Source organism: Aquarana catesbeiana, linkage group LG12, assembly GCF_042186555.1.
Source record: "Aquarana catesbeiana isolate 2022-GZ linkage group LG12, ASM4218655v1, whole genome shotgun sequence".
Lineage (NCBI taxonomy): Eukaryota > Metazoa > Chordata > Amphibia > Anura > Ranidae > Aquarana > Aquarana catesbeiana.
In genome coordinates, this window is record NC_133335.1 from 120,016,459 (window position 1) to 121,169,891 (window position 1,153,433).

A 1,153,433-nucleotide genomic window follows, 5' to 3' on the forward strand; every position below is an offset into this window, starting at 1 on the left:
ATCATGTTTTCCATCCTCATTGACTCCAGACTCAGAGAAAGACTCTCCTTTAAGGAGCGCTTGTGGAAGCCTCCTGTACATTTGTCCCCGAGCTTTGCAGTCCCACCCGTGCCTCCCTCACCTTCCATGCCTCCTGGTACCGAGTCTGTCAGTGAAGGTGAACCCATGCACTTGGGTTTCACGTGTCTCTCTGCGGATGAGAGAACCTTTAGGTGGAGGGAGAGATTGTGCCTTAATTGTGGCCAGGCAGGTCACTATTTGAAGCCTTGTCCTACCTATCCAGGGAAAGCCCGAACCTTGAGGTCCTGTCACGGGCAGACCTTAGGTGGCGTTGTTTCATCTCCAGTTATCCAGAAGGATATGCCCCTGGTTTCGGGTACCCTTTCTTGGGCTGAGTCATCCATTGAGATACAGGCTCTAATCGACTCCGGGGCTGCAGGCCTGTTTATTGATGCTGCCTTTGTATTGAAGTACTCTATTCCGCTTCAGCTGCGTCTACACTTGCCATTGAGGCTCTTGATGGGAGACCTCTACAGCCTGCCCATGTGGCTCATGAGACGGTTCCATTGTCCATGGCCGTAGGGACTATTTACCATGAAATAATCCAATTCCAAGTTATTTACTCACCTAAGTTTCTGCTGGTTATTGGTTATCCTTGGTTACAGAGGCACAACCCCTCTTTTGATTGGCTCCGTGTTGAGGTTCTCTCCTGGTCACCACAATGCAGTAAGACATGCTTCCAGAGGGTAGCCAAGGTCCTGTGCACCTCTTCACTCTCCTCCCTGCTGGAGGAGTACCGCAATTTTAGAGATGTCTTTGACAAAGGTCAAGCCGGTAGTTTGCCTCCACAATGGCCGTATGATTGTGCAATTGACCTTCAACCTGGTGCCATACCCCCTCGTGCCCGGGTTTACCCTTTGTCGGTCTTGGAGGATAAGACCATGGAAGAGTATGTTGCATACGCACTTTCTCAAGGTTTCACCAGCAAATCCTCGTCTCCTGCTGGTGCTGGTTTCTTCTTTGTGAAGAAGAAGAGTGGTGAACTGAGACCTTGTATTGATTATAGGGGTCTCAATCATTTCACGATTAAGAATGCCTATACAATTCTGTTGATTACGGAGTTATTTGACCGCCTCAAGGGGGCAACGGTTTTCACAAAGCTTTATTTAAGAGGGGCATACAATTTCGTGAGGATTAAGGAGGGCGAGGAGTGGAAAACTGCGTTTAATACCAGAACAGGCCATTATGAGTACCTTGTAATGCCTTTTGGCCTTTGTAACGCCCCGGCAGTTTTCCAGGAATTTATTAACGATGCCCTCCGAGATTTGTTGCAGTTATGTGTTGTGGTTTATCTCGATGATATCCTCATATTTTCCAAGTCCCTGATGAGCCACCACACAGATGTCTGTCGTGTGCTTCAGAGACTAATGCCCCCTACACACGAGCGGAATTTCCGTCAGAAAAAACTTGAATGGATTTTCCGACGGAATTCCGCTCAACCTTGCCTTGCATACACACGGTCACACAAAAGTTCTCGGAACTTTTGACCGTCAGGAATGCGGTGACGTACAACACTACGAGGAGCCGAGAAAATGAAGTTCAATGCTTCTGAGCATGCGTCTAATTGTTTCCGAGCATGCGTCGTTTTTTGCGCGTCGGAATTGCATACAGATGATCACATTTTCGGATAGCAACTTTTTCTGACCGAAAAATAGAGGACCTGCTCTCAATCTTTTGCTGGCTGGAATTCCGCCAGCAAAAGTCCGATGGAGCATACACACGGTCGCATTTTCCGACCAAAAGCTCTCATCTGAGTTTTGCTGGCGGCATTTCCGATCATGTGTACGGGGCATAAGAGAGAACAATCTCTATTGTAAACTGGAGAAGTGCATGTTCCATCGTGAACAGGTTAAATTCCTGGGCTGTGAAATGTCATTTCCACTGCTGGTTTTTCGATGGACGCAGAGGAATTTTCGGCAGTCCTACAGTGGCCCGATACGTGGGTTTACGTCCTCTGCAGCGTTTCCTGGGTTTGGCCAACTATTATCGGAAGTTTATTCGTAACTTCTCGTCTCTGGTCAAGCCCCTGACTGATATGATCAGAAAGGACGGCAACCCACAGAGTTGGTCTCGGAAGTCCATTAAGGCCTTTGAGAGTCTCATGGCTGCCTTAGTTTCTGCTCCTGTGTTGGCACATCCTGATCCTACGCCACCTTTTAACCTTGAGGTTGATGCTTCTGAGACTGGTGTTGGTGCCCTTCTGTCTCAACGTCCTACCTCTGAGAGTGCTATGCATCCTTGTGGCTACTTTTCCAAGAAATTGTCACCTGCAGAGTGCAATTACGAGATTGGTGACAGAGAGCTGTTGGCGATCATTTTAGCCCTAAAAGAATGGAGACATCTCCTCGAAGGTGCCACTGTGCCGGTTCTCATTCTTACTGACCAAAAGAATCTCACATTCTTGTCTGAGGCTAAACGCCTCTTTCCCAGAAGGGTGCGATAGGCTCTTTTCTTGTCAAGTTTCAATTACATTGTCTCATTCTTACCCAATACTAAGAATGTAAGGGCCGGCGCCTTGTTATGACAATTTTCCTCCACTTCTAAGTTGGAGTCGGTTCTGGTTCCTATGATTTCTCCTGATCGTATTCTGGCTATGGCTCGCACCAGTCTCACTTCTCCTCAGTGGTGGCTGGTGCTCAAAATTTTTTGGGGGGCGCAAACAAACTGAAAAATACTGAACCCCCCCATCAATTGCAGCCGCACCGTGCCCATCAAGTGCAGCCTCACTGTGCCCATCAAATGCAGCCACTGTGCCCATCAATTGAAACCATTGTGCCCATAAAATGCAGCCACTGTGCCCATCATATGCAGCCATTGTGCCTATCATATGCAGCCACCTGTGCCCATCAAATGCAGCCACTTGTGCCCATCAAATGCAGCCATTGTGCCCATCATATGCAGCCATTGTGCTCATCATATGAAGCCATTGTGCCCATCATAGGCAGCCACTGTGCTCATCAGATGCAGCCACTGTGCCCATCATATGCAGCCACTTGTGCCCATCATATGCAGCCACTTGTGCCCATCATATGCAGCCATTGTGCCTATCATATGCAGCCACCTGTGCCCATCAAATGCAGCCACTTGTGCCCATCAAATGCAGCCACTTGTGCCCATCAGATGCAGCCACTGTGCCCATCAAATTCAGCCACTTGTGCCCATCATATGCAGCCATTGTGCCCAACAAACGCAGCCACTGTGCCCATCAAATACAGCCACTTGTGCCCATCATATGTAGCCACGTGTGGCCAGCATATGCAGCCACCTGTGCCCATCATATGCAGCCACTGTGCCCATCATATGCAGCCACGTGTGCTCATCAAATGCAGCCACGTGTGCCCATCAAATACAGCCACTTGTGCCCCAGCAAATGCCACCACTTATGCCCAGCAAATGCAGCCACTTGTGCCCCAGCAAATGCACTAACTTGTGCCCATCATATGCAGCCACCTGTGCCCATCATATGCAGCCACCTGTCCCCATCATATGCAGCCACTTGTGCCTATCATATGCAGCCACTTGTGCCTATTGTGCCTATCATATGCAGCCACTTGTGCCCATCATATGAAGGCACTTGTGCCCATCAAATAAAGCCACTTGTGCCAATCATATGTAGCCACTTGCTCATCAAATGCAGTCACTCACGGGGTTTGCGGCTCTGGCAAACCCCCCCTGCGCACGGCTCTAACAGAGCCGAGGGGACTTACCACAGCACTGCAGCAGCTCCACTCAGAGTGGCGGCGACCTCCGCTCCAGCGCGTGTCTCCTTGCTCCTCTTCCTAAATGCCAGGCATCCAATAGGGTGGCCTGGCACTTTGGCCAATCAGGAAGCAGGTCTGATGTCCTGCCTCCTTATTGGCAGGGAGGAAGGTTAGTGTGAAAATAGCAAAAATGTATTTGCTATCATAACACAATTGGGTGGGATCAGGGCGCACTCTCTGCACCCTGAGCCCAACCTATTTTGAAGCCTATTAGAGCCTCTGGCTCTAATCAGGTGCTTCAAAAAGTACCACCCCCTCTCATCCCGCCATAGGAATCCATGCATCCGGCATCCTGAAAGGGGCCGGGCGCATGGACGGGGGCGGCGCCCGTGCACCCCCAGTGCACGGGTCACCACTGCTACTCCTTTGGGTGACAAAATTCTTGCTGCTCAGGTCCATGCTCCTCCTGAGAAACCTTATGACCGCTGCTTTGTCCCAGAGTGTCTCCGTACTGCCGTGCTCCAGACATACCATTCTCCCAAAGCTGCTGGTCACCCTGGGAAGAATCAACTCTTTTGGGCCATTTCCCCACAATTCTGGTGGCCTAGTCTACGTGTTGATGTAACTGCCTTCGTAGCTGCCTGTTCCGTGTGTGTTCAGAGTAAGACTCCACGACACCTTCCAGTGGGCCTCCTACAACCAATACCCAATGGAGAGAGGCCCTGGACCCACCTGTCTATGGATTTCATTGTGGAGTTACCCAACTCCCAGGGAAACACAGTTATCCTTATGGTGGTTGACCGGTTCTTGAAAATGTCCCATTGTATTCCACTTAAGAAGTTGCCCACTTCTAAGGAACTAGCTTCCATTTTTGCTTGGGAGATCTTTCGCTTACATGGGCTACCCAAGGTGATTGTCTCGAACAGAGGTAGTCAGTTTGTGTCCCAGATCTGGTGAGCCTTTTGTGCACAGTTGGTAATTCAGCTTGCTTTCTCCTCTGCTTATCACCCGCAGTCTAATGGGGCCACAGAACGAGCCAATCAGTCCTTGGAGTAATTCCTATGTTGCTATATTTCTGACCATCATAACAAATGGTCAGACCTATTACCATGGGCAGAGTTTGCTCACAACAGAGCCTTGAATTCTGCTTCCCAATTGTCCCCATTTATGGAGAATTATGGTTTCCAACCTTCCATGTTGCCTGACTCGTTTGTTCCGCAGAGTATTCCTGCGTTAGAGGAGCATCTCCATGGACTTCGTTACACTTGGGCACAAGTCCAGGAGGCTTTGCGTCATGCTAATGATAGGTACAGACTCCATGCTGACCGCAGACGCCTGCCTGCGTCTTCCTAACAGGTTGGGGACAGGGTCTGGCTGTCATCTCGCAACCTCCGACTTCGTGTTCCCTCACTGAAGTTCGCACCACTTCAGCCCCGTAAGGATTTGCCCTCTTCCTGACCAGAGCACTTTTTGCAATTCGACACTGCGTTGCTTTAACTGACAATTGCGCGGTCATGCGACGTGGCTCCCAAACAAAATTGACGTCCTTTTTTCCCCACAAATAGATCTTTCTTTTGGTGCTATTTGATCACCTCTGTGGTTTTTATTTTTTGCGCCATAAACAAAAAAAGAGCAACAATTTTGTAAAAAAAGCAATATTTTTTAGTTTTTGCTATAATAAATATCCCCCCAAAATATATAAAAAAACATTTTTTTCCTCAGTTTAGGCCGATACGTATTCTTCTACATATTTTTGATAAAAAAATTGCAATAAAGAGAGGCGCATGCGCGGCAGCTCACAAGATGGCCACAGGCATCTAAAGCTCCGCTCCACCGCGGCCCTTATTTGACCAGCGGAGCACGCAGATCGTCCGACAGCACACACTGCCGGGACTAACGGACGTGGGAGCCTCCCGGGAATACTCTGATGGAGTCGGTTCAAGCGAGAAGAAGCCTCACGAACCAGGTGTCTTCCGCAAACGTCCCAGTCAGTTATGCCAAAATGGCGGCGGCGCCCTGTACCGCTCATACCACAGCAGTGACGGACGAATCCATCGCAGACCAGGATCTAATTCAGCCACACTCCCCAGGTACTACCTTCCCTCCACTGCCCCTGCTCGCATCCCCTGCTTCCACAGAATCCTTGCTGGGTAGAATGAATGCTGATCTCCCATCTACTCCCATGATTGACCCGCACACAGGCCTGCTCCTGTCAGTGAGTGAGGCAAGTGCTGCAGCACCTATCCCGACTGACTTCCATTCTATGATGGAGGCCATCTCGCAATTGTTATCGAAAAGTTTAGCTCTTAAAGCGGCCCAAATTACATCCTCAATCCATGCTGACCTACAGCACTTGGGGATGAGGATAGACATGATTGAAAAGAAAGCCGATCAATCGGTAGCTAGGATTAACCAGAACACAGCTAGGATCCAAGATCTACAGGAACAACTGGAAACAGCATGTGCAAAAATCGATGATCTTGAAAATAGATCGAGACGTTATAACTTTAGAATAAGAGGTCTCCCTGAATCTGAGAAAGATGTTGCTGCGACAGTAAAAACTCTGATCAAAAACCTAATCCCAGATATTGCTGATCATCGTCTGGAGCTGGACAGGGCTCACAGGGCTCTGCAGCCCCTCCGTCCGGATGGTCTCCCTAGGGACATCATTGTGAAGCCCCATTACTACGCTGTAAAGGAAGAGGTGATGAAGAAATCTAGATTCTCGGAGAATCTCAAGTTATTGGGGCACAAAATACAGATCTTTGCAGATCTTTCGCCGTATACGGTTCAGAAGAGATGCTCCCTCTAACCGCTACTTCAACTCATGACGGAAAAAGAAATCTCCTATAGATGGTCGTTTCCCCTCCATCTTAACTTCTCCTTTAGGAATAAGCACTACGGATTTTCCTAATTACCAGAAGGTGAATGCCTAATGCTACAGTTGGGCCTGATTACCCAGGATCCTTCTCCTTCTTCCTCACTGACCAGCAGGGGCACCCCCTCGTCCTCTAAGAGACCCCCTCCAGCGAGTCCACTTCAACCATCCTGGCTGACACAGAACACTAAACGTTCTAAAGACAATCTCCCGACTTGATGATCTTCGCACGAGGATCAGAGCTCTGATCTGGTTCCTTCCCCCATTTTTCGTTCAGCCCCCTGGAAGCTCCCTGGGGTGCTGCATCCCCCTCACCACAGACTCCCCCCTATTAAAACCTGACCCCTCACCGGGATCACCCAGGATACAGAACTAACCCTCACCTTGATGATACGGGGTTGTACATATAATTGTATGTTATATTGGGAGGGGGTTGGGGTTGCAGTTATACCCTTAGGGAGCCACTCTCAGGGGGGGCGGTACGGCTGGGCTGTTTGTTCTTCTTTTCTCATGTTGTTCTATATCCCATGGTTTCTTCTCAGTTTATTAAGGGATTTCATTCCCTCCACTGTAGGGTGGCCTATTGATATCACTAAACAGATGCTGATTGTATACAGAGCCTCCCCCAGCGGGGGCACCCTCGTGCAGTTGACACGACGTTCAGGGTTGGCTTTGCATGGGGGTTCCCTTCCGCTGGCAGGGGGTTCTCTCTAGGCCCAGTTTTAGCACTTTTTGGTCTCTCTCCGGTCGGCGCTGGCCCACCCTTCGGGCCTCCTTGCCCTTACGGCGGGAGGGAGGTCTGGAGGAGGAGATGGTCACTGGCAGGAGAACTCGGTATTACCACTAGTTTCAAGGTATAGTTCTACAGTTGGACGTTTTGCTCTTTTATTATCATTGGCTCCTTTTCAGCCTTCAGTGAAGTTGTACTTAAGGTGGATGGGGCTGTGGTGGACCCAGTGCACCTCCAACAAGCTCTGGGAGTACAGACAGTGCTCATGGTTGCTTAGCCGGTTGCCCTGTACTTAGGGCATCCTGGACCACTTGGATCTAGGGGTGAGGAATGGCTAGTCCATTCCGCCCCGGGGACGGGCGGTGGTCAGGGGACCTCCGAGTTTCACGGTATTTTTTTTTGCTATTGTCTTTTTATGCATTACCTCAGGTTATGGTAACATTTCTTCATTTCTTCCTCCCTACCTTTCTTTTTTTCACCACTTCTCTCCCACTCTGTTCTACTGCTAGTTTTATCCTCTCCAGGTCTTATGTTTGCCCGTGTTCTCCCATTCCAGGCTCCGATATATTGGCTTTCACACCATTTATGATCCTCCGGCTGCTATTCTCACAAGGCTCAGGTAAGACACACACCTTAATACTATTCTCCTCTCCTCTGACACATGGCTAAGACCCAAGCCTCTGGAAATTATCTCTCACAACACTCAGGGACTCAACTCCCCTCTCAAACGAAGGAAACTGTTCCAACATTATCATTCTATACATGCTGATATTCTTTTACTACAGGAAACTCACTTCACTTCATCTTATAAACCTACCTTTCTCCATCAACGCTTTCCTCAATTTTTTATATCCTCAGCAGCCAACAAAACTAAAGGGGTTGCCATATGCCTGGCTAGACATGTTAACCTCTCTCAACCAGAGACGGTGGTGGACCCCCTTGAACGTTACGTTTTGGTTTCTGGGACAATTGATGGGGAACTGTATACCTTTGTCTCCTATTATGCCCTTAACAAAGGCCAGAGATCTTTCTTTGACTCCTTACTTCACAAACTGAGACCATATCTCAAAGGCACAGTTTTTGTTGGGGGGGACTCGAACATTGCCTTCGACTCCTCTCTTGACAAATCGGGTGGGGGGAGACCGAAATCCAGGCACCCTTCCAAGCAGAGTGTTAAGATAGCGCAGCTGCTCTATGACGCGGGTTTAATAGACATCTGGAGAGAGACTAACCCTCATACCAAAGATTATACCCACTTCTCAGCACCACACAACTCCTTTGCCAGGATTGACCACATCTTTACGCGTTCCACTTTGATTCCTCTGATCATAAGTTTCAGGATTGTGGACACTCCCTTATCGGATCATTCGATGGTCACTTTGATCACACAGACACCCAGGGGGCATGACTCACCTCCTTGTTGGCGACTACAGGAATCCCTTTTAAGCGATCCCGTACAATGTACATTGGTAGAAGAGGCCATTAAGGATTACTTCAGTATTAACACGACGAGTGACGTCTCTCCCATGACTCTGTGGGCAGCCCATAAGGTAGTTCTGAGGGGGAAAATTATCCAACTGACAGCTAAACTCAGGGCAGAACACAAGGCAGACATGTTGAAACTAACTGAGTAATTCAGATCTCTGGCTAGAGCTCACAAATGGCACCCTACATCAGACTCCTTAGCTAAATTAGATAAATTGCGAACCCTCCTGAATCTTCACTTGACAACGGCGGCTGAGAGACACCTTAGGTGGACGGGGGCTAAATTCTATACCCAAAAGGATAGAGTCGGCTCCAAACTAGCAGTTAAGCTCAGCCCTAAACCCCGCTCTCTAGCTTTCCCTAAAATTAGACTCCCTTCAGGTGACTTAACGCAGAACCCCAACAAGATCATGGAGGCCTTTCTCCAGTTCTACACAGATTTATATAAACCGAACCCCCCACCCTCTACACTGACGCAGAACTCATTTCTGGACCCCCTTCCACTCCCCTCACTGACTATAGACCATAGAGATCAATTAGAAAGCAGGCTCCTCTTTCGGGACCAGATGGTTTTTCCACTGGTTATTATAAAAAATTTGGACCCTCTCTGGCCCCAACATGTCTGCCTTGTGTTCTGCCCTGAGTTTAGCTGTCAGTTGGATAATTTTCCCCCTCAGAACTACCTTTATGGGCTGCCCACAGAGTCATGGGAGAGAAAATTTTTAACTCCCTTAGGGAGGGTACCCCTCTGAATGCTGACTTGAATTTGGCATATATATCAGTTATACCCAAGCCGGGTAAGGATGCCAGCGAGGTGGGCAATTACCGCCCGATATCGCTGATAAACAACGATATAAAAATTATGACAAAGATCCTGGCTAATAGAGTGGCGAGCTTTATCTCTTCATACATCCATAGAGACCAGGAGGGGCTTTGTCCCGGGAAGACAGGGCCCAGACCAGATTAGAAGAACTATAGATGTAATTTCTCTCCTCAAATCCCAATGGGACGGGAGCCCTCCACAGGAGGGATTCCTCCTCTCGATAGATTTACACAAAGCATTTGATTCTGTAAATTGGAGCTATCTGTCTGATATCCTCTGGAGATGGGGCTTTGGCCAGTACTTTCTCAATATAATTGACCCGCTGTACTCAAACCCATCAGCTCAGGTGTGCCTTTTAGATAGATACTCGGCCCCATGTTCCATAGGCAGGGGCACCAGACAGGGATGTCCACTCTCCCCCCTCCTTTGCGATAGCTATTGAGACTCTGGCCATAGCAATAAGATCCAACCCTGATATTAAGGGGGTGTTATGTGGAGACTTGGAACACAAGTGTGCGTTATACGCAGATGACCTCCTTCTCTATATTACCTCCCCCTTAATTTCAACCCCTGTGATTTATAAAGTCTTGAGAGGTTTCGGTGAAATTTCTGGGCTAAGAGTGAACATGCAGAAATCTTTGGCACTTGATATAACTATCCCCCCTGACAGGCTTACCCAAATCTCTAACAACTTTGACTTCTCCTGGGCTCCTACAGCTATCCCTTATCTAGGGATCAAGCTAACATCCGACATCAACAACCTCTTTAAAGCAAACTATCCCCCGATGCTTATCAAGTGTAGAGGGGAACTGGGGCAGTGGTCTAGATGTGGTCTATCCTGGCTGGGCAGGGTGCATGCTGTCAAAATGACTCTCCTTCCCTGTCTTTTGTACTCATTTCGGTCTCTCCCCATTCCAATTACGAAACAGTTTCTAGGCAAATTTCAATCGGAGGTAGTGCGCTTTGTGTGGGGGAAAGGTGGGTACAGGTGCCCATCAAGAACCCTTTTTCGTTTAAAGTCCCAGGGGGGGCTAGGTCTACCTGACCTCTGGAGTTATTACCGGGCTGCACAATTAGCACAAATTTCACAGATCTTCTCCAGAGGCCCAAAACCAGAATGGCTTTACATGGAAAGGAAAGCAGTCCCTCTTAATACTATACATTTTCTTCTCTGGTGTGACCCTAAGGTCAGACCAGCCATAATGTCCCCCACCCTCTCTCACTCGATTGCACTCTGCTCTAAACTTTACACTCAACACACTCTGATTTCCCCTCTGAAACCACTAGCTCACTTGTTTCATAACACAAGCTTTCCCCCCGGCCTTAATATTCGGGTGTTCAGATGGTGGACTGATAATGGCCTCTATCGCATAGGCCACTTTCTCTCTCAGGCAGGTCCCCTATCCTTGGCCCACTGCAGGGAAAAACTGGACATGCCTGACACAGAAATTTTCAGATTCTCCCAGATTTCCCATTACCTAAGTCCATCTGGACCAATAGGACGGGCCCCCTCTTAATTACCCCTTACGAACACTGGTGCTCCAATTCTACCGATCAGAAAGGAGGTATCTTGATTTATACTGCTCTTCTGAAGAATCTGGAAAAGCCAACTTATGCTCGAGCGTGGGAGGAGGGCACGGATAAAACATGGACCACTTCAGAATGGTTCCGGGCATCTTCTCGATCCTCCAAAGGTATCTATAATATATCGCTGATAGAAGCTAATTTAAAGGTTTTAGTAAAGTGGTATTATGTTCCCGCTAGACTGGCTTTAATGTATCCTGGAACTTCATCCATATGCTTCAGGGGATGCGCTTTGGAGGGCACCATGTTTCACATATGGTGGACTTGTCCCCGTATCAGATCCTTCTGGCAGAAAACCTTTCGCACCATCAGCTCCTTAATAAACAAAACGGTTACTCCTGACCCTAACATAGCTTTACTCAATCACTATATCCCCAAAATAGATAAGCATCAACAGGACCTTGCTTTTTTTATCTTTCTGGGAGCTAAACTCACGCTGGCAAAAGCATGGAAGAAGCCCACGGTCTCTTTTCAATGCTGTAAGAGAAAAGCCTCTTGGATAATGTCCCAGGAACAACTGGTAGCAAAATTAAATGATAAGACTGAGAAATTTTACTTTACATGGAAACCCTGGGCATCATTTTGTAACATACCTTTATTACCTGGAACAGAGGCCAGTTCTGGGATCAACCCCCCCTCTCCTTTCTGATCCTCTCCTTACTCTCCTGCTTTCCTTTCACACGTTTCTATCACTCTTCACTTGGGACCCTCTGGTCCCCACCTTTCTTTCTGGGCAGTTAAACCTGGTATCGCCTGCTCTGAGGTTACGTTTGTCGAGCAGGGTCGGTATGTGTGGGGTCTCAGTCCCCATTATTATTCGATTGATTTCTTTTATTGACCTAGGGTTTTCTTTTGTTTTTTTTTCTTTTTTTTTCCTGCATCAATGGGCTAGGATTGTATAGCTTCCCATCCAGCCTGAGGCTACCCCGGTGGGTGTGTTGGGCATAGGCTCCGCGGGGTCTCTGAGCGTACCCACAGACGGATCCCAATGGGGTGGTGAGCTTGGAGCCTCTCGGGCGGGCGTGCGGACACCCTCAGGGGTTAATTGGCACCCTTATGGTCGCTACATTTTTCTCAGACCCAACTGCTAAACTTTAGGGCTGATTATTAGGTGGTTAACCACTGTGTTTCTCAGGTACTCAATACCATCTACGACTAGGTACTGTCATCTATCCTTAACTAATCATATTTCTGTATTGCTATATGCAATGCTATATTGTAAACAGTTACGTTACTATATTCGTTATTCTGTATACATGCTTATACTCAATAAAATTCTTTAAAGCTAAAAAATTTGCAATAAGCGTTTATTGATTGGTTTGCGCAAAAGTTATAGCATCTACAAAATAGGGGATAGTTTTATGGCATTTTTATTAAAAATTTTTTTTTACTAGTAATGGCGGCAATCAGCGATTTTTATCGTGACTGTGACATTATGGCGGACAGATGGGACATTTTTGGCGCTATTTTGGGACCATTCACATTTATACAGCAATCAATGCGATTAAAAATGCACTGATTACTGTGTAAATGTGACTGGCAGTGAAGGGGTTAACCAGGAGGGGGTACTGCAGGGGTTAAGTGTGTCCTGGGGAGTGATACTAACTGTGGGGGGGGTGGGCTATGTGTGACAGGACACTGATCACCGCTCCCGATTACAGGGACCGGTGATCAGTGTCCTGTCACTAAGCAGAACGGGGAAATGCTTGTTTACATCAGCATTTCCCAGTTCTTCCTCTCGGTGAGACGATCGCGGGTATCCCCGCGGACATCAGGTATCCCCGCAATCCGGACCTCGCAAGATCACGTACAGTTACGTGGTTTCGTGCAGCGGAGTCAACCTGCCGCAGTAAAACTACGGCGGCTGGTCTGCAAGCGGTTAACCTAGTGGCTTACGCATTAGACCTTCCTTCTAATATGTGTATTTCGAATGTATTTCATGTCTCCTTATTAAAATCTTTGGTCTGCAACCGCTTTACCACCTCCGTGCCACGTCCTCACCCTGTACAGGTTGAGAACCATGAGGAGTATTAAGTACGGTCCATTGTTGACTCCCGTAGGTTCCGTGGGCGCATACAGTATCTGGTGCATTGGAAAGGGTATGGTCCGGAGGAGCACTCTTGGGTCTCATCCTCGGACGTACATGCCCCTGTCCTCCTCCGTGATTGTCATAGACATTTTCCCCTCAAGCCTGGTGGTCCTCCGAGGGGGAGGGGTCGTTGAGGAGGGGGTACTGTCAGGGCTGGGCTCGGCCCTTCCTTCTCTGAGCTGGCCACTCAGCTGTCGGCTAATTGCCAGCTCCTATCTCTCTACAGTTACTCAGCTGTTGATGATATCCTGCTTGTCAGTCCTGCCTACTTAAGCCTTCCAGTTCAGTGGATCTCAGCCTTCAACATCACAGAGAAGATCTCCTGCATTCCTGTTTAAAAACTTGCTTTGCTGACATCCCTTCTGGCTCCAGATCATGCTTGCTGTTTCACTACGTTGATCCCTGACTTCTGGCTTGGCTGACTATCCGTTCCGGTTACTGAACTTTGGCTATGTTTTGACTATGTTTGTTCTTATTACTTTTATTATTAAACAAATGTGATTTAACTGTACTTCTGTTTCGGCCTGATTTCATGGTTTCTGACAGGCTTATGACACGGCCTGGAATACCTTCCAGGCTTTCCAGATTAGGTATCCTAGGTGTGATTGCCACAACATTCTATATCTACTTGCTATCTGCCACTCAAAGCTCAAGCTATCCTGCAGCACTATCAAGACATATCTGGCAGATGTCCAGCATTGTTGCCTTGCAGGACCCAAATGGGCCATCCATTTTTGCAGCGCATCCTATCTTGGCCATGTTCAAGGAGATTCAGAAGAGTAGCCCCTCCTACCAAGGGTATCAGACTTCCCATTACAGGGCATATTGTCCGTTGTCCGGAGCATGTCCGTTTTACTCTGCAGGTCTCCTTTGGGGCTGCTACCCAGCTTGGTCCTCAAGGCGGCCATGTACCTGGCTTTCTATGGTTTCCTCAGTCCAGGTGAGTTCACTCCTATGAGGACAAGATCCCGCATACTCTTAATCTACCAGTTAGTAGGGTACATTGATCATTTCCGGTTGCATCTGGATGCTTGCAAGACGCAGCAGACAGGAGCTGGTACTGACGTTTGATTTTTTGGGACCAGCAATACCTGGTGCCAGGTTACAGTTTTAGATCAGCTTATGGTGATCACTGTGAATAGACCCAGAGACCATTCACCTTTAGTCCGATCCCCAGCCCATTAAAAGGGGGGCTCTCAGTCATTTTTGGGTATGATGAATCAGGCCATGAGTATTATTTCTCAGGATAAAGTCTAGCCTCCTTCCCCTGTTTTAGGACTCTGACTCAGTTGTCAGGTTACGAGCAGAAGCACGACCCGACTTTAATCATGTGGGCCCAGTTTTCTGTGTGTCTGGAATGGTATCTCCATGTTTATTCCACAACCATGAGCAGAGCTCTCAGGGTGTTTCAGTTGCCTCTGACTCAGTTGGTTTTGGCCCCCGGAAGTTTTTCATCTGCTCTAGTTTGCACATTTTATTGACCGGTTGGTCAGGGTGCTCAGTGTTACGGAGGGTTTGGTCACAGCCTAATTTTTTTTAATAAGGTGGATCAGGGGGTTGGAAGATTCCTAGGTTCCTGACTCTGGCTGTCAATGCATATTGCCACAGCGTATTGGCCTTATGCGCCAACACTATCAAGCATGTCTATCAGGTGTCCAGCACTTCAGACCCCTGCAAGCTCCTGTCAGTTTGTCCATTTTTGTGCCTCACCCTCTCAAAACTTGCATATACCAAGAATAGACAGACAGGGGGTTTGTGGGAATTTTACAACGCTACCTAATTTGTGTCCATTTTGAAGTGTTCAATCTTCTCTGCAATTATTTTGCAGGGGCTCCTCGGGTCAGCCCTTGCTCCCTTTCCCCCACGTATCCTCTCACTACAAGCAGGTCATTCTCATGTCTGTGTTTTGTCAGAAATTAGACTTAATCCAAATAATTTACGGGACATTTATTTGGGTTCTGGGCAGTTTTGCAGGTTCCAAACAGGGGGTCCCTTCTTATCAATTCATGGGACGCTGGAATTCCTCCTGTTATAGCTGATACATACTGGATCCATATACTGAAGCCATCCAGGCGTTTGCTACTCTAATAGACGGATTGCTACCTACCCTTCATCAAGCTTTCTTATCACTTTCATGTCTTTTTGCCCTCTTTTAGGCGCACGGACCAGCTAGCCCAAGGCACACCTCAGGTCTTGGTAGTTAGGATATCTCATTTCCAAGTGAAGACTCTGACTACAAGTAAGAAGGCTGGCCAGAGGCTAGCTCGTATTTGTAGGAGGACTCTGGGGGTATATATCCCTCCTCCTCTGCCTGATCCTGCGTCTACTCGTCTACCTTTTACCTTTGCCTAGTACTCCCCTCTCCACGACACAGTTCATGAAACATTGCGGCACCCTGCTGTCAAGCCTAGGGTGGTCCCCAAAGGTTATTCCGGCCATTCTTTCAGGGTAGGGGCAGCTTCCGCTGCTTCTCCCCAAGGGGTCCCTGTTCACATAATTAAGAAGTTAGGTAGGTGGAATTCAGAATTCTCCATATATATTCTGGTTCCACATGTGGAGATGTCTCAGGCATTTGGCTGATTCATGCTGCATACGGTGACTTTCAATAAATCTGTTTTGCTAGCTCATTCTACTGCCTTTATTTTTGCCCCCTTTAGGCATACTGACCACGTGACTATGGCACACCCCAGGTCACTTCCTGTTTGTTTTCCCTTCATACCCTTCCTAAATACGGTCTACTAGAGACTCCGAGTACAAATAAGAAACAGAGAATTTCAGTACATATCTATTGTATACAAAACAAGAAATGCAAATGTTTATGGTTGCTTATTGAACATTTTGGAGGGGGAAATTATGAGGTAAATTAAGGAGTGTAATCACGGCTTGGTGAACTGACCCTAGTTTTCATTTTTTTCATTCAGGTTAATCCAAGTACGTTTTTACGTGCAGGAGTACATGTGCACTGAAAAAACTTTTCCATGCTATGTTTCAGGAGGTAAACCAGGCTTTCTTGCTTTCAAATTTGTGTCAGATCTTGAAACGATACAAAAACATCCCGGGTCTTGTTTAGGAAATGAATTATTTTGTGCTTGCAAGTCGCTTAGTTCAGCCAGCACACTTTAATAAATAAACCCCTCTGCCCTTAATATGTGACCCAGATGCTGAGCCCCAAACAGCTAGGACAGTAAACTGACAGGGCTCCAGCACACAGTAGAGGTGCAGTAAGCCCCTTTCTACACGTCACGTCATATATGTTCAGTGACGGCTTTCCCGGTGGGAGGTCTGTTTCTAAGGCAGTGAGTGCTGAGTAATCTCATTATTTACACGAATTCTGTATTTGTGCAGGAAAGGGCTCCGCTTCCTGAACTGCTGTTCTCTTTTAATTCCCACTCAGCTGCTTATGCTGTGTTAAAAAAAACTGGGAGAGAGAGAGGATGGAGAGTGGAATTCTGTGCCTGTTCACAAGCGCGCTGTGCCTGTTCACTTGGGGTAAGTTTGTTGTTATGGCTTTCATTTAGAGGTAGATATGCCTGCACATCTGTTTAATGTAACCTTGTTTTATTGTGTTCCTTGATCTAATTTCCTTGAAACCTGAGATCTAGGGGAAAGGCATCTCCAGGAACATTTAAAAAGCATCATCATTCATGCACAGCTTTGGAGGACTTTCCCTCCTAATTCTAGTTTGCTATTGCAATCAGTTAAGTTTCTTGGCGTTTATGTAGCTTAGCCTTCGCTGTTGGAAGATAAGCAGCACACTAGGGTGTGAAAGCGTTAAAGTGTCTGAAACTGTCACGGCTTTGTGTTCCAAAAGACCTTTCCCCTCAGGAAGACTAACAAAATGACACATTTGTATTGTTCTCTCAAGCTGGTAAACTCTCCAAAAGAATCACAGAGCTGATTTTAATTAGTGCTGTTTAAAACTCTTGTTTTCTTGTTTGCATGAACTTGTATACAGGATCGGAATGGCAGAATCACATTTCCATGCCTATGTCTTTGCAGCTTTAGAGTATTGTTTGGTAATTACCCTGCATTTGGCTAGCTTTTCTTATTGTGCTTCTATTGAAAGGATGCTGATTGAGATGGATCAAATGACACTTACCCACAAGAAGTATATTTTGCCATATGCCTGCTATATACGTAATGGTTCACCTCCAATCGCTCATACATTTGGTCAATAGAAACTATTTATTAAATAAAAGGTATTTATGGAGTGGCAAAAATGTATGCAGTGCTTTACATAAATATTTTATATTCATATCAGTCCCGGAAGATTTGGCTGCTGAATGACCGGGCCATTTTTTTCAATTCGGCACTGAGTTGCTTTAACTGACAGTTGCGCGGTCGTGCAACGCTGTACCCAAACAAAATTGACGTCCTTTTTTTCCCACAAAAAGAGCTTTCTTTGATGGTATTTGGTGGTATTTGATCGCCTCTGCGGTTTTTATTTTTTGCGCTATAGCCAAAAAAAGAGCGACAATTTTGAAAAAAGAAAAACCCACAATATTTTGTACTTTTTGCTATAATAAATATCCCCATTTTTTTTCTAAAAATCAAATTTTTTCTCAGTTTAGGCCGATATGTATTCTTCTACATATTTTTAATAAAAAAAAAAAAAAAAATTGCAATAAGCGTATATTATGTTTTCGCAAAAGTTATAGCGTTTACAAAATAGGGGCTATATTTATAGCATTTTTATTATTATTATTTTTTTTTACTAGTAATGGCGGCGATCTGCGATTTTTATCGGGACTGCGACATTATGGCGGACACATCAGACACTTTTGACACTATTTTGGGGCCATTGGCATTTATACAGCGAGCAGTGCTATAAAAAAAGCACTGTTTACTGTAAAAATGTCACTGACAGGGAAGGGGTTAACACTAGGGGGCGATCAAGGGGTTAACTGTGTTCCCTCAGTGTGTTTCTAACTGTAGGGGGAGGGGACTGACCTAGAGGAAGTGACGGATCATGGTTCCTAGATATTAGGAATACACAATCTGTCACTCCTCACAGAACAGGGATTTGTGTGTTTACACACACACGTCTCTGTTCTGTCTCGCGTGCCCGCGATTGCTCATGGCCTGCGGTCATCGCGCCGTCGGCCACGAGCATCGGCACCCCCGCAGCGCACGCCTGCTAACCTGATCCTGTGAGCTGACGTATAGCTACGACGGTTCCTGGTATCATGCCGACCTGCAGCAGTATAATGACGGCGGCTGGTCCGCAAGTGGTTAAAGGAGAAGTAGGGCCAAAGCTCATTTGGCCCTACTTCTCCTGTGGGTCACAGGAGTGTACTTCGTTCTGCAGTCGTGTGACTCATATTCAGTGGCCAGCAGGCCAAAGTCCACTGTCGGCTGACTTCATTCAGCCGGTCCAGGTTCTGGAGGGATCCCAACTTTAATGTCGGGATCCACCCAGATGCTTGACTGACATCTGACTCAGTTTTTCCATGTGATTCTCTTGCCCCTTCACAGCCCTGTGCTCCAGTGTGTATGGACAGTACCCAGTTCTCTGCTCACTGAACACCAAGAACTGAGTGATCAGTGGTCTTCAGTTCTCGGTCTTAGGCTTGATTCACACCTATGCATTTTTTTCAGATTTGCACTACAGAACTTGTTCCATAGGAAACCATGTTAAATGGACTATAGCGTAGTGTTTATTTTTAAATCCCAAACTTCCCTTTTACAATCTAAGGTCCCTGCCTCACATGCATACAAACACATACTAGGGCTAATTTATGCGGGAGCCAGTTAAAGCAGAGTTGCAGTCGCCTGTGAAAAAAATAAAAACCAGCAGCTACAAAAACTGTAGCTGCTGACTTTTAAAAAATAACCACTCACCTGTCCCATAATTCAGCGGTGTGCTCACCCCAGTCGGTCCCACGCTCGGCGCCGGCATCTTCACTATGGGCACCTGACTGTGACAGCTTGAGGCTTCACAGCCAGGAGCCCACTGCGCATGCATGAGTAGCGATGCTCATCATAACTGGTCGATGCAGAAGACTGCGGGGGGAGGGAGGAGAACTGTTTCCGACCACCTAGAATGGAAGTGGGAGCGAGTAACTGTCAAAATTGTGTCCCTCCCCCGCTCCTCAAAAGTGCCAATTCTTTAAGAGGAGCAGGGGAGTAAGTCCTTAAAGCAGAAATTCCCCTTTTGGGTGGAGGTTCGCTTTAACCTACCAGCATGTCTTTTAGGGAGTTAACCTATACAAGCACAGGGAGAACATGCAAACTCCATGCATGTATTGTCATAGTTTCATAGATTCAGATTAAAGTGGAGTTCCACCCACTTTTACAACTCTTCAGCATCCCTCACTAAACTGTGCACTGCAAACAAATTGGATATTTTAAAAAAAATTTTCTCAGCACCTACTGTATATTTGCTGTATTCATTTTTCACTTCCTCCTCCCTAGCCGTGGCTCATCGCATCATTTCCTGTTTGCAATGCCTTCCGGGAAGGGGTGGCAACTTCCTCTGACACTGCCTTTGCTATGGAAACCTGACCTGAAACCTATTACACTGCTTGTGCTGCACTGAGCATGTGCGAGATCTGCAAGATTGAGTTCCAGGAAGAAATACAGTCTGGCTTCAGATGCCCACACTTAAGATGGCCACGGCCTGCTGTAAGTTTATAAAATAACAAACTACTGCTATAAACGAACAAAACAGACCTTAGTTTACAGACTAACTTTACTAGAATACATTAAGCTTGTGTATTATGTGGGTAATTTTATTTAAAAAGTATAATTTTGGCCGGAACACCACTTTAAACTGCAATATAATAACTATTTGCTTTTGAGTTTAATACTGCTTTAACCCTTTCCTACAGCACCTCTTCCAGCTTGACATTCCTCCTTCTGCTATAAGGTCATGGTCACTTCAGCTTATAGCAAAACTCTGCTGAACAAACCAATAGCTCTGATTAGCGTCTCAAAGCTGATCAAAGCTATTCATCTCAAATGTCCCTCTCTGCCCTCTCTCCTCTCACCCCTCTCCCACCGCTTCCTACTGTCCCTCCACATCCCTGCCTGCATTTAGCTAAAATGCCCCCCCCTTTACTGTCCCCTTCCTTTGCCACCGATACCCTGCAGTACCAATTCTACCCAGCCCCCACCCCCACCCCCCCAGCACCTGCTCCCTCCCCCCACCAACACCGATCCCTTGTGGCTTCTGTGCAATTTCTCTGCCTCTCCCCTCCCGCCAGCTACATGTGCTGAAGGGGAACCACAAGGGATAAATATAGCTAAATAATCCCCCCTGCCGCCGCGACCCCCCCCTTTCAGTGCCCCTCCCCTTGTCGTCCCCAGTGGCCCCTTCATGTTTGGCTTACCCCCACCACCTCCTGCTGGCTGCAGCTGCTGGGGTTGGAGACCAGTTTCAGAATGGAGAGTGTGGGAGGGGGTAGGTAAACATCCCTTCCTTTCCCTAATCAACACAGAGTGATCAGTACCGATTGCTTCTGTGTTCTTTCATCACTGAAGCATAGTGAACTGTGTTTACTATGTTTCAATTTGTGATAGAACAGGAGTCTCAATATAGAGATTTCTATTCATTCATCCACAGTGCAGCTGCGATGCTTTGCTTCACGTCTGTGGCAAAGTTGGCCCAACTTGAAGTATCACTTTCTAATGAAATATAATTTACAGTGTTTTTGCACAAAACAAAACTCCTCAAATTTGCACGATTCCCCCATCAACACAAACAGTGTTGACAGAGGAATCCCTCCTACCGAGCAATTGACAGTGATTATTACTAGTGGCTATAGCAGGCGCTAGCGGAAATCGCAAGAGAATCTGGCAGGCTGGTTGTACCCAACTTGATTGATCGATCAACTTGGTACATTCAGCCTTCCCATTAACGGTTCGAATCTCGGCCAGTTTAGCAGGAACCGTGTATGGCAGCCTGATTTAGAAATCGTAATTTGTTTTATAGTGGTTGGAAGCTTGTCATCTGATCACTAATTCTGGCAATACAAGAAACAACGATTGTTCAATATTTCAATATGAAATCTTGACATCTTTAAGAAATCTGATGTACCGAATAGGCACTTTGATCTTTAAATTATTTTCTTAGAGTGTTTAGTGGTTAACACTTCTGCCTTGTGGTACTAGGGTCATTAACCGGTTCAATACCGGGCAATTTCACCCCCTTCCTTCCCAGGCCAATTTTTAGTTTTCAGCACTGTCGCACTTTAAACGTCAATTGCGCGATCGTGCGACGTTGTACCCAAAAGAAGTTGATGTCCTTTTTTTTACCACAAATAGAGCTTTTTTTTGGTGGTATTTGATCACCTTTGCGGTTTTTATTTTTTGCGCTATAAACAAAAGAAGAGCGACAATTTTGAAAAAAAACACAATATTTTTTACTTTTTGCTATAATAAATATCCCAATTTTTTTTTTTAAAAACACATTTTTTCCTCAGTTTTGGCTGATACGTATTCTTCTACATGTTTTTGGTAAAAAAAATCGCAATAACCGTATATTGATTGGTTTGCGCAAAAGTTATAGCGTCTACAAAATACGGGATAGATTTATGGCATTTTTTAAAAAAAAATATTTTTTTATTTTTTTTAGCGGCGATCGCGATTTTTTTTGGTGACTGCGACATTATGGCGGACACATCGGACACTTTTGACACATTTTTGGGACCAATCACATTTATACAGCGATCAATGCTATAAAATTGCATTGATTACTGTGTAAATGTGACAGGCAGTGAAGGGGTTAACCACTAGGGGGCGGGGAGGGGTTAATATGTTTCCTAGGGAATGATTCTAACTGAAGGGGGAGGGGACGCACTAGGGGAGGAGACCGATCAGTGTTCCTCCATTCTGGGAACACAGATCGCTCTCCTCAGAGCTGACAGGCTATGGATCTGTGTGTTTACACACACAGATCCACATGCCGGCCCGGTTAACGGGCAATCGCGGGTGCCCGGCGGACATCGCACCGGGTCCCGAGGAACGCGGCGGGCGTGCGCGCGCGCTCGCGCCCCCTAGATGGCCGGGAATCCCAGGACGTCATATGACGTCCACCCAGGATGGGAGATCCCATCTGTGGACGTCATATGACTATGGGCGGGTAGGGAAGTGGTTAAAGTGGTGTTCCGACCAAAATTATACTTTTTAAATAAAATTACCCATATAATACACAAGCTTAATGTATTCTAGTAAAGTTAGTCTGTAAACTATGGTCTGTTTTGTTCGTTTATAGCAGTAGTTTGTTATTTTATAAACTTACAGCAGGCCGTGGCCATCTTAAGTGTGGGCATCTGAAGCCAGACTGTATTTCTTCCTGGATCTCAATCTTGCAGATCTTGCACATGCTCAGTGCAGCACAAGCAGTGTAATAGGTTTTAGGTCAGGTTTCCATAGCAACGGCAGTGTCAGAGGAAGTTGCCACCCCTTCCTAGAAGGCATTGCAAACAGGAAATGATGCGATGAGCCACGGCTAGGGAGGAGGAAGTGAAAAATGAATACAGCAAATATACAGTAGGTGCTGAGAAAAAAAATTTAAAAATATCCAATTTGTTTGCAGTGCACAGTTTAGTGAGGGATGCTGAAGAGTTGTAAAAGTGGGTGGAACTCCACTTTAACAATTCTTAGCTGTGATGGCTTTTTGTTTAGGCTTTCTTTCCCTCATTTTCACCTGGTGATCTGGCAAGAATTTATTTTGAGTTGTTCTTTGGTGGTAAGTTATAGTAATAGCAAAAAATATACAGCTAAATTAAAAAAAAAGTTTTTTTTAACAACTTTGGGCCAGTTTTCCTTTGATATCCATTACCATATACCACCAAACAAAAGCCTAATTTGTCCTGAAAAAAACAAAAAAGAATAATCCACCTGGATACACAAAGTAGTTGTGATATGCACAGTTTTACTAAAGCCTAGTATAAACGGGCAGTATATCAGGTGGTATAGGCTGGTTCAACAGAAACTGGCCAACATTCGGCCCATGTGTACTGCAGCTGGTCCGACAGAAGCTTCTGTCGAAGGGGCATGACCGAAAAAGCCAACGACTGAGAGCGCTGACCAGAGTGTTATGGCAGGGGGTAGCCCCTCCTGTCAGAACACAATAGTACAGCGGGGAAATGGCTGTATTAACATTGCATAGTTAGTACAGCGGCTCCTCATGACCTGTCAGTGTTTTTTTTTCAGTGTTTTTTTGTTCAGCCCTGCTTTGTTAAACGTAAAAAAAACTAGTAGGTGTATACCAGGCATTACACATGTCAAAGTTGCAAAATTGTGTTCAGGCATTAACATTTGTTTTACCCTCCATCACAAAGGGATTAAAGGAGGCATCCAGTGATGGTCCTACTGCTGGCTCTTGTCAAAAAATTTTAATGTGCAGCAAGGAACTCCATAAACCTGTAAGCTTGGCTCTGTCAAGTTTGCAAGTTTATTTGAATAGAGAGGAAAGGGACAAAAAGCAGAAGAGTTGACATTAGCAGCACACTTCTAAAGGAAAAACAGTAGTGATTAAGATAGCTTTCCTAGATGCATCTATAGACACTGGATGGCAGCCAGCTATAGACACACTATCTGAAGGGTTAAATAATTGTTTAATATAATGATGAATAATATTTCAGGCTGTAGAGTGCTACTTAAAGTGGAGTTCCACCCAAAAATGGAACTTGCGCTTTAAGTGTAGGTGACCCCCTGACATGCCACATTTGGCATGTCATTTTTTTGGGGGAAGAAGCTGGTATCCTGTTTTTACGGGCACCCAGCTCCTACTTCCTCCCCTGCCTCCGGAAGATAGTTCACCTCTCCCCCTCCCTCCCTGCAATCTTCTGGGACACGTCACAGGTCCCAGAAGATTGCCTGGCCATTCACAGCGCGCAGTGCGCGCCCGGCTGTGATGCCCACAGTTAATATGCCAGTGCCTTGGAAAGGAAGGGGAGAGGAGCGAGGCTTCCTGCACCCGCATCGCTGGACCGTGGGACAGATGAGTGTCTGATTATTAAAAGTCAGCAGCTACACTTTTTGTAGCTGCTGACTTTTAAATGGGTGGAACTCCGCTTTAAATCATTGTGAAACTTAAAAAAAAAAGGAACTAATAAATTCAAGAATAGCATAGCAGCCAGACAGCTAAAGGAAGCTGTCTGCTGGAAAAGTTTAGTGCAAATTATGCTATATCTCATGTATAATTCAATGTATTCTAATAAATGTATTTTATGATTGGATAAGAAAGATGGGATCTTCCCCTTATTATAAAGGAAATATGTCATCCAAACATGTCCCCCTTATTGGTAGAAAATAATTAATAACACCATCTCATCCTGTGTACTTAAAGGGGTTGTAAAGGTTTAATTTTCTTTTTTTTAAATAACAAACATATTATACTTACCTCCACTGTGCAGTTCATTTTGCACAGTGGTTAGCTTGCGGGCGCTCTCCCGTGTGATACAGTTGGTGGCCATAGCCGCCGAGTGTATCACCAGTGTATTCATTGGTTGATTGCTATCAATCAACCAATCAATAGCCCACAAAAGCTGGGGGAAAGCAACGCGGGATCGCGCCCACGGAGATTCGAGTACCAGGTAAGTAAAACGGGGGGTCGGGGGGGCCAGAGAGTGCAAGGTGTTTTTTCACCTAAATGCATAAGATGCATTAAGGTAAAAAAGCAACGAACCTTTACAACCCCTTCAAAGTGGTGTCCCAGTGGCATTTTTTTTTTAAAGTCAGCAGTTACAAACACTGTAGCTGCTGACTTTTAATAAGGATACTTACCTGTCCAGGGAGCCTACGATGTCGGCACTCCAAGACCGATCCGTCCATCGGATCGGGTGCAGACACCGCCATTCCAACTAAGGGAAACCGGCAGTGGAGCCTTCAGGCTTCACCGCCGGTTTCCTACTGCGCATGCGCAAATCTCACAGCGCACTCTAAATGGCCCCGTCGTCTTCTGGGACACACACACAGGTCCCAGAAGGCAGTGGGGGAGAAGAGGACGTGACACACTGGGCCGCGGCAAGGCTGGGATGGAAGTACACAAGGTACTTCATAAAAGGTATGTAGGGGAAAAAAATGTATACAAAATCGAGTGGTGAAGGGGTTGTTTTTCCTTTAAGACATAGTTGTAAAAGTGGGTGGAACTCCACTTTAAGATGAAACACAGGCCAAAATAAACAAGTCTTTGCTCTTCAGTCAGTGTCTGTGTCTGATTGGGCGGGACTTCCGAGGCTCTGTAGCAAAAGCTAAAATGTAAGGGGGGGTACTGGAGGGGGTAATCCCGGAGGAGGTGACGAGGATGACTTTTGCCAGAGCACTGTTTCAAGCTAGGAAAACAATACTTATGAGCTGGAAATCTGTCACGCCACCGACGGTCAAAACATGGATTCAGCACATGGGTAATCATGGAAAAATACATATATCAGCATAGGGGAAATCCTGGAAAATTTGATAGACTATGGGATGCATGGCTTGATACCCCAGAGGTCTCCTTCTTACCCCCTTGACTAATATTTGTATATAGAGTATAAGTGCTTATTATGCTTGCAAATAGTAATTGTTAAGCAGATGTATTAGTGTGTCTTGATGACCGCCTTAAGGGTGAAAGCATGGTCTCAATGAGTTAGAACAGGAGTATTTTTGGATGTGCAAGCTGTAGTTGAAAAGTTTGACGGCAATATTTTAGAGGGCTTTCACACCGAGCCGCCTAGGGCATCAGCGGTAAAGTGGCGCTATTTTATTTTTAGCGCCACTTTACCGTAGTTTTACCGGCGCTATTCAGCCGCTAGCGGGGGCGTTTTTAACCCCCGCTAGCGGCCAAAAAGTGGTTAAATTCGCCTGCAAAATGCCACCGGAGCGGCGTTTTGCCGGCGGTATAGCAGCGCTGCCCCATTGATTTCAATAGGGAGCAGCGGTGGAGAAGCGGTGAGTTCACCGCTCCTTCACTGTTCCAAAGAAGCTGCTGGCAGGTCTTTTTCTGACGCCCTGCCAGTGCACTGCTCCAGTGTGAAAGCCCTCTGGCTTTCACACTGGAGTGAATGGAGCCACTTTTTTCAGGCGCTATGCAGGCACTATTTTTAGCGCTGTAGCACCTGAAAAACGCCGGCAGTGTGAAAGGGGTCTTAGTGCCAGTTTTTCTGAGCATAATATAGTTGCGCTCTCAAGGATACAAGACACACAGTGGAACCTTGGATTACGAGCATAATCCGTTCCAGGAGAATGCTTGTAATCTAAAGCACTCGCATATTAAAGCGAGTTTCCCCATAGAAGTCAAAGAAAACGAAGATAATTCATGTTGCATTGACTTCTATTGCATGTAATACCGCATGTGGCCATAGGTGGGGGGCGCCGGAGAGCCTCGGAAATACTAGGGGACAGCTTGGCTGAACTCAGAAACCCTCAGAAAGGCTCGAAAAGACTCGGGAACTGAGTGTTTCCGAGTATTTCTGAGTATTTCCGAACGTCTCCGAACCGTCACCCACGCCCCCGCACCTCTGGCCAAATGTGGTACTGCACACCACATTGGCTTGAATCCTGCTCGTTTTGTGAGACAACACTCGCAAACTGAGTCAGAATTTTTAAAAAAAAGTTGCTTGTCTTTCAAAACGCTTGTTAACCGCGTTACTCGAAAACCAAGGTTCCACTGTACATGTTTGCTCGCATGTTTGTTTTTATTGATGTAAAAGAGGAAGTGCTTTTTTTTAAGAAATGAAAACTAGCCATACATTGTATCGTTAACTAAAATAATTTTGTTTAAGAAAAGAAACAGCCAAAAGAGAAGTTATCAATATTACAGATGAATAAAATCATTTAGTTATAACAATAAATCTCAGTCTATGGCTGTGTATTCTAAACCAGGGTTGAGAATATTTAAGTTTTTACTGATTTAAAAGTGTCAAAGGAGAAAATAAAAAGCGTAATGCCGCGTACACACGGGCGGACTTTTTGACCAAACTGGTCCGACGGACTTTCCGACGGACTTTAGACGGACTTCCGATGGACTTTTGAACGAATGGACTTGCCTACACACGATCACACTAAATCGGACGGATTCCTACGTGATGACGTCCGACCGGACTAAAATAAGGAAGTTGATAGCCAGTAGTAGGGATGAGCCGAACACCCCCCGGTTCGGTTCGCACCAGAACCTGCGAACGACCGAAAATTTGCACGAACGTTAGAACCCCATTGATGTCTATGGGACTCGAACGTTCGAAATCAAAAGTGCTTATTTTAAAGGCTAATTTGCATGGTATTGTCCTAAAAAGGGTTTGGGGACCCTGGTCCTGCCCCAGGGGACATGTATCAATGCAAAAAAAACTTTTAAAAATGGCTGTTTTTTCGGGAGCAGTGATTTTATTGATGCTTAAAGTAAAAAAAAAAAAAAAAAAAGTTAAATATTCCTTTAAATATCGTACCTGGGGGTGTCTATAGTATGCCTGTAAAGTGGCGCGTGTTTCCCATGCTTAGAACAGTCCCTGCACAAAATGTAATTTTTAAAGGAAAAAAAGTCATTTAAAACTGCTTGCGGCTTTAATGTAATGTCGGGTCCTGGCAATATGGATGAAAATCAGTGAGACAAAGGGCATGGGTACCCCCCAGTCCATTACCAGGCCCTTTGGGTCTTGTATGGATATTAAGGGGAACCCCGCACCCAAATTAAAAAAGGAAACAGCAGTATACAGGCTCTGTACTCTGAACAGCAGTATACAGGCGGTGCAAACAAGACAGGGACTGTAGGTTTGTTGTTAAGTAGAATCTGTTTGTAATTTTGAACGGGTACATTTTTAACATGTTTAGCTCCAGCAAAAAAATCTATTTTAAGCTTTTTGGAAAACATAGGGAAGGGTTATCACCCCTGTGACATTTGTTTTGCTGTCTGTGCTCCTCTTCAGAAGATTGAACCGCACTTTTTGTCCCAATGACAAATGTTTTTTGAAAATTTGGGGTTTTCCGTGAAACAAGGATTGGTGATAAAGCATCAGTGGAAAGGAGAAATGTTTTTCCCATATTAACTCTTACAGGAGAGAATTTCCCTTCCTAGGGGTAGATTTCATCTCACTTCCTGTTGTCTCCTTCCGTTTGCAAGTAGGAGTCGTTTGTAAGTTGGATGTTTGAAAGTAGGGGCCTGCCCTATATACTCAGCAGAAATTTGGGCCTTAGGTGTTGTTGTGGGCACAACACTGTAAGCCCTCACAGGGCCCTGCTGTGAAATATTAGATCAAGAATTGTAATTACATGCCCCTGTTGAACAGGGGCAGAAAAATTGGGCCTTTGGTGGTGGTGGTGGTGCTGGTGCCACAACACTGTAAGTCCTCACTCGCTCTTGGTGGGTGCAGAAAAGGGCCCTGCTGTGAAATATTAGATCAAGAATTGTAATTACATGCCTCTGTTGAACAGGGGCAGAAAAATTGGGCCTTTGGTGGTGGTGGTGCTGATACCACAGCACTGTAAGTACTCATCCCCTGATGAAGTCACGTGCGGTGTGACGTCACGCGTAGGGACGGGACAGGCTCTACATGAGAGATATATGAGCTCGCCGCTCATCGGAGATAGGAACACTGTTTCTGCTGTATATATGAGTACCCTTGTTTTACGCAATAAAGTCGCTGGTTGAAACGTTATCACACTATTGGGACTCCCCGTGTCTTTTATATCCCCCTATACCACTGAGGGAATTACCCCCTGAAACTAGGACCGTGAGGATAGTATTCTACACCTATAGGAGGACCCCCTAAAAGATCCTTGGTCATATGCGTTTGCCCTATTGCCTTAAGGTAAGGGGCCACTTCTTACATGAGTGTGCAAACACGAACATGGGCACTGTGTGATTTATTTCAAGCACTGCAGTACGGCTGTTGCATGCTAGGACGCTATTGCCAATTTTAAAAATAAAAGGACTTTCCCTTATTGTTACACTTGGTGCATGTCAAAATATTAAAGTCACATTATATTAAAAAGATTGCATGTCATAATATCTGACAATCCCTGGATATTTCACCTATATATTACTTATTTCTTTTGTTTTTTCACTATTGCACTATGTCACTTTATGTGTTACCTGCTTGCTATATATCTTGAGTCACTCAGATTGTATTATGCACTTTATTATTATTTGACGATTGTTTACACTATTGCTAACTTGTCTATGCACATGGTGAGAGATATGGATTGATTTTTAATTTTAGTGATACTATTTATGATGAGATATATTTAGTGATTATTTATACCACATTATACTTTTTTAGCACTTAGAATTATCGCTTTATGAGTTGAGATTATTTTACGGCTGTTGCCAACACTTCTTTACTGTTATTGTATGTTTAATTACACACTTTTTTATATATGGCATACCACCCTAAGTTATCTAGCAAGGGTGTCCAGGATTAGCGCAGCACCACCTAGTGTTAAATATATGTACTTTTAAGGTTTGGTCTGCACCTGATTCGGTGCATGCAGCTTTTCCCAGTTTAGTCCAGTATACTTTATACCTGTTAGCGCGGGATTAACCATATATTTCTACTCACTCGCTCTTGGTGGGCGCAGAAACGGGCCCTGCTGTGAAATATTAGATCAAGAATCGTAATTACATGCCCCTGTTTAACAGGAGCTGAAAAATTGGGCCCATGGTGGTGGTGCTGGTGCCACAATACTGTAAGTCCTCACTCGCTCTTGGTGGGCACAGAAACAGGCCCTGTGGGGAAATATTAGATCAAGAATTGTAATTACATGCCCCTGTTGAACAGGGGCTGAAAAATTGGGCCTTAGGCACTGGTGTTGGTGTCACAACACTGCAACCCCTCACAGATACTCTAGTTGGAACGCAGGAACGAGCCCTGCTGCAAAGTATTGCATCCAAAATTGTAATTACATGCCCCTGATAAACAGGGGCTGAAAAATTAGGCCTTAGGCACTGGTGCTGGTGCCACAACACTGCAACCCCTCACAGATACTCTAGTTGGAACGCAGGAACGAGCCCTGCTGCAAAGTATTGCATCAAAAATTGTAATTACACGCCCCTGTTAAACAGGGGCTGAAAAATTAGGCCTTAGGCACTGGTGCTGGTGCCACAACACTGCAACCCCTCACAGATACTCTAGTTGGAACACAGGAACGAGCCCTGCTGCAAAGTATTGCATCAAAAATTGTAATTACACGCCCCTGTTAAACAGGGGCTGAAAAATTGGGCCTTAGGCACTGGTGCTGGTGCCACAACACTGCAACTTCTCACAGAAACTCTAGTTGGAACGCAGGAATGAGCCCTGCTGCAAATATTGCATCAAAAATTGTAATTACAGGCCCCTGTTAAACAGGGGCTGAAAAATTGGGCCTTAGGCACTGGTGGCGGTGCCCAGAACCAAAAATGTTCTCACAAGCTATCAGCGTGATCATTGAGGAGGAAGAGGATAATTACTCAGGATAGTCACTCAGCATTAGCATAGGCAGTCTTTGAAGGGATCTGAGATTTCAAAAAAAATTATTCGGTTACATCAGCATCAGGTGCTTGGTAGCTGGTGGTGATCCAAGACTGATTAATCTTTATGAAGGTCAGTTGATCGACCGAGTCGGTGGACAGACGCACCCTGTGATCGGTTACAAAGCCTCCAGCAGCACTGAATGTGCGTTCCAAAAGAACGCTGGTTGCAGGACAGGCCAGTAGCTCAATTGCATACTGTGCAAGCTCTGGCCAGTGATCCATCCTCAAGACCCAGTAACCCAAAGGATTTTCGGTGGGAAAGGTGTCCAAGTCAGATCTTGCCCCTAGGTATCCCTGCACCATGTAAAACAGACGCTGGCGATGGTTGCTGGAACCGATCATACCTTGGGGCTGCGGACTAAAAAATTGTCTGAATGCATCGGTCAGACGGCCACCTTCTCCACCGCTCCTTCTTTGACTGACCGTAGCCTCAGCAACACGTTGTCCAGAAACAGGAGTTTGTAACTTCCCAGTCTCTGGGAACATGTTGCACAGACCTTTCTGCAAGGCCTCCTGAAGATGTTTCATCCTCCGCTCCCTCTGCGATGGCAAGATAAGGTCCGCAACCTTACCCTTGTAACGTGAATCAAGGAGGGATGCCAGCCAGTATTGGTCCTTCTCCACAAATACGAGGATCCTTACGCAGGATTTGCAGGATCAGGGAGGCCATGCAGCGTAGGTTTGCTGAGGCATTCGGTCCTGAGTCCTCTGGGTCACTAAGGATGACATGGTCCGCAGCCACCTCCTCCCAGCCACGTACAAGTCCATGTGTTTCTTGGGACTGATCCCTTAAAGACTGCCGCTGATGCTGAGTGCCAGGCTCCACCTCCATACTGACACAATCCTCTTCCTCCTCCTCCTCTTCCTGTGTGATCGGCGGGCATGCAGGAACACTGTCTGGATAAAGGGGGCCTTGAGAGGAAGTCCTCCTCTTCCTGCCTCTGTTCTGCCTCAAGTGCCCTGTCCATTATTCCACCCAGAGTGTGCTCCAACAGGTGGACAGGGGGGACAGTGTCACTGATGCATGCACTGTCACTGCTCACCATCCTCGTGGCCTCCTCAAATGGTGACAGGACAGTGCATGCATCCCTGATCATGGCCCACTGGCATGGGGAAAAAAAACAAGCTCCCCTGACCCTGTCCTGGTGCCATAGTCGCACAGGTACTCATTGATGGCCCTCTGCTGCGTGTGCAGCTGCTGCAGCATGGCCAACGTTGAGTTCCACCTGGTGGGCATGTCACAGATTAGGCGGTTCTTGGGCAGGTTAAACTCCTTTTGGAGGTCCGCCAGCTAAGGACTGGCATTATATGACCGGCGGAAATGCACACAGACTTTCCTGGCCTGCCTCAGGACATCCTGTAAGCCCGGGTACATGCCCAAGAACAGCTGCATCACCAAGTTAAGGATGTGAGCCAAACAGGGCACATGGGTCATTTGTCCCTGTCGGAGGGCAGAGAGGAGGTTGGTGCCATTGTCGCAAACCACCATTCCTGCCTTAAGTTGGCGTGGCGTCAACCACCTCTGAACCTGCCCCTGCAGAGCTGACAGAACCTCTGCCCCAGTGTGGCTCCTGTCCCCCAAGCACACCAGCTCAAGCACCGCATGGCATCTTTTGGCCTGCGTACTTGCGTAGCCCCTTGAACGCCTACGGAGCACCGCTGGTTCCGAGGACAAAGCACAGGAAGAGGCCATGGAGGAAGAAGAAGAGGAGGGGGTGGAGGAGAGAGGTGTGTTACAATCATTAGTAGTGGCATTTTGGAGGCGTGGTGGCGGAACAACCTCCAACACTACTGCACCTTGTCCTGCATCCTTCCCAGCTGCCAGCAGAGTCACCCAATGCGCGGTGAAACTTAGGTAACGTCCCTGTCTATGCCTGCTGGACCATGAGTCAGCGGTAATATGCACCTTACCACTGACCGCCCTGTCCAGCGAGGCATGGACATTGCCTTCCACATGCCGGTAGAGAGCCGGAATCGCCTTCCGTGAGAAAAAGTGGCGTTTGGGTACCTGCCACTGAGGAACCGCACATTCCACAAACTCACGGAAGAGGGCAGAGTCTACCAACTGAAAAGGCAGCAGTTGAAGTGCTAGCAATTTTGCCAAGCTAGCATTCAACCGCTGGGCATGTGGATGGCTGGGAGCGAACTTCTTTCGGTGATGCAGCAGCTGGGGCAGGGAAATTTGCCTGGTACAATCTGACGTCGGTGTACCGAAAGCAGATTGCCCACAAGTACTTGGCTGTGACACACCTAATTCTACACCTTCATTCCTCTCAGTGCAGGTCTCAGAGAGGACTGAAGGTATAGTGGGGTTGGAGATCTCAGCTGATGAGGAGCAAGGAGAGGTCAACTTTGTTCTTTGGTGTGGGTCTTTTAAATATGCTTGCCAACGAACTGCATGGCAGGTCAACATATGTCTGGTCAAGCATGTGGTGCCCAAGCGGGAGATGTTTTGGCCACGCGAGATACGCTTGAGACATATGTTGCAAATAGCAGCAGTGCGATCTGATGCACTCGTCTCAAAAAAGGCCCACACCAAAGAACTTTTGGAATAACGCGCAGAGACTGCAGCGCCCTGCACATGCGGAGCTTTGGGGTGTGATGCAGTCAGTGTGCTGCCCTTAAGCTGGCCCCTGGAGGGCATCCTGCCTCATTGGTGATGTGCCTCCTCCTCCTCCTCTCTCCTATCAGGCACCCACGTTGAGTCAGTGACAGTGACCTCCTCATCCACTCCCTCCTCATCACTGGAGCAAACCTGGCAGTATGCTACAGCAGGGGGAGCATAACTGCCAGATTGCTGTCCTTCTTGGGCACCCCCTCTGTCCGTGCTCACGTTACTGCCTTAATCTAGCTCAGTATCATCATCAGAGCCTTCCAAACGCTGGGCATCCCCCTGGAGCATGTACCCAACACTGTGGTCAAACAGTTCGAGGGACTCCTCAGGAGGACATGGTGGGGCTAGGGAAGGAGTCATGACATGACAGTGAGCCGAGGAAAGAGGCCGCTGCTTTGCCAGACAAAGTACCCTAAGCATGGGTAAGAGAGGATGAGGAGGATGAGGACGGCTTGGTCATCCACTCGACCAAGTCTTCTGCATGTTGCGGCTCAACATGGCCAGCTGCCGAAAAAAAGGCCAAGCGTGTCCCACAGCCACGTGCTGATGAGGATCCACCGTCTCCAAGACCAGCACTGTTGCCTCTAAACACAGAGCCTGCTTGCCCTCTTTTATTGGCTTGTGACTGTCTGCCTCTCCTTGTTGGCCTTCTAGACATACTAATGGCCTGTAGCTGCACCAAGCTGGGATATATATATATATATATATATATATATATATATATATATATATATGTACTGATACTGCAGCTAGCAAAATCAACTGCCTGCCTGTAGTATGAGAACACCACCAACCTTCTACAGGTAGCTTTAGCTGAACACTGTGCAGAGCTCGCAAAAAACTAACTTGTAGCTTATTTAGCTGCCTGCGGTAGTGATAGGATCGGGAAAACACCACCAACCTTCTACAGGTACCTTTAGGTGAACACTGTGCAGAGCTCGCCAAAAAATAACTTGTAGCTTATTTAGCTGCCTGCGGTAGTGATAGGATCAGGAAAACACCACCAACCTTCTACAGGTAGCTTTAGGTGAACACTGTGCAGAGCTTGCCAAAAAATAACTTGTAGCTTATTTAGCTGCCTGCGGTAGTGATAGGATCAGGAAAACACCACCAACCTTCTACAGGTAGCATTAGTTGAACACTGTGCAGAGCTCACCAAAAAATAACTTGTAGCTTATTTAGCTGCCTGCGGTAGTGATAGGATCAGGAAAACACCACCAACCTTCTTCAGGTAGCTTTAGGTGAACACTGTGCAGAGCTCGCACTACACTAACTTGTAGCTTATTTAGCTACCTGCGGTAGTGATAGGATCAGGAAAACACCACCAACCTTCTACAGGTAGCTTTAGCTGAACACTGTGCAGAGCTAGCAAAAAAATAACTTGTAGGTTTAGCTGAACACTGTAAGGAGGACGCACTACACTAACTTGTAGCTTTAGCTGAACACTGTGAGGAGGACGCACAACCCTAACTTGTAGCTTTAGCTGAACACTGTGCAGAGGTCACACTAAACTAACTTGTAGCTTTAGCTGAACACTGCGAGGAGGACGCACTACCCTAACTTGTAGCTTTAGCTGAACACTGTGCAGAGGTCTCACTACACTAACTTGTAGTTTTAGCTGAACACTGTGAGGAGGACGCACTACACTAACTTGTAGCTTTAGCTGAACACTGTGCAGAGGTCACACTAAACTAATTTGTAGCTTTAGCTGAACACTGTGAGGAAGACGCAATACACTAACTTGTAGCTTTAGCTGAACACTGTGCAGAGGTCGCACTACACTAACTTGTAGTTTTAGCTGAACACTGTGAGGAGGACACACTACACTAACTTGCAGCTTTAGCTGAACACTGTGCAGAGGTCGCACTACACTAACTTGTAGTTTTAGCTGAACACTATGAGAAGGACGCACTACACTAACTTGTAGCTTTAGCTGAACACTGTGCAGAGGTCGCACTACACTAACTTGTAGTTTTCGCTGAACACTGTGAGGAGGACACACTACACCAACTTGTAGCTTTAGCTGAACACTGTTAAGAGGACGCACTACCCTAACTTGTAGCTTTAGCTGAACACTGTGCAGAGGTCACACTAAACTAACTTGTAGCTTTAGCTGAACACTGTGCAGAGGTCTCACTACACTAACTTGTAGTTTTAGCTGAACACTGTGAGGAGGACACACTACACCAACTTGTAGCTTTAGCTAAACACTGTGCAGAGGTCGCACTACACTAACTTGTAGTTTTAGCTGAACACTGTGAGGAGGACGCACTACACTAACTTGTAGTTTTAGCTGAACACTGTGAGGAGGACGCACTACATTAACTTGTAGCTTTAGCTGAACACTGTGCAGAGGTCGCACTACACTAACTTGTAGTTTTAGCTGAACACTGTGAGGAGGACACACTACACCAACTTGTAGCTTTAGCTGAACACTGTGAGGAGGATGCACTACCCTAACTTGTAGCTTTAGCTGAACACTGTGCAGAGGTCACACTAAACTAACTTGTAGCTTTAGCTGAACACTGTGAGGAGGACGCATTACACTAACTTGTAGCTTTAGCTGAACACTGTGCAGAGGTCGCACTACACTAACTTGTAGTTTTAGCTGAACACTGTGAGGAGGACGCACTACATTAACTTGTAGCTTTAGCTGAACACTGTGCAGAGGTCGCACTACACTAACTTGTAGTTTTCGCTGAACACTGTGAGGAGGACACACTACACCAACTTGTAGCTTTAGCTGAACACTGTGAGGAGGACGCACTACCCTGTCTTGTAGCTTTCGCTGAACACTGTGAGGAGGACACACTACACCAACTTGTAGCTTTAGCTGAACACTGTGAGGAGGATGCACTACCCTAACTTGTAGCTTTAGCTGAACACTGTGCAGAGGTCACACTAAACTAACTTGTAGCTTTCGCTGAACACTGTGAGGAGGACACACTACACCAACTTGTAGCTTTAGCTGAACACTGTGAGGAGGATGCATTACCCTAACTTGTAGCTTTAGCTGAACACTGTGCAGAGGTCGCACTACACTAACTTGTAGTTTTCGCTGAACACTGTGAGGACACACTACACCAACTTGTAGCTTTAGCTGTACACTGTGAGGAGGACGCACTACCCTAACTTGTAGCTTTAGCTGAACACTGTGCAGAGGTCACACTAAACTAACTTGTAGCTTTAGCTGACCACTGTGCAGAGGTCTCACTACACTAACTTGTAGTTTTAGCTGAACACTGTGAGGAGGACACACTACACTAACTTGTATCTTTAGCTGAACACTGTGAGGAGGACGCACTACACTAACTTGTAGTTTTAGCTGAACACTGTGAGGAGGACGCACTACATTAACTTGTAGCTTTAGCTGAACACTGTGCAGAGGTCGCACTACACTAACTTGTAGTTTTCGCTGAACACTGTGAGGAGGACACACTACACCAACTTGTAGCTTTAGCTGAACACTGTGAGGAGGACGCACTACCCTAACTTGTAGCTTTAGCTGAACACTGTGCAGAGGTCACACTAATTTAACTTGTAGCTTTAGCTGAACACTGTGAGGAGGACGCACTACACTAACCTGTAGCTTTAGCTGAACACTGTGCAGAGGTCGCACTACACTAACTTGTAGTTTTCGCTGAACACTGTGAGGAGGACACACTACACCAACTTGTAGCTTTAGCTGAACACTGTGAGGAGAACGCACTACCCTAACTTGTAGCTTTAGCTGAACACTGTGCAGAGGTCACACTAAACTAACTTGTAGCTTTAGCTGAACACTGTGCAGAGGTCTCACTACACTAACTTGTAGTTTTAGCTGAACACTGTGAGGAGGACACACTACACTAACTTGTAGCTTTAGCTGAACACTGTGAGGAGGACGCACTACACTAACTTGTAGTTTTAGCTGAACACTGTGCAGAGGTCACACTACACTAACTTGTAGTTTTTCCTGAACACTGTGAGGAGGACACACTACACCAACTTGTAGCTTTAGCTGAACACTGTGCAGAGGTCGCACTACACTAACTTGTAGTTTTTGCTGAACACTGTGAGGAGGACACACTACACCAACTTGTAGCTTTAGCTGAACACTGTGAGGAGAACGCACTACCCTAACTTGTAGCTTTAGCTGAACACTGTGCAGAGGTCACACTAAACTAACTTGTAGCTTTAGCTGAACACTGTGCAGAGGTCTCACTACACTAACTTGTAGTTTTAGCTGAACACTGTGAGGAGGACACACTACACTAACTTGTAGCTTTAGCTGAACACTGTGCAGAGGTCGCACTACACTAACTTGTAGTTTTAGCTGAACACTGTGAGGAGGACGCACTACACTAACTTGTAGTTTTAGCTGAACACTGTGCAGAGGTCACACTACACTAACTTGTAGTTTTTCCTGAACACTGTGAGGAGGACACACTACACCAACTTGTAGCTTTAGCTGAACACTGTGAGGAGGACGCACTACCCTAACTTGTAGCTTTAGCTAAACACTGTGCAGAGGTCACACTAAACTAACTTGTAGCTTTAGCTGAACACTGTGAGGAGGATGCACTACACTAACTTGTAGCTTTAGCTGAACACTGTGCAGAGGTCTCACTACACTAACTTGTAGTTTTAGCTGAACACTGTGAGGAGGACGCACTACACTAACTTGTAGCTTTAGCTGAACACTGTGCAGAGGTCGCACTACACTAACTTGTAGTTTTAGCTGATCACTGTGAGGAGGACGCACTACACTAACTTGTAGCTTTAGCTGAACACTGTGCAGAGGTCGCACTACACTAACTTGTAGTTTTCGCTGAACACTGTGAGGAGGACACACTACACCAACTTGTAGCTTTAGCTGAACACTGTGAGGAGGACGCACTACCCTATCTTGTAGCTTTAGCTGAACACTGTGCAGAGGTCACACTAAACTAACTTGTAGCTTTCGCTGAACACTGTGAGGAGGACACACTACACCAACTTGTAGCTTTAGCTGAACACTGTGAGGAGGATGCACTACCCTAACTTGTAGCTTTAGCTGAACACTGTGCAGAGGTCACACTAAACTAACTTGTAGCTTTAGCTGAACACTGTGAGGAGGACACACTACACCAACTTGTAGCTTTAGCTGAACACTGTGAGGAGGATGCACTACCCTAACTTGTAGCTTTAGCTGAACACTGTGCAGAGGTCACACTAAACTAACTTGTAGCTTTCGCTGAACACTGTGAGGAGGACACACTACACCAACTTGTAGCTTTAGCTGAACACTGTGAGGAGGATGCACTACCCTAACTTGTAGCTTTAGCTGAACACTGTGCAGAGGTCACACTAAACTAACTTGTAGCTTTCGCTGAACACTGTGAGGAGGACACACTACACCAACTTGTAGCTTTAGCTGAACACTGTGAGGAGGATGCACTACCCCAACTTGTAGCTTTAGCTGAACACTGTGCAGAGGTCGCACTACACTAACTTGTAGTTTTCGCTGAACACTGTGAGGACACACTACACCAACTTGTAGCTTTAGCTGAACACTGTGAGGAGGACACACTACCCTAACTTGTAGCTTTAGCTGAACACTGTGCAGAGGTCACACTAAACTAACTTGTAGCTTTAGCTGAACACTGTGCAGAGGTCTCACTACACTAACTTGTAGTTTTAGCTGAACACTGTGAGGAGGACACACTACACTAACTTGTATCTTTAGCTGAACACTGTGCAGAGGTCGCACTACACTAACTTGTAGTTTTAGCTGAACACTGTGAGGAGGACGCACTACACTAACTTGTAGTTTTAGCTGAACACTGTGAGGAGGACGCACTACATTAACTTGTAGCTTTAGCTGAACACTGTGCAGAGGTCGCACTACACTAACTTGTAGTTTTCGCTGAACACTGTGAGGAGGACACACTACACCAACTTGTAGCTTTAGCTGAACACTGTGAGGAGGACGCACTACCCTAACTTGTAGCTTTAGCTGAACACTGTGCAGAGGTCACACTAATTTAACTTGTAGCTTTAGCTGAACACTGTTAGGAGGACGCACTACACTAACCTGTAGCTTTAGCTGAACACTGTGCAGAGGTCTCACTACACTAACTTGTAGTTTTAGCTGAACACTGTGAGGAGGACGCACTACACTAACTTGTAGCTTTAGCTGAACACTGTGCAGAGGTCGCACTACACTAACTTGTAGTTTTCGCTGAACACTGTGAGGAGGACACACTACACTAACTTGTAGTTTTCGCTGAACACTGTGAGGAGGACACACTACACCAACTTGTAGCTTTAGCTGAACACTGTGAGGAGAACGCACTACCCTAACTTGTAGCTTTAGCTGAACACTGTGCAGAGGTCACACTAAACTAACTTGTAGCTTTAGCTGAACACTGTGCAGAGGTCTCACTACACTAACTTGTAGTTTTAGCTGAACACTGTGAGGAGGACACACTACACTAACTTGTAGCTTTAGCTGAACACTGTGCAGAGGTCGCACTACACTAACTTGTAGTTTTAGCTGAACACTGTGAGGAGGACGCACTACACTAACTTGTAGTTTTAGCTGAACACTGTGCAGAGGTCACACTACACTAACTTGTAGTTTTTGCTGAACACTGTGAGGAGGACACACTACACCAACTTGTAGCTTTAGCTGAACACTGTGAGGAGGACGCACTACCCTAACTTGTAGCTTTAGCTAAACACTGTGCAGAGGTCACACTAAACTAACTTGTAGCTTTAGCTGAACACTGTGAGGAGGACGCACTACACTAACTTGTAGCTTTAGCTGAACACTGTGCAGAGGTTGCACTACACTAACTTGTAGTTTTAGCTGATCACTGTGAGGAGGACGCACTACCCTATCTTGTAGCTTTAGCTGAACACTGTGCAGAGGTCACACTAAACTAACTTGTAGCTTTCGCTGAACACTGTGAGGAGGACACACTACACCAACTTGTAGCTTTAGCTGAACACTGTGAGGAGGATGCACTACCCTAACTTGTAGCTTTAGCTGAACACTGTGCAGAGGTCACACTAAACTAACTTGTAGCTTTAGCTGAACACTGTGCAGAGGTCTCACTACACTAACTTGTAGTTTTAGCTGAACACTGTGAGGAGGACACACTACACTAACTTGTATCTTTAGCTGAACACTGTGCAGAGGTCGCACTACACTAACTTGTAGTTTTAGCTGAACACTGTGAGGAGGACGCACTACACTAACTTGTAGTTTTAGCTGAACACTGTGAGGAGGACGCACTACATTAACTTGTAGCTTTAGCTGAACACTGTGCAGAGGTCGCACTACACTAACTTGTAGTTTTCGCTGAACACTGTGAGGAGGACACACTACACCAACTTGTAGCTTTAGCTGAACACTGTGAGGAGGACGCACTACCCTAACTTGTAGCTTTAGCTGAACACTGTGCAGAGGTCACACTAATTTAACTTGTAGCTTTAGCTGAACACTGTGAGGAGGACGCACTACACTAACCTGTAGCTTTAGCTGAACACTGTGCAGAGGTCTCACTACACTAACTTGTAGTTTTAGTTGAACACTGTGAGGAGGACGCACTACACTAACTTGTAGCTTTAGCTGAACACTGTGCAGAGGTCGCACTACACTAACTTGTAGTTTTCGCTGAACACTGTGAGGAGGACATACTACACTAACTTGTAGTTTTCGCTGAACACTGTGAGGAGGACACACTACACCAACTTGTAGCTTTAGCTGAACACTGTGAGGAGAACGCACTACCCTAACTTGTAGCTTTAGCTGAACACTGTGCAGAGGTCACACTAAACTAACTTGTAGCTTTAGCTGAACACTGTGCAGAGGTCTCACTACACTAACTTGTAGTTTTAGCTGAACACTGTGAGGAGGACACACTACACTAACTTGTAGCTTTAGCTGAACACTGTGCAGAGGTCGCACTACACTAACTTGTAGTTTTAGCTGAACACTGTGAGGAGGACGCACTACACTAACTTGTAGTTTTAGCTGAACACTGTGCAGAGGTCACACTACACTAACTTGTAGTTTTTGCTGAACACTGTGAGGAGGACACACTACACCAACTTGTAGCTTTAGCTGAACACTGTGAGGAGGACGCACTACCCTAACTTGTAGCTTTAGCTAAACACTGTGCAGAGGTCACACTAAACTAACTTGTAGCTTTAGCTGAACACTGTGAGGAGGACGCACTACACTAACTTGTAGCTTTAGCTGAACACTGTGCAGAGGTTGCACTACACTAACTTGTAGTTTTAGCTGATCACTGTGAGGAGGACGCACTACACTAACTTGTAGCTTTAGCTGAACACTGTGCAGAGGTCGCACTACACCAACTTGTAGCTTTAGCTGAACACTGTGAGGAGGACGCACTACCCTATCATGTAGCTTTAGCTGAACACTGTGCAGAGGTCACACTAAACTAACTTGTAGCTTTCGCTGAACACTGTGAAGAGGACACACTACACCAACTTGTAGCTTTAGCTGAACACTGTGAGGGGGATGCACTACCCTAACTTGTAGCTTTAGCTGAACACTGTGCAGAGGTCACACTAAACTAACTTGTAGCTTTAGCTGAACACTGTGAGGAGGACGCACTACACTAACTTGTAGCTTTAGCTGAACACTGTGCAGAGGTCTCACTACACTAACTTGTAGTTTTAGCTGAACACTGTGAGGAGGACGCACTACACTAACTTGTAGCTTTAGCTGAACACTGTGCAGAGGTCGCACTACACTAACTTGTAGTTATAGCTGAACACTGTGAGGAGGACGCACTACACTAACTTGTAGCTTTAGCTGAACACTGTGCAGAGGTCTCACTACACTAACTTGTAGTTTTAGCTGAACACTGTGAGCAGGACGCACTACACTAACTTGTAGCTTTAGCTGAACACTGTGCAGAGGTCGCACTACACTAACTTGTAGTTTTAGCTGAACACTGTGAGGAGGACGCACTACCCTAACTTGTAGCTTTAGCTGAACACTGTGCACTACACTAACTTATAGTTTTAGCTGAACACTGTGCAGAGGTCGCACCACACTAACTTGTAGTTTTAGCTGAACACTGTGAGGAGGACGCACTACCCTAACTTGTAGCTTTAGCTGAACACTGTGCAGAGGTCACACTAAACTAACTTGTAGTTTTAGCTGAACACTGTGAGGAGGACGCACTACCCTAACTTGTAGCTTTAGCTGAACACTGTGCACTACACTAACTTGTAGTTTTAGCTGAACACTGTGCAGAGGTCACACTAAACTAACTTTTAGCTTTAAGTGAACACTGTGAGGAGGACGCACTACACTAACTGTAAATAGTCTAGCTGCCTGACTGTGGTACTAATAGGATCAAAAGAACACCAGCAATTTTCTTCAGGTAGCTGTAAATACTGTAACAAGACAAGCCTGCCTGTCAGTAGGAAGATAACAGGAACGGATCTAGCTAAACTGAATACAGTGTATATATATATATATATATGCAACACCTGGGATGCATATATATACACAATACACTGTAAGTGCAGCTAACTCACTGACTGTCCTGCCTAATCTAGCTAACTCAAATGAAATGACACTGTCTCTCTCTCTCTCTCTAAGCACGCCGAAACACACTACACAGGGCCGCCGTGCAGGCGGCCTTATATAGTGTGGGGCGTGTTCTAAACCCCCTGAGCCATAATTGGCCAAAGCCACCCTGGCTTTGGCCAATTACAGCTCTCTCTACCGACAGCGCTGTGATTGGCCAAGAATGCGGGTCATAGTGCATGCTTGGCCAATCATCAGCCAGCAATGCACTGCGATGCCGCAGTGAATTATGGGCCGTGACGTGCCACACGAATTTGGCGCGAACGGCCCATATCGTTCGCAATTCGACGAACGATCGAACAGCCGATGTTCGACTCGAACATCGGCTGTTCGATCGTTCGTCGAATTGCGAACGATATAGGCCGTTCGCGCCAAATTCGTGTGGCGCGTCACGGCCCATAATTCACTGCGGCATCGCAGTGCATTGCTGGCTGATGATTGGCCAAGCATGCACTATGACCCGCATGCTTGGCCAATCACAGCGCTGTCGAAGCTCATCCCTAGCCAGTAGCCAATAGCTGCCCTAGTGTGGGTTTTCGTCCGTCGGACTAGCATACAGACAAGCGGATTTTTCGACCGGACTCGAGTCCGTCGGAAAGATTTGAAACTTGTTTCAAATCTAAAGTCCGTCAAATTATTGACCGAAAAAGTCCGCTGCAGGTCTGATGGAGCCCACACACGGTCCGATTGTCCACTGGATTCGGTCCGTCGGACCAGTCCAGTCGAAAAGTCCGCCCGTGTGTACGCGTCATAAGAGGAAGTCAGTTTAAAAAAAAGGATAAAATGAAAATTAAATATGAAAATCCCCTTACTCCAATGTGCAGAATACTTTATATACTCAACCCTATCGCATTTAAAAATGTAGCCCATGCTACTGCACTCAATATTTGAGAATGCCAGAAGCTGTTTAAGATAATAGTTTTTATCCTACTTAAGTAGAGTGTCGCCCCCAAATGTCAATGCTCCTGAGTATCATGGAACAGTTAGTGCCACACCTCAAGGTTCTGTGTTCCTTGATAAAGTGACATCCTGAACCCAAACCTTAGTGGGTTTGGGTTACTTACAATTACAAGAGGATGTAGATATTTAGAGGTGACCAGTACCAGATACCTGGACCTCCCTTTCCTATAGGGAGACAGGAAATCTTTTTAGAGAAAGGCAGCGTCTCTTAATCTTAATAAGAAAAAAAAGGGAATTAAGCTATTTTTTTCAGTAGAGATGTCCTGTTATTGCCTTAAAGAGGAACTGCAGTCTTCTCACATAATTTGTAATAAAAACATATTTGCCAAAGCTTCCCTTCAACCACTTTGCATATTATTTTATATATACTGTGATTCTGTACTTGCCAAATATGCTGCAGAAATCTCCCTCCACTGAGTCTGGCTGCATCAATTTTAACTACAGGCAGCTGAAGCTTCTGCTTGTTCAGTTCCTGGATTTACATACACACACACACACACACACACACACACACACACACACAGAGGCACACATCCAGCTTTGCAGCTCTCATTGGCCCTCTTATGACTCACCCCCCCCCTCCCTTCCTGGCAAACTCTCATGAGAGTGAGAGCTGTGCATGATGTCATAAGCCTAGGCTTTTTTCCAGACAAGAAACAGGAAGTGAGCTGTATAAGGTATTTACTGGCAGGAAAAAAAAATGTTTTACTGTCCAAAAGTTAAAACAACAAGGGCAGAAGATTTTATGGATGGAAAAATTAAAAAACTACTGAAGTCCCGCTTTAAGGAGGGACACCCATGTTAAGCAAGTTGCGTGGAAATTAATGGTTTGGTTTAAATAATAGAGCTTGAGGTTTTAAAACAGGTTTGCATAATAGGGGAATGTTATATACATATATTAGAGAAAAAACTTCTTTAATGTGTTTATAGATTTACAGTATGTTTTTATTGCATGTTCGTTTTTGAGAGGTTTCCATCAACTATTAGTAAGTTTATGGAATATGTGTGGCACATATTATTAAGCCCATGCCCAATGCACTGTTTAAATTGGGATAACCATATTTATCGGCGTATAACATGCACCTTTTCCCATTTAAAATCAGTGGAAAATTGTGTGTGCGTGTTATACGCCAAATGGCTGCCTCGGAGGGGGAGGCTGGAATGAGTGCCGCCGAAATAGACAGAGCTGTACTCATCTGTGCTCGCAGTCATGCTCAGTCCCACCTCCTAGCATTGATGTCTCGCCATTGGACCGGTGTTATGTCCATCATAAGAGCCGGGCCAAGGGGCAGGACTGCGAGCCGAGCCGAGTACACAGGAGATCCGGCTCTGTTTATTTTGGCAATAACAAGGCTGCAGATGCGCACTGATCATGCTGCAAAGAGAGGCAAGGCTGCAGATGGGCACTGATCATGCTGTAATGATGGGCAAGGCTGCAGATGGGCACTAATCATGCTGCAATGATGGGCAAGGCTGCAGATGGGCACTGATCAGACTGCAATGATTGGCAAGGCTGCAGATGGGCACTAATCAGACTGCAATGATTGGCAAGGCTGCAGATGGGCCCAGATCAGACTGCAATGCTGGGCAAGGCTGCAGATGGGCACTGATCATGCTGCAATGATGGGCAAGGCTGCAGATGGGCACTGATTAGACTTCAATGATTGGCAAGGCTGCAGATGGGCACTGATCAGACTGCAATAATTGGCAAGGCTGCAGATGGGCACTGATCATGCTGCAATGAATGGTGAGGCTGCAGATGGGCACTGTTCAGGCTGCAATGATGGGCAATGGCGAGGCTGCAGATGGGCACTGATAAGGCTGCATTGATGGGCACTGACCCTTATTTTGCTTCAAAATTCTTTATTTAAAATGTCATTTTTTTCCTGAAACTTCCCTCTTAAAATTAAGGTGCGTGTTATACGCCGATAAATACGGTATATGTGGAAATCGTGACGCACTACTAAATTACATGTATGTAATGGTACCAAATAGTATCTGATCAGATAGTCAGGTAGATTGAAAGGGTTAAGAAAATTGCAGTTATACATTAAAAAAAAAAAAAAGAATAACTTATGTTTTAATAAGATGAAGCTAATTTGCTGCAGCCAGTCTCAAACCTCAAGGGAGACAGTGAGAAAATTTTGAGATATATACTGTATATAAAAAAGTTGTGAATAGCTGAGGTCTGCTAAAAGTTTGCAAGGGTCCCTGCAAAGGAAAAAAAAAGAAACTTTAAATAGAATTTCTTATTTAAAGGAACCTATACTATTGTAAAGTTGATAGAGTTACAATATTGGTGATAAAAAAGGGGGAATTTGTCATATAAATATGGAAGAGTGCATTCTAAATGAATGAATGGAAGGGCCGGTGAATGAGAATGAAGGAATGGGAAGGTGTTTTTTCTTGTATCAAGAAAAAAATAATTATGGTTTGTGGATTCACATTTAATGGTTAAAATACCTAAGACAAGGTTATTTTGTGTATGTCTTAAAATGTGTACAGGGTTAAGAGGAAATGCATTGTGTTTGTATTCCTCCCTAAGAGTAGGAGGGGGAAAAAAATGGTCTAACTATGGTATTCATGGAGAAAAAGTTGGATATTAAGCCTGATATTGGATTTTGGTACAAAAAGGGTGAAATTATAAATACTTTAGGAGTTTGAGAAATTAAGCAACCAGGACCAAAATAAAATGTTGCATATATGGAATCCGTGAAATGCTAAAGTTTGGTGGGAAAGTTTGTTTGAATAACAGTGGCTATTTTTTGCATATATTACTTTTTGAACTCCCAGAATTTCAGCTGTAAAGTGCTAAGAATGTAATGTTGCTGATAGTCAGTCAGATACATTTACAAAGTTAGGAAACTTAACTTCTGATTTAGAATATGTACTTGGGTAAAATGTTCTGTTCTGAGACCCTTGGGTCCAGAGGATAACAGGAACTGAAAGTGTTTGTTTTATTGAATCCTGCTGCAATAGCTAAAAGGTAAGAGGGAGACCAATGGTAGAATTTAACCCCTAAACTAACCAGCTGCCAAATGACCGTTCTTACAAACAGGTGTCATTGGGAAGAAAAACAGTGAATGGATGGGGAAATCAGTCAGTGATTGTAAAGGTATTTTTTTTTAAAATAACAAACATGTTATACTTACCTCTTCTGTGCAGTCGTTTTGCACAGAACAGCCCCGATACTCCTCTTCTTGGATTCCTTGCTGGTGCACCTGGCTTCTCCCACCTGCTACGTGCCCCCATAGCAAGCCGCTTGATAGAGGGGCACTCATGCAGGCTTGTTCCCAAGCCAAACTCTGTGTTCATTGACACACTGTGCAGCTAAGATCCTCCCACACTCCCGCCTCACTGGCCAATGGCTCCAGCTGGTGTCATTGAACCAGTTTGAGAGACAGAAAGCAGCTATGCTGCTTTCATGAACAGCACTTGATCTACATGGGGCTTATGTAAGCATAAAGGGGGGCATTAAGGTAAAAATGCCTTACCACTTGACCTTGACCTCCGGAAGATTTACCCTAGGTTCACACCTATGCTTTTTTTAGTGTGTTTTGCAGTTAACATGGTTTCCTATGGTACACGTTCACATCTATGCGTTTTTCAGCCGGTACATTTTTGGAAAGGGTTGGGGACTTTTTTGTGTCTGTGATGCGATTTTTGATGTGTTTTGCGCTTTTAATTTTTCTGTTTAAACACTGTATATAGCTGGTTGCTAAGAAGGGGGCCAGGAAGCCAGCTGCTGCATCCTTAACAACCGACGAGTCGAATATGAAAGTGGAAAAAGTAGATAAATATACACAGAAATTGATATTCTTCATCCTTCTGGGCGCCAAAATCACAATTGCATCTTGTTGGAAAAAACGCAGGGTTTCTTTTGCAGCGGTGAAGCATAAAATATCCTGGATTATGGCGCAAGAGAAGATTGTTAGCATTATACAGGACAAAACCCGTATTTTCGAATTAACCTGGGAACCTTGGGCTAATTTTTGCCATATCTCCTTATGCCCTGGTGTTAGTTTACCAGGGCAACAGGCTCCCTGAGTGACTCCACGGATACTCCTCCTCCCTTGTGATTTTCCCCTCATCTCCCTCCCCCCCCTTATCCTGGTTCTCCTTCCCCCTTTCCTACACTCCCTCAGTTTCACGGTTTTAAAGTAGCTGTAAGAAGTTGGACCTTGTCTCTTACCTATTAATACTTACCGGGAGAGTTTAAATAATACCTTAAGAAACCCCGGGCTTCATGAGGCTAGGGCATTTCCGTAATATGTAGCTCTCCTTCAGTTTGAAGATACGTAGCTAAGGTGGTTTGACCACTTGACAATAGAGACCAATGAAGTAGGGAATACATTGTTCCTACAATGGAACAAAATTATTTGACGCCTCTGGTGGGGGAGGCTGGGACTGAGATTGAGGGTTCAGGAGGGTGGGGCGGTCCCTCGCCCACAGTGAGTTCCCATTTGGGGTGGGTGACGGATAGCCTTGCCTGCTCCCTGAGCCCTTGAGTATATAAGATAGAGCCTTCTATTACATACCAGTGTTCCTCTCCTCCCGGCTCCGCTATAACCCTGCCTCCTCTTGTCTTATGACCCTGCGGTAGTTTCTTCTTATTTCGTTCGAGCAAATGTGACCTGATATCCCAAGCTGCTTCGCTAGACTTGTCTTAAGGGTTTTCATTAACGTGGCTTTATTCTAGTTCTCTCAGTTATAAGCCCTGCATTAGGAGGCTAAGCCTCAGATTTACTTGTACTTCTAATTTCCCTTCTACCTTTATTCCATGTAATGTTTGATGCAAATTTTGTGTCTGATATATTTTTATTGTTAATAATAAAAAATTTATTGAAAGAACAACCGACGAGTCATCAGTTGAATGTAAAAAAAAAAAATAGATCGCAAAAAAAAAAGGCATGGGGCCCCCCCCGAGGTCTAAGGATGAGCTCAGGCGTGTTCGCACAGCCCATTTGCAGAGCCTGCCAGGAAGTCGGCACTGCGCTGTGCTAATCACAGGCAGTGAGACATTTCCCGATCTATGCAGCCGCGCATCGGAACAATGTCTCACTGCCTGTGATTAGCGCAGTGCAGTGCCAACTTCCTGGCGGGTTCTGCACGTGGGCTGTGCAAGCACGCCGGAGCTCATCCTTACCCAGGTCCATACCAGGCCCTTCGGGTCTAGTATGGATGCGGATGGAAGCCCTCCATGCCAGAATTAAAAAACCATACCCTTATCCAAGCATGCGGCCCGGCAGGTCAGGAAAAGGATGGGATGAGCGAACGCCCCCCCTCCTAAACCATACCAGGCAACATGCCCTCAACATGGGGGGATGGGTGCTTTGAGGGGGAGGCTCTGCCCCCCCAAAGTACCTTGCTTCCATGTTGGTGGGGACAAGGGCCTCTTCCCGACAACCCTGGGCTGTGGTTGTCGGGGTCTGTGGGCGGGGGGCTTGTTGGAATCTGGAAGCCCTCTTTAATAAGGGGGCTCCCAGATCCCGACCCCCCTATGTGAATGCAGTGTGTTTAAAGAGAAAAAAAAACAAACATATAATGCAAAATGTATGAAAACTTCATGCAAAAACGCATAAAAAAACAAGGGTTTAAAAACACAAAACGCACTGCAAAACATGCCTAAAAAACATATCAAGAGCAGCCGCATAGATGTGAACCTAGGCTTACCCACCTTTATGACCAGGCAATTTTCTGCGATATGGCACTGCATTATTTTATCTGACAATTGCGCGGTCGTGTGACGCTGTATCCAAATAAAATTTATGTCCTTTTTTTCTCACAAATAGTGCTTTCTGCTGGTGGTATTTTATCACCTCTGCAGTTTTAATTTTTTGCGCTATAAACAATTAAAAAAAATATATATTTTTTTTAACTTTCTGCTATAAAACATATCTTATAGCGAACTGCAATATTGTGGCGGACAAATCGGACAATTACTGACACTTTTGGCACTTTTTGGGGACCAGTGACACTAATACAGTGATCAGTGCTAAAAAATATGCACTGTCACTGTACTAATGACACTGACTGGGAAAGTGTTAACATCAGGGGTGATCAAAGGGTTAATTCTGTGCCTAGCCTTTGATTCAGTGTAGTGGGGAGGAAGGCATGGATTACTAGTGGAAGGCATGGATCAGTGTTCCTGCTTCCATGACTTCTGTACTCACAGAATGGCAATCTGCCTTGTTTATATAGACAAGACTGCCATTCTGCCTGTGTACCAAAGCATCAGTGGGTGCCGGCAGACATAGTCCGCTGTACCCGCCGATCAGCTCCCACTGTGTGGAATTGGAGAGGGGGCGGGCCGCCGGGAGCGCGTGCGCCGAAAAGTGTCAGATCACGTACTAGGTACATGATCTGGCCAAATATATAAACATACAGTGGGCAGTCTGCAAGTGGCCTTTAAAGTTAAAAACCTTCTGCCTTTAGAACCACGTTAAACCCCAAACCAAAAATTTTATAAATTGCAGCACACAGGGTGTCGAAAACTCAGCTTTTAAGGGCATTTGGCTTTTCCTGAAGCCAAACATGGCAGCATACATATGATATAGCTCCGTCCCTATATCCACCCACAGGATCTGTTTAGCTCTATAAAAGTCTGACTGAGAGCTACCTCCCCCATTCTCCTTTTTGTCCTCAAAAGAGCAACACCTACAGACCGTTACACTCAGAATAAGCATTTTCCTGCCGACTACGTCAGAGTCCGTCTGGGTTCAAGCCTCTCCCAGCACGCAGTCCCACATCTTTGGCTGCTCAACGCACCAACAAGGTGGGAAACCCCTTCTGGTGGTCTTTTGGGGTCGCGGTGTTCTCTAATCAGAGATGACAATCTCTCTCACTCTCTCTCGCACCTTTCAGTTCTTCCACCAGCATGAGCCTAACACCACATAACCAAGACCACCGCAATACCAGGTAAGGGCCAACTTTGGGTAAATAAGAAGATGCAGGAAAAAGAGTGCATTCTGCCCTGATGAGTCTTCCTGTCTATTGCAGTTCCAGCCACTCACACACCCACTCTAGGAGGTCCAGAGGCCTTCTGGATCATCAGGATTTTTCCAGGGCAGAAAGTGACTCCTTCAGGAGGAATGGGAAAAGGGGGAGAGAAAATCCTGCTCAACCAATAGGTTGCAGAAGTTGTATCCACTAATGGAGGAGGATGCAACTCCTTTATCTAACCCACCATGCGGCAGTCACCAGACTGTCCAAGAATGTGACACTTCTGATGAAGGACTCTTCCTCCTTTCACGATATCCTTGACTGATGCATTGACATGGACTTCAAGTTTTACCTCGCGGGAGGTGGTTCTTGTAAACCCGCCGTTGCTTTAACATCCGTAGCAAGAGCTTCTTGGAGTATGCAGTCAAAAACTAGCGGCCAAAAGAAGAAAATCATCAAAGTTCTTGATGAGATAAAACTCTCAGCGGACTTCTCAGGTGAGGCAGCTATAGACATCATTCGATGGTCCTCCAGAGCCATGCTCAGATCAGTCATAGCCAAAAGAGCGCTGTGGCTAAAACCCCGGGCGGCTGACCCTACCTCTAAGCAGAAGTGCTGTAAACTACCTTTTGATGGGAAGGCGCTGTTTGGCCAAAAAAACTGGAGACTGCCAGACACCAGACACCAGAGGGGACAACCATCCAGAGGAGCACCAAACAGGTACTGGGATTTCGGAGGCTTTAACCCATCCAAGGAATTCAGAAGGTGTTGGAGAGGTACATAGTCAATCTTCGTAAGATTGCAGAGCTCCCTGCGGCTCCCTCGGATACCCAGAAGCCCTTTTAACACCAGGCCTGCCCAGGAGGCAGTTGTAGCCAGGTGGCTCAAAGTGACCCAGTTCCGGCAAGACCACTGCCAAAAAACGGCGGATTCAGTCCATAGTGGCACAAGGCCATTATTGGTTGTTCAAACAGCAGCCTCCAGAACTACCTCAAGAGACTGAATCAATTTATCTGTATAGACTCAAGATGGAGTCTCTCCATACCATAATCCAGGAGACTGGAGTATTTCAGTGGACTTGCGATATGCCTACCAGCATGTCCCGATCCTTCAGTCATACCAGCAGTTCCTCAGATTTGCGTTGAGGGACAAGCATTACCAGAGCCAGCTGGAGCCTACACAGAATATGGTCTATCTAGGGGCCCAATTCAACAATCATACTGCCACAGTTTCTTTGCCACCTAAGAAACTCCCCAAAATCAGGAAGAAGTTCCAACAGGTATTGGCTGCACCAGTGATGTCAGCATCCCAGTGCATGAGTCCTCTCAGGACGATGGCTTCATGTATTCCGATGATCCCCCTGGAATCACTGGAAACTCAGAGTTTTCCAACAAGGCTTCCTGATGCAGTGGAAGAGTTTGTCTAGCCCAGCCAATCAGGATCACCAGCTGGAGGTGCCAGAGTCTCTGGTGGTAGAGGAAACAAACGCTACACTGCATCGTCCATTAGGGCCGCAGAAATGGATCATTGTTACCACAGATGCCAGCGCAGCAGGGTGGGGCGCCACCTGCGAACAACTCAAGATCCAGGGCAGAGGGGAATTTACCACTCAGGGCCTAGTTTCCAATATTCTGGAACTTCATGCAGCATTCATGCCGTTGGCCACCTTGCTGCCTCACATACAGGGTCGCCCAGTCCTGCTCCATCTGGACAACATGGCAGCAGTGTCCTACATGCAGCGACAAGACGGGACAGACAGCCAATCCCTCTTGAGAGAGGTGGAACTAATCATGACATTGGCACAACAATATCTCCCAGATTTGAGGGCCATATATCTTCCAGGCTGTCAGAACTTGGAAGCAGATCGCCTATCCAGACAATTCATGGACCCCAAACAGACCATCCACAAGTGGGGTTGTCCGCAAGATGGATATTTTTGCCTCATAAACCATATGCAAGGTGAGCCGGTTCCTCTCGCTCTACCCTCATCCATTAGTGGAGGGGGCGGATGCCTTAACCCAACCTTGGGTTGGGCAACTGGCCTATGCCTTCCCTCCAATTTTTTTTAATCCTGAAATTCCTGAGGAGATTGTTGATAGAATTTGACAGTCATCACAGTATTTCCTTACTGGCCTCACAGACCATGGGTTTCTCTGGCAATGGATCTCAGCGCGTGCACGATCACTCTGCCGGTGACTCCATCTCCTGCCTGAAGGAGATACCCTAGAGTTAGGATGTTCTCCAGAGGGTATTAGAACTTTACAGAGTTCCAGAAAAGGGTCAACTAATGCCATCTACTCCAGAATATGGAATAGGTTCACAAGCTTTGCAGCTGGACGTCAGTTTGACCCTAGTGACCCAAATGTATCTCAAATCCTGTCTTTCCTGCAATTCGGATTGGATTTGGGGCTCAGTTCGCTAAGGTGCAAATTTCAGCCATCTCGGCTTTTACCCAAAAGAAATGGGCAGCAAACCTGCTGGTGGAGCACTTCGTGAGAGCGGTACTTAGACTGGGACTGGCAGTAGTCCTCAATTTTCTAGCAAACGCTCCTTGTACTCCGACAGAAGACTGTTCATTATGGGATATTACCTTAAAAACGGCTTTCCTATTATCCATAACTTCAGGGGGAAGGGTGTCGGAACTCAAGCACTGGCAGGCAGCAGAACCTTGTTCCATGTTCTTCCCAGACAGGGTTGTGCTGAGACCATTGGATCATTTTGTCCCAAAAGTGGCATCGATATTTCATCTCTCCAGTGAATGGGTGCTTCCGGCCTTCCCAGCGGAATCAGATGCTGATCTGCACGAGTTGGACATTCCAAAAGTCCATCTCCAGGCTACTTCTACATTCCGACGTTCTGACAGACTTTTTCATCATCATGAAAAATTAAAAGGAAAGAGGCCTCGGCCAGAACCATCTCAGCCTGGATAGTAAAAATTATTCACCGGGCATATGGAGCGGCCAATAAGGATCTTCCAGAGGTGGTTAGAGCTCACTCAACCAGAGCGATGTCTTTTTCTTGGGCGACACGGGCAGGATTGTCTATGGAGACAGTCTGCAAAGAGGCTAGCTGATCATCACATCATACGTTCTTAAAACACTACAGGGTGGATCCAGCAGCTCTTACTACAGTAGAGTTTGGGAGGAAAGCTATCCAAGCTTTTATGTCTATTGTCAAAGACTAAGTTTGTAGCATTAAACCCTCCCTCTCAAAAGCTCATTATGTATCATATGTATGCTGCCATCTTTGGCGTCAGGAAAATTTAACATTGTATCAAATACTTACTGTAATTTTCCTTTCCTGACGCCAATACATGGCAGCATATGAATCCTCCCTCTGATCTTTGTGCGTTATATGGAGAATGGGGGAGGTAGCTCTCAGTCAGACTGACTTATAGAGCTAAACAGGTCCTGTGGGTGGATATTAGGGCGACGCTATATCATGTGTATGCTGCCATGTATTGGCGTCAGGAAAGGAAAATTACGGTAAGTATTTGATACAATTTTCCATTTTTTTCTACCTGTGTGTCCATGCACAGCAGCATTTAGTGGCAGAGAAAAAAAAAATCACTTGCGTGTTAAGGAGACGGGCATTTAGGCAGAAAAGACACCCAACGTGCCTAAATGCTAGGTGCGTTTAGTGCTTGTGTGTTCACTTATTTCAATGGCCTGAATAAACTAATGTTCTGGCCAATGGAATGAATTAACAGCAAATGTTTAAAAAATGCAGCTTTTTTTTTGCGTTCTCTCTGGATGAAGGAGCACAAGGGAGTTGCAGCATTGTCAGTCTGGGGGAGTGTTAGATGGATTAGCAGGATTTAGTTATTCTAACAAATTGAAGCCAAACTCTAGCTCACATTGCAGTTACACAAGCAGGTGCAGCAACAGTTTTTTTTCTTTTGGGATAAAGGTTTTACATGAATAAATAAAAGCTGATTATTGTAGGCACCCCTGTCAGTGGCAAATGTTTTGTCTCAACACTCTAGCTGCTACATTTGCTGGAAAGCTTGTTTTGTTGAAAAAACAACAGACTTACTGGCCAGAACACAAGGTGAGAATAAAGGAAAGAGAGCCTAAAAAATAAAAGCAATGCCATCATCACATCTAAGAATTGGCAAGCTGCAATATACACACAGCGAGGGTTAATTTTGGATTTGGTCTAGCATTAAAGTAGAACTGAAGGCAAAACTTTTTTTTTTCACGTTGGGGAGATTTCCTTTCACTTCCTGTTCCATAGCCAAAACAGGAAGTGAGGAGAAATCCCTCCAAAGTAAGGGAATCTCTGTTACCAGGCTCACCAGAACTAGCTTCCCTATTGGAAAATTTCCCCTATATTACTGCTTTGGTGACCAACCTAAAATTAGGGATTTTCTTTTACTTTTACTTTTGGTGATAACGATAAACATGACAAATAGAGAGGGTGAATCTTCCTAACAGGGGCACAGACAGCAATAAAAACTTGACAGGTGTTCTAATCCCTCTCCATTATATCCAAAACTAAAAAAAAATTAAAAAATTTTTAAAAATTCCCTTTAATTATACTTCAAGGAATAAATACTTACTTACATTACTTCTCGCTCCAGCAGGGTCCCTCCAGCACTGCAAACAGTCCCCCACAGCTGGTCTGTAAGCTGTGACCAGTTCAGGTCGCACTACAACCTCCTCTGCCTACCATACAGGGTTGATGTCCCTGTATAGTAAGTGATCCACCCACAGACAGGAGTGTCGAGCCGAAGGGGAGAGTGCTGGAGCAAGAAATCAGGTAAGTGATAGAGCCTCTTCATCTCTCCCCTGGACATGACAAGCAAGTAACCCTTGCAGGGGGCTTCATTGCAAGGGTTGATTTATTTATTTTTTGTTCCCCCAGAGTTGGGCTTTAAGAATGAACTCCTATTTGCTCCCTTTTTGTCAGTTAAATATACACTTCAAATAATTTTGTCATATCTGCTTAATAAGTGAAAAAAAACACCTCTTGATCTCGTCAAAAATCCAGAGCTGTCCTGTGTCCTCTGCACACTTCCTATGTTATCGCAGACCTTAGCCAGCCATACATGGATCGAAATGCGATCCATGTATGGATGTATATGTTGGTGAGGGAAACAAGTGATTTTCTTTCCTTCCACCTGTGGTAGAGTTAAAATGGAAAATTGTATACATACCCAATGGTAATTTTCCTTTCCTGATGCTAAAGCATGACAGCATATACATGTGGGCTAGCTCCACCCCCATGCCCAATTCCAGGACCATGTATATTATAAAAGCAGTCGCCTCCCACCAGCCAGCATTCTTGCCACATATCAATGCAAAGCCCTTAGGGAGGGACCTATATGCTGTCATGCTTTAGCGTCAGGAAAGGAAAATTGTCAGGTAGGTATACAATTTTCCATTTTCCTGACACAAGCATGACAGCATATACGTGTGGGATGTAGCAAGCACCAAAGAAACAAGGGTGGGTAATGCTCAAGTGTTAAAATCAAGGATTAGGTCTATCCAACACTGAACGACCAAAGTGTATTGTAGCAAATGCCGCTGGGTCCACTTTAAAATGGGCCCAACTTGTGTTGAATGTAGACCAGGTCGCAGTTTACATCTTAACTCTGGAGTTCTGTCCAAGGATGCATGATCCGTCTGGTAAGCTGTCTCTGCACTCAATTGATAGATTTGTCCTATCCGTCTAAGCCCTTTAAACTACCTTGACCAGCAAGTGCAATTGTCTTAATGGCGGTGAGCTTCCCCCTCTGATGCCACTAGGCCTAAGAGGCCCACCCTTTGACCTTTGAAGAAAGAGCCACTGTCATGTATTTCTTCAACATGTTGTCTAATTATAATGCTTGTGATAATGTAGACATTCCAGTTTGGACATGCTTGTAGGATGATGTCCTAGCCCAGATGACAAGATGCAGACCTTTGTATAGTGCTGAAGAAGAGACTAGAGCTCGTTTGCCTGATAATAGCAATGAGGTCGTTTATAACTTGACGCTTGAATTTCTGAGATCCTTGTTCTGAACATATTAGGCATATGAAATACTGCTTTAGTGTTACTGGCCTTATTGAGGAAGTCCTATCCAGATGAGTGGAGACATGTCCCTCAGTATTTGGATGTTCCAAGGGGAAAGAACAGTCTGCACAGGTTTTACAGAATTGGTTTGCGACAGTTACTGAGTCCCAGAGTGTGACGACCCAACTGAGCATCATTTCTTCCCATATGTAGGCTTACTTGCATACAATTCAATTCAATCCTTACAGCAGGGAACGGAGGATTCAATCCTTTAAATTCTGCAAGGTTTCCCCATGATCTAGTATACCTGAAGTTTGGAGTAGGTGTCCCGACTTTAACAGGGTTTCAAACACTAAAGGTGAGCCTTCACTTTTGGTCTCCAGCATCTAGATATAACAAGGAGAATTGGAGGTTCCCGGATCAGAGTTTGTACTCCAGCATATCATGGCCTGCAGCCAATGGGCAATTATTGTCCTCCTCACCATTGGACGACTGTGGATCCTGATAAGGAGCCTGGAGACCACTAGGTTTGTTCGATATACATATTGGCTAATCTGCAGACCCAGCTGTATGTCAGTAGTTACACTGCTTCCACCTCTGGGAAGCCACTGAGTTTACTATCAGGTTGATATCCTGATAGCCTTATTTTGTTGGTTTGGAGGCCATCCCTTGACCTCCAACGGCTTTGTACCTTACGGTGTCTGCCAGGAAATTCTAGGAAACCAGAGCCCAAAGGGTTGGCAATCTGAATGGGAGATACCTCTTACAGAAGTTGACTAGTCTTGCATTGCTTCTTGACAGCGAAGATAGGACCTTACAATTTTGATGACTCTTTGGAGCATAGCTGAGGCTTTTTTTTGCCACTTTTAGAGCGACTTTAGCCTGAGGACCACTAACATCTGATGTTGGACATTTTTCTGCTCCATTGGTATGAGTACCCAATAAAGTAAACAGATTGCGATGACTGACTGGTATTTCAGGTAGCTACATAGTTACATAGTAGGTGAGGTTGAAAAAAGACACAAGTCCATCAAGTCCAACCTATGTGTGTGATTATATGTCAGTATTACATTGTATATCCCTGTATGTTGTGGTCATTCAGGTGCTTATCTAATAGTTTCTTGAAACTATCGATGCCCCCCCCGCTGAGACCACAGCCTGTGGAAGGGAATTCCACATCCTTGCTGCTCTTACAGTAAAGAACCCTCTACGTAGTTTAAGGTTAAACCTCTTTTCTTCTAATTTTAATGAGTGGCCACGAGTCTTGTTAAACTCTCTTCTGCGAAAATGTTTTACTCCTATTGTGGGGTCACCGGTACGGTATTTGTATATTGAAATCATATCCCCTCTCAAGCGTCTCTTCTCCAGAGAGAATAAGTTTAGTGCTCGCAACCTTTCCTCATAACTAATATCCTCCAGACCCTTTATTAGCTTTGTTGCCCTTCTTTGTACTCGCTCCAATTCCAGTACATCCTTCCTGAGGACTGGTGCCCAGAACAGGACAGCATACTCTAGGTGCGGCTGGACCAGAGTCTTGTAGAGCGGGAGAATTATTGTTTTATCTCTGGAGTTGATACCCTTTTTAATGCTTGCCAATATTCTGTTTGTTTTGTTAGCAGCAGCTTGGCATTGCATGCCATTGCTGAGCCTATCATCTACTAGGACTCCCAGGTCCTTTTCCATCCTAGATTCCCCCAGAGGTTCTTCCCCCAGTGTATAGATTGCATTCATATTTTTGCCACCCAAATGCATTATTTTACATTTTTCTACATTGAACCTCATTTGCCATGTAGTTGCCCACCCCAATAATTTGTATAGATCTTTTTGCACGTTTTCCACATCCTGCGGAGAAGTTATTGCCCTGCTTAGCTTAGTATCGTCTGCAAATACAGAGATTGAACTGTTTACCCCATCCTCCAGGTCGTTTATGAACTAATTAAACAGGATTGGTCCCAGAACAGAACCCTGGGGGACCCCACTACCCACCCCTGACCATTCCGAATACTCCCCATTTATCACCACCCTCTGAACTCACCCTTGTAGCCAGTTTTCAATCTATGTGCTCACCCTATGGTCCATGCCAACGGACCTTATTTTGTATAGTAAACTTTTATGGGGAACTGTGTCAAATGCTTTTGCAAAATCCAGATACATCACGTCTATGAGCCTTCCTTTATCTAGCTGGCAACTCACCTCCTCATAGAAGGTTAGTAGATTGGTTTGGCAAGAACGATTCTTCATGAATCCATGCTGATTACTGCTAATGATACCGTTCTCATTACTAAAATCTTGTATATAGTCACTTATCATCCCCTCCAAGAGTTTACATACTATTCATGTTAGGCTAACTGGTCTGTAATTCCCAGGGATGTATTTTGGGCCCTTTTTAAATATTGGTGCTACATTGGCTTTTCTCCAATCAGCTGGTACCATTCCAGTCAGTAGACTGTCTGTAAAAATTAAGAACAACGGTCTGGCAATCACTTGACTGAGTTCCCTAAGTACCCTCGGGTGCAAGCCATCTGGTCCCAGCGATTTATTAATGTTAAGTTTCTCAAGTCTAATTTTAATTCTGTCCTCTGTTAACCATGGAGGTGCTTCCTGTGATGTGTCATGAGGATAAACACTGCAGTTTTGGTTACTGAAGCCCCCCGATTCCCTCGTGAAGACTGAGGAGAAGAATAAATTCAATACCTTCGCCATCTCCCCATCCTTTGTAACCAGATGGCCTTCCTCATTCTTTATGGGGCCAATATGGTCTGTCCTACCTTTTTTACTGTTTACATACTTAAAGAATTATTTGGGATTTTTTTTTGCCCTCCTCCGCTATGTGTCTTTCATGTTCTATCTTAGCCATCCTTATTGCACCCTTACATTTCTTGTTGCATTCTTTATAAAGTCTGAATGCTCATGATGATCCCTCAACCTTGTATTTTTTGAAGGCCTTTGAAGGCCTTCTCCTTTGCCTTTATATGCATTTTTTGTTTGCTCTTTTAAATTTATTACCCAATGGGATGCATTGGCTAATGCCCTTATTTAATATGCTCTTAAAGCAAACCCTCCGTGTTCTTTGTTCCTAAGATTTTATCCCAATTTATGCCTTCTAGCAAGGTTCGTAGTTTAGGGAAGTTGGCTGTTTTGAAATTCAGTGTCTTTGTATTCCCTTTATGTTTCCTGTTTGTGTGATTTATACTGAAACGAATTGACCTGTGATTGCTGTTACCTATATTGCCCCGTAATTCCACATCCGTGATCAGGTCTGTATTGTTGGTAATCAATAGATCCAGTAATGCTTTATTTCTAGTTGGTGCGTCTACCATCTGACCCATAAAATTGTCCTGCAAGACATTAAGGAACTGGCGAGCCTTAGATGAATGCGCGGTTCCCTCCGCCCAGTCTATGTCTGGATAATTAAAATCCCCCATTATGATAACACTTCCCATCCTTGCTGCTAATCCAAATTGTCATAGGAGATCTGTCTCCACTTCCTCCCTCAGGTTAGGGGGCCTATAGCATACTCCCAGTATTATTTTTCCCGTTTGCTTCATCCCTTTGGAGCTCTACCCAAAGGGATTCCACCTCCTCCCTAGCTCCCTTAGTGATGTCATCTCTCACATTCACTTGTACATTATTCTTGATATATAGGCAAACCCCTCCCCCTTTTTTACCCTCTCTATCATTGTGATAAAGGGTATACCCTTGAATGTTTGCCAGCCAATCATGAGAGCTGTTGAACCAGGTCTCTGAAATTCCCACAAAATCCAAATCCTTCTCGTACAACAGTATCTCTAGTTCACCCATCTTGTCCGCCAGGCTCCTGGCATTGGTGAACATGCCACATAGTTTATATTGGGTGTTCCGAGATTGCAACTAGAACTTGCTACTATACTTAACTTGGGTTTTTGTGCTTTGGTCAACCTACCACTAATGCCCGTATACTGCCCTCTGGAATATGTTCCACGCTGACTATCTCCACCTCTGGACCCTCCCCCCCATCACGTAGTTTAAAAACCCCTCTAACTTTTTGGCCATCTTCATTCCCAGCTGATCTGTACCCTTCTCATTTAGGTGCAGTCCGTCCCTTCTATAGTACCGGTTATCAACTGAGAAGTCGGCCCAGTCCTCCAGGAACCCAAACCCCTCCTTACTACACCATCTCTTCAGCCACTTGTTTACTTCCTTAATCTCCCTCTGCCTTTCTGGTGTGGCTTGATGTACTGGTAGTATTCCTGAGAATACTACCTTGGAGGTCCTTTTCCTCAATTTAGCTCCTAAGTCCCTAAAATCGTTCTTTAGGACACTCCATCTGCCTCTGACTTTGTCATTGGTGCCAACATGCACCATGACAGCTGGGTCTTTCCCAGCCCCTCCCAGTAATCTGTCCACCAGATCTGTGATTGCCCTCTCTGTCCTTCTAATAATTGAGTCCCATACCACCGGAATCTGTCTTTCCTTTCCCTTTGCTTCTCCCCCACTCTCACTGGAGGAGTTCTTCCCCTGGCAGCTAGGAGAGTCCCTCAGCTCCAGCAGTGCTGGTCCCTGACTGGTTTCACCAATGTCACTCAATGGAGCGTACTTATTGGGATGCTCCAGCCCTGGATCGGCCTCCTTGGCACTTCCCCCTCTACTCTTCCTGACTGTCACCCATCTACTCTTTGCTAGTGCCTGCACCTCTTTGTCTCCACCCGCCTCTGTGCTGGCCCCTGCCGGCACCTGCTGTGTACGTTCTTGGCTCTCCTTTAGTATGGAGGGACTTCTCAGTGCTGACAGTTGCTTCCCCAGATTCAGAACCTGGGCTTCCAGGGAATAAATGCGCTTACATTTTGCACAGCAGTATTCACCCTCGATCGGATGATCAAGGAACGCATACATGCTGCAAGATGTACAAAGAATCACCTCTCCACACCCGCCGGGCATCGTACCTTTTAAATTTTATGAGGATTGGGGATTATATCTTGTCCAAATTACCTAACAACTAGCTTCCTGACTCTAACACTCAAGACAATACACAGGTACTCGCAGACCACTCGCAGACCTAGGCGCACTCGCAGACCACTCACAGACTTACGCGTACTTGCAGACCACTCACAAACCTACGTGCCCTCACAGACCACTCGCAGAGCTACGCGCACTCGCAGACCACTCGCAGACCTACGAGCACTCGCAGACCACTCGCAGACCTACGCGCACTCGCAGACCTACGCGCACTCGCAGACCACTCACCGCGCACTCTCAATACACAAGTATACAGTACACAATACACAAATACTAACAATCCACACACACTACTCAGACAACACTCAGGTACTCACACTACACAGGTAACATGACCCCTGTTATAACCTCCTGTTTTCAACTCTGGTTTTAACTCACCGCTTAGTTCCACTTGGACAGAGTTCCAGCAGACTCAAAAAATGAGCTCATTATGAGTTCTACACAAGGTTATATAGGCCTCAAGCACCTGTGAGCAATTAACCACTCCCCTTAATTAGTAGGCTGATAAAGCAAAAGGACTAACTGGTTTAGCCACCAATGAAGGGGACATGTCTCCTATGTGGGGTCACTGTGCATGGTACAGTAAGCAAGCCTTCCATTACTACAGACACTTGTTAATAAGTGCTCAATAGGGATGAGCCGAACACCCCCCTGTTCGGTTCCCACCAGAACATGCGAACAGGCAAAATATTCGAACACGCGAACACCGTTAAAGTCTATGGGACTCGAACATGAATAATCAAAAGTGCTAATTTTAAAGGCTTATATGCAAGTTATTGTCCTAAAAAGTGTTTGGGGACCTGGGTCCTGCCCCAGGGGACATGTATCAATGCAAAAAAAAGTTTTAAAAAACGTCAGTTTTTTCGGGAGCAGTGATTTTAATAATGCTTAAAGTGAAACAATAAAAGTGTAATATTCCTTTAAATTTCGTACCTGGGGGGTGTCTATAGTATGCCTGTAAAGGGGCGCATGTTTCCCGTGTTTAGAACAGTCTGACAGCAAAATGACATTTCAAAGGAAAAAAAGTCATTTAAAACTACTTGCGGCTATTAATGAATTGTCAGTCCGACAATACACATAAAAGTTCATTGATAAAAACGGCATGGGATTTCCCCACAGAGGAACTCCGAACCAAAATGTAAAAAAAAATGGCGTGGGGTCCCCCTAAATTCCATACAAGGCCCTTCAGGTCTGGTACGTCCATTTGAATTTCCCGCCGTGTCATTGCGTGCGCGCAGCCGGGAGCTCCGTGAGTCGGGTCGTGGGTCCCACGGACTCGATCGCTGTGGGGATACCCGCGATCGTCTCACGGAGAGCAGGAACGGGGAGATGCTGATGTAAACAGCATCTCCCCGTTCTGCCTAGTGACAGTGTCACTCAATCTCTGCTCCCTGTCATCGGAGCAGAGATCAGTGTACTGACACACACAGCCCAACCCCCCTACAGTTAGAAACACCTCCCTAGTACTGATTTAACCCCTCCCCGCCCCCTAGTGGTTAACCCCTTCACTGCCAGTGTCATTTACACAGGAATCAATGCATTTTTATAGCACTGATTGCTGTATAAATGACAGTGGTCCCAAAAATGTGTCAAAAATGTCCGATGTGTCCGCCATAATGTCGCAGTCACAATAAAAATCGCTGATCGCCACCAAAACTAGTAAAATAAAAATTATTAATAAAAATGCCATAATACTATCCCCTATTTTGTAAATGCTATAACTTTTGCGCAAACCAATCAATAAACGCTTATTTTTTTTTTTTACCAAAAATATGTAGAAGAATACGTATCGGCCTAAACTGAGGAAAAAAAATGTTTTTTTTATATATTTTTGGGGGATATTTATTATAGCAAAAAGTAAAAAATAATGCGTTTTTTTCAAAATTGTCGCTCTTATTTTGTTTATAGCGCAAAAAATAAAAATCGCAGAGGTGATCAAATACCACCAAAAGAAAGCTCTATTTGTGGGAAAAAAAGAATGTCAATTTTGTTTGAGAGCCACGTCGCATGACCGCGCAATTGTCCATTAAAGCGACGCAGTGCCGAATCGCAAAAAGTGCTCTGGTCAGGAAGGGGGTAAATTCTTCCGGGGCTGAAGCGGTTAATAGCCGTGACTTGTTTTAAATGACTTTTTTTCCTTTGAAATGTCATTTTGCTGTCAGACAGTTCTAAACACGGGAAAAATGCGCCCCCTTACAGGCACACTATAGACACCCCCCAGGTACGAAATTTAAAGTAATATTACACTTTTATTGTTTCACTTTAAGCATTATTAAAATCACTGCTCCCGAAAAAACTGACGTTTTTAAAACTTTTTTTTGCATTTGTACATGTACCCTGGGGCAGGACCCAGGTCCCCAAACACTTTTTATGACAATACTATGCATATAAGCCTTTAAAATTATCACTTTTGATTTCTCCCATAGACTTTTAAAGGGTGTTCTGCGGCTTTCGAATTTGCCCCGAACATCCTAAATTGTTTGCTGTTCGGTGAACTGGCGAACAGCCGATGTTCGAGTCGAACATGAGTTGGACTCGAACTCGAAGCTCATCCCTAGTGCTCAACCATTGGACCCCATGGATTACTACAGACTACTTCTATACCAATGAGGCCCTGGGATGCAACAGATGGAAAAGAGTTAGGACGTGTTCAAGTGAGATACTCATACGGTCGCTTCCTTTGAGGTAACTCTACCGTATTCCTCTGAGTTATCAGAACTGCTTTCATGTCATTACTGTAATGAGATTAGTTGGCCTTTTCCCGATGATGACTCATCCAAATTTGATTCAAGTTTAATTTGAATTTTGCCCGTACCTGGAGGATGTTGAGCCATCCGGCTGTTGCCCAAACAAGGAATACCTGTAGCCCTTGCTCATGCAAGACAGCCACTACTGAGCGTAATGCCCTGGAACATGCCCAGAGTTTGTGGAAAGGCCGAAGTCTGTCAGATGAGCTCGTAGTGAAACCCTCGAACGTCCAAGTGAGTATACTCGCAGCAGCATGGGTGTATTGGTGTGTGTGTGTATATACAGTACATATACATACATACATACACACACACACACACACACACACCTGCTAGGTCTAAGACAACCTACAATCTTACCTGATGGCTTGAGCAATTGATTGCAAGCACTCCATATAAAGTTCTTGGATCTTCATCCTTTCTGCCTCATGCCCCAGTCTGCTTTTCGACTAGGAGCCATGCATAGCATAATCCTTGACACTTTCTTGGATAGGTGGTTCGTTGTTGAACAAGATGTGGCAACACTTGTTTCAAGCGTTAATTGCTCTAAGGAGTTATGGAGGGAATGAAATGAGTTGAGGAGAGGAATGGAAATTCCAGTGACTTCCTTAATGCACAGGACCCACGGATCCTGAACCCAATGTCCGATCTTTCATATAATTCTGCCGACCGACACCTACTGGGCAATTTGGGTGGAGAAAACTTTGTTGCTCCTAGAAAGGAGTAAATTCAGCTTTATAGAATAAATAATTAATGGGCACGACGCCAAAATTATGTGCAATGTGTGCTCTACCAACCTGATGCTGCTCCTAAATTAGTAAAAATACTAATAAACAATATGACAAAACAATATAGGGCGCATCATATGTGCAATATATTATGATGTAAACCTATAGATTATGCAAGAAAAGTGCTATAGTGCATGAACAATAAATGTGCCACATTTGCAATAAAGTGAATCCAATATATTATGCAATATATTATGATGTGAACCTATAGATTTACAAGAAAAGTGCTATAGTGCATAAACAATAAATGTGCTACGTTTGCAATGAAGTGAATCCAGTGCATCAAATCAAATGTCCTCAAATAATTTGAAGAAAACACACAAAATTCTTCTTAGTAGATCCAATCACCACTTAATAAAGTGCACATGCATTCTTATTCGTGCTTCACCCGAAGTGGTATATCAAAGCGCTCACCAGATAGTAGTGGCCACAAAGTGACCCTCAGGCATGAAAAACCATGTATCTTCAAAAGGTATCTTTCCCAGAACCTGGCAGAAAGACTCCAATCACCAGTCAGGAGAAATTGTGTATGACTTCTATATCTGAGCCTCGGTGCATCAATGCATCAGCCAAATCTGCAAAAAGTGGCTTTTGTTATTCTGAAGAAATCCAGGTGTGCGTGTGACAGAGGCACAGACAAACACATGTGGATTTCTTCAGAATAACAAAAGCCACTTTTTGCAGATTTGGCTGATGCATTGATGCACCAAGGCTCAGATATAGAAGTCATACACAATTTCTGCTGACTAGCGATTAGCATTTTGCAGTCTCTGCCTCACCTTTTTCTGCTGCCTTTGGCAGGTAACTTGGCAGGTAAGCCTGCTACCAAAAGCCCAGGACAATTATTGTAGTGGGATCTTTTTTAGTCTGCTTCTCCAAGAAGTTGATTGCAGAGTGGTTCCCTCAGGGCTAAAGAGGGCCTGTCTTTGTTGAAGGAACAGGTTGCCTCTCCTCTTCTGGAGAAGTGATGCTGGTGTTGAGGGCTGGAAAGATTTGCAATCCATTATGCCTATAATGTGCACTCTTATGCCGCGTATACACGTCCGGACTTTCCGGCAGCAAAGGTCCAACGTAATCATTCCGCCAGATATTATGATCGTGTGTGGGCTTTTTTCTTCAAAAAATCAAAAATTCCGACGGACCTAGAAATAGAACATGCTTCAAATATGTCCAACAGAGTCAATTTCTATCGGGAAAACTGTTCGTCTGTATGCTGGTCAAATGGACCAAATACGACGCAAGGGCAGCTATTGGCTACTGGCTATTGAACTTCCTTTTCTAGTCCTGTCGTATGTCATCACGTTCAAAACGAACGGACTATGGTCCGTTTGTGTGTGTGCAAGTCCGTTCGGTCGGAAGTCCGTCGGAAGTCCGTCGGGAAGACCGTCGGACCTTTTCTGCTGGAAAGTCCGGTCGTGTGTACGCGGCATCATTTTAAAAATGTATTTACCTGCCCTCACCTTAGCGAACATGGCTGGTCTCTAGGAAAGCTGATTGCTACTGGCTCACAGATGATCTGAACGACTGGAGACATAATACCTGGGAGTATTTGCTAAAAAAAAAGATGTCAACAGTAATCCACTACAAGCAGCAAACCACACATCTATGCAGTCTACTGCAAGTAGTACACACCCATTACACCCATTACAGGGTCAGATCGCCATTCACAACTGTGACAGCCGCTATCTGCAGCCAGCCACCGAGACCCAAGGGCCTGCCACCCAGCTAGCCGTAGCCGGTCGCAGCGCCCAAGGAGTCCCAGACGACCAGCAGCAAGTGGACCCCCTCGCAAGTGTGAGTGAGGTCTGAGGCCCTTCAGGCAGAAGAATTACAGATTGATAACAGGCAAAGGACTTAAGGAAATCAGCATTGGACAGCGGGCATCGGCAGCAGGAATTGGGTATCGGTATTGGGCATAGGCCATCGACAGCGGGCATCAGCTCGTGTGTCATTCCCTCCATCACGAAGGCCATGCATCTCCTCCCCTCCTCCTAGATGTCCAATAGGATCGCCTGTCCTTTCAGCCAATTGGGTGACAGGTCTCAAGACCCGCTTCCTGATTGGTCGGGAGGAGGATTAGTGTTACAATAGCGAATGTTCATTTGCTATCAAAACACACCTGGGTGGGCTCCTTTCGCATGCTCTGCGCCCCAAGCCCACCCTATTTTAAAGCCTATTAGAGCCTTGAGCTCTAATCAGGTACTTGGGGGGGGGGGAACACCCTGCATTGGAATCCATGCATCTGGCATCCTGAAAGGAGCCGGACGCATGGATGGGGGGGGCGGCACACGTGCGCCCTTAATGGATGGGCCGCCCCTGACCAGTCTTAGTCTGTAGGGTTCAATATTGAGTTGGCCCACCCTTTGCAGCTATAACAGCTTCAACTCTTCTTGGAAGGCTGTCAACATGGTTAAGGAGTGTGTCTATAGAATAGTTTGACCATTCTTTCAGAAGTGCATTTGTGAGATCAGGCACTGATGTGGACGAAAAGGCCTGGCTTGCAGTCTCCACACAAATTCATCCCAAAGGTGTTCTATCAGGTTGAGGACAGAACTTTGTGCAGGCCAGTCAAGTTCCTCTACCCCAAACTTGTTCATCCATGTCATTATGAACCTTTTTTTGTGCACTAGTGTGCAGTCATGTTGGAGCAGAAAGGGGCCATCTCCAAACTTTTCCCACAAAGTTGGGAGCATAAAATTGTCCAAATTGTCTTGGTATGCTGACACCTTAAGAGTTCCTTTCACTGGAACTAAGGGGCCAATCCCAGCCCCTGAAAAACAACCCGACACCATAATCCCCCCTCCACCAAGTGATTTGGATCAATGCACAAAGCAAGGTCCATAAAGACATGGATGAGGGAATTTGGGGTTGAGGAAATTTTCATAGGGGTGAGTGGGTATGGTTGTAAGGGCATGGGCCATTATCCCTGATAGAGATATGCAAGAAGAGTCCCCCAATATAATGGCATTATAGCGGCCCAAAGTAGAAAAAAATCTATGAAAAAAATATTACAAATGTTATTAATACAATTTAAAAACTGACATACAAGGAAGGACTGGTGTGCAATTTAAAAAGAACCATAGGTACACAACAAAAATGCATATATTAGCATGTTGGTATTGGTATATTACAGCTAGACGAAAGCCGCTACAGAGCGTGGAACCCCTCCTTCAGGGATTTGATAGAAAAGAGCGGGATGATTGTTCTATAAACAAACAGATATGTAATAATAAACATCCTCAAAATAAGTGTGTATGTATGTGTGTATTTCCTGGCCCACCTCACGTCAGCACACAACGGGTTAACACCTCCTCCGGAGCCCCACATGACCACCTGTATCTAGCTCAATAAAAGACCTCCCCCAACTAGGATGTTCTTCTTTTTTGGTTTGCTCCAGGTCACCTGTTGATTGCAGTTGGTAAGTCATTTGTTTGCTGCATCCCCCCCTGCCGAACCTACCCCTCCATGTTCAGCCTCTCGTGGAGTTGGAAGACCCTGAATGCTGAAGGTAAATCTTTCTAAAAACTGGGTGCCTTGTGCCAAGGCTGCAGGCAAAATGATGCTTAAACAGCATTGATATTGTACAGGTATGGTATTATAAGAGCTCTGCTATGTCATCATGGGTGTCTCCTATGCCTGCATACTTTTGCTGATAGGTGTCCCTCATTCCCATCTCAAAAAATTGTGAGGTATGGTTACCAGGGTGATTAGATTGGCATGCAGGAAGTATGCTTTTCTGCTCTGAAACAATTGCAAGCCTATTTGACTAGAGGCATAGCAGCCTTTGGGGCAGTTATGCCAGGATTGCTTGGAAGATATAGGTAAGGGCTAGCTTGAAGGTCTGCTGCTACCTTCATTCAACCTTACAAGCTAAATATGTGAACAGCAAGTTTGGGACGAGAGGTCAATTCTTTCTGGCTTTAGCAGGTTTTCATTGATTGTCAGTGTCTCTTTTCATTTGTTCTCTCGCGCCCTATATTAGCTTGGGTATATCCCATTGTGTGCTGACGTGAGGTGGGCCAGGAAAAGGGAAAATTGTTATCAAATACTTACTGTAATTTTCCTTTCCTGGCCCATCCTCACGTCAGCACAGGACTCCTTCCAAAGGTTTTCTATGGGGTTGAGAGCTGGAGACTGGCTAGGCCACTCCAGGACCTTGAAATGCTTCTTATGAAGCCACTCCTTCGTTGCCCCGGTGGTGTGTTTGGGATCATTGTCATGCTGAAAGACCCAGCCACATTTCATCTTCAATGCCCTTGCTAATGGGGGGAGGTTTGCACTCAAAATCTCACGATACATGGCCCCATTCATTCTTTCATGTACACGGATCAGTCGTCCTGTTCCCTTTGCAGAGAAACAGCCCCAAAGCATGATGTTGCCACCCCTATTCTTCACAGTAGGTATAGTGTTCTTTGGTTGCAACTCAGCATTCTCTCTCCTCCAAACACGACGAGTTGTGTTTCTACCAAACAGTTCTACTTTGACTACTATGACATTCTCCCAATCCTCTTCTGGATCATCCAAATGCTCTGTAGCAAACCTCAGACGGGCCCGGACATGTACTGGCTTAAGCAGGAGGACACGTCTGGCACTGCAGGATCTGAGTCCCTGGCGGCGTAGTGTGTTACTGATGGTAGCCTTTGTTACATTGGTCCCAGCTCTCTGCAGGTCATTCACTAGGTCCCCCCTGTGGTTCTGGGATTTTTGCTCACCGTTCTTGTGATCATTTTGACCCCACGGTGTGAGATCCTGCGTGGTGCTCCAGATCGAGGGAGATTATCAGTGGTCTTGTATGTCTTCCATTTTCTAATTATTGCTCCCACAGTTGATTTCTTCACACCAAGCTGCTTGCCTGATGCAGATTCAGTCTTCCCAGCCTGGTGCAGGTCTACAATTTTGTTTCTGGTGTCCAGCTCTTTGGTCTTCACCATAGTGGAGTTTGGAGTGTGACTGTTTGAGGTTGTGAACAGGTGTCTTTTATACTGTTCAAGTTCAAGTTCAAACAGGTGCCATTAATACAGGTAATGAGTGGAGGACATAGGAGCCTCTTAAAGAAGAAGATACAGGTCTGTGAGAGCCAGAAATCTTGCTTGTTTGTAGGTGACCAAATACTTATTTTCCACCATAATTTGCAAATAAATTCTTTCAAAAATCAGACAATGTGATTGTCTGGATTTGGTTCCACATTTTGTCTCTCATAGTTGAGGTATACCTATGATGACAATTACAGGCCTCTCTCATCTTTTTAAGAGGGAGAACTTGCACAATTGGTGTCTGACTAAAAACTTTTTAATCTAGTGGAACCAATTGCCTTCAGAAGTCACCTAATTAGTAAATAGTAAAATAGTACATTACACCTGTGTGTAATTTAATCTCAGCACAAATACAGTTTTTCTGTGAAGCCCTCGGGTTTGTTGGAGAACATTAGTGTACAAACAGCATCATGAAGGCCAAGGAACACACCAGACAGGTCAGGGATAAAGTTGTGGAGAAGTTTAAAGCAGGGTTAAGTTATAAAAAAATATCACAGGCTTTGAACATGGGACACTGTTCAATCCATCATCTGATGCAAATGGAAAGAGTATGGCATAATTGCAAACCTACCAAGACATGGCTATACACCTAAACTGACAGACCAAGGCAAGGAGAGCATTCATCAAAGAAGCAGCCAAGAGGTCCATGGTAATTCTGAAGGAGATGCAGAGATCCACAGCTCAGGTCGGAGAATCTGTCCACAGGACAACCATTGGTGCGTGCACTCCACAAATCTGGCCTTTATGGAAGAGTGGCAAGAAGAAAGCCTATGAATGTGAGTTAGGGACCTTAGATTGAAGCTCCTTGAGGGTATAGGGACTGATGTAAATGTATAATATATATATATGTAAAGCGCTGCGTAAATTGACGGCGCTATATAAGTACCTGAAATAAATAAATAAATAAATAAAAAGCCATTGTTGAAAGAAAGCCATAAGAAGTCCCGTTTGCAAGAAGCCATGTGGGGGACATAGCAAACACATGGAAGAAGGTACTCTTGTCAGAAGAGACTGAAATGTAACTTTCTCACCTCGTATTTCAGGACAGCACCTGGAGAGAGTGCAGCTCCACCCACTTTCCCAGGAAACACCGCAGTCAGTTTTCGTTATAGACCGGACACTTCCACCATGGCCTCAGATGTAGTGTTTCCTCCGTCCATGGTGGAAGAGCTGCAGGGAACCAAGGGTGTGCTACGCTCTCTCCAGGTGGAGACAGTATGGGGCATACCTGTGTACTGTGTCTTTTTTTTCTTCAGGCCAGCCCAGCATCTCCCCTTATGTGAGGGGGATTCTTTGGTGTCTGCTTCCCTTTATACCCGGCGAGGGTTCAGGCTGCAGGGGGTTCCATTCTCATCAGACCGGCGGCTGTAGGCTAACAGGAGGAGGCGTGCTTCACAGAGGTGAGAGCGGCGTCTCCTCTGTTTGCTTTTAGCCTCCATGCTTTTCTGGGTCCCGGGTGGCGACCGCGTCACTCCGGCCGGGGGCGGAACTTCCGGCGGTGCAATGTGGCTTCCAGTTCCGGCCGATGGAACGCAGGGGGAGGAGGCGGCCTCAAGCTGGTATCATTTCCGGTCCGCGCAGCGGCGTAAGGACCGGGAATATTTAAAATAAAAGCAGTCAGACGCTGCTACAGCTTTGCCAAGATGGAAGAGGAGCAGATGGCGGTGGCAGGAGCAGGAGCCACTAACACCAGCCAGACTCAGGTAAGCAGGGGCAGAGGTCCCTGTACTTTATCTAAGGGCTTGTTTTTTCCCTCACTTGCTTCCCTGGGGGGGATGCAAGGGAGCCTGCGCCACTCTCCTTGCTTATATAAGTACAAGGAAAGTGTGTTGTTTGTATCTGTATATAGTGACTCAGTGGGGAGAGTCGCTGTGGTATAAGCTGTGGCAACAAATATAGGAACTAAAGGGGTAGCTCCTCTCTTTGGCAGCTGGTTATTGTGTTATCTAGGGGTTAAAGCTGCTAATCATTTATCATGTTTATGTATATATGGATATGCTTTAATATAAGGGTTTGTGTTGGTGTATTTCAGGCTAAAGACAAAGAGAAAGTCAAACATTCCTCCCTTCCTCCTAAGAGGAAATGCCCGTCTTGCAAAAATACGCTTAGGGAATCATGGCCTAAAGCGTTATGCAAGACCTGTATAGCAGATCTAGTTAGGGAGGAAGCTTCCCCAGCTACACCTGCTACCCAGCCAGGAGAACTATTAAACTCCTTTCGAAAAGAACTAACGGACACGTTTGAGTCGTTCCGTTCTTTTTTGGATAAACATCCGGGAGCACAGCCAAACAGTAGGGGCAATTCGCCATCCTGTTTTCGTTTACGTATTCCTGCACCCAGAGGGGACAGTGAATCAGAGGACGAAGAGAGAAGTGTTTCCCCAGGTTCTGAGGAAGAGGAGGATGAAGAAAGAGAAGTTTTTCTTCTTCTCGCTATAGATTGTCTTTAGATTAAGTGGATGATCTGTTAAAAACTATACATACTACTCTAAACATCAAAGAGGACGAGGCTCAGCTGTCCTTGCACGATAAAATGTTCCAGGGCATGGGGGAAGTGAAGCATTGAGTATTCCCAGTGCATAAGTTTATATCCAAAACTGTGAAAATGGAATGGAAGGACCCAGAGAGGGCCCCCTTTTTTCTCTAAATCTCTCAAACGAAGATTCCTTTTTGAGGAAGATAGTGAGCAAGTCTGGAATAAAAAGCCAAAGCTGGATGTGGCTTTTTCACAGGTGTCAAGAAACAGACTTGGCCTTCGAGGACATGGGTGTAATGAAAGACCCCATGGACAAGAGAGCAAACTCCCTATTAAAAAAGGCATGGGATTCAACTCTAGCCAATTTAAAGCCAGCTATGGCATCAACTGTGGTGGCTAGGAGCCTGGAACATTGGCTCGAGCAATTAAAAACACACATTGAAGCAGGAACTTCTCGCAAGGACCTCTTAGATACTCTGCCTATACTACAGAAAGCCATAGGGTACATGGCAAATGCCTCTGCCGAATCTATTAAAATGTCGGCAAGATCCGCGGCCCTGGTAAACTCAGCTTGCAGAGCTTTATGGGTTAAGACATGGTCAGGGGATATGGCCTCAAAGGCAAAATTATGGGGGTTGCCTTTTGAGGGGAACTTAGTTTTTGGTCCTGATCTGGAAGCCGTACTTGATAGAACAGCTAATAAGAAAAAGGCCTTCCCTTTAAAAAAGAAGGTAACTTCCGGTTCCGGTGCCGCATGGACTAGCTGACTCACATCAGCCTCACATCAGCTCCCGCAGCCAGACTCATCAAATCGGCCTATAAACCCGCCACACTCACCGGCGTCACCTCCACCTATCTCCCAGCCTCGATATGGACAGGTTCGTGGAGAAAACCGGCCCGCGATTGCACGCGTTTGCGGCGCCCCACACGGCCCAGCCGCAAATTGAGGCCCCGGCTTCGGCCTACACGGCTTCTTCCACGGAGCTGGCGCCTGATATGGAGGTGAGCAGCGGCCCGGCCCCCTCCCTCCTACAAGCTGGCACTGCAACTCAGCTCACAGGTGACCATAACACTGACCTAATTGTTCAGGCTGTGGCAGCTCTGCTTTCCCCAATGATAACGGCCTCTGTGGAGAAAGCTGTCACCGCAGGCATGCAGCAGCTCCAGGCCCAGCTAGGGGAGCATGCCTCCAGACTCAATGAAGCTGAACACCACATAGCCAATATAGAGGAAGAACTGTACCAGGCAAAAGCCACAGAAATTGGACGATTTGGAAAATAGGTCCAGAAGGAGTAATCTGGGCATCCCAGAATTATTACAACCTTCAGCTCTCACGGATCTCTGTGCGAGGCGCATTCCTGAAGCGCTAGGCCTCCCTGGCCTATGCACCGTAGAGCATGCCCACCGCATGGGAGCTTTCAACTCCGACCACAAATCGCTCCAACCTATAATTGCCAAATACCTCAACTACTCGGACAAAGCTCTCATCCTGCAGAAATTCAGGCAATCCAGATCCCTCCAGATTGACGGGCTGATAATCCTGATCTTCGCAGACTATTCCATAGAAGTTTCCAAGAAAAGGAAAGCATTCCAACAAATCTGTTCGAAGCTACACCAGCAACCAATCAAATTTACCTTAGCCTTCCCAGCCACTCTACGGCTCAAAGCCCCTAATGGCGACCAGTTATCTTTCCATGATCCACCTGAGGCGGAGGCCTTCCTAAGATCGTTACGCTCAGGTCCGCACCTCAGCCCCTCTTCCAGAACGCCTCCTACCAACCGTGCTCTAGACCAAAGGAGCCCTCGCAAAGACTCTACAAAGCGATTCAGAGCCTCTGGCCCTGACCAACGCCGATCCGCACCCCATTGAGAGTGCTTTTACATCACCATTTTGGTCTTGATTGCGACTGCTCTTTCACCGGCCAGGCCGGTTCAACCCTAGCCGAGATGACTCTCAAAAGCTTTTCCGTATCTCCCCTAACAGTTATGCTCTTTCCTCCTCAACAGGTACTCCATGTTCCGGTAGACAAAAATGTGTTCTTTGTTCTTTTTCTAATGTTTTCACATGTTTCACATAATACTAAAGTGTTAACATTTGTCTATCGTTTATTTTGATGCCACAAGTTTTCTCTCCTGGCGTCCCTGTGTACCTTGGTCCACTCTCCCCATGCACAACCCAGGCTGTCAGCATATACCACCCCCTCTACTGTGGGTTTAGATGCTGCAATCCAATGGGTCTTGTAATGGGAGCTGACCTACCCAGTGACTCCATGCGGAAAAAAGTGAAGTTTCTCAAATATGTTCCATGGTTTCTTCTTTTCACCCCATTCCTCCTGAACCCTTTCCTATCCCAAATGCTCTCATCCTGTGATACGCGTGCACCAAATGACCTTCAGTTCTCACACTCAGACAGCCTAGGCTCTTTCAAATCCCTGAATACATTTTCACCTTTCCGCCAATATCGCTATTGCACTCAACCAATACAACACCAGCCCATATCCAAATAGGGACCAGGGATTTGATAATCTTGAACATCTATGCACTCAATAACCCCACTAAACAGTTTTTCAGTGAACTTTCGACCTGGCTTCTTCATGACCCACACCTCCCTCACATAATCGGCGGGGACTCCATCATACACCCAATTGATGACAGATCCTCTCCCAAACGCTCACGCACACCACCAGACTCAAACGCTCAGACCCTTTTGGCCTCCACAATGGACTCCTTACATCTTCATGACATCTGGGGCCTCCGGCACCCAGCTGACAGAGAATTCACATTCTACTCTAACCCCCATAATGTTTTCACCAGAATAGACTACCTCTTCTGCTCGGACGACCTTGTCCCACTGATATCTGATGCCGACATTTATGACATTGTTATCTCTGACCACGCACCCATCTCGATAATGCACGACAACCCTGATATACATCTGAGTCCCAAACTATGGCGCTTCCCATCCTACCTCCAAAACAACTCAGACTTCCGACAATACATGGAGCGTGCATGGTCTGAATGCACTTCGACCAATGCATTACACTCTGACAACCCCAATCTATTCTGGGAAGCAGGCAAAGCCTTCCTCAGGGGTCGTATAATCTCTTACGCAGCCTCTTTCAAAAGGAATACCCTCAAAAATTATAAACTGGCCAGCTCCCGACTTCACCAAGCCCAACGATCCCTATACACCAACGACTCCCCTGACAATAGGAAGACATGGCTATTAGCTAAGCAATCTTTTGACGCTTGGGCTGAGTCTCTTGAACTAATCAAAAAAACACACATGGAGGCCACACTTCATAAGTTTGGCAATAAAGCAGGCAAGTTACTTTCGAGACTCTGTAAGGGCCCCTACAGCCCGACCTACATCACTTCCCTTTGAGATGCATCGGGTAACATTAAATCCACTCAAAAAGGCATAAATGACGCCATGCTACACTACTACTCCTCCCTCTACGTGGATGACCCAATAGATGTACCAAGAAAAAGAGGGGGGAGGTTGAAACTTTAAATGAGGTGCGCATGATGCAGCCCAATCACACTCACAGAGGTGCAAACACATGTATGTTTATTAAGGACCAATGATCAACATGGCATAAAAACGCATTGCATACATTAGACATAAAATAATCGTATATAGACAATAAATCTATGTATATACAACCATGGGACATGGGTAGGTACAATTATGCATCTTAATCCCCCAAGCAAGATAAGTCATGTGAAGTAAAAAACATCTGAAAATTGGTCAATGTGTGTTTGATGCATCAAAGGTAGGCCCGACGCTGCGTTTCATGGACTTCAATCCACTCTTCAGGAGCCAGATGCATCTAAATTCTATAAAAAATGTATGAAAAGCAATATAGTTTCATGGGTCTAACAAAATCAGCAGAAAAGGGAGAAATTTGGGCATAATGGGCCATGCCCTTCTCTGGCGTTCGCCGAGGTTTTGCTCCACTGTGTCGTGCCTGCGTGACGCTGAGGGGGAGCTGGCGTTCCATGCTGGGGCTGCATCTCACTCCCTGCTTCATGGCACTCAGAGATGGTGCTGATACAACCTATGCACACCCTGATCCTCTCCTATCTATGTGGCTTCAACCATCACATGCATTCTTCAAGGATATCTTCCGGGTGCTTTTTCCAATCACCTTGGTGATCATCTCGTTTTTTGTTACTTGTATCATCATAGATACATTTTATATATTTCCTACATTATAGAAGTCCCCTCCATTGCGGGGTGTTGGTGTGTGTGGTCCAGTGTTCCTCGTTGAGGTCCCCCTCTCAGCTCCTGGGCCAGGCTCCATGGCTTACCCCTGGCTTTGTTTTGTCACACGGTCCCAGTTTTGGCTATCATGTGAGTAACCTTTTTGGCATGGCCTATTATGCCCAAATTTCCCCCTTTTCTGCTGATTTCCCCACACATTGGCAAACATGGAGTACTTTTGGTATGGTCAGGGACTTCTTTCCCTGCATTTCCGCAGGTAGGGAAGCCCATTGAAATTAATGGGCTGCCCTACATGCAGCACACATCCACACAGATGTGAACCAAGGGCTTATTCACATGTCAGGTTGGAGGGGTGGTAAAACTACATAGTTGAGCTGTTTTACCACCCCCAACCACTTCCCCTTTAGCTGCAGAGGCAGCAGCTGGGGGTGTACACATGCTGTGGCTGCAGCTGGAGGTATACCCAGGGTGAATGGGGCTTCACGGCAACCACCCCAAAACTGTGTGCATTGCACGGTTGCGGTGTGGTGATGCTGCATTTACGGGCTTATATACCACCTGCTAAATGCCTCTGAAAAGTGATCTGAGCATGGATTGCTTCTCAGAGAAGCAGCAGTCCTTGCTGCTATCACAAACAAGTCCTAAAAAGCAAAAAAGTTCTGACAGTACAGGAATGGGGGGTGGGGGGGCAGAATTTTAACATACAAATACAGGTATACAAACACATGTACAAACACATATACACATATATACATGCACACATACAGACACATGCATGCACACATACACCTGTGTATACAGACAAACACATATATGCACACACACACATACATGGGGCAGCACAGTGGTGTATTGGATAGCACTTTCGCCTAGCAGCAAAAGGGTCGCTGTTTCAAATTCCAACCACGACACCACCTGTCTGGAGTTTGCATGTTCTCCCTGTGCTTGCGTGGGTTTCCTCCGGGTATTCCGGTTTCCTCCCACACTCCAAAGACATGTTGGTAGGTTAATTAGATCCTGCCTAAATTGGCCCTAGTATGAATGTGAGTTAGGGACCTTAGATTGTAAGCTCCTTGAGGGTAGGGACTGATGTGAATGTACAATGTATATGTAAAGCGATGCGTAAATTGACGGTGCTATATAAGTACCTGAAATAAAAAAATAAATAAAAAAACAGACACATGGACACACACACTTATACATCCCTTTTAAAAGTTCTAGTACAATACCCTTCCTTCACATAGCCGGGTACTGCACTGCAGGGGGAAGCACAGCACACTCCCCCTCCCTTTACTTTCACTTTGCTAAAACTGATGGAGCTCCCTCACAGTGCCAATGTACAGATCAGGAGATCGGGCTCATCTAACAGCCCTGATCCCGCGCCTGAGGACCCCTGGCGGCACCGGTTGAAAAAGGCTGGCCTACACAGATGAATTCTGTCTGTGATCTGAGAACCCTCGCTCCCCCACTCCCCACACACTTTTATGATACAGGAGAGGTATTCTCAGAATATTCTTTTTCTTCTTGTATTTCTTCTTACTGTCTAATGTTTTTATGTGAAAGCCTGCAGTAAAAAAACAAGTAGCACTAAAGGGTTTCTCGCAGTAACCAGTCATATACTAATGGTAGGTACACATGGTGAGTATTTTTTTTTTTCAACCCCGCTGAAAAACCTCCCCCTCATCAGAGCACACTGATCAGCGCTCATAGCCATTGGCTGCAAACACAGATCAAATGCTGGTTTTCCAGCATGCCCATTTGATAAAAGCTGGTTTCTTTTGAACCGGCCAATACCGGTTGATATTCGGCTTGTGTGTACCAGTTTTAACTTGCCATGAAACACTTAGGCCCCTTTCACACTTGTGCGATGAAACACTTAGGCCCCTTTCACACTTGAGTGACTTGGGACTACAAAGTCGCATGACAAGTCATACTGCATGATTTCCAATGAGTACCATTCATATCTGCAATTTCAAAGTAGTCCCTGCACTACTTTGGTCCGCCTTGAGGTCTATAGACCTCAAGATTACACAGGCATTGCTTCAAGTTGCGGCGAAAATCATGTAACTTTCAGGTCGCACAAATGTGAAAGGGGCCTTAAAGTGATTGGTGATTCGGGAGCATACAGAGAGAAGGTTATGTTGGAGTATCTGTAAATAACTGCAGACCAGAAACAAGAAGCTTTATTATTATACAGAAAAGATGCAGGATTTACAATAGAGCAGCTACAAACTTATAAACACTGTCATCTACTACACAAAATACATGAACAATGTATTCCAACACCCCCACTCAACAACTACTCTTTATATTAGTCCCATTTTGGATCTCTGTTCTAAAAATCTGTTTCTTGTAAGCGGTTTTGTCAAATGCTCTCCTCCATTTTTATTTCTCATGAGTTGGAAGTCTTGCATCTCATCCCATGAATCTGGCTCTGGTTTTAATTCTACTCGAGCAACATAGCACAGACATTTGGCTGGGATGCCTTTTTTGCTTTTGGTGGATTTTCCGATTGAGGCCTCCTGTGGCCCAGTTTCTTCCTTTACAGTATTTGGATTTTCTGCATTAATTTATATTTCTCAAGCACTTTGTTGCTTATCTTCATGTGACACTGCTGTGGAATTTCCCTCAGTTTGTGTTAGTTCATGAACTTTTGAACACACTGAAGTTTCATTAACAATTATACTTCTACTGATGGTTACATTGTTTGTGTCTTGATGTAGAATTCTGGATCCCTTTTGAGATTTACTGTACCTCACAAGTACACCTTAATTTGAGCAAGCATCCCATTTTGCACGTTTTTATTTTGGGATGTGCACATAGACTTTGCTTACAAAATTTTTTAGATTTAATTTTAGTTCAAATTTGGGGCTTTTCCATTCCACAATTCATATAGAGTTTTCCTGGTAGTCGATTTTGGGGAAAGCATGCAGTCATAATTACCTCCCCCCAGTATGTGGTTGGCATATCTGCATCAAACAGCATGGTTTTTCCACTCTCACAAACAGTATGGTTCATTCTATCTGCAACTGCGTTTTGTTTTGGGTTGTATGGTACAGTACTTTGAAATATTATCCCATGCTTTCTGAGAATTGCCTGTTATCAGATGTATACTATTTTCAGTTCCATTGTCTGTGCGCTATACACTCGGAATTTTGTCAAATTTGTTGCTTACTTGACCCAAATACTGTTCAAGGTTCTCTGGTACTTCACTTATGTTGTGTAACAGATATACAGCCATGGCCAAAAGTTTTGAGAATGGCACAAATATTCATTTTCACAAAGTCTGCTGCTTCAGTGTTTTTAGATCTTTTTGTCAGATGTTACTGATATTATGGAATACTGAAGTATAATTACAAGCATTTCATAAGTGTCAAAGGCGTTTGACAATTACATTAAGTTTTTGCAGAGTCAATATTTTCAGTGTTGATCCTTCTTTTTCAAGACCTCTGCAATTCGCCCTGGCATGCTGTCAGAATTTGTTTGTTTTTTTTGTTCACCCACCTCTTGAGGATTGCCTAAAAGTTCTCAACTGGATTAAGGTCTGGGCCATTTCCTGGGAATGGACCCAACATTTTGATGTTTTGTTCCCCAAACCACTTAGTTATCACTTTTGCCTTATGGCAAGGTGCTCCATCATGCTGGGAAAGGCATTGTTTGCCCCCAAATTGTTCTTGGATGGTTGGGATAAGTTGCTCTTGGAGGATGTTTTTGTACCATTCTTTATTCTTGGCTGTGTTCTTGGGTAAAATTGAGCCCACTCTCTTGGTTGAGAAGCAACCCCACACAAAAATGGTCTCAGGATGATTTACTGTTGGCATGACACAGGACGAACAAGGTTTTTTCCAGATGCCCCAAACAATCGGAAAAGGGATTCATCAGTGAAAATGACTTTACTCCAGTCCTCAGCAGTCCAATACCTGTACCTTTTGCAGAATATGAGTCTGTCCCTGATATTTTTCCTGGAGAGAAGTGGCTTCTTTGCTGCCCTTCTTGACACCAGGCCAGCCTCCAAAAGTCTTTGCCTCACTGTGTGTGAAGATACACTCACACCTGCCTGCTGCCATTCCTGAGCAAGCTCTGCACTGGTGGTGCCCCGATCCCACAGCTGAATCAACTGTGGAGGACAGTCCTGGCACTTGCTGGACTTTCTTGGGTGCCTTGAAGCCTTCTTGTCGGACCAAGAAGTCTCAAGTTTACACAAAAGATCTTTCACCCATACCAGAAGACTCAGCCTGTATTTCTCCCATTGGTCAGGTAAGGACTGCTTTGATAAAAGAAACCAAACTGTGGTGGGATGCAGAATACACATGATCCCTAGAGAGTTAAGAATCAAAAAGTTTCCCTCAACAACTTATTCAGATAAGTTCATGATAGAATGGAACAATGTTTTATCCAAGTGTTCCCTAGATCTCATAGGGTTAATTGTTGCACAAGAGGAAAAGCTTTTGATTACAATCAATTGTGAGATCCAATCTCTTCGGGACTCTCTGAAAGTATACAATATGTTGGAAATCTACAAATCATTGGACTCAGAACTTAATGATATTGTTAACAAAACTGAACAAGATATAATGGCGATTAAAAGACAGAAGTTTTTGAGAGACCTACAGGATTATCAGAATGGTGCAGTCTATGTACGAAACAGAACAGAAAAACTACATTCTATCTTGAGGAATAAAAGAAGATCCAAACGAGGAGGACAAAGGCATGTAATTTCAGCTCTCCGGAAGTCTCGGATTCACAGTCAGAATTTTCTGACACTGCAGATGACGGTGCTTCCGCTACATCTAGAAGCTTGACCTCTTCTGTATTTTCTAAGAGTATGGTTCATGATAAAGAACAGTCATCAAACTATTCAGCCCCAAAGGACAACCAAGGGAAGAAAAAGAAAAACCAGAAGAGGGCGTTGCAGCACATCAAAGATCAAATCATCCAAGACAAACGAGAAGCAACAGAAAACCATAGTACAGGTGACACAGAAGATGGACAATGTTCATAATGTAGTCAATCTTTCTCATGTTTCCCTTTCAGATTCTGAATTAACTTTACTTGCAAAAGGTCTTTCTTTTTCCCCTTCAATACACTTTAACATCTTTAATACTTTATATTAGATGTCAATCATTTTGTTAGAAACATAGTATTGAGAAAGCATTTTTCGTCTGCATCAGATCCCCCTGTGGTCTCAGCTGATGACAGCCAGAGTGATACCTTGGATACATCGAATAGTAATGTGTTCAGTTTTCAAGATTTGATGGTAAGGTCCACTCTGGAAAGCCTTCAATCTGAGTCCACGGGTGGTTAATTTGGGTTGAAGGATGATTATGCCATAGGTGACAGATATTTCTATCCAGTGCATACACAAAGCACTGCTATAGAAATGTTTCAATTACTAGTAGAACAATATCTTATTGCCCTCAATGAAAAGGTGGAGAAAACCTCTACTTTTCAACCGGATAATCTAACTAACTAAAGCTGAAAGGCTGGCATTGAAAACTCTTAAAATTCACAAAGGAATAGTGATTAGGCAAGCTGATGAGGGTGGTTCGGTGGTAGTCATGAGTGCGGAAGAATATAAGAAAGAAGCATTGCGTCGATTAATGGAGGTAACAACTTATCACACTCTGACTGCCAAGCCGACCCCTTATTTCAGCAGCATCTATCACAATTTCTTGATACAGGTGTGAAAATGGGAGTTATGTCCCTTAAGATAGCTGAGTACTTGTTGGTCCATGATCCAGTGGTCCCAGTCTTTCATCATTTACCTAAACTACACAAAAATACTTCTACAATTCAGGGACATCTCATTGTTGCTGGGATAGGTTCACTTTTTGAGAGACTGGGCCACTGGATCGACCAATATTTGCAACCACTGGTATTAAGGTTACCGGGTCATATAAAGGATACTACTGCTGTTCTGGCAAGAATATGACTTGGAATTATATTTTTATTTGGATTACTATGGATGTGAAGGCATTATATTCTTGTATTCCCCTTGAATTAGCTCTTGATGCCCTCAGGTTTCATCTCCAACATTATAGCTCCTACAGTGTGAAACTCAAACAGTTTATTGTGATGACAGTGGATTTCTTGTTAAGACAAAACTTTTTTTTTTGATAACATCTTTTATCTTCAAAGTAGTGCCTCCATGGGGGCAACATTTTCCCCCTCCCTAGCTAATTTATTAGTGGGGTGGTGGGAGGAACAGTTTCTTTTCTCTCCCAAAAACCCTTTCATCAGATATATTAAATGGTATGGTTGTTTTATAGATGACCTTCTGTTTATATGGGAGGGTACCCTGGAAGACCTCTCTCTATTTCATTTGTAGCTTAACAAAAATAATCTGAACTTAGAATTTAGATGTGACTTCAACATACATGACATCAACTTTTTGGATATCAATTTGGAGGGTAATTCCACAAGTGGGACTGTATCCACCCATACTTACCGTAAGAAATGTGCCGGAAATTCGGTACTGCTGGCAACTAGTTGTCACCCACCACACACAATTAGATCAGTCCCACTTGGGGTATGTATAAGAGCTAGGAGGAATTGCTCCACTGAGGTAAGCTTTGCTCAAGAGTGCGATCTAGTAGCCTCAAGATTAGTAGCACGTAAATATAATTCTAAAGATGTTAATAGAGCAAGAGCTACAGCTGCAGATAGAGATAGATCTGTGCTATTAAAACATACATTTCGGAAGAAATGTAAATCTAATGCTGGTGGTACCCTCACATTTGTAACTATCTACTCAGGGGAGTTTCATTTAACTGAAGATATAATTTTGAAACATATATTCTGTCCACGGATGGGGATCTCTTTCCATTTGTCTAAAATGGGGGTAGATTTTCCAGCCGTCGGACGAAAACCCTGGGAGGGATATAATCGCCCAGTGTGTTTCTATCAAAAGGTTTGGAGAGGACACCAATGGATCATATGCTTGTGGTGTTAACACGTGTCGCTTTTGTAAAAAGCATACTAAAAAATCTAAGACAGTGCTATCTTGCTCAACAGGGAAGGAGTTTTTTCTGCAGGATTATATTAACTGTGGCTCTCCCAATGTAGTGTATGCAGTGGAGTGTACTTTGTGCAATCTTCAGTATGTGGGTTGCACAATTAGACCTCTTAGGACACAAGTAGGCGAGCACTTCCATGGAGCTTCGTATCAAAGTGATAAAGGACTGTCAAATGTGTCTAAACATTTTAAATATGTACATCTTGGAGACATGTCCTCTTTTACTTTCTATGGTTTGGAGAGAGTGAAAAATCCACCTGTGGGGTGTAATACCCACCATAGGCTTCTGGTGAGTATTCAGATATGATGTAGATTTGTTTTTACAGTAGTAATACTAGTTATTATATACATTAGACCAGTGTTTCTCAACCTTTTTCCAGTCGGGGCACCCTTAAAAAGTATTTTCAGTGTTGAGGCACCCCAGTCCAAGGCTTAGTTCACGTTACTGTGTGTCGCGGAACATGCGCAAAATCGCACTCGTTCCTCACACACAGACAAATGCTCTGCTCTTTAGGGGTGCCATTAATTCTTAATGGTACCTCACACATTGGAAAATGTGCTTTTGGTGCCGTGCAATTTAAAAAAAAAAAAAAGGTTGGGGACTTCCTTCCCTGAATTTTTGTGGTTAGGGAAGCCCATTGAAATGAATGGGCTGCCATACACGCAGCACGCAGCCACACAGATGTGAACCAAGGGCTTGTTCACATGTCAGGTTGGAGGGGTGGTAAAAGCACATGGTTAAGCTGTTTTTACCACCCCCAACTTCTTCCCCTTTAGCTGCAGGGACAGCAGCTGGGGGTGTACACATGCTGTGGCTGCAGCTGGAGGTATACCCAGGGTGAATGGGGCTGCACTGCAAAAACCCTGCAACTGTGTTCATTGCACGGTTGCGGTGTAGTGATGCTGCATTAAAACAGGTGGTGAGGAGGCAACATAATGCCTCTTTATCGTCTGTCAAATGCCTCTAAAAAGCGATCTGTGCATGGGTTACTTTTCAGAGGAGAAGCAGTCCTTGCTGCTATCACAAACAATACCTACAAAAGCAGTTCTGATGGTACAGGAATGGAAGGGGGGGGGGGTGTCCGGATTAAAAGTAAGATATATATATATATATATATATATATATATATATATACACACACACACACACACACACACACACACACACATATACAGACACATACATGTGCACACAGGCATACAGACACATACAGGCACGTGCACACACACATGCAGACACGTGCACGCACATATGCAGACACGTGCACACACACATGCAGACACGTGCACACACACATGCAGACACGTGCACACACATGCAGACACTTGCACACAGACACATGCACACACATACAGACACATGCACACACATACAGACACATGCACACACATACAGACACATGCACACACACACACATGTACAAACACACATACAGACACACACACAGACAGACACATGCGCACACACACAGACACATGCGCACACACACACATACAGACACATGCACACACATGTACAAACACACATACAGACAGACACTCACATGCACACACACATGCACACACACACATACAGGCAGACACTCACATGCACACACACATGTACAAACACACATACAGACACATGCACACATACATACAGACACATGTACACACACACACATACAGACACATGTACACACACACAGACAGACACATGCACATGCACACACACATACAGACACATGCACACACACATACAGACACATGCACACACACACATACAGACACATGCACATGTACACACACACATACAGACACATGTACACACACACAGACAGACACTCACATGCACGCACACACACACACAGACACAGACACATGTATAAAGCCCTTTTAAAACAAATCTAGCTTATAGCACAGTACCTTTCCAGTTTCCTCATTCAGCCAGGTACTGCACTGTAGGGGGAAGCAGAGAGCATAGCACACTCCCCTGCACTTTACTTTCACTTTGCTGAGGTTGACGGAGCTTATCACAGTGGCTATGTACAGTTCGGCAGGGGATCGGGAGATCGGGCTCATCTGACAGCCCTTCTCTCCCCTGATCCCGCGGCACACCTGAGAACCTCTGACAGCACACCAGTGGTTGAGAAAGGCTGCATTAGACCACAGTATGTGATTCTTCCACCTATCTCTATCTCTCTGACATAAGGTATTTGTTCTGGGATCTTGGTCTTGATCTATACATGTTGAATGATTTTATTTGATGTTTTTTTAAATTATTGAACTTGTGTATATTAAATGGTAACATTTTTCTTTCATGTATATTTTTGTGTATCACCATATATATCTTTTTATATATTTGTGTGACAACTTTCCATTCCTTTGCAGCGGTGGTTCTCATTTACTACTAATTATACTAAATAACGAATGAGAGTGGTCACAGTCACTTCGTTTTATACATATATCTGTTGTTCATGTTGGTAACTATGCTGTGAACAAGGCTACTTGTCGAAACATGTCAGCAGTTACCTTGTAACTTGATTTTATCTGAATAAAAAATATGGATGGATTTCAGAGTGCTTCCAATGTATCTTTATTCAAGTGTTGTGACAAGTGGGAGGTCATCTGAACCTGAGCACCTGAAATGGAGTTACCAGTGATCAACTACTACATTGATGGTTCTCAGAGTCAGAGCAGTGCTTTTTGTGTGTTTGCAGCTTCAAAAATGCAGTGGAAATGTTTTCTATGGGAAGAAATTAATTTTCACGGCAAAGAAAGACTTTGCAATTCATCAGATCACTCATCATAACATTCTGGATTATATGCAAATTGCTGTCATAAAACCTGAAGCAGTAGACTTTGTGAAAATTTATATTTGTGCCATTCTCAAAACTTTTGGGCAAAACTTTTAGTGTAGTATACCTGGAGCAATCATATATAAAAGTGAAACAAATACCTCTTCTTTCCTGGAGTCAGTTTTTCCATTTGGGCCGCAAAGATCTGAATAAATTAAGTTAGAGGTTTCTTAGCTCTACTGTTACTCTGCATTGGAAAGGCTCTACTTGTTATGTCATATCTTATAAAACTGGTGCATTACATTGTTTGATCACATGGACTCCTTTTTATTCCACTTGCGTAGTCATTCTCAGTTAATTTCTTTATTATGTCAGGACTTCTCTAACCAAGGCGTCTGTGCATGTGTGATGCAATTTGAATGTTTCTCGTCCTTAGCAGTATTAACCACCTCATTGCAGTTCAGCTAATGTAATTTTAACCTTTGTTAAAGATATCCCCTCTTGTGATGGCACAACTATCATCTTGGAAGGTCACTGCATTGCCTTGTTTTTTGAGCTTTTTCACTGACAAAAGATTTGTTTCAAGAGCAGGGATATAGAGGACATTACTCACAGGTATCTTTTGGTGACACTCTGGGAAATAGGACAGTAAAGAAAACTGTCTCCTATTCCTTGATTCCATTATTTGAGGTAATTTTTTTCTGTTTTACTCTGGACAAGGTGAATAAAGAAATTTCTGTGTTTTTGTCATGTGACTCGTAGTTCCTGAATCAACACACCATGCCTGCAAAGTTAAGGTGCAACTTTTGTATTGAAAAACATATTCATTATCTGAAGCAAAATCTGTTTCTTCCTTCATACTTTTGGCCTTTTGTAGCCTAGTTTTGTTTTTTCATTCTAGCTTTCCAGATTCTGCAATCTGCTTTTAAAGTGGTTGTAAACCTCATTCAAGGAAATTTGACCTAATCGCATATATCTATAGTGTGTAATTCTCTCTCTTTCTCTCTTTCGGATTTGTTTAATCTCTGTGTATCATATCAGACTGTTCATTTCACTGGGTATAGGAGAGGGTTTACATCCACTTTAAATTACCTTAATTCTTTTGTGAGGTATCGAGCACGGACTGCGCATGCATTGTGTTATAGTGAAGCCGGCCGGCAAAATAATAAACATCTATTTAACCCAGATGCAGGGTGGAATGCACAGTACAATGTGAGCACATTTATTCATATTTTATGCAACCCATTGAAGTAATACAAGGTTTTACATGATCAGAGTCTTTCTTCCCTCTGATTTTATGGTACTGGTGGCCATGCTGTGAGAAAGAAAAGCTGATGTCCTAACCCCTGCTTTGCGACACTACTCTTAAATGAGAGGTCATGGCCATCTGGTGAGTTCTCCAGTGTGGTGGTGGATTGAAGCACGAAAAGAGCCATTCATTTTGCACATAAAACACTGAGCACTTTATAGAGTGGAATCCATATATTACATTTGAGAAGGATTTTCCTTGGGATTTAATATATATTTTTTGAATAGAGTTTCTTTGAAGCACTGTCATGTAGCACAATTGGATAATGTTATCATAGTATAGTAAATACACTTTGCAACCTAAATTAATCATGTATTGCAGTTTATGCACTGTTGCACTTTATTTTAGTTGACATGATTCATATGATTGGACAGCGTTATCACAGTATGATGAATGTATTTTGCAATTTATTTTAATTATGTGTTGCAATAATGCACTGTAGCACTTTATTTTAGCTTATGGAATTTATAATAATAATGATAATGATTAGATTGACACATATTGGGGGTCATTTACTATAGTGCTGGCATTAAAGATTTCGACAGGTGAACGTGCAAATGAAAGAGCACTATTAGCGGTGAACATACGTTAGTAAATTCGAAAATCAGCGCTAATAAGCGATTCCGTGTATATGCAAATGCCAATTTCTACTAAGTTATTATATAGCACTGCAACCATGATCCATGTATGTGAAAAAAACATTTTTATGTGAGATGTGCTCTACCTCGTGTGCATCTATTGATGTATATTGCAATTAGTATTCATAGTTTTTTTCCTTCTTTTGCCAATGAATGCAGGAATGATTATTACAGAGTAATGTCTGCTATTCTGTAAAGTTACATGTATTGAACATTTAGGTTACCTATTTGTTGTATGTTTTTTTATTTTTTATTTAGATGACTATAAAGCAGTAATTATTTATGTACATTCTTTAATCATACTACACTATTATGCAGGTCTCCGCATACTTTGCACAATGGCTTGGTAGTCTGCTCAGATGTCTCCACAGCACTTACGGTATGAGTTCAAATCCCAGCCAACCTACCATCCACCAGCTGTATTTATTTTTTCAGTGCACAAGCAAATAAAATAAACAAACAAGAAATGTAAACTGCCCGTTAGCTAGTGTGTGGTGTTTGGAATTCCACACCATAATATTATTGATTACTTACATACCATTGCATGCATTTGAAGAGTTAATATAATAGAATCAGCCAAATTAAAGTGCACTGGCTAATTGGCATTCGCCTATTTTCAGCATATTCTGCTTTGGCTAATAGTCATTCACCTTTTTTTTACCAATGCAATCTTTTAGTATCTCTATGTGGGCTTTGAACCGATGAGTCCTTCAAAGCCTGAGTTTTTTTAGGTAGAAGCGCTGACCACTAGCCTATTGGGCTTAACACAATCATACATAGAAAATACATTTACTAGTGTTTGATGTTTCTTCTCCCCAAGCCTTCTTTCATGTCGCAGCCGTCTTCTCTTGCTGCTGTGTTCTTCGTGCAGCCGGTTACCCGCTAATAAAAAAAAAGCTGCTCTTCTGTGGCGGTCTTCTGTGGTCATCCGATGATGTCACCCGGAGAGCTCGCCCCATGGCTATGTAAGAGACGCCACACAGCGGGTGACAACTAGAGCTGAAATTAATTGTAGCATCGATGCATTGCAATTCGGCCATACACGATGCATCAATGCTACGACTGGAATAATCGATGTTTGGATGATGTCATCCTCGTGCCGCGCTATGCCCCGGCTCTGAGACCGAATAGAGCCGAAAGCAGCTGAAGAGCCACGGGAGTAAGCCGTGGTGGCTTTTCTCATCTCCTGCTGACGTCATCCCCTGCTGCCCTGCTTCGCGTTGTGTATGCACTGTGCTGGCTGCGAGTGTGAGACAGACACGTGGAGCCGAAGCGTCGCGCTGGGCGAGTGTCCCTGACTTCCGATGAGTCTCAGTCCCCAGAGCCTTCCTCCTCGGCTCAGTGTCTTGATACAGGGGAGACCTGAGCCTCCGTCCTCCTACTGGACAGCAGGACTGCGGGAGAGAGACCCAAGCCGAGTCCCAGAAGACTACTGTCCTCCTCAGTCCTCACAGACTGCTGTGGGCAGCAGGAGATAGTGCCAGCATCATTCATCATCAGGTACACTTCTACTAGGGGCCTGATACGGTTCAGATGGAGGGTGCTCGCTCGTCCCCCCTATCCTGACCTCCAGGCTGCATGCTCAGATAAGGGTCTGGTATGGATTTTGGGGGGGCCCACCAATTTTTTTTTTAATTTTGGTGTGGGGTTCCCCTTAAAGTCCATACCAGACCTGAAGGGCCTGGTATGGACGTTGATTTTTGGAATTTCACACCATAATATTATTGAATAAGTACATACCATTGCATGCATTTGAAAAGTTAAAATATGGAATAAACCAAACTGATGTGCATTGCTAATTATGCTGCTGAGTACAATGCACACTTTCAGGAGGTACCGTCAGTGGGATTTGAACTCATGGCTTGAACCTTTGAAGATAGCAGGGCATACCACTATGCCACAGAGCTGAGCACATACCTAAATAGAAAAACATTTACTAATGATTGATTCTATACAATGTTTAGCATTTCAGGCATTAATAGTACAATGCAAGCTTTCATGAGGTGATACCATCTGTGTGATTTTCAGCCATTTGAGCACAATTATATTGATAACGTGAAGGGGCAGTGTCCTCAGCGCTACTATGAGTAGATGAAGAAGATGTCAAAAGACGTTAAAAGTGTGTGATGATCTATATACAAAAAGCAGCAAAATCTAAAAGTGTACACACTACACCATGAAAGAATATAAAACAATAATGATCTTGCGCTAGCTGGTATGATATCGCACAATAATAAAAATATACAATAATAGCAAGAATAAGGTGCATAGAAATAGATAAAAATAAGAATAAAGTGCACTATATATAAAGATGCTCAAAATGTAATGTTCTTTCTGTTGAGTGAATCAAACGTGATTAAAAAAGTGAATCAAAAGTGATTCCAAAAAGTGTAAAAAATATTAGATGACACGTCCCCAGATGAAGTCACATCGTGTGACGTAACGCTAGGGATGAGCTTCGAGTTCGAGTCGAACTCATGTTCGACTCGAACATTGGCTGTTCGCAAGTTCACCGAACAGCGAACAATTTGGGGTGTTCGCGGCAAATTCGAATGCCGCGGAACACCCTTTAAAAGTCTATGGGAGAAATCAAAAGTGCTAATTTTAAAGGCTAATATGCAAGTTATTGTCATAAAAAGTGTTTGGGGACCTGGGTCCTGCCCCAGGGGACATGGATCAATGCAAAAAAAAGTTTTAAAAACGGCCGTTTTTTCAGGAGCAGTGATTTTAATAATGCTTAAAGTCAATCAATAAAAGTGTAATATCCCTTTAAATTTCGTACCTGGGGGGTGTCTATAGTGTGCCTGTAAAGGGGCGCATGTTTCCTGTGTTTAGAACAGTCTGACAGCAAAATGACATTTTGAAGGAAAAAACTCATTTAAAACTACCCGCGGCTATTGCATTGCTGACAATACACATAGAAGTTCATTGATAAAAACGGCATGGGAATTCCCCAAAGGGGAACCCCGAACCAAAATTAAAAAAAAAAAATGACGTGGGGGTCCCCCTAAATTCCATACCAGGCCCTTCAGGTCTGGTATGGATATTAAGGGGAACCCCGGCCAAAATTTAAAAAAAAAAATGACGTGGGGTTCCCCCTAAATTCCATACCAGACCCTTCAGGTCTGGTATGGATTTTAAGGGGAACCCCGCGCCAAAAAAAAAAAAAAAAACGGCGTGGGGTCCCCCCAAAAATCCATACCAGACCCTTATCCGAGCACGCAACCTGGCAGGCCGCAGGAAAAGAGGGGGGGACGAGAGTGCGGCCCCCCCTCCCTCCTGAACCGTACCAGGCCACATGCCCTCAACATTGGGAGGGTGCTTTGGGGTAGCCCCCCAAAACACCTTGTCCCCATGTTGATGAGGACAAGGGCCTCATCCCCACAACCCTGGCCGGTGGTTGTGGGGGTCTGCGGGCGGGGGGCTTATCGGAATCTGGAAGCTCCCTTTAACAAGGTGACCCCCAGATCCCGCCCCCCCCCCTGTGTGAAATGGTAAGGGGGTACATAAGTACCCCTACCATTTCACGAAAAAAGTGTCAAAAATGTTAAAAATGACAAGAGACAGTTTTTGACAATTCCTTTATTTAAATGCTTCTTCTATCTTCCTTCATCTTCTGGTTCTTCTGGTTCTTCTGGCTCTTCTGGCTCTTCTGGTTCTTCCTCCGGCGTTCTCGTCCAGCATCTCCTCCGCGGCGTCTTCTATCTTCTTCTCCTCGGGCCGCTCCGCACCCATGGCATGGGGGGGAGGCTCCCGCTCTTCTCTTCTTCTCTTCTTCTTTTCTTCTCTTCTTCTCTTCTTCATTTTCTTCTCCGGGCCGCTCCGCAATCCATGCTGGCATGGAGGGAGGCTCCCGCTGTGTGACGGCGCTCCTCGTCTGACAGTTCTTAAATAACGGGGGGGCGGGGCCACCCGGTGACCCCGCCCCCCTCTGACGCACGGTGACTTGACGGGACTTCCCTGTGACGTCACGGGGAATGCCACAGGGAAGTCCCGTCAAGTCACCGTGCGTCAGAGGGGGGCGGGGTCACCGGGTGGCCCCGCCCCCCCGTTATTTAAGAACTGTCAGACGAGGAGCGCCGTCACACAGCGGGAGCCTCCCTCCATGCCAGCATGGATTGCGGAGCGGCCCGGAGAAGAAAATGAAGAAGAGAAGAAGAGAAGAAAAGAAGGAAAGAAGAAGAGAAGAGCGGGAGCCTCCCCCCCATGCCATGGGTGCGGAGCGGCCCGAGGAGAAGAAGACAGAAGACGCCGCGGAGGAGATGCTGGACGAGAACGCCGGAGGAAGAACCAGAAGAACCAGAAGAGCCAGAAGAACCAGAAGATGAAGGAAGATAGAAGAAAGAAGAAGCATTTAAATAAAGGAATTGTCAAAAACTGTCTCTTGTCATTTTTAACATTTTTGACACTTTTTTCGTGAAATGGTAGGGGTACTTATGTACCCCCTTACCATTTCACACAGGGGGGGGGCCGGGATCTGGGGGTCACCTTGTTAAAGGGGGCTTCCAGATTCCGATAAGCCCCCCGCCCGCAGACCCCCACAACCACCGGCCAGGGTTGTGGGGATGAGGCCCTTGTCCTCATCAACATGGGGACAAGGTGTTTTGGGGGGCTACCCCAAAGCACCCTCCCAATGTTGAGGGCATGTGGCCTGGTACGGTTCAGGAGGGAGGGGGGGCCGCACTCTCGTCCCCCCCTCTTTTCCTGCGGCCTGCCAGGTTGCGTGCTCGGATAAGGGTCTGGTATGGATCTTTGGGGGGACCCCACGCCGTTTTTTTTTTTTTTTTTGGCGCGGGGTTCCCCTTAAAATCCATACCAGACCTGAAGGGTCTGGTATGGAATTTAGGGGGAACCCCACATCATTTTTTTTTTTTAATTTTGGCCGGGGTTCCCCTTAATATCCATACCAGACCTGAAGGGCCTGGTATGGAATTTAGGAGGACTCCCACGTCATTTTTTTTTTTTAATTTTGGTTCGGGGTCCCCCTTTGGGGAATTCCCATGCCGTTTTTATCAATGAACTTCTATGTGTATTGTCGGCAATGCAATAGCCGCGGGTAGTTTTAAATGAGTTTTTTCCTTCAAAATGTCATTTTGCTGTCAGACTGTTCTAAACACAGGAAACATGCGCCCCTTTACAGGCATACTATAGACACCCCCCAGGTACGAAATTTAAAGGGATATTACACTTTTATTGTTTGACTTTAAGCATTATTAAAATCACTGCTCCTGAAAAAACGGCCGTTTTTAAAACTTTTTTTTGCATTGATCCATGTCCCCTGGGGCAGGACCCAGGTCCCCAAACACTTTTTATGACAATAACTTGCATATAAGCCTTTAAAATTAGCACTTTTGATTATTCATGTTTGTGTCCCATAGACTTTAACGGTGTTCGCATGTTCGAACGAACTTTTTTCCTGTTCGCATGTTCTGGTGCGAACCGAACAGGGGGGTGTTCGGCTCATCCCTACGTAATGCGTAGGGAGTGGCCGCGAGCAGACATAAACCGGAAGTCACGTGAGAAGGCGCTTTACACGCCACTCCATCTGTTACTTTGCCTGTTTTTATGTTTTTTAATGTAAGAGTCCAATCCAGAGTATTTATTAAATAGTATCAAGTTTATCTTAATTTACTACACCATTGGGGGCTTGTGTTTTCTTCTCTCTTTCATTACATCATTCCTACCTATTGGAGCACATTGGGATTACTATATGAATGTCAATATGAACTAAGAAGAAATCGCCAGAGTCATGGATATTGGATGAGAACAAATTGGAGCTCCATTCTCAAACTACATCAAGATTCACACATCTGGTTGTATTTAGAGATGCCCAATTCTTCACACTTTTAAGGTGAGAGTTTTGGGAGACTGGTGTCACTAGGAGAACATCTGTGAAGACATCTATTTTTATGCACCTTATTCTTGCTATTATTGTATATTTTTATTATTGTGCGATATCATACCAGCTAGCGCGAGATCATTATTGTTTCATATATTGATAACGTACATTTACTAGTGTTTGATGGTGGGACTACTTTATATTCTAGGTATAATAGTTCTCAGCACAGTGACTTAGGCCCCTTTCAAACTTGTGTGACCTGAATGTCGCGCGATTTTGATGCGACTTTAAGCAATGCCTGTGTAATCTTGAGGTCTATGGACGCAGGAGTCACAGGGAAAGTCGCACAATTTTTCCGCAATTTCAGGTAATGCCTGTATAAACTTGAGGTCTACTTTGAAGTCAGTGTGACTTGAAGTCGCACAGATGTGAATGGTACTCATTGAAAATCATGGGGTATGACTTGTCAAGCGATTCTGATGTCAAAAGTCACAGGAAACATTGCACAAGTGTGAAAGGGGCCTCAGCCCGAATTTGTGAGTGATTTCAGGGACATCAGTGCACTTTCCTGCATAAATGTCTAGTGAAATCGCATAGGTCCCAACTGTCCCTGATTTGGAACAAAGTCCCTCAGTCCCTCTTTCCTCCTCATTTGTCCCTCATTTGGTTCTAATCTATATAGATGTATATAGAATGCACTTTTTATCTTTCAAAAAGGGTTTCCCAGCGCTAAACCTTTCATCTATTTTCTAAATTGCTTTGTAAATCTCCAAAGCCAATCTAAAGAAATATTATTGGTTAAAAAAGCATTTGGGGGTTTAATAGTTATTTCTTTTTTAAATTAAAGAATTCTCCTTTTAAAGGAGGTGTTTCCTATGCCTACATACTTTTGCTAATAGGCCCTTATACCCATTTTAAAAAGTTGGGAGGTAAGAAATTGCCCCCTGAAGTCGCCCAAAGTAGTGCAGGAACTACTTTTGGGAATATGTGTGGTGTTGCACCAATTCAGACAATTCCATTGCCATCAATAGGCGCCGATTTGGCCTGCAATTTGACATAACAATTCAGGGCTATGTGAACATGGGTGAAGTTGCATACAGTTGCAATAAAAAGTATGTGAACCCTTTTGGAACGATATGGATTTCTGCACAAATTGGTCATAAAATGTGATCTGATCTTCATCTAAGTCACAACAATAGATAACCAGTCTACTTAAAGAGGGAGTCCCGCGAAAAAAAAAATTTAAATGTCAGCAGCTACAAATACTGCAGCCGCTGACTTTTAAAATAAGGACACTTACCTGTCTCAGGGTCCAGCAATGTCGGCACCCGAGGCCGAACCATCGCTCGGCTCTTGGGTGCTGCCGCCTCCATCTTCTGTAAGGAAATCAGGAAATGAAGCCTTGCGGCTTTACTATCCGGTTCCCTACTGCGCATGTGCGAGTCGCGCTGTGCAATCAGAATGGTCCCTGCTGTCTCTGGGACCCGTGTGTGTCCCAGCAGACAGCGCGGGGGGACAGGAAGTGGCGTAGACTTCCGTGGGAGTCTACGCCCGGAAGTGGGTGCAAATACCTGTATTGGGCAGATATCTGCACCCCCTCCCCACTGAAAGATGCCAAATGTGACACCGCAGGGGGGGAAGGGTTCCAAAAAGCAGAGGTTCAATTTTTGTGTGAACCTCCGCTTTAAACTAATAACACACAAAGAATTAAATGTTAACATGTTTTTACTGAACACACCATGTAAAAATTCACAGTGCAGGTGGAAAAAGTATATGAACCCCTAGACTAATGAGATCTCCAAGAGCTAATTGGAGTGAGGTGTCAGCCAACTGGAGTCCAATCAATGAGATGAGATTGGCGGTGTTGGTTACAGCTGCCCTGCCCTATAAAAAACACACACCAGTTCTGGGTTTGCTTTTCACAAGAAGCATTGCCTGCTGTGAATGACGCCTCGCACAAAAGAGCTCACAGAAGACCTACGATTAAGAATTGTTGACTTGCATAAAGCTGAAAAGGGTTATAAAAGTATCTCCAAAAGCCTTGCTTTTCATCAATCCACGGCAAGAGAAATTGTCTATAAATGGAGAAAGTTCAGCACTGCTGCTACTCTCCCTAGGAGTGGGCGTCCTGTAAAGATGACTGCAAGAGCACAGCGCAGACTGCTCAATGAGGTGAAGAAGAAGGCATGTGCAATTCGTTTCGTTCCAAATTAGTTTTTTAACTAATTTCGATAAATTCGTTAATTCGGGAATATCCGGATTAACGAAAACCCGTTTAACGAATTTCTTCCGAATATTCGTAAATTCGATAAAATTGGACATTCGTAAGTTCGGGCGTTCGTAATTTCGTACATTCGCAATTTACGAATGTACAGTCGTACATTCGTAAATTAGTGAATTCGTAAATTTGTACATTCGAAAATTTGGAAATCTGAAATAATAGTTAACTAATAATAACTTAACTATTAGTAATTACTAGTAACTGTTAAATTATAGGTATTGTAATTTCCTTTCAAATTTGGCTGTTAGTGAACGTATTCAACGTAACACATACAAATTTATCCAAAGTTATGAATGATCCGAAAAAACGGAATGGAACGCAATGAATTAATAATAATAAATAACAATAATAATAACAACAACGTTTTATTATTATTTATTCATAATTTGTTCCGTTCCATTTGTTTAGATGCAGCATTTGTTTTGGATAATTCGTAACTTCGGATAAATTCGTATTTGTTACGTTCACTGACAGTCAAATTTGAAAGGAAATTACAATACCTATAATTTAATAGTTAGTTACTATTTCAGATTTTTGAATTTTCGGGTTTTTGGATTTTCAAACTTCGAATTTACAAATTTCCGAATTTTCTAATTTACAAATGTACGATTTAATGAATTTACGAATGTACGAATTTACGAATGAACAAATGTAGAATCCTAGAGTGTCAGCTAAAGTTCTGATGGGGCAGTTTTTATGGTGGCAATATGATGGGGCAGTTTTGATGGGGACAATTTTAATGGGGCAGTTCTGATGGGGCAGTTCTGATGGGGCAGTTTTGATGGCAATATAATGGGGGCAGTTTAGATGGGGGCCGTTTTAGCAATTCAGCTATTCAGCATTCCCACGCATTTTCCCCAGGAAATGCATTTTATAATTTTTATTTAGTGGGACTGCTTTAGCAGTCCCACTATTGTTATTCGATTTTATTAGTGGGAATGCATTAGCAGTCCCACTAGTGTTATTTGTTTTTATTTATTAGTGGGACTGCTTTAGCAGTCCCACTATTGTTATTCGATTTTATTAGTGGGACTGCTTTAGCAGTCCCACTATTGTTATTCGATTTTATTTATTTTTATTAGTGGGACTGCTTTAGCAGTCCCACTATTGTTATTCGATTTTATTTATTTTTATTTATTATTCCATAAGTTTTTTGGCTCTGCGTAACTTCTGCATACTTTCAGCTATTAAAACCATTCAACTATTAAAATATTCAGCTCTTTCAGCTGATGATGGGACTTTTTCAACTTTTTTCCTACTATTTATACTTTTTAAAATATTACGCTTTTTAACACTTTTTTTTAACTTTGAAGTCAATGGGAGCATGCTTGAAATCCTTAAAATTTTCTTCCGCTCCCAAAAGATTCAGCTCCTTCATACTTTCACCTAAAGACGCTAAACAAACTTTAAAATGTTCACAAAATATTCAGCTATCTGGCTATATCTTTTCCGTTTTGATATCTTTTACAGTTTTTGTGAAAAAGCTGTTTAGTGGTCATTTTAGGAAATTTTAGCCATTAAACAGAGTGTACTGTGCTGGTTTTGTTGCCATGGTTACCAAAGCTTCTGTTATACACAGGGGTGAGGTGGCTGGAGCATCTCAGCTCTGATTACAGAGCCTGGGGGAGGGGACAGACACACCATGTACTGATTTATAATAGAGGAATATGATGGGGCAGTTTTGATGGGGCAATTCTGATGGGGCAGTTTTGATGGTGGCAATATGATGGGGCAGTTTTGATAGGGCAATTCTGATGGGGCAGTTTTGATGGTGGCAATATGGTGGGGCAATTCTGATGGGGCAGTTTTGATGGTGGCAATATGATGGGGCAGTTTTGATGGGGACAATTTTAATGGAGCAGTTTTAGAGGTGGCAATATGATGGGGCAGTTTTGAAGGGGGTAGTTTTGATGGGGCAGTTTTGATGGTGGCAATATGATGGAGCAGTTTTCATGGGGCAATTCTGATGGGGCAGTTTTGATGGTGCCAATATGATGGGGCAGTTTTGATGTGGCAATTCTGATGGGGCAGTTTTGATGGGGACAATTTTGATGGGGCAATTCTGATGGGGCAGTTTTGATGGTGGCAATATGATGGGGCAGTTTTGATGGTGGCAATATGATGGGGCAGTTTTGATGGTGGCAATATGATGGGGCAGTTTTGATGGGGCAATTCTGATGGGGCAGTTTTGATGGTGTCAATATGATGGGGCAGTTTTGATGGGGCAGTTTTGATGGTGGCAATATGATTTGGCAGTTTTGATGGGGACAATTTTGATTGGGCAGTTCTGATGGGGCAGTTTTGATGGTGGCAATATGATGAAGCAGTTTTGATGGGGACAATTTTTATGGGGCAATTCTGATGGGGCAACTCTGATGGGGCAGTTTTGATGGCAATATGATGGGGGCAGTTTTGATGGCGGCCGTTTTAGCAATTCAGCTATTCAGCATTGCCACGCATTTTCCCCAGGAAATGCCAAGTTTTTATTTTTATTCACATTTATTATTCCGTACGTTTTTTGGCTCTGCGTAACTTCTGCATACTTTTAGCTATTAAAACCATTTAACTTTTAAAATGTTCATCTCTTTCAGCTGATGATGGGACTTTTTCAACTTTTTTTCTGCTATTTATACTTTTTAAAATATTAAGCTTTTTAAAACTTTTTTTTAACATTGATGTCAATGAGAGCATGCTTGAAATCCTTAAAATTTTCTTCCGCTCCCAAAAGTTTCAGCTCCTTCATACTTTCACCTACAGACGCCAAACAAACTTTAAAATGTTCACAAAATATTCAGCTATCTGGCTATATCTTTTTAGTTTGATATCTTTTACAGTTTTTGTGAAAAAGCTGTTTGTTTAGTGGTCATTTCAGGAAATTTTAGCCATTAAACAGAGTGTACTGTGCTATTCTTGTTGCCATGGTTACCAAAGCTTCTGTTATACACAGTGATGGGTGGTGGGGGAGGCAGCTGGAGCATCTCAGCTCTGATTACAGAGCCCGGGGGAGGGAACAGACACACCATGTACTGATTTATAATAGAGGAATATGATGGGGCAGTTTTGATGGGGCAATACTGATGGGGCAGCTTTGATGGTAGCAAAATGATGGGGCAATTTTGATGGGGCAAATCTGATGGGGCAGTTTTGATGGTGGCAATATGATGGGGTAGTTTCGATGGGGACAATTGTGATGGAGCAGTTTGGATGGTGGCAATATGATGGGGTAGTTTTGATGGGGGCATTTTTGATGGTGGCATTATGATGGGGCAGTTTTGATGGGGCAATTCTGATGGGGCAATTCTGATGGGGCAGTTTTGATGGTGCCAATATGATGGGGCAGTTTTTATGGGGCAATTCTGATGGGACAGTTTTGATGGGGACAATTTTGATGGGGCAATTCTGATGGGGCAGTTTTGATGGCAGTATGATGGAGCAGTTTTGATGGGGGCCGTTTTAGTAACTCAGCTATTCAGCATTCCCACACATTTTTCCCAGGAAATGCATTTTCTAGTTTTTAATGTTTTTATTACATACGTTTTTTGGCTCTGCGTAACTTCTGCATTTTTTCAGCTATTAAAACCATTCAACTTTTAAAATGTTCAGCTCTTTCAGCTAATGATGGGACCTTTTCAACTTTTTTTCTACTATTTCTACTTTTTAAAATATTTAAGCTTTTTAACAATTTTTTTAACATTGAAGTGAATGAAAGCATACTTCAAATTCTTAAAATCTTCTTCCGCTCCCAAAAGTTTCAGCTCCTTCATACTTTCACTTACAGAAGCCAAACAAACTTTAAAATGTTCACAAAATATTCAGCTATCTGGCTATATCTTTTCAGTTTGATATATTTTACAGTTTTTGTGAAAAAGCTGTTTGTTTAGTGATCATTTCAGGAAATTTTATCAATTAGAGGGTCTATTGGGCTGCTTTTGTTGCCATGGTTACCAAAGCTTCTTATACACAGTGATGGGCAGTGGGGAAAGCGGCTGGAGCATCTCAACTCTGATTACAGAGCCCGGTGGACAGCACAGACACACCATGTACTGATTTATAATATGAATATGATGGGGCAGTTTTGATGGGCTAATTCTGATGGGGCAATTTTGATGGGGAAATTCTGATGGGGCAGTTTTGATGGTGGCAATATGATGGGGAAGTTTTGTTGGTGGCAATATGATGAGGCAGTTTTGATGAGGCAGTTTTGATGGGGCAATTCTGATGGGACAGTTTTGATGGTGGCAATATGATGGGGCAGTTTTGATGGGGCAATTCTGATGGGGCAGTTTTGATGGTGGCAATATGATGGGGCAGTTTTTATGGGGGCAGTTTTGATGGGGCAATTCTGATGGGGGCAGTTTTGATAGTGGCAATATGATCGGGAAGTTTTGATGGGGGCAATTATAATGGGGTCAGTTTTGATGGGGGCAATATTATGGGACAGTTTTGATGGTGGCATTATGATGGGGCAGTTTTGATGGTGGCAATATGATGGGGCAGTTTTGATGGGGCGGTTTTGATGGTGGCAGTTTTGATGGGGCAGTTTTGATGGTGGCAATATGATGGGACAGTTTTGATGGGGGCAATATGATGGGGCAGTTTTGATGGGGGCAATATGATGGGGGCCGTTTTTATGGTGGCAATATGATGAACAGTTTTGATGGGGCAATATGATGGGGCAATCTTGCTGGGGGCCGTTTTGATGGTGGCAATATGATAGGGCAGTATTGATGGGGGCAATATGATGTGGCAGTTTTGATGGGGGCAATATGATGGGGCAATACCATGGGGCAGTTTTGATTGGGGCAGTTTGATGGGGGCCGTTTTGATGGGGGCAATATGATGGGGGCCGTTTTGATGGTGGCAATATGATGGACAGTTTTGATGGGGCAATATGATGGGGGCAGTTTTTATGGGGGCAATATGATGGGGAAATCTTGCTGGGGGCCGTTTTGATGGTGACAATATGATGGGGCAGTATTGATGGGGGCAATATGATGGGGCAGTTTTGGTGGGGGCAATATGATGGGGGCCGTTTTTATGGTGGCAATATGATGGACAGTTTTGATGGGGCAATATGATGGGGCAATCTTGCTGGGGGCCGTTTTGATGGTGGCAATATGATGGGGCAGTATTGATGGGGGCAATATGATGGGGCAGTTTTGATGGGGCCATTTTGATGGTGGCAATATGATGGGGCAGTTTTGATGGTGGCAATATGTTGGGGCAAATTTGATAGGGGGCTGTTTTGATGGGGCAATATGATGGGGCAGTTTTGATGGTGGCAATATGATGGGGCAGTTTTGATGGGGGCAATATGATGGGGCATAGATAAATAGATGAAATGGGGTAATGGCGCTCCCTATAATTGGTTTGTGAGCATGAGTGAGTGTAAGGGTAAAAAAAATAATTAAATAGTACTGGAGGGCCAATGTACTGGCTCCACAGCGGAGGTGCCCCACTTACTTGCAGGTTTTTGCGTGTGATCAAGTGTGCTAATACTTGTACAATCTCCTCACCATAAGTGGTTGTTATACTGTTGAAAACCTGCAAGTAAGCCAGTACATTGGCCCTCCAGTACTATTTAATTAGTTTTTTTACCCTTACACTCACTCATGCTCACAAACCAATTATAGGGAGCGCCATTACCCCATTTCATCTATTTATTTACATCTGAAGCACCCTTAGGGGAGCTTCTTTAGGGGGGCAGCATACCTACATATTGTCCTAAGCGCAGTCATTACACCATATATAAATATGATGGGGCAGTTTTGATGGGGCAATATGATGGGGCAGTTTTCATGGGGGCAGTTTTCATGGGGGCAATATGACGGGGCAGTTTTGATAGGGGCAATATGATGGGGCAGTTTTGATGGGGGCAATATGATGGGGGCCGCTTTTATGGTGGCAATATGATGGACAGTTTTGATGGGGCAATATGATGGGGCAATCTTGCTGGGGCCGTTTTGATGGTGGCAATATGATGGGGCAGTATTGATGGGGGCAATATGATGGGGCAGTTTTGATGGGGGCCATTTTGATGGTGGCAATATGTTGGGGCAGTTTTGATGGTGGCAATATGTTGGGGCAAATTTGATAGGGGGCTGTTTTGATTGGGCAATATGATGGGGCAGTTTTGATGGGAGCAGTTTTGATGGTGGCAATATGATGGGGCAGTTTTGATGGGGGCAATATGATGGGGCATAAATAAATAGATGAAATGGGGTAATGGCGCTCCCTATAATTGGTTTGTGAGCATGAGTGAGTATAATGCCCCTTACACACGGTTGGATTTTCCGATGGAAAATGTCCGATCGGAGCGTGTTGTCGGAAATTCCAACCGTGTGTGGGCTCCATCGGACATTTTCCATCGGATTTTCCGACACACAAAGTTTGAGAGCAGGCTATAAAATTTTCCGACAACAAAATCCGATCGCGTCAATTCCAACCATGTGTGGCCTGTTCCGACGCACAAAGTGCCACGCACGCTCAGAAGAAATTCCGACACGGAACAGCTCGGTCTGGTAAAATTAGCGTTCGCAATGGATACAGCACTTTCATCACGCTGCAATGTTAAGAATGGTTTAATACAGCGCACTCTCTTCTTCTTTATAATGTGAGAAGAATGAAGTACTTTTGCTGCTCATATTCACACACACTTCTCACAAAATTCTTTCTTTATTTTTTATTGGGATTACCTTTAATATATTTTTATTTGTCACAGCTGACATAAATATATATTTTTTTTAAACCCATTTTTATTTTAGATTTTATGTTTGTATTTTTTCAAAGGCTGATCTTTGTTTAATTTTAGTTTTAGTTTTACTCCAGAATATTTTTGTGTGTGTTTTGTGTGTCAAGTTACCACAACACCATTGATATCTTTTATTATTTAATCTCAAGGAGATTGTTTGGTGTTGGTGTCCCTTGTTAATTTCACATTGTATATTTGAAATGTACCTGAATCCTCAAAAACAAACTGTCCTTTTTGAAGTAAAACACACATAGGCAAGTATAATTCAAACCAAAATTCCTTTATTAAGGGCTCAGAACCAAACAAAGAGGGAGGCAACGTTGGATAAACAGGAGAAATTAGCGAAGCCTTTGACCCCCAGGGCAGACATCAATTCTTGAACATCAAAATTGGTGGCCTGAGGAGTCCATATGTAAGGGAGGGCAGTCTGGTCCAGAAGTCCCAGAGATCCGGAAAGCAGCAGATGACATCTGTGTCCCCAGGCTGTGGTATCACAAGAGGCTGCATCTTTTGCCAGACCAGACTGGATCCAGGGTCCTCACTTTCTGGTCTTCCTTCCACGCTTCCTTCCACGCTGTGTCTCTGCTGTTGGAGATGTGGCAGAAGGAGGAGTAGGACCTGGAGGAGGAGGAGAAGGAGGAGGAGGAGGAGGACCTGGAGGAGGAAGACCATGTGTGAGGTCACAAAGGTGGGTATCAGATGTTATTTGGGCCCTCAACCCCTTATTGAGAGCCTCCAACATTAAGGACTCACACATGAGTTGTTGGCCCTCCTCCATCCGCTGCATTTTGCAGGCAATGATGGCAGCGAAGTCCTCTTCCACGGTGTGTGGTGCTCCCAGGGCCTCTGTAGCCTTCCAAAAGAGGCCTATGGCAGCCTCCTCTAGGGCACTCCTCCTGCCACTTTCTCTTTCCAGGTGTAGGGGAGGGACCTGCATATCAGCCAGCCTGCTCGGCCCGGCCACCTCCTGGCTGAGACTTCCCTGTGTATGAAAAAGGGACATGGTTTTAGTTTTTGCATCATCACTCATAATCATAAATTCGTACTCCAAACTAACATCTAGTTAACATAATTGATTGGACAACCTGAAATATTTAGAGGAATGCTATACCTGGCTCAATCTGGGCTCCTCCACATGTTGTTGCCTGGAAGGCCCAGGTTGGGCGTCAGAAGCCTCAGCTGGGGGGGGGGAAGGAAGCGTGGAAGGAAGACTGGAGAGTGATGACCTGGGTTCAGTCTGGCCTGCCAGAAAATGCAGCCTGTCATAGTACCACATTCTGGGGACATAGATGTCATCTACTGCTCCGGATCTCTGCGAATCCTGGACTTTCTGGCGCTCCCTTACATATGTGCTCCTCAGGCCACCAATTAGGATCTTCAAATATGTGATGTCTGCCGTGGGGATCACCTGCTTCACAATTTCCAACAATTGATCCAGCGCTGCCTTCCTCTTTGTTTGGTTCCTGTAATGTGGGTGGTTGATCTCCCACAGACAAGGCAGCTCCCTGAACATGTCAATGAATATTGCCATGAAGTCAGTATCTTTAAAGATATCCATTTTCACTGCAAGACACAACACAAGACAAACCCTAATGTCAGGCCAAACTCTCCTAATCTTGTTACAATATAGGCCTCAATCTAGAAGCAGTATAGGCACAAGTATGTCTCTTACCTTTGTTCTTACGATCGGCGCCTCCAATGCTCCTTCCTCCGCTCACAGATCGTACGTAATACGCACACGTGGTACGCTTTATACACACTGCGCATGCGTGTAACTCCGCCCGCTTCTGACATTCTTTCTAGTCTCTTCCCCACCCCTTTTCGTTCTGCGCAGTGGGGGAAGAGCACATGGCGGATACACAGCAGGTGCGTGCTAATTACAGGAACGAGGAGGAGGAGGAGGAGGAGGAAAGCCCGAATCTGGACACGTCCCGATCCAGAAGGAGATTTAAGGCCTCAAATATGTCCTTTGGGGAGATGTTGGAGATGGTGGACATCCTGAAGAAGGCCGACTATGATGGAAAGTATGGACCTTACCCCAACCCCAATGTCAGAAAGGCCAAGATCATGGCCAAAGTAGTCAAGAGTCTGCACCGGAATTTCGGGATACGACGATCGAAAGATCAGCTCAGGAAACGGTGGTCGGACCTCAAATTACGAGAACATGAGCAGTACAGAAAGATCCGGAGAGTGCTGCAAAAAAGTAAGTAGTTGTGCTGTGTTCCTATTCTTTATGATTATTGCGTTCGTGCTGCTCCATGTGCTTTTCTTAAAAGTGTACATTTTAAAATGTCAACTTTCATGTTCATGGGCACATTATTCGTTCGTATCAAACATTTTTCTTTCAGACTATAAAACACCATTGTTTTGGCCATATGCATTTGGCCACATTTTTTACGCCCTACTTGTATGAAACTAATTTGGTGGTGTATATGGCTTTGTTACTAGAATGAAATGCAAACTAGATTCTGTGTAAGGAGAGGACACTCAGCAGCTGTTTTCACATCTGGACACTGGAGCACTAGTGTGGGACACAAGAACCCCATTTTTCTTAGGGGACCCACACAGGTGCTCCAGTGTATACTATAGGGGGGTCTCCATCTGTGAAGCTTGTACAAAACACGTAAAGTATTGCAGCTTGACAAAGGACACTGAAAATGCTACATCTTGGAACTCTGCTAAAATTGACAATTGTACCCCACTTCCAAGCAATGTTTCCTATTTATAGTTCTGCCATCAACTATCTGTGTGCTAAGTACAGCATTTTTGTTTTACATAGGGGATAAAAGACTCGGAGGACACCCCTCATCCGAGGAGACCAGAGCCCCCCCCCTTCTGGAAGAAGGGGAAATACCCCCAACCCAAGAAGAGCAGGAGGAAGAAGACATGGTGGAAATTGTCACCACAACAGGTGAGTGTCTCCGACCACAGGCTCAGGTAAGAGATGGATGCCGGCATATTTTTCATACCTGTTTTGTTTTGCTCTCTTTTTAGGTGATCGTGATGTTGTGGATCCAGATCCTTTCACATCAGAAAGTGCCTAGATCCTGATCGGGGAGATCATGGGGTGTAATTTACAATTGGAAAACCTCAAGAAAAACATCAATGATGTTATCCAAAAAAATAAGAACATCATTGATGTTTTGGGGTGAGTTTAAAACCCCTCAAAATCACTTTCTTCTTTTGTGTTCTACAAATTTTAAAATGTTTTAGCGATTTTTCTAAAAGCTAAATTTGGAGGATGCACACAGTGTGCCAACATGTGCTATCTGCCATCACGGGAGATCAATGGACGCGTTTTGGGGGTGCAACACCTTCCTCAATAATAAAGTAGCTGAGAGGAAAGGGTTTCTCCCCCAAAACACATCCCTTGATCCCCCGTGATGGCAGCTAGCACATGTTGACATTCGTAAATTGGTGTGCATCTTCCAAATGTGGCTTTTCCTGGGGTGACTTCACCCCATCTGAACGCAATATCAAACACAGTTCCTAAATACTCATGTCTGATATTGCCTTCAAGTTCTACCAAATGTGAACTTTGTAAGTTCCAAGATTTGTGTCTTTCTTGTTGGTTTTACACATGCCTGTTTTATCTTAAATGGACATTTCTATTTGTGATAATGCAACCCCAAAAATTGTTATACAACAAACATGTTGGTTTGTTTTAAAAACCTTTTCTAAATGCACATGTGATTGTGCAGGTATTAAAATGATTGTTAATGAAGAATGTGTGGATTATTGTGTCAACGCTAAAACACTTTGATGGTGATGTAATTGGTGTTTTCTGTGAAAATGGGGGTTATTTCCTAAGGGCAAATCCTCTTTGAACTACAAGTGCAGTTTCAGTGCAGTTGCAAGTGCACTTGTAGTGCAAAGTGTCTTTGCCTTTAGTAAATAACACCCAACAGTGCTTTGTATAAGGTTACACAATCACGCCATTTTCAGGACTCCCCACATTTCTGACAGGGTCAGGTAAAACAAACACAAGCAGGAAATGTCACCAGAGATTTGGGTTTTTTTTAATTTTATTTGATAAAGGCTTCACAAATTGTCTGGCATATTGATGGCCCCCTTACCCGCAAAGAACTCAAGGTATCTTAACTGGACATCACGGGCACTCAGGGAGGGCAAGCCAGGACGGCCACTTTCAAGCGCCGTCAGGGTTGGTTCATTGATCATTCCGGCCTCAGGCCCAACTGAGCCAGCATAGTTGGCAGAATGTTTGCGTAAAAAGTTATGGAGAACACAGCATGCCAGGATTAGATGATTAAGTTTATACTCCGCCATATGGATGGGTGTCAGAAATAGGCAGAACTGGCTGGCCATGATTCCAAATGTGTTCTCCACCACTCTTCTGGCTCTGGCCAGCCGGTAATTAAAAACCCTCTGTTCCGGGGTGAGGGTCCTCATCGAGAATGGCCGCATAAGATGGTCCCCCAGCGCAAAGGCTTCATCCGCAACGAAGACGAATGGGAGTCCTTCCACATTGTCTTCTGGAGGTGGCAAGTCCAAGCTGCTATTCTGGAGATGCCTGTAAAACTCCATCTGGGTGATGACTCTACCATCGGACATCCGGCCATTCTTCCCCACGTCCACATACAGGAACTCATAAGTAGCTGACACCACCACCAACATCACAATACTATTGAACCCCTTGTAGTTGTAATAGTACGACCCCGAGTTGGGTGGTGGGACGATGTGGACGTGTTTCCCATCAATTGCCCCTCCGCAGTTAGGAAAGCCCCACCGCTGGGCAAAGTGGGAGGCCACAGTCTGCCATTCCTGTGGCGTGGAAGGAAACTGTTGAGGAAAAAAAAAAAAACATTATTATTTTTGCACATAACCATGGAAAGCAGATTATAGACACAAAACATTCTTGGCCAACATCCAGATCACATTTATTAAGGGGAATTTTACAACACCAAAGTATAAGGTACTCCTATCATATTCCCCCTCCCACCCCCTCTCATGGGCCATTTCTAACATTGTAGTGGGGGGGATCTTGGACAGGTAACCCTCTTAACTTCATTGAGAGATGAATGCCTAAATACAGGGTATTACTTGGAACAGCCCCTCCTTAGTTACACTATTGGCAGCCCACTGGACAGGTAAGAAGTGTCATAATACAAAGTTATAAATACACATTGTACACATTAGAGCACATTTTGACATTCTGCTATTACCTATTAAGATAATAATAGGATAGAAAAAACTTTAAACAGTACCATTTGAAAGTATACAGGCAGGCCCTTGCACTACACGCTTTGGGGAATTCATCAATAAATCTGACCACAAAAGAGATGGGTATAGTGTGTATGGGTTTGGCAAAGTCAGCAGATAGATGATTGAGGATAGATAGAGAATTGGGATCAGCTGACTTAGCAGTTGGGGGGAGGGAGGGTTAATAAAAATGATTTGGGGACACTAAAAAACAAAGCCTCTGGCCCTCTGCCTGAATTTAAAGCACAAATCACATTTCTAAACATTTTAGGGGGTGTTTGGGGTAAAGCACTACTATGGAGCTGACAAAATACATTGTTAAGTGACTACATGAGGTGAATATAGGGGCAGGAGACCATGCTGGGAAGGTTAGTGAAGGCAAATAGGTATGAAGGACAAAAAAAAGATTACATAAAAATCCAGCATGCATGAGGAGAAAGGGGACATTCACAGCATATTACAATCATGGTAATTAGGGAAAGAGGAAAGAAATACAATATATTAGCAAATATTATATACAATAAAATGTGATATTAAAGGATTAAAATCTTATCTTCATATACTCCTTCTGCAGGACCTGGATGATGGCAGAACAGGTCTCTGGGTTAATGATCCCCAGAGCCTGGGGGGAGATGCCTGTCGAGAATTTGAGGTCCTGCAGGCTTCTCCCTGTCGCCAAGTACCCAGGGTAGCGACGAGCCTCTGCTCCGGAGTGATGGCTTGCCTCATGCAGGTATCCTGCCTGCTGATATAGGGGGTCAGCGAAGCCAACAAACGGTGAACCACGGGGTCCGTCATCCTGAGAAAGTTCCTGAAATCATCAGGATTATTCTCACGGATCTCACGGAGCAAAGGCATATGAGAGAACTGGTCACGCTGAAGCAACCAATTCTTGGTCCATGAACTCCTCCCCACCCTGTTCATGGACTGGACTTGTGTCAAGGTCAGGACCCCAACACCAAGCCCCCGCACAGCACGAACTCTACGAGGAGTACGTATACGAAACATGGCTAGAAAACGGTCGGCTGCTCAGAACGCACTGAAGAACAGCAAGGCCTGTGAAGAGCTACTTGCTTGCACACATTGAAGAGCAGATACAAACCCACAAGCACAAACTGAACCACAGAAAACGCTCTGAAAGCCACGAGTCTGAAAAAGCGCAAATCGTCTCTCACCAAACTTTTACTAACACGAGATTAGCAAAAGGAGCCCAAAGGGTGCCGCGCTTGGTTCTGAACTGGCCTTTTCTAGTCTCGTCGTACGTGGTTGACGTCACCGCGTTCTTGGCGATCGGAAATTCCGTCAACTTTGTGCGACCGTGTGTACGCAAAACAAGTTTGAGCCAACATCCGTTGGAAAAAATCCTAGGATTTTGTTGTCGGAATGTCCGATCAATGTCCGATCGTGTGTACGGGGCATAAGGGTAAAAAAACTAATTAAATAGTACTGGAGGGCCAATGTACTGGCTCCACAGCAGAGGTGCCCCACTTACTTGCAGGTTTTTGCGTGTGATCAAGTGTGCTAATACTTGTACAATCTCCTCACCATAAGTGGTTGTTATACTGTTGAAAACCTGCAAGTAAGTGGGGCACCTCCGCTGTGGAGCCCGTACATTGGCCCTCCAGTACTATTTAATTAGTTTTTTTACCCTTACACTCACTCATGCTCACAAACCAATTATAGGGAGCGCCATTAACCCATTTCATCTATTTATTTACATCTGAAGCACCCCTAGGGGAGCTTCTTTAGGGGGGCAGCATACCTACATATTGTCCTAAGCGCAGTCATTACACCATATATAAATATGATGGGGCAGTTTTGATGGGCCTATATGATGGGGGCAGTTTTGATGGGGGCGGTTTTGATCGTGGCAATATGATGGGGCAGTTTTGATTGGGGGTAGTTTTGATGGTGACAATATGATGGGGCAGTTCTGATGGTGGCAATATGATGGGGCAGTTAAATGGGGGCAGTTTTGATGGTGGCAATATGATGAGGCAGTTTTGATGGGGCAGTTTGATGGGGGCCGTTTTTATGGGGCAATATAATGTGGGCCGTTTTGATGGTGGCAATATGATGGACAGTTTTGGTGCCATTTTGATGGGGCAATATGATGGGGGCAGTTTTTATGGGGGCAGTTTTGATGGTGGCAATATGATGGGGAACTAAAATAGCAAAGAACAAGTGCGCAAAACCACAGTTACACAGCTGGATGGACAATGGTAACAAAATTAGAACAGCTGCCAACATAACACACTGCATGAAGCAACATTTATTTTGGACTTGATCACTTATATTTGTCACGTTGTTTCGATTTCTTAATTTTTATTTTTACAGCTATTTGATTAGGTGGGAGGGGGTTAAAGTTTGTTTCATTTTTTAGGATCGCATTTTTATATGCATATTTTTGTCACTCTGTTTTCACTCAATCACCTAATATTGTGGATTATTATGCACATTGTATTTATTTATGAATTGTAATTTTTTTATGCCAACATTTTTTCACCATCAATATTCATTTGATATTTGTGACCAATATTTTACTCATTAAGCTTTAGGAATGCTATACACATGGGATGTTTATTTATTTTATTTTTCATCCAGAATAACCACTAGTACTTAAACACTTTAGACATGTTTCGTTACTCCTCCACATGAGAAGGTAGGAGTGTGCACTGCAGCATATTGTTTATGTGAATACAACAGACACACTGGCTTATATTCACCTTCTCCTATTATGCACGTGTTGCTATATTACTTATAGGCAACATATGCATGTTATAATAAGGTAGGACTCAATTTTTTCTGGCTACTTTGCAATTGGTTCATCACTGTGAATGGTACACCTAGATGAGCGCCACATATTTTCACTATTAATATGATGGGGAAGTTTTGATGGGGCAAATTTGATGGGGGCTGTTTTGATGGGGCCATATGATGGGGAAGTTTTGATGTATAAAATTCTTCACATTTCCCAGCGAAAGGCACAGACAAGCTCCTTTTTAAATTGCTGACATACCCACATTTTTAAGTTTATCAACATAAATTTTATACTGATACGTTCACAAAGGCCGTGTGTCTCTAACGGTGAAGTCGCTGTTACCATAGCATGTACTGTTCTGGATTTATTAAGGCTTGTTTGAAGGGTTCTCTCACACTCATTAGGTGTGGGGATTAATGATCAAAAAGCTTTTCAATTTTAAATATTCCACATCTTTCATACATTAGTTGTGTTGTTAAACTTTTTAAATGAAATTCATGTTTATTTTAAAACCATTCCTACTTTTCCAACTATTCTCACTTCTTCAACTTTTTCTTACGGATTTAAGCTATTCATCCAGTTAGCTTTAGCAATTCAGCTATTCAGCATTCCCACTCATTTTCTCCAGGAAATGAATTTTCTAGTTCTTTATTACTCTTGTATTCATCCACAAACTTGCCCTTAAAGCGGAGTTCCAGGCTTTTTTTTATTAAAAGTCAGCAGCTATAAAAAGTTTAGCTGCTGACTTTTAATAAACAGACACTTACCTGTTCCACGGTCCAGTGATTCGGCCGCACGGAGCCCCGCTCCTCTCCCTCTCCTCGGCGCCTTCATTGGAACTGTGGAACTGGCAGTGACAGCTTGCGGCTTCACGGCTGGGCACGCACTGCGCATGTGCGAGTCGCGCTGCGCTCTCCCAGTGGACAGGCAATCTTCTGGGACCTGTCACGTGTCCCAGAAGATTGCCAAGATGGAGGGGATGCCTAGGGGGAGAGGAGGAGTCCTCTAGGCGGTTTGAGGGCGGAAGGAGGAAGTGGGACAGGAAGTCCCCCTATAAAGTAGTCACCTACTCCCCTCCTAAAAAAATTACATGCCAAATGTGGCATGTAAGGGGAGGAGGAGTGTTTAAAGCAGAAGTTCCACTTTTGGGTGGAACTCCACTTTAACATATTCCAATGTCAGTTCATCATCTGAACGTGCATCAAGTGCTGAGACGAGCGTTTCTTAATGCTCCGACATGAATATCTATTATTTCTTCTCTTATGCCTCCTCAGGCATTCAGCCATTTCCAAGGTGTACCTTATGCAATCCTGCATATCCTGGCCTTTCATCAGCTTGGTTTGGTATAGCTTTCTAATCAAATACAGTTTATTGCTAAGATTAGCTCTTTCATGCACCTTTTGTAATCCTTCCCACATTTCTTTATCAGTTTCACACTTACATTTATGTATGATTTGAGCATCTTCTATGCTAAGAGAGATTGTGCTTTGAGCTTTCTCTATCCACTCCTCTAAAGTGTTCTCTAAAGTGTTCTGGCCTGACTTCATTTATACCAGGGTGGATAAAAATCAATGATTAATCAGATTATTTTTATCAAATGTATTTTAATAAAATTCTTTTGGAGTAAAAATCTTTCTAAAGATCGGTTTCTATTTAAGATACATTAATAATTTAGTATATTCAACATGAAATAAAGCTTTATGTAGCATGAGGCTTTATATTCTGCAATATTTACATTTTTGGTAAACTCATTCAATGAATCCAAGCTCTGCAAGCTGAGATAACATGTACTGCATTGTTGCATTCACACAATTTCAATAAGAGATAAAACAAAGTTCAGGTATACTCCTTTATCCCATTGTTTTGCAAATCTATGTACACTACAAACTGAATTGGTTCTGATATTGCTGTTTTACTAACCTGACCGCTCGATATTCTCAATAGGAAACCTTCATTTTGTTTGCAAATATTAAAGATTCTAACTACCAGCACGAATAAGTCCTTATATTTAAAGAGCACCTGTCATTTCAGATCCATCATGGCAGCGCCTGTTAGCGGGCATCCACTCACCTGCTGCTGCCACGTCCCTCACCTTGTTCTGTCACTGCCGCATCACCAGCCGTTCCATTAAAGTAAATGGAACTGTCGGTGAGTCAACAGCGGGTCAGATGAGTCGCTGCGGGACAGAGATGACAGTTGCTATTTAGAACATTTTGATTTAAATCAAATTTGCCTTTTTACTAGTGATTGAAATCATGGTTTAAATCAAATCCATTCTGATTTATACATTTCCATGCACCTTCTCTTATTCACAGCATTTTGATCTTGAATCTCTAAGACTGGTAGTTCTGGTTTGTCAGATTTGCAAATAAGAGCTTTGTTGCAGCTGTGTTACTGGTCATTTTATTTTACTCTTATGCAGTCGTCTTTCTGTTGCTGTATCTTGCATGTATTTGCTGTAGCTGACTGTGACTGGGTTCTCAGCTTTTCTCATGGCTATAACCTGTTAGAAAATCTGTAAATAGCCCTACAGAACAAGAGACAGTGCACAGTCCACATGGGCTTTGTTGCGTAACTGCAGACAGGAAACGGAAAGCTTTATCATACAGAGAAAAGACAATTAGACTATGCACTTTGCAAAATGCAGTTGCTCCAGATCTTAGTAAATGAAGTAAAGCTTCACTTTGCAAAGAGTACCCCATGACATGCAAGGAAAATAAAAAAAGAGCATTTTTGCTTTCACATGATTGGATGATGGAAGTCAGCAGCGCTTCTGCTCATTTACCAAGCTCTGGAGCAACTGCTCTTGCAAGTGCACACGCTATTTGGCTTTAGTAAATCAACCCCATAGAGTTTTACTATAGACCAGCTACAAACCTTTAAACACTGCCAAAAATATATGAACAATGTATTTGTGCTGAGAAGTTTGTATACCCTTGGAAAATTGGTAATGTACTATTTTAAAGAAAATGTGAGTGAGGAGGCCAAACGCGTTTCTTTTATTTTTTATGAGATTCATATTCAACTGAAGGTCACAACAGAATTGCACAACAGAATTGCCCAATCTTAATACAAAACATAACAAGAAGACAAATGAAATGACCTCTGTTTAAAAGTCTGCATACCCTTAGCTCTTAAAATGTATGTAAACCCAACATGTCACCTTCCTGATATGTGCCTTGTCAAGTCTGTAGTGTGAGGCCGGGTTGCTGAGAGGGCACCCCTTGCGGCTGAGTGCAGCGCATCCCTGGATTTGGGTACAGGGAATGCGATGCACAGAGGTGCACGGGTTGCCAGGGATACTGCAAGCTGGCTGGTTGGCTGTAAGTAGCTAGAGTGCGTAGTTGCAGCCGTGCTGAGAGAAGTCTTGAATGGTAACAGCAGGGTAAACCAGGAACAGGGTCCGCAGCCAGGCCAGGGGTCAGATATCAAAAGACAGCCCGAAAGGGGTACAGGAACAAGCTGGGTCATGCACAGAGGGCAGAAGATCGGAGAGTAGTCAGCCAAGCCGGGGTCAGAGCGAGGAGATAAACAGGAACACAGGTCAAGCCGAGCAGAGGTCAAGCAGGGGTCTTCAGAGTATACAAGGCACAGGAACACAGGAGCTGTTTGATAATCCAGCAAACTGCAAGTGTCAGTGGCAGGTTTAAATAGGCCGGGTGGGTGTACCTACAAGATCAGGGCATGCTCACTAGACTCGCCTGCCACCATGACGGTTACTGGCGGAATTGCCCACAACACGGCCATTTCCCTGACAGTGCCCCCCCCAAGGGGCAGCCTCCGGATGCCCAACCTGGCCCATCTTTCGGGGTAACGAACTCGGAATCTCTGCAAAAGTCTAGGAGCATATATATTGGCTGCAGGTTCCCAAGAACTTTCTTCTGCTGGGTAACCCTTCCACTTTATAAGAAATTGAATGATCCTACCTCTCCGGCGGCAGTCCATGATGACCTCAACTTCATACTCTGTTTCATCACCCACAGAAACTGGAGGCGGAGGATCTTCTTTCCTTCCTGAAAAAGGACTAGAGATAACAGCTTTAAGTAAGGAGACATGAAACACAGGGTGCACTTTAAAAGAACTCGGGAGTGACAGTTAAAAAGCTACTGGATTAATCTTCCGTCTAATCTTGAACGGGCCAATAAATCTTGGTCCCAATTTCCGGGAGGGACAAGGAAGTATAAGATTTGCAGAGGAGAGCCAAACCTCATCTCCAACCTTAAAGCTAGGGCTCTCCCCCCTCTTTTTGTCATATTGTTCCTTGTAGTCCTCTTGGGCCTTTTGCATGGTTAACCGGAGAGTTTGAAAGTTAGTCTGAATGGATTTTATCCTGTCTTGAACTGCTGCAACTGAGGTCTTTGGAATGACATTAGGTAGAAATGAAGGATGGAACCCATAGTTGGCCCAAAACGGTGATTGATCGGTGGTTGAGTGTACTGAGTTATTGTATGTGAACTCCGCACAGGGGAGTAACAAGGACCAGTCATCCTGGGAAGTGGAGCAAAAACAGCGTAAATATTGTTCTAAGGTCTGATTAGTCCTTTCAGTCTGACCGTTGCTCTGGGGGTGATAGGCAGAGGATAGGCAAACTTCAATAGACAAAACTTTGCAGAGCTCTTTCCAAAATCGGGAAGTAAATTGGACCCCTCTATCAGACACAATGCTGTCAGGAAGGCTGTGAAGTCTGACTATCTCTCTTATGAAGGCTTTTGCTGTGTCTGCAGCGGAAGGAGTACCTATCATAGGCACAAAGTGTGACATCTTGGACAGACGGTCTACAACAACTAGAATCGTTGTGAATCTTTCAGAGGGTTGTAGCTCTACTATGAAGTCCATAGATATATTCCTCCATGGTTGTTCTGGTACCGGCAAAGGACGTAGCAGACCCCAAGACTTAATGTTGGACCCCTTGTTTCGCTGGCAGGTAGTGCAGGAGCTTATATCCTTAGATGCAGACAAGCAAAGAAAGTGTTTCCACCGCTCAGGCTGACACTGACCCAGGTGTAAGTAGAAGTTTCAGAGCAGAAGAGCTCCAGGTGCTGGCTGAATGCTAGGCAAAGCAGGCTTGAATGGAGGAGAAGATTTGGATGCCGCACACTGGATGTAGTCAAAAAACTTCACTTTATTGAAAAAATGGGATCATCAAAACAACAAGACTGTCATGCAGAAAGTACAGGTAAGCTGACGCGTTTCGCACTCAGGACTGAGTGCTTACTCATAGCTATGAGTAAGCACTCAGTCCTGAGTGCGAAACGCGTCAGCTTACCTGTACTTTCTGCATGACAGTCTTGTTGTTTTGATGATCCCATTTTTTCAATAAAGTGAAGTTTTTTGACTACATCCAGTGTGCGGCATCCAAATCTTCTCCTCCATTCAAGCCTGTAGTGCAGGAGCTTACATACTTTTTGCAATCAGTTTTCAAGGTAGGCCACCAAAAGGATCGCTGAATAAGATCCATAGTTTTCCGTACTCCGAAGTGGCCAGCAAGTTGATGATCATGTAAAGTTTGTAAGACCTGGATTCTGGCTTGTTGTGGGACAAAGATCTTGTCCTGATACCAGAGATACCCCCCCGGCTTCTTAAAGAGGAAGTCTCTGGTTCCTGGCATTGGAGGGAGGCCTGTTCAAGAGAAGACCTTAGATCAGGTTGAATCAAACGAAAGTTCTGTGGAGACAAGATCGTACTGGATGTTGTTTCTTCTGGGGTATCAGGAAACATTCGGGATAAAGCATCGGCCTTGACGTTCTTGGAGAGAGGGCGGTAGGTGATGTGAAAGTTGAATCGTGAAAAGAACAGAGCCCAGCGAGCTTGACGGGGTCTCAGGCGTTTGGCAGTGCGGAGGTACTCGAGGTTTCTGTGATCAATGAATATCATTATTGGGTGCGTGGCTCCCTCAAGAAGGTATCTCCACTCTTCTAAAGCTGTCTTAATGGCCAGAAACTCACGATCACCTACGTCATAATTCCTCTCAGGCTGGCTCATTTTCTGGGAGGAGAAGGCCACAGGGTGAAGCAGAGACTTGGGTCCCAGGCGCTGTGAAAGTACTGCTCCTGTAGCTACCTCTGAGGCATCGACCTCTAAAATATAGGGCAGGGCAAGATCAGGGTGTCGAAGAATTGGTGCAGAAGTAAACAAAGACTTCAGTTTCTCAAAGGCAGATTGGGCTTCGGAGGACCACAGGAAGTGAACATGTAGGCGGGTTACTTGGGTTATGGGCGAGATGATGGAAGAAAAGTTCCTTATAAACCTTCTATAGAAGTTTGCAAACCCTACAAACCTGTGTACACCATTCTTGTCTGACGGAGTTGGCCAGTCTAGGATTGCCTGTACTTTCTGTGGATCCATAGCTACACCACCGGTAGAGATGATGAGCCCTAGGAATTGTATGGATTTCTTTTCAAAGTCACACTTTTCTGCTTTTGCGTAAAGTCCGTATTTTCTGTGAGTAATACTGTCTTTACGTGAGTCCGATGGAGCTCCAAGGTGGTGGAGAAGATAAGGATGTCATCCAGATAGATGATGACGAAGTAGTCAAGATATTCCGGAAGATGTTGTTTACGAAGTGCTGGAAAGTAGCCGGGGCATTACAGAGCCCAAACGGCATCACCAAATACTTAAAGTGCCCGAACCTCGTTCTGAATGCCGTCTTCCACTCATCGCCCTCACGGATGCGAACGAGGTTGTAGGCACCCCGGAGGTCGAGTTTGGTGAACACTTGGGCTGAACGAAGTCTCTGGAAGAGTTCGGGGACCAGTGGGAGTGGATATCGGTTCTTTATGGTGATTTTATTTAATTCCCTATAGTCCACACATGGTCTTAGTCTTATCTTTTTTTTCGACAAAGAAAATGCCAGCACCGGCAGGAGAAGAAGGACGGATGAAGCCCTTTGCCAAATTTTGGTCTATGTACTGTCGTAGTGTCCCCAATTCCACTTCAGAGAGGGAGAATATACGTCCAAATGGAACTTCGGCCCCTGGAAGCAGATCAATAGGACAATCATATGACCAATGTGGTGGTAGAACATCGGCCTTTTTCTTATCAAATACGTCCAGGAATTCATAGGTACGCCTGGGGTACATCCTGGTTAGTGGAGGATACTGACTGGACTGTCAGACAACTGGTGGTATCTCTGGATTCAGGGATGAGGCAATGTTGTTGGCAATAGGGGGAAGTGAACAGGACTTCCTTCTTGATCCAATCGATCTGGGGGTTATGGGCTTGGAGCCAAGGGATACCCTTGGCTCCAAGACATAGGTGGAGACATAGGTGAACTCAAAACGTCAAAACGTATGAATTCCGGATGGCCATCGGGAGAGGTAATAAGGAGAGGAGAAGTCTCTTGAGTAACAAGGCCGGAGTTAGGTAGGGTGCCATCTGCTAAACGGACTTCCAGACCCCGTTTCTTGTGGAGGAGGGGCAACCTAAGGTTCCTTGCCAGGTTCAAGTCTATGAAGCAACTGCATGCTCCAGAGTCGATTATAGCCTGGAGCTGGATCTCTTCTTCTCCCAACTGCAGTGAAATGGGAAGAACGAGTTGTGAGGGAGAAGTCCCGGAAACCTGGAAATATGCTGGAGAGTAGGTAGGTGGCTTCTTGAACTTCCTGGGACAGTCGCATAGAAAATGTCCATTTCCTCCACAATAGAGGCAAAGATTGCCTAGGATACGACGACGTCTTTCATCAGGAGTTAGTGCGGAACGTAACAGGCCAATCTGCTTGGGAACTGATCCAAAGGTGGGTGTACTGGCGGGTCTGCAGGTTCGTGATCATTCGGACTGTCTCTCCCGCAAACATCGATCCAGTTGGATGGATAATTGGATGAGACCCTCGAGTGTAGTGGGAATCTCGATCCTGGCCAACTCGTCCTTGAGGGATTTGGAGAGTCCTAGGCGGAACAGGTGTAGTAAAGCTGCCTCATTCCAGGCTGTGTCTGCGGACCACCACCGGAAGTCCAGGGTATAGTCCTCTACTGGTCGCCTACCCTGCTGCAGAGAGTGCAGAGCGGCTTCAGCGGTGGCAGTACGCTGGGGATCCTCATAAAGTTGTGCCATAGCTGCCAGGAATGCGTCCACTGTGCAAATGACTGGACTCTTTTGTTCCCATAAGTTATGGGCCCAGGCCTGAGGTTCATCGGACAGATGAGGAACCCGACTTTAACAGTCTCTAAAGCAAAAGTCCGGGGTTGCAGGGCTAGGTACAATAGGCAGGCAGTCTTGAAGGATCTGAACTTTTTCCGGTCTCCGGAGAATCGCTCCGGAATGGGAACTCAGGGTTCTGGAGGCAGGAACATCATCAAGGGAGCCACAGAGGATTGTTCGTGAGCAGATGACAGGTGTTGCAACTTATCTGTTAGTTGCAGATAACCTTCCTGTAATTTCTAAACTGATTGGGTCAGAGTGGTGGCTTGTTGGCATAAAGTCTCTAATGGGGACGCACCTCCACCGGCCTCAGTCATGGTTGGATTTTACTGTCAAGTTTGTAGTGTGAGGCCGGGTTGCTGAGAGGGCGCCCCTTGTGGCTGAGTGCAGCGCGTCCCTGGATTTGGGTACAGGGAATGCGATGCACAGAGGTGCACGGGTTGCCAGGGATACTGCAAGCTGGCTGGTTGGCTGTAAGTAGCTAGAGTGCGTAGTGGCAGCCGTGCGGAGAGAAGTCTTGAACGGTAACAGCAGGGTAAACCAGGAAAAGGGTCCGCAGCCAGGCCAGGGGTCAGATACCAAAAGACAGTCTGAGAGAGGTACAGGAACAAGCTGGGTCATACACAGAAGGCAGAAGATCGGAGAGTAGTCAGCCAAGCCGGGGTCAGAGCGAGGAGATAAACAGGAACACAGATCAAGCCGAGCAGATGTCAAGCAGGGGTCTTTGGAGTATACAAGGCACAGGAACACAGGAGCTGTTTGATAATCCAGCAAACTGCAAGTGTCAATGGCAGGTTTAAATAGGCCGGGGGGGTGTGCCTACAAGATCAGGGCGTGCTCACTAGACTCGCCTGCCACCATGACGGTTACTGGCGGAATTGCCCACAACACGGCCATTTCCCTGACATGCCTGCTGTACCATGTACTTGTATCCTGTTCTCTTTGTATTGCTTCCTTTGTGTAAAATCCCTGCTGTTCCTGTCAGTCCCTCTTCTGGCACTTGTGGCTGCAATCTTTAGTGGTCTACCTGACCTTGGCTTTTTATCAAGAGATCCTCGAAGTTTACACTACTTAATAGGTGATTAAACAGTACTGACTGGTATAGTCAGAACTTTGGATATCTTTTCATATTGTTTTCCATCTTTATAAATTCCCATTACCTTGTTATACAGGTCTTTTGACAGTTCTTTTCTGATCCCTATGGCTCAGTATCTAGCCTGCTTAGTACATCCACATGAGAGCTAACAAACTCATTGACTATTTATTTAGCCCCCGTTCACACTGTCGCTATTTGATATGTCAAATAGCAGCCTATTGCCGGCAAAGGTACTGTCCCAATTGGTGCGATGTCTACTTTACGTAGCTGCTTCGATTTCCAAAAGTAGTTCCTGCACTACTTTTGGTGACTTCTGGGGTGATTTCAATAGACATCTGTGCATGGACCCGCACAGATGTCTTTCAAATCGCTCCCAAACTCACACTGAAATGCGCGTTTTAACTCGCACTATTTCAAACCAGCGTTCAGTGTGAACGAGGATTTCTACACAGACACTAATTGCAATTTAAAAAGCCACAGATGCAGGAAAAAAAAAAAATCGACCTTTAATTGCCATTTTAACCTGTGTATGTCAGCTTGTGTGTCTGTACCAAGGCCAAACATTCGAGGATATGTAAACTTTTGATCAGAGCATTTGTGCAATTTCTGTTATGATTTAAAAAGGAGCCAAAAAGAACTTCATGATAATAAATGGCTTCAAATGATCACTATCTTTAAATAAAAGACATTTTTTTGGCATGATCAGTCCTATTTTCAAAATCCATGCCAAAATTTTACGATTGCTGCCCGGGTATGCAAACTTTTGAGCAAAATTGTATAGTGCAAACTTTTAAAGAAGGAATTCCTGTGAGATTCACTCACAGTACCGGTTCATACCAGAACGTGGTGTGGGAGAAGCACATTCAAAACCCACTGCCTTTGCAATCTGCTGTGTATTCCAGTACAATATTATCGGCACCCCAAATGCAAATTACAGACAGTGCTTTTGTGAGTACCAATATCATGCGATTTGGAGCAGCACATTTTTCAAAAGCAGTGCATGTATTACTTTTTGTGTGATCCAGTACGATTTGTAGCCCATTTTAATGAATGAGCTGCCAAAATGCACTGCAGGGGAATGTACAGGATTTGCACAGGAAAAAGGACCATTTTCCTGTGTGATTCTGGTGTGAACCAGTCCTCAAACAAGTCAATGTTATTGCAAAAGCTGCTGTGAAGCAGTTCAAAGCAACTCAGAAGCATATACAGGAGTTAGTCATCCCTGCACACTGCTACTGTGCCAGAAAGGTAAACTCGAGTAGTGTTTGTGCAGCTCAGTGTACAGCTGCAGAAAATACTTCAAGCAGGCAAGTAGGTTTATTTTATTGCAGAAGAGAGATGTCTCCTCTACGGTAAACACTGTGCCTGTTCGTACTTTTTTTTTTAATTTGACATTTTTTTCACTTTAACAAATGGGGGCTCTACTGCAAAGGTATTTTTTTTTCTTGTGCCTGGAGTTGGTAGGTAGGTTGGTAGGTGTAAATACAACCACACATACTTCATTGTATGAAATATTTAAGATGTTATTGTAATTTCAAAAGTAGTTTTAAATCTATACCATTCTTTATAATAACTGGCAATGCTGTCATTCTCCTATTTCTCTTGTCAAATTTGTTTATTGATTTTAAAAATATAAACATTGGTACAATTAACAAAATATTGATTACATTAAATGGTAGCATTAGTTGAATTTACATATCAGATCTTAGTATTTCTTGTAGTTACAAGAAATTAAAGCCTTAAATAGGCTATATGTTTTAGAAAGACTAAGGTGTTACAATCAATTTTAACAATTATATATTCAAGAGCAACAAAAAATGAAAAAGTTGTTAAACTTTTAACTTTGAGTAATATGTAATAAAGAAATAATATTAATTACTACGAGATTCAGTTATTTATAATAGGACATTAGAGCTTACTATCTATTATTGTATTATAATTGAACATTATAAAAGTGAATGTTTCGCTACCATTTCGTTATGTAAAAATAAATAGGAGAAGACAGGATAGAATAAGGAGAAAAGAAAAGAATTAAAGGAAAGTAAACATAAGAAGAAAAAAAAAGTCTGGATCAGTATAGGTTTCCGGGGATTTCTTAGTAACAATATGTACATAGTATCTTTTTATCAGTTATTAAAAACAAAGTTATATAGAAGTGTGAAAATTAGGAGAAAGAAAGTGGGTCACCCAAGGACTCCAAATTTTCCCAAATTTAGGTATGTTATCGTTGGATATGGCATCTGTTTTCGAGAGGATCATGGCCTGATGTATTCTATTTTTTCAGAATGCATTAATGATGAGGACTTCCACGCTTTGGTGATGGTCTGCTTTGCGGCTGTGGTAATTTGTAGAAGGAGTTTAAATTGTGTATAGGAGATTTGGGTATGCTTTAAATTTAGAAGCGCAATTGTCGGATCTGGGATGATAGTTTTTTTAATAACTTATAGAGCATTAGGAATATTTCTTTCCAATAATTTTTTGCTATATGGCAATCCTAAAAGATATGAAAATGCTTTCCTAGATCACCACAGCCGCAAAAGCAAAGTGGAGAGTATTGTGGAACATATTTCGCGTTCCTAACGAGGACCAGATACCAAGACATAAGTACTTTATAGTTTCGCCTCTAAGGCTACTACATTATGAGAAGATATTTTGGTATTGGCCCAGACTTTATCCCATTTGGATGAGTCCATGTGAAAACCAAGATCATTCTCCCATTTTTGTGTTTTTGTATCAGGCAAAGCATTCAGGTGACTATACAACATTGACACAAGCCCCTTTGAGTGGTGGTCATTTTTACAAATACGTTCAAAATGCGTTATGTCACATAGATCATCTCTACCTTGTATAAATGATATAAAACATTTTTTGATCTGTAGATAACGAAAGAGTTCTGAATCTGGAAATTGATGGGTTTCACATATTTCAGGAAATGTTTTAAGTGAAGTGGTCGTTATCAGGACATAGAGTTGTGTTAAATCAGCAGAAATCTATTTTTTAAAAGTTTTAGGAGATGTATAAGCTGGGTAGAAAAGTGAATTTCTAATAAATGATACATGAGGTATGTGCGGAGATTGTAGTCTTTTGATTACTTTGAATCTATCCCATATAGCAATTGTATGTTTAGTAATCCTATTTTTTATTATTTTATGGTCGAAGAGGTAGACCATATTAGATTTGGTATGGAGATCGGATCACAGTTGATTGATTCATTCGCTACCCAGAGAGGGATCTCGTGTTTCGTGTGATATTTAGGAATATGTGCTATTTGTGCTGCATGGAAATAATCAATAAAATTAGGGAAACCTAATCCTCCTTTAAGTTTAGAAAGATAAAGAGTGTGGGTAGGTAAGCGAGATTTTAAGGAGCTCCGTATGAATGCTTGTGTTTTACATTGTAGGTTCCTAAGGAAGTATGCCAGGATAGGAATGGGTAAAGAAAGAGATATAACATTTTAGGTAATACAGTCATTTTTATTACATTTATTTTACCAATCCAGGATATTGGCAAAGAGGACCATTGTTTAAGAAAATTAGTAATTTTTCGTAGTAGTGGAGGATAGTTAGCAGAGAAGATATCAGATAGATTGGGAGTAAGAGTAATGCCTAGATATGTGAAGTGAGACGTTGACCATGTAAAAGGGAGAGGTGTTTGAGCTTGTTGTAGTGTTTGCTTGTCGTAAACAGACATTGTTTCCCAGATATTCTTTTATTGCTGATTCTAATGCCCCGTACACACGGTCGGACTTTGTTCGGACATTCCAACAACAAAATCCTTGGATTTTTTCCGAAGGATGTTGGCTCAAACTTGTCTTGCATACACACGGTCACACAAAGTTGTCGGAAAATCCGATCGTTCTAAACACGGTGACGTAAAACCCGTATGTCGGGACTATAAACGGGGCAGTGGCCAATAGCTTTCATCTCTTTATTTATTCTGAGCATGCGTGGCACTTTGTCCGTCGGATTTGTGTACACACGATCAGAATTTCCAACAACGGATTATGTTGTCGGAAAATTTTATAGCCTGCTCTCAAACTTTGTGTGTCGGAAAATCCGATGGAAAATGTGTGATGGAGCCTACACACGATCGGAATTTCCGACAACAAGGTCCTATCACACATTTTCCGTCGGAAAATCCGATCATGTGTATGGGGCATTAGTCAGATGAATGTGATGGGTGTGTGAGAATTGAATCGTTTCTGTGCCATGTGGGGTCTTGAGCTTTTGGGATTAAAGAAGTAAAAGTTGAAATTATCGCACAAAGATCTGTCCAAGTATAAGGTTTAATATAAGAGTTGAGCAATTCTGGTGACATACTTATAGATATTAGGATATGGTCAATACGGGAAAAAGATTTATGTGGGTGGGAGTAAAAAGAGAATTGACCTCTTGTCAATTTAATTCACGCCAGGAATCTAGCAGTGAATGTTGTTGAAGAAGTCTTTGAAACATACGAGTTTGAGAGCTGGATACAGTTGGAGTAGGGGATTTATCTAGATAGTGGTATAGAACTTGATTTGAATCACCACATATCAAAAGTGTGCCTATTTTACGCAAATCTATTACTTGTAGCAAGTGAGAGAGGAATGATGTTGGTCTTTTATTAGGTGCATAATAGGAAACAATTGTGAGTGGGATATCACATAGGTGTCCCAAAAGTATGAGATAGCGGCCTTCTGGATCTTTGATCTCTGTTACGAGGGAAAAGGGTGTAGTTCGGTGAAATGCTATTAATACTCCTCTGCGTTTTGATTTAGCTGAAGCAGTATAAACTTGGGGTTAGCATGTCCTAAAATATTTAGGGGTTGAAGTTTCAGTAAAATGCGTCTCTTGGAGGCACACTATATGGGCTTTTGAGGAGGATAAAGATCTGAATACTTTAGTTCGCTTATGAGGAATGTTTAGACCTTGAACATTTAAGGTTAGGACATTTAAAGGAGCCATATATAATTTTTACATAAGATTTATCGATATATTTCTGTTATCAGGTGCAATCAAAGAAACCCAAGGGAAAGATCGGATAAAAGAAAAAAGGAGAAGTAGATTATGAGAGAAGAAAGACGTAATAAGAGTCATATATTTAAATTAAGTTATAATTACTAATATATGTATAAAATAAAACGATGGCGTACTGAGCACGCAAATCTGCTAGCTCAGAGGCACAAAGTCACACTGTAACCCAAGTGGAGGAGAGTCCTAGGACAGAAAAATGGGGACAGCAGTGACCAATTTTCGGGTCCCTCGCAGCCAAATTTTATGAAAAAATAAAAAAATTCAATTTAGACATCCAATTTTGGCTATATTCCTTAAAAAATAAGCAAACATAAGAGTCAGATTAAATAGTATTCCTTTTAACAAATCCCTAATTAATTATATATGAATATTTGAATGTAAAGTTATATACTTTAACTTATAACATATTAAGAACTTGAAATATTTAAAATTAAAGATAAGGTAGGTGAACCGTTAAGTTGAATGAGCTTCAGAGAGAAATGCAAAATGCATTCAGTCCATTGTGTCTGGTGGGTCTAGGTCTGGGGAATTGAATCGACCCCTTTTTGTTGCACTTTGTCTGCTTCTGTCAGTTCCAGGCTTGGATGCACTTTGTGGAGAATTAGATGTTGTACGTCGATGAGGGCTAGTAGAGGGCCCATTGTATAGATGAAGGTTTTGCAAAGTGTTTTGTAATTGTTCAAAGGATCTGCTTGAATATTTGGTGCCTTGAAATGTAAAACGAATAGAAAATGGGAATACCCATTGATAAGGGATATGGTGGTGTTGGAGATTTTGGAGCAAAGGTTTCATCGCGCGCTGTTTAGCAACTGTTATTGGTGATAGGTCAGCAAAAATCTGGTATAAATGGCCTTGAAAAGTAAGAGATTCTTTGTTCCTGGCAGCTGTCATAAGTTGCTCTTTTGTGCGAAAAAAGTGGAATTATGTCACGAGGGGGACCTTCAGCTTTGCGTGGCGCCAAAGCTCTATGGATTCTGTCCATTTCCAATCTTTCATTTGGGATTGATGGTGTTAATTCCTGAAAAAGAGCAGTCATAGTCGATTGAAGGTCAATGATTGACTCAGGCATACCTCGTATGCGGAGGTTTGAACGACATGCCCTATTCTCAAAATTTCCTAAACGCGCGTGCAGAGTTAAATTTTCATCTTTAAAAGACTCCAATTCATTGTCATGTGATAGTACATTAGTTACAATGTCATCCATTCTGTTTTCCAATTCAGCTGTGCGTTGGCCTAAATCACATATTTCTTTTGTCAGTTTCTCTGTAATTTCTTCAGAGGTCTGCTTTAAAGCTTTCTGTAGCATTTTCTCTATTTGTTTTAATATATTTCGGTGTAATGTATCTGCTTGTTGTGGCTGGGAGCTGGCACTGTATTCACTATCTGTGTCATACAGTTCCTGAGGTAAATGCAGCTGTTTGTCAGTGCGTGCCCTAGCTGTGTGAGGAGAATTTGACTGAACCATATTACAGGAGCCTCTGAGCGTTTTTTCCTTGTGGCTTTTCACTTTTGTTTTGCCTCGGGCAGCTCCCAAAACCATTCTATTTGGTTCACAGGGTACTAAGGAGGATATTAGTATGCTTTTTGTTTAGTTACCCTGCCATTCGGGCATCTGTGGTAGCCGCTAAGTCCCGGGAATAACAGAGCCTCAGCGGGACATGTCCATCGCTGTCTGCTCCGCGCATGCACCCCCATTCTCCTATTTCTCATTCTCCAAATTATTCTCCTTCATTACCAGCCTGCTAAATGTGCTTCCAGCAGAGCCTTTAAAGCGTTTGTTACCCTGAAAAAAAAAAAAAATCCTGTTTCTTCATTTAACCCTTTCACTGCCAGGTCCATATGCCGTATGGACCTACAGAAATGGCTGCAGGTGGCCAGGTCCGTACTCCAGACCTCATTTCTCCCTCTGCTATAAGCTCATGGCCACTTCAATGACCATAAACTTATAGCAGAATTGTTCAGCAGATTCTATAACTCTGATTAGCGGATTACAACCCGTTGATCAGAGTTATGAACCTCAAATGTAAATGCTTCCCTGTCCCCAGCCACTCCACCTCCCGCCGCTCCCTTCACCTTAAACTGCTCCCCTCACTTTCCTTTACTATCCCCTTCACCTCCCCAGCAATGATTCCCCCCCACACTTGATCTGACCCCCCCCCCGCAAACCTGATCCCCACAGCTACCATCATAAGCCGGCATCCCTCCTTTTCCACTCCCGGCCGGCTTCAGGTGCTGCATGGGGCTTGGGGGGATCCAGATGTGTTTCTCCCCCCCAACCAGTCAAATCACCCCCTGTACTGCCCCCACATCCTTGATCCATTGCCGCTCAGAGCAGCATCCCTCCTGCCATCCTCAGCTGCTGCCTGCACTGAGCTCCGGCAAGCTGTCAGGCTGGGGATCGTGTTGGGGGGAGTGGTGTGGGTGGGGGTGAAGTTGTGGCTTGGGGGGCTTGGTAAATATGTGTTTACCAGCCCCATCCCTGTAGTGAGGTGGACATAGGCAGCGATTGCTCCTATGTCCACTGACAGCTGATACATAGTAAACCGCGAGTGTTACTATGTATCAGACTGTCATTTTATGAATGAAAGAGGACTCTCTATAAATATTCCTTATTCATTCAAGTAAAGTGCTACAGAGAAAGGGATTGTCTTCAGTCCCTTTCTCTGTCTAAAAAAAGAGATATGGGGGTCTGTTTAGACCTCTGATATCTCACCGAAGACCCCCCCCAAAAAAAAGTAACTAAAAAAACGTAAAAAGTAAAAAAACAAAAACATAGTAAGACCCAGTGGCAGTTGGTGCTAAACTTTTTTTGAGGGGCGGCAAACAAACCCCCCCAGGTCTGCCCGCACTCAGCCTCTCCACGGTGACATCTTCCTCAGCTTCTCCTCCTTGCCAACCGGAATTCGCTATTGTCACAATTGGGTGTTTTCAGGGTGCAATTCTCTGCGCACTGAGCCCAACCTTTTTCAAGCCAATTAGAGCCTCAGGCTCTAATCATGTGGCTTGGAAAAAAAAAGTATGAGTCAAGCACCCTGCAGGGGGGCAGCGCCCCAAATGGACCAGCCGCTCTTGTTAAGACCCATTTCACATGGAGTGGACTCTGTCAAGCAAATCCGCCTGCTCAGCAGGGGATCTAAAATTCAACACAAGCCAGGCACAAACATAGATGACCAAGGAAACCTTTATTGAAAAGTTAATCCCAACCTGAGGTCGCTGCTCCCAAACTCAGAAGACCACAAGAGAAGTAACATCTAAAAACAATAGGGGAGCGCTGTTTCAAAGGATGGTTGATGGTCAATAAAGGAAAATCCATATAGATAAATGATTTATTAGCAGGTAAACAAAAAGTATATAAAGCTGCCGGGGGATGCATACATATCCAAAGCAAAAGTAACGTTGATAATGTTGTTGAAAAATGCCCTGTATAATAAACCTCACAGTGGCTGCAAAACACACTCAGGAGCCAGGAGAGATGGAAAAGAGGACTGTCATACCTCCAATGCTGGGACAAGTGTGCCAGATTACCAGGAATACCTGTAGGTGCTCAGAGACGTAAAGAGTAAAACCAAATGCCAGAAGCGAAGGACTGTCCACCAGCCCAAAACCTCACAGCACAGGACGCCCAGGGAGAAAACGGATGGGACCAGCTGCGTTAGCCAGGGGAAGCAGTGGATGTCTTCCACAGGTTGACTTACGGATCTCCAAGGCTGCGAACACCTGACCAGCTGCATCAATAGCACCATACACAGATGGGCTCCAGCAGACTCAAATGAGTCATGTGATCCAGGGACAAGGGGAAGAGATAATCAGAAGTTTCCGGAGCTTGAACAGCGCAGGGACTACATGTTTCAGGGATTAACCAAAGAAGAAGCAAGATTATAGTAACCATGAGAGGAGGGGCAGCCATCTAATCCACCTCCCCATGGATGAGATAATAAACATAAATACATACAACTTTAAAAATGCAATTCATAATAAAAAAAATGATAAATGCATATAAGCATATAATAAGTTTAAAAAAAAGTGAAACGTATAGTTAATACAAATATACCAATGTACAAACAAGACTAAGAACTGGTAACCAACACATCCTATAGCAACAAGAGTAAACCCATGATGCTCCTAATTAAGACAAAGAAAACCAAGTAGACCAGGCTTAATGTTCAAACTCATGAATCGATAGTATGAGTATCTAGCTCCTCATTCAACCCATGGAGAGACAAAGAGTTACATTTATAGATCCACATAGTTTCTCTTTTGCATAACAACGAGAACCTCTTATTGTCTGTAAGATACCCCTTGGGGATGTGTTCAATAGCTAGTACTGTCAAGGTTTATAAGTCACTTCCATGAAAGTGAGCGAAGTGACGTGGCACATTATGTTTATCAAAGCTTTTAGTAATAAATCTTCGATGCTCTCCAATGTCCCAATATACTGACCGGTTCTTGCAACACATTGTACAACTTCCCTCTTATATTAGGGATTCAGGACATATTCTGCGCGATTATCACTGGGAGAACCAATACATGTGGGCATCGCTCGATGTGTGCTCATTGTACACCTCCATTAAACATCAAGGTTGGATTAATCATTTTTTATGCACTAAGTCAAACACTAACTCTCAACAGGCCAATTTTTTGGTGGACAGTACCAAATTTTGTTTAGAGCCCAATTATTTTGTGTTTCAGGGCAAATTCTACTTGCAAACCAAGGGCACAGCAATGGGCACTAGTTTTGCCCCGTGCTATGCAAATATCACCATGGGCTTTTGGAAGGAGCAGTTCGTCTGGTATAACAACCCTTTTGCAAAGCACATTGTCTTCTATGGACGTTATATTGACAATGTGCTCTCGATATGGGATGGCAGCCCAGATTTTTTGTCCTTTGTCAATCATTGCAATGCCAATGATATGGGCCCAAGTTTTACTCATGTAATTGACCTAGATCGTTTGGTCTTCCTGGACCTTGAACAGTTTCATGATGCAGGTTCCATCCACACCTCCAACCATTCCAAGTCGGTTTCTGGCAACTCTTATCTTCATTTTGATAGTTGATATCATCCAGCTTGGAAAAACAATAAACCCAAAGGCCTGTTTCCTTAGGCTCAAGAGGAATTGCTCTAACCTCAAGATTTTACATTTCAAAGTCAGATTATGATGGAGAAGTTTAGGGAAAAGGGATACTCCCAAGATCTCCTTAAGGAGGCCCTTAATTCTTGGTTAGATCATTGTCTAACAGGCCATTTTATTACAGGGTTCAAGAATAATTATAGATGTATCACTAGGGTTATAAAAGAACATTGGCACATTCTCCAATCTGATCCCACTTTGGGACCTCTTCTCCCAGAGGTACCCCAAGTGGTTTTTAGAAGGGCCCGTACTCTTATAAATATGGTTGCCCCTAGCATCCCAAAACCTTTGCATGATCAACCGACGGACATTAGGAGGTTTCTTTGATGATCAAGTGGGCATTTTATCAATGCAGGAAGAGAGGTTGCCTTACCTGCCAATCTGTTCCTCATGGCCATCCTTCTGTAACAGGTTCGGTAAGGCCTATGCCATACAACAGTTCATCACGTGCACAACCCAATTCGTAGTGTATGTTTTGAAATGCCCGTGTAATTTTCTGTATGTGGGCAGAACCATAAGTACACTGCGTACTAGAGTTGGAGAACATCGAAGATTTATTACTGAAAGCTTTGATAAACTTATGCCCTGTACACATGATCAGACATTGATCGGACATTCCGACAACAAAATCCATGGATTTTTTCAGACGGATGTTGGCTCAAACTTGTTTTGCATACACGCGGTCGCACAAAGTTGTCGGAATTTCCGATCGTCAAGAACGCGGTCACATACACCACGTACGAAGAGACTATAAAAAGGCAGTTCAGAACCAAGTGCGGCACCCTTTGGGCTCCTTTTTCTAATCTCGTGTTAGTAAAAGTTTGGTGAGAGACGATTCACACTTTTTCAGACTCGTGGTTTTCAGATCATTTTCTGCTGTTCAGTTTGTGCTTATGGGTTTGAATCTGGTCTTTAGTGCGTACAGTGAGTTCGTATTTAATTATTCAGTGCATTCTTGTCCGCTCGTTGCTGTTTTTTAGGTCGCTCTTCACAGGCCTTGCTGTTCTTCAGTGCGTAATGTTACTTCGTTCTGAGCAGCCAACCGTTTTCAAGCCATGTTGCGTATACGTACTCCTCGTAGAGTTCGTGCTGTGCGGGAGCTTGGTGTTGGGGTCCTTACCTTGACACAAGTCCAGTCCATGAACAGGGCGGGGAGGAGTTCATGGACCAAGAATTGGTTGCTCCAGCGTGACCAGTTCTGTCATATGCCTTTGCTCCGTGAGATCCGTGAGAATAATCCTGATGATTTCAGGAACTTTATCCAGATGACGGACCCTGTATTTCACCGTTTGTTGGCTTTGCTGACCCCCTATATCAGCAGGCAGGATACCTGCATGAGGCAAGCCATCACTCCAGAGCAGAGGTTAGTCGCCACCCTGCGGTACTTGGCAATGGGGAGAAGCCTGCAGGACCTCAAGTTCTCGACAGGCATCTCCCCCCAGGCTCTGGGGATCATTATCCCAGAGACCTGTTCTGCCATCATCCAGGTCCTGCAGAAGGAGTATATTAAGGTAAGATTTTTATCCTTTTACATCACATTTTATTGTATTTAATGTTTGATAATATATTGTATTTCTTTCCTCATTCCCTAATTACCATGATTGTAATATGCTGTGAATGTCCCCTGTGTCCTCATGCATGCTGTTTTTTTATGTATTTTTTTATGTAATTTTTTTTTGTCCTTCATACATATTTGCCTTCACTTGCCTCCCCAGCATGCTCTCCTGGCCCTATATTCACCTTGTGTAGTCACTTAACAATGTATATTTTGTCAGCATCATAGTAGTTCTTAACCCTAAACACCCCCTAAAATGTGTAAAAACGTGATTTGTGCTTTAAATTCAGGCAGCGTGGCAGAGGCTTTTTTTTGGTGTCCCAAAATCATTTTGAACCCTCCCTCCCCCCAATTGCTAACTCAGCTGATACCAATCCTCTATCTATCCTCAATCCTCTATCTGCTGACTTTGCCAAACCCATACACACTATACCCACCTCTTTTGTGGTCAGATTTATGGATGAATTCCCCAAAGCATGTAGTGCAAGGGCCTGCCTGAATACTTTTAAATGGTACTGTTTGAAGTTTTTGTATCCTATTATTATCTTGATAGGTAATAGCAGAATGTAAAAATGTGCTAAAATGTGTACAGTGTGTATTTATCTCTTTGTATTATGACACTTCTTACCTGTCCAGTGGGCTGCCAATAGTGTAAAGTAAGGAGGGGCTGGCCAAAGTAAGACACATTATTTAGGCATTCATCTCTCAATGAAGTGGAGAGGGTTACCTGTCCAAAACATCTCCCCCCCATAAAATTTTACAAATGGCCCATGAGATGGGGGGGGGGGGAATCTGATAGGTGGACCTTATACCTTTGTCTTTAAATACTCCCTAAAATAAATGTTATACTGATGTTTGCCAAGAATGTTTGTGTCTAATCTGCTTTCCATGTTTATGTGCAAAATGATTAATTTCTTTTTCTTGTTTGACTCCACAGTTTCCTTCCAACCCACAGGAATGGCAGACTGTGGCCTCCCACTTTGCCCAGCGGTGGGGCTTTCCTAACTGCAGAGGGGCAATTGATGGGAAACACTTCCACATCGTCCCACCACCCAACTCTGGGTCATCCTATTACAACTACAAGGGGTTCAATAGTATTGTGATGTTGGCGGTGGTGTCGGCTACTTATGAGTTCCTGTATGTGGATGTGGGGAAGAATGGCCGGATGTCTGATGGTGGAGTCATCGCCCAGACGGACTTCTACAGGCATCTCCAGAATGGCAGCTTGGACTTGCCACCTCCAGAAGACAATGCGGAAGGACTCCCATTAGTCTTCGTTGCGGATGAAGCATTTGCGCTGGAGGACCATCTTATGCGGCCATTCCCTATGAGGACCCTCACCCCGGACCAGAGGGTTTTTAATTACTGGCTGGCCAGAGCCAGAAGAGTGGTGGAGAACACGTTTTGAATCATGGCCAGCCGGTTCCGCCTATTTCTTACACCCATACACATGGCGGAGTATAAACTGAATCATATCATCCTGGCGTACTGTGTTCTCCACAACTTTTTAAGGCAAAATTCTGCCAACTATGCTGTCTCAGTTGGGCCTGAGGCCGGAATTCATGTAAATGAACCAACCCTGATGGCACTTGAAAGTGGCCGTCCTGGCTTGCCCCCCCTGAGTGCCCGCGAGGTCCGTCTTACATACCTTGATTACTGTGCGGGTAGGGGGGCCATCAATATGCCAGACAATGTCTGATACATTTTTAAAATAAAAAAAATCATTTTAACTACTAAAATCTTTGGTGACATTTACTGTTTGTGTTTATTTTAGCTGACCCCGACAGAAATGTGGGGAGTCCTGAAAATGGCGTGATTGTGTAACATTAAAAAGCACTGTTGGGTGTTATTTACTAAAGGAAAATACACTTTGCACTACAAGTGCACTTGAGCTTGCACTGAAACTGCACTTGTAGTGCAAAGTGGATTTGCCCTTAGGAAATAACCTCCATTGTCACTGAAAACACCAATTTTACCACAACAAAATTTTAGGAGCATTGAAACAATAATCCACACATTCTTGAGTATCAATCTTTTTAATACCAGCACAATCACATGTGCATTTCTAAAAGGTTTTTAAAACAAACCAACATGTTTGTTGTATAGCAATTTTTTCGGTCACATTAATAAAAAATGAAATGTCCATTTAAGGTAAAACAGGCATGTTTCAAACAAACAAGAAATACACAAATCTGGAACTTACAAAGTTCAACTTTTGTAGAAATTGAAGGCAATATCAGACATGAGTATTTATAAACTGTGTTTGATATTGCGTTCAGATGGGGTGAAGTGACCCCTGGAAAAGCCAAATTTTGAAGATGCACACAAATTGCCGAATGTCAACATGTGCTAGCTGCCATCATGGGGGATCAAGGGACGTGTTTTGGGGGTGCAACCCCTTCCTCTCAGCTACTTTATTATTGAGGAAGGGGTTGCACCCCAAAACGCCTACATTGATCTCCCGTGATGCCAGATAGCACATGTTTACACACTGTGTGCATCTTCAAAATTTGGCTTTTCTATAAAACGTAAAAAAAGTAAAAAATTTTTAGATTCAAAATACCACAAAAAAGGAAGGGATTTGGAGATGTTTTAAACTCTCCCTAAAACATCATTTTGTTTTTAACATCATTGATGTTTTTCTGGATGTTTTCCAAGTCCCTATTACACCCCATGATCTCCCCGATCAGGATCTGGGCACTTTCACTGGTGAAATGTCCTTCATCCACAACATCACGATCACCTAAAAATATAGAAACAAAAACACACCATGTATTATAAATCTGCCGGCATCCATCTCTTACCTGAGCCTGTGGTTGCAGACACTCACCTGTTGTGGTGACTATTTCCACCACGTCGCCTTCCTCCTCCTCCTGTTGGCTTTGGGGGATTTCACCTTCCTCATGAGGTGGGGGTATGTGGTCTCCTCGGATGAGTGGTGTCCTTCGAGTCTTTTCTCCCCTATGTAAAAAAAAATAGGTATACTTAGCACAGAGATATTTGATGGCAGAAATAGGAATATGAAACATTGCTTGGAAGTGGGGTACAATTGTCTATTTTGGCATAGTTCCAAGATGAAGAAATATTTTTTTCCTTTGTCAAGCTTGAATACTTACCTGTTTTGTACAAGCTTCACAGATGGAGACACCCCTATAGTATACACTGGAGCACCTGTGTGGGCCCCCTAATAAAAAGGGTGTTCTTGTGTCCCACACTAGTGCTCCAGTGTCCAGATGTGTAAACTGCTGCTGAGTGTCCTCTCGTTACACAGAATCTAGTTTGCATTACATTCTAGTTACAAACCCATCTAGACTCCAAAATTATTTTAAAAGAAGTAGGCTAGCAAAAATGTATTCAAATGCATATGGTCAAAACAATGGTGTTTTCTATGCCGAACGAACAATGTTTCACACAAACGAACAATGTGCCCATGAACATGAAAGTTGCCATTTTAAACTGTACAACAGTAAAGAAAAGCACATGGAGCAGCACGAACATAATAAAAATAAAGAATAGAAACACAGGACTACTACTTACTTTTTTGCAGCACTCTTCTAATCCTTCTTTACTGATCGTGCTCCCTTAATTTGAGGTCCGACCACCGCTTCCTGAGCTGATCCTTGGATCGTCGTACCCCAAAATTCCTGTGCAGACTCTTGACTACTTTCGCCATGATCTTGGCCTTTCTGACATTTGGGTTGGGGTAAGGTCCATACTTCCCGTCATCGTCGGCCCTCTTCAGGATGTCCACCATCTCCAACATCTCCCCAAAGGACATATTTGAGGCCTTAAATCATCTCCCCCGGGATCGGGACGTTTCTGGCTCCGGGCTTTCCTCCTCCTCCTCGTTGCTGTAATTAGCACGCACCTGCTGTGTCTCCGCCATGTGCTTTTCCCCCACTGCGCCGAACAAGAAGGGGCGGGGAATGGACTAGAAAGAACGTCAGGGGCGGGCAGAGTTTCACGCATGCGCAGTGTATATAAAGCTTAACACGCGTGCATAGTATGTACGATCTGTGAGCGGAGGAAGGAGTATCGGAGGCGTCAATCGTGATAACGAAGGTAAGATTTAAATTTGGGCCTATACTGCTTCTAGACTGAGGCCTGTATTTAGACAAGTTTAGAAGACTTTAGGCTGACATTAGGGTTTGTCTGGTGTTGTGTCTTGCAGTGAAAATGGATCTAGTCAATGATCTGGACTTTATGCCAATCTTCATAGATATGTTCAGGGAGCTGCCCTGTCTGTGGCAGGTAAACCACCCCGAATATAAGAACCAAACAAAGAGGAAGGCAGCGCTGGATAATTTGCTGCAATTTGTGAAGCCGGTGATCCCCACGGCAGACATCGCCTATTTGAAGATCCTAATTGGTGGCCTGAGGAGCACTGAGGAGCACTTATCTAAGGGAGCACAAGAAGGTCCAGGATTCCCAGAGATCAGCAGCAGCAGATGACGTTTATCTCCCCAGGCTGTGGTACTATGACAGGCTGCATGTTCTGTCAGGTCAGACTGACCCCAGGCCATCACTCTCCAGTCTTCCTTCCATGCTTCCTTCCACCTCAGCTGAGGCTTCTGACATCCAACCTGGGCCTTCCAGGCAGCAACATGTGGAGGAGCTCAGCTTGAGTCAGGTATAGCATTCTTCAAAATATTTCTGGTTGTCCAATCAATGATGTTAAATAGATGTTAGTTTGGAGTACTAATTTATGATTGTGATTAATAAAGCAAAAACTAAAACCATGTCCCTTTTTCATACACAGGAAAGTCTCAGCCAGAAGGTGGCCGGGCCAAGCAGGCTGCCCGATACCCAGGTCCGTCCCCTCCGCCTTCAAAGAAAAAGTGGCAGGAAGAGGAGTAACCTGGAGGAGGCTGCAATTGGCCTATTTTGGAAGGCTACTGAGGCCCTCAGAACACCCCACAGTGTGGAAGAGGATTTTGCAGAGCTAACTGCCTGCAAAATGATGCAGATGGAGGAGGGCCAATGACTCTTATGTGAGTTTGTAATTTTGGAAGCTCTAAATAAGGGGTTGAGGGGACAACTCACATGTGAAACCCACATTTGTCAGCTCACCCATGGTCCTCCTCCTTCTCCTCCTCCAGGTCCTCCTCCTCCAGGTCCTCCTCCTCCAGGTCCTACTCCTCCTCCTCATCCAGGTCCTACTCCTCCTCCTGCCACACCTCCACCACCAGAGCCACAGCGTGGAAGGAAGCATCTAAGAAAGACCAGAGAGTGATGACCTGGGTTTAGTCTGGTCTGGCAAAAGATGCAGCCTCTTGTATGACCACAGCCTGGGGACAATACATGTCATCTGCTGCTGTTCATGATCTGTTGGACTTCTGGACCAGACTGCACTCACTTAGATATGGACTCGTCAGGCCACCAATTTTGCTGTAAAATAATTGATGTGTTCCCTGGGGGTTAAAGGCTTCGCCAATTTCTGATGTTTATCCAGCGTTGCCTTCCTCTTTGTTTGGTTATGAGCCCTTAATAAAGGATTTTTTGTTTCAATTATACTCACCTATGTGTGTTTTCCTTCAAAAAGGACAGTTTGTTTGTGAGGAGGCAGGTACATTTCAAATATACAATGTGAAATTAACAAGAGACACCAACCAATCTCCTTGAGATTAAATAATACAAGATAATAATGGTGTTGTGGTAACTTGACACACAAAACACACCCAAAAATATTCTGGAGTGAAATAAAAAAAAAAAAATATTAAAAACACGATCAGGCTTGAAAAAAAAACAAACAAAAAAAATAAACATATATCTTTTTTGTCAGATGTGACAAATCACAATATATTGATGAAATCACGATAAATAATAAAGAAAAGAAGTTTGTGAGAACTCTGTGTGAATATGAGCAGCAAAACAACTTCATTCTTCTAGCATTATAAAGAAGAAGAGAGTGCGCTGCATTAAACAATTTTAAACATTGCAGCCTGACGAAAGTGTTCACCGTACACAGACGGGCGCAGACGCACACCACTATGATGATCCAAGATCCTTTATTAGGACGATCATGATTAAGTGCACCTGAAGTGTGTGAAACATGTCTACCAGGCATTCTGTTCCTGTAGTGTCTTTTGGGATTTCCTAATAAAGGATCTTGGATCATCATAGTGGTGTGCGGCCATTCCTCTTATTTCTATTGTACACGGAGGCGAGCCGGGTGGGCACCCATTGGATCCATCAGGCTTCTCCTTCTCACCTGGATCAGTGAGTTCTTCTTGGTCAGTCTATGGGTTTACGCTTGTTGCTATATGGTGTGTTGGCTACCAGTTAGAAATATACCAACATACAAACAAAACTATTAACTATATGTTTCACTTTTTTATACTGTATGCATTTATCATTTTTTTCATTTATTATGAATTGCATTTTTAAAGTTATGTTTTTTATGTTTATTATTTCATCCATGTGGAGGGGGGATTAGATGGCTGCCCTGCCCCCTATGGTTACTATTTATAACCTTGCTTCTTGCCGACTCTTGAACACGTGACCTGAGGAAGGGGTTAATCCTCCAAACATGTAGTCCCTGCGCTGTTCAAGCCCCAGCAACTTCTTCTGATTATCTCTTCCCCTTGTCCCTGGATCACATGACTCATTGGAGTCTACTGGAGCCCGTCTGTGTACGGTGCTATTGACACTGCTGGTCAGGTGTTCACAGCCTTGGAGATCCGTATGTCGAGCCATGGAAGGAATCCACTGCTTCCCCTGTCCATCTCCATCAGTACTAGTGCTGCAGCAGCTCTCTCCCCCCCGATCGCTGGAGAATGAAGCTAGCCCTATCCGTTTTCTCCCTGGGCGTCCTGTGCTGTGAGGTTTTGGGCTGGTGGACAGTCCTTCGCTTCTGGCATTTGGTTCTACTCTTTACATCTCTGAGCATCTACAGGTATTCCTGATGATCTGGTGCACATGTCCCAGCATTGGAGATATGAAAGCTATAAATGAAAAAGGAAAACCTCCAGATTTTTAGGTACGTCCGAATTTTACTACTTCTCAAAAAGGCACAATTTAAAATTTACAAGTATTTTTTATTTATTAATTCAATACAGGTTAAGCTTTTATATTTAGTAGGAAGGAATTAAGCAGAAATTTTGTAAAATGTCCTGTGTTTGTATCTGCTAATAATAATTTGTGGATTTATAGCGAAAATATTGCTTTGGTAAACATTTGCGCAAATATCGTGGGACCTTAAAAATCAGTGGCACCTTCTTTTTATTCCACTGGTCCTATGCTTTTAGAAAATATATGGTTTGAGGGGTCTTTAACAAACTCTGAAAGCTGTAAGGGAACAATAAAAACCTTCAGATTTTTAGAGAAATGTGGTTTACATTTTTGCATACGTTCAGTTTTCACCATTTTCAAAAAGGCATAATTTAAAAATTACAAAATATTTTGTTATTTATTAACTCAATACAGGTTAAGCTTTTAGATTTAGTAGGAATTTAGTAAAATGTACTGTGTTTTTACCTGCTAATAAGAATTTTAGTTTATTTTTATTATCAATCTCTTTTTTATTAATTTCTAAGCAATTTTAACAAATACATACAAACACACATTAATAAGGATTTTAGTTTATTTTTATTATCAATCTCTTTTTTATTAATTTCTAAGCAATTTTAACAAATACATACAAACACACATTAACCACTTCAGCCCCGGAAGGATTTATCCCCTTCCTGACCAGAGCACTTTTTACAATTTGGCACTGCATCGCTTTAACTGCTAATTGCGCGGTCATGCAATGCTGTACCCAAACGAAATTTGCGTCCTTTTGTTCCCACAAATAGAGCTTTCTTTTGATGCTATTTGATCACCTTTGCGGTTTTTATTTTTTGCGCTATATGCGGAAAAAGACCGAAAATTTTGAAAGAAAAACATTTTCTACTTTTTGTTATAAAAAAAATACAATAAACTCAACTTTAGTCATACATTTAGTCCAAAATGTATTCAGCCACATGTCTTTGTTAAAAAAAATGTCAATGAGCATATATTTATTGGTTTGCGCAAAAGTTATAGCGTCTACAAACTAGGGTACATTTTCTGGAATTTACACAGCTTTTAGTTTTTGACTGCCTATCTAATTTCTTGAGGTGCTAAAATGGCAGGGCAGTACAACCCCCCCCAAATTACCCCATTTTGGAAAGTAGACACCCCAAGGAAATTGCTGAGAGGCATGTTGAGCCCATTGAATATTAATGTTTTTGTCCCAAGTGATTGAATAATGACAAAAAAAAAATTACAAAAAGTTGTCACTAAATGATATATTGCTCACACAGGCCATGGGAATATGTGGAATTGCACCCCAAAATACATTTAGCTGCTTCTCCTGAGTATGGGGATACCACACGTGTGGGACTTTTTGGGAGCCTAGCCGCGTAAGGGGCGCTGAAAACCAAGCACCACCTTCAGGATTTCTAAGGGCGTAAATTTTTGATTTCACTCCTCACTACCTATCACAGTTTTGAAGGCCATAAAATGCCAAGATGGCACAACCCCCCCCCAAAATGACCCCATTTTGTAAAGTAGACACCCCAAGCTATTTGCTGAGAGGCATGTCGAGTCCATGGAATATTTTATATTTTGCCACAAGTTGCGGGAAAATGACAAACTGCTGGGGACGCTAGTATAAATCTGATCAGATCAGATATTGATCCATTCAGATACTATACCACTAAGGGAGGTGTACGGTGCGTGCGTGGGTGTTATCGCTACTGGCACTAACCTGACGCTGCCTGGGGCTGGTGCTTGCCAGTTCACCAAAGCACTACCAAAAAAACTGTAAGCGATCGCAGGCCTGACTCTGCGAACGCTGCAGTTATGCGTTTAGTGTTTTGTAAGTGACAGTGATCGATCGATACTGCACTTGGGTGGGCTGGGCCGGGCAGAGGGGCAAAACGCAGGTGCTAGCAGGTATCTGGGCTGATCCCGCTAACACTGCGTTTTGGGGAACCCTAAACTGCTGGGGATGCTAGTATAGATCTGATCGGATCAGATATTGATCCGTTCAGATACTATATCACTAAGGGAGGTGTATGGTGCGTGCGTGGGTGTTAGCGGTACTGGCGCTAACCTGACGCTGCCTGGGGCGACGCAGACCCTATCTGACCCTAAAACCTAAGTTATATCACCGCTGGGCGATCAGGGGGCTAAACCTTTATTATGTAATAAACGGTGGGTGCCCTGACACTGTAAAAAATAAACTAACCAGCGTCACCCGTAACACTTATAGGGTGATCACTAGTGAAAGGGTTAACTAGGGGGCAATCAAGGGGTTAAAACCTTTATTAGGTAGTATATGGGGGTCCCTGATGCTATAAAAAGCTGACGGCGAACCTATATATTTACCTCCCTAACTAGCGTCACCAGTGACACTAATACAGCGATCATTAAAACGCTTAGTGACACTGGCGACGGGGGGTGATCAAGGGGTTAAAACTTTATTAGGGGGAGTTAGGGGGGTACCCTAGACCTAAAGGGGGCTAACACTAACTGCCCTACCACACTAATGCCCCTTACACACGGTCGGATTTTCCGATGGAAAATATCCGATCGGAGCGTGTTGTCGGAAATTCCGACCGTGTGTGGGCTCCATCGGACATCTTCCATTGGATTTTCCGACACACAAAGTTGGACAGCAGGAGATAAAATTTTCCGACAACAAAATCCGATCGCGTCAATTCCGACCGTGTGTGGCCTGTTCCGACGCACAAAGTGCCACGCATGCTCAGAAGAAATTCCAAGACGGAACAGCTCGTTCTGGTAAACTTAGCATTTGCAATGGATACAGCACTTTCGTCACGCTGCAATGTTAAAAATGGTTTAATACAGCGCACTCTCTTCTTCTTTATAATGTGACAAGAATTAAGTAGTTTTGCTGCTCATATTCACACACACTTCTCACAAAGTTTTATTTTGGTTTTTTTATTGGGATTCCCTGAATATATTGTTATTAGTTGTCACATCTGACAGTATTATGTTTTTTTTATTTAATTTTTTTGGGGATTTTAAGCCTTTTTTTTGGATTTAATGTTTGTATTTTTTCAAAGGCTGATCTTTGTTCAATGTTATTTTTATTTTTACTCCAGAATATTTTTGTGTGTGTTTTGTGTGTCAAGTTACCCCAACACCATTGATATCTTTTATTATTTAATCTCCAGAAGATTGTTTGTTGTTGGTGTCCCTTGTTCATTTCACATTTTATATTTGAAATGTACCTGAATCCTCACAAACAAACTGTCCATTTTGAAGTAAAACACATAGGAGAGTATAATTCAAAACAAAAATCCTTTATTAAGGGCTCAGAACCAAACAAAGAGGAAGGCAACACTGGATCAACAGGAGAAATTAGCAAAACCTGGGACCCCCACGGCAGACATCAATTCTTGAACATCAAAACTGGTGGCCTGAGGAGTCCATATGTAAGGGAGGGCAGTCTGGTCCAGAATTCGCAGAGATCCGGATAGCAGCAGATGACATCTGTGTCCCCAGGCTGTGGTACCACAAGAGGCTGCATTTTTTGGCCGACCAGACTGGATCCAGGGTCCTCACTTTCTGGTCTTCCTTTCACGCTTCATTCCCGGCTGTGGCTGTGCAGTTGGAGATGTGGCAGGAGGAGGAGTAGGACCTGGAGGAGGACTGGGAGGACCTGGAGGAGAGGGAGGACGAGGAGGAGGACCTGCAGGAGGAGGAGGAGGACCATCGCAAAGGTGTGTCTGAGCTGTCATTTGGCCCCTCATACCTTTGTTAAGAGCCTCCAATATGAGCGCCTCACACAAGACTTGTTGGCCCTCCTCCATCCTCTGCATTTTAAAGGCAATGACGGCAGCAATGTCCTCCTCCATGGTCTGTCGTGCTCCCAGGACCTCTGTAGCCCTCCAAAAGAGTCCTCCGGTAGCCTCCTCTAGGGCACTCCTCCTACTGCCACTTTCTCTTTCCAGGGGGAGTGGAGGGACCTGCAGATCAGCCAGCCGGCTCGGCCCGGCCACCTCCTGGCTGAGACATCCCTGTGTATGAAAAAGGGACATGGTTGTAATGTTTTGCTTCATCAATCACAATCCTAAATTAGTACTCCCAACTAACATCTAGTTAACATCATTGATTGGACAAGCAGAAATATTTAGAGGAATGTTATACCTGGCTCAATCTGGGCTCCTCCACATGTGGCCTGGAAGGCCCAGGTTGGGCGTCAGAAGTCTCAGCCGGGGGGGAAGGAAGCGTGGAAGGAAGACTGGAGAGGGATGACCTGGGTTCAGTCTGGCCTGCCAGAAAATGCAGCCAGTCGTAGTACAACATCCTGGGGACATAGATGTCATCTGCTGCTCCGGATCTCTGTGAATCCAGGACTTTCTTGCGCTCCCTCAGATATGTGCTCCTCAGGCCACCAATTAATATCTTTAAATAGGTGATGTCTGCCGTGGGGATCACCTGCTTCACAATTTCACACAATTGCACCAGTGCTGCCTTCCTCTTTGTTTGGTTCCTGAAATGGGGGTGTTTAATCTCCCACAGACAGGGCAGCTCCCTTAAGATATCTATGAATACTGACATGAAGTCATTGTCTTTCAGTAAGATATCCATGTTCACTGCAAGACACAACACAAGACAAAGCCTAATGTCAGACAAAACTCTCCTAATCTTGTTACAATATAGGCTTCAATGTAGAAGCAGTATAGGCACAAGTTTGTCTCTTACCTTCATTCTTACGATCGGCGCGTCCAATGCTCCTTCCTCCGCTCACAGATCGTACGTAATACGCACGCGTGTTATGCTTTATACACACTGCGCATGCGTGTAACTCCGCCCGCCTCTGACGTTCTTTCTAGTCTATGCCCCGCCCCTTTTTGTTCAGCGCAGTGGGTGAAGAGCACATGGCGGAGTTACAGCAGGTGTGTGCTAATTATAGTAATGAGGAGGAGGAGGAGGAAAGCCCGGATCCGGACATGTCCCGATCCAGAAGGAGACGTTTTAAGGCCACAAATATGTCCTTTGGGGAGATGTTGAAGATGGTCGACATCATGAAGAAGTCAGACTATGACGGAAAGTATGGGCCTTACCCCAACCCCAACATCAGAAAGGCAAAGATCATGGCGAAAGTGGTCAAAAGCCTTCACAAGAATTTCGGGGTACGAAGATCGAAAGATCAGCTCAGGAAGCGGTGGTCGGACCTGAAGTTAAGAGAGCCAGAGCAGTACCGAAAGATCCGGAGAGTGCTGCAAAAAAGTAAGTAGTTGTGCTGTGTTCCTATTCTTTCTGTCTTTATTGCGTTCGTGCTGCTCCATATGCTTTTATTAATTGTAACGTTTAAAAGGGCAACTTTAATGTTCATGGGCCCATTATTCGTTCGTATCAAACATTTTTCTTTCGGCCTCTAAAACACCATTGTTTAGGCCATATGCATTTTCCCACATTTTTTTTGTGCCTACTTGGATGCCAAATATTTGTTTGTGTAGATGGGTTTGTTACTAGAATGAAATGCAAACTAGATTGTGTGTAAGGAGAGGACACTGAGCAGCTGTTTTCACATCTGGACACTGGAGCACTAGTGTGGGACACCAGAACACCATTTTTATTAGGGGGCCACACAGGTGCTCCAGTGTATACTATAGGGGGGGCTCCATCTGTGAAGCTTGTACTAAACAGGTAAAGTATTGCAGCTTGACAAAGGGCAATAAAAAAAATACATCTTGGAACTCGGCTAAAATAGACAATTGTACCCCACTTCCAAGCAATGTTTCCTGTTTCTAGTTCTGCCATCAAATATCTGTGTGCTAATTATACCATTTTTGTTTTACATAGGGGAGAAAAGACTCGGAGGACACCCCTCATCCGAGGAGACCAGAGACCCCCCACCTCTGGAAGAAGGTGAAATACCCCAAAACCAAGCGGAGCAGGAGGAAGAAGAAGATGTGGTGGAGATTGGCATCACAACAGGTGAGTGTCTGCGACCACAGGCTCAGTTAAAAGAGATGGATGGTGGCAGATTTTTGAGACCTGTTTTTTTTTTCTTTCTCTCTTTTTAGGTGATCGTGATGTTGTGGACCCAGAACGTTTCACATCAGAAAGTGCCCAGATCCTGATCGGGGAGATCATGGGGTGTAATGCCGAACTGCAAAACATACAGCAAAAAATCAATGATGTTATTAAAAAAAATAATAACATCATTGATGTTGTGGGGCGAATTTAAAACCCCACAAAATCACTTTTTATATTGTGGTCCAATCTTTAAAATTTTTTTGCAATGTTTTGAAAAGCCAAATTTGGAGGATGCACACAGTGTGCCAACATGTGCTATCTGCCATCACGGGAGATCAATGGACGCGTTTTGGGGGTGCAACCCCTTCCTCAATTATAAAGTCGCGTTGAGGAAGGGCTTGCTCCCCCAAAACACATACCTTGATCCCCCCTGATGGCAGATAGCACATGTTGACATTCGTAAATTGGTGTGCATCTTCCAAATTTGGCTTTTCCAGGGGTGATTTCCCCCCATCTGAACGCTATATCAAACCCAGTTCCTAAATACTGATGTCTGATATAGCCTTCAGGTTTTACCTAATGTGAACTTTGTAAGTTCAAGTTTTTTGTCTTTCTTGTTGGTTTTAACCAGACCTGTTTTATCTGAAATGGACATTTCTATTTTTGATAATGCTACTGCAAAAATTGTTATACAACAAACATGTTGGTTTGTTTTAAAAACCTTTGGTAAATGCACATGTGATTGTGCAGGTATAAAAAAGTTGCTTACTCAAGAATGTGTGGATTATTGTGTCAACACTACAATACAACACTTCTGGGGTGATGTAATTGTTGTTTTCTGAGAAAATGGGGGTTATTTCCTAAGGGCAAATCCTCTTTGCACTACAAGTGCAGGTTCCGTGCAGTTGCAAGTGCACTTGTAGTGAAATGTGTTTTTGCATTTAGGAAATAACAGCCAACAGTGCTTTGTATAATAAGGTTACACAATCACGACATTTTCTGGACTCAACACATTTCTGTCAGGGTCAGCTAAAACAAACACAAGCAGTAAATGTCCACAAAGAATTTCTTTTTTTGTTTTATTATAAAAAGGCTTCACATATTGTCTGGCATATTGATAGCCCCCCTACCTGCAAAGAACTCCAGGTAACGTAACCGGACATCACGGGCACTCAGGGAGGGCAAGCCAGGACGGCCACTTTCAAGCGCCGTCAGTGTGGTTTGATGTAGGATTCCGGCCTCAGGCCCAACTGAGCCAGCATAGTTGGCCGAATGTTTCCTTAAAAAGTTATGGAGAACACAGCACGCCAGTATAATATGGTTCAGTTTATACTCCGCCATATGGATGGGTGTCAGAAATAGTCGGAACCGGCTGGCCAGGATTCCAAATGTGTTCTCCACCACTCTTTGGGCTCTGGCCAGCCGGTAATTAAAAACCCTCTGTTCCGGGGTGAGGGTCCTCATTGGGAATGGCCGCATCAGGTGGTCCCCCAGCGCAAACGCTTCATCAGCAACGAACACGAATGGGAGTCCTTCCACATTGTCCTCAGGAGCTGGCAAGTCCAAGCTGCCATTCTGGAGACGCCTGTAGAACTCCGTCTGGACGATGACTCCACCATCGGACATCCGGCCATTCTTCCCCACGTCCACATACAAGAAGTCATAATTAGCCGACACCACCGCCAACATCACTATACTATTAAACCCAATGTAATTATAATAGTACGACCCCGAGTTGGGTGGTGGGACGATGTGGACGTGTTTCCCATCAATTGCCCCTCCGCAGTTAGGAAAGTCCCACCGCTCGGCAAAGCGGGAGGCCACAGTCTGCCATTCCTGTGGCGTGGAAGGAAACTGTTGAGGAAAAAACAATAAACATTACTATTTTTACTCTGAAACATGGCAAGCAGATTAGACACAAACATTATGGGGCAACCTCCAGATAGCATTTATTAAGGGGAATTTAACAACACCAAAGTATAAGGTACACCTATCATATTCCCCCTCCCCCCTCTCATGGGCCATTTCTAACATTATAGGGGGGTTGGAATCTTGGACAGGTAACCCTCTTCACTTCATTGAGAGATGAATGCCTAAATAATGGGTATTACTTGGAACAGCCCCTCCTTAGTTACACTATTGGTAGACCACTGGACATGTAAGAAGTGTCATAATACAAAGATATAAATATACACTGTACACATTTGAGGACATTTGGACATTCTGCTATTACCTATCAAGATAATAATAAGGATACAAAAACTTTAAACAGTACCATTTGAAAGTATACAGGCAGGCCCTTGCACTACATGCTTTGGGGAATTCATCCATAAATCTGAGCACTAAAGAGGTGGGTATAGTGTGTATGGGTTTGGCAAAGTCAGCAGATAGATGATTGAGGATACATAGAGAATTGGGATCAGCTGACTTAGCAGTTGGGGGAGGGAGGTTTACTAAAAATTATTTGGGGACACCACAAAAAAAAACCTCTGGCACTCTGCCTGAATTTAAAGCTAAAATAACATTTCCAAACATTTTAGGGGGTGTTTGGGGTAAAGCACTACTATGGATCTGATAAAATACATTGTTAAGTGACTACATGAGGTGAATATAGGGCCAGGAGACACCATGCTGGGGAGGTTAGTGAAGGGCAAATATGTATGAAGGACATAAAATAATAATGACATAAAAATCCAGCATGCATGAGGACAAAGGGGACATTCACAGCATATTACAATCATGGTAATTAGGGAATGGGGAAAGAAATACAATAAATTAGCAAACATTCAATACAATAAAATGTGATATTAAAGGATAAAAATCTTACCTTCATATACTCCTTCTGCAGGACCTGGATGATGGCAGAACAGGTCTCTGGGATAATGATCCCCAGAGCCTGGGGGGAGATGCCTGTCGAGAACTTCAAGTCCTGCAGGCTTCTCCCTGTGGCCAAGTACCACAGGGTAGCGACCTGCCTCTGCTCCGGAGTGATGGCTTGCCTCATGCAGGTATCCTGCCTGCTGATATAGGGGGTCAGCAAAGCCAACAAACAGTGAAACACGGGGTCCGTCATCCTGAGAAAGTTCCTGAAATGATCAGGATTATTCTCACGGATCTCACGGAGCAAAAGCATATGAGAGAACTGGTCACGCTGAAGCAACCAATTCTTGGTCCATGAACTCCTCCCCACCCTGTTCATGGACTGGACTTGTGTCAAGGTCAGGACCCCAACACCAAGCTCCCGCACAGCACGAACTCTACGAGGAGTACGCATACGAAACATGGCTAGAAAACGGTCGGCTGCTCAGAACGAAGTAACAGAACGCACTGAAGAACAGCAAGGCCTGTGAAGAGCGACCTGAAAAACAGTAACGAACGAACAAGAATACAATGACTACCTAAAGTCACGCGGAACTTGCTTGCACGCACTGAAGAGCAGATACAAACCCACAAGCACAAACTGAACGGCAGAAAACGATCTGAAAGCCATGAGTCTGAAAAAGCGCGAATCGTCTCTCACCAAACTTTTACTAACACGAGATTAGCAAAAGGAGCCCAAAGGGTGCCTTGCTTGGTTCTGAACCGGCCTTTCTAGTCTCGTCGTACGTGGTGTACGTGACCGCGTGGTTGGCGATCGGAAATTCTGACAACTTTGTGCGACCGTGTGTAGACAAAATAAGTTTGAGCCAACATCCGTCTGAAAAAATCCTAGGATTTTGTTGTCGGAATGTCCGAACAAAGTCCGACCGTGTGTACGCCCTATAACTGTCACAAACCAATGCAGTAATCAGAAAAAAAAACTGCTTGGTGTCACTGTGATGGGGGGGTGATTGGGGGGTGATCAGAGGGTGATCGGGGGGTGATGGGGGGTGTAAAGTATGCCTGGTGTGTTTTACTGTATGTGTGTGTGTTGTGCACTCACATCGATGTCTTCCCTCCTCGGCGCCGGAATACTATACTACTATAGAGCAGCAGGTGAAGATTCTCATTCGTGTGGAGCGATCGCGAGGGGGTGGCCACGAATGAGTGGTCTCCCCCTCAGCCGGTATCGCTCCCCTAACAAAGCCGACCGCCTCGGGCACCAGGGCGCCCGCGGGAGGCAGATCACGTACCAGGTATGTGATTTTACTTGCCCGTGCCATTCTGCCACAGTATATCTGCGTTAGGCGGTCGGCAAGTGGTTAATCGCTTTATGAAATTGGATACTAGAATACATCATCAACAATGGGAAACAATACCCTATACAAATTTCTACTTTCCAACTCTATTCCTGAATCTGTCAAATCATCTTTCTTCACGAACATATAAAATATTTCTACACCAACACATTCTATTCCTTGATCTATCAAACCATCATTCATCACTTATCTATAAAACATGACAACACCCAAAAACTAAAAATTAAAAATAAAAAAGAAGGGGGAAAAGGGATACGGTCATGCTCATAAATATTGTGTAAAAGTTACCAAAGTCTGGAAATCTTCCCATTGTTGCCATATTTTTTGAGTTTGTTTACTTAAGTTCTCCTCAAACATAATCACTTCCTCCATGGATTGAATCTCGCTCATATCACATACCCATTCTACTATTGTAGGGCTCTTTGCTTTTCGCCAGTTTCAAGCTATTTTTGTCCTTGCAGCTGTCATCATATGGCGTAAGATATCTGCCCTAATTGCTTTAATTGATCCTGGAATAATTGATAGTATTGAAATACTGATATATGGTTGTATATCAGATGTTGTTTTCTGATAAATACGAAATATCTTAAGCCAAAATTCCCTCAACATTGGGCAATAATTCCAAATATGTGCCATTGTACCTTTATCATTAACCACTTCAGCCCCGGAAGGTTTTACCACCTTCCTGACCAGAGCATTTTTTACAATTTGGCACTGTGCTCCTTTAACCACTTCAGCCCCGGAAGGATTTACCCCCTTCCTGACCAGAGCACTTTTTACAATTTGGCACTGCGTCGCTTTAACTGCTAATTGCGCGGTCATGCAATGCTGTACCCAAACGAAATTTGCGTCCATTTCTTCCCACAAATAGAGCTTTCTTTTGATGGTATTTGATCACCTCTGCGGTTTTTATTTTTTGCGCTATAAATGGAAAAAGACCAAAAATTTTGAAAGAAAATGATATTTTCTAATTTTTGTTATAAAAAAAAATCCAATAAACTCAATTTTAGTCATACATTTAGGCCAAAATGTATTCGGCCGCATGTCTTTGGTAAAAAAAATGTCAATAAGCGTATATTTATTGGTTTGCGCAAAAGTTATAGCGTCTACGAACTAGGGTACATTTTCTGGAATTTACACAGCTTTTAGTTTATGACTGCCTATCTCAATTCTTGAGGTGCTAAAATGGCAGGGCAGTACAAACCCCCCCCAAATTACCCCATTTTGGAAAGTAGACACCCCAAGGAAATTGCTGAGAGGCATGTTGAGCCCATTGAATATTAATTTTTTTGTCCCAAGTGATTGAATAATGACAAAAAAAAAAAAAAAAAATTACAAAAAGTTGTCACTAAATGATATATTGCTCACACGGGCCATGGGCATATGTGGAATTGCACCCCAAAATACATTCAGCTGCTTCTCCTGAGTACGGGGACCTTTTGGGAGCCTAGCCGCGTATGGGTCCCCGAAAACCAATCACCGCCTTCAGGATTTCTAAGGGTGTAAATTTTTGATTTCACTCCTCACTACCTATCACAGTTTTGAAGGCCATAAAATGCCCAGGTGGCACAAAACCCCCCCAAATGACCCCATTTTGGAAAGTAGACACCCCAAGCTATTTGCTGAGAGGCATGGTGAGTATTTTGCAGCTCTCATTTGTTTTTGAAAATAAAGAAAGACAAGAAAAAAAAAATTTTTTTTTCTTTTTTCAATTTTCAAAACTTTGTGACAAAAAGTGAGGTCTACAAAATACTCACTATACCTCTCAGCAAATAGCTAGGGGTGTCTACTTTCCAAAATGGGGTCATTTGGGGGGAGTTTGTGCCACCTGGAGAGTGAAATCAAAAATTTACGCCCTTAGAAAGCCTGAAGGCAGTGCTTGGTTTTCGGGGTCCCGTACGCGGCTAGGCTCCCGAAAAGTCTCACACATGTGGTATCCCCGTACTCAGGAGAAGCAACAGAATGTATTTTGGGGTGTAATTTCACATATTCCCTTGGCATGTTTGAGCAATATATCATTTAGTGACAACTTTGTGCAAAAAAAAAAAAATTTTGTCACTTTCCCGCAACTTGTGTCAAAATATAAAATATTCCATGGACTCAACATGCCTCTCAGCAAATATCTTGGGGTGTCTACTTTCCAAAATGGGGTCATTTGGGGGGGTTTGTGCCATCTGGGCATTTTATGGCCTTCAAAACTGTGATAGGTAGTGAGGAGTGAAATCAAAAATTTACGCCCTTAGAAATCCTGAAGGCGGTGATTGGTTTTCGGGGCCCCGTACGCGGCTAGGCTCCCAAAAAGTCCCACACATGTGGTATCCCCGTACTCAGGAGAAGCAGCTGAATGTATTTTGGGGTGCAATTCCACATATGCCCATGGCCTGTGTGAGCAATATATCATTTAGTGACAACTTTTTGTAATTTTTTTTTTTTTTTTTGTCATTATTCAATCACTTGGGACAAAAAAATTAATATTCAATGAGCTCAACATGCCTCTCAGCAATTTCCTTGGGGTGTCTACTTTCCAAAATGGGGTAATTTGGGGGGGTTTTGAACTGTCCTGGCATTTTATGCACAACATTTAGAAGCTTATGTCACACATCACCCACTCTTCTAACCACTTGAAGACAAAGCCCTTTCTGACACTTTTTGTTTACATGAAAAAATTATTTTGTTTGCAAGAAAATTACTTTGAACCCCCAAACATTATATATTTTTTTAAAGCAAATGCCCTACAGATTAAAATGGTGGGTGTTTCATTTTTTTTTTCACACAGTATTTGCGCAGCGATTTTTCAAACGCATTTTTTTGGGAAAAAACACACTTTTTAAAATTTTAATGCACTAAAACACACTATATTGCCCAAATGTTTGATGACATAAAAAAGATGATCTTAGACCGAGTACATGGATACCAAACATGACATGCTTTACAATTGCGCATAAACGTGTAGTGGCAACAAAATAAATACATTTTTAAAAGCCTTTAAAAGCCTTTACAGGTTACCACTTTAGATTTACAGAGGAGGTCTACTGCTAAAATTACTGCCCTCAATCTGACCTTTGCGGTGATACCTCACATGTATGGCGCAATTGCTGTTTACATTTGACGCCAGACCGATGCTTGCGTTCGCCTAAGCGCGAGAGCAGGGGGCGACAGGGGTGCTTTTTTTTTTTTCTTTATTATTTTTTTTCTTTTTTATCTTATTTTTAAACTGTTCCTTTCATTTTTTTTTTTTTTTATAATTTTTATTGTTATCTCAGGGAATGTAAATATCCCCTATGATAGCAATAGGTAGTGACAGGTACTCTTTTTTGAAAAAATTGGGGTCTATTAGACCCTAGATCTCTCCTCTGCCCTCAAAGTATCTGACCACACCACTTTCCCAATTTCCCAATGGTGCTGTTTACATCCGGCGAAATCTAAGTCATGAAATGCTCGTAGCTTCCGGTTTCTTAGGCCATAGAGATGTTTGGAGCCACTCTGGTCTCTGATCAGCTCTATGGTCAGCTGGCTGAATCACCAGCTGCATTCTCAGGTTCCCTGTTGAGACAGGAGAGCCAGAGAAAAACACGGAAGATGGTGGGGGGGCGTTCCCTCCCACTGCTTGTAAAAGCAGTCTAGAGGCTAATTAGCCGCTAGGATTGCTTTTACATGAAAGCTGACCGCTGGCTGAAAAGAATGATACCAAGATGATACCTAAACCTGCAGGCATCATTGTGGTATAACCACTCAGTCACGAATGGCGTACCTGAAGACAAAAAAATGGTTAACAATAAAACACAGTAAACGGTAAAGTATAAAAAATTGCATACCTGAAAAGCAAACATGATAAAACATAATAACAATAAAACATTGAAGAATAGAATACATTAAAAAAGAGCAGAACAATAGAGAGAGAATAGAGAGAGAGAGAACTATAAAACGACAACTATTTTTTAAAATTTTATATATATATATATATATATATATATATATATATATATATATATATATATATATATATATTTTTTTACACTTTTTTATGTAACTAACTTTTATAACTGTAACCGGTTCCAGGTTCGGGTCTCTTAAAATGCGATGGCATCTTGGGAGACCCTTTGAAAGTGTGCCTAGTCTGTGCAATGCTGTACCCTACGCTAATACTCAACTAGTGCATGGTAGCGTTCAAAACATTCATCAATGCAAAGATCAGGATTATCAGGACAGGAGGGACAATAATAGCGGGTGTCACGCCTATATCCACGCTTGCTGCAGACACAACATCTTTTTTGGTGGGGTTTGTTGGGTAGGGGTACTCGGGAGGACATAAAGAAAATGCCTCTCATGCAGCGGACTGCATTTGGTTGGGGATGTGAATGGGGGAATTACTGGCGCTGCAGAAGTGGTGGTTCCCAATTAGGATTGGCGAATGCAGCAGGAAGGGCATTATGGGCACGACGGGCCTGTTTGTCTTCTTCTTGGTGGCAGCGGGACACTACTTGTGCTTGCCACCTCACCAGCTTGAACTGCACTTATGGGACTCGCCACGTCACCAAGTGTTACTGCAGTGCTGGTTTGACTATGACCGGGGTGTACTAGGCCGCTGATGCTTGCCAGTTCACCAAAACGCTACCAAAAAAACTGTTAGCGATCGCAGGGATCAGGCCTGACTCTGCGAACACTGCAGTTATGCGTTCAGTGTTTTGTAAGTGTCAGTGATCGATCGATACTGCACTTGGGTGGGCTGGGCTGGGCCGGGCGGAGGGGCAAAACGCAGGTGCTAGCAGGTATCTGGGCTGATCCCGCTAACACTGCATTTTTGGGAACCCTAAACTGCTGGGGACGCTAGTATAGATCTGATCAGATCAGATATTGATCCGCTCAGATACTATACCACTAAGGGAGGTGTACGGTGCGTGCGTGGGTGTTAGCGGTACTGGCGCTAACCTGACACTGCCTGGGACTGGTGCTTGCCAGTTCACCAAAACGCTACCAAAAAAACTGTTAGCGATCGCAGGGATCAGGCCTGACTCTGCGAACGCTGCAGTTATGTGTTTAGTGTTTTGTAAGTGACAGTGATCGATCGATACTGCACTTAGGTGGGCTGGGCTGGGCCGGGCGGAGGGGCAAAATGCAGGTGCTAGCAGGTATCTGGGCTGATTCCGTTAACACTGCGTTTTTGGGAACCCTAAACTGCTGGGGATGCTGGTATAGATCTGATCAGATATTGATCCGATCAGATACTATACCACTAAGGGAGGTGTACGTTGCGTGAGTGGGTGTTAGCGGTACTGGCGCTAACCTGACGCTGCCTGGGGCTGGTGCTTGCCAGTTCACCAAAACGCTACCAAAAAAACTGTTAGCGATCGCAGGGATCAGGCCTGACTCTGCGAACGCTGCAGTTATGCGTTTAGTGTTTTGTAAGTGACAGTGATCGATCGATACTGCACTTGGGTGGGCTGGGCTGGGCGGAGGGGCAAAACGCAGGTGCTAGCAGGTATCTGGGCTGATCCCACTAACACTGCGTTTTCGGGAACCCTAAACTGCTGGGGACGCTAGTATAGATCTGATCGGATCAGATATTGATCCGTTCAGATACTATACCACTAAGGGAGGCGTATGCTGTGTGCGTGAGTGTTAGCGGTACTGACGCTAATCTGACGCTGCCTGGGGCGACGCATATCCCTGCCGGGCGATCAGGGGGCTAAACCTTTATTCGGTAATAAACGGCGGGTGCCCCGACACTATAAAAAATAAACAAACTAACCAGCGTCACCCGTAACAGTTATACGGTGATCAGTGGTGACGGGGTTAACTAGGGGGCAATCAAGGGGTTAAAACCTTTATTAGGTAGTATATGGGGGTCCCTGACGCTATAAAACGCTGACAGCGAACCTAAATGTTTACCTCACTAACCAGCGTCACCAGCGACACTAATACAGCGATCAGAAAAATGATCGCTTAGTGACACTGGCGACAGGGGGTGATCAAGGGGTTAAAACTTTATTAGGGGGGGTTAGTAGGGTACCCTAGACCGAAAGGGGGCTAACACTAACTGCCCTACCACACTAACTGTCACAAACTGACACCATGCAGTAATCAGAAAAAAAAAACTGCTTGGTGTCAGTGTGACGGGGGGGGGGGATTTGACGGGTTATTGGGGGGTGATCAGGGGGTAAAGTGGGGTTTGTTTTGTGTGCCTGGCATTTTCTACTGTGTGTGTGTTGTGCACTCACATTACAGTCCTCTCTCCTCGGCGCCGGAACGGAAAATACTAAGCCAAGGAGAGATGACATCATTTCCTTTGCTGCTGTTTAGCATACAGCAGCAGAGGAATGATTTCATTGGCCAGCGGCAATCGCGAGGGGGGGGCACGAATGGATGGCCTCCCCCTCACCTCCGATCACCACTGGACAAAAGCCGACCGCCTAGGGCACCGGGGGGAGGTCCGATTGGACCCCCCACCCGCGGGAAGCAGATCACGTACAGGTACGTGATTCTGCCTGCCCGTGCCATTCTGCCGACGTATATCGTCGTGAGGCGGTCGGCAAGTGGTTAACTGGTAATTGCGTGTTCATGCAATGCTGTACCAAACAAAATTTGCGTCCTTTTTTTCCCCACAAATAGAGCTTTCTTTTGGTGGTATTTGATCACCTCTGCAGTTTTTATTTTGTGCGATAAATGAAAAAACACTGAAAAATTTTTTGAAAAAAAAAATTCTACTTTTTGTTATTAAAAAAAAAAAATACAATAAACTCAAATTTTAGTCATACATTTAGGCCAAAATGTATTCAGCCACATGTCTTGGGTAAAAAAAAAATAAAATAAAAAATTAAATAAGCATAAATGTATTAGTTTGCGTCTACAAACTAGGGTTTTCTGGAATTTACACAGCTATTAGTTTATGACTGCCTGTCTCATTTCTTGAGGTGCTAAAAGGGCAGTACAAACCCCCCCCCCCCAAATGAAAGTAGACACCCCAAGGAATTTGCAGAGAGGCATGTTGAGCACATTGAATATTTTTTTTTTTTGTCATAAATGATTGAAAAAATGACAAAAAAAAAAGTTGTCACTAAAATGATATATTGCGCAAACATGCCATGGACATATGTGAAATGACACCCCAAAATACATTCTGCTGCTTCTCCCGAGTATGGGAATACTACACGTGTGGGACTTTTTGGGAGACTAGCCGCGTACAGGACCCCGGAAATCAAGTACCATCTTCTGGCTTTCTAAGGGCGTACATTTTTTATTTCACTCTCCTTACACAGTTTCGGAGGCCATGAAATGCCCAGATAGCACAACCCCCCCCCCCCCAAATGACCCCATTTTGGAAAGTAGACACCCCAAGCTATTTTCTGAGAGGCATGTTGAGTATTTTGCAGATTTTGCTTTTTGTCACAAAGTTTGAAAATTGAAAAAAATAATTGTTTGCTTTCTTCATTTTCAAAAACAAATGAGAGCTGCAAAATACTCACCATGCCTCTTAGCAAATACCTTGGGGTGTCTACTTTCTAAAATGGGGTCATGGGGGGGGGGGTTGTGCCATCTGGACATTTCAGGGCCTCCGTAACTGCGATAGGTAGTGAGAAGTGAAATCACCATTTTACACCCTTAGAAATCCTGAAGGCGGTGATCAGCTAGACTCCTAAAGAGTCTCACACATGTGGTATCCCTATACTCAGGAGAAGCAGCAGAATGTATTTTGGGGTGTAATTTTACATATGCCTATGGCATGTTTGAGCAATATATTATTTAGTGACAACTTTGTGAAAAAATAAAATAAAAAAAAGTATTGTCATTTTTCCAAAACTTGTGGCAAAATATAAAATATTCCATGGACTCAACATGCCTCTAAATAAATAGCTTGGGGTGTCTACTTTCCAAAATGGGTTCATTTGGGGGGGTTGACCTGTCCTGGTATGTTATGCATAACATTTAAAGCTTATGCCACACATCACCCACTCTTCTAACCACTTTAAGACAAAGCCCTTTCTGACACTTTGTTTACATGAAAAAATACTTCTCTTTTGCTAGAAAATTACTTTGAACCCCCAAACATTATTTTTTTTAAAGCAAAGGCCCTACAGATTAAAATGCTGGGTGTTGCAATTTTTTTTTTCACACAGTATTTGCGCAGTCATTTTTCAAATGCAATTGTTTTGGGGAAAAAAAAACACTTTTTTGAATTCTAAAACACACTATATTGCCCAAATGTGACATTTGCGGCGATACCTCACATACATGGTACAATTGCTGTTTACATATGACACAAGACCGACGTTTACATTCACCATTACGCGCAAGCACAGGGGGCAGGGGTGCTCATTTAAAATTTTATTTTGCTTTATTTATTTTTTTACGCTGTTCCTTTCATTTTTTTTTTTAATCATCTTTGTTATCACAGGGAATGTAAATATCCCCTATGATAGCAATAGGTGGTGACAGGTACTTTTTTTTTTTTTTTTAATTGGGGTCTATTAGACTCTAGATATCTCCTCTGCCCTCAAAGCATCTGACCACACCAAGATCGGTGTGATAAGATGCTTTCCCAATGGCACTGTTTATATCCAGTGAAACCGAAGTCATGAAATGCTCATAGCTTCTGGTTTCCTAGGCCATAGAGATGATTGCTGTTCTGGTCTTCGATCAGCTCTATGATCAGCTGGCGGAACCACCGGCTCCATTCTCAGGTTCCCTGATGGGACAGGAGAGCCCCAGAAAACCATGGAAGATGGTAGGAGGGAAGACTTTCCCTCCCACTGCTTGTAAAAGCAGTCTAGCGGCTGATTAGCCGCTAGGATTGCTGTTACATGAAAGCTGACCGCTGGCTGAAAAGAACGATACCAAGATGATACCTAAACCTGCAGGCATCATTCTGGTATAACCACTCAAAGTCCAGCAACATACCAGTATGTTGCTGGTCCTTGTTGGGCATATATTGTAATGTTCTTTTTTTTTCATGCAGCCTTTGGGCTGAACAAAAAAAAAGAGATTGATCGGTGGGTATGGCCACCATTAGAATATCGCCCTGCATCCACCCATTTCTAATGATGGGCACACATGCACCGTTTTTTTCTTTTTTTTAACTGTGGTGGTGAAATCACCACCTACAATGCTGGAGTCGCTGATTTATGTATCGCAAGAGCAAACGCTGTTGCTGTTAAGATAAATAAATCAGTGCTGCAGCTGAATGGCTTACCTGAAAATAAAATAATGGTTAACAATAAAACACAGTAAACAGTAAAGTATAAAAGAATTACATACCTGAAAAGCAAACGTGATAAAACATAGTAACAATAAAATATTGCAATAGAGAGAGAATAAAAACGACAAGCATTTTATATTTTGTTTTTTTTTCAACTTTTTTTTTTTTTTTTTACACTTTTATTTGTAACTGTAACGGTTCAAGGTTTGGGTCTCTAAAAATGCGATGGCATCTTTGGAGACCCTGTGAAAGTGTGTCCTAGTCTGTGCAGTGCTGTACCCTACGCTAATACTCCACTAGTGTGTGGTAGCGTTCAAAACATTCACCAATGCAGAGACCAGGTTGGTCAGGACAGGAGGGACAACAATAGCGGGTGTCACGTCTAAATCCACGCTTGCTACAGACACAACATCTTCTTTGGGGTGATCAATTGGTAGGGGTACCAGGCAGGACATAAGGAAAATGCCTCCCATGCAGCCGGCTCACTGCATTTGCATTGGGAAGTTGGGCCACAGCACCGTCTGGAAACAGAATCTCTTCCTGGAATTTAAGGAAGGATCCAGTTCGTCTTGAAGCTTTGTATAGCACATAAACATTCAGCAGAGCCAGTTGGAATAAGTATACAGACACTTTTTTGTACCAACGTCTGGCCTTACAGGCAATTAAATACGGCGCCATCAACTGGTTGTTGAGGTCCACCCCTCCCATATTAAGGTTGCATTCATGGACGCAGAGGGGTTTCTCCACAACACCAGTCGCCATTTGAATTTGGACCGTCATGTCTGCGTAAAGGGAGGACAGAACAAAAACATTCCTATTATCCCTCCACTTCACAGCGAGCAAATTATTACATCTCAAGCAGGCTCTCTCCCCCATCCTAAGACGGGAATCTACAAGCTGCTGGGGTAAGCTCCGACGATTAGATCACACAGTGTGACATGCGCCAATTCCATGATCAAACAAGTGACTAAAAAGTGGCAGGCTTTTGTAATAATTGTCCACATACAAGTGGTACCCCTTTCCGAATAAGGGCGACACCAAGTCCCACACAATTTTACCAGCGCTCCCTATGTAGTCTGGGCAGTTCTCCGGCTCTATGTAACTATCTCTTCCCTTGTAAACCATAAAACTATATGTATAGCCTGTTGCCCTGTCACAGAGCCTATACATCTTGACCCCATATCTGCCATGCTTGCTGGGAACATACTGTTTGAATGACAAGCAGCCATAAAACGTAATCAGGGACTCATCAACGCAGACAACATGATCGGGAATAAACAAAGCTGCAAACTGTTGGTTGAAGTGGTTTACGAGGGGCTGAATTTCGTAGAGCCGATCTTATTCAGGGTCACCCCGAGGACGACAGAGTTAATTGTCACTGAAATACATGAACCGCAAAATCTGCTTGTATAGTGTCCTGGTCAGGCAAGCAGAGAACACGGGCATATGGTGAATTGGGTCAGTGGACCAATATGACCGCAACTCACTTTTTTTTAGATATGGCCATGAGGAGGGATAGACCCAGGAAGGTCTTAAATTCGGAGACCGTAATAGGTCTCCAATCTCTGGCAAGTGTCAACTGGGGATTAGCGGTGATGAATTGACCAACATACAAATTGCTTTGGTTCACAATAGATCTATAGAGATCTTCCGTGAAAACCAGGAAATAAAAATCAAGTGACGTAAAATCAACTGATTCCACCTGAATTCCGGGTTGGTCAGTAAATGGGGAAAGTACGGCTGCTGCAGAAGTGGTGGGCTCCCAATTTGGATTGGCAAATGCGGCAAGAAGGGCACTATGGGCTTGATGGGCCTGTCTTTGTCTTCTTGGTGGCAGCAGGACACTACTTGTGCTAGCCACCTCACCAGCTTGAACTGCACTTATGGGACTCGCCACGTCACCAAGTGTTACTGCAGTGCTGAATGTACGACCAGGATGTACTAGGCCGCTGGTGCTTGCTAGTTCACCAGAAGGATGAGTGGCACTAGTACTGGCTCTCTGCTCCATACGAGAGCCCTGCGGTTCTTGCACCTCAACAACAGCAAAACAACGGGGTCGGGTACGCCTGAACTTGGCAGGGACCACTACTCCGTCATCAGAGCTGTCTGTCAGGGTGCCGCTGCTGTCTACAGGATCGTATTCAGAGCTTGAATCTGACAGATGGGTGACTTCCTCTTCACTCTCATCTGTCATTCTCAGAAACATGTAGGCCTCTTCACTAGAGTACCTTCGATTGGACATTTTGGCCTCTAAATTTACTGGTACAACTAGCGAGACTCACAGGAAAAGAGAGCACCTGACTGTCAGTGACTGCTTCAAACGCTACCAAAACAACTGTTAGCGTTCGCAGGGATCAGGCCTGACTCTGCGAATGCTGCAGTTATATGTTTGTTTTGTAAGTGACAGTGATCGATTGATACTGCACTTGGGTGGGCTGGGCGGAGGGGCAAAACGCAGGTGCTAGCAGGTATCTGGGCTGATCCCGCTAACACTGGATTTTTGGGAGCCCTAAACTACTGGGGATGCTAGTATAGATCAGATCAAAGATATTGATCTGTTCAGACACTATACTACTAAGGGAGGTGTATGGTGGGTGTTAGCGCTACTGGCACTAATCTGATGCTACCTGGGGCGACGCAGACACTAACTGATGCTAAAACCTAACTGATATCACCTGCCAGGTGATAAGGGGGTAAAACCCTTATTTAGGTAATATACGGCAGGTACCCTGATGCTATTAAAAAATAACTAACTAACCAGCGTAACACTAATACGGTGATCACTGGTGACGGGGTGATCAAGGGGTTAAACCTTTATTAGGGGGTACCCTAAAGCTACCTGGGCCTACCACTAACTGCCCTATAGCTGATTAGTGTCACAAATTACACCAGTACAGTGAAAAATCTGACAACTGCACTGGATGACACTGACAGGGAGTGAAGGGGTTAACTGTGGGGGGGGGGAACAATTGTACCTACGTGTACTTGTGTTAGTGTAGTGTTGGTGCAACTTACTGTGAGATGTCTCCTCTCCTCTCTCTGGAACAAAAAGAGTTCCATGAGGGGAGATGACATCACTCCCCCTGCCTGTGTTTACACTTACAGGCAGGGGAAGGATTTCATTCATCAGAACCGATCAGCAGGTTCAGGCCATAAATCATTGGCCTGGACCTGAAGATTGATCAGTTCTGAAACAAATCTGATCAAGAGCGCGGCGAGGGAGCGCCCCCTGGTGGCGAGAGCACGCCACGTACAGGTGCGGGATTTCGCGCAGCAGTACCATTGTGCTGCAGTAAATGTACGCGACACGGTCGGCAAGTGATTAAGACATCTCCAACATGTTTCCGAACTATCTCCATTTATACTATGTAAAGCAACTGGACTCCAGTACCATCTTATCATAATTTTATACTTCCTTTCCTGATGCTTAGCAGCTAATGGTAATTTATGTGTCAAAAGAAATGCCTTCTCCCATTCTGACGGTGATATTGGCCTCTCTATTTCGGTTTCCTATTTTCTCATATATGTTAATTCAGTAAGGGAGCCAAAGGGAAGTAAAAACGTATATACAGTTGATAAATTATGTGTCAGTCTTTGCTCCTGCATTAATAATTGCTCAAAGTTTAATGGTCTATCAAAGAAGGTTGTGATATAGATCCAATATATGTATAAAACTGTTGATATTACATCCATTTATGTTCATATTCAGGCCCCAGCTCAGACAGCTGAGGAAATTTGCCATCCACCAGGGCTAAGCTTGTATTCTCAACACTATTCCACTTAATAAAAGTTATGGCCTCTATTGCTTGTGGGAATTTGGGATTAGAAAACAGAGGGGTTATTGGCCCGATCTGTGCAGAAAGGCATTTTCTTTTTAACATTAAGTCCCATATCTTTAAAGTTGACACAAAAAGCATTAATTCCTTCCTCCCAGGTCGAAGCTGGGTGGGAGTGATTTAAGTTTCAAGCGGGTAATATCTTCCTCTAAAGTTACCCATTGTTTAAATTTTGCATTATGAAACCAGTCCATAATCCTAGTTACAGATGCTGCACGCAGATATATTGTAAAGTCCGAGAGAGCAAGGCATTATTTTTTGTCATAATTAGGATTTCTCTTTTCATTCTTGGCGATTTCTGAGCCCAAATAAAGCTTCCTATAGCTTTACGTAGCTGCACCACTAAATTGACTAGAGGGATCAAAGGTACTGCCTGAAATACATATATTCGTTTTGGTAACATATCCATTTTCACTATGTTGATACTCCCAATTAATGAGTAAAACAATCTATCGTACCTTTGAAGCGATTTTATAACTTTACGGATTAATGGAGAATAATTTAACTCTTGTATTTTAGCCATATCTCTTGGAATATATAGCCCTAGGTATTTAATTGCTATTTCTTGCCATTTAACCACTTCAGCCCCGGAAGGATTTACCCCCTTCCTGACCAGAGCACTTTTTACAATTTGGCACTGCGTCACTTTAACTGCTAATTGCGCGGTCATGCAATGCTGTACCCAAACGAAATTTGTGTCCTTTTCTTCCCACAAATAGAACTTTCTTTTGATGGTATTTGATCACCTCTGCCGTTTTTATTTTTTGCGCTATAAACGGAAAAAGACCGAAAATGTTGAAAAAAATGATATTTTCTACTTTTTGTTATAAAAAAAAATCCAATAAACTCAATTTTAGTCATACATTTAGGCCAAAATGTATTCAGCCACATGTCATTGGTAAAAAAAAATGTCAATAAGTGTATATTTATTGGTTTGCGCAAAAGTTATAGCGCCTACAAACTAGGGTACATTTTCAGGAATTTACACAGCTTTTAATTTATGACTGCCTATGTCATTTCTTGAGCTGCTAAAATGGCAGGGCAGTACAAACCCCCCCAAATGACTCAATTTTGGAAAGTAGACACCCCAAGGAAATTGCTGAGAGGCATGTTGAGCCCATTGAATATTATTTTTTTTTTGTCCCAAGTGATTGAATAATGACAAAAAAAATTTACAAACAGTTGTCACTAAATGATATATTGCTCACACAGGCCATGGGCATATGTGGAATTGCACCCCAAAAATACATTCAGCTGCTTCTCCTGAGTACGGAGATACCACATGTGTGGGACTTTTTGGGAGCTTAGCCGCGTACGGGGCCCCGAAAACCAATCACCGCTTTCAGGATTTCTAAGGGCGTAAATTTTTGATTTCACTCCTCACTACCTATCACAGTTTTGAAGGCCATAAAATGCCCAGATGGCACAAACTCCCCCCAAATGACCCCATTTTGGAAAGTAGACACCCCAAGCTATTTGCTGAGGGGCATGTTGAGTCCATGGAATATTTTATATTTTGACACAAGTTGCGGGAAAGTGACTATTTTTTTTTTTTTTTTTTTGCACAAAGTTGTCACTAAATGATATATTGCTCACACAGGCCATGGGCATATGTGGAATTCAACCCAAAATACATTTAGCTGCTTCTCCTGAGTATGGGGATACCACATGTGGGGCTCCGAAAACCAATCACTGCTCAGTCTTTCTAAGGGCGTAAATTTTTGATTTCACTCTTCACTGCCTATCACAGCTTCAGAGGCTATTTGCTGAGAGGCATGGTGAGTATTTTGCAGCTCTCATTTTTTCATTCAAAATGAAGAATGACAAGAAAAAACATTTTTTTTTTTCTTTTTTCAATTTTCAAGACTTTGTGACAAAAAGTGAGGTCTGCAAAATACTCACTATACCTCTCAGAAAATAGCTTGGGGTGTCTACTTTCCAAAATAGGGTCACTGCTGCTGCAGAAGTGGTGGGCTCCCAATTTGGATTGGCGAATGCAGCAGGAAGGGCACTATGGGCACGACGGGCCTGTGTTTGTCTTCTTCTTGGTGGCAGCGGGACACTACTTGTGCTTGCAACCTCACCAGCTTGAACTGCACTTATGAGACTCGACACGTCACCAAGTGTTACTGCAGTGCTGGTTTGACTACTGTCACGGGACTAATACTCACCGAGGCCGAGATGCCGAGAGCGGCTCGCCCTTACGACCACGCACACCCAGACCCCTGAAATGGGTACAGAGAGCTGGGGGCACGCGGAGGCACGGGCTTCCGGGAGGTAGGAGGTCCGGGGATAGGAAGCGGGTGCTCTGGAATCTGTAGGCGGGACCAGGAATGAGGACTGAGCCTAGGCAGAGGCAAACTGTAATTACAAACAGAGGTTAATGTGAAGCAGGCAGATCTAACAGTAGGAAGTCCGTTAATGCAGGCCAAGATCAGGGGTATCAGGCAATCAGATAGAGACAAGTCCGTAATACAGGCAGAGGTCAGGGTATCAGGCAATCCAGCAGAGTAGTGGTTAACAAGCCAAGGTTTGATACACAGAGACAGGCAGGTAGTGGGTTAATCCGGTAGAGTAGTTAGTTAACAAGCCAGGGTTTGGTACACAGAGACAGGCAGGTAGTGGGTTAATCCGGTAGAGTGGTTATTTAACAAGCCAGGGTTTGGTACACAGAGACAGGCAGGTATCAGGATATCACAGGGACAGGGAGACAGGGAGAGCTGACGACGAACCAGCAACCCGACTGGGCACTGGAGGCGTCAGAAATAGTCTCCCTGCCCGGCGAGCGCGTCAGTGTGACGCGCTACCGGGCACCCGCACGGGCTACGGCGCGCACACGGGGACCGCCGTGCACCCGCGCGCGCCGCACCATCAGGCCGCGAACGGGTGTGCGGCGAAGCGCCAGGCCACCGCGCTTGCGCCCCGGAGCCCGGCGAGCGGAGACGCTCCCTGGCTCCTGACAGTGCCCCCCTCCTAAGGGCGGACACTGAACGCCTAGGCTAGCCATCAATTCTGGATGATCTTGGTGGAAAGTTTGGATTAACCGTGGGGCATGCAGGTTCCTAGCGGGTTCCCAAGAATTATCCTCAGGTGGGTAACCCTTCCACTGAATCAGATACTGTAGCTGCCTGCCCTTCTTCCTACAGCCTAGAATGGACTCCACTTCAAACTCATTTTCGCCATCTATTCTGACTGGAGGAGGCGGAGGCTCTCTTCTTCCCAGAAAAGGGCTAGGCACCACAGGTTTCAACAGTGACACGTGGAACACAGGATGGATCCGATATGTCTTGGGGAGTGCTAGCTCAACAGCCACAGGGTTAATGATCCTCTTGACTTGGAACGGACCGATGAACTTGGGTCCAAGTTTCCGAGATGGCCATGGTAGTCTAAGGTTAATGGTGGACAACCAGACCTCCTCTCCTAAGTCGAACTTTGGATTCGCCTTCCTGCCCCGATCGTACTGTCTTTTGTAATCTTCCTGCGCCTTGTGTAACATATCTTGAATCTTCTGGAAATTGGATTACAACGAGGTTATCCGGTCCTGAACGGCGGGGATGGTCATTTCAGGAATGTCATTAGCAAAGGACGTGGGATGGAACCCACAATTTGCCCAGAAGGGTGTCTGGTTGGTAGAGGCATGAATTGAATTATTGTATGCGAATTCAGCGTAAGGAAGAAGACTCGCCCAATCATCCTGAGAACCTGAACAAAAGCAACGGAGGTATTGCTCTAACGTTTGGTTTGTCCTCTCCGTTTGGCCGTTGCTTTGGGGGTGATAAGCTGAGGAAAGACAAACATTGATGCCCAGGGACTTGCAGAGTTCTCTCCAAAATTTGGACGTAAATTGTATGCCTCTGTCTGACACAATGCTTCTTGGTAACCCATGGAGCCTCACGACCTCTTTTAGGAAGACATCGGCTGTGTCTACGGCAGATGGAGTGCCCCTCATGGGCAAGAAATGGGCCATCTTGGAGAAGCGATCGACAATGACAAGGATGGTAGAAAAATTTTCCGAGGTAGGTAGGTCGACAATAAAATCCATGGACACATCAGCCCATGGCCGTTCTGGGATGGGCAAAGGTTTGAGCAGGCCCCAGGACCTAGTGTTTTGGCCCTTGTTCCGCTGGCACAGGGAACAGGACGCCACGTACTCTTTACAATCCCGTCTCCATCCTGGCCACCAAAAAGACCGAGAAAGTAGTTCAGATGTCTTCTTACTTCCGAAGTGTCCTGCCATCTTATGGTCATGACACATCTTGAGAGCTAAGGGCCGAGTCCATTGTGGGACGAATATTTTTCCCTTGATCCAGAAAAGATCCTCGTATTTCCTCAAAGAGTGCACTACTGGTTCTGTGCACGAGCTGGATGAGGATCTAATGGATGACATTAAATCTGCTTGAGTTAGTCCCAGAAAGTTTTGTGGAGAGAGGATCGTGCTTGGCATTGACGTTTGAGAGTCTGCGGAGAACATCCGAGAGAGAGCATCGGCTTTCCCGTTCTTTGCTCCAGGTCTGTAGGCTATATGGAAGTTGAAACAGGAGAAGAAGAGGGCCCAACGGGCTTGGCGGGGTTTTAGTCGTCTTGCTGTTCGGAGGTACTCTAGATTCTTGTGATCCGTGAAGATCATGACCGGGTGTATAGCACCCTCCAGCAAATACCTCCACTCCTCTAAAGCGAACTTTATAGCCAGCAGCTCCCTATCACCCACGTCGTAGTTGAGTTCCGGTGGACTGAGTTTCCTAGAGGCGAAGGCTACCGGATGCAGGATGGCCTTAGGTCCCTGTCTCTGGGAGAGAATTGCTCCAGTTGCGATCTCCGATGCGTCTACTTCTAATACGAAGGGTTGAGTCGGGTCAGGATGACAAAGGATTGGGGCGGAACTGAACAATCTCTTCAATGTTAGGAAAGCCTCTTGAGCGGCTGAAGACCACTGAAAAGAACTGTGCTGACGGGTTAATTGAGTAATAGGTGCCACGATGGCCGAGAATCCAACAATAAATTTTCGGTAGAAGTTGGCGAACCCAATAAACCTCTGTACCCCTTTCTTGTTAGATGGAGCTGGCCACTCCTGGATTGCCTGAATCTTCTGCGGATCCATTGCGACCCCATTGGTTGAAAGGATGAATCCCAGAAACTGAATGGTTGATTTTTCAAATTCGCACTTTTCAGCTTTCAAGTATAGCTTGTGCTGTTGAAGTATGGTAAGAACCTTCTTGACGTGTCTCTTGTGTATCTCTAGCGTGGGGGAGAAGATAAGAATGTCGTCCAGGTATACCACAAGGAAGTCATCCAGGTATTCTCGGAATATGTCATTCACCAGGTGTTGAAAGGTGGCCGGGGCTTACAGAGACCGAATGGCATCACTAGATACTCAAAATGCCCGAATCTGGACCTAAAAGCCGTCTTCCATTCGTCCCCAGCCCTGATTCTGACAAGATTGTAGGCCCCCCGGAGGTCAAGTTTAGAGAACACCTTAGCTGATCGGAACCTTTGAAATAGCTCAGGAATGAGTGGTAGCGGGTACCGGTTCTTAATTGTGATGTTATTGAGTTGTCGATAGTCCACACAAGGTCTTAGGGTACCGTCTTTTTTCCCAACGAAAAAGATACCCGCTCCGGCGGGTGACGATGAAGGACGGATGAAGCCCTTCTTGAGATTTTCGTCGATATATTGCTTAAGAGCTTCTAGCTCGGTTTCTGAGAGAGGGAATATCCGACCGAAGGGAATCTCGGACCCGGGAAGAAGGTCGATCGGACAGTCGTAGGACCGATGAGGTGGTAGGCGGTTAGCCATCTGTTTACTGAAGACCTCTTGGAATTCGAGATACTCGGAGGGTACGTGTTGAAGGTTGCCTGTTGGAACGGCCATTGTAGCACAAACTTTGGGAGCCGGAGGCAAACAATGCTGAGAGCAATATTGAGAAGAGAAGGATACTGCCTTAGTGCTCCATTTGATCTGCGGATCGTGAGCCTGTAACCAGGGCAAGCCTAGTATGACAGGAAAGATAGGTGAATGGATCAGGTCGAGCCGTAAGAATTCCTGGTGGCCGGAATCAGTAGTTACTGGAATGGGTTGAGTTTCCTGGGTGATGGGACCTGAGCTAGGAAGGGATCCGTCTGCTAGGTGCACCCGTAAGTCTTGGTCTTTGGTTTATATGGGAATGTTCAAACTGTGCGCCAAGGCAGAGTCTATGAAGCAACTGCACGCTCCCGAATCAATGATGGCCTGCAGTCGGGTCTCCCCTTCCGGAAGCTGTAGGGAGATAAACAACATCACATAAGTCTTGGGAATATCATTGTTTGGATAGTTCAACACAACTGGCTGAGGAGACTTACTGGGCCTGATCGGACAGCTGCGCAGGAAATGGCCGGTTCCTCCGCAGTAGAGACATAGGTTGGACTGTCGCCTGCGTTGCTTCTCTTCGGAGGTTAGTGGACCCCGAATCAAGCCGAGCTGCATTGGTTCGACCTCGGGGCCTGGTGTAACAGCAACCGTAGTTGAGGTTGGGGTCTGTGCGGAGTGGGGTCTTGGTAATGCCCAGGTGGGTCGTGGACCTTGGAAACGCTCTGAGCGTCGCTCCCGTAGTCGCCTATCAAGTTTCGTGGCTGCCTGAATGAGTTCTTCCAGGGAAGCAGGGGTTTCCATCCTAGCTAATTCATCCTTAAGTGACTCGGCCAGGCCTTGGCGGTATTGATAGCGTAGGGCCGGCTCGTTCCAATTTGTATCGGCCGCCCATTTGCGGAACTCCACGGTATAGTCCTCAATAGGTCGTCTTCCTTGGGAGAGATGGTGCAGGATGGCCTCAGCTGTAGCCATACGCTGCGGATCATCATAGAGCTGGGACATACTCTCAAAGAAGGCCTCGATGGTGTTCAAAACAGGACTGCTCTGTTCCATCAAGCTGTGGGCCCACGCTTGGGGTTCTTCGGAAAGTAGGGAGATCGCAAATCCCACCTTAACGATTTCTGAAGAGAAGGTTCTCGGTTGGAGAGCGAAGTAAAGGGAGCAGGCATTCTTGAAGGCCCTAAACTTCTTACGGTCCCCCGAGAACCGTTCGGGTGTAGGGACCCTGGGTTCCGGAAGTGCCATGACGACAGTGGGGTTAGCGGAGGCCTGCGGAAGCGGACCTCCACTGCTGAGTGCGGGAGCTGCGGCTGCGGAGGGTAGTGACCCTGTGATCTGCTGAAGACGGTTATCAATTTGGGTATAACCTTCCTGCAATTTCTGTACCGAGTCCGCAAGAGTAGATACCTGTTGGCACAGGATCTCCAGAGGAGAGCGCGCTCTGTCGGCCTCGGACATCTGGCTGGTTCGTACTGTCACGGGACTAATACTCACCGAGGCCGAGATGCCGAGAGCGGCTCGCCCTTACGACCACGCGCACCCAGACCCCTGAAATGGGTACAGAGAGCTGGGGGCACGCGGAGGCACGGGCTTCTGGGAGGTAGGAGGTCCGGGGATAGGAAGCGGGTGCTCTGGAATCTGTAGGCGGGACCAGGAATGAGGACTGAGCCTAGGCAGAGGCAAACTGTAATTACAAACAGAGGTTAATGTGAAGCAGGCAGATCTAACAGTAGGAAGTCCGTTAATGCAGGCCAAGATCAGGGGTATCAGGCAATCAGATAGAGACAAGTCCGTAATACAGGCAGAGGTCAGGGTATCAGGCAATCCAGCAGAGTAGTGGTTAACAAGCCAAGGTTTGATACACAGAGACAGGCAGGTAGTGGGTTAATCCGGTAGAGTAGTTAGTTAACAAGCCAGGGTTTGGTACACAGAGACAGGTAGGTAGTGGGTTAATCCGGTAGAGTAGTTAGTTAACAAGCCAGGGTTTGGTACACAGAGACAGGCAGGTAGTGGGTTAATCCGGTAGAGTGGTTATTTAACAAGCCAGGGTTTGGTACACAGAGACAGGCAGGTATCAGGATATCACAGGGACAGGGAGACAGGGAGAGCTGACGACGAACCAGCAACCCGACTGGGCACTGGAGGCGTCAGAAATAGTCTCCCTGCCCGGCGAGCGCGTCAGTGTGACGCGCTACCGGGCACCCACACGGGCTACGGCGCGCACACGGGGACCGCCGTGCACCCGCGCGCGCCGCACCATCAGGCCGCGAACGGGTGTGCGGCGAAGCGCCAGGCCACCGCGCATGCGCCCCGGAGCCCGGCGAGCGGAGACGCTCCCTGGCTCCTGACAACTACGACCGGGGTGTACTAGGCCGCTGATACTCGCCAGTTCACCAAAACGCTACCAAAAAAACTGTTAACGATCGCAGGGATCAGGCCTGACTCTGCGAACGCTGCAGTTATGCATTTAGTGTTTTGTAAGTGACAGTGATCGATCGATACTGCACTTGGGTGGGCTAGGCTGGGCCGGGCGGAGGGGCAAAATGCAGGTGCTAGCAGGTATCTGGGCTGATCCCGCTAACACTGCGTTTTTATGAACCCTAAACTTCTGGGGACGCTAGTATAGATCTGATCGGATCAGATATTGATCCGTTCAGATACTATACCACTAAGGGAGGTGTACGGTGCGTGCGTGGGTGTTAGCGCTACTGGCACTAACCTGATGCTGCCTGGGGCTGGTGCTTGCCAGTTCACCAAAACGCTACCAAAAAAACTGTTAGCGATCGCAGGGATCAGGCCTGACTCTGTGAACGCTGCAGTTATGCATTTAGTGTTTTGTAAGTGACAGTGATCGATCGATACTGCACTTGGGTTGGCTGGGCTGGGCCGGGCGGAGGGGCAAAACGCAGGTGCTAGCAGGTATCTGGGCTGATCCCGCTAACACTGCGTTTTTGGGAACCCTAAAATGCTGGGGATGCTAGTATAGATCTGATCGGATCAGAGATTGATCCGTTCAGATACTATACCACTAAGGGAGGTGTATGCTGTGTGCGTGGGTGTTAGCGGTACTGGCGCTAACCTGACGCTGCCTGGGGCGAGGCAGACCCTATCTGACCCTAAAACCTAAGTTATATCACCGCCGGACGTCGGGTGCCCTGACACTATAAAAAATAAACGAACTAACCAGCGTCACCCATAACACTTATATGGTGATCACTGGTGAAAGTGTTAACTAGGGGGCAATCAAGGGGTTAAAACATTTATTTGGTAGTATATAGGGGTCCCTGTGGCTATAAAACACTGACGGCGAACCTATATATTTACCTCCCTAACTAGCATCACCAGTGACACTAATACAACGTTCAGAAAAACGATAGCTTAGTGACACTGGCGATGGGGGGTGATCAAGGGGTTAAAACTTTATTGGGGGGTAGGGGAGTACCCTAGACCTAAAGGGGGCTAACACTAACTGCCCTACCATACTAACTGTCACAAACTGACACCAATGCAGTAATCAGAAAAAAAAACAAAAAACTGCTTGGTGTCAGTGTGACGGGGGGTGGGTTATCGGGGGGTGATAGGAGGTGTAATGTATGCCTGGCATGTTCTACTGTGTGTGTGTTTTACACTCACTCGGATGTCTTCTCTCCTCAGCGCCGGAACGGAAAATACCGAGCCGAGGAGCGATGACATCACTTCCTCTGCCTCTGTTTACTATACAGAGGCAGAGGAAGATTCTCATTGGCTGGGAGCGATCGTGGGGGGGGCACGAATGGATGGCCTTCCCCTCACGTCTGATCGCTCCCGGACAGAAACCGACCGCCTCGGGCACCGGAGGGGGTACGATCGGACCCCCCCGCCCATTCTGCCTGCCCGTGCCATTCTGCCGACGTATATCGTCGTGAGGCGGTCGGCAACTGGTTAAAAGAAACATTTTCTTGAAGGAGTTTTTGAATCTTATTTGGTAATGATAAGTTTACCATCTCTGATTTATCATAATTGACTTTGAAAGTACTTACACTTTTGTGTATACGATTTGGTCGGGTTGGTAACGTATATTAATAAATCATCCGCATATACTGACATCTTATATTCCTTTATTTTAACACAAATCCCTTGAATATCCTTATTATTACGAATAGCTGTAGTAAGATGTTCCATTACTATAACATACAGTCAGGTCCATAAATATTGGGACATCAACACAATTCTAATCTTTTTGGCTCTATACACCACCACAATGGATTTGAAATGAAACAAACAAGATGTGCTTTAGACAGTTTGTATAGGCGCCTCCCACTTTTTAAGGGACCAAAAGTAATGGGACAGATTAACAATCATCCATCAAACTTTCACTTGTTAATACATGGTTGCAAATCCTTTGCAGTCAATTACAGCCTGAAGTCTGGAACGCATAGACATCACCAGACGCTGGGTTTCATCCCTGGTGATGCTCTGCCAGGACTCTACTGCAACTGTCTTCAGTTCCTGCTTGTTCTTGGGGCATTTTCCCTTCAGTTTTGTCTTCAGCAAGTGAAATGCATGCTCAATCGGATTCAGGTCAGGTGATTGACTTGGCCATTGCATAACATACCACTTCTTTCCCTTAAAAAACTCTTTGGTTTCTTTCGCCGTACGCTTCGGGTCATTGTCCATCTGCACTGTGAAGCGCCGTCCAATGAGTTCTGAAGCATTTTGCTGAATATGAGCAGATATGTTGCCTGAAACACTTCAGAATTCATCTTGCTGCTTTTGTCAGCAGTCACATCATCAATAAATACAAGAGAACCTGTTCCATTGGCAGCCTTTACATGAGAGTGTTGTTGATCTAGCCAACTGTTTGTGAAGGGTGTTTTCTTCACCAGGGAAAGAATTCTTCGGTCATCCACCACAGTTGTTTTCCCTGGTCTTCCAGGTCTTTTGGTGTTGCTAAGCTCACCGGTGCATTCTTTCTTTTTAAGGATGTTCCAAACAGTTGATTTGGCCACACCTAATGTTTTTGCTATCTCTCTGATGGGTTTGTTTTGTTTTTTCAGCCTAATGATGGCTTGCTTCACTGATAGTGACAGCTCTTTGGATCTCATATTGAGAGTTGACAGCAACAGATTCCAAATGCAAATAGCACACTTTAAATGAACTCTGGACCTTTTATCTGCTCCTTGTAAATGGGATAATGAGGGAATAACACACACCTGGCCATGGAACAGCTGAGCAGCCAATTGTCCCATTACTTTTGGTCCCTTAAAAAGTGGGAGGCACATATACAAACTGTTGTAATTCCTACACTGTTCACCTGATTTGGATGTAAATACCCTCAAATTAAAGCTGAAAGTCTGCAGTTAAAGCACATCTTGTTCGTTTCATTCCAAATCCATTGTGGTGGTGTATAGAGCCAAAAAGATTAGAATTGTGTCGATGTCCCAATATTTATGGACCTGACTGTAACAGAGGAGTCAAGGGACATCCTTGTCGGGTACCGTTTGATATCTTTACATAAATCGAAAGAATTCCATTTGTACGTAGTTTCGCTCTAGGGTTGGAATATAAAGCCATAATCCCCTGCAAAAAGCCGTGGTCCCACCCCCAACTGTTTCAGGGCTTCTTCCAAAAAACGCCATCCTACCCTATCAAATGCTTTTCCGGCATCTATTGATAAAAGACATGATGGGATGGCATGTTCCTGGGCATATTCCATTAATGTACATGTTTTTATTGTATTATCCCTTGCCTCCCGACCCATTGTAAAGCCAACTTGATCTAAATTAATATAAGTTGGCAAAATGGGCGTAAGCCTATTTGCAATAATTTTTTAATATAGACGCAAGTCAATACTGGTAAGAAAGATTGGTCGATAATTACATATCGTGTGGTCCTTTTCAGGTTTAGCGATAAGTGAAATATGCGCTTCTATGCTTTGTGGGGCAAAGGGTTGGGATACAGATATAGAATTAAATGTTCTTCTAAGAAAAGGAATAAGTGCCTCCTGAAATACCTTATAGAATCGAGGGGTATATCCATCCAGACCCGGGCTTTTTCCCGGGACCAGTGTGGATACAGCCAGTTGTATTTCCATTAATGAGAAGTCTCCTTTTTAGTGTATTTTTAACAAAAATATTGATTTGATAAACATTTGCGCAAATACGATTGTGCCCTAAAAATCAGTAGCACCTTATTTGTATTCTACTGGTCATGTGCTTTCAGAAAATATACAGCTTGTGGGGGTCTTTAACAAACTCTGAAAACTGTAAGTGAAAAATAAAAAAAGCAATGGAAAAATTGCAAAAGTGGCCTGTCCACCCGAGTGTAAAAATGGAGCACAGGGCCTGGCAGAAAAAGGGTTAAAGCATGTTATACAGCACAGTGCCTGAAAATACCTGGCTGATCCTGCCCTCCCCTCTGTAAACTGACCACAGTTTATCATGGCTGCTGAGCCCTGACTTCGTGGTCAGTTTACGTGCCTCCGTCATCTGCAGCTATCCTGTCTCTCCTCTCTTCCCCTCCCTGCCTGCCTGCCTGTGTCAAGTACCCACCCCCTGCTGAAATAACATTTAAAATCTTATATAATCCTGTACATTTGCTAATGCTGTGTGCTCCTGTCTGTGATTTTATAAAAGAAATGCAATATATACCAGATTTCAGATCGCCGCTCATGTGACTGTCCGGCTCTCTCCTCCTGTCGTCATGACTGACGTCAGCGGGGGAATCTCGGCCACTCCTGCTGCAGCTGTCAGACGAGGAGAGGAGAGAGCCGGCCGATCACATGAGCGCTGCTCTGAAATCCTGTATATACACTGCATTTTTTTTTTTTTTTTATAAATCACAGAGACAGGAGCACACAGCATTAGCAAACACACAGGATTAAATACAGTTAAATGATTGGGTTAACAACCACTTTAAGTGACCTTGCTGATGCTTATATTGTAGAAATGTTCTAATGTTACCGTTATCGGGAACCACCCCTGAGTAAGGACACACAGCTGATGTTCAGGGTCTCACAGGCTGGGAGTTTGATTTCTTTCCCCTGCCTTTGGAAGAAGCTTCCAGAACATAGGGTAGGAGATTCAAATAACCAGCCTGAATAGTTATCATGCTACAGCTAATTCCTGGACAGGAGTGTCCAGGAGGGGTCTGGAAGGTTGATAAATAGCCTGAGGCACAGGCGAGCTGGGTTCCTTTTCCCCAGGTGGTTTCCTAAACCTGAGGAGCTGCTGCCCTGAGGTTTCTGTGGTTGCAACCATGACCCTGGCATAACCACTGAAACCATAGGACTTACAGGTAAACTCTAAGCTCAAGCCCCTTTGTTAAGAGCACAGTTCTCAGTTCTGCCGTGCCTGACAGAAACAGCACAGGGAACATGAGAGCTGGTTCTTTCTGCCTGTCCCTGTCCCCTGCTCGGCTCAGAGTGGGAGACAAGAGAAGGGTTGCTAACCCTGCAGGCTCTGCTCATGTAGGGTAATCACTGCATGGGTAGCGAGTGGGATGTGAGCTGTCTGCTGACAGTTCACATCCTGTATGACAGGTCACACCCAGTGGGAATCTGCACCAGTTTTCTATATGGAAAACAGCTGTATCCCCTCTAATAATTAGGTGCAGACCTGTGCTAGTTTCTATTTGACTCTGAAACCGGTCTTTCAGCTTAGTTACATATGACAAACGCCACTCTTGATAGTTAATTCTCCTGAACGTGTCTTAAAAATCCACAGGTTTTATCATTAGAAATAAAAACACACTAAATGATAATAAGTCCATTATAAGAGTATTCCCTTTGCATTGTTCAAAATCTCAATAAACATATTAACCTCCCAACATCCCAAAACCTACTGCTCAGATTATACTTATTTTATTATTGGTTTAAAAATTCTATCTGCACGTTTTCAAGCTGATATTTGCAGAGGAAGAGACCTTCTCAATGCATTTTCCAGATGATAAATCTGCTTCTCTAGGAGGTAAAATAGAAAATAATAGATAATTATACATTCCACCAAAAGGCTACTCAGCCCAGTATCCTCCCTTAGGCTGCCCATACATGGAATGAAATTCAGTCAGTTCAGCAGGGACAGGGCCTGGCTGATTGTATCCAAGCTGATCGATTGTTGGATTTTTAACATGCGATTACTGCTGGCGGCTATGGCCACTAGCAGTAATAATTGTGTTCAGGCAACCTGGAAGGCTCCCTGTGCCCCCCCCCCCCCCCCCCCACCTGCAGAACACAATAGTGCTTTTCTTTCCTTCCACCTATGGTGGAATTAAAGAAAATCGAATCATCTATGGGCTGCTTTATGCAGGAGAGGGGGCCCTGCAGGGCAACAATAGATCAAAGTTAATCTCATATTATTATTATTAATCCATTACTAGAGAAATCAGGTTGTTAAATTTCAAAACTGATTCAGACCTTGATAGTAGGCCTTAGTAATGTCACCTAAAGTGGAAGCCTAATACTTAAACTCTCCCCTGTAATCATAAATGTAAGCCAAGTTCAGCCTTATGGCTCAAAATGAAAAAAAACGAATTAGATTTATAACGTTGTTTTGCAGTATCCAGTGCCTGCCCAGATAGCACGGATAACTTGCCAGTGATCCCTGTGGTGGGATGACTATTGCACAACATAACTTAAACAGAACTAGCAGCAGACTTGCAATATGTTTGTAAAGAAAGTTGAGTCATACAATTCAGACTTGCTGCAATTGTACAACAAATTTGGGAAGCCTGGCAAGTCTAGCAATAGCTTAGCAAGTAATTTTCAAACTTGCAGCTCACTTGCTTGCTATATGGATGTCACATGACTTAATCCCTCTCCCTTCTCAGTCTAAGAGCAGCCAGTGGGCATGGTTACTGAAAGGCTAGTGACATCACTTCCAGAAGTGACACTGTTCCTGTGTAGCCAGTGGGCGTATAAAGGATGGGAGGAGCTGATCATAGGTTCCCTGCTCAGTAATCTCTCATGCATAATGCTTGTGTATCTTCATTCATGAGAAAAAAAAAAAAGAACCATTCACACAGGAGGGCTGGGAGTTCCAGTGCACATATACAGTATAGCAGGGAAGGGAGTTGAATGCAGGTAGAGCTGTCGGTGTAGCTGGAAGTGCTCTGAGGTCTCAGCTCACGGTCTACAATGAACACTATACCTTAACTCCACATGATTCCAAATTGTAGCGTGAGTGTAATACCCAAGAAGAAAACTCCACAAGATTCCACCTTGTAGTGTGAGTGTAACGCACAGCAAGCAGAAAACTCCACATGAATCCTCCTTTTACTGTGTGTAACATGTGCAGTAAGCAGAAAACGCCACATGATCCACCACTATTGTCACCTTATAGTGTGTGCGTGTGTATATTCACTACAGTGAGCATTACAGCCTTACAATGACTGCTCTCCTCTCTCAGCTCCAAGCCAAAATGAGGCTTGGAAGAGAGGAGCTGCTGCAGTCTGCAGAAGGCTCGGAGAGTTGGGGGTGGTGCTGGGCAAGACAGGGGCGGATTTACTGAAAGCTAGGCTGGATTTCTCACACTGAGACTGACAATGGTTTCAGGAAGTGCCTGAGAGCTGCCAAATTCAGCTCAGCAGGCAAACCGTTGTTTGTGAAGAACAGAAGGCAGCTGAATGTCTAGCTCAGATTAGACTTTCTAAGCTAGACAATCAGCAAGCCTGAAAATGCATAATATCAAAGTTAAACATATGTAACATAGTAATCATGGGCAAATTTTCAATTGAGTGGAATTCCATTTTAAAGCAGTAGTAAACTTTGTAGAAAATAAAAAAATTCACCCTGCAAGGCAATATCACAATGTGCTAGTATGCATCGTATACTAGCACATTATAAGAGACTTGCCTTAAAACAAAGCCTTCCAGCGGTATGTTATCACCGCTGACAGGGCTTAAATTTTCACCCGGTCTTCCTTCCAGGTTTGTGGGACTCCGACCGTCTGACTGGCTGAGCCGTGACAACAGCTACCAGCTGTTGCTCTGTGGAATATCTTAATTTTACCTACAGGCAAGCTTTATTACAAGCTTACCTGTAGGTAAAAATGCCTGACAAGACTTCGCCACCACTTTAAGTGTCAAAACGTCTGCCTAATAAGTGCTGCACTACTTCCCCCTACAATAAGAGGGACACAGTCCCCTTCAGTGTGGGCCCCTCTTTTTGTAGGGAGATGTGTTGCATAACTTTAGAGGGTGGACATGGTTCAATGGTTACTCTTTAGATTAACGTTGATCTATCATGGCAATCCATTATTGCTGCAAATAAATGCTGGGAGTTACTAACATTCCATTTGAGATACTAACATTGTCTGTTCAGGTGTGCATGGAGTATTTGTGTTTCTTTGTGTTTTATTTGGTTGCTGGGGATGTTATGCACAAAAAGAACCCCAACTACTATTTAAAGGACTTTGATGGTACTATTGAAATACAATATCATGAATGTTGTTCTACAAAGGTTAAAATCATCTCAATGACATAGAAAAACATGTAAATACAGTACATAACAGTTGTAGGAAAAACGTCCCTGTGATAATGTTGTACATTTATCATCACCCTACTGCAGCTGGGTGGTGATTGGCTCGTGGTAACTTTACTTCAATGCAGGTGCGTTTCACCAGTACAAAAAGCCTGCTTCTTCAGGCTTAGGCCTCATGTACACTGTTGCTGGTAAACGGACATTCAGAGGCAGTTGGATGTTTTTTTCAGCTGTCCCTGAACTCATCCAATGTTATCTTATGTGTACATGTACACAGGTTTGTTTAATGTCGTTTTTAAGCAGTTGCGTTTAGAGGCTTTTCTTTGAAGGCAAAAAAAATGAGTTTCCGACGTTTCAGAAGCCAAACGCGTCTAAATGCAGTACCGGCGTTTAGCTGCGTTTTCGTTTAGAAGCGTTTTTAAAAAAGGTGCCCTATTTTTTTTACATTACAAAACTTAAATGATAGCAAATGATGAAAAACCACTAAAAAAATATTTGAAATAAATGAGCCCACTATCCAATCCAATACACCACTAGCATTGCCGTTAGCCAAAGTAGAATTGGAACTTGACCTATATGTTGTAAGATTTGAACCAGATGACCCCACTATTGAGCTTGACCCCCGACTTGATCAAACATAATTGCATGAAATTTAATATCTGGCTTTTTTATTTCCATTTTGCCCTCATGTTAAGTTTTTTAGGTAGCTTCGACAATGATTCACAGGACTGGACACCCACCCTTCTGCTTTGGGAGGGTCTTATGTTATCCTAAATAAACACTGCTAGGCGCGAACACGGCAAAACGCCGCTAAATGTGGCTGAATGGGCGTTTTTAAACGCCGGTTTCAAGCTGTCAAAAAAATCGTTCAGAAGAGGTTGCCTCAGCGTCCCGTGTACATTAGGCCAACTAAGGCTACACTGTAAGCTCTGAAAAATTGTAAATATAAACAATGATCATTTTACAATCAGCTACCACCAACTCCCCCAGTCTATGGAGTAGTCCACATGGGTTTATTCTGAGTCCGCCATAGCCAAATATAGTCAAAGTAAGTGTTCAAATGAGCAGTAATCTCATATCTCTTGAATGCTGGTATGGTAAACGTTGTTCTCTAAGTAAATGGGGTGGATAGCTATCCTCACTGCAAGATGGAAGCAGTGACACGAGGCTCTCTTCCTTCTACCGCTCCTCACTGCTCAACCACCATATTTACTTGGTGAACATTCTTAACCATACCAGCATTCAAGAGACATGACATTACTGTTCATTTGAACACTTACTGTGACTATATTTGGTTATGGCGGACTCAGAATACACCCATGTGGACTACTCCATAAACTGGGGCAGTTGGTGACAGTCGATTGTAAAATGACCATTGTTATTTATATTAACAATTTTTCAGAGCTTGCAGTGTAGCTCTATTTTCCTGAAGAAGCGGGCTTTTTGTACCCGTGAAATGCACCTGCGTTGAAGTGAAGTTACCACGACCCAATCACCACCCAGCTGTAGTAGGGTGATAATAGTACAACATGATCACAGGGAAAATTTTCCTACAACTGTGTTATGTATTTACATGTATTTAGTTATCATTGAGATGATTTTAACCTTTGTACAATAAAATGCTTTATTTTATTTCAATAGTACCGTCAAAGTCCTTTAATTAGTGGTTAGGGTTCTTTTTGTGCATGATATAATTAGGATGTGGTACTGGATAAATACTATGTAGTAGAGGGCTCTCCCTTGTGGCCTCTCCTCCCAAATCCTTTGTTTCAGTGCTGGGCATATTAGTGTGTGAATCGTTTTATTGGTTTTTAAACCAAAAAGTACATACTGTACGTATAAGCTGCGCAGTAAATTTTGGGATGTTAAGAGGTTAACATAGTTAGAGATTTTGCAATACAAGGGTTTAAATGGGCCCTGAATATTCTTCAGTGTTTTCTGGAAAACATTAGTAGCTTGCTTTTCTGTAATTGCTGCTTAACCAGTTGAAGACTGGCATGTTAAACCCTCTTCCTGCACAGGTCTTTTTTCAGTTTTCAGCGCTGTCACACTTTGAATGACAATTACGTATGCTATGCAACACTGTACCCACATTCATTTTATATAATTTTTCAAGACCGAGGTTACTTTTGGTGACATTTAAATACCGCTGGCTTTTTAAAAAATTTCTATAAAAAGAGGAAAAAATAAAATTTCCTTTGTTTTGACAGGTTTTCAAGGAGCATAAATTACACATCTAATTTCCTGACTACTTATCATATTTCTGAAGTCCCAAGACAGGAGAAACACCCACAAAATGATCACATTTTTAAAAGCACCCCCTCCCCCAAGCTGTTGTCAATACTTAGATACTTCTAACCAACAGGCATACTTAGACTTAATTACACCCCAAAACACATTCTGCTACTCCTCCCAAGTATGGGGATATCACATGTGTGAGACTTTCACAGCCTAGCCACATAGAGGAGGCCCAAAATCCAAGGAGTACCTTCAGGCATTCTAGGGGCAGAAATTATACATCTAATTTTCTGAATACTTATGACATTTTTGAGGCCCTGGAGCACCAGGACAGTGGAAACTCCCACAAAAGGACCACATTTTGGAAAGCAAACACCTCAAGGTATCTTTTAAGAGGCATGGTGCCATGATTAGGGGTCTGGCTCCATGACAATTGTTCTAGCAGTGGGAAGCGCACACAGAAACCAGCAGGATAGGTACACAGACAGGTCACCCTTGCGGATGATGCAGACTCACCAGATGTGCAGAGTCCAATTACTAGCCGGTGTTCACCAGAGCTTCTGATGATGGAGATGGATTTTGCTGTGTGTTAGCACCAGGTCGCGGTCCTCAGGATTGCCCCACCAGGAGGTGAGCAAGCCAGGATCCAGTAGTGGATTAGGCAGGTAAGGATCAAAACAGAAGCATAGTCAGTAAACAAGCCAATAGGTCAGTAACAAGTAGTTGTAGGTTGGGATCAGAAGTGTAGTCGAGGAACATGCCAAGGGTCGATAACGAGTGGTAGAAAGACCAACGAAACGGACTAGCACGGTACCAATGAGGAGTATATACATAATATTTTTCAATAATTTTATTTATACAAAAAATATAAAAAATACATAAAAACATTTAGATATTCTCTTGAGGTTCATAAATACATGTTTATCAAATATCTGTCTGTAAAAATGGTTGACGTGTTTCACATAACCGCTTCCTCAGAACCATCTATATATGACATCTACTCTGAGAACCCTAAATAGGAAGACATGGGAAAATTATCATTATAAGTTAGGAACATGCACAAAAATGTCCAAAAAAGGACCACATATATATAGCGGTTAATATTAATAAGTACAGTGGCCCATCTAGGGACATAAAACCATATAACTTACGTGTAAAGAACCCAAGATAGTTCAATCTATGGATGGATAACGATGTGTCCCAGGTTGGGAGGAGTGAGTGAAATCAAGGAAAACGCAGGAATCTAACCAGTATGATCCCTCTAAAGAAATAATATATAGTTGAATCAATATAAGTATAGGTCCAGCAACACATAGTCCTAGGATATCATTGTTAATTTAAAAAAATATATATTTATATATATATATATATGTATATATATATATATATACACTCACAAGAGTTTATATCATGCAACCATTGCCAGAACCAGTCAAAGATCTTGAGAGACAATACTTCGATAAAATTGCAAAGCGACACCTAAATAGTTGATGGAATAAATCCATTACAAAACAATGGAATCCAAAAACAGATAAGGAAGGATTTAAAACACCAATATATGAAAAATCTACCTGTATAGGACCAATCCAAGAGCCCATATACTCCACAGAGAAAATAGGGGAGGATTGATGGTCACTAAAGTACGGGAATTAGCTGCTCTAAGGTCCAAACGCTGCTTGCAGTACAATGTGCTTAGTAAGGTGGATAATAAGCTCCAACTCAGCCAAAAAATACATCACTAAAATAAAAAGAAAACAGTCTATGAAGACCCATCATAGTAAGGATGGAATATAATACTGCTCCAATAAAGACAGGTAGCCAGACATCACCATAAGGATATAAGCAACTAGACTTACCACGTATGCATCACGCTCCCAAAAAAACACACACCACTTACCAAACCAGGAACCTATACTGTTTAAATAGTAGAATTGGCACCAAAACCGACTCACAATCAACAGCCTGTCTAGCAACAGCTGGGGCGGCATAAATGAAGGAATACAATTAACTCTAAGAGTCCAGACAATGACTGGAGGACACCACAGCGCAGGCGCCTGCCAGCCGAAAACTAAACCGAAACCTCACGCATGCGCAGATGCTTCAGGACGGTTCCATATTAATGATACCGGCTGGTGCAGCGTAAACAAAGTGCTGCATAATGATGATGCTAAATCCAAGCCACTTAAAGCCAGACCCACATCCAAGCCTCCAGAGGGAAATATCATACACCCCAAAGGGGAAGAAACGACAGGGAAGGGAGAATCCCCCTGACGCCACCACCTCGACTCCACCACCATAGGTGGGTTAGAGGGAGTCAGTTGACTCCCTCTACCCCCAGTTGTTAGCCATGCCAGGTGGACTTCGACCTCCCATCATACTGAATAAGGTTCCTGCATATCCAACTCATCTCCAGATCCCGTCCATAAACGACAATCCTGGAGAACCAAAATACTTATTATTAATACTACACCTTTATGGCAATATCATATTCTTATTTGGCCAGCACATGTTCCCTTATATCTCCCATCTGTTCCTACAAAAAAGACAAAATTCTTCACAATGCATTATTACAATTTCGATTGATCTGATCATCAGTGGAAGAGCATAATAGAAGACAGACATTGCAACCCAGCGGGTACAGATGACAAACAGAGGATAATTAACCATCATACACTTACGTGACTGAATTTAAACCTCTAGAGATAAGTGGAATAAATAGTAGCGCTCAATTAAATAAAAAATGAAAAAATAAAAATAAAAATGAAAATGAAAAATAAAAATAAAAATGAAAGCAATGATCAATCTAAATGAGCAGTAAAAGTATATATGTGTGAATATTGACAATAATACCCTCATTGAAATTCAGTCACAATATGAATGTGATCTGACAAAAAAAGTTCTTGGCGAACACTGTGAGCAAACACATCCTATCACATAATGTTCAAAACAACACACCCTGTGGCAGATGTGAAAATGATAAATGAAATCTTAACATAAAATTCATATCATGTGAATATATTCTAACAAAAAAAGTTATTGGTGAACACTGTGAGCAAACACATCCTATCACATAATGTTCAAAACAACACACCCTGTGGCAGATGTGAAGATGATAAATGAAGTCTTAACATAATGTTCATATCATGTGAATATATTCTAACAAAAAAAGTTATTGGTGAACACTGTCAGCAAACATATCATATCACATAATAATCAAAACAACACACCCTGTGACAGATGTGAAAATAATGAATAAAGTGTTGACATAAAGTTCATAAATTATGAATATTCCGATGAATGGTCTGAAAAAATCTTTAAATGAAAACTCTTGGTTGTTCTTTGTGATCTTCCACTACACCTCAGTGTTTGTGCTTCCACTCCCACTTAAAGATTTGCACTCACCAGCTACAATAGCTTCCCACTCTCGTGTTTGGCATAACTTGCCCCCAACCCACACTTGGGGGTTAAAATATGATCTCCAGATCCGTGATCTCCAAATAGCGAGCGTAAATGCAACAAATCATTTTCCTCAAGAAGTGATTGCTCCACATGAAAATGAAAAAAATGCTCCAAATAGTGTGATAAAGTACAGCAAATTTATTAAAAATTCAAACCATCGCACACCATTGCACTCACATGTGTGAAAACCAAAGCAGGCCAAAAAAACACTCCAAAGGAAATCGTAACATAAACTCCATGCACTGGTAAAGCGATCTATAGTGGTCATGGCGGACTCGGGATAGTGTGTCAGCTGTGCAGTCTCACCCACTCCTAGTCTCAAGCCTCCACCATTCGATGGAGCGTGTCACATCACAACGTCTTGCGTCACGCTTCAGATGCTTGCCGTATAGCCACGCCCGACATGTGTCTTCGCAACCGACTTATTTATGGGATTGGCAGTACGGCATAATGCTTCTCCCTTTATTTCCTAGACTCCCCAAATGGGCGGAGATAAAGCAACTAGCTCCTGCTCACTTCCTATGTCCCCCATCTCCACAATACACCGCCTTTTACAGCCTATTATTGCAGTGATGTTTTAATAAAGTTCAAAATAGTGATGAGCAAGTACACAACTTGGCAAATAATATTATTATAGTTAATCATATGATCAACACATGTGAGTGAGTTTAATATCTCTAAAAAATACACCCATAAAACATGACCAATGATTTGAAATATAAAAAAATATAAAAATATAAAAATCAGCAAAAAAAATATATACCGTATATACTCGAGTATAAGTCGTTCCGAGTATAAGTCGAGGCCCTAATTTACCACAAAAAAATGGGAAAAACGTATTGACCCGAGTATAAGACGAGGGTGAGAAATGCACAGCTACTGTAAGTGGAAAAGAGGGTCAACAATGCCCATTTGCAGCCTCACTGTGCCCATTTGCATGCCTCAATGTGTCCATTTGCAGTCCCCCGAACTTCAAACTCGGTAGTTAAGTGTTCCTAGATGCCTCCTAGCTGCAGCCAAAATTTGGGGTCTCTGAACCCAAAGTGTCCCGAAATGACATTGCTGCAGATGGACACAGTTGACTGACTTTGGGGCCCCGTATCTCGGGGCCACTTAGTGCTAGGAACCCCAAATTTGGCGTGCAAACCCAGTGGAACTAGCACCATATCCAAAGCTGGGATTTCTAGCACCAAGTGTCCCTGAGATACAGGGCCCCAAAAAATTGGTTCAGAAAATGTCAAGCACTTTTCTGCAGCAGAGAATGACATTTTCTGAACCTATTTTGGGGCCCCGTATCTCGGGGCCACTTGGTGCTAAGAATCCCAGCTTTGGATATGTTATGGTACCAGGTCCACTGGGTTTGCACACCAAATTTGGGGTTCCTAGCACCAAGTGGCTCTGAGATACGGGGCCCCAAAGTCAGTTCAGAAAATATCAAGCACTTTTCTGCAACAGAGAATGACATTTTCCGAACCGATTTTGGGGCCCCATATAAATAATAATAATATTATTTACCAAGTTGTGTACTTGCTCATCACTATTTTGAACTTTATTAAAACATCACTGCAATAATAGGCTGCAAAAGATGGTGTATTGTGGAGATGGGGACACAGGAAGTGAGCAGGAGCTAGTTGCTTTGTCTCCGCCCACTTGGGGAGTCTAGGAAATAAAGGGAGAAGCATTATGCCGTACTGCCAATCCCATGAATAATAAAAAGCAGATGGTGCAGCGCTAAAAATAAAAAACAGCAATATAAAGTCTGTGAATCAATCAATCCGATCGATCATGAGTGATATGACATCATGCTGGCATCTCAGTGACTCCCAGCGATCTCTCCACCAATGTAAAGGATGACCTCTCACCTTAGGGCAGGGACCCTTTAATTATAGAGGGTCAAATGCGCTTTCCCTTACGGGTCACATATGGATGATTCACCATAGATCCAGATCGGTCAGATAGCAGGACAAGGACGAGCACTAGGCAGCATAAGACAATCTCCCAGCATATGGATTATATGGAATAGAAAGGGTACAAAATAGTGCTCCCCGTAGAATATACTTTTGTAGCGCTGGTAGATTTTTAATCTACCGCTGATAGGTAAATTTTGTGGGTTACTTATTAGGTGAAGTTAGATTTGCCTCTGTTCCAGCTTGGCTGAGTTGCGTGTAGTTCCACACAGTGCCGGTGGGTTGTCGTTGTCACCCTGGGCTGGTGTTGGAAAGGCAACGTGTTGAAGCGTATGTGTGCTCCTCTGTCCCGGAGGCAACTCGGTGGAGGTGGTCCTCCGAGCTGCTTTCCGGGAGAGGGTATTTATGGGCCAGACGCCATGTTTAGGGGTTCGTTTTCAGCCACCTGCTGGCCCTCCTGGCCGACAGGTATGCGTTAAGATTACCACCTCGTGGTCCTCCGTACCGGAGGCCCACGTCGCTGCGGCATGTGGGTGGGCTCAGAAGCCTGTCTGGGGCCTACCACAGCAGCAGAGGAATGGTATCCTGAGTGAAGAAGCTGGACAACCGAGGAGATCCCAGGGGAGGACCAGTCATGGAAGGATCATGCAGAGTGCTGGTCTGGAGAGGGGCCTGGTGACTCGGTTGGAGGATGTATCCTGAAGTAATCTTACTGCATAGTACTGCCGGGTTGGCTTAAAGGTTCAAGTACTGTGTCTGACATTCATCGCAAACCAATATATCCTGTGGCAGAGGATCGTATGGGTTTTATTTCAAACAAGTCTGTGGCAGAGACTTTTGTTCGTGCTGCGTACTGGTTGCTAGGCAAGTGAGAGAGGCCTATCCAGGCGGGCAAAGATTGAATTCCAAAAGGGGAGTGCATTCAACTACAAGTGCTCAATTCCAAAGAATGTTCTAAAAGAATACTAAGGAAAGGTATTTGAGCTTCCCTGCAACTTTCCTTCTGCCTCTTTCCTGCTACTTCCTTTATTACTTGTTCATTAAAGCATTGGAAAATATACTCAAGTGTTTGGTGTCTACATCGTCCAGAGGTAAACTCAACGGGACCCTAGACCCGGTGCCGGTGAAACAGAGGTATTGAGAGTGAAGGTAACAGCCCGCTTTAAACCAGCAGCTCCATCGAGAGTTAGTGCTACACTTTATTTAAATAAAATGACAAGTATTGCACTTACAAATAAGGCACTCATCCAGTGCAGGATTAAGTAGCATGTATAAGAAAAAAGATGCGAGATGGCCGCGGGTGACGTCACAACGCTTCCTCCTTTTCTAATCCCATGAATAAGTCGGTTGCGATGAAACATGTCAGGCGTGGCTATACAGCAAGCATCTGAAGCATGACGCAAGACGTTGTGACGAGACACGCTGCATCGAATGGTGGTGGCTTGAGACTAGGAGTGGGTGAGACTGCACAGCTGACACACTATACTGGGTCCGCCGTGACCACTATAGATCGCTTTACCAGTACATGGAGTTTATGTTACGATTTCCTTTGGAGTGTTTTTTTGGCCTGCTTTGGTTTTCACACATGTGAGTGCAATGGTGTGCGATGGTTTGAATTTCTAATAAATTTGCTGTACTTTATCACACTGTTTGGAGCATTTTTTCATTTTTATGTGGAGCAATCACTTCTTTAGGAAAAGGATTTGTTGCATTTACGCTCGCTATTTGGAGATCATGTTTGGAATCTGAAGATCACATTTTAACCCCCAATAAGTGTGGGTTGAGGCGAGTTTTGCCAAACACGAGAGTGGGAGGCTATTGTAGCTGGTGAGCGCAAATCTTTAAGTGGGAGTGGAAGCACAAACACTGAGGTGTGGTGGAAGATCACAAAGAAGAACCAAGAGTTTTCATTCATAGATTTTTTCAGACCATTCATCGGAATATTCATAATTTATGAACTTTGTGTCAACACTTTATTCATTATTTTCACATCTGTCACAGGGTGTGTTGTTTTGATTATTATGTGATATGATGTGTTTGCTGACAGTGTTCACTAATAACTTTGTTTGTTAGAATATATTCACATGATATGAACATTATGTTAAGACTTCATTTATCATCTTCACATCTGCCACAGGGTGTGTTGTTTTGAACATTATGTGATAGGATGTGTTTGCTCACAGTGTTCACCAATAACTTTTTTTGTCAGATCACATTCATATTGTGACTGATTTTCAATGAGGGTATTATTGTCAATATTCACACATATATACTTTTACTGCTCATTTAGATTGATCATTGCTTTCATTAGCACATTTTTATTTTTATCTTTCATTTTTATTTTTATTTTTTCATTTTTTATTTATTTGAGCGCTACTATTTATTCCCCTTATCTCTAGAGGTTTAAATTCAGTCACGTATTTGTTACATATTAAGTGGCACCTATAGTTTATTTAAATTATACTTTTTTCACTTACTCAGAAGCGCAGTGGAGGTATCACAGGGTGTAGGGCGTTAGCTTGTGAACCATCAGGTGTGCAACCATCATACACTATCAGAGAAATGGCCTATAACTTAACGAGTCATTAAGACTGGGTGCTTGAGTGGCATTTAAATTGAAAATCCACTTCGCTTCGCGTTGAAGCAGTTTTTGATCCATGCTGCCACCCCGTGGGTCTTCTCTGACCCTTTCAAGGGCTGTAAAACAGACCATGGATGTATCATTTTCATGGTTCAGCGCGGCATGCCGACCTATGGGCGTATAAAGTAAATTTTTCCTAATGTAGTATATGTGGTCGTATACTCGTCTCCAGAAATTCCTGAACGTTTTCCCGACGTACAACGAACCACATTTACAGAAGGCAATATAAACAATCCCCTTGGTCTGACAGTCTGCATAAAATTTAATATTATATGTTTTTCCATTTTCCATGAAAATCTGCAAGTCTTCAACACTCCCACCCCAGACCATAAAAATATCATTGATGTACCTGTGCCAGCATAAAATGTTGGCCAGATACATCAATAAGGAGCTGTTAGAAAACAGAGTATCCTCCCACCCCCCCAGGTACAGGTTGGCGTACGATGGGGCATAGCATGTCCCCATCACCACCCCCTGCACCTGGAGGTAGTGGGAGCCGTCAAAGGAGAAAACATTTTTAGTCAAGATATGTCGCAGAATCTGCATGATGAAGGCAATATAGGGTCCCGCCAGTGTGTCCCCTTCATTTAGAAAACTCACCACAACTGAAAGACCCAGGGAATGAGGTATACTGCAATAAAGTGCCTCTACATCAATAGAGACCAGGAGACTATTGGCCGCAATCTTTTTGTTGTATAGCATCCTTAACAGAGCCATTGTATCTTGTAGATAAGATGGCAATTTGGTGACATGAGGTCGTAAAAATGCATCCACCAGACGACTTCCTTTTTCACTTTTTGCTCCAATGGCCCGAAATTATCGGGCGCCCAGGTGGTTTTAAAGGGTTGTTGTGGGTTTTAGGTAGGGAGTAGAATGATGGAATTCTTGGATGGATGACTCATAGGGCTTCAAATACATCCTTATCTACAATCCCATCATTATAGGCTTTAGTGATGATTATGTTGTATCATTGTTGCAGGTCTGAATATTCTCCATGGAAATTAGAGAGTACCATTCAACATTAGACAGGATATCAAGGCACATTTTTCGATAGTTTTCAGTGTCCATTACCACAACATTACCGCCCTTGTCGGCCATCTTGATGGTAATATCTTTATTGTTTTGTAATTGGAGAATGCCCTGATGTTGTTGGAATGTAATATTGTTTTTCTTATTGGATTTAAGGTCCAATTTTTTTACATCTATCGTGACCTGTTGTAGGAATGTCCATATGTTGGGGTTCGTTTTGAGTGAAGGAAAGTTCGTAGATTTCTTACGAAACTTAGGAATCTCTTTGGGGGGAGCTACTTGAGAAGACACCTCCAAACTAGTTGGGGGACCCTCCTCCGCAGAACCACCCAAAGAGTCGTTTTCATCTAGTATGTCCATTAGGTCTTTAAGGGCCATGAAATCCCTGACTGTGAACCCCTTCCATTGCTCACATTCCAAAATCTCTTGATTCTTCTTCTTCTTCCTTTCATTATCAAACATATATTTATATGTGAGACGTCAAATCTTTAACTATCAATAGATGCAGTTGGATATAAGCTCAGGCTCAGGCTGAGTACCTCCAACTCAACCCGAGATAGAGCCTTACTGGATAGGTTTATCACCTGCAGTTGGTTCTCTATTTGATTTTGTACACATATTTGTCCAGATTGTGGGAGATTGTTTGTCGGTTGGGGGGGTCCTGGTTCGGGGGAAACAAATGAAAATCCTTACACTTCCCACTTTTAGGGATAGTGCCTATGTTTTGGGGAGTTTGGGGATGTGTAAAGATAGGCACTGATGGGGACATCGCAGTCCTATTCCCTCCAGTCAGTACATCAAATCCTGACACTCCCCTTTGGGGCTTCTCATACAAAGATGGATCCCTTAGGGTGCCCTCTGTGGGCAAGTCAAAATCATAGTTTCCATCATCTATATGCTCTTTACTCTTCTTATCTCTACCACCTTCATTAGAATCCCCCTCCCCCCCCGGTTGTTTGTCTTTTTCTGGCTTGAGAGAGACGTGAAGAATGTGAGATGGTAGATGAATCAGAGTCTGTTCCATCCCTTGCCTCTCCATCACTAACATTTTTGTTTTTGTTTTAAATTCTATATTTGTTCCCACTTTGATTGTTTCTCCCCTTCCTTCCTCCCTGTTGCGGCCATTTGTATGCGTACTTGCCGTTAAAAGCCATTTTGTCATGAATAAATTTGATGTGTTTCTTATAGATTAAATCCTTATTATATTTTTCAAGATGTTCCTTTATTAGTTCATCCTTCTCCAAAAATTTTGGGTGGGCGCATAGGGACACATTTTGTTTTTGAAATTCAATACTCTCAGGGTCAAGATCTTTAATGTCTTTATTATGATGTTCAATTAGGGAAGTCATCATTTTGGCCGTACACTCCTGCAGGTTGGCTTTCCATTGTGCTTTGAACTCAATCGTAGTTTCCCACAGGTTAGGGAATACCTGAATCCTTAGACCTTGTGGGTTTAAACCCTCCTTAATGTATCTCTCCAAAAATTTGACTTGCCAAAATAAATTTGACTTACGTTCCAAGGCCTGCTTCAACTTAGTTATCAATACCTCGATCTCTAATTCAATGCCATGATCATCCCCACACTCCTTGTGAATCTTAGACATTAGTCCTTCCCACTCTGGTCCCGTGTAGTCTGTCATCTCAGCCTGTACCCAAAGATAAATGCTGCAACCGAAACTGGAATACAATGTTTAACCACCTCAATACCGGGCCTATTCTGGCACTTCTCTCCTACATGTAAAAATCATCATTTTGTTTGCTAGAAAATTACTCAGATCCCCCAAACATTATATATTTTTTTTAAGCAGACACCCTAGGGAATAAAATGGCACTCATTGCAACTTTTTATCTCGCACCGTATTTGCGCAATAATTTTTTGAACGCCTTCATGAATTAAAAATTAACAAAACAGTGAAGTTAGCCCAATTTTTTTGTATAATGTGAAAGATGATTTTACGCTGAGTAAATAGATACCTAACATGTCACGCTTTAAAATTGCGCACAATCATGGAATGGCTCCAGACATCATAACGTAAAAATCTCCATAGGCGATGCTTTAACAATTTTTTACAGGTTACCAGTTTAGCGTTACAGAGGAGGTCTAGTGCTAGAATTGTTGCACACACTCTAACGCATGCGGCGATACCTTACACGTGTGGTTTGAGCTGCGTTTACATATGTGGGCGGGACTTATGTGTGCGTTCGCTTCTGAGCGCGAGCTACCGGGGACAAGGGCGTTTTAAAAAATTTTTTTATTTTACTTAATTTTTTTCATTTTTACACTTTTTTTATCACTTTTATTCCTATTGCAAGGAATGTAAACATCCCTTGTAATAGGAATCTATGTGACAGGTCCTCTTTATGGAGAGATGCGGGGTCAATAAGACCCCACATCTCTCCTTCAGGCTGGAAAGCATGAGATCGGGAAAAATTTCTTTACTGATCTCATGCTGACAGCCGCGATCGCGGCTTCGTTTATTTCCGGGTACCCGGGCGTGACGTCATAACCATCTGGTCACCAGTCATCTCTATCGTCCTCATCCGGCGCTGGCCGATTCCGGGCTCCCGATGGCACGGGAGAGCCCGGAGAACCACCGGATGGCAGCGGGAGGGGGGGACGTCCCTCCCGTCGCCTATAAGAACGATCAAGCGGTGGAACTGCCGCTATGATAATTCTTATCGTGCACAGAATCGCCGGCTGAAAAGAATGATATCTGAATGATGTCTGTAGCTACAGTCATCATTCAGATATCACCCCACAAACACAAGGAAGTTTATATACAGTGGCCAGTTTTGAAGTGGTTAAATACAAAAAAATTGTCATTACACAATGTAATAACACTAAATGAATTGTCCTCTTTCAACTCAGAACCAGCAGGCTCTGGTGAACAACCCTTAGCCAAAGAAGTGGGCGTTTACTGCCCAATTAGATATATAAAGGTATAGAAAGGCTATGGGACCTCATCCTATATAGAATTTACAAAACAAAACCAACAAAACGGACTATCACGGTACCAATGAGGAGTATATACATAATATTTTTCAATAATTTTATTTATATAAAAAATATAAAAAATACATAAAAACATTTAGATATTCTCTTGAGGTTCATAAATACATGTTTATCAAATATCTGTCCGTAAAAATTGTTGACGCGTTTCACATAACCGCTTCCTCAGAACCATTTATATATGACATCTACTCTGAGAACCCTAAATAGGAAGACATGGGAAAATTATCATTATAAGTTAGGAACATGCGCAAAAATGTCCAAAAAAGGACCACATATATATAGTGGTTAATATTAATAAGTACAGTGACCCATATAGGCCCATCTAGGGACATAAAACCATATAACTTACGTGTAAAGAACCCAAGATAGTTCAATCTATGGATGGATAACGATGTGTCCCAGGTTGGGAGGAGTGAGTGAAATCAAGGAAAACGCAGGAATCTAACCAGTATGATCCCTCTAAAGAAATAATATATAGTTGAATCAATATAACTATAGGTCCAGCAACACATAGTCCTAGGATATCATTGTTAATAAATAAATATATATATATATATATATATATATATATATATATATATATATATATATATATATATATATACACTCACAAGAGTTTATATCCTGCAACCATAGCCAGAACCAGTCAAAGATCCCCACTCTTGAGAGACAATACTTCCTCAAAATTGCAAAGCGACACCTAAATAGTTGATGGAAAAAATCCATTACAAAACAATGGAATCCAAAAACAGATAAGGAAGGATTTAAAACACCAATATATGAAAAATCTACCTGTATAGGACCAATCCAAGAGCCCATATACTCTACAGAGAAAATGGGGGGGATTGATGGTCACTAAAGTACGGGAATTAGCCGCTCTAAGGTCCAAACGCTGCTTGTAGTACAATGTGCTTAGTAAGGTGGATAATAAGCTCCAACTCAGCCAAAAAATACATCACTAAAATAAAAAGAAAACAGTCTATGAAGACCCATCATAGTAAGGATGGAATATAATACTGCTCCAATAAAGACAGGTAGCCAGACATCACCATAAGGATATACACAACTAGACTTACCACGTATGCATCACGCTCCCAAAAAAAACACACACCACTTACCAAACCAGGAACCTATACTGTTTAAATAGAATTGGCGCCAAAACCGCCTCACAATCAACAGCCTGCCTAGCAACAGCTGGGGCGGCATAAATGAAGGAATAAAACAGTGGTGCAGTGGGTAGCACTTTCGCCTAGCAGTAAGAAGGGTCGCTGGTTCGAATCCCAACCACGACACTACCTGCCTGGAGTTTGCATGTTCTCCCTGTGCCTGCGTGGGTTTCCTCCGGGTACTCCGGTTTCCTCCCACACTCCAAAGACATGCTGGTAGGTTAATTGGATCCTGTCTAAATTGTCCCTAGTATGTATGAATGTGAGTTAGGGACCTTAGATTGTAAGCTCCTTGAGGGTAGGGACTGATGTGAATGTACAATGTATATGTAAAGCGCTGCGTAAATTGACGGCGCTATATAAGTACCTGAAATAAATAAAATAAATAATAAATAAACTCTCAGTCCATACAATGACTAGTGGACACCACAGCGCAGGCACCCGCCAGCCGAAAACGAAACTGAAACCGCGCAGATGCGTCAGGATGGTCTCATATTAATGATATCGGCCGGTCACACTTAAAGCCAGACCCACATCCAAGCCACCAGAGGGAAATATCATACACTCCAAAGGGCAAGAAAGGACAGGGAAGAGAGAATCCTCCTGACACCACCACCTCGACTCCACCACCATAGGTGGGCTAGAGGGAGTCAATTGACTCATTCTACCCCCAGTTGTTAGCCATGCCAGGTGGAATTCGACCTCCCATCATACTGAATAAGGTTCCTGCGTATCCAACTCATCTCCAGATCCCATCCATAAACGACAATCCTGGACAACCAAAATACTTATTATTAATACTACACCTTTATGGCAATATCATATTCTTATTTGGCCAGCACATGTTCCCTTATATCTCCCATCTGTGCCTACAAAAAGACAAAATTCTGTACAATGCATTATTACAATTTCGGTTGATCTGATCATCAGTGGAAGAGCATAATAGAAGACAGACATTGCAACCCAGCGGGTACAGATGACAAACAGAGGATATTTAACCATCATACACTATCAGAGAAATGGCCTATAACTTAACGAGTCATTAAGACCGGGTACTCCAGTGGCATTTAAATTGAAAATCCACTTCGCTTCACGTTGAAGCAGTTTCTGATCCATACTGCCACCCCGTGGGTCTTCTCTGACCCTTTCAAAGGCTGTAAAACAGACCATGGATGTATAATTTTTATGGTTCAGTGCGACATGCCGACCTATGGGCGTATAAAGTAAATTTTTCCTAATGTAGTATATGTGGTCGTATACTCGTCTCCAGAAATTCCTGAACGTTTTCCCAACGTAAAACGAACCACATTTACAGAAGGCAATATAAACAATCCCCTTGGTCTGATAGTCCGCATAAAATTTCATAGTATATGTTTTTCCATTTGGCAAAGTGTGTGATGAGCCCTCAAGCATCCAATCGCAATACTCACAGTTATTACATCTGAACATTCCTATTCCTTCTTCTAATGTATCTCCAGGTTTCTGAAAATGGCTATGAACAAGCCTGTCTTTCAAGGATTGACACTTCCTATATGTGATTTGTGGGAAATCCTTGATGTATTTGTTGATGATACGATCCCCTGTTAAAAGATGCCAATGTCTACCGATTGCCTGTCGTACTATTTCATGATTACTAGAATACATTGTTGTTATTCTTACAGTATCCTTTTGTTGCTCCTTATGTTCTTTATTGGCAAATAGTAATGTCTGTCTATCCTTATCTAGAGCTTTTTTAAAGGCCTTTTTGAGTATCGTTTTATTATAGCCTCTCTTCATCAATCTCAATCTTAACAAGTTCGATTCAGATCTAAAAGACTCCTCTGTCGAACAGTTTCTCTTTAAGCGCAAATATTGCGAGTAAGGAATACTTCTAAACAGCGGCTGGGGGTGAGAGCTGGCTGCATGGAGCAGTGTATTTCCAGCAGTTGCTTTCCTAAACAACAAGGTGTCTATAGTTCCATCTCCCTGTTTAACAATGGTTAAATCCAAAAACGCTAAGGATTTGGGATCACATTCCATTGTAAATTTAAGATTGAAACTATTATATGCCAGTTTGCTCATGAAAATCTGCAAGTCTTCAACATTCCCACCCCAGACCATAAAAATATCATCAATGTACCTGTGCCAGCATAAAATGTTAGCCAGATACATCAATAAGGAGCTGTAAGAAAACAGAGTACGCTCCCACCCCCCCAGGTACAGGTTGGCGTACGATGGGGAACATAAGGAGCAACAAAAAAATACTGTAAGAATAATAACAACGTATTCTAGTAATCATGAACCTTATTTAGTATGATGGGAGGTCGAATTCCACCTGCCATGGCTAACATCTGGGGGTACAGTGAGTCAATTGACTCCCTCTAGCCCACCTATGGTGGTGGAGTCGAGGTGGTGGCGTCAGGGGGATTCTCCCTTCCCTGTCGTTTCTTCCCCTTTGGGGTGTATGATATTCCCTCTGGAGGCTTGGATGTGGGTCTGGCTTTAAGTGGCTTGGATTTAGTATCATCATAATGCAGCGCTTTGTTTACTCTGCGCATGTGACCGGCCGGTATCATTAATATGGAACCATTCTGACACATTTGCGCATGTTTCGTTTCGGTTTCAGCTGGCGGCTGGCGGGCGCCTGCGCTGTGGTGTCCACCAGTCATTGTATTGTATTCCTTCATTTATGCCGCCCCAGCTGTTGCTAGGCAGGCTGTTGATTGTGAGGCGGCTTTGGTGCCAATTCTACTATTTAAACAGTATAGGTTCCTGGTTTGGTAAGTGGTGTGTGTTTTTTTTGGGAGCGTGATGTATACATGCTAAGTCAAGTTGCTTATATCCTTATTGCTACCTGTCTTTACTGGAGCAGTATTATATTCAATCCTTACTATGATGGGACTTCATAGACTTAGTGATGTATTTTTTGGCTGAGTTGGAGCTTATTATCCACCTTACTAAGCACATTGTACTGCAAGCAGCGTCTGTGTGGACCTTAGAGCAGCTAAATCCCGTACTTTAGTGACCATCAATCCCCCCCTATTTTCTCTGTGGAGTATATGGGCTCTTGGATTGGTCCTATACAGGTAGATTTTTCATATATTGGTGTTTTAAATCCTTCCTTATCTGTTTTTGGATTCCATTGTTTTCTAATGGATTTTTTCCATCAACTATTTAGGTGTCGCTTTGCAATTTTAACGAAGTATTGTCTCTCAAGATCTTTGACTGGTTCTGGCTATGGTTGCATGATATAAACTCTTGTGAGTGTATATATATTTATATATACATATATATATATATAAATATATATTTTTTTAAATTAACAATGATATCCTAGGACTATGTGTTGCTGGACCTATTCTTATATTGATTCAACTATATATTATTTCTTTAGAGGGATCATACTGGTTAGATTCCTGCGTTTTCCTTGATTTCACTCACTCCTCCCAACCTGGGACACATCGTTATCCATCCATAGATTGAACTATCTTGGGTTCTTTACACGTAAGTTATATGGTTTTATGTCCCTAGATGGGCCTATATGGGTCACTGTACTTATTAATATTAACCACTAAATATATGTGGTCCTTTTTTGGACATTTTTACGCATGTTCCTAACTTATAATGATAATTTTCCCATGTCTTCCTATTTAGGGTTCTCAGAATAGATGTCATATGTAAATGGTTCTGAGGGAGTTATGTGAAACGCGTCAACCATTTTTACGGACAGATATTTGATAAACATGTATTTATGAACCTCAAGAGAATATATAAATGTTTTTATGTATTTTTAATTTTTTTTGTATAAATACAATTATTGAAAAATATTATGTATATACTACTTATTGATACAGTGATAGTCCGTTTTGTTGGTCTTGTTTTGTAAATTCTATATAGGATGAAGTACCCCCATAGGCTTTCTATACCTTTATATAACGAGTGGTAGCAAAATATGGATGGCAGCAGGCTGAGAGAGCACAATAATCTGGCAAACAGGAAGTGCAGAGACATGGCTTAAATCAGAAAGTTAGGGCCAGGTTTGTGAGGGAATTTCTAGTGGAATTCTCTTGTTAATCTAGTATTGTAAAAAATTACAATATCTGGTTCAATGGGAAGGATATGGGCCAGTAGAACATTCTCTTCAGGCTCCCAAGAATTTCCTACTGGCCCATATCCTTCCCATTGAACCAGAAATTGTAATTTTTTTTCTAAAGACCCTGGAATCAAGAATTTTCTCCACCACAAATTCTTCACCCTGTACCTCGACAAGTGGAGGTGGAAGAATTCTTCCAGAAAAAAAGGTTCCATGAAATGGTTTGAATAGCAATATGTAAAAAACTGGGTGAATTTTCATACTGTAAGGAAGTTTTAAGCGAAAGCCGACTGGGTTGATTTGAACAAAAATCTGGAAAGGTCCACAAACTTTTGTCCCAACTTTGCAGATGGAATATGAACCTTCAAATTTTTGGTTAATAACCAAACTTTGTCACCCACATGAAAAGTAGGAAGTGATCTGTGATGTCTATCAGCAGCCCTCTTGTAATATTCCTGAGCCTCCCTCAATGTCTGCATCAATTATTCCGGAATCTCCTGCAGTGTAGTTAATCTGTTGGTAACAGCAGGAATTGGAGTTGAGATAGGGAGATCAGAAATAAAAACTGGATGATATCCGTCATTTAAGAAAGGGATTTTAGAAGTGGAGCCATGTTTAGAATTGTTATAAGCAAACTATGCCGTAGGAATATATCCTGAAGATAACTAACAAAACATCGAAGGTATACTGCTCTAAAGTTTGATTGGTCCTCTCGGTCTTACCATTAGACTGAGGATGAAAAGCAGAAGACAAATTAATTGCTACTCCTAAAGCTGAGCAAAGTTTTTCCCAAAATTTAAAGTAAACTGTACTCCTCTGTTTGACGCTACATCTTCAGAAATTCCATGTAGTCTAAAGACTCCATTTTAGTGGGACTGGGACATTGCGGAGGACAGATCGGACACTTTTGATGCTTTTTTTGGACCATTGACATTTATACAGCGATCAGTGCTATAAAAATGCACTGATTACTGTATAAATGTCACAGGCAGGGAAGGGGTTAACACTAGGGGGCGATCAAGGGGTTAAATGTGTTCCCTGGGAGGTGTTTCTAACTGTGTGGGGAGGGGACTGACTGGAGGAGACAGATCGCAGTTCCTAACTACTAGGAACAGCAGATTTGTCTCTCCTCCCCTGTCAGAACGGGGATCTGTCTGTTTACATTGACAAATCCCCATTCTGGCTATCGTTCCCGCGATTGCAGGTGGCCAGCGGACATTGCAGTTCCGGCCACACGCATCGGGTCCCCCGCCGTGTAGCGGGCACGTGCCTGCTATCGCTCTTAAAAAGCTTCGCTGAGAAGGAATAGCTCCCACGGCAGAGTCAGAAGCATCCACTTCCACTAAAAAAGGTAGTTCAGGATCGGGATGTACCAATACTGATGCGGAAGTGAAAAGAGTTTTTAACTTTCCAAAAGCAGCCTGTGACTCAGGTGACCACAGGAAGGGCACCCCTTTCCTTGTTAACTGTGTAATTGGACCTATCACCTTAGAGAAGTTCCTTATGGGTTTTCTGTAGAAGTTGGCAAACCCGACAAATCGTTGAATTTCCTTAACTCCTTGCCGACCAGCACACGATGATACACGTAGGTACAATGGTACGGCTGGGCAAATGGGCGTACCTGTACGTCCCCTTTAAGAGGCGGCTTAGTGGGCACGCGCCCGCCTGCCTCGTATTCCGTGAGTGTGCCCACGGACACGATGTCCGCCGGGAGCCTGCGATTGTAACACGGAGCGGCAGAACGAGGAGATGCCCGTGTAAACAAGGCATTTCCCTGTTCTGCCTAGCAACATGACAGGGATCTACTGCTCCCTGTCATTGGGAGCAGTGATCTCCGTCATCTTGTAGTGAGCCCATCCCCCTACAGTTAGAATCACTCCCTAGGACACACTTAACCCCTTGATCGCCCTAGTGTTTAACCTCTTCCCTGCCAGTGTAATTTACACAGTAATCAGTGCATTTTTATAGCACTGATCGCTGTATAAATGTCACTGGTACCAAATTAGTGTCAAAAGTGTCCGACGCAATGTTGTAGTCATGATAAAAATCACAGATCACCGCCATTACTAATAAAAAAAATAAAATAAAAATGCCATAAATCTATCCTCTATTTTGTAGATGCTATAACTTTTGCACAAACCAATCAATATATGCTTATTGCGATTTTTTTATTTTTTTTTATTTTACCAAAAATATGTAGAAGAATACATATTGGCCCAAACTGAGAAAGAATTTTTTAAATATATTTTTTGGGATATTTATTATAGCAAAAAGTAAAAAAATATTGCATTTTTTCGAAATTGTCGTTTTTTTTAGTTTATAGCGCAATAAATAAAAAACGCAGAGGTGATCAAATACCACCAAAAGAAAGCTCTATTTGTGGAAAAAAAAGGACGTAAATTTTGTTTGGGTGCAACATCGCACAATTGTCAGTTAAAGCAACGCAGTGCCGTATCGCAAAAAAAGTGCTCTGGTCAGGAAGGGGTAAATTCTTCCGGGGCTGAAGTGGTTAATGTTTCCAGGGGCAGGCCAATCTACCACTGCTTTAATCTTCTCGGGATCCATGCTCACTCTGTCTGGAGAAATAATATACCCCAAAAACTGAATCTGGGTTTGTTCAGATTCACATTTCTCCAATTTGATGTAAAGTCAATTCTGCCTTAATCCTTCAAAGACAGTGCAAACATGCTTACGATGGTCCTCCAGGTTATCAGAAAAAAAAAATGAGAATATCATCTAGATAACCAATAAAACTGGTCCAACAGATGTCGAAAAACATTGTTGATGAAGTGTTGAAAAGTTGCAGGGGCATTGCAAAAACCAAAAGGCATAACCAAGGACTCAAAGGGGTTTATTTATTAAAGGCAAATCCACTTTGCACTGCAAGTGCACTTGTAAGTGCAGTCGCTGTAGATCTGAGGGGGAACATGCAAGGAAAATAAAAAAACAGCATTTTTTACTTGCACATGATTGGATGATAAAAGCAGCAGAGCTTCCTTTCGTTTCAGATCTTCCCTTCAGATCTACAGGGACTGCACTTCCAAGTGCACTTGTAGTGCAAAGTGGATTTGCCTTTAGCAAATCAACCCCACAATGTCCATATCTGGTTCTAAAAGGTGGTTTTCCATTTGTCTCCTTGACGAATATGGACAAGGTTATATACCCCCCCGTAAGTCAAGTTTTGTAAATATTTTGGCAGAACAAAGTCTTTCCAACATTTCAGAGATCAAAGGGAGTGGATAATGGTTTTTAATAGTGATTTTATTCATGTGCCTGTAGTCAATGCATGGGCACAAGGTGGAGTCTTTTTTTTTCAACAAAGAACAGGGCTGCTCCTACAGGTGATGTTGAGTGTCTAATAAAGCCCTTCTCTAAATTCTCATCAAGCCACTCCCTAAGCACCTTTAATTCAGGTTCTGACAGATTGAAAAGGTGGTCGAAAGGTATTTCTGCCCCTGGGAGCAGATCAATGGGGCAATCATATGGGCAATTTTTCTTACGTCAGACACCATGGAACTTATGGTATTGTGGAGGCAAGTTGTCATATGACCATACCAACTTGCAATTCCTTGACTGGCAGAGAACTTGTTTGACCAAGTTCCCTACAGTATTCTTCGCAATGGGAGGACATAAAATATTTAGTCCGTGCTCCCCAGTTGGAGGGATTGTGAGTGGAGAACCAAGGAATGCCCAAAACTACAGGAAATTTGGGTGATGTGATCAGCTGAAAGATGATGGTCTCACGATAGTCAGCCTCAAACTGGAGTACCAGAGGGACCGTTTTATGGGTATCAGGTCCTGATGATAAGGGTGAACCATCAACTGTCTCCATCTCAATAGGAGCAGATGTATTTCTTGCGTGGATATTATTGCAAACTCTGGGGGTCATTTACTATAGCGCAAATATGCGATCTCACAGTACATGATGATAATAGCATCCAATTAAGACTTCAACTGGGCAGACATGCAAATGGAAAATCATGCTATTGTTGGCGAACATGCCTATCAAATCGGCATATGGGAGAATAGTTTTATTTTTTAATAGGAAACACTTTCTTCTTGTCGGCAGTTCGGTCTAGAACTTTCTCTAGATCTTGTCCGAACAAGAGGTCTCCCTCAAATGGGATACCACAAAGCCTTATTTTTGAGGCCGGGTCCCCCGACCAGGATTTAAACAATAGGGCCCTGTGGGAAGAATTTACTGGGGCTGCTGCCTTTGCCGATAGCTTGACCGATTCTGCAAAAGCGTCTGCCATATAACCTGCTGCTTTATAAGATTTCCTTCCTGGAGATCCCACCTTTCAAATGGGCCTGTAGCTGGTCCAGTCAGACCTCCAAATTATGAGCAACTACTGTTGTAGCCATTGCTGGTTTTAAATTTGTCATGACTACTTCCCATGACCGTTTCAGCAGTACCTGCATCCTTTTGTTCATGGGTTCACTAAGGACCCCCATGTCCTCAAATGTGAGTTCTGTTGATTTTCGTGGCTCCACCCACTCCTTTTTGATAGAGTTGAACAGTGCGCTGTGTACCAGAAATACCCTGCCTTGGTCCTCTTTCAGGGTCTGGTACATCTGGTCATGGAGAGACAAAGAGGCCTGCTCTTCTTTAATATCTAGTGTCTCATAAATCACCCCCAATAAGGCGTCCAACTCCTCGAGCGAGAGCCTATATCTAGGTGATCCTGTCCCCTGGCTCAGAGTATCTTTGGATGATGCTGTTTCACTTAGCTCCTCCAAAGAATCTGAGCCCCCCCCCCCCCCCCGATTTGTCATCCTCCACTGGGGCTGAAGCGAGGGGGGAGCTTTGGCTGGTTGCTTTGGGGTTGCAAGGTTCGACAGCATTGATTTATAGCCTTCATTTCTTTTTTAAACGCCAGAAATCAATTCTTTACATGCCCCCGTTGCCTCCTTGTATGCTAATGTATCCATACAAGGTTTACAGAGCGGTTTGTTCCACCCTTCTTTGAATTTAGTCGTACAAGATGAACACCTCTTCTCCCCCCCCCCCCCCCTGACTTCTCTGGCTCTTTGGGCTGAGCCTGAAGCAAGAGAAGGAGAGAAGAGAAATGGACAAACAAAAAGAGCAATGTAGCTGTCAGTTACCATGAATAATATGTGTGCTGCCACCAACACCCATATGTACCCCCACCAGCTGTGGCCGGATTCACAAGGCTCTCTAGCCCGGATCCGGCAACACCCAAAAAAAAGTAAAAAAATAAAATAAAAAGGGGGAGAGTGACCTGCACTGAGTCTAACTCCACCCCCTCTCCCCCCCTCCTCAGCCCTGTAGGCCAAAGCACCCCTACCTGAGCTGGATCGGCACCACTGTCACTCTGCTCTGCTGGGTCCATGTCCTCCTGAAGCATAGCGCCGTTGTGCCTGTTGGTGGATCCAGGACCGCCAGCGGCTGTGGCTGGCATTTGAATGAGCCGCCATGGATCCGGCATCCACGCTCCTTGCGAGACCCAGAACCGGAAGCAATTCGGTGGAAGTCCCCACCCTCCTCCATGCGTTCCAAAGGCCTGGAACTCAAGGCCTACGCCAGGCCCCTGCGGTACTCACACCGGACCAGTACCTGGACGGTAGAGGAATCCACTCCCCCACCATGAATCCCGCGTGGGTAGCGTCCAGCCCGACCCGGGCTGATCTGCAGGAAAAGTGCCAGTCTCCAGCCTGCTTTCCGCCTGATCAGGGGACGCATGTTCTGCCATACCCCGAGGTACCTGCAGATCTCCCTGCGCTCTGTATAGACAAACAGGCCCACTCCTTCTTCAAGCATAGGGGATATAGGCTGTGTAAAGCCTTATAAGTGCATCAGTTTGCTGCCATCTAGTGGATGCAGGGAGGAAAATCCACTAACATACTGTAGAATAGCTGCAAACACTGAAGTAATGTAACAAATTCGGAGGAAAGATGGAGATACAGGTATAACTGCTGGTATGAGAACCCTTGTGTCCAAAGACTCCTGCTTGTGATCCCATATTTTTAATAGGAACATCTGCAGTGGCCAAAAATGTAGGCCTGCCCATTGTACCGCTGGGATTGCAGAAGTTAGTAACCCCAGCGTTACATTATCTGTCTTATAGCACATGGTAGATTGGCCTGCATTGCGCTCACTTCCTTTTGAATTTTTTCTATCTTCTCCTTGGAAAGGAACACTCTTTGCTGAGCTAAGTCTATTATATATCCCAGGTACGTTATCTGTTGAGTGGGTTGTAGGTTGGATTTTTCTATATTTATCAACCAACCTAGATTTTCTAAGAATGTCTGTGTGTATTTGAGATTTTCTAGTAATCTCTGGGAGATTCTACAAACAGGAGAAGGTCGTTTAAATAGGCAATGATGGATATGCCTTTGACTCGCAATGGTGGCAGAGCTTCCGCCAGAATTTTTAAAAAATTTTGGGTGAACAGGAAAGGCCCAAGAGTAGAGCTCTGAATTGAAGGTGCATGGTTTCCTTTTTTGTTTCAATTGCTAACCTTAGAAATTTTTGACAATTTTGATGTATCAGGATGTGTAGGTACACGTCTTTTAAGTCTACGGAAACCATATAACAGTTTGGAGGTAATAGAGCCTTCACTGAATATATGGAATCCATTCTGAATCTTTTGTAAGTTATGGACACATTTAAGGGTTTGAGGTTGAGGATTGGTCTGACCTTCCCCGAGGGTTTTTTTACTCCGAATATGTGGGAGTAGAAGCCCTGCCCTCTTTCTTCCTTTGGTACCTTGATGATTACTCCTTGTTCTCCGAGATCCTTCATGGCTCTCATTAACCCTCTGGTCTTTTCTTTGTATTTTGGAAGCTTGGTGGTGTAAAGCCTGCTTGGGGGTGATCTTGAGAACTCTAGATGATACCCATCTCTTATCGTTCTCAAAATAAACAGATTGGAGGATATCTCTTCCCATTGTGGGAGGAAGGCCCCCAGTCTTCCTCCAGACATCAAATGAGACAAAATAGACCCTACCGCTCTATCCACCGAGATAAATCCTTCACCTCCAGAGAAGAGAGAGCCCCAGGTGCTGGCTAATGCACGTGTAGGTATAAGTGGGCGCAAGAACTCTGGACATGTTTCACAATTATACTAAGTGCTTACTCATAGCTTTGAGTAAGCACTTAGTATAAGTGTGAAATGCGTCAGCTGCTATTCTGTACCACTCAGCTGTGGTTTGTACTGTGTACTTTGTGGTCCTGATGTACAATAAAAGGCATAAGAAATTTCTATCGGAGTGCGGCTATAGAATCAGCTCTTTTTCAGTTCCTTCCTCAATGTGTGCCTGAATTTGGGTCAACCAGAACTCTACATTTCTGGCCACCACCATAACTGCCATAGCTGGCTTTAAGCTCCCCACTGTGGAGTCCCATGATTTTTTAATAGAGAGTCCTTACTTTTATCCATTGCCTCGGATAAGACCCCCATATCCTCAAATGCCAAATCCGTGTGTCTTGAAATTTGTGAGAAGGCTGCATCTAACTTTGGGGTTTTGTTCCATACTGATGCTGGGTCATCTGTGAAGGCTTTATAAAAAAAACGGTTTTCTTTCTGGTTCCTGCCTTCTTTTTTAATTGCCTCTATTAAAACCTCATGAACAGGAACATTCTTCTTTTCCTGTTCTCCTAAGCCCTGATACATCTGATCATGTAGGGATAGAGGTTTCTTTTCCATTTGTATACCTATTTTTGTATAAATGGCCCCTAAAAGATGGTCAACCTCTTCCAATGAGAGTTTGTTTCGGGATGGCTCCCTGGAATCCCCTTCCAGAGCTTCACCCTCTGTTTCTTGGGAGCCGGACGCTGCACAGTCAGATTCCTCTTCCGCCTCCTCTCTAGGGACTAATAAAGGGCCTGCACTAGTGGAGGGTATTGCTTGCGTTTTTTGTAACGCTGCCTGTACTGGGGGAGGAGCAGTCTGAAGCTGCGGAATCTGAAACCCTTCAAAGAAGGTTTTAAAGGATTCGAAAATACTGGATAACTCTTTAACAGATGCCGCTTGCTCACTCTGCTGAATGTTCTTGTACTAATTTGCTAATACATTCTTTACATAATGCTTTCCCCCAGGAGTCTATAAATGTAGTTTTACATGAAGGGCACCTCCTCTTTGAGCTATGGGGGGGCCTGGTTTTGTCTGTTTTCTGAAAAGACACAAAAAGAAAACCCCACAGTATTAATACTCTAGTAACCCTCCCCTGCAAAACTGCAGGTGCGCAGCATCTTCATATGGGCTTGCCTCACCGGGGGCCCTATGAACCACCCTCTGACACCGGAGGGACCTTTACCTACCCCCCTTTCCATGTATTGCTTAAGGGGGGGGGGGGGTTCAGGCCAGGGGAGTTCCACCCTAGGTTCCCCTTACATTCACATGGCTAGAGCTGGTCTCTGCTGTAGCAGTCTGGTCCCTTCCTTCTGCGTCCGACATAGTGGTGTCACCCCTGGAGCTTCTGCTGTTTCTACAGCATGTGCGGCTCCTCTCCAGCCAGTGCCTGGCTTCTTTTCATAATTTATGGCCAGAACAGGAAGCTGCAAACCCGGAAGTGCACGCCCCTTCCGCCGGACATGACGTCACCCGCCACAGGCTCTGTGCGGTCCCAATACCCGGTGTGGTTTGCACTGCCTGTGCTACCACATGCTGCTGAGGGTATGGGACGGCTGGACATACACCTCCTCTCACCGCGCTCGGTGCTGAAAGGGAGCCCCCCTGACCTCCACCTGCTCTCAGGGATGTGGGGGTGACATTCTTCACCAGGTTAGTCTTTTCCTGGTCTGTCCAAGGAGCCTCTGCTCCCTTTTAGGACATGCTGCCTGAGCCTCCCTGGCTCTCCTGGCTTGGTTCCAGTGGTGTCTCCCCTCTGGAGGAAACAAAAATAACTGAGGAGCCAGCAGGGGAGGAGGAAATCTATAGAAGGCTGGCGTGGTGTTTCCTACAGAGGGGAGGAGCAAAGGTCTCAGGTGGCTGCCCTGAAAGACAATTAGGGGAAAACACCTGATCCTGTCAAAAATCTAGTCACAGCAGTACAATGTCACCACACTAATGCAGCCAGTCACAGTGTCCCTGATCACTGCAACAGCAGTCCCAGTGTCATCATATTAGTGCAGTCAGTCAGTGTCCCTGATCACCATCACACCAGTCAGTGTTGCCAGGCCAGGGGAACCAAAAACAGTGTTCCTGATAGCCACCACACCAGACCATTGCAGTCAGCAACAGTGTTCATAACCTCTGCCACACCAGTCCCAGTGTCAACAGACTAGTGTATACCATCAACAGTGTTCCTAATCACCACCACACCAGTCCCAGTGCCACCAGACCAATGTAAGCCAACAACTATGTTCCTGATCACTGCAACACCAGTGTTAGTGTCATCAGACCAGTGCAGCTAGGAAAGCTGATCCTGATTGCCGCCACACCAACAGCCAGCAACCGTGTTCCGGATCCCAGTGTCACCAGACCAGTGTAAGTCATTAACAGTGTTCCTGATCGCTGCCACAACACAATGTCACTAGATCCGTGCAGCCAACAATAATGTTCCTGGTCGCCGGTCTGAGTGTATAGCTCAAATGTAGTGCTTTTCATCAACTCCAGTCCAGCCAGAACTTTGTCCACTTTTGTTCAAAGTACAAAAAAATTCACAAAGTTACCATTCTAGGGATTTTCAGCATCACTGCGACAGATCATACATTTCTCAGTCTCCTGGCTATTGCAGCTCTGTCCACTAAATTGCATAGGCTTCTGCCCATTTACACAGTCTTAGGGTTCACTCATATTAGGGCCAGTTAAACTGAACTGCTCCCGAGTTCAATCCTCCACCCTTCCCACTCCCCTACTGGTCTGCACTCACATTGAACTATAATTGAACTATAAAGAAGAAAGGATACCTACAAGTTTTCCTGGGCACACCCCCTCCCACAACCATACAAGTGATCCCTGCTTCAGTATACAGTCCTCTACGAAGAGAGCTGTGCCTCGACACTGTTTGTACTCACACTTAAGCAAATTTTACAGTACCACAAGTCTACGCTTAACTGATCCTAGGCACAGTTCAGAGCACACACTACACAAACAGCTCATGGGCCTGAATCACGCCTGGGACCGGTTCAAAGTTCTAGTATGAGTGCACCCTTAGTATCACTTACAGGCCACGGCCTGGCCAGATCTGGTCACCTCTCCTCAAGGTCAGGGTAGCCACTCTCCCATTGTCTCTACACACATGCTGCTCCTGCAGCAGCATTTTGCTTCTGGGGGAAAGGAGCCCTGAATCAGAAAATAGCCTCTGAATGAAAAGGTTGTGCATGCCTGCACGATCAGGCTGCTGTTCTCCAGTAAGATGTGGACACAGGGTTAAAGGCTTTATCCCTCCCAAGGATATTTGAAGGCTCCAGACTCTAGAACCCAATGCAAGAGTTACCCATCCTGGAGAAAACTGCAAAACCAGAACCAGTGCAGCCATTAACATTGTCCCTGATTGCTACCATTTCAGAACAGTGTCATCAAAGCCAATGCAGCAAGCAACAGTGTTCCTGATCACCACCGAACCAGTGCAGCGTTGCCTGTGCCTGCCACCTGTCCTAATCCCTGGCCTGTAAATTGACCACTTTTCTGCTGCTTCTTGGACCACTTCTTTGGCTGTTTGCTGTCCATGTCTCTGCCTTCCACCTGAATTGACCCATCTGCAAGTCCCATTGACTATGCTCTGGTGAGACACTAGCCCCAGTTATTTCCTGCAGACAACTGCACTCCTGGAACCACAAGAACTCTTTGGAAGGAGAAGACAGGAGGAGAGCAGCGCCATCTAAGTGCAGCATTATTAACCACTTCAGCCCCGGAAGGATTTACCCCCTTCCTGACCAGAGCACTTTTTACAATTTGGCACTGCGTTGCTTTAACTGCTAATTGCGCGATCATGCAATGCTGTACCCAAACGAAATTTGCGTCCTTTTCTTCCCACAAATAGAGCTTTCTTTTGATGGTATTTGATCACCTCTGCCGTTTTTATTTTTTGCGCTATACACGGAAAAAGACCGAAAATTTTGAAAAAAAATGATATTTTCTACTTTTTGTTCTAAAAAAAATCCAATAAACTCAATTTTAGTCATACATTTAGGCCAAAATGTATTCGGCCACATGTTTTTGGTAAAAAATATGTCAATAAGTGTATATTTATTGGTTTGCGCAAAAGTTATAGCGCCTACAAACTAGGGTACATTTTCTGGAATTTACACAGCCTTTAATTTATGACTGCCTATGTCGTTTCTTGAGGTGCTAAAATGGCAGGGCAGTACAAAACCCCCACAAATGACCCCATTTTGGAAAGTAGACACCCCAAGGAAATTGCTGAGAGGCATGTTGAGCCCATTGAATAATAATTTTTTTTGTCCCAAGTGATTGAATAATGACAAAAAAAAAATTACAAAAAGTTGTCACTAAATGATATATTGCTCACACAGGCCATGGGCATATGTGGAATTGCACCCCAAAATACATTTAGCTGCTTCTCCTGAGTATGGGGATACCACATGTGTGGGACTTTTTGGGAGCCTACGGGGATCCAAAAACCAATCACTGCCTTCAGGATTTCTAAGGGCGTAAATTTTTGATTTTACTCCTCACTACCTATCACAGTTTTGAAGGCCATAAAATGCCCAGATGGCATAAACCCCCCCAAATGACCCCATTTTGGAAAGTAGACACCCCAAGCTATTTGCTTTGAGGCATGTTGAGTCCATGGAATATTTTATGTTTTGACACAAGTTGCGGGAAAGTGACAATTTTTTTTTTTTTTTTTTTGCACAAAGTTGTCACTAAATAATATATTGCTCACACAGGCCATGGGCATATGTGGAATTGCACCCCAAAGTACATTTAGCTGCTTCTCCTGAGCATGGGGATACCACATGTGTGGGACTTTTTAGGAGCCTAGCCGCGTACGGGGCCCCGAAAACCAATCACCGCCTTCAGGATTTCTAAGGGTGTAAATTTTTGATTTCACTCTTCACTGCCTATCACAGTTTCGGAGGCCATGGAATGCCCAGGTGGCACAAACCTCCCCCATATGACCCCATTTTGGAAAGTAGACACCCCAAGCTATTTGCTGAGAGGCATGGTGAGTATTTTGCAGCTCTCATTTGTTTTTGAAAATGAAGAAAGACAAGAAAAATTTTTTTTTTTTAAATTTTCAAAACTTTGTGACAAAAAGTGAGGTCTGCAAAATACTCACTATACCGCTCAGCAAATAGCTTGGGGTGTCTACTTTCCAAAATGGGGTCACTTGGGGGGGGGGGGGGGTTTGCCACCTGGGCATTCCATGGCCTCCGAAACTGTGATAGGCAGTGAAGAGTGAAATAAAAAATTTACGCCCTTAGAAAGCCTGAAGGCGGTGCTTGGTTTTCGGGGTCCCGTGCGCGGCTAGGCTCCCAAAAAGTCCCACACATGTGGTATCCCCATACTCAGGAGAAGCAACAGAATGTATTTTGGGGTGTAATTTCACATATTCCCATGGCATGTTTGAGCAATATATCATTTAGTGACAACTTTGTGCAAAAAAAAAAAAAAAAGTGTCTCTTTCCCGCAACTTGTGTCACAATATAAAATATTCAATGGACTCGACATGCCTCTCAGCAAATAGCTTGGGGTGTCTACTTTCCAAAATGGGGTCATTTGGGGGGGTTTGAATTGTCCTGGCATTTTATGCACAACATTTAGAAGCTTATGTCACACATCATCCACTCTTTTAACCACTTGAAGACAAAGCCCTTTCTGACACTTTTTGATTACATGAAAAAATTTTTTTTTTTTTCAAAAATACTTTGAACCCCCAAACATTATATATTTTTTTAAAGCAAATGCCCTACAGATTAAAATAGTGGGTGTTTCATTTTTTTTTTCACACAGTATTTGCGCACCAATTTTTCAAATGCATTTTTTTGGGAAAAAACACACTTTTTTAAATTTTAATGCACTAAAACACACTATATTGCCCAAATGTTTGATGAAATAAAAAGGATGATCTTAGGCTGAGTACATGGATACCAAACATGACATGCTTTAAAATTGTGCACAAACGTGCAGTGGCAACAAAATTAATAAATTTTTAAAAGCCTTTAAAAGCCTTTACAGGTTACCACTTTAGATTTACAGAGGAGGTCTACTGCTAAAATTACTGCCCTCGATCTGACGTTCGCGGTGACACCTCACATGCATGATGCAATTGCTGTTTACATTTGACGCCAGACCAACGCTTGCGTTCGCCTTAGCGCGAGAGCAGGGGGGACAGGGGTGCTTTTTTTTTTTCTTTATTTTTTTCTGCTTTTTTATCTTATTTTTAAACTGTTCCTTTCATTTTTTTTTAAATCATTTTTATTGTTATCTATGATAGCAATAGGTAGTGACAGGTACTCTTTTTTGAAAAAAATTGGGGCCTATTAGACCCTAGATTTCTCCTCTGCCCTCAAATCATCTGACCACACCAAGATCTGTGTGATAAAATGCTTCCCCAATTTCCCAATGGCGCTGTTTACATCCGGCGAAATCTAAGTCATAAAATGCTCGTAGCTTCCGGTTTCTTAGGCCATAGAGATGTTTGGAGCCACTCTGGTCTCTGATTAGCTCTATGGTCAGCTGGCTGAATCACCGGCTGCATTCTCAGGTTCCCTGTTGAGACAGGAGAGCCAGAGAAAAACATGGAAGACGGTGGGGGGGGGGGCATTCCCTCCCACTGCTTGTAAAAGCAGTCTAGAGGCTAATTAGCCGCTAGGATTGCTTTTACATGAAAGCCGACCGCTGGCTGAAAAGAATGATACCAAGATGATACCTAAACCTGCAGGCATCATTCTGGTATAACCACTCAAAGTCGTGAATGGCTTACCTGAAGACAAAAAAATGGTTAACAATAAAGCACAGTAAACGGTAAAGTATAAAAAATTGCATACCTGAAAAGCAAACGTGATAAAACATAATAACAATAAATTATTGCAGAATAGAATATAGTAAAAAAGAGCAGAACAATAGAGAGAATAGAGAGAGAGAGAACAATAAAACGACAGCTATTTTTTTTATTCTATATTTTTGTTTGTGTTTTTTTTTTTTTTTTTTTACACTTTTTTTGTAACTGTAACTTTTATAACTGTAACCGGTTCCAGGTTCGGGTCTCTCAAAATGCAATGGCATCTTGGGAGACCCTGTGAAAGTGTGCCTAGTCTGTGCAATGCTGTACCCTACGCTAATACTCAACTAGCGTATGGTAGCGTTCAAAACATTCACCAATGCAAAGACCAGGATTGTCAGGACAGGAGGGACAATAATAGCGGATGTCATGCCTATATCCGCGCTTGCTGCAGACACGACATCTTTTCTGGGGGGGTTCGTTGGGTAGGGGTACTCGGGAGGACATAAAAATGCCTCTCATGCAGCCGACTGCATTTGGTTGGGGATGTGAATGGGGGAAGTACGGGTGCTGCAGAAGTGGTGGGTTCCCAATTAGGATTGGCGAATGCAGCAGGAAGGGCACTATGGGCACGACGGGCCTTTTTGTCTTCTTCTTGGTGGCAGCGGGACACTACTTGTGCTTGCCACCTCACCAGCTTGAACTGCACTTATGGGACTCGCCACGTCACCAAGTGTTACTGCAGTGCTGGTTTGACTACGACCGGGGTGTACTAGGCCACTGGTGCTTGCCAGTTCACCAAAAAGCTACCAAAAAACTGTTAGCGATCGCAGGGATCAGGCCTGACTCTGCGAACGCTGCAGTTATGCGTTTAGTGTTTTGTAAGTGTCAGTGATCGATTGATACTGCACTTGGTTGGCCTGGGCTGGGCCGGGCGGAGGGGCCTCAGGTATCTGGGCTGATCCCGATAACACTGCGTTTTTGGGAACCCTAAACTGCTGGGGACGCCAGTATAGATCTTATCGGATCAGATATTGATCCGATCAGATACTATACCACTAAGGCAGGTGTACGGTGCGTGCGTGGGTGTTAGCGGTACTGGCACTAACCTGACGCTGCTTGGGGCTGGTGCTTGCCAGTTGACCAAAACGCTACCAAAAAAACTGTTAGCGATCGCAGGGATCAGGCCTGACTCTGCGAACGCTGCAGTTATGCGTTTAGTGTTTTGTAAGTGACAGTGATCAATCGATACTGCTCTTGGGTGGGCTGGGCTGGGCCGGGCGGAGGGGCAAAACGCAGGTGCTAGCAGGTATCTGGGCTGATCCCGCTAACACTGCGTTTTTGGGAACCCTAAACTGCTGAGGACGCTAGTATAGATCTGATCGAATCAGATATTGATGCGTTCAGATACTATACCACTAAGGGAGGCGTATGCTGCGTGCGTGGGTGTTAGCGGTACTGGCGCTAATCTGACGCTGCCTGGGGCGACGCATATCACCGCCGGGCGATCAGGGGGCTAAACCTTTATTCGGTAATAAACGGTGGGTGCCCTGACACTATGAAAAATAAACGAACTAACCAGCGTCAACCGTAACGGTTATACGGTGATCAGTGGTGAAAGGGTTAACTAGGGGGCAATCAAGGGGTTAAAACATTTATTAGGTGGTATATGGGGGTCCCTGTTGCTATAAAACGCTGACGGCGAACCTAAATATTTACCTCCCTAACTAGCGCCACCAGCGACACTAATACAGCGATCAGAAAAATGATCGCTTAGTGACACTGGTGACGGGGGGTGATCAAAGGAAGGGGTTAAAACTTTATTAGGGGGGGGTTAGGGGGGTACCCTAGACCTACAGGGGGCTAACACTAACTGCCCTACCACTTCTAACTGTCACAAACTGACACCATGCAGTAATCAGAAAAAAAAAATTGCTTGGTGTCAGTGTGACGGGGGGGGGGGGGGGGGTGATTGGGGGGTGATCGGGGGGGATCGGGGGTGTAAAGTGTGCCTGGCATGTTCTACTGTGATGTGTGTGTGTTGTGCACTCACTCACATGTCTTCTCTCCTCGGCGCCGGAACGGAAACTGCCGAGCCGAGGAGAGATGACATCACATCCTCTGCCTCTGTGTACTACACAGAGGCAGGGGATGATTCTCATTGGCTGGGAGCGATCGCGAGGGGGGGCCACGATCAGATGGCCTCCCCCTCATCACTGAATGCTCCCAGACCAAAGCCAACCGCCGCTGGCACCAGGGGGGGAATCCGATCGGACCCCTCGCCCGCGGGAAGGCAATCACGTACCAGGTACGTGATTTTGCCTGCCCGTGCCATTCTGTTGACGTATATCGTCGTTAGGCGGTCGGCAAGTGGTTAAGACATTTTATTCCATAAAAGACAATTGGTAACTCACAAGATGTATGAGATGTCAGCGCATGTGGGATTAATAATGTGGTTCATCCGCTTGTGGGGAAGACGATCTTCTCACTGGTGAAGAGGCAGCTGATGCCTTGTCCAGGGATGCCTTGTTTACTGTGTACCTCCTGGTCAGTGAACATGGCATTCCTGGGGGCAGCCATATACTAGTAGGTTAGGCTTGCTTGGCTTTAGTTATGGGAAGTGCTGCAGGTGATGCTACACTAAGCTACTGTATATTCCTTGACCACTCCTACACAGACAAGCATTACAGTACACCGTTTTTGATGCAATGCGTTGATTTTTGTGACACAAGATACAATGTCAGGCACATAGTGTAAACATTGCAAAAGGTTCACACAAGTGGTATCCCCACATTCATGAGGAGTAGCAGAATGTGTTTTGGGGTGAAATCCTAAGTATGCTGTGCAGTAGGGATGAGCTTCGAGTTCGAGTCGAACTCATGTTCTACTCGAACATTGGCTGTTCGCAAGTTCGCCGAACAGCGAACAATTTGGGGTGTTCGCGGCAAATTCGAATGCCGCGGAACACCCTTTAAAAGTCTATGGGAGAAATCAAAAGTGCTAATTTTAAAGGCTTATATGCAAGTTATTGTCATAAAAAGTGTTTGGGGACCTGGGTCCTGCCCCAGGGGACATGGATCAATGCAAAAAAAAGTTTTAAAAACGGACGTTTTTTCAGGAGCAGTGATTTTATTAATGCTTAAAGTCAAACAATAAAAGTGTAATATCCCTTTAAATTTCGTACCTGGGGGGTGTCTATAGTATGCCTGTAAAGGGGCGCATGTTTCCCGTGTTTAGAACAGTCTGACAGCAAAATGACATTTTGAAGGAAAAAACTCATTTAAAACTACCGCGGCTATTGCATTGCCGACAATACACATAGAAGTTCATTGATAAAAACGGCATGGGAATTCCCCACAGGGCAACCCCGAACCAAAATTAAAAAAAAAAAATGATGTGGGGGTCCCCCTAAATTCCATACAAGGCCCTTCGGGTCTGGTATGGATATTAAGGGGAACCCCAGCCAAAATTTTAAAAAAAAATTGACGTGGGGTTCCCCCTAAATTCCATACCAGACCCTTCAGGTCTGGTATGGATTTTAAGGGGAACCCCGCGCCAAAAAAAAAAAAAAAAAACGGCGTGGGGTCCCCCTAAAAATCCATACCAGACCCTTATCCGAGCACGCAACCTGGCAGGCCGCAGGAAAAGAGGGGGGGACGAGAGTGCGGCCCCCCCCCCCTCCTGAACCGTACCAGGCCACATGCCCTCAACATTGGGAGGGTGCTTTGGGGTAGCCCCCCAAAGCACCTTGTCCCCATGTTGATGAAGACAAGGGCCTCATCCCCACAACCGTGGCCGGTGGTTGTGGGGGTCTGCGGGCGGGGGGCTTATCGGAATCTGGAAGCCCCCTTTACCAAGGGGACCCCCAGATCCCGGCCCCCCCCCTGTGTGAAATGGTAAGGGGTTACTTACCCCTACCATTTCACTAAAAAACTGTCAAAAATGTTAAAAATGACAAGAGACAGTTTTTGACAATTCCTTTATTTAAATGCTTCTTCTTTCTTCCTTCATCTTCTTCTTCTTCTGGTTCTTCTGGCTCTTCTGGTTCTTCCTCCGGCGTTCTCGTCCAGCATCTCCTCCGCGGCGTCTTCTATCTTCTTCTCCTCGGGCCGCTCCGCACCCATGGCATGAGGGGGGAGGCTCCCGCTCTTCTCTTCATCTTCTTCTTCATCTTCATCTTCTTCTTCATCTTCTTCTTCTTCTTCTTCTTCTCTTCTTCATCTCTTCTTCCTTCTTCATTTCTTCTGCGGGCCGCTCCGCATCCATGCATGGAGGGAGGCTCCCGCTGTGTGACGGCGTCTCTTCGTCTGACGGTTCTTAAATAACGGGGGGCGGGGCCATCCGGTGACCCCGCCCCCCCTCTGACGCACGGTGAATTGACGGGACTTCCCTGTGACGTCACGGGGAATGCCACAGGGAAGTCCCGTCATGTCCCGTGCGTCAGAGGGGGGCGGGGTCACCGGGTGGCCCCGCCCCCCGTTATTTAAGAACCGTCAGACGAAGAGACGCCGTCACACAGCGGGAGCCTCCCTCCATGCATGGATGCGGAGCGGCCCGCAGAAGAAATGAAGAAGGAAGAAGAGATGAAGAAGAGAAGAAGAAGAAGAAGAAGAAGATGAAGAAGAAGATGAAGATGAAGAAGAAGATGAAGAGAAGAGCGGGAGCCTCCCCCCTCATGCCATGGGTGCGGAGCGGCCCGAGGAGAAGAAGATAGAAGACGCCGCGGAGGAGATGCTGGACGAGAACGCCGGAGGAAGAACCAGAAGAGCCAGAAGAACCAGAAGAAGAAGAAGATGAAGGAAGAAAGAAGAAGCATTTAAATAAAGGAATTGTCAAAAACTGTCTCTTGTCATTTTTAACATTTTTGACAGTTTTTTAGTGAAATGGTAGGGGTAAGTAACCCCTTACCATTTCACACAGGGGGGGGGCCGGGATCTGGGGGTCCCCTTGGTAAAGGGGGCTTCCAGATTCCGATAAGCCCCCCGCCCGCAGACCCCCACAACCACCGGCCACGGTTGTGAGGATGAGGCCCTTGTCTTCATCAACATGGGGACAAGGTGCTTTGGGGGGCTACCCCAAAGCACCCTCCCAATGTTGAGGGCATGTGGCCTGGTACGGTTCAGGAGGGGGGGGGGGCCGCACTCTCGTCCCCCCCTCTTTTCCTGCGGCCTGCCAGGTTGCGTGCTCGGATAAGGGTCTGGTATGGATTTTTAGGGGGACCCCACGCCGTTTTTTTTTTTTTTTTTTGGCGCGGGGTTCCCCTTAAAATCCATACCAGACCTGAAGGGTCTGGTATGGAATTTAGGGGGAACCCCACGTCAATTTTTTTTTTAAATTTTGGCTGGGGTTCCCCTTAATATCCATACCAGACCTGAAGGGCCTTGTATGGAATTTAGGGGGACCCCCACATCATTTTTTTTTTTTAATTTTGGTTCGGGGTTGCCCTGTGGGGAATTCCCATGCCGTTTTTATCAATGAACTTCTATGTGTATTGTCGGCAATGCAATAGCCGCGGTAGTTTTAAATGAGTTTTTTCCTTCAAAATGTCATTTTGCTGTCAGACTGTTCTAAACACGGGAAACATGCGCCCCTTTACAGGCATACTATAGACACCCCCCAGGTATGAAATTTAAAGGGATATTACACTTTTATTGTTTGACTTTAAGCATTTTTAAAATCACTGCTCCTGAAAAAACGGCCGTTTTTAAAACTTTTTTTTGCATTGATCCATGTCCCCTGGGGCAGGACCCAGGTCCCCAAACACTTTTATTGACAATAACTTGCATATTAGCCTTTAAAATTAGCACTTTTGATTATTCATGTTCGTGTCCCATAGACTTTAACGGTGTTCGCGTGTTCGAACGAATTTTTTTCCTGTTCGCATGTTCTGGTGCGAACCGAACAGGGGGGTGTTCGGCTCATCCCTACTGTGCAGGTATGATTTATGATCATGCTGAAATCACTGTTTGCTATGTTAATTAATTAAGTATATTCTGTACCTCTCTTGGCAACTTTTGTAACGAAATATGTGTTAGCAGTTTATGTAACAATATGTATGTTGTAAGCAGTTTGTATGTCAAGTCATGGTGGTGCATGCTAAGGGGGTGGAGGACACAGCTAACCAGAGATAAGCAGATGTGAAGCTCTGTGTATAAAAATACAAGATGCACTGCAGCCATTTGGGACACTTCCTGATATACACATATTCTCTATAGTGGTGTGTTCCCTATATCTATCTATCTATCTATCTATCTATCTATCTATCTATCTATCTATCTATCTATCTATCTATCTATCTATCTATCTATCTATCTATCTAAAATGTGCTAATAAAATAAATGATTTGGAGCCAGTTTTACTTTCAGGTATTATCTATCTTATTAAATTGACAAATTTGTCTAAAAAAAGAAAAATTTTCAGCATTTTAAAAAACTGAAATTCATAAAAGACTGGCCATGCTTCTTAAAAAATGCCTTGGGGAGTTTACTTTCCAAATAGTGGTAATTTTGTGGGTATTTCTATTGTCCTGGTGCACCAGGGTCTTCAAACAGGTAATAGGTAATCAGGAAATTAGATGCATAATTTATGCCCCTTGAAAGCCTGAAGGTGTTCCTTGAATTTTAGGCCCCTCTTTTGTGGCTAGGCCATGAAAAAGTCTCACGTGTGATACTTAAGAGGAGGAGTAGCTGTGTGTGTTTTGGGGTATAATTGTAGTTATGCCCCTACTGCGTGTTAGGAATATCTCTTATTAGTTGACAACTTTGTGTAAAAATAAATTTCTTTCTTCAAATCCCAAAAATGTGTGACAATTTTCTTGTTAAAAAAAATACACATAATATCTGTGGCAATAATTGAAATCTTCATAAGACTCATTATGCCACTTAATAACTTGAGGGGTTTACTCTCCAAAATGTGGTCATTTTATGGTTTTCTACTTTCCTGGCACTGCAGGGCCTCCAAATACGTGATAAGAAGTCAGAAAAATAGACCCCCAATTCATGCCCTTTGAAAGCGCTCCTTGGATTTTGGGCTCTATATGTGTCTAGGCTGCTAAAAAGCATCACATGTGGCATCCCCATATTTGGGAGGAATATCAAAATGTATTTTGGGAGTAATTCTAGGTATGCCCATGCCGTTTGAGCAATTTCTTAAATTGACTACTGTAGAATTTCATTTTTTTTCTTAAATTTTTCAAAACCTTGTGGCAAAAAATGCAATCTTTAAAACACTCACCATGCCTCTAATTAACCACTTGCCTACTGGGCACCTTTATACCCTTCCTGCCTAGGCCAATGTTCAACACTGTCACACGTTGACAATTGTGCGGTCATGCAACACTGTACCCATATACAATTTTTATCATTTTTTTCACACAAATAGCTTTTTTTTGGTGGTAATTATTCACCACTGCGCGATCCCGCTAACACTGCATTTTTGGGAACCCTAAACTGCTGAGGACGCTAGTATAGATCTGATCGAATCAGATATTGATGCGTTCAGATACTATACCACTAAGGGAGCCGTATGCTGCGTGCGTGGGTGTTAGCGGTACTGGCGCTAATCTGACACTGCCTGGGGCGATGCATATCACCGCCGGGCGATCAGGGGGCTAAACCTTTATTCGGTAATAAACGGTGGGTGCCCTGACACTATGAAAAATAAACGAACTAACCAGCGTCAACCATAACGGTTATACGGTGATCAGTGGTGAAAGGGTTAACTAGGGGGCAATCAAGGGGTTAAAACATTTATTAGGTGGTATATGAGGGTCCCTGTTGCTATAAAACGCTGACAGCGAACCTAAATATTTACCTCCCTAACTAGCGTCACCAGCGACACTAATACAGCGATCAGAAAAATGATCGCTTAGTGACACTGGTGATGGGGGGTGATAAAGGGGTTAAAACTTTATTAGGGGGGGTTAGGGGGGTACCCTAGACCTACAGGGGGCTAACACTAACTGCCCTACCACTTCTAACTGTCACAAACTGACACCATGCAGTAATCAGAAAAAAAAATTGCTTGGTGTCAGTGTGACGGGGGGGGGGTGATTGGGGGGTGATCGGGGGGGATCGGGGGTGTAAAGTGTGCCTGGCAAGTTCTACTGTGATGTGTGTGTGTTGTGCACTCACTCACATGTCTTCTCTCCTCTGCGCCGGAACGGAAACTGCCTAGCCGAGGAGAGATGACATCACATCCTCTGCCTCTGTGTACTACACAGAGGCAGGGGATAATTCTCATTGGCTGGGAGCGATCGCGAGGGGGGGCCACGATCGGATGGCCTCCCCCTCATCACTGAACGCTCCCAGACCAAAGCCAACCGCTGCTGGCACCGGGGGGGAGTCCGATCGGACCCCTCGCCCGCGGGAAGGCAATCACGTACCAGGTACGTGATTTTGCCTGCCCGTGCCATTCTGTTGACATATATCGTCGTTAGGCGGTCGGCAAGTGGTTAAGACATTTTATTCCATAAAAGACAATTGGTAACTCACAAGATGTATGAGATGTCAGCGCATGTGGGATTAATAATGTGGTTCATCCGCTTGTGGGGAAGACGATCTTCTCACTGGTGAAGAGGCAGCTGATGCCTTGTCCAGGGATGCCTTGTTTACTGTGTACCTCCTGGTCAGTGAACATGGCATTCCTGGGGGCAGCCATATACTAGTAGGTTAGGCTTGCTTGGCTTTAGTTATGGGAAGTGCTGCAGGTGATGCTACACTAAGCTACTGTATATTCCTTGACCACTCCTACACAGACAAGCATTACAGTACACCGTTTTTGATGCAATGCGTTGATTTTTGTGACACAAGATACAATGTCAGGCGCATAGTGTAAACATTGCAAAAGGTTCACACAAGTGGTATCCCCACATTCATGAGGAGTAGCAGAATGTGTTTTGGGGTGAAATCCTAAGTATGCTGTGCAGGTATGATTTATGATCATGCTGAAATCACTGTTTGCTATGTTAATTAATTAAGTATATTCTGTACCTCTCTTGGCAACTTATGTAACGAAATATGTGTTAGCAGTTTATGTAACAATATGTATGTTGTAAGCAGTTTGTATGTCAAGTCATGGTGGTGCATGCTAAGGGGGTGGAGGACACAGCTAACCAGAGATAAGCAGATGTGAAGCTCTGTGTATAAAAATACAAGATGCACTGCGGCCATTTGGGACACTTCCTGATATACACATATTCTCTATAGTGGTGTGTTCCCTATATCTATCTATCTATCTATCTATCTATCTATCTATCTATCTATCTATCTATCTATCTATCTATCTATCTATCTATCTATCTATCTATCTAAAATGTGCTAATAAAATAAATGATTTGGAGCCAGTCTTACTTTCAGGTATTATCTATCTTATTAAATTGACAAATTTGTCTAAAAAAAAAAAAAATTTTCAGCATTTTAAAAACTGAAATTTATAAAAGACTGGCCATGCTTCTTAAAAAATGCCTTGGGGAGTTTACTTTCCAAATTGTGGTAATTTTGTGGGTATTTCTATTGTCCTGGTGCACCAGGGTCTTCAAACAGGTAATAGGTAATCAGGAAATTAGATGCATAATTTATGCCCCTTGAAAGCCTGAAGGTGTTCCTTGAATTTTAGGCCCCTCTTTTGTGGCTAGGCCATGAAAAAGTCTCACGTGTGATACTTAGGAGGAGGAGTAGCTGTGTGTGTTTTGGGGTATAATTGTAGTTATGCCCCTACTGCGTGTTAGGAATATCTCTTATTAGTTGACAACTTTGTGTAAAAATAAATTTCTTTCTTCAAATCCCAAAAATGTGTGACAATTTTCTTGTTAAAAAAAATACACATAATATCTGTGGCAATAATTGAAATCTTCATAAGACTCATTATGCCACTTAATAACTTGAGGGGTTTACTCTCCAAAATGTGGTCATTTTATGGTTTTCTACTTTCCTGGCACTGCAGGGCCTCCAAATACGTGATAAGAAGTCAGAAAAATAGACCCCCAATTCATGCCCTTTGAAAGCGCTCCTTGGATTTTGGGCTCTATATGTGTCTAGGCTGCTAAAAAGCATCACATGTGGCATCCCCATATTTGGGAGGAATATCAAAATGTATTTTGGGAGTAATTCTAGGTATGCCCATGCCGTTTGAGCAATTTCTTAAATTGACTACTGTAGAATTTCATTTTTTTTCTTAAATTTTTCAAAACCTTGTGGCAAAAAATGCAATCTTTAAAACACTCACCATGCCTCTAATTAACCACTTGCCTACTGGGCACCTTTACACCCTTCCTGCCTAGGCCAATGTTCAGCACTGTCACACGTTGACAATTGTGCGGTCATGCAACACTGTACCCATATACAATTTTTATCATTTTTTTCACACAAATAGCTTTTTTTGGTGGTAATTATTCACCACTGGGTTTTTAGATTTTTGCTAAACAAATGAAAAAAGACCAACATTTTTGAAAAAACAAAAAAATACTTTTTTTATAGTTTGTTATAAAATTTAGCAAACGGGTAATTTTTCTCCTTCACTGATGTACGCTGCTGAGGCTGCACTGATGAGGTGGTACTAATTAGGAGGCATTGATAGGTGGCACTTATGGGCACCTTTGGGAGTGCACTAATAATCAGGACACAGAGTCGATGTCCCTTTAACACAAGCCAGTCATCTGCTCTGTCAGCATGAGGAAAGAAACGCAGATAACTGGCTTGTGTTTTTTTTTTTAACTTTAATCTTTATTCAGTTTTTAAAATTTTAACCATACAGTTAGTTAAAAAATCAATTAAGCATTGTCTTAATTACAAAAATACATATCAATAATTATACAAGCGCAGGAGTCCAGTGTACTAAAAGGAAGCAGGGATAAAAGAAAATGGAGAAAAGAAACAAACAAACAACAATACTTCCAATATTACAAAATTAGTATTTACCCCTTAGTGCATCCCTTCTTTACCAACCCTCCCATATAAGTATGCTCGTGCTTAAATTCCTATATTATCAATCTAGTGCGCCCCCCTCCCCCAAAGCACATTGTCCCCATGTTGATGAGGACAAGGGCCTCTTCCCGACAACCCTGGCCATTGGTTGTCGGGGTCTGCGGGCGGGGGGCTTATCGGAATCCGGGAGCCCCCTTTAATAAGAGGGCCCCAAGTTCCCGGCCCCCCACCCTATGGGAATGAGTATGGGGTACATGGTACCCCTACCCATTCACCTAGGGAAAAAGTGTCAATAAAAAAACACACTACACGGGCTTTTAAAGTAATTTATTAAACAGCTCCGGGGGTCTTCTTCCGACTTCGGGGTCTTCTTCCGACTTCGGGGGTCTTCTTCCGACTTCGGGGGTCTCTCCGGTTCTTCTGCCGGGCTCCTCCGCTATCTTCTGCTCTTTTGCCGCTCTTTTGCTAGCGGAGGAGCCCGGTCTGCTGCCTTCTGCCTTCTGCCCTCTTTTCTTCTTCCGATGTTGACACGACGCTCTCTCCGGCTGGAATGCTCTCTGAGTGCTCCGATGTGACTTATATAGGCGTGACCCCGCCCCCTTATGCCATCACAGTCCCTGGGCATGCTGGGACTGTGACGGCATAAGGGGGTGGGGTCACCGCCTATATAAGTCACATCGGAGCGCTCAGAGAGCATTCCAGCCGGAGAGAGCGTCGTGTCAACATCGGAAGAAGAGAAGAGGGCAGAAGGCAGCAGACCAGGCTCCTCCGCTAGCAAAAGAGCGGCAAAAGAGCAGAAGATAGCAGAGGAGCACGGCAGAAGAACCAGAGAGACCCCCGAAGTCGGAAGAAGACCCCCGAAATCGGAGGAAGACCCCGAAGTCAGAAGAAGACCCCCTGAGCTGTCTAATAAATTACTTTAAAAACCTGTGTAGTGTGTTTTTTTATTGACACTTTTTCCCTAGGTGAATGGGTAGGGGTACCATGTACCCCATACTTATTCACATAGGGTGGGGGGCTGGGATCTGGGGGCCCTCTTATTAAAGGGGGCTCCCGGATTCCGATAATCCCCCCGCCCGCAGACCCCGACAACCAACGGCCAGGGTTGTTGGGAAGAGGCCCTTGTCCTCATCAACATGGGGACAAGGTGCTTTGGGGGAGGGGTGGGCCGCAGGGCCCCCCTCCCCCAAAGCACCTATCCCCATGTTGAGGGCATGCGGCCTGGTACTGCTCAGGAGGGGGGGCGCTCGCTCGTCCCCACCCCCTTTCCTGACCAGCCAGGGCTGCATGCTCAGATAGGGGTCTGGTATGGATTTTGGGGGGACCCCCACGCCGTTTTTTCGGCATAGGGGTTTTCCCTTAAAATCCATACCAGATCTAAGGGCCTGGTATGCCCCTGAAGGGGAACCCATGCCGTTTTTTTATTTAAATTTTGGTGTGGAGTTCCCCCTCAAGATTCATACCAAACAGTGCCTGGCATTGGCAGGGATCCAAGTCGGATCCCCGCACCAATGTGAACCCGACATGCAAGGTGTCAATCTCGCCGATAAAAGCGGCGAGATTGACACAATATCAGACAACAATAGAGAAGTTAAAACAAATAAACTGGCGCTCAGAGGCTATAAGGCAAATGACTATAAAAGTTAATGAAATTATAAAGTCTAAAAGCTGGATCAATCACGGTGTAATCAGGACGCTGTTGGAAGTCTTGGACAGGAGCCAGGAAACAGTCTATAAAGCAGGAGAGGATCCCTGGAGGATAAGTCATAGGTAAAACAAAACACCGGAATAAAACTTTTCTTTTCTTGTGTTTTTTCTCCTCTTTGACAACATTGCCAGCGGCTTCCTGGGCTGCCGCTCCGTCCTCCCGCAGAGACAGGCTGTGTACCATCCTGGCCTCCCCGCCAGACTGCGTTGTGTTTGGAGGCATCCCTGGGGAATCACTGACTGTTCCCTTCCCCCTCTTCTATCAGGAATCACATCTGTCTGTTCTATATACCGCTCCTAAATGTAAGTTGATACTTTGTTTTTATATTGGTGAATAAATGATTTTACTTAGTGGCGCTCCTCTCTCTCTTTTTTAACAATAGAGAAGTTGACCAAAGGGTGGTGGCAAAGAGCTGAAAAACCACGTGATTTGGTGAAAATTGGCTGGAAAAGTCCTGCCGCCTGTATTCAATACAAACTTTTGGGCAATGCCCTTTGTACAAAAATCCAAGGGAAAGTCCTATCGTGTGTATGGGGCTTAATACTCACTACTTCTTATTCAGGATGACCCATTTTTTCCAACCACGGCCTCCACATCCTACCAAATTTCTTAAGATTACCTCTCTTTATGTACATTGCTCTTTCTCTGCAGAGGGTTTCATTCATTGTACCAATCCAGTCCCTTATTGTGGGGGGCTGTCTTTGATTGCCATCTTAGTGTGATCATTTTTCTTGCTTGGAACAGGCATCTCTGAATTGCTACTGTGGTACTCTTCTTCTCCCCCCGTTCCCGCCTATACCCAGTGGCGTAGCGTGGGTTGCCAGCACCCGGGGCAAGGCAAATAATTTGCGCCCCCCCTAACCTGCGGACTTTTAGCACTCCCCGTGTCCCTTCAAATACAATAGTACTGACCTACCCGATTCCTATACTGACCACTACACTAACCTACTTGATTTCAACACTGACCAACCTGATTCCTTTACTGACCACTACACTGACCATTATACTACACTAACTGACCAACCATACTACACTAACTACCCACCATACTACACTAACTACCCACCATACTACACTAACTGACCGCCATACTACACTAACTGACCGCCATACTACACTAACTACCCACCATATTACACTAACTACCCACCATACTACACTAACTGACCGCCATACTACACTAACTGACCGCCATACTACACTAACTACCCACCATACTATACTAACTGACCACCATACTACACTAACTGACCACCATACTACACTAACTACCCGCCATACTACACTAACTACCCGCCATACTACACTAACTACCCATCATACTACACTAACTGACCCACCATACTACACTAACTACCCACCATACTACACTAACTACCCACCATACTACACTAACTGACCACCATACTACACTAACTGACCACCATACTACACTAACTGACCACCATACTACACTAACTACCCACCATACTACAATAACTGACCCACCATACTACACTAACTACCCACCATACTACAATAACTGGACCCACCATACTACACTAACTACCCACCATACTACAATAACTGACCCACCATACTACAATAACTGACCCACCATACTACAATAACTGACCCACCATACTACACTAACTACCCACCATACTACACTAACTGACCACCATACTACACTAACTACCCACCATACTACAATAACTGACCCACCATACTACAATAACTGACCCACCATACTCCACTAACTACCCACCATACTACACTAACTGACCACCATACCACACTAACTACCCACCATACTACACTAACTACCCACCACACTACAATAACTGACCCACCATACTACAATAACTGACCCACCATACTACACTAACTACCCACCATACTACATTAACTACCCACCATACTACACTAACGGACCACCATACTACAATAACTGACCCACCATACTACACTAACTGACCACCATACTACACTAACTACCCACCATACTACACTAGCTACCCACCATACTACACTAACTACCCACCATACTACACTAACTGACCCCCATACTACACTAACTGACCCCCATACTACACTAACTACCCACCATACTACACTAACTACCCACTATACTACACTAACTACCCACCATACTACAATAACTGATTTTCTCTCCCCCCCAGGGCCAGTAAAACGAATCTCACGAGGGAGTCTCACTCACCTTCTTGTCTGGCTGGCCTGCATGAGTCCGGAGGAGGAGAAGGAGAAGACAGTGGCGGCTCGGCGGCTCACATTGCTTCTCTCCCCCGCGCTCTAGCTGCCATAATCAGTGTCCGGCGCAGTGCACTGTGATTGGGAGTTATGGGGGTCATGTGCGGAGGCGGCACTTCAGGAGTGATCAAGGATAGGCCAGTTCTACGCCTCACATGACCCCCATACGCCCAATCACAGGGCGCCGGACACTGAACATGGCGGCCGGAGCCCGGGAATACAGGAATTTTAAATTAGGAGGAGGCAGCCAGTGACACATACTGGCGCCCCCCTAAATGTCGCGCCCGGGGCCATGGCACCCCCTGCACCCCCCACGCTACGCCACTGCCTATACCCCAGTATACATACTATGGCTTCCCTCTCCAATGTAATTCCAAATATATCTCTCATGCTATTAATCACCCCCTCCCAGTAGTGGAACAACTTGGGGCATCTCCACAACATATGTATGAGGTCCCAAGTCCCCCGAGATCTGGGGTACCTGTCATCGGATCTATTACCAAACCCGAAGAGCCGCTTAGGTGTGTAGTAAGCTCTATTTAACAGCATCAGATGTGATATCTTCTGTGGGGGAGAGACTGACACCAATGGACCCAACTCCAAAATTCTCTTCCACTGCTCCTGTGTTATTACCCCTAAATCCTCCTCCCAACTCGCTCTCACAGAGTGAAGTTTTCCCCCACTGTTGACTTCTTTACTTATTTGCCCATATATTTCAGAGATTAGACCTTTAGTAGGGCCCACCTGCAGTATACCTTGAAAGAGGGGTGTTTCTATCCATTCTAGGGGGTGAGTCCTAAATTGGGCTTCTAGGGCATGTCTTAATTGTAAATAGATGTAAAACGTGCTCTGCGGTAAGTTAAATTCTCGTTTCAACTCCGGAAATTCTTTAAGAGTTTTACCCATATAAAGTTGTCTTAGCCTTTTAATGCCTTGTTTTTCCCACTCTCTGGCTTTTCCTAACCTAAGAGTTTCCTGCAGGTTACTGTTATTCCAAATGGGGGTTTATATGGTGAATCCATTATATCTCATCTGTTTTTTGACCATTTTCCACATTTTAATTAACATTTTAATTGTTGTATACTTATATTGAAAAGACTCTGCTTCTAGCGCTTCAATTATGGTGTTATGCAAAGCCCCTGTTAATAATATTTTCCAATTAGGGGTACCTCCATATGGGACATCGCATCCCAATAGCTGCTGCAGTTGTGTTGCTAAATAATAGCGCCCCGGGTGGGGCAGTGCAAACCCGCCTTCTCCTACCGGGAGCTGAAGTGTACGGAGTCTGATCCTGGCTTGTCCCCCTTTCCATATAAGCTCCCTAAAAAGGCTCTCGATTTTATTAAACCAGTTCTTGCATATCCACACTGGAGAGTTGTGCAAGATATAAAACAATTGTGGCATCCAGATCGTTTTTATTAAGCTGCATCTTCCTGCCACTGATAAAAGGAACCGCTTCCAAATACCAAGTTTTTGTTTAAATTTGGTCAAAAGTGGGACGAGATTTTTACTTATATATTGGTTAGGGTCTTTCGTCATGGCAATCCCCAGATATTTCAATGTATCCACTACTGCTAACTGAGGCAATCCTGATATTACTGAGTCACTAATGGGGTCTATTGGTAAGAGCTCTGATTTCTCCCAGTTTATCTCCAACCCTGTAAAGGTACCAAATTCCTCCACAATGCTCATTGCCCTTATCAAGGATTGGCTCATATCTCCTAGGAAAAGCAAGATATCATCCGCATACAGCGCGATTCTTTCTTCGCCCAACTTTCTCTGAAAACCTGTTATCTCCGGGCTCATTCTTATGGAGATAGCCAGGGGTTCCATTGCTAGTACAAAAAGCAAGGGAGACAATGGGCACCCCTGTCTTGTCCCCCTTTCTAGTTCAAACCTATCCGAGAGTTCATTATTAATTTTTAGTCTTGCACTTGGCCTATCATAAAGCATTTTAATCCAGCCCGTGAAAGAGGGACCGAAACGAAATTTCCCCAACACCCGCCAGATATACCCCCACTCCACACTATCAAACGCTTTAGTCACATCCAGTGACAGTGCGGCTCTTGATCCCTCGTTCTCCATAGGGGTTTATAAATTTAAGAAAGCCCTTCTTATATTCATACTTGTAGATCTATTAGCTATAAATCCCACCTGTTCTGAGTGAATCAGTTTAGAGATAAATCTGTTTAACCTAGCTGCCAGGACCTTGGCCAAGATTTTAGCGTCGGAGCATAGGAGAGATATTGGCCTATATGCAGCTACATCTAGGGGGTCCTTTCCTTCTTTCTGTAACACTATGATAGTTGCCTCTAACATAGAGGCAGGCAAATGTCCCTCCCTGGACGCCCCCTCCAATGTTTTTAGCAACTTTGGGATTAATATATCACCATAGTATTTATACACCTCAGTTGGAAGCCCATTTGGACCAGGGGATTTTTGGTTTGCCATACTGGCTACTGCCTGTTGGAGTTCTACAAAGGTTATTGGAGTTTCTAGTTCATCCCTTTCCTCTTGTGAAATCTCCAAGTTCCCCAGGAAATCCACCATCACGCCCTCCACACCTTTTTTCTGAGCAGCCTAAATATTTTTATAATAATCCCTAAATATTTGCACTATCTTTGAAGTATTTGATATTATTTCTCCGCCCGTGGACCTAATAGTAAGAATAGTAGATGAAGGGGAGTTGAACTTCCTACACTTTCACCCTCTACAAAAGATGATTGCCGTTGAAAGAGTCGCCTAGTCTCAAACCTCTGCATAATTGTTAACTTATACTCTTGTTTTTTTAACCATGTTGTTTCCCTCCCGGGGGTTGGGTCTATAATATAGTTATTTTCGGCCGCAAGCACCTCCCTTCGAATTTTTTCTTCCCAAACCCTGCCATCTTTGTTATATTTGGCCATTTGTTGTATTAGGACACCTCTAAGAAAAGCTTTTAAGGAATCCCATAGAATCCCTGCCGACACCTTACCTTCATTAAATTCTACAAATTCTCTCAAGTTGGGGCGAACCTCGTCTGTTTTTTTAATTCATTCAAACCAGTATGGGTTTATTTTCCACTCTTTTTGAGGCTTTTTCCCTCCTAAGTTCAATGTGATCACTATTGGTGAGTGGTCCGATATTCCTCTTGGCCAGTATATATATATTTTTTTCCATAATCTGTAGTGCTCTATCATTTCCCAAGGCCATGTCTATCCTTGAGAGCGTGGAATGCGAGGCTGAATAGCAAGGATATTGCAAGGTTACTGGGTTCCACGCTCTCCACAAGTCCAATAACCCCATTTCATCCAGGAATTGACACAAACGGCTCTTCTCTATGGTTTCTGAAAAAGAAGTATAGGAAACCTATCCAACTTTCTATCTAGGATCTCATTAAAGTCTCCTACTATTATAAAAGGCACACCTTCTTTATCTAACAAAAATTCATCTAATCTAAGCATGACATCCATTTTAAATGGTGGAGGAATATAGATATTTGCCACAATAAACATATTATTATGGATTGCACAGTGCAGAAAAATATATCGGCCCATCTCATCTATACTGGACTGCCTGCAGGAAAAGTTCACCCCGTTTTTCACCATGATACTTACCCCCCTACTATAGGAAGAGTACACCAAGTGGTATTGATATTGGTATTTCTTAATCTGCAATTGCTGAACTGTATGTTTAGGTAGGTGGGTTTCCTGCAAGCAGACCAGCTCTACTCCATATTTCTCCAACAAGAAGAATACTGCCGTCTTTTTGATTGATGTCCCCAAACCCCTGACATTCCAGGAGCCTATTTTAAGTGTTTTAGCTTACATCAAAGATCCAAGAGGTATATACAGAGCTGTGGGGAGTATCTATTTAAAACTAAATTCAAATCTAATTCATATTGTAATTTCCCTCTGATAGTCAGTATTTTAGACCGTGACCTCCACATCCCAATCCCTTTTCTAATACCATTAGTGATTTTAAACAACGTCACCAACATGACCAACTTACGTGAATATATACTCAAAAATTATTTCATGTGAGTTTCAAATACCATTATCCTGTAGTTATTGCTTTGTGAATTGACTTGCGTCCACCAAATACACTTTTCTATGATATTCCTTCGTGTTGTGGCTACATTTGATCCACATTTCCTCAGTGTTAATTCTTGCATAAAACCTGTAATACCTCCCCCCACATCCCCCTCCCCTTTACCCGCCTCCTACCCACCCTCCCTCCCCCCCACCACCTAACTAGGTAACCCCCGAGGGGCTTGTCAGTGACCTTTTCCCACACCACCTGTTCCACATTTTTACTCCCATATTCATTCCCATCCATCACACCTCATACAACAGCTATGTGTATCTACCCCCCCCCCCCCCCCAAAAAAAAAAAAAAAATTATAACAAAAGCCCATCGCATAATACATCCTAGACATTTTACACTCCTCCCCCTCCTTCAGAGTATCTAAAGTTTCTCCTTGTTTTCTTCCAGCCACTTCTTCACCCTGGCCAGTGATTCAAAAAACTGAGTTCCCCCCAGTGCGTTTACACGTAATCTTGCTGGGTAGAGAAGGGCATAAGTCAGCTTAAATTTTTGTAACATACGCTTGGACTGTATAAACACTGCTCTACGTCTCTGAAGATCTGGCGAAAAGTCAGAGTAAAATGATATTTTAATACCATTGAAAAAAGTATTTCCTGCCTCCCTTGTTTTCCGCAACAGTGACACTTTGTCCTTATAATTAAGAAACTTTATCAATAATGGGCTAGGGAATCCACCTGCTGGGGGAGCCCTAAAGGGCACTCTATGCGCTCTTACAATCGAGAACGTTATTGAGAATGAATCTTTTCCAAAAAGTTCAACCAGCCATTTTTCAAGGAACTCTATAGAGTTGGGGCCTTCACTCTTTTCAAGGAGGCCCACAAGCCTCACATTATCCCTTCGGCTCCTATTCTCCATCTCCTCCATTTTGGACGCGTGCTTGGATATCTGTTCCTTCATACTTTCCATCTATTTTATTAATGGTGATATATCATCTTCTAGCTGGCTGACTCTTCCTTCCAAGACTGTAGTTCTCTCTGCTGTTTTTTGTAGATCCTGTCTGACCAGAGTCAGATCCTCTTTTTCTCCCTTTATTTGTTCACAGAGATCCTTAAGTGAACCATTACATGCCCTCACTGCCAAAAATACATCCGTTAGAGTTGGCTCTTTCTCTGCGGGTAGTCCAGGCTCAGCTAATATATCTGTATTCGCCTTTTGTTCACTCAACCCCGGATTTTTATTACTGTGTGATTTTGTTGACTGAGCCTGCGGTGCTGTAGCTGTTAACTGACTCTGGCCCTGACCCAGGCTTTTTCTGTCCCCTTGTTGTGATTTGGTCTGCGGCTGTGACCCCTTCTTAGGTGGGGTCTGAGTGGGGTATGTGCAAATTGCTCCTGTTTTGCAGCGCGCTGCAGTTGCTGACAGGTTGCTGGAGCGTAGGTGCTGAATCCTAACCTACTCCCTTCCTTCTCCTTCCCTCCCCAGATAGCAAGAGGCCCTCCCAACCCTAGGCCAGTATAACAGTATACTATATAGTATATAGGACAAAGGTATAGGTATAATTCTGCGATTTTGCTATTTATCCAGCACTAAGGTGCACACACTCGCTATACTGCTTGCTTATCTACACAGTGTACCCAAATTCAAGGTCATTAGTTAGTGTCCTGAAGTTATATACACAGTCTCTAGCATATGCGTCTTTATGCGTCTTAGATTCATCAAACAGTAGTTCCTATCCCCAGAATGTCTATTTATTCTTATACTGGGTCAGTGCTTAGCAGCATAGCTTTGTTCATACACGATTTGCTTAGTTACTGGGTTAGCAATGAGTATCAAACAACATGATTTTGAGGCATTACAGCTCCCCTTTACTCACGTGTCCTTCTTATCTGTTAGAGGGAATCACGATGTCAGAAGATTCTGTAGCAAGGTTCTTGCTGACTATTTGCACACCTGTTCCTTCACAGGAGGGTTCCACTGGTCTGCTCACACCCCAGTAGTTCAGTGTCCACACCATTTACTAGGAGTAACGCGCGCTCTTACTGTTCTTTTGGGGACCTTCCAGTGCCTTTACTAATGCCAGACGAGCGGCCAGTATCTTCCGCACACAAGATGACTCACAGGTGTGTGACGTCACACTCAGCTGTAGTCGGCGCCGCTCAGAGGATTCGGGATGGCTCGGGGCAGCTGAGAGTCTCGGAGCCTCTCGTGTGTCTCCGAGCGGCTCCGAAGTGTCGCTCGAGCGGTCGATTGTCACTCCTCCTCCACTGTTCCACTACTCCGCACTGCCCAGGGAAGTACACAAATCACCATCAGCCGTCAGCCATTAGCTTGCCTTATAGGGGGGGTGGAGGGAGATCACACAGTATCCTCTCACTCCATACTACTGCTCATCTCACCTTGCTTTTTTCAGTAATGAGACGTGGAAGACTGGATGAATCTTGAAACTCTCAGGGAGAGACAGTTCGTAGGCTGCAGGGTTGATCTGCCTTTTGACAGGGAAAGGACCAATAAACCTCAGTCCGAGTTTCTTGGATGGACAAGACAATTTTAGATTAGCAGAGGATTACCAAACATTGTCCCCGACTTGAAGTTCTAGGTCTCCTCTTCTTTACCTGTCAAAGAATTTCTTATTGTCCTGTTGAGCTTTGGAGATATTTCTTTGTAATACCTCATTGTTTGATTGAAGGATGCTTAGTCTTTCCTGGATTGCAGGAACCAAGGAATCCGGCAAGATGTCAGATAGGTAGGTTGGAAAGTATCCAGTTTGCAAAAAACGGGGCTTGTCCCATAGCTGAGTGAACCGCATCGCTGTACGCAAACTCTGCCAGGGGTAAAAGTGATGCCCAGTCATCCTTGACAAAGGATGAGAAGCACAGAAGATATTGCTCCAGAGTCTGATTTGTACGTTCCGTTTGGCCGTTGGTCTGGGGGTGATATGCGGAAGAAAAAAGTCTCAATTTTCAGCATCCTACAAAGCTATTTCTAAAATCTGGATGCAAATTGCACCCCCTGATCAGAGGTGATACTGCTGGGCACCCCATGGAGTCTGACTACTTCCTTGATGAAGGTGCGAGCGGTTTCAATTGCTGACAGTGTTCCTACCCAAGGGATAAAATGAGCCATCTTGGTCAACCTGTCCATGATCACAAAAATGGTGGTAAAGTTTTCAGATGGTGGAAGTTCGCCAATGAAATCCATATTAATCATTTCCCAGGGCCTCTTGGGAATGGGTAGTGGTCTTAACAGACCCCAAGACTTGGTCTAATCGCCTTTGTTTCGGGCACAGACCCCACAGGTGTTCACATAACTCTGGCAGTCAGACCTTAAACCCGGTCACCAAAAGGATAGTAGCACGAGCTCCACCATCTTGGTTACCCTGAAATGTCCTGCTAAGGGATGCTCATGACAGAGACTCAGGATCTTGGGCCAAAGACTCGGGGGTACAAACACCTTTTAGTTGTGTAGGAATAACCCCTCTTGTTCCTGGAAACAGATACCTGATGGTAGAATGTCTCTTGTGGAAGCCTGCTTTAGCTGGGTGATCAGGTCTACTTGTAGGAGTAGAAAAATTTGAGCCGGTAGAATGGTGTCTGCCTGGTGGGGTTCTCCTTCCTCTGGATACATTCATGATAGGGCATCGTGCTTGCCATTCTTGGAGCCTGGTCTAAAAGTAATGTGGAAGGAGAAGCGAGACAAGAATAGCACCCACCTGGCCTGCTGAGGTCTTAACCGCTTGCCTGTTCTAAGGTATTCAAGGTTTTTATGATCCGTGAAAATTAAGATGGGATGGGCTGCTCCTTCCAGCAAATAGCGCCATTCTTCCAGGGCTGTCTTAATGGCCAGTAATTCACGATCACCCACGTCGTAATTCCTTTCTGCAGGGCAAAGTTTCCTGGAAAAGAAGGCAATAGGGTGTAGCAGTGACTTTGTCCCCTGGCGCTGTGACAGGATGGCACCTACCGCATTCTCTGTGGCATCTACCTTGAGAACATATGGTGATGCAGGGTCTGGATGCTGTAGAATGGGAGCTGAGGTAAACAGAGCCTACAGTTGGTTGAAGGCGGCTTGTACTGCTGGTGTCCACTGGAAGCGGGTATGTTGCTTCGTCAGTTGGGTAACAGGAGCAATAATGGCGGAGAAATCCTTAATAAACTTGCGGTAGAAGTTGGCAAATCCGATGAACCTCTGTGTACTCTTCCTGTCTGTGGGTGTGGGCCATTCTAGGATGGATTTGACCTTTTGGGGATCCATGGAAATGCCCAAAGTAGAGATGATGAGCCCCAAGGATTGGATGGTGTCTTTCTCGAATTCACACCTCTCGGCCTTTGCATACAGTCCATGGTCTCTTTGCCGACCAAGAACCTTTTTCACATGATCACGGTGAGCCGAGAGGGAATTGGAGAAAATTAGGATATCATCTAGATATACGATAAGAAATAAATCAAGAAAGTCTCTGAAGACTAGGTTATATACCCCTCGTAAGTCAAGCTTTGTGAACACAGCAGAATTCTTAAAGCGCTGAAAAAGTTCTGGAACCAAAGGCAAAGGGTATCTATTCTTGATGGTAATTTTATTCAATTCCTGGTAGTCTACACGGGGCGCAGGGTGCGATCCTTCTTTTCTACGAAGAAAATCCCAGCGCCTGCAGGGGAGGTGGAAGGTCGGATGAAACCCTTCTCCAGGTTTTCGTCAATGTACTGACGTAGCACCTTAAGTTCCAGTTCAGAGAGGGGAAAAATGCGCCCAAAAGGGATTTCAGAACCAGGCAACAGTTCAATTGGGCAGTCATACAGGCGATGAGGTGGCAGGATATCTGCCTTTTGCTTATCAAAAACATCCAAAAATTCGTGATAAACTGCAGGTATGAGCTGTGACAATGGAGAGTCCGTATGTACCCCCAGAAGAGGTGCAGGTACCCTGGAAATGGGGGAAAGGCAGGACTGCTGACAGTAGGAGGATGAAAAGGTAATCTCCCCTGAAACCCAGTCTATCTGCGGGTTGTGGGCTTGCAACCAGGGAATGCCCAGGATGATGGGGAATAAGGATGATGGAATAATGTCCAATCGTAAGTATTCTTGATGACCTGTATCAGATACAGCCAGTAGTGGGCAAGTCTCATGTGTTATGGGCCCAGGCCTGAGATGGGACCCATCAGCCAGATGGATGGACAGCTGGTTGGTCTTTGTTTGCAAAGGGATTTGGTGATGATGAGCAAAGTCCTTATCCATAAAGCAGTTGCAGGCCCCGGAATCCACTATAGCTGGTACTTGGATGTTTCTTCCGGAGAGCTGAAGCGAAACGGACAGGGTAACATGAGCTGATCCTTTTGACCCGGAGCAGTTGGCAAGGTAGGCAGAGGAGGTGATCTGGGTCCTTGTCGGTCTCACTGGGCAGTTCTGGAGAAAATGTCCTGCTACACGACAGTAAATGCACAGGCGCATTCTGAGTCGTCGCAACTTCTCTGTACTTGAGAGTGGAGAGCGAAAAAGTCCCAGTTGCATGGGTCTGGTGGTGGTGCCAGCCTTCTCTGTTCTCCTCTCCCTGAATCGACGGTCAAGCTGGATTGCCAGACTCATAAGGTCATTAAGGGAATTGGGAACCCTGACTCGGGCGAGCTCATCCTTAAGTCCTTCAGACAAGCCAAGGCGAAATTGATGGCGCAAGGCCGCATCATTCCATCCGGAATCAAAGGCCCATAAGTGGAATTCAGCAACATAGTCCTCAGCAGGCCGATGACCTTGACGTAGCGTATGGAGGGTAGATTCTGCAGTAGCAGTGCACTGGTGGTCATCATAGAATTGGGCCATGGCTTCAAAAAATGAAGAAAGAGAGTCCAGGACAGAACTACTTTGTTCTAGGAGTTGGTGGGCCCAAGACTGTGATTCTCTCCGAAGTAGGGATATGGCAAATCACACTTTAGTGATCTCAAGCGAAAAAGTTCTTGGCTGTAGGGCAAAGTATAGTTCACAGGAATTTTTAAACGCACGGAATTTGTGCCGATCACCTTAAAATTGCTCGGGTGCAGGAACTCGGGGTTCTGGTGGTGGCATATTACTTGCAGATGCGAACACAGTCTTTTCAGTTGTGGGATAGTCAGGTGTGATAGCAGGTGCAGAAGTTGTGGATGCAAAGGTTTTGATGCGACCTTCCAGCTGCGAATGGCTCTTTTGCAGGGTGCTGACTGCTTGAGTGAGGGAGACAAGTTGTTGGCATAATAAGTCCACGGGTGAAGCCTCTCCCTCAGTCTCCGACATCTGGCTGAGTGGTACTGTCACGTACCTGATGGAGACTGAGCTGTAGAGAGGGCTTCTCTTGCACCTCCTGTCTAACACCCCTGGTAGAGATGACAGGGAGTGAAAGACGGAGAGTGGAATGAGGGCCGGTATAGCAGGTGGCTCAGGTTGGACCTTGACGAGAACCTGATGGTTGCGGATCACCGGATAGGCACCAAGAACTGGAACTCCGTGTTGCTGGATCAGCAGGCGGAAGCATGGTCGGAACATAAGCCAGGAGGTCATCAGCAGCCGAGCAGAGCAGGTACTGGAATGTGAGGCAAAAGCAGAGACAGGATACAGGCCGGATTCGGTACACAGTTGGGCAGCGAGGTGCAGAATCATGAAGCAGGAACAAGGTCAAACACAAGCCAGGGAATCAGGAAGGCAGGCAGAAGTCCAAGTGAAGGTTCAGGTACAAGCCGGGTCAAACACAGGAACACTGGAACAGATAAACACAGGTAAACAGGCACTAGCTGAAAAACCACTCAGCAACGTGCGAGTGTCATTGCACTGTTTAAATTGACCGATTGGCGCCAGTGTGCGCACGCATGTGCACGCACGCGCGTCTGGTCGCAGCTGCGTGCATCCATGCAAATGCCAGTACACTGTATTCTTGGTGCACACATTACTGTGCACGCGCCTGTGCGCCAACGCGCGTCTATCAACCAGGCGTCTCTTACATTTTCCATATAATTGTGGCAAAAAAATTACAACTTTTTTGGGGGCGTGGTTGTTGTGTCTTGGTATTTTAATGCCTTGAGAAATGATAGGCAGCCAGAACATCAACGTTGAGAAATTACCTATATATACTATATACTGTACAGTATACCATAGTTTGTAGACTCTAACATTTACACTGACCAAATACAGGCAGTCCCCGGGTTACAAACAAGATCAGGTCTGTAGGTTTGTCCTTAAGTTGAATTTGCATGCATGTCGGAACAGGTACATTTGTTTTGTATGTAACTTCAGGCAAAAAAATTTTTTTTACGTTTTTTGGATAGCATAGGGCAGTGTTTCTCAACTCCAGTCCTCAAGGCTCCCTAACAGGTCATGTTTTCAGGCGTTCCATTATTTTGCACAGGTGATTTCCCTCCGATGAAACAGCTGTGGTAATTACCAAGGCAGTGAAACTGATCAAATCACCTGTGTGAAATAATGGAAAGCCTGAAAACATGGCCTGTTCGGGCACCTTGAGGACTGGAGTTGAGAAACACTGGCATAGGGAAGGGTTAACACCCCTGTAAAGATTGTTTTGCTGTCTGTGCCCCTGGTCAGATTTCAACTCACTTTCTGTCCCTGTGATAATTGGATTTTGAAAATTTTGGGTTGTTGTGGAAACAAGGGTTGGTGATAAATCTTCAGTGGAGACACGTTATTCCCATGATCACACTTACAGGAGTGAATTTCCCTGTCTAGGGGTAGATTTCCTCTCACTTCCTATTGTCTCCTTCCGTTTGTAAGTAGGAGTCATTTGTAGGTCGGATGTTTGTAACCCAGGGACCACCTGTAATACACACGTTTGTTTTGGGGTTTTTTACCAAAGAAATGTAGAATATATATTGGCCACATTTATGAAGAAAGAATTATTTATTTGCAAAGTTTTGTAGCAGAAACTAAGGGAAATTTTTTTTCCTCAAAAACTTCAGTCTTTTTTACATTATATGGTAAATAAAAATATATTTATATATAAAATTAATTTGGGTACAGTGCTGAAATTGTTAGTCAAAGTATCGTAGTGCTGAAAAAAACTGAAATCAGCCTGGACAGCAAGGGGGTTTAACATCAACTGGTTAAAGCCAAAGTTTACCAAAAAAATAGAATAAAAAGGACAAGTGTCACGATGGCCACGTACCTGAGGTGAGACTGGAGTAGTGGGGAGGTCTCCCTTGCACCTCGGGTCCTTGAAGCCTCTGGAGATGGAGACAGAGACTTGGTGGACACAGAGTGGCATGGGTGCCAAGCACCATGCAAGCCTTAGTCCAAGATCCGAGCCAAGGTCAAGTCTAGGTTGACAACATAGTATAAAAGGGTTAATCAGAAGAAGAATGGTCGAGATGCAAGCCGGGGTCGGTTCCAATCTGGCAGCTGAGTATAAAAGGGGCAAAGTAGAATGGTCAAGGTACAAATCCGAGGTCAATGGCAAGCAGCAATCAAGAGTAGTCAAATAGGTTTCCAGGTCACAAGTTCAGACAGATCACACACACTAGCACAGGAACAAGGGGGGGGGGCTGAAGATAATCCAGCAATTTGGCAGTGTCTGGGCTGGGCTTATATACGGAAGTTTGAGGTCACTTCCTGTGCTCCTCCTGGGCATTTTCCCATCAGGTTGAGGTCACTTCCTGTGAGCCTCCTGGGCATTTGTCTGCCTTTTTCCATCAGGTTGAGGTCACTTCCTGTGCTCCTCCTGGGCATTTTCCTGCCTTTTTCCATCAGGTCTTCTGCGCAGGTGCATGCTTGACATAGAGTCTTTTTCCAGCCTTCAGGTAATTTTGTCTTGCGTGAAGGGCATTTCTTTTTAATCCCCTGGTCCGAACTCTTGGCCTGCCATGATAAGGGAAAAAAATAAACCATCCTATTGAGTCAGCCTGAACTCATTCAAGATGCTCACCACAGGTGCACATTGAGAAAAACACAAGTATCATGTGCCCAGACAGGCCCAGCCACCAGGGGGAAATACACTCAAGCCCCACTAAGAACTAGGGAGAAGAGAGAGCTAGAGAGAGACTCCCACAGTAAAAATAGAGCAGAACAACGGACACATCCGTACTCCATTAGCGCCTCTGCACCAGACCGGAACCGGAAACATAGGCACCAGACCTATTCCTCCTTCTGTGCTTTCCGGCAGATGACGCCCTGCGCCTGCTCGTAGGATGCTGCCCCACTTCCGGGTATCTCACTTCCGGCGGATGCAGTTCTTCTGACTGCCCTTTCCAAGATGGCGGCGGCGCAGAGAAAAAACAAGGCCGGACCTAAAAAAGTTTGTCCGCAGCCTTCCGCCACCGCCTGGGAGCGGCGACTCCTGGAGCAGTCACGGCACTCCCCGAGCACTGACTAGGGAGAAGGAGCCCATCCAACAGGCTCCGCATCAGCCTGTGGAGATAGGAGGAACTGGCTCTCTGAGATAGGCAACAAAAATAATGGTGGAGTAGGGAGCCTGGCCTCTCAGGACAGCACCTTGAGAGCTCCAACTCCCCACTAAGTGTTCCCTCCGGAGGAAAAACACAAGCTGGCGACAAGTGGGAAGGAGCCTCCTTCTAAAGTTTGGTGGAGGTGCGTTTCCTGACAAGTGGGTGGAGCCACTCTATCTCTCTCTTAGGTGCTGTCCTGAAAGACGTTAAAGTGGATGTAAACCCGAAATTTTTTTTTTTTTTATATCATACTGTAGTGTATAAGATTATCATTTGCTATCATTTAAGCCCAGTCTTGCCACACAGAGTTAATCCATCTCTGAGCAATCCCCTTTTATTGTTCAGTGAGACAATTCTTGACAAACTGAGAAAAACTTTGTCAAATACTCCCCCTTGCTTTGAGTGACAGGTGATTTACATCTCGTGCAATAGCCTAAGACATGCATTATTTTTAAATTCCCTCCCCCACTCCTTTCTTCAGCAGTTCTGCAAGGATTGGCTGTTCCACACCTCAGCATGGTTTGGCATGCCGAAGTCATGTGGTTACTTTCCTGTCTTTTCACTGGATGTTAGAGATCATAGCAGAAAGTTAGCAGAAGTGTTAGAAATACACAGAGAAAATGCATATTGACAAGGGGAGTGTAGAGGTGGGCGGGGAGTCTACTGACATCACGACTCCACCCACCGAGCTCCAGACAACAGACCCACCCACAGAATATGCAGTTTTTTGGGTCTCATAACAGACAGAGGGGAGACATATGACAGGTAAGGATACATGCAGGAGGCATGTATATCCTTATAGATAACCCCTATGGCAGTAGTTTAGAAAGGATGACATTGGGTTTACATCCACTTTAAGGGAAAACACATGTGAATCTCACAGGAATGCACAGCTCGTTCCTGTGTGATTCATGTGTGGGCATTGTATGAACCGGCCCTGAATGACTTGATTCACCCATCCACACACTCAATGTATGTGGCTGGGGGAATCCTTTCCGCTGAGCTATTGTGTTCTGACAGCAGGGGGACTTCTCCTCTGTCAGAATACTGATCAGTACTGTAAGCTATAGCTGGCAGCACCAAGGCACCGTTCACACCTGAGCGATCCGGATCGCGGACAGAATTGCTGCAATTCTGCCTGCGATTTCAAATCAGGGCAAATTGCAGGACGCTTGTGCGATACTTCTTAATCGCACCCCAACCACACTGTGATTTTCTGCTGTTGTCACTTGACAAATTGTGCTGCAAGAGCTTCTTTTGAGTGACAGTGTCGCACATTGCGATTTGCCACAATTGCAGCACGATCTTGTGACAATCTCAGCAAAATCGTTTCGCGATTGGGGTGCAATTAGGAAGTAATGGCATTGCACAAGCATCCTGCGATTTGGAATCATGGGCAGACTCACAGTGATTCCACCTGCGATCCAGATTGCTCAGGTGTGAGCTGAGCCTAATTGACCGGGAAAAACCATACAGGCTGGTTGTACAGAAGTCGATCTACGACTCAGCTTTTGTACAACCAGCTTGCCCATACATGGATCGAAAATTCAGTCGGTCCCTGCTGAACCAGCCAAATTTCGATCCATGTATGACTGGCTTAAGATAGCGGTCTCCTGTAGTAGCAAATATGCATCTCTCTGTCATTGAGGTCTACTGCTCTCTTGTTTCTCAGTATAGATGTCCACTCTGCTCTGTCATATGTGCATGATATGCGAGTGCTGCAGACATAGGGTTCTAAATGAACACATACCCTGCAGTATCTAAGGCTCCATTCACACCTTGGCGTTCCAATTTGCGGGTGGAATCGCCGCGATTCTCCCCTTGATTTCGAAAATGTTGAAAATCACCCTTGTGATCCCCACTATTTTGAATGGCACCAAATCGTGGCGCAATTTTGCCGCGATTGTCACCCGATGATGCGCAAATAAGAATCGCGGGACAACCAAAACAAATACAAGAACTTATTTTGGGAGTCGGGCATCCCGTGATTCTGTTTGCGCGTTTTTACCATGATTAGTAGAGCGAAAATCGTGGCAAAATCGTGTCACGATTTGGTGCCATTCAAAATAGCGGGGATCTCAAGGGCATCCTGCGATTTGCAGAGTTTCTGAAACGCGGGCAGAATCGTGGAGATTCAGCCTGCAAAACAGAATGCCAAGGTGTGATTGGAGCCTAATAGTGTTATCCTGAAGTACTGATTGACCACAATGAGCAGTGAAAGTTCTCTTCTAAACTGAAAAAAGTCTTTCCCCGACAGACTCCATGGCAGCCTACGTATGGGTTAATCCCGCCTCTCATACCTCATAGGACCCCACTCCCATAAATCTTTGCTTCTAGTCAGAGACTGTGTTCCTTTTTTGTCCTCCTCCTAGGACCAAGGTGTCTTACCTTACGAAGTTCTTGATCCAGTCCTGGTGGTTTTGCACGTGAATAAGGGTCATGGCGGTGTCCTTTTTGGAGTCCAGCTTCCCCAGCTATTAGCAGGGCGGACACGGAAGATTTAAGGCATTGCCTTGAAAGGCTTACTAACTAGCCATTGGCTGGAAAGCAGCAACATGGCAAAATGTCCCAGCTATTAGCAGGAGGCCTTTCTTAAGAATGCCCCGGTCATGTAGTGAGCATTTACAAGCTCCCAGTCCCAGGACGGATCGTGTTTGTGCTGAGGTGGTAACGTATGCATTTAATCTTTTCATGGCAGCTATATTTGTGTGTGTTGTCTGTCTGCTGTTATGCTCCGGTTCCCTGGTCATGGCAGCTGGGATGCATCTGCGTTCCAGTCCCTCACTTCTCGCTCTAACTGCGCAGCTGCAAAGTCTCGATTGAGATCGAGGCTTGGTTTGCGCGTGCGCGGTTGGGGCAACATGGCGGCGGTCGCGCATGCGCGCGAGTGCCATAGAGCGGCGTCGGTCACAGCGCAGGTGCGCTGTTGATGCGCTGACATCATCAATTATCGGCAGATTCAAATAGCTGTCAGAAGCAGCTAATATTTGGGATGCTTGCAGAGCTCAGGCAGCTGCTTCCCAGTGATCGCATTTCTGACATTCAAGGTAGGAGACTTAATGCTGTGTTAGCCATCTGTTATGCCGCGTACACACGGTCGGACTTTTCGTCTACAAAAGTCCGACAGCCTGTCCGACAGACTTCCGGCGGACTTTCGGCGGACTTGCAGCAGACTTTCTAACGAACGGACTTGCCTACACACGACCACACAAAAGTCCGACGGATTCGTACGTGATGACGTACACCGGACTAAAATAAGGAAGTTCATAGCCAGTAGCCAATAGCTGCCCTAGCATGGGTTTTTGTCCGTCGGACTAGCACACAGACGAGCGGATTTCGGGGTCCGTCGTAGTTACGACGTAAAGATTTGAAGCATGTTTCAAATCTAAAGTCCGTCGGATTTGAGGCTGAAAAAGTCTGCTGAAAGTCCGGAGAAGCCCACACACGATCGGATTACCAGCCAGCTTTAGTCCGTCGGCGTCCGTTGGACTTTTGTAGACGAAAAGTCCGACCGTGTGTACGCGGCATTAGACTATGCTGTCCCTATTGAAAAATGGCTTGTTTATTTGCCCATTTGAATTGCTTTCAGTCTTTTGATTCTGTCGCTATGGATGTGTCACGGCCCCCCAGTGGCCAACCCTTGCGCCGCAGGTAGGATGAAAGATTTTGTTTTGTTTTTCATTCTGCCTGTACTGTTTGGGGTAGTAATTAGGAGCAGGGTAATTTTTCTTTTTTTCTCAGCCCTTCTAGGTCTGAACGTTAATTATCAGCACACAAGGATATTGACCAGTCTAGGTCACAACATTATCATTCATCATCAAACATCAAATTCTAGACATACTAGGTCATCCTCCAGACACTGCAAAGAAGGGTCAAGATCTAGATGCCATTCGCACCGCCATTCCAGACGCACAGAAAGGAAGGCTTGCTGGGGATGTAAAGCACAGGTTCCAGAGGGTAAATCCCTATGTGAATTATGTTATTCTAGAGCTATGAAGGAAAGAGGAGCTGGGGACCAGCAAGTGGAAGCTCTGGTCAGGAAAGTGGTTCAAGAATCTCTGAACAAAACAGATTCTGACCGGACATTTAATCCTCCTTCTGTTACAGCTCTAGTCGTTGAAGGAGCTGAACCCGTAAATTCTGGGTCCCTCTCGACGTAGTCTCTCTTTGCGTGGATCCTCGGACAGCAAGGCAGAGATGAATGAACCTGGTGCAGGTTTTGATTTTTCCCTGGTTCTACAGTTGGTCAGAGAGGTTAAAGATGCATTGAGATGGGAAGAACCAGTGGAAGCACCCTCTAAGCAGAAGAAATACTTTAAACATCTTAAGAAAGAACGCCCAAAAAGGAAAAGTTCAAGATGGAAACACTGCTAACAATACGTCAGACAATACAACCAGGAGACTGGCTTGTCTCCATAGACCTGAAAGATGCCTATTTTCATGTCCCGATTGCGAAGGAATTTCAGAAATGTCTTCGATTCGCAGTGGACCAAATACATCTTCAATTTACATGTCTCCCGTTTGGGCTTACAACATCGCCTTGGGTATTTTCAAAGCTCTTACTGGCTGTTGTGGCACTAATCAGGGTCAGAGGTATCGTGACACCACTATCTGGACGATCTACTTTTACTTTCCCACAGACAGGGAGCAACTGTTGATACATCGCGCTCAGGTCATCTCTACTCTGACAGAGTTCGGTTGGCTGTTGAACAAGGAAAAAAGCCATCTAGAGCCGACATAGTCTCTAATATTCCTCAGAGACCAATTCAACACGGTGAAGAGCACCATCTCCTTGCCTCTAGAGAAAATTCCGATGATCCGGGACAGAATTCATCTCGCAATGTCATCATCTCTTCTCAGAGCCTCACAATGCCTCAAGATAATCGGCACCATGGTGTCCACAGCCCCCATGGTGAAATGGGCACAATGGAAGATGCGGGCCTTCCAGAAGGGCTTTCTCCAACAGTGGGATCCGGGGTCTCGAGACCATCTTCTCAGGATAACCCTGGTGGCTGCAGCCTCCCCTGGTGGCTGCAGCCGAAAAATCTCCTCAATTGCCATTCCATAGCACCTGTCTCCTGGATCATGGTGACAATTGATGCCAGCAACAGAGGTTGGGGCGCTCTCTGTCTGACGGAGGTAGCCCAAGGCAAATGGGATTTCCCATCCCGAGGTGTAGTCTCGAATGTTCTGGAGCTCCGAGCTGCCTTCCGTGCTCTACAAGCTTTTCTAGACTTGACATCGGGATCCTCAGTTCTCCTAAGGCTGGACAATACGACAGGAGTATCTTATATCAAGAGACAGGGGGGCACCCGCAGTCTCTCCTTACTGAAGGAAGTAAGCCCGATCATTTCATGGGCCCAGGCGAACTTGATGAATCTGACAGCTGTTTACCTTCCTGGAAATTCAAAATGTCCAGGCAGACTTTCTCTCAAGGTTTGCCCTGGACAACGAATGGTCTTTCCACTCCGAGGTATTCAACTGGATTCTGTCTCTGGGAATCTTGCCAGAAGTAGACCTGTTTGCCTCCCCGTGCAATTTCAAACTGATGAAATACTACATGAGATGTCGTTGTCCCCAGGCCTTCGGAGTGGATGCCCTGACGGACCAGTGGAGATTCCACAGGGCTTATGCCTTTCCCCCAGTTCCGGTCATTCTCCGATTTCTAGGCTCAGGTGGGAAGAAGCCAAAGTAGTGGCAGTTGTTCCGTATTGGCCCAACAGACCATGGTTTCCCCTCCTGATGCAGCTCAGCTACCGGGATCCAGTTCCTCTCCCTTCTAGACCAGATCTCCTGTTGCAGGGAACATCTCTTCACCCATGCCCATCCCATCTCCATCTGATGGCTTGGTTTTTGAGAGGGGAAGACTGGAAGCGCTAGGATGTCCAAGTACAGCTACTTTACTGAATGTTCCTGGTTCCTGTGGACGGTTCCTGTAATGATCCAAAGATACAAGATATTCTGGGCTTTTTACAAACCGGCCTGGATCTGTCCTTATCCGTAAGTTCTTTACGGGTTCAGGTTTCCACAATCTCTGACTTCACAGGTGTATCCTGGGCCAGACACCCTCTTACCAGACAGTTTTTCAGAGAAGCAATAAGGTTCAGACCTCAAAGAAAAGCGAGGTTTTCCAAGTGGGACCTTCTTTTGTCCTGGATTTCTTCTCAGGAAAAGAAATTCAACATATGAATCAATCAGCTATTAAAGATCTTTCTCTCAAAGCTGTCTTCCTAGTAGCCATAACATCGGCTAAGAGGGTCTCTGAGATCAGTTCTCTAGGATTCAAGGAGCCATTCCTTACTTTCTTCCCTGATCGAGTAGTATTGATTCCTATGCTAGGATCAAATCCTAAGGTAACATCTGTATTTCACGAGAATCAAGAGATTGTTCTTCCAACATCTGAGCAACTGAAGAATCTAATATTCATCCTTGTTGGAGAAGTTTTAAAGCCATATTTAGAAGCCACAGCTGCTTTTCGGAAGTCTGATCATCTGGTCATTTATTTCCATGGAAAAAACAAAGGATTGCGTGCTTCTTCCAGAACCATCGCAGCTTGGATTGTCCAAGCCATCCAAGAGGCTTATAAGGCTAATGCCGCGTACACACGAGCGGACTTTACGGCAGACTTTGCCCGACGGGATTTCGTCGGACATTTCGATCGTGTGTGGGCTCCAGCGGACTTTGTTTTCTCAAAAGTTGGACGGACTTAGATTTGAAACATGTTTCAAATCTATCCGACGGTCTCGAGTCCGGTCGAAAAGTCCGCTCGTCTGTATGCTAGTTCGACGGACAAAAAGCCACGCTAGGGCAGCTATTGGCTACTGGCTATGAACTTCCTTATTTTAGTCCGGTCGTACGTCATCACGTACGAATTCGACGGACTTTGGTTGATTGTGTGTAGGCAAGTCCGTTCATTCAGAAAGTCAGTCGTAAAGTCCATCGAAAAGTCCGCCGGGCAAAGTCTGCCGTAAAGTCCACTCGTGTGTATGCGGCATTAGGGTTTGGCTCCTCCGGAGGCAGTGACTGCTCATTCTACCAGGAGTGTTTCTACATCATGGGCAGCTTCCCGTCATGTATCCCTGGAAGTGATCTTTAAAGCGGCCTCATGGTCGTCGATTAACACATTTATGACGCACTATTGCGTAGAACCGGCTTCTTTTTCTTCGGTTAATTTTGGTTTGTATGTCTTATCTGTTGACGGTGCCAATTAAACCTTTTTTTCTTTAACACGCAATTGCCCACCCAGGTGTGTATGGCTAGTTATTTCCCATACGTAGGCTGCCATGGAGTCTGTCATTAAAATGGAAAATTTATAACAAATACTTACCGTAAATTTCCTTTCCTGATGGACTCCATGGCAGCAGGAGTTCCCTCCCATTTGCTGGAGTAGGCTTAGTTACGGAACACAGTCTCTGACTAGAAGCAAAGATTTATGGGAGTGGGGTCCTATGAGGTATGAGAGGCGGGATTAACCCATACGCAGGCTGCCATGGAGTCCACCAGGAAAGGAAAATTAGGGTAAGTATTTAAAATAAATTTTCCGTTTTAACACCTGGTCTGACCTGGTGTTAAATCCACTGGTTTTAAGACTCTTCTGAGCCAACACGGGTTATTAAACATGTACATTCCTATACTAACACTGTAGTTATCACAGAGACAACATGGTAAGGTGAAGAGAGGCGATATTTGGTTCCTACCTTAGTTTAGCCCAGGTTCACACTGAGCTTCGTGAATGAAGCACGGTTTTACTTCCGTATGTCAGTCCCGATTTCGGCCGCGATTTCAGAGACATCTGTGCAGGTTTCTGCACAGATGTCAGTATAAATCGCAGCCCAAAATCGCAAAAAGTAGTACAGAAACTACTTTTTGAAATCGGTGTGGCGCTGCAAATGCAGCGTTGCACCGATTAGGATGGTGCCATTGCCGCCAATTGCTGCCAATTTGGCATGTCAAATCGTACCAATGTGAACCAGGGCTAACATGGTTTATTAAACACCTCTAAGGGCTCTTTCACACATACTGTATATGTCTGAGGGATCGATCCGTTGATCCCGGCAGAGCCGGCGGATGACAGGTCTGTCTCTGCTCACTGTGCAGGGATGGACCTGCCAGAGCCCGCTCTCTTCTATGGGGGATAGGATGAAAAACGGACCGCCTGCCTGTTTTGATCCGATAGACGGATGGAAAATAGGGTTTCCATCTGTCTGCATTTAGCGGATCGGAGCAGATCAGATGTCAGCGGACATGTCACCGCTGACATCCGTCGCTCCATAGAGGTACATGGAGCGTCCGTTCAGGTCCGCCTGTAAGTTTTTCAGTCTGTACGTTTGAAACGGGCCTAAGGCTGCAATCACACCTGAGCGTTTCATTTACCGCAATTTGACACAGGATCAAAAGGTCAAATGTAAAAAGCAGAAAACACCCAAAAAGAAGCTCATGTACTTTTTTGAGCTTCAGACTACAAAACGCTCAGATGTGAACAGGGGCCATTTAAATTAATCGGATTTTGCTTGTTGGGAGCTTTTAGGGCATTTTTTTCTGGCATTTTATGAGCTGAAAACACTCAGATGTGAATGCAGCCTTAGGGATTTACCACCCAGATTCTCTATGATAAGGCTTAACACCATTTTAACACCAGTAATTTAACGTACACCTTTTGTCAGTTTACAGCAACTTGAACAATGAAAAGGAAGTGTTAGTTAGCTCCAGCACTCTCACCACTTTAGTCCCATAGCTTTTTGCTGCTTTCCTTCTTTTGTCTGTAGGTTCATACTAGTAGGATGCAGGACCCAGCACGATTACAGCGCCGGTTCCCGCATCGCTCCTCACCCGCAGGCAGTTTACACTGCCTTCTGCAAACCGCTACAGGTATCATTACATTGTTAATGACACCCCCAGATCGGTTCACAGATCGCAGTGTGAACTGTGAACTTGCACAGGAATCGGATCGCATAGGTGAGGTGAACACCCAGGCAATCAGATTTCAGTGCGGGGAAAAAAATAGGATTTTTTACTTACCGTAAAAATCCATTTCTCAGAGTTCATTGACAGACACAGCTTTCATAATGATAGGGTTATATCGCCTCCACAGGAGTAGAACTAGGCAGAAACAAAAAAAAACAAAAAACACTCGGCTACTCCCATGGTCCGTCCCCAGCCAGTATATAACCCCCTCCCTGCTCTAGGTATTCAGTTTAGTAGCAAGTAGTAATAGAAGTATCAAAAGAACTCCATAGAGGGGTGGGTGCTGTGTCTGTCAATGAACTCAGAGAAATGGATTTTACGGTAAGTAAAAAATCCTATTTTCTCATTCGTTCATTGACAGATACAGCCTTCATAATGATAGGGATGTCCCAAAGCAGTGCCAACATGAGGGGTGGGAAAACGAAAAATCCCAAGGCTAATACAAGAGCCAACCAGGTAACATAAACTTTACTTTACCCAGAACAAGCTGGAACCCAACCTGTACGATATCCCTTCAAGAGGGCATAGACCCTCAAAACAGCGGCCTTCAAAAAAAAACAAAAAAAAAAACAAAAAAAAAACTTGCGGCCAAAAGAGGCATCCGCAGATGCCAAACCATCCACTTCGTAGAACTTGTGAAAATGTACACTGACGACCAGTGATCGCCTTGCCAACTTGCGCAACGACCACCTAATGACAGAAGGCCCAAGAAGCACTAATTGCCCGAGAAGAATGTGCCATAACCCGGAAAGGAGGAAACCAATCCCTGACAGGATAGTCCAGAGACATCATCTGTCCAAACCATCCAGCCCAACAGACTCAGTGGCTGGCAACTACATCCGAATCCCCCAAACTACATCCCTGCCAGATAAGCCAATTCCCTGGGATGTGTCGGCCAGGGGCACAAGAAGCCAACCCAATGTCCTTATTCAAGTGGAAATCCAAGGACAGAACTATGTAAAAGAAGAAAGAAACACCACTTTAACCTGGGTAAGGTGAACGACAAGACAACTCCACCATTCACGACCCCCTGCGAGCAGAAGTGATAGCCACCAAGAGGTCACCTTCCGAGACAGAATAAGCAGTGGAATCTGCCAAATATTTTGAGAGAAAGATAGAGAGGCCTTTGGGGAACTGAAAACACCAAATTCAGATCCCACGGTGGTGGAAGAAACCACCCCGATGGAAACGGACGTCTAACCCCTAGCCCAAAAAGACACGCACCAGAGAGTGCGAGACCAGGAGAGGCAGAAAAAGACTGCCCAGGCTGACACCTGGCCCTCTATGGTTCTCAAGACCTATTCCTTCTCATCATTCCCTAAATGGAGATAGGAAAAACTGAGCCACCTAAAAGAACGAGGACAGACCTGATGAAACTCGGCCCAGAGAAAGGCCCACCCCGTGGGCCCAACCCTAGCCAACTGAGGTATCCGTCTGACAGCATTCCACTCCTGGAATGCGTTCATCGGAAATGGCTGGAACTAGACGTTCTTCCCACCGGAGAAGGATACTGACCACAGCCAGGGTTGTCACAGCCTTTTTGGCCCACCCTGGGGAGAGACATAAGCCACCGCTGTAGCCTGTCTGACTGGATCCGTACTGGGAGCCCCCGAAGTCGAGCCGTCCGTGATCCAGCCCTAGTCTGATCAATTGAAGTTCCGGGATATTACACGGTAGTCCGGATTCCACCAGTGTCCAACGACCCCGGGCCGAGCTCAGCCCCAGGACGTCTTCCCACTCGGACAGACTGGTATTAGTGGTCACCCTGTTCAATACAAGTGGAGAAAGGATCCTCCCCACTGAAGAAGAGGAGAACAAAGCCCCCAGACTAGGAAACCTCTGGTTCCCTTACTCAGCCGAATCCGATTGTTCAGAGACCATGGGTATTTGTCCAATTATGCCAGGAACTCCCCGAAGGGAGCCTACATGGAACTGTGTAAAAGACCTTGCCTCAAAAAAAGGGGAGATACCATCAGACCCAACATCCACATGTGGATCTGCAGAAGAACCCACCTACCGGATAGTAAATGAAACATGCTGGCCAGAGCTGAAGCCCGGTCAGTCTCAGATAGATCAATATTCTGGCCGGACCAAAGCAGACTTCCGATCGTATAGATGCCAATGATGCGTTGGCTGAGAAACGAACCCGGCTCAACTGCTTGGAAGTCAGCTATGCTCACTACTATACCACCAACGCCTGAAATCAGAGAAAGTCTGTATAGAAACTACGTTGTTCCTCGGTGTAATCGAGAATTTTGTGCAGAAGATCGCCCAGGCAGCCCAGGACCGTCAACCCCCACTGACGTAAACCTGCTAGATCCGGGGCCAACACCTTGTGAACACCTGAGGAGTGGTGGCCAGATCAAAGGATCACACCACGCGCCGATAATGCTCCGCACCCACAGCAGACAGAGAAGTGCTGGAGTCGAGCACATAACAGAATGCTTAAGCATTAGTGATGTAGTAGAAGTCAGAAAGACCCCATGATGGAGCGCCACCACTGTGTGGATAGACTCCATCCTGAACTCCTGTACCCACACAAAGCAAGTCAGGGCCTTGATGTACAGAATTAGATGTACCCTGCCCTATATCTTTTAGACTGTGCCCAGGTTCGAATAAAAACCCCTGACACTGTTCCCAGCACGGGAACCGGGAAAATCCCACCCTGCAGCAACGGGGCTTGCATAGCCCCCCGCGGAGGACAGCAAGCCGTCTGGCGACAGATGACTATTGGAAGCAACAGAAACTGTTTGGAGGAACACAGCCGGAAAACTATCTTATTACCGGACAAAACTCAAAACGCGACATGAGGTCATTCAGAGTAACCCCCCAAAATACATGTCTAAGCACCACTGAGGCAACAGACTCAGCAACCAGGGGAACTGCAGCCAAGAGGCATAGCGAACAAACCGCCGTGCCTACCCAATAGGTCTCCAAGCCGCAAAGGCAGGGAGATTCTGCTCCCCCTCTGGTATGCCAGCTGGGCCCCTAGAAGCCAGAGATTCCTCTATTGGAGCCATGGTTGCCTCTAGCAACCTAGAGACAGAGGGGTTCACTACTGGTGTAACAGTCCCCCTCTGCAGAGGGGACTCCCCAAAAGGGGTACCTGACAGCCAGCATTTTTGGAAACGCAAAAGGCACTTTTTACACTCCCAGTCTTCATGGACAAATTTGTCAAAATAAGAGAGAGAAGGGAACGCTTTCACAACACAAGATGGTTTATCCATGAGGGTACCGGCCCTATCCCGCAGCCACCGCTGCATCCTCCATTTTGAAAGGGTCCAGAACAGATGTACGTGCGACAACCAGTGCCCCTTTGAGCCCTTCCGCTGTCATCCCAACTCCCTGACAGGATAGGGAGCGTGGCCACCAGCCCACAGGGTGGCCACCTCCGTGCGGCAGAGTCAGATAGGATAGTTTAACAGCGGAGGTAGGGGAGGGCAGGAGTGCCATATACTAGGCTATCTGCCTAAGCGCCACACCAAAAAGTCAGGGGGGGAGCAGGGTGGTTGTGGTCAAACCCACTGGGACCCCCCCTCCGAGGTCCACATAGAGTGTGTCGACTGAGGTCCTGCACAGAGGGCACCTTCAAGGCCCCTCACAGGGAACACAGACCGGGGCCCCTCACAGGGGGCACAGACCGTGGCCCCTCACAGGGGGCAAAACACGTGGCCCCACACAGGGGGCACAGACCAGAGCAACACACAGGGGGCACAGATCAGAGCCCCACACAGGGGGCACAGACCAGGGCCCCACACAGGGGACACAGACCGGAGCCCCACACAGGGGACACAGACCGGAGCCCCACACAGGGGACACAGACCGGAGCCCCACACAGCGGACACAGACCGTGGCCCCTCATGGGAGACACAACCATGGCCCCTCACAAGGGACACAAACTGCAGCCCCTCACAGGGGGCACAAACCATGGCCCCTTACTTAGGGGGCACAGACTGTAACCCCTCACAGGGGGCACCGACCCCGCAGCGCCACCCCTCAAGAAAGGGGGGTCCGTCACAAGGCCTAGTAGGCTGCGGCCTAAATTTTTGTCCATCCGGCAGGAGCCCGCGGCCAGCGGGGGGGACTGTGGTAGGCGGCCCAAATTTCTGGGGGGACTGCGGTAGGCCGCAAAAGCCGCGGGTTAGATTCTTGGGCGCTCGCTGCCGGCCTGGTGCCTACGGGGGGACCGGGCAGACCCTGAGATGGACGCTCGGCTAGTAGGTCGCAAGCCGTGGCCTAAATTTTCACACTCCGCCGGTAGGCTGCAAAGCCGCGGCCTAAATTTTTACCTGTCGGCCGCGAATGGGGGGACCGACCGATACCAGCTAGTAGGCCGCAAAGCCGGAGCCTAAATTAGCCCCAGGATCCCCGGATCAACTTCCTCCCAGGCCTCACCAGATACCCCCCAATACCAACCCCGAGGGTGGAAAAAAAGGGCCGTCCAGAAGGGGGAACTGAATCACTCTGCCGCTAGGCAGCTACAGGTTTGCAGCCTGCACCCCAGACCACTGAGGGTCCTCTGTGGAAAGAGGGGAGAGGGGGGTGGAGAGGGACCGACCACCCCAGGGAGTACCCATGTCCCACACCACTCTGGAGAAGGAGAGGAGGGGACCCCTACTTACCTCTCCAGCGAACTGCGCGGGTAACGCTCCCGGACAGATACTCATCGCCAGTGAAGTGGGGGGCTGACGGCCATGAGGAATGCTGCAACACAGGCCGAGACCCAGTCGTATGCGACCTCGCGAGATGTTTAACTCACAGGGCCACCCCCTGTCCAGTGGAGCTATGTCGCGGCCGACCTAGTGCGTAGCTGCAGTCTGCACGCGCTCGCTGGCCAGACTGGGGTGACCCCTGGATCTAAGTATCCAGTCCGTTGCCTAGTCCGGCAGTTAATTTTGATCTTACCGGAAAAAGATCCAGGAAAGAGCCAGGAAAAAAAAAAAAAGAAAATAAACAGAGCAGGGAGGGGGTTATATACTGGTTGGGGACGGCTCATGGGAGTGGCCTTTTTTTTTTGTTTTTCTGCCTAGTCCTACTCCTGTGGAGGAGATATAACCCTATCATTATGAAGGCTGTGTCTGTCAATGAACGAATGAGAAAAGTCCCTGCACTTTTTTTCCTGCAAATCTAATACGAGTTCAGCCATACAACTATATGGCACTGCAGGTGCCGATCACATGCGATGTCTGTGATCGCAGTAGTGTGAACCTGGGCTTAGTCCAGGAGCATTTTGTAGTATTTCAGAGATGTCAGTTTGACATCATATAACTCTGCTTTTAAAATTGCCAGTGGTGATCAAATACCACCCAAAGAGAGCTCTACTGGTGTGAAAAAAAGGATGTCAAATTTAATTTGTTTACAGTGTTGCATGCTAGTTAAAGTAGCTCAGTGCTGAATAGAAAACAATGCCCTAATCATGAAGGGGGTAAAACCTTCCGGTGGTCAAGAGGGGAGAACCTCTGGGGAAATCTAGGATGGAGAAGGACCTGGGGTCCTAGTAGATGATAGGCTCAGCAATGGCATGCAATGCAAAGCTGCTGCTAACAAAGCAAACAGAATATTGGCATGCATTAAAAAGGGGGATCAACTCCAGAGATAAAATGATAATTCACCCACTCTACAAGACTCTGGTCCACCCCACCTAGAGTATGCTGTCCAGTTCTGGGCACCAGGCCTCAGGAAGGATGTACTTGAAATGGAGCGAGTAGAATAAGGGGGAGTTTGGGACTGTAAATGAAGCACACGTTGTGTGCCTTCATCCCTGGTTCAGGTATGAGAAAAAGGAAGGTGGGACTTTAAATGAGGCCATTGATTTGTGGGGGTGAGATAATTAAAAAGTATATTTAATTGGCATATTGAGTCTGACAATACATAACAATGATGCACATAGTAAAAAAGGTTTAATATGTATACACACACACGGTATTGACCACATGAATACATTACATATACATAGCAAAGGGACAGCATATAAAATTGACAAGAGATTTAATATGGATAAAATGAATTCTTGCAGATTCATGTATGTACACGTCATCAAAATGTCACTATGCAGTAAAATCAATGGTAAGAAACATAGAATGATCATTTGTAAATAAAGGATTTTTGCGCTGCGCTTGATAATATAAAAATAATACCAAAAATCACAAAAAAAATATAAAATAAATTTAAAAATAGGGTATATGTATATTTCTACTGCGTGCAATGTGCATATAATTATCTACAATATATATATATCCAAACAATTCACAGTGCAATGTGCATATATGTAATAATGATAATAAATATCTTAATACAGTGATAAGCTAAAAAAACATGCAGTATCTCGCATAAAGTGCAACATGCAAGGAAAATATTAAATCAGATTGCATAAAAGTGCCCAGTGCATCTTAAACACAATAGATAAATTCTATGTTAGTGAAATCCTTATAATAGTGTCCCAAAAAAATGTCCAAATAAATGTGCATCCGTATCCAAAAGAAATGAATGTCCAAATCATCCAACGTGCTGAATTCAAAATGCTGTAAAACAACCGTGATGTGCCTTGATGACCCCCCAAAGTGATTGCGCTCACCTCAGAGCATGTGACACAGTGATTAGCTGCGTCTAATCACGCTTTGTAGCCACCCCTTGGGCTCTGCATGGTAAGCCAGATACGATCTCCACTTTGGGTTAATATGGCTCCATAGACATCCAATCATAAAAATGAAGAGAGACTATATAGTGTAATACTATTAAACGATAATTTATTAAACAGAAAACCACTTCCCACAGAGGGGTACTCACATTCTCTTGGTGCTGCTGTGCACCAAACAATAAAACGCTGTATAAGAACGCCAATCTGTGTGCCGCAGGGTATATGTTTCTCCCAGCTCAGCTGTGTGCTGCTCACTCCGTCCTGGCCCCTCCCCTACACGTGTTCGACACAGGGAGTCACGTGTCTTCATCAGGGGGATATGATTGGACGGGTGCTCTATAGCTTAAGTACTCTCCCGGCGGCCATTTTTCCGGAGATCGCAGACTAACTCTTGATGGGCTACACTACTCTACCTCATATGCAAAGTGAAATCAGCTATAGTGAAAGGACGCTGTGTTGCCAGATGCTAGCAATCTGTAGACCCATTTAAGCTGTACCTATACTGATCCAGGACGGAGCTCCGGAGAGAAACAGAATACCCCACCGCACTATATTACCATATATGATGAAACCATACATTTAATATCAGGATGCCAACACACTTATCTATCCTGTCTTATATAATAAATATGAGCCATATTAAAAACAGTAAAAAAACATTATATATATTAAATTCCCCTCCTTAGAATATTACTATAGTAAACACCATCTACTCCATTTTGTTGTGGACGCTACCCCATAAAAATTGCGCTTGGTATTTCACTATCCTCCATCAATCAAGGTGTTGTCCTTGCTATAGGACCTGTATACCTAAGCATATATAAACATAACAGGTCCATAAATATATATCCCTGAGACATAAATCATTATGTAAAATTGTATATTATAACCTATAGATTAGCTCTCTCTACTGAAATGGAAAACTATATCTGTATCATGAGTATATCCCCCAACGGCAAAAAGGGGGAAGGGGGGAGGGGAGGGGGAGGGGGGGAAGAAATGTGAATGTATAATGTTTAGAAGTTGAGATGAAGCATCTCCACTAACTAATATAATATTAAATTGAGACAATATCAGTACTACAAGCAATATTATAAAGGACAGATAAATGGAGTAGTTACATTAAAAATAACTTATATAAGGGTAATGATAAAATGGATCTAGAACCTACAGTGACAAATGTATAACCTAATCCTAACAGATTATTCGAGAAACTAAGAAAATGTATGTATTAAAAATAATTAAAAATAATTAAAAATGATAAAATTATGAAATTAAAAATTACTGAGAAAGCAAGTAAGATCGAACTTTTTATTCAATCCACCAGGCGACAAAGAGCCGAGCTGGTATATCCACCAGGATTCACGCTTACTAATATCCCTAACGTAATTAGAGCCCCTCCAATTACGCTTAGGTGCTTCGATTCCCCAAAATTTCATACCTTGCGTGCTTTGATTATGAACATTTTTAAAATTTATAGAGAGGTGATGTTTATCGTGTCCCTTTCGTATGTTTCTCACGTGTTCCTCCATACGATCTTTCAAAGCCCTAGTGGTGCGGCCCACATAAATAAAATTACAGGGACATTTAATCGCATACACCACCCTTATCGTATCACAAGATATAAAATCTTCTATGATATGCGATTTGTCTCTATGGGGGTTAAAAAACTCCTTGACTTTCTTGGTATTAGATGGAACCCTAACACAACTATAACATCTCCCACAGCCGAAGAAACCCTTCAGGTCCCAAAACATTTTTGGCTTTGGTGGGGGTGGTTCCACTATATAGTGTACTAACCTATCCCGTAACTTGCTTAAGTACACTCCAATATTTCTTTAAAATCCTCTCTACCTCCCTACTTTGTAAACTGTAATCTAAAACTATACAAGTACCATCAAATTCTTCATTACCCACAGCAGCATTTTTATCCTTCAATAAATCATCCCTCTTTAGATTCCTCACCAAACTTTTTTCTTTTTCCAGAAACTCCTTATGATATCCTTTATCTAAAAACATTCTTTCTAGCTTATCTGACTGAATCTCAAAATCGTCTTCAAGAGTGCAGTTTCTCCGCATCCTCATAAATTGGCCCCTGGGAATATTATCAAGCCATGGTTTATGGTGGCAGCTCGTAGTGGGAATGTAGGAGTTACGATCTGTAGCTTTAAAATAGGACTTAGTGACCATACCATCTGCTGTATTGAGTATCTCCAAATCCAGGAAGTGTATCCGGTCCTTATTTATATCCCAAGTCAGAGAAGTATTCCGATCGTTATCATTCATGGATTCCAACAGCACCATTAATGATTCTTTACTTCCCTTCCACATAATTAAAAGATCGTCAATAAATCTCATGTACAACAATATATCTACATACTGCTCAACCCTTACTGACTCTTCCTCCCATTTGGCCATATATAGGTTCGCTACGCTTGGGGTGAACTTAGCGCCCATAGCGACACCCTTTATTTGCAGAAAAAACTTATTATTGTACCAAAAAAAGTTATGGTGTAAACAAAAATCCAAACATTTAAAAATGAATCCACAAAGGCCTTTATCGATCCCTTCCTCTTTATCAAGGGCCCATTCCACTGCTTCCAGGGCGCCCTCATGGTCAATGCTGGTATATAGTGATGACACGTCTCCCGTGACCATAATTACATCACTTTCCTTACTATGTTGATTTATTAGTTGAAGGGTATGCTTAGTGTCTTTAAGATAAGCTCGCGTCTTTCTCACTAGGGGTTGTAAGTGAAGATCTATATATTCCCCCAGTCGAGATGTTATGGACTCGATCCCACTCACAATAGGCCTTCCCGGGGGGTTGGAGCTGTCTTTATGGATTTTCGGTAAATAGTATATCACAGGAATCCTGCTAACCGTGGGAATCAGATATTTGGCTTCTTGTTTATTCAAAAATGTATTATCCACACCGTGTTTAATAAAGAGGTCTAGTTCATTCTTAAAAATCTTAGAAGGATCGGTACTCAATGTCTGGTATGTGCTGTTGTCACTCAGTATTCTATTCATTTCATCCTTGTATTGTTGTAATGAAAGTACCACAATACCCCCTCCTTTATCCGCTGGTCGTATTACTATATCGGTTCTCTTCTCTAATGAGTCCAATCCTTTCTTGAAATCTCTATGTTCATGTGCCCTTTTGATGGGTAATTGTTCAAGCTCCGTAGTGACCAATTTTTTAAAGAGATCCACATATTTATTGTTGGCCACGTGAGGGTTGAAAACGGAATGGAGGATAGTGAAATACAATTTTTATGGGGTAGCATCCACAACAAAATGGAGTAGATGGTGTTTACTATAGTAATATTCTAAGGAGGGGAATTTAATATAGATAATGTTTTTTTACTGTTTTTAATATGGCTCATATTTATTATATAAGACAGGATAGATAAGTGCGTTGTCATCCTGATATTAAATGTATGGTTTCATCATATATGGTAATATAGTGCGGTGGGGTATTCTGTTTCTGTCTGGAGCTCCGTCCTGGATCAGTATAGGTACAGCTTAAATGGGTCTACAGATTGCTAGCATCTGGCAACACAGCGTCCTTTCACTATAGCTGATTTCACTTTGCATATGAGGTAGAGTAGTGTAGTACATCAAGAGTTAGTCTGCGATCTCAGGAAAAATGGCCGCCGGGAGAGTATTTAAGCTATAGAGCACCCGTCCAATCATATCCCCCTGATGAAGACACGTGACTCCCTGTGTCGAACACGTGTAGGGGAGGGGCCAGGACGGAGTGAGCAGCACACAGCTGAGCTGGAAGAAACATATACCCCGCGGCACACAGATTGGCGTTCTTATACAGCGTTTTATTGTTTGGTGCACAGCAGCACCAAGAGAATGTGAGTACCCCTCTGTGGGAAGTGGTTTTCTGTTTAATAAATTATCGTTTAATAGTATTACACTATATAGTCTCTCTTCCTTTTTATGATTGGATGTCTATGGAGCTATATTAACCCAGAGTGGAGATCGTATCTAGCTTACCATGCAGAGCCCAAGGGGTGGCTACAAAGCGTGATTAGACGCAGCTAATCACTGTGTCACACGCTCTGAGGTGAGCGCAATCACTCTGGGGGGTCATCAAGGCACATCACGGTTGTTTTACAGCATTTTGAATTCAGCACGTTGGATGATTTGGACATTCATTTCTTTTGGATACGGATGCACATTTATTTGGACATTTTTTTTGGGACACTATTATAAGGATTTCACTAACATAGAATTTATCTATTGTGTTTAAGACGCACTGGGCACTTTTATGCAATCTGATTTAATATTTTCCTTGCATGTTGCACTTTATGCGAGATACTGCATGTTTTTTTAGCTTATCACTGTATTAAGATATTTATTATCATTATTACATATATGCACATTGCACTGTGAATTGTTTGGATATATATATATTGTAGATAATTATATGCACATTGCACGCAGGAAGTTATCGTGTAGAAATATACATATACCCTATTTTTAAATTTATTTTATATTTTTTTAGTGATTTTTGGTATTATTTTTATATTATATTATCAAGCGCAGCGCAAAAATCCTTTATTTACACTTCTTGCATGGTTATGAATACGTGAACTGCGTATGCTGCTGGATATCTATTTTTTGATTTTCATGCTTTGTGCACACTGAGCATTGGATTATTGTGGCTTGCAAGACTTCTCTTTGTTTGTTCTGACAGAATGATCATTTGGTTGTAGATAATGGAGTCTAAGTATGTTCCTATCAGTAGGCATGAGAATGCATCCTAAAATGCATCCTCTACGAGCAGGGCCCTCCTGTACCTTTTGTATTGTACTGTAATTGTGTTGTCCCCCTTATACATTGTAAAGCTCTGCGTAAACTGTTGGCGCTATATAAATCTTGTAAAATAATAATAATAATAAAAGCCTGACCCGTTTCGTGGATAATACCACTCTTCAGGGGCAGACGCATGCAACTCTATAAAAAAACAACAAAACATGGAGTAGACCAGTATGATCAAACATTATACAGGGGGTCCCCGGGTTACGAACGAGATAGGGACTGTAGGTTTGTTCTTAAGTCGAATTTGTTTGTAAGTCGGAACAGTACCTTTTTTAAGTGCAAATCCAGTCTCAGAGTCAGGAAGTGAGATTAAATCCATCTAATGAGGATACAGACAGCAGTAAAAACTTAAGTGGCTCTATAAATAAATAAATACAACGTAGACAGGTGTTTGGTTTAACATATTATTTATGTTTACCTGTGCATGTAGATGCAGATACATACATGTAAATTCTTAAACATTTTCAAACACTGTACAGTACTGTACAGAACAGTACAACCTTAAACAATTATGGTAGAGGATGATGGGCTTGTTGAAGAGGATGGGACTGTTATTATAGAATCTGATTCAGCTGCTGGACTCTTGAAGTAGGCATCAAGGGATGTTTGCACAGCGCTTTTCTTTATCTCATCATAAATAGCCCTGTAGCATCTCAGGCCGTCAGTAACTGTACGATAAACTTTGGTAAACCTCTCTGTATCAGGATCTTGCTCCTCTAACTTTGCCATTCCTGCTTCAACAAGATGAAAAGCATCAGATAACCGTTTTGTAGAAAACTTTTTCAATGTTGGAGTTTCTAGGTCCTGGTTTTCTTCACTAAATGCTGTCATCTGCTGCTCTAGTTCCATAAGGTCTTCATTGCTTAATTCTTGCCCATGGGAGTCGAGTAACTCGATGATATCATTTTCACTGATGTCCAACTGCAATTGATTACCAATAATAACTACAGCTTGCCTGGTTGCGGAGATTTCTTCATCTGTAAACCCCAGAAATTCTTCTGTGAATTGGGGGCACAAATTTTTCCAAACACCTCTCATATTTGTTTCTTTCACTTCAGCCCAAGCATCAGCAATATTTTTGATGGCATCATAAATGTGATAATTCTTCCAGAACTCTCTTAAGGTCATCTGATCCTTTTGGGTAGCCCTGATAGCTTGTGAGAATGTCCTCCGTAAATAATAGGCCTTAAAGGAGGCTATGACTCCTTGATCCATAGGTTGAAGTAGTGATGTGGTGTTGGGGGGTAGAAATACCACCTTTACATTGGGGTGCAAGTCAGCTAAAGTGTTTGGATGTCCAGGGGCATTGTCAAGGAGAAGAAGAATTTTGAAGGGAATGTTTTCCCTCAAACAATAACGTTCAACAGCAGGGACAAAATGGTTCAAAAACCAATCTTCAAACATTGTAGCTGTAACCCAAGCCTTTGTATTTGCCCTCCAAATAACAGGAAGAGATGCCTTAGTGACATTACGTAGTGCCCTGGGATTTAAGAAGTGATGCACTAACAAAGGCTTGAGCTTTAAATCCCCAGATGCATTACCCCCAAGTAAGACAGTCAGCCTGTCCTTTGATGCCTTATGTCCTGGTGCACATGTTTCCTCTTTTGAAATGTAGGTCCTAGCTGGCATTTTTTTCCAAAACAAGCCTGTTTCATCTACATTAAAAATTTGTTCTGGCATATAACCTTCGTTGTCAATAATAGCTTTCAATATCTTGGGAAAATTATTTGCAGCACTTACATCGGCACTTGCTGCTTCACCTTGAACTCTAATGCTATGCAAATTAGCTCTTTCTTTAAAGCGATTGAACCAACCCCTACTTGCACCAAATTCTTCATTGCAATCATCTTCTCTTGGATGGGCAGCTTTTAAATCGTTGAAAAGGCTTTGAGCCTTTTCTTGAACAAAAGTAAGACTGATAGGTATATTACGCTGATTTTGGTCTTCTATCCAAATTGTCAGCAGCCTTTCCATCTCGACAATTAAACCACTGCGTTGCTTGGTAATAATCGTAGCACGCATTGGGGTATGGCCTTTCACATGCTCCATTATTCTACCTTTATCTTTTAAAATCGTTGCGATCGTTGACCGATTGTAGCCCAATGCTCTGCCAATAGATGATGGAGTTTCACCTTTTTCTGATCTTTTTATTATTTCTACTTTATTTTCCATGGTGATGGATCTTCTTTTCTTTGCTGTATCACCAGCACTTGCATCAGATTTGTTTTTCGGCATTTTGAAGACAAAAAATGTGGAATGAAGTGCACTCTAGAAAAGAAGAACAAGAAGGAAAAAAAGTGTAGCAGCCAGCCAATTTATTACCAATTTATTCTAGTTAGACTGGAACTGTATAAAAACACTCACTGTGGCGGCAAGATAGATACAGGTATGCCCGCTTGTTGTGCGTCCTTAGAGCCGTCAAGCACTGTGGGATCCAGTACAGTACAAAAAAACAGGGCTAAAAGAGAACAGAAGGATACAGTAGTGGTTACATTCAGGACCAAGCAAAGATGGTATAAAAAACACGCGCGATTGGGTGGGGGCTCCGCATGGGTAGATGGCATGGGCTCGTGCTGGGACACAGGGATACATTCTGTCCCTGTGTTCCAGCGTGGGCTCATGTCGTCTGCCTATTGTGGAGCTCTCATTCAATTGTGTGTGGTACAAGCAGGGCCGGATTTGCTCTCCCTGCCACCCCAAGGCCAGGTTCCGCAATGCACCCCCTCCCCGCCAACCGAACCACCCCCCCAAAAATGGCAACTGGATGGCAGGAGTGGCACGTTTAGTTCAAATATGTTTTGTTTCTTTTTTTTTTTTACTTTTTTATCACTTTTTTTTTTTTTTTTGTAGCTTGTCCTTTACTTTTTTTAATTTTTGTATAATTTTTTTTATTTTAATTATTCTTTACTTTAATTACTTTGTTATTTTTTTTTAATTTAATTAATACTGTATTTCTTATTTTTTTTATTTTTATTTTTTTATCAATTTTTTTTCATTTAACTTTATTGCTATCACACAGGAGAAAACAATTCCCTGTGTGATAGCAATTGGAGGTGACAGGTTCCCTTTATTGACCCTGTCACCTCCTAGCACTGCTAGATTTTCTTTCATAGCTGAGAGGGGAGGAGCACAGCTCTCCCCTCTCACTCTTTACATGGCGGCAGGGACAGGAGGAAGCAGAGGTACAGTACACTGCATATAAAACATATATCTTAAGCATATTACAGTACTGCAGTACAGGCTGCTCACCTGATGGCACAGCAGGGAGATGGGTAGACGGTGTGTCCAGGCAGGCCGGCCGTGGTGCACCTCCGCAGGGCAGCACTCCTAGGAAAGACCGGGGATCCTGGAGGCCTCACTAGGCCGGACAAGGCCGCGGCCGCGACGGGCAGTTGTAGCGACCTGGCAGGCCACCGGCAGTCCCCCGACCGTGGACGGGCAGGCAGGATAACGAGGGGGGCCCCTTAACTTCACAACCAGGCCAGGAACACAGGAACGGCTCACACTCCAGCAAGAAGAGGGATGGCGTCGGCCGGCAGTGACGTCACTCGGGCCCCGTTCGTAAGTAGGGGTCGTTCGTAAGTCGGATGTTCTTAAGTCGGGGACCCCCTGTACCCTTCAACGGGGAGGATGTGTACAAGAGAAAAGGGAGAGTTACTCATCCCTCTGAGTCTGGAAAATGGGGGATGAGGAATCAGAGGCTGTCCAAATTGTTTGTACCGGTAGCTGTGGAAGGAGCCCACAGGAGAGGGACCGGGTGCACAACACATCATCTCCAGGAAAAACGAAAGGCAGAAATCCAGGTGGTGGTAGGAGCGGGCTTCATGTCTAAAAACAATATATATATATATATATATATATATATATATATATATATATATATATATATATATATATATATATATATATAATCACTACCCCCGCAGGAGCTGCTTTTGTTTGTTCAGTCCTTTACTCTGCCTCTCAACCCCAAGGAACTCTCCCACCCCCCTGGCACACCTAGCAATGTGATTAATGGAATAACTCAGCAAGAATACACAACACAGTTCTGTTCTTCAAGTTTACTTGGAAAGGAATGAGGTTTAGGTTAACATTAGTCAGCCAAGACCTGTATAAATATCCAGGACTTGGTTGAAACAGTTTTAAAGAAAACAGTCAGTAACACTACGCAACCAGTAAACAATATGCACAGGTTAAACAGACTCCCCAAACAAGCTTCTGATGTAGGTGGAATGCTATGGCTAAAGGGGGACCCCAGGCCGGCCTAGGATACCTCTACAGAGTGAAGTAATTTCAATACCCATGGTGTGTCCCCTTTAAGAGCAACAGCGTTAATGTTCTATGAGCAAAGCTTTGCATTTGTTATCTTCACCAGCAATGTAGGAGCTCTGTGGACAAGGGTCCCTCAATATAACAGGGTAATGAGAAGGAATGTGAAGTAGCTGGCGCTGTGATGTAGCATTCCTCTGTGTGATCCAGATAACAGGTGTCTGTGCATGTTATTTACATGTGGTATCTTATGGAAGGCAATAAAGGTTACTGGGCAAAGCCCCCTCACTAATCCTGTATGCAATCAGCGGTCCTCCACAGAGCAATCGATTGATTCTCCTGGATGCAGGTGTGTCACAGTGGCATTCGGTCTCTGAGCTGTTGCAACGGCCTCTTCTGTAACATACTGCTGCAGGGCATCCTTCTCTAGCATGGACGATCTGTTCCTCTGGGCTGGAGTTGCAGACTGTGTGCCCCTTGGTAGGCCGCGGTTCCTCTCACACACAGCAGCCGAGGAGCTACTCTCCTGAAGGGATCCAGGAACAAAGAGGCCTGAATCGTGCGGGGGAAACCATCTGGGAGCTAGTACCTCTCCCTCAGGTCTGGACTCTTCACTCTCTCATCGCTGACTCACTTTTCCCTCAGCACACAAAATGGAATCCTTACTTTCCTCTCTGCAAAGAATCATGTGGTTTGCAGTTCTCCTTGTGTACCAGCCTCTGGGGCCGTTTTGTGTGAGAACTTCATGTCCCACAATCCATTGCTGCTCTCTCTCAGGTCTGTAAAATCTCTTCCATTGGCTGTTGTAACTCTGCTCCTGATTGGTTTTCCTCTTCCAGCATTAGAAGCACAATAGAGGCCACTCAATCCAGAGCTGTGTGTGTCTGTGTGTGTGTGTCAGCTCTTATTACACTCCTCAGTTAGTGAAAACAGGAAGGAGGGGGGTGGAAAAGGCCCAGACATGACAGGCAACTTTTCTCCCTAACTGAAGCTGGAAAGCCTGTGTACATTGTTCTGGCCAACTTGGCGAGATTTGCGGGTTATATTGTGAGAAGAAGAAGTGTGTGAAGAGAGAAAAAAAGATCAGAGATGAAAAAGAAAAAAAAAGGAAGAGAAAGAAAAAGAAAGAGAAGAGAGAAAAAAGGGAAAAGGTAAAAAAAGGGGAAGAAAAAGAAAGAGAAATAGAAAAAAAAAAGAAAATGAAAAAAAAAAAAAGAAAAGAAAAGACGACCATGAGACAGGTATAGATGACAAAAACAAAAGTGAGCATAAACAAGAAAAGAAAAACCATGCAATTACCTGCTTTAGGATATAAAGAAGTAAGTGCCATGTAGTGTGCAGTGTACACAGAGAGGTGCTGCCATGAGGACTGGCTAGCACAGAGTAAGGATGTTAAATACACTCGGCACACACCCACGGGCTCCTCCCAACATCACACAGGTGCATCAAGAGAGGAAGAGGCATCTACGCCCAAGCAGCAGCAGCTGCCCATGGAGGCTGGAGAATGGAAATGGAGCGAGTACAAAGAAGGGCAACAAAGCTAATAAAGGGTCTGGAGGATAGTAGTTATGAGGAAAGGTTGCGAGCACTGAACTTATTCTCTCTGGAGAATAGATGCTTGAGAGGGGATATGATTTCAATTTACAAATACCATACTGGTGACCCCACAATAGGGATAAAACTTTTTGCGTAAGGATGTTTAACAAGACACGTGGCCACTCATTAAAATGAGAAGAAGAGAGGTTTAACCTTAAACTATGTAGAGGGTTCTTTACTGTAAAAGCGGCAAGGATGTGGAATTCCCTTCCACAGGCAGTGGTCTCAGCAGGGAGCATCGATAGTTTCAAAAACCTATACAACATACAGGGGTATACAATGTATGTACAACATACAGGGATATACAATGCAATAATGACATATAATCACACACATAGGTTGGACTTGATGGACTTGTGTCTTTTTTCAACCTCACCGACTATGTAACTATGCAACTTTAATTTCTTCATTTTCCAAAAAATTGTGAAAATTACAACTTCAAAAAATCTGCTATGCCTCTGAATTACTAAATACCTCTGACTGTCTACTTTTCCAAATAAGGGTAAAAAAAGGGTAATTTTTTTTTTTTTTTTGCATTGTCCTTTAAGGACCTCAAGAAATGAGATGAGGCCATTAGTACATCAGGATTAATCAACTTTCAAGAACATATGCCATAGTTTGTAGACACACAAACCAATGAATATACACTACATGTAGCAGAATACATGTTGGCCTAAATGATTGAAGAAATTAGATTTTATTGGATATTCTTTATAACAGAGTGGTGATCAAATACCACAAAAAAAAGCTCTATGTGAAAAAAATTATCTAAATTTCAATTGCATACAGTGTTGCATTACTGTGCAATTGGCAGTTAAAGTAGCACAGTGGTCATGAAGGAGGTAAAACCTTCCAGAGGTCAAGTGGTTAAGGCTATGCGCACATTAACCATTAAAACACCAGCATGTTTATTAATTTACAAAAAAACTGTGGCATATTCACCCTCTGTTTGTCCTGTTTACCATTATCATTGAAAGTAAAGGAAAATCCCACAGTTTGTGTTGTCCCCAGAAAAGTAATAGAAATTTTCAGTGGAAACACCAGTTCTGGTGACCTGGATGTTAGGAATGTGGATGGTCTAGGGGTACATAGACCCTCAATACCTCTAACAAGGTGTGATGTCAAATCCCCGCAGGCCTGGAGATTAACCCATGAGAAACTTAGACACACACACACACACAAGCTGCGTTTCTCAGAGTAATCTGACGTGTATTTGTTCATTATTAGTATTTATACAAGCAATAAAAAAAATGTATCAAAAGGTTCAACCCACCGTACGTCATAAAAAATTATCCAATCAAACAGAAGCAAAATCTATGACAAAACCGAATCTCAGCAAAAGTATTATTTCTAGGAAATCACATGCTTTACAAGAAATGGAAAGTAGATAATAGGAGCATGAGAAACGAAACTAGATTACCAATTCGTGCACCTAGTAATTTGTGGGATGGATGCTAGAAAGACAATCAAAATGGAAGCTGATTATAATAAAATAGATGCAGTTAAGCTAAAATATTGCTGCAATCCCCTCTTAGATCATATAAGATGATCTCTACATTCTATGTTGTGTTTTAATACTTCTTTGGGATTGTGGCATAGATTGCCTGATGTTTCTTCATGTATGTCATGTAAGAAAGAACCTTATCATAAGGAGATTGAATGCGTGCAATTATGCAGGTACAACACTTAAAACAGAGGTAAAGAATCAGAGCAAGGATAAATATCATAACAAGGACAATGTCTTTTAACCATGAAAATACACCTCCAAGCCCAAATCCCGAATTGTCAAATGGGCTCCATGTTTTAGCAATGTCCCTAGCTTCCTACTGGAGCTGGCCTACTTCTTTTCTGTGTTGTGCAATGATATCATAGTAGTCAGGCACCTTGACACTTGTGTTAGAGATCCAAGAGCTGCACTCATGCTTTCTATAGCCAACTCATGTAGTTCTAGCTGTTTTCTAATTGCTCTAGTTTCTATGTTTAACATAGCAATGTCATCCGAATTTCTCTCCATTATCTCTTCCAATATACTTGAATAATTGTTCAACCTTTTCATCATGTCTATACCCCATCCTGTCCAAGAAGGAAACCATGCCCAGGCCATATCTTGTTTATAGAGCAACTCCCTTTTGTCGCAGTGTTTGAGGGGGTATCTGGGGGTGAATACTGGCCTCTAGGGGATGTCCCCTTTTATCATCCCCTACCACTCCCATGACAGGTACCAAGGATGCAAGGTAACACTATCCCTTAACATGGAGGGGCACACAGGGATAACACACTTTCCCACAACATACATAGATACTTTGTCCCAGTGCAAAAGGTCTCTCAGCGACCATCTTGTGAGTGTAATTGTCCTGTGTTGCAATTATAAATTGGGGTAATATATCGCCTACATTATCAGAGAAGGAGGAAAAGTTATGCAAAGTACGGTTTAGCTCTGGGACAGATACTTGAAACAGTGAGCAGGCAGGGGCAGAGCCTTTGGATTCGCACATGGAGATGTTAAATATTGACCTGCTGAGGACGGAGGGGTTAGTCTGCGTCTCATTCCCTAAATTAAAACACCAATCAGGGGAATGACTTCTACCTGCTATTGGAAAGGTAACAGTGTTGTTTATGTACAGAGTGGATATGTTAGTCAAGAAGACAGGAGGAGTCTCGTTGAGGAGGGAGGAAATATTTAAAGGTACAGTCAAAAGAGGGATTCTGGCTGTGCTAGGATGTAATTTGCTACATATCCAACATTTTTCATACCCCAAATTGTTCGCTGTTCGGCGAACTTGCGAACAGCCGATGTTTGAGTCAAACATGAGTTCAACTCGAACTCGAAGTTCATCCCTGCTCCTGATACATGTAATGCATCTTGATACATAATCCTTTACCAGCTAGATGCGTTTTGTGATATAAAAATCTCTACTCAGAAGATCAGCCGTGACTTGTATACAGTGGGGCAAAAAAGTATTTAGTCAGCCACCAATTGTGCAAGTTCTCCCACTTAAAAAGATGAGAGAGGCCTGTAATTGTCATTATAGGTATACCTCAACTATGAGAGACAAAATGTGGAAACAAATCCAGACAATCACATTGTCTGATTTTTGAAAGAATTTATTTGCAAATTATGTTGGAAAATAAGTATTTTGTCAATATCAAAAGTTCATCTAAATACTTTGTTATATATCCTTTGTTGGCAATGACAGAGGTCAAATGTTTTCTGTAAGTCTTCATAAGGTTGTCACACACTGTTTCTGGTATATTGGCCCATTCAGATCTCCTCTAGAGCAGTGATGTTTTGGGGCTGTCGCTGGGCAACATGGACTTTCATCTCGAAAGGTTTTCTATGGGGTTGAGATCTGGAGATTGGCTAGGCCACTGCAGGACCTTGAAATGCTTCTTACAAAGCCACTCCTTCATTGTCCAGGCTGTGTGTTTGGGATCTTTGTCATGCTGAAAGACCCAGCACCGTTTCATCTTCAATGCCCTTGCTGATGGGAGGAGGTTTGCACTCAAAATCTCACGATACAGGACCCCATTCATTCTTTCATGTACACGGATCAGTTGTCCTTTTCCCTTTGCAGAGAAAGAGCCCCAAAGCATGATGTTGCCACCCCCATGCTTCACAGTAGGTCTGGTGTTCTTTGGTTGCAACTCAACATTCTCTCTCATCCAAACACGACAAGTTGTGTTTCTACCAAACAGTTCTACTTTGGTTTCATTTGACCATATGACATTCTCCCAATCCTCTTCTGGATCATCCAAATGCTCTCTAGCAAACCTCAAATGGGCCTGGACATGTACTGGCTTAAACCGGGTGGACACGTCTGGCACTGCAGGATCTGAGTCCTTGGCGGCGTAGTGTGTTAGTGATGGTAGCATTTGTTACATTGGTCCCAGCTCTCTGCAGGTCATTCACTAGGTCCCCCCATGTGGTTCTGGGATTTTTGCTCACCATTCTTGTGATCAATTTGACCCCACGGGGTGAGATCTTGCGTGGAGCCCCAGATCGAGGGAGATTATTAGTGGTCTTTTATGTCTTCCATTTTCTAATTATTGCTCCCACAGTTGATTTCTTCACACCAAGCTGCTTGCCTATTGCAGATTCAGTCTTCCCAGCCTGGTGCAGGTCTACAGTTTTGTTTCTGCTGTCCTTCGACAGCTCTTTGGTCTTCACCATAGTGGAGTTTGGAGTGTGACTGTTTAAGGTTGTGGACAGGTGTCTTTTATACTGATAACAAGTTCAAACAGGTGCCATTAATACAGGTAATGAATGGAGGACAGAGGAGCCTCCTAAAGAAGAAGATACAGGTCTGTGAGAGCCAGAAATCTTGCTTGTTTGTAGGTGACCAAATACTTATTTTCCCCCATAATTTGCAAATAAATTCTTTCAAAAATCAGACAATGTGATTGTCTGGATTTGTTTCCACATTTTGTCTCTCATAGTTGAGGTATACCTATGATGACAATTACAGGCCTCTCTCATCTTTTTAAGTGGGAGAACTTGCACAATTGGTGGCTGACTAAATACTTTTTTGCCCCACTGTACCTGTGTGACCTATTCCGTGGTACAGTGAGATGAAGAGTGATGCACTTGCCATTGGTATACATGGTTTCCCCTCTTTGCAGAGAAGTCCAGTTTTTGGATCTTTCTGCACACCCTTTTTATCCCAGTCCCTTAACTCATAATTTGATGCCAAATCCTGAAGATCTGCAAGTGACTGTTCAAATGGGGATAGGTCAGGTATCAGCATAGCCATTTGGATATCTGCTGTCTGTGAGATAGCAGCTTGTTTAGCAGCAAGGTCAGCCAGAGCATTTCCCCTGGCTATCTCTGTCAGTTGGCCTGTGTGTGCTCTGCAGTGTACTATATAGCCAGTGTTTTAGGTAGCTGGATAGCTTTTAGCAGTGACATTACTAAAGAAGAATGTGATATGTTCTTTCCATCTGCTGCCACAAAGCCACGCCTACTCCATATCACACCGAAGTCCTGTACCACATACTACCCATACTTCGAGTCAGTGTAAATGTTTACATCCTGACCTTCAAAGAGCTGGCATGCTCTAGTGAGTGCAATTAATTCAGCAGCTTGTGCTGATTGATATGGGATAGGCTTGGCCTTAAGTATGACATCTGGAAGCTGCACAACTGCATACCCTGCGTGGTATGTGTGATCATTTGGCCTAGAGCAAGAACCATCCACAAAAACATTCTGTGTGTCTGGCAGTGCTGTGGAAGATAAATCAGACCTGGGTGATGTGTCTTGGTGAATGAGGTTTATGCAGTCATGTTGTGGCACGACCTCATCCTGTTCTCCTTTTAATCCTAAAAGGGCGTTTAAGATTGGTGTTGGGCCCGCAGTGGAGGATGCATATTTGATGTGCAATCTTGGATTAGACAGCAAGATCACCTCATAGCCGCTCAACCTCTGAGCAGACGCGTACATTTTTCAACAGGATTGATACATTGTGGGTGGTGTGAAGTGTGGTGTCGTGCCCCAGAGTGAAAAAAGTGGTCATTTCAACCACCATCGCACATGATGCCAAAGCTCTGAGACAAGCAGGCATGCCTTGAACCTGCACCGGAACCATCTTTGAGAAAAAAACAACAGGGCGCAACTTGCCTCCATGCTCTTGAGCGAGGACACCTGCCAAAAAGTTTTACAATTTTCCCTTGCAAACAAATGAAACATCTTTCCATAATTAGGGAAGCCAAGCCCTGGAGCTGTTACCATTGCATTTTTCAAATACACAAAAGCATTGCACATTTCATCTGACCATTTTATACAGTCTGGCATGTCTGAATCTGTGGCTTGTCTCAGAAGATTATCATAGTAGGAACAGTCAGGTATCCATTGGCGGCCGTAACCAACCATACCAAGAAAGGTGAGCATGTCTTTCTTAGTAAGTGGGCGGGGCAGACCCACAGGAGCAGCAGCTCTTTTGTGACTGACTTTCCTTTCTCCTTTTGAGAGTACAAAACCAAGGTATTTAACTGTTTCCTGACACCATTGCAACGTTTTCTTTGACACGTTATGATCACTTTCCAAAAGACATTTCAAAAGATCCCTACCATCCTTAAGGGCGGCCACCCGATTAGAACTGCAGAGAAGGAGATCATCCACATGCATCATCCAGTGCAGCAGGGATGAACAATGTCTTGGTATCCAAGCTGTGAGAGTAGTTTGGAGGACAATGGAATAGACTGCAGGGGAGTCTATAAAGCCCTGGGGCATTCAACACCATGTTAGCTGGCGTTTTTTAAAGCAAAAAGCAAAGATTGGCTGTGTCTCCTCATCCACAGGGATGCTAAAAAACGCATTCGACAAATCAATCACTAAAAAATACTCTGCATCGGATGGTATGGCGATAAGTATTGATGGCACATCAGGCACTATTGGGGCAATCGGTACCACTAGGCTCTTGATGGCCCTTAGGTCTTGTACAAACCTATAGTCACCATTTGCCTTCTTTACCGGGTTAATGGGAGTATTGTAGGGCGAGACAATTTCCCTTAAGATTCCTTTCCTTAAAAAATCCTCGACTATTGGCTGTAAGCCATTCTCTTTTTCTCTAGCTATGGGGTATTGTTTGTGGAATACAGGTTGGGCCCCTGGTTTTAAGGTGGCTTTGTAAGGTGTACAAGGGATAAATCCCACATCCAGTGAATTTTCTGCCCAAATTGCCTCCTCTATTCCTCTCTCCATCACATCTTCTGTCAAGGAGATGGATGGAAAAAGGGTGAGGATGTTTATCCTATCAGATTCTACATGTAATCCTCCTTGCTTTGTGACTTTCACTGTAATTCCCAGTTTTCCTAGTAAATCTCTGAGATTCACCGGACAGCCAGGTATTATTCTGAAACAGTGTTGAATCACCGATCCCATTCCAGTCAGGTCAATGATTGTAAGGGGTGGTGTTTTAAAAGTTTTGGTGAGTACCCCATTTATTCCCATTAAAGGCTCAGCATTTGTAACCTCTCCTCTATAAAAATCCTTGCTAATTGTGCTGCATGTGGCTCCACTGTCAAGTACATAAGGGGTTAACTTTCCATTCACATGCAGTGAAATGATTGGCTGCTCTTGATAAGAGTGAGAGATAAGGGGAAATGCTGGGATACCACCTTCAGGGCAGCTTCATTGTTGTTGCCAGGTGATGGGAAACTTTACATTGTGTTGCTGTGAATTCTGCTGTTGTTGTGTACCTGAATTTTGTGGGGCTGCACATGTGAGGCAGGGGGTCCTGTGTTAGTCAGTTCCTGTTCATAGTAAGGACACTGTACCTTCCAGTGTCCGGGGGCTCCACAGTTGAAACACAGTTGGTTGTCTCTGTGTGTAACCCCCTCTTTGTCCTTGTCCCCTCCCTCTGTATCCCCCTCCTCTGTTCTGTCCGTTCTTTTTCCTCTCTTTTTATAAAAGTTTCCCCTTTGATTTCCTGAGAAATCATTTTGATAATGTGTCTGCACTGGTGTTTGCTTAGGGATGTCAAAACATCCTGCAGCATCCTTCTCTGTCAGCTTCTTGCAAAAATCAGTTATTGTGCTTGTATCAATCTGATATTTGCTGTCTTATTGTAAGTGCATGTTTAGGGCCAAGGTTGCTGAGGTATGTCTGTATTAAGAGACTGTGCATGTTATTTAAATACCAAGTCCCGCCTCTTGTGTCCAGATTTCTAGAAATCTTTTCCAGAATTATAACACAAATTCTGCTGGCTTTTGTTTGCAAGCTACGGCCGTGGGTAGGGAAGATTTGTTTGTGAAAGCTGTCTTCATTTCAGCCTCTACCTCTCTCCACATATTGACCCGCCCATCTTTGGTATTTAATTTGTAGTCTGCGGCTTTTGTGGTGGGGGCCTCTACTGTGTTAATGGTGGGCACTTTTGTCCAGGGGGAGTTGGTCCCCACCAAGTTGTCTATAATGAGCCTTATGTGTTCTTGTGTATAAAATGGGGGGAGTTTGGGACTTTATATGAAGCACCCTAAGGTGCCTCCATCCCGCGGGACTTTAGATGAAGCACCCTAAGGTGCCTCCATCCCTATTATGTCTTCTTGTGTGTAATTTCTGCCAGTGCAAGCTTTCCTTAGATAACTTATAGCACCTGCAGCTGATGTGGTGGGTTTGGGACAGTGTTAGATAATGTGGTTAATGTCCTCAATGTCAATAGGCTTCATTACCAAAACATCACCCACAGTCATAAATGGGAATTGTTGAGTAACTAGTTGCCTGATTTGCTCTTCTTCAAAGTTGTCTTTCCCTGTTTCCTCTACTTCTTTTTGCTGTGTATCCTCATGTGATGAGGTCTTTCGTGCAGCTTTTTATCTGGTTGTTGGGGGACTTATTACAGCTACGGCTGAACCCAAAGGCTGTGTAGGACCATGTGGGTGCTCAGTACCTGAGGTGGAAGAGACATCCACGGCCTGCTGGGGAGCAGACGGTGGGGGTCTTTGGGCTACGGGGGCTTGCTGCTGGGCTTATTGTGGAACGGTAGGCAGTGCCTGAACCACTACTGCAGCCTGCTGTTGAACAGGGGGTGGTGTTCTATTTACTTGTGGATCTATTAAATAAGTAGGAATACCGCGCTCAGACTATAACTCCTAAAAACCAAAGCCGCAACAATAAACCATCTAATATCTAATGGTAGTAATCAAAAATAAAATAAAAAAGTTGCGCTAAATTAATACCATGCAAAAATGACTGGCGTATAAAATCTTAAATTGATACACGTGGACACCTATAAGTGAACTAGAAATCAATAAAAAGTGAATACAGGTGACAAAAAATCAAATAAGGAAAATCAAAACCTCAAGAAATAATTCAAAGTGTCCATAAAGTAATGCAGTAAAAGTGTGTCTTCCCTTAGATGAGAAGGGCTAGCGTATAAACATATATGTGTAATAAAGTCCACAATAGCAAAATCTTGATGATGAACTCTGTACTTCAGTGTAAACAAACGAAAAGCAACTCAGGTGTGAAACTCTGTATATGATGACTCTTACCAGAGATGATGGACCCCCTAAAGAGCAGGGTCAGATGAGCAGGCAGAAATAGCCCTTTGCAGGGACATAGGATCCTCCAGTATCTCCAGTCTTAGGTTGTCTCAGGTGTTCAGTGAAGGGAGTCGCCATATAGCAATGAATGCTTGTCAGCTGAAATCCTCAGTGGATGATGTTGCCGTATAGCAATAAATGCTTATCAGCTGGATCCCTCAATCTGAAATCTGAAAGAGAAACACACTAAAGCCACGAATGAGCAGAGAGGGACTCTGATCGTGTAGTAGATTTAAACAATAGGTCTTTAATACTAATAAAAACGAGCATATGCTCATGGGGTAACAGGTACAAACATAAACTTAAAATTACATAGAGCTGATAAGCATTTATTGCTATACAGCAACATCATCCACTGAGGATTTCAGCTGACAAGCATTCATTGCTATACGACGACTCCCCTCACTGAACACCTAAGACCGGTGATACTGGAGGATCCTATGTCCCTGCAGAGGGCTATTTCTGCCTTCTCATCTGACCCTGCTCTTTAGGGGGTCCATCATCTCTGGTAAGAGTCATCATATACAGAGTCGCACACCTGAGTTGCCTTTCGTTTGTTCATCATCAAGATTTTGCTATTGTGGACTTTATTACACATATATGTTTATACACTAGCCCTTCTCATCTAAGGAAAGACACGCTTTTATTGCATTACTTTATGGACACTTTGAATAATTTATTGAGGTTTTGATTTGACTTATTTGATTTTTTGTCACCTGTATTCACTTTTTATTGATTCCTAGTTCACTTATAGGTATATAAGTGTATCAATTTAAGATTTTATATGCCAGTCATTTTAAGATTTTATATGCCAGTCATTTTTGCAACTTTTTAATTTTATTTATACTTGTGGACCTGTCGCTGCAATTGCGGCTAAAAATTCCATGTCCTCTTTCGAGAACAAGGGATATATTTGTTTATGTGGCCCCCCTTGAGGCTGTGGAATGTAAGGGGGAGGAGGCGGGGCACATGGTACAGGCATAGAGAAGGTTGATTTAACCCTACCCTCACAAGAATGTAATCTTGGAGCCTCTCTGTCCCTTAAAGAGGGAGTCCCGCGAATTTTTGTTTTTTAAAAGTCAGAAGCTACAAATACTGCAGCTTCTGACTTTTAAAATAAGGACACTCACCTGTCCCCAAATCCAGCGGTGTCGGCACCCAAGGCCGAACCGTCCCTCGGTCCTCGGCAGCTGCCGCCGCCATTCTCTGTGTGGGGATCAGGAAGTGAAGCGGTGCGGCTTCACTTCCCGATTCCCTTCTGCACATGCGCGAGTCACGATGCACATCCTAACTGGTCGCCGCTATCTCCTGGGACCCGTGTGTGTCCCAGCAGACAGCGCGGCGGAACGGGAAGAGGCATAGACTCCCGTGGGAGTCTATGCCGGAAGTGGGTGCAAATACCTGTCTTAGACAGGTATCTGCACCCCCCTCCCCCCTGAAAGGTACCAAATGTGACACTGGGGGGGGTTCCGAAAAGCGGAGGTTCAATTTTTGTGTGAACCTCCGCTTTAAGTTAGGTGTCCTGTTCTTCTGCTTTTTATCTGTCCTTTCATACCAGTGGGGGGCATAAGTTAACCAGTTCTCTCCTCCCTTTCTCATGTATGTCATGTCCCATTGTAGATAGTATGGAAACGCCTCTTTATCTCCAGGACAAAGACTCTTTATCATGTCCATATGGAACGTGTCGTTATCCCCATCATGGGGGAATGGACTGCTGCTACCCATAGCCTCTGTCCATCCTGCTAAGTTGTCCACATAGGGGTTAATGCACACATAGTCAGTACCACACACACACGCGCGCTACATAACTTTTACAAGTTTCTCCCACGTCCGGTGGTGGCGGGACAGTTTTTCCATTAACCCTTCCCATTATAACACAGTGCAGTGGAGGAAGTTGCCTCACCTTATAACGCTGACAAATTCCACACAGTACAGTTTTACAAACTATCTTATAACTTCTATGTGATAGATAAGATAAGCAAAGAGATCGGGTTTTGTCTGGCACACCTTATCAGACTTTTTATAATTACAGTACTGTATAAATCATTCTATGGACTTCTCAGAGCCCTTTAAAGCTCTCCCAGAGCTTATCTCACTGTTTACCCAAAACAGTTGCTCCGACTCAGAACAGTCTTAACTCATTACTGCTTCTCAGAGCAGTTAACTTATTACTGCTTCTCATAGCAGTTTACTTATCAAGCTCTAAATTACAGATCCCTTTAAAGGAATCCATCTCTAAATAGAGGTTATGGCAAGAGAAAATAAATATAGATTCAACTTACCGGACGTATTATGATCGATCCCGAGACGAGCACCAAATCTGTTAGGAATGTGGATGGTCTAGGGCAGTGTTTCTCAGCTCCAGTCCTCAAGGCGCCCCAACAGGTCATGTTTTCAGGATTTCCCTCAAATGAACCAGCTGTGGTAATTACTAAGGCAGTGAAACTGATCAAATCACCTGTGCAAAATAATGGAAAGCCTGAAAACATGATCTGTTGGGGCGCCTTGAGGACTGGAGTTGAGAAACACTGGTCTAGGGGTACATAGACCCTCGATACCTCCAACAAGGTGTGACGTCTAATCCCCGCAGGCCTGGAGATTAACCCATGAGAAACTTAGACACACACAAACTGCGTTTCTCAGAGTAATCTGACGTGTATTTGTTCATTATTAGTATTTATACAAGCAATAAAAAAAGTACCAAAAGGTTCAACCCACCGTACGTCATACAAATTAGCCAATCAAACAGAAGCAAAATCTATGACAAAACCGAATCTCAGCAAAAGCATCATTTCTAGGAAATCACGTGCTTTACAAGCTAATTATAATAAAATAGATGCAGTTAAGCTAAATATCCCTTCACTGGGGATCCCCAAGGAATTCCCTTAATTTGCAGGGTAATTCCTTGGCTATGGAACAAGAAGTGAAGGGAAATATCTGCAATTGGACATGGCAAAAAAAAAAACATCTGACAAGAGTTATAACCCTCCCTGGCTTTATTCAAAATGAAAAAATGACCAGTTACACTTACCGGTAACTGTTTTTCTGGGAAGTCTTCCAGGACGGCACCCTGAGAGATGACTGGTCCCACCTTACAGTAAACACAAACAAAGAGGTTAAAACCCTCCCCCTCCCTGTGCTCCTCAGTTATGAAAAAGTATTGACCCACACCAGTGCAAGAGAGTGAAACACCTCAAAACTCCATACAAAACCAACATACCAAAAAGAGCGCGTGGGAAGTAGGCCTGCGGTCCTGGAAGACTTCCCAGAAACACCGTTACTGGTAAGTGTAACTGGTCATTTTCTCAAGTCGTCTTCCAAGACGGCACCCAGAGAGAAGAGCAAGTAGCTCAGGCCTGCCTTAGTGTGGGACAACAACTTGTAGGACCTTCCTACCATGCCAGATCCTGAGGAGACAGCAACTCCACCCTCTAATTTCTCAGGAAGGTGCTCTGGCTTGTCCATGTAGCTGCTCTATATATCTGCTCCACCGATGCTCCGGCCCTTTCTGCCCAAGAGGTCGCCAGAGACCGAGTGGAATGTGCTTTAAGGTCACTCGGGGCTGCCCTACTAGCCTGATCATAGGGTACAGAAATAGTCTGCTTGATCTATCTTGCTATGGATGCCCTAGATGCTTGCTGACCCTTCTTCTGGCCAGAAAAATTAACTAATAAATGGCTGAACCTTCTAAACTCTTTTACTTTATCTAAATAAGCCAACATACAACGTCTGAAATCTAAACAATGAAAAGAACTTTCTCTCTCGTTCTGAGGATTGGTGCAATAAAGAAGGAAGGACAATCTCTTGAGTTCAGTGGAACTTTGAGGCTACCTTCGGGAGATACAGGGGATCCTGCCTAAGTACAACCCTGTCATCAAATAATAGAAAAAAGGGCTCTTTTATTGACAGAGCCTGAATGTCGCTTATTCTCCTGGTCGTTGTAACCACCAGCAGGAAAGCTATTTTAAAAGGTAAGGAACTTAAGAGGGATAAGAGCCAACGGTTCAAACGGTGCCCTGGTTAGTGCTCCCAAAACTAAGGTAAGGTCCCAGGGCAGAAATCTGCTCATCTGCACTGGGGATAGTATCTCTGACTGACAAAAACCTTTTAATCAGAGGGTCCAGAGCCAATCTCCTGCCAAAAAAAAAAAAAAAACAGGACAAAGCTGCAACCTGAACCCTAAGTGTCTTGGTCGCCAGCCTCTGATCCACATCCAGTGGATCAGTCCAGGATGGCAGGGATCTCTCGTTGGGAACTCCCCTTTGCCTGGTACCAGCGCAAAAAGACTCCCCAGACTTTTGCGTAAATACGCCTCTTTAAATTTATTATGAGACGGTACCTTCCCGAGGGCTTTGGGACTACAAAGATGTGCGAGTAGAATAACTGCCCGCATTGTCCTGCTGGGACTGGCACTATGACTCCCTGCTCTGCCAGCTCTCTGACATTGTGCAAGATACCTGCTGCCTTGAGAGGATCCTTGGGCAAGTGGGTTAAAAGGAAACTTGGGGGAGGAGAGTGGGGAAACTCCAGCCTGTAGCCCTCTCTTACAATCTGGAGGATGTAGGGACTCTGAGTAATCTTTTCCCACTGACAGAGGAAGTGGGAAAGTCTTCCCCCTACCCTTGCGTCACTTGGTGTCCATGTCGGCAGACTTCTGGCTGGGGAAGAGGAAACCTCCCTTCTGCTTGCCTATTCTGACACCCCCCCCCCTTCCAACACTTGAGGGTTAATGGTACCCTTTCTATCTCCAAACTGTTTTTTAAGCCTGGGAGCCTCGAAAAAGTTTTCCCCTGTCCTTCGGTTTCATGGGAAATTTCTTGCCCTTCTCTGTAGGACCTAGAAAGGGTCTGATCCAACCCCGTGCCGAAAAACAGGGAATTCTCAAATGGAAGGCCAAAAAAACGAGTTTTAGAAGAGTTGTCCCCATCCCAGGTCTTAACCCACAAGGCTCTCCTTCCGGAACTTAACAGGGCACCAGTCTTGGCAGTTGTACGCACCGTGGGGTGGGGGGGGTCTGACACAGGTGTGTGGAGGGGTGGCTGACATATATACAGGTGTGTGGATGGGTGACTGACATATATACAGCTGTGTGGATGGGTGGCTGACATATATACAGGTGTGTGGATGGGTGGCTGACATATATACTAGTGTGGATGGGTGGCTGACATATATATAGATGTGTGGATGGGTGGCTGATATATACAGGTGTGTGGATGGGTGGCTGACATATATACAGGTGTGTGGATGGATGGCTGACATATATACAGGCGCAAAAAAAAAGTTGAAAAAAAAATGTATATTTTTACTTTTTGCTATAATAAATGTCAAAAAACAAAAATGTAAAAAAACTAAATTTCTTCATCAGTTTAGGCCAATATGTATTCTTCTACATATTTTTGGTGGGAAAAAAAAAAATTAGCAATAAGCGTATATTGATTGGTTTGCACAAAACTTATAGCGTCTACAAAATAGGGGATAGATTTATGGCATTTTTATTTATTTTTTTACTAGTAATGGCGGCGATCAGTGATTTTTAGCGGGACTGCGCCATTGCGGCAGACAGATCGGACATCTAACATTTTTGACACTTTTTTGGGAACCAGTGACATTATTACAGTAATCAGTGCTAACAATATGCACTGTTATTGTACTGACACTGGCAGGGAAGCGGTTAACATCAAGGGCGATCAAAGGGTTAAGTGTGTTCCCTGTTTGTGTTTTCTAACTGTATGGGGGACTGTCTCCCTGCATAGCGGAGATTCGCCTTGTTTACACAAGGACATCGAGTCCGCCCCACCCGCTGATTGGCTTCCCCACTGGCCAGTGGGCTCGCTCACGCCCACCAATCGCCATTTACGAGCCGACGTACAATGACGGTGATTTGCAGGATTGAGCCACATTGCTGCAGTACATCTGCGGCAGCTGGTCCTTAAGCAGTTAAAGGATAAAATGTGACACACATAATACTCACGAACACATGATGTGTACACGCATATCAAAGCAAAGTGAAGATATACGTCACTTCCAGGCATCTGGCGGCGGTGTCTGGTTTCGTCTGAGAATAGTCAGTAGGATAGGTGAGGAGCAGCAGGGGCAGACCCGAAGACCATTAACCCCTGCTTCTCCCCAATGCTGCAGGTGTGTAATACAATCGGAAGGGGCCAATGCAGGATTTGTTAGGTAACAGGCTCACTACATTGATGTCCAGCGGCCCCACATGTCACACAGTATACCACTGGAGCAGCACAACAGCAAGAGGCCAGAGTGTATATCAATACACAACCTAGTATGTTTGCTCCCATGCGAACTGAAATATAACTTTTAGAGCCCATTCGCAGGGCGCCCCCCTTCCCCAAACCCCCCCCCCCCATGTTGAGGGCATGTGGCCTGGTACGGTTCAGGGAGGGGGGTTGCTCGTCCCCACCCCCTTTCCTGACCGGCCGGGCTGCGTGCTCAGATAAGGGTCTGGTATGGATTATGGGGTGGCCCCCCACATTTTGTATCACAGCTGATTGTATCAATGCAGGTAATGGGTGGACGTTCACAGCTGATTGTATCAATGCCGGAGTGTCAATATATGAACCACGGACAATAGCAATGTTATATAACAAGGCCAGAGCACATATCATTGATACAATCAGCTGTGATACAATCAGCTGTGAATGTCCACCCATTACCTTTGATCTGCTATAAATAGCTCTTCACTGTTTTCCCTACTCTACACTTGATAAAGGAGCGCGCATGTGCCGTACAGACCCTGCGCATGCTCAGAAACGCGTTGTGTTTTTTCTCCTCTTTGACAACATTGCCAGCGGCTTCCTGGGCTGCCGCTCCGTCCTACCGCAGAGACAGGCTGTGTACCTTCCTGGCCTCCCTGCTAGACTGCGTCGTGTTTGGAGGCATCCCCGGGGAATCACTGACTGTTCCCTTCCCCCTCTTCTATCAGGAATCACATCTGTCTGTTCTATATACCGCTCCTAAATGTAAGTTGATACTTTGTTTTTATATTGGTGAATAAATGATTTTACTTAGTGGCGCTCCTCTCTCTCTTTTTTACCTGGATGGATCTGAGTTTGACTTCTCTCAACAAGAAGAGCTGCCTTTCGTGAATCTGGCCACACAAATTCTTACAAGAAAAGAAAAGTTTTATTCCGGTGTTTTGTTTTACCTATGACTTATCCTCCAGGGATCCTCTCCTGCTTTATAGACTGGTTCCTGGCTCCTGTCCAAGACTTCCAACACCGTCCTGATTACACCGTGATTGATCCAGCTTTTAGACTTTATAATTTCATTAACTTTTATAGTCATTTGCCTTATAGCCTCTGAGCGCCAGTTTATTTGTTTTATACCAGACCTAAGAGCCTGGTATGTTCAGCTCCCTGTCCTGGAGGCGACATCAAGTCGTGTTGTAAGTCGTGCTGAAGTTGCCCCAAGTCGCACTGTGATTCATACTCAAGTCGTGTCCAAGTTGCCTCCCAAAGTCGCGCTGGAAGTCATGTTGCCCCTGTGTGAATGGGCTCTTACCATTTAATTTTTACATTTTGTTACAATATTTTTTTCATTTTTTTATTTTTTTTATTTTTTAGGAGCACCATTGGAGGGCTTTGGTGAAATATTAGGGGTCCAAACAGACCTCTGATATTTCTCCTTTTGAGACAGAGAAAAGAGATTCAGGATACAGCCCACAATCTCCATCTCTGCAGCCTCAGCAGCACAGAAATAGCTTTGTACAGAGCTTCCAGTTCATCCACAAAGTGAAGCATAATACATAACTCCCAACTTTTTGAGATGGGAATGAGGGACACCTATTATGCCTACATACTTTTGCTAAGACACACCCCTTGCTTAAAGAAGAATTATACATAAAAAAATAAAAAATTAGTTAACCCACAAGTGCTTTTTTTTTACTAATATTCCTTTATACTGGTTCTGAAATTTGAGGAAAGATTTAGCACTGGGAAACACTTTTTGAAAGATAAAAAGTGCATTTTATATACAACTATATAGATCAGTCCTTTCCAGGGTCATTGTTGTCGGCTTCATCATCCCGCTTCTTCTCTCCCTTCCCCGCCATTGTGTTACTGTGTTCCATTGTGTGCAGGACGGTCAGAGCTTAGCGCCACCTGCTGCCCCACTCGGTACCGAGAGACGTTTGAAAAAAAAAAAAAAACGAAGACCCTGCATATAGGGACTGGTTCTTATTATGGGGAATTGAATTTCCGGCATCCATCCGCAATGGAGTGACACTCTTCCAGACAGCACTGGAGCGACATAGACAGAGGGAGTAGCTAGCATGAGCAGCACTAAGTTATTGCGCCTATACTTGTATCCTTAAATGCACTGGGGCCCCTACCAGGGAGATGGTGACCTGTAGTGTGCATAGCACACCAAAGCAAAAAGTGGGTATGGCTAAATTATGCTACATAATGGCTTTGTTATCTCAAATTTAATTTACCCCTCTACTCATTGTATCCCTGTATACTCTGACCCTCTTTTCTCCTGTACACACTGCTTCCACTCATTTTTTATGCTATCTCCCTCCCTGTACACGCTGCCCCCCTGTCATAATGTGTGCAGCCAGGCAGGAGGCATTCCAGCTCGACAGCCAAGCAACCAGCATTTGTAACAGTCACTCGCAGTCAGAGAACAGTCAATGGAATTGTTGTTTTTATATTTATTAGGCGATTTTAACTTGGATCGGATATAGTAAAGGTCCAGGACTCCATTAATCACTTACGGACTGCCCGCCGTAGTTATATGTTGGCTGTTTGAAGAGGGATATCATTGTTATTCAGCAGCTAGCTGCCATAACCCGGTATCCTCTTCAGCGGGCGGTCTGCTTTCAGATAAAAGTGGTCTTTGTGGCGGATTCGCCACAAGATCATTTTTATCAGCGGCAGGAGAGGGCGCCCCTCCCGCCGCTCTCCGGTGCCCTCCGCCGCTTACAGAGACAACCGCGTCCTCTCCTTGGTTTGGTATGGAGATGAGTGAGGGGAAGATGGCCCCCACTCGTCTCCATATCATTGCAGGGCAGAAGCGACGTCAAAACGTCACTTTCGCCCATAGCTCTTAAAGGGACAATTTTATTTATTTATTTTCAAATTTTTACATTTAACTTTTTTTTTTCTATTACATTTTTGTTTAACAACTTTAACTTTACTGTTGTCTTATGTTTTAATTCAAAAAATGATTTTTTTCCCCAAAAAAGTGCGCTTGTAAGACCACTGCGCAAATGTGACAAAAATTATTGCAACGACCCCCATTTTATTCTCTAGGGTGTTAGAAAAAAATATCATGTTTGGTGGTTCTAAGTCATTTTCTAGCAAAAAAAATGATTTTAACGTGTAAACAACAAGTTTGAAAAATAGTCCCGGTCCTTAAGTGGTTAACTTTGTACATTGAGGACTGGCACTTTAAGTGATCTTCAGACTGCCCAAGAGAAGCCTCTGTTATGCTATGTACACACGATAGGATTTTCTGACAACAAAACCGTGGATTTTTTTCAGAAGGATGTTGGCTCAAACTTGTCTTGCATACACACGATCACACAAATGTTGTCGGAAATTCCGAACGTCAAGGACGCGGTGACGTACAACACGTACGACGAACCGAGAAAAAAATGAAGTTCAATAGCCAGTGCGGCTCTTCTGCTTGATTCCGAGCATGCGTGGACTTTTGTGCATTGGAATGGTGTACACACGCTCGGAATTTCCGACAACAAGTCTTGTTGTCGGAAAATTTGAGAACCTGCTCTTGATTTGATTGTAGCTGATTTGACTGTAATTGTGACAGAGAAAATTGAGTACTGTCCGTGATACTTTTTTTATTTGCACTAACATACAATTTTTCAGGACAAGCTTTTGGGGTATGTCCCCTTCTTTAAGGTCCAAGCAGTTCACAAATTTTTAAGCAGAATGTTAAAGAAACAAAAAAAAAAAAAAGAGAAGAGAAAAACAAACACATACAAATCAATGGTAATAAAGATAGCAGCAGAGTTAGTGAGATAAGACCGAGGGAGAGCTATAGAATGGAGGGGGGGATACTAGTCACAGAGGGGGTCGTAAGACTTTAGCATAACGTGTAACCAATATGTAAATTCAGGCCATTATTTTTCGTGTCAAAAAGAAGTATCGTTCTTAGTTCAAACATTTTCCTTTCCTGGATAGTTCTGAAATTCCCTTTAGGAACTAAAACATTGAGGTCTTCTATAGTGTGGTCCGGTTGTGAGAAATGATGTCCCACAGGTGTGCATAAACTGTCTTCTTTATGTTCTTTGATGGTATGTCTGTGCAAATGCATCCTCACTTGCAACTTCTGTCCTGTTTCACCAACATAAGATCCTTTGCTGCACCTTTTGCATTGGATGAGGTACACAACATTACTGGAGGTACAGTTGTAAGATCACATGATATTGAAGGTCCCATTTGTGTGTGTAACACTTTTGGATAGATTGATCAGGTTGCATAGTTTGTAGCGTTTTTTATTGCAAGGTTTGCTTCCATTATTTGTGACTTCATAATCAGAGTGAAGTTTCCTGCTGATTAGTTTGTGTCTGAGGTTGGGTGGTTGTCTGAAAGCCAATAAGGGGGTTGTTGGAATATTCCTTTCAGAGTTTCATCCTCTGTTATAATGGGTTGTAAATCTTTGATTTTGTTTGATCCCTTCAAGTGCTGGGTTGTATGTGGTGACCAGAGGTACTCGGTTATTTGTTTTTTTCTCTGTTCCACAAATACACTGCTGATCAAATTCATTCTTACACACAACTACTTCACTTTCAATAATGACATCTATCTCCAGTGTATGGGTACTGCTATGGAAAGCAAAATGGCACCCCAATATGCAAACTTGAACACAAGTATAGGCGCATCAACACAGAGATCATAAAAGTCCCAATACAAATCTGCTAGCAATTGACAATATAGTCCATCTGGCATACACAGGCAAATCAGCTATGTAGTGGTATTGGGAGAGAGAAAAAACGTCCACAGGAAGCACACAAGGCTGCCATCAATTAAGGGAAGAAACCATATTCCAAGGAGCTGAAAAAAAGCACAAGTGGAGAGGGGGAGGTGCCTCATCCAGCTCCGCCCTTGTGTCTTTTCCTTATTTAATCCCTCTCTATGGTATTCAGACTTTGTCTGCTGAGGAAGGAGCGTGACTTACAGAGCATCCAAGTGCGCACGCTCATGAAACACGTCCATTTTTGATGACGTCATCCCCCTGCTGCCAGCCATCCACTGTGTTCCAAGCCTCGTTCTGAGGCCGCTCTTCCGGAGGCAGTGTTTACATCATTCGGAAGATCCCCAGTCATCATACACAGCACGGATCTTGTCACAGGATGTGGGAACGTCATCTTGACTTCCTGATACCATGCTTTTCATTTTTATACTACATATGAGTTGATCTTACGTTGTCTATTAAATTGATTTTTAAAAAACGACTGCACCCAGAGGTGCCTCTCCACTTGTGCTCAATATGCAAACTTATTTATAGCTGACCTGGAGGACAAATTCCTGAACAGCATACAACAAAAGGCATACAGATATTATCGCTATATTGATGATATCTTCATGATATGGACTGAAGGTGAAGAAAATCTAAACCAATTCTTCTCATTGATCAACACTTTTCACCCATCTATAAAACTAAAAATGGAGTATTCAAACACACATGTCAACTTCCTGGACACTACAGTATACATCAGGGATGACAAGCTTCACACGTCGATATACAGAAAACTGACTGACTGATGCAGCTATCTTCATAGTTCCAGTTTTCACCCCCAACACACTAAACGGGCCATCATACACAGCCAGGCCATCAGATACCATCGAATTTGTTCAGACCCAGAAGACAGAGATAAACATCTCAACAATGGCAGACTCCTTCCATAAGAAAGTTTACAAAGAGAAAACCATCAACAACAGTATAAGCACAGCCTTGAAAACCCAAAGAGAAAATCTCCTCCAATACACAGAGAAAAAAACAAATAACCGAGTACCTCTAGTCACCACATACAACCCAGCACTTGAAGGGATCAAAAAGATAATCAAAGATTTACAATCCATTATAACAGAGGATGAAACTCTGAAAGGAATATTCCAACAACCCACATTATTGGCTTTCAGACAACCACCCAACCTCAGTCACAAACTAATTAGCAGGAAACCTCACTCTGATTATGAAGTCACAAATAATGGAAGAAAACCCTGCAATAAAAAACTGCAAACTATGCAACCAGATCAACCTATCCAAAAGTGTAACACACACAAATGGGACCTTCAATATCATGGGATCTTACAACTGTACTTCCAGTATGTTGTGTACCTCATCCAATGCAAAAGGTGCAGCAAAGGATCTTATGTTGGTGAAACAGGACAGAAGTTGCAAGTGAGGATGAATTTGCACAGACATACCATCAAAGAACATAAAGAAGACAGTTTATGCACACCTGTGGGACATCATTTCTCACAACCGGACCACGCTATAGAAGACCTCAATGTTTTAGTTCTTAAAGGGAATTTCAGAACTATCCAGAAAAGGAAAAAGTTTGAACTAAGAATGATACTTCTTTTTGACACAAAAAATAATGGCCTGAATTTAGATATTGGTTTCCTTACACATTATGCTAAAGTTTTACTACCCCCTCTGTGACTAGTATCCCCCCCCTCCATTCTATAGCTCTCCCTCTGTCTTATCTCACTAACTCTGCTGCTATCTTTATTACCATTAATTTGTATGTGTTTGTTTTTCTCTTCTCTTTTTTTTTTTGTTGTTTCTTTAACATTCTGCTTAAAAATTTGTGAATCAGTACTGCTTGGACCTTGTTATATACATGTGACCTCGGTGGTGTGGATGTTTCATTGCCATCATCCCATATCAATTTTTAGAAAAAAGTATATGAACCTCTGAAGGGATTTTTAAGGCAGTGGAAATTTTCAATTTGAGTAAAAATCAATTTTATTATTATCGATCAGAGTTAATAAATACAAAAGTACAAAAATTACAAAAAAATAGAAATAATAGATTGAACTACAAAATTCAAGAAAAACTATATATATACAAAAAAATAAGGATATCACATTGCAAATGATTGAAAAAGTACATTGGCTAGTAAAAGTAGAATTTTGGAAGAAAGTGATATATCACACTACCCGATACAGTCACCACAGATAAACAGCCGTGGCGTCGAGTAGTGGAATTCCAATGCGTTTCAACATGTTTATTTCAAAGAAAAGTCTTCTTCAGGGAAATGCATCACAGTCTAAAGAAACCAAAATAATAATGTTATAAATTGTATATATGTATATGTACATTTCCCGCACTGTGAAACTGTCACATTACTTACATCCTCCTAAAGCACTTCGTGGGTTAATGTAATCTCCAATGTCAGGGTATAGAGTCCTAGTCCTCCATGAGTTAAAAAATGTCCTATATCTCCTACAAGATGGCTGAATAAGTAGATTTAATCCAAGTGTTGGCGTTTCAGCATCAAATTTCTGATGGCTGTCTAGAATAGGGCAGAGATAGGGAGTAATGAATAAAGGATAATAGTGGGAGGGTGGGGGGGCTATAACAAGCCCCCCTCTTTGTTATATCATTAATTACCATCATTATTCTTCTTTCCCCCTCCCCAACAGAGAGGGTCCTGTTCTAATGTGGATGTGTAGGGCAAAAAAATTACTTTCCCGAAGGATGCAGGTCAAAGTGGCCTGAAGCAGTCAAAGTCGGTGTACGTCCAGCAATCCGTGTGTCCTGATGGCCCTCGGTGATTCCCGAGGGAGGAGTGACGCAATTTGCCATCTCTGGCATCCTTTTATGTGGTGTGGGCGGGAATAGGGCGCCGCGGCTCGCCTGCCCGGGCCACCGTCAGGTACGTTCCACGTGAGGACGCTGTGCGTCACCATGGCAACAAACGCCGCTGCGGATACCGTGCATGTGTGCCGCCATAGCGTGTGTCTCATCGCGCACATGCGCCGCAATGGCTTGCGTCTTACCACGACATGGAGCAACATGTATGGGCAGGCCGCCATGTTGGAAAGAGGCCGTGCCCATAATTGGAAAAAATAAATAAATAAATAAATAAAGCAAACCACATGAGACAAGGAAATCGATGCCATAGATGCGTTAGTCTCATGTGGGAAACCCCACCCCAAAACCACACATAGACCCCCAGGTAGAGAAAGGCTGAAATGACCACCCTTCAGGATAGTAAGTCCCGGCAGGTGGACCAGCCAGCTGCGGGGAGGGGGGGAAATTAAAATAAATAAATGAATCTGAGCCTGTTTAACCACAAAATTGTCCCCATATCCCACTCACAATAGGTCGAGTGGGAGAGGGGAAGCTGGGACTAGTAACCACCGACACAGGGACCCCCTCTCGAAAGACACTTCGAGCGGGAAGGATAGGGAAGGCCCCAATGTATAGTATAACATTGGGGCCCCCTGTGTCGGGTAGAAATAGGACATATGGGGTAAATACCCACCCAAGGGGAGGGACTGTCCACCCCCACATGGTACAAACCCCGAGTTGCAGAAGGGGATGCTAAGATGCAGGAAACGGACAAATAGGAACAACAATAATAATAAAGACAACAAAAAAGGATATTAAATCACAAAATTCAACCCGGAGAAGGCTCAGGAATACTGGCCCAAACCAGGTGGTTTTTGGTGACGTGATCACAAATCGCAAACTTAATCACATACAGACAATTGTCTAAGTATCTATTTATCTAAAATTCTAAAACCCCCCTAAGGTAGAAAAGTCTCTTGTCTTGTACTCATATGCAAGCAAGGGGTTCGTGAAGGATACCCCATAAAGCGGAAAGGTCAGAATAGTGGGAGAGGTATTAGGCCGGGAAAGATGGATAAGGACAGAGGCGGGAGAGTGAAGAATGACTTTAGTCGGTTTTACCCGAACCGAAGCCATCTAGAAAGGGCCTGAAGCTCTCTGTTTCATTTAAACCAGGGGGGTGGTGGCCCTAAGGCGCCTGATCCAGCGCATCTCGCGCTGGAGCAGGACCTTGTTCCAATCACCCCCCTAGTTGGTATGTGGAGACTATCCAGGACTGTGAAGTTGACTTTGGGCATCCTATAATTATGTTATTTGGCTACATGCCTACCTAATGGTAGGTAAAGATTGCCTATTCCCATGCTGTGTATGTGTTTTTCAACTCTCTTGGCCAATTCCTGTCGGATTTTCCCAACATAGAAGGCCCCACATTGACATTGCATCAAGTAAACAACACCCCGTGTCCTACAATTGGCAAAGTGCCGTAGCTGGAAATTTTCCCCATTAGGTAATGTTATCATGGTTCTCCTTCCAATAACTCCACACTGTGTACATAATCCACACGGATATGTGCCCCAAGTTTTGCAGGGATCTCTTCTTGCACTTTCTTTATATTCGCTCTGTGTGAGCATGTTCCCTATGGAGCCAGATTTTTTGTAAGTAATTTGGGGTCTAGATGTAACTAGGCTACCTATAATCGGGTCCTCCGTGAGGATTGACCAGTGCTTGGAGATGATCTTTCTTATTTGGCTATGTTCATTAGAGAATCTCATGATGATTCTGGTCGTGGTGTCTTCCTTCTTCGAATCTTTTTTCTTGAAGATTATATTTCGTCTATCTGTGTTTTTGACACGATTGAGCACTTTCTTAAGAGCTGAGTTTGTATATCCTTTCTCCATTAATCTGGCGGTTAGTTCATTGGATTCTCGTTGGAAGTCTTTGTATGTGCTGCAATTCCTTTTAAGTCTTAAAAATTGACTGAATGGAATGGATTTTTTGAGTGGCTCTGGGTGAAAGCTGTCTGCGTGTAGCAGTGTGTTGCCAGCTGTCTCTTTTCTATACAGCTTACTCGAGAGTCCTCCAATCTGGTCCTTGGAGATGGTGATATCCAAAAAATTGACTTCCTGCAGGTCATATGTCATGGTGAAAAAAAGATTGAAACTGTTCTGGTTCATGGATCTCAGGCAGTCCCTGAGTACATCCTCTGAACCATCCCAGATAATGAAAATGTCGTCTATGTATCTCTGCCACATGCAGATGTGGCCAGAGTACATAGACGACCCCTCTCCCAATAAGAAATCTTTCTCCCACTCCCCCAGGTACAGGTTGGTGTGTGAGGGTGCGCAGCAAGTCCCCATAGCCACACCCCGCACCTGGAGGTAGTGGGAGCCCCTGAACAGAAAAGTATTGTGTTTCAAGATAAATTCCAACATCCGAAGTATAAAGGCATTAAACTTCCAGTCCATAGTCGCTCGTTGCCTCAGGACGCGTTCAACGGCCGCTATTCCTGCATCGTGTGGGATACTGTTCTATCGTGATTCCACATCGATGGTGACTAATAGGGCAGAATCGGGGATGACCAAGTTGTCTAGGATTTGCAATAAATGGATCGTGTCTCTAGTGTAGGAGGGTAAATCCATAACATGGGGTCTGAGATGGTGATCTATAATTTGGCTGATGCCCTCCGTGATGGAGCCATTGCCAGAGATGATTGGCCTCCCTGGCGGGTCATCCAGTTTCTTGTGCACCTTTGGCAAGGCATAAAATGTGGGTACACGGGGGTGCCATGTTCGTATGAATTCCCACATGTCCCTATTGATGGCACCCTCGTTGAGGGATTCATCAACTAGGCATAGGAATTCCTGATTAAATCTTTCCACTATTGCCGGGGAGATTTTTTTGTAACATTTAGTGTTGTTGAGTATGTTGAGGCCATCAGGACAATGTTTCCCCCTTTGTCCGATGCCTTGATTGTAATGTCCATATCATTTTTGAGGGTATTTAGTGCATGTTGAAGTTCTGGACTAAGATTGTTTCTGGTTGTTTGTCTGTCTAGTTTCTCAATTTCTCTAGTTGTCTGTTTTACAAATAGTGCTATCGCTGGGTTGAGGTTGAGAGGTGGAAATTTGTGTGATTTCTTTTTGAATTTTTTATCCGTATTTATAATGGGTTTAGCACCCTCTTCTTCTGATTCCTCCTCGTCACTTCTTCCACTTCCTGGTTCTTCCTCCCACAGATCCTCCATGACATTATTCTCTTGTAATAATAGGTTCAAGTCTCTTAGAGCTTTAAAGTTAGCTGTTTTTAGGTTAGGTGCTACTTCCGGTTTTATTATTTTTTGTTTGGTGTATAGACTTTTCAGCAGCAGCTTCCTGGTGAATAGATGAATATCCTTGGTGGTCTCAAAGCTATCCATGCCTCGATTGGGGCAGAAGGAGAGACCCAGGGATAGTACTCTTCGCTCAGCTGTTGTTAACAAGTGTGCGGAGAGATTAATGACATTTAGTTCTCCTTTTGGGTTGAGGGTGTCATGGGTATCATCGTTAGTTGTGTGAGGTGCAGCGGGTTGAATGGTGGTACATTGTTTTTGTCTAAAAAACGGTTGAGTTGTGTTTTCTGAGTCTTGGGGTAGCCCCCCTGGTCTTTCCTATGTCCTTTTCCTTAATTGGAGGGGAGGCCTCATAGATTTCCCTGAGTTGTACCTTTATTTGTATTAGGTCTGCCGCCCCATAGCGATTCCATTGTTTCATGGTCCGTGGTGCGTTTTTTGTTGGTTTGTTTGATCTCTCCCTCTATCTCCTGTTGTTTTCCGAGAGGTCCCTTTCTTTTATCCCGGAATTGGCCTGTATGTGAGGAAGCTGAGGAGGAGTTAGAAGGTGTGTTGGATGAATAATCATTGGATCTGTTGACATCTCGTGATATGGAGTTCTTGAGTTTCTTTTTTTAGTTTTTTTATCTATGTTTCACCTGTAGGCCCTACCCTCTCTGAAAGCGTTCTTATCTCTCCAATATTTCTTCTCCTTCTTGATGAGAATAGTTTTCTTGAAGGCTTCCAAATGGTCTTTTAGTTTCTTTTCATAGATCGCATATTCCTCATGCTTCTTCAGTGGGGAGAGTCGATCATATAATGTTTTAATTTCCGCATTCATACTCTCAAGTTGCTGTCTATATTCGTTCTGCAGTAGCAACATGAGGTTCATGGAGCAATCGTTTAGTTTGCTCTCCCAGTTATTTTTAATTCTTTGGAGATGTTTTCTAGAATGGGAAATATTTGGATTCTTAGGCCAATTGGATTTATTCCTTCCCTAATATATCTCCCAAGAGATTCAATGTGCCAATGTAGGGCAGATTTATTTTCCAAAATTTTAGTCAAACTAGAGAAAAGTGAGGATAGATCAGAGGTAACCTGCTCTTTCCCTTCGTAGCTCTTCTGAATGTTTGCCATAAACTCCTCCCACTCTCCTCCCTGTAAATCCCCCATGATTCCCCCTGGAAGCAACCAAGCAACAAGATGGAGATAAAAAACTGGAATAAAGACGAAATCAGAGAACGATGGGTTCTCTCGGTTGCAAGTACACTAATCTCCCCCAATGAAAAAAATCTATGGAGAGCAAAAATAAGTGGACTTATAATCATCAAAACAAACTTATTATAGTATACCTTCAAGGGGTCTACATCCAGCCACCTAGGTCAGAGTTGAGGTATGGGTGTATTATCCACCCTGTTTATAAAGTTTTTTTTTTGTTGTTGTTTCTTTAACATTCTGCTTAAAAATTTGTGAATCAGTACTGCTTGGACCTTGTTATATACATGTGACCTCGGTGGTGTGGATGTGTCATTGCCATCATCCCATATCAATTTTTAGAAAAAAGTATATGAACTTCTGAAGGGATTTTTAAGGCAATGGAAATTTTCAATTTGAGTAAAAATCAATTTTATTATTATCGATCAGAGTTAATAAATACAAAAGTACAAAAATTACAAAAAATAGAAATAATAGATTGAACTACAAAATTCAAGAAAAACTATATATATATATATATATATATATATACAAAAAAATAAGGATATCACATTGCAAATGATTGAAAAAGTACATTGGCTAGTAAAAAGAGAATTTTGGAAGAAGGTGATACATCACACTACCCGATACAGTCACCAATGCATCACAGTCTAAAGAAACCAAAATAATAATGTTAAAAATTACCCCAAAAGCTTGTCCTGAAAAATTGTGTGTTAGTGCAAATAAAAAAAGTATCACGGACAGTACTCAATTTTCTCAGAACCTGCTTTCAAACAGTTGTTGTCAAAAATTCCGTCAACAAACGTTCTATGGAGGATACACACAGTTGGACTTTCCGACAACAAGCTCACATGCAACATTTGTTGTCGGAAAATTCTATCATGTGTACGGCCCATATAGGTGGCGCAGTCTCTTTCAGAGCAAAACTTTACATACACTGCAGCAACTGTATTTCCACTCCTCTTCACATCTCACAGTCTCTATGTGCAGTACAACACAGCCCTCCTATAGCAAGAGGTGTGATCTGTCCTGGGATCTCTGGAAACTAGCTGAGCCCTGTGTCTGGCTGCTTCTATCCCCTCTTCTGGCTATAGAGGTGCAAATGAACAGATGCCCCACTTTCTCTGATCCTTGTTTCTAGGGAGGATACTTATGATGGTTACTCACAGTACAGCTCGCTAGGGTGCCTGTTCTTCACCAGCCTTAAGAATTCCAGCAGCCAGTCCTGATTGTGGCACAGGAACAGTGGTGGTCAACTCAACCACACATCCAGTGAGTGACAGCACTTCATCTCCATCTCTCCACACAACTTCCCACATGGCAGGTCCCAACAGTATTTATGTGATGCCCACCCCATCAAGCACTAAGCTTGGGATTGGCCAGAGCTCCCACAATGCTGCTAAGCAGTGGCTCGCTTCCCTGTCAGTCAGCCCCTGGGGAAACCCTGTAGATTTCTAGCCAGGCTGCTGAGGGGGACCCAGCAAAGCCAGCCCACCTGGGTCTGCCCTGCCTACCAAAAAGAAAAAAAGATTAAATATTTACAGATATTAGTACCTGCAGGGTGCTACATACATTTATATAACATGCAGGGCTGGTGCAAGGCTATTTTGCACCCTAGGCAAGACCAGCTACGTGCCCCCCCCCCCCCCCCCCAAAAAAAAATGTTTTTTTAAAACACAGGTCATTGCACTATGGGTAGAAATGCACCTGTATCCTAAGTGTCCCTGAAAAAAAAAACCCTTCCCATTGATGGTTTCACTGGAAGAAAAAAATTGACATATGTGACATGCACCAGTAAATTTAAGGGGGTGGGGTGGTAGGAAGCTGGCAGTTGGGTTCAGGGGGGAGGAAGATTACAGGGGGTGGGTGGTAGGATGCCAGGAACAGGGGGATGATGAGGAACATGATGATGATGACAGGGGACAGTAGATGGCATCATATCATCAGGGCTGTGTGTGTGTGAGGTCACAGGCGGCTGGCAGCAGGGATGTTCGGGGCGCCCTCGGTCAGGGAATAAGGTCACAGGATGTATCAGTATCAAACAGCAGGACCATAATGCTGTATGTACCTTGAGACTCCAGCAGACTGGCTCCCCGATGATCGCGAGGCCTGCTCTGGCAGGTCCTCCACTACGGCCGTCCATCCTGGAGAGATCAGGAAGCTGCTCAGCCACGGCAGCCATTATTCGCACCTTGCACATATTAGGAGATCTGCAGAGCGTGGGAGAAGGAGGAGCCGGGGGAGGGGAGCACATGAATCCACGCACTGACCCAACAACTGTTGGATCGAGGTTGTGACAAGCTCCCAGTGCCTCCTCGTCTTCCTCCATAAGACTGCACATCGGTGCTGCCCTGAAAGGACTACTACTGTCACACATCGAGATATATATCCAGCGGCCGTGGCAGTGCACCTTAGATGGCTGCCTAGTTCGCCTAGTGGAAACCCCGGCCCTGGTAACAAGCAAACATGAAAGTGAAAAAGCAGACAGGTATGCACATATACACATTCTCCTTTTCTCAGGCACTGTGTCCCTCGATCTTATCTCGGGGGCATTACATCAGGAAACTTGTTAGGAATAAAGAGCCCTGTCAACAGGAAAGGGCATAGAGTCAGGCTTACCGTGTTTATCAGGACTCCTGTGTACAACTCCAGGTGCTCTGCTCTCATGCTTCATGTGTGTGTGTGTGTGTGTGTGTGGGGGGGGTGACAGATTCATGCTGCTTATTTCTGTCTCTCCACCACTCAGTTTGGCCGTGTTCTATGCAAGCAGTATGGGGAGTGGATACCTCTCAATGTGCACTGCATTTTGGGATGCATGCGGCCACTCAAGTTCAGCTGATATAGTGGCCCTGGCTGTGGAACTGCACACATGCCGTTTGTAATTACAGGCGTATAGCTACTATTCCTGACTGCTCCTCCATGTTAACAGATTTCAGAGTTTAACATGTGCCGAAAACTGCAGGGGTGGCGGGGACGGCTGTATAAAGAGGAACCGACCCCCTTTTTCCTCCTCTTATAGCCGCTAAATGCCAGCAGGAGGGAGAGGAGAAGAAGCTGGCATATAGTAGAAGGAAGATAGGAGGGATCAGTTCAACCTGTATGCAGCCGCCCTTCCTACCCAGGTGTACAGGATGGCCACATGGGCCCCCTAGAGCATGGGGCCAGGTCACAACTGCAACCCTTGTAGCTACGTCCTTGACTGTAAGCCTTAAACTTTCTCCCCAGAGAAGAGACACTTAAGAGGGGATATGATATTGATATACAAATACTCCAGTGGTGATTTCTAGGGAAAAAAATTATTCACTCTCAGGGAGTTTAAAGAGACATGTGGCCACTCGCTGAAATTGGAAGAGATGTGGTTTAACTTTAACCACTTCAATACCGGACACTTTTACCTCCCTCCTACCCAAGCCAATTTTCAGCTTTCAGTGCTGTCCCAAACTAGGTTTTTATAATTTTGTTAACACATAATAGAGCTTTCTTTTGGCAGTATTTAAAGTTCCCATTTTTTTTTACTAAATTCCACCTTCTCTGTGTGTCAGTATAGCTGTAATGTAGCTCTTATGGAGCAGAGATAACTGTTTCCCTCTCTCCAAAAGCAGGCCTTACCTCAGCCAGCATTTGCTTGAACAGATATCACTTCTTATCTTTCCTATGCATAGTGTAGGACGGCCTTCGCGCACGCCTCCTGATGCCGCCTTGCTGTCTCCGGTGGCGGAGTTGCGGCATGATCTCATCGGGACATGCCCAGTAGCCCAGTGAAGCTGGGCCATCTTGGTACACCCTAATCGACTTTTTTATATTTCTCTCTCTCTCTCTCTCTCTCTCTCTCTATATGTATATATATATATATATATATATATATATATATATATATATATATATATATGGCTGAGAGCTCAGTATGGTGTCAGCTGTCAGAGGGAAAACATCTCCAGAAGGTGAGTGCCCTCTATTTTCTCACTAATGTTTCTCTTTCCCTGGCTGCCCAGTACCATGGAGCTCAGCTTAGGTAGGCTATTTAAAAAAAAAAAAATTAAATTGAGTTCAGCCAGAAATACAACATTGCCATTGGAGGACGCAGTCTCTTTTAGAGACGTTCTTGATCGAAGACCTTAAGAAAGCCTATCAAGCGACAGGGGGAGCACGCAAGCCGGCAGTAGCTTTAATGTCAATTTCCAGAGCCACAAAAGTTTGGTCTGATAATATTGAGATCTCCCTCAGGCAAGGCGTAGATTCGGGTGAAATTATCAAAGCCCTTAATGAGTTAAAACTAGCCTCAGATTTTATAACTGAAGCAGCTATAGATACTCTGAAATGCTCCGCCAGAGCCATGTTATATTCCATCACAGCCAGGAGAGCACTGTGGCTAAAACCATGGTCAGCAGACCCATCATCGAAACAGACTTGGTGTTGCATACCATACGACGGAAAGGTTCTTTCTGGCGACAAACTGGATACGCCAATTAACAGATACGGGGGGGGGAAGTGGTCTAATTCCCCAGGATAGAAACAGGAGGAAAAGGTTTGTAACACAACCGGCTGCGCAACAAAAGACTAAGGACATCAGAGCATACCATACTGTCCAGGAAGAGAATACAGAAGAGGCTGGAAGGGCTCTCAGGCTACCTTTCTCAAAATGGGGAAGCAAAAAGCCACAACATCAGCAAATGAAAACCAGAAGTCTTTTTGACTCCTTGCCCAGTCAGACTGGTCCAGTGGGAGCCCGACTCAGGTCGTTCGCTCAGGTTTGGTTGGAGAATTGTTTGGAAGTTCAGTCACCGACCTCCACGCTATTCATTCCTGCCCACCAAAATTCCAAGTTCCAAAGAGAAAAAGGAAATTCTGTTTCAGTATGTTTAAATACTATTACATCAGCAAGCAATAATACTAGTCCCAGATTCGGAAAAGTTCTCAGGATTCTATTCCCCAGTCTTTTTAGTACCCAAAAAGTCAGGAGGATGGAGACCTGTGTTGGATCTGAAACGGTTAAACAGATTTATTCCTGTGGAACACTTCAAGGTGGAGTCCCTGAATACAGTGATATTATCAGTACAGCCAGGGGATTGGATGGTCTCCATAGACTTCCAAGATGCGTTCCTTCACATACCGGTTCATCAAGATTTCCAACCTTTTCTCTGGTTCAAAATAGGCGAACTTCACCTCCAATTTGGATGCCTTCCTTTCGGAATCTTGAGGGCAATTTTGGCTCAGAGAGAAAGGGCTACGGGCCCTACATTATCTGGAGGACATACTGATCCTATCCCAGCACAGGAAAGTTCTGGAAACACACTTACAACAAGTTGTAAGCACATTGACCAGATGGTTGGCTGATCGATTGTTCAAAAAGTCAACTTATCCCTACTCAAAGGATGACATACCTTGGAGCGTTATTCAACACCCCGGAGAGAGCAGTGTCCCTACCACCGGAAAAGATCCCTATGCTATTGGGGAAAGTGAAGAGGGCAATGGCAAGCAGGTCCATGCCCGCATGGACCTGCTTGCCGGATTCCTTTCTTCATGCATCCCGATGTGAGATGTGCCAGGTGGCATCTCCGGGGTTTCCAACTAGGGTTCCTGGAGAAGGAAGCACCTAGACCAAGAAAAACTGATCACACTAACAATGAAGTCCAGTTTCTGGTGGTGGACGAGACCATCCAACCTTCTAGATCACTGTTTCTTGGTCCCATCTCATGGGCCACTCTTACGTCAGACACAAGCTGGTTAGGTTGGGATGCGCACTACAAAGATCAGTTAGGGCAAGGAAGATGGCAATTCAACATAGAGGGTGTAGTGTCGAACATCTTGGAACCGAGGGCAGTATGGATGGCAATAGCACACCTAGCTCCTCTTATGCCGCGTACACACGGTCGGACTTTCCGGCATACTTGGTCCGGCGGACCAGAGTGTGCCGGACAATCCGCCCGTGTGTAGGCACCGGCGGACTTTTCCGGCGGACTTTTTCCCAAAAGCCCGCCGGACCTAGATTTGAAGAAAGTTCTAAATCTTTCCGCCGGACTCAGTTTCGGGCGGAAAGTCCGCTCGTGTGTGTGCTGGTCCGACGGAAAGCCCGCTCGTGTGTAGGCTGGTCCGACGGACCAGATACAACACGAGGGCAGGGTATTGCATCTCACGCTCGCTGCAATAGGAAAAACACATTTTCCTATTGCGGCGAGCGCGGGGCATACCAGGCCCTTAGGTCTGGTATGGATTATAAAGGGAAGCCCCTACGCCGAAAAAAACGGCGTGGGGTCCCCCCTAAAATCCATACCAGACCCCGATCCGAGCACGCAGCCTGGCCGGTCAGGAAAGGGGGTGGGGACGAGCGAGCGCCCCCCCCTCCTGAACCGTACCAGGCCGCATGCCCTCAACATGGGGGTGGGTGCTTTGGGGGAGGGGGGCGCCCTGCGCCCCCCCCCCCAAAGCACCTTGTCCCCATGTTGATGAGGACAAGGGCCTCTTCCCGACAACCCTGGCCGTTGGTTGTCGGGGTCTGCGGGCGGGGGCTTATCGGAATCTGGGAGCCCCCTTTAATAAGGGGGCCCCCAGATCCCGGCCCCCCACCCTATGTAAATGAGTATGGGGTACATGGTACCCCTACCCATTTACCTAGGAAAAAAGTGTAAGTAATAAAACACACTACACAGGTTTTTAAAATATTTTATTAAACAGCTCCGGGGGGGGGGGATCTTCCTCCGGCTTCGGGGGTCTTCTTCCGGCTTCGGGGGTCCCTCCGCTTCATCTTCTCCCGGCGTCCGGTTGGTTCTTCTCCCGGTGTTCCAGTTCTTCGGCCGGCTCCTCTGCTGTCTTCAGGTAGCTCTCTTGCCAGCAGAGGTCCGGACTTCTGGGCTTCTGGGCTTCTTCTCTTCTCTTCTCCAGATGTTGACACGACGCTCTCTCCGGCTGGACTGCTCTCCGAGGGCTGCGTTGTGACTTATATAGGCGGAGACCCCGCCCCCTTTTGATGTCACAGTCCCTGGGCATGCTGGGACTGTGACGTTTTAGGGGGCGTGGTCACTGGGTGATGTTGACCACGCCCCCTAAAACGTCACAGTCCCAGCATGCCCAGGGACTGTGACATCAAAAGGGGGCGGGGTCTCCACCTATATAAGTCACAACGCAGCCCTCGGAGAGCAGTCCAGCAGGAGAGAGCGTCGTGTCAACATCTGGAGAAGAGAAGAGAAGAAGCCCAGAAGCCCAGAAGTCCGGACCTCTGCTGGCAAGAGAGCTACCTGAAGACAGCAGAGGAGCCGGCCGAAGAACTGGAACACCGGGAGAAGAACCAACCGGACGCCGGGAGAAGATGAAGCGGAGGGACCCCCGAAGCCGGAAGAAGACCCCCGAAGCCGGAGGAAGATCCCCCCCCCCGGAGCTGTTTAATAAAATATTTTAAAAACCTGTGTAGTGTGTTTTATTACTTACACTTTTTTCCTAGGTAAATGGGTAGGGGTACCATGTACCCCATACTCATTTACATAGGGTGGGGGGCCGGGATCTGGGGGCCCCCTTATTAAAGGGGGCTCCCAGATTCCGATAAGCCCCCGCCCGCAGACCCCGACAACCAACGGCCAGGGTTGTCGGGAAGAGGCCCTTGTCCTCATCAACATGGGGACAAGGTGCTTTGGGGGGGGGGGGCGCAGGGCGCCCCCCTCCCCCAAAGCACCCACCCCCATGTTGAGGGCATGCGGCCTGGTACGGTTCAGGAGGGGGGGGGGCGCTCGCTCGTCCCCACCCCCTTTCCTGACCGGCCAGGCTGCGTGCTCGGATCGGGGTCTGGTATGGATTTTAGGGGGACCCCACGCCGTTTTTTCGGCGTAGCGGGGTTCCCCTTTATAATCCATACCAGACCTAAGGGCCTGGTATGCCCCGCGACGGTGCTAGTAAGGTGTCAATCTCGCCGATAAAAGCGGCAAGATTGACATCCTTTTCTAGTCCCGTCGCACCTGAGTCACGTTCAAAATGAACGGACTTGTCCGTGTGTGGGCAAGTCCGTTCATTCTGAAAGTCCGCCGGAACTCCGGCGAAAGTCCGTCGGAAAGACGGGCGGACTTAGCCCGCCGGAAAGTCCCGGCGTGTGTGGGCAAGTCCGTCCGTTTTAAAGTCCGGCGCACCTGGCGGACAAAGTCCGTCGGAAAGTGTGCCGGACCAAGTAGGATAGAAAGTCCGCTCGTGTGTACGCGGCATTAGAGACAAATCCATCCTGCTTCAGATGGACAACAGGGTGGCAGTAGCCTACGTTCAAAATCAATGGGGAGACGCACAGCCAATCTCTAGCCAATGAGGGAGCCCTGATCTTGACATGGGCCGAGAAGAATCTAGCCAATCTTCGGGCTTCCTATATTCCAGCCAACGAAAATCATTTAGCGGATCACCTCTCAAGAACGTTCAGCAACAACGAGTGGTCTCCAAATCCAGACATCTTTCATTGGATATGTCAACAGTGGGACACCCGCCAACTAGATCTTTTTGCTTCTTCACGGAACACGAAGACACCTCTGTTTTTCACAAGGTTTCCATCCCTGAGGTCAGCAGGAATGGATGCCCTAGTCCAACCTTGGGACTTTCAGATAGGATAAGCATTTCCACCGATCCCTCTGATTCTGAGGTTCCTTCAGCGCCTAACGGAAGTGAAGGTCACCATTCTGACAGTCATTCAATACTGGCCAAAGAGGCTGTGGTTCATGCTCCTAACCAAACTAGCTCTTTGCAAACCATTACCCATTCCAAGCACAGACAACCTGCTATCTCAAGAGGGCTTTATCCATCCACATCCATAGAGTCTGGATTTGAAGGCTTGGAATTTGAGGGGAGAAGGTTGGACGACTTAGGGTGCTCCCACGAAGTTATCCAAACATTATTTATTTTTTTTTTTAAATTCTTTTTATTGCGTTTTAAAACAGACAAACACATACAACACAAGTGCTATGATACAATCTTATTGCATTTCAAGCTTAATGTAGCAGTATATATCCATGAATATTCGATACGTGGAATATCAGTAATCAACATATAGGTGCTACGTCCCACTCCCAATTCACAGTTCCGTATGCTAGAATGCCCTCTCTTGTTCAACTGTTAACACAATTTACAATATCACTATACTTCCTTATTCCGTTATGCTGTATCTGAATCGGCTAGCCACTTTTTCCAAACCTTTTCGTACTTCATCGGACACCCCCTGTTTATGTATGTATCTTTGTAAAGAGGAAGATTGCCATTAACCAAACGTTTCCATTGTGTCAGAGAGGGAGGGTTTGGTTTCCTCCATTGCATGGCTATCTGTTTTCGGGCGTAAAAAAGAAGTAATCCTACCAGTGTGCGTTTTGCTATAGTCGGTATCAAAGTTTCTATCAGACCAAGAAGACAAACCTCCATTACTTGTGGTAATGCAAGTGATGCGACTCTGTTTGTCGTATCAAGTACCTCTTTCCAGTAGTTTTGGATGCTGTGGCAATGCCAAAAAATGTGTGTGAAGTCACCAGGTGAAATACCACATCTCCAGCATTCAGCAGAGCAGGCAGGGTTCATAATGTGAAGCCTATAAGGAGTGTAATAGGCTCTGTGTACTATTTTAAATTGTACTAACCTATCTCTCATAGACACTAAAGAGCGAAAGGGAAAATCCCATACGTCATCCCAATCATCATTATCTAGGGTAGGTATATCACGTTACCAGCGAGCCCAAAGTTTATTTAGGGGAGGTAAGGGTATAAGAACCAAATGGGCATATAAATGTGAGGTTGGTTTTTCATCACAGTTAGTTCTAAGGGTTTTCTCCAGACCGGACTGTACTATAGTACATGTGGAGTTAGAAAATTGCGCAGCAAAGGCGTGTGCCAATTGAAGGTAGCGAAATTGGTAGTATTGGGGGATATTATATAAAAAGGAAAGCTGTGATAGCGATAGTAGGGACGTTTGGGATACTATTTGTGAGATAGTTTTTATGTTATATTTGGTCCATGCATAGGGATCTGGGAGTTTATAGAAATGTGGTAGATTGGGATTCAGCCATATCGGAGCGTCAGGGGAATATTCTGTCTCTTTGTATTTTTCTAATGCCAGGCCTGCTCGCCATGCTCTCAAGGTGGTGCTCATGGAGGGTGTTAGAGGATAGGGGGCACGAGGACCCCTAAAAACTAAACATCGAAGGGCCTCCAAAGAACCCACTACTGTGGCTTCAAGAGCTGTGGAGGAGTTTGTTTTATCGGGGTTCAGCCACCAGGCCACTGTTACCAGTTGTGTGCCAAGGAAGTATCTGTAGCAGTCAGGAAAGGCCATACCACCCTGGGTTGTTGGCCTCATCAAGGTCGTCAATTTGTATCTAGGTGGCGAAGAACCCCATAAAAATGATGTGAATAATTGGTTGAGTTTCGTAAAAAAGGGCTTGGGTATCCATTGCGGAGAGTGACAGAGAAGATAAATGTATTTGGGAATGATTTTCATTTTGATAAGATTTACACGCCCCCAAACAGATAGAGGTAGTTTACGCCATGAATTAAGCTTGGTCTTAGTGTCTAAGAGTAGTGGGGTCAGGTTTAAGGAAATAAACTCCGAGGCTTGTGTAGATACTTGGACTCCTAGGTACTTAAAGGTGTCTACCCATTGTAAGGAACAGTCTGGGGAGGAAGTAGACTTAGCTGCTGGGTCTATCGGGAATAGTAAGGATTTGGACCAATTCACCTTAAGGCCAGTAACTTCTGTAAATTTGTTTAGTACCGTCAACGCACCTTGTAGGGATGGGCCAGCATCGTTGAGGAAAAGCAGCATGTCATCTGCATACAGGGCTACCCTCTCCTCCAATTGGCCAATACGTAGACCCCTTATGTACTGAGAAGTGCGTAGTGCTTCTGCGACTGGTTCAATGGCCAAAGCAAAAAGGGCCGGGGAGAGAGGGCAGCCCTGTCTAGTCCCTCTGTGCAGCTTAAAGGGGGCGGATAGGCCTCCTCCTACTCTTACCGATGAAGTGGGGCATTTATAGATCACCTGGAGCCATCTGATGAAAACTAAAGGAAAACCCATCCTTCGCAATGTTTCCCATAAAAATGGCCATTCTATGGTATCAAAGGCCTTTTCTATGTCCAGTGAGGCTATTGCTCTTGTCCCAGTATTTTGGTGTCGTGTGTGTATGTTAGTAAATAGCCTTCTTAGATTTACATCGGTGGATCTACGGGGCATAAAACCAGTTTGGTCGGAATCTATTAAAGAGGGGAGGAGGGGATATAAACGAAGGGCGAGCAGCTTAGTTAGAATTTTGAAATCATTATTTAGAAGCGCAATTGGGCGGTATGAGGCACAGGATGTCGGGTCCTTAGGAGACTTGTAAATTAGGGTTAAGTATGCATGGTACATGGAATCTGGCAATCTACCATCAGATAGGCATGCCGTGTATATTTGGGCTAATAGTGGCGCTAATAATTCTCCGTGAGCCTTATAGAAATCTATAGGCAATCCATCTGGTCCAGGTGCTTTCCCGGCAGGAAAGGAGTGTATGGCATTCAGGACCTCTTGGGCCGTGAATGGATGAACCAACGTCTCTCTTTCCTGATCCGAGAGCCAACCGAGCGCCAGGGGATCTAACAGATGCAATTTCTCAGGCTGGAAATCAGGGGGTAAGGTGGATGTGTACAGGGTTTTGTAGAATGTGCTAAATGTTTGAAGGATTTCAGAAGGAGTCGTCACCTTTGCACCCTCAGCAGTCAGTAGCTCAGAGACCAATGTGGATGGTTGATCATTTTGTGCCAACATGGCCAGGAGACGGCCATTTTTATCACCTTGTTCAAAAAAACTTTGTTTACCACTAAATGTCTCTAAGCGTGTGACCTCTGACAAGTGCAAATGTAATTCCCTCTGTACTACCATTAAAGAGTCAAATTGGTCAGGGTTGGGATCTGAGCTGTATTTAGCCGTCTGAGTCATTACTGCTTGTTGTAATAAATGCATTTTAAGGGATTGCTGCTTTTTGACTTGTGCAATAAATGAAATGTACTGCCCCCTAGTGTATGCCTTGAATGAATCCCATACCATGTCAGTAGATGAGGACTCAGCGTTTCGTTCCCAGTATTCATTCAGCAGAGGGGGTAAGGAGTCAGTTAGCTCAGGATGTGTAACCCAATGTGTACCCAGTCTCCAAAGTGCAGCATTTCTCGATGCCGGCGAGCGAAGCTTCACTGCCAAGGGGCTATGGTCCGATAGCCCGCTTGGCAGATAAGATGCCTCTAGGACATCTGCTCGCATGGCGAAGTTGGAGAAAGCTAGATCTATACGTGATGCTGTTTTGTATGATGTGGAAAAACATGAATAAAGTCTGGTAGTGGGATTCTTCCATCGCCAAATCTCCTCTAGACCCATAGTCTGGGCCCAAACTAATAAATCCTTATTATGGTGTTTGGGTGGAGTGGGTCTATCTAATTCGGATGATAAGGTGGCGTTGAAGTCCCCCATCACCAGCAATTTACCTGTACCCAAGGATGCAACCTTTTCCATTATTTTGTATAAAACATCAGGTGAGAAAGGTGGAGGTATGTATAGTCCAACCACAATATATCGTTGGGACCACAATGTAAATACTACTATGACAAATTTACCTTGTTGGTCTGTGCACACATCATTAATTACACACGGAAAGTTTTTGTGTATTAGTATCGACACTCCTCTTGCATAGGTGGAGTATGTGGAGTGGATAGCTCTCTGTATCCACGGTTTTTTAAGCGTCAAGATTTTGCTGCCCATTAAATGGGTCTCCTGAAGAATTATAATTTGTGGGGCATTAGACTTTAAATATTGGAATAATAAAGCTCGTTTGAATTTTGAGCCTAAACCCCTCACATTCCATGAAAGAACTGTGAAGGATTCTGCAGATGTGTTAGCCATTTGGGATATAGAGGCATAACCAAGTCGGATAAATGAGGGGGTGCACTAAGAACCATCTCTTAGACAGCAAAATCTATGCTAGATCCCACCATGTATCAATAGCACTTAACCAGGTTAATACTCGCGAACCAAAAAATAAAGCAAATAAAAAATAAGAGGAACAAAACCAAAACTTGCACTTGTTCCTCAAACAACCCAAGCACGGTGTGCTTATCTTACTATATCCCATCTCTCTCCCAAAAAGGAAAAAGAAAAAAAACAGGGAAGAGAGACTGGGAATAGTTTTACCCCTAAACAACAAAACCATTGTGTGTAGTTACAAGTTAAATAGTGTACTACACTCTAGTCATCCAACAACTGGTCAGGGACTTTCTTTCTATAGGTAAGTTCTGGGCCCAGAACTATTAAAAGTCAACCAGCTGAAGATGAGGAGGGGGGGGGGGGAATTGTGGTGTTCAATCTCATAGTGCTTCTTAGAGGATGAGCGTGTTGTTTGATCCGCAAAAGTTGAGCAGTCCAGCTCTTAATATATCGCTCAAATCTTCACATTTTTGAAAAAAAGGATGGAGATCCGGTGTAAAAGGGCAAAGAAAAATCAGGAAGGGGGCCGAGAGAGGGGGAGAAAAAAAAAAAAAAAATTGCAGGGGGGGACACAAGCGGGGGGGAGGGGGAGATAAATATCAATGAGATGAAAATGATAGTAGGAAAAGACAGCATGTCATGACTCTATGGTATGTATAAAAATAGTCAGACCACAGGATCTATGTGTCCTTCAGCTGTAGTGGCTGTGCTGCGTCAATGAGGATTTCGAACCTTTGGTGTGATAAACAATCCAGATGACAATGTTCATTCTGCAGTGGAATCAGCCACGCCCATCTATCCACGATAAAGCAGCCTCAGGATCCAGAAAAAAATGAGCCCGTTCCCCGTCTATCACTCTGAGCTTGCTTGGGTACAGCAAGCTGAATTTTAGGCCTTTTTCTCGGAGGCGGCGTCTTGCTTCAGTAAAGGAGCGGCGTCTTTGCTGTATCTCTGGAGAATAGTCGGGGAAAAGCATAATTTTGGCATTGTTGAAGCGCAGGTCCTGTTTTTCTCTGACTGCCGCAAGCAATTTGTCCCGGTCCCTGTAATTCAACAATCTAAGTAGAAAAGGACGTGGTGGGGCTCCAGGGATTGGCGGAGTTGGGGGAACTCTGTGAGCCCTCTCTACCACATATGTAGGCGGCATTGCAGTGATATCTAGCAGAGACAGGAGAAACGTTTCCGCAAACTCGGCAGGCCTGGATCCCTCTGCGCGCTCTGGAAGGCCTAGTACTCGGATATTGTTTCTCCTCAGTCTGTTCTCGGTATCAATGGACTTTTCCTGCAGGGCTTTAACTTGCAGCTGCAAGGCACGGAGGTCCCGGGAATCAGCCCTGGTATCATCTTCTAGCTGGGAGATGCGGCCTTCTGCCTCCGTGAACCGGGACCTAAATTTGTCCATGTCATGCCTAATAAGACTGACATCCGTGACTAGGTGATCAATTTTGACCATAACTGAGTCATTGCCTGCCTTAATAGCCGCTAGCAGCTCTGCATGTGAAGCCGCCTGTGCATCTGTCAGCTCCGAAGATGTCTGTGTGCCGGCCGACATAGTGCTTAATGTGAGCCTCGTGGGCAAGATGGCGGCGGCGGAGGACCGGGTACAGGCCTTAGAAGAGGATTGAGGCTTACCCGGTGGCGGCGGAGAGGCCCGCTTAGTGTTGGAAGTTCTCTTAGACCCCAGGATGCCGGATTAGGGGGAAGAGTGAGATTTGGAAGCCAGGATTAGGTGACAGGATAAGTATACGAGCGGAGCTCAGCTTCAGCACGTCCTCTCTGCTTCACATTCGGCCCTCTATCCAAACATTATTACAGGCGAGGAAATCATCCACCAATGCCACCTACTACTACAGGGTATAGAAAACATTCACAGAGTTGGCAGAAATCAACCAATTCAACCTGCTAGACCCAGGGGTCCAAAATGTACTACTTTTTCTACAAAATCGATTAGATCTAGGTTTGGGACTTAACACTCTTTAGGTTCAGGTGTCAGCATTGTCAGCCCTAACAGACACACGGTGGGCATTTTTAAGAGCAGTCTTGAGATTAAGACCTCCTAGAAAGTCTCTTTACCCGAAATTGGATTTATCCGTGGTTCTCAATGCTCTTAAAGTGCCTCCTTTTGCAACCACTGAAGAATGCACTCTGGAAGATATTACTTTAAAAACAGTCTTTTTAATTGCCATCACCTCAGGTCAAAGAGTGTCAGAAATCCAAGCACTAGGGGCACAAGAGCCATACATCACCTTTTTCTGGACAGAGTTGTTTTACAGCCTATTCATCAGTTCATTCCCAAGGTGCCATCTATCTACCACTTCAATCAGGAACAGGTTCTCCCAGCTTTCGAGGAGAATCCAACTACCTCAAAATTACATGAATTGGATATAGCTTAGTCTCTTAGGCGCTACATAGAGCTGACGCAGCAGTTTTGCAAGGATCAACGACTATTCATTATTCCTAAAGGTGATTAAAAAAGGGATGGCAGCATCCAAAACAATCTTGGCTAGCTGAATTGTTACGCTAATTCAGAAGACTTACCGGGCTAGTGGTCTTCCAGTACCAGATGCGGTCAACGCTCATTCAATGCGAGGAATGGCCAGCTTTGGCACGGGTCTCTCCTGAAACAATTTGCAGGACGGCTAGTTGGTTCTCCTTTAGCACCTTCACGGCACACTATAGCTTAGATCCAGCTGTTCTTACATCCCGTGATTTTGGGAAAAAAAACTTACAATTGTCAGTTCTGTAACCACATTAAAATCTCTATTTCTTGCAGTAACCCTCCCTGTAAGCGAGTTATTTACCATAGGTATGCTGCCATGGAGGCACCAGGAAAACGGAAAATTAAATACTTACCTTTCCGTAATTTTCCTTTTCTGGTGCCTACCCATAGCAGCATACACCCTCCCTTCTATAATCCTAAAGTTTTGTAGACTAGTTATAAGAATGCCTTATGGGAGGACCAGCTCTTTCTTTTATAGAGTTTAAAAGTGGTCCTGTGAGTTGGTTGGGGTGGAGCAACCAACAATAGGTATGCTGCCATGGGTAGGCACCAGGAAAGGAAAATTATGGAAAAGTAAGCATTCAATTTTCCATTTTCTCTCCTCTGCTATGGGAAAGCCTACAGCAGGAGAAAAGGCTGACTTTTGGCAGATTGCTTAAATTTAAATTACATTTTTACTTTTGTATGTATATAATGTGATTGCGGCTACTGTGTGGCAACCCCAGGGGGTGAGAGGCTCAGAATTCGGAGGTGAATTATTTATGATGTGATCTGTTACCATCTGGAAGCAGTCTGAGAGGGGTGGTGACAGGGTTCACATATGTCCAGCTGCAGGTTGCAGTGTGTTTCTGTTAACCGGTTCAGGTGCAATTCAGGGCCAATTTTTTCCCTGAATTTACACAAAAACTGAAAACAAAAATGCACAGTACTGAATAAATTGTAGCGCTGAAAAACACATATATCATATGAACAGAATGTCTCTGTAAACATAAAATGATGTCCCAATAGTGACGTATAGTCAAAGAAAAAAGTGATAATCCACAGTGGATGGGTGTAAACAATGTGACAGTTCCTTCTGCTTCCCAAATCTCAACTCAGATGTCATCAAACTCATGAATAGATGGGGTACGCTTACCGGAACTGTTGGATTCTACTGCCATTAGCATAGAATCAATCGAGCTGTATGCCACCAAGGGCAGATGTATGAAGTGGTCGAGGTCAGATGGAGCCTCTGCAAAGCCTGGATGTCGCCTCTGGATACACGGGAAAGAAGCCAAAACTGGTTCCAAGGTTGAAGCTGTTTCTCAAATCCCGGAAGTATATGGAAAAAAAGAGGGATGCCTCCACATGGTGTAAATCAGGGTAATTTATTACTAAAAAACCGCAATGCATAAAAGTGATCACAAATATAAAAAGGCAGTGTACAAGGTATAAAAACCGCCCTACGCGTTTCGATCAAAAGACCTTCAACAGGGGCATAAACGACCCTCATAACACTGCCCAAATTTATAAAGTTCTATGAAATTACTAAATAAATACAAGACCAATCAGCTGTTAGGAACATGAATAAACATAGATCTTATTGGACAAGGAGAGGGTCCCATGATGGGGCGTGGCCAGCCTTCTCCTAGAGTCTAATCAAAGTACACATAGTTAAATGTGGTTAAAAGCTTGTGGATCCGTCTACCAATAGAAAGATTAAACTTTACCGAGTAGGCGTCTCGTGCTGGAAGCCCGGGAAACCGGCGAAACCAAGCACGTGATGCTGATACCCGGAAATATGCGTGCCGCACGTGGAAGTTGCTTAGCAACGGAACACGCTGTGTCCCAAAAGCCCGCAAAACACATAACACGTGTTCGCGAAGCCATCACATGACACGCGGCTACTCCCCCATGCGGTGCTTGACATCACTCGTATGCAGAGAGTGTTGCCGAGCAACGGCAAGCGCCGTGTCAAGGGAGCCCGTAACTACGCGGCGTACTTGCACGGCGATCACCTGACGCACAGCTGGTCTCCCACATGACAGCTGACGTCGGTCAGACGAAGGGAGCGTATCAGCGTGCTGGATGTGCCGATGCACAGCTGATCTCCCGTGTGCCAGCCGACGCCAGTCAGACTAGGGGAACTTGTCAGCATGTGGAATACCACGTGTGCATCCTGCTGAAAAAACCACACTAACAACAAAGTAATCACCTGACCTTCCTATGATGAAAGAAGGGCACATGATTAATACTGGATAACCAAAAATGTAAAAAATAAATATAAATAAAAATAAATAAAAAATAGTGGGCCAGACAAGAATCTTAACACACTGTATCGCACTGTACCAAATGTTTGGTTCTAACCATGGGGTATATTGCAAGGTCTGAAAATAATAATATATTGGTGATAAATAGGAAAAAAAAGAAAAGAAGAAGGGAAAATCCAAAACACGGATGATAGTGTGTTGAAACTGAAACATAAATGTAAACCATTTAAGGTTTAGATTATATGAAATGGGATGAAAAAATTACACTAAACAATGAAAATTATGAAAGATTAATAAATGAGTTCAGATCCCACTCCACATTGAGCCCAAATGGAAAATAAGATCTGAGCTCATGTATCCAATATGTCTCTAACTTGGAGACACCCCGTAAACGAGACTCGCCCCGCCAAGGACCGAGTCTATCCCGCTGACAATGGGTCTGCCCGGGGGATCCAGAACCAGTTTTATGTACAACAAAAAGGTGTGGCCATGGGGGCCAAATTTTGCCCCCAGTTTGGCCAACCTTGTCATGGCCCAATGGGAGGAGGATGTCGTCTATGCCTCCCAGAGACCAGAATTGGTTCTCTGGGTTAGGTACATTGACGACATACTCCTCCTATGGCAGGGGAACCGCGAGTCTTTGGATTGTTTCATGGCTGTTCTCAATTCAAATGAACGTGGGATCTCCCTTAGTTATGAGGCCAGCGTAAGCTCTATTCATTTTTTAGACTTGGAAATTATGATAGTTGATCAACATTTGGAGTTTAAAACTTACTTTAAACCCACAGACCGCAACGGGTATATCCTGTCCGATAGTTGCCACCATGCTCAGTGGCTACGGTCTGTTCCACGCAGATAGTTTTTAAGACTGCGCCGCAATTGCTCCAACATTTACTACTACTATGCCCAATCCTACATATTGAAAGATAGATTTGTGGCTAAAGGGTATAATGCAGGAGAATTGGATGCGGAAATTAATAGAGTTTCACAGATTGACAGGAACTCCACTTTAGTTGAACGTTCCACCACTACCTCTGACTCCAGAGCTAAATGGTCTTTTTTCACTACATATTCCACCGAGTCCAAATAAATAAACGCTATTTTTAGAAAACATTGGAGAGTACTTAGGAGTGACAGACTCCTGGGTCCTGTATTGCCGAAAATGCTGGGGTTATTTTTAGAGGTGCCCGCTCCATACAAGGACAGATTGCCCCTAACATTATAGACCCTCCTAAAAAAGTCTCCTTCTTCCAACAATGTCAAGGTTTCTACCCATGTTGCAGGTGTAATGTGTGCGCACATAATGCTACAGTAAGACGCAAAACTGATACTTTCAGTTCCACCATCACTTTGCGCATCTACCATATGAGAGAGTTTGCCACCTGTACCACTCAATATGTGGTATATTTGATTGCTTGCCCATGCAAAAAGCAATATGTGGGTAGGAGCATTAGAACGTTCACCATACGTATGAATGAACACATTGCTGGCATAAAAGGTGGCAAAGATAAGCACACGGTACCCCGACACTACCTATTACATCATAACAAGGACCCTACGGGTAGCATATTCCAAGTGATTGATAGGTTTGTCCCTCATTGGCGGGGCAAGTCTCGTTTACGTGGTGTCTCCAAGTTAGAGACGTATTGGATACATGAGCTCAGATCTTATTTTCCGTTTGGGCTCAATGTGGAGTGGGATCTGAACTCATTTATTAATCTTTCATAATTTTCATTGTTTAGTGTAATTTTTTCATCCCATTTCATATAATCTAAACCTTAAATGGTTTACATTTATGTTTCAGTTTCCACACACTATCATCCGTGTTTTGGATTTTCCCTTCTTCTTTTCTTTTTTTTTCCCTATTTATCACCAATATATTATTATTTTCAGACCTTGCAATATACCCCATGGTTTAGAACCAAACATTTGGTACAGTGTGATACAGTGTGTTAAGATTCTTGTCTGGCCCACTATTTTTTATTTATTTTTATTCATATTTATTTTTTAAATGTTTGGTTATCCGGTATTAATCATGTGCCCTTCTTTCATCATAGGAAGGTCAGGTGATTACTTTGTTGTTAGTGTGGTTTTTTTGGCAGAATGCACACATGGTATTCCACATGCTGACAGGTTCCCCTAGTCTGACTGGCGTCGGCTGGCACACGGGAGATCAGCTGTGCGTTGGCACATCCAGCACGCTGATACGCTCCCTTCGTCTGACCGATGTCAGCTGTCTAGTGGGAGATCAGCTGTGCGTCAGGTGATCGCCGTGCGAGTAGGCCCGCGTAGTTACAGGCTTTCTTGACACGGCGCTCGCCGTTGCTCGGCAACACTCTCCGCATACGAGTGACGTCAAGCACCACATGGGGGAGTAGCCGCGTGTCACGTGATGGCTTCGCGAACACGTGTTATGTGTTTCGCGGGCTTTCGGGACACAGCGTGTTCCGTTGCTAAGCAACTTCCACGTGCGGCACGCATATTTCCGGGTATCAGCATCACGTGCTTGGTTTCGCCGGTTTCCCGGGCTTCCAGCACGAGACGCCTACTCGGTAAAGTTTAATCTTTCTATTGGTAGACGGATCCACAAGCTTTTAACCACATTTAACTATGTGTACTTTGATTGGACTCTAGGAGAAGGCTGGCCACGCCTAATCATGGGACCCTCTCCTTGTCCAATAAGATCTATGTTTATTCATGTTCCTAACAGCTGCTTGGTCTTGTATTTATTTAGTAATTTCATAGAACTTTATAAATTTGGGCAGTGTTATAAAGGGTCGTTTATGCCCCTGTTGAAGGTCTTTTGATCGAAACGCGTAGGGCAGTTTTTATACCTTGCACACTGCCTTTTTATATTTGTGATCACTTTTATGCATTGCGGTTTTTTAGTAATAAATTACCCTGATTTACACCATGTGGAGGCATCCCTCTTTTTTCCATATACTTCCGGGATTTGAGAAACAGCTTTAACCTTGGAACCAGTTTTGGCTTCTTTCCCGTGTATCCAGAGGCAACATCCAGGCTCTGCAGAGGCTCCATCTGCCCTCGACCACTTCATACATCTGCCCTTGGTGGCATACAGCTCGATTGATTCTATGCTAATGGCAGTAGAATCCAACAGTTCCGGTAAGCGTACCCCATCTATTGCCATGAGTTTGATGACATCTGAGTTGAGATTTGGGAAGCAGAAGGAACTGTCACATTGTTTACACCCATCCACTGTGGATTATCACTTTTTTCTTTGACTATACGTCACTATTGGGACATCATTTTATGTTTACAGAGACATTATGTTCATATGATATATGTGTTTTTCAGCGCTACAATTTATTCAGTATTTGTTCACATTTTGGTCACATGGTTTGTAACAACTTTTGTTCCTCTTTTTTTCCCTTTTAGGTAGCACATTAATCATTTCTTTTTCCAAAAATGCACAGTACCCTTTTCAAAACCACACTGCGGCTGCCCTGGTCATTTGTGAACCGGCTCCATTGACGGCCTGTCACATTCACATGTTATGCGAATTGGATGCTGGTAAAAACGCATCCAGTTCGCATATATGGGAACCCAGCCTTGCCGGATGATTATAACATAAGTGTTTGGGCCAATATTGTGTGGCTGCACAGTCTGATAAGTGACCTGTGTGCTCATAGTGGTGGAGGTGCACCAAAGTGGTGGTAAAGAGGAAGCAGGAGATCAGCATTGGTTCATTTTGTCCAGATAAACTCTAGCAGACAGTTTATTTATTGCACATGTGGACTTTCTAATCAGTTTATTGCATGTATCACTTTATTTTTTTTACTTTTTTAACTTTTGTAATTGTATCGCTTTTGCACTTTGTATCATATTTCTAAATTTGGTTTTCATTATTTATTCACTACTAAGTGGGTTGGCACATCTATTCAACATTTCATATTTTATAGTGTTTGGGTATTTGGATGCAATATCGTTTTCCTGCTTTCTCCAAGTTATTATCATCATCATCATCATCATTTTTATTGATTTACACAAATCGCAGAGGTTTTTTCCACATATGGAACATTTAGATCATATGGTTTATTTAGATCTACCAACAACTATGTATTGCAAGGTCCTGCCTGGTTGGATAAAAATGGAGTGGTTGGATTGGTTGGATTAGGTGGGTTCATATATTACATAGTTTGGGTAAATAGAAAGTTGATTGTATGATCAGATTGTAACGTGTATGGCAAGCCTAAGGCCAGGCAGCTTAATACAGCATTTTGGTTCAGCCAAAGAGAATCATTGTTTTAGGCTCGATGCACATCTATGCATGTTGCTTTTGAGCATTTCTGCAGTGCTTTTTGTGGTGCTTGTTGTGTTTTTGGACACGCGTGTTACCACGATTTTGCCACGATTTGCGGGTTTTTTTACACTGTATATAGCTGGTTGCTAAGAAGGGGGCTGGGAAGCCGGCGCTGCGTCCTTAACAACCGATGAGTCATCAGTTGTCAGCGGGCTTCCCGCTGAATGTAAAAAAAAAAAGAATTGCCGGCTAAAAAAAATAAAATTGAGAGATAAAACTGCGTGGGGTCCCCCCCAAATCCATACCAGGCCCTTGGGTCTAGTATGGATTTGGAGGGGACCCCCACACACCAAAATTTAAAAAAAAATGGCGTAGGGGTCGCGCCAAAATCCATACTAGACCCTTATCCGAGCATGCAGCCCGGCAGGTCAGGAAAGGGAGGGGACGGGTGAGCGAGCACCCCCCCTGAACCATACCAAGCCGCATGCCCTCAACATGGGGGGATGAGTGCTTTGGGGCGGGGGGTGCTCTGCGCCCCCCACCCCAAAGCACCTTGCCCCCATGTTGATGGGGACAAGGGCCTCTTCCTGACAACCCTTGCCTGGTGGTTGTCAGGGTCTGCAGGCGGGGGGCATATTGGAATCTGGAAGCCCCCTTTAACAAGGGGGCCCCAGATCCCGCCCCCCATGTGAATGAGTATGGGGTACATTGTACCCCTACCCATTCACTAAAAAAAAGTAGTGTAGTGTTAAAAAATACAGTAGACAGTTTTTGACAAGTCTTTTATTAAAAATCTTCTTCTTCTCCACTTCTTCCTCCGGTCTTCCTCCATATTCTCCAACATCTTCATCCTCCGATCTTCTCCTTCTCCCCCTGCTTCTTCTTCCGCTCTTCTTCTGTCTTCTTTGTCCGGTGTACGGCTGCACAGATCAGGAAATGTCTCACTACCTGTGATTAGCGCTGCGGAGTGTCAGCTTCCTGGCAGGCACGGGTACGTGGACTTACAACACGCCTGAGCTCATCCTTACTCTTCAGGAACATTGCTAGTCTGAACGAGGGCTATTTTACACTAGTGTTGCTTTCTGAAGAGCGATCCACAGTCTGGATCACTCTTCAGAAAGCATTTGACAGATGCCTCTTCACCACCCTCTTTAACCCTATGATGCCACTTTCACTTTTTGGTTGGGTTGTCATTGTTATGTAGGTTGTAGAGGGTCCCATGATTTTGAACAGCATCCCTGCCTAAGGCTATCCATTTAAATAATTAAATTATTCAGGACTAGTGCATTTGCCCCATGGAATTTTTTCCTTTGTGTTATAAATGCTTGTATAAAAGCAAATTCAATTTCTGATTTATTTTTTCTATGGGTAACTACACGTTCTTTTCTAAAATATAGTTATTTCTATATTACCATGAAAGCGTAATTGTTAACATAAAATACTACCAGTATAATTACAGACATTTACATGTGTATAATATATATATATATATATATATATATATATATATATATATATATATATATATATATATTACTGGTTTCATTTAAAGTGGTTGTATACCCTTTTTTTTTAATTTTTACCTACAGGTGTAGGAGATATTCACTTTGCATGCAGCCGCTGACGTCAGCGGCTCATGCGCTGTGAAGGCCGGCTAAAGGTCCGGCAGACGCTGCTGGACCTTGCCGGTAAGAAGGCTCCCTCACGCATGCGCAGGAGTGACGTAATCGTGGCTCCGGCCACTCACAACGCAGAGGGAACATATCAGCTCCCTCGGCGTGGACCGGGATCAGATGCCGACGCCTTGTCCTAAGGTGAGTATTTCATAATGAGCTAGTATGCCCTGCATACTAGCTCATTATGCCTTTGCTTTACAGTTTTTTTTTAAATGAATCTAAATAATTTAAATAAGACACTGCTGGACCTTGCCGGGAAGAAGGCTCCCACACGCATGCGTGGGAGTGATGTAATCGTGGCTCTGGCCACTTACAGCGCCGAGGGAACATATCAGCTCCCTCGGCGTGGACCGGGATCAGTGCCGACGCCTTGTCCTAAGGTGAGTATTTCATAATGAGCTAGTATGCACTGCTTTACAGATTTTTTTTTAAATAATAATAATTCTGTGCAGGTATACAACAGCTTTTAACCATTGCTTACTGGGTACTTAAACCCCCCTCCTGCCCAGACCAATTTTTAGCTTTCAGCTCTCACGCACTTTGAATGACAATTGCACGGTCATACAACACTGTAGCCAAATGAAATTTTTATCATTTTTTTCCCACAAATAGAGCTTTCTTTTGGTGGTATATAATCACAGCTAGGATTTTTATTTTTTCTAAACAAACAAAAAAGATGGAAAATTTTGAAAAAAAAAATATATGTTTAATAGTTTGTTATAAAATTTTGCAAACAGGTAATTTTTCTCCTTCATTGATATGCACTGATGAGGCGGCACTGATAGGCTGCACTAGTGGGCACCGATAGGCTGCACTGATGGGCACTGATAGGCACAGTTAAGGCAGCACTGATAGGCACAGATAAGGTGGCACTGATGAGGACAGATAAGGAGGTACTGATGGGCACAGATAAGGCGGCACTGATGGGTGGCACGGATGGGTGGCACTGATGGGCACTGATAGGCACCACTGATAGATGGCACTGATGGGCACTGATAGGTGGCACTGATGGGTGGCACTGATGGACGGCACTGATGGGCACTGGTAGGTGACACTGATGGGCACTGATAGGTGGCACTGATGTGCAGCACTGTTGTTGAGGCACTGATTGTGGGCACTGATGGGTGGCACTGTGGGCACTGATGGGTGGCGCTGGTGGGCACTGGTAGGCAGCACTGTTGCCTGTTGCTAGGTGGCACTGGCAGGGGGCACAGGTGGGCACTGATGATCTGGCGGCAGCTTGCCGTGATCGGAACTGATGTCCCTCTCACAGCCACCGGTGATCGGTTTGTTTTTTTTCTTCTCGCGCTATCAACGCGAGGAGAAAAAATAGCCAATTACCGGCTCTGTGGACATCACATGATCAGCTGTTATTGGCTGACAGCTTATCACATGATAAGGGGTCGAGATCGACCCCTTACTCCGATCTGTGATCCAGTGAGTCTCATAGACTCGTTGATCACAGAGCGCACCGCAGGCCACCCGGGCACGGGACTACGTCAATACGTAGTCCCGGGCAATGCACAAAGTTGTCACTAAATGATATATTGCTCACACATGCCATGGGCATATGTGGAATTACACCCCAAAATACATTCTGCTGCTTCTCCTGAGTACGGGGATACCATATGTGTGGGACTTTTTGGGAACCTAGCCGCGTATGGGGCCCGAAAACCAAGCACCGCCTTCAGGATTTCTAAGGGCGTAAAAAATTTTTTTCACTCCTCACTACCTATCACAGTTTAGAAGGCCATAAAATGCCAAGATGGCACAAACCCCCCCAAATGACCAAATTTTGGAAAGTAGATCCATGGAATATTTTATATTTTGCCACAAGTTGCGGGAAAATGACACTTTTTCTTTTGCACAAAGTTGTCACTAAATGATATATTGCTCACACATGCCATGGGCATATGTGGAATTACACCCCAAAATACATTCTGCTGCTTCTCCTGAGTATGGGGATACCACATGTGTGGAACTTTTTGGGGGCCTAGCTGCGTACGGGGCCCTAAAAACCAAGCACCGCCTTCAGGATTTCTAAAGGCGTAAATTTTTGATTTCACTCCTCACTACCTATCATAGTTTTGAAGGCCATAAAATGCCAAGATGGCAAAAGAAAACCCAAATGACCCCTATTTTCTGAGAGACATGTTGAGTCCATGGAATATTTTATATTTTGCCACAAGTTGCGGGAAAATGACAAACTTTTTTCTTTTTTTTTTTTTTTGCACAAAGTTGTCACTAAATGATATATTGCTCAAACATGCTATGGGCATATGTGGAATTACACCCCAAAATACATTCTGCTGCTTCTCCTGAGTACGGGAATACCACATGTGTGGGACTTTTTGGGAGCCTAGCTGCATACGGGGCCCGAAAACCAATCCTTCAGGATTTCTAAAGGCGTAAATTTTTGATTTCACTCCTCACTACCTATCACAGTTTCGAAGGCCATAAAATGCCAAGATAGCACAAAACCCCCCAAATGACCCCATTTTGGAAAGTGGACACCCCAAGCTATTTGCTGAGAGGCATGGTTTGTTTTTGAAAATGAAGAAAGAAAATAATTTTTTTTTTCTTTTTTCAATTTTCAAAACTTTGTGACAAAAAGCGAGGTTTGCAAAATACTCACCATACCTCTCAGCAAATAGCTTGGGGTGTCTACTTTCCAAAATGGGGTCATTTGGGGGGTTTTGTGCCATCTGGGCATTCCATGGCCTCCGAAACTGTGATAGGCAGTGAGGAGTGAAATCAAAAATTTACACCCTTAGAAAGCCTGAAGGCGGTGCTTGGTTTTCGGGGTCCCGTACGCGGCTAGTCTCCCAAAAAGTCTCACACATGTGGTATCCCCGTACTCAGGAGAAGCAACAGAATGTATTTTGGGGTGTAACTTCACATATGCCCATGGCATGTTTGAGCAATATATAATTTAGTGACACGTTTGTGCAAAAAAAAAAATTGTCTTTTTCCCGCAACTTGTGTCAAAATATAAAATATTCCATGGACTCGAAATGCCTCTCAGCAAATAGCTTGGGGTGTCTACTTTCCAAAATGGGGTCATTTGGGGGGGGGGGTTTGAATTGTCCTGTCTTTTTTTGCACAACATTTAGAAGCTTGTGTCACACATCACCCACTCTTCTAACCACTTGAATACAAAGCCCTTTCTGACACTATATATATATTTTTTTTTGCAAGAAAATTACTTTGAACCCCCAAACATTACATATTTTTTTAAAGCAAAGGCCCTACAGATTAAAATGGTTGGGTGTTGCATTTTTTTTTTTTGTCACACAGTATTTGCGCAGCAATTTTTCAAACAAATTTTTTTAATGCACTAAAACACACTATATTGCCCAAATGTTTGATAAAATAAAAAAGATGATCTTAGGCCAAGTACATGGATACCAAACACAACATGCTTTAAAATTGCGCACAAACGTACAGCGGCAAACTACATGCATTTTTAAAAGCCTTTCAAAGCCTTTATAGGTTACCACTTTAGATTTACAGAAGAGGTCTACTGCTAAAATTACTGCACTTGATCTGACCTTCGCGGTGATGCACATGCATGGTGCAATTGCTGTTTACATTTGACGCCAGACCGATGCTTGCGTTCGCCTTTGTGCGAGAGCAGGGGGGACAGGGGTGCTTTTTTTTTTTTTATTATTTCTTTTGCTTTTTTATCTTATTTTTAAACTGTTCCTTTCATTTTTTAATAACTTTTATTGTTATCTCAGGGACTTAAATATCCCCTATGATAGCAATAGGTAGTGGCAGGTACTCTTTTTTGAAAAAATTGGGGTCTATTAGACCCTAGATCTTTCCTCTGCCCTCAAAGCATCTGACGACACCAAGATCGGTGTGATAAAATGCTTTCCCAATATCTCAATGGCGCTGTTTACATCCCGCGAAATCTAAGTCATGAAATGCTTGTAGCTTTCGGTTTCTTAGGCCATAGAGATGATTGGAGCCATTCTGGTCTCTGATCAGCTCTATGGGCTGCATTCTCAGGTTCCCTGTTGGGACAAGAGAGCCAGAGAAAACCATGGAAGACGGTGGGAGGGGGGGACATTCCCTTCCACTGCTCGTAAAAGCAGTCGAGAGGCTAATTACCTGCTAGGATTGCTTTTACATGAAAGCCGACTGCTGGCTGAAAAGAATGATACCAAGATGATACCTAAAAATTATAAAATTAGAAAGAAGACAATGCTTCCCCTAAAGAGAATGATATTTTAATGGAGACAGTACTTTCTATTACCAAGGTAAACACACAGTCAACGGAATTTATTAAAGAATTTAATTTATTATCCCAATAATATAATATAAAATCACATAATCAATATAATACATAAACCATAATTGATACTTGAATGTGGAAATTAGCAAGATGCTTGGGTATGCAGAAAGGCCGACATGTTTTCCAGTTTCCTGCTTCTTCAAAGGCACCGCATACATCTACCAATTCATCCAATAAGAGATCGCAGATGCTCACAAAGACAACTATGGCGCATATTCATGGTCAGGACACGTCACATGCTTGAGACAAAGTGAGAACGCACTGCATGGTGGGTGGGTGTACATCCGCCCGGACTTGTCGAACGCTGGATGCCTTACAGTTTAGTGGCATTGGTCACAATCTTTCTATATCCTGGCAACTGCGCGATCCAATACCCCACTACCTACCCCCAGTGGCATCACTAGGGGGGGCTAGAGGGGGCCATGGCCCCCCCAACATTATACTGTGCCCCCCTATGTGCCCCCCCATTAAAAAAAATTGACACTGGGAATGCAGGGGACAGGTATAGACTTAGCTGCCGTATTGCTGGTTCTGGCTCCTCCTCCACCTCCTGAGTCTACTCCCAGCCACTGGTTACTAGAGCCGCCTCGCATCTAGCAACCAGTGACATCAGAGCCGGCATTGACAGTTCTCTCTCCCCTCCTTCCTCTCTCACACGGAATGATGAGAGAGGAGACACACAACCGATCTGCTCCTTCTCCCCTCTTGTGTGTGCTTCCAGGGAAGTCAAGTGTGAAGCCAATGAGCTCACACTTCCCACGGTACACACACAGGAGAGGGGAGAAGGAGCAGATCGGCTGTGTGTCTCCTCTCTCATTCCGTGTGAAAGAGGAAGGAGGGGAGAGAGAACTGTCAATGCCGGCTCTGAGCTGTTGGGAACACTGATACAGGGGTGGTGCCAGGTGGGTGCTTTAACTCCCCCATAATTTCACATATAGCACCCCCATCAGCAGCTGCCTCGGAAAGAGATTTACTGTAGCCTGGGTGTGCTGCTACCAGTGACACTCCCGCCCCTCAGCCCGCCCCTGTGTGTATGGAGGTTGCAAACAGCATGTTAGTTGCAGGGCTAAAGTATCTTATTCCTGTGCCCCATGCAGCATAAGGAGGGAGGGATCCTTTTAAGCACATGATCAGTATTATCCAATCAGGCTGTGCCTGTGCTACAACCCCTCCCACTTCCCCTGCCGCCGTGTTTTGATTTCAGGCAGCTCCAGAGGAAGCCAGAACCCTCAGCTCTGTAACTCCCATGTGAGTCTCTTTTTATGCATTCTTCATGGAGGGGAGAAGAAGGGTGTGCACAGTGCAGCAGCTTGCAGAGTGATAGGTGTGAGGTTTAGGGCAGGCAGTGTTCTCCATAGAGGGACAGGACAAGGGGGAAACATGCTCTTATATATGTTGTAATTATCAGGCTGTTAGATCCTCAGCATCAGAAGACAGAACACACAGACCTCATACACTGATTTATATCAGCAAAAATAATGTTTATTACAGAGACTTCTGTGACAGGAAGAAAGGAATCCATCAGGTCTGTGTGCTCTGTCCCTTTCCTGTTTCTGCTAGCTCCATCTTTAACCCTTTTGGCTCATGCACACTAGTTTTGCCCTCTGAAGAGCAATCAACATTTAGCAATCAACAAAACGCACACTGTTAGACAGGATCATTTGGTTGGTTGCAGGCTGGTCAGTAAGTTGATCTGGGAATGTCTTTTGGTTTTGTTTTGCATGCGTTGCCCTTCCATGTGCTCCTTGCTGCAAAGGCCAGTTATAGGTGAGGGCAATGGCCATTTGTTTGTACTGAAACTTGAAAGTGCAATACTTGCACTTTCAAATAAATAATCTTTGAAAGGGTTTATGCACCATAGTAGATTTTATTTTTTATGCATATATTATGACTGCAGCTACCATGTGATGATGGCAGTTGGCGAGCCTTTGAAAATCGCAATGCAGGTTATTCATTTGGAGCCAGTCAGAGTGGGATTGCGCTGCCGGATTACAATGAAGTGTGTTTGTGCCTATGTATTGTGGCTGCAGCCTCTGGTAGCGCCCTGTATGCTCACAGTAGTGGCGGTGGCGGTGCACCAAAGTGGGTGTAAAGATCTCAAATATCCAGATGAACTTTTGTTTTATTGCACATCACTTTATTTTTGGTGGAGGAACAATGAAATGGTGGTTGATAGCCATCAGGAGATCTGCTTTTGTTCATAAATGAATTTAATCTGATGGCTTCAACTTTATTCACTTATTCTAGTTATGTATGTATCACTTGGTTTGCACTCAGCACTTTAATTTATTTTGCACAGCATGAAATCGGCATGAATTAGCACATCTATTTAATATTTAGGTATTTCTCTAAGTGTTTGTTTATTCACACTGCAGTGTGCTGTTTTCTCCATGTTATCGTTTTTTAAAATATTTTAGTGAATTACCACTAAGCACTTTAGTTTCTATGCACATTTATCAGATTCAATTTACCTATTTCTCTTGAGCCACTCCCACTGTTGGGTGTTCTCTGCATGCCCTAATGGGCACTGATAGGAGGCACTAATGGGCAATGATAGGAGGCAATAGAGGGAAACTGATTGGTGGGATTGAGCACTGATGAGGAGGCACTGATAGGTGGCATTGATAAGCACTGATATGCTGCACTAATAGGCACTGATAGGCTACTTTGATGAGCACTGATAGGTGGCACTGATGAGCACTGATCACTAATAGGCAGCATCAATGGGCACTGATAAGCATGTATGTTAGCCCAACATTAAAAGAACAATTACACACTTTAAATCTTTAAAAGTGTCCGCCTGCAGCTGCAATCTTCGGCTAACGTCTCTCTTTCTTACAAGACCTCTGGAGTGCATTCTATTCTTGGGAAAAAATAAAATATATATATATATATATATATATATATATATATATATATATATATATATAATTGCGTTTTATAGTTGGCCCCCCTACTTTTGTCCCTGTCCCCCCATGTGCCCCCCCTAAATATGAAAGCTGGAGACGCCACTGCCTACCCCGGATGGATCTGGCTTCCACTGGGTAACTGTTCCGGCTGGCTGACTCTAGTAGCCGGGTCCTGACCATGAATATGCGCCATAGTTGTCTTTGTGAGCATCTGCAATCTCTTATTGGATGAATTGGTAGATGTATGCGGTGCCTTTGAAGAAGCAGGAAATTTCAAAACATGTCGGCCTTTCTGCATACCCAAGCATCTTGCTAATTTCCACATTCAAATATCAATCATGGTTTATGTATTGTATTGATTATGTGATTTTATATTATATTATTGTGATAATAAATTAAATTCTTTAATAAATTCCTTTGACTGCATGTTTACCTTGGTAACAGAAAGTACTGTCTCCATTAAAATACCATTCTCTTTAGGGGAAGCATTGTCTTCTTCCTAATTTTATAATTTTTATTCTTACTAGGAGAGACATCTATCTGTGTCTGGAAACAGTCCAACTATATTCCTTTTCAACCAAGATGATACCTAAACCCGCAGGCATCCTTCTGGTATAACCACTCAAAGTCCAGCAACATACCAGTACGTTGCTGGTCCTTGTTAGGCATATATTGTAATCTTTTTTTTCATGCAGCCTGTGGGCTGAACGAAAAAAGAGATAGATCATTGGGTATGCCCACCATTAGAATAGCTACCTTCATCCACCCACTTCTAATGATGGGCATACATGCACCATCTTGTTTTAACTGTGGTAGTGAAATCACCTCCTACAGCGCTGGAGTCACGGCTTTATGTATCAGGGGAGCAAACGCTGTTGCTGTCAAGATGAATAAATCAGTGCTGCAGCTGAATGGCCTAAAAAATATATGCCAAAGCATTAGGGCATCCGCCCCAAAAGTTAGGAGCAAATCGCTCCTCCACCTCTGCTGCCCCCATGCTTTGGCACATATGCTCTTTTTTTAACTGTGGTGGTGAAATCACCTCCTACAGCGCTGGAGTCACAGCTTTATGTATCGTGGGAGCAAACGCTGTTGCTGTCAAGATATATAAATCCGCGCTGCAACTGAATGGCGTACCTGCTAAGCAAATGATGGTTAACAATAAAACAAAGTAACATTACAGTATAACAGTAAGATCTACCATACCTTCAAAGCAAATACAAAAAAAAATAGTAGAAAATAAAACATTCTTTAACACAATCTGTGCCTAAAATATATATATGCTGAAGCATGGGGGCACCCGCCCCAAAAGTTAGGAGCAAATCGCTCCTCCACCCCATGCTTCGGCATATATGCTCTTTTTTTTAACTGTGGTGGTGATATCACCTCCTACAGCGCTGGAGTCATGGCTTTATCTATGGTGGGAGCAAACGCTGTTGCTGTCAAGATAAATAAATCCGCACTGCAACTGAATGGTGTACCTGCTAAGCAAATGATGGTTAACAATAAAACAAACATTACAGTATAACATACCATATCTGCAAAGCAAATACAATAAAAAATAAAACCGAGAGAGAACGATAGCTAAAGAACAATAGTGAGCGAACAGTAGAGTGGAAAATAGAGAGTGAACATAAGAGAGAGAACAACAGAGAGAGAGAGAGAGAGAGAGAGAAGAAAAATACAACCACAGCTATTTTTGGCTTTTTTATTTTTTTATTTTTTGTGTTTTTGTGTGTTTTTTTTTTTTTCACTTTTATAAAAACTGTAAAAAAAAAACTATAAACTGAACGTTGCAAATTGGGGTAAAATGTGGGGTAAACATGTGGAAAATGCCTCTCATGCAGCCGGCTTACTGCATTTGCGCTGGGAAGTTGGGCCAGAGCACCGTCCAGAAACAGAAGGGCTCTGATGATCTCTTCCTGAAATTTAAGGAAGGATCCAGTGCGTTCTGAAGCTCTATATAGCACATGAGCGTTCAGCAAAGCCAACTGAAATAAGTATACAGACACTTTTTTATACCAGCGTCTGTCCTTACGGGCAATTAGGTATGGCACCAACAACTGGTCGTTGAGGTCCACCCCTCCCATATTGAGGTTATATTCATGGACACAGAGGGGTTTCTCCACAACACCAGTCGCTGTAGTAATTTGTACAGTTGTGTCTGCGTGAAGGGAGGAAAGAACGAAAACATTCTTGTTATCCCTCCACTTCACAGCGAGCAAATTATTACATCTCAAGCAGGCTCTCTCCCCCAGCCTAAGACAGGAATCTACAAGCCGCTGGGGTAAGCCCCGGCGATTAGATCGCAGGGTGCCACATGCGCCAATTTGATGATCAAACAAGTGACTAAAAAGTGGCACGCTTGTGTAATAATTGTCCACATACAAGTGGTACCCCTTTCCGAATAATGGTGACAAGTCCCACACAATCTTACCAGCACTCCCTATGTAGTCAGGGCAGTACGGCGGCTCTATGTTACTATCTCTTCCCTCATAAACTATAATACTATATGTATAGCCTGTGGCCCTGTCACAGAACTTATACATCTTGATCCCGTATCTAGCACGCTTGCTGGGAAGATACTGTTTGAATGACAAGTGGCCAGAAAACGTAATCAGGGACTCATCAATGCAGACAACTTGATGGGGAGTAAACAAGGCTGCAAAACGTTGGTTGATGTGGTTTACGAGGGGCCGAATTTTGTAGAGCTGATCAAATTCAAGGTCACCCCGAGGTCGACAGAGTTGTCACTGAAGTGCATGAACCGCAAGATCTGCTCGTAACGTGTCCTGGTCATGGAGGCAGAGGAACAAGGGCATATGGTGAATTGGGTCAGTGGACCAATATGACCGCAACTCACTCTTTTTAGTTATGCCCATGAGGAGGGATAGGCCCAGGAAGGTCTTAAATTCGGAGACCGTAATTGGTCTCCAATCTCTGGCAAGGGTCAGCTGGGGATTAGCGGCGATGAATTGACCAACATATAAATTGCTTTGGTCCACAATAGATCTATAGAGATCTTTGGTGAAAAACAGCGAATAAAAATCAAGTGACGGAAAATCAACTGTTTCCACCTGAATTCCGGGTTGGCCAGTGAATGGGGGAAGTACGGGTGCTGCAGAAGTGGGGGGTTCCCAATTAGAATTGGCGAATGCAGCAGGAAGGGCACTATAGGCTTGATGGGCCTGTCTTTGTCTTCTTCTTGGTGGCAGCGAGACACTACTCGTGCTTGCCACCTCGCCAGCTTGAACTGCACTTATGGGACTCGCCACGTCACCAAGTGTTACTGCAGTGTTGGATGTATGACCAGGATGTACTAGGCCGCTGGTGCTTGCCAGTTCACCAGAAGGAATAGGGGCGATAGTACTGGCTCTCTGCTCCATACGAGGGACCTACGGTTCTTGCACCTCAACGACAGCAGAAGAAGATCGGGGTCTGGTACGCCTGACCTTGGCAGGGACCACAACTCCATCGTCAGAGCCATCTGTCAGGGTGCTGCTGCTGTCTACAGGTTCGTATTCTGAGCCTGTATCTGACAGATGAGTGACTTCCTCTTCACTCTCTGTCATGCTCTCTGTCATGCTCAGAAACGTGTGGGCCTCTTCACTACTGTACCTTTGATTTGACATTTTGGTCTCTAAATTTACTGGTACAGTAGTGAGACTCACAGGTAAAAAAGCTCCTGACTGTTAGCGACTGATTCAAACGCTACCAAAAAAAATGTTAGCGTTCGCAGGGATCAGCCCTGACTCTGCGAACGCTGCAGTTATGTGTGTTGTGTTTTGTAAGTGACAGTGATTGATTGATACTGCACTTGGGTGGGCTGGGCTGGGTTGGGCTGGGCGGAGGGGCTAAACACAGGTGCTAGCAGGTATCAGGGCTGATGCCGCTAACACTGTGTTTTTGGGAACCCTAAACTGCTGGGGACCCTAATATAGTTCTGATCAGATCAGATATCGATCCGTTCCCTAATACTAAGGGAGGCGTATGGTGCATGCGTGAGTGTTAGCGGTACTGGCACTGATCTGACCTAACTTTGATCACCCGTCGGGCGATCAGGGGGTTATACCTTTATTGGGTAAAACACGGCAGGTGCCCTGACGCTATAAAAATAAATCTAGCTAAACTGCGTCACCCATGACACTTATACTGGGATCACAGGTGACGGGGTAATCAAGGGGTTAAACCTTTATTGGGGGTGGTTAAGGGGGGTCCCTATACCTATCTGAGCCTAATACTAATTACCCTAACACTGATTAGTGTCACTAATGACACAAGTACAGCAATCAAATAAAATCTGATCACTGTACTGGGTGACACAGTGACAGGTGGTGAAGGGGTTAATTGGGGGGTGATCGGGGGGTAAATGTGTGCCAACGTAACCTGGTGTCAGTGTAGTGTTGTGCAACTCACTGTTCTGATGCTCTCTCCTCTCGGTCTGGAACGGAAAGACCAACACGAAGAGAGATGACATCACTTCCCCTGTCAGTGTTTACAGTAACACAGACAGGGGAAGGATATCATTCGTCAGGAGCGATCACCAGGTCCAGGCCAGATTTCATTGGCCTGGGGATTGATCGGTTCCTGATCGAATACGATCGTCGCGGTCGGCGTAGCATAACGGCGATTCACCTGCCTGTGCCATTCTGCCGCAGTACAACTTCGGGGGACGGTCGGCAAGCGTTAATGAGGGAGGTGTGATCAGAGAGGTCAGGCACACCCTATTCCTTGATGCAGCAAAGCATGGCATGATGAGAAATGACGTTTTCTGGATGTCACGGGAAGTCAGGGCATCCAAAGTATTTTAAAAAAGAGTAAGCAAGCATGTTCAGTTTCTCTGGTTTAGATGAGGTAGGTGAGAGATAAGAACATTGAGATTGCTGGGTTGAAATTATTCTATTTATCGGCGTATAACATGCACCGCGTATAACACGCACCCCAATTTAAGAGGCAAGTTTCAGGAAAAAAAGTTTTTTTTTAAATAAACCATGGTTCATACAAAATAAAATAAAAATAAGGACTTTTTTTTTTTTTTTTCACAAAATTTTTATTGATTGAACATAAAAACATAATACAGCATAGTATTTGTATAAACACATATTCATCTTAGTTACATTTGGGTTGTAGTGAACTTTAAATTAGATATTGATATCGAAATAATTTGGATAATATTAATAGCTAGATTCTAAGCATAGACAAAACATAAATCTAAACATTCTTGCGCAATGAATAATGAGGTGAAATAAATCCTTATAGGAAAGGGGTGGGAGGGGGAATGGGGAAAAAAAAAAAATAAATAAAAAAAAATTAATATATGTATATATATATAAAAGGGTGGGAGGGGGGTGATGAGTAGTGACGATTCATTTATTTCAGTTGTCTGTTTGTCTCTTTGGCATTACTGTATGATTTATTTTTGTGGGAGGGTTCTGTTATTAATTAATAACAGCTTTGTAGGCCTGTGTGTTTTTGAATTCAGTCCAATTATACCATGTTGATGCGAAATTAGATATATTCTCCTGTGATATACTTATAAGTTCTTCTATCTTTTCTATATTGTTTATTCTCCGGAACCATTCTTTTTTAGATGGAGTGATGTTCGAGCGCCAGTGGCAGGGGATACAGTGTCTTGCTGCATTTATCATGAACATGGATAAAGATTTTAAGTATTGTTTTTTTGGGGATTGAATTGTAGTGTAGGAGGTATTGTGCTGGGTTAAAACTTAAGTTGTCTGAGGTGAGTGTAGTAATGGTTTTGTGAACCATTTTCCAGAAGTTCTGGATTAGAGGGCATGATCACCAGATATGAAGCATCGAGCCTTCCTCCTGTTTACATCTCCAGCACCTGTCAGGGATGCAAGGGGAGAATTTGTGCAGTAGGGTGGGTTTTCTATACCACCTGGTAATGATTTTGAAGCCACACTCCTGGGTGGCTACATTAAGAGATTATTTATGTGCGTACATGTAGATTGTTTCCCAGTCTGCTTCTGTAAAAGATATATCAAGATCTTGTTCCCAAGCTTGGCACGACGCACTGGAGAACTCAGTTTTGTCTCCAAAAAGCGAATTGTAAAGGGTAGATATAATATGTCTTTGTGGGGTTTTTTTTGTACATAGTTCCTCTAACGTCGTGAGTTGCCTTGTCCATAGTTGGGCTGTCTCATGTCTGGTCAGAAAGTGTCTGATTTGTATATAGTTCCATTGTGGGATCTGATTTGGGTTAATGTCTTTATTTAGTTCCTCTCTGGACAGAAGTCTCTTATTTTTAAAGAAATCATTGATTAGGATTTCTTTATGAGGCCAGGAATTTGAGAGAAAGTTTTGTTCTAAACCTGGGGGAAAGTCTGGGGTATTTCTGAGTGGTGTAAGGGGGCTAAGCCAAGGAGATGGATTCGATCTTTTGAAGGTGTTGCGAAAGATTTCTAGTGTAGGGCCTATTAGGGGGTGGGCTTTGATATTCTTTGAGTGATTTTTAGGATGTAACCATGGTAGGGATTTAATCTGTTGAGAGTATTGTTTTTGCTCTAAGGATACCCAGTCTTTTACTGTATGATGGATGTTCCAGTCTACTATTCGGGCTAGGAGGGCTGCCTGATGATATTTCTTTAAGTCAGGTAATGCAATTCCGCCCTTATTTTTGGGTAAATTAAGTTTAGTGAATTTAACTCTGGGAGCTTTACTCCTCCATATGAAGGTGGAGCATGCTTTACGAAAGGTGTCGAAGAATGATGTAGGTAATCTAATGGGAATAGTTTGCATAACATAAAGAAATCGGGGTAGGATTGTCATTTTTATTAGGGAAGCTCTTCCAAACCAAGATACATTCAAGGAATTCCATCTTTTTAAATCGTCATGTGTTTCTTTAAGTATAGGTGTGAAATTAAGTTTGAAGAGATCATTTAGATTGGTAGGTATTTCAATTCCAAGATATGTAATACTATGTTTGGCCCATGAGAAGGAGAAGTTTTTTTGGCAGATTTCAACTGAACTTGGGGGTAATGAGATGTTGAGGGCATTAGATTTTGAGTGATTAATTTTTAGATTTGATAATAATTGATAGTGTTCTAGATCTTGTACAAGATTGGGTATAGAGATGTGGGGTTCTGATAGGAAGAGGAGCATGTCATCTGCAAAAGCTGCAACTTTATATGTATGATTTTGGATTTCTATTCCCCTAATATCAGGATTGGATCTGATTTTATTTAGTAGTGGTTCTAGTGTGAGGACGAATAAAAGTGGAGATAAGGGGCATCCCTGTCTAGTTCCGTTGCTTAGGTGGAAGGCGTTCGACAGGTGGCCATTGACTCAAACTCTTGCTGTTGGGTTTGAATATAATGCTCTGATGTATGATCTCATTTGAGGGAGAATTCCTATATGTTTTAATACTGCGTCAATGAAGTCCCAGGCCACTCTGTCGAACGCCTTCTCAGCATCCAGGGAGAGAAAGAATCCTTGTTTCTTATTGGATGTTAACCAATGGTTTATGTTTAATGCTTTAATTGTATTATCTCGTCCCTCTCTGCCAGGGATGAATCCCACTTGATCTAAAGAGATAAGGGAGGTTAATAAGGGTAGAAGTCTATTAGCTAATATTTTGGCATATATTTTAACATCCACATTAATTAGTGAGATTGGTCTGTAGTTAGAAACCTGATTTGTGTCTTTACCTTCTTTGGGAATCACAGTTATGTGTGCTTCTAATAGTTTGTTTTGGGGGTTGTTGTTCAGTGTGTAATATTTGGAAGGTTTTCAAAAATCTTGGTTTGAGTATATTAGTGAATGTCTTATAATATTGTAAGGGTAGTCCATCCGGGCCTGGGGCCTTACCTATTTTCATATCCTTTATGGCTTTGTCAAATTCTGGGCCTGATATAGGGGCTTCAGGTTCTTGGGCTGTATTTACTGCTATTTTACTGCTATTTGATGGGGGCTATGTTTCTCTAGGAAATCCTGGATAAGTTTTGTTCTCTTGTCTGTATTATGTGGGCACATGGGATTGGAAGGGATGTTGTACAGGGATTGATGATTTCGAATTGCTTGGCAATCTCCTCATTCGAAGAATGTGATTTACCTTGTTTATCTCTTACCTGATGTATGGTTGAAGCTACTTTCTTGTTTTGAACTGCTTTTGCTAATAATTTTCCACTCTTGTTTCCTTGTTCATAATATATCTTATGTCTTAAGATATATTGTCTTTTAGTTTTCATGTTAATTTCTTCTGAAAGTAGAGTTCTTACTTTTGTTAATTCTTCGAATGTTCAGAGCGCAACAGTTTTTTGTGTGTTTTTTCTAGCTTGTGGATTTGGTCTATCAATGATCTTATTTTGGATTGTTGTTCTTTCTTTAGACTGGCCAGTTTCCTGATGAAATCTCCCCTAATGACACATTTGTGCGCCTCCCATTGTGTGATTGCGGATGTCTCATCATTTTCATTTTGTAAGAAGTATTCTTTTAATGTATCATTAAAATGTATTACATCTATGGGATCTTTTAGTATGGTGGTGTTAAGTCTCCAAGTTTTAGTTATATTTTTTTTCTCTGGGAAAGTCAATGTCAAGGTGATTGGGTGATGGTCGGATAAGGTCATGATTTCGATTGTGGAATTTGTCAATAAGTCGAGGTCAGGTTGTGATAGAAAAAAATAGTCGATTCTGGAGTATTTTTGATGGACAGAAGAGGAATAAGTGTAGTCTTTAGTTTGAGGGTTTAGAGTTCTCCAGGCGTCGTGCAACATTATCTCTTGCAGTTGGATTTTGATTTGTTTGAGTGCTCTATAAGGGAGGCTCGATGTGCCACCTGAGGTGTCTATGAGGGGGTTTAAAGGAATATTAAAATCTCCTCCAAGGATCAGAATGCCTGATGTGAAGGTCGTTAAGAGATCTTTTATCTTGCGGAAGAAAGCTACCTGTTTTGAATTGGGAGCGTAAATATTTGCTATTGTGATGGGGTGGGGCCCTATTCTACCTTTCAAAAATATGTATCTTCCTCCCGGATCTATCATTTTATCATGAATCTGGATTGGTATTTGTTTAGATATCAGTACTGACACTCCTTTACTTTTCCCTTCTGGATTGGTGGCGTGAAAAGCTGTTGGAAATCTTTTGTCTTGTAATTTTGGAATTTTGTGAGATTTAAAGTGAGTTTCTTGTATGCAAATGATGTTTGCTTTTTGTTTATGGAATTCATTAAGAAATTTGGTTCTTTTTTCCGGTATGTTGAGTCCTTTGGCATTTACTGAAAGTAGTTTTATTGTTGATGAAATAGTTTGTTGTTTTGGGTTTGGCATTTTGGAGGTAGTTTTTAAGTTTTATCAAAATAATAGATTCTTAGAAGTTAAGAAGTTGATGTTGTGATAGGGCTCTGTGTGTGTTTTGAGAGTTAGAGTATTATATCTGTTCGTCTTTGTGTTAGTCTGAGAAAAAAAAACTCAGGGTTGGAGGGGAATGAAAAAAAAAAGAAAAAAAAAAAAAACACCCACTAGAAGTGGGAAGATATATGTTCCGGAGGTAGGTTAGACCAGCTAGTCTACCCTATGAAAAAGGGGTCCGGTAAGGTCAAAGGGTAGAAAGGAGGAAAAAAAAAAAATTCTACCCCTTTTGTGGGTTTGAGGTCTAAGTAGGATAAGATGAATTCTTATAATGTTTCTCTCTTTCTTCTCTTTTTTTTTTTTTTTTTCTATTAAGCAGTAGAAAGATAAGTCAGTTCTTTCTTACTTATTTCTATGTTCTAGCACTTCGGAGCAGCTAGCATGACATGGATTTCTAATATTTCAGGATACAGATGTATAGCATTGAATTTCATACAGGCTACCGTATTAGGTTGAGTATTGTCTATTCTAATTTGTGGGGAAAGGTGAAATGAGATTCTGTGTGTATATGTGGTAATACATAAACCCATGTCATAATTAGATATAACCAGTTTTCAGGATTGAGTATAATTAATTATGTCAAACATTAATGAGGCCTTCTTTTACAGTTATGCATTTCGGCCACTAGAGGGAGCCATTGTAGTCAGGAATACATGTGTCCTGTAAGATAAAGAAATACAATGCATATCATATGAAATAATAAAGTTTTATTAAGTTATATTGTAATGATTAATCAACTGTTTAACCTTCTATTGAACAGTTCCAATAGCAGTAAATACTTGCAATTATATTTTCATCAGGTATATATGAAAAGCATCATGGTGGTCAAATAAATTGTATGTTGTTTTAGTTTGTCCAGTGCGTCCCGACTGATTAATGAGGTTTTATCTAGTTGTATTATATAATTCCCTAAGGGCTATATGGAGGAGCATTGGTGTACCTTTTACAATAATTACCTTTAACATTGAATTTTTGAAGACATTTATTATGTTCCACCTTGATACTTTTCTTCTATATTAATTTTGATCGATTAACAAAATCTAGTCGTAGTAACTTAAGTTATGTCTGAACAATATAAACGTAACTTTAGCTTGGATCCATGAACTGTATTCCAAGCAACTGGTATTACCTCTTTTAGTTTTACAATCAGGCATATTTCGATTCCAACTCAGGTTATGCTCGTATAAAGTTTCATTTGTTTTCTGGGTAATTCAATGCATGTAATAATTGTATTTTTTAGATTGAAAGGCATATCTGGTACCGGGTAACCAAAGATAAGAATATTGTATTTCTATTTTATATTTATTTATTATTTCTTTTAATTATTTATTATTATTATTTGTTTTATTTTTTTTTTATTTTTTTTCCTTCTAGGTTTCCCGAGTACCAGAGTAGAAGCATTACTGTACTAATTAGAGTTCACCCATTAATCAAACTTACTCATTATATCATTGAGATAATAATTTTTTCCCAAAGGTGCTGAATATGATCAATTATTCTTGAGTGTATTATACTTGCCTTGTTTGAGGTTTTATCGTAGTTGTAAAGGAAGAGAAAATAAATACAGGAGGAGGGGTAAAAGCAAGCAGTCAACCTTTTTCTTTTTTTAAATTTAAACTCAACGCTCTGTGGTTGGATATAAGTCTGTTGATCTTCTTGTTTCTGTTTCATCTGGGTAATATAAAGACGTAATGATGTAGACAAGTTGTATATGATTGTGTGGGTAGAGGGTAACAATCATATCAACTAAGTGCAGTTAGAGTTCAGGTGTCCATTTGATCCTGACGATCTATACGATCTCTGCTTCTGGGAGGTGAGAATCCCGGGCTTCCTTGGTTTAGTCCTCTTCTGTTTTGTTGGGCTGATGGAGATCTGCGACGTCGATCCTGGTTTCTTTGAGCTCTGGGAGTGTAATTGTTGGTTACTTCAATCCATGTGTCGTTTATCATGAACGAGCTGTACCATTCTGAGACCTCGATTAATGGGATATTCAATGTGTCACAGAATGATTGAAGATCGCCGGGTGTGCGTAATAGTGCTGTGTGGCCTCTCCATGAGGCTGATAGACAGAAAGGGAACTTCCATCTATATGGTATACCTCTGGTACGCAGTTGATCAAGAATTGGACGCAGGGCTCTGCGTTGCTGTAATGTGATATTTGACAAGTCTTGGTATAGCTTCATTTCATTTCCATTAAATAGCACTCTGTTTTTCTCCCTTGCTTTTTTTAAGATGGCTTCTTTCAGAGGGAAGTTTACCAGGCAACATATAATGTCTCTAGGAGGATCAGTGTCTCTTCCTCTCGGTCTGGGGGCTCTGTGAATTCTTTCAAAATCAATGGGAGAGTCTGGGGGTCTGTCTAACAAATCATTGAAGATTGTTGCAGCAGTCTGTTCATTCGGGTTTTGATCTGCTAATTCTGGGACCCTACCTTGGTGGGCACTATGGTTAGTGAATACTAATCAAACAGAAGGGCAAGATCACATGAATCTAAACAAACAAAAAGACAAGGGACACACATATAACACAACCACAATTTAATTTAATTGATTTTTAGAGGAGTATGTACATATCACATTGAGCATACTTGCTCTTTATCCTTGCAAATAGGCCCGATTGACCCCTTTGCTTTTCCTCTAGTATAGGGTTAACAATAATTACAGGTTAATAATTACAGTTTAATTCATTTGACTCCACCCATTTGGACTAACTTGGTGCACTGCAGTGTACCAGCATTTGTATTTGTACCTTATGTTATATCTTTGTTGGTACTTTTTATGTGAGTCCTGTCTTTCTCGTGGTTCTGTAAGCATGTCCCTTTAAACATATGAGTGGGTGTAATCAAGATATCTATAGCAATAACCGTTTGTGCTTGTTAATAAATAAGCACAAACGGTGTTAAATAGATTGTCAAAATAATGACACTAGTCAATAACAATCACCATTGATTATACTAAATAGGAATAGGTGATGTTAAAGAAGGGGATAATTGAACTCTGAACTATCAGGATCCCTATATGAATGATACTCCCAAAATGGCATAAGAGATATAGACGGAGGTGAAGCGTTTTTGTCTACATGCATGTGAATCATCCCAATCAGAGGGCGGAGGCATGGCCTGAACTTACGATGCTTATGACAACTTGGGCGGAGCTGCCGTAATGAAGATACACATAAAAGAATGACAGCTTCTAACCACGCCTAGTCCAGATGAAGCTATGCTGATTGGTTAAGCGAAACGCGTTGACGTCACAGCGGTCATGTGACGCCGGCCGGACGACACGCCCACTCCCCCATCGTTTACCGTCACGGTGAAGGAGACGGAAGCTAGCGAAAAACAGAGAAGACAAGTACCCCTACCGGCCCCACTGCTCTACTGCTCCACAAGGGTCACGGCGAATAATAACTTAATAAGCTCCGCGTTCCCCCAAGGACCAGATGGTGATGAGCGGAGACAGCACCAGCACATGCAAGCACAGAGGACAACACAAAATGTGCGGTAATGTGAAACAAGGCTTTAATATGGTGATCCATCCACGCTGACCGGCCAGGTGGTAACGTTAAATCTTGCTTCTATACTCTCTTCATCCTTCACCTGTTACAACTACCTGCAGATACCTACCCACTAACATTTGTTGTTGCTATTTAGGCCAGCATTAAGGGCTTCCCATGCCCCCGAAATATGTGTACCATATGGCTATAAAGCAATTGATGACTTAATGGACACCCTTGTTGTGGTATTGGACTGCTTTACATGACTGTACAGATGGTTTGGTGGATCAAGAGGCCACTGCATTTATTAGCTGCCATGCGCTGTGTGTTTAGAGGGTTCTGATAACAGCCTCTTGAACTTCTAGGCCGGGGATAATGCTTTGAACCCAGCCACATACAGGCCACTGCATTAAGTATTCTGCTAATAATGTTCATTTGGCCCCAGTTTATCATTGTCATCCAGGGTTACATGTCATCAGAGAGGGAGCACTCACTGTGACACTGGGTACACCCCTGCTTGGGAACACTTATGGGGATTGGTCCCCACACCTATTGCCTATCCAGTGGATGGCAGTGGAGTCTACCTTGTGGTGAGTGTATTCAGTTTCACTGGAGTGGATTGCCGGCGTCCGGACTGTCTGTATCTGTGGTTGTGTTATATGTGTGTCCCTTGTCTTTTTGTTTGTTTAGATTCATGTGATCTTGCCCTTCTGTTTGATTAGTATTCACTAACCATAGTGCCCACCAAGGTAGTGCTCCATTGTAGCACCTGGTGGTGCACAGCACGTGCATGAGCTCACGCCCTGCATGTGGATGCATTTAATGTGTGTTGAAGCAGCGTTTTAATTAATAAATATATTCATATTTTTATATACATACTCCGGTGTTGACTCATTGTTGCCTAAAGTAGCCACTTTTGTTGATCCCTGTAGCGATACAGAGGTCGACTTTTTTGTATGCCTTGGTCTTTTTCGGCTATAGCAACATTACCAGATTTTTGGTAAATGCTCTAAGGGTACATTATTATTTTTCCCTATCACCTGGTTATGTATACAGTAGGGCCTGGTTTCACCCTCTCTCTCTTTGTTCGTAATTCTGGGGCCCCTCTGATTCTTATGTTATGTCGTCTTCCTCTATTATCGAGGTCTTCTAAATGACGATGAATTTCAATAATATGAGATAGGTGCATATCTGAGGTTTTCTGTACCTGTTTGATGGCATCTGCATGACGTGCTGTGGCCTGCTCCACCGAACCCATCCTTGCTGCTACACCCTGTATGTCAGTTTTGAGATCTCTGATGGCTGCAGCTAGGGTTGCTTTGATGTCTAGGGCCACCGATTGTAGGTCTGCCAGACAGAGGGCTTGTGATGGTTGTGGTGGCAATCCTGATTGCAATGCAGTGTTGTGGGCGCCGTCACTGAGCTGGAGCCGCCGAGCGGGCCGGGAGGCTTAGGCGAGGCCATGGCTTTGAGGCCTTCTCCCTGCGATGTGCGGAACATCACTGGGATGTTAGTAAAATTCTGCGGATTTGGCTCCAGTGTTTCCCAGGTTGATGAGGAGCTCCGGTCACCTTTTCCCATGTTGGGGTAAGTGTTATTTTGCCCTGAAGCACAAGATAGCTGCTCCTTTGTGCTGGAGAGCTCGGTCTAAGCGTCCATCTTGGTCCGGAGTTAGGCCACGCCCCCATAAGACTTAATATTGATATGCCCCCCCACCCAGGATTCTGGAGATGAGCACCCTTACCTTGCCCTTTTGTTGTCTATGGCACTGCATAGCACCCTCCGCATGGGGTCAGCACTGTAGAAGCTCTGCCTAGCACATGTCTTGCTAAAAGCAGCTGTCAGGATGCCATAGATCAGGGATATGCAATTAGTGGACCTCCAGCTGTTTCAGAACTACAAGTCCCATGAGGTATAGCAAGACTCTGACAGCCACAAGCATGACACCCAGAGGCAGAGGCATGATGGGACTTTTGCAACAGCTGGAGGTCCACTAATGGCATATCCCTGCCATAGATAAAGGCGTTCAGGCGACTTGGATGACAGCACCAACCGGGTTAATCAAGAAGCCCTGTGTCCGCTCTCAGAGGTATGCTCTACTACTTCAGCCAGCTGCATCTCCACCAGTGATCAGTACTGGCTCCTCCCCCTCATGCTGTAGAGCCTGCACACTCCTGTCGCCTGCACCTGCATTCCTGTCAAGAGCTCTGCCGATATCTTGTAGAGGTTACAAGAGCCGTTGCTTCTATAACAAGCCATGTGTCCTCTATGAAGATGGCAGAGGCTAGGGGTTTCCTCCATTCCGTATCCAGGAACTCAGTGTGTGATCAGGATAACGCTGGTGGAGAGCCGAGCGGCTCTGTGATTTCCGGTGGCACTTGTCCCTCTCCTTTCCCTCCGAGGTATGCTGTCGGCGTATAACACGCACCCGCGATTTTCCCCCTATTTTCAGGGGAAAAAGGTGCGTGTTATACGCCAATAAATACGGTATATTACAAAACACTTTTATTTATCATGAAAAGTGATAGTCTGACAGAAAAGGTGAACCACTGGGTTTTTTATTTTTTTGCTGAATAAACAAAAAAACACTGAAAATTTTGAAAAAGAAAAAAAGGTTTTTCTTTGTTTCTGTTATAAATTTTTGCAAATAAATAATTGTTCTTCATAAATTTAGCCCAAAATGTATTCTGCTACATTTCTTTGGTGAAAATAATCCAAATCAGCGTACAAACTATGGTATATCTAAAAATTGATCAATCCTGATGTACTGACAGACTATAATTTCTTGAGGCCTTAAAATGCCAAGATAGTAGAAATACCCCAAAAATTGCCCCTTTTTGGAAAGTAGACAGTCCAAGATTGTTAGTAAGAGGCATGGCAGGTTCTTTGAAATTGTAATTTTTTTGTCATAATTTTTTGGAAAATGAAGAAATTAAAAAAAAAAATTTTTTTTTTCTAACCTACCAGTGTAGTATAGATCCATCATATAACTGGTGTGACAGTGATCAGGGATACTGACTGGTGATAATATTTTTTTTTTACATTTTTTTTTCTATGATTTTTTTTTTTTTTAACACACTGTGACCAGAGCAATATAATGTTACCATAGTAACATTGTACAGCTCTGGGGAAGTGATCAGGATTCTTTTTTTTACACATTATGTTTGCTTGTAGCAGTGTATTACATTGCTATAAGCAAGCATTTTACTGAATGAAACTGAATCATTCGGTCTGTTGTGATTAGCTGTGATTGGTCAAAGCTAATCACATGGTACAGATGGACTGTGATTGACCCTGTCAAATTGACCAATCACAGCTAGCAACACATTTGTACACATTGGATGGCTTGAAAGGAAACCATCCATTGTGTACAACTGTCATGTGACCTGCTGTGATTCGTCACGGCAATCACATGGTACCAGCAGCGAGCCGGTACCCTGATCGGTCATTGGTTGTGTCCCGCAGACACGGCCAGTGATGGATCGCACCACTGCATGGCCCCGTGGCATCGCGGTTGGCGCATCATCCTGACAGGACGCTATATGACGTCCAGTCAGGGTGGGAAGGCACCCGCCCGGCTGCCAATCTGCTTTTGGCCAGGCGGGAACTGGTTAAACTGTGTAGAGGGTTCTTTACTGTCAGAGCAGTAAGGATGTGGAACTCCCTTTCACAATCAGCGGTGTCAATGGGTAATGCAGATCGTTTCGAAAAAATTCTAAATTGGCATCTAAGCGAATGCAATATACAAGGATATGGGAATTATTATTGCCAAAAAACACATGCATACACCCACACAGGTTGAACTGGATGGACTGGTGTCTTTATTCAACCTTACCAACCATGTAACCATATGTAACTATGTAGCTACAGCCAAAGCCATGAGAGGAAATCCCTGCCAATTAAGGGAATTCATTGGGGCCCCCAAGGTCACCAGAACTAATGTCCCCATTGGAAGATTTCACCTCTAAAGGAACTCAAGAAGGGGAGGATCTGGGCTGCTCTGTGCAAAACCACTGCAGCAGAGCAGGTAAGTATAACATGTTTGTTATTTTTATTGAAAAAAAAACGAGACTTTGTAAACACTTTAAGGTCTGCCATACACCGTTTGAATCTCACCGTTAAGCAGGAACTGGCCGAGATTCAGAACCGTTAATGGGCAGGCTGAATGTATCAAGTATCGATCAACTTGGGTACAACCAACCTGCCTGATTCTCTTTCGATTATATTATTGGGTTGCAGGAAAGAAATTTGTACCGTGTATGGCCAGCCTAAGGTAAACATTATGGTGTGGGGTTGTTTTTCAAGAGTTGGACTTGGCCCCTTAGTTCCAGTGAAGGGAACATTTAAGGCATAAGCATACTAAGACATTTTGCACAATTTCATGCTCCCAACTTTGTGGGAACAATTTAGGAATGGCCCCTTCCTGTTCCAACATGACTTGCACAACAGTGCACAAAGCAAGGTCCTTAAAGACATGGATGAGTGCATTTGGGGTGGAGGAACTTGACTGGTCCTGACATCAACTGGATAGAACACCTTTGGGATGAGTTAGAGCAGAGACTGAGAGCCAGGCTTTCTTGCCCACATCAGTGCCTGACCTCACAAATGTGCTTCTGGAAGAATGGTCAAACATTGCCAAAGACACACTCCTAAACCATGTGGACAGCCTTCCCAGGAGAGTTGTAGCTGTTATAGCTGCAAAGGGTGGACCAACTCAATATTGAACCCTACGGACTAAAACTGGGATGCCATTAAAGTTCATGTGCATGTAGGCAGGCATCCCAATACTTTTGGTAATATAGTGTGTAATGGGGTAATAAGAAAAGAATGAAAAAAGGGTTTGATAAGGAAATAGTGGGGAGGCCTCTTTTGGGTTGGAATCTGTCTTTCCTTGAAGATCAGGCATCTCCTACCAGGAGGGCTTTGCCCTGCTCTGAAAACTTGTAATCAATCGAATAAACCATGTGTTTATTTAACTAGATCCTTTATAACTCCTAATATTTTCCACTTTACTTACCCATGGGGAGATCAAAGGGGTTGGTGGATCTTTCCATTTCAATGGGACTCAAGATATAGCTTCCTTTAAATGGTGGCAGAGAATAGAGTATAGTAGAATAGGGATAGAAGAATGATGCAGCAGGAAAATGGCTGGGCTGTTTTAACTCAGTATATTTCTGAGGAATCTCTCTAATTCTAGTCAAGAAGGGTTATAAACACAATACGGACCAGAATATGTGAAGAATCAAGCCTTTTTTCTTGTTCTATCATCAGCATGTGTAGGTGGACTCTGAGTATAGTTTATTAAGGAGCGTTAATGTTCTGTATCATCTGGAAAGTATTTTGAAATTGGTTTCCTGTATGCTAGTACATATGGAGGATTTCAGGGAGAAATGGAGGATTCTCTGGCTTTGTTGTGTTTAGAACAGGGGTCTCAAACTGGCGGCCCTCCAGCTGTTGCGGAACTACAAGTCCCATCAGGTCTCTGCCCATGGGAGTCCTGCTTGTAACTATCAGCCTTGCAGTGCCTCATGGGAATTGTAGTTCTGCAACAGCTGGAGGGCCACCAGTTTGAGACCCCTGGTTTAGAATGACAGTTGTAAATCTTGTTTCTATTGTGCAAGATATTGAGATTTGTATTCTCCCTAAGGTAGAGAAATAAGGGAGTAGAGGAAAGAGAGAGCATGCTTAAGGGGGCCCTGATCGTTACATAGCATTTCAAAGTGGACAAGAGATTTCTAAAAAGCCTCAGGAGTGTAAAGAGAAAAAGTAATGTAGCAATTGAGAGGCTTTAAATGCATTCATTTAGAAGTATTTTTATTCATAAGCATAGTAAGGAGGGCCATCATCCAGCTTCGATTAAGCGGGAAGCTTGGAAAAGATTCTTTTCTAATAGGTTACAGAATGGTCCATTCAGGGTGCCCAGATTGAACTTTGGATTGCCTATAATTGGGTAGAGAGGGTAGTGGGTTGAGGATAGACCGTGTTTCAGAAAGACCTGTTCACTATAGTTGGGCCTATTATGGGGTGTGCCCCGAAATGGGTAAGGAGAAATGTGAAGAGGCTTGTGCGATTGTAACCTTTTTTAATATGTTTGTGCTGGTGCCAATTGAGCAGCCTGACAAGGTAAGATGCAGTGTGGTGTTTTACAACATCTGGAAAGGCTTAACCACCTTAGGTCTTGGGGAGAGAAAGTACGCCATGTTTAAACCTAGGTCATTTCTTAGCCCATAAGCATTTGGAGAAGCCATTAACTGATTTAAGGTAAGAGGAAACTATGTAGATTGGTAGAGTTGAGAACAGATAAAGGTATTTTGGAAGTGTCAGAAATGTGTAAATGCTCCTGTTCTTTGACAGCTGCTGGTCTCATTCCAGCATCCTGGTTTTGGCTATGATGCATCCCTGTCTGTCCACCTGCAAGGTGATTGGTATGGCTAGTCTCTGGGTTTAGATCAAACCTGAGTCAAATCAGCCAAGCCTGCAGTCTCATGCTTGTGATGGCGCTGGTTACACGTGTTCCAAGCTCCCTGTTTGTCTGCCCTACTCTGCTAGATTGGATTCCCTCGCTGATGACCTCAGATCAGAAAGTGACTACGCTCTGAACTCTGTCTGCCTTTTGACTATGGATTGACCCTGATTATTCTGGACCATGCCTGTCTTGTACCTGGACTGTCACTGAACCACTCTGACTGCTTGCCAACTGCAAGTACCCATTTGCTTTGCTCAGTTCACGTCTGCTCCAGGGTGGTAGCCAAGTACTATAGCATTGTGTATAAGTCCTGGGGGCAACTGGGTACCGGTAGGCCTTCTTGCCTTATGGGAAAGGGGGCTGCTATAGGTGAAGAACACAGACGTCAACAATAGTGTCTGACCACCTGCATTAGGGGGTAAGCATTACATTATCATAAGCCTTTAACAAGAATATTTTTCTGTGAAGATGGACTCTACTCAGGCTCATTTATTTGCTGAGGAGATTTGCAAATTGACACATCAACTCCAGGAACTGTCTGTGAATGTAAATGTACCTCCAGCAGTAACACATGAACCAGAGCCCAAGGTTAACATGCCTGATCGTTTTTCTGGTGACCCCCATATGTTTTCCAACTTTAAAAATAGTTGTATGCTATACTTTAAGCTTAGGCAACGCTCTTCTGGTTCTGAAGCACAAGATTAACTTGATGATGCGCATGGCGCGAAACTGCCGTAGAGCTTGACCTATATGCCAGAGGTCCTGCTGCCAATCTGAGCTCAGTTTGGCAGCATACTATGTGAGTTTATGTGTCTAATTTTTTTTTATGCACTTTATATGGACTGCTTGCATCGTTAGCTATAGAGTCCAAAACACCATTCCCTGCTATTTGTGGTTTGGTGGCGTTTTTAATTAGTTTTATACATATTTAATCAATACTACATCCTTCTGTCTGGCTTGATGAGAGTTTCCCTGATGACTTCACCTGTGAGGTTGGAAGATCTACCACATCCATAGCATATCAGAGGTATTTTCATAAGGAAGACCATTGAATATTGTTGTCCTATAACTTAGACAGCAACTGTTTTTGGTGAGTGTGCACTTCTTATATTTGGTGGATGCAACACACAGACAATGGTTACAAATATATCTACAATGGGGTATGGCGCTCCCTATAGGATTATATGGGATGAGCAGCTACAATGAGGGGGGGGGTTGCCCCCTCCTATATCCTGATTAAGTGATAGCAACAATGGATACCTGAGTGAGGGTTTGCAAAAAATACATAAATACCCTAGTGAAGGCTTTACAAAAACCAGCAATAGATTGTGCCAAATTATACAAATCTCTGTGTAATAGAAGAAATCATATAAATTATAAGCTATTAAAAGCTATTAAAAATGTGAAAGCTAGAGACCTATAATGGTCCCCTATAATTAATAGTGATGCACCTTCAAAAAGAAACCAACGTATGGTATGGTGAATTTGCATAAAGCAAGGACATAAACTGCACCTCTGCCTAACGATTCAGGGATATAAACATAACATCAAACAGAATATAGATAGTGATCATAGTCCATAAAGTGATGAATTTCTGCAGAAAATGTGTTCAGATATTCTTCAAAACAAAACCGTGACTGGGGTGCTTTCAAACGTTCTTAGTGACTTTTATGCTCCCCCACAAGGGTCCCCACTCACCGGATCCAATAACCCCAAAGGGGCATACAGCGTATGATTATATCATCCACCATCTCCTCACCACCGTAATAATGTAGGGCACCCAGGGTAGTCTCTGATCTCCGTATTGATGATTAAGTTGTATTCATGGTAACTCCCTCGTAAAAAAGGAATATAAGGCTCCCATAGTGTAGTAGGTAAAATTTATTGACAGACCTCCATATTATAAACGTCAACAATTAAAATTAAAAGTATTGAAAAAAATAAACCAAATGATAATTAAAATTAAAAAGTCCAGCAACAATGTACCAGATATACCGCAACACATAGACGATGATTCACTGATATTGTGGAGTAATAACACTGGAACTATTTCATTTACACCCATGGACTTTTATTCACTTTATTGTGATCTATTTTATTTGATTTAAAACTCAGTTTTATTCATGCACATTTGTATACTTGTTGAAGAATTTTACTATTATTCATACAGTGCTGCTTTTTTAGGCTTTTACTCTGACCGATGGGGAATTTGATAAGGAGATAATTAGCTTCTACTTGATAACATCTCTTGCCTTATCCCCTTATGTTAGGTTATCCTTGGCTTAAACTTCATAACCCGCACATAGATTGGGCTACAGGAGAGATTATGTCCTGGTCCCAGACACGCCTCCAGACCTGCATTAAAACTGCTGACCAGTTGCCTATTTGTAACTATTTTTTGGCCAATACCAGTCACTTGCCTTTATTACAGTCTAATTCAAATCTTGATCATGACAACTTTTCCAAGTGTGACTTCAGTTTGCATAACCATTTGCCTTCATATGACTCTGTTTTAACAGAAAATACCGACAAGTTTATTAAACCCCCTACAGGCCACCTTTCCAGCCAATTGTCAGTCTGAATCTTTTCCTCCTAGAGGCTGAACTTACCCGCTGTCTCATAGCTTCGAGCCCTGTTTGGAAATCTCCTCTAATTTTCACAATATCTTACCTCCAGCATAAGTGATGGAGGCCCTTTCCCCTGATCTTTTAGCCTCTATTTTAAAGGCTCAGTTTAGTGCTCCGCCCAATCTACCCCCTGGAAAGCTGTTTGTTCCCCTCCACCTTAGGCTTAAAGTGCTTTCAAAAGCACATGATGCTAAGATAGCTGGGCACCTAAGGATTACTAAAACCTTTTCTTTGGTTTCTCGCAGGCTTTGGTGGCCCTCTTTCCATAAGGAAACCTGTTCCTATGTAAAAGCTTGCAAAACCTGTGCTCACTCTAAGTCCTCAAAAGTCAAGCCTTCTAGATTACCCCTACCTTTCGAAATTCGGGAATTTGGAAATTCAAAATTTGAAACCGGAAATTCAGAAATTCAGAATTCAAAAATTCAGGAATTGGAAAATTCGAAATTTTGGAAATTCGAAATTTAGAAAAATCGAAATTCGGAAATTCGAAAATTCTAAATTTCAGAAATTTGAAAATGAAAATCCGAAAATTTGAAAACCCAAAAATCTGAAATAACAACTAACTAATAATAACTATTAAATTATAGGTATTGGAATTTCCTTTCAAATTTGGCTGTTAGTGAACGTACCAAGTACGAATTTATCCGAAGTTACGAATTATCTGAAATAATGAATGCCGTATCTAAACAAATGGAATGTAACAATCTAATAATAATAAATAATAATAATAATAAAACCTTTTTATTATTATTATTTATTATTAATTTTTTCCATTCTATTTGTTTAGATTCGGCATTCGTTATTTTGGATAATTCGTAACTTCAGGTATATTTGTATTTGTTACGTTCACAAACAGCCAAATTCGAAAGGAAATTCCAATACCTATAATTTAATAGTTAGTTATTATTAGTTATTATTTCAAATTTTACTGATTTTCTTTCTTTTTTTCAGATTTTCGAATTTTTGAATTTCTGAGTTTTAGCAATCTGAAAATTCGGAAATTCGAAAATTCGGAAATTCGAAATTTGGAAATCTGGAATTTTCGAATTTTAAAAATTTCCAAAAAAAGCAAAAAAACTTATAAAACAAAAACTAACACATTTTTTGTCAGTGCACAAGTCTACTATAAACACTGCATTTAGTTCAGTGGTCAATGGTCTAACTCCCAAGACAGACTACCCCGGTCATGCATCACATGCACTGAGTCCTGGGTATGTGTGCGTGTCCGTATGGCCATAATAATTTCAGTCCCTTTGAAGAAGAAGGGCTTGAATCTTTGGCTAGCCACTTTTAGTTGGTGCACTTTGAACTCCTATTGGGTAGAGTGTAAAGGCAGTATGCCAGCATTGTCTGGATAACAGGACAGACACTGTGACTGCCTAACAGGGCACCCATGTGGACCCAGGTTCTGGCAGTTGTGGGCAAAGTAAACAATGCGGTCTGCATGCAGTATCTTTGTTTCCTGCAAATTGACAAGTGCCCGCTCACCAATCCTGTGGTCAAGGCTCAAACTAAATGTGGCTCGTCAGGTAGCCCAACTGGCTACCTCACAACTGGACTCTTCACGTTGTCAGTACAGGTGGACATGCACCTGGGATCCTCCTCTCAGGCAGGATATCTCCTGACCGGCCATGGATGCCTGGCAGGAATGGTACACCAACCCGGGAGGCAACACCTCTTACCGGGTAATGTCTTCTCCTCTGCCTCGTAATGTCTCCCTCCCCTCAGGCAGACAAGATGGTGTCCTTCTCTCCTTGCCAGAGAATGCTGGGGTGTGTGAAAAGGTTAATCCTGTGTCTAGGGGGGTTCCTTTTAACCTCTCAGACCTCGGATCGATGTATTGTGCATTTCAGATATATCCGGAGCCAAGTCCCAAATTACAAACGAGACGCACACAGTATTATGTCTTGGGAAATGACTGTATTTGATTTGCATCTCAGCGTCTTTATAGCAAATTATAGTTCATACAGAATACTAAAAAGAAACATGCGCAGTAGATGATACATTTCATATGCAGTTCCAACTAGTTAAAATCAATACTCATTGTTCTTTGTTTCCCAGCTGCTAGATACAAGGGAATGTGAGAACAAGATAAAGCGTGAGGCAATTCATTTTACAAGACTCTCATGTTTAGACAGATGTTTGTGAAGTTTATGGAGGTATTCTAACTGTACATATTATTTAAGATGGCTGACAGAACAAGATGGAGGTATTAACATAACCTTTCAACCCCCTCTTAAGTCATGAATATGACTTTCTACAGATCCGCAGCCTCCTGAAATCTACGGTTCTTTCTACGTTTGTTGTATTCATTTACATAAAGCTGCAGATATTGTGTATATGCGTGAGAAGGTTGGTCTGGTGTAGTGCATTTGCTAATACAGAGTAAAATAAGCTGGAAAATCAGGTAGCCTATCAATAAGTTAACCTATGTACTGGACTTGAAGTAACTTGTATGTGATGCTCCTGAGTCTGGCCTAGGGCTGACATGACTGGTACTAACTGTGCTAAATAACACCATGCTTTCACTCCTGCGGGGATCCATGGGTAACAAATTTTACCACAGCATATGTATGTATTGTTTCCCAATGAAAACTTCTTAGAGAACTACGTTGAGGCTCAGCTCCAGCAGCAAGTGCAGCACTAACAAGTTTACCCACAAGTATCCAAGAGGTTGTATTCCTGTATGTAGTAAGTTTACTAATGGTGTTGTTAAGGGATAGATTTTTGTAACTACACAACTGACCTGTATGTGTAAAATTACTAGTGCGGATGGGAATACCCTTTGAAATAATGAATACTGACTTGGAACACATACCTTGGATGTATTGCCTAACTGAACACAACACTCGAGTTCATGTGTCTTTCCTAAAGTGTAAAACATAATACTCTGATTGCGGTATCCTTCTGAGACATTCTTAATACTTAAGACTAGAGTATTTTTCAATAATAACCTGAGGTTTAGAGGGACAGCTAAAAGTGGGATCTGAGCAGTTTCTGGGTGTAACTTACTACAAATCCAGCATTTTTCATATCCTGACTTTCTAGCATAAGCATATTTAAATTTTAACAGTAACAGTTTTCCAGAAAAACCCGTTTCTTTGATCAGTTCATTAAAGACATCTCTTTTACTGTGATCTCTGGGGTGGAAGTCAGTATGGTTGGTGTGTACTTCGCTTTTACCACATATGATTTTCAAGACTCCTAAGTCATCAGGATGATAGATACAGTTAGTTATTATCCATACTGGGACAAAGATCAGAAGTAGAAATGAGCGACATCACTGTCCTTTATTCCTATGCTTGTCTTTTGAGGACTTAAAACACCTGCTTTGCCTCTTTTCAGTCTTTTCTCAATTCCTGGGCTTAGATCAACTTTCTTTATCCTGCTGGCATGGATCCAGGTAGGACTTTCCTCAGTAAGGATGGCGGTCCTGGTGACGGCTACCACTTTGGTCAATGGTCCGAATGGAACCTCTTGTGGCTTTCGACCTTTCTGAAGCCTCTGGACCACAACTTGATCACCGACCTGGAACGGGTGGGTTGGTACCTGTGAAGAAGAAGGAGAGGTGCGAGCAACTGTTCTTTCAACAATATCAAGAGTTTCAATCAGTTTTTTACATATTCCTCCTGTATCTGTTCCAAATCACCTTCCTCCACCATCAAAGAATGATTAGCCCACGGTGTGGGGAATGGCCTACCCATGAGTACCTCAAAGGGGGAATAACCCGTCACACTGTGAGGGGTCATTCTGATTTCAGCTAATACAGCTGGGAGAACTTTTCTCTATTTTGCCAAAATTCCCACCTGTAGCTTTCCTTATCCTGTCTTTAATTGTTCTATTCATTCTTTCTACAATTCCTGAACTCTGTGGATGGTAGGGGAGGTGAAATTTCCAGTCTATTTTTAGTACTTTTACAAGATCTTGGCAGATTTTAGCTGTGAAGGCTGGGCCATTGCCTGAATTTATTTGTAATGGACATCCCCATCTAGGAATAATTTCCTGTGTGAGGATCTTCACCACAGTTTGTGCGTTTTCATTGTTGGTGACAAAGATTTCTGGCCAGCGTGACATCATGTCCACTATGACCAAAAGGTATTGTTTCTTTCCTTCTTTGGGCATATGTGTAAAGTCTATCTGTAAATGGGTAAACAGTGTTGTTGAGTACTCAAGATGTTCATGCGTTGATTTCTTTGGGTTTGTTGGATTGTTTCTAATGCAAGTGACACATCTCTGTACAAAAGCTTTGACTAGACTAGGTAGTCCTGCAATGAAAAAATCTGCATCTAGGAGTTCACATGTGGCCTGCCAGCCCTTGCGACCTAGTCCATGGTATTGCGCAATGAACAGGGGAGCGCTAGCAGCAGAAATACACGGTCTCCCCTCTTGGCAGATTAATCCTGTTTTAGGATCCTTTTGCACCATTCCATCAGAGTTCCATTGCGCAATATCATCAGGGGTGGCAAAAGCCTTCAGTTCCGTGAGCCAATGTGCCTCTTTCAGGGAACATGGCTGAGGTGTTAGCATGGGCATTTGAATGTCTGCCTTTTGTGTAGATGCAGCTTCTTTGGCGACTCTGTCAGCTAGTGCATTCCCTTTTGCTATATCAGTCATTTGGCCTGTATGTGCCTTACAGTGCATGATAGCTAGTTTTGAAGGCAACTGAATTGCATCTAGTAATGCTGTGACTAAGTCAGAATGTGAGATGCTCTTTCCATCTGCTGCTACATATCCTCTGCGAAGCCATATTACACCATGGTCCCAGACCACACCATGAGCATATCTGGAATCAGTGTAAATGTTTACCTCTTTTCCTGCAAACAGCTGGCATGCACGGGTTAATTCTATCAGTTCAGCAGCTTGTGCAGACTGATAGGGTAATGGATTGGCCTCGAGGACAGTATCCGGCAGTTGGACCACGGCATATCGCGCGTGATAGACATTATCACTTGGTCTGCTGCAAGAGCCATCAACAAAAAACGTTTGTGCAGTAGGGATTGATACTGAAAGCATATCTGCTCTAGGTGAAGTGGCCTGATATATTGATTGTGTACAGTCATGAGGCGGTGGTAAGTCATCCTGTTCTCGTTTAAGACCTAATAAGGCATTCAAAATTGGAGCTGGGGGTTTGAGATTACTCAGGAAATTCTGGATCAATAATGGATCCATATCTAGCTGAATACTCAAACCGGCTTGCTGTGTTCTGTCTCCTGTCTTTTGTTTGCATGCTATGGCGGTGGGCAATGAAGATTTTGGTTTCAAAATCTCTAGCATGTGAGTTGTTAATTCAGTCCACATATCATCTCTCCCTTGTTCTGTGTTAAGCTTGTACTCGGTTGCAGCTGTACCCACCGGTTCTACATTAGATATAGTTCCGACCTTGGTCCAGTCCCAACCTGTACCAGTCCCTACAACACCCTCAATAATTAACCTCATATCCTCCTGTGTGTAGTTTCTGCCTTTACAAGCTCTTTTTAGGTAGGCGAGAGTGGCGGGTTTATGTCTTTATTTTTCTTTCTAAACATTCTGATTATGTTCTTGTAAATACTCTGAGTCTTTTTTTTTTTTGGCAAAATGCCAATAAGCACTCCTTATGGTCAGAGGTTCCCTTGATCACAAGCAAGCTTTGTACATTATTACTTTTCTTATTTTTATAACCAAACAATTTTTATCTATATTTCAAATTTTTTGGCATAGTGCCAACAGGTTCAAACAGTGCCTTCAATTGCGGTAGTACTAATGCCACAAAGAATTCCCCACTATCTATTATGGTTAGGGAGATATTAGCACTTCAACCCTGTTGGCAAAAAGACAAATATCCAAATTTTGCACCTGACTTTCCCTGCGCAAGAGATGTCAGTAGCAAAAAAAATTATTCAAATAGCATGTTTTGATCAAGAGCCTCAGAGTATCCTGCAAACTACGCCAATTTATTTTCCTTAACAGAATACATTTGGAACAAATTCAAAAGTTTTTGGACATACAATAAATATACAACCTTGCTCACGGACCTGCTGTCTTGCTTCATATAACCTCCGGGGACATTACTCACCAAATATGCCCTGTGGTTCTTGAAACAAATAGCAGTCCGCATATACACTCAGCGCAATGCATTCAACATGATCCTTTTAAAGCAGTTATACAATCATACACAGTTTACACAATATATCGATCGTCAGTCTCTTGTTCTGTACCAAACAGAAAAAACTCTAGAGTACTCTATAAATTCTCTTAAGGTCATCAAAACCTTTTCAAAGGTCACTAAAACCTTTTCAAGTGTCCCTAAAACACTATTTATATGACCGGTCAACCTTTATCTATACTTATGAGAGGTTCTATAACCCAGCAGCAATCTCTATGGGGTGGAAGCCACACCGACCCCTGGCAAGTCAATTTCACTCAATAAGAATAAGATTAACTTACCGAAGGGTTAATCCGTTAAGAGTAGACTTCCAATCCCGGACGAGCCCCCAGTGCTGAAAGGGTTAATCCTGTGTCTGGGGGGGGTCCTTTTAACCTCTTAGACCTCAGATTGATGTATTGTGCATTTCAGAAATATCCAGAGCCAAGTCCCAAATTAAAAACGAGATGCACACGGTATTATGTCTGGGGAAATTACTATATTTGATTTGCATCTCAGCATCTTTATAGCAAATTACAGTTCACACAGAATACTAAAAAGATACATGCGCAGTAGATGTTAAATTTCATATGCAGTTCCAACTAGTTAAAACAAATACTAATTGTTCTTTGTTTCTCAGCTGCTAGATACAAGGGAATGTAAGAACAAGATAACAAAGCATGAGACAATTCATTTTACAAGACTCTCATGTTTAGACAGATATTTGTGAAGTTTAAAGAGGTATTCTAACTGTACATATTATTTAAGATGGCTGACAGAACAAGATGGAGACATTAACATAATCTTTCAACGTGTAGTCCTGTCCCCACAGGGAAACATTGGGCTGTTTGTGTTCAGGACTAGATGTCCCACAATGCTTTGCTGCAGTTCAGGTGGCTGTTTGTCTCTCCTCCTTCTACCAATGAGGATGCAGGGAAGGGAGCAGAGTGGGTGGTTGCCTGTGCAAATGCTGCTTGCATACACTGTCTGTGTGAAGAGGAGAGGGAGGGGATGAAATCCCCCGCAGGAGTTGACAGGCTCTCTCTCCCTCTCAGGAGAGCCTGTGTAAATCCCAGCGGCAGCCTGAGGAAGATGCGGGCCCGTGGGGCACCCGCTACATTATCATGAGTGCATATAACAGGTAAAAGGGGGTACAACTGAATAGCCAGGCCAAAATCAGAAAAGTCTGCATAGCCCGTATAGGGGGTATGTTGGGTTAGTTAGTCCATGTTGAACGGAGTACTTAAGAACCATGTTACTACTTTCAGTGGCGTATCCAAGGTATGGCACATTTGGCAAGTGCCATGGGCGCCATATGAAGGGGGCGCTAGTGAGTGGCTGGGCAGCAAGGGATGGTCTCTTCTTCTCTCGCAAGTCCCAGTGACTAACCGGCACTGGGATGAGGGGGTGACGGCGGTACTACCTGGAGCTGTACTGTACAGGGATGACTGATGCTCCGCTCTGCCTCTCCTCCAGGTGCTGCTGAGCCCATTCCCTCCTCCTCTCGGCTCTGTTCCCCCAGCCGGCTCGCCATGCTGTTTGATAGCTTTGATCTGGTGTCGGTGCTGACTACCCTCGCCGCCTGCCTGGTCTCCTTGGCTCTTCTCCTCGCTGTGTCCCAGCAACTCTGGCAACTGCGCTGGGCGGCCACCCGAGACAAGAGCTGCAAGCTGCCCATTCCTAAAGGCTCCACTGCTTCAACTGCATCGCCGCACATTCAGCAGGCACTGACTCACACACGCTGTTGTTGTGTGCTGTCTGAGCCTGCTGTTACACGTCCAACCACTGGGGTGTGCCGGCCCGGGCTGTTGTGCTGAGAGGGGCTCTGTCAGCACGGAGTCAACAAGGAGCTCCACTGACGCTCTGACCCTGCCCTCCCGCCCAGCCCCATGTAGCCTGTATGTGCTCGGAGGCTCAGAGCAGAGTGGGAGCACTAAGAGCCCCACCCTGGACCACTTAGAGCCCAGACCATGGAAACTCCCGCCCCTACTGCAGAAAGCCCTGCCCACGGACCTCTGAGAACGGGAGGTGAGCATCTGTCACCCTGCCACCTCTGTCCTGTCTGTCACCTCTGTCCCCATACTCCCCACTCATGACAATGTCGCTCAAACTTTTCCTGCACTTAGTGTCCTCTCTATTACTTCTGTCCCCACTGGTGTCAAAATCACTGAAACTTTCCCTGCACTCAGGGTCCTCCCCATTACTTCTGTCCCCACTCATGGAAACTTTCCCTGCACTCAGTGTCCTCCTCATTATTTCTGTCCCCACTCATGACAACATCGCTAAAACTTTCCCTGCACTCAGTGTCCTGTCTGTCACTTCTGTCGCCATTGGTGTCAATATCACTGAAACTTTCCCTGCATTCAGAGTCCTGTCTGTCACTTCTGCCACCACTCATGACAACTTTTCCTGCACTCAGTGTCCTCTCTAAGTTTCTATTTTTTCTCTCCCCACTCATGGCAATGACAATGTGAATCAAATCAAACTTTCTCTGCACTCAGTGTCCTCCCTATTACTTCTGTCCCCACTCATGACAATATCACTAAAACCTTCCCTGCATTTGGTGTCCTGTCTGTCACTTCTGTCCCCACTGGTGTCAATATCACTGAAACTTTCCCTGCATTCGGTGTCCTGTCTGTCATTTCTATCCCCACTGGTGTCAATATCACTGAAACTTTCTCTACACTCATGCCCCGTACACATGATCGGAAATTCTGCCAGCAAAAGTTGGATGTGAGCTCCATGGTAATTTTACATAGTAGGTGAGGTTGAAAAAAGACACAAGTCCATCAAGTTCAACCTATGTGTGATTATGTGTTAGAATTATATTGTATATCCCTGAATGTTGCGGTCATTCAGGTGCTCATCTAATAGTTTCTTGAAGCTATCGATGCTCCCCGCTGAGACCACTGCCTGTGGAAGGGAATTCCACATCCTTGCCGCTCTTACAGTAAAGAACCCTCTACGTAGTTTAAGGTTAAACCGCTTTTCTTCTAATTTTAATGAGTGGCCACGAGTCTTGTTAAACTCTCTTCTGCGAAAAAGTTTTATTCCTATTGTGGTTTCACCAGTACGGTATTTGTATATTGAAATCATATCCCCTCGCAAGCGTCTCTTCTCCAGAGAGGATAAGTTCAGTGCTCGCAACCTTTCCTCATAACTAAGATCCTCCAGACCCTTTATTAGCTTTGTTGCCCTTCTTTGTACTAGCTCCATTTCCAGTGCATCCTTCCTGAGGACTGGTGCCCAGAACTGGACAGCATACTCTAGGTGCGGCCGGACAAGAGTCTTGTAGAGCGGGAGGATTATCGTTTTATCTCTGGAGTTGATCCCCTTTTTAATGCATGCCAATATTCTGTTTGCTTTGTTAGCAGCAGCTTGTCATTGCATGCTATTGCTGAATCTATCATCTACTAGGACCCCCAGGTCCTTTTCCACCCTAGATTCCCCCAGAGGTTCTCCCCCCAGTGTATAGATTGCATCCATATTTTTGCCACCCAAATGCATTATTTTACATTTTTCTACATTGAACCTCATTTGCCATGTAGTTGCCCACCCCATTAGTTTGTTCAGATCTTTTTGCAAGGTTTCCACATCCTGTGGAGAAGTTATTGCCCTGCTTAGCTTAGTATCGTCTGCAAATACAGAGATTGAACTGTTTATCTCATCCTCCAAGTCATTTATGACCAAATTAAATAGGATTGGTCCCAGGACAGAACAGTGGGGGACCCCACTACCCACCCCTGACCATTCCGAGTACTCCCCATTTATCACCACCCTTTGAACTCACCCTTGTAGCCAGTTTTCAATCCTGTACTCACCCTATGGTCCATGCCAACGGACCATATTTTGTACAGTAAACGTTTATAAGGGGAACTGTGTCAAATGCTTTTGCAAAATCCAGCTACACCACGTCTACGGGCCTTCCTTTATCTAGTTGGCAATTCACCTCCTCATAGAAGGTTAGTAGATTGATTTGGCAAGAATGATTCTTCATGAATCCATGCTGATTACTGCTAATGATACCGTTCTCATTACTAAAATCTTGTATATAGTCCCTTATCATCCCCTCCAAGAGTCTACATACTATTGATGTTAGGCTAACTGGTCTGTAATTCCCAGGGATGTATTTTGGGCCCTCTTTAAATATTGGTGATATATTGGCTTTTCTCCAATCAGCTGGTACCATTCCAGTCAGTAGACTGTCTGTGAAAATTAGGAACAACGGTCTGGCAATCACTTGACTGAGTTCCCTAAGTACCCTTGAATGCAAGCCATCTGGTATCGGTGATTTATTAATGTTAAGTTTCTCAAGTCTAATTTTAATTCTGTCCTCTGTTAACCATGGAGGTGCTTCCTGTGATGTGTCATGAGGATAAACACTGCAGTTTTGGTTACTGAAGCCCCCCGATTCCCTCGTGAAGACTGAGGAGAAGAATAAATTCAATACCTTCGCCATCTCCCCATCCTTTGTAACCAGATGTCCTTCCTCATTCTTTATGGGGACAATATGGTCTGTCCTCCCTTTTTTACTGTTTACTATTGCTGGCGGAATTCCTGCCAGTAAAAGATTGAGAGCAGGTTCTCTATTTTCCCATCGGAAAAAGTTCCTATCGGAAATTCAGATCATCTGTAGCAATTCCGAAGTGCACAATTCCTACGCATGCTCAGAAACAATTTGCGCATGCTCAGAAGCATTGAACTTCATTTTCTTGGCTCATCATAGTGTTGTTCTTGACGATCGAAAGTTCAGAGAAGTTTTGTGTGACCGTGTGTATGCAAGGCAAGCTTGAGCAGAAGTCTGTCGGAAAAACCATCCAAGTTTTTTCTGACCGAAATTCCGATCGTGTGTACAGGGCATTAGGGTCTGTCAACTCTGTCCCCACTCATGACAACTTTGCCTGCATTCACTCTCCTCTTTAAGTCTCTATTACTTCTGCCCCCACTCATGACAATGTCAATTAAACTTTCTCTGCACGCAGTGTTCTATTACTTCTGTCCCCACTCATGAAAATTTCATTTAAAATTTTCCTTGCACTATCCTGTCTGTTACTTCTGTCTCCACTCATGGAAATATCACTAAAACCTTTGCCTGCACTCATTATCCTGTCTGTCACTTCTGTCCCCACTCATGGCACTGTCTCTCCAACTTTCCTCTGCATTAATTGTACTGTCTGTCACTTCTGGCCTCACCCATGATAATATAATTTAAACTTTCTCCTGCGCAATCTGTGTGATCGTGCCAATGATTTATGATCTGTATGTGCTGTTCCTGCCTTCACCCTCTGTGTTGCCACTTGTGATAGTTTCCCCATAATCTGTCCTAACATCTTCCCACAAGTAAAATTGTTGTAGTTTTAGCCATGTTGCTATCCTGTAGCTTTCCATGGCTCTATTACTACTCAGACACCCACTCGTAAACTTTTTGCCACTCTTTCTCATGTCACTGCTATCCCCTCATGTACTCTGTATTTGTATGCTCCTAACGTGTCTGTAACTTTTTATATTCGTTGATTAGTAATGTGTAGTGTGTTTCTTATGCATGGTGCACAGGTGAAATAATGAGTTCTTGCTCTGGTTGCCACTGGTGATGTTGTCACTGCCCTCCGTGTCATGTTTGCCATTACTCCCCTCTTTGTGACCCCCTGTTTTTATTTTCTTAGTGATGATCTGATGTATTATGTGTGGCAATAGTGTTTCTGTCACTCGTGAAAGTATTACTTTGTTGCTTCAAATGTTTGTTGGATGGTTAGATCGCCGGTCCCCTCCTGTGATATCTGTACCTTACTGTATACTCAGTGTTCGGTCACTGGTGATATTTCCACATCTCTTCCTCTGCTGTCTCTTATAAAAATGTTTTGACAGTGGTGCAGTTTCAGTGCTTGCCATAGGCGCCATTTTCACTAGATACACCTCTGCCTAATTTGGAGGTTCATACAGGGAGTTCTTGGATACAAATATAATTTAATACCTATTGTTACAGGGTCAAAAGCCCATAAAGATGACTAGGAGGATAGAAGAAGAAAAGAGAAAAAAAAATGGGGGGGGGGTGGATTAGTTGGGGATGGATTGAGCGAAGCAGCCTCCACCTCTCTCGGAAACGGTTGATGTGTTGGGTAAGCAGATCATCATAGGATATATTATGCTAAGAGTTTGCTACAGTATGTGTGGGGAAAATTCTGTGGACTCCTGGTATTGCAGCCAGCAGGCCCAGGTGTGGGTGAACTTGGAAGGGGTACCATGAGCTATAGTTTTGGGCTCTTCTATTTCTGCAACTTTCTGAATGCGTTCGAACCAAACCAATCAGTAAATTGTGTGGTAGGGTAGTTTAGGATACGTCCTCCAATCGAGTCACCAGGCCCTTCTTAAGACCAGGCTTGCATGGTCCATTCCAAGATGGGTCCTCCCCTGGATCTTCCCGATTGTCCGGCTTCTTCCCGCAGGACAGACAGCACAGGACCATCCCAGCAATAGCAGGCCCCAGACTCACTAACACATGCCTCTAGGCCAGGAGGGCCACAAGGTAAAAGCTCTCTGAAACATGGCATCTGTCCCATAAAAACTTTCTCTCAGAATGCAACTCGGAGGACCACCTCCGCCGAGTTATCTCCCGGGACAGAAGAGCACTCATACACTTCAGCATGTTGCCTTTCCAACACCGACCCATGGTGACAACGACACCCACAGGCACAGTGTGAAACTACACGCAACACAGCCAAACTGGAACAGAGGCTAAATCTGACAATAAACTGACTCTGAACTATGTACAGAACACATGACCCACTAAATTTACCTATAAGTGGTAGATTGAAAAATCTACCAGCACTACAGGAGAAATTGGGCTGGGGTGAATTCCAGAGTATATGTGGTAATTTCAGTGATGATATTATGAACGTCCTGTCAGTAAGGTTGTAGAATGGAACAGGACCACTAGAGTGCCCGGGTCACTTCCACAGCACCAGCATGTGGGTGAGGCAGTGGGGGAAAATTTGTGGAGTTGTGTTAGTGTTCTATATCATCGAGATAATAGCTTATAACCATTTTCCTGTGTGTAAACATTTATTGACCCCTTATGCAGATGTAGATAAACACCTTCCCAATTCTCAGCAGACAAGGTCAGAGCTAGATCCTGTTCCCATGCTTGACAAGCTCTACCAGCATTCGGTTGATGGTCAGTAAAGAGTATAGAGTAGATCAGGGGTCAGCAACCCTTGGCACATGTGCCAGGCTTGGCACGTGGCCACCCTTCGAGTGGCACGCCAGTGCGATCCTGGCAGATCCTTCTTCCACACATGAAAGCCTGTCTAATTCAGCGGCTGTATAAAAGAGAAACAGTGAGGCTGGTTTCCACCCACTTCTCTTCTTACCGACATCGACACTATCCTTTTTCACTGTGAGGCAGTTGGATGATCTGGGGTCATGGGCGTACGCAGCCTATTGCATTAGGGTGTGCATCTCAAAGTTTAAACACACATGCGTGTATATATATATATATATATATACACATATACACTGTATTACCAGAAGTAATGGATTGCCTGCCTTTACAAGCACATGAACTTTAATGACATCCCAGTCTTAGTCCGTAGGGTTCAATATTGAGTTGGCCCACCCTTTGCAGCTATAACAGCTTCAAATTCTGGGAAGACTGTCCACAAGGTTTAGGAGTGTGTCTATGGGGATGTTTGACCATTCTTCCAGAAGAGCCTTCGTGAAGCCAGGCACTGATGTTGGATGAGAAGGCCTGGCTCGCAGTCTCCACTTTAATATGAAGGCCAGTCAAGTTCCTCCACCCCAAACTCGCTCATCCATGTCTTTATGGATCTTGCTTTCTGCACTGTGTCAGGGAACACAGTTAACCCCTTGATCGCCCCCTAGTGTTAACCCCTTCCCTGCCAATGACATTTATACAGTAATCAGTGCATTTTTATAGCACTGATCGCTGTATAACTGTCAATCGTCCCAAAAATGTGTCAAAAATGTTCCCTATTTTGTAGACACTATAACTTTTGCGCAAACCAATCAATATAGGCTTATTGCGATTTTTTTTTATTACCAAAAATATGTAGAAGAATACATATCAGCCTAAACTAAGAAAAAAAAAATAGCTTTTTTTAAAAAAAAATTGGGGATATTTATTATAGCAAAAAGTACAAAATATTGTGTTTTTTTTTTAAATTGGTGCTCTTTTTTTGTTTATAGCGCAAAAAATAAAAACCGCAGAGATGATCAAATACCACCAAAAGAAAGCTCTAATTGTGGGAAAAAAAAGGACGTCAATTTTGTTTGGGTACAGCATCGCACGACTGCAAAATTGTCAGTTAAAGAGACACAGTGCTGAATCGCAAAAAATGCTCTGGTCATTGAACAGCCAAACCTTCCGGGGCTGAAGTGGTTAAACACAGATGTTAAGATGCTGGCTAAAGTTCTGACCACTAACCGGCTGCAGTAGTTATATCCATTGACCATCCAGATCACACAGACTATACCTGACAAATCTACTGCACATAATTTACAAAGGGTCTTTTTAAACCTATAGGTCCCTGTGGAAAATGGTGGGAATAGTGCTTTATTGTCACTGGGTGTGGCAGAAGCATTTGATAGTATTGTGTGGGACTATGGATAATTCCTGGTTGATTTGGTTTTGGGCCTAAGTATTGTAAGTGGGTGGGGTTATTGTACACGCTTCCTCAGGCATGTATTAAAGGGAATTAAATGTATTCTTCCTTTTTCGCTTTACCCTGCACCTGGCAGAGATGATCTCTTTCTCCATTACTGTTCTGTGAAGCAATAGATTCAACAGTCTACTCATGTTATTTATTTTAGAAGCGATGTGGAAGGAGATACATTTTCCAAGTAAGCCTTGTACACACGATCGGATTGTTGGCCAACAAAACCATGGAATTTTGTCCGAAGGGCGTTGGCCCAAACTTGTCTTGCATACACAATTGTTGGCCAACAAATACGAACTTAGTGACGTACTACGTTGCTTTTCAGCTCTTTAGCGCCACCCTTTGGGCTCCTTCTGCTAATTTCGTGTTAGTAGAAGTTTGGTGAGTGTTGATTCGCTCTTTTCAGTTAGTGTTTTTCATTTCATGCTTTTCAGTTAGTTTCTGAATGGTCGTTTGTCAACCAGACATTTTGCGGAATTGGAGGAGATAATGTGTTATTTATTATTGGCCTTGGAGTTATTTTTTTGACATTATTTCTTTGGTTGAATAATGATTTGATTTGGTATATTTTTGGATGCATATAATGCACTTTTTGGTTAAGTTCTATTCGCAAATAGCATGTCTAATTTTATTTGTTTTCTTTTTTAATGCACAATAAAAAAAATTGTGTAGAATAATACTTGGCTATGTTTTTTACTTCAAATTACATTTTGGGAGTAGGCAGTTGCATTTTAAAAAATACAATGTAAAATTAACAAGAGACACCAACATAGTTGTATCTTTGATCTTAAGGCCTCATGCACACGAACGTTTTTACAGCTGCTTTTTTGAGCGTTTTTTGCAGCTTAAAAAGGCCTGTCTATGTTAGTCTATGGCTTCATGCCCACCTAGGCGTTTTTGAGCTGCAAATGGCATAGGCGTTTTTAAGCTGTAAAAAAAACCCAGGACCAGTGGGTTCTGAGAGACGTTTTTAAGCTGTAAAAACGCTCTAATGCTGATAAACGCTCAAAAACGTCATTCACCAACTTTTTTTAACGTTTTTGATCCATTGAAAAAAAAAAAAAAAAAAAAATTGAAAAAAAAAAAAAAGCTAAAAAACGCTAACGCGGAAAACCGCTAATAAACGCTAAAAAACGATATTGCAAAAACATTGAAAAAAGCTGCAAAAAAATTGAAAAAATCACTGCAAATATACTGGCGTTTTCATAACGTTATTTTTACATCCTGTGTGCATGAGGCCTAAAAACTACAGGATAATGGCGTTGTGTTAACTCCCCCCCCCCCCCAAAAAAAAAAAAGCATAATATTATTCTTGATATCACTAGAAAAAAAAAGCCTTTGAAAATTTGTTTGCAATAACTTCATCAGTATCACCAGCAAAGCAGCTTCATTATTATACCATTAAAGAAGAAGAGAATTTGCGCTGCATTTCGAGATTTCATAATTTGCCACGTCACAAATGTAAATTCTCCATTACGAGCGCTAGTTTACAAGACCAACCGCTTCTGGCTCGTCCTTGCTTCCGAGCATGCGTGTCTGTACTTTGGATTTTTTTTCCAACGGACTTGTGTACACGCGCTCGGAAAATCCGACAACAGACATTTGTTTTTTTTTTATATATTCTTTATTTTATATTTTATAATGCGATGTATACAATATCAAAACGTTAAAACATCTCTGAACAATAAATATTCAATCACATTTTATTTATATCCCCCCCCCCCCCCAAGAAAGACAAAAAAAAAAAGAAACCCCTCCTCCCCTCTCTTACTCCCTCCCCCCCATGACATTAACATCGCAAACTTCTCTGATGTCCTAAACTCCAGCCATCTTAGCCATTTCCCTCTATAATTCTCCCCTGAGTCTTCCATCAAATGTATAGATTCTTCCATGGCCCTTGTCCACTCCACCCTCATTAACCAATCCTTTATCCTTGGGGCTTCCTGGGATTTCCAACAACATGGAATCAGGGCTTTAGCAGCATTCAAGAGATATGGCACCAATGACTTTTTTTATTGGGGTGCTTCCTTCTCTGTATCATTAAATAAGCATGTCCAAGGGTTTTTCCTAACCCGTTCTCCCATTATCTGAAAAATCACTTCCATTATGTCTTCCCAGTAAGAGCACACTTTAGGGCACTCCCACCAGATGTGCACAAAGGTACCCAGACCACCATGGCGGAATCCATATCATCTTTTCAATATCAACACTAATTTGTGCAATTTCTATATTAACCCAACTTTTCCCTTCTTTATTGTACAGCCAGTCTGCGATTCTAGAGATGGAAATCGTTTGATAATACGTTATAAAGTCTGGTTCTGCCAACCCCCCTTGCTTCTTCCCCTTGGTCAGAATATTGTACGCAGTCCTGGGGCGTTTACATGCCCAAATGTACCTTACAACCATGTAATTTTCTAAAGAAATCAGGGGGGAGCACAATTGGGATCATCTGAACAGTGTAAATTAACATTGGCAGGATAAACATTTTAACAGCGTTTATCCTGCCAACCCATGATAAGGCCCTATATCTCATCTTATTAAGTTGGTCCTTGATCTTGTTAAGAAGGGGGGATATAATTAGCTTTAAACAAATCGCTTGGAGCTGATGTCAATCTTATACCCAAGTACCCCAACTCCTCCCTACACCACATAAAGGGGAATCCGGGTTGGATTGCCCTCTGCTCTTTCCTAGAGAGTGTTATATTTAAAAGCTCTGATTTAGCCATATTTATTCTGAAATTTGATAATTCACCATTTAAAAATTCCTTCAATACCATAGGGATTGTTATTCTAGGATTGGAGATATAACAGAGCAGATCATCCGCAAATGCCGCTACTTTATACTCCCTTTCACCAACCCGGATTCCTCCAATATCTGGATTCTTCCAAATTGCTGCCAATAGGGGCTCCAGCGTCAAAATAAACAGAATTGGGGATAAGGGGCAACCCTGTCTTGTCCCGTTGAATAATTCAAGGGGAGAAGACAGGGTCCCATTGACTCTAATTTTAGCCTTAGGATGATGATACAGGGAGGAAATCCACCCCATCATCCTCTCCCCGACCCCCAGGTACCTCAATGTTTCAAACATAAACCCCCAGTCAACTCTATCAAAAGCCTTTTCGGCATCAATTGACATGAGGACCGCCGGGGTGCCCCTCTTGATTACTTCCTGGATCAAAAAGATGGACTTCAAGGAATTATCTCTCCCCTCCCTCCCAGGCACAAACCCCACCTGATCATTGTGTACCCACCCGGGTAGCCAAACTTTCAACCTATCAGCCAATATTTTGGTGAAAATTTTTATATCTGTATTTAGTAACGAGATTTGCCTATAGCTTCCGGGCGCTGCTGGGTCTTTCCCTTCTTTAAATATAAGAGTGATGTGGGCCAACAATGACTCCTCCCGGGGCATTTCTCCTGCTCCTAAGGCATTAAAATAGTTACACAATTTGGGGACTAAAATTTTGGAAATTTTTTTATAATACAATATAGAGTATCCATCGGGGCCCGGGCTCTTTCCCAGGGCAGTATTACTTATCGCTCTTTCCACTTACTCCTGCGAGATAGGAGCCTCCAATGACTCTACCTCCTCCTTCTCTGCCCTGGGAAGGTCTAGGCCCCGCAGATACTCCTCCATCAATTCCCTCCTCCCTTCCCCTTCTTTGTGATCTACCTTATATAGAGAACTATAATAGGAATGGAATATTTTAGCAATGTTGGGGGAGAAGAATTCAAATCCACCCCCTTCATTTCGAATCTTGGGTATAAAGGCTCTATTTTTTTTTTTTTCCTTTACTCTCCTCGCCATCCATTTCCCTGATTTATTGCCACCCATATACTTTTCCCTATTTATAGAGTGGAAGGCACATTTCCTTTCTTGTTCCAACAACTCATCTAGTTCTCTTCTTTTTCCTATTAGTTCTCGCTTCTCAGGGATCCTTCTAGGTCACGTGCCTTGCTCAAGTTCTTGGATTTCCCCATAGAGTGATGCCATTCTTTTCCCCCTCTCTCTCTTTTTTCCCGCTCCAATCCCAATCAAAATCCCCCTTATGTAAGCCTTGTGAGATTTCCAAAGGGTGGCCCTGGAGACTTCCATTGTGTCATTGATTTCAAAATACACTTTCAATTCTTGTTCTATTTTACTAATTATACCCGGGTCCTGAATGAGGGAATCGTTCAATTTCCAATTCCTTCCAATTGGGGCGGCCCAGTTATCTCCAGTCTGATTTTAACCGGAGCAGGATCAGACAAGGTAATGGCTTTAATTTCAGCGGCCTGCAAGCATGGGGCTAACTGGTGTTCTATCAGGATATAATCAATCCTTGAATATGTCTTATGAGCAGGAGAATAATATGTATAGTCCTGCTTCTTTGGGTGACTGATCTTCCATGCATCAAGCAGCTGAAAATTCATAAGCCGTTTTTTAAATGCCTCATACCTATGAGTCGTAAATCCAGGGGTACCTCCTGAGGAATCAATTCGTGGGTCAATGCTCCAATTAAAGTCTCCTGCGATCATCAATTTGCCTTCTTTAAAAGCTTCAAGTTTTTTTAATACTTTCTTCAAAAAATTATCGGGATCTCTATTTGGAGCATAGATGTTAGCTATTGTACACATCGTGTTGAACAGTTTCCCCTTTATAAAGAGGTACCTTCCTTCAGGAAGGGATCGGCCAGACACCCACCCTCTATGAACATCGTCATTTTATCAAATCCAATAGCCACACCCCTAGAGTGAGTTGATCTTGTGTTCCCATAGAACCACTCTGGAAACTGATATGACGCTAACCCCCCCTGACACATGCGTAATATGACAAAGGAGTGCAGCCGTCATGCCATTCACGGCTTGCTGACTCAGGAAACGCGTTGCGTGTGTGATGTCATTGCCCCTCGCCTGGATTGCTGTTTGCCTTCCAAGCCTCATTCTGGTATTCCTCCATCATTGCCGGCCGGTGGACACAGTGCATCTGAAAGACCAGTCTGATTACACATCCATGGCAGGGATGATCGACCTCACGGACCCCTCCAGTTACATCTGGGACTCTCATATGCCTTTTTAACTCAACACAAATGTGAGTGCAATCTCTGTTGCTGCTCTTTTTATTAAAATTGTTTTTAAGTCTGCACCCAGAGGCGCCTCCTTTCTTTGTTTCTTAGAGTGCTTTTTGGGAATATGGTTTCCATGTCCACTGGAGGGCTGCCGTGAATGTGGGCTTTATACCTCATCATCGACTTTATGCACACCATCATTGACTACTATTATCTTTTCTTATCCCTTGTTCCAGTTCATCATTTATATGCATAATATTGTCATTTATGTGGATTATTGCTTTTAACCTTTGCGCCAAACACTTGTTATAATGCAGGTGTCTTTCTCCCCTTGATTCCCCCCCCCCCCCTTTTCCTCTGAGTTTCCGCTTGGGCCTTGCTACTTTCTTGGGGGTTACTTCCGTTACTTCTCGGCCTTATGGTTTTTCCCTCCTGCCCCTTTCCAGTTTTATTCTCCTCCACTACCATTTTCTGTTTGTTTAACCCTGAGTGTACTGGAACCCCCAGTCTAGGGCTCCACTGTGCTTCCTCCACCATGCTAGAGTCCGTGGACTTAACGCAGCCAAGGCACCTTTATTTGCCTTCGTTGATTTCCCCCTCATTGCTGAGACTAACTCCCCAGTGAGGTCAGTTCTAATTTAGTACTTAATGAGGTACAAATGTCCCGCACAGAAAGGTTATTTCTATATAGCTCCTATATTGAGGGATCTAGTAAAGCATTCATGTATTCTCCAGTTATTTCGCTTTAAACTTCAGGTATTGCAAATGGTAGACTCCACAATCTATCACAGTCCTATAGCCTCCTCTTGAAACAATATTCACGGTTCACAGTTCACATCAATCATCAATCTTATTCCCTCCACATTGATCATGGGAATAACACATGAAGGGGGTCCCCCCAACAGCTATCCCACCATGCAAGGTAAACAGTGCTTCATTCAGGGATAGCTCAATCTTTAATTGCTCTCCAATGGCCCTTCTCAAACTTGTCCCTTGTCACCCAGGAGAGGGCTCCTTCATAATTACAGGCCCACGGCTTGCAACCACTGATTGCCTCTCCAACCCCTCAGAGGGGGTACTCAAACTTTTTCACACCGGGAGTGTCCAACCACTTTCCTAGGGCCTTTAGGTAGTTTTCCTCTTTTCAGGGACAGGGGGGTACTCTCACCTCTGCCCACTCCAGAGATCTCGGCCTCGCGCAGTGTGTTTCCTCTCAGCAGGCTGGAGCGTCATGAGCCGGAACACCTCTCCTCCACAAACCAGCGGGAGCTGCTTCGGCGTCGTCCCTCCTCCGCAATCGCAGCTGCTGGTTACTCTCAGGACCTCCAAGCTACCATGCAGGGGTAGGGGGTACCCATGCGTCTCCGCTAGGGGTCGGGGGGTCAAGGGACGAGAGGCTAGGCACCAAATCAGGTACCGACAGGCAGCTGCCGATCAGCACCACGTTCGCGGTGTCTCAGCATGTCAGCCACGAGCGGAGCGAGGCAGAGGGTGGGAACCGGGTATCCAGAGCGTGCACGGAGTGCGCCTACATGTTAACGCTCCGCCCCATCATTCCCCAAACTCCCGACAACAGACATTTGTCCGCAGAAAATTTATAAACCTGCCATCCAACATTTGTCCACAGAAAGTTGGCCAACAGTCTGATGGAGCATACACACGGTCGGATTTTCCGCCAACAGCCTGTCATTACACATTTCTCGTTGGAAAATCCGACCGTGTGTACGAGGCTTCAGTCTTTTCTCAAGCATGCAGTGTTCTTGATTGAAGAGCTTGGGCAGTAGTCAGGTCTACATATTAAAGTGGTAGTAAACCAATCCTGTGCTATTTCCACCCTATCAAGCTTTCCTACCTAGTGAACTTGTTGCACTGTGTACAACGCTTCCTGCCTTATCCCTTTCTGTGTAATCTGCCTTTTTCTGATCAATGACTTATTCAGCGCATGCGCACTTAATCCCATTTTTCCGGCAGCCTATTCTTCACAGAAAAATGGTGTTTACATGCCGGGGCTATGTCATTTCCTTTGCCTGATGTCAGCTCAGAGATCCTGAGAGACTGTTTCCTATTCTCAAGTTGTAGAGGCGACAGCACAGGACTGAGCCCAAGAGGGCTGTATTGCATACGAGAGATAAGAGCGCTGAACAAGGCTTGATAAGCACTGTGAGTAAGGGAATAAGGGCAGATGTAAGAACAGTATTGAACACGGAAGACAGCTGTCAGTATGGTGGCAGCTGCAAACGAAAAAGAGATTTATCAAATACAATGTTTTTACAAGTAACAAGCATTCATATATTTTCCCTATGCACCACTTTGGTTTAAAATGACTTAATGCACTTCATTCTGTGTAATTTCGGGTAGGAGTATCAGAGTTTACCACTGCTTTAACTGGGAAAGTTGGTACTTCTGTCCATAGATCCTTTGTTGACTGAGCTGAAGGGACATGGGACTCACATTAAAGTAGTTTAAATTTTTGGGGTGCCTATTACTAGGTGCATTCAGGACTATATCCTGTTAAATCTGATACTGCTTTTGAAAGTATAATATACGGTGTAATCTTCCACGATTTGTGGTAGGTAGAACTAATTTGCTAAAGTTGGTGGGAATGCCGCAGGTGCTGTCTTTTTTTAATAATTCTTCTTGCTGTGTATTGGAGGCTGTATAAATATGAAAAATGTATCCGCGCTTAGAAAAATAAAGCAACCAGCAGCTGTGCACTATAACCCAGATACCAGGCACAGAAATAATGTTGAAGTAAAGTGCAGTGCTAGAGCAATAGAGTGCAATTCATGCAAATAGCACAATACATGTGATATGTGCAAAAACAACCAAGTTTATAATTATATTTAAATGATAGCACACTAATTTAAATATCAACAGTGTAAACATATCTAAATATTGAAACCAATAACATATATGCAGTGTTTGCATTGCATGTGAAAAATATTGTGCAAACAGAAAAACGTTCATATGCAGCTGAGTTCCATCAGAAAAAGTCCCATGAAGGAAAAGGTGCATTGGACATGATGATCAAACACGATTTGACAGCGTAATACCCGTCACCACAAACAAAATGAAGGCTTACCGGAAAGCCAGCGACCCCCCCCCCCTGGGAGGTCAGAAAGCGCTTGGTTGGATTCACGGAAATGAAATCCAGACTTCTCTCCCCAGCAGCCTTGAATAGTGTACACCAGGGGTAGGCAACCTTATGAGCAGGGTGTACTCAAAGACATTAAGAGTAAAACAAAACAAAAATGTAAAACAAAATGTCAATGTCACACGCTCAATAATGAAAAAGAAAATTTTATGAGGGGATTTCTGTAAACAACTTCAATAATAGCAATAAACCAACACTAGCTTTAAGTGGTGAAGTAAATGATAACTTATCTTATCCTGCCCCTTCATACCTCAGATCACCCCAATTCCTGCAGCTTCATACCTCAGATCACCCCAATTCCTGCACCTTCACACCTCAGATCAGTGCTGTATTTTGGCCTAGGCGGACAAGGCCCAGGCCTAGGGCGGCACTTTGTGAGGGGGCGGCAAAAAAGCCTCCCCCCACGAAAAAAAGAACCCTCCTTCCGGCTCCCGCACGCAGTGGAGTACATCTGAATCCAGTGGCATCGCTATGGGGGTGCGGACCGCACCGCACCTGGGTGACACCAGGAAGCAGTTGTAGTGCGTGCCGTCGCCCCCCCCCCCCAATTGGCAAAGTGGGGATGTCTTCCCCTGCTCTGTTTGCCAGCTCGGCAGCAGCGCTGTGACAGGATAAGGAGAGCTGCACGGTGTCTGTGTATCTCCCCCGCTCACCCCCCCTCCCCTTTCTTCTGTCTGCTGAACAGGAGAAGAGAGTCTCTAATCGGGTTCCCCCGTGATGCCGCCCAGCTTCCTGCCCACACTTATTCCCTCCCAATTGGCCACAACAGAGGGCCAATCAGAAGACACTGGGAGGGGATCATGGGAAGTGTAGTCCTGGAAGATTGGCGGCCCCAGTGTATCCACAGACAGCAGACTACAGTCCCCCAGCATGCATGAGTGCTGCAGGTGAAGAGAAAGAGAGAGGACTGTGCAGGTGGAAGCCAGAGAGAGAGAACCACGCTGTACCCACACCACCAGAGAGGGAGCCACGCTGTACCCGTGCTGCTAGAGAGGGAGCCATGCTGTAACCGCAACACCAGAGAGAGAGACACGCTGTACCCCTGTACCAACACCACCGGAGAGAGCCACGCTGTAACCACACCACCAGAGAGGTAGCCACGCTGTAACCACACTACCAGAGAGAGAGCCACACTGTACCCGCACCACCAGAGAGGGAGCCACGCTGTACCCACACCACCAGAGAGGGAGCCACGTTGTACCCACACCACCAAAGGGGGAAAAAGTCAGAGCCACTGCCAGGGTACAGACATGCTACACTACTGACTAGAGTCAGCCTGGGAAACCCAGAGTGAGCGAATGTCCAGCCAGAGGGATCACTGTTGCAGTTTTGCTGGATCTGGTAAGAGGGCCTGTTGGGCATTATCCATTACTGTTCCTAGGAACTGAGCCATCAGGAAGTGCCTAACCTATCTTATAGGCCTTATTGACAGCCACAACATCCCTCTCTGTCCTCATCCCATGATGTCCCTCTCTATCCTCCTCCCGTGGCGTCCCTCTGTCCTCTCCCCGTGGCGTCCCTCTGTCCTCTTCCCGCGGTGTCTCTCTGTCCTTCTCCCGTAGCGTCCCTCTCTGTCCTCCTCCCGCGGTGTCCCTCTCTGTCCTCTTCCTGCGGCGTCCCTCTCTGAACTCCTCCTGCGGCGTCCCTCTCTGTCCTCTTTTCCGCGGACTGAGCCATCAGGAATAGCCTAACCTGCTATCCTCTAGGCCTTATTGACCGCCACAAAGTCCCTCTCTATCCTCCTCCCGCAGCATCCCTCTGTCCTCTTCCCATGGCGTCCCTCTGTCCTCTTTCTGCGGCATCCTGTGTCCCTCGTGCCTCTGCTGATCTTATCCCAGGGGAGCATTCCATCAGGAAACTTGTTAGGGATGCAGAGATCTGTGACCTGGAAAGGGCATCCAGGAGTAAAGTGTCAGGCTTATCCTGACCATCTGAAGAGCAAAGGCATCCAGGACTCCTCCGTGCAGCTACAGCCGAGTGGTAGATATAACACACATGCCCTGCATCTTCTGCGATCAATCTGTCATTTATCCGTCAGCCTGGCTGGTATGTTCTCTGCAGGCAGTGGGGGAGTGGATCCCTCTCCACGTGCACTTTGAGCTGCATTAGTCAGAGGTGGGAAAATACCAGGTTCCTGGATGTTTAAGCACAGAGTGCTCAGAGACAAGGGGTACACACTCAGAAAACAGAAGCCTGGCTGGTTAATAAAATACTGCAACTGCCACAGAGGAAAAAGAGCATAATTAGCCTTCATTTTGTTTGTGGTGGCGCCGTGGTAGGTATCACGCTGTCAAGTGTTTGATCATCATTTCCAATGCACCTTTCCTTCATGAGACTTTTTCTGATGGAACTCATCTGCTTATGAACTTTATTCTATTTGCACAATATTTTTCACATGCAATGCAAATACTGCATATATGTTATAGATTTCAATATTTAGATATGTTTACACTGTTGATATTTATAGATTGCACTTTATTATAAACTTGGTTGTTTTTGCACATATCACATGTATTGTGCTATTCGCATGAATTGCACTTTATTGTTCTAGCACTGCACTTTATTTAAACATTATTGGAGGCTGTGTTTAGGAAATTCAGTGGGGCATTCAGGGATCAAATATGGGAGAATAGGGATGAGCCCGATGTTCGAGTCGAACATGAAAAATCAAAAGTGCTCATTTTAAAGGCTTATATGCAAGTTATTGTCATAAAAAGTGTTTGGGGACCCGGATCCTGCCCTAGGGGACATGTATCAATGCAAATTTTTTTTTTAAAAATGGTCGTTTTTTTTCAGGAGCAGTGATTTTTTTTTTTTAATGCTTAAAGTGAAACAATAAAAATTAAATATTCCTTTAAATATCATGCTTAGGGGGTGTCTATAGTGGCACATTTTTCCAGTGTTTAGAACAGTACCACAGCAAAATGACATTTCTAAAGGAAAAAAGTAATTTAAAACTGATCGCGGCTGTAATAAATTGTCGGGTCGCGGCAATATAGATAAAACTAATTGAAAAAAAGAGCATGGGTCCCCCCCCCAGTCCATTACCAGGCCCTTCGGGTCTGGTATGAATATTAAGGGGAACCCCGAACCAAAATTAAAAAATTAAAAATTGTGTGGGGGTCCCCCTAAAATCCATACCAGGCCCTTTAGGTCTGATATAGAAATTAAGGGGAACCCTGCACCAAATTTTTTAAAAAATAGCGTAGGGGTCCCCCCAAAATCCATACCAGACCCTTCGGATCTGGTATGGATTTTAAGGGGAACCCTGCGCCAAAATAAAAAAAAAATAAAGCCGTAGGGGTCCGCCCCCAAAATCCATACCAGACCCTTATCCGTGCACGCAACCTGGCAGGCTGCAGGAAAAGAGGGGGGACAAGAGAGCGCCCCCCCTCCTGAACTGTATCAAGGCACATGCTCTCAACATGGGGAGGGTGCTTTGGGGTCTGGCCCCAAAGCACCTTGTCCTCATGTTGATGGGGACAAGGGCCTCATCCCCACAACCCTTGCCCGGTGGTTGTGGGGGTATGTGGGCGGGGGCTTATCAGAATCTGGAAGCCCCCTTTAACAAGGGGACCCCCAGATCCCGGCCTCTCCCCCTATGTGAATTGGAAATGGGGTACATTGTACCCCTATCATTTCATTAAAAAAAGTGTCAAAAATGATAAAAAAGACAAGACAGTGGCGCATTTTTGCTGTGTTTAGAACAGTACCACAGCAAAATTACATTTCTAAAGGCAAAATTGTCATTTAAAACTGATCACGGCTGTAATGAATAGTCGACCCTTTGGGTCTGGTATGAATATTAGGGGAACCCCGAACCAAAATGTAAAAAAAAAAATTGTGTGGGGGTCCCCCTAAAATCCATACCAGGCCCTTTAGGTCTGATATGGAAATTAAGGGGAATCCTGCACCAAATTTAAAAAGAAATAGCGTAGGGTTCCCCCAAAATCCATACCAGACCCTTCAGGTCTGGTATGGATTTTAAGGGGAACCCTGTGCCAAAATGTAAAAAAAAATAAAGCCGTAGGGGTTCCCCCCCAAAATCCATACCAGACCCTTATCCGAGCACGCAACCTGGCAGGCCGCATGAAAATAGGGGAGACGAGAGAGCACCCCCCCTCCTGAACTGTACCAGGGCACATGCCCTCAACATGGGGAGGGTGCTTTGGGGTCTGACCCCAAAGCACCTTGTTCCCATGTTGATGGGGACAAGGGCCTCGTCCCTACAACCCTTGCACGGTGGTTGTGGGGGTATGCGGGCGGGGGGGCTTATCGGAATCTGGAAGCCCCCTTTAACAAGGGGACCCCCAGATCCTGGCCTCTCCCCCTATGTGAATTGGTAATGGGGTACATTGTACCCCTACCATTTCACAAAAAAGTGTCAAATATGGTAAAAAAGACAAGAGACAGCTTGGGACAATTCCTTTACTAAAAAATAAAAAAATAAAAATGTCCCGCAATGTAAATTCACGCCGCCCAACAAAGAGGAAAAAAAAGTCGCACCTGGCCTCCCCGTGGTGTCAGAGGGGGGCGGGGTCACCTGTTTACCGGTGGCCCCGCCCTCACCTATACAAGAACTGTCACAGAGAAGAAGCATCAGTCGGCGGGAGCCTCCCATGGAAGTGCAAAGGTTGCGGCTTTTTTTTTTTTTTTTCGGTCTGTCAGGTAGCATGAATTTACATTGCGGGACATTTTTATTTTTTACTAGTCCTTTATTAAAAAATAAAAATGTCCTGCAATGCAATATCACGCCGCCCAACGGACAAAAAAAAAAAGCCGCAATCGTTCCACCTCCATGGAAGGCTCCCGCCGACTGACGCTTCTTCTCTGTGACATCCCGCTGATGCCAGGTGCTGCTTTTTTTTTTTTGGTCTGTCGGGCGGTGTGAATTTACATCGCGGGACATTTTTATTTTATATTTTTAACAAAGGACTTGTCTCTTGTCTTTACCATTTTTTACACTTTTTTGTGAAATGGTAGGGGTACAATGTACCCCATTACCAATTCACATACGGGGAGAGGCTGGGATCTGGTGGTCCCCGTATTACAGGGGGCTTCCAGATTCCAAAAGGCCCCCGCCCACATACCCCCTGTAAGAGAACTGTCAGGATGCGCCGGGCACACACACGTGCGCATGCACGCATTCATGGGCATCAGCAGATTTCCTTGCGCAGGAACACACATCTGACCACAATTGGCACCTGACAGCCTATTTAAGGATTGCTCTGATTTCTGACAGGTGCTGCTTGATCTTCAGCTGTGTCCTGAGATTCTGAAACCCTGTTTGTTTGACTTGACTTCCTGTTGCTGAAACCCTGGCCTTCCTGACCCTGTTTCTGGACTCTGATTACTCTGATTACTGGTTCATGATCCTGGCTTCCTGTTTGACCTTGCTCCTGTTTATACCTTGGTGCCTCGCTGCCCGCCCGTTACTGAACCCAGCTTACCTGATGACCTCGCTCCTGTCTCCTGTTTGGCTCCACGCTGTTTCCGAGTACCTGTGCTGGCCGTCCATCCTCTCAGCTTTGCTGGTTCCAGCTCTTCACCAGAAACCCTGCCTGCACTTCCCAGTCTGCAACACTTCCGGCAAGTTCTGCACGCAGCATTCACAGGAACTCGTGTTCCTCCTGATCCTTGCCACCATCTGTTCCATCTCCAGTGGGGCTTGGATTGGAGATACAAGAGAGGCTGACCTCGTCATTTCAGACTCCTACCAGGTACGTGACACCCCCACAACCACCTGGCAAAGGTTGTGGGGATGAGGCCCTTGTCCCCATCAACATGGGGACAAGGTGCTTTGGGGTCAGACCCTAAAGCACCCTCCCCATGTTGAGGGTATGTGCCCTGGTACGGTTCAGGAGGGGGGCGCTCTCTTGTCCCCCCTCTTTTCCTGCGGCCTGCCAGGTTGCGTGCTCGGATAAGGGTCTGGTATGGATTTGGGGGGGACCCCCAAGCCTTTTTTTTATTTTGGGGCAGGGTTCCCCATAAAATCCATACCAAACCTGAAGGGTCTGGTATGAATTTTTGGGGGGACCCATTCGCTGTTTTCCTTTAAATTTGGTGCAGGGTTCCCCTTAATTTCCATATCAGACCTGAAGGGCCTGGTATGGATGTTAGGGGGACCCCCACGCAATTTTTTTTTTAAATTTTGGTTCGGGGTTCCCCTTAATATTAATACCAGACTCAAAGGGCTGACAATTCATTACAGCTGCGATTAGTTTTAAACAACAATTTTTCCTTTAGAAATGTCATTTTGCTGTGGTACTGTTCTAAACACATGAAAAATGTGCCACTTTGCAGGAATACTAAAGAATATTTCATTTTTATTGTTTCACTTTAAGCATTAAAAAAAATCACTGCTCCTGAAAAAAACAACCTATTAAAAAAAAAAATAAAATTATACATGTCCCCTAGGGCAGGATCCGGGTCCCCAAACACCTTTTATGACAATAACTTGCATAAAAGCCTTTAAAATGAGCACTTTTGATTTTTCATGTTAGAGTCCCATAGACTTTAACGGTGTTCCGGCGGCTTTCAAATTTACCGCGAACACCGCATATTGTTCACTGTTCGGTGAACAGGCGAACACCCGATGCATAGAATGCATTAAGGTGAAAAACCTTGAGTGTTTACAACAATATATAATCGAATATATTACCAAGTTTTTTTTTTTTACAAAAGATTGGGCAGAAGCGGGAAGGGGTTAAGATAGAGATACTAATGGGATAAAATGTGGGCAGGGTAAGAGAGTGGATGGTAAACCAGGTGATGGGTCTCCTCGGTTCCACCTTCTTAGGATGTATAAGTGTGATGTTTGCTGTTTTCTTTTCTGTTTTTCTTCACTTTATATGTATGTGTAATATAATAAAATGTATAAAGGGCTCTAAAGGGATGCTCTTAAAGGGATAGCGCAGCTTTTTCATTTTACTATCTGATTTTTTTTTTATGGCCAACAAATTGTGCTAGCTGCTATATGTGTTTCAATTTTGGGAGGTCACATCCAAGCGCAGGTTTATAAATGTTATTATTTTACATTTTGTTTGGCTACAATATACCAAGCTGCTGGATCATTTTAAATATGGATATCTTTGAAGTTAGAGTTGCCCATGTGATTGATGTTGAGGGCATCTTTGAAAATACAAATGAGTCGAGTAAAAATCTGGGTGGGATTTTCTGAGGTGAAAAAACTTATTGACCACAGAATTACATATTAATTGGTTTTACTGCCTTCTTAGAATGGTATGTATCTGAAAATTTTGTGCCAAGGAGTCTTAGATGGGAGGTGGCTTCCCAATATGATGACATTGATACCATGGTTTCAGTATTTTAACAAAGCTGGTATAGCATTCCTTAATTTTCTCATTGCGAAGAAAAAGCAGAAGCTTCTGAAATTGGATGAGGGAGTATGTATTCTGAAAAATAAATTAGAGGCCTTTAAGACTCAAGGGGAGTATAAAAAGAAATCAGAAGTGTTGAAAAAACATCTAGAGAAGGAAGTGGCAGATCAAAAATCTAAGAAATGGAAAAAATATCTCGGAGATGTCCAGGATTATAAGAACACTAAGGTTTTTAAATGGCAATTTAATGACACACAGGGTCCTAATCCTGCATCTAACATACCCTTTAGGCCACCAATGGAGACTAGATAACGCAGGGGGGAGCAATTTGATGATAGGTATATTACTGAACATTCATCACAATATGTTCAACAGTGGACACCACGGGTAGGTAAGTACGTAGGTAAATTTTTGCAACCGCTGGTAGGTAATACTCCTTCATTCTTGAAAGATACCACGCATGTTATGCAGGTTATTAACATCTTTCAGTCCATCACATGGGAAAATACCTATATTTTAGCCACTGCAGATGTGTCATCATTGTATATGGTAATATTGTGCCAACATGGCCGTGAAGCCATCAAAATATTATCTGCAGGGTAATGCCTCAATGCATGGTCCTCAGCGAGAATTTGTCCTCTTGCTGTTGGACCTTGAGATGGGGCATAATTAATTACTTCTGGGTAATGGGCAATATTACCTTCAGGGTAGGGGGGTGGCTATGGGGGCCAAGTCTACACCCAGCATGGCCATCCTCTTTATGGCCAAATGGGAGGAGGATGCCATTTATAAGGTACACAGACCTGAATTTGTGCTCTGGAAAAGGTATGTAGATGATGTCCTTATCCTGTGGGATGGAGATTTTGACGCTTTTAACTGTTTTGAGCAGGTCCTGAATGATAATGAGGGATCCTTCTAACTCATGAATCTAGCAGAAAGGAGATCCTTTTTTTGGGATTTTAATATTAAAATTATGGATGGTCAAATGATGACATCCACTGCATCCACTAAGACAGACCGCAATGGATTTATAGATATAAAAAGTTACCACCACCCCGCTTGGCTTCGCTCAGTTCCAAAAAGCCAATTTTACAAGTTGAAAAAGAACTGTAGGATTAGGAATGATTTTGTCAAAGAGGCCGGCCTCATGAGACAGAGGTTCCTAGATAGGGGTTATTGTGATAAAGACCTGGATGAGGCTGATCAGCTGGTAGATAATAGGAACAGGGTGGAAAAGCCAAACGTAACAGTACAAACTAATTCTAAGTTTAGCCATGCGTTTTTTAACACCTATTATACACAACATTATGCCATCAAGAGGATTCTGTGTAAGCATGGGGGGGTCCTCAAAAATGATAACATTTTAGGGCCTTTGCTGCCGGAGGACTCAGCTGTTGTGTATAGAGGGGTTCCCCCGTTGAGACTTAGTATAGCCCCAAAAGTTGTAGAACCCCCCCAAAAAAACTGTCTTTTTGAATGTGCAGAAATGTAGACAGTTTGAAGTGTTTCATTCGAGTCAGACATCTAAATCTTATACCATTAAATTTTTTCTAACATGCATGACAAGGAACGTGGTATACCTAATCCAATGTCCGTGTGGTCAGTACGTCAGTCGCACGGTACGCATGTTACAGACTACACTCTACGAGCACATCACGAACATATGCAAGGGGTTTTCCTACCATAGTGTATCAAAACATTATGCGTTGCACCATAACAAAAACCCAGACGGTAAATTATTATTGGCCATAGGCAAATTTGTAACGAATTGGAGAGGGAATCGCACTAGGCATGAAATATCTAGGCACGAGACGAGATTAATTTATTTATTAAAAACATATGTGCCCCATGGTTTGAAAACTGAATAGGAAGTAAAATAGGATTTTTAAATACAGCTTACCTGTAAAATCCTTTTCTTGGGAATACATCACAGGACACAGAGGCTTGGTAATTACTTAGTGGGTTAGATAGTACCTTCAGGTGATTGGACACTGGTAACCCTAATTACCAGATGAGTTCCTCCCCTATATAACCTCTCCCATATGGAGAGTACCTCAGTTTTGTAGCAAAGCAATAAGTACCCCAACGTATAATCCCAAAGAGGGGCAGGAGCTCTGTGCCCCGTGATGTATTCCCAAGAAAAGGATTTTACAGGTAAGCTGTATTTAAAAATCCTATTTTCTTGTTCATACATCACGGGACACAGAGGCTAGGTAATTACTTAGTGGGATGTTCTAAAGCAATGCCCAAATTGAGAGGAGGGAGACACAGATCAGAAAATGCATAGACCGCCAACGGACAAGAGGATCTATATTGCTGCCTGCAGCACACTGCGCCCAAAGGCGGCATCCTCATGCCCTCTTACATCCACCTGATAGAATCTAGTGAATGTATGGACTGAAGACCAAGTTGCAGCCCTGCAGATCTGAGCCATGGAGGCACTGCCCATGAAGCACTAACCGCTCTAGTTGAGTGTGCCTTAACCTGAAAAGGAGGAATCTTCTTCTTATACCATAGGCCTGAATAATAAATTGCCAAATCTATCTAGAAATATTGGATTTCGACGCTGCCTGGCCCTTTCTGGGGCCTTCAGGCAGAATAAACAGACAATCAGTCTTTCGTATCTGAGCGGTTGCCTGCAGATAGATACTGACTGCTCTTACAACATCTAGAGAGTGCAACAACTCTTCTTCCGCGTACCGCAGATCTGGAAAAAAGGACGGTAGGACCAGATCTTGATTCAGATGGAATCCTGAGACCACCTTAGGTAAAAAAGTTGGGTGAGGATGCAACACCACCCCGTCTTTGTGAATAATCAAATATGGCTGTTTACAAGAAAGAGCTGCTAATTCTGATACCCTTCTAGCCGAGGAAATGGCTACCAAAAACACCAGTTTCTTTTTCAGAAGAACTAAAGAAGCATGGTGCAATGGTTAAAAGGGTTGTTCTTGCAGAACGGACAAAACCAAATTCAGACCCGATGGGCACACAGGTTTGACTGGCGGATTCAAGCGCAGTGCCCCCTGAACAAAGGCCCAGATCAGGAAATGTGAGGCAAGTGACCTTTGAAAGAATACTGATAAGGCCGAGATCTGGACCTTGATAGTGCTCATTTCAATGCCTAATTGAAGAAAAACAAGAATCCTGCTAATGGCATACTTTCTAGGATGCCACCCCCTTGGTTCACACCAGGAAACATATGCCTTCCAGATTCTGTAGTAGATGAGCCTGGAGGCCGGCTTCCTAGCATTAACCAGAGTGAAAAGGACTGATTCCAAGAGCCCAGGCTTTTCAGAATGTGGGTCTCAGCAGCCAAACCGTCAAATTCAGACTTCGTAAGGCAGGATTGAATATTGGACCTTGTGAGAGTAGATCTGGACGCAGCGGAAGAACCCAAGGTCTTCCCACTGCCATCTTTATGATCTCTGCATACCAAGGTCGTCTGGGCCAAGTTGGGGCCACCAAAATGACTGACTTTGCTTCCCTTTTGACCCTCCGAAGGAACCGGGGAAGAAGAGGAAATGCATAGATCAGAGAGTACCAATTCCATGAAATTGTTAAGGCATCTGACCCTTGTGCTAGCAGATCCTTTGTTCTTGACACAAAGCTGTCCAGTTTTTTATTGAACCTGGATGCAAACAGGTCTACATCTGGGGTACCCCAATTTTGACATATGGTCTGAAATATGTCGGGGTGTAGTGACCATTCTCCTTGACACAGCTGCTGGCGACTTAGAAAATGCGCCTGCCAATTTTCTACCCCTGGAATAAAGACCTCAGACAGGCAAGGAATATGCCTTTCTGCCCAGAAAAAAATGTGATTCACCTCCTTTTGGACATCCAGGTTCCTGGTGCCTCCTTGGTGATTGATATAAGCCACAGCTGTGGCATTGTCGGACTGTATCCGGACAGGATGACCCTGTAGTCTGAAAGTCCAGACCTTGAGGGCTAGATGAACTGCCCGAATTTCCAGAATGTTGATGGGCTCTGGACCATCTTCCCTGGGTGAAAGCTTCTTCCTGAACTGCTCCCCAGCCTATTAGGCTGCCAACTGTGGTTATGAGTTTCCAAGTAACTGGAACAAAGGACTTTCCTTTTAGAATATTCTTAGTTAATAACCACCAATTGAGGCTCTGGCACACCCCTGGGGATAGGTACATTGGAAGATCCAAGGCTTGAACCCTCTTGTAAAGGCCTCGGGTGAAACTGGGCGTAAGGGACAGCCTTGAAAGAGGCGACCATTTTCCCAAACAGTCTCATGCATAGTCGGATGGAGGGATTTCTCCTTGCTGTGACTACCCGGACCAAAGCTTTTATGGCCCTGGCTTTTGATCTGGGTAAGAACACTCTGCTTTGGACTGTGTCTATGACCATGCCCAAATACTCCAGCCTTTTTAGGGGCTGCAAGGAGGATTTCTCTAGATTGAGGACCCAGCCTTTACTGTGCAAAGCACATTGTGACTTAGCCGTGTTACGGACTGTTCTATGAGTAGCAAATCGTCCAGATAAGCTGTCACAGTTATGCCCTGAGCCCTTAGATTTGCCAGGGGCGGGGCTAGAACTTTTGTGAACACTCGAGGAGCGGTAGCAAGACCAAAAGGAAGAGCCACAAATTGAAAGTGGCGCTGATCCACCGCAAATCTTAGGAATCTTTGGTGAGCGGGAAATATTGGCACATGCAAATATGCATCTTTGCTGTCTATTGATGCCAGGAATTCTCCCCCCTGAAGGGTGGAGACTACTGAGTGGATAGACTCCATGCGAAAAGGACGAATGTCTATAAATTGATTCAGGTCTTTTAGATCCAGAATTGGTCTGACATCTCCGTTTGGTTTTGAAACTGTAAAGAGGTTTGAGTAGAACCCTGAGCCTTGCTCTTCCGGGGCCACCTCTATAATTACTCCTTGGGATAACAGACTTCTAAGGCCCGAAGTAAGGGCCTTCTTTTTTCTGGATCCCTGGAGACTCTTGACCTTAGGAAACAAGATGGCGGAAGTTCCTGGAACTCTAGCTTGTAGCCCAGAGACACCGTGGAGGCTACCCATTTGTCCTGAACCTCTTCCCGCCAGGCGCCTGCAAACTGCAGCCGCCTTCCCCCCACTTGGCCGAGTGGGGGCGCCCCTTCATAGGGAGGCTTTGGGGTTCTGTTTACCAGATCTTGGACCCCAAGGTTTATTTTGCCCTTGGGCTTGACTTTGGACCTTTCCCCTAGTGTTTGATTGGGGAGGCCGTCGCCACTGCCTGGAGGAAGAGGCTCCAGGGGCTGGGGACAGAGAACATCTAAATGAAAGATGTTTACTCTTTCTTTTGACCGGTAACAATGTGGTTTTACTCCCGGTAATCTTCTGGATATATTTGTCCAGATCATCCCCAAACAGGCGTTCTCCACGAAACCGGAACCCAGTTAAATATTTTTTTGCATGGAGCCTCAGCTGCCCAATGTTTAAGCCAAAGGGACCTGTGCGTGTGTACCAGCAGGGGAGTGAGGCGAAATGCTTGCTGAGCAGAATCCATAATGGCATCAACCATAAAACACAAGGCTTTGGGAAGGTCTGCATAAACCTTGGCCTCCTCAGTGGAAAGGATGCTAAGCACCTGCTTCATTTGTTCCTTGAGGAACTGGCACATGCCAATTGCTGCAACCGTAGGCTGAACCACAGCCCCCGCCACAGAGAAAGAGGTTTTAAATAAAGTTTCCAGCTTTTTGTCAGTTGGATCCTTAAACCCTTGAGCATTGTCCACAGGACAGGTCAGGCTCTTATTCACACAAGAAACAACCGCATCTATGGCTGGGACTCCCCATTTCTTGGTGAAACTTTCCTCCACTGCATAAAGCATAGAAAACTTTTTAGGAGGAGAAAATAGTTTATCTGGGCGACCCCAGTCCTCATACAGCAATTAATCCAGTAAAGGATGAGTTGGGAAGGCGTACACAGCCTGTGGGGATTTCCAGGATCCCAGGGAGGAAACAGGGGAAATGGCAGCCTCAGCAGAGGGCAATCTGTATGTGGAATGCACCAATTCAGTATAGTATTGCACCTGCACTTTGAGGGCCTGGAAGGTAGAAGAGAGCTACTCCTCTTCCTCTGATTCGTCTGACTGCACCTGATCCCTATCTTCAGATAGGGATATTTCCTCATTATCAGAATGCTCATCCGATAGGGAACCCAAAGCAGAGGGAGGGGATCTACCCCTTTTTTTGCTATCCTTAAAGGAAACTGTGAAAAAGGTAGTAATCCTTCCTTCTAAACCATCCAATGCAGCCTTCAAAGCGTCTTCTGTGACATAAACAGGGACTGAAACATTGGGAGAGGCTGCAAAACCTGACAGGGATACAGACTCATCCTGTGAGGCTGCCTCCAGTCTTTCAGGGGGGATGGTATCCTGCAGGCATGCCCAGAACCCCTAGATGTAGGCGGTGATTTTCTGGTGCCTCTTTTACCTCCCCCTGAAGCCCTCTTACGAGGAGACATAGTCCTAAGCTGCAAAGCAGAGGTACTAGTGTAAAGTGCAATCACTGTTGTGGTATAGTCTTACAATATATACATTAGCTACAAACTGCACAACCTGATGCTGAGTAGGTGTCTTAGGTTTGCCTGGACCAGTACCACTGAGATGCTTACTGCCCACAGCTCTGTGTCCCACCGCTTACAGGAGCTCTGGCACTTTGGAATTTAAAAAATGCCCGCTTTGCGCCTGCGTACTGGCGCGCCGTGCACGCCATACGTGCTCGGTGCCGCAACCATGCCCCCCCTCCTTCCCCGCTGATCCTTCTGTAAAAACGCGCCCAGGACCATCATAGTGGCGGCAGGAGAGAGGGGGGAGAAAGAAGACCACCTGAGGACTGTGTGGGACCCCCAGACTGCGTGGGATTCCCCCCTTTCAATTTATGTGGCAGAGCCTGCAGCGGAGGAGGTGAGCGGCTTCTTAGACCAACTTCACTGAGCGTGTATCCTGGAAGGCATGTAAGTATACACCAGATATGTCTCTTACACCCTCTAGTGGCGGAAACCAGGTAAGATATACAAGCTACTCACAGAAGATAATCCATAATGTATAAACTTTAGGATTGTCTTCACTTACCTTATCCCCGCCACAGGAACTGCTGAGAACAGACAGATTCCAGCCTTCACACATCACGGCGGGTAGCATTGTGCCAACCTTCAGGGTTCTGGGTTCCTACTCATAGGATCCTCTTCCCTGGACCTGTAGAAGTCTCTGCCAGAAACTTTTCGTGCCACTGTTATATTAGTACACCAAAGCCTGGATCCCAGAGCCCAGACCTCCAAGGAGAGACATTACAGGCAAAACCTAATTTCTTCTTATCACAAGGCCCGGGTACCATCCATCTTAGGCGTTTTAATATTGGCCCAAGGTATGGATCCGGTTGTATAGCTCCTAGGTCCTCGCAGGGACCATCAAACAGAGCTTTCTTCTTAGCACATCTTCAATGTGACCAACCACCTTAGACACTGGCGAAAAAACTGAGGTACTCTCCATATGGGAGGGGTTATATAGGGGAGGAACTCATCTGATAATTAGGGTTACCAGTGTCCAATCACCTGAAGGTACTATCTAACCCACTAAGTAATTACCAAGCCTCTGTGTTACGTGATGTATGGACAAGAAATGCATTTATCAATAACAGTTAAAATACCTTTTATTACTGGTTCCCATTCTGCTTTTTAATAAATGTTATATACAATTATAATAATTTTTGTATATTTCTATTTTATATTAATTTTATTAGTGGTAATAGTATCTAAATTGTGGAATGTACCTGTATTAATTGTATTGTGTATGTAATATGTGAACCAACTACAAGATGGTGCTGTCCGGTATATGTGAATAATTGTGACTGTTTTTTAGTATTAGCATTATTAAAACATTTATTTTATGCATTTATATTTTTTGCTGGCCATCAATTTCATTATATATAACAGCAATCCATTAGAGCATTACATTTTTTTGGTTGAGCTGAGGGCTTTTTAAGATAACATAACGGGTCCGAGGTGACCAGATGGTGTTTGGAGCTCAGTGACACCTAATCAAAGCTTTTCCGGCCCTGTTACTGCTTACAGTTTCTGCTTATGATGCGTTTCCGGTATCTGGCATGCATGTCGGCGTTCGAAGTGCATGCCGATTAGCAGGGCGGGTCCTTCTGGTTAGTATATATACAATGCGATGCCGTTCGTTAGCCACACGCCGGACAACGTCCCCTAGTGATGAAATGCAGAGGGTGGAGCTACGGCATGTGACATCATCTCGCACCGGCTTGGCTTACCCAAATGACTTGTTAATGCTTCATGCTCAGTTCGTCAATGTAAGTGCAATACTTTATTAACCTCTTCCTGCAAAATCACATACCAGTACGTCAGTAGTTATACCAGAGTTATGCCTTCAGCTATGGACATCACCCCGTTACCATTTTTTAGAGCTGATGGTTGGCTTTCTAGTAATAACAAGTCAACTGATGTGGCTAAGCAGCCGGATTCAGCTTTGATTGGGTCTCTGATGTACAAACCCGGAGGCAACGTCACTTCTGGTTTACTTGGCAGCGTCGATTTAAAAAAAAATACAGTATTCAAATACTGATCTTGGTGTTTTGAATACTTTTAAGTGCACAGGGGGGGGTTTAGGGTCTTTTAGACCCCAGATCCCTCCACAAAGAGTACCTGTGACTGCCTATTACTGTCACAAAGGATGTTTACATTCCTTGTGACAGCAATAAAAGTATTCAGAATTTTTTTTTAAAGGGACAGTGTAAAATAAAAAAATAAAATGAATTAGACATTTTTTTAATTTGTTTTAAATCACCTTATCCCTCCGTGCTCACGCGCCAAAGAAAACGCATACGTAAGTCATGCCCGCAAATGTAAACAGTGTTCAAACCACACATGTGAGCTATCGCCGCAATCGTTATAACCAGAGCAATAGAAATAGGCCTGGTCTTGAAGTGGTTAAACTTATTTCGATTTTAAAAACGTACTACACCATGAGGAGGCTCTCTGTTCTTTTTTAATATATATATGACATTCTGCAGAGAACTGTGAGCCTAACTATAGTGTTGGATCCTGAAGTGGTGTCTTTGGAGAGATTTAGCTCAATCTTGCCTGGAGCTGTTTTACTGTGCTATTTGGCTACATGAGAGGTAGCCAAATCTCTTTGTTGAGAGGCTGCATGATTGGTGTGTTGGTGTCAGATTCTTCTGTTTACCCTTTCATACTTACACAGTGACTACTCTGTCTGTTTGTATTAACTGCATCCACCTTTTGGGATTCCACGTTTTGAGAGACTTTAATTTTAGATGTGTTGACATGTTCTTAAAGGGATAGTGCTGCATTTTTATTTTATATATTTATGTGTAAATTTACAAATGTGGGAAAATGATAAATAACATTTTAATTGGGGATTGTATGACTAATCCCCATCTGCACACAGCTCAGTATTTTTGTCACCTCTTTAAAATGTGCCAAAATGTTGTACAAGTCCTAATTATTAAGTAATTAATGCATTAAAAAGTACCCTAGGTCCCAAGAGCCTGCCCTCACAAAGGTACTCATTGATGGCATTATGGTTAACGTTGAGTTTCAGTGTACGGAAGTGTCAAAGATGAAGCAGTTGCCAGACAGCTTATGTCGGTGCTGCATTTTTGCCAGGTAAACTCTAGCCAGGTTTTACCATCTAAAGTGGCCACAAACCCTTCTGGCATGATGAAGGATCTCATGAATGAAATGCTGTGCACCCAAGTTGAGGATGTTGACAGACAAGGTATATGTGTGATTTTTTTCCAGGCTGTTGCCACACATGACCTTGCTTGGCTGAAGATGGTATGGGGTCAGCCACCTCTCGCTCTGAACCTTGAGAGCTTCCAGCAGCTCTAAAAAGAGTAGTGAACCCGCGCAGTGGAAATGGAGATGTGTTAATGAAATCTATGGAACTGCTGCCGCCCAACATGCAGTCACCATAAACGGGGACAGCTGAATTGATTGGTGTGGAAGAAGGGTATGGCGCTGTTCCTTTGACTAAATGATAATCCCTACCTGCGTATTTAAATATCTCTAGTTCAAAACAAGGCATATAAGTATAAATTCCTAGGTATAAACAAGACGTGCAGGTATCTGATGGTGGTATCCTTAGAAAATATTGCACAATAATAAACGAGCTATAAATATATATATAAAAAATTTTTTTGATAAGCAAGCTATAAATATATAAAATAATAATGATGGTGTCAAATCCCATGCATGGTGTTGCTAATATATATTCCAAATTACATATATTGTGGAAGGGGGGGGGGAGTGGGGGAGGGGGAGGGGGGAAAAGAGGGGGAAAAGGAAGGTGGGGGAGATCAACCACTGGTGAAAAAACTGAAAAGTATCCTAAAATCACTCCTAATAAAGTGCAAACGTGCTGGCAAAGTTCAAAGAAAAGTCCTTATTGTGTAATAAACTTGTTGTCAAATTCATTTAAACCCTTATTAGTGTAATATCTTGATATATATCTTGTGTAGTATCTTGGTGCAAGTGATGTTGTGATTATGATCCTTCAATAGTTTTGAATATCCTTGCTCTGAAAGTGCAGCCACTCACCGGATCACTACACCCCTGCAGGGGTATCAGGCAGTTACAGTTTTGCGCCACTGTACGGCAATCACTGGCAGACTCCGGGTCGTGATGTATCATATAAAAAGAGAGAAGGAGTGCCCATAGCGTAAAATCGTTTTTAAAAAGATTTATTAAACAAGTAGAGAGGTACTCACAATCTCACAGTATGAATTAAGCGAAGTAGTAAAACGTCACGGTCAACCTTCAGCGCTGGTAAGCAAATAGTGTTGGGAAGCACAGATTAGGCCACGCCCTACGCGTTTCGTCGTTAGGACGTCCCATACCTCTCTACTTGTTTAATAAATCTTTTTAAAAACGATTTTACGCTATGGGCACTCCTTCTCTCTTTTTATATGATACATCACGACCCGGAGTCTGCCAGTGATTGCCGTACAGTGGCGCAAAACTGTAACTGCCTGATACCCCTGCAGGGGTGTAGTGATCCGGTGAGTGGCTGCACTTTCAGAGCAAGGATATTCAAAACTATTGAAGGATCATAATCACAACATCACTTGCACCAAGATACTACACAAGATATATATCAAGATATTACACTAATAAGGGTTTAAATGAATTTGACAACAAGTTTATTACACAATAAGGACTTTTCTTTGAACTTTGCCAGCACGTTTGCACTTTATTAGGAGTGATTTTAGGATACTTTTCAGTTTTTTCACCAGTGGTTGTTCTCCCCCACCTTCCTTTTCCCCCTCTTTTCCCCCCTCCCCTTTTACACACACCTGCCCCTGCATTCTGTGCACTACACACTCTTGTCCCTGCATTCTGTGCATCATACACTCGTGTCCCCTGCATTCTGTGCATTACGTACTCCTGGACCTTGCATTCTGGGCATTATGTACTTCTGGACCCTGCATTCTGTGTGTAATGAACAGAAGTACATAATGCACAGAATGCAGGGCCCAGAAGTATGTAATGCACAGAATGCAGGGTCACGGGAGTACATATAGCACAGAATGCAGGGTCCGGGAGTACGTAATATAACCCAAGCAAACAGAGTGTGTCAGGTTCCTGGATCCTGCAATAAACTAGCTGACCTGTCCCTTGGACGTGCTATTCCAGGTCCGTTCCTATAATATAAGACATGAAATCATGACCAGAGCCTAGCCAGTGGCACACTGGAGTTCAATGGGGCCTTGACGTGCTTTACTCTGAACATGAGAAGGTTTGTGAAGCAATTGTTGGATATGATATGTCAGGCAGGCGCGACATACAGGAGAGGACACCCTTTTTATATATTGGTTAGGAAAGTGGACAGACTGTTCACGTTGAATGAACCAGGTCAATTCCCTGAACTTGGCCCCAATGCAAATTCCTGATTGGCTTCCTCAGACCTGGCATCCCCAGGGGGACCTGCACCTTGATCTCAGAGAAATGAACACAAACCCAAAAACAAATTTGAGAGAGCAATGCCTGAATCCTCCACAAAATCTGAAACAGCAACATTTTTAACCCCCCCCCCCCCCCAGACTACCACTACACATACTTTTACACATCTTTATGAATGACAAGCCAAGACACAGAGATCCCATCAATGATAACCTACCTATCTGTTCACCAACAAAGCCTTTTGAACAATCCACTCAAAGTTTCTTGACTTACATCCTTGGGCCAGTGTGAAAACTGTGAGGACATACAGCTTCATGGCCTTAATTTTAGGTCTTCTTCCAATAGACCAAAGAACCCTGTTAAAATAACCCTGACAGTCAGTCACTATCTTCTCCTGGCAGGGATGGCTTTCCCCGCCCCCCTGCCAGGAGAATACAGTGTCTCAGCAGGAGGGATTCCCCACTGTCTGTGTTGATGGGGGAATCATGCAAATTTCTTTCCTGCAACCCATGGTTACAAGAAATTTGCACTGTCTATGGCCTACCTAAAAATTTAACGCAAACTAAACTGCATCATGGCCTCCAAACATCAGATCCAAGGAATAATCCTGATCATTGGCAACCTGGACTTTGAACCGAGGATCTTGGACCGTAGATTCAAATCCCCTATGAAAGTATATAAATTCATACTGCCGCAATCCCCTAGTGGACTTTCTCTCTACTTCCCCCTGTTAAGATTGCCTGACAACAACTGCCTCATTGTGTGATATGTTATATCCCTATTCATCGCGACTGCAGGTCTAACAGAGATCCTTGTGTGGAGTCTTGGGGGCCATGGGTTCCTCCCCCCCTTCTAGGGGACAGTGGGATTCTCCCATTTCTGGCACAGCAACATTTCGTTTTTATATTGCAGCTGATTCTCTGCTGATTACTCTGTTGAATACAATACTTTATGTGATCTATGTATATATGCCCCTGATGAAGGGACCTTCGCTGTCCCAAAACCCGTTGCACACATGGAGGATAGTATACGAATGCAACAACAGTCAGCACAGTGTCATTTCTTTGATATGTGTTTTATTAGTAATGTATACACCTGTTATATATGTATCAATAAAATTTGACGTCTTATACATTTCGTTTTTTTCTTTGGTTGCCTTCAAAGTCCCATTAGTACCGGGGTGTACTTGTGTTGATTCTTACCAATAGGGGATATTGGCAACAACTTATGGTTTACCCAGGTGGTCCACTTTGTCGATATACTTCTGTCTCTCAAACATTCAAGAGATGACTGATCCTTTGTTACAAAAATGCCTAGTTATGTGGACCCTCTATAAATTTACGCCATTTGAACTTTCGTATGATGGTCCCCAACCTATGAGACATGTACTATATAACATGCTCAATTGAGTCCTCTGAATTTCTTTCAGCCACAATGTTTTTGCAAATGGGAGAAAGATCTACAACTACAACTCTAGAACATATATTTTGCACACAAGGCCTCCATATCCAACAAGCTTCAGGAATCCGGTTACAAACGTTTAACTAGATGGTACAGGGTAGAAAAAAAAACAGTTTTGAATAGCGGTGACCCATCAGGCACTACATCCCTTACAAAATCCAACAAATATTGCAAAATTGCTGAATTTTTAAGGTGTCAAAGTAATCATTACAAATTTTTTATTAATACCAAGATTTTTTATTGCAAGATAAAAAGAACAAGGTAATCACATACAAAAAATTGTACATATCAAGTAGGGATGGGCTTTATGTTCGGGTCGAACATGAGTTTGACTCGAACATTGGCTGTTCGCCCATTCGCCGAATAGCGAACAACTTGGGGTGTTTGCGGCAAATTCGAAAGCCGCGGAACACCCTTTAAAAGTCTATTGGAGGAATCAAAAGTGCTAATTTAACCACTTGCCGACCGCCTAACGCAGATATACTGCGGCAGAATGGCACGGGCAGGCAAAATCACGTACCTGGTACGTGATTGCCTTCCCGCGGGCGGGGGGTCTGATCGGACCCCCCCCCGGTGCCCGAGGCGGTCGGCTTTGGTCTGGGAGCAATGATAGGCGAGGGGGAGACCATCCATTCGTGGCCCCCCCCTCGCGATAGCTCCCAGCCAATGAGATCATTCCCCTGCCTCTGTATAGTACACAGAGGCAGAGGAAATGATGTCATCTCTCCTCGGCTCGGCAGTTTCCGGCGCCGAGAAGAGAAGACATCTGAGTAAGTTGCACAACACAACACACACAGTAGAACATGCCAGGCACACTTTACACCCCCCTTTTCCCCCCGATCCCCCCCGTTAACCCCCTAATCACCCCCCCCCTGTCACACTGACACCAAGCAGTTTTTTTTTTCTGATTACTGCATGGTGTCAGTTTGTGACAGTTAGTGTGGTAGGGCAGTAAGTGTTAGCCCCCTTTAGGTCTAGAGTACCCCCCTAACCCCCCTAATAAAGATTTAACCCCTTGATCACCCCCCGTCACCAGTGTCGCTAAGCGATCATTTTTCTGATCGCTGTATTAGTGTCGCTGGTGACGCTAGTTAGGGAGGTAAATATTCAGGTTTGCCGTCAGCGTTTTATAGCGACAGGGACCCCCATATACTATCTAATAAATGTTTTAACCCCTTGATTGCCCCCTAGTTAACCCTTTCACCACTTATCACCGTATAACCGCTGCGGGTAACGCTGGTTAGTTCGTTTATTTTTTATAGTGTCAGGGCACCCGCCGTTTATTACCGAATAAAGGTTTAGCCCCCTGATCGCCCGGCGGTGATATGCGTTGCCCCAGGCAGCGTCAGATTAGCGCCAGTACCGCTAACACCCACGCACGCACCATACACCTCCCTTAGTGGTATAGTATCTGAACGGATCAATATCTGATCTGATCAGATCTATACTAGCGTCCCCAGCAGTTTAGGGTTCTCAAAAACGCAGTGTTAGCGGGATCAGCCCAGATACCTGCTAGCACCTGCATTTTGCCCCTCCGCCTGGCCCAGTCCAGCCCACCCAAGTGCAGTGTCGATCGATCACTGACACTTACAAAACACTAAACGCATAACTGCAGCGTTCGCAGAGTCAGGCCTGAACCCTGCAATCGCTAACAGTTTTTTTGGTAGCGTTTTGGTGAACTGGCAAGCACCAGCCCCAGGCAGCGTCAGGTTAGCGCCAGTACCGTTAACACCCACGCACGCAGCATACGCCTCCCTTAGTGGTATAGTATCTGAACGGATCAATATCTGATCCGATCAGATCTATACTAGCGTCCCCAGCAGTTTAGGGTTCCCAAAAACGCAGTGTTAGCGGGATAAGCCCAGATACCTGCTAGCACCTGCGTTTTGCCTCTCCGCCCGGCCCAGCCCACCCAAGTGCAGTATCAATCGATCACTGTCACTTACAAAACACTAAACGCATAACTGCAGCGTTCGCAGAGTCAGGTAGCGTTTTGGTGAACTGGCAAGCGCCAGCGGCCTAGTACACCCCAGTCGTAGTTAAACCAGCACTGCAGTAACACTTGGTGACGTGGCGAGTCCCATAAGTGCAGTTCAAGCTGGTGAGGTGGCAAGCACAAGTAGTGTCCCGCTGCCACCAAGAAGAAAACAAACAGGCCCGTCGTGCCCATAATGCCCTTCCTGCTGCATTCGCCAATCCTAATTGGGAACCCACCACTTCTGCAGTACTTCCCCCGTACTTCCCCCATTCACATCCCCAACCAAATGCAGTCGGCTGCATGAGAGGCATTTTCTTTATGTCCTCCCGAGTACCCCTACCCAAGGAACCCCTCCAAAAAAGATGTTGTGTCTGCAGCAAACGCGGATATAGGCGTGACACCCGCTATTATTGTCCCTCCTGTCCTGACAATCCTGGTCTTTGCATTGGTGAATGTTTTGAACGCTACCATACACTAGTTGAGTATTAGCGTAGGGTACAGCATTGCACAGACTAGGCACACTTTCACAGGGTCTCCCAAGATGCCATCACATTTTGAGAGACCCGAACCTGGAACCGGTTACAGTTATAAAAGTTACAGTTATAAAAAAAAGTGTAAAAAAAAACCACAAAAAAATATAAAATAAAAAAAAATAGTTGTCGTTTCATTGTTCTCTCTCTCTCTATTCTCTCTCTACTGTTCTGCTCTTTTTTACTGTATTCTATTCTGCAATGTTTTATTGTTATTATGTTTTATCACGTTTGCTTTTCAGTTATGCAATTTTTTATACTTTACCGTTTACTGTGCTTTATTGTTAACCATTTTTTTGTCTTCAGGTACGCCATTCACGACTTTGAGTGGTTATACCAGAATGATGCCTGCAGGTTTAGGTATCATCTTGGTATCATTCTTTTCAGCCGGCGGTCAGCTTTCATGTAAAAGCAATCCTAGCAGCTAATTAGCCTCTAGACTGCTTTTACAAGCAGTGGGAGGAAATGCCCCCCCCTCTGTCTTCCGTGTTTTTCTCTGGCTCTCCTGTCTCAACAGGGAACCTGGGAATGCAGCCGGTAATTCAGCCAGCTGACCATAGAGCTGATCAGAGACCAGAGTGGCTCCAAACATCTCTATGGCCTAAGAAACCGGAAGCTACGAGCATTTCATGACTTAGATTTCGCCGGATGTAAACAGCGCCATTGGGAAATTGGGGAAGCATTTTATCACACCGATCTTGGTATGGTCAGATGCTTTGAGGGCAGAGGAAAGATCTAGGTTCTAATAGACCCCAATTTTTTCAAAAAAGAGTACCTGTCACTACCTATTGCTATCATAGGGGATATTTACATTCCCTGAGATAACAATAAAAATGATTTAAAAAAAAAAATGAAAGGAACAGTTTAAAAATAAGATAAAAAAGCAAAAAAATAATAAAGAAAAAAAAAAAAAAAAAAAAGCACCCCTTTCCCCCCCTGCTCTCACGCTAAGGCGAACGCAAGCGTCGGTCTGGCGTCAAATGTAAACAGCAATTGCACCATGCATGTGAGGTATTGCCGCGAAGGTCAGATCGAGGGCAGTAATTTTAACAGTAGACCTCCTCTATAAATCTAAAGTGGTAACCTGTAAAGACTTTTAAAGGCTTTTAAAAATGTATTTATTTTGCTGCCACTGCATGTTTGTACGCAATTTTAAAGCATGTCATGTTTGGTATCCATGTACTCGGCCTAAGATCATCTTTTTTATTTCATCAAACATTTGGGCAATATAGTGTGTTTTAGTGCATTCAAATTTAAAAAAGTGTGTTTTTCCCCAAAAAATGCGTTTGAAAAATCGCTGCGCAAATACTGTGTGAAACAAAAATGAAACACCCACCATTTTAATCTGTAGGGCCTTTGTTTAAAAAAAAATATATAATGTTTGGGGGTTCAAAGTAATTTTCTTACAAAAAAAAAAATTTTTCATGTAAACAAAAAGTGTCAGAAAGGGCTTTGTCTTCAAGTGGTTAGGAGAGTGGGTGGTGTGTGACATAAGCTTCTAAATGTTGTGCATAAAATGTCAGGACAGTTCAAACCCCCCCCCCAAATGACCCCATTTTGGAAAGTAGACACCCCAAGCTATTTGCTGAGAGGCATGTCGAGTCCATGGAATATTTTATATTATGACACAAGTTGCGGGAAAGAGACAAATTTTTTTATTTTATTTTTTGCACAAAGTTGTCACTAAATGATATATTGCTCAAACATGCCATGGGAATATGTGAAATTACACCCCAAAATACATTCTGTTGCTTCTCCTGAGTATGGGGATACCACATGTGTGAGACTTTTTGGGAGCCTAGCCTCGTACGGGACCCCGAAAACCAATCACCGCCTTCAGGATTTCTAAGGGCGTAAATTTTTGATTTCACTCTTCACTACCTATCACAGTTTCGGAGGCCATGGAATGCCCAGGTGGCACAAAACCCCCCCAAATGACCCCATTTTGGAAAGTAGACACCCCAAGCTATTTGCTGAGAGGTATAGTGAGTATTTTGCAGACCTCACTTTTTGTCACAAAGTTTTGAAATTTGAAAAAAGAAAAAAAAAATATTTTTCTTGCTTTCTTCATTTTCAAAAACAAATGAGAAAAATACTCACTATGCCTCTCAGAAAATAGCTTGGGGTGTCTACTTTCCAAAATGGGGTCATTTGGGGGGGTTTGTGCCACCTGGGCATTCAATGGCCTCCGAAACTGTGATAGGCAGTGAAGAGTGAAATCAAAAATTTACACCCTTAGAAATCCTGAAGGCGGTGATTGGTTTTCGGGGCCCCGTACGCGGCTAGGCTCCTAAAAAGTCCCACACATGTGGTATCCCTATACTCAGGAGAAGCAGCTAAATGTATTTTGGGGTGCAATTCCACATATGCCCATGGCCTGTGTGAGGAATATATCATTTAGTGACAACTTTGTGCAAAAAAAAAATAAATTGTCACTTTCCCGCAACTTGTGTCAAAATATAAAATATTCCATTGACTCAACATGCCTCAAAGCAAATAGCTTGGGGTGTCTACTTTCCAAAATGGGGTCATTTGGGGGGGTTTTATGCCATCTGGGCATTTTATGGCCTTCAAAACTGTGATAGGTAGTGAGGAGTAAAATCAAAAATTTACGCCCTTAGAAATCCTGAAGGCAGTGATTGGTTTTCGGGGCCCTGTACGTGGCTAGGCTCCCAAAAAGTCCCACACATGTGGTATCCCCGTACTCAGGAGAAGCAGCTGAATATAATTTGGGGTGCAATTCCACATATGTCCATGGCCTGTGTGAGCAATATATCATTTAGTGACAACTTTTTGCAATTTTTTTTTTTTGTCATTATTCAATCACTTGGGACAAAAAAAATTAATATTCAATGGGCTCAACATGCCTCTCAGCAATTTCCTTGGGGTGTCTACTTTCCAAAATGGGGTCATTTGTGGGGGTTTTGTACTGCCCTGCCATTTTAGCACCTCCAGAAATGACATAGGCAGTCATAAATTAAAGGCTGTGTGAATTCCAGAAAATGTACCCTAGTTTGTAGGCGCTATAACTTTTGCGCAAACCAATAAATATACACTTATTGACATTTTTTTTACCAAAGACATGTGGCCGAATACATTTTGGCCTAAATGTATGACTAAAATTGAGTTTATTGGATTTTTTTTATAACAAAAAGTAGAAAATATCATTTTTTTTCAAAATTTTCGGTCTTTTTCCATTTATAGCGCAAAAAATAAAAACGGCAGAGGTGATCAAATACCATCAAAAGAAAGCTCTATTTGTGGGAAGAAAAGGACGCAAATTTCGTTTGGGTACAGCATTGCATGACCACTCAATTAGCAGTTAAAGCGACGCAGTGCCAAATTGTAAAAAGTGCTCTGGTCAGGAAGGGGGTAAATCCTTCCGGGGCTGAAGTGGTTAAAAGGTTAATATGCAAGTTATTGTCATAAAAAGTGTTTGAGGACCTGGGTCCTGCCCCAGGGGACATGTATCAATGCAAAAAAAAGTTTTAAAAACGGCCGTTTTTTCGGGAGCAGTGATTTTAATAATGCTTAAAGTGAAACAATAAAAGTGTAATATTCCTTTAAATTTCATACCTGGGGAATGTCTATAGTATGCCTGTAAAGTGACGCATGTTTCCCGTGTTTAGAACAGTCTGACAGCAAAATGACATTTCTAAAGGAAAAAAGTCATTTAAAACTATTCGCGGCTATAATGAATTGTCGGTCCGGCAATACACATAAAAGTTCATTGATAAAAACAGCATGGGATTCCCCCACAGGGGAACCCCGAACCAAAATTATTAAAAAAAAAATGCGTGATCTTCACCCCAAATTCCATACCAGGCCCTTTAGGTCTGGTATGGATATTAAGGGGAACCCCATGCCAAAATTTAAAAAAAAATGGCGTGGGGTCCCCCCAAAAATCCATATCAGACCCTTATCTGAGCATGCTACCTGGCAGGCTGCAGGAAAAGAGGGGGGGACAAGAAAGCGCCCCCCCTCCTGAGCCATACCAGGCCACATGCCCTCAACATTGGGAGGGTGCTTTGGGATAGCCCCCCCAAAGGACCTTGTCCCCATGTTGATGGGGAGAAGGGCCTCATCCCCACAACCCTTGCCCGGTGGTTGTAGGGGTCTGAGGGCAGGGGGCTTATCGGAATATGGAAGCCCCCTTTAACAAGGGGACCCTCAGATCCTACCCCCCGTGTGAATTTGTAATGGGGTACAAATGTACCCCTACCATTTCACAAAAAAGTGTCAAAAATGTTAAAAAAAGACAATAGACGGTTTTTGAAAACTCCTTTATTAATGTCTGCTTTCCCCGCTTCTTCTTCCATCTTCTTCTGGTCTTCCTTCGGTGTTCTTCTTCTTCCTCCATCTTGTTCTTCCTCCGCTTCTTCCTCTGGTCTTCTCATCCGGCATCTCATCCGGCATCTTCCTCCCCATGCGTCAAAGGGGGGCGGGGTCACCAGGTGGCCCCGCCCTTCATTATATAAGAGCTGTCACCTGAACAGAAGCGTCACACAGCGGGAGACTCCCATTGAGGCGGATCAGAGGACGAAGCGGAGAAGAAGGAGCCGGAGGAAGATGCCGGACGAGAAGACCGGAGGAAGAAGCGAAGGAAGATAGAGGAAGAAGCGGGGTAAGAACAAGTTGGAGGAAGAAGAAGAACACCGAAGGAAGACCAGAAGAAGATGGAAGAAGAAGCGAGGAAAGAAGAAGACATTAATAAAGTAATTGTCAAAAACCGTCTATTGTCTTTTTTTAACATTTTTGACACTTTTTTTGTGAAATGGTAGGGGTACATTTGTACCCCATTACCAATTCACACGGGGGGGCAGGATCTGGGGTCCCCTTGTTAAAGGGGGCTTCCAGATTATGATAACCCCCCTGCCAGCAGACCCCTACAACCACCGGGCAAGGGTTGTGGGGATGAGGCCCTTCTCCCCGTCAACATGGGGACAAGGTACTTTGGGGGGCTGCCCCAAAGCACCCTCCCAATGTTGAGGGCATGTGACCTGTTATGGTTCAGGAGGGGGGACTCTCTCGCCCCCCCCTTTTCCTGCGGCCTGCCAGGTTGCATGCTCGGATAAGGGTCTGGTATGGATTTTTGGGGGGACCCCACGCCATTTTTTTAAAAATGTTGGCGCGGGGTTCCCCTTAAAATCAATACCAGACCTTTATGGTATGGATTTTGAGGGGGACTCCCATGCATTTTTTTTTTAAATTTTAGTTCAGGGTTCCCCTGTGGGGGAATCCTATGCCGTTTTTATCAATTAACTTTTATGTGTATTGCCGGAGTAGTTTTAAATGACTTTTTTTCCTTTAGAAATGTCATTTTGCTGTCAGACTGTTCTAAACACGGGAAACATGCGCCACTTTATAGGCATACTATAGACACCCCCCAGGTATGAAAATTTAAAGGAATATTACACTTTTATTGTTTCACTTTAAGCATTATTAAAATCACTGCTCCCGAAAAAACGGCCGTTTTTAAAACTTTTTTTTTACATTGATACATGTCCCCTGGGGCAGGACCCAGGTCCCCAAACACTTTTTAAGACAATACCATGCATATAAGCCTTTACAATTAGCACTTTTGTTTTTACATGTTCGTGTCCCATAGACTTTAACGGTATTCACATGTTCAAACAAATTTTTTGCCTGTTCGCATGTTCTGGTGTGAACTGAATGGGGGAGTGTTCGGCCCATCCCTAATATCAAGTATCAAACTTGTACAAATATCTCTAGGATATTAAAGAACATACATATATATGGCCATTAACCCCTTTGGTGATTTTCAAACAAATTCAACCTGTATTTATATAATAAAATGACCATAATTTCCAGTTGAAACTGATCCAGAAATAAAGAACAAGAGTTACATATCTTTAACTAAGAATAAAGTAGGGAAAGTAAAAACAAGAGGAGCAGAGAAACACAAAAAAAAAGAAGAAAAAAAGAAAAGGGTACCAAAACTGTATTTGCAGAATTGCTAGCATCTTATGCTACGAGTCTATGCACCTACAAAACCATAAGCCAACCAAAGCTCCCGTTTTCGCTTATATATCGGCATTGTGTCCATAATTGCATGATGCACCCTTTCCATGAGCTGAATAGCAGCCATACGTTTCAAAATCTGATCTTAAGGGACCTTGGGGGGTGCGCCAGTGTAATGCAATCGCCCAATGAACTGTGTTAAACAAGGTATGGACCAATTTTTGTTCGGGAGGGGGAACCTCTGGTAGGTCAACAAAATAAATGGGCACATTTGGAATGTCGGGGTCAGTTGCATCCCCATGAATAGAGTGACCTTGAAGGACACCCTCTGCCAGATTAATTTAATCGCCCCACAGTTCCAGAAAATATGTAGGTGTGTACCCATATCTGGACAACCTTTGAAACAAGTCTCTGAGACTGTGGGATAGAACCTGTGCAGTTTTGAAAGTGTATAATACTACCTGGTGTGGAGCTTAACTACCGTTTCCTTACCTGCCATAGACTTCGTGCATTTGTGCATATTAGAAAGCATATCCAACCAATTCTGGTCCGTCTCCTCCTCCCAGGAGAGCATCGTTGAGGACATGGCAGGGAGATTCCTCTCATTAAAATAACTGTACATAATGGAAATTGTACCCTTCTCCCTGGAGGAGCACATGCACATATGTTCAAATGTGGAACCTGTGCTGGGTTTGTCCAAGGGGAAATGAGTGGCAAAAAAGTGCCTGTCCTGCAAGTACTTATAAAATTCTGTTCTGGGATGGGGCTTAGCTCAACTAGAGGGAGGAGAAAGAGCAAAATGCGGTGTCTTGTCAATGAATCCAGGGTAACAATGTCATTCCCAACCCAATGGGAGAAGTCGCGGGGGGAGGAAAAAGCCGAAGGGAAACTAGGGTCCCCCAAGAATGAAGCTAACCTAGGATTAAGAGGGAGCAGTGAAAATTTTGAACTATAGTGGGACCATAAATGGAGCGATTGGCAAACAACTATGTTAAGAGGAGATCTTTTGTGTGAACCTGACCATAACAAGCCTGGGAGGTAGTAGGGGTCAAAGGAGGTTCAAATCAAAGCCACAAAATATGGTCCGGTGTCATGAATCTGCAGTAATACTTTTATGCCCTGTCTGTCTGCTTACCTCTGATCTGTGTATCAGCCTTAGGGCTTGCACTCTCACACCTGCATGGTTAAGTAATCTTCCCTCAGCGTGGCTCCACCCTAGCCTCTACAGGATACACTATTTACCACTGTGCTGTCCAAGCCTGCCTTGCCCGAGCAATATTGTGTATTGTGGCTTCCTGTGTGTCTTGTGCGTCTGATTCTGTTTACTGAACTTGGTTTGTTCTTGACTATCTGTCTGCTTCATACCCTGACCTTTGGCGTGTTCTTTGACTATCCCTGTCTGCCGTTCCCCCGACCTTTTGGCTTATCTCCTGACTATCTGCCAGGAGCCAGTGTGACCAGAGATATGTGGACTGTCACAGAAAATGCCAAGCACAGGTTCAGTATAAGTAATATAATTTATTAAAAGATAAGTGAGTACACAAAGTAAACGCACCACAAATATAGCAAATAGTATAACAACCAGCAACCAACCACAGTGACACACAATAGACTACCTAAACCAAATGTATATACAGGCGTGGGATTAAATCATAATAGTAGCAAGCCAGGGTCATACACGGGAGATCAATCAGATAGAGCTGATAGCAGGATGGGAAAGGGAGAGGACAACAGGAGACAGAGAGAGCAGGCAGAAGGTATCAGGCTGCAGGGCAGGGGTCCAGGAACTGATACAGAGCTCAGGAACACAGGATTCAGGAACACAGGATTTAGCAACACAGGTCAGAGCACAAGGATAAAATACCAAGGCAAGGTGTGTTAGCATTTACCAGGTTTAATTCACTTCCTGCAGTCAGTCTCAGGTGATGCCTGATTGCAGGAGATGATGTCAGCTCCTGACTGCCGAGAGACTCCCACTGGTGGACACTGGAACTGCAGCCCAGAGATCTGGGAACACAGCGCCACCAGCAGGTGAACCCTCTCCCGACCGTCAGCCTCCGACTACTGAGAAACACCCACTGGTGGACACCAGAACTGCAACCCATAGATCTGGAAACAAAAGCACCACCAGCAGGTGAAACCTTTCCTGACACTCTCTCTTGTTGTCCCGGTCTGCTGCTTCCTCTCTATCTTCCAGTAGCCTACTGTGCGCGTGAGCTGGGAGACCCTGAGGGCCACGACCTGGAGCCAATTTCACCGAAGTCCATCCCCACCATCAGGGGCCCTGGTGAACACCTGTTGGCTCTTAGACTCTGCTCCCTGGGGAATTTCATGCTCTAGCTCCCAGTGTGATCCGTGTTGGTGCTCCAGAGGACCTGTTTTCTTGAACCACCCAGAGCTCCTGTCACGTACCTGGTAGGAGTCTGAAATGACAAGGTCAGCCTCTCTTGTATCTCTAATCCAAGCCCCACTGGAGATGGAACAGATGGTGGCAAGGATCAGGAGGAACACGAGTGCCTGTGAATGCTGCGCGCAGAAATTGCCGGAAGTGTTGTAGACTGGGAAGTGCAAGCAGGGTTTCTGGTGAAGAGCTGGAACCAGCAAAGCTGAGAGGATGGGCGGCCAGCACAGGTACTCGGAAACAGCGTGGAGCCAAACAGGAGACAGGAGCGAGGTCATCAGGTAAGCCGGGTTCAGTAACGGGCGGGCAGCGAAGTACCAAGGTATAAACAGGAGCAAGGTCAAACAGGTAGCCAGGATCATGAATCAGTAATCAGAGTAATCAGAGTCCAGAAACAGGGTCAGGAAGGCCAGGGTTTCAGCAACAGGAAGTCAAGTCAAACAAACAGGGTTTCAGAATCTCAGGACACAGCTGAAGATCAAGCAGCACCTGTCAGAAATCAGAGCAACCCTTAAATAGGCTGTCAGGTGCCAATTGTGGTCAGATGTGTGTTCCTGCGCAAGGAAATCTGCCGATGCCCGTGAATGCGCGAATGCGCACGTGTGCATGCTGGGCGCATCCTGACAGTTCTCTTACATTGCCCCCCCTTAAGGGCAACCTCCGGATGCCCTTCAAGTGTCTTTTCTCTGGGTGGCATTGAAAAAAGGCTTGCACTAGTTTGGGAGCATGCACATCTGAAGCTGGTTCCCAGGAATTTTCTTCTGACCCATAGCCTTTCCATTTAATGAGGAACTGTGTTTGGTTATGCCTTCTTCTACAGTCCAACATGGCTTCCACCTCAAATTTCTCATTCCCTTCGATGAGCAGCGGAGGAGGAATTTCAGAAACCCGATCTGGAAATGGATTTGGTACAGCTGGTTTCAACAAAGAGACATGGAATACAGGGTGGATCTTTAGATTCTTGGGTAACACCAACTCGAATGCTACTGCATTAATTTTCCTCTTGAGTGGGAAGGGTCCCAAAAATTTTGGGCCAAGTTTTCTTGAAGGACAGCTCAGTTTCAAGTTTGTTGTGGAAAGCCAGACCTTGTCTCCAGGTTTAAGGTTCAGATTACCTCTCTTCTTCTTGTTGAAGAACTTTTTATTGCTTGCTTGAGTCTTGGAGATTGTATCTTGCAGTAATTGGTTATTAATACTGAGGAAGTTTAATCTGTTTTGTACAGCAGGTACAGATGATTCAATGGCCAGCTCAGGTAAGAAAGAGGGTTGGTACCCATAATTGGCAAAAAAGGGTGATTGCTTGGTTGCAGAGTGGATGGAATTATTGTATGAAAATTCTGCCAGTGGGAGAAGTGATAGCCAGTCATCTTGTGCAAAAGAGGAAAAACAACGTAAGTACTGCTCGAGGGTTTGATTGGTTCTTTCAGTTTGTCCATTAGTTTGTGGATGGTAGGCTGTGAAGAGGCGGAGTTCAATGTTCAGTGCTTGGCATAATGCCCTCCAAAATCTAGACGTAAACTGCACCCCATGATCAGAGATGATGCTATCAGGGACACCACGTAATCTTACAATCTCCTTGATGAAAGCTGAGGTGGTTTCTGTGGCCGAAGGCGTTCCTCGTAAGGGTACAAAATGGGCCATCTTGGTCAGGCGATCCACCACAACAAACATGGTGGTGAAGTTTTCGGATGGGGGGAGTTCCACGATGAAATCCATGGAGATCATGCTCCATGGTTTCTCAGGTACAGGGAGTGGCTCAAGTAGGCCCCAAGTTTTGGCTCTGTCCATCTTATTCCGAAGGCATGTCACACAAGAGTTAACATATCTTTTGCAGTCTTGCATCAAGTCTGGCCACCAGAATGTACAAGAGATCAGATCGGCCGTTTTGCGAATTCCAAAGTGGCCCGCTAATGGGTGGTCATGACATCGCCTCAGGACAGCAACTCTGAATTGCTCAGGGATAAAGATTTGCTCCTTATGAAAGTACAGACCATCCCTCAATTGAAGAGCCAGATCTTTGGAAAGTGGTTGGTTTATCACATCTGCTTTTTTCTGAGATGTCTAATCCGCCTGAAGAAGCAAAAAATTTTTGGCTGGTAGAATAGTATCAGGTTCTGAGGATACCACTGGGTCGCTGAACATGCGGGACAAGGCATCCGGTTTACTATTATTTGAGCCAGGACGATAAGTTATATGGAACATAAAACGAGAGAAGAAAAGTGCCCACCTTGCCTGCCGGGGTCTTAGTCATCTAGCCGTCCTCAAGTATTCGAGATTTTTATGGTCCGTGAAGATGAGGATGGGGTGAGCTGCTCCTTCCAGGAGGTAGCGCCATTCTTCAGGCGCAGCCCCTTAATAGCCAGCAATTCTCGGTCTCCAACATCATAGTTCCTTTCAGAAGGATTTAATTTCTTAGAGAAAAAGGCCACAGGATGGAGCAAAGATTTGGGACCTTGGCGTTGAGACAAAATAGCGCCCAGTGCACTCTCAGAGGCATCCACCTCCAAAACGTAGGCTAAGGATGGATCAGGATGTTTCAAAATAGGAGCTGGCGTGAATAAAGTTTTTAACTGTTCAAAAGCTGTTTGAGCTTCAGGGGTCCATCGGAAAGGAACATGCTGCTTTGTTAACTGAGTGATGGGAGTGATGATGCCAGTTCTTGATACATTTTCTGTAAAAGTTGGCGAACCCCACAAATCTCTGAACAGCTTTCCTGTCGACAGGGGTAGGCCATTCCAGGCTAGAAGTGACTTTCTGTGGGTCCATGGAGATACCGTCAGCAGAGATGACAAGTCCCAGGAAATGTATGGTTGGTTTTTCAAAGTCACATTTCTCAGCCTTTGCGTAAAGGCGGTGTTCCCTCAGCTGACCCAGTACTTTCTTTACATGAGTCCTATGGGATTCTAGAGTTTCAGAGGATATAAGGATGTCATCCAGATACACGATGACGAATAAATCAAGAAAGTCCCGAAAAACGTCATTAACCAGATGTTGGAATGTGGCAGGGGTGTTGCAGAGTCCGAATGGCATGAGTTGATATTCAAAATGACCGAAGCGTGTTCGGAAGGCCCTCTTCCATTCATCTCCCTCCCTAAATCTGACAAGATTATAGGCACCTCTCAGATCCAATTTGGAGAACACTCGTGCCCCACACAGCCTTTAAAAAAGTTCCGGGATCAGAGGCAGAGGGTACCGGTTTTTAACAGTGACCCTGGTAAGGTCACGATAGTCCACACAGGGTATGGTCTTTCTTTTCCACAAAGAAAATACCGGCCCCTGCTGGTGAAGTGGAGGGCCAGATGAACTGTTTTTCAAGGCTTTCATCTATATAAACCTGCAGGGCTTCTAGTTCAGGCTCAGAGAGAGGATAAATTCGCCCAAATGGGATCTCGGCCCCTGGTAAAAGTTCAATAGGACAATCATATGTTCTATGGGGAGGAAGAGTGTGTGCTCCTTTCATGTTAAATACATCCAGATACTCGTGGTAGGCAGCAGGGACCAGATTAGAGGTTTCAGGGTCAGGGAGGATACCCAGAAGGGGTGTGGTATTGAAAGTCTTTTCAGGTAGGCAGTCAATTTGGCAGTAGTCAGAGGAGAAGGAGATGTCTCTGGTAAGCCAGTTAAGGTGAGGATTATGTGCCTTCAAACATGGAATGCCAAGGATGACCGGGAACATGGGAGAAGCTATGATATCCAAACGAGGAATTCATGGTGGCCGGAAGAAGTACGGCAGGAAATAGGTAAAGTCTCTTGGGTAACTGGGCCTGATTTAATGCCGGAACCGTCAGCCAGATGATCATGGAATTCCTGCTTCTTGGCACATACAGGCAGCTGGTGGAGAGAAGCAAATGCAGAGTCCATAAAACAACTACAGGCCCCAGAGTCTCTGATTGCAAATACAGGAACAGTCTTTTCAGAAAACTGGAGCACAATGGAAAGAGAGAAATGAGACTGGTACCTCCCTGAGAGATGCATCATGTGAGGCTGACGGGAGAAAGACCTGCGGGTCTTTGCCGGGCAAGTCTGTATAAAGTGACCCAGCTGCCCGCAATAGACACACAGTGTTAGGTACCTGGTAGTAGAGCCTGACTTTGTAGGAGAAGACCTCTCATACAACGCTGGTTCAGGAGTCACTGGAGTGGGAACAGTGATCTCCTGAGCACAGTGGGGTAGGAGTGCCTGTAGAGCGGAGTCTCTGGAGCTTGAAGTGAGGAGAGATCCCACAGGGATGGCTGGACTGCAGATCAGGTAGACACTGGAGACAGCACGCAGGAAGACTTGTAGATGCAGAGATCACTGGAGCTGAAGCTAAAGGTGCAACAGCAAGGACAACAGCAGGCACAAGCAGGGTCAGACGGTCCGGGTCAGCACGGATATGAAGCAGGCAAAAACAGCAGGCAGAGGCAGAGTCGGTAGGCAGGCAAGGATTGGCAACGGTATCAGGCAGGTAGCAGAAGAGTAGTCGGGCAAGCCGGGTCGGATAGGAGCGGAACGGGTAGTCAAACAAGCCGGGTCAGATAGGTAACAGCAATCAGGTTCAGGTTTACACGAATCACAAGCTGAGACGAAGCAGCAATGTGCCAGAGGCACAGGGGGATTTTTATGTGCACTTTGGCGCCAAACCGGCGCTATCGCGAACGCGCGCACGCCCGTACACGCGCACGTGCACACGCGCGCACGCCCGAGCGCCGCGTACCCGCGCGCGCCCTAGCGCCGCGCTGACGCCCGGGAACACCACAATCTTGCCGAGAAGTGTGTAATGGAGCGCGCCGGCGCATAGGCGCGCGCCGACGCCCAGGTCCGGTGCCGGTGATACCCTGACATTGCCCCCCCCCAAGGGGCAACCTCCGGGTGCCCAAAAGCCTTTTTTCAGGATGGTTAGCAAAATAGGCTCGAACTAAGCGCCTAGCATGCACATTACTATCAGGTTCCCATGAATTATTTTCTGGGCCGTAGCCCTTCCATTTGATCAGGAACTGGATCTGCCCTTGTCTTCTCCTGCAATCGAGGATAGCCTCGACTTCAAATTCCTCGTTACCATCAATCACAATGGGTTCAGGAGGTCTAGTTCCTCTACCAGGAAAGGGATCAGGTACAGCAGGTTTGAGCAAAGACACATGAAACACGGGATGAATTTTAAGAGAGTCAGGCAGAGTCAGTTCATACGAAACTTCATTAATTTTCCTTCTAACCGGAAAAGGTCCCATAAACCTAGGTGCCAACTTCTTAGAGGGACAAGCTAGTTTGATATTATTTGTAGAAAGCCATACCTGATCGCCCGGTTGAAGCTTCAATTCCCCTCTTCTCCTTTGGTCAAAGATCCTCTTGCTGTCCGCCTGAGCCTTGGATATTGCTTCCTGCAACATCTGGTTGTTATGATTGATGAAGTCTACCGTACTCTGTACTGCTGGAACTGAGGACTCTGGATGGAAATCGGGTAAAAAGGTTAGATGGAAACCATAATTAGCGAAAAAGGGAGATTGACCGGTGGCTGAGTGCTTGGCGTTATTGTAGGCAAATTCTGCCAATGGCAGTAAGGATACCCAATCATCTTGTGAAAAGGAAGTAAAACATCTGATATACTGTTCAAGAGTCTGATTGGTCCTCTCTGTCTGACCGTTGGTCTGAGGGTGATAGGCCGATGACAAAGCCAGCTTGATCTTTAAGGACTCACACAGAGGCTCTCCAGAAGCGTGAGGTAAATTGTACCCCTCTGTCAGAGGTTATGTTTACAGGGATTCCGTGGAGTCTGATAATCTCCTTGATGAAGATGTGAGCTGTTTCAATAGCTGACGGAGTTCCTTTTAATGGAAGAAAATGGGCCATCTTGGTAAAACGGTCAACTACCACAAAAATAGCAGAACACCCCTCAGAACATGGAAGCTCTACAATAAAGTCCATGGATATCATTTTCCAAGGCCTATCGGGTACTGGTAAGGGTTTTAACAGGCCCCAAGCTCGACTCCTGGAAGTTTTATTCTGGGTACAGATAGGACAGGAGCTAACATACTTCTCGCAAAAGTCCTTTAAATTGGGCCACCAGAAGGTACGTTGTACCAGTTCCAAGGTTTTACGAACCCCAAAGTGACCTGCCAGTGGGTGATCGTGAAGAAGTGCTAAGACCTTGACCCGAACCTCCTCTGGAACAAAGATTTGACTCCCTTTCCAAAACAATCCGTCCTTGTTACTTAAGGTAATCCCTGTGGGTCTGGCTGATTCAGAGGATGCTTCCTTGATCTGGGAGAGGAGATCAGTTTGTATGAGCAGAAAATTGTTTGCAGGTAAAATGGTATCCGGAGCAGATGAGTCTTTTGGGTTGTCATGCATACGTGATAATGCGTCTGGTTTGACATTTTTTGAACCTGGCCGATAAGTAATGTGGAAGGAAAAGCGTGAGAAAAACAGCGCCCAGCGGGCTTGTCGGGGTCTTAGCCTTTTAGCAGATCGAAAATATTCTAGGTTTTTGTGCTCAGTATAAATTAGTACCGGATGCATAGCTCCCTCCAGCAGGTACCTCCACTCTTCTAATGCAGTTTTGATGGCAAGGAGTTCCCGGTCTCCAACATCATAGTTCCTTTCCGCGGAGGAAAGTTTTCGGGAGAAAAACCCTACAGGATGCATATCGTTTTTACTGCCCCTTCGTTGTGAGAGTATCGCACCGACCGCTATTTCAGAAGCGTCCACTTCCAAAATAAATGGCAAGGATGGTTCAGGGTGACTGAGGATAGGTGCTGAAGTGAAAAGTCTCTTGAGGTTCTCAAAAGCCTCTTGGGCTAGGTGATTCCAGGAAAAACGGGTATTCTGTTTGGTTAGTTGTGTGATTGGTGCGATTATTGCAGAAAAACCCCTGATAAATTTTCTGTAGAAATTTGCGAACCCGATGAATCGTTGAACCCCCTTCTTGTCTAGGGGTACCGGCCAATCCAGAACAGCAGAAACCTTCTGTGGGTCCATCCTGATGCCAGTTGAGGAGATTATCAAGCCCAAGAACTGAATGCTTTCTTGCTCAAACTCGCATTTCTCCGCTTTTGCATAAAGTCTGTGTAAGCGGAGACGACCCAACACTTGGCAAACATGTTTTCGATGGAGATCCAGGGATTCTGAAAAGATCAAAATATCATCTAGATATGCAATCACAAACAGGTCTAGGAAATCTCTAAGCACATCATTAATCAGGTGTTGGAAAGTCGCAGGGGCATTGCAGAGTCCAAAAGGCATGACTAAATATTCATAATGCCCGAATCGGGTCCGAAAAGCTGTTTTCCACTCATGCCCAGCCCGAATGCGGATCAGATTATAGGCCCCTCTTAGATCAAGCTTGGTGAAAATGACGGCAGTCCTTAATTTCTGAAACAGTTCGGGTATCAAAGGTAGGGGATACCGATTCTTAACCGTGATCTTATTCAGTTCTCGGTAGTCAATACACGGGCGGAGAGATTTGTCTTTTTTAGCAACAAAGAATATTCCCGCACCTGCTGGAGAGGTGGAATGGCGAATGAATCCCTTGGCCAAGTTTTCATCTATGTAAGACTTCAGCACTTCTTGTTCTTTCTCGGATAGAGGGAAGATGCGTCCGAAGGGAATTTCGGATCCTGGCAGCAATTCGATGGGGCAATCGTAGGGGCGATGAGGTGGAAGAGAATCTGCCCCCTTCTTGCTAAAGACGTCAATGTAGTCATGATAATGTTTGGGAATGGCCTGACAATTTTTCTGGTCGGAGTCCAGGCAAAGCAAGGTAGCTTGGGAATCCAGGTCTTCTGCCAAACAGTGTTCCTGGCAGTAAGATGACAGGAATTTCACTTCTCCAGAGGCCCAATGGATGTGTGGGTTGTGAGCCCGTAGCCAGGGGATGCCCAGGATAATGGGGAACATAGGGGAGGAAATGGCATCCAGGATCAGCAATTCCTTATGCAGAGAGTCAATTGTAGTGGATAATGGCTGAGTCTCTTGTGTCACTTGTCCAGATCTGATACGGGAGCCATCGGCAAGAAAGACAGAAAGTCCATGGGTCTTGGTCTGCAAAGGGATGTTATGCTGTTTAGCAAAGTTTAAGTCTATAAAGCAGCTGCATGCCCCGGAGTCAATAATTGCGTTGACTTGGAGTGTCCTTTCTTGAAGCTGTAATGAGAGAAGAATGGCAAGGTGGGTGGAATTGGTAGATAAAGCAGAAAAACTGTTAAGTATAGGAGATGGACACTTACTCATTCTAACTGGGCAATTATGGACGAAATGCCCATTCCCACCACAGTAAAGGCACAGATTTAATTGCCGACGTCGGGCACGTTCTTCAGGGGACAGAGCGGGTCGCATCACACCCAGTTGCATTGGTTCAGAGGTATCTGGTGTGGTATTGACCGAATTAGGACTGGAAGCCGGGGAGTAGCGTGTTGCAGGCATCGGAGCTCGGGCTGTCATCCAGGTCGGACGGTTGGGTTGAACTGATCGTTCAGATCGTCGTTCTCGGAGGCGACGATCGATTTGAATGGTTAGGGTGATCAAGGCCTCTAAGGTATCTGGAATGCCTACACGAGCAAGTTCGTCTTTCAAGCTTTCAGACAGTCCAATGCGGAACTGGTGACGCAAGGCCGCGTCATTCCACTGTGTGTCCGCGCTCCAACGTCTGAATTCAGTAACATAGTCCTCCGCAGGTCTGCGGCCTTGTTGGAGCGCGAACAGGGCAGATTCAGCCTAGGCCGTCAGTTGAGGGTCCTCATATAATTGTGCCATGGCTTGGAAGAAGGCGGATAAGGATTGAGTTAGAGCAGAGTCCCCTTCAAGTAGACGATGGGCCCAGGTCTGAGGCTCCCCTTGCAAAAGGGAAATTACAAATCCAACCTTAGTGGCTTCTAGTGAAAAAGTTCTGGGCTGTAAGGCAAAAAAGAGCTGGCAGGCACTGCGGAAGGCCCGAAACTTAGCCCGGTCTCCAGAGAATCTTTCCGGAATGGGAACCCGTGGTTCAGGCGGGAGCATCACAACTGCGGGTCCTGAAGCAATCTGTGTTGGAGCAGCAGCTGAAGAAGAGGCAGGGGGGTTAGACCCTGCCAGATTCTGAACTTGTCCCTCCAGTCTGTTGTAATTATCCTGGAGGGCTTGTACTGCTTGGGTGAGGGCCGCCAGGTGTGTGCATATCTCCTTCAGTGGAGAGGTATCTCCTGCAGGCTCAGACATGGCTGCTTCGTACTGTTAGGTACCTGGTAGTAGAGCCTGACTTTGTAGGAGAAGACCTCTCATACAACGCTGGTTCAGGAGTCACTGGAGTGGGAACAGTGATCTCCTGAGCACAGTGGGGTAGGAGTGCCTGTAGAGCGGAGTCTCTGGAGCTTGAAGTGAGGAGAGATCCCACAGGGATGGCTGGACTGCAGATCAGGTAGACACTGGAGACAGCACGCAGGAAGACTTGTAGATGCAGAGATCACTGGAGCTGAAGCTAAAGGTGCAACAGCAAGGACAACAGCAGGCACAAGCAGGGTCAGACGGTCCGGGTCAGCACGGATATGAAGCAGGCAAAAACAGCAGGCAGAGGCAGAGTCGGTAGGCAGGCAAGGATTGGCAACGGTATCAGGCAGGTAGCAGAAGAGTAGTCGGGCAAGCCGGGTCGGATAGGAGCGGAACGGGTAGTCAAACAAGCCGGGTCAGATAGGTAACAGCAATCAGGTTCAGGTTTACACGAATCACAAGCTGAGACGAAGCAGCAATGTGCCAGAGGCACAGGGGGATTTTTATGTGCACTTTGGCGCCAAACCGGCGCTATCGCGAACGCGCGCACGCCCGTACGCGCGCACGTGCACACGCGCGCACGCCCGAGCGCCGCGTACCCGCGCGCGCCCTAGCGCCGCGCTGACGCCCGGGAACACCACAATCTTGCCGAGAAGTGTGTAATGGAGCGCGCCGGCGCATAGGCGCGCGCCGACGCCCAGGTCCGGTGCCGGTGATACCCTGACACACAGATTGTCCTGTAATCGATGAAGGCGTTCATCAGGAGAAAGGGGTGGTCTTCGAAAACTTTTATGAGGAGTCTTATGCAGTTCCCTCCTTCTGGGGGATGCAACGGATGAGGATGCAGGAATGTCAGACCTTGAAGCTACAGAAAGGGTTCCTTTAGACCTTTCGGATTGCCTTTCACGTAATCGCCGATCGATCTGAATGGTTAGATCAATCAGGTCTTCCAGGGATGCTGGAACTCCCACTCTGGCAAGCTCATCCTTTAAGGTGTCAGACAGTCCTAGTCGAAACTGGTGGCGAAGTGCGGAATGATTCCATTGGGTATCTGCACTCCATACACGGAAGTCAGTTACATATTCCTCAGCAGGCCTTGGACCTTGCTGTAATTTGCCAAGCATGAATTTGGCAGTCTGCTGGTAGAAGGGGTCTGCATAAAGCTGAGCCATGGCTGAGAAGAAAGAATCCGTAGTTGTCAGGACAGGGTCATGTTGTTCCCGGAGATGATGAGCCCAGGAAAGTGGTTCATCCAATAGTAACGTAATGATAAACCCCACCTTGATGTTTTTAGACGTGAAGGTCCGGGGTAACAGGGAGAAATATAGTTCCCAGGAATTCCGGAATGTGCAAAACTTCTTGCGATTTCCAGAGAATCGCTCAGGCATAGGCACCCTGGGTTCAGGAGCGGAAGCAACCTCATGGAACAAGCCGGGCTCTGTTTGGGTATATGAATCAGAGACCAAAAGCGGAGCACAGGCCAATGCGACATTCTCATCGTGGGAAAATCGCTCTTCCATGCGACTCAGATTTTCTTGTAACTTCTGCACAATATTGGATAGCACAGAAATAGATCTGTAAATGTCCTCAGGTGGAGAGGCCTCCCTTTCAGACTCCATTTGAGGCTGCTTGATACTGTCACGTACCTGGTAGGAGTCTGAAATGAGGAGGTCAGCCTCTCTTGTATCTCCAATCCAAGCCCCACTGGAGATGGAACAGATGGTGGCAAGGATCAGGAGGAACACGAGTGCCTGTGAATGCTGCGTGCAGAACTTGCCGGAAGTGTTGCAGACTGGGAAGTGCAGGTAGGGTTTCTGGTGAAGAGCTGGAACCAGCAAAGTTGAAAGGATGGACGGCCAGCACAGGTACTCGGAAACAGCGTGGAGCCAAACAGGAGACAGGAGCGAGGTCATCAGGTAAGCCGGGTTCAGTAACGGGTGGACAGCGAGGTACCAAGGTATAAACAGGAGCAAGGTCAAACAGGAAGCCAGGATCATGAATCGGTAATCAGAGTAATCAGAGTCCAGAAACAGGGTCAGGAAGGCCAGGGTTTCAGCAACAGGAAGTCAAGTCAAACAAACAGGGTTTCAGAATCTCAGGACACAGCTGAAGATCAAGCAGCACCTGTCAGAAATCAGAGCAACCCTTAAATAGGCTGTCAGGTGCCAATTGTGGTTAGATGTGTGTTCCTGCGCAAGGAAATCTGCCGATGCCCGTGAATGCGCGCATGCGCACGTGTGCGAGCCGGGCGCATCCTGACAGTTCTCTTACAGCTCCATCTGCAGCAGTCAGCTGTATGGTCCAATACCTTAGAAAAAGAAATAACCCCTCAAAAATTGATGGGACTTTGAAGGCAACAAAGTAATAAAAACAATTTTATTGGTACAAATATACAATACACATAAGAATAAGGCTAAAGCAATAACATGAATATACAAAAAAAGTAGTAAAATAAGGAATATACTGATGTAGAGATCGAATGTATATTCGTGTAGTCTTCCACCTAGGCCTACGCGTTTCGGGACTGCCCATAGAGTCCCTTCATCAAGGGCAAGTAATGGGTGTAGGAGGAATTACACTACATAATGAAATATAAATTGACGTAATTAGAGATCATATGTATAGTACATATTGCCTGTATCTCAAACCATTCTGTACAGCATGCATCTGTAATCTGGCTTCAGGTGACCTGACAGCTGGCAGGGCATGCTACTGTGCCAGTTGAACCAGTCTGGCAGATAGATAGTATAGCCAGAGATTTGACAAAACCAACCCACCCGTAGCCTGTGGTCTATCCAATCATTACAAATTTTTAAAGCACATGTATCTTTAGTCCAAAAAAGTTAAAAACGTTTGTTTAAAACCATTCACAAACAATATATAAAGCAACATATGCCATGGTTAATTCCATGTGAGTCTCTCCATATACAGCTTGGAATGGTAGTTTCATAACATGAATGGTAGTCTCTACATGTTTCACAAAGATTGTCTTCCTCAGGAGCCAATCAGCTGTCATACTCAGATTAGATAATAAGAAAACATGAATAACCAATAGCTTTTTCCACGTCAGTGGATAAAAAGAGGCAAGTGATGTCTTTGGTGGATGGCCAGTGAATGTTGTGGGTAGGGATGAGCTTCGTGTTCGAGTCGAACCCATGTTCGACTCGAACATCGTCTGTTCGCCCGTTCGCCGATATGCGAATGATATGGGTCGTTCGCGCCAAATTCATGTGGCGCGTCACGGCCCATAATTCACTGCGGCATCGCAGTGCATTGCTGGCTGATGATTGGCCAAGCATGACCCGCATGCTTGGCCAATCACAGTGCCATCTGAACAGAGAGCCGTAATTGGCCAAAGCCAAGGAGGCTTTGGCCAATTATGGCTCAGGGGATTTAGCACACGCCCCACACTATATAAGGCCGCCTGCACGGCGGCCCTGTGTAGTGTGTGTTCCGGCGTTCATAGATAGAGAGAGAGAGAGACAGACAGTGTCATTTGATTTGAGTTAGATAGATTAGGCAGAACAGTCAGTCAGTTAGCTGCACTTACAGTGTATTGTGTATATATATGCATCCCAGGTGATGCATAAATATAGATATACACTGTATTCAGTTTAGCTAGATCCGTTCCTGTTATCTTCTTACTGAAAATTGCTGGTGTTCTTTTGATCCTATTAGTACCACAGTCAGGCAGCTAGACTATTTACAGTTAGTGCAGTGCGTCCTGCTCACAGTGTTCAGCTAAAACTACAAGTTAGTGGGGTGCGTCCTGCTCACAGTGTTCAGCTAAACCTACAAGTTAGTGGGGTGCGTCCTGCTCACAGTGTTCAGCTAAACCTACAAGTTAGTGTGGTGCGCCCACCTCGCAGTGTTCAGCTAAACCTACAAGTTAGTGCGGTGCGTCCTGCTCACAGTGTTCAGCTAAAACTACAAGTTAGTGCGGTGCGTCCACCTCACAGTGTTCATCCAAACCTAGAAGTTAGAGCGGTGCGTCCTGCTCACAGTGTTCAGCTAAAACTACAAGTTAGTGCTGTGCGTCCTCCTCACAGTGTTCAGCTAAACCTACAAGTTAGCGTAGTGAGACCTCTGGACAGTGTTCATCTAAAGCTACAAGTTAGTGCAGTGCGTCCTGCTCACAGTGTTCAGCTAGATCCGTTCCTGTTATCTTCTTACTGACAAGCAGGCTTGTTTTGTTACAGTATTTACAGCTACCTGAAGAAAATTGCTGGTGTTCTTTTGATCCTATTAGTACCACAGTCAGGCAGCTAGACTATTTACAGTTAGTGCAGTGCGTCCTGCTCACAGTATTCAGCTAAACCTACAAGATAGTGTGGTGCGTCCACCTCACAGTGTTCAGCTAAACCTACAAGTTAGTGCGGTGCGTCCTGCTCACAGTGTACAGCTAAAACTACAAGTTAGTGCTGTGCGTCCTGCTCACAGTGTTCAGCTAAAACTACAAGTTAGTGCGGTGCGTCCTGCTCATAGTGTTCAGCTAGATCCGTTCCTGTTATCTTCTTACTGACAGGCAGGCTTGTCTTGTTACAGTATTTACAGATACCTGAAGAAAATTGCTGGTGTTCTTTTGATCCTATTAGTACCACAGTCAGGCAGCTAGACTATTTACAGTTAGTGCAGTGCGTCCTGCTCACAGTGTTCAGCTAAAACTACAAGTTAGTGAGGTACATCCACCTCACAGTGTTCAGCTAAACCTAGAAGTTAGTGCGCTGTGTCCTGCTCACAGTGTTCAGCTAAAACTACAAGTTAGTGCTGTGCGTCCTGCTCACAGTGTTCAGCTAAACCTACAAGTTAGTGTAGTGAGACCTCTGCACAGTGTTCATCTAAAGCTACAGGTTAGTGCAGTGCGTCCTGCTCACAGTGTTCAGCTAGATCCGTTCCTGTTATCTTCTTACTGACAGGCAGGCTTGTCTTGTTACAGTATTTAGAGCTACCTGAAGAAAATTGCTGGTGTTCTTTGATCCTATTAGTACCACAGTCAGGCAGCTAGACTATTTACAGTTAGTGCAGTGCGTCCTGCTCACAGTGTTCAGCTAAAACTACAAGTTAGTGGGGTCCGTCTACCTCACAGTGTTCAGCTAAACCTACAAGTTAGTGGGGTGCGTCCTGCTCACAGTGTTCAGCTAAACCTACAAGTTAGTGTGGTGGGTCCACCTCACAGTGTTCAGCTAAACCTACAAGTTAGTGCGGTGCGTCCTGCTCACAGTGTTCAGCTAAAACTACAAGTTAGTGCGGTGCGTCCACCTCACAGTGTTCAGCTAAACCTAGAAGTTAGTGCGGTGCGTCCTGCTCATAGTGTTCAGCTAAAACTACAAGTTAGTGCTGTGCGTCCTCCTTAACAGTGTTCAGCTAAACCTACAAGTTAGCGTAGTGAGACCTCTGCACAGTGTTCATCTAAAGCTACAAGTTAGTGCAGTGCGTCCAGCTCACAGTGTTCAGCTAGATCCGTTCCTGTTATCTTCTTACTGACAGGCAGGCTTGTCTTGTTACAGTATTTACAGCTACCTGAAGAAAATTGCTGGTGTTCTTTTGATCCTATTAGTACCACAGTCAGGCAGCTAGACTATTTACAGTTAGTGCAGTGCGTCCTGCTCACAGTGTTCAGCTAAAACTACAAGTTAGTGTGGTGCGTCCACCTCACAGTGTTCAGCTAAACCTACAAGTTAGTGCGGTGCGTCCTGCTCACAGTGTTCAGCTAAAACTACAAGTTAGTGCTGTGCGTCCTGCTCACAGTGTTCAGCTAAACCTACAAGTTAGTGTAGTGAGACCTCTGCACAGTGTTCATCTAAAGCTACAAGTTAGTGCAGTGCGTCCTGCTCACAGTGTTCAGCTAGATCCGTTCCTGTTATCTTCTTACTGACAGGCAGGCTTGTCTTGTTACAGTATTTATAGCTACCTGAAGAAAATTGCTGGTGTTCTTTTGATCCTATTAGTACCACAGTCAGGCAGCTAGACTATTTACAGTTAGTGCAGTGCGTCCTGCTCACAGTGTTCAGCTAAACCTACAAGTTAGTGTGGTGCGTCCACCTCACAGTGTTCAGCTAAACCTACAAGTTAGTGTGGTGCGTCCTGCTCACAGTGTACAGCTAAAACTACAAGTTAGTGCTGTGCGTCCTGCTCACAGTGTTCAGCTAAAACTACAAGTTAGTGTAGTGAGACCTCTGCACAGTGTTCATCTAAAGCTACAAGTTAGTGCAGTGCGTCCTGCTCACAGTGTTCAGCTAAAACTACAAGTTAGTGCGGTGCGTCCTGCTCACAGTGTTCAGCTAAAACTACAAGTTAGTGGGGTGAGATCTCTGCACAGTGTTCAGCTAAAACTACAAGTTAGTGTGGTGCGTCCTGCTCACAGTGTTCAGCTAAAACTACAAGTTAGTGGGGTGCGTCCTGCTCACAGTGTTCAGCTAAAACTACAAGTTAGTGTGGTGCGTCCACCTCACAGTGTTCAGCTAAAACTAAAAGTTAGTGCAGTGCGTCCTGCTCACAGTGTTCAGCTAAACCTACAAGTTAGTGTGGTGCGTCCACCTCACAGTGTTCAGCTAAACCTACAAGTTAGTGTGGTGCGTCCTGCTCACAGTGTACAGCTAAAACTACAAGTTAGTGCTGTGCGTCCTGCTCACAGTGTTCAGCTAAAACTACAAGTTAGTGTAGTGAGACCTCTGCACAGTGTTCATCTAAAGCTACAAGTTAGTGCAGTGCGTCCTGCTCACAGTGTTCAGCTAAAACTACAAGTTAGTGCGGTGCGTCCTGCTCACAGTGTTCAGCTAAAACTACAAGTTAGTGTGGTGCGTCCTGCTCAGTGTTCAGCTAAAACTACAAGTTAGTGGGGTGCGTCCTGCTCACAGTGTTCAGCTAAAACTACAAGTTAGTGTGGTGCGTCCACCTCACAGTGTTCAGCTAAAACTAAAAGTTAGTGCGGTGCGTCCTCCTCACAGTGTCCAGCTAAACCTACAAGTTATTTTTTTGCGACCTCTGCACAGTGTTCAGCTAAAGCTACCTGTAGAAGGTTGGTGGTGTTTTCCTGATCCTATCACTACCGCAGGCAGCTAAAAAAGCTACAAGTTATTTTTTTGCGAGCTCTGCACAGTGTTCAGCTAAAGCTACCTGTAGAAGGTTGGTGGTGTTCTCATACTACAGGCAGGCAGTTGATTTTGCTAGCTGCAGTATCAGTACATATATATATATATATATATATATATATCCCAGCTTAGTACAGCTACAGGCCATTAGTATGTCTGGAAGGCCAAGAAGGAGAGGCAGACAGTCACAAGCCAATAAGAGAGGGCAGATGATACTGAGCTCGATGAAGGCAGTAACGTGAGCACGGACAGAGGGGGTGCCCAAGAAGGACAGCAATCTGGCAGTCATGCTCCCCCTGCTGCAGCATACTGCCAGGTTTGCTCCAGTGATGAGGAGGGAGGGGATGATGAGGTCACTGACTCATTGTGGGTGCCTGATAGGAGAGAGGAGGAGGCGGCACATCACCAACGAGGCAGGATGCCCTCCAGGGGCCAGCCTAAGGGCAGCACCTTGACTGCATCACACCCCAAAGCTCCACATGTGCAGGGCGCTGCAGTCTCTGCGCGTTATTCAAAAAGTTCTTTGGTGTGGGCCTTTTTAGAGACGAGTGCATCAGATCACACCGCTGCTATTTGCAACATATGTCTCAAGCGTATCTCGCGTGGCCAAAACATCTCCCGCTTGGGTAACACATGCTTGACCAGACATATGTTGACCTGCCATGCAGTTCGTTGGCAAGCGTATCTAAAAGACCCACACCAAAGAACAAAGAGGACCTCTCCTTGCTCCTCATCAGCTGAGATCTCCAACCCCACTATACCTTCAGTCCTCTCTGAGACCCGCACTGAGAGGAATGAAGGTGTAGAATTAGGTGTGTCACAGCCAAGTACTTGTGGGCAATCTGCTTTTGGTACACCAACGTCAGATTGTACCAGGCAAATTTCCCTGCCCCAGCTGCACCGCCGAAAGAAGTTTGCTCCCAGCCATCCACATGCCCAGTAGTTGAATGCTAGCTTGACAAAATTGTTAGCACTTTAACTGCTGCCTTTTCAGTTGGTAGACTCTGCCCCCTTCCGTGAGTTTGTGGAATGTGCGGTTCCTCAGTGGCAGGTACCCAAACGCCACTTTTTCTCATGGAAGGCGATTCCGGCTCTCTACCGGCATGTGGAAGGCAATGTCCATGCCTCGCTGGACAGGGCGGTCAGCGGTAAAGTGCATATTACCGCTGACTCATGGTCCAGCAGGCATGGACAGGGACGTTACCTAAGTTTCACGGCGCATTGGGTGACTCTGCTGGCAGCTGGGAAGGATGCAGGACAAGGTGCAGTAGTGTTGGAGGTTGTTCCGCCACCACGCCTCCAAAATGCTAATGATTGTGACACACCTCTCTCCTCCACCCCCTCCTCTTCTTCTTCCTCCATGGCCTCTTCCTGTGCTTTGTCCTCGGAACCAGCAGTGCTCTGTAGCCGTTCAAGGGGCTACGCAAGTACGCAGGCCAAAAGATGCCATGCGGTGCTTGAGCTGGTGTGTTTGGGGGACAGGAGCCACACTGGGGCAGAGGTTCTGTCAGCTCTGCAGGGGCAGGTTCAGAGGTGGTTGACGCCACACCAACTTAAGGCAGGAATGGTGGTTTGTGACAATGGCACCAACCTCCTCTTTGCCCTCCGACAGGGACAAATGACCCATGTGCCCTGTTTGGCTCACGTCCTTAACTTGGTGGTGCATCGGTTCTTGGGCAGGTACCAGGGCTTACAGGATGTCCTGAGGCAGGCCAGGAAAGTCTGTGTGCATTTCCGCCGGTCATATAATGCCAGTGCTCGGCTGACGGACCTCCAAAAGGAGTTTAACCTGCCCAAGAACCGCCTAATCTGTGACATGCCCACCAGGTGGAACTCAACGTTGGCCATGCTGCAGCGGCTGCACACGCAGCAGAGGGCCATCAATGAGTACCTGTGCGACTATGGCACCAGGACAGGGTCAGGCGCTTGTTTTTTTTTCCCCACACCAGTGGGCCATGATCAGGGATGCATGCACTGTCCTGTCACCATTTGAGGAGGCCACGAGGATGGTGAGCAGTGACAGTGCATGCATCAGTGACACTGTCCCCCTTGTCCACCTGTTGGAGCACACGCTGCGGGGATCAGTCCCAAGAAACACATGGACTTGTACGTGGCTGGGAGGAGGTGGCTGCGGACCATGTCGTCCTTAGTGACCCAGAGGACTCCGGACCGAATGCCTCAGCAAACCTACGCTGCATGGCCTCCCTGATCCTGCAAAGCCTGCGTAAGGATCCTCGTATTCGTGGTATCAAGGAGAAGGACCAATACTGGCTGGCAACCCTCCTTGATCCACGTTACAAGGGTAAGGTTGCGGACCTTATCTTGCCATCGCAGAGGGAGCAGAGGATGAAACATCTTCGGGAGGCCTTGCAGAAAGGTCTGTGCAACGCGTTCCCAGAGACTGGGAGGTTACAAACTCCTGTTTCTGGACAACGTGTTGCTGAGGCTTCGGTCAGTCAAAGAAGGAGCGGTGGAGAAGGTGGCCGTCTGACCGATGCGTTCAGACAATTTTTTGGTCCGCACCCACCTTTCCCACCGAAAATCCTCTGGGTTACTGGGTCTTGAGGATTGATCACTGGCCAGAGCTTGCACAGTATGCAATTGAGCTACTGGCCTGTCCTGCATCCAGCGTTCTTTCGGAACGCACATTCAGTGCTGCTGGAGGCTTTGTAACTGATCACAGGGTGCGTCTGTCCACCGACTCGGTCGATCGACTGACCTTCATAAAAATGAATCAGACTTGGATCACCACCAGCTACCAAGCATCTGATGCTGATGTAACCAAATAATTTTTTTTGAAATCTCAGATCCCTTCAAAGACTGCCTATGCTGATGCTGAGTGACTATACCTGAGCAATTATCCTCTTCCTCCTCAATCATCACGCTGATAGCTTGTAAGAATATTTTTGGTTCTGGGCGCCACCACCAGTGCCTAAGGCCCAATTTTTCAGCCCGTTTAACAGGGGCGTGTAATTACATTTTTTGATGCAATACTTTGCAGCAGGGCTCATTTCTGCGTTACAACTAGAGTATCTGTGAGGGGTTGCAGTGTTGTGGCACCAGCACCAGTGCCTAAGGCCCAATTTTTCAGCCCCTGTTTAACAGGGGCATGTAATTACAATTTTTGATGCAATACTATGCAGCAGGGCTCATTTCTGCGTTCCAACTAGAGTATCTGTGAGAGGTTGCAGTGTTGTGGCACCAGCACCAGTGCCTAAGGCCCAATTTTTCAGCCCCTGTTCAACAGGGGCCTGTAATTACAATTTTTGATGCAATACTTTGCAGCAGGGCTCATTTCTGCGTTCCAACTAGAGTATCTGTGAGGGGTTACAGTGTTGTGGCACCAGCACCAGTGCCTAAGGCCCAATTTTTCAGCCCCTGTTTAACAGGGGCGTGTTATTACAATTTTTGATGCAATACTTTGCAGCAGGGCTCATTTCTGCGTTCCAACTAGAGTATCTGTGAGGGTTTGCAGTGTTGTGGCACCAGCACCAGTGCCTAAGGCCTAATTTTTCAGCCCCTGTTCAACAGGGGCATGTAATTACAATTCTTGATCTAATATTTCACAGCAGGGCCCATTTCTGCACCCACCAAGAGCGAGTGAGGACTTACAGTGTTCTGGCACCACCACCACCAAAGGCCCAATTTTTCTGCCCTTGTTCAACAGGGGCATGTAATTACAATTCTTGATCTAATATTTCACAGCAGGGCCCTGTGAGGGCTTACAGTGTTGTGGCCACAACAACACCTAAGGCCCAAATTTCTGCTGAGTATATAGGGCAGGCCCCTACTTTCAAACATCTAACTTACAAACGACTCCTACTTGAAAACGGAAGGAGACAACAGGATGTGAGATGAAATCTACCCCTAGGAAGGGAAATTCTCTCCTGTAAGAGTTAATATGGGAAAAACATTTCTCCTTTCCACTGATGCTTTCCAATCCTTGTTCCACAAAAAACCCCAAATTTTCAAAAAACATTTGTCATTGGGACATAAAGTGAGGTGAAATCTTCTGAAGAGGAGGAAAGACAGCAAAACAAATGTCACAGGGGTGATAACCCTTCCCTATGTTTTCCAAAAATCTTAAAAAAGATTTTTTGACTGGAGCTAAACAAGTTAAAAATGTACCCGTTAAAAATTACAAACAGATTCTACTTAACAACAAACCTACAGTCCCTGTCTTGTTTGCACGCCTGTATACTGCTGTTCAGAGTATATAGGGCCTGGTGGCCCCACACCTTTCCTTATTTTAATTTGGGTGTGGGGTTCCCCTTAATATCCATACAAGACCCAAAGGGCTTGGTAATGGTCTGGGGGGTACCCATGCCGTTTGTCTCACTGATTTTCATCCATATTGCCAGGACCCGACATTACATTAAACCCGCAAGCAGTTTTAAATGAGATTTTTTCCTTTAAAAATGACATTTGGTGCAGGGACTGTTCTAAACACGGGAAACACGCGCCACTTTACAGGCATACTATAGACACAGCCCAGGTACGATATTTAAAGGAATATTTCACTTTTTTTTTTTTTTTACTTTAAGCATCATTAAAATCACTGCTCCCGAAAAAACGGCCGTTTTTAAAAGTTTTTTTTGCATCAATACAAGTCCCCTGGGGTAGGACCCGGGTCCCCAAACCCTTTTTAGGACAATACCTTGCAAATTAGCCTTTAAAATGAGCACTTTTGATTTCGAACGTTCGAGTCCCATAGACGTCAATGGGGTTCTAACGTTCGTGCGAATTTTCGGTCCGTTCGCAGGTTCTGGTGCGAACCGAACCGGGGGGGGGTTCGGCTCATCCCTAGTTGTGGGCCTCCCGCCTGGGATAAAACCCACCTGATTGAGGAAAATGATCCGCAGGAGTATAGGGAGCAATCTGTTCGCCAGAAATTTGGTGTGCATTTTTAAATTTACGTTTTAACGTGGATTTCGCCACATTTTGCTGGTTGGAAGCTGTAGAGTGGGAATTTTGAGTGGAGAGTGAAAAACAGTTTTGCTTTTGACTGCTGGTGATTGTTGTGGTTGCATTTTTAGTTTCTTTGGGATTTTTTCTTGCAGCTTTTTAAACAACTTTTCTTTCATTTGTGAAATATCTTTTCTGACGCATCATGGCAGCACACACACTGGGTTGTGACTCTGCCCCCACAACCTGACAGGATTGGTTAACTATAAGTTTGAAGGCAAAGGCACCCCACCTCATTCTCTTTTTTATCCTCACCTGACAAGATTGAAGTTGGAATTTGCACCACTTACCGCATTTGCCCCACCAGGTTAAACCTCTCCTGGCTGGAAGCCTCTCCTGTTCAGTCTCTAAAGGAGCCTTCACGGAGAGAAACCCCAATCTGGTGGTCTCGGGTGCATTTCATCTGGCATCTACAAGCTTTAAAGAAGCTTATTTGTTGCAGTGGTCTCCTACCTTGTTATTTCTGCATTCAGGTACTTTTTGTTATTTTTCCTTTAACTCTGGCATGCTGGGCTCTATAGTTCCCCAGGAGGCAGTGCCTCTCCATCATGGCGGCTGCGTCTTTTCCGGCGCTCTGTGCATGCACCGGAGGAAGTGAGGCGTCCGGTCACTTTGCCTTTTTTCAATATGGCGTGGGTGCCGTCGGATCACTTCCACGCATGCGTGGCGGCATCATTTCCAGAGTGATGGCGGCGCCAGTTTTAAAAATCTTGGATTTTCTGACAGTTTTGCTGTCAGCTACAGATGAACACTATCCTTTGGATTTTGTGATCCCTGCTGCCAGCCCAGTCTCAGGTAAGTCCCCAGCCCGCACCTTGTGGTCCTGCAGACTTTCATGCTCTTGCTCTTTATCTTTTTCTATCTACGCTTCCTTATCAGCCTGTTTTAGATAATATACCTGCTCACTGTCATGGAGACCACTGCCCAAACAGACCACCCTCAGCTTGTAAGGTAAGAGGTGTCCCTTACTATGGTAAGTACTGAAGAGGAAAAAGAGTGCATGACCGCTAATGCTGTGTTTTTTTGGGCAGCTCATCCAGGTCAAGATCAGCGAGTTCCAGGCATCAAGGTCGCTCAAGCCATGCCTCAAGCCATAGGAGGTCTAGGAGGAGCCGCTCAAGGTCATCATCTTGTCATCGCCATTCATGACATAGTCGCTCACATCAGAGGAGGTCATCACCATCCAGTCACAGGAGCTATCACACCCGCCCTGCAGCAAACGCTTGCTGGGTGTGTGGAGCTCCAGCTTTGGCAGACAAATTAGCCTGCCACACATGCTTTAACAAGGCTACCAGGGAGAAAGAGTCGGACACAAAGGAGGTAACCAGTCTTATCAGGGAAACTGTTCGGGACACTATCCTGAAGACATCAGCCCCTAAGACAGACAGAGCAGGCCCAAGCTTGTTTTCTGTAGCTCCCACTCCTTCTGTGTATCCGGAGTCATCTTCAGAGATTGAAAACCCAGAGATGTCTACAGGTTTTGATCTCACAATGGTCGAACCCTTTGTAAGATCAGTGAAGGAGGCCAAAGGGTGGGAGGAAGCTAAGGAAGCTCCCCGGTAAAATCAGGAAGCATTTTCCCAATCTAAAGAAAGAGCCAGAATCCTTCCCTTTCATAGAAGAATTGGAGGACCTCATTAAAGATGAGTGGGAAAGATCAGACAAAAGGTCTAACCTCAGTAATAGGCTGGCGAAACTTTAGGCTCCTTCAGCGGATAATGTGAATCCACTGATTCATCCACCTGTTGTTGATGCCTCTTTGATGCGTCTCGCAAGGCACGTCACCTTACAAATAGAGGACGCAGTAACCTTCTGTGATGTACTAGATCGTAAAATTGACCTACACTGCAGTAGCAGTCGGCAAGGTGATTTCCAGATGGCCGCCAACATAGAGAAATCTATATGTGAGGGGGCCAACCAAGAGAAGATTATTAGTTCCCTTCAAGAGCTGAAGCTGGCAGGTGACTTTGTGGCTGAAGCCTCAGTTGATGTCATTAGATCTTCTGCAAGGGCTATGTTGGCGTCAGTCATGGCAAGGAGAGCCCTATGGCTCAAACCTTGCGGACGCAGCATCTAACCAACTGGTGCAACATTCCTTATGACGGAGTTAATCTTTTCGGTTCTAAGTTGGATTCAGCAATCTCTAAAGTGACTGGAGGAAAACCGGGATTGATCCTGCCTGACAGGAGACCGAAACCACAAAAAGGTCATTCTTACAAAATGTAACCTTTCGGAAAGGTACAGAGAGGCAAAGACATATAGGCCGGGGAGAGAGTTCAAAAGAACCTGGAGGAATCCTCAGTCTTCCTTTTTGAGCCTCCAAAAATCCAAGACCACCCCGGCAGGGGAACACCAGAAATATTTTTGAGGGTACACCCGTCCTTTCTGTGAGAGTGGAAACCAGGCTCAAGGAATTCGAACAGGTTTGGACGGACCACATAGTAGATGCATGGACACTTTCCATCCATGGGCACAGATGGAAGTTCATAAGCAGTTTACCAAGAAATCACTTTCAATCAACCAGGTTACCGTCATCCCCAGAAAAGAGAAAGGTACTGCTCAAATATGTGCTGGAGTTAGTACAAAAAGGAGCAATCCTGGAGGTTCCAACATCCCAAAGAGGTATTACACTCCCCTATTTCTGGTAAAGAAGAAAACTGGAGATCTGCGTCCCGTGATGAATCTAAAGAGTTTAAACAGAAAAATCCAGATCGAGGCCTTCAAGATGGAAAGCCTCCAGTCAATACTGTTAGCAATAAACTTAGGAGGCTGGATGCTTTCCGTAGACTTATTGGACACCTACCTACATGTGCCTATTCACCCTGCCTTCCAGAGATATCTAAGTTTTTCAATCACCAGCACTTCCAATTTCACTGCACCCAGGACCTTTACCAAAACCCTACTCACTGTAATCGCATTTCTAAGGGAGAAAGGCCTGAGGCTGCATCACTATCTGGACGGCATTCTACTCCTAGCAGACAGTCGAGAAACCTTGATTTATCATCATGACATACTAATCGCCACACTCCAGAATTTTGTTTGTTTGATCAACTGGAAAAAGAGCAACCTGCAGCCAATTCCGAACATGGTCTTCCTTAATTCGGTAGTTCAGGAGGGTGATGACATCAGCATCCCTTCTGGCCAGAGCCTGTTTGAGCATTCTGGGTTCCATGTCATTCACTCTGCCAATGATCCAATGGGCACAGTGGCACATGAGAACACTGCAAACCTAAGTTCTCAATCAGTAGGATGGAGCATCAATGCTTCAGACAATTTCCATTCGCAAGGGTGTGAAACAGTCAATTTGGTGTTGGATGCATGTCTTTAACCTCAGGAAGCACAGACCCATAGTTTCCCCAGAGCCAGAAGTGATCACTTCAGATGCCAGCCAGGAAGGATGGGGGACTCACTACTGGAACCAAGCAGCCCAGGGTCAATGGCAATTCCAGGCTCAAGGCTTGATGTTGAATATTGTGGAGCTCAGAGCAGCTTTTCAAGCCCTACTAGCCTTCGGATCATCCTTAAAGGGGAAAAGTGTCCTAATTTGAATGGATAACAAGGTTGCGGCTGTGTACATTCAGAGGCAGGGAGGCACCAGAAGCAAGACATTATTGGAGGAGGTTCGCCCCATCTTGGAGTGGGCTCAACTGTTCCTGACGGACCTACGAGCTTTGTATGTTCTGGCCGATTGTTTGAGCAGGGAATTCCTGTCAAACCACGAATGGTCTCTGAACAACCAAGTCTTCAGTCTCCTGACCAAAACTTGGGGAACTCCAGATATCAACCTGGCCGCAACACCTACGAACACCAAGTTCCGGAGGTTCCTGTCGAGGACAGCTTTTCCATCAGTGGAAGGAGTAGACTGCCCTCTTCACCCATGGAACTTTCATCTGGGGTACATATTCCCACGACTCCGCTAATCGCGAGGTTCCTTTCAGACTCAGGAAGTCATCAGCATTAGTAATAGTAATAGCAGTAATTCCATTCTGGCCGAGACCGTGGTTCACGACATTGCTGCAGCTCAGTGTAGAAGACCCACTACCTCTTCCGGTGACTCAGGATCTGCTTTACCAGGGGCAGTTCTTCCATCTGGCTCCGGAGAGATTACACCTAATGGCATGGAAGTTGAGAGGAATAGGCTCCTGGAACAGGGCTGTTCCCAGGAAGTCATTTCTACTTTGCTTCAGGCTAGGAAGAGTACCACTAATGCTACTTATGACAAAATATGAGATAAATTCTCATCCATGGCTCAACAAAATAACTGTGATCCATTATCTACAGCGGCAGATACTAGAATTTCTTCAAACAAGTCTAAATAAAGGTTTAAGTTCAAGTACCCAGAAGGTGCAGGTGTCAGCCTTATCTGCAAAGACGGGCTTCAGATGGGCATCTCATCACCTTCTGATACAGTTTATGAGGGCATGTGTGAAAATCAGACCTCCAAGAAGACCAACATTTCCAGCATGGGACTTATCAGTAGCCTTGAACGCACTTTCAAATTCTCCCTTTCATCCAGCTGACTCTTTCTCTCTGTGGAACTTAACGTTGAAATTAACTTTTCTCATCGCCATCACTCCAGCGAAGAGTGTATCAGAGATGCAAGCGCGGGGGCGTGGCTTGAGGCTCATGAGAACGGCAGCTTAGATTCACAGCACCGGCTCTAAATATCCATCCTGCAGGCATCCTGGGTCCAATCTCCTCACAAGTGGCAACAAATTTCTCATAAAGATGACGGGCACCTGTTCCAGGCATGATGGTAAATAGATATGGGACACCCGCGTTCCAATCCGCAGCGGAGCAACTGGCCCGGTTCCAAAGGCAAGATGTCGCTGATCCTCCAGCCATGCACAAGGCCACGCTGCAGCCAGCTACACCCTCATCACAGGTCTCTGAACAAGGGGTGAGTGACTCTATTCCTGCAGTCTTTCGCACCCAGGCTACACACCTAGCAGCTCTAGATTCCCCTGCTAGCTCAGCGGACTCCACCTCCCACCCACACTGCAGAAATCATGCTGGTCATAAAAGACTGCAAGGCTTCTCTCATTGTACAAATGGAGAGCATTCATATTGGATTTCTCCTTGCTGAAGCAAGACGTGCAGAACCTGAGGGATAGGACAGGGGAGGTGAAGGCACGTGTCAGCTCTCTGGAAGATACTGTGCATCCTTTGAATGCGACTGTACGCATGGCCACAGACAAGCTAGTGACCCTTAGAGCTAAATTGGACAATTTGGAAAATCGCTCCAGAAGGAACGACCTCAGATTTGTGGGGTTCCCCGAAAGATCAGAAGGTTCCGCCCTGAAAGATTTCTCCATAAATGGCTGCATGACATTTTTGGGTCAGTGGAGCTCTCACATGCATTTAAAATTGAGTGTGCGCATCGCACCCCCCCACGCCCTTCACAGCCAGGGGCCCCTCCGAGATCTCTGATTGCGAAAATCCTCAATTTCCGCGACAAAGTCGCCATACTGCGACTCACCAGAGAAAAAGGTCCACTTAAGTTCAAAGGCAACTCCATTTACATATACCCTGATTTTTCAGCAGAAGTGCAACGCCATTGCATGTCCTATGCGGCAGTAAAAGACAGACTCTGTTATGAAGGCCTCCCCTATGCGATGCTATTTCCTGCTAAACTGCGCATCATCCATGAAGGCAAAGCTCACTTTTGCTTCTGCCCTAAAGAAGCTATGGCCTGGCTAGATACCCACTTTGGAAAGCAACCCAGAACGCCTCAACTGATGTCATCAACCACAGGCTCCGTGGGGGGGGTGTTTCTTATGCATTTATCCTGTTTGATTACTGCTAGTACGGCTATCTGAGAACCCCATCCTGTGCTCACCCTCTTTTGCCATGAAGACAGCATTCCTCATGATTAGGTATCTGCATTAACCCTTTTCTTTGAACTTCCTTACACCCTAATCGGGTCTGATGCTCATTTCAAACAGCAATATATCCCCTGATCTACTTACAAATTGCACCTGTTGTGCCTAATACACCATTACTGTTATTGTATATGCCTTATGTTACAGAACTATCCTATATACTGCAAAATGGACACCTGCACCTTACTTGAGAGCCTCCCTGAAACTGCTACCTCCCCCATACCAGTAGGTGGCGAGGTCTTCCTAATCTCTCATGACTGTTGCTGAGAAGGGTTCTTTTTTGTTTCAGCAACCAATGCTCACTGTGTTTGGGTTAGAAGAGCGGGGAGGGGGGTGGGGGGGGGGGGGGGGTGTTCGACACACCAGTCTCATCTCAAGTTAGGGATGATAAGAATGACTGGTCTCTCAGGTTTTTTGTTGTTTTACATGCTCCTATGGACACCTTTTTTCTACTACTATTGCATCCCTACTATGGGCGATACTATATGCTATGTCATATGTGGTATGTTGTAATGTTTGCTAACTCTCCTAATGATATTATGTTAGATAAGACTATATATGGCTGATGCACTAAAATTAATTTCCTGGAATGTCAGAGGTCTGAATTCACGTCACAAGCGGTCCCTAGTGTTCTCCTATTTAAAAAAAACATAAGCCTCATATCATCTGTCTATAGGAGACCCACCTTACTGATATTAAGTTACAGACTCCTAAACGTCCCTGGCTGGCTACCCAATATCATGCCACCTACACCAATTACTCCCGGGGGGTATCAATCTTGCTAGCGAAGTCCCTCCCAGCAGAAATTATACTAGCAAAAACGAACCCTGCAGGACGTTTTATTATAATTACCCTTCGTATAGTCTCCATAGTTTTTACATTGGTGAACGTATACGTTCCTCCTCTGTTCTCCCCAGAAATTCTTTCCCACATATCCCTCCTATTATTGTCCAAATCCCCTCATCCCCTACTGTTTATAGGCGACTTTAACGCTGTACTTGATCCTACTGTGGACCGCTTGCGGGGAGGGGGCAGATCGTACCCCTTATTTGTTGACTGGACCCAGGTATATAACCTCACTGAACAATGGCAATGGAAGCATCCAGATGACCGACAAATTTCCTGTCACTCTGACTCCTTCCATACCATGTCTCGGCAATAGACCTGGCATTTGCCCCAGCAGAGGTACTCCCTCTTGTCCAATCTGTCTCGTATTTGCCTCAAGGGATCTCTGATCACGCCCCCTATGTCTGTGGACCTCCTCCTCCTGCCAAGCGCAGGCCCTCGGGTCTTGAGACTGAACTCTCACTGGCTGGAGGATGAGATAGTACAGAGTGAATGCCAGAAGGGCATCACTGACTACTGGCGGGTGAACCAGGGTTCCACTGGACCTACCACAGCATGGGAAGCCTCCAAGGCAGTGTTAAGGGGAACCTTCATGTCTATCACTGGTATTCTACGCAAAAATGCCCAACAACATACTGAGGAATTAGAAAATGCATTACTCGTGGCAGAGGCGACCTATGCCCAAAACCCTGGTCAAGCTACATTAACTCTATCAAAGCCACAAAATCTCTGCGCTTAGGACAGATGACAGGGGAGAGAGAAAAGGGGGGGAAGGAAGAAGAAGGAGGAGTACAGAAAGAAGATGCAGGGGGTATGTACCCCAAAGGTGAGAGAGGAATGGAAGAGGGAAAAGGAGGGAGGAAATAGCCAAAAAAGAGAATCTAAGGTATGCTGCCTCCCCTAGTTGAGCCCTCAAGGAGGACTAACATGTATAAAGAAATGTAAGTGGGGGTATGGCGCTCCCTTGTGAGGGGTATGAGTGAATAAAGTATATGTGATAAAGTAAGTGCTGAAGAAAATTAAATGAATTAGTATATAGTATGTGACATACGCTAAGGGTGAAGGGTGCAATAACTCATAATGGATTACCCTAAAACATTATTAGGAAGTGTGAACCAAATAACATGTGATGAAAAACCCTTATATATATTGCATACACATGTATAACAAATGTAAGGTAGTGGCAAAAAGTGACCACTAGGTGTTGCTGCTATATACACTATGCAGCTAATGTGATGAATACAGCGTGTTATAAAAGTGAATGACAAATCCAATCAAATCCAAAAAATAAAACGAAAAATTATATAGAATAAAAGAAAAAAACAAATCACAAAAAGTTTGTTCAAAGGTGGTACGTCCCAAATTGTAAAAAAGTTCCAAGAGCTTTAGTGACTGTAGTGCCCACAAAGGTGAATATCCGTGACTTCTGCTTCTGTGCTCCCCTTTTGGCTCCCCACTCACCAGCTCCCAGTACCCCTGCAGGGGTGATAGACACTTTAAGATCCCAATGCCGTCCTCTTGGTCGGTGTCCTGTGGTTGCTAAGAAATGATATCCTCTCTCCCAGGAGTTCCAGGTTACCGCTTCATACCACGTCCAAGGAGGGGATCACCAGAGAAATCCAGATCTCTAAACTCTATGTTATAGGAGTCTAGACAAGCGTTTATGATGATCCAGCACTCAAAGCGAATCCCTCAGTGGTTAGACCAGAAAGGAAGGTAACATGCCTGGCCAGACAAACCCCTGGTGTTCTTCAGATGTGACCAATAAGGAATAAAAACAGTTACATTCCCGACATGTGCTAGGAATGCTAACTGTCACATTGTTTGTGCCTAAACAATGGCACAAACAATGTGACAGTTAGCATTCCTAGCACATGTCGGGAATGTAACTGTTTTTATTCCTTATTGGTCACATCTGAAGAACACCAGGGATTTGTCTGGCCAGGCATGTTACCTTCCTTTCTGGTCTAACCACTGAGGGATTCGCTTTGAGTGCTGGATCATCATAAACGCTTGTCTAGACTCCTATAACATAGAGTTTAGAGATCTGGATTTCTCTGGTGATCCCCTCCTTGGACGTGGTATGAAGCGGTAACCTGGAACTCCTGGGAGAGAGGATATCATTTCTTAGCAACCACGGGACACCGACCAAGAGGACGGCATTGGGATCTTAAAGTGTCTATCACCCCTGCAGGGGTACTGGGAGCTGGTGAGTGGGGAGCCAAAAGGGGAGCACAGAAGTCATGGATATTCACCTTTGTGGGCACTACAGTCACTAAAGCTCTTGGAACTTTTTTACAATTTGGGACGTACCACCTTTGAACAAACTTTTTGTGATTTGTTTTTTTCTTTTATTCCATATAATTTTTCGTTTTATTTTTTGGATTTGATTGGATTTGTCATTCACTTTTATAACACGCTGTATTCATCACATTAGCTGCATAGTGTATATAGCAGCAACACCTAGTGGTCACTTTTTGCCACTACCTTACATTTGTTATACATGTGTATGCAATATATATAAGGGTTTTTCATCACATGTTATTTGGTTCACACTTCCTAATAATGTTTTAGGGTAATCCATTATGAGTTATTGCACCCTTCACCCTTAGCGTATGTCACATACTATATACTAATTCATTTAATTTTCTTCAGCACTTACTTTATCACATATACTTTATTCGTTCATACCCCTCACAAGGGAGCGCCATACCCCCACTTACATTTCTTTATACATTAACTCTATGGCTGCAATGTCGCAGGGTATAGGAACTTCGCTTGCTAGATCTCACTAAAAAACACATGCTCTATGTCACTCAGAAGACGTTTGAACATGGTAACAAAGCGGGTCGCCTACTCGCATATTTCACCAGACCTGACCACCCTCCTGTCTCAATTCCCAGGATTTTGGTCTCTAAGGACCACATCAGTGATGTACCCAAGATATAATAAACGCCTTCCTAAACTTTTACCGTGACCTCTATACCTCAAGAGCTCAATACTCGGAGACACAACTTGATGACTATTTAACCCAAATATCACTCCCCCAACTGACAGACCAAGACTGCAAGGAGCTAGATGAATCTCTCTCTGTGGAGGATCTCTCCCTTGCGATTTCACAACTGCCAACTCGTAAGACGCCAGGCTTAGACGGTTTTCCAGCTAAATGGTATACGCACTTTCAACACCTCCTTAGCGCTATCCTACTTAATACATATAATGAGGCCTTGAAAGAAGGAGTACTCCCTCAATGAGAGAGGCTTTAATTGTTTTAATACTTAAACCCCAAAAAGACCCTCTTAAATGTGACTCCTATCGGCCGATATCTCTCATCAACGTAGATGTCAAAATTCTGGCTAAAGTGCTGGCCAACCGTCTGAACAAAGTGGTTGCGAAGTTGGTAGGGAGTGACCAAGGGGGCTTTATACCAGGTGGTTTGACCAGAATGAACATTCGCAGATTATTTCAGAACCTGATCTACCCACATGACTGTCCACCCACTCGGGTTATTGCGTCCCTTGACACCTGCAAGGCTTTTGACAGCATAGAATGGCCATACCTGTTTCAAGTCCTGCAGCTATATGGATTCAACCCCCGATTGATAGCCTGGATACGGCTCCTGTATACTCTGCCATTGGCCCATATACAAATTAATTCACAAGTTACTGAGACTTTCCCTATTACTAGAGGCACCAGGCAGGGCTGGCCTTTATCACCCCTCCTGTTCGCCCTGGCCATGGAACCCCTTGCGATTCGCATCTGTAGCTCCCCACTAATTAGAGGTCTTCCCATAATTGACATAGAAGAACGAATATCTCTTTATGCAGATGATACACTAGTCTACCTAGCCGATCCCCATGACTCCCTTACCAATCTGTTAGCTGTCATCAATACATTTGGCGACTTCTCCGGATTCCGAGTGAATTGGGACAAGTCAATCCTCTTTTCCCTAGATCAAGCTCTTACCTCGGAGATCAAACCGGACTCCAGACTGAAAATAGCCACCTCATTGAGGTACTTAGGAGTTATAATTCAACTGCCATTATCCCTCTATATAACCAATAATTTAAGCCCCCTACTACTCCAATTTCAGACTCAGACCAGACAGTGGAAGGACTTACCATTAGACATTAGGGGGCAAGCCAATGTCCTTAAAATGATATATCTACCTAAATTGCTGTATGTCATGGCTAACTCCCCTTGCAAAATCCCTAAATCTATTTTTAAGAGCATAGACTCTATCTATACTACCTTCCTTTGGAATGGACGACCCCCTAGAGTCGCACTAGAGACACTTCGCCTCCCGTCCCACCTGGCAGGGTTAGCTTTCCCTGACTTTTACCTCTACTACCAGGCATCTCAATTAGTTAATATCCATGACTGGCTACACCTTGACCCGAATAACGCGTGTACAACTACTGAAGGAGCCATAGTTTCCTTGTTTGAAACACTACATAACATAATATACCGCAGATGCACACCACCAGGACCTGGAATGTCTATCATATGTACCTCTCTCTCTGTGTTTAAAACAGTGACCTTCAAACGTACCTCTGACTCTTGACTGGCCTCTCCCAATAGCCCACTCTGGTATAACCCTACGCTTAAGGAACTAAACTCCCTACCTGACCCTAAGAGATGGACATCCAAGGGGATTAAATATTTATGCCATATATAGACTACACAGGGCTTCAAATCCTTTCTCCAGATGAGATTGGACTTTTATCTGCCACATACCTATCTATTCTATTACTACCAACTTAGACATGCTGTAAGAGCTCAGTTTGGTTCCCTAGCTAGCCCCCTTGAGACCCCCGACCTGGAAAAACTCCTAAGAGCTTCGGATCAGACAAAACTTATATCTACCTATTACTCAGCCTTCAGTGACAAACTCTAATCCCAGGTTCAGGGCAGCACAACAGAAATGGGACTCCTTAAACATCCCTATCACAGAAGAAGACTGGTCTGAATTCTGTGACACCTTTAAGACCTCAATTATTTCTTCCAGAGATAGGATAATTCAACTTAAGGTCTTTCACCAATCACACCTTACTCCAGTTAAAATAAGAAAAATGGGCATATCCTCCTCGGCCAAATGCTTTCGAAAATGTGGACACACAGCTGACTTCCTCCACTGCTTCTGGACTTGTCCTATAGTACAGAACTTCTGGGTGAACATAGACGGCTTTCTCTCCTCAGCACTGGGTCTCCCCAATATACTTAACCCCAAGGACTGTCTCTTGGGCATCTTTGGTGACCTCGCTGTTCCCTCCCAAGCCAAAAGACTGCTTTGTATCCTATATTTTTACACAAAGAAGGTCATCTTACTGACCTGGAAGGGTACTGCGATCCCTACTAGAAGTCTCTGGTTCAAACTGGTTAACGAATCTCTACCACTTTATAAGCTAACCTTTGATATCCGAAAGAGGAAAAAACATTTCACAAGATCTAGGACAGATGGCTGGCTAGCCCACTAACTCCCTCACCTACACTGCCATAGTGGGGTATTATTTAAGGTAGTTTGCCTCACACAGTGAATGACTTTTGCTTTGATAGTACTATCCATGTCTGTGATACTCGTCTATATAAAGTTTAATGTCAAGTTAGATGTTATCCACTCTGAATACCATAGTAAATATGTGATGCACAAATTCCTTCTGTTCTAGGACGACATAGGAGCATTCTGTATTTTATGTTTGGATTTTGTTGTTTTTTTATTTGTACATCTGTCTGTATGTTTAAAAGCTGCAAAAAATATCTTTAAAAAAAAAGAGATGCAAGCGCTAATGATCAAGGAACACTACATGTTATTTTACCCAGATAGGGTAGTATTGAAACCTTCAGACCACTTTACTCCGAAGGTGGCAACATCTTTTCATTACAGTCAGGAGATCAATTATCCAGTCTTCTCTGATGATCAGGGTCAACCTCATGCCTTGGATGTAAAATCTTCCATTACCAACTATCTGACAGCTACAGCCCCCTTTAGGAAAACAAGCAATCTTTTGGTGATTCCCCATGGGAGTAGGAAAGGTCACATGGCGTCATCTCGCACCATTGCATCATGGCTGGTAAAGTCAATCAAAAAAACCCACGGCATTCAAAATCTACCGATACCAGAAGGCATTAGAGCTCACTCAACGAGGGCAGTGGCAGCTTCATGGGCAGCATATCCCCGGAAACAATCTGCAGGGCAGCGACCTGGTCCTCCAGGCACACTTTCATGTCTCACTATAGGGTGGACACGGCCCAATTATCTACAGTAGATTTCGGAAGATCCGTTATTCGGGCCAATTTTGATTTAATAAATGTTACTTTTTTCCTTGTACCCACCCGAATGGCGAGTTATTTCCCAGTGTGTGTGCTGCCATGATGCGGCAGGAAAACAGAAAATTGTATACTCACATTTCCGTAATTTTCCTTTCCTGACGCATCTTCATGGCAGCACACAGCATCCCACCCTTCTTTAGGTGATAGTTACAGAGAATGAGGTGGGGTGCCTTTGCCTTCAAATTTATAGTTAACCAATCCTGTCAGGTTGTGGGGGCAGAGTCACAACCCAGTGTGTGCTGCCATGAAGATGCGCCAGGAAAGGAAAATTACGGAAAGATGAGTATACAATTTTCCGTTTTCTTTTCTTTCCTTCCTTCAGTCTGCTAATTAGGGGAGTGGTTAATTGATCACTGGTGCTACAGATACTATATAACTTCCTGTAGAGCACACATTTGAGTTTGCCACATTTTTCTGGTTGGAAGATGAAGAGTAGGAATTTTGATTAGAGAGTGAAAAACTGTTTTGCTTTTGACTGCTGGTGATTGCTGTGTTTGCATTTTTAGTTTCTTTGGGGTCTTTACTTTCAGCTTTTTAAACACCTTTTCTGCCACTTACATAGTTGGTGAGGTTGAAAAAAGACACAAGTCCATCAAGTCCAACCTGTGTGTGTGCTTTTATGTCAGCATTACATTGTATATCCCTGTATGTTGTGGTCAATTCAGGTGCCTATCTAATAGTTTTTTGAAATGATCGATGCTCCCCGCTGAAACCACTGTCTGTGGAAGAGAATTCCACATCCTTACCGCTTTTACAGTAAAGAACCCTCTACGCAGTTTATTTTTAAACCGCTTCTCTTCTAATTTTAGTGAATGGCCGCGTGTCTTTTTAAATTCCTATTCACGGAAACGTTTTATCCCTATTGCGGGGTACAGTATTTGTACATTGAAATCATATCCTCTCTCAAGCATCTCTTCTCCAGAGAGAATACGTTCAGTAATCTTACCTTATAACTAAGGTCCTCCAGTCCCTTTATTAGCTTTGTTGCCCTTCTCTGGACTCTCTCCAGTTCCAGCACATCCTTCCTGAGGACTGGTGCCCAGAACTGGACGGCATACTCGAGGTGTGGCCGGACCAGAGTCTTGTAGAGTGGGAGAATTATCGTTTACCTCTGGAGTTAATCCCCTTTTTAATGCATGCCAATATTTTGTTGGCTTTGCTTGCAGCAGCTTAGCATTGCATGCCATTGCTGAGCCTGTCATCTACTAGGACACCCAGGTCCTTTTCCATCCTAGATTCCCCCAGAGGTTCTCCCCCTAGTGAGTAGATTGCATTCATATTTTTACCACCCAAATGCATTATTTTACATTTTTCTACATTAAACCTCATTTGCCATGTAGTTGCCCACCACATTATTTTGTTCAGATCTTCTTGCAAGGTTTCCACATCCTGCAGAGAAATTATTGCCCTGCTTAGCTTAGTATCGCCCGCAAATACTGAGATTGAGCTGTTTATTCCATCCTACAGGTCGTTTATGAATAAATTAAATGGGATTGGTCCCAGGACAGAACTCTGGTGCAGCCCACTATCCACACCAGACCATTCCGAGTACTCCCTGTTTATCCCTACCCTCTGAACTCGCCCCTGTAGCCAGTTTTCAATCCATATACTCACCCTTTCTTCCATGCTGACAGACCTTAGTTTGTACAGTAAACGTTTATGGGAAACTGTATCAAATGCCTTTGCAAAATCCAGATACACAAAGTCTATGGGCCTTCCTTTATCTAGATGGCAGCTCACCTCCTCATAGAAGGTTAATAGGTTGGTTTGGCAAGAATGATTCTTCATGAATCCATGTTGATTACTGCTAATGATACCGTTTTTATTACTAAAATCTTGTATATAGTCCCTTATCATCCCCTCCAAGAGCTTGCATACTATTGATGTTAGGCTAACTGGTTAGTAATTCCCAGGGGTGTATCTTGGCTCTTTTTTAAATATTGGTGCTACATTGGCTTTTCTCCAATCTGCTGGTACTATTCCAGTCAGTAGACTGTTCGGAAATATTAGGAACAATGGTCTGTCAAATACTTGACTACGTTCCTGAAGGACCCTCGGGTGCAAGCCATCTGGTCCCAGTGACTTATTAAGGTTACATTTTTAAAGTCTATTTCTAATTCTATCCTCTGTTAGCCATGAGGGTGCTTCCTGTGACATGTCATGAGGATAAACATTGCAGTTTTGGTTACTGAAGCCCCCCCGTTTCCCTCGTGAAGACCGAGGAGAAGAATAAATTCAATACCTTCGCCATCTCTCCATCCTTAGTAACCAGATTCCCTTCATCATTCTTTATGGGGCCAATATGATCTGATCTCCCTTTCTTACTATTTATATACTTAAAGAATTTCTTAGGAATTTTTTTACTCTCCTCCGCTATGTGCCTTTTCGTGTTCTATCTTAGCCACCATTATTGCACCCTTAAATTTTTTGTTGCATTCTTTGTAAAGTAGGAATGCTAATGATGAACCCTAAGCCTTGTATTTTTTGAAGGCCTTCTCCATTTTTGCGTTGGAGTTAAGCCACCCAGGACTTTTATTAGCTCTTTTTAAAATGTATTTCCCTTTGGGATGCACTCTAATACCCTTATTTAATATGCTCCTAAAGCATACCCATTTTTCCTCCATGTTCATTATTCCTAATATTGTCCCATTTAGTATCTTCTAGCAAGGATCATTATTTAGGGAAGTTGGGTCTTTTAAAAATTAGTGTCTTTGTATTCTCCTTATGTTTACTATTTGTGTGATTTATACTGAAACTAATTGACCTGTGATGGGGGGAGTGGCTGGGCTAAGCATGTGAGAGACGCTCACATGTGAGAGATGTGAGAGATGCTTACTCCTGGAGCTCTGACAGATATCAGCTGTGAACGGCCGGCCATCAAGCTATTGAGCTATCAAGCCTAAGAAGGAGAGGGGTGAGGGGAGGAAGGAGTAAGGAGAAAAATACTTTTTGCTGTTTTTTCTGTTTGCTGTTTGGACGGAGCTGGATGATAGCTACCTGCTGTGTGTACCTGCTGTGTATGCTGTTTATGCCGGATGTACACTATATACCGCTAAGACTCTGAGTATCAGCACTGCCTGTATTCAATACATTACTATTGTTTACCATTTACCGCAGAGACTGCTGAAGAGAGACAGTGTTTAACAGGCGGCGATAGTAATAAAGCGGATGCTTTAGCAGGTATATGGACTTGTACTCTATTACCTACCTTGCTGCTACTTTGCTCTGCTACTTTGCTTTGCTATTTGCTCTGCTACTTTGCTGCTGGTCTCTGATTACTCTTATGCCTTGACACTCTATTACTCTGCTGCTAACATGCACTACCTTGCAACGGCCTTCAACGGCTGTCTCATTGTGTGCTCTTCCGGTATCTCCCTGTATTCACCCTGCATCAATATCCAGCCATTAGAGCAGCGACTAGAGCAATGGGGAAGAAACTTAAGGACGCTGGTGCTGGTGCAGGAAAAGATATAAAAGACATTACTGTGGAGACTGTAGAGAAACTGGACAAGTTGGTCAAGTTGGACAAGCTGGACATGGGATTACAGGTGAGCGGTGATAAACCCCAGCCCTGTACACCGACTGCAGTGAAGGATAAGCGTGGAGAAGCAGCAGCTGCTAGGCTAGGGCACTTTGCGTGGAATGCAGCTAAGGAACTGGATTTGGGTAAGGAGCCCCCTGCTACACTGGCTATAACACATTGGGAATGGTGTCAGAAACTTCAGAAATTCGAGAGGAGTTGGTGAGTGCAATAGAAGTGGAAAAGGGAGCAGCGAAACCAGCAATGAAAGCTGTAAAGGCAGCGGAGGCTACAGTGGAGGCAATAGAGATTGTGACTGAAGGAAGACAAGCAGAGGGTGGTATGATTACTGATATGTTGGTGAGAGGGGAGAGAGAAGGACGCTCTGCAGTAAGTGTATTAAATGTATTAAATAGCCCTGCTATTGCTAGTGTCTCTGCTAAAGGAGCTATCCCCAAGTCTGTAATTATTGTTTAAAATGCTCAAGATACTCAAAATGTTTCTATCTTAGAGGGGGAGCCAACCCTTAAAGATGTGTTTCTTGCTATACAGAACTGTAACCACACTTTAAATGCACCCGTTGCTCAGGTTAATTGTTTAGGAAAGGATGTTAATATCATGCATTTAGACATCCAGAAAGTGAGAGATCGCACGACAGTGCTAGAGAACAAGGTTTCCAATATAGAGAAGGAGTCAGTAGGTACACAAGCAGGGACTTAAGACAATGAGTCTTCAATCTAGATATCATGCAAATCTTATTGATGAGATTGAAAACAGACTTAGAAGGAACAATATACGTATTCTTGGGTTCCCGGAACACATAGAAGGGAAAAACACTGCTGAGTATATTGAAAATTGGTTGCTGGATGTGTTTGAGAAAAAATATTTTACACTATTCTTTGCGGTAGAACGGGCGCATCATATCCCCGCTAAACCACCTCCCCCGGGTAATATGCCCTGACCGATCATTTTAAAAATGCTCCATTATAGAGACAGAGACAAAATACCGTCTTTAGCCCGTACCAAGGGGAATATTGAAGTTAACAACTCTAAAGTCTCTTTCTTTCCGGACTTTTCTGTGACAGTCCAAAAACAGAGAGCTCAGTTTATGGATATTAAAAGGCAGCTCCATACTCTTCAAATCCAGTATGCAATGCTCTATTCTACTAAACTCCAGATCGTGGTTAAAGGAGAGATTATGTTTTTTGTTGATCCTAAAGAGGCAAATGATTGGCTTGATAGAAATGAGCAACACTTGAATTGAGCAACTCTTGATTTGATTTGATACTTGACTGCCTCTGATGTTAGTATGCATATTGCTTGATGGCCGGAATATCCTCTCCCCCCCCCCCCTTTTATTTATTTTATTTTTATTTATTTTCTTCTGGGGGGTAGGGGTTTAATTTTTTTTTTCAGGGGGTGTAGGGGTTTTTTTTTTTTTTTTTTGGTGAGTGTTTTTTTTTTTTTTTTTTTTTGATAAATAGGATTTTGGATTTTTGGACTTTTGTAGATGTGAAACGTGTAATGCATATATAACTTGCTGTGACCTACTATACCTTGCCATAACTTGTGCTGTAACCAGGTGTGGCATGCTAGAATTGGGGTACAGCTGGGTATTTGATATATTTTATGTGTTATATGGCTTACTTATGGCTTTGTATATTGCTTATTTAGAGTATCTACTATGCAGTTAAATAGTTTCGTGGAAGAAAAGGGAAAGAGAAAGGATTTTTTTTGTGGGGGGTGTAGGGTTTTTTTTGTGGGGGGGGTGTAGGGTTTTTTGTGGGGGGGGGGTGTAGGGGTTTTTTTTTTCGTGGGGGGTGTAGGGTTTTTTTTTGGGGGGGCGGGGGATTGGATTCTGGATTTTTGGATTTTTGTATATGTGAAACGTGTAATGCATATACAACTTGCTATGACCTGCTATAGCTTGCCATAACTTGTAACCTGGTGTGGCATGCTGTAATTAGGGTATAGCTGGGTATTTGATATATGTTATGTGTTATATGGTCTACTTATGGCTTTGTATATGACTTATGTTATATGGCTTAATATATTGCTTAGAGTATCTACTATGCAGTTAAATAGTCTCGCGGAGAAAATTTATTTCTTTATTTATTTATTTTCGGGGGGTGTAGGTTTTTTTTTATTTTTTGGGGGGGGTGTAGAGTTTTTTTTTGTCGGGGGTGTAGGGGTTCTTTTTTTTTGTGGGATAAATTGGAATTTGGATTTTTGGATCTTTGTATATGTGAAACGTGTAATGCATATACAACTTGCTGTGACCTGCTATAGCTTGCCATAACTTGTGCTGTAACTTGGTGTGGCATGCTGTAATTAGGGTATAACTGGGTATTTGATATATGGTATGTTATGTTATGTGTTATATGGTCTACTTATGGCTTTGTATATGACCTATGTTATATGGCTTAATATATTGCTTATTTAGAGTATCTACTATGCAGTTAGTCTTGCAGAGAAATGTATTTATTTATTTTTTGGGTGTGGGTGTGGGGGGGGTTCAGCTATAGTCGAAGCTGGGATGGAGTACGGCCGGACAAACAAGTCTCTTTACTATAGGGCAATAGGCCCCCTTTGCAAGCCTGGATGAACTTTTTTTTTTCTCCCCATTTACATCTTCCTGCGGGAAATTGGTTCCGCATTCATCAATTATGGATGCATGTGCTGATTGTTTGTTTTCTTTTTTTTTTTGTTTTTTTTTGTTTTTTCCCCCTTTTTTTGGGGGGGTTGTTTGTTGTTTGTTTTCCTCCTTCCCCTGCCCGCTCTACCTTTAAACAGTTTTTTTTGTATTTATGGTCTTATCTCCTCCCCTGGATATATGTTTGGATAAATGCTTGGGATCCCCTTCTGCTTCGGTGTACTATGTTTACTATGTATAATTTAGGTGGGGATGGATACTGGTATATTGGTATATATTGGTTTATAGGCATAGTACTAATAATAGTCTATATTTGTATAAACTGAAAGATGGCGACTGAAATATTAGTATTATCATGGAATATTAGAGGAACTAAGGATCATATTAAGAAACAGGCTACGTTTATTACTCTGAGTCAGCATTCACTATCGATATGCCTGCAGGAAACACATTTAACTGAGGACACGGTTACCCTGTTACAGAATAAAGTGTACCCTACTCAGTATCATGCTGTATACTCTAAGTATGCTAGAGGTATAAGTATACTAATTTCATCTAAATTACAATTTTCCTGCAGGCACACGATGGTGGATCCACAGGGTAGATTTATTTTATTAGTCTGTAAAATATTTTCTACACAAATTATATTGGGGTCCGTACATATCCCCCCTCCCTATAATTGTGAGGTAATTCGTCAGATAGGTTTATTTTTGATAGATAACCCAGGGCTAACATTGTTGATTGTGGGGGATTTTAATAGTGTTTGTAACCCTGGTAGAGACAGACACCCAACGGGTCCTGAAGGGGATACCCCGTTTTATAGGTATTGTAGAGAAATAGGTTTACAGGACATATGGCATCTTAAAAACCCATCATCTTATGCCTACTCATGTTGTTCTAGTACTTACCAGATCCTATCTAGGATAGATTTGACGTTAGGTACAGAATCAATTCTTCAATGGGTATCAGATATACAATATTTGACTAGGGGTTTATCAGACCATTCTCCCATCTTAGTTACATTAGAAAAAATAAAACCTAGGAACAAACCTAATTGGCATGTTCCTAGTTTTTGGCTAAAAGAACTGTCTCAGGGAGATTCAATGAGTAGGGCTATAAGGGAATTCTTCTACAATAATGAGAAATCGGCATCACATCAGGTTATATGGGACACCATGAAAGCTTTTTTAAGAGGGGTCCTTTTGAAGGCAATAAGCGTTCGCAAAAAATCTGATTTAGAATGGGAGTCGGCATTAGCAGCGGAGCTGCAGCAAAGGGAAGCCCAGTTCATACAGAATCCAACCCCCTCTAACCGATGCGCCTGGAGAGATATACAAATGTTATATAAACAAACAGGCTGATGGGGCTTGCTTTCTCTCCAGGTGTCGCGGGTTTGAGGAGGATGAGAGACTGGGTCATATGTTAGCGGTAGTAGCAAAATCTCAAGAAAGTATTAACTATATATTAGCCATACGTACAATAGAGGGCGAGGTTACACATGGTCAAAGTGAAATAATGAACAGTTTCTTCTCCTTTTATAGAAATCTGTATCAGAGTAAAACAGATTTTCCCATGCTATGTCTTAGAGAATTTCTAGAACCTCTGAACCTACCATCTCTGTCCACCATGGCAAGAGGGGAACTTAATGCACCTCTGACTATGGAGGAATTAGAGTGGGCAGTGGCAGAATCTCCGAATAATAAAGCACCAGGTTTAGATAGGTTACCGTCAGAAATAAATAAACAATATGGAAATGTTTTATTACCGGAATTATTGAAGGTATTAAACCAGGAGTGGGAATCTTTTAAACTTCCAGACTCTATGAACGACGCTTGTATTATTGTATTGCCAAGGCCGGATAAGGATCTTTTGATCCCGGAATCTTACCGTCCGATATCTTTGTTGAATTCGGACGTTAAGATTCTGGCAAGGATATTGGCGAAGAGACTGGGTAAGGTTATTCGGGGACTGATCCACCCAGACCAATCTGGTTTCATACATACCAGGTCTACAACGATAAATTTAAGGAGACTATATCTGAATATGCAATTACCAACGGATAACATGGGGAAGAGAGCTATTTTTTCACTCGACACTGCAAAGGCGTTTGACAGCGTAGAGTGGACATATTTGTGGGAGATGCTGGGTAGATTTGGCCTGGGAAATAGATTTATACGCTGGGTTAAATTATTATACTCAGCTCCAAAGGCCTGCATGCGAATTAATGGGCATGTGACAAAATTCTTTACACTATCAAGGGGCACGAGGCAGGGGTGCCCCTGTCTCCTTTGTTATTTGCATTAGCTGTAGAAAGGTTAGCAGAAGCAATCCTGCAGTTTGAGGATATCTGTAGATTTATTAGAGGGGCACAAACTGAAAAAATATCACTTTATGCGGATGATGCTCTGTTGTTTTTGGGAGATACGGATAATTCCTTGATCTCTGTAATGACCTGTATAAAACATTTTGGCTCATTTTCAGGATTTATCATTAACTGGGACAAATCAGTTTTATTTCCTATCGACGATCCCAATTTAAGTATATTAAGTGAGGTTCAACAAATAAAAGTTGTGACATCCTTTAAACATCTAATAATATGGATATCCCTAAGGGTGAAGGACTACCTACAATATAATTTGAACCCTATTTTTAACAAATTTAAACAAAAGAGTCTGGCCTGGTCTAAGTTGCCTTTATCAGTGGTGGGTTGAGCAAACCTTATAAAGATGATTTGGGCTCCCCAACTGTTGTATGTGTTACACAACTCACCCATATATAGTTACATAGTTACATAGTTACATAGTTACATAGTAGGTGAGGTTGAAAAAAGACACAAGTCCATCAAGTCCAACCTATGTGTGTGATTATGTGTCAGTATTACATTACATATCCCTGTATGTTGCGGTCATTCAGGTGATTATCTAATAGTTTCTTGAAGCTATCAATGCTCCCCGCTGAGACCACCGCCTGTGGAAGGGAATTCCACATCCTTGCCGCTCTTACAGTAAAGAACCCTCTACGTAGTTTAAGGTTAAACCTCTTTTCTTCTAATTGTAATGAGTGGCCACGAGTCTTATTAAAATCTCTTCTGCGAAAAAGTTTTATCCCTATTGTGGGGTCACCAGTACAGTATTTGTAAATTGAAATCATATCCCCTCTCAAGCGTCTCTTCTCCAGAGAGAATAAGTTCAGTGCTCGCAACCTTTCCTCATAACTAAGATCCTCCAGACCCTTTATTAGCTTTGTTGCCCTTCTTTGTACTTGCTCCATTTCCAGTACATCCCTCCTGAGGACTGGTGCCCAGAACTGGACAGCATACTCTAGGTGCGGCCGGACCAGAGTCTTGTAGAGCAGGAGGATTATCGTTTTATCTCTGGAGTTGATCCCCCTTTTAATGCATGCCAATATTCTGTTTGCTTTATTAGCAGCAGCTTGGCATTGCATGCCATTGCTGAGCCTATCATCTACTAGGACCCCCAGGTCCTTTTCCATCCTAGATTCCCCCAGAGGTTCTCCCCCCAGTGTATAGATTGCATTCATATTTTTGGCACCCAAATGCATTATTTTACATTTTTCTACATTGAACCTCATTTGCCATGTAGTTGTCCACCCCATTAATTTGTTCAGGTCTTTTTACAAGGTTTCCACATCCTGCGGAGAAGTTATTGCCCTGCTTAGCTTAGTATCTTCTGCAAATACAGAGATTGAACTGTTTATCCCATCCTCCAGGTCGTTTATAAACAAATTAAATAGGATTGGTCCCAGCACAGAACCCTGGGGAACCCCACTACCCACCCCTGACCATTCTGAGTACTCCCCATTTATCACCACCCTCTGAACTCGCCCTTGTAGCCAGTTTTCAATCCATGTACTCGCCCTATGGTCCATGCCAACGGACCTTATTTTGTACAGTAAACGTTTATGGGGAACTGTGTCAAATGCTTTTGCAAAATCCAGATACACCACGTTTACGGGCCTTCCTTTATCTAGATGGCAACTCACCTCCTCATAGAAGGTTAATAGATTGGTTTGGCAAGAACGATTCTTCATGAATCCATGCTGATTACTGCTAATGATATCGTTCTTATTACTAAAATCTTGTATATAGTCCCTTATCATCCCCTCCAAGAGTTTACATACTATTGATGTTAGGCTAACTGGTCTGTAATTCCCAGGGATGTTTTTTGGGCCCTTTTTAAATATTGGTGCTACATTGGCTTTTCTCCAATCAGCTGGTACCATTCCAGTCAATAGACTGTCTGTAAAAATTAGGAACAACGGTCTGGCAATCACCTGACTGAGTTCCCTAAGTACCCTCGGATGCAAGCCATTTGGTCCCGGTGATTTATTAATGTTAAGTTTCTCAAGTCTAATTTTAATTCTGTCCTCTGTTAACCATGGAGGTGCTTCCTGTGTTGTGTCATGAGGATAAACACTGTAGTTTTGGTTACTGTAGCCCCCCGATTCACTCGTGAAGACTGAGGAGAAGAATAAATTCAATACATTTGCCATCTCCCCATCCTTTGTAACCAGATGTCCTTCCTCATTCTTTATGGGGCCAATATGGTCTGTCCTCCCTTTTTTACTGTTTACATACTTAAAGAATTTCTTGGGATTTTTTTTGCTCTCCTCCGCTATGTGTCTTTCATGTTCTATCTTACCCGTCCTAATTGCACCCTTACATTTCTTATTGCATTCTTTATAAAGTCTGAATGCTGAGGATGATCCCTCAACCTTGTATTTTTTGAAGGCCTTCTCCTTTGCTTTTATATGCATTTTTACATTGGAGTTAAGCCATCCAGGATTTTTGTTCGCTCTTTTAAATTTATTACCCAATGGGATACATTGGCTAATGCCCTTATTTAATATGCTCTTAAAGCAAACCCATCTCTCCTCCGTATTCTTTGTTCCTAATATTTTATCCCAGTTTATGCCTTTTAACAAGGTTTATAGTTTAGGGAAGTTGGCTCTTTTGAAATTCAGTGTCTTTGTGTTCCCTTCATGTTTCCTATTTGTGTGATTTATACTGAAACGAATTAACCTGTGATCGCTGTTACCTAAATTGGACTCCTTTAAAATGGTTTAAGAAAATAGACTTTTGTTTCCAAAAGTTATTGTGGAAAGGAAAAAGCCCTAGGATCAAACTGTCTATCCTTCAGCGTACTAAGGAGGGGGGGGGGGTCTAGCGGTACCACAGCCGAGAATGTATTTTATCGCCTCTCAATTGCAGCACTTTGCTGGTTGGGGGACGATAGATTGGAGAGACCCCATACAAGCTGTGCTTCTGAGTCACTGCTTGTATTATAATCTTATAGCCCAGTTAGAATCGGGATCATTTGCGAGTATTCAGTCTAGACCAACATTGGTCCTTATGAATAAAATATGGAAAGAAATGAGACGTATAATGGAATATGTAGGGTTGTCAGAATTTTCACCAATTTGGGGGAACAGGCATTATAAAGAGTTATGTAAACTGGAAGGGTTTGCGCACTGGCGTTCTAAAGGAATACAATATATCTTGCAGCTTTGGGTTCAAAATGTTATGCGTTCATTTCAGGACCTACAGGAGTCGTACCAACTACATCATAATAACTTCTATAAATATTTACAACTGCGTCATGCAGCTAACTCGCAGTTTAAGGGTGTTGGGGTGAATACAAGATCTATGCCATTGATGTCTTTATTGGCGGGGGCTAAGGAGAAAAAGAAAGGTCTAATTACATTAGCTTATAATCAACTTATGATGAAATATCAAGATTTTAAGAATACTCCAGGTAGAAAGGGTGGGAGACAGACCTGGGAGGTATAACAGAGGATGGATGGCAAAATATTTTGAAGAGGGCCCCATTGGTATCCATATCACATACACAATGCCTATCTCAATTGTTTATTATATATAGGACATATAGGACGCCGGAAAAACTATATAAGTGGAGGAGGAGGGAGATCCCAGATTGTCTGAGGTGTAAGCAGGCCCCGGCTGATTTGATCCATATGTTGTGGAACTGCCCCAAACTGGTTAGATATTGGCGAGAGGTGGTGTCCACAATTAATGAGGCTTATAATATCAATATAGAAATGAACCAAAGACTTGTCTACTGGGCTATGTTAATGTTATGTTAATATCCATGGGTCAAGCTAATACCAATTGGCAGATTACTATTCATAGCTCATAAGATAATTGCTAGAAAATGGATGTCTTCTAATAGACCAGTATTTGAGGAATGGCGTTCTGAGGTAAATACGACAATATTAATGGAACAACAAGCGTATAAGAACAGGGGTAGAATAGATATAATAGCCAAGTTATGGGGACCCTGGGTAACAGCTCCAGGATTGGCCTTTTTCTCTTTGGCTCCCCCTAGAATATCATAGTAACGATCTAAGTTATAATTTGTGGGCAGAAACGGGATGCCTTATAGTTTAGGGGAGGACCGATAGTGATGGTGGGGAGGGGCGGAGGAGAGGGGAGTGAGTGGGGGGGGGTTCCTTTTTTTATTTGTCTCCCTTTTTGTGTGTTGTCTGTTCATTGTTTGATTTGCTCATTTGTTTGTTTTGTTAGGAATGTTAAATTGGTATCCTGGAGATTATCTGAAATTAGAGAGAGGTATTGTAAAGTAGTAATATATATAATCTGCAGATAATGCAATTTGTCGTGTTGATCAGCTGTAATGTTTGAGATCTTTAATAAATAATGAAGATAAAAAAAAAAATTGACCTGTGATCACTGTTTCCTAAATTGGCCCGTATTTCCACATCCGTGATCAGGTCTCTATTGTTGGTAATCAGTAGGTCTAATAACACTTTGTTTCTTGTTGGTGCATTTACCATCTGACCCATGAAATTGTCCTGCAAGACACTTAGGAAATGGCGAGCTTTAGATGAATGCGCGGTTTCTTCCGCCCAATCTATGTCTGGATAATTAAAATCCCTCATTATAATAACACTTTCCATCCTTGCTGCTAATCCAAACTGTGATAGGAGGTCCACCTCCCCTCCTCCCTCTGGTTAGGAGGCCTGTAGCATACACCCAGTATTACTTTCCCCTTAGTTTCCTCCCTTTGTAGCTCTACCCATAAGGATTCCACCTCCTCCCTTGCTCCATTAGTGTTGTCGTCCTTCACATTCACTTGTATATCATTTTTGGATATACAGGCATAACCTTCCCCCTTTTTTACCTTCTCTATCCCTGCGATATAGGGAATACCCTTGAATGGTTGCCAGCTAATCATGAGAGCTGTTGAACCAAGTCTCTGAAATTCCCACAAAATCTAAATCCTCCTTGTACAACAGTAGCTCTAGTTCTCCCATCTTGCCCGCTAGACTCCTGGCATTGGTGAACATGCCACGTAGTTTAGCCGGACGCAAATTATCTCCTTATTGGGTGTTCTGAGGTTGCAAATAGAACTTGTTACTGTACTTACTTCAGGTTTAGGTGCTTTAGTCAACCTACCACTAATGCCCACACTACCCTCCTGAATTTGTTCCGTGCTGACTATCTCTACCTCTGGACCCTCCCCCCCATCGCCCCTCTAAGTTATCGGCCATCTTCTCTCCCAGCCAATCTGCACCTTCCCCATTTAGGTGCAGTCCATTCCTGCTAAATAACTGGTAACCGACTGGGAAGTCGGCCCAGTTCTCCAGGAACCCAAACCCCTCCTTTCCACACCAGCTCCTCAGCCTTTTGTTTACTTCCCTAATCTCCCACTGCCTTTCTGGTGTGGCTCAAGCTACCGGTAGTATTTTTGAGAATACTACCTTGGATGTCCTTTTCCTTCAGGTCTTTGTGACAGATTGCCCTCTCTGTTCTTCTAAGAATTGCATCCCCTACCACCAGAATCTGTCTTTCCTTTCCCTTGGATTTTCTCCCACCCAAACTGGAGGAGTTATTCCCCTGGCAGCTAGGGGGCATTACTCTGCTCCAGCAATACTGGTCCCTGACTGGTTTCACCAATGTCGTGCAACGGGGCATACTTATTGGGATGTTGCAGCCCAGGAACGGCCTCCCTGGTACTTTCCCCTCTACCTTTCCTGACTGTCACCCATCTACTCTGCTCTGGTGCCTGCCCCTCTTTATCTCCATCCGCCTCTGTGCTGGCCCCTGCCGGCACCTGCCGGGTACGATTCTAACTCTTCTTTAGTATGGAGAGTCTTCTCAGTGTTGACAGTTGCTTCCCTAGATTCAGAACCTGGGCTTCCAGGGAAACAACGTGCTTACAGTTTGCACAGCAGTATTCGCCCTCGATCGGATGATCAAGGACAGCATACATGCTGCAAGATGTTTACCGAGTCACATCTCCACACCCGCCGAGCATCGTACCCACTAATTTAATGGGGAGTTGGAATTATACTCTGTCCAAATTAACTAACAACTAGCTTCCTGACACTAATACCAAACAATACACAGGTACTCACAGCACATGTGCACTCACAGCACACGTGCACTCACAGCACTTTTTGAATAGCTTTTTTTCCTTTCCTTCAGTCTGCTAATTCAAGGGTGTGAATAATTGGTCACAGGTGATACAGGTACTATACTAAAAACTGGAGTTTAAAAAAGGAGACTATAACAGGAGTCTTCTAGCCTGTAAGTAACATGTGAAACATCCTCTTAGTAATATTAAATTAATAATATTTAACACAATATTACATTTCAAAACAAGCCAACTTTTGTGAACTGTGCTCAATACAACAGGACATCAATTGGGACCAAATCCTAAAAACATTGAACACAGAAGAAAAATGGGAATGCTTTAGGAACATATTAAACAAAGGTATCACACAGTGCGTTCCAATGGGCAATAAATATAGAAGAGTGAAGGTTAAACCTGGGTGGCCAAACCATAATGTAAAAAGTCTCATTAAAGAGAAAGAAATGGCCTTTAAAAAATATAAAGCGGAGGGTCATTGTTAGCATTAAAACACTACAAGGAATGCAATGAGTGTAAGAACAAAATCAGGGTAGCTAAAAAAAAACTACGAGACACACACACAGGAGAGGAGAGTAAAAAAAACATTTTTTAGATATATTAACAGTACAAAGGCAAGATCAGAGCACATTGCCCACATAAAAGATGATGTGTCACGGGGGCCAAGTACCTGATGTGAGACCGAAGTAGTGGGGAGGCCTCCCTTGCACCTCGGGTTCTTATGGAGACAGAGACTTGGTAGGGACACCGAGTAGCAGGGGTGCCAACCGTGCGGAGCACCGTGCAAGCTTTAGTCCGGGATCCGAGCCAAGGTCAAGTCCAGTTGGGCAACGAAGCATAAAAGGGTTAATCAGAAGAAGAATGGTCAAGATCCAAGCCGGGGTCGGTTCCAATATGGCAGCTGAGTACAAAAGGGGCAAAGAAGTAGAATTGGTTAAGGTACAAATCCGAGGTCAAAGGCAAGCAGCAATCAAGAGTAGTCAAACAGGTTTCCAGGTCACAACAGGTTCAGACAGATCACATACTAGCACAGGAACAAGGGGGTACTGAAGATAATCCAGCAATTTGGCAGTGTCTAGGCTGGGCTTATATAGGGAAGTTTGAGGTCACTTCCTGTGCGCCTCCTGGGCATTTTCCTGCCTTTTTCCATTAGGTTGATGTCACTTCCTGTGCACCTCCTGGGTGTTTTCCCGCCTTTTTCCATCAGGTTGAGGTCACTTCCTGTGCGTGTCCTGGGCATTTTCCTGTCCTTTCCCATCAAGTCTTCTGTGGAGGTGCAGGTTGGCACCCTGAGGAGTCTTTGGCGCATGCTTGGCACGGATTTCCTCTTGTGGCAAGGCACCATTGGTGCTGAAGGGGCGGCCTCTGGACGCCTGTCCGGGATAAAGCTCGCTGAAAGAACTGCCGAAGAAGATCTGGAGCGTGGATATGCGACTCGGGTTCCCAGGAATTCTCTTCAGGGTCATAACCCCTCCACTGTACCAGAAATTGGCATCCGTGGCCCCTTCTACGGCAGTCCAGGATGGCCTCCACCTCGTACTCCTCAAGCCCTTTAATCATAGAGGGAGGCGGAGGATGGGCCCCACGTTACCCAAAGGGGTTCAGGGCCACGGGCTTTAGGAGGGAGGCATGGAAGACAGGGTGGATTCAGTAAGTTGAGGGCAGTTTGAGTTTGTAGACAATGGGGTTGAATCGGGACAGGACAGGGAATGAACTTAGGGCCCAATTTCTTGGAGGGACAGGCCAACTTTAGATGCCTGGTAGACAGCCAAACCTTGTCTCCCGGTTGAAGATCCAGGTCCCCCCGCCGCCTTCAATCATAGATGGTCTTGTAATCCAGCTGTGCCTTGGCCATGGTATCCTTTAGGAGCTCTAAGTTGTTGTGTAGAAACTCCACTCTGTTCCAGACAGCCGGGACCGAAGCGGAGGCGGGTAGGACAGGGGAAAAAGAAGGGTGGTACCCCAGGTTGGCATAGAACGGTGATTGCTTAGTGGTAGAATGTATTGCATTGTTGTATGGGAATTCTGCGCAAGGAAGTAGGGACGCCCAATTGTCTTGGACAAAGGTGGAGAAGCAACGAAAGTACTGTTCAAGAATTTGGTTCGTGCGTTCCGTTTGTCCATTGGTCTGAGGGAGGTAGGCCGAAGAGTAGTGGTTCTCGATGTCTAGAGCAAGGCAGAGCTCCTTCCAGAATTTAGAGGGGAATTGGACCCCACGATCCGATACAATATTGCTGGGGACCCCATGGAAGCGTATGATCTCCTTGATAAAAGTCTGAGCTGTTTCTGGGGCGGAAAGAGTGGCAATCATAGGAATAAAATGAGCCATTTTTGTAAGGCGGTCCACAACAACAAATATGGATGTAAACTCATCAGAGGGTGGTAGCTCCACTATGTAATCCATGCTGATCTGTTCCCAGGGTCTGGAGGGAACAGGCAGGGGGCGTAGGAGTCCCCATGATTTATTATTTTCCGTTTTGCTGTGATTACATACTGGGCAGGAATTGACGTAAGTGTGGCAGTCTGCCTTGAGGGTAGGCCACCAAAAGGTTCGCAAAAGCAGTTTGGTGGTTTTGGTCACCCCGAAATGACCTGCTAACTTGTTGTCATGGCAGAGTTTGAGCACAGGAACTCTCAGTTGAAGGGGCACAAACACAGCATGGTCATGGAAGAAAAGTCCGTCCTTTTCTTGCAGATGTTCTCCTGAGGGCAATTGGTCTAGAGAGGAGGCCAGTTTAATCCTGGACAAGAGGTCATCTGTAAGTAGGAAGAAATTATAGGCAGGGAGTATTTTGTCTGTTGTTGGCGAGTTATCTGATGTGGGATACATGTGGGATAGAGCATCAGGTTTACAATTCTTGGATCCCGGACGGTACGTGATATGCATTTGAAATCAGGTGAAGAAGAGAGCCCATCTGGCTTGTCTAGGTCTGAGACGTTTAGCTGTACGGAGGTTTTCCAAATTCCTATGATCAGTGTAGACAAGTATACTGTGCGAGGCTCCTTCCAATAGATATCGCCATTCTTCCAGGGCCAGTTTAATAGCAAGGAGTTCCCAGTCCCCTACATCATAGTTCCTTTCGGCTGGGGACAACTTCCTGGAAAAGAAGGCAACAGGATGCAAGATGGCTGTGGTTTCGTGGCGCTTAGAAAGGACTGCCCCAACCTTAATCTCTGAAGCATCGACCTCCAAAACTTAAGGCAGGGTTGGGTGGTGATGACGAAGGACCGGGGCAGAGGTGAATTGCTTCTTGAGTTTGTCAAAAGTCGTTTGTGCTGAGGGGGACCACAGAAAATGGCTGTTTTGCTTGGTGAGTTGTGTGACAGGTAAAATTATTGACAAGAAGCCTTTGATGAATCTTCTATAAAAATTGGCGAATCCCACGAACCTCTGGACGCTCTTACGGTCCGAGGGTACTGGCCATTCAAGAACTGCAGTTATCTTCTGGGAGTCCATGGAGATGCCAGAAGTCGAAATAATGAGGCCAAGGAATTGTATGGTATCTTTCTCAAACTCATATTTTTCAAGCTTGGCGTAGAGTTTATGGGCTCGAAGGCGAAAAAGGGCTTTTCACATGTGGATGTGATGTGAGTAATGGTGAAAAAACAAGGATGTCATCTTAAGTACACTATCATAAAGTGGTCAAGAAAATCCCGAAAGATGTCGTTCACCAAGTGTTTGAAAGTTGCTGGGACGTTACACAGCCCAAATGGCATGAACAAATACTCAAAATGGCCAAACCTAGTACGAAAGGCCATTTTCCATTCATCGCCCTCTCTTATCCGTATTAAATTGTAGGCCCCCCGTAGGTCCAATTTTGAGAAGACCTTAGCGGTGCGGAACCTCTGAATGAGCTCAGGGACTAGAGGTAACGGGTATCGATTCTTGATTGTGATACTGTTTAATTCTCTGTAGTCGATACATGGTCTTATAAAATGGTCGTTGTTTTCCACAAAGGAGCAGGAGAGGTAGAAGGCCGGATGAACCCTTTCCCAAGATTGTCATCAATGTATTTTCGGAGGACTTCTAATTCAGGCTCAGAGAGTGGGAAGATCCTCTAAAATGGTATTGCAAAACCAAGAAGCAGCTCAATGGGGCAATCATACGTCCGGTGAGGTGGCAGGAATTCAGCCCCCTTCTTGTGGAAGATGTCCAGGAAGTCTCTGTAAACCTGGGGGAGAAGAGTGTTGTCATCTGTGGAAAGGGGTTAAACCATTAAACAGGCTTTTGTGGGAAACAGTGGCGTAAGCAATAGGGTGAGCCGAAAGACACAACTTCAGTGGACCAATCAATCTGTGGCTGGTGCTGTCGAAGCCACGGTAACCCCAAAATAACCGGAAAAATGGGGGAAGAAATCTCGTCCAGCCGAAGATATTCCCGATGGTCTGCTTCGGTGGTGGCCAATATGAGGATGATCTCATGGGTTATGGGACCCGAGGTTGGTGTGCAGCCATCTGCCAGATGAACGGCAAATGGTTGGGGCTTCTTACATAGTGGGATTCCATACTTTTTGGAGAAGTGGATGTCAATAAAGCAGCTGCAAGCCCCAGAATCAATAATGGCTGCTACTTGGATTATCTTTCCTGGTATCTGCAAAGAGTGGCAGAGAGTGAGATGTGAGGATTTAACAACGTACGGTGAAACAGATGGGGGTTCGATCCACTTCTTCGGCCTAATGGGACATCCCTGAAGAAAGTGACCAGCTTCACCACAATACAGGCATAAATTGTTCAGGCAACGGCGTTGTCGCTCGTTGTGTGAGGGGTGCACGAACTAAGCCGAGTTGCATCGGTTCTGCGTCATGAATTGGGGTTGATGCGTGGGTCTCAGGGGTTCTCATGTGTGGAGCCATGGGTACTCATGGAAGCATCCATGTGGGAGGGGTCATACCGGATCGCTCCCTGCGACGTTCTCTGAGTCTGCGATCAAGCTGGATAGCCAACTGAATTGTAGGTTCCAAAGTATCAGGGAGCCCCACTCTTGCCAATTCGTCTTTGAGGGGCTCGGACAGGCCCAGTGAAACTGATGGCGCTAGGCAGCATCGTTCCATGCAGTATCTGCAGCCCACTTGCGGAATTCCGCTACGTAGTCCTCAACTCTTGCTAATTCGTCTTTGATGGTCTCGGACAGGCCCAAGTGAAACTGATGGTGCAAGGCAGCATCGTTCCATGCAGTATCTGCAGCCCACTTGCGGAATTCCGCTACGTAGTCCTTCCCCTGTTGTAGAGAGGTCAACACTGTTTCAGACATGGTGGTTCGTTGTGGGTCATCATAGAGGATTGCCATGGCATCGAAGAAAGAAGACAGTGAGTGCAGTATAGGACCCTCCCTTTCCAATAGCTGATGAACCTATGCTTGAGGTTCTTCTGTAAGTAAGGCTACTATGAACCCGACCTGTGTATCCTCTGAAGAGAAGGTCCTAGGCTGTAAGGTGAAGTATAGCGGACAGGCATTCCTGAAAGCTCGGAACTTGTGGCGAACCCCTGAGAAGTGTTCCGGCATAGTAACCCGTGGTTCAGGAGCTGGAGTAGAGATTGGCTGCTCCATAGTCATAACAGGTGGTTCCACAGGGCATAGAACTGAGGGGTTGGCCTTTGCAGTCAGCGGAACCTTCCAGTTGAAAGTATCCCTCTTGTATGGACATCAGGGCCTAAAACACAGAGGCCACTTGTTGGCACAGGGCCTCGAAGGGGGAAGCACTCCCCTCAGTCTCAGACATGGCTGGATTATTCTGTCACGAGAGCCACGTACCTGATGTGAGACCGAAGTAGTGGGGAGGCCTTCCTTGCACCTCAGGTCCTTAAAGCCTCTGGAGATGGAGACAAAGACTTGGTGGGGACACCGAGGGGCAGGGGTGCTAAGGGTCCACTGTGCAAGCCTTAGTCCGGGATCCAAGCCGAAGTCAAGTCCAACGAAACATAAAAGGGTTAGTCAGAAGAAGAATGGTGGAGATCCAAGCTGGGGTCGGTTCCAATCTGGCATCTGAGTACAAAAGGGGCAAAGAAGTAGAATGGTTAAGGTACAAATCCGAAGTCAAAGGCAAACAGCAATCAAGAGTAGTCAAACAGGTTCCAGGACACAACAGGTTCAGACAGATCACACAGTAGCACAGGAACAAGGGGGGACTGAAGATAATCCAGCAATTTGGCAGTGTCTGGGCTGGGCTTATATAGGGAAGTTTGAGATCACTTCCTGTGCGCCTCCTGGGCATTTTCCCACCTTTTTCCATCAGGTTGTCACTTCCTGTGCTCCTCCTGGGTATTTTCCCGCCTTTTTCCATCAGGTTGAGGTCACTTCCTGTGCTCGTCCTGGGCATTTGCCTGCCCTTTTCCATCAAGTCTTCTGTGCTTGGCGCCCTGAGGCGTCTTTGGTGCATGCTCAGTTGGCACGGATTTCCTCTTGCGGCAAGGTGCCATTGGTGCATGCGTAGTAAGCCGTGGACTCTTACACGATGATGAGAGGATGGTTACAGATGACACAGAGAAGGCAACTGTACTAAATGCTTTCTTCTCCTCAGTTTTTACACAGGAAAAGGAGGGGTATACTGACCATGACAGTATTGTTAGTGACACATCACAGGGTGTACCCTTGTGGCTACCAGAGGCTGGAGTCAAGAAAAGCCTAGATAAGCTTAAAGTGGGGTTCCACCCAAAAAAACAAAAATACCTCAAAAATTCTAAAAAAAAAAAAAACAAAAAAAATTTGGATATTTTTTTTTTTTCACTTACCTCTAAATGCCTGTTGCTAGGTGGTCCCTCGTAGTCTGCCTCTTCCTTTGCCTGGGCTGGTGACATCACTTCCCCCTCGGCACAGGAAGGGCTTGGCTCTGCTCCCTCCCTCCTGTCAATCATCTGGGACCCATTACAGGTCCCAGGTGATTGAGCGGCCAATCACGGCGCTCGGCACCGCTCGCGCATGCGCAGTGGGTGCCAGGTTGTGAAGCCACAGCCCGGCGCCCACAGTTGAAATGCCGGCGCCGACGAGCGGAGGGGGGGACGAGCGGGGCTTCGATCCCCCGCATCGCTGGACCCAGGGATAGGTAAGTGTCCAATTAAAAGTCAGCAGCTGCAGTATTTGTAGCTGCTGACTTTTATTTTATTTTTTTTTTTAATGGAGCCCCTGGGTGGAACTCCTCTTTAACACAAATAAATCACCAGGACCAGTTGGGTTACACCCGAGAGTCCTCAAGGAAATCAGGTTAAAGCAAGACCATTGTTCCTAATATGTGTGGGACAGCATACTGACCGGAATTGTACCAGCTGATTGGAGAAAAGCCAATCTGTTAACAATCTACGAGGAAGTGAGCTGCCATCTAGATAGAGAGAGGTCTGTGGATGTGGTATATCTGGATTTTGAAAAAGCATTCGATATAGTTCCCCACAAACGCTTAATCTACAAGCTGAGGTCTGCAGGCATGGACCATATGGTCTGTTCCTGGATAGAAAACTGGTTACAGGAGCGTGTCCAAAGGGTGGTGATAAATAATTGTGTGCTCAGGAGTGGTAAGTGGGGTATCCCAAGGCTCTGTCTTTGAAACAATTCTGTTTAATTTATTCATAAATATAATAGAGGATGGGATAAATAGCTCAATCTTAGTTTTTGTGGATGATACAAAAACAAGCAGGGCAATAACTTCACATCAGGATATAGAAATTTTACAGAACGACCTGAACAAATTAATGGGGTGGGCAACTACATGGCAAATGAGGTTTAATGTGGAGAAATGTAAGGTCATGCACTTGGGGGCTAAAAACATAAACGCAATACTCGCTAGGGGGAGAGCCTCTGGGGAATCAAGGATGGAGAAAGATATGGGAATCCTAGTAGAAGACTGAGCAATAGCATGCAATGTCAAGCTGCAGCTACCAAAGCCGGAAGAATTTTAGCATGCATAAAAAGGGGATATACTCCAGAGATAAAACTATAATCCTGCCACTTTATAAAACTCCAGTTAGGCCACATCTGGACTATTCTGTTCAGTTCTGGTGGTCACCAGTCCTAAAATGGGATGTGCAGGAGCTGGAGAGAGTCCAAAGAAGGGAAACGAAATTAATAAGGGGACTGGAGGACCTCAATTACGAGGAATGACTACAAGCACTACATTTAGTCTTGCTGGAGAAGCGCTGCTTGAGAGGGGACATAATAGTGATTTACAAATACCTCAATGGTGATCCCAGCATAGGAAAAAACCTTTTCTGTCTCAAGGAGTGTAAGAGGACACGTGGCCACACAATGAGATTGGAGGAGAAGCAGTTTAACCTTAAACTGCGCAGGGGGTTTTGGACTGTCAGGGCAATAAGGATGTGAAACTCTCTTCCACAATTGGTGATGGCAGCAGGGAGTATGGATATATAAAGTCTGCAGAATCATCCTCTAAAAGCACTTTGGAACACAGGACAGGGCTAGCTCAACACACATTTGGATTAAAGGCTGCACATCCCCAAACAACATACAGCCCTGATCAGCCAGGGAGTGGGCCAAACAAATGATCTCTAGCAGCTGGTCACTGGTCCACTCTTTCAGTGTCTGGCGGGGATATTCACCACTCTCTGACGCCAGCAGAGCATAAGTAATCACATCAGGATTAATCTCAGCAAAGCCACTTTTGGTCAGGGATGGCCTTAGTATACTGTCACGTATCGGCAATGACCAGAACTGTGTGGAAGCAACAGAGGTAACCAGACGTATGTAAGTGAAAATATTTTGATTTATTAAGATGAGTGAAACATATAAACACAACCACCAATACAATACAATGCACATCCAACCAAATCACAGAGACCCACAAATAATAATAATAATCAGAAAGATATATATATATACCATGGGGAATACCGTAATCATAAATGTAGCTAGGCCAGGGTCATCAACGGGAGGTCAGCAGATGGAGACAGGGAACAAACCGGACAAGGAGAGGTTGGATGGATAAGGCTGCGGGGTAAGGTAAGGGTAACAGGGTCACAGGAGGGATGGGTTCAGGTACAAGGTACAGGGATCAGGTTCAGAGACAGGATCAGGTTCAGAGCTCACAGAATCAGGTCAGGGTGTAAGGAAGATACCAAAGCAAGGTATGTGTGTGTGCTTGCCGGGTATTTATACACATCTCCTGCAATCAGGCTTAGGTGACGCCTGATCGCAGGAGATGATGTCGGCTCCACACTGCCAGGAACCACCTGCTGGTGGATGCCAGTACTGCAGCCCAAAGATCACATAATACCACCAGCAGGAGAGAGCTCCCCTGACAGTTCCAGACTGCCAGGAGACACCTGCTGGTGGACATCAGTACTGCACGCCAAATGTCTGACAGTGCTACCAGTAGGTGGAACAATTCCTGACAGGGGTCTGCTGTGCTGGGAGAGAGGTTTATTGAGAAGGTTAGTATTTAACTATGATTGAGTGGGCAGGGAGAATTAGATTATAATGGGGCAGACAGGTGTCAGTCCCTATTGGTGGGCGGAATTGCCAAAAATGGGGGGAGGGCTATGGCAGGTGATAAGAAGGTTCCCATGTTACAAACAACCATTGGAAATGGTACTATTTGTACTAAAATAAAAAAATATGCAAAATACATGTGCAAAATGTGACAATGAATTAAAGTGTTTGTTCACCAATACCAGAAGTCTACCAAGCAAAATAGGTTATTTGGAAGCTTTAGTGCATGAAGAGAACTATAATTTAATTAGTATTGCTGAATCTTTGCTTAATTCTTCACATGACTGGACTCTTAATATTCCTGGCTATGCTCTCTTTCGAAAAGACAGGGTAAAACGGAGGGGTGGTGGTGTCTGTCTCTATGTGGGAAGTGATCTCAAAGCAAGTGTGTATGAGGACCTAGTTGATGGAGAGTGTGCTGAGGCTGAAGCATTATGGGCTAAGACAGTGATCATATTGGGGGATTTTAACTACCTGGAAATTGACTGGAGTAATGGCACTGCAGGATTGGTTAAAGGGCAAAATTGTATAAATCTATTGCAAGACAATTTAATGGTCCAGTTCACTGAGGTACCGACTATGATGCTCTGCTGTAGCTGGTAATCTCAAACCATGCAGAGCTTATTACTAATGTTCATATAAAAGAACACCTGGGTAACAGTGACCATAACATGATTGAATTTAATTAAAGCCGTAAGCAACAAGCGCATAGTGGAAATATAAAAACACTTAACTGTAAGAGAGCAGATTTTTCCAAGAATGAGGGCTGCTCTCCAAAACATAGACTGGGAGGGGATGTTGGCATAAATGAACACAGAACAGAAATGGGAATTCTTCAAAAAGACTGTATGTGAACTCACTGCAATGTATATTCCCATGGGCAATAGGTTAAAGGCTAAGGCCTCATGCACACACTGGACATTAAAAAAATGCCAGTAGCGTTAGCTGTAGAAAGCTGTAGCTGTAGAATGAGTTTTGCTGTGTTTTTGCAGTAGCTTTTTTTTAGCAAAACTATACTCCCACAAAAGCTTATGGCTAAAAAATGCTGATAAACGCAGAATAGCTGTGTTTAAGTGTTTACGCTTTTACAGCTGAAAAACGCCTCTCAAAACCCACTAATTGTTTTTTTCCAGCCAGAAAACACCCCTGCCAAAAAGCACTGATAATAGCCTATGTGTGCATGGACACATAGGATAACATGCTGGGGAGATTATGTAAGAAATCATGAATCAGACTGAGACAGAAGTACAGTTAAAGCACACTTGTTTAATAATAACAAATAGGTAAACAGAGTAAACATAGTCAAAACATAGCCAGAGATCAGGAACCGGAATGGATAGTCAGACAAGCTAAAATGTCAGGGAGCCAGAGATGAGCGAGTAGAACAGTAAGCAGGATCAGGAGCCACAAGGAATGTCAGCCAAGCAAGGAACAGGAACACAGGAGAGCGTCTCTAGAGATGTGACCAAGGCGAAGGCAGAGATCATCTGGGCTGGATGGCTTAAGTAGGCAGGACTGACAAGCAGGATATCATCAATAGGTGAGTCACTGTGGAGAAAAAGGAGCTGGCAATTAGCCGACAGCTGAGCGGGCAACTTTGAGAAGGAAGGGCTGAACTGACCCCTCCCCCTCAGAGGACCACCAGGCTTGAGGGGAAAACATCTATGGAAATCACGGAGGACAACAGGGGCATGTATGTCCAAGGATGAGACCCAAGAGCGCTCCTCCGGACCGTACCCTTTCCAATGCACCAGGTACTATATGCGCCCACGGAACCTACAGGAGTCAACAGTGGACTATACTTCATACTCCTCATAGTTCTTAACCTGTACAGGGTGAGGATGAGGCACCGAGGTGGTAAAGCGGTTGCAGACCAAAGGTTTTAATAAGGAGACATGAAATACATTTGAGATACACATATTAGAAGGAAGGTCTAATGCGTAAGCCACTGGGTTAATCCTGCGAAGAATACGGAAAGGCCCAATAATCCAAGGTGCGAACTTCAGAGAGGGAACACAAAGTCGGAGGTTGCGAGCTGACAGCCAGACCCTGTCCCCAACCTGGTAGGAAGGCGCAGGCAGGTGTCTGCGGTCAGCATGGAGTCTGTACCTATAATTAGCATGACGTAAAGCCTCCTGGACTTGTGCCCAAGTGGAACGAAGAATACAGAGGTGCTCCTCTAACACAGAAATCAAGAAGGGGGGGGGGGTTGGGACTTTAAATGAGGCACATTATATGAACCTCCATCCCGGGTACAAGTACATAAACAGAAAAGGGGAATGTGGGATGTTAAATGAGGCAATTGACTTGTGGAGGTAGAGTGGTTGGTAAACATTATTTATTTGTACCAATAATGTAAAACAGATAAAAAAAAAGTATTTTCCTATATCTGCAAATACACATGGCATAAACGTAATAGATACATATATGTCAACTTGGCAGCACATAAGAGATAGAAAATACCTTGTATTATACTTTATTAATATTAACTATTAGCAGGCATTGGTAACCCATATGCAAAAGAGCTGCTGTAAGATAGATGCACACACACATGAGTGGTTACATACTACTCAATGAATTTTAAATGTATAAAATATATATATGGGCCAGTGAATAGGTAGTGAGCCAGGCTTGACTGAGCACCCCATGGAAACTCGACGCGCTTCATGGCTATCTGCCTTCCATCAGGAGTTGGGTACAGAAGTAAACTGTAAATACAAATGGATATGTAGTATTAATTATTATGTCCTACCCCTTTAAGGGGAGAAAAGACCTCATGGGGAGAAAGAAATCTATACTCACAGGTCGGCTAAAACACTGTACTTGGCTGGCAGCGAGGAAGATGGGACCCCAAATGGTTGTCTGTTCTGGAGCTGAGGTAAGGGACCCCACCTCAGCCAGGAAAACACCCACACGGCATGCCTGACTGCCGCAGCACATTCCACGTGTGTGAATGGGAAAGATTGCAAGTATATATATATATATATATATATATAATGATATGTGTATGTTCTGAGTGTTATGTGTGTATAAATATACATACACACACAATAGTACATGGGTGTATTGCATGTGTCAAAAAAAGGGAAGAAAAAGGGCTGAAAAAAGAAAAAGAAAAAATTGTGCATACCTTACGTGTGTGTGTGTATCCAGTGAATGGGCTGTGTATGCTGCCTCCCTGGTGTCAAACATATAGTGAAATGGTAAGGCAATCAAGCTCACCTGCTTATGTAATCCAGGTATGGGGCGGATCCCCAACCAACGTCACGCACAACGTCGAATGAGAATAGGAGTTGGCAGTGAAATCCACCACTGGCACAAGTGCCAAAGTGGAGCCCCGCCACCCCCATCTCCGGCATGAGATGGACCAAGGATGTCTCTGCATTGCGGCACCAAAAGACGCCACAAACAGGTCGTATCATGACGCCGATGCGCAGGATGGCCCCCCCGCCAATATTTTAAAAGAGACTCAGAAGGGAAGCACTGCTGCGCATTGCAGCTCCAGAATCAAGACAAGAAAAGGGGCACCCTCCATCCCCGACCAGCCTCAGTGTGGATGGAGTCATATAGAACAACAGAGGCCCAGTAGGAAAATATTTTTTGATATATAAATAATTAGAAAAAATGGGCATGGAATCAAATAGTATATCTAATACAGATATTGCATATGTCATTATTATATAAACATTTTGTCGATCAAATTAAATTATACTTATATGTCAGGTATACCGCCAAGTGACATAGACATGTCATAGTAGATGTCTTGAGTGTGTGGACCCTAAATAAGGTGCACTACCAACCAAGACAGACCTCACACATGGATGGCAGGGGAACACTGCCAATCCAAAAAAATCAATTGCCTCCATCCATGTTGCATATAATCAAGAGGAGGGGAGTCAATTGCCTCATTTAAAGTCCCACATTCCCTTTTTCTGTTTACGCACTCTAACGCAGGAATACTCTGCGGAACAAACGAGTCAGGCAACATGGTAGGTTGAAAACCATACTTCGCTATAAACTGGGACAATCAGAAAGCAGAATTCAAGGCACTGTTGTGAGCAAACTCCACCCACAGTAAGAGGTCTGACCAGTTGTTATGATAGTCAGAAATAAAGCAACGTAGCAATTGCGCTAAGGACTGATTGGCTCATTCTGCGGCCCCATTAGACTGCGGGTGATATGCAAAGGAGAAAGCAAGCTGAATTACCAACTGAGCACAAAAGGCTTGCCAGAACCGGGACACAACATGACTACCCCTGTCCGAGACAATCACCTTGGGTAGCCCATGTAAGCGAAAGATCTCCCGAGCAAAAATGGAAGCCAGTTCCTCAGAAGTGGGCAACTTAAGAGGAATACAATGGGACATTTTCGAGAACCGGTCAACCACCATAAGGATAACTGTGTTGCCCTGGAAGTTGGGTAACTCCACAATGAAATCCATAGACAGGTGGGTCAAGGGCCTCCATTGGGTATGGCTTGTAGGATGCCCACTGGAAGGTGTCGTGGAGTCTTACTCTGAGCACACATGGAACAGGCAGCTACGAAGGCGGTTACATCAGCGCGTAGACTTGGCCACCAGAATTGTTGGGAAATGGCCCAAAAGAGTTGATTCTTCCCAGGGTGGCCAGCAGCCTTGGGAGAATGGTAAGTCTGGAGCACGGCAGTACGGAAACTCTCTGGGACAAAGCAGCGGTCAAAAGGTTTCTCAGGAGGAGCATGGACCTGAGCGGCAAGAATTCTGTCACCCAAAAGAAAAGTGAGACTGGTGCGAACTGTAGCCAGAATACAATCAGGAGGAATCACAGGAACCGGAACTAACTCCATCTTTGAAATGGAGGAAAATTGTTGTGACAAAGCGTCAGCCCTTACATTCTTAGTACCGGGTAAGAATGAGACAATGTAATTGAAACTAGACAAGAAAAGAGCCCATCGTGCCCTTCTGGGAGAGAGGCGCTTAGCCTCAGACTAGAACGTGAGATTCTTATGGTAGTAAGAATGAGAACCAGCACAGTGGCACCTTCAAGGAGATGTCTCCATTCTTTCAGGGCTAAAATGATAGCTAACAGCTCTCTGTCACCAATCTCGTAATTGCACTCCCCAGGTGACAATTTCTTGGCAAAGTAGCCACAAGGATGCATAGAGGTAGGACATTGAGATAGAAGGGTGTCAACTCCAGTATCTATCTCAAGGATAAAAGGTAACGTAGGATCAGGATGTGCCAAAACAGGAGCAGAAACAAAGGCATCCTTGAGACTCTCAAAGGCCTTAATGGACTCCGGAGACCAACTCTGTGGGTTACCGTCCTTTCTGGTCATATCAGTCAGGGGCTTGACCAGAGATGAGAAGTTACAAATAAACTTCCGATAATAGTTGGCAAAGCCAAGAAAACTCTGCAGATGACGTAAACCCACGGCACTGGGCCACTGTAGGACTGCTGAAAGTTTCTCTGAGTCCATCGAAAAACCAGCAGTGGAAATGACATAACCCAGGAATTTAACCTGTTCACGATGGAATTCGCACTTCTCCAATTTACAATAGAGATTGTTCTCTCTTAGTTTCTGAAGCACACGACAGACATCTGTGTGGTGGGTCTCCAGGGACTTGGAAAATATGAGGATATCATCGAGATAAACCACCACACATAACTGCAACAAATCTCGGAGGACATCGTTAATAAATTCCTGGAAAACTGCCAGGCGTTACAAAGGCCAAAAGGCATTACGAGGTACTCATAATGGCCTGTTCTGGTATTAAACACATTTTCCACTCGTCGCCCTCCTTAATCCTCATGAGATTGTATGCCCCTCTCAAATCAAGCTTTGTGAAAACAGTTGCTCCCTTGAGGCGGTCAAATAACTCCGTAATCAACGGAATTGATCGAGACTCCTATAATCAATACAAGGTCTCAGTTCACCACTCTTCTTCACAAAGAAGAAACCAGCACTAGCAGGAGACGAGGATTTGTGGATGAAACCTCGAGAAAGTGCATCTGTAATATACTCCTCCATGGCCCTATCCTCCAAGACCGACAAAGGGTAAACCCGGTCAAGGTCAATTGCACAATCATACGACCGGTGTGGAGGCAAACTACCGACTTGACCTTTGTCAAAGACATCGCTAAAATTGTGGTACTCCTCCGGCAGGGAGGAGAGTGAAGAGGTGCACAGGACCTTGGCTACCTTCTGGAAGCATTTCTTATTGCATTGTGGTGACCAGGAGAGAACCTCAGCACAAAGCCAATCAAAAGAGGGATTGTGCCTCTGTAACCAAGGATAACCAATAACCAGCGGAAACTTAGGTGAGGAAATAACTTGGAATTGGATTATCTCATGGTGAAGAACCCCTACGGCCTTGGACAATGGAACAGTCTCATGAGTCGCATGGGCAAGCTGTATAGGTCTCCCATCAAGAGCCTCAATGGCAAGTGGAGTGTCACGCAGCTGCAGCGGAATCAAGTGCTTCGATACAAAGGCAGCATCAATGAACAGGCCTACAGCCCCAGAGTCAATTAGAGCCTGTATCTCGACGAACGACTCAGCCCAAGAAAGGGTAACCAAAACCAGGGGCTTTTTTTTTCTTTTTTTTCCCACTTCAGTGAAGTATTTTCAGGGGCTATGTTATCAACTTTGCAGTTCAATCTCGTTCCTATAGATATTCATATCATTGTGGCTTTTTCCACTGTATTTATTGGCCATTTACTCCTAGTTATGCATATATCAAAAAGAAAACAAAGCAACCCCTTGAGATTTTTTTGACCCAAGTGACCCACCTAGGCCAACCTAGGCCATCCCTCCCCCTCCCCCCCATTCCCCCCCACTTTAACCCTCATATATCAATTTCCTTCCCAGCTCCTACCCCTACTACCATTTCTCCAGTCTAATCCGGACCCTGTGCTTCACTTTTACACCTATTGATGTAGCTCGTCTAGTTTATCTATTTACAGTGGGGACAACAATCTATGTTCCCCACATCTCAGCCGCTCAAAGTGAGTACCTGAAATTTACCCAATCCCTCCATATCTCCTCGAAGATTTCCATCTCCGTCCCTTCACTGTGCCTCAAGTATTGAAGACGATAAATTTCGTAATCTTGCTGAACCACTCCCGCATCGTAGGTCTCCTTTTGTCTTGCCAATATCTGGGAATAAGGCTTTTGGCAGCGTTTAGGAAGTGAGGTAACAACGACTTCAAATATACCTTCGTGGGGGGTTTACTGCCATGATGTAGACACACCCAAGGTTCAACGAGGATATCTATACTTAAAATCTCACTGATGATTAGATAATCTCCCCCCAGTATTCTCTAATTACCGGGCACTGCCACCATATGTGCGCCATTGTCCCAATTTCTCCACAGCCTCTCCAACAAAACTGCGACATTTCCTTCTGGATTCTATGTGCTCTATCTGGGGTAATATACATCCTTGCAAGGATCTTATAATTCATCTCTGAGAGCTTACAACTAACTGAGGTGACATTCACCCTTTTCAGAATCAAGCCCACCTCCTGTCCACTAATCTTGATATCCAGCTCTTTCTCCCACTTCTCAATAAATCTTGGGCTAACAAAACACCTCCCAGTTCGTTGAGGACTCTATAGATCTTAGAGACACCCCCCTCCATTTTTTCCCAGCACATAATTTCTCCAAGGGGAGTAGATTCTCCATCGACCTAATTGGCTGCGGGAGCGAGTCAACAAAATGTTTCAGCTGACCATACCGCCAAGAATCTATTACAAACCATTCATTTTTTGCTTTTAGTTCTTGAAATGTGCACATCTTGCCCTGTTTCATGACGTCTTTTAATTGTAAATCCTCCTTCAAAATCCACCTCCCAAACAGATCTTCATTCCCCGGTGTAAAATAATCTGTGTCTTTTAGTGGGATAACAGTGAGTTAAACTCCCAGTGCTCCTTTTTGTGCAAATTATCCCAAATATTAAGTGTATGTTTTGTAATATCCATTATTTCAGTGCTAAATTTTCTATACTGTGGTGGGATCCATACGATCTTACCCAAATCTGCTTCACTCATTTTATTCTCTATTTTCACCCATTGTTTTTCTTTATTATTTTTTACCCAGTCTAATAAATGTGTTAGAGCTATCGCCTCGTAATATTTTCTAATGTCAGGTGCCCCCCACCCCCCCTTCCTCTTATCCTTTGTTAATTGTGATAAATTTAATCTGGATTTTCTCTCTCTCCAAATGAACCTTAAAAACATGGTATGTAACTTATTAAAATAGATCTGAGGGATTGGGATTGGGAGCATTTGCATTTTATAAATGATTTTTGGCATAATTGTCATCTTGAATAAGTTGATTCTTCCGCCCCATGAGAGTTGAGTGCGTGAAATTCTGTTTAGTTCGATCTTAATTTTATTGAGGAGTGGCATAAAATTCGCTTGAAATAATGACTCTTTAGCGATAGTTATTTTAATACCTAAGTAATTGAGCTCTCTTAACCCCCATTTAAATGGGAAGGACGTTTGATATGCCTTGTCCGTAGCATTGCCTTTCTCTAACGTTTCTGACTTGGCCTGATTAACTCGGAAATTAGACAGTCTGCCATATTCTTTTAGGATCGCTAACAGATTCGGAAGAGAATTCATCGGGTGAGTGATATAAAACAATACGTCGTCCACAAAGGCGACTAATTTATACTCTTCTTCACCTATTTTTGCCCCGCTGATATCTGGGCAGAGCCTTATCTTCGCCAGAAGGGGCTCCAAAGCCATCACAAACAGCAGTGGGGAGAGAGGGCACCCCTGTGCCGTTATACATTTTAAATGGTTCAGAAAGAGTTCCATTTATCTTCACTCGTGCTGTGGGATGAGTATATAAAGCTTTTATCCAACTGAGCATTCTATCACCCAGACCAATCTCCTCTAAAGTGTCCCATATGAAGCCCCAGTCTACCCTGTCAAAAGCTTTTTCAGCATCAATTGACAGGAGTAGACCTGGGGCTCCACTATCCTGAATCCTCTGGACCACCAGTAATGTTTTGATGGCATTATCCCTCCCCTCTCTACCTGGTATAAAACCCACCTGGTCTGGGTGTATAATCTCATTGATTATCTGTTTCATCCTATCAGCTAGGATTTTAGCGAATAACTTTGTGTCGACGTTTAAGAGTGATATGGGCCTGTAACTCGAGCATAACGTGTTATCTTTTCCTTCTTTCCATATTATGGCAATACTGGCCTCTAGTGCTTCTTTCCTCATCTCCCATTTCTCCCCAACACCATTCATATAAGAACACATTTTGGGGATCAAAAGGTCCTGAAATTTTTTATAATATAGGGCAGTCAGCCCATCGGGCCTGGGGCTTTTACCAGTTGGAATTTCCTGGAGGGCTTTCTTAATCTCTTGCTCTGTTATTGGGGCCTCAAGTATGATTTTATCACTCTCAGTTGGGTAGCCTCGCCTCCTTTAGAAACTTTTTAGTTTTCTCACTTTTGCTTCCTTTGATCTCTTGCGCGTTTTTTATATTAATAGCATACAGTCCTCCATAAAATTCTTGGAAGATTTTTGCAATATCACATGTTCTATGTTTGATTTCCCCAGACTTTGTCCTTATTTTCTCAATATAGTTAGTATTTTTCTTTTTTTTTAGAGCCCTTGCTAGTATTTTCCCCGGTTTATTGCCATTTATATATCTGTCTTTTTTCACTAGGTTAAAAGCCTTACGCATTTCCTGCTCCGTTAAGTCCCTCAACTCTTCCCTTCTCCTGTGTAGTTTAGCCAACACCTCCCCGTCTCCTGATGTCTTGTGTTGTTGCTCCAACTCGTGTATTATTTTTAACAGGGAAATTTTCTCCTTTGCCCTTCTCTTTTTTTTTTCTGATCCTACCATCATTATTATACCCCTGATGTAAGCTTTGTGGGCTTCCCAGACTGTGGCCTCAGTTGTCTCCCCAGACATGTTTATGTAAAATGTAATGTTACCTATACCCGTATCAGTGACTGCCTCCAGTAGTCTATGTTCAACCAGAAAAAAATCAATTTGTGAATACGTCCCATGCACGTGGGAGTAGAAAGTATAGTCTCTTAGATTATTGTGCTGTATCCTCCAAACATCCACGAGCTGGTGCAGCTTCTTTTTGAATTTATTCACCCAAACTCCGCCTAACCCCCATGCATGGGACGTACTGTCCTTCACTGGATCCAGACACAGGTTGAAATCCCCAGCTATTATAGCCCCCCTTCTTAAATTCCTTGAACTTGGCCAAGACACCCATTACACATTTGGTTGTGTTCTTGTTTGGGCCATAGATGTTTGCCAGAGAGCAGGCTGTTCCATTTATTTTACCTCTCAGAAAGATATAACGTCCTTCCGAGTCGGTCCTTCTCTCTTCCAACTCAAACCTTACCTCTCTGGCAAACCCAATGGCAACACCTTTTGCTCCCTTAATCGGGGAGTCTCCATAGAACCATACTGGAAAATCTCTGGAGTAAATTTTTTGGCCGTTACTTATACAAAGATGTGTCTCCTGGAGCATAGCAACCTCAGCTTTCAAGAATTTCAGCTCACTTCATATATTATTATAAGATATGATATTTAACCTAGACATCTTTTCTTACTCTCGGATTGCTAAACCATATAGTGGGTAGGAGCTATTGACTTGGAAACTCTTCATATTCTTATTCTGGAACACCCCCCCTCAACCCCCCCCCGCCCCTCCCACACCCCCACCACCCTCACCCCCCCTAACCCTCTCCCTAACCCAAACCCCCCCAACCCCCCCTACCATCCCCCCCTGTCCCACTCGTCCGGGGTGGGCTAGCATCCCCCTAGCCCCAAATGGAAAAAAAAACGCAGCCCTCCTCCCACCACTTGGCTAAATGGTTAACCCCTTCGAGGTTGGACTCGGAAGTTGACACTCGGCTGAGCCCATTCACCCCCCCAGTTGTAGTTTTAGAGGGGGTGTCCGCCACTGCGCGAGTCCCCCCTCCCGCCAACCCCCATCCCACCCACACTCCGCCCCTAGCCACTAGTCAGCGTACAGTGGTTTGATTTCTTCGGCTTCAAATTTCACGTACTATTATTTCAATTATCATCGTCTAGATTGATTTACTGGTTGCCACGTCTGCTGTTCTTCTGCGTTTTCTCCGATTACCCGTTTTTTCCACCATCCCGGGATTTCTATTATTGGTATCTCAAAATGTTTACAGAATTTAGGCGTATCTTTTGGGAACCTTAAAGTTGCCGATTTTCCCTCTTTGCATCCTATTAGGCACGCCGGGAATCGCCACGAATATTGAATATTGCGCGCCTTCAACTGATCCAGCAGGGGTTTTAAAGTTCTTCTCCTAGTTAGGGTCTCTGCCGCCAGATCAGGAAAAATTTGGAGGGTGGTCTCTCCATATTTAGCAGGTTGGTTGGTTTTCAAGTATATCCTAATGTTCTTTATCCTGAAAATTGTGGAATCTAGCGATGACATCTCTTGGGACTTCTCCTGTTATTTCGGCAGGCTTCCTGACCCTGTGTATTCTTTCGAACTTGATTGTGTTATTTGCTCCTGTTTTATTTATCATATGACCAAAAATACTATTAATTTTTTCTTGTAATGCATCGTTTTCTCCTCGATTTTATATAATAAATTTCTTTGGTCCCTTAGCATCTCGGCTATCTGTGCTTTAAGCATTTTTATCTCCTCTCCCTGTGTAGCCAAACTTTCTTCTGTGACCTCCACCCTTTTCAGTAGGTGGTTCATACCTTCGTGCAGCGTTGCAATTTCGCCTTTTATTGACGTTTCCAATTTCGCAAATATTTCTGCCATTTCATCTTTTGTTGGTAGCTGTTTTTTTTGTCGAGTATCCATTGAGGGTTCGTCTAGTGGCGTCTCACTTCCTCCTGATGCGTTATCTGAGTCTTCCAGTTGTTTCTTTAAACCGTTTTTCTGTGAGCTCTCAGTTGCTTTGTTTTTGGCTCCTGATGATCTCCCCGGGCTTTCTTTAGTACCTTCTTGGGTCATATTTTTTTTATAGTTCCTGGGCTAGCACTTACTCTAGGTGGATTGCCTGAAGCCCCACGCCCAGCTTTGTCCCTCATTTCCCCTTGTCTCCTAACTGTCGAGATATCTGCAGCCCAATTCGCTGCACAAACAAAAGAAAAAAAAAAAATGGGGTTGAAGAGGACGGGGCCCTCCTCGAGTGTGTACGTTCATTGTTGGATTCACCGAACACGCCAATGCTAGATCTGCTACCTTTCCTTCTAGGCGATATTAAAAGCTGCAGCTCGTCTACAATCGCTGCCAGCCGTGCATCTACTAATCATCTGTTAGGCAGATTTCGCTTCCTTATATTAACTAATTGAGTTGCCTTCCTGTGTATATCATCCGCCACCCTCTCCTTCGTTTAAGCTGGAATAAGGTCCGTTTGTTATGTACACGGTACAGTCTTATTGGTCATACAGTTCAAGTCCCCAGTTAGGGGAACACAATTCACCCTCCTACCCAGCCTCCTCAGAATAAAACACAGGTATAATGGTACAGGTTGATGCGGTAAATTATGCAGGAAAGTTAATAAAACATGGGGTCCTTTCAGTTGCAAGACAGTCCACAATATTTTTGCAATCTCATTCTGATACGACTGTGGTTCCCGTTTACTGCACAATATGTTTGTGTTTATGTTCTGAGTGCGGCATGTCCCTGTGTCACGTGTTACAGCAAGGCTTTCCTGTGAGTGTTGTGTCTGTTGTTCGAGCTGTAGCAACCAGACTCCCCCGAGACACAGCATCAACCTCCTCAGCATATTGAATCTGACAACCATCAGGGAAACCAGATGTCTTTTACCTCAAAGAAGTTTTCCAGCAGCACTCCAGGAGTCCGAGATGAGCATTCGCATTCACTCAGCTGTTTACTTCCTACTTACTGCCGCTCTGCTCTCCTACCTGCAGCGCTGCCGTGTGCTTGTGTAAACCGTTCCTCTGCTCTCCAGTCTGGATGCCCAGGGATCTACCGTCCTCGTCGGCCAGGGGATCCGAGTGCGAGATCACATACAGGGGACCGCGGGGAAGAGGGGGGGGTTATACAGCCTCATCCCCGATCGGCAGCATGTCGGGAAGACTCGTGCAGCACGGAAACAGGACGAGCTCGGCGTCCGCTCTATCCCAGCGCCCACATCCGGCCCCTCCCTCAGTGCCCTATGAGCTGAGCTATCAACCAAAACCAGGGGCTTAACCTTCTGGATAACTGGGGATGAAACAACGCCACCTAAGGTCTGTCCATGACAGGACCTCAAGGTTCGGATGTTCCCTGGACAGGTAGGACAAGAATTTAAAAAGTGTCCTGCCTGGCCACAATAAATGCACAATCTCTCCCTCCTCCTAAGGGTTCTCTAATTCGCAGAGAGACGCATGATGCCCGAGTGCATGGGTTTATTTTCACAGACCGACTCGGTACCAGGAGGCATGGGAGGTGAGGGAGGCAAGGGTGCGCTCCTTAAAAGGAAGTCTTTCTCTTAGTCTGGAGTCAATGAGGATGGCAAATGTGATCAACTTCTCCAGCTCAGTGGGTATATCGCCGGTTGCTATCTCATCCTTGATGGTATCCGAGAGACCATGAGAAAAAGCAGCCACAAGGACCTCATTGTTCTGCGTCTACCATAGAGGGTTTGCCCAGGCCAAGGCTCTCTCAGAAAGCAAAGATATCACAAAACCTACTTTGCTTCTGTCAGTGGGAAACGCCTGGGGCAGCATCTCAAAGTATATCTCAACCTGGTTGAGAAACCCTCTGCATTGGACTGGATCGCCCCAAATCACTGGGGAAGTGAACTGATCCATGCGGTGATCCTGCTCATCCAATCAAGTGGATTAACTGCCTCTTCTGAATTCATGGCCTTCGCCTACTGTCAGAAACCATGAATAAGACTGAGACAGAAGAACAGTTAAATCACACTTGTTTAATAATAATAACAAAAAGGTAAACAGAGTAAACTGTCAAAACATAGCCAGTGTTCAGGAACCCAAACGGATAGTCAGACAAGCCAAAACGTCAGGGAGCTAGAGATGAGTGTAGTAGAACAGCAAGCAGGATGTCAGCCAAGCAAGTCTTTAACAGGAACACAGAAGAGCGTCTCTAGAGATGTGACCAAGGCGAGGGCAGAGATCATCTGGGCTGGACGGCTAAAATAGGCAGGACTGACGAGCAGGATATCCTCAACAGGTGAGTCACTGTGGACAGAAAGGAGCTGGCAATTAGCCGACAGCTGAGCAGGCAGCTTTGAGAAGGAAGGGCTGAGCCCAGTCCTGACAGTTTACTGGCTGCAGAAAAAAATGCCAGAAGCCAAAAACAGCAGCTGTAAAAATATCCAGTGTGCATGAGGCCTAAAAATAAAACCTATGTGGCTCACAGCCAAAGTTAGAAAAGCTGTAAGAGTCCTTTCACACTGGGGCGGGGGCGTTGTCGGTGGTAAAGCGCCGCTATTGTAAGCGGCGCTTTACCGTCGGTATGCTGCCACTAGCAGGGTGGATTTACCCCCCTGCTAGCGGCCGAGAAAGGGTTAAAACCACCGCAAAGCACCTCTGCAGAGGCGCTTTGCCAGCGGTATAGCCGCGCCGTCCCATTGATTTCAATGGGCAGGAGCGGTAAAGGAGCGGTATACACTCCGCTCCTTCACCGCTCCGAAGATGCTGCTGGCAGGACTTTTTTTTTTTTCCTGCCAGCGCATCGCTCCAGTGTGAAAGCCCTCGGGGCTTTCACACTGGAATGAAAGCAGCGGCACTTTTGGGTCGGTTTGCATGCGCTATTATTAGAGCAATAGCACCTGCAAACCGCCCCAGTGTGAAAGGACCCTAAATAAGAAAAGAGCTTTTAAAAAATATAAAAATGAAGGAACACTGCAGTATCATCATTTAAATGTTACAAAAATATAACAGAATATGTAAAAAGGAAATTAAGGCTGCTGTCAGGTCTCCCACTTACCAGACCGGTGAGTCCGCTTGGGCAGAGGGTAGGCTCCCTTACGTATCCGACTCGGGGCCCCTGATAGAGCAGACAGGAAGCCCATGAGTGCGGAGTGGTATGAGGGCCTGGTGGAAGGATCCAGAAGAGAAGTGGTCTTCCAAGCAGCAGGTAGTACTCAGGAACACTGGGAACAGACGCTGAGCAGCAGCTGTTACTCTGGTCACACACAGGCAGAGGTCGGCAACGGGCTGGCAGCAGAAGTACAAGAGGAGCAGGCAAAAGCGGGATCAAACAAGCTGGGGTCAGGTTCAGGCAGCAGTCAAGGAGGTCCAATAGGCAAGCTGGGTCGTAACAGATCAGAACTTCGAGAACACAGGAAGACAGAGAGGATCACGGAACTTAGCACAAGAGCTGTTGATCAGGCAGCACTGATCAGAGATTGCAGCAAACCTAAATAGGCTGATTGGCGCCAAACGCCGCGCTTGTGTGCGCCCCGATATGCACAGATGCCCGCGCACCCGCACGCGCCCCCGGACACCGGCGCGCACACCAGGACCACCAGGCACACATAGCAATGCCCGTAGGTGGACGCGCGCTAACGCATACGCGCGCGCCCGGGCACCACCGCGCACACCATGGCTAGCCGGATCAGACACGCCAGTGCCCCCAGAAGCACACGCCCCAGCATGCACAGGAATGCGCGCACCAACGCAACCCGGTGCGCACCGACGCCCAACCAGGTAACCTCTCTGACAGCCGCAAAAATTAAAAACGTACAACAGATTGCAAAAGAGAGTAGGACAAACCCCAACAAATTCTTCAAATATATTAATAGTAAAAAGGTCAGGTCTGAGCATGTAGGCCCTTTACAAAATAATCTAGACAAAGACGATTGGGGACAAAGAGAAGGCAAATGTTTTAAATAAAAGTGTTAAGGTACTCAAGCGCTAAAGTGAATATATAAAACTGTAAAATGTTGTACAAAGTAGTGTAAAAAATAAATGAATAAATAAACTAATATATAAAAAAACTGATATATAAAAAAGAGTTCAAATATCCAGATACTACAGCTGCAATCATTCAGTGACACTCCACTTATAAATAATAAAATAGATAAAGTGATGCGCTCATAATATCTATATGATATCCTACTATTCAATGTGCTGACAGGTCACATTCTACTTGTGGATACTTTGTTACAAACTATACAAAAACTTGAACAGTGATTAGCATAATATAAATAAATATAAATACAATGTGTTGAAAAGTCTGCTGTGAAAGTCTAATTGGAGACCTCCCGGAATACAAATCCAAAAGTTAGTTCACCATTTGTTCTTGTGAAATAATAAACAAACAAAAATATGTGGAAAAAGGTGGTGAAAAAATAGAGTGAAAAATATATTAAAACAGATATATTCAATAAATATGTAGTTAGTAACAATTTTAAAAGGATTACAATTGTGTGGATTCCCATACACCTTACTTGAAAAGGTGATTCCTTTGCAGGTTAGAAGATACCTCTTATCTGTGTTTAAACAAGGCTTACTGAGTCTGGGTTAATCAGCAGAGGATAGGCTTACATCCACAGGCTAGGATCATCTAATCTCCACTTCTCCTGTTCATATGCTTTCCCCCACATGAAATACAAAAGTGGGACAAGACCATTGCGCACATAACTTCTACTAAATAAAGTTAACAAAGAGCCCAATAGATCCACTCACATGATGTAAAAGATCTAGATCGCATTTCACTGATGTATGGTCAATAGAAATCACTGCCTTCGTGTTCCTCCGTGCTGCTGCTATTCAGGATCACTGCAGGCTGCACACTGTCAGTGTGCAGCCTGCACACTAGATCTTTTACATCATGTGAGTGGAGGAGGGAGGCTAACAAGATCTTTTACATCATGTGAGTGGAGGAGGGAGGATAACAAGATCCAGAATTCCCTGAGATCAGAAGCATCAGCAGATGATGTATATGTACCCAGGCTGTGGTACTATGAAAAACTATGTTTTCTCGATGACCAGACTGAAGCCAGGGCATCACTTTCAATCCTTCCCTCCACCCTTCCATGCACCCTTCCCTCCACCCTTCCCTCCACCCCAGCAGAGGCTGATGAGGACCAAGCTGGGTCTTCCATCCTGGAAGAACTGGATGTGACCATCTGGAGTCAGGTAAATTAATTTTAGACATATTTATTGTCCTAATATTAATGATGTTAACTAGATGTTATAGTTTATTAAGGATTTTATCCTAAAAATGATGTATACATATCAATTGACAGTAGTGGCCAAAAATGTTTGTCACCTGCTTTAACAAATGCTGGCGTCAGATTTCTATACTCTTTTATATGTATTAACATTGAATTTGCAAGTCATGATAAGAAAATTGTGTGTCATTGATGAACCAAAAACTATAACCATGTCCCTTTTTTATACACAGGATGAGCTCAGCCAGGAGGAAGGTGTGGAAAGTGGCAGGCAGGAGGAGGCCGGGCCCAGGGACAGCCAGGAGGAGGCTGGGCCCAGTGTCATCCAGGGGGAGGCCGGGCCCAGTGTCAGCCAGGAGGTGGCCGGCCCAGTGTCATCCAGGGGGAGGCCGGGCACAGTGTCAGTCAGGAGGTGGCCGGGCCCAGTAGGAGCCTCACAGAATCCCAAGTGCCTCCCCTTCGCCTTCATACAAAAAGGGCCAGGAAGGGGACGGTGACAGCATCACTGCGCCTCATGAGAGAAGCGACTAATTTTCTCAAGAGCCCCCCCCGAAGCTGAAGAGGCCTATGGCTATTATTTAGCAAGCAGGTTGCTGCAAATGGAGTGGGGCCAACGCCTCCTGTGTGAAAAAATATTTTCTGATGCTATTCACAAGGGGCTGATGGGCGCGTTAACTGCCAACACCCAAATAAATGAGGCAGCCCCTCCTCCTCCTCCTGCTCCTCCTCCTGCTCCTTCTCCTCCTGCCACAAATCAACCACCAGAGCCACAGCCTACAAGGAAGGCTGCAGGGAAGGCTGCAGGGAAGGGTGCAGGACAGCGTGGAGGGAAGGCTGCAGGGAAAAGAAGAAAGTGATGACCTGGGTTCAGTCTGGTCTGACAGAAGACGCAGGCTGGTGTAGGACCACAGCCTGGGGACATATATGTCATCTGCTGCTGCTCTTGATCTCTGGGATTCCTGGATCAGATTGTGCTTCCTCTTATATGGACTCCTCAAGATCACAATGTTCTTTTCCACAGACTTGATGTGTGCCGTGGGGCCAAAAGTATTCACAAAGTCAAAAAGTTTCTCCAGCGTTGACTTCATCTTTATTTTTTTTTACCATAAATAAATAGATATTTTAGTTTATGAAAATACTTTATGTGTTTTCATTTACATCATTTTTTTATAGACAATGTCAAATTAACAAGGGACAGCAACCTCCTTGAGGTCCCAAAATCAAACCAAAAAAAAAATAATGTTCTTGGGGCAGACAAAAAAAGAAATACCATAAAAAACATATACCAAAAAAGGTTCTTTGTGGTAAATTTATGAAAAAAAACAAAAAAAACAAAAATAAAAAATGGTTCTTTGTGGTAACTTTACAAACCCCCCCAAAAATATATATGGACATAAAGAGAAAATCATTTTTACAAAAATCATAAAAAAAGATCTTGATGAAATAAAAAATAAATGATTACTCCAAAAAACAATTGTGTAACATTAGTATGGAGATATGGCTTTTAAAACAAATACAATATCATTCATGAGATCAAGAGAAATAATCCAGAAATCAGTTTGGGAGAACTCTGTGTGAATAGGAACAGCAAAACAACTTCGTTCTTCTAGCATTATAAAGAAGACAATTAGGCGCAGCATTCGATCACAGAATTTGCAGCGTGAGGAATGTGCTACCTACAATACGAACACTAGTTTTACCAGACCGAGCGCTTCCGTTTCGTATTTGCTTCTGAGCATGCATCGTTTTTTTGTCCGTCGGACTAGCATACAGACGAGCGGATTTCTGGGTCCGGCGGAGTTACGACGTAAAGATTTGAAGCATGTTCCAAATCTAAAGTCCGTCAGATGTGCGACTGGAAAAGTCAGCTGAAGGTCCGGTGAAGCCCACACACGATAGGATTGTCCACTGGATTTTGTCCGTCGGACCAGTCCGGTCGAAAAGTCCGACCGTGTGTACGCTGCATTAAGTCTACAGCTGGAACCAAAGGTGTTTGGAGGACCAGACGGTAATGCTTGTATACCACATTTCTATGTGTTTTACCTTCATTCAATTTTATTTTTGGTAATGCACAAGGTCTGTCCGCCCTCCATTCTTTTTAGATGTTTCAGCTCCAAGGACACCCATTGTTCTGAGGAGGGCAGCAAGGCCACTGACATTCTATACAAAAGGGCTGACTGCACCACACACCTCTAGACCCAGCACCCAAGTGCAGGAGAATTGTTTTGTGTTTTTTGGATTATTGCTAGATTTGTCAGGCTTCACAAGTGTGTTGCACAATTGCAGCAAGTTTTTGCATGACTTTGCATGACTCCAGATCGACTTTCTTTGCAAACATTCTGCAATGTTGGAAGTGCAATAGGATCCAAATCGAGGCCTGGCTTCCCGGCTTCCTATATCTAAGTGACCGTCCGACAAGGCTCGCGTGCCCCAGATTACGTCAAGTATGATGAAGCGCGTAGGGCGGAGCCTGGTGTGACGTCACAACGTTCAATACTGGAAATGACTGGGAAGCTTTTCTGTGTACATCCACAGATTTTAAACATGACAAGTGCTTTTTATTTGGAAAATATGTGAGTGCTATATTGTTTTATTCAATAAATATATAAAAAATAAATAAAATACAGAGTTACGCTATGTGGAGCCTCTTTATTCTTAATATATGCCTTACGGAGCATCTAGCTATCAAGGTGTACAGCAAGTTTGCATGTGATGGTTCACTAGCATCGGGGATTTAGGTGTCCCTTTTATGCTTTGATTGACCATCTGTAGTGGATGGTCAACATTATCCGGAAAGCCTTGTGTTGATCACCGGGCAGAGGTTTGGACACAGCACACCTTTCTATTGGATGCCATTACCCACACTGTTGATTCATAGCACTTATCACGGAGTGAAATTGGATCATGGGAACTGTTTGTGGACTATCAATTTTTGTCTTTTCACCATTTTCTTTCTCCTATCAATATATGATAGGTGATCACATGTGTTAGCGCAACATTTTTATCTCCATAAAAACAACTAGCTGTTGAAGGTTGTTGATTTCTGAAATGCAGAGAAGACCATGGACCAAAGAGATGGACCAAAACTGTAATAAAATTTGCTTGGAACTTATCTCAGGCCAACACATCTCACATTTAATGCCTTGGTTTACTTTTTAAAAAATGAACAGAGAAGATATTACTTGCTTTCAATGTGATGTGACCTTTATGCTGCTGTGTCTTAGTTTAGCATAAATCTTCCTCCTCCAATGTCGCCTCCACCCCTACTGGCATAATTTTCTGGTGCAGCAGGGGGTAATAGAGGGAGCTGTGACAGGCACTCATTAAGAGTATCTGACTAATACCCACCCTTTCCACCCTCTCCTCCACCTGGCTTCTATGAATGGAGGAGGAAGGCAGAAAGGGAAGGCATAGCTGTATGTTATTGTCCAAATATGCCCATATTTTATATTAGGTCAATGATGTCACCAGCATCATCCCTGCCCCTTTGTTAGGTGGAGTGCGGAATTCCATGGCATAGTGGCCTGAGTTCAGTCTAAACCTAAGCTAATCTATAATCAAGATAGAGAAGGTGATTAAAACTTGTTGCAAAAAGAGTGCAATGTGGAGCACTCACAGCGCCTCACCACAATATGTGTAGTTATTATCACTAAAAGCAAATATAACACATCTTTCCTGGGAGTAGCAGTCCCTTTTTTTCAAACCGTGCTGAAAGTGCTTCTTTTTCAAAATTGAAACCACTAAGCAGGTGTAGCGCTGACATTTTTGCTATGTAATGTTAATTAATAGACAATGCTATTAATTGGTATTTGGCACCATTTAGTGGCTTAAAAGTGAAATGGACTTCATTTAGATTTGTGTTTCAAGAACATGGAGAAATGTTACAGGAAGTAACTGTTTGTTTACATTATACAAAGACCTACCTACCTAGAATGGCAAGTGACCTACCCATGAACACTCAGTATTGAATTTCATGCTGGGTAGTAGGGATAAGCTTCGTGTTCGAGTCGAACCCATGTTCGACTCGAACATCGTCTGTTCGCCCGTTCGCCGAATTGCGAACGATATGGGCCATTCGCGCCAAATTCGTGTGGCGCGCCACGGCCCATAATTCACTGCGGCATCGCAGTTCATTGCTGGCTGATGATTGGCCAAGCATGCACTATGACCCGCATGCTTGGCCAATCACAGCGCCGTCTGAACAGAGAGCCGTAATTGGCCAAAGCCAAGGAGGCTTTGGTCAATTATGGCTCAGGGGATTTAGCACACGCCCCACACTAAATAAGGCCGCCTGCAAGGCAGCCCTGTGTAGTGTGTGTTCCGGCGTTCATAGATAGAGAGAGAGAGAGACAGACAGTGTCATTTGATTTGAGTTAAAATAGATTAGGCAGAACAGTCAGTCAGTTAGCTGCATTTACAGTGTATTGTGTATATATATGCATCCCAGGTGTTGCATATATATATATATATATATATATATATATATATATATACATTGTATTCAGTTTAGCTAGATCCATTCCTGTTATCTTCTTACTGACAGGCAGGCTTGTCTTGTTACAGTATTTACAGCTACCTGAAGAAAATTGCTGGTGTTCTTTTCATCCTATTAGTACCACAGTCAGGCAGCTAGACTATTTACAGTTAGTGCAGTGCGTCCTGCTCACAGTGTTCAGCTAAAACTACAAGTTAGTGGGGTGAATCCTGCTCACAGTGTTCAGCTAAACCTACAAGTTAGTGGGGTGCGTCCTGCTCACAGTGTTCAGCTAAACCTACAAGTTAGTGCGGTGCGTCCTGCTCACAGTGTTCAGCTAAAACTACAAGTTAGTGCTGTGCGTCCTCCTCACAGTGTTCAGCTAAACCTACAAGTTAGCGTAGTGAGACCTCTGCACAGTGTTCATCTAAAGCTACAAGTTAGTGCAGTGCGTCTTGCTCACAGTGATCAGCTAGATCCGTTCCTGTTATCTTCTTACTGACAGGCAGACTTGTCTTGTTACAGTATTTACAGCTACCTGAAGAAAATTGCTGGTGTTCTTTTGATCCTATTAGTACCACAGTCAGGCAGCTAGACTATTTACAGTTAGTGCAGTGCATCCTGCTCACAGTGTTCAGCTAAAACTACAAGTTAGTGGGGTGCGTCCACCTCACAGTGTTCAGCTAAACCTACAAGTTAGTGCGGTGCGTCCTGCTCACAGTGTTCAGCTAGATCCGTTCCTGTTATCTTCTTACTGACAGGCAGGCTTGTCTTGTTACAGTATTTACAGCTACCTGAAGAAAATTGCTGGTGTTTTGATCCTAATAGTACCACAGTCAGGCAGCTAGACTATTTACAGTTAGTGCAGTGTGTCCTGCTCACAGTGTTCAGCTAAAACTACAAGTTAGTGGGGTACGTCCACCTCACAGTGTTCAGCTTGTTGACTAGTTCTGTATTTTGTGCATACACCTCAATCATTATAGTAGTATGGACATATACATATCTAGATCTGAGAGATCTTACAACAAAGAGGTAGTTCGTTCCGCAATACACATTTATTAATAGGGTTAATTAATCTATACAAAGTACACACCCAACAGTATTTACAACACAATGTACAGTGTAGGTCTCCTGGCTTACATGGTATTTACAAATTACCCACGACACCCATATTTACAGTACAGTATAAAATACAAGTATATTAGATTACCTGTTAACTTCAGGTCAGCCCATGGTGACTGCTGTCTGTTCCCACACCAAAGAGTGAGTTAGCTTGGTCACAAAGCATTATATCCCCCCTCCTTTCTGTAGTGTGGCTAATATAATTCTCCCTAATTGGTCACTGTACCTAGTAAATGTATATTGGGCACAGCCTGATTGGATGAGTCAAAGAAGGCTGTTGTTTACTACCCAGGGAAGATGTTATCAGGGAGAACAAAGGGCCAACCTTTGAAGTTGAACTAATTACAATAACACCAACACAACACTCAGTATTTTAAATATATTTCCCTCTAACTGAAATATATTTCTAATTGCAATATTTTACCGCGATTAATGGAGATTTCACATAATCCCATAAGGCAACAGATGGCCCCTTGTGGCCAGTTGAAAATATGAGACTCGGCCACACCTAGAATAATGGTTTATGTGCAATCTCCTTCAATATCTGGCACGTTTGGCTTTGTCCTCTGAAATGAAAAAAAAACTCTTTGAGAAGAGAAAAAAAACTTTTAAACTCTCCATCCCTACAGTTCACATTTCTGGATCCCAGTATCGGTAGTCATTACTTGTTCTGGATGTCATAAGTCCATAATAAAAATCAGGAGAAACAGCCCCAAAACAAAACAAGAAGAAGAAAAAACAAAAAAACAAAAAAAAAAAACATGAGGATCCTTGTTCTCAACAGTCCAATAATAACAGTACGAAAGTCCATAATGCACATCTGGTCCTGTTGCCCTTGCTTCTGGGACGGCCTTCCCGGGTGATTCCAATTGGATACAGCATACAATAATGGCCTGGGGACCAGCTTTCCTGGCTTTCTAAGATTATACTTTATTAATGTGGACAAAGGTAGAGAAAGAAAAACACAAGTACATTTAAGACATATGCATTCAACTGAATGCTTGTCTGGTAAGTCTGAGCCATAAGGACCTTTGATTAGAATTGCCATAGATATACTGCGACATAGTAATGAGACCCCTTTCCCAGTGACATGTGTAACAATTTGAATGGTTACGCCCTTTAGCCAGGTGTCTGATTTTCATCCCCCCATCTTTCTTCCTCCATTGTCATATGCCTGCAAGTACCTCTGCCCCACCTTCTGTGGAATACCACGTTGTGTGTGCGTGTATGACCCTTCACGTGTTACGGGGAGTTTTGTTGCCATCGCAACTCACCACTAACTCCTTTTACTGAAACTGGGTACAGTTGAACCTTGGCTGGTGCCAAACCTTTTGGCCTATAGCTCTGTCCTTGGCTACCATGTGTAGCTACTGTATGAATCCTGCCTTTAGCAGGCTACGGAAGAGGTCATCACTTTAAGAGTTCTCAGTGCAGATTAGGTAGTGTCGCCTACGCAAACAAAAATAACTTGATTTCAGAATACGGATAAGTGTGATGTCATCAGTCACTAGTGGCTTCAGGAACAATCAAACTAAATTACTCTTAAGTACAATTGTACTATACTCCCTGCTATTTGCCAATCACTATGAGTCTCACCAGTCCCAGTATATCTATATGATATTCACGCAATGCTCTTTGAACTTGGTTATGGCACAAAAAAGAAAACTAACCAACAAACAAAAAATTGATCAATGACCACATATGATGACTGCCCAATATTAGAACTGTAGAGAGGATTGTATGTCACATATACACAGAAAATAGTCACATGACTGTTGCTAACACCCAGGTGTTACTGTCATTGTTGGTAATAGCTGCAATCACATACATTTATATAACAATTATCCAATGTCGAAAGAGAGAAGAAAAACTGTTGGAACTTGGTCCATCCCCAAAATGCTATAGGGAAGCTTTAATATTCTATATCAACATTTCTAACCATTTTAAATGTTCTCCATATAATGTTCCCCCTACCCCCCCCCCCCTTTTTTTTTTTATTTCACCCTAGTGAAACCAAACTCAAGAATCACCATGCAAAAAAAAAAATAAATAAAGGTACTACAGGAAAGAAAGAAAAATAGTAAACATTAAAAAAAAAATTAAAAAAAAAAATTAAAAATCTTTCTTCCCTCCTTTGTTTTTTTTTTTTTTTGTAAACAAAAAAAAAAGTTACCGTTAAGAAAAAAAGAAGAATAAAAATGAGAGAAAAAAAAATGTAACAAATTAAAAAAAAATTGAATCTGTATTCTGTCAAAAAAAAAAAAACATTGAAATTGCCTTCAAACATTGTAGCTATTCAAAAGGCAGCACCCTCTGTCGGTGGTGATTAACATATTAATTGACTCTAAGTGGAAATCCATTTGCAAGTCAATCAGGCCACAAGAACTTGTATTACAGAGAGCAGGATCTCTTAAAAAAAAAATGTTTAAATTTTTTTCTTTTTAGAATTTAGTTGGGCCTGACTGCAATTAATTAGATTCAAGGCTTCTCCTTAAAACAAAAATAAAAATTATGTTTTAAGGTCCTCTGTGTTTCAAAGTACTTTGTCCAGTCTGGGTCCTTGTCTGTGTATTTCTCCTAAAATACAAAACTCAAAAATTAATAACACCTCACTGTACCTCTCTGAGAGGTTCATAATGGACTAAACTAGTAGTGGATGATTGGAACAGACTTCCATCTGAGATAATGCGTCCATCCACAGTAAGTACAGTCGAAAATGTACAGACACACCCACATATCTGTACTTTGACAAGCAAAAAGTTATAGGAAAACCTGGTGTGTTTGTAAGTACTTAAAGTTTAAGAAGACAACATGTAGACATAAAATCTTTACACATATTACCCGCACATGCGTCAATTTGGAAGGAAAAACAAAACACAAGACCTACTGAATCCATAAGATGCCACAAGGTGCAAAGCAATGCATTGTTATGTATTTTCCACGTATAAGAGTGAATGAAACTTCACTCTAAGCCACAGGAAAGGAAAAAATAAAAAATAAAATATCCCTACAGTTTCTCAGAGTCATAGGGATCGAGATCTCATATCTGTGCACAGGTTATTTATTCGCGAATACGTGTAAACCAAAAAAAGTATTAATTTAAACTGGTACCAGTATTGAGCTCATTACAAACGAGAAAAAAAAATTATTAAAATAATCATAAACAGTACAAAGCATGCGCATTAGTGTGATCACACTTATTGATGGCTATAAAAACAATGGTGAGTACACCCCTACAAAAAAAAATCTTTCTTTACACATGGACAGTTCATACCCATGCATTCCATCACTCAGACACACACATTCATTTAGATTGAACCCATACATTCTGGATAGAGCTTTGATAAATCGCAAATGAATTGTTATGTGTTTACGCAAACAGGAGAAAGGAAACAAAAAAAAAAACAAAAAAAACCAAGAACACCAACCAAAAACAAATAAATAAAAAAAATAAATAAAATAAATCAAGAGTAGGCTTCTGTACTAAACACTACTTGTACCCTATACCTTTGAATATTTATGGCAGTCTTCTGATCCTTTGGGGAAGATAAACACCTGTATTACTAATAACCATGTTTGAATACCTAACCTAATATACATTACCTTAGGTGTATGTATTTATGTATAAATATATCTATATTGATACACCTGATTAATATGTAAATACTTTTTTATGAGCTCCCTGCACCTGGAAAATATAACTTAGATAAAAGTTATTACCCTTTTCCCTTTCTTTCACACAAAGAAAACAAACACTGCCACATTGTTACATTTACATATTTACATTGGTATATGTTCACTGACATTCACCCTTGGATCTGGTGAAAACAAATGACTCAGATCATAGACATCTGAATGACACATTAGATCTGGTATTTCTTTTGCTTTTTCTACATTGCTTATATTTAAGGTTTTATTCCCAGTAAGGTGAAGTCCTAGCAGATAGCATAGATAGGTTGGGCCCCCTTCCAGTATTTTCTGTTTGAATGGAACAGATGGTTTTCTGTGGGACCTTAACAATTTGATCAAAAGATTGTTTTATTTCTTTCAGTTCTTTCCTACACTGTACCACATCTGCACGGCATGCTTCATATTTTACCTTAAGAACATGTTGTGATGTTTCCATTATTTTATTGGTATTTTCCCAATTATGAATATGCGACTTCAGTAGTTCAATCTCATTTTCAAGAGAGGTAATTGTGCTAATTAACTTAACCTCTTTCAGAACTGATCTCCTGTGCTGTAATCTGAGATCACTTTCCATGGAATTTACATTCAAAGGGGAGCATAAGGCTATTTGCCTTTGACTAGTACCTGGGGGGCCATGCCTATAGATCTTATCTTTGGAGGCATTGTAATTGTAATGGTGCCTCTTTCTGTTTGAAAAGGTGGCAAATTCTCCTGTAGTGTGACTTGCTAAACAGGTTTTGTTGTTTGTACTCTGGTGATAAATCTTTGATTTCACAGAATTAGACCTTCTGGCTACATGAAAAAAATTGTGCATACAGTCCATGATGCATTGATATGAATCTTTAAGAGGATTTATAAACAATCCACATTTAATTTTACATTTTGGATGGGCATTAGCTATTAGGAGGGTTTTTGTACTCTGGGTCCTCTCTGTGTACGTTTCTCCGTTTTCCTACATAGTAAGCTGACCATAGCCTGTTTGCATAAAGAAGTGGATTCTCATTATTTTCCTGTTTTGTTCTATACGCTGCTTTTAAGCCTAGGTCAAAGGGATATATTATTTTTAGCAATTCATCTACAGTTTCATTGTAATCTGCTCTTCCTTCTTTAACATGGTCTGGTAGGGAAGACCATGTGTCTAAGTTAACTGTTAATAGTAAAACTTTAACCTGATCTCTGGAGTTGGCAACTCCCAGCAATTTACATCGTTGCAAGACATTATCTGCATGAAATGTTATGTGCACTCCTGGTAACAGTTTGCCAATATTGTTAGCTACAAGTAGCACATTTTCTAAAGACTGTCTGTCCTCCCTATCCATCTTTTGTGCTGTGCTCTCAATTCCTGTTGATATGCATACATACAGGAAACATCTTTCAAAAAAAATTTTTTTTTTTTTTTTAAATAGACTGAATCTTCATGCATAGAAACATTGGGCAACAGCTCTTTTCATCTCCTTCTAATGCATCTGGACTCTTCATGTACCAATTCTATATTATATTCAGCTTTTAACAAAAGTTATGTGTTCCTCGTAGGCTCCCTATTAATTACACACTGTAGAACACAGCTATTTTTTATAGCCCATTTCTATATCGAGCACATAGAGCACCCAATGTTAATTTTTTTAGCATTCAAATGAAAAACCCTTTCAAAGTGTGCCTTTTGTAGATATTGCAACCCCTTGAGATATTGCTGAAAGAGACCACCAAATTTTTCTGTCCATTCGCTGGTCGCCATTTTGTTGACTAGTTCTGTATTTTGTGCATACACCTCAATCATTATAGTAGTATGGACATATACATATCTAGATCTGAGAGATCTTACAACAAAGAGGTAGTTCATTCCGCAATACACATTTATTAATAGGGTTACATAATCTATACAAAGTACACACCCGACAGTATTTACAACACAATGTACAGTGTAGGTCTCCTGGCTTACATGGTATTTACAAATTACCCATGACACCCATATTTACAGTACAGTATAAAATACAAGTATATTAGATTACCTGTTAACTTCAGGTCAGCCCATGGTGACTGCTGTCTGTTCCCACATCAAAGAGTGAGTTAGCTTGGTCATAAAGCATTATATCCCCCCCTCCTTTCTGTAGTGTGGCTAATATAATTCTCCCTAATTGGTCACTGTACCTAGTAAATGTATATTGGGCACAGCCTGATTGGATGAGTCAAAGAAGGCTGTTGTTTACTACCCAGGGAAGATGTTATCAGGGAGAACAAAGGGCCAACCTTTGAAGTTGAACTAATTACAATAACACCAACACAACACTCAGTATTTTAAATATATTTCCCTCTAACTGAAATATATATGCAATATTTTACCGCGATTAATGGAGATTTCACATAATCCCATAAGGCAACAAGCTAAACCTAGAAGTTAGTGCAGTGCGTCCTGCTCACAGTGTTCAGCTAAAACTACAAGTTAGTGCTGTGCGTCCTGCTCACAGTGTTCAGCTAAACCTACAAGTTAGTGTAGTGAGACCTCTGCACAGTGTTCATCTAAAGCTACAAGTTAGTGCAGTGTGTCCTACTCACAGTGTTCAGCTAGATCCGTTCCTGTTATCTTCTTACTGACAGGCAGGCTTGTCTTGTTACAGTATTTACAGCTACCTGAAGAAAATTGCTGGTGTTCTTTTGATCCTATTAGTACCACAGTCAGGCAGCTAGACTATTTACATTTAGTGCAGTGCGTCCTGCTCACAGTGTTCAGCTAAAACTACAAGTTAGTGGGGTGCGTCCTGCTCACACTGTTCAGCTAAACCTACAAATTAGTGGGGTGCGTCCACCTCACAGTGTTCAGCTAAAACTACAAGTTAGTGCTGTGCGTCCTGCTCACAGTGTTCAGATAAAACTACAAGTTAGTGTGGTGCGTCCACCTCACAGTGTTCAGCTAAAACTACAAGTTAGTGCGGTGCGTCTACCTCACAGTGCTCAGCTAAACCTACAAGTTAGTGCGGTGCATCCTGCTCACAGTGTACAGCTAAAACTACAAGTTAGTGCTGTGCGTCCTGCTCACAGTGTTCAGCTAAAACTACAAGTTAGTGTGGTGCGTCCACCTCACAGTGTTCAGCTAAAACTACAAGTTAGTGCAGTGCGTCCACCTCACAGTGTTCAGCTAAAACTACAAGTTAGTGCGGTGCGTCCTGCTCACAGTGTTCAGCTAAAACTACAAGTTAGTGTGGTGCGTCCTCCTCACAGTGTCCAACTAAACCTACAAGTTATTTTTTTGCGAGCTCTGCACAGTGTTCAGCTAAAGCTACCTGTAGAAGGTTGGTGGTGTTTTCCTGATCCTATCACTACCGCAGGCAGCTAAAAAAGCTACAAGTTATTTTTTTGCGAGCTCTGCACAGTGTTCAGCTAAAGCTACCTGTAGAAGGTTGGTGGTGTTTTCCTGATCCTATCACTACCGCAGGCAGCTAAAAAAGCTACAAGTTATTTTTTTGCGAGCTCTGCACAGTGTTCAGCTAAAGCTACCTGTAGAAGGTTGGTGGTGTTCTCATACTACAGGCAGGCAGTTGATTTTGCTAGCTGCAGTATCAGTACATATATATATATATATATATATATATATATATATATATATATATCCCAGCTTAGTGCCGCTACAGGCCATTAGTATGTCTGGAAGGCCAAGAAGGAGAGGCAGACAGTCACAAGCCAATAAGAGAGGGCAAGCAGGCTCTGTGTCTAGTGCTGGTTGTGGAGACGGTGCATCCTCATCAGCACGTGGCCGTGGGACACGCTTGGCCTTTTTTTCGGCAGCTGGCCGTGTTGAGCCGCAACATGCGGAAGACTTGGTCGAGTGGATGACCAAGCCGTCCTCATCCTCCTCATCCTCTCTCACCCATGCCCAGGGTACTTTGTCTGGCAAAGCAGCGGCCTCTTTCCTTGGCTCAATGTCATCAGTCACTCCTTCCCTAGCCCCACCATGTCCTCCTGAGGAGTCCCTCGAACTGTTTGACCACAGTGTTGGGTACATGCTCCAGGAGGATGCCCAGCGTTTGGAAGGCTCTGATGATGATACTGAGCTCGATGAAGGCAGTAACGTGAGCACGGACAGAGGGGGTGCCCAAGAAGGACAGCAATCTGGCAGTCATGCTCCCCCTGCTGCAGCATACTGCCAGGTTTGCTCCAGTGATGAGGAGGGAGGGGATGATGAGGTCACTGACTCAACGTGGGTGCCTGATAGGAGAGAGGAGCAGGCGGCACATCACCAACGAGGCAGGATGCCCTCCAGGGGCCAGCCTAAGGGCAGCACCTTGACTGCATCACACCCCAAAGCTTCACATGTGCAGGGCGCTGCAGTGTCTGCGCGTTATTCAAAAAGTTCTTTGGTGTGGGCCTTTTTTTGAGACGAGTGCATCAGATCGCACCGCTGCTATTTGCAACATATGTCTCAAGCGTATCTCGCGTGGCCAAAACATCTCCCGCTTGGGTACCACATGCTTGACCAGACATATGTTGACCTGCCATGCAGTTCGTTGACAAGCGTATCTAAAAGACCCACACCAAAGAACAAAGAGGACCTCTCCTTGCTCCTCATCAGCTGAGATCTCCAACCCCACTATACCTTCAGTCCTCTCTGAGACCTGCACTGAGAGGAATGAAGGTGTAGAATTAGGTGTGTCACAGCCAAGTACTTGTGGGCAATCTGCTTTTGGTACACCGATGTCAGATTGTACCAGGCAAATTTCCCTGCCCCAGCTGCTGCACCGCCGAAAGAAGTTTGCTCCAAGCCATCCACATGCCCAGCGGTTGAATGCTAGCTTGGCAAAATTGCTAGCACTTCAAATGCTGCCTTTTCAGTTGGTAGACTCTGCCCCCTTCCGTGAGTTTGTGGAATGTGCGGTTCCTCAGTGGCAGGTACCCAAACGCCACTTTTTCTCACGGAAGGCGATTCCGGCTCTCTACCGGTATGTGTAAGGCAATGTCCATGCCTCGCTGGACAAGGCGATCAGCGGTAAGGTGCATATTACCGCTGACTCATGGTCCAGCAGGCATGGACAGGGACGTTACCTAAGTTTCACGGCGCATTGGGTGACTCTGCTGGCAGCTGGGAAGGAGCAGGACAAGGTGCAGTAGTGTTGGAGGTTGTTCCACCACCACGCCTCCTAAATGCTAATGATTGTGACACACCTCTCTCCTCCACCCCATCCTCTTCTTCTTCCTCCATGGCCTCTTCCTGTGCTTTGTCCTCAGAACCAGCGGTGCTCCGTAGCCGTTCAAGTACACAGGCCAAAAGATGCCATGCGGTGCTTGAGCTGGTGTGCTTGGGGGACAGGAGCCACACTGGGGCAGAGGTTCTGTCAGCTCTGCAGGGGCAGGTTCAGAGGTGGTTGACGCCACGCCAACTTAAGGCAGGAATGGTAGTTTGTGACAATGGCACCAACCTCCTCTCTGCCCTCCGACAGGGACAAATGACCCATGTGCCCTGTTTGGCTCACGTCCTTAACTTGGTGGTGCAGCGGTTCTTGGGCAGGTACCCGGGCTTACAGGATGTCCTGAGGCAGGCCAGGAAAGTCTGTGTGCATTTCCGCCGGTCATATAATGCCAGTGCTCGGCTGACGGACCTCCAAAAGGAGTTTAACCTGCCCAAGAACCGCCTAATCTGTGACATGCCCACCAGGTGGAACTCAACGTTGGCCATGCTGCAGCGGCTGCACATGCAGCAGAGGGCCATCAATGAGTACCTGTGCGACTATGGCACCAGGACAGGGTCAGGGGAGCTTGTTTTTTTTTTCCCCCACGCCAGTGGGCCATGATCAGGGATGCATGCACTGTCCTGTCACCATTTGAGGAGGCCACGAGGATGGTGAGCAGTGACAGTGCATGCGTCAGTGACACTGTCCCCCTTGTCCACCTGTTGGAGCACACGCTGCGTGGAATAATGGACAGGGCACTTGAGGCAGAACAGAGGCAGGAAGAGGAGGACTTCCTTAGCTCTCAAGGCCCCCTTTATCCAGACAGTGTTCCTGCGTGCCCGCCGATCACACAGGAAGAGGAGGAGGAGGGGGAGGAGGAGGAGGAGGAGGAAGATTGTGTCAGTATGGAGGTGGAGCCTGGCACTCAGCATCAGCAGCAGTCTTTAAGGGATCAGTCCCAAGAAACACATGGACTTGTACGTGGCTGGGAGGAGGTGGCTGCGGACCATGTCGTCCTTAGTGACGTAGAGGACTCCGGACCGAATGCCTCAGCAAACCTACCCTGCATGGCCTCCCTGATCCTGCAAAGCCTGCGTAAGGATCCTCGTATTCGTGGTATCAAGGAGAAGGACCAATACTGGCTGGCAACCCTCCTTGATCTACGTTACAAGGGTAAGGTTGCGGACCTTATCTTGCCATCGCAGAGGGAGCAGAGGATGAAACATCTTCGGGAGGCCTTGCAGAAAGGTCTGTGCAACACGTTCCCAGAGACTGGGAGGTTACAAACTCCTGTTTCTGGACAACGTGTTGCTGAGGCTTCGGTCAGTCAAAGAAGGAGCGGTGGAGAAGGTGGCCGTCTGACCGATGCGTTCAGACAATTTTTTGGTCCACAGCCCCAAGGTATGATCGGTTCCAGCAACCATCGCCAGCGTCTGTTTTACATGGTGCAGGAATACCTAGGGGCAAGATCTGACTTGGACACCTTTCCCACCGAAAATCCTCTGGGTTACTGGGTCTTGAGGATGGATCACTGGCCAGAGCTTGCACAGTATGCAATTGAGCTACTGGCCTGTCCTGCATCCAGCGTTCTTTCGGAACGCACATTTGTAACCGATCACAGGGTGCGTCTGTCCACCGACTCGGTCGATCGACTGACCTTCATAAAAATGAATCAGTCTTGGATCACCACTAGCTACCAAGCACCTGATGCTGATGTAACCGAATAATTTTTTTTGAAATCTCAGATCCCTTCAAAGACTGCCTATGCTGATGCTGAGTGACTATCCCTGAGTAATTATCCTCTTCCTCCTCAATCATCATGCTGATAGCTTGTAAGAACATTTTTGGTTCTGGGCGCCACCACCAGTGCCTAAGGCCCAGTTTTTCAGCTCCTGTTTTACAGGGGCGTGTAATTACAATTTTTGATGCAATACTTTGCAGCAGGGCTTGTTTCTGCGTTACAACTAGAGTATCTGTGAGGGGTTGCAGTGTTGTGGCACCAGCACCAGTGCCTAAGGCCCAATTTTTCAGCCCCTGTTTAACAGGGGCATGTAATTACAATTCTTGATCTAATATTTCACAGCAGGGCCCATTTCTGCACCCACCAAGAGCGAGTGAGGACTTACAGTGTTGTGGCACCAGCACCACCACCACCACCACCAAAGGCCCAATTTTTCTGCCCTTGTTCAACAGGGGCATGTAATTACAATTCTTGATCTAATATTTCACAGCAGGGCCCTGTGAGGGCTTACAGTGTTGTGGCCACAACAACACCTAAGGCCCAAATTTCTGCTGAGTATATAGGGCAGGCCCCTACTTTCAAACATCTAACTTACAAACGACTCCTACTTGCAAACGGAAGGAGACAACAGGAAGTGAGATGAAATCTACCCCTAGGAAGGGAAATTCTCTCCTGTAAGAGTTGATATGGGAAAAACATTTCTCCTTTCCACTGATGCTTTCCAATCCTTGTTCCACAAAAAACCCCAAATTTTCAAAAAACATTTGTCATTGGGACAAAAAGTGAGGTGAAATCTTCTGAAGAGGAGGAAAGACAGCAAAATAAATGTCACAGGGGTGATAACCCTTCCCTATGTTTTCCAAAAAGCTTAAAAAGAATTTTTTGGCTGGAGCTAAACACGTTAAAAATGTACCCGTTAAAAATTACAAACAGATTCTACTTAACAACAAACCTACAGTCCCTGTCTTGTTTGCACCGCCTGTATACTGCTGTTCAGAGTATATAGGGCCTGGTGGCCCCACACCTTTCCTTATTTTAATTTGGGTGCGGGGTTCCCCTTAATATCCATACAAGACCCAAAGGGCCTGGTAATGGTCTGGGGGGTACCCATGCCGTTTGTCTCACTGATTTTCATCCATATTGCCAGGACCCGACATTACATTAAACCCGCAAGCAGTTTTAAATGAGATTTTTTCCTTTAAAAATGACATTTTGTGCAGGGACTGTTCTAAACACGGGAAACATGCGCCACTTTACAGGCATACTATAGACACACCCCAGGTACGATATTTAAAGGAATATTTCACTTTTTTTTTTTTTACTTTAAGCATCATTAAAATCACTGCTCCCGAAAAAACGGCCATTTTTAAAAGTTTTTTTTGCATCGATACAAGTCCCCTGGGGTAGGACCCGGGTCCCCAAACCCTTTTTAGGACAATACCATGCAAATTAGCCTTTAAAATGAGCACTTTTGATTTCGAACGTTCGAGTCCCATAGACGTCAATGGGGTTCTAACGTTCGTGCGAATTTTTTCGGTCCGCTCGCAGGTTCTGGTGCGAACCGAACCGGGGGGTGTTCGGCTCATCCCTACTGGGTAGGTTATAAAAGGGCCCGCACGGCCATTTTTTTTCTCTTGTTCCTGGGGACGCATGGCCTACCTGCAGGGCCTATGGGTGTGTGTGTCCCACAGAGCCGCGGCCTACACCTTGCGGAGCGAACTTGGAGCCTGAGGAGAAGTTCACACCACAGCGTGCTGGAGCATCAGTGTGGTCAGATTGGGAAGGATTCAGAGGCCCTTGACGGAGGTAACTGAGAACTCCCAGTCATCTTGTGAACAGAACAGCATGATGGCGTGGCCGCAGCAAACAAACTGAGATACTTTGGAGTGCAGGCATCCATCTGTCTGGACCTAGTGTGGTGAGAGGGCTGATGCCCAGAAGTTTGTACCACACCTTTTCACACTTAGACTCTAAACACAGTGTTGCTGGGACCTGTAGTCCCACAGAGGAGATCTTATCTAAAGGACTGAGTTTAAACAGGCCTCAAGTCTACACTCCATTGATTACTGACACTGTGTGGATCAGAACCAATTACACCTAAGGCAGTTGTAAGTGTGCTGGATGGCAAGTACAATTCTAACACTCACCCTACAATAATCTTTGTTGTTCAACTGTGTGGATTGCAATTACTACAACACAAATAGCTAGCAGAAGACAGAAGACTAAGGACTGCATCTCTTATTGCAAGGAATGCATCCTATGAGTATTAGGAGGGACTGCATCATAAAGTAGGGGGAGCTCCCTAGTAATTGTATTGCACTGTACTGATAACTTTGCATTTTTGTGGTTACCTAGACGTGCTGGAAGTGGGAAGGTGCCCAGAGTTGAGGTGTTGTCACACTGAGAACTGGTCCCACTTGGAGATACGCATGAAAGGGTCACTCAGTGAAGTTATATATTGTTAACAAATTGTGGATACTTATCACACTGTCACATTACGTTAGTGTGGCAGTGTAGTTATTGTAATTATCTTTTCTACCAACTTCAGTAAAGTCATATTCTGGTTAATTACAATTGGTGTGAAGTGTTGTCCATTACCCTACAGGTGGAGCAACGGATACCCAGGTAAAGGTACAGCATTGGTACATTGTTATTGTGGAATTGTCCTTTGTTGTTTAACTTCACACTTAAACTGCACCACAGCTGTGTCAAGCGGGTTGAGCCAATTCATTTGGGGGTAAGATAGCAGAGTACAGGCCCAAATATCAGCAGCTCCTGCGGGGGTCAGTGCTACACAGGTATGAAGCAGAACTCCTCAGCTGTTTCTGCTTTATCTGCTTCTGCCTTTGTTGCTTGGTTGAAATGTACTGCTCTTTAACTTCTCCCACTCCCCACTGTATGCCTCTAAATTTTCATTGAAGGGGACTGCAGCAGAAAGTCAGTTTGATCTGGCTCTGGAAGAGCTAGTTACAGAGCCCATCCCCATCATGTACCCACTGCATTCCTGGACCGATGCAGGTCCAAAGTGTCAGGCTCAGGAATTTCTCTGGATTGACAGTTTGTTGGTTGCTCTTTATTTATGTCCTTGGTTCGATTCAAGCAATGCTCGAGAAACTTCAGAGGAGTTCAGATGCTGAACCCAAACCCCACTGAAATCAATAAGCCTGCAATCAATGGGTAGCTCATAGCAGAACCCCTTGGGGAGCATTCCAATTGAAAAATCCTGGATTAGAGTATTTATTTATTTATTGCTTTGGAAAAGGTGTTGCTAAGAATCCTTTTTGTCATTGCCTTTGGAAAATGCCGACAGGTACAACAAAATTATATTATTAATAATATATGTAAAAATTATGTGGAAAGGGCAACCACTATATTAAGGGAAGAAATAAAAAGTAAAATTTGTACCACCAAATTATATTAATTAAAAGAACCTAACCATAATGCTTTTTATTAGTCTTTGTTTCTACCATATAAACACTTTCTGTATTTGCCCAGGGCCTTATTTTATTTTGAAAAGAATGTTCCCATTTGTCTGAGTGACATGGAAAGGATGTTTGAAATTGAAAATAATAGTTACATCCTCTGTGCCAGACAAAGTGATACAGACATCCTTCCTTTGGTGCCAGATAGTGCTGACTTGTGCTTTCTCTACTACGAGTGGACTTGTCATCAGAGTCTCTTAAAAGGGTGATGGTGCAGAGTGTTGGGAGGGATAGTGAGGACAAAGCCACAGTCATAAATAGTTTGCTAATTTACTTTCATCATAACTATTGTTTTAGCGTAATCCACTTATGTAAGTTAATATTTTTTTTAATTAGAATTCCTCTAGATTAGAACATCCACTGACATTTCAATGATGTCACGTAGCTTTATATCTCCTTGTCAAAAGAAGTTTATTGAGTATACAATGTTATAATGATACATAAAGTAAGTTTACAAGGATCTATAAAGTAAGCTCATTGTTTTACAGTAGGGTTTATATAGGTAAATATCATGAAATTTCAAATATTAAACATTGGGTTAACGTAAACCTAAATTAAAGATATGTATCATTTCCTTAGTTACTTTTGTAGGTATTTAAATGATTTATACCTACTATACATATTGTTTACAAGTAGAGTGTATATAGGTCAAATAAATTCTGATAATGAGCTTTAATCGTAAGGTGGAGAAAAGGAAAGAGAAAGAAGAAAAAGGGTTGAAAGGTAGAGGTATGGTCCACAAGGTTGTCCCGCTCGTCAGTTTATTATTCTTTTTAGTTCTCTTTGAAGCCTTAGAATGGGTGTCTCTGTAAGTCATTTAATCTGTTACCATGGCAACAGGACAGAGTCATTGAAGTTTGACAGGAACTGTTGTTTTATCCAAGGATGCCATAGTTTTTCAAATTTTGGAATTTGATTTTGATCGATGGCTACCATCTTAGCATGGGATATTGTATTATTCATTCTGTGAATTGTTTCTGCTAGTACCAATGTAGGAGATTTCCATGCCTTGGCCACTGTTTGTTTTGCAGCCGTTATTAGTTGGATCATAAGATTGAATTGAGAGAATGTTAACCATTCCGGTTTTAGATTAAGTAAAGTTAAATATGGATCTGGTTGTATTATTTTTTTAAATATTTTAGATGCAATCACGAAGACTTCCTTCCAGAAGGTTTGGATTACTGGGCACGTCCACCATATGTGTAAATATGTGCCTATTTCTGGGCATCCTCGAAAACAAAGAGCTGAGGTATTAGGTGAATATTTTGCCACTCTAGCGGGTACAAGGTACCAGCGAGTTAGGACTTTATAATTTGTCTCCAGTGCTAAGATGTTGGGTGAAGATGACTTAGATGTGAGCCATATGTTAGACCAGTCCGTGTCTTCTAAAGTTCGTCCCAGGTCCTCCTCCCACCTCTGAAAGTAAGAGGGTCTATTAAGATTTGCTACTCCATATAATTGATTATAAAATGATGAAATTGTACCTTTAGCAAATGGATCTTTTGTACAGATTGATTCAAAAATGGATAATTGGGATAATGGTGTATCCCCCTTTAGGAATGGTGTATAGAAATTTTTGATTTGGAGATATCTAAATATCTCAGAGTTTGGTAGATCATATTTTTCTCTAAGCGATGGGAATGAAAGGAATGATTTAGATGCTATGAAGTCATTTAGTGTCTGAATGCCTGATGTTGTCCAAGCTTTTTTTTTTTTAATTGGGAAATCCGACTTTATTAAGCTTCAATTGACAGATACATAACAAGCATTAACTGTGTACATATATTAGAAAGTAGGTATTTACCTTGCACCTTGAAATTATTACATTCAATTTTCTTAATAGTTATACAGTTTGAGACAGAACCATTGATAAGCTTGGTACCACACTCTTAAGATGCACTTATTTATATTTCTTTTATTTTATTTTATTTCGCGGCCCTTACCTCTCCCTCCCCCCCCATCATGTCATATACACTGTTTTATGTAACTGTGCAGCGTTGAGCCTTTAAGTACAGGTCTCTCCGTCTTCCAGCCATCTATCCCATACCTTTGAATATTTCTGTTTGCATCCTCTATGTATGTATATCAGCTTTTTATATGGTAGTACATTGTTTACATCTCTTTTCCAGGACGATGTTGTAGGGGGCAGAGACTGCATCCAGGTTTTAGCTATAGCTTTCCTAGCTGTAAATAGGGTTTCATGTATGAAGGTAGCATGAAACTTCTCTATATCTGTATCAGGTAGCAGCCCCAGTATACACAATTTTGGGTCCGTTACTACTGGGGAACCCATTTTATCATGTAGAAATTTTATCACTTGTGCCCAATAATCCTGTAAACATGGGCATTCCCATATCAAATGGTAAAAGGTTCCCGGTCCATGTGTACACATAAGGCACACCGAGCTCTGTGATGGTTGGAATTTGGCTATTCTTTTGGGTGTCAAGTATGTTTGGTGGACAATGTAGAGCTGTGTCAATCTGTCTGAGAGTTTTGGCGATGACTGTTTAACGTTCTCTAAAATTTCGTCCCAGTCCGAGTCACTGATGTCCCCTACGTTCTTTTCCCAACCTGATTTGGCCTTTTGGATTACTGCTGCTATTCTGGGGAGTCGGATAGTGTAATATAGGTTTGAAATCAGCTTTTGAGGTTCAGCACCCAAAATTATCTCTAGGACCTGCGGGTGAGCAGTAATATTAGCAGTGTCCCTAAGTTGAATGCGCAGAGCATGGCGGAGTTGCAAGTATTTGAATAACAAGTGTTGCGGTATTGAGTAGTTGTCTTTAAGGGCTTGGAAAGTCTTGGGCCTTGTGTCAGTCATGACCTGGTGGAGATATATTATTCCATACCTAGCCCATATATGCGGGTGTGGGAGATTTTCAAGTTCTGGCATGTGTTTGTTGAGCCAAAGAGGGGTATGGGAATGGATATGCCCTATTTTAAGCCTCTTTAAGGTTATTTCCCATATTTTCCGGTGGTGTGTTAGCATGCCCTCATTATATCGGGTGGATCGTTTGCTCGTTAGTCCCCCTCGGAAAATAGTTTGTAGTGGTGATGACAGTGGACTTTTTGGGTCATTGCAAATCAACATTTGATATCGCTGTAATTCTTCCTTGTTAAAGTAATACATGTGTGATAATTGGGCGGCTATGTAATATTCCTGTAAATCTGGTAGTGCCATCCCCCCCATGGAGGTGGGGTTTTTAAGGATGTGCCAGGCTAATTTATGCCTTCCGTGTCCCCATACAAACGAGTTAAGAATAGCCTCCATCTTTTTAAAGAACTTGGGGGGAATGTATAGTGGTGCGTGCCAGACCATGTATAGAATTTTAGGGAGTAGAATCATTTTGATGATGCTTATTCGGCCTGTTACCCCTAGGGGCAGTCTGGACCAGGCCTGCGTTTTGGTTTTTATTAGTTGAAACAGTGGCTCTACGTTATTGGTGATGTAGTCTCCCAATTCCCGAGTAACCACTACCCCCAAATATTTGATAGTGTTTACTCTGGCTAAGGGCAATTCTGGGTATGTGACCGACGGAGGGAAATGGTCTATGGGGAGAATTTGGGATTTATCCCAATTTATGCGCAGTCCCGAGAAACTGCCCATTTGTTCTATGATCTTTAACGCTGCCTGCAGCGATGGACCTTGATCTGCCAAATATAAAATGGTGTCATCCGCGTATAATCCTATTTTTTCCGTATAATTGTCGACGCGCAGGCCCACTATTTCAGTTTCCGCTCGAATAGCAATTGCCAGTGGCTCAGCCGCCAGGGCATACAGAAGAGGGGAGAGGGGGCACCCCTGCCGAGTACCCCTCTCTAGGGGGAATTGTTTCGATAGACAGCCGTTTACGAATACTCTCGCTTTAGGTGTTTGGTACAGAATCTGCACCCATTTTATAAAGTTTTGTCCGAAACCGAATTCCCTCAAGCATTCCCATAAAAAGCGCCACTCTACTGAGTCGAAGGCCTTGGCTGTATCCAAGGCTACTACCACTCTAGTTCCGTGATTATCATGTTTTGCTTGGATGTTCATGAATAGCCTCCTAATATTCATGGCCGTATTTTTCCCTGGCATAAAGCCAGTTTGGTCAGGGTGTATTAGCGATAAAATGGCCTTGTTAAGGCGCGATGCAAGTATTTTTGCTAATATTTTGATATCCACTTGCAGTAGGGATATGGGTCGGTACGATTCTGGGTACCGGGGGTCTTTTCCTGCTTTGGGTAGTACTATTATTTGTGCTTCCTGCATAGAGGAGGGGAGTGTACCTTTATCAAAGATATTCTGATATAGCTGTTTAAGTTTTGGGATAATTATCTCCGAGAATGTGTCATAGAATTCTAGGGGCAGACCATCCAGTCCTGGTGCCTTTGATTTAGACATTTGGGATATAGCTTCTGCGATGTCATCTTGTGTTATAGGGGCTTCGAGCATCTCGATTTGTTCCAAATTAAGCTTGGGGAACTGTATTGTATGTAGAAAGTTTTTTATTTCTTGTTGGGAATATGTGCTCTGTGATTTGTACAGCTCACTGTAGAATTCCTGAAATCTGGCCGCTACCTGTGGGGGGTCAGTGACTATGTCTCCCTGAGGTGTAGTCAGGGAGACCACCACCGGTGGTTTGTCATTCAAATGCGCTAAGTACGCTAGCATTTTCCCTGCCTGTTCACCGTGCTCAAACACTCGCTGTTTGCAGAAGAATACGTGCTGTCTGGCTTTCTCTACGTGTATCTGGTTTACCACCCTGGCTTGTAGGTTTACTTTTTGAAGATTATCAGGATTGGGGTCTGAGGCATATATATTCTCTAGTTCTGTAAGTGTGTCAGTCGTCATCTGTAGTAAGGTTTTGGACGATAGTTTAAATCTGTTTATATTGGATGTTAGTACCCTGCGTGCCTGAACTTTAAATGCGTCCCATTCCATACCCGGTATATCTACTTTGCACGTGTTGTGCAGTATGTACTGCATTTCTCTCTTAATGGCCTCAAGGTCCGGCATAACCGTGAGCCAGAATGGATTAAGACGCCATGTAGGAGTGGGAGCTGCCTTTAACATGGAAACTGTTATCCAGCATGGCGAGTGATCCGATAGGGCTCTGGGTGCTATGCCCGATCCAGTAACTCTAGGGAGTAGGGTGTTTGTCACCAATACATAGTCTATCCTCGACATTGTACGGTGGCTGACAGAGTGACATGTGTATGCTCTCGTGGACGGATTTTGCCGCCTCCATACATCCGTTAGAGCAAACTCCTTCAACAAGCGACTCAGTCTGGTATGTTGTATTGAGGCACCGGGGACTCCACCCTGATCTGGTTTATCAAGTGCCGGGTTCATGGTCATGTTGAAGTCCCCCATCCAGACAGCCGGTACCGTTGGGTGCTTGGCTAAGTACGCCAATCCCTTCATGATCACCTCTGTCGTGAATGGGGGAGGAACATAGCTTGCCACGACCAAAACCGGATTACCCCCTATCATGGCGTTCAGAAACAGAAATCTTCCCTGCTGGTCCGACTCCAGCTCTATTAACTCAAATGGGACGTTTTTAGCTATAATAAGGGAAACTCCCCTAGATTGGTTTGTGTGTGTACTATGATAAATCCATCCCACCCATGGTTTTTTTAAAGCCGCCTGCAGGTGGCCGGTTACATGCGTCTCCTGTAGAGCTATAATGTCAGCTTTCTGTGATTTTAGGAACGCGAGTGCTGCGGTTCGCTTAACTTTGTCCCTCAGACCCCTCACGTTCCATGTTAGGAATTTAATGTTTGTCATCTTTGTCTAGTGAGTATTTCGCCTTTGCGGACCAGCAGAACAAGACCAAGCTATCATAATTACTGACACAATTCCTGATCCTGTTTCTGTGCAGTGTGACCCATTTACTTTCAAATACAATATGCATATCTGTACATTCATGTGCTACGACAAAGCCAATTTCCCCAAAACTTTGCAACCAGTGGTTAACCCATCCCTTCCCTCCCAGCTGCACACCTCCCCAACCTGGTGTGAGCATGCAAACCCGAACAATCAACATGAGAATAAACATCCAGCTTGTCTGGCTAGCTGGAGGCACTAAACTTAATATGAATGGTAGCTGTATATCATGTTGAGTAACTATTTCTTTGGGGGCGAAAAATTCACTGTCAACCGTGGAGCAAAACGTGGAAAATAGGAACGATACCATCACAGATCTCCCCAAGTGGGAGCTCCCTTAAAGGTCATACTTGAGTTTATGACAGGATATGTTCAAGTCTCCAATCTGTGTTTTCCTGTGTGAGCCGTTCCATGTCAGTGATTATAAAACTGTTATAGTTACCAGTCAGGATACAGCTTAGGGACACCTTAAAAAGTATTGTGCTTAACCCTTAGTGGTACTCATGGCAAAAGTCACGTAGTTTTACCTGCGTTCTAGCTGTGAAGGACAAGGGGAGCCAGTATTCCAACTATGCAACAGAACCAAGGAAAGTAACTAGGCTACCTCTCTCCGACCCACGTCCGGTGGCACATTATATGATTCAGGTCAGAGTATCATGGGTCAAGCTGTGGCGCCAACATCTGTGGTTGTATGAACTTAGACAGATTAAGCCAGCCTGTCTCTACGATCCAGCCATGCTGTCGCTGCCGCCGGGTGGTCAAAGAACTGTACTTTTCCGTCTTCCTCCACCCGCAGCCGGGCAGGGAATAACATCGCATACTTGAGATGGAGGGTCCTCAATCGGCGCTTCACCTCTTGATATTGTGCTCTCTTCCTTTGCACCTCGCTGGAAAAATCCGGAAATACTGCTATCTGGCTGTTCCCGATCTGTATGTTTCCTCTCTCCCGGGTGAGTTTAAGGATTTTGTCTCGGTCCCGAAAATTTAGAAATTTGGCGATGAATGTGCGGGGAGGCGCTCCAGGTGGTGGTGGCCGCGCAGGTATGCGGTGCGCCTTCTCCACCGCAAACATTACTGAAAAGGCTTCCCGGCCATACGTTTTGAGCAGGAGCGTTTCTAGATAGGTTGCCGGGTCCGCTCCTTCCTCTTTCTCCGGCAGTCCTATGAAGCGGAGGTTACAGCGTCTAAGGCGGTTCTCCATGTCATCCTGATGGGCATTAAGTTGTTGTATTTGTCTCTGCATCTCTTCTGTAGTATGTCTCATGGGGTGCAGGGCATCTTCCGCGTTGCTGATTCTGGTTTCTGCCTCCGTAACCCTGTCTTTCAGTTTTGAGAAGTCCTGTCTGATCAGGGATATATCGATTTTTACCTCGTCTATCTTCGCAGTCAGCGTACCTTGCAAGGCGGCTATAGCGTCCAGCACTTTGTCGGTGTCTGACGCCTGAGGAGCGGGACCCTTACACGTGTCTGTGCTTCCCTCCTGCTGCATGTCTTTCTCCAGGCGGCGAAATTGCGCGAGCTTGTCTGTCGTCCCAGTGTTCCGCTTTGGTGGTGACATAGTCCTCAGTGGTCCCGGGACAGAAGGGGAACCCTTGTGATGAATTACTTTGGTGTATCGTTCCTCAGGACCTCTATCAGGAGTTTGTGTGCTGGAAGTTTGCTCTGTCAGTATCTCACTCCCTCACCCTTCAGGCCTCTCCTCAGGTACTGTGTCCCCAGAGGAGATCTGGAGGCCCTTGCACGCAGAAAGTAGTCCTTTGGGGGGCTCGGCAAGTCAGGAGAATCTGCAGGGCTGTTGCTGGGTGCAGCAAGATGGCCGCCGTTCCGAGGACCAGGCCGGAGCCCCGGGCCGTCCCAGGAGCCGCCTCAGGGTGCAGAGGTTCAGCGCTGGGGGCCACAGGCAGTCCGGGGGCTGAGGCAAGCAAAGATCTGTCTCTGGGGAGCCTAGTATGTCCGGGGGATAAGCAGGAGATGCCGCCGGGTGTAGCAAGATGGCCGCCGCTCCGAGGACTAGGCCGGATCCTCGGGCCGTCCCAGGAGCTGTTTCAGGGTGCAGAAGGTCAGCGCTGGGGGCCACAGGTAGTCCGGGGGCCGAGGCAGGCAAAGATCCGTCTCTGGGGAGCCTTGTATAGCCAGGGGATGAGTAGGAGCCGCCGCCGGGTGGAGCAATATGGCCGCCGCTCCAAGCACTAGGCCGAAGCCGGGGACTTTCCTACAGGCCGGGTCCGGGGCGGGACGATCCGGTCTCCGCGGCCTCGAGCAATGCTCCAGACGGCCAGGCAGCGCTCAGGGCCACACAGATGATGGGACAAGCCTATTGAAGTGTCTTGTCCTGTCAGGATTGCTAGGATTGGAGCAGGATATTGATTACAGGATTTGGGCAAAGGGAGCTCTCTTTCCAAACGTCCTACTCCATAGCTCCTCAGGCCACGCCCCCGATGTTGTCCAAGCTTTAAAAGGATTTGGGTAGATCCATGCCGGATAAAAGGCCGGATTTCTGATAAAAGAAAGGAGAGGATTGTGTGGAGATTGTAACTGATATTTGGTTTTTAGTTTATCCCAGAGAGATAAGAAGTGTTTAGTTATGGGATTATGAATTTTAAAGCGGTCTTTAGGATCAAGCCATAATAAATTTGATATTAATAGAGGGTCATTTTCTGAAGCCTCTATAAATACCCATAATGGGATTTCCTGTTTTGCATGGTATTTGGACAGACTGGCCAAATGTGCTGCTCTGTAGTAGTTAGTAAAATTAGGGTATCCCAGGCCTCCTTTATTTTTGGGAAGATGTAGTGTGTGTATAGGTATACGTGGTTTAGAAGAGCCCCATATAAACGAAGTTGCTCTTTTTTGTACTATTCTCAAAAAATAGGAAGGAATTGGAATAGGGAGGACTCTGAATAGATAAAGCAATTTGGGTAGAATAGTCATTTTGATTGCATTAATCTTCCCTATCCAGGATAAAGGAAGTTGCGACCATTGTTTTATTAGATTTGTGATCTGTCTTAATACAGGAGGATAATTGGTTGAGAATAAGTCAGAATGAGATGCTGTTAAATGAATTCCAAGATACGGGATTGATTTTTCTGCCCATGTGAATGGGAGTGCAGCCCTAGCCGGGATCAATTCCATGTTTGTGAGTGAAATATTAAGCACTAGGCATTTCTTAGGATTAATCATAAGGCCGGATAGGGCTGCAAATCCATCGAGAGCTGGTATTAAGTTAGGACCAGAGACCTGTGGTGATGATAGAAAAAGTAATATATCGTCTGCAAATATACATAATTTGTGTGTAATACTTCCTACTTCAATGCCAGTTATAGTTTGGTTTGTTCTGATGTATTGGGCCATGGGTTCGAGTATAAGGGCAAATAATAAGGGAGATAATGGGCAACCCTGTCGGGTACCTCTTTCGATATTAAAGGCTTCAGATTTGTATCCAGCATATTTTATATAGGCTTTGGGTTTATTATATAATGCTTTGATCCATGTTAAAAAGTGGGGTCCAAAACCCCATTTTTGTAATGAATATTGCATATATTGCCAGGATACTGTGTCAAATGCCCTCTTAATATCGAGAGATAGAAAACATAAAGGGATTTTCCGTTTTTTAGCAATATGTGCCAATAACACTGCCCTGCGTATATTATCGCCTGCCTGTCTATTTGGCATGAAGCCTACTTGATCTCTATGTATTAATTTTCCTATAATGCTATTGAGGCGTTTTGCTATTATTTTTGCTAATAATTTAATATCGAGGTTTAACAGAGAGATAGGCCGATAATTCACACAGGAAGTATCATCAGAAAGGGGTTTTGGGATCATACAAACAATTGCCATTAGTGTTTCTTGCCGAAAAGAATGTCCATCTAGAAGTTTGTTAAAAGTTTCAGTGAGAATGGGAGAGAGTATTTCTGAGAATGTTTTATAGTATAAAGCCGAGTAGCCGTCTGGGCCTGGTCTTTTGTTAAGTTTTAGGTCTTTTATGGCATTAGCAACTTCATCTATAGTTATAGGCTCATCCAAACTGCTTTTTTGATTCTGAGATAACTCAGGTAAGGTTATTTTTGAGAAGAAGGATTCAGCTTCTGTAGGATTAAATTCATTGTTTGTCTTGTATAAAGTTGCGAGATGTGAGTGAAATTTATGGACTATTTTAACTGGATTACAAGTATAAACATTTTTTGATCATTTCAAACGTATTGGTTTGAAAGATTTGTTAGTTGAATTTAATGCCCGAGCCAAATATGTACCTGGTTTGTTTGTATTCATGTAGAAATTGTGTTTGGAGCGTTTGAGGGATTTATCAACTGACTCAGTGAGAAATAGATCGTATTCCAATCTAGATTTTTCCAGATGAGATTTTGTACTCTGAGATGGATTATCTTGAAATGATATGTAGGCTGCATTAAAATTGAGTTCTAGTTTTTTTGCTAGATTTTTGCGTTCCCGTTTAAATAGTGCCATTTGTCTTTGTATTGTACCACGCAAGACAGGCTTATGAGCTTCCCACAGTGTTATTGGGGAGATGTCTGTTGTATTATTAATTGATATGTATTCCTTTAAAGCTTGTTCAATGGCCATCTGATGTAGTGGGTGTTTGAGCATTATGTCTGTAAGTACCACGTTGGGTCATGCGCTTTTGGTATGGCTGAGGCTATAGTAGTGTATACTGCATTATGGTCAGACCACGGAATCGGAATTATATCTGATGCAATAATTTCTGGTATCATTCCTATTGTTAGAAAAATATGATCTATTCTGGTGAAGGTTTGATGAGGGTGCGAGAAATAAGTGAATTTCTTTTTCATTGGGTTACTTTCTCTCCATGAATCTATCAGATTGTATTTGGAAAGAAGTTGAGAAAAAGGTAATCTAGAGGTTATTTTGGATGGTGTAAAAGGTGACTTATCTAGAAATGGGAGGAGGACCTGGTTCGAATCCCCACACATTATCACTGTTCCTATTTTGTGTGTATTAATCACTTGTAATATATGTGAGAGGAATGGTGTAGGTTGTTTGTTAGGAGCGTAGTAGGAAATCACCGTGATTGCTGTATCCATTATATAACCCATGAGTATCAGGTATCTACCTTCTGGGTCTTTAATTTCTGATGATAAGGTGAATGGTGTGGATCGGTGAAATGCAATTAGAGTTCCCCTTTGCTTGGTACAGGCAGAAGCCGTGTAAATTTGTTGATAAAAAGGAGAAATATATTTTGGAGTAGAATCTTTGGTGAAGTGTGTTTCTTGGAGGCATACTATGTGAGCCTTCTTGTTATGGAAAGTACGGAAGGCTTTGGTCCTTTTTTGAGGGACATTTATTCCCTGAACATTCAGGGAAAGTATATTCAGTGGTGCCATGGCAATAGATCAAATAGTTTTGACTTACTTTTTGTTATGCAGAGCTGACTGCGCAGATCAACCTGTGTGGACTGAAGAGATGAATAGATAGAAAAGAAACCAGTGAATTCTGGAGTAAAGAGTAAACAAAAAACATATGAGATTAGATGATACATTGTATAAATTATTTTTTGCAAGTAATCACAATTTACCCGTGAAAGAGAATAAATATCTCTCTCAGGGGAATAAGTGCCTTCGTCACACTCCCACATAATATGGTTGGGAGAATGAGGAGGGCTAATGGGGGTACACGGATCTTCCGCTTACAGGAGAGAAGTGCTATGTCAAAAGACATCAAAATGATGTTTCATTAATTGGAGTGCAGAATATAGTTTTTGTTGAAATTATTTATTCCAGGGTGGTTGTATATGGTTAGTCTTGCCCTAGGCTAAATAATTCAGTTAGAAAGGTACTGTTAATAACTTTGGTATTGATGAAGATAGTTTGAATTATTTTGGGATTTTAACCCTTTTAGAGTAAACAATTACATATTTTATTCATATGTAACTGTTTAGATATGTTAACTCAAAATTGAGGTTGTATTGCTTCAGATTAGAATAAACAAAAACATAATTCTAGGAACTAGTTAGGTAATAATATATTTGTTTTAAGAAAAGAAAGAAAAAGCTTCCATTACTTCTGGATTATTGAACATATTTGTCCTAAAGAGTAATAAATCTATTGTTATTACCTGATAATATATAACTGAACAAGAATTTCCTTATTTTACTTATATATTCTAAGGCTATATGAATCAGAAGTAATAGGAAATATAACTGGAATGTAACATGATCCCACACAGTGTGTGACTATCAGAATGCAGTTACATTCAGTTATAAATATAGGTTTTTTATAGAGAACCATCTCTTAGTATAATAAATGAAGAGATATCAGGAATTAGGATGTCAGTCCATTGAATCTTCTTGGTCCATGGATGATGTGGCATAACGGCCTCTTTTGTGAGAATGATGATTCCCATTTTGTTCTGAAATTTTCTGGGTGCTGCCTGAAGGTGAAGATGACGCCATTCTTCTGTGTGTGGGAGTGTTGCTGCTTGTGGGTTCTGTCAGATTTAATTTTAAAAGGGTTTGTTGTAGTTCATCTGCTGATCTGCTTCTGTAAATTGTACCTTGGTAGTTAAATCTGACTGAAAAGGGGAAGCCCTATTGATACATAATGTTGTGGCGTTGCAGTTCCATTAGTTGGGGTTTCATGGATCGTCTTTTAGTAATAGTAAGTTGGGATAGGTCAGCAAAAATTTGATAATTGTGTCCTTGAAAATTAAGTTCCTTTTTTTCTCTTGCAGCAATTAGTATTTGTTCTTTTGTTCTGTAATAATGAAATTTTGTGATTATATCACGTGGGGGTCCATCTTTCTTTTTGGCTGTGAGGGCTCTGTGTACTCTGTCCAGTTCTAAACGTTCAATAGGGATATCTGGCTTTAGTTCTTGTAATAGAGCAGTAATAGTAGATTGCAGGTCTGTCACAGTTTCAGGTATTCCCCTTATACGCAAGTTTGAACGTCTGGCTCTATTTTCGTAATCTTCGAGCTTAGTTTGAAGTATTAAATTCTCTTTTTTTAATTGTTTCAATTCTGTTATATTTTCTTGGGTTGTAATTTCAATTTCATCAATTTTTATTTCTAAGGCTGCGGTGCGGTTTCCCAGCTCTCTTATTTCTTTGGTTAGGCTTTTTGTTATTTGGTCTGAGGTTTGTTTTAAAGCCTTATGAAGCATCTTTTCAAATTGTAATAATATTACTGGGGATACTGAGGAGGCTTGTGGAGAAGTTTGTGAGAGGATTTGTTCTGTATCTGACTCAAATGGAGAGTCTTGCTGTGACATTTTCTGTCTGAGAGAGCGCACTGATGCTGTATCTTGTGAGGTGACTGGAGCTGCTTCAGCTGCAGTGAGTGCCTGTGAGCTCTTTGTGAGGTGATTTTTATTTCTGCCACGGTTTCCTCCCAGTACCATATTTCCTGCCCAAACTTTCACAGTTTGTTCCCTGGGGCAAAAAGGTTCAAATGGATACCTTTTGAGCCTGCAGGCTCCGCTTTGTCCTTCTCTTCTCTCCTCAGTGGTGTGGAGCTCTAACAATGCATGTCTGCTCCGCTAGGCTCCACCTCCTGCCCCCCGTAGCTTTATATCTCTAGACAAGACACTATTCCTGTGATATTTTTCTTAGTTAAAACTATTTTGCAAAAATAGAAAGTTCTCTCATCATAGCTACTTTTTTTTTTTAGATAAAGTCTGATATTCAGTATATCCAACATCTCAATGCGTTTTCCCACTCCCTTTATAATAAGTAAAAAAAATTACAATACTAAAAATCACATGATGTAACTTTTGTGATATCAGGGAATATATCACTTTTTGTAATTTTTGTGGTGATGTCAGGAAATGTCATGTTCGATGTGCACTGATGGCAATTATGAGTGTTTTTTTTTTGTGAATGTGCAATTATTGTCTATGATATGATTTGTTTATTAAAATCTTTGTAAATGGCATAGAAGACGTAGGTTGTAGAAGGTTCTGATTTGGCTATATGATTGTTATATAGCGATTATAAATAACTCATGCACATTTCTCTTTATCTGTATCTAATATGTACAGTATACTACACCACTTATTTACAGTATTTATCAGTATTTTAGCTTTTGGTGCTGCTAAACCAGTGCTGATGGTATTAAGCAGCCAATAAATATTAAATATTTGAATATATTTTTTTTTAAAAGTGCACTCTTTGCTCCTAAGCCCTAACCTTGGTTTGACCTTAAAGCTAATTTTATACCAAAACATCCACTGTGCTCCCCTCCCCCAGCAAAAAAGCTGCAAAAAATAAATGCAGGAAAAGTATATTTCCCTTTCCCCTGGCTTCTGTCCAAGGGACCTAGACAAGGGTGACATCACACTTCTTCCAGCGAGATCACATGGAAAGCTTAGTTGCCCAAAACTGCACAATGACACATTTCTGCACTGTCAGAGCAGCATCTCAGGAGATTTAGGCTACTTTACATTCTCTGGATTCTCATCAGTGTGATGCTTCCCTTGCAGTATGCAAGTATATATTTTTTTACCTACGTTTTTTTTTTGCAACATATTGACATGGGGTGCAAGATAATAATCAGATCTTGCATATAGTGCAAGGTGTAACTGAACACTTCAACCCCAACCGGATGCTTAAAACTTAAATTATATATAGGGAATATGTCAGGAAAAGTTCCATCCACTGGTAATATCTGTCATTTGGCGTGCAGTACTGAGGTCCACCAGCAGGTGTCTCCTGGCAGTTTGGAACTGTCAGGAGAGCTTTTCCCTGCTGATGTTATGTCATCTTTGGGCCGCAATACTGGCGTAAACCAGCGGATGGATCCTGGCAGTGTGGAGCAGACAGCACCTCCTACAGTCAGGTGTCACTTGAGGCCAATTACAGGCCTATAAATACCCAGCAAGCACTCACATGTTTGCCTTGGTTTTGTCCTTGTGCCCTGACAGCTTGTGATCTGATCTTGATTCTGAACCTGTTCCTGTGCCCTGAACCTGTGACCTGTGTATGTGATCCTATCTCCCTGTCCTGATCCCTATCCTGTCCCATCTGTTGCCTTACAACCCTGCCCTGCAGTCTGATCCATCCATCTCCCTGTCCTGTGTTCCTTACCCCATCTGCTGATCTCCCTGTGTATGACCTTGGCCTGGCTTACGTCTATGTTTCTGGAACATCCCCGTCCATCTGCTGATCTGCTGTGTATGTTCACCCATGGCAACCTCTGTTTCAGCCCAATATACCCTGCTTCCCACCAAATATCAATACCCTGTCTCTACCCGCTGCACTTATCCTGCCTTTAACCCTCCTGCCTCTTCTCTGCTACCTACAACTTCCCCACAAGAACTTCCGCTGGCCGTTGTTCCCACTTCCTTGCCATATCCCAGCCCTTCTCTTCAGCACGCCTCACCTTCTACCTACAGTCCTGCAGTCACCTACAGATTTCTAGCTGTTAAGCCAAAGAAAAAACGGAAGTTCTTTCCAACCCACACGATCCTGCCAGTAACCCAACCTGCCTCCACACCAAACAACCTGCTCCAGTCTGCTTGTATGCCAGCTGAACCTGATAACCCACCTGATTCTGCCAAACCTCTGCCTGCTATCCAGCCAGTGTCTCCGCCTGAAGTTCCTGTGCCCCAGTCTGATATTCCTGTGTCCATGTTGCAGTTCAATGTTTCAATACCTGCCGGCCAGTCTGATGTGTCTACTGTTCAACCTGTTGTGCAGGGTCTGCTGTTCAGCCTGTTGTGCCAGTGTTAGCTATCCAGCCTGATATGTTCCTGTCTGCTGTCTAGCCTGATGTGTTCCTGTCTGCTGCCCAGCCTGATGTATCCCTGTCTGCTGCCCAGCCTGATGTATCCCTGTCTGCTGCCCAGCCTGATGTATCCCTGTCTGCTGCCCAGCCTGATGTATCCCTGTGCTGCTCAGCCTGATGTGTTACTGCCTGTTGCCCAGCCTGATGAGCCGCTGTCTGCTGCCCAGCCTGACGAGCCGCTGTCTGCTGCCCAGCCTGACGAGCTGCTGTCTGCTGCCCAGCCTGACGAGCTGCTGTCTGCTGCCCAGCCTGACGTGCCTCTGTCTGCTGCCCAGCCTGACGTGCCTCTGTCTGCTGCCCAGCCTGACGTGCCTCTGTCTGCTGCCCAGCCTGACGTGCCTCTGTCTGCTGCCCAGCCTGACGTGCCTCTGTCTGCTGCCCAGCCTGACGTGCCTCTGTCTGCTGCCCAGCCTGACGTGCCTCTGTCTGCTGCCCAGCCTGACGTGCCTCTGTCTGCTGCCCAGCCTGACGTGCCTCTGTCAGCTGCCCAGCCTGACGTGCCTCTGTCTGCTGCCCAGCCTGACGTGCCGCTGTCTGCTGCCAAGCCTGACGTGCCTCTGTCTGCTTCCCAGCCTGACTTGCCTCTGTCTGCTTCTCAGCCTGACGTGCCTCTGTCTGCTTCCCAGCCTGACGTGCCTCTGTCTGCTTCCCAGCCTGACGTGCCTCTGTCTGCTTCCCAGCCTGACGTGCCTCTGTCTGCTGCCCAGCCTGATGTGCCTCTGTCTGCTGCCCAGCCTGACGTGCCTCTGTCTGCTGCCCAGCCTGACGTGCCTCTGTCTGCTGCCCAGCCTGACGTGCCTCTGTCTGCTGCCCAGCCTGATGTTTCGGTGCCAGGTCCCCTGTCATGCCAGTGTCCGTCATCCGGCTTTCTGAGCCAGTGCCCGGCGTCCGGCTCGCTGATCCGGGGCTCGTTACCCAGCCCATTGTTCCAGTGTCTGCTGCCCAGATCGGTGACCTGGAGCCTCCCGCCCAGCTCGATGACCCTGAGCCTGCTGCCCAGCTCGATGACCCGGAGTCCGCTGTCTGCCGTGATGTGCCTGCTGTCTGCCCTGATGTGCCCTCTGTCTGCCCTGAAGTGCCTGATGCCGAGCCTGAAGTGCCTGATGCCCAGCCTAAAGTGCCTGTTGCCCAGCCTAAAAAGCCCCCATTCTGCTTGATGCCATAGACTATGGACAATTACAACCAGTTGGAGCGTCCGGAGGCCGCCCCTCTGAGGGAGGTACTGTCAGGAAAAGTTCCATCCACTGGTAATATCTGTCATTTGGCATGCAGTATTGGCGTCCACCAGCAGATGGATCCTGGCAGTGTGGAGCAGATAGCACTTCCAACAATCAGGTGTCACTTGAGGCCAATTACAGGCCTATAAATACCCGGCAAGCACTCACATGTTTGCCTTGGTTTCGTCCTTGCACCCTGACCTGCTTGCTTGTGATCTGATCCTGATTCTGAACCTGTTCCTGTGCAGAGGCGTCAGCAGCCTGGGGCCACAGGGGGCCATGACCCCCCCAACATCATACTGGGCTCCCCCATGTGCCCCCCAATTAAAACGATTGGCACGGATATTAGAGAGCGATTCTCTGTAGGCTCTCAGCTGCTGGAGGGAGAAACACACAGAGGGCATCGCTATGTAATTGCCATGCTCCGTGTCGCCCATCAGGACAGGAGTTCCAGATTCTCCCCTCAGTGTATCATCAGTGTGGGTGCTTTCATTAATTTCCGGTCAGCAGGGCACCCCTGCGCGCTGCACTTCTGCCGCTGGTGGAGAGGAGAGGAACACAGAGCCAGCCCCCCCTTTCCCTTGATTTCCAAGTCCCAGCATTCTGTATAGCTGTCCTGTATAGAGAAACTACAAGTCCCAGCATTCTGTATAGCTGTCTTGTATAGAGGAACTACACATCCCAGCATTCTGTATATCTGTCTTGTATAGAGGAACTACAAGTCCCAGCATTCTGTATAGCTGTCTTGTATAGAGGAACTACACGTCCCAGCATTCTGTATATCTGTCTTGTATAGAGGAACTACAAGTCCCAGCATTCTGTATAGCTGTCTTGTATAGAGGAACTACAAGTCCCAGCATTCTGTATATCTGTCTTGTATAGAGGAACTACAAGTCCCAGCATTCTGTGTATCTGTCTTGTATAGAGGAACTACAAGTCCCAGCATTCTGTATATCTGTCTTGTATAGAGGAACTTCACGTCCCAGCATTCTGTATATCTGTCTTGTATAGAGGAACTACAAGTCCCAGCATTCTGTGTATCTGTCTTGCATACAAAAAAATACTAAGAATACAGGGAGTATAGGGGGGGGGGGGGGTCTGGTGTTATCCAGGAGTATAGGGGGGTCTGGTGTTATCTAGGTGTACAGGGGGTAACCTGGCACTATTACCTAACCTGGCACTATTAACTAACCTGGCAGTACCACCCTGACCTGGCACTATTACCTAACCTGGCACTATTACCTAACCTAGCACTTCCACCCTACCTGGCACTACCACCTAACCTGGCACTACCACCTAACCTGGCACTGCCACCTAACCTGGCACTGCCACCTAGCCTGCCACTACCACCTAACCTGGCACTATTGTTTATCACTTAAACTGGCACTATATCACCCTAATCTGCCAGTATATATATACAGTGGGGATGGAAAGTATTCAGACCCCCTTTAATTTTTCACTCTTTATTATATTGCAGCCATTTGTTAAAATCATTTAAATTCATGTTTTTCCTCATTAATGTACACACAGCACCCCATATTGAGAGAAAAACACAGAATTGTTGACATTTTTGCAGATTTATTAAAAAAGAAAAACTGAAATATCACATGGTCCTAAGTATTCAGACCCTTTGCCCAGTATTTAGTAGAAGCACCCTTTTGATCTAATACAGCCATGAGTCTTTTTGGGAAAGATGCAACAAGTTTTTCACACCTGGATTTGGGGATCCTCTGCCATTCCTCCTTGCAGATCCTCTCCAGTTCTGTCAGGTTGGATTGTAAATGTTGGTGGACAGCCATTTTTAGGTCTCTCCAGAGATGCTCAATTGGGTTTAAGTCAGGGCTCTGGCTGGGCCATTCAAGAACAGCCACAGAGTTGTTGTGAAGCCACTCCTTCGTTATTTTAGCTGTGGGCTTAGGGTCATTGTCTTGTGGGAAGGTAAACCATTGGCCCAGTCTGAGGTCCTGAGCACTCTGGAGAAGGTTTTTCATCCAGGATATCCCTGTACTTGGCCGCATTCATCTTTCCCTTGATTGCAACCAGTCGTCCTGTCCCTGCAGCTGAACAACACCCCCACAGCATGATGCTACCACCACCATGCTTCACTGTTGGGACTGTATTGGACAGGGGATGAGCAGTGCCTGGTTTTCTCCACACATACCACTTAGAATTAAGGTCAAAAAGTTCTATCTTGGTCTCATCAGACCAAAGAATCTTATTTCTCACCATCTTGGCGTCCTTCATGTGTTTTTTAGCAAACTCCATGCGGGCTTTCATGTGTCTTGCACTAAGGAGAGGCTGCTGTCGGGCCACTCTGCCATAAAGCCCCGACTGGTGGAGGGCTGCAGTGATGGTTGACTTTCTACAACTTTCTCCCATCTCCCGACTGCATCTCTGGAGCTCAGCCACAGTGATCTTTGGGTTCTTCTTTACCTCTCTCACCAAGGCTCTTCTCCCCGATAGCTCGGTTTGGCCGGACGGCCAGCTCTAGGAAGGGTTCTGGTCGTCCCAAATGTCTTCCATTTAAGGATTATGGAGGCCACTGTGCTCTTAGGAACCTTAAGTGCAGCAGAATGTTTTTTGTATCCTTGGCCAGATCTGCGCCTTGCCACAATTCTGTCTCTGAGCTCTTCAGGCAGTTCCTTTGACCTCATGATTCTCATTTGCTCTGACATGCACTGTGAGCTGTAAGGTCTTATATAGACAGGTGTGTGGCTTTCCTAATCAAGTCCAATCAGTATAATCAAACACAGCTGGACTCAAATGAAGGTGTTTAACCATCTCAAGGATGATAAGAAGAAATGGACAGCACCTGAGTTAAATATATGAGTGTCACAGCAAAGGGTCTAAACTTAGGACCATGTGATATTTCAGTTTTTCTTTTTTAATAAATCTGCAAAAGTGTCAACAATTCTGTGTTTTTCTGTCAATATGGGGTGCTGTGTGTACATTAATGAGGAAAAAATTAACTTAAAAGATTTTAGCAAATGGCTGCAATATAATGCAATATAACAAAGAGTGAAAAATGTAAGGGGGTCTGAATACTTTCCGTCCCCACTGTGTATATATATATATATATATATATATATATATATATATATATATATATATATATATATATATATATATATACAGTGGGACAAAAAAGTATTTAGTCAGACACCAATTGTGCATGTTCTCCCACTTAAAAAGATGAGAGAGGCCTGTAATTGTCATCATAGGTATAACTCAACTATGAGAGACAAAATGTGGAAACAAATTCAGACAATCACATTGTCTGATTTTGGAAAGAATTTATTTGCAAGTTATGGTGGAAAATAAGTATTTTGTCAATATGAAAAGTTCATCTCAATACTTTGTTATATATCATTTGTTGGCAATGACAGAGGTCAAACGTTTTCTGTAAATCTTCACAAGGTTGTCACACACTGTTGCTGGTATGTTGGCCCATTCCTCCATGCAGATCTCCTCTAGAGCAGTGATGTTTTGGGGCTGTCGCTGGGCAACACGGACTTTCAACTCCCTCCAAAGGTTTTCTATGGGGTTGAGATCTGGAGACTGGCTAGGTCACTCCAGGCCCTTGAAATGCTTCTTACGAAGCCACTCCTTCGTTGCCCGGGCGGTGAGTTTGGGATCATTGTCATGCTGAAAGACCCAGCCATGTTTCATCTTTAATGCCCTTGCTGATGGGAGGAGGTTTGCACTCAAAATCTCAGGATACATGGCCCCATTCATTCTTTCATGTACACAGATCAGTCGTCCTGTTCCCTTTTCAGAGAAACCACCCCAAAGCATGATGTTGCCACCCCCATGCTTCACAGTAGGTATGTGTTCTTTGGTTGCAACTCAGCATTCTCTCTCCTCCAAACACGAGTTGTTTCTACCAAACAGTTCTACTTTGGTTTCATCTGACCATATGACATTCTCCCAATCCTCTTCTAAATCATCAAATGCACTCTAGCAAACCTCAGTTGTACTGACTTAAGCAGGGGGACACGTCTGGCACTGCAGGATCTGAGTCCCTGGCGGCGTAGTGTGTTACTGATGGTAGCCTTTGTTACATTGCTCCCAGCTCTCTGCAGGTCATTCACTAGGTCCCCCCGTGTGGTTCTGGGATTTTTGCTCACTGTTCTTGTGATCATTTTGACCCCACTGTGTGAGATCTTGCTTGGAGCCCCGGATCGAGGGAGATTATCAGTGGTCTTGTATGTCTTCCATTTTCTAATTATTGCTCCCACAGTTGATTTCTTCACATCAAGCTGCTTGCCTATTGCAGATTCAGTCTTCCCAGCCTGGTGCAGGTCTACCATTTTGTTTCTGTTGTCCTTCGACAGCTCTTTGGTCTTCACCATAGTGGAGTTTGGAGTGTGACTGTTTGAGGTTGTGGACAGGTGTCTTTTATACTGATAACAAGTTCAAACAGGTGCCATTAATACAGGTAATGAGTGGAGGACAGAGGAGCTTCTTAAAGAAGAAGATACAGTTCTGTGAAAGCCAGAAATCTTGCTTGTTTGTAGGTGACCAAATACTTATTTTCCACCTTAATTTGCAAATAAATTCTTTAAAAAATCAGACAATGTGATTGTCTGGATTTGTTTCCACATTTTGTCTCTCATAGTTGAGGTATACCTATGATGACAATTACAGGCCTCTCTCATCTTTTTAAGCGGGAGAACATTGCCCCACTGTATATATACACACACACTTTTATAGTTGGCCTCCCTACTTTTGTCCCTGTCCCCCCGTGTGCCTCCAATAAATATGAAAGCTGGAGACGCTACTGTTCCTGTTCCCTGAACCTGTGACCCGTGTATCTGATCATGTCTCCCTGTCCTGATCCCTATCCTGTCCCACCTGTTACCTTGCATCCCTGCCCTGCAGTCTGATCCATCCTCTCCCTGTCCTGTGTTCCTTACCCCATCTGCTGATCTCCCTGTGTATGACCTTGGCCTGGCTTACGTTTATGTTTCTGGAACATGCCCTGTCCATCTGCTGATCTGCTGTGTATGACCCTGGCCTGGCTATTGTTTATGATTCTGGTATTTCCCATTTATTGTACTTATCTGTCTGTTGTTATTTGTGGGTCTCTGTTAGTTGGTTATTGCACTGTGTCATATTGGAGGTGGTTGTACTTACCGTATTTATCGGCGTATAACATGCACCCCAATTTAGGAGGGAATTTTAAGGAAAAAAAAACTTTTAGGAGGGAAGTTGAAGGGAAAAAAACTTACATTTATATGCCCATCATTGCAGCCTTCTCAGTGCAGCCTTGCCCCAGTGCAGCCATGTCAGTGCAGCCTTGTCAGTGCAGTCTTGTCAGTGCAGCCTTCCCCAGTGCAGCCTTGTCAGTGCAGCCTTCCCCAGTGTAGCCTTCTACAGTGCAGCCTTGTCAGTGCAGCCTTCCCCAGTGCAGCCTTGTCAGTGCAGCCTTCCCCAGTGCAGCCTTGTCAGTGCAGCCTTCCCCAGTGCAGCCTTGTCAGTGCAGCCTTCCCCAGTGGAGCCTTGTCAGTGCAGCCTTCCCCAGTGCAGCCTTGCCCCAGTGCAGCCTTCGATCCTCTATCCCTGCCATCCTGGGCTTCAAAATCGCCGACCGCGATTTGAAAATGGCGCCGCCGGCGCCGAAATACACAGAGCCGGTCCTCGGCTCTTCCCGGCGGCTCTCGTTCACTTTAGGCTCCACTCGTAGTCCCGAGCGGAGCTATCCGAACCTAGCCGAGTAGGTTCAGATAGCTCCGCTCGGGACTATGAGTGGAGCCGAAAGTGAACGAGAGCCGCCGGGAAGAGCCGAGGACCGGCTCTGTGTATTTCGGCGCCAGCGGCGCCATTTTCAGATCGCGGTCAGCGATTTTGAAGATGTGACAGCTCGGGATCGCAGGGGATCGGCGTATAACACGCACCTGCGATTTTCCCCTGATTTTAAGGGGAAAAAAGTGCGTGTTATACGCCGATAAATACAGTATATTATTCACTTACTTTAATAAATCATTTATATTTTCACTTACATGTGTTTGGTGTTCCTCTGTAGCTAACCACGCAGTTCTGGTCACACCTGGTACATGACAGAATAGTTAAAATGTCTGGTTTATTTTGTGCTCTTACTTCCTGGCTGTAGATCCAAAAGAAATGGGAAATTGTCCATGGTGAAGGAAGTCTCCTTTTAGGTCGTCACCAAAACTGACATTTCCATGGAAAGATTTCCCTCTACTTCTGTTTCAGTGACAAGTCTAAATTTTGGACTTTTGCTTGCTTTCAGTCCCACAAGGGTCAATAGAATAAATAAAGAGGGCAAATCTCCCCAACAGGGACACAGACAGCAATAGAAACCTAATAAAAAAGTAAAAAACTGCGCTAAGGGAAAAAGTTCTATGTGTATATGTATAAGAGCTGCGGTTATAAGTGAGGCACACCAAAACAAAATAAAAAAAAGTGAGAACCGCGCTATAAATCTAATAATCACATATAAAAAGTCCAACAGTCCTAAATCATAAATAAGTGACGTGAATTCTTCAAAATTCAAATCCTATGGGTGAATAATCAGGTGAACACACTTGAAAGGTAGCACGCTTACCAGAAGTAAGCCAAAATAAGCGATTGGCTTAAAATCCAGCCGGGGCCTTTGGAAATCGATCCCAAATGGAATAGAAGGGTCACTCACGAGCCGTAGGGGCAAATCCGTCAAGGGTTATCCAAAAATATATAAGGAAAACATAGCATAATACTGATAGCACAACCAATGTAAAGAAGGGCAGAAAAGTGCAGCACACCACCAAACAAAAATCATGTGTATTCATGAATGAAGTGCCTGAACACAAATGAGGTAAGTGAGTGAGTGCCATGCAATCATGCAATATGTGAAAAATCACTAAATATATATATAATTATATATATAAAGAGCCTTACAAATAATCTGCTTACCAGATACTTTAAGGCTAGTGAACATATATCTGTCACCAAATAAAGCGATATATAAGGAAATCCTTCTGGGTGCAACAAGTGACACATAGAATCTGCTTACCAGATATCTAACTACAATATGCAGGTTAATAGGGCTGAAATCCACACACCATAAGAAGTGATATAAGGTATGAAGTTCCACACGTCTGGTGAAAGTCCTGCTTACCAGATGTCAGATGTAGGCAAGCAGACTAAATCATACACAGACCAATGTCCCGGCAGGAACAGCATAGATACATCTTGATAATCCTGACTCGAGCTCGGCAGTGCAAAATTAGGAGCCACTACTCCAACGCCACCTTCCTCCTCATAGCAATAGAAACCTAGTGCCCTGAGAAAAAAAACAAAAAAACACAGTTGCCCTTGACTTTTTCAGCGTTTCTTAAAAATTTTTATTTACCTAAGTGCTTGTGAACACAGTCCATCCTGGATCCTTCTTTTTTTACACGTTTCACCAAAAATGGGATATTTCATTATAAGGTGCATATGAGATTTTAGTAATTGGGATTACATATACTTTAAAGCGGAACTTAACTGTATCTAAACAAACTAAAAATACTATTTAAATCACTTTTAATATTAAAAGCAAAAAAACCCCATCCATCCATGTCTTAAAAAAACACCCCTACAACTACGCCACTTCCACTCAAAATTTCCCAATAGCGTAGATGCAGATATCTGGGAGTATTAAACTTCTGGATATATGCTGCCTAAAGGTATTTCTTGGTTCTATTGGACCCTGCATTATTGGGGGAAAATTAACAAGACCTCTAGCATGCTTCATTGGGAAAGAGACTTGGTTACAGTGGCAACATGCTATCCAATCAGGATTTAAATACTCCAATTGTGTAAATCACTGGAAACTAGCTTTGAAACTTTTGCATAGAAGTTATCTAACCCCCTTTATACTCTCTCAGATTTACCTGGAGTCATCTGCTTCATGCTGAAGAGAATGTGGCTCTAAAGGCCATTTACTTCATATTCTATGGGAGTGTTATGCCCCGTACACACGGTCGGACATTGATCGGACATTCTGACAACAAAATCCTAGGATTTTTTCAGACGGATGTTGGCTCAAACTTGTCTTGCATACACACGGTCACACAAAGTTGTCGGAAAATCCGATCATTCTGAACGCGGTGACGTAAAACGCGTACATCGGGACTATAAACGGAGCAGTAGCCAATAGCTTTCATCTCTTTATTTATTCTGAGCATGCGTGGCACTTTGTGCGTCGGATTTGTGTACACACGATCGGAAATTCCGACAACGGATTTTGTTGTCAGAAAATTTTATAGCATGCTCTCAAACTTTGTGTGTTGGAAAATCTGATGGGAAAAAGTCCGATGGAGCCCACACGCGGTCGGAATTTCCGACAATACGCTCCGATCGCACATTTTCCGTCGGAAAATCCGACCATGTGTACGGGGCATAATTGTTTTCAAAGCTTTTGGAACTCTGTATTCTTCCTTATCTCCTCAGTTAGTGGAATCATTATCACGCCATCTTCTCATTTAGCTATCCTCAAACTCACAATTAATAGACTTCCTCTGCAATTTAGAAATGTTATCACACACATTCTAATTGCTGCCCTTCTCACAATTAAGTCCAGATGGAAAATCAATGCTCATAATGTTTCTGATATAGTCCATAGTGTACAATTGCCATATACGTATGAAAAATACTTTATGCACACTACCAAATCCTTTTCAAACTTTCATGCCAAATGGAACATGTGGTCTTCAGTGTTTCTTGAAGTTGTCCCTTGAGTGTAGGTGGCGAGATCTCTCATGGTGCAGACTAGTATTTGTATGCTTATGTATAGTTGGGGCTTTATTGATGTTACTGTTGCTTTTGTAACCTTATATAGACCTTACTGTCCCCCCCTTAACCCCCATGTCAAACTTGTTTTTAGAGAATGCTTTACATTTTTAAACTTAAAAGCTGTGCCTTGGCCCATTCTTTCCATTCTGATGCCAGAGAGGAATTCTTTTGGCAGAACAGATCTTTGAATAACTATTCCAGCTGCCCACCAAATAGTGTGGTGAAAGCGGTATGGCCAAATTCATTGCTCTATCATCACCCGAGTCTGAAGTTTCACTTGGGCACAAATGGTATTTCATACACTGACTGGAACTTTCTCATGAGTCCTCTGTAGAGCCTTCAGAGAAACTATCCCTGGGATTAACTCCAACCCCAAATCTTTCTCTAGCAGGACACTCTCAAGAATGACTTACAGGCTGGGCTGGTTCAAGCTTAACTTGACTGAGGCCCGTAAACACATCGCTTCTTTCATTAAGTAAATAATTGTGTTTCTTCACAATTGTTATGTTAAAATGGCTAATTTTTTAAAAGTTTGTTATTTATAGTATAGAGGAGCGATGGCGAAGCTATGGCACGTGTGCCACAGCTGACACGCAGAGCCCTCTCTGTGGGCACACCAGGACGCCGTCTGATGACTCTGCTCGTCACTGTTGCTCAGTCTCCTCCTACTTAGGCTGTACGTGACTGTGTAGGTCTGGCCATAGCGTGGTGCCGCCCACTCGTCCTGACTCCTGGAGTGCAGTACTGGGTCATCTCTGAGGGAGAGGCTGGGAGTCTCTCCGTGGAGTGCCAGGCAGTGCGGGTCACGGCGGGAGAACAGGAGGACAGAATCCAGAGGAACCAACTGGAAGGCCGCTCGCCTCAAGCCCAAGGAGCTGACTGAGTCTGGCAGTGTCTGCTGAGAGTGAGACTGACTCTGAGACTGTGGAGCAGAGCAGAGTAAGTTAACTTGTTATGCGCAGTGTGGACTCACTGGTCACTGGAGTGGACTTAGCACCTCAGCAATAGCCAGGGACAGTCACAGGAGGGAGGGACTGGGTGGTCTGGTCTGGGACTGGGGCCTGCCTGGGGGTCAGTGCAGTGACCACCTCAGCACGGGAGAAAAAGCACAGAGCTGAGGAGGAGGAGGAATCAGGGAAAGAAGTTGCTGCTGGCCTGGGTACCTACCTAGGTATTTTAGCATGTGAGATAGATAGTATTAATGATTACATAAACTTATTCAGGAAAATATGGGCTGCTGCATCACTATTGAAGATTTGTAGAAGCTGCAGGTCTGTTTGATGCAGTGGCAAGAAAAGCAGTATGTCTGCAGTCTCTGATCCACTCTTGTAGTAGGTCTGCAGTCTCTGATCCACTCTTGTAGTATATCTGCAGTCCCTGATCCACTCTTGTACTATGTCTGCGGACTCTGAGGCTGAGTGTGAGGAGATGGAGGCTCCCTTTGAGGTAAAATAAGGGATGGAGGTTGCGCTTGAGGTGACAGATGCTGTCTAACAGTATACCTCAAGCAGTCTTTATATAAATGTTATGTTATTTTAAATATATTTGTACTTGTAGAACTAGGCCAGAGAGCAGACAGTGTTTTTTGATGGTTTTAATTTGAAATATACCTTGGTGTCCTTCACTCATGTCTGTACTTTGGAAAATGTCCGCTAAAGCCTTGGTCCGTGCCTATCCCTGCACTGACCGGTGTATACCTTTTTCATAGCGCCGCTCGGCACTTTAAAAAAAATAAGTTAGTTTTGTGTCACAGTTTGGGCACTCGGGCTCAAAAAGGTTCGCCATCACTGGTATAGAGTATATATTCATTGTTTTGAATCAATTTGTATTTTCAGAAGTTCTGTTATTTTTTGTTTTTTCAGAGATTAGCTATATTTGTTTTAACATGCTAATTTGTTATTTTGGGAGATTACTTATGCACTCTGAGTCATCCCTGCTAGTCCAACCCAGAAAGAAAAATGGAATGAGCTTATTGGATGATATTGACTGGAGTTGCATGGATCCACATCCATCCAACCCAAACATAATACGTAGGAATCCTTTTATTTCAAGTTTATACCTTACTGTATGTATTGCAATATGTTTCTATTTCATATGTAGTGCATTTTTATAGTAATGAAAAATGTTAATGCAAAATGAATGAGCTTCTTTTCCAAGAGTCAAAGACTACTGTGCTGCTCTCATCCGAATAAAATGAATTAATTTGAATCAATATGTATTAATTCATTATGTTAATAAGTTGAACTAATTTCCCCATTTCCAACTGACTTTGTTGGACTGCACACATACAAATTAAACAAATGGTCTCTCACGTTTAACCCCAATACAAAAAGAATCTTATTAAAATATTCACGTTACGATCACTGGAATAAAAACTAATGGATCTGAATCAATTTGGATTATTTGTTGTGTCGTTACGTTATTTTGGATGCTTCAAACCTTAACAAAAAGTCCAAACTGTTGCATTATGTCATCCAAATGAAACAAATTAATATGAATAAATTTGTTGTTTTCATTATAATTTGGGATTTGTTACTATTGTGATTCGGATATATCCAAATCTCTGAATCCTGCAAATTTCTTCCAAACTTTGTTTCGTAATAAAACAAATCGCAGATGTGTAATCACTTCATAGGGCTCTAAGACCCCCATCCAGCTTCCATACTTTTCCCACCCTTTCAGCTAGGGCTTTCTTTTCTTGAACCATATGCTGCTACGCTGCTCGCAACATGGGATGTACCCCTTCTGGGGCAACTTCACTCTCTGAAATGTGAGGGGTGAGGAGTCGTCAAACTAAGTCTGTGTTTGTCCCCACTATCATGGAACTCTGATTAGGAACATACAATAGCCAACGTGTCAGAAGATTCAGGCAGTCCTACCACTGATGGGCCAAACTCAAGCTTGATGGAAAGGTTCCCATCATGACGAATGTCTCAATTTCTGTTTCTCTGAATCTTCCAGCTTCTGCAAATAAAAGTCACAATAGATTAGAGCCATTGAGCCCCAGAGTCTAGAAGGACTTGTGTGTGTATACACCTTCCACCTGAACAGGCACTATCGAAAAACGGCCTACAAGCTTAGTTGGGAACTTTCTTGGAGGAGTGGAGGCAGCTTGTCTACTTGCTTGAACTGGAGCCTTTCTTTTGGTTGAATGTCGATTCTGTTGTCAACTTATCTGACAGTTTCAAGCTTGGTGTGCCTTTATCTCTCTCAGGCCTATAGGTATTTTGGGCAGCCTAACTGAGGCTGTTTATGGAGAGATAAACAAAAGAGACCTTGGGATTGTACGGGTGAGGGGGAGAGTGGAAGTAAATTACCTAAGGGGTAAGGAGGGAAGAGGGGGGGGGGGTTTGGAAGGGATAATATGATTGGTAATACAGGTACCCAGGAGTAATAAAAAAATATACTTTATTAGAAATATGCAAAAGAAATATTTAAAACAGTGAACAGTTCATACAAAATATCTAGACCATATACATGAGTGTTTTAATCAAGGAAAACATGCATATACGTGGTACTTGAGAACCCAACATGTTTCGGATAAAAAATGCAATTCCTTCTTCAGGGGTTTCCTGTAAGGATATTGTATGATCTGGGGGGGTACATAGGTAGAAAATACCAATCATTAGTACGCATATACAGTATACATTATACATATAGCTATAAATGGTAGGTCATAGGAGCTTATAAGGGCAAACAATCATGATAAGAACTTGGGAAAACGAGAAATACATGTATATTTATATATATCATAAGGAAGAGAAAGGACTTACTCGTTCACAGAAATGTGTGCATATCCCAGGCCGGACTGTAACTTGGTAGCTTAACAGATGGTGCTCCAAATCCTAGTCACCACAGCATCAGTTACGCATTGTGTTTAGATATATATAGCCACATATAGGCTTATATAGTGAAAGCCAAGGGCCAAAGGTTGGATGAAATTTCTGTAGTGATAATACTGGGGGATCTTAGAGCCTCCCGGATGCATCAAACACGGGAATTCACCAGCGTCCACAAGGAACAGCAAGGAGAGGAAGGGGGGAATGTACAGCCCTAAATATAAATATAATATGATATAAGTATCAGAAGGTAAATTGATGGACAGAGTACATCAACACATACAATAGTCAATGTGCGAATGAGTATATATGCGCCTACATGCGTCTATGAGTATATGAGCGTCTACCTGGGCCCACCTATCGTGCCAGAATTAAATCGTGGAGAAGAAATATAACCAACAGATATATATAAAATGGTATAGTAAGTAAGGTATGGGGAGGTAGCAGTGAGTTAATCTGTATGGGGTTTGCTCTATGATATGTACAATCATTTAAACAAGTGTGTTTGCACAGTGGATCAATGGCTTTTACCCCAGTATGTATATATATATATACATATATATGCCTGGAAACTGGAATATGTCCCCGTGCCTCTCTCCTCAGTGTTCGTCAGGTAGAGTAGTGATGTACAGTGTGAGGGGGAAAGAGACGCGCATAGCGTGATCCCATATAAAAGGTATATTTATTTAATAAAACAAGTCCAATCAACTTACATTTAAAACAATGCTGCAGTGTGTAGTAAGTACGAGCGCCGAGCTCGTCTCCTGTTGTTTTTCTGTGGCAGCGTCCCGTGCTCCAATCCTAATGCATATCGTCACGTCACGTGACTTCTTCAGAGGATAACACGGGATAGAAAGCCAATGCTTACATATAGTCCCCTTGTAATGGGCGCACGGCGGCCATTTTCCCCCGAAGCCCGCTCTAATGTTAATGGGTGCCCGGCAGCCATTTTTTCAAAGCCCATCAATACAAAGGATAGCACACAGTGCTGTTGCCTGTTGTCAGGATGGCTCTAACAGGTCAGGTTGGAACGAATGTACTTAGCCACAGACCAGATCAGCTAGAACATAATCTCAAACTGGATTTTAGAAACCGAAAAATAAAAACCACAATGCAACGCCCTACCGAGACGCACTATCACATATATGGAATTGTACTGAAAATGCATAACATGTGAGGTATGCGGAAAAAACGTAAATAAAAATGGATCTTAATAAAAGTTAAATAAAAAATATATAAAATGAAATAAAAAAAATCAGAATAAATAATAGATAGTAAAGTAGAAAAAAGCTGAAGATAGGAAAATAAAATAAAATAAAGGGAGGGGGGAAGTAAGAATAAAAATGGAAAACAATAAATGAAAAAATAAATAAATGAAAAAATAAATAACAATAAAAGTAAATGAAAAAAAAAAAAGTATAAAGATAATAAAATAAAAATAATAAAAATAAGAATAAAAATAGAAATAAAAATAAAAATGAAAATAATAAAATAAAATTACATATACAAATAAAAATAAAATAAAAATGAAAATAATAATATAAAATAAAATAAAAAATAAAAATAAAAATGAAATTAAAAATAAAGTGAAGATAAAAATAGAAAAAAAATGAGTGAAAATAAAAATAAAAAATAAAGAATGAAAATAGCACGATGGGGAAGACGGAAAAACCGACACAATGCAAGAAAAAAGAAAAAAGAGGAAGCTGGAGCTCGGAACGTGTCACAGACCTACTAAATGAATAATAAAAATGTACAAAAATACAAATATAAAAATATGTATAAATACCGTATATAACATTACAACCAATGTGATCTAGTAAACTAGTGCAACTAGAAGCAGAAAGTGGCTGACTTGATGAAAGGAAAGAAACCACTAAACGAGGAAGAACACTAAGAAGAATATTGAAGCCTAAAAGTTGCTAAGGAAACAATTTACGTCAAACTCGATGTTGAGTCCCTTCGGCACAAGGGTGTCCATGGAAAAAATCCATTTGGACTCGAGTTGACTCAGAATCCTTACTTTGTGTCCCCCACGCCATGGTCTGGCGTAGGGTACGATACCTCAAAATTTCAAATGACTGGGGTCCCTTTTATGGTATTTGTCCAAATGCCTGGACACATTGTGTTTGTTGAAACCCTTTTGGATGTTTTGCACATGCTCCTTTATACGGATTCTCAATAGCCTTTTGGTGCGGCCCACATACTGGAGGCCACAGCTGCACTCCAATACATAGACCGCTCCCTCGGTGTTGCACCCAATGAACTCGTTGACATCATATTGGGTACCATTACTGTTTGATTTAAAAGAGAATACTTTTTCATTCGGACGTTTGGTGCGGGTACAGGCATAACAGCGTTTACAAGGGTAAAACCCTTTACCCGTAAAGAAAGAAAATTGTTTTTTTGGGGGATCAATCACGCTTTTCACTAGCCGATCTCTCAGGGTGGGTGCCCTTTTGTAGATGAACTTTGGTCTATCTGGTAGTACCTCTCTTAGGCCAGTATCGGATTTTAGAATATGCCAATGGCGAGATATAATGCTTTCAATCTTTTTGTGTTGAAAGTTGTAATCAAACACCAGAGGTACCTGGTCTTGCTGGCACATGGGTGTTTTATCTTCAAGCAGTTCTTTTCTTTGCATTTGTCCGACTTCTACTATTTTATCTTTTATAAACTCTTGATCGTATCCTTTGCTGGTAAATCTCTCTCCAATCATTCTGGCTTGCATATATAAGTCTTCTTCCAAAGTACAATTGCGTCTTAGTCGCATTAACTGGACTTTAGGAATGTTAAATAGCCAGTTACTGTGATGGCAACTACTTAGAGGTAAATAACTGTTACGATCGACATTTTTAAAGAATGTTTTAGTGGTGTATTGATTGTTAGTACGTGAGATCTCTAGATCCAGGAAAGAAATGGACTGTTCCTCAATCTGCCAGGTTAATACGATGTTTTTGATGTTATTGTTTAGTTTGAGGAAAAAAGAGGTTAGGAGATCACGATCTCCTACCCATATAATAAAAATGTCGTCGATGTATCTTTTATACAGTCGTAGTTCTTCGGGGGGATCTGTAAAGACCGCTTCCTCTTCCCATTGGGACATGAATAGCCCTGCGACACTGGGGGCAAATTTAGCCCCCATAGCTACTCCTGTTTTCTGATGGTAAAATTGTTTACAGTACCAAAAATGGCTGTGTTTCAGACAGAAATCGAGGCACTTAACGAGAAATTTCCTCTGGAACTGGGGAAGTTCGGTATATTTTCTCAGACCCCACTTCGCGGCCTCACATTGCTGCAAAGTGGGGTATGATCGTATACAATGATGAAACGTCAGCTGTTGCCATCCATACAGTGCCGATGTCTACTCTATGTTCAAGTGTCTGGAGGATTTGTTTCGTGTCGCGTAGATAAGCCTTTGTACTTTGTACTGCCGGTTGGAGATATTTATCAATATATTCACCCAATCTCACCGTGATTGATTCTATGCCATTAACGATCGGTCTTAGAGGGGGATCTGTTCTGTCCTTATGGATTTTCGGTAATGCGTAGATAATCGGAGTTCTACAGGCCTCTGGGACCAGGTACTTGGATTCTTTTTTATTAAGAATGCCCTTTTTAAGGCCCAGTTGAGCTACTTGTTCAAGTTCTTTTTTCCATTTAAATATGGGATTATTGGGAAGTGTACAATATGTATTCTGATCTTCTAGTAGTTTCATCATGCCATTAATCCACTGCATCCCCACCATGTTCTTTTAGCATGTAGGATCCATTCATGCATTGGCCCGTTTCTGTTTTTTTAGTTCACTTTGCCACTTTAGTCATCTTTTTAGCTTCCCCCCCTTCATCACAGCGCAACTACCATCTTCCCCCACTTTTGTCACATTTGTCCTGCCTTGGATCAGTACTTAGGTGTTGCAGCAGTGTCCTTTTAGCATAGCCCCCCCCCCCCCCGACAGCGCAGGAGTTTCCACTTTCCACTGCGTCAGTAGTGTCCTATTTCTCCACAATAAAAGAGATCACTTGACTCTTCAGATTCTCTGCAGGAAAGACCATGTAGTTCTGTCAGAAATGATGAATCAGACTGAGACAGAAGTACAGTTAAATCACACTTGTTTAATAATAATAAAAAGGTAAACAGAGTAAACGTAGTCAAAACATAGCCAGAGTTCAGGAACCAGAATGGATAGTCAGACAAGCCAAAAGGTCAGGGAGCCAGAGATGCGCGTAGTACAACAGCAAGCAGGATCTGGAGCCAGAAGGAATGTCAGCCAAGCAAGTCTTTAACAGGAACACAGAAGAGCGTCTCTAGAGACGTGACCAAGGCGAGAGAAAGGTAGAAGGGGGGGTGGATTTATATATCAAAAATCATGTAAGGGTGGTAGAGAGGAGTGACATTGTGAATGGGACAAGGTGGAAGGTGGAATCCGTGTGGGTGGAACTTCAAAGAGAAGAAGTAAGTGGGAAATTAATTGTGGGAGTATGTTACAGGCCCCCCAACCTGAGGGAGAAGGAAGAGCTGGGCCTCCTATCACAGGTAGAAATGGCAGCGAGGCAGGGAAATGTCATCATAATGGGGGACTTCAATTATTCTGATATTGACTGGGTAGAGGGGGCAGCTCACTCATCAAAGTCCCGTCATTTCTTGACTGTCTTACAGGACAACTTCATATCTCAATTGGTGGATTCCCCCAACTAGAAAGAATGCATCTCTAGATCTATTAATTATGAACAATCCAAGTGTGATCTCAGATGTGGCAATACGGGACAACTTGGGATCTAGCGATCACAGGATGATCACATTTAGTGTAAATCATAGGAAAAGGAGGCACAAGAACACTAAATTTCAAATGAGAAAACTTTTCTGAACTGTGCTCAATACTACAAGACATCAATTGGGACCAAATCATAAAAACATTGAACACGGAATTCAATTGGAAATATAGAAGAGCAAAGGTTAAACCTGGGTGGATAAACCATAACGTAAAAAAGTCTTATTAAAGAGAATAAAAATGGCCTTTAAAAAAATATAAAGAGGGATCATTATCAGCATTCCAACACTATAAGGAATGCAATAAGGAGTGTAAGAATGAAATCAGGGTGGCTAAAAAAGCCTATGAGAGATACGTACTGTAGCAGTGGAGAGTAAAAAAAAAATCCCCAAGAAATTCTTTAGATATATTAACAGGAAAAAAGCAAGATTAGAGCACATTGCCCACATAAGACAATGATGGGAGGATGGTTACAGATGACACAGAGAAGGCAACTGTATTAAATGCTTTTTTTATCCTCCGTCTTTACATAGGAAAAGGAGGGGTATACTGACCACGACAGTATTGTTAGTGACACATCACAGGGTGTACCCTTGTAGCTAACAGAGGAGTCAAGAAAATCCTACATAAGCTTAACACAAATAAATCACCAGGACCAGATGGTTTACACCCAAGAGTCCTCAAAGAACTCAATCAGGTTATACTGTAGCTAGACCATTGTTCCTAATCTTTGCAGACAGCATACTGACAGGAATTGTACCAGCTGATTGGAAAAAAAGCCAATGTGGTACCAATATTCAAAAAAGGACAGACATATTCCTGGAAACTACAGGCCAGTTAGCCTAACATCAATAGTAGGTAAATTATTGGAGGGGATGATAAGGCACTATATCCAAGAATTCACTGAAAAGAACAGTAACATTAGTAGTAATCAGCATGGGTTTACGAAGGGATGTTCCTGCCACACCAATCTGTTAACATTTTATGAGGAAGTGAGCTGCCATCTAGATAGGGGGAGGCCTGTGGATGTGGTGTATCTAGATTTTGCAAAAGCATTCGATACAGTTCCCCACAAATGAGTAATCTACAAGCTGAGGTCTGCAGGCATGGACAATTAGGTCTGTTCTTGGATAGAAAACTAGTTACAGGGGCATGTCCAAAGGGTGGTGGTAAATAACGCATACTCAGACTGGTCTGGAGTGGTAAGTGGGGTGGAAACTCCACGCCAGGGGCTCTGTCTTCGGACAATCTTTGTTTAATTTATTCATAACTGATATAGAGGATTGGATAAATAGCTCAATCTTGGTTTTTGCGGATGACACAAAAACAAGCAGGGCAATAACTTCAACTCAGAATATATAAATTTTACAGAAAGACTTGAACAAAATAATGGGGTGGACAACTACATGGCAAATGAGGTTTAATGTGGAGAAATGTAAGGTCATGAACTTGGGGGCTAAAAACATAAACACAAACTACTCCCTGGGGATAACCTCTGGGGGAATCAAGGATGGAGAAAGATCTGAGGGTCCTAGTAGAAAACAGACTGAGCAATAGCATGCAATGTCAAGCTGCAGCTACCAAAGCCAGCAGAATTTTAGCTTCCATAAAAAAGGGGATATACTCCAGAGATAGAACTATAATCCTGCCACTTTATAAAACTCTGGTTAGGCCAAATCTGGAGTATTCCGTCCAGTTCTGGTCACCAGTCCTAAGGTGGTATGTGCTGGAGCGAGTCCAGAGTGGGGCAACAAAATTAATAAGGGGACTGGAGGACCTCAATTACGAGGAACTACAGGCACTAAATTTATTCTCGCTGGAGAAGCGACGCTTGAGAGGGGGCATGATAGTGATTTACAAATACCTCAATACTGATCCCAGCATAGGAAAAAAACTATTCAGTCTCAGGGAGTGTAAGAGGACATGGGGTCATACAATGAGATTGGAGGAGAAGCGGTTTAACCTTAAACTGCTGTGACAGCAGGCAAGTAAAATCAGCTAGTTGCATCCAGGATGGCAAATGTGTGTCCCAGATTTGTACCACTAGGGGGAAGTGCTGAGAGTCCTGTAGGGTTAGAGGTAATGAGCCCAGCTGAATTAAGTTGGCTCATTAACCACTTCCGGACCGGCTCACGCCAATATACGTCGGCACTTTGAAGAGGAATATCGTTGTTATGGCAGCAGCTAGCTGCTATAACCCCGGTATCCTCTTCTTCAGTGAGCAGTTGGGTTTCAGATAAAGTGGTCTCTGCGGCGGATCCACCGCAAGATCACTTTTTCCGGGAGAGGGGCCCTCCCTCCTGCTGTGCTCTGGTGCCCTCCGCCGCTTATCGGAGCCGTCAGCAGCGGCGGAGGTGATCGGGTCCTTTTCCGTGTGTGGTATGGAGCTGACTGAGGGGAAGATGGCCCCTACCCAGCTCCATACCATTGCAGGGCAGAAGCGACGTCAAAATGCACGGGGGATTAGCAGCACCTGACATAAAAAGATATTATAATACGATAATATTAGCACGAATGATAGAATGGACAAACACACAAAACTCAAAAGGATGACTTTATATCCAAAACACATGGCGTAAAAACACTTTTAGATAAAAACATATGGATACCAAAAAATATAGAACACTGGATAAAGATACACACGTATATAGGCACAAAAAATGGGAATATAATTCCCCACTAATTGCACTTTCAGGGACAATTTTTTTTTACCGGGTCAAGGGGCACAGTTTGGAGCTTGGTTAGAGAAGGCACTTAAAAGATATAATAAATAAAAGGTAAAATTTAGAACTCTCCAGGAACTAAAAAATAAAAGTGAATTATTAAGGATAAATTAATGGAGGTATTTACAGCTGAAACACTCTGAAACAACACTACCAGAGGCAATTAGAACAGAGGAGAATTTGAATCCAATATAACGAGTATGTAGTGCACACACAACACTGAAACATGATTTATAAGATACTCACGGATCTAGAGGTTTTGGGAAGACCCCTATACATTGGAAAATGGGAAGGGGAACTGGGACTATTATTGGATGAGCAACAGGCAGCTAGAGTGATGGGAGGGGTATACGAATACACCACTGACATAACAATAGAAATGAATTACAAGTGCCTAGCAGGATAGGATCTAACCCCTGAGAAAGCTAAAAAATGTCAACAGGACAAATCCCCACTATGTTGGAGAGGTTGCAAACAGATAGGCAACATGGCTCGCATATGGTGGGAATGTAGAAAAATAAAAGAGTTCTGGCAGGAGATACAAAACTATACACGGCAAATCATAGGGAGGGAGATCCCAAATAATCCATGGACATGTTTATTCCATAAAACAAGCAGCACAAACAATATAAGAAAACAATGATTCCATATTTAATGAATGCAGCAAAAGGAATAATAAAAAAAAAAAAAAGGGTTAGATCCGGAAAAACCCACAATAAAAGAATGGTTTGATAGACTAGATTATATCTACAAAATGGAATATCTATGTAGTAGAGAAGAGGATCTGGCAGAAAGATTTAACAACATATGGGGAAAATGGATAGAGTTTAAGAAAATTAAGAAATATACAGAAAAATGGATGTAGTAGGAAGTGAAAGGACGAGGAGTGTGAGAGAAAGGTAGGAAAGGAAACGAGGAGAGGTAGACCGACGGTGGGGGGGGTGGTAGAATGGTCAATGGGGCGGGGGGGTTGGAGGGTTTTTATAGTAGGTTAAGGGTATTAAATAAAATGTACTTGAACAATGTTATGTAATACAAGTGTATGTTTTATAACGTAAAATCAAATAAAGTAAAAACGATGATGTCATCCAGATACACTAGCACCTCTATCAAGTTCATGTCGCCCACTGTGTTCTCCATCAGTCTCTGAAAGGTGACGGGGGCCCCTGTTAACTCCTGTGATATGCGGTTGAATTCAAAGAATCCTAGAGGACAGATAAAGGCCGTCTTCTCTTGGTCATCCGGATGCATGGGTATCTGATAATATCCACTCTTCAGATCTGGAACACTGAACCATTTAGCTCCTGATAGGCATTGCAGGGCCTCTTCTATACGAGGAGTTGTGTACTGATCTAGAATAGTCCTCCGATTCAAAGTTCGGTAGTCAATACACATCTGGAGGGACCCATTTTTCTTTTTCATGACCACAATAGGAGAGGCATAAGGGCTCCTGGATTCCCTAATGACCCCCGACTTCTTCAGTTCAGCCAACTGTTCCCGAAGGTCCTCCAGGTCACGCAATAGGATTAGTCTAGCTCTTTCTCGGAAAGGCTCATCTTCACTCCAAATTCGGTGTTGAGCACTCTTGGCACAACCCACATCGAAGTCATTCTTAGAGAACATTTTCTCCCATCGAGCTAACTGAGCTTTAATCCTCTCTTCCCATCTGTGGGACAGATTTGGGCACTGGACAGTGGTCTCTCTTCCATTTTCCTTCCGGATTAAGTCATCCCCTGTCACTGGGGTGGCAGCACTTACTTTCCCAATCACCATATGAGGCTTCAGGCTGATTGGATGGCTGGTGACATTCCTCACACTGACAGGGATTCTTCCCCCGCTTCTCAGTAAGGCCCTAGTGGGTACGATCTCCGGAACCAGTTCTATTCCGCTATCTTCCTCCAGTGGATCAGCTTCTACCACCACATAGAAACCCGGTTGATCCCATGATAGCTTAACAGTGGTCTTCATGCAGGTTCTTTCACCTGGCTGCAACACTATTTCTAACCGCCACAGTCTTCCTACCCCTTCCGCTGGGGCCTTCTTTTCCTGCAACACACACTGAAAAGCCTGCTAAAACTGAGGATGGATCTTCACCACTGGAGCACCCTCCAAGACCAATGGCGTGAGTAATCTCCTCACAAGATTGGTGTTAGTGCCTATCAGCAAGGAATTATGGCTTGCCCGAGGAGGTCGAGGACAGACAACAGCCAAAGTGTGGAAAGTCTCTGGCTTTCCCGCTAAGGAAGTATCAAAAGGTTATCTTGATAGGGATGTAACCGTCATATGGGCACTTTTGGGTACCCATACCCCTGATCTCCAACTCTTCGCGTTTACACAAAGGGATGTGCTTTTAGTACTTGTTATAGAAGTCCCGATACAACAAAGTCACCTGGGCTCCTGTATCCAGAAAAGCTTGAGTATAGATACCCTCTACTTTTATCAAGACTATAGGAGAAGGCCCTATCAAGTTCTTCAGCTGGTTCTTCAGATTTCCAGCTGATGACTCTATAGTTTGGGCCCTAATCATCTTCTTTGAGGGTGATGGAGTCTGCTTAACAACTTGATCAGAAAGGTGTGAATTGAGTTCCTGTGTCCGCCTTTCCTTCCCTGGGGGTCCAGTTTTCTTTTTAACAGGCAAGGAAGGGAAAGAGGTAGCAGACGACTTTCTTTTTTTTTCTTCTTTGATTCTTTTTTAACTTTGGAGCGCAATTTTCCCTCGGGACTCTCAACTAGCTCCTTCACTGAAGTTTCCCTCCAGCTTTTGAAAAAAGCAGCTTCTGTAAAGCTTTTAAAACTTCCATGAGTAACTGTGGGCTGATTCCAGCCTTGGGGCACTCAGCCCAGAAGTGTCCAACTTCTCCACAGCCATAACATTTATTTTATCGCACTCGGGAAAGCTTTGGCTCCCCTTGATGAAATCCTTGTTCTTGGACCTTTGCTTGTTTCCATTACTCGCATTAGAGCATGATACATCTGAGTTTGGGCTTGAGCTACCTGGGTCATCAGCTCAGCTCGTCAGAGTTCAACCACTGGCTTGTTAGTATCAGCAATGGGCAGCCCAGCCTGTTCTGACTCATTTTCACTGTCCTCATCTAAAAAACCTGCTTCAACATGGACAGTTCGGGCAACTACTTTCTCCCTCTTAGCAGCAATAGAGCTTAATTCTCTTGTTCCTTGACTCTTTTCTTCCAATAGAGCTTCCTCTTCCCGCACTTCTCTTATCAATTCAGGATACGTGGGTACCACCTTGGTTCTTTTCAGTAATAACTTTAAAGACAATGAGAGGGTTTGGTATGGCCCCTTGCAAGACCCAATCTAAACGAGCTTGATCAGCATCCTTGGGATCGATACACCTTTTGAGGATAATCTGGTGCAACATTCTGTCCACTAGGGGATGTACCCAGAGAGGATCTCTCCCTTTTGTTTATGAGTGTGATTAAATTTGTACATCAGGTCTGCAGTTGTTTCCACTCTTCCGAACACAGCATACAAAGCATCTATGTAGTCCATGGCAATAAAAGTTCCCTTTCCCATTCTCAAGGTACGGATTACACTGGCAGCAAGGCCTTGAATACTCTCACTGAGCCGCTGTCATTTCACAGCCTCTGAAACACTCTATTCCTCCATAGCTTGAATGGCCTGACTCATCCAGGTCTCAATCTCATCTTCTCCGATAGGGGTCGGCAACTGCCCTGAGAAAAATCTGAGTCTCCGATAACTCTAATTTGCATTTCTAGATCCATTCTTCACTAAGCTATCAACTAGCCGGCTCATATCAGTGTAGAAAGAAACAGGAGGTGCATTGGCCCCAGGAGAGTCTGTCCCAACAGATCCTAAGCCCCTCTCCTGGGCCCTCAACGATGGCTGCCCCTCAACAGTCTCTCTCCCCACTTTCAGTGGGATCACCCTGGCAGTAACCCCTTCAGCTAGGCATACCTCTTCTTCCTGAAAGCACACAGGTATCTGCTCCTGCCATTCCAAAAGTTCCATGATTTGGTCCAGGTTGTACTCAACATCCACATTCATAATGTAGGCCTTCTGTCCTGGTGCTAGAGCGGTCACCCACTGTCGAATCTCCTTCTCAGTGAATTCACTTCCTGAGATCTCCAGAACAGTGCTTCGCTCCACTCAAGCTCCCTGGGTTCTGCCCCAACCAACTGCAGGCATTAAAGCTGGTTCCCACGTGGATCGTGGCTCTTGTCTAGGTTGACTAGGGTCGGCTGCAGAACAGATCCGGGTGAGCCCCCAAATGTAGCACGGCCCCCTTGAGGACTGCTTGGATTTACCTGTTCATTTGCATCACAATGACCCTGTGAACCTTCCAACCCACCTGACACTCTTGGTTCAGACATCTTTTACAGCACCTTTAAATGATACGTCACACAAGTCAAATATGGTTATATTAACTCAGCTTTTACTGGAGTAAACAGTGTGGTATTTATATACAAAGAAGGGTAATTGGTCAACCGAGTACAATGAAGTACCACCTGGAGCATGACCTGTAAGGACAGTAAAGGGTTGGCTATCTAATGCAGGTAGTCACACACTAAAGGGGAACCCCGGGCTGGCCTATTCAACCTTTATATCCTAATGAGAGATCAGACAGCATTGGCGTAAGAATAGGGCCCTTTAAATGGTAACAACAGCAATGTCCAAGATGCAAGCCTGATGGTCTTCACCAGCAGCTGGAGCTCATTAGATTATATCCAACAAGGCACAAGGATGTGATAGAAAGCCGAATGGCTTTAACAGGCTAATGGTACTCCTTAAAGTGGTTTTAGGTAAAGGTGTCTATGTACAGTGTTCAAATAGAAGCGCAGTAAAGTGTTCCCAAGGTAAAGGTTAGGGATGAGCTAAACACCCCACGGTTCGGTTCGCACCAGAACCTGCGAACGGACCGAAAGTTAGTGCGAACTTTAGAACCCCGTTAATGTCTATGGGACTTGAACGTTCAAAATCAAAAGTGCTAATTTTAAAGGCTAATAGGTAGGGATAAGCTTCGTGTTCGAGTCGAACCCATGTTCGACTCGAACATCGTCTGTTCGCCCGTTCGCCGAATTGCGAACGATATGGGCCGTTCGTGCCAAATTCGTGTGGCGCGTCACGGCCCATAATTAACTGCGGCATCGCAGTGCATTGCTGGCTGATGATTGGCCAAGCATGCACTATGACCCGCATGCTTGGCCAATCACAGCGCCGTCTGAACAGAGAGACGTAATTGGCCAAAGCCAAGGAGGCTTTGGCCAATTATGGCTCAGGGGATTTAGTACACGTCCCACACTATATAAGGCCAACTGCACGGCGGCCCTGTGTAGTGTGTGTTCCGGCGTTGAAAGAGATAGACAGAGAGACCGTGTCATTTGATTTGAGTTAGATAGATTAGGCAGAACAGTCAGTCAGTTAGCTGCACTTACAGTGTATTGTGTATATATATGCATCCCAGGTGTTGCATATATATACACTGTACTCAGTTTAGCTAGATCCGTTCCTGTTATCTTCTTACTGACAGGCAGGCTTATCTTGTTACAGTATTTACAGCTACCTGAAGAAAATTGCTGGTGTTCTTTTGATCCTATTAGTACCACAGTCAGGCAGCTAGACTATTTACAGTTAGTGCAGTGCGTCCTGCTCACAGTGTTCAGCTAGATCCGTTCCTGTTATCTTCTTACTGACAGGCAGGCTTGTCTTTTCACAGTATTTACAGCTACCTGAAGAAAATTGCTGGTGTTCTTTTGATCCTATTAGTACCACAGTCAGGCAGCTATACTATTTACAGTTAGTGCAGTGCGTCCTGCTCACAGTGTTCAGCTAAAACTACAAGTTAGTGGGGTGCGTCCTGCTCACAGTGTTCAGCTAAACCTACAAGTTAGTGGGGTGCGTCCTGCTCACAGTGTTCAGCTAAACCTACAAGTTAGTGGGGTGCGTCCACCTCACAGTGTTCAGCTAAACCTACAAGTTAGTGCGGTGCGTCCTGCTCACAGTGTTCAGCTAAAACTACAAGTTAGTACAGTGCGTCCACCTCACAGTGTTCAGCTAAACCTAGAAGTTAGTGCGGTGCGTCCTGCTCACAGTGTTTAGCTAAAACTACAAGTTAGTGCTGTGCGTCCTGCTCACAGTGTTCAGCTAAACCTACAAGTTAGTGTAGTGAGACCTCTGCACAGTGTTCATCTAAAGCTACAAGTTAGTGCAGCGCGTCCTGCTCACAGTGTTCAGCTAGATCCGTTCCTGTTATCTTCTTACTGACAGGCAGGCTTGTCTTGTTACAGTATTTACAGCTACCTGAAGAAAATTGCTGGTGTTCTTTTGATCCTATTAGTACCACAGTCAGGCAGCTAGACTATTTACAGTTAGTGCAGTGTTTCCTGCTCACAGTGTTCAGTTAGATCCGTTCCTGTTATCTTCTTACTGACAGGCAGGCTTGTCTTGTTACAGTATTTACAGCTACCTGAAGAAAATTGCTGGTGTTCTTTTGATCCTATTAGTACCACAGTCAGGCAGCTAGACTATTTACAGTTAGTGCAGTGCGTCCTGCTCACAGTGTTCAGCTAAAACTACAAGTTAGTGGGGTGCGTCCTGCTCACAGTGTTCAGCTAAACCTACAAGTTAGTGCGGTGCGTCCTGCTCACAGTGTTCAGCTAAAACTACAAGTTAGTACGGTGCGTCCACCTCACAGTGTTCAGCTAAACCTAGAAGTTAGTGCGGTGCGTCCTGCTCACAGTGTTCAGCTAAAACTACAAGTTAGTGCTGTGCGTCCTGCTCACAGTGTTCAGCTAAACCTACAAGTTAGTGTAGTGAGACCTCTGCACAGTGTTCATCTAAAGCTACAAGTTAGTGCAGTGCGTCCTGCTCACAGTGTTCAGCTAGATCCGTTCCTGTTATCTTCTTACTGACAGGCAGGCTTGTCTTGTTACAGTATTTACAGCTACCTGAAGAAAATTGCTGGTGTTCTTTTGATCCTATTAGTACCACAGTCAGGCAGCTAGACTATTTACAGTTCGTGCAGTGCGTCCTGCTCACAGTGTTCAGCTAGATCCATTCCTGTTATCTTCTTACTGACAGGCAGGCTTGTCTTGTTACAGTATTTACAGCTACCTGAATTGCTGGTGTTCTTTTGATCCTATTAGTACCACAGTCAGGCAGCTAGACTATTTACAGTTAGTGCAGTGCGTCCTGCTCACAGTGTTCAGCTAAAACTACAAGTTAGTGCGGTGCGTCCTGCTCACAGTGTTCAGCTAAAACTACAAGTTAGTACGGTGCGTCCTGCTCACAGTGTTCAGCTAAACCTAGAAGTTAGTGCAGTGCGTCCTGCTCACAGTGTTCAGCTAAAACTACAAGTTAGTGCTGTGCGTCCTGCTCACAGTGTTCAGCTAAACCTACAAGTTAGTGTAGTGAGACCTCTGCACAGTGTTCATCTAAAGCTACAAGTTAGTGCAGTGCGTCCTGCTCACAGTGTTCAGCTAAAACTACAAGTTAGTGCGGTGCGTCCTGCTCACAGTGTTCAGCTAAACCTACAAGTTAGTGTAGTGAGACCTCTGCACAGTGTTCATCTAAAGCTACAAGTTAGTGCAGTGCGTCCTGCTCACAGTGTTCAGCTAAACCTACAAGTTAGTGTAGTGAGACATCTGCACAGTGTTCATCTAAAGCTACAAGTTAGTGCAGTGCGTCCTGCTCACAGTGTTCAGCTAGATCTGTTCCTGTTATCTTCTTACTGACAGGCAGGCTTGTCTTGTTACAGTATTTACAGCTACCTGAAGAAAATTACTGGTGTTCTTTTGATCCTATTAGTACCACAGTCAGGCAGCTAGACTATTTACAGTTAGTGCAGTGCGTCCTGCTCACAGTGTTCAGCTAAAACTACAAGTTAGTGGGGTGCGTCCTGCTCACAGTGTTCAGCTAAACCTACAAGTTAGTGGGGTGCGTCCACCTCACAGTGCTCAGCTAAACCTACAAGTTAGTGTAGTGAGACCTCTGCACAGTGTTCATCTAAAGCTACAATGTTAGTGCAGTGCGTCCTGCTCACAGTGTTCAGCTAAAACTACAAGTTAGTGTGGTGCGTCCACCTCACAGTGTTCAGCTAAACCTACAAGTTATTTTTTTGCGAGCTCTGCACAGTGTTCACCTAAAGCTACCTGTAGAAGGTTGGTGGTGTTTTCCTGATCCTATCACTACTGCAGGCAGCTAAAAAAGCTACAAGTTAGTTTTTTGCGAGCTCTGCACAGTGTTCAGCTAAAGCTACCTGTAGAAGGTTGGTGGTGTTCTCATACTACAGGCAGGCAGTTGATTTTGCTAGCTGCAGTATCAGTACATTATATATATAGATATATATATATATATCTATATATATATCCCAGCTTAGTGCAGCTACAGGCCATTAGTATGTCTGGAAGGCCAACAAGGAGAGGCAGACAGTCACAAGCCAATAAGAGAGGGCAAGCAGGCTCTGTGTCTAGTGCTGGTCATGGAGACGGTGCATCCTCATCAGCACGTGGCCGTGGGACACGCATGGCCTTTTTTTCGGCAGCTGGCCGTGTTGAGCTGCAACATGCGGAAGACTTGGTCAAGTGGATGACCAAGCCATCCTCATCCTCCTCATCCTCTCTCACCCATGCCCAGGGTACTTTGTCTGGCAAAGCAGCGGCCTCTTCCCTCGGCTCAATGTCATCAGTGACTCCTTCCCTAGCCCCACCATGTCCTCCTGAGGAGTCCCTCGAACTGTTTGACCACAGTGTTGGGTACATGCTCCAGGAGGATGCCCAGCATTTGGAAGGCTCTGATGATGATACTGAGCTCGATGAAGGCAGTAACATGAGCACGGACAGAGGGGGTGCCCAAGAAGGACAGCAATCTGGCAGTCATGCTCCCCCTGCTGCAGCATACTGCCAGATTTGCTCCAGTGATGAGGAGGGAGGGGATGATGAGGTCACTGACTCAACGTGGGTGCCTGATAGGAGAGAGGAGGAGGAGGCGGCACATCACCAACGAGGCAGGATGCCCTCCAGGGGCCAGCCTAAGGGCAGCACATTGACTGCATCACACCCCAAAGCTCCACATGTGCAGGGCGCTGCAGTCTCTGCGCATTATTCAAAAAGTTCTTTGATGTGGGCCTTTTTTGAGACGAGTGCATCAGATCGCACCGCTGCTATTTGCAACATATGTCTCAAGCGTATCTCGCGTGGCCAAAACATCTCCCGCTTGGGTATCACATGCTTGACCAGACATATGTTGACCTGCCATGCAGTTCGTTGGCAAGCGTATCTAAAAGACCCACACCAAAGAACAAAGAGGACCTCTCCTTGCTCCTCATCAGCTGAGATCTCCAACCCCGCTATACCTTCAGTCCTCTCTGAGACCTGCACTGAGAGGAATGAAGGTGTAGAATTAGGTGTGTCACAGCCAAGTACTTGTGGGCAATCTGCTTTTGGTACACCGAAGTCAGATTGTACCAGGCAAATTTCCCTGCCCCAGCTGCTGCACCGCCGAAAGAAGTTTGCTCCCAGCCATCCACATGCCCAGCGGTTGAATGCTAGCTTGGAAAAATTGCTAGCACTTCCACTGCTGCCTTTTCAGTTGGTAGACTCTGCCCCCTTCCGTGAGTTTGTGGAATGTGCGGTTCCTCAGTGGCAGGTACCCAAACGCCACTTTTTCTCACGGAAGGCGATTCTGGCTCTCTACCGGCATGTGGAAGGCAATGTCCATGCCTCGCTGGACAGGGTGGTCAATGGTAAGGTGCATATTACCGCTGACTCATGGTCCAGCAGGCATGGACAGGGACGTTACCTAAGTTTCACGGCGCATTGGGTGACTCTGCTGGCAGCTGGGAAGGATGCAGGACAAGGTGCAGTAGTGTTGGAGGTTGTTCCGCCACCACGCCTCCAAAATGCTAATGATTGTGACACACCTCTCTCCTCCACCCCCTCCTCTTCTTCTTCCTCCATGGCCTCTTCTTGTGCTTTGTCCTCGGAACCAGCGGTGCTCCGTAGCCGTTCAAGGGGCTACGCAAGTACGCAGACCAAAAGATGCCATGCGGTGCTTGAGCTGGTGTGCTTGGGGGACAGGAGCCACACTGGGGCAGAGGTTCTGTCAGCTCTGCAGGGGCAGGTTCAGAGGTGGTTGACGCCACGCCAACTTAAGGCAGGAATGGTGGTTTGCGACAATGGCACCAACCTCCTCTCTGCCCTCCGACAGGGACAAATGACCCATGTGCCCTGTTTGGCTCACGTCCTTAACTTGGTGGTGCAGCGGTTCTTGGGCAGGTACCCGGGCTTACAGGATGTCCTGAGGCAGGCCAGGAAAGTCTGTGTGCATTTCCACCGGTCATATAATGCCAGTGCTCGGCTGGCGGACCTCCAAAAGGAGTTTAACCTGCCCAAGAACCGCCTAATCTGTGACATGCCCACCAGGTGGAACTCAACGTTGGCCATGCTGCAGCGGCTGCACACGCAGCAGAGGGCCATCAATGAGTACCTGTGCGACTATGGCACCAGGACAGGGTCAGGGAAGCTTGGTTTTTTTCCCCACGCCAGTGGGCCATGATCAGGGATGCATGCACTGTCCTGTCACCATTTGAGGAGGCCACGAGGATGGTGAGCAGTGACAGTGCATGCATCAGTGACACTGTCCCCCTTGTCCACCTGTTTGAGCACACGCTGCGTGGAATAATGGACAGGGCACTTGAGGCAGAACAGAGGCAGGAAGAGGAGGACTTCCTTAGCTCTCAAGGCCCCCTTTATCCAGACAGTGTTCCTGCGATCCCGCCGATCACACAGGAAGAGGACGAGGAAGAGGAGGAGGAGGAGGAGGAGGAGGAAGATTGTGTCAGTATGGAGGTGGAGCCTGGCACTCAGCATCAGCAGCAGTCTTTAAGGGATCAGTCCCAAGAAACACATGGACTTGTACGTGGCTGGGAGGAGGTGGCTGCGGACCATGTTGTCCTTAGTGACCCAGAGGACTCCGGACCGAATGCCTCAGCAAACCTACACTGCATGGCCTCCCTGATCCTGCAAAGCCTGCGTAAGGATCCTCGTATTCGTGGTATCAAGGAGAAGGACCAATACTGGCTAGCAACCCTCCTTGATCTACGTTACAAGGGTAAGGTTGCGGACCTTATCTTGCCATCGCAGAGGGAGCAGAGGATGAAACATCTTCGGGAGGCCTTGCAGAAAGGTCTGTGCAATGCGTTCCCAGAGACTGGGAGGTTACAAACTCCTGTTCCTGGACAATGTGTTGCTGAGGCTTCGGTCAGTCAAAGAAGGAGCGGTGGAGAAGGTGGCCGTCTGACCGATGCGTTCAGACAATTTTTTGGTCCACAGCCCCAAGGTATGATTGTTTCCAGCAACCATCGCCAGCGTCTGTTTTACATGGTGCAGGAATACCTAGGGACAAGATCTGACTTGGACACCTTTCCCACCGAAAATCCTCTGGGTTACTGGTTCTTGAGGATGGATCACTGGCCAGAGCTTGCACAGTATGCAATTGAGCTACTGGCCTGTCCTGCATCCAGTGTTCTTTCGGAATGCACATTCAGTGCTGCTGGAGGCTTTGTAACCGATCACAGGGTGCGTCTGTCCACCGACTCGGTCGATCGACTGACCTTCATAAAAATGAATCAGTCTTGGATCACCACCAACTACCAAGCACCTGATGCTGATGTAACCGAATAATTTTTTTTGAAATCTCAGATCCCTTCAAAGACTGCCTATGCTGATGCTGAGTGACTATCCCTGAGTAATTATCCTCTTCCTCCTCAATGATCACGCTGATAGCTTGTAAGAATATTTTTGGTTCTGGGCGCCACCACCAGTGTCTAAGGCACAATTTTTCAGCCCCTGTTTTACAGGGGCGTGTAATTACAATTTTTGATGCAATACTTTGCAGCATGGCTCGTTCCTGCATTCCAACTAGAGTGTCTGTGAGGGGTTGCAGTGTTGTGGCACCAGCACCAGTGCCTAAGGCCTAATTTTTCAGCCCCTGTTCAACAGGGGCATGTAATTACAATTCTTGATCTAATATTTCACAGCAGGGCCCATTTCTGCACCCACCAAGAGCGAGTGAGGACTTACAGTGTTGTGGCACCAGCACCACCACCAAAGGCCCAATTTTTCTGCCCCTGTTCAACAGGGGCATGTAATTACAATTCTTGATCTAATATTTCACAGCAGGGCCCTGTGAGGGCTTACAGTGTTGTGGCCACAACAACACCTAAGGCCAAATTTCTGCTGAGTATATAGGTCAGGCCCCTACTTTCAAACATCTAACTTACAAACGACTCCTACTTGCAAACGGAAGGAGACAACAGAAAGTGAGATGAAATCTACCCCTAAGAAGGGAAATTCTCTCCTGTAAGAGTTAATATGGGAAAAACATTTCTCCTTTCCACTGATGCTTTCCAATCCTTGTTCCACAAAAAAACCCAAATTTTCAAAAAACATTTGTCATTGGGACAAAAAGTGAGGTGAAATCTTCTGAAGAGGAGGAAAGACAGCAAAACAAATACCACATGGGTGATAACCCTTCCCTATGTTTTCCAAAAAGCTTAAAAAAGATTTTTTGGCTGGAGCTAAACACGTTAAAAATGTACCCGTTCAAAATTACAAACAGATTCTACTTAACAACAAACCTACAGTCCCTGTCTTGTTTGCACCGCCTGTATACTGCTGTTCAGAGTATATAGGGCCTGGTGGCCCCACACCTTTCCTTATTTTAATTTGGGTGCGGGGTTCCCCTTAATATCCATACAAGACCCAAAGGGCCTGGTAATGGACTGGGGGGTACCCATGCCGTTTGTCTCACTGATTTTCATCCATATTGCCAGGACCCGACATTACATTAAACCCGCAAGCAGTTTTAAATGAGATTTTTTCCTTTAAAAATTACATATGGTGCTGGGACTGTTCTAAACACGGGAAACACGCGCTACTTTACAGGCATACTATAGACACACCCCAACACCCCAGGTACGATATTTAAAGGAATATTTCACTTTTTTTTTTTTTTACTTTAAGCATCATTAAAATCACTGCTCCCGAAAAAACGGCCGTTTTTAAAAGTTTTTTTTGCATTGATACATGTCCCCTGGGGTAGGACCCGGGTCCCCAAACCCTTTTTAGGACAATACCATGCAAATAAGCCTTTAAAATGAGCACTTTTGATTTCGAACGTTTGAGTCCCATAGACGTCAATGGGGTTCTAACGTTCGTGCTAATTTTCGGTCCGTTCGCAGGTTCTGGTGCGAACCGAACCGGGGGGTGTTCGGCTCATCCCTACTAATAGGCAAGTTATTGTGCTAAAACGGGTTTAGGGACCCGGGTTCTGCCCCAGGGGACATGTATCAATGCAAAAAAAGTTTTAAAAACTAACGTTTTTTCGGGAGCAGTGATTTTAGTGATGCTTAAAGTGAAAAAAAAAAAAAAAAAGAAATATTCCTTTAAAACAGCAGTATACAGGCAGTGCAAACAAGACAGGGACTGTAAGTTTGTTGTTAAGTAGAATCTGTTTGTACTTTTGAATTGGTACATTAAAGTGTAGCTCCAGCCAAAAAATCTATTTTTAAGCTTTTTGGAAAACATAGGGAAGGGTTATCACCCCTGTAACATTTGTTTTGCTGACTGTGCACCTCTTCAGAAGATTTTACCTCACTTTCTATCCCAATGACAAATGTTTTTTGAAAATTTGGGGTTTTTAGTGAAACAAGGATTGGTGATAAAGCATCAATGGAGAGGAGACACGTTTTTCCCATATTATCTCTTACAGGAGAGAATTTCCCTTCCTAGGAGTAGATTTCATCTCACTTCCTGTTGTCTCCTTCCGTTTGCAAGTAGGAGTTGTTTGTAAGTTGGATGTTTGAAAGTAGGGGCCTGCCCTATATACTGTGCAGAAATTGAGGCCTTAGGTGGTGGTGCCACAACACTGTAAGTCCTCACAGTTACTCTTGGTGGGTGCTGGAATGGGCCCTGCTGTGAAATATTAGATCAAGAATTGTAATTACATGCACCTGTTGAACAGGGGCAGAAAAATTGGGCCTGTGGTGGTGGTGATGGTGGTGGTGGTGTTGCCACAACACTGTAAGCCCTCACAGTTACTCTTGGTGGGCGCAGGAATGGGCCCTGCTGTAAAATATTAGATCAAGAAATTTAATTACATGTCCCTGTTGAACAGGGGCAGAAAAAATTGGGCCTTAGGCACTGGTGCCACAACACTGCAGTCCCTCACAGATGCTATAGTTGGAGCGCAGGAATGAGCCCTGCTGCAAAGTATTGCATCAAAAATTGTAATTACAGGCCCCTGTTAAACAGGGGCAGAAAAATTGGGTCTTAGCCACTGGTGGCTGTGCCCAGAACCAAAAATGTTCTTACAAGCTATCAGCATGAAAATTGAGGAGAAAGAGGATAGTCACTCAGCATCAGCAAAGGCAGTCTTGAAGGGATCTCACATTAAAAAAAAAAAATATTCGGTTACATCAGAATCAGGTGCTTGGTAGCTGGTGATCCAAGAATGATTCATTTTTATGAAGGTCAGCCGATCTACCGAGTCGGTGGACAGGCACACCCTGTGATCGGTTACAAAGCCTCCAGCAGCACTGAATGTGCGTTCCGAAAGAACGCTGGATGCAGGACAGGCCAGTAGCTCAATTGCATACTGTGCAAGCTCTGGCCAGTGATCCATCCTCAAGACCCAGTAACCCAGAGGATTCTCGATGGGAAAGGTGTCCAAGTCTGATCTTGCCCCTAGGTATTCCTGCACCATGTGAATCAGACGCTGGCGATGGTTGCTGGAACCGATCATACCTTGGGGCTGCGGACTAAAAACTTGTCTGAACGCATCGGTCAGACGGCCACCTTCTCCACCGCTCCTTCTGTGACTGACCGAAGCCTCAGCAACACGTTGTCCAGGAGGACCAGGAAATTGTAACCTCCCAGGCTCTGGAAATGCGTTGCACAAACCTTTCTGCAAAGCCTCCCGAAGATGTTTCATCTTCTGTTCCCTCTGTGATGGCAAGATAAGGTCCGCAACCTTACCCTTGTAACGTGGATCAAGGAGGGTTGCCAGCCAGCAATGATCCCTCCCCTTGATACCACAAATACGAGGATCCTTCCGCAGGCTTTACAAGATTAGGGAGGCCATGCAGCGTAGGTTTGCTGAGGAATTTGGTCCGGAGTCCTCTGGGTCACTAAGTACGACATGATGCGCAGCCATGTAAAAGTCCATGGGTTTCTTCGGACTGTAAATGATCCTTTGAAGACTGCTGCTGATGCTGAGTGCCAGGCTCCACCTCCATGCTGACACAATCCTCCTCCTCCTCGTCCTCTTCCTGTGTGATCGGCGGGCACGCAGAAACACTATCTGGATAAAAGGGGCCTTGAGAGGTAAGGAAGTCCTCCTCTTCCTCCCTCTGTTCTGCCTCAAGTGCCCTGTCCATTATTCCATGCAGCGTGTGCTCCAACAAGTGGACAAGAGGGACAGTGTCACTGATGCATGCGCTATCACTGCTCACCATCCTCATGGCCTCCTCAAATGGTGACAGGACAGTGCATGCATCCCTGATCATAGCCTACTGGCATGGGAAAAAAAAAAAACAACAAGCTCCCCTGACCCTGTCCTGGTGCCATAGTCGCAAAGGTACTCATTAATGGCCCTCTGCTGCTCGTGCAGCTGCTGCAGCATGGCCAACGTTAAGTTCCACCTGGTGGGCATGTCACAGATTAGGCGGTTCTTGGGCAGGTTAAATTCCTTTTGTAGGTCAGCCAGCCGAGCACTGGCATTATATGACCTGAAATGCACAGACTTTCCTGGCCTGCCTCAGGACATCCTGTAAGCCCGGGTACCTGCCCAAGAACCGCTGCACCACCAAGTTAAGGACGTGAGCCAAACAGGGCACATGGGTCATTTGTCCCTGTCGGAGGGCAGAGAGGAGGTTGGTGCCATTGTCACAAACTACCATTCCTGCCTTAAGCTGGCGTTGTGTGAACCACCTCTGAACCTGCCCCTGCAGAGCTGACAGAATCTCTGCCCCAGTGTGGCTCCTGTCCCCTAAGCACACCAGCTCAAGCACCGCATGGCATCTTTTTTGCCTGCGTGCTTGCGTAGCTCCTTGAACGCCTACGGAGCACCGCTGGTTCTGAGGACAAATCAGCACAGGAAGAGGCCATGGAGGAAGAAGAAGAGGGGGTGGAGGAGAGAGGTGTGGCAGAATCATCACTAGTAGAATTTTGGAGGCGTGGTGGTGGAACAACCTCCAACACTACTGCACCCTGTCCTGCATCCTTCCCAGCTGCCAGAAGAGTCACCCAGTGCGCGGTGAAAGATAGGTAACGTCCCTGTCCATGCCTGCTGGACCATGAGTCAGTGGTAATATGCACCTTACCGCTGACCGCCCTGTCCAGCCAGGCCAAGACATTGCCTTTCACATGCTGGTAGAGAACCGGAATCGCCTTCCGTGAGAAAAAGTGGCATTTGGGAACCTGCCACTGAGGAACCGCACATTCCACAAACTCACGGAAGGGGGCAGAGTCTACCAGCTGAAAAGGCAGCAGTTGAAGTGCTAGCAATTTAGCCAAGCTAGCATTCAACCGCTGGGCATGTGGATGGCTGGGAGCGAATTTCTTTCAGCGGTGCAGCAGCTGGGGCAGGGAAATTTGCCTGGTACAATCTGACGTTGGTGTACCGATAGCAGATTGCCCGCAAATACTTGGCTGTGACACACCTAATTCTACACATTAATTTCTCTCAGTGCAGGTTTCAGAGAGGACTGAAGGTATTGTGGGGTTGGAGATCCCAGCTGATGAGGAGAAAGGAGAGGTCCGCTTTATTCTTTGGTGTGGGTCTTGTAGGTACGCTTGCCAATGAACTGCATGGCAGGTAGATCTATGTCTGGTCAAGCATGTGGTGCCCAAGCCACGCGAGATACGCTTGAGACATATGTTGCAAATAGCAGCGGTGGGATCTGATACTCTCATCTCAAAAAAGGCCCACACCAGAGAACTTTTGGAATAACATGCAGAGACAGCAGCGCCCTGCACATGCGGAGCGCTGTGGTGTGATGCAGTCGGTGTGCTGCCCTTAAGCTGGCCCCTGCAGGGCATCCTGCCTCATTGGAGATGTGCCTTCTCCTCCTCTCTTCTATCAGGCACCCACGTGGAGTCAGTGATTTCCTCATCATCCCCTCCTTCCTCATCACTGGAGCAAAGCTGGCAGTATGCTGCAGCTGGAGGAACATGACTGCCAGATTGCTGTCCTTCTTGGGCACCCCCTCTCTCTGGGCTCATGTTACTGCCTTCCCTCTAGCTGCGTACCATTATCGGAGCCTTCAAAATGCTGGGCATCCTCGTGGAGCATGTACAGAACATTGTGGTCAAACAGTTCGCGGGACTCCTCAGGAGGACATGGTGGGGCTAGGGAAGGAGTGACTGATGCCATTGAGCTGAGGGAAGAGGCTGCGTTGGCAGCTGCTTTGCCAGACAAAGTACCCTGAGCCTGGGTGAGAGAGGAGGATGAGGACGGCTTGGTCATCCACTCTACCAAGTCTTTGGCATGTTGCGCTCAACACAGCCAGCTGCCGAAAAAAAGGGCAAGCGTGTCCCATGGCCACGTGCTGATGAGGATGCACCGTGTCAGCGACCAGCACTGTTGCCTCTAGACACAGAGCCAGCTTGCCCTCTTTTATTGGCTTGTGACTGTCTGCCTCTCCTTGTTGGCCTTCCAGACATACTAATGGCCTGCAGTGAGATGTAGCTGCACAAAGCTGGGATGTATATATATACTGATTATACTGCAGCTAGCAGAATCAACTGCCTGCCTGTAGTATTAATAGGATCAGAAACAACACCTGGGGTGCATAATAATATATATATATATATATATATATATATATATATATATATATATATATATATACACACACACATATGCATGGCCGTGATCGGAAAAAAGCCGAACAAGACAGGACCCGCCTCTCCTCCCTGATGCGTTGCGTGACCGTCACGTCACTTTTTCAAAAGGTATTGAAAAGGTGACATGACGGTCATGCAACGCGTCAGGGAGGGAGAGGCGGGTCCTGTCTTGTTCGGCTTTTTTCCAATCACGGCCAGGATCGGGAATCAGCTGTTGTTTGTGCTCGTATATCGTATTTTCAATGTAAGTGGATACTTTTTAATAAATATAATTTACTTTGATACTACACTATGGATTATTCCTTCCCTTCTTTCATATTGCCTGGCTGAGCTACTGAGGTGCTGTGGGAGCAGAGAGCGTTTTTCCTAAACAGGAGATCCTGGAGCTGCCTGTCCACCTGGACTTTATTTACTGGGCTGTTATCGATCAGCCTTAAGGTGAGAGGCTGGGGGAACTGCACTGGGGAGCTGTTGTTTATACTATTTGCACCATTTCCTGGAGTTAGCCACAATCCGGATTGCACAGTGTATGGGACTTGTCATTTGGTGCACGATTTATTGCATGAATTGAATATTTTTTCTGGACTGATACTTCTTACACACTGATCTTTATTAATGAAATCACACTTTATTTGTTATTTACCTTCACTGATTACCCACTGATCCTTATTAATGTAATTACACTTTATTTGATACTTTCACTGATTGTTATATCTTGCATTTTTTCACTTTATTTATATTGGATCCTGGTGGGATTATAGTCACTTTTGAGTATTTTTTGGAAAGTTTATTCATGAGTAATTAATAAGGTTATATACACCTATTTTTGTTGTAGCGATGGTTCATTATAACCTTTGGTACACATTATGTTGGTAGATTAATTGCTTTTGACACAATTAGTATTGGGATTTTTGTATGTAAAATCTCCATTTATGTGGTTGTTTCACATTTATATATTTTTATATTTGTTATTCACTGTTTTTTCACATTGCTGGGGTTTTAAATTATTTTGGCTTTAGCGCCACATTACCTATTATTATTTTAGCTGACTTGAACTCAAAGCTCATCCCTAGTAAAGGTGTCTGTACACAGTGTTCAAATAAAGTAACCAAGAAAGGATTGCAAAAACTGGGCAATTGCCCTCTCACCAAACGACCGGACTGGCTAAATGCCTTGCAGACAGCGACCCAGGAAGAGACGTCCTTCAGTAAATCGACCAGCGATGACCCACAGCTGCTGAATGCGGCCAACCTAGTGTCGATCTGCTGGGTTGGTGCCACGTAGATGGCCGAACAGCAAGAGTTAGACCCGCCAGGGCCGGGTTGGAACTATTTGATCACCGCGTGGTAGGGCGCAGCCTTTCTCTCCGCCACAGCGAGATGGGCACTCGGCAAGGCCTAAGAAGGAGAGCGCAGGGCGGATCTCTTGACTCTTTTATAGTTCCTCCCAGAAGTCTCCTCGGGTTGTAGCAAGGATCCCTCGTATGTGTAGTCCAGATGTAATGTCATACAACGGAATCGCCAGTCTGAAAGACTACTACTTCCACAATCCTTTTGGTTGGGCTCACAGATATGACAGTCACTGGCACCCAGCATTAGAAGGATATAACTATATATAGAGAATGACGGGGAAATTGCACAATATTATAACTGTAGTCCACCATCGCTACAAGTTATTTTGAGGGGACAGCAAATTTTACATTGTAGCAAAGTGTCATTTCTTCAGTGTTGTCACATGAAAAGATATAATAAAATATTTACAAACATGTGAGGGATGTACTCACTTGTGAGATACTGACTGTGTGTGTGTGTGTGTATATATATATATATATATATACATACATACACACACATACATATACACACACACCAATATGAATTGTGCAGAGAATATTTTACAAACAAATAAAATAAATCTACCCTGTGGATCCAGCAAAGTTTGCCTGCAGGAAAATTGTAGTTTAGAAGAAATGAATATACTAGCTTATGTAGAATATACAGCATGATACTGGGTGAGGCACATTTTATTCTGCAATAAAGTAACCATATCCTGTGTTAAATGCGTTTCCTGCAGGCAGGCTATCGATGATGCATATTGACTCAGAGTATCAAACATAGCCCGCTTAATGCGATCCTTAATTCCTCTTATATTCCATGATAATATTGAGATTTCAGTAGCCATCTTCCACTATATATATGTGATCAGACTCACGCGGTAGGTGCGTTTCCATTGAGTACGCCAGTCCAAAACTGTATTTTAAGGGCGTGGTAACCCACTTTTATTTAAAAGAAGAAAAGTTCACTTATACATCAATTGCCCACGCAGGGGATTCTTCCACATAAATGAATTAACGAAAATACCAAGCCACCTGGCTTACATGTTGGCAGCACGGCTGCTCCTCTTACCAGTTCTTTGACTGTCATTCACCTCTCTCAGAACACTTGGCTCTCTATCCTTCAGTCGCAGTGCCCTGCTGCGTGGCCCACCTCTGGTTTAAGAATTGGGGTTCTCCTGACACCCCTGATAGGAGCTGACCTGACTCCTGGGACCGAGACCTGCTGTCTCGTGGTTTCTCGCTGGAGCCACCTGACCCCGGGTGAGCCCTTCTGTCTCCAAACTGGAAGTGGTCTCCAAAATGAGAGCCTTGAGAAATTTCAGACCTGACTATATAATGACGCTGCACACCTGTGTAGTGAGCCAGGTTGCAAAACCTCGACCCAGGAATGAATGTTCTGATTCAGAACTACAGAATCTGGAGAGATGCTAATTCTGAACCTTGCATTAACCGATAATGAGACTCCCGGGTCACCTTTTCCTATAAACTTATAGTGACAGAGCCTCTCTCTGTCACAATATATATAGTCTAATGCCGCGTACACACGGTCGGACTTTCCGGCATACTTGGTCCGGCGGACCAGAGTGTGCCGGACAATCCGCCCGTGTGTAGGCGCCGGCGGACTTTTCCGGCTGACTTTTTCCCAAAAGCCCGCCGGACCTAGATTTGAAAAAAGTTTTAAATCTTTCCGCCGGACTCAGTTTCGGGCGGAAAGTCCGCTCGTGTGTGTGCTGGTCCGACGGAAAGCCCGCTCGTGTGTATGCTGGTCCGACGGACCAGATACGACACTAGGGCAGGGTATTGCATCTCGCGCTCGCTGCAATAGGAAAAACACATTTTCCTATTGCGGCGAGCGCGGGGCATACAAGGCCCTTAGGTCTGGTATGGATTATAAAGGGAACCCCCTATGCCGAAAAAACGGCGTGGGGTCCCCCCTAAAATCCATACCAGACCCCGATCCGAGCACGCAGCCTGGCCGGTCGGGAAAGGGGGTGGGGACGAGCAAGCGCCCCCCCCCTCCTGAACCGTACCAGGCCGCATGCCCTCAACAGGCGGGCGGGGGCTTATCGGAATCTGGGAGCCCCCTTTAATAAGGGGGCCCCCAGATCCCGGCCCCCCACCCTATGTGAATGAGTATGGGGTACATGGTACCCCTACCCATTCACCTAGGGAAAAAGTGTAATAAAACACACTACACAGGTTTTTAAAATATTTTATTAAACAGCTCCGGGGGGGAGATCTTCCTCCGGCTTCGGGGGTCTTCTTCCGGCTTCGGGGGTCCCTGCGCTTCATCTTCTCCCGGCGTCCGGTTGGTTCTTCTCCCGGTGTTCCAGTTCTTCGGCCGGCTCCTCTGCTGTCTTCAGGTAGCTCTCTTGCCAGCAGAGGTCCGGACTCCTGGGCTTCTGGGCTTCTGGGCTTCTGGGCTTCTTCTCTTCTCTTCTCTTCTCCAGATGTTGACACGACGCTCTCTCCGGCTGGACTGCTCTCCGAGGGCTGCGTTGTGACTTATATAGGCGGAGACCCCGCCCCCTTTTGATGTCACAGTCCCTGGGCATGCTGGGACTGTGACGTTTTAGGGGGCGTGGTCAACATCACCCAGTGACGGGTGCGGGGTCTCCGCCTATATAAGTCACAACGCAGCCCTCGGAGAGCAGTCCAGCCGGAGAGAGCGTCGTGTCAACATCTGGAGAAGAGAAGAGAAGAGAAGAAGCCCAGAAGCCCAGAAGCCCAGGAGTCCGGACCTCTGCTGGCAAGAGAGCTACCTGAAGACAGCAGAGGAGCCGGCCGAAGAACTGGAACACCGGGAGAAGAACCAACCGGACGCCGGGAGAAGATGAAGCGCAGGGACCCCCGAAGCCGGAAGAAGACCCCCGAAGCCGGAGGAAGATCTCCCCCCCCGGAGCTGTTTAATAAAATATTTTAAAAACCTGTGTAGTGTGTTTTATTACACTTTTTCCCTAGGTGAATGGGTAGGGGTACCATGTACCCCATACTCATTCACATAGGGTGGGGGGCCGGGATCTGGGTGCCCCCTTATTAAAGGGGGCTCCCAGATTCCGATAAGCCCCCGCCCGCAGACCCCGACAACCAACGGCCAGGGTTGTCGGGAAGAGGCCCTTGTCCTCATCAACATGGGGACAAGGTGCTTTGGGGTGGGGGGCCCCGCAGGGCGCCCCCCTCCCCCAAAGCACCCACCCCCCCATGTTGAGGGCATGCGGCCTGGTACGGTTCAGGAGGGGGGGGCGCTCGCTCGTCCCCACCCCCTTTCCTGACCGGCCAGGCTGCGTGCTCGGATCGGGGTCTGGTATGGATTTTAGGGGGGACCCCACGCCGTTTTTTCGGCGTAGGGGTTCCCTTTATAATCCATACCAGACCTAAGGGCCTGGTATGCCCCGCGACGGGGCTCGCAAGGTGTCAGTCTCGCCGATAAAAGCGGCAAGATTGACATCCTTTTCTAGTCCCGTCGCACCTGAGTCACGTTCAAAATGAACGGACTTGTCCGTAACTCCGGCGAAAGTCCGTCGGAAAGACGGGCGGACTTAGCCCGCCGGAAAGTCCGGTCGTGTGTGGGCAAGTCCGTCCGTTTTAAAGTCCGGCGCACCTGGCGGACAAAGTCCGTCGGAAAGTGTGCCGGACCAAGTAGGATAGAAAGTCCGACCGTGTGTACGCGGCATTATATTGGTAATAAGCCTAAAAAAAAAAAAAAAAAAAAAAATTCGGTATACAGATATCCACCATCCCCTTGCAAGGCAAAAAAAAAAAAAAAAAACAACATAATACCTGAAAATAAAGAGGAAGCTTGGACATTTATCCATACAATCATTAGGGAAAGAGAGTAGGGACATATATAAACTGTTGAGGTGAGAGTGAAGAAAAAACAAACAAAAAAACCTCATTTGCCTTGAGTATTCAGCAGCTGTTTATACTTTAACAAATTCTTTGCGCTGGTATAATTTTATTCCATTACTCATTCCGGTATAACCACTCAAAGTCCAGCAACATACCAGTACTTCACTGGTCCTTGTTGGGCATATATTGTAATGTTCTTTTTTTCATGCAGGCTGTGGGTTAAATGAAAAAAGAGAACCTAACAGATTCCTCCATTCACATTGATTGATTGGTGGTTTGCCCACCATTAGAATACCGCCCTGCATCCACCCACTTCTAATGATGGGCATACATGCACCGTTCATTTTTTTCCTTCAGTTCATGGGCTGAATGAAAATAAAGAACCTAACAGATTCCTCAATTCACATCGATCGATGTGGATGAAGAAATCTCTGCCAAGAAAAGTAAATAAAAATATATGCCGAAGCATAGGGGTGATCCGTCCCTATGTCCACCCCTGCCCCTATACTTCGGCATATATGCTCTTTTTTTAACTGTGCTGGTGTCATGGATTTACACATCGTGAGAGCAAACCCTGTTGCTGTCAAATTAAATAAATCAATGCTGCAGCTAAATGGTGTACCTGCAAAGCAAACAATGCTAACAAAAAAATCACAGTATCAATAAAACAACTTTTTTTATAGCAATCTGTGCCAAAAAAAAGAGTAAAAAATATATGCCGAAGCATAGGGGCAATCTGCCCCTAATGTGCACCCCTGCCCTATGGTTTGGCATATGCTCTTTTTTTTTTAACTGTGGTGATGAAATCACCTCCTACAGCGCTGGAGTCACAGATTTATGTATAGGGAGAGCAAACCCTGTTACTGTCAAAATAAATTAATTTGTGCTGCAGCTGAATGGCGTACCTGCAAAGAACATAATACATCACAGTAATGCCCCGTACACACGATCGGACATTGATCGGACATTCCGACAACAAAATCCATGGATTTTTTCCAACGGATGTTGGCTCAAACTTGTCTTGCAAACACACGGTCGCACAAAGTTGTCAAAATTTTCAATCGCCAAGAACGTGGTGACGTACACCACGTAAAACGAGACTAGAAAAGGGCAGTTCTGAACCAAGAGCGGCACCCTTTGGGCTCCTTTTGCTAATCTCGTGTTAGTAAAAGTTTGGTGAGAGACGATTCGCGCTTATTCAGACTCGTGGTTTTCAGATCGTTTTCTGCTGTTCAGTTTGTGCTTGTGGGTTTGTATCTGCTCTTCAGTGCGTGTAGTGAGTTCGTATTTGATTATTCAGTGCGTTCTTGTCTGCTCGTTGCTGTTTTTCAGGTCGCTCTTCACAGGCCTTGCTGTTCTTCAGTGCGTTCTGTTACTTCGTTCTGAGCAGCCGACAGTTTTCTAGCCATGTTGCATATACATACTCCTCGTAGAGTTCGTGCTGTGTGGGAGCTTGGTGTTGGGGTCCTTACCTTGACACAAGTCCAGTCCATGAACAGGGTGGGGAGGAGTTCATGGACCAAGAATTGGTTGCTCCAGCAGGACCAGTTCTGTCATATGCCTTTGCTCTGTGAGATCCGTGAGAATAATCCTGACGATTTCAGGAACTTTCTCAGGATGACGGACCCCGTATTTCGCTGTTTATTGGCTTTGCTGACCCCCTATATCAGCAGGCAGGATACCTGTATGAGGCAAGCCATCACTCCGGAGCAGAGGCTAGTCGCCACCCTGCAGTACTTGGCGACGGGGAGAAGCCTGCAGGACCTCAAGTTCTCAACAGGCATCTCCCCCCAGGCTCTGGGGATCATTATCCCAGAGACCTGTTCTGCCATCAACCAGGTCCTGCAGAAGGAGTATATTAAAGGTAAGATTTTTATCCTTTAATATCACATTTTATTGTATTTAATGTTTGATAATATATTGTATTTCTTTCCTCATTCCCTAATTACCATGATTGGAATATGCTGTGAATGTCCCCTTTGTCCTCATGCATGCTGTTTTTTTTATGTAATTTTTTTTTGTCCTTCATACATATTTGCCTTCAATTACATCCCCAGCATGCTCTCCTGGTCCTATATTCACCTCATGTAGTCACTTAACAGTGTATTTTGTCAGCTCCATAGTAGTGCTTTACCCTGAATACCCCCTAAAATGTGTAAAAATGTGATTTGTGTTTTAAATTCAGGCAGAGTGCAAGAGGCTTTTTTTTGGGGGTCCCCAAATCATTTGGAACCATCCCTCCCCCCAACTGCTAAGTCAGCTGATACCAATTCTCTATCTATCCTCAGTCATCTATCTGCTGACTTTGCCAAACCCATACACACTATACCCATCTCTTTTGTGGTCAGATGTATGGATGAATTCCCCAAAGCATGTAGTGCAAGAGCCTGCCTGTATACTTTCAAATGATACTGTTTAAAGTTTTTGTATACCATTATTATCTTGATAAGTAATAGCAGAATGTCCAAATGTGCTAAAATGTGTACAATGTGTATTTATATCTTTGTATTATGACACTTCTTACCTGTCCAGTGGGCTGTCAATAGTGTAAGTAAGGAGGGGCTGGCCAAAGTAATACACATTATTTAGGTATTCATCTCTCAATGAAGTGGAGAGGGTTACCTGTCCAAAAGATCTCCCCCCCTAAAATGTTAGAAATGGCCCATGGGGGGGGGGGATCTGATAGGTGGACCTTATACCTTGGTCTTTCAAAACTCCCTAAAATAAATGTTATACTGATTTTGGGCAAGAATGTTTGTGTCTAATCTGCTTTCCCTGTTTAGGTGCAAAATGATTAATTTTTTTTCTTGTTTGACTCCACAGCTTCCTTCCAACCCACAGGAATGGCAGACTGTGGCCTCCTACTTTGCCCAGCGGTGGGACTTTCCTAACTGCGGAGGGGCAATTGATGGGAAGCACGTCCACATCGTCCCACCACCCAACCACTAATTATAAGGGGTTCAATAGTATTGTGATGTCGGCAGTGGTGTCGGCTACTTACGTGTTCCTGTATGTGGACGTAGGGAAGAATGGCCGGATGTCCGATGTTGGAGTCATCACCCAGACGGAGTTCTACAGACGTCTCCAGAATGGCAGCTTGGACTTGCCACCTCCAGACGACAATGTGGAAGGACTCCCATTCGTCTTCGTTGCTGATGAAGCGTTTGCACTGGGGGACCATCTTATGCGGCCATTCCCGATGAGGACCCTCACCCCGGACCAGAGGGTTTTTAATTACCGGCTGGCCAGAGCCAGAAGAGTGGTGGAGAACACATTTGGAATCATGGCCAGCCGGTTCCGCCTATTTCTTACACCCATACACATGGCGGAGTATAAACTGAATCATATCATCCTGGCGTGCTGTGTTCTACACAACATTTTAAGGCAAAATTCTGCCAACTATGCTGGCTCAGTTGGGCCTGAAGCCGGAATTCATAATGAACCAACCCTGACGGCGCTTGAAAGTGGTCGTCCTAGCTTGCCCCCCCTGAGTGCCCGTGAGGTCCATCTTAGATACCTTGATTACTTTGCGGGTAGGGGGGCCATCAATATGCCAGACAATGTCTGAAACATTTTTAAAATAAAAAAATCATTTTAACTACTAAAATCTTTGGTGACATTTACTGCTTGTGTTTCTTTTAACTGACCCTGACAGAAATGTGGTGAGTCCTGAAAATGGCGTGATTGTGTAACATTACAAAGCACTGTTGGGTGTTATTTACTAAAGGCAAAGACACTTTGCACTACAAGTGCACTTGAAACTGCACTTGTAGTGCAAAGTGGATTTTCCCTTAGGAAATAACCCCCATTGTCACAGAAAACACCAATTTGAGCACAACAAAAGTTTGAGCGTTGAAACAATAATCCACACATTCTTGATTATCAATCTTTTTAATACCAGCACAATCACATGTGCATTTCTAAAAGGTTTTTAAAACAAACCAACATGTTTGTTGTATAACAATTTTTTGGGTCACATTACTAAAAGTAGAAATGTCCATTTAAAGTGGGGTTCCACCCAAAAAACAAAAATACCTGGAAAAATTCTAAACAAAAAAACAAAAAAACATTTGGATATTTTTTTTTTCACTTACCTCTAAATGCCTGTTGCTAGGTGGTCCCTCGTAGTCTGCCTGTTCCTTTGCCTGGGCTGGTGACATCACTTCCCCCTCGGCACAGGAAGGGCTCCGCTCTGCTCCCTCCCTCCTGTCAATCATCTGGGACCCATTACAGGTCCCAGGTGATTGAGCGGCCAATCACGGCGCGCGGCGCCGCTCGCGCATGCGCAGTGGGTGCCAGGCTGTGAAGCCACAGCCCGGCGCCCACAGTTGAAATGCCGGCGCCGACGAGCGGGGGGGGATGAGCGGGGCTTCGATCCCCCGCATCGCTGGACCCTGGGACAGGTAAGTGTCCAATTAAAAGTCAGCAGCTGCAGTATTTGTAGCTGCTGACTTTTAATTTTTTTTTTTTTTTTTGACAGCCCCCCTGGGTGGAACTCCTCTTTAAGGTAAAACAGGCATGTTTAAAACCAACAAGAAAGACACAAATCTTGAACTTACAAAGTTCAACTTTTCAAGAAATTGAAGGCAATATCAGACATGAGTATTTATAAACTGTGTTTGATATTGCGTTCAGATGGGGTGAAGTCACCCCTGGAAAAGCCAAATTTTTAAGATGCACACAAATTGCCGAATGTCAACATGTGCTACCTTCCATCACGGGGGATCAAGGGACGTGTTTTGGGGGTGCAACCCCTGCCTCCCAGCTACTTTATTGAGGAAGGGGTTGCACCCCCAAAACGCCTACATCGATCTCCCGTGATGGCAGATAGCACATGTTGACACACTGTGTGCATCTTCAAAATTTGGCTTTTCTCGAATATGTCAAAAAATGTTAGAAATTTTTAGATCCCAAAAAGCACAAAAAAGGGAAGGGATTTGGAGGGGTTTTAAACTCTCCCTAAAACATCAATGATGTTCTTCATTTTTTGTTGAACATCATTGATGTTTTTCTGGATGTTTTCCAAGTTCCTATTACACCCCATGATCTCCCCGATCAGGATCTGTGCACTTTCAGAGGTGAAATGACCTGGATCCACAACATCACGATCACCTAAAAAGATAGAAACAAAAACACACCATGTATTATAAATATGCCGGCATCCATCTCTTACCTAAGCCTGTGGTCGCAGACACTCACCTGTTGTGGTGACAATTTCCACCACATCTTCCTCCTCCTGCTCTGCTTGGCTTGGGTGGATTTCCCCTTCTTCCAGAGGTGGGGGGTCTGTGGTCTCCTCGGATGAGGGGTGTCCTCCGAGTCTTTTATCCCCTATGTAAAAAAAATAGGTATACTTAGCACACAGATATTTGATGGCAGAAATCGGAATATGAAACATTGCTTGGAAGTGGGGTACAATTGTCTGTTTGGTCAGAGTTCCAAGATGAAGAAATATTTTTGTCCTTTGTCAAGCTTGAATACTTACCTGTATTGTGCAAGCTTCACAGATGGAGACACCCCTATAGTATACACTAGAGTACCTGTGTGGGGCCCCCTAATAAAAAGGGTGTTCTTGTGTCCCACACTAGTGCTCCAGCGTCCAGATGTGAAAACTGCTGCTGAGTGTCTTCTCCTTACACAGAATCTAGTTTGCATTTCATTCTAGTTACAAACCCATCTACACAACCAAATTATTTTAAGAGAAGTAGGCCATAAAAAATGTATTCAAATGCATATGGCCAAAACAATGGTGTGTTCTTGGCCGAACGAACAATGTTTCATACGAACAAATAATGTGTCCATGAACATGAAAGTTGCCATTTTAAACTGTACAACAGTTAAGAAAAGCACATGGAGCAGCACGAAAGTAATACAAATAAAGAATAGAAACACAGCACAACTACTTACTTTTTTGCAGCACTCTCCTGATCCTTCTGTACTGCTCGTGCTCCCTTAATTTGAGGTCAGACCACCGCTTCCTGAGCTGATCTTTCGACCGTCGTACCCCAAAATTATTCTGCAGACTTTTGACCACTTTTGCCATGATCTTGGCCTTTCTGACATTGGGGTTGGGGTAAGGTCCATACTTCCCGTCATAGTCGGTCCTTTTCAGTATTTCGACCATCTCCAACATCTCCCCAAAGGACATATTTGATGCCTTAAATCATCTCCTTCTAGATCGGGACGTTTCTGGCTCTGGGCTTTCCTCCTCCTCCTCGTTGCTGTAATTAGCACGCACCTGTTGTGTCTCCGACATGTGCTCTTCCCCCACTGCGCCGAACGAGAAGGGGCGGGGAATAGACTAGAAAGAACGTCAGGGGCCGGCGGAGTTTCATGCATGCGCAGTGTATATAAAGCGTAACACAGGTGCGTAGTACGTACGATCTGTGAGAGGAGGAAGGAGTTTAGGAGGTGCCGATCGTGATAACGAAGGTAAGATCTAAACTTGGGCCTATACTGCTTCTAGATTGAGGCCTATATTGTAACAAGATTAGGAGAGTTTCGCATGACATTAAGGTTTGTCTTGTGTTGTGTCTTGCAGACAAAATGGATGGTTCAATGACCACAACTTCCTCCCCCTGTTCATAGATAAATACAGGGAGCTGCCCTGTCTGTGGCAGATCAAACACCCGCATTATAATCATAAACAAAAGAGGCAGACAGCGCTGGAGAAACTGCTGGAGTTGGTGAAGCCGGTGGTCCCCACAGCAACCATCCCCTATTTAAAAGCCAAAATTGGTGGCCTGAGGAGCACGTATCTTAGGGAGTGCAAGAAGGTCACGGATTCCCAGAGATCCGGAGCTGCAGCAGATGACCTTTATGTCCCCAGGCTGTGGTACTATGAGAGACTGCAATTTCTATCAGACCAGACTGAAGTCAGGGAATCCCTCTCAACCCTTCCTTCCACTCTTCCTTCCACCCCAGCTGAGGCTTCCGATGTCCAACCTGGGACTTCCAGCCAGGAAGAAGTGGAGCCAGGTATAGCATTGTTCTACAGATTTCTGGTCAATAAATAAATTATGTTTACTAGGTGATTTAATAAAGTGTTTGACATATCAATAGACAGTAGTGGGCAAAAATAATTGGGACAAGAATGAAAAATGCTGGGCTCAGAATGATAATCTGTTATATTTGTTAACATTCAATTTGCAACAATCATGAGGTGAAAATTGTGTGTGATTGATGAATAAAAAACTCAAACTATGTCCCTTTTTCATACACAGGAAGACCTCAGCAAGGAGGAGGAGGCTGTGGAATGTGGCAGCCAGGAGGAGGCGGGGGTTAGTGGCAGCCAGGAGGAGGAGGGGCTAAGTGGCAGCCAGGAGAAGGCCGGGCCCAGTAGGAGCCTGACTAAATCGCAGGTCCCTCCTCTCCGCCTTCCAAACAAAAGACCTAGGAAGGGGAGTCACGTGCAGGATTCAGCACTCAGGCAAATTCAGGAGGCTTCTGTGTCCCTCAGAGCCACCCCCACTCCTGAAGAGGCCTTTGCCTGCATGGCTGCCACCAAAATGCAGGGCATGCAGGAGGGCCAACGCCTCCTGTGTGAGGACCTTATTTATAAAGTCTTAACCAAGGGGGTGAGGGGCGAAATCACACACAAAACCCACCTGAGTGAGTTGGACCATCCTCCTCCTCCTCCTGCCACAACTCCACCACCAGAGCCACAGCGTGGAAGGAAGACCAGAGAGTGATGACCCTGGGTTCAGTCTAGTCTGGCAAAAGATGCAGTCTCTTGTATGACCACAGCCTGGGGACACAGATGTCATTTGCTGCTTTCAGGATCTCTGGGACTTCTGGACCAGACTGCACTCCCTTACATATGGACTCCTCAGGCCACCAATTTTGCAGTAAAATAATTGATGTCTGCCTTGGGGGCCAAAGGCTTCGCTAATTTCTGCTGTTTCTCCAGCGTTGCCTCCCTCTTTGTTTGGTTCTGAGCCCTTAATAAAGGAATTTTTGTTTCAATTAGACTCGCCCATGTGTGTTTTCCTTCAAAAAAGGACAGTTTGTGAGGAGGCAGGTACATTTCAAATATACAATGTGAAATTAACAAAAGACACCAACACCAAGCAACCTCCTTGAGATTAAATAATACAAGATAATAATGGTGCTGTGGTAACTTGACACACAAAACACACAAAAATATTCAGGATGTAAAATACAAAAATAAAAATAATTAACAACAAGATCAGGCTTGAAAAAAATACAAACCAAAAAAAATATATATATATAGATTTTCTGTCAGATATGACAAATCAAAATATATTGATGAAATCACGAGAAATAATAAAGAAAGAAGTTTGTGAGAAGTCTGTGTGAATATGAGCAGCAAAACTACTTCATTCTTCTAGCATTATAAAGAAGAAGAGAGTGCGCTGCATTAAACTATTTTAAACATTGCAGCCTGACGAAAGTGCTCTATCCATTCCGAACGCTAATTTTACCAGACCGAGCTGTTCCGTCTCGGAATTTCTTCTGAGCATGCGTGGCACTTTGTCCACACACGGTCGGAATTGACGCGATCGGATTTTGTTGTCGGAAAATTTTATAGCCTGCTCTCAAACTTTGTGTGTCGGAAAATCCGATGGAAAGTGTCCGATGGAGCCCACACACGGTCGGAATTTCCGGCAACAAGCTCCGATCGCACATTTTCCGTGTGTACAGGGCATAACAGTACCAGTAGTTCCACCAGTATTTTTTGATGACATACTGCATTCATCTTACCAACAATTTTGACCAAATTTCCTGTGCCATTTGTAGCTAACACATCCCCCAAAACATCAGCGATCCACCTCCGTACCTTTCATCATAGGCCTTGTTGTCTCCTCTCCAAATGTAGCGTTTATGGTTGTGGCCAAAAAGCTAAATTTTGGTCTCATCACTCCAAATGACTTTATGCCAGAAGGTTTGAGGCTTGTCTCTGTGCTGTTTGGCGTATTGTAAGCAGGATACTTTGTGGCATTTGCGTAGTAATGGCTTTGTTCTGGTGACACAGGTGAGGATGGTTATCTTTAATAGCCATTTAAATCCCTTTGTGTCAACTTATCAGGCCAAAATCACCAGGGTATGTAACCTTTTAATCAGGGTCGTTTGGGTAGTTTCTGTTGCCATTATGATTTAAAAAGAGTAAACACAGTTTATTGATAATAAATGGCTTCAGCCAAACACTAACCATGAGTGAAAGAAATGTGAAAAATCGGCAAGAAATCATAAATTCTGCCAGGGTATGTAAACTTATGAGCACAAGTGTGTGTGTGTGTGTGTGTGTGTGTGTATAATTATATATATATTTATGTTTAATTCTTTATTTTTTTTACACTTTTATCATAACTTTGAATGTTCCAGCTTGAGGTCTCTCATAATGCGATGGCCATCTAACATTCATTCTGTGTGAATATGTGCCCTAGGACTGTGCCATGCTGTAACCTAGTCTAATACTCCACTAGTGTGTGGTAGCGATGGAAACAGTCCCCGATGCAGAGACCAGGTTTGCCAGGACAGGAGGGACAAAAATCGCAGGTGTCACACCTGTATCCGCACTTGCTATGGACACGGCATCTTTTTTGGGCTGCTCGTTGGGTAGGGGTTGCGATGACCTCTTCCTGGAATTTTAGGAAGGATCCAGTTCATCCAGACGCTTTGTATAGCACATAAGCATTGAATAGAGCCATTTGGAATAAGTATACAGACACTTTTTTACACCAGTATCTGACCTTATGGGCAACTAAGTAAGGCCCCATCATCTTGTCGTTGAAGTCCACCCCTCTCATTTTACAGTTGTAGTCGTGGACACAGAGGGGCTTCTCAACAACACCAGTTCCCGTAGGATTTTGGACTGCCATATCTGGGTGAATGAAAGACAGAACTAAAATGTTCCATTTTCCTTCCATTTCACTGCAAGTAATTCATTGGACCTCAAGCAGGTTCTCTCCCCCTGACTAAGTTAGGCATTTACAAGACATTGGGGGAAGCCCCGACGATTAGATCTCATGGTGCCACATGCGCCAATTCCTAATTGATAGAGGTGTCTAAAGTGGCACGCTTGAATAAAACTTGTCCACGTATAAATGGTACCCCTTTCCGAATAAGGGTGACAAACATTCCCAAAAATAAGTCCCAAACATTCTTGCCGCTGCTCTCTATTTGGTCTGGGCAGATGGGGGTTCCAAGGTGGTATCTTTACCCTCATAAACCAGAAAACTCCATGTATGCTCTGTCACAGAGCTTATACATCTTGACCCCATATCTGGCACGCTTGCTGGGGAGATACTGTTTGAAAACAAGATGAAAACAATACTGTTTGAAAACAAGACAGCCCGAAAATGTAATCAGGGACTCATCGATGCAGACATCTTGAACAGGGATAAACAAGGCGGCAAATTTTTTGTTGAAGTAGTTTACAAGGTGCCGAATTTTATGGAGCCGATCATGTTCAGGGTCACCCCGAGGACGACAGAGTTCATTGTCGTTGAAGTGCATGAACTGCAATATCTGCTCATATTAAGTCTTGGCAGCAGAGAACACGGGCATTTGGTGAATTGGGTCAGTGGACCAATATGACCGCAACTCATACTTTTTAGTAATGCCCATGTTAAGTGATAGGCCCAGAAAGGTCCTAAATTTGGGAACCATTTTAGGTTTCCAACTAAATTGTCTGGCAAGGGAATTTGGGTAATAAATCCAATAAATAACGATCCGTACAGATCTTCTGTGATCTTCTGTGAAAAACAGCTCTAAAAATTCAAGGGGCATTAAATCTGCTGTTTCCACTGGAATTCCGGGTTGGCCAGTGAATGGGGGAAGTACGGGCGCTGCAAAATCTGTGGGCTGCCAATCAGGATTTGCAAGCGCATCAGGAAGGACACTATGGGCTCTACGGGCCTGTGTTCAAACTCTTGGTGGCTGTGGGGCACTACTTGTGCTAGCCACCGTACCAGTTTGAACTGCACTTATTGGACTCGTCACATCACCAAGTGATAATGCAATGCTGGTTTGTCTATGACCAGGATGTACTAGGCCACTGATGCTTGCCAGTTCACCAGAAGGTTGAGCAGCACTAGTACTGACACTCGGGGTCGGGTATACCTGACCTTAGCAGGGACCACTACTCCGTCATCCGAGCTATCTGTCGGGGTGCCACTCGCTACAGGTATAAATACTGAGCCTGAATCAGACAGTGAGGATTTCCTGCTCTCATCTCTCGTAATCAATATCATGTAGGCCTCTTCACTAGTGTACCTTTTGTTTGACATTTTGGCCAATAAATTTATAAGTAACTGGTGTGACTCGCAGGTAAAAAAGCACCAGAGAAAATTAACTGCTAGCGCTAGCAAGATTTAGGCGTGAAACGCTGCGGTTTTGTGTGATGTGTTTTGGAAGTGACAGTGATCTTCTGATGTTGCACTTGGGTGGGCTGGGCTGGGCTGGGCGGAGGGGCTAAACGCAGGTGCTAGCAGGTGTCTGGGCTGATCCTGCTAACGCCACGTTTTTGAAGATTAAAGTGTCTATCTCACTATCCTTGGCTCGGTTATAGGCTTTGGCCAACCATTTCTTATTGTCTAGAGTGGAATCTCTCCCTCAAAACACAAGCCTCCTGTTCAAAGTCCCTTTCCTCCGTGCAATTGCGACGAGATATTGTCCCACTGGGATATTTCTTATCAGAGTCTGTGGATGAAAGCTCTCTGCATGTAACAAACTGTTCACTGCAGTAGATATCCTGAAAAGCCTAGTTCCCACATGTTCATCCTCATCCAGGGAGATCATTCACGCAAACTTTACAACCCTATTGAAGTCTATGGGACTCGAACGTTTGAAATCAAAAGTGCTAAATTTAAAGGCTAATTTGCATGGTATTGTCCTAAAAAGGGTTTGGGGACCTGGGTCCTACCCCAGGGGACATGTATCTATGCAAAAAAAAGTTTTAAAAATGGCCGTTTTTTTGGGAGCAGTGATTTTAATGATGCTTAAAGTGAAAAAAAAAGGTGAAATATTCTTTTAAATATTGTACCTGGGGGGTGTTTATAGTATGCCTGTAAAGTGGCGCGTGTTTCCCGTGCTTAGAACAGTCCCTGCACAAAATGACATTTTTAAAGGAATAAAAGTAATTTAAAACTGCTTGCGGCTTTAATGTAATGTCGGGTCCTGGCAATATGGATGAAAATCAGTGAGACAAACGGCATGGGTACCCCCCCCAGTCCATTACCAGGCCCTTTGGGTCTTGTATGGATATTAAGGGGAACCCCGCACCAAAATTAAAAATTAAGAAATTGCAGCCTTAGGTGTTGGTGTTGCCACAACACTGTAAGCCCTCACAGTTACTCTTGGTGGGCGCAGAAACGGGCCCTGCTGTAAAATATTATTAGATCAAGAATTGTAATTACATGCACCTGTTGAACAGGGGCAGAAAAATTGGGCTTTTGGTGGTGGTGGTGTTGCCACAACACTGTAAGTCCTCACAGTTAATCTTGGTGTGGTGGGAGCTGGAACAGGCCCTGCTGTGAAATATTAGATCAAGAATTGTAATTACATGCACATGTTGAACAGGGGCAGAAAAATTGGGCCTTTGGTGGTGGTGGTGCTGGTGCCACAACACTGTAAGTCCTCACAGTTACTCTTGGTGGGCGCAGAAATTGGCCCTGCTGTGAAATATTAGATCAAGAATTGTAATTACATGTCCCTGTTAAACAGGGGCTGAAAAATTGGGCCTTAGGCACTGGTGCTGGTGCCACAACACTGCAACCCCTCACAGATACTCTAGTTGGAGTGCAGGAACAAGCCCTGCTGCAAAGTATTGCATCAAAAATTGTAATTACACGCCCCTGTTAAACAAGGGCTGAAAAATTTGGCCTTAGGCACTGGTGCTGGTGCCACAACACTGCAACCCCTCACAGATACTCTAGTTGGAGTGCAGGAACAAGCCCTGCTGCAAAGTATTGCATCAAAAATTGTAATTACACATCCCTGTTAAACAGGGGCTGAAAAATTGGGCCTTAGCCACTGGTGGTGACGCCCAGAACCAAAAATATTATTACAAGCTATCAGCATGATCATTGAGGAGTAGGGATGAGCTTCGTGTTCGAGTCAAACCCATGTTCGACTCGAACATCGTCTGTTCGCCCGTTCGCCGAATTGCGAACGATATGGGCCGTTCCCGACAAATTCGTGTGGCGCGTCACGGCCCATAATTCACTGCGGCATCGCAGTGCATTGCTGGCTGATGATTGGCCAAGCATGCACTATGACCCGCATGCTTGGCCAATCACAGCGTCATCTGAACAGAGAGCCGTAATTGGCCAAAGCCAAGGAGGCTTTGGTCAATTATGGCTCAGGGGATTTAGTACACGCCCCACACTATATAAGGCCGCCTGCACGGCGGCCCTGTGTAGTGTGTGTTCCGGCGTTGAAAGAGATAGACAGAGAGACAGTGTCATTTGATTTGAGTTAGATAGATTAGGCAGAACAGTCAGTTAGCTGCACTTACAGTGTATTGTGTATATATATGCATCCCAGGTGTTGCATATATATATATATATATATATATATATACACTGTATTCAGTTTAGCTAGATCCGTTCCTGTTATCTTCTTACTGACAGGCAGGCTTATCTTGTTACAGTATTTACAGCTACCTGAAGAAAATTGCTGGTGTTCTTTTGATCCTATTAGTACCACAGTCAGGCAGCTAGACTATTTAGAGTTAGTGCAGTGCGTCCTGCTCACAGTGTTCAGCTAGATCCGTTCCTGTTATCTTCTTACTGACAGGCAGGCTTGTCTTGTTACAGTATTTACAGCTACCTGAAGAAAATTGCTGGTCTTCTTTTGATCCTATTAGTACCACAGTCAGGCAGCTAGACTATTTTACAGTTAGTGCAGTGCGTCCTGCTCACAGTGTTCAGGGAAAACTACACGTTAGTGAGGTGCGTCCTGCTCACAGTGTTCAGCTAAACCTACAAGTTAGTGGGGTGCGTCCTGCTCACAGTGTTCAGCTAAACCTACAAGTTAGTGGGGTGCGTCCACCTCACAGTGTTCAGCTAAACCTACAAGTTAGTGGGGTGCGTCCTGCTCACAGTGTTCAGCTAAAACTACAAGTTAGTGCTGTGCGTCCTGCTCACAGTGTTCAGCTAAACCTACAAGTTAGTGTAGTGAGACCTCTGCACAGTGTTCATCTAAAGCTACAAGTTAGTGCAGTGCGTCCTGCTCACAGTGTTCAGCTAGATCCGTTCCTGTTATCTTCTTACTGACAGGCAGGCTTGTCTTGTTACAGTATTTACAGCTATCTGAAGAAAATTGCTGGTGTTCTTTTGATCCTATTAGTACCACAGTCAGGCAGCGACACTATTTACAGTTAGTGCAATGCGTCCTGCTCATAGTGTTTAGCTAAAACTACAAGTTAGTGGGGTGCGTCCTGCTCACAGTGTTCAGCTAAACCTACAAGTTAGTGGGGTGCATCCTGCTCACAGTGTTCAGCTAAACCTACAAGTTAGTCTGGTGCGTCCACATCACAGTGTTCAGCTAAACCTACAAGTTAGTGCGGTGCGTCCTGCTCACAGTGTTCAGCTAAAACTACAAGTTAGTGTGGTGCGTCCACCTCACAGTGTTCAGCTAAACCTAGAAGTTAGTGCGGTGCGTCCTGCTCACAGTGCTTAGCTAAAACTACAAGTTAGTGCTGTGTGTCCTGCTCACAGTGTTCAGCGAAACCTACAAGTTAGTGTAGTGAGACCTCTGCACAGTGTTCATCTAAAGCTACAAGTTAGTGCAGTGCGTCCTGCTCACAGTGTTCAGCTAGATCCGTTCCTGTTATCTTCTTACTGACAGGCAGGCTTGTCTTGTTACAGTATTTACAGCTACCTGAAGAAAATTGCTGGTGTTCTTTTGATCCTATTAGTACCACAGTCAGGCAGCTAGACTATTTACAGTTAGTGCAGTGCATCCTGCTCACAGTGTTCAGCTAAAACTACAAGTTAGTGCTGTGCGTCCTGCTCACAGTGTTCAGCTAAAACTACAAGTTAGTGCTGTGCGTCCTGCTTACAGTGTTCAGCTAAAACTACAAGTTAGTGTGGTGCGTCCACCTCACAGTGTTCAGCTAAACCTACAAGTTATTTTTTTGCGAGCTCTGCACAGTGTTCACCTAAAGCTACCTGTAGAAGGTTGGTGGTGTTTTCCTGATCCTATCACTACCGCAGGCAGCTAAAAAAGCTACAAGTTAGTTTTTTGCAAGTTCTGCACAGTGTTCAGCTAAAGCTACCTGTAGAAGGTTGGTGGTGTTCTCATACTACAGGCAGGCAGTTGATTTTGCTAGCTGCAGTATCAGTACATATATATATATATATATATATATATATATATATATATATATATATATCCCAGCTTAGTGCAGCTACAGGCCATTAGTATGTCTGGAAGGCCAAGAGGGAGAGGCAGACAGTCACAAGCCAATAAGAGAGGGCAAGCAGGCTCTGTGTCTAGTGCTGGTCGTGGAGACGGTGCATCCTCATCAGCACTTGGCCGTGGGACACGCTTGGCCTTTTTTTCGGCAGCTGGCCGTGTTGAGCCGCAACATGCGGAAGACTTGGTCGAGTGGATGACCAAGCCGTCCTCATCCTCCTCATCCTCTCTCACCCATGCCCAGGGTACTTTGTCTGGCAAAGCAGCGGCCTCTTCCCTCGGCTCAATGTCATCAGTGACACTGACTCAACGTGGGTGCCTGATAGGAGAGAGGAGGAGGAGGAGGAGGAGGCGGCACATCACCAACGAGGCAGGATGCCCTCCAGGGGCCAGCCTAAGGGCAGCACATTGACTGCATCACACCCCAAAGCTCCACATGTGCAGGGCGCTGCAGTCTCTGCACGTTATTCAAAAAGTTCTTTGGTGTGGGCCTTTTTTGAGACGAGTGCATCAGATCGCACTGCTGCTATTTGCAACATATGTCTCAAGCGTATCTCGCGTGGCCAAAACATCTCCCGCTTGGGTACCACATGCTTGACCAGACATATGTTGACCTGCCATGCAGTTCGTTGGCAAGCGTATCTAAAAGACCCACACCAAAGAACAAAGAGGACCTCTCCTTGCTCCTCATCAGCTGAGATCTCCAACCCCACTATACCTTCAGTCCTCTCTGAGACCTGCACTGAGAGTAATGAAGGTGTAGAATTAGGTGTGTCACAGCCAAGTACTTGTGGGCAATCTGCTTTTGGTACACCGACGTCAGATTGTACCAGGCAAATTTCCCTGCCCCAGCTGCTGCATCGCCGAAAGAAGTTTGCTCCCAGCCATCCACACGCCCAGCGGTTGAATGCTAGTTTGGCAAAATTGCTAGCACTTCAACTGCTGCCTTTTCAGTTGGTAGACTCTGCCCCCTTCCATGAGTTTGTGGAATGTGCAGTTCCTCAGTGGCAGGTCCCCAAACGCCACTTTTTCTCACGGACGTCGATTCCGGCTCTCTACCGGCATGTGGAAGGCAATGTCCATGCCTCGCTGGACAGGGCGGTCAGTGGTAAGGTGCATATTACCGCTGACTCATGGTCCAGCAGGCATGGACAGGGACGTTGCCTAAGTTTCACGGCGCATTGGGTGACTCTGCTGGCAGCTGGGAAGGATGCAGGACAAGGTGCAGTAGTGTTGGAGGTTGTTCCGCCACCACGCCTCCAAAATGCTAATGATTGTGACACACCTCTCTCCTCCACCCCCTCCTCTTCTTCTTCCTCCATGGCCTCTTCCTGTGCTTTGTCCTCGGAACCAGCGGTGCTCCATAGCCGTTCAAGGGGCTACGCAAGTACGCAGGTCAAAAGATGCCATGCGGTGCTTGAGCTGGTGTGCTTGGGGGACAGGAGCCACACTGGGGCAGAGGTTCTGTCAGCTCTGCAGGGGCAGGTTCAGAGGTGCTTGACCCCACGCCAACTTTAGGCAGGAATGGTGGTTTGCGACAATGGCACCAACCTCCTCTCTGCCCTCCGACAGGGACAAATGACCCATGTGCCCTGTTTGGCTCACGTCCTTAACTTGGTGGTGCAGCGGTTCTTGGGCAGGTACCCGGGCTTACAGGATGTCCTGAGGCAGGCCAGGAAAGTCTGTGTACATTTCCGCCGGTCATATAATGCCAGTGCTCGGCTGGCAGACCTCCAAAAGGAGTTTAACCTGCCCAAGAACTGCCTAATCTGTGACATGCCCACCAGGTGGAACTCAACGTTGGCCATGCTGCAGCGGCTGCACATGCAGCAGAGGGCCATCAATGAGTACCTGTGCGACTAAGGCACCAGGACAGGGTCAGGGGAGCTTGTTTTTTTTTCCCCATGCCAGTGGGCCATGATCAGGGATGCATGCACTGTCCTGTCACCATCTGAGGAGGCCAGGAGGATGGTGAGCAGTGACAGTGCATGCATCAGTGACACTGTCCCCCTTGTCCACCTGTTGGAGCATACGCTGCATGGAATAATGGACAGGGCACTTGAGGCAGAACAGAGGCAGGAAGAGGAGGACTTTCTTAGCTCTCAAGGCCCCCTTTATCCAGACAGTGTTCCTGCGTGCCCGCCGATCACACAGGAAGAGGACGAGGAGGAGGAGGAGGAGGAGGAGGAGGAAGATTGTGTCAGTATGGAGGTGGAGCCTGGCACTCAGCATCAGCAGCAGTCTTTAAGGGATCAGTCCCAAGAAACACATGGACTTGTATGTGGGTGGGAGGAGGTGGCTGCGGACCATGTTGTCCTTAGTGACCCAGAGGACTCCGGACCGAATGCCTCAGCAAACCTACGCTGCATGGCCTCCCTGATCCTGCAAAGCCTGCGTAAGGATCCTCGTATTCGTGGTATCAAGGAGAAGGACCAATACTGGCTGGCAACCCTCCTTGATCCATGTTACAAGGGTAAGGTTGCAGACCTTATCTTGTCATCGCAGAGGGAGCAGAGGATGAAACATCTTCAGGAGGCCTTGCAGAAAGGTCTGTGAAACGCGTTCCCAGAGACTGGGAGGTTACAAACTCCTGTTTCTGAACAACGTGTTGCTGAGGCTTCGGTCAGTCAAAGAAGAAGCGGTGGAGAAGGTGGCCATCTGACCGATGCGTTCGGACAATTTTTTGGTCCGCAGCCCCAAGGTATGATCGGTTCCAGCAACCATCGCCAGCGTCTGTTTTACATGGTGCAGGAATACCTAGGAGCAAGATCTGACTTGGACACCTTTCCCACCAAAAATCCTCTGGGTTACTGGGTCTTGAGGATGGATCACTGGCCAGAGCTTGCACAGTATGCAATTGAGCTACTGGCCTGTCCTGCATCCAGCGTTCTTTCAGAACGCACATTCAGTACTGCTGGAGGCTTTGTAACCGATCACAGGGTGCGTCTGTCCACCTTCATAAAAATGAATCAGTCTTGGATCACCACCAGCTACCAAGCACCTGATGCAGATGTAACCGAATAATTTTTTTTGAAATCTCAGATCCCTTCAAAGACTGCCTATGCTGATTATTAGGCACTTACAAGGCACTACACGTGTTTTAATGTGTGGCGTCTCCTAGAAATGGGGATTTTGCGATCACGGGGGACATGAGTAGTGCGCAGGCGCTACGTACGAACAGTATGCATGCGCGCTGAACGATCCCCTATCAGCTGATGATAGGAGGATACATAAGGGATGACGGGATCAGAATTTTACTATAGCTTGTAGGAGGATCATTCGACCGGAAATGTACTATTGCGGCGTCGTACAGGTTGAATGTGCCTAACCTAACTTTATTAGAATATTCGACATAGAGAGAAAAGATTCGACATGAAGATTTGACGAAGCAATCGCCGCGAGCAGACATTTATGGTCCAATTCTCCACCCATAGGTAATAGAAGAATTCTAATGTTGGTTGACTAGTAATAATAATTAATAAATATAATTATTACTAGTGTCAGACAACATTAGAATTCTACTATAGCTTGTAGGCTTAACAGTCGACTGGAAATGTACTATTGTGGCGTCGTACAGTTTAGCTGCTCCGTCAAATGTTCTTAGAACATTTGACGGACACCATAAGCCTTCAATGACAGATTCGACCTTAATTAATTTGTATTTTCGGACGAATGCATTTTTTAACAAAATGAAATAAATAAAAACGAATTTTGGGAGTAACTGAATAAATTTATTTTTCGAACGAAAACTAAATTCCAAAACACTACACTAACTTGTAAATACTGCAGCTGCCTGTGGTACTGTACTAATAGGATCAGAAGAACACCACTCATTTTCTTCAGGTAGCTTTAGGTGCACACTGTGCAGAGGATGCATTACACTAACTTGTAAATACTGCAGCTGCCTGCGGCACTGTACTAATAGGATCAGAAGAACACCACTAATTTTCTTCAGGTAGCTTTAGGTGCACACTGTGCAGAGGATGCACTACACTAACTGTAAATACTGTAGCTAATAGGACTAATAGGATCAGAAGAACACTAGCAATTTTCTTCAGGTAGCTGTAAATACTGTAAAAACGCCTGCCTGTCAGTAGGAAGAGAATAACAGGAACGGATCTAGCTAAACTGAATACAGTGTATATATATATATATATATATATATATATATATATATATATATATATATATATATATACAACACCTAGGATGTATATATATATACACAATACACTGTAAGTGCAGCTAACTGACTTACCTGCCTACTCTAACTTAAATCAAATCACACTGTCTCTCTGTCTATCTATCTCTCTCTCAATGCCGGAACACATTACACAGGGCCTCCGTGCAGGCGGCCTTATATAGTGTAAGGCGTGTACTAAACCCCCTGAGCCATAATTGGCCAAAGCCACCCTGGCTTTGGCCAATTACGGCTCTCTGTACAGACGGCACTGTGATTTGCCAAGCATGCAGGTCATAAAGCATGCTAGGCCAATCATCAGCCAGCAATGCACTGCGATGCCGCAGTGAATTATGGGCCGTGACGCGCCACTCGAATTTGGCGCAAACGGCCCATATCGTTCGTAATTCGGCGGACAGCCGAACACACGATGTTCGAGTCGAATATGGGTTCGACACGAACACGAAGCTCATCCCTAATCGTGAGATCAAGGAAGGTCATACTGTGTTCACTGAAGTCGCCTGTAAACTTGAGATTGTACAGATTGTCACTCAAAGATGTCATAAATGTCTTGAGCACAATGTCAGTGCCTGACCATAAGATGAGGATGTTGTCGATGTACCTGTACCAGGATAACATCCTGGACAGGCACACCGATGACGCCCCCCTCCATCAAAAAGCCAACTCTCTCAGTCTCCTAGGTACATGCTGGTATAGGCCGGGGCACACTTGGTGCCAATGGCCATGCCCTGCGCCTGGTGGAAACACTTTCCGTCAAATCTAAATTTATTGTTCCTCAAGAGAAAGTCCAATAGTTCCACAATAAATTCATTGTATTTTCTTTTGTCCAAAGGTCTACTGTCCAGAAATTTGTTTATGATTTGAAAACCCTTGTCATGTGGGATTGAGGAATACAGAGCCTCTATATCCAAGGTGACCAAGAGAGTACCCCTGGGTAGCGTCAAGTCATGTAGAAGTGTAAATAGATGAGAAGTGTCTTTTAGATAAGAAAACTGGCTCCAGACAAAGGGTTGCAGAATCTTATTGTGACAGACCTAGGCGGGAGAGAGACTTTTGGAGGGGACTGAATGCTAGCCTCTTGCCGATCGATCGTGGGACCTGGCATTTGGGGGAACGGTGCTCTTTGTGAGCTGTATGCCTGGGGACCCTTGAGGTGGTATTACTGTGGATTCGGGTCCTGGTCCCCCAGGACACACAGACTCTGGGGTCCCTGGATTTGCCATATTAGAAATAGTGGCTGATTCATAATGTTGGGACAAACACTGTTAGGAGATGCTGACGTCAATTCCAGCCACCTGTCTGTCTGTTGCCTGCTAGAATGTGTATTGTAAATAAGTCTCTAGTATGGGATCTAAGAGTCATTAGATCCCCATTGTTGTTTGTGTTAATTAACTCTGCTATTGTGATAATGTTGATTGGGTTTTCTGAGCTACAAGGCGGCCAGTCTGGCCTAAAAGTCATATCTGAGTCATCTAGGCTGTCTAAAGGGATTAGTTAATTAGCTCACGTTAATTAGGTTAATTAGGTCACAGGTATATGTTCAGAGTAATATGAGCAGGAGGTATAAAAGAGCCTGTATTCCTCAATAAAAGAGATTCCTGGTTGAACTTGCATACAGCCTGCCTGGTGTTTTGTTCTGAGCTATCACAACTGGGTTAGAACGGCACATAGCTATAGTTCTAATCCCGGAGCATCGGATGACCGAACAATCAGATGTTGCGATCTGCAATCTGATTCTATAGCAGCAGAGGAGTGTCGGGAGAGTGGAACCGAGCGAGCAGGGGCTCATTACACTTATCTATATATTCACTAATTCTCTCAGTGAGGGAGCCAACTCCTGAAATAATAGGACGGCCAGGGGGGTTGTCCACCGACTTGTGGACCTTGGGGAGTGCATAGAACACTGGGATCCTAGGGAACTCTACTTTGAGGTATTCAACTGTCTCTTTGTCAATGAGACCGTTGCTGAATGAGCGGTTAAGTATGGACAGTAACCTGGCTTGGTCTCTTTCCTGATTGATGCTGGGAATGGGGGTGTACTAAACATGTGCATTCGTTTGTTCAAATGCATTTTCGTTCGAATTTCTGGTATTTTCATTATCGTTTTAACAAATGATAATGAATGTGCAGAATCCGAAAACCGAAAGATCTAACATAACCAAATGCTTTATTTTCATTTTTGTTGCAACAACAGTTCGATATAGCTAGGAGATTCGACATGACGCTGACAATAGCGATCTGTGTCCATCGAACCTGTGGTCGAATGTGCCTAACATTAGCTCTATTAGTCCAAGATTATTCTACATAGAAAGAAAAGATTTGACATAGAGAGAAAAGATTCAGCATTATAGAGACAATAGCAAAAAAGGTTGAATGTGCCTAACCTAACTCTGTTAGTCCAAGATTATTCGACATAGAGAGAAAAGATTCGACATGAAGATTCGACAAAGCAATCACCGCGAGCGGACGTTTATGGTCAAATGCTCCGCCCATAGGCTATAATAGAATTCTAATGTTGGTTGACAAGTAATAATAATTAATAAATATAATTATTACTAGTATAATACAACATCAGAATGTATATATTAGAGACCACCAATCTATGGAGCAAATTACCCAGACTCCATAGGGTAGGTGTATTCCAGCCAACCATATACATGTGTGTTTCTTAGGAGAGTTTTTAGAAAATAAACATTTTAAAACGAATTTTAATATACATATATATGTGTGAAATACTGAGATTTTAGATTATTGATGTATATAATTTTTAAGTGCATATAGGTTTTATGATATATGACTAAATTTAAGAGCTACTCTCAAGCAATAAGTATGTCGGTTTTTATATGCAGGGTCCAATAAATAAATTAAGGGAATACAGTAGGTGCATAGGAAATTGTCATTATTTTAAAGAAAGCCGATGTATAAGAGCAGTTGCGAAATTGTATCTGTAGTCTGAAGATTATTAGGCACTTACAAGGCACTACACGTGTTTTAATGTGTGGCGTCTCCTAGAAATGGGGATTTTGCGATCACGGGGGACATGAGTAGTGCGCAGGCGCTACGTACGAACAGTGTGCATGCGCGCTGAACGATCCCCTATCAGCTGATGATAGGAGGATACATAAGGGATGACGGGATCAGAATTCTACTATAGCTTGTAGGGGGATCATTCGACCGGAAATGTACTATTGCGGCGTCGTACAGGTTGAATGTGCCTAACCTAACTTTATTAGATTATTCGACATAGAGAGAAAAGATTCGACGATCGCCGCGAGCGGACATTTATGGTCAAATTCTCCACCCATAGGCTATAGAAGAATTCTAATGTTGGTTGACTAGTAATAATAATTAATAAATATAATTATTACTAGTGTCAGACAACATTAGAATTCTACCATAGCTTGTAGGCTTAACAGTCGACCGGAAATGTACTATTGTGGCGTCGTACAGTTTAGCTGCTCCGTCAAATCTTCTTAGAACATTTGACGGACACCATAAGCCATCAATGACAGATTCGACCTTAATTAATTTGGATTTTCGGACAAATGCATTTTTTAACAAAACGAAATAAATAAAAACGAATTTTGGGAGTAACTGAATACATTTATTTTTCGGACGAAAACTAAATTCCAAAACAAAATATTTCAGTGTGCACATGTCTAGGGTGTACCACTGTCTGTTATTGAGTATCCAAAAACACATCTTTTGGTACACAGCCCGATCCATCAGGATAATGCCCCCCCCCCCATCCGCAGCCCTAATAATCAGGTCCTCATTGGAGCGTAGAGCCTGCAATACAGATCTCTCCTCCTGTGTGAGGTTATCCTGTTGGGAGTGTTCCCATCTTAGTTTTCTAATGTCACTGGTGACTTCTCTCAAGCAGGCTACACCAGAGACTGTGGACAATGGAGGAAAAATCCTAGAGCAATTGTATAGGCCTACATCCCCCAGTTTTGTAACCTTAACTGAACCAGCCAAGGCACTGTCCGTGTTGCCACATATTTCCAAAGCCAGACTCATCATGAGTTCAGCTGGATCTTCCTGAGTATCCCAATTGTGGGGTTTTCCCCCCAAACCTATCTGGGCCTACCACTAACTGCCCTAATGCTGTTTAGCGTCAAAAGTGATAACAGCAGCCCGGATCCTCCTCTTCTCTGGTCCCTCTTTGCTGCTCCTGGCCCCTCCCTCCCATGGAGTGCCCCCTCAGTCAGCTGCTCTCTATGGGGCACCGGAGCCGAGTCAGAGCTCCGTGTATCCATTCAGACACGGAGCCCTGACCCGGCCCCCTCTCTTCCATGATTGGCTGACTGACTGGACATTGGACAGTCAGTCGTGGACATTGCTGGAGAGAGATGGGGCTCAGGTAAGTAATTGGGGGGTGCTGGGGCAGCTGCCACACATAATTTTTTTTATCTTAATGCATATAATGCATTAAGATAAAAAGCCTTGTGCCTTTACAACTCCTTTAAGTTCCAAGTCATATATGGTGATTAGGACAGTAGTGAGATGTGAGTGGTATTGTTTTTTGGCTCTTGCACTAAGTTGTATGATACTACCTTTCTATATACACCTAATGGGCATTCCATAGGGTGCAGATATCAGAAGTAGGAGTATTGGCTTGGAAATAATCCCAGAGGTGCTGAGAGAGTACATAAAAATCAGCAGGAGGTTGGATAACCTTAGTGTTACAATGCCAGAGATACAAGGGGGCACAGGTATCCCTCTCCTTCTTGATTATAGTAATAACTGCATGATGTGACCATGGTATAGTAATGGGCCGAACACGACCCTGTTCGGTTCACACCAGAATTCCTGAACAGGGAAAAAGTTTGTCCCCAAGCAAAAGTCCCAATTTTTAAGGCTTATATGCAAGTCATTGGCCATGAAAAGGGTATGGGGGCCTGGGTACTGCCCTCGGGGACATGTATCAATGCAAAATGATTTTTTTTGTTTTTTAAAAAGATAGTTTTTTAAAGGAGCGGTGATTTTAATGATGCTTAATGTGAAACAATAAAAATGAAAAATTCCTTTAAATATAGTGCCTAGGGGGTCCTGCCTGTCTGCCTGTAAAGTGACGCATCTGTACTGTGTATAGAACATGCTGCAGTAAACCTGACATTTCTAAAGAAAAACATTGTACCCCTACTCATTCACCAAAAAAGTGTCAAAAATAAAGACATGAGCCAGTTTTTGACAATTCCTGTATTAAAAATAAAATTAAAAAAAGTCCCCAAAATGTAGATCCATTGTCAATTCCTTTTCTGGCCAGGCTCCATGCTTGGATTACGGTCTGGTATGGCGTGGGGGGACCCACACTGTTTTTTCACAGATTTTTTTTTTTTGCTGGCAGCTGATGACTCATTCATTGTTAAGAAAGTGGCAGCCAGCCTCCTGACCCAGCTCCTTAACAACCAATTGACTATGCGCTCGAACATCCCACCGAGTGGACAAAAAATTTGAGTGTTCGGCGAACACCGGAACGGGCGATGTTTGGGCCAAACTTATGCTTGGCCTGAACCGTTCACCCATCCCTACCAAGTTAAGTGAGAGATGATGGAGGAGGATACCTGCTGTATAGGGATGAGCACCAGAACCTGCGAAAGGACCGAAGATTCGCACGAACGTTAGAACCCCATTGACGTCTATGGGACTCGAACGTTCGAAATCAAAAGTGCTCATTTTAAAGGCTAATTTGCATGGTATTGTCCTAAAAAGGGTTTGGGGACCCGGGTCCTGCCCCAGGGGACATGTATCAATGCAAAAAGAACTTTTAAAAACAGACGTTTTTTCGGGAGCAGTGATTTTAATGATGCTTAAAGTAAAAAAAAAAAAGTGAAATATTCCTTTAAATATCGTATCTGGGGTGTGTCTATAGTATGCCTGTAAAGTGGCGCGTGTTTCCCGTGTTTAGAACAGTCCCTGCACAAAATGTAATTTTTAAAGGAAAAAATCTCATTTAAAACTGCTTGCGGCTTTAATGTAATGTCGGGTCCTGGCAATATGGATGAAAATCAGTGAGACAAACGGCATGGGTATCCCCCAGACCATTACTAGGCCCTTTGGGTCTTGTATGGATATTAAGGGGAACCCCGCACCCAAATTAAAATAAGGAAAGGTGTGGGGCCACCAGGCCCTATATACTCTGAACACCAGTATACAGGCGGTGCAAACAAGACAGGGACTGTAGGTTTGTTGTTAAGTAGAATCTGTTTGTAATTTTGAACGGGTACATTTTTAACGTGTTTAGCTCCAGCCAAAAAATCTTTTTTAAGCTTTTTGGAAAACATAGGGAAGGGTTATCACCCCTGTGACATTTGTTTTGCTTCTATCCTCCTCTTCAGAAGATTTCACCTCACTTTTTGTCCCAATGACAAATGTTTTTTGAAAATTTGGGGTTTTTTGTGGAACAAGGATTGGAAAGCATCAGTGGAAAGGAGAAATGTTTTTCCCATATTAACTCTTACAGGAGAGAATTTCCCTTCCTAGGGGTAGATTTAATCTCACTTCCTGTTGTCTCCTTCCGTTTGCAAGTAGGAGTCGTTTGTAAGTTAGATGTTTGAAAGTAGGGCCTGCCCTATATACTCAGCAGAAATTTGGGCCTTAGGTGTTGTTGTGGCCACAACACTGTAAGCCCTCACAGGGCCCTGCTATGAAATATTAGATCAAGAATTGTAATTACATGCCCCTGTTGAACAGGGGCAGAAAAATTGGGCCTTTGGTGGTGGTGGTGGTGCTGGTGCCACAACACTGTAAGTCCTCACTCGCTCTTGGTGGGCGCAGAAATGGGCCCTGCTGTGAAATATTAGATCAAGAATTGTAATTACATGCCCCTGTTGAACAAGGGCAGAAAAATTGGGCCTTTGGTGGTGGTGGTGGTGGTGCTGGTGCCACAACACTGTAAGTCCTCACTCGCTCTTGGTGGGTGCAGAAATGGGCCCTGCTTTTAAATATCAGATCAAGAATTGTAATTACATGCCCTCACAGATACTCTAGTTGGAGTGCAGGAATGAGCCCTGCTGCAAAGTATTGCATCAAAAATTGTAATTACACGCCCCTGTTAAACAAGGGCAGAAAAATTGGGCCTTAGGCACTAGTGCTGGTGCCACAACACTGCAACCCCTCACAGATACTCTAGTTGGAATGCAGAAATGAGCCCTGCTGCAAAGTATTGCATCAAAAATTGTAATTACACGCCCTTGTTAAACAAGGGCTGAAAAATTGGGCCTTAGGGACTGGTGCTGGTGCCACAATACTGTAACCCCTCACAGATACTCTAGTTGAAACGCAGAAATGAGCCCTGCTGCAAATTATTGCACCAAAAATTGTAATAACACGCCCCTGTTAAACAGGGGCTGAAAAATTGGGCCTTAGGCACTGGTGCTGGTGCCACAACACTGCAGCCCCTCACAGATACTCTAGTTGTAACGCAGAAATGAGCCCTGCTGCAAAGTATTGCACCAAAAATTGTAATTACACGCGGCTGAAAAATTGGGCCTTAGGCACTGGTGGTGACGCCCAGAACCAAAAATGTTCTTACAAGCTATCAGCGTGATGATTGAGGAGGAAGAGGATAATTACTCAGGGATAGTCACTCAGCATCAGCATAGGCAATCTTTGAAGGGATCTGAGATTTCAAAAAAAATTATTCGGTTACATCAGCATCAGGTGCTTGGTAGCTGGTGGTGATCCAAGACTGATTCATTTTTATGAAGGTCAGTCGATCGACCGAGTCGGTGGACAGACGCACCCTGTGATCGGTTACAAAGTCTCCAGCAGCACTGAATGTGCGTTCCGAAAGAATGCTGGATGCAGGACAGGCCAGTAGCTCAATTGCATACTGTGCAAGCTCTGGCCAGTGATCCATCCTCAAGACCCAGTAACCCAGAGGATTTTCGGTGGGAAAGGTGTCCAAGTCAGATCTTGCCCCTAGGTATTCCTGCACCATGTAAAACAAACGCTGGCGATGGTTGCTGGAACCGATCATACCTTGGGGCTGCGGACCAAAAAATTGTCTGAACGCATCGGTCAGACGGCCACCTTCTCCACCGCTCCTTCTTTGACTGACCGAAGCCTCAGCAACACGTTGTCCAGAAACAGGAGTTTGTAACCTCCCAGTTTCTGGGAACGCGTTTCACAGACCTTTCTGCAAGGCCTCCCGAAGATGTTTCATCCTCTGCTTCCTCTGCGATGGCAAGATAAGGTCTGCAACCTTACCCTTGTAACGTGGATCAAGGAGGGTTGCCAGCTAGTATTGGTCCTTCTCCTTGATACCACAAATACGAGGATCCTTACACAGGCTTTGCAGGATCAGGGAGGCCATGCAGGCCATGTAGGTTTGCTGAGGCATTCGGTCCGGAGTCCTCTGGGTCACTAAGGACGACATGGTCCGCAGCCACCTCCTCCCAGCCACGTACAGGTCCATGTGTTTCTTGGGACTGATCCCTTAAAGACTGCTGCTGATGCTGAGTGCCAGGCTCCACCTCCATACTGACACAATCTTCCTCCTCCTCCTTGTCCTCTTCCTGTGTGATCGGCGGGCACGCAGGAACACTGTCTGGATAAAGGGGGCCTTGAGAGCTAAGGAAGTCCTCCTCTTCCTGCCTCTGTTCTGCCTCAAGTGCCCTGTCCATTATTCCACGCAGCGTGTGCTCCAACAGGTGGACAAGGGGGACAGTGTCACTGATGCATGCACTGTCACTGCTCACCATCCTTGTGGCCTCCTTAAATGGTGACAGGACAGTGCATGCATCCCTGATCATGGCCCACTGGCGTGGGGAAAAAAAACCAAGCTCCCCTGACCCTGTCCTGGTGCCATAGTTGCACAGGTACTCATTGATGGCCCTCTGCTGCGTGTGCAGCCGCTGCAGCATGGCCAACGTTGAGTTCCACCTGGTGGGCATGTCACAGATTAGGCGGTTCTTGGGCAGGTTAAACTCCTTTTGGAGGTCCGCCAGCCGAGCACTGGCATTATATGACCAGCAGAAATGCACACAGACTTTCCTAGCCTGCCTCAGGACATCCTGTAAGCCCGGGTACCTGCCCAAGAACCGCTGCACCACCAAGTTAAGGACGTGAGCCAACAGGGCACATGGGTCATTTGTCCCTGTCGGAGGGCAGAGAGGAGGTTGGTGCCATTGTCGCAAACCACCATTCCTGCCTTAAGTTGGCGTGGCGTCAACCACCTCTGAACCTGCCCCTGCAGAGCTGACAGAACCTCTGCCCCAGTGTGGCTCCTGACCCCCAAGCACACCAGCTCAAGCACCGCATGGCATCTTTTGGCCTGCGTACTTGCGTAGCCCCTTGAATGGCTATGGAGCACCGCTGGTTCCGAGGACAAAGCACAGGAAGAGGCCATGGAGGAAGAAGAAGAGGAGGGGGTGGAGGAGAGAGGTGTGTCACAATCATTAGCATTTTGGAGGCGTGGTGGCGGAACAACCTCCAACACTACTGCACCTTGTCCTGCATTCTTCCCAGCTGCCAGCAGAGTCACCCAATGCGCCGTGAAACTTAGGTAACGTCCCTGTCCATGCCTGCTGGACCATGAGTCAGCGGTAATATGCACCTTACCGCTGACCGCCCTGTTCAGCAAGGCATGGACATTGCCTTTCACATACCGGTAGAGAGCCGGAATCGCCTTCCATGAGAAAAAGTGGCGTTTGGATACCTGCCACTGAGGAACCGCACATTCCACAAACTCACGGAAGGGGGCAGAGTCTACCAATTGAAAAGGCAGCAGTTGAAGTGCTAGCAATTTTGCCAAGCTAGCATTCAACCACTGGGCATGTGGATGGCTAGGAGCAAACTTCTTTCTGCGGTGCAGCAGCTGAGGCAGGGAAATTTGCCTGGTACAATCTGACGTCGGTGTACCAAAAGCAGATTGCCCACAAGTACTTGGCTGTGACACACCTAATTCTACACCTTCATTCCTCTCAGTGCAGGTCTCAGAGAGGACTGAAGGTATAGTGGGGTTGGAGATCTCAGCTGATGAGGAGCAAGGAGAGGTCCTCTTTGTTCTTTGGTGTGGGTCTTTTAGATACGCTTGCCAATGAACTGCATGGCAGGTCAACATATGTCTGGTCAAGCATATGGTACCCAAGTGGGAGATGTTTTGGCCACGCGAGATACGCTTGAGACATATGTTGCAAATAGCAGCGGTGCGATCTGATGCACTCGTCTCAAAAAAGGCCCACACCAAAGAACTTTTTGAATAACGCGCAGAGACTGCAGCGCCCTGCACATGTGGAGCTTTGGGGTGTGATGCAGTCAATGTGCTGCCCTTAGGCTGGCCCCTGGAGGGCATCCTGCCTCGTTGGTGATGTGCCGCCTCCTCCTCCTCCTCCTCTCTCCTATCAGGCACCCACGTTGAGTCAGTGACCTCATCATCCCCTCCCTCCTCATCACTGGAGCAAACCTGGCAGTATGCTGCAGCAGGGGGAGCATGACTGCCAGATTGCTGTCCTTCTTGGGCACCCCCTCTGTCCGTGCTCATATTACTGCCTTCATCAGAGCCTTCCAAACGCTGGGCATCCTCCTGGAGCATGTACCCAACACTGTGGTCAAACAGTTCGAGGGACTCCTCAGGAGGACATGGTGGGGCTAGGGAAGGAGTCACTGCTGACATTGAGCCGAGGGAAGAGGCCGCTGCTTTGCCAGACAAAGTACCCTGGGCATGGGTGTGAGAGGATGAGGAGGATGAGGACGGCTTGGTCATCCACTCGACCAAGTCTTCCGCATGTTGCGGCTCAACACGGCCAGCTGCCGAAAAAAAGGCCAAGCGTGTCCCACGGCCACGTGCTGATGAGGATGCACCGTCTCCACGACCAGCACTAGACACAGAGCCTGCTTGCCCTCTCTTATTGGCTTGTGACTGTCTGCCTCTCCTTCTTGGCCTTCCAGACATACTAATGGCCTGTAGCTGCACTAAGCTGGGATATATATATATATATATATATATATATATATATATATATATATATGTACTGATACTGCAGCTAGCTGCCTGTAGTATGAGAACACCACCAACCTTCTACAGGTAGGTTTAGCTGAATACTGTGCAGAGCTCGCAAAAGACTAACTTGTAGCTTTTTTAGCTGCCTGCGGTAGTGATAGGATCAGGAAAGCACCACCAACCTTCTACAGGTAGCTTTAGCTGAACACTGTGCAGAGCTCGCAAAAAAATAACTTGTAGGTTTAGCTGAATACTGTGAGCAGGACGCACCGCACTAACTTGTAGTTTTAGCTGAACACTGTGAGCAGGACGCACCGCACTAACTTGTAGTTTTAGCTGAACACTGTGAGCAGGACGCACCCCACTAACTTGTAGTTTTAGCTGAACACTGTGAGCAGGACGCACCACACTAACTTGTAGTTTTAGCTGAACACTGTGCAGAGATCTCACCCCACTAACTTGTAGTTTTAGCTGAACACTGTGAGCAGGACGCACCGCACTAACTTGTAGTTTTAGCTGAACACTGTGAGCAGGACGCACTGCACTAACTTGTAGCTTTAGATGAACAGTGTGCAGAGGTCTCACTACACTAACTTGTAGTTTTAGCTGAACACTGTGAGCAGGACGCACCGCACTAACTTGTAGTTTTAGCTGAACACTGTGAGAGATCTCACCCCACTAACTTGTAGTTTTAGCTGAACACTGTGAGCAGGACGCACCGCACTAACTTGTAGTTTTAGCTGAACACTGTGAGCAGGACGCACTGCACTAACTTGTAGTTTTAGATGAACACTGTGCAGAGGTCTCACTACACTAACTTGTAGTTTTAGCTGAACACTGTGAGCAGGACGCACCGCACTAACTTGTAGTTTTAGCTGAACACTGTGCAGAGGTCTCACTACACTAACTTGTAATTTTAGCTGAACACTGTTACCAGGACGCACCGCACTAACTTGTAGTTTTAGCTGAACACTGTGAGCAGGACGCACCCCACTAACTTGTAGTTTTAGCTGAACACTGTGAGCAGGACGCACCGCACTAACTTGTAGTTTTAGCTGAACACTGTGAGCAGGACGCACCGCACTAACTTGTAGTTTTAGCTGAACACTGTGCAGAGGTCTCACCCCACTAACTTGTAGTTTTAGCTGAACACTGTGAGCAGGACGCACCGCACTAACTTGTAGTTTTAGCTGAACACTGTGAGCAGGACGCACCGCACTAACTTGTAGTTTTAGCTGAACACTGTAAGCAGGACGCACAGCATTAACTTGTAGCTTTAGATGAACACTGTGCAGAGGTCTCACTACACTAACTTGTAGTTTTAGCTGAACACTGTGAGCAGGACGCATCGCACTAACTTGTAGTTTTAGCTGAACACTGTGCAGAGATCTCACCCCACTAACTTGTAGTTTTAGCTGAACACTGTGAGCAGGACGCACCGCACTAACTTGTAGTTTTAGCTGAACACTGTGAGCAGGACGCACTGCACTAACTTGTAGTTTTAGATGAACACTGTGCAGAGGTCTCACTACACTAACTTGTAGTTTTAGCTGAACACTGTGAGCAGGACGCACCGCACTAACTTGTAGTTTTAGCTGAACACTGTGCAGAGGTCTCACTACACTAACTTGTAATTTTAGCTGAACACTGTTACCAGGACGCACCGCACTAACTTGTAGTTTTAGCTGAACACTGTGAGCAGGACGCACCCCACTAACTTGTAGTTTTAGCTGAACACTGTGAGCAGGACGCACTGCACTAACTTGTAGCTTTAGATGAACACTGTGCAGAGGTCTCACTACACTAACTTGTAGTTTTAGCTGAACACTGTGAGCAGGACGCACCGCACTAACTTGTAGTTTTAGCTGAACACTGTGAGCAGGACGTACCCCACTAACTTGTAGTTTTAGCTTAACACTGTGAGCAGGACGCACCGCACTAACTTGTAGTTTTAGCTGAACACTGTGAGCAGGATGCACCGCACTAACTTGTAGTTTTAGCTGAACACTGTGCAGAGGTCTCACCCCACTAGCTTGTAGTTTTAGCTGAACACTGTGAGCAGGACGCACTGCACTAACTTGTAGTTTTAGCTGAACACTGTGCAGAGGTCTCACTACACTAACTTGTAGTTTTAGCTGAACACTGTGAGCAGGACGCACCCCACTAACTTGTAGTTTTAGCTGAACACTGTGAGCAGGACGCACTGCACTAACTTGTAGCTTTAGATGAACACTGTGCAGAGGTCTCACTACACTAACTTGTAGTTTTAGCTGAACACTGTGAGCAGGACGCACCGCACTAACTTGTAGTTTTAGCTGAACACTGTGAGCAGGACGCACCCCACTAACTTGTAGTTTTAGCTGAACACTGTGAGCAGGACGCACCGCACTAACTTGTAGTTTTAGCTGAACACTGTGAGCAGGACGCACCGCACTAACTTGTAGTTTTAGCTGAACACTGTGAGCGGGACGCACCCCACTAACTTGTAGTTTTAGCTGAACACTGTGAGAAGGACGCACCACACTAACTTGTAGTTTTAGCTGAACACTGTGAGCAGGACGCACTGCACTAACTTGTAGTTTTAGCTGAACACTGTGCAGAGGTCTCACCCCACTAACTTGTAGTTTTAGCTGAACACTGTGAGCAGGACGCACCACACTAACTTGTAGTTTTAGCTGAACACTGTGAGCAGGACGCACCGCACTAACTTGTAGTTTTAGCTGAACACTGTGAGCAGGACGCACAGCATTAACTTGTAGCTTTAGATGAACACTGTGCAGAGGTCTCACTACACTAACTTGTAGTTTTAGCTGAACACTGTGAGCAGGACGCATCGCACTAACTTGTAGTTTTAGCTGAACACTGTGCAGAGATCTCACCCCACTAACTTGTAGTTTTAGCTGAACACTGTGAGCAGGACGCACCGCACTAACTTGTAGTTTTAGCTGAACACTGTGAGCAGGACGCACTGCACTAACTTGTAGTTTTAGATGAACACTGTGCAGAGGTCTCACTACACTAACTTGTAGTTTTAGCTGAACACTGTGAGCAGGACGCACCGCACTAACTTGTAGTTTTAGCTGAACACTGTGCAGAGGTCTCACTACACTAACTTGTAATTTTAGCTGAACACTGTTACCAGGACGCACCGCACTAACTTGTAGTTTTAGCTGAACACTGTGAGCAGGACGCACCCCACTAACTTGTAGTTTTAGCTGAACACTGTGAGCAGGACGCACTGCACTAACTTGTAGCTTTAGATGAACACTGTGCAGAGGTCTCACTACACTAACTTGTAGTTTTAGCTGAACACTGTGAGCAGGACGCACCGCACTAACTTGTAGTTTTAGCTGAACACTGTGAGCAGGACGTACCCCACTAACTTGTAGTTTTAGCTTAACACTGTGAGCAGGACGCACCGCACTAACTTGTAGTTTTAGCTGAACACTGTGAGCAGGATGCACCGCACTAACTTGTAGTTTTAGCTGAACACTGTGCAGAGGTCTCACCCCACTAGCTTGTAGTTTTAGCTGAACACTGTGAGCAGGACGCACTGCACTAACTTGTAGTTTTAGCTGAACACTGTGCAGAGGTCTCACTACACTAACTTGTAGTTTTAGCTGAACACTGTGAGCAGGACGCACCCCACTAACTTGTAGTTTTAGCTGAACACTGTGAGCAGGACGCACTGCACTAACTTGTAGCTTTAGATGAACACTGTGCAGAGGTCTCACTACACTAACTTGTAGTTTTAGCTGAACACTGTGAGCAGGACGCACCGCACTAACTTGTAGTTTTAGCTGAACACTGTGAGCAGGACGCACCCCACTAACTTGTAGTTTTAGCTGAACACTGTGAGCAGGACGCACCGCACTAACTTGTAGTTTTAGCTGAACACTGTGAGCAGGACGCACCGCACTAACTTGTAGTTTTAGCTGAACACTGTGAGCGGGACGCACCCCACTAACTTGTAGTTTTAGCTGAACACTGTGAGAAGGACGCACCGCACTAACTTGTAGTTTTAGCTGAACACTGTGAGCAGGACGCACTGCACTAACTGTAAATAGTCTAGCTGCCTGACTGTGGTACTAATAGGATCAAAAGAACACCATCAATCTTCTTCAGGTAGCTGTAAATACTGTAACAAGACAAGCCTGCCTGTCAGTTAGAAGATAACAGGAACGGATCTAGCTAAACTGAATACAGTGTATATATATATATATATATATATATATATATATATATATATATATATATATGCAACACCTGGGATGCATATATATACACAATACACTGTAAATGCAGCTAACTCACTTATTGTCCTGCCTAATCTAGCTAACTCAAATGAAATGACACTGTCTCTCTGTCTATCTATGTATCTCAACGCCGGAACACACACTACACAGGGCCGCCGTGCAGGCGGCCTTATATAGTGTGGGGCGTGTTCTAAACCCCCTGAGCCATAATTGGCCATAGCCACTCTGGCTTTGGCCAATTACAGCTCTCTCTACTGACGGCGCTGTGATTGGCCAAGCATGCAGGTCATAGTGCATGCTTGGCCAATCATCAGCCAGCAATGCACTGCGATGCCGCAGTGAATTATGGGCCGTGACGCGCCACACGAATTTGGCGCGAACGGCCCATATCGTTCGCAATTCGGCGAACAGGCGAACAGATGATGTTCGAGTCGAACATGGGTTCGACTTGAACACGAAGCTCATCCCTACTGCTGTAGCAACCATTTATCCATAACAAACAGGTCTATTTGTAAATACAAGTTATGCCTTGGTGAGAAAATGGGATAGTCTTTCACAGGGCTTTTTTTCTCAGAAAATAGGTGCAGGAACTCAACCATGCCCGCCACACACATATACCTGCCAAATGGCATCAAATAGTGCATACAACCCCTCCCTCCACTGCCCTCATCTTCTCCCCCCTCCTTAAAAGCTCCACCATCTGTCATATTTCTTACCTTTGTTGCAATATTAAGCTGAAGCATCTATCCGGCTGTAGTACCTCCCAGCATACTATACTATTCTACAGTCACTTGCAAGGGAGATCATGCAGTAGGAGCATCAACAACTGGTCACCAGGGAAAAAATGGAGACAACAGAGGGTGCAGCCTACCACGCACCCTCTCTTGCCCATGACTGCACTGAACCCTGGGCACCTGTTCTGTATCTCCTTTGTGCCTGTCCGGCACTCAGTGGTATCTGCGCAGGAGATCTGACCTGTGGGAGCTACTGGGAGATAAGCTATCACTTGTAAATGCAGAAGCTGGACTTCAGTGTTACCAAGTGATAGTGGTGAGCAGGGAGCAGAAGACCTGAGCCAGAGGTGGTGGAACTGAGTTCCCCCTAGTTCCTGCTGAAAAAAAGCCCTGGTCTTTCACTGGCATGATGGCAGCGCCAGACATCGTATACATCCTCTATATGGTATAGAGCCCTTAGTGAGGAAGTATGGCCCTTAACAGGAAGGTTAGAAGCAAAAAATAAAAGGTCTGCATTCACCAGTGATACACCTCCATCCCTATATACATATGCAAAAAAAGAGAGAGTCGTCCTGGGACTTTAAATGAGGTGGTCACAGTTAGCCACTGAGTAACAAGAGTAATAGCAGTATAAATGTTTAATAAAATTAATGTACATACATGGATAATATAGCATATTAGCTCAGCCAATGGATTTTCACATAATGAAAAGAATAAATAAAGTTGATACAAACGTTATACAATGCAGTATATACAAATGCACGCATGAGAAAACCCAAAGCGTGTTTCGCGAGATCATTACTCGCTCATCAGGGATGGATGCGGATGAGATTTATCTAAATAGACAAAAAGATGTGTCACAGTGGTAAATGTAAGAACAATGCCAGAGCAAAACGGCCCAATACTTACCAATGAACGAAAGCAGAGTTTCCATCGCTGAACCCCCAAATGGACGGCAGCAGTCAGAGTGTGGCACAGGAGCTGAGGGGGAGAAAACGGACATGGGTACCCCCAGGGGGGATGCCAGGCGGCAGACATGGCATGAGTGAAGGTGAATGGTCCTATTGTCTCAGTATGTAGCTTGATAGATATCAGTTGTAAACATAGATGTATACGTCTTAATGATTTGCCTAATTTAGTAAGATGAACATCAAGTTATATAATGTAATAATATTTTTGTATGAGAGCATGTATACTCTAGCATAAGTATATGTGTCAAACTTTACTAAAAAAACGGAGTAGACAAAAGTTGTACAAAATTTTCTATCAAATCTAAAGTCCTAGTGACACTTTTCTGATGGTATTGTCCTTTAAAATGGCCTGCGACAGATTAAAAATTCCTGCCGCCTGTACCTTTGCCAAAACATATGGCAAATTCTGGTACATTCAGGTAGTTCTTAATAGCGCCTCTGTTTCAGAGTAGTGCTATGAAGGGACATGGAGACCATGCTGGAAGATGGCTGCATGATATCAGAGTTCTCTGACACTGGGTACACATACTAACATCGGAGCCTATGCTCACAGTACAGCAGCTCTCCTCCCTAGACTTACCTTGGTACAGGAAACAAACAAAAAGGTGGAGGTGGCCACCCTTCGCATCATGCTGGAGTAACTCCAGCTGCGGGCTCCAGTAAACTTGAGCACACAGGTGCATTAGCAACAAGCAGGGTCCCTTCAGCTCTGGCTCCTCTACAGAAGAAGGTCTACAATTTCTTTTACAAAGGGACATTGTTCTGGACCCCCAAGCGGCCTTCTCCACTCCAGCATCTCCATTTACTGTAACATCAGATTAGCAAGTGGTGTCTTACAAACCCACTTCCAAGAAAAATCATCAGGGCAGGCAGTAACCTCTCTAACCTGTGCACAGATGTAAAAACAGTCTAGCGGCTAATCAGCCACTAGGATTGCTTTTACATGAAAACCGACAGCCGGCTGAAAAAAACTATATCAAGATGATGCCTAAACCTGCAGGCATCATTCCGGTATAACCGATCAAAGTCCAGCGATATACCAGTACGTTGCTGGTCCTTGTTGGGCATATATTGTAATGGAGGGCCTTACAGATTCCTCCATTTACATCAACCAATGTGGATAAAGAAATCTCTGCCAAAAAAAGTGAAAAAAATATATGCCTATGCTTCGGCTAATATATGCTCTTTTTTTTTAACTGCGGTGGTGAAATCACCTCCTACAGCACTATAGTCACTGATTTACATATGCTTAAAGCAAACCCTGTTGCTGTCAGAATAAACAGATCAGTGTTGCAGCTGAATGGCATACTTGCAAAGCAAACAATGGTTAACATTAAAACACAGTGACAATAAAACAATTGCAATCTGTGCCAAAAAAAGATTAAAAGAATATATGGCTTAGCATAGGGGAGATCCGCGCTCTGTCCACCCCAGCCCCTATTCTTCACCATATATGCTCTTTTTTTTTTTTTTTTGTTTACAAACGTTTTTTTATTGAGAATAATCAGACATTTACATAGAAGTGACATTGTACATACAGGGATCAGGTATGAGATTAATATACATATCCACAGTATAAGTAAGAATGTCCAGTCTGCATTATTTAGCTCTTAAATACAACCGGTATGTAGATCATGTGCAAATTGTGTGAAATCACGTAATATTCTACGTTAACTGTTTAACAAAACTAGAAACTAAAAAATAATAACACAAAAATATAAAATACTGCCATTAGCACTATAGGTTTGATATTAAGCTCACATCTCTTTTAATATGACTATTTTATCCTCATGAGTTTATCAATAGCAAAGTACAGCTGGTGGTAATTATTAAAGCAAACAGTTCCACCATATATGAGTTTGGCCAGGATTCCATCTTTCTGTCAAAGATTTGCATAGAGTCAGTAAGAGTGTGATGGATACGTTCTATCAGCCTCACCGACTCCATGCGATGAAGTACCTGAGCCCAGGGGACTGTGTGTTTGCGCCAGTTAAGGGCTATTGCCCATTGAACTGCCCCAAACAATGTGTGGACCAGCTTTTGCTCTGGAGGTATAACTTCAGGGAGATCTGCAAGCAGAATACACATTTGAAACGTCAAGGCGATGTTTGAACCAGTTATTTGTAATACTTTAGTAGTTGTCTGTTGCCAGAGGGAGCGTAACTCCCTACAGCTCCAAAAAATATGGAGTAGGGAACCTCTCTCACCACAGTCCCTGAAACATCTATCCGTGATAGTGGGGAACATTTTATGAATTCTGACTGGCGTATAATACCATCTAGTATGCAGTTTAATTACAGTTTCCTTTAGAGCTACTAAGCGTGTACATTTATGCATATTATCGATCATTTCACGCCAGTCTTTGCCTGAAAACTCTAAACCCACCTCTTTTTCCCATCCAAACATTGCTTCAGATTTAGCCTCTGCATGATGGTCATTCAGGTGCATATAATAAATGGATATTGTCCCTCTATCCTTGGACCCATCGTGGCACATGCTCTCAAAAGGTGTTCTAGCATCCCCCTGAACTTGAGAGATGGCTTTTTGGAAAAAATGACATATTTGTAGGTATTTAAATAGATCTGAGTTGGGTATGGCAAAGTTTTGGTTTAGGTACGCTAACGTGCAGAATGTGGTGCCCTGCATCAATGAGTGTACTGTCACCAATCCTTGTGAGGACCAGAGTGCGAAATCTATCTCTGCGTTAAAGCAGCAGGGAAGCCAGGGTCACCCAAAAATGAGGCCAACAAGGGAGGTTTAGAGGAGAGTCCAAATCCCTCCCTGTATAAGGTTCAGAGATACAGGGACTGCCCAACAATTTCATTGAGTTGGGAAATCAATCTGTGGTTTACTGTAATTGTCCACAGAATGCCCGGCAGAAAGTAAGGTTTTATAGAGGCTCTTTCAAACTGTAGCCAAGTTATGCCAGATGGGGATAAATGCCATTGAGCCATTTGAACTAGCCTGGCTGCCAAGTAGTACTTCCAAATTCGGGCAGCCCAGGCCCCCTCTAACTTGGGATCTAAACATCAGAGTCCTGCTCATGCGTGGTTTCTTACCCTGCCATATTAATTTTAGTATGGCTTTCTGATTGTCATGTATGGTAGATTTGGATACAGATAATGGCAGGGCCCTGAAATAGAACAACAACTTTGGTAGAATCGACATTTTAATCGCCTGTACTCTTCCCAAAAAGGAAATATGATATGGGGACCACTGAACTAGTAGCTTTTTGATATTAGAGAAGGCCTGGGGATAATTATGGGTATATATAACGATTTCATAGTGGGTGCTAGCCTTATGCCCAGGTACTGTAATGACTCCATATTCCAGGAGAACTCAAAGCTGCTCTTAAGGGTTGAGACCAGGGGAAGAGGTAAATGTATAGGCATAGCAACATATTTAGAGTGATTAACCCCAAGGCCGGAGACATTACTAAACGTGTCCAATGTCTTAAAGAGATTGCGCAAGGAGACTAAGGAGTCTGTGAGAAATAGGAGGACATCGTCCGCATATAGACTTAGTTTATATTCCTGATTATTTTTGCAGTATCCTCTAATGTTGGGGTTGTTATTTATATATCTAGTCAGGGGCTCCATTGCGAGGGCAAATAGGAGAGGGGATAGGAGGCAGCCCTGTCTAGTTCCCCTTCCCAGGTCAAAGTATTTTGATGAGCTGCCAGGTAGTTTAATTCTGGTTTGAGGTTGGCGATAAAGGGCGCGGAAACCACTTACAAATTCTCCCTGAATCCCAAATTTGGATAGAACCATGTCTAAATAGGGCCATAGGACACTATCAAAGGCCTTGTTAATTTCTAAGCTCAGCGTTAGAACCTTACGTGTGTGTAAGTTAGCATCTTGTATAATGTTTGAGGCTAGGCGTATATTATCAGTGATTTGTCTAGTGGGAATAAATCCCGTTTGATCAGGGGATATTAAAGTTGTGATGATGGCTGCTAGGCGATCAGCAAGCAAGCGGCTAAAAAATTTTAAATCATTATTAATGACTGATATGGGCCTATAGTTCTGGGGGAGTGAGTGATCTTCACCTGGTTTTGGTATCAATGACATGTTGGCCATAAGCATATCATCAGGGAACGAATCTCCAGCTAAAACTTTATTAAAAAGTTTTGTCAACTTTGGGGTTAAGAGACCAGAAAACTTTTTGTAATAAAGGGCTGTAAAGCCATCTGGGCCAGGAGCCTTTGAGGGTTTTAGTTTAGATATGATAGAGGCCACTTCTTCTTCTGTGCAAGGGGTATTCAGGGATTGTATTTGGTCTTCTGTAAGCTTAGGTAGGGGAATGGCCTCCAACCATGATAGGGATGCAGGAGTGACAGGAGCCCTAGTGTCTGAAAGTAGTGTTTGATAGTATGTGGAGAACAGTTGTACTACCTCATTTGGATGAGAGGTGAGGTTCCCTGTCCTATTCCTCAGTTTGTATGTGTGTGTGGGTTGTAGTGTTTGTCTTAATTTTCTTGCAAACATGGTCGAAGCCGAACCGCTATATAAAAGGAAACGAGCCTTGGACCATCTAAGTGATTTCTCTGTGTGTTCAGAGAGGATATCGTCTAGTGCTTTCCTTTTTTGTGTAATCTGGTGAAGTAATTCTTGTGTTGGGGTTCGACCATGTTGGTGATATAGTTTTTCTAAATCTGCTGTGAGGGAGGTGATATCCAGTTGTTTTTGTCTTTTACGTTCCGAGGCTAACTGCATAAGTCTACCCCTCAGAACCGCTTTGTGTACAGCCCACAATGATGCCGGGGAAATTTCCCCGACCTCATTGTGCATGAAGTATTCTGAGATGTATCCCGTTATTTGTGATAATGCTATGGGGTCTGTGAGCATGGAGTCATTAAGCCTCCAGGCCCCCGCCTCCCTGGAAAGTCCAATGTGGGAGAAGACGCAGGACACTATATGATGATCTGACCACGCACAAGCATGAATTCTGGCTGATGTGGAATTGGCCGTCAGTACTGCAGTGGAGAATACATAGTCCAATCTGGAGTAGCTTCTGTGGGGGGTGGGAGTAAAAAGTGTACTCCCTACTCCCCACGTTTTGAGCCCTCCATGTGTCCAGCAGCTGATGGCATTTCAATAGGTATTGTAGTGATTTTGGAAAGGCATTTGTGGTCGGGCCATTGCTACTCCTGTCAAGCTCTGAGTGAGCCACAAGGTTAAAATCCCCCCCCTATGATCATATGTGAAGAATAGTATTTATCAAGTGTTAGAAAAAAGCTTTTGAAAAAGGAAGCCTGGGAGTCATTAGGTGCATATACTGAAGCTATGGTGATGTTCTTACCCTGAATACTGCTCTGAATAATCACAAACCAGCTATCTGGGTCTCTATATGTATGTTGTACATCAAACCTTTATGTATTACTAATAAAAATTGCCGCCCCTCGTGTCCTGGACTCATATGTGGTATAAAATCCTTGTTGGAAGGCCCTATCAAAAGATTGTGGGTGGTTTTGGGATGAAAAATGCGTCTCCTGGAGGAGCAGTATGTCTGCCCCTAATCTCTTGTACTCGCAAAAGGCCTTTCTCCTTTTATTTGGGGAGTTAAAACCCTTAAGTTTGTGGGAAATTGTTTTAATACCCATAATTTGTAAGACTCAGAAATCGCATTATTACTGATGGATTCAGGACATGTTGGTAGCTGAGGAATAAACCGTGCAAAACCCTCTATTGTGACCATGTGCATTAAACAACGATTGCTGACAGCATTAAGAGAAATTTTACATGACCACTTATAACTATAAGTTAAGGCAGGGTTATCATCATGTAACTTAATTGCATAAAAAGATGCGTGCAGCAGTATAAGGCAAATACTGAATAATAAAAAGAAAAAACAAAAATTGAAAAAAAAAACATTAGCAGCAACTTCTGCAAATTCTTGCAATAGATAGTTGAATCCGCTTTTCAGCTATGGGGGTCAGGGGAGAGAAAAAAAAACAAATCTCCCTGACCAAAAAAAATCCTCCTAATTCAGACCAAATGGTCTAGAACTCCAATCAAGAAAGTGAGGTTCCAATCGCGAACCGTCTTGATTGAAGCGGGGGTAAATCAAACGGGCGCGAAAGAACTTCAGCCAAGGGTAGAGATTGATTGTGGGAAAATGAACATGCGGGCCATTTTTGACCTATCTGCAAGTGTGGGCCCTATTGGGCCTAGTGTTGGTAGCGGCGCTCCCTCCTGGGAGATGGCGTAGCCCAAATAGCCGAAGGGTGTGGGGTAGACGGCATTCTGGGGTGGTCTGCGGCATCCAAAAGACCGAGTTTCACCAGCAAGTCTTTTCCTTCTGGGAAGGTGGTGACAGTGTAGGTGGTGCCGTTATGTGGAATGGAAAGCCCTAACGGTATCTAATGCTGGCAGCCTGAAGAACTGTTGTTATCTCCTTCATTCTCCTGCTTTTGTCAAGGGTGGTAGGGGATATATCCGGATATATCTGAATAGCAATGCCCTCCAGCTGGATATGAGACATGTTACGTGAAGCCCTGAGGATTTCCTCTTTAATTAAGAAGTCCTTCAGGCATAGTACAATATCCCTTGGAGGCCTGTCTGGAGGAGGCTTCGGGCGCAGGGCTCTGTGAATTCTATCACAAGTAAAGGAGACTGCTGGTGTTTCTGGGAGAAGTGACAAAAACAATTTCTGTAAAGCTTGGGGGAGGTCTGTCACTGTCTCTGGGACCCCCTGCACCCTCAAGTTATTCCTCCTATTTCTGTTGTCAAGGTCCTCAAGGTGGGCTTGCAAGAGCTGTACTGTTTCTGTGAGGGACTCATGATCTTTCCTGAGGACCGAATGTGAGAGGTTAAGCTCATCATGTTTGGTTTACAGCAGGTCTGTTCTGGTGCCAAGGGTTGCTATTTCCAGAGAAAGGGTGTTTATGGATTTGTGTAGCTCGGATTGAAATTTCCTAGTCATCTTATCATACATGCAGGAGAGGCTGTCCTCCAGATCAGCTTTTGTAAGCTGTGCGGTGTACTCACAGTCTCCTGTGGAGTGCTCCGGAGATGAGGCTGCAGGCAGTGTGCATGCTGGAGCAGGGTCCGGCTGGGCGCCATCTTGGGACATCCTGCTCTGCTCTCTCACCCGAAGTAAATAGTTCGTTAGAGATCTTTGGGCCGGTTTGCCACGGCGGTTCTTTGGGCCCGGCATGCGCTGTATGTTCCGCCAGGGGTGTTGGGTCTTTTAGTGCTCGGATAGCTGCTGAATAGCCCCGGGGAATCGGCTTTAGTCTCCGGTCCTTACTGAGCTCTTATCCCTTGCTTTTGTCCAGGATCGCGCCGCGCATGCGTCCCCATATGCTCTTTTTTTTAACTGTTGTAGTGAAATCACCTCCTACAGACCTGGAGTCCCTGATTTAGATATTGTGAGAGTAAATCCTGTTGCTGTCAGAATAAACAGATCAGTGCTGCAGCTGAATGATGTACCTGCAAAGCAAACAATGGTTAACAATAAAACACAGTAACACAATAAAACATCACAATATAGCAGTATAGTATACAGTACAGTAAAACGGTAGAATGGCATACCTGCAAAGCAAATCATGGTTAATAATAAAACACAGTAACAATCAAACATTACAGTATAGCAGTATAGTATAAAATACAGTAAAAACAATAAAATAAAAGGACAACTATTTTTGGCTTTTTTATTTGAATTTTTTGTGGGTTTTTTTTTTTTTTTTACACTTTTTTTGTAACGGTAAAAACTTTAAATGTTCCAGGCTAGGGTCTCTCAAAATTCGATCTAACATCCTTCGAGACCCTCGTGTGTCCTAGACTGTGCCGTACTGTACCCTATACTAATACTCCACTAGTGTGTGGTAGCAACGGAAACAGTCCTTGAGGCAGAGACCAGGTTGGCCAGGACAGGAGGGACGCCTGTATCCGCGTCTACCACATACATGACATCTTTTTTGGGGTGCTCTTTGGGTAGGGGTACCAGGAAGGACATCCGGAAAATGACTCTCATGCAGCAGGGTCACTGCATCTGGGAGTTTGGGCCACAGCACCTTCTGGATACAAAAGGGCTGTGATGATCTCTTTCTGGAATTTTAGGAAAGATCCACTTCTTCCTGACACTTTGTATAGTACATAAGCGTTGAACACGGCCAATTGGAATAAATATACCGACACTTTTTTGTACCAGCATCTGGCTTTACGGGAAAATAAGTATGGCCCCATTATTTGGTCTTTGAAGTCCACCCCTCCAATGTTGAAGTTGTAGTCATGGACGCAGAGGGGCTTCTCAACAACAGCAGTCGCCATGGTAATTTGGACTGCTGTATCTGCATGAATGGAAGACCGAACAAAAACGTTCCGCTTGTCTTTCCAAATCACTGCAAGCAATTCATTACACCACAAGCAGCACTGCTGCTCTGGTCTTACACACTAGGCCCTTGTCTGTCTCATACAGACTGTTTCACCGACCACCTTGGTGCACACAGCTAACAGCCTCTTGCTGCACTGGCTTCCCCATGGAGCCCCTGACTCCTGGTACTCAGACTTCCTGAGTGCTGGGGTGGAGCCCAGAACCATGGTCAGGTTACTACTAAAAGCCCATCACACACCTGACCAATCAGTATGCTGGCTGTTCTCAAAATCAGGACCCAGGACTAGTGATTTCATCCCACCCGGATCTCTCAGAAATCCCTGAGCTCTAGGTCTCAAAGTGGACTTTACAAAACACTGAGGAAACTGAAAGGCCAGTTTCCTCTTCATGTTACATGCTCCCTGGAGCCCCTCAACCCGTCTGGTTGAGAATTCTGGGTCACATCCTCCTTCTAGACTCTGGCAGGGCAACGCTCTGCCACAGTGCCTATCTAAGTGTTTTACTGTGTGTAAGTGTGCTGCTTTTACTCACTGTGACTTGTCTCTTCTCTGTCTGGAACCAAAAGGGGCTCCACGGGAGAAGATCTCATCACATCCTATGCCTGTGTTTTATAAACACAGGCACATGACAATCTGTCATTGGCCAGTAGGGATGAGCCGAACACCCCCGGTTCAGTTCGCAGCAGAACATGCAAACATGTAAAAAGTTTGTTTGAGTCTATGGGACACGAACATAAAAAATCAAAAGTGCTCATTTTAAAGGCTTATATCCAAGTTATTGCCATAAAAAGTGTTTGGGGACCCGGGTCCTGCCCCAGGGGACATGTATCAATGCAAAAAAAAGTTTTAAAAACAGCCATTTTTTCAGGAGTAGTGATTTTAATAATGCTTAAAGTGAAACAGTAAAAATTAAATATTCCTTTAAATATTGTGCCTGGGGGTGTCTATAGTATGCCTGTAAAGTGGCGCAGTTTTCCCATATTTAGAACAATGCCACAGCAAAATGACATTTCTAAAAGAAAAAAAGTCATTTAAAACTGCGGCTGTCATCTATTGTCGGGTCCAGCAATATCGATGAAAACCATTGAAAAAAAATGGCATGGGTCCCCCCCCAGCCCATTATCAGGCCCTTTGGGTCTGGTATGGATATTATGGGGAACCCCACACCCAAATTTTAAAAAAATGGCGTGGGGGGCCCCCAGGCACTATATACTCTGAACAGAAGTATATATACACTGTACAGCCTGCCCTATATACTCCTGCAGAAAATTGGGCCTTAGGTGTTGGTGGTACCAGAACACTGTAACTCAGTTACTCTTGGTGAGCGCAGGAACAGGCCCTGCTGTGAAATACTATATCAAAAATTGTAATTACATGCCCCTGTTTCTGGGGACTGAAAACCATCCCTTGACGACTGCTGCTGAGTGTTATTCTCCACATCCATGCTGACACAATCCTCCTCCTCTTCTTCCTGTGTGTTTAGCGGGCCCACAGGAATACTATCTGGATAAAGGGGGCCTTGAGAGGTAAGGAAGTCCTCCTCTTCCTCCCGCTGTTCTGCCTCAAGTGCCCTGTCCATTATTCCATGAAGCGTGTGCTCCAACAGGAAGACAAGAGGGACAGTATCACTGATGCATGCATTGTCACTGCTCACCATCCTCGTGGCCTCCTCAAATGGTGACAGGACAGTGCATGCATCCTTAATCAGTAGCCACTGAAGCCAAGCTCCCCTGACCCTGTCCTGGTGCTGTACTCACATAGGTACTCATTGATGGCCCTCTGCTGCGTGTGCAGCCGCTGCAACATTGCCAACATTGAGTTCCACCTGGTAGTCATGTCACAAATGAGGCGGTTGGTGGGCAGGCTACATTCCCTTTGAATGTCAGCCAGCCAAGCACTGGCATTGTATGACCAGCGGAAATGACCACAGACTTTTCTGGCCTGCTTCAGGAGATCCTGTAAGCCTGGGTACCTGCTCAAGAACCGCTGTACCACCAAATTCAGGACGTGTGCCAAACATGGAACATGGCTCAAGTGTCCCTGATGGAGGGTGAAGAGAAGGTTGGTGCCATTGTCACATACAACCATTCCTGGCTGAAGCTGGTGTGGCGTCAACCACCTCTGAGTCTGCCCCTGCAAAACTGATAGAATCTCTGCCCCAGTGTGGCTCCTGTCCCCTAAGCAGACCAACTCAAGCACCGCATGGCATCTTTTTGCCTGAGTGCTTGCATAGCCTCTTGAATGCTTACGGAGCAAGCCTGTCCTCTGGTTCAGAGGACAAATCTGCAGAAGGGGCCATAGAGGAAGAAGAAAAGGAAGGGGGTGGAGGAGAGAGCTGTGGCAGAATCACCACTAGCATTTTGGAGGCGTGGTTGTGGAACAAGCTCCAGCAATACTGAGCCCTGTCCTGCATCCTTCCCAGCTGCCAGCAGAGCTACCCAGTGCTCCGTGAAGGAAAGGTAACGTCCCTGCCTATGCCTGCTAGACCATGAGTCAGCGGTAATATGCACTTTACTGCTGACCGGCCTGTCCATTGAGGCCAAAACATTGCCTTCCACATGCCAGTAGAGAGCTGGAATGGCCTTCCGTGAAAAGAAATGGCGTTTTGGAACCTATCACTAAGGTACAGCACATTCCACAAATTCACGAAAGGGGGCAGAGTCTACCAGCTGAAAAGGCAGCAGTTGCAGTGCTAGCAATTTGGCCAAGCTAGCATTCAGACACTGACCATGTGGATGGCTGGGACCGAATTTCTTTTTTTACAGTTTAGCAAATGGGGTAGGGAAATTTGCCTGCTAAAATCAGATGGTGGTGTACTGATAGCAGATTGGCTGCAAGTACTTGGGGTACCTATTGCTATACCTTCATTTCTCTCAGTGCAGGTTTTTGAGAGGACTGGAGGTATAGTGGGGTTGGAGATTCCAGATGAGGAGCAAGGAGAAGTCTGCCCTTTTCTTTGATGTGGGTCTTTCAAGTGCTGTTGCCAATGGACTGCATGGGAGGTCGTCATATGTCTGGTCAAGCATGTGGTGCCCAAGCGGCTGCTGTTCTGGCCACGCTTGATCCACTTCAGACATAGGTTGCAAACAGCAACAGTGTGATCTGCTGCACACGTTTCAAAAAAGGCCAACACCAAAAAACTTTTCAAAATCAGTGGGGAGTCAGCAGCGCCCTGCACCTGCAGAGCTCTGCGGTGTGGTGCAGTAGGGTGGCTGCCCTTAAGCTTCCCCCTAGAGGACATCCTTCCTCGTTGGAGTTGTGCCACCTCCTCCTCCTCCTCTCTTCTATCAGGCACCCAAGTAGAGTCAGTGACCTCATCATCCCCTCCCTCCTCATCACTGGAGCAAACTTGGTAGTATGCTGCTGCTGGGGGAACATGACTGCCAGTTTCTTGTCCTTCTTGGGCACCCCTTCTCTTTAGGCTCACGTTACTCCCTTCCTCAACCTGCAAACCAACATTGGAGCCTTCAAATCGCTGCGCATTCTCCAGCAGCATGTACCCGACACTGGTCGAATAATTCGGGGGACTCCTCCATGCATGATGGTGGGCCTACGGAAGGAGTGACTGTGGACAAGGAGCCGGTGGAATAGGCCGCTTTGGCAGCTGCATTGGAAGGCAAACTACTCTGAGCCTGGGTGACAGAGGATGAGGAGGATGAGGACGGCTTTGTTATCCACTCCACCAACTGTTCTGCATGTTCTGGCTCAATAACACGGCCAGAAGCAGAAAAAAAGGACAAGCGTGCCCCATGGCCACCTGCAGAGGATGCACCATGTCCACGACCAGCACTGTTGACTGTAAATAGAGGCTGCTTGCCCTCTTTTAGTGGCCTGTGAGCATCTGCCTCTCCTTGGTGGCCTTCCGGACATGATGTATATTTTGTTTTGCAACACCACACTACACTGTATTGTGTACTGTGTACACCACCAGAAGTGTAGTAGCAACTGCACTATAGCTGCACCGTATTGTGTACTGTGTACACCACCAGAAGTGTAGTAGCAACTGCACTATGGCTGCACTGTATTGTGTACACCACCAGAAAAGTAGTAGCAACTGCACTACAGCTGCACTGTATTGTGTATTGCGTGCACCACCAGAAAAGTAGTAGCAACTGCACTACGACTGCACTGTATTGTGTACTGTGTACACCACCAGAAAAGTAATAGCAACTGCACTATGGTTGCACTGTATTGTGTACTGTGTACACCACCAGAAAAGTAGTAGCAACTGCACTATGGCTGCACTGTATTGTGTACTGTGTACATCACCAGACGTGTAGTAGCAACTGCACTACAGTTGCACTGTGATGTGTACTGTGTACGCCACCAGAAAAGTAGTAGCAACTGCACTACGGCTGACCTGTATTGTGTACACCACCAGAAGTGTAGTAGCAACTGCACTAGGGCTGCACTGTATTGTGTACATTATTGTATTAAGTTCTTGCTGTTAATGTTTTTCATGTGTAAAACTCAAGAAGACTTTATAGTAAATATGCTGATTTGGCCATGCCACTTGTAAGTTTGTCCTTCCTTTTCTCTCTTGCCAAAGGAAAAAAAAGAGGCAGGACTGAAAGAAATCTCAGTGGTTTTCATGTGGCATTCTCTCTGTGTGTTCTTACCCAAAAATTAGGCATGATGTTCTTTGTGACCAAATAGTTTCTGTAATTGCGATTGAAAAGAGGTGAGGATTTTACGAAGTGAAAGAAGGTAGAGAGAGGAATGTTTGAAAAATCTTAATAAGTCCTGTTTGCAGAGGTAAAACTAGTGAGGAGAGAACAGAAATTTTCAGATACATTCATGGACACACAGTACAGGAAGGAAGTAAAGCTCTGGAAAAGAAGTGTCAGAACAAGGTCATGCTTAAAACTGATTGCTGGGCGGTGCAGAGGAAATGTGTTGAAGCATTACTTTACAAATACCCAGATAGTGCTGTGGAACAGTTTATCAGGAGGGGAGGAAAACAAGCATTAAAACGTTGTATCACATTTTATATAGAGTGTTCATTAGTTGTCATATTTGTTAAATGACCACTAAGCATAAATCAACTGTGTAAAATATATTCATAATTTAATAAACTTATTACAAAATAATATATAGCATGTGTATGTAATAGAACTGCAAACAATTTCCTTATAAATTACTTCTGCTGAAAAATGTAAGTTTTCATTTTTAAAGATGCATCTAAATCAAAGTGTATAATTAAAGCTTAGGTAATCCTTAAAGCAGAGTTCCACCCTATTATTTTTTTTTTTTTGTAAAATAACTTTATTTAACCATAATTTGCATTATACAAACCAAAACAAGAGTAATGTAAAATACAATGTATTATGCCCATGTGTATACCCAATTGAATCCAAATAACATATAGATTGATTTAGGTCACATTGACTCCCACAATATCTCACATACATGTGTGTCTATCGTGATACCTTAGCCTAAAATTATTTAGTATATGACGTAATGCTCCCTGGTTTATATTTGTCAGTGGCCATCTTTCACTTCCATTTTTTGTTTTTTGTTCTTCCAATTTGCTATCAATTTTGTGTATTTTTCCATGTTTTTTTCGATTTTTTTCGATGTTTTTTTGATTTTTTGCGATTTTTTTGCGATATTTTGTGATTCTGCGACTTTTTGTGATTTGTGCGTTTTTTGTGATTTTTTTGCAATTTTATATATATTTGGTGATCCATTGCTGTTTGTGATCTACTTAGAGCCTGGAAGTTTAAATTATAGCTTTTGTAACAAAATTATCATCTTAATCATGTTATTGCACCAAGTATAGAGAGACTATGTCTCCTACACATCTATCCACACAATATCTGTTGATTTTCTAGGGTTCTTTGAGATTCAACTGAGAAAATCAGTAGAGTGACCACCTTTCCCATAGCAGTTACAGGTACAACGAGATCATTGCTCTTTGTTTACTGTTCCTTGCATAGCCATTTTTTTTTTTTGTAAAATAACTTTATTTAACCATAAGTTGCATTATACAAACCAAAACAAGAGTAATGTAAAATACAATTACCGGTACGTAGTTATGCTGGTAACATACACAATGTCAGAGCTGCACAAAACAATGAAATCTAAGTTGGGCGGGTAGGAACATATCAGAGAAAGCGCAGTTGAAAACATCTCCAGGATTCCCAACATATATACCTGTAGCATAGCCCCAAATTAGTAATGCAACCTATTGGGAAATATAATGAAAAAATGCCGGAGTTAGGTGAGAACCAATAGTATAAACCAATAAGAACATAAAGTCTAGACAACATAATGGGGTACACAATAACAGCAAAAAAAACCTCTGCAGGGACAAGTTTCTGAGCTGAATGGAAAGTTAAATACTTTAAAAGGTGGAAAACAGAAGAAGGGAGGGAAATGGAAAGGAAAGGATAAAAAAATGGAAAAAAAGGAAGGCACACAGCATAAAGAGAAAAAAGGGCACAAGCCCAAAGCAGGAGGAGAGAGGACATTAAGAACCAGAAAAGTGAAGTCTCTCACCCAGGGCCTCATAGCAAGTCCTAGGTAAAATCAGCCAGGTTTCGAAACCTCCTGTAAATAGGCATTCGTAAAAACAAAATATTGCCAGGGCCTCCAAGTGTCACGAAAGGATTCCTCCCTGTTGTTGAGTGTAGCTGTAAGGTTGTCCATGTCCCTGAGTTCGGAAAACCAGAGAGACTTTGATGGCAGGTGAACAGACCTCCAGCACAAGGGAATGCACTCCTTTGCTGCATGATAAGAGACGACTTGTATTTTTTGATGTGCCGTCGAGTGAGGTGCAGCAAGCATGCCGCAGGGTTGTCCGCCATATCGACATTAGTTAAGTGTTTGATAGTACTAGTCACCTCATGCCAAAATGGTCTAAGTTTTGGGAACTTCCAAAAAATTAGTAACATTGTGCCACTACCCCCATTGCACTGCCAGCACGTGTCAGCTACCTGCGGAAAAATACGGTGTAAGGTCGTGGGAAACCTATACCACCTCATCAGAATCTTATAACTGGTATTTTGGACCTTAGTGGCCATGGAGGATTTCTGACCTCTGCCGGGTTAGCCCCCCCATATCAAAATTTTTGAAAAAATCTTATGCAGTTTGTTAGATCTTTGTTAGATCAGGTTAGATCAACCGTTGTTTGTGTTAGATCTCACACAGAAGAAGCAATGATAACAGTTATTTGCTGGGGGGGCTAACCCATCATCAGCCCCCCCTTTAAAAAATTAACCAAACAGTTAGCTATTTTGGAAGCTATTTGTTCCACATCAAAATAGAGATATTAGGTGGTACATATGGACCGATTAGCCCCCCTTATCAAATTTTCTGGCCAAAAATCATTCAGGCTAATAGATATTCGTTAGATCTGGTAAGATCAAGTGGTTTTAATGTTAGATCTCACATCATTTCAGAGATATTCCACATCAAAATAGAGATATTAGGTGGTACATAAGGATGGGTTAGCCCCCCCTTATCAAATTTTCTGGCCAAAAATCATTCAGGCTAATAGATATTCATTAGATCCGGTAAGATCAAGTGGTTTTAACGTTAGATCTCACATCATTTCAGAGATATTCCACATCAAAATAGAGATATTAGGTGGTACATATAGACGGGTTAGCCCCCCTTTATCAAATTTTCTGGCCAAAAATCGTTTAGGCTAATAGATATTCATTAGACCTGGTAAGATCAAGTGGTTTTAACGTTAGAGCTCACATCATTTCGGAGATATTCCACATCAAAATAGAGATATTAGGTGGTACATATGGACGAGTTAGCCCCCCCTTATCAAATCTTATCAAATTTTCTGGCCAAAAATCATGCAGGCTAATAGATATTCATTAGATCCGGTAAGATCAAGTGGTTTTAACGTTAGCTCTCACATCATTTCAGAGATATTCCACATCAAAATAGAGATATTAGGTGGTACATATGGACGAGTTAGCCCCCCCTTATCAAATCTTATCAAATTTTCTGGCCAAAAATCATGCAGGCTAATAGATATTCATTAGATCCGGTAAGATCAAGTGGTTTTAACGTTAGCTCTCACATCATTTCAGAGATATTCCACATAAAAATAGAGATATTAGGTGGTACAGAAATGACATCCATTTTCAACCGTCTCTGGGTGGTCTCTGGAACCGTCTTTGGATGGTTCTTCAGTGGGTGCCTGTAGTCTCTCCTCACACCTCTGTTCACCTCCCTGCCTCATGGTGATCTCTCCTCAGACCAACAAGCTTAAGTCTTTAGCTAGCTCCCCCTTCTTATAAAGCAGGCTGGGCTTGGTAGTTCCACCCCCTGTAGAAATCAACTGGGCTGTATTGTGATGAGACTTCATGTCCCGTGGTCCTCTGCTGCTGTTTATTGGCTCCCGCTCCCTGCCAATAGGGACACAGGAAGAGGAGAGGGAGGGGGAGAAATCCCCCACAGGGACTGACAGGCGTGCTCTCCCTCAGTGAGTGTCTGTGTCAGTGTCTATTCAGTCCGGCGGTCGCTGGCGGGAATGGCGGAAGGTGCGGGACCACAGGTGATAGAGTAGCCCCCTCTACACACTACCCCACCAAAGAACCTTTGGTCCGCCAAAGGAGGTAAAGAGTCTATGACCTGTTACATGCTTTTGATATACACACGAAAAAAAACAAACAGGTTAATGTGCACAGGAAACCATACAATTTACATCTGCAAAAAACCCTGGCAGAGGAACATCCCACCAATTAGCATAGGAGGGGAGGTTGTCCTGCCTACAGGCCACCTTAACTGGAATGGCCCAGTTAGATGTGCCAGGGGGTGAGTGTCAGAAACCAAGAAATCAGGCCGAGACAGAGGTACAGTAAGTCACACTTGTTTAATAATAAAAGTAAAGAGAACAAACGTAGTCAAAACATAGCCAAATTTCAGTAACCGGAACACATAGTCAGTCAAGCCAGAAGTCAGGGATCAATGTAGTGGAACAGCAAGCAGGATCTGGAGCCAGAAGGGATGTCAGCAAAGCAAGTCTTGAACAGGATCGCAGGTGATTGTTTCTGTGATGTTGACCAAGGCGAAGGCAGAGATCCTCTGGACTGGACGGCTTAAGTAGGCAGGACTGACGAGCAGGATATCATCAACAGCTGAGTAACTGCGGAGAGATAGGAGCTGGCAATTACCCGACAGCTGAGCGGCCAGCTCAGAGAAGGAAGGGCTGAGCCCAGCCCTGACAGTGAGTTGGGATTGTCCACCACCAAATCTGAGGTGGAAGGGTCAGTTACTTCAAGAGTCCTTTTTACAATGAGAACGACCTCCTCAGAGCTTTCACCCACAGTATAATATGTTTTAGGGCGGGTGAATAACCCTTCGCTCTCGCTGTTCTTTAGGTTCTGGGGTTACAGGCACACTGGTCTCTTCTTCTTCCTGCATATCAGCTTCAGCTTCCTCAATGAAGTATGGAGAAAATTGAGTACTGTCCGTGATACTTTTTTTATTTGCACTAACATACAATTTTTCAGGACAAGCTTTCGGGGTATGTCCCCTTCTTCAAGGTCCAAGAAGTACTGATTCACACATTTTTAAGCAGAATGTTAAAAAAAAAAAAACACATCTCTGAGGGAAAGCAGAGAGAAAAAAAAAAAGAGAAAACAAACACATACAAATTAATTGGCTACAATCACATTAAGTATCAATGAAGGATGGAAAGTCTTAGAGGTCTGTTGTCAGCAGGGAAGATTGAGGGTCTTCCAACTCTTCAAAAGGTGGACTTTGAGGTACAAACTCAGGAGCCTCTGGCCTGAGAGTCACCTCAGTCACCTTGGGAGGAGAATAAAAGGGGGGGTAGCAGGCCCTTTCATTTGAGACAGCCACAGACAATCTTTCTCCTTATCCTTGCTGTTTTCATCTTCAGCAAGGGGTACAGAGTGAGATCTAGTCACTGGCCAGGATCTTTGAGAGGCCGTGGATGTGGACTGTAAATCTGGCTGTGGTGGTACATGAACTGCTTCTGACAGAGGCAACAGATGATTGCGATGCCAAGTCTTCAGCGGCCTGTGCTTCCCTCTGGCCAGATTTGATATACTGGGTGTCCTGGCAGATGCTTGCAAACGACATAGGGCTGCGACTTCCAGTGGTCAGTCAACTTGTGCTTTCCAGGGACACCCAAGTTTCTCAGCAGTACCTTGTCATCTGGCTGTAGGTCCTGCACTCGTACCCTGAGTTTATTTTGTTTCTCTGTCCTCGGGCATATGAGGCAGCTTGAGCCTTATCATAGGCAATTTTCAGACGTATCTGCAGGCGATCCACATACCCTCTGTGGGAAGTTGCTGAGGTATGAGCGAGGGATGTGCCGAAGGCCAAGTCTACTGGCAGCCGGGCCTACGGTCTGAACATCAAACTATAGGGAGAGTAACCTGTAGCATCATTGGCGGTGCTGTTATAAGCATGCACAATAGCCACTATATGCTTGCTCCAGTGCTGCTTTTGTTCTGAACTTAGAGTTCCGTGCATATCCAGGAGGGTTCGGTTGAATCTCTCTGGTTGAGGATCTCCTTGAGGATGATACAGGGTGACTTTAGACTTCCTGATGCCCAACAGGTCTAAAAGTCTCTTGATGAGTCTACTCTCGAAATCTCTCCCTTGATTAGAGTGGATGCATTGGGACAGACCATAGTGTACAAAGAATTTCTCAGCGAAGATCTTGGCCACCGTGGATGCTTGTTGGTCCCTCGTGGAAAATGCCTGGGCATACCGAGGGGAATGGTCAGTCACTACCAGGATATTTCCCTGCCCGCTCAGATCAGGCTCCAAGCACAGAATGCCAATGCACACCAGCTCCATGGGTCCCTGACTCTGAAGATGGCCCATTGGGGCAGCTCGGTGAGGCAAAGTCTTCCTTTGGATACATCTGATACAGGAGTGGCAATAGTCCTCAACTGCAGCCTGCATGCAGGGCCAGTAGAACTGGTCCCTCACCAGGTGAAAAGTCCTCTTTGGCCCTAGGTGGCCATGGTTGTCGTGTAGGGCAGTTAATACTGTCTCCCTATGTTTTTCAGGTAGGAATAGCCCCCATTTTTCTTCAGAATCATCAGAGGGGCCCCTTCGGTTGACCAACCCTCTGTGCACCTGAAATAGATCCCACTCTTGGTGCAGCAGATGGGTTTCCTTTGGGGAGTCAGTGAGGAGCAAGTCAGGGCGTTGGCTCTCCAAGGCCTTCAATGCCAAGCTACAGGGAGGGTCCTCCAACTGGTCCCTCCGCAGGTCTTTCTTTGACAGCTTGGGCAAATCTTCATCCCTGACTTGGGTGACATTGCAATAACATCTGGGGACACCAGCGGCTGACACTTCAACCTCTACTGCAGGTTGATGTTCTGCTCCTTGACATAAGGCTCGTACCATTCAGGTGTCAGCTGGGCCTATTCTTCTGGAGGGTCTCTGGAACAATCTGGCCTTCTTGACAAAGCATCCGCATCTTGTTTCCCGACCCAGGTCGATACTTCAGGCTGAAAATAAACCCTGATAGAGCAGCCAACCATTTGTGACCCGTGGCGTCCAACTTGGTGGTAGTGAGGATGTAGGTGAGAGGATTGTCGGTCTTGATCACGAACTCCGCTCCATACAGGTAATCCCTCAGCTTATCCACCACTACCCACTTCAAGGCCAGGAACTAAAGTTTGTGCAAGGTCAGGAACTCAGGTTAGTTCTCGGTGGGGGCCAAGTTCCGACTCACGTAGGCAACAGGCCGTAGATGGCCGTCATGCTTTTGATATAGCACCCCACCCAACCCATCTCGACTGGCATCAAAGTGTAGCTCGTATGGCTTGGTTGGATCTGCATAGGCCACAACTGGAGTGGTTGTTAGGGTTCACTTCAGCTGCCTAAAACCACTTCACACTTCGGAGTCCATTGTTCCTGAATGGACTCTCTGGGTTTTCTGGGCCCTCCAGCTGGTCTGACAGGCTTCGCCAGATCAGGGTCAGCGTCTTAGCAAATCCCTTGACAAATCTCCTGTAATAAGAGCAGAATCCCACTTGATCTTACCGGATCTAATGAATATCTATTAGCCTGAATGATTTTTAGCCAGAAAATTTGATAAGGGGGGGCTAACCCGTCCATATGTACCACCTAACATCTCTATTTTAATGTGGAATATCTCTGAAATGATGTGAGATCTAACGTTAAGATCATTAGATCTTACCGGATCTAATGAATATCTATTAGCCTGAATGATTTTTGCCCAGAAAATTTGATAAGGGGGGTAACCCGTCCTTATGTACCACCTAATATCTCTATTTTGATGTGGAATATCTCTGAAATTATGTGAGATCTAATGTTAAAACCACTTGATCTTACCAGATCTAACGAATATCTATAAGCCTGAATGATTTTTGGCCAGAAAATTGCATGTGGGGGGGCTAACCCGTCCATATGTACCACCTAATATCTCTATTTTGATGTGGAATATCTCTGAAATTATGTGAGATCTAACGTTAAAACCACTTGATCTTACTGGATCTAATGAATATCTATTAGCCTGAATGATTTTTGGCCAGAAAATTTGATAAGGGGGGGGGTAACCCGTCCTTATTTACCACCTAATATCTCTATTTTGATGTGGAATATCTCTGAAATTATGTGAGATCTAACGTTAAAACCACTTGATCTTACCGGATCTAACGGATATCTATAAGCCTGAATGATTTTTGGCCAGAAAATTGCATGTGGGGGGGCTAACCCGTCCATATGTACCACCTAAAATCTCTATTTTGATGTGCAATATCTCTGAAATGATGTGAGATCTAACGTTAAAACCACTTGATCTTACCGGGTCTAATGAATATCTATTATGTGGGGAGGCTAACCCGTCTATATGTACCACCTAATATTTCTATTTTGATGTGGAATATCTCTGATATGATGTGAGATCTAACGTTAAAACCACTTGATCTTACCAAATCTAACGAATATCTATTAGCCTGAATGATTTTTGGCCAGAAAATTTGATAAGGGGGGTAACCCGTCCTTATGTACCACCTAATATCTCTATTTTGATGTGGAATATCTCTAAAATTATGTGAGATTCAACATTAAAACCACTTGATCTTACTGGATCTACCAAATATCTATTAGCCTGAATGATTTTTGGCCAGAAAATTTGATAAGGGGGGCTAACCCGTCCATATGTACCACCTAATATCTCTATTTTGATGTGGACTATCTCTGAAATTATGTGAGATCTAACGTTAAAACCACTTGATCTTACCAAATCTAACGAATATCTATTAGCCTGAATGATTTTTGGCCAGAAAATTTGATAAGGGTGAGCTAGCCCCCCTCATTAATCACTTAATAAGTCTTCAATTATGTGAGATCTAATGTTAAAACCACTTGATCTTACCGGATCTAACGAATATCTATTAGCCTGAATGATTTTTGGCCAGAAAATTTGATAAGGGGGGGCCAGTCCCCTCTCATTAATCACTTAATATGTTTAATTATGTGAGATCTAACGTTAAAACCACCTGATCTTACCGGATCTAACAAATAGCTTCCAAAATAGCTAACTGTTTGGTCAATTTTTTGATAAGGGGGGCTGATGACGGGTTAGCCCCCAAGCAAATAACTATTATCATTGCTTCTTCTGTGTGAGATCTAACGCAAACAACGGTTGATCTAACCTGATCTAACAAAGATCTAACAAACTGCATAAGATTTTTTCAAAAATTTTGATATGGGGGGCTAACCCGGCAGAGGTTTCCTTTTGTGAGTCATTAAACTCTATAGCAAGGTCGGATTCCCACAGCGATATGGAGGGGGTAAAATTAATCTCCTGGTCAATCAGGGCAGCATAGTTGGTAGAAAGGCTGTGGCGAGTCAGTTCCCTCCTATGACAAATACTCTCCAACTCTGTGAGCTGATGAGTGATGCCTGGAGAACAGGAGCATTGATGGAGAAAGTGCCAAAGCTGGAGACCACTCCAAAAATCTAAGGGGGGGGGGGGGTTTACAGTGGAGGCAAGTGTTGTGGATAAGAGTTTGCCATCTGACCCCAAGGAGCCCAGAGATGAAGACACCCGGGGGTTCTGAAGACTGGCATCGAATTCCAGGTTACCCAAAATAGAAACCATGGGGGAAGGCAACAGAGAAATCAAGGAGCCATGAAAGGTGTCCCTAGACACTTGCAAAGTGCTTCCCAGAGTAGGATGATCACTCAGAACCTTTGGCAGCGGAGAGGCAATCCATGGCCAGCTCTTCACTGTACTGCCTGAGTCCTCCATTTCCATGGCCACCCAGTGCTTTGCCTCAGCATGACAATGCCAGTCAACCAGCCTAGTGAGGTGAGCCACTCCTATAATATGAGATGGAGAAGTTGAAGGCACGGTGTCCGATGAGACCATATAAACTCTCAGAACAGAGTTTATGCATTTGAAGAAAGAGGGGGGTAAGCGGATAGGGAGAGCCTGCATCAAATAGAGAATCCTGGGCAGCAACGTCATCTTGAGGGCACTACAACGCCCGAACCAGGTCAAGGTGAGCATGTGCCAGTGAAGTTAATCTGTCTGCAATCGAAGAAGCAGGGGATAAAAGTTGGCCCCATAGAGGGAGGCAGGATCTGGCATAATATTAACTCCCAAATAACGAATGGCATCAGGCGAAAGAGGGGTGGAGACTATCAACCGTGGCCTGGTCCAACGAAATAGAAAGAGCAGAGGATAAGTTACTTTGAAAATAGGAAAGGTTGCCATACGTATGCAATGACTGAAGCAATTTGGTCCGTCAAGAAGTAAATCTAATTGTCTACGAAAGCAGCCACCTTATGTAGCTCAAAATACCGGGATCTGCCTGTACTGCACATAAAAAAGGTTCTAGGGAGAGCATAAAAATTAAGAGCGACAAGGGGCAGCCTTGGCGCATGCCATTCGAAATCGAAACACGTTTCATTGACCTTGACAGGTCAAGAGTAGAGAGAAAAGATCCAGCTCAACATGGATGACCCCAGCCCGATATGCTCCACGCATAAACCCTATCAAAAGCCTTCTCTGCATTCATAGATAGCAAGAGAAGGGGGTGATGGGTCTAGGTGAATGAGATAGGAGATGTGATGGGAGTAGCCTATTTATAAGAATTTTGACAAACAGCTTTAGGTTGGTGTTTAAAAGGGCTGTGGGACGGTAGCTTCCACATTGAGAGAGATCCTTCCCCTCCTTAGGGATCAGGGAGATATAGGCCCTCAGGACATCCATAGGCATAAGCTGGCCCCCCATATGAGAATTGAGTGCGGAATGTGGGGACAAGACCTCAGAAAAAGCCTTGTGGTAAGCTGGAGTAAACACATCTGGACCAGGTGCTTTCTTTGGTTTGAAATTGGCCAGAGCCACCCCTACTTCATCCACTGTAATAGGTTCCTGTAACTCCTCCCTAACCAAACCCAAAGGAGGCTATATAGAACTGGATAGCCAACAGTGCAGTCAGAGGGGGTCCCTGCAGAGGTATGGCCAAGATTATAAAGGCCATGATAAAAGTAAGAGACCTGGGCCAATAGTGTGCCTGGTTTGTTCGAAAATTCATACATGGCGCAAAGGGTCCACACCAATTTCTGTTTTGTTTTATGGAAAAGGAGAGACCAAAGTTCTTCCCTCACCTTAAGGAGGTCCTGATATGTAGAGTGTGCGAGACTTGCTTTGTGGGAACATTTCAAATGACGCAACTTTGATAAAAGCTCATCAGTTCATCAGGTACATTCCCTCTTAAGGCGGGACCCAATTCTAATCAGAACACCACTAACAACCAGCTTATGGGCTTCTCAAACCACTAAAGGATTGTCAATCCAGTCACGATTGATGGAGAAATACTCCATCAGGTAGTCCGTAACTCCGTAATCGAGTCCGCTTATTGTAACAGTGCTTCATTCAGCCTCCAAGATGAAGGGCTCTGGACAGGGCTGCTGTTAGAAATCACGGGTCCCATACAGCCTACCCACGAAAATATTAAATTACATTTTTGCTAAAATGTGATGGTCGCAATGCTGTTTTACAGCCATAGCGGAAATTATATCCTTTTGTTTGTTTTTTTTAATTCTGAATGGTAATTTTACATTGCGACACCGCGCTGCAACTGTGAGCCAAGTGTTTGGCTTGCAGTTGCAGAGCAGCCCCATTTAACTCAATGGGGAGTTTGTTAGGTGGTGCTGCCTATCAAACTTTGCAGCCTGCATTAAAAATGCCGCAGCTGTGTAGTAAAACATTGCAGCCATAGCTTGTATACAGCCCTGCCTGACTGTATTGTAATGCCCTGTACACACGGTAGGACATTAATCGGACATTCCGACAACAAAATCCATGGATTTTTTCCAACGGATGTTGGCTCAAACTTGTCTTGCATACACACGTTCGCACAAAGTTGTCGGAAAATCCGATCGTTCTGAACGCGGTGACGTAAAACACGTACGTCGGGACTATAAACGGGGCAGTAGCCAATAACTTTCGTCTCTTAATTTATTCTGAGCATGCGTGGCACTTTGTGTGTTGGATTTAGTACACACAATCGGAATTTAACCGATCGGATTTTGTTGTCGGAAAATTTTATATCCTGCTCTCAAACTTTGTGTGTCGGAAATTCTGACTTAAAAAGTCCGACGGAGCCCACACACGATCGGAATTTCCGACAACACAATACGATCGCACTTTTTCCATCGGAAAATCCGACCGTGTGTACAGGGCATTAGAATTTGGGTGCACAGCCATGTGAAAAGAGTCCTTAGGCCGCATTGACGCTGTGCATTTCCTAAACAGGTGACAATGCACGCTTTGCAGTACATTTTGGAAATGCACTGCAAACTTGCATAGTGCTTGTGGTACCATTAATTGTTAATGGCACCCCAAAAACAGTTAGCAGACTTGCATTTTGTCATGTGGCAAACTTGCAAAGCTGCATACCTGGAAATGTTCTACAGCTCCTATGGTGCATTTGTCAAATATAGGGCAGCCCATTCAAGTGTATGGGCTGCCCTAATTTTGAAAATCAAGCTAAAAAAAAAAACTGAACTTTCTGCAGCTTCATCCCCCCCCCTTCTAGCAGAAGTACTACTCTATTCAGGCCCTACAGTCACTGCAGGTTACAGTGAAAACAGAGCACCATGTGGGGGTTGGTAGAGCAGAGCTCAGGAATCAGGGAGGAGCAGGCAAAGAGCTTCTTACCTCCTCGATCTTTCTTCCTTGCAATAGATAATACTGACGATCACAGGGGAAGGGGAGTTTCAGGACCCAGCAGCGTAAAGATTTCATGGCAAAGGCAGAGAGAGACTCTAAAGCTGTCACTGACACACACAAAAAGAGTCACAAGGCAGTACAGCCGACTCTCCTCTCCTTCAGGTGCTCGGGCCCCTCTTCTGAAGTGATAGAGCTTGGGCCCCGTACAGGGTGGCTGGTTGTACTGCCTTATCAGTGGCCCTGGTTTTGGGTAACAGGATCCAATTGAAGTATCATATGGACCGAAGCATGATCGGAGAACGAGTTGACATCTATACACGCAGATACGACTCTGGGAAGGTCTTTATGTGTAACTATAAGCTAGTCCAGTCGTGAGTAAGTATGGTGAACTGGAGTGAAATAAGAATAGTCCCGCTCTTGGGTGTACAGAAGCCTGCAGGGGTCTACCAAGTGCAGTAGCTGTAAGTCCACCTTAAGGGGCTTCAGACGAGAGTAAGGAAGGTGAGAGGCACCACGCGACACATCTAGCTAGGGGTCCATTGCAAAACTGAGATCCCCTCCAAAGACCAAGAGCCCCTCAGAGAACTCCAACAGCACAGAAGAGGTCCCGCAGAAACTGGGATTGGTCCACATTGGGGAAATGGACATTGGCAAAAGTTACCTGTGCATAGGGTTGCCGCCTTTTCTTCAAGCCAAACCCGAACACTTTTGCGACAATTTTACGGAACACTTTACGGCAATTTTTTGTGTAGTACACGCTATAGGATTGTAAAATACCTGGGACACCTTTTGGGTTACCCAAAGAGAGTAGTAATGAGCTGTGCTACGGTGAACAATGGTGGGGGGGACTTAAAGGGCATGGTTAAATAAAACAAAAGCATTTGTGTAGCCATAAAATATGATTTGATTAATAAAAGAAATGTCAGTTAAAATATGAAACCGGCCTACCTTAAAAGTGAACGGTGTCAGTAGGGCAGTGGACGGTGTCAGTAGGGCAGTGGACGGTGTCAGTAGGGCAGTGGACCTCTATCATAAAACCCCAATCAGCTCTACTGACCCCAACCCCATACAAACTGTTCACAAAGTGGCACTGTGCATTTTAAAACCCTGTCAAACACCTTTTAATTACAAAAAAAAGCCAAAATTTCAAAGCAATCCACAGCCACCCCACAAATAGAGAAGAAAATAACAGATTAAATATCAGACAGTGCCTGTGCCCCCACAATAGAGACCTCTATTACAGCGTGACAAAAAACCCTTACCTTCCAGGAGCCGCTGCAAAGATGTGTGTGTGAACCTGTTAGGGGGCGGAGTCTGTAATACCATGCTTTCTCCTGCAAAAGCATCCCAGTCCAGTGGCCCTCCATTCACTGTCTCTGGTGGCATCGGCGCTGGCGGCTGGGTGGGAAAGAGCGCACAGACAGACAGTGCAGTGTGACCCAGCTGCAGGACATTAGCCCCACTGGAGCAGGGGAAGAAAGGGGGGTGCGTGCTGTTTAAGGGGGGGTGACAGAGAGGAGAGCGGGGTGACAAAGAGTAGGGGGGTGACAGAGAGGAGGGGGGGTGACAGAGGGGGGGGTGACAGAGAGGAGGGGGGTGGCAGAGAGGAGGGGGGATAGCAGAGAGGAGGGGGGATGGCAGAGAGGAGGGGGTGACAGAGAGGAGTTGGGGTGACAGAGGAGGGGGTGCTGACAGAGAGGAGGGGGTGCGGACAGAGGAGGAGGGGGGTAACAGAGAAGAGGGGGTGCTGACAGAGAGGAGGGGGGTGCTGACAGAGATTAGGGGGGTGACAGAGAGGAGGGGGGTGACAGAGAGGAGGGGGGGTGACAGCGGAGGAGGAGGGTAACAGAGAGGAGGGGGTGCTGACAGAGAGGAGGGGGGTGACAGAGAGGAGGGGGGGTGACAGAGAGGAGGGGGGTGATTGACAGGATGGGGGCTGACAGAGCAGATGAGAGCGACCTCATGCAGACACACAGCATGATGCAGGACTCCGGGAACAAGCAGGCGCGATTAATCACAGTCCAGCCCCGCCTCCACATGTGACCAGCAGCCTCCACTGGGCCAATCACAGGCCCTCATGTCATGACCTGTTCGGCCAATCAGGGCACCCGCTGGATGTACACCGGTGAAAGTTCCTCTCGGCGGATAAGGACCCCCCTCTACTGCGCAGGCGCAGCGTTTGCGCAGTAGGAGCCGGCGGAAATAGCCGAAGCCGAATAGAATAGAAATCAGCTGTACACGGCGCCTGTAAGAGGGCCCCTCGCGGGCTCGCTTTGCTCGCCACGCTTCGGGCACGGCCTCGCTTTGCTCTGCACTTTTTTATTCTCCCTCTAGGTCCACTTGGATGGTGGGGCTTGAACCTGGACCTAGGGTGCAGGCGCCATGTACAGCTGATTGAAGTTTTTCAGCTTCGGCTATTTTCGGTGGCTCCTAGTCATTCGTACTGCACAAGCGCTGTGCCTGCGCAGTACAGGGGGATCCTTATCCGCCGGGGAAACTTTCTCGGCAAGACACCGGCACTGTGTGACAGTGATAGCAGGCACGGGATGCGCGGCCCTCTCTCCAGATGTTGCGGCCAGGGCCAGAGATCCGCTGCCACTGGCCACATGACAGTGGAATGTGTGCCCGTGTTTCCGGCGGGTGGAAACCCGGGCACATGTCTCAAAACCCTGACTGTCCGGGTCAAAACCAGACAGGTGGTAACCGTACCTGTGCATCCTGAATTTTCCCCTTAAGAAAAAGAAATTGACCCTGGGCATCTGGCTGCAACGCATCAGAGGACCATGGCACTGACTTGGCGACAAGATTTCTGGCCCCTTTACATTTTTTAATAGGCGAGGGACCAGTGGCAACCCGTCCATTAGGGGCGTCCGGGCACCACCCCCTCTCTTTGCTACTCCCTATATGTATAATGGATAGATTCATGCATAACATGAATCTATCCATGGCCGCCGCGGGCACCCCCTATTCAGAGGCTCTAATAGGCTTCAAAATAGGGTGGGTTCGGGTCGCAGAGGATGCGTCCGGAGCCCACCCAGGTGTGTTACAACAGCGAATGAATATTCACTGTTGAAACACTGATCCTCAATCCGGCCAATCAGAAGCAGGTATGAGCAGGTATGAGACCTGTTTAAGACTGGCCGAAAAGAAAAGACTTCCGGGTGCCTTTGGCCAATCATGGCGCAGGTCCACGCCCCACACTATATAAGGCTTCTTACACAGCGGCCGTATGTAGTGTGTTGGAGTGGAGAAAGCTTAGGCAGGTTAGTTAGTGGATAGAATTTGTGGTCAGTGTAGTATTATAAATATATAGTGTGCAGGCGTGTAGAATATATACTACAGTGTAGTCAGTGTAGAATATATATTACAGTGCAGTCAGTGTAGTATATATTACCATGCAGTCAGTGTAGAATATACAGTATATCACAGTGCAGTCAATGTAGTATATATATTACAGTGCAGGCAGTGTATAATACATAATACAGTGCAGTCAATGTAGTGTATATAACGCAGTGCATAGTATATACTACAGTGCAGTACAGAGTGTATATACCACAGTGCAGAGTACATAGAGCAATGCAGTGTATTTACTACAGTGCAGTGCAGAGTGTATATACTACACTGCAGTGCAGAGTGTATCGTACAGTGCATAGCATATACTACAGTGCAGTGCAGAGTATATAGTGCAGTGCATACTATATACAACAGTACCCTGCAGAGTGTACAGTATATACTGCAATGAAGAGTATATATTGCAGTGCATAGTATATACTACAGTGCAGAGTGTATATACTACAGTGCAGTGGAGAGTATATAGTGCAGTGCATAGTATATACTACAGTGCAGTGCACAGTATATAGTGCAGTGCAGAGTATATAATACAGTGTAGGGATGAGCCGAACACCTCCCGGTTCGGTTCGCGGTAGAACATGCAAACAGACAAAAAATGTGTGCAAACACCGTTAAAGTCTATGACTATAGTATGCCTGTAAAGTGGCACATTTTTCCCGTGTTTAGAACAGTCCCTGCACAAAATGACATTTCTAAAGGAATAAAAGTCATTTAAAACTGCTTGCAGCTGTAATGTAATGTTGTCCCCCCCCCCTTCCCCCAGCCCATTACCAGGCCCTTTGGGTCTAGTATGGGTATTAAGGGGAATCCTGCACCCAAATTAAAAAAAAAGGTGTGGGGCCCCCAGGCCCTATATATTCTGAACAGCAGTAGTATATAGGCGGTCCCTGAGTTACAAACAAGATAGGGACTGTAGGTTTGTTCTTAAGTTGGATCTGTTTGTAATTTGGAACAGGTACATTTTGTAAGTGTAGCTTCAGGCAAAAAATCTATTTTTAAGCTTTTTGGATGACATAGGGAAGGGTTATCATCAACCCTGTAACATTTGTTTTGCTGTCTGTGCCCTGGTTCAGAAGATTTCACCTCACTTTCTGTCCCAATGACAATTGGATTTAGAAAATTTTGGGTTATTAGGTAAACAAGGATTGGTGATAAAGCATCAGTGGAGACACCTTTTTCCCATATTAACTCTTATGCCGCATACACACGATCGGAAATTCGGCCAGCAAAAGACCGATGAGAGCTTTTGGTCAGAAAATGCGACCATGTGTATGCTCCATAGGACTTTTGCTGGCAGAATTTCCGATGGAAAATCCGCTTGTGTGTACGCGGTATTACAGGAGAGAATTTCTCTTCCTAGGGGTAAATTTCCCCTCACTTCCTGTTGTCTCCCTCCGTTTGTAAGTAGGAGTCGTTTGTAAGTCGGACGTTTGAAAATAGGGGACCGCCTGTATATACTATATGGCCTGCCCTATACACTCTGCGGAAAATTGGGCCTTAGGTGTTGGTGGTACCAGAACACTGTAAGCCCTCACAGTTTCTCTTGGTGGGCGATGGAACAGGCCCTGCTGTGAAATATTATATCAAGAATTGTAATTACGCACTCCTGTTAAACAGGGGCATAAAAATTGGACCTTAGGCAGTGGTGGTGGTGGCACAACACTGTAAAGCCTCACCGATACTTTTGTTGAGTGCAGGAACAGGCCCTGCTGTGAAATATTAGATCAAAAATTGTAATTACGTGCCCCTGTTAAACAGGGGCATAAAAATTGGGCCTTAGGCGGTGGTGGTGGTGGCACAACACTGTAAAGCCTCACAGATACTTTTGTTGAGAGCAGGAATAGGCCCTGCTGTGAAATATTAGATCAAAAATTGTAATTACGCGCCCCTGTTAAACAGGGGCATAAAAATTGGGCCTTAGGCGGTGGTGGTGGTGGCACAACACTGTAAAGCCTCACAGATACTTTTGTTGAGCGCAGGAATAGGCCCTGCTGTGAAATATTAGATCAAAAATTGTAATAACGCGCCCCTGTCAAACAGGGGCATAAAAATTTGGCCTTAGGAGGTGGTGGTGGTGGTGGCACAACACTGTAAAGCCTCACAGATACTTTTGTTGAGTGCAGGAACAGGCCCTGCTGTGAAATATTAGATCAAAAATTGTAATTACACGCCCCTGTTAAACAGGGGCATAAAAATTGGGCCTTAGGTGGTGGTGGTGGTGGCACAACACTGTAAAGCCTCACAGATACTTTTGTTGAGTGCAGGAACAGGCCCTGCTGTGAAATATTAGATCAAAAATTGTAATTACATGCCCCTGTAAAACAGGGGCAGAAAAATTGGGCCTTAGGCAGTGGTGGTGCCCTGAACTGAAAATATTCTTAGAAGCTATCATCATGAAGATTGAGGAGGAATAGGATAGTCACTCATCATAATAAGACAGTCACTCAGCATATGCAGTCTTCAAGGGATCCCACATCCATAGAAAAATCAATCGATTACATCAGCATCAGGTGGTTGGTAGCTGGTGATCCAAGACTGATTCATTTTTTGAATGTGAGCCGATCAACAGAGTCTGTAGACAGGCGCACTTTGTGATCGGCTACAAAGCCTCCAGCAGCACTAAATGTGCATTCAGAAAGAACGCTGGATGCAGGACAGGCCAGTAGCTCAACTGCATATTGAGCAAGCTCTGGCCAGTGGTCCATCTCCAAGACCCAGTAACCCAGTGGATGTTCTGGTGGAAAGGTGTCCAAGTCTGATCTTGCCCCTAGATATTCCTGCAGCATGTAATTCAGACACTGGCGATGGTTGCTGGAACCGATCAGACCTGGGCGCTGAGGACTGAAGGCATCGGTCAGCTGGCTACCTTCTCCACCACTCTTTCTGTGACTGAACGAAGCCTCAGCAACATGTTGTCCAGCACCAGGAAATTGTAACCTCCCAGGCTCTGGAAACGCATTGCACAAACCTTTCTGTTTCATCCCCTGCAAAGGCTGGATAAGTTCTGCAACCTTACCCTTGTAACGTGGATCAAGAAGGGTTGCCAGCCAGTAATGATCCCTCTCCTTAAAACCACAAATCTTAGAGTCCTTTCGCAAACTTTGCAGGATCGGGGAGGCCATGCAGCGTAAGTTTGCAGAGGCATTCGATCCTGAGTCCTCTGGGTCACTAAGGATCACATGATCCTCAACCACCTCCTCCCAGCAATGTACAACTCCATGGGTTTCTGGGGACTGCAAACAATCCCTTGAAGACTGCTGCTGATGCTGAGTGTTATCCTCCACCTCCATGCTGACACAATACTCCTCCTCCTCTTTTTCTTCCTGTGTGATCGGCGGGCCTGCAGGAATACCAGTATCTGGATAAAGGGGGCCTTGAGAGGTAAGGAAGTCCTTCTCTTCCTCCCGCTGTTCTGCCTCAAGTGCCCTGTCCACTATTCCACGAAGCGTATGCTCCAACAGGAAGACAAGAGGGACAGTATCACTGAGGCATGTACTGTCACTGCTCACCATCCTTGTGGCCTCCTCAAATGGTGACAGGACAGTTCATGCATCCTTGATCAGTATCCACTGGCGTGGCGAAAAAAAGCCAAGCTCCCCTGACCCTGTCCTGGTGCCATAGTCACACAGGTACTCATTGATGGCCCTCTTCTGTGTGTGCAGCCGCTGCAGCATTGCCAACATTGAGTTCCACCTGGTGGGCATGTCACAAATGAGGCGGTTCTTGGGCAGGTTGCATTCTCTTTGAATGTCAGCACTGGCATTATATGACCGGCGGATATGACCACAGACTTTCCTGGCCTGCCTCAGGAGATCCTGTAAGCCTGGGTACCTGCTCAAGAACCGCTGCACCACCAAATTTAGGATGTGAGCCAAACAGGGAACATGTGTCAAGTGTCCCTGTCGGAGGGCGGAGAGGAGGTTGGTTCTATTTTCGCATACAACCATTCCTGGCTGAAGCTGGCGTGGCATCAACCACCTCTGAGCCTGCCCCTGCAGAGCTGACAGAATCTCTGCCCCAGTGTGTATTCTGTCCCCTAAGCAGACCAATTCAAGCACCGCATGGTATCTTTTTGCCTGAGTGCTTGCGTAGCCCCTTGAACGCCTACAGAGCACCGCTGGTTCAGAGGACAAATCTGCAGAGGAAGAGGCCATAGAGGAAGAAGAAGAGAAGGGGGTGGAGGAGAGAGTTGTGGCAGAATCACCACTAGCATTTTGGAGGTGTGGTGGCGGAACAAGCTCCAACAATACTGAACCCTGTCCTGCATCCTTCCCAGCTGCCAGCAGAGTTACCCAGTGCGCCGTGAAAGAAAGGTAACGTCCCTGTCCATGCCTGCTGGACCATGAGTCAGCGGTAATATGCACCTTTCTGCTGACCTCCCTGTCCAACGAGGCCAAGATATTGCCTTCCACATGCTGGTAGAGAGTCGGAATGGCCTTCCGTGAAAAGAAGTGGGGTTTGGGAACCTGCCACTGAGGTCCTGCAAATTCCACAAATTCTCAAAAGGGGGCAGAGTCTACCAGCTGAAAAGGCAGCAGTTGCAGTGCTAGCAATTTGGCCAAGCTAGCATTCAGATGCTGCGCATGTGGATGGCTGGGACCGAATTTCTTTCGATGGTTTAGCAACTGGGGTAGGGAAATTTGCCTGCTAAAATCCGATGTTGGTGTACCGCTAGCAGATTGGCCGCAAGTACTTGGGGCACCTATTTCTATACCTTCATTCCTCTCAGTGCAGGTTTCTGAGAGGACTGGAGGTAAAGTGGGGTTGGAGATCCCAGCTGATGAGGAGCAAGGAGAGGTCCGCCTTGTTCTTTGATGTGGGTCTTTTAAGTGCTGTTGCCAACGGACTGCATGGGAGGTCGTCATATGTCTGGTCAAGCATGTGGTGCCCAAGCGGCTGCTGTTTTCACCACGCTTGATACGCTTCAGACATATGTTGCAAACCGCAACGGTGCAATCTGCTGCACACGTGTCAAAAAAGGCCCACACCAAGGAACTTTTCAAAATATGTGGGGAGTCAGCAGCGCCCTGCACCTGCTTAATCCTGCGGTGTGATGCAATAGAAGATGGTTGAGTACTGTGACTGGACACCAGCTATTATTGGTTTTGTAAAGGTGAATGTCCACTCCAGAGCCTGTTTGCTGGGTTTTAGAAACCTCGAGGTGAAGGACGAAGTGGTCTTGGTAGCGAACCAAGTGCCAGCTGCGTAGTACTTGGCCTGCGGGGTTGTTACAGGTGAACTCGCCAGGTCGCAAGAACCCGTAGTAGGCCAAATATATGGCTGCTTGTAGGACAGTACTGGGGAGAAGACCAAATGGAGCAGTAGTTAGGATGGTCGACATATCCCTGAAGATGGGCCCCGTAATGGGTAAACGTTTGGTGCTGATCACTGATTGGTGTTTCTGAATGCCACGTAGGATGGCTCGGATAGCGTGGGACGAGAACAGTGAAGACTTTGCAGGGTCTTAAAGAGTCAGGAAATGTTGTATGCCGGCTAGGTATAGCCGAATGGTATTATAAGATAAGGCCAGCTGAGTGTGGCAATATGAAATGAAGGCCAGTACTTGCTTGACATCTGTAGTTCCTTTGCAGCAGGGTGCCAGGAATTTATTGAACGCCTTCCAAGCTGTCTGGTAGGCTTTGAGTGTGTTATGGGACAGTGAGTGGTTGATGAGCTGGGTTGCTCCTTGTAAATGTTCTATTAGTCCAGGGTCAGCTGTGACCAAACAGGGATAGGGGCCGACACTGGATCGGCTCCGGGAACCTGTTTGAAAAAGGAGGTGTAATTAAAACGTGACGGTGCGTCAGCAGCTAGATTGTATTTACCTGGAATAAATGAACAGTGGATGTTAAACTGATGTTGTAAAGACAGTTGTACCAATCTGCACAGGAAGGACATGACTGATAGGGACTTGGACCTGCCTTTGTTGACAATGTCTGCCGTGGCCTGATTGTCGGTGGTGAAGACCACGGTTTGCCCTGTCCAATGATGACCCCAGAGCTGTGTGGCTGCCACTATGGGATAGAGCTCGAAGAGGGAGGATGTTCGGGTAAAGCCAGGTATCAACAGTATCTGTTGAGGCCAGGGTCCTGAAAACCATTGGTGGCCAAAAATTGCCGCGAAGCCTGTAGAAGCTGCAGCGTCTGTCACCCCCTGAGGTGAAAGGGCCGAAACCTTGGGTATAAATAGGGATATGCCATTCCAGGCCAACAGGAATTCCTCCCACATAGATAGGTCCGCTATAGCTGCGGAATCTAGATTTAGGATCTGATCAGGGTCTTATGTTTCTGACAGAAATCTCAGCAGACGTGACACAAAGGTGCGGCCTTGTGGAATAATTCGCATGGCGAAATTAAGCATTCCCAGGAGAGATTGCAACTGCTTTTTGGTACACCCCCTGGTGTGGGTGAATTTATGAAGTACCGCCCTAATACGGGTTAGTTTGTCAAGGGGGAGACTGGCCTGCATGGTGCAGGTGTCTAAATTGACCCCGAGAAAGGTGATGTTGTGTGCTGGGCCATCGACTTTGTGCTCAGTGATGGGAACATTGAGATTTCCGAATACAACTCTGAGTTTGTCGAGGTCTCCTGGGGGCCTGCTGGGTGGTCAATTAGTAAGAAGTCGTCCAGGTAGTGGATGACTTCTTGGCACTGAGCTTTGTGCAAGAGTATCCACGCGAGGGACTGAGCGAATGTGTCGAAGAGCCAAGGACTACTCTTGGAACCGAACGTCAGTTTTGTGGCAAAATAGTATGCCTCTCACCACTTGATGCCATGCCAGCACCAAAGGGATGGGTGGATAGGCAGGAGCTTGAAGGCATCCGAGATATCGGTTTTGGAGAGCCAGGCGCCTGTACCTGCTTTGATGATTGCTTGGATTGCCATGTCCACGAAGGAATATTTTAGGGAGAACTCTTCGGAGGGGATCAGGGAATTGAGACTGGGAATGTGGGAAGAATGAGGCTCAGACAGGTCGTACACTAAACATAGTTTATTTGAGAACTTGCCCTTGACAAGCCCAATAGGGCTGACTCTCCAAGTACTGAAAGGGGGCTGAGTAAAGGGGCCTATAACGAACTCTCGGTCTACCTCTATCTGTAAGAGCTGATCTATGGCCTGTTCGTCAGTGGCCGCTGACCGAAGATTCCTACATTCGTAGGTACTGTGGGGTAGTGAAATGAGGCCGGTGTGAAGCCCTACTGTGAATCCCTGGATAAGGTAGGTGGCCAGGGAGGGGGTGGGGTGTGAGGTGAGGTAGAGTCCTAGCCACAAGACGTTGATCCGGCTTAGTCATGCCCTTTTCTGTTGTTTGACTTCGCACAAGTTTCTTGGATGCGCTCTTTGGCATAAGGTGCAGATGTGGAGTAGGCGGCACTGACTGAAGTTGCAGGACCCATAGTTGTAATTGTTGCAGATGGCTGCCCCTCCCACGGTTCAGACTGGGCGTCCGAATTTGTCCACCTGAGGCGTTTGTACAGGGGCCGACTGACCCTGAAGTGCACCGGACGTAGAGGGAAATTTAAAGGGACGTCTGATTGTCGCATTGGCGCACCAGGTGGCAGTGTGAGTGGAGGACTGGCAAATCGCACACAGGGGTGAGCGTAAGCCTGCAAAATGGCGACAGAACAGCTCTGTGTCCATGAGACTCCAATTTGTCATCATTTGAAACTGTGTGAGTCTGGCTGCTGCCTTTGCGGAAAATGAACGGTGGTAGTCGTAGAAGGAAAATCCCCCATACTTGTAGCCCAGGTCTACTACAGTATGGAGGTATAATTCCAGCTCTTCCCTTCTGCTGGGAGCGGCTGAACATAGGACATCCCTCAGCATGCCAAAGGCCAATGTGAACTCTGGGACAGATAATTTTGGATTCAGTCTGGGGTCTTTGGCTTTAAGGACCACTGATACGTCACCCCAGGTATAGGCCTTATTTTCTGCCAGATCATGGACAGAAATCAGGAGAGAGGCCAGGTTGATGTCCCTGCCATCCAAAATGTCCTCCCTGATGCTGGTTGGAACCAAATGGGAGGGGTAGACAATGGGGCTCCACCCTGTGGTACCTGCGGGAAGGGGTGTCAAAACGTGGGTTGCGGTTGGGTCGGGGATAGCCGCGGCCGGCCGAGCCTACAGGAGTGCCACCCTGGTTTGTACGTCCGTGACCGAGGAAGACAGGGATGCCAGTATAGTGTGAAGTTGTGAGATGGCAGAGGATATCGACTGGAGGGATGCCTGCTGGGTACTGGGTCCTGCTGCAGCTGGTGGAGGGAAGAGGAGCTTGAAGAGCTCGCCTTTTCTGGCTGTAGCGGAGAAGGGCATGCCTCTGCGTCTTAGCTCTGCTGTCAACTTGGGGATAGTTCATCCCCTGAGGGACTGCACGCTGCCGCTCTCTGAAACCGGAGAAGGTGACAGAGGGGCTGTGAGGTCTTCGCTGCCGGCCTGGGACATGGTTGATCTGGTTAAGATATCCTGTCCTTGAGATCGTGTTTTTTGGTTGACTGTAACCTATTGGGGGTGACATGAATTTCAAGTTTGCTTCGTTTCCCTAAACCATACTTACCCAACTTGTGTTCTCCTTTTATATTTTTTTTTTTTACCTGGGGGGATATCGTCCAACCTGGTGCAGGGTGGACCTACTGAACTTTGACTGACCTGGAGGAAAATAAAAGGTGATAACTCGTGAAGGGTTTGCTAACTGACTTGAAGTAGTAATTTGTACGGTGATTTGCGGTGTATTGGAAACGAAATGATTTGAAATGTTTGCCTTGATCATGAAATGAGTGAAATCTGCCATGACAGAGGTCTGGCTCGGTCATGCCGCGACTGACCTCGAACTGGGCTCTGGAGCATGTACTGAAATGAGGCAATCGAAAAACATTGGTGCACACCGGGACGAATCGGTGCATCTTGGATAGGGCGGCCCAGTGGTGTAGTGGATAGCACTTTCACCTAGCAGTAAGAAGGGTCGCTGGTTCAAATCCCAACCACGACACTACCTGCCTGGAGTTTGCATGTTCTCCCTGTGCCTGCGTGGGTTTCCTCTGGGTACTCCAGTTTCCTCCCACACTCCAAAGACACGCTGGTAGGTTAATTGGATCCTGTCTAAATTGTCCCTAGTATGTGAGTTAGGGACCTTAGATTGTAAGCTCCTTGAGGGTGGGGACTGATGTGAATGTACAATGTATATGTAAAGTGCTGTGTAAATTGACAGCGCTATATAAGTAACTGAAATAAATAAATAAATAAAATGCATCTGGATTCGAATCGGAGCGTAGTGTGAAACAACGAAATGACAGAAATGTTTTTTACCTTGACAGAGGCTCGAATTGGTTGTGCCGCCTCTGCGACTGACAACGAACCGAGCTCTGGTACAGGTATGGATACAGTCGAAACAATTGAGGCATTCCGTGATGAATCAGTGCATCTTGGATGCGACTGGTTTCGAAACGGTGATGCTATATGTTGGAGTGAAATGAATGGTAATAATTCCCATGACAGAGATGCGGATCGGTCGCCCAATATCTGCGACTTACTGCGATCCGGGCCCTGGAGCATGTACTGAAATGAGGCCGAGCTCTGGGGCACACCGTAACGAATCGGTGCATCGTAGATGCGACTGGATTCGGACCGGAGCGCGGTGAGTGATTGTGTAACGGTTTGTTTGCCATGACAGAGGAGTGAATCGATCATGCCGCTATTGCGGCTGACTACGCATCGGACTCTGGAGCATGTACCGAAATGTATCGGAGCGTGATATGTGGCAGTGAAATGATGGCCATGACAGAGGTACGAATTGGTGAGTCGTAACAAGCGACTGACAATGAATGTGACTCTGGAGCATGTACTGAAATGAGGCCGTAAGCAACTGGGGCACACCGGAGCGAATCGGTGCATCTTTAGATGCGACTGGATTCGGATCGGAGCGCGGTATGTGAATGAAATGATTCTAAATGGTTTGAAATGTTTTGAAATGTTTTAGAAATGTTTCTGAAATGAGAAATGACTTATTATCGAACTGACATGCGTCGATAAGAAATAGCGAATTGCGAATCACAACGGTTGTCTACTGACGCATGGTAACAATTTGTTAGACATGCCTGAATGGAGCGACGTCTACGTCGCGGTGGTTTACAAATGACGAAACGGTAACATAACGATGGTGCAAGTGGTATGCATTCCGGTTACGTAATGAAATTTGCGAGTGATTCGTAAGTTTGATATCACGGTTTAGTGATATGATATCTAACAATGCGTGAAAACAAAAGTCAGTCGGAACCCTACCTGCGACAGCCGAGCCAGACGTGTGGTACGAAAATGCGAATTGGTAACACGGACTTCGAAACTCTCGAGCACGTAAATTTTTTGCGAATGTGGGAACTTGCGAGACAAGAACTTGCAGATGCTGGTATTCGAATAGTCGGCCTAGTGACGTATATCGCGCACAGGAAACCGACAAGCGCCACAGGTGAGCGGGCTGCTTAAAGCAACTGGGGCACACTGCTTAAATACCCCCTCCTCCCATAAATTCGGGCCACCATACTGGCCTTCCTACATTCAATATATATATATTGAATACACTGCAGCTAACTGAATAACCTGCCTGACAGAAGTATATCAGAAAAAGTACACCAGGAACGGCCTGCAGTCAGATATAGCTAAACTGTATGCAGTGGATATATATATATATACAAGACTGTCTGTATATTGTGGGGAATTAGCTCGTGGGGAAAACATGGGGAAAAGAAAACATTTTTAGTCCAACACCCAGGGCTCCTCTCATCAGGTTCCTTCCTGAGTCTCAAAACCAGAGAGCTCTGTTGTGCTCTCTTCCTGGTCATTATATCTTCCTGGTCCACTATATCACCTTGCATACCGTCACAATATATATATATATATATATTAGATACACTGCAGCTACCTGAAAAACCTGCCTGCCTGCTCAATCTAAATGACACTCTCTCTCCATCCACGCATACAACACACTACACGGGGCCGACGTGCAGGCAGCCTTACATAGTGTGGGGCGTGGACTTAGTCCCCCTGAGCCATGATTGGCCAAAGGCACCCTGCCTTTGGCCAATTATGGCTCTCTTAGCTAAGGGGGCTGGGATTGGCCAAAGCATGCAGGTCATGGTGCATGCTTTGGCCAGTCATCATACAGCAATGCACTGCCCTCCCATAGGCCGTTACGCGCCACTGGAATTTGGCACAAACGGCCCATAATGTTCGGTTTTCGACGAACGGGCGCACAGCCAATGTTTGATTTGAACTCATGTTCAAATGTGAGAAAGCTCATCCCTAATACAGTGTACTGTGGTGTGAATAACACAGAATAGTGCAGTGTATATAATACAGTGCCGTGTACTGTGAGTAATACAGTGTTGTGGTGCTACTAAAGTGTCGGTGTGTCACCACTGATCCAATTTTTTTTTTCATTAATCTTTTTTTTTCTTACTCCCCCTTCTGTGTCGTAGGTGTTATTCCTTCAGCAGCAGCACAGCAGTGGTATACCTTTTGATTTTTTAAATTTTCCGTGGGTCAGCAGCACTAAGAATGTTTAGGGCATAATTGCTGTCCCCCCTCCTGCGTCGCAGGTGTTTATCTTTCTGCATCAGCAGTGGTTCCCTGTTTTTTTTATAGTGCACCAAGCACAAAAGTATTGCACCCAAGCATCATATTCCCTTCCCAATAAAGAGTTATAAAAATACCCCCAAAAAATAAAAAACAATAATAAAACCGTTTATAGTGCACCAAGCAAAAAAATTTAATAAAAAATACCCATCATGTCTGGAAAGCCAACAAGGTGAGGCAGACGCTCACAGGCCACTAAAAGAGGTCAAGCAGCCTCTTTGTCTACAGTGAAAAGTGGTGGTCAGGGACATGGTGCATCCTCTGCAGGCTGGGCACGCTTGTCCTTTTTTTCTGCTGCTGGCCATGTTATTGAGCCACAACATAGAAGAGTTGGTGGAGTGGATAACTAAGCCGTCCTCATCCTCCTCATCCTCTGTAACCCAGGCTCATACTAGTTTGCCTTCCACCGCAGCTGCCAAAACAGCCTATTCCACCGGCTCCTTGTCCACAGCTGCTCCTTCTTTAGCCCCACCATCATGCACGGAGGAGTCACCAGAATGATTTGATTACAGTGTCGGTTACATGCTGCTGGAGGATGCGCATCAATTTGAATGCTCCGATGTTGGTTCCCAGGTTGAGGAAGGGAGCAACGTGAGCCTAGAGAGAGGGGGTGCCACAGAAGGACAAGAAACTAGCAGTCATGTTCCACCAGCTGCAGCATACTGCCAAGTTTGCTCCAGTGACGAGGAGGGAGGGGATGATGAGGTCACTGACTGTACTTGGGTGCCTGAGAGAACAGAGGAGGCAAGTAAGGAGGAGGAGGCACAACTCCAATGAGGCAGGATGTCCTCCAGGTACCAGCTTAAGGGCAGCCACCCTATTGCATCACACCACAGAGCATTATAAGTGCAGGGCACTGCTGACTCCCCACTGAAAAGTTAATTGGTGTGGGCTTTTTTCAACATATGTGCAGTAGATCGCAGCATTGCTGTTTGCAATCTCTATCTGAAGCGAATCAAGCGTGGCCAGAACACCACCCGCTTGGGCACCACATGCTTGACAAGACATATGACGACCTGCCATGCAGTCCGTTGGCAACAGCACCTGAAAGAACCACATCATAAAAAAATGCAGACTTCTCCTTGCTCCTCATCTGGGATCTCTACCCCTACTATACCTCAATGCTTCTCAAAAACCTGCACTGAGAAGAATGACAGTATAGCAATGGGTGCCACAAGTACTTGCAGCCAATCTGCTAGCAGTACGCCACCTGTTGATTTCAGCAGGCAAATTTCGCTACCCCATTTGCTGAACCATAAAAAATAATACTGTCCCAGCCATCCACATCCTCAGCATCTAAATGCTAGCTTGGCCAAATTGCTAGCACTACAACTGCTGCCTTTTCATCTGGTAGACTCTGCCCCCTTTCATGAATTTGTGGAATATGCCATACCACAGTGGCAGGTTCCCAAAAGAAATGTATTTTCAATTAAGGCCATTGCAGCTCTCTATCATCATGTGGAAAGCAATGTTTTGGCCTTGTTAGACAGGATGGTCAGCAGCAAGGTTCACATTACTGCTGACTCATGGTCCAGCAGGCATGGTCAGGGATGTTACCTTTGCTTCACGGTGCACTGGGTAACTCAACTGGCAGCTGGGAAGGATGCAGGACAGGTTTCAGTGCTGGAGCTTGTTCTGCCACCATGCCTCCAAAAAGCTGGTGGTGATTCTGCCACATCTGTCTGCTCCACCCCCTCCTCTTCTTCTTCTTCTATGGCCTCTTCTGCTGAATTGTCCTCTGAACCAGCAGTGCTCCCTAAACATTCAAGGGGCTATGCAAGCAGTCAGGCTAAAAGATGCCATGCGGTGCTTCAGTTGGTCTGTCTAGGGGACAGAAGCTTCGTTGGGGCAGAGATTCTGTCAGCTCTGCAGGGGCAGGCTTAGAGGTGGTTGACGCCTTGGCAGCTTGGTCCAGGAATGGTTATATGCGACAATAGCACCAACCTTCTCAACCGCCCTCCGACACTTGACAAATGTTCCATGCTTGGCATATGTCCTGAATTTGGTGGTGCAGTGTTTCTTGAACAGATACCCAGGCTTACAAGATCTTCTGTGGCAGGCCAGAAAAGTCTGAGGCCATTTCTGACGGTCATAAAATGCCAGTGCTCGGCTGGCTGACATTCAACGGGAATTCAACCTGCCCACCAACCGCCTAATTTGTGACATTGCCACCAGGTGGAACCCAACATTGGAAATGCTGCAGTGGCTGCACATGCAGCAGAGGGCCATCAATGAGTACTTGTGTGAATATGGCACAAGGATAGGCTCAAGGGAGCTTGACTTCTTTTCACCATGCCAGTGGCTAATGATAAAGGATGCATGCACTGTCCAGTCACCATTTGAGGAGGCCACAAGGATGGTGAGCAGCGACAATGCATGCATCAGTGACACTGTCCCTCTAGTCTTCCTGCTGGAGCACACGCTTCATGGTATCATGGACAGTGCAGTTGAGGCAGAACAGCAGGAAGAAGAGGACTCTCTTTCCTCTCAAGGCCCCCTTTATGCAGATACCATTCCTGCGGGGCCGCTAAACATACAGGAGGAAGAGAAGGAGGATTGTGTCAGCATGAATGTGGAGGATAACATGCAGCAGTCTTCAAGGGATGTTTTTCAGTCCCCAGAAACCCAAGGAGTTGTACGTGGCTGGGGGGAGGTAGTTCCTGACAATGTCATCCTTAGTGACCCAGAGGACTCAGAACCATATGCCTCTTCAAACTTACACTGCATGGACTCCCTGATTCTGCAAAGCCTGCAAAAGGTCCAGAGGATTCGTGGTATTAAGGAAAGGCATCATTACTGGCTGGCAACCCTTCTTGATCTATGTTACAAGGGTAAAGTTGCAGAGCTCATCCTGCCTTCACAGAGGGAGCTCAGAATGAAACATTTTCAATAAGCCTTGAAGAAAAATTTGTGTAACGCCTTTCCAGACCCTGGGAGGTTACCATTTCCTGGACAACATGTTTCTGAGGCTTTGTTTGGTCAAGAGCGATGGAGAAGGTGGCCAGATGACCGATTCCTTTAAACAATTCTTTAGTCCTCAGCACCCAGGGCTGTTAGGTTAAAGCAACCATCGGCAGCATCTGCATTATATGGCGCAGGAATATCTAGGGGCATGAGCAGACTTGGAGACCTTTCCAACTGAGCATTCACTGGGTATTGAGGATGGACCACTGGTCAGAACTTGCTCAATTTGAAATCAAGCTACTGGCCTGTTGGATCAGCAGCTATCAAGCCCCTGATGCTGTTGTAACTAGGGATGAGCCGAACACCCCCCTTTTCGGTTCGCACCAAAACATGTGAACAGGCACAAAAATTTGTTCGAACACGCGAACACCATTAAAGTCTTTGGGACACGAACATGAATAATCAAAAGTGCTCATTTTAAAGGCTTATATGCAAGTTATTTTAATAAAAAGTGTTTGGGGACCTGGGTCCTGCCCCAGGGGACATGGATCAATGCAAAAAAAAGTTTTAAAAACAGCCGTTTTTTCAGGAGCAGTGATCTTAATAATGCTTAAAGTGAAACAATAAAAGTGTAATATTCCTTTAAATTTCATACCTGGGGGTGTCTATAGTATGCCTGTAAAGGGGCGCATGTTTCCCGTGTTTAGAACAGTCTGACAGCAAAATGACATTTCAAAGGAAAAAAAGTAATTTAAAACTACTCACGGCTATTAATGAATTGCTGGTCCGACAATACATATAAAAGTTCATTGATAAAAATGGCATGGAAATTCCCCACAGGGGAACCCCGAACCAAAATTTAAAAAAAAATGACGTGGGGGTCCCCCTAAATTCCATACCAGGCCCTTCAGGTCTGATATGGATATTAAGGGGAACCCCGGCCAAAATTTAAAAAAAAATGGCGTGGGGTCCCCCTCAAAATCTATACCAGACCCTTCAGGTCTGGTATAGATTTTAAGGGGAACCCCGCGCCAAAATTTTTAAAAAAAAATGGCTGGGGTCTCCCCAAAAATCCATACCAGACCCTTATCCGAGCACGCAACCTGGCAGGCCACAGGAAAAGAGGGGGGGACGAGAGAGCCCCCCCCTCCTGAACCCCCCCAAAACACCTTGTCCCCATGTTGATGGGGACAAGGGCCTCATCCCCACAACCCTTGCCCAGTGGTTGTGGGGGTCTGCGGGCGGGGGGCTTATTGGAATCTGGAAGCACCCTTTAACAAGGGGACCCCCAGATCCCAGCCCTCCCCCCTGTGTGAAATGGTAAGGGGGTACTTTTGTACCCCTACCGTTTCACAAAAAAACTGTCAAAAATGTTAAAAATGACAAGAGACAGTTTTTGACAATTCCTTTATTTAAATGCTTCTTCTTTCTTCTATCTTCCTTCATCTTCTTCTTCTTCTGGTTCTTCTGTTTCTTCTGGTTCTTCCTCCGGTGTTCTCGTCCGGCATCTTCCTCCGCGGTGCTGGCGTCTTCTTCCTTTTGTCTTCTGGGCCGCTCCGCATCCAGCATGATGAGATGGGAGGCTCCCGCTGTGTGACGCTTCTCCTCTTCTGACGGTTCTTAAATAACGGCGGGCGGGGCCATCCGGTGACCCCGGCCCCCTCTGACGCACGGGGACTTCCCTGTGGCATTCCCCGTGATTTCAGAGGGGGCAGGCAGGGAAGTCACGGTGCGTCAGAGGGGGGCGGGGTCAGCGGGTGGCCCCTCCCTCCGTTATTTAAGAACCGTCAGAAGAGGAGAAGCATCACACAGCAGGAGCCTCCCATCCCATTATGCTGGATCGGAGCGGCCCAGAAGACAAAGGGAAGAAGACGCCGGTGCTGTGGAGGAAGATGCCAGACGAGAACCCCGGAGAAAGAACCAGAAGAACCAGAAGAAGATGAAGATGAAGGAAGAAACCGAAGGAAGATAGAAGATAGAAGAAAGAAGATAGAAGAAAGAAGAAGCATTTAAATAAAGGAATTGTCAAAAACTGTTAACATTTTTGACACTTTTTTTGTGAAATGGTAGGGGTACAAAAGTACCCCCTTACCATTTCACACGGGGGGGCAGGGATCTGGGGGTCCCCTTGTTAAAGGGGGCTTCCAGATTCTGATAAGCCCCCCGCCCGCAGACCCCCAAAACCACCGGGCAAGGGTTGTGGGGATGAGGCCCTTGTCCCCATCAACGTGTTTTGGGGGGCTACCCTCCCAATGTTGAGGGCATGTGGCCTGGTACAGTTCAGGAGGGGGGCTCTCTCTCGTCCCCCCCTCTTCCTGCAGCCTGCCAGGTTGCATGCTCGGATAAGGGTCTGGTATGGATTTTTGGGGAGACCCCACGCCATTTTTTTTTTATTTTGGCGTGGGGTTCCCCTTAAAATCCATACCAGACCTGAAGGGTCTGGTATAGATTTTGAGGGGACCGCACGCCATTTTTTTTTAAATTTTGGCCGGGGTTCCCCTTAATATCCATATAAGACCTGAAGGGCCTGGTATGGAATTTAGGGGGACCCCCACGTCATTTTTTTTTAAATTTTGGTTCGGGGTTCCCCTGTGGGGAATTCCCATGCCGTTTTTATCAATTAACTTTTATGTGTATTGTCGGACTGGCAATTCATTAATAGCCGCAAGTAGTTTTAAATGATTTTTTTTCCTTTGAAATGTCATTTTGCTGTCAAATGACAAAAGAAATGGGGAATCCACGCAACGGAATGGGTGGGAAACTGAATGATGGACTGCTGCCCTCACACACGCTAACTCCAAAGTGAAGTAAGCGAAGAAATTAATAGTGAAAATAGGGGGGTGTGAGTGTGGCGCCGTCCTAAATCCTATTATTAAAACCAAACTTCTCCAATAAATTATAAATAAATATTAAAAACAAAGTGACTTGTGCTATAATTAGTTGAAAAAGATATTATAATAAGTAAATAAGATAAAATTATATCACACGTGACATGCAACTTATGAAAATATCATAAACCTTAAATTATATAAAATATATTATGTGATCACACTAGGATTATGTAATTGGCAGCCTTGAAGACTGCCTATGCTGCCTATCCTATTCCTGAATCTTGATTATGCTAGCTTCCAACAATATTTTTGGTTTAGGGCACCACCAACAGCCAAGGCCCAATTTTTCCGCACCTGTTTGACAGGGGCATGTCATTTCAATTTCATTACTACTTTTTAACAGCAGGGCCCATTCCTGCGCCCAACAAGAGTAACTGTGAGGGGTTACAGTGTTCAGGCACCACCAACACCCAAGGCACAATTTTTCTGCACCTTTTTGACAGGGGCATGTCATTTAATTTTTTTACTAGTTTTTAACAGCAGGGCAACAGTGTTCAGGCACCACCAACACCCAAGGCCCAATTTTTTTGCACCTGTTTGACAGGGGCATGTAATTTAAATTTTTTTACAAATTTCTCACAGCAGGGCCCGTTCCTGCGCCCAACAAGAGTAACTATGAGGGTTTACAGTGTTCTAGCACCACTTGGGATGGGCAAACCATTTTGGCCGAGCATAAGTTTGGCCTGGACATCGCCCATTCAAGTACTCACCTAACACCCAAACTTTGTGGGCACTTAGTGGGATGTTCGCCCACCAAGCACACAGTCAATAGGTTGGTAAGTCCTCCCCCCTGAGAGCTAAATTTAAAAATAATTATTGTACAAAAAAGAATGTAAATTTAAAAAGAATTGAGGAAAAAAAGGGCATTGGGGGACCCTTTGGGTCTGGTATAGATTTTAACCACTTCCCCACCGGCACATTGTAAAGTAGGTCTTCCCAAAATTGGGTCATTTTGTAGGTAATTCCACTGTCCTGGTGCTCAAGGACCTTAAAAAATGTGATAGGTAGGAATGAAATTAGATGTGTAATTTATACTCCTAGAACGCCTGATGGTGCTTCCTGCATGTTGGGCCTCTGTATGTGGCCAGGCCATGAAAAAGTCTCACATATGTGGTATCGCCATACTCAGGAGGAGGAGTAGAATGTACTTTAGGGTGTAATTGGAAGTATGATTATGCTGTGTGTGAGAAATAACTTGTTATTATGACAATTTTGTGTAAAAAAAAAATTTAAATAATTTCTTAAATTTTCCCAAGAATTGTGGGAAAAAATTATAACTTCAAAAAACTCACCATGTCTCTTACTAAATACCTTGGACTGTCTACTTTCCAAAAAGGGGTCATTTGGGGGGTATTTTTTACTGTCCTGACATTTCAGGGCCTCAAGAAATAAATTAGGCTGTCAGTACACCAGGTGTGATCAGTTAGAATGATTTGCACCATAGCTTGTAGACTCTTTCACTTTCACACAGACCAAATAATATACACTAATTTGGGTTATTTTTACCAAAGATATGTAGCAGTATAAATTTTGGCCCCAATTTATGAACAAAAATTACTTATTTGCAAAATGTTATAATAAAAACTAAAAAATAGGATTTTTTAAATACAGCTTACCTGTAAAATCATTTTCTTGGGAATACATCATGGGACACAGAGACTTTGATAATTACTTAGTGGGTTAGATAGTCACCATCGAGTGATTGGACACTGGCAACCCTAATCACAAGGCGAGTTCCTCCCCTATATATCCCCTCTCATATGGGGAGTACCTCAGTTTTGTAGCAAAGCAATAAGTATCCCAACGTATAATCCCGAAGAGGGGCGGAAGCTCTGTGTCCCGTGATGTATTCGCAAGAAAAGGATTTTACAGCTAAGCTGTATTTAAAAAATCCTATTTTCTTGTTCATACATCACGGGACAAAGAAACTTTGATAATTACTTAGTGGGATGTCCTATAGCAATGCCCAAATTGAGGGGAGGGAGACACAGATCATAAAAAAACATAGACCACTAACGGACAAGGGGATCTATACTGCTGCCTGCAGCACACTGCGCCCGAAGGCGGCATCCTCATGCCCTGATAGAATCTAGTGAATGTATGGACTGAAGACCAAGTTGCAGCCTCTGCAGATCTGAGCCATGGAGGCCTGGTGATGCACTACCCATTAAGCACTAACTGCTCTAGTTGAGTGCGCTTTAACCTGAAAAGGAGGAATCTTCTTCTTTACACCATAAGCCTGAACAATGACCTGTCGAATCCATCTAGAGATAGAGAATTTCGACGCTGCCTGTCCCTTTTTGGGGCCTTCTGGCAGAATAAATAGACAATCAGTCTTTTGTATCTGAACCGTTGCCTGCAGATAGATTCTGACTGCTCCTACAACATCAAAAGAGTGTAACAACTTCTCTTCCGTGGACTGCGGATCTGGAAAAAAGGACGGTAGGACCACATCTTGATTCAGATGGAATCCTGAAACCACTTTAAGCAGAAAAGTTGGGTGAGGAAGCAATACCACCCTGTCTTTGTGAATAATCAAATATGGCTCTTTACAAGAAAGAGCTGCTAAAGCCGATACCCTTCTAGCCAAGGATTTAGCTACCAGAAATAACAACTTCTTTGTCAAAAGAACTAAAGAAGCATGGTGCAATGGTTCAAAAGGTTGTTCCTGTAAAACAGACAAAACCAAATTCAAATCCCATGGGCACACAGGAGGTTTAACTGGCGGATTCAAGTGTACTGCCCCCTGAATAAAAGCCCGGACCAGGGAATGAGAGGCCAGCGGTTTTTGAAAGGATACCGACAAGGCCGAGATCTGGCCCTTGATAGTGCTCAAGGCCAGCTTCATTTCTACGCCTAATTGAAGAAAGGCAAGATTCCTGCTAATGGCACACTTTCTAGGCTACCACCCCCTGGATTCACACCAGGAAACATATGCCTTCCAGATTCTGTAGTTGATAAGCCTGGAAGCCGGCTTCCTAGCATTAACTAGGGTGGACAGGACTGGCCCCGAGAGGCCACGACCCTTCAGAATGTGGGTCCTAACCGCCAAACCGTCAAATTCAGACTTCATAAGGCAGGATGGAATATTGGACCCTGTGAGAGTAGATCTGGGCATAACAGAAGAACCCAAGGTCTTCCTTCTGCCATCTTTACGATCTCCACATACCAAGGTCACCTGAGCCAAGCTGGAGCCACCAGAATTACCGGCTTTCCTTCCCTTTTGGGAACAGCGGAACTGCGGAACTGAGGGAACGCATAGCTCAGAGAGTACTGATCCCATGGAATCGTTAAGGCATCTGACCCTTGTGCTAGCAGATCCTTTGTTCTTGACACAAAGTTGTCCAGTTTCTTGTTGAACCTGGAGCCAACAGGTCTACATCCGGGGTACCCCATTTTCGGCTTATGGCCTGAAATATGTTGGGGTGTAGAGACCATTCTCCTGGGCACAGCTGCTGGCGGCTTAGGAAATCCGCCTGCCAATTTTCTACGCCTGGAATGAAGACTGCAGACAGGCAAGGAACATGCCTCTCTGCCCATGAAAAAATGTGATTCACCTCTTTTTGGGCATCCAGACTCCTGATGCCCCCTTGGTGATTGATATAGGCCACTGCCGTGGCGTGGTCGGACTGTATTCGGACAGGAAAACCCTGCAACCTTCAAGTCCAGACCCTGAGGGCCAGACGAATTGCATAATCTCCAGAATGTTGATGGGCAAGAGCGTTTCGGCTCTGGACCATCTTCCCTGGGTGAAAGCTTCTTCCAGAACCGCTCCCCATCCTATTAGGCTGGAATCTGTTGTTACGACTTTCCAAGAAACTGGAACAAAGGATTTTCCTTTCAGTAGATTCTTGGTCAGCAACTACCAATTGAGGCTCTGGCATACCCACGGTGATAGGCACATTGGAAGATCCAAGGCTTGTACTCTTTTGTTCCAGGCAGAGAGGATTCTGCTCTACAAAGGCCTTGAATAGAGGGATTTCTCCTTGCTATGACTACCCGGACCAAATTCTTTATGGCTTTGGCTTTTGACCCAGGTAAAAATACTCTGTTTTAGACTGTGTCTATGACCATGCCCAAATACTCCAGCCTTTTTAGTGGCTGTAAGGAAGACTTTTCTAGATTGAGGACCCAGCCTAGGTACTCTAAGTACTCTACTGTGCTGAACACACTGCGGTCTAAGAGTGCTACGGACTGTTCTACTAGTAGCAAATCGTCCAGATAAGCTGTCACAGTTATTCCCTGAGCCCTTAGTTTTGCCAGGGGCGGGGCTAGAATTTTCGTGAACACTCTAGGTGCTGTAGCAAGACCGAAGCTAAGGCCACGAATTGGAAGTGGCACTGATCTATCGCAAACCTTAGAAATCTTTGATGAGCGGGAAATATTGGCACATGTAAATATGCATCCTTGATGTCTATTGATGCCAAGAATTCTCCCCCCTAAAGGGTGGAAACTACTGAGCGGATTGACTCCATGCGGAAAACTGATTCAGGTCTTTTAGATCTAGAATAGGTCTGACATCCCCATTCGGTTTTTGAACCGTAAAGAGGTTTGAGTAGAACCCCGAAACTTGTTCTTCTGGGGTCACTTCTATAATTACCCCTTGGGATAGTAAACGTTCTAAGGACAGAAACAAGGATTTCCTTTTTCTGGATCTTTGGAGACTCTTGACCTTAGGAAACGAGATGGCGGAAGCTCCCAGAATTCCAGCTTGTAGCCCAGAGACACCGTGGAGGCTACCCATTTGTCCTGAATCTCTTCCCGCCAGGTGCCTGCAAACTGCAGCAGCCTTCCCCCCACTCGGCCGTGCAGGGGCACCTCTTCATAGGGAGGCTTTGGGGTTCTGTTTAACAGATCTTGGACCCCAAGATTTCTTTTGCCCTTGGGCTTGGCCTTGGACCTTTCCTCTAGTACTGCACTGGGAAGGCCATCGCCACTCCCTGGAGGTCGAGACTCCAGGGGCTGGGGAAAGAGAACGTCTAAATGAGGGACATTTATTCTTCTTTTTAACCGGTAACAACGTGGTCTTACCCCTGGTAATCTTCTGGATATATTTGTCCAGATCATCCCCAAACAGGCGTTCCCCATAAAACGGGAACCCAGTCAAATATCTTTTGCATGAAGCCTCAGCTGCCCAATGCTTAAGCCAAAGGGACCTGCGCATGTGTACCAGCAGGAGAGTAAGGCAGGTAAGTAAGGCTGCTTGCTGAACAGAATCCATAATGGCATCAACCGCAAAACACAGGGCCTTAGGAAACTCTGCATAAACCTCAACCTCCTCAGTGGAAAGGAGGCTAAGCGCCTGCTTCGTTTGTTCCTTGAGGAACTGGCAAATGCCGATTGCTGTGACCGCAGGCTGGACCACAACACCAGCCATAGAAAAGGAGGCTTTAAATAAAGTTTCCAGCTTTTTATCAGTTGGATCTTTGAACCCCTGAGCATTGTCCACAGGACAGGTCAGGCTTTTATTCACATAAGAAAAAGCCGCATCTATTGCTGGCACATCCCATTTCTTGGTGAACTTTTCCTCCACCAGATAAAGCATGGAAAACCTCTTAGGAGGAGAAAATAGTTTATCTGGGTGACCCCAGTCATCATACAACAATTTCTCCAGCAAGGGATGAATTGGGAAGGTATACCCTGTGGGGATTTCCGGGATCCCAAGGAGGAAACAGAAGATATGGCAGCCTCAGCAGATGTCAATCTACAGTGCCTTGCAAAAGTATTCACCCTTCTTGGCATCATGTTTTGTTGCTTCACAACCTGGAATTAACATGGATTGTTTGAGGATTTGCATAATTTAATTTACAGAACGTGCCCACAACTTTGAAGATTTTTTTTTTTTATTGTGAAGCAAACAACAAATAGGACAAAATAACAGAAAAAGTCAATGTGCTATTCACCCCCCTAAAGTCAATACCTGGAAGAGCCACCTTTTGTGGCTATCACAGATTCAAGTTGCTTTGGATAAGTGTCTATGAGCTTGCCACATCTTACCACTGGGATTTTTCCCATTCCTCCTTGCAAAACTGCTCCAGCTCCTTCAAGTTGGATGGTTTGTGCTTGCGAACAGCAATCTTTAAGTCTGACCACAGATTTTCTATTGGATTGAGGTCTGGGCAGAGGCGGCCCTAGACTTTGTGAGGCCTTAGGCAAAACTTACACACGAGGCCCCACTCACACCCATAATGGGAAAAATAATTGAAGTGATCCGATAAAAGTTATCATTGGCGGGTGAGACAATGGAGTTGGGGGCGAGCCTGGGCTAGGACAGGAGTCCCACCACTACTGGAGAGGAGAAGGATCACAGCTGGAGTTTATTTCATAGACAAGCAGTACAAAGTTTTCAGTTGTAGTATAGAGTAGGAGTTGGGATGGGTGCTGTGCTGGTAATGAGTGCAGCACTGTTCCAATAGAGATAAGCAGGAGGGTGTAGAGGCAGCGCTATATCCTAGGGAGGATGGAGGCTCAGGTACCCAGTCAAATGTGCCCATCAAGTGCGTGTCAGATCCAGCTACCTTATTTCTAGTGTCTGCTAGCACATGCTCCATATTAGTAGCTGGGAAATCCTCTAACATCCACTCTCAATAGCTAACGTACGCTCCTGATGTGCGCGTGTGAGAGGGGAGGGTGACCATCCTCCAAGTGCCTTTTTTTTTATTCTGCTAACCTGGCCCACCTTCCTCCTATCTAGATCACCACTCACAGCATACGCCATCAGTATCCACCCCCTCCTCTGCTGGGGGGGACAGGAGGTGAGAAGGACGTGGCAGCCGATCGCAGAGTAAAGGCAGCAGCTGCACGGCTCACATCACTCCGGAGTATACGCACTTTGCGGCAGTTTCAAGAAGCAACCCCCCCACCCCTAACCAGCCAAGTGGTGACTCAACTAGCTTTAGATCAATTGATTTTTTTCGTCCCCCCAAAAAAACAATACACACTGACCCCCCTTCCTCCCCCTGCTCCTCCAGAGATCGATGGATGTTCCAGCTGGCTGCTCTCACTAAAGTCAGACAAAGTAAACTCCATGGCCAGAAAGAGGAGAGGGAGGTGAAAGGCAGGGCCAGTGCAAGGATTTTCGTCTACACAGCGAAGGTGCACTTGTAATGCACTCCACAATGTAATGCACAGTGTAGTGGTAAGGGGAGTGAAAATTGCCCCCCTCTTTACCCTTTCAGCAAAAATCATCACTCCCATCCGTCCAAAAAGAAAAATCAGCACTATTTTGTACACCCTCCCCTCCCCCCAGCACAGATCCTCTCTCCCCCTTCCAGAACAAATCCCCACTCCAAATACCAATCTCCTTTCCTCTTCTTCAGCACAAATCCTCCTCCACCCTCCCCAAATCCCCAGTCCTAGCACAATTGCCCCTTCTTCTCAATCCTAGCACTTATCCCCACACCCCTCAGTTCCCCCTTCCAGCACAAATCCCCCCCCCCATACCCCTCTCAGTATAAATCCTCCACCCCCCCAATCCTCCCTTCCAGCACATCCCCCCCATTCCAGTACAAATCCTTCTCCACCCAATTCACCCCCTTTAAATCCCCCCTAGCACAAATCCCCCCATCCCAACCTCTCCTCCCCCAAAATGTAATCTCCCAGCAAAAATTTCCCCCCTTCAAGCATATTCCCCCCAATCCTTCTTCTAGCACATATCTTCCTCCTGGTTTAAATCTTTTCCCCATTTCTAACACAAATCCTCTCCTCAAATCTCCTACCAGCACAAGTCCTCTCCCCACTTCTAATCCCCCCCCATCCCTCCTCCGAGCAAAAATCCTCTCCCCAATCCTAGCACAGATCCTCTCCCCCAAGTCCTCCCTTCCAGCACAACCCTCCCCCCCCCCCACCTTTTCCAGCACAAATCCTCTTTCCCCCAAATCCCCTCACGCCAGCATAAGTCTGCAAGTCCGCTCCACAGTTCCCACCCAAATCCCACTTCCCAGTACAAACCCCCCCCCCCCAAAACACAAATCCTCTCCCCGTCTAATCCAAATCAACCATCAATACTTCCCAAATGTTTCGCTTTTTGTGGGACCTTCCTGAGATAACAAAAATCCCGCAAATCTGGACTAAAGGCCAGTTCACACCAGCATTCTGTGTGGGTTTCCCGCACCGCATTCAAAACGCACTGCAGTTGTGATCTGCAGTGGGTGTCAATGTTAGCTTAATGACACAAATGCAGGTCACAAATGTAATGCATTTATCTGCACCTGATCGTATAGTACAGTAGTACCATGGGATCCTATTCCTGTGCGTCTTATAACGCTTGGTGTGGTCTGCCACAATTTCAGCTCATTCAAATGAATGGGCTAAAATGGCACTACACCTGGAACGCATGTGAATTGCACAGTGTGTTCCTGTGCGATTCATGGTGTGAACTGACCCTAAGTTCTGGAGCCCAGTGCAGAAAACAGTTCCGTCACCTGGCTCCACTATTCTGGGCACCTAGGGTGCCCAGATGCCATGATTGTCCCCTGTGTACCAGCTAGCATGTCCTTGATGGGTGTTGGGGAGTGGGTGAGAGAGGACTTCGGGGGGGGGGGCTGGTCATATTTTACTTCCAACTCCCCCTTGTAGCACAATTCCTTTCTCCTCTCAAAGCACCACCAAGCACATGCAGTATCCTATTGCCCCCTCCCCCCATATCACTGCAACTTCTGCAAGTATTGATCTTTGTTAGCTTGCCAACCCTACCACCACCCCCCCTGCGCAAGTGTCCTCTCTTCATCACACTACAATCACATACCTCAGATCAGCGTGGCAGATCTTGCACATCAGTGTTTCTCCTCCCTGGCTCCTCCTCCTGTCTGTATACAGGAAGAGATCAGAGCCGAGGAGTAGGAGGCAGCTGCAGCTTTATCAGCATCTCTCCCCGAGCTGAGATCGTAGCGTGTGGGATAATAAACGCCCCGCAGGGCTACGGGGCGGGTGTACCCACATTAGCGCAGCCGTGCTGGGCAAGTCACTGGAGTCAAGTGCCGGATCTTTCTCCCCCGGCACTTGGCTCTCCTCCAGCAAGATACACTGACAGTCCGGCAAGGTCCTGGCCAATTCAGGCAATTTACTGGGGCGGAGAGGAACCTTCCCCACAAAGTGATGGTCGTTGTGTGTGCGGGTTAGGCAAATTAGGCAGACGCGAGGCCCCTGTAAGGGCGGGGCCTTAGGCGACCACCTAATTTGCCTAATTAAAGAGCCGCCTCTGGGTCTGGGCTTTGACTAGGCCATTCCAACACATTTACATGTTTTACCTTAGACCACTCAAGTGTTGCTTTAGCAGTGTGTTTGGGGTCATTGTCCTGCTGGAAGGTGAGCCACCGTCCTAGCCTCAAATCACATACAGAGTGGTACAGGTTTTGCTCAAAAATATCCCTGTATTTAGCACCATCCATTTTTCCCTCAACTCTGACCAGTTTCCCAGTCCCGACTGCTGAAAAATATCCCCACAGCATGATGCTGCCACCACCATGTTTCACTGTGGGGATGGTGTTCTTTGGGTGATGTGATGTGTTGGGTTTGCGTCAGACATAGCATTTTCTTTGATGGCCAAAAAGTTAAATTTTAGTCTCATCAGACCAGCGCATCTTCCTCCACATATTTTGGGAGTCTCCCACATGCCTTTTTGCAAACTCAAAAACGTGCCATTTTGTTTTTTGCTAAAAGTAATAGCGTTCTTCTAGCCACTCTGCCATAAAGCCTAACTCTATGGAGCGTACGGCTTATTGTCGTCCTATGTACAGATACTCCAGTCTCTGCTGTGGAACTCTGCAGCTCCTCCAGGGTTACTTTAGGTCTCTGTGCTGTCTCTCTGATTAATGTCCTCCTTGCCCCGTCCGTGAGTTTTGGTGTGCGGTCGTCTCTTGGCGGGTTTGCTGTTGTGCCATGTTCTTTCCATTTGGTTACGATAGATTTGATGGTGCTCCTAGGGATCATCAAAGATTTGGATATTTTTTTATAACCTAACCCTGACTTGTACTTCTCAACAACATTGTCCCTTACTTGTTTGGAGAGTTCCTTGGTCTTCATGGCAGTGTTTAAGTGGTGCCTCTTGCTTAGGTGTTGCAGCCTCTGGGGCCTTTCAAAAAGGTGTGTATATGTAATGACAGATCATGTGACACTTAGATTGCACACAGGTGGACATCATTTCACTAATTATGTGACTTCTGAAGGTAATTGGTTGCACCAGAGCTTTTTATGGGCTTCATAACAAAGGGGTGAATACATACGCACATGCCAATTATCATTTTTTTATTTCTGAAAAATAGTTTTACGTATATATTTTTCTAACTTTACTTCACCAACTTAGACTATTGTGTTCTGAACCATCACATATAATTCAGATTAAAAAAAACACTGAACTAAAGGCTGTAATGTAACAAAATAGATAAAAAGCCAAGGGGGGTGAATACTTTTGCGAGGCACTGTATATGTGGTACGCACCAACTCAGTATAATATTGCACCTGTACTTTGAGGGCCTGGGAGGCAGAAGAGAGCTTCTCCTGTTCCCCTGAATCGTCCGACTGCTCTTAATCCCCATCCCCAGATAAGGATCTTTCATCATTATCAGAATGCTCATCCGATAGGGAACCAAGAACAGAGGGAGGAGATCTACCCCTTTTTCTGCCAATCTTTAAGGAAGCTGTGATAAAAGTAGTAATCCTTCCTTCTAAGCCATCCAATTTAGCCTTCATAGTGTCTTCATTGACATATACAGGGAATGTAACATTGGCAGAGGCTGCAAAGCCTGACAGGGGCACAGACTCATCCTGTGAGGCTGCCTCCAGTCTTTCAGAGGGGGATGGCCTGCAGGCATGTTCCCAACCCCTAGATCTAGGCGGTGATCCCTTAGTGCCTCTTTTACCTCCCCCTGAAGCCCTCTTTTTTTTCAAATAACGTTTTTTATTAATCAAAAAGTCAGGTAAGTTATAAAGACAATGACATCGTGTTGTACAAAATTCGCCATGCCAGCGACAAAACTGGCAAATAACCAGCATTAATAAACAGTTATTCAGATGTATAAAGCTTAGATTGGGTTCCATATATAGTGCAATAGTCAACATATAGATATAGACATGGACCCTGACATCGTCTAATGAACAAAATAAGAGATAGAAACAGTAGAGAAGAGAAGGAAAGAGGGGGGAGGGGAGGGAGGGAGAAGGAGGGGGAGGCTCCATCAATGGCTCAAGGAGGATCTTCTCGTCTATGCCAGTCTTCCCAGACCTTATCATGTGTTTCCAATCTGTCTTGTAATCTAGCAGTCATTTTTTCCATTAGTTCTATATCCTTGATTCTGGTATATAGGTCTGTTTGAGTAGGCGGGTCTTGTCTCTTCCAGTAGAGAGCTATGAGACACCTCGCGGCTGTCAAGATGTGCCGAAGCAGTTTCTTGGAGTGCTTAGGTATCTGTAAACCAGATACCCCTAAGAGGAATAATTTAGGGGTTCTAGGGACCTGTACTCCCAACAAGCGGGTTAGTAAAGATTGCGCCTCCGTCCAAAAAGGCACTATCTTGGGGCAGGACCACTAAATGTGATATAATGTTCCCCTATCTCCCTGACACCTCCAGCATCTATCCGAGCTAGAAGGGTAGATAGCCCGGAGAACATCTGGTGTCATATACCAAAAGAAAATGATTTTATAGGCATTCTCCTTGTAGAGTGTACAAAGAGACCTTTTAGCTGCCTGTGACCAAATTGTTTGCCAAGTCGCTTCTGGTATCTCTTCTCCCAATGCTCTCTCCCATCGAAGCATGTATGCATGCTTACCCTGAGTGGAAAAACAATACGAACTTAGCACCTTGTATATATCTGAAATTAAACCTCGACGTGCTGAACCTTCTAACATCAGATTCTCAAATATGGTCGGGGTTGAGAATTGTAAGTTCGGGGCTATCGACTGGGCATAGTGCCTGATCTGTAGATACCCATAAAATACCTGACGGGGCAAGTAAAATTTCCTTTGGAGATCTATAAATGAGAGCAATTTACGCGTACAGGTGTGTACTAGATGACCAAAGTGGAATAAATTCCTTGTTGCACATGGTGAGGACATTTGATGCGTAAGGCCTGCAGGCAGTCTGGGGTTATAAAGAAAGGACATAAGAAGTGATCTCTCCGAGCCCAACCTATGTGTTCTGGATAATTTACGCCAGAGAGAACGAAGAAGAAACATAGGGCCCAGAAGCCGGACCGAGTCCACCTCCACATTTGCATTCCAGAGCAAGCTATTTGGGTGTATGGGTGCCAGCCAGTTTTTCAATTTCAGTCCATCTATTGTAAGACCGTTGGGGAAACCAGGATGCCAGGGCCCGCAGTTGGGCTGCTTGGTAATATCTGTTCAAGTCGGGGAACGCCAGTCCCCCTTCTGAACGCGCCGCCATTAAAATTGATTGAGATATTCTATGCCTCCTATAGTTCCAAACAAACTTCACCAAATCCGTCTGAAGCTTCCTCAGATCTGACCGAGGGATTGGAATGGGAAGTCTCTGGAAGAGGTAGAGAAGTCTGGGAAGGATGGTCATCTTTACAGAGGCCACCATCCCCAGAAGGGATATATGGTGGGCCTTCCACTTTTGTAGCAAATCCCTTATGGATCTATAGAGGGGAGGAAAGTTAGCTCTATATAGGGTAGTGTAGGACGGGGTGATCTGCACTCCTAAGTATTTCAGGGCTGTGGTTTTCCAGTGGTAGGGGAAACATTGCTGTAAATGCTGTACCTCTACTGGCGGGATATTAACGGGTAAGGCCTCTGATTTAGATGCATTTATTTTGTAACCAGAAAGGGAGCGGTATAAATCTAGCTCAGCATGTAAATCACATCCTAGGCTGAGTCAGGGTAAGTATAATGTCGTCTGCGAATAGTGCTAGTTTAAAATCCCTGCCCCGTACCGGAATCCCGTGTATGTTTGGATTTTTATGAACCGCCGCTGCCAGAGGCTCAACACATAGCGCAAATAATAACGGCGAGAGAGGGCATTCCTGGCGGGTTCCATTTGCGATCGAAAAAGCTGATGATAAAGCCAAGGGCGTCTTAACCTGTGAGGTGGGATTTGTGTATAAGTGTTGTATGGCCTGCAAGAAAGGGCCTCGGAACCCCATATATTTCAATGTGGCAAACAGGAACGGCCATCCAAGGCGATCAAAGGCCTTTTCAGCATCCAGCCCTAGTACCAATGTTTCCAAACCATCCCCGTTTGCCACATCTATGAGATCAATAAACCGTCTCCTATTATCCCCTGCCCGACGGAGGGGTACAAAGCCCACCTGATCCTTATGTATTAAGGAGGGAAGTATTAGGTTCAATCGCATCGAGAGGAGCTTAGTAAAAAATTTTAGATCAGAGTTTAGCAGTGCGATTGGCCTATAACTTGCACACAATGAAGGATCTTTTTCAGGTTTGGGGATCAACGTGAGGAATGATCTCTGCATATCTGAGGGAATAGGGGTTTGCTGAAGAAAGGCATTATACAACCTGCACATATGGGGCAAGAGGGTCGGAAGAAATGTCTTATAGTATTCATAAGTGAGGCCATCGGGGCCAGGGGACTTGCGGGACGGTAAGCTTTTAACGGTGGCTGTCAGTTCTTCTACCGATATCGGGGCATTGAGGGAAAGTAAGTCTGACGCCTAAAGTTTAGGAATTCCACTGTCCATTAAATATTGTCACATACGTTCAGCTAAATCAGGGGAAAGTGGGTCATGCGGAATTTCAGGATCATTATATAGGGCCGTATAGAATTCTCCAAAAGCGTGAGCTATTTCCTGGGGGTGTGAGAGAAGTGTATCCCTTCTATTTTTTATTTGGTGAGGGGTGGTCATATGAGATCTCTCTGACAATTTACGTGCTAATAGTGAGTGGGCTTTATTGCCTTTGTCGTAATACGTTTGTTTTAGTCTAAGGAGAGCTTTCTCTACCTGGCCTAATGCTAGTTCACGGAAGTGTGGTAAGCAAGCAAACAATTTTTTTAAGAAGGGGTAGGGATGGCGAAGTCTGTAGTTGGAGTTCTAAGGTTTTAGGATCTCTCTCCGCCTGAAGCTTGGATGCCCTCGCTTCTTTCTTCATGGCCGAGGATAGTGCTATACACCGCCCCCTGAAGACCGCCTTGTGGGCCTCCCAAAGAGTGGAAAGGGAGACATCCGATGTGTCATTTTCAAGAAAATAGTTCTGTAAGGTTGTCTCGAGTTCTAATTTAGATGGGGTGTGTTAAAGAAGGAAGTTATTTAATTGCCAGTGACATGGCTTACATATAGAAGTACCCATCTCCAAGGACATGGTCACAGGAGCGTGGTCGGACCAAGAGATGGGTAGGATCTGAGTATCCATAGTGGCACGAAGGGTGGCATTGTTAACAAAAAGGTAGTCTATATGAGAGTGCATGCGGTGAGGGGCGGAGTAAAGTGTATATCGTCTGTCTCCCGGGTGTAGAGCCCGCCATATGTCAAATAAAGCATAACGCCTAGTAAGTTGGCGAAATAGTTGTGAATCCCATGCAACTCGGGTTCGTGGTTCTGTAGAGTTCATTACATGGCGATCTATACCCACCGAATGGCATAAATTAAAGTCTCCTCCAATGATCAAATATTCGTTGGGGGATTTAAATATTCGCGCTAATACTCTGGTTAAAAAGTGTATTTGGCGGGTATTAGGAGCATACAGTACACAGATAGTGACCCCCTGCTCTTGCCATTGGCCACTTAGGATAATGTAGTGCCCATGCGGGTCTATAAGAGACTCAGTGCATGTGAAAGGGGAGCCTTTTTTAAATAGGATTGCCACTCCGGCTCTTTTGCGGGGATTAAACGCCTGGCAGGCCTGAGGGAAGTATCTGGATGCAAATGTGAAGGCGTCTCCTTTATTGAAATGTGTGTGAGCTCAGCGTTACTTAGCTTATCCAGCCGCGAGGGTGTCCAAACATCCAAGGAAGAGGGGGACCCATATACAGGACATATCCGGTTAGCTCTCCGGAGCCGATGATGAGCCAGGGAAGGAGAAGGGGTGGGGAGGAGAAAAATGAAGAGGAGAGAGGAAGAAAGAAAAAAGATATTAGTTATAAACACAACCAGTAGAAGCAAACATTGCAAAGAGATCCCAAGCAATGCAAATCGCCCGGGATCTATTAAGTTCCGGTAAGTCTCCCCGAGCGGGACCCCCAGAAAGGGTCCGGCCCGGGGGGACATAGAGAACCACGTAATCAAACACAACAGTGTTCAAAAAACCTCCTATTAAATAGGAAATAAAAGGGGAACTTTGGTTAGGTAAACCTATAGGGGGACTAGTGACCAGAGAAACCACTACTGTCAAGTCTCCAATAAAAAGAGTTAACGGGCTTTGGGCCTAAAGAAAAAGGGCTGGGGTGCAAATATATCTAATGGGTGGGCCAGGGGAACCCAATGTGGCAGTCATGCATTCCTAGGCTTAGTAGACCCTCGAGGAGATTCCCTGTCCCTGGGGCATTTCGTTGGAGGTATCTTCTGCCAGACCACTGGTGGTGGCGTTGGTGTTTCCACCAAGTCCCAGTCTTGAAGACGGGGAACAGGGATCTCCAAAGTGTTGCAAAAGTTATTTAGATCCTCCAGGAAGCATAAGACTGCGGATTTTCCTTGATGGCGGGCTGTTAGACTGAAAGTAAAGCCCCATCGGTAGGTTATGTGGTTTTCCTGTAAAGAAGCTAGTAGAGGCTGGAGGAGTCTACGCTTTTGTAGGGTGATCCAGGAAAGATCGGCCCTAAAGCCCTCTTACGAGGAGACATAGCCCTATGCTGCAAAGCAGAGGTACTAGTACAAATGCAATCACTGTTGTGCCTAGTCTTACAATATAAACATTCGCTCAGTCTGCACAACCTGATGCAGAGTAAGTGTCTTAGGTATGCCTGGCTCCAAATCCACTGAGATGTTTACTTCCCACAGCTCTGTGTCCCACTGCTTACAGGAGCTCTGGTGTACTGGGCTTTAAAAATAGCCGCTTTGCGCCTGTGCCATAGTTGCCAACATTGCAAACAAAATTTGTGGGACACTTTTTTGGCTGTAGGCGGAGCCGTATAATAATTAGGGGGCGGGACATGCGTTTGTAGGCATGGCATAGCAATAAAAAAGACAACTACGGCGCACGAATTGCGCCGTGGCAAAAAATGGGCGTGGTTTACATGAAATAGTGGGCATGGCTTAAATGGGCATGGTTCAAAGGGGGTGTGGTTAGAGTCTGAGATGAATGAGGGATGGAGAGGGAAAGGGGGAGAGAGGAATGAAGGGACAGCAGCCCTAGATCCTACATAACAATAGAAATATGTGTATTCTAGAAAGTTTAACAATCAGCAGATAAAGATACTCCAAGCACCTGGTGTTAGCGCTTCAATCATTCTGGCACCATGATTGTTATGGTGTCAGGATGATTGAAGTGCATTATTTCTATTATTACATTGTAATATAAAATGAAATCCACGTCGCCTGCCACCAGCAGAGTCCTTCCTTGCATCAGGTGCCCCCAGCAGAGTCTGTCCTTGCATCAGGTGTCCCCAGCAGAGTCCGTCCTTGCATCAGGTGCCCCCAGCAGAGTCCGTCCTTGCATCAGGTGCCTCCAGCAGGGTCCGTCCTTGCATCAGGTGTCCCCAGCAGAGTCCCTCCTTGCAACAGGTGCCCCCAGCAGAGTCCCTCCTTGCATCAGGTGCCCCCAGCAGAGTCAGTCTTTACACCAGTGTTCCCAGCCTCAGTCCTTAAATCAGTGTCCCAGGCAGAGCCATAGTTACCCCCCTGTACATAGTTACCCCCTCCCCCTGTACATAGTTTCCCCTCTCCCCCTAGTTACCCCCCTGTACATAGTTACCCCCCTGTGCATAGTTACCCCCACTGTACATAGTTACCCCCCCTGTACATATTATCCCCCTGTACATAGTTCCCCCCTGTACATAGTTCCCCCCTGTACATAGTAACCCCTCCTGTACATAGTTAACCCCCCTCCTGTAAATAGTTAACCCCCTCCTGTAAATAGTTAACCCCCCCTCCTGTATATAGTTAACCCCTCTCCTGTAGTTAACCCTCCCCCCTCCTGTATATAGTTAAGCCCCCAACTGTATATAGTTAACCCCCCCTGTATATAGGTAACCCTCCTCCTCCTGTATATAGTTAACCACTCCCCTCCTGTATATAGCTAACCCCCCTCCTCCTGTATATAGTTAACCCCCCTCCTCCTGTATATAGTTAACCCCCCTCCTCCTGTATATAGCTAACCCCCTCCTCCTGTATATAGCTAACCCCCTCCTGTATATAGTTAACCCCCTCCTCCTGTATATAGCTAACCCCCCTCCTGTATTTACGTAACCCCTCCTCCTCCTATATATAGTTACCCCCCTCCTCCTGTATATAGTTAACCCCCCTCCTCCTGTATATAGCTAACCCCCTCCTCCTGTATATAGCTAACCCCCTCCTGTATATAGTTAACCCCCTCCTCCTGTATATAGCTAACCCCCCTCCTGTATTTACGTAACCCCTCCTCCTCCTATATATAGTTACCCCCCCTCCTCCTGTATATAGTTAACCCCCCTCCTGTACAATAAAGTTAAATTGCTGCAGAGACAAGAGCCAGTGGCGTCACTACAGCTGGTGTCTCCTGGTGTGGAAAAAAATTGGTGTCACCCCCCCTCCACCAATTATGTTCCTCCTTCAGTACAGACCCCCCTCCCTCAGTAAAGACCCCCCCAATAAGTAGAGCAGAAGGAACATGGCATGAGCGTCCAACGCCATGTGTTCAGTGGAGAGGGGAGGGGCCGATCCGTGCAGCTAACCCCGGCTTCAGTATTGTGAGAGGAGAAGCAGATTCATTGGCTGCATGGATCGAGCCCCCTTCCTCTCTCCACTGAGCACAAGGGGGAACGATCTAGCGGCGGCGCTGGTGGCCATTTTGCTGAAGCTAGCTGCTCCAAAAATGAAAAAGCAAACATTCTTGATTTCCCTGGGCAAAATCACAACCATGCCCCCCCTTCCTCGCCGAAAACCGCTGTAAAAGTGCTCTCCCTGGGCGCACGCGTAGGTCTGTCATGGCGGCGGGCGGGGGGCGAGGGGGGAGAAAGGAGCGTGGGATCCCCTTTTTTACATTATGTGGCAGAGCCTGCAGCGGAGGAGGTGAGTGGCCTCTCAGACTAGCTTCACTGAGCGTGTATCCTGGATGTCATATCCTGGATGGCATGTAAGTATACACCAGGTATGTCTCTTACTCCCTCTAGTGGCGGAAACCAGGTAAGACATGCAAACTAGTCAAAAGAAGATAATCCATATGTATATACCTAGGTTTATCTTCACTTACCTTATCCCCGCCGCAGGAACTGCTGATGAACAGACAGATCCAAAGAGAGACATTACAGGCAAAACCTCTTTTCTTCTTTCACAATGTCCGGATACCATTCATCTTAGGCGTATTTCTTGGCCCGAGGTATGGATCCGGTTGTATAGCTCCTAGGCCCCCGCAGAGACCATCAAGCAGAGCTTTCTTCTTTGCACATCTTTAACGTAACCAACCACCTTAGACACTGACGAAAAAACTGAGGTACTCTCCATATGGGAGGTGTTTTAATGTAGGGGAGGAACTCGCCTTGTAATTAGGGTTGCCAGTGTCCAATAACCTGATGGTGACTATCTAACCCACTAAGTAATTATCAAAGTCTCTGTGTCCCGTGATGTATGAACAAGAAAGTGTTTTTTTTTCAAAATTTTCGCTTTTTTTTAAACTTATATCGCAAAAAATAAAAAACTCAGTGGTGATTAAATGCTACCAAAAGAAAGCACCATTTGTGTGAAAAAAAATTATAAAAATTTTGTTTGGGTACAGTGTAGCATGATTGAGTAATTGTCATTCAAAGTGTGAGAGCACTGAAAGCTGTCAACTGGTCTGGGCAGGAAGGGGGCATAAGTGCCCTGTTTTGAAGTGGGTAATTAAGTAATTGTCAAAAACTGTCTCTTGTGTTTTTTCTTTTTGACATTTTTTTTTGGTGAATGGGTACGGGTACAATGTATCTGATACCCATTCACATGGAGGGGTGGGATCTGGGGGGGCCCCCTTGTTAAAGGGGGCTTCCAGATTCCGATAAGCCCCCACAACCAATGGCCAGGGTTGTCGGGAAGAGGCTCTTGTCCCCATCAACATGGGGACATGGTGCTTTGGGGTGGGGAGTGCAGAGCCCCCCTGCCCCAAAGCACCCACCACCCCCATGTTGAGGGCATGTGGCCTGGTATGGTTCAGGATGGGGGCGGCAGCTCGCTCATCCTGACCTGCCAGGCTGCATGCTCGGATATAGGTCTGGTATGAATTTTGGAGGGGACCCTATGCCAATTTTTTAAGAGTTCCCCTTAAAATCCATGCCAGACCTGAAGGGCCTGGTATGGACTGGGGGGGACCCCAAGCCGGTTTTTCATCTATATTGCGGGGAGCCGGCAATACATTACAGCCATGAGCAAGTTTAAATAACATTTTTTTCCTTTAGAAATGTCATTATTGCTGGGGCATGTTCTACACATCGCACAGATATACGCCACTCTACAGGCAGACTAAGGGGACCCCCCCCCAGAACGATATTTAAAGTAATATTTCATTTTTATTGTTTCACTTTAAGCATCATTAAAATCACTGCTCCTGAAAAAAAAAATTTTTTAAAAACTTTTTTTTTTTGCATTGATAAATGTCCCCTAGGGCAGTACCCAGGTCCCTATACAATATTTATGGAAATAACTTGCATATGAGCCTTTAAAATTAGGACTTTTGATTTTTCATGTTTGTGTCCCATAGACTTTAATAGGGTTTGTGCGAGCCGGGGGGCGTTCGGCCCATCCCTAGTACTCAGGCAGGGAACCGCCCTATCGGAGGGTGTCTAGAACGCAGAGAAAATTAGAATGGAGATGCATGGAGCAGGGATCCTGCAGAAACGAGATAATCCAAACATAACAGAGCCGTAAGATGCAAAGGGGTCGATTCACGAAGAGTTAAATAATGGAAAATAAAATGTGGTAAAATACCGCATGCGGTAAATCAGTTGTGAAAGTTCAATTCACAAAAAATTTACCGTTAAATACCAAATGCGGTATTTGTTTCGATTTAGCAGTAATTACCGCATTATTTAATGCAGTAATCTAAAGCATTGAGCTGGTTGCTAATAAGGAGTGGACCGGGATTTGTCAAAAAACAGTTCTTTGACAAATAGCTGGTTGCTAAGCAGTGGGCCGGCCGCCACATCCTTAACAATCGATGACTTATCAGCTGTCAGCCACTCACAGCTGATTGTAATAAAAAAAAGCCGTCAATTAAAAAGTATGAACAAAAAAACGGTGTGGGGTCTCCCTTTCCCTAATCCATACCAGACTCTTATCCGAGCATGTAGCCTGGCAGGTCAGGAAAAGAGTGGGGGGTGAGCGAGCGCCCCCCCGCCTGAACCATACCAGGCCACATGCCCCCCCACCCCAAAGCACCTTGTCCCCATGTTGATGGGGACAAGGGCCTCTTCCCCACAACCCTGGGCGGTGGTTGTGGGGTCTGTGGGCAGGAAGCTTTGCAGAATCTGGAAGCCCCTTTTAATAAGGGGACGCCCAGATCCTGGGGCCCCCCCTATGTGAATGAGTATGGGGTACATTGTACCCCAACCCATTTACCAAAAAAAAGTGTAGTGGTAGAAAACACAAGACGGTTTTTGACAAGTGCTTTATTAAAAAATTGTGTCTTCTTCCTCCGGTGTTTCTTCTCCCTCTTCTCTCTCTGGTGGTTTCTTCTTCTTCCAGTGAGATTGGAGAATCTAGCAGCCCAGCCTAAATCATATTCAGAACAACACTTGTAAACTCCCTACACACTTATGCCAGATAGAAGTATAAAGTTGCAGGATGGGCCCCATAACCCCCCCAGAAAAGCAACGACCATGGAGAACCAAAAAACACAAAATAACTACAGGTACATCTCATAAAATTAGAATATCATCAAAAAGTTAATTTATTTCACTAATATAATTAAAAAAGTGACACTCATATAGTATTTTATACAGATGCGTTACACCCAGAGTGATATATTTCAAGCATTTCTTTCTTTTCATTTTGAAGATTATGGCTAATGCAGCGTACACACGGGCGGACTTTCCGACCGGACTGGTCCGACGGACTTTCCGACGGACTTTTGACAGACTTCCGACGGCCTTTTTTTACGAACGGACTTGCCTACACATGACCGGACTACGGACGGACTTGCCTACACACGACCGGACTTTCCAGCGGACCTAGTTCCCGATGGAGTTACGGCGGACTTTCCAAATGAAGGGACTTGCCCACACATGAACAAGTCCGTTCATTTTGACCGTGATTTGGGTACGACGGGACTTGAAAAGGAAGTCAATCTCGCCGCTTTTATCGGCAAGATTGACGTCGCGGGGCATACCAGGCCCTTAGGTCTGGAATGGATTTTAAGGGGAACCCCCTACGCCTAAAAAACTGCATGTGGTCCCCCCCAAAATCCATACCAGACCCCTATCCGAGCACGCAGCCCGGCCCGTCAGGAAAGGGGGTGGGGACGAGTGAGCGCCCCCCCTCCTGAACCGTACCAGGCCACATGCCCTCAACATGGGGGGGTGGGTGCTTTGGGGGAGGGGGGGGACTGAGATGTAGAGCTGGGAGCTCCCTTTCCTGCCCTTCCTATCTGTTCTTGTCCATTCTACTACTATGATCTTGTAAATCTGTTTCATGCTCCTGAAGAAGCGCTATGGCGTGTAACATGTTGAGCGAGTTCTAGACACCCATTTCTACCTACTACATAGTTCCTTCTTGACAACAAAGTAATCTTATGGTGGAATGATTGGTATCCTATTCCTATATGATTTGTGTATACTATATTGAACTATGTATGAAGTGTATAACTGTTAATGTATTTTTATGAACTGATTTCTGTACTTGTTCTCTTTTTCTACCTCCTTGTTTTTAAACAAAATTTTGTATATCGAATAAATTTTAGTTTTTAACTATACAGCTGTAGTTATCATGCCTATAAAGTCCAAGCCCTTTGATACTTTTATATTTAACTTTTACAAACATTACTTCACTCAGGTGTTAAGAGAAATCCCTGCGAAGCCCTCCTTTTTCAAACCTATATAATCCTTTTTACGAGTAGAACGCAAGCAACTTTATGATCAATGAGAAATGATCAACTATACTATGATTCCCACAACCAGTTTCTGCGAGTTTGGCAACCCTGGATATCCTACGCTCACCCTGCACGATTTGACCAAACGTTGCTGACACCGTATCCTTTTCTACACCTCAACTGACTGACAACCTCCTGACTTAGCAGAGCTGGCCCAAGACATTGTGCTGTCTGGGTCCAAGAACTAAATGCTGCCTCCCCCCCCACAAAAAAAAAGTCACACCCGCCAAAAGGCCCCAACATCCATTATTTTATATCACAATAATTAAAACTAATATTAAATGTATCAGGAAGTAAGATTTACATGCAACAGCTCCTTATCTATATGCAAAATTCTATGACATACCATTATGTTACCACTCCACCATCTTGGCACCTTAGGGCATCCATGGGTGCAGTGTGTGTCAGCACAGTGGGCCCCCCACCCCTCAGGGCCTGTGTGCAGTGACCACATCTCACCCATGGATGATATGCCACTGGAATAGGGCTGTATAGGGATGGTCTAGGGCAGTACAGGGGCAAGCTAGGGAAGTTTATGGACAGGCTAGAGTAGTATATAGACACACTAGGGCAATATATAACCAGGCTAGGGTAGTACATGGACAGGCTAGGATAGTGCATGGACAGGCTAGGGTAGTACATGGACAGGCTAGTGTCCATCAGTACCCACCAATGCAGCCTATCAAGGTCCATCAGTGCCACCTCCTCAGTGCCCATTTGTGCAGCCTATCAGTGCCCATTAACTACTTCAGCCCCGGAAGGATTTACCCCCTTCCTGACCAGAGCACTTTTTACAATTTGGCACTGCGTCGCTTTAACTGCTAATTGCGCGGTCATGCAATGCTGTACCCAAACGAAATTTGCGTCCTTTTCTTCCCAAAAATAGAGCTTTCTTTTGATGGTATTTGATCACCTCTGCCGTCGGAAAAAGACCGAAAATTTTGAAAAAAAATGATATTTTCTACTTTTTGTTCTAAAAAAATCCAATAAACTCAATTTTAGTCATACATTTAGGCCAAAATGTATTCGGCCACATGTCTTTGGTAAAAAAAATGTCAATAAGTGTATATTTATTGGTTTGCGCAAAAGTTATAGCGCCTACAAACTAGGGTACATTTTCTGGAATTTACACAGCCTTTAATTTATGACTGCCTATGTCGTTTCTTGAGGTGCTAAAATGGCAGGGCAGTACAAAACCCCCACAAATGACCCCATTTTGGAAAGTAGACACCCCAAGGAAATTGCTGAGAGGCATGTTGAGCCCATTGAATATTAATTTTTTTTGTCCCAAGTGATTGACTAATGACAAAAAAAAAAAAATTACAAAAAGTTGTCACTAAATGATATATTGCTCACACAGGCCATGGGCATATGTGGAATTGCACCCCAAAATACATTTAGCTGCTTCTACTGAGTATGGGGATACCACATGTGTGGGACTTTTTGGGAGCCTAGCCGCGTACGGGGCCCCGAAAACCAGTCACTGCCTTCAGGATTTCTAAGGGCGTAAATTTTTGATTTTACTCCTCACTACCTATCACAGTTTTGAAGGCCATAAAATGCCCAGATGGCATAACCCCCCCCCAAATGACCCCATTTTGGAAAGTAGACACCCCAAGCTATTTGCTTTGAGGCATGTTGAGTCCATGGAATATTTTATATTTTGACACAAGTTGCGGGAATGTGACAAATTTTTTTTTTTTTTTTTTGCACAAAGTTGTCACTAAATGATATATTGCTCACACAGGCAATGGGCATATGTGGAATTGCACCCCAAAATACATTTAGCTGCTTCTCCTGAGTATGGGGATACCACATGTGTGGGACTTTTTAGGAGCCTAGCCGCGTACGGGGCCCCGAAAACCAATCACCGCCTTCAGGATTTCTATTGCCCTGTACACACGGTCGGACTTTGTTCGGACATTCCGACAACAAAATCCTAGGATTTTTTCCGACGGATGTTGGCTCAAACTTGTCTTGCATACACACGGTCACACAAAGTTGTCGGAAAATCCGATCCTTCTATAAACGCGGTGACGTAAAACACGTACGTCGGGACTATAAACGGGGCAGTGGTTAATAGCTTTCATCTCTTTATTTATTCTGAGCATGCGTGGCACTTTGTCCGTCGGATTTGTGTACACACGATCGGAATTTCCGACAACATATTTTGTTGTCGGAAAATTTTATCTCCTGCTCTCCAACTTTGTGTGTCGGAAAATCCGATGGAAAATGTCCGATGGAGCCCACACACGGTCGGAATTTCCGACAACACGTTCCGATCGGACATTTTCCATCGGAAAATCCGACCGTGTGTACGGGGCATAAGGGTGTAAATTTTTGATTTCACTCTTCACTGCCTATCACAGTTTCGGAGGCCATGGAATGCCCAGGTGGCACAAACCCCCCCCAAATGACCCCATTTTCGAAAGTAGACACCCCAAGCTATTTGCTGAGAGACATGGTGAGTATTTTGCAGCTCTCATTTGTTTTTGAAAATGAAATTTCAAAACTTTGTGACAAAAAGTGAGGTCTGCAAAATACTCACTATACCTCTCAGCAAATAGCTTGGGGTGTCTACTTTCCAAAATGGGGTCATTTGGGGGAGGGGTTTTGCCACCTGGGCATTCCATGGCCTCCGAAACTGTGATAGGCAGTGAAGAGTGAAATCAAAAATTTACGCCCTTAGAAAGCCTGAAGGCGGTGCTTGGTTTTCGGGGTCCCGTGCGCGGCTAGGCTCCCAAAAAGTCCCACACATGTGGTATCACCTTACTCAGGAGAAGCAACAGAATGTATTTTAGGGTGTAATTTCACATATTCCCATGGCATGTTTGAGCAATATATCATTTAGTGACAACTTGGTGCAAAAAAGTCACCTACCACAGTCACCTAGAAAGTCACCTACCACAGACGTTTTTACTTTCTGATACTGGACTTTGATACACTAATTTTTTATATTTTAATATATATCTTTCTCACCAATTTTTTCACTAATTTTTTCACTAATTTTTCACTAGTTTATATTATTTAATGTGCAGTTCTGTACTATATGCCTTATGTTGGGACTATTTAATTCACTTTATGCTTTAAAGCACATTTGGACACAATTGGGGATCAACATCGGTTTTAAACCGTGGTGCTTTATGTTATTTGACTTTATTTTTATTTATTTCTTGGATTGTCATATATTGATTTTTATAAGTTGTCACTTAATTAATCCATGATGATTAGCCACACGGTGTACACCTGCATGTAGGTATGAGACTGACTTGTTAGTACAGTCCATTCAGGTAATGCTGGACACCTAGATCCACTATCTAATGAGTGTTAAAGTGGTTGTATTTAGTTTTTCTGATTTTTTCCCTTTGAGGTTCATTATATTATAAATCAAGGTACCCTGGTAAGGTAGCGCCATCTACCCCTAATGAACTTTCCTTTATTATTTAACTCACTCCTTCGGGGGTAAGTGCAAGGGGAGGCTGCAAGCCTTCAGGTCCGTGAGCGCGGAAACCTGTCCCTCATTTTATAAAATGCTCGTAGCTTCCGGTTTCTTAGGCCATAGAGATGTTTGGAGCCACTCTGGTCTCTGATCAGCTCTATGGTCAGCTGGCTGAATCACCGGCTGCATTCTCAGGTTCCCTGTTGAGACAGGAGAGCCAGAGAAAAACACGGAAGACGGTGGGGGCATTTCCTCCCACTGCTTGTAAAAGCAGTCTAGAGGCTAATTAGCCGCTAGGATTGCTTTTACATGAAAGCCGACCGCTGGCTGAAAAGAATGATACCAAGATGATACCTAAACCTGCAGGCATCATTCTGGTATAACCACTCAAAGTCGTGAATGGCGTACCTGAAGACAAAAAAATGGCTAACAATAAAGCACAGTAAACGGTAAAGTATAAAAAATTGCATACCTGAAAAGCAAACATGATAAAACATAATAACAATAAAACATTGCAGAATAGAATACAGTAAAAAAGAGCAGAACAATAGAGAGAATAGAGAGAGAGAACAATAAAACAACTATTTTTTTTTTTTTATATATTTTTGTTTTTTACACTTTTTTTTGTAACTGTAACTTTTATAATTGTAACCGGTTCCAGGTTCGGGTCTCTCAAAATGCGATGGCATCTTGGGAGACCCTGTGGAAGTGCGCCTAGTCTGTGGAATGCTGTACCCTACGCTAATACTCAACTAGTGTATGGTAGCGTTCAAAACATTCACCAATGCAAAGACCAGGACTGTCAGGACAGGAGGGACAATAATAGCGGGTGTCACGCCTATATCCGCGCTTGCTGCAGACACAACATCTTTTTTGGGGGGGTTCGTTGGATAGGGGTACTCGGGAGGACATAAAGAAAATGCCTCTCATGCAGCCGACTGCATTTGGTTGGGGATGTGAATGGGGGAAGTACGGGTGCTGCAGAAGCGGTGGGTTTCCAATTAGGATTGGCGAATGCAGCAGGAAGGACATTATGGGCACGACGGGCCTGTGTTTGTCTTTTTGGTGGCAGCGGGACACTACTTGTGCTTGCCACCTCATCAGCTTGAACTGCACTTATGGGACTTGCCACGTCACCAAGTGTTACTGCAGTGCTGGTTTGACTATGACCGGGGTGTACTAGGCCGCTGATGCTTGCCAGTTGACCAAAACGGTACCAAAAAAACTGTTAGCGATTGCAGGGATCAGGCCTGACTCTGCGAACGCTGCAGTTATGCGTTTAGTATTTTGTAAGTTTCAGTGATCGATCGATACTGCACTTGGGTGGGCTGGGCTTGGCTGGGCGGAGGGGCAAAACGCAGGTGCTAGCAGGTATCTGGGCTGATCCCGATAATACTGCATTTTTGGGAACCCTAAACTGCTGGGGACGCCAGTATAGATCTGATCGGATCAGATATTGATCCGTTCAGATACTATACCACTAAGGGAGGTGTACGGTGCGTGTGTGGGTGTTAGCGCTACTGGCACTAACCTGACGCTGAAGAAATAAAAAGAGAGAGGGGCGCACCAGCCATGTGCATTATCTTTTGTAAAACATTTATTGAATAAAATGATAAAAGAAATTACTCACAAGCAGTAGTAAAATCAGGTGCCGTAAAACTCGAGCATCAACTAGCAGCAAGTGGTTATAATGATGAGCGAAGCCTTCCAAAGGTCTTAGAGGAATATATAGGCATCACTACCAGCTAACGCGTTTCGAAGGGCACGTCCCTTCTTCATCAGAGCTCAGCAGTCAACCTGACACTGCCTGGGGCTGGTGCTTGCCAGTTCACCAAAACGCTACCAAAAAAACTGTTAGCGATCGCAGGGATCAGGCCTGACTCTGCGAACGCTGCAGTCATGCGTTTAGTGTTTTGTAAGTGACAGTGATCAATCGATACTGCACTTGGGTGGGCTGGGCTGGGCCGGGCGGATGGGCAAAACGCAGGTGCTAGCAGGTATCTGGGCTGATCCCACTAACACTGCGTTTTTGGGAACCCTAAACTGCTGGGGACGCTAGTATAGATCTGATCGGATCAGATATTGATCCGATCAGATACTATACCACTAAGGGAGGTGTACGGTGCGTGCGTGGGTGTTAGCGGTACTGGCGCTAATCTGGGGCGACACATATCACCGTCGGGCGATCAGGGGGCTAAACCTTTATTCGGTAATAAACGGCGGGTGCCCTGACACTATAAAAAATAAACGAACTAACCAGCGTCAACCGTAACGGTTATACGGTGATCAGTGGTGAAAGGGTTAACTAGGGGGCAATCAAGGGGTTAAAACATTTATTAGGTAGTATATGGGGGTCCCTGACACTATAAAACGCTGACGGTGAACCTAAATATTTACCTCCCTAACTAGCGTCACCAGTGACACTAATACAGCGATCAGAAAAATGATCGCTTAGCGACACTGGTGACGGGGGGTGATCAAGGGGTTAAAACTTTATTAGGGGGGTTAGGGGGGTAACCTAGACCTAAAGGGGGCTAATACTAACTGCCCTACCACTTCTAACTGTCACAAACTGACACCATGCAGTAATCAGAAAAAAAAAAAAAAGACTGCTGGGTGTCAGTGGGGGGGGGGGGGGGGGCAATCGGGGGGGATCGGGGGTGTAAAGTGTGCCTGGCATGTTCTACTGTGATGTGTGTGTGTTGTGCACTCACTCAGATGTCTTCTCTCCTCGGCGCCGGAACGGAAACTGCCCAGCCGAGGAGAGATGACATCACATCCCCTGCCTGTGTGTACTACACACAGGCAGGGGACAATTCTCATTGGCTGGGAGCGATCGCGAGGGGGGGGCCACAAATGGATGGCCTCCCCCTCATCTCTGAACGCTCCCAGACCAAAGCCGACCGCCTCGGGCACCGGGGTGGGGGGGACGATCGGACCCCCCGCCCGCGGGAAGGCAATCACGTACCAGGTACGTGATTTTGCCTGCCCGTGCCATTCTGCAGACGTATATCTGCGTTAGGCGGTCGGCAAGCGGTTAATGTTCATCAGTGCCACCTCATCAGTGCCCAACACTGCAGCCTATCAGTGTCCATTAATGCTGCCTCATCAGTGCCCACCAGAGCAGCTCATCAGTGCCACATCAGTGCAGCCTATCAGTGCTACCTAACCAGTGCTGCCTTATCAGTGTCCACCAATGCAGCCTAATGTTCATCAGTGCCACCTCATCAGTGCCCACCACTGCAGCCTATCAGTGTCCATTAGTGCTGCCTCATCAGTGCCCACCAGTGCAGCCCATCAGTGCCACCTCATCAGTGCCCACTAGTGCAGCCCATTAGTGCTACCTCATTAGTGCCCATTAGTGCTGCCTTACCAGTGCCCACCAGTGCAGCCTATCAGTGTCAACCAGTGCAACCTATCAGGGCCCATCAGTGCAGCTTATCAGTGCCCACCAGTGCAGCTTATCAGTGCTACTTCATCAGTGCCTACCAGTGCAGCCTATCAGTGCCCCCTCATAAGTGCAGCTTATCAGTGCCCATCAGTGCTACCTCATCAGTGCAGCCCATTAGTGTCCATCAGTGCAGCCTATCAGTGCCCATCAGTGCAATATCATCAGTGTCCATCAGTGCACCGTCATCAGTGCCCACCAGTGCTGCCTATAAGTGCTGCGGCCGCCTCATTAGACAATCCACAGGCAGCCATTGCATTGGGGAGAAGGACCTACTTGCCAGTCAGCTCACTCCAATCCACGTTCCGGGGATGTGAGTGCTGCCGCTCCCACTCCAAACACATCACCTACAGCTTCGGCCTTCTAATCCATACAGACTGCATCGGGGCGGGTACTTGTGCTGTAGCCCGTTCTCCTATGCTGTGATGCGCTCTGGGTGGCCTGGCCTTCCAGACAGGAAACCTGCTCCACTCTACTCCTAATCCATGCTACGCTCTAGCTCCGCTTCTCCGCCTCCACCCCACAAGCCATGCTCACCCGCTCCAAAACCAATGCCGCTTGTCACTTGTAACTCATCCTGCTCGGCGTACACATTAGTAGGAGAGGGGGTAGAGAGACCATACTGTGCCTGCAGTGACTGTACAATGCTGGATGCTGCGCTACCTGTTCCTGCCGGCGGCCTGACACTGAGCTCAGCTATGCCATTACTGGGTGGTGGGTCGCAATAGCATACTTGTCACACTCACACTGCATTTCCGGCAGCAGCGGGATATATAGAGGTGGTGGCTTGGCTGCCCCTGCTCAAACTGCCGCCTGGGTCCCATGGACCCACCAGGACCCATGGTAGGGCTGGCCCTGGTGTCTCACTTTATGGTTTTGAGGCTTGGATTTCTCTAACGCTTCTGTCTTTTTGTTATTGTTTCTACTGATCATTATGCTTTCCTTTTTGAGAAATGCTGGAACACTACTTTGATACAGTGGTTCAGTTTACCCATTGTAAAAATGTACTTACCGTAATTGCCTTTCACTCTATTGTATTTTGGAATTGAACCACAAGTTATGCCACACGCATTGGTTTCTAATACTTGTCAGTTGGTTTTATATGTGTGGATAAAGTAAAATTGTGCAGAAACAATATATCTGAAAAAACAAACACAAATCAAAAAGTGTGTGAATTCAAGTCCATGCGGTGCTCCAACAAATAAACCGCGACGTTGAACACTCAGGATGGTGCTTGAAACTTCTGTTCAGTAAATATGATAAGAGAGTCCGCTTACCGGATAAGGTGGATCTCAGATTATAGAGATTAAACTCGCTCAGCAAAATATCATTCAGCTAGTGAACACTCCTCCTGGGACTCCTCCACAGCCGATAATCTTTCTGATACAGCGGGCTCCTATATTTATATGATATTCCTTACAGATGCGATGCAACTCCTTAATAGTCTCCATCCTTGGGATATATCACAGGATAAAAAGAAGAAGAGGCTTCATGGTGCAGTACTCCCGTTGAAAAGATTTATTAAAAGCTTCACAGGCACTGACATCCAAAAACAATGAAACAATTTTCAAACAGCCACGGCTCAAGCCAGCCAGCTGATGCGTGGTGACGTCAAGAACTGGTGCTCCACCCGATGCGTTTCCCCGTACATGGCATCGACTGGGAACGGAGACTAGGCCTAGGCGTCACACACCACGCTCTAAATACACATACTGCAGGGGAGACACCAGAAATGTCTTTACAGTCTGGTGTCATCTATACCGATGGAGTCAAAATGTATTTTGTATATTAAAAAACATGGTAAACTTTCACTTGCATTTGATACATATACTATAACATATTGCTAATGCAATTATTTATCATCATTATGCACAAAACAATTTTATATTATAAAAATTAAAAAAAGGTATATTTAAACATCAGTTCATATGAAACATATTTAGTATTCATAAATCACCATTGTTATTACTAACAATACCTCATGAAATATGCTGATGAAAATGAAAATGAAAATACCTATTTAAAAGGAAAATTTTTATATACATGCACCTATGCACATATATACCGATAAACGAATTGAAGGAAGCTCTTATGCCCTGTACACACAACCGGTTTTCCCGTCGGAATAAACTCTAAAGGTTTTTCCAATTGAGTTCCGACGGAATTCGGCTGAAACTGTCTTGCGTACACACGATCACACGGAAGTCCGACCGTCAAGAACACGGTGACGTACAACACATACGACGGGACTAGAAAAAGGAAGTTCAATAGCCAGTAGCCAATAGCTTCCGTACTTGCTTCAGAGCATGCGCCGTTTTTGGTATGTCGGAACAGCATACATAGGAATTAGTTCCGTCGGAAATATTTAGAACATGTTCTCTTTCTAGGTCCATCAGAATTTTCGACGGTAAAAGTCTGATGAGGCATACACACGATCGGAATATGCGATGAAAAGCTCCCATCTGACTTTTTCTGTTGGACATTCCGCTTGTGTGTACGCGGCATTAGGAAAGGAGCAAGCCATCCCCCCTTCGTACTCCAAGTGTCTACACTCTTAACCACAGCCATCTACAAATTGTTCAAACTATCCCAGCCACTAGGCAGAAACAAATACAATGTTAACTTTATATTGTGTAACAGACCTACCATATCTCATACACAGTATAAAAATTGTTTTTGACCATGCCAGAAAAAAAGGGGCCATATCTCTGATACCCTATGACCAGCAGATTAACCCTTCAGTTACATATACAAAAACGATAGTCTGTCCCGCCCCAGAAATTTTCCTAGGAGGTGGAAGGGGGAGAGGAGAGAGGGGGGCTACCGGTTATCTATATAGCAATTGATATCCCATTCAACATCAAAAATCCATCTTGTTTCTTGGCGTGAAATGTGTCTTTTGAGGTTATTTCCCCTCCAATGAGGGGTATATCTCTCTATAGCAATAACCTGAAGGAGGGAAGGGTCCCTCTTATGATAAAGGCGAAGTTCAATAAACCCCCTCCATATATTGGCTAGATGTTCCCGTATTCTTACATTAAGTGCCCTTGTGGTCCTCCCCACATATTGAAGGCCACACGGACACCTAAGGAGATAAATGACCCCTACAGTTCCGCATGTGATAAAGTCGGTGATGTTATATACCTTTGAAGTGACTTGTGAAGAAAAGGAGGAAGTCTTAATAGTTTTGGAAGTTTTGCATACAGTACATCTTTTACACGGAAAAAAAACTTTCAGGTTCCCAAACATGCTAACTTTCTGAGAGGGGTTGATAACACTGGGGGCCAATGTATCTTTCAAGGTTTGGCTTTTCCTATATATGACATTGGGTTTCTCCAGAAGTTTGGGTTCTAGAATTTTGTCACTTTTTAAAACCGGCCAATGCTTTTTGATCACTTTGTTCACCCACCAATATTGTGATGAAAATCTTGTAAGAAAGGACAATTCAAATGTATTCTGGTTTCTCTCTGCCCTCTTTCTGGGGACCAATAAGCTTTCTCTATCTAAGAGTGACACTGTTTGTAATTCTTTATCCAAAGTCACAGGATGATATCCTTTTCGCCCTAAAATGGTCCTTGTTTTGCCTGAGATTTCAAATAGTATATGTATCAAATGCATGTGAAAGTTTACCATGGTTTTTAATATACAAAATACATATTGGCTCCATCGGTATAGATGACACCAAACGTGATTAGACTGTAAAGTCATTTCCGGTGTCTCTCCTGAAGTATGTGTATTTAGAGCGTGGGGTGTGACGCCTAGACCTTGCCTCCGCGGCCGTTTGAAAATTTGATTGTTTTTGGATGTCAATGCCTGTGAAGCTTTTAATAAATCTTGGGAGTACTGCACCATGAAACCTCTTCTTCGTTTTATCCTGTGATATATCCCAATGCTAGAGACTATTAAGAAGGAGTTGCCATCGCATCTGTAAGGAATATCATATGAATATAGGAGCCCGCTGTATCAGAAGGGATACCGGCTGTGGAGGAGTCCCAGGAGGAGTGTTCAATGGCTGAATGATCTTTTGATGAGCGAGTGTGATCTCTATAATCTGAGATCCACCTTATCCGGTAAGTGGCCTCTCTTATCATATTTACCAAACAGAAGTTTCAAGCTCCATCCTGAGTGTTCAACGTCGCAGTTTATTTGTTGGAGCACCACATGGACTTGAATGCACACACTATTTGATTTGTGTTTGTTTTTTCAGATATATTGTTGTGTTTGGTTGCGCAATTTTACTTTATCCACAAATTTATGAGCTGAATATTCAGGCTATTTGAGTTGCAGCAGCTAGCACACAGTCACATTTGATTTTGTCATCTACAATTATCTTTATATTTTTCTTCACTATTTTTATATATTCATCTTCTTTCTTAACCACTTACGGACTGCCCACCGTAGTTTTATGTCGGTACTTTGAAGAGGAATATCATTGTTATGGCAGCAGCTAGCTGCCATAACCCCAGTCCAGTTTCAGATAAAAGTGGTCTTTGTGGCAGATTCGCCGCAAGATCACTTTTCTTTCGGTGGCGGGAGAGGGTCACCCCTCCTGCCTCGCTCCGGTGCCCTCCGCTGCTTACCGGAGCCTTTGGTAGCAGCAGAGACGATCGGATCCTTCCCCTGGCTTGACATGGAGATGAGTGAGGGGAAGATGGCCCCACCCGTCTCCATATCATTGCAGGGCAGAAGCGACGTCAAAACGTCACTTCCGCCCATAGCTCTTAAAGGGCCATTTTTTTTTTTCAAATGACAACATTTTTTTTTTTATTGCATTTTAGTGTAAATATGAGATCTGAGGTCTTTTAAGCCCCAGATCTCCTAAGAGTCCCTGCCTTGCTTTTTTTATATTACAAGATAGGAATAAAAGTGACACATTTTTTTTTAAAAGAACAGTGTAAAAATAAAAAATAAAAGGTAAAATAAATAAGTAAAAAAAAAAAAAAATTTTAAACGCGCCCCATTTCGCCGAGCTTGCATGCAAAGCGAATGCATACGAGAGTAGCGCCCGCATATAAAAACAGTGTTCAAGGGGGCATGGCCTAGCACCGGAGGAAGAGGGCAGCATAATCTGAGAGCTCCGCCATCCAGAGCTTCTATAGTGCCTCTCATAAGCGGAACAAACCTCACACACACCAGCAAGGATGACTGGGAGGAGCTCGTTAGCTACCCGGTCCCTGCAGGACTCGTCCATGCAGCTCAGCCGCAATATACCAGTGATGTTCCAGACCCAGCACACGGACCCACAGGCCACATCCCAGGCCTCGGAACAGAGTTTCTCCACTGCCACCGCTGACACTCCTGGAGCCTCCGCTGCAGCAGGTACACAGAACTTACACCCCTCTCCCTTATTATGCCTGGCAGACCTCCAACAGGTTGCCACAGACATTAAAAGCAGGCTTTTTGCAGCCCTATCTGACCTCAAGACTGATATCAGAGCAGTAGCCTCTAGGCTGGAACATGTGGAAGCAGCAGCCATGACACATGGGGCAGCCATCCAGCAAGTGCAAAAGGTCACCAGTGTCCATGCCCAGCACCTGATGGAAATGCATAGACACATGGAAGGCGCAATTTACGTGTCAGAGGCATACCCGAATTAGTGGAAGGGCCCCAGCTACAAGCCACTATCTGAGCCATCTTTAATACCCTGCTGGGCAGGCCGCCAGATGCACCTGTAGAAATGGAAAGATGTCACAGGGCTCTAAGGCCGAGGAGAAGAGACACTGACCCCCTTAGGGATGCAGTGTGCTGCCTAGTGAGCTTTACTTAAAAGGAAGAGATACTGCGACTTGCACGCAACCATAATCATCTGAAACATGAAGGGGCATGTATTCAGCTGTTCCAGGACTTGTCGGCCATTACTTTGCAACATAGGAGAGATCTCCATCCCTTGCTGCAAACATTACATGACAGACGCATCCCCTACCGCTGGAAGTTCACCTTCTGCTTACAAGCCACTGCAGGAAATCGCACAGTGCACCTGAGAACCCCAGCCGACCTACAGCCTTTCTGTGATACTCTGGGTATCCCTGTAGTGGATGTCCTGCACTGGTACAGTGCGTTCTTGCAACCAGACCCTTGGAAAACCACACAGCCAGACGCCACGCCAAGATCACAAAGACAAGAACAGAGGTGGCGCAGAATCTCAACTGCTTCACCATTGAGGATTTGGGGTGATATGGAAACAGATGAGAGCCCACGAGTATCCCCGTCGTCTGTCCGACGCAGAACCTACCGCTAACTTCATAGCAGAGTGACGGGTGAGAAGACCTACACCATCCCTATGTTTCTACCCTAAGTTCTGAGACATAACTTTTGTTCTAGGTGACCACGTTGGCACCATATGCGACCAACACTCGAGTAACCTCTGCCAGATGGAGGCCAGTGCATGTTGGCTTTTTCCACAGAACCCGCTAGATAGCCCTGTGACTCGCAACTTCACTGGAACCGGATAACAGGTAATACCCCCAGGCCTGGGGGTGAAACAGCTTATGTTTTCCAGCTCAGTTAAGCTATCCTAGCACCACGTGGGCACACAGTGAACAGGCAGGTTTCCTAGATACAGGACTTGTTCCCTCTCTCACAGGGAGTTGCAAGTAAACTTGCAATAGACTGTGAGCTACATGTTATTGATGCTCCAAAAGAGTTAGCATTAAGTAAGAACACAATGGGAGATATGGGAACTGCGGTGCTCCCTCACTGGGCCTTCGCTGGAACTTGCCAACCACTGAACATCTGCTAGGAGAACTTCTTCTTTTCCTTACAGCAATGTCACTTGGTCTTTATACTATTTGCTGGTATGCAAGACTCACTGCTCCCTCCTGTTAGCAGGAGAGCATGTGTGGCTCTTGTGAACCACCGACATGCTGGTATTTCCTTGGTCATTGCTAGGGTTACATAGGGAGGCTCTGTTGTTTTGCCCTCTCTTACTTTAACTGTTACTGGTTATATATTTTATACATTTAAAAAGTTGTTTTTGTATATGGGTCACTCCACTGCTGTCTGTGTCCATCCTTGGATAGCGGGGGCTCGTAGCTATATCTTACTAGTTCTTGTCTAGAACCCCCGAAATCCAACTCCAAAAGGTTACAAAGCTATGGGATGTCCCTAGAACTAAAAGTTATACTAGACAAATTTAAGCTCTTATATAATGTGGAAGAGGAGACAGACATTCCCAGTGGCATTAATAGCACTGATATATGATAGCTTATGGGGTCACGTGACCCCAGACTCTGCATCCTCTGGATCTGAAGTTTGGGATCTGGTTGGGATGCTGAGCTCATGGAAATCAAGGATGCCAGTCCTCAAACCTTGTAAATGCTTAAGATACCTTATATATCTGATACACAGAGGGCATGGCTCTCTGTACGTTTTACATGGTTTACATGTTATATGTGTTATATATTTCACAAGATCCGCAACAACAAGTACTAATATGCCAATAGAGATATATAAACCCAATGTCTGATGTCGACTATCTGGTCAGGGTCAGGTGGCAAGAGGGGGAAAGAGTGGAGGGAGAAACTTCCGATAACGTCTGTAGTGGCTGACCTTAAATGGGCTGTATCTGACACTCTTAAGGTCCTATAACAGAGGTATGCCTCATACTGATTATGCTAAAATTTAGAAGCCTCTGGGTGGCGATAGCATCTGGACCCACCTTGGTGTTAGGCTTCTTTCCCACCTCAAGGAGGCAGGTTCCCCCTTTGACCATATCCAGACTAGTCCATTCCTATCCCCATATCCCTGTGGACCCTAAGCAGGGCTATACCCACTCCTGGTAGATTTAACTTTCTACCCGTTTTAGGGGCTTTCACCAAGCATACGTGGGGGTCTCTGGTTGGTACTGGAGTCACCTACTGAATATACATTCTGCTTTTCTCTTTCTCTTAGGTTGTAATCCGTAACCCCCCCCACCTTCTTTTTTTTTTCTTCTTCTTCTTCCTCTTCTTCTCCTTCTTCTTTCCTCTCTCTCCCTTTCACACATCTCTCTCCCTCCTTTTTTCCCTTCCCCTCCCTGTGTGAGCCCTCTCTGTCTGCAAAAGCCTGATATAAATTGAGCGACTTTACATTGTTCAACGATGTCCTCTGCAGCGCACTCTTCAGCTCCTCTCTCACTAAAGGTGTTTTCTTTAAATGTTAAAGGCCTCAATGTCCCAGAAAAACGTAGCAGTGTTTTTGCGGAAGCTCACCAACATAGTGCACAAGTTATCTTTTTACAAGAAACCCTTTGTAAGGAGGGATCCGTCCCTCGTTTAGCAGATAGACGTTTTCTGGAGGTGTACCATGCGACCTGTGCCGATTCTAAAACTAAGGGAGTATCCATCCTACTGGCCAAGTCGCTGATATTTCATCCTACCAATCAACTGATAGACCCTGAGGGTAGATTTCTCTTCTTGAAAGGCATTTGGAAAGACAAACCTGTGACATTAGCAAATATTTACTGTCCCATTTCGAATAGGGTATCCTTCCTGAAAAAACCTCTTTTGAAATTAGCCTCATTCCAAGCAGGCCTTTTGATACTGGGAGGAGACTTTAATATGGCCCTAGACCCGCTCTTAGACACCTCTACTGGCACCTCCTCATTCTCCTACTCTGCGTTACGTCAAGTGAAACTTCAGCTAGCTTCCCTTACATTGCATGACACCTGGCGCACTCTCAACCCACGAGAAAGGGACTACACATTTTACTCGACACCGTATCATCGCTACTCGAGACTGGACTATATTTTCATACATCAGACCGACCTGTCCTACCTTGCGGATGCTACCATTGAAAACATGGTGCTCTCTGATCATCACCCGATCACAATGACCCAACGATTTCCGCAAAGAGAGGGGTTCACTAAGATGTGGAGGCTGGATACATCCATTTTGGCGGACCCAGGAGATGCAGAACACATTAGACAGGCCCTACAACAACGACACACCAGGTGTGATTCCCATGGTTCAATGGGAGGCACATAAATGTGTCATAAGGGAACATCTTTTAGCTATTGCAGCTAGGAAAAAAAGGAACACCAAGCACTGATACTGGCTCTCTCTGAAAAAAATAACCAGGCTAGAAGTGCAACACAAACGCACCGGAGCTGTTCCTGTAGCACAAGAGTTAGCAGACACGCGATTGCTGTTAGTTGAAGAACTCTTTAGAAGGGCGCGAAAACGTCACATTCTGTCACAGAAATTATTTTACGAACAAGGCAACAAACCTGGGAAACTACTGGCTAGGTGCATGCAAAAACGCACACTTGCATCCACAGTTCACCATGTGATTGACCAAGCAGGGAAAACCCACATCAAAGATAAAGACATTGCACAACAATTTCTTCCCTTCTATAGCAAACTTTATAATCTCAATGAAACTACCCGTAGCCCTACAGAGGACAAGGCTCGCTCTAACGTGATACAGTAGTTCCTAGGCAATTTTAGTCAGCGAGCATTGTTGGACAGCAACCGTGCTAAATTGGAAGCGCCCTTGTCCTCTGAGGAATGGGAAGCAGCCCTGAAGACCACAAAGCCAGGCAAAACCCTGGGTCCAGATGGCTTCACGGCACAATACTACAAGTGCTACACAGAGCTCTTAGCCCCACGCTTCCTCAAAGCCTTTAACACACTACTCCTTACCACTCAGATACCTTACTAGAGGCGTATATCACAGTGATTCCTAAAGATAACAAAGACCCCACTGATGTGACCAGTTATCGGCCAATTTCACTTCTAAATGTAGATGTAAAGCTTTTCTCAAAAATCCTGGCAACCCGCCTACCATACTATGTACCTGCCTGGATAGGAAGGGATCAAGTGGGCTTTGCCCTGGGTAGGGAGGCCAGAGACAATACCATTAAGGCCCTAAATCTACATCACTGGCTTACTTCTACTCAGCGAGAAGGGTTTTTCCTAGCAATGGATGCGGAGAAAGCGTTCAATAGGGTGGCCTGGGACTATATGGATGTGGTCCTAAGCGCTCTGGGATTGGGGAGCTGTATGCGTACCTTTATTGGAGCGCTCTATATGAATCCAAGAGCCAGAGTCTAAGTTAATGGTCGCCTATCGGACGCCTTCCCCATTCATAACGGCACCAGACAAGGGTGCCCTCTTTCACCCTTACTCTATATTCTTACCTTAGAGCCCCTCTTACGCTGCATCAGGCCAACCTGAATATCAAGAGTATCGAGGTTCACCATAAGGAATACAAGATTGCGGCCTTTGTGGACGACATCCTGCTTTTCCTATCGACACCACCGACGTCCCTGCCAAACCTCATGCCAGTCCTCGAACAATTTAAACGCATTTCTAATCTAAAAAGCAACTACTCAAAATCGTTTGCACTGAACATCTCCTTACCAAACAATCTAGTACAGCAGTGCCAGTCAAATTTTCCCTTTAAATGGAAAACAGATGCCATTACTTATCTCGGTATTCAACTTCCAAGTAAGCTAGATACTCTTTATGAAAAGAACTTTTCATCTGAACTAAAAAACTTACAAGACTTACAAAGATGGGATGTCCCTAACCTAATTGGGTACATTGTATTAACCGAATAGAGACAATGGAGGAGCTGATTCACACTTCACAGTATAGAATATCTAGCTTTTTAGGTATCTGGGAGACTTGGTGCATCTTTAAAAAATCACTATATCAAGAGTTGATACAGAATGGTGACTGACCCTTGGTCTAGAGCAGGGATATGCAATTAGCGGACCTCCAGCTGTTGCAAAACTACAAGTACCATCATGCCTCTGCCTCTGGGTGTCATGCTTGTGGCTGTCAGAGACTTGCTATGCCTCATGAGACTTGTAGTTCTACAACAGCTGGAGGTCCGCTAATTGCATATCCCTGGTCTAGAGGCATTGTCACTGTGAATGACCCTTGGTCTAAAGGCAGTGTTACTTACTGTAGCATACTTGGAGTATTTGGTAGTTCTGGTCTACCATAATACTGTGCTGAACGTAGACGGAGAGGGTAGCTGGTGGGACTCCCCACCCCCTCTCTGTCTGGTATCTTGTCTCTACGTTACCCCCCCCTACCGTCCACCTACCTTCCACCTTCCCCACCCCCTTTCCCTTTTTTTTTTTTCTCTTCTCTTTCTTTACCTCCTGTGCTTTTGTTCATCCTCCTCCTTCTATCTTTATGTCTTTCTCCTCTACCCCCCGGACCTTTAATATAAGATAGCAATTGAGCAGAAAGAGGAAGGGAACTGCTAACATTGATCATAGAAGTCACAGAGACTCACGAAAAGATTGGATTTAGACCAGCTCCTGTTATCTGGTACTAAACTTTGTTAGTCTCAGTAGACTTTCAAATAGACGCTTCACTATCATGGAGAATAAAATCAGTCTCATTCCCTAGCAATAAGACTGCTGTAAACTCCCAAGCCAACTTAAAGGAACTGACTTATTATGTGTATACTGTTTAATATGTGTACTTCTGCAGGTATCTTCATGCAACATGATCTGTTCTCCTCAACGAATCTTACCTTTGTATGTAACTGTACAGCCACATGACATGTTGATTATCAAATGATATTTTCACACTTTGTTTTTACATTTCTACTCTGTATGCTGTTTAAAACATACAATAAAATTTTTTTTTGGAAAAAAAAACAAAACAGTGTTTAAACCACACATGTGAGGTATCGCCGTGATTGGTAGAGCGAGAGCAATAATTCTAGCCCTAGACATCCTCTAACTCAAAATATGCAACCTGTAGAATTTTTTAAACGTCGCCTAGGGAGATTTTTAGGGGTAAAAGTTTATCACCATTCCACGAGTGGGCGCAATTTTGAAGCGTGACATGTTGTTTATCATTTTATTCGACGTAACATTATCTTTCACAATATAAAAAAAAATTGGGCTAACTTTACTGTTGTCTTATTTTTTAATTCAAAAAGTGTATTTTTTCCCAAAAAAGTGCTCTTGTAAGACCGCTGCGCAAATACGGTGTGACAGAAAGTATTTCCACGACATTTTATTCTCTAGGGTGTTAGAAAAAGAAAATATATAATGTTGGGGGGTTCTAAGTAATTTTCTAGCAAAGAAAACTGTTTTTTAACTTGTAAACAACAAATCTCAGAAAGAGGCTTGGTCCTTAAGTGGTTAAAATCCAGGGAAGCGCAGACTTTTCACCTTACACAGTTGTTTTTTTATGCCTATGCTATTTGCTAATAAAAACCTTTGTAAAAGAAAATCCAGCTACCCTAAGTGAGAATCCAGCTATCTTACAGCATATGTCCTGGTTTGCCTGCGTATTGGTTTACACAGAACATGAGCTGTTAGCAGGGGTCTCCAAACTATGGCCCTCCAGTTGTTCCGGAACTACATTTCTCATCATGCCTAGTCATGTCTGTGAGTTTTACAATGCCTCATGGGATGTGTAGTTCCGCAACAGCTGGGGCACCGTAGTTTGGAGATCCCTGCACCAGGAGTATAAGCACATGTATAGTCCCACCCACGGCTCCTTTAAATAATCTGCAGCCACAGCTTCACTTCTTACTTGGTTTGACAAATGGTTTGCAGCCCTGAAACGCTAACCACAGCCCCCTGACGCGCTGATGTCATCCTTTGTGGAGAGCCGAGCCTAGCCGACCTGTATATGACATGACCTGGGCGTCGCTGCAGGGTAGCTTGCGTTCCAGCTCCAAGCAACACAGCAGCCTTGCAATCCATCCATCTACACAGTGAAGAACACAGGACCCAGAAGCTGCCACGCAGCCTGACAGCTACCATCTCTGCAGCTCTGACTCTCCCGCAGCCGCTGTCTGCTCCATAGACGCTGTCTACACCAATCCTGCCTACATCAGCAACTCGCTTCACAGCTCGAGTGACACCTACATCTCTACAAAGATGCATGCACACAGCATACAGCTGCATGCATACAGATAACATGCACATTTTTAGTCTCCACCAAGTGAGTGCATTGTTTACCTCTTCATACTTAAAGCGTGGTTCCAATCGTTTTCGTATTTATTTAAAGTCAGCAGCTACAAAAAGTGTAGCTGTTGACTTTTAATAAACACACACTTACCTGTCCCACGATCCAGTGATGTGGCCGCCTGAACCCTCTGTTCTCTCCCTCGCCTCTCCACGGCGCCGGCATCACAAGTGCGGGCACCGGACTGTGACAGCGTATGCAGCCGAGTGTGCACTGTGCATACGCGAGTCGCGCTGCGCCTCCTCAGTGTGACATGTCCCAGAAGATTGCAGGGAGGGAGGTGGAGAGGAAAATTTCCACTTGAGTCACCTAGGTGGCCCGAGTGGGAGCTGGGTACCTGTCAAAACTAGGTACCCCCCCCCAAAAAAAAAAATGACATGCCATTTGTGGCATGTAAGGGGGTGAGGAGTTCTTAAAGCAGAACTTCCACTTCTTTTGGGTCAAACTCTGCTTTAATTATATTATTTTAATAGTCTACATTTAGATGAAGGCACCCTCTCTCTTTGTTTATATGTATATTAGGTACTCAGGACCTGTAAAAAAAGGAGAGATGCCACCATTTGCATCTACATGTTTTTTTTTTAAAAAAAACCTTGACCCTCTCTGTCATTTGCTAAGATAACAGTAGTGCAGTGTTTCCTTTTTATTATCTGTACACAGTGAATGGCTTTCACTATGTAGAATTTGTGTAGCTTTGTGTAGCATTGTGATCTCTGGGATTGGCCACAGTGATCACATGGTACAGACGGCCAATCACAGCGTATTGTACCATGTGATAGCTGTGGCAATAATAATGGCTGTGAATGGATGTCATTCATAAAAAAGAATGCTTATAACAGTGATAGTAGAAACCAATGAGTAGTATAGGACTTTAAATGCTTGTTCTAGGATATATTAGACACAGACAGCGAAGATATGTAAAAATATAACAATTTAATTGGATATCGCCTAGATTAAAAGACAAATTTTAAAAACATTATTAACATATCGTTAAGCTATAATAACATATAACATATATTAATGAGTTGAGCAGCCATATAGATATCTATCTTGGCTTTGGGATGCAATTGATTATTCAACTCGTTTCATGGGAAAACCCGCTTCATCAGGGCCTCAGATCCTCTAAAAAATACTGTAAAAATATACAAAACAAACATATATAAGACATTTGCTCATTAGATAACATGATGTCATAGGATATTTCATATACAACTTTTTAATTCAACATACAGTGTAACAGAGTATTATATCCACCATGAGAAAAGAGGAAGGTTGGATCAAAGCTTGCACAATGAGTTCATATCCAGCAAGGCTCTGTGATCCATTGCTTAATATGGATCAGCAGTACGTCAAGTACATATAATTACCTGCAAAGGGAGTATATGCAGTGCCAGTATTGGATAGCCTGCCAGGCCTGTGGGGAACTGTACTTCCAAAGCTGACCCAAAAGGTTTGCCAAATAATGAAAATCTAAATACTGGAATAGCAAATTCTAATAAGAATATCATACTATGTGAGAATAACGCAGGAAAGGGAAAGACATGGTATGGTGAATGGGGGAGGGGGGAGGGAGGGAGGGTACAAATTGGGCAGGGGGACAGGGGTGAGGAGTTGTGGGGGTGAAGAAGGGGGAAGAGATAGGAGAAGTGGGGAAAGAAAAGAACGAGAAAAAGGGAAGGGACAGAAGAGTAAAGAAAAGGGCAGGAGAAAGGGGGGGAGGCAAGGGGGGGAGAAAGGGGGATAGGGAGGAATGAGGGAGGAGTGGGGAAAGAGAAGGGGGAGGGAAAAGGGAGGGGGAATTGTGGGGGTGGGGGGAGGGAGAAAGGGGAAGGGATAGGAGAAGAGGGATAGGGCAGGAGGGGAAAGAAAAGGGCAAGAGAAGGTTGGGAGGGGGCAGGAGGGAAAACTTGGAAAAAATAATATGCTTCATAGCAGAGAGGGAAAGTTCAGAATCAAGGCGAGTTGTATTGCTCGCCTTGGTTCTGAACTTTCCCTCTCTGCTATGGACCATATGAATTTTTCCAAGTTGTGGTAAGAACACAATAGGGATTTCACTTTCTTACATTACCTCCCCCCACATCTCCTCTCTCTTCATCCCTGTTCTCCTTATTTTCCCTCCCACCCCCTTCTCTTGTCCCCCCCCCCCCTTTCTCTTGCCCTTTTCTTTCCTCTCCTGTCCTGTCTCTTCCCTTTTTCTGGTCCTTTCCTTTCCCCCCTTCTCCTATCCCTTCCCACAACTGCCCTCCCCCCTCCCTGTCCATTTCCCCCTGCCTTTTCCCTCCCCTGTGTCTTTCTCCCTCCCCCCTTTTCTTCCCTTCCTCTTCTTCATTCTCTCTCCCCCCCCCACCCCCCATGTTCCCCATACCATGTCTCCCCCCCCTCCCCTTCCCGTATTATTATCATACAGTGCCTTGAAAAAGTATTCATACTCCCTGAAATTTTCCACATTTTGTCATGTTACAACCAAAAACGTAAATGTATTTTATTGGGATTTTATGTCATAGACCAACACATAGTGGCACAAAATTGTAAAGTGAAAAGAAAATGATAAATGGTTTTCAAATTTTTTTACAAATAATTATGTGAAAAGTGTGGAATGCATTTGTATTCAGCTCCCCTGAGTCAATACTTTGTAGAACCACCTTTTGCTGCAATTACAGCTGCAAGTCTCTACCAGCTTTGCACATCTAGAGAGTGACATTCTTCTTTGCAAAATAGCTCAAGCTCTGTCAGATTGGATGGAGAGCATCTGTGAACAGCCATTTTCAAATCTTGCCACAGATTCTTAATTGGATTTAGGTCTGGACTTTGACTGGGCCATTCTAACACATGGACATGCTTTGAACTAAACCATTTCATTGTAGCTCTGGCTGTATGTTTAGGGTCATTGTCCTGCTGGAAGGTGAACCTCCGCCAGAGTCTCAAGTCTTTTGTGGACTCTAATGCCCTGTACACACAGTCGGACATTGATCGGACATTCCGACAATAAAATCCATGGATTTTTTCCGACGGATGTTGGCTCAAACTTGTCTTGCATACACACGGTCACACAAAGTTGTCGGAAAATCTGATCGCTCTAAACGCAGTGACGTAAAACACGTACGTCGGGACTATAAACAGGGCAGTAGCCAATAGCTTTTGTCTCTTAATTTATTCTGAGCATGCGTGGCACACGATTGGAAATCGTGTGGTCCTATCACACATTTTCCGTCGGAAAATCCGACCGTGTGTACAGGGCATTACAGGTTTTCTTCTAAGATTGCCCTGTATTTGGCTCCATCCATCTTCCCATCAACTCTGACCAGCTTTCCTGTCCCTGCTGAAGAAAAGCATCCCCACAACATGATGGTGTGTTCAGGGTGATATGAAGTTTTAGTTTTGCTTTTAGGCCAAAAAGTTCAAGTTTGGTCTCATCTGACCAGAGCACCTTCTTCCACATGTTTCCACATGTTTGCTGTGTCCCCCATATGGCTTCTCGCAAACTGCAAACTGGACTTCTTATAGCTTTCTTTCAATAATGACTTTCTTCTTGCCACTCTTTCATAAAGGTCAGATTTGTGGAGTGCACGACTAATAGTTGGCCTGTGGACAGATTCTCCCACCTGAGCTGTGGATCTCTGCAGCTCCTCCAGAGTTACCATGAGCCTCTTGGCTGCTTCTCTGTTTAATGCTCTCCTTGCCCGGCCTGTCAGTTTAGGTTGATGGCCATGTCTTGGTAGGTTTACAGTTGTGCCATACTCTTTCCATTTTCTGATGATGGATTGAACAGTGCTCCAAGAAATGTTCTAAGCTTGGTATATTTTTTATAACCTAACCCTGCTTTAAACTTCTCCACAACTTTATCCTTGACCTGTCGTGTGTTCCTTGGCCTTCATGATGCTGTTTGTTCATAAAGTTCTCTAACAAACCTCCGAGGGCTTCAGAACAGCTGTATTTAGGGGTAACAGAGCAAAGGGAACTATATACAAATGAATGCCACACTTTTCAGATGTTTATTTGTAAAAAAAAAATGACAATTTTCCTTCCACTTCACAATTAGGTGCCACTTTGTGTTGGTCTATCACACAACATCCCAATAAAATACATTTACGTTTTTGGTTGTATCATGACAAAATGTGTAAAATTTCAAGGGGTATGAATACTTTTTCAAGGCACTGTAGTATGATATTCTTATTCAAATTCGCTATTCCAATATTTTCGATTTTCATTATTTGGCAACTCCTTTGGGTCAGCTTTGGAGGACTTGGTACTGTTCCCCATGGGCCTGGCAGGCTATCCAATACCACTGCACTGCATATACTCTCTTTGCAGGTAATTATATGCAGTTGATGTACGGCTGATCCATATTAAGCAATGCATTACAGAGTTATGAGGGATATGAACTCATTGATTATATTGTGCAAGCTTTGATCCATCCTTCCTCTTTTCTCATGGTGGATATAATACTCTGTAAAAAAAATGTAAAAGTTCTATATGAAATATCCTATGACACTATGTTATCTTATGAGCAAATGTCTTATATATATTTGTTTTGTATATTATTACAGTACATTTTAGAGGATCTGAGGCCCTGATGAAGTGGGTTTTCCCAAGCGTTGGCTAATTAACCGGATGCCAAGGCCAAGATACATAGCTATATGGCTGCTCAACTTGTGTATATGTTTTTAAAATTAGTCTTTTAATTCAATAAAATTTTTAAATTTTTACAGATCTTCACTGTCTGTGTCTAATATACCCTAGAACGTACATTTAAAGTCCCACACTACTCATAGTTTCTACTATCACTGTTATAAGCAATCTTTTTTTATGAATGACATCCATTCACAGCCATTATGTATTACTGGGATAGCCGTGATTGGCCACAGCTATCACATGGTACAATGCGCTGTGATTGGCCTTGTCTGTACTATGGCCAATACACTGTGGCCAATCCCAGAGATCACAATGCTACACAATGAATGGCTATAAATGAAAGCCCTTCACTGTGTACAGATAATATAAAGGAAATACGGCACTACTGTTATATTAGCAAATGACAGAGAGGGTCAAGTTTAAAAAAAAAAAAAAAAAAGAAAACAAGTAGATGTAGATAGTGGCATCTCCCCTTTTTTTTTACAGGTCCTGAGTACCTAATATACATATAAATAAATAAAGAGAGACAGCGCCTCCATCTAAATGTAGACTGTTAAAATAATATAATTAAGAATGAAGAAGTAAACAACGCACTCACTTGGTGGCGATTAAAAATGTGCATGCATTATGCCACATCATCCATGGACCAAGAAGATTCAATGGACTGACATCCTAATTCCTGATATCTCTTCATTTATTATACTAAGAGATGGTTCTCTATAAAAAACCTGTATTTATAACTGAATGTAACTGCATTCTGATAGTCACACACTGTGTGGGATAATGTTACATTCCAGTTATATTTCTTATTACTTCTGATTCATATAGCCTTAGAATATATAAGTGAAATAAGGAAATTCTTGTTCAGTTATATATTATCAGGTAATACAATAGATTTATTACTTTTTAGGACAAATATGTTCAATAATCCAGAAGTAATGGAAGCTTTTTTTTTTTTTTTTTTTTTTTTTCTTTCTTTTCTTAAAACAAATATATTATTACCTAACTAGTTCCTAGAATTATGTTTTTGTTTATTCTAATCTGAAGCAATACAACCTCAATTTTATGAGTTAACATATCTAAACAGTTACATATGAATAAAATATGTCATTGTTTACTCTAAAAGGGTTAAAATCCCAAAATAATTCAAACTATCTTCATCAATACCAAAGTTATTAACAGTACCTTTCTAACTGAATAATTTGGCCTAGGGCAAGACTAACCATATACAACCACCCTGGAATAAATAATTTCAACAAAAACTATATTCTGCACTCCAACTAATGAAACATCATTTTGATGTCTTTTGACATAGCACTTCTCTCCTGTAAGCGGAAGATCCGTGTACCCCCATTAGCCCTCCTCATTCTCCCAACCATATTATGTGGGAGTGTGACGAAGGCACTTATTCCCCTGAGAGAGATATTTATTCTCTTTCACGGGTAAATTGTGATTACTTGCAAAAAATAATTTATACAATGTATCATCTAATCTCATATGTTTTTTGTTTACTCTTTACTCCAGAATTCACTGGTTTCTTTTCTATCTATTCATCTCTTCAGTCCACACAGGTTGATCTGCGCAGTCAGCTCTGCATAACAAAAAGTAAGTCAAAACTATTTGATCTATTGCCATGGCACCACTGAATATACTTTCCCTGAATGTTCAGGGAATAAATGTCCCTCAAAAAAGGACCAAAGCCTTCCGTACTTTCCATAACAAAAAGGCTCACATAGTATGCCTCCAAGAAACACACTTCACCAAAGATTCTACTCCAAAATATATTTCTCCTTTTTATCAACAAATTTACACGGCTTCTGCCTGTACCAAGCAAAGGGGAACTCTAATTGCATTTCACCGATCCACACCATTCACCTTATCATCAGAAATTAAAGACCCAGAAGGTAGATACCTGATACTCATGGGTTATATAATGGATACAGCAATCACGGTGATTTCCTACTACGCTCCTAACAAACAACCTACACCATTCCTCTCACATATATTACAAGTGATTAATACACACAAAATAGGAACAGTGATAATGTGTGGGGATTCGAACCAGGTCCTCCTCCCATTTCTAGATAAATCACCTTTTACACCATCCAAAATAACCTCTAGATTACCTTTTTCTCAACTTCTTTCCAAATACAATCTGGTAGATTCATGGAGAGAAAGTAACCCAATGAAAAAGAAATTCACTTATTTCTCGCACCCTCATCAAACCTTCACCAGAATAGATCATATTTTTCTAACAATAGGAATGATACCAGAAATTATTGCATCAGATATAATTCCGATTCCGTGGTCTGACCATAATGCAGTATACACTACTATAGCCTCAGCCATACCAAAAGCGCATGACCCAACGTGGTACTTACCGGACATAATGCTCAAACACCCACTACATCAGATGGCCATTGAACAAGCTTTAAAGGAATACATATCAATTAATAATACAACAGACATCTCCCCAATAACACTGTGGGAAGCTCATAAGCCTGTCTTGCGTGGTACAATACAAAGACAAATGGCACTATTTAAACGGGAACGCAAAAATCTAGCAAAAAAACTAGAACTCAATTTTAATGCAGCCTACATATCATTTCAAGATAATCCATCTCAGAGTACAAAATCTCATCTGGAAAAATCTAGATTGGAATACGATCTATTTCTCACTGAGTCAGTTGATAAATCCCTGAAACGCTCCAAACACAATTTCTACATGAATACAAACAAACCAGGTACATATTTGGCTCGGGCATTAAATTCAACTAACAAATCTTTCAAACCAATACGTTTGAAATTATCAAAAAATGTTTACACTTGTAATCCAGTTAAAATAGTCCATAAATTTCACTCACATCTCGCAACTTTATACAAGACAAACAATGAATTTAATCCTACAGAGGCTGAATCCTTCTTCTCAAAAATAACCTTACCTGAGTTATCTCAGAATCAAAAAAGCAGTTTGGATGAGCCTATAACTATAGATGAAGTTGCTAACGCCATAAAAGACCTAAAACTTAACAAAAGACCAGGCCCAGACGGCTACTCGGCTTTATACTATAAAACATTCTCAGAAATCCTCTCTCCCATTCTCACTGAAACTTTTAACAAACTTCTAGATGGACATTCTTTTCGGCAAGAAACACTAATGGCAATTGTTTGTATGATCCCAAAACCCCTTTCTGATGATACTTCCTGTGTGAATTATCGGCCTATCTCTCTGTTAAACCTCGATATTAAATTATTAGCAAAAATAATAGCAAAACGCCTCAATAGCATTATAGGAAAATTAATACATAGAGATCAAGTAGGCTTCATGCCAAATAGACAGGCAGGCGATAATATACGCAGGGCAGTGTTATTGGCACATATTGCTAAAAAACGGAAAATCCCTTTATGTTTTCTATCTCTCGATATTAAGAGGGCATTTGACACAGTATCCTGGCAATATATGCAATATTCATTACAAAAATGGGGTTTTGGACCCCACTTTTTAACATGGATCAAAGCATTATATAATAAACCCAAAGCCTATATAAAATATGCTGGATACAAATCTGAAGCCTTTAATATCGAAAGAGGTACCCGACAGGGTTGCCCATTATCTCCCTTATTATTTGCCCTTATACTCGAACCCATGGCCCAATATATCAGAACAACCCAAACTATAACTGGCATTGAAGTAGGAGGTATTACACACAAATTATGTATATTTGCAGACGATATATTACTTTTTCTATCATCACCACAGGTCTCTGGTCCTAACTTAATACCAGCTCTTGATGGATTTGCAGCCCTATCCGGCCTTATGATTAATCCTAAGAAATGCCTAGCACTTAATATTTCACTCACAAACATGGAATAGGGCTGCACTCCCATTCACATGGGCAGAAAAATCAATCCCATATCTTGGAATTCATTTAACAGCCTCTCATTCTGACTTATTCTCAACCAATTATCCTCCTGTATTAAGACAGATCACAAATCTAATAAAACAATGGTCGCAACTTCCTTTATCCTGGATGGGGAAGATTAATGCAATCAAAATGACTATTCTACCCAAATTGCTTTATCTATTCAGAGTCCTCCCTATTCCAATTCCTTCCTATTTTTTGAGAATAGTACAAAAAAGAGCAACTTCGTTTATATGGGGCTCTTCTAAACCACGTATACCTATACACACACTACATCTTCCCAAAAATAAAGGAGGGCTGGGATACCCTAATTTTACTAACTACTACAGAGCGGCACATTTGGCCAGTCTGTCCAAATACCATGCAAAACAGGAAATCCCATTATGGGTATTTATAGAGGCTTCAGAAAATGACCCTCTATTAATATCAAATTTATTATGGCTTGATCCTAAAGACCGCTTTAAAATTCACAATCCCATAACTAAACACTTCTTATCTCTCTGGGATAAACTAAAAACCAAATATCAGTTACAATCTCCACACAATCCTCTCCTTTCTTTTATCAGAAATCCGGCCTTTTATCCGGCATGGATCTACCCAAATTCTTTTAAAGCTTGGACAACATCAGGCATTCAGACACTAAATGACTTCATAGCATCTAAATCATTCCTTTCATTCCCATCGCTTAGAGAAAAATATGATCTACCAAACTCTGAGATATTTAGATATCTCCAAATCAAAAATTTCTATACACCATTCCTAAAGGGGGATACACCATTATCCCAATTATCCATTTTTGAATCAATCTGTACAAAAGATCCATTTGCTAAAGGTACAATTTCATCACTTTATAATCAATTATATGGAGTACCAAATCTTAATAGACCCTCTTACGTTCAGAGGTGGGAGGAGGACCTGGGACGAACTTTAGAAGACACGGACTGGTCTAACATATGGCTCACATCTAAGTCATCTTCACCCAACATCTTAGCACTGGAGACAAATTATAAAGTCCTAACTCGCTGGTACCTTGTACCCGCTAGAGTGGCAAAATATTCACCTAATACCTCAGCTCTTTGTTTTCGAGGATGCCCAGAAATAGGCACATATTTACACATATGGTGGACGTGCCCAGTAATCCAAACCTTCTGGAAAGAAGTCTTCGTGATTGCATCTAAAATATTTAAAAAAATAATACAACCAGATCCATATTTAACTTTACTTAATCTAAAACCGGAATGGTTAACACTCTCTCAATTCAAACTTATGATCCAACTAATAACGGCTGCAAAACAAACAGTGGCCAAGGCATGGAAATCTCCTACATTGGTACTAGCAGAAACAATTCACAGAATGAATAATACAATGTCCCATGCTAAGATGGTAGCCATCGATCAAAATCAAATTCCAAAATTTGAAAAACTTTGGCATCCTTGGATAAAACAACAGTTCCTGTCAAACTTCAATGACTCTGTCCTGTTGCCATGGTAACAGATTAAATGACTTACAGAGACACCCATTCTAAGGCTTCAAAGAGAACTAAAAAGAATAATAAACTGACGAGCGGGACAACCTTGTGGACCATACCTCTACCGTTCAACCCTTTTTCTTCTTTCTCTTTCCTTTTCTCCACCTTACGATTAAAGCTCATTATCAGAATTTATTTGACCTATATACACTCTACTTGTAAACAATATGTATAGTAGGTATAAATCATTTAAATACCTACAAAAGTAACTAAGGAAATGATATATATCTTTAATTTAGGTTTACGTGAACCCAATGTTTAATATTTGAAATTTCATGATATTTACCTATATAAACCCTACTGTAAAACAATGAGCTTACTTTATAGATCCTTGTAAACTTACTTTATGTATCTTTATAACATTGTATACTCAATAAACTTCTTTTGACAAGGAAAAATGTGCATGCCATCTGTATGCATGCAGCTGTATGCTGTGTGCATTCATCTCTGTAAAGGTGTAGGTGTCACTTGAGCTGTGAAGCGAGTGGCTGATGTAGCCAGGATTGGACAGCATCTATGGAGCAAACAGCGGCTGCAGGAGGGTCCCATACTACTTATTGATTTTTACTATTCTATTTTGGGCACAGTACCTTCAAGAGGGTTGATTTTGTTTTACCACTTCAATACAGGGCACTTAGACACCTTCCTGCCCAGACCAATTTTCAGCTTTCAGCGCTGTCGCAATTTGAATGACAATTGCGCGATCATGCTACACTGTACCCAAACTGATAAGGCGGCACTGACAGGCACTGATACGGCGGCACCGATGAGGTGGCACCAATGAGCGGGCACTGACGATGGGCACTGATATGCGGCACTGATGGGCACTGGTAGGCGGCATTGATGGGTTGCACTGATATGCAGCACTGATGGACATTGATAGGCGGCACTGATGGGCACTTATGGGTGGCACTGGGTGGCACTGGTTGGCACTGATGGGCACTGATAGGCGACACTGATGGGCACTGAAAGGCGTCACTGCTGGGCACTGCTGTGCACTGATAGGGTGGCACTGATAGGCGGCGCTGATAGGCAACACTGCTGGGCACTGATGGGCACTGATAGGCGGCACTGCTGGGCACTGATACGTGGCACTGATGGGCACTGATACGCGGCACTGATATGAGGCACTGATGGGCATCCCTGGTGGCACTGGCAGTGGTAGGCATTGGAGTGGGCACAGATTGGCAGCTGCCTGGGCACAGATTGGCAGCTGCCTGGGCACATAGTGGCATTTTCCTGGGGGTCTAGGGGCATACCTGGTGGTCCAGTGTGGATGGCTTCCCTAGTGGTCCTGGGCGGCTTCCCTGGTGGTCCTGGGCGGCTTCCCTGGTGGTCCTGGGCGGGATCCGAGGGGGGGCTGTGCTGATAAACAATCAGAACAGACCCCCCTCTGTCAGGAGAGCAGCCGATCGGCTCTCCTCTACTCGTGACTGTCAGACGCGAGTGAGGAAAAGCCGATCACCGGCTCTTTCTATTTACATCGTGATCAGCCGTGATTGGACACGGCTGATCACGTGGTAAAGAGTCTCCGTCAGAGACTCTTTACCTGACACCCCGCAACAATGATCGCCGCGATGCGCGCCCCCGGGGGTGCACAGCGGCTCGATATTCCTGATCACGTCATATGACGTCCGGTCAGGAATATCAAACCACTTTGCCGCTGTCATTTGGTAATAGGGCGGGCGGCAAGTGGTTAAAAAGGTAGTAAAGCCTGCTTTGTTAATTTTACCTATAGGTAAGCCTATAATAAGGCTTACCTGTAAGTAAAATGAATATCTCCTAAACGTGCACTGTTTAGGAGATATTCACCCTGTATGCAGCCACTGACGTCGCCACTGCATCTTTCGGCAAGTTTCGGACTACCGTGCCGGACCTTCAGATCTTGACGAAACTGAGAGCTCCCGCGTGCATGCGCGAGAGTAACCTCATTGAGGTTTCAGACACTCACAGCGCCAGAGCCCGCAAACCCAGAAGAAAAGCCGGGGGAAGGTGACCAGGCACCACTGGAAGGGCGTCGTTCTAAGGTAAGTATTTCATAATGTGCTAGTATGCAATGCATACTAGCACATTATGCCATTGTTTTGCAGTTGTGTTTTTTTTTTTTTTAACACACCATCCCCACACACCGAACTTGAAAACAGTGATGATCACTGTTATAAGCAAAGTGTTCAAAATACTGATAACCTCCCCAGAGTAGTACAATGTCACTATGGTAACACTGTACTTCTCTGGTCCAGAGTATGTAACAAAAAAAGTATTAAAAAATTATGGAAAAAAAATGGAAAAAAAGTTTTTTGTTTTTTGTTTTTTTTTTACATACTGTTACTACATTCAGCCCGTGTGTAAGGCAGGCGGTCCGACAGAAGCCACCTGTTTTGCCTGCTTCTGTCAGATGAGCATGCTGGAAAACCAGTAGCCGACCGACTCCCGATCAACGCTCTCAGCCAATGGCTGAGAACGCTGACTGGAGTGTTCTGGCGGGGGGGGGGGGCATCCCCCTGTCAGAACACAACAGCTCAGGGGGTAGATCACTGTATAGGGTTGCCACCTGTCCGGGATTAACCCGGACGGGTTTGGAGTCAAGCATCCGGGTTTCAGACTGCCTGAAACCCGGACACATGATTAAGACTGGACTATGGCTTCCCAGCAGGGTTGCTGGCTACAGTTGTCTAAGCTGAGAGTGTCTGTTAAACTCTCTTTCACACTGCCCAAAGCCAGCAACAACCTAACAACCCCCCCAAACACACACAGATGGGAGAGGAGAGAGGGCTCGATCTGCACCTCTTCCTCCTGCCCCTACCCCTCTGTGTCTGCCCACATTCCAATCCCTGGCGCTGTGCCTCAGAAAAGGAACATGGGGGCCAGAAATTTGAAGTCCAGCAGCCTCAGATACATCTGGATGAGAGGTGCTGACTGCCAAGGGGTGAGTGAGCTCCCCATCTATCCCTGTCTGGGATTGAAGTTTCCCCCCCTCTCTCTCCTGCCATTGAGTAAGTACACTAAGGTAAATCTGGGTTCTCAGAGCACCCCTTACATCAGAGTTCCTGTTCACACCGGAGGCCACAGTGTTTCCCCTTACATCAGAGTCCTCTTTGTACATCAGAGTTCTTAGTGTCCCCCTTAAATCAGGGTTCCCAGAGCATCTCTTATGTTAGAGTCCCCAGTGTTCTTCCTTACATCAGAGTCTGCAGAGTACCCCCTTACAGTGAAAGGGAACACTGCGAGTTCAGATGTAAAAGTGGACCTCTGTGGACTCTGATGTAAAGGGGGACTCTTGTTATTAATTTCATATGATTAGAAATGTTATTTAACCACTTCCCGACCGGGCCATAGCCGAAAGACGGCAACAGCGCGGTCGGCTAGTTCTGGGTGGACGTCCATGGACGTCCTCCCAGAATACTGCTCTCACGCGCCCCCTGGGGCGCGCACCCGAGAACTTCCGTGACCGCCGGGTCCGGAGGACCCGGCGCATCACGGATCACGGTAAACGGCCGCTGATCGCGGCCGTTTACCATGTGATCGCTCCGTCAAATGACGGAGCGATCACATGTCAACAGACCGGCGTCATGTCATGACGCCGGTTCCTCCCTCCCCTCTGTGTACCGATCGGTACAGTGCGAGGGGAGAGGGGGAGGGATCGGATGGCAGCACCGCTGTGGGCTGCATGTGTAGTGCCCACAGCGGTGCTCAGTGACAATTGCAGTCACATCCATCCCTCCATGCTCAGCCATCCCTGCATAATACCCTGCAATACTTTGCATAATACTCTGCATAATACCCTACAATACTCTGCATAATACCCTACAATACTCTGCATAATACCCCGCAATACTCTGCATAATACCCCGCAATACTCTGCATAATACCCCGCAATACTCTGCATAATACCCTACAATACTCTGCATAATACCCTACAATACTCTGCATAATACCCCGCAATACTCTGCATAATACCCCGCAATACTCTGCATAATACCCTACAATACTCTGCATAATACCCTGCAATACTCTGCATAATACCCCGCAATACTCTGCATAATACCCCGCAATACTCTGCATAATACCCCACAATACTCTGCAATATACCCGGCAATACTCTGCAATATACCCGGCAATACTCTGCAATATACCCGGCACTACTCTGCAATATACCCGGTACTACTCTGCAATATACCCAGCAATATACCCTGCACTACTCTGCAATATACACAGCAATACTCTGCAATATACCCTGCACTACTCTGCAATATACCCGGCACTACTCTGCAATATACCCGGCACTACTCTGCAATATACCCAGCAATATACCCTGCAATATACCCTGCACTACTTCGCAATACTCTGCAATATACCCTGCACTACTCCGCAATACTCTGCAATATACCCGGCACTACTCTGCAATATACCCAGCAATACTCTGCAATATACCCCGCAATACTCTGCAATATACCCCGCAATATACCCTGCACTACTCCGCAATACTCTGCAATACCCCGCAATACTCCGCAATTTTTAACCAGTTCCCGCCCACAGTCATATGACGTCCTTGACTTTGAGCGGGGATATCTGAATGATGCCTGCAGCTACAGGCATCATTCAGATATCAGCTTTTTCAGCCGGCAATTCCCTACACCATAAGAATGATCATAGCGGCTGTTCCACTGCTTGATCGTTCTTATGGGAGGCGAGAGGGGACGCCCCCCCCTTCCCGCCACCCTCCGGTGCTTCTACCGACTCACCGCTACGATCGAAGCCAAGATCATTTTTTTTTTTTTTTTTTATTTCAGGCACAGCCTAGAGGTGAGATGTGAGGTCTTATTGACCCCATATCTCACTGTAAAGAGGACCTGTCATGCCATATTCCTATTACATGGGATGTTTACATTCCTTGTAATAGAAATAAAAGTGATCAAAAATTTTTTTGGGGGGGAAAAAGTGTCAAACTAAAATAAATAAAGTAAAATAAACAATAAAAAAAAAATAAAATTTTTAAAGCGCCCATGTCCGTGTGCTCGCATGCAGAAGTGAACACATACGTAAGTCCCGCCCACATATGAAAACGGTGTTCAAACCACACATGTGAGGTATCGCTGCGATCGGTAGAGCGAGAGCAATCATTTTGGCCCTAGACCTCCTCTGTAACTCAAAACATGTAACCGGTAAAAAATTTTAAAGCGTCACCTATGGAGACTTTTAAGTAGTGACGTTTGGCACCATTCCACGAGAGTGTGCAATTTTGAAGGGTGACATGTTAGGTATCTATTTACTCGGCGTAACTTCATCTTTCACATTATGCAAAAACATTGGGCTAACTTTACTGTTTTGTTTTTTTTTAAAGCACAAAACTGTTTTTTTTCCCAAAAAAACGCGTTCTAAAAATTGCTGCGCAAATACCGTGCGAGATAAAAAGTTGCAACAACCGCCATTGTATTCTCTAGGGTCTTTGCTTAAAAAAATATATATATAATGTTTTGGGGTTCTATGTAATTTTCTAGCAAATAAATTATTTTTACATGTAGGAGAGAAATATAAGAATTGGCCTGGGTGCTCCAGAACGCCTGGAGGTGCTCCGTGCATGTTGGGCCTCTGTATGTGGCCACGCTGTGTAAAAGTCTCACACATGTGGTATTGCCGTACTCGGGAGTAATAGCAGAATGTTTTTTGGGGTGTAATTTGTGGTATGCATATGCGGTGTGTGAGAAATAACCTTCTAATATGACAATTTTGTGAAAAAAAAAAAAGAAAAAAAAAAAATCTTGATTTTGCAAAGAATTGTGGGAAAAGATGACAATTTCAAAAAAACTCATCATGCATCTTTCTAAATACCTTGGAATGTCTTCTTTCCAAGTAGGGGTCATTTGGGAGGTATTTGTACTTTTCTGGCATGTTAGGGTCTCAAGAAATTAGATAGGCCGTCAGTACTTCAGGTGTGATCAATTTTCAGATATTGGCACCATAGCTTTTGGACTCTCTAACATTCACAAAGACCAAATAATATACACCAAGTTGTACTTATTTTTACCAAAGATATGTAGCAGTATAAATTTTGGCCAAAATTTACGAAGAAAAATTACTAATTTGCTAAATTTTATAACAGAAACAAAGAAAAATTCATTTTTTTACCAAATTTTCAGTCTTTTTTCTTTTATAGCGCAAAAAATAAAAAACCCAACGGTGATTAAATACCACCAAAAGAAGGCTCTATTTGTGTGAAAAAAAGGACAAAAATTTCATAGGGGTAAAGTGTTGTATGACTGAGTAATTGTCATTCAAAGTGTGAGAGCACCGAAAGCTGAAAATTGGTCTGGTTAGGAAGGGGGTTTAAGTGCCCAGTGGTCAAGTGGTTAATAGCAAAATATATGTATAGTTTATACTATATAAAAGAAAAATTGCTGTGTGCCGCTAAAGTCTTCATGTTTGACTTGAAGAAAAGGTGGCAACTCTTTCACTGTACTAACGTGGGATCATTAGATTGATTGTAAACCCTCACATATACCCAGTGAAGCAAATAGCCTCAGATGATACACAGAGATTAAACAGATCCTCCTACGTAAGTTTTAGTTGTATATCTGCTGTCTTCCTCTTTCTACACTCTTTGGAAAGTGCAGATCGTGTTCTTCCTCTTTCAGCAGCACATAGGGGTGGTAGGATACTGGACTTAAATTGTGTGAGAGCTGATTGGAGGAAAGTGACCCCCCCTCCCCTCCACTCCCTCCACATAGGCAGAGGAACGAAGGAACATGCATAGCTGTGGCCTGAATAGACAAGCTCTCTGCTTATCTACCTCTAAGCTCTCTTCCTGACACAAATTTTCAGCTACTGTTATCTCATGTGTCGGTCAACTTGTCAGAAGTGACTCATGCTTATAACTGAGGAAGAGAGCACCAGAGAGAAACAACACTTTGGACAGAGATAAGTAAACACTACAGATATATGTGCTTAGTTCAAATTTCATGAATGGGATTTACAACCACATTAACCACCAGCCGACCAGCCGCCGCAGTTGTACTGTGGCAAAGTGGTATGGCTGCGCAAATCACCATAGCTGTACGTCACTACTTTAAGACGTCATAGCTGGCGCACCTGCCTTGCAGGAGCGATGTCCGCAGGACACCCGCAATTGCTCGTGACAGAACGAGAAGCGGGATGTGTGTGTGTAAACACACACATCCCAGTTCTCACAGGGGAGAGGAGACAGATCGTGTGTTCCTACTAAGTAGGAACACCGATCAGTCTCCTCCCCCAGTCAGTCCCATCCCCCCTACAGTTAGAACACACCTAGGGAACACAGTTAACCCCTTAATCACCACCTAGTGTCAACCCCTTCCCTTCCAGTGACATTTATACAGTAATCAGTGGATATTTTTAGCTCTGATCGCTGTATAAATGTCAATGGTCCCAAAATAGTGTCAAAAGTGTCCGATCTGTCCGCTGCAATGTCGCAGTCCTGATAAAAATCGCAGATCGCCGCCATCACTAGTAAAAAAAATAAAAATGACATAAATCTATCCCCTATTGTGTATACGCTATAATTTTTGTGCAAACCAATCAATATACGCTTATTGCAATTTTTTTTTACCCAAAATATGTAGAAGAATATATATCGACCTAAACTGATGAAGAAATTTGTTTTTGTTTTTTTGGGATATTTATAATAGCAAAAAGTACAAAATATTGTGTTTTTCCAAAATTGTCGCTCTTGTTTTGTTTGTAGCGCAAAAAATAAAAACCGCAGAGGTGATCAAATACCACCAAAAGAAAGCTCTATTTGTGGGGAAAAAAAGGACATACATTTTGTTTGGGTTCATCATCGCACGACCGTGCAATTGTCAGTTAAAATTCAGTGCCGTATCGCAAAAAATTGCCTGGTCAGGAAGGGGACAAATCCTTTCGGGGTTGAAGTGGTTAATACAGCGGCCCTGACCGGAGCTGACGGTTTTTTTTTTTGTTCAACCCATTGAAAAAAAAAACTCAGTGTATACCAGGTTTTATGATGATGCTGTACTGCTCTTGTGACAGTATGTACAAAAAGAAAGTAGAACATTTTTATTTTTATTTTCCAAAAAACTCACAGTGACCCAAATCTAAATACCTTAGGGTGTCTACTTTCCGAAAAAGGGTAATTTGGGGGGTATTATCTATTGTCCTGCCATTTGTGGGCCTCAAGAAATTAGGTTGTCAGTACATTAGGATTGATCAATTTTCACTGTATACTGTATATAATCTCATAGTTTGGAAACTCTAACTGTCAGACAGACTAAATAATACACACTGATTTTGGTTAGTTTTTTTATCAAAGAAATTCTGCAGAATACATTTTGTCCTAAATTTATGAAGAAAGATACACTATATTAGCAAAAGTATTGGGGCACATGAACTTTAATGACATCCCAGTCTCAGTCAGTAGGGTTCAATATTGAGTTGGCCTACAATTTGCAGCTATAACAGCTTAATCTCTTCTGGGAAGGCTGTCCATAAGGTTTAGGAGTGTGCCTATGGGAATTTTTGTCCACTCTTCCAGAAGCGTACTTGTGAAGTCAGGCACTGATGTTGGACGAGAAGGCCTGGCTCGCTGTCTCCACTCTAATTCATCCTAAAGATGTTCTTTCAGGATTCTGTGCAGGCCAGTCAAGCTCCTCCACCCCAAAGTAGCTCACCCATGTCTTTATGGACCTGCAATGGTCCAAATCATTTGGTGGATGGGGGAATATGGTCTTTGGTTGTTTTTCAGGGGTTGGGCTTGGCCCCATAGTTCCAGTGAAGGGAACTCTTAAGGCATCAGCATTTTGAACAATTTCATGCTCCCAAATTTGTGGGAACAGTTTGGGAACGGCCTCTTCCTGTTCCAACATGACTGCGCATCAGTGCACAAAGCAAGGTCCATAAACACATGGATGAGTGAGTTTGGGGTGGAGGAATTTGACTGGCCTGCTCAGAGTCCTGACCTCAACCCGATAGAACAGCTTTGGGATGAATTAGAGCAGAGTCTGTGAGCCAGGCCCTCTCATCCACTCTCTCATCCTCCCCCCTTTTCCTGCAGTCTGCCAGGTTGCCATGACGCTCTCTCCCGCTGTAATGCCGTGTGCGCTGTGCTCAATGACTTATATAGACATGGGGCATGGTCACCAGGTGATGTCATCCGGTGACCCCGCCCCTTATGGCGTCACCGCCCGGAGCATGATGGGACAGTGACGTTCTGAGTATTCTGAGGAGTTCAGTAGGAGGTCTACAGGCAGTTGATCATAGCTTCTGGACATCAAGAAGAACAGAGTATGGCCCATAGCTCTGTGCACTGTGTTATTGTAGGCCCAAACCAGAGCGCCCACATGCTGGTTCCAGCATTCTCTGTGGACCTGCTCCAGAGTCTGTTGTATTCCCAGCAGGGTACAGTTGAAACGTTCACATTACCCTGAGGATGGTAAGGCGCGGTGTGCGTCTTCCGAAAACCACTCAAGCGGCAAAGCTGGGAGAGTATCTGTGATTCAAAGTTTGGACCCTAACTAAGGTATTGGCGGACAGAGTATCCTCATTTATAAGTCTATATATACATAAGGACCAAGTACCGGACAAGGACCGGATCAGATCAGACGGCAATAGATATTATTTCGCTGCTGAGATCGGGCTGGGATAGTGGGCAACCACAGGAGGGACTTTTATTATCTATAGATTTACACAAAGCCTTCGACTCTGTATCCTGGCCATATCTATTCAATATCTTACAATGATGGGGATTCGGACAGAGCTTCACAAACATCCTAAAAGCGTTATACTCGACCCCTAAAGTTTAAATAAGACTCCAGGGATATTACTCAGAACCATTTCTTATCTCTAAAGCAGTGGTTCTCAACTCCTGTCCTCAGGACCCACTAACAGGCCAGGTTTTCAAGATAACTGAAATACATCACAGGTGATATTGTTTGCTGTACAGTGATTGCAGTATTCTCGTCTGCATCTTCCCAAAGGAATACTTAAAATCTGGCCTGTTAGGGGGTCCTGAGGACAGGAGTTGAGAACCACTCGTAAAGGTACGAGACAAGGTTGCCCACTATCCCCCCGATCTTCGCTATAGCGATCGAAACATTAGCTATTGCAGTCAGAAGTCACCTGGACATCCATGGGGTACACTGCAGCTCTTTGCTGATGACCTACTCCTCTTCCTCACATCTCCACTTATTTCCCTTCCAAATGTCTGTCGTCTTTTGGTGGACTGTGGAAATATATCAGGCCTCAAAGTCAATCTATCAAAATCACAGATCCTCAACATACATATACCAGATCCACTAGCTTCACGGCTAAAAAGTCACTTTAATTTCACATGGAAGGAGTCCACTATTCCCTACCTAAGGGTGAACCTACCATCCAAGATAGATCAAATTTATGCTACAAATTATACACCAATCTTTAAATACTGGAATCGGACATGTGAAACTGATCCAGACTCCACCTATCATGGATAGGAAGGGTATATTCAATCAAAATTACCTTACTCCTGCGAATACTGTATCTTTTTCGGTCCCTACCCATACCCATCAACTCCACTCACTTAAGACGCTTCCAGGCAAAAATTATCGCATTTATTTGGGGATCCAAAGGACACCGTCTGGCTAAAGGGGTCCTATTCAGAGCCTGCAAAAGAGGGGGGCTGGGGTACCAAACCTCCTCTGGTACTACCAGGCTTCCCAGTTAGCCCAGATATCATCTATCTACTCCCAACTAGCAAAGCCTGATTGGGTGCATATGGAAAGGGAAGCAGTTCCACTATTTACACTGGATTTCCTGATGTGGATGCAAGCAAATAATGACCTGCAATCCTAGCTCCAACAATATCTCACTCCCTTACCCTATGGGACAAGCTTAAAATTCACCCCGAGTTAGTCTCTCCGATCCGTCCGCAAGCACACCTCTTTCATAATCCCCATTTCCCCCCAGGCATGAACATCAGGGCATTTCAGTGGTGGCTGGACAAGGGGTTGTATAGAATTGGACACTTCTTTAATTCCACAGGCCCGGTCAACCTAAACCACTGCATCAAGACACTTAAAATGCCACCGACCAAATGATTTAGATATCATCAGATAATCCTATTTGCAAATCCAAACCCTTACCACCCGTTATCACAGTGTATGAACATTGGTGCTGCCAGAGTATGGAGCAAAGAGGAGAAATCACAGCTATATAAGAGTTACTGTTAGTAACACATTCTAAAACAAGCTATATGTTAGCCTGGGAAAAAGATCTCAACCAAGAATGGGACTTGTATGTCTAGCACAGTGTAATATCATGGTCAAATTGAGGCATTCTTAACATATCTCTCATGGAGGCAGATCTAAATGTCCTAACAAGGTGGTATCTCGTCCCCATTAGGCTAGCGAAATTATACCCATAGACCTCACCGCTGTGCTTCAGAGGATGCGCTCACACGGGCTCAATGCTACATATATGGTGGGAATGCCCAAAAATAAGAGGGTTTTGGGACAGAATCTTTACAGTGATTAGACAAACCCCAGGGTTATCTATTCCCAAGTCCCCTCACATTGCTTTGCTAAACTTCCCAACCCAAAAAAACTCCTAAAAACAAACAGAGACTTGTTCACTTCATCCTATTAGGAGCTAAATTGACAGTGGCAAAAGGCGTGGAAACAGCCCACGGTCTCCAGTACCTTGGCAAAACAAAAGATCTCATTGATCATGGCCCAGGAAAAGATGGTCAGTATTCTACAAGATACAGCCAAGAAGTTTGAGGCCACCTGGAGACCGTGGGCTGACTACATGCATATATCCCTGTCTGACACTGTAATCTGATCCGATTCTAGCTAAAAGGGCTCTCCAGTAGAACATCCATATAATCTTCTATTCTTTCCCCTCTTTTTCTGAATCTCTATTTCCTCCTACTCTTTCCCTCCTTTATCCTCCCTACCTACACTCCTCCCTTTTTATCCAATTATCGACAGGATTCTATGTTCAGGAACCGAACCCACAGTGTACGGTGGGAAAACACATATCAGAGCAAATCCAGATAGTAAGCAAAACCACTCTCAAAACCGTTCGGGAACAGCATGTAATGAACGGAGTAAGACTATCCCTTGATAGTCTAACATCATCCCCTGAGGGAAAATCTTCAATATATTACTTTAAATCCATTGATTGTTTTCGTATCTGATTATCACCAAAGTCTTGCACAGAACAGGAAACCACTCACCATGTCACAGCATTTGTATCTTATCCTTGCTAGAGGAAATTTTGCTCATATACAGTGGGGACAGAAAGTATTCAGACCCCCTTAAATTTTTCACTCTGTTATATTGCAGCTATTTGCTAAAATCATTTAAGTTCATTTTTTTTTCCTCATTAATGTGCACACAGCACCCCATATTGACAGAAAAACACAGAACTGTTGACATTTTTGCAGATTTAATAAAAAAGAAAAACTGAAATATCACACGGTCCAAAGTATTCAGACCCTTTGCTCAGTATTTTGTAGAAGCACCCTTTTGACCTAATACAGCCATGAGTCTTTTTGGGAAAAATGCAACAAGTTTTTCACATCTGGATTTGGGAATCCTCTGCCATTACTCCTTGCAGATCCTCTCCAGTCCAGTCAGGTTGGATGGTAAACATTGGTGGACAGCCATTTTTAGGTCTCTCCAGAGATGCTCAATTGGGTATAAGTCAGGGCCATTCAGGGGCGTGTCCGAACGCACACCAAGGAGGACGTATGGAAGCTGTGCTCCACACAGGCAAACTGAATCCATTGCCAGGCCGGCCCTAATATTACTTGGTGATTCCCCGTGGCATTTCCTCTGCCTCCTAGACCCTTCTGCTATACCCCTGGAGGGGTCTTTCCTGAATCTGGCCACTTAATACCGCTCCGGGCCTACAAACCGAGCCACATTACAGGCGCCCGCGGCCATCTTGGGGCCTGTCACCCGATCTGAGCCCTCTACCCGTTGTCTCGGTGTTCCGGGAGGTATATGGACGCTCTCCCGGGACTAGCTGGCTGCTGTGCTAATGGAGCCCCAGGATCGGGTAGTCAACTGTGGTAAACCGCCCGGGATTCTTGTTTCCTTGCTCCGGAACGCCGCGGTCCGCGGTCATCTTGAGGCCTGCTGGTCTGATCTCCCTCGCCTCGGGGACGCAGTGAGTAGCAGCCCTTCCCTACACCTCGGCACACTGCAGTGACTTTTACCTGCTGTAGAATCAGGGCCCTGAAATTAGAGCCTGTGGAGGGAACTGTGTGTCCTGCGGGGAGTGGAGTCTATCCGGCCGGCTGTCCCTAATAGGAAAGTCCACGGCTTCGGCCTATACCTGGAAGTAGGCGGCCATCTTGCTACTCCTACTACATCAGATTTCATTTCTTTGCTTTACTCTTCTAACATCACGTCCCCCTCCCCTCCAGAACTTATACAGTTTATGGCTCATAACCTTATCTCACATTAATTCAAAGGAACTTATTTGTATTTGCCTATCTTATTCAGTAATAGAATTACAGCCCTCTCTGTGCATGTAAACTGATGTGAACGTGAGGAGCCCTGCCCAGCTACCGACCTTACAGCTCCAGCTATGCCCGCCAAGACACCTAAAACTCGTTCCACAATAGCCAAAAGATCCGGAAAAGATTTGAAGCCTCATTCAGTTGCCTCTGGCTCTATTCAGCAATATTTAGCTGGTGCACATAGTGAACAAGCTAGAACTTCAAGACATAGTATTTCCCCCTCCTCCCACGCTGCCTCAGTGAGGGAAAGTTCTCCTGCTTCATCTTACTGCTCAGACCTCATGGAGGATCCTGGATCCCCCACTGGCTCAGAAATGACATCATTGATGAGTGGTCTTAAAAAAGAACTTGCTGGTATGTTTCACAGTTTGGAGAAATCCATCAAGAAAGAAATTACCGCCTTGAGAACTGACATGTCCCACCTCTTAGCTAGAGTAGAGGAGACGGAGCAGCATCAGGACTCCCAAGCAACAGCCATAAAAGAGTTACAGGAGACTGTTACCCAACTTGCCTTTGCTCATTGAGCCTCTCTTTATAAACTTGAAAATCTCGAGAACCGTAACCATAGGAATAACCTGTGTATCAGAGGCAACTAGAGACAATGACCTAAAGCCATCGCTCCGTGGAATTCTCAACACAGTTCTGGGTAACCCTGTCACTGACCCACTGCCATTTGATCGTGTTCATCGTGCATTGCGCCCTCGTAATGCTAATTCAGACCAACCCAGAGATGTCATTTGCCGTCTGCACTATTTTGAAGATTAAAAAGCCATCATGACGAAACTTCGCAACACTCCTAACATTGACTTTGACGGAGCAGTCATTAACATTTTTCCTGATCTGTCCAAGGAAACCCTTGATCACTGCAGAGCCCTAAAACCGCTCCTGGAACTCCTACGCACAGATGGAATCACATACAGATGGGGTTTTCCAGCTTGCTTGATAGCCACCAAAAATGGCCGTTCTCACACTCTTCGCTTCCCAGAGGAACTCTCTACCTTTCTTCAAGATCTCAATCTTCCACCCGTTGAGCTCTCGGGCTGGCAAGACCACATTCCGAAGTTTTCTAACCTCTTGGACTCTCCATGGCAGAAAACTCTGTCTAAGAAAAGGCGCACATCAATCCCAGGATCCGCACAGAAGCATGGCTGAGATATGCCTCTCTCTACTCATCTTTGCTTCTCCTTTTATTTTTTGTGAATACCGATACCCATTTTTTAAATGCTTGTTTTGTTCTGGTCAGACTCTTTGAACTCTTTATTTTAGCCTTATTGGCTTAGAGGATATAGACCCGACACTCATTTTTACTTTTGGGTATGCCATGGTCCAATTTTAGTTTGTCCTTTTACTGTTTTTTGGATCTGAACGTTTAAGTTGCAATTTTTTTTTTGTCCTGCAGGGTTCGTAAGGTTTAATTTTTCCATCGTTAATATTATACTGTTGCCTAGGTTTTCATAACCCTCTCATAACTTTATCCCCTTTCTCTTGTTTTTAGGGGAGGAGAGAGGAAAACTTTTTTTTTGTTTTTTTTTCCTCTCTCTTTTTTCTTATATTTTTTCATTAAACTTTTTGCTGGAGCTCATTTCATTACATGTAACTATAATATATTTTCTTAACAGGCCGAATGCTGGCAGGGCACATTGCTCCTTCGCTCTTTCGCCTCGGAGCGTCCCCCGACCCCCTTCCTTCCTTCCTTTTGGGGTTGGTGAGATCGAGCGGCCCATAACGTCTTTTAGGAAAAAAGAAGGGGAAAAACTGCGCTATATAATGTTTAAAATGTGACATAAATCAAAAAAATTTATAAACAGCAGCAATTCTGACAATAAAACACCAATTGTTATTAGAAGAATAGAAAGCAAAAAGAATTGCGCTAAATAAGTGACAAATTGTGCATAAATTATAAACAGTGACACAAATGAGTGGGCACAATTATATACACACACAGTATGAACATAAATAAATCAAAATAAATCCCTCGTGTGATCTTTTAAAAGTCCAAGGGGTGAACTAAAAAACTGTGAAAACGGAGGCACCAAACCACCAATCTAAATGAAACTCCAAGTGATTGGCGAATATTCATCTGTGAAAAAGGCAGTCCACCACCAAAAATGGAAGGGGCCACGATCCCCCACTAAAGAGGATCACAGCTCGCAGGCACAACTGACACTGGCAACTGGAACCCGCATCGGTATCCACTATAGGGTCATCACAACGTCAGTTATAAACTCGTGGAAGGGGCGTACCATAAAATAAAGATGGAACTTGCATAGTGTAAAACCATAAAAGACTTTATTCAAAAACTCATAAATGCACACTTACAGTATCTTCCAGAAAAAAGAGCCTTAAAGTGGGGTTCCACCCAAAAAACAAAAATACCTGGAAAAATTCTTTAAAAAAAAACAAAAAAACATTTGGATATTTTTTTTTTTTTTACTTACCTCTAAATGCCTGTTGCTAGGTGGTCCCTCGTAGTCTGCCTGTTCCTCTGCCTGGGCTGGTGACATCACTTCCCCCCAGGCACAGGAAGGGCTCCGCTCTGCTCCCTCCCTCCTGTCAATCATCTGGGACCCATTACAGGTCCCAGGTGATTGAGTGTCCAATCACAGCGCGCGGCGCCGCTCGCGCATGCGCAGTGGGTGCCAGGCTGTGAAGCCACAGCCTGGCGCCCACAGTTGAAATGCCGGCGCCGACGAGCGAAGGGGGGGGACGAGCGGGGCTTCGATCCCCCGCATCGCTGGACCCAGGGACAGGTAAGTGTCCAAATAAAAGTCAGCAGCTGCAGTATTTGTAGCTGCTGACTTTTAATTTTTTTTTTTTTGACGGCCCCTCTGGGTGGAACTCCTCTTTAAGTCCGGTCCGTTGGCCGTGTGGACCGAACAAAGCTAAGGGTGTTGCCATTGGTTTCAGCGGTAGGGTATCTTTTTGTCTAACGGAAATGCTTACAGATAACTGTGGTCGTTTTCTCTTCCTTAAGGGCTTTATAGGCAACACCCAATGTACGCTTGCAAATATATACTCCCCAAACCAGAATCAACCAACCTTTCTTTGGCAAACCCTCACTAAAGGCACCAAACCACCAATCTAAATGAAACTCCAAGTGATTGGCGAATATTCATCTGTGAAAAAGGCAGTCCACCACCAAAAATGGAAGGGGCCACGATCCCCCACTAAAGAGGATCACAGCTCGCAGGCACAACTGACACTGGCAACTGGAACCCGCATCGGTATCCACTATAGGGTCCTCACAACGTCAGTTATAAACTCGTGGAAGGGGCGTACCATAAGATAAAGATGGAACTTGCATAGTGTAAAACCATAAAAGACTTTATTCAAAAACTCATAAATGCACACTTACAGTATCTTCCAGAAAAAAGAGCCTTAAAGTGGGGTTCCACCCAAAAAACAAAAATACCTGGAAAAATTCTTTAAAAAAAAACAAAAAAACATTTGGATATTTTTTTTTTTTTTACTTACCTCTAAATGCCTGTTGCTAGGTGGTCCCTCGTAGTCTGCCTGTTCCTCTGCCTGGGCTGGTGACATCACTTCCCCCCAGGCACAGGAAGGGCTCCGCTCTGCTCCCTCCCTCCTGTCAATCATCTGGGACCCATTACAGGTCCCAGGTGATTGAGTGGCCAATCACAGCGCGCGGCGCCGCTCGCGCATGCGCAGTGGGTGCCAGGCTGTGAAGCCACAGCCTGGCGCCCACAGTTGAAATGCCGGCGCCGACGAGCGAAGGGGGGGGACGAGCGGGGCTTCGATCCCCCGCATCGCTGGACCCAGGGACAGGTAAGTGTCCAAATAAAAGTCAGCAGCTGCAGTATTTGTAGCTGCTGACTTTTAATTTTTTTTTTTTTTGACGGCCCCCCTGGGTGGAACTCCTCTTTAAGTCCGGTCCGTTGGCCGTGTGGACCGAACAAAGCTAAGGGTGTTGCCATTGGTTTCAGCGGTAGGGTATCTTTTTGTCTAACGGAAATGCTTACAGATAACTGTGGTCGTTTTCTCTTCCTTAAGGGCTTTATAGGCAACACCCAATGTACGCTTGCAAATATATACTCCCCAAACCAGAATCAACCAACCTTTCTTTTGCAAACCTCACTAAACTATCACAATTTGCCAAAGGTATCATTGTCCTCGCTGGGGACATAAACATGCCCCTTGACCCTACAATGGACACGTCCCGGGGCCGCTCTAACATTTCATTTAAACGTTTAGCTTTTGTTAAAAAAAGGCTCTTAGATCATCAACTAATAGATGTCTGGCGCCTGCTCCACCCTAAAGATAAAGACTATTCACACTTCTCTGCAACACACCTGTCTTACTCTAGAATAGATAATATATTTTTAGATCACTTCCACCTCCCTCTCCTCAAGTCTGCCCATATAGGAACAGCAACCTTATCCGATCATGCACCTGTGACGATGTGCATGACCATGCCCACCTTACCTCGTAGCACAAATAACTGGAAACATAACGAAGCACTCCTATCTAACCAAACTTCAGTCTCCATGTTAGCCTCTCACCTGAAGCATTACTTTAAAGAGAACACATCCTCTGTCGCTTCCCCATCTGTTGTTTGGAAAGCTCATAAGGCAACTATACGGGGACGATTAATTGAGCTCGGTGCCAGAAAAAAAAGGGAGCATGGTCATCAAATTGCACAGGTACTGCAACAAATAGCTGACTTTGATAAACAACATAAACTTTCACTCCGTAGCGCGCATCTCAAAGCCCTCACGCTTAAAGGTGAAGAATTAAAACACCTCCTAGACTTAGACACTAAAAAGAAATTTCACCGCATATCACAAAAATTTTATGAGTGGGGCAATAAACCGAGCAAATTACTTGCTAGATCCCTTAAGGCGAAACAAACAAAGTAATTTATCCCTAAAATTAAACTTCCAACGGGGGAACTGGTACATGCAACCCCACACATTGCCAAAGCCTTTAGGGAATACTATGCAGATCTCTATAATGTTACAAATGGTTTAGCCCCTTTGCCCCCATCAGAGAGGTGCTCTTGAATCATCACCTATTTGAGGGCGGCGAACCTCCCTAAATTGTCTAGGTCAGCCCTTAAGGAAATGGAATAGGATTTTTCAATTGAAGAATCTCAGTCCGCTTTAAAATCCTCCCCTTCAGGTAAAGCTCCCGGCCCTGACGGTCTTACTATCCTTTTAATACAAGACATTTCAGGATAGCTTACTCCCTCGTCTCACAGCCTACGCTAATTCAATTTCCCAATCTTCAGGCCTGCGCCCAGAATCCCTTTCAGCACATATCACTGTTATACCTAAACACGGTAAAGATCCCACCCTTTGCAGCAGCTATAGACCAATTTCTTTGATAAACACTGACATTAAACTATTTGCCAAGGTGATGGCTAACCGCATACTCCCCTTAATACCCAGTTGGATTTCGGCAGATCAGACTGGTTTCATACCACATAGAAAGGCTAAAGACAATTCTCTACGGACAATTTCCCTATTCCAGTATGTTCAAAGATGTGCCCAGCCCATCCTACTCCTTTCTACTGACGCTGAAAAAGCATTCGATAGGGTGGACTGGGACTATCTTAAGATGACCTTACGTCATTTTGGATTAGGCCCGAAGATGTATCATTGCATTTCTTCACTGTACTCTGCCCCCTCCGCGCAAATCCGCATAAACGGCTCACTAAGCGATCCCTTCACCTTACATAATGGCACTAGGCAGGGATGTCCTCTTTCCCCCCTCCTCTTTGCTATCACTTTAGAACCATTCCTAGCCACAATTAGACGCAATTTCAATATACGTGGCATCCAAGTAGGAGACAGAACTCACAAATACGCCGCTTACGCCGACGATATACTCTTCCTTATCCAACAACCACGCATCTCTATACCCAACTTAATGTCAGCATTTTCTACCTTCCGAACTATATCAAATTTCAAAATAAACCTCTCCAAATCTGAAATCCTAAACATTAACCTCCCCAGGTCAGAAGCGACCTCTTTGAAACCCCTCTTTCCGTTCAGATGTGTACAGACTTACATGAAATATTTGGGTATATACCTCACACCTAAACTACACTCCCTTTTCAAATATAACTACATCCCACTATTAAACAGCATCAGAGAAGACCTAAGAAAATGGTCTAATCTATCCCACTCATGGTTAGGGAAAATAAACATCATTGAAATGAACATTCTCCCCCGCATATTATTTATTTTTCAAATTATCCCACTAGGCGTTCCTGTGGGGTTCTTTACTGTCCTGCAGGCGATGACTTCCCGCTTTGTTTGGGGGAACAGCCTCCCCAGAATATCCAGAGACTTTCTTTTTTGCTCCAAATGCTCTGGGGGACTGGCACTCCCAAACTTTAAGACCTATTATCATGCTGTCATATTATCTAGAATGGCAGATTGGAAATACGCGGTCAATTCAAAATTATGGGTACAACTAGAATACTCCCTGAGTGGAGCCGATCTCTCTGTTGTCCCCTGGATACCCAGAGTTCATAGGATTATTACCCACACTGTTTCCGCACTTACCACGTCCTCACTGGATATATGGGATGCCATATGCATGAAATTTTCCTGGAATTATGACCCCCCCTTATGCCGCTCCTTAATCACCACTATTTCCTACCAGGTTTATTGGACCCAGGATTTAAATTCTGGGCCTCAGGAGAACCTCTACAGCTACAACACATTATACATGCCAACACAATTAAACCTCTTTCCGGGATTCTTAGCTCTAAACATATTACATTTTTGGATAAGTGGAGATATCACCAATTACAACGCTTTTCACATTCCTTCCCTCATCCGTTACGAGGTTTACAAGATTTAAATAGCATAGAAAAAATATTCCACCCAAAGGACCCCCCTCTACATGGAATCTATCTGTTTTACAAGGCTCTTACCGACCTTTCTAACCCTATGTACCCGCACTTCCTGGCTAAACGGGAATTAGATTTAGACTCCCCCCTAACAAACACTCTGAAAGATAAAATCCTAAAACTCGCTCATGTCTCCTCACCCGCTTCAAAAATGGCAGAAGTCAATTACAAACTTCTTTCCAGATGGCACTATACCCCAGTCAAAATGCATCAAATGTTCCCCGTTGTGTTGGAGGAGTTGTGGGAACGAAGCTACACACGCACATATTTGGTGGTACTGCCCGATCATTCGTCCTTTCTGGTCCAATGATATTAACCTCATAAGACTCATTACAGACATCAATCTCCCCCATGATCCCTGGGTTGTCCTTTTCCATGCTACTAAAGAATCCATAGGTACATACAAATGTTCACTCATACCTCATCTTTTGAATACTGCCAAGGCTCTAATCCCCACACTTTGGGGTCAACCCACAATCTCGTCTGTAAAAAATTGGTTGCATAGGGTCTCAGAGGTTCATCACCTAGAGGATATAACTCACAGTATTAGAGGTACCTCCCAGAGACACACTCTTACATGGACACCCTGGACAGAGTTCACATGCTCATCTCACTATAAAGAAATTATATCACAACCAATATGAGCTTCCCTCCTTAACCATTGCTTAGGACCCTTTTGACCCATTTTCAGAGATTCCTTATTCTGACTGTGAACTATTCTCCTTCCACATAATATCACACTAAATGGTATTAATATCTTAAAATATGACGACATGCATGCCAACCCCCCCTTCCCCCCCCCTCCTGATCCCATCTATCAACCCTTCTCCCACTCCTACCCCCTTTTCTTCTCTTCTTCCTTTCTTTCATCATCTTTCTATCTCTCTCTTCGTTTTCCTCTTAATTCTTTACTTTTCTCTTTTAATTACTTGCCTTATTTAGTTACAGTCTTAATTTATAGATTGACTATTCTGTTCATATATGTCTTAAGCCTCTGTTTAATCTTTGGCTATATCTGTATGTTCAATCCTTTAAGCACGTAAAATGGAACTTCTTTGATTATTGCTTTATGATGAGTATTTGTGCTTTTTGAAACGTATTTGTTTCGCTTTTAAGATTGTCTATTATATGCTACATGTTTATTTTGTCTTTTTATATTTCTATTAATATTCTTCAATAAACATTTATTAAACAAAAAAAAAGTCAGGGCCATTCAAGAACAGTCACAGAGTTGTTGTGAAGCCACTCCTTCGTTATTTTAGCTGTGTGCTTAGGGTCATTGTCTTGTTGGAAGGTAAACCTTCGGCCCAGTCTGAGGTCCTGAGCACTTTGGAGAAGGTTTTCGTCCAGGATATCCCTGTACTTGGCCGCATTCATCTTTCCCTCAATTGCAACCAGTCGTCCTGTCCCTGCAGCTGAAAAACACCCCCACAGCACCACCATGCTTCACTGTTGGGACTGTATTGGACAGGTGATGAGCAGTGCCTGGTTTTCTCCACACATACCACTTAGAATTAAGGCAAAAAGTTCTATCTTGTTATCATCAGACCAAAGAATCTTATTTCTCACCATCTTGGAGTCCTTCGGGTGTTTTTTAGCCAACTCCATGTAGGCTTTCATGTGTCTTGACCTGAGGAGAGGCTTCCGTCGGGCCACTCTGCCATAAAGCCCTGACTGGTGGAGGGCTGCAGTGATGGTTGACTTTCTACAACTTTCTCCCATCTCCCGACTGCATCTCTGGAGCTCAGCCACAGTGATGTTTGGGTTCTTCTTTACTTCTCTCACCAAGGCTCTTCTCCCCCGTTAGCTCAGTTTGGCCGGACAGCCAGCTCTAGAAAAGGTTATGGTCGTCCCAAATGTCTTCCATTTAAGGATTATGGAGGCCACTGTGCTCTTAGGAACCTTAAGTGCCGCAGAAAATTTTTTGTAACCTTGGCCAGATCTGTGCCTTGCCACAATTCTGTCTCTGAGCTCTTCAGGCAGTTCCTTCGACCTCCTGATTCTCATTTGCTCTGACATGCACTGTGAGCTGTAAGGTCTTATATAGACAGGTGTGTGGCTTTCCTAATCAAGTCCAATCAGTATAATCAAACACAGCTGGACTCAAATGAAGGTGTAGAACCATCTCCAGGATGATCAGAAGAAATGGACAGCACCTGAATTAAATATATGAGTGTCACAGCAAAGGGTCTGAATACTTAGGACCATTTGATATTTCAGTTTTTCCTTTTTTATAAAATCTGCAAAAATGTCAACAATTCTGTGTTTTTCTGTCAATATGGGGTGCTGTGTGTACATTAATGAGGAAAAAAATGAACTTAAATGATTTTAGCAAATGGCTGCAATATAACAAAGAGTGAAAAATTTAAGGGGGTCTGAATACTTTCCATCCCTACTGTATACTTTTATTCTCTGTATTTGTATACCAGTATCCTACACTATGTAATTACACATTTAATATATTTTTCACCTCTAATACAAATCAATAGAGGGAGGCAGGGGCTGTCCCTCACTTCCCAGCACAGCTAGATCATTTGTAGGGTGTCGGGGGTGAGGAGTCCTCTCCTTCAGAGTTTGCAGATTAAATAGAAGCCCCAATGAGGGTGCATAGTATTTAGTTGTTTTCTAGAGCATTATGTTATGCTATGTGTTTGTGTTTCAGATGCAAAGAATCCTTTACACTTAGGCCCCTTTCACACTGGGGCGGTTTGCAGGCGTTATTGCACTAAAAATACCGCCTGCAAACCGCCCCTAAACAGCCTCCGCTGTTTGTTCAGTGTGAGAGCCCGAGGGCTTTCACACTGAAGCGGTGCGCTGGCAGGAGAAGAAAAAATCTCCTGTCAGCTGCATCTTTGGAGCGGTGAAGGAGCGGTGTATTCACCGCTCCTAAACCGCTCCTGCCCATTGAAATCAATGGGACAGCGCGGCTATACCGCGGTAATACCGCGGCTATAGCCGTGCTATACGAGGGGTTTTAACCCTTTTTCGGCCGCCAGCGGGGAGTTAAAACCGCACCGCTAGCGGCCAAATACCGCGGTAAAACAGCGCTAAAAATAGCGCTGTTTTACCGCCGACGCCCCCTACCGCCCCAGTGTGAAAGGGGCCTAATACCTATGTTACAATGCTTGCAATGAACATTCAATAAAAACTATTGAAAGAAAATAAGTGGATAATCAAAAATGTATGTAGACAAATGTTTCAGTTCTAAGTTATTTATCTATAGTAGATAGATAGTTTGTCCTGATAAATTCTTTCTTCATGAAATGTCTATGATATTTCTTCTTCTTTAAGTTCTGTTAGGTTAGAAAAACCTTGTAGTATTAAAACAGTCACAAATATGAAGTATAAATCTTTTGTCCAATATTCTTCCAGAGAGGAACTTTCCTTTTTTAACTTTGAATATCCTGATATTCTCTTTGCTCTTTATAGAAGCTTGTTATCCTCCATATTTATATGATTTTAGATGTCATTTCTGTAAAAGAGATGCAGTATCATTATTTAGGCATAACCAATTTACATAAATTCTTGTACTTGTTAAAACATTATGGGACAATAGCTGCGTGAATTTGTAAAACTATATGTGAAATATTACTACCTTATATTTTTTCCTTCAAAGAGAACTCCTATATGAGGATGTATAGTCCTTATCCTGTCTGATGCCACGTACACACAACCGGACTTTACGGCAGTCTTGGTCCGGCGATCTTTCCAACGGACTTTGTAGCGTAGGTGCGCCGGACTTACAAACGGATGGACTTGGACACACACGATCACTCCAAAAGTCTGATGGTTTTGAACATGGTGACATACAGCACGTACGATGCACTAGAAAAAGGAAGTTCATGCCCCATTACGCCACCCTTTGGGCTCCTTCTGCTAGTCTTGTGTTTATCTCATGTTAGTAGAGGTTTGGTTAGAGACGATTCGCGCTTTTCACACTTCAGCTTATTTCGATCATTTTCTGCGGTTCAGTTTGTGCTTATGAGGTTTGTATCTGGTTTTCAGTGCGTGTTGGTCAGTTCGTAACCTGCCTAGCAGGCCGTTCTGGTCCACTCGTTCCTGATCTTCAGGTCGCTCTTCATAGGCCTTGCTGTTCTTCAGTGCATTTGTTCTAAGTTTGTTTGTTTGTCCAGCCAACCGTTTTGAAGCCATGGTGCGTGGACATACTCGTTTTTGAATTCGTGCTGCGTGGGGACTTGGTGTTGGGGTTAATACTTTGACCCGAGTCCAGTCCATGAACAGGGTGAGGAGGAGTTCATGGACAAAGAATTGGTTGCACCAGCGTGACCAATTCTCGCACATGCCTTTGCTCCGTGAGATCCGTGAGAATAATCCTGAGGATTTCAGGAATTATCTCAGGATGACGGACCCCGTTTTTCAACATCTGCTGGCTATGCTGACCCCTTATATCTGCAGACAGGATACCTGCATGAGGCAAGCCATCACTGCGGAGCAGAGGCTAGTTGCCACGTTACGTTACTTGGCGACTGGGAGAAGTCTTCAGGACTTGAAGTTCTCGACAGGCATCTCCCCCCAGGCTCTGGGGATCATGATCCCAGAGACCTGTTCTACTATAATTCAGGTCCTGCAGAAGGACTATATGAAGGTATTTTTTTTATCCTTTAATATTACATGATATGTATTTAATGTTTTCCAATGTATTGTCTAAATTTCCTCGTTACATAATTACCATGCTTGGAATATGCTGTGAATGTCCCCTTTATCTTCATGCATGCCTGTTTTTTTTCATTAATCATTTTTTGCCCTACATGCAAATTTACCTTCACTAACCTCCCCACCATGCAATCCTGGGTCCATTTATACCTCTAGCCTATAGTCCCTTTAACAATGTATATTGTCAGCTCCATTGTACTGCTTTACCCTCCCCCACCCCCTCAAATGTTTCCAAATGTCAGGTGTGGTCTTCTACTAAATTAGAACCCCTCCCCCACCCCCTCGAATGTTTCCAAATTTCAGGTGTGGTCTTCTACTAAATTAGAACCCCTCCCCCACCCCCTCGAATGTTTCCAAATGTCAGGTGTGGTCTTCTACTAAATTAGAACCCCTCCCCCACCCCCTCGAATGTTTCCAAATGTCAGGTGTGGTCTTCTACTAAATTAGAACCCCTCTCCCAACCCCTCGAATGTTTCCAAATGTCAGATGTGGTCTTCTACTAAATTAGAACCCCTCCCCCAACCCCTCGAATGTTTCCAAATGTCAGGTGTGGTCTTCTACTAAATTAGAACCCCTCCCCCCACATACAAATTGATCAATGGTCCATCAGAGGGGGTGAGTAATCTTATAAGTGAGCCTTATGTTTTTGTTTTTTATGAATAATAAATTTTAAAAATGTTCGACTGCTGTTGTTTAGGAATGTTTTTGTGTAATCTGCTAGCAAAGTTATGTTTAAAAGTACTTATATCTTTTTTTTTCTTGTTTGACTCCACAGTTTCCTTCCAACACACAGGAATGGCAGACTGTGGCCTCCCAGTTCGCTGACCGTTGGGACTTTCTCAACTGTGTCTGGGCGATTGATGGGAAGCATATCCGCATTGTGCCACCACCCCATTCGGGGTCTTACTACTTTAACTACAAGGGGTTTCATAGTGTAGTATTGATGGCGGTGGTCTCGGCACAATTGGATTTTCTGTTCGTGGACGTGGGGAAGAACGGCCAGATGTCTTTGCACAGACCGAGTTGTGCCAGCGTCTCCTGACTGGTGGCCTTGGATTGCTACCTGATGACCAGAACGTTGATGGACTCCCCTCAGTTTTCATTGCAAATGAAGCGTTTGCTCTTGGCGAGCACTTGATGAGGCCGTTCCCCCAAAGGTTCCTCACCCCTGAGAGGAGGGTATTTAATTACCGGCTGGCCAGAGCAAGAATAGTTGTTGAGAATGCCTTCGGGATTCTGGCCAGCCGGTTCCGTTTGTTCCTCTAGGCCATAAATCTGGCGGAATATAGAATAAATCATGTGATAATGGCTTGCTGCATTCTCCATAATTTTTGAGAAGACATTCTGCAACATATATTACCTCTGTTGGGCCTGAGGCCGGAATTAGTGGCAAAGCTCCACACACAGGCCTGGATACTGGCCGTACTGGCTTGGGCCCCCCAAACCGCCCGTCAAATGCATGTATAGTTACATAGTTACATAGTTAGTCAGGTTGAAAAAAGACACAAGTCCATCCAGTCCAACCATAAAAAAAAAAAAAAAACAAAAAAAAAAAAAAAACAACATACCCAATACTATACCCACAGTTGATCCAGAGGAAGGCAAAAAACCCCAGCAGAGCATGCTCCAATTTGCTACAGCAGGGGAAAAAATTCCTTCCTGATCCCAGAGAGGCAATCGGATTATCCCTGGATTAACTTTACCTATAAATGTCAGTACCCAGTTATATTATGTACATTTAGGAAAGTATCCAGGCCTTTCTTAAAGCAATCTACTGAGCTGGCCAGAACCACCTCTGGAGGGAGTCTATTCCACATTTTCACAGCTCTTACTGTGAAGAAACCTTTCCGTATTTGGAGATGAAATCTCTTTTCCTCCAGTCGTAAAGAGTGCCCCCTTGTCCTCTGTGTTGACCGTAAAGTGAATAACTCAACACCAAGTTCACTATATGGACCCCTTATATATTTAAACATGTTGATCATATCCCCCCTTATTCTCCTCTTCTCAAGAGTGAACAAATTCAGTTCCTCTAATCTTTCCTCATAGCTGAGCTCCCCCATGCCTCTTATCAGTTTGGTTGCCCTTCTCTGCACTTTCTCCAGTTCCCCGATATCCTTTTTGAGAACTGGTGCCCAAAACTGAACGGCATATTCCAGATGAGGTCTTACTAATGATTTGAACAGGGGCAAAATGATATCTCTCTCTCTGGAGTCCATACCTCTCTTAATACAAGAAAGAATTTTGCTCGCTTTGGAAACCGCAGCTTGGCATTGCATGCTATTATTGAGCTTATGATCTACCAAGACCCCCAGATCCTTCTCCACTACGGATTCCCCCAGTTGTACTCCCCCTAGAATGTATGATGCATTCATATTCTTAGCCCCCAAGTGCATAATTTTACATTTCTCAACATTAAACCTCATCTGCCACATAGTCGCCCAATTAGACAGTGCATTGAGGTCGGCTTGTAAATTGGAGACATCCTGTAAGGACGTTATTCCACTGCATAGCTTGGTGTCATCTGCAAAGACAGAAATGTTACTTTTGATCCCAGACCCAATATCATTTATAAAGATATTAAAGAGTAAGGGTCCCAGCACTGAACCTTGGGGTACACCACTGATAACCTTAGACCATTCAGAGTAAGAATCATTAACCACTACTCTCTGAATTCTGTCTTTTAGCCAGTTTTCTATCCATTTACAAACTGATATTTCCAACCCTGTAGACTTTAGCTTACACATGAGCCGTGTGTGCGGAACTGTATCGAACGCTTTTGCAAAATCCAAGTAAACCACGTCCACAGCCACCGCTCTGTCCAAGGTTTTACTTACCTCTTCATAAAAAGAAATCAGGTTTGTCTGACAACTTCTGTCTTTCATGAATGCGGGACAGATATGTCAATTATTTTAATGGTCAGGGGGCCATTGCAATGCCAGAACAACTTTAAACTTTTACCAAATAAACAAAAATTATTTTGGATAAAATCTCTTGTTTTTATTCTTGTTTGCATCTAGTTTTGGCTGTCTCCTAGTGCATTTGTAGTGGCAAGTGCATTTCCCATTAGTTAATAAGGCCCTTTGTCACTGTAAACACCTAAAAAAATTAAGAAACTGTTATTGATAAATAATAAGCCACACACATTGTAGTAGTAAAAACAATTTACTGTGCGCACATTGAAAGGTGCATTTTTTTTAAACGTGTTTATGTTTTTTTAAATTTTTTTTCTTATTTTTTTGTTTTTTTTAACAATATTTTTTTTTGTGTTATTTTAGGCATATTTCTCAAAAATATTTTTTGTTTACAAATTTATGCTTGACAACAGGGTTTTTTTTAAAACATAATAAAAAAATATTACAGGAACTTACAAAGTTCAACATGTCAAAAACGGTGCTGGTGAGGTCACCCATGTAAAATCAAAAGTTAGCAGATGCACACAAATTGGGAGTACAAATGGTTAAAGTCAACATGTGCTATCTCCCATCATGGGGGAGCAATGGACATGTTTTGTGTGTGCAATCCCTTTTTTCCTCTCACAAACTAACATTATTATGAGGAAGGGGTTGCAAACACAAAACAAGTACATTGATATCCCCTGATGGAAGATAGCACATGATGACGCACCGTGTGCATCTGCTAAATTTTGCTATTACTATTTCATAACTTAAAAAAATTTTAAAGGAAAAATTTTACAATGATATGAAGAACATGATTGATGTTTTTAGGCAAAAAGTGATTAGATTCTGCCCAAAACATCAATCATGTTCTTCATTTCCTGTTGCATACTGTCCAGCCAATTTCTCATGCTGTCAATTTGTTCTCGCATTCGATCAATTTGGCCATTCCACACCATTATCTGCCTAATCGGTCTTTGTGCACTGTCTGTGCTCAATGGCTCCACCGCTTGGCCTTCCACAACCAGAGCATCACCTAAAATTTGTGGAGAAAAATGTTTTTAAAAATATGCATGCCTAAATAGATTACCTTAAGCTGAGGTGTCAGTCACTCACTTGGTGGAGTGCAAATCTCGCACACTTCCTCCACTTCTCCTTCCTCAAGATCATCGGGTGGGCGTGGTCTTGGGCTGGGGCTTGGGGTAATTCCTACTTCAGGCTGGTGACTCCTGGGATCCTCGGACTGTTGTCTGAGTCTTTTCTTCTCAATGAGAATGAAACAAAAGGTATACTTAAAACACAGTGATATTTCAGTCCTAAAATAGGAATATGAAACCTTGCTTTGAAGTTGTAGACAATTGTCAGTTTGTTCAAAAAATATTTTTGAAGACAGGATTCAAATTCACTCTGAACAAAAATGTAAAACAATTCATATTTTGATGCAAGTTTCACAGATGCAGACACCTCAAGTATCCCCTGGAGCCCCTGTGTGTATTACCCTCAAAAATGTTCTTTGGTGTCACATAGTACACTAGTGCTCGTGAGTCCAGATGTGGAAACAGCTGCTGTGTCCTGTCCTTACATTACACTGAATCATTTTTTAATAAGCATTCTAGTTTCAAACACATCTACACAACATCCAAACATTTTTGGAATACAATCAAGACCTAAATGTATGTCCAACCCTGTACCATCGTATTTCTTGCAAAACAAACGCCATTTTATTATTATCATATGTAGTTTCAAAAGAGCGGTCTTTACGAACGATGCTGTATAAACGAAAAGCATATGGATCAGCATGCAAGTTAAGTATCTCAATAGGAACACACAAGTACTTACTTTTTTAAGCACCTTCTTGATTCACCAATATTGTTCAGGCTCCCTAGTTTTGAGGTCAGACCACCGCTTCCTCAATTGTTCTTTAGCCCATTTAATGCCAAATTTTTCTCCAAGAGCGGTGACAACTGAGGACATTATTTTGTCCTTCCGCATATTGGGTCTGGTGTACAGTCCTTTTTTGGCATCATAGTCCTCCCTTCTCAATATGGACACCATCTCCACCATCTCTTCAAAGGCCATGTTGGTGGCCTTATATCTCCTCCGGGATCTGGATGGTTGTGGCTCCGGGCATTCCTCCGCGCTAGTTCCAGATAATCTCTCCGCCATCTTTCTCTATATACCCCCACTGCGCAACGAAGAGTGAAGGTGCGGAGACAAATCATCCAAAAGAACGTCAGGGGCGGGCGACGCAGGCGTAGCATGACACATGTGCAGTGTATATAAAGCTATTACACTGGCCTACGTATGTCCGAGCGGAAGTAGCGAGTGTCATAAACGAAGGGAAGATTTAAACGTGGGTGTGTGTTTGGTATGTGTGTGTGTGTGTGTGTATGTGTACCCTATATTCTGCAAAAAATAATACTGGGAGTTTGGACTGACATTACAGTTTTTATCTTGTGTCTTGTCTTTCAGCAAAAATGAATCCCTTTGAGGAAGAATTTTTGTCTCATTTTATTGATCTGTATCAAGAGAACAGAAACCTGTGGGAGGTCAAGCACCCATTGTATTTTATTAGACATGCAAGGAAGGCAACACTGGGGAGACTTCTGGAATTTGTCAAGGCTCGAGTCCCCCAGGCAGACATTAAGTTTGTGGAAAATAAAATTGGGATCTTGCGTAATATGTACAGGTGGGAACACAAGAAGATCCAGGATTTCCTCAGATCAGGAGCAGCAGCAGACAAGGTTTATGTCCCCAAGCTGTGGTACTACCCAAAACTGAGATTTCCGGATCACCAGACAGAAGCAAGGCAATCACTTTCGACCCTTCCCTCCACCCTTCCCTCCAGCCTTCCCTCCACCTCCACCCTTTCCTCCACCCCAGCTGAGGCGTCCCAGGAAGAACCGGGCCTCTTCATCCTTAAAGAAGTGGATGCTCCCAGCTTGAGCCAGGTATACTTTTTAGGAGAATTTTGGATTGTGTAAACATTAATGATGTAAACTATATAATGTTTTAAGTGCTTAAAAAAAAAGATTAAATCACAATTATTATTATGTATACATATCACTAGACAGTAGTGGCCAAAAATGTACTGCAAAGATTGGTGATCAGCTAGAATAATGGTGGGGTCAAAAAGATAGCCTTTTCTATTTGTTTTGAATTATATTTGCAAGTCATGAGCTGAAAATTGTGTGTGATTGCGGAAGCAAAAATTACAACTATCTGACCCACAACTGTCCTATTTTTACTATCTGACTTACAACTGTCCCATTTTTTTACACAGGATGAGCTCAGCCAGGAGGAGGCCCATTTCCAGTGTTATAGAGGAGGAGGCCTTGCCCAGTGGGAGAGAGGAGGAGGCCGTGCCCAGTGGCAGGCAGGAGGTGGCTGGGCCCAGTAGAAGCCTCACCCAATGTCAGGTGCCTCCCCTCCGCATTACCACCAATAGGCTCAGGAAGATCAGCCGAACAGAGGAGGAATCACTAGCCCTCATTCGAAAAGCCAGCCAAATACTCAGTACCCCACCCAATGCTGAAGAGGCCTATGGAACTTATATGGCCACCAGGTTGGTGGAACTTCAGAAGGGGCAACACCTCCTCTGTGAGGGGCTTATTTTTCAGGCCTTTCAGAAGGGGTTGAGAGGGGAGCTTACTCTAAAAATGTGGCAGATGAAGCCCCTCCTCCTGCTCCTCCTTATCCTCCTCCTGCCACAAGTACACCACCAGAGGCACAGCCTCCAAGGAAGGCTGCAGAGAAGCGTGGAGGGAAGGCTGCAGGGCAGCGTGCAGGGAAGGCTCCACGGAAGAGTCTAAGGTGATTGCCTGGCTTCAGTCTGGTCTGATAGAAGATGCAGATTGTGCTCCCTATTCGCAAGATCCCAATTTTATTTTCCACTAACTTGATGTGTGTCCTGGGGGACAAAAGGCTTCACACATTCCAAAAGTGTCTCCAGTGTTGCCTTCCTCATTTATGTTTTTCCAAAAATAAATGGATATTTTCTTTACCTTACATTATTGACTATTATTATTATTATTATTATTATTATTATTAATAATAATATTTATCCTTTATTTGATTCAAAAAGGACATTTTGTTTGTGAGTAGGCAGGTACATGTCAAAAAGACTATGTGGGTTATTTACAAAAGGCAAAATCATTTTGCAATTCAAGTGCAAAGTACAAGTGCAAAGTGCACTTTAGAAATTGCACTGAAAGTGCACTTGTTGGAAGTGCAGTCGCTGTAAATCTGAGGGGAAGATCTCAAATGAGAGGAATCTCTACTGATTTTATCATCCAATCATGTGCAAGATAAAATGTTTTTTTTTGGGGTTTCCTTGCATGTGCCCCTCGGATCCACAGCGACTGCACTTCCAAACGCTCTTTCAGTGCAATTTCAAGTACACTTTGCACTTGTAGTGCTAAATGAATTTGCCTTTTGAAAATAACCCCCCTATGTCAAATTAACAAGGGACACCAACCTCATTAAGGTTCATTAAAACAATACAAAATAATAAGTTTATTGTGGTAACTTGAAACTCAAAAAAAAAAAAAAAAAAAAACACCTAAAAAAAAAAAAGATTTTTGAGAATTTAGCACAAATTGTGAAATAGATATTGATTAAATATAAAAATACTAAAGATGAGTCAAATAAATAATTTTCTACATTATTTCTGGAGATCTGGCTTTTAAAAACTATAATATTAGTCATGGCATGAGGATAAATAATGAAGCAAGTAGTTTGTGAGAACTCTGTGTGAATATAAGTAGCAAAACAACTTCATTCCTCTAACATTATAAAGAAAAAAAGAATGCGCTGTATTAAAAGATCACAGAAGAGGAATGTGCTAGCTTCAAAATGAAGGCTAGTTTTACCAGACCGAGCGCTTCCATCTTGTACTTGCTTCAGAGCATGCGTCTGTTTTGGTCTGTCGGACTAGCACACTAGAAAGCTGAGTCCATCGGACAGATTTGAAACATGTTTAATTTCTAGGTCCGTCGAACTTTTGAGAAAAAAAAGTCCGCTTTAGCCCACACACGATCGAATTGTCAGACGGACTCTGGTCCACCGGACCAAGTCTCCCATAAAGACCGGTCGTGTGTACGCGGCATTAGGTGGCCCAAACTATAATACATATGTACTGTGAAGTTTATGTTTGACAGGATACAACACCTCCTTGTGGTCATGACACAAATCCTTGTTTTCACAAAGAAAGGTTTTGTATCACCCGAGAGATGACAATGAACTTTGCCTTTGCTCTCATCTCTATAAAATTAGAAATATGTGTAACTGTATTCTGTGTTGAAGCTCTTATTCTAGTGTTAGACTGTTTTGCAGTAACAAGTACTGGTTCAATATTTTTCTCAGTTCTTTTGCTGGAAACCTGAAGTAAAGACTTCTCAGATACAGCTGTAAATATGTGCTGGTGTGATTTCCTGAAGATACATAGTTACATAGTAGGTGAGATTGAAAAAAGACACAAGTCCAACCTATGTGGTATTATACGTCAGTATTACATTCTATATCCCTGTATGTTGCGGTCGTTCAGGTGCTTATCTAATTTTTTTTTAAACGATCTATGCCCCACCGCTGAAACCACCGAAGATGTCTTCCTTTTACATCTGTCTGAATATCTTTAAATGATAACGGTCTGAACCATAGAGGATATGTTTTCCGACATTCTCTAAAACTATCTTTCTCAAAAATGGAAAATTGTATCAAATACTTACCATAATTTTCCTTTCCTGACGCCATGACATGGCAGCATACATATGATATAGCTCCGCCCCTATATCCATCCACAGGACCTGTTTAGCTCTATAAAAGTCTGACTGAGAGCTACCTCCCCCATTCTCTGTATAAAGCAAAAAGATCAGAGGGAGGGTTCGTATGCTGCCATGTCTTGGCGTCAGGAAAGGAAAATTACGGTAAGTAAGTATTTGATACAATTTTCCATTTTCCTGACGCCAGACATGGCAGCATACATATGATACATAATGAGCTTTTGATAGGGAGGGTTTAATGCTACAAACTTAGTCTTTATTTGACAATAGACATAAAAGCTTGGATGGTTTTCCTCCCAAACTCTACTGTAGTAAGAGCTGCTGGATCCACCCTGTAGTGTTTTAAGAACATATGATGTGATGACCAGCTAGCCTCTTTGTAGACTGTCTGCAGGGACAATCCTGCCCATACCGCCCAAGAAGATGACATCACCCTGGTTGAGTGATTAGCTCTAACCACCTCTGGAGGATCCTTCCCATCTCTATATGCCCGGTGAATATTTTTTTCTATCCAGGCCGACGTGGTGCTGGCCGAGGCCTCTTTCTCTTTAAATTATCATGATGAAAAAGTCTGTCAGAGCTTCTGAATGTAGAAGTAGCCTGGATATAGGCTTTGAGGACTTTTGGAATGTCCACTTCATGCAGATCAGCATCTGATTCAGCTGGGAAGGCTGGAAGCACCCATTCACTGGAGAGATGAAATATTGATGCCATTTTTGGGACAAAATAATCCAATGGTCTCAGCACAACCCTGTCTGGGAAGAACATGGAATAAGGTTCTGCCGCTCCCAATTCTTGGAGTTCTGACACCATTCCCCCTGAAGTTATGGCTAATAGGAAAGCCATTTTTAAGGCGATATCCCATAATTAATAGTCTTCTGTCAGAGTATGAGGAGGGTTTGCTAGAAAATTGAGGACTACTGCCAGGTCCCATTGAGGGAACCTATTTCTCTTGGGAGGGCGTAATCTAAGTACCGCTCTCATGAAGTGCTCCACCAGCAGGTTTGCTGCCCATTTCTTTTGGGTAAAAGCCAAGATGGCTAAAATTTGCACCTTAAGCGAACTGAACTCCAAATTACAGGAAAGACAGGATTTGAGATACATTTGGGTCACTAGGGTCAAACTGACGTCCAGCTGCAAAGCTCGTGAACCTATTCCATATTCTGGAGTAGATGCATTGGTTGACCCCTTTCTGGAACTCTGTAAAGTTCTAATACCCTCTGGAGAACATCCTAACTCTTGTAAACCCCGGCTTTACAATCTCCAGGCCGCCAAGGTCAGTCATGATGGTTGCAGATGTAGGGTATTTCCTTGTCAGGAACGGTGTCATCTCCGGTTTCACCTGCTGGTGGCACTATTACATTCAGCACCAAAAGGGTGTAATTCCAGTGGCCACCAGCGGGTGTCTCCCTGCCTGGACTTCAGACTTGCCATCAGCACACCTGTCATGGGTCTGCTGGACTATATAGACCCGCCCTGAACTAAGCCTCAGTGCTTCAGAATTCCTCTGCTAAGCCCTTGTCCCTGCCAGTACCTGCTCTTGTTCCAGCCTGTTCCTGTTTGTTCCTGGACCCCGTTTGTGTATCCTGTTTCCTGTTCCCTGCTCCTTGGTCTGCTTTGTTATTCCTGGTTTCTGTTCCCTTGTTGCTTTTGCCCATGCCTTATTTTTATTTCATGTTTGTTTCCTTGCTTGTGTATTATAGTAGTTAGATAGATAGTTAGGTGGGTTTGGGAGTTTGCTGTGTTTTCACCATTTACTTGTTTTTGGTTTGCTGTCTTGATTTCACGTGCATCTTTATCATTATTAATAAACATACTTTTTTTATTTATTTACTCATTTGTCCCTGATTCCTTGGTGCAGCCCAGCGATCTGATCACCTGCATTGGATGTTGTGTATAACACCCCCTGACACTCTTTCAGACAGGAGATGAGGAGTCACTGGCAGAGTGATTGGTGTGCACACGCTGAGATCCATTGCCAGAGAGACCCATGGTCTGTGAGGCCAGTAAGGAAAAACTGATAACTGTCAAAAATCTCCTCAGGAATTTCAGGATTAAAGAAATTGGAGGGAAGGTATAGGCCAGTTGCCCAACCCAAGGATGGATAAAGGCATCTGTCCCTTCCGCTAATGGATGAGGGTAGTGTGATAGAAACCGGCTCACCTTGCAGATGGTTGATGAGGCAAAAATATCCATCTTGCGGACACCCCCACTCGTGGATGATCTGTTTGAACACTTCGGCGTGAAGGGATCATTCGTTGGGGTCCATGAATTGTCTGGATAGGTGATCTGCTTCCAAGTTCTGACAGCCTGGAAGATACAGTACCTGACCGCGATTCCAGCGCGATACCATCGCGCTGGTTCTCGGCGACAGGGTACTGTGCATGTCGCGCTAGCTCACTCATCGGGAAAGGAAAACTTTGTTTTCCTTTCCCGATGAGTGACAGGCAGTGCTGACAGCTGTCTGGTATGAATCCTGAGGGGGAACGCCGTGCCAAATTTTAAATGAAAAAATCGGCGTGGGTTCCCCCCCAGGGGCATACCAGGCCCTTAGGTCTGGCATGGATTGTAAGGGGAATCCCCTACACCAAAAAATCGGCATAGGGGTCCCCCCAAAATCCATACCAGACCCTTATCCGAGCACGCAGCCCGGCCGGCCAGGAAAGGGGGTGGGGACGAGCGTGCGCCCCCCCTCCTGAGCCGTACCAGGCTGCATGCCCTCAACATGGGGGGTGGGTGCCTTGGGGGAAGGGGGGGCACCCTGTGGGCCCCCCCACCCCAAAGCACCTTGTCCCCATGTTGATGAGGACAAGGGCCTCTTCCCGACAACCCTGGCCGTTGGTTGTCGGGGTCTGTGGGCGGGGGGCTTATCAGAATCCGGGAGCCCCCTTTAATTAGGGGGCCCCCAGATCCCGGCCCCCCACCCTGTGTGAATGAGTATGGGGTACATGGTACCCCTACCCATTCACCTAGGGAAAAGTGTCAATAAAAAAAAACACAGCACACAGGTTTTAAGAGTAATTTATTAAGCAGCTCCGGGGGTCTTCTTCCGACTTCGGGGGTGGGGGGGTGTTTTCTTCCGACTTCTCCCGGTGTTCCGCCTCTTCTCCCGGGCCCCTCCGCTATCTTCTTCAGCTCTTTTGCCAGCGAGGGGCCCGGTCTCCTGCCGCTGTCTTGTCGCTGCCGCTGTCTTGTCGCCGCTGTCTCGCAGCCGCCACTGTCTCGCCGCCGCCGCTGTCTCGTTGCTTCTTCTCTTCTTCTGATGTTGACACGACGCTCTCTCTGGCTGGAATGCTGTGTGCAAGCTGCGGAGCCATTTATATAGGCGGTGTACCCGCCCCCTTGTGACGTCACGGTCCCAGCATGCGCAGGGACTCTGGCGTCATAAGGGGGCGTGACCCCAGAGTCACTGCGCATGCTGGGACCGTGACGTCACAAGGGGGCGGGGTCACCGCCTATATAAATGGCTCCGCAGCACGCACACAGCATTCCAGCCAGAGAGAGCGTCATGTCAACATCAGAAGAAGAGAAGAAGCTACGAGACAGCGGCGGCAAGACAGCGGCGACAAGGCAGCGACAAGACAGCGGCAGCAGACCGGGCCCCTCCCTGGCAAAAGAGCTGGAAGAAGATGATAGCCGAGGGGCCCGGGAGAAGAGGCGGAACACTGGTAGAAGTCGGAAGAAAACACCCCCCCACCCCCGAAGTCGGAAGAAGACCCCCGGAGCTGCCTAATAAATTACTCTTATAACCTGTGTGTTGTGTTTTTTTTTATTGACACTTTTCCCTAGGTGAATGGGTAGGGGTACCATGTACCCCATACTCATTCACACAGGGTGGGGGGCCGGGATCTGGGGGCCCCCTTATTAAAGGGGCTCCCGGATTCCGATAAGCCCCCCGCCCGCAGACCCCGACAACCAACGGCCAGGGTTGTCGGGAAGAGGCCCTTGTCCTCATCAACATGGGGACAAGGTGCTTTGGGGTGGGGGGGCCCGCAGGGTGCCCCCCTTCCCCCAAGGCACCCACCCCCCATGTTGAGGGCATGCGGCCTGGTACGGCTCGGGGGGGTGCTCGCTCGTCCCCACCCCCTTTCCTGGCCGGCCGGGCTGCGTGCTCGGATAAGGGTCTAGTATGGGTTTTGGGGGGGACCCCCACGCCGATTTTTTGGCGTAGGGGGTTCCCCTTACAATCCATGCCAGACCTAAGGGCCTGGTATGCCCCTGGGGGGAACCCACGCCGATTTTTTCATTTAAAATTTGGCGAGGCGTTCCCCCTCAGGATTCATACCAGACAGATGTCAGCACTGCCTGTCACTCATCGGGAAAGGAAAACAAAGTTTTTCCTGGCTCCCGCGATGGGGTTCGCAGGTGTCAAATCTCGCCGAGAAATGCGGTGAGATGGACACAATATCGCGGTCACCTACTGTATATGGCCCTCAAATCTGGGAGATATTGTTGTGCCAATGTCATGATTGGTCCCACCTCTCTCAGGAGGGATTGGCTGTGCTCCCCGCCTTGTCGCTGTATGTAGGACACTGCTGCTCTGTTGTCCAGATGGAGCAGGACTGGGCGACCCTGTATGTGAGTCAGCAAGGTGGCCAACGCAATGAATGCTGCTTGAAGTTCAAGAATATTGGAAACTAGGCCCTGAGTTGGAAATTCCCCTCTGCCAGGGAGTTGGGGACTACTTTCTTGAGCAAGGTTGACACTGTTGACTCTCATACTTCTGGTCTCTGGCAAGCTGCCTGAAGCAGTTGCTGCAACGTAGCTTTCCAGGCATAGGGTCATCTCCACTTGACCAACATTTGCTTTTTCGGGTGCTGAGCTCTCAGAGGAGAAACTCTGTGCATTCTCTTAAGCGTACATTTGTTTCCTTTGTACTGGGGTCTGCCAGGACTGGAGGAGTCACTTTCTGCCTTGGAAAAATTCTGATGATCCAGAGGGCCTCTGGACCTCCTTAAGCAGGTGTGTGAGCGGTGGGGACTGCAATAGTCAGGAAGGCACGCTCGTCAGGGCAGAACGCACTCTTTTTCCCACATCTTCTTACTTACCAAAAGTTGGCCCTTACCTGGTATTGCGTTGGTCTTGGTTATGTGATGTTAGGCTCATGCTGGAGGAAGAACTGAAAGGTGCAAGGGGGACTGCATGGCAACAGAGAGAGATAAGGGAAGCGAGAGAGAGAAAAATACACATATATACCCCGTTTATTTGTGGCAAATAGTAAGAAATTTAAATAAAAGAAATCTGGGCAAACCCCTCCCCCCCATCCTCTAGTAATACATTACTCCCCCCCTTCTATCCCCATTACTAGGATAGCAAGACTTACCTGACATTGACTGTTCCTCAGAATGAGATGCTGCCTCTCTGGATGCCTGAATAGCAAAGGCATCCATTATCTGGCCATTTGTTCTCTGCAAATAGATCACCTGAGATAGAGAGACTCAGCCCTCTCTCACCTCTGTTCTAATCAAAAAAGGTCTAGTACAATTAGTAAGGCCAAAGCCCATCCACACAAAAGGACACTTTTAAGCTGGCTACACATCATACAATCCTTTGCAGATTTTTTCCCTCAGATTTACCAAAACCACACAATATGAGGTCAAACCTTAAGAGCCTCAATTTGTATGCAATCAGGCAGGCCCCTGCACCACATGGTCCAGGCAAATCTAAAGGAAATCAGACAACAAAAGTTGCACAGTGTGTATGGGGTCTTTAGAGACATGAGAGCAAGAAAAAGAAAAAAGTTTTATAGAAATTTGACTTCCTCTCACATATATTACAAGTGATTAATACACACAAAATAGGAACAGTGATAATGTGTGGGGATTCGAACCAGGTCCTCCTCCCATTTCTAGATAAATCACCTTTTACACCATCCAAAATAACCTCGAGATTACCTTTTTCTCAACTTCTTTCCAAATACAATCTGGTAGATTCATGGAGAGAAAGTAACCCAATGAAAAAGAAATTCACTTATTTCTCGCACCCTCATCAAACCTTCACCAGAATAGATCATATTTTTCTAACAATAGGAATGATACCAGAAATTATTGCATCAGATATAATTCCGATTCCGTGGTCTGACCATAATGCAGTATACACTACTATAGCCTCAGCCATACCAAAAGCGCATGACCCAACGTGGTACTTACCGGACATAATGCTCAAACACCCACTACATCAGATGGCCATTGAACAAGCTTTAAAGGAATACATATCAATTAATAATACAACAGACATCTCCCCACTAACACTGTGGGAAGCTCATAAGCCTGTCTTGCGTGGTACAATACAAAGACAAATGGCACTATTTAAACGGGAACGCAAAAATCTAGCAAAAAAACTAGAACTCAATTTTAATGCAGCCTACATATCATTTCAAGATAATCCATCTCAGAGTACAAAATCTCATCTGGAAAAATCTAGATTGGAATACGATCTATTTCTCACTGAGTCAGTTGATAAATCCCTCAAACGCTCCAAACACAATTTCTACATGAATACAAACAAACCAGGTACATATTTGGCTCGGGCATTAAATTCAACTAACAAATCTTTCAAATCAATACGTTTGAAATTATCAAAAAATGTTTACACTTGTAATCCAGTTAAAATAGTCCATAAATTTCACTCACATCTCGCAACTTTATACAAGACAAATAATGAATTTAATCCTACAGAGGCTGAATCATTCTTCTCAAAAATAACCTTACCTGAGTTATCTCAAAATCAAAAAAGCAGTTTGGATGAGCCTATAACTATAGATGAAGTTGCTAACGCCATAAAAGACCTAAAACTTAACAAAAGACCAGGCCCAGACGGCTACTCGGCTTTATACTATAAAACATTCTCAGAAATACTCTCTCCCATTCTCACTGAAACTTTTAACAAACTTCTAGATGGACACTCTTTTCGGCAAGAAACACTAATGGCAATTGTTTGTATGATCCCAAAACCCCTTTCTGATGATACTTCCTGTGTGAATTATCGGCCTATCTCTCTGTTAAACCTCGATATTAAATTATTAGCAAAAATAATAGCAAAACGCCTCAATAGCATTATAGGAAAATTAATACATAGAGATCAAGTAGGCTTCATGCCAAATAGACAGGCAGGCGATAATATACGCAGGGCAGTGTTATTGGCACATATTGCTAAAAAACGGAAAATCCCTTTATGTTTTCTATCTCTCGATATTAAGAGGGCATTTGACATAGTATCCTGGCAATAAATGCAATATTCATTACAAAAATGGGGTTTTGGACCCCACTTTTTAACATGGATCAAAGCATTATATAATAAACCCAAAGCCTATATAAAATATGCTGGATACAAATCTGAAGCCTTTAATATCGAAAGAGGTACCCGACAGGGTTGCCCATTATCTCCCTTATTATTTGCCCTTATACTCGAACCCATGGCCCAATACATCAGAACAAACCAAACTATAACTGGCATTGAAGTAGGAGGTATTACACACAAATTATGTATATTTGCAGACGATATATTACTTTTTCTATCATCTGATCCCGGCTAGGGCTGCACTCCCATTCACATGGGCAGAAAAATCAATCCCATATCTTGGAATTCATTTAACAGCATCTCATTCTGACTTATTCTCAACCAATTATCCTCCTGTATTAAGACAGATCACAAATCTAATAAAACAATGGTCGCAACTTCCTTTATCCTGGATAGGGAAGATTAATGCAATCAAAATGACTATTCTACCCAAATTGCTTTATCTATTCAGAGTCCTCCCTATTCCAATTCCTTCCTATTTTTTGAGAATAGTACAAAAAAGAGCAACTTCGTTTATATGGGGCTCTTCTAAACCACGTATACCTATACACACACTACATCTTCCCAAAAATAAAGGAGGCCTGGGATACCCTAATTTTACTAACTACTACAGAGCAGCACATTTGGCCAGTCTGTCCAAATACCATGCAAAACAGGAAATCCCATTATGGGTATTTATAGAGGCTTCAGAAAATGACCCTCTATTAATATCAAATTTATTATGGCTTGATCCTAAAGACCGCTTTAAAATTCATAATCCCATAACTAAACACTTCTTATCTCTCTGGGATAAACTAAAAACCAAATATCAGTTACAATCTCCACACAATCCTCTCCTTCCTTTTATCAGAAATCCGGCCTTATATCCGGCATGGATCTACCCAAATTCTTTTAAAGCTTGGACAACATCAGGCATTCAGACACTAAATGACTTCATAGCATCTAAATCATTCCTTTCATTCCCATCGCTTAGAGAAAAATATGATCTACCAAACTCTGAGATATTTAGATATCTCCAAATCAAAAATTTCTATACACCATTCCTAAAGGGGGATACACCATTATCCCAATTATCCATTTTTGAATCTGTACAAAAGATCCATTTGCTAAAGGTACAATTTCATCACTTTATAATCAATTATATGGAGTACCAAATCTTAATAGACCCTCTTACGTTCAGAGGTGGGAGGAGGACCTGGGACGAACTTTAGAAGACACGGACTGGTCTAACATATGGCTCACATCTAAGTCATCTTCACCCAACATCTTAGCACTGGAGACAAATTATGAAGTCCTAACTCGCTGGTACCTTGTACCCGCTAGAGTGGCAAAATATTCACCTAATACCTCAGCTCTTTGTTTTCGAGGATGCCCAGAAATAGGCACATATTTACATATTTATGGTGGACGTGCCCAGTAATCCAAACCTTCTGGAAAGAAGTCTTCGTGATTGCATCTAAAATATTTAAAAAAATAATACAACCAGATCCATATTTAACTTTACTTAATCTAAAACCAGAATGGTTTACACTCTCTCAATTCAAACTTATGATCCAACTAATAACGGCTGCAAAACAAACAGTGGCCAAGGCATGGAAATCTCCTACATTGGTACTAGCAGAAACAATTCACAGAATGAATAATACAATGTCCCATGCTAAGATGGTAGCCATCGATCAAAATCAAATTCCAAAATTTGAAAAACTTTGGCATCCTTGGATAAAACAACAGTTCCTGTCAAACTTCAATGACTCTGTCCTGTTGCCATGGTAACAGATTAAATGACTTACAGAGACACCCATTCTAAGGCTTCAAAGAGAACTAAAAAGAATAATAAACTGACGAGCAGGACAACCTTGTGGACCATACCTCTACCTTTCAACCCTTTTTCTTCTTTCTCTTTCCTTTTCTCCACCTTACGATTAAAGCTCATTATCAGAATTTATTTGACCTATATACACTCTACTTGTAAACAATATGTATAGTAGGTATAAATCATTTAAATACCTACAAAAGTAACTAAGGAAATGATATATATCGTTAATTTAGGTTTACGTGAACCCAATGTTTAATATTTGAAATTTCATGATATTTACCTATATAAACCCTACTGTAAAACAATGAGCTTACTTTATAGATCCTTGTAAACTTACTTTATGTATCTTTATAACATTGTATACTCAATAAACTTCTTTTGACAAGGAAATTTGACAGACCTGGAAAGAGTTCCATAGGAGAGAAAACATAATGCAGTCCCAGCTGCTGGATCCGGACACCAAAGCAGGCATGCCACGAGGATTGTCGTCTCTGATTAGAGAACACCTCAACCCCAAAAGACCACCAGAAGGGGTTCCCCACTTTGTCGGGGAGTTTAGCCGCTTAAGATGTGGGACTGCGTACTGGGAGAGGCTTGAACTCAGACGGACTCCGACGTAGTCGGCAGGTAAGAGATTTATTCTGAGTGTAACAGTCTGTAGGTGTTGATCTTTTGAGGACTAAAAGGAGAATGGGGGAGGCAGCTCTCAGACTTTTATAGAGCTAAACGGGTCCTGTGGGTGGATATAGGGGCGGAGCTATATCATATGTATGCTGCCATGTCTGGCATCAGGAAAATACCTTTTAGTGAGCAGTCAGGTGTCTGTACAATGATTTTGTTTGATTTCACTATGCTCTCTGTTGCATTAATTGCATAGTAAAGACTTAGCAGTTGCTTTACACCTGACTAAAAAGTTTTTTCCAAAAATAATAAAACTCTGGCGAAATAGGCAATTATTTTCTCCTTACCTTCTTGTAATTGAGACAACATTACTGAGATGGCATTCTCAGATACATGAGTTTTCCTTGTCAAAAGAAGTTTATTGAGTATACAATGTTATAAAGATACATAAAGTAAGTTTACAAGGATCTATAAAGTAAGCTCATTGTTTTACAGTAGGGTTTATATAGGTAAATATCATGAAATTTCAAATATTAAACATTGGGTTCACGTAAACCTAAATTAAAGATATATATCATTTCCTTAGTTACTTTTGTAGGTATTTAAATGATTTGATACATGAGTTTTCAAGACAAAAGATGCTTTAGAACAAACCTCTATTGTATTTAATGCTGGAGCATTCTGCAAATCTTTTTTCAACACTTCAAAGGCATTTTTCTCATTTGGACCCCATTGGTCAACTATATTACCTTTATTCCTCAAAAGATTATATAGTGGATTAACTTTTTCTGCGAAACAGTGTACAAACTCTTTGCTATGATTTAGTTTATGCAAAAATTGATGCAATGCCTTATGAGTTGTTGGAGTTGGAATGGTAGTAATATCTATAACTGTTTCTTGCAACAGTTGTCTCTTTCCTGGACTAATTTGCATGGAAAGGTATTTCACCTGACTTTATCAGCTGAACTTTCGCCGTGTTTAATTTTAGACCTTCAACTTGTAACATCATAAACAACTCAGACAAAAGAGCTATATGTTTATCAATAATCTGAGTACTCAGCAAAATCATATCCACATGCTGACAAATACATTCTGGTCTAGATAATTTTGAAAGTATTTTTGCTATAGTTTTATGTAATACACTGTCACCAATACCTAGGCCAGGTATTAATCGATTGAACGTATAAGACCCTTCCTTTTCTGAATGTGAACGCGAGTTTGTATTGACAACTTTTAGTTAAAAGGGATGGAAAAATTACTATTATGCCGCGTACACACGAATCGCACATTCCGACAACAAAATCCATGTTTTTATTCCGATGGATGTTGGCTCAAACTTGTCTTGCATACACACGGTCACACAAAGTTGGTCGGAAATTGCGAACGTCAAGAACACGGTGACGTACAACACGTACGACAAGCCGAGGAAAATGAAGTTCAATAGCCAGTTGCGTCTCTTCTGCCTGATTCCAAGCATGCGTGAAACTTTGTGCGTCGGAATTGTGTACACACGATCGGAATTTCCGGCAACTGATTTTGTTGTCGGAAAATTTGAGAATCCAATTCCGATGGAAAATGTCCGATGGAGGCTACACACGGTCGGAATTTCTGACAAAAGGCTCCCATCGAACATTTTCCGTCGGAAAATCCAACCGTATGTATGGGGTATTAGAGATTTCTAGTACAGAGAACACTTTGTCCTCAGCATTCAAATGTAACTTTATGTTAGATTTATCAGGAAGAGCTGGGTTATTTGTGATATGTTTATTCAGTGTCCTTAAGTCAACTAATAAAGAATATGAATTATTTTTTTTGATAGGTCGAATACAGTTATTTACCACTGATTTTGCTTTCTTTACAACTCCAAGTTGTACAAATTCTTGAATAATGAAAGTGGATCAATTGATTCTAGTGGCAATTCATACCGATTAAGGGTTTCTGGATCTTTTCCCTCAATATTCAGTTCGGTATTTTTCAAAGTTTCTATGTAATTTTTGAACTTGGAAAACGTTGAACCACTTCCTTTAACCACTTCAGCCCCGGAGGATTTGGCTGACCAAAGACAAGAGCACTTTTGCGATTCGGCACTGCATTGTTTTAACTGATAATTGCGCGGTCGTGTGACATGGCTCCCAAACAAAATTGACGTCCTTTTTTCCCCACAAATAGAGCTTTCTTTTGGTGGTATTTGATCACCTCTGCGGTTTTTATTTTTTTGCGCTATAAACAAAAAAAGAGTGACAATTTTGAAAAAAATGCATTATTTTTTATTTTTTGCTATAATAAATATCCCAAAAATATATAAAAAAAACATTTTTTTTCATCAGTTTAGGCTGATACGTATTCTTCTACATATTTTTGGTAAAAAAAAATCGCAATAAGCCTTTATTGATTGGTTTGCACAAAAGTTATAGCGTCTACAAAATAGGGGATAGTTTATGGCATTTTTATTAATATATATCTTTTTACTTGTAATGGCGGCGATCTGCGATTTTTATCGTGACTGCGACATTATGGTGGACACATCGGACACTTTTGGTGCTATTTTGGGACCATTCACATTTATACAGCGATCAATGCGATTAAAAATGCACTGATTACTGTGTAAATGTGACTGGCAGTGAAGGGGTTAACCACTAGGAGGCAGTGTAGGGGTAAAGTGTGTCCTAGGGATGTGTTCTAAGTGTGGGGGGGCTGGGCTATGTGTGATACGACACTGATCACCGTTCCCGATTACAGGGAGCTGTCTTGTATAGGCAGAATGGGGAACTGCTTGTTTACATCAGCATTTCCCTGTTCTTCCTTTCTGTGAGATGATCGCGGGTATCCCTGTGGACATCGACCCACGGTCGGACTCACAGTGCTCGTGGCGCGCGTGCATGCCTGCTATGCAGACCTCGTGAGATCACGTACAATAACGTGATTTTGCGCAGCGGAGCCAACCTGCCGCAGTAAAACTGCGGCGGCTTGTCCGCAAGCGGTTAAAGCAGATTACCATCAATATCAGGCCATATTTGTTCTGTAGACATATTGGTAATGGAACCAACATTCCTGTATACAAAGGGATCAATAAGCACTGATTTGGGCCTAGATGGATGTTCCCAAATACTTTTATTAGCCAAATCAATCACCCACTTTTGTTTATTGACTACATCAATGCCAAGTATATTCTCTGCACCGTGACAGAACCAAATATCAATGTTAGTTTTCACTAGTCCAGGTACTTCAAATGTTACATTAGATACCTGCCTAGCAGTGGAATTACTTATATTATTAAAACCCAGTATATTACACATAGGAGAATTAGGTTTAACAGGTATGTTTTCTCTGGTAGGGCTAATCTCAGATACACTGTCAATGAGACAATAAAATTTTTACCATTCAGCTAACCTTGTATATATGGTCTACCATTCTCATCCAATATAACTGGAGCAACATATTGTAATGGTAGAGGAATGGACTCTCAAAGTGATTCTGATTTTGGCAATGGCAATAAAACATCTGTCAGTGACAGCTGCTTTTTCAATTTTGTCTGAACTGCAGTTAAATTACTGATCTGTTTGACTTCGGTGGCATAAGGTAATTTGGCCAAACTTTTATCTTGACATAAAAAAGCAGGTTGTACAAAAGCTGATTTTCCATTCTCTATATCTTTAGTTTTTATTTGTGAGTCTCTCTTAAAAATTTACAGCAATTTTCCTATATGGCCAAATTTATGACTGTAAAGACACGTGATAGACTCTCCTTGCTTCACTTCTCTGAATCTATTGTTGTAATTTTTGCTGAGACCTGTAGTTCCTGACATGTGTAGACTGACTATATTTGTCATATTGAATTATAGCTACCTCATGTGTGAGACTGCTTTGCATCAATTGTCTCCTAATTTTATCAATGACTCTTACTATAATCATTTAAAGTTTGTTGTTCCTGAGCTATAGCTAGTGAAGTTGGGCCAAGGCATTTACATTTTTTTATGAAAGCTATTTTCAAACCTAGGTCATTGTCTACTCCAAATATAATTTCATAAGCTTTGCAGAATTACATTTTAATTTGAAAAGGGTCTTCTGCAGTAGTCTGTAATGAATCAAGTGTTTCATATGACGGAACATCTTCGCCCATTGTACGTAATAACAATTGTCTCAGTCTGTCTGATGCATCACTATGGGGGTTGATTACGAAAGGTAAATCCACTTTGCACTGCAAGTGCAGTTAAAAGTGCACTAAAAGTGCACTTGGAAGTGCAGTCGCTCTAAATCTAATGCAGCGTACACACGGGCGGACTTTTCAGCAGCAAAGTCAGACGGTCTTTCTGACGGACTTTCGACTGACTTTTGACGGACTTCCGATGGACTTTTGAACGAACGGACTTGTCTACACCCGATCACACCAAAGTTCGGCTGCCTAGTACGTGGTGACGCACACCAGGTCCTATGAGATTATAAAAAGGAAGTGTAATAGCTTGTGCGCCACCCTTTGGGCCCCTTCTGCTAATTTCGTGTTTATCTCATGTTAGTAGAAGTTTGGTGAGAGACGATTTGCGCTTTTCAGACTCATGTTTTTCAGATCGTTGTTGTTCAGTTTGTGCTTGTGAGGTTTGTATCTGCTTTTCAGTGTGTGTATTCAGTTCGCATTGATTTATTCAGTGTGTTATTGTCCACTCGTTGCTGATTTTCAGCTCGCTCTTCACAGGCCTTGCTGTTCTTCAATGCGTTCTGTTAAGTTCGTTCTGACCAGCCGACCATTTTGAAGCCATGTTACGTGTACATACTCGTCGTAGAGTTTGTGCTTTGTATGTGCTTGGTGCTGTAGTTTATTCTTCAGCCCAAGCCCAGTCCATGAACAGGGTGAGGAGGAGTTCATGGACGAAGAATTGGTTGCTCCAGCGCGACCAATTCTCTCACATGCCTTTGCTTCATGAGATCCGTGAGAATAACCCTGAGGATTCTCAGGATGACGGACCCCGTTTTTCACTGTTTGTTGGCTTTGCTGACCCCTTATGTCAGCAGGCAGGATACCTGCATGAGGCAAGCCATCACTCCGGAGCAGAGGCTAGTCGCCACGTTGCGGTACTTGGCGTCTGGGAGAAGCCTGCAGGACCTTAAGTTCTCAACAGGCATCTCATTATCATTATCCCAGAGACCTGTTCTGCCATCATACAGGTCCTGCAGAAAGACTATATTAAGGTAAGATTTATCCTTTAACATCACATTTTATGGTATTTAATGTTTGCTAATGTATTGTATTTCTTTACTCAATCCCTAATTACCATGATTGCAATATGCTATGAATGTCCCCTTTGTCCTCATGCATGCTGTAATCTTTTAATGCTCCTTTGTTGTCCTGCATGCATATTTGCCTTCACTAACCTCCCCAGCATGCTATGCTGGGCAGTAGTGTATTTAGGTTTTGTGCTGCCCTAGGCCTGACTAAACTCATGCACCCCCTAATTTAAATATGACCCACCCCTTCCTGTCAAGGCCCCACTCCTTACTGTTTAAGACCCACCCTGAAATTTTCGAGTGGGGACACTAGTTCTGAGGGCCTTGGGGAGGCAATGGATTCCCTTAATTTGCATAGATTTCCTCTCACTTCCTATTTGGCTATGGAGCAGGATGTGAAGGTAAATCTCTGCAATGGGACAGGGATGGTAAAAAATAAACTGACAGGGGTTATAACCCTCCCTTACTCTATCCAAAATGAAAAAAAAAGTGTTGCCTATAGTTCTACTTTAAGCACAAATTTCTGATAATTTTATGGAGAGGACTAAGAAGATATAACCATGTCAATGGTGCAGCAGAAAACATATAGCACAGTGAGGAAGGTTTGTGGTTCAGGATGAGAAGACAGTCAAAATTAGAAATTAGCACAAGCCGACTCTTTCCGTGCTGCCCCCCTGCAAAGTTCTGCCCTAGGCCTGGGCCTTGTTGGCCTAGGCCAGGATACAGCGTTGATGCTGGGCCCATATCCACCTAGTCTAGTCACTTAACAGTATTTTGTCAGCTCCATTGTAGTGCTTTACCCTAAAATGTATCCAAATGGTCTGTGTGTCCTTAAATTGATTTATAACCCCCCTCTAAAATGTATCCAAATGGTCTGTGTGTCCTTAAATTGATTTATAATCCCCCCTCCCTCTAAAATGTATCCAAATGGTCTGTGTGTCCTTAAATTGATTTATAATCCCCCCTCTAAAATGTATCCAAATGGTCTGTGTGTCCTTAAATTGATTTATAATCCCCCCTCCCTCTAAAATGTATCCAAATGGTCTGTGTGTCCTTAAATTGATTTATAACCCCCCCCTTCTAAAATGTATCCAAATGGTCTGTGTGTCCTTAAATTGATTTATAATCCCCCCTCTAAAATGTATCCAAATGGTCTGTGTGTCCTTAAATTGATTTATAATCCCCCCTCCCTCTAAAATGTATCCAACTGGTCTGTGTGTCCTTAAATTGATTTATAACCCCCCCCCCCCAAATGTATCCAAATGGTCTGTGTGTCCTTAAATTGATTTATAATCCCCCCCTCTAAAATGTATCCAAATGGTCTGTGTATCCTTAAATTGATTTAAAATCCCCCCCTCTAAAATGTATCCAAATGGTCTGTGTATCCTTAAATTGATTTATAATCCCCCCTCTAAAATGTATCCAAATGGTCTGTGTGTCCTTAAATTGATTTAAAATCCCCCCTCTAAAATGTATCCAAATAGTCTGTTTGTCCTTAAATTGATTTATAATCCCCCTCCCCCTCTAAAATGTATCTAAATGGTCTGTGTGTCCTTGTCAGGAAAGGGTCCGTCCGCTAGTAAGATATATCATTTGGCGTGCAAGTACTGGGGTCCACCAGCAGGTGTCTCCTGGCAGTTTGAAACTGTCAGGGGAATCTTTCCCTGCTGGTGTTATTTCATCTTTTGGCCGCAGTACTGACGTCCACCAGCAGATGGATCCTGGCAGTATGGCGCAGACAACACTCCCTGCGCTCAGGTGTTACATGAAGACAATTATTGTCAGTCCCATATATACCCGGCAAGCCCTCACATGCTTGCCTTGGTATCTCTCTCCTTGAGCCCTGACCTTGTTCGCCTGTTACCCAATCCTGAGCCTGCATCTGACCTTGTTCCGTGCTTATCCTGACCCGGTCCCTCCTGTGTTCCTGTACCCTTTCCTTTACCCTTCAGCCCGATCCATCCCCTCCCTGTCCTGTTGGTTCCCAGTCCCTCATCTACTGATCTCCCGTGTATGACCTTGGCCTGGCTAATGTTTACGTTTCTGGAACATCCCTTGTCTTTCTGCTGATCTGCTGTGTATGACCCTGGCCTGGCTGACATCTGTGATTTTGGTACTGTCCCTTTCTGTATATACTGTTGTTGGTGGTGGGTTTGTTGGGTTGGTTGTACACTGTTTGTATTTTCTTATTTATCACCTATCTTAAATAAATATCATTACTATTCACTTTTCATGCGTTTTTGGTTATCTCTGTGCAGTCCACATAGTCTGGTCTACTAACTCTCCTGACAGTATACCAAGGCCATCCCTGACCAGATGTGGCTGCACTGAGAAACCATCCAGGTACGGTGAGTGCGCAAAAGATGGACTTTAATGAAATTGTCTATTATTCTCTGCTGGCGGTAGAGAATAATGAATATTGCCACCAGATTGTTAAAGATTGGACCAGTGACCAACTGCTGGAAACGATCCGATCAGCCCATTTTCTAGTAGATCAGGGTCATATGTTATTTGAGGATGTTCAGCCTTTGATCCAATTATGTGCAAAGCCAGCCTTGTCATGCTTTCCCCAAAGGAAGTGACGATTTCTCCTCTCCTTTCAGTTGTGACCAGGTTGAATCCCTGGTATGGTTGTTAGAGGATGATCCGGCTTTTTTTTATGAACATTATTCCTCTTGTTCCCAGCAGGTGTTATCCGATTGCATTTGTTCAGTACTAGGGATGAGCTTCAAGTTCGAGTCGAACTCATGTTCGACTCGAACATCGGCTGTTCGCAAGTTCGCCGAACAGCGAACAATTTGGGGTGTTCGCGGCAAATTCGAATGCCGCGGAACACCCTTTAAAAGTCTATGGGAGAAATCAAAAGTGCTAATTTTAAAGGCTTATATGCAAGTTATTGTCATAAAAAGTGTTTGGGGACCTGGGTCCTGCCCCAGGGAACATGGATCAATGCAAAAAAAAGTTTTAAAAACGGCCGTTTTTTCAGGAGCAGTGATTTTAATAATGCTTAAAGTCAAACAATAAAAGTGTAATATCCCTTTAAATTTCGTAGCTGGGGGATGTCTATAGTATGCCTGTAAAGAGGTGCATGTTTCCCGTGTTTAGAACAGTCTGACAGCAAAATGACATTTCAAAGGAAAAAAAGTCTTTTAAAACTACGCGGCTATTGCATTGCCGGTCCGACAATACACATAAAAGTTCATTGATAAAAACAGCATGGGAATTCCCCACAGGGGAACCCCGAACCAAAATTTAAAAAAAAATGATGTGGGGGTCCCCCTAAATTCCATACCAGGCCCTTAAGGTCTGGTATTGATATTAAGGGGAACCCCGGCCAAAATTAAAAAAAAAAAAATGACGTGGGGTCCCCCTAAATTCCATACCAGACCCTTCAGGTCTGGTATGGATTTTAAGGGGAACCCTGCGCCAAAATTTAAAAAAAAAACAGCGTGGGGTCCCCCCAAAAATCCATACCAGACCCTTATCCAAGCACGCAACCTGGCAGGCCGCAGGAAAAGAGGGGGGGACGAGAGAGCGTCCCCCTCCTGAACCGTACCAGGCTACATGCCCTCAACATTGGGAGGGTGCTTTGGGGTAGCCCCCCAAAACACCTTGTCCCCATGTTGATGAGGACAAGGGCCTCATCCCCACAACCCTGGCCGGTGGTTGTGGGGGTCTGCGGGCAGGGGGCTTATCGGAATCTGGAACCCCTCTTTAACAAGGGGACCCCCAGATCCCGCCCCCCCTGTGTGAAATGGTAAGGGGGTACAACGTACCCCTACCATTTCACTAAAAAACTGTCAAAAATGTTAAAAATGACAAGAGACAGTTTTTGACAATTCCTTTATTTAAATGCTTCTTCTTTCTTCTATCTTCCTTCTTCTTATTCTTCTTCTTCTTCTGGTTCTTCTGGCTCTTCTAGTTCTTCCTCTGGTGTTCTCGTCCAGCATCTCCTCTGCGGCGTCTTCTATCTTCTTCTCCTCGGGCCGCTCCGCACCCATGGCATGGGGGGAGGCTCCTGCTCTTCTCTTCATCTTCTTCTCTTCTTCATCTTCTTCTCCGGGCCGCTCCGCACCCATGCTGGCATGGAGGGAGGCTCCCGCTGTGTGACGCGTCTCCTCTTCTGACGGTTCTTAAATAATGGGGGGCGGGGCCACCCGGTGACCCCGCCCCCCTCTGACGCACGGGACATGACGGGACTTCCCTGTGGCATTCCCCGTGATGTCACAGGGAAGTCCCCTCAAGTCATCGTGCGGCAGAGGGGGTGGCCCAGCCCCCCCGTTATTTAAGAACCGTCAGAAGAGGAGACGCGTCACACAGCGGGAGCCTCCCTCCATGCCAGCATGGGTGCAGAGCGGCCCGGAGAAGAAGATGAAGAAGAGAAGAAGATGAAGAGAAGAGCGGGAGCCTCCCCCCATGCCCGAGGAGAAGAGGATAGAAGACGCCGTGGAGGAGATGCTGGACGAGAACACCGGAGGAAGAACCAGAAGAGCCAGAAGAACCAGAAGAAGAAGAAGAAGAAGGAAGATAGAAGAAAGAAGAAGCATTTAAATAAAGGAATTGTCAAAAACTGTCTCTTTTCATTTTTAACATTTTTGACAGTTTTTTAGTGAAATGGTAGGGGTACGTTGTACCCCCTTACCATTTCACACAGGGGGGGCGGGATCTGCGGGTCCCCTTGTTAAAGGGGGCTTCCAGATTCCGATAAGCTCCCCGCCCGCAGACCCCCACAACCACCGGCCAGGGTTGTGGGGATGAGGCCCTTGTCCTCATCAACATGGGGACAAGGTGTTTTGGGGGGCTACCCCAAAGCACCCTCCCAATGTTGAGGGCATGTGGCCTGGTACGGTTCAGGAGGGGGGGGCGCTCTCTTGTCCCCCCTCTTTTCCTGTGGCCTGCTAGGTTGCGTGCTCGGATAAGGGTCTGGTATGGATTTTTTGGGAACCCCACGCCGTTTTTTTTTATTTTGGCACGGGGTTCCCCTAAAAATACATACCAGACCTAAAGGGTCTGGTATGGAATTTAGGGGGACCCCCACGTCATTTTTTTTTTTCATTTTGGCCGGGGTTCCCCTTAATATCCATACCAGACCTGAAGGGCCTGGTATGGAATTTAGGGGGACCCCCACGTCATTTTTTTTTTATTTTGGTTCAGGGTTCCCCTGTGTATTGTCGGACCGGCAATGCAATAGCCGCGAGTAGTTTTAAATGACTTTTTTTCTTTGAAATGTCATTTTGCTGTCAGACTGTTCTAAACACGGGAAGCATGCGCCCCTTTACAGGCATACTATAGACACCCCCCAGGTACGAAATTTAATGGGATATTACACTTTTATTGTTTGACTTTAAGCATTATTAAAATCACTGCTCCTGAAAAAACTGCCATTTTTAAAACTTTTTTTTGCATTGATCCATGTCCCCTGGGGCAGGACCCAGGTCCCCAAACACTTTTTATGACAATAACTTGCATATAAGCCTTTAAAATTAGCACTTTTGATTATTCATGTTCATGTCCCATAGACTTTAACGGTGTTTGCGTGTTCGAACAAACTTTTTTCCTGTTCGCATGTTCTGGTGCAAACCGAACAGGGGGGATTCGGCTCATCCCTATTCAGTATAATCTCTGATTAGACAGGCTGTATGTGAACCAACTTTTGTTCAACCTGTGTTACAAGCATGGTCAGATCTCCTGCATTTAGCTAAGCCACAGCCTTCCAGCTCCGCCATTAGTCACCTACCTTCCCAAGAATCTTTCTCCCAGTCGCCCATGGCAACCTCAGCTACAGTCCAGTATACACAGCTTCCCACTAAGTACTATTACCCAGTCTCTACTCACTGCACCTATTCTGCTTTCAATCCACCTGCCTCTTCTCTTCCACCTGTAACAATCCCACAAACCCCTCCAGCCACTGTTCCCTGGTCTTCCTTTTGCCCAGTTACATCCCTTCCTTACAGCCCTGCAATTAACTACAAGGCTGCACTGGCTAAACCATAAAGAAACGAAAATTCTTTCCTACCCACACGATCCTCCCAGTAACCCAACTTGCTTCCACACCAACCAACCCACTCCAGCCTGCTTGCGTGCCAGCTAAACCTGATAACCCACCTGATTCTGCTAAACCTCTGGCTGCTATCCAGTCTGATGTGCCTGCCTCCCAGTTTGATGTCCTGATGCCTACCTTCCAGCCTGATGTCTCGGTGCCCGCCTTCCAGCCGGATGTCTCGATGCTTGCCTTCCAGCCGGATGTCTCGGTGCCTGCCTTCCAGCTTGATGTCTCTGCTTTCCAGTCTGATGTGCCTGCCTTCCAGTCTGATGTGCCCGCTTTCCAGTCTGATGTCCTGATGCCTGCCTTCCAGCCTGAAGTCTCAATGCCCGATTTTCAGTCTGATGTGCCCACTTCCCAGTCTGATGTTTTGATGCCTGCCTTCCAGCCTGATGTGCCCGCCTTCCAGCCTGATGTGCCCGCTTTCCAGTCTGATGTGCCCGCTTTCCAGCCTGTTGTCTCAGTGCCCACTTTTCAGCCTGTTGTCTCAGTGCCTGCCTTCCAGCCTGATGTCTCAAAGTTTGCCTTTCAGCCTGATGTCTCAGTGTCTGCCTTTCAGCCTGATGTCTTGATGCCTGCCTTCCAGCCTGATGTGTCAGCTTTCCAGCCTGATGTGTCAGCTTTCCAGCCTGATGTGCCCGCTTTCCATTCTGATGTGCCCGCTTTCCAGTCTGATGTGCCTGCTTTCCAGCCTGTTATCTTAGAGCCTGCCTTCCAGCCTGATGTCTCGAAGCTTGCCTTTCAGCCTGATATCTCGAAGCTTGCTTTTCAGCCTGATGTCTCTGTGTCTGCCTTTCAGCCTGATGTCTCGATGCCTGCCTTCCACCCTGATGTCTTGGAGGCTGCCTTCCAGTCTGATGTCTCCACTTTCCAGCCTGATGTGCCAGCTTTCCAGCCTGATGTGCCAGCTTTCCAGCCTGTTGTCTCGGTGGCTGCCTTCCAACCTGTTGTCTCGGTGCCTGCCTTCCAGCCTGATGTGCCTACCTTCCAGTCTGATGTGTCCGCTTTCCAGTCGGATGATTTGATGCCTGCCTTCCAGCCCGAAGTCTCGGTGCCTGCCTTCCAGCCTGATGTGCCCGCTTTCCAGTCTGAGGTGCCCGCTTTCCAGTCTGATGTGCCTGCTTTCCAGTCCTATTTGCCCGCTTTCCAGTCCTATGTGCCCGCTTTCCAGTCTGATGTGCTCGCTTTCCAGTCTGATGTGCCCGCTTTCCAGCCTGTTGTCTCGAAGCTTGCCTTTCAGCCTGATGTCTTGGTGTCTGCCTTTCAGCCTGATGTCTCAATGCCTGCCTTCCAGCCTGATGCCTTGGTGCCTGCCTTCCAGCCTGATGTCTCCGCTTTCCAGCCTGATGTGCCAACTTTCCAGCCTGATGTTCCAGCTTTCCAGCCTAATTTGCCAGCTTTCCAGCCTGTTGTCTTGGTGCCTGCCTTCCAACCTGTTGTCTCGGTGCCTGCCTTTCAGCCTGATGTCTCGATGCCTGCCTTTCAGCCTGATGTCTTGATGCCCGCTGCCCAGCTCAATGACCCGGGTGTGCCAGCTGTCTGCCCGGATGTGCCTGACGACTAGCCTGAAATACTCTCTTCCACTGTTCTGCCTGATGCCATAGACCAGTGATGGCGAACCTTGGCACCCCAGATGTTTTGGAACTACATTTCCCATGATGCTCAACTACACTGCAGAGTCCATGAGCATCATAGGAAATGTAGTTCCAAAACATCTGGGGTGCCAAGGTTCGCCATCACTGCCATAGACTATGGACAATTAAGACTAGTTGGAGCATCCGGAGGCGGCTCCTTTAGGGGGGTACTGTCAGGAAAGGGCCCGTCCGCTGGTAAGATATATCATTTGGCCTGCAGTACTGGGGTCCACCAGCAGGTGTCTGCTGGCAGTTTGGAACTGTCAGGGGAATCTTTCCCTGCTGGTGTTATTTCATCTTTTGGCCGCAGTACTAACGTCCACCAGCGGATGGATCCTGGCAGTATGGAGCAGACAACACTCCCTGCGCTCAGGTGTTACATGAAGACAATTATTGTCAGTCCCATAAATACCTGGCAAACCCTCACATGCTTGCCTTGGTAGCTCTCTCCTTGAGCCCTGACCTTGTTCGCCTGTTACCCGATCCTGAGCCTGCATCTGACCTTGTTCCGTCCTTATCCTGACCCGGTCCCTCCTGTGTTCCTGTATCCTTTCCTTTACCCTTCAGCCCGATCCATCCCCTCCCTGTCTTGTTGGTTCCCAGTCCCTCATCTACTGATCTCCCGTGTATGACCTTGGCCTGGCTAATGTTTACATTTCTGGAACATCCCTTGACCTTCTGCTGATCTGCTGTGTATGACCCTGGCCTGGCTGACATCTGTGATTTTGGTACTGCCCCTTGCTGTATATACTGTTGTTGTTGGTGGGTTTGTTGGGTTGGCTGTACACTCTTTGTATTTTCTTATTTATCACCTATCTTAAATAAATATCATTACTATTCTCTTTTCATGCGTTTTTGGTTATCTCTGTGCAGTCCACATAGTCTGGTCTACTAACTCTCCTGACAGTCCTTAAATTGATTTATAATCCCCCCACCCCCTTAATAAATTTAATCAATGGGCCATCAGAGGGGGTGAGGAATCAGATAAGTGGGCCTTATATTTTTAGTCTTTAAATAATACTTAAAATTAATGTTATACTGATGTTGTGCAAGAATGTTTTTTTGTGTAATGTGCTTGCAATGTTATGTTTTGTATAATGTGCTTGCAATGTTATGTGCAAAAGTACTTATATTTTTTTTCTTGTTTGACTCCCCTTCCTTCAACACCACAGGAATGGCAGACTGTGGCATCCCATTTTGCCACCCATTGGGACTTTTTCAATTGTGGAGGGGCTATAGATGGGAAACATATCCACATTGTGCCACCACCCCATTCGGGGTCATACTACTTTAATTATAAGAGGTTTCATAGTATTGTGTTAATGGCGGTGGTGTCGGCACAATATGAATTTCTGTATGTGGATGTGGGAAAGAATGGCCGGATGTCGGATGGAGGAGTCTTTGCCCAGACGGAGTTCTACCAGCGTCTCCAGAGTGGTGGCCTGGGATTGCCACCTGATGCGGATAACGTGGAAGGACTCCCCTTTGTCTTCATTGCAGATGAAGCCTTCGGTCTGGGCCAGCACCTGATGAGGCCATTCCCCCAAAGGACCCTCACCCCAGAGAGGAGAGTTTTTAACTACCGGCTGGCCAGAGTGAGAAGAGTTGTGGAGAATGCCTTTGGGATACTGGCCAGCCGGTTCCGCCTATTTCAGACAGCAATCCACATGGCGGACTACAAACTTAATCACATTGTCCTAGCATGTTGCATCCTGCACAATTTTTTACGCAAAAATTCAAGCAATTATCTTGCATCACTTGGGCCTGAGGCCGGACTTACAGAGAATTCTCTGATGGGCCTGGATACTGGCCATACTGGCTTGGACCCCCAAAGTGCCCTGTCAGGTCACCTTGAGGCTAGGTGACAGATGCACACCGTAGGGATCAGGAGTGCACCGCAAGGTAGTGGACCCTATGGCTGATTGCTGCGGATGGGAGTCAGGGTGGTAAGGAAGGCAGGGCCGCTGGAATACCAGCACGGATCCCACCGGGGTTAGAGCGTAAGATTCCCTGGGGCACGGAGTCTAAGAGTCAGCAGGTGCTCACCAGAGCCTCTAGTGGTGAGGATGGACTGGGCTGCAACTGGCTCCAGGTCGCGACCCACAAGGTCCCCCAGCTCCCACCCACAGTAGGAAACAGGAGTATAGGGATAGTAAGGGAATAAGCCAAGGTCGGGGCCACAAGCAGACAAGGACAAGAGAGTTCACGCCAAGGTTCAGGGTCACAGGCAAACTGGGATAGTCGGGGACACACCAAAGGTCAGGGTCACGAGCAGACAGGAATAGTCGAGAACAGGCCAAAGTCGGTAACTGGAATCAAACGCAGGAAACACAGCAAGTACACATGAAAGCTAACACGCAATGGTTAATCAGCACTGCTGGCTTGCAGTGCACAGGTTAATATAGGGTTCCCTGATAGGGCCTGGGGTGGGGCCATGCTTAGAGGAGAGGTTATAAAACCAGTCAGGTGAGAGTCAGCTGGTCTTTAGAGATGAACACATGGAGACAGGTAAGCTGACAGACAAAACTCTATTGCATAACCATGACACGCCCATCAAGTTCGGGATAAATATGTTGATTTTTTTACGGGTAGGGGGGCGATTGCAATGCCAGACAATCTCTAATTTTTCTGAATAAAAAAATAATGATCAGATACAATCTAGAAATTTATTTATTGCTTGCCTTTCTTTTGGCTGTTTCCTAGGTTCTCCTAGTGCACTTGTAGTGCCAAGTGTATTTTCCCTTAGTAAATAAGCCCCATTGTCACTGTAAACACCAAATAACTTACAAAACTGATATTGAGCATTGAAAGAAGAAGCCACACATTGTTGATTAACATAATTTTTAATCTGTGCACATTCACATGTGCGTTTATGAAAAATGTTTGTTTTTAAATATATATATATATATATATATTTTTTAAAACAATAATTTTTTTTGGTTTTTAAAAAAACTTTTTTTTTTTTTTTTAGAAACAGGCCTCTATTTTTTTATTTTTAATTTTTTTATAAACAGGCCTCATTTTTTTAATTCTTTTTTTTTAAAAACAGGCTTTATTAAAACAAATTTGGCTTTTTAAAATGTTAAAAAGTCAAAGCCTTGAATGGGGTCAGCAAAAAAGGAAATGAAGAACATAAACAATTTTTTTTTTGTGAAAAAGGGATTTAGATTCTCCCCAAAACATTGATCATGTTCTTCATTTCCTGCTGCATATTGTCCAGCCGATTACACATGATGTCCAGGCTAGTGCGCATGGCATCAATATCCCCATTCCAGGCCATGATCTGCCCAATTAATCTTTGGGCACTGTCCGTGGTAAATGGTTCCCCTTCCACAAGCAGCACATCACCTAAAATTGATGAAAAAAAATTGATGATTACCAGAAGCTGGGGTGTCAGACACTCACCTGGTGGGGTGCACATGTTGCCCACTTCCTCCACATCCTCGGGGGGGGGGGGCGCTGGCACTTGTACATGGTTCCACCGCTTCCCCTTCCACAACATCACCTAAAATTGATGAAAAAAGGTCATCCACTTCCTCCACCGCTCCTTCCTCCACATCCTCGGTGGGGCTTGGGCTGCTTTCCCAATCCGGCTGGAAAGGTCGGGGGTCCCTGGGATCAGGTTGTCTGAGTCTTTTCTCCCCTATGAGAATGAAACAAAAGGTATACTTAGCACATAGATATTTGAGTCCAGGAATAGGAATATGAAACATTGTATTGAAGTGGTGTACAATTGTCTGTTTGGGCAGAGATCCAAGTTGAAGACATGATTAAAATTCCCTTTGAAACAAGCTGGAATATTTACCTTTTTTGGCCACATTTCACAGATTGAGACACCCCAAACAAGTAGTGTCCCACACTAGTGCTCCTGAGTCCAGATGTGTGCACAGCTGCCGAGTGTCCTCTCCTTACATTCCATTGATTGAAGTTTGCTATTCATTCTAGTTTCAAAGACATCTAGACAACAATGTCCTAAACTTCTTTTTAAAAGACAAATTACCAAGACCAAAATGTTGTTTAAAGCCTGTATCAACTAAATACATTGTATATATTTTCAAACGATGTTTCCTACGAACGATGTTTCCAACAAACGATTAACGATTAAACCTGTACAGTAAAGAAAAGCACATGGAGCAGCATGCAAGTTAATAATCAGAATAGGAACACATGACAAGTACTTACTTTTTTTAAGAACTTTCTTGATTCATCTACACTGCTCCCTCAATTTAAGGTCAGACCATCGTTTCCTCAGCTGGTCTTTAATTTCAATAGTTTTTATTGGTTTGTGAACAATAAGGAAGTTACATACACCTTTATCATGTAGACAATGTATACATATATTAATATGTCATAGGTACAGTATGCACGTGTTACAATCAGCTGAGTTTGTGCATTTGGTGCGCAACTTGATGTAACTATTTCTAGGACAGGCTGTCCCGCTATTGAGTATTTTTACCTTATTTAAATAACAAGAAAATAATATAGAAACTGTGAGCTAAAGAAACTAAGCTCTAAAATAAATAATCAGTAATCAAATAAAGAGATAAATATATTAAAAAAATAAAAAGTGTAACATAGTGTGCAGCAGTTTTACATCTTGTATTATCCAGCATGTGTATAATCAAGGAATCGGTTTCCTGCTTTTATATTCATATGAGTACCATGCATTCCACTTGTGCCACCTTACGTTTACTTTGTGATTATTACCTTGAGCTGCAGCAAACATCAGCTCATAGGTAGCATGTGTGTTGGTCATTTCAACTATTTCTTTAAATGAGGGAGGTGAAGCGTCTTTCCATTTCTTTAATATTGTCAATCTCGTACTCAGTAATATGTGGGTGACTATGGATCTAGTATTGGTTGGAATATTTTCTATCCCTATTGATAAGACTGCTAAAGCTGCATCTGGAGTTACTACTGAGCATGTGAGATCTGATATTAGGTTAAATACTTTTTTCCAAATTGCATGTAGAACCTGGCATTCCCATAGTATGTGATGTAATGTACCTCTACTTCCACAGTTTCTCCAGCACAGAGGAGAAGCCTGCTTCACAAATTTGGATATCCGATGTGGGGTTAGGTACCATCGGAGTGTTATTTTATGTGTTGTCTCCCATAGTTTGACGCATTTAGTTGCAATAAAAGTATTGCGGAGTGCTTTTTGCCATTGCTCATCTGTAAATGATATGCCCAGATCTCTTTCCCACGCCACTATGTTATTAGTCTTTTTGAACTCTTGTTTGTTGTTAAGTATGTTGTAAAAGAGTGAGACCTTTTATATTGGTATGAGGGTTGGTGAGATAAAGATACACCCTCCACGGAACCTTTATTGATGTTACTGGAGTTCTATGAAGATAATGTTTATTTGAAGGTATCTATAGTGGTCAGTGTCATCCAAACCATATTGCACTTGTAAAGTCTCAAATGACTTGAATGAGGAACCAACTCTGAGGTCTTCTAGTGTTAAAATACCTTTGGTTATCCAGTGTGATATATTTAAGTGTGGAATGTTTAGTTGGAGGCTAGATGTGGCGATCGGTATGGACTTAGTCGTCTGACTAGAAAAGTCTGATGTTGAGAAGGACCTCCATATTGTTAGTGTAGCTATCATTGTGGGAGACAGATGTGAGTGTACGTATGGTCGGGCACTATAGGTCAGTAGGGTATCAGCTAGATTGCCTCTTGGGATCTGTGCTTCTTCCAATTCTACCCATCTGTGGGACTGGTCTGGGTTTAACCAAAATTTTGCTTGTGATAAAATTGTTGCCGTATAGTAATCTTTTAATATGACATGACCAATTCCTCCCGCGTCTCTGGCACTAGTTAGTTTCTTAAAGGCACATCTGGCCCTTTTCCCTTGCCACAGATACCTATTTATCATATTTTGGGCTTTAGAGAAAAAAGTGTTGGGAACAGGGACAGGCAACGTCCTGAATAGATAGAGAAGCTGTGGCAGGATGATCATCTTAAACGTTGCCAGTCTACCTGTCCACGAAAGTTCCATTTTGTCTATATCTAGAAGTTTTTTATTCAATGATCCCAGGAATGTAGTGTAGTTGGCTGCTACTAAGTCGCTTGTCAATGCTGTGAGTGTTATCCCTAGATATTTTATCCCTTCATTTTTCCATGTGTATGGAAATCTTTCACTCAATTTCTTTTGAAGGGATACGTCAATTCCTATTCCCATGATATAGGATTTGCTCTCATTCACTTTATAGTAGGATAGCTTATGAAACATGTCTAATGCCTTATGTACCGAAGCCAGGGAAGATTCCACATTGGTTAAAATCATGATTATGTCGTCAGCAAATAGGCTGATCTTGTGTACTGAGTTATTTATACGGAAACCAGTAATATTGGGGTTCGATCGAATATATATAGCTAAAGGCTCCATTAGCAGGTTGAAGATTAGAGGGGATAAAGGACACCCCTGTCTAGTTCCGTTCGTGATGCTGAATGGTTTAGACAATGTTCCAGATGTGAGCACTTGAGCAGAAGGTTTAGAATATAATGCAAGTATTACAGAGAGTATAGTACCAGAAAAACCAAACCTTCTCAACACTTGGGCGAGGTATTGCCAGTGGATGCGGTCAAAGGCCTTCTCTGCGTCCAAAGCCAGAAGCAGAGAAGGCCTTTTATGTTCTCTCGCCAAGTGTATAATATTTGTCAGTCTACGGGTAGCGTCGGATGTCTGACGTCCCTTGGTAAATCCTGTTTGATCAGGGTGAATGAGAAGTGGGAGGATATTTAATAATCGAGATGCTATCATTTTTGCGTAAATTTTCAGATCTATGTTGAGGAGTGAGATCGGTCTGAAGTTAGGGGGTATGTTGGGTTCCTTCCCTGGCTTAGGCAGTGTTACTATTATTGCATTTAACATTTCTGGAGGAAAAGAGGCGGAGGCAGCAGCAGCATCAAAAGTGCGTTGTAGATATGGGCTTAGTATATGTTTGAAGGTTTTATAATAGTCTCCTGAAAATCCATCAGGACCTGGGGATTTGTTACTTGGTAGGGAATCGATAGCAGTGTGTATTTCTTCTATGCTAAATGTTTGGTTTAGAGTTTGAAGTTGTTCTTGTGACAATGAGGGAATGTCTAGTTGTTGTAGAAATGCATTAATTTCATCAGTAGTGGGTTGGGGGGTGTCAATGTCATCTTTCAGATTGTATAGGTTACTGTAATATTGACTGAAGGTGTCTGCTATATCCTGTGGATGGTATAATTTGTGTTTGGAGAGAGGGTGTAGAATGTATGGAATTTTTGTTTTGTATCTAATGCCCTTAATCCTATAAGCTAAAATTTTACCTGCTTTGTTACCTGTGGCGTAGTATGTCATTTTAAGCTTTTTTGAGGTCTTTTCAAAATTTTCTAGTAATAACAATCTCAATTCATATCTTAGTTGTGTAAGTAGCTGTGAGGTTGAGTAGGAGGTATTTTGTTTGTTGCTGGATTCTAGCAGGGAAATTTTGTCTGTCAACTCTTTTATGTGCCGCTGCCTCTGCCTTTTAACCCTCGCCCCCAGTTGAATAAGGACACCTCTTACATATGCCTTATGAGCATTCCACAAGGTAAAATGGTTTTGCACAGAAGGTGTATTGATGCTAAAGTACTCTTTCATCTGATCTTCTATATTTTTCCTGAAGTCCGGTTGTTGTATTAGGTAGGAGTTTAATCTCCACAAGTAGGATGCAGAACATGCGACATCTTCTTTTATAGATATAGTGATGGACGCATGGTCTGACCAAGTAATGGTATTGATATCTGTGGATATTACATGGGCTAGTGTACTTTGATCAACCAGAAAAAGGTCAATACGGGAGTAGGAGTTGTGAGGGGAAGAGAAGAAGGTATAGTCCCTCTCTCCTGCATGCATGCACCTCCATACGTCGAAAAGTTCCTGTTTATGAAGAATATGCATGAGGGATGGGTTTGAACGTCTTGTTCCGGAAGATGAGTCCAGATGTGGGATTGGAGTTGCGTTAAAGTCTCCACATATGATCAATCTCCCCCTCTGGTGGGTCTTCACTTTTTGTAGCGTTTTGTTAAGGAATCTTATTTGGTGTTTGTTGGGGGCATAAATGTTAGCGATGGTATAAGTGATAGAATTAATGTCACATATTAATAGGAGGTACCTTCCTTTTGGGTCTTTGATTTCTTTGTGAAGCGTGAAAGCCACAGAGTCTCTTATTGCTGTTAGGACCCCTTTGGTTTTGTTATGGGAGTTAGCAGAAAAAATGAAAGGAAAGCTCCTATGGGTACAAGAGGGTGCTGCTGTGACAGAAAAGTGTGTTTCCTGCACGCAGACCACATCCGACCTGTGGGTGATTGCCTCTGACCACATAGATTTCCTTTTGGCAGGATGATTCAAGCCTTTGGCATTAATTGAAATAATTTTTATACCCATGGTTGTAGGGAAAGTATGTTAGAGCATTTGGAGACGAGGGGATATTTTTGAGGTCTTGCTGCCCTCATGTGGTGCTTTCTGGTATAGCAGAGAAAAGCTTCCTTCATGAAATAAGACAGAAGAAGTACTCACGTATGCTGCTGAGGTAGTTTTCATTTTGGAGTGACAGAGAGATTGTGCTGTTCCGGCTGCGTCTTTGTGTGTCCAACTGCTGCAACTTCAAAAACGTTGAATAGAAAACATAAAAAACAAAATGAACTGTTAACATTGCAGAATCTTATTTTAACAAACAGTGAACTGGTATACAGCAGTCTGATGTTTGAGGTTAGGTGGGGAAGAAAGTTCGGGCTTATGAGCTCCTGATCAGTGCACTGAGACTAGAAAAAGTAAGAAAAGTAAAAAAAGAAGATGTACCATCTGGGTTTAATTATGCGATTTAGCATTTTTTGTGGTGACTGTTTTCCACATTAGATCCACAGGTTTTGGGGATTTATCACTTGCTGGATCTTGAGCAGGTAAGATATTCCACTCTTCCAAAAGAGAAAGGCCTTTCTCTAGGGAGTTCACCACGTGGGTGCGTCCCTCTCTTGTGACGGACAGTTTGGTGGGATATCCCCATCTATAAGTGATATTGTGGTTTCTCAATACTTTAGTGATGGTGTTCAGATTTTTTCTTTTTTGTAGTGTGTATTGAGAGAGATCTGCATAAAACTGCAGGTGCTGGTATTGAGCAGGGACGTGTTCCTTCTTTCGCATGATCATCATTAGTTGTTCCTTAGCTTGATAAAAATGTAATCTCAGGATTACATCTCTGGGGATATGTTCTGATAAGTAAGAGGGTTTTGGAAGGCGGTGAATCCTGTCAATCGTAATCTCCAGGTCAGAGAGATCAGGAAGGAGAGATTTAAATAAAGAGGAGACATAGGTACGCAGGTCCGCTTGTTGTACAGTTTCAGGGATCCCCCTTATCTTTAAATTGTTTCTCCTGTTCCTGTCTTCGATGTCTGCGATTTTCTCCTTAATCCATTCAGTATCTCCCTCTCTTTCCTCATGTGAATCTACCAGATCATTGATAGTAGTAGCATATTCCCCCATTTTTTGCTCTATGTGCTCAACCCTGGTCTCAACAGCCTGCAGATTGTTGTTAAATTTATGCATGCATTTCATTAAGTCAGATTGCAGCGAGCTCCTTAGGGATAATAACATGTCTTTTAAGACAGTATCGATCACAGGCTGGTGTGAGGTAGGAAAAGTTTCTATGGAGTCAGGTAATTCCCGTGTGTCATCCCCTGAATCACTCGCGTGGCTAGCTGTGTCAGTGAATCCCCCGCCATCCATCCTGGGTTTTGCCTTGACTGGGCTGTCTGAGGGTGGAGAGGGAGAGTATTGCTGTGGGCTTTTATGGATGCCTGTATGGTGGTTGTGTCTGCTTGCCATAGGGAGGATGTTAGTGGATTTGTTTGCTGGGGTGGATGATGACCCAGCGCCATCTTGCCTACCGTCATGCTGCTTCTTTTCATAGAAGTCCGTCAGGCGCTGAGGCTTCCTCTGTTCTTTTCGTTTTCTGGACATGATTCCAGATCCTTCCCTGAGGTATTCTGCCTCTGCGGGTGTAGAAAACGGGACCCGATGGGATGTTTTGTGCCGCTATTTCTTAGCTCAGTACCGGAGCTCCGGAATTATGCTGCCATTCAGATTGCTCGCAAGCCACGCCCCCCCCTCAGCTGGTCTTTAGAGCGTCGTACCCCAAAATTATGATGCAGGGTCTTCACCACTTTGGACATTATTTTTGCCTTTCGTAAATTAGGCTGGGCGTACGGTCCATGCTTCCCATCGTAATTTTTTCTCTGCAAAATTTCTACCATCTCCTCCATCTCTTCAAAGGCCATATTGGAGGCCTTAAATCTCCTCTTACCGGATCGGGACATTTCGGGCTCCGGGCTTTCCTCGTTACTGGAGTAATTAGTAAATACCTGCTGTGTCTCCGCCATTGTTGCTCCTACTGCGCATCGTAGAGAGAAGGGGCGGAGAATATTTATGAAAAAGAACGTCAGGAGCAGGCGACGCAGGCGGAGTTTCACGCATGCGCAGTGTATATAAAGCTAACACGCATGTGCCGTATGTACGTTCTGTGAATAGAGAAAGGGGCAGGGAAATTTCGTGAAAAAGAACTTCAGGGGCGGGCGACGCAGGCGGAGTTTCACGCAAGCACAGTGTATATAAAGCTAACACGTATGTGCCGTACGTGCGTTCTGTGCACAGAGTAAGAGAGACTGAAGTTACATGCGTCCAAAATGAAGGTAAATTTTATTTAATTTGTAGCGGCCTATACTGCTTAAAGATTGAGGCCTATGTTGGGATAGGATTATGAGAGTTTAGGCTAACATTAGTGTTTTTGTGTTGTGTATTGTCTTACAGCAAAAATGAATAATAAGTTTAAGGACCCTGAATTTCTGACACCATTTATTGAGAAGTACAGGGAGATGAGGAATCTGTGGGAGGTCAAACACCCTCAATATTACATTAAACCAATAAGGAAGGCAACGCTGGAGAAACTTCTGCCATTTGTGCAGACTTTCATACCAGAAGCAAACGTGGAGATTTTGGAAAGGAAAATTGGTATCTTGAGGAATATGTGTAGTAGGGAGCATAACAAGATCCAGGCTTCCCTGAGATCAGGAGCATCAGCAGATGATGTGTATGTACCCAGGCTGTGGTACTTTCAAAACCTGCATTTTCTTGACGACCAGACTGAAGCCAGGGAATCTCTTTTAACCCTTCCCTCCACCCTTCCCTCCACCCCAGCAAAGGCTGATGAGAACCAACCTGGGCCTATCATCCTGGAAGAACCGGATGCGACCATCTGGAGCCAGGTATATTATATTTTGACATATTTAGTGTCCTAATATTAATGATGTTAACTAGATGTCCTAATTGATTACCTATTAAGGATTTTATACAAAAAATGATATATACATATCAATTGACAGTAGTGGCCAAAAATGTTTTGTCGCCAGCTTAAAAAAATGCTGGGGTCCGAATGATACTCTTTTATATGTATTAACATAGAGCTGAAGTCATGAGCTGCAAATTGTGTGTGATTGAGGAACCAAAAAATAAAACTATGTCCCTTCTTTTTGACACAGGATGAGCTCAGCCAGAACGAGGGTCTGGAAAGTGGCAGGCAGGAGGAAGCCGGGACCAGTGTCAGCCAGGAGGAGGCCGGGCCCAGTAGGAGCCTCACCCAATCGCAGGTGCCTCCCATCTGCCTTCAGACAAAAAGGCCCAGGAAGGTTATGGTGACAGAGGAGGCATCACTTCGCCTCATGAGAGAAGCTACAAATTTCCTCAAGAGCCCCCCCAAACCTGAAGAGGCCTATGGCTCCTATATAGCCAGCAGGTTGCTTGAAGTGGAGAAGGGCCAACGCCTCCTCTGTGAAAAACTTTTTTCATATGTCCTTCACAAGGGGCTGAGGGACGAGTTAACTGCCAACAGCCAAATAAATGAGCAAGCCCCTCCTCCTCCTGCCACAAGTCCACTACCAGAGCCACAGCCTCCAAGGAAGGCTGCAGGGCAGCGTGGAGGGAAGGCTGCAGGGAAGGGTGCAGGGCAGCGTGGAGGGAAGGCTGCAATGAAGAGAAGAAGGTGATGACCTGGGTTCAGTATGGTCTGACAGAAGACGCAGGCTGGTGTAGTACCACAGCATGGGGACATATATGTCATCTGCTGCTGGTCTTGATCTCTGGGATTCCTGGACCAGATTGTGCTCCCTATTATATTGACTCTTCAAGATCCCAATTTTCTTTTCCACAGACTTGATGTGTGCCCTGGAGCCAAAAGGCTTCACAAATTCAAAAAGTTTATCCAGCGTTGCCTTCATCTTTATTTTGTTAACCAGAATAAATGGATATTTTATTTTGTAAAAATACTTGCCTATGTGTTTTTATTAAAATACATTTTTTGAAGACAATGTCAAATTAACAAGAGACACCAACCTCCTTGAGGTTCCAAAAAATGAATAATATCTAATGTTATTCTGGTAACTTTATACCAAAAAAAATTTATTAATTAATTAAAAAAAAAAAAAGAAGGTTATTGTGGTAACTTGACACAAAAAAAAAAAATATATATATATATATATGTATATATATATATATATATATATATATATATATATATATATATATATATATATATATATATATATATATAGATGGAGATCACTAGAAAATGTTTTTTTTTTTTAATCCTAAAAAAAAGATCTTGATGAAATAAAAAATAATAAAAGATGTCTCAAAATAAAAAAAGTGTAAACATTAGTATGGAGATCGGGTTTTTAAAAAATACAATATCATTCATGAGATCAAGAGAAATAATCCATAAATCTGTTTGTGAGAATTCTGTGTGAATATGAGCAGCAAAAGAGCTTCGTTCTTCTAGCATTATAAAGAAGACAATACTGCGCTGCATTCAACGATAACAGAATTTGCAGCGTGAGGAATGTGCTAGCTACAATACGAACACTAGGTTTACAAGAACGAGCGCTTCCGTCTTGTACTTGCTTTTGAGCATGCATTGTTTTTTGTCCGTCGGACCAGCATAAAGACGTGTGGATTTCTCTTTAGGAACTGGGTCCGGCAGAGTTCCGACGTAAAGATTTGAAACATGTTCCAAATCTAAAGTCCGTCAGATTTTCAACAGAAACAGTCCGCTGAAGGTCCGATGAAGCCCACACGCGGTCAGATTGTCCGCCGCAACTCGGTCCATCGGACCAGTCCGGTCGAAAAGTCTGCTCGTGTGAGCTGTAGATCTGAAATGAGTGGAAGCTCTGCTGATTTTATCATCCAATCATGTGCAAGCTAAAATGCTATTTTTTATTCTCCTTGCATATCCCCTTCGAATCTACAGTGACTTTACTTCAAAGTGCACTTTCAGTGCACTTCCAAGTGCACTTGCAGTGCAAAGTGGATTTGCCTTTAGTAAATAACCCCATATGTCTCCTGCCTATTGTCATCAACAATAGGTGATTTTGTTAGCCATCGAGCATAGTGTACAGGCAACCAAAGATAAAATATATGATTACGCTGTTCTATTTTAAGGTTGTACCGGTCGGTGTAGGACTCAAATATGTCTGCATTGTGAAAGGCATCCGCCCTTAAATCTTATGCCGGGATACCTTTTAAAACTTTCATAAGTTGGTCATGTATTTGCAAGTTTCGTTTTGCAGTTCTACACAGGGCTTTTTTTCAGGGGGAACTTGGGGGAACTCGGTTCCACCACCTCTGGCTCAGACCCTTTGGTGCCTGCTCACCACAATCACTTGTAAACACAGAAGTCTGGTTTCTGTGTTTACAAGTGACAGCTCTGCACTTGTATGTATGCTGTATGTAATGCAATCCTGATATTTAATGCCCCTTTAAGAACCTTCTACTGTTAGTGAAATATGAACACACCCACTATTTGATGTGATTTGGAGGGTGTGTTTGGGGGGGAGGGGTTTTGGGGGGGTCGTGGTTGAGTTCCAGCACCTATTGTTTGAGAAAAAAAGCCTTGGTTCTACATAATATATTTTTACATTTAATTTCTATTTCATCGGTAGCATCAACATTCTCCATTTCCGACCTTTCCGGAATATAAGAAGGTTGTGGCTTTGACTTAGATTCAGTCTTTTTGTCATCTGTTATTACAGCAATATGTCTGTCATTTTGTTTTAATTGTTCTTCAAAATTCTCTGTGTAATTATAAAAATTCTCACAGTTTGAACAACTAAGAGAATCTTGGGGTACATTTTCCTGTGTTCTGTACATTGTTAGCCTGTCTGATTTAGTGTACACACATGTTTGGCAGGTATATTAATAATTATCTTATTAAATATTCTTTACTAACCTTAACACATTATTTATCTTTTTCCGTAATTTGTGCATAGTAAACCTGAATTTGTCGATCTGTGCATTGGCCCGTAAACATTCATTGTACATATATACCCATAGGTGACTGTCATTTGGATAAAAAGACACATCTTTAAATTCTAGCTTGCTTTCTCTAGCTATTTCATCAATAAATTCTATAACTTTTACTCACCGTAATCAGATGTACATCTGGCTTTGTTACTGGAACTCTTGTTCACATCTGATGTAACACAAACGTCTCTTGGTTGATAGGTTCGGGACCGTCTTTTTTCTCGAGACTTGAATATTCGCAAAAACTGTGCTAATCTCTCCCCCCTCAGCAAGGATCGAGATTTCCGTAAAAATTGAGAAATGACGGCAGTGTCTGGCTCGCCAAATGAAGAATATTATTAATATTTAATATTCTCGCTTCTCAAGGGTGTTTCTGGATGAATAGTATTGAAAGTCAGAGTGACTTAAAGAAAGTGTAAGTTTATTGTCACACAGTTGGCATCATAAATACAATGTAAATATAAATTCAGTTCAATCTAGGTAAAAATATATGAAATATAATAAATAGTTATAAAGCTTTAATAAGCATATGAAAGCATGTGTGCTTCATGGCTGCTGGCTTCTGTCTCCATGCTGTCTTGTGAGTCCAAAAAGAAGCAGGAAGTGACGTTGCTTTTGGTTCCTGAGCGATTGCAGCTGTTCCAATTTATCAAAGGGTATGTGAATAGAACTCTGTATGTGGAATTGACAGAAGATTGGACAGACTTCTTTGTGTGTGTGTGTGAGTGCCTCTCTCCTAGAGGGTGTATGTGTGTCCTTCAATATTGAAGTGTTGGCTTTATAAGTTAAACGTAAACGTCATAACCTCACTAAAACTCAGAACCTTGTATGGCACACATAATGCCATCCTAGGGGAGGTACTAACTCAGAGCTGATTATGGACTTTGATTAACAAGCTCACATGTAACACTCTATTCCATAGTTGCCAACTGTCCCGGATTTCCCAGGACATTCCCGGGACTTGGACGCCATTCCCGAATTTCTGGTGTCCCGGGAAATGTCCCGAGAAATCCGGTTCTTTACGATTCGCCGCCGCCGCTAGAGGTGCATTTTGATGTAGTTCAGGAAGACGGCTGGGGGGGCTAGACGGAGCTCCTGCGTCGCCGCCCACCCTCCGCCCCGCTCCGCCTCACCCCAGCTCGCCCCGCCTACCCCCCGCCCCTTTCCATATCAGACTGGCAGCGTGGCGGGGGGTAGGCGGGGCGAGGCGGAGGGTGGGCAGCGACGCAGGAGCTCCGTCTAGCCCCCCCAGCCGTCTTCCTGTCTGATATGGAAAGGGGCGGGGTTCTAGCCATGCTGCGGACACGTGACTACTAGGACACCTCTGAGGTAGGAGGGGGCGCACCGCTGTGGGACTCCTGATGTGAGGGGGGGCTCCTTTGGGACACACACCTGATGCAAGGGGGGCTCCACTGGGGACACACACCTGATGCAAGGGGGGCTCCACTGGGGACACCTGATGCAAGGGGGGCTCCACTGGGGACACCTGATGTGAGGGGGGTCCACTTGGGACACCTGATGTGAGGGGGGGCTCCACTGGGGACACCTAATGTGAGGGGGGGCTCCACTGGGGACACCTGATGCAAGGGGGGCTCCGCTGGGGACACCTGATGTGAGGGGGGGGCTCCACTGGGGACACCTGATGTGAGGGGGGACTCTGCTGGGGACACCTGATGTGAGGGGGAACTCCGCCGGGGACACCTGATGTGAGGGGGGCTCTGCCGGGGACACCTCATGTGAGGGGGGGCTCCGCCGGGGACACCTGATGTGAGGGGGAGCTCCGCCGGGGACACCTGATGTGAGGGGGAGCTTCGCCGGGGACACCCGATGTGAGGGGGAGCTCCGCTGGGGACACCTGATGTGAGGGGGAGCTCCGCTGGGGACACCTGATGTGAGGGGGAGCTCCGCCGGGACACCTGATGTGAGGGGGAGCTCCGCCGGGGACTCCTGATGTGAGGGGGAGCTCCGCCGGGGACACCTGATGTGAGGGGGGCTCCGCTGGAGACTCCTGGTGTGAGGGGGGGCTCCGCTGGGGACTCCTGGTGTGAGGGGGGCTCCGCTGGGGACATCTGATGTTAGGGGGGCCCCGCTGGGGGGCACCTGATGCAAGGACGGACTCTGCTGGGACATCTGACGCAAGGACGGACGGCTGGTGGCAGGCCACGTGGCTAGTGACACGCTCAGGGATCCCACTGATTCTGCATTATGGTGAGTTGAATGATTTCCTTTTTTATTTCAATGTAATAATAGAAATAATGCACTTCAATCATCCTGACACCATAACAACCAGGTGTTTGGAGTATCTTTATCTGCTGATTGTTAAACTTTCTAGAATACACATATTTTTATTGTGTAGGATCTGGGGCTGCTGTCCCATCATTTCCCTCTCCGCCTTTCCCCCTCTCCCCCTCTAATCCCCTCCCCCTCTCCCCCCCTCTCCCTCTCCATCCCTCATTCATCTCGGACTCTAACCACACCCTCTTGAGCCACGCCCATTTAAGCCATGCCCACTATGTCGCGTAAACCACGCGCGCCGCACTTGTATACTTTTCCTAAGCCACGTCTACAAACGAATGCCCCACCCCCTAATTATTGTACGGCTCCGCCTACAGCCACAAAAGTGTCCCACATTTTTTTTTTTTACAATGTTGGCAACTATGCTATTCTAGTATATTGTTATATGCTGATCATGTAATGTCATATAATCAAACGTTTACTAATAACACATATTACAAACTTTGACTACATTATGTATTATTCCTCTAGCTACATAAATATGTGTCTATATTTGACTTCCCATGATATTATATACCAAGATACCATATATGTCATTCTCAAACTAGCTACACCAGAAACTAGTAGCCTATACTCAGCTTTAGCTGAAAAATCATATCAAATCAAATGATCAAGGTCATTCACTCATACTGTATTTATTATGATTAATCATGAATCCAAATATATTTTTGCCATGGATATAATATAGCACCTATAAGTGCCAAATTATGAATTTGGAAAAATATTCTAACACCACCATAGTGAACTTAGTAACTTAGAAACTTAGAAACTTAGTAAAATGGTATGAAGACTAGGGCATAGCAAAACCCATAGGTAGAGCTGAAAACTGTAAGGAGGTCCATCCTCACTAGCTATAAGATTTCCAAGGTGGTGATAGTCATTGGGGTAGTCTTCTCAGGGGGAACTTTTTTGCACAGTGCAAGCTGCACACTCCCGGCAAGTCTGTTGCACCCACTCCACTAATCGTGGACAAAAGAAAAATCTCCTGACTAGATTTTTGGTATGATTAGCCCCAAAATGTCCTCTAGAGGCATGGAGAATGTGGATCACAATCTGTAGAATGTCCCACTGCTCAGTGGGAATGCGTACTTGCTGATACAGTATTATGCCTTGGGACACAAATTGTCTCAGAATCGTCTTACAGTATCCAGCAACCTTTTGGCACTTCCATGAGGATGGCCTATGCCGTTGTGAAAGTAAACGCTGTAACTGTATGAGGACAGGGTCTTTTTGCTGAATCTAAGGCCCATTCTCAGAGGGTGTAGATTTCAGAAGTCCCAGCCTGGGAGTGTTGTTACTGACCCCTGAGGGAGCAGGAAGAAGCAGCTGTGGGCAGAACTGGGGCCACCTTCAAGTCCTGTACGGGTTCCCGCTCGGTGGGCCACAGACTGAAACTTGCATATACAATTAATCTTTCATGACCATTCTACTCCTGGGCCAGGAGGGCCCCCAGGCCCTGTAAATTTCCAGGATTTTGAGTAGTCAGCTTAGGTCAAGAGGGGTGCGGTTGTTAAATTTAGATGATGACCGTGGAGTCGAAACGTGTCGGGTGAACCTCCTGTTTGCATCGCTCTTTGTTATACACATGCTTTTTTCTACTCTTCCAAATGTGAGTGTTTTATTCTATTTTTAATAAATTGCCTTTTTTATACGGTATCACGCTATGTTAGCCCATCTTTTCATTGCATGATATATTCCTCCTGGCATTTACCTTCCACCCTCCTCATGATGATTGGAGCCTTCAGGTCACTATTCAGTGACAGTTCAAGGTCAATTGATTGATACAGATCTAGGACCAGTTGTTTCCAACAGATGTGTTCAACCTAATAAGCTCTGCAGACTTGGGTGGTGTAAGCCCCGCCAATTCAATAGGATCTGGTAAGCCTCCCCCTGTTTATGGTGGTGGCACTTCTGTTTTTTCCTTCACAGTTCATACCGGTGATCGGAATCCCCCATATGTCTATGGGGACTGCACATCTAATTGGATTTCTTTGGACTTTACCATTCACCATTTCTGTTTTTTGAACTTTGTTTATTGTGCTAGCACATTATTATGCTAGCACATTTTTCAGAAATTATTCAAATTTTGGAACTCACATTCATTATGTGTTAATCCGTGTTTATTTGATGTGTTTCTGTTCAATATTAACACCCCAATTTCTAACTCTCACCTTATTTATGGTATAGTCACCATACTAGCACATTTTTCATTATACCAGCATTTTTTTATGTTTCTTTTTTAACGGGACTGCACATCTAATTTGATTTTTTTTGACTTTACATATCACCATTTTCGTTTTTTGTTTATTGTGCAGTTGTTATACTAGCACATTATTATACTAGCACATTTTTCAGAAATTATTCTCATTTTTTCTGAGTTTAGACTTGCATTCATTATGTGTTAATCCTTGTTTATTTGATGTGTTTCTGTTTAATATTAACACTATAATTTCTATCTATAAACCTGATTTATGGTAAAGTCACCATACTAGCACATTTTTCACCATACCTGTATTTTTTCAGAAATTTCACTTCTTCTTTGGTTGATTTACATTTCACCATGTATGAATCTCTGTTTATTTGATATATTTATGTTTAAGTCACATTTATATAATTTATGTAAATTTGCTTTTTTGCAACCTTAGCGCTGCACTTATTTATTAACATTATATAATATAGTAGCCATCAATTTAAAATAGCAATTTAGAGCAAAAAAAAAGTTAACGAAAAATAAAAATATTTTCACTCGAATTAGATCTAAACCATACCATTTATCAAATTAACTATCAACCCATATGCAATAAACTAAGTCCCCCCATAAGCATTAGATGCCGTATATGTCTTACCCAGTCACTTTGCCCAGACTTTGCCAAACTTACTGGGACAACCCCTATTCATGTAGGTATCTCTATACAGTGGAAGATTATTATTTACCAATTGTTTCCAGGATAAGAGCGTAGGAGAAGAGGGTTTCTTCCAATACAAAGCAATAGCTTTTCTCGCATACAATAATGTAATATTGGCAAACATTCGATCTGACACTGTAGGAAGAGTAACCTCCACCAGACCCAACAGACATACAGACATTGAAACCGGCAAGGGAGCAGAGGTAATAGAATTCAATAGATCTACCACTTCTTCCCAAAAAATAGCTATATGTGGACAGGTCTAAAAGATGTGTGAGAAATACCCCTGAACCGCTCCACACCCCCAACACTCAGAAGAGCACTTGGGATTTATCTTCCGAAGTCTGTATGGTGTAAGATATACTCTATGTACCAATTTCTATGTACCAAAAAAGGAGCCAGGGAGCCACAGAGGAGAATGTTTAAAAAGGTATGTTAGTTTTGGTATAATTTTAATTTTTAAAAGGTTAATACATCCCAATAAGGATAATGGTAAAGACTTCCACACTTTCAGATTTAACCCAATATCTCCTAGGATCGGGGACAAATTCAAGGAAATAAATTCAGAGGCTTGGTGAGAGATTATCACTCCTAAGTACTTGAAGTTCTCTACCCACTGCAATGGAATATCATTTGAAGCTATACTATGGGCCTCGCGTTACTGCAAGTTTAATGCCATATATTTCATTGCGTTACTGCAAGTTTAACGCCATATAGTTCTGTGCATTACTGCAAGTTTAATGCCGTACATTTCAGTGCATTACTGCAAGTTTAAAGCCATATAGTTCTGTGTGTTACTGCAAGTTTAACGCCATATAGTTCTGTGCATTACTGCAAGTTTAACACTGTATATTTCATTGCGTTAATGCAAGTTTAACCGGTTCCCGAATGGCTCATGCAGATTTACTGCGGCACAATGGCCCTCTGGGGCGAAAACCCCGTACATATACGGGTTTCCCTTTAAGAGCCGCCAGAGGGCGCATGCGCCCGCTGCATGGCGGGGAACCCGATGTGCATGGCCGGCGATCGCCGCCGGCTACGTGCGATTGCTGCACGAGAGCCAGCATGGGGATTTGTGTATGTAAACACAAATCCCTGTCCTGTTAGAGGAGAGGAGACAGATCGTGTGTTCCTACTAAGTAGGAACAATGATCTGTCTCCTCTCCTTGTCAGTCCTATCCCCATAAAGTTAGAACACACCGAGGGAACACACAGTTAACCCCTTGATTCCCCTAGTGTTAACCCCTTCCCTGCCAGTGTCATTTACACAGTAATCAGTTCATTTTTATAGCACTGATCACTGTATAATTGTCACTGGTCCCAAAAATGTGTCAAAAGTGTCTGATCTGTCCACTGCAATGTCACAGATCACCACCATTACTAGTGAAAAAAAATAAAAAAATAAAAATGCCATGAATCTTTCCAGTAGTTTGTAGACTCTATAACTTTTGCGCAAACCAATCAATATTGCGATTTTTTTTGTTACCAAAAATATGTAGAAGAATATATATTGGCCAAAACTGATGAAGAAATTTGTTTTTTAAAAACATTTTTGGGGATATTTATTATAGCAAAAAGTAAAAAATATAGTTTTTTTTTTTTTAATTGTCGCTCTTTCTTTGTTTATAGCGCAAAAAATAAAAACCACAGGGGTGATTAAATACCACCAAAAGAAAGCTCTATTTGTGGGAAAAAAAGGACGTAAATTATGTTTGGGTACAGCGTCGACGACTGTGCAATTGTCAGTTAAAGCGACGCAGTGCCAAATTGTAAAAAGTGTATCAGGAAGGGGGTAAAATCTTCTGGGGCTGAAGTTCTTAACACAGTATATTTCATTGCATTACTGCAAGTTTAACGCTATATAGTTCTGTGCATTACTGCATGTTTGACGCAGTATATTGTAGTATATTATAGTGTATCCGTAGAGTGTCTGTGTCGTGAATACTCAAATTAAAGTGCACCAAACACCGCTTTCCATTGATTAAAGTGCATCCACGTACACATTTACACATCATTATTGCATTTTGTTAATAGGCACCCCCCACTCCCCCCATCTCTGGGAGGACAGCAAGGAGAGGGAGACGTTCCCATTGCACTGTAAGGGGGCCAGCAGCGTATGTTTCCACAGGCAAAGGTGGACGTGGTCAGTCCTCAGGCAGGGCATCATTTTCTCTGTTTAGTGATGTTGCCTGCGCTATCCAGCCACAGCATGCAGAGGAGGTGGTGGACTGGCTTACTAAACTGTCCTCATCCTCCGTCACCCAAGCAGAGACTAGTGCACAGTCCCCTGCAGCTGCCAGAGTGGGAAAACATGCCTCTTTGTCCACAGCTATTCCTGCCATAGCCACAGCATCAGGCATGGAGGAGTCAGTGGAGTTATTTAAACACAGCATCAGCCACTTGCACCTTGACGATGCACAGCCATTACTCATTTCAGATGTTGCTTCTGACTCTGAGGTTGAGTAAGGCAGGAACATGAGCCTACAGAGAGGGGAGAACATTGGTACACAAATTGGCAGTCATGTTCCCCCAGCAACCCTCCTTGATCACCGTTATAATGGGAAAGTCTCAGAACTCATCCCGTCCCCACAGAGAGTGCAGAAGATAAAATTTCTTGAGGACACCTTAAAGAGGAGTTTATTGAACACTTTTACCGACTCTGGTAGGTTACAGTGTCATGGAAAATGTAGTTTTGAGGCTTCTGTTAGTCAAGAGAGGAGTGGTGGAGAAGGTGGCCGCCTAAGTGATGCATTATTCAATTTTTTTAGTCCTCCCTACCCAGGGCTGACAGCATCCACATCCCATCGCCAGTGTCTGCATCACATGGTGGACGATTATTTAGGGGCAAAAACAAGATGAAGAGCTTTCCAGTCCACAATCCACTGGCTTACTGGGTCATGAGAATAGACCACTGGCTAGAACTTGCCCAGTATGCTATTGAGCTGCTGGGCTGCCCTGCATCCAGCGTGCTTTCCAAACGGGCATTCAGTGCTGCTGGAGGCTATGTTACTGATCATAGAACATGTCTGTCCACAGACTCTGTGGACCGTCTGACTTTTATCAAAATGAATCAGTCCTGGATTTCCAGCAGCTTTGAAGCCCCTGATGCCAATGTCTCCGATTAACTGTTTTTCGGATGTGGAATCTCTGCAGGACTTCTAGGCTGCCTAGCGTTGTGGGTGTTGATTTCATCTGGAAGAATTTTTTTGGTGTAGGTTTCATGGACACAATTAACACCCAAAGACCAATTTTTCCGCACCTGTTTGACAGGTGCTTATCATTGCAATTTTTGACAGCAAGGCCAATTCTTGCTTTCATCAAGAGTACCTCTATAGGTAACCTGGTGTGAAGGCGCCACCGACAACCAAAGAACAATCTTTCTGCACCTGTTACAGAAGAAGAAATCCAAAGTATGTGGCAGATGTACCACCTTACAGATGAACTAAGGGGACTCCCCAGGCACTATATTGAAAGGAATTTTTCATTTTTATATTTTTACTTTAAGCATCAATAAATCACTGCTCGTTTAAAAAAGTTTTTTTACAAACTTTTTTTTCATTGATACATGTCCTCCAGGGCAGCACCTGAATCCCCATAACCATTGTATGCACAATTACTTACATATAAGCCTTCAAATTGGGCACTTTTGATTTTTCACGTTTGGGTCCCATAGACTTCAATGGGGTTCGTTATTCGGTTCCAAACTTTCCCGATGTTCGAAAGTTCTGGTGCGAACCAAACGGGGTTGTTCGGCCCATCCCTAGTCTCAATTGTCCTGCTGTCCAAGTCTCAAATATACAGATCTCGGTGTACAAGCTATAGGTGTCCAGGTGGTATACAAGTCTCAGGTGTTCAGGTCCCAAGTGTAAGAATCGTTAATGCAAATGGTTGCTTCATTACTCAAGTGAGGTACTATGTACAACAAATGGGTCTGTAGCTCAGGCCAGAGGCTCAGCAGTACATTGACACAGATAAAAAAAAGAAAGTTTGGTAAAGTTGATCCGGGGGATATCCGATTGCCTCTCGGGATCAGGAAGGAATTTTTTCCCCTACTGGAGCAAATTGTATCACGCTTTGCTGGGGTTTTTTGCCTTCCTCTGGATCAACGGTGGGTATGGGATTGTGTATATGGGATGTATAATATATTTTTTTATTTTTTCCTTCTTATAGGTTTGAACTAGATGGACTTGTGTCTTTTTTTTCAAACTGACTAACTATGTAACTATTTATATACATATATAGTATGTATGGATATTGTGAGGCACTGGAAGGATTGTTGATGGTTTATATGTATCACATATCAGAATTGATGACTGATATGCAGAGCACAAGCATATTATTTTCTCAGACTCTAAGTCAAGCCCTTTTCTGGAGCCTGGAGGCTTTGTAGACCTTTGGGTGCAAATTAGCCTCCATTCCTAGGTACACATCTTAACTAGTAGCCATGCTTCATTTTTGGTCTCAGCTGTGCTCAGACCTTTATATATGTGAGTTGACTAATGCTCAATACTCTTGCTCTCTCTTGCTGCCAGAAGCTGCTGTTGGGTGAAAAGACTGAGTGCTGACAGAACATAAAAAAATTACATGTGCAACCTGTTTGTTTTTGTGGAACGAGGGAATGAATTGAGTTTAGTTATTTACCTGGGCAAAAATATGTTTTGTTTGCTTTATGCTATTGACTTGCTGTACAAAGCCCTTTCTGATTGAAACTGTGTTTTGCTGCCTTGTTGAAATAAAGTATCCTTTCTTTCTCGAACATCACGGGACACAGAGCCACAGTAATTACTGATGGGTTATATAGGTATCACTGGTGATTGGACACTGGCACACCCTAACCAGGAAGTTCAACCCCCTATATAATCCCTCCCCTTGCAGGGATACCTCAGTTTTTACACCAGTGTCTTAGGTGATGGACGTGTAAAGATGTCCTGTGCTGAGCTCCAAAGGGATTATCCTATATCCTATACTGGGGCAGGCCAGGCGAACCGGATCCATTCCAAAGTGTCTTTTCTAGGCCGATTTGGATGGTACCCGGGCCTAGTGTCCGAAGAAACGAGGTTTTACCTGTAACGCTTCTCTTTTTAGAGAGCTGGACCCCGCATATTAGAAAATGTTTTTTCTAGCCTGATTTATAGTCGGGTGCTTTACAGGGCCAGAACTGTGGATCCCCCTATTGTTAATCCTTGTTTATTTGATGTGTTTCTGTTCAATATTAACACCCCAATTTCTAACTCTCACCTTATTTATGGTATAGTCACCATACTAGCACATTTTTCATTATACCAGCATTTTTTTATGTTTCTTTTTTAACGGGACTGCACATCTAATTTGATTTTTTTTGACTTTACATATCACCATTTTCGTTTTTTGTTTATTGTGCAGTTGTTATACTAGCACATTATTATACTAGCACATTTTTCAGAAATTATTCTCATTTTTTCTGAGTTTAGACTTGCATTCATTATGTGTGAATCCTTGTTTATTTGATGTGTTTCTGTTTAATATTAACACTATAATTTCTATCTATAAACCTGATTTATGGTAATGTCACCATACTAGCACATTTTTCACTATACCTGTATTTTTTCAGAAATTTCACTTCTTCTTTAGTTGATTTACATTTCACCATGTATGAATCTCTGTTTATTTGATATATTTATGTTTAAGTCACATTTATATAATTTATGTAAATTTGCTTTTTTGCAACCTTAGCGCTGCACTTATTTATTAACATTATATAATATAGTAGCCATCAATTTAAAATAGCAATTTAGAGCAAAAAAAAAGTTAACGAAAAATAAAAATATTTTCACTCGAATTAGATCTAAACCATACCATTTATCAAATTAACTATCAACCCATATGCAATAAACTAAGTCCCCCCATAAGCATTAGATGCCGTATATGTCTTACCCAGTCACCTTGCCCAGACTTTGCCAAACTTACTGGGACAACCCCTATTCATGTAGGTATCTCTATACAGTGGAAGATTATTATTTACCAATTGTTTCCAGTATAAGAGCGTAGGAGAAGAGGGTTTCTTCCAATACAAAGCAATAGCTTTTCTCGCATACAATAATGTAATATTAGCAAACATTCGATCTGACACTGTAGGAAGAGTAACCTCCACCAGACCCAACAGACATACAGACATTGAAACCGGCAAGGGAGCAGAGGTAATAGAATTCAATAGATCTACCACTTCTTCCCAAAAAATAGCTATATGTGGACAGGTCCAAAAGATGTGTGAGAAATACCCCTGAACCGCTCCACACCCCCAACACTCAGAAGAGCACTTGGGATTTATCTTCCGAAGTCTGTATGGTGTAAGATATACTCTATGTACCAATTTCTATGTACCAAAAAAGGAGCCAGGGAGCCACAGAGGAGAATGTTTAAAAAGGTATGTTAGTTTTGGTATAATTTTAATTTTTAAAAGGTTAATACATCCCAATAAGGATAATGGTAAAGACTTCCACACTTTCAGATTTAACCCAATATCTCCTAGGATCGGGGACAAATTCAAGGAAATAAATTCAGAGGCTTGGTGAGAGATTATCACTCCTAAGTACTTGAAGTTCTCTACCCACTGCAATGGAATATCATTTGAAGCTATACTATGGGCCTCGCGTTACTGCAAGTTTAATGCCATATATTTCATTGCGTTACTGCAAGTTTAACGCCATATAGTTCTGTGCATTACTGCAAGTTTAATGCTGTACATTTCAGTGCATTACTGCAAGTTTAAAGCCATATAGTTCTGTGTGTTACTGCAAGTTTAACGCCATATAGATCTGTGCATTACTGCAAGTTTAACACTGTATATTTCATTGCGTTAATGCAAGTTTAACCGGTTCCCGAATGGCTCATGCAGATTTACTGTGGCACAATGGCCCTTCGGGGCGAAAACCCTGTACATATACGGGTTTCCCTTTAAGAGCCGCCAGAGGGCGCACGCGCCCGCTGCATGGCGGGGAACCCGATGTGCATGGCCGGCGATCGCCGCCGGCTACGTGCGATTGCTGCACGAGAGCCAGCATGGGGATTTGTGTATGTAAACACAAATCCCTGTCCTGTTAGAGGAGAGGAGACAGATCGTGTGTTCCTACTAAGTAGGAACAATGATCTGTCTCCTCTCCTTGTCAGTCCTATCCCCATACAGTTAGAACACACCGAGGGAACACACAGTTAACCCCTTGATTCCCCTAGTGTTAACCCCTTCCCTGCCAGTGTCATTTACACAGTAATCAGTTCATTTTTATAGCACTGATCACTGTATAATTGTCACTGGTCCCAAAAATGTGTCAAAAGTGTCTGATCTGTCCACCGCAATGTCACAGATCACCATTACTAGTGAAAAAAAATAAAAAAATAAAAATGCCATGAATCTTTCCAGTAGTTTGTAGACTCTATAACTTTTGCGCAAACCAATCAATATTGCGATTTTTTTTGTTACCAAAAATATGTAGAAGAATATATATTGGCCAAAACTGATGAAGAAATGTGTTTTTTAAAAACATTTTTGGGGATATTTATTATAGCAAAAAGTAAAAAATATAGTTTTTTTTTTTTAAATGTCGCTCTTTCTTTGTTTATAGCGCAAAAAATAAAAACCACAGAGGTGATTAAATACCACCAAAAGAAAGCTCTATTTGTGGGAAAAAAAGGACGCAAATTATGTTTGGGTACAGCGTCGTACGACCGTGCAATTGCCAGTTAAAGCGACGCAGTGCCAAATTGTAAAAAGTGTATCAGGAAGGGGGTAAAATCTTCTGGGGCTGAAGTGGTTAACACAGTATATTTCATTGCATTACTGCAAGTTTAACGCTATATAGTTCTGTGCATTACTGCATGTTTGACGCAGTATATTGTAGTATATTATAGTGTATCCGTAGAGTGTCTGTGTCGTGAATACTCAAATTAAAGTACACCAAACACCGCTTTCCATTGATTAAAGTGCTTCCACGTACACATTTACACATCATTATTGCATTTTGTTAATAGGCACCCCCCACTCCCCCCGTCTCTGGGAGGACAGCAAGGAGAGGGAGACGTTCCCATTGCACTGTAAGGGGGCCAGCAGCGTATGTTTCCACAGGCAAAGGTGGACGTGGTCAGTCCTCAGGCAGGGCATCATTTTCTCTGTTTAGTGATGTTGCCTGTGCTATCCAGCCACAGCATGCAGAGGAGGTGGTGGACTGGCTTACTAAACTGTCCTCATCCTCCGTCACCCAAGCAGAGACTAGTGCGCAGTCCCCTGCAGCTGCCAGAGTGGGAAAACATGCCTCTTTGTCCACAGCTATTCCTGCCATAGCCACAGCATCAGGCATGGAGGAGTCAGTGGAGTTATTTAAACACAGCATCAGCCACTTGCACCTTGACGATGCACAGCCATTACTCATTTCAGATGTTGCTTCTGACTCTGACGTTGAGTAAGGCAGGAACATGAGCCTACAGAGAGGGGAGAACACTGGTACACAAATTGGCAGTCATGTTCCCCCAGCAACCCTCCTTGATCACCGTTATAATGGGAAAGTCTCAGAACTCATCCCGTCCCCACAGAGAGTGCAGAAGATAAAATCTCTTAAGGACACCTTAAAGAGGAGTTTATTGAACACTTTTACCGACTCTGGTAGGTTACAGTGTCATGGAAAATGTAGTTTTGAGGCTTCTGTTGGTCAAGAGAGGAGTGGTGGAGAAGGTGGCCGCCTAAGTGATGCATTACTCAATTTTTTTAGTCCTCCCTACCCAGGGCTGACGGCATCCACATCCCATCGCCAGTGTCTGCATCACATGGTGGACGATTATTTAGGGGCAAAAACAAGATGAAGAGCTTTCCAGTCCACAATCCACTGGCTTACTGGGTCATGAGAATAGACCACTGGCTAGAACTTGCCCAGTATGCTATTGAGCTGCTGGGCTGCCCTGCATCCAGCGTGCTTTCCAAACGGGCATTCAGTGCTGCTGGAGGCTATGTTACTGATCATAGAACGTGTCTGTCCACAGACTCTGTGGACCGTCTGACTTTTATCAAAATGAATCAGTCCTGGATTTCCAGCAGCTATGAAGCCCCTGATGCCGATGTCTCCAATTAACTGTTTTTCGGATGTGGAATCTCTGCAGGACTTCTAGGCTGCCTAGCGTTGTGGGTGTTGATTTCATCTGGAAGAATTTTTTTGGTGTAGGTTTCATGGACACAATTAACACCCAAAGACCAATATTTCCGCACCTGTTTGACAGGTGCTTATCATTGCAATTTTTGACAGCAAGGCCAATTCTTGCTTTCATCAAGAGTACCTCTATAGGTAACCCGGTGTGAAGGCGCCACCGACAACCAAAGAACAATCTTTCTGCACCTGTTACAGAAGAAGAAATCCAAAGTATGTGGCAGATGTACCACCTTACAGATGAACTAAGGGGACTCCCCAGGCACTATATTGAAAGGAATTTTTCATTTTTATATTTTCACTTTAAGCATCAATAAATCACTGCTCGTTTAAAAAAGTTTTTTTACAAACTTTTTTTTCATTGATACATGTCCTCCAGGGCAGCACCTGGATCCCCATAACCATTGTATGCACAATTACTTACATATAAGCCTTCAAATTGGGCACTTTTGATTTTTCACGTTTGGGTCCCATAGACTTCAATGGGGTTCGTTATTCGGTTCCGAACTTTCCCGATGTTCGAAAGTTCTGGTGCGAACCAAACAGGGGGTTGTTCGGCCCATCCCTAGTCTCAATTGTTCTGCTGTCCAAGTCTCAAATATACACATCTCGGTGTACAAGCTATAGGTGTCCAGGTGGTATACAAGTCACAGGTGTTCAGGTCCCAAGTGTAAGAATCGTTAATGCAAATGGTTGCTTCATTACTCAAGTGAGGTACTATGTACAACAAATGGGTCTGTAGCTCAGGCCAGAGGCTCAGCAGTACATTGACCCAGGTAAAAAAAAGAAAGTTTGGTAAAGTTGATCCGGGGGATATCCGATTGCCTCTCGGGATCAGGAAGGAATTTTTTCCCCTACTGGAGCAAATTGTATCACGCTTTGCTGGGGTTTTTTGCCTTCCTCTGGATCAACGGTGGGTATGGGATTGTGTATATGGGATGTATAATATATTTTTTTATTTTTTCCTTCTTATAGGTTTGAACTAGATGGACTTGTGTCTTTTTTTTCAAACTGACTAACTATGTAACTATTTATATACATATATAGTATGTATGGATATTGTGAGGCACTGGAAGGATTGTTGATGGTTTATATGTATCACATATCAAAATTGATGACTGATATGCAGAGCACAAGCATATTATTTTCTCAGACTCTAAGTCAAGCCCTTTTCTGGAGCCTGGAGGCTTTGTAGACCTTTGGGTGCAAATTAGGCTCCATTCCTAGGTACACATCTTAACTAGTAGCCATGCTTCATTTTTGGTCTCAGCTGTGCTCAGACCTTTATATATGTGAGTTGACTAATGCTCAATACTCTTGCTCTCTCTTGCTGCCAGAAGCTGCTGTTGGGTGAAAAGACTGAGTGCTGACAGAACATTAAAAAATTACATGTGCAACCTGTTTGTTTTTGTGGAACGAGGGAATGAATTGAGTTTAGTTATTTAGATGTTTTGTTTGCTTTATGCTATTGACTTGCTGTACAAAGCCCTTTCTGATTGAAACTGTGTTTTGCTGCCTTGTTGAAATAAAGTATCCTTTCTTTCTCGAACATCACGGGACACAGAGCCACAGTAATTACTGATGGGTTATATAGGTATCACTGGTGATTGGACACTGGCACACCCTAACCAGGAAGTTCAACCCCCTATATAATCCCTCCCCTTGCAGGGATACCTCAGTTTTTACACCAGTGTCTTAGGTGATGGACGTGTAAAGATGTCCTGTGCTGAGCTCCAAAGGGATTATCCTATATCCTATACTGGGGCAGGCCAGGCGAACCGGATCCATTCCAAAGTGTCTTTTCTAGGCAGATTTGGATGGTACCCGGGCCTCGTGTCCGAAGAAACGAGGTTTTACCTGTAACGCTTCTCTTTTTAGAGAGCTGGACCCCGCATATTAGAAAATGGTTTTTCTAGCCTAATTTATAGCCGGGTGCTTTACAGGGCCAGAACTGTGGATCCCCCTATTCGTAGGGGGCCCCAGACTCTGATGGTTTTTTCAAATGGAGCCCACCGTGAGAGGCGAAGATTGGATCTGTACAACAGAACCTTGCGGCTGGATAAGGTAAGGGAGATTCCACAGAATTTTTTAATTCTAGTAGGTTTCTCCTTTAAGGTAAATGCATGCTATGCCTATTGTGACTACCGGGGGCTGCCAAGAGCACATACCTTTTCATGCTGATGTCTGTGTTCGACGCTGTACAAGCTTCTCCGGCCGGCTCCAGGTAGGATGGGATGGGGGGCTCTCCTCAGGGATATCTCCCCCCAGACTAGGGGGAGGCCGCAGGTGATCTGTAAGGCGGTTAGACACCGCATTTTCACCGCCGTCGTGGCCGTCGCCGCCGCCATTACACAGGCAGGCCCATCATTACCAGCCTCTATCCCTCCTCCCCCTCCCCCAGCCTCCTCCATGTTTGATTTAGAAGGGTCGGCTAGCGTGGGAAGCGCTTGTTTTTTCAAAAAATGAAGGGGGGGTGTCAGCACAGTGTGCTCAGACACCCACAGGACCGGCTGCAGGCTATTAAAGGCACAGGTACAGGTGCACTAAGCCTTCTGGAGGGACACAGAGCTGACGGTCGCATGTAAGGTGTTACACAGGCATTCTCCTGGGCAGCATTTACTAAAGTAACACCAGACTGAGCATTGGGTAGCAAGGCTTTTAGCCAGACTATATCGCTCAGCAGTCAGTGTTCATTTTTCAATACCTCCACCTTGTTGCTTTGCACTATGGGTAGAAGAGGTTCAAGCACCCCAAGAACCAGAGACTCTAGGGGATCTCGTTCAGGTTCTGAAGGCCCCCTGTCTGCAGCATCCTCCCCCCCTGAGGGGCCAGGGACGGCTAGCCAGGGAGAGCCGCCGGGGTCAGGGGCTATACCTGCTTCTGGCACTTCAGCTCCTGTATATATTACACAGGAGGTTTTTTCCTCAACCATTAATGGTTTAGAGGAAAGATTAATGGCCGTGATTACATCTTCACTTGGTGGAAGAAAACGCACTAGGCCTTCCTCTGTTCCCCAAGACCCTCAGGAAGAGGAGCCCTGGGATTAAGGAGAGGAATCCCTTTCAGAGGATCGGGATGGGACGGATGATTCCTCTTCGGAGGAATCAGGTGGAGAGGGACTCTCTGCGACTTCCCAAGAGGAGAAAGTCTTAGTGCAGATCCTTACTGGATTGGTCCGCTCCACATTTAAGTTGCCCATATCTGAATCAGTTAAAAACCCTCTTCTTCTTTAGGGTCACTGAAACCTCCTCAAACATCACAGGCTTTTCCTGTTCATAATTTACTTGAAAAGCTCCTTTATGCTGAGTGGGATCACCCACATAAACGTTTTTTTCCGCTGAAAAAGTTTTCTACACTTTATCCTATGGAAGAAAAGTTTATTAAAATGTGGGGAATACCGGCCATTGATGTCACCATTTCCTCTGTAAATAATAGTCTGACTTGTCCTGTAGACAATGCTCAGATGCTCAGGGATCCTGTAGATAAAAAGATGGAATCCCTATTGAAGGATATTTTCTCCTTAGTAGGTTCAGTGGCTCAACCTGCAGTAGCAGCGATTGGAGTCTGTCAATACTTAAGAGACCATATTAAACAGGTCATCAAAGTTTTACCTGAACAGCAGGCCCAGGGGTTGGCTAACCTTCCAGCGGCCTTATGCTTTGTTGTTGACGCCATTAGAGATTCTATCGTGCAAACCTCCCGTCTTTCACTGGGGTTGGTGCATATACGTAGAATCCTATGGTTGAAAAATTGGTCAGCCGAAGCACCATGTAAGAAGCTCCTGGCTGGCTTTCCATTTCGTGGTGAAAGGTTGTTTGGAGAAGACTTGGATAACTATATCAAGAGAATCTCTTGTGGGAAAAGCACTCTCTTACCTGTTAAGAAGAAGAGTAAGCGTCCCTCTTTCAAACAGACTCTTTCCCCAGCGCCGGAGGCTTCAGCCTCCAGGCAGTCTCGACGGCCTCCTCCATCTGGGTCCAGAGACAAGAGTCAACCCCAGGGACAAAAGAAGTCCTGGGGGAAGAAGCCTACTAGGCAAAACACTAAGACCTCTGCATGAGGGGGCGCCCCCCGCTCACTCGAGTGGGGGGAAGACTGCGACAGTTCTCAGGGCTCTGGCAGGAGGATTTCCAGGACAGATGGGTAATCTCCACGGTAACCTTAGGGTACAAGCTGGAGTTTCAGGAATTTCCTTCTCCTCGTTTCCTCAGGTCAAGTGTCCCCAGAGATCCAGAGAAGAAGCAGTCGCTCCTTCTAGCATTAGAGCGACTTTTATCGCAGGAGGTTATTGTGGTAGTTCCAGCGAAGGATCAAGTATTGGGCTTCTATTCCAACCTTTTTACGGTCCAAAAACCAAACGGGGATGTCAGGCCCATTCTGGATTTAAGGGATCTGAACCGATTCCTAAGGATTCAATCCTTCCGCATGGAATCAATTCGGACAGTAGTCTCCACCCTGCAGGGAGGAGAATTTCTGGCATTAATAGACATCAGAGATGCATATCTGCATTTGCCCATTTTTCCTGCTCATCAGAAGTTTCTGCGCTTCGAGATAGGAGGACGCCATTTCCAGTTTGTGGCTCTGCCTTTTGGGATAGCCACTGCACCTCGAGTGTTCTCAAAGGTCTTGGCTCCTCCTCTGGCCAGATTAAGGGCTCAGAGTATAGCTGTCATAGCATACCTAGATGACCTGCTCTTGATAGACCGGTCGGTAGCCTCCTTGAATGGAAATTTGAGGACCACAGTCAGGTATCTGGAATGCCTGGGTTGGATCCTCAACCTAGAAAAGTCTTTCCTAAAACCAGTAAGAAGACTGGAGTATTTAGGTCTGATCATAGATACAAGTCAGGAGAAAATTTTTCTACATCAGGCAAAGATCACTGCTTTAAGAGAGCTGATTCTGGCAGTCAGGACCAAGAAGGGTCCTTCTGTCCGCCTTTGTATGAGGCTACTAGGGAAGACGGTGTCTTCATTCGAAGCAGTTCCCTATGCTCAGTTTCATTTAAGCATGCTGCAACACAGTATTCTGTCGGCCTGGAACAAGAAGGTTCAGGCATTAGACTTTCCGATGCACCTGTCTCATGCTGTGCATCACAGCCTCAATTGATGGCTAATACCCAAACACCTGCAGAAGGGGAAATCCTTTCTACCGGTTACCTGGACGGTGATAACAACAGATGCCAGTCTGTCGGGTTGGGGAGCAGTTCTGGAACAGTCTGCGGTCCAAGGGGTATGGTCCAAGACCGAGAGGACCTTACCCATCAACATACTGGAGATCCGTGCGGTATATCTAGCCCTAAAGGCCTGGACTATCAGGCTACTGGGTTGCCCGGTCAGGATCCAGTCCGACAATGCCACAGCAGTGGCTTATGTCAAACATCAGGGAGGCACCCGGAGCCGAGCTGCTCAAAGAGAGGTAAACCAGATCTTAGTCTGGGCAGAGAGGCATGTGCCATGCATATCGGCAGTTTTCATTCCAGGGATAGAGAACTGGCAGGCGGACTATTTAAGTCGCCAGCGGTTACTTCCAGGGGAATGGTCTCTGCATCCCAAGGTCTTTTGGAACATATGCCAAAGATGGGGGGTCCCAGATGTAGATCTCTTTGCATCCCGATTCAACAAAAAGATAGACAGATTTGTGGCAAGGACAAAAGATCCTCTTGCATGTGGGACGGATGCGTTGGTGATTCCGTGGCATTGGTCCTCACTAATTTATGCATTCCCGCCTATTCTGCTACTGCCATGACTCCTTCGCAGGATCAGGCAGGAAGGGAAGTCAGTTCTTCTGGTGGCTCCCGCTTGGCCCAGAAGTACGTGGTATGCGGAAATAGTAAGGATGACGGTTTGTTCCCCGTGGACACTATAGGTACGACCAGACCTCTTATCTCAAGGTCCAGTGTTCCATCCTGCTTTACAAACGCTAAATTTGACGGTTTGGCTATTGAAACCCACGTTCTGAAGAGTCGTGGGCTTTCAGGTCCTGTGATATCTACCTTGATCAATGCAAGGAAGCCAGCTTCCAGAATGATTTATCATAGAGTCTGGAGAGCTTATATATCCTGGTGTGAATCCAGGGGTTGGCATCCCAGAAAGTATGTGATCGGTAGAATTGTTGATTTTCTACAATTGGGGTTAGAGATGAAGCTGGCCTTGAGTACCATCAAGGCCCAGGTCTCGGCCTTATCAGTATTTTTTCAATGGCCACTTGCTTCGCATTCTTTGGTCCGAAGTTTTATGCAGGGGGTGACACGCCTTAATCCTCCAGTTAAGGCACCCTTAAACCCCTGGGACTTGAACTTGGTTCTGTCTGTGTTACAGAAACAGCCTTTTGAACCAATATGTCAGATTCCTTTGGTCTTGCTGACAAGGAAGTTAATTTTTCTGGTAGCCATCTCTTCTGCTAGAAGAGTATCAGAATTAGCAGCTGTTTCCTGTAAAGAGTCTTATTTGATTGTACACAAGGATAGAGTGGTACTGCGCCCTCATCCTAGTTTTTTACTGAAGGTGGTTTCAGACTTTCATCTAAACCAAGACATTGTTCTACGTTCCTTTTTTCCAGATCCCTACATTCCTTGGATGTAGTAAGAGCAGTTAAGGTCTATCTGGAAGCGACTGCTCAGATTCGCAAAACGGATGTTTTGTTTGTGCTGCCAGAGGGTCCCAGTAGAGGACAGGCAGCATCAAAAGCTACCATTTCTAAATGGATTCAACAATTGATCATTCAAGCTTACGGTTTGAAACAGAAGATTCCTCCGTTTCAGATCAGGGCACATTCCACAAGGGCTATTGGTGCTTCTTGGGCAGTGCATCACCGGGCCTCGATGGCTCAGATCTGCAAGGCCGCAACCTGGTCTTCAGTTCATACATTCACCAGATTCTATCAGGTGGATGTGAGAAGGCATGAGGCTATCGCCTTTGGGCGTAATGTGCTGCAGGCAGCGGTACAGGGTCCTCAGGCCTGATTGCACCCTACTTGGTTGTGGTTCCCCCCCTCAGATAGCATTGCTCCGGGACATCCCATCAGTATTTACTGTGGCTCTGTGTCCCGTGATGTTCGAGAAAGAAAATAGGATTTTTAAAAACAGCTTACCTGTAAAATCCTTTTCTTTCGATGGACATCACGGGACACAGAGGTCCCGCCCCTCTTCTAATACACTATATTGCTTGGCTACAAAACTGAGGTATCCCTGCAAGGGGAGGGATTATATAGGGGGTTGAACTTCCTGGTTAGGGTGTGCCAGTGTCCAATCACCAGTGATACCTATATAACCCATCAGTAAATACTGTGGCTCTGTGTCCCGTGATGTCCATCGAAAGAAAAGGATTTTACAGGTAAGCTGTTTTAAAAAATCCTATTTTTTCTTACAGATATTAGTGAGAAAAATACAATGACTAAGATGATTAGCAGCAGGACCTAAAAATGAGGCACACATTTTAACCTGTGTTTATTCCAACAGCTACTGGCTCAACAATAGCACCTGGGAACATAACACGAACAGAAGACAATGTATGCAGCACAAGAAATGATAGTATTGCTAAAGGTAAGTTATGCAGAAATGCGCTCATGACTTTCTTTTGAATGCAGCAATGGCAACTGTTGTCTTCTCTTTATGGCTATAATTATGACTGTAATGCCCCGTACACACGATCGGAAATGCAGCCAGCCTTTGGTTGGAAAATGCGACTGTGTGTATGCTCCATCGGACTTTTGCTGGCGGAATTCCCGCCAGCAAAAGATTGAGAGCAGGTTCTCTATTTTTCGGTCGGAAAAAGTTCCTATCCAAAAATGCGTTCGTCTGTATGCAATTTGGACGTGCAAAAAACCACGCGTGCTCTGAAACAATTCGACACATGCTCGGAAGCGTTGAACTTAATTTTTTCGGCTCGTCGTAGTGTTGTACGTCACTGCGTTCTTGACGGTCGAAAGTTCAGAGAACTTTTGTGTGACCGTGTGTGTATGCAAGCCAAGCTTGAGCGGAATTCCGTTGGAAAAACCATCCAAGAAATTCCACTCGTGTGTACGCGGCATAACTGTTAAAAGAGCAGCCTAGTTGCTGTAGTGATATCCGATGTTTACCAAAGCTTTTCTTTCCTAGCAAGTTTCAAGGGAGCATGCAAATGTTTTTATGTCATGCAGCCAGGGCCGTAGATAATGTTTTTTCCTGGGGGGTTCAGGCTTGGGTACCCAGAGGACAATAATTAGCTACACTGTGACAAATTGTGGGTGTGGCACAAATAAACTATTTCCTTAAAGGGGTTGTAAAGCCTCATAATGCATGAAGGTGAAAAACCTTTTGTGGTGCAGCTGCCACCCAAGGCCCCCCTTTTACTTACCTGAACCCGATCTTTCCAGTGATGAGAACAAGCACAGCAGCTCCAGCCGCTGTCTCGGGTCCTCATTAGATAGATTGATAGCAGCAGGAGCCATTGGCTCCCGCTGCTGTCAATTAAATCCAGTGATGTGGGAGCCGGGGGGCGGGGCCGAGTCCTGCTGTCTGTGTCAATGGACGCAGCAGCAGGACTTGGGAATGCACCCGCAAGAGTGCCCCCCATGGAAAGTGGCTCTCCGTGGGGGCACTCGATGTAGGGAGGAGCCAGGAGCGCCTCTAGGAGACCCCAAAAGAGGGGGGATCAGGACCACTCTGTGCAAAACTCTTGCACAGAGGAGGCAAGTATAACATGTTTGTTATTGTAAAGAAAAAAACAAAAAAACCTTTACTTTCACTTTAACTTATAGATGTGCTTTCTGTCAGAGCTGGGTAAACTGTATGTAAAATCAGCTACATACAGGATACGGCGCTTGTTCCAGCAGCCGATAGAGACTTCCCATAATGCTCTCAGAACAAAATTGAGTCGGATTGAGCACTCAGCCATTCACAGGACAACTTTAGAACTTGACAATGAGGGACACCAAAGGAGGCAAGTGACCGCAGCAAAAGAAAGGGTACGGTCAAACTATTAGAAGTGGGAGGAGCTTAAGGAGCAGGGTCGCCACTGGCAGGAGAGAGGACAGGGGGTCGCAGATGGCAGGAGAGAGAGCAGGGGTGGCCGCTGGAAGAATAGAATACAGGGGTCACTGCTGACAGGGCAGAACACAGGGTTCACTGCTGGAAGGGGAGAGGACAGGGGTCACTGCTGGAAGGAGAGAGGATAGAGTCACTCTGTTGGAAGGAAAAAAAGACAGGGGTCACTGCTGTAGGAGAAAAGACAGGGGTTGCCGCTGGAAGGAGAAAGGACAGGGGTGACTACTGACAGGGCACTCAGCATAGCTCATATCCCTGCACTGTACATACAGAGCCTGAGCACAGGCAGCAGGATCTCCTCCTTGGCTCTTCTGCACACCACACAGAACTGAAATCTGATTTTATCTCACACAGCTACGTGCGCTGGGTGTAGCTGGTGATTATGTTGCACTTCTAAAGTAGATATTTGCCAGCACACCATGGATCAACACAAAGTAGCGTCCAAATGGATTTAGTTATTGCATGATCACAACACAAGGAGAGTGCAACGTTTTGCCCGACAAAGGGGTCCTGCATGACTCCGAAATGTTGCACTCTCCTTGTGTTGTGTTCATGCAATAAATAAATCAGTTTGGATGCTGATTTGTGTCGATCAATGGTGTGCTGGCAAATATCTACTTTATGACTTGAACCAGTTTCAAGCTGGTTGTTGATGGAGGACCCAAACTTTGAGAACTTATCCAGAAACGTGTGCGATGGGAATATGAAGTATTATTGTATGTTGCACTTCTGACCTGTGGAATTCTCTGGCTGTAGTCACCAGCTACACACAGTACAGTGAAAGAAGCTGTGTGAGAGAGAAGAATGCTGCTTTCTTGTTCTTTTCTCCCTCACCTGCTTGCAGTTTAGATCGGGAGCTTGTCTGCAGGCTTCTCCCCACATGCGGCATCTGTACTGAAAGGAAGCCCGCAGGAGGAACTTAAAATTGCAGTGATGGACAGGACACTTTACCAATTGGCTGAGGAGGCAGTGGGAGGCGGTGCAGCCTGTAGGCTACAGGCTGCACTGACCCCTGCTGCCTCCTCAGCCAGTGGGTAGCTTAAACTGCCTCAGTCCCTCCCTCATGACATCACCCTGCAGTATCCCAAGTCCCGACCTGCCAGCACAGTAAACTAACAGGCTGAGACAGCGGAACTGACATTTATTATAATCAGGAAAGTGTGACTGCACGGCTCCCATCCCGGTCCTGCAGCCTAACTGATGCGCCATGGACAGAGGCTCTGGGGGGGTTTCAACACCCCAACCCACCCACCCCTTATTTACGCCCCTGCATCCAGCTGTTAGGAAATGTATGTTTTCACATATAAGAAATTTATATTTTTGCATGTTCAAATGTGTGTTTTCTGTCAACTCCCAGTCAGCCTGGAATGGTTCTATGCTGCCACAGAGCTTTTCAGGAAAGGAAAATTGTACTAAAGTATTGGACATAAATTTTCTGATTTAAGTGCAGGTGGATAAAGTGTGTCTGTGGTAATTTTAGAATTTTAGTAGGAGAATAGATCTGTACTGTGTTATGCAAGAGCTCTTAGGGTAGAACACTAGCATTATAGTGCTGATGAAAAATCATGTTGTTTACATTAGAACCAAAAACAAATTAAATCGTTGGGTTGAAAGTGGTAACAAAACACTGTATTTATGATCATAGATATACTGTACATGTGTCAGAAACCATGAATCAGACCGAGACAGAAGTACAGTTATATCACAAACGTACAAGCATAGTCAAAACCTAGCCAAAGTTCAGTATCCGGAACGGATAGTTAGACAAGCCAGAAAGTCAGGAAGCCAGGAATCAGCGTAGTGGAACAGCAAGCAGGATCTGGAGCTAGAAGGAATGTCAGCCAAGCAAATCTTTAACAGGAGCGCTGGAGAAGGTCTCTGTGATGTTGACCAAGGTGAAGGCAGAGATCATCTGGGCTGGACGGCTTAAGTAAGCAGGACTGACGAGCAGAATATCATCAACAGGTGAGTCATTGTGGAGAGATAGGAGCTGGCAATTAGCCAACAGCTGAGCAGCCAGCGCAGAGAAGGAAGGGCTGAGCCCAGCCCTGATAGTACCCCCTCCTCAACAACCCCTCCCCCTTGGAATTCAATGAGACATTTTCGAGAACCGGTCAACCACCATAAGGATAACTGTGTTGCCCTGGGAGTTGGGTAACTCCACAATGAAATCCAAAGACAGGTGGGACCAAGGCCTCTCTCCATTGGGTATGGGTTGTAGGAGGCCCACTGGAAGGTGTCATGGAGTCTTACTCTGAGCACACACAGAACAGGCAGCTACGCAGGCGATTACATCAGCACGTAGACTAGGCCACCAGAATTGTTGAGAAATGGCCCAAAAGAGTTGATTCTTCCCACAGTGACCAGCAGCCTTGGGAGAATGGTAAGTCTGGAGCACAGCAGTATGGAGACTATCTGGGACAAAGCAGTGGTCACAAGGTTTTTCAGGAGGAACATGGACCTGAGCAGCAAGAATTTTGTCACCCAAGGAAGAAGTGAGACTGGTGTGAACTGTAGCCAGAATATGATCAGGAGGAATCACAGGAGCCAGAACTGACTCCATCTTGGAAGTGGAGGAAAATTGTCACAACAAAGCGTCAGCCCTTACATTCTTAGTACAATATAATTGAAACTTGACAAGAAAAGAGCCATCACACCCTTCTGGGAGAGAGACGTTTAGCCTCAGACAAGAATGTGAGATTCTTATGGTCAGTAAGAATAAGAACCGGCACAGTGGTACCTTTGAGGAGATGTCTCCATTCTTTCAGGGCTAAAATGATTGCTAACAGCTCTCTGTCCCGTAATTGCACTCCGCAGGTGACAATTTCTTGGAAAAGTAGCCACAAGGATGCATAGCGCTCTCAGAGGTAGGACGTTGAGACAGAAGGGCGCCAACTCCAGTCTCAGAAGCATTAACCTCAAGGATAAAAGGTAACATAGGATCAGGATGTGGCAACACAGGAGCAGAAACAAAGGCAGCCTTGAGACTCTCAAAGGCCTTAATGGACTCCAGAGACCAACTCAGTGGGTTACTGTCCTTTCTGGTCATATCTGTCAGGGGCTTGACCAGAGACTAGTAGTTATAAATAAACTTCTGATAATAGTTAGCAAAGCCAAGAAAACGCTGCAGAGGACGTAAACCCATGGGTCGGGGCCACTGTAGGACTGCTGAAAGTTTCTCTGGGTCCATCGAAAAACCAGCAGTGGAAATGACATAACCCAGGAATTTAACCTGTTCACAATGGAATTTGCACTTCTCCAATTTACAATAGAGATTGCTCTCTTAGTTTCTGAAGCACACGACAGACATCTGTGTGGTGGCTCTCCAGGGACTTGGAAAATATGAGGATATCATCAAGATAAACCACAACACATAACTGCAACATATCTTGGAGCACATCGTTAACCACTTCAATACAGGGCACTTAAACACCTTCCCGCCCAGACCAATTTTCATCTTTCAGTAGTCTCACACTTTGAATGACAATTACTCTGTCATGCTACACTGTATCCAAACAAAATTTTTATCATTTTTTTCTCACAATTAGAGCTTTCTTTTGGTGGTATTTAATCACCACTGGGTTTTTTCTTTTTTGTGATATAAGCGAAAAAAGAGCAAAATTTTTTTTTTAGTTTCTATTGTAAAATTTTGCAAATAAGTAATTTTTCTTCATAAATTTGGGCCACGATTTATATTGCTACATATCTTTGGTAAAAATAACCCAAATTAGTGGATATTATTTAGTCTGTGTGAAAGTTATAGAGTCTACAAGTTAGGGTGCAAATCACTGAAAATTGATCACATCTGATCTCACCTGATGTACTGAAGGCCTATCTCATTTCTTGAGACACTAACAATTAAGGAAAGTACAAATACCCCCCCAAATGACCCCTTTTTGGAAAGTAGACAGTCCAAGGTATTTAGTAAGGGGCATGATGAGTTTTTTGAAGTTGTAATTTTTTTCCCACAGTTCTTGGGAAAATGAAGACTTTTTTTTACTTTTACACAAACTTATTGTATTGACAGGTTATTTCTTGAACACAGCATGTGCATACTTGCAACTACACCTAAAAATACATTCTGCTACTCCTCCTGAGTATGGTGATACCACATGTGTGAGACTTTTAAACAGCCTGGCTACATACAGAGGCCCAACATGCAGGGAGCACCTCCAGGCATTCTAGGAACAAAATTACACATGTAATTTCATGACGACCTATCTCCCTTTTGAAGGCCCTGGAGCACCAGGACAATGGAAACGCCCACAAAATGACCCCATTTTGGAAAGCAAACACCCCAACTTATAATCTATGAGGCATAATGAGTCTTTTGAATGGTTCATTTTTTTCCAGAAGTTTTTGGAAAACGTGGGAAAAAAATGAAAACGCTTTTTTTTCCAAAAGTTGTCCATTTATAAGATATTTCCAACACATAGCATGTACATAGCAAAAATGACACCTCAAAATACATTCTGCTACTCCTCCTGAGTATGGCGATACCACATGTGTGAGACTTTTACACAGCCTGGCCACATACAGAGGCCTAACATCCAAGTAGCACCTCCAGGCATTCTAGGAGCAAAATTACACATATAATTTCATGACGACCTATCTCCCTTTTGACGGCCCTGGATCACCAGGACAATGGAAACGCCCACAAAATGACCCCATTTTGGAAAGCAAACACCCCAACGTATAATCTATGAGGCATAATGAGTCTTTTGAACGGTTAATTTTTTTCCAGAAGTTTTCGGAAAACGTGGGAAAAAAATGAAAACGCATTTTTTTTACACAAAGTTGACGATTTATAAGATATTTTTAACACATAGCATGTACATAGCAAAAATGACACCCCAAAATACATTCTGCCACTCCTCCTGAGTTTAATAATACCACATGTGTGACACTTTTACACAGCCTGGCCACATACAGAGGCCCAACATCCAAATAGCACCTCCAGTCATTCTAGGAGCATAAATTACACATATAATTTCATGTCTACTGATCATATTATTGAAGGCCCTTCATATTTCTAACACATAACATGTACATACCGAATAACAAAAGATTACCTGTAGTTTTAGTAGTGTAGTGGTCCACAGAGGAGAGCATCGGTCCAGGCAGCAGGCAGGGATGTGGTCAGCATTATAATATGTAGTCCTATGAGCCTCCACTTACTGGCTGACCAAATAAGGTTTCCAAACTAATGCTTGTGGTGTGGTCATGCGACAGCAAAAGCAATTGTCCAGGCAGCAATACTGTCCATAGTTAGTTCAGGCAGAGATACTGTAAGCACAGCCAAAGCATTGGTCCAGGTAGCAGGCAGAGATGTCCAGGCAGAAATACTGTCTATAGTCAGTAGAGGCAGCAGGCCGAGATATGGTCAACACAGCCAAAGTATTGGCCCAGGCAGCAGAAATAAACACAGTCCATAAAGTCCTGGGTCATTACAGGCAGCTATATGGTCAGCACAGCCAAAGTATTGGTCCAGGCAGCAGGAAGGACCATCAAGCTTAGGGCCAGGGGGACAGGGGTAGAGGCTTCTCCTACCCAAATATCTTTGAAGCCTCTGGGCAACCAGACCCTGTTCTGGGAACACAGAAAACCAAAAACTGATTTTCTTTACTCAGAACGCTATTCTGAAGCCCCTCACACATGTGAGACCCCTGTGTACTGAAGTAGAAGGGCAAAAGATCAGTCCAAGTGGCAGGCAAAAACATGGTTGATTTAACAGGCCAAGGTCGGTGCACGTGGAAGTCAGAAACGCGGTTAAAACGGCAGGCAAAGGCATCGTCGGTAAACAGGCTGACGTTGGTGCACATAGAAGTCAGAAACATGGTTAAAATGGCAGGCAAAGGCATAATTGGTAAATAGGCTGAGGTCGGTGCACTTGGAAGTCAGAAACGTGGTTAAAATGGCAGGCAAAAACATTGTCAGACAGGCCAGGGTCAGTTAACATGGAAGGTAGAAACATGGTGGCAGGCAAATGATGCACATAGGTTATTGAAATGGGGAAATGGCAGTCTGTTACTGATAAGGGGAACTAATATCTGATGGATGTGTAATAATTTTTGAAGCAATCACCGATACACAGGCCAGGTTGGGAGGGACATTGGGGACAATAACTTGTATCTCTTCTAGCTCCTCCACTTGAGCATACACAACATTTCTTTTTGTGTCTTCTTCCGGATTCTGCGGGGGGAATGTTATAGGGAAAATGTTGCTCATGAAGTTGACTCACACTATCAGAGCGAATGCTAACTGGGGCGGGTCCTTGCTGGTAAATAAGGGCAGTAACAATGTTTTCAATATATTTGAGGTAGATGATGGGTTGGTTTTCAGGCGATTTTTTTTTTTTTTAATAATTTTTATTGAGTTTTTTTTCAAACGTACAGTTATGAAAGTACATGAATGAAATGCAATAAACAGTATATAAAGGACATATTACTGAACTGGATCTGTAAAAGGTAAAAACCGAACGGGGTGTGAACATTCCAGTTCAAGGTATGCTAATAGTTGTAAATCTAGCAAAGGTAATATTAGCAGAAGATATATCAATCGTAGAATGCATGTTAGATAAGAAAGAGAAGGTAAAGAAGGGGATAAGGGTGAGGAGGAATGGAGGTGCAATAAAGAAGGGAGGGAGAGGAGTGAGGAGGGGCAGAGAGCATCAATAGGACGTTGTAGGTTAGCAGTTTTCATTCAAAGATTGTAAGATTCAAAGATATTTTTGTGTACCAGAGGTTCCATGGTTTCCAGAGTTTCATGAAATCAGTATGTGTATGTTTTCCGCTAGAAAGGATAGTCTCATAAGAGCAGTGGGTTTGTACTAGTGTAACTATGTCTGTAAGTCTGGGGACATCTTTTGTCCTCCATCTTCTGGCGATCAGAAGTTTAGTTGCCAAGAGAATGTGTGTGGTTACAAGTCTGAGATGTGGTGGTATGTTGTCAATGGTCAAGTTGAGGATAGCAAGTTGAGGGGTTAGTGAGATGGAGAACTGCAGTACGTCTCGTAGCATTATCTTTACTTCAGTCCAAAGTTGTCGAATGTGTGGGCAGGACCAAAAACCATGTATAAGTGTGCCCGGTAGGTTGCATTCTCTCCAGCAATCATTTGTAGTATGGGTATGGAATTTAGCTACTTTGACAGGTGTCATATACCATCTCATTAGTATCTTTTGTGAGAATTCCCATAAGGAGGTGCAGGACGTGTATTTGTATATAGATTTGATTGCTGTTTGCCATTGTTGGTCAGAGAAGTGTTTTTGTATATCATTTTCCCAGTCGCAGAGGGGTTTGGTTTTTTGAAACGTAGAATTGAATAAATGACAGAGGTCCTCCTGGCTTGGTGTTTGTCAGAGAATAAGTAATTCCATATATTTAATGGCAAAAAACCTACTAGGAAAGGGTGTGCTGCCAGGCATTGTTGTATTCTATAGTAAGTAAAGTAGTTTTTGGCAGGAGCTTTGAATTCCTTTTGAGCATGTGAAAATGGTTTATTAGCAACTAATGAACGTAGTGTGGGGATCACTCGGTCTGTTAGCCAGTTCGGGATGTGTAAGTCTGGAGTCAGTAGTTGTAAAGTTCTAATGTGGACGGGTATCGGTTTAGTCAGGTGGTTTGTCCATTTGGTGTAGTGTATTGTTCTCCAGATCTTGACTGAGGCTTGTATGGTAGGGGAGTAAAGGCTTAGTTGAGAACTCTTGGTGGTCATGCTAAATAGCCAGTTAGAGAGGTTTGCTCCGGTTGTGATGGTGTTTTCTATATCACTCCAGAGTGTGGAGGGTGTTGTGAGCATCCATTCTCTCATTTGTGAAAGTATGGAGGCTATATAGTAGTCTCTAATATCAATGTGTCCCATCCCTCCTACAGATCTGTGTTTGATAAGTTTCGCATGGCTGCATCTTGATTTTTTACCTTGCCAGACATATTGGGTTAGAATGGATTGTAAGGAGTTGAGGTAAGATTATGATAGAGGTATAGGAAGTGTGTGGAAGATGTACAATAATCTGGGCAGTACCATCATTTTAAAGGCCGCCAGGCGCCCTGCCCATGAAAATTCATGTTTAGCAGTTTTTGTCATTTCTTGGATCGGTATTTGTTTAATATGGGTGTAATTATGGGCAAATAGACCTTTTGTAGATTTAGTAAGTGTGATACCAAGGTAGGGTATCCCATTATCTGACCAGGGGTAGGGATATATGTTCCTGAGTAGGGATGAGCTTCGAGTTCGAGTCAACCTCATGTTCGACTCGAACATAGGCTGTTCGCAAGTTCGCCGAACAGCGAACAATTTGGGGTGTTCGCGGCAAATTCGAATGCCGCGGAACACCCTTTAAAAGTCTATGGGAGAAATCTAAAGTGCTAATTTTAAAGGCTTATATGCATGGTATTGTCATAAAAAGTGTTTGGGGACCTGGGTCCTGCCCCAGGGGACATGTTTCAATGCAAAAAAAAGTTTTAAAAACGTCCGTTTTTTCAGGAGCAGTGATTTTAATAACGCTTAAAGTGAAACAATAAAAGTGTAATATCCCTTTAAATTTCGTACCTGGGGGGTGTCTATAGCATGCCTGTAAAGGGGCACATGTTTCCCGTGTTTAGAACAGTCTGACAGCAAAATGACATTTCAAAGGAAAAAAGTCATTTAAAACTACTCGCGGCTATTAATGCATTGCTGGTCCGACAATACACATAGAAGTTCATTGATAAAAACAGCATGGGAATTCCCCACAGGGGAACCCCGGCCAAAATTTAAAAAAATAATGACGTGGGGGGTCCCCCTAAATTCCATACCAGGCCCTTCAGGTCTGGTATGGATATTAAGAGGAACCCCGTGCCAAAATTTTTTTTAAAAATGGCGTAGGATCCACCAAAAAATCCATACCAGACCCTTATCCGAGCACGCAACCTGGCAGGCCACAGGAAAAGAGGGGAGGGCGAGAGAGCCCCCCCTCCTGAACCGTACCAGGCCACATGCCCTCAACATTGGGAGGGTGCTTTGGGGTAGCCCCCCAAAACACCTTGTCCCCATGTTGATGAGGACAAGGACCTCATCCCCACAACCCTGGCCGGTAGTTGTGGGGGTCTGCGGGCAGGGGGCTTATCGGAATCTGCAAGCCCCCTTTAACAAGGGGACCCCCAGATCCTGGCCCTTCCCCCTGTGTGAAATGGTAGGTGGGTACTGTACCCCTACCATTTCACTAAAAAACTGTCAAAAATGTTAAAAATGACAAGAGACAGTTTTTGACAATTCCTTTATTTAAATGCTTCTTCTTTCTTCTATCTTCTATCTTCCTTCATCTTCTTCTACTTCTGGTTCTTATGGTTCTTCTGGTTCTTTCTTCCGGTGTTCTCGTCCAGCATCTCCTCTGCGGCGTCTTCTTCCCTTCTTCTCCTCGGGCCGCTCCGCATCCATGGCATGGAGGGAGGCTCCCGCTCTTCTCTCCATCTTCTTCTCTTCATCTTCTTCTCTTTATCTTCTTTTCGGGCCGCTCCGCATCCATGCTGGCATGGAGGGAGGCTCCCGCTGTGTGACGCTTCTCCTCTTCTGACGGTTCTTAAATAACGGGGGGCGGGGCCACTCGGTGACCCTGTCCCCTCTGACGCACGGGGACATGATGGGACTTCCCTGTGGCATTCCCTGTGACGCCACAGGGAAGTCCCATCAAGCCACCTTGCGTTATTTAAAAACCGTCAGAAGAGGAGAAGCGTCACACAGTGGGAGCCTCCCTCCATGCCAGCATGGATGCGGAGCAGCCCAAAAAGAAGATGAAGACATGAAGATGAAGAGATGTAGGGGTGGCTAGATGGTACCAAGGGATACAGCACCTCATCCCCAAAATAATCAAATATTTAATGGGTATGTGGACGGGGGATTATGGCGGTGCTATAGTCAAATAGATTTCTCAAAGAGGAATAAACAAGAAAAAGTGTAAGAAGCAAAAAAAATAATAAAATATACAAAATTTATTGATAATCTAACATAGACAAAATATACATTACAAACAATTCATGTTATACTTAAAAAAAGAGATTATGGGTACATGTACTGTAAGTGACCCTAGGGATGGTAGAATGGGCCAGATGGAAAATGGCCGTTTAAAGGAGAAGGGCTCGATTTCCTACATGTTTCGCCAAGACATTGGCTTCTTCAGGGAACAGGAGCTCATCAGATAGATAAATAAGACAGTTCTGTGTAATAAACATGAAAAACATGGTAAGAACAATAATTTAACCAAACACTGCATGGTGTAGACAGTAAAGAGTTAAAATTGTGGCTGGACATTTATGCGACCATAGGCTCCACACAAAATACCGATAATGCAAACATACCTGGGGCGTCAGTGCCCGAGAGGGGAAGGAGGAAAGGGGAAGGGAAAACACAGCCACCCGAGGGGATCCCCGTAAGGGAGCGGGCAGGTCGCGCCGTAAATTATGCCTGCAGGGGGCATACAGTAGACCTGGCAAAGGAATGTAAGGATAGCCATAAGTCATAATGCACTTGTAATAATGCTCTAGAGATAAAGGATTGCACAACTGTGCATTGTATTAAAAAGAATACGTAAAATGTATATATATAAATATGAAATAAATGTATCTATATCTCTAGAAGGGAGAGTGCAAACTTACATGTATGTTTAAAAACCGTAGAGAAACAAGGTCACGAGGTGCCTGTGGTAAGTGTGTGCACACAGCCAGGGAGAAAACATCAAAATTGGACCAGGTCTGCAATCCAATTAGACCAAGCCTAATTAAAGGAATGAATAACATTAGGGGTGTTGCTATTGGTAACTAGGGCCATATAAGGTAGATATGCCTGTACTTACTTAGTAATATCAGCTGTAGAGAGAAATTCTCATAGCAGCACATTCACAGGTAAGTAATATCTGTCCTGGAGTTAAGAGGGATGGAAATTACGATATGTCCTGTATAAGATGTAAAAGGACAAAAAGGAAAAAAATCAAGAAAACGAAACAGATGAATGTTTTAAGATGTATCTGAGCATAGGCAAGACTGCTGGAAAGAAGTCTGTTACCTAATCCATCATGGTGCAGACAATGTTGCTTGAAAGGATCAATATTGACCAGCAAGGTAGAAGGCAGGTACCAAGGTGGATCCTAAGAGATGTGTAAGAGCATAGTAAGTAATTCATGTGGAAAACATGAAGTACAGGTATTTTGAAAGACAGGAGTTTACCTTGTAGCTGTGTGCAGAGCATATGCAGGCACGTCCCTCGTCCATCAAGGAACTGAGGGACTGGCCGGTTACTTGTATGCCCCCCACACCTGATCAGATAATGATCAGGTGTGCGGACGCTTAACGAGGGGTATCCACAGCTGCGCACTGCACGGTGCCTCGGAACTACGTGTTCCATCATGCACCGCGCGCGCATGCTCAGAACGTACGGACCGTGTGGCGAATGGGGAGGCGAACAACCCTGGAATGGGAGGTGCCAAGGTGTCGCCTCATCCAATCTGCCGATGGAGAAAGGGGGCCGAAAAGTCTGAGAACAGACGTGGGCACCCAGGGGCAGACAGAGGTCTGCGCCTTGGCGTCCGTACAGGCAAAAACAGCGCTGGCCATGTCAGTCCCAAACGGGGAGAGCCCATACAGTGACTGCCCACCCCTCACACATAAGCCTCCTCCCCCAATCAGGAGCTAGCCAAGGCGCCAGAGAATGAGTGCAGGCCGGTGGTGGGGCACGGCGGGGCATGAGAGGTAGTGTGCTGAGACACAGGGTAGGGGGACAAAGCCTATACTACCCGACGATCCACAGGGGTCGCTGGGGAAAGTGGGAGGTACCTGTGTGTCAGCCCACGACGTCCAGCCACAATGTGTGTAGTGTGCATAGAGAACCACTGGGTCCTAGTATACCAGTGGGATTTGTAACCAAAAAATTGAGAATACAAGACAGGATAAAATGCATCAAAAAAACAACAAAAAAACACAATCCTATAGCGGAGCTTATATACTGCGATAAATATGTCAAAAGATGTTATTCAATACTGACAAAAAGGGTTTAGTATAACAAATGAATACAAACGAGATACACTTGTATGTTAGACAGGGTATCAAAGATATTAAGTCAATATAGGAACTTATAAGAAAAAATACATTTATAGCAAATGCAGATAACATACTATTAAGCATTTGTTTCAGGGGGGGACTTTATGGAGGAAACCCCAGATGGAGCCATGGCAACAAAAAGAGAGAAGAAGATCAGGAGGCTCGGAAAAATAGAGAAATAGAAAGGGGGTAGGGGGCAGAGAGAGAGGGAGACAGGTAGGGATGAGATGAAGAAAGAGAACCACAAACGACGTTGTCTAGGGAGTGGGCATAGGAAAAGGAGAATATATGATGTGTAAAAATATTTTTACTAATAAGTATTAAAGAAAGGGCTTGAAGCTGATATATTCGTTGAGTCCTGGGAAGATAGTGGCATTTAATGTATGAATCCATTTAGTTTCAAGTCGTAGTAATAGGTTATCAGTACTACCGCCTCTTACATGTGGAGGAATATGTTCAAGTGCGGAAAACAAAATGACGTGGGGATCAGAGTTATGTTGGGCAGCAATGTGCCTATTAATGGCTGTAGTAGTGATGTTCTTGTATAGTGGTTTTATATGATCCCGAATGCGAATCTGAAAAGGGCGCTTAGTTTTGCCAACGTAGAATGAGCCGCATTGGCATTGAGCCAAATATACGACCCCAACAGTGGCACAGGTGACGTAGTGTCTGATGGTGTGTGTATTTCCATCAGGTAAGTTAACAACTTGAGAATTGGCAACAAATGCACATATGTCGCATTTACCACATTGATAGGTGCCGGTGGCAGTAGGCCTATGTGCAGTGTCGGTAGAATGGTGGCTGTGAATCAAACGATCACGAAGAGAGGGAGAACGTCGGTAAGTGATATCAGGGTATGTGTTGATGTGTTTGGCAATGATAGGGTCAGATGTGAGTAGAGGCCAAAATTGTTTGAGAACATCTTTGATTTGGGTATGCTGGTTAGAGAACTGAGTAATGAGTCGTGTGGGTTGTTTGGAGTCCAATGGTTTGTCGGGAAAAACCAAATCTTTCCGGTTAAGTTTCTTTGCCTTATGGAATGCTTTTTTTAACAAAGAATGGCTGTAGCCTCTGTCTAAGAGTCTATTATAGAGGTCATGTGCCGCCCTGAAGAAATCATCCTCACGGGTACAGTTACGTTTGATCCTAACATATTGGCTGTATGGAATACTTCTAAGGAGAGGCTCAGGGTGGGCGCTCTGGGCGTGTAAGATTGTATTGCCCGAAGAGGGTTTACGGTATAGAGTAGTGTAGACTTGACTGTTGGGTTGTACACCGATCTGGAGATCCAGGAAATGGATCTGCGATTGGCTACACTCCATGGTGAACCTCAGGTTATATGTATTTTTGGTAAGGCTTTGTACAAATGAAGATAGTTCTTCCTTGGTACCGGCCCAAAACAGCAGTATGTCATCAATATACCTGTACCAGTATCCTGGTACAGGTATATTGATGACATACTGCTGTTTTGGGCCGGTACCAAGGAAGAACTATCTTCATTTGTACAAAGCCTTACCAAAAATACATATAACCTGAGGTTCACCATGGAGTGTAGCCAATCGCAGATCCATTTCCTGGATCTCCAGATCGGTGTACAACCCAACGGTCAAGTCTACACTACTCTATACCGTAAACCCTCTTCGGGCAATACAATCTTACACGCCCAGAGCGCCCACCCTGAGCCTCTCCTTAGAAGTATTCCATACAGCCAATATGTTAGGATCAAACGTAACTGTACCCGTGAGGATGATTTCTTCAGGGCGGCACATGACCTCTATAATAGACTCTTAGACAGAGGCTACAGCCATTCTTTGTTAAAAAAAGCATTCCATAAGGCAAAGAAACTTAACCGGAAAGATTTGGTTTTTCCCGACAAACCATTGGACTCCAAACAACCCACACGACTCATTACTCAGTTCTCTAACCAGCATACCCAAATCAAAGATGTTCTCAAACAATTTTGGCCTCTACTCACATCTGACCCTATCATTGCCAAACACATCAACACATACCCTGATATCACTTACCGACGTTCTCCCTCTCTTCGTGATCGTTTGATTCACAGCCACCATTCTACCGACACTGCACATAGGCCTACTGCCACCGGCACCTATCAATGTGGTAAATGCGACATATGTGCATTTGTTGCCAATTCTCAAGTTGTTAACTTACCTGATGGAAATACACACACCATCAGACACTACGTCACCTGTGCCACTGTTGGGGTCGTATATTTGGCTCAATGCCAATGCGGCTCATTCTACGTTGGCAAAACTAAGCGCCCTTTTCAGATTCGCATTCGGGATCATATAAAACCACTATACAAGAACATCACTACTACAGCCATTAATAGGCACATTGCTGCCCAACATAACTCTGATCCCCACGTCATTTTGTTTTCCGCACTTGAACATATTCCTCCACATGTAAGAGGCGGTAGTACTGATAACCTATTACTACGACTTGAAACTAAATGGATTCATACATTAAATGCCACTATCTTCCCAGGACTCAACGAATATATCAGCTTCAAGCCCTTTCTTTAATACTTATTAGTAAAAATATTTTTACACATCATATATTCTCCTTTTCCTATGCCCACTCCCTAGACAACGTCGTTTGTGGTTCTCTTTCTTCATCTCATCCCTACCTGTCTCCCTCTCTCTCTGCCCCCTACCCCCTTTCTATTTCTCTATTTTTCCGAGCCTCCTGATCTTCTTCTCTCTTTTTGTTGCCATGGCTCCATCTGGGGTTTCCTCCATAAAGTCCCCCCCTGAAACAAATGCTTAATAGTATGTTATCTGCATTTGCTATAAATGTATTTTTTCTTATAAGTTCCTATATTGACTTAATATCTTTGATACCCTGTCTAACATACAAGTGTATCTCGTTTGTATTCATTTGTTATACTAAACCCTTTTTGTCAGTATTGAATAACATCTTTTGACATATTTATCGCAGTATATAAGCTCCGCTATAGGATTGTGTTTTTTTGTTGTTTTTTTGATGCATTTTATCCTGTCTTGTATTCTCAATTTTTTGGTTACAAATCCCACTGGTATACTAGGACCCAGTGGTTCTCTATGCATACTACACACATTGTGGCTGGACGTCGTGGGCTGACACACAGGTACCTCCCACTTTCCCCAGCGACCCCTGTGGATCGTCGGGTAGTATAGGCTTTGTCCCCCTACCCTGTGTCTCAGCACACTACCTCTCATGCCCCGCCGTGCCCCACCACCGGCCTGCACTCATTCTCTGGCGCCTTGGCTAGCTCCTGATTGGGGGAGGAGGCTTATGTGTGAGGGGTGGGCAGTCACTGTATGGGCTCTCCCCGTTTGGGACTGACATGGCCAGCGCTGTTTTTGCCTGTACGGACGCCAAGGCGCAGACCTCTGTCTGCCCCTGGGTGCCCACGTCTGTTCTCAGACTTTTCGGCCCCCTTTCTCCATCGGCAGATTGGATGAGGCGACACCTTGGCACCTCCCATTCCAGGGTTGTTCGCCTCCCCATTCGCCACACGGTCCGTACGTTCTGAGCATGCGCGCGCGGTGCATGATGGAACACGTAGTTCCGAGGCACCGTGCAGTGCGCAGCTGTGGATACCCCTCGTTAAGCGTCCGCACACCTGATCATTATCTGATCAGGTGTGGGGGGCATACAAGTAACCGGCCAGTCCCTCAGTTCCTTGATGGACGAGGGACGTGCCTGCATATGCTCTGCACACAGCTACAAGGTAAACTCCTGTCTTTCAAAATACCTGTACTTCATGTTTTCCACATGAATTACTTACTATGCTCTTACACATCTCTTAGGATCCACCTTGGTACCTGCCTTCTACCTTGCTGGTCAATATTGATCCTTTCAAGCAACATTGTCTGCACCATGATGGATTAGGTAACAGACTTCTTTCCAGCAGTCTTGCCTATGCTCAGATACATCTTAAAACATTCATCTGTTTCGTTTTCTTGATTTTTTTCCTTTTTGTCCTTTTACATCTTATACAGGACATATCGTAATTTCCATCCCTCTTAACTCCAGGACAGATATTACTTACCTGTGAATGTGCTGCTATGAGAATTTCTCTCTACAGCTGATATTACTAAGTAAGTACAGGCATATCTACCTTATATGGCCCTAGTTACCAATAGCAACACCCCTAATGTTATTCATTCCTTTAATTAGGCTTGGTCTAATTGGATTGCAGACCTGGTCCAATTTTGATGTTTTCTCCCTGGCTGTGTGCACACACTTACCACAGGCACCTCGTGACCTTGTTTCTCTACGGTTTTTAAACATACATGTAAGTTTGCACTCTCCCTTCTAGAGATATAGATACATTTATTTCATATTTATATATATACATTTTACGTATTCTTTTTAATACAATGCACAGTTGTGCAATCCTTTATCTCTAGAGCATTATTACAAGCGCATTATGACTTATGGCTATCCTTACATTCCTTTGCCAGGTCTACTGTATGCCCCCTGCAGGCATAATTTACGGCGCGACCTGCCCGCTCCCTTACGGGGATCCCCTCGGGTGGCTGTGTTTTCCCTTCCCCTTTCCTCCTTCCCCTCTCGGGCACTGACGCCCCAGGTATGTTTGCATTATCGGTATTTTGTGTGGAGCCTATGGTCGCATAAATGTCCAGCCACAATTTTAACTCTTTACTGTCTACACCATGCAGTGTTTGGTTAAATTATTGTTCTTACCATGTTTTTCATGTTTATTACACAGAACTGTCTTATTTATCTATCTTATGAGCTCCTCTTCCCTGAAGAAGCCAATGTCTTGGCGAAACATGTAGGAAATCGAGCCCTTCTCCTTTAAACGGCCATTTTCCATCTGGCCCATTCTACCATCCCTAGGGTCACTTACAGTACATGTACCCATAATCTCTTTTTTAAGTATAACATGAATTGTTTGTAATGTATATTTTGTCTATGTTAGATTATCAATAAATTTTGTATATTTTATTATTTTTTTTGCTTCTTACACTTTTTCTTGTTTATTCCTCTTTGAGAAATCTATTTGACTATAGCACCGCCATAATCCCCCGTCCACATACCCATTAAATATATGAAGATGAAGAGAAGAAGATGAAGATGAAGAGAAGAAGATGAAGAGAAGAGCGGGAGCCTCCCTCCATGCCATGGATGCAGAGCGGCCCGAGGAGAAGAAGGGAAGAAGACGCCGCGGAGGAGATGCTGGACGAGAACACCGGAGGAAGAACCACAAGAACCAGAAGAAGAAGAAGATGAAGGAAGATAGAAGATAGAAGAAAGAAGAAGCATTTAAATAAAGGAATTGTCAAAAACTGTCTCTTGTCATTTTTAACATTTTTGACAGTTTTGTAGTGAAATGGTACGGGTACTTTTGTACCCCCTTACCATTTCACACAGGGGGGAGGGCCGGGATCTGGGGGTCCCCTTGTTAAAGGGGGCTTCCAGATTCCGATAAGCCCCCCGCCGGCAGACCCCCACAACCACCGGCCAGGGTTGTGGGGATGAGGCCCTTGTCCTCATCAACATGGGGACAAGGTGTTTTGGGGGGCTACCCCAAAGCACCCTCCCAATGTTGAGGGCATGTGGCCTGGTACGGTTCAGGAGGGGGGGCGCTCTCTCGTCCCTCCCTCTTTTCCTGCAGCCTGCCAGGTTGCGTGCTCGGATAAGGGTCTGGTATGGATTCTTGGGGGGACCCCACGCCGTTTTTTAAAAAAATTTTGGCGCAGGGATCCCCTTAATATCCATACCAGACCTGAAAGGCCTAGTATGGAATTTAGGGGGACCCCCACATCATTTTTTTTTTTTAAATTTTGGTTCGGGGTTCCCCTGTGGGAAATTCCCATGCCGTTTTTATCAAGGAACTTCTATGTGTATTGTCGGACCGGCAATTCATTAATAGCCGCGAGTAGTTTTAAATGACTTTTTCCTTTGAAATGTCATTTTGCTGTCAGACTGTTCTAAACACAGGAAGCATGCGCCCCTTTACAGGCATACTATAGACACCCCCCAGGTACGAAATTTAAAGGGATATTACACTTTTATTGTTTCACTTTAAGCATTATTAAAATCACTGCTCCTGAAAAAACGGCAGTTTTTAAAACTTTTTTTTGCATTAATCCATGTCCCCTGGGGCAGGACCCCAAGCACTTTTTATGTAACTTTTTTAATAACTTGCATATAAGCCTTTAAAATGAGCACTTTTGATTATTTATGTTCGTGTCCCATAGACTTTAACGGTGTTCAAACACATTTTTTGCCTGTTCGCATGTTCTGGTGCGAACCAAACAGGGGTGTGTTCGGCTCATCCCTATTCCTGAGGAGGTTGCTTATGATTGCGTCAAGGCCTATGTCCAGAATGTATGATTTATGAAAAAGAGGGGGGGAGGTTGGGACTTTGAATGAGGTGCGCATGATGCAGTCCAATCACACTCACAGAGGTGCAAACATATGTATGTTTATTAAGGACCAATGATCAACATGGCATAAAAACGCACTGCATACATTAGACATAAAATAATCGCATATAGACAATAAATCTATGTATATACAACCATGGGACATGGGTAGGTACAATTATGCATCTTAATCCCCCAAGCAAGATAAAAGTCATGTGAAGTAAAAAACATCTGAAAATTGGTCAACGTGTGTTTGATGCATCAAAGGTAGGCCCGATGCTGCGTTTCATGGACTTCAATCCACTCTTCAGGAGCCAGATGCATCTAAATTCTATAAAAAATGTATGAAAAGCAATATAGTTTCATGGGTCTAACAAAATCAGCAGAAAAGGGGGAAATTTGGGCATAATGGGCCATGCCAAAAAGGTTACTCACATGATAGCCAAAACTGGGACCGTGCGACAAAACAAAGCCAGGGGTAAGCCATGGAGCCTGGCCCGGGAGCTGAGAGGAGGACATCAACGAGGAACACCGGACCACACACACCAACACCCCGCAGTGGAGGGGACTTCTATAATGTAGGAAATATATAAAATGTATCTATGATGATACAAGTAACAAAAAACGAGATGATATAAGCGCTGCAGATATCACCAAGATGATTGAAAAAAGCACCCGGAAGATTACCTTTAAAAATACATGTGATGTTTGAAGCCACATAGATAGAAGAGGATCAGGGTGTGCATAGGTTGTATCAGCACCATCTCTGAATACCATGAAGCAGGGAGTGAGATGCAGTGTAGTGCGTCCTCCTCACAGTGTTCAGCTAAAGCTACAAGTTAGTGTAGTGCGTCCTCCTCACAGTGTTCAGCTAAAGCTACAAGTTAGTGTAGTGCGTCCTCTGAACAGTGTTCAGCTAAAGCTACAAGTTAGTGTAGTGTGACCTCTGCACAGTGTTCAGCTAAAGCTACAAGTTAGTGTAGTGCATCCTCTGAATAGTGTTCATCTAAAGTACAAGTTAGTGTAGTGCACAGTGTTCAGCTAAAGCTACAAGTTAGTTTAGTGTGTCCTCCTCACAGTGTTCAGCTAAAGCTACAAGTTAGTGTAGTGCGTCCTCCTCACATTGTACAGCTAAAGCTACAAGTTAGTGTAGTGCATCCTCTGAACAGTGTTCAGCTAAAGCTACAAGTTAGTGTAGTGCACAGTGTTCAGCTAAAGCTACAAGTTAGTGTAGTGCGTCCTCCTCACAGTGTTCAGCTAAAGCTACAAGTTAGTGTAGTGCGAGCTCTGCACAGTGTTCAGCTAAAGCTACAAGTTAGTGTAGTGCGTCCTCCTCACAGTGTTCATCTAAAGCTACAAGTTAGTGTAGTGCACAGTGTTCAGCTAAAGCTACAAGTTAGTGTAGTGCGTCCTCCTCACAGTGTTCAGCTAAAGCTACAAGTTAGTGTGGTGCGACCTCTGCACAGTGTTCAGCTAAAGCTACAAGTTAGTGTAGTGCATCCTCTGAACAGTGTTCAGATAAAGCTACAAGTTAGTGTAGTGCGGCCTCTTCACAGTGTTCAGCTAAAGCTACAAGTTAGTGTAGTGCGACCTCTGCACAGTGTTCAGCTAAAGCTACAAGTTAGTGTAGTGCGTCCTCCTCACAGTGTTCAGCTAAAGTTACAAGTTAGTGTAGTGCGTCCTCTGAATAGTGTTCAGCTAAAGCTACAAGTTAGTGTAGTGCATCCTCTGAACAGTGTTTATCTAAAGTACAAGTTAGTGTAGTGCACAGTGTTCAGCTAAAGCTGCAAGTTAGTGTAGTGCGTCCTCCTCACAGTGTTCAGCTAAAGCTACAAGTTAGTGTAGTGGATCCTCTGAACAGTGTTTATCTAAAGTACAAGTTAGTGTAGTGCACAGTGTTCAGCTAAAGCTACAAGTTAGTGTAGTGCATTCTCCTCACAGTGTACAGCTAAAGCTACAAGTTAGTGTAGTGCGTCTTCTGAACAGTGTTCAGCTAAAGCTACAAGTTAGTGTAGTGCGTCCTCCTCACAGTGTTCATCTAAAGCTACAAGTTAGTGTAGTGCACAGTGTTCAGCTAAAGCTACAAGTTAGTGTAGTGCGTCCTCCTCACAGTGTTCAGCTAAAGCTACAAGTTAGTGTAGTGCGTCCTCTGTACAGTGTTCAGCTAAAGCTACAAGTTAGAGTAGTGCGTCCTCCTCACAGTGTTCAGCTAAAGCTACAAGTTAGTGTAGTGCGTCCTCTGTACAGTGTTCAGCTAAAGCTACAAGTTAGTGTAGTGCGTCCTCCTCACAGTGTTCAGCTAAAGCTACAAGTTAGTGTAGTGCGACCTATGCACAGTGTTCAGCTAAAGCTACAAGTTAGTGTAGTGCGTCCTCTGAACAGTGTTCAGCTAAAGCTACAAGTTAGTATAGTGTGCCCTCTGAACAGTGTTCATCTAAAGCTACAAGTTAGTGTAGTGCACAGTGTTCAGCTAAAGCTACAAGTTAGTGTAGTGCGTCCTCCTCACAGTGTTCAGCTAAAGCTACAAGTTAGTGTTGTGCGACCTCTGCACAGTGTTCAGCTAAACCTACAAGTTAGTGTAGTGCGTACTCTGAACAGTGTTCAGCTAAAGCTACAAGTTAGTGTAGTGCGTCCTCCTCACAGTGTTCAGCTAAAGCTACAAGTTAGTGTAGTGCGACCTCTGCACAGTGTTCAGCTAAAGCTACAAGTTAGTGTAGTGCATCCTCTGAACACTGTTCAGCTAAAGCTACAAGTTAGTGTAGTGCAACCTCTGCACAGTGTTCAGCTAAATCTACCTGTAGAAGGTTGGTGGTGTTTTCCTGATCCTATCACTACCGCAGGCAGCTACATTATTTACACGTTTAGTGTAGTGCGACCTCTGCACAGTGTTCAGCTAAAGCTACCTGTAGAAGGTTGGTGGTGTTTTCCTGATCCTATCACTACCGCAGGCAGCTACATTATTTACACGTTAGTCTAGTGTGACCTCTGCACAGTGTTCAGCTAAAGCTACCTGTAGAAGGTTGGTGGTGTTTTTCTGATTCTATCACTACCGCAGGTAGCTACATTATTTTAACGTTGGTGTAGTGCGTCCTCTGCACAGTGTTCAGCTAAAGCTACAAGTTAGTGTAGTGCGACCTCTGCACAGTGTTCATCTAAAGCTACCTGTAGAAGATTGGTGGTGTTCTCATACTACAGGCAGGCAGTTGATTTTGCTAGCTGCAGTATCAGTATATCTATCTACCTATCTATCTATCTATCTATCTATCTATCTATCTATCTATCTATCTATCTATCTATCTATCTATCTATCTATCTATCTATATATATCCCAGCTACATCTCACTGCAGGCCATTAGTATGTCTGGAAGGCCAACAAGGAGAGACAGACAGTCACAAGCCAATAAAAGAGGGCAAACAGGCTCTGTGTCTAGAGGCAACAGTGCTGGTTGTGGAGACGGTGCATCCTCATCAGCACGTGGCCATGGGACACGCTTGGCCTTTTTTTCGGCAGCTGGCCGTGTTGAGCCGCAACATGCGGAAGACTTGGTCGAGTGGATGACCAAGCCGTCCTCATCCTCTTCATCCTCTCTCACCCATGCTCAGGGTACTTTGTCTGGCAAAGCAGCTGCCAACGCGGCCTCTTCCCTTGGCTCAATGGTATCAGTGACTCCTTCCCTAGCCCCACCATGTCCTCCTGAGGAGTCCCTCGAACTGTTTGACCACAGTGTTGGGTACATGCTCCAGGAGGGTGCCCAGCGTTTAGAAGGCTCTGATGATGATACTGAGCTAGATGAAGGCAGTAACGTGAGCACGGACAGAGGGGGTGCCCAAGAAGGACAGCAATCTGGCAGTCATGCTCCCCCTGCTGCAGCATACTGCCAGGTTTGCTCCAGTGATGAGGAGGGAGGGAATGATGAGGTCACTGACTCAATGTGGGTGCCTGAGAGGAGGAGGAGGCGGCACATCACCAACGAGGCAGGATGCCCTCCAGGGTCCAGCCTAAAGGCAGCACACTGACTGCATCACACCACAAAGCTATGCATGTGCAGGGCGCTGCTGTCTCTGCATGTTATTCCAAAAGTTCTTTGGTGTGGGCCTTTTTTGAGACGAGTGCATCAGATCGCACCGCTGCTATTTGCAACATATGTGTCAAGTGTATCTCGCGTGGCCAAAACATCTCCCGCTTGGGAACCACATGCTTGACCAGACATATGTTGACCTGCCATGCAGTTCGTTGGCAAGCGTATCTAAAAGACCCACACCAAAGAACAAAAAGGACCTCTCCTTGCTCCTCATCAGCTGAGATCTCCAACCCCACTATACCTTCAGTCCTCTCTGAGACCTGCACTGAGAGGAATGAAGGTGTAGAATTAGGTGTGTCACAGCCAAGTACTTGTGGGCAATCTGCTTTCGGTACACCGACGTCAGATTGTACCAGGCAAATTTCCCTGCCCCAGCTGCTGCACCGCTGAAAGAAGTTCGCTCCCAGCCATCCACATGCCCAGCGGTTAAATGCTAGCTTGGCAAAATTACTAGCACTTCAACTGCTACCTTTTCAGTTGGTAGACTCTCCCCCCTTCCGTGAGTTTGTGGAATGTGCAGTTCCTCAGTGGCAGGTACCCAAACGCCACTTTTGTGTGGAATAATGGACAGGACACTTGAGACAGAACAGAGGCAGGAAGAGGAGGACTTCCTTAGCTCTCAAGGCCCCCTTTATCCAGACAGTGTTCCTGCGTGCCCACCGATCACACAGGAAGAGGAGGAGGAGGAGGAGGATTGTGTCAGTATGGAGGTGGAGCCTGGCACTCACCTTCATAAAAATGAATCAGTCTTGGATCACCACCAGCTACCAAGCACCTGATGCTGATGTAAACGAATAAAGTTTTTTGAAATGTCAGATCCCTTCAAAGACGCTGAGTGACTATCCTGTTATACTGAGTAATTATCCTCTTCCTCCTCAATGATCATGATGATAGCTTGTAAGAACCTTTTTGGTTCTGAGCGCTGCCAGTCCCGCCACTAGTGCCTAAGGCCCAATTTTTCAGCCCCTGTTTAAAAGGGGCATGTAATTACAATTTTTTCATGAAATTCTTTGCAGCAGGGCTAGTTCCTGCGCTCCAATTACAGTATCTGTGAGGGGTTGCAGTGTTGTGGCACCAGCACCAGTGCCTAAGGCCCAATTTTTCAGCCCCTCTTTAACAGGGGCGTGTAATTACAATTTTTGATGCCATTCTTTGCAGCAGGGCTAGTTCCTGCGCTCCAACTAGAGCATCTGTGAGGGGTTCCAGTGTTGTGGCACCAGCACCACCACCACCACCAAAGGCCCAATTTTTCAGCCCCTGTTCAACAGGGGCATGTAATTACAATTCTTGATCTAATATTTCACAGCAGGGCCTGTTTCTGCGCCCACCAAGAGTATCTGTGAGGACTTACAGTGTTGTGGCACCACCACCACCACCACCACCAAAGGCACAATTTTTCTGCCCCTGTTCAACAGGGGCATGTAATTACAATTCTTGTTCTAATATTTCACAGCAGCGCCCTGTGAGGGCTTACAGTGTTGTGGCCACAACAACACCTAAGGCCCAAATTTCTGCTGAGTATGTAGGGCAGGCCCCTACTTTCAAACATCCAACTTACAAACGACTTCTACTTGCAAACGGAAGGAGACAACAGGAAGTGAGATGAAATCTACCCCTAGGAAGGGAAATTCTCTCCTGTAAGAGCTAATATTTGAAAAACTTTTCTCCTTTCCACTGATGCTTTATCACCAATCCTTGTTTCACAAAAAACCCAAATTTTCAAAAAACATTTGTCATTGGGACAAAAAGTGAGGTGAAATCTTCTGAAGAGGAGCACAGACAGCAAAACAAATGTCACAGGGGTGATAACCCTTCCCTAGGTTTTCCAAAAAGCTTAAAATAGATTTTTTTGCTTGAGCTAAACACGTTAAAAATGTACCAGTTCAAAATTACAAACAGATTCTACTTAACAAAGCTACAGTCCCTGTCTTGTTTGCACCGCCTGTATACTGCTGTTCAGAGTATATAGGGCCTGGGGGCCCCACACCTTTCCTTTTTTAATTTGGGTGCGGGGTTCCCCTTAATATCCATACAAGACCCAAAGGGCCTGGTAATGGACTGGGGGGGGTACCCATGCCATTTGTCTCACTGACTTTCATCCATATTGCCAGGACCTGACATTACATTAAAGCCGCAAGCAGTTTTAAATGACTTTTTTTCCTTTAAAAATGACATTTTGTGCAGGGACTGTTGTAAGCACGGGAAACATGCGCCACTTTACAGGCATACTATAGACACTCCCCAGGTACGATATTTAAAGGAATATTTCACTTTTTTTTTTTACTTTAAGCATTATTAAAATCACTGCTCCCGAAAAACGGCCTTTTTTAAAAGTTTTTTTTGCATTCATACACGTCCCCTGGGGCAGGACCCGGGTCCCCAAACCCTTTTTAGGACAATACCAAGCAAATTAGCCTTTAAAATGAGCATTTTTTATTTCGACCGTTCTAGTCCCATAGACGTCAATGGGGTTCTAACGTTCATGCGAATTTTTGGTCCGTTCGCAGGTTCTGGTGCGAACCGAACCGGGGGGTGTTCGGCTCATCCCTAGTAAACAGCCATTTCATTAGCTGTTTACCCTGATCAGGATGGGGCTATGTCCAAGGGACACTCGCCATCTCCGATCGGCGCGATGCGCGCCCCTGGTGGCGCGCATTACGCACGAGCCTGATTTGTTTTGACATGTGACCGGCTGTTATTGGACACAGTCGATCACATGGTAAACAGCCAATTTCATTGAAATTTCATTGGCTTTTTACAATTTCTTGGCTGTTTACAATTTCATTGGCTGTTTACCCTGATCGGGGATGCGCTGTGTCCAAGGGACAAGCGTCATCCCCGATCGCCATGGTGCGCACCCCCCGGGGGCGCGCAATAGCGGTGCATCCTGAAAAACGTCATATGACGCCCAGTCGGGATTTTCAAACCACGTTGCTGCCGTCATTTTGTAATAGGGCGGGCGGCAAGTGGTTAATAAATTCCTGGAAAACTGCCAGAGCGTTACAAAGGCCAAATGGCATTACGAGGTACTCATCCAGCAAGCAGGATCTGGAGCCAGGAGGAATTTCAGACAAGCAAGTCTTTAAGAGGAGCGCTGGAGAAGGTCTCTGTGATGTTGACCAAGGTGAAGGCAGAAATCATCTAGGCTGGACGGCTTAAGTAAGTAGGACTGACGAGCAGGATATCATCAATAGGTGAGTCACTGTGGAGAGATCGAAGCTGGTAATTAGCTGACAGCTGAGCGTCCAGCTCAGAGAAGGAAGGGCTGAGTTCAGCCCTGACAACATGCTGCTGACCCTCCCAGATCCACTCAAATTTTCAATACGTCATGAATGTTAAAGCGGAGCTCCACCCAAAAGGGGAAGCTCCACTTATCTGCTTCCTCCCCACCTCCGGTGCCACATTTGGCACCTTTCATGGGGGTGGGTACTTGTTTTTGACAGGTACCCATCCCCACTTCCGGAATACCTGGAGATGGGGCGAAGTCCTCAGAAATTTCGGCCCCCTCCTTCTTACCCCGGCAGGGCACCTCCCTAGAATTTCACCCCCCCTTCTGTCCCCTGGCGCATGCTCAGTAGGGAACCGGCTGTGAAGGTTTCCCTTACAGGCAATGGTGGCGGCAGCAGCCGAGAGCTGATGGAAACATCAGCTGGGGTGCTGACATCGCTGGATTCCAGGCAAGTGTCCTCATATTAAAAGTCAGCAGCTACAGTATTTTTAGCTGCTGACTTTTAATTTTTTCGTTGGGGGGCTGGACCTCATCTTTAAGCTTGGGTTTGGGATTTATGACATCCTTTTTAAATGAATTGTTTTAGAGCTCGTACACACCTACAACTAGTCAAGTTAAAAGTTGGCTGCAGGTGTGGGCTATGAAGGAAGCATTACCATTGCACTGTAAATGATGCATCGCACTGCTTCCATTTTTTTCAGTGTCGTTGAAATGTCAAAAGGTGACATTCACTGCAGCTAGTTGGGATATTGTGTACTGTGTCACAACACAATGCTCTGAAAAAAAAAAACAGCATGTCCTACTTTTTTCTGTCTACACCACTGCACAGTGGGTGTGAACTGAACTAATAGAACATAGGGCAAATTGCCTTGTCTAAGCATTGGGATTGCATTCAGCAAGGCTGCCCAAAGAAGTCACATCTGAATGGGCCCTCATAGTTTCTTTGTAAAGTCAGACATACAGTGCGTAACTAAAGTATTTAGATCCCCTTCACTTTTTTAAATTTTGTTATGTTGCAGCATGATACTACAGATGTTTATATTAATTTTTTCTCATTAATCTACACTCTGTACCCCATGGTGACCAGTGAATACAGTATTTTAGAAATGTCTGTGAATTTATTAACCAGTTGCAGACTTTGGTCATGCTACACATGCCCAAAAGATGGACACAGGGACATGTGTAGCATGTCCAGTCCTTCTGCTCTGCTGCTGGCACCACGCCTGTCCCAGTAATCAGCAAATCAGCTCTGATTAATCACCACAGCTTTGTCGAGTACAAAAAGAAGGTCGGCAGCAGGAGCTGTAAAAAAAAAAAAAAAAGCAATGTTTATCAACAACATTGCTCAACCAAGAATACAGAAAGATACAAAGAAACATTGCTTCATTTGTATCTTTCTGTTTGTTCATCTGCAGATCACAGGGATGAAAATTTTGTTTTTATTTAATGAAATGTTTGTCTGTATTACCCCTTATTACCACTAATCAGCCTGCTGATATTTATTGTTTCTATTTTATTAACTAATAATAATTAAACTTTTTTTGTTTTGTTTGTTGATATTTTTACACCTTTAACATATATGTACTGTACATGTTTCACTTTTAAAAAGTTAGAAAATTGAAAACACACTTTAATTCATGTTTCATACCAGAATAATAATGTTAGTGTAATTTTAAACAGGATGAATTACAGAATAAAATGCAGTGCAATAAAAATAACAAAACAAAAAGGCTGCTGCAGAGAAGCCATGTGGCCAGCAATGTATGTGCAGTTCCCTCTGGGGCTACAGTGATCAAAGTCTGTGTGTATAGACGTGGACAGATGTATGTGCTTCAAGGCTCCACCTCTTTTTCAATGCCATTCCACTACCATTAAACTACCCTCTTTAAAGCCATGAATTTAAAAACAAAAAAACAAAAAACAGCACTAACGCAATCCATGGAACTACTGGTGCCAGCAAGCCCACACAGCAAAAAATACAGGAGGATACACTAAAAACGGAAAATTCCTATCAAAATACTTACCGTAATTTTCCTTTCCTTATGGACCTTATGGCAGCCAATGTGTGGGTTTAGTCCCGTCTCTACTACCCTATAGGACACTACTCCCATAAATCTTTGCTCTCTGTCAGCGGCCGTGTTTGATAACTAGCCTACTCCAGCCATTTGGGAGGGAACTCCTGCTGCCATGGAGTCCGTCAGGAAAGGAAAATTACGGTAAGTATTTTGATAGGAATTTTCCATTTTCCTGACAGACTCCATGGCAGCCAACGTGTGGGAAATAACTCCCCATACACACCCGGGTGGGCAAAATGCTGAACAAAGATTTATTTAACACTGTCAACCGACAGTACTTTAACACCAAAATTAACTGAAGAAAGAGCAGCTGGCTCAACACAATAGTGAGACATAAAAGTATGGATTGATGACCAGGAAGCCGCCCTGCAGATCACTTCAGGCACAACATGACGTGAGGCTGCCCATGAAGTTGAGAGACTTCTAGTTGAGTGCGCTGTTACTGCCTCAAGAGGAGCCAACTCTTTTCTCTATATGCCCATTGAATTGCTTGGACGACCCATGCAGCAATGTACCTGACGGAGGCCCGAAGCCCCTTGTTCTTCCCATAGAACAAAACAAAAAGATAATCCGATTGATGGAAAGGAGCCATGGCCTCCAAGTATTGCTTCAAGGAGATACCTACATCGAGGGGATGTATTTACAGATTTCCGGCTGATCTAAAGGTGGGAAGTGAGATCTCCTGGTTCTCATGAAAGATTGAGGTGACCTTAGGGTTTGACCCTAGCATCGGAATTAGAACCACTCTGTCCAGAAAAAAAGTTAGAAGAGGTTCTTTTGACCCTAAAACCTGGATTTCGGATACCCTCTTCGCCAAGGTGATGGCAATCAAAAAAGCAGTTTTGATAGTAAGCTCTCTGATAGAAAGTGGTTTATCGAGTTGTGAGAAGAACTCAAGAACTAGAGGGAGATCCCATTTGGGGAACCTGGGTTTCCTTTGAGGCCTTAGTCTAACTGCTCCTTTGAAAAATTGCTGAATAAGGGCGTGTCTGGCCCATGACACCCCAGTGAAGGCTGAGATCGCTGAAACCTGTACATGAAGAGAACTGACAGATAAGGGCAAATCCAGGCCTGATTTCAGGAAGCTCAAGATGTCTTGAATTGCAGGTGTGCCACATGAATTAGCTCTAGAAGACATGGATCATGAATTTAGCCCAAATGACCTCCTCGGGGCATCCTAGTGCCTCCAGCCTTCCCCTCTCAAAAACCAAGCCCTCAACTGTAGGTGAGCCGGGCACGGGTGAAGAATCATGCCCTGGGATAGCAGATCCGTTCTGATCGGGAGAGGAACCAGTTCTCAGAAACTGAAAAGTGTTAGGAGAGGAAACCAAGGCCTGTTGGGCCAGTAAGGAATTATGGCTATTACTTCCACTTCCTCCCACCTGAGTCTTCATAGGAACTGAAGGACAATGGGTGTTGGAGGGAAGGCGTAGGCTCTGTGGAACCACCAACGCTGAGCCACTTCCGTTAAGCAATAAGCACCCCAACCTCTGTTGCTGGCATCTGTCGTTACTGTGATCCATGTGATGGGAAGGATGGAGTGACATTTGCATAGACTTTCCCATTGAAGCCACCAGAGGAGGGAACCCCTCATGGCCGGAGTAATGTGAATGCGTTGAGCTTTGTTGCCTGACCATTGATGAAGAAAACCCTTCTGGAAGGTTCGCATCCTCCACTGTGCCCACTTCACCATTGGTATTGTGGATACCATGGTACCTATGACCCTCAGACACTGGAGGGCATGAAGATGAGAAGAGGAGAGAGCCAGACGAATCCTGTCTCAAACTATTGTAACCTTCTCCTCGGGCAGGGAGATCGTGCCCTTCGTTGTATCGAAGAGAGAGCTCAGAGGAACACAAGAGACTGCGAAGGCTTTAACTGACTCTTCTTCAGATTCAGGAGTCATCCGAATTCCCGGAGAGTTGAAATGACTTGACCTTTGTGTTCCAGGAGACAATCTCTGTCTTGAGCCAGCAGGAGGAGATCGTCTAGGTAATGATGGAGACAGATCCCTCTGGCTCTTAATAGAGCCACAACAGCCAACAAGACCTCTGAGAAGACACGTGGAGAAGTCGTCAGCCCGAAGGGAAGGCAGGTGAATTGTAAATTAAGTTGGCCCATGGAAAACCGGAGAAACCGTTGGAAATCTGCTGCCACTGGAACGTGGAAGTAAGCGTCCTTGAAGTCTATAGAGATGAGCCAGTCTCCTGGTTGGACCGACTGCTGGATTGTGGACAGGGTCTCCATTTTGAACCTTTCTTTTTTGATGAAACGGTTCAGATGGGTCAGATCTATGACAGGTCTCCATGCACCATTCTTCTTTTGGACCATAAAGAGAGGAGAATACATCCTCATGCCACACTGGTTGTCTGGGACAGGACTAGCAGCGCCTTGTTCCAATAAAGATTTTACATAGGCTGATAGAATTTTGCCTTTTTTCTTCTGAGGCTGGAAGAGACGTGGGAACACACATGAGCCTGGGAGTGCTGCTAAAAATCCAGGTGTGACCTGAAGAGACTGTTCTAACGGTCCAGAAGTCCTGGATCGAGGCTGCCCAGACATGCCAAAAGCGGAGAAGACGAGCCCCCACCCGGCCTACCGAGGCGGGCCCAATCTCAAAAAGACTTGGTCGGTTCCCTCTCACCCGTCGAACCGCTCTTAGCAGTTTTCTTGAATGATGACTGTCTAGCCACACCTGTTTAGATGCTGGGTCTACCAGCCAAGAACAAAGCCACAGGGCACGCTTGGCAGTGACTGCAAACAGCATAACCCAAGCCACCAGGCGGATAATATCTATCGAGGCCTCCCCCAAGAAAGCTGATACCAACCTCAACTCCTGGATAGGTGAACTCTTGGCCAGTTCCTCCGAGACATTTCTGAGTGTCTCATCCACATTGTCCATCCAAATCTCCATGGCTCTTGACATGGTAGCCAGAGCCAAGGCTGGCTTGCAGGCCATGCCTGCTGTAAGATAGACCCTTTTTAGGTCAGAGTCTATCCGCCTATTCAAGACGTCCCTGAAAGAGATCGTATCTTCCAGAGGAAGGGTCACGTGTCTGACCAACCTTATCACGGCTGCATCCACCAGAGGGGCTGATTCCACTTGCTTAACCTCTTCTTCTTTTAAGGGATAAAGCCTCAGTATTTTTGAGAGCAGGGAGTTCTTCTTCTCCACCTTGCCCCACTCATCCGTGATAACTTTACCTAGTTCCGAAAGAAACGGGAAGCTGTCATGTTCCTTCTTCAATTATTTGAAGTAATTTCTCTGTTTAGCAAGAGCTAAACTACTGGCTCTTCCCAACTTAAAGCTTCCTTAATGGCTTTAACCAAAGGAGGCAGCAGGGCGAAGTCAAATCTGGTGCAGGGGTATTCTCCCTCAGAGTCACTATCCGAGAGGACAGCAGATGGGTGACTTGGCAAAGAGGACTCCCAAGTTGAGCCTGAGTATCCCTCACTGGTGAGCGTGGAGGCTTTGTAGGAGGATCGTGGGGCTGCCTGGCCTCCATCTCTCTCAGACTCTCCTTAATGACCCTTTCAACCAGAGATTTTAGTTGCTGGTCCAAACCACCTCTTTCACTGGTTGCTTTGGCGTAGCAGAGATCACAGACTGATTTGTTCATAGGGACATGCGCCCTACACCCCCAGCAGACTCCTTCGGCTGTACAACTGGAGTGAGCCGTGGAAGGGTGAGATTGTTCCAGGCTATGGTGTCTCGATCTTGAGGGAGAACCGTGGTGTCTAGATCTTGAAGAGGCGACGAGGTTTTGAAGAATCACTTCCTTTGCATGAACTGCGCTGCTGGTTGGACCTAGAAGGGCTGACAGAAAAATTAAAAAAACAAGGCACATCTGTGTTAATGGAGACAACAGTAAATGATGCTCCACCTACCCCCCCTCCAGCAGGCAACACCTAGGGAAGACCCCCTACTATTTACCTGCTGCGAGAGGGCTGGCCACTAGCAGTTGGTGATGAGTCCATAGTCCTGGAAGGTTCCATCAGGGCTGGAAAGAAGGCAACCGAGTCAGAAGGAAATAATCATGAAAACAGGCTATATCACCTGTCCCCTAGAAGCCCCTTACCTGGTACACAGGGGCTAGAGGAAGTCACTGCTATAAGCCTGCAAGCATTCCCAAGCTTGCAGGCTATTTCCTTCATTTGAAAAGGGCGACCCTGTGACGTCAGCGCCGCATCAGCCATGGCACTAGTGCACACATGCGATTGCCGTCATTTTGACAGCAACGCGCGTGTGCGAACCAAGCCTTGTTCTTACGCCGGACTCACGCATGCGCAAGATGAAACCAGGAAGCGAGCGGCAGATGGAACGGAGAGGAAACCAGCCGCCATGCCTGCCAGCCACGCTGCAACCGGCAGCGTGTGGGGAAACATAGGAAAAAGGAAAGCCAGACATACACAAACAGGGAGAATGTCACAAAAACTGCTGCCATAAGACATAAAATGGAACAAACTCACCGCTCCTGCCACGATCATCACCAGGCCGAAGTAAGACAATACAAGCCGGACTTTGTAGGGCGAAAGGGCCGCCCACTAGTAGCTAGGCTGAATGACCAATGCGCGGCTTTGCCCGCCAGTGGCTAGGACTACACCATCTTCAGCGCCTCTTCCATATGCTCATTCCATACCCTGCTAGTAGCACCCACACGTTGGCTACCATGGAGTCTGTCAGGAAAGAAATTTTTATGAGTGTAAATGTGTGTGAAAAGCTAAAACAAAAAACATTAATTGAAAAACATAAAAAGCCAAAATTTGCTAAATGAATGAGAAATAATGAAAACCGTAAAACGAGATAGATTAATGAATGGAGCATAAAAATATAAAAACACCTTACATATATGATATAATCTATAATGGTCTATCCTGTTTTTGTTGGCCAACAAACCTTTAACAACTTTCTGACATTTTGTCTTCAGGGGGAGCTGCCTCTCACTTCCCGACACAGCTAAATCCCTTGAGGGGTGTTGGGAGTGAGGAGTCATCTCTTCCTTCAGAGTATGAAGATGTAATCGACACCCCATTGAGGGTGCATAGGATCTTGTTGTATTCTAAAGTATTTTGTTACAATTTGTTATTGTGTACCTGATGTAACGAAACTGATCTACTTGTACCTGTGTTAACATGTTTTCACTGAAAATTCAATAAAAACTATTGAAAGTAAAAATAATATAAAAATAAAATTCTCCAAAATTATTGAAAATCAAATAGTTAAGAAAAAGATATAGTTAAAAAAAATATATAGAAAAAAAATGTGGTGTCTCTTTAAGTGTCCGTGTTATCACAAATGCTCATACTTAGCAGATTAAACAAATATTGTGTCACAAAGGATGAGTAACCTATTAAATAAATTTATCATGTCAATTTAATGTGAAATATTTGAAATTAAGAAAATAAATAAAAATTCATAAACCATCATTTAACAGTGAAGCCTCTTACCAGACAGGATTGAGCTCCAAAAAATAGAGATCACTAGCACTTTATCTCATAGAGTCGAGCCAACGCTCTCACCATCAGATCTCACAGCAGCTCCATGACCCTGTCAGGAAGATTTCAGCAGGAATGTCTCCACCATGGAAAAATGGAAAAATGTGTCTCAGCCAACACGCTTCAGCAAAGATATACAATGAATACAAGAAGAAGTAGTCTCATAGCGCCATACTGTTATAATCCATTTTGATAAGAAAAGTATAGCGCTTACAATAATGTAGAAATGACAAGCAGTATTAAAATCCACACTTCGAATCACAAGATGGGCCCATGCGTGATGATGTCACAGCTATAGCTCCGACCAACCCATATCTCCATCCTCTGGGATTAGAGACTGGGACGTCAGTGTGCATTATTTAGAGCGGACAAGACCCCGGAATTAGTTGAATTATACGTATGAATAGTTGATATATACTTTGCCTTGAAAAAGTATTCATACTCCTTGACATTGTCCACATTTTGTCATGTTACAACTAAAAACTTAAATGTATTTTATTGTGATTTTATGCAATAGATGAACACAAAGTGGTACATAATCTTGAAGTGGAAGGAAAATGATAAATGGTTTTCAACATTTTTTACAAATAAATATCTGAAAAGTGTGGTGTGCATTTGTATTCAGCCCCCTTTACTCTGATACCCCTAACTAAAATCTAGTGAAACCAATTGCCTTCACCTAATTAGTAAATAGAGTCCACCTGTGTGTAATTTAATCGCAGTATAAATACAGCTGTTCTGTGAAGCCCTCAGAGGTGTGTTGGAGAATCTTAGTGAACAAACAGGATCATGAAGTCCAAGGAACACATCAGACAGGTCAGGGATAACGTTGTGGAGAAGTTTAAAGCAGGGTTAGGCTATAAAAAAATATCCCAAGTTTTGAACATCTCATGGAGCACTGTTCAATCCACCATCCGAAAATGGAAAGAGTATGGCACAACTGCAAACCTACCAAGACATGGCCATTCACCTAAACTGACAGGTCGGACAAGGAGAGCATTAATCGAAGAAGCAGCCAAGAGGCCCATGGTAACTCTGGGGGAGCTGCAGAGATCCACAGCTCAGGTGGGAGAATCTGTCCACCGGACAACTATTAGTCGTACACTCCACAAATCTGGCCTTTATGAAAGAGTGGCAATAAGAAAGTCATTGTTGAAAGAAAGCCATAAGAAGTCCCGTTTGCAGATTGCAAAAAGTCATGTGGTGGACACAGCAAACTTGTGGAAGAAGGTGCTCTGGTCAGATGAAACCAAATATAAACTTTTTAGCCTAAAACAAAACATTATGTGTGGCGGAAAATGAACCCTGCAGATCACCCTGAACACACCATCCCCACCGTGAAACATGGTGGTGACCGCATCATGTTGTGTGGATGCTTTTCAGGGACAGGGAAGTTGGTGGAAGAGTTGATGTAGAGATGGATGGAGCCAAATACAGGGCAATCTTAGAAGAAGACCTCTGCAAAAGACGAGACTGGGGCAGAGGTTCACCTTCCAGCAGGACAATGACCCTAAACATACAGCCAGAGCTAAAATGGAATGGTTTAGATCAAAGCATATTCATGTGCTAGAATGGCCCATTCAAAGTCCAGACCTAAATTCAATTGAGAATCTGTGGCAAGAATTGAAAATTGCTATTCACAGACGCTCTCCATCCAATTTGACAGAGCTTGAGCTATTTTGTAAAGAATGGGCAAAAATGTCACTCTAGATGTGCAAAGTTGGTAGAGATATCCCCAAAAAGGCGTGCAGCTGGAATTGCAGGGAAAGGTGGTTCTACTAAGTATTGACTCAGGGGGCTTGAATACAAATGCACGCCACACTTTTCACATATTTATTTGTAAAAAAATTGGAAAACCATTTGTCATTTTCCTTCCACTTCACAATTATGTGCCACTTTGTGTTGGTCTATCAAATAAAATCACAATAAAATACATTTACATTTTTGGTTGCAACATGACAAAATGTGGAAAATTTCAAGGGGTATGAATACTTTTTCAAGACACTGTACATGTGAATCCTGTCTGGTAAGAGGCTTCACTGTTTAAACAAGCACTTTTGGCACTGGAGCACTTTCTTTACTAGCAAGTGCGGGGCACTTTTTAAAATACACTTGGATGGACTTTATGTATTTAATGATGCTTTATGAACTAAGAATTTTTTTATAATTTTATTTTTATTTCACATATTTCACATTATATTCATATGATATATTACTTTAATACGTTGCTCATCCTTTGTGACACAATGTTTGTTTAATCTTCTAAGTATCACATTTGTGATAACATGGATATTTAAAGAGACAGAACACTTTTGGTTGTATTAATAGCATTTTGAATCCAGTATTCAGAATTGTGCAACAATTTCACATAAATATAACTTAATAGCCAAGCACAAGGTTTTTGAATACAAACTGGTATATAAAAAAAAATACAAATAACAAGATTTACTTGAAAAAAACAAACAAACAGGATTGTAGAGGTGAACTGCACGGAAAAAAATTAAAGAAAATAAAAAGAAAAAATTAGAGTGGCCGCCATTATCTCAGCTCAAAGCGCCACCCTAAATGTGGACCTCATATAACGTCCAAAAATGTATAATATTCAGAAATATTATAATTCTATGAGTAGCTAAACTTTGCAATAACAAATATCCCACCCTTGCCTTTATTGCTGAGTGCTGAAAATCTTGTCCTTAAGTGTTTTATTTATTTATTTATATTTTAATCCAAACTAATTTGGTATAAATTTTGGTATAAAAAAGCAAAAAAAGGTACCAATACAATAATCTCAAAAAATATAGGTGTCATGAAATATACACCAGTATAAACACTGAACACATGTAGCAGAAGTCAGAATGGGTTAATATCTCATTACATATATTCAAGTGGTACAGTGCATGTACATAAACCAAATAAAAGGAATATGTAGATATACAAAGCAGTAACCAGTCGGCGTTCGTACGAAACACAATCTCCCAACTTACACAAAATAGTAATAGTACAAAGTAGATACTCAAGAGAAAATTATTAAATATTAGAATTGTAGTAGCTTGTCCATAACCAGCTATGGGGGGCCACATTTTGATAATAATAGGCAAGTTGTTCCTGCAACAATAAGAAGTTGATATATCCTACCCCCTGCCTTATAGTTGGAAAGGCTGGTGACATCGAATACTGTATCTAGCAATCCATTTTCTAGCAATATGTAAAAGCAGTAACACCATGATAAAAAAAAACTGGTTCATAAAGCTCAGAGATACACCAAAGAATCTAAAGGTATAGTTTGTTGCACAGCTAATGAAATAGTTTACACCTCTGTCCAATGTTTAGACAGCTTTGGACATTCCCAAAGTGTGTGAATAAAGTTCCCCCCTGTGGATTGTGCACTTAGATCAGATAGGCGTACCTATCTTACCCCGTGGAAGAATTTATCAGGAGTTTTAAAAACCCAATAAAGAATAAATAACTGAGTAAGCTTGTGGGAAGCCACAAGCAAAATTGGGGAAATCGACTCCAATACCATATCCCACTGCTCTCCATTAATTTCACCCAAATCCCAACCCGCCCCCCGAACTTTGCTCTACACTTAAACGTGGCCGGATTTTGTATTGTAGAGAGAAAGTGGGTTTGAGTAATTGTATACAGTGGAAATGAGAAATCAACCCTTTCCATAGAGTGGCCTGGGTTACCACAGTAACAAGCAAAATGTCTGATCTACTTAGGACAGTGATATGTGAAAGAGTCTGTATGGCATGCTGAGCTGCAGATATTAATAAAACTGTTACATAAAAATGTATGGGGCATTCAAAATTCGGATGGAAGTTGCTCAAAGGATTTAAAAGTCACACCTATGTATAATTGACCAATAAAGTGCATTCCCTTTCTCCTCCATTCTTGAAACCCTTTCAGTTTAGCTGAATCAATGTAATTAGGGTTATACCACAAGAGAGCAGCCTCTAAAAAAACAAAACAGATATATGTGTGGAGGCCTTCAAAGCTGTTCATACTCCCTACAACAACTCAGCAGTAGGGCAGCTAAGGGGAAGAGCATGTAGAAATGGCTCTAAAGCCTCGTACACACACGATCGGACTTTCCACAGACAAAATGGCAAGGAATTGTCGGCCAACAAACACGAACGTAGTGACAGACTACGTGGTTTTTCAGCTCTTTAGCGCCACCCTTTGGGCTCTTTCTGCTAATTTCGTGTTAGCAGAAGTTTGGTGAGTGTTGATTCACGCTTTTTATTTATTTTAGCGCTTTTCAGTTCGCGCTTTTCATTTAGTTTCTGAACGGCCGTTCATTAACCAGCCATGTTGCGGAATTGAAGGAGATAACGTGTTATTTATAATTGGCCTTGGAGTTATTGCTTTGACCCAAGTCCAGTCCAGGAACAGGAGGAGGAGGATTTCTTGGACCAAAAATTGGTTGCTTTATTAATCGTGACCAATTATGTCATATGCCTTTGCTGCGGGAACTCCAGGAGAATAATCCAGATGATTTTCGGAATTATCTCCGGATGACGGACCCCTGCTTTCACCAACTCTTGGCATTGTTGACCCCCTATATTAAGAAGCAGGACACATGCATGAGGCTTTTATTTATTTTTTTGGTTCAATAATAATGATTTGATTTGGTATATTTTCTATATTTTTGGATGCATAGAATGCACTTTTTGGTCAAGTTCTATTGGCAGATAGCATGTCTAACTAGAAAATTAATTTCCTGGAGAAAATGAGTGGGAATGCTGAATAGCTGAATTGCTAAAGCTACCTGGATTAATAGCTTAAGTCCGTAAGAAAAAGTTGAAGAAGTGAGAATAGTTGGAAAAGTAGGAATGGTTTTAAAATAAACATGAATTTCATTAACCACTAATGTATGAAAGATGTGGAATATTTAAAGGTTTTTTGAAAAGCTTTTTGATCATTAATCCCCACACCTAATGAGTGAGAGACAGTGAGAGAGAAGCCTTCAAACAAGCCTTAATAAATCCACAAAAGTACATGCTATCGAAAAGCAACTTTGCCGTTAGAGACACATGGCTTTTGTGAACGTATCGGTATAAAATTTATGTTGATAAACTTAAAAATGTGGGCATGTCAGCGATTTAAAAAAGAAGTTGGCTGTGCATTTCGCTGGGAAATGTGAAGAATTTTATACGGGACAGTCAATGGAAGAAAGTGTAGAACTCTTGTCATTTGGAAGCTCAACCAGCCAAAAGTAAAAGGCGTATCAAAAAACTGAGCACATTGCCTGAAACTAGACAAAAATACCTACGTTTTGATGTATAAATTGTGTATGACAAGTAGATCTTGTGGGCGTGAGAGCAATTTATAGAGAAGGAACTAAGATAATTTTTTTAAGGCTCTGTGCTCTAGCTATGACATCATCCACTCTAAGCAGCCCAATACACACTTTGTTTAATGGATAAAATTTCCTGAAAAGATCACTACACTTAAACAGCTTTTTCACGAAAACTGTAAAATATATCAAACTGAAAAGATTTAGCCAGATAGCTGAATATTTTGTGAACATTTTAAAGTTTCTTTGGCATCTGTAGGTGAAAGTATGAAGGAGCTGAAACTTTTGGGAGCGGAAGAAGATTTTAGGGATTTGAAGCATGCTCTCATTCACTTCAATGTTAAAAAAGTGTTAAAAGGCTTAATATTTAAAAAAGTATAAATAGTAGAAAAAAAAGTTGATGTCCCATCATTAGCTAAAAGAGCTGAACATTTTAAAAGTTGAATGGTTTTAATAGCTGAAAGTATGCAGAAGTTACGCAGAGCCAAAAAACGTACGGAATAAAATTAATAATAATAAATAAAAAAACCGAATATTCCCACTAATTAAAAATAAAAAAAAATGAATAACAACAGTGGGACTGCTGAAGCATTCCCACTAACTAGAAAATGCATTTCCTGGAGAAAATGTGTGGGAATGCTGAATAGCTGAATTGCTAAAGCTAACTGGATGAATAGCTGAAATCCATAAGAAAAAGTTGAAGTGAGAAGCATTCCCACTAATGAGTTATCCTAAAAAAACACAACATAATGCTCAGTGGTTTTTGTTTTACCTGCCAACTGTACTGAAAAGATTAACATCAGGTACAGCTACAACAAAGACACCTTTAAATTATGAGACCATAATGTATTTAATCATTGCAGGTTTTAATAATTTTATCTTTTAAATCTAACTGTTATTAATACATGTTTCACTCGCTCACTTTTGGTATTAGGTACAGACCTTTTCTTCTTTGTCTCAGCTGCCATCTTTATGGACTGTTAGAGGACATGACACAGTATACAGGTTTATGATAACTGTTATAGGTTCTCATCACACCAGAGTGGAGACAATGCTGCGGTTTACAGATGAAAATGAGGTCCAGAAGTGTGTTCTTATCTATGGTGGCAGCAGCGATGAGTTGTACATATCCCCAGGACTGAAACAGGTCAAGGATTGGCTTGCTTGCGTTGGATAACTGATTCTCATTGAAATCCCCACAGACAATGATAGGGTGGCAATCCATGACCTCCAATGAGTCCAACAGGCTTCCCAGGTTTGACAGAAACTATGTCACACTGTAGTCCAGAGGTCTGTACACAGCTGCAATCAAAGCACTCACTGGAGTTTCAACCTTCAGAGCCAAAAACTCAAGGTCAGTGACACTATGAATGTGCTGTTTTTCACATACTTGAATGTGCTCTTTCACATAAACAGCAACACCACCACAACTTTTGTTGACCATCTGTGGAACATTTGTACAGGACAGGTGTCTGTTATGTTTGAACATAGTGTAGCCCTCTAAATGGAGACTGTCTGAAACAAAGGAGCCTTGTAGGTGAGTTTCTGTGAGACACAAAACAGCAGGCAGAAGCAAGGTCAGACAAGCCGGGTCATACACAGCGGATCAGTTCAACAGAATCGGCAGGCAAGGAATGGTCAAGTTCAGGCTGGTTCTAGTAGTAGGAGATCAGGCAGGCAAGCAAACAGGATCAGGTTCAAGGAAAGCCAAGGTTCAGGATTGAAGACAGCAGTGTAGTCAGAGAGCCAGGTCAGAAGGTGATCAGATTACAGGAACAGGTCACAGGTGAAGCTGCAGATCAAACAGCAAGTGCTGAATGGTGGAAGCCCCTCTTAAAGGCCACTGGGTGCCAAAGCCGCGTTACTGTGTGCGCGCACATGATCTCCGCGATTGGCGCACGTGCATGCGCATTGGCGTACGCCTGTTCTTTACTGGGGACCTGTTGGCGGGGATGCACCTGAGCCCTGTTGCAGGTCTGGAAGTAGTGTGTCCATGACAACTACATAAGCCATGCCAGGTTCAAAAATGTGTTTCAGTGACACTACAGCTGATGTCCTTGCCATACCTTGAACGTTATGAATCGTAAAAGCAAAGGCCAGTTTAATAGGAAACTGTCTGCGTACCACTCCTTTCTGTTTCATATTCTCCTCTGCTCTGTCGATGTACACTAGATTGTCTGGTCCTCCTGGTGCTCGTCCCCACCCCCCTTTCCTGACCGGGCAGGCTGCGTGCTCGGATCGGGGGCTGGTATGGATTTTGGGGGGACCCCACGCCATTTTTTTGGCGTAGGGGGTTCCCCTTAAAATCCATGCCAGACCTAAGGGTCTGGTATGCCCCGCAACGGGGCTCGCAAGGTGTCAATCTCGCCGATAAAAGCGGCAAGATTGACTTCCTTTTCTAGTCCCGTCGTACCTGACGGACTTGTCCGTGTGTGGGCAAGTCCATTCATTCGGAAAGTCCGCCGTAACTAAGTCGGAAGTCCATCAGGAAGACCGGACCTAGTCTGCCGGAAAGTCCGGTCATGTGTAGGCAAGTCCGTCCGTTCAGAAAAACTGTCGGAAGTCCGCCGGAAGTCCATCGGGAAGACCGTCGGACCTAGTTTCCCAGAAAGTCTGGTCATGTGTATGCTGCACAAGACCTTGAAATGGAGGTTTTAGGCTTCTCTGCAGTTTGAGTAACGAGTGCAGTGTGGAGCCTGATATGTTGAAGGCTGCAGTTCCAATGAATGCGGTCAACAGGACAGTTGGGTTTGATATGTCGGCCTCCTCTGCATGTCTCAGCAGTTTGCACAGTATCTTAGATGCCTCAGAGAAGATGCATTTGATTAAATGTGACTTTTCTGTTCCTGCGCCACCATTGATGTAAAACAAGAACTGGTCTGGATTTTGGCCACAGATTCACTTTATGCACCACTCTCTAACTGCATAGAACACACAGGCTTGTTTTTTGTTCAGATTCTGATACATCTGGTGTAACACTATGGGGTCAAATGCAGAGGGCTCTCTGATGGCTCTGACTTCTGTTATAGCATTAGCCCGATTACTGTATTCCGGGACATTTTCTTGTTCATTTTCACAATCTGGCTCTGTTGCCTCCAGTTCTTCAATACACTCTAACCTCACAACTTCCGATTTTGGCGCCAGATTACACCATTCATCAGTCACACCTCTGTTCTGCTCAAACTCTTCAACGGCATTCTCAATCTCTTCACTGTTTTTCTCATATTTGTCTCTGTTTTGTTTCACAATGTGTTGGACACTCTCCAGATGATCACAACCTGGTAGTTGCACACATCCATTGCTGTAAAATGACTCATATGTGGGGTAATACGGTCTTTTCAGTTCCGGCTCTGATCAGTAGGGAACGTACAGTTTGAGTAATGTGCCATAAAACTTCTCAGGATATTTTTGCTCGGATGTGCGGTGAATCCTAATGATAGCAGGCTTATCGTCTTTCCGCTTTTGCACAAATTCCATCTCATTCAGGAGGGGCAAAACATTTTTTACCTTTCGTCTGTCTGCCATACACAATTCTGCAAGTAGCTGCAAAATCAGCAAAACACATCTCCTCAAACTCCAGTGTTTCAGGTCTGGCTTTGTACTTGTCAGTCAAAGACGTCATCCACACATCTGAACATTCAGGTGTTGTGCTTTCCAGGAACGAGAGGGGGCGACTAATTTTCACTGCGTTGTAATCTGTCGGTATGAATAGGACACCACGTGAACACTTCTTCACGTTAATTCCACATGCACAACTCACACATTCCTGAGCGCTGACCTCTCTTTTTTTGGAATACGCCTGCATTATTTCTCTCATTTAATCACATTCATTGACGTGGTCTCTGTTGGAGTCTCTCCACCTCACGTTTGTCTTGCAACATTCCCGAGGTAATATTTCTTCTATCCCTCGTAAAAGGATTTCCTTTCCATAGCTGTACTGTCATGCTTGATGTTGCCAAATGAATTTCTGTCACAAACTGTGCAAACAACAAGTAATTTGTGTCTCTGGCGAAACGATCATCAACACCAAAAAGCCTTATTTTGAAATATTTACTGGGTGTTAATTTAAGAGTTCTCTCTTCATCCAGTGTGTTCTGACCAGTCAGAAACTGTACAGGGAAAACCATGGCCACCAGTTTAGGTGTTTTGAAAAAGCTGACAGGATTATTTCTTTCAGCAGGCACAACGGAATAGATTCCTTCGCTGAAACATAAAATCTCCTCTGCCACGTCACAAGGCTGAAGGCATGATTCCAGAGCAAAACCACCATTAGGCATTTCACCTTCCTGGTCTTCATGACCTCTCTGCTCATTTGGTTGTTCACCATCACATGACACCATGTCTATATCCTGTTCATTTTCAGGCTCATGTTCTGCCTCACACAGAGCATTACTCTCACACCTGTCAATTTTCATTAAATCTGTTTCATCATAATCATCTTCCTTCATTGTAGCATCCACTTCATCATCATCATCTTCATCATCCTCATCAGGAAGTGTTGGATCACATAACTCAGCCTCATCTCTGATCGTTATGTCCTCGTACTGTGGATGGATCTCTTTGAGTTTATGCAAAGCCTGAATGAGCTTCGACACATAACTGTCTGAAAAAGTTGGTGTCCTTTATAACACAATCGTCTCTTCAGTTTTACTCTCATCGCCTGAGACTCACTTCTCAGCCTGGGTAAAGCTTCAATCGTTTCCTGCACCTCAGACGGGACACACACAACATTTCCTCGTATTAGTCTCTGGCAGCCTTTAGGAAGAGGTATAATCTTGGCAAATGCTATACATCTGGATGCGAGATGCCTTTCCAATATGTTGAGATCTGACAGCTCAGGTGGAATGTCAGCAAGCATTAAGTTGTTGGCTACAGCAAGAGCTGGCATAGCTCCATCTTTAAGATGATTGTGACAGGTGTAACAAATCCACTCACTTCTTCTCTCATCAGGCACCTTGCAGTGTTCACAGCCTTCATCGCAAACATGCACGTACTTCCCTGTCAAGCATGCTGCAACTATATGTGGATTTTTGACATAATTTGACCTTGTGCAGGGGTGTACTTGGTTTGGAAACGAGGCTTTATGGCAGACAGTGCAGACATAGGTGGGACCTTCCTGTATTTGTGATTTAAAAAGAGATATGGTCTCTTTGATTAAAGAGTTGTCATTTTCTCTGTCACTCTCACATGTTTGTTGATTTATCAATCTGTATTTCTTTTTTATTTTATTTGCACATCTCATTTTAAACATATTTTTAAACAGAATGTTGTTCTTCAGTTGTTCTTGCATTCTTTGTCTCATTTGTCTGTGTCTATCTTTGAAAGCTTTGTCATTTGCATAACGCTAAGTTATATAAGATCGCATAAAAGATCACTGGCTCACTCTAAAGTCAATGTCTTTTCTGTAAAATGTTGTCATTCTATCTCTTTGTTTAATTCGAAACTCAAGGTTTTCTCTGTATGAGCTGTTCATTTTTTGTCTTTGTTTCATTCAAAACTCAAGGTTTTCTCTGTATGAGCTGTTCATTTTTTGTCTTTGTTTCATTCAAAACTCAAGGTTTTCTCTGTATGAGCTGTTCATTCTTTGTCTTTGTTTCATTCGAAACTCAAGGTTTTCTCTGTATGTGCTGTTTATTCTTTGTCTTTGTTTCATTCGAAACTCAAGGTTTTCTCTGTATGAGCTGTTCATTTTTTGTCTTTGTTTCATTCGAAACTCAAGGTTTTCTCTGTATGAGCTGTTCATTCTTTGTCTTTGTTTCATTCGAAACTCAAGGTTTTCTCTGTATGAGCTGTTCATTTTTTGTCTTTGTTTCATTCGAAACTCAAGGTTTTCTCTGTATGAGCTGTTCATTCTTTGTCTTTGTTTCATTCGAAACTCAAGGTTTTCTCTGTATGAGCTGTTCATTTTTTGTCTTTGTTTCATTCGAAACTCAAGGTTTTCTCTGTATGAGCTGTTCATTCTTTGTCTTTGTTTCATTCGAAACTCAAGGTTTTCTCTGTATGAGCTGTTCATTCTTTGTTTTGTTTCATTCTAAATTCACGGCTTTGTCGGTATTGGGTCGTTATAGAAATTTTTTTCTGTGCTTTATATGTTTCATTTGAAGCATACATTTTTCTTTATTTCCTTATTTGATTCTCCTTTCTTTGCGATACCTTTTCAGAGAGCAACAGTCTCCTTTTTAATTATTCTCCTTTGCTGTTTATGATTTTTTTTTTCAGTTTATGCATGACATCATCATGGGCAACAGTATTTATCAATGGAGCAGTCAAGTTTGACTTACTCTCAGTTGCAGAATTCACACTGAATTTAGATGATGATTCTGGTTCACTTTGGATATCATCATGAAAAATGACATGAACCTCTTTGTTTCACATATGGTACAGACGTGATGTTGGTGGACACTCTCTGTAATATGTTATCAGAGACATCTGTTGCATCAGTGTTTACCTTTGAAATAGTTGAGTTTGAATCATTCAGCACAGCATCATGTGATGCGACACAATTCAAGCTGATCTGGCTAGACATTCGTGGTTCAGTTTCCATATGAGTGAATACTTCATGTACAGATTTGTCACCGATGTGAGCACTCAGGCTTGTCTCCTTTTGAAGAGCAGTTGGTACAGCAGCAGCGTGAGTTGTAGGCTGACTGTTTCTGTCTGAGATAGCAGTATTCAGTTTGGCAGTGTTCATATTGTAAAACTCCACAAGCTTCAACTCATAATTACGGGAGGACTGTGTACCCAACATTCTGTGATATTTCAGAAGATGATTAATCATATTACGAAGACGTGTAAATGTCAGCATAACAGCAGTACCAGGAGTGCGAGAACCAGGGGGTAGGGGCAAACATTTTGCTGTTCTCGAGTGTGGATCAAAGAAACCGTATCTGCCAGACTTTGTTTTAAATACAGCAATGCACAATACTCTCATCAGGAGCAATCCATACTGGACATCGGATAGCAAGCAGCTAAGTCCGGCCTCTAGGTCCAGAAAACTGTCTAGAGCTCCAGGTAACGGTTCTCCTAATGTGCCATATCTAGAAAGTTGTTCCATGTCCACATAATGTGTATGCGTGCGTGCAGGTACTTCATGAGGGAGCTCTTCAGTAGTCAGATAGATGTGATTTGGAAAGATTTTCCTGACCTCTTTATGCATCATATTACCTTTATCCAAAACAAGGTCAAGATCTGCTCTGGTGATGTTCTCATTCTCGTGAAGGAATGCCAGAAATGTTAGTGAATTGCAGGTACACTGCTGATTTCTGTTTTTACCATATTTAAGAGAGGCCACGCTGCGGGATACACGGACGTGTCTTACAGAAGACTGACCTACCGGATTTACATAGTCTGCATGAGAAGGGCCTGCTACACACTGCGGGTGTCCACTCTTTACTTTAACATAAGATGCCTGTAGCCGACATGACACTTTGACCTCTGTGGTTTACCTGGTTAGCTTCAGAAGAAACTGCCACACATCTTTTCTTTACCATGTCAGCATAAGTTACCTGTGGTGCACCTGGCTCATCACTTTGACCTCTGAGCTTTACGGGGGTCACAATAGAAGGCCTTACTTCACCATTGCTGTGACATCCTCTCTTGTCAGCAGAAACCTTTGGTGCATCGCTCTGACTTCCCTGTGTCGCACTTTCATCATCACAAGACGCTGCAGCCATTGTCACCTCTCCACAGCTCTGAGGACCTACACAGTCTACCTGTTCACCTGTTGTACACTGAACCTCCTTTGACCTCTGCCGGCACAGGCTTTGAGCTTGTGACCACTTACTCTTCCTCTGCATTGTTGATGTGATCCAAAACCACAAATCTAAAAAACACGTCACATCACTTAGAGCACCTTTAATCTACAGCAATGCATCATGTTCTATAAGATCATCATCTGTATGGTGAGGCATAGAGGAATACATTTCCAGTTTTTTTTTAGAAAGCTAACCTCACAGCTTATTTTAATGAGTACTTTTCAGGCTGGACAACATATTAACATATTAACTTATTCATTATCAAAGTCCTTTGTGATTCATATTTAAAAAAAAATGTGTGTGTTGTGGGGATTAGGGATGAGCTTTGAGTTCGAGTCGAACTCATGTTCGACTCGAACATTGGCTGTTCGCAAGTTCGCCGAACAGCGAACAATTTGGGGTGTTTGCGGCAAATTCGAATGCTGCGGAACACCCTTTAAAAGTCTATGGGAGAAATCAAAAGTGCTAATTTTAAAGGCTAAAATGCAAGTTATTGTCATAAAAAGTGTTTGGGGACCCAGGTCCTGCCCCAGGGGACATGGATCAATGCAAAAAAAAGTTTTAAAAACGGACGTTTTTTCAGGAGCAGTGATTTTAATAATGCTTAAAGTCAAACAATAAAAGTGTAATATCCCTTTAAATTTCGTACCTGGGGGGTGTCTATAGTATGCCTGTAAAGGGGCGCATGTTTTCACACGGGGGGGTCGGAATCTGGGGGTCCCCTTGTTAAAGGGGGCTTCCAGATTCCGATAAGCCCCCCGCCCGCAGACCCCCACAACCACCGGCCAGGGTTGTGGGGATGAGGCCCTTGTCCTCATCAACATGGGGACAAGGTGTTTTGGGGGGCTACCCCAAAGCACCCTCCCAATGTTGAGGGCATGTGGCCTGGTACGGTTCAGGAGGGGGGGGCGCACTCTCGTCCCCCCCTCTTTTCCTGCGGCCTGCCAGGTTGCGTGCTCGGATAAGGGTCTGGTATGGATTTTTGGGGGGACCCCACGCCGTTTTTTTTTTTTTTTTTTTGGCGCGGGGTTCCCCTTAAAATCCATACCAGACCTGAAGGGTCTGGTATGGAATTTAGGGGGAACCCCACGTCATTTTTTTTTTTTATTTTGGCCGGGGTTCCCCTTAATATCCATACCAGACCTGAAGGGCCTGGTATGGAATTTAGGGGGACTCCCACGTCATTTTTTTTTTTTTATTTTGGTTCGGGGTTCCCCTTTGGGGAATTCCCATGCCGTTTTTATCAATGAACTTCTATGTGTATTGTCGGCAATGCAATAGCCGCGGGTAGTTTTAAATGAGTTTTTTCCTTCAAAATGTCATTTTGCTGTCAGACTGTTCTAAACACAGGAAACATGCGCCCCTTTACAGGCATACTATAGACACCCCCCTGGGAAGAAATTTAAAGGGATATTACACTTTTATTGTTTGACTTTAAGCATTATTAAAATCACTGCTCCTGAAAAAACGGCCGTTTTTAAAACTTTTTTTTTGCATTGATCCATGTCCCCTGGGGCAGGACCCAGGTCCCCAAACACTTTTTATGACAATAACTTGCATATTAGCCTTTAAAATTAGCACTTTTGATTATTCATGTTCGTGTCCCATAGACTTTAATGGTGTTCGCATGTTCGAACGAACTTTTTTCCTGTTCGCATGTTCTGGTGCGAACCGAACAGGGGGGTGTTCGGCTCATCCCTAGTGGGGATGCATGTGTCTCTCTGTGTCTGTCTACGTCTGTGTGTGTGTGTGCGTATGTGTCTGTGGGTGTGTGGTGAGTGAGTGTCTGTGTGTGTGGATTTCTTCTAAATAAAACTTAAACGTGTACAAATGCTAAATAGTTATCTACAGTCAAGTGATGTGATGTATTTGTAATTTCTGATATAGCATTACTATACTTACCAACCGATTACGCACAGCAGTATCAATGTTCTGTTGAGAAAACCAGTGACAAACTGTAAGTTAGTTGGTTCAAGCAACTGTTGGGTAGCTTAAAGGTGCTCTAAGTGATGCAATGCGTTTTTTAAGCTACATCATTTTTTGTCACATATACTACACATCTCTCTATCTGCTAGCTGCCTGTGCCCTGAACACACTGTAAAAAACAAAGAAGTTGGCTGTGCGTTTCGCTGGGAAGATTTTTATACATCAAAACTTCCCCATAATATTGCCCCATCAAAATGGCCCCCATCAAATCTGCCCCATCAAAACTGCCCCATCATATTGCCATCATCAAATATGCCCCCATCAAAACTGCCCCCATCAAAACTGCCTCATCAATATTGCCCCTATCAAACTGCCCCCATCAAAATTGCCCCATCAAAATTGCCCCATCATATTGCCCCAGTCATAACTGCCCCATCAAAACTGCCCCATCATATTGCCACAATCAAAACTGCCCCCATCAAAACTGCCCCATCAAAACGGCCCCCATCAAAATGTAATTCAAAACTGCCCCATCATATTGCCACCATCAAAACTGCCCCATCATATTGCCACCATCAAAATTGCCCCATCATATTACCCCCATCAAAACCGACCTCATCAAAACTGCCATATCAAAATTGCCGAATCAAAACTGCCCCATCAAAACTGCCCCATCAAATTTGCCCAATCAAAACTGCCCCATCATATTGACACCATCAAAACTGCCCCCATCAAAACATCCCCCATCATATAGCCCCATCAAAACGGCCCCCATCAAAATTGCCCTAGTAAACTGCCCCATCAAAATTGCCCCATCAAAATTGCCCCATCATATTGCCACAGTCATAACTGCCCCATCATATTGCCACCATAAAAAACTGCCCCCATCAAAACATCCCCCAACAAAATTTCTTTCAAAACTGCCCACATCATATTGCCACCATAAAAACTGCCCCATCAAAACTGCCCCATCATATTGCCACCATCAAAACTGCCCCATCATATTGCCACCATCAAAACTGACTCAATCAATACTGCCCCATCAAAATTGCCCCCATCAAAATTGCCCCCATCAAAACTGCTCCCATCAAAACTGTCCCATCATATTGCCACCATCAAAACTGCCCCATCAGAATTGCCCCATCAAAACTGCCCCATCATATTGCCCCCATCAAAACTGCCCCATCAAAATGGCCCCCATCAAAATTTCCTGCAAAACTATCCCATCATATTACCCCCATCAAAACTGCCCCATCATATTGCCACCATCAAAACTGCCCCATCAAAACTGCCCCATCATATTGCCACCATGAAAACTGCCTCATCATATTGCCACCATCAAAACTGCCCCATCATATTGCCACCACGAAAACTGCACCATTATATTGCCCCCATCAAAATTGCCCCATCATATTGCCACCCTCAAAACTGCCCCATCAAAGCTGCCCCATCATATTGCCACCATCAAAACTGCCCCATCATATTGCCACCATCAAAACTGCACCATCATATTGCCCCCCATCAAAACTGCCCCATCAGAATTGCCCCATTAAAACTGCCCCATCAAAACTGCCCCATCATATTGCCACCATCAAAACGGCCCCATCAGAATTGCCCCATCAAAACTGCCTCATCATATTCCTCTATTATAAATCAGTACATGGTGTGTCTGTGCTGTCCCCTGGTCTCTGTAATAACCCACTTCCCATCACTGTGTATAAGAAGCTTTGGTAACCATGGCAACAAAAGCCTGGTTGCCCTAATTTAAAATGGCACTGGCCGCCTTGCACAAAATGATCACTAAACTGAAACAGCTTTTTCACAAATGATTGCCACAGTCATAACTGCCCCATCAAAACTGCCCCATCATATTGCCACCATCAAAATTGCCCCCATCAAAACTGCCCCATCAAAACAGCCCCATCAAATTTGCCCCATCAAAAATTGCCCCATCATATTGCCAACCCCATCAAAATTGCCCCATCATATTGCCACCCTCAAAACTGCCCCATCAAAACTGCCTCATCATATTGCCCCCATCAAAATGGCCCCATCAAACAGCCCCATCATAATGCCCCCATCAAAACTGCCCCATCAGTACTACCCCATCATATTGCCACCATCAAACCTGCCCCATCATATTGCCACCATTAAAACGGCCCCCATCAAAACTGCACCATCAAAACTGCCCCATCATATTGCCACCATCAAAACTGCCCCCAGCAAAACTGCCCCATCATATTGCCCCATCAAAACGGCCGACATCAAATTTGCCCAATCATATTGCCACCATCAAAACTGCCTATCATATTGCCACCATCAAAACGGCCCCTATCAAAACTCCCCTCATCAAAACTGCCCCATCATATTGGCCCCATCATATTGCCCCATCAAAACTGCCCCCATCAGAATTGCCCCATCAAAACTGCCCCCATCAGAATTGCCCCATCAAAACTGCCCCATCATATTGCCCCCATCAAATATGCCCCCATCAAAACTGCCCCATCATATTGCCACCATCAAAACTGCCCCATCATAATTGCCCAATCAAAACTGCCCCATCATATTGCCACCATGAGAACTGCCCCATTAAAATTGCCAGATCAAAACTGCCCCATCATATTGCCACCATCAAAACTGCCCCATCAGAATTGCCGCATCAAAACTGCCCCATCATATTCCTCTATTATAAATCAGTACATGGTGTGTCTGTGCTTTCCCCCGGGCCCTGTATGTAATCAGAGCTGAGATGCATCAGCCGCCTCCCCCACCGCCCATCACTGTGTATAAGAAGCTTTGGTAACCATGACAACAAAAGCAGGGCAGGCTGCGTGCTCGGATCGGGGTCTGGTATGGATTTTGGGGGGACCCCACGCCATTTTTTTGGCATAGGGGGTTCCCCTTAAAATCCATACCAGACCTAAGGGCCTGGTATGCCCCGCAACGGGGCTCGCAAGGTGTCAATCTCGCCGATAAAAGCGACAAGATTGACTTGCTTTTCTAGTCCCGTCATACCCGATGGACTTGTCCGTGTGTGGGCAAGTCCGTTCATTCGGAAAGTCCGCCGTAACTCCGTCAGAAGTCCATCAGGAAGACCGGACCTAGTCTGCTGGAAAGTCCGGTCATGTGTAGGCAAGTCCGTCCATTCAGAAAATCCGTCGGAAGTCCGCCGGAAGTCCATCGGGAAGACCGTCGGACCTAGTTTCCCAGAAAGTCTGGTCGTGTGTACGCTGCACAAGACCTTGAAATGGAGGTTTTAGGTTTCTCTGCAGTTTGAGTAACGAGTGCAGTGTGGAGCCTGATATGTTGAAGGCTGCAGTTCCAATGAATGCGGTCAACAGGACAGTTGGGTTTGATATGTCGGCCTCCTCTGCATGTCTCAGCAGTTTGCACAGTATCTTAGATGCCTCAGAGTAGATGCATTTGATTAAATTTGACTTTTCTGTTCCTGCGCCACCATTGATGTAAAACAAGAACTGGTCTGGATTTTGGCCACAGATTCGCTTTATGCACCACTCTCTAACTGCATAGAACACACAGGCTTGTTTTTTGTTCAGATTCTGATACATCTGGCGTAACACTATGCGGTCAAATGCAGAGGGCTCTCTGATGGCTCTGACTTCTGTTATAGCATTAGCCCGATTACTGTATTCCGGGACATTATCTTGTTCATTTTCACAATCTGGCTCTGTTGCCTCCAGTTCTTCAATACACTCTAACCTCACAACTTCCGATTTTGGCGCCAGATTACACCATTCATCAATCACACCTCTGTTCTGCTCAAACTCTTTAACAGCATTCTCAATCTCTTCATTGTTTTTCTCATATTTGTATCTGTTTTGTTTCACAATATGTTGGACACTCTCCAGATGATCACAACCTGGTAGTTGCACACATCCACTGCTGTAAAATGACTCATATGTGGGGTAATACGGTCTTTTCAGTTCCGGCTCTGATCAGTAGGGAAAGTACAGTTTCAGTAATGTGCCATAAAACTTCTCAGGATATTTTTGCTCGGATGTGCGGTGAAACCTAATGATAGCAGGCTTATCGTCTTTCCGCTTTGCACAAATTCCATCTCATTCAGGAGGGGCAAAACATTTTTTACCTTTCGTCTGTCTGCCATACACAATTCTGCAAGTAGCTGCAAAATCAGCAAAACACATCTCCTCAAACTCCAGTGTTTCAGGTCTGGCTTTGTACTTGTCAGTCGTCATCCACACATCTGAACATTCAGGTGTTGTGCTTTCCAGGAACGAGAGGGGGCGACTCGTTTTCACTGCGTTGTCATCTGTCGGTATGAATAGGACACCACGTGAACACTTCTTCACGTTAATTCCACATGCACGACTCACACATTCCTGAGCGCTGACCTCTCTTTTTTTGGAATACGCCTGCATTATTTCTCTCATTTAATCACATTCATTGACGTGGTCTCTGTTGACACCTGTCAATTTTCATTAAATCTGTTTCATCATAATCATCTTCCTTCATTGTAGCATCCACTTCATCATCATCATCTTCATCATCCTCATCAGGAAGTGTTGGATCACATAACTCAGCCTCATCTCTGATCGTTATGTCCTCGTACTGTGGATGGATCTCTTTGAGTTTATGCAAAGCCTGAATGAGCTTCGACACATAACTGTCTGAAAAAGTTGGTGTCCTTTATAACACAATCGTCTCTTCAGTTTTACTCTCATCGCCTGAGACTCACTTCTCAGCCTGGGTAAAGCTTCAATCGTTTCCTGCACCTCAGACGGGACACACACAACATTTCCTCGTATTATGCCGCGTACACACGGTCGGACTTTTCGTCTACAAAAGTCCAACGGACGCTGACGGACTAAAGCTGGCTGGTAATCCGATCGTGTGTGGGCTTCTCCGGACTTTCAACTGACTTTTTTAGCCTCAAATCCGACGGACTTTAGATTTGAAACATGCTTCAAATCTTTACGTCGTAAGTACGACGGACCCCGAAATCCGCTCGTCTGTGTGCTAGTCCGACGGACAAAAACCCATGCTAGGGCAGCTATTGGCTACTGGCTATGAACTTCCTTATTTTAGTCCGGTGTACGTCATCACGTACGAATCCGTCGGACTTTTGTGTGGTCGTGTGTAGGCAAGTCCGTTCGTAAGAAAGTCTGCCGCAAGTCCGCCGAAGGTACGTCGGAAGTATGTCCGACAGGCTGTCGGACTTTTGTAGACGAAAAGTCCGACCGTGTGTACGCGGCATTAGTCTCTGGCAGCCTTTAGGAAGAGGTATAATCTTGGCAAATGCTATACATCTGGATACGAGATGCCTTTCCAATATGTTGAGATCTGACAGCTCAGGTGGAATGTCAGCAAGCATTAAGTTGTTGGCTACAGCAAGAGCTGGCATAGCGCCATCTTTAAGATGATTGTGACAGGTGTAACAAATCCACTCACTTCTTCTCTCATCAGGCACCTTGCAGTGTTCACAGCCTTCATCGCAAACATGCACTTACTTCCCTGTCAAGCATGCTGCAACTATATGTGGATTTTTGACATAATTTGACCTTGTGCAGGGGTGTACTTGGTTTGGAAACGAGGCTTTATGGCAGACAGTGCAGACATAGGTGGGACCTTCCTGTATTTGTGATTTGAAAACAGATATGGCCTCTTTGATTAAAGAGTTGTCATTTTCTCTGTCACTCTCACATGTTTGACGATTTATCAATCTGTATTTCTTTTTTATTTTATTTGCACATCTCATTTTAAACATATTTTTAAACAGAATGTTGTTCTTCAGTTGTTCTTGCATTCTTTGTCTCATTTGTCTGTGTCTATCTTTGAAAGCTTTGTCATTTGCATAACGCTAAGTTATATAAGATCGCATAAAAGATCGCTGGCTCACTCTAAAGTCAATGTCTTTTCTGTAAAATGTTGTCATTCTTTCTCTTTGTTCGCATGTTCTGGTGTGAACCGAACAGGGGGGTGTTCGGCTCATCCCTAATTGCCACCATCAAAACTGCCCCATCAGAATTGCCCCATCAAAACTGCCCCATCATATTGCCCCCATCAAAACTGCCCCCATCAATACTGCCCCCATCATATTGCCACCATCAAAACTGCTCCATCAGAATTGTCCCCATCAAAACTGCTGCACCAAATTGTCCCCATCAAAACTGCTCCATCAAAATTGTCCCCATCAAAACTGCCCCATCATATTGCCACAATCAAAACTGCCCCATCAGAATTGCCCCATCAAAACTGCCCCATCATATTCCTCAATTATAAATCAGTACATGGTGTGTCTGTCCCCTTCCCCGGGCTCTGTAATCAGAGCTGAGATGCTCCAGCCACCTCCTTCACCGCCCATCACTGTGTATAACAGAAGCTTTGGTAACCATGGCAACAAAAGCAGCCCAGTACACTCTGTTTAATAGCTAAAATTTCCTGAAATGACCACTAAACAAACAGCTTTTTCCCAATTACTGTAAAAGATATCAAACTTGAAAGATATAGCCAGATAGCTGAATATTTTGTGAACATTTTAAAGTTTGTTTGGCATCTGTAGGTGAAAGTATGAAGAAGCTGAAACTTTTGGGAAGAAGATTTTAAGGATCTGAAGCATGCTCTCATTGACTTCAATGTTAAAAAAAGTGTTAAAAAGCTTAATATTTTAAAAAGTATAAATAGTAGAAAAAAAGTTGAAAAAGTCCCATCATCAGCTGAAAGAGCTGAACATTTTAATAGTTGAGTGGTTTTAATAGCTGAAAGTATGAAGAAGTTACACAGAGCCAAAAAACGAATGGAATAAAATTAAAAACTAGAAAATGCATTTCCTGGGGAAAATGCATGGGAATGCTGAATAGCTGAATTGCTAAAACGGCCCCAGCAAAACTGCTCCCATCATATTGCCATCTAAACTGCCCCATTAGAAGTGCCCCATCAAAATTGTCCCCATCAAACCTGCCCCATCATATTGCCACCATCAAAACTGCTCCATCATATTGCCACCATTAAAACTGCCCCATCAGAATTGCCCCATCAAAACTGCCCCATCATATTGCCACCATCAAAACTGCCCCATCAGAATTGCCACCATCAAAACTGCCCCATCAGAATTTCCCCATCAAAACTGCCTCATCATTTTGCCACCATCAAAACTGCGCCATCAGAATTGCCCCCATCAAAACTGCTCCACCAAATTGTCCCCATCAAAACTGCTCCATCAAAATTGTCCCCATCAAAACTGCCCCATCATATTGCCACAATCAAAACTGCCCCATCAGAATTGCCCCATCAAAACTGCCCCATCATATTCCTCAATTATAAATCAGTACATGGTGTGTCTGTCCCCTCCCTCGGGCTCTGTAATCAGAGCTGAGATGCTCCAGCCACCTCCTTCACCGCCCATCACTGTGTATAACAGAAGCTTTGGTAACCATGGCAACAAAAGCAGCCCAGTACACTCTGTTTAATAGCTAAAATTTCCTGAAATGACCACTAAACAAACAGCTTTTTCCCAATTACTGTAAAAGATATCAAACTTGAAAGATATAGCCAGATAGCTGAATATTTTGTGAACATTTTAAAGTTTGTTTGGCATCTGTAGGTGAAAGTATGAAGAAGCTGAAACTTTTGGGAACAGAAGAAGATTTTAAGGATCTGAAGCATGCTCTCATTGACTTCAATGTTAAAAAAAGTGTTAAAAAGCTTAATATTTTAAAAAGTATAAATAGTAGAAAAAAAGTTGAAAAAGTCCCATCATCAGCTGAAAGAGCTGAACATTTTAATAGTTGAGTGGTTTTAATAGCTGAAAGTATGAAGAAGTTACACAGAGCCAAAAAAACGAATGGAATAAAATTAAAAACTAGAAAATGCATTTCCTGGGGAAAATGCATGGGAATGCTGAATAGCTGAATTGCTAAAACGGCCCCAGCAAAACTGCCCCCATCATATTGCCATGTAAACTGCCCCATTGGAAGTGCCCCATCAAAATTGTCCCCATCAAACCTGCCCCATCATATTGCCACCATCAAAACTGCTCCATCATATTGCCACCATCAAAACTGCCCCATCAGAATTGCCCCATCAAAACTGCCCCATCATATTGCCACCATCAAAACTGCCCCATCATATTGCCACCATTAAAACTGCCCCCATCATATTGCCACCATCAAAACTGCCCCATCATATTGCCATCAAAACTGCCCCATCAGAATTACCCCATCAAAATTGTCCATCATATTGCCACCATCAAAACTGCCCCATCAGAATTGCCCCATCAAAACTGCCTCATCATTTTGCCACCATCAAAACTGCGCCATCAGAATTGACCCATCAAAACGCCCCCCACCATATTCCCACCATCAAAACTGCCCCATCAGAATTGCCCCATCAAAACTGCCCCACCAAAACTGCCCTATCAAAACTGCCACCATCAAAACTGCCCCATCATATTGCCACCATCAAAACTGCCCCATCTTATTGCTCCATCAGAATTGCCCCATCAAAACTGCCCCATCATATTCCTCTATTATAAATCAGTACATGGTGTGTCTGTCCCCTCCCCCGGGCTCTGTAATCAGAGCTGAGATGCTCCAGCCACCTAGATTTTGATTCATAGTATGTCTCTGAAATATTAAAAATGAAGGGACAGTTGCAGTTTAGATATTGCCCTTCAAATTTGAAGTGGTTAGAGTGTTTCAATTTTCAAGTTTCAATGTCAATGGACGGTGTGAGTTGCAAACAAATGGACATATTGTGAAAACTATCAGGACTATGGCTTAGCCCTGGACATGTTTAGTGGCAGCAGGGATAGCTGCCCCATCATATTGCTCCCATCAAACTGCCCCATCAAAATTGCCCCTATCAGACTGCCCCATCAAAATTACCCCATCATATAACGTCCCCCCATCAAAATGGACCCCCATCAAAATGGCCCCCATCAAAATTGCCACCAACAAAACTGCCCCATCATATTGCCACCATCAAAACGGCCCCCATCAAAACTGCCCTATCAAAACTGCCCCATCATATGCCCCATCATATTGCCACCATCAAAACGGCCACCATCAAAATGGCCCCATCAAAACTGCCCCCATCATTTTGCCCCATCAAAACGGCCCCCATCAAAACGGCCCCCATCAAATTTCCCCCTTCAAAACTGCCCCATCATATTGCCACATAAAAACTACCCCCTTTAAAACTGCCCCCATCATATTGCCCATCAAAATTGGCCATATCAAACTGCCTGCATCAAAATTGCCCCATCAAAACTGCCCATCATATTGCCACCATCAAAACTACCCCCATCAAAACTGCCCCCATCAAAATTGCCACCATCAAAACTTCCCCATCAAAACTGCCCCATCAAATTGCCACTATCAAAACTGCCCCCTTTAAAACTGCCCCCATCAAAACTGCCCCATCAAAACTGCCCCATCTTATTGCCACCATCAAAACTGCCCCATCATATTGCCAAATCAAAACAGCCCCCATCAAATTTGCCCAATCATATTGCCACCATCAAAACTGCCCCATCATATTGCCACCATCAAAACTGCCCCCATCAAAACTGACCCCATTAAAACTGACCCCATTAAAACTGACCCCATCAAAACTGCCCCATCAAAACTGCCCCCATCAAAACTTCCCCCATCATATAGCCCCATCAAAACTGCCCCATCATATTGCCACCATCAAAACTGCCCCCATCATATTGCCCCATCAAAATGGCCCGCATCAAAACTGCCCCATCAAAATTGCCCCTATCAAACTGCTCCCATCAAAATTGCCCCATCATATTGCCACAATCATAGCTGCCCCATCAAAACTGCCCCATCAAAACTGCCCATCATATTGCCACCATCAAAACTACCCCCATCAAAACTGCCCCCATCAAAATTGCAACCGTCAAAACTTCCCCATCAAAACTGCCCCATCAAAACGGCCCCCATCAAAATGGCCCCCATCAAAATGGCCCCCATCAAAACTGCCCCATCATATTGCCACCATCAAAACTGCCCCCTTTAAAACTGCCCCCATCAAAACTGCCCCCGTAAAAATTGCCACCGTCAAAACTGTCCCATCAAAACTGCCCCATCAAATTTCCACCATTAAAACGGCCCCCATCAAAACTGCCCGCATCATATTGCTCCATCAAAGCTTCCCCCATCATATTGCCAAGATCAAAACTGCCCCATAATATTGCCCATCAAACGGCCCCCATTAAATCTGCCCCTATCAAACTGCACCCATCAAAATTGCTCCAGGGGTTCGGCTCGAACACGAAGCTCATCCCTAATGACAGTATACAAAGGTCATCCCTGACCAGAAGTGGCTGCACAGAGGAACCATCTTGGTTCTGTTTGCTTTGCTGAGATGAATCCTGATGTGATTTCTTATTATGCTCTGTGTGTGTGATTATATGTCAGTTTTACATTGTATATACCTGCATGTTGTGGTCGTTCAGGTGCTTATCTAATAGTTTTTTGAAACTATCGATGCTCCCCGCTGAGACCACCACCTGTGGAAGGGAATTCCACATCCTTGCCACTCTTAAAGCAAAGAACCCTCTACGTAGTTTAAGGTTAAACCTCTTTTCTTCTAATTTTAATGAGTGGCCACATGTCTTGTTAATCTCCCTTCCGCAAAAAAGTTTTATCCCTATTGTGGGGTCACCAGTACGGTATTTATAAATTAAAATCATATCCCCTCTCAAGCGTCTCTTCTCCAGAGAGAATAAGTTCAGTGCTCACAACCTTTCCTGCTGATGGCACTGCCAGACATTTGGCATGCAGTACTGATGTCCACCAGCAGGTGTCTCCTGGCAGTCTGGAACTGTCAGGGGAGTTTTCTCCTGCTGGTGGTACTATGTGATCTTTGGGCCGCAGTACTGGCGTCCACCAGCGGGTGGTTCCTGGCAGTGTGGAGCCAACATCATCTCCTGCGAACAGGCTTCACCTGAGCCTGATTGCAGGAGATGTGTATAAATACCCAGTAACGCACACACATAGTTGCCTTGGTATCTTCCTTGCGCCCTAACCTAAACCCGAGAGCTCTGTACTTGATCCTGATCGTGATCCTGATCCTGTCTCTGTAGCTGAACCCTGTACGCTGTACTTGAACCTGTCCCTCCTGTGTCCCTGTTACCCTTACCCTTGCCCTGCAGCCTTATCCATCCATCCTCTCCTTGTCCTGTTTGTTCCCTGTCCCCATCTGCTGACCCTGGCCTGGCTACGTTTATGATTCCGGTATTCCCCATTATATACATATATGTCTGATTATTGTTATTTGTGGGTCTCTGTCTGTGATTTGGTTGGTTGTGCACTGTATTATATTGGAGGTGGTTGTGTTTATATGTTTCACTTATCTTGATAAATCACAATATTCTCACTTATATACGTCTGGTTTCCTCTGTTGCTGTCCACGCAGTTCTGGTCACACCTGATACATGACAGTATACCAAGGTCATCCCTGACCAGAAGTGGCTGCACAGAGGAACCATCTTGGTTCTGTTTGCTTTGCTGAGATGAATCCTGATGTGATTTCTTATTATGCTCTGCTGGCGTCAGAGAGTGGCGAATATCTCCGCCAGACACTGAAAGAATGGACCAGTGACCAGCTGCTGGAGATCATTTATTTGGTTCACTCCCTGGTTGATCAGGGCTATATGCTGTTTGGGGATGTGCAGCCTTTAATTCAAATATGTGCAGAGCTGGTCCTGTCCTGTGTTTCAAAGGGCCATGATGATTTTTCTCCCCCTTTCAGTGTTGATCAGGTGTAGTCTCTGGTGTGGCTCTTAGAGGGTGACTCTGCTTACTTTTTTGAGCTCTATTCAGCTTGTCCTCAACAAGTATTAATAGAATGTATTAACTCAGTACAGACCCTTATTAGACAAGCAGCATGTGAACTGTTCTTTGTTCAACCAGTGATCCAAGCATGGTCTAACATATTGCAATCAGCCTCAGCCAGCCCACGGCCAACCATTTCTGCTACCAGCCACCTGCCTGCCCAAATGTCTCTTTCCCCATCACCCATGGCAACCTCAGTCTCAGCCCAGTACTCTCTGCTTCCCACCAAATACCAATACCCTGTTTCTACTCCCTGCACCTATCCTGCTTTTAATCCACCTGCCTCTTCTCTGCTGCCCACAACCCCACTAAAACTTCCCCTAATCACTGTTCCCTCTTCCCTGCCATATTCCGACCCTCCTCTCCAGCCTGCTTCACCCCTTACCTACAGTTCTGCAGTTACCTACAGAACTTCAGTAGATAAACCAAAAAAGAAATGGAAGTTCTTTCCAACTCATTTGATCCTGCCAGTAACCCAACCTGCCTCTATACCAGCCAACCTGCTCCAGCCTGCTTCCACACCGACTGACTTGCTCCAATCTACCTCCATGACTACCAATGGAGCCAAGTTGGCCTCTGATGATATTAAACCTAACCCTGACAACTTTCTGCCTGCTGCCCAGCCTGAGGTTCCGGTGCCAGTGTCCCAGCCTGAAATTCCGGTGCCAGTATCCCAGCCTGAAGTTCCGGTGCCAGTATCCCAGCCTGAAGTTCCGGTGCCAGTGTCCCAGCCTGAAGTTCCGGTACCAGTATCCCAGCCTGAAGTTCTGGTGCCAGTGTCCCAGCCTGAAGTTCTGGTGCCAGTGTCCCAGCCTGAAGTTCTGGTGCCAGTTTCCCAGCCTGAAGTTCCGGTGCCCATGTCCCAGCCTGAAGTTCCTGTGCCTGTGTCCCAGCCTGAAGTTCCTGTGCCTGTGTCCCAGCCTGAAGTTCTGGTGCCCATGTCCCAGCCTGAAGTTCCGGTGCCCGTGTCCCAGCCTAAAGTTCCGGTGCCCATTTCCCGGTCTGAAGTTCCGGTGCCCGTTTCCTGGCCTGACGTTCCGGTGCCCGTATCCCAGCCTACTGGGCCAGTGCCCATTACCCGGTCTGTGGAACCGGTGCCTGTAACCCAGCCTGTGGGGCCGTTGCCCATTACTCAGCCTGTGGGGCCGGAACCCGTTACCCAGCCTGTGAAGCCAGTGCCCGCTACCCAGTCTGCTGAACTGGTGTCCGTCACCAGCTTGATGTGTCTGTGCCTGCTACCCAGTTCATTATCCCTGCTGCCCATCTTGATGTGTCTGTACCAGCTGCCCAGCTCGATTTGCCCAGCTTGATGTGTCGCTACCTCCTGCCCAGCGTGAGGCATCTCTGCCCGTTGCCTGGTTTAAAGCCATTGACCTCTCACATGCCCAGCTTGGTATGACTCGGCCCACTGCCCAGTTTGATGTTTTGGACTTTCTTCATGCCCAGCTTGGTGTGACGCTGCCCAGCTTGATGCCTTGTTTTTTTTTTTCTCGCCCAGTTTAATATGCCTCTGCCCACTTCCCGTCTTGATGCCATGGACTTTTCCCAGCAGCGGCTAGTTGGAGCGTCCGGAGGCCGCTCCTTCGAGGGGGGGTACTGTCAGTTAAGGTTCCACATGTTGATGGCACTGCCAGACATTCGGCATGTAGTACCGATGTCCACCAGCGGGTGTCTCCTGGCAGTCTGGAACTGTCAGGGGAGCTTTCTCCTGCTGGTGGTACTATGTGATCTTTGGGCCGCAGTACTGGTGTCCACCAGCGGGTGGTTCAAAGCAGTGTGGAGCCAACATCATCTTCTGCGATCAGGCATCACCTGAGCCTGATTGCAGGAGATGTGTATAAATACCCGGCAACACACACACATAGTTGCCTTGGTATCTTCCTTGCGCCCTGACCTGCACCTGAGAGCTCTGTACTTGATCCTGATCCTGTCTCTGTACCTGAACCCTGTACTTGAACCTGTCCCCCCTGTGTCCCTGTTACCCTTATCTTTGCCCTGTAGCCTTATCCATCCATCCTCTCCTTGTGTCAGGGCTGGCTAAGCCCTTCCTTCTCTGAGCTGGCCGCTCAGCTGTCGGCTAATTGCCAGCTCTCATCTCTCTCCACAGTTACCAGCTGGATCTGCTCGTCAGTCCCGCCTACTTAAAGATCTCCAGCTCACTTCATTCCTGCCTTTGCCTTGGTCACATCACAAGAAACCATCTCCTGCATTCCTGTTTAAAGACTGGCTTTGCTGACATCCCTTCTGGCTCCTTATCCTGCTTGCTGTTCCTCTACTTGGATCCCTGACTTCTGGCCTGGGTGATTACTCAATCTGGTTACTGAACTCTGCTTGACTGATTACCCGATCTGGTTACTGAACTCTGTCTTGGCTGACTACCCGATCCGATTACTGGACTCTGGCTATGCTTTGACTACGCTTACTCTATTTACCTTTTTATTGTCATTATTAAACAAGTGTGATTTTACTATACTTCTTTCTCGGTCTGGTTCATGGTTTCTGACAGTAGGCAAAGGCCATGAATTCAGAAGATACAGTCAATCCACTTGTTGGTAATATTTTTTTCAGATTGGATGTGCAAGATCACCGCATGGATCAGTTTGCCATGGCGTCCTGAGTCGCACAACTCACCTGGAATCCCCCACTGTGGCTGCTCCGGTACAACCTGAGTTGCAGGCCGTCCCAGCTTTTGCGCCAGTCTGTGCAGGCACCCGCCTTGAGTATTGCCTCTGTAAGAGGTATGTCTGGTTCCGCCCCACTTCCCCAGTGATTTGGGGGTGATCCAGTTCAATGCAGAGGGTTTCTCTACCAAGTTGAGATATACTTTGAGATGCTGCCCCAGACGTTTCCCACGGACGGAAGCAAAGTAGGGTTCGTGATAGCTTTGCTTTCTGAGAGAGCCTGGGCTAACCCTCTACGGGAGTCGCAAAAACCTGTTGTCTTGAGTTACCCTTAGTTTGTGGCCTACTTTGAAAGGGTATTTGACGTTCCCGCACACTCCGCTTCTGCTGCCAAGTGCCTCATGTCCATTAAACAGAGTACGAGAACTGTTGCCGACTACGCCATTGAGTTCCGCACTCTGGCAGCAGAGGTTGATTGGAACAATGAGGCCCTCATGGCTGCTTTTTCTCATGGTCTCTCGGATTCCATCAAGGATGAGATAGCAGCCCGAGATATACCCACTGAGCTGGAGAGCTTGATCTCGTTTGCCATCCTCATTGACTCCAGACTCAGAGAAAGACTTTCTTTTATGGAGCGCTTGTGGAAGCCTCCTGTACGTTTGCCTCCGAGCTTTGCAGTCCCACCCATGCCTCCCTCACCTCCCATGCCTCCTGGTACCGAGTCGGTCAGTGAAGATGAACCCATGCACTTGGGCTTTACTCATCTCTCTGCGGATGAGAGAGCCTTTAGGAGGAGGGAGAGATTGTGCCTTGATTGTGGCCAGGCAGGTCACTTTTTGAAGTCTTGTCCTACCTGTCCTGGGAACACCCGAACCTTGAGGTCCTGTCATGGACAGACCTTAGGTTGTGTTGTGTCGTACCCAGTTATCCAGAAGGATAAGCCCCTGGTTTCAGTCACCCTTTCTTGGGCTAAGTCGTCTATCGAGATACAGGGTCTAATTGACTCTGGGGCTGCAGGCCTGTTCATTGATGCTGCCTTTGTATCAAAGCACTTGATTCCACTGCAGCTGCGTGACACTCCACTTGCCATTGAGGCTCTTGACAGGAGACCTCTACAGCCTGCCCATGTGACTCATGAGAAAGTTCCATTGTCCATTGCCGTAGGGGCTCTTCACCATGAGATAATCCAATTCCAAGTGATTTCCTCTCCTAAGTTTCCGCTGGTTATTAGTTATCCTTGGTTACAGAGGCACAACCCCTCTTTTGATTGGGTCCGTGCTGAGTTTCTCTCCTGGTCACCACAATGCAGTGAAACATGCTTCCGGAAGGTAGCCAAGGTCCTGTGTACCTCTTCACTCTCCTCCCTACCAGAGGAGTACCGTGATTTTAGTGATGTCTTTGACAAAGGTCAAGCTGGTAGTTTGCCTCCACATTGGCTATATGATTGTGCAATTGACCTTCAACCTGGTGCCACTCCCCCTCGTGGCCAGGTTTACCCTTTGTCGGTCTTGGAGGATAAGGCCATGGAGGAGTATGTTGCAGACGCACTTTCTCAGGGTTTCATCCGCAAATCCTCGTCTCCTGCTGGTGCTGGTTTCTTCTTTGTAAAGAAAAGGAGCGGTGAACTGAGACCTTGTATTGATTATAGGGGTCTCAATCATTTCACGATTAAGAATGCCTACCCGATCCCATTGATTACAGAGTTATTTGACCGCCTCAAAGGAGCAACGGTTTTCACTAAGCTTGATCTGAGAGGGGCTTACAATCTCATGAGGATTAAGGAGGGCGACAAGTGGAAAACTGCGTTTAATACCAGAACAGGCCATTATGAGTATCTCGTAATGCCTTTTGGCCTTTGTAACGCCCCGGCAGTTTTGCAGGAATTTATTAACAATGTCCTCCGAGATTTGTTGCAGTTATGTGTGGTGGTTTATCTCGATGATATCCTCATATTTTCAAAGTTCCTTGACAGCCACCACACAGATGTCTGTCGTGTGCTTCAGAAATTAAGAGAGAACAATCTCTATTGTAAACTGAAGAAATGTAAGTTCCATTGGGGACAGGTTAAATTCCTGGGCTATGTCATTTCCACTGCTGGTTTTTTGATGGACCCAGAGAAACTTTCGGCAGTCCTACAGTAGCCTCGACCCATGGGGTTACGTCCTCTGCAGTGTTTCCTGGGTTTTGCCAACTATTATTGGAAGTTTATGCGTAACTTCTCGTCTCTGGTCAAGCCCCTGACCGATATGACCAGAGAGAACGGTAACCCACAGAGTTGGTCTCCGGAGTCCATTAAAGCCTTTGAAAGTCACAAGGCTGTCTTTGTTTCTGTTCCTGTGTTGGCACATCCTGATCCTATGTTACCTTTTATCCTTGAGGTTGATGCATCTAAGACTGGTGTTGGCGCCCTTCTGTCTCAACGTCCTACCTCTGAGAGTGCTATGCATCCTTGTGGCTACTTTTCCAAGAAATTGTCAACTGCCGAGTGCAATTACGAGATTGGTGACAGAGAGCTGTTGGCAATCATTTTAGCCCTGAAAGAATGGAGACATCTCCTCAAAGGTACCACTGTGCCGGTTCTCGTTCTTACTGACCATAAGAATCTTACATTCTTGTCTGAGGCTAAACGCCTCTCTCCCAGAAGGGTGCGATGGGCTCTCTTCTTGTCAAGTTTCAATTACATTGTCTCATTCTTACCCGGTACTAAGAATGTAAGGGCTGACTCCTTGTCATGACAATTTTCCTCCACTTCCTAGTTGGAGTCGGTTCTGGGTCCTATGATTCCTCCTGATCGTATTCTGGCTACGGTTCGCACCAGTCTTACTTCTCCTTTGGGTGACAAAATTCTTGCTGCTCAGGTCGATGCTCCTCATGAGAAACCTTGTGACCGCTGCTTTGTCCCAGAGTGTCTCCGTACTGCCATGCTCCAGACTTACCATTCTCCCAAGGCAGCTGGCCACCCTGGTAAGAATCAACTCGTTTGGGCCATTTCCCAACAATTCTGGTGGCCTAGTCTACGTGCTGATGTAACTGCCTTCGTAGCTGCCTGTTCCATGTGTGCTCAGAGTAAGACTCCACGACACCTTCCAGTGGGCCTCCTACAACCCATACCCAATGGAAAGAGGCCCTGGACCCACCTGTATATGGATTTCATTGTGGAGTTGCCCAACTCCCAAGGCAACACAGTTAACCTTATGGTGGTTGACCAGTTCTCAAATATATGTGATTGTATTCCACTTAAGAAGTTGCCCACTTCTAAAGAACTGGCTTCCATTTTTGCTCGGGAGATCTTTCGCTTACATGGGCTACCCAAGTTGATTGTCTCGGACAGGGGTAGTCTGTTTGTGTTCTGGTTCTGGTGAGCCTTTTGTGCACAGCTGGGAATTCAGCTTGCTTTCTCCTCTGCGTATCACCCGCAGTCTAATGGGGCTGTAGAACAAGCCAAACAGTCCTTGGAGCAATTCCTACGTTGCTATATTTCTGACCATCACAACAATTGGTCAGACCTATTATCATGAGCAGAGTTTGCTCACAACAGTGCCTTGAATTCTGTTTCCTGATTGTCTCTGTTTATAGCGCATTATGGTTTCCAACCTTCCATGTTGCCTGACTCGTTTATTCCGCAGAGTATTCCTGAGCTAGAGGAGCATCTCCGTGGTCTTCATTCTACTTGGGCACAAGTCCAGGAGGCTATGTGTCATGCTAATGATAGGTACAGACTCCATGCTGACCGCAGACGCCTGCCTACGCCTTCCTACCAGGTTGGGGACAGGGTCTGGCTGTCATCTCGCAACCTCCAACTTCGTGCTCCCTCACTGAAGTTCACACCTTGGTTTATTGGGCCTTTCCATATCCTTCGCAGGATTAACCCAATGGCTTATGCATTGGACCTTCCTCCTAGTATGTGCATCCCAAATGTGTTTCATGTTTCCTTATTGAAACCGTTGGTCTTCAACCGCTTTACCACCTCGCTGCCACGTCCTCACCCTATACAGGTTGAGAACCATGAGAAGTATGAGGTACAATCCATTGTTGACTCCCGTAGGTTCCGTGGGCGCATACAGTACCTGGTGCATTGGAAGAGGTACGGTCCGGAGGAACGCTCCTGGGTCTCATCCTTGGACGTACATGCTCCTGCCCACCTCCGTGATTTTCATAGACATTTTAACCTCAAGCACGGTGGTCCTCCGAGGAGAGGGGTACTGTCAGGGCTGGCTCAGCCCTTCCTTCTCTTAGCTGGCCACTCAGCTGTCGGCTAATTGCCAGCTCTCATCTCTCTCCACAGTTAACCAGCTGTTGTGGATCTGCTCGTCAGCCCCGCCTACTTAAAGGCAGGACTCACTTTATTCCTGCCTTGGCCTTGGTCACATCACAAGAAACCATCTCCTGCATTCCTGTTTAAAGACTGGCTTTGCTGACATCCCTTCTGGCTCCTTATCCTGCTTGCTGTTCCTCTTCTTGGATCCCTGACTTCTGGCCTAGTTGATTACCCATTCTGGTTACTGAACTCTGGCTTGGCTGACTACCCGGTCCGGTTACTGGACTCTGGCTATGCTTTAACTACGCTTACTCTATTTACCTTTTTATTGTTATTAATAAACAAGTGTGATTTTACTGTACTTCTGTTTTGGTCTGGTTCATGGTTTCTGACACTTTGTCCTGTTTGTTCCCTGTCCCCATCTGCTGACCTCCCGTTGATGACCCTGGCCTGGCTACATTTATGATTCTGGTATTCCCCATTATATGCATATCTGTCTGATTATTGTTATTTGTGGGACTCTGTCTGTGAGTTGTGCACTGTATTATATTGGAGGTGGTTGTGTTTATGTTTCACTTATCTTTATAAATCACATTATTCTCACTTATATACGTCTGGTTTCCTCTGTTGCTGTCCACGCAGTTCTGGTCACACCTGATACATGACAATAACTAATATCCTCCAGACCCTTTATTAGCTTAGTTGCCCTTCTTTGTACTTGCTCCATTTCCAGTACATCCTTCCTGAGGACTGGTGCCCAGAACTGGACAACATACTCTAGGTGCGGTCGGACCAGAGTCTTGTAGAGCGGGAGAATTATCGTTTTATCTCTGGAGTTGATCCCCTTTTAAATGCATGCCAATATTCCGTTTGCTTTGTTAGCAGCAGCATGGCATTGCATGCCATTGCTCAGCCTATCATCTACTAGGACCCCCAGGTCCCTTTCCATCCTAGATTCCCCCAGAGGTTCTCCTCCCAGTGTATAGATTGCATTCATATTTTTGCCACCCAAATGCATTATTTTAAATTCTTCTACATTAAACCTCATTTGCCATGTGTTGACCACCCCATTAATTTGTTCAGACCTTTTTGCAAGGTTTCCACATCCTGTGGAGAAGTTATTGCCCTGCTTAGCTTAGTATTGTCTGCAAATACAGAGATTAAACTGTTTACCCCATCCTCCAGGTCGTTTATGAACAAAATAAATAGGACTGGTCTCAACACAGAATCCTGGGAGACCCCACTACCCACCTCTGACCATTCTGAGTACTCCCCATTTATCACCACCCTCTGAATTTACCCTTGTAGCCAGGTTTCAATCCATGTATTCACCCTATGGTCCATGCAAACGGACCTTGTTTTGTACAGTAAACATTTATGGGGAACTGTGCCAAATGCTTTTGCAAAATCCAAATACACCACATCTACAGACCTTACTTTATCTAGATGGCAACACACCTCCTCATAAAAGGTTAATAGATTGGTTTAGCAAGAACGATTCTTCATGAATCCATGCTGATTACTGCTAATGATACCGTTCTCATTACTAAAATTGTATATAGTCCCTTATCATCCCCTCCAAGAGCTTGCATACTATTGATGTTAGGCTAACTGGTCTGTAATTCCTAGGGATGTGTTTTGGGCCCTTTTTAAATATTGGTGCTACATTGGCTTTTCTCCAATCACCTGGTACCATTCCAGTCAGTAGATTGTCAGTAAAAATGAGGAACAATGGTCTGACAATTACATGAGTGAGTTCCCTAAGTACCCTCGGATGCAAGCCATCTTGTCCCGGTGATTTATTAATGTTACGTTTCCCAAGTCTAATTTTAATTCTGTCCTCTGTTAACCATGGAGGTGCTTCCTGTGATGTGTCATAAGTAGGGATGAGCTTCAAGTTTGAGTCAAACCCATGTTTGACTCGAACATCACCTGTTCGACCGTTCGTCCAATTGCAAACGTTATGGGATGTTCGCGCCAAATTTGAGTGGCGCGTCACAGCCCATAATTCACTGCGGCATCGCAGTGCATTGCTGGCTGATGATTGGCCAAGCATGCACTATGACCCGCATGCTTGACCAATCACAACGCCATCTGTACAGAGAGCTGTAATTGGCCAAAACCAGGGTGGCTTTGGCCAATTATGGCTCAGGGGGTTTATTACATGCCCCACACTATATAAGGCCGCTTGCGTGGCAGCCTTGTGTAGTGTGTTGCGGCGGCGGAGAGAGATAGACAGAGAGACAGTGTCATTTGATTTAAGTTAGATAGAGTAGGCAGGTGAGTCAGTTAGCTGCACTTACAGTGTATTGTGTATATATATGCATCCCATATATACACTGTATTCAGTTTAGGTAGATCCGTTCCTGTTCTCTTCCTACTGGTAGGCAGGTGTTTTTACAGTATTTACAGTTAGTGTACTGTGTCCTTTGCACAGTGTGCACCTAAAGCTACCTGAAGACAATTGCTGGTGTTCTTCTGATCCTATTAATACCACAGGCAGGCAGCTGCAGTATTTACAATTAGTGTACTGTGTACTCTGCACAGTGTGCACCTGAGTGTCGGTTCACAATGAGGCAGCACGACTTGCAGCGCGACTGCCTCAGGCAACCTGGACACGACAGGAGTGGTGACTTGCAAAACGACTTCTGTATAGAAGTCAATGCAAGTCGCCCCCAAAGTCCTACAGGAACCTTTTTCTAAGTAGAGCGACTTGCGTCACTCCGATTAGAACGGTTCCATTGTACAGAACGGGATGCTACTTGACAGGCGCTAAGTCGCCTGACAAGTCGTCCCAGTGTGAACCGGCACTAAAGCTACCTGAAGACAATTGCTGGTGTTCTGATCCTATTAGTATCACAGGCAGGCAGCTGCAGTATTTACAGTTAGTGTACTGTTTCCTCTGCACAGTGTGCACCTAAAGCTACCTGAAGACAATTGCTGATTTTCTGATCCCAATAATACCACAGGCAGGCAGCTGCAGTATTTACAGTAAGTTTACTGTGTCCTCTGCACAGTGTGCACCTAAAGCTACTTGAAGACAATTGCTGGTGTTCTGATCCTATTAATAACACAGGCAGGCATCTGCAGTATTTACCGTTAGTGTACTGTGTCCTCTGCACAGTGTGCACCCAAAGCTACTTGAAGACAATTGCTGGTGTTCTGATCCTATTAATGCCACAGGCAGGCAGCTGCAGTATTTACAGTTAGTGTACTGTGTCCTCTGCACAGTATGCACCTAAAGCTACCTGAAGACAATTGCTGGTGTTCTTCTGATCCTATTAGTACCACAAGCAGGCAGCTGCAGTATTTACAGTTAGTGTACTGTGTCCTCTGCACAGTGTGCACCTAAAGCTACCTGAAGACAATCGCTCGTGTTCTGCTCCTATTAATACCACAGGCAGGCAGCTGCAGTATTTACAGTTAGTGTACTGTGTCCTCTGCACAGTGTGCACCTAAAGCTACCTGAAGACAATTGCTGGTGTTCTGATCCTATTAATACCACAGGCAGGCAGCTGCAGTATTTACAGTTAGTGTACCGTGTCCTCTGCACAGTGTGCACCTAAAGCTAACTGAAGACAATTGCTGTTGTTCTGATCCTATTAATACCACAGGCAGGCAGCTGCAGTATTTACAGTTAGTGTACTGTGTCCTCTGCACAGTGTGCACCTAAAGCTACCTGAAGACACTTGCTGGTGTTCTTCTGATCCTATTAATACCACAGGCAAGCAGTTGCAGTATTTACAGTTAGTGTACTGTGTCCTCTGCACAGTGTGCACCTAAAGCTACCTGAAGACAATTGCTGGTGTTCTTCTGATACTATTAATACCACAGGCAGGCAGTTGCAGTATTTACAGTTAGTGTACTGTATCCTCTGCACAGTGTGCACCTAAAGCTACCTGAAGACAATTGCTGGTGTTCTCATACTAATAAAACTACAGGCAGGCAGTTGATTCTGCTAGCTGCAGTATAATCAGTATATACACATCCCAGCTTTGTGCAGCTACATCTCACTGCAGGCCATTAGTATGTCTGGAAGGCCAACAAGGAGAGGCAGACAGTCACAAGCCAATAAAAGAGGGCAAGCAGGCTCTGTGTCTAGAGGCAACATTGCTGGTCGTGTTACACGGTGCATCCTCATCAGCACGTGGCCGTGGGACACACTTGTCCTTTTTTTCGGCAGCTGGCCATGTTGAGCCGCAACATGCCAAAGACTTGGTAGAGTGGATAACCAAGCCGTCCTCATCCTCCTCATCCTCTTTCACCCAGGCTTAGGGTACTTTGTCTGGCAAAGCAGATGCCAACACGGCCTTTTCCCTCGGCTCAATGGCATCAGTCACTCCTTTCCTAGCCACACCATGTCCTCCTGAGGAGTCCCCCGAACTGATTGACCACAGTGTTGGGTACGTGCTCCAGGAGGATGCCCAGCGTTTTGAAGGCTCCGATGATGGTACCCAGCTAGAGGAAGGCAGTAACGTGAGCCCAAAAAGAGGGGGTGCCCAAGAAGGACAGCAATCTGGCAGTCATGTTCCCCCAGCTGCAGCATACTGCCAGCTTTGCTCGAGTGATGAGGAGGGAGGGGATGATGAGGTAGTCACTGACTCCACGTGGGTACCTGATAGGAGAGAGGAGGAGGAGGCACATCTCCAACGAGGCATGATGCCCTCCAGGGGCCAGCTTTAGGGCAGCACACCGACTGCATCACACCGCAGAGCTCCGCATGTGCAGGGAGCTGCTGTCTCTGCATGTTATTCCAAAAGTTCTTTGGTGTGGGCCTCTTTTAAGACGAGTGCATCAGATCGCACCACTGCTATTTGCAACATATGTCTCAAGCGTATCTCACGTGGCCAAAACATCACCCGCTTGGGCACCACATGCTTGACCAGACATATGTCGACCTGCCATGCAGTTCATTGGCAAGCATACCTAAAAGACCCACACCAAAGAACAAAGCAGTCCTCTCCTTGCTCCTCATCTGCTGGGATCTCCAACCCTACTATACCTTCAGTCTTCTCTGAAACCTGCACTGAGAGGAATGAAGGTGTAGAATTAGGTGTGTCACAGTCAAGTACTTGCGGGCAATGTGCTATCGGTACATCAATGTCAGATTGTACCAGGCAAATTTCCCTGCCCCAGCTGCTGCACCGCCGAAAGAAGTTCGCTTCCTGCCATCTACATGTCCAGCGGTTGAATGCTAGCTTGGCTAAATTGCTAGTACTTCAACTGCTGCCTTTTCAGTTGGTAGACTCTGCCCCCTTCCATGAGTTTGTGGAATGTGCGGTTCCTCAGTGGCAGATTCCCAAACGCCACTTTTTCTCACGGAAGGCGATTCCGGCTCTCTACCGGCATGTGGAAGGCAATGTCTTGGCCTAGCTGGACAGGGCGGTCAGTGGTAAGGTGCATATTACCGCTGACTCATGGTCCAGCAGGCATGGACAGGGATGTTACCTATCTTTCACCGTGCACTGGGTGACTCTTCTGGCAGCTGGGAAGGATGCAGGACAGGGTGCAGTAGTGTTGCAGATTGTTCCGCCACCATGCCGCCAAAATTCTACTAGTGGTGATTCTGCCACACCTCTCTCCTCCACCCCCTCCTCTTCTTCTTCCTCCATGGCCTCTTCCTGTGCTGATTTGTCCTCGGAACCAGCAGTGCTCCATAGGCGTTCAAGGGGCTATGCAAGCACGCAGGCAAAAAGATGCCATGTGGTGCTTGAGCTGGTGTGCTTGGGGGACAGGAGCCACACTGGGGCAGAGATTCTGTCAGCTCTGCAGGGGCAGATTCAGAGGTAGTTGATGCCACGCCAGCTTAAGCCAGGAATGGTGGTTTGCGACAATGGCACCAACCTCCTCTCTGCCCTCCGACAGGGACAACTGACCCATGTGCCCTGTTTGGCTCACGTCCTTAACTTGGTGGTGCAGCAGTTCTTGGGCAGGTACCCGGGCTTACAGGATGTCCTGAGGCAGGCCAGGAAAGTCTGTGTGCATTTCCGCAGGTCATATAATGCCAGTGCTCGGCTGGCTGACCTCCAAAAGGAATTTAACTTGCCCAAGAACCGCCTAATCTGTGACATGCCCACCAGGTGGAACTCAACATTGGCCATGCTGCAGCTGCACATGCAGCAGAGGGCCATCAATGAGTACCTATGCGACTATGGCACCAGGACAGGGTCAAGGGAGCTTGTTTTTTTTCCCACACCAGTGGGCTATGATCAGGGATGCATGCACTGTCCTGTCACCATTTGAGGAGGCCACGAGGATGGTGAGTAGTGACAGTGCATGCATCAGTGATATTGTCCCTCTTGTCCACCTGTTGGAGCACACGCTACATGAAATAATGGACAGGGCACTTGAGGCAGAACAGAGGGAGGAAGAGGAGGACTTCCTTACCTCTCAAGGCCCCCTTTATCCAGACAGTGTTTCTGCGTGCCCGCCGATCACACAGGAAGAGAAGGAGGAGGAGGAGGAATTGTGTCAGCATGGAGGTGGAGCCTGGCACTCAGCATCAGCAGCAGTCTTCAAGGGATCATTTAAAGTCCGAAGAAACCCATGGACTTGTACGTGGCTGGGAGGAGGTGGCTGCGGATCATGTCGCCCTTAGTGACCCAGAGGACTCTGGACCGAATTCCTCATCAAACCTAGGCTGCATGGCCTCCCTGATCCTGCAAAGCCTGTGGAAGGATCCTTGCATTTGTGGTATCAAGGGGAGGGATCATTACTGGCTGGCAACCCTCCTTGATCCACATTACAAGGGTAAGGTTGCGGACCTTATCTTGCCATAACAGAGGGAGCAGAGGATGAAACATCTTCGGGAGGCCTTGCAGAAAGGTTTGTGCAAAATGTTTCCAGAGCCCGGGAGGTTACAATTTCCTGGTCCTCCTGGACAATGTGTGGCTGAGGCTTCGGTCAATCACAGAAGGAGCGGTGGAGAAGGTGATCGTCTGACCGATGCGTTCAGACAATGTTTTAGTCCGCAAACTCAAGGTATGGTCGGTTCCAGTAACCATCGTCAGCGTCTGATTCACATGGTGCAGGAATACCTAGGGGCAAGATCAGACTTGGACACCTTTCCCACCAAAAATCCTCTGGGTTACTGCGTCTTGAGGATGGATCACTGGCCAGAGCTTGCACAGTATGCAATTGAGCTACTGGCCTGTCCTGCATCCAGAGTTCTTTCGGAACGCACATTCAGTGCTGCTGGAGGCTTTGTAACCGATCACAGGGTGTGCCTGTCCACCGAATCGGTCGATCAGCTGACCTTCATAAAAATGAATCAGTCTTGGATCACCAGCTACCAAGCACCTGATGTAACCGAATATTTTTTTTTTATGTGAGATCCCTACAAGACTGCCTATGCTGAGTGACTATCCTGTTATGCTGAGTGACAATCCTCTTCCTCCTCAATTTTCATGCTTATAGCTTGTAAGAACATTTTTGGTTCTGGGCACCGCCACTAGTGGCTAAGGCCCAATTTTTCTGCCCCTGTTTAACAGGGGCGTGTAATTACAATTTTTGATGCAATACTTTACAGCAGGGCTCATTCCTGTGCTCCAATTATCTGTGAGGGGTTGCAGTGTTTTGGCACCAGCACCAGTGCCCAAGGCCCAATTTTTCTGCCCCTGTTTAACAGGGGCGTATAATTACAATTTTTGATGCAATACTTTGCAGCAGGGCTCATTCCTGCGCTCCAACTATAGCATCTGTGAGGGGTTGCAGTGTTGTGGCACCAGTGTCTAAGGCCCAATTTTTCTGCCCCTGTTCAACAGGGACATGTAATTACAATTCTTGATCTGATATTTCACAGCATGGCCCATTCCTGCGCCCACCAAGAGTAACTGTGAGGGCTTACAGTGTTGTGGCAACACCACCACCACCACCAAAGGCCCAATTTTTCTGCCCCTGTTCAACAGGTGCATGTAATTACAATTCTGGATATAATATTTCACAGCAAGGCCCGTTCCAGCGCCCACCAAGAGTAACTGTGAGGACTTACAATGTTGTGGCACCAGCAGCACCACCACCAAGGGCCCAATTTTTCTACCACTGTTCAACAATGGCATGTAATTACAATTCTTGATCTAATATTTCACAGCAGAGCCCGTTCCTGCGCCCACCAAGAGTAACTGTGAGGGCTTACAGTGTTGTGGCAACACCAACACCTAAGGCCTCAATTTCTGCAGAGTATATAGGGCAGGCCCCTACTTTCAAACATCCAACTTACAAACGACTCCTACTTGCAAACGGAAGAAGACAACAAGAAGTGAGATGAAATCTACCCCTAGGAAGGGAAATTCTCTCCTGTAAGAGTTAATATAAGAAAAACGTGTCTCATCTCCACTGATGCTTTATCACCAATCCTTGTTTCACTAAAAACCCCAAATTTTCAAAAAACATTTGTCATTGGGACAGAAAGTGAGGTGAAATCTTCTGAAGAGGTGCACAGACAGCAAAACAAATGTTACAGGGGTGATAACCCTTCCCTATGTTTTCCAAAAAGCTTAAAAATAGATTTTTTGGCTGGAGCTACACTTAAAAAATGTACCAGTTCAAAATTACAAACAGATTCTACTTAACAACAAACCTACAGTCCCTGTCTTGTTTGCACCGCCTGTATACTGCTGTTCAGAGTATATAGGACCTGGGGGCCCCACGCCTTTCCTTTTTTTAATTTTGGGTGCGGGGTTCCCCTTAAAAACCATACAAGACCCAAAGGGCCTGATAATGGACTGGGGGGGTACCCATGCCGTTTGTCTCACTAATTTTCATCCGTATTGCCGGGACCCGACATTACATTAAATGCCGCAAGCAGTTTTAAATGACTTTAATTCCTTTACAAATGTCATTTTGTGCAGGGACTGTTCCATGCACGGGAAACACGCGCCACTTTACAGGCATACTATAGACACCCCCCAGCCACAATATTTCAAGGAATATTTCACTTTTTTTTACTTTAAGCATCATTAAAATCACTGCTCCCGAAAAAACGTCAGTTTTTAAAACTTTTTTTGCATTGATACATGTCCCCTGGGGCAGGACACGGGTCCCCAAACCCTTTTTAGGACAATAACTTGCATATTAGCCTTTAAAATTAGCACTTTTGATTTTGAATGTTCGAGTCCTATAGACTTTAACGGGGTTCTAAAGTTTGCACGAACTTTCAGTTTGTTCACAGGTTCTGGTGCGAACTGAACCCGGGGGGGTGGTGTTCAGCTCATCCCTAAGTCATAAGGATAAACACTACAGTTTTGGGTACTGAAGCCCCCCAATTCCCTCGTGAAGACTGAGGAGAACACATTTAATACCTTTGTCATATCCCCATCCTTTGTAACCAGATATCCTTCCTCATTCTTTATGGGGCCAATATGGTCTGTCCTTTTTTTTACTGTTTACATACTTAAAGAATTAATTTACTATAGCGCCGCGGCACTATTTATCGCTAATTGCCACTAATTAGTGATAATCGAGGTAATTAGCACTATTTAGTGCTAAAACGGTATTCACTATAGCGCTGGTGAGAAAATACTCCCAAAATCGAATTTACTATAGTTCCCTGAAACCAAATAGCACCCAAACCTTACTCTGCTAAAACCTGGAGAATTGCACATGGAAATATTGTTTAGAGCATGATATAATTGCCTAAATAGTACTGAAATATGCTGTATATTATTTAAAGGTAATCTGCTTTTAAACTATGTGAAAAAGTGATTTCTACACTGAAATATCTTTAAAAGTCTGAGAAGAGATAAATTCCCTGTTTTTGTACAACTTGGTGCCAACAAAACTGAGTATGCTCATTTTAACTCCAGTGTCTTTTTTACAGGGCGCTATAGTAAATACAAAAATGAGCGCTGTGTTAAAGAGCATTTTATGAAAGTGAAAGTCTGCGCTATTATAGTCCAATGCAAGTTTTAGCCATTGATTCTAATGGTACAATTGTAACTTTCACAAATGAATCCTTTTAATGTTGAGATGAAATCTATCTTTCTCTGAAATAAATTTTTCTTTGCAACATTGTTGCTTCTATTTAAAATATTTTGTTTTTAAGAATACTAGAATGTGGAATGTTTTGATGTTTTGGTAAAATATATTTTTCTCTGTCACTTTCACTTGTTACTTTCCATCTCATAACAATCTTTACCCAAACTCAAACAGGTGTCTTTACAATGCACAAACAGTACCATTGTTGATGCAAATTTAAAATGAGTCACAATGTTTTGTGCTTTTTATTATTTCCAAATAATCATAATTTGAGCCCAAAAAATGTGAAATGTGTACCAACATCAGAAATCTGAAGGTAATATTATCATTATTATTAATATTCTACACTGACACACAAAGAGCCACCAAATATCACTAAATAAATCCAGAATTACTCTTGTGTAATGTAATTCCATCACCTGTATGTCCAAAGAAATGCAGTATTTATGTGTAGGAGGTTTTCACATGTGTCAGCTCTGTGGCGTAGAGGTTAGAACTTCTGCTGAGCTTCTGGGTTCAATTCCTGTAGAGAAATTGTCTCATCTCCCTGGTCCTAAAACTAAACGTAGTATTTATGTGTAGGAGGGTTCCACTACCATTGTAATTCTTGCCAGATACACTATCCAATCAAAAGTATTTGGATGCTTGCCTTTACACACACATTAACTTTAATGTCCAGCCCAGTCTTATTCCGTAGGATTAAATATTGATTTGGCCCACCCTTTGCAGCTTGAACAGATTCTGGGAAGGCTAGGAAAGCTGTCCATAAGGTTTAGTGTGTCTATGGAAATGTTTGACCATTCTTCCAGAAGTGCATTTGTGAGGCCAGGCACAGATGTTGGATGAGAAAACCTGGCTCACAGTCTCTGCTCTAATTCAGCCAAAAGGTGTTCTATCAGGTTGAGGTCTGGACTCTGTGCAGCCAGTTGAGTTCCTCCACCCCAAACTCGCTCATCCATATCTTTATGAACCTTACTTTGTGAAGTCAAGTTGGAACAGGAAGGGGCTATCCCCAAACTGTTCCCACAAAGTTGGAAGCATGAAATTGTTCAAAAAGTCTTGGTATGCTGATGCCTTAAGAGTTCCCTTAACTGGAACTAAGAGGCCAAGCCCAACCCCTGAAAAACAACCCCACATCATAATCCCCCCTCCACCAAATGATTTGGACCAGTGCACAAAGCAAGGTCCATAAAGACATGGATGAGTGAGTTTGGGGTGAAGGAACTTGACTGGCCTGGACAGAGTCCTGACCTCAACACAACAAAACACCTTGGGGATGAATTAGAGCGGAGACTGTAAGCCAGGCCTTCTCATCAAACATTAGTGCCTGACTTCATAAATGCACTTGAAAGAATGGTCAAACGTTCCCATAGACACACTCCTAAACCTTGTGGACAGCCTTCCCAGAAGAGTTGAAGCTGTTATAGCTGCAAAGGGTGGGCCAAATGAATTTTGAACCCTACGTACTAAGACTGGGATGCCATTACAGTTCATGTGCGTTTAAAGGCAGGCGTCCCAATACTTAGGCCAATATATTGTATATTGCTTGTGACACTGAGCATGGCTATGGACTTAGGACTGGTTCACACCACAGAGATGCAGAGAACATGTGTGAGGCTGCCTGCTGGCTAAGTGGGTAGCAATTCTGTCATGTCTCTCATGCCCAGGGACTTGGACATTATAAAATTGTAGGGTTTACACTGCACAGGTACATATGCTTAGAAAACTGTTGCTTTTTTTATGTGCATGCAAACGGACTTCGATCTTTTGCCTGTGGTTGGAGATTTGATGCACATAGCTAAGGGCTAACACAGTTGCAAATAGTATTGTTCCTTCCTATCAGGTGCAATCACTTTAGACATACACAAACAGATAGATTGAAAGATACTGGTGGGCGTGTACTTCTATTGGGCGTGTGTCAGTGTGCTAACAATACAACTTACCTTATATAAAGGACTTCAGTAGGGGGCTTGTTTGGCCTGAGAAGGCCAGGGTTTTTGCTGTGATTTGGGGGGGGGGGGTGCGAAGGAATGAGATTGTGCCTATTGACTAACGCCCGACTAGGGGCTTTTTACTGAAATTCTTGTGCATTTTTTTCAATCAAAAGTTGGTTTATGTGTCCATGCTGTCAATGTTGTGTGTGTGTATTGTTCCTGTCTGTTCATGCAAACATGGTTTGGGAGCATGTGCTGACCTTCTACTCTTTGAGCTCATTGCTTAATCATGTACACAGAAATGCAGTTTCCAGCAGAACATGGTCACCAATGTATGTATATGTGTGGATTTGTTGGGTGGTGACGGGTGTTATATTTTGAACAAGTGGCTTTTTTAATACTATGTTGGAATGCTTTGTAAGAATAATGACTGTTAAGTATGTTTCTATAATCTTGCAGATAAAAATGTGATGTGTTTGCCTGTTATACACTGAAAGTAAAGCTGTGTCCACTCTAAGGTTTAGACAAATTTTAGATTGTAGGCTCCTATGAGCAGGGACCTTAAAACCCAATTGTTAACTGTTTTGCGAAATGTAGCACCATAGATCCTGTAGAAATTTTTTTTGAAGCTAGTAAATGTACATAATTTTGTTTCTGCTGGCAAAATAAAAGTACATTATTGAGCTTGTGTGTTTTTTTTCCTCTTTTCTTTCTTCTTAACTAGTTTTGGGGAAGTGCAAGATCTTTTACATTTTAGCCTGCTTTCACACTGGAGGCGCTTTACAGGTGCTAAAAATAGTGCCTGTAAAGAGCATCTCCTCTCACTCCAGTATGAACTGGCCCTAACCCTAGGTTCACACCTATACTTTTTTTAGTGCGCTTTGCAGTTTTCAGAAACACACTACAGTCCATTTAACATGGTTTCTTATGGTACTAGTTCACATCTATGCGTTTTGTGGCCAGTGCATCTTTGGAAATGGTCGGGGACTTTTTTCACGCGATTTGCGGGTAATAGATTTCAATGGAACTGCACAAGAAATGCAACTGTTGCGTTTGTGATGTGATTTTTTTGTGTTTTGGGTTTTTTTTAACCTTAACAACCAATGAATCTTAAGCTGTCAGCGGCTTCCCCACTGAAAGTACAAAAAAAAATGCCAGCCAAAAAAAATTGCATGAGGGTCCCCCCCAGCTCTATACCAGGCCCTTACGGGATTAGTATGGATTCAGAGGGGACCCCATGCCAAAATTTAACAAAAATGGCGTGGGGTCCCCCCCCCATTACCAGGCCCTTTTTTGGATCTAGTATGAATATTAAGGGGAACCCCCGCATCAAAATATAAAAAAATTATATGCGAGTCCCACCAAAATCCACACCAGGCCCTTCAGGTCTGCTATGGATATTAAGGGGAACCCTGCACTAAAATGAAAAAAACATGGCGTCCATCCATACCAGACCCTTATCTGAGCATGCAACCTGGCAGGCCGCAGGAAAAGAGGGGGGATGAGAGAGCGGCCCCCTTCCTCCTGAACTGTACCAGGCCACATGCCCTCAACATGGGGAGGGTGCTTTGGGGTCCCCCCCAAAATGCCTTGTCCCCATGTTGATGGGGACAAGGGCCTCCTCCCCACAACCCTTGCCTGGGGACCCCCAGATCACGCCCCCACCATGTGAATGGGTATCGGGTACATTGTACCCCTACCCATTCACCAAAAAAAGCAGTGATATGTGACAAAAAACAATAGCCGTTTTTGGACAATTCCTTTATTGTAAAATAGCTCTGAGAGGTCTTCTCCCCCCGAGCTATGTAACCTGCTGTCATCTCCTGGTGCTGTCTCACTTGCTGCTGTCTTCTGTCGCTGTCTCTCCCGCCTCTGCCTACTTCTCCCGATGTTGTGTTCTCCTCGCTGTCTGGCGTCTCTTACACAGCCATGGGGCGTGACCATCCGTTGACGTCACACAGAAAGCCCGCCCCCTTTTAGCCAGAAAAAAAGGGGCGGGCTCTGAGAACACAACGAATGAAGACAGCAGGGGAAGAAGAACATGGCAGCAGGAGAAGTAGGCAGAGGCAGAAAAAAAAGCACCAGGAGAAGACAGCGGGTGACACGGCTCGAGGGGAGAATACCACTCAGAGCTATTTTACAATAAAGGAATTGTCAAAAACCGGCTATTGTTTTCTGTCACATTTCACTGCTTTTTTTGGTGAATGGGTAGGGGTACAATGTACCCGATACCCATTCACATGGGGGGGCGGGATCTGGTGGTTTCCTTGTTAAAGGGGGCTTCCAGATTCCGATAAGTCCCCCACCCGCAGACCCCCACAACCACCGGGCAAGGGTGGGGACCCCAAAGCACCCTCCCCATGTTGAGGGCATGTGGCCTGGTATGGTTCAGGAGGAGGGGGGTGCTCTCTTGTCCCTCCCCTCTTTTCCTGCGGCCTGCCAGGTTGCGTGCTCGGATAAGGGTCTGGTAAGGATTTTAGGGGGGACCCCAATAATTTTTTTTTGTTTGATGTGGGGTTCCCCTTAATATCCAAACAAGATAACAAAGCTCTCCTCATTCTCTGTCACCCAGGCTCAGAGTAGTTTGCCTGCCAATGCAGCTGCCAAAGCGGTCTATTCCATCGGCACCATGTCAACAGTCTCTCCTTCCCTAGCCCCACCATCATGCATGGAGGAGTCCCCCAAACTATTCAACCACAGTGACGGGTACATGCTGCAGGAGGATGCGCATCGATTTGAAGGCTCCGATGATGGTACCCAGATTAAGCAAGGGAGTAACGTGAGCCCAGAGAGAGGGGGTGCCCAAGAAGGACAGCAATCTGGCAGTCATGTTCCCCTAGCTGCAGCATACTGCCAAGTTTGCTCCAGTTATGAGGAGGGAGGGGATGATGCGGTCACTGACTCTACTTGGGTGCCTGATAGAGGAGGAGGAGGAGTCAGGATGCTGTCCAGGGGGCAGCTTAAGGGCAGCCACCCTGTTATATCACACTGCAGAGCTAAGCAGGTGCAGGGTGCTGCTGGGCGCTGCTGACTCCCCAAATATTTTGAAAAGTTCTTTGGTATGGGCCTTTTTTGACACATATGCAACAGAGCGCACCGTTGCTGTTTGCAACATATGTCTGAAGCGTATCAAGCGTGGCCAAAACAGCAGCCGATTGGGCACCACATGCTTGACCAGACATATGACGGCCTCCCATGCAGTCTGTTGGCAACAGCACTTAAAAGACCCACATCAAAGAACAAGGCGGACCTCTCCTTGCCCCTCATCAGCTGGGATCTCCAACCCCACTATACCTCCAGTCCTCTCAGAAACCTGCACTGAGAGGAATGAAGGTATAGAAATAGGTGTCCCAAGTACTTGCGGCCAATCTGCTAGCGGTACACCAACATCGGATTTTAGCAGGCAAATTTCCCTACCCCAGTTGCTAAACCGTCTAAAGAGATTCGGTCCCAGCCATCCACATTCTCAGCGTCTGGATGCTAGCTTGACCAAATTGTTAGCACTGCAACTGCTGCCTTCTCAGCTGGTAGACTCTGCCCCCTTTCATTAATTTGTGGAATGTGCGGTACCTCAGTGGAAGGTTCCCAAACGCCATTTCTTTTCACGGAAGGCCATTCCAGCTCTCTACCAGCATGTGGAAGGCAATGTCTTGGCCTTGTTGGACAGGGTGGTCAGCAGTAAGGTGCATATTACTGCTGACTCATGGTCCAGCAGGCATGGACAGAGACGTTACCTTTCTTTCACGGCGCACTGGGTAACTCTGCTGGCAACTGGGAAGGATGCAGGACAGGGTTCAGTATTGTTGGAGCTTGTTCCGCCACCACGCAAAATGCTAGTGGTGATTCTGCCACAGCTCTCTGCTCCACCCCCTCCTTTTCTTCTTCCTCTATGGCCTCTTCCTCTGCAGATTTCTCCTGTGAACCAGCGGTGCTCTGTAGGCGTTCAAGGGGCTACGCAAGCACTCAGGCAAAAAGATGCCATGCAGTGCTTGAGTTGGTCTGCTAAGGGGACCGGAGCCACACTGGGGCAGAGATTCTGTCAGCTCTGCAGGGGCAGGCTCAGAGGTGGTTGACGCCATGCCAGCTTCAGCCAGGAATAGTTGTATGCGACAATGGCATCCCTCTCCTCTTTGCCCTCTCACAAGGACACTTGACCCATGTTCCCTGTTTGGCTCACGTCCTGAATTTGGTGGTGCAGCAGGTCTTGAGCAGGTACCCTGGCTTACAGGATCTTCTGAGGCAGGCCAGGAAAGTCTGTGGTCATTTCCGCCGGTCATATAATGCCAGTGCTTGGCTGGCTGACATTCAAAGAGAATGCAACCTGCCCAAGAACCGCCTCATTTGTGACATGCCCACCAGGTGGAACTCAACGTTGGCAATGCTGCAGCGGCTGCACACACAGCAGAGGGACATCAATGAGTACCTGTGTGAGTATGGCAGCAGGACAGGGTCAAGGGAGCTTGGCTTTTTTCGCCATGCCAGTAGCTACTGATCAAGGATGCATGCACTGTCCCGTCACCATTTGAGGAGACCACGAGGATGGTGAGCAGTGACAGTGCATGCATCAGTGATACTGTCCCTCTCGTCTTCCTATTGGAGCACACGCTTCATGGAATAATGGACAGGGCACTTGAGGAAGAACAGCGGGAGGAAGAGGAAGAGGAGGACTTCCTTACCTCTCAAGGCCCCCTTTATCCAGATACTAGTATTCCTGCAGGCCCGCCGATCACACAGGAAGAAGAGGAGGAGGAGGAGGAAGAGGAGGAGGATTGTGTCAGAATTGGGGTGGAGGATAACACAGCATCAGCAGTCGTCAAGGGATCGTTTGCAGTCCCCAGAAACCCATGCAGTTGTACGTGGCTGGGAGGAGGTGGTTGAGGATCATGTGATCCTTAGTGACCCAGAGGACTCAGGATCGAATGCCTCTGCAAACTTATGCTGCATGGCCTCCCTGATCCTGCAAAGCCTGCGAAAGAACCCTAGGATTCGTGGTATCAAGGAGAGGGATCATTACTGGCTGGCAACCCTTCTTGATCCATGTTACAAGGGTAAGGTTGCAGAACTTATCCAGCCTTTGCAGAGGGAGCAGAGGATCAAACATCTTCAGGAGGCCTTGCAGAATAGTTTGTGCAATGCGTCTCCAGAGCCTGGGAGGTTACAATTTCTTGGTGCTGGACAATGTGTTGCTGAGGCTTCGTTCAGTCACAGAAAGAGCGGTGGAGAAGGTGGCTGGCTGACCGATGCCTTCAGACAATTCTTCAGTCCTCAGCGCCCAGGTCTGATCAGTTCAAGCAACCATCGCCAGCGTCTAAATTACATGATGCAGGAATATCTGGGGGCAAGATCAGACTTGGAGACCTTTCCACCAGAACATCCACTGGATTACTGGGTCTTGAGGATGTACCACTGGCCAGAACTTGCTCAATATGCAGTTGAGCTACTGGCCTGTCCTGCATCCAGCGTTCTTTCTGAATGCGCATTCAGTGCTGCTGGAGGCTTTGTAACCGATCACAGAGTGCGCCTGTCCACAGACTCTGTTGATCGGCTCACATTCATAAAAATGAATTAGTCTTGGATCACCAGCTACCAAGGACTTGATGCTGATGTAACAGATTGATTTTTCTATGGATGTGGGATCCCTTGAAGACTTCATATGTTGAGTGACTATCCTAATTTGCTGAGTGACTATCCTATTCCTCCTCCATCTTCATGATGATAGCTTCTAGGAATATTTTCGGTTCAGGGCACCACCACCACTGCCTAAGGCCCAATTTTTCTGCCCCTGTTTAACAGGGGCATGTAAATACAATTTTTGATCTAATATTTCACAGCAGGGCCTGTTCCAAGTGCTCAACAAAAGTATCTGTGAGTCCTTACAGTGTTGTGCCACCACCACCACCTAAGGCCTAATTTTTATGCCCCTGTTTAACAGGGGCACGTAATTACAATTTTTGATCTAATATTTCACAGCAAGGCCTGTTCCTGCACTCAACAAAAGTATCTGTGAGGTATTACAGTGTTGTGCCACCACCACCACAACCGCCTAACGCCCAATTTGTATGCCCCTGTTTAACAGGGGCGCGTAATTAAAATTCTTGATATAATATTTTACAGCAGGGCCCGTTCCAGTGCCCACCAAGAGTAACTGTTAGGGCTTACAGTGTTCTGGTACCACCAACACCTAAGGCCCAATTTTCCGCAGAGTGTATAGGGCAGGCCGTATAGTATATACAGCTGGTCCCCTATTTTCAAACATCCGACTTACAAACGACTCCTGCTTACAAACGGAGGGAGACAACAGAAAGTAAGAGGAAATCTACCCCTAGGAAGGGAAATTCTCTCCTGTAAGAGTTAATATGGGGAAAAGGTGTCTCCACTGATGCTTTATCATCAATCCTTGTTTCCCTAATAACCCAAAATTTTCTAAATCCAATTGTCATTGGGACAGAAAGTGAGGTGAAATCTTCTGAACAGGGGCTCAGACAGCAAAACAAATGTTACAGGGGTGATGATAACCCTTCCCTATGTTATCCAAAAAAGCTTAAAAATTGATTTTTTTGGCTGGAACTACACATACAAAATGTATCTGTTCCAAATTACAAACAGATTCAACTTAAGAACAAACCTACAGTCCCTATCTTGTTTGTAACCCGGGTGACTACCTGTATACTGCTGCTGTTCAGAGTATATAGGGCCTGGGGGCCCCACGTCTTTTTTTTTAAATTTGGGTGTGGGGTTCCCCTTAATATCCATACCAGACCCAAAGGGCCTGGTAATGGGCTGGGGGGGCAACATTACATTACAGCCGCAAGAATTTTTAAATTACTTTTATTCCTTTAGAAATGTCATTTTGTGCAGGGACTGTTCTAAACTGCACCACTTTACAGGCATACTATAGTCACCCCCCAGGCATGATATTTAAAGGAATATTTCACTTTTATTGTTTCACTTTAAGCATTATTAAAATCACTGATCCCGAGAAAATGTCCGTTATTAAAACTTTTTTTTGCATTGATAGGTGTCCCCTGGGGCAGGACCCGGTTCCCCAAACACTTCTTATGACAATAACTTGCATATTAGCCTCGGCTAAGGGAGCGAGCGGGAGCACGCGCGTCCCCGGAGGCTTGCACTCGCGCTCTAGTGGCCACAGGGAGTTGTTTCACCCAGCCGTGCCATGCTGCCGCAGTACAACTGTGGTGGCTGATCGGCATGTGGTTAACGGTGTTCACACAAATTTTCTGCCTGTTTGCATGTTCTGCTGCGAACCGAACCGGGGGGGTGTTCGGCTCATCCCTAGTTAATACTATAATATTAATGTCTCAAATGCAAAACATTAGTATATAGAATGAAAAGAATCAAGCATTATTAATAGTATTTTCTGTTTATGATTGTGCTCAGCTCCATAACGTAGTGGTATGCCCTGCTACCTTCAAAGGTTCAAGTAATGGGTTTGAATCCCACCAATGGTCTCACCTCCTGAAAACGTACATTGTACTCAGCAGCATAATTAGTGAATGCACATCAGTTTGGTTTATTCCATCATTTTAACTCTTCAAATGCATGCAATGGTATGTAAATATTCAATAATATTATGGTGTGGAATAAAAAAATCAGCTATTAAAAAATCAAGGAAAAAAACGGCATGGGGTCCCCCCTCCAGTGCATGCCAGGCCCTTCAGATCTGGAATGGACTTTAAGGGGAATTCCACACCAAAATGAAAAAAAAAATGGCATAGGGGTCCCCCCCAAGGTCCATACAAGACCATTCAGGTCTGGTATGGTTTTTATGGGGAACCCTGCATCAAAATTTTTAAAAAATGCGTGGGGTTCCCCCCAAAATCCATACGAAGCCCTTCCGGTCTGCTATGGATATTAACGGGAACCTTGCACCAAAATTATAAAAAAAAATGGCGTGGGGGTCCCCCAAAATCCTTACCAGACCCTTATCTGAGCACGCAAACTGGCAGGCCGCAGGAAAAGAGGGGGAGGGATGAGAGAGCTCCCCTCTCCTCCTGAACCATACCAGGCCACGTGCCCTCAACATGGGGAGTGTGCTTTGGGGGGCCTCAGTGGTTGTGGGGGTCTGCAGGTGGGGGCTTATCGGAATCGGCTTATCAGAATTTGGAAGCCCCCTTTAACAAGGGGACCCCCAGATCCCAGCCCCCCATGTGAATGGGTATCGGTTACATTGTACCCCTACTCATTCAACAAAAAAAAGCTGTGAAATGTGACAAAAAAACAATTTTTTTTGACAATTCCTTTATTGTAAAATAGTGGCCTGAGTGGTCTTCTACCCCGAGCCGTGTAACCCACTCTATTCTCCTGGTGCTGTCTCTCGTTTTGCCATCTTCTGTTGCCGTCTCTCCCGCCTCTGCCTAGAGAAGTTCCTCTCCGCCGTGTTCTTGCTCTCCACTGTGTTCTTCCTCCCCACCATGTTCTTCCTCCCTGCCATGTTCTTCCTCCCCGCCGTCTTCCTTAGTTGTGTTCTCCCCACTGTCTGGCGTCCCTTACACAGCCATGGGGCGTGACCATCCGTTGACGTCACACGGAAAGCCCGCTCCCTTTTTTCCAGGGACTCCGTGTAAGAAACACCAGACAGCGGGGAGAACACAACGAAGGAAGACAGCGGGGAAAAAGAACATGGCAGCGGGAGAAGTAGGCGGAGGCAGGAGAGACAGCACCAGGAGAAGATGACGGGTGACACGGCTTGGGGGAGACCACTCAGAGCTATTTTACAATGACGGAATAGTCAAAAAACGGCTATTGTCTTTTGTCACATTTTACTGCTTTTTTTGGTGAATGTGTAGGGGCACAATGTACCCGATACCCATTCACATAGGGGGGCGGGATCTGGGGGTCCCCTTGTTAAAGGGGGCTTCAAGATTCCGATAAGCCCCCCACCCACAGACCCCCACAACCACCGGGCAAGGATTGTGAGGATGAGGCCTTTGTCCCAATCAACAAGGTGTTTTGGGGGGACCCCAAAGCACCCTCCCCATGTTGAGGACATGTGGCCTGGTACGGTTCAGGAGGGGGGGTGCTCTCTCGTCCCCCCATCTTTTCCTGCTGCCTGCCAGGTTGCATGCTTGGATAAGGGTCTGGTATGGATTTTGGGGGGACCTTGCGCCAATTTTTAAAAAATTTTGGTGCAGGGTTCCCCTTAATATCTATACCTTTCAGGTCTGGTATGGATTTTGGGGGGACCCCTACGCCATTTTTTTTTTAAATTTGGCGTGGAGTCCCCTTAATATCTATACCAGACTCGAAGGGCCTGGTTTGGACCAGTGGGGGGAAACTATGCCATTTTTTTTCTTTGTTTTTAACTCTATATTGCCGGGAATCAGCAATTCATTACAGCCGCAAGCAATTTTTAAATGAAATGTTTCCCTTTAGAAATGTCATTTTGCTGCGGTACAGTAATAAACACAGGAAAGGTGCGCTACTTTACAGGAATACTATAGACACCCCCCAGGCATATTTAAAGGAATTTTTAATTTTTAGTGTTTCACTTTAAGCATTATTAAAATCACTGCTCCTGAAAAAACGGCCGTTTTAAAAACATTTTTTCCAATTGATACATGTCCCCTGGGGTAGGACTCAGGTCCCCATACATTTTTATGGCAAAGAACTTGCATATAAGCTTTCAGTGAGAACTTTGGATTTTGCAGGTTCGAGCCCCATTGACTTCCACTATTCCCTCATATGTGATCTGACAGGCATTTTTGCCCGCAATAACGCTGCTTTCCATTTGCATTAGCGCTCAGTTTCTGAGAGTTGAAGTCTTAAATGGCCTTAATTGGGCACTATTTTCTGGGACTGCAGGATCATTTTTCAGAGCTATAGTAGGAATGAGCTTTCTGTTCGGGTCGAACATGAGTTCAACTCGAACATTGGCTGTTCACCCGTTCGTCGAAAACTGAACATTATGGGCCGTTTGCACCAAATTCGAGTGGCGAACGGCCCATAATGCAACGCAGTACATTGCTGTATGATGATTGGCCAAAGCATGCACCATGACCTACATGCTTTGGCCAATCCCAGCGCCCTCAGCTAAGAGGGCCATAAATGGCCAAAGGCAGGGTCCCTTTTGCCAATCATGGCTCAGGGGGACTAAGTCCATGCCCCACACTATATAAAGCTGCCTGCACGTCAGCCCTGTGTAGTGTGTTGTTGGCGTGGATGGAGAGAGAGTGTAATTTAGATTGAGCAGGCAGGTTATTCAGTTAGCTGCAGTGTATTTACTATATATATATATACAGACAGTCTCGTATATATATATCCACTGCATACAGTTTAGCTATATCTGACTGCACGCCGTTCCTGGTGTACTTTTTCTAATATACTTCTGGCAGGCAGGGTATTCAGTTAGCTGCAGTGTATTTAATAGATATATACAGACAGTCTTGTATATATATATATATATATATATATATACACTGCACTCCATTTAGCTATATCTGACTGCAGGCCGTTCCTGGTGTACTTTTTCTAATATACTTCTGGCAGGCAGGTTATTATTCAGTTAGCTGCAGTGTATTTAATATATATATATATATATATATATATATATATATATATATATATATATATATATATATATATATATATATATATATATACACACAGACAGTCTTGTGTGTGTGTGTGTGTATATATATATATATATATATATATATATATATCCACTGCATACAGTTTAGCTATATCTGACTGCAGGCCGTTCCTTTGTGTACTTTTTCTAATATACTTCTGGCAGGCAGGTTATTCAGTTAGCTGCAGTGTATTTAATAGATATATACAGACAGTCTTGTATATATATATATATATATATATATATATATATATATATATACACTGCACTCCCTTTAGCTATATCTGACTGCAGGCCGTTCCTGGTGTACTTTTTCTAATATACTTCTGGCAGGCAGGTTATTATTCAGTTAGCTGCAGTGTATTTAATATATATATATATATATATATATATATATATATATACAGACAGTCTTGTGTGTGTGTGTATCTATATATATATATATATATATATATATATATATATATATATTTATATATATATATCCACTGCATACAGTTTAGCTATATCTGACTGTAGGCCGTTCCTTTGTGTACTTTTTCTAATATACTTCTGGCAGGCAGGTTATCCAGTTAGCTGCAGTGTATTTAATATATATGCAGACAGTCTCGTATATATATATAGCTATATCTGACTGCAGGCCGTTCCTTTGTGTACTTTTTCTAATATACTTCTGGCAGGCAGGTTATTCAGTTAGCTGCAGTGTATTTAATATATACAGTGGGGATGGAAAGTATTCAGACCCCCTTAAATTATCTGACTGCAGGCCGTTCCTTTGTGTACTGTTTCTAATATACTTTTTATGGCAAAGAACTTGCATATAAGCTTTCAGTGAGAACTTTGGATTTTGCAGGTTCGAGCCCCATTGACTTCCACTATTCCCTCATATGTGATCTGTGATACTTTTTCTAATATACTTCTGGCAGGCAGGTTATTTAGTTAGCTGCAGTGTATTTAATATATACACTGGGGACGGAAAGTATTCAGACCCCCTTAAATTTTTCACTCTTTGTTGTATTGCAGCCATTTGCTAAAATAATTTAAGTTCATTTTTTCCTCATTAATGTACACACAGCACTCCATATTGACAGAAAAACACAGAATTGTTGACATTTTTGCAGATTTATTAAAAAAGAAAAACTGAAATATCACATTGTCCTAAGTAGGGATGAGCTTCGTGTTCGAGTTGAACCTATGTTCGACTCGAACATCGGCTGTTTGATCGTTCGCCGAATTGTGAACGATATGGGCCGTTCGTGCCAAATTCGTGTGGCGCGTCACGGCCCATAATTCACTGCGGCATCGCAGTGCATTGCTGGATGATGATTGGCCAAGCATGCAATATGACCCGCATGCTTGGCCAATCACAGCGCCGTCGGTAGAGGGACCTGTAATTGGCCAAAGCCAGGGTGGCTTTGGCCAATTATGGCTCAGGGGGTTTAAAACACGCCCCGCACTATATAAGGCCGCCTGCACGGCGGCCCTGTGTAGTGTGTTCCGGCGTGCTGAGAGATAGACAGAGAGACAGTGTCGTTTCATTTGAGTTAGCTAGATTAGGCAGGACAGTCAGTGAGTTAGCTGCACTTACAGTGTATTGTGTATATATATGCATCCCAGGTGTTGCATATATATATATATATATATATATATATATATATATATATATATATATATATATATACACACTGTATTCAGTTTAGCTAGATCCGTTCCTGTTATCTTCCTACTGACAGGCAGGCTTGTCTTGTTACAGTATTTACAGCTACCTAAAGAAAATTGCTGGTGTTCTTTTGATCCTATTAGTACCACAGTCAGGCAGCTAGACTATTTACAGTTAGTGTAGTGCGTCCTGCTCACAGTGTTCAGCTAAAACTACAAGTTAGTGTAGTGAGACCTCTGCACAGTGTTCAGCTAAAGCTACAAATTAGTGTAGTGCGTCCTGCTCACAGTGTTCAGCTAAAACTACAAGTTAGTGTAGTGAGACCTCTGCACAGTGTTCAGCTAAAGCTACAAGTTAGTGTAGTGCGTCCTGCTCACAGTGTTCAGCTAAAACTACAAGTTATCGTAGTGAGACCTCTGCACAGTGTTCATCTAAAGTTACAAGTTAGTGTAGTGTGTCCTGCTCACAGTGTTCAGCTAAAACTACAAGTTAGTGTAGTGAGACCTCTGCACAGTGTTCATTGGGACAAAAAGTGAGGTGAAATCTTCTGAAGAGGAGCACAGACAGCAAAACAAATGTCACAGGGGTGATAACCCTTCCCTATATTTTCCAAAAAGCTTAAAAAAGATTTTTTGGCTGGAGCTAAACACGTTAAAAATGTACCCATTCAAAATTACAAACAGATTCTACTTAACAACAAACCTACAGTCCCTGTCTTGTTTGCACCGCCTGTATACTGCTGTTCAGAGTATATAGGGCCTGGTGGCCCCACACCTTTCCTTTTTTTAATTTGGGTGCGGGGTTCCCCTTAATATCCATACAAGACTCAAACGGCCTGGTAAAGGACTGGGGGGGTACCCATGCCGTTTGTCTCACTGATTTTCATCCATATTGCCAGGACCCGACATTACATTAAACCCGCAAGCAGTTTTAAATGACATTTTTTCCTTTAAAAATGACATTTTGTGCAGGGACTGTTCTAAGCACAGGAAACACGCGCCACTTTACAGGCATACTATAGACACCCCCCAGGTACGATATTTAAAAGAATATTTCACTTTTTTTTTTTTTACTTTAAGCATCATTAAAATCACTGCTCCTGAAAAAACGGACGTTTTTAAAAGTTTTTTTTGCATTGATACATGTCCCCTGGGGCAGGACCCGGGTCCCCAAACCATTTTTAGGACAATACCATGCAAATTAGCCTTTAAAATAAGCACATTTGATTTTGAATGTTCGAGTCCCATAGACATCAATGGGGTCCTAACGTTCGTGCGAATTTTCGGTCCGTTCACAGGTTCTGGTGCAAACCAGACCCTTTCCTCAGTATTTAGTAGAAGCACCCTTTTGATCTAATACAGCCATGAGTCTTTTTGGGAAAGATGCAACAAGTTTTTCACACCTGGATTTGGGGATCCTCTGCCATTCCTCCTTGCAGATCCTCTCCAGTTCTGTCAGGTTGGATGTTAAACGTTGGCGCACAGCCATTTTTAGGTCTCTCCAGAGATGCTTAATTGGGTTTAAGTCAGGGCTCTGGCTAGGCCATTCAAGAACAGTCATGGAGTTGTTGTGAAGCCACTCCTTCGTTATTTTAGCTGTGTACTTAGGGTCATTGTCTTGTTGGAAGGTAAACCTTTGGCCCAGTCTGAGGTCCTGAGCACTCTGGAGAAGGTTTTTGTCCAGGATATCCCTGTACTTGGCCGCATTCATCTTTCCCTCGATTGCAACCAGTCATCCTGTCCCTGCAGCTGAAAAATACCCCCCACAGCATGATGCTGCCACCACCATGCTTCACTGTTGGGACTGTATTGGACAGGAGATGAGCAGTGCCTGGTTTTCTCCACACATACTGCTTAAAATTAAGGCCAAAAAGTTCTATCTTGGTCTCATCAGACCAGAGAATCTTATATCTCACCATCTTGGAGTCCTTCAGGTGTTTTTTTAGCAAAACTCCATGCGGGCTTTCATGTGTCTTGCACTGAGGAGAGGCTCATGATTCTCATTTGCTCTGACATACACTGTGAGCTGTAAGGTCTTATATAGACAGGTGTGTGGCTTTTCAATCAGTATAATCAAACACAGCTTGACTCAAATGAAGGTGTAGAACCATCTCAAGGATGATCAGAAGAAATGGACAGCACCTGAGTTAAATATATGAGTGTCACAGCAAAGGGTCTGAATACTTAGGACCATGTAATATTTCAGTTTTTCTTTTTTAATACATCTGCAAAAATGTCAACAATGCTGTGTTTTTCTGTCAATATGGGGTGCTGTGTGTATATTAATGAGGAAAAAAATTAACTTAAATGATTTTAGCAAATGGCTGCAATATAACAAAGAGTGAATAATTTAAGGGGGTCTGAATACTTTCCGTCCCCACTGTATATACAGACAGTCTTGTGTGTGTATATATATATATATAGATATATATATATATCCACTGCATACAGTTTAGCTATATCTGACTGCAGGCCGTTCCTGGTGTACTTTTTCTAATATACTTCTGGCAGGCAGGTTATTCAGTTAGCTGCAGTGTAATATATATATATATATATATATATATATATATATATATATATATATATATATATATATATATATATACACAGACAGTCTCGTAAATATATATCCACTGCACAGAGGCGGCTCTCTAATTAGGCAAATTAGGCGGTCGCCTAAGGCCCCGCAGTCCCAGGGGCCTCACCGGCTACCTAATTTGCCTAACGTGGGAGGGAATGTCCCCAGGGCGGCGTTTTTCTGCCCGCGTTTTCCCCTGCCAGTAACAGACTGACTACTTCAGCACTGCACTGTCCGAGCTCTCAGGGTCAGTGGATGGCTCCGTGTACTTCCCTCCCCCAGCTCCTCCCCTTCTGCAGGGCTCTGCTCTGATCTCCTGCCATGTGCAGAGCTGGGACCTCGGATAATGCCTGCAGTGGCCGTGTTGCTCTCCGATCCGCTCCCCAGGATGGACCGTCTGCAGAGGAGGAGTTGCCAGAGCTGGCCGTCTGCCAGAGCCTCAAGGTACAGCATGACAGGCAGCATTCCGTGACTTCACCCCCTGACCGAGAGCACCCCAAAAATCACTGCTGCCAGCCGCCCCCCCACTCTCACACACAGCCCTGATGATATGTCTGCCATCCGGTATATGAGTCCACCTACTGACCCCCTGTCATTATTATCCTAATCATCTCCCTGTGCCTGGCATCCACCACCCTACCTTCTGTCATCATCATTCCCTCTGCACCCCTCTGCCAGCTTGCCACCACCCCAGCCCTGTCATCTTCACCCCCCCAGTACCCCTCTGCCATCTTTCTACCACCCCACCCCTGCCATTTTCACCCCCCTGTACCCCTTTGCCAGCTTCCTACCACCCCACCCCGTCATCTTCATCCCCCTGTACTCCACTGCCAGCTTCCTACCACCACGCCCCCTGTCATCTTCATCCCCCTGTACCCCCCTGCCAGCTTCCTACCACCCCACCCCTGTCATCTTCACCCCCCCTGTACCCCTCTGCCAGCTTCCTACCACCCCACCCCCTGTCATCTTCATCCTCCCTGTACTGCACTGCCAGCTTACTACCACCCCAGCCCTGTCATCCCCCCTGTACCCCTCTGCCATCTTTCTACCATCCCAAACCCTGCCATCTTCATACCCCCTGTACTCCACTGTCAGCTTCCTACCACCCCACCCCTGCCATCTTCATCCCCCCGGTACCCCTCTGTCAGCTTTCTACCACCCCACCCCGTCATCTTCATCCCCCCTGTACTCCACTGCCAGCTTCCTACCACCCCACCCCGTCATCTTCACCCCCTGCACCCCTCTGCCAGCTTTCTACCACCCCACCCTGTCATCTTCATCCCCCTGTACTCCTCTGCCAGTTTCATACCACCCCAGCCCTGTCATCTTCATCCCCCTGTACTCCACTGACAGCTTACTACCACCCCAGCCCTGTCATCTTCATCCCCCTGTACTCCACTGTCAGCTTACTACCACCCCAGCCCTGTCATCTTCATCCCCCTGTTACCCTCTGCCAGCTTCCTACCACTCCACCCCTTCATCTTCACCCCTCCGTAACCCACTGCCAGCTTCCTACCACCCCACCCCATCATCTTCATCCCTCTGTATGCCACTGCCAGCTTCCTACCACCCCACCCCATCATCTTCATCACCCTGTACTCCACTGCCAGGTTCCTACCACCCCACCCACTATCATCATCCCCATACCCCACCTCTGACATCCTACCACCCTGACTCCTGTCATCAACATCCCCATCACCCCCCTGTACCCCTCTGCCAGCTCCCTACCACCCCACCCCTGTCATCTTCATCCCCCTGTACTCCTCTGTCAGCTTCCTACCACCCCACCCCCTGTCATCTTCATCCTCCCTGTACTGCACTGCCAGCTTACTACCACCCCAGCCCTGTCATCCCCCCCTGTACCCCTCTGCCATCTTTCTACCATCCCACCCCTGCCATCTTCATACCCCCTGTACTCCACTGTCAGCTTCCTACCACCCCACCCCTGTCATCTTCATCCCCCCGGTACCCCTCTGTCAGCTTTCTACCACCTCACCCCGTCATCTTCATCCCCCCTGTACTCCACTGCCAGCTTCCTACCACCCCACCCCGTCATCTTCACCCCCTGCACCCCTCTGCCAGCTTTCTACCACCCCACCCTGTCATCTTCATCCCCCTGTACTCCTCTGCCAGTTTCCTACCACCCCAGCCCTGTCATCTTCATCCCCCTGTACTCCACTGACAGCTTACTACCACCCCAGCCCTGTCATCTTCATCCCCCTGTACTCCACTGTCAGCTTACTACCACCCCAGCCCTGTCATCTTCATCCCCCTGTTACCCTCTGCCAGCTTCCTACCACTCCACCCCTGTCATCTTCACCCCTCCGTAACCCACTGCCAGCTTCCTACCACCCCACCCCATCATCTTCATCCCTCTGTATGCCACTGCCAGCTTCCTACCACCCCACCCCATCATCTTCATCACCCTGTACTCCACTGCCAGGTTCCTACCACCCCACCCACTATCATCATCCCCATACCCCACCTCTGACATCCTACCACCCTGACCCCTGTCATCAACATCCCCATCATCCCCCTGTACCCCACCACTAGCATCCAACCACCCTACCCCATCATCATCCTTATCTCCAACCCCCCTGTACCCCACTGTCAGCTTCCTACCACCCCACCCATTGTCATCAACATCCCAATCATCCCTCTCTACCCGACCTCTGGCATCCTACCTCCCTACCCCCTATTATTATAGAGGAGATATAATCTCAGCCTCTCACCCCAATGCTGCCATTCTGTCATCCAACCAAGTGTACCCCAACAGTTGCATCACACACCACAATACTGCCCTGCCACCCAGTGAGAGGTAATGATTTGCAGTAAGCTCTAGCTCTAGCAACCAATCAATGAGCGGTAATGATGTGCAATGACCTCTAGCAACCAATCATTGAGTGGCAATATTGTGCAGTAACCTCTAGCAACCAATCAGTGAGCCTAGCCCAATCAGTGAGTGTGAACCAGATCTTTATGTTTACATTATTAAAGTTTATTTTGGATAAGCCTATGTGCGTGTTTGTTTTTTGGGATGTTGGGGTGGAGCCAGAAATATGTTTGTCCAGGGTCCAGTCAATATTAAAGACAGCCCTGGGTGTTCCCAGGCAGGCAAGGTATACACACACACGCACACACACAGACAGTCTTGTGTATATATATATATATATATATATATATATATATATATATATATATATATATATATATATATATCCACTGCATACAGTTTAGCTATATCTGACTGCAGGCCATTCCTGGTGTACTTTTTCTAATGTACTTCTGGCAGACAGGTTATTCAGTTAAAAAATATATGAAAAAGTGTCGCTTGCAAATGTTAGTGACCATGTGAACCTGAGTATAAACAAGTGCAAATATAAATAAAGCAGATAAAATAAAACAAAAAGACCATATAAATAAAGTCCAAATATATGTGCAAAATGTTCTTTTTTTTTTTAAGCCACTTCAGCGAATTCTTTGAGAGACTTAATTCAACTTTGCAGTTCATTTTTGTCCCTTTTTATTTTCATATCATGGTAGCCTGTCCAAAATGCTCTTGCAAAATGTATTTAATAATTCTTACATATACCTGATACAAAACTTCAAGCCCCTCTATTTCACAATCTTTAAACCTACTTCACCTCCCCTCCCTCCCTCCCCTTCTTACCTCTGTATTTAAGTCCTCCTTTCCCCGCTATAGATCTCTATTCTTAGTTCTTCTGCATAGCTCCATGTTTTTTTAAATTCTTTCCAACACTCCCACTTATCTTTTACCCCCTCACTATTTTCATCTAAACAATATCTCATGCGTTCCATAGTGTATGTTTCACCTACCAAGTCGATCTAATCCCAAATGAGGGGGCTGTCTACAACTTGCCATTTCATGGGGATCAGCCTTTTTGCAGCATTTAGAAGGTGTGGTATCAATGATTCTTTGTATTGTTTTACTTCTCCATCCACTCCGTGTAGGCGTACTATCCATGGATCTTCTGCTAATTCTATTTTAGTGATTTCTTTTATGAAAAATAAGATCTTTTTCCAGTATTTTTTAATTAAAGGGCAGCCCCACCATAGATGGGCCATTGTTCTAAACTCCTTGCAGCCACGCCAACATTCCACCGATTTACCACTTTGATATTTGCTAGTTTTATCTGGGGTTGCATACCAACCAGTTAAGCATTTGTAATTCATTTCGGCTGTTTTAATATCTACTGCCGAGCTGTGGGTTAACTTCAAAATTTTCCCTGTAGTGATTTTATCCCTCTGTGAACCCAGTTCCCTTTCCCATTTTTTAATATAGGGCGGGACCTCCACTCCATCCACTGTCATCAACAATTTACAAATCTTTGAGATAGTATATTTTATATTATATGCTAGACAAAGCCTTTCCAGCGCAGTCAAGTCTTCACCCGATCTTATTGGCTGAGGTAAATTCTTGACAAAGTGATTCAACTGGAGGTACCGCCACTCATCCATCACCCATGCATCCTCATTTTGTTTTAATTCTTGAAGTGATATTATTTTCCCTTTTTTTTATTATGTCTCTTAATTGTGCCCTACCATTTTTTATCCAGTTTCCCCCTATTCTCTTTTTCTCTGGTGAAAAATATTCATTTTCTTTTAGTGCTATTATAGGTGAATTATATTTCCTATTGAGCTGCTTATACGTCACATCCCAAATTTTTAATACTATCCGTGTCAGTGCGTGTGTGTTTTCGTTGAGCATTCTAAAGTAGGGCGGATTCCATATTATATTTCCCAATTGTGCCTTACAAAAAATGTTTTCTAAATTAACCCATCTCTTCTCATTATTTTCCCTAACCCACTCTATCACTCTTGACAATATTATTGCTTTGTAGTAATTTTAAATGTCGGGGACTGCTAGCCCTCCTCTTTTTTTTCCTGCTTTAATGTTAAAAGGGAGATTTCGTTTTTTTATTTTTTCATATAGCTTTTATTATTATCGATTTTTAGCTTTCTAAGATATGACTGAGGTAATGCCACTGGCAACATCTGGAACTTAAATGTAATCTTTGGGAGGAGAATCATCTTTATGGAGTTAATACGTCCTATCAAAGACAGCGGCCTACTTATTAATCTTTTACTTTCAGTTTTAATTTCATCTAGTAGGTTGATGTAGTTTATTTTGTAGATATTCTTCATTGAATTAGCTAATTTTATTCCCAAGTACGTTATTTCTTTCTTCCAGGAAAATTTAAATTCGTTTTTCAACTTCCCTTCTTCCAGTTTGCTTAGGTTTATGTTTAAGATTTCGGATTTCACTAAGTTTATTTTAAAGTTTGATATTTCGCCATATTGTTTTAAAGTTTTTAATAGATTAGGCATTGTGATCCTAGGATTGGTTATATAAAATAACTCATTGTCCGCAAATGCTGCAAGCTTGTGTTCCTCGTCTCCTACCTTGAATCCACTAATATCAGGGTTATTTTGAATTGTTGCGAGTAATGGTTCTAAGGACAACACGAATAGTAGAGGGGACAGGGGACAGCCATGTCTCATCCCATTTTTCATTTCAAAGAAGAGACAGAGAGTTCAGTTAATTTTTATAGCTGCTGTAGGGTGAAAATAAAAGGTTTTAATCCACCGAATCATTGTAGGCCCTACTATATATATATATTAAATACACTGCAGCTAACTGAATAACCTGCCTGCCAGATGTATATTAGAAAAAGTACATCAGGAACAACCTGCAGTTAGATATAGCTAAACTGTATGCAGTGGATATACCCAATGGGTATTAGGGCACTTCACCTATTGGAGAGTACCAGGGTCATTTTTGTATTTTGTTTGTTTTTTGTGTTTTGCTTTGTTCTATGCACACTACTAGACGTTATAAGTCTTTTTATATGTATATATACTCACCTGTCTTATTGTTCCATAATTGTGCAATAAACTTTGTTTACATTCAGCCAGTGTTTGGTGGTCTATCAAAGTCTCATTTCTAACTAAAAATGATAAGACAAAAATTACATGTGTGTCAAATGGTGGACATATGGAGGATCAAGAACCGAATCATTCTAGGCCCTACTCTAGGTGAAGTGCCCTAATACCCATTGGGTATATCCACTGCATACAGTTTAGCTATATCTGACTGCAGGTTGTTCCTGATGTACTTTTTCTAATATACTTCTGGCAGGCAGGTTATTCAGTTAGCTCCAGTGTATTTAATATATACACACACAGACAGTCTTGTGTGTGTATATATATATCCACTGCATACAGTTTAGCTATATTTGACTGCAGGCCGTTCCTGGTGTACTTTTTCTAATATACTTCTGGCAGGCAGGTTATTCAGTGAGCTGCAGTGTTTTTAATATATATATATATATATATATAATATATATATATATATATATATATATATATATATATATATATATATATATATATAGTCAGGTCCATAAATATTGGGACATCAACAAAATTCTAATCTTTTTGGCTCTATACACCACCACAATGGAATGGAAATGAAATGAACAAGATGTGCTTTAACTGCAGACTTTCAGCTGTAATTTGAGGGTATTTACATCCAAATGAGGTGAACGGTGTAGGAATTACAACAGTTTGTATATGTACCTCCCACTTTTTAAGCGACCAAAAGTAATGGGACAATTGGCTGCTCAGCTGTTCCCTGGCCAGGTGTGTGTTATGCCCTCATTATCCCATTTACAAGGAGCAGATAAAAGGTCCAGAGTTCATTTCAAGTGTGCTATTTGCATTTGGAATCTGTTGCTGTCAACTCTCAATATGAGATCCAAAGAGCTATCACTATCAGTGAAGCAAGCCATCATTAGGCTGAAAAAAACAAAACAAACCCATCAGAGAGATAGCCAAAACATTAGGTGTGGCCCTAATCAACTGTTTGGAACATCCTTAAAAAGAAAGAACACACCGGTGAGCTCAGCAACACCAAAGACCCGGAAGACCACAGAAAACAACTGTGGTGGATGACCGAAGAATTCTTTCCCTGGTGAAGAAAACACCCTTCACAACAGTTGGCCAGATCCAGAACACTCTCCAGGAGGTAGGTGTATGTGTGTCAAAGTCAACAATCAAGAGAAGACTTCACCAGAGTGAATACAGAGGGTTCACCACAAGATGTAAACCATTGGTGAGCTTCAAAAACAGGAAGGCCAGATTAGAGTTTGCCAAACAACATCTAAAAAAGCCTTCACAGTTCTAGAACAACATCCTATGGACAGATGAGACCAAGATCAACTTGTACCAGAGTGATGGGAAGAGAAGAGTATGGAGAAGGAAAGAAACTGCTCATGATCCAAAGCATACCACCTAATCAGTGAAGCATGGTGGTGGTAGTGTCATGGCGTGGGCATGTATGGCTGCCATTGGAACTGGTTCTCTTGTATCTATTGATGATGTGACTACTGACAAAAGCAGCAGGATGAATTCTGAAGTGATTCGGGCAATATTATCTGCTCATATTCAGCAAAATGCTTCAGAACTCATTGGACGGCGCTTCACAGTGCAGATGGACAATGACCCGAAGCATACTGCGAAAGCAACCAAAGAGTTTTTTAAGGTAAAGAAGTGGAATGTTATGCAATGGCCAAGTCAATCACCTGACCTGAATCCAATTGAGCATGCATTTTACTTGCTGAAGACAAAACTGAAGGGAAAATGCCCCAAGAACAAGCAGGAACTGAAAACAGTTGCAGTAGAGGCCTGTCAGAGCATCACCAGGAATGAAACCCAGTGTCTGGTGATGTCTATGTGTTCCAGACTCCAGACTGTAGTTTACTGCAAAGGATTTGGAACCAGGTATTAAAAAGTGAAAGCTTGATGGATGATTGTTAAACTGTCCCATTACTTTTGGTCCCTTAAAATGTGGGCGGCACATATACAAACTGTTGTAATTCCTACACCTTTCACCCGATTTGGATGTAAATACCCTCAAATTAAAGCTGAAAGTCTGCAGTTAAAGCACATCTTGTTCGTTTCATTTCAAATCCCATTGTGGTGGTGTATACAGTCAAAAAGATTAGAATTGTGTCAATGTCCCAATATTTATGGACCTGACTGTGTATATATATATATATATATATATATATATATATATATATATATACACAGACAGTCTCGTATATATATATATATATAGATATATATATAGATAGATCTATATATATATCTATATATATATATATAGATATATATATATCCACTGCATACAGTTTAGCTATATCTGACTGCAGGCCGTTCCTGGTGTACTTTTTCTAATATACTTCTGGCAGGCAGGTTATTCAGTTAGCTGTGGTGCACCCATAGTGCAGTTGCCACTACTTTTCTGGTGGTGTAAACAGTACACAATACAGTGTAGTGTAGTGTTGCAAAACAAAATCCCCATCATGTTTAGAAAGGCCACCAAGGAGAGGCAGATGCTCACAGGCCACTAAAAGAGGGCAAGCAGGCTCTGTGTCTACAGTCCACAGTGCTGGTCATGGACATGGTGCATTTTCTGCAGGTGGCTGTGGGGCACGCTTGTCCTTTTTTTTTTTCTGCTGGGACAGGGGCAGAAAAATTGGGCCTTTGGTGATGGTGGTGCTACAACACTGTAACCCCTCACAGATACTCTTGTTGGGGGCAAGAACGGGCCCTGCTGTGAAATATTAGATCATAAATTGTAATAACATGCCCCTGTTAAACAGGGACAGAAAAATTGGGCCTTAGGCAGTGGTGGTGGTGCCCTAAACCAAAAATATTGTTGGAAGCTAGCATCATCAAGATTGAGGAGGAATAGGATAGTCACTCAGCATAGGCAGTCTTCAAGGGATCCCACATCCATTGAAAAATCTATCAGTTACATCAGCATCAGGTGCTTGATAGCTGCTGCTGATCCAAGACTGATTGATTTTTATGAATGTGACCCTATCAACGGAGTCTGTGGACAGGCGCACTCTATGATCCGTTACAAACCCTCCATAAGCACTGAATGTGCATTCAGAAAGAACGCTGGATGCAGGACAGGCCAGTAGCTCAATTGCATATTGAGCTAGTTCTGGCCAGTGGTCCATCCTCAAGACCCAGTAACCCAGTGGATGCTCTGTTGGAAAGGTCTCCAAGTCTGCTCTTGCCCCTAGATATTCCTATACCATGTAATGCAGACGCTGGCGATGGTTGCTTGAACCGATCAGACCTAGACGCTAAGGACTGAAAAATTGTCTAAAGGCATCGGTCAGCCGGCCACCTATTCACTGCTCTTCCTCTGACTGAACGAGCCTCAGCAACACATTGTCCAGCACCAGGAAATTGTAACCTCTGGAAATGCATTGCACAAACCTTTCTTCAAGGCCTCCTGAAGATGTTTCATCCTCTGCAAAGGCAGGATGAGTTCTGCAACCTTACCCTTGTAATGTGGATCAAGAAGGGTTGCAAGCCAGTAATGATCCCTCTCTTTGATACCACAAATCCTAGGGTGCTTATGCTGCATGGCCTCCCTGATTCTGCAAAGCCTGCAAAAGTAGATAAGCACCTGAACGACCGCAACATATATACAATGTAATACTGACATATAATCACACACATAGGTTGGACTTGATGGACTTGTGTCTTTTTTCAACCTCGCCTACTATGAAAATATATAACTCATGCACCGCATGGCATCTTTTTGCCTGAGTGCTTGCGTAGCCCCTTGAACGCTTAGGGAGCACCGCTGGTTCAGAGAACAAATCTGTAGAAGAGGCCATAGAGGAAGAAGAAGAGGAGGGGGTGGAGGAGAGATCTGTGGCAGAATCACCACTAGCATTTTGGAGGCGTGGTGGTGGAACAAGCTCCAACAATACTGAACCCTGTCCTGCATCCTTCCCAGCTGCCAGCAGAGTTACCCAGTGCACCGTGAGGGAAAGGTAACATCCCTGCCCATGCCTGCTAGACCATGAGTCTGCCACCTTACTGCTGACCGCCCTGTCCAACAAGACAAAAACATTGCCTTCCACATGCTGCTATAGAGCTGGAATGGCCTTCCATGAAAAGAAATGGTGTTTTGGAACCTGCAACTGAGGTACAGTACATTCCACAAATTCACGAAAGGGGGCAGAGTCTACCAGCTGAAAAGGCAGTAGTTGCAGTGCTAGCAATTTGGCCAAGCTGGCATTCAAGCTAGCATTCAGACTGTGAGCATGTGGATGGCTGGGGCCAAATTTCTTTTTACGGCTTAGCAACTGGGGTAGGGAAATTTGCCTGCTAAAATCAGATGGTGATGTACTGCTAGCAGATCGGCTGCAAGTACTTGGGACACCTATTGCTATACCTTCATTCCTCTCAGTGCAGGTTTTCTGGAGGACTGGAGGACTGGAAGTATAGTAGGGTTGGGATCCCAGATGAGGAGCAAGGAGAAGTCCGCCTTTTTCTTTGATGTGGGTCTTACAAGTGCTGTTGCCAACGGACTTGGTGCCTTATGAGTTTATGTGAAATCTACATTAATAACTGTAAAATATTGGAATTATGAATATATTTAATTTAGCTTTTATCTATGTAGGACGGGACAGTCAGTGCCTAGGCTTGTGTTTACAAACAATGGGATCCAAACCTCATTGTTTTACACACTCACTTCAAAGGATCCCATGCTGGGATATGCAATGAAGGGAGGCCCACCCGTAATCAATACTTAACTTCCCGGGAAAATTCAAGTTAAGCTCCTGCTCAGAATAGTCACAAGGATTTGCATTAAAGGGCGCTGACTTATGCAAAGTATAGGGATTGGAGATGTAGCCAGTCCTTAACCAGTAATAGGGAAGCTCGCCAATCAGAGCCACGCTATGCCAACCAATGAGGCATCAGCATGTAATAATATACACAGACTAGATGGGAGGGAAACACACACTTTTATGGGAGAGCAACTATCAGAATGGAACCTTGGTGCAAAGGGTAATTATGGGAAAGGTCTGCATTTTACTTGTAACAAAATATGTTTGTAGATTAATGTTCTCAGGAATATACTCTTTATTCCTTCATGTAATTCTCTTATTCTGACCTAATATTTTCCTCCTTGGTGTAGACTATAGATAGATGGTTGTGTATTAGATAGACTTTCAACTACTCACCAGTAAAAGTTGTTATTGTGTTAAAGCTTTCACTCATGGTCAAAGAACTCTCATTTAACCCAAATCATATCTGAGAGATATTAAATCTCAAATATAGTATACGGGAAAAAGACTGCATGGGAGGTCGTCATATGTCTGGTCAAGCATGTGGTGCCCAAGAGGCTGCTGTTGTGGCCACGCTTGATCTGCTTCAGACATAGGTTGCAAACAGCAAAGGTGCGATCTGCTGCACACATGTCCAAAAAGGCCCACACGAAGGAACTTTTCAAAATCAGTGGGGAGTCAGCAGTGCCCTGCACCTGCGGAGCTCTGAGGTGTGATGCAGTAGGGTGGCTGCCCTTAAGCTTCCCCCTAGCGGACACCTTGCCTCGTTGGAGTTGTGCCTCCTCCTCCTCCTCTATTCTATCAGGCACCCAAGTAGAGTCAGTGACCATGGCCACCGGCAGAGGATGCACCATGTCCATGACCAGCACTGTTGACTGTAGACACAGAGCCTGCTTGCCCTCTTTTAGTGGCCTGTGAGCGTCTGCCTCTCCTTGGTGGCCTTCTGGACATGATGTATATTTTGTTTTGCAAAACTGCACTACACTGTATTGTGTACTGTGAACACCAGAAAAGTAGTAGCAACTGCACTACGGCTGCACTGTATTGTGTACTGTGTACACCACCAGAAAAGTAGTAGCAACGGCACTACAGCTGCACTGTATTGTAATTACAATTTTTGCTCTAATATTTCACAGCAGGGCCCATTCCTGCACTCAACAAGAGTATCTGTGAGGCTTTACAGTGTTGTTCCACCACCACCACCGCCGCCTAAGGCCCAATTTTTCTGCCCCTGTTTAACAGGGGCATGTAATTACAATTTTTGATCCAATATTTCGCAGCAGGACCCGTTCCTGCGCCCACCAAGAGTATCTGTGAGGGGTTACAGTGTTGTGGCACCACCACCGCCTAAGGCCCAATTTTTCTGCCCCTGTTTAACAGGGGCATGTAATTACAATTCTTTAATATAATATTTCACAGCTGGGCCCATTCCAGCGCCCACCAAGAGTAACTGTGAGGGGGGGCATGGCCGGGATGGGGGACTGAGCAGACATGTTCCTGAGCTCTCCTGGAGTGCGATCCGAAAAAAACGTATCTGCACCTAGCGAACTTACCTGCTAAAGAGACCCTATGATCCCTGGATGCCTTCCAAAACCTCCGGCAACCAGAAGAGGGGCAAGAGATTGAAATCCCCCCAGGATATCCCAGTGGAGAATAGTCCGGTCCCCTGCTCCTTAAGCTCTCCTGCATAGCAGTATGGCGTCGCAAACAGACCATGAGGCAGACCTTACCTTAGTAATCATGGCGGCTATCACCTCTTGCCAAACTGCAGTCACCTCTTGCCAGTCTGCCTTGGCATCTAAAATTGAAGAGGTCCAAATGGTCGTGGGCCTGATTCAGCAGGACCTGGACAAGATCCGCTCCAGGGTGATGGAGGCAGAGCGGCGAGTGGGAATTTTGGTGCAGGAGTAAGATAATAGGTACTTGTGCGCACACCAATATATTAAATATTAAAAAGCCAACAATAAAAAAATATAAAATAACTTCAACAACGTCAAAAATAGAAGAAATAGCAGCCACAAATAATAGTGTTCACACACCTAGAGACAATTGCTAAAAAAAGGGGGGTAAATCTGCGGCGCTAATTATAATATGTAAAACCTCCAAACCATACCAAGAGGTTACATAACCAGATCTCCAGGTATCGATAATGTCTAATGCTTGATCTTCCACTAATTTGTGCAATCAAAGGTCACAGACAAGCCAGTATTGCATCAAAAAATGAAATAACTAAAACAAAAAACTAAAGAAATCACAAAATGGGAATACTTGGTCGCTGTTTATAAATAACCCATACAAATGTACATAAATTGAAGATCCACTGAAATAAATAGTAAAAATTATTTGAAAAAAAATTTTTTGAAAAATTAGAACCACAGACTCCACAGTTAAACAGATCTTCAAACCACTACTCAAATAAATGAATCCAAATTAAAACATATCCTTGTAAACTATCCGAAATTATGATAATTAGTGCAACAATCAAGAAATAGATGAGTGATAGGTGCAAATTCACTGGTGAAACAATAAGTGTAATTTTTGCAGGATAAAAAATCACGATCTGATAATATCAAAACTATAAATAGATAAGACTAAAGTGTCTAATGAAAAGGTAAACCATAAATAGCAACATATGTGATCTAACAGGGTGTACATGAATAATCCTGCAGAAAGCAATAAATTTAAATAGAGCAATCTCCAAAGCGTCCCATCCAAAAAGGAAACAAATCAATCAATAAAAGTAGCAAGTAAAATTACTGCAACAAATGTGATCACACAAAGTGTAGATGAATAAATAGTAATTAGAGAAGATAAATAAACAGTCTCAGAAAAGTCCCATAAAAAATAAGATCTCCATTGTGACAAATAATTGAAAAAACAAAATTGTTCCAAAGATATTCAGTGATAGATGTAGTGTGTAATGGTAGCGGTTCCCCCAGCCTCTCACCTCCCGGCTGAACGATCACAGCCTATTTAGCATATGACAGATGCAATAGATAAATGTGACTAAAAGTGTCTAATGAAAAAGTAAACCATAAATAGTAACATAAGTGATCTAGCAGGGTGTACAAGAATAATCCTGCAAAAAGCAATAAATTTAAATAGAGCAGTCTCCAAAGCGTCCCATCCAAAAAGAAAACAAATCAATCAATAGAAGTAGCAGATAAAAGTATACTGCAACAAATGTGATCACACACAGTGTAGATATAGATGAATAGATAATAATTAGAGAAGATAGTGGAAAATAAATAAACAGTCTCAAAAAAGTCCCATAAAGGATAAGATCTCCATTGTGACAAATAATTGAAAAAACAAAGTAGTTCCAAAGATATTCAGTGATAGGTGTAGTGTGTAATGGTAGCGGTTCCCCCAGCCTCTCACCTCCCGGCTGAACGATCACAGCCTATTTAGCATATGACAGATGAAACAACGGCTTCCCAGTCTCCTTGTTGCCAGGGGTCTCCAGAATGCTGCTTTCAGGTTCAGCTCAAAGGAAAGGAAAGGGCTCCATAGTGTAGCAAGTAATTTCAATATTTATTTCATCAATATTTCACTTACATAAAGAACTGGATAACACAGAAAAAACTCTCAGGCTGCTCTCAGCTCAACGATCCCGGCCGTGATCGGAGAGACAAGCTGCAGCCGAAAAAGATCCGCCTCTCTCTTCCCTGACGCGTTGCGTGACTGTCACGTCACTTTCTCAAAGGGTATATCCCTTTGAGAAAGTGACGTGACAGTCACGCAACGCGTCAGGGAAGAGAGAGGCGGATCTTTTTCGGCTGCAGCTTGTCTCTCCGATCACGGCCGGGATCGTTGAGCTGAGAGCAGCCTGAGAGTTTTTTCTGTGTTATCCAGTTCTTTATGTAAGTGAAATATTGATGAAATAAATATTGAAATTACTTGCTACACTATGGAGCCCTTTCCTTTCCTTTGAGCTGAACCTGAAAGCAGCATTCTGGAGACCCCTGGCAACAAGGAGACTGGGAAGCCGTTGTTTCATCTGTCATATGCTAAATAGGCTGTGATCGTTCAGCCGGGAGGTGAGAGGCTGGGGGAACCGCTACCATTACACACTACACCTATCACTGAATATCTTTGGAACTACTTTGTTTTTTCAATTATTTGTCACAATGGAGATCTTATCCTTTATGGGACTTTTTTGAGACTGTTTATTTATTTTCCACTATCTTCTCTAATTATTATCTATTCATCTATATCTACACTGTGTGTGATCACATTTGTTGCAGTATACTTTTATCTGCTACTTCTATTGATTGATTTGTTTTCTTTTTGGATGGGACGCTTTGGAGACTGCTCTATTTAAATTTATTGCTTTTTGCAGGATTATTCTTGTACACCCTGCTAGATCACTTATGTTACTATTTATGGTTTACTTTTTCATTAGACACTTTTAGTCACATTTATCTATTGCATCTGTCATATGCTAAATAGGCTGTGATCGTTCAGCCGGGAGGTGAGAGGCTGGGGGAACCGCTACCATTACACACTACATCTATCACTGAATATCTTTGGAACAATTTTGTTTTTTCAATTATTTGTCACAATGGAGATCTTATTTTTTATGGGACTTTTCTGAGACTGTTTATTTATCTTCTCTAATTACTATTTATTCATCTACACTTTGTGTGATCACATTTGTTGCAGTAATTTTACTTGCTACTTTTATTGATTGATTTGTTTCCTTTTTGGATGGGACGCTTTGGAGATTGCTCTATTTAAATTTATTGCTTTCTGCAGGATTATTCATGTACACCCTGTTAGATCACATATGTTGCTATTTATGGTTTACCTTTTCATTAGACACTTTAGTCTTATCTATTTATAGTTTTGATATTATCAGATCGTGATTTTTTATCCTGCAAAAATTACACTTATTGTTTCACCAGTGAATTTGCACCTATCACTCATCTATTTCTTGATTGTTGCACTAATTATCATAATTTCGGATAGTTTACAAGGATATGTTTTAATTTGGATTCATTTATTTGAGTAGTGGTTTGAAGATCTGTTTAACTGTGGAGTCTGTGGTTCTAATTTTTCAAAAAATTTTTTTTCAAATAATTTTTACTATTTATTTCAGTGGATCTTCAATTTATGTACATTTGTATGGGTTATTTATAAACAGCGACCAAGTATTCCCATTTTGTGATTTCTTTAGTTTTTTGTTTTAGTTATTTCATTTTTTGATGCAATACTGGCTTGTCTGTGACCTTTGATTGCACAAATTAGTGGAAGATCAAGCATTAGACATTATCGATACCTGGAGATCTGGTTATGTAACCTCTTGGTATGGTTTGGAGGTTTTACATATTATAATTAGCGCCGCAGATTTACCCCCCTTTTTTTAGCAATTTTGGTGCAGGGTTCCCCTTAAAATCCATACCAGGCCCTTCAGGTCTGGTATGGCTATTAAGGGGAACCTCAGCCAAAATTTTTTTTAAAAATGGCGTAGGGTCCCCCTCAAAATCTATACCAGACCCTTCAGGCCTGGTATGGATTTTAAGGGGAACCTCGCACCAAAATTTTTTAAAAAATGGCGTAGGGTCCCCCCAAAAATCCATACCAGACCCTTATCCGAGCACGCAACCTGGCAGATCACAGGAAAAGAGGGGGGACGAGAGAGCTCCCCCCCCCGAACCGTACCAGGTCACATGCCCTCAACATTGGGAGGGTGCTTTGGGGTAGCCCCCAAAACACCTTGTCCCCATGTTGATGGGGACAAGGGCCTCATCCCCACAACCCTTGCCCGGTGGTTGTGGGGGGTCTGCGGGTGGGGGGCTTATCGGAATGTCACAGGGCATGCCACAGGGAAGTCCCCGTCAAGTCCCCATGCGTCAGAGGGGGCGGGGTCACCGGGTGGCCCCGCCCTCCATTATTTAAGAACCGTCAGAAGACGAGAAGCGTCACACAGCGGGAGCCTCCCATCATGGTGGATGCGGAGCGGCCCGAGAAGAAGAAGGGAAGAAGACGCCGCGGAGGAAGATGCCGGACAAGAACACCGGAGGAAGAACCAGAAGAACCAGAAGAAGAAGAAGATGGAGGAAGAAACCGAAGGAAGATAGAAGATAGAAGAAAGAAGAAGCATTTAAATCAAGGAATTGTCAAAAACTGTCTCTTGTCATTTTTAACATTTTTGACACTTTTTTTGTGAAATGGTAGGGGTACTTTTGTACCCCCTTACCATTTCACACAGGGGGGAGGGCCGGGATCTGGGGGTCCCCTTGTTAAAGGGGGCTTCCAGATTCCGATAAGCACCCCGCCCGCAGATCCCCACAACCACTGGGCAAGGGTTGTGGGGATAAGGCCCTTGTCCCCATCAACCCCAAACCCCACCCCAAAGCACCCTCCCAATGTTGAGGGCATGTGGCCTGGTACGGTTCAGGGGGGGCGCTCTCTCGTCCCCCCTCTTTTCCTGCAGCCTGCCAGGTTGCGTGCTCGGATAAGGGTCTGGTATGGATTTTTGGGGGGACCCCACACCATTTTTTTTTTATTTTGGCGCGGGGTTTCCCTTAAAATCCATACCAGACCTGGAGGGTCTGGTATAGATTTTGAGGGGGATCCCACGCCATTTTTTTTTTTAATTTTGGTTCGGGGTTCCCCTGTGGGGAATTCCCATGCTGTTTTTTATCAATTAACTTTTATGTGTATTGTCGGGCCGGCAATTCATTAATAGCCGTGAGTAGTTTTAAATGACTTTTTTTCCTTTGAAATGTCATTTTGCTGTCAGACTGTTCTAAACACGGGAAACATGCGCCCCTTTACAGGCATACTATAGACACCCCCCAGGTATGAAATTTAAAGGAATATTACACTTTTATTGTTTCACTTTAAGCATTATTAAAATCACTGCTCTCGAAAAAATGACAGTTTTTAAAACTTTTTTTTTGCATTGATCCATGTCCCCTGGGGCAGGACCCAGGTCCCCAAACACTTTTTATGACAATACCATGCATATAAGCCTTTAAAATTCGCACTTTTGATTTCTCCCATAGACTTTTAAAGGGTGTTCCGCGGCTTTTGAATTTGCAGCGAACACTCCAAATTGCTTGCTGTTCGGTGAACTGGCGAACAGCCGATGTTCGAGTCAAACATGAGTTCGACTCGAACTCAAAGCTCATCCCTAATTCTCAGGCTGCTAAATTTTAGGGATCGAGATGAGCTACTCAGAGCCTCGCACGCTGCTGGCGACCTACCTTTCCAGAATGCCAAGCTCTTGCTGTTCCCAGATTACACCATGGAGACACAGCGACAATGCCGTTCTTTTTATACTGTGAAGGTAGCCCTGCGGAGGAAGGGAATCAAATATAGTATCTTGTTTCCAGCTAAGCTGCGAGTGGTGGATGGAGAGACGGTCCAATTCTTTACCAACCCCAAGGATGCATCCGCCTGGCTTGAGACTCTGCCTTTGTAGGAGGACTGGGCTGCATATCCTGTGCTGTCTGTCTGTCTGGTGGGATCACTTTCCTTACATTGCTGGAACTGGGTAAGTGCAACTGTCCCCCCGCTCTGGGCCCTGATATCATCTCCGGACCCCCGGGTATAATTATTGTAACTGCGGACTGCGCTGGACTAAGCCCTTGAATCCTCCCCTCGTCTACTGCCCGGTTCTCCAGGATAACCTAAACATGGCTGATCCCCCGTTGTAGCTTACAGCTGTACAACTTACCCACAGACCCTCTTTTTTTTTCTTTTTTCTTTTACGGCCAGGATTACCTTTGGCTTTGCTTACCCTGTTTTTTCCCCTTTTATTTTGTACTATTCAGTTCCTGAAACAGACCCTGAAAATTGTGACCCTGCTCAGACAGATGAAAAATAGAACTCCTTTCTTACTGCCTATCATTCCAATAGCTCTAGGACGGGACTAGTCACATATACGCCTGAACCCCAGAATTTACTTGGGGCGATGTGATGTCCCTGTCCGGTTACACTACCCCAACTCAGGTTACCGGTTTTTGAACTATGGGTTTTTTGGGACTCAGGTTCTCCTCACTGTTCCGAGGTGCACGGGGTGGGGGGAGGGGAAAGTTGGTTGTTGCTAGCCATGTTTGGATGCCCACGTTACTTTTTCTTTTTGTTTATGTTTTGTTGTGTTCTGTTTTTATCCAATTACTGTGGGTCTTTATTTGCAATCATACACTGGTATGTCCATGACGCTCAGAGCAGCTACACTCCGGAGGACTATGTGCTGGGTGGCTCCAGTGTGTCCAGGGGTATGAGTCGCTCCCCCCTGGGGTACTGGTTTCACACATCACCATTATTCATTCTACTATTTTTAACAATGCACCCATGTTATGGCTAAGTGTTGTAGTTGTGTCGTGGAATGTAAGAGGGCTTAACTCAACTGTCAATCGATTGCTGGTGCTTGCTTACCTATGTAGGCTCCGCCCACGGGTGTGTATCCTTCAGGAGACACATATTGTGGGCTCCTGCATTCTCAGTCTGAAGCACTGAGATGCACACTATCTTGCACCATATTCTAACTATGCCGGGGTGTTAGCATTTTGGTGCATAAATCCCTGCCATTTCAGCTGTTGGAGGTTAAACTCAACCCGGGGGGCAGATACATTCTTCTCCATGTTCTGATTTCAGAGATCCCCTTTGTGATAGTGGGAGTCTATCTGCCACCCCCTGCTGACATAGATGTGCTTCATGAGCTAATGCAAAAGGTTACGTTATATAATGTTGATAGTGTTCTATTTGTGGGTGATTTTAACATGACTCCATATAGAGAACTTGACAGACTGCACGCCTCAACATGGACTGTCCCGCTGGGCCTCTGCCTTCCACATAACGGATGTCTGGCGACTAGGCATGTGCAATTCATTTCGTTCCGAATTTGTTTTTTAACGAATTTCGACAAATTCGTTAATTTGGAAATATCAGAATTAACGAAAACCCGTTTAACAAATTTTTCCGAATATTCGTCAATTCGAAAAAATTGTAAATTCATACATTCGTAAATTCGTAATTTACGAATGTACATTCGTACATTCGTAAATTCGTAATTTACGAATGTGAATTCGTAAATTTGTAAATTCGTAAATTCGTAAATCTGAAATAATAATTAACTACCATATTTATAACATGTGCCGGCCTATAACACGCACCCCAAGTTTAGGAGGGAATTTTAAGGGAAAAAATGTTTTAAGGAAAAAAACTTTCATTTAAATGCCCATCAATGCAGCCTTGCACAGCGTCCATCTGCAGCCTTGTCAGTGTCATTTGCAGCCTTGGTGTCATTTGCAGCCTTGCAGCCTTGGTGTCATTTGCAACCTTGGTGTCAATTGCAGCCTTGCAGCCTTGGTGGCATTTGCAGCCTTGGTGGCATTTGCAGCCTTGCAGCCTTGTCAGTGCCCATCTGCAGCTTTGTCAGTGTCCATTTGCAACTTTGTCAGTGTCCATTTGCACCCTGTGTCCATCATAGGGTGGGACTGGGCGTGACTGTGAGTGGAGCTAGCCGAACCTAGCCGAGTACACTCGGCTATCTATATATATCGGCAGCCGGCGCTCGCTCCGCTCATAGTCAGCGGGGGATCGCAGGGAATCGGCATATAACACGCACCCGCGATTTTCCCCTGATTTTAAGGGGAAAAAAGTGTGTGTTATACACCGACAAATACGGTAATAATAACTTAACTACTATTACTAGTAACTATTAAATTATAGGTATTGTAGTTTCCTTTCAAATTTGGCTGTTAGTGAACGTAACACATACAAATTTATCCGCAGTTTACGAATGATCCGAAATAATGAATGCCGTATCCAAACGAATGGAACGTAATGATTTAATAATAATAAATAACAATAATATTAATAAAAACTTTTTATTATTATTATTTATTATTAATTTGTTCTGTTCCATTTGTTTAGATGCAGCATTCGTTATTTCTGATAATGCGTAACTTCGGATAAATTCGTATTTGTTACGTTCACTGACAGCCAAATTTGAAAGGAAATTACAATACCTATAATTTAATAGTTAGTTACTATTTCAGATTTTCGAATTTTTGGGTTTTTGGATTTTCAAATTTCGAATCTACAAATGTACGAATTTACGAATGTACGAATTCACGAATGTACGAATGAACGAATGTACAAATTTACGAATAAACAAATTTACGAATGTACGAATTTACAAATGTACGAATTGCGATCATAAGGAATGACCAGAAAAACGAAAAAAAAAAAACTAATGAAACGAAAACAAAAATGAACAAATTTTTTGGCTGTGCACATGTCTACTGGCGACATTTCCACCCCTCTGATAGAGCATACACATGCCTTTCTACAACATACCAGATCATGTCCTGCATTGACCTGGCCTTTGTTTCCCCTGATCTAATTCGGAGGGTGGTCTCTGCTGAGATCCTCTTACGAGGCATCTTGGATCATGTACCGGTGTCAGTTACTATCCAGCTCTCTCATGTGGAGGGTGAAAGGGTATGGCGTTTGTCTAAATACTGGATTAGGGACCCTAAGATCCAAGAGGAGTTACTGGAAGCATTGTGTAACTTTTGGATAAACAATGCGGGCTCGGTTGGGCCTCTGGTGATGTGGGACACCTTTAAACCCTGGCTCAGGGGGGAATACATGGCTTGCATAGCCAGTAAAAAAAGGTGCAGTCTCTGAGGCATCTGGAGGAGCAGGCGAGGTTGAAGGAGGCTGAGTATGTGCGGTCTCCTGATCAGGCTCACTATGTGCCCTGGCAGGACACCCTGAAGGATCTGTTCTTACTTAGGGTTGAACTTACACAAAAATCTATGCTCGACAGTGCGCAGAGGGTTTTTGAATTCGGGGATTAGAACGGTAGGCTGTTGCCTTGGCTTGCCAGGGGGCAGCATGCTGTGACTCACATTGGTAGGGTGAAAGATCTGGATGGCCGACTGTTGACGGCTCCAGTGGATATTAATATGAGATTCCTTGAATTCTACCAGAACTTGTACTCCTCTAGGGCGAACTGTGATAACTCAGAACTACTCCACTATTTGGTTCAGGTCTTGCTCCCCTCCCTGGAGACAGGGAAATGCGAAGAGTTGGATAATGACATCTCTGTGGAGGAAGTTCAAGAAGCCTTGGGGTCTATGCAGTCGGGTAAGGCCCCCGGGCCAGCTGGAATCCCTATTGAATTTTAGGCTGTATATCAAGAATTTCTAGCACCTAGGTTTACCTCCTTATTGCAGCAATTCTCCACAATAGGCTCCCTACCACATTCGTTATCCGACGCGATTGTGGTTTTGGTGCCCAAACCTGGCAAAGATCCCGAGGAATGTGCCTCTTACCTGCCTATTTCTCTAATTAACGCTGACGCTAAATTATTAGCTAAAATACTGGCCATTAGGCTCAGCAAAGTGATAGAGGATATTGTCCACATTGATCAGACACGGTTTATGCCGGGGAAAGGCACTGATATCATCATCAGTCATTTATTTCTGAATCTGGCCGCTACCCATGATAATGGAGGAACTAGAGTCATAGCCTCTCTGGACATGGAGAAGGCTTTTGACTCCGTTGAATGGGAGTATTTGTGGGCGGTGCTGCGGAAGTTTGGGATAGGGCCTAGATTTCTCCACTGGCTCCGTCTCTTATACAAGGCTCCTAGGGCAAGGATCTGGGTGAATGATACCCTTTCGGATTCTTTTCTCCTTCAGAGGGGGACCCGACAGGGCTGCCCACTGTCTCCCAGCTTATTTGCACTGGCCCTGGAGCCCCTGGCAGTCCTAGTCAGGGAATCTAGTCACATTATGGCACTTCGGGTTGGCCCTTTGGAGGAGAAAATATCCTTATACGCAGATGACACTCTGCTATATTTACATGATGCCAACTCTTCATTGGAGGCTGCCCTTGTGGCTTTCGATAAGTTTGGACGTTTTTCAGGGATCCGAATTAATTGATCTAAGTCTATTTTATTCCCTTTAGACGAACGAGTGAGAGATTTGGCGCCCCAGACCACGTTAAGGTGGGTGGAGGAGTTTACATATCTGGGTATAAAGATTTAGAGAGATACCCAGTCCTTCCAATGCCTCATCCTTTTGCCCATAGTTGCGCGTCTGAAAGACCATTGTTCTCGTTGGGCTAATTTACCCCTAAACCTTTTAGAACGATTTAATGTTTTAAAAATAATTTACTTACCCAAGTTCAATTATATCTTCAGGAATTGTCCTACATGGATACCCCAGGCACCTGTATTGGCTCCTTTCTGTGGCGAGGATCCTCCCCTTGTATAGCAAGATTGACTCTTCAACTCCCTGTGAGTTGTGGGGGATTAGCTCTCCCTAACCTGCTAGTGTACTATTGGGCGGCCGTGTTGGTCACGATTAGATGGTGGTTTGAGCAGTCCAGGGCTAATGTGGCGGTCTGCCTGGAAGCAGCTATTGTGGGTTCTCTCACAGAGCAAAGCAACCTGGTATATCGAGGACCCTCGTCATACCCATATTTGCCTAGTCCCACCAAAAATACTTTACGAGTGTGGGGGGTGGCTAGACGAAGATTCTTATCTCCCAATCAATAGTCCCCTTATTATGGGATAACTCGGCTCTTCCACACTTTAAGACCATTCCTGACCCACAGCTATGGGCCCGACATGGCATTAAAGTATTAAAGGATATCCTCTCGACTGGGGCCCTTGTCCCCTTTCGGGATCTTGCGGATAAGCATGGCCTCCCTGCATAGATGATGTTTCGCTATCATCAGCTGCGGCACGCCTTCCGTGCACAGTTCCTGACCCCGCCCGCCCTTAGGGAGGATGTGGTCAAGGAGCTAATAGCTCAAGAATCCCTGTGTAAGGCCCTTTCTGCGCTGTACCTGACATTACTCCGAACAGACTCGCCAAAAATGGAGGCTTTGTGGGATAAGTGGAGGACAGACATACCGACTCTGGACAAAGAAACCTGGGAGGAGTGCTTTGAAAACAGTTCTCAGCTAGTAATATCCTCTAGGGATAAACTAATCCAAGCCAAGTTCCTACACAGGATATACTTTACACCTCAGAGACTGCACAGAATATACCCACAGAGGTCCCAGAATTGCCCGCGCTGTCATTCTCCGGATAGTAACTATATTCATATGTTTTGGGCCTGCCCTAGACTCTCCCGCTGCCATTGAGGAGTCCATTAAGGTTTGTCTCCAATTGGAGATATCCTTAACGGCTGAGTTGGCCTTATTGGGCATACAGGAGGATGAGCAGAGACCCCCATATACTAAACTGCTGCTCTCGCTGTTACTTTTCTATGCAAAAAAAGAGATACTACTAAAGTGGACATCTCACCGGCCTCCTACATTAAGGTCATGGGAGAACTTGATTCATGCCATCTTGCCTATGTACAAATTAACCTATATAAGTAGGGGTTGTCCCCAGAAGTATGCGCGGGTCTGGCAACCATGGACCGACCCCATTTGAAATGCCTGCTCATATACCCTGCACTTGCTTTTATGGTATATAATGGACTTTGATGGGGATATTGCCTGCCCTCCCCCCTCCTCTCCTTCCCTCTTCTGTAGCTGAAGGCCCCCCCCTGCTCTTATGAGATATATATATATATATATATATATATATATATATATATATATATATATATGACTTTTTTTTTTTTTTTTTGTGAATTTTTCTTATTTGTTGATTATTACATGCTTATTGTCTATTATCTGAGTATCCACTATACTGTTTTCGAGAAATGTAATGTACTACATTCTATTCTTCTCAAATAAAGACCAACCTTGTTGTAAAAAAGAGTAACTGTGAGGGCTTACAGTATTCTGGTACCACCAACACCTAAGGCCCAATTTTCCACAGAGTATATAGGGAAGGCTGTATAGTATATACATTCGGTCCCCTATTTTCAAACATCCGACTTACAAACGACTCCTACTTACAAATGGGAAGGGAAATTCTCTCCTGTAAGAGTTAATATGGAAAAAAGGTGTCTCCCCACTAATGCTTTATCAACAATCCTTGTTTCCCCAATAACCCCAAATTTTCAAAATTCAATTGTCATTGGGACAGAAAGTGAGGTGAAATCTTCTAAACAGGGGCCCAGACAGCAAAACAAATGTTACAGGGGTGATAACCCTTCCCTATATTATCCAAAAAGCTTAAAAATAGATTTTTGGGCTGGAGCTACGTTTAAAAAATGTACCTGTTCTAAATTACAAACAGATTCAACTTAACAACAAACCCTTAATATCCATACCAGACCTAAAGGGCCCGATAATAGGCTGGGGGGGGGGGCAACATTACATTACAGCCGCAAGCAGTTTTAAATGACTTTTTTTCCTTTAGAAATTTCATTTTGTGCAGGGACTGTTCTAAACTTGGGAAAAATGCACCACTTTAGAGGCATACTATAGAACCTCCCAGGCACAATATTTAAGTATTAAGTATTCTTAAAATCACTGCTCCAGAAAAAACGTCAGTTTTTAAAACTTTTTTTTGCATTCATACATGTCCCCTGGGGCAGGACCCAGGTCCCCAAACACTTTTTATGATAATAACTTGCATATTAGCCTTTAAAATTAGCACTTTTGATTTTTCACGTTCGAGTCCCACAGACTTTAATGGTGTTCGCACAGATTTTTTGTCTGTTCGCATGTTCTGCCGCGAACCGGGGGGTGTCCAGCTCATCCCTACGCTATAGTAAATGACCCCCTACGTGTCTTTCATATTCTATCTTAACCACCCTAATTGCACCCTTACATTTCTTGTTGCATTCTTTATAAAGTCTGAATGCTGATGATGATCCCTCCACCTTGTATTTTTTGAAGGTCTTCTCCTTTGGTTTTTTATGCATTTTTACGCTGGAGTTAAGCCATCCAGGACTTTTGTTCGCTCTTTTAAATTTATTACCCAATGGGATGCATTGGCTAATGCCCTTATTTAATATTCTTTTAAAGCAAACCCATCTCTCCTCTGTGTTCTTTGTTCCTAAGATTTTATCCCAATTCATGCCTTCTAACAAGGTTCGTAGTTTAGGGAAGTTGGCTCTTTTGAAATTCAGTGTCTTTGTATTCCTCTTATGTTTCCTATCTGTGTGATTTATACTGAAGCCAATTGACCTGTGATCGCTGTTTCCTAAATTGCCCCATATTTCCACATCCGTGATCAGGTCTGTATTGTTGGTAATCAGTAGATCCAGTAACGCTTTATTTCTATTTAGTTCAATTGTTTGAATTATATGTGATGGATCAGAACACAATAGTCTAAGTTGGTGAAGTATATTCAGAAAAATATATACATAAAACAATTTTTTAGAAATAAAAAATTGATAATTGGCATGTGCGTATGTATTCACCCCCTTTGTTATGAAGCCCATAAAAAGCTCCTAATGCAATTACCTTCAGAAGTCACATAATTAGTGAAATGATGTCCACCTGTGTGCAATCTAATGCCCTGTACACACGGTCAGATTTTCAGACGGAAAATGTTCGATGGGAGCCTTTTGTCGGAAATTCCGACCGTATGTAGGCTCCATCGGACAGTTTCCATTGGAATTTCCGTCGCACAAAATTTGAGATCTGGTTCTCAAATTTTCCAACAGAAATCCGTTCGTGTAAATTCCGATCGTGTGTACACAATTCCAACGCACAAAGTACCACGCATGCTCGGAAACAAACAAAAGAGCCGCACTGGCTATTGAACTTAATTTTTCTCGGCTTGTCATACGTGTTGTACGTCACCGCGTTCTTGACGTTCATAATTTCTGTGCAACTTTGTGTGACCGTGTGTTTGCAAGACAAGTTTGAGCCAACATCCGTTGGAAAAAGAACATGGATTTTGTTGTCGGAATGTCCAATCGTGTGTACGAGGCATTAGTGTCACATGATCTGTCATTACATATAAACACCTTTTTAAAAGGCCCCAGAGGCTGCAACACCTAAGCAAGAGGCACCACTAACAAAACCCTGCCATGAAGACCAAGGAACTCTCCAAACAAGTAAGGGACAATGTTGTTGAGAAGTACAAGTCAGGGTTAGGTTATAAAAAAATATCCAAATCTTTGATGATCCCTAGGAGCACCATCAAATCTATCATAACCAAATGGAAAGAACATGGCACAACAGCAAACCTGCCAAGAGACGGCCGCACACCAAAACTCACGGACCGTACGCTCCATAGAGTTGAGCTTTATGGCAGAGTGGCCAGAAGAAAGCCATTACTTTCAGCAAAAAACAAAATGGCATGTTTTGAGTTTGTGAAAAGGCATGTGGGAGACTCCAAAATGTATGGAGGAAGGTGCTCCGGTCTGATGAGACTAAAATTGAACTTTCTGGCCATCAAAGAAAACGCTATGTCTGACGCAAACCCAACACATCACATCACCCAAAGAACACCAGCAGTCGGGACTGGGAAACTGGTCAGAGTTGAGGGAAAGATTGATGGTGCTAAATACAGGGATATTCTTGAGCAAAACCTGTACCACTCTGTGTGTGATTTGAGGCTAGGAAGGGGGTTCACCTTCCAGCAAGACAATGACCCCAAACACACTGCTAAAGCAACACTTGAGTGATTTAGTGGAAACATGTAAATGTGTTGGAATCGCCTAGTGAAAGCCCAGACCCCAATCCAATAGAAAATCTGTGGTCAGACTTAAAGATTGCTGTTCACAAGCGCAAACCATACAACTTGAAGGAGCTGGAGCAGTTTTTCAAGGGGGAATGGGCAAAAATCCCAGTGGTAAGATGTGGCAAGCTTATAGAGACTTATCCAAAGCAACTTGGAGCTGTGATAGCTGCACAAGGTGGCTCTACAAAGTATTGACTTTAGGGGGGTGAATAGTTATGCACATTTACTTTTTCTGTTATTTTGTCCTATTTGTTGTTTGCTTCACAATAAAATTTAAAAAACATCTTCAAAGTTGTGGGCATGTTCTGTAAATTAAACGATGCAAATCCTCAAACAATCCATGTTAATTCCAGGTACAAAACACGAAAAATGCCAAGAGGGGTGAATACTTTTGCAAGGCACTGTACATAAGTTAAAGTATGTTGAAAGCCAAAAACAAGAATGTAATATATTGGAGCTTACCAATCCTTAGATGTGGTAGCTACCCTAGTTATTTTTTTCAGGCTAAAACATTTTCAGCAAGTATAGAAAATTGATCTTGACATAAATTCAGTGTCCTTCTCACTTATTGTGAGCTGACCTGTAAGCATAAAACAATATTTTCTTTTTTCTGTAAACTACCACTTGCATCACTCCCATTTATCCCTATGCAGTGGAGATGAACAAAGGCGGACACACTTGAAGTCTAGTCTAGGTGGCAATCTTGGTTTCCTCCATAGATACAGTGGAGTGGATAGAACTGAGTGAAGCCATAACACATTGGGGTGGTTTTCAGGCGCTCTGCTGAAAACCACCTCCCATTCATTCAAGTGTGACTTTTCACACTCGGACGTCGCAGAACGTTCCGAAAAGTCCTACAAGCAGCATCTTTGGGGCGGCTTGGGAGCACTGTATTTAGCGTTCCCAAAATGCCCAGCCCAATGGAATGAATGGGCAGCGATCCGGAAGCGCTGAAAAGCGCTTAGGAAGCGCTGCAACACAGGCATTTTTAACCCCTTCTTCGTGATTAAAAGCGCCCCGCTAGTGGCCGAAAAGTGCCGCTTAAACAGCAGTAAAGCACCGCTAAAACGAGGCCGGTGGTGAAAATAAAAGTAAAAAATGCATGAAAAAATTAAAATGAATACAGCCACCACATCTAAGTACTGATAAGCTGCAATATATTACATTTTTACTTTTGGATTTACATACATGTTAATTCTGTCTGAAATGTGAAAAATATTGGCTAGGGAGGCTCTGGAAAGAGTATGGTAGTCATCAATAGCTAACTCCAGTACTGTTTTTGTTTTCTGCTTTTATGTCTCTCATGCAGATTATCCTTCAGAGGTTCAGAAGTGTTGGGACATTTTTGATAACAGAATGAACAGGACTTTTCACGACCACTGGTGTAAATGGGAATCTGTTGTCAGGTATTGACTGCATTTTCTGAAAATTCTACAAAAATGTATTTACTTTGATCTAACTAATGGGCATAATAAGCCAATTGATTCCCTTCTATATATATATATATATATATATATATATATATATATGTTCTAAACAGAATCAGTGCAATTTTTATTAATAGTTTCATAAACACTTTTTAGAACTCTGACACTCCTCTGCGTGACAAATTTCAGCGTGGGTGACAGATTAATGTACCTACTGCAAACCGGTACAAGAATCTCCCACATAGAGGGGAGCTCACTGAGGTTGGAGTGTCTGTGCTACAGACACTGTTTCTTAGAGCATGTTTAGCCCCTTGCTAGCTAGGACACTGTCCACATTTTAAAAAATCCTCTATGCATTACAGACATGGCGACATGGCGTTGACGATAGGATATGTACTTTGTTAGAAAACTATTTACAGGGGCGCATCCAGAGGGTGGTGATCAGTGGCGGCCCGCCCATAGAGGCCGCCCCCCCATCCATGCATCCGGCCTTCTGATCTACATATCAGGGCGCCGGACTATGGATTCCAATGGGGGGGAGTGTTTTTTTGAAGGACCTGATTAGCGCCAGAGGCTCTAATAGACTTCAAAAAAGGGTGGGCTCTGGGCGCAGTGCACTGTGCTCCGATCCCACCCTGTTATGTGATGATAGCGAATGAATTTCTGCTATTTTCACACTAAAGTTTCTCCCCGCCAATCAGAAGGCAGGTTTCCCAATTGTTTCCCAATTTGCCAAAGCATCAGGTGATCCTATTGGATGCCTAGTGCTTTGGCTGAAGAGGAGACACACGACAGAGGAAGCTTGAGGAGCGGACGCTGCCAGCACTCCAGGAGAGGAGGAGAGGGCACACAGCCCCGCCACACAAGCGGGTAAGTGCCAGACTGCCCACGCGGGGGGGTGCTGTCAGTGCCATGCCGCTGGGGGGGGTTTGCTTATTTGCAACCCCTAAAAGAAGAACCCACCAGCCGCCACTGGTGGTCATAAATAGAGTATCACCTCAATGGTCTGAAATTATAAGTGGGGGTACCCCAGGGCTCTGTCTTGGGACCAAGACAGAGCCCTGGGTTTGTTGATGGTAGAAAGCTAAGCAGGGCAATACGTTCATGACAGGATATAGCAACTTTACAGAAAGACCTCGATAAAATAGAGGGGCGGGCAAACACATGGCAAATGAGGTTCAATGTAGGAAAATGTAATGTAATGCACTTGGGGGGCTAAAAACATGAATGCAAGCGACACAGCAGGGGGAGCATGCATTAAAGTGTATTTACTCAAGAGATACAACTATAATTCTGCCATTTTACAAAACTCTGGTTCGGCCACATCTTGAGGGTGTGGTCCAATTCTGGTCACCAGTCCTCAGAAGTGATGTGTTGGAACTAGAGAGAATCCAGAGAAGAGCAACAAAACTAATAAGGGGACTGGAAGACCTCAGTTGAGGTACAATTACAATCATTACTTATTCTTCCTGAGAAGCTTAAAGAGGAAGTAAACCCTGTCAAAAAAAAAAACACCCTAGAGGACAAAGGCTTAATGAGCTAGTATGCATAGCATACTAGCTCATTATGAATTACTTACCTGAGATCGAAGCCCCTGAAGCGATGATACCCGGGTATCGCTGCTCCGGCGCTGTGACTGGCCGGAATAGCGATGACGGCACTCCGGCGCATGCGCGCAGGAGCCGTCAGCGATGGCATGAACTTTCCTGTCGACAGGGGCAGGCCATTCCAGGACGGAAGTGACTTTCTGTGGGTCCATGGAGATATCGTCAGCAGAGATGACAAGTCCCAGGAAATGTATGGTTGGTTTTTCAAAGCCACATTTCTCAGCCTTTGCGTAAAGGCGGTGTTCCCTCAGCTGACCCAGTACTTTCTTTACATGAGTCCTATGGTATTCTAGAGTTTCAGAGAATATAAGGATGTCATCCAGATACACGATGATGAATAAATCAAGGAAGTCCCGAAAAACGTCATTAACCAGATGTTGGAATGTGGCAGGGGCGTTGCAGAGTCTGAATGGCATGACTTGATATTCAAAATGACCGAAGCATGTTTCGGAAGGCCGTCTTCCATTCATCTCCCTCCCTGATTCTGACAAGTTTATAAGCACCTCTCAGATCCAATTTGGAGAACACTCGTGCCCCACGCAGCCTTTGAAAAAGATCAGGGATTAGAGGCAGAGGGTACCGATTTTTAACAGTGACCCTGTTAAGGTCACGATAGTCCACACAGGGCCTAAGGGCAATGCTGTATCCTGGCCTAGGCCAACAAGGCCCAGGCCTAGGGCAGCACTTTGCAGGGGGGCAGCATGGAAAGAATCCCCACCGGCTTGTGCTACACTGTTAGTGTAGCGCCAGTATTATGGGGCAGACTGGGCTGAGAGGCAGATTAGTCTAGCGCCCCTATAAAGCGGCCGCACTGCTTCCGTTATGTGGGCGTCTGGCATTCCGCAACTGTGGGGGGGGGGGCACTGCTTCTAATTTTGACTGTCCTATCATCCTGGACCTCAAACCTTTCTCACTGTGCTATATGTTTTCTTCTGCACCATTGGCATGGTTATATCTTCTTAGTCCTCTCCATAAAATTATCAGAAATTTGTGCTTAAAGTAGAACTATAGGCAACACTTTTTTTTCATTTTGGATAGTATAAGGTAGGGTTATAACCCCTGCCAGTTTATTTTTTACCATCCCTGTCTCATTGCCAAACAGAAAGTGAGAGGAAATTTATGCAAATTAGGGTAATCCATTGCCCCCCCCCCCCAGGCCCCCACTCGAAAATGTCAGGGCGGGTCTTAAACAGCAAGGGGTGTGGCCAGGACAGAAAGGGGTGGGTCATATTTAAATTAGGGGGTGCACGAGTTTAGTCAGGCCTAGGGCAGCACAAAACCTAAATACACTACTGCCTAAGGGTATGGTCTTTTATTTCAACGAAGAAAATACCAGCCCCTGCTGGTGAAGTGGTGGGCCGGATGAACTGTTTTTCAAGGCTTTCATCGATATAAATCTGCAGGGCTTCTAGTTCAGGCTCAGAAAGAGGATAAATTCGCCCAAATGGGATCTCGGCCCCTGGTAAAAGTTCAATAGGACAATCATATGTTCTATGGGGAGGAAGAGTGTCCGCTCCTTTCTTGTTAAATACATCCAGATACTCGTGGTAGGCAGCAGGGACCAGATTAGAGGTTTGATGGTCAGGGAGGATACCCAGGAGGGGTGTGGTATTGAAAGTCTTTTCAGGTAGGCAGTGAATTTGGCAGTAGTCAGAGGAGAAGGAGATGTCTCCGGTAAGCCAGTTAATGTGAGGATTATGTGCCTTCAACCATGGAATGCCAAGGATGACCGGGAACATGGAAGAAGCTATGATATCCAAACGGAGGAATTCATGGTGGCCGGAAGAAGTACAGCAGGAAATAGGTAAAGTCTCTTGGGTAACTGGGCCTGATTTAATGCCGGAACCGTCAGCCAGATGAACATGGAATTCCTGCTTCTTGGCACATACAGGCAGCTGGTGGAGAGAAGCAAATGCAGAGTCCATAAAACAACTACAGGCCCCAGAGTCTATGATTGCAAGTACAGGAACAGTCTTTTCAGAAAACTGGAGCATAATGGAAAGAGAGACATGAGACTGGTACCTCCCTGAGAGATGCATTATGTGAAGCTGACAAGAGAAAGACCTGCGGGTCTTTGCCGGGCAAGTCTATATAAAGTGACCCGCCTCCCCGCAATAGAGACACAGATTGTCCTGTAATCGATGAAGGCATTCATCAGGAGAAAGGGGTGGTCTTCAAAAACTTCTATGAGGAGTCTTATGCAGTTCCCTCCTTCTGGGGGATGCAACGGATGAGGATGCAGGAATGTCAGACCTTGAAGCCACAGAAAGGGTTCCTTTGGACCTTTCGGATTGCCTTTCACGTAATCGCAGATCGATCTGAATGGTTAGATCAATCAGGTCTTCCAGGGATGCTGGAACTCCCACTGTGGCAAGCTCATCCTTTAAGGTGTCAGACAGTCCTAGTCGAAACTGGTGGCAAAGTGCAGAATGATTCCATTGGGTATCTGCACTCCATACACGGAAATCAGTTACATATTCCTCAGCAGGCTTTGGACCATGCTGTAATTTGTAAAGCATGAATTTGGCAGTATGCTGGTAGAAGGGGTCTGCATAAAGCTGAGCCATGGCTGAGAAGAAAGAATCCGTAGTTGTCAGGACAGGGTCATGTTGTTCCCGGAGATGATGAGCCCAGGAAAGTGGTTCATCCAATAGTAACGTAATGATAAACCCCACCTTGATGTTTTCAGACGTGAAGGTCCGGGGTAACAGGGAGAAATATAGTTCGCAGGAATTCCGGAATGTGCGAAACTTCTTGTGATTTCAGGAAAATGGCTCAGGTATAGGCACCCTGGGTTCAGGAGCGGAAGCAACCTCATGGAACAAGCCGGGCTCTGTTTGGGTATATGAATCAGAGACCAAAAGCGGAGCACGGGCCAATGCGACATTCTCATCGTGGATAAATCGCTCTTCCATGCAACTCAGATTTTCTTGTAACTTCTGCACAATATTGGATAGCACAGAAATAGATCTGTAAATGTCCTCTGGTGGAGAGGCCTCCCTTTCAGACTCCATTTGTGGCTGCTTGATACTGTCACGTACCTGGTAGGAGTCTGAAATGACGAGGTCAGCCTCTCTTGTATCTCCAATCCAAGCCCCACTGGAGATGGAACAGATGGTGGCAAGGATCAGGAGGTACACGAGTGCCTGTGAATGCTGCATGCAGAACTTGCCGGAAGTGTTGCAGACTGGGAAGTGCAGGCAGGGTTTCTGGTGAAGAGCTGGAACCAGCAAAGCTGAGAGGATGGACGGCCAGCACAGGTACTCGGAAACAGCGTGGAGCCAAACAGGAGACAGGAGCGAGGTAAGCCAGGTTCAGCAACGGGCGGGCAGCGAGGTACCAAGGTATAAACAGGAGCAAGGTTAAACAGGAAGCCAGGATCAGGAACTGGTAATCAGAGTAATCAGAGTCCAGAAACAGGGTCAGGAAGGCCAGGGTTCAGCAACAGGAAGTCAAGTCAAACAAACAGGGTTTCAGAATCTCAGGACACAGCTGAAGATCAAGCAGCACCTGTCAGAAATCAGAGCAGCCCTTAAATAGGCTGTCTGGCGCCAATTGTGGCCAGATGTGTGCTCCTGCGCGTGCACGCAGTGCGTCGCGCACGCGCATTGGTGCGCAAAGAAATCTACCAATGCCCGTGAATGCATGCATGCGCACGTGTGCATGCCGGGCGCATCCTGACAGTTCTCTTACGGATCCCGGTTCTCCGCGTGTCAGCGGCAATTGCGTTAGCGCATGGTGTTTGTGACCGCCAGGCACTCGCATCGGCTCGGGGGACGAGCAGAGGGCACGCCCCTAGTGGCCACAGGGCGAAGCGACGTTACACAACGTCGTTTCACCCAGCCGTGCCATTCTGCTGCAGTACAAGTCGGCAAGTGGTTAACAAAGGAAGTAACAGGGTCATCTGGTCCATCCCAGATGATAATGATATCATCAATATATCGTCTGAAAAGACAATGTTGGCAGAAAAGGGGTTATGTTGCCAGATGTAGTTATTTTCCCAATATACCATGGCCAAATTGGCATAGGATGGAGCAAAATTGGCCCCCATGGCTGTTCCCTGCAACTGCAAGTAGAAGTCACCATCAAAATTAAAATAATTATGAGTAAGACAAAAATTGGTTGCTTCCAATTTTTGGTTGCTTCCTTATTTACAATGAAGTTTCTATTTCCACTCCCCCTCCCCCTAGCCCTTCCCATTGGCTACACATGATGTGTGTGCATATAGTTATAAACACCAATATACTTGTAATTGTCTCAACAATAATTTTTATTTTTATTATTTCCTTTAATTAATTTGTTTTTATACTCAATGGGTTAATTAATTAATACATTTTTTTATAATAAATTTTTATAATCTTTTATAATGTATATAATTTCCGTATACCATCTCATATATATTTATGTACATTTTCGATGCTGTATGTCTATGTCCTAGTGCACATGTACCGTATATATATATAGATATATATATATAGATATATATATATCTATATAGATATATAGATATATATATATATCTATATATCTATATAGATATATATATATCTATATATATCTATATCTATATCTATATCTATATCTATATATATATGTAGCACTAACCCCCGAAGGAGCTGCTGATTTATATCAGGCTGTTACCGTCACCTCTTTACCCGTAGTTTCACCAATACCAGAACTTAGAGTCCATGTTGAGCTTTGTATCTGACAATGTAGGCACCAGTCACTTTAGTACTTTTCCAATGCTTTAATAGGAAATAACTGGAAGAGGTAGCAGTAAAGAGGTAGAAAGAGAGTTTCAGGAAAGTTCAAATACCTTTTCTTTAGGACACTGAGGAATTTGAAATCTTGGGGACGGATATACCTTCAGTCCAGGACTAAATCTTTGCCCATCCGGATAGGTCTCTCTCACTGACCTAGCAGCCGGAGCGTAGCACGAACAAAAAGAAAAGTCTCTGCCACAGACTTGAAAAGAGCAATATAACTGTACAATCCTCTGCCACAGGACGTAGTCGTTTTAGATGAACAGCAACACAGTACCAGAACCTTTAAGCCGACCCGGCAGTACTTGTGCAGTAGATTAGGTTAAGATGCATCCTCCCATTGAGTCACCAGGCCCCTCTTGAGACACCAGCATTACGCACGGTCCTCTCCAAAGATGGGTCCTCCCCTGGGTCTTCTCAATTGTCCGGCTTCTTCCCGCAGGACAGACAGCACAGGAACATCCCCGCAGCAGTAGGCACCAGACAGGCTTCTGGGCCTACTTGCACGGCTGCAGCATCGCAACCCTCCGGCCTGGAGGGCCACGAGGTAGAACTGACTCGTCACATACCTTTAGGCCAGGAGGGCCAGCAGGTGAAAGAGAAAGAAAAATGGAGTCTGCCCCTTAAGTACTCTCTCCCAGAATGCATAGCAGCAGACCATCTCTGCCGAGTTACCTCTGGGAAAGAAGAGCACTCAATATACTTCAGCTTGTTGCTCTTCCAACACTGACCTATGGTGACAATGACACCCACAGGCAACAGTGTGGAACTGTACGCAACACAGCCAATGCTGGAACAGAGGCTAATTTAGCCATAGACTAACTATGAACTATATACAGAACAGATAACCCACTAAATTTACAAATAAGCGTCTGATCGAAAATTGGTCAACGCTCTCTTTCTCTCTCTCTCTCTCTCTCTCTCTCTCTCTCTCTCTCTCTATATATAGATCTAATATATATATATATATATATATATATATATATACAGTTTGTATTGTTATTATAATACAGCTGCTTACTATTATCGGTTGTATCATAATTCCCATTGTTCTGCTCTGTCTACCTCTTTGGGATACCATATACTGTGTATGATTTTTTCCTTCAGTGTATATACTGTATTATGTTAATTTGATGCACATTGACCTATTACCCATTTCACTGTGTCTTCATACACTATCGCTCTATGCATTTGATTTTGACCCCTCCCCCTGCTGTATTATATAAGGCTGTCGATCTACCCCATTCCCTAAGCTTGATAAAGGAGCACAGCTGCCACAACATACGCAGCGCGCACGCTCAGAAATGCGTCACACCTTTTTGACGTCATTGCCCCACGCCATGCTGCCCCATGCACTCCAAGCCTCGCTCTGGACTATGCACCGCACGGCCGTCTCCCATCTGCAGCAATTCTCAGCGAGGATCCCATGATCATCAGCGTTAAGAGCGAAGGCTTTGACAGCTCACCGCCTCCCACCCTCCTGGGATATCTGATGTGCCTGCCATATCTCCCACAGAATCAAACAAAATCGGCGCACATTGCACACCTAAAAGATGAGGATGGCAATTGAACTAAATGCCTTCTTCTCCACAGTTTTTACACAGGAAAAAGAAGGGTTTACCGACAGCATTTTGCTCGGTACACCCCAAATATTAGGTATCTTGGACTTTGGGGTTTATTTACTAAAGGCAAATCAACTTTGCACTACAAGTGCACTTACTGGAGATCTGAGGGGGACATGCAAAGAAAATAAAAAATCAGCATCTTTGCTTCTACATGATTGGATGATAAAATCGCCAGTGCTTTCCCTCAGATATACAGTGAGTACACTTGTATTGCAGAGTGGATTTGCCTTTAATAAACCCCAAAATACCTAATAATGTGGGGTGAACACAACGAAGTGCTAGAGTGCAATTTGCCTAATGGGGACACTAGTTAGATTGTCCAAGGAAAGACCAAGGAAAGTCCAAGGAAAGACTTTCTGTTTTGCTATGTGACAGGAAGTGAAGCCAATTTTAAGAAAAGGGACACAAAGCCCAACCTAAAAAAGACAAGCAGGGATTTTAACACTCGTTTGGTTTCTCTCAAATGCCCACAATTAGAATAGGATTGTCTTGAGCTCGATTTTAGTTCAGTGCTCTAAACCAGTGCTTCTGAACCCTGTCCTCAAGTACCCCCAACAGGCCATGTTTGCATGTTTTCCTTCATCTTGCCCAGGTGCTTTAAATCACAGTCAATGGCTTTGTATTTTGGACAGCTATTTTAGCTAAGATAAATTCCCAAAACATGTCCTGTGGGGGGTACTTGAGGACTGAGGCTGAGAACCACTGCACTGAGATGGAAAATTGAATACTTACCGCTCTGTAATTTTCCTTTCCTGGTGACCAGGAAATCCATGGCAGCATATGCACAATCCATGCATATGCTACCATGAAGGCACCAGGAAAGTAACTTTTAGACAAATCACACCTTTTTTTGTTTTGCCATGCCAATCAGCCTAGTTAAGCTGCAGCTGGGAAATCTTTTGCATAAAAATTAAAACACATAAAACAAAAATTTGCTACAAATTTTATTGGTCAACAAAACAGGACTTGGAAAAGAGCAAGGAAAGCAAAAAACACATGTACAGGGGGTCCCCGGGTTACGATTAAGATAGGGACTGTAGGTTTGTTCTTAAGTCGAATTTGATTGTAAGTCGGAACAGTACCTTTTTTAAGTGCAAATCTAGTCTCAGAGACAGGATGTAAACCCAAATCAACAGAGAAAGGCAACCGGATGGCAGGGGCGGCATGGCTAGTTCAAATATGTTTTGTTTCTTTTATTTTTTTACTTTTTAATCACTTTTTTTTATTTTTATTTATTTGTAGCTTGTCGTTTACTTTTTTTTATTTTTGGATAATTTTCTTATTTTTAATATTATTTTTCTTATTCTTTACTTTTTTTAATTACTTTTTTTTTATTTTATTAATTTAATTATTACTGTATTTCTTATTTTTATTTTATTTTTATTTTTTTTATCAATTTTTTTTTTCACTTAACTTTATTGCTATCACACAGGAGGAAACAATTCCCTGTGTGATAGCAATTGGAGGTGACAGGTTCTCTTTATTGACCCTGTCACCTCCAAAACAGGAGTCCAGGAGCACAGCTGAGCACAGCTCTCCCCTCTCACTATTTTTATGGCGGCAGCGACAGGAGACAGCAGAGAGGAGTACACTGTATGGCACAGCAGGGAGATGGATGGTGAAAGCAGCCATCAGAGGCCAGGCAGGCCGGCCGGCCGCGGTGCACCTTCGCGGGGCAGCGGCGCAGGAAAGACCGGGGATCCTGGAGGCTTCGTTAGGCCGCACTAGACCGGACAAGGCCTCGGTCACGACGGGCAGTTTTAGCAGCCTGGCAGGCCACCGGACCATACCAGGCCTGTGGATGGGCAGGCAGGATGACGAAGGGGACCCGCAGCCAAGCCAGGAACAGAGGAAAGGCTCAGGAGAGGAAGATTCGGCCAGCAGTGATGTCATTCGGGCCCCGTTCGTAAGTAGGAGTTGTTCGCAACTCGGACGTTCGTAAGTCGGGGACCCCCTGTATGTCAATTTGAGACACTAACATAATATGGTTTTGAGGTCTGACCATTTTGCAGAGGAAAGTAACAGGAGTGCACCCACAAACGGACATCTATTAAGGATTTAAACATTAGTCACAACATCTTGAGGAAGATTTTGCAAAATAATGCAGCACAGACAATTAAATCAAAGTGAAACAATCTACAAACGACACACATTGACAACGTCAAAAATATTTCAGGGGAAAATATCCCCCCCAACCTAAAAAAAACTTGCTTTAAAACATATTTGTTTTGCAAAGACACACACATTAAGGGCAAGGTAAAGAATGCTATCAGCAAGCTTTATATAACATAGGTTTGCGTGCCAATGAGGCAATTGAAAACACATGCACGGTCCATGAAACACACAAAAATGCAAGTTCACCCAATGTAGAGACAATACCTCAAAGAGGGTACACGTGTTAAGGATGTCCTTAACCACTTCAGCCCCGGAGGATTTGGCTGCTCAATGACCAGAGCACTTTTTACAATTTGGCATTGCGCTGTTTTAACTGGTAATGCGTGGTCATGCAATGCTGTACCCAAACAAAATTTGCTTCCTTTTTTTCCCACAAATAGAGCTTTCTTTTGATGGTATTTGATTGCCTCTGCGATTTTAATTTTTTGCGATATAAACGGAAAAAGACCGAACATTTTGAAAGAAAAATCATATTTTCTACTTTTTGTTATAAAAAAAAATTAATAAACTCAATTTTAGTCATAAATTGAGGCCAAAATGTATTCAGCCACATATCTTTGGTAAAAAAAAATGTCAGTAAGCGTATATATTTATTGGTTTGCTATAGTTATAGCGTCTACAAACTAGGGTACATTTTCTGGAATTTACGCAGCTTTTAGTTTATGACTACCTATCTCATTTCTTGAGGTGCAAAAATGGCACGGCAGTACAACCCCCCCCCCCCCAAATGACTCCATTTTGGAAAGTAGACACCCCAAGGAAATTGCTGAGAGGCATGTTGAGCCCATTGAATATTTTATTTTTTGTCACAAGTGATTGAAAAATGATTAAAAAATTACACAAAGTTGTCACTAAATGATATATTGCTCACACATGCCATGGTTATATGTGGAATTTCACTCCAAAATACATTCTGCTGCTTCTCCTGAGTATGGGGATACCTCATGTAAGAGACTTTTTGGGAGCCTAGCCGCGTACAGGACCCCAAAAACCAAGCACCCCCTTCAGGATTTCTAAGGGTGTAAATTTTTGATTTCACTCCTCACTACCTATCAGTTTCGAAGGCCATAAAATGCCAAGATAGCACAACCCCCCCCCCCCCATGACCCCATTTTGGAAAGTAGACACCCCAAGCAATTTGCTGATAGGCATGTTGAGTCCATGGAATATTTTATATTTTGCCATAAGTTGCAGGAAAATTACTTTTTTTTTTTGCACAAAGTTGTCACTAGATGATCTATTGTGCAAACATGCCATGGGCATATGTGAAATGACACCCCAAAATACATTCTGCTGCTTCTCCTGAGTATAGGGATACCACATGTGTGAGACTTTTTGGGAGCCTAGCTGTGTACAGGATCCTAAAAAGCAAGCACCGCCTTCAGGCTTTCTAAGGGCGTAAAATGGTGATTTCACTTCCTCACTACCTATTTTGGAAAGAAGACACTTCAAGCTATTTGCTGAGAGGCATGTTGAGTCCATGGAATATTTTATATTTTGCCACAAGTTTCGGGAAAAATACAGAATTTTTTTTTTTTTTTACACAAAGTTGTCACTAAATGATATATTGTTCAAACATGGCATGGTTATATGTGGAAATACATTCTGCTACTTCTATATGGGGATACCACATGTGTGGGACTTTTTGGCAGTCTAACCGAGTACAGGACCCCGAAAACCAATCACAGCCTTCATGCTTTCTAAGGGCTAACATTTTTGATTTCACTCCTCACTGCCTATCACAGTTTTGGAGGACATGGAATGCCCAGATAGCACAACCCCCCCCCCCCCCCAAATTACCCCATTTTGGAAAGTAGACACCAAAAGCTATTTGCTGAGAGGCATGTTGAGTATTTTGCAGATCTTGCCTTTGTCACAATGTTTTGAAAATTGAAAAAAAGAAAAAAAAATACATTTTTCTTTCCTTTCTTCATTTTCAAAAATAAATGAGATCTGCAAAATACTGTGCTGTCTGTACATTTCAGGGCCTCTGTAACTGTGATAGGTAGTGAGAAGTAAAATCACAATTTTTTTTCAAACAGTTTTTGTGCAGCGATTTTTCAAATGCAATTTTGGGGAAAAAACACACTTTTTTTAATTTTAATGCACTAAAACACATTATATTGCCCAAATGTTTGATGAAATAAAAAAGATGATCTTATGCCGAGTACATGGACACCAAACAGGACATGCTTTAAAATTGCGCACCACCTTGGCAAACTACATACATTTTTAAAAGCCTTTACAGGTTACTATTTTAGATTTACAGAGGAGGTCTACTGCCAAAATTACTGCCCTTGATCTGACCTTTTCGTGATACTTCACATGCATGGTGCAATTGCTGTTTACATATGACAGATCTCTCCTCTGCCCTTAAACCATCTGACCACACCAAGATCGGTGTGATAAAAGGCTTTGCCAATTTCCCAATGGCACTGTTTATATGCGGCAAACCTAAGTCATGAAATGCTCGTAGCTTCTTATACATCTTGACCCCGTATCTGGACCGCTTGCTGGGAAGGTACTGTTTGAATGACAAGCGGCCAGAAAATGTAATCAGGGACTCATCAATGCAGACAACTTGATGGGGAGTAAACAAGGCTGCAAACCGTTTGTTGAAGTTGTTTACGAGGGGCCCGAATTTTGTAGTGCCAATCGTATCCAGGGTCACCCCAAGGATGACAGAGTTCATTGTCATTGAAGTGCATGAACCGCAAGATCTGCTCATATCGTGCCCTGGCCATGGAGGCAGAGAATACGGGCAAATGGTGAATTGGGTCAGTGGACCAATATGACCGGAACTCACTCTTTTTAGTTATGCCCATGAGGAGGGATAGGCCCAGAAAGGTCTTAAATTCGGAAACCGTAATAGGTTTCCAATCTCTGGCAAGGGTCAAATGGGGATTAGCGGCGATGAATTGACCAGCATACAAATTGCTTTGGTCCACAATAGATCTATAGAGATCATCCGTGAAAAACGGTGAATAAAAATCAAGTGATGTAAAATCAACTGTTTTCACCTGAATTCTGGGTTGGCCAGTGAATGGGGGAAGTATGGGTGCTGCAGAAGTGGTGGGCTCCCAATTAGGATTGGCAAATGCAGTAGGAAGGGCCTGTCTTTGTCTTCTTGGTGGCTGCGGGACACTAGTTGTGCTAGCCACCTTACCAGCTTGAACTGCACTTATGGGACTCGCTACGTCACCACGTGTTAATGCAATGCTGGTTTGACTACGACCAGGGTGTACTAGGCCGCTGGTGCTTGCAAGTTCACCAGAAGGATGAGCGGCACTAGTACTGGCTCTCTGCTCCATACCAGAGCCCTGCGGTTCTTGCACCTCAACGACAGCAGAAGTATGGGGTCTGGTACGCCTGACCTTGGCAGGGACCACAACTCTGTCATCAGAGCTATCTGTCAGGGTGCCGCTGCTGTCTACAGGATTGTATTCTGAGCCTGAATCTGACAGATGAGTGACTTCCTCTTCACTATCTGTCATGCTCAGAAACGTGTAGGCCTCTTCACTAGTGTACCTTCAATTTGACATTTTGGTCTCTAAATTTACTGGTACATTAGTGAGACTCACAGGAAAAAGAGCTCCTGACTGTCAGCGACTGATTCAAATGCTACCAAAAAAACTGTTAGCGTTTGCAGGGATCAAGCCTGACTCTGTGAACGCTGCAGTTATGTGTGTTGTGTTTTTGTAAGTGACAGTGATCGATTGATACTGCACTTGGGTGGGCTGGGTTGGGCAGAGGGGCTAAATGCAGGTCCTAACAGGTATCTGGGCTGATCCCACTAACACTGCATTTTTGGAAACCCTAAACTGCTGGTGACGCTAGTATAGATCTGATCAGATCAGATATTGATCCATTCAGACACTATACTACTAAGGGAGGTGTATGGTGCATGCGTGGGTGTTAGCACTACTGGCACTAATCTGATGCTGTCTGGGGTGATGCAGACCCTGACTGATGCTAAAAACAAACTGATAACACCCGCCGGGCGATCAGGGGGTTAAACCTTTATTAGGTAATATATGGCGGGTGCTCTAATGCTATAAAAAACAAACTAACTAACCAGCGTTACCCGTAAACACTAATACAGTGATCACTGGTGACAGGGGGTGAAAGGGTTAACTAGGGGGCAATCAGGGGGTTAAAAATATAAAGGTAGTATATGGGGTACCTGACGCTATAAAAACCTGACGTTGAAACCAATCAACTAACTTGCATCACCAGCAACACAAATACGGTGATCGATTAGTGACACTGGTGACAGGGGGTGAAAGGGTTAAAGGGGTTGTAAAGGTAAAAATTTTTTCACCTTAATGCATTCTATGCATTAAGGTGAAAAAACTTTTGACAGTACCGCCGCCCCCAGGCCCCCCGTTTTACTTACTTGACGCCTCGAATCTTCGCTCCTCGTCAGCTTCATTGCAGCTCAGCCTGGTCGCTGATTGGCTGCAGTGGATGGATTGAAAGCAGCGCAGCCATTGACTCGCGCTGCTGTCAATCACATCCGATGATGCGTCGCGCCGGGGGGCGGGGCCGAGTGATACAGCGAGCGGCTATAGCCGCCGGCTGTATCACGGGAGCGCGCCCGCAAGCACTCACCACCGTGCGAGGGAGCTCGCATGAAGGTGGTAAATGCTTGCGGGGAGGAGCTGAAACAGCCGCCGAGGGACCCCAGAAGACCAGGTTCGGGGCCACTCTGTGCAGAACGAGCTGCACAGTGAAGGTAAGTATAACATGTTTGTTATTTTAAAAAAAATAAATAAATAACTTTACAACCCCTTTAACTGGGGGGCGATCAAGGGTTTAAACCTTTATTAGGGGAATTTAGGGGGGTAACCTAGACCTAACACTTATTTCAGTCACAAATGACACCAATGCAGTGATCAGTGAAAAATCTGAAAACTGCAATTGGTGACACAGTGACAGGGAGTGAAGGAGTTAACTGGGGGGGGGGGTGATCGGGGGGTGGCAAGTGTTCCTATGTGTACTGGTGTTAGTGTAGTGTTGTGCAACTCACGGTTAGATGTTATATCTCTTCTCACTGGAATCGAAAAGACCCCACAAGGAGAGATGACATCACTTCCTCCTGTCTGTGTACACACACAGACAGGAGAGGGTTTTCATTGGTTAGGAGCGATCACCAGGTCCAGACCATAAATCATTGGTCTGGCACTGGGGAATGATTGTTCCCCCTAACAAATCCGACAGCCGCCAGCATGGGGGGGGGGGGGGGGCGCGATTGCGAAGGGAGGGACTTACAGGTAAGCCCATTTGCCCACCCGTGCCATTTTGCCGACATACATCGTATAGAGTATAACAAATAATTCTGCTCTACCCAGAAAAGCAAGCAGCTAACACGGCCAGGGGGATATGTGCATAAAACAGATAGCAAAATAAGTGTAGCGCTAATATATATAAAAAACAGCGCTCTATAGGTAAAATGGCGGCAGTGAGGACCCCACTGCCGCCATTTTACCTATACAGCGCTGTTTTTTATTCATCTTCATGTGAGTGAATTTCCTTTTTTAAAATAAATTTGGTACACATTTTTTATACGGGATTACACTATGTGGCCTCTTTTTGTTTCTTCTTGTTCAATGTAATCACCATCTACTGCGGGCATCACCCCTGAGGTATACACCGGTCCACAGATCATCTCAGGATCTTCTTTCATCTTCCACGGAACTCCAGCAGCCGTTTAATACTCAAGCTTGTTTGACCCAATTGAACGTAGGTTTTTTGGGGTTCAAACGTTCCGGTAAGCCTCCTTATTGTTGGTGGTGGTGTTTTTCCATTCTAGATGTCTTTTGCACACTGACACTTTTTATATGAAGCCACATATATATTGAGGACTATTATCCCATTATTTTTGTATGATATACCTTTTGAGGACTTTTATCTTTGGATATACCTTTTTATTTCCCCCTATTTAATTTGGATCCATTGATTTGAGGAATGTAATGGTCTTTATGCTACACAATATGTGGTTATTTGATTTTTTATATTAGCGCTACACTTATTATGTTATCTGCTGACATACATCGGCGTGCGGCAGTCAGCTACTGGTTAAGTTACTAACCCAAAAAACACACTCTCTGAGCATGCCCAGAAACATCGAAGCGCTGTTCACACATAGGGATGAGCCAAACACCCCCCTGTTTGGTTCGCACCAGAACAGGCATAAAATTCGTTCGAACACGCGAACACCGTTAAAGTCTATGGGACACGATCATGAATAATCAAAAGTGTTAATTTTAAAGGCTTATATGAAAGTTATTGTCATAAAAAGTGTTTGGGGACCTGGGTCCTGCCCCAGGGGACATGGATCAATGCAAAAAAAAGTTTTAAAAACGTCAGTTTTTTCAGGAGCAGTGATTTTAATAATGCTTAAAGTGAAACAATAAAAGTGTAATATTCCTTGCAGTTCATCTCATGGAGGATTGCAAGTGGCAGACTTCTTCAATCACCAGGAAATCACAGAGATCACAGCGAGATGGGGAGTGCCAGACATAGACCTGTTTGCATCCCGCAAAAATGTCAAAGTAAAGATTTTCTATTCACTAAACCCGTGAAACCAGCTCTTGGGGATAGACGCACTTCAAAATCCCTGGCATTTCAAGATATGGTATGCCTTTTCCCCAGTGCATCTGATTCCTCGGGTTCTGAACAAATTCTTACAGAAACACACAATATTAATACTGATCGCACCATACTGGGCGAAAAGGGCTTGGTTCTCTCAGCTGCTTAGCCTTTTAGTAGACCAGCCCTGGCCACTTCCTCTCAGGTAGGACCTGATGCGTAAGGGACCCCTAGCAGGCCTCAAGCAAGGAAGCTTCAATTGGATGGCTTGGCTACTGAGGAGGACCTCCTAAGGTCAAAAGGGCTATCAGAGAGAGTGGTGGCTACGCTTTTGAACGCCAGGAAACCTAACACCAAAGCCATCTACAGAATAATGTGGAAAAAATGCAACAGCTGGTGCATAGAAAATGACAGACTATCTATGGATACACCAACAATCTTGGCAGGGTGCTGATAAGGGTCTAGCGCTCAGTACTCTGAAGGTTCAGATAGCAGCGCTATCGGTGTATCTGGAACAGGCTTTACAAGAAGATTCTCTGATCTCTAGGTTTTGCAGAACCTTTTCTAAACATTTATGATGACAGAGCTGTTCTACAAACTGACCCAGGATTTATACTAAAAGTGGCGTCAGTCTTCCACAAATCACAAGATATAGTGCTGCCAACCTTTTCTAATTCTTCTTCCAGTAGTAAGGAGCAAAAGCCAAACCTGCTAGACATCTGGAGGTGCTTCATAAGGTACCTAGAAGTCACAAGTGAATTCAGGTCCTCAGACGCCCTATTCATTCTGTATGCAGCAAAGCAGAAGGAGAAACAGGCCTCCAAGAATACGCTAGCAAGGTGGATTGAGCCAACCATTCTGGAGTGCAATTGGATTATGCAAGTGACACTTCTGCAACATCTTAGAGCTCATTCTATAAGGGCTTCAGTGGCAGAAAAGGTGGGAGCTACCCCAGAGCAAATTTGCAAAGCGGCAACTTGGTCCAAGTTCTCCACCTTTGTCCAACATTATTGACTGGATCTAATAACCAGCCAGGACCAGGCTTTTGGTATGAAAGTCCTCCAAGCTGTTGTCTCACCCTAGTCTGGTGAGTACTTGGTTATCCTCTCAAGGGCTGACCTGGAAGACGACTTGGGGAAAAACTGAGTTAGTCTTACTGGTAACTCTGTTTCCAGTGATCTTCCAGGGCAACACGTTCCCACCCTGCTGGGGTTGTGTTGTTCTAAATATTTTTCAAATTCCAGCCTTCGGTTCTCTTGGATAACTGACCAGGGACCTAATTGGCAATGTGTTTCCTGACTGGTGGGAGGAGCTCCATCTCTCAAGGGCTGCCTTGGAAGACTCCTGGAAACCAAGTTACCAGTAAGACTAACTCTGTTTTTTTATAAAAAGTAAGCGCTGCAAATTTAGAACACATATATGAGGCACAGTTAGTGTGTGGCTGTAACAAGGTGCAGATGCATATACACTATATTGTCAAACATATTGGGACACCTGCCTTTACATGCACATGAACTTTAATGGCATACCAGTCTTAGTCCGTAGGGTTCAATATTGAGTTGGCCCACCCTTTGCATCTATAACAGCTTCAATTCTTCTGGGAAGGCTGTCCACAAGGTTTAGGAGTGTGTCTATGGGAATGTTTGACCATACTTCCAGAAGTGCATTTGTGAGGTCAGGCACTGATGTTGGGCTAGAAGGCCTGGCTCGCAGTCTCTGCTCTAATTCATTCTAAAGGTTTGTGCACTGGTCCAAATCATTTGGTAGAGGGGGGATTATGATGTGGGGTTGTTTTTCAGGGGTTGGGCTTGGCCCCTTAGTTCCAGTGAAGGGAATGCTAAAGGCGTCAGCATATAAAAACATTTTGGAGGGCGCATGCGAGGCGCGAACCGAGGAGGAAGCAAGGGCTGAGAGCTCCGTGAGCCGCGGAGACGAACGGCACTTCCCCGGGACCATCCACACAGAGTTTCTATCCGATTCTTCCCAGCACCCCTGGCGGAACATCCAGCACATGCCGGGACCCAAAAATCGCCGCTGTAAATCGGCCCAAAGATCACACCCTCCTGCTGCAGCTTCCTCACCGTCACACTCCCTGGGAGACTGCGGACCTGGATGAGAGTCTTACACTAATGTATGACAAGATTGCCCAGAAATTCCAATCAGAGCTGCATAAATCTACCAACACATTGTCTCTTGAGATTGCAGCTCTGGGGAGCAGAACTGACTTACTAGAGACCAAACATGATGAGCTGTCCCTAGTTTACTCAGATCTCAGAAAGGAGCATGAATCCCTGTCCGAAACGGTCCTGCAACTCCAAGCTCACATTGAGGACCTAGACAACAGGAATCAATGTAATAATCTTAAGGTGCGTGGAGTACCTGAATTGGTTACTGATTTACTACCCGCTATCCAGAAGCTATCCAGAATCTCTCCTGCCTGACTCCCCTTTGACTGCCTTTTCCTGTGATAGGATTCATAGGGCCCTGCGTCCTCCCCCTCCTCTGGAGAAGCCTCCAAGAGACATAGTGCTTTGCCTCAAGGACTTCTTGATCAAAGAGGACATCCTCAGGGCCTCAAGAAACAACCCCAACATTCGCCTAGAAGGTACTCCTGTTCAAATTTACCCAGATATCTCCCCCACTACCCTTGACAAGCGCAGGAAGATGAAAGAGGTTACATCAGTCCTTCAGTCTGCAAGTATTCGCTACCGCTGGGGCTTCCCCTTCAAGCTTCAGGTGCCTCTCAATGGCACGACCTACACTGTGACCACGATAGCAGAAGGCAAGGAATTGCTGGTGAAGCTGGGCCTCCTAGACGCAGCTTCCCTGCCCAGGCTACCATTCACTCCACGTCACTCAGCTATTTGGGCTACCCCACCACCCAGAAGAGATCGCCGAGATCAACGCCGTGACTAACAGCAACTCTCATTTTTATCTTTTTGTTTCTTCTCTCTACTTTTTTTGTCTCCTTTTGTTTTTCTCCCTCAAGGTTGAGAACCATGATCCTCTCCCACCATGCTTTCATGCACCTGGACTCTCCCGGCTCACTGTGGATTCCCGGTTGCGTCTGCTTGATTGACCCTACACTCTTCACCATCGGGGACCTGCTGGCTCTTCATCTGTTTAGTGATGTCTGAGCGGGTGGACCCCTCACAGGTAAACTCTCCCGACACATCCGCATTCGTGCAGATTACACGGACACAAAAATTTAGAGTGTTAGACCCCTTGGTCCGAATGGACATTTCTTTTTGGGTCTATGGGACGTCTTTCCCCGTGACCCCCCTAGACTATGTCTGGCCATTTTTTGGCCTGGTTCTCAGGTTCCTAGTTTTTTTGTTCCTTTTTGTTCCTGGTTTTATTTCTTTGCTTTTTTTTGTGCTACTCATATCAGATGGTTCCGTCATAGTGATACATGTGTTGCTATTTCAGATTGAATTTGCACGTATCCTTGTAAGGTTATACACCTTAGCTGTGTCTCACCTGGGGATAGATTATACTGTTGTTTGGGTGCTCCCTCTCGACTTGGACCCCTTTTTAATCCTAAATGTTGCACCATTAATACACCATGGGTATTAAAGTAATTTCCCACAATGTAAAAGGGTTTCATTCCCCTCAAAAAAGGAGAAAAGCATTTAAAGCTTATAAATCTCTTGGAGCTGATATTATTCTACTTCAGGAGACACATTTCTCCAGTGATAACCACCCATCATATTTTAATAAAACTTTTAACCACTTCAGCCCCGGACCATTATGCTGCCTAAGGACCAGAGGACTTTTTCCAATTTGGCACTGCGTCGCTTTAACTGCTAATTGCGCAGTCATGCAATGCTGTACCCAAACTAAATTTGCATCCTTTTCTTCCCACAAATAGAGCTTTCTTTTGATGTATTTAATCACCTCTGCCATTTTTATTTTTTGCGCTATAAATGGAAAAAGACCGAAAATTTTGAAAAAAAATGATATTTTCTACTGTTTGTTATAAAAAAAATCCAATAAACTCAATTTTAGTCATACATTTAGGCCAAAATGTATTCGGCCACATGTCTTTGGTAAAAAAAAGTCAATAAGCGTATATTTATTGGTTTGCGCAAAAGTTATAGCGTCTACAAACTAGGGTACATTTTCTGGAATTTACACAGCTTTTAGTTTATGACTGCCTATGTCATTTCTTGAGGTGCTAAAATGGCAGGGCAGTAGAAAACCCACCCAAATGACCCCATTTTGGAAAGTAGACACCCCAAGGAAATTGCTGAGAGGCATGTTGAACCCATTGAATATTGATTTTTTTTGTCCCAAGTGATTGAATAATGACAAAAAAAAATATTTACAAAAAGTTGTCACTAAATGATATATTGCTCACAGAGGCCATGGGCATATGTGGAATTGCACCCCAAAATACATTTAGCTGCTTCTCCTGAGTATGGGGATACCACATGTGTGGGACTTTTTGGGAGCCTAACCGCGTACGGGGCCCCGAAAACCAATCACCGCCTTCAGGATTTCTAAGGGTGTAAATTTTTGATTTCACTCTTCACTGCCTATCACAGTTTCGGAGGCCATGGAATGCCCAGGTGGCACAAAACCCCCCCAAATGACACCATTTTGGAAAGTAGACACCCCAAGCTATTTGCTGAGAGGCATGGTGAGTATTTTGCAGCTCTCATTTGTTTTTGAAAATGAAGAAAGACAAGAAAAAACATTTTTTCTTTTTTCAATTTTCAAAACTTTGTGACAAAAAGTGAGGTCTGCAAAATACTCACTATACCTCTCAGCAAATAGCTTGGGGTGTCTACTTTCCAAAATGTGGTCATTTGGGGGGGGGGGTTGTGCCACCTGGGGCATTCCATGGCCTCCGAAACTGTGATAGGCAGTGAAGAGTGAAATCAAAAATTTACGCCCTTAGAAAGCCTGAAGGCGGTGCTTGGTTTTCGGGGTCCCGTACGCGGCTAGGCTCCCAAAAAGTCTCACACATGTGGTATCCCCGTACTCAGGAGAAGCAACAGAATGTATTTTGGGGTGTAATTTCACATATTCCTATGGCATGTTTGAGCAATATATCATTTAGTGACAACTCTGTGCAAAAAAAAAAAAAATTTGTCCCTTTCCCGCAACTTGTGTCACAATATAAAATATTCCATGGACTCGACATGACTCTTAGCAAATAGCTTGGGGTGTCTACTTTCCAAAATGGGGTCATTTGGGGGGGTTTTGAACTGTCCTGGCATTTTATGCACAACATTTAGAAGCTTATGTCACACATCACCCACTCTTCTAACCACTTGAAGACAAATCCCTTTCTGACACTTTTTGTTTACATGAAAAAAAATTTTTTTTTTGCAAGAAAATTACTTTGAACCCCCAAACATTATATATTTTTTTAAAGCAAATGCTCTACAGATTAAAATGGTGGGTGTTTCATTTTTTTTTCACACAGTATTTGCGCAGCGATTTTTCAAACGCATTTTTTTGGGAAAAAACACACTTTTTTAAATTTTAATGCACTAAAACACACTATATTGCCCAAATGTTTGATGAAATAAAAAAGATGATCTTAGGCCGAGTACATGGATACCAAACATGACATGCTTTAAAATTGCGCACAAACGTGCAGTGGCGACAAACTAAATACCATTTTAAAAGCCTTTAAAAGCCTTTACAGGTTACCACTTTAGATTTACAGAGGAGGTCTAGTGCTAAAATTACTGCCCTCGATCTGACATTCGCAGTGACACCTCACATGCATGGTGCAATTGCTGTTTACATTTGACGCCAGACCGACGCTTGCATTCGCCTTTGCGCTAGAGCAGGGGGGACAGGGGTGCTTTTTTTTTTTTTTTCTTTATTATTTTTTTGCTTTTTTATCTTATTTTTAAACTGTTCCTTTCATTTTTTTTTAAATAATTTTTATTGTTATCTCAGGGAATGTAAATATCCCCTATGATCGCAATAGGTAGTGACAGGTACTCTTTTTTGAAAAAATTGGGGTCTATTAGACCCTAGATCTCTCCTCTGCCCTCAAAGCATCTGACCACACCAAGATCGGTGTGATAAAATGCTTTCCCAATTTCCCAATGGCGCTGTTTACATCCGGCAAAATCTAAGTCATGAAATGCTCGTAGCTTCTGGTTTCTTAGGCCATAGAGATGTTTGGAGCCACTCTGGTCTCTGATCAGCTCTATGGTCAGCTGGCTGAATCACCGGCTGCATTCTCAGGTTCCCTGTTGAGACAGGAGAGCCAGAGAAAAACACGGAAGACGGTGGGGGTGGGGGGCATTCCCTCCCACTGCTTGTAAAAGCAGTCTAGAGGCTAATTAGCCTCTAGGATTGCTTTTACATGAAAGCCGACCGCTGCCTGAAAAGAATGATACCAAGATGATACCTAAACCTGCAGGCATCATTCTGGTATAACCACTCAAAGTCGTGAATGGCGTACCTGAAGACAAAAAAATGGTTAACAATAAAACACAGTAAACGGTAAAGTATAAAAAATTGCATACCTGAAAAGCAAACATGATAAAACATAATAACAATAAAACATTGCAGAATAGAATACAGTAAAAAAAGAGCAGAACAATAGAAAGAGAATAGAGAGAGCGAGAACAATAAAACGAGGTTATAACAGGGGTCATAGTACCTGTGTAGTGTGAGTATCTGAGTGTTGCCTGAGTAGTGTGTGTGGATCGTTAGTACTTGTGTATTGTGTACCTGTGTATTGTCTTGAGTATTAGTGCCAGGAAGCTAGTTGTTAGGTAATTTGGACAGGGTAAAATCCTCAAATCCTCACTAAATTTAATAGGTACGATGCCCGGCGGGTGTGGAGAGGCGACTCTTTGTACATTTTGCCGCATGTATGCGTTCCTTGATCATCCGATCGAGGGCGAATACTGCTGTGCAAAATGTAAGCACATTGTTTCCCTGGAAGCCCAGGTTCTGAATCTGGGGAAGCAACTGTCAGCACTGAGAAGTCCCTCCATACTAAAGGTGAGCCAGGAACGTACACGGCAGGTGCCGGCAGGGGCCAGCACAGAGGCGGGTGGAGACAAAGAGGTGCAGGCACTAGCAAAGAGTAGATGGGTGACAGTCAGGAGGGGTAGAGGGGGAAGTGCCAGGGAGGCCGATCCAGGACTGGAGCATCCCAATAAGTACGCTCCATTGAGTGACATTGGTGTAACCAGTCAGGGACCAGCACTGCTGGAGTTGAGGGACTCTCCTAGCTGCCAGGGGAAGAACTCCTCCAGTGAGAGTGGGGGGGCAGCAAAGGGAAAGGAAAGACAGATTCTGGTGGTAGGGGACTCAATTCTTAGAAGGACAGAGAGGGCAATCTGTAACCAAGACCTGAAGCGCCGAACAGTATGTTGTCTACCGGGCGCTCGGGTTCGGCACATCACGGATCTTGTGGACAGATTACTGGCAGGGGCTGGGGAAGACCCGGCTGTCATGGTGCACGTTGGCACCAATGACAAAGTCAGAGGCAGATGGAGTGTCCTAAAGAACGATTTTAGGGACTTAGGAGCTAAATTGAGGAAAAGGACCTCCAAGGTAGTGTTCTCAGGAATACTACCGGTACATCGAGCCACACCAGAGAGGCAGAGGGAGATTAGGGAAGTAAACAAGTGGCTGAAGAGCTGGTGTAGTAAGGAGGGGTTTGGGTTCCTGGAGGACTGGGCCGACTTCTCAGTCGGTAACCGGTACTATAGAAGGGACGGACTGCACCTAAATGAGGAGGGTGCAGATCTGCTGGGAATGAAGATGGCCAAAAAGTTAGAGGGGTTTTTAAACTAGGCGATGGGGGGGAGGGTCCAGAGACAGTGATAGCCAGCGCGGAAGATATTCCAGAGGGTAGTATTGGGGGCATTAGGGGTAGGTTAACCAAAGCACAAAAACACAAGGTGAGTATAGTAGCAAGTCCAAGTTGCAATCTTGAAACACCCAATACGAGGACAATATGCGACCGGTCTAAACTATGTGGCATGTTCACCAATGCCAGGAGCCTGGCGGACAAGATGGGTGAACTAGAGATACTGTTGTACAAGGAGGATTTGGATTTTGTGGGAATTTCAGAGACCTGGTTCAACAGCTCTCATGATTGGCTGGCAAACATTCAAGGGTATACCCTATACCGCAAGGATAGAGAGGGTAAAAAAGGGGGAGGGGTATGCCTATATATCAAGAATAATGTACAAGTGAATGTGAGAGATGACATCACTGAGGGGGCTAGGGAGGAGGTGGAATCTTTATGGGTAGAGCTCCAAAGGGATGAAGCTAAGGGGAAAATAATACTGGGAGTATGCTATAGGCCCCCTAACCTGAGGGAGGAAGTGGAGACGGATCTCCTATCACAAATTGGATTAGCAGCAAGGATGGGAAGTGTTATCATAATGGGGGATTTTAATTATCCAGACATAGACTGGGCGGAGGGAACCGCGCATTCATTTAAGGCTCGCCAGTTCCTTAATGTCTTGCAGGACAATTTTATGGGTCAGATGGTAGACGCACCAACTAGAAATAAAACATTACTAGATCTACTGATTACCAACAATACAGACCTGATAACAGATGTGGAAATACGGGGCAATTTAGGTAACAGCGATCACAGGTCAATTAGTTTCAGTATAAATCACACAAATAGGAGACATGAAGGGAACACAAAGACACTGAATTTCAAAAGAGCCAACTTCCCTAAACTACAAACCTTGCTAAAAGGCATAAATTGGGATAAAATATTAGGAACAAAGAATACAGAGGAGAGATGGGTTTGCTTTAAGAGCATATTAAATAAGGGCATTAGCCAATGTATCCCATTGGGTAATAAATTTAAAAGAGCGAACAAACATCCTGGATGGCTTAACTCCAATGTAAAAATGCATATAAAAGCAAAGGAGAAGGCCTTCAAAAAATACAAGGTTGAGGGATCATCCACAGCATTCAGAATTTATAAAGAATGCAATAAGAAATGTAAGGGTGCAATTAGGATGGCTAAGATAGAACATGAAAGACACATAGCGGAGGAGAGCAAAAAAAATCCCAAGAAATTCTTTAAGTATGTAAACAGTAAAAAAGGGAGGACAGACCATATTGGCCCCATAAAGAATGAGGAAGGACATCTGGTTACAAAGGATGGGGAGATGGCAGAGGTATTGAATTTATTCTTCTCCTCAGTATTCACGAGTGAATCGGGGGGCTTCAGTAACCAAAACTGCAGTGTTTATCCTCATGACACAACACAGGAAGCACCTACATGGTTAACAGAGGACGGAATTAAAATTAGACTTGAGAAACTTAACATTAATAAATCACCGGGACCAGATGGCTTGCATCCGAGGGTACTTAGGGAACTCAGTCAGGTGATTGCCAGACCGTTGTTCCTAATTTTTACAGACAGTCTATTGACTGGAATGGTGCCAGCTGATTGGAGAAAAGCCAATGTAGCACCAATATTTAAAAAGGGCCCAAAAAACATCCCTGGGAATTACAGACCAGTTAGCCTAACATCAATAGTATGTAAACTCTTGGAGGGGATGATAAGGGACTATATACAAGATTTTAGTAATAAGAATGATATCATTAGCAGTAATCAGCATGGATTCATGAAGAATCGTTCTTGCCAAACCAATCTATTAACCTTCTATGAGGAGGTGAGTTGCCATCTAGATAAAGGAAGGCCCGTAGACGTGGTGTATCTGGATTTTGCAAAAGCATTTGACACAGTTCCCCATAAACGTTTACTGTACAAAATAAGGTGCGTTGGCATGGACCATAGGGTGAGTACATGGATTGAAAACTGGCTACAAGGGCGTGTTCAGAGGGTGGTGATAAATGGGGAGTACTCAGAATGGTCAGGGGTGGGTAGTGGGGTTCCCCAGGGTTCTGTGCTGGGACCAATCCTCTTTAATTTGTTCATAAACGATCTGGAGGATGGGATAAACAGTTCAATCTCTGTATTTGCAGACGATACTAAGCTAAGCAGGGCAATAACTTCTCCGCAGGATGTGGAAATCTTGCAAAAAGACCTGAACAAATTAATGGGGTGGGCGACTACATGGCAAATGAGGTTCAATGTAGAAAAATGTAAAATAATGCATTTGGGTGTCAAAAATATGAATGCAATCTATACACTGGGGGGAGAACCTCTGGGGGAATCTAGGATGGAAAAGGACTTGGGGGTCCTAGTGGATGATAGGCTCAGCAACGGCATGCAATGCCAAGCTGCTGCTAATAAAGCAAACAGAATATTGGCATGCATTAAAAGGGGGATCAACTGCAGAGATAAAACGATAATTCTCCCGCTCTACAAGACTCTGGTCCGCCCGCACCTGGAGTATGCTGTCCAGTTCTGGGCACCAGTCCTCAGGAGGGACGTACTGGAAATGGAGCGAGTACAAAGAAGGGCAACAAAGCTAATAAAGGGTCTGGAGGATCTTAGTTATGAGGAAAGGTTGCGAGCACTGAACTTATTCTCTCTGGAGAAGAGACGCTTGAGAGGGGATATGATTTCAATTTACAAATACTGTACTGGTGACCCCACAATAGGGATAAAACTTTTTCGCAGAAGAGAGTTTAATAAGACTCGTGGCCACTCATTGCAATTAGAGGAAAAGAGGTTTAACCTTAAACTACGTAGAGGGTTCTTTACTGTAAGAGCGGCAAGGATGTGGAATTCCCTTCCACAGGCGGTGGTCTCAGCGGGGAGCATTGATAGCTTCAAGAAACTATTAGATAATCACCTGAATGACCGCAATATACAGGGATATGTAATGTAATACTGACACATAATCACACACATAGGTTGGACTTGATGGACTTGTGTCTTTTTTCAACCTCACCTACTATGTAACTATGTAACTATGACAACTATTTTTTTTTATATATATATATTTTTTTTTTTACACTTTTTTTTGTAACTAACTTTTATAACTGTAACCGGTTCCAGGTTCGGGTCTCTCAAAATGCGATGGCATCTTGGGAGACCCTGTGAAAGTGTGCCTAGTCTGTGCAATGCTGTACCCTACGCTAATACTCAACTAGTGAATGGTAGCGTTCAAAACATTCACCAATGCAAATACCAGGATTGTCAGGACAGGAGGGACAATAATAGCAGGTGTCACGCCTATATCCGCGCTTGCTGCAGACACAACATCTTTTTTGGGGGGGTTCGCTGGGTAGGGGTACTCGGGAGGACATAAAGAAAATGCCTCTCATGCAGCCGACTGCATTTGGTTGGGGATGTGAATGGGGGAAGTACACGCGCTGCAGAAGTGGTGGGTTCCCAATTAGGATTGGCGAATGCAGCAGGAAGGGCACTATGGGCACGACGGGCCTGTGTTTGTCTTCTTCTTGGTGGCAGCAGGACACTACTTGAGCTTGCCACCTCACCAGCTTGAACTGCACTTATTGGACTCGCCACGTCACAAAGTGTTACTGCAGTGCTGGTTTGACTACGACCGGGGTGTACTAGGCCGCTGTTGCTTGCCAGTTCACCAAAACTCTACCAAAAAAACTGTTAGTGATCGAAGGGATCAGGCCTGACTCTGCGAACGCTGCAGTTATGCGTTTAGTGTTTTGTAAGTGACAGTGATCGATCGATACTGCACCTGGGTGGGCTGGGCTGGGCCGGGCGGAGGGGCAAAACGCAGGTGCTAGCAGGTATCTGGGCTGATCCCGCTAACACTGCGTTTTTGGGAACCCTAAACTGCTGGGGACACTAGTATAGATCTGATCGGATCAGATATTGATCCGTTCAGATACTATACCACTAAGGGAGGCGTATGCTGCGTGCGTGGGTGTTAGCGGTACTGGCGCTAACCTGACGCTGCCTGGGGCTGGTGCTTGCCAGTTCACCAAAACGCTACCAAAAAAATTGTTAGCGATCGCAGGGATCAGGCCTGACTCTGCGAATGCTGCAGTTATGTGTTTAGTGTTTTGTAAGTGACAGTGATCGATCGATACTGCACTTGGGTGGGCTGGGCGGAGGGGCAAAATGCAGGTGCTAGCAGGTATCTGGGCTGATCCCGCTAACACTGCGTTTTTGGGAACCCTAAACTTCTGGGGACACTAGTATAGATCTGATCGGATCAGATATTGATCCGATCAGATACTATACCACTAAGGGAGGTGTACGGTGCGTGCGTGTTAGCGGTACTGGCGCTAACCTGACGCTGCCTGGGGCTGGTGCTTGCCAGTTCACCAAAATGCTACAAAAAAAACTGTTAGCGATCGCAGGAATCAGGCCTGACTCTGCGAACGCTGCAGTTATGCGTTTAGTGTTTTGTAAGTGACAGTGATCGATCGATACTGCACTTGGGTGGGCTGGGCCGGGCGGAGGGGCAAAACGCAGGTGCTAGCAGGTATCTGGGCTGATCCCGCTAACACTGTGTTTTTGGGAACCCTAAACTGCTGGGGACACTAGTATAGATCTGATCGGATCAGATATTGATCCGTTCAGATACTATACCACTAAGGGAGGCGTATGCTACGTGCGTGGGTGTTAGCAGTACTGGCGCTAATCTGACGCTGCCTGGGGTGACGCATATCACCGCCGGGCGATCAGGGGGCTAAACCTTTATTCGGTAATAAACGGCAGGTGCCCTGACACTATAAAAAATAAATGAACTAACCAGCGTCACCCGTAACAGTTATACGGTTATCAGTGGTGAAAGGGTTAACTAGGGGGCAATCAAGGGGTTAAAACATTTATTAGGTAGTATTTGGGGGTCCCTGTCGCTATAAAACGCTGATGGCGAACCTAAATATTTACCTCCCTAACTATCGTCACCAGTGACACTAATACAGCGATCAGAAAAATGATCGCTTAGCGACACTGGCGATGGGGGGTGATCAAGGGGTTAAAACTTTATTAGGGGGGTTAGGGGGGTACCCTAGACCTAAAGGGGGCAAACCCTAACTGCCCTAACACACTAACTGTCACAAACTGACACCATGCAGTAATCAGAAGAAAACAAAAAACTGCTTGGTGTCAGTGTGACAGGGGGTGGGGGGAGATTAGGGGGGGATCGGGGGGTAAAGGGGGGTGTTTTGTGTGCCTGGCATGTTCTACTGTGTAAAGAAACCAAAAATAATAATGCGCCAACCAGAGGGCAAAGCAGCCAACACCACAATCAGACAAATTGTAAAGAAGATATAAAAATAAGTGTGGCGCTAAAAGATGTCCGTTATTGGGCAAAGCCAAACAGAATAGTATCTGGAAGGCGATATGCGCAACAAAGAACATTAATGAAAATAAGTCCTATGAAGACTGTTAGTTGACACCAACAGAGGTAAATAAATAATCCAAACCGCAAGGTATATGGGTGAACTATATAAGTATATCATATATAAACTATTGAGTGGCACCTGAAGTGAACAAGTAGGCAAAACAATATATGTGAATATGTGAGAAAAAAATAAGAAGGACTACAAATCCCAAAAATAGGGAGGAGTAGTTGTATGCATAAGGACCAAAAATAATGTGAGGGTTTTACACGTCACAAAAGTGTACTACACACAAATAAAATTAATTGTGTAGAAAAAATAAACTGAGAATAAAACTGACATAAAAATATTGGACTGCTAATGAGACTGAAAGTCCATCCGGAACTCATATGTAAATAATGATAACTCAAAGTCCAAGTGAATGCTATAAGGAACCATCAACAACCGCCGGAATCAATGATGGGGGACCCTTAAATCCAAGGATGGCATCCACAAGATACGGTAACAACCATCTGTATGAAAGGGGTAGGCATAAATACCCTTACCGGAGATGATGGACTCCCAGCAAACAGCTTGGGAGTCAAACGGGCTTGTATTGGAGCAGGGGAAGTAGCTCCTGGTTCCCAACGGCTGAAGATGATGGAGAAATGGCAGCACTCACCGACTCGACCATTCTGATTTCGCTGACCTGTCGCATCAAAGATGTCAGTAGTAGGTGCTCATTACAAATCCAGCTTCATAGACAGGATGTCAATCCTCAAAGGTAAAGGGAAAAAAACGGAGACTTCCCCATAGTGTAAATCGGCTAAGAACCAGCTTTATTAAAACCAAGTGATAAAAACACTCTGGCTCTTCAAAAAGAAACAAACAGTGAAAATAGCGCTAAAATTCAAATGGTGGCAAGACAGGCATAACGAACCCTACGCGTTTCGTCCGATAGGACTTCGACTGGGGTATATGCCTGTCTGCCACTTGCGCCTGTATATATATGTAAAATAGTGATAAACAAATGGTAACAGCTGTTCGCGCCATGTATACCGTCATTTCCGGGTTGCGGGAAAATGGCGTCCGCATCCATCATGATCCAATCACAGTGGTGCTAAAATCGGCCTGTGACCAAGCCTCAATGTGGATAGCCCAATCAAAGTGGTGCCGTATGACGCGTCTTCCTACCCCTGTCGGTGCATAAGTCACATGATATCCCCCCTCCTATAGGGCCTCGAGACGGGAAGTGCGACGTCCAGTCAAACACGTCCATCCCCTCAACCTATCACAGGCAGCAAGGATGAAGTTCAACCTCCAATCCGGGAGTATAGTGAGGACGTGTGACGTCACTCCGGCGTACGGCCGGAAGAGACAAAGACGGGAGCGATGGTGAAACGCAAATGCTTACCACGTCTCGCTCTAATGGGGATTAATGGGCGGAAGTACTGGAGCTTGGAGCGCAGATGCGGTCCAGCTATGACAATAGAAAAACAAAAACCATAAGTATATTTAGGGACGCTGACATGGCACGAACATTGTTAAACTTAACAGCAACACGGCTATGCAGTAAGAGTGGACAGTGTACTGTATCACTACAGTCAAAATCCATATTGAAATATACATATCACTGTCATTATATCGAAATACTACTGTATAGCTAAAAAGGGCATCTGAATATGAGGGTATAAAGTAAGAATACCCAAAAAAGTAACGAGCCAAGTAGTCTAAAATTATTTAAAATATGTGAAGAGAGAGAAACCATAAACTATGATATAAACTGAATGGGTTAAGACATATAGGGAAAACGGAATCATCAATATTGATTAGGAATGACCGTTGGACAGCTGCAAGCCAAGTAAGACTTCAGGACTATGTATTGAATATAAGAATATGTTAAACGTAAGAATCCTTCATCAAGCCCATCCTTAAACAGGAATGCGGGGCTAATCCAGTACCCTAAAAGGGACAATAAACAAAAAAAAAAAAAAAAATTAAGACTGATTAATAAAAGAGTTTATGTCCCAATCAATCATTTGTAATGAGCACCTACTACTGACATCATTGATGCGACAGGTCAGCGAGATCAGAGTGGTCGAGTCGGTGAGTGCTGCCATTTCTCCATCATCTTCAGCCGTTGGGAACCAGGAGCTACTTCCCCTGCTCCAATACAAGCCCGTTTGACTCCCAAGCCGTTGGCTGGGAGTCCATCATCTCCGGTAAGGGTATTTATGCCTACCCCTTTCATACAGATGGTTGTTACCGTATCTTGTGGATGCCATCCTTGGATTTAAGGGTCCCCCATCATTGATTCCGGCGGTTGTTGATGGTTCCTTATAGCAGTCACTTGGACTTTGAGTTATCATTATTTACATATGAGTTCCGGATGGACTTTCAGTCTCATTAGCAGTCCAATATTTTTATGTCATTTATTTTATGTCAGTTTTATTCTCAGTTTATTTTTTCTACACGATTAATTTTATTTGTGTGTAGTACACTTTTGTGACGTGTAAAACCCTCACATTATTTTTGGTCCTTATGCATACAACTACTCCTCCCTATTTTTGGGATTTGTAGTCCTTCTTATTTTTTTCTCACATATTCACATATATTGTTTTGCCTACTTGTTCACTTCAGGTGCCACTCAATAGTTTTTATATGATATACTTATATAGTTCACCCATATACCTTGCGGTTTGGATTATTTATTTACCTCTGTTGGTGTCAACTAACAGTCTTCATAGGACTTATTTTCATTAATATTCTTTGTTGCGCATATCGCCTTCCAGATACTATTCTGTTTGGCTTTGCCCAATAACGGACATCTTTTAGCGCCACACTTATTTTTATATGTTCTACTGTGTGTGTGTAGTGTTACACTCACATTGCAGTCTTCTCTCCTCGGCGCCGGAACGGAAAATACCGAGCCGAGTAGAGATGACATCATTTTCTTTGCTGCTGTTTAGCACAGAGGAATGATTTGATTGGCCGGCGGCGATCGCGAAGGGGGGGCCACGAACGGATGGTCTCCCCCTCATCTCCGATCGCCGCTGGACAAAATCGGACCGCCTCGGGCAGATATATGTACGTGATTCTGCCTGCCTGTTCCATTCTGCTGACGTACATCGGCATGAGGCGGTCCTTAAGTGGTTAAACAATGTTACTTCACCACCTATGGGTCCAGGTCTAGGGGGGCTGCTATCCTCATTAAGAACTCAGTGTTGTTTCAGGCTCAACAGATATATAAAGATTTAGGCAGTCGATTTGTGATAGTTCAGGGTTCCATCCAGAATAAACAACTAACCTTGGCCTCAGTGTATGCGCCTAATGCCTCACGGGCTACATTTTTTAAAGAATTTTTCCAGACCCTGGATATATTCCACTCCCCCCCATATGTTAATTGGAGGTGATTTTAACTTAGTAGCCCACTCAGGGCTAGATAGAAGCCGAACATGCCCAACCTCTAAGGCCTTTCCCAAATCCCTTCAACATTCCTTGAAGTCCTCTCAACTAATAGATGTCTGGAGGGCCCACAACATAGGCTCTAAAGAATACACCTTTTATTCCCACCCCCACGATAGTTACTCCCGCCTGGATTATATTTTCTGCACTCCTTCTCTGAACTCTACCTCAGCTAATATACATATTTGCCCCTGGTTGGACCATCACATAGCTTCCACCCATATTTCTTGTCTAGGCCTCCCACATACAGCCAGGTCCTGGCGCCTTAATGACGCACTACTCACTGACCCTGTGATCCTGACCCAGCTGATGGAGCGCCTCAAAGAATATTTTAGGCTCAACAATGTAGAGGATATTTCTCCCATCTCCCTTTGGGCAGCCCATAAAGCTGTGATGAGGGGCCACTTAATAGAAATCTCCACAACTCAAAAACGCTAAAAACAACATGAGACTCATAAACTCACCTTAGAACTAGAGCAACTGTACCATAGACACACTCAGTCACCTTCACAGGAGTTGCTCCTCAAGATCACTGAAAAGAGAAGGGCTGTGGACGACATACTTTCAGGACACATAGAAAAATCTCTTAGATGGTCCAAAGCCCGTTTCCTCCTTCATAGTAACTCAGCTTCCACGATGTTTGCGCATAAGCTCAAACAGTCCACCCAACCGACCCACCTTTATAAATTGAAAGATCATAACGGCAACCTCACCTCCCATCCCAAACACGTTCTAAATATCTTTTCCTCCTTCTACCAGAAACTATTTTCAGGCCCAGATCCTTCTCTTCCTCCTCCCACACAGACTTGGTTAGATACCCTCTCGCTTCCTCAGCTATCAGAGGAGCATTTGGGAATCCTCAATGCCCCCTGTTCATCAGAGGAAGTTGCCTCTATCATCTCCTCCCTTAAACCCTCCAAAGCCCCAGGCCATGATGGATTCTCTGCCATCTACTATAAAAAATTTGCTGAATCCTTACTTCCCACACTGACTAACATGTATAACCATATTCTCAAAGGGAAACAATTCCCGGAGGAAATGCTGCTAGCAAACATGTCCCTCATACCCAAACCAGGCAAAGACCATACCCTCCCCCAAAATTTCTGCCCCATTTCTGTTATAAATAATGACCTAAAGATATTTGGATGGATTTTGGCAGACAGACTGGCTAAAGTTATAACGACCTTCATATCCCCCGACCAAGCGGGCTTTATCCCATCGAGGCAGATCACGGATAACATCCGTTTAGCCACCAATATTCTCCAGGACGCTCATATGCACTCGAACCAAGTATTACTTTTGAGTTTGGACATAAACAAAGCATTTGACAGTGTTCTTCGGACGTATCTGGACACAGTGTTATTAAAATTTGGATTTAGTGGGGCATTTATACATGGCTTTAAAGCCCTTTACCATCACCCCAGTACCCGTATAAAGCTTCCAGGATATAACTCAGACTATTTTTCTCTGAAGTGTGGCACTAGACAGGGGTGTCCCCTCTTTTGTTTGCGCTTGCCATGGAGCCCCTGTCTGGGTCCATCTCCAATGACCCGAACATTAAGGGATACACAAAAGGCGGTCGGAATTTAAACTTAGCCTTTATGCGGACGATGTACTTTTATTTATTTCTGACCCTCTAATCTCCCTCCCCAACCTCATGTCCTCCCTTGACTCCTTCCATAAGCTAACGGGCCTAGGTGTTAACCCCTCCAAGTGTTCGGCTTTGCCCATTTACCTTCCACAACTTTTATTGACTACTCTTAAAGAAAAATTCAAATTCTCATGGAATCATGTCTCCTTGCAATATTTAAGTATTAAACTAGCCCCTTCTCTCAAACAGATATACTCCTTAAATTACCCTCCAGCTTTCTCTAATGTCAAGCACCTTTTAAATCAATGGTCCTCATACCGTATATAATTTTTAGGAAGGATCCAAGCAGTTAAAATGAACATCCTCCCTAAACTTTTATTCCTCTTTAGGTCCCTACCTCTGTATGTCTCTCGCTCAGCTCTGCAGATGATCCAGACGGATCTGCTCAAATTTATATGGCAAAATAAAAAACCCCGAATGGGACGTATATTGATGTATAGAACTCAGGTGAGGGGGGGCTTGGGATGCCCGGATCTATGGAAGTACTTCCTGGCATCCCGTCTTATCCAATTGGCACAGTGGCATACCTCCCCCGCCTCTATGCCATGGCTACAATTTGAGCGGATCTCGGTGGCTCCTTATTACCTCCCGGGTCTTCTCTGGTCCCGCTCCATATCTCCAAAAGACACCCCACTTAATAATATAATAGGCCAATCACTTTATCTATGGTCCCTCTACTCTAAGACGTTTAAGCTACAATCGGGTACGCCCCTTCTATCTTCCTTTTTAGGAGAACCTTCATTCCCTCCGGCCTTTTCCTCTACATCATTCCTTAGCTGGACCGCAAAGGGTTTGGTGAACCTTGAATCTTTGTTGCAGGACACCTCCTTTTGTTCTTACGCTCACCTGCAGCAAACCCACGCTATGGGTCGATCCGAGTTTCACCAATACTTGCAAATACGACACTTCTACTCGGAGACTGTCGAAGACTCCATTTGAATTTATATGCGGAGAGGCTTCGAGAGATAAGGGGACCATCTCCATACTTTATAGATACCTTAACGACTTCAACTCCCCTCAAAAATCTATGGCAATGGAGGCATGGGAGGTTGAGATAGCCCAAGAGTTCCCTGCTGAGGACTGGCAGGACATGATAGATAACATGCACAAATGTACACACTCTATATTCATTAAGGAAACGGTACTCAAACTTCACACTAGATGGTACTACACTTCGGACCGTCTCCACGGAATATATCCTCTGGTTGCTGAACATGCTTTAGAGGATGCCAGGACAGGGGTACGCTGTTGCACACGTTCTGGAGTTGTAAGGCCTTAGATGCCATTTGGCATAAAACTACGTCTCTTATAACACTTCTCTCTGGAGTATCGATTACTCTGACCTGTCAAATGTGTCTGCTGTTTCCAGAGCTCCCAGCTGTTCCCCTCCCCCTACAGAAATTAATTCACACTCTTTTTAGTGCGATTCATTGGGCAATAGCAATGAACTGGAAACGTTCCCATATATCTTGGTCGCAGGTGATTTCACGTATGGAGTCCATTAGGACTATGGAAAGAATACACCATACTCTCCTGGACTCCATACACATTTTTGACCGTAAATGGAATATTTGGACGGCTCACCTGCTTAGTGACAGACTAGAGGATCCCTCGGTCCCAGCGGCTAAAACACAGTAGGTCATATACACAACCCCGACAGTATTACATGTAATCAATTGCTTGATTACATAGCTTTTACCCATGGCAGACGCCACAAATTCTTTCCTTTTCTTAACATTGTTTTTAGCCTGTCTACATGCAGGACAATGTCCACACGCATAGAAACCCAAGCATCCTATTCGCAAGGTAAATCGGGGGATCAATGACCCCTGGAGCCAACTTATCCCTGAGAGAAGGTGCTCTTTTGTAGATGAACAGTGGGCGGTTTGGAAGGACCGGACCCAAAGTCCTATCAAAATGTAATCAAGGAATTGATTACTTGTAATACTGTCGGGGTTGTGTATATGCTGCAATGTGAGTGTGGTCTCCAATATGTGGGGAGGACCTCGAGGCCCCTCCATGTAAGAATTGGAGAACATGTTAACAACATTAAACGGGGTCTCCGCACACATAACGTTTCCAGGCACTTCCGACTTTTCCATAACCGCAGCCCTGCAGGGCTGAAGTTCTGGGGAATAGAGAAGGTAAATAAGCATTGGAGAGGTGGAAATTTCATACGGCATCTTAGTCGACGGGAATCATTCTGGGTATTTGAGACAAAGGTCGGGGTCCCTTTGGGGTTGAACATTGAGTTCGACCTCAATTGTTTCATTTCAGACTGTTAGTAATATGTGGGTACCTAGTCTGTATATTCCTTGTGTATTTATTCATTGACTTTGAGGTATATGCATATTTACATATTTTAATTTTATTTCATCTGTATACGGATGAGGTGGTTGTACCAATGTCTCTTTTTTAATTTTTAACTCTTTCTAAAAAATACTATTCTTATTTTTAAAAACATTTTTCTTAATTTTATACTTTAAAACCTACGCATATGTAACACGGCATTTAACCGTGGAATCATATGGATTGGGGATCTTGTAAGTTTGTTTATTTTACCAGTGGACAGTTCCATTTATATTCAGTTTTCTTTTTAGTGACAACTCGGTGGGAATTATATGTGTTTCCGCTTCACACTTTCTACCAGGAAGTGGGTGAATGTTGCCTTAGGACCTATTGCTCTACATGGGATGGGGGTGACCTCTTTAATGTTTCTCCCAACTGCTTAGTGTTCCGCTTGGTTTGGGGTATCCTTATGTTTATTTAGGTCAGCCCTCTCATCCCTCTAGTATCATATTAGTATAATTTTATATTATTACAATGTAGTAGTTTTTGTCATTTTTTGCATCCATCTCCGGTTTGCGGCCGAGCTTAGTGCGGCTCGCCTCTCACCATGGTGACCGGCCCAAACACCTACGTTGACTGACACATGATGTGAACGTTGGGGGCGGTCCTCGGAGCACGTACACGCCGTTGCTGGGCGACCGGCCTGAGTGTTTACAGTTCTACTTAGCCTATGTGCGACGTGGACGGTGAGGGCGGATCGTTTATTACGATCTTGCCTCCCGCTTCCGTCTCCAGGGAAACGGCCTAACAGAGGGCAGGCTCGCCTCTAGGACGCATCAACGCCAGCTATCATTGGAGGATGCTGATCTTCCTCTATCCGGAAATGATAGCATTTGGACTATGGGAGGAATGACAGCTGTTATCTATTATACAATCAGGCAGCTATTGGAGGTGTTTACTGACCTGTGCCCTATCAGATCCTTTGGTATGTTGAAGCCCTTAGTCCCCACCACCAATAAGGTATGCACACTCATTTGAGGTTCGATTGGAGGAGGGGCGGGGTTTATCTCCCTGATTAATTGTTTGATGAACCAGTACCATACATAAGAGCTGACGCAAGGGCCCCTAATCAGATTCGCTGAGGTAGTCCATACGGACGATACACGTGCGAGGGGCTCCGTGACGTCAGTACAGCCACCCATCTGGTTCTATTTTTATATGCTTTATACTCCTGCACTGGGAAATAGTGCTACCCTTGTGAGTAATATTCTTTTATTCAATACATTTTATATTTTTCATATGGAGAGCACTATGTCCTGTTATTTTGTTTTTAACATGATATATACCTGCCGATGAGATTGACCTTCTGACACTACAAGTGGACATTCATCTTCTTAATAACCCTGTGGAAGGGAAAGCTTGGGTGACCTTTCTGTTAGTGCAGAAGGTCCACTCGATAAGGTGAGCGGCCTAGACTCCTGGTGGTGGAACACAGTGGTGTTTTTTTTTTTTTTTTTTTCTTTATCTCTTTTTTTTTTTTTTATTCCACGTCAGCGAAGATTTTCTGAGAGACATTATTTCAACTTTGTATGTCAAACTTTATCTCTTCTCATTTTTCACATCATTGTGGATTGTTTCCGTCCCTTCTTTATTATTTTCCCCTTCAAGGGTATTATTTAACATTTTTTAAAAACCAACGACGAATCACCGCCTATAAATATGGACCCATTATTATCTTATTCTCTCTCAATCCCTCTTATTTCCCCCCTCCTCCCCCCCCCCCTCCCCTGTGTCTGATCCATTTCTTTTCCTCCCTCTTTTTTTTTTTTTTTTTTCTCTTTTCTTCTTTTTCCCTTTCCCTGTGTTATTTATTTATCCACTTGGCTCTGCACCCATTTTTACTTTCATCTTGTCTAAGTAAATGTCCGAGACTTTGTATTTTTTCCAACTTTCCCATTTTCTATTATCCCTTTTCTCTCCTCCTTCCATTTTGTAGTGATAATCTATTTCCTCTAGCCAATCTCTTATATCTGGTTTTCCACTTTTTAGCCAATTCTTGGGAATCAAGGCCTTAGCCGCATTCAGGAGGTTAGGTACTATTGATTTCCTATGTTGTTTCTTGGGTTTATTATAAATATGGAAGAGGCAAGTCCGGATGTTTTGTTCTATTTCTTCTTCAGTTATTTCCTTTATGTTGTTTAGTACTTCCTTCCAATACTCCATTATTGTTGGACACTCCCACCAAATGTGTGTGATCGTTGCTATTTGGCCGCATTTTCTCCAACACAGAGAGGTTTTGTCTTGTTGAAATTTATGTAATCTTACTGGGGTCATATACCATCTTGATACTAGTTTATAGTTCATTTCAATAGTCTTCATGTCCCAGGCCTTATTATATCCCATTTCTATCATTTTCTCCACTTTTTGGTTATCTATTTTTAAGTTCAGTTCATTTTCCCATTGTTTTATATATTCTGGTCGTTCTTGTGCATCCAAATCCGTCAGTATACTATAAATTTTTGATGTTCCATTTTTCAATGGTGTTTCCTTGCTACATAGCTTTTCCAGTGCAGTTAGTTTTGTTTCATCTCTCAGTGGATGTGGTATTGTGCTTACTAAGTGCCTTAGTTGATTATAATTCCATTCATTCATCTTCCATCCATTCCTTTCCTCTAATTCTACTCGTGTTCTTATTTTGCCATTTCTGGTGATGTCTTTCAATTGTGGGTTATATATTCCTTGAGCTCCAAATATTTCCTTCCCGGGAGTGAAGTAATTAGATCCTGTGAGTGCTATTAATGGTGAATTGTATTTCCATTCATTCTTTAAGTGGATAGTGTCCCAAATTTCAAATACATTTTTTGTTATTTCATGTGTGTCTGTGTCCAGTGATCTATATTTCCGTGGAATCCAAATATTCTTATGTAATGTGACTCCGCTTATTGTGTTTTCCATTTCAACCCATTTTTTTTCATTTTTCTCATTAGTCCACTCCAACATTCGTGTTAAAACTATGGCTTTATAGTACCTGCTTATGTCTGGAGCAGCCAGACCTCCGTGTTCCTTTTTCCTTGTAATCAGCGTATATCTGATTCTTGGTTTTTTATTAAACCATATGTATTTTAATAAAATTTTTTAAATTATTTTAAAGAAGCTCTGGGGGATCTTGACTGGTAACATCTGTAATCTATAATTTATTTTGGGTAGTATCATCATCTTGAACATATTTATTCTTCCAATCCATGAAAGTGGCTGAGTTCTTGACTTTTTCATTTCTTCTTTGACCTCATTGATCAGTGGGATAAAATTTGCCTGATAGATCTTTTCGACTTTAGGAGTTATTTTGATTCCAAGGTAATTTAATTCTTTCACCCAAGTGAATGGGAATTCTTTTTGTAAGAACTGAACTTCCTTTTTTTCTAGACCTATGTTTAATATTTCCGTTTTTATTGGATTAATTTTGAAGTTTGACAATTCTCCATATTTTTTTATTTCTTTCAATATGTTTGGGAGTGACACTCTTGGATTGGATACGTACATCAAGATGTCATCCACATAGGCAGCGATCTTGTGCTCTTTTCCTCCTAGTCTCGCTCCTTCCACCTCTTGGTTATTGCGGAGTGTTGCTAATAGTGGTTCTAGGGCCAATACGTATAGTAGTGGAGACAATGGGCAACCTTGCCGTGTTCCGTTCTGCATCTTAATTCTTGGAGAGAGTCTACCGTTCACTTTTACGACTGCTGTCGGGCCGTTATACAAGTTTGTTATCCACTTCATCATTTTTGTCCCGATACCCAAGTGTCGCAATGTATCCATCATGAAACCCCAGTCTACCCTGTTGAATGCTTTTTCTGCATCCAATGACAGGAATAGAACTGGGGTCTCAATCTGCACCTTCTTGTGCAACATCAGTATTGATTTTAGGCTGTTGTCTCGCCCCTCTCTCCCCGGGACAAAACCAGTCTGGTCCGGGTTGATCCACAGTGGAATTAGTTTTTTTATCCTGGTGGCCAGTATCTTGGAATACAACTTCGTATCGGCATTCAGTAGGGCTATTGGCCTATAGCTTGAACAGTTAACTTTATCTTTCCCTTCTTTTGGTAGTATTGTAATATGAACTAGCAATGATTCAGTTCTTATTTCTTCTTCTTCTCCTATGGCATTCATATATTCTAATAGTTTTGGGATCAGCTGTTCTTCAAATTTTTTATAGTATTTGACCGTAAACCCATCTGGTCCTGGGCTTTTTCCTACAGGAGTTTCCTTTAATGCCAATTTTATCTCTTCTTGCGTAATATTTTTTTCCAGTTCTTCTAGTTGGTCTATTTTTATTTTTGGTAAGTTTGCTTTTTTTAAATATTCCTGTATAATCTTTGTTCTTGTGTTCGCTTCTTTCCCACTTTCCCGTCCTTTTATTGCATATAGGGAGCTGAAATATTTTTGAAATGTTGTCGCTATATCTGTAGTTTTGTTTACTAGTTCTCCTTTTTCATTTTTGATCTTCTCGATATAATTATGAAACTTCTTTTTTTTTACTAAATTTGCTAGGTATTTTCCAGGTTTGTTACCCCATTTGAATTTTTCTTGTACTATTCTATTGTACTCCTTCCTTTCTTCTTGTTCCATCCAGTCTTTTAGTTGCTCTCTCTTCTGAGATAGTAGACCAAAAATTTTATTATTTATTTGGTTTTTGTGTTTTCGTTCCAATTCATAGATTTCCTTGATTATTTGCTGCATGTTTTTTTTCCTTTCCTGTTTTTTTCTTGCCCCTATAGCTATTAATTTGCCCCTAATAACGGATTTATGCGCCTCCCATATTGTTGCCTTGGGTACCTCTGGTGTATCGTTTTCCTCGAAGTATCTTTTTATTTCTTCAATAATACATTTTTCGGTCTCACTGTCTTCTAATAAATTTTCGTTAATTCTCCATGGACCCCTTTCAAGGACTTCTCCTTTTATTTTCATTTTCAACGTTACTGGGCTATGATCTGAAGTGGTTATTATACCTATTTTTGTTTCTTCTATTTCTTCCAAGTTTCTATGTTCAACCATGATGTAATCCAATCTGGAGTAACTTTTGTGTACTGTTGAATAGAATGTATAGTCCTTTGTGCTGGGGTGTTGAATTCTCCACGGATCTATTAGTTGCTGTTCATATAATAATCTTTTTAATTTCTTTAGTTGTTTTACTTCTCTGTCCCTTACTGTTGAGGTGCTGTCCATTTTATTGTCCATGCTGAAGTTGAAGTCTCCGGCTAGTATTAATTTCCCTTGCTTGAATTCCATTAGTGTTTTTATTGTGTCTATCAAATATTTTTTAGGGTTCTTATTAGGACAATAGACATTGGCCAATGTATATTTTACCCCCTGTATAGTACCTGTAATAAAAAGATATCGACCCTCCGGATCTATTTTTCTTTGATCTATTAGAAAACGTACATTTTTCCCTATGCCGATGGCAACTCCTTTGGCCCTTCTTATTGGCGAGTCTCCTTGGTACCATGTTGGTATGTTTCTTGAATAAATTTTGGTAATTGAGTTTTGGATTATATGTGTCTCCTGTAGGAAAATTATTTCTGCTTTACTTTTTTCTAGTTCTCGGAGAATGATGTTTCTCTTCCCACGGGAATTTAGTCCTCGGACATTGTAGGAGAGTATTTTTATACTGTTTACATTTTCCATTCTTGTACCTTTTTTTTTTTTCCTGCCCGTCCTCTGGTCTATCCCCTCCCCCGGTCCTCCTTGAGGACCGGGAGGAGGGGGCGCCCAGCGGACACACGGGGTCTCCTCTTCTCTTGTCTCAAAATGGGTGCGCCTGTATAACCATCTATATGGATCAGACCTTCCCCCCCCCCTCCTTCCCTCCCTTTTCCCTCCTCCCACCCTCCCCCTCCCTTTTTTCTGATATGGGTTTTTTACCCCCATATTTTCTAGAGCTGAGAGCATTTTATTTTGTTTTGTGGGGCACGCTCTGCCCCCTCTGCTCTATTTAATCTGAGGCGGAGCTCTGTGGGACACCCTATTCCCCCCTCACCTAAACACTAATAGGGCGACCCCCTGTCCACTACATGAGTCCCTGTCACCCTCTCCCTGCATTTTTATTGTGTTTTGCCGATCCTTGCCCTTTCCTTTTTTCCCAGCCCACCAGCCCCAGCCCCCCCCCCCTCTACTCTAAGGCCCCTTGTGCCATTGTGTGGTGTTTTCTCAGTTGTCATTTTCCTCGAGCTTCCGCTTCCTGGTGTCTGTTCCTTGAATTTAATTGCCATTGCAGGTCTTCTCCTGCCGTTATTCGCTCCTGTCTGTTTGCATATTTTTCCAATTTTGGGGAAAGGATTTCTAGTTTAGTACAAAAATCCGGGATCTCTTCCACAAATCTTAGTCTCGCACTTATTCCATTTTTTTTTGCTATTAGGCATGCTGGGAAGCCCCAGTTGCATTGAAATTCTTGCTCCCGGAGGATTCCCAATAGTGGTTTTAGTATCCGTCGTCTTCCCAGCGTTTCTTGAGACAAATCTTGGAATATTTGTAATTTAACTTCTGAAAATTCTATTTGTGTTTTCCTCTTTAGATTTGTCCAGATCTGTTTTTTTTCTTCCCATTTTTCCAGGCGAACTATTACGTCTCTAGGAGTTTCCCTTGAGAACCATTGCGTTTTTTTTACTCGGAAAACGCTTTCTATTCCTATTCTGTTGGTTACATCTTTTCCCAAGATTTGGTTGAAGAGATTATTCATTTTTTCTATTAGGTTTTCTGTTTGTTCAGTTTCCGGTAACCCACGTATTCTCAAGTTTTTCCTTTTATCTCTATTTTCTTGATCCTCTAATTTATATGATTGTTCCTGTTGTTCCCGTTTTAATTTCTTTATTTCCTCTTCCAGTTCCTTTATGTTTTTTTGATGCGAGTCTACTTTGTTCTCTACTTCTTCCACTCTGTTTAACATATATCCCATGTCTTTATGGAGTGTTGACATCTCTGCTTTTAGGGAATTCTCTAGTGCCGCAAACATTTTTTCCATATCCTGTTTTGTTGGCAACTGTGGCCCTTGCTGTCCTTCCTCCTTTCCTCTGTCTTCCTCTCCTATTTCTGGCTCCATTCTGGGTTCTGATAGGTGGCTGGTTTCTGTTTGTACTTTATACTGGCCTTTTTTATCCTTATTGTCCTTCTCTTTTGCCTCTGTTTGTCTGCCCTTTGACCCCACTTGTTTCTCTCCTTCTCCATTTCCTTGCTGTATGTACCTGTTCATAGGGCCTGGACTTGGGCCTAGGCTGGTCCTAGGTGATTTTGGTGTTGCTCCCGCGCTTCTTGTTGTTTTCCCCTTCATGTTTGTTTCTATGACTGTGTCTATAAGCTCTTCGAAGCTGCCTTTCAGTATACTCCTTGATTGGAGTCTCTAAATAATGTTGGAAACTCCCAGCCTTCTTAAATTGACTTATTTTTATCAGTATTTCTTGTACTCCGTTCTCTCACCTACCGTTCTCCCCACAGTCCAACAATAAAGATATTTAATGAGATATGAGTGGCCCCCGCTATCCAGGGATATGTCGCTATTTTAAGTACATCAGGCAATCCTCATTGTTATTCTAATGTTTGAACCAAGATATTTAGGTATTTAGCAAAATAATTCAAGTGTTTTAGCAATATAATGCAATGTTACAATCTAGTTCAAGTGTTCAGCAGGATACTTTGTATATTCAGCAGTAAAGTTCCAGTATGTGCATGTGTGCTCCGCAATTTTGTTCGTAAGGCATTCCTTCTTATTCTATATTTTGTGCTATCAAGCCTATTGTTGAGACAGAAGCACACACAAAAAAAAAAAAAAAAATCAACAAGAAAGGGAAACACTGCAGCAGCAGCCAGGTGGGGGCTGGGATACAATTCTTCTATTAGCTTGTCTCTCCTTCACCTTCTCCTTCTCTTCTCCCCTGTTCCCCCCCTGTTCTTACTATGTTTCTTGGCTCACTTGTTTCTGCTTTTTCAACTCTTTTACCTTCATTTACTTTCATTTGCTTTCATTCTGTTTCATTCTATTTCAGTGTGTTCTTTCCCTTTCCCTTTTGTTTTGTTGCTTTCCCTTTGCCAGTTCATTTCAAGGCCATTGCAAAACAAAAAAAACAAAAATAAACCAAAAAAGTCATAAAACGGTACTTATCTTTGGTTGTTATTGAGGCTGAAGAAAAAAAAAAGGAACGCTCACTACAGCTCGCTGCTGTTCACTGATATTCCCAAGCACGCATGTGCTGTCTCTACTGATAACGATCTGCCCAGGTCTATCTGACCCACTGGGGTCTCAGCTCTCCTCGGCTCTCAGCTCTCCCGGGATTGCTGCCGCTGCTCCTCGCTCCGCTCACCCTCCTTTCGGGCTCTCTCCTCTGATGTTCCCCGGTGCAGCCGGCAACCCCGCCTGGGACTTGAAACAGCCCACAGCGGCGCACCGTTTTCTCAGCTGCCGCCGCTTCCGAAGCGCTCCGGTCACCGCAGATTTCTGATTCTCCTAACCCCCTGTCCTCAATGCGCCTTCTAGCCCGTCCGACTGAGGAGCGGAAGGGGGTGGGATACAGGCAGACCCAGGTACGGACAGGTGCGGGCTTCCTCTGGCTTACACGTCCAGACACCTCAGAGAGTGATGAGCAGGGGGCGGGGAGGGAAGCTACCTACTCCTTCTCATCAGGCCGGTCATTCCTCTCAGCTGCAGGGAGAGGGTTCTCAGGATCCTCACGCTGTGCACAGAGCCATTACCAGGCTCCTCCCTCCTGCTGTAGTAGTTTTTGTCATTTTTTGCATCCATCTCCGGTTTGTGGCCGAGCTTAGTGCGGCTCGCCTCTCACCATGGTGACCAGCCCAAACACCTACGTTGACTGACACATGATGTGAACGTTGGGGGCGGTCCTCGGAGCACGTACACGCCGTTGCTGGGCGACCGGCCTGAGTGTTTACAGTTCTACTTAGCCTATGTGTGACGTGGACGGTGAGGGCGGATCGTTTATTACGATCTTGCCTCCCGCTTCCGTCTCCAGGGAAACGGCCTAACAGAGGGCAGGCTCGCCCCTAGGACGCATCAACGCCAGCTATCATTGGAGGATGCTGATCTTCCTCTATCCGGAAATGATAGCATTTGGACTATGGGAGGAATGACAGCTGTTATCTATTATACAATCAGGCAGCTATTGGAGGTGTTTACTTACCTGTGCCCTATCAGATCCTTTGGTATGTTGAAGCCCTTAGTCCCCACCACCAATAAGGTATGCACACTCATTTGAGGTTCGATTGGAGGAGGGGCGGGGTTTATCTCCCTGATTAATTGTTTGATGAACCAGTACCATACATAAGAGCTGACGCATGGGCCCCTAATCAGATTCGCTGAGGTAGTCCATACGGACGATACACGTGCGAGGGGCTCCGTGACGTCAGTACAGCCACCCATCTGGTTCTATTTTTATATGCTTTATACTCCTGCACTGGGAAATAGTGCTACCCTTGTGAGTAATATTCTTTTATTCAATACATTTTATATTTTTCATATGGAGAGCACTATGTCCTGTTATTTTGTTTTTAACATGATATATACCTGCCGATGAGATTGACCTTCTGACACTACAAGTGGACATTCATCTTCTTAATAACCCTGTGGAAGGGAAAGCTTGGGTGACATTTCTGTTAGTGCAGAAGGTCCACTCGATAAGATGAGCGGCCTAGACTCCTGGTGGTGGAACACAGTGGTGTTGATACACGAATGCTAAGTTTATCTTATCACTGCACCCTTTCTTACCATCTGAGGAATTTCTTTTCTGCAAGTGGGCAGTCATTCATCTCCTCGGATTAAGATATAATTTGGGACTTTGCCTCATATGTTATAAACTGTATGTGCACTTGTTTTACATGTTCTACTAAGCGCTGCACTGCTATATTTTGTGAGTTACTTTTAAGGTTTTCTATATTGGCCTTCAGTGTTCAGCTGCTGGGTATATATTAGTTTGGTTTTGCTCTGTCTGTTTTTCCATTTTGTAAATGCTGAATAAACCGAATTGTATATGGTGAAAAAAGCTGCTCCTCTAATTAAGTATGTATACTACTCAAGGAACTAATAAAATAAAGTGTACAGGGCGCTCTAGAACAAATAGTAATTAACAGCCAAAAGTTGAATGGTTAAATGAACTCAAGCAACTAGCATTGAAAAAACAAATAAAGTTCAATGTGCCATAAATACTTATATATACACAGATGATGAACACAAGTGGTATAGACAATATATGGACCAAAAAGGCTATAGAAATAAAGAAGAGTCCCAAAATCACAAAGAAATCCAAAAAAATATTCTGTGTTCAAATTCTTCCAAAAAATAGTGATTATTCCTTCACCGACTGATAAAAATACGCCCAACGTGCTCCTTATATGTATTCTGCTTACCAGAGAATGGTGACCCCTTTAATTAAAAAGCAGGTCAGAAAAGCTTTAGCAAGATAGTGCTTGCTACAATGGTAAAGGCTGTGGATGTAAGAAACCCCTCCTGCGCAGAGATCATGGATGAGATATGTGAAAAGATAATAAGAACCAACAGCATAATCCTGTTTATTTAAAAATTAATAAAAATACAAATGCCAAATGGCTACTTACATGAAGAAGTGCCTTAGCCCGGCACTGGGGCTGCAAGCGTATCTGGTGATCGGAAGGTGCCTCGCGGCTAGCCCTTGTAGCTGGCGTGTGTTCCGCCGTCCAGCCCGGAACAACCAAAGGGGCTGGAAGTGCGTGAAGTAACGTGACCAAGTACCGCCCTAACGTACGTTTCGTTATTACGTCATCAGGAAGCGTGCTTGGTCGTTAATGGGCCTATAGTTCTGTAGTGTGGAGCCAATACACACTGAGGGGGAAGGAAATTGTATAATTAACAGCCACAGTTTACATTGATCAAGGCTAGCTCAAAGCTAATAAATAACATCCGAATAGATAAAAAACATAATATAAAAAAAAATATATATATATATATATACATTAGTACATTGGTAACATGGGGCATTTACCCTATAGAATAAAAAGGACCACAATGTAATAAAATTTGCACATATTAAACAAAGGAAAAATTTAAAAAATGGTATTTAAAAAAGGAAAAATTACAATAGGTGTATATAAAACTATGGCCTGGAAGGGAAAAGGAGGGATTGAAAATAGTTAAAGGGATAAATCCCACAATATAAATCTAAAGATGAAATTAGTCATTGGCCAAGAAACAATTCAGGTCCAATTCTATCTTTATACCCAGTGGCTGCATACTTCTCAGTTTATACAGCCACTGGGTTTCAGGTCCGTTTGGTTGTTTGGGGCTGGGCGGTGGAACGCACGCCAGCTACAAGGGCTAGCCGCGAGGCACCTTCCGATCACCAGATACGCTTGCAGCCCCAGTGCCGGGCTAAAGCACTTCTTCATGTAAGCAGCCATTTGGCATTTGTATTTTTATTAATTTCTAAATAAACAGGATTACGCTATTGGTTACTATGATCTTTTCACTTATCTCATCCATGATCTCTGCGGAGGAGGGGTTTCTTACATCCACAGTCTTCACCATGGTAGCAACCACTATCTTGCTAAAGCTTTTCTGACCTGCTTTTTAATTAAAGGGGTCACCATTCTCTGGTAAGCAGAATGCATATAAGGAGCACATTGGGTTTATTTTTATCAGTCGGTGAAGGAATATTTACTATTTTTTGGAAGAATTTGAACACAGAAGATTTTTTTGGATTTCTTTGTGATTTTGGGAATCTTCTTTCTTTCTACTGCCTTTTTGGTCCATATATTGTCTATACCACTTGTGTTCATCACCTGTATATATATAAGTATTTATGGCACATTGCACTTTATTTGTTTATTCAATGCTAGTTGCTTGAGTTAATTTAACCATTCAACTTTTTGCTCAGTTAATTACTATTTGTTCTAGAGCGCCCTCTACACTTTATTTCATAAGCTTACATTCCCTGGCAGAATTAATAATTTCTTGGCCATTTTTCAGAGAATATGAATGATAACAAAAAACCTTTTCTTTCACTTATGGTTAGTGTTTAGCTAAAGCCATTTATTATCAATCAACTGTGTTTACTCTTTTTAAATCATAATGACAACAGAAACTAGCCAGATGACCCTGATCAAAAGTTTACATACTCTGGTGATTTTGGCCTAATGACATGTACACAAGTTGACACAAAGGGGTTTGAATGGCTATTAAAAGTAACTATCCTCACCTGTGATCTGTTTGCTTGTAATTAGTGTGTGTGTGTATAAAAGCTCAATGAGTTTCTGGACTCCTTACAGACCCTTGCATCTTTCATCCAGTGCTGCACTGTTGTTTCTGGATTCTGAGTCATGAGGAAAGCAAAAGAATTGTCAAAGGATCTGCGGGAAAAAGTAGTTGAACTGTATAAAACAGGAAAGGGATATAAAAAGATATCCAAGGAATTGAGAATGCCAATCAGCAGTGTTCAAACTAATCAAGAAGTGAAAAATGAGGCATTCTGTTGAAACCAAACCATGGTCATGTAGACCAACTAAAGTTTCAGTCACAACTGCTAGGAAAATTGTTCGGGATGCAAAGAAAAACCCACAAAGAACTTCAGGTGAAATACAGGACTCTCTGAAAATATGTGGTGTGGCTGTTGTTTCAAGATGCACAATAAGGACGCACTTGAAGAAAGATAGGCTGCATAGTCGAGTCGCCAGAAAAAAGCCATTACTACGCAAATGCCACAAAGTATCCCTCTTACAATATGCCAAACAGCACAGAGACAAGCCTTAAACCTTCTGGCACAAAGTCATTTGGAGTGATGAGACCAAAATTGAGCTTTTTGACCACAACCATAAACGCTTCATTTGGAGAGGAGTCAACAAGGCCTATGATAAAATGTACACCATTCCTACTGTGAAACATGAAGGAGGATCGCTCATGTTTTGGGGATGTGTGAGCTACAAAGGCACAGGAAATTTGGTCAAAATTGATGCAAGATGAATGCAGTATGTTATCAAAAAATACTGGAGGATCATTTGCATTCATCAGCCAGGAAGCTGCTTACTTGGACATTCCAACATGACAATGATTCAAAACACAAGGCCAAGTCGACCTGTCATTGGCTATAGCAGAATAAAGTGAAGGTTCTGGAGTGGCCATCTCAGTCACCTGACCTCAATATCATTGAGCCACTCTGGGGAGATCTCAAACGTGCAGTTAAGGCAAGACAGCCCAAGAATTTACAGGAACTGGAGGCTTTTTCTCAAGAGGAATGGGCAGCTTTACCATCTGAGAAGATAAAGAGCCTCATCCACAAATACCACAAAAGACTTCAAGCTGTCATTGATGTTAAAGGGGGCAATTCACGGTATTAAGAACTGGGGTGTGTAAACTTTTGATCAGGGTCATTTGGGTAGTTTCTGTTGTGATTATGATTTAAAAAGAGTAAACACAGTTGAGTGATAATAAATGGCTTCAGCCGAACACTAACCATGAGTGAAAGAAAAGTTTTTATATTATTATTCATATTCTCTGAAAAATGGCCAAGAAATCATAAATTCTGCCAGGGTATGTAAACTTATGAGCACAACTGTATGTCGAGTGTGCAGAACTGTTGCTTTTTCTATGACACATGACTCAATTGTAAAAAAAAAAAAAAAAAAATCAGAATTCTGTCAGTGTACTATCATTCTGCATCTAGAACCTAGTGGTCCTGCCATATGTTGCTGCTTTAAGTAATATTATTTTTCTTCTTTTACAATAGATTCTACAATGACTTACAAACATGCCTGGAATGCAGTGCTGAAATCCTCTCTCTTGCATACCCTAATGACTTGGCACATTACACAATTCTAAATGCTCATCTAAAGTTTTTCATCAATTGTGCTGTGCCTGAAGAATTCATGGATCCTCCAGAGAATGTGCTGCTGGCATTAATATTTGCACCGATCTGTATAATTCCATTTCTGGTTACCCTTGTTGTCTATAAGAGCAATACTAGCAAACCACAAACTTAAGCGTTACTCTGGACTCTACTAAGCACTGTGATTATGTCCTAAAACTGCTTGTTAAGGTGTTAAAAAAGCTTGGATATACTCTAGTCAATTTTACGACCATACCTATTACTCATGTTCTAGAGTTCAAGTCTCAGACTGTCCAGCACATCAAATGTAATATGTTCTTTAGTAGCAATTTAATAGACTTACCTCATATTCTGGCTTGACTTCTTGAAGCTCTCTTGCTACTGTATTTCCACGATGGTCATTAGATGTCATATAACCAGAGTGCTTATGTGGGATCATTCTGATTTTTTCTTTGAATTTCATAGCTGGATTAGATCCATCTTCACAGAAATGACTTTCTGCTCAAATATATACATATCTCTCAGAAGCAACCCCAAGAGTTCTTCCTCTTTGAACAACCATCAGAAAACTGGGAAAAAAAACACAGTACCTATTGAAACACACACACAATTTTACATCATAAAAAGCAGGCATCAGTGTAGTGGGGCAAAAAAGTATTTAGTCAGCCACCAATTGTGCAAGTTCTCCCACTTAAAAAGATGAGAGAGGCCTGTAATTGTCATCATAGGTATACCTCAACTACCATGTGGCAACATCATGCTTTGGGGCTGTTTCTCTGTAAAGGGAACAGGACAACTGATCCATGTACATGAAGGAATGAATGGGGCCATGTATCGTGAGATTTCGAGTGCAAACCTCCTCCTATCAGCAAGGGCATTGAAGATGAAACGTGGATTTCAGCATGACAATAATCCCAAACACACCGCCCAGGCAACGAAGGAGTGGCTTCGTAAGAAGCATTTCAAGGTCCTGGAGTGGCCTAGCCAGTCTCCAGATCTCAACCCCATAGAAAACTTTTGGAGGGAGTTGAAAGTCCGTGTTGCCCAGCGACAGCCCCAAAACATCACTGCTCTAGAGGGGATCTGCATGGAGGAATGGGCCAACATACCAGAAAAAGTGTGTGACAACCTTGTGAAGACTTACAGAAAACATTTGACCTCTGTGATTGCCAACAAAGGATATATAACAAAGTATTGAGATGAACTTTTGATATTGACAAAGTACTTATTTTCCACCATAATTTGCAAATAAATTCTTTCAAAAATCAGACAATGTGATTGTCTGGATTTGTTTCCACATTTTGTCTCTCATAGTTGAGGTATACCTATGATGACAATTACAGGCCTCTCTCATCTTTTTTAAGTGGGAGAACTTGCACAATTGGTGGCTGACTAAATACGTTTTTGCCCCATTGTATATAGGGATTCTAGTAGGGAACAGCAATTCCTGACTAGAATTTAAATAAACATTATGAAATTTATTTTAATGCGTAGAATTATTAAAGTGGAACTTCAGTAATTTTTTAATCTTTCCATCTATTAAATCTTCTGCCCTTGTTGTTTTAACTTTGGATAGTAAGACATTTTTTTTTCTGCCAGTAAATACCTTATACAGCCAACTTCCTGTTTCTTGTCTGGTAAAAAAACCTAGGCTTATGACATCATGTACATCTCTCTCTCTCACTCTCATGAGAGTTTGCCAGGGAGGGGGGGAGGATGAGTCATAATAGAGTCAATAAGAGATGCAGAGTTGGAGGTGTGCCTCTGTGTGTCTGTGTAAATTCAGGAAGTGAACAGGCAGCAGCTTCAGCTGCCCACAGTTAACATGGTTGCAGTCAGACTCAGTGGAAGGAGATTTCTGCAGCATATTTGGCAAGTACAGAATTACAGTATATATAAAATAATATGCAAAGTGGTTGGAGGGAAGCTTCAGAATGGCGAAAATGTTTTTATTACAAATGATGTGAGCAGACTGCAGTTCCTCTTTAAGAAATAAAAGTTTTTCAATGTAAAGATTAACTCAACCATATAGATGAAAGTTACTATTTAGCAAAATACTGGAAACATTGTTGGCATCATCTCTTTAATGTTTATAAAAATACAGTAGTATCTCAAAAAGATAAATTATTTAAGATGAAGGGTGTACAGTACTTCCAGCTTGAGGTAACTGGTTGGAGATGGTGAAGCCTCCAAGTGGATATTTTGTATTTAAACAAACATATATTACTTAGCCGTATTTAAACTACAGTCATAATTTTACAAGTATTTTGAAAATAATTTGTGCTATAGCTGAAGAATGGGATTTTTAGACATACAACTCTGAAGAGAACATTTTAAGTTAATGTGAGATGTAACCCTCCTGATTCTGTTTCATGTGAGAAAGAAATAAGCTGATGGAAAAACTTTAATTTCTGTTCCTTGGTTTCAAGATACACATAAAATTGCACAATTCAATACTGTATCAATCTAGGGGAATGAGTATACTGAATTTTGGAAAATTATGAAATGTAATTTATCTCTACTATATATATATATATATATATATATATATATATATATATATACACACACAGTATATATATATATATATGTAGCAATAACTCTCGGTGGAGCTGCTGGTTTAAGCGGGCCTGTGACCTTCACTCTCCTTCCCTCTGTTTTACCGCCACCGGGTCTAGGGTTCTGTTGAGTTTACCTCTGGACGATACACGCACCAACACTTGAGTACGTTTTCAATGCTTTATTAAACAATTTACTAAGGAAGTAGCAGGAAAGAGGCAGCAAGGAAACTGCAGAAGAAACTCAAATATCTTCTTGTAAGATTCTTGACAAATGTCCTGGTAGAATTTGGATATCACAATAGAATGCACTCCCCTCATGGGACACACTCCTTGCACGCCTGGATAGGCCTCTCTCACTTGCCTAGCAGCCAGTACGTAGCACGAACAAAAGTCTCTGCCACAGACTTGTTTGGGATAAACCCGTACGATCCTCTGCCACAGGATGTATTGTTTTTTTTCTGCAATGAACGTCAGTCACAGTGCTTGAACCTTTAAGCCAACCTGGCAACACTATGCTGTATAGTTACTTTAGGATACGTCCTCCAACCAAGTCAGCAGGCCCCTCTCCAGACCAGCATGCTGCATGATCCTTCCATGACGGGTCCTCCCCTGGGATCTCCTCGGTTGTCCAGCTTCTTCACTCTGGATAGACAGCTCAGGACCATTCCTCGGCTGCTGTGGTAGGCCCCAGACAAGCTTCTGGGCCCACCCCTGCGCCGCAGCGACGTGGGCCTCCGGAACGGAGGACCACGAGATTGCTCTCTAACGCATACCTGTCAGCCAGGAGGGCCAGCAGGTGGCTGTAAAACGACCCTTGAATATGGCGTCTGTCCCATAAATACCCTCGCCCAGAATGCATCTCGGAGGACCACCTCCACCGAGTTGTCTCCGGGACAGAAGAGGATCCATACGCTTCGACACGTTGCCTTTCCAACACTGACCAGTGATAACAGCGACAACCACCGGTCAGTATGGAAACACACACAACGTCAGCCAAGCTGGAACAGAGGCAAACCTAACCTATCTAACGAACAAGTTACTAAATTTACTTAACATATGGTAGATTGCAAATCTACCAGCGCTACATATATTTTTTTTTTTTTAAGTTAAAATGATGTTGAAAATGGACTTTGTGAATGTTTGAGAAAAGTAGTATGATTTATGTGTGTAATAATGATGTACTTTCAAGGATTAATATATCTAAAGGCTGCCATGCAAGTGTAAGTAGACCTGTATTTTATAGATTTAGTGGTACATTGCCAAATATGCCACCTAGATGACACATGGAACAGTAAACATTGTACCTTGACTGGACACGTGCAGATAAGCTCATTGCATCTCTGGTTTGATCTGTCTGGTATCCCTATAGGTATATTAGAATATATAAACATGGATGGCCTTTTGAATGAAAATTAAAATCCTGTGGTAAAACCATTCCCAAAACATAGCTTTCTAATTAGCCCAGAATTGCTGATAACGTAAAATAAAATATACTGTCTAACTAAAGCTTTATTGAGTGGCATCAGGACCTCCTTCCAAGCTGGTGATCCTTCTAGCGATGCACTCCAGAATTCTATTTGCATTCCTTGCTGCCTGACAACACTATTTAGTCATTTTGCAGATATCTGCAATAAGCATTTTTATAATCTTTTCATTATGTAGTTTTAACTAATGCTGTATCATTGTACTCTATGGGATTACTTTTTTTTTTTTACATTATTTTACATAGTAGAATTGCAGTTTCCATTGACCAATTTTCTAGAAGTGTGCAATTGTGGCAGGTACTAATAGAACAAACTGAAAGAACTACATGGCTATGTGTACCACTATTTAGCTGAGTGAAAGTGGTAGAATTCACTTTGCAAAATATACCCAATCATGTGCAAGTAAGTTAAAACAAAAACAGGTTTTTCACAGCTCCACCTCACTAACCTAGGTGACAATTCACTTTGCAACATGAACATTCACAAGGCAAGTATACAGTATATTCCTTTAGTAAGTAAACCATAATGTGTTGTAAATAAATATCATGTGAAGGGGTTAAACGTGAATAGGTTGTACTACTAAGTGATTAAAAATTACATCTGTAGTGAACTCTAAAGCTGCCAGACATCTGTTTGCACAATATATTCACTCTCCTTTGGATCTCTAAAAACGGCGTAATCCGAGAGCTTACCTTAACAATTTATATCCAATCAGGCAGGTCCTTGCAGTACATGTGAGATAATAAGGGTAGAACTCACTATTCCACTGCTGTGCATTGCAGTAACGTGTTTCCACAATGCACATTAATGCATATTACGTATGTCAGCACATTGCAATACCATTCATTTTGAATAGCACCCCAATGCACCCAGCACACCTTCAACATAGCTCCAACACACGTGGGTGCAGCACAGCACACAGTAATGCACTACAATAAGTTGTGATGTTCTGCATTGCCAAAAATTGTGCTTGTTCTTATTTGGATGTTTTGATATTCATTTGAAAGAGCTGCATTTAATGCAGCGTGCGTTAATGTATCAACAATGTGCATAAACACTTCTGCGTCAATACAACACACCAACACATTACAGTCTGAATGGGCCTCAGTGAATGTCAAATGAACTCCATTATTTACCTTTAAAAGCAGAAAAAAGGTATGTCAAAAAAGTTCATAGGAGGAGATATACAGTAAGATAGGTCCCCTCCTGGCATAATGCAAGCACATGAAAAACAGGTCTGGTCCAGTTGTGTAATATTTACTTAAAGTGGTTGTAAAGGCATATGCATTCTTTGCATTAGGGCAAAAAACCTTCCATGATAGGCTCCCCCTCCCCCACAAATACTCACCTGGGTCCCATTTCCCATTTCAAATCAGTCCTCTCTCCTCATAGAATTCAGAGGCAGGAGCCATTGGCCTGTGAGGAGGGGGCAGGGCTGAGCCACGCTGTGTGTGTCTATGGAAATACACACAGTCTGGCTTAGGAGTGAGCCCAGCCCACACTCTTGCTCACTTGCTGTGGTGGTGCACACAGAAGGGTCTAAAGCAGACATCCCAACCTACAAAAACTAATTTCAGGGAGGTGGCGCTCCGTGCAGGCGTGCCCCCCCCCCCCCTAATTTAACACAACTAGAGGATGATCAAATAAAATGGAATCAGTATACAGAGGTTTACTTCTTCTGAGAGATATTAAAGGAACACTCTAACCACATGACTACTACAATGACTTAAAGTGGTCATGGTGATAGGAGTCAGTGTGTGCAGTGTTTCTGCTTGAAACAGGTAGGGCGGCTGAGAGAGAGAGACGTGGGGCTGAGATAGGGGTGCTGAGAGAGGGGGTGCTGAGAGAGGGGAGGGCTGAGAGAGGGGAGGGCTGAGAGAGGGGGGTGCTGAGAGGGGGGAAGGCTGAGAGAGGGGAAGGCTGAGAGAGGTGGGTGCTGAGAGGGGGGAAGGCTGAGAGAGGGGAAGGCTGAGAGAGGGGGGTGCGGAGAGAGGGGGTGCTGAGAGGGGGGAAGGCTGAGAGAGGGGGGTGTTGGGAGGGAGGTGCTTAGAGGGGAAAGCTGAGAGGGGGGATGCGGAGAAACGGGGGTGTTAGGAGGGGGTGCGGAGAGATGGGGGTGTTGTGAGGGGGGTGCTGAGAGGGGAAGGCTGAGAAAGGGGGTGTTGGGAGGGGGGTGCTGAGAGAGAGAGGGGGAGATGAGAGAGATCCCTAGCCCTGTCCGTATCTGCAGTCCTTGCTCTGTCCCCTTGTACCAGAGTCTATCTGCAGCCTGCAGGTCTGTGTGTGTATGATGATGGTACAGTACCTTCCATTCCATGCCAGTCTGTCTTCTTGTGAGCATCTGCTTTGATCCTTTCAGCTGCTCCTGACCATCCTCTGTGAACCAAGTCAGCTTGTCCTTGCTCTGGGCTTCACATGACGCTAGAGAGCAGAGGAAGTTGGAGCAATCCATGTTGCTCTGGAAGCGTGGGGTACGGTACACCCGCCCCGCTGCTTCTCGCCTCTTCAGGGTTGGTGTCAAGGAGGAGGAGGCGGTGCTGGTGGAGCTCTTCTTTTGACTCCAGGGCTCTCTCGGGCCTGCCAGCTTATCTGCCTTTGGCTCGCTGATTACTGCCGTTTGTGGTGATGGATGCCCAGCCGGTGGCCCCCTGCACCCCAAGGGCGATGTGGTGCTGATTACTGCCGTAGTGCCACCAGCCCCGTGCCTATTTGCCCCTGCTATATGGCTATAACACTGGGGACAGTACTCCAGTACCCCTTTAAGTTTTGCACCCAGCCCTGGGGCAGTAGCCCTGCCTGCCTCCCCCCACGCTATACCACTGGTCACATAGCCGCCAGGTAGGGGAGGGATAGAGGATGAGGCACAGCCACTGACAAGCTCCAGGTGCCTCTCTCCTCCCAATGCCTAGAGGGTAGGTAAGCCTGCAGCCCTGGATCAGCCCTGCATCCGGGATATTGCCCCCCACTTGCGAGTGTCCAGGAGCCGCAGCTGAAATGCGGAAGAGTCCCGTACCTCGCGGGAGACTTGGGATGTCTGCTAGAGCATCGGCGGAGGACCACGGAAGGGGAGGTTCCGCCACGCTCTGGCCACCCTGTGCAATACCAATACACGTTTATTATTTTAATAATACTTGAGGTGATTGTAGCCGTATTAGTGCAATTGTGACAGAGAAAATTGAGTACTGTCTGCGATACTTTTTTAATTTGCACTAACATATCATTTTTCATGGATGAGCTTTCGGGGTATGTCCCCTTCTTCAAGGTCCAAGCAGTACTGATTTACAAAAGTTTTAGCAGAAGGTGAAATTGTCACGTACCTGGTGATGGAGGCCAGAATGCAGGGAGCGGACTCTCGTATGCCTCTGGCAAGAGAACCCCTGATAGAGGAGACAGGAACTCGGGAATGCAGAGGAGCACAAGCACCTGACAGATGGCAGGTGTAGGGGCTGATCTGGACCTCTGAGGCAGCAAGGCTGTAGTTCGGCAGAAACACTGGCACAGCAGACTGCAAGGAGGTATGCTGAACTTGGCAGGAACACTGGAACAGCTGGCTGTAGGGAGAGCTCTGGAGCTTGGCAGGAACTCTGGAACAGCAGACAGCGAGGAGGTGTTCTGTAGTTTGACAGGAACACTGGCATGGTCAGACAGACTGAATCAACACTGGCGGGCAGAGCAGGTACCAGACGGAGGCAGGAGAGTAGTCTGGGTGCAGGCCCAGGTCAGAAACGGGCAGGCAGTGAACAAACCAAAGGAAGAGGCAGGAGAGTAGTCAGGACAAGCCAGGGTCGGAGGCTGGCAGCAAACAGGAGTAGTCTGGAACAGGCCGGGTAGACAGGAATCAGGTAAGCAGGTAACAAATAGCAAGGATCTCAGAAAACGCTGTAGACCGGACAGCAAGGGGGCATGATGACAGACTCCTTTAAATAGCCTTCTTGGTGCCAAGTGCTGTCACGCTGCGTGTCTGCGCGCACCCGCGTGCAGCCTGTGCACGCCCGCTCGCACCATCGCGCACACGTGTGCGCCCGTTCGCGCTGTCGCGCACCCGCTTGCGCCTGTTGACTCCTTTGACAGGGATTCTGCGCACAGGTCTTCCACAAGCAGCTGGATTACCAGAATGTCTTTCATGACATTGCCCCCCCAAGGGGCAGCCTCCAGATGCCCAACTGTGCCATCTTACTTGGATGGGATCTCTTAAAGGCAAGAATCAATCTCTTGGCATGGATGTTGGACTCCGGCTCTCAGGAGTTCTTCTCGGCCCGTACCCCTTCCACTTCACCAGAAACTGGACTTGGTTATGTCTTTTCCTGCAATCCAGGATGGATTCAAATTTCACTTCTCCATCGATGATCACAGGTTCAAGGGGAGCGACCTTCCATTTGACAAAGCTCATAAGCCACGTTATTAATCTTCTTTACTACTGGGAAGGGACCCACGAATTTAGGGCCCAATTTCTTGGAAGGGCATGCCAGTCTTAAATTCAAAGTGGACAGCCAGACCTGATCCCCGGGCTTGAGATCAAGCTCCCCCCTTCTCTTCTTGTCATACACCTCTTTATTGTAATTCTGAGTCCTTGCCATAGTCTCCTGCAGAAGTTTATTATTTGACTCGAAGAAATTTAGGTTTTCTTGAACAGCTGGTACCGGGCACTCTGGGAGGTTGTTAGACGGGAACAGAGGATGGAAACCGTAATTTGCAAAGAACGGTGATTGCTTCGTGGCAGAATGAACAGCATTGTTGTATGCAAATTCGGCAAAAGGTAGAAGAGGAGCCCAATCATCCTGGGAGAAAGAAGAAAAGCAGCGCAGATACTGCTCCAGCGTCTGATTTGTTCTTTCTGTCTGGCCATTTGTTTGAGGGTGATAGGCAGAGGAGAAAGAAAGGTCAATTTTCAGAGACCCACAAAGTGCCCTCCAGAACTTGGAAGTAAATTACACCCCCCCGATCTGAAGTGATATTTGCAGGGATGCCATGAAGCCTCACTACTTCCTTGATGAATGTCCTAGCAGTCTCAGCGGCAGTGGGTGTTCCCTTCATTGGTAAAAAGTGAGCCATTTTGGATAGTCTATCCACCACTACAAAGATTGTATTGTAGCCTTCAGAAAGTGGCAACTCGACAATAAAATCCATGGAGATCATCTTACATGGCCTCTCCGCCACGGGGAATGGTTTCAACAAGCCCCAAGCCTTAGACTTGCTGCCCTTGTTCTGAATGCAGGTGGCACATGCCTCCACATAGTCCTTGCAATCCTTCCATAATTGCGGCCACCAGAATGTGCGCTGAAGAAGTTCAGAGGTCTTGTGCACACCGAAATGGCCAGCATGTGATCATGACAGGAGCTAAGGACTGACGCTCACAACTCCTGGGGTACGAAAATCCTGTCCTTGTACCACAGAAGATGATCTCTGGCCTGTAGAGTTGTATCAAGTGGAGAAGGGGCGCCCATGGAGGCTTGTTTGATTTGTGAAAGCAAATCCCTTTGAAGCAAGAGAAAGTTGCCTGAAGACAGGATGGTGTCTGGAGATGAAGATGCTTCAGGTCCATTGTACATTCGCGACAAAGCGTCAGGCTTGGTGTTCTTCGACCCGGGGCGATGGGTTATGTGAAATGAAAATCTGGTAAACAAAAGTGCCCACCTGGCCTGTCTTGTCCTCAATTTTCTTGGCAGTCTTCAAGTATTCCAGATTCTTATGATCTGTAAAAACTAGAATCGGATGGGCTGCTCCCTCTAGAAGATATCGCCATTCTTCGAGCGCGGCCTTGATTGCTAACAACTCTGGATCACCAACATCATAGTTCCTCTCCGCCTCAGATAGTTTGCAAGAGAAAAAAGCGACTGGGTGCAGAACTGCTCTAGGCCCCTTTCTCTGGGAAAGTACTGCTCCAACCGCTATCTCTGAGGCGTCCACCTCCAAAATGTATGGTAGGGTAGAATCAGGGTGCTTTAGGACTGAGGCAAACAGATCTTTCAGAGTTGTAAAGGCTGCCTGGGCTTCAGGAGACCAATGGAATTTAAGGCCCTGCTTGGTTAACCTCGTAATGGGGGAAATGATGGTGGAAAACCCCTTAATGAACTTTCTGTAGAAATTTGCGAAGCGCACAAAACATTGAATTCCCTTCTTGTCGGTAGGAGCTGGCCAGTCCAGAATGGCGGAAAACTTCTGAGGGTCCATTTTAATGCCCTTGTCAGGGAATCAACAGCAGGAGAAGGGCTCTAGGACCCAGTATCTCTACCAGCACTTATGGCAGGAGAAGGACTTTAGGACCCAGCATCTCTGGCAGGAGAAGGACTTTAGGACCCAGTATCTCTACCAGCAGGTCACATGGGCCTATATAAGGAAGTCTGCTAGTGTCTGCAATTGCTGGTTTGTCTTCAGCTCCCCCTGTGTTCCTGTGCCCTGTATTATCTGCTGATCTGATCTCCTGTGTACCGACCCGGCTTGTTTTGACCTGCTCTTCCTGATCCTCTGGCTTGACCCTTTGGCTTGCACCTGACTTCCTCCTGCCTGCTCCCAGCATCTGACCCCAGCCTGGCTTTTGGACTCTGCTTATTCTGCCCCTGTACTAAGACGCAGCTGATCTTAGGTCATTCTGATCCTGGACTGTCTCTCTGTGAATGACCCCTGGCCTGGCTCCCAGCTCCGCTATTTAGTTATTCCACTGGACTCTGTCTTCTGGACCTTTCAAGCACGCCTGTCTCCAGCAACCTGGCACCCGTGCTTCTGTGGGCACCACACCTGCTGTTCCACCTTCAGTGGTGTGCTGCGCTCGGCCGCAAGGGGAGCCTTCCCAGCATCTCGGCCTCCTACCAAGTTACTGACAGTACAAGCCAGCCATGTCAGAGGCCGACGGAGGTGTCTGCCCGCTGGAAGCCGCAAGTCTACAGATCACGGCCCTCACTCAGGTCATCCAAAAACTCTGCGAAGGGTACTCTCAGTTAAAGGACCGCCAGCAGCACCTGTCTGCGCCACCTACCGCCACAGACCAAGGGCCATCTTACGCCAACCTCTGGTAGTTACTCCTACTGTGGTGATACCCCCTCCGGAACCACGAGTACCAACACCAGAACGCTTCTCCGGTGATCGGAAGAAATTCAGATCCTTTAAGAACGCCTGTTATCAATACTTGGCACTGCAACCACGGACTTTTTCTAATGAAACAGGGAAGGTGGGATCACCAAGTTGCCCCGAGATACGGGGCCCCAAAGTCGCTTCAGAAAATGTCATTTTCCGCTGCAGAAAAGTGCTTGACTAGAGTATAAGCCGAGGGGGGCACTTTCAGCACAAAAAAATGTGCTGAAAAACTTAGCTTATACTCGAGTATATACGGTAACGAATCCCACCTTCACTGTTTCAGTGGAAAAAGTCAGTGGTTGCAGTGCCAAGTATAGGTAACAGGCGTTCTTAAAGGATCTGAATTTCTTCCGATCACTGGAGAAGCGCTCTGGTGTTGGTACTCGTGGTTCCGGAGGGGACATCACCACAGTAGGAGTAACTACCAGAGGGTTGGTGGAAGACGGCCCTTGAAAGCTGGGGTTCCTAGCATCAAGTGGCCCCGAGATACGGGGCCCCAAAGTTGGTTCGGAAAATGTCATTCTCTTCTCCAGAAGAAAAGTGCTTGACATTTTCCGAACCGAATTTGGGGCCCAGTATCTGGGGGCCACTTGATGCTAGGAACCCCAAATCTGGTTTGCAAACCCAGTGGACTAACACTACAACATATCCAAAGCTGGGGTTCCTAGCACCAAGTGGCCCCGAAATACGGGGCCCCAAAGTCGGTTCAGAAAATGTCATTCTTTGCTGCAGAAAAGTGCTTGACATTTTCTGAACCGAATTTGGGGCCCTGTATCTCAGGGCTACTTGGTTTTATGAACAATAGCTTTGGATATGTTGTAGTGCTATTTCCGCTGGGTTTGCACACCAAATTTGGGGTTCCTAGTACCAAGTGGCCCTGCGATACGGGGCCCCAAAGTCAGTCAACTGTGTGCATCTGCAGCAATGTCATTTCAGGATGCTTTGGATCCAGAGACCCCAAATTTTGGCTCCAGCTAGGGGGCATCTAGGAACCCTTAACTACTGAGTTTGAAGTTTGGGGCACCTATGGCTGCAAATGGGCACAGTGAGGCATGCAAATGGGCACAGTGAGGATGCAAATGGGCATTGTTGACCCTCTTTTCCACTTACAGTAGCTGCGCATTTCTCACCCTAGGCTTATACTCGAGTCAATAAGTTTTCCCAGTTTTTTGTGGTAAAATTAGGTGCCTTGGCTTATATTCGGGTCAACTTATACTAAGTATATACGGTATTTCTTTGTTGACTGATGAACCCCAAGTATGGGCTCATGGCTTATTGGAACAGGAGAGTCCTCTCATCAACTCTGTGGACCAGTTCTTCAAAACCATGGGCCAATTATTCGATGACCCCCTGCGGCTGGCCACTGCTGAAGCTGCTCTGCATACCCTATGGCAGGTTTAGTAGGAATGGGTGGAAGGCGCGTGATCAGACGCATACATCAAGAAATGTATGGTTTATTTATGTAAAAGAATACAGACATATAGTCATATAGATATAAAATCATACAAATACTACATAATATTATAAAAAAAAAAAAGGAAAAACAGGTAACAAAATAAGTACTAGGAAGTTAAAATTGGGGTGTGCCCATATTGAGGCAGGTATTTAAGAAAGGCTGACGCGTTTCGAGGAAAACCTCTTCATCAGAGCCAGGAGCACAGTCTGTATGGGCTGGTAGGCCGACATGTGTACATGGGGAGAGGTGGTGTTGCTAGTAGGAGGATGTGTCCTGTGATGGACAATTGATTATTCCAAGTTCCATACCTAGGTGTTCTAGATGGGGTATAAATAAGAACAATCTATACCGTACACTACAGACTGGAGACGTAAGATAAGTTTACATTAAAAAATGCATTCATAAAATGATAAAATGTATATAATATAAATATATTAGAAATAAAAATTACCATATCAGTACAAAAAATTAATGATAGGTAGTGGGATTTTGAAGCACAGAACATGAGATTGTAGTCTAAATACATACAAATGAAAAAATCTACGCATACATAAGTGTACACACACATACTCGTGTACACATACATGCATATACATACACGTGCATAATACAAATGCATGTAAATGCATAAAAAGAAAAAAAAAAAACAACCTATATGCATATGAGAGGGGGGGGGGGGGGCGATGGTAAATGAAGTAAAAAGTGCACTGAGACACATTGAGAGATATTGTCTCTCCGCATGGTAAAACCGGTTGTGCTTTTGTCCAAAGGACATGCGCATGCGTGTAAAAACTCTGCCAGCACGTAAAACGCTGTGCTGGAACAGATATGTGGAGGTATGCCCCTATTCACTGAAAGCACAAATGGGGACACAAAGATGGCCATGTGGTTTGTGCAAAAACAGAAATGTGTTCATTCAAAGGAAATCCACAAAAATATATACAAAAATGCATATATCAAATGTACATAAAAATCTAAAACGCATATGCATATATATATATATATATATATATATATATATATATATATATATATATATATATATATACATAGATAAAGAAACAATATGCACAAAATAAATATATGTATATATTCACATAAATCTGTACACATATATATACACATACACACATATGCACACATATATATATATATATACATGCACACATATACATGTCCACATGCATACACACACATGTGGAGACCACCCCTACACAGCATGTATTGTGCCTATGTAGAACCAGTGTCATGGCGGTAGGGTGGGAATGTGTAGTTGGTGCAACGCAATAGCGGAGAGTGGCGGGAGTGGATACGTTAGGGGGATAATCTGGTGTTGGTAACCAAATATTGGAGGTGGCAGACAGGTGGGCTGATGACAGAACGCACCTACCTATGGATGTAAATAGATTGTATTTTCTTTTTGCGGTGCTGTTAGGCTGTCAGATGTGCCTGTAGTGAAACATAAGTTGAGCAGGGAAAGTAAGCAAGCTCTTATGGACACTGCTAGGTTTAACAGGATAAGGAAGTTACAAAGACCATTGTGGCTAACCTGTCTCAGGAGAAGTGTGTAAACACAGCTGCAGACTGTAGAGATCCTTTGGAGTGGAGAGCCGTGTGATCCTGGCAGCAGAAGGGGGGGGAGGAGGAGGGAGGAGGTGTCCTTGAGGCAGCTGATGCCTGGATAGAAAACGTCTTGCTGCCTAGGGATAGGAAAGGTTTTGTGATGAGGTTGTGCTGGGGGTTTAAAAGACTCTGGGGGGCGGGTCCGAGGGCATGAATGAAAAGGCTATTATTGAATCCAATTAAGCCATATAAAGTAATGTGATATGAAAAGTGTGACTATGATTTGAATAGTGAACCGGAGGCACCCTGCGCAGAACATACACACACACACACACACACACACACACACACACACACACACATACATATATATACATATATACACATATACATATATACACACACATATACATAAACATACATATACACACATACACATACACATACACATACACATACACACACAGGTTTATATGGGTTGTATAACTGCAGAAGTGAATAATATGAGGAGAAATGGTGTACATGAAACTGCGGGGACAGGAGTGGGTATACAGGGTTTACCGTATGGTGGAATGATGGTGATGATATGAAGGGGATCACAGGTAATAAGGGAGGGGGGGGGCAAAGCATGATGGTGATATTCTGTATCTAGATGGCCCCGTGGATATCTAGATCTTCATTCATTCCATCGGGAACCAATGACCCAAGAGTGAAAATCCAGAATGATTCTTGTTTACAGAGTCTTCTGAATCTCCTCCCATTGTCAGCGTCTTTTTTGATAGCTTCAATGCCAAACACTTTGATGCCTGTTGGATTGCTGTTATGACATTCTCTGTAATGCCTAGGTACTGAATAGCTGTGGCATTTTTTATTTTTACTCTGATGGTACGTGTTACTATTGATTATGCTGCATTTGTGTTCGCTAAATCTTGTCCTGAGTGGACGTATTGTGCGCCCAACATACAGAAGACCGCATGGACAGATAAGACCATAGACTACATAGGAGGTACCGCAATTGATGAACTGTTTGATTTTGTGGTACTGGCCGTCGGACCCCATGATTTCTTTTTTTCGGTGTGCCATGAAGGCACAGGCTCCACAGTTTTTGGTTCCACACTTGTAGTTGCCTTTCTGGTCGAAGATGGATGCCCAGTTGCCAGTGGGGGTCTTGGTTTGGTTCTGAGGTTTTCGTACTCTACTCGGAGCTATTAGGCTTCTAAGATCTTTGGATTTTCGAAACACAACTACTGGTTTGGGTGGTAGAACTGGATTGAGGATGGGATCCTGCTTGAGAATGTTCCAATTTTTCTCAATGGCTCTCTGTATGTCGAATGCTTTGGTGTTATATTGTGTACTGAATCTGATGGGGTTGGAGATATTGCTGTCGGTGGTCCTTTTATTGCCGCTTGTTTTGTTAGCCTCCATTGCCATAGTGACAGAGGGATGTTCGTCATACTGGGTCCAATATTTGTAAAAGGCCTGTTTGATGAATGATTCTTCATAACCCTTCTCAAGAAATTTCTTTTTTAAGATGGATCCCTGTTTTTCATAGTCACTTTTCTTAGTGCAGGTTTTCTTCAGCCTGCAGAATTGCCCGTGGGGTATGTTACGGATCCATTTGGGATGGTGGTGACTTTTGGCGTGGAGGTAGGAATTTCCAACACTAGGTTTGAAATGGGTTTTGGATATAATGCTGCCTTCCTCGATTTGCAGGTCTAAATCCAGAAAGACGAGTGATGTGTTATCGACTACATGGGTAAAAGAGATACCATAAGGATTGGAGTTGCAGTATTCCAGAAATTTGTTTAGATCCATATGTGATCCGTTCCAAATGATCAGGATGTCATCAATGTATCGGGTGTAGAGGGCGAGCTGATCTTTAAAAGGATTGTTGGCCCAGATGAACAGATCTTCCCACATGCCCATGAAGAGGTTTGCGTAGCTAGGTGCAAATTTTGCTCCCATGGCAGTTCCCTTGGTTTGGCGAAAATACTCGCCCACGAAGGAGAAGTAGTTGTGAGTGAGGCAGAATTCGATGGAGTCGAGGAGGAATTTGGTCTGTAGAGGGTGTATGTTACTCTTGGAGAGAAAGTGTTTGGCTGCTTCTATGCCATATTTGTGTTCGATGGAGGTATAAAGAGAAGAGACATCCAATGAGAGCCATTTGAAATGCGGTTGCCAAGAAAATGATGAAAGGATGTCGAGCATGTGTCCGGAATCTTTTACGTATGATGGTAGTTGTATTACTAAGTCTTGTAGGAAGTGGTCGATATAACAACCTAGATTGCTGGTTAAGCTGTCGATCCCAGCAATAATAGGTCTGCCCGGTGGATTTGTCTGATTCTTGTGAATTTTGGGGATATGGTAGAAATGGGGAGTCAGTGGATGCTGTTTGTTAAGGAAAAGGATATTTTAGTCCGGTGTACGTCATCACGTACGAATCCGTCGGACTTTTGTGTGGTCGTGTGTAGGCAAGTCCGTTCGTTAGAAAGTCTGCTGCAAGTCCGCCGAAAGTCCGCCGGAAGTCTGTCGGACAGGCTGTCGGACTTTTGTAGACGAAAAGTCCGACCGTGTGTACGCCCCATAAGAGTTCTGGTTCAGTTTCATAGTCCTCGCAGACTCCCTCCTGAAAAAGACTCTCCAAGTTTTCGAGTGCGTTGTCCGTATTTGGTGCAATATTGTCAGATGGGGGGCTTGTGGATAAGGATGGTGCTTCAGAGGGTGATTCGCGAAGGGCAAAATACCTTTTCAGGGTGAGATTTCTTATATACCTATTTAGGTCTAAAAAGATCTCAAAAAGGTTTGGAGGGTTTTTTGGGGAAAAGTTGAGACCTTTGCGAAGGATGTTGAGTTCTGTGTCATCGAAGACTGAACTAGATAGATTGAAGATCTTAATTGTAGTATGTGTTGGAATTATCTTTTCCCTTTTTTCGGTGCTCTTTCCTCCTCGTCTACCTCTTCTTCTCCATCTTCTCTTTTTCTTACCGACCTCTGTTGGAATTCCAGAGGGGTTTTTTGTTGTTGTTGTGCCGTGGGGTTCCAGTTTCCCACAGCTCCCTCTTCTAAAAAAATACATGGTTGTGTGTTTTCCATCGGTATTTGCTGAATGGGTGTATTGTTCATCTGGTAGCTGGTGTGGTGGTTGGTTGTGGTGGTATCTGGCAGTAGAGTGTGGTTCATGCTTTTTGTTGAGGTAGTGACAGAGTCATAAGTATGACCTTGTGTTTGCTGGGCTTTGGCTCCTGATGGTGGAGTTTGGCCACTTTCCAGTTTATTGGCCCATTTGTTTTTATTGTTGTGGGATGAAGGATAGTAGGCTGCTGTCGCCTGGTGGTATCTCTGGGTCGGGAGATGCCCCTCTTTCCTTTTCCCTTGAATAATATTGGTGGGATGTTTCTGTGGTTGGGAGTTTCTGTGCGATCTCTGTCTTGTGGTGTTGCCCTTATTTTTTGTGGCGTGGAGAGCCCATAGGGCGTATGTCATTACGAGGGAGTGATTTTGACTTGTTTGTGAGAGGGCCAGCGCCATCGGTTGGTCTTTTCCATTCAAATTCACGCCCATACAGATAGTCTAATCTGTCCCTCTCAAATTTGCCTGACTTCTTACTGATGAGATTGGTTTCAAAAGTGACCATGTGGTCATTTATCTTCTTATCCCAATCATTGAAAGACGTGAGATCAGTGAAGGGGGCCAAATCATCCTGGACATTTTTCAAGTCATTGCGGATTTTAAGTAGGTTTCTCTCCCTTTGAGTGATGATTGATGAGAGTAATTTCTTATTTAGTTCTCTCATTTGGATTGCCCATGCATCTTTAAGGTCATCGTCTAGCCATATGCAAGTCTTAGTTAGTCTTAGGCCTCTTGGCACACGGTTTGTTTTGATATAATTTTCTAATAGTAGAATGTCCCACCATTGTGTCATCTCTTTCTGCAGAATGTTTCTCAATTTGGAAAAAAGTGCTATCATGAGTTCCTCCCTTGTGGGAGTGATTTCTGGTGTAGTGGAAATTTCTGTTGGTTTGTGGCATGTTTCATGTGCTTCAATGCTATTGGAGAAACCTCTTGCCAGAGAGGTCCGTCTCAGTTCTCTTTGTTCAATAGATAAGACCATGTTGGTCTAGTAGTAGAATATTTTGTGACCTGTTGTGTGGTAGGGTCTGCTGACCTTGGTAGTGTTCAGAGAATGAACTTAGACAAAAGGCACGTCTCACTCGAGCTGCGGGAGACCCCTGGAGGCTAATGCAAAAGTGTGAACAAGATATGGTGAACAATACTCCTGCGCTTGTGAGATTGTTTGCTGTAAAACAAAGGTAGTATTGTAGTCAGAGATAGGACTGGGGGAGATGATGGAGCGTGTCCCGCTGCCTTAGCTGACCAGGGGTGGTCTATAAAGGACTGTTTAGTAGGAATAGGTGGAAGGCGCGTGATCAGACGCTTACATCAAGAAATGTATGGTTTATTTATGTAAAAGAATACAGACATATAGTCATATAGATATAAAATCATACAAATACTACATAATATTATAAAAAAAAAGGAAAAACGTAACAAAATAAGTACTAGGAAGTTAAAATTGGGGTGTGCCCATATTGAGGCAGGTATTTAAGAAAGGCTGACGCGTTTCGAGGAAAACCTCTTCATCAGAGCCAGGAGAACTGGAGCACAGTCTGTATGGACCGGTAGGCCGACATGTGTACATGGGGAGAGGTGGTGTTGCTAGTAGGAGGATGTGTCCTGTGATGGACAATTGATTATTCCAAGTTCCATACCTAGGTGTTCTAGATGGGGTATAAATAAGAACAATATATACCGTACACTACAGACTGGAGACGTAAGATAAGTTTACATTGAAAAATGCATTCATAAAATGATAAAAAGTATATAATATAAATATATTAGAAATAAAAATTACCATATCAGTACAAAAAATTAATGATAGGTAGTGGGATTTTGAAGCACAAACATGAGATTGTAGTCTAAATACATACAAATGTGGCAGGGTCAGCGCCCTGTGGAAGACCCAGGAAATCAGTTCCCCGCACTCCGCACTCAATTTTCAGGTATCCAGGTCTTCTCCAACCCATATCAGTCTTCCTGTCACGTTACTGGTGGCAGGAGAGGAAGTTCATCTCCAAGCAATAGTCGATTCCAGGGCATGCAGCTGTTTCTTGGATCTGACCTTGGCAAAGAGACTCGCTATCCCTCTTCACCACAAGAGGCAAAGACTGGCCGTCCATCTGGCCGAAGGCTCAATGCCTAGTTCCGGGTATGTCACCCAAGAAACGGCACCTATCTTTACCTCCATCAATTCTAGTCACCAGCAATTTCTACGTTTGTACGTCCTGGGCTCCCCTATATTCCCTGTGATCCTGGGAATTCCATGGCTACAGGCGCACAATCCTCAGATTGACTGGTCCAAGAGGGAAGTTCTCTTCACTTCTTCCTACTGCCGGCAGCATTGTCTTGCTCCTAAATCCAAGGACTTTTCTAGTTGTCTGTCTGTCCTACCCGCACCCAGTGTGGATTGCAATATACCAGCGGCCTACCATGAATTCCAAGATGTTTTTGACAAGAAGAAGGCAGATACTTTACCCCCACACCGTCCCTATGATTGCCCCATTGACTTGCTGAGATTCCTTTTGGCCGTATTTTTCCCCTTTCCGAGACTGAACTTGAAACTTTGAGGCATTATGTTGATGAAAACCTTGAAAAGAGATTTATCCGCCCTTCCTCCTCTCCCGTTGTTGCCAGCATTTTCTTTGTTGAGAAAAAAGATAAAAGCTTGAGGCCATGTGTGGACTACAGGGACTTAAATAAAATTACTCTCAAAAATCGCTATCCACTCCCCCTCATCCCCGAACTCTTCCAGAGGTTTTGTACAGCCCACATTTTCACCAATTTAGACCTACGTGGAGCTTACAATCTTGTCCGTATCCGAGAGGGGGATGAGTGGAAAACAGCATTCAGAACAAGATTCGGTCACTTTGAATACTTAGTAATGCCATTTGGACTATGCAACGCCCCGGCCACATTCCAACATTTCATAAATTATATTTTTCGGCAGTACTTAGACCACTTCATTATCATCTACCTCGACGATGTTCTCATATTTTCAGCTACTCTGGAGCTTCACAGACTGCATGTAAAAAAGGTACTGGGCATCCTCAGAACACATGGATTGTATGTAAAAGCCGAGAAATGTGACTTTGAGAAGACAACAATCTAATTCCTCGGACTCATCATCACCACTAATGGGGTAGCTATGGATCCTCAAAAGGTGAAGGCTATCCTTGAGTGGCCGGCTCCATCTGATAAGAAGGGTGTTCAGAGGTTCATCGGCTTCGCAAATTTCTACAGGAGATTTATAAAGAACTTCTCTAGCATTGTAGTGCCTATCACCCAGATAACCCGCCAACATACCAGATTCCAGTGGTCAGTAGCAGCACAAACTGCCTTCGGTCAACTGAAGCTCCTCTTTACCTCCGCACCTATCTTACAGCATCCTGATCCTACCTTACCCTATGTCCTGCAAGTTGATGCCTCCGAAGTAGCCACGGGGGCAGTTCTTTCCCAAGGTCAGGGGCCCAAAGCCCTACTTCATCCTGTGGCCTTCTCTTCAGATGAAGAACAACGACGTGGGGGATTGGGAGCTCTTGGCGATTAAGACTGCTCTGGAGAAATGAAGATATCTCCTGGAGGGTGCTGTCCATTCTACCTTAATCTTTACAGACCATAAAAACCTAGAATATCTCCGCACAGCCAAGCGACTGAGACATCGGCAGGCTCGATGGGCTCTATTCTTTTCTAGGTTTAACATCCATATGACCTTCCGCCCAGGGGCTAAGAATGGAAAAGCCGACTCCTTGTCCCGAATGTTCCCTGACACCCCGGTTCAATTCTGTCCCCTCAAAATTTCCTCTTGATCCAGCCTGATTTAAGGATTTCAATTGAGCAGGCATTCACCTAGTGCACGGAGGCAGAAATCTCCTCTCTAAGAATCCAGGAGGGGCTCTTTTGGCATCAAAACAAGATGTTTGTCCCACAGCAAGCCAGGCTTCAGGTTTTAAGAACTTTTCACGAGCACCAATTGGCTGGCCACTTTGGAGTCCGAAAAACGACCATACTGGTCCAACGGTCTTTATGGTGGCCCACTCTGAGATCGGATTGTAAGGAGTATGTCAATTCTTGCACAACATGCCAGCGGAATAAGGGGTCCAACGCTAAATCCTGGGGCCTGTTAAGACTTCTGCCAGTCCCGGAACAGCCTTGGAAAAACATTTCATTAGACTTTATCGTAGATTTACCCCCTTCAGAAGAATTCACAACCATCTTGATAGTAGTAGACCGGCTTTTTAAGATGGCAAACTTTTTGCCAATGATGGGCACACCTTCCGCCATGGACACAGCAAAAACTTTCATCAAACAAAATAGTCAGATTGCATGGTGTACCAGACAACATTGTGTCAGATAGAGGTGTTCAGTTCACCTCCAGGTTCTGGAGGAACCTTTGCAAATTGCTGTCAATTGAAACATGTTTTTCCACAGCCTACCATCCCCAGAGCAACGGTCAAACGGAAAGGACTAACCAAATACTAGAACAGTATCTAAGATGTTTTTGTTCCTTTTCTCAGGATGATTGGATTTCAATATTGCCCTGTGCGGAATTTGTATACAATAACTCTGTGCACACTGCTACCAACCGTCTGGGCGAATTATGGCTACCATCCCTCATTTCTACCCAATATCATCCCCGAATCTTCAGTTCCGGCAGTTCAAGACAGAATAAATTTCATTCAAACTAATTATCAAATTCTGCAGGACACAATGCGGAAATCCCAAGAAAGGTATAAGAAACACTATGACAAGAAAAGAAGAGGAAACCCTGCCTTTAAAGTGGGGGACAAAGTGTGACTCTCATCTGCAAACCTCAAACTGCCATGTCCATCCCGAAAGTTGGGGCCAAAGTTTGTTGGTCCTTTTGAAATGAAAAGCGAAATAAATCCAGTAGCCTTCGAACTTGCCTTACCTGAATCTTATAAGATCCACCCTGTATTTCATGTTGCACTTCTTAAACATGCCATTTCTTGTTCTTTTCCAGGCACCTCTGCTCCTGGACTGAATTTGAAGTGGAATCCATCCTTGACTGTCGACGGAGAGGTAGGACAATTCAGTTCTTAATTAAATGGAAAGGATATCCACCTGAGGAGAGCTCCTGGGAACCTGAGGCCAATGTACATGCCCCTAGATTCGTCCGAGAGTTTTGGGCCAAATACCCTGAGAAAATGGCCCAAATGGGCATCCAGAGGCTGCCCGTCGGGGGGGGGGGGCACTGTCAGGGAATCAACAGCAGGAGAAGGGCTCTAGGACCCAGTATCTCTAGCAGCACTTATGGCAGGAGAAGGACTTTAGGACCCAGCATCTCTGGCAGGAGAAGGGCTTTAGGACCCAGTATCTCTACCAGCAGGTCACATGGGCCTATATAAGGAAGTCTGCTAGTGTCTACAATTGCTGGTTTGTCTTCAGCTCCCCCTGTGTTCCTGTGCCCTGTATTATCTGCTGATCTGATCTCCTGTGTACCGACCTGGCTTGTTTTGACCTGCTCTTCCTGATCTTCTGGCTTGAACCTTTGGCTTGCACCTGACTTCCTCCTGCCTGCTCCCAGCATCTGACCCCGGCCTGGCTTTTGGACTCTGCTTATCCTGCTCCCTGTACTAAGACGCAGCTGATTTTAGGTCATTCTGATCCTGGACTGTCTCTCTGTGAATGACCCCTGGCCTGGCTCCCAGCTCCGCTATTCAGTTAATCCACTAGACTCTGTCTCCTGGACCTTTCAAGCACGCCTGTCTCCAGCAACCCGGCACCCGTGTTTCTGTGGGCACCACACCTACTGTTCCACCTTCAGTGGTGTGCTGCGCTCAGCGGTAAGGGGAGCCCTCCCAGCATCTCGGCCTCCTACCAAGTTACTGACAGTCCTCCACGGAAATAATCAGACCAAGGAACTGGATGCTCTCTTGTTCAAAGACACATTTTTCAGGTTTAGCGTAAAGGCCGTGCAGTCGAAATAGTGTTAAAACGTTTCTGACATGTTCACGATGTTCAGCTAAAGAGAAAGAAAAAATCAGAATGTCATCTAAGTAAATAATAACAAATAGGTCAAGATAGTCTCTGAAGATGTCATTCACGAAGTGTTGGAATGTGGCAGGAGCGTTACAAAGCCCGAAAGGCATGACTAAATATTCAAAGTGCCAAAACCGAGTGCAGAAGGCGGTTTTCCATTCATCTCCACTACAAATGCGGACAAGATTATAGCACCAAGAAGATCCAGCTTGGAGAACACTACTGCAGACCCCAGTCTTTGAAAAAGTTCCGGCACTACGGGCAGAGGATATCGTTTTTTAATCGTAATTTTTTTAAGTTACCGATAATCTACGCATGGGCGTAGAGAATGGTCTTTTTTCTCCACAAAGAAAATTCCTGGTCCTGCCGGGGAGGTGAAGGGTCAGATGAACCCTTTTTCTAGGTTGTCGTCAAGATAAGTCTTTAATGCTCCTAATTCCAGTTCTGATAAAGGAAAAATTCTCCCAAAAGGAATCTCTGCTCCCGGAAGGAGTTCGATTGGGCAATCGTATGGCCAATGTGGAGGGAGAGTCTCTGCACCCTTTTGACTGAAGACGTCCAGGAAACTGTGGTAAGCTTCAGGTACAGCTTGACGGGTTTTGGTGTCAGCTTCCAGGCATAGTAGGGAAGAAGGGGCATCAGTGACTTCCGGTGGGCAGTGTTGGTGACAATAGGAAGATAGGAAATCAACCTTCCCCGAGATCCAATCAATTTGCGGGTTATGGGCCTTCAGCCAAGGCATGCCTAGTATGATGGGAGATAGTGGAGACTAGGGATGAGCCGAACACCCCCCCCGGTTCGGTTCGCACCAGAACCTGCAAACGGACTGAAACTTCGCACGAACGCTAGAACCCCATTGAAGTCTGTGAGACTCGACCGTTCGAAATCAAAAGTGCTAATTTTAAAGGTTAATTTGCATGGTATTGTCCTAAAAAGGGTTTGGGGACCCGGGTCCTGCCCCAGGGGACATGTATCAATGCAAAAAAAAAGTTTTAAAAACGGACTTTTTTTCTGGAGCAGTGATTTTAATGATGCTTAAAGTGAAAAAAAAAGTGAAATATTCATTTAAATATCGTACCTGGGGGGTGTCTATAGTATGCCTGTAAAGTGGCACGTGTTTCCCGTGCTTAGAACAGTCCCTGTACAAAATGACATTTTTAAAGGAATAAAAGTCATTTAAAACTGCTTGCGGCTTTAATGTAATGTCGGGTCCCGACAATATGGATGAAAATCAGTGACAAAAGGCATGGGTACCCCCCCCCCAGTCAATTACCAGGCCCTTTGGATCTTGTATGGATATTAAGGGGAACCCCGCACCCAAATTAAAAAAAGGAAAGGTGTGGGGCCCCCAGGCCCTATATACTCTGAACAGCAGTATACAGGCGGTGCAAACAAGACAGGGACTGTAGGTTTGTTGTTAAGTAGAATCTGTTTGTAATTTTGAACTGGTACATTTTTAAAGTGTAGCTCCAGCCAAAAAATCTATTTTTAAGCTTTTTGGAAAACATAGGGAAGGGTTATCACCCCTGTGACCATAGGCGTGCGCAGGGGGTGTGCCAGGTGTGCCTGGGCACACCCTAATCACCCCAATACATTAGCATTATTGCTCTGTGTGCCTGAAGGGAGATTGGAAATATCTCCCTCTGACTAGTTCTGCCATTAATGAAGTGCTACCGTACTTATCTTTCACTGTACTGGTTCCGCCATAAGAGTGTGTGTGTATCTGTATATATATATATATATATATATATATATATATATATATATATATATATATACAGATACACACACATATACACGTGTGTTTGAGTTTTGGGGTGCATACCCTAATGCAATAGGCTACGCACACCTATACCTCTGACATTTGTTTTGCTGTCTGTGCTCCTCTTCAGAAGATATCACCTCACTTTCTGTCACAATGACAAATGTTTTTAGAAAACTTGGGGTTTTTAGTGAAACAAGGATTGGTGATAACGCATCAGTGGAAAGGAAACGTTTTTCCCATATTAACTCTTACAGGAGAGAATTTCCCTTCCTAGGGGTAGATTTCATCTCACTTCCTGTTGTCTCCTTTCGTTTGCAAGTAGGAGTCGTTTGTAAGTTGGATGTAATTGAAGAATTGTAATTACATGCCCCTGTTGAACAAGGGCAGAAAAATTGGGCCTTTGGTGGTGGTAGTGGTGGTTTTGCTGGTGCCACAACACTGTAAGTCCTCACAGTTACTCTTGGTGGGCACTGGAACGGGCCCTGCTGTGAAATATTAGATCAAGAATTATAATTACATGTCCCTGTTGAACAGGGACAGAAAAATTGGGCCTTAGGCACTAGTGCTGGTGCCTCAACACTGCAACCCCTCACAGATACTTTAGTTGGAGCACAGGAACGAGCCCTGCTGCAAAGAATTGCATCAAAAATTGTAATTACACGCCCCTGTCAAACAGGGGCTGAAAAATTGGGCCTTAGGCACTGGTGCCACAACACTGGAACCCCTCACAGATTCTCTAGTTGTGGCGCAGGAACGAGCCCTGCTGCAAAGAATTGCATCAAAAATTGTAATTACACGCCCCTGTCAAACAGGGGCTGAAAAATTGGGCCTTAGGCACTGGTGCCACAACACTGCAACCCCTCACAGATACTCTAGTTGGTGCGCAGGAACGAGCCCTGCTGCAAAGAATTACATCAAAAATTGTAATTACACGCCCTTGTTAAACAGGAGCTGAAAAATTGGGCCTTAGGCACTGGTGCCACAACACTGTAACCCCTCACAGATACTCTACTTGGAGCGCAGGAACGAGCCCTGCTGCAAAGAATTGCATCAAAAATTGTAATTACACGCCCCTGTTAAACAGGGGCTGAAAAATTGGGCCTTAGGCACTGGTGCTGGTGCCACAATACTGCAACCCCTCACAGATACTCTTGGTGGGCGCAGGAACGGGTCCTGCTGCGAAATATTGGAACAAAAATTGTAATTACATGCCCCTGTTAAACAGGGGCAGAAAAATTGGGCCTTAGGCGGCGGTGGTGGTGGTGGCACAACACTGTAAAGCCTCACAGATACTCTTGTTGAGTGCAGAAAGGGCCCTGCTGTGAAATATTAGAGCAAAAATTGTAATTACAATACAGTGCAGCTGTAGTGCAGTTGCTACAAAAACAAAAATATTCTTACAAGCTGTCAGCATGATCATTGAGGAGGAAGAGGATAGTCACTCAGCATAACAGGATAGTCACTTAGCATCAGCATAGGCAGTCTTAAAGGGATCTGACATTTCAAAAAAAATTTATTCGGTTACATCAGCATCAGGTGCTTGGTATCTGGTGGTGATCCAAGACTGATTCATTTTTATGAAGGTCAGTCGATCGACCGAGTCGGTGGACAGGCGCACCCTGTGATCGGTTACAAAGCCTCCAGCAGCACTGAATGTGCGTTCCGAAAGAACGCTGGATGCAGGACAGGCCAGTAGCTCAATTGCATACTGTGCAAGCTCTGGCCAGTGATCCATCCTCAAGACCCAGTAACCCAAAGGATTTTCGGTGGGAAAGGTGTCCAGGTCAGACCTTGCCCCTAGGTATTCCTGCACCATGTAAAACAGACGCTGGCGATTGTTGCTGGGAACCGATTATACCTTGGGGCTGCGGACTAAAAAATTGTCTGAACGCATCAGTCAGACATCCACCTTCTCAACGGCTCCTTCTTTGACTGACCAAAGCCTCAGCAACACTTTGTCCAGGAACAGGAGTTTGTAACCTCCCAGTCTCTGGGAACGCATTGCACAGACCTTTCTGCAAGGCCTCCCGAAGATGTTTCATTCTCTGCTCCTTCTGCGACAGCAAGATAAGGTCCGCAACCTTACCCTTGTAACGTGGATCAAGGAGGGTTGCCAGCCAGTATTGATCCTTCTCCTTGATACAACGAATATGAGAAACCTTTCGCAGGCTTTGCAGGATCGGGGAGGCCATGCAGCGTAGGTTTGCTGAGGCATTCGGTCCAGAGTCCTCTGGGTCACTAAAGACGACGTGATCCGCAGCCACCTCCTCCCAGCCACGTACAAGTCCATGGGTTTCTTTGGACTGTAAATGATCCCTTAAAGACTGCTGTTGATGCTGAGTGCCAGGCTCCACCTCCATACTGACACAATCCTCCTCTTCCTCCTCCTCCTCATCCTCCTCGGCGGGCACGCAGGAACACTGTCTGGATAAAGGGGGCATTGAGAGCTAAGGAAGTCCTCCTCTTCCTACCTCTGTTCTGCCTCAAGTGCCCTGTCCATTATTCCATTCAGCGTGTGCTCCAACAGGTGGACAAGGGGGACAGTGTCACTGATGCATGCACTGTCACTGCTCACCATCCTCGTGGCCTCCTCAAATGGTGACAGGACAGTGCATGCATCCCTGATCATGGCCCACTGGCACGGGGAAAAAAAAACAAGCTCCTCTGACCCTGTTCTGGTGCCATAGTCGCACAGGTACTCATTGATGGCCCTCTGCTGCGTGTGCAGCCGCTGCAGCATGGCCAACGTTGAGTTCCACCTGGTGGGCATGTCAAAGATTAGGCAGTTCTTGGGCAGGTTAAATTCCTTTTGGAGGTCAGCCAGCCGAGCACTGGCATTATATGACCTGCAGAAATGCACACAGACTTTCCTGGCCTGCCTCGGGACATCCTGTAAGCCCGGGTACCTGCCCAAGAACCGCCGCACCACCAAGTTAAGGACGTGAGCCAAACAGGGCACATGGGTCAGTTGTCCCTGTCGGAGGGCGGAGAGGAGGTTGGTGCCATTGTCGCAAACCACCCATACCTGCCTTAAGCTGGCATGGCGTCAACCACCTCTAAACCTGCCCCTGCAGAGCTGACAGAATCTCTACCCCAGTGTGGCTCCTGTCCCCCAAGCACACCAGCTCAAGCACCGCATGGCATCTTTTGGCCTGCGTGCTTGCATAGCCCCTTGAACGCCTATGGAGCACCGCTGGTTCTGAAGTCAAATCACAGGAAGAGGCCATGGAGGAAGAATAAGAGGAGGGGGTGGAGGAGAGAGGTGTGGCAGAATCACCATTAGTAGTATTTTGGAGGTGTGGTGGCAGAACAACCTCCAACACTACTGCACCTTGTCCTGCATCCTTCCCAGCTGCCAGAAGAGTCACCCAGTGCATGGTGAAAGATAGGTAACATCCCTGTCCATGCCTGCTGGACCATGAGTCAGCGGTAATATGCACCTTACCGCTGACCGCCCTGTCCAGCGAGGCCAAGACATTGCCTTCCACATGCCGGTAGAGAGCCGGAATCGCCTTCCGTGAGAAAAAGTGGTGTTTGGGAACCTGCCACTGAGGAACCGCACATACAACAAACTCACGGAAGGGGGCAGAGTCTACCAACTGAAAAGGCAGCAGTTGAATTGCTAGCAATTTTGCCAAGCTAGCATTCAGCCGCTGGGCAGGTGGATGGCTGGGAGCAAACTTCTTTCAGCGGTGCAGCAGCAGGGGCAGGGAAATTTGCCTGGTACAATCTGACGTCGGTGTACCGATAGCAGATTGCCCCCAAGTACTTGGCTATGACACACCTAATTCTACACCTTCATTCCTCTCAGTGCAGGTCTCAGAGAGGACTGAAGGTATAGTGGGGTTGGAGATCCCAGCTGATGAGGAGCAAGGAGAGGTCCTCTTTGTTCTTTGGTGTGGGTCTTTTACGTAGGCTTGCCATCGAACTGCATGGCAGGTCAACATATGTCAGGTCAAGCATGTGGTGCCCAAGCGGGAGATGTTTTGGCCACGAGAGATACGCTTGAGACATATGTTGCAAATAGCAGCGGTGGGATCTGATGCACTCGTCTCAAAAAAGGCCCACACCAAAGAACTTTTGGAATAACGTGCAGAGACAGCAGCGCCCTGCACATGCGGAGCTCTGCAGTGTGATGCAGTCAGTGTGCTGCCCTTAAGCTGGCCCCTGGAGGGCATCCTGCCTCATTGGTGATGTGCCTCCTCTTCCTCCTCTCTCCTATCAGGCACCCACGTGGAGTCAGTGACCTCATCATCCCCTCCCTCCTCATCACTGGAGCAAAGCTGGCAGTATGCTGCAGCTGGGGGAACATGACTGCCAGATTGCTGTCCTTCTTGGGCACCCCTTCTCTCTGGGCTCACGTTACTGCCTTCCTCTAGCTGGGTACCATCATTGGAGCCTTCAAAATGCTGGGCATCCTCCTGGAGCATGTACCCAACACTGTGGTCAAACAGTTCGGGGAACTCCTCAGGAGGACATGGTGGGGCTAGGGAAGGAGTGACTGATGCCATTGAGCCGAGGGAAGAGGCTGCGTTGGCAGCTGCTTTGCCAGACAAAGTACCCTGAGCCTGGGTGAGAGAGGATGAGGAGGATGAGGATGGCTTGGTCATCCACTCTACCAAGTCTTCCGCATGTTGCGGCTCAACACGGCCAGCTGCCGAAAAAAAGGACAAGCGTGTCCCACGGCCATGTACTGATGAGGATTCACCGTCTCCACGACCAGCACTGTTGCCCCTAGACACAGAGCCTACTTGCCCTCTTTTATTGGCTTGTGACTGTCTGCCTCTCCTTGTTGGCCTTCCAGACATACTAATGGCCTGCAGTGAGATGTAGCTGCACAAAAGCTGGGATGTACATATATACTGATACTGCAGCTAACAGAATCAACTGCCTGCCTGTAGTATTATTAGTATGAGAACACCAGCAATTGTCTTCAAGTAGCTTTAGGTGCACACTGTGCAGAGGACGCAGTACACTAACTGTAAATACTGTAACTGCCTGCCTGTGGTATTAATAGGAGCAGAACAACAGCAATTGTCTCCAGGTAGTTTTAGGTGCACACTGTACAGAGGAAGCACTACTCCAACTGTAAATGCTGTAGCTGCCTGCCTGTGGTATTAATAGGATCAGAAGAACACCACTAATTTTCTTCAGGTAGCTTTAGGTGCACACTGTGCAGAGGACACAGTGCACTAACTGTAAATACTGTAGCTGCCTGCCTGTGGTATTAATAGGAGCAGAACAACAGCAATTGTCTCCAGGTAGCTTTAGGTGCACACTGTGCAGAGGACGCACTACATTAACTGTAAATGCTGTAGCTGCCTGCCTGAGGTATTAATAGGAGCAGAACAACAGCAATTGTAACCAGGTAGCTTTAGGTGCACACTGTGCAGAGGACACAGTGCACTAACTGTAAATACTGTAGCTGCCTGCCTGTGGTATTAATAGGATCAGAGGAACACCACTAATTTTCTTCAGGTAGCTTTAGGTACACACTGTGCAGAGGACACAGTGCACTAACTGTAAATACTGTAGCTGCCTGCCTGTGGTATTAATAGGATCAGAAGAACGCCACTAATTTTCTTCAGGTAGCTTTAGGTGCACACTGTGCAGAGGACACAGTACACTAACTGTAAATACTGTAGCTGCCTGCCTGTGGTATTAATAGGAGCAGAACAACAGAAATTGTCTCCAGGTAGCTTTAGGTGCACACTGTGCAGAGGACGCACTACACTAACTGTAAATGCTGTAGCATCCTGCCTGTGGTATTAATAGGATCAGAAGAACACCACTAATTTTCTTCAGGTAGCTTTAGGTGCACACTGTGCAGAGGACGCACTACACTAACTTGTAAATACTACAGCTGCCTATGGTACTGTACTAATAGGATCAGAAGAACACTAATCAGGTAGCTTTAGGTGTGCAGAGGACGCACTACACTAACTGTAAATACTGTAGCTAATAGGACTAATAGGATCAGAAGAACACCAGCAATTTTCTTCTGGTAGCTGTAAATACTGTAAAAACACCTGCCTGCCTGTCAGTAGTAGGAAGAGAATAACAGGAACGGATCTAGCTAAACTGAATACAGTGTATATATATATATATATATATATATATATATATATATATATATATATTTCACATATACCCATGCCATGTGTGAGCAATATATCATTTGGTGACAACTGTTTATTAAAAAAAAACTGACGTTTCTGGATTCTGAGTCATGGGGAAAGTAAAAGAATTGTCAAAGCTTTGTAGAAAACACATATGTGAGAGCACCCGAGGTTGCACAACCCAAAAAGTGGCATACACAAGGATCAAACGATCAAAAGTTCCCCAGGGGTTTTTTTTAAGCAGCAGTACATTAGATGTTATTGTAAAAATAAAATAAATCAAAATCAGAATAAATTCAAAATAAATTCAAGTATGCAATAGATTTATTGTAAAATACAGGCTCTGGTTCACGTGTAGCAAACAACAGCATAAAACATCACTCATGGCCTATGGTTCACAAATGAACATATTAGCAATAGAGTATAATAAAATTGATATCCACACGAATACCCGATGCATTTCGACCCATTCTGGTCTTCTTCGGGGGATTTAGATTCTAGGAAAATATGTCAAGGTTAGAATTGGACTTGAAACTTAAATCAGTATGTAAAGCATTTACACAGTATTATCAGTTAAATAAATAACTATATCTCATCGTATTTATGGAGGTGTATTTACCAATAAGTGGATGATAAGGTGAAGATGCATCACACGAACCAGGTTTGTTTAAAAGCATGAAGGCTTAAAGATCCCAGAGGCCACACATATCCCCCCGCACCCCATAGGTGCATCCACAGTCCATTGGACTTGCAAGGGGTCACACGCATGGACCTGGGGGAGAGGACGGGGGGGCGAAACACCTGCCATTGTGTTAAAAGAGGACTCTATTAGTGACCTTAGGATGAGTATTTTAAAAGAAATATCTAGTGCCGTGGGGCAATAGCCAATTAGCCCTCTCTGAAATAACTATATATGTATTAGTTGGACTTATTAGTCTGAGTATATAATCTGATGATGTGAAGAATTGTCAAAGGATCTGCGGGAAAAGGTAGTTGAACTGTATAAATCAGGAAAGATATATAAAAAGATATCCAAGGAATTAAGAATGCCAATCAGCAGTGTTCAAACTCTAATCAAGAAGTGGAAATGAGGGGTTCTGTTGAAACCAAACTACAGTCAGGTAGACCAACTAAAATTTTAGCCACAACTGCTAGGAAAATTGCAAAGAAAAACCCACAAATAAGTTCAAGTGAAATACAGGACTCTCTGAAAACATGTGGTGTGGCTGTTTCAAGATGCACAATAAGGAGGCACTTGAAGAAAGATGGGCTGCATGGTTGAGTCGCCAGAAGAAAGCCATTACTATGCAAATGCCACAAAGTATCCCGCTTACAATACGCCAAACAGCACAGAGACAAGCTTCAAACCTTCTGGCACAAAGTCATTTGGAGTGATGAGACCAAAATTTTGCTTTTTGGAAACAGCCATAAACACTACATTTGGAAAGGAGTCAACAAGGCCTATGATGAAAGGTACACCATTCCTACTGTGAAACACGGAGGTGGATTGCTGATGTTTTGGGGATGTGTGAGCTACAAAGACACAGGAAATTTGGTCAAAATTGATGGCAAGATTAATGCAGTATGTTATAAAAAAATGCTGGAGGAACATTTGCATTCATCAGCCAGTAAGCTGCACATGGGATGTACTTAGATTCCAACATGACAATGATCCAAAATACGAAGTCAAGTCGATGTGTCTAGGGATGGGCGAACGGTTCAGCCCGAGCATAAGTTCGGGCCAACAAACGACCGTTTGTTCGCCCCCCCCCCCCGAACCGACCACAATACATTGTGGCGCTGAACAGTGCATTGCAAGCCCTGATTGGCTGAAGCAGTAAAATCTTCAGCCAATCAGGCACAGAGCACTGTCAGAGTCATGATAGGACACTGTCATCATGACTTTATCCAGTCAGTGTTCATTTCCGCCCCACATTATAAAAGCATTCTTTCAATGGCAGCCATTTTCAGTGTGATTTTGGTGTGGAGAGAGCTGGAACAGGGCTCTGTCCAGTGCTATTAGTTAGTGTGCTATACTGTGCTGTTTTGCTTCAATTGTCTGTGTAAAATATTAGTTTAGTGTCAGTCTAGGGATAGTGTGAGTGTAGTGAGGAGAACCATCATTTAGCTTTGCATAGTGTGCAGCTAGAGTAGGGACAGCTCAGATAGTTTCAGTGTAGTGTAGTGAGACCGTGTCATTCATATAAATGTTATGCAGTGTACACACGACCGGACTTTGACAGCAAAAGTCCAACAGAACGAATCCACCGGACAATCCAATCGTGTGTGGGCTTCATCGGGCCTTTGCTGTTGAAAAATCAGACAGACTTTAAATTTGGAACATGTCTCAAATCTTTCCGATGGACTCGAGTCCGGTCGAAGAATCCGTTCATCTGTATGCTAGTCTGATGGACTAAAACTGACGCTAGGGCAGCTATTGGCTAGTCTGTATGCTAGTCTGATGGACTAAAACTGATGCTAGGGCAGCTATTTACTTCTGTGTGCGTTACTGCCAGTTTAACGCCATATAGTTCTGTGTGCATTACTGCCAGTTTAATGCCATATAGTTTTGTGTGCATTACTGCCAGTTTAACGCCACATAGTTCTGTGTGCGTTACTGCCAGTTTAACGCCACATCGTTTTTTGTGCGTTATTGCCAGTTTAATGCCATATAGTTCTGTGTGCGTTACTGCCAGTTTAAAGCCATATAGTTCTGTGTGTGTTGCTGCCAGTTTAAAGCCATATAGTTTTGTGTGCATTACTGACAGTTTAACGCCATATAGTACTGTGTGTCACTGTATGTTTGGCACATTATATTGCAGTATATTATAGTGTATTCGTGGAGTGTTTCTGTGTAGTGTGAGTACTCAAATTAAAGTGCACCAAACACCACTTTACATGGCTTAAAGTACATCTACGTACAGAGTTCCACTTCTTCTTTAAATTTGCTCATAAGCACCACCCCCTCCCTCCCAATAATGTCTGTGAGGACAACAAGGAGAGGCAGACATTCCCTTGGCACTGTAAGGGGGCCAGCAACAAATGTGTCCAAAGGCAAAGGTGGACGTGGTGGTCAGTCCTCAGGCAGGGCATAATTTCCTCTGTTTAGTGAGTTTGCCCGTGCTATCTAGCCACAGCATGCAGAGCAGGTTGTGGACTGGCTTACTAAACCTTCCTCATCCTCCTCATCCTCTGTCACGCAAACAGAGACAAGTGTGCAGTCCCCTGCAGTTGCCAGAGTGGATAAACCTGCTTCCTTGTCCACATCTATTCCTGCCAACATCAGCCATGGAGGAGTCAGCTGAGTTATTTGACCACAGCATCAGCCACTTGCTGCTTGATGATGCCCAGCCATTACTGGATTCAGATGTTGGCTCTGAGGTTGAGGATGACAGGAACATGAGCCTAGAGAGAGGGGAGAACACTGGTAGACAAATTGGCATTCATGTTCCCCCAGCCGCAGCGTATTGCCGAGTTGTCTCCAGTGGTAATGATGATGATGATGAAGATGGAGGAGATGGAGATGATGATGATGGGCATTTTTCAGCACATCTTCAGCAAATGGCACTGTTGCTATCTGCAATCTGTCTCTCAGGCACATCAAACGTGGCAAAAACACCAGCCATTTGGGTACCACATGCTTAACAAGGCATTTAACATCCAACCACTCAGCCCATTGGCAAGAGCACCTAAAAGCCACACAAAAGGGGCAAAAATCTGTTCCTCCTCTACCTTCTTACCGACTTCAGTCTGCCCCTGCTATACTGAGTCATTACCTCTCAGCAGCCTCCACTGACAGGAATGATGGTATAGCACAGCATGTCCCAGGTCCTAGCAACACATCTGCCAGCAGCACACCACCAGCTGTAGACTGACTGTAGCCAGCAAATTTCTCTGCCCCATCTGCTGCAGTGGAAAAAAAATACAGTTTCTGCCACTCATATGCCCAGCGTCTAAATGCAAGCTTGTCAAAGCTGTTGGCTCTCCAACTTCTGCCTTTCAGCCTGGTGGATTCTGACCCCTTCCATGAATTTGCACAATGTGCTGTACCACAATGGCAGGTTCCCAGTCGCTACTACTTTTCACGTAAGGCCATTCCATCTCTCTACCATTACTGGGAAGGGAATGTTGTAGCATCGTTGAGCAAGGCAGTCAGCTATAAAATCCACCTTACTGCTGACACGTGGTCCAGCAAGCATAGGCAGGGATGATATATTTTGTTCACAGTACACTGGGTAACGCTGTTTGCAACTCAAAAGGATGCAGGACAGGGCTAGGTGCTGAAGCTTGTTGTGCCCCCATGTCTCCATACAGCTGGTGGAGATGATGCCAGACCTGTAAGCTCTACCCCCTCCTCCTCCGCCACCTCCATGCCCTCCTCTGCAGAATTGTCCTATAAACATCAGGTACCCCCTAAGCGTTGAGTCAGGTTAAAAGGTGTCATGCAGTGACCCAGCTGATGTGTTTAGGGGACAGGAACCACACGGAGCAGAGATTCTTGCAGCTCTGCAGGGACAGGCCCAGAGGTAGTTTACACCATGCCAGCTGGAGCCAGGAATGGTGGTGTGCGATAATGGCTGAAACCTCCTGTCCACCCTTAGACAGGGAAAGTTGACACATGTGCCATGCCTTGCACATGTGCTCAATTTGGTGGTGCAGCGTTTCCTATATACGTACTGTAAAGTTCGGGGAACCAGCTAGATCGCAGGACACAGGCTTTGCAATCAAAAGAATGTTTATTTAACTTAAACAGCTTCACAGCAGCAAAAATAACAGGAAGAAATATCAATCTTACAGACTTGCAAAGCTCAGAACTGCTATTGCAGTTAAACAGTCCTGGGTTTTTGTCGCAGGTAACTTCTCCTGCCAGAAGGCTTCCAGGCAGGACACTGTCGTTCACTTTTACCGCTGTACACAAAACCACCATCCGCAGTCTCCTCTATACTCCTACACACCCGCCATTACAACTTCCTGTCTTTTCTTTTTAAACCCACTTGACCAATGAGTTAATCCTTTTGTTCCCTTAAAGGGACCACAGTCCAAACAGAGGGGAAATATAACGTCTATCCAGGACACAGCCACGGCGTCCTGTACAGTACCCAGGGTGGCAAGATGTGCTAAAGCTGGCCAGAAGAGTCTGTAGCCATTTCAGGTGGTCATACACAGCCAGTGCTCGGTTGGCTGAAATTCAGCGGGAATTCGACCTGCCCGTAAACCGTCTGATTTGTGACATGCCCACCAGGTGGAACTCAATGAGTACCTGTGTGAGTATGGCACGACGACAGGCTCAGGCTGCCTCGGCTTTTTTTCCCCACGCCAATGGCTGATCAGGATGCATGCACTGTATTGTCACCATTTGAGGAGGCCACAAGAATAGTGAGCCGTGACAGTGCATGCATCAGTGACACAATCCCTGTTGTGTTCCTGCTGGAGCAGACTCTGTGTGGCATTATGGACAGGGCACTGGAGGCAGAGCAGCAGGAGGAAGAGGAGGACTTCCTTTTTCTCTCAAGGCCCACTTTATCCAGACACCATTATTCCTATGTCACAGAACACACAGGAGGAGAGAGGGGAGGAGGATCAGGAGGAGTATTCTGGCATTTTCATAGGCTTCAAAGAAGAGGAAGACATGCGTCAATCTGTAAGCGATGCCTTTCCAACCCCAGAACCTTTGGAAGTAGTATGTGGCGGAGGAGGAAGTACCAGATGCTGTCATTCTGAGTGACCCTGAGGAGTCTGCTTTTCAAGTCTCTGCAAATTTGAGGCGCATGGGCAACCTCATGCTTCAAAGCCTGCAAAAGGACCCAAGAATACATGGCATAAAGGAGAAGGATGGTTACTGGTTGGCAACCCTCCTTGACCACCGTTATAAGGGGAAGGTCTCAGAACTCATCCAGTTCCCACAGAGAGTGCAGAAAATAAAATCTCTTGAGGACACGTTAAAGAGGATTTTATTGAACTTTTTCCTGACTCCAGTAGGTTACAGTGTTGTGGAAAACGTTGTTTTGAGTCTTCCGTTGGTCAAGAGAGGAGTATTGGAGAAGGCGTTCGTCTAAGTAAGGAATTTTGGAATTTTTTTAGTCCTCGCCACCCAGGGCTGTCAGCTTCCACATCCCATCGGCAGCGTTCACATGGTGGACAATTAACTCGGGGCAAAACAGAGATGGAGAGCTTTCCAGCTGACGATCCACTGACTTACTGGGTCACGAGAATAGACCACTGGCCAGAACTTGCCCAGTATGCTATTGAGTTGGGCTGCTCTGCATCCAGCGTGCTTTCAGAACGGGCATTCAGTGCTGCAGGAGGTTTCATTACTGATCATAGAACGCTTCTGTCCACAGACTCCGTGGACAGTTTGACTTTTATAAAAATGAATCAGTCCTGGATTACCAGCTATGAAGCCCCTGATGCCGATGTCACTGATTAAGTCTTTTTGGGATGTGGAATCTCTGCAGGACTTTGAAGGCTACTTAGCTTTGAGGGTGTTCAATCATTTAATCTGGAAGAATGTGTTTGGTATAGGTTTCAGGGGCACAATTAGCACACAAAGACCAATTTTTCCTTGTCAAAAGAAGTTTATTGAGTATACAATGTTATAAAGATACATAAATATACATAAAGTAAGTTTACAAGGATCTATAAAGTAAGCTCATTGTTTTACAGTAGGGTTTATATAGGTAAATATCATGAAATTTCAAATATTTAACATTGGGTTCACGTAAACCTAAATTAAAGATATATATAATTTCCTTAGTTACTTTTGTAGGTATTTAAATGATTTATACCTACTATACATATTGTTTACAAGTAGAGTGTATATAGGTCAAATAAGTTCTGATAATGAGCTTTAATCGTAAGGTGGAGAAAAGGAAAGAGAAAGAAGAAAAAGGGTTGAAAGGTAGAGGTATGGTCCACAAGGTTGTCCCGCTCGTCAGTTTATTATTCTTTTTAGTTCTCTTTGAAGCCTTAGAATGGGTGTCTCTGTAAGTCATTTAATCTGTTACCATGGCAACAGGACAGAGTCATTGAAATTTGACAGGAACTGTTGTTTTATCCAAGGATGCCAAAGTTTTTCAAATTTTGGAATTTGATTTTGATCGATGGCTACCATCTTAGCATGGGACATTGTATTATTCATTCTGTGAATTGTTTCTGCTAGTACCAATGTAGGAGATTTCCATGCCTTGGCCACTGTTTGTTTTGCAGCCGTTATTAGTTGGATCATAAGTTTGAATTGAGAGAGTGTTAACCATTCCGGTTTTAGATTAAGTAAAGTTAAATATGGATCTGGTTGTATTATTTTTTTAAATATTTTAGATGCAATCACGAAGACTTCCTTCCAGAAGGTTTGGATTACTGGGCATGTCCACCATATGTGTAAATATGTGCCTATTTCTGGGCATCCTCGAAAACAAAGAGTTGAGGTATTAGGTGAATATTTTGCCACTCTAGCGGGTACAAGGTACCAGCGAGTTAGGACTTTATAATTTGTCTCTAGTGCCAAGATGTTGGGTGAAGATGACTTAGATGTGAGCCATATATTTGACCAGTCCGTGTCTTCTAAAGTTCGTCTCAGGTCCTCCTCCCACCTCTGAACGTAAGAGGGTCTATTAAGATTTGCTACTCCATATAATTGATTATAAAGTGATGAAATTGTACCTTTAGCAAATGGATCTTTTGTACAGATTGATTCAAAAATGGATAATTGGGATAATGGTGTATCCCCCTTTAGGAATGGTGTATAGAAATTTTTGATTTGGAGATATCTAAATATCTCAGAGTTTGGTAGATCATATTTTTCTCTAAGCGATGGGAATGAAAGGAATGATTTAGATGCTATGAAGTCATTTAGTGTCTGAATGCCTGATGTTGTCCAAGCTTTAAAAGAATTTGGGTAGATCCATGCCGGATAAAAGGCCGGATTTCTGATAAAAGAAAGGAGAGGATTGTGTGGAGATTGTAACTGATATTTGGTTTTTAGTTTATCCCAGAGAGATAAGAAGTGTTTAGTTATGGGATTATGAATTTTAAAGCGGTCTTTAGGATCAAGCCATAATAAATTTGATATTAATAGAGGGTCATTTTCTGAAGCCTCTATAAATACCCATAATGGGATTTCCTGTTTTGCATGGTATTTGGACAGACTGGCCAAATGTGCTGCTCTGTAGTAGTTAGTAAAATTAGGGTATCCCAGGCCTCCTTTATTTTTGGGAAGATGTAGTGTGTGTATAGGTATACGTGGTTTAGAAGAGCCCCATATAAACGAAGTTGCTCTTTTTTGTACTATTCTCAAAAAATAGGAAGGAATTGGAATAGGGAGGACTCTGAATAGATAAAGCAATTTGGGTAGAATAGTCATTTTGATTGCATTAATCTTCCCTATCCAGGATAAAGGAAGTTGCGACCATTGTTTTATTAGATTTGTGATCTGTCTTAATACAGGAGGATAATTGGTTGAGAATAAGTCAGAATGAGATGCTGTTAAATGAATTCCAAGATATGGGATTGATTTTTCTGCCCATGTGAATGGGAGTGCAGCCCTAGCCGGGATCAATTCCATGTTTGTGAGTGAAATATTAAGCACTAGGCATTTCTTAGGATTAATCATAAGGCCGGATAGGGCTGCAAATCCATCAAGAGCTGGTATTAAGTTAGGACCAGAGACCTGTGGTGATGATAGAAAAAGTAATATATCGTCTGCAAATATACATAATTTGTGTGTAATACCTCCTACTTCAATGCCAGTTATAGTTTGGTTTGTTCTGATGTATTGGGCCATGGGTTCGAGTATAAGGGCAAATAATAAGGGAGATAATGGGCAACCCTGTCGGGTACCTCTTTCGATATTAAAGGCTTCAGATTTATATCCAGCATATTTTATATAGGCTTTGGGTTTATTATATAATGCTTTGATCCATGTTAAAAAGTGGGGTCCAAAACCCCATTTTTGTAATGAATATTGCATATATTGCCAGGATACTGTGTCAAATGCCCTCTTAATATCGAGAGATAGAAAACATAAAGGGATTTTCCGTTTTTTAGCAATATGTGCCAATAACACTGCCCTGCGTATATTATCGCCTGCCTGTCTATTTGGCATGAAGCCTACTTGATCTCTATGTATTAATTTTCCTATAATGCTATTGAGGCGTTTTGCTATTATTTTTGCTAATAATTTAATATCGAGGTTTAACAGAGAGATAGGCCGATAATTCACACAGGAAGTATCATCAGAAAGGGGTTTTGGGATCATACAAACAATTGCCATTAGTGTTTCTTGCCGAAAAGAATGTCCATCTAGAACAGTGGTTCTCAACTCCTGTCCTCAGGGCCCACTAACAGGCCAGGTTTGCAAGATAACTGAAATACATCACAGGTGATATCATTTGCTGCTCAGTGATTGCAGTATTCTAGTCTGCATCTCTCCAAGGTAATAATTAAAATCTGGCCTGTTGGTGGGTCCTGAGGACTGGAGTTGAGAACCACTGATCTAGAAGTTTGTTAAAAGTTTCAGTGAGAATGGGAGAGAGTATTTCTAAGAATGTTTTATAGTATAGAGCCGAGTAGCCGTCTGGGCCTGGTCTTTTGTTAAGTTTTAGGTCTTTTATGGCGTTAGCAACTTCATCTATAGTTATAGGCTCATCCAAACTGCTTTTTTGATTCTGAGATAACTCAGGTAAGGTTATTTTTGAGAAGAAGGATTCAGCTTCTGTAGGATTAAATTCATTGTTTATCTTGTATAAAGTTGCGAGATGTGAGTGAAATTTATGGACTATTTTAACTGGATTACAAGTGTAAACATTTTTTGATAATTTCAAACGTATTGGTTTGAAAGATTTGTTAGTTGAATTTAATGCCCGAGCCAAATATGTACCTGGTTTGTTTGTATTCATGTAGAAATTGTGTTTGGAGCGTTTGAGGGATTTATCAACTGACTCAGTGAGAAATAGATCGTATTCCAATCTAGATTTTTCCAGATGAGATTTTGTACTCTGAGATGGATTATCTTGAAATGATATGTAGCCTGCATTAAAATTGAGTTCTAGTTTTTTTGCTAGATTTTTGCGTTCCCGTTTAAATAGTGCCATTTGTCTTTGTATTGTACCACGCAAGACAGGCTTATGAGCTTCCCACAGTGTTATTGGGGAGATGTCTGTTGTATTATTAATTGATATGTATTCCTTTAAAGCTTGTTCAATGGCCATCTGATGTAGTGGGTGTTTGAGCATTATGTCCGGTAAGTACCACGTTGGGTCATGCGCTTTTGGTATGGCTGAGGCTATAGTAGTGTATACTGCATTGTGGTCAGACCACGGAATCGGAATTACATCTGATGCAATAATTTCTGGTATCATTCCTATTGTTAGAAAAATATGATCTATTCTGGTGAAGGTTTGATGAGGGTGCGAGAAATAAGTGAATTTCTTTTTCATTGGGTTACTTTCTCTCCATGAATCTACTAGATTGTATTTGGAAAGAAGTTGAGAAAAAGGTAATCTAGAGGTTATTTTGGATGGTGTAAAAGGTGATTTATCTAGAAATGGGAGGAGGACCTGGTTCGAATCCCCACACATTATCACTGTTCCTATTTTGTGTGTATTAATCACTTGTAATATATGTGAGAGGAATGGTGTAGGTTGGTTGTTAGGAGCGTAGTAGGAAATCACCGTGATTGCTGTATCCATTATATAACCCATGAGTATCAGGTATCTACCTTCTGGGTCTTTAATTTCTGATGATAAGGTGAATGGTGTGGATCGGTGAAATGCAATTAGAGTTCCCCTTTGCTTGGTACAGGCAGAAGCCGTGTAAATTTGTTGATAAAAAGGAGAAATATATTTTGGAGTAGAATCTTTGGTGAAGTGTGTTTCTTGGAGGCATACTATGTGAGCCTTCTTGTTATGGAAAGTACGGAAGGCTTTGGTCCTTTTTTGAGGGACATTTATTCCCTGAACATTCAGGGAAAGTATATTCAGTGGTGCCATGGCAATAGATCAAATAGTTTTGACTTACTTTTTGTTATGCAGAGCTGACTGCGCAGATCAACCTGTGTGGACTGAAGAGATGAATAGATAGAAAAGAAACCAGTGAATTCTGGAGTAAAGAGTAAACAAAAAACATATGAGATTAGATGATACATTGTATAAATTATTTTTTGCAAGTAATCACAATTTACCCGTGAAAGAGAATAAATATCTCTCTCAGGGGAATAAGTGCCTTCGTCACACTCCCACATAATATGGTTGGGAGAATGAGGAGGGCTAATGGGGGTACACGGATCTTCCGCTTACAGGAGAGAAGTGCTATGTCAAAAGACATCAAAATGATGTTTCATTAATTGGAGTGCAGAATATAGTTTTTGTTGAAAATTATTTATTCCAGGGTGGTTGTATATGGTTAGTCTTGCCCTAGGCTAAATAATTCAGTTAGAAAGGTACTGTTAATAACTTTGGTATTGATGAAGATAGTTTGAATTATTTTGGGATTTTAACCCTTTTAGAGTAAACAATTACATATTTTATTCATATGTAACTGTTTAGATATGTTAACTCATAAAATTGAGGTTGTATTGCTTCAGATTAGAATAAACAAAAACATAATTCTAGGAACTAGTTAGGTAATAATATATTTGTTTTAAGAAAAGAAAGAAAAAGCTTCCATTACTTCTGGATTATTGAACATATATGTCCTAAAAAGTAATAAATCTATTGTTATTACCTGATAATATATAACTGAACAAGAATTTCCTTATTTCACTTATATATTCTAAGGCTATATGAATCAGAAGTAATAAGAAATATAACTGGAATGTAACATGATCCCATACAGTGTGTGACTATCAGAATGCAGTTACATTCAGTTATAAATATAGTTTTTTTATAGAGAACCATCTCTTAGTATAATAAATGAAGAGATATCAGGAATTAGGATGTCAGTCCATTGAATCTTCTTGGTCCATGGATGATGTGGCATAACGGCCTCTTTTGTGAGAATGATGATTCCCATTTTGTTCTGAAATTTTCTGGGTGCTGCCTGAAGGTGGGGATGACGCCATTCTTCTGCATGTGGGAGTGTTGCTGCTTGTGGGTTCTGTCAGATTTAATTTTAAAAGGGTTTGTTGTAGTTCATCTGCTGATCTGCTTCTGTAAATTGTACCTTGGTAGTTAAATCTGACTGAAAAGGGGAAGCCCCATTGATACATAATGTTGTGGCGTTGCAGTTCCATTAGTTGGGGTTTCATGGATCGTCTTTTAGTAATAGTAAGTTGGGATAGGTCAGCAAAAATTTGATAATTGTGTCCTTGAAAATTAAGTTCTTTTTTTTCTCTTGCAGCAATTAGTATTTGTTCTTTCGTTCTGTAATAATGAAATTTTGTGATTATATCACGTGGGGGTCCATCTTTCTTTTTGGCTGTGAGGGCTCTGTGTACTCTGTCCAGTTCTAAACGTTCAATAGGGATATCTGGCTTTAGTTCTTGTAATAGAGCAGTAATAGTAGATTGCAGGTCTGTCACAGTTTCAGGTATTCCCCTTATGCGCAAGTTTGAACGTCTGGCTCTATTTTCGTAATCTTCGAGCTTAGTTTGAAGTATTAAATTCTCTTTTTTTAATTGTTCCAATTCTGTTATATTTTCTTGGGATGTAATTTCAATTTCATCCATTTTTATTTCTAAGGCTGCGGTGCGGTTTCCCAGCTCTCTTATTTCTTTGGTTAGGCTTTTTGTTATTTGGTCTGAGGTTTGTTTTAAAGCCTTATGAAGCATCTTTTCAAATTGTAATAATATTACTGGGGATACTGAGGAGGCTTGTGGAGAAGTTTGTGAGAGGATTTGTTCTGTATCTGACTCAAATGGAGAGTCTTGCTGTGACATTTTCTGTCTGTGAGAGCGCCCTGATGCTGTATCTTGTGAGGTGACTGGAGCTGCTTCAGCTGCAGTGAGTGCCTGTGAGCTCTTTGTGAGGTGATTTTTATTTCTGCCACGGTTTCCTCCCAGTACCATATTTCCTGCCCAAACTTTCACAGTTTGTTCCCTGGGGCAAAAATGTTCAAATGGATACCTTTTGAGCCTGCAGGCTCCGCTTTGTCCTTCTCTTCTCTCCTCAGCGGTGTGGAGCTCTAACAATGCATGTCTGCTCTGCTAGGCTCCGCCTCCTGCCCCCCCAAAGACCAATTTTTCAACACCTCATTGGTGCATATCACTGCATATCATTGCAATTTTTTTTTTGCCTTCATCAAGAGCACCTCTATAGGGTTATGGTGGGAAGGCACCCCCGACACCCAAAAAGTAATTTTTCTGCACCTGTTTGACAGGTGCATATCATTGCAATTTTTTACAGCAAGCCCAATTCTTGCACTCATCAAGAGTACCTCTATAGAGTTACAGTGGGAAGGCGACCCCGACATCCAAAGAGTCATTTTTTTGCACCTGTTTGACAGGTGCATTTCATTGCAATTTTTTACAGCAAGGCCAATTGCTTTCATCAAAAGTACCTCTATAGGTTTACGGTGGGAAGGCCCACCGACACCCAAAGACCAATTTCGACAAATTCCGACACGGAACAGCTCGGTCTGGTAAAATTAGTGTTCGCAATGGATACAGCACTTTCGTCACGCTGCAATGTTAAAAATGGTTTAATACAGAGCACTCTCTTCTTCTTTATAATGTGACAAGAATTAAGTAGTTTTGCTGCTCATATTCACACACACTTCTCACAAACTTATTTCTATACTATTTATCGGGATTCCCTCAATATATTTTGATTTGTCACATCTGACAACATTATTTTGGTGTTGTTTTTTTTGTTTTTGTTTTAAGGCCGATTATTTTTTTTTGGTTTGTATTTTTTTCCAGGCTGATTTTTGTTTTTTGGGTTTTTTATTTGTACTCCAGAAAATGTTTGTGTGTGTTTTTTGAGTCAAGTCACCACAACACCATTGATATGTTGTTCTATTTAATCTGTAGGAGATTTTTTGGTGTTGTTGTCCCTTGTTAATTTCACATTTTATGTTAGAAATGTACCTGAATCGTCACCAACAAACTGTCCTTTTTGGATGAAAACACACAGGAGAGTATAATTTCCCAAAATAAAACTTTTATTAAGGGCTCACAACTAAACAAAGAGGGAGGCAACGCTTGAGAAACAGCAGAAATTGGCGAAGCCTTGGACCCCCAGGGCAGACATCAACTTTTTTCAAGCAAAATTGGTGGCCTGAGGAGTCCTTATCTAAGGGAGTGCAGTCTGGTCCATCAGTCCCAGAGATCCGGAAAGCAGCAGATGACATCTGTGTCCCCAGGCTGTGGTCATACGAGAGACTGCAGCTTTTGTCAGACCAGACTGAACCCAGGGCAATCACTCTCTGGTCTTCCTTCCACGCTTCCTTCCACGCTGTGGCTCCGGTGGTGGAGTTGTGACAGCAGGAGGAGGAGGATGGTCCAACTCAATCACGTCGGTCTTGTGCGTTAGTTCCCCACTTACCCCCTTAGTTAGGACTTTATAAATAAGTTGCTCACACAGGAGGCGTTGACCCTCCTGCATGCCCTGCAGTTTGGTGGCAGCCATACAGGCAAAGGCCTCTTCAGACGTGGGTAAGGCTCGGAGGGACGCAGAAGCCTCCTGAATGAGCCTGAGCGCAGAATCCTGCATGGGAGTCATTTTCCTCGCTCTTTTGTATGGAAGGCGGAGGGGAGGAACCTGCAATTCAGTCAGGCTGCGACTGGTCCCAGGCTTCTCCTGGCTGACACTTAGCCCCACCTCCTCCTGTCTGCCACTAATCCCAGCCTCCTCCTGACTGCCACATTCCACAACCTCCTCTGTATGAGGTCTTCCTGTGTATGAAAAAGGGACATAGTTTTTGTTTTTTATTCATCAATCACACACAATTTTCACCTCATGACTGTTGCAAATTGAATGTTAACAAATATAACAGATGATCCTTCTGAGCCCAGCATTTTTCATTCTTGTCCCAATTTTGGGTGCCCACTACTGTCTATTGATATGTAAACACTTTTTTCAAGCAGCAATTAGTGATCAATAATAACATCTAGTAAACATCATTTATTTATTGACCAGAAATCTGTAGAAGAATGCTATACCTGGCTCCAGCTGGGCTCCTCCACTTCTTCCTGGCTGGAAGGCCCAGGTTGGACATCGGAAGCCTCAGCTGGGGTGGAAGGAAGAGTGGAAGGAAGAGTGGAGAGGGATTCCCTGACTTCAGTGTGGTCTGACAGAAATCGCAGTCTCTCATAGTACCACAGCCTGGGGACATAAACGTCTTCTGCTGCAGCTCCGGACCCCTGGGAATCCGTGACCTTCTTGCACTCCCTAAGATAAGTGCTCCTCAGGCCGCCAATTTTGGTTTTTAAATAGGGGATGGTTGCTGTGGGGACCACCGGCTTCACCAACTCCAGCAGTTTCTCCAGCGCTGCCTGCCTCTTTTGTTTATTATTATAATGGGGGTCTCTCACCTGCCACAGACAGGGCAGCTCCCTGTATTTGTCTATGAACAGGGGGAGGAAGTTGTGGTCATTGAAGCCATCCATTTTCTCTACAAGACACAACACAAGACAAACTCTAAGGTCAGGCCAAACTCCCCTAACCTGGTTACAATATAGGCTTTCCATTTCGAAGCAGTATAGGCCCAAGTTTAGATCTTACCTTCATTATCACGATCTGCGCTTTTGATGCTCCTTCCTCACAGATCGTACGTAATACGCACGCGTGTTACGCTTTATACACACTGCGCATGCGTGTAACTCCGCCCGCCCCTGACGTTCTTTCTAGTCTATTCCCCGCCCCTTTTCATTCTGCGCAGTGGGGGAAGAGCACATGGCGGATACACAGCAGGTGCGTGCTAATTATAGCTACGAGGAGGAGGAGGAGGAAAGCCCGGAGCCTGAAACGTCACGATCCAGAAGGAGACGATTTAAGGCATCAAATATGTCCTTTGGGGAGATGTTGGAGATGGTGGACATCCTGAAGAAGGCCGACTATGATGGAAAGTATGGACCTTACCCCAACCCCAATGTCAGAAAGGCCAAGATCATGGCGAAAGTGGTCAGGAGTCTGCACCGGAATTTCGGGGTACGTCGATCGAAAGATCAGCTCAGGAAGCGGTGGTCGGACCTCAAATTACGAGAACATGAGCAGTACAGAAAGATCTGGAGAGTGCTGCAAAAAAGTAAGTAGTTGTCCTGTGTTCCTATTCTTTATGTTTCTTACGTTCGTGCTGCTCCATGTGCTTTTCTTACAAGTGTACATTTTTAAATGGTAACTTTCATGTTCATGGCCACATTATTAGTTCGTATCAAACATTTTTCTTTCGGCCTCTAAAACACCATTGTTTAGGCCATATGCATTTGGCCACAATTTTTACGCCCTGCTTGTCTGAAACTAATTTGGTTGTGTAGATGGGTTTGTTACTAGAATGAAATGCAAACTAGATTCTGTGTAAGGAGAGGACACTCAGCAGCTGTTTTCACATCTGGACACTGGAGCACTAGTGTGGGACACAAGAACACCATTTTTATTAGGGGGCCACACAGGTGCTCCAGTGTATACTATAGGGGGGGGCTACATCTGTGAAGCTTGTACCAAACGGGTAAAGTATTGAAGTTTGACAAAGGACACTGAAAATGCTACATTTTGGAACTCTGCCAAAATAGACAATTGTACCCCTCTTCCAAGCAATGTTTCCTATTTATAGTTCTGCCATCAAATCTCTGTGTGCTAAGTATAGCATTTTTGTTTTACATAGGGGAGAAAAGACTCGGAGGACACCCCTCATCCGAGGAGACCACAGAACCCCCCTCTGGAAGAAGGGGAAATCCCACCAACCCAAGAAGAGCAGGAGGAAGAAGAAGACGTGGTGGAACTAGTCGCCACAACAGGTGAGTGTCTGCGACCACAGGCTCAGGTAAGAGATGGATGCCGGCATATTTTTGATACCTTTTTTTGGGTTTCTCTCTTTTTAGGTGATTGTAATGTTGTGGATCCAGATCCTTTCACATCAGAAAGTGCCCAGATCCTGATCGGGGAGATCATGGGGTGTAATTTACAATTGGAAAACCTCAAGAAAAACATCAATGATGTTATTCAAAAAAATAAAAACATCATTGATGTTTTGGGTCGAGTTTAAAACCCCTCCCAATCCCTTTGTTTTTTGGTGTGCAACAATGTTCAAAATGTTTTTGCGATTTTTAGAAAAGCCTAATTTGGAGGATGCACACAGTGTGCCAACATGTGCTATCTGCCATCACGGGAGATCAATGGACACGTTTTGGGGGTGCAACCCCTTCCTCAATAATAAAGTAGCTGAGAGGAAGGAGTTTCTCCCCCAAAACACATCCCTTGATCCCCCGTGATGGCAGCTAGCACATGTTGACATTGGGAAATTTGTGTGCATCTTCCAAATTTGGCTTTTCCTGGGGTGACTTCACCCCATGTGAACGCAATATCAAACACAGTTCCTAAATACACATGTCTGATATTGCCTTCAAGTTCTACCAAATGTGAACTTTGTAAGTTCAAGATTTGTGTCTTTCTTGTTGGTTTTACACATGCCTGTTTTATCTTAAATGGACATTTCTATTTTTTATAATGCTACCCCAAAAATTGTTATCCAACAAACATGTTGGTTTGTTTGAAAAACCTTTTCTAAATGCACATGTGATTGTGCAGGTATTAAAAAGATTGTTAAGCAAGAATGTGTGGATTATTGTGTCAACGCTAAAACACTTTGGTGGTGATGTAATTGGTGTTTTCTGTGAAAATGGGGGTTATTTCCTAAGGGCAAATCCTCTTTGCACTACAAGTGCAGTTTCAGTGCAGTTTCAAATGCACTTGTAGTGCAAAGTGTCTTTGCCTTTATTAAATAACACCCAACAGTGCTTTGTATAAGGTTACACAATCACGCCATTTTCTGGACTCAACACATTTCTGTCAGGGTCAGCTAAAACAAACACAAGCAGTAAATGTCCACAAAGATTTTCTTTTTTTGGTTTTTTATTTGATAAAGGCTTCACAAATTTGCTGGCATATTGATGGCCCCCCTACCCGCAAAGAACTCCAGGTATCGTAACCGGACATAACGGGCACTCAGTTAGGGCAAGCCAGGACGGCCACTTTCAAGCGCCGTCAGTGTGGTTTCATGTATCATTCCGGCCTCAGGCCCAACTGAGCCAGCATAGTTGGCCGAATGTTTGTGTAAAAAGTTATGGAAAATACAGCACGCCAGGATAATATGATTAAGTTTATACTCCGCCATATGGATGGGTGTCAGAAATAGGCAGAACCGGCTGGCCAGGATTCCAAATGTGTTCTCCACCACTCTTCTGGCTCTGGCCAGCTGGTAATTAAAAACCCTCTGTTCCGGGGTGAGGGTCCTCATAGGGAATGGCTGCATAAGATGGTCCCCCAGCGCAAACGCTTTATCAGCAACGAAGACGAATGGGAGTCCTTCCACATTGTCCTCTGGAGGTGGCAAGTCCAAGCTGCCATTCTGGAGACGCCTGTAAAACTCTGTCTGGGCGATGACTCCACCATCGGACATCTGGCCATTCTTCCCCACGTCCACATACAAGAAGTTGTAATTAGCCGACACCACCGCCAACATCACAATACTATTGAACCCCTTATAGTTGAAATAGTATGACCCCAAGTTGGGTGGTGGGACGATGTGGACGTGTTTCCCATCAATTGCCCCTCCGCAGTTAGGAAAGTCCCACCGCTGGGCAAAGTGGGAGGCCACAGTCTGCCATTCCTGTGGCGTGGAAGGAAACTGTTGAGGAAAACAAAAATAAATTACTATTTTTGCACATAAACATGGCAAGCAGATTAGACACAAACATTCTTGGCCAACCTCCAGATAGCATTTATTAAGGCGAATTTAACAACACCAAAGTATAAGGTACACCTATCATATTCCCCCCCCTCTCATGGGCCATTTTTAACATTATGGGGGGGGGGGATCTTGGACAGGTAACCCCCTCCACTTCATTGAGAGATGAATGCCTAAATACAGGGTATTACTTGGAACAGCCCCTCCTTAGTTACACTATTGGCAGCCCACTGGACAGGTAAGAAGTGTCATAATACAAAGATGTAAATACACACTGTACACATTTGAGGACATTTGGACATTCTGCTATTACCTGTCAAGATAATAATAGGATACAAAAACTTTAAACAGTACCATTTGAAAGTATACAGGCAGGCCCTTGCACTACATGCATTGGGTAATTCATCCATAATTCTGAGCACAAAAGAGATGGGTATAGTGTGTATGGGTTTGGCAAAGTCAGCAGATAGATGATTGAGGATAGATAGAGAATTGGTATCAGCTGACTTAGCAGTTGGGGGGAGGGAGGGTTAATAAAAATGATTTGGGAACACCACAAAAAAAAAGCCTCTGGCACTCTGCCTGAATTTAAAGCACAAATCAGATTTCTAAACATTTTAGGGGGTGTTTGAGGTAAAGCACTACTATGGAGCTGATAAAATACATTGTTAAGTGACTACATGAGGTGAATATAGGGGCAGGAGAACATGCTGGGGAGGTTATTGAAGGCCAATCTATATGAAGGACTAAAAAATTAATTACAGAAAAATCCAGCATGCATGAGGACAAAGGGGACATTCACAGCATATTCCAATCATGGTAATTAGGGAATGAGGAAAGAAATACAAGATATTAGCAAACATTCAATACAATAAAATGTGATATTAAAGGATAAATCTTACCTTCATATACTTCTTCTGCAGGACCTGGATGATGGCAGAACAGGTCTCTGGGATAATGATCCCCAGAGCCTGGGGGGAGATGCCTGTCGAGAACTTCAAGTCCTGCAGACTTCTCCCCGTCGCTAAGTACCGCAGGGTAGCGACGAGCCTCTGCTCCGGAGTGATGGCTTGCCTCATGCAGGTATCCTGCCTGCTAATATAAGGGGTCAGCGAAGCCAACAAATGGTGAAACACGGGGTCCGTCATCCTGAGAAAGTTCCTGAAATCATCAGGATTATTCTCACGGATCTCACGGAGCAAAGGCATATGAGAGAACTGGTCACGCTGAAGCAACCAATTCTTGGTCCATGAACTCCTCCCCACCCTGTTCATGGACTGGACTTGTGTCAAGGTCAGGACCCCAACACCAAGCCCCCGCACAGCACGAACTCTACGAGGAGTACGTATACGCAACATGGCTAGAAAACGGTCGGCTGCTCAGAACGAAGTAACAGAACGCACTGAAGAACAGCAAGGGCTGTGAAGAGCGACCTGAAAAACAGTAACAAACGAACAAGAACACAATGACTACTTAAAGTCACGCGTAGCTTGCTTGCACGCACCGAAGAGCAGATACAAACCCACAAGCACAAACTGAACCGCAGAAAACGATCTGAAAGCCACGAGTCTGAAAAAGCGCAAATCGTCTCTCACCAAACTTTTACTAACACGAGATTAGCAAAAGGAGCCCAAAGGGTGCCGCGCTTGGTTCTGAATTGGCCTTTTCTAGTCTCGTCGTACGTGGTTGACATCACCGCGTTGTTGGCGATCGGAAATTCCGACCGTGTGTACGCAAACAAGTTTGAGCCAACATCCGTCGGAAAAAATCCTAGGATTTTGTTGTCGGAATGTCCGAACAAAGTCCGACCGTGTGTACGGGGCATTACAGTGGGAAGGCCGCCCCCCGACACCCAAAGAGTAATTTTTCTGCACCTGTTTGACAGGTGCATATCAATGCAATTTTTTACAGCAAGGCCAATTCTTGCTTTCATCAAGATTACCTCTATTGGGTTATGATGGGAAGGCGCCACCGACACCCAAAGACCAGTTTTTACGCACCCATTACTTCTATCCAAAGTCAAAGTGACACCAGAATGTATTAAAAAAAATCTCTATTCTTGTTCCTAGTGCACTATATTGTGGCCTCATCATACACACTGGCTCCCCAGCTGTTGCTGAGCAAATTAAAGGCAGCTTGCAGGGAAAATGTCATTTTTTTGGCTTTATAAATGCATTTATTGCTGCAGCAGATTCTAGACATGATACAGATATGCCACTTTACAGGTAGACAAAGGGGAAGCCCCAGGCACTATATTGTAAGGAATTTTTCATTTTTATGCTTTTACTTTAAAAATCAAAAAATCACTGCTCATTTAAAAATGATGTTTTTGGAAAAATAAATTTTGATCGATACATGTCCCCCAGGGCAGGACCCAGACCTCTAACAATTGTTTGCCCAATTATTTGCATATAAGCCTTCAAAATGGGCACTTTTGATTTAATGGGGTTCATTATTCGGGTCCGAATTTTTGCTGTGTTTGAAAGTCTGGTGCGAACTGAACAGGGCTCTATTCGGCCCATCCCTAGACCTGTCATTGGCTGCAGCAGAATAAAGTGAAGGTTCTGGAGTGGCCAGCTCAGTCTCCTGACCTCAATATCATTAAGCCACTCTGGGGAGATCTCAAATATGCAGTTAATGCAAAACAGCCCAAGAATTTACAGGAACCGGAGGCTTTTTGCCAAGAGGAATGGGCAGCTTTACCATCTGAGAAGATAAAGAGCCTCATCCACAAATACCACAAAAGATTTCAAGCTGTCATTGATGTTAAAGGGGGCAATATTAAGAACTGAGGTATATAAACTTTTGATCAGGGTCATTTGGGTAGTTTCTGTTGTCATTATGATTTAAAAAGAGTAAACACAGTTGATTGATAATAAATGGCTTCAGCCAAACACTAACTATGAGTGAAATAAAAGCTTTTGTGTTATCATTCATATTCTCTAAAAAATGGTCAAAAAATCATAAATTGTGCCAGGGTATGTAAACTTATGAGTACAACTGTGTATTCTTTTAAAGCAGAGGCCCTACAGAATAAATTGGTCGGTGTTGCAATTTTTTTTTCACAAAGTATTTGCGCAGCGATTTTTCAAATGGGAAAAAAAAACCTTTTTTGAATTTTAATGCACAAAAACACACTATATTGTCCAAATGTTTGGTGAAATATAAAAGATAATCTTATGCTGAGTACATAGATACCAAACATGATACACTTTAAAATTACGCACACCCGCGCAGTGGGGACAAACTATACTTTTTTAAAGCCTTTAAAAGCAGGTTTTACAGGTTGTACAGTTTTACAGGTTACCACTTTAGATTTAAAGAAGAGGTCTACTGCTAGAATTACTGCCCCCGATCTGACGTTCACAATGTGTCAGGAACCGAGAATCAGACTGAGACAGAAGTGCAGTAAAAATCACACTATTTAATAAAATGGTAAAATGGTATAAACAGAGCAAACGTAGTCAAGACATAGCCAGAGTTCGCTAACCAGGATGGGTAGTCAGAACAAGCCAGAGAAACAGGAGTCTAGAGATCAGTGAAGTTGGGTGCAACAAACAGGATCAGGAACCAGAAGGGAAGTCAGCCAAGCAAAAGTCTTCCACAGGAAAACACAGCAGAGAGAGTCTGGATATGTTGACCAAGGCGAAGGCACAGAAGATCTGACCCATGCAGTTTAAATAGCTAGCAGAGCTAGCTGACGAGCAGGAAATGAAGACCAGGTGATTCACTGTGGAAGGAAGAGTGCTAGCAATTAACCGACAGCTGAGCACAGAGCTCTGAGAAGGAAGGGCTGAGCCCAGCCCTGACAATACCCCGTCCTCAATGACCCCTCCCCCTAAGAGGACCACCAGGTTTGAGGGGAAAATGTCTATGGAAAGCACGAAGGAGGACAGGAGCATGTACGATGGAGGATAAGACCCAAGAGCGTTCCTCCGGACCGTACCCTCCGGAAGGTACTGTATGCGCCCACGGAACCTACGGTAATCAATGGTACATTGTAACTCATACTCCTCATGGTTCTCAACCTGAACAGGGTGAGGACGTGGTACCGAGGTGGTGAAACGGTTGCATACCAAAGGTTTTAATATAGAGACATGAAATACATTTTAAATATGCATATTAAAAGGAAGGTCTAAAGCGTAAGCCTCTGGGTTGATCCCAGCCCTGACACGGTGATACCTCACATGCATGGTGCAATTGCTGTTTACATACGTCACGAGACCGACGCTTGCATTCACCTTTGTGTGCTTGCATGGAGGGACTGGGGTGCTTTTAATTTTTTTTTTTTATTATTCATTTTGCTTTTTATTTTATTTTTACATTGTTCCTTTCATTTTTATTTTTTTTATCATTTTTATTGTTATCATAGGGAAAGAAAAATTGAGAATGGGAGGCTATGATGGAATTTGGTGGTGCCGTAAAACAACTGAATTTAGACATATGTAAAATATTTAGATAAATTTTATTACAAAAAAATACATCTTTAACAATAAAGTTTTTAAAAACCAGCAATGATAATCAACAACGCTTTAGTTCTATAGTCACACCAAAGTGTGGCAACTAGAGCATTATCACCATTTGTGTATTAGTTGCTCTACATGTTTCGCGATCACATTTACCACTTCTTCATTAGTCAACAGTACATAACAGTGTTTCAAATAGCTTAATACAATGTAAAATGATGAACATCTGCTGTGGCTGTCCCCCAGAAAATCATCCTACCCAAAAACACCGAGCTACCAGGGGCCCAAGGGAGGATGGCCCACCCCGGAGGGCAAGGGAGCCCCTAAAAAGGCACAGGACACCAGATATAGGTATATTAAAAGATAGATTGTGTTTTAAATTATAATTTAATTGACCAGAATAACATAAAAGGTCAACAATAACAAATGATCATACCAAAGGGGGCTTAGCTCAGTCAAAGGGGGTTCAGTATTCCGAATAGGGTCTCTTTAAGAAGGTATAGGTCTAAAGGATGATATGTAGGTAAGCTCCCAAATTAAATGCTGCATACAACTAACAATAAGCCCATATAGATTCAATGATGGATATAAATAAATATATATTATACCTCAGCACGTGTATCTATCATGGACAGGCATATCTTATATAGAAGTAGAAGTTGGAACGCTATTCAAGAAATCTCATAGTGTTCTAAAAACAGAACCAGAATGTATTATAATGTGGATATATTAATGTATATAGCAAACTTAACCACATGTCCCATTGTGTAACACAATACCCTAGATATACTGTCTCACCTTAAGTGATTGAAAAAGATCATTGAGACCCATAAAAAAGATGAATAAGGGTATCCACCGATGTTGCTATGGGTAGTAAAACACAGTGGGCCATAGTAATACCTTACTATGGCCCACTGTGTTTTACTTTAGGGCGTTTACATATGGTATAAACCATGCAAGGCTTGAAGAGACTGAAAAATTGAGATGAAAAACATCCATACACTGAGCCTACATTGACAGATCAGAGCACTGGCGTGGCCCAAATGACAGCCGAGAGGGTGAACTTGCATCCTCTCTATTTATGTGCCTGTGTAATAGTAAGCTCCTATCCGGCCGCAGAACGCCTGACGTCACCGGACCCAGGGTGCACATGCACCGAAACGGCGCATGTGCGATGTCCTAAAACGGCAACCCGCACAGAAACCATCTGTGAGTGCATGGCCATCAAGACAGCGAGGCCGGGGCACCAACAACTGCATAGTGCTCCAGCCTCCCTCCAGGGTCGCAAACACACCGGGGAGAGCCAATGATCCGGGCCGCCGTGCGAACCCCAGGCTCCAGGGCAAAGGGTGAGATGCAGCCATGTTGGAAGAGGGGAAACCCCTGCCTGTAAAATGACCATGGGGGCCCCCTGGTGGATCAAGATGGAAAGACGCTCCACAGGGAGCATCAGTTTGACCCACAAAGGAGGCTATTAACCATAGCAGAGAATGACCATAAAAATAGCATAAGATATAACGTACAAGATCATTAATAGGTATATGTAATGCATTAAAGTTTATCTGCAAAATGACCATTAAAAGTCCTGAACTTACAAATCATTATGGAAAGAAAAAGAGAAAAACAAGGGAAGAAAAGCAATGATGAACAAAGACAGCACAAAAACGAAAAGTAACATTAAATGAATCTAAAGAAAAGGCTTGTATGAATTGGCCTTGTTCAGGCCCGGTGGAATCATAGCATTAAGACGCTCTATCCAGAGCATCTCACCTTGAAGTATGAGTTTATCCCAATTCCCACCTCTAGGGTTCATTGGGATCACCTCAAGGACACAAAAAGATACCATTTTAGTATGGTATTTGTGGTATAGGCCTATGTGTCTAGTGACGGGCGTTTGACTAATTTATATTCTTTTTACTTCATAGCTATATGATAATCGCCTATAAACCTCATGTATGTGTACAATATAGCTCCTGAAGAAGCGGTAAATGTGATCCACGAAACATGTAGAGCAACTAATACACAGATGGTGTTAATGCTCTAGTTGCCACACTTCAGTGTGACTATAGAACTAAAGAGTTGTTGAATATCATTGCCGGTTTTTAAAAACTTTATTGTTAAAGATTTATATTTTTGTAATAAAATGTATCTAAAGACTGTCTAAATTCAGTTGTTGTACGGTACCACTAAAGTTCATCTTAGCCTCCCGTTCTCAATTTTCTCTCATATTGTCGGGACAAAGGTACCATATGTAAATATTTTCTATTGAAGCACTACTATTCATCCGTTATCACAGGGAATTTAAATATCAACCTATGATAGCAATATGTAGTGACAGGTACTGTTTTTTGAAAAATGTGGGGTCTATTAGACTCTCCTCAGCCCTCAAAGCATCTGACCACACTAAGATCGGTGTGATAAGATGCTTTCCCAATTTCTCAATGGTGCTGTTTATATATGGTGAAACCGAAGTCATGAAATGCTCATAGCTTTCAGTTTCTTAGGCCATAGAGATGATTGGAGCCGTTCTAGTCTCCGATCAGCTCTATGGTCAGCTGCATTCTCGGATTCCCTGGAGGGACAGGAGAGCCTAGAAAACCATGGAAGACGGCGGTGAGGGGGGAAAATTCGCTCCCACTTTCCCTCCCACTGCTTGTAAAAGCAGTCTAGCAGCTAATTAGCCGCTAGGATTGCTTTTACATGAAAGCCAACCACCGGCTGAAAAGAACGATACCAAGATGATACGTAAACCTGCAGGCATCATTCTGGTATAACCACTCAAAGTTCAAGAAAATACCAGTATGTCGCTGGTCCTTGTTGGGCATATATGCATCATTCTTTTTTTTTCGTTTAGCCCATGGGCTGAATGAAAAAAAAGAATCCTAAAAGATTCCTCCATTCACATCGATCGATGTGGATGAAGAAATCTCTGCCAAGAAAAGTAAATAAAAATATATGCCAAAGCATAGGGGCAATCCGCCCCTAATGTTAGTTAAAAAAAAGAGCATACCCTGTTTCCCCGAAAATAAGCCCTACCCTGAAAATAAGACCTACAAGGACTTTAACTAGGGCTTATTTGGGGGGGTTGGGCTTATATTGCAGCCATCACCGACAATCACACTAGGTCTTATTTTGGGGGAAACAGGGTATATGCCGAAGCATGGGGGTAGGGGTGGACATTAGGGGCCGATTGCACCTAACATTAGAGGCCGATTGCCACTATGCTTTGGCATATATGCTCTTTTTTTTGTCTAAAATAAAAAATAACATTACAGTTTACAAAGATATACCAGCAACGATCTTTACATAGATTGCATGGATAAAACATCAACTGTCATGGAGTCCATACACATATGGTTCAGTGTAACAAACCATGCCCACCATTCTCAATATTCACTTAGGTTGGGATACAAGCTACCGTTAGCCTCAAGCTTCTCCTGCATCTGCCACCACTCATGAGGTCTGCCTCTTACCCCCGAAGAACCACACCATTTGTCCTTACTCCTATATTCACTACAATGTCATCTGATCAAATTAAAGCAACAGCCTATCCATCACAAGGTTTATAAGTGAGATGCCAGGGGTATCTAGCCAGGGTGACCATAGTTTGACAAACTTATGTGGGCTCCCCTATGTTGATATATGTATTTCTACAGCTGGAGTGTGTCCCCCATTTGTGCCAGCTACTCCTTCAGCGCCGGAGGGTCAACCGCCTTCCAAAGCCTAAGAATTAATTTACGAGCCTGAAACAGGGCGCTAGCAATGGCCTGCTTCTGGTCACCTCCGGTGGGGATGTCACCCACAATTCCCAGCAGACAGGGCTTTGGGTCCATTGGTACTGTGATCTGAAAGGCACCATTTCTCATGGACACGACCCCTGTCCAGAACTGATGCAGTTTGGGGCAGCGCCATAGCAGATGTATGAGATCACTGTCGTCTCTCACACACCTAGGGCAGTGCAAGTCCGGCCTCATCCCCATTTTGAATAGTCTGGCCGGTGTATAGTGAACTCTAAGGACGATGTACAGTTGGGACAGTCATTGGGCCACGTTGAGGGAGCATAGCTGTACTGCCTGTAGCGCCTCCTCCCACTGTTCTTCCTCGAAGGTGCCCACATCTTTTTCCCACCTACTCGCCGCCCCCTGAGGGAAGCTCTCCAGATGAGCATGAAGGATCATGGAGTAGCATCTGGATATGAAGCCCCTGAACAGAGACACCTACGCCATGTAATGGAATACAGGCGTCGGAGAGAGAACCCACGGAGACCCGCCAGATTGCGCCGTTACTGCATGTCGCAGTTGCATGTAATAAAAAAGCATTTAGTGGGGGAGGCAAAACTTCTCCCTCAATGCAGAAAAAGGGCACAATTTCCCCTCAGCAAAAATGTTCTTCAGGAGCGTGACTCCATGTCTCCTCAACTGGCTCCCACCTCCCAACAACTGCAGTTCCTCGTAATGCCCATTGGCCCATATCGGACTGTAGCTAGTAAACCCATCTACAGCCTGTAGCTGCCCGAGCTTATTCCATACTTTTTGCATGAGTACATATGTTGGGAATCTTTTATTGGATTTTGTGTATGCCACCCTACAGCAACATCCCTTGTTCCAGTAGCGTGACACATAAGGGCCCTAAAGAGGTACAAGTCTGCCGTCTCTTGTCCGGCCACCATAGTGCGGGCAATATGCTGTAGCTGTGCGGCCAGGTAGTAAATCCAGGGGTTAGGGAGCACAAGGCCTCCCCTCTCCTTGGACTTCTGTAGTTGTTCAAGTTTGATCCATGGGGGCTTGTTAAGCCATATAAAGGCTGTAAAGATAGTGTTGATTATGCAAAACACCTTAAGGGGATCACCATAGGGGTATTGTGGTGCATGTACAGAAGCTGGGTCATAAATACCATCTTAATAAAGTTTACCTGTCCTACCAGGGACATTTTAAGGCGTGACCAGATTTTGGCTCTATCTCTAATCCTATTAATAAGAGGGGACAAGTTAAGCGAGACAAAATCCCTGGGCTCTGGAGTGACCAGTACACCAACATACTTAAAGCTGCCTGTAACAGGCACCCCATGGAACGTCTGCATTTTACTGTCTGGATCCCTGTCCAGTAGCATGAGAGAGGACTTGGACCAATTGATCACAAGCACCGAATAAACACCAAAGCATATGATTAAGGATATAGCCTCCCCAAGGGATTCCTCTGTGTCCCCTAGAAACAGCATGGTATCGTCCTCGTATAGCATGAGTTTCTTGTGGGTTTCTTTGTACTGAAAGCCCCTGATACGCTGGTTGGCCCTGATTTGGGCCACCATGGGCTTGATGGCGAAGAGGAGGGGGGACAATGGGCACCCCTGCCGGGTACCTCTGTGTACTTTAAACAGTAAGGATATATGTCCCGCCTCCCGTATCACTGCCTGTGGAGAACAGTAGAGCAGCTGAACCCAGGAGAGTAAACTTTCGCCAAAGCCAAACCTGCCCATGACCGCCCAAAGGTACTGTCACTCTATGCTGTCAAATGCTTTATGTGCATCTAGCGACAGCAGTGCCCTGTCACCTTCATTGTTCGCTCTCATCTGTAGGTTTAGGAAAAGTCTACGGAGGTTAATAGCAGTGGACTTTTGGGGCATAAAACTCGACTGGTCCGAAAGGATAATACTGGAGATGACTCCATTAAGCCGTATTGCCAGTACCTTGGCCAGGATTTTTATATCGATTTGTAGTAAGGATATTGGTCTAGAAGACCCTGGATCTAGAGGATCTTTGTCTGGTTTGAGAATAAAGACGATATTGGCCCTAGTCATGGATTCAGGTAGGCATTGGTTCTCTCTGGTCGCATTCAGTACCCTAAGTAGATGTGGCAGGGTGCTACTTCCATATTGTTTAAAAAGTTCTATAGGAATACCATTGTCTCCTGGGGCCTTAAAATTAGGGAAGAGGCTAATCTCCTCCTGTAATTCCTCCATCTTGATAGGAGGCATCTAGGCATCTAACAGTGATCTCTGTGTGTCCATTAGACTGGGTAGCTCAATGACCTGTAAATATTCCTGCCTGGGGCCGGCGTGTAGTCCACCCGAGACCTATACAGATCCAAGTAAAACCCTACAATGTCTGCATGATAAGATCAGGGGTATTCACCAGTTTCCCCCCCCTCTGGGCGCAAGGCACCAATAGACGGGGAAGTCTGGGAGGCCCTTACTATTTTTGCCAGTAGTCTACCCGTCTGTTCCCCCTCTTCATAAAAAGCTAATCTGTTGAAAAACTTTTTCCGTTCTGCGACAGATCCAGTCATTTTGTCAATCGCTTCCTGAGCCGCTAGCCAGGCCTCTCTTGAGGCATCCAACGGGTCTGCTACAAACTCCGCCTCCAATTGACTGACCTGTTGGGCGCTTGTTTTGGATTTCACCCCATTTACCTCAACAGATTGAGCCAAAAAGCGTTCATTTTTCATAGAACTCTAGGCAGATCCGTGGCCGGTTTAGCCAATATGGATACCACCAGAGGCGAGTGGTCTGACACTCACCTTACCATATATTGAATGTCCTGCAGAAGGTGTGCTGTCTGTGGGGTGCATAGGTCTATCCTAGATAGGGAGAGGTGTCTTTTGGAGAAGCAAGAGAACTGTTTTTGCTGTGGGTTGCGGTCCCGCCATGAATCAACCCATCTGACGTCCTCCGTGAATTTCCGCAGTGCCGTTCAAGCAATTTTGTGGCGATTCGCCGGAGGCGGGTGTTTGTCCAGGGCTGGGTCCATATAGCAATTCGTATCTCCCAGTACAATGAAAAGAACATCCGGACTGCCCAGCTGGTGCGTCAACAATGTTATCAACACCTCTAAGCTAAACGGCGGTGGTACATATAAGGCCGCAATTATGCATTTCAACCAGTAAATCCTGTACAGCAAAATCACATATCGTCCTTCAACATCTATCAACTTATCTATTGATTGAAAATCTACCGTATGGTGCACCAGGATACTCACACCCCTGAAATACGAGGTGTGAGTAGAGTGGTACACTCATCCCACCCACAAGTAGTTCAAACAGGGTAGCGAATCTGGTACAAGATGTGTCTCTTGTAAGGCATATATGCCAGGTGAGTGTTTTTTAAGAATGGTGGACACCATAGTGCATTTTAGGGGGCTTTGTAGGCCTCTAACGTTCCAAGAGAGTATCGGTAGCACACTCATTTGACAGCATAAATGTTTATGAGATATGGCCAGGCAGCCCTAGAGCCATGGGTGCCTGGGGCAGTGTCCAGTCTCTTTCTTTTAGACCATGCCGGTCACAAGAGAGGATCATATCTGAGTCATGGTGCTGCATTTGGTCAAGTTGACCCACCCATAGCACAGTCCTCCATGAGTTCATGCCCTCATCTGTAGTGTCGGTGCCATGATAATTGCTGGTTAAAACAGTAAAGAAGAAAGTTAAACATAACACAAAGGGATATATAAAGAAAGCAGTACAGCGCATAAAGTAAAATACAATAAGTGAAAATAAAATGAATATAAACTAAAGTCCAAAATACATAAATAGCAAGTAATAATCCAGTGATTCCTCCAGTGACTCAGGTGACATATGGAAAACGCAAGGTGACTGTAGTGACATACACGGACCTCCACCTTCGGTGACACCAGCTGCTCACCTTAATAGATGGACCCCTGAGTGAATCAGTCAGGTCAAAATCAGCGGTTCCCTCACAGGGACAATACCAAAGGGAGACAGCAGCAGCAGCAGCAGCTTACAGAAAGTCAGCTTTCAGTGACCAGCTAGTAGGCAGATAATTCACATTGCCGCTGAGGAAGTCCCGCCCACTTTGAGGGACGTAACGCGACGGCATTTGTGTACGTGCTCCGATCGTGACGTCACCCGCGCTCCGCTCGTCCATCCTGTCTTGGGACATCCACTCCATCCACGCTTTCATCCTCCGCACTGGGGTACAGTGCATTGTAATGTGAGTGCTCCTGCATATTTTAATAAATGTTTTTAGCACTATACAGAGAGCACTAGATTTCTTCCTACCTCTTTTACATGTGAATTATCTGCCTACTTGCTGGTCACTGAAAGCTGGCTTTCTGTAAGCTGCTGCTGCTGCTGCTGTCTCCCTTTGGTATTGTCCCTGTGAGGGAACCGCTGATTTTGACCTGACTGATTCACTCAGGGGTTCATCTATTAAGGTGAGCAGCTGGTGTCACCGAAGGTGGAGGTCCGTGTATGTCACTACAGTCACCTTGCGTTTTCCATATGTCACCTGAGTCACTGGAGGAATCACTGGATTATTACTTGCTATTTATGTATTTTGGACTTTAGTTTATATTCATTTTATTTTCACTTATTGTATTTTACTTTATGCGCTGTACTGCTTTCTTTATATGTTAATTTATGGGATTTGATAAATTTACCCTCAGTATCACAGCTGCTATTTAGTTAGGTTTGTGGTCTGCGCTGGTTGATTTTTGTTTATAACACAAAGGGACCCCCGAGCCTGCATAAGCCCCTACACTGGACCAAACCTGTCGGATCACTTCTCTGAGACTCGCAGGCAGTGTGGCAGGGATTACAGTAACTCCGGAGGAATTGGGTATAACCGGGGAAAAACATATGATCGGTCTAGCCGACCCAACTGATAATCACCCAGCAGAGGCCGAACTGGTAGAGATCAATCGGTATTAAATCTCCAAAACCTTAACTAGAAATCTCTTGCTCACTTGCTCTCAGTGCTTATGATGTAGGTAAAGGTTGTGGCTTCCCAGCCAAACAGGTTGGCACATTGGAAACTTTGATCTGATGAAGAAGAGTGTCAGTCTCCCTCCGCTACACCCCTCCCCACCTGGCGAAGGACATGTTGGTTGGCATCTAACCAGGAGGAGGCATCGTCAGCCAACTCAAAAAAGTGTGACTGTCCCCCCACTGTGATCCGCAGCTTTGCCGGGAACAGCATGGCATAGATGGCACAGAGTCGCTGCAGCCTTTTCTTTACACCTGTGAATCTGGCTCGTGTCTTTGTATTTCCGGGGCGGGGCAGGTGTCCCAGTGGAAGGGGCCTGGATCTGAGTGCCCGCTCAACCGAGTATAATCGGGTAAACACCTCCTTTCCAAAGACCTCTAGGAGCCATCTTTCCACGAATTCCCTGGGGTCCCTACCCTCCGTCTTCTTGGGGAGCCCCACAATGCGTATATTGTTCCTACGCAAACAATTCTCAATGTCATCTGACTTAAGTTTGTTCGCCCTAGCAATCCTGGCGGTAATTTGCATGTCTCTGAGGAGTGGAGTTAGCTTATCCTCAAGATCACTAATGCAGCCCTCAGCAGCTGTGGTGCATTCCCTGGTTTTCTGCATGTCATGTCTAATGAAGCCCAGCTCTTCCTTGAGACCCCCAAAGTTCTCCTGGAGAGTGTGCACTGACGCTGTGCATCTGTGTACTGCTTTAAGTATGGCAGCCAGGGTGGGTTGCTCTCCCTCATCCCCTCCTTCTCCTCTTCTGTGTCTGGGGGATGGCTGATCAGTGTCCTAAGAGGGGCCTTGTGCAGACCATGCATCCTCAGGCTGTGGTTGAAAAATAGCCAGGTGGCTAACATGTCCTCTCCCCCTCCCTGCGCCGCAGCGCTTATCAGTTTCTTACTATAATACAACATATCTTTGGGGGGATCCGTCGCAGTGCCCTTAGGTGTTTTAGGGGTCTTACCCGCATCATTAGACTTGTCTGTGCCTCATGTTCGCTGGGAGAGAGGAGCCGCGGTGCCATGTTGGATTTCTGGCAGGCTGCCTGTTTCCAGCTGCTTGCGGGTCAACATGTCTCCCCCGGTGCTCAGTTCCAGGTCTGGGTGAGTCCACGGAGGGTATCCCAATGAAACAACGCTACTACAGGTGTTTTTACGGGCTGGGAAGAGGATCAATGCAGGATCTGAAGAGGGAGCTCAATGAAACACGTCCGCTCACATGCCGCTCCTAGCCATGCCCCCCATGCCCCCCATTAATGCTCCTTTTTTATTTGCAGTGGTGAAATCACCTCCTACAGTGCTGGAGCAAAATTCACTGATGCAGAGACCAGGTTGGTCAAGACAGGAGGAACAATAAAATTGGGTGTCACGCCTATATGCGCATTTTCTGCAGAAACCACATCTTCTTTGGGGTGCTCTTTGAGCAGGGGTACCACGGAGGACATCCATAAAATGCCTCTCATGCAGTCGGCTCACTGTATTTAGATTGGAAAGATGGGCCACAGCACCGCCTGGAAACAGAAGGGCAATGATGATCTTTTCCTGGAATTTAGGAAGGATTCAGTTCATCCTGACGCTTTGTATAGCACATAAGCGTTCAGCAGAGTCAATTGAAATAAGTATAAAGACACTTTTTTATACCAGCATCTGGCCTTACGAGCAATTAAGTACAGCACCATCATATGGTTGTTGAAGTCCACCCCTCCCATGTTAAGGTTGTATTCATGGACACAGAGTGGCTTCTCAACAACACCAATCGCCGTTGGAATTTGGATCTGCGTGAATGGAGGACAACGAAAACATTCTGTGTGTCCCTCCACTTCACTGCAAGCAAATTATTACATCTCAAGCAGGCTCTCTCCCCCTTATAAGTCAGAATTCTACAAGCCATTGGGGGAAGCCCCGGTGATTAGATTGCGCGGTGCCACATAGTTACATAGTTACATAGTAGGTGAGGTTGAAAAAAGACACAAGTCCATCAAGTCCAACCTATGTGTGTGATTATGTGTCAGTATTACATTACATATCCCTGTATATTGCGGTCATTCAGGTGATTATCTAATAGTTTCTTGAAGCTATCAATGCTCCCCGCTGAGACCACCGCCTGTGGAAGGGAATTCCACATCCTTGCCGCTCTTACAGTAAAGAACCCTCTACGTAGTTTAAGGTTAAACCTCTTTTCTTCTAATTGTAATGAGTGGCCACAAGTCTTATTAAACTCTCTTCTGCGAAAAAGTTTTATCCCTATTGTGGGGTCACCAGTACAGTATTTGTAAATTGAAATCATATCCCCTCTCAAGCGTCTCTTCTCCAGAGAGAATAAGTTCAGTGCTCGCAACCTTTCCTCATAACTAAGATCCTCCAGACCCTTTATTAGCTTTGTTGCCCTTCTTTGTACTCGCTCCATTTCCAGTACGTCCCTCCTGAGGACTGGTGCCCAGAACTGGACAGCATACTCCAGGTGCGGGCGGACCAGAGTCTTGTAGAGTGGGAGAATTATCGTTTTATCTCTGCAGTTGATCCCCCTTTTAATGCATGCCAATATTCTGTTTGCTTTATTAGCAGCAGCTTGGCATTGCATGCCATTGCTGAGCCTATCATCCACTAGGACCCCCAAGTCCTTTTCCATCCTAGATTCCCCCAGAGGTTCTCCCCCCAGTGTATAGATTGCATTCATATTTTTGACACCCAAATGCATTATTTTACATTTTTCTACATTGAACCTCATTTGCCATGTAGTCGCCCACCTCATTTGCCATGTAGTCGCCCACCCCATTAATTTGACACATGCGCCAATTCCAAAAGGTGACTAAAAAGTTGCACTCTTGTGTAATAATTGTCCATGTACAAGTGGCGTCCCTTTCCAAATAAGGGTGACACCAAGTCCCAAACAATATTACCACTGTTCCCTATGCAGTCTGGGCAGTTGGGGGGCTCCATAGTGCTATCTTTTCCCTCATAAACCATAAAACTATATGTATAGCCTGTGGCCCTGTCACAGAGCTTATACATCTCAACCCCATATCTGGCACACTTGCTGGGGAGATACTGTTTGACAGACAGGTGGCCAGAAAACTTAATCAGGGACTCATCAAAGCAGACAACTTGACAAGGCTGCAAACTGTTGGTTGAAGTGGTTTACAAGGGCTGAATTTTGTGGAGCCGATCGTATTCACAAGATTTGCTCATATCTAGTTCTAGTCATGGAAGCAGAGAACACGGGCATATGGTGAATTGGGTCAGTGAACCAATATGACTGCAACTCATTCTTTTTAGTAATGCCCATGAGGAGGGATAGGCCAAGAAAGGTCTTGAATTCGGGAATCGTAATAGGTTTCCAGGCAGTTTCTCCGGCAAGGGTCAAATGGGGATTTGCGCCAATAAATGGATCAGGGTATAAATTGCTTTTGTCCACAATAGATCTGTAGAGATCTTCCGCGAATAAAAGTAAGACTAGCTGATGCTAAAACTGATGTCACCCGTGTCTCTAATACGGTGATTAGAAAATAGATCTGTACACTATACTAATGACACAGTGACAGGGAGTGAAAGGGTTAACCGGGGGGCGATCATGGTGTTAAACCTTTATTAGGCAATATACATCGGGTACCCTGATGCTATAAAAGACTGACGGTGACTCTAACTACCTAACTATCGTCACCCATGACACTAATACGGTGATCAGAAAAAATATCTGTACACTATACTATTGACACTGGTGACAGGGGGTGAAAGGGTTAACTGGGGGGTGATCAGAGTGTTAAAAATTTATTAGGGGTTTAATGAGGGGGAAACCCTAAACCTACCTGGGCCTATCACTAACTACCCTAACGCTGTTTAGTGTCACAAGTGACACCAATACAGTGATCAGTGAAAAATCTGAAAACTGAAATTGGTGACACAGTGACAGGGAGTGAAAGGGTTAACTGGGGGTGATCAAAGGGTCAAAAGTGTGCCTACATGTACTTGTGTCAGTGTAGTGTTGGTGTACTCACAGTAGATGTCTTAACCTCTGGCACTGGAACCGAAAAGGGCACCGCGAGGGAGGATGACATAATTTCCTCTTACTGTGTTTATATTAAGCAGGCAGAGGATAGTCTGCCATTCGCCAGAACCGACCACCAGGTCCAGGCCAGAAATCATTGGCCTGGGCCTGGAGACTGATCGGTTCTGGAACAAATCTGATCATCGTGGGGACGGGCGAAGTACAACGACAGCGATTCGCGCAGGGGAGCCAGTACAACTGTGGTGGCTTGTTGGGAAATAGTTAAACTTTTTACAACAGCGGATCGTGAGCCCATCAGGTCCTGGACTCTTCATAATTACATAGTAGATGAGGTTGAAAAAAGACACAAGTCCATCAAGTCCAACCTATAGTTGGACAAATCAACCATTCGGTCAACTGTGTGTGATTATATGTCAGTATTACATTGTATATCCCTGTATGTTGCGGTTGTTTAGGTGCTTATCTAATAGTTTTTTGAAACTATGGATGCTCCCTGTTGAGATCACCGCCTATGCAAGGGAATTCCACATCCTTGCCGCTCTTATAGGGCGTACACACGGTCGGACTTTGTTCGGACATTCCGACAACAAAATCCTAGGATTTTTTCCGACGGATGTTGGCTCAAACTTGTCTTGCATACACACGGTCACACAAAGTTGTCGGAAAATCCGATCGTTCTGAACACGGTGACGTAAAACACGTACGTCGGGACTATAAACGGGGCAGTAGCCAATAGCTTTCATCTCTTTATTTATTCTGAGCATGCGTGGCACTTTGTCCGTCGGATTTGTGTACACACAATCGGAATTTCCGACAACGGATTTTGTTGTCGGAAAATTTTATCTCCTGCTCTCCAACTTTGTGTGTCAGAAAATCCGATGGAAAATGTCCGATGGAGCCCACACACGGTCGGAATTTCCGACAACATGCTCCGATCGGACATTTTCTATCGGAAAATCCGACCGTGTGTACGGGGCATTACAGTAAAGAACCCTCTATGTAGGACAGAAACATAGGTCTGGTTCATGGTACAACACCCAATTAAAAGGCACCTCATCCCTAGATAATGATGAAACAGGGAAGAAACAGTTGAGGGGATTTTCAAGGTGCCAAAAAATAATAAAGAGAGATATATAACAGCTTAAATTTAGCAAATTGAATTTTATTGTTACATATAAATTTAATAAAGATACGCAATTCAGAAAAAGTTGTTTACAGTAATAACAATGAAGTGGTGGTTATACAGTAGGTTCAAGCCAAAATGAATGAATACTGTACACTAGCCCAACATGTTTCGCTGATTGCTTCTTCAGGGGATGTACAATTCAGAGAAAAATTGGCATAGGAAACCCACAAAAATCTCCACCAAATACACAGGACAGCCGGGTTCAGACAATCCCTCCCAGGCCCGCCATCACATGTGAGATGGTCATATTCGTGGTCTTAGAGGACAGAAGGATGAGATTAGGGTGATATATATTATTTTTAAAATGCATAAAATATGGAGCGATATTCAAACAATTTTCAACTGCTCGCACGATGTTAAATGCAGGGAGTGATACGATGTGACAGATGCTGCTCAATGGAGTCCCACCCTCCTATGCCAATTTTTCTCTGAATTGCACATCCCCTGAAGAAGCAATCAGCGAAACATGTTGGGCTAGTGTGCAGTATTCATTCATTTTGGCTTGAACCTACCTACTGTATAACCACCACTTCATTGTTATTACTGTAAACAACTTTTTCTGAATTTCGTATTTTTATTAAATTCATGTGTAACAAAAAATTAAATTTGCTAATTTTAAGCTGTTATATATCTCTCTTTATTATTTTTTTGGCACCGTGAAAATTCCCTCAACTGTTTCTTCCCTGTTTCAAGCCTCTATGGAGTTTAACCACTTGACCACTGGGCACTTAAAGTGGGGTTCCACCCAAAAAAACAAAAATACCTGAAAAATTCTAAAAAAAAAACCCAAAAAAAATTTGGATATTTTTTTTTTACTTACCTCTAAATGCCTGTTGCTAGGTGGTCCCTCATAGTCTGCCTCTTTCTTTGCCTGGGCTGGTGACATCACTTCCCCCTCGGCACAGGAAGGGCTCGGCTCTGCTCCCTCCCTCCTGTCAATCATCTGGGACCCATTACAGGTCCCAGGTGATTGAGCAGCCAATCACGGCGTGCAGCGCCGCTCGCGCATGCGCAGTGGGTGCCAGGCTGTGAAGCCACAGCCCGGCGTCCACAGTTGAAATGCCGGCGCCGACGAGCAGAGGGGGGGGAGCGGGGCTTCGATCCCCCGCATCGCTGGACCCAGGGACAGGTAAGTGTCCAATTAAAAGTCAGCAGCTGCAGTATTTGTAGCTGCTGACTTTTAATTTTTTTTTTTTTTGGACCCCCTGGGTGGAACTCCTCTTTAAACCCCCTTAATAGCCAGACCAATTTTCAGCTTTCAGTGCTCTCACATTTTGAATGACAATTACTCAGTCATACAACACTGTACCTATATGAATTTTTTGTCTTTTTTCACACAAATAGAGCTTTCTTTTGGTGGTATTTAATCACCACTGGGTTCTTTATTTTTGACGCTATAAAAGAAAAAGACCGAAAATTCTGTAAAAAAATGCATTTTTCTTCGTTTCTGTTATAAAATTTTGCAAATTAGTAATTTTTCTTCATATATTTTGGCCAAAATGTATACCGCTGCATATCTTTGGTAAAAAATAACCCAAATTTTGTATATTATTTGATCTTTGTGAAAGTTATAAAGTCCAAAAGCTATGGTGCCAATATCTAAAAATTGATCACACCTGAAGTACTGACGGCCTATCTAATTTCTTGAGACCCTAACATCCCATAAAAGTACAAATACCCCCCAAATGACCCCTTTTTGGAAAGAAGACATTTCAAGGTATTTAGAAAGATGAATGATGAGTTTTTTGAAGTTGTCATTTTTTCCACAATCCTTTGCAAAATCAAGATTTTTTTTCCTTTTTTTTCACAAAATTGTCATATTAGCAGGTTATTTCTCACACACAGCATATGCATACCACAAATTACACCCCAAAACACATACTGCTATTACTCCTGAGTATGGCGATACCAAATGTGAGTTTTTTACACAGCGTGGCCACATACAGAGGCCCAACATGCACGGAGCACCTTCAGGCATTCTGGAGCACACCAGGCCAATTCTGACATTTCTCTCCTACATGTAAAAATCATCATTTATTTGCTAGAAAAATTACATAGAACCCCAAAACATTATATATGTTATATATGTTTAGCAAAGACCCTAGAGAATACAATGACGGTCGTTACAACTTTTTAAAACAGTAAAGTTAGCCCAATAGTTTTGCATAATGTGAAAGATGAAGTTATGCCGAGTAAATAGATACCTAACATGTCATGTTTCAAAATTGCACACGCTCGTGGAATGGCGCCAAACTTCGCTACTTAAAATTCCCCATAGGCGACGCTTTAAAATTTTTTACTGGTTACATGTTTTGAGTTACAGAGGAGGTCTAGGGTCAGAATGATTGCTCTCACTCTACCGATTGCAGCGATACCTCACATGTGTGGTTTGAAGATCGTTTTCATATGTGGGCGGGACTTACGTATGCATATTTTTTTTGCGCAATCTTTTTTTTTTGTTCATTTTACTTTATTTATTTTAGTTTGATGCTTTTTTTCAAAAAATAAATTTTTTTGATCACTTTTATTCCTATTACAAGGAATGTAAACATCCTTTGTAATAGGAATATGGCGCGACAGGTCCTCTTTACAGTGAGATGTGGGGTCAATAAGACCCAACATCTCACCTCTAGGCTGGGAAGCCTGAAATAAATTTAAAAAAATGATCCTGGCTTCGATCGTAGTGGTGAGTCGGTAGAAGCACCTGAGGGTGACGGGATGGGGGGAGTCCCTCTCACCTCCCGTAAGAATGATCAAGCAGTGGAACAGCTGCTATGATCATTCCTATGGTGTAGGGAATTGCCGACTGAAAAAGCTGATATCTGAATGATGCCTGTAGCTGCAGACATCATTCAGATATCCCCGCACAAAGTCAAGGACGTCGTATGATGGACGGCAGGCGGGAAGTGGTTAAAACGCATTTTTTTTTAACACAAAGTTGTCCATTTATACAATATTTCTAACACATAGCATGTACATACCAAAAATGACACCCCAAAATAGATTCTCCTACTCCTCCTGAGTATGGCGATGCCACATGTGTGAGACTTCTACAGCCTGGCCACAGAGGCCGAGTACAGCCGAGTATGGCTGAGCATGGCTGCGAATGGCTGAGTATGGCAGGGTATTGCAGGTATGGCTGGCTATGGTTGGGTATGGCAGAGTATGGCTGGGTATCGCTGAGTATTGCAGAGTATGGCTGGGTATTACCGAGTATTGCAGAGTATGGCTGGGTATTACCGAGTATGGCTGGGTATTGCAGAGTATTGCAGAGTATGGCAGAGTATGGCTGGGTATCACCGAGTATTACAGAGTATGGCTGGGTGTTGCAGAGAATGGCTGGGTATCACCGAGTATTGGAGAGTATGGCTGGGTATGGCAGAGTATGGCTGGGTATTGCAGAGTATGGCTAGGTATTGCAGAGTATGGCAGGGTATGGCTGGGTATTGCAGAGTATTGCAGGGTATTGCAGGGTGTTGCTGGGTATTGCAGAGTATTGCGGGGTATTGCAGAGTATTGCGAGGTATTGCAGAGTATTGCAGAGTAGTGCAGGGTATGGCAGAGTATGGCAGGGTATTGCAGAGTATTGCAGGGTATTGCAGAGTATGGAAGAGTATTTCAGGGTATTGCAGAGTATTGCAGGGCATTGCAGAGTATTGCGGGGTATTGCAGAGTATTGCAGGGCATTGCAGAGTATTGCAGGGTATTGCAGGGTATTGCAGAGTATTGCGGGGTATTGCGGGGTATTGCAGGGTATGGCAGAGTATGGCAGAGTATGGCAGAGTATTGCAGGGTATTGCAGGGTATTGCGGGGTATTTCAGAGTATTGCAGGGCATTGCAGAGTATTGCAGGGTATTGCAGAGTATTGCAGAGTATTGCGGGGTATTGCAGAGTAGTGCTGAGCATGGAGGGATGGCTGAGCATGGATGGATGGATGGCTGGATGTGACTGCATTTGTCACAGAGCAGCGCTGTGGGCACTACACATTCAGCTCACAGCCCTGCTGCCATCCGATCCCTCCCCCTCTGTACCGATCGGTACACAGAGGGGAGGGAGGAACCGGCGTCATGACATGACGCCAGTTTGTTTACATGTGATCATTTGATGGAGCAATCACATGTTAAACGGCCGCGATCAGCGATCACATGTTAAACGGCCGCGATCCAGGGGACCCGGCGGTCACAGATGTTCTCGGGTGCGCGCGAGAGTGGGATTCTTGGAGGACGTCATAGTACGCCCTCCCGGGTTAAGCAACCGCCCTGTAGCCGTCATTCGGCTATGGGCCGGTTGCTAAGTGGTTAAGGTTAAACCTCTTTTCTTCTAATTTTAATGAGTGGCCACGTGTCTTGCTAAACTCCATTCCGCGAAAATGTTTTATCCCTATTGTGGGGTCACCAGTATGGTATTTATAAATTTAAATTATACCCCCTCTCAAGCGTCTCTTCTCCAGAGAGAATAAGTTCAGTGCTCGCAACCTTTCCTCATAACTAATATCCTCCAGACCCTTTATTAGCTTAGTTGCCCTTCTTTGTACTGGCTCCATTTCCAGGACTGATGCCCAGAAGTGGACAGCATACTCTAGGTGCAGCCGCACAAGAGTCTTGTAGAGCGGGAGAATTATCGTTTTATCTCTGGAGTTGATCCCCTTTTTAATGCATGCCAATATTCTGTTTGCTTTGTTAGCAGCAGCTTGGCATTGCATGCCATTGCTCAGCCTATCATCTACTAGGACCCCCAGGTCCTTTTCCATCCTAGATTCCCCCCGAGGTTCTTCCCCCCCAGTGTATAGATTGCATTCGTATTTATGCCACCCAAATGCATTATTTTACATTTTTCTACATTAAACTTCATTTGCCATGTAGTTGCCCACCCCATGAATTTGTTCAGATCTTTTTGCAAGGTTTCCACATCCTGCGGAGAAGTTATTGCCCTGTTTAGCTTAGTATCATCCGCAAATACAGAGATTCAACTGTTTACCCCATCCTCCAGGTTGTTTATGAACAAAATAAATAGGATTGGTCCCAGCACAGAGACCCCACTACCCACCTCTGACCATTCCCGAGTACTCCCCATTTATCACCACCCTCTGAACTCGCCCTTGTAGCCAGTTTTTAATCCATGTACTCGTCCTATGGTCCATGCCAACGGACCTTATTTTGTACAGTAAACGTTTATGGGGAACTGTGTCAAATGCTTTTGCAAAATACAGATACACCACATCTACAGGCCTTCCTTTATCTAGATGGCAACTTACCTCCTCATAGAATGTTAATAGATTGGTTTGGCAAGAACGATTCTTCATGAATCCATGCTGATTACTGCTAATGATACCATTCTCGTTATTAAAATCTTGTATATAGTCCCTTATCATCCCCTCCAAGAGCTTGCATACTATTGATGTTAGGCTAACTGGTCTGTAATTCCCAGTGATGTATTTTGGGCCCTTTTTAAATATTGGTGCTACATTGGCTTTTCTCCAATCACCTGGTACCATTCCTGTCAGTAGACTGTCAGTAAAAACTAGGAACAATGGTCTGGCAATTACTTGACTGAGTTCCCTAAATACCCTCGGATGCAAGCCATCTGGTCCCGGTGATTTATTAATGTGTTCTATCTTAGCCATCCTAATTGCACCCTTACATTTCTTGTTGTATTCTTTATAAGGTCTGAATGCTGATGATGATCCTTCAACCCTGTATTTTTTGAAGATCTTCTCCTTTGCTTTTATATGCATTTTTACATTGGAGTTTAGCCATCCAGGACTTTTGTTCGCTCTTTTAAATTTATTATCTAATTGGATGCATTGGCTAATGCCCTACAGTAGTATAAACACAATAGCAGGAGCTAATTACAATTAACAATACAAACAACAATCTCCCCCCTCCTCAGCCTAGTCATCAACAAACTATAGTAGGAGTAGACTGTTCGTCTCCTAGCCAGTCCTGGAGGCCAATGTGATCAGCTCACACAATTAACATGTTGAGTTCAGAATCAAACAAACCAATAATAGTCTCTACATACATCCTGGGAGATATTGTGGACAAAAATATTACTGTCCCATTTTAAGTAGTCCAAGATATATTTTCTCACTCACCCTGTGCCAGGATAGCACAGGGTGACTTAGACATAAGAGGTGTATGGGGAGCTGAAACAAGGGCATCCCCTACTTTCCAAGAGATTCTGAGTTCCACGGGCCCTCCCGTCACATCTCTCCCCTTTCGGCAGAAGACTAACACAGGAGGAGACCCCAGACGGGTTGACTCAGAAGTTAGTCAGTAGTTTCAGTCCTCTAATGCCTGTACCCACACAGTACCCCAAATAAATTGTTCCAAACAAAGCATTACTCACCCAGCCAACCTCTGCCTCTCTCAGAGAACATATCTGCCGCTGGCGAGAGGCCTGGACTGGCCCTTCTCCCCGGGGTCCTTTCTGCTGCTGGAGAGAAGACAGGGTGACTGGGCTCACTCCGTTGGGGATCTGTTGGGGATCTGGGCCAACTGCCCAGCATCCCTGGGGTATACAGGTGGAGACTGAAGTCCCATTCACCTTCACAGGAAATCCATCCTCTGTTAGTTGAGGGCAGAGTCCAGCAGTACTTGGCCCTGTTGCCAGCCCTTCTGCTGGAAACCCCACACCCTCTGCTCCGGCTAACTGTTGGGGAGGGAGGCTGACTGCCCCGCCTCCCTGGAACTCTGTAGTTGTTGCCGATGCTGGGCAGAGGTTGGTAGCACTCTGCCCGGTTGCCAGTGCTTCAACTGGGGAAGTTCCTTGTAACTCCACAGATACTACTGTTGGTGCTGGACAGAGCACAGTGAAATTTGGCCCCAATACCATTCTGCTGGAGGCTCATCAGGTTGTTCTTCCTCAGCAGAAAAGTCTATCAAATCCCCTGTCCCTGCAACTGGTGTCTGGGGATAGAGATTCACCATCTCCTGTCCATGGAGCTCAGAAAATGCTATCAGTGCTGGGCAGAGGTTAGCAGAGCTCTGCCCTGTTGTCAGCACTTCAGGTTTGGGGACGGCAATCTCCAGATCTTCCACTGCCGAGTCTCTGGCATGCTGCTGGACAGGCACATTCCTCCATCCAAGATCATCCCATGCAGAAACAGGATCATCAAGGTCAGTCAGCACTTGCTGCATGCGCCATAAGACCTCCGCCTCCATAGCTGTGGGGGAAGGTTGGCAAGGCACACTATTACTCTGCCACATTGCCGACCCTTCAGCCAGGATTTCAGGGTTGTCAATTGGTATTTCCTGATAGTCCCAGGCAAAGGGAGCCCAGCCCTGGCACTGAGCAACATCTAGCAGCCGTTTGTAGGCGATCTCCAGCTCCCATTCCTGAACGGCCAGAAACTCCAAATCTTCCTGTGCCCAGTGCACTTCCGAAATGTTCAGTAGCCCTTCTCTGAAATCCATGATTTCGTCCATCCGCCACTCCAAATCACTCCCAAAGTTAGGGTCCCCTGTCAGCTTCACATACAACAGTCCCAGGCCGCCGTAGCTTAAGCATTCCGTTGGGCTGTCATCCACTATCCAGGGACAAGCTTGGGATACATGCCACCGGAGGGCTCTGTAGATCTCATCCAGCTTCATCTCTGCCCAGACCAGCCTGCTTAATTCAGCTGTCCGCTCCTTGTGCGTTTTTTCTCCCAAAAAACGCACCCGCAATCCATACTGCGACCAGTACCTTTCCTGGATGGAGGAGAGAACTTTTCCCTGGTGTCGCTGCTCACGGGCTAGCGCTTCTTTACAGAGTTTGCAGCGAATAGAATCACACCATCCCAGCAGGACCTGCTCTGATACTGGTCCTCTGTGCTGTATCTGCATCTCTCCCAACCTCTTTCTGAATTCCTCCTCCATGGCGGCTGGTATTTGTACCTCTCCTCTCCTCTCCTGCTATCGGACCTTGGATCCAGGTGGAAGTTTGGATGTCCCAGAGTGTAGGAAGCATCCCGCTGCTTGCCACCAATGTCACGGAGCGTCCCACACTCCGCTTGAGTGCTTCCGTCAGTATACCACTTCCTCCCAGTCTGTACACAGATATCAGATATTCCAACCACTCCCAAGCATAAACCAAGGCGACACTTGTTTCACTGCTAACATGGACTGTTTTTATTAGAACCAGAATACAGCCTTATATACAGTAGAAGATGAGGTTCCCCCCTCCTGCTCATATTACTCTAACAATACACCTGTAACCTAATTAACCTAATTAACATGAGTTAGTTTACTAAATCATTTACCCAGACTAGATGACTCAGAGACATGACCTGTAGGACACAGACTTGTGGTCACCGAGCTTCACACAGTAGTATAAACACAATAGCACGAGCTAATTACAATTAACAATACAAACAACAATCTCCCCCCTCCTCAGCCTAGTCATCAACAAACTATAGTAGGAGTAGACTGTTCGTCTCCTAGCCAGTCCTGGAGGCCAATGTGATCAGCTCACACAATTAACATGTTGAGTTCAGAATCAAACAAACCAATAATAGTCTCTACATACATCGTGGGAGATATTGTGGACAAATATTACTGTCCCATTTTAAGTAGTCCAAGATATATTTTCTCACTCACCCTATGCCAGGATAGCACAGGGTGACTTAGACATAAGAGGTGTATGGGGAGCTGAAACAAGGGCATCCCCTACTTTCCAAGGGATTCTGAGTTTCACGGGCCCTCCCGTCACAATATGCTCTTAAAGAAAACCCATCTCTCCTCCGTGTTCTTTGTTCCTAAGATTTTTTTTTTTTTTTACGTTTAAACTTTTTATTATTTTAATGAAAAAGTGTACAGGCACAGTATATAAAAACCAAAAAAACAAAAAAGAAGACCACAACATTTCCTATACATTAACTGTAAGCAGAATAACAAGAAAAAGCATACAAGCTTAAGGTCAAATAGAATCTATAAGACAATCTACTGCGAAACTCTAGGGGTAGACTTGAGATGCTGCGTACTACCCAGATTGTACGGGAGACTAGGAACCCAATACACAAGACAGGGAAAACTATTAAAACAATCCGACTAAAGGCTCTCCACCCCTATGGTATCCTACTGTGGAAGCGCCTGTCGGTCAGATTGATTCTCCCACCCGTTGTGTCCCTGAAGCTTCTCAAAACCCCCCTCCAATGACCTACAGGACCCCAAATCCGAGGGTCCGGAAGGCGGATTTAGAAGTTAGTAGAGGTAGTCTAAACCGAACCTGACTTCAGAGAAAACAGTGAAATGACTACCTGGTAGAGTTCTTCTTGTGTAAGTGGAAGACATGTTAAGGACTGATTAATATAATCCTACATAGGAGACAAGAGAGTCTCTATCAGAGAAAGAGAGAAAGGTGTGAAAAGGGAAAGAGAGGGGGAAGGGGGAGGGTGGTATCACTGTGGGGACCCTCCAGACTCAGGCTCCATAGGCATACCTGAGAACAGAGGGATGCTGCAATATCTGGCACAAGGTTCCCATATAGCTAAGAAATTACTGCTTTTGTCTTTTAGTTTGGCTACAAATTGTTTCTGCGCCATAATCCAAGAGACCTTCCTCTTAAAACCGAGAATCGAAACTCTAGTTTTTTTCCAGGCTTTTGCTATAGTTACTTTAGCCCCTAAGAGGATGAAGAATATCAACTTCTGTGTAAATTTAGAGAGATCCTTAATCCTCCCATTAAGCAGAGCGATGCTGGGGTCTGGGGTTATTACTATCTGCGAGACGGTACTAATTGTGCGGAACACTTTCTGCCAAAATGATCTAATTCGCGGACAAGACCACCATGTATTTATCATCGAGCCCTGAAGCTCGCATCCCCCGAAGCAAAGAGGGGAGGTCCCCGGGAAAATGACTGACAGGCGAGCTGGAACATAATACCAATGAGTTAAGACTTTGACACTGGCTTCTATCAGGGAAATGTTTAATATACCTGTAAAAGATCTGAGGAACCCGTTAGACCATTCCTGTGTAGATCGGGGGCTATCTGTGTCCTCCTCCCAGGCTCGAGCATAAGCAGGTTTGTCTGAATAAGTTTTCAATGCTGAATTGATTAGAGATATTCCTCCCCTCTAGACTTCTGTGTTGGAGCACCATTGTTCAAAGGGAGTCAAGGAGGGGCTTTCATGATTACGGGACCAAATTGAGTGTAGAAAGTGGGAAATTTGGGAGATTCTGAACACCTTCTACTCTGGCATGTCTAAGTCATTTCTACAGTGGGACAGTGTAATCGGGCCCTTATGAGAAAGAAAGTGTCCTATTCTATAGAGGCCTTTATCCGTCCACCATTTGAACGCCTTAATGACCATCTCTGGTGGAAAGTCTGCATTGTGAAAAATATGTGCAAGCGGTCTCATAGGGGAGATCAGGTTTGTGATGCTTGAAAAGACCTGTGCTGAGAGCGATAGAATGTGAGAGGGTAGGAGACAAGATGGCTGGCCTAACCTTAGGATTGCACCAGAAAAGGTAATCTATAGTGTTTAGCGGGGTTGCCTGATGCTCCATTGATAGCCAGCTAGGTTTTGGGCCTTTTGTGAAGACCACTGAGATTTGAGATAATTGGGCAGCCTGAAAGTATCCCCAAAGATCCGGCAGTCCAAGCCCACCCTGACTTTTCAGGCGATAGAGAATGCTGGATGGACATCTATAACCTTTATGACCCCAAACAAAGCGGAGAATCTCCAAATGAAATTTGAGGAGGGCTTTTTTCTTAATCGGGATAGGGAGGGAGCGAAACAGATATAGGAGGCGTGGTAGGAGAGTCTTCTTCACCGCATGAATCCTACCCAGCCAGGACAGACCACATCTAGCCCATCTCTCCAGATCCCCTTTGCACTTTCGAAACATAGGGGGATAATTCGCACTGTAGAGGCTAAGTAAATCTGGTGTTATTTTAATACCTAGATAGGGAATCTCTGTTTGTGCCCAGGAGAATTCAAAGTTGGTGGATAGTTGTGTAATAATATCTTGCGGAACCGAAATGTTTATGGCTATCGATTTAGATAAATTGACCCTTAGGCCAGAAACTGTGCTAAAATTCTGTAGTATTTTGTAAATCACAGTGGTGGACGTGATGGGGGAAGCGATATAAAGGAGGAGGTCATCCGCGTAAAGCGCACACTTATGCTACTGATCAACACAGCGCACACCCTTAACATCTGGGTTAGCCCTGATTGCGACCGCCAAAGTCTCGATGGCAATCGCAAACAGGAGAGGGGAGAGTGGACATCCCTGCCTAGTCCCCCGACCAATTGGAAACTGCTCTGAGTATCTCCCTAAGAGCCGTACCTGGGCCGAGGGGGTAGAGTAAAGGGACTTAAATGTGTTCAGGAAGTAGGGGCCAAACCCCCATCTTTGAAGTAGGTCAGTCATGAAGGCCCAGTGAACAGAGTCAAATGCTTTATGTAGATCGATGGAAAGGAGGAATCCCTTCTGAAGAGGGCCACCGTCCCACCCAGACTTAAGCAGGGAGATAACGTCTATTGTTCTACGGATTTGGTCCTGTCCCTGTCTCCCCGGGATGAAGCCCACCTGGTCCCTATGAATATAAGTTGAAATAAAACTCGCTATCCTATTCGCTAAAATCTTCGTAAATATTTTAATATCGTTATTAATAAGCGAGAAAGGCCTGTAGTTAACTAGTACACTAGAGTCTTTCCCAGGCTTTGGGATTACCGTTATAAATGCTGAGTTAAGATCATGTCCCAGGGGGGCTCCATCCCTGAGGGAGTTGAAAAATTTAGTTGGATGAGGGGCCAGGCATGGGGCAAACTTTTTGTAATAGTCCATAGAAAAACCATCCGGTCCCGGGGCTGAACCCGTCTTTAAGGAGCCGATCGTATCTAACACTCCCTCCATGGAAAAAGAGTCATCCATGAGCTCTCTATGCTCTTAAGATAGTGTCGGTAAAGGAAGGTTGTCTAAGAAGCCGTCATGTTGCGGATGTGAGGGAGGGTCAATGGGTCTGTACAGATTAGAGTAAAATTGTGAAAAAGCCTCCATAATCTTCGTTGGGTTTTGAGTCAAGTCTCCTGAAGGCGTTTTAATTTTGGGGAAAGCTAAAGAGCATGGTTTAGGGGTAAGTTTGGTCGCTAATCTAGAGCCTATTCGATCAGTTTGGTGATAGAATTTAGCTCCAGTCCATCTTAGATGTTTTTCGGCCGCAGAGGTCAGCGCTAGATTAAGGAGAGTACGGGATTTGTCAAGTTTATTCAGGGACTCAGCGGTGAGAAGGCTCTTGTGCGCCCTTGCTGCGGAACGATAGTCAGCTGTTAGTTTAAGGACTTCCGCTTTGTGAGCTGCCTTGAGTTGGGAAGATAGTCTAATGATATGTCCACGGAGTACCGCTTTGTGGGCTGCCCATACGGTTGATGGGAAAACATCTGCCGTTTGGTTGATACCGAAATAGTCTTTAATGACTGTTTAAAACTCCGTGCAATGTATCGGATCACTGAGGAGTGACTCCTGTCATCTCCATTGAGGAGGTCCCTTTGTGTGACCTACTTTCTGGGCTACCACCGAAACGATTGCATGGTCTGACAAAGGGGAATCCAAGATCTTTGAGTTTAGGATAAGTGGGATAGTGCGAGAGCATGAGAAGATGTGGTCTATCCTGGCATATGAGTTGTGGGGGGCGGAAAAATGAGTGTAGTCTTTTTTGTGTGGGTTAGCTTCCCTCCATATATCAATCAGTCCTTCCTCATACAGGAGAGCTGCAATCTTAGCACTTTGTTTGGATGGACGTTTAGGTCTAGATTGTCCGTTCGCTAATCTGTCAAGTCCGGAGTCAAAGGCGATATTTGAATCACCTCCCATAAACACAGTACCTTTTAGGTGAATATGAAGTTTTTTGAGCATTGAGTCAAAGAACTGTCTTTGACCCTTATTGGGTGCATAATAGGAAACGAAGGTATAAAGTTCGCCGTCTATGTGGCCAGAAACTAGCAGGAAGCGACCCTGAGAATCAACTACCGTCTCTGGTTGAGAGACATTTAAATGTTTGGCGAAACAGATAGCCACTCCCCTTGTTTTGTTTACCGTGGAAGCCAAGAAAAATTGGGGGTAATGTTGATGTATGAATGAGGGTTTGTAGCTAGCTGAGAAATGCGTATCTTGTATCAGAAGGACGTCAGCGTGCATGGATTGATAAGACTGGAATACCTTTCTACGTTTGACTGGAGAGTTGAGGCCTTGTGTGTTGTGTGAAAAAATTCTAAGGGGATGGTGTTTATCTGAGGCGTTAGCCATAGTCCAGAGGGGAGAGAACTATTTGTATGATCTGAGAGTTACCGTCTCCTGGGGAATAAAAAGTGATGCGAGGATCAGCATATATGACATATGGAGTACTCCGACCTGGGAAACGGAACCAGACACCCCTTTTGAGTCCTGAAGAACCTACAACAGAGCATATAAGAGTAGAAGGAGGGGGAGGGGAAAAAGAGATGAAACGGAGGAGAAAAAGATGGAAAAATGGTGAGCATTTGAATAGAATCCACCAAAGCACCCAAAACATCACAGTTGAGCAAAAATAAGTTGGGGTCCCATACCCCAATCAACCCTAAGGGAAGGAGAGATAGGTCGGACTTTCCCTTGCATCCAGTTGCACCGGAGCAGCCCTGAAACAGGGATATTACTAATGCCTCGTTTCCACTGAGCGGATCGGTTCGGATCGGTACAGATTGAATGCCCTAGAATGGTCCGGTCTATTCTGGTGAGCGTTTCCACTGCAAGTGGGACCACAAGGGGCCATACAGGGTTTAGAAAAAATGCCTCAGCATAGCACAGCAAAGTGTTTTCTGTCAGCCAATCAGTGGAATGTATTGTAGCTCCGCCCTAACCGAACCGTTCCATTTTCTATGGCCCCACATCTGAAGCAGGACCCTGAATGGAGCAGAACGGTTCGGTTGTATGGGCCACTTTCATAATGGAAACACCCAAAATAGCGTACCGTACCGAACCGAACCGATCCGCTCAGTGGAAATGAGGCATTAGATCCCAAGGGACCCAGAAGTTCTCCTGGGATCTAGGATCAGTGCACTGGGTCCACCACAGCCCCAGCCCCTCTAAACATATTGACTGAAGACATCAATTGAGTCCATCATGAACATATGACAGAGCGTTCAAAATATGTAGTTAAACTTGAAAAACGTATGAGTTACAACAAGAATGCGATTAAACACTATGAACCATGGCCACCCAGGTCCCCCCTCACCAGTGACGGGAACCTAGGCCGCCCCGAGCCCATCCGGGCTCGAAAGTGGGAATGTCTACCCGGGGAGCCCCTTTTTCCAATGCCCCTGGGCCAAAAAAGAAAAAAAAATGCTCCAGGAGCCCCGGCGGGTAAAAACAGTCAGAAACAAAAGAAATAACTCAGGCGCCAGCAGGTGGTAAAGAAGCTAATTCTCCCCTATAGCATCCAGGCAGTATGAAAGAACCAAAGCCTGGGGGGGGGAACTTTGCCCACTCCCGGGTGGTGCCTGGCTAGGGACCTGTTGCCCCTGTGTAACCTAAGTCGATGACCAGAGTGCAAAAAATTGTCCACTTCTCCCATTCCCAGAGGGACATGCCAGGTGGATATACCTGCAAACTTGAGAAAACTAAAAGTCAACCTTGGGAGAGAACGGACATAAACAGAAAAAAAACCAAAAGAGCACCTGGAGAGAACCAGAAAAAAATAAAATAAAAAAAACCAGGGGTGAATCTTCCCCGAAATCCCCAAAGGCCAGGGATCACCACCAACCGACCAAGGTTGAGTCTCGAACCACTATCAATTAGTTAAAAGAAAAAATTTGAAATAAGAGGAAAATTCAGAAGCACCACATCCCATATAGTAAATTTTGAAATTGGAAAGAGGGCATTGAGGCCTATTATGTGGGCCTCAGGGACTTTTAACGGTGCTGAGATCAAAAATATATATACAAAGTGTATCATAGAATAATATTTTATTTAAACAATCTCATTAAAAACAGACATAGGCAAAAGAAAATAAATGAAAAACAAAATGGGGTAATTCTTTGATACAAAAATTAATACCACTTTCTCAACATGTTTCGCTTTCATAAGCTTCTTCAGGAGATATATTTGTGATATTAAAGTCAGCTATAGGAGATAGAGAAAATATATATATAAACAATACATGTATATGTCTGCTTGTACGTCAAACAATTATATTTATCCTTATTTTTATTATAGACACAGTATTAAACAATAAATAAAAAGGAGTAAGCAAGTCTTAATATATCTGTAAACATCACATGTTCAAATATGAAGTATAAAGTATAAACGAAAAAGAAAAAAAAAAAAAAAAAAAACACACATGTCCTATATATATATATACTGTCATCATTCAGTTTAAATAAGGGGGCTTACCTTTACAAAAGTAAAGAAGAAAAGAAGGGAGGGGGGGAAAAAAAGTGAGGGGTAGGGTTTTTTTCTGTAATGGCAAATGCTTTCTCCTCAGTCCTCACTTCCCAAAAAGAGGCATGCAGAGAGGGATAAAACTAAGAATTCTCTAAGAGGAGAAAAATTAAAATCAATATATATGTATAGATAAGGTCAATATGAATTAAAGTGCACTGGTCAGTAACATATATATAGGGATGAAAAGAAATCAGGTAATTATCTCCGGTAGAATCAATTGGGAATGACACAAATTACATCCAGAAGATGAGGATAGCAGAATTGCTAAAAAAGTAAAAGGACGGTTCTGGTATTTTTGTGAAGTGACAGTCGAGGAAGGGGCAATATGCATCCATACGCAGCTGCTGAGTGAGCTGGACCTGGAGGTATTGCTGCACACTTTCACAAAGAACCTGAGGGATAAAAGTATAATCGGAGGGTATATTGAAATGTCATATAGACTAAAGTGCATCGTTACTGCAAGTGAAGGGATAAATGAGAAAACTTACTGTTGGTGGTTAATATCCTGTTGAAGGAGTCCCGTTGTCCATTAGGAAAGTGTCTGCCCCATGTATTAAACAGGAGAGTGACAGAGGTTAGCGGGGAAACGAAGCCCCGCTTTTAAACCTCTCCAGCGTGACGACGTCTGACTCGTCATCACGCTGCGGACTAAAGGAGACACCTGCGCATGCGCACGTATCCGATTTCTATTCAGGAAATAGCACAGGTGACGTCAGGCATTACAGGCCGACCCGCGGCCATCTTGGGAAATCCTGTGCCCTGAGTATAATACTACGGAAGCTCATAGGGCTCAAAAAGGCAAAAATATAGATTCTACATAATGTATAATGACGCGGTTTGGGGTAAAAAATCTCTGAAAGAGCACAACTATGCCGCAACCGTAAATGGGAAAACTATATACCCTGTATTATAATTTTTAAAGAGGCCCAAAGATGATAACGATAATGTGGTAGCATAGTGATGCCATTGTATGTAAATCGGAAAACGAGAAAAGCAGCATTCGGTGTCTAAACACGGGCGACTAAGCCATCAAGACATTGATTAGGAATTGATTAGCTGAGTGCCCGGGGTGTCCGTGCATACCAAAAGGGATGGAGGGAAGGGGACCGAGAGTAAAGCATAGGCCCATACCATACTCCAAATCATAAAGTGAATAAATATCAAAAAGATGTAATAAAATTAAATTTAGAAAAGTATATATATATATAAGAAAATTGATCCTTCAATCAGTTACATCAATCAGTTATATATGGAAAAAAAAAAAAAAAAAAATATATAATTATTGTAAAATTATAAAAAAGGTTTGTAACTCAAGGCATCATTTAGGCCAGGATGTTTTAAAGCATTAAGAGTGACAATCCACTTAGTTTCACGTTGTAATAAGATTTTATCATAGTCCCCCCCTCTTTCGTTTGGGGGGACATATTCCAAGGCATAAAAGTGCATCATCCTATCATCAAATTGGTGATGGAGACCCATATGTCGGCTTATAGGGGTCTCCATCTTCTTTTTACACACTAGGGAGACATGGTCTCTAATCCGGTGGAAGAAGGGGCGTTTAGTTTTCCCCACGTAATATGCATTGCATTCACATGTCATTATATAGACTACGCCTATGGATTGGCATGTAACTAGAAAGTTGGGACTGTATAACTGACCATTAGGAAGAATGATATTGCGAGATGCATAGATATATCTGCAAAAATCACATTTGTGACAAGGTTTGGTACCCTTGTTTTTAGTATGGGTTGTGGGTCGTGGGGCATAATGGCTGTGTACTATACGATCTTTAATTGATCGAGATCGTCGAAATGTAATCTCGGGATAGTCTTTCAAGTGTTTGGACACCTTAGGGTCGCCCATCAGCAAATACCAGTGCTTTTGCAGCAAATCCCGCATTTGCCGATGTTGTCCGGAGAAGGTAGTGATCATTCTCAGGCTTGGGGGCGATTTTGGTTTTGTGGGCTTATAAATTAATTGACTACGTTGGCTTCTTTTGGCTCTAATGTAAGCTCTTTTTAAACATTTGTTACTGTACCCCCGGGTCTTTAGACGTTCCCTCAGTGCCCTGGCCTCGGATTCAAAATGGATATTTTCACTGCAATTTCTCCTCAGTCTTAGGTACTGTCCATAGGGGACATTATCTATGAGTGGTTGGGGATGAGAACTGGCAGCATGCAGGAGTGAATTTCCCGCTGATGCTTTCCGAAAAAGAGTGGTCCCTATGGTTCTGTCTGGATTAATGAAAAGGGTGACATCCAAAAAGGTTAAGGTGGTTTGACTTGCTTCCATAGTGAAGGTTAAATTATAGGGATTAGTTTTTAAACCCTCAAAGAAGGACGCGAGGTCCTCCCTGCTGCCAGTCCATATTAGGAATACATCATCAATATATCGTTTCCATATTGATATGTTTTCCATTAGGTTTTGCAAATCTTCCCTAAATAAGAGATTTTGCTCCCACTCCCCCAGGTACAGGTTCGCATAAGTGGGGGCACATCTGGTCCCCATAGCGACCCCCTGCACCTGGAGGTAGTGGGAGCGAGCAAACAAAAAAATATTGTTCATAAGAATGAACCTCAGGAGATCCAAAATGAAGCTCCTATAGGTCTCGGGGACATCCCCATCTCTGGAGATGAAGCCCTCCACAACTGCCACCCCCAAATGGTGGGGGATGGAGTTGTAGAGGGCCTCCACATCCAGAGCTACCAGCCACGCTCCCTCTGGGATGGTCAGACCATCCAAAACTCGAAGGAGTTCACTGGTATCTTGTAGATAGGATGTCAAGCTTTCTACATGCGGTCTGAGAAATTCATCTATCAGTTGACTGGCATTTTCCGTAAGGGATCCGTTTCCGGACACGATCGGTCTGCCAGGGGGGTTATTTAAACTCTTATGTACCTTGGGAAGGGCGTACAGTGTGGGAATCCGAGGGCAGGGCACATTGAGAAACTCCCACGTCGATTTTGTGATTTGGCCCTGGCTATATGCGGTTCCAATCAGCTTTCTATAGCAAATGGTCATGTTGGAGACATGCGTCTCTGAGACTTTCCTATACCAGTCGCGATTTTGTAAAAGGCGTAAGACCATGGATTCATATTGTTCAGTCGTCATTACTACTAGATTGCCTCCCTTATCTGATGGCTTGACCACCAGACGGGAGTCCAACTGTAGTGACTTTAAGGCCAGTTTTTGTTGGCTTGTAAGATTTGATTGTTTAATGCCCTTCCATTTGGTCCTGCAGATGTCCTCAGTGACCTGATGGATAAAGGCCCACACATTGGGATTGCCCTGTAGTGTGGGAAAAGTCTTGGATTTTGGTTTGTACTCCTTAGGGGTGAAAGGCACAACTGGATAGGAGGCATCAGATGCCCGACCAGGACAGCCGTCCTGATCAAGAGTCTGGGCCTCCAGGAGATCTATCTCGTCTATATGACCCTCGTCCCAGAGCTCCATGAGCTCTTCCATTGCTTTAATCTCATTCAGTGTGATGTTTTCTACTGTGGATTGAGGTGGTGTTGTATTAGGTCGTGCAGATTTGTCAAAAATAATGCGAAGCATTAATTTGCGGGCGAATAGGTTGAGATCTTTGATGAATTCAAACTGATCAATTTTCTGTGTCGGACAGAAGGTCAATCCTAATTCCAGGACAGACAACTGATCAGCACTAAGAGGGATGGAAGACAAATTTATTATTTCAAATTTCTGGCCTGTTTTTGGAGACCCTCCGTGATGGTCATCTTTTTCGATTCGTGTACCGGTTGGGTGAAGATCGGAGCCGGACGAAAATCCGACTGGTTTGAATCATGAGTGTGATTAGTTGAGGGTGCCAAAGTTGGGGATAATGAAGTGCTCGCATGGGTATTGGGAAGAGTGTCCCGATGTGCCAGTGCGTGTGAGGTATTAAATTTGGCCGTAGTGGCTCTCGTGTGGACTGGAGTGCGGTTTGTGTTTGGGTGTCGCTTACTTGACCCCGTAGGTGCGTGGGTGTTGCCAGTAGTGCGCATTTTGGAGGATCCAGAATCCTTGAAGCTTGCCGGTGCCTGTGAGGAGAGGGAGGAAGCAGAAGAGGTGTCAGAATCATTAGTATCGGAGGGAGGATCTCTAAAAGTTTGCCTATGAGCATTTTGTCTCTTGCTTTTTTTAGGTTGTGTCCAGACATATGCCTGATTGTTGTCATATGATACTTTATCTCTTAAAAATTTCTTTTCCTTAGTTTTTAAGATTTCAGCTACATAGGTCTCGATGTGTGTTTTGAGGATTCCCTCACGGTTAGAGAAAAGCTCACTTGAAACAATCAGGCTATTTTCAGCATATAGCTTTTCTATCTCCTTGTCAAGAGAGGCCAACTCTTCATCATAGTAACCACATAGTAGTTCCATCATTCTCATAGAGCATGATTGAAGATTTGTCTCCCAATTGGTTCTAAAGTTCGATTCCAATTTATTCACTGTGGGAAAAATCTGGATTCTCAACCCCCAAGGGGCTATTTGATCGTCCAGATATTTCGAGAAGTACCATTTATTCCAATACACCCTTGCCTTTTTCTCCAGCATTCGCTGGAGACGAAGGAAGAAGCGGTCCATTGATAGGCCACCTCCAGTGGCATTCTGGGACTTATGGATCTGGTCCATAAATCCCTCAAAGGCATTACCGCAATGGTGGGCCATAATGAAAGCCAAGAGAAAAACAAAACCAAAAAGAAACAAAAATAAAATTAAAAATAAAATAAAAATAAAATAACAATAAAATTAAAAATAAAATATATTATAAATTATATTTATTTTTATTTATTTTTTATTTTTATTTTTAATTTTATTTTTGTTTCTTTTTGGTTTTGTTTTTCTCTTGGCTTTCATTATGGCCCACCATTGCGGTAATGCCTTTGAGGGATTTATGGACCAGATCCATAAGTCCCAGAATGCCACTGGAGGTGGCCTATCAATGGACCGCTTCTTCCTTCGTCTCCAGCGAATGCTGGAGAAAAAGGCAAGGGTGTATTGGAATAAATGGTACTTCTCGAAATATCTGGACGATCAAATAGCCCCTTGGGGGTTGAGAATCCAGATTTTTCCCACAGTGAATAAATTGGAATCGAACTTTAGAACCAATTGGGAGACAAATCTTCAATCATGCTCTATGAGAATGATGGAACTACTATGTGGTTACTATGATGAAGAGTTGGCCTCTCTTGACAAGGAGATAGAAAAGCTATATGCTGAAAATAGCCTGATTGTTTCAAGTGAGCTTTTCTCTAACCGTGAGGGAATCCTCAAAACACACATCGAGACCTATGTAGCTGAAATCTTAAAAACTAAGGAAAAGAAATTTTTAAGAGATAAAGTATCATATGACAACAATCAGGCATATGTCTGGACACAACCTAAAAAAAGCAAGAGACAAAATGCTCATAGGCAAACTTTTAGAGATCCTCCCTCCGATACTAATGATTCTGACACCTCTTCTGCTTCCTCCCTCTCCTCACAGGCACCGGCAAGCTTCAAGGATTCTGGATCCTCCAAAATGCGCACTACTGGCAACACCCACGCACCTACGGGGTCAAGTAAGCGACACCCAAACACAAACCGCACTCCAGTCCACACGAGAGCCACTACGGCCAAATTTAATACCTCACACGCACTGGCACATCGGGACACTCTTCCCAATACCCATGCGAGCACTTCATTATCCCCAACTTCGGCACCCTCAACTAATCACACTCATGATTCAAACCAGTCGGATTTTCGTCCGGCTCCGATCTTCACCCAACCGGTACACGAATCGAAAAAGATGACCATCACGGAGGGTCTCCAAAAACAGGCCAGAAATTTGAAATAATAAATTTGTCTTCCATCCCTCTTAGTGCTGATCAGTTGTCTGTCCTGGAATTAGGATTGACCTTCTGTCCGACACAGAAAATTGATCAGTTTGAATTCATCAAAGATCTCAACCTATTCGCCCGCAAATTAATGCTTCGCATTATTTTTGACAAATCTGCACGACCTAATACAACACCACCTCAATCCACAGTAGAAAACATCACACTGAATGAGATTAAAGCAATGGAAGAGCTCATGGAGCTCTGGGACGAGGGTCATATAGACGAGATAGATCTCCTGGAGGCCCAGACTCTTGATCAGGACGGCTGTCCTGGTCGGGCATCTGATGCCTCCTATCCAGTTGTGCCTTTCACCCCTAAGGAGTACAAACCAAAATCCAAGACTTTTCCCACACTACAGGGCAATCCCAATGTGTGGGCCTTTATCCATCAGGTCACTGAGGACATCTGCAGGACCAAATAGAAGGGCATTAAACAATCAAATCTTACAAGCCAACAAAAACTGGCCTTAAAGTCACTACAGTTGGACTCCCGTCTGGTGGTCAAGCCATCAGATAAGGGAGGCAATCTAGTAGTAATGACGACTGAACAATATGAATCCATGGTCTTACGCCTTTTACAAAATCGCGACTGGTATAGGAAAGTCTCAGAGACGCATGTCTCCAACATGACCATTTGCTATAGAAAGCTGATTGGAACCGCATATAGCCAGGGCCAAATCACAAAATCGACGTGGGAGTTTCTCAATGTGCCCTGCCCTCGGATTCCCACACTGTACGCCCTTCCCAAGGTACATAAGAGTTTAAATAACCCCCCTGGCAGACCAAACGTGTCCGGAAACGGATCCCTTACGGAAAATGCCAGTCAACTGATAGATGAATTTCTCAGACCGCATGTAGAAAGCTTGACATCCTATCTACAAGATACCAGTGAACTCCTTCGAGTTTTGGATGGTCTGACCATCCCAGAGGGAGCGTGGCTGGTAGCTCTGGATGTGGAGGCCCTCTACAACTCCATCCCCCACCATTTGGGGGTGGCAGTTGTGGAGGGCTTCATCTCCAGAGATGGGGATGTCCCCGAGACCTATAGGAGCTTCATTTTGGATCTCCTGAGGTTCATTCTTATGAACAATATTTTTTTGTTTGCTCGCTCCCACTACCTCCAGGTGCAGGGGGTCGCTATGGGGACCAGATGTGCCCCCACTTATGCGAACCTGTACCTGGGGGAGTGGGAGCAAAATCTCTTATTTAGGGAAGATTTGCAAAACCTAATGGAAAACATATCAATATGGAAACGATATATTGATGATGTATTCCTAATATGGACTGGCAGCAGGGAGGACCTCGCGTCCTTCTTTGAGGGTTTAAAAACTAATCCCTATAATTTAACCTTCACTATGGAAGCAAGTCAAACCACCTTAACCTTTTTGGATGTCACCCTTTTCATTAATCCAGACAGAACCATAGGGACCACTCTTTTTCGGAAAGCATCAGCGGGAAATTCACTCCTGCATGCTGCCAGTTCTCATCCCCAACCACTCATAGATAATGTCCCCTATGGACAGTACCTAAGACTGAGGAGAAATTGCAGTGAAAATATCCATTTTGAATCCGAGGCCAGGGCACTGAGGGAACGTCTAAAGACCCGGGGGTACAGTAACAAATGTTTAAAAAGAGCTTACATTAGAGCCAAAAGAAGCCAACGTAGTCAATTAATTTATAAGCCCACAAAACCAAAATCGCCCCCAAGCCTGAGAATGATCACTACCTTCTCCGGACAACATCGGCAAATGCGGGATTTGCTGCAAAAGCACTGGTATTTGCTGATGGGCGACCCTAAGGTGTCCAAACACTTGAAAGACTATCCCGAGATTACATTTCGACGATCTCGATCAATTAAAGATCGTATAGTACACAGCCATTATGCCCCACGACCCACAACCCATACTAAAAACAAGGGTACCAAACCTTGTCACAAATGTGATTTTTGCAGATATATCTATGCATCTCGCAATATCATTCTTCCTAATGGTCAGTTATACAGTCCCAACTTTCTAGTTACATGCCAATCCATAGGCGTAGTCTATATAATGACATGTGAATGCAATGCATATTACGTGGGGAAAACTAAACGCCCCTTCTTCCACCGGATTAGAGACCATGTCTCCCTAGTGTGTAAAAAGAAGATGGAGACCCCTATAAGCCGACATATGGGTCTCCATCACCAATTTGATGATAGGATGATGCACTTTTATGCCTTGGAATATGTCCTCCCAAACGAAAGAGGGGGGGACTATGATAAAATCTTATTACAACGTGAAACTAAGTGGATTGTCACTCTTAATGCTTTAAAACATCCTGGCCTAAATGATGCCTTGAGTTACAAACCTTTTTTATAATTTTACAATAATTATATATTTTTTTTTTTTTTTCCATATATAACTGATTGATGTAACTGATTGAAGGATCAATTTTCTTATATATATATACTTTTCTAAATTTAATTTTATTACATCTTTTTGATATTTATTCACTTTATGATTTGGAGTATGGTATGGGCCTATGCTTTACTCTCGGTCCCCTTCCCTCCATCCCTTTTGGTATGCACGGACACCCCGGGCACTCAGCTAATCAATTCCTAATCAATGTCTTGATGGCTTAGTCGCCCGTGTTTAGACACCGAATGCTGCTTTTCTCGTTTTCCGATTTACATACAATGGCATCACTATGCTACCACATTATCGTTATCATCTTTGGGCCTCTTTAAAAATTATAATACAGGGTATATAGTTTTCCCATTTACGGTTGCGGCATAGTTGTGCTCTTTCAGAGATTTTTTACCCCAAACCGCGTCATTATACATTATGTAGAATCTATATTTTTGCCTTTTTGAGCCCTATGAGCTTCCGTAGTATTATACTCAGGGCACAGGATTTCCCAAGATGGCCGCGGGTCGGCCTGTAATGCCTGACGTCACCTATGCTATTTCCTGAATAGAAATCGGATACGTGCGCATGCGCAGGTGTCTCCTTTAGTCCGCAGCGTGATGACGAGTCAGACGTCGTCACGCTGGAGAGGTTTAAAAGCGGGGCTTCGTTTCCCCGCTAACCTCTGTCACTCTCCTGTTTAATACATGGGGCAGACACTTTCCTAATGGACAACGGGACTCCTTCAACAGGATATTAACCACCAACAGTAAGTTTTCTCATTTATCCCTTCACTTGCAGTAACGATGCACTTTAGTCTATATGACATTTCAATATACCCTCCGATTATACTTTTATCCCTCAGGTTCTTTGTGAAAGTGTGCAGCAATACCTCCAGGTCCAGCTCACTCAGCAGCTGCGTATGGATGCATATTGCCCCTTCCTCGACTGTCACTTCACAAAAATACCAGAACCGTCCTTTTACTTTTTTAGCAATTCTGCTATCCTCATCTTCTGGATGTAATTTGTGTCATTCCCAATTGATTCTACCGGAGATAATTACCTGATTTCTTTTCATCCCTATATATATGTTACTGACCAGTGCACTTTAATTCATATTGACCTTATCTATACATATATATTGATTTTAATTTTTCTCCTCTTAGAGAATTCTTAGTTTTATCCCTCTCTGCATGCCTCTTTTTGGGAAGTGAGGACTGAGGAGAAAGCATTTGCCATTACAGAAAAAAACCCTACCCCTCACTTTTTTCCCCCCCTCCCTTCTTTTCTTCTTTACTTTTGTAAAGGTAAGCCCCCTTATTTAAACTGAATGATGACAGTATATATATATATATAGGACATGTGTGTTTTTTTTTTTTTTTTTTTTCGTTTATACTTTATACTTCATATTTGAACATGTGATGTTTACAGATATATTAAGACTTGCTTACTCCTTTTTATTTATTGTTTAATACTGTGTCTATAATAAAAATAAGGATAAATATAATTGTTTGACGTACAAGCAGACATATACATGTATTGTTTATATATATATTTTCTCTATCTCCTATAGCTGACTTTAATATCACAAATATATCTCCTGAAGAAGCTTATGAAAGCGAAACATGTTGAGAAAGTGGTATTAATTTTTGTATCAAAGAATTACCCCATTTTGTTTTTCATTTATTTTCTTTTGCCTATGTCTGTTTTTAATGAGATTGTTTAAATAAAATATTATTCTATGATACACTTTGTATATATATTTTTGATCTCAGCACCGTTAAAAGTCCCTGAGGCCCACATAATAGGCCTCAATGCCCTCTTTCCAATTTCAAAATTCACTATCAATTAGTTATGAGTCACGTGGGGAGATTTTCCTTCGTTCTCTTGGAGCTTTGTTTCAGCCAGGATGGTTGAAGAGGACTTGCCGGAGGAGGTCTCTTGGTAGAGGAAGGAGTCCCTTTGCTTGTATGAGACGAGGAAGGACCCTGAGGGATTAGGCCTAATTGCAGGCGTAGATGTTCGCCCTCTGCAAAGGTGGAGAAGCTGCAACTTCTGCTTTTATATGTAAAGTTTAGTCTCAGAGGAAATGACCATCTGTAAGGAATATCTTTCTCTTGCAGCAACAGTAGCAGTGGTTTAAGGTTTCTCCTCTTTTGGACCGTGTAGAGGGACAGGTCCGCAAAAATCTGTATTTTATGTCCGTGTATAGATAAGTCCTTCAAATTTATGGCTTTCCGCATAACCTCCTCCTTCACGGCATAAAAATGAGGCTTAACAATGATATCTCTTGGGAGGCCATCCTTGCGTGGGGATTGTAGCGCTCTGTGGGCCCTATCCAGCTCCAGTCGATATTGGGAGATCCCCAGGATGAGATCTTTGATAAGGTCTCTGACCGCAGACTGTACCTCTTTCTCAGATTCTGGGAGCCCCCGTACCCTGAAGTTGTACCGTCTTGATCTGTTTTCGAGATCGTCAATCTTCGCAAAGGCTAAAAGGAATGGTTGGGTAATCCTCAGTATGATACAGCACCTCATCCCAATATATATAGAAAATCGAGTTGAGAGGGGGATGTCACAGGGATTATAGCGGTGCCAAAAAATACACGATTATACTTGAGTAAAAAACATGAATATTTTATTAACAAAATTCTTAAAAAGTCAACAAAAAAATCCACAAAGACAAGGTGTGCATAACAACTAGTACATTTAAAACCAATTTTGTAGCAAAATTTTATGGAACAGGGCCTAAGGGGCGTTGCGGCCAGCTCCGTAGATAGGCTTTTAAGAGTCCGACATGTTTCGCCAGTGATGGCTTCCTCAGGGACAGATATTTTATACCTAAGACGCTACAATTCAATCTATAAAGAAAAATTAACAATCAGAACAGTTGTATAATAATTAGACCAAAGGTTAAGTCAAAAATGCACATCATTTAAAATAGTTAATTATGTTTGCGAACTGTCAGACATGAACCACAAGCACCGACCCAAAATCCAACCCCGGAGACAGCGCCCACATCAAGGCACCAACCCAGCCCTTTACCCGACCACCACAACCTAACCCCATAAAGGTGGTAAATGACTACCTGTAGGTCACCAGGGATGGACACAGCAGGCCCCCAGAACCGCACCACAAACACAGGTTACAGTAGGTAGCTGCAGGGGGCGAATAAGAGGACCTGACAGAGTGTATCTATAAAAAAGGGGGCAACAAGTAAGTCAATTATGGTGGGCCCCAAGGCAGCCCTTGAGGGGTTTACCAATTTTATAAAACAATATAGGACTAACATAGTCTCTAGCTAGTATTTACATGAATTATATTAAAGGATTATATACAGGACACCAGGACAAGATTGTTTCATAGCATCAAGCAAGTCCCAAAATGCATGTAATAAAAAGAAATGGTGGATTCAAAGTGCCTACCCAGCCAAATCGTAGGTAGCGTGATGGTGTCCTGTTAATCCCTGGCGATGTGTAGGCCAGGGATGCCGGCGCTCTTATGCCCCCCACACACCTGAGGCATCTGACGTCACCGCACGTGTGAGCGGCCAAACAGAGCCACTGTGCATGCGCAGCTCGCGAATGCGTCCGGGCCTACAAGGTCCAGGAGGCATAGCGGCAGTGTCCATGGTAACATGTGATAACATGCCACAGGTACGGCGCAGTATTGAACGGCCAATAAGCAGTGCAATACACTGGAGATGATAGGATCCGAGGATCGCCAATGGGCAGTGGCTAAAAACGGGCAGAGGGAATCCCAATGCCCTTGGGTGTCCATACAGCTGGGGTATTCCTGTAAAAGTGGATATCAGTGCCAGATAGAGTCCGCGCCACCCCTGAGAACCCACATGCAAGCCAAAGGACAGGGGGCACTAAAGAGGTCAAGCGGGAGAGCAGAGGGGGGAGGGCTTGGTATCTGAGCGGGCGCTGAATCCAGCGGGGGCATAATGGGAAAAAAATGGAAGCGGATGGGAGCAAGCCTCGGACCTAATTGAAGCCCCTAGAAAACGCCTGCACACCATAGGCATATGAAAAAGAAAAGAAAAAAGAGGGGAGAAAAGATATGGGGGCAAAGTCCGAGGCGTGCATCCCATATAGACAGGTCTGACAATTCGCAAAAGGAACTACACTAATGCCACAATGTATAATCAGACATCAGAAATAGACTATGAGAAAATATAACTACATGAATGCAACCACAAAAAAGGGAGAGTTTATCTTTTAGTAAGTCATATAAATGATACATATGATGTTGTAAATCTAAAATTGGATAAGTGTCAAACTGAAGTAGCTATGTAAATTGAAGCTAAATCCTGATCGACCAGGGCCGATTCCTGGATTGGGGAAGGGGGGACAATGGGGAGGAACATAAAACATCAGAAATGATATACCATACAAAATAAGTTGATGAATTACTAAGGCTGGCTCCAAGGGAGGGGCCAAGTTAGAGAAATGATTTAAAGCTAATATACTCATTAAGGCCTGGATATCTAGTGGCATCCAAAGTATGTATCCATTTTGTTTCTAATTGGAGTAATTTCTGATCAATATCGCCTCCTCTGACATGTGCAGGAATATGTTCCAAAGCTGTGAAACCCACAACATGAGGATCATAGTTGTGATAATCCGCTATATGTCGAATAATTGAAGTTGATGTCTTGTGTTTATATAGGGGTTTAATATGATCACGGATCCGTACACAAAATGGGAGTTTAGTTTTTCCGACATAGTAGCTGCCACACACACAGGTGGCCAGATATACTATGCCAATCGTTTGACAGGTAACTTTATGCTTAATTTTGTGAATTTGGCCGTTTGGAAGCGGAGTTTCACGTGCATCATAGATGAAGTCACATATATCGCAATTACCACAAGGAAATGTGCCAAAAGCTGTAAAAATAAGATCAGATTTAGGTGCATGATGACTGGCTGTGATTTTGTCATGTAAAGATGGAGAGCGGCGATAGGTAATCTGAGGCTGTGATTTAATATATTTCTTTATAGTATTGTCCGCAGTAAGAAGGGGCCAGAATTTGTTCAAAATATCTCTGACCTCATTGTGATGTTGGGAGAATTCAGTTATAACGCGGACCGGCTGAAAACTATCGCGTTTTTGGTGGAATATATTCGTTTTTTCCTATCCAGTTTCTTCACTTTATTGAATGCTTGTTTTAATAGTCTATGACTGTATCCTCTTCTTTTTAGTCTCTCATATAGATCCTGAGAGGCTGCAAAGAAATCTTTTTCATGCGTACAGTTATGTTTAATACGTAAATATTGACTATATGGAATACTGTTTAGAAGTGGTTTTGGATGAGCACTTTTGGCATGTAGAATAGTATTTCCAGATGTTTCTTTGCGGTACAGAGATGAGGAGAGATTACCATCGGGATCCAGTTGTATTTCCAGATCCAGAAAGGTAATCCTCGTCTGGCTGCACTCCATTGTAAATTTGAGATTGTATGAGTTAATTCCCAAGGTTTCCACAAATTTAGAAAGGTGATTTTGGGTCGGTGCTTGTGGTTCATGTCTGACAGTTCGCAAACATAATTAACTATTTTAAATTATGTGCATTTTTGACTTAACCTTTGGTCTAATTATTATACAACTGTTCTGATTGTTAATTTTTCTTTATAGATTGAATTGTAGCGTCTTAGGTATAAAATATCTGTCCCTGAGGAAGCCATCACTGGCGAAACATGTCGGACTCTTAAAAGCCTATCTACGGAGCTGGCCGCTACGCCCCTTAGGCCCTGTTCCGTAAAATTTCGCTAAAAAATTGGTTTTAAATGTACTAGTTGTTATGCACACCTTGTCTTTGTGGATTTTTTTGTTGACTTTTTAAGAATTTTGTTAATAAAATATTCATGTTTTTTACTCAAGTATAATCGTGTATTTTTTGGCACCGCTATAATCCCTGTGACATCCCCCTCTCAACTCGATTTTCTAGATATATTGGGATGAGGTGCTGTATCATACTGAGGATTACCCAACCATTCCTTTTTGTTCTTGATTTCATATTTTGAAATTTTGGTGTTTAAATACACGTCCTTTAGGCTGGGTTGTCCTCTATCACTTAAACCGGTGCCAAAACATACACCTTGATATAACTGTTAAATGATTGTTCTTTTGCTTTTCATCTTTTTTCCTGTTTAATTGTAAATTTTGTCTTTGATATCCACTGGTATTTTGAAATTCTCTCCTTGATCATATTGCTATTTTCTTTGAAACTATGGCCGATTTTTGTGGGGAAGCTTGGGAGGATCTTATGACGAAAATTCAAACGTCCCATACAACCTCGAATATTTCTGATTTAGAACTTGACAAATCCTTTATTAGATTTCAACGGTTATTAGAAAAGAAGGTCCGTATTTACTGGCACAAGGTATATTTTGAAAAATACGTTGAAAATCAAATTGTCCCTTGGGGACTCAAAAATCTTTCCTAATATTAAAAAAAACACTGATCCCTTGAAAAAAGCTTGGGAAGATGACTTACAAGCATGCTCTTTCAATATGATCAGCATGCTATGTCAAGAATATGAAAAAGAATTGGCCTTACTTGATACTTCCATTAATGAGTGGCTTGCAGATCGTGCTGCTTATATGTCTTCTCCGAGGTTTACCCAGAGGGACAAGGACCTCCGGGCCCACCTCGAGGAATACACAGTAGAGATAATTAATGCTAAAGAAAACAAATTTTTGCGGTATAAACTTGCCCATACAAATGGTTATGCTTACAGATGGGATGGAAATGTATCAAAGAAACCTTCCACCAAACCAAGTTCTGATAATGTACCTAAAAATAACAATGAAGTACCTAATGTTTTCTCCACTTCATTCTCTTCCAGCTCTACCACATATCATGATCTTTCACAAGACAGAATCCCTAAAAAAAGAAAGGGAGATCAACCCACTTCCTCCACGGATTCTATCCGACGCACTTTTGGAACCACTAACACTATTAAGCCTCTGGTAGTTCGACCGAAAACCACCAGCACGTCCACCCCGCTCACACGAGCACTACCACGACCACCACCAATTACCACTCGTTCTGCGCACTCGGCACTTACTACAACGACTCCAGCACCTCCCGCTCTCCCTGCTCCCACTGGAAGACGGGTAAGTGAACCAACTTTAACTACCATGTTTCCCACAGCCTCACAATCCACTGACCCTAAGCTAGCTCCCATTTTTTTATCTCAAGCACTGGACTCGACACAGAGTCCCATATCTCAGCACCTAGAAGTTCCCACTCACAACGAACTCACGACTCAGATGTTGTGAATCTCTTTTCATTTTCCTTAACCAAACACCAGATTAAAGTACTTCAATTAGGTCTTACATTCTGTCCCTCTGCCGAATTTAATAAATTCCAATTTGTCAAGGACATCCATTTATTTGCGAGAAAACTAATGTATAAGGTCATCTTTGACAGACCTTCAAAAATACAAGCGGCAGAACCACCACCAGAAAACAGTGTTCCTACACTGGCTGAAATTCAGGCCATTGAGGATCTACTAACTCTTCTGGAAGAGAGCGGCACCGAGGACGAATGCCAGGAACACTTGGATAGTGGTGGCATTGTGGCCTCTGGTGTATCCTTCCCCCCTCCATCTTCGTTTAAACCTAGATCTACAGCCTTCCCCAATCTCCCAATGAATTCTAACATCTGGGCATTTGTGGAACAGATCAGCAATACTATCAAACACCATGATTTTTCCACCTCATATCCTTCTAATTTATCTTGTGCCCAGAAACAGGCTCTTAAATCACTACAGAACCACCCTGGGCTGGTAAAAAACCAGCTGACAAGGGTGGGAACGTAGTTGTTATGGATGTTGCGGCATATGAATCCATGTGCCGCAACATCCTGGATAACAAGGATTGGTACCGACCTATTTCACGATCACTCATCGAGAACTTTGCTAGTGAATACTATGAACTTATCTTTTCTGCTTATCAAAAGGGACTATAGATGTCAACACCTGGAAATTCTTAAATGTAAAAGACCCCAGAATACCCACATTCTACGCCCTACCAAAACTCCACAAATCTCTCAAAAACCCTCCAGGCCACCCTATTGTGTCAGGATGTTTAAGTTTAATGGAAAATGCAAGTGCTCTTGTGGACAAGTATCTCAATCCACATGTATTGGCTCTCCCCTCTTATGTAAGAGATACTATACATCTCCTTCGTATTTTGGAAAACTTGCATCTTCCATCCGATACTTGGATGGTAGCATTAGACGTAGAGAGCTTATATAATGCCATACCCCATAACAACGGCAATAGAGTAATTTCCAATTTGCTACAAGAAAGAGGCCCAAAATTTGAGGCCTATGGCCATTATGTTATTGATCTTCTGAGTTTTATTTTGACATGTAACCATTTTATGTTTGGTGCTTCCCACTTCCTCCAGGTACAGGGTGTAGCCATGGGCACTAAATGTGCACCACCCTACACCAATCTGTACCTGGGGGGGTGGGAAAGGGAGCTTTTTTCGAATCCAGACCTTGCCGATTACCTGTGCCACGTGGTGTCTTGGCACAGGTATATCGACGACGTGATCTTTTTTTGGTCCGGTACCCGGGAACTCCTTTCTAGATTTGTGGAAACCTTGGGAGTTAACTCATACAATCTCAAATTTACAATGGAGTGCAGCCAGACGAGGATTACCTTTCTGGATCTGGAAATACAACTGGATCCCGATGGTAATCTCTCCTCATCTCTGTACCGCAAAGAAACATCTGGAAATACTATTCTACATGCCAAAAGTGCTCATCCAAAACCACTTCTAAACAGTATTCCATATAGTCAATATTTACATATTAAACGTAACTGTACGCACGAAAAAGATTTCTTTGCAGCCTCTCAGGATCTATATGAGAGACTAAAAAGAAGAGGATACAGTCATAGACTATTAAAACAAGCATTCAATAAAGTGAAGAAACTGGATAGGAAAAAAATAATATATTCCACCAAAAACGCGGATAGTTTTCAGCCGGTCCGCGTTATAACTGAATTCTCCCAACATCACAATGAGGTCAGAGATATTTTGAACAAATTCTGGCCCCTTCTTACTGCGGACAATACTATAAAGAAATATATTAAATCACAGCCTCAGATTACCTATCGCCGCTCTCCATCTTTACGTGACAAAATCACAGCCAGTCATCATGCACCTAAATCTGATCTTATTTTTACAGCTTTTGGCACATTTCCTTGTGGTAATTGCGATATATGTGACTTCATCTATGATGCACGTGAAACTCCGCTTCCAAACGGCCAAATTCACAAAATTAAGCATAAAGTTACCTGTCAAACGATCGGCATAGTATATCTGGCCACCTGTGTGTGTGGCAGCTACTATGTCGGAAAAACTAAACGCCCATTTTGTGTACGGATCCGTGATCATATTAAACCCCTATATAAACACAAGACATCGACTTCAATTAATCGACATATAGCAGATTATCACAACTATGATCCTCATGTTGTGTGTTTCACAGCTTTGGAACATATTCCTGCACATGCCAGAGGAGGCGATATTGATCAGAAATTACTCCAATTAGAAACAAAATGGATACATACTTTGGATGCCACTAGATATCCAGGCCTTAATGAGTATATTAGCTTTAAATCATTTCTCTAACTTGGCCCCTCCCTTGGAGCCAGCCTTAGTAATTCATCAACTTATTTTGTATGGTATATAATTTCTGATGTTTTATGTTCCTCCCCATTGTCCCCCCTTCCCCAATCCAGGAATCGGCCCTGGTCGATCAGGATTTAGCTTCAATTTACATAGCTACTTCAGTTTGACACTTATCCAATTTTAGATTTACAACATCATTTTTATCATTTATATGACTTACTAAAAGATAAACTCTCTCTTTTTTGTGGTTGCATTCATGTAGTTATATTTTCTCATAGTCTATTTCTAATGTCTGATTATACATTGTGGCATTAGTGTATTTCCTTTTGCGAATTGTCAGACCTGTCTATATGGGATGCACACCTCGGACTTTGCCCCCATATCTTTTCTCCCCTCTTTTTTCTTTTCTTTTTCATATGCTTATGGTGTGCAGGCGTTTTCTAGGGGCTTCAATTAGGTCCGAGGCTTGCTCCCATCCACTTCCATTTTTTTCCCATTATGCCCCCGCTGGATTCAGCGCCCGCTCAGATACCAAGCCCTCCCCCCTCTGCTCTCTTGCTTGACCTCTTTAGTGCCCCCTGTCCTTTGGCTTGCATGTGGGTTCTCAGGGGTGGCGCGGACTCTATCTGGCACTGATATCCACTTTTACAGGAATACCCCAGCTGTATGGACACCTAAGGGCATTGGGATTCCCTCTGCCCGTTTTTAGCCACTGCCCATTGGCGATCTTCGGATCCTATCATCTCCAGTGTATTGCACTGCCCATTTGACCGTTTAATACTGCGCCGTACCTGTGGCATGTTATCACATGTTACCATGGACACTGCCGCTATGCCTCCTGGACCTTGTAGGCCCGGACGCATTCGCGAGCTGCGCATGCGCAGTGGCTCTGTTTGTCCGCTCACACGTGCGGTGACGTCAGACGCCGCAGGTGTGTGGGGGGCATAAGAGCGCCGGCATCCCTGGCCTACACATCGCCAGGGATTAATAGGACACCATCACGCTACCTACGATTTGGCTGGGTAGGCACTTTGAATCCACCATTTCTTTTTATTACATGCACTGTCCCTTTCTTTCCTTGACAGTATCTTTATATCAAGTCTATGTTTTGTCTCCATCTCATAGCACGCTATATTGGAGGATATAATCAGCTGCTATTTTCACACCAGCCACTCATTTATCCATTGCACTAGGCCTATTGGTAAGTGCAGTATATTCATTATTCCTCTATATATTAACTATTTCATGGACTTAGCCAGTCCACAGTCCCTCTCTTTTATCCATTATTCTGATGAGATCCTTACATATGATCCTTTCTTTACTATTTTTAGAGATGTACACCCTACTATGCATTTTGGGACTTGCTTGATGCTATGAAACAATCTTGTCCTGGTGTCCTGTATATAATCCTTTAATATAATTCATGTAAGTACTAGCTAGAGACTATGTTAGTCCTATATTGTTTTATAAAATTGGTAAACCCCTCAAGGGCTGCCTTGGGGCCCACCATAATTGACTTACTTGTTGCCCCCTTTTTTATAGATACACTCTGTCAGGTCCTCTTATTCGCCCCCTGCAGCTACCTACTGTAACCTGTGTTTGTGGTGCGGTTCTGGGGGCCTGCTGCGTCCATCCCTGGTGACCTACAGGTAGTCATTTACCACCTTTATGGGGTTAGGTTGTGGTGGTCGGGTAAAGGGCTGGGTTGGTGCCTTGATGTGGGTGCTGTCTCCGTTGTTGGATTTTGGGTCGGTGCTTGTGGTTCATGTCTGACAGTTCGCAAACATAATTAACTATTTTAAATGATGTGCATTTTTGACTTAACCTTTGGTCTAATTATTATACAACTGTTCTGATTGTTAATTTTTCTTTATAGATTGAATTGTAGCATCTTAGGTATAAAATATCTGTCCCTGAGGAAGCCATCACTGGCAAAACATGTCGGACTCTTAAAAGCCTATCTACGGAGCTGGCCGCTACGCCCCTTAGGCCCTGTTCCATAAAATTTCACTACAAAATTGGTTTTAAATGTACTAGTTGTTATGCACACCTTGTCTTTGTGGATTTTTTTGTTGACTTTTTAAGAATTTTGTTAATAAAATTATCATGTTTTTTACTCAAGTATAATCGTGTATTTTTTGGCACCGCTATAATCCCTGTGACATTCCCCTCTCAACTCGAATTTCTTCGCAAAGGCTGTCTCGAGTTGATCCTGCATTTCTTGAATTCACGCCGTATTCTGGTTGATGCGGGCCCCAGCTCGGTCAGCTTTTTGTTCAATAAAGTCCAATATGAGACCAAACTGCTGCATGTCAGCATGAATGGAGGATGTGATTTGAGCTGCGTTCTGGGCTAGGCTTTTTGAAAGCATATGAGCAAAAGCTTCCATCATGGAGGGGATATCAGTGGGGGTGGGGGCAGCCTCATGTGCTTCACTGACTGACAACAGCAGACCTGTCTGTGGATCCATCATGGGGGTAGATGGTAAGCCGGTTTGTAGGCTTAAAAGGATGGATTCGGTGGAGGCTGGTGAATGGTCCTGGGGATGCGGGCCGTACACAGTACCTGGAGACTGTGGGGAGAGGTGATCCTGGTCAGCTATGGGGTCCTCTGCTGTATCAGCCATGCTGCAGCTCGGATGAGCGGCGGCCATCTTGGCATAACTGATCGGTCCGCTCGCGGCCGTCATCTGGCCTGCGAGGTTCCTTCTGGCGGTGCCCGAGGACATAGGTGGCTTCCCGGGGGTTTCCCCTACCCTGCAGTGCCGATGAATCGAACGGGTGAACGCTCTGTCAGCTCACGAGGAACGGAGAAGGCTGTGGTGGCGCAGAGCTTCAGATGCTGGTGGCCATCTTGGAAGCTGCCGCGCATGCGCCCTGTTCCTAAGATTTTATCCTAATTCATGCCTTCTAACTAGGTTCGTAGTTTAGGGAAGTTGGCTCTTTTGAAATTCAGTGTCTTTGTATTCTCCTTATGTTTCCTATTTGTGTGATTTATACTCAAGCCAATTGACCTGTGATAGCTGTTTCCTAAATTGCCACATATTTCCACATCTGTGATCAGGTCTGTATTGTTGGTAATCAGTAGATCCAATAACGCTTTATTTCTAGTTGGTGCGTCTACCATCTGAACCATGAAATTGTCCTGCAAGACATTTAGGAACTGGCGAGCCTTAGACAAATGCGTGTTTCCCTCCGCCCAGTCTGCGTCTGGATAATTAAAATCCCCCATTATGATAACACTTCCCGTCCTTGCTGCTAATCCAACTTGTGATAGGAGATCTGTCTCTCCCTCCTCCTTCAGGTTAGGGGGCCTATAGCATACTCCCAGTAATATTTTCCCCTTAGCTTCATCCCTTTGGAGCTCTACCCATAAGGATTCCATCTCCTCCCTAGCTTCCTTACTGATGTCATCTCTCACATTCACTTGTACATTATTCTTGATATATAGGCATACCTCTCCCCCTTGTTTACTCTCTCTATCCCTGCGATAAAGTGTATACCCTTGAATGGTTGCCAGCCAATCATGAGAGCTGTTGAACCAGGTCTCTGAAATTCCCACAAAAGCCAAATCCTCCTTGTACAACAGTATCTCTAGTTCACCCATTTTGTCCGCCAGGCTCCTGGCATAGGTGAACATGCCACGTAGTTTAGACCGGTCGCATACTATCCTCTTATTGGGTGTTCCAAGATTGCAACTAGGACTTGTTACTATACTTACCTTGGGTTTATGTGCTTTAGTCAACCTACCACTAATGCCCCCAATACTACCCTCTGGAATATGTTCCCCACTGACTATCTCTACCTCTGCACCCTCCCCCTTGTCACCTAGTTTAAAAACCCCTCTAACTTTTTGCCCATCTTTACTACCAGCTGATCTGCAGACCTCCTCATTTGGGTTCAGAAAGTCCGTTCTATAGTACTGGTGATCGACTGAGAAGTCGGCCCGGTCCTCCAGGAACCCAAACCCCTCCTTACTACACCAGCTCTTCAGCCACTTTTTTACTTCAAATCTCACTCTGCCTTTCTGTCGTGGCTCGATGTACCGGTACTATTCCTGAGAATACTACCTTGGAGATCCTTTTCCTCAATTTAGCTTGCAAGTCCCTAAAATCGTTCTTTAGTACACTCCATCTGCCTCTGACTTTGTCATTGGTGCCAACGTGCACTATGACAGCCAGGTCTTCCCCAGCGCAGGTCTTCCCAGTAATCTGTCCACCAGATCTGTGGTGTGCTGAACCCGAGCACCCGGTAGACAACATACAGTTCGGCGCTTCAGGTCTTTGTTACAGATTGCCCTCTATATCCTTCTAAGAATTGAATCCCCTACCACCAGAATCTGTCTTTCCTTTCCCTTCGCTCCCCCCCCACTCTCACTGGAGGAGTTCTTCCCCCAGCAGCTAGGAGAGTCCCTCAGCTCCAGCAGTGCTGATCCCTGACTGGTTTCACCAATGTCACTCAATGGAGCATACTTATTGGGATGCTCCAGCCCTGGATCAGCCTCCCTGGCACTTCCTCCTCTACCCTTCCTGTCACCCATCTACTTTTTCCTAGAGCCTGCACCTCTTTGTCTCCACCCCCTCTATGCTGGCCCCTGCCGGCACCTGCCTTGTACGTTCCTGGCTCTCCTTTAGTATGGAGAGACTTCTCAGTGCTGACAAATACTTCCCCAGATTTAGAACCTGGGCTTCCAGGAAAACAACTTACTTACATTTTGCACAGCAGTATTCGCCCTCGATCAGATGATCAAGGAATGCATGCATGCCACAAGATGTACACTGAGTCGCATCTCCACACCCACTGGGCATCATGCCTACTCATTTAATGAGGATTTGGGATTATACCTTGTCCAAATTACCTAACAACTAGCTTCCTGACACTAATGCTCAACCAGACAATACACAGGTGCTCAACCAGACAATACACAGGTGCTCAACCAGACAGTACACAGGTACTTGCTGACCAACGTGCACTCACTGGCCCACGTGCACACACACACACAATACAGAAGTACTAACGATCCACACACACTACTCAGAAAACACTATACTAACAATACACAGGTACTAAAATAAAAATGAAAAAGCAGTGCATTAAAGACATATAAATAAATAAAATAACAAAATATTGATTGAAAAAGGACTAATTAAAGATGAATGTCCAACAGCCAAAGTGTGAATGTCCAACAGCCAAAAAAAAAAAAATATGACTACAAAAAAATCCTCAATAGTCCAATAACTGATAGTAGAGGTTCAGGTAAAGCAAAATTTCTGTTAGATGAAATGCTTACCAGATAGCAAGCCAAGTAGGGCAGATGGCTTTAAACCCAGCCTGGGCCTTTGGGGAACCAATCCCGGTTGTACTGGACGGGTCACACTTGTAAACCGAATTGGATCCACGAAGATTTTACCCAAAAAGAATTTATAATAACATAGACACAGATTATGTGATATAGGCACAAAATAGGGTTATTAAGTGAGTGACATGCAATCCATGCAGTAAAGTGTATAATCTCCTATTTGGAGAACTAGTGCAAAAACCTTTAAAAAAAGCCGCTTACCAGATGTTAAAAAACAAAAGAGCATATAATTATCCACCGAATGATAAATAGAACAAAGGATATCCAAAGCCGCTTACCAGAAGTTAAATAAAATGAGCATATAACTATCCACCGGATAATACATGGAAAGGAATATCCAAAGTGCAGCAAACCACATAAAATTCTGCTTACCAGATAACAAACTCTATATATGCAGACTATCACAACCACAGAAACAGCTTCCTGGCATGGGGTGGCGTGGATCCATCATGACATACGCTTCTCAGGCTCCGCGGTACACATATTATAAAGAATGGTGGCAATAGTGTGATATCGTTTCAAACAGTGTGCAGTGTCGTCCAGGGCATTTTGCTGCCATTGCAGAAACAATTCAAGCAGAGGATACGACTCCTGCTTACAAACGGAGGGAGACAACAGGAAGTGAGAGGAAATCTACCCCTAGGAAGGGAAATTAATTTCCTGGTGCATCATGGCAGCATACATATGGGTTGTGACTCCGCCCCCACAACCTGATAGGACTGGTTAACTATAAATCAAAGACAGACCCGGCTCACAGCATTCTCCTTTTTTTCCTCACCTGATCAAGACTGGAGCAGAGAGGTCTTCATGAAGATTTACCTAAGAAGAATATGGGAAAATTATGCAGATCTCACACAGCAAAAGCCTGGAGTCCTTTATCACCTAAACCAGCCAAGGTTCCACAGTTCTTACAACTGGGGCTGAACAGGGGCCTAGGTTCAAATATGTTTAAAGTTTGAAGTTCACCTTTGTCTGCACTTGCAGGGGTTTAAGGAGTCCTTAACTAGGGATGAGCTTCGAGTTCGAGTCGAACTCATGTTCGACTCGAACATTGGCTGTTCGCAAGTTCGCCGAACAGCGAACAATTTGGGGTGTTCGTGGCAAATTCGAATGTCGCGGAACACCCTTTAAAAGTCTATGGGAGAAATCAAAAGTGCTAATTTTAAAGGCTAATATGCAAGTTATTGTCATAAAAAGTGTTTGGGGACCTGGGTCCTGCCCCAGGGGACATGGATCAATGCAAAAAAAAGTTTTAAAAACGGCCGTTTTTTCAGGAGCAGTGATTTTAATAATGCTTAAAGTCAATCAATAAAAGTGTAATATCCCTTTAAATTTCGTACCTGGGGGGTGTCTATAGTATGCCTGTAAAGGGGCGCATGTTTCCCGTGTTTAGAACAGTCTGACAGCAAAATGACATTTTGAAGGAAAAAACTCATTTAAAACTACCCGCGGCTATTGCATTGCCGACAATACACATAGAAGTTCATTGATAAAAACGGCATTCCCCAAAGGGGAACCCCGAACCAAAATTTAAAAAAAAAAATGACGTGGGGGTCACCCTAAATTCCATATCAGGCCCTTCAGGTCTGGTATGGATATTAAGGGGAACCCCGGCCAAAATTTAAAAAAAAAATGACGTGGGGTTCCCCCTAAATTCCATACCAGACCCTTCAGGTCTGGTATGGATTTTAAGGGGAACCCCGCGCCAAAAAAAAAAAAAAAACGGCGTGGGGTCCCCCCAAAAATCCATACCAGACCCTTATCCGAGCACGCAACCTGGCAGGCAGGCCCTATGTGGAACTTGCTTATGGTCCCCATTTCTATCAAAGACTCATTTCTATCCTACAGAATTGACTACACTCTGCAAACCCTAAAGGCCGTATTTCTGGTTGCTACAACCTCTGTGAAGAAGGATGTCAGAATTACAGGCTTTGCACTCAAGGAGCCTCACTTAACATTATACCCGGACAGAACAGAATAGTCCTAAAACTCCAGACTGCTTTTATCCATGGGGTGTCTTTCTCCTTCCAATTTAACCAGGAAGTCAATTTCCCGTCTTTCTGGGTTGAGTGGGAACCACATCCCCTGTAGGTTGAGCTAACGCTGGTGACCTGCTTGGCAGCTACCCTTTCATTCAGGAAAGCTGAAATATGTACTTGGTTCCAGCATGGCTTAAGGAAGGGTCAGTCAGCATCAACACGTTCAGTCAAGTCCGAGATTGTTCAAACAATTAAAAGAGCCTACTCTTCAAGGCCTTCCTGTTTTGGAGGTCTTAAGAGCACATTTAACTAGGGCAGTGCCAGCTCTGTGGACAGCTCAGCGCTGAGTGTCTCCTGAGGTTATTTGCAAGTCAGCAATATGGTCCTCCCAGGACACCTTCATTACACTTTTATAGGTGAACCAGGCTCGCGACAGTAAAATTTGGAAAAATTCATGGTGCATACTTGCGCTACTGATGATTACAAAATTTTTCTTGCACCCTCCCGTATGGCGAGTTAGTCCCCATATGTATGCTGCCATGATGCACCAGGAAAACGGAAAATTGTATACTCACCTTTCCGTAATTTTCCTTTCCTGGTGCATCTTCATGGCAGCATACAGATACCCACCCAAATGGTGAGAGTTACAGAGAATGCTGTAAGCCGGGTCTGTCTTTGATTTATAGTTAACCAGTCCTATCAGGTTGTGGGGGCGGAGTCACAACCCATATGTATGCTGCCATGAAGATGCACCAGGAAAGGAAAATTATGGAAAGGTGAGTATACAATTTTCCGTTTTCTGTAAGAGAAACAAAACGATATCACACTATTGCCACCATTCTTTATAATATGTGTACCGCGGAGCCTGAGAAACAGATGTCATGATGGATCCACGCCGCCCCATGCCAGAAGCTGTTTCTGTGGTTGTAATAGTCTGCATATATTGAGTTTGTTATCTGGTAAGCAGGAATTTTATGTGGTTTGCTGCACTTTGGATATTCCTTTCCATGTATTATCCGGTGGATAGTTATATGCTCATTTTATTTAACTTCTGGTAAGCGGCTTTGGATATCCTTTGTTCTCCTTATCATTCGGTGGATAATTATATGCTCTTTTGTTTTTTAACATCTGGTAAGCGGCTTTTTTGAAAGTTTTTTGCACTAGTTCTCCAAATAGGAGATTATACACTTTATTGCATGGATTGCATGTCACTCACTTAATAACCCTATTTTGTGCCTATAGGCGCTGGGTGGTTTATGATTTTACATGATTTTGTCACTGGTGGAGTGTCACAAAAAAATTTTTTTCCTTTTTTTATATATATCACATAATCTGTGTCAGTATTACGCTATGTTATTATAAATTCTTTTTGGGTAAAATCTTTGTGGATCCAATTCAGTTTACAAGTGTGACCGGTCCAGTACAACCGGGATTGGTTCCCCAAAGGCCCAGGCTGGGTTTAAAGCCATCTGCCCTACTTGGCTTGCTATCTGGTAAGCATTTCATCTAACAGAAATTTTGCTTTACCTGAACCTCTACTATCAGTTATTGGACCATTGAGGATTTTTTTGTATTCATATTTTTTTTTTTTTGGCTGTTGGACATTCACTCACAAGGAATTTATTCATCTTTAATTAGTCCTTTTTCAATTAATATTTTGTTATTTTATTTATTTATATGTCTTTAATGTGTGGCTTTTTCATTTTTATTTTTGTTGTTGGTGTGCTTCACTTATAGCCGCAGCTTCACCTACTGATTTCTAGCGCAGTTTTTTTCTCTTTTCTATAATACACAGGTACTACCTGACACTAAGGCTGCATTCACACCTGAGCGTAGCGTTTTTGAGCGTTTCTTCCGGCGTTTTGTTGTGCGTTTTGTTGCGCGTATTTGCGTGTTTGTATACAGCGTTTTCTGGCGTTTTTTGAGCTTTGGCGTTTTTTTTTTAGCCAATAGGAAACATGATCATCTCTTACATCATTTGTTGCTATGTTTTTAGATTTTTTTCATCTGCTTCCTGGGTGAATATTCTTCTTCCCAGTGGCATAACTAGAAACCTCAGGGCACCGATGCAAGAAATCATGAAGCCCCCCCCCCCGAAAAGCATGATTTTGATACTATATTTTTTTCCACTGGTACTGGAGGAGGGTGGTACTGGAGGGGGGGTGGTACTGGAGGGGGGTGGTGGTGGTACTGGAGGGGGGGTGGTACTGAAGGGGGGTGGTGGTGGTACTGGAGGGGAGGTGGTACTGAAGGGGGGTGGTGGTGGTACTGGAGGGTGGTGGTGGTACTGGAGGGGGGGTAGTGGTGGTACTGGAGGGGGGGTGGTGGTGGTACTGGAGGGGGGGTGGTACTGGAGGGTGGTGGTGGTACTGGAGGCAGGCTCGGATTTACTCCCTTTGCCGCCCCAAGGCTGGGTCTTTCAATGCCGCCCCCCCTCCCCCACACACCACCATTCTCGTCCTTTATCGATGACTGCTACAATAGATCAATTAAAAACATATCTCCACACATGAGAACACTGAAAATAACTGGCTTTAATTGTGGAATGTGTGCGATGGGAGTATGGACTGTGGGTGAGATATCAGCGGTCTAAACAGACCTCTGATGTTTCATCTTTGAAACAGAGAAATGAGATTGAGGACACAGCCCACAATCTCCACCTCTGCAGCCTCAGCTCCACAGAATGAATGGACAGAAATAGCTCCATACAGAGCTTCCTGTTCATTCACAATCTGAAGCATAGTAAACACAGTTTACTATGCCTCAGTTATAAATGTACTGGGTCAGTGATCCCTGCGGATCACTGACTCTATTCATTAAGACATGGGAGGAGCCAGTAAATTACACATTTACCGGCCCCTTCCCCACTCTCCATCCAGAAAGCATTCCCCCTGCAGCAGCCGGGAAGGAGAGGAGAGGGGGGAACCCGACAGCACTGTGGGGGATGAGGGGGGCCAAAGAGTACACAGGAGCTTGGGGCAGCAGGTGGTGGATAGCGAGGGGCGGCATATAGAGGAACAGTTCCCCTTCATTTTCCTCCTGCAGCCATTCAGCTGCAGGCTGCAGGAGGAAAATGAAGGGTAACGGTCCCTCTATGTGCCACCCCTCCTATCCAGGGTGTACAGGGGGCTGCACATGAACCCTGGAGCATGCAATTGTGACCCCGGCAACTCCTGTACATACACCCCTGCTGGTGGGATGGGATGAGTGACAGTGTTGGGGGGATGGGATGAGTGGGATTCCTGGGGGGGGATGAGTGTCAGTGCTGGGGGGAATGGGATGAGTGGCAATGATGGGTGGGTGGGATGAGTGGCAGTGCTGGGGGGATGGGGTGAGTGTCAGTGCTGGGGGGGATGGGGTGAGTGTCAGTGCTGGGGGGATGGGATGACTGTGCTGGTGGGGGGTGGAATGAGTGTCAGTGGTGGGGGGATGAGTGTCAGTGCTGGGGGGGTGGAATCAGTGTCAGTGCTGGGGGGATGAGTGTCAGTGTGGGGGGGGTGGAATGAGTGTCAGTGCTGGGGGGATGAGTGGCTGTGCTGGTGGGGGGGGTGGAATGAGTGTCAGTGCTGGGGGGGTGGGATCAGTGTCAGTGGTGGGGGGATGAGTGTCAGTGCTGGTGGGGGGTGTGAGTGTCAGTGCCTGGGGGGTGGGATCAGTGTCAGTGGTGGGGGGATGAGTGTCAGTGCTGGGGGGATGAGTGGCTGTGCTGGTGGGGGGGTGAAATGAGTGGGGTGGTGGGATCAGTGTCAGTGCTGGGGGGATGAGCGGCTGTGCTGGTGGGGGGGGGTGGAATGAGTGTCAGTGCTGGGGGGTGGGATCAGTGTCAGTGGTGGGGCGGATGAGTGGCTGTGTTGGTGGGTGGGGGGTGGGATCAGTGTCAGTGCTGGGGGGATGAGTGGCTGTGCTGGTGGGGGAGAATGAGTGGGGGGGTGGGATCAGTGTCAGTGCTGGGGGATGAGTGTCAGTGCTGGTGGGGGGTATGAGTGTCAGTGCTGGGGGGATGAGTGTCAGTGCTGGTGGGGGGGTGGAATGAGTGGGGGGGGTGGTATCAGTGTCAGTGCTGGGGGGGTATGAGTGTCAGTGTTGGGGGGTGGGATCAGTGTCAGTCAGTGCTGGGGGGATGAGTGGCTGTGCTGGTGGGGGGTGGAATGAGTAGGGGGGTGGGATCAGTGTCAGTGCTGGGGGGATGAGCGTCAGTGCTGGTGGGGGGTGAAATGAGTGGTGGGGTGGGATCAGTGTCAGTGCTGGGGGGGTATGAGTGTCAGTACTGGGGGGGTGGGATCAGTGTCAGTCAGTGCTGGGGGAATGAGTGGCTGTGCTGGTGGGGGGGTATGAGTGTCAGTGCTGGGGGGGTGGGATCAGTGTCAGTGCTGGGGGGATGAGTGTCAGTGCTGGTGGGGGGGTGGAATGAGTGGGGGGGCTGGGATCAGTGTCAGTGCTAGGGGGGTATGAGTGTCAGTGCTGGGGGGGTGGGATCAGTGTCAGTCAGTGCTGGGGGATGAGTGGCTGTGCTGGTGGGAGGGTGGAATGAGTGTTAGTGCTGGGGGTGGGATCAGTTTCAGTGCTGGGGGATGAGTGTCAGTGCTGGGCGGAAGGGATGAGTAGCTGTGGTGGGATGGAATCAGCGGTGGTGGTGGGGACTGGGTTCATTGGCAGCGTTGGGTGCCGGGATCAGAGACACTTACTTGCTGTCATTGTCCACTCGGTTTCCCCTGCATTGCTCCGTGTCTCTCTCGGCTCCCTGCGCTCCACGTGTCACAGTCTCTAATCCAGTCCTTACACAGCGGCCGCGACCTCCTGCAGCTCCTCCCCCTCCTTCTCTTACTTGATGTCAGCAGTGTCCGCCCCGCCTCCCTACATTCTCTCTGTCTCTGGATAGGCGAGGGCGGGGCGGTCCACAGTATCAGCGCTGCCTCTGCCTTCTCTCTCTCCGCTCAGCGAGCGAAAGCCCCCCTCCCCGCGGCAGAACAAACTGACACATGCTGCCCTCACAACAGCAGCCACAGTGGACGGGTGGGCCCCTCACACTAGCGAACGGACGGGCGGTGGGCTTGTCACACTGGCGGGCGGCGGCAGGCCCCCCTGAATTGGCGGAACTACAGGGCCCAGTCACAAGTGCAACTGCAGCGACCCTGATAATTCCGCCACTGCTTCTTCCGGTTCATAATTGTGCTTCCTGCTCCATGTGTTTGTATTGTCCTCTGCAAAGATGAGTGATGATGAGATGGTGTGTTTTGTGGCAGCAGTCACTGTTACGTCTTATTTTCTGCATGGAAGAGAGAGGAGAAAGAAGAGGGCACGCAGATACTGGATTCACCCCGTAATTGCTGATTGAGAAGAGAGAGGTCAATTTTGGGTCATGTACAGTGACCTACGTGATCATGAAGAAAAATTTTTGGACTTCACTAGGATGTCCATAAAAAGGTTAGTAAAACTTATTTGGATTCATGATGTTTGACATTGTTCCTTTCTTATCATGTCCACTAATAAAGCCCACTTTTTTTTTTTTTTTGATCACAGCTTTGATGAATTAATGGGTTTACTCAGCAGAGAAACAAAAGGGGGGAGTCTCCGGCGCTCCGCAGCATGTGATGTCTAAGGTAAATAGTACGATGGTAGCTATAATAGCACATTAACATAAGGCAGGTAAATTCTAGAATGAGGAGGCAGCCATCCTCAGAGGGTGTCCATTACCTCTGTTGATAATCAATGTTGAAAAAAGGAGGGGTGTGCGGGCGCCAACTGTAGTAGCTTGTTTATGCAAAAATAAAAGTTAGTGTAACAATTACACTTACTGGTTCGCAGGGTGGAGGTGTTTCTTTGAGATGGGAAGTGTCCTGGGATGTGCTGTTATCTTGTTTCCAGCTCGGATTTCATTCCTTCAGGGTGTTAAAGAGGGGGGTGAAGTTGTTATATAGAACAGTGGAGTTGCTATCTGGGCCCATGAGGGGACAGCGGTCCCTCAGGTGACTGGATGATACGACAGCAAAGGACCATGGGGGTATTTTTATGTTGTAAAAAACTTCTACATGGTTTGTATAGTGATGGGCAAGGTGTGTATATATATATATATATATATATATATATATATATATATATATATATATATATATATAAATATATATATATATATATATATATATATATATATATATATAATAAGAAAGAGGAACGAGTGTATGATTGGAAAGGGGAAGGGGGGGGAGGAAAGTGAACTACAACAAAGAATGTGTTTCTAATTCTTCATTGAGTCCCCCTGGCGAGAGAGTACCCAATGAATATATCCAGTAGGCCTCCTACTGACACAGGCGTTTGAAACGTTCCGCAGCAGGAAGACCTCTGGGCATGGCCTCGATGACCCAGACTCTGAGGCCCATGGTAGATTTTTGGTGTTCCTTCAAAAAATGAAGAGGGACACTGTGTTTGTCCCAGCCCTTTTCTATGAAATGCCTGTGTTCACCAAAACGCTGGCGTAGGGGGCGTATGGTCCTGCCCACATAAAAGAGACCACATGGGCAGGTCAGGCAGTACACCACGTATTCACTAGAGCAATTATAAAAGTCTTTTATGGTGTATGTTTTGTCTTTAACAGTGAAGTTTTTTTGTCCATGGTCAACAAATACGTTACCATAATATGGTACATTCCCACTAATGGAATTAGGGGGATGTGTGAGGTTGGAGTGGGTGGGACTTTACGGATTTTACTGGGTGCTATCTTACTTTTAATATTTTTTGCTCTACGATATGAAACCTTGGGTAGTTGGGTAAGGGAAGAACCTAGAAAGGGGTCTCCAAGCAAGATGCACCAATGTTTGGCTAAGATGTTCTCCATCTTCTTGTGACAATCATGAAACTGGGTAGTGAAACGTGTTGGTTGTGGATTATCTGAAGTTTTGCGTTTGGGTGGAGGTTTCTTTGCCTGTTGGAGGAAGGCCTTTTGTACCAGATGTGGTGGGTATCCTTTGTCCTGAAATTTGTTGGAAAGGAGTTTACCCTGTATGTGGTAATCTTCGTCCTTGGTGCAATTCCGCCAAATTCTATGGAATTGGCTCTTCGGTATGTTGTTGATCCATGTTGGATGGTGATAGCTCTGGTAGTGAATATAGGAATTCCCAGCGGTGGGTTTGACAAAGTTTGTAGCATGTATTTCAGATTCACTATGAAAAAGTTCTAAGTCCAAGAAGATTAGTTTTTCACGGTCTATGACATAGGTGAAGGATAACCCTAGGGAGTTGCAGTTGCAATGCTTGACAAAGGACTCTATACTCTCTGATGTGCCCTCCCAGATCAGAATGATATAATCGATATAGCACCCATAATATATGATATGGGCTGCAAAAGGGTTGTTATGTGAGACGTATTGTAGTTCCCAGTAGCCCATAGTCAGGTTGGCGTAACTTGGGGCAAAATTGGCACCCATGGCAGTGCCTTGAGTTTGTAGATAGAAGGTGTGGTCAAACTCAAAGTAGTTGTGTTCTAGACAGAATTGTGTAGCCTCAAGGATGTACTGTGCCTGTCTGGGATTGATGAGGGGGTCCTCGGAGAGAAAATATTGTACTGCTCTGAGGCCTACTGCGTGGGGGATGGAAGTGTATAGAGATGTAACGTCCAAGGATACCCACTGGTAGGTGGGTTCCCAGGTGTAGAAGGAAAGCATCTCCAATAGGTGGGTACTATCTCTAATATAAGATGGGAGGTGTTGCGCAAGGGGTTGAAGGAAATGGTCTATGTACATAGAAAACCCGCTGGTGATGCTCTCCATAGCAGCTACTATGGGACGGCCTGGTGGGTTGGACTGGTCTTTATGGATTTTTGCTAAATGGTAAAAAATAGGGAGTTTTACGAAAACCTTTGATGAGAAATGACAGTTCAGCTTTGGAAATAATACCATCTTCTAAGGCTCTGTGGGCTAATTTTGTGGCTCTCTGGGTGAATTCTGGTAAGGGATCATGAGTGAGTTTGGAATAACTGTTGGTGTCGGATAATAGTCTGAGAGATTCCGCCATGTAGTCTGAACTGTTCTGTATTACAATGCCGCCTCCCTTGTCTGCTGCCTTTATGATGATATTGTGGTTGTTGGTTAACTCATCCAGGGCCTTCTGTTCTGCTTTAGAGAGGTTAGCACTTTTCTTAGGAGCCGATTTACACATTTTGACAAGGTCGGTATACTTGACTTGATAGAATGCCTGTAGATAGGGGCCTTTTTTATGTACTGGGTTGAAGATGGACTTGGGTTTGAATTTTGTATGTTGAATCGGAGGGGATGTTTGGTAGTGTTGAGTGTATAATTCCATATCTGCAAAGAGATATTCTGTATGGAGTTCATCTGGGTCCAAGATGATGGAGGAATCTGTGTCGGTATCTATTGGGAGGACATCATGGTTAATGGTTTCAATGGGTTCTTGTGAGGGTGGGGGTTTCAGAGAGGATTGGATATTTTAGAATCTTTTCACTGTCAAGTCTCGTATAAATTTATTAAGGTCTTTGAATAGCATGAATGGGTTTGGGCGGATGGTAGGTGCAAAGGTGAGACCTTTGCTCAAGAGTGAGGTCTCTTCCATAGATAATATATGGGTGGATAAGTTGAAAATCTTTATACTTTCCGTATTTTTCCTTTTAAGTTTTCCTCTGCCCCCCCTTCATCCTCTCTTGCGTACTTTCTTTTGAAGGTGCCGAGTAGGGGGGCTGACCCTAAAAAATCATCATCCTTGGTTGTTTCTGTGTTGTTGGTCACTGTGGGGCTATAGGATGAAGTAGGAAAAAGGGGGGTGACTGGGTTGGGCTGTGTATTTGTTATAACCCTGGTGTTGAAGGGAGGAGTACTTGGGCAAAGTGTAGTGGAGTTTGGTTCAACCACTGGGTTTGAAGGTGAATCTGGTGATGGATCTGGATCCACATGAGTATTGTTGACTGGTGTGAGCATTGTTTTTGACTAGGGGTTATGAGTTTTTTGTTTTTGTTGGTTTTTGCCACTCCCTCTGGTTTGGGAATGAGTTGGAGAAGAGGTTGGGGAACAGGGATAGGTGAAGGGTTATGGTGGGAGTGCTGGGTGGTTGTTGTCGGTGAGGGGCCTGTTAAGAGTGACCTAGGTGCAGGTCTCCAGGGTGGTGGAGCAACCAGTTTTTTCTTCCAGCAGAAAACCCTGTTGGTATAATCACCAATGTCCCTCCTGAATTTTCCTAATTTGTTGTGGATAAGATCATTTTCTTGTCTGATGGTGTTCCTTTTTAGTGTCCTGAGCCAGGTGTATGGAAGTTGCGCAATGTGTTGTGTGATGCCGCTGCAGGTTTCCCTAATTTCAGCTAATAAGGTTTCATATTTCCTTTTTCTTTGTGCAATAATAATTTTTATCCATTTTTCTGTACAGAATTCAGATACAAAAGCCCATTCTTTGGATAGGTCTGGGTCTAAGAAAGAACACTGTTTTTACACTCTCAAGCCTCTGGGTGTGATTTTATATGATAAATATTGTTCCAGGAAAAAAAACATCCCACCAATGTTGATTGGTGGAGGAGATTAAGTCTTCTAATTTTAAGAATTTTTTGCATAGGGATTTACAATGGTGACCTGGATAGGGGGAGGTGGGGCTGAAGAAATTGGTTGGGAACAAAGAGTAAAATTCATCTAAAATGTTAAATTTGGCTTTCTCAATTTCTATGATGAGCTTCATAAGTGTGTATCGGTACAACAACAGAAAAAAAAAAAATTCCACAAATTTTTAAATTAATTAAAAATATATAAAAATGTATATATGTGCTTAGTATTATGGCATAAAAATAGGAAGACATCCAGAGCTGTCACCATCCAACATGGATCAACAACATACCGAAGAGCCAATTCCATAGAATTCGGCGGAATTGTACCAAGGACGAAGATTACCACATACAGGGTAAACTCCTTTCCAACAAATTTCAGGACAAAGGATACCCACCACATCTGGTACAAAAGGCCTTCCTCCAACAGGCAAAGAAACCTCCACCCAAACCCAAAACTTCAGATAATCCACAACCAACACGTTTCACTACCCAGTTTCATGATTGTCACAAGAAGATGGAGAACATCTTAGCCAAACATTGGTGTATCTTGCTTGGAGACCCCTTTCTAGGTTCTTCCCTTACCCAACTACCCAAGGTTTCATATCGTAGAGCAAAAAATATTAAAAGTAAGATAGCACCCAGTAAAATCCGTAAAGTCCCACCTACTCCAGCCTCACACATCCCCCTAATTCCATTAGTGGGAATGTACCAATGCCGGAAAAAGTTATGCCTAACGTGCAAATTTGTTGACCATGGACAAAAAAACTAAAGACAAAACATACACCATAAAAGACTTTTATAATTGCTCCAGTGAATACGTGGTGTACTGCCTGACCTGCCCATGTGGTCTCTTTTATGTGGGCAGGACCATACGCCCCCTACGCCAGCGTTTTGGCGAACACAGGCGTTTCATAGAAAAGGGCTGGGACAAACACAGTGTCCCTCTTCATTTTTTTGAAGGAACACCAAAAATCTACCATGGGCCTCAGAGTCTGGGTCATCGAGGCCATGCCCAGAGGTCTTCCTGCTGCGGAACGTTTCAAACGCCTGTGTCAGCAGGAGGCCTACTGGATCTATTCATTGGGTACTCTCTCGCCAGGGGGCCTCAATGAAGAATTAGAAACACATTCTTTGTTGTAGTTCACTTTCCTTCCCCCCCTTCCCCTTTCCAATCATACATTCGTTCTTCACTTTCTTATTATATATATATACACACCTTGCCCATCACTATACAAACCATGTAGAAGTTTTTTACAACATAAAAATACCCCCATGGTCCTTTGCTGTCATATTATCCAGTCACCTGAGGGACCGCTGTCCCCTCATGGACCCAGATAGCAACTCCACCGTTCTATATAACAACTTCACCCCCCTCTTTCCTCCCCCCCACCCCTCCCCTACCCCCCCTTCCCTCATGTCCCCCCTGAGCCCATCCTCATAATGTGTATCCCAGTGCTTTTTAATCTCATTTTTAATGTTTTTTTTTTTTCCATTTTCTATTTCTATTTTGATTTTTAATTTTTATGTTTCATTTTTATTTCTTATTTTTATTTTAATTTTATATTTAGTTTTATTTTTATACTTATTTTTATTTCTATTTTTCATTGTTTTTTCCCATGTTTATTTTTATTTTTCATTTTATTTTTTATTTTTTATTTTATTTTTATTTAATTTTTAATTCCATTCGCGCCACACGAATTTGGCGCGAATGGCCCATATCGTTCGCAATTCGGCGAACAGGCGAACACACAATGTTCGAGTCGAACATGGGTTTGACTCGAACACGAAGCTCATCCCTAATCATTAGTAAAGGATGGTAAGACAATGTCTTGGTTGTAGTGGAAGGAAGTTGCTACCTTCGGGATGAAGTGGTCTGAAGGTCTTAGTACTACTTGATCAGGGAAAAATACTAAGTAAGGTTCCGATGCCATCAGTGCTTGGATTTCAGATACCCTCTTTGCTGATGTAATTGCAATGAGAAAAGACAGTTTCAGAGTTAGATCCCACAGTGAGATTGATTCAGATGGAGTAAAAGGAGGATTGGTGAAGGTATCGAGGACTACTATGAGGTCCCATGATGGAAAAGCTGGTTTCTTGGGAGGTTTGATTTTCAGACAGGCTCTCAAGAATTGGATTACCAGAGGATGTAATGCCCATCTAGTGCCTGTTTTGGCCGACAAAGCGAATACTTGTACCTTAAGGGTACTTGAACTTAAGCTTTTGTCGATTCCTGACTGGAGAAACTAAAATTTGAGAAGGTTCTGGAGAAATGGGGTTCCATCCCTTCCGCTGTGCCATGGAAAAGAACTTGCTCCAAATTCTTGTTCAGGTAGTAGGGATGAGCTTCGAGTTCGAGTTGAACTCATGTTCGACTCAAACATCGGCTGTTCGCAAGTTCGCCGAACAGCGGACAATTTGGGGTGTTCGCGGCAAATTCGAATGCCGCGGAACACCCTTTAAAAGTCTATGAGAGAAATCAAAAGTGCTAATTTTAAACGCTTATATGCAAGTTATTGTCATAAAAAGTGTTTGGGGACCTGGGTCCTGCCCCAGGGGACATGGATCAATGCAAAAAAAAGTTTTAAAAACGGCTGTTTTTTCAGGAGCAGTGATTTTAATAATGCTTAAAGTCAAACAATAAAAGTGTAATATTCCTTTAAATTTCGTGGCTGGGGGGTGTCTATAGTATGCCTGTAAAGGGGCGCATGTTTCCCATGTTTAGAACAGTCTAACAGCAAAATGACATTTTAAAGGAAAAAAGTCATTTAAAACTACTCGCGGCTATTGCATTGCCGGTCCGACAATACACATAAAAGTTCATTGATAAAAACGGCATGGGAATTCCCCACAGGGGAACCCCAAACCAAAATTTAAAAAAAAAATGACGTGAGGGTCCTCCTAAATTCCATACCAGACCCTTCAGGTCTGGTATGGGTTTCAAGGGGAACCCCGCGCCAAAATAAAGAAAAAACGGCGCGGGGTCCCCCCAAAAATCCATACCAGACCCATATCCGAGCACGCAACCTGGCAGGCCGCAGGAAAAGAGGGGGGGACGAGAGAGCGCCCCCCCTGAACCGTACCAGGCCACCTGCCCTCAACATTGGGAGGGTGCTTTGGGGTAGCCCCCCAAAACACCTTGTCCCCATGTTGATGAGGACAAGGGCCTCATCCCCACAACCCTGGCCGGTGGTTGTGGGGGTCTGCGGGCGGTGGGCTTATCGGAATCTGGAAGCCCCCTTTAACAAGGGAACCCCGGATCCCGGCCCCCCCTGTGTCAAATGGTAAGGGGGTACCCTACCATTTCACTAAAAAACTGTCAAAAATGTTAAAAATGACAAGAGACAGTTTTTGACAATTCCTTTATTTAAATGCTTCTTCTTTCTTCTTTCTTCTATCTTCCTTCATCTTCTTCTTCTTCTGGTTCTTGTGGCTCTTCTGGTTCTTCCTCCGGTGTTCTCGTCCAGCATCTCTTCCGTGGCGTCTTCTATCTTCTTCTCCTCGGGCCACTCCGCAGCCATGGCATGGGGGGAGGCTCCCGCTCTTCTCTTCATCTTCTTCTCTTCTTCTTTTCTTCTCTTCTTCATCTTCTTCTCCGGGCCGCTCCGCACCCATGCTGGCATGGTGGGAGTCTCCTGCTGTGTGACGCGTCTCCTCTTCTGACGGTTCTTAAATAACGGGGGGCGGGGCCACCCGGTGACCCCGCCCACCTCTGACGCACGGAACATGACGGGACTTCCCTGTGGCATTCCCCGTGACATCACAGGGAAGTCCCGTCAATTCACCGTGCGTCAGAGGGGGCGGGGTCACCGGGTGGCCCCGTCCCCGTTATTTAAGAACCATCAGAAGAGGAGACGCTTCACACAGCGGGAGCCTCCCACCATGCCAGCATGGATGCGGAGCGGCCCAGAGAAGAAGATGAAGAAGAGAAGAAGAGAAGAAGAGAAGAAGATGAAGAAGAGAAGAAGATGAAGAGAAGAGCGGGAGCCTTCCCCCATGCCATGGGTGTGGAGCGGCCCGAGGAGAAGAAGATAGAAGACGCCGCGGAAGAGATGCTGGACGAGAACACCGGAGGAAGAACCAGAAGAGCCAGAAGAACCAGAAGAAGAAGAAGAATAAGAAGAAGAAGAAGAAGAAGAAGAAGAAGAAGAAGAAGAAGAAGAAGAAGATGAAGATGAAGGAAGATAGAAGAAAGAAGAAAGAAGAAGCATTTCAATAAAGGAATTGTCAAAAACTGTCTCTTGTCATTTTTAACATTTTTGATAGTTTCTTAGTGAAATGGTAGGGGTACTTTTGTACCCCCTTACCATTTCACACGGGGGGGCCGGGATCTGGGGGTCCCCTTGTTAAAGGGGGCTTCCAGATTCCGATAAGCCCCCCGCCCGCAGACCCCCACAACCACCGGCCAGGGTTGTGGGGATGAGGCCCTTGTCCTCATCAACATGGGGACAAGGTGTTTTGGGGGGCTACCCCAAAGCACCCTCCCAATGTTGAGGGCATGTGGCCTGGTACAGTTCAGGAGGGGGGGGCGCTCTCTCATCCTCCCTCTTTTCCTGCGGCCTGCCAGGTTGCATGCTCGGATAAGGGTCTGGCATGGATTTTTGGGGGGATCCCACGCCGTTTTTTTTTTTAATTTTGGCGCGGGGTTCCCCTTAATATCCATACCAGACCTGAAGGGTCTGGTATGGAATTTAGGGGGACCCCCACGTCATTTTTTTTAAAATTTTGGCCAGGGTTCCCCTTAATATCCATACCAGACCTGAAGGGCCTGGCATGGAATTTAGGGAGACCCCCACGTCATTTTTTTTTTTTTATTTTGGTTCAGGGTTCCCCTGTGGGGAATTCCCATGCCAATTTTATCAAGGAACTTTTATGTGTATTGTCGGACCGGCAATGCAATAGCCGCAAGTAGTTTTAAATGACTTTTTTTCCTTTGAAATGTCATTTTGCTGTCAGACTGTTCTAAACATGGGAAACATGCGCCCCTTTACAGGCATACTATAGACACCCCCCAGCTACGAAATTTAAAGGGATATTACACTTTTATTGTTTGACTTTAAGCATTATTAAAATCACTGCTCCTGAAAAAACAGCCGGTTTTAAAACTTTTTTTTGCATTGATCCATGTCCCCTGGGGCAGGACCCAGGTCCCCAAACACTTTTTATGACAATAACTTGCATATAAGCCTTTAAAATTAGCACTTTTGATTATTCATGTTCGTGTCCCATAGACTTTAATGGTGTTCGCGTGTTCGAACAAACTTTTTTCCTGTTCGCATGTTCTGGTGCGAACCGAACAGGGGCGTGTTCGGCTCATCCCTAATAGGTGGTGTTGGCGGTATTTTTCCTGGCTTGCATCAGGGTTGATATTACTTCCTGACAACAGCCTTGTTCCCTTAACCCAGCCCTTTCAACTTCCAGGCCGTCAGATGCAACTTCTCCGGAGCTGGGTGTAAGAATTGGCCTTGAGATAGCAGATCCCGGGTTACCGGAAGAGGGATTGGAGGCTGAAGAGTTGCAATAGGGTCGTGAACCATGGTCTTCTTGGCCAAAGTGGGATTACTGCGATTACTGTGGTTAAAGATCTCCGAAGCCTGGACAGGAATCTTGCAATTAACTGGGTTGGAGGGAATATGTACCCCAACTTGAAGTTCCATGGGTGAATTAGACAATCTATTCCCTTGGCTGATGGGAACGACGCTCTTGACAGAAACCTCAGACACTTTGTATTCTCAGGTGTGGCTGCTAAGTCGACCTCTGGCATTCCCCACGTTTCTGTAAGAAGGGAAAAGGTCTGGAGGCTCAAGGACCATTCGTTGTTCAAGAGAGTCTCTCGGCTCAGATAATCGGCTAACATGTTCTGTGCCGCAGGGACATATATTGCCCTTAAGTCTGTTAGGTGTGCCTGTGCCCATTCCAAGATAGGACGGACTTCCTCCATCAGTGTGAGACTCTTGGTATCCCCCTGCTTCTGGATATAGGACACTGCCACCTTGTTGTCCATCCCGGATAAGCACATTTTTCCCTCACAGGGCTGGTGCAAATGCCATGAGAGCCTGGAAAGCTGCCCTGAGTTCTAGTATATACGATACTATACCCTGGACCTGGAACTGCCATCGGCCCTGAGCTGCTTGATCTTGAAAGTGAGCTCCCCAACCGCTCTGACAGGCATCTGAAGTGACTATTTCTGGGTCTGGAGGAACTATCGGCCTGTTTCTTCTGAGGTTGTTCGGGTGTGTCCACCACCATACCGATTGCTTCATTGGTCTGGAAATGGGAATGGTCTGACGCATCGATACTCCATCCCACTGCCTTAAAAAGAAGTTTTGCAGGACTCTTATGTGCCATTGTGACCACTGCACCATGGGTAGAGTTGCAGACATGGAGCTTAGTACACTCAAACAGGTCCTGGCTGGCAGATGCCTCGCTGACAGTAATCTCCGCATCTTCTGTATTAGAGGCTGGACTTTCTCTGAGGGAGTTGTACCCTGTTCAATTTGGTGTTTAGATCCGCTCCCAGAAATACCATATTTTGCGTGGGTTGCAGACTGCTCTTTTTCCAATTGACTAGCCAACCAAAGTTCTGGAGAGTCGTGAGTAGGATCTTCCGATGACATAGCAAAGTTTCCAGATTTTCTGCTAAGAGCAGGATGTCGTCCAAATAATGGTGGACTGGAAGACCCTTTTCCCTGAGGAATGCAACCAAGGGTAGCAGGACCTTGGTGAATGTCCTGGGAGCCGAAGAGATGCCGAAAGGGAGGCACTGAAACTGGAAGTGACATTTGTTGATGGCGAATCGGAGGAACTTTTGAAAGGCGGGATGAATCGGAATATGTAGGTAAGCATCTGATAAATCTACTGATAGCATCCAGTTGCCCAGGTTCACTGCCAGAATTATGGACTGAAGGCTCTCCATTTTGAAAGCCTCTATTTTCATGTTCCTGTTGAGATTTTTTAAATCCAATACAGGGCGTAAGTCTCCTGTCTTCTTCTTTACCAAAAATAAGGGGGAATAGAAACCCCTCCCCTTTTGACATGATGGAACTTCCAAAATCACTCCTTTTTGCTTCAATTCTACTACATATTTTATCAGTAACTTCCTTTTGTTTAGTGAAGATGGCAGTCTGGTTGATTGGAAGTAATTTCCCGGGAGTCTGCCCATAAATTTCCATTTGTGTCCAAATCTGATTGTGGATAGTGTCCACAGATCCTTTATATGACTTGACCAGATCTGTACGAAGTTCTTGAGCCTGGTGCCCACCTGTGCTGAGTGGGCAGGCGAATCTTCAAAAGGACTTCTGTTGCTCCCCTGCCGGGGTAGTCTTGGACTTCTGCATCCTCAGGAAGGAAGGTCTTGCATTTTTCCAGTCCCTTCTAAACTCCCTACCGGAGCGGTAGGATCTAGCTTCCTTGTATTTATTGGGAAGGTTGCGTCTGTAGGATGGACCCTTTTGGGCCTTGGGTCTCCTGTCCGAGGGAATTAATCCCGACTTCCCTCCTGTTACCTTGGAGATGGCGGTGTCCAATTTAGACCCGAACAGGTTTGAGCCATCGTATGGGATTCTGTACCAGTTTGTTTTAGATGCAGTATCGGCCATCCATGGTTTTAGCCACAAGGCCCTTCTTGCCGTGACTGAGGCTAGCATTGCTCTTGCTGAAGACCTTATAATATCGACTGAGGCTTCTGCCACAAAGTCACCTGCCAACTTGATTTCCTGAAGAGAGGGGATTATTTTCCCTAATTCAGTGCCGTCTTGAACGTCTTTCTCCACCCGGGTTGCCCATCCTGATATGGCTTTAGCTACTGCTGCTATGGTAATCGCTGGCCTGCAAGTGCCCCCAGCCGTGGAATATGCTTTTTTCAATTCTAGATCCAATTTCTGATCAAGAACGTCCCAAAAGGAAACTGCATCCTCAATAGACAGAGTGACATGCCGTGCAAGACGCATCAAGGAGGAGTCGACGACGGGGGCAATGAATTGACTTTAGACTCTTTCAAAGGATACATCTTTGCCAGTCTGTTGGTGAGGCTGGACCGCTTATCAGATCTTTCCCACTCATCTTTAATTAGATCTTCCAGTTCACCTATAAAAGGGAAGTGTTCTGGATCTTTTCTTAAATTTGGGAAATATTTCCGAACTTTCTGCGGTTCCACTTTATCTTCTTCCCAGCCGATCGCTTCCTTAACTGATTTTGCAAAAGGTTCAACTAAGGAAAAATCAAAGCCTGCTGATATCTCCTGGTCCTCATCTCAGGAGGAAGATTCTGACGCCTGGGACTGACGGAATTCTGCTGCTGATGTGCTGGGAGCAGGCCTATTCGTTAGTGGTGCCGTTGTCTCCATTAAGGATTCTCGTACAGATTCTCTTATGAGCTCCGTAGCCACCCTTGTGTCTAATTCTTTTTCCTTTGTTGCCTCATTGAAGCATGAGCGGCAGGCTAGTTTATCTGGCAAGGCCGGTGCGTCGCATACCCAGCAAGCGTTTGCTGCAGGACGGGTGTGGCGGCTCTGGCGGTGTGATGAAGGTGACCGTCTGCGGTGTGACCGACTATGACGGGAGTGGCTGTGGCGTGAGCGGCTGTGACGTGAGCGGCTATGTCTTCGGTGGCGGGATGAAGATCTTGAACAGCTTCTGTGGGACCTTCTGCTTGACGCATGACTTGATCTTCTTCCATGCCTTGAACTTGCAGCTCTTGACCTGGTAGGGCTGCCAAAACGCAGCATTCTTCAATACTTACCAATGACGGACGGCCTCTTACCTAGTTGCCGATGGTGGTCTGCGCGGGCAGTGGTCTACATAGCAATAGTGATAGGAAGCCTGAAGAGGAATAAGGAAAAAAATTCTTATTTGTTTTTATATATGTTAGAAGGCCAGTGTGCTGGCCTGAATTTATGGGAGGAGCCCGGAGGGTATTTAAGCAGACCACTTCCCCTTCCTCTTTGTCAGTTTCAGTGCACGATACTACATGTCACTGTGCTGATTCTTCCCAGCTTTCCTTGTGTTCATAAGTCTGTGCGTTCGATTACAAGTGGGTTGCGGCGTCTTCGTCGGCGGTTCTCGCTTGCTGTTGCAGGTAGGGTTCAAACCTTTTTGTTCATATGCAATGTTACCATTGGATATGTTTCCTATACCTGCAAACTTAGATTTGCAGGCTCGCTCTGCCTTGCTTGTCATCCTATCCACAAACATACGATTCGTTCGTAGATCCAAGCCTCAGAGCCATTGTCGGTTGTTCTCTGATATCACTCGATACAGGCTTCATTTTCTCATAGGATTCACTGTCTATGGGGTTGCCGTCTCATCCATTTGGAGATCAGCATGTATTATTTGCATGGGTTCTGTGTCTGATTGAGGTGGTAATTAGACCCACATGGGGCCTTGTCTGCACTTTGATTAGCCTGGGGGGCTAGGTGGTTGGTATGTGTTCGGTTTTAGAAGTAAGGTGTGGTATACACGCTGCAACCGATTTGTATTGGATTCATTTCATACATCTTACAACCGATTTGTATCAGTGCCATCTCTTTACAACCGATTCATATTGCATACCTGCTACAATCTGATTCGAACCTAGTCGCATCAGCAGCACAACGGTTCGCATCGGATGCATCCCGCTCACTGATTCTTATTAGTCCCTGTTGTTCCCCACAAATGGTTCGTTGTTTATGTAATTTTCTACTGACTGTTTCGTATTGCTTTCATGTCATACGAATCACAGTCGGATTCAAGCCTAGTCGCCTCGGCGGCACAACGGTTTGCATCGGTCTTATCCTGCACACCAATTTGTAGTAGTTCTTGCCATGCCCTACAATTCATTATTTATTTTATTTATTTTTTTGTCCGATTCACATCACCTCAGCAGCTACACGCATCACAGTCCACTCCGAACCTAGTCGCACAAGCGGCACAACGGTTCGCGTCACAAGTATCCCACACACCAATACGTAACAGTCCCTATAACAAATCTACGATTCGTTACGTATGCCACTTTGCAGTTCCTTCCTACATATACAATTTCTGCTATCCTTTTCTTTTTCGCCTATCAGTAGGTGACCTTTCTTGCAATCGCTGCAAGCTACGCATCTCATCATAACTCCTTGCAATCGCTGCAAAACACGCATCTCAGCATATACCCATTTGCAATCGCTGCAACATGCATCTCAGTATAAACTCCTTGCAATCGCTGCAAGAACACGCATCTCAACATTTACCCATTTGCAATCGCTGCAAAAACATGCATCTCAGTATAATCCCCTTGCAATCATTGCAAGATTACGCATCTCAACATTTACCCATTTGCAATCGCTGCAAAAACATGCATCTCAGTATAATCTCCTTGCAATCATTGCAAGATTACGCATCTCAACATTTACCCATTTTTTCAATTGCTGCAACATGCATCTCAGTATAAACTCCTTGCAATCGCTGCAATATACGCATCTCATGATAACTCCTTGCAATCGCTGCAAAAAACACGCATCTCAGCATATACCCATTTTGCAATCTCTGCAAAACATACATCTCAGTACAAACTCCTTGCAATTGCTGCAAATACACGCATCTCAGCATATACCCATTTTGCAATCACTGCAAGAACACGCATCTCATCATAGCTCCTTGCAATCGCTGCAAGACACGCATCTCATCATAACTCCTTGCAATCGCTGCAAGATACGCATCTCATCATAACTCCTTGCAATCGCTGCAAGACACGCATCTCATCATAACTCCTTGCAATCGCTGCAAGACATGCATCTCATCATAACTCCTTGCAATCGCTGCAAGACACGCATCTCATCGTAACTCCTTGCAATCGCTGCAAGACACGCATCTCATCGTAACTCCTTGCAATCGCTGCAAGACACGCATCTCATCGTAACTCCTTGCAATCGCTGCAAGACACGCATCTCATCGTAACTCCTTGCAATCGCTGCAAGACACGCATCTCATCATAACTTCTTGCATTTGCTACAAAAAACACGCATCTTGGCATATACCCATTTTGCAATATCTGTAAAATATGCATTCAGTACAAACTCCTTGCAATTGCTACAAATACACGCATCTTACCACCTAGACATACCCCCCCCCCGGTAGATCAAACAGCTATAGGAGGTCTTCAACAATCTCAATGAACACATAGTGGAAGGCCCAACACATTTCATAAGTTTCTCAGGCATCGTCCTGGATACGCACGCCATGCAGCCTAGCCTGCCTTCTGACAAATTAGCTTGTGTTAGGTTGGTCATTCAGGAGTTTACCTGGTCACAGGAATGTACTAAAAGACAGCTGCAGTCCTTGATAGGGATGCTCAATTTCGCTATGAGAACAATTCCTCAGGGGTGGTCGTTCATCTCAAAGCTCTTAGTCTTTCTTGCCCGAGTGCAGGACCCGACCAAGTCCTCAGACTAGACCCAGCAGCAATAGCAGACTTGGCTATGTGGGACGAGTTCCTCTTCAACTGGAACGACATATCAATGTTTTTCCCTCAGTATCAGCTCAGTCGCCTCAGGTAGTCACAGATGCTGCAGCCTCCACTGGCTTTGCTGCAATTTTTGGCCATCACTGGTTTGCCAGACCTTGGCCCCCGGAAATCTGCCTGATTCCTGGTTTCCCTCGATCTTCGTCATTGTTTGAGCTGTACCCCATCGTGGCAGCATCCCAAGTCTGGGGCCACACGTGGACAGATCAGACAGAGCTCTTCACCACAGACAACCAGGTTACAGCTGACATCATTAATAAGGGTAGATCCAAGTCGCTCCCCATCATGTCCTTCCTGCGCAGTCTGCTGCAATTATCACTACATCACCAAATTTAACAGTTACTGTAAGCATATCCCTGGCAAGTGCAATACCGCAGCCGATGCACTGTCCCGCTCCAATTTTGTCTCATTCTTCCAGCAGGAACCCGGAGCCGACCCATCATCCACTCCTATCCCACCTTGGTCTCAACTAACAATGGATTGAAGCCACACCTTGCCAATGCAACCCGGCTCATCAACCACTCACTGTCTAGCAACACACTAAGGCTTATCCCATGGCCTGGAACACCTACCGTAGGTTCCTTGCCACTTGTCCTGGAACCACAGTAGATGACGTCACTCATGTCCTAGCCTTTATATCTTATTGCCACACACAGCTGGCTCTCCCTCATACCCCTATCAGGCTGTACCTGGCCGGTATCCAAGCCACTATGTCCTTTATCTTACGGAAAACGCAACAAACCGGACCCGGAGTGGATAAAAACTTCTTTCGAACCAGCAACGCCTGGTGCCCAGCAACGATCTTTTGACCGTCTGCTCTTTCATCTACCCAGCCAGCCAGTCTCCAGCCCGTTACTGCCTTTTCAGGTCAACCCTCTGAGTGGAAATCAGTTTATTAAACATGTTTGGGTCCTACTGGTCAACTTAGGCCTAGACCCCGGGCGGTATTCTGGATATTCCTTTGGATCGGCGCAGCCTCAGCCACATCTCAGCACGGAGTACCAGACCATGTGACCAAGAAGCTAGGCAGGTGAAAGTCTGCCTGCTTTACCAGATATATATATTCCCTCAAGATGGCCCTTTCTCCAAGCTCACTCAATGAGGTTAGAGGCAATAAAGATACTTCCCTACCTGGTTATTTTTGGCCCCTTTTCTTGCCATACCTACCAGACGACCAAAAGCCACACCTCTGGTCTATTTATGTTGTGAGTCTTGTCGCATGTTTATGTGATCCACATTTGTCTCGGTCTTAGGGCCACGACCATAAGTTAGAAGGCCAGTGTGCTGGCCTGAATTTATGGGAGGAGCCCGGAGGGTATTTAAGCAGACCACTTCCCCTTCCTCTTTGTCAGTTTCAGTGCACGATACCCTCCCTCCCATTCCCCTTTTTACAGCACTTCTCAGCAAATTCTCCTCCACAATCATCCATTACTTATCTTGGGTATGGCCCCTTTTCTTGCCATACCTACCAGACGACCAAAAGCCGTATATATATATATATATATATATATATATTAGACTGTATATATAGTATCTCACAAAAGTGAGTACACCCCTCACATTTTTGTAAATATTTTATTATATCTTTTCATGTGACAACACTGAAGAGATGACACTTTGCTACAATCTAAAGTAGTGAGTGTACAGCTTTGGATAACAGTGTAAATTTGCTGTCCCCTCAAAATAACTCAAACACACAGCCATTAATGTCTAAACCGCTGGCAACAAAAGTGAGTACATACCTAATGCCCTGTACACACGGGTACACTTTCCGACTGAACTTGTCCGCCGGAACGAATCTGTCGGACAATCCGACCGCGTGCGGGCTTCATCGGACTTCCAACGGACCTTTTTGGTCGAAAATCAGACGGACTTTAGATTTGAAACATGTTTCAAATCTTCCCGCCAGAACTCCACCGGAACCAGTTCCTATCAGGAAATCCGTTCGTCTGTATGCTGGTCCGACGGACCAAATACGACACAAGGACAGCTACAGCACCTGCCCGCAAGAATGTTTCCAGCGCGATCCTATCACTCTGGTTCTTGGCATCAGGGTACTCTACATCTCGCGCTCGCTGCAATAGGAAAAACACATTTTCCTATTGCAGTGAGAGCGAGAGGGAGGTGACAATGTCCCTTAGGTCTGGTATGGATTTTAAGGGGGATCCCCTACGCCGATAAAACAGCGTGGGGGTCCCTCCAAAATCCATACCAGACCCTTATCCGAGCACACAGCCCAGCCAGTCAGGAAAGGTGGTTGGGAGGAGCGAGCGCCCCCCCCCCCTGCACCGTACCAGGCCGCATGCCTTCAACATGGGGGGAGGGTGCTTTGGGGAAGGGGGTCGCCCTGCGGCCCATCATCCCAAAGCACCTTGTCCCCATGTTGATGAGGACAAGGGCCTCTTCCAGACAACCCTGGCTGTTGGTTGTCGGGGTCTGCAGGCGGGGGGCTTATCGGAATCCGGGAGCCCCCTTTAATAAGGTGCCCCCCAGATCCAAGCCCCCCACCCTAAGTGAATGAGTATGGGGTACATCATACCCCTACCCATTCACCTGGGGAAAAAATTGTCAATAAAAAAACACACTAGACAGGTTTTTAAAATAATTTATTAGGCAGCTCCGGGGGTCTTTTTCCGACTTCGGGGGTCTCTTCCGACTTCTCCGCTCTCTCCGGCCTCTTCTCTCGGTGTCCGGTTCTTCTCCCGCTCTCTGGTTCTTCTCCCGCTCTCTAGTTCTTCTGTCAGGCTCCTCTGCTATCTTCTGCTCTTTTGCCGCTCTCTTGCTAGCGTTGGCCCAGTCTTCTCCATTGTCTTGTTCCCTCTTCTTTTCTTCCCAAGTTGACACGACGCTCCCGCCCGCTGTAATGCTGTGTGCACGGTGCGCAACGACTTATATAGGCATGGGGCGTGGTCACCGGGTGATGTCACCCGGTGACCCCACCCCTTAGGACATCACAGTCCTGGGACATGCTGTAACGTGACTGTGGGCAAGTCCGTTCATTTGGAAGTCCGCCGTAACTCCGCCGAAAGTCCGTCGGGAAAACCTTTGGACCTAGTCTACCAGAAAGTCCGATCATGTGTGGGTAAGTCCATTCGTTCAGAAACTCCATCGGGAAGACCGTTGGACCTAGTCTGCCTGAAAGTCTAGTCGTGGGTACGCGGCATTAGTGAAAATGTCCAAATTGGGCCCAATTAGCCATTTTCCCTCCCCCGGTGTCATGTGACTCGTTAGTGTTACAAGGTCTCAGGTGTGAATGGGGAGCAGCTTTGTTAAATTTGGTGTTATCGCTCTCTCATACTGGTCACTGTAAGTTCAACATGGCACCCCATGGCAAAGAACTCTCTGAGGATCTGAAAAAAAGAATTGTTACTCTACATAAAGATGGCCTAGGCTACACGAAGTTTGCCAAGACCCTAAAACTGAGCAAGCACTCTGTTATATAAAATCACATGGAATCAGCATAGGAGATGGTCACGGGTGACGTAGCTCCCTTTTTGCACGCGTATCAGTGCAGACTATATATACCGTCAGTGCAGGCAGTGTATTAAAATTATATATATATATATATATATATATATATATATATATATATAAATATAAATATAGAGAGAGAGTCATGATTCCATGTGATTTTATGTAACAGAGTGCTTGTTGGCTGGCACTTAATGGTAGTGCCTTTATGTAAGTGTGACTCTTTTATTTTATTAAATATATGCTAGCAGAGAGCACTAGATGTTTCCTGTTTTATTTGAATATATCAGGACACTGATGATTTGATGCTGTGATCCCTTACCTATGAGCCTGTGTGGTGATCCGTGTGATCTGCATTCAGATGAGGTGTATCGATATCCTCCAGGATTTTGCCCTTCGGGGAAAGCTTTTATGACCCTTTGTTGATTCAGGGGTCCTGGTGTGGAGGTGAGCAGCACAGAGTATCCTATGGTGGAGGTCACACTTTTTGGCACGGAATTTCTAATCTTCATGAATGCACATTGTCACTTTATTGGGAAATGTATTTGCATATTCTCATGACTGCTTATGAACTTTTTCAATTAATTTTTTGTTCTTATTTGATGATGTTACTTTAGCACTGCACTATATTATTTTACATATATATTCTAGAAATAGAAATTCTAACATTCTGATACAGTACCTCACAAAAGTGAGTACACCCCTCACATTTTTGTAATTATTTTATTATATCTTTTCATGTGACAACACTGAAGAAATGACACTTTGCTACAAGTAGTGAGTGTGCAGCTTGTATAACAGTGTAAATGTGCTGTCCCCTAAGTGAAAATGTCCAAATTGGGCCCAATTAGCCATTTTCCCTTCCCGGTGTCATGTGACTCGTTAGTATTACAAAGTCTCAGGTGTGAATGGGGAGCAGGTGTGTTAAATTTGGTGCTATCGCTGTTCTTCTCTCATACTGGTCACTGGAAGTTTAACATGGCACCTCATGTCAAAGAACTCTCTGAGTATCTGAAAATAAGAATTGTTACATAGTTACATAGTTACATAGTAGGTGAGGTTGAAAAAAGACACAAGTTGCTGTGTTGCTGTACATAAAGATGGCCTAGGCTATAGGAAAATTTCCAAGACCCTGAAACTGAGCTGCAGCACAGTGGCCAAGACCATACAGCGGTTTAAAAGGACAGGTTCCACTCAGAACAGGCCTCGCCATGGTCAACCAAAGAAGTTGAGTGCACATGCTCAGCATCATATCCAGAGGTTGTCTTTGGACAAATCTCTGAATAATTAAAATTTCATCTGAAATTTGATTCATAATGAAATGAATCACACATGTCGAAGTTTCACACCTGTGGTAGCGCCATACTCAGGAGAAGAAGCAGAATGTGTTTTGAGGTGTAATTCTAAGCATGCATATGCTGCGTGTTATAAATATCTTCTTAATTGACAACTTTGTGTTAAAAAAAAAAAAAAAAAAAGAATACTACTTAATTTTCTTTCCACGTTTTCCAAAAATGTGTGGCAAAAAAGGACATTTCTAAAAGACTCACTATGTTTCCAAAAATGCGGTTGTTTTGTGGGTGTTTCCACTGTCCTGGTGCTCCAGGGTCTCCAAAAATATGACAGGTAGTGAGGAAATTAGATGCGTAATGTATGTCCCTAGAAAGTCTTAAGGTGCTCTTTGGATTTCGAGCCTCTCTATGTGGCTAATCTGTGAAAAAGACTTACACATACTCAAGAGCAGTAGCAGAATGTAATAACAAAGGATTTTCTGCGCTGTGGTGGGACCTCTAAAGCAAGTGGCAGTTTTCCCATATAAGCAGTAGGTATGAGCCGAACACCCCCCCGGTTCGGTTCCCAGCAGAACATGCGAACAGACTAAAAACTTGTGCGAACTCGCGAACCCCGTTAAAGTCTATGGGACTCGAACGCGAAAAATCAAAAGTGCTAATTTTAAAGTCTAATATGCAAGTTATTGTCATAAAAAGTGTTTAATGCTTAAAGTGAAACAATAAAAGTGTAATATTCCTTTAAATATCGTGCCTGGGGGGTGTCTATAGTATGCCTGTAAAGTGGCACATTTTTTCCAGTGTTTAGAACAGTCCTCGCACAAAATGACATTTCTTAAGGAAAAAAAGTAATTTAAAACTGCTTGCGGCTGTAATGTAATGTTGTCCCCTCCCCCCAGCCCATTACCAAGCCCTTTTGGTCTGGTATGGATATTAAGGTGAACCGCGCACATAGATTTAAAAAAAAAAAGGCGTGGGGCCCCCAGGCCCTATATACTCTGAACAGCAGCAGTATACAGGCGGTCCCCGGGTTACAAACAAGATAGGGACTGTAGGTTTGTTCTTAAGTTGAATCTGTTTGTAATTTGGTACAGGTACATTTTGTAAGTGTAGCTCCAGCCAAAAAATCTATTTTAAGCTTTTTGGATAACATAGGAAAGGTTTATCATCACCCCTGTAACATTTTTTTTGCTGTCTGTGCCCTTGTTCAGAAGATTTCACCTCACGTTCTGTCCCAATGACAACTGGATTTTGAAAATTTTGGGTTATTAGGGAAACAAGGATTGGTAATAAAGCATCAGTGAGGAGACACCTTTTTCCCATATTAACTCTTATGCCGCGTACACACGTTCGGAAATTCGGCCAGCAAAAGAAAATGCGACCGTGTGTATGCTCCATCGGACTTTTGCTGGCCGAATTCTAGCCAGCAAAAGATTGAGAGCATGTTCTCGCTTTTTCGGTCAGAAAAAGTTCCGATCGTCTGTAGCAATTCCGACGCGCAAAATCCCTATGCATGCTCAGAAACAATTCGATGCATGCTCGGAAGCATTGAACTTCATTTTCTTGGCTCGTCGTAGTGTTGTACATCACCGCGTTCTTGGCGGTCGAAAGTTCAGCAAACTTTTGTGTTACCGTGTGTATGCAAGCCAAGCTTGAGCGGAATTGTGTAGGAAAAACCATCCAAGATTTTTCTGATGGAAAATCCGCTCATGTGTACATGGCATTACAGGACAGAATTTTCCTTCCTAGGGGTAGATTTCCTCTCACTTCCTGTTGTCTCCCTCTGTTTCTAAGTAGGAGTCGTTTGTAAGTCAGATGTTTAAAAATAGGGGACCGCCTGTATATACTATACAGCCTGCCCTATACACTCTGCGGAAAATTGGGCCTTAGGTGTTGGTGGTACCAGAACACTGTAAGCCATCATAGTTACTCTTGGTGGGTGCTAGAATGGGCCCTGCTATGAAATATGTTATCAAGAATTGTAATTACATGCCCCTGTTAAACAGGGGCAGAAAAATTGGGCCTTAGGCGGTGGTGGTGTTGGCACAACACTGTAAAGCCTGACAGATACTTTTGTTGAGCACAGGAACAGCCCTGCTGTGAAATATTTGATCAAAAATTGTAATTAAACGCCCCTTTTAAACAGGGGCAGAAAAAATGAGCCTTAGGCAGTGGTGGTGGTGCCACAACACTGTAACCCCTCACAGATACTCTTGTTGAGCGCATGGAATGAGCCCTGCTGTTAAATATTTGATCAAAAATTGTAATTACGTGCCCCTGTTAAAGCAGAAAAATTGGGCCTTAGGTAGTGGTGGTGGTGCCCTGAACTGAAAATATTCTTAGAAGCTATCATCATGAAAATTGAGGAGGAATAGGATAGTCACTCAGCATAATAGGATAGTCACTCAGCATATGCAGTCTTCAAGGGATTCCACATCCATAGAAAAATTATTCGGTTAAATCAGCATCAGGTGCTTGGTAGCTGGTGATCCAAGACTGATTCATTTTTATGAATGTGAGCCGATCAACAGAGTCTGTGGACAGGCACACTCTGTGATCGGTTACAAAGCCTCCAGCAGCACTGAATGTGCATTCAGAAAGAACACTGGATGCAGGACAGGCCAGTAGCTCAATTACATATTGACCAAGCTCTGGCCAGTGTTCCATCCTCAAGACCCAGTAACTCAGTGGATGTTCTGGTGGAAAGGTCTCCAAGTCTGATCTTGCCCCTAGATATTTCTGCACCATGTAATTCAGACGCTGGCGATGGTTGCTGGAACCGATCAAACCTGGGCACTGAGGACTGAAGAATTGCCTGAAGGCATCGGTCAGCTGGCCATCTTCTCCACCGCTCTTTCTGTGACTGAACAAAGCCTCAGCAACACGTTGTCCAGCACCAGGAAATTATAACCTCCCAGGCTGTGGAAACGCATTGCAAAACCTTTCTGCAAGGCCTCCCGAAGATGTTACATCCTCTGCTCCCTCTGCGTAGGCTGGATAAGTTCTGCAACCTTACTCTTGTAACGTGGATCAAAAAGGGTTGCCAGCCAGTAATGATTCCTCTCCTTGATACCACAACTCCTAGGGTCCTTTTGCAGGCTTTGCAGGATCAGTGAGGCCATGCAGCGTAGGTTTGCAGAGGCATTCGATCCTGAGTCCTCTGGGTCACTAAGGATCACATGATCCTCAAAGACTTTCTCCCAGCCACGTACAACTCCATGGGTTTCTGGGGACTGCAAACGATCCCTTGAAGACTGCTGCTGATGCTGAATGTTATCCACCACCTCCATACTGACATCCTCCTTCATCCTCTTCCTGTGTGATCGACGGGCCAGCAGGAATATTAGTATCTGGATAAAGGGGGCCTTGAGGGTAAGGAAGTCCTCCTCTTCCTCCCGCTGTTCTGCCTCAAGTGCCCTGTCCATTATTCCACGAAGTGTGTGCTCCAACAGGAAGACAAGAGAGACAGTATCACTGATGCATGCACTGTCACTGCTCACCATCCTTGTGGCCTCCTCAAATGGTAACAGGACAGTGCATGCATCCTTGATCAGTAGCCACTGGCATGGCAAAAAAAAAAACAAGCTCCCCTGACCCTGTCCTGGTGTCATACTCACACAGGTACTCATTGATGGCCCTCTGCAGCATGTGCAGCCACTGTAGCATTGCCAACGTTGAGTTCCACCTGGTGGGCATGTCACAAATGAGGCGGTTCTTGGGCAGGTTGCATTCTCTTTGAATGTCAGCCAGCCGAGCACTGGCATTGTATGACTGGCGGAAATTACCACAGACTTTTCTGGCCTGATTCAGGAGATCCTGTAAGCCAGGGTACCTGCTCAAGAACCGCTGCACCACCAAATTCAGGACGTGAGCCAAACAGGGAACATGGGTCAAGTGTCCCTGTCAGAGGACGGAGAGGAGGTTGGTGCCATTGTCGCATACAACCATTGCAGAGCTGACAGAATCCCTGCCCCAATGTGGCTCCTGTCCCCTAAGCAGACCAACTCAAGCACCGCATGGCATCTTTTTGCCTGAGTGCTTGCGTAGCCCCTTGAACGCCTACGGAGTACCGCTGGTTCAGAGGAGAATCACCACTAGCATTTTGGAGGTGTGGTGGCAGAACAAGCTCCAACAATACTGAACTCTGTCCTGCATCCTTCCCAGCTGCCAGTAGAGTTACCCAGTGCGCCATGAAAGAAAGTTAACGTCCCTGTCCATGCCCGCTGGACCATGGGTCAGCAGTAATATGCACCTTAGTGCTGACCGCCCTGTCCAACGAGGCCAAGACATTGCCTTCCACATACTGGTAGAGAGCCGGAATGGCCTTCCGTGAAAAGAAATGGTGTTTGGGAACCTGCCGCTGAGGTACCGCACATTCCACAAATTCACGAAAGGGGGCAGAGTCTACCAGCTGAAAAGGCAGCAGTTGCAGTGCTAGCAATTTGGCCAAGCTAGCATTCAGATGCTGAGCATGTGGATGGCTGGGACCGAATTTCTTTCGATGGTTTAGCAACTGGGGTAGGGAAATTTGCCTGCTAAAATCCGATGTTGGTGTACCGCTAGCAGATTGGCCGCAAGTACTTGGGACACCTATTTCTATACCTTCATTCCTCTCAGTGCAGGTTTCTGAGAGGACTGGAGGTATAGAGGGGTTGGAAATCCCAGCTGATGAGGAGCAAGGAGAGGTCTGCCTTGCTCTTTGATGTGGGTCTTTTAAGCGCTGCTGCCAATGGACTGCATGGGATGTTGTCATATGTCTGGTCAAGCATGTGGTGCCAAAGGGGCTGCTGTTTTGGCCATGCTTGATATGCTTCAGACATATGTTGCAAACAGCAACAGTGCAATCTGCTGCACACGTGTCAAAAAAGGCCGACACCAAAGAACTTTTCAAAATATGCAGGGAGTCAGCAGCACCCTGCACCTGCTTAGCTCTGCGGTGTGATGCAATAGGGTGGCTGCCCTTAAGCTGCTCCCTGGAGGGCATCCTTCCTCATTGGAGATGTGCCTGCTCATCTTCCTCCTCCTCCTCTCTTCTATCAGGCACCCAAGTTAAGTCAGTGACCTCATCATCCCCTTCCTCCTCATCACTGGAGCAAACTTGGCAGTATGCTGCAGCTGGGGGAACATGATTGCCAGTTTCTTGACCTTCTTGGGCACCCCCCTCTCTATGGTTCACGTTGCTCCCTTCCTCAACCTGGGTACCATCATTGGAGCCTTCAAATCGCTGCGAATCCTCCTGCAGCATGTACCCGACACTGTGGACGAATTGTTCGGGGGACTCCTGTGTGCATGATGGTGGGGCTAGGGGAGGAGTGACTGTTGACATGGAGCAGAAGGAATAGGCCGCTTTGGCAGCTGCATTGGCAGACAAACTACTATGAGCCTGGGTGACAGAGGATGACGAGGATGAGGATGGCTTTGTTATCCATTCCACCAACTCTCCTGCATGTTGTGGCTCAATAACACGACCAGCTGCAGGAAAAAAGGACAAGCGTGCCCCATGGCCACGTGCTGAGGATGCGCCGTGTCCACGACCAGCACTGTCGACTGTAGACATAGAGCCTGCTTGCCCTCTTTTAGTGGCCTGTAAGCGTCTGCCTCTCCTTGGTGGCGTTCCGGACATGCTGTAAATTTTGTTTAGCAAAAAAACACTACACTGTATTGTGTACTGTGTACACCACCAGGAAAGTAGTAGCAACTGCACTAGGGGTGCACGGTACTGTGTACTCCAACAGAAGTATAATAACAACTCTGGGTACACTGTATGTATTGTGTACACCACCAGGAAAGTAGTAGCAACTGCACTAGGGGTGCACGGTACTGTGTACACCAACAGAAGTTTAATAACAACTATGGGTGTACTGTATTGACCACCAGAAAAGTATGAGCTACTGCACTATGGGTGCACAGCACTGTATACTGTGTACACCGCCTGAAGTATATTAGAAACAGTACACCAGGAAAGGCCTGCAGTCAGATATAGCTAAACTAGATACAGTGGATATATATATATATATATATATATACGAGAGTTGTGTGTGTGTGTGTGTATATGTGTGTGTGTATATATATATATATATATATATATATATATATTATTAAATACACTGCAGCTAACTGAATCACCTGCCTGCCTGAAGTATTTTAGAAACAGTACACCAGGAGCAGACTGCAGTGAGATATAGCTAAACTGGATACAGTGAATATATATTGTCATGGTTATGCAGTAATGTGTGTCTGTCAGCTCACCTTTCCTTCTGTGTTCACCTTTAGAGGCCAGCCACCCTCACCTGACTGTTTAAATAATATTCCCTCAGCATAGCTCCACTCCGGTCTCTAATTAGGAACACTATATTAACCTGTGCATTGCAAGCCAACCTTGCTGATCAACCATTGTGTGTTAGATTTTGTGTGTACTTGCTGTGTTTTCTATGTCTGATTCCAGTTACCGACCTTGGCCTGTTCTCGACTATCCCTGTCTGCTTGTGACTCTGACCTTTGGCGTGTTATGTTTATCCTTGTCTGCTAGTCACCCCGACATTTGGCTTATCCCTTTACTATCCTTGTTGTTCCAGCCTCCTTCCTCTTCCCCTGTAGTCTACCGTGAGCATGAGCTGTGAGACACTGGGGGCCGCCACCTGGAGCCAGACTGCAGCGCAGTCCATCCTCACCACTAGAGGCTCTGGTGAACACCTGCTGGCTCTTAGACTCCGCGCCCTGGGGAATCTAAGCTCTAGCTCCCAGTGGGATCTGTGTTAGTGATCCAGTAGACCAGCTTCCTGAATCTCCCAGGGTTCAATCTGTAGCAGTCAGTCCTAGGGTCCACTACCTTAGCGGTGCAACTCCTGACTCCCACAGATTGCATCTGTCACCTGGTCTCAGGTGACCTGACGTGTGTGTGTGTGTATGTGTGTGTATGTGTGTGTATATATATATATATATATATATATATATATACACACACACGACTATATATATATATATATATATATATATATATATATATATATATATATATATATATATATATATATTAAATACACTGTAGCTAACTGAATAATCTGCCTGCTTGCCTGCTCAATCTAAATGACATTCTCTCTCCATCCACGGTCACGACACACTACATGAGGTCGACGTGCAGGCGGCCTTATGTAGTGTGGGGCATGGACTTAGTCCCCCTGAGCCATGATTGGCAAAAGGCACCCTGCCTTTGGTGCTGATATTCACACAGCGTTCTGAAAAAATTTATTTCTTTACTATTTCTTGTGATCTCCTGAATATTTAATTTTTTGGTTTTCGTCAGATCTCCATAATAATGTATATCATTTTTGTTTATAGTTTTTGTTTTTTTTAATCAAGATCTCCTTTTTTATTTCTAGTTCTCTCCATAATATTGTTTTTAGTTTTGTTTGTCAAGTTACCACAACACCATTATTATCTAGAATTTTTTTAACCTCAAGGAGGTTGTTTGGTGTTGGTGTCCCTTGTTAATTTGATCTTGTATTTTGGAAATGTACCTGCCTACTCACAAACAAACTGTCCTTTTGAAGTAAAACACATGGACAAGTATTTGTGAATACAAAATAGACATTTATTATGGGTCATAATAAAATAAAGAGGAAGGCAACGCTGGAGAAACTTGTGAAATTGGCGAATCCTTTGTACCCCAGGGCACACATCAACTATTTTACACACAAAATTGGTAGCCTGAGGAGTCCATATAATATATGAGCACAATCCGGTCCCGGACTGCAAGATATCAGGAACTGCAGCAGATAACATATATGTCCCCAGGCTGTGGTCATACAACAGCCTGCGTCTTTTGTCAGACCAGACTGAACCCAGTCCATCACTTTCTTGTCTTACTTCCACTCTTCCTTCCCCGCTTGCTTCCAGGCTGTGGTTGTGGTGTTGTAGGCGTGGCAGGGGGTGGAGGAGGAGGAGGAGGATGGTCCAACTCACACAGGTGTGTTTTGGTTGTGAGTTGGCCCCTCAACCCCTTACTTAGGGTCGTATATATAATTTCCTCACACAAGAGGCGTTGGCCCTCCTCCATTTCCTGCATTTTGTTGGCAAACATGCAGCCAAAGACCTCTTGAGGAGTGAGGGTGGCTCTGAGGGCCGCCTTAGCCTCCCGAATCAGCCCAAGCACTGCCTCCTGCACATTACTCCCCTTCCTGGGCCTTTTGGTTGGAAGGAGGAGGGGAGGGACCTGGGATTCTGTCTGGGCCCCGCCACCTCCTGGCTGCCACATTCCACAGCCTCTTCCTGGCTGCCACATTCCACACCCTCCTCCTGGCTGAGGCTTTCCTGTGATTGAAAAAAGAACATAGTTTTAGTTATTTGTTCATCAATCACACACCATTTTCAGCTCATGACTGTTGCAAATTGAATGTTAACAAATAGAAAAGACTATCATTTTGAGTCCAGCTTTTTTCCTTCTTGTCCCAAACATTTTTGGCTACTACTGCCTGTTGATATGTAAAATACTTTATTAAATCAGCAATTAGTGATCAATAATAAAATCTAGTTAACATCATTAATTTTACGACCAGAAATATGTTGAACAATGCTATACCTGACACAAGCTGGGCTCCTTCACTTCTTTTTCTGCCTGGAAGGCCCAGGTTGGATGTCGGAAGCCTCAGCTGGGGTGGAAGGAAGAGTGGAGAGTGATTGCCTGACTTCAGTCTGGTCCCACAGAAATCGCAGTCTCTCATAGTACCACAGCCTGGGTACATAAATGGCATCTGCTGCTGCTCCTGATCTCATGGAATCCTGGACCTTATTGTGCTTCCTATTATAAGTGCTCCTCAGGCCACCAATTTTGGCTTTTAAAGTGGAGTTCCACCCAAAAAAACTTCCACTTTTTGGATCCCCCCACCCCCGGGGTGTCACATTTGGCACCTTTCAGGGGGGAGGAGGGAGCAGATACCTGTCTGATACAGGTATTTGCTCCCACTTCCTGGCATAGATCACCACGGTGATTGTGGTGACCTACGCCACCTCCACCGCCTACTCTGTCCTCCTCCACTGCTGTATTCTGTGAGACACAGAATACAGCAGGGACCTGAGAGGATACGCAGCGTGACTCGCGCATGCGCAGTAGGGAACCAGGAAGTGAAGCCGCATGGCTTCACTTCCTTATTCCCTTACCGAGGATGGTGGCGGCAGAGGCTGAAGGAAGGATCGGCTTTGGCTGCCGACATCGCGGGCTCCCTGGACAGGTAAGTGTCCGTATATTAAAAGTCAGCAGCTGCAGTATTTGTAGCTGCTGACTTTTAATATTATTTTTTTCAGCGAACCTCCGCTTTAAATAGGGGATGGTTGCCATGGGGACCACCCGCTTCACTAACTCCAGCAGTTTCTCCAGCGCTGCCTGCCTCTTTTGCTTATGATTATAATGCTGGTGTTTCACCTGCCACAGACAGAGCAGCTCCCTGTACTTGTCTATGAATAGGGGGAGGAAGTTGTGATCATTGAAGCCATCTATTTTCTCCGCAAGACACAACACAAGACAAACCCTAATGTCAGGCTAAACTCTCCTAATCTTGTGTCAATACAGGCCTCAATCTATAAGCAGTATAGAATCTAATATCAATTGGTCTCCAAAGTACAAAAGCCCACGTATACCTGGTTACCCACCACTGCGCCTCGGAGTCAAAACTAACTAAATTGAATGACAAATGTTAGTATAAGTATCTCACTACAGCTGCCACATTGTGAAAATCTATTAAACCATATAAATTTTTATCTAAAACGTGTCTATACGTGAATCACACGTGAAAATAAAAATAGTGGCGCTCCCTCAATATCTATATCACCCTTATAGTGACTATTCCTGAAACTCGTGAACACCTCTTTTAAGTGTACACCAATAATAAAAAAATTTATATATACAAATTATATATATAGAAATATGGTGAACATCAAGTGTAAAAAAGTTATTTTTACAAGCTGTGATATATTATCAATGCTGTAGGGAAAATATCATTTTGACAATGAAAAAAATGTGTATATTTATAAAAAATATTAAAATAATAATATAATAGTAATATAATAATAGTAATGTGTGCACTATAACAAAAATGAAAATAAGTGACCCCGTGATAGGGTAAAGTTCATTTCAAACTTTGTGTCTTAAATTCAAATAAAGTGTGCAAGATCTTCTTTGGGAGCGGTTTCACGAAACACCAGGGTGTGGTGGAAGTTATTGTGCATATAACTAACTATAGATGGCTGGAATTTGGTAATCATTTAAACTTATCTGTTCATATATGTATAATTCATATCTCATTTTTGTCTTCCATAAGTTATAATCTCATAAAATCATGTATCACTTACACCCCTCCCCTCCTTATACTCTACGGTGACATGTATATTCAGGGGTGTATACTCCACTAGGGCTTATTCCCAATAATCCCTAGTGAGTATCAATATATAGTCTGGGGTGCAGAGACCATTGGGGTTCACTCCCAACAACCACTGGTTGATTTGTTTTTAGTGTGTGTTAAATAAACTGGTTGTACGTTATCACACTATTTGGAGCAATTTTGTTTATCCACATATGGAACGTATTCCTCATTTTCCTTTGGATGGATACATTTGGTGACCTTATTCCGGTGATCTGGAACCATTAAGCTTTTTTGCCTTGCACGCAAGTGCGGGCACTTGGAGCTGGTGAGTGAATTTTCATTGGGAGCGGTTTCACGAAACACCAGGGTGTGGTGGAAGTTATTGGAAAGAAGATCTTGCACACTTTATTTGAATTTAAGACACAAAGTTTGAAATGAACTTTACCCTATCACGGGGTCACTTATTTTCATTTTTGTTATAGTGCACACATTACTATTTTTATATTATTATTTTATTATTATTTTAATATTTTTTATAAATATACAATTTTTTTTCATTGTCAAAATATTTTCCCTACAGCATTGATAATATATCACAGCTTGTAAAAATATTTTTTTTACACTTGATGTTCACCATATTTCTATTTATATAATTTGTCTATATAATTTGTATATATAAATTTTTTTATTATTGGTGTACACTTAAAAGAGGTGTTCACGAGTTTCAGGAATAGTCACTATAAGGGTGATATAGATATTGAGGGAGCGCCACTATTTTTATTTTCACGTGTGATTCACGTATAGACACATTTTAGATAAAAATTTATAAGCAGTATAGACCACTGATGCCCCAAGTTCAAATTGTACCTTCGTTCTAACGATCGGCGCTTCCGATACTCCTTTCTCTGCTCACAGATCTTACGTACAACACACGCTAGTGACGCTTTATATACACTGCGCATGCGTGAAACTCTGCCAGTCCCTAACGTTCTTTCTAGTCTATTCCCTGCCCCTTGTCTTTCGGCGCAGTGGGAGAGCACATGGCGGAGACAGAGCAAGTGCATGCATACAGCAGCAGCAACAACGAAAGCCCAGAGCCACGAACGTCCCAATCCCGGAGGAGATTTAATGCCTCAAATATGTCCCCAGGGCGTTGGTGGAGATGGTGGACATCTTGAAGATGGCCGACTATGATGGGAAGTATGGACCCTACCTAAATCCTAATGTGAGAAAGGCCAAGATCATGGCTAAAGTTGTGAAGAGTCTGCGCCAGAATTTTGGGGTACGGCGATCCAAGGATCAACTGAGGAAGCGATGGTCAGACCTGAAATTGAGGGAGCACGATCAGTACAGAAAGATCAAGAGAGTTCTTCAAAAAAGTAAGTTGTTGTCAAGTAAGTTTTTGTCCTGTGTTCCTATTATTATTATTATTATTATTATTATTACTTGCATGCTGCTCCATGTGCTTTTCTTTACTGTTGCACAGTTTAAAATGGCAACTTTCAGGTTCGTGGGCACAGTATTCGTTCATAGTAAACATCATTCTTTCGTCTACTAATACGATGTTTGGGGCAGATCCAGGTTAACTACATTTGTTCATGCCTATTTGTATTAAAAGAAGTTTAGTACATTGTTGTCTAGATTGGTTTGTAACCAGAATGAAATGCAACATTGATTCAGTGTGAGGAGAGGACACTCAGCAGCTGTTTACACATCTGGACGCAGGAGCACTAGTGCGGGACACCAGAACAAACTTTTTAGGGTGTCCCACACAGGTGCTCCAGTGGATACTAGGGGTGTCTCCATGTGTGAAAATTGTACAAAAAAGGTAAGTATTCCAGCTTGAGAAAGGGAAAAAAATAATGTCTTCAGCTTGGAACTCTGCCAAAAGACAACTGTACAACACTTCCAAGCAATGTTTCAAATTCCTATTGCTGCCCTCAAATATCTGTGTGCTAAGTATACCTTTTTTCACATAGGGGAGAAAAGACTTGGGACATCTGAGGACACCAGGGACCCAAAACCTCCTAAAGAAGGGGAAATACCACCAACACAACCAGAGGATGTGGAGGGAGACGTTTATGAAGTTGGTGAAATAGTGACCACAACAGGTGAGTGTCTGAGACCACAGCTTCAGGTAAAGTATGCCTGCATATTTTTAATACATGGTGTGTTTTTGAATCAGGGAGATCATGGTGTGCAATCGTGATTTACAGAGGATCAAGGAAAACATCAATGATGTTAAAAAAAGACTCAAAAACATCATTGATGTTTTAGGCAGAATCTAAAACACACCAAAATTCTTCAATTTGTTGAGATTTTATAAATATTTTAAAACTGTTTGAAGTCTATTGAAAGCCAAATTTTGAAGATGCACACAGTGTGTCAAAATGTGCTATCTGCCATCACGGGATATCAAGGTACGCGTTTTGTGGGTGCAACCCCTTCCTCACAATTAAAGTAGCTGAGAAGAAGGGGTTGCACCCCCGAAACATGTCCATTGATCCCCCATGATGGGAGCTAGCACATGTTGACATTAGGCATGGGATCAGGAGTGAAATCCCCATTTTGACTCCCAGTTTGTGTGCATCGTCAAAATTTGGCTTTCACAGGGTTGACATCACCCCATCTGATGATGGCAATATCAACACAGTTTGGACATACTAATGTCTGATATTGCTTTCAATTTATCAAAGTTGAACTTTGTAAGTTCCTGAGTTGTGTATTGTTTTATGGTTTTAAACATGCCTGTTTAAACACAAAAAAGGCTATTTGTACTGGCAAACGCAAAAATGTTTTTCCAAAAAGTTGTTGGTTTGTTCTAAAACCCTTTTCTAAAGCACATGTGAATGTGCACAGAGTAAAAAATCTTTAAATCAACAATGTGTGGCTTCTTCTTTCAATGCTCAATAGCAGTTTTGGTACTAAGTTGGTGTTTACAGTGACAATGGGGGTTATTTACTAAAGGCAAATCCACTTTGCACTACAAGTGCACTTTAAGTGCAGTTTCAAGTGCACTTTTGCAGTGCACTCGGAGTGCAAAGTGGATTTTCCTTTAGTAATTAACTCCCACAGTGCTTTATAATTTGCCACAATCACGCCATTTCCTTGACTCCCAAAAATTAATTCATGGTGCTGAAAATGATGAATCTTTTTATCATCAATGCATTACATACATTAACAACAAAAACAAGGTGTGTGTTTGTGTGTAGCAGACCCACAACATAATAGTTTGTTGAAGAAGAGATTGTCATCTCATTTATCAAATAAATTACGTTTGCACTATTGAAAAAAATGGCCAAAAATAAAAGGCCATTGGAGAACCTAGGAGACAGCTAAAAGAAACACAAGCATTAAATTAAAGGAAATATTATTTCAGTTTAACAAAAAAAAATATTTTTAAAATGTTTCTTAAACATTGTCTGGCATATTAATGGCCCCCCTACTCACAAAGTACTCTAGATACTTTTCGCAAACTTCTCGGGCGCTTGGGGGGGGGGGGAGCCAGGACGGCCAGCTTCAAGAGCCGTCAGATGTGTTGGATCCGGTAATAAGCCAGCCTCAGTCCCAACTGAGGCCACATAGTTTGATGCATTTTCCTAAAAAGTTATGTAATATGTAGCATCCAAGAATGATGTGATTGATTTTATATTCCGCCATTTTATTGCAGTATATAGGCGGAATAGGAGGAATATGCAGAACCGGCTCACCATTATCCCGAAAGCATTCTCCACCACTCTTCTGGCTCTGGCCAGCCGGTAGTTAAAAACCCTCTGGTCCGGGGTGAGGGTCCTCATGGGGAATGGCCCCATCAGGTGATCACCCAGCCCAAACGCTTCATCAACGACAAAGACAAACGGGAGTCCTTCCACGTTCTCTTCAGCAGGTAGCAATCCCAAGCCACCATTCTGGAGCCATCTGTAAAACTCGGTCTGGGCGATGACTCCAACATCCGACATCCGACAAGGAATAGAGGCACCTCTGAGAATATATCATAAAACAATTTTATTACAAACACAGTATCCACTCACATGAAATAAAGAGGAGTCGTGTGCAGGAACATGATCAGGGCTGAGGAGATGATGATGTGGGACTGTAGCTGGCAGCAGTGTAGCTGATATACAATCAGGTCCAGGCAGGAAAGGGTGCAGATGGCTGAGCACAAACACAGTCTGATGTAATTTAGTGTTCCTGGCAAGTAGTGACTGCAGTCTGGTGAAAAGGGGGAGATCAGTCAGATACTGACAAGAATATCCGTAGGAGGAGGGGGGACATGTCCGGGCGGATGGCTGAGCTGTGCTGTATCTCCACAGCGTTCGCATTGTCCCTGTGTGGTGGAGTGAGAGACACGGCCATGTGCGTGGATCGAAAACGAGGCTTGGAGTGCAGACACAGGCCGGTGTTCTGACATATAGTGTCCTCCTATCAGATAGTGTCCGCCCCGTACTGCGCAGGCGCAGCGCCTGCGCAGTACGGAGCAGCAGGAGATGCCGAAAATGTCCGAAGTTGATCAGCTGACCATCAGCTGTACACGGCGCTCGGGCACCTGTTAGCGATGGCTGTGTAAGAGGGCCCCTCGCGGGCTCGCTTCGCTCGCCACGCTTTGGGCACGGCCTCGCTGCGCTCAGCAACTATTTATTCTAACTCTATGTCCACTTGGATAGTAGGGAATGATCCTGGACATAGGGTAAGAATAAATGCGCAGGCGCCGTGTACAGCTGACGATCAGCTGTTGAACTTCGGAGACTTTCGGCGTCTCGTTTGTCCACCATACTGCGCCTGCGCAGTACAGGGTGGACACTTCTGGATAGGGGACTGTATTCGACAAGACACCGGCACCAAGCCGTGACGTCATCAACATGTGACGCGTTTCTGAATTAGCTGGCTATGGATGGAAGAGATAGCTGCATTCATTTCTCAAGCATGGGTTTTCAAGATACGGAGGAGTTAGTTATAGGCAGGACAGAGGGCGGGGCCACAGCATGAACGGAGAGACACAGAAAAAAAGAAACAGAAAAAAACACAGGGGGGAGGGGAGGGGACCAGAAGAAAAATTAATTGGTGCAGTTAACCTTAGTTCAAGTTTAGAAATGAAAAAAATAGAAAAATAAATAAACAGCCAAAGCAGTGGTATACAGACACAGTGATGAGAAAAAATATATAAATCTGTATGAATGTAAATAAATGAATTACTGGAGAGTATGGGGAGAAAGGAAAATGAGTTGGAGACACAATATGGAAGAGGAAAGAGATACATATTCCATATAGAACAGAAATGCATACTGAATACCATACAGAATTAATAAATAAGAATTTAAAAAAGGGGAGGGAGGGGGAAATCAAAATTAATGGATAAATATTAATGTATATGTGAACAATATAGACAATATAGAAATTAAATCAAAAATATATTATATATATATATATATATATATATATATATATATATATATAATATATATATATATACATATAGATGATAACATATAATAAGAGACAATCAATCTGATGTAGAAAAAAAAACTTTTTTTAGGGGGGCAGAGATGTGTGCGTAAGTCTGCGCACACATGTCAGGGAAGGCAGAGAGAGGGGGGGGAAGAGGGAGGGGGAAGGGGGGAAAAAAACAGAGGAGGGGAGGAAGGGGAGAGGACAGGGAGGGGAGAGGGGGGGAGAGGGAGGGGGCACGGGGACAAAATATGGCATCATACTAACTCCAGAGTTGCCAATACTTACTGGAGACACCAGGAGCGAAACAATGTTTATACAAAATGATCAACAAAACCGAAGCCTCGTTTTTTACCAAAAGTTTTTATCAGACCCCATATTTTTACTATTTGCCCAAAGTTCATAAAAACCTCACTTCCCCTCCTGGCAGGCCCATTGTGGTTGCCATGCATAGCGACACTACTGGGTTCAGTCAGTACATTGACCAATTCCTCCAACCGATTGTCCAACAGTTACCATCCTACATCAGAGACGGCACACACTTACTGGAGTTACTTGCACCTTACAAGTGGGATTCTTCCTACACATGGCTGTCTTTAGACGTCACCTCACTTTATACCTCCATTCCTCATCAATTTGGCTTAATAGCCCTGGAATTTTTTCTTGCACAGGACCCTCTCATTAACCCCAGACAGGCTGCATTCATTTTGGAAGCCACTAAGTTCTGCCTGACCCACAATTATTTTAACTTTGACTGCGAATTCTACTTACAAATACAAGGGACTGCCATGGGAGCCAACTTTGCCCCCTCATACGCCAACCTAGCCATACTGGGGGGAACACTATATCTCACACAATAATCCCTATTTCCCCCACATTGTATTTTTTGGCCATTATATAGATGACCTAATTGTAATCTGGGACGGCCCTACCGATTCCATTACTTCATTTGTAGACCATTGTAATCAGAATCCCTACGGTTTATCTTTCACACATGTCTCTGATTCCAGCAGTTTGGCCTTTTTGGACTTGGAATTGAGCCATGTGGGTGAAACCATCATTGCCAAAAATTACACCAAACCCACAGCTGGCAACTCCTTTCTACATTACAGGAGTTGACATTACCCTAAATGGACCAAAAACATACCCAAAGGCCAGTTCTGTCGTCTAAGACAAAATTGTACCTTAGACACTGACTATGACACCCAGAGCACCACACTAAAAGAGAAGTTCGCCGATAAAGAATACCCTAAAGAGTTAGTGGGTCAGGCTTGCGATCTCTACTCCAAAGTCAAACCCACCAAAATAGAAAGGGAAGCCATATCAGATCACTCTATGAGATTTATAACTACCTTTAACTTTCAATATAAAAAAATGGAAAACATTTTGTATAAACATTGGAATATCCTGCAGCAAGATCCTCTCCTCAAAACCATTCTTCCACCAACACCCAGGATTACCTACCGCAAAGCCCCATCTTTGAAAAACAAAATCACTCCAAGCAAATTTCCTTCAGATCAAACCGTCCCCCACCCCATTAATCTCATACCCTTAGTGGGCATGTACCAATGTAAAAAGATCCACTGCAAAACTTGTTCGTTTGTTCAGCATGGAAAAAAATCCTTTGATTCTAAAGGCAAAACATATCCACTAGATCAGTTCTACAACTGCTCATCTGAGTTTGTTGTATATGGTTTAAAGTGCCCCTGTGGGTTGATCTATGTTGGACGAACCATCTGCCCCTGAGGCAACGGTTCGGCCAGTACCGACGACTCATCAAGGGTGGCAAAGACCTGCATAGTGTCCCCCGTCATTTTGCTGAGCATCACAAAAAATCTACCATTGGTCTTGAAGTTTGGGTCATCGAGCAAATTTCCAAATCAATGACCCAAGCTGAACGTTTTAAAAAACTGTGCGCGAGAGAGACTTTTTGGATATATTGCCTTGATGTCCTCTCACCCGGCGGCCTCAACGAAGGTATAGAAATAGCCACAGTACTATAGTCTCTCTCGCTCTACATTTTATCTGTTATTACAGCCAACATTTTGTATTTCGATGATATCATATTTTCCATTATTTATATTCATATTTAAATTTTTGTTATTTTTATCACAGGTTTCATTTTCTTTATCTTTTTAAATATATGGGGGCGGCGGGTTCGCTCCTGGTGTCTCCAGTAAGTATTGGCAACTCTGGAGTTAGTATGATGCCATATTTTGGCCCCGTGCCCCCTCCCTCTCCCCCCCTCTTCCCTCCCTGTCCTCTCCCCTTCCTCCCCTCCTCTGTTTTTTTCCCCCCTTCCCCCTCCCTCCCCCCCCCTCTCTGCCTTCCCTGACATGTGTGCGCAGACTTACGCACACATTTCTGCCCCCCTAAAAAAGTTTTTTTTTCTACATCAGATTGATTGTCTCTTATTATATGTTATCATTTATATGCATATATATATATATATATATATATATATATATATATATATATATATATATATATATAAAATATATTTTTTATTTATTTAATTTCTATATTGTTCACATATACATTAATATTTATCCCTTAATTTTGATTTCCCCCTCCCTCCCCTTTTTTCAATTCTTATTAATTAATTCTATATGGTATTCAGTATGCATTTCTGTTCTATATGGAATATGTATCTCTTTCCTCTTCCATATTGTGTCTCCAACTCATTTTCGTTTCTCCCCATACTCTCCAGTAATTCATTTATTTACATTCATACAGATTTATATATTTTTTCTCATCACTGTGTCTGTATACCACTGCTTTGGCTGTTTTTATTTATTTTTCTATTTTTTCATTTCTAAACTTGAACTAAGGTTAACTGCACCAATTCATTTTTCTTCTGGTCCCCCCCACCTGTGTTTTTTTTTCTGGGTTTTTTTTTCTGTGTCTCTCCATTCATGCTGTGGCCCCGCCCTCTTTCCTGCCTATAACTAACTCCTCTGTATCTTGAAAACCCATGCTTGAGAAAGTAATGCGGCTATCTCTTCCATCCAAAGCCAGCTAATTCAGAAATGGGTCACATGTTGATGACGTCATGGCTCGGAGCCGGCCTGTGTCTGCACTCCAAGCCTCGCTTTCGATCCACACACACGGCCGTGTCTCTCCCTCCACCACACAGGGACAGTGCGAACGCTGTGGAGATACAGCACAGCTCAGCCATCCGATGTCTTCCCCCCTCCTCCTACGGGTATTCTTGTCAGTATTTGACTGATCTCCCCCTTTTCACCGGACTGCAGTCACTACCTGCCAGGAACACTAAATTACATCAGACTGTGTTTGTGCTCAGCCATCTGCACCCTTTCCTGCCTGGACCTGATTGTATATCAGCTACACTGCTGCCGGCTACAGTCCCACATCATCATCTCCTCAGCCCTGATCATGTTCCTGCACACGACTCCTCTTTATTTCATGTGAGTGGATACTGTGTTTGTAATAAAATTGTTTTATGATATATTCTCAGAGGTGCCCATATTCCTTGTCTTTTCCCAGCTTATTGGAACTCGCTTTTGGTTTCTTGGTGGCTGCCCTGACTGATGTAGTGGTTTACACTACTAGTGCACACATATGTACATACGTCTATGCCCTTGGACCACTGGGTATTATGCTTTGAGTTATCTGCACATTGCACCTTTTTACTTAACATCCGACATCCGGCCATTCTTCCCCACGTCCACATAGAGAAACTCATATGTCGCCGACACTACCGCCAACATCACAATACTATTAAACCCCTTATAGTTGTAATAGTATGACCCCGAGTTGGGTGGTGGGACGATGTGGACGTGTTTCCCATCAATTTCCCCTCTGCAGTTGGGAAAGTCCCACCGCTGGGCAAATTGGGATGCCACAGTCTGCCATTCCTGTAGCGTTGAAGGAAACTGTGGAGTCAAACAAGAAAAAAAAATTGTAATTTTGCACATAACATTGCAAGCAGATTAGACACAAATATTCTTGGCCAACATCAGTATAACATTTATTTTAAGGAGTATTTAAAGACAAAAGTATAAGGTCCACTTATCAGATTCCTCACCCCCTCTGATGGCCCATTGTAAAAGTTTTAGGGGGGGGGGATGTTTTGGACAGGTAACCCTCTCCACTTCATTGAGAGCTGAATGCATAAACAATGTGTGTTACTTTGGCCAGCCTCTCCTTTACTTACACTATTGGTAGACCACTGGACAGGTAAGAAGTGTCGTAATAAAATAAAAATAATATACACTGTCCAAATGTAGGCACTTTTTGACATTCTGCAATTACCTATCAAGATAATAGGAGAACAAAACTTTAAACAGTACCATTGGCAGGCCCTTTCACTACATGCTTTGGTGAATTCATCCATAAATATGAGCACAAAAGGAGGTAGGTATAGTGTGTATGGGTTTGGCAAAGTCAGTAGATAGAGGATTGGTATCGGTTGACTTAGTGGTTGGGGGGAGGGAGGGTTCCAAATAATTTGGGAACCCCCAAAAAAAAGCCTCTGGCATTCTGCGTGAATTTAAGCACACAAATAACATTTAAACACATTTTAGGGGGCGTTTAGGGTAAAGCAGTACTATGGAGCTGACAAAATACATTAAGTGACTAGGCTAGGTGTGTATGGGCCCAGGATAGCATGCTGGGAAGGTTAGTGAAAGCAAATATGCATGAAGGACAAAAAAGGAAGTTTAAAAACTTCCAGCATGCATGAGGACAAAGGGGACATTTACAGCATATTACAATCATGGTAATTAGGAAATGATGAAAGCAATGCAATACATTAGCAAATATTAAATACATATAATGTGATGTTAAAGGAGAAATCTTACCTTAATATAGTCCTTCTGCAGGACCGGAATAATGGTAGAACAGGTCTCTGGAATAATGATCCCCAGAGCCTGGAGGGAGATGCCTGTGAAGAACTTGATGTCCTGCAGACTTCTCCCCATTGCCAAGTACCACAACGTGGTGACTAGCCTCTGCTCAGGAGTGATGACTTGCCACATTGTCAGAAACCATGAATCAGATCGAGACAGAAGTACAGTTAATCACACTTGTTTAATAATAATAAAAAGTTAAACAGGGTAAACGTAGTCAATACATAGCCAGAGTTCAGTAACCAGATCGGGTAGTCAGCCAATGCCAATGCCAATGCCAGAGATCAATGTAGTAGTACAGCAAGCAGGATCAGGAGCCAGAAGGGACATCAGCCGAGCAAGTCTTCAACAGGAATGCAGGAGAAAGTCTCTGAGATGTGACCAAAGGCGAAGGCAGAGATGAAGTGAGCTGGACGGCTTTAAGTAGGCAGCACTGACGAGCAGATCATCAACAGCTGAGTCACTGTGGAGAGAAAGGAACTGGCAATTAGCCGACAGCTGAGCGGCCAGCTCAGAGAAGGAAGGGCTGAGCCCTGCCCTGACACGCATGCAGGTATCCTGCTTGGTAATATAAGGGGACAGCAAAGCCAACAGGCAGTGAAAAATGGGGTCTGTCATCCGGAGATAATTCCTGAAATCATCAGGTTTAGTCTCCTGGATCTCCCGCAACAAAGGCATGTGTGAGAATTGGTCATGCTGGAGTAACCAATTCTTGGCCCATGAACTCCTCCCTGCCCTGTTCATGGACTGGGCTTGGGTCAAAGTAATAAGAACCCCAACATCAAGCCCCTGCATAGCACGAACTCTACAAGGAGTACGTAACTGCAACATGGCTTCAAAACGGTCGGCTGGTCAGAACGAACTAACAGAACGCACTGAAAAACAGAATGGCCTGAGAAGAGCGCGTTGAAAATCAGAAACGAGCGGACAAGAACACACTGCAAAATCAAATACGTACTATAAAATACGCACTGAAAAACAGATGCGAACTGACTACACGCACTGAAAACCAGATACGAGCCCACAAGCACAAACTGAAGAGCAGTAACGATCTGAAAAGCACGAGGCTGAAAATTGCAAAATCGTCTCTCACCAAACTTCTACTAACACGAGATTAACAGAAGGAGACCAAAGGGTGGCGGACTTGATATTGAACTTCCCTTTTCTAGTGCCGTTGTACGTGTTGTACGTCACCGCGTTATGGATGTTCGGAATTTCCGACAAGATTTGTGTGACCGTGTGTATGCAAGACAAGTTTGAGCCAACATCCGACGGAAAAAAAACATGGATTTTGTTGTCGGAATGTGCGATCGTGTGTACGCGGCATAAGAGTGTGTTCAGAAGTCAGCCACCACCTCCCCATGAAGTCAACACTCACCCAAGACAAATACTCCAGTGTTCTGTCAGAATCGGTGACCGATCAGATTTGGTGACGGAAGTAACATTGCAGAACACTGCAACGTCCATCTTGGTAAACCCTGCACTTGGCCACAGTAAGCCTGCAGCGGACATCTTGTTACACCCACCCAATATAGTGAAATACAGTATTTTAAAATCCGTGAGACTGTTTTGATGTTGAATTTGAAAAGCAGCGGCAAGCCCGCTGATCTGACAGGTTTGCTAATCTGACAGAACACTGCTGCTTTTAAAATTCAACATCAAAACAGTCTCACCGATCTTAAAATACTGTTCTGAAGGAGCATCACTTCCCTTATCTAATCTGACAGAACACCGGCATATTTGTCTTGGGAAAACATAAAATATATTATTATTTATAAGTTACAGTGAGGCCAATCTGTGCACATCAGTTATGCCAATCAGTGCTGCCTTTCAGTGCCACTGTCACATGACACTAAAAAAGTATCGGTATTGAGGAGTACTTGAAAAAAGTATCGGTACTTGTACTCGGTCCTAAAATAGTATCAGTGCAACCCTAATATACTGTGTATACCATAATTTGTAGACTCTATATCAGGGGTCTCCAAAGCACGGCCCGCATCTGGCCCACTGAGACATTTTTACAGGCCCGCAGCTGGAGTCCTCACACTCACTAAAGGGACGGTCTCCCTATCAGGTTGTGAAACCTGCAATGCATACACCACCCGGCAATATGCATCGCAGGTCCCCAACCACTCCCGGAGCCTCCACAATGTGTTACTTGCTAGGATAGGCTGCACCTCCTTGCTCCTGCCTCACTGTTACCATTGGTGTCCTTAAGCTGTATATTTACATACAGCGGGGCGGGAGCTAGGAGCTAGGAGGTGCAGAAGGTCTGCACACTATACAGCAGAGAGACCATGTTGTCAAGGAAACAAATGTGTGGACAGGAAGGGATTGCTTCTGATGTGGACACCGTCCTGTGTAGAGGGGTGATGGGGGAACAGTTTTGGGGGAGGGGGTGACGGCTGTGATGGGAACACAGTTGTGGAGGAGGGTGGGTGATAGCTGTGATTGGGACACAGTTGTGGGGGAGGTTGATGGCTCTGAGGATGACAAAAAAGTGTGTGGGGAGGGAGGGGGGGCTCTGATGGGGACACAAATTTGTGGAGAGACTCTGATGGGTGATGGGGGCACAAGCTTGTGGGTGGCTATGATGGGGACATCAATTTGCAGAGAAAATCTAATGGGGACACAAATGTGCAGGGAGACTCTGATGGGAAGACAGATGTAAGGCATGAGGCTATGGCATTTAGGTATGGGCAGAGGACACAGGTGCACCATGCAGCCAGACAAATTTTATTCTATTCCACTGCTGTAATTTTATTTATAAATGATTTTTTTCGGCCTGCGAGTATGTGTAAATTATACTATGTGGCCCTCGAAGTGAAAAGTTTGGAGACCCCTGCTCTATACCATGCACATATATTAAATAATATACACTGATTTGGATTTTCAAAGAAATGTAACAGTATATATTGTGACCTAAGTTTATGAAGAATGATTTTTTATTTGCAAAATTTTATAACAAACACTAAGAAAAACTTTTATTTTTCAAAATGTTTGTTATATTTACATTTACAGAGCAAAACTAAAAACCCAGTGTTGATTAAATGTCAACAAAAGAAAGCTCTATCTGTCTCAAAAACTTGATATAAAATGAATTTGGGTACAGATATGCATAGCTGAGTAATTCTCATTTATAGTGTGACAAGGCTAAAATCTGAAAAATGGCCTGGATTGAAAGTTTGAAACAGTCCAGATTTGAAATGGTTACATTTATAAACACTTACATTTCCAGTCAGAAATACAACCTCTTCATTTGCCATCTTCAGGGATTGTACATTAAGATAATTCACTTGTCAAAGTGACAGTTTTCATGAAGTTTGTTTGATTTGTACATTGTTAAAAGGAATGTCTTCAGAGGCCAAATTAGTGAATGTGACATTTAAATCCTGGGGATTAAATCAACAAGACTCTAGATGCTACTTGGCAGAGATCAGACAGCTTCCCTCACATATGGTTACTGAGGTGTTACAGCATGTTAATAAACTTGGAAGACTGCACAATTTATCACAGTTTCTAAATAGAACCCAGAATATTCTGTTTATCAGTGGCATACATAGGGTGGTGCAGTTAGCTCAGGATGCCAACACTCAGAGAGTGACAGGTATCGGCCGGCCAACATTTTTCTTTGTGTAGCTGCCCCCATGACATCCAGAGGCATGGTAGTGACCCCCAGAGACAGGGAGGGCTGACATTTCACCTCAGGGTGCAGGTTACTAGGCATGGTGGGTGGTGTGAAAAAAGAAAAAGAGGAAAAGAAAAACAAACTAGCAGCTTGATAAGTTGCTAGACATGAGAGTACCTCCATATATAATGGTAGGGTGTGTTCACAGGGGGCATAACATCACAAAATCAAAAAAATAAAAATGTACACAACCAGGGGTTATCTACTGTGCCTGAATTGTTTGCTGTTCTGAGCAATGAACTTATTTTTGTTCAAGCATAAAAGTGACTGGCGCCCATCTTTCCTACCTTGCACCCACCATCACAAAATTGAAAAAAAATAAAAAATGTACACACCCAGGGGTTATCTCCTCATTACAATTTATTAAAAATAATATAACAGCATCACAAAAGTCTCTCTGTATGTGTTCTAATCTCCCCTACAGAACCCCATCACCCCCCAAAAATAATGCACCCCTCCCTCCTACATGACAGGGACCCGCTATCACAGACCCAGCCCCCACCTCCCCCCTAAAACTGCATGGGACCACTATTTACCTCCCCATCAGAGCTGGAACCAAGAACCGTATACACCCCCCTAAAAAGCAAGATGGTAACCCAAAACACTTGTATGCGAATGCTCAGAGATGCAGCGAAGCCAGGCAGCTCCCAGCACCCTGGATAGGGGACTCCGCACCTTAAGACCACTATGGGCGAATGCAGAAGCCTGACCTAAACAGAGAAAGCTGAAAGTATTTGGCTGCTGGGTGAACACCTGAAGGAAACCACCTAAAATAAATGCTACATTGTCCAGTCCCGTAGGAACTAGTGTTAAGGGCAATGATCCTGTCAGGAAGACCACAGCAAGGGATGATGATATAGCTGATAATTAAAGGATGAGGGAAGTCTCTCTATGACATAAGGATGCACCGTTGATGATCCTGTGCAATACCACCCAGAGTGGGGGATATAAAACAATCCCTGCAGAGGGAGTGCAGACAGTCAAAGTCACATAAGAAATTTGAATGTTACATTCGATCCGGCCAGTACATGGAGGGATCCCAGTCCTCCGGGTATCCCATATGAACTGTCGATATGATCGGTCGTGTAATGCGGTGTGTACTCACAAGCCTGCTTTCTCTGTTAACGCTTTAGTGTTGGTAGGTAATCACGGTCCTCCAGTGCTCCAAGTTAGTCCAGCTAGAAAGGTGGATTAGAATCGGCTTTGCTGTGGGTCATGCAAGCAGTTCAGCACGTTATGCTTCTCAATGAATCCCGCAAGCATTTCACTCCTGGTTAGACTCCACAGACAGGTAGAAAGCCGATACCAGGGCACGCTGCACTGCAGCTGATATTCATATAACCCTTCAGTACTGCATTCAATTGAGTCCAATGTGTTCCATATGTAGTTACAACTCCTATTTTTTTCATTTTTTAAAGGATGTAGGGTCTTATCAGTATTGTCTTTGAGTCCAAGGGTATCTTCCCTGCTTTTATGTAGGGCTTTCTTCATCCCCTGTCTGATTGTGGAGTTAGGGTAACCACGTGCCCTAAATAGAAATCCCTAATGTTTGAACAGTTCCGCAATTTCAGGAACTGTCCTATCTGGATCCCTCTAATTAGGGGCCATGGATGATGGCTGGTGGCGTGGAGGAGAGTATTGCCCGCAGTCGGTTTCCTGAATGTTTTGGTTCCTATCCTGTTGCCCTCCGTACTTATCGTGAGATCCAGAAATTCAATTTTACATGAATCCATTTTATAAGTAAGAAAGATATTTTTGTTATTTTTATTGAGGTCCAGGATAAATTTCTTGAGTTGTTCGGGTGAACCCCTCCACACCACCAGTACATCACCAATATAATGAAGGACGACAAATTTGTCGAAATCAGGATAAGTGTATACATCCTCTTTCTCCCACCATCCCAGATGTAGACAAGCGTATGATGGGGCACATGCGGCTCCCATGGCTACGCCCCTTATTTGATGGAAAAACTTTTGATTAAAGCGGAGTTCCACCCAGAAATGGAACTCCCGCTGTCCGGATTCCTCCCCCCCTCCGGTGTTACATTTGGCACCTGTCAGGAACTGTCCTATCCGGATCCCTCTAATTAGGGGCCATGGATGATGGCTGGTGGCGTGGAGGAGAGTATTGCCCGCAGTCGGTTTCCTGAATGTTTTGGTTCCTATCCTGTTGCCCTCCTTACTTATCATGAGATCCAGGAATTAAATTTTACATTAAACCCTTTTTTTAAGTAAGAAAGATATTTTTGTTATTCTTATTGAGGTCCAGGATAAATTTCTCGAGTTGTTCGGGTGAACCCCTCCACACCACCAGCACATCATCAATATAATGAAGAATGACAAATTCATCGAAAGCAGGATGAGTGTATACATCCTCTTTCTCCCACCATCCCAGATGTAGACAAGCATATGATGGGGCACATGTGTATCCCATGGCTACACCCCTTATTTGATGGAAAAACTTTTGATTAAAGTGGAGTTCCACCCAGAAATGGAACTCCCGCTGTCCGGATTCCTCCCCCCTCCAGTGTTACATTTGGCACCTTTTGGGGGGCAGGAGGAAGCAGATACCTGTCAAATCCAGGTATCTGCTTACACTTCCGGGGAAAATGTCCGGCAATCTACACAAGACAGCTGGGACAAATCAGAATGTGCAACGTGACTTGCACATTCACAGTAGGGAACCAGGAGTGAAGCCATAAGTCTTCACTGCCAGGTTCCCTTACCAGGAATGGTGGCGGCAGCACCCAGGAGTCAATCCGAGGATCGGCTGGGGTGCAGACATCGCACCCCAGTAAGTAATTGTTGTTCAGAACCATCTCTAGTAACTCAAGTATGAACTTGTTGTTTGGTCCAGCCAAAGGGTGTCGTACCTCAAGCCATTGAGACATCGCATGTACCCCTGTCTCATGTGGGATGGAGGAGTATAGGGACTCTACGCCCACTCCTGCGAGGACACAGTCCTCTGGAATAATTAGATCTTTCAACTGATGCAGAATATCCGAAGAGTCCAGAACAAATTATGGTAACTTCGTGACCAGGTGTTTGATACTTTTATCTATATATTTCCCCACTCTTTCTAAGGATCCTCCTGTCCCTGACACAATGGGGCGTCATGGTGGTTTTTCTATATTTTTATGGACTTTTCGGGGGTGACATAGAACGTAGGAATATTGTAATCATTGACCTTCAGATACTCATATTCTTTTTTTCATTAGCAGGCCTACTTCAAAAGCTTTGCTAAGACAATTATTAATTCCATCAACCAAATCTGGAAATGGATTTCTGGGACATTTTTCATAGCATGATGAGTCAAGGAGCTGCCTGTATGCTTCATCTAGGTACGCTTGTTCTTACCAGAGGACCACGCTACCCCCCTTATCCCTTGGATTTATTATACAGTTGGGATGTTTTTTTAGTTCCTCTAGAGCTTTCCGCTCCTCTGGAGTCAGGTTGTCTTGCATGAGTTGCATTTGTTCCCATGCGATCAGCCGCAGGTCATGTGTAGTGGCTTCCATAAACATTTGCAGACATTAGGGATGAGCCTGATCGACTTGAGCATTGGGTGTTCGCCTGTTCGGCGAATCCCAAACATTATGGGGCAAATTTGAGCACCACAGAATGCCATATAATGCACTGCGAGATCGCAGTGCATTGATGTCTGATGATTTGCCAATGCATGCACCTGACCCAGGGGCGGATCCAGGGGGGCAATGGGTCAATTGCCCCCCCCCCGAGAAAATAGTGAGCAGGCTGTGCTGATGCCGACCCCCATCAGCTGTTGCTGACACAGGGCAGCGGCGCCAAAACTGACAGGCTCTGTGAAGGGAGTGACACGGGCAGAGCCGCAGCTGCGGGGGATTTCCACCCCTCCTTCTCCTCCTTGAGCCGAGCATTCACTTGGCAATGCCCTCCTATTGGCTACATTCAGGGCCAATGGCTGGGAAACTAGCAGCTAGAGGATTATGGGACATGTAGTCCCGGATAGGCCCCGAGCGAGAGAGGGAAGAGGAAGAGAGGAGAAGAGGGACAATGAGGCTGTCGGGTGGAGGGAGCCAGTGAGTCTATTATTCTCCTCCAAGGTAAGAACTTACCTCCAGGTGGGGGGAGCGAGGGGGATGAGGGGAGGGGGTGCAGGCTTCCATAGAGGGACAGGACAAGCCTTATATTTTTTTGCTTACAAACCCTAATTAGCTGCCTCCAGATTCAGCAGCACCCATTATCCCCCCATTCACAGTACAGCACGGGGTTCAGGTGGAAGCAGCCAACTTAAAAATATCCCTTGACTTTTATTTAACTGTTTTTCAGCGAAAACCTCTATAACTTGGTTGTGGACCAAAGTAATGTTTATGCCCAACAGTACATCGCCGCTAACCCAAATTAACATCTTGCCAGGCCATTCGAGTTGAAACCTATGGGCATTACAAAAAATAATGAATTGTGGTCATATTGGTCGACAGACCCGGGTGTGTTCTCTGCTGCAATGGCCAGGAGAAGATATAAGACAAAAATGCATTTCATGCATTTCAGTGACAATACCCTCTGTCATCACTGGGGTGAACCTGACTATGATCAGCTCCGCAAAGTCTCAGAATATGGATCTTATGCTCATCAATTTGTTGAAAGAAACTTCTATGTTGACAACGCACTCAAGTCCTTTCCAACCACTAAAGCAATCGATCTTCTCACCAGAACCAAGATGTGCTGTCTGTAGCAAACCTTAGACTGTACAACAGCCTGTTATATCCAAAAGCCAGGAACTTATAAATACCTTTCACTCTGAGGACTATGCCACAAGTCTAATAAACCTTGATTTAGGTACAGATGTGCCTCCTTTACAACGAAGTCTGGGTTTGTTGTGGAGCATCAAACAAGACACATTCACCTTCCAAGTGTCAACTTGTGACAAACCCTTCACTAAGAGAGGAGTCCTGCCAGTGGTGAACAGCATCTATGACCCACTGGGTTTTATTGCTCCAGTTACCATTCAAGGTAAGATTCTGCTAAGACTGTTATCTACTGAGAACATAGAATGGGATACTCCTTTACCTAGCGAGAAACAACACAAATGGGAAAGGAGGGGATGTTCTTTGAGGTCACTAGAAAAACTTCAAATCTCACTTTGCTATGTTCCAACTTCCATTTCAACTGCTGGTCGGGGAGAGATTAATATTATCTGAGATGCATCAGTTGCAGCTATTGCTGCAGTAGCCTACTTAAAGACCTCTGAAATTAATGGAGAATCACACTGTAGTTGTGTCCTAGGCAAGGCAAAAGTCACTCCCAAACCTGCACATACCATACCAAAATTTGAACTCTGCGCAGCTAGCTATGCTAGCAGCAGATATTGTACGTGCAGAAGAGGTAATTATCCACTGCGTGCAACAAGAGGTGTATCAGGAGGAATTCGGGAGAATCAGAAATGGAACCGAATTGCCTAAAAACAGTTCACTTTTCAATCTAAAACCTGTAGTTGATGCCAATCAGCTGCTGAGAGTTGGTGGCCATATTGGGAAATCCGACCTATGCAGCAAAGAACAAAATCCTATAATCATACCAGGTCAACATCTTGTTACTACTCTTCTGATTTGTCACCACCATGACACCACATGGTTCCAGTAATCCATGTCCTTAGTCTGCTTTTCTTCAGCAAACTGTTTGCGGGCTTTCTTGTGCATCATCTTTAGGCTTCCTTCTGGGATGACAACCATGCAGACCAATTTGATGTAGGGTGCAGTGTACAGTCTGAGCACTGACAGGCTGACCCCCCACCCCTTCAACCTCTGCAGCAATGCTGGCAGCACTCATACGTCTATTTCCCAAAGACAACTTCTGGATATAATGCTGAGCATGTGCACTCAACTTCTTTTGTCGACCATGGCGAGGCCTGTTCTGAGTGGAACCTGTCCTATTAAACCGCTGTATGGTCTTGGCCACCGTGCTGCAGCTCAGTTTCAGGGTCTTGGCAATCTTCTTATAGCCTAGGCCATCTTTATGTAGAGCAATAATTCTTTGTTTTAGATCCTCAGAGAGTTCTTTGCCATCAGGTGCCATGTTGAACTTCCAGTGACCAGTATGAGAGAGTGAGAGCGATAACACCAAATTTAACACACCTGCTCTCCATTCACACCTGAGACCTTGTAACACTAATGAGTCACATGACACCGGCATAGTTGCCAATAGTGCCGATTTTATTTGTAAATAGTCCCCATTTTCCCTGGACATTTACGGGATTTAGACCCTTTTTCCGATTTTATTGTTTCCCTGCAAATGTCCAGGGAAATCCCTTTTTTCACGATTTTTTTTTTTTGGTAGAGGTCCGTGGCCTCTACCAAAAAATCTTCACCGGCCGCCATTTTCCAGAAGACCGTTCGATGTCAAAATCCATGCCGCTGCACTCTGTGTTTGAGCCGAGCTTAGCATGAATGGGCAGTGGTGGATTTCCTGTGATTGGCCGAGCAGGTCATGTGCGGGACAGAGGAGGACATGATTCGTCTGGAACGGGTCACATGTGGATGCAGGGCTGGACTGTGTCTGTGAGTAATCGCGCCAGCCCTGCATGCTTCCGGAGTGTCCCATAGTAGCGCTGTGTGTCTCTCATCTGCTCTGTTAGGCCCCCCTCTCCTCTCTGTCAGCCCCCTCCCCTCCAGCCGCCCCCCCTCTCCTCTCTGTCAGCCGCCCCCCCTCCTCTCTGTCAGCCGCCCCCCCTCCAGCCGCCCCCCTCCTCTCTGTCAGCCTCCCCCTCCCCTCTTTGTCAGCTGCCCCCCCTCTCCTCTGTCAGCTGCCCCCCCTCCAGCCGCCCCCTCCTCTCTGTCAGTCGCCCCCCCTCCAGCCGCCCCCCTCTCCTCTCTGTCAGCCGCCCCCCCTCCAGCCGCCCTCTCTCCTCCCTGTCAGCCGCCCCCCCTCCAGCCGCCCCCCCTCTCCTCTCTGTCAGCCGCCCCCCCTCCAGCCTCCCCCTTCTCCTCTCTGTCAGCCACCCCCCCTGCAGCCGCCACCCTCCTCTCTGTCAGCCAGCTCCCCTCCTCTCTGTCAGCCACCCCCCCTCCTCTCTGTCAGCCACCCCCCTCTCCTCTCTGTCAGCCACCCCCCCCTCTCCTCTCTGTAAGCCGCCCCCTCTCCTCTCTGTCAGCCGCCCCCCCTCTCCTCTCTGTCAGCCGCCCCCCCTCTCCTCTCTGTCAGCCGCCCCCCCTCCTCCTCTCTGTCAGACCCCCCTCTCCTCTCTGTCAGCCACCCCTCTCTCCTCTCTGTCAGCCGCCCCCCCGCCCCCCTCTCCTCTCTGTCAGTCGACCCCCCTCTCCTCTCTGTCAGACCCCCCTCCTCCCCTCTGTCAGACCCCCCTCCTCCTCTCTGTCAGCCACCCCCCCTCTCCTCTCTGTCAGCCGTCCCCCCCTCCACTGTCAGACCCCCCCTCCTCTCTGTCAGCCGCCCCCCCTCTGCCGGCCACCATTTTTAAGAAGAACAGGAACACGGCTGGGTGGCTAGATAGAGCTCCTGTGTTGCCGCCCAACCTCCGCCCCGCCCTGCCTGCCCCCCACCCCACTTCACTCCCACCACCCCCTGCCCCACTCCGCCCCGTTCTATTGTAACCACGCAGCCAGTGGAGACCTACTAGGAAACCTGTTATAAGGGGGGCTCCGCTGGGGAAACCTGATGTGAGGGGGGGCACCGCTGGGGACACCTGATGTAGGGGGGGCTCTGCTGGGGACACCTGATGTAAGGGGGGCTCCACTGGGGACATCTGATGTAAGGGGGGGTCCGCTGGGGACATCTGATGTAGGGGGGGCTCCACTGGAGGCACCTGATGCAATGACGGATTCTGCTGGGGGCACCTGATGCAAGGACGGACTCTGCTGGGACACCTGATGCAAGAACGGACTCTGCTGGGGTCACCTGATGCAAGGACGGACTCTGCTGGGACACCTGATGCAAGGACGGACTCTGCTGGGACACCTGATGCAAGGACGGACTCTGCTGGGACACCTGATGCAAGGACGGACTCTGCTGGGACACCTGATGCAAGGACAGACTCTGTTGGGGGCACCTGATGCAAGGACGGACTCTGCTGGGACACCTGATGTAAGGACGGACTCTGCTGGGACACCTGATGTAAGGACGGACTCTGCTGGGACACCTGATGCAAGGACGGACTCTGCTGGGGGCACCTGATGCAGGGACGGACGGCTGGTGGCAGGCCAAGTGGCAGGTGACACGCTCAGGGATCCCACTGATTCGGCATTATGGTGAGTTAAATGATTTCATTTTATATTACAATGTAATAATATAAATAATGGACTTCAATCATCCTGACACCATAACAACCATGGTGCCAGGATGATTGAAGTGCTAACACCAGGTGTTTGGAGTATCTTTATCTGCTGATTGTTAAACTTTCTGGAATACACATATTTCTATTGTTGTGTAAGATCTGGGGCTGCTGTCCCTCCATCCCTCCCTCCCTCTCCCTCCATCCCTCTTTCATCTCAGATGCTAACCACATCCCCTTTGAGCCACGCCAACTATTTTGCGTAAACCACGCCCATTTTTCGCCGCAGCATGCTCTGCGGGCCGCAGTTTTACTTTTCCCCTATGTCACACCTACAAACACATGCCCCCTGCCCCCTAATTATAATAAGACTCCGCCTACAGCCAAAAAAGAGTCCCTAAAATTTTTTTTTACAATGTTGGCAACTATGCACCGGGGAGGAAAAATGGCTAATTGGGCCCAATTTGGACATTTTCACTTAGGGGTGTACTCACTTTTGTTGCCAGTGATTTAGACATTAATGGCTGTGTTAGTTATTTTGAGGGGCAGCAAATTTACACTGTTTTACAAGCTGTACACCCACTACTTTACATCAGGGGTCTCAAACTGACGGCCCTCCAGCTGTTACGAAACTACAAGTCCCATGAGGCATTGCAAGGCTGACAGTTGCAAGCATGACTCCCACAGACAGAGGCATGATGGGACTTGTAGTTTCGCAACAGCTGGAGGGCCGCCAGTTTGAGACCCCTGCTTTACATTGTAGCAAAGTGTCATTTCTTCAGTGTTGTCACATGAAAAGTTATAATAAAATATTTACAAAAATGTGAGGGGTGTACTCACTTTTGTGAGATACTGTATATACAATTTAAGGTTATGAAATCTAAAGATTTCAGATGGGTAGTGTTGTGTTACACTATGTGATTTATTGTCATTTCATCTGTGTTACATTTTGGTTTATTATTGCTCTGTGTCTTTAAGCCGTCTGCCTCTGTCTAAGCTGAACCCTCTCTCCCACTGTACTTCTCTATATCCCCTCCCCTTTCTTCTCTCTGGTTCATTGCTCAGTATTCCACCATGCTGTAATCATCTACCTATGAATATCCTTCGTTAAACGGAACATTTGAAAGGCTTCATCGTCTGTCTCCTCAACAGTAAGTTTATTCATCGAGTTAAGCTCTCTGTATTGATGCAAGGGATAAAAAAGGTCACCAGGTTCTATAAGCCCTATATAAAGCTGGAGATAAAGTTTATGGCCTTGTAGTTGAGTCAGAAATAACGACTAATGGAATTTCCTTGATCGGCTAAAATGGTTGTTTCTGTAACACAGACAGCACCAGGTTTAAGTCCCAAGGACACATAGGTGACCTAATGGGGGGAAGCAAACGAGTTGCCCCAGCATAAAAATTCAGACCAGAGAATGGAAGGCTAAAGGCGTTTGGAAGAATACCGACAAGGCCGAAATCTGACCCCTGATTGTAGTCAAAGCCGACTGTAGAAAAAAGAGAATTCTGCCAATCATGTATTTCCGAGGATGCCATTTTCTGGCTTCACACCAAGCAAGATAAGTCTTCCAGACGTTATAATAGTTCTTCTTAGTGACCTCTTTCCTGGCATTCACTAGGGTAGACACCAACGGTCCTGAGATGCCACGATCCTTCCTCAATAGCCATGCCGTCAAATTTAGAGACTTTTAACTGGGGTGGAATATAGGACCTTGAGACAATAGGTCGGGGCAGCGCGGAAGCGTCCATGGCCCGTCTATTGCCAATCTCACGATCCCTGGGAACCAGGGCCTTCTGGGCCAGGCTGGTGCCACCAGAATGACTGAAACCCCCTCTCTCCGAATCCTGCGCAACAAATGTGGAGGGAGAGGGATCGGGGGAAAGCATAAACCAGGGAGAACTGGCTCCATGGAACTAAAAGAGCATCTGCTCCGATTGCCAGGGGATCTCTTGTTCGAGACACAAACTAATGTAACACATCTGCCCATCCCCATTGCTTGCAAATTTCCCAGAACACATTCGGGTGTAGGGACCATTCCCCCAGACAGATCTGCTGACGGTTTGGATAATCTGCCTTCCAATTCTGTACCCCCAGGATTTTGACCGCCAATAAAACCGGCACATATCCTCTGCCCAGGCTAATATGTGGTTCACCTCCTCCTGAGTTGACCGCCTCCTGGTACCGCCCTGGTGGTTGATATAGGCCACTGCAGTGGCATTGTCGGACTAAACTCTGATAAGGCAGTCCTGAAGCTCCACCGTCCAGGACCATAGGACCAGTGTCAGGTCACATGAAACCAGGTGACAGATGCACTCCGTAGGAGTCGAAAGTGCAATGCTAAGATAGTGGACCCTAGTACTGGCTGCTGCGGATAGTACCCAGGGAGGTTCAGTAAGCAGGTCTACTGGATCACTAACACAGATCCCAGGGGGAGCTAGAGCATAGATTCCTCAGGGCGCGGAGTCTAAGAGCCAGGAGGTGTTCACCAGAGCCTCTAGTGGTGAGAATGGATTGCGCTGCAGTCTGGCTCCAGGTTGCGGCCCCTATGGTCTCACAGCTCACGGTAGACTACAGGAGAAGGAAGCAGCAGGCTGGAACAACAAGGATAGTAAAGGGATAAGGCAGAGGTCAGGGCGACTAGCAGACAGGAACAACAGAGTACACGCCAAAGGTTCAGGGTCACAGGCAAACAGGGATAGTCGTGGATACGTCAAAAGGTCAGGGTCACGAGCAGACAGGAAAAGTCAGAAACACGCCAAGGTCGGCAACAGAGACAAACGAAGAGCACATGGCAAGCAGGAAACAGGAAGCCAAACACACAATGAATATACAATTCAGCACAGCTGGCTTGCAGTGCACAGGTTAATATAGGGTTCCCTGATAGGGCCTGGGGTGGAGCCATGCTTAGAGGAGAGGTTATAAAAACAGCCAGGTGAGAGTGGCTGGCCTCTTAGTCTGAACACATGAGGAGGGGTAAGCTGACTGAGAAAGATTACTGCATAACCATGACAGACAGACGTACCACTCATAACTCCAGGATGTTAATGGGCAGGCTCTGCTCTGCCCTTGACCATCTCCCCTGAGCTGTGAGCCCCTCTAGGGTGGCTCCCCAGCCTGAGAGACTGGCGTCTGTGGTCAGCACTCTCCAAGACACCTGGAGGAAGGATCTTCCCTTCGCAGGTTCTGATCCTGCAACCACCAGCTTAGGCTTAATCGCAACCGGGGAGATAAGGACATGGGGTAATCCAGCGCTTGCACTCTCCTGTTCCAAGCCGACAAGATGTCTTGTTGTATAGGCCTGGAATGGAACTGGGCGTAGGGAACTGCCTCAAAGGAGGACACCATCCTTCCCAGAAGACTTATACAGAGCCAAATGGAGGGTTGTCTGGTGCCCCTCACCTGATGCACCTGATCCTTCAGGGCACAGATCTTTAAGGGTGGCAAAAATACCCTTGCATCAGACTCTGAGCTGGTCTCAAGGCTGACTTTTCGGTATTTATGACCCAGCCCATATTTTCTAAATACCACACTGTGAAGGCGGCTACGCTCTGTTCTAGGGCCTGCAGTGAGTGATCTCTGAGCAGGAGGTCGTCCAAGTATCCGAGCATCAAGATTCCCTGGGCCCTTAAAAGACCCAGTACTAGTGCTAGGACCTTTATAAACACCCGGGGTGCTGTGGCAAGCCCGAAGGGCAGAGCCACAAACTGGAAATTACGTTCCTCCACTGCAAACCACAGGAACCTCTGATGAGGTTGAAAGATAGGTACGTACAAATACGCATCCTTTATATGGATGGAGGCTAAAAAGCCCCTTACATACTATTCGATTTTCTGCAGATTTGCAAGATTGCATACAAATTGAAACTTTTAGGGTTTGACCTCATATTTTATGGTTTTGGTAAATCTGAAGACAAAAATCTGCAGAAAATCTAATATTGTGTATGGGGTCTTAGAAGTCTCCCATCTGAAATAATAATAATACTACAGAGCGGACTGACTCCATTCGAAAGATTAACAGATACTGCTTCAGGGATTTTAGATATTATTATTATTATTATTATTATTATCTAAAATCCCTGAAGCAGTATCTGTTAATCTTTCGAATGGAGTCAGTCCGCTCTGTAGTATTATTATTATTATTATTATTATTATTATTATTAATAATAATACTACAGAGTGGACTGACTCCATTCGAAAGATTAACAGATACTGCTTCAGGGATTTTAGATCCATAATGGGCCTTGTGTCCCCCTTTGGTTTTAGAACCGTGAACAGGTTCAAATAAAACTCTCTGCCCCTTGGATACAGGGACCCGTATAATGACTCCCTGATGCACTAAATGATCTGGTGCCTGAAACAATAAGTCTCTTTTTGGGGGACCCTAGGAATGCTGGATCTTAGAAACCTCTGAGGAGGAAACCCCCGCAATCCCAGCTTGTAACCTTGGGATACTGTTGAGGTGACCCACTCATCCTGAACCACTGTTCTCCAAATGTCCGCAAAATGAAGCAGCCCCCCCACCTGATAGAGTGGGGGCGTCCCCTAAAAAGGTGGGCTTTGTCCCGGGTTTTGGACCCAGGGATTCTTCTGGCCCTGGCCCTGGCCCTGTGGCTTGCCCCTGAATCTAGCGCCCTGTTGGCAGCGAAACTGCATTGGCGCTGAGACACCTGAGGAAGCAGGCCCTGAGGTATTAAACAAGGGATGCCTGGTCCTTCTTTTCACAGGAAGTAGAGCTCTTCCCTCCAGAAACCTTTTGGATACATTTGTCCAAATCATCACCAAACAAGCCTTCCCCATGGAAGGGGAACCCTGCCAACAACTTCTTACTAGGGATGAGCCGAACACCCCCCTGTTCGGTTCGCACCAGAACTTGCGAACAGGCAAAAAATTTGCTCGAACACGCGAACACTGTTAAAGTCTATGGGACATGAACATGAATAATCAAAAGTGCTCATTTTAAAGGCTTATATGCAAGTTATTGTCATAAAAAGTGCTTGGGGACCTGGGTCCTGCCCCAGGGGACATGGATCAATGCAAAAAAAGTTTTAAAAACGGCCATTTTTTCGGGAGCAGTGATTTTAATAATGTTTAAAGTGAAACAATAAAAGTGTAATATTCATTTAAATTTCGTACCTGGGGGGTGTCTATAGTATGCCTGTAAAGGGGCGCATGTTTCCCGTGTTTAGAACAGTCTGACAGCAAAATGACATTTCAAAGGAAAAAAAGTCATTTAAAACTACTCGCGGCTATTAATGAATTGCCGGTCCGACAATACACATAAAAGTTCATTGATAAAAACGGCATGGGAATTCCCCACAGGGGAACCCCGTGGGGGCCATGTTGATGGGGACAAGGGCCTCATCCCCACAACCCTTGCCCGGTGGATAAGGGTCTTTAACAAGGGGACCCCCAGATCCCGGCCCTCCCCCCTGTGTGAAATGGTAAGGGGGTGCAAAAGTACCCCTACCATTTCACAAAAAAACTGTCAAAAATGTTAAAAATTACCAGAGACGAGGGCAGGAGGCGGAGCCTAGCGGAGCAGACATGCATTGTTAGAGCTCCACACCGCTGAGGAGAGAAGAGAAGGACAAAGCAGAGCCTGCAGGCTCAAAAGGTATCCATTTGAACCTTTTTGCCCCAGGGAACAAACTGTGAAAGTTTGGGCAGGAAATATGGTACTGGGAGGAAACCGTGGCAGAAATAAAAATCACCTCACAAAGAGCTCACAGGCACTCACTGCAGCTGAAGCAGCTCCAGTCACCTCACAAGATACAGCATCAGGGCGCTCTCACACACAGAAAATGTCACAGCAAGACTCTCCATTTGAGTCAGATACAGAACAAATCCTCTCACAAACTTCTCCACAAGCCTCCTCAGTATCCCCAGTAATATTATTACAATTTGAAAAGATGCTTCATAAGGCTTTAAAACAAACCTCAGACCAAATAACAAAAAGCCTAACCAAAGAAATAAGAGAGCTGGGAAACCGCACCGCAGCCTTAGAAATAAAAATGGATGAAATTGAAATTACAACCCAAGAAAATATAACAGAATTGGAACAATTAAAAGAAGAGAATTTAATACTTCAAACTAAGCTCGAAGATTACGAAAATAGAGCCAGACGTTCAAACTTACGCATAAGGGGAATACCTGAAACTGTGACAGACCTGCAATCTACTATTACTGCTCTATTACAAGAACTAAAGCCAGATATCCCTTTTGAACGTTTAGAACTGGACAGAGTACACAGAGCCCTCACAGCCAAAAAGAAAGATGGACCCCCACGTGATATAATCACAAAATTTCATTATTACAGAACGAAAGAACAAATACTAATTGCTGCAAGAGAAAAAAAGGAACTTAATTTTCAAGGACACAATTATCAAATTTTTGCTGACCTATCCCAACTTACTATTACTAAAAGACGATCCATGAAACCCCAACTAATGGAACTGCAACGCCACAACATTATGTATCAATGGGGCTTCCCCTTTTCAGTCAGATTTAACTACCAAGGTACAATTTACAGAAGCAGATCAGCAGATGAACTACAACAAACCCTTTTAAAATTAAATCTGACAGAACCCACAAGCAGCAACACTCCCACACGCAGAAGAATGGCATCATCTTCACCTTCAGGCAGCACCCAGAAAATTTCAGAACAAAATGGGAATCATCATTCTCACAAAAGAGGCCGTTATGCCACATCATCCATGGACCAAGAAGATTCAATGGACTGACATCCTAATTCCTGATATCTCTTCATTTATTATACTAAGAGATGGCTCTCTATAAAAAACCTATATTTATAACTGAATGTAACTGCATTCTGATAGTCACACACTGTGTGGGATCATGTTACATTCCAGTTATATTTCTTATTACTTCTGATTCATATAGCCTTAGAATATATAAGTGAAATAAGGAAATTCTTGTTCAGTTATATATTATCAGGTAATAACAATAGATTTATTACTTTTTAGGACAAATATGTTCAATAATCCAGAAGTAATGGAAGCTTTTTCTTTCTTTTCTTAAAACAAATATATTATTACCTAACTAGTTCCTAGAATTATGTTTTTGTTTATTCTAATCTGAAGCAATACAACCTCAATTTTATGAGTTAACATATCTAAACAGTTACGTATGAATAAAATATGTAATTGTTTACTCTAAAAGGGTTAAAATCCCAAAATAATTCAAACTATCTTCATCAATACCAAAGTTATTAACAGTACCTTTATAACTGAATTATTTAGCCTAGGGCAAGACTAACCATATACAACCACCCTGGAATAAATAATTTCAACAAAAACTATATTCTGCACTCCAATTAATGAAACATCATTTTGATGTCTTTTGACCTAGCACTTCTCTCCTGTAAGCGGAAGATCCGTGTACCCCCATTAGCCCTCCTCATTCTCCCAACCATATTATGTGGGAGTGTGACGAAGGGACTTATTCCCCTGAGAGAGATATTTATTCTCTTTCACGGGTAAATTGTGATTACTTGCAAAAAATAATTTATACAATGTATCATCTAATCTCATATGTTTTTTGTTTACTCTTTACTCCAGAATTCACTGGTTTCTTTTCTATCTATTCATCTCTTCAGTCCACACAGGTTGATCTGCACAGTCAGCTCTGCATAACAAAAAGTAAGTCAAAACTATTTGATCTATTGCCATGGCACCACTGAATATACTTTCCCTGAATGTTCAGGGAATAAATGTCCCTCAAAAAAGGACCAAAGCCTTCCGTACTTTCCATACCAAGAAGGCTCACATAGTATGCCTCCAAGAAACACACTTCACCAAAGATTCTACTCCAAAATATATTTCTCCTTTTTATCAACAAATTTACATGGCTTCTGCCTGTACCAAGCAAAGGGGAACTCTAATTGCATTTCACCGATCCACACCATTCACCTTATCATCAGAAATTAAAGACCCAGAAGGTAGATACCTGATACTCATGGGTTATATAATGGATACAGCAATCACGGTGATTTCCTACTACGCTCCTAACAAACAACCTACACCATTCCTCTCACATATATTACAAGTGATTAATACACACAAAATAGGAACAGTGATAATGTGTGGGGATTCGAACCAGGTCCTCCTCCCATTTCTAGATAAATCACCTTTTACACCATCCAAAATAACCTCTAGATTACCTTTTTCTCAACTTCTTTCCAAATACAATCTGGTAGATTCATGGAGAGAAAGTAACCCAATGAAAAAGAAATTCACTTATTTCTCGCACCCTCATCAAACCTTCACCAGAATAGATCATATTTTTCTAACAATAGGAATGATACCAGAAATTATTGCATCAGATATAATTCCGATTCCGTGGTCTGACCATAATGCAGTATACACTACTATAGCCTCAGCCATACCAAAAGCGCATGACCCAACGTGGTACTTACCGGACATAATGCTCAAACACCCACTACATCAGATGGCCATTGAACAAGCTTTAAAGGAATACATATCAATTAATAATACAACAGACATCTCCCCAATAACACTGTGGGAAGCTCATAAGCCTGTCTTGCGTGGTACAATACAAAGACAAATGGCACTATTTAAACGGGAACGCAAAAATCTAGCAAAAAACTAGAACTCAATTTTAATGCAGCCTACATATCATTTCAAGATAATCCATCTCAGAGTACAAAATCTCATCTGGAAAAATCTAGATTGGAATACGATCTATTTCTCACTGAGTCAGTTGATAAATCCCTCAAACGCTCCAAACACAATTTCTACATGAATACAAACAAACCAGGTACATATTTGGCTCGGGCATTAAATTCAACTAACAAATCTTTCAAACCAATACGTTTGAAATTATCAAAAAATGTTTACACTTGTAATCCAGTTAAAATAGTCCATAAATTTCACTCACATCTCGCAACTTTATACAAGACAAACAATGAATTTAATCCTACAGAGGCTGAATCCTTCTTCTCAAAAATAACCTTACCTGAGTTATCTCAGAATCAAAAAAGCAGTTTGGATGAGCCTATAACTATAGATGAAGTTGCTAACGCCATAAAAGACCTAAAACTTAACAAAAGACCAGGCCCAGATGGCTACTCGGCTTTATACTATAAAACATTCTCAGAAATACTCTCTCCCATTCTCACTGAAACTTTTAACAAACTTCTAGATGGACATTCTTTTCGGCAAGAAACACTAATGGCAATTGTTTGTATGATCCCAAAACCCCTTTCTGATGATACTTCCTGTGTGAATTATCGGCCTATCTCTCTGTTAAACCTCGATATTAAATTATTAGCAAAAATAATAGCAAAACGCCTCAATAGCATTATAGGAAAATTAATACATAGAGATCAAGTAGGCTTCATGCCAAATAGACAGGCAGGCGATAATATACGCAGGGCAGTGTTATTGGCACATATTGCTAAAAAACGGAAAATCCCTTTATGTTTTCTATCTCTCGATATTAAGAGGGCATTTGACACAGTATCCTGGCAATATATGCAATATTCATTACAAAAATTGGGTTTTGGACCCCACTTTTTAACATGGATCAAAGCATTATATAATAAACCCAAAGCCTATATAAAATATGCTGGATACAAATCTGAAGCCTTTAATATCGAAAGAGGTACCCGACAGGGTTGCCCATTATCTCCCTTATTATTTGCCCTTATACTCGAACCCATGGCCCAATACATCAGAACAAACCAAACTATAACTGGCATTGAAGTAGGAGGTATTACACACAAATTATGTATATTTGCAGATGATATATTACTTTTTCTATCATCACCACAGGTCTCTGGTCCTAACTTAATACCAGCTCTTGATGGGTTTGCAGCCCTATCCGGCCTTATGATTAATCCTAAGAAATGCCTAGTGCTTAATATTTCACTCACAAACATGGAATTGATCCCGGCTAGGGCTGCACTCCCATTCACATGGGCAGAAAAATCAATCCCATATCTTGGAATTCATTTAACAGCATCTCATTCTGACTTATTCTCAACCAATTATCCTCCTGTATTAAGACAGATCACAAATCTAATAAAACAATGGTCGCAACTTCCTTTATCCTGGATAGGGAAGATTAATGCAATCAAAATGACTATTCTACCCAAATTGCTTTATCTATTCAGAGTCCTCCCTATTCCAATTCCTTCCTATTTTTTGAGAATAGTACAAAAAAGAGCAACTTCGTTTATATGGGGCTCTTCTAAACCACGTATACCTATACACACACTACATCTTCCCAAAAATAAAGGAGGCCTGGGATACCCTAATTTTACTAACTACTACAGAGCAGCACATTTGGCCAGTCTGTCCAAATACCATGCAAAACAGGAAATCCCATTATGGGTATTTATAGAGGCTTCAGAAAATGACCCTCTATTAATATCAAATTTATTATGGCTTGATCCTAAAGACCGCTTTAAAATTGATAATCCCATAACTAAACACTTCTTATCTCTCTGGGATAAACTAAAAACCAAATATCAGTTACAATCTCCACACAATCCTCTCCTTTCTTTTATCAGAAATCCGGCCTTTTATCCGGCATGGATCTACCCAAATTCTTTTAAAGCTTGGACAACATCAGGCATTCAGACACTAAATGACTTCATAGCATCTAAATCATTCCTTTCATTCCCATCGCTTAGAGAAAAATATGATCTACCAAACTCTGAGATATTTAGATATCTCCAAATCAAAAATTTCTATACACCATTCCTAAAGGGGGATACACCTTTATCCCAATTATCCATTTTTGAATCAATCTGTACAAAAGATCCATTTGCTAAAGGTACAATTTCATCACTTTATAATCAATTATATGGAGTAGCAAATCTTAATAGACCCTCTTACGTTCAGAGGTGGGAGGAGGACCTGGGACGAACTTTAGAAGACACGGACTGGTCTAACATATGGCTCACATCTAAGTCATCTTCACCCAACATCTTAGCACTGGAGACAAATTATAAAGTCCTAACTCGCTGGTACCTTGTACCCGCTAGAGTGGCAAAATATTCACCTAATACCTCAGCTCTTTGTTTTCGAGGATGCCCAGAAATAGGCACATATTTACACATATGGTGGACGTGCCCAGTAATCCAAACCTTCTGGAAGGAAGTCTTCGTGATTGCATCTAAAATATTTAAAAAAATAATACAACCAGATCCATATTTAACTTTACTTAATCTAAAACCGGAATGGTTAACAATCTCAATTCAAACTTATGATCCAACTAATAACAGCTGCAAAACAAACAGTGGCCAAGGCATGGAAATCTCCTACATTGGTACTAGCAGAAACAATTCACAGAATGAATAATACAATGTCCCATGCTAAGATGGTAGCCATCGATCAAAATCAAATTCCAAAATTTGAAAAACTTTGGCATCCTTGGATAAAACAACAGTTCCTGTCAAACTTCAATGACTCTGTCCTGTTGCCATGGTAACAGATTAAATGACTTACAGAGACACCCATTCTAAGGCTTCAAAGAGAACTAAAAAGAATAATAAACTGACGAGCGGGACAACCTTGTGGACCATACCTCTACCTTTCAACCATTTTTCTTCTTTCTCTTTCCTTTTCTCCACCTTACGATTAAAGCTCATTATCAGAATTTATTTGACCTATATACACTCTACTTGTAAACAATATGTATAGTAGGTATAAATCATTTAAATACCTACAAAAGTAACTAAGGAAATGATATATATCTTTAATTTAGGTTTACGTGAACCCAATGTTTAATATTTGAAATTGCATGATATTTACCTATATAAACCCTACTGTAAAACAATGAGCTTACTTTATAGATCCTTGTAAACTTACTTTATGTATCTTTATAACATTGTATACTCAATAAACTTCTTTTGACAAGGAAAAAAAAAAAAAAAATTACCAGAGACAGTTTTTGACAATTCCTTTATTTAAATGCTTCTTCTTTCTTCTATCTTCTTTCTTCTATCTTCTATCTTCCTTCGGTTTCTTCCTCCATCTTCTTCTGGTTCTTTGGTTCTTCCTACGGTGTTCTCGTCCGGCATCTCCTCTGCGGCGTCTTCTTCTCTTCATCTTCTTCTCTGGGCCGCTCCGCATCCATGATGGCATGGAGGGAGGCTCCCGCTGTGTGACGCTTCTCCTCTTCTGACAGTTCTTAAATAACGGAGGGTGGGGCCACCCGGTGACCCCGCCCCCCTCTGACGCACGGGGACTTGACGGGGACTTCCCTGTGGCATTCCTGTGACGTCAGAGGGGGGCGGGGTCACCGGGTGGCCCCGCCCTCCGTTATTTAAGAACCGTCAGAAGAGGAGAAGCGTCACACAGCGGGAGCCTCCCTCCATGCCATCATGGATGCAGAGCGGCCTGGAGAAGAAGGTGAAGAGAAGAAGACGCCGCTGAGGAGATGCCGGACGAGAACACCGGAGGAAGAACCAGAAGAACCAGAAGAAGATGGAGGAAGAAACCGAAGGAAGATAGAAGATAGAAGAAAGAAGAAGCATTTAAATAAAGGAATTGTCAAAAACTGTCTCTTGTCATTTTTAACATTTTTGACAGTTTTTTTGTGAAATGGTAGGGGTACTTTTGTACCCCCTTACCATTTCACACAGGGGGGAGGGCTGGGATATGAGAGTCCCCTTGTTAAAGGGGGCTTCCAAATTCCGATAAGCCCCCTGCCCGCAGACCCCCACAACCACCGGGCAAGGGTTGTGAGGATGAGGCCCTTGTCCCCATCAACATGGGGACAAGGTGTTTTGAGGGGCTACCCCAAAGCACCCTCCCAATGTTGAGGGCATGTGGCCTGGTACGGTTCAGGAGGGGGGGTGCTCTCTCATCCCCCCCTCTTTTCCTGCGGCCTGCCAGGTTGTGTGCTCAGATAAGGGTCTGGTATGGATTATTGGGGGGACCCCACGCCAATTTTTTTTAAATTTTGGCACGGAGTTCCCCTTAAAATCCATACCAGACCTGAATGGTCTGGTATAGATTTTGAGGGGGACCCCACGCCATTTTTTTAAAATTTGGCCAGGGTTCCCCTTAATATCCATACCAGACCTAAAGGGCCTGGTATGAAATTTAGGGGGACCCCCCACGTCATTTTTTTTTTACATTTTGGTTCGGGGTTCCCCTGTGGGGAATTCCCATGCCATTTTTATCAATGAACTTTTATGTGTATTGTCGGACCGGCAATTCATTAATAGCCGCGAGTAGTTTTAAATGACTTTTTTTCCTTTGAAATGTCATTTTGCTGTCAGACTGTTCTAAACACAGGAAACATGCGCCCCTTTACAGGCATACTATAGACACCCCCCAGGTACGAAATTTAAAGGGATATTACACTTTTATTGTTTCACTTTAAGCATTATTAAAATCACTGCTCCTGAAAAAACGGCCGTTTTTAAAACTTTTTTTTTGCATTGATCCATGTCCCCTGGGGCAGTACCCAGGTCCCCAAACACTTTTTATGACAAGACCATGCATATAAGCCTTTAAAATTAGCACTTTTGATTTCTCCCATAGACTTTTAAAGGGTGTTCTATGGCTTTCGAATTTGCAGTGAACACCCCAAATTGTTCGCTGTTCGGCGAACTGGTGAACAGTCGATGTTCGAGTCGAACATGAGTTCGACTCGAACTCGAAGCTCATCCCTACTTCTTACAAGGAAGCTTGGCTGACCAGTTCTTAAGCCACAGAAGTCTGCGCATGTGTACAGACAGGAGAACCAAACGAGAGACTTGCTGTATTGAATATTTCAAGGCATCTACAGCAAAACACAGTGCTCAAGGTATGGCTGAGTAGCTGAACCGGCCAAAGAAAAGGAAGCCCTTAATAGTGACTCCAGTTTCTTGTCAGCAGGGTCCTTCAAGCCGTGTGCATTATCCACCGTACAAGTTAAGTTCTTGTTTAAGGAGGAGACTGCCACATCTACAGCTGGCATGCTCCACTTCTTAACAAACTTTTCCTCCATGGCATATAAAAGGGAAAACCTCTTAGAAGGAATGAAAATCCTGTCAGGGTGTTCCCAATCAGCATACACCACTTGCTCTAACAGTGGTTGCAAGGGGAAGCCTCAGGGACCCCAAAGAGGACCAGGGAGGCTCAGACACCTCTGCAGGAGGTAACTTAAAGGCAGAATGAACCATCTTGGTAAGAGTCTGGATCAAAAAACTATAAAGGTAAAGGGATTTCGCGCTTCAAATCTATCACATAGTAGATAAAAATAACATATAATGTGGAGCTCGTGCTAAGATGTGCAAAGAAAAATAAAATAAAAATAATAATGATCAACACAGAATTGTCCAAGTGAACTAATATCTAAATTCCCATCGTGAAGTGAAAGAGTTCATAATTAGTGCATCACATCAGCTGGGGTCAGATGTGGGGGAACAAATGATGATATTCTTGATATAGAGAGTGCCGTTCTTACCAGGCTCTCAGAACTCTCACCTTAAGGGAAGTAAATTCAGGCATCAATAGGTTTCTTTGGTGGATGCTGTGTATTATAGCATAATGATTGTCCCGGTTTGGCATCTGTGATGGCTGAATTATCCTCTCAGTATATGGATATGGATATTTTGTTATGGTCAATCTATGTGTATTGTCGCGGCCATCTTGAAGGTGGCAATCTGTGCAAGACGGCGGCCATATTTTGAAGGGTCAAGCTAGATGAAGTGCACTAGTGTGCGCAATCTTTGTGTATTGTCGCGGCCATCTTAAAGGTGGCAATCTATGCGAGACGGCGGCCATGTTTTGAAGTATCAAGCTAGATAAAGCGTACTTATGTCCGCAATCTCAAGCTGTTTTCTAATTTGTTGTGGATATTACTCAGTCATGTACAAATATGAAAATGATAATGATGTGGTTCTAAACTGATAGATAATATCTGAATATTATTATACATCGGCCATTTTCTTGTGGTTGGTAACTATATGTAAACATGTGGTCACCTGTATAGTGATAGATTCCCACAGACGACGGCCATTTTTGGGTGGATGAAACTAATGTCGTCTGTCATGTTACTGTACACAATGATGTAAAAACGTTGGATATGTGTTTTGTAAATGTTTGGCAACAAAATATGAAAATGGATATGAAAATCGCTTTGGGGACGTCAGTCGTATACCTTAGTCCTCAAGGAGATGCCTCTTACATTTATATATACAGACTCATATACAAGGGCATATTACAAAACATACAAAATATGTAAATATGTATCGTTCTTATTAAAACAATGTCCATCATTATCAATGTAAAATTAAATAAAATTATGGATACAGTCAATATGTATATACCCCCTTACTGAATGAATTTTTTCTTCAATCCAACCATATTAGCTTAAAATCATTAAAAATTATTTAAAAAACAATTTAGATTGAACTCTACGTTCATACCTCTAGGGGTTAATGTACGCAGAGTATGTATCCAATATGACTCTCTTTGACTAATACTTCTGATCTTATGACTACCTCTCCATGAGCCTTTGTATTTTTCTATCCCCCAAAATTGGAGGTGTGTAGGATCCTGATTGTGTACTGTCGCGAAATGTTTCCACCGGGTAGACCAATCGTGAATGGGATTGATTCCCTCACGTCTCGAGTAGGACAATATATGGACCAGTTCATTCAACCAGCAGTACAACAGACACCAGCTTATTTACAAGACACGAAACATGTGTTACAATTATTAACTACACTACCAGTGTTAGAAGGGAGAACAATATTAGCCACGGTGGATGTAAGTTACTATAGTACAACATCATGACGCATGTTCAGCCACTAAGTGGTTTCTCAGAAACTATAGCAATCTTATTTGCAAACAGAGAAAATACCTCATAAAATGCTTGGATGTTTGCCTTAAATGCAATTATTTTTGGCATGACCAGGCATACTACAAACAAGCTATAGGCATTGCAATGGGTGCTAAGTTTGCACCAAGCGTGGCCAACGCGTTTATGGCCCAGTGGGAAGAGCAATCTATCTATGAAGACATTCCAGCAGAGCTCACCCTATACAAAAGGTACATTAACGATGTAATTATAGTTTGGAATGGCAAGAGGGAAGCATTCGAACAGTTTCTAGAAAAATTGAACGAAATTGAAAAGAACATTCGCCTATCGTGGAATATCGATGAAAAAACAGTGGAATTCCTTGATTTAAAAATTAGTCTGGAAGGAGACAAATTGGTCACCAAAACTTTCTTCAAACGGGTAGATGCTAACAGCTACCTGTCTATAGATAGCTGCCATCACAAATCGTGGCTGTACAATATACTAAAAGGACAATTTGTCTGGATTAAAAGAAACTGTACGAAAGAAGAGGATTACAAAGAATAGGCTGAATTAATTGGGTCTAGGTTTAGAGAAAAGGGATACGAACATACATGGATAGATAAACAAATTGAAGAAGTAAATAACATGGATAGGACCAAAATGTTGGAAACGTATCCTAGAAAAACGACGCAACAAGAAGCACCCAGCCTCATCTTGGACTATAGTGTACAATACAAACAAATATCACAAATTATCCAACGACATTGGCATATCCTAAAAAAATGATAAAGATCTTAGCAAAGTATTACCGGAATGGCCGAACATCATATATAAGAAGGCACCGACCATCAGAAATATGGTGGTTAAATCAGTCATTGAACCTCCACAACAAGCACCATATTCCTTCTTTTCAGGAAATGGTTTCTATCCATGTAGAAATTGCTTTGCGTGCAGACACGCTCAGAAATTCCAGGGCAAAAGAACGGAATTTACATGCACTACCACACAAGAAATACACAAAATCATATGTACTTCAGTGCAGTTGTAAACTATAATATGTAGGACGGACCAAGAGAGCCCTTAAAGTCAGGATTAAAGAACACATCCAAAATATTATAAAAGGAAATCCCAAACACAATGTATCAAAACATTTCGCGACAGTACACAATCAGGATCCTACACACCTCCAATTTTGGGGGATAGAAAAATACAAAGGCTCATGGAGAGGTAGTCATAAGATCAGAAGTATTAGTCAAAGAGAGTCATAATAGCTTGACCCTTCAAAATATGGCCGCCGTCTCGCACAGATTGCCACCTTTAAGATGGCCGCAACAATACACATAGATTGACCATAACAAAAATGGCCGCTACACCATTTCCGGTAACACAATATAAATGACATCCTACTCGGGCCAATCCGGTTCCCCAGAAGAAGTCACGAGCGGTGACGTAACGCGTAGGGCGTGGCAGAGAGTAGACGTAACCGGAAGTCACGTAAGGAGGCGCCTCAGACGCCGCTCCTTCTGTTTCATGCTGTTTCATGCTGTTTTTAATTGTTTTAAATGTAAGAGACCACTTTTAGAAGTTAATAAAATACTTTTATTTTAAATACTACACCATTGGAGGCCTTTCTCTCTCCCCTCCCCCTTTTCATCCCACCGAGCCGGTGGAGCCCAGGTGGGCAACCTCCCCCCTTTTTATTGATAGGTATCCATATACTGAGAGGATAATTCAGCCATCACAGATGCCAAACCGGGACAATCATTACGCTATAATACACATGAATACAATCAACAGCGACATTTTTTAGAGAGAGAGAGAAGGGAGTATTCTCCACAAAGACAACCACAGGATCCTTACCCCTCACCCAGAAGAAAATTGGAGGAAGACAGAACAAGAAGCAGTCCAGAGCGAAGAGAGGAAGGAGAGCGGGAAAGAGAATCCAAGCGCAAAAGAGAATAGTAGGCGGTAATGTGGTAAATCTCAGTGGCCACCCCATCTCATCTGAAGAATTCTCGGTTTTAGACAAAGGTCTAAAATACGCACCAGTTAACAATTTGAACAAATTCAATACCTACATAGGAATACTGAAATATGTCAGAAAAGTAAATGTGAAGAAATATTACTTATCAAATCCTTACAAAACGACTATAGTCTGGATCAAAAGCCTTTGTGACTGAGAGGCTGATACCAACTGGACATCTTCTTGCCCTGTTTCCCCAGAAGCAGACTCATCTGCCTGGCCCTCCACAGAATACTTAGCATTTAGCTCTTCCCCTTCATCAACCCATTCCTGCTCCATATTAGGAGGATCAGGAGAGGGGTATCTATCACGCTTCCTGACACCCTGCGTGATGGAGGCAATCATGCCAGAAATCCTGTTCTCTAACCTGGCTAGAGCTGAGGACAGACCATCGCTGGTGACAAAGGCTGATGCAGCAGCATTGGCAGTAGGCACAACACCAGACAAGCGCAGCAGCTCAGATTGCCTGGAAGACTCTGGTCTCTCAGGGGATACAAAAATAGAGTTATGACTAGGCTTCTCAGGAGCTACTGATGACATAGATGTGAACTTCCCTATAGTGTTAGCCTTGCTCCTCTTTTTTGAAGACATTGCAAGCCACAAAGAGGGAGTACCAGGGTTTAGTATTTACACCTGGGGGACTCACGTGACCTGGGTAAGGAGGAATGAACTGCTGAAGTGAACTACCCCCTGGAAGTGCCGCATGTCAGCCACCTTCAGTTTAAATAAGATGGCTGTGCGCCAGGGATGCTCTGCACATGCTCAACTGTGTACGCCTACATGCACCATGGCAAATCCACGTGCGCCATGCCTACTGCCATGGCGCATGCATGGATCCATGTGCACACAACATTCTGTGCATGAAGCTGTGTGCGCCATGGCCCACTAGCACAGCTGCAAACTCGCATGCACCATGGCGAACCAATATGCGCAATGCTGAATCCCCGGACTCATCCATAAGAATGGCAGCCAAGTCAACAAGAAAAGGTATTCCCAGTCAAACATCAGCAGCTAGCCCAAGTTCCCCCTGCGGTCATTGTCACACTGGGGTCTAGCCACAAATTGTTACAACACATGGCGCACCCGACAATAAGTAATAAGGGGGTTTCACTTACCTGTCCAGGTGCAGGGCAACCTTAGAAACCAAGAGCCCAATCTTCACCCATCACGGCGGGTTCCGTCAATTGGGGACATTCTTTAACCTCTTGACATCCGGGCCATAGCCGAATGACGGCTACAGCGCAGACCTCAGTTTCCGGGAGGCTGTCATATGACGGCCTCCCCTTTCCTCGCTCCCCGTGCGCGCTCACAAGCGCGCATCAGGTAAATTCTGTGTTGGCCGTGTTCCTTGGACACAGCCAATCACAGATCGCTGTAAATGGCCAATCACAGCGGCCATTTACAGTGCGATCGGTGTGGCCAATGAGAGATGATCTCAAATGTAAACATATGAGATCATCTCTCATTGCCAGCTCTCTCTCCTCACACAGAGACCACGTGTGAGAAGAAAGAGGATCTGACAGAAATCTGTAAGTGTACAAACACAAATTACAGTGCCAACAGTGCCCAAACAGTGCCCCATCAAAAAAAGGAAGATTAAGGTCTGGTGTGACCCCTCTGACACCTCCATCCCTAATAGTGCACAAAAAAACAAGAAAAATAGCCCTGGGACTTTAGATGAGGTGAGAGAGGTTTAGCCAATGTCCACAGTGAACACTGAGACAAAATCAATTTATTCATTTCAAAATGTTATGTAACTGAGCGGTAACAACAATGATTGTGAGTTACCAGGCATAATAGCCAATGTACACAACACAGATGAACGTAAATATACAAAGATTTATTACAAATGTTATACATCAATGAGCAACAATAAAACTTGAAAATTGCTGGGTCAGTAAGTACACATACAAAATAAGATGATAAAATGTACATACATGTGGACAGGGAAGTATGTAAACATAATGCAGACATCAATAATACCCAGCATGTACCGGCATAAAATAAGCATCAATAAAGCCCTATGCATTTCGCGAGACCCTGCTCGCTCTTCAGGGGCGGATGCATGAATGTTGTATCTGCAATGTAAGTAATAAGAGCAATAAATATATGTGGTTGGTAAATGGGGGCAGATGGAATGATTAGCAAGAGAGGCCTGATGCAGAGACCTCATACTTACCGGAGTCTGAGATGAATCGCCAAATGCTGGATATCAAGATGGCAGCAGTGTGATGCATCCAGCTCGGGAGCTGAGAAGGCGGAACAAAACAAAGGCCACAATAGGGGAACATCCGGAGGATCAGCACGGACTGGATAGGGGTATTTCTCACTGCGGTCTCCACTTAGCCCCTTAAAATTGTGTCTGGAAAATGTCTGCAAGGATGCATATATATCAGAGGGCATCATAACTGCAAAATGAACTTATTGTATAGGGTTCTAAGCTTTAATTTATATATACATAAAGATGTAAGTGAGTGAATTAAGCTTATAAGAGTATCTTGGTATGAACAAACTAACTGAGATATGGAATATAGTAAATGCATGAATGCATGGTTATAAAACTGGTATGGGCAGAGAGACTACGGGGCAATGTAGAATGATATAGTATTACATGTGTATAAAAACAATGTAACAAACCCAATAGATGTCAGGAAAGTAAAAAAGTTGTACCTCAATAGGAGTGAAAAACATCCAATGGTTGTCAGTTTGTTTTTAGAGATGTGACCGCTCTATCCAATCGCCAAGTAGTGAATCAGAATCCCAACCATGCTGAACGTCCAGATATACCCACAAGACCCCGAAGGCTACACCCCCAGCGTCATGTACGGGCGGTGACGCATGGGCGTCCAAAAGACATCCACCATCAAAGGGGGGTGCACAGATGCAACAACCACCCAACCGTCCGGGATGACCCACACAGCCCACAACTGAGTTACCTCAGGGAGATGTCAGTGTATGGGCGTGGAAAACATGGCGCCGATGTGCAGGTGGCCACCCCCGTCAACAGACAGGAGAGGACAGCAAGAGATCAAGAACAGAGCTCCCCTATGCACATCGCAGCCCCTGAGCTGGATGAAAACCACCGCCACAAAAGACCACCAGCGAAAGGGGAACAGCTCAGCCCAGCAAGGCCCCCTAGGAGCAGTATGCAAATATAACTGGCCAAAGGGTGATAATACACTAGATGTAATATGGACAAAGGCTAATGGTAACAACAGACCAGTGTGCGGGCTGAATGGGTGTCTTCCACCTGGGTTCAATCAAAAAAAGGAAGATTAAGGTCTGGTGTGACCCCTCTGACACCTCCATCCCTAATAGTGCACAAAAAAACAAGAAAAATAGCCCTGGGACTTTAGATGAGGTGAGAGAGGTTTAGCCAATGTCCACAGTAAACACTGAGACAAAATCAATTTATTCATTTTAAATGTTATGTAACTGAGCGGTAACAACAATGATTGTGAGTTACCAGGCATAATAGCCAATGTACACAACACAGATGAACGTAAATATACAAAGATTTATTACAAATGTTATACATCAATGAGCAACAATAAAACTTGAAAATTGCTGGGTCAGTAAGTACACATACAAAATAAGATGATAAAATGTACATACATGTGGACAGGGAAGTATGTAAACATAATGCAGACACCAATAATACCCAGCATGTACCGGCATAAAATAAGCATCAATAAAGCCCTATGCATTTCGCGAGACCCTGCTCGCTCTTCAGGGGCGGATGCATGAATGTTGTATCTGCAATGTAAGTAATAAGATCAATAAATGTATGTGGTTGGTAAATGGGGGCAGATGGAATGATTAGCAAGAGAGGCCTGATGCAGAGACCTCATACTTACCGGAGTCTGAGATGAATCGCCAAACGCTGGATATCAAGATGGCAGCAGTGTGATGCATCCAGCTCGGGAGCTGAGGAGGCAGAACAAAACAAAGGCCACAATAGGGGAACATCCGGAGGATCAGCACGGACTGGAAGATGTGGAGTTGGCAAACACAGAGGTGGCAGCCCTAGATGTCACTGCTACCCCTAACAGCCGGGAGAGCAGCCCATCTAGTAGAGGTGGTGAGGGGAGTGCAGGTAGGCCTAGACAGTTGGTGGTTATAGGGGATTCTATAATCAGAAGGACTGATAGAATAATTTGTCTTGGTCCACGTTGGAACCAATGACACTATACATGGAAGATGAAGGCTCCTTAAGAATGAATTTAAAGAACTAGGCTGCAAGTTGAAGGGAAGGACTTCCAAGGTGATATTCTCTGAAATATTACCTGTGCCATGAGCAACACAGGAAAGGCAGGGGGTGATTAGAGAGATGATTTCATTGGGGTGCAACCTATATGCTAAAGACAATTTGCACTTGAATGGAAGGGGGTCTGCTGTGCTGGGGGAGAGGTTTATGGGAAGGCTGGAGGAGTATTTAAACTAGGATTGAGGGGGGAGGGTGGACTAGAATTACATCAGGCAGACAGGTCAGTTAGGGGTCAGACATTAATGGGGGGTAGAATGGGAATAGATGGGGGGAGGGTTATGGCAGGTGACAAGAAATTTCCCATGTTGCAAACAGCCATTGGAAACTATAGTGCCATTTGTACTACTAAAAATGATATGAAAAACACCAGAGCAAAATGTAATAATGCATTCAAGTGTTTGTACACCAATGCCAGAAGTCTGCCAAGCAAAATAGGTGAGTTGGAAGCTCTGGTGCATGAGGAGAGCTATGATGTAATCAGTATTGCTGAAACTTGGCTTCAATCCTCACATGACTGGGCTATTAATATTCCTGGCTGTGCACTCTTTTGGAGAGACAGGGTAAAAAGGAAAGGTGGTGGGGTCTGTCTCTATGTGAGAAGTGATCTCACAGCAAGTGTGAAAGAGGACCTGGTTGATGGAGAGTATGATGAGTCTGAAGCATTATGGGTGGAACTGCATATAGATGTGCGTAGTTCAAAGTTAATCATTGGAGTATGTTATTGACCATCCAATGTTAACAAGGAGGTGGAGACTCAGCTCCTTGCACAGATGGAAAGGGCTGCAAGGGCTGGGACAGTGATAATAATGGGGGATTTTAACTACCCAGAAATTGACTGGAGTAATGGCACTACTGGGACAGTTTAAGGGCAAAAATTTATAAACCTATTACAAGACAATTTTATGGTCCAGTTTATTGAGGCCCCAACTAGGAATGAAGCTCTGTTGGACCTGGTAATCTCAAACCATGCAGAGCTTATTACTAATGTCCAGATAAAGGAACACCTGGGTAGCAGTGATCATAACATGATTTAATTTGATGTTAGCTGTAAACAAGAAATACATACGGGAAAGATAAATACACTTAACTTCAAGAGAACAAATTTTCCAAGGATGAGGGCTGCTCTCCAGGATTTAGGCTGGGAGGGAATATTTGCATTGATAAACACAGAACAGGAATGGGAATTCTTCAAAAAGACTGTTTGGGACCTCACTGCAAAGTATATTCCCATGGGCAATAAGTTTAAAAGGCTAAAAAGAAAACCTTTGCGGCTCACGGCCAAAGTTAAAGAAGCTATAAACAATAAGAAAAGAGCTTTTAAAAAATATAAAAATGAAGGAACACTAGTGTTGTTTAAATGTTACAAAGAATTGAACAGAATATGTAAAAAGGAAATCAAGGATGCAAAAATTCAAAACGAACAACAGATTGCAAAAGATAGTAGGACAAACCCCAAAAAATTCTTTAAATATATTAATAGTAAAAAGGCCAGGTCTGAGCATGTAGGCCCTTTACAAAATAATCTAGAGTGGGTGACTGGGGACAAAGAGAAGGCAAATTTATTAAATACTTTCTTCAGCTCTGTGTATACAAAAGAGCATGGGGGAGCTCATGTCCATAATGGGGGTGGTAGTGACACAGCCCTGAATGATCCACAATGGCTCAAAAGTGATATGGTCCAGAATTATTTAGACAGAATAAAGGTGGATAAAGCACCTGGACCAGATGGCATCCACCCACGGATCCTAAATGAATTGTGCTCTGTAATTTCAAAGCCATTGTATCTAATTTTTAGGGACTCATTAATGATGGGAATAGTACCACTGGATTGGCGCAGGGTGAACGTGGTGCCTATATTTAAAAAGGGATCAAAGTCTTTACCAAGTAACTATAGACCTGTTAGTTTAACTTCTATAGTCGGGAAGATACTGGAGCGTTTAATAAAAGACCACATAGACGAATTCTTGCTGGAAAAAAACATTTTAAGCAACAGACAGCATGGATTCATGAAAGACAGAAGTTGTCAGACAAACCTGATTTTTATGAAGAGGTAAGTAAAACCTTGGACAGAGGGGTGGCTGTGGACGTGGTATACACGCGGCTCATGTGTAAGGTAAAGTCTACAGGCTTGGAAATATCAGTTTGTAAATGGATAGAAAACTGGCTAAAAGATAGAATTCAGAGAGTAGTGGTTAATGATTCTTACTCTGAATGGTCTAAGGTTATCAGTGGTGTACCCCAAGGTTCATTGCTGGGGCCCTTACTTTTTAATATCTTTATAAATGATATTGGGTCTGGGATCGAAAGTAAAATTTCTGTCTTTGCAGATGACACCAAGCTATGCAGTGGAATAACGTCCTTACAGGATGTCTCCAATTTACAAGCCAACCTCAATGCACTGTCTAATTGGGCGACTATGTGGCAGATGAGGTTTAATGTTGAGAAATGTAAAGTTATGCACTTGGGGGCTAAGAATATGCATGCATCATACATGTTTCGGGGAGTACAACTGGGGGAATCCATGGTGGAGAAGTATCTGGGGGTTTTGGTAGATCATAAGCTCAATAATAGCATGTAATGCCAAGCTGCGGTTTCCAAAGTGAGCAAAGTCCTTTCTTGTATTAAGAGAGGTATGGACTCTAGAGAGATATAATTTTGCCCCTGTTCAAATCATTAGTAAGTCCTCATCTGGAATATGCAGTTCAGTTTTGGGCACCAGTTCTCAAAAAGGATATCGGGGAACAGGAGAAATTGCAGAGAAGGGCAACCAAACTGATAAGAGGCATGGAGGAGCTCAGCTATGAGGAAAGATTAGAGGAACTGAATTTATTAACTCTTGAGAAGACGAGAATAAGGGGGGATATAATCAACATGTTTAAATATATAAGGGGTCCATATAGTGAACTTGGTGTTGAGTTATTCTCTTTACGGTCAACCCAGAGGACACAGGGGTACTCTTTACGTCTAGAGGAAAAGAGATTTCATCTCTAAATATGCAAAGGTTTCTTCACAGTAAGAGCTGTGAAAATGTGGAATAGACTCCCGCCAGAGGTGGTTCTGGCCAGCTCAGTAGATTGCTTTAAGAAAGGCCTGGATACTTTCCTAAATGTACATAATATAACTGGGTACTAACATTTATAGGTAAAGTTGATCCAGGGAAAATCCGATTGCCTCTTGGGGGATCAGGAAGGAATTTTTTCCCCTGCTGTAGCAAATTGGAGCATGCTCTGCTGGGGTTTTTTGCCATCCTCTGGATCAACTGAGGGTATAAAATTGGGTATATTGGATTGTACGATATTTTTTATTTTATTTATTTATTGTTTTTAAGGTTGAACTGGATGGATTTGTGTCTTTTTTCAACCTGACTATGTAACTATGTAACTATGCTTCTGCCTAACGATTCTGTACATACCTCTGCCTGATCTGGAACTGACCTTGGACTGTTTAACCATGTTTTTTGCCTGCCTCATGGACTGATCTTGTACCCTGCTACTGGACTAGTGGGATTCAAAATAGTCCCAAAATACCAACCAAGCCGCTCTCTTTGGTCATCCCAAGATCTCCTGCTCTCTAGCTCCCTTGTCACCTCCTCCCATGCTCGCCTCCAGGATTTCTCCAGAGCTTCTCCCATCCTTTGGAACTCCCTACCTCAATCTGTCTGACTGTCTCCTAATCTATCCATCTTTAGGCGATCCCTGAAAACCCTTCTCTTCAAAGAAGCCTATCCTGCTTTTAACTAACACTGTTTTACTTCCTCCATCAGCTCATCCCCCCACAGCTATTACCTTTTGTATCAATTGACCCTTCCCTTTTAGATTGTAAGCTCTAACGAGCAGGGCCCTCTGATTCCTCTTGTACCAAATTGTAATGTAACTGTAATGTCTGCCCTCATGTTGTAAAGCGCTACGCAAACTGTTGGCGCTATATAAAACCTGTATAATGATAATAATAATAATTCAACACAGGGGTCTCACATATGTGAGGGGGTCCAGAATTGTTTTTCTGGATGAAGAAAACAATTTTTTTTGTTTTCTCATTAATAGATTAGGGTCTGCAGACTCGCAAAGTTCAAAGAGATTTGGGTGGGAGAAGCCTCTACCCCTGTCCCCATTCTGTCCTGAACGAGGCCCTACTTCTGCCTGCTGCCTGTAGGACTCACTGCCATTATGTCTCTGCCTGTCGCACTGACCACACCACATGTTCCTGCCTACTACCAGG

The 1,153,433-nt window shown here is 44.3% G+C and overlaps 1 protein-coding gene and 1 long non-coding RNA gene across 2 annotated transcripts; one reads left to right on the forward strand and one right to left on the reverse strand.

Moving 5' to 3' along the window:
* The first annotated feature begins 16,645 nt into the window (after positions 1-16,645).
* On the forward strand, positions 16,646-960,356 carry RAMP2 (receptor activity modifying protein 2). Its single transcript, XM_073608304.1, has 4 exons — positions 16,646-16,839; positions 784,514-784,597; positions 908,425-908,521; positions 959,648-960,356. Exons 1-4 carry the CDS (start codon positions 16,785-16,787, stop codon positions 959,898-959,900), a joined length of 489 nt encoding a protein of 162 aa, XP_073464405.1. The 5' UTR covers positions 16,646-16,784; the 3' UTR covers positions 959,901-960,356.
* Positions 182,244-183,454, reverse strand: LOC141113990 (uncharacterized). Its single transcript, XR_012236843.1, has 2 exons — positions 182,560-183,454; positions 182,244-182,419 (listed from the first exon to the last, which is right to left on the reverse strand). It is a non-coding gene; the product is annotated as an uncharacterized lncRNA (long non-coding RNA).
* Positions 960,357-1,153,433: the final 193,077 nt, after the last annotated feature.

What these genes read in the sequence shown, in the direction of transcription:
- RAMP2 (XM_073608304.1), top strand. Translation starts at nt 16,785, where the DNA reads ATGGAGAGTGGAATTCTGTGCCTGTTCACAAGCGCGCTGTGCCTGTTC. An exon ending in GCTGTGCCTGTTCACTTGGG is followed by an intron (nt 16,840 to 784,513) that starts GTAAGTTTGTTG and finishes TTATTCCAACAG; the next exon opens with CTACTGGCTCAACAATAGCA. An exon ending in AAATGGGAATCTGTTGTCAG is followed by an intron (nt 908,522 to 959,647) that starts GTATTGACTGCA and finishes CTTTTACAATAG; the next exon opens with ATTCTACAATGACTTACAAA.